The sequence below is a fragment of the Hermetia illucens genome, chromosome 3 (genome assembly GCF_905115235.1).
Source record: "Hermetia illucens chromosome 3, iHerIll2.2.curated.20191125, whole genome shotgun sequence".
Classification (NCBI taxonomy): Eukaryota; Metazoa; Arthropoda; class Insecta; order Diptera; family Stratiomyidae; genus Hermetia; species Hermetia illucens.
In genome coordinates this window covers 158,930,183-160,008,676 of record NC_051851.1, presented here as the reverse complement: position 1 = coordinate 160,008,676, position 1,078,494 = coordinate 158,930,183, and the positions used below count along the sequence as shown (strand labels likewise).

Genomic DNA, 1,078,494 nt, shown 5'->3' with positions numbered 1-1,078,494 from the left:
AACTCTAGCTAGAATCATTGCTTTCAACTCACTAGGCGAGTTGTACACTGTTGCTAGATTCTTTACCGTCCAGCGTATACCTGGTGCTACCTTTGTCCTGAACGATCTCAAGTTCTTCTTGTCAATCACTTCTTGCATCTTCACACTTTCCGTCTGCTGACTTATCACCTCTTGAATGGTCATCTTCTCTGGCTTTGCATTATGCTGCCTGGTATTCTCACCCTGCTTACAAATTTCTTCTTGCTGCTTCCGCCTCCTCCTGCGATTTTACATCTTCACTTATGATCTCCTTTCCATAGTCATGGTTTCAGTATTAATTACCTTCTTACTGATCACTGCTTATGAATTTCGGATATTCTGACCAGTGCTCGCATGCAATTTGTCAACTTCCTCCTGCCATTTTTCACTCTTGGACCACCTCTTCCCATTCGGCTTTGAAACCTCATTGGTGTTCTCACACTGTATCTCTTCCTTCTGTATACTCACTTCTTGGTACATCGGCTTTTAACATCCTGCCGCTCTAGACTTACCTCTTGTCTTTCCATACCTTTCCTGGGATCATCCTTCAAATACTCTGAACCTTCGATTTGCTGCTCTGCTATTTCTAGAAGGCCCTTTTGTTCTTCAGTCACCTCATGTAACCTCTGTAATTTTTGCTAACCTTTCATTATGTCGTGCTCTCCTCTTTTCCACAAATTTTGCCTGTCTTTCGTCTTGTCGTGTGGTTATCCCTTTCTTAAATCGTTCATTTTATTGTCTTGTAAATTCTTCTTGTTGCTTTCTAGTCAATTTTTCCATTCTACATATAGCTTGCATTCGAGCTGCTATGTCGTTGTTGCTTACCTTGGAAGTTCCAGCGACCTTCCATAGACAGTGTAGGCTCACACTGGAATTCACGTTCCCCGACATTAATATCTCACGACCTCAGTCTCCTCTGTCATTCTGCGTTCCCGTCGTAGGGAGCTCTAACGCTGACAACTCCCTTTTCAACTGCTCTACTTTCAAGCTCCCAAATTTAACTATTTTGAAATATGCAATCCCACCGCCGTCACCAATAGTTACGTCCTTGCTTTACATATCTTGGACTTGTTCGCACTGATAAAGGGAACAAGTGGTTCCCGAAATATCGATATTTGCAAAATAAAAGTCAACACGTATAATTATAATAATTATAGAACAATTCCTTCAACTTGTACAATTCGAGGTGTATTTACAGCCGACGCGATCTGTTCTAACTCTCGAATTAGAGTGACTCCGTAGACGGTTCTGTGACCCTTTTATACCGCGCGGAACATTCCAGAAAACTACTTTGCGCCATTGACAAGATCTCCTTACTGGCATTAGAGCCATCTGTTAACAATTATCCTAACTAAATATTCGCCCTACTGTTATATAATTTTGCTGTCGTGGCTAGTTGCCATTAATACGACCTACATAAACGTCGCACATAATTTTCCCCAAGGGATTTTCGTCACAATATTTCCCTCCTTCTTGACACTATTATCTTGTTTTTGTCCATAAATTAGGCGCAATTTATGATGATGCTGAGGCGAACAAGGATCTTTGATTAATACCTATTAAATGCCTTATCTTCACCGTAAATCAGAGAGGCCAATAATGGGACGTGTTTGTGCTGCAGCGGTTTCCGGACAGCATCCGTCCTGACCAGGACGTACGTGCATATGTCCAGCTCCTTCAGAGCACAGGTAGGTGCGGATGTGTGACGGATGGTAGGTGTGGGTTTAAGGCGGTGGAGGTTATCTTTCAGCAGACGCAGCAATCCAGAGTCTGTGAGACCGCGTCACTTGGGAGCCTTGGGTTCTCCCCGTATATCAGCTCCGCGAGGCTGGCAGCAAATTCCTCTCGGCGAGTTGTTCGGATGCCAAGTAGGACGAGAGGCAAGACTTGAGTCCAGGACTAATCGTCGTGGTCCATAATGGCGGATTTCAGCAACCGGTACCACCGCTCTAGCATCCCATTGGATTGCGGCTGGTATGCAGTAGTTCGCTGGCGTTTGAATCCCAGGAGTTTGCCTAACTCCAAAAAAACGGTCGACTCAAATTGCATTCCTTGGTAAGTGATAATCACTGCAGGGACACCAAAGCGGGGGATCCATTCTCGACAGAGGGCTTCGGCAAAAGATTGCGCCGTAATATCCTTCAGAGATATTGCTTCAGACCACCGCGTAAGCCTGTCGATGATTGTGAGGCAATACTTAAAACCGCGCGAGTCTCGCAAAGGACCTACGATGTCGAGGTGTATTGTGTGGAATCGCTTTGTAGTGCGTGGGTGAAAGAACTTGTTGGTCCACAGCAAGCTTTAAAACTGCACATATAACGAAGTTTGTGGTATTTAATTGTCTGGTCCGGTTTTTCTAAAGATAAAGTGGATGACATGAAGACATTAGAAGTTTATAATTTTACCTAGCATCACACCGCTCCGTAAGTCCATGCACCATTATTGGTGACAGGAAACAACTGACTAGGGTTTCGGTTGATTGATAATTTTTTCTGGTGCGATAAATCTGGTCCTGTGCCCACGCTTGGTAACTGATTTCTGTTTTTTTTTCACTTTTTCGTTTCTGTATTTTCATGTAGTCGGTTAATACCTCGTCTTTTCCACTCCATTTTATCTCTGAATGACACCCATCCACTTCTTCATCAATAGCACTCGCCTACAAAAAAGGTCCCGGAAAAAACCAAAAAAAGTTTCTCGTCGAACCTGAAAGTTGAAGATTGATATTGGAACACTGGCTAAAGTTGGCCCTAACGAAATTTCGCAGAGAAGGTACGCCGTCATTCGCTTGAGATCATCATATTATTTCTCCTCTTTGCATGATTGTTAGCCAGTATTTCAGATTTGAAGGGAAAGAGTGTTCCATTTATGAAATATATATTTTAACTTGCGAAACCTTCGAAAAATACGAATTTCGGCTCCTGGAACTCATGGGAATCAAAGCATTTTTTGTTCTGGCACGACTTTATAGGTCCCTCTCCGGTCCTAACCTACCCTAATTGACACACATTTATCATCATCATCATCATCAACGGCGCAACAGCCGGTATCCGGTCTAGGCCTGCCTTAATAAGAAACTCCAGACATCCCGGTTTTGTGCCGAGGTCCACCAATTCGATATCCCTAAAAGCTGTTTGGCGTCCTGGCCTACGCCATCGCTCCATGTTAGGCAGGGTATGCCTCGTCTTTTTCTACCATAGATATTGCCCTTATAGTCTGCCTCGTCACATTAGTCACCAAAAATATCATAGGAATAAAGGAAGGAAAGAATAAATCGGGAATGTTAATAAAAAATTATATGATGATTATATTAGCATTTAATTTATTTTAATTTTAATTCATGGAAGAGTTTATTGTTATAGTAAACCGCGCATACCCTTTCCTCGCATATTAAATAATTTCGATCGGAGTGTTCACTTCAGACAGAGTTGAAGGTGGTAATACTTTTACTTAACTACACCGAAACAAAATCGCCAAATAGTGCTTTACCAGATAAGAAAAATCCCTTAAAGATGCTTACATGATGGCTTTCAATGAAAAATTCACCGTTGAATTTTTTTACTAGGAAAACCCGGCTCTTGAATCTAAAATGATTTTTCGATGCCAAATCATAGGCAGTAGCACTTAAACATATAAAATATTTAATAAATTACCAATTTTTTTCGCTAACATATAATGGCTTCACTATTTTTTTACCCCCACTATGTTTTTTTTCTGGAAATGGAGTACAATAATTGTATTTGTTGTTGATTAAATAAAATATTTATATATGGAAAAGAAATTATATCGATAAATGGATATTATTTTTATGTGTTACACAAACGGAATAAAATAATATAAAGACAGAATGGATGAATGCAAAAGAGAAAATGGTTATGTTATTAATAAAACAGTTGTTATTCCAACTAAAGTAAAGCAATTGATTCGAAAGCGTAAATGTGAATAAAATAAAAATAACAACAAAATGCTATAAATTGAAATGAGAAAACTGAATATAAACTCAAAGATTGAGGATAGTGTATGAAACAAAGCTATATCTATATATGAGAAGTAAAATACATTATGATATACATAATATATAATTTATATATAAAAATAAATAAATATAATATGTATCATCAAGACTATACAACAACAAAAGAAAAACAGCAGAAAAAAATAGCAAACATTGTGTAAATCATAATAGAATGATATATAAATGAAGATATTTTTATTTTTTTAGACTAATAAGTTATTAAGTTTTCGAACATATCGTTTATATTTTTAAGAGTTTGTTTCGAAAGGCTATATATACATACATAAAACATAAGGAACGTTCAGTTCAAAGCCATTAACAAAACTAATAAAGAAAATGATTATATAAAATAATAAAGAAATCTGAACAGAATTATATTTCATGAAAGTCAAATAAAAAATACAAGAAAGCTAAACAGGATAATGGAGACAAGCAAATATAGAATTGAAATGACCTAAACATAATTGTATAAATCAACAGTAACATAAAACAGCAATTATTAATCGAAATAAGATTTAATAAGATTATTATAAAATTGTAAGAATTGCAGAAACAAATACTGATGATAAAAATTGAATAGTCATGAGAAAACAGAAAAACATGAAATAAAGGAATAATATGAATGAAAGAGAACAATTTTGTAGATTAATTGATAATTTGTGTTTTATTTCTTAGCGAATTTTGGATTCCGAAAAAATATTCTATAATACTTCTATAAACACAGGAAGAGACACAAAGTTGATATTTTTTCCTTCTACCGTACCGACTGAGGGGGTTGGGATTTCCCCGAACTGAAATAGTTTATATTTTGCCGGTTGATCTAGATCCAGATAGACAACAAAATAAAGAGGAACTGGTTTAACTCAAATTCTTAAATAAACATTTTGACAAATAACGCTGTAAACAATCACCCACCCACCGTTTACCCTATACTAAACCATCAGTCAAGATATGATACTATCTAATCGTAAAAATAATACACAGCAAAACAATATGACGCCAAGTGACCCTGAATTTTCATAGCAGGAACTTCGAATTTTGGTATAAGGACTCTCACTTCTGTCTGCATGATCAAAAATGGTTAAAAAATATTGTTTGCTCCCTAATATATGTATGTGTATCCGCAGATACACCAAAGTAAATACCACAAACATTGAAAAACTGAAATTTAGATTTCTTCTGGAAGCACTCTACATTTCTCGTGGTCCTAATATTCAGACCATTTTAAGATTTTGTATAAAACAAAACCTTATTAAAATCGGTTTACTGTCTCTCTGGCTTTTTTTTTGAAGAGGTGGAAATCTTCAAAAAACACTGGCCTGGACACGCCAGCGTGTAGGATTATTACCCACTAAAACCACCCCCAACTCCCCTAAGCCCTGTAAAACTACCATACGGTATTACATCACAGGGCGGAGTCAGCTCATTTGAGCTTGGTCTCCTTTCGTCTCTGCGAGGCATACAGAACCGCACTTTTCTAGTCTCCACTGCCTTTCACATTTTCCTCTGAATAGATGCAACTATGGAGCTGATCGCATCCCCGTCTTCCTGACATGCTAGCATTCTTCGCACCAAATTTTCTGGTACGAGCACCTCTCCCAGAGTCTCCTCTAGGTTATTTCTTTCCTCCACAAATCTTGGGCAGTGAAAGAATACATGCTCTGGGTCCTCTGGGTCACCATTGTAGTTTGGACCAGGTGAGATACCTAGTTTAAACCTGAACAGGTGCTGACGATGTCCTCCATGCCCCATGAGAAGCTGGGCAAGATTATAATTAATCTTACCGTGCTCTCTCCAACCACTCCTTGATGGCAAGAATGAGTCTGTATGTCCACGGACCCTTTCCCGAGCGTTCCCAACGCTCTTGCCATCTGTTTGGAAATATCTCTCTTTCGACGTTCCTCGTCTGCGGTAAAGGAGAGATAGAACTCGTATAGAAAACGAATAGTCATCTCATCTGCCAAGATGTCAATGGCTGATATCCGCAACATCTCCCTCCAAACTGGGGTCGCATAGAGCATTATTGAGGTCACCACCCTGGCTATAAGCAACTTAGAGGTATGACATGGCCCTCCCATTTTCGGCAGTATCCTCGCCGTGGCCATTCTAGCAGTGGATGATTTATTGTAAATATACTGCACGTGCTGAGCTTCCTGTCTACCACCACCCCCAAGTATTTGATTGTCGGGCTGGAAGTGATGATATGATTCCCGATTCTAATACAGGCGTAATTTCTCTTCCGGCGCTTAGTGATGAGGACCCCTTCTGTCTACCAACTTCTTCCGCTGGAAATATTCCCTGGGATATGCACGCTTCGAACAACTCAGCGAACATGTCCGGCCTGGATTTCACGGCAAGCTTAAGTGCCTTATTCGGTGCTCCGTCCAGGCCCGGCGGTTTATTGTATCCTATTCTACCGCAGATTTCCAGCAGTTCGTCCTTCGTGACTGCCGGAATTGCCGTCACATTCAAAGATGGTTAGAATGTGTTGGTGCCCACCTCTTGCTGAGGAAATAATTTTTTACAAGACTGAAGGGCACGTAATCTGCGGAGATGATCGGCCTCTGAATCATCCCAACACGATTCTGTAGGCACTTCCCCACGGATTTACGTCCGCTTCTGAGCAACGCCCCTTAAAGCATTTCCTCTTGCTTCGCTGGATCGCGAGCTTGAGGGTTTTGCGGACTGCCTTATAGGCGCACTCTTTCTGCCCCTGATCGAGTCTACCTAACGCCCTCAGAGCCGCTCTTCTGGATCGGTGGCAGGCTGATCAAAGGCAAGTCATTTTATCATTCCCCCAGTAATTTGGTCTTCTACTGGGGGGGACTTATTAGATGCTTTGACGATGCATTGAACCACATGAACGACTCTTTCGTAGAGGTGCCTACTTTATTAGGTTGATCTAACCACACCTTTATGTAAGACTGCTCATCAAAAGCTTTTGCAGACCAGCCTGAAATCTTTTACGGTTTCGGGCACGATAGCTCTTTGCCCTGCGGTTCGACACATGTCTCAAAGAAGATTACCTGGTGATCGCTGTGGGTGTAGCGTTCGCTGACACTCCAGGACATACCAAGGTGTTTACAGCACCTTCGTTAGCCAAAACTATGTCCATCTGCGCAAAAGCTTCTAATAAACTGCGCCCCCTTGTATTTGATTCTCTGCTATCCCACTCTAGGGCCCAAGCATTGAAATCACCAGCGATCACCTTTGGGCTTCGTCCCCTTGAGTCGACAAAGCTCATTTTCTCATTGCAGTGAGAGGCTTCCTAAATTCCGGACATTTACCATTTCCGGCAATATCTATTTATTTATTTATTTATCCTGCCTTTTTTTAATTCACATTTGGGGTCCCTATTGCACTCTCTGGTTGTGTAGGCTTTCTCCCCACATCTTCTGCATCAGTCGGATCGATCAATGCTGCTGGTGCATACCTTCGCGAAGTGTCCAAACATGAGGCATTTAAAGCACCACTTTAGTGAAGTTTGTTCTCTTAAACGGCAGACAACCCATCCAATCCGAACTTTTCCGGCAACCAACAACATCTGCGCTTTTCGTAAACCCACAACAGACTCCTCGGCAAGTTCCTCCAACTTGAATTGCTCCTTCAGTACAAATTTCTGCTTTCGATGTCACTTCATGTTTTTGGGCACGCACTGTGGCATTTTCCTTAAATGAGTTTTTCACTTGAGTGCGAAAGTCATCAGTTTTGCCTACGTTGGATCTTTCCAGCTCGAACATGAGATCCCCTTTCAAGGTTCTTCGGATTTTAGGTCGGGATCAGCTTTGACCTTTTTGAGTATGTTTTATTAATTATTATTAATTTGGCCTGTACCTTATCCTTTACCGTCTTTGAGATTGGTGGAGATCTCATAGCCGACGAGTGTCTTTTGAATGGATCCCTTTCTTGATCCTGAAGTACCTCCTGTTGTCCCGCATCTTAAACATATGCGATGGGTATTATCACAGTTTTTGTCGTCCAACGATCTGCCTTCGGTTCATCTTTGTTTGGTCTTGTTACCGGTATTCTCGGTAAGGTCGTACTTCACTTCAACACCTCCTCTCCAAATCCAAATCACTAGCATTATATGCCAAAGTGGCCACGTTGTCCACCACCGAAGCACTGCGTTCGAGGGATATCGACGACCGGGAGCACGCTTGCGACAGAAGAGATCTGGCTGGTCTGTCCCTCCGTCACACGTATTTTCCTCGGAGACTGACACCAAATTTGGCGGAAGGGTGGGAACTGTGAACGCTCACGCATACAGGGGGTTACATCCAGTTACGTCGAATTTAAGGGGAGATCCCCATACATGCAAAAAGGGAGTGTAAATATTTTTTCACCAAATGTAGTCATGTGGGGTATCAAATGAAAGATCTCGATTAGTACTTTCCGAAACCGTTTTGACAGTTGATAGAAAGCGGGGTGTTTGAGAGGTCGAAAGTGATAATTTTTTTAACGGAGCCATTCTCAAAAACTGTCAAACCGCCAAATCTGAAAAAAAGTGGCACTATGTGGTGGCTAGGCTCTGAAATACCTTCCATACCGATATCCATTCAAATAAAGTGTGTTCCCTCCACCTCCTAACTTGCTTGCCGTAATGGATGAGCTTTCGAACATTAAAGTCCCCCACAGGACCATCGAAAAACTAGATGCGTATTGGTATTGGACCAGCGCTATAGCTAATTGTAAAGACGTACAGAACGCCTCATTTTTCGATATTTGCCGCGGAACTGCAACTCAAGCGCATTATGTTCGTCCCCATTCATAACAACAATAAGAGCCTTCAGTTCCCTACGTTCGTCAATTTTATAGTGCGCCTTCGCGACGTGGCCAACAGTGTCACTTTTCCCGGAGAAAAAGGAGCTTTAGTGGCATTCTTATACTCATCAATATTTCATCCGGTCAACAAAATAGTCGGGTTACGTCTCTATGGTTGTACTTGAGTACCTGTCCCGTGGACTTAATCGCACGGTCTTCTTGAGGCACGGATTGATTTGGTGACCGCAATCAGAGCCTCGCTGAGGCAAGTGCAACGGTATCAGTGTAAACTAAATGCATGGTTCATTTTTATTATTTATACTGGTGGATTCAAGACCTACCTAAATCTCTGCTGAACTAAGGAGTACGGCGCCCGTGTTCAAACGTAGCACCACGCCGAAGCCGGCAGGTCTCTGTTCGCCTGAACGTAACCATAACTTCCATTAAACACTTACTAGTAGGTCATCCGCTATAATGGAGCTGAACACACATTAGGTAGGAATTATCCTGAAACATGGAAACTCAGAGCTATTTCCGGTTCCATAACGTTTCGTGACCAATTGCGACTTCAGGTAGGTCCTCGTGCAGACTGGGATCTGATCACTCTAATACGGGAGGGGGAGGCAGGTCTTTATAAGATTGAATTGGAGGAAAGTTTTCACCTCTTTAAAAAAATTGAGTGAGTGCTTAGCTAAAATTAGGGGTCCGTGGACCAAAAAAGAGGAAAAAAGGTTTCTCTCTAATTATTCAGGTCCATCGTCACCACCTAGGAGATCTTCTGTTCATCTAACACCCTTACCGTTGGACTTTAACCCTCTTCCCTAGAATAATTCTCGCAGAAAATTAAAATCAAATATCAAGTGTTCTAACTTAACGTTATATTTAGTAAATGATACGTTAAAATTATTAGTATATCAACAATAGTACATGTTTTTTTTCAGAAATTATCATTTAAGAAGGTTCTTACTTCTACAGTGAACGTACTCATCTTTCAATGAAATCCTTTCCTTTCTCAAAAAAACAATATTTAAGCTTTGGTTGCTACAAGCAAATAGTATCTATTACTATTCATTATTATTTACGCGATGTTTTCCGTTTCAGTGAAATTTTTGTTTAGCGGAAATGAATACAAATAGTATTTAGAATAATTACTAAACTAATTTACGTCCTTTGGAATAGAATCGACTTTGCAAATCGTATAAATTGAATAAATAATATGGAAATACACATAAGACGAAAGCATGTTTTCTCCTTAAGAATTAATGCGAAAGCAACTAAGATAGCATTTCTCAATTATATTACTAATTTGCTTAGGAGACTTTAATACAAAAAACTACAACTAATTTTTTATATTAAAAATAGTTTTGAAGTTTTATTTGTGCATTTTATCTTTTCAGTTTCGAAAATTAAGCGAGATTTGAAAATTATTCTGGGAAAATGCAGCAGAAATGAATAAGGATTAAATGCGAAGCACGAGACTTCTCTCCTGTGAACACAACTGCCAAATTATTTACCATTTTTGTAAATAAAATGTAATTTATGAAATTCTACTACGAATCGAATAACAACAGAATATAATTCAGTTATCGCCTTATGAAAGGGATCCTCTTCGAAACCTTATAAATGCTAATTACTCCTCAGCTTATCCTTAGAAAAGTAATCATGACAAAAGATAAACTAACAAATATAAAATTAAATAAGTAATTTGTAATTTGGTAATCAAAATTAATTATTAAAGGCTATCCAAATCTGTGGTACTGCAAGAATAGCAACATGTCTTCCGATAATAGTCGTAACTGCACAACGGAGAATTTGCGACTCTATGGCAATTAGAGAATTCATCAACGCAAGTTGGCTGTATATCATTCTGAATGAGATCAACGCGTGGGTCTATTGAAAGATAAGTATCTTCAGTGTAAAAATAAAAAAAAATGTTTGCAGATTTACAAGTCACCTTCACACTTATGTGTGTTACAACCGCGGTAGATTGGTTCGCGCTCAGCATAACGACATTTCTTGGATTCTTTCAAGGTATTCTCCCGCAAATCCAATTCCAGACATTTAACTGACCGTCGTTGAGTGCCACCATCGCAGGTTTTTGTACACTAAATGAGTTCACAATATCTTTATTTATAGACAACCACGTCAGGATAATGAACTTACCTCTGTCCATTCCGAATAATGCCACCTTGGCTTGCAGTACTCAACCTCGTCCGAGGTACAATTCTTCAAGGCAATGGGTTTCTCCTCAGGCTCACACTCTTCGTCATCAACAATCAACTGACTCCTAATGCAAATCACTTCTCGTGTCCTGGTCAAATTGAAACAGTCACCATTGCATTGGCTCCAAGGACTCGTAAACCATTCACCACTTCCACAGTTCTTCTCATTCTCACAGACCCTCGTCGTATCAGGAGTCGTTCTCAAGTCGCATCGATCAGTATTTGGAGGTGACCGATCGCAAAATATGGACCGATATTCCAGACCACTTCCACATTCAACGGAGCAGTGTTGATTCCAGTCAGACATCAACCACACCCCGCCTTTGTCACTCTCATAGGGTGAATAACGTCTTTGTGCCGAACTATTCGTTACCAAATATTCTGAAGCTCGAGCTTCATGCAATCTTTGGCGGTGTCCTCGACGGCGAACTCCAACTTTCGGGCAATCGCATCGTTTTTTAGTCTGTGGTTCCTCCTCCATACAAGCTGCGTTATTCACTTGGATCACAATTCCAGCTGCCAACTCTTGAACACATCGGACTTCCCTTTGTCTGTAACCTTCACTTTCAGCGCAGTTGCAATCACCCCAATCCTCCAATCTCCAATAAGCAGGACAAGGTTGGGTATTGCATCGAAGTATGTTTTCGTTCAACACAGGCTTCTCGGAATGAGCACATCTTCTTGGAGAAAAGTACCTAGTTGGAGCTTCCCGGACACAACGAATTATAGGAGTTTGGGTTCCACCACTACATGACTTACTACAAGGACTGAAACCAACAACTTTCCACATAAAGCGACGTTTACGTCGTTCTACTGGACGATTAGAAGTCAAATCAGGATACATATCTCCTGATTTCAACGCAATGTGACCATCTTCGGAAGAACCAACTGTGTAGTCAGCTTCACCAGAAATAGTTGAGTCGAGAAAGTCTTCATCGGATTCGCTGTTTGAGTAAAGCGGAAGAAGATATTCGTATTTGATCCCCGGATTTGGATCTTGCCCAAGGACCTAAAAGTGACCAAGCGTGAATAGACTAGTTGACACCTCTTCGAACTTACAAATAATCAGCCTTGTTATCCTTACCATCAAATGAACAGCCTCCATTGTTGGCCCGGTACATGTAATCCACTCAGTAACTCCTTCCACTTTCTCACCATTTTTCTTAGGTTTCAAACCATCAATACGTTGATATTCAAATATGGCTCCTCCAGCTTCGTACACTCCGCTCGATGAGACAGAATAATCGCCATTAATCACGAATTTTTGATCACTGGATTTTAGCACTGGAAAAGCCACGACAGATGAATATTATGACTGAACTCAAAAGGATCCAAGAACTCAAAGGTTCCAAAAGACCTAAGCAACTTACCTAAGTAGTTGATGCTATTCCTCAGCTCAGTTATGGAAATATTTGAAGCACCTGCTGGAATAGTTGCGACATGAACATATCCACTTGGAAGTGGATCCTTTGTGAATATTCCAGAAATTGGTCGGCATATTAATCCACCACAAGGCACCGTTCCACTGTTTGCGAATGACCCAGTAATGACACCACTTGCATGAATGGCCTGAAATTAAAAGACACCATTTAAAAAATCAAATTTTTAAGATCTTGGTTATTCTATGTTTATATTGTGTACTGTATGACCCAGTAATTTAAAAGATACGTTCTTTAATCTATATTTGGAACAGTGGTCTCCAAGGCCCTGGTAATTAAATCAAAGCCCTTTAAACCTGGTACAAATGACTCAAAACTCTGAACCGGACAAAATTAATTTGACCTGAATATCAAGGACGAAGATTTAGATACAGAATACATTTCACACAAAAATCATGGGTTGTGGGTAGGGATATCGGGGGCTTAAACTTCCGACATGCTGGCACGTTAAATGCCAATGGAAGTGCTAGACCCCGCTACTACATGGTGGTCCCGAAAGACCTCCAGGCTATCTTGGTTAACGATGGGGATACTACAGCGGCCAAACTAACCATTAAAAGTCAACAGGCAGATGAGGAGATTCTTTGATATGCTACTTTTTTCCCATATAAGGTGGACAAAATTCTCAGCGGGACATTCATCAGAACTATCCAATATGCCAAAAATAGAGGCGAGGGGGTTACAAAAGAATGTGATGTTAACGCCCACTATATATGCGCGAAAAGCAATACTACATTTACCAGAAGATGTCTTCTTATGAATGCAACGTATTCCATTCTGCTCTACGGTGTGGAAGTACGCGCTGATGCTTTTGGCAAGAAGCGGTGTATCGTAAGCGCCATGCTCAAATGGAGAGATGGGCAGCTTTGGAGGTGACGTCCACCTAATTCACTGTCTTAAACCCAGCTATGATGATGAACGTATAACCATAAACAAGCGAAAGGAAGGAAATTCAAGGGGGGTGGTTGCTCGCAAAGACTACAACGTACACTAAATGAGTGGCAACTCTCTTAGCAAAATGAAACAAGAGGCAGATGGACTGTGAGACTCATCGGCAATTTAAACCCGTGACTGAATTGAAAGTATAATAAGACTGATTAATTCATTACCCAACTTCTAATTGGGCATGGAGTTTTTCAGTCCCAGACTGACGACGATCACATATTTTTCTCTTGCTGAAAGCGGGATGGCATTCCCTAAATCGGGAGAGTGGGGAGACGTTTAGTTGGTAGCCCGATGGTGCGCCATTATGGGAGTACAAAAATCCGCGCCAAAATGCATTCACACAAAAAAAAAAACCAAAGTTAAAGTGTGACTGCCATGCGAAAAACTGCGTAGACCACAAGGGTGCCCGCGAAAAACGAACTCCAAGTCTTAGGCGCCTTTAGTTTCAACTAGCATTGTCTTGGTGAAAACGGACTATAACGAGATCGGACTATTTGCTCCGGTAAAAGTACAACCATAGGCACCATTTATAAAAATTTAAACAAAAGCATCAAAAAGTAAAAAAAGAACAAATTTCGATTCGGACCTTCAAACCTTGAACCCTGACCTCATCGATGGAATCTGAACCTCTGAAACCTGACTTAAATCCTTCTTCTATTCAACAATCTATTTCTGACCCAATCTATGACAAACCAACCGAAGCAAACAACTTCTATCAATGCTGCAAAAATGGGGTTCCAATATTGGCCACCTGCTGATATCAAATTACGTCCCTTTAGGAAAAATAACCCTTTTAAGCAAGCCACACAGGCAAGTTGCTACATTTGTATCAACGCAATTTTGTGTGACATTCATAACGAAGAAACGCCAGCGGTTTTCTGATGACCCCTACTTCTGAAACCACTTGGCTCGGGTTGCACGGCTAAATGAAAGTTTTTTACCAATAAGTGAAACTTATACGGAAACACGAATCGATTAGGCAACGACATTGAGTAGCTCAGACAGTACTGCAATAGGGCGGGTCTGCAGAAGAAAAAAAAGATCCCCCCTTCTTAGTACGCCGAAAATTTTCAGCGGTCAACCATTGCATATTAGTCGTTATGTTGGAAGGACACCTATCGCCGCGTGAGGAGTTCCTTCTAATTTCGCATACCCTCTTTATCCCCTAAGGGCTAGATTCCACCTGATATTAAAATGCACCCTTTTTAATTACCTTTACGAGGGGTGACCACACAATTTTTTAACAGGGTTGGGAAGGGAAGACCTCCCGCTTGTCTCTCCACACACGCTGTATGGGGTGACCCTACAATTAACAAAATGCTGGGGATCTAAAACACCGAAAACTCCCTCTCTCAATACAGGATGTTATTCCAATCGGGGTCATAGAATAGTTTTCCGTTGGGGGTAATTGTCTGCATTCGCACAGAGCCCCACTGATACCTGGTCGCCTCACTGTGTAAGCTTAACCTTACCGTGCCATGTTGGACTATAACACGGCCGACTTTTTAACCCTCATCCTCATGGGAATCAAATGAATAAGCAAATTAAAAACATGAAAAAGATGAACAATGACAAAAAACAAGGCGGAATCCATACTGCACACAAACTGATCCATCAGGCAGAGACAAATCTCTCGCATAATGATATCCTGGTGATTACATCCAGGAATGGGGAAATTAAGAGCCCACGCAGTTGAGTGAAGCTCAACATTGACTTACTACAAAAACCGCGATCAAATAAAGTTCAACCAGAAAACAGGGACTACCAAAAGTACGTATGACGTCAGTACATCAAACACGCCTCAGCGGCATAGGCAATAAACGACACTTGCGCTATCTGAATTAACTAGACCGATACATATAGTGGAACCGACGAAGAGGGAAGTGGCGGAGATCAGCTGTCAAGAGTTGAATGCTGCCGAGAAACCCAAATCCGGAACCAGCAAAAAGGAAATCCAGCAAAAGTAGTAGTAGTGACCTTAAATATACGAGTGCGGTAAAGGGCATCCTACTACTATGCCGAAATCATTTGTGGGGCAACAAATCATCGATGTCGTGCAGAGCTCTTTATGACTGGCATACGCTTCCGACTAGGTCTTATACTGATAGACTACGCGACGGAAGTCACAAGGAAAGGAACTACAATCCCTAATTTCAAAGCTGGAACGGAATCGAACTGTCTATATGTACAGGGAATGATATACCAGGGGTACATATGACGACGTATCTTCTCGGCCTCTTAGTTGCTCAGAATAAAGACATTCCCGAGCAGTTATAGAGAGTTTTTAGTATCAAGATGGAGGGCAGATTGCTAGAGACAATTAAGTACCGTTACTGTGTCATCAACTATAGATTTAAAACAAAAACCGAGAAAATATACTTCGGAGCACACATCGATAAGAAAGCCTAGCGAGATCCACGACCACCATCCATACTTCGGTATTGGAAAGGAGTTGCAAGCATTGATGGAAACAATCGCTAGTAGCAAGGTAACCAGGGTAAACCTCAATCATGCAAAAGCTGTGATTACAGCAATTACAAGCGTAATTTTCAAGGACAACGCCGGAGTAGTGCGCGTTCAAGACCTTGGTTTTCCCAGGGGCAGATTCATGGTCTGCAAGGAAGAAGTAGATCAGATCACATTTTCTCTCTGCGGCAAGCGATGGAAAAACTGTTGGAATATGGACATCAGTTGCACCATCTCTTCACCGAGGCTGACCCTGACCAATGTGCAAGTCCAGATAAAAGCAGCAGGATCACTCTCAAAAGCATTCAACATCAACAACGGTCTAAGACAAGGGGATGCCCTATCATGCGTCTTCTTCAACCTGGCCCTAGAAAAAATGATTCGTGACGCCGATGTAAATGCAAGAGGCACCATCCTCATCAAGTCCACCCAACTATTGGCCTACGCTGACGATATCGACATCATGGGAAGAACAACCCGAGAAGTACAGTCTACCTTCATTCAGATCGAGCAGGCGGCGCGAGATCTTGGACTGCACATTAAGAAAGGCAAGACGAAGTATATGGTGGCAACGTCAGCGCCAAAACCAAAGGAACGAACAACATCGAATCGCACTGGTCAAACGACTGACGTTGACGATAGGAGACTACAACTTTGAGACCGTTGATAATTTTTAATATCTAGGGTCGAAAATCACAACCGATAACAGCTATGACGATGAAATCCGCGCACGGTTGCTGGCAGCCAACAGAGCCTATTTCAGCTTACAAAAACTGTTTCCCTCGAAACGTCTCACCATATGGTCAAAGCTCTTACTATACAAGACGATGATCTTGCCAGTCCTTATGTATTCCTCGGAGACTTGGGTTCTTAGCAAAAAAAAACCGAGAACTCTTGACCGCGTTCGAGAGAAGAATCCTCCGAAGAATTTTTGGCCCCCTATATAAGGACTGACGATTCCGTAGCCCACATAATGACGAAATGTATGAGTGATACCAGGACCGTCTGGTTGTCGATAAAATCCGGCTCAACAGGTTGCGGTGGGCGGGTCACTTAATCCATATGGATGAAGATGATAAGAGCCAGTTGCGGTTCCCTTTAGACGAGACCCAAATTCGCCGGAACTTGCCGTTAGTTTGGCGAAATTGGTGAACACCTTCTTGAGTTGTCCCTAATAGGCAAGAAATATATAATATGGGGAACTCACCAACATTCGTGACCAGCACCAAGCAACAGGTATAAGATATAACTCCAAAGAGTACTGTGTTTTCGGATGAAAGAATAATATTCTCAACATTGAGGGCAACTCTGAAATAGGAACAATAGCAAGGGATCCCAGAGGAACAGATTGGGACTCTCACATAAGACACCTGAACAATACCTTATCTATCTAAAATTGTGCGGTGATATCAGCGGCGAAGCGAAACGGAAAACAATGGTAGAATACCTCAGCAGAGTCACCATTAACGCATACGAGGAATATACCCTGGTTGAAGAGGAACCTAAACAGAATAAGAATGGAGGTCCGACAACCCTTCAACCTGATGAAACAAACCGGATGTTTTATTATTCTTCGTTGAATAATCTTTAAAACAAAAAGATATTTTGTGGAAGTAAAAAAATACTTACCGAAAGTGCCAGCAGCGCCGTTAAAATTTTACAAAAAGTCATTTTTGTCACTATAATTTTCTCTTTGTTTTTTTTTTTATAAATAATTAGCTGTCATTGCACGTTTCATATTATAAAGATCCACAAATAAACATTATTCACTTAAGTCTTATCAGTCACAATTCTAATTTGATTGGACCACCCTCAACTAGAATTAAAAGTAAGGTTTTCTTCTAATTTCTACACAACTTTGACGAAACAAAGTACGCAATTAACAAAAAGGATTCAAAGATTCACATATGCATATAAGTCCAAGGATTCCAATTGGGCAGTGTAAGCAATATTTCGGCTGAAGTATTGTGTACAGAATGGGTGCCACATTCGCTAACAATGGAACAAAAATACATTCGAATTCGATTTTCTCAGCAACATTAAGAGCCTTTTCGAAAGAATACAGTGTATTTTGTGCGGTTGTGCGAATCACACTTGGGGCTATCACCATGATCCTGAATCAAAACAAGACGCTAAAGGGTGGTGTGAAAATGGTTCTTCGACTACGAAACGAGTTCGTGTCCAGAAATCGGCCAAGAAGATTTTTGGGATGCGAAAGGAATTTTGTTTGTGGATTACTTGCAAACTGGTAAAACAATAAATTCTGAATTCTGAATAAATTCTGAATATTATTGTAACCTTTTAGACCAGTTGAAGGAAAAAAATCGTGAAAAAAGACCCGGGTTGCAATTTTTTCACCAGGACAATGCACCGTGCCGCAAGAACAAGGGACAAGGGTTAAAATTCATGAATTCAAATTTGAATTTATTTATTTATTTATTAAACGGACAATAAACAAAAAATTCCAACTACATATTGCCCTCTGAAGGAGGAAAAGGCAAAGATCGTAGCTTAAACTTAAAGCCAAATCGGGAAAAGGAGTCTACGGGAACAAGCTGTAGTGCATTATAACTCCGATATAGTCCTGGGATCAGGGAATAGAAATAGACTTCGAGCTCCGCGAAGGGCACACCGAAAATGCCAGAAAATGCCAGCCTTGCGTGTGCTGTATGATGCGTTGCGAAAAACGAGAAGATCGAAACGCATACTTTCGTACTTTGGAAAATTTGCGCTGTATCTTCTCAAGGGCAAGAAAATCACAATTACGAAAGGGGGACCCAATCACGGAACATTAATCAAGGATACTTCCCGCGAGGGAGTTAAAAAGTATTGTGGGGAATTGGACTGAAGTAAAATCAGTACAGGAACGCAGTATGAAACCTGACATTTTGGAAGCACGGTTGCTGATATTGAAGAAGTGGCTGTCAAAAGGGAGTCGCAGGTTACGCCCAGGTCGAGGATAGAGTTCAGATAAAACAGAGAGCAACCACCAAGAGAGCAGGAGGAAGAGATGGGAGAGGTTTTAATCGAGTAACTCTCGAGAGGCATTTGCTGATATAAAGAGCCAACTTATTAACTGTGCACCAATTGACCAAAGCATCCCGATTTGCCTGCAGGGAAGCGCAATCCATTGAGAACGAAACAGAGAAAAACAGCTTGGGATCAACGGCGTATAACAAGCAAGAACAAGTGAGGATAGAAGGGAGGTCGTTAATAAAGAATAAAAATAAAAGAGGTCCTAGAATGGATCCCTGTGGCACAACAGAGGAGGCGAAAAAAGGACTAGAAGTACAACAATTAAAGGAAATGCTACAGGTGAAGGTGAGGTAAGAGACAAACCATGTAATAAGTGATGGAGAAATGTTGATAGAGGCGAGTTTGGACAATAGTATCTCGTGGTTAACGGAATCGAAGGTCTTAGAAAAGTCCGTGCAAATGACATGAACCGAGAGTTGAGGCATTTGGCCACAAAGTTGGTGAAGGCCAGAAGATTGATAACAGTGGATCGGCGTTTTATGAAGCCGTGCTGCTTCTTAGCTGTAAGGTAGTCGAATTGAGTGATCAACCAGTCATTGACGTACCTCTCGAGGGTTTTGGAGCAGGATGAGGGGAGCGAAATAGGGCGGTAATTATCGTTAAGAGATTGGTCACAGCCTTTGTGAAAAATAGGAGCTTCTGTCCGCAGGCTGGGAAAATAACACTCTTCGAGGCTCTTATTTGAAATAATGCAGAGAGGAAAGGAAACGAACTTAGAGGTTTTAACCGGGAAGAGTTTGAGAAGACCATCAGGGCCGGGTCCGACATTGGCATCAAGGTTGCGAAAGACGTACTCCACCAAAGAGAGAGTAAGGGGGGTAATGGCAGGACAGGGAACCTATACTCAGAAGTGGGAGAGAGGAAGAAGAGGGAGAGGATTTATACACCAAGCAGAAATAACTGCAAAGTAAATCACGGATAACCAAGGAAAGGTAGCAGTGGAACCAGAGAATTTGATGAAAGTGGGAGGAGACTGGGGGGCATGGCTGCATTACGAATATGAGATCAGAAATGCTTCAAATTACTACACGCCAATTCGATTTCAACACTGCTCACATAATCCTTCCTAGACTTAACTATCAGCAACTCAACTGAAGATCGCAGAGCGCAGAAATGATCAAAGTCTGCAAGGTTTCCGGTAGATGAAAACTTTTTCCTCGCCGCTTGCTTCAGATGAATTTTTTTATGAATTTCAGTGGTGAACCATAATGGGTAGAAGCTCAAGGATTTGGGGAAGGAAGGAACGCAACTTGGAAGGAAGTCAGACAGAATGGAATAAAAGGAGAAGAGGGCTTGGTCGTAGGTTAATGGTGAGAGAATGGTAGCCCAGTTGATTGACGCCAGAGCTAATTTCAAACCCTCAAAATTGCCCTTACGAAAGTTGAGCTTAGAGGGCTTGCGCATAGTATGGGAGTTGAGGCGTGACAGTTATACCTCGAACTCAAGAGTAGGATGATGGGTATCAGGAGCAATATAGGGAAGAGCAAGAGAAGATTGAGAAAGGAACCGTTCAGGCATGTTGGAGAGGACTAGATCGAGATTACGATTCAGATGATTTGTAGTGCGGTTGAACTGAAGACCAGTGAATAAAGGAAGAGACGGATGAGAGGAACAATTTAGAAGTTGTGGTGGGCCAGGAGAGCAAAGGGAGGTTAAAGTCACAACAGACGATGGAAAGAGGAAAGGGAAAAGTTACAGTAAAGAAAGACCGAAAGACTGTCGAAGAATTCATCGTTAAGATAGGAGGGACTAAAGCAAGGGAAGTATACGCAACATATAATAAAAGAACCAGCGTTGGGGGAGAAAACACGTAAGGTTTCAGTGATATAGATAAGAACGTGTTGGAAAGCCAGGGCAGAAAGATTGCAACAAGCCTCTCACACTGATAACAAAGACTTAAGTTACTTGACAAGTTGCTTAAGCTGGGCGAAGGGCGGAGGATTAGGCGACGGCATCGAAGTCATGTGGTTACGCCACTTTGAAGGATGCAATTATGCAATCGGAGGAGCCATCCTTCGTCAGTTTCATACACAAAAGAGGGGGCGGAGGTAAATCAGGTTTACTTCTGCTGTAATTAAGAACTTCATCAGAAGAAGTAGAATGGGCAAGTCTGATAACGAAAAGTTGCTTAAGCAGTGACCTGAGTGCGTAGGAGAGGAGCTCGGAATGAAGGTGGTTAATGTCTGGTGAACTGCGGCGGAAGGTATTGATAATCCAGAGGAAAAATAGCGCACTGAAGATGGGTTAGCTGCTACTGGAAGAGCTATAGAGCTTCCACATACCCCTATCGGCGAGTGAACAACAGCCTCTCCTGATGAAGCACGGTGTTGAAGCATCAGTCGTATTCACCAGATTTGGCCCCTAGCGACATCCATCTGTTTCCAGACCTGGTACTCAGAGGTAGCGGTGAGGAAGACGGGGCTGCAACCCTGTCGGCTGAATCAAAACCAAGTGGCCGAGGAGAACCTCCATAGTGGTGGCACCGGAAGACGCTGTACTCACTTTGGTTTGCCGGCCGTGGTGCAGTAGGCGAATGCTCCAAAAGACTAATTAGGGCGGTCAGACCCGAGGGGTATACTGGTACCATGGGAACCGGGATAGCTCCTGGACTCTCGTACTTCGGGTGAACTCCCATTGTATGTGAGTACAGCTCGGTTATTTGCGGTAGGCTCCCTAGTGGGAGTTTCATGGGGGTTGTGGTTATGTTCAAGCGTAGAGATTTAGATATGTCTTGCATCCACCAGTATGAATACTAAACCATGCACTTGGTATAGACTGGTACCGCTGTTGCTTGTCTCAGCGGGGCTCTGATTGTGGTCACAAAATCAATCCGTGTCTTAAGAGGACCGTAGGATTAAGTCTCACGACAGGTGCCTACGTAAAACACCATGGGCTTCACTGTTTCCAGACCTATTCATTCATTCATACGTGGAAAGCGTTTTTCATCAAATGATGAGGTCATAACAGCTGTGGAAGCGTATTTTGCAGCCCTTCTAGATTCTCATCTCAGGGATGGAGTTCATAAATTGGAATCTCGTTGGAACAAGTGTATTGCTGTTCACCAAGACTATAGTGAAGAATAAAGTGTATTTCAAACCATAAAATTGTGTTTTTCTTATCGAACCGCAAAACTTATTGAACAACCTAGTAAATCAAAGTATCTTCCGTGGCTCAATGTCATGACAATAAATGGATAGTCGGTTCTCAGAGCTACAATTTCCCCATATCTATTACGTTTTGATCATAATTTAAATCTTATCAGCACATGAAATGATTTTTTCATAAATCTCATGGCAGACAAGATCTATTCCAATATCAAAAACATTTTCAACTTCCTGACCCCTAATTAATACCAATAAAACGGCCAACACACTATCAAAACACAATCCATCATTTATAGACTTGTATCTGCTCAATTTCATTCAATCAGTGCCACTCTCAAAAGAAACCTAATTAGCTGCTAAGCATCAATTATTATAAACGTTCCAATTTCCGCATTAGTAGAATGATTTAATCCGTTCACAGATTCACGCGTTTCAGTTCCCAACACTCTCATAAGTTTCTTATCTTTGTTTTCCTACTTCTTTCTCGAACAAACTTCCTGGACTTTCGTGTATATTTACCAACTAACCCTCAGCAGCGGTCTAGAGACCTGAGGAGGTTGGATGCTTTATATTATCCATAAATAAATATCTGCCTCTTATATCTGAATACGAAATTTAGATTATCCCATTACAGATATTCCATCTCAAGGTAGAGTACTTAATCAATTCTGGCTTTATCCCCTAATCCGATAAATATCTTAAATATGCGAAAAAGATACTGAGTGAATGGGACCTGGTGCTGGCATGGTTGTAATGTTTATGGCAGTCGATATCGATTATATTGAATCGAAATATCATTTGGGTTTTGATTAGTCGACCTTAGTAATAAAGTGATAATTATTACATCTAAAATCTTCAAGTTCACTTCTTTGTAAACAAAAAAAACTTTCAGATATAAGATAGAAACTCCCGAATGTATTTGAAATCTCATTCCAGCCAATATTACAAGAAAATATTATTTATTCTTAGCAGTGACTTTTCATCTCATCTCACAATAAACAATGAAAAGTAAACATTGCAGAATTCATCGGCTCTGATCCGATACTCCTCAGCGTGAGCCCGCACCGTTTTATGCAGACCTGATTCTATCATATTAGTATCACTCCACCAAGCCATCTAGTACACGCTACGATTAATTGCTCAGTAAATAATTTCGCTAATGCGCAACATAGCCACAAGTCATTCAACATTTCTGCGAATAATCTTGACCACATTACTGGCCACATGCCCAGTATCTGACGCCCCTTTCTTCGCCTACCAGAAAACACATCCATTAAAGCAGGTATCCCATATCCATTAGATTAATGCCGACAGGTAAGATGTGAGGAAAATTTATTTATGTTAGACTACCGGATGGATCTGAAAGTCTAGTAGCAGCGCCGCATAGTTTTCCTGATCTAAATCAAGATAATCCGCTGAGATGTGGGGGAGTTGACGTTATCTCCCCCGGAAAATCATGTACCGAGGCTCTGATGTCAGAGGGGACACCTGCTGAGACGATCAGGTGATAAGAATCACACTTTGTAGCCAGCAGAACCCAGGCGAAGCTAGCGGTCTTATCTTCAAAATTCAAGTGGTTTACTTTTCAGCCTGATGAACTGCAGATACCCTCCTGGAATTCATTCCAGAAAAACTAACCCAAATGTTAACAACAAGAATATTATTCGTATCAATCTAAATTCGCTCGGCCATTGACTTTGGGGAATAGTTTTGAATTCTTTTGAATACCGACAAATAACGACGTCATCGTAACAGACACCAGAACCAGAGAGAGGTCAATCGAATTGGAATTCCTATCTAGAACTCTGGAATTGAAACTAATTGAGGCGAATCTATGCTAAAATAAAAATAGGCGAAAAATCCATTGTCATGCGATTTAAAAATCATGAACATGATTGGTGACGATTTGGAGGGCTGAGCATTAGAAAAGAATTGTGTCAATTGAATAATTGAAGGATCCAGTGGCCATACTGATATCTGGAGGCGTGCAGAAAGTGCAGAAAGATATTGACTCCATTAATACAATTCCTACACAGTCAGACCCATTATTGACGTGTGTGTATCTCTTAAAAACTACTTCTAGAAATTAGATATAATAATTCAAGGAGTAACCATAAGGTCTTCCATTCGAAGTGGTAAAAGTTTAGTCACTGCAATCTGAATAATCGAAGATAAGTGGGGTCAAACAGGAATAACTCGAACTGAACTTCAGGTTCCATACCTTGAATATCCCTTCAAAATTAGGTAGAAATCTTTCTATCAACCACCTTCACAACGACCACGTCTTTGAACTTTTCCGGTACAACATTTAAACTTTCCGTATTTAATACTGAATCCTTGAAGTGAAAGAAGGAAGTTAGGAGCGGCCTTAGTATTTCCTCAGTTGTAACCGTGAAAATGCGTTTGGTGCTTCCCGGTTCACATGCATGAACCAGATCTGAAGGAAACTTCAATGCCTGTAATCGGATCCCTGTCACGAAAAAGGATAATACGAGGAGGTGTCGACATTAATAACTGGCTTCATGATCAAATTTTAATTCCCGTGATTTCAATCACTTTATCACTTCAGCATGAATTGTAATCCAATTAGCACCTATGAAGAGCAGAGGTAGGAGAATCATATGACCGAAGGTGATCATCATCTCCAAACTATGTAAAGCGTCATCCGTCGATATTCTCAGAAGAGTGAAATAAGATCCAGCCAAATACTGTGAAAATCTCAAGCACTATCAGACGGTCCCAGAAAATACAGCATATGTTTTAATTCAAGAGACCATAGGAAGTAATATGGACAAATTCGTGAATCAAATTGAAAAGCCTTATTACAGGAGGCAGATGTAAGGAAGTTCATGAGTCCTTGGAGTAGGAGGTCGATGTAATTCGACTTCAGTAATCAACAGACCGCTACCTTCAGCCTACCAGTGGAAGCAGCACTCAAACAATTGACAGTAAAAGTAAAAACAGGCCAGCTTAACGGCCGGCTTAGGGAACTAGAGGCCTCGGTAATAGGACGGAGGCATGTAGCAGTGCAAATTACAAGCCTAAGAAAAGGAAGGTGTCATATCAGTATGGATTGCGGAGTCAACTCAAGTTGCATACTGTGCAAGAGGAAGGAAAGGGAGGATGTGGAAAACCCGCACACTATAAACGGCAGCTGTTACCCGGAGTACAAGACCGCTCTCAGCGCAACTCGCAAATGAGGTTGATATAAAACATTCCTGACTATTAGGAGGCACCACAGGACTTACTCTCACATAGAATTTGCGAGAAAGGCATCGAGATAGGCACAATCAGTGAGTAATATTGAAATCACGTTACATTTAAACCAGCGACGAAGCATACCAGCCAGAAACATGAGCTTTCGGATACCAGATTTTTCACTCAGAAGCGTGATTCATAAGAGCCTAAGTGCCTCATATGCAGCTATTGTGCTCCACCTAATACTTACCGCACAAGCACGTGCGGAAGCTTTATTACATGGGTCAGCCAAACAACGAAAGTGAGTGGACAGTCTCCTCCTCGTACTCACGGATGCTGAGAACTCATATACTTTTCGGAAAAAGTCATGCTATATATAGTGAATTTGACATACGTGAGCGTGGCATTAACTAGAAAAGTCGCTGTGTTTGTTAGTGGTGACTATATTCACAGTCTCCATCAGGCGACCTGCATAGAAGTCGAGGAGGAGTCGAGGTTCAAAACGCCATAATGCCAATTGGGCTGCTCGGATGGTCGAAAGGGTCTTTGAGGGAGGGACTTTTCCGAGACACTCGGTACCAATATATTCTGATCACCATGATTAGCCAATAGCTCTCGAAAACAGCTGCCCCAAAATAGGCAGCCCAACGGCTGGTGGACCAAAGCAATTGCAATATTAGGAGCTGCACGCCTTTAGGCAAGATTTGACCAAAGACCATTCAAAGAAGCAGATGAAACTACTTTAAATAGTTGTGCAAGCTAAAATCATCAAAGTTGACCTACCCCCTTTCCAACGAATATTATTGCCACTTCTCTCCTGAAAAATAGCGAAAAGCAGACGGTGAACCAATCGCGATGGTTTCACTATATGTATGCAATAAACATGATGGTGAACTTGCCGCACTCGAACTGGATACAAATACCTTTCGCCAACTGTAGCCAAATTAAAGGTACATTTGCTGAAGTATTAGGAGTATGCGAACTTTTACAGACCCTGCAACACTGCAATGACATATTATGTCATTTTGGGCGCATCATATTTTTCCCGACTATGGAAAACTTCGAAAATAGGCGAAACAACAGATTTTTCGGGGAGTATTGTTGGGATGCTTTTTGCCAAGAAAACTTTTACCGAAAGTCATCGTTTGCTGGCGAATATTTATAGCGGCGATGTGTTATCCGAAACACAGTGTTTTAAGTGGTTTAAAATTCGAAAATGGCGATTTCGACATTAAGGACAAACAGCACACTGGTCCATAGAAACAAATTTGAAAACGAAGAATTAGAGGCCCTCCCCAGTGGAGACTCGTGCGGAACGCAACATGAGCTCGCGAAACAACTAGGTGTAACACAGGCAAACATTTCCAGGTGTTTGAAGTGAGTTCATCCACATGGTAGGAAATTGGGTCCCACACGAATTGAAGCCAAGAGATATCGAAAGGCGATTGTGCATGTCTGAAGAGACCCGGGGTAGTCTTTATACGTATGTGGTTGCCATTTACCCCTAGGTGGGATATACCGCGTCAATCACACTTACGAGCTGTCACTTGTAGTTCGCTGAAATGCACTTACACACTCCCCAGCGTTCCCGACTCCCATACTCCTCCTACTGTTCTGCGCCCATTGCCCAGGGGAGAGTGGATTTCACTGCATGGCATAACCCATAGTATTGGACCAGCGTCCCCAGTAAAATGTTGCAGACAGGTATTAATGTGCACCATGTCCTTCCCTCATATAACAATAACAGAAAGAATACTAGCGAAATAAACGTCATCAGCGTAGTTGCGGTGTTTGAACTCCCCACATTCGCTGGATAAGGTAGCATAAGAACGTCACCGATAACAATGAGAAATAATATTCGTGATAGCACGCAACTATAAGGGACTCCGCTTTCGACCTCAAAATCTTCCGATACTTTACCTCCGTGCAAGACGTGACATTTTGCACCATCATACATATCTTGGTCTGATAATAGCTATTATTTCTCCGTAGAACATAGAGTACGTCAAATATATTCCTTGTTCACACTATCGAAACCTATCCCGAAATCGATAAAAAGCAGGTGAAGCGAAGATCCAATGTCCGCGTACTCTTCCAAAATGATCCATAGCGTGTTGAGGTGGTTAACGCATGAGAAACCGAAACGAAACTCTTGGTCCATCAGCTTTTCGATATAGACTCTGATGCGTTCCAGGATTATTTCAGCTATTTTCTTTGCGATGGCAGGGAGCACACAGATACCCCTCCAATTGTCACACTGAGAACGGGTACCCTTCTTTGAAATCATAAAGATCATTCTCTTCTTCCACTCTCTGGGAAAGGTCAAAATCCCAAGATTTTCATACGAGTAATTTCCAAAATTTTCATACGAGTAAAAGTAGCAGACCTCCGGTAATTGCGGGTCCAGCGTGGAAACCGCCAAGCCCAGTGACTTTACTTCGTTTGAGTGCATTGATTGCCGGAGTTATGTCTCTTCTGCTTCCATAAACCTCATGTTACGGTGACTGTGCATTTCATCCACAAGAGGTGGAACCTCACCGGGTTTGATGCCGTTAAGAACCATGGTGAAGTGGTATTTCCAGCTTTTCAGCTGCTCATCATCGTGAATGGGAGGTCGATCAGTAACATCCTTCACAAGACCATCAAAAAATTTGCAATTATGTGCAAGCTTTTTCATGATGCGGTATACACTGCTGAAATCATTTCGGTCTGTGGCATCTTCCACTTACGTAACCAATGCAATAGCAAATTCCCTTTTGTTACGGCACGCAATATATTGAACTTCTCGGGATTTTGCACGGTATTGTCGAGTGCGTCACGCCCGCATTTACTCACAGCTGTCAATTGACCTGTCAACCCTTTCCGTTCATCGACCCCCTTCCACAATTCTGCAGTTAAGATATCTTATGATGCCCCTTCGTGACATGACCGACGAAAGAGCGTAATGTAGCGTTGCACTTGAGTTTAAACTCAATTTTTCATCATCATCATCAACGGCGCAACAACCGGTATCCGGTCTAGGCCTGCCTTAATAAGGAACTCCAGGCATCCCGGTTTTGCGCCGAGGTCCACCAATTCGATATCCCTAAAAGCTGTCTGGCGTCCTGACCTACGCCGTCGCTCCATCTTAGGCAGGGTCTGCCTCGTCTTCTTCTCAATTTTTCATGGATGAGATTAAAATCCCCTCTCGCTACACTTAACTTCTTCAAGCTTGAGGAGACTGATAATATAAACGCTCGCTCGTCATGAAATCCCTCTGACCACTTGTCCTCGGCATGTTAGTGACATTTTGGCATGGGTTTGATAACGGTTAAACTTCTTTTTAGTTTGTCATAGGATGTTCCACACTAATCCGACCGAAGAGATTGCAGACTTCCAGAAAGTCACTACGAAGAAACTATAAATAAGTTGGTAGCAGCGATGAAATAATTCCAAGAAAGTCGAAAACCAGGAGTGTATATGGACCACCATATTTTTTCCAGATATAAATAAATAAATAACTGACTCTTTTGTAACCCTTGTCCTTCTTCGTTTTACAACCAATATCAAAACTATCAAAACTCCTTCGTAAAGCACTAATCAAGATCTTTCATTTGATACTTCACACGGGGAGGCGCCCCCTCTCTTAAGTTCAACATGGAATGTTCGAATTCACTGTATTGGTGGGGGTTCACTGCTCCAAATTTTTCACTAAATTTCGTATCAATAGGTGTAACCCTTTTTGAGGAAAATGCGCGTAACAGACACGCGGCTACATGGAAACAGACAAATAAACAGTTGAAACTCCACACAGAAAGGCGGATGTCAGAAGGAGCTACGGAAGGCATTTCGTGAGAGCAAACGGAATTCTTTTATGGAGCTACCCGGAGAAGCCGACCTTAACCTGTGGGGAGGAGCCTATAGAGCGGTAATGGTTAATCTGAAAGCAAGCAGGGAGCCGTAAATGTCTTGTTTTATTGCAAAGAATAGTAACCACTCTGTTACCACAGTTCATGATAATGGACTCACCATTTTCTTACCGATACGGCATATGATCCAAATTTTATGAGCTTATCTAAAGTCATCAGCGACTGATCCATACTTCACACATGAATACCTGCCGTGTAGGCACAGTCCTACAATCTTCTGCGAAAACGGATTGATTTGGGGACCACAATCAGCATCTCGTGGTGAGTGGTCCAGTGTGTGATACCGACACCAGACTCAACACTAGAAGTAAATCCCATCTATTGTAATATCTCTGCCTCCATTAAAGGATACGGGACGTAAATTGTGAAGCGTAACTCCACGCATTGCACTAGCTTGAAACACCTTCATGGGACCAAACACAAATAACCGACCCGAAACTGCATCTTTAAGAAGATCTTCTGGACCATACCATATATTACGGTTTTCATATCATCATATAATTTTCGGTGAGGCTTCATGACAAGACCCACTTCAGGTGAGCCCCTTCCAGACTAAAAGGGTATTGGGTTTGAATTCAAAACGGAACATATAGATGGTACCCCGAATTGGAGGAATATATCCGAGTGAAATGCTGGTGGGACATTGGAAAATAGACGGAAGTATCCGAAGGCCATCGGTAAGGTGGGTAATCGCAAGCTCGGTGCGATTTCACGAATTGAAGCATTCAACGACTATCACCACCTTCTTCTACTATTCGTATGAATTCGATGAATTGGAACTGCCTATCATTTACCTGTAATACTTTTCGCTTTCCCCGATTATGGAACTGGTTAGCCCTTTTAGAACCCTTTCAATGGTAGTTGATGAATATCTGGCGAGATTATACCATTCGATTTTTTTCTGATAGTCAACTCACGGTAATAGCATTGAATAGCAGCATCATATCAAGACTACTGAGGTGGGGTTGCTACTAGTTGTAGCTCAAAGTTGGTCGACTGAACGCAACGTAATAGATAAAACTGTCCGCTTACAAAAATGACACAAGAATTCGCATTTATTAGGTTGTTGCATATGAAATGGGCGATTTGGCAATCAAGTGAAGTTAGTTGCGATTTTGCTGTATCAAACCACCACCAGTTGGCGCTGTTGGTGTAGGATAGTGAAGTATAAATACTCCTACATTTAATCAAGGAGTCATTTCAGTTTTGACCATCGTTGTGATAACAGTGAGTAGAAAGGAAAAACGGACGAAAAAGAGTCAAAAACGTATACTTTTCAGTATGAGTTCAAAGTCGGTCATAGAGCAGCGGAGGCGACCAGGAACATTAACAGCGCATTTGAAGCTACTACGGTAAGCGAACGAACCACACGGCGGTGGTTCGAAAAAATCCGGTCAGGAGACGTAAACCCAAGCCACGTGGACATCCAGGACCATCGATTGATAACGACGAGCTGCGTTTGCTAGTCCAATTCGACACACGTCAGTCTGTGAGAAACATTGCAGAGAAACTGGACGTACACTATTCGACAGTTTCCCGGCACTTGCAACAACTTGGAAAGATGAAAAAGCTCGACAAATGGGTTCCGCAAACCCTTACGGAGCAAAATATGGCGCTTCGAGTGGAAACTTGCAGTTCTTTACTCTCCTGCAGCAGAAGCGATCCCTTTTTGAGCAGAATAGTGGCATGTGATGAAAGTCCTGGGGATTTAACGTGAGTACCTGCCGTGTAGGCATAATCCCACGGTCCTCTCCTCTCCTGGCATTCATACCAGTGGATGCGAGGCCTATCTAACACCTCTGCCGCAACTAAGGGGTACGGCACCCGAGTTGTACAGCGCAACTCCACGCTTGAGCTCCGAGAAGCTCTGCCCGCGATGTAGGCATAACCACAACCACCATGATACTTCCACTAGGGGGCCAACCGCAAATAACCGGGCCGAGAACACATCCTCCAGGAATTATCCTGGAGCATATGCTCTCAGAGGGCCGTCCCGGTTCCCCTGGTACCAGATAACCTCCGGTGAGGCTTCGTGACCGAAGCCGCTTCAGATGAGTCCCTTGCAGACTCGGGTCTGATCGCCCTCTCGAGTACGTAGAGTGGCATGTGATGAAAAGTGGATGTTATACGACAATCGTCGCCCATCAGCACAATGGTTAGATGCTGATGAGCCACCGAACCATATGCTGAAACCGAGCCTCCATCCGAAGAAGGTAATGGTGACTGTTTGGTGGTCTACAGCTAGAGCTATCCACTATTCTTTCTTGGTACCTTGAGAAACGATAAATGCACAGAAATACTGTGTCAAACTCGACGAAATGCACCAAACATTGAGTATTTAACAGAGATGATTGATACTCCTTCACGGCAATGCCCGACCTCATGAATCCAGAACAACGGTTCAAAAGTTGAACGAATTACAGGATGAGACTCTGTCCGACTACCACTTTTTTAAGCATTTGGATCATTTTTTGACGGAATAACAATTGAGGAAACTGGCAGACATGCTCTTGTATCTCGCTGAGAGAAGTCTTTTGAATCGACTGGCACCTATTTTGATTAATTAAATAAATTTTTGTAAGCTTTATAGTCGTTTCAAATTTTAGCACCAAATCAGTCATTTCATGTGCAACAACCTAATACCATCTGTGACTATCGTACGAAGTGTTCAGCTTCCAGCCTCTTCAGAGCTCAGGCGACATCCCGGAAAGATCTTCTTTATCAAGGAATCTGCACATTCACTGCGGTGACATCTTTAGCTTTTTAAAGGCACAAATAGGAACCAGTCTGAATAGATATTTCAGAGTATAGTGCATAGCTCCGACTCCACTCCTTTCCACAATTCTACCTGTAGGGTTCACATACCATAGAGAGACCTTGAGTGACAAACGTCCGAAATTCAAGTTGACTACTTGTTCTATTAGGATTGTAATATCTAATAGGGCTTTTATTTCTATTATTCCAGTTATTTTGGTTTTAATTCCGTCCCATGCTCGTGTGTTTCTCTAATTATTGAAATAGGTCACAATAGACACAGCGTCTCCGGTCACGTTTCAATCTTCATTTGAAATTCTTGGCCGCATCTACTTATTGTACTTATTATGAAAACAAATAAAAAATCTTTAAATTAAACAATCCCATCTGCTTTATATAACCTACATCTAAAAATAAATCTTTTCAAAAACCTCACCCACTTGAAATCCGTTTCATAGATAAATCCCATAAAATAAATAAAATGCGAAGACAATTTATGCAATCAACATCAAATAAGTACACTATCTAGTAAAATGTGTACTCTTCAAATAACAAAAGATTGGATACAAAATTATTTTAAACAAATAAACGAGAATAATGAGGAATTGCTTGAAATTGAAATCGTACGAAGCAAAGGAAGAGAAAAGCAATTTTCAAGCATAGTTTACTCGACGGAGTAGATACTGGGGGTATGCATTTTGGTGCGCTATTGAATGGGTAATGGCCACCATTGACCAGCCATGTAGGCATACCTGCCAGGTGAATCTTTGAAATATCAAATATCCACGATTGAGCAGGAATCACAAAAACAAATTGTCTATTTCGTATGTAAATATACAATCGTCTGAATTAATGCGAGCGCGTTAATAGCTCAATCGTGTTTGAAATTTCAATGTCAGGGCAATTGGATTATACGTGAAATGGAGCCGGTGATTTCGAAATAGAGTATCTGTTCTAGCGTATGTATTACATTTAGTTAGACATAGATACATATGTACCTAGATATTACCGTATGTGCGACAATAACACGAGGTACCCGAAAACTAGGCCAGTCTTCCAGCGTCCCCACGGAGGTCTGAAGAACATGAGAAATCAGACTATATTTTCGAAGCACAACAGAAACCGCAATTTTATTTTATTAAACTTGGTCTTCCATATCAAATTTGTGGAGCATAGTGGCTGCAGTCTGGGATTCCATCAGGACGAATACAATTAATTGAACGCGCACACGCCACGCAATGCGTTAAATGTGTAAATACTCCGAGTCAATTTGATCATGTCAACTCACGAGACGTGCAGCGCTAAATAATTTATGAAATGCAGTCAATCGAAAATTGCTGGAATGAGTCTGAACATTTAATCGCCGCAACTGCAACTTAATTAAATTAGCTGATTGGCTCTGATTTGTAACAAACAATTATTAGGACAGACTTCCCACTAAGATTGATGATGAAAAGCAAAATTGTTCCACAAGTTTTTCTGAAAAGTCAGTAGTTTGCCTCGGGAAATGATTGCAGTCCTTGTAATATTCAGAATCTAGATATCACGAAACAGACGAGTTTAGATGGCTTAAATGTCCATACAGGTAGAAAAGAACTTGGCGCTAAGGATGGCCTTGGTGGAAAACTAGTTGAATATCTATGCAACTGCCTAATGGAAATATATGCAAAGAACGGGTTCTTTTTCCTAAACTAGGATTGAATTTATTTATTCCACTACACTGTCTGTAATAGCAAAACTATTTATCTGTATCTCTTAATTATTGATGATATTGGGCAAGCAAAGGAAACAAAGAAATCAAGAGATGAGACTTGAAAGATATCTTTATCGTTAAGTAAATTAGGTGTTTATCTGTTTATCTATTGTCCACGTAAGATCGCCAGGCTCTCTTGTGCTGTGCATCTAGCTTCGAATTCAGAGACTTGCTCTTCCTTTCATTTTTTTCAGCCGTTTCCATTGATTTTCAAGCAGTCTTCCAAGCTCCTCCTCACTGAGTAAAATCGTGGACAGTGAGACATACATGCTCCGGGTTCTCAGGTGTGTAACCACATTCAGGACAAAAGGGAAAATCATCCAGCCTGAATTGATGCAAATACTTCCTGTAACTACCATGACCTGCCAGGAACTGTGTTAGATGGTAGTTAAGCTCGCCGTGTCGTCGCTGGATCCACTCCACAATGCGGGAAATCAAAGTGTGGGTCCAACGACCCCTCTGCGAGTCATCCCACCGTTGCTGCCACTTTTCCAGCGACTATCGCCTTGCCGCCTTTCGGTATTCTGCATCCTTTTCAGGTGAATTTATTTTCCATTTCTCGTACAGGCAGCGTGTGTCACTTGCCAGAATGTCTATGGGGATCATTCCCGCAATAACACACACTGTGTCGCCTGATATCGTTCTGAACGTAAACGGTAAGTCATATCCTCCTCCGATTACTCTCACACGCTAGTGCTTCCTCTCAAACTTGTTCCGCGTATAATAGGATGGAGCGAACCACTCTGCCCGCAAGTAATCTGCGACTGTATCTTGGGCCTCCAATATTAGCATCATCTGTGCTAATTATCCGCTAGTACTTGTCGCTTTCTCACAGGCATAATCCAGGTGTCCTTTCAAATTGATTTTAGGGTCAATTACCACCCCCAGGTATTTGATAACGGGTTTCGAAGTGATGATGTAACCACGGACACGAATATTGAACATATTACTCTTTCTATGGTTGGTAATCAAGACTGCTTCTTTTGTTCCGCAAGGTCAAGCTGAACCATCCCCACCCACGCTTTTATGGCGCTAATGGTTTCGTTGGCGTACACTTTAACGTCATCAGATTGTTTCGCGACGATAACCACAGCTAGATCATGTTTGAAACCGATTATCATGACCTTCTTTGGCACGGAACGGACAAGGACCCCATTGTACATCACCTTCCACAGGAAAGAACCCAACACTGAGCCATGTGGTGGTCCTGCGGCGACGATGTACTGCTTGGATCCCTCATCCGTACCAAAGTGTCCTCTCAGAGAGGTAACTTTCGAGGAGCTTAGTCAAATAACAAGGGACACCCGTTTTAGCCAGTGAGCTTTTTACTCACTCCCAGCTAGCGGAATTGAACGGATTTTTCACGTTCAACGTCACCACGGCACAGCATTTATTAGACGACATCGGGTCTCGAGCCAGCTTCAAAACAACGTCTACGGCGTCGATCGTTGACTGGGCTTGTCGAAATCCAAATTGTCCCTCTAATAGTCCATCCTTATATTCAATGGTGGTCGATATGAGTATAATTCTTTCTGGTAAACCATGCCATTCTCCTCGCCAATGTGGTACTCACATATGTCAGATCGACTATTGATCCCGACCCTGTCCCATGAAAAGTGGAAGCATTTCTCATATTTGCAAGCATCTAGTCTAGCTCCGCGAAAGCCTCGAACAGAATACGACTTCTGGTGTTCGTAATGCAACTGCCCCAATCCATGCCCACACGTTGAAATCACCCTCTATTATCTTGGGGTGTCAACTTCTTGCATCCGAGACTAGCATACCTAGCATTCCTTCGAATTCCACTATAGTCGCACTTGGTGGAACATAGCAACTATATATGTAGATACCAGCTACTTCTGCTTTGGCGAATCCAACTTCTGAAAACTCCGTCACTTCTTGAATAGCTTGATTTGCACACGACCATATTGCCGTTTTGCCAGTTATATCTGCAGTCCAGGCACCACTCTTATTATTCCGATAAGGCTCGCTGGTTGAGGTGATTGAGGTAAATTTGCATCATTTCTCTACTGCATTCAAGGCTCCCCTAAACACTGAGCATCTGTTGCTGCCTGCAACGTGCCGAGAGTCGACGCCCTTTTTCCCCTTGCAAAGTATACATTCAGGCTCAGTCTTGCACTCCCTGAACATATGAACTTCTCCCCACATTTTCTGCATCTTTTGGAACTGTCACACTCACCATTACTTTTCACCGTTATGTGGCCACATCCCAGGCATCTAAAACAACGCTTGAGGGACACCTACTCCCTGAGTCGGCAAACAACCCAACCTTTCGTGTTGGAGATCCTAAAGCGCGTCCTGGATATCCACTTAAGGACAATATTGGGTTAATCCGGTCAGAGCTGGGAGGCAACCCCTTAACCAGAGCTGTGCCCCAGGGTGGCGCCATTTCTCCGGTGCTCTTGATGGAAATTTTACGAATATTGGACAGCAGTGGGGTGAAGGTTCTGGCGTGTGCCGATAACTTGGTGATAGTAGTGTCAGGGATGTTTTCCTCCATTATGAGCAACATCATGGAACTGATGCTAATCAGCACCAAGATTGCACCTACCAAGGCTGAATGAACAAAGATTGGTTTTTTCCTCTAATGTAAAGTATCTGCGGGTAATCCTGGATCCAAAGTTAAATTGGGGATTGAAAATAGAAATGAGGGTTAAGAAGGCCTGTATGCCTGTAAGAAAACCTTTGCAAAGAAATGGGATCTCCGGCGGGATGATTCTCTAAATGTACACCGCTGTAGTGCATCCGATCCTAACATAGGGCTCTATTGTATGCTGACAGGCTTCGAGCAAAACATACAATAGGATAAAGCTTAATAGGTTTCAAAGAACCGCGTGTCCAAGTGCTTCCTGCCCGACAGATGTTCTCAATGTACTCCTGTATCTCCTCCTCCTAGACCTCCACATTAAATACGTTGCACCGTGCAGTGCCCCAAATTGGAAGACCGGCGGCGTGTTACAAGGTTATGACACAGTATTTCTTACCGATGGATCAAACATGGTCTGTGGAGTCGGCGCGGGGGTTTTCTCGAATACATCCGAATGGTGTCTCAGGTTTCGCCAGTGTATCCCAAACGGAAGTACTGGCGATATTTGGAGTCTGCCGATGGATGGAAGGAGATCCGAGCCCCAGGCGTAACATAGCCATTCTGACCGACAGCCAAGCGGCCATCAAAACCTTATACTCAGCGACGACATTTTCCAGGCTGATGGGGCAGTGCAGAGACGCGCTGAACCGTCTGGGCGAAACGTTCAAGGTCACCCGGGTTGACAGATTGGCAAGGCGAGGCTCTACCCTTGGCAGTTCTTCGTTGAATACAGCCGGTGTTTCGTTGGCGGCTGTCAGGGGCAGAGTTTACTCGCACTACTTAGCAGTCGCGGGCGTTAAATGGCGAGGGCTTACGAGCTATGCCAAGTCAAGGAGAACTTCGTCCGCTTATAACATAGCCCGATCATGAGAGCTCCTGTGCCAGACGCATGCAAATGCATTCACGATTACCGCGGTCTACATGTGGCACTTGCCCATAGGGGACCATAGAGTCAGGCTACGGACACTGGGTAAACTATTCTTTGGGGACCTCAGAGAGATTTCTAGCTGCAGGGTGGGAGAGCTGAGAGCAGTCTCCGTCACAACGAAAGACAGAGTAACTTTGCAAGAGATCAGAATCTAAAATCCTGTCATCGATGATATGATGTTGGCAGGTAGCCTGAAACTCGACAGCTTGGTCCTTAGACCCCTAACATTTTAATGAAAAAAAATGTTAAATTATGAAAATCATTAAAATGCAGGCGGCCAACCCAGAAATTTTCTCGTAACTTCCGTCCTCTAATGCGGCCATAGCATCAAAACCGTGGGGATGTGATACTTTGAAGGAAGCTATTAGTGGGTTTGGAGAGTCATCCTTCGTCAGCATCACACGTGAGAGAGGTAACAGGATTGTGTTGTCTTTTCCTCTGATGTAGACAGAATATCATCGGAAGTGGTGCAGTACACTAACCTCAACGCGAATAATTGTTTCGGTAGTGAAGCAATGTTCAGCACGGGGCCGCTTGAGCGATATGAGATCGGAATGACGGCAGGTGAGGCCTGCGGTTCAGCGGTGGTGGCCGTCCAAAGGCATGGACCCACTAAAAAATAGCAGAATAGCACCACATTCCAGCTGTTAAAGTTTTGAAGGGTAACTCCTATATACCAGAAGTTATGCATTCATGCCATAGCTTCTGGTGGATATGTGCAATTACTAAGAATGTGAAAATCTAAAAGGTCGATAATGCTGCAGAAGAACCGGCCTTGAATTTACGACCGTTGAATTGCATTACACGTCCATTACATCAAATTATCACTCCATTACTATTCATAGTTCAACTTGAGCGGAACCACGACCATAAAAGATGCCCCTGCCACCCTTGTAGCCCCACTATTTATCTACATACGCGAATAGATAGTAAACGTATTTATTGGTGATCATCACGCATCACCAAGATTAATAAACATGCTCAGTGTCAACATTAACAATCTTACAGAAAAATGATAACAGCCCTGGTCCACGGCATCGTCGTGTCCTCTCCTCTTCTTCTAATATCAATGGAGTGCTAATGTGTTAAACGGTGTTCGGCTTGTAAATTAGACTTTATGATGTCGATTATCATTAAGAGGAAAAAGCTCCTCGAATAGATGCTAATAAATGTATGTTCGGTAACGCAACATACGCTCAAGTCGGTTGGGTGATTGTTGGGGAATGATTGTTGCCAATAATGAGGTGGTCAGTTTCCCCGGCCTCGGAATGTGGGCATAATTGCGCTAATATGAAGCCGAGCAATGTTCTATTCGTTTCGGGCAATGTTTATTTATTTCAGTAGGTCATCAATGGATCACTTCCATTCATGTATAACTTCGCGAAGAAAACTTTCGTTTAATCCGATGATAACAATTATTTGATGATGAGGAAGAATTTGTAACGAAAATAGATTTTTTGGTTTATAGTTGGAGATGCTATCATCTGTGCCTTAAAAAAATATGCGCATACAAAGGCGGGGTGAGCATCCAGCGTTGAAGATTCCTACTATAACTCACAGAACTCGAATCAGCTAACCCAAATCGAAACCGATATTTTCACATACAAATCTTAACAAGATACATCAAAAGAACCGACTCTATAGGAATGCTACCAGCTTTAACCAGGTTAATGGTCCTGTTCGTGTCAGACAGCAAATAGATCGTGCAATCTATGATTAATGATTTGCATTTAAACTTGCACCTTTCAATCACTGACTTAACCAGATTTTAAATGCCTCAACTATCTATTTATGCAAAACGTTCCGAAGGAAAACTTATTACAAAATTCGCCGATTAAATACCACTTCACTAACGTCTCAGTTCACAGCACTATCCACACTCCTTCAGATACGAATCTATTTTTTCGTGAAATGATGATCTTAACCGATCTAACTTTGCGCATTGACTATTTAACAAATTCCAAAAACGTTCGCGTATTTGCCTTAGGCGCACGTCGTCAGATTTACGTTTGCGGTCGCGTTCACCTCGTGCGCGCACTTCTACTCTACTTTTATCAAATTCAATTTCGAAAAAGTTCAGTATTCAGATTTTTTTCCTTATCTAGCCGGCAAAATAGTAGAAGATTGAACTATTTGCCGGACATGCCGCTCGTACTGTGCGCAATAAGCTTTCGTGAAAGAGGAGTCGCCCCAAGGAAAAAATCTTCTTTTATATGACATCAACGAGTATCTCATTGGACACTATCTGAATTTAGTGTTTTTTAAGTCCAGATCCCCCGAAAATTAGTCATAGGAAAAAATATACACACATGAGACCATTGCTATGTGAGACCTCTTATAATCTCTTTTCAAGTGGTTGTTCAACAGAAAAGTAAATATTAAGTGAAGACAACTTTCAAGTGGATGCTTACAGTTCGCGCGCTGTTTTTCGAAAATAAGATTGAAGTGTGGAAGGATCCATTATGTGCCATGCACACTCACTTTTGACATAAGATTACTTCGTTGTTTGCAAACAAGTAGCTTAAGAAGAAGATATCGCTAAGACTTCCCGGAAAATCTTCATTCACGCCTCATTATTCCACAGTCCCAAAGGAAAATATGTTTGAGCAAATAACCAGGTGATGACCTTGGAGCCGCATACGTCGTTTGCTCCATATAAGATATAGCGCAAGATGCAAAGATATGTAACAGCATCCACTCACCCAGGCACCCGTTCTCATGACTGCTAGAATGTGGTCTGTGGTGGTGAAGAGCCGCAACAAGGAGGCCTCACCGAAGGAAGATTGTTATGCGCGCGGAAGCTCCTGCGCTGGGGGTTAGAGTTCACACTGTGAACCCACTGAAATCTGGAGGAATGGCTCTAAGGGTACCCTCCGAGAAAGAGAGACGCAAAGTGGTTGAAAACCCCAAGTTCTTTGAACATGGTCTGGAGGTAGCTGTGGCTCAAAAGCTGGGGCCTACAGCCATCATTTACGACGTACACTGCTGCATTAGTGCCGATGAGCTGATGCAGCAGATACAGAAAATCACCTCGCCGAGGAGACGTTGGCTGAAAGATTTGCCAAAGAGATGTAGTCGGCCGATCCGGTTGACCCCTGAAGCAGTGAGAAATGTAGTGCTGAAGGAAACTCCAGCCGCAATTGATAGGTTGACATCCCCTCAGCGAGTGTATGTCAAGTAGTTTAGCTACCGAACTAGGTCACATGACAAGCCTCCTCCCCCTCGTTGCTCGAAGAGTGGCCATATGGCCTCCTCTTGTAGTAACGAGGTGCACTGTAGGAAGTGTGCGTTCCGGGGACGTTCAGCTGGGCATATATTGCGGTCCATTTGTGAACGATCTACGCCGTAGGAGGGGGCTAGAGTCAACGCTCGCCACTGAGCGCCATGTCGCTCACGCTACTGCAGTTCAACTGCACCAAAGCGGCTGCTGTGATGCAACATCGTCGGATTGTTGTGGACGATCGATCGAACGGGGATGCGACCATGATTCCAAAAATGCAAGAATTTTCACTCTACGATCCCGGGGACGCGAGATATCGAGGAAAATTCACGGCCAGAGAGCCTGGTTGAAAACAAGGAAAATTGAAAATTTCCACGACCACCGGGTCGTAAAAATGGCCAAAAATGCAAACTCGTCGGATTGTTGTGGGCGATGTCTTGTTCGAAAGGGGAGGCGACCCCGATCCAGAAAATCCAAGAATTTTCACTTTACGACTCCGGGGACAAGAAATACCGACCAAAATTGATGACCAGAGGGCCTGGTCGAAAACAAGGAAAATTGAAAATTTCCACGACCCCCGGGCCGTAAACATGGCCAAACACGAAAAATTGTCAGATTGTTGCGGGCGATATCTCGTTCGAAAGGGGAGACGACCCTGATTCCAAAACTGCAAGAATTTTCACTCTACGACTCCGGGGACGCGAGATATCGAGGAAAATCGATGACTAGAGAGCCTGGTCAAAAACGAGAAAAATTTAAAATTTGCACAACCCCCGGGTCGTGAAAATGGCCAAAAATGCAAAATCGTCGGATTCCGGGGACGCGAAATATCGAAGAAAATTTACGGCCTGAGGGCCTGGTCAAAAACGAGGGAAATTGAAAATTTCCACGACCCCCGCGTCGCAAAAATGGGCAAAAATGCGAAATCGTCAGATTGTTGTAGGCGATGTCTCGTCCGAAAGGCGAGGCGACCCCGATTCAGAAAATCCGTTGCGATATATCAAGGGAAATCGATGGCCAGAGGGCCTGGTCGAAAACAAGTGAAGCGATGCGCTCTGCTGAGAACTTAGCCCCAAGGCAGTTCGGGTTCAGAATAGGGAGATCCACAGTGGATGCTATTATGGGGGTCGAGGCACACAACGCCGATCTCGACGGATAGTACTCCTCATAACGCATGATGTCAGAAATGCCTTTAATTCCGTAAGCTGGACAGATATGCTAGGCCCATTAGAAAGCTCATTCCGCATACCAAGCCATCTCTTGCGGATATTGACAAATTATCTCCTCCCCTCTCTATGAAATGCTAGAGGGCCAGAGGAAGATGGAAATCACGACGGGAGTAGCACAGAGATCCATCCTAAGGCCGGACCTTGAGAGCGCTTCCTACGATAGTCGGCTGAGATTTCGATGTGCCCGAAGAATCGCGCCTGGTCGGTTATGCAGACGACGTTGCGGCACTTGTTGTCAGACGCACTGTTGAACAGGCTCAAAGCAGACTTGGCATATTGGTGCGACGGGTAAGCGGATGAAGCGGAAAACCGAAGTAGTCATCTTGACCAGACAGAGGACCCCGACCATGCATCCCATATCGATTGGTGGATTAACTTTAGAGTCAAAACCAACGGTTAAAAACCTTGCTTTGTTGATCCACTCAAAGATGGGCTTCTTCGAGCAAATCAAAACGGTAGCGGACAGGGCTTCAGCTGGAGTCACGGCCTTGAGTCGACTAATGGCGAATATTGGGGCCCTATATATGCTAGGAGACGTCTCTTTATGGCAGCGCCGCAGTCGATTCTGTTATATGGCGCGGAGGTATGGGCTGATGCCCTTGACAAGGAGGAGCATCATAAGCGCCATCATCGATTGAACTCGACCGGCAGAGGGACCGGATGGTAAGGAGTTCCCTGAACTAACAACAACGCATTCACCTATCCTACTCCTAGTTGTCGGAAGTACTGGTGAACATGTACAAAGGAGACATCATATTTATGGGACGGATAAGCATATGGTTTCAACCTTGCGCTAAAAAATCGAAATAGTCATCTTGACTAGAAAGAGAATACCGACCCTTCGTCCCATATCGTCCCGGTCGCCATCAAGTGGCTGTGGACTCAGGACTCCCAGCATCCTCAACAAAAAAAGTAACTTGAAGTGACCTTTTCATATCCCTTCCTCTAGATTGAAGTCAGCCCAAACAGTATCACGTACCAACTACAGAAAGACCAACTTTTCACATTTGCAGAACAGAACTTAAAAACATTGTAAGCCTCAACAGCTTTATTCAAAATTAATAGTGTAAAACCTAAAACTAACTCTGAATTCCCTTTTAAACCCTTTCAGGGACAGTGCCTTAAAAGCAGGAGTCAAAAAGGAAGCTACGAGAAAATCGCTCAATGTAGCTTCGACGACTTGACACCAGTTTGATCCTACGCTGGAAAATTCCTCTCTTTCACAGACAATTTTGAAGCTGTAAGTCAGACAATTGGAAAACCTTCTATGGAATTTTGGAAAAACTATCAGTTGACGGACCTATTGATATTTACGCCGGAACATCAAAAGTTGTCCGATATCCAGCTGATGATGGACGTTACGAAATGAAAAATTTTACATACAAGGTACGTAGGTGACCAATCTTATCTGCATAATAATAATCCCATCATTCAATTCGAATTCTGATAGGTTGATGCAACGACTATCAAGACTGTTCCACTGCAAATATGGAATTACATTAAACCCAGAAATCAAAATATATCTGAAGTGGTTGTAGTCGGAATCAACTCGCCTTTCCTAGGAGTAAGTACTGAGTGAAATTGTTCGTAACGAGTAGTGTCCTTACGTATCTTTTCTACATTGTTCACCTTTAAAAGTCCGAACATATTTGGAACTTGAAACTGCAAGGATACTGTTTGGTTGGATCCATTTATGGAAGTTCAACGAATGCCAGCACTTGGTTATACGTTTTGTGTTACAGTGCAAGAAGCAACTGAGAATCTAAAAGGATTTCCCGCAGTTTAAAGAACCATAAGAGGATAGGAACCAAAGTGAAGGGCAAATTGGTTAAAAAGGCACAAGAAAAAGATTTCCACTTAAACATTTTCGTTTTTTTCTGCAATTCCTTTCTTCTTGATCTTTAGCTTCTGTTTCCTCTGATAGTCTCGCGGGGTTGTTTCGTTATCAAAAAAATAACCGCTTTGAATAGAAAGGGATTTATTTGGCTTTGATTTTTAAGGTTGACTGCTTGAATGTCTGATACAATTTGATTTTTTAGTCAGCTTCTGTCAAGCTTCTTTTGTGGAACAAGGTGCTAGCTTTTAGGTAGTTCTAGTGGTTCAAGCTTTTAGAATTCTGACGAAAACTTGAAGAGATTTCAAGCCGGTATTGCTTCTACCTGGTCTGAAGTTACAGGCCATCGTAGCCCATACTGTAACTCGATCACTTCTTCATTAGGTCCTTTCATCGGATTCAACTCTTAGAAAGTTGTAAAGGACTTACAAACAATCCAGGAAGGTTGTCCTCAATTGGTGGATCGGTGTTCTTAGTTCTCTCCAAATTATTCACTTGAACTAGGGAATATGTACAGAAATATAATGACGGGCCAGCGGTTTTGAGTTCTCTACGCGGTGAACTAAAATCCCAGGAGTAATTCATTAATCATTTGAGCCAAATGTGGTCCATCACCATTTCGAACATTGCACCATAAAAGTACATCCGTAAACCGCCCCGCCTTCCTCACCTTGCCGCATTACTCTGACCTGCTTGGTTTATAAGCCTTTTCAGCGAAACGGGGTCTCCAATATTAATATCCTCAATATAGGTCCAAAATTTGCAGGCAGGAGTCTCAACCATCAGTCGGCTAGTAGCGAACGTTTCTTTGTGGGTGCAACAATCTCCTGACTGTGTTTTCTGCAGTGGAGTGATGGACGACACCCATTACATATTTTTCTCTTATGAAAGGTGGGATGGGTTTCATCAGCAACTTTATGGAGGCTCAAGGAATTCTCTATTTTGAAGGTTCCCTTAGCCAAGAGAGTGGAAGGGCTGAAAAATTAATTATCTGTCAACAGTTGTTACCCCCGAAACTATATATATTATCTAAATTATAGGCAAACCACTTTTAGCTAAGTTGAAAATACACTTCCAGAATTTCTACTATTTTAGACAAGATTACACTGACACAATAATTTTAGAGAAAAATCTACATCTGGCAAAGCTTCTAGTATCAAGGAAACGGGTACCTAAACCATTAGGTGTTTGCCCGTTTGCCATCATTCCTGCTCACAGAAACATTAGTAGCGAAATCCTGCGAGCTGACAACAGCATCAGTGACTGACCATGGTGATCATTCCTGTCCAAGAAACACCGATATAATGGCGGCATCGTGGGAGTCACTTATATTACTGAACCCGTCTGCGAACTATCATATATTTAAAAGGAAGTTCTTTTCAATTTGTGCAACCTTGCTCTAGATAGATAGGGCTTATGTTTAGAATATTCTCGAATATACACTTTAAGGGGGTCATCCCGTGTGTCAGATCCGCGAAATCGAATTTTTTTTTACATCAATTGTATCTAGATATAGTGTAGAAAATATGGGTAAAGTGATTTTTTGATATTCGGAGTCATTTGGAAATTACAGTGTTGAAAACGTGATAAGTCACATGCCAGATTTATGTCGATCGCCGTAATAAAGCACGTATCTATCGGTCCGAATGACGTTCGAATGACTTCGCTAAAAGGACAAGAATTGAAGCCAAGGCTATATATGTGTTCTTTAAAAAAAACCTAACGTTTATGGATTATTTATAGCAGATTAATAGTCAGTTTTTATGTCTAAAAATCGCATTCTACTTTTTAAATGCATTTTTTTCGAAACCGCATGTTGAAAATCGGCTGCCATCATAGGCCAAAATCGATCAAACGGAATTCTTTGAAATTTTCAGGACTTATTCAGAACATATTTCTACGGTCCGCAAACTAGGATAAATGCGATTCATTCAGTAGTTTTTTTTTTATTCATTGAAGAAGCCGTGAAAAAACACCAAAATTCACAAAAATTCACGGTACCAAAAATTTTACTTGAGATGGATGTGTAAATTGCTTTGTATTTCAATAACGAACTATGCGATCGGGCTGGAAAAATTACTATGCACATTCAAGATATTAATAAATCTATGGTGAAAAATTCGTATTTGTATCTTTATCCAGTTCTTCACAAACAATTTCTAAAAAAAGCCAGAAAAAAACGGCCTTCACACGGGATGACCCCCTTAAGGAGAAAAAATTGCTACTTTTGAAAGTAATGCATTCTAACTATTTTTGAAATGGTATTAAGGCATAGACGGCGTCAGTACGCAAGTAAATTGGTCCGAGCAAAGCTAAAACGTGTCTGTGCATTGCCATCTGAAAGGGTTTCTGTAATGCCATTAAAGAATGTGAACGATTTGATGACAGGCCGATGAAGCTCACCATTATATCAGCTGAACGCATTATTCACTTCTTCACCAGATATCCACAACAGGCAGGTCAATATGATGCCTAGTAATATGCCGTTTGGCAACTTCTCGATGTAAAAAACTGTACCAGACCTACTAATGACAATATTTCTATGCTCAAGATATTAATAAATCTATGGTGAAAAATTCATATTTCTATCTTTATCCAGTTCTTCGGAAAAAAATTCTAATACAAGTTGGGAAACCGGAAGCTGGGCGCTTCAGGTATGAAAGGTTTTGTTTGCTTCTTCTGTAAGAGAGAGAATGGATCCGTTAAAGAAATCATCACTTTGCACCCCTCCCAATCCCCGCCTTTTTAACACATATCAAAACTAAATCCGGCTTCGAAAAGTACTGATCGAGACTTTTTATTTGATACCCACATGATTATATTTGGTGAAAAAAAAATTTACACCCCCCCCCTTTACATGTATGGGGACGCCCCCCCCCCTAAATCTCAACGTAGGAGGATATCACTCACTGCATGTCTGGGGGTCCACAGGTCCCACCTTCTCACCAAATTTCGTGTCAATCGGTATAGCCTTTTCTGAGAAAAGTGCCTGTGACAGACAGACGAACAGACATACATTGAACCGATTTGAATAAGCCAACAAACGGCCTTCACACAGGATGACCCCCTTAAATGACAGCTAATGGTCAGCTAAAAAAGGAATAAATGTTAAACAGATTTTACTATGTTCTTGCAAGTGATCCGCTACTCAGGCTGAATATGTCCATTTTTCTGCAAAACATATCTTTGCACTATTATAGTAAAACACGCTCAAAACACTACATTAACTCTTTCCTGATCAAAACATCTTCTTTTTGCCGCTATCTCCAGGAGTGCATCAAACACCAAACAACAGAGACCATTTGCCATTCTCGCCTTACAAGAACCTAATCTATTAGACCGACAAGATATCAACACCACTTGACTTTTGTGTGGTTTTAATGTATCTTTAACGTTTTATCTCAATCTGTTAACGCTTTCACCACGGTGGTTTCGCTAAAGACAAGAACTTTTATTGGATTTTAATGATCATGTTACCACAAAATGAATTTGTTATTGTCAGTTTAGCTCTTAATGGACCAGCGAAGCATACGGTGGAGTGAGGGTGGTCGAACTGGAGAGGCGTTAAGTGGATGATAGCAATCTTTTCACTACTTTATTGTTTCTCCAAAAATAGCCATACTTTTATTTGCCATGAAACTAAATATGTACTCAGATCGGATTGTCTTTATCATGGGCTATAAGTAGATCGTGGCGCTACGATTGAGGAACCCATGGAAGTGGCTCTATTTTCGCTGCTTGGAGAACTGCGGGCTGAAAAATGCAAGGTTCCACACTTATTGGAAAAAAGCACTAGTTCCATAAATGGATTACCAGAAATTCATATCTGAGCAATTGAAGGCACTTTAGCTTCAAATATTCCGTAGTAAAGTGAATCTATTCGGACTGCCAGGCAACATGCAATTTTCTCATGCATCACCAAAACATCCGTTTTCGTTAGTCAATCGCAACAGGCACTTATCAGAGATGTGCATCACTCATATGTGCATAATTCCAATGCAGGCCCAACATATCTGCGTACTCATGCATCTGGTTAAAATATCCCATAAACAAGCGTCTACAAATAAAGTGCATTAGTTTCGTGGGATGTTGAAATCTCACGAAATTTATGACTAAATTTTTGAAAAGTTCTAATTTATGGCCGACGCTTTTTATGATTCGTAATTCGAATGCTGTTTCTGGTTGGCAGTTATGGCGCATATTATGATATGTGACGATGGTCGTGATGAATTATAGGTGCTTTCAATTATGTTCGATTAGGTGGCACAAATAAGGCGTGAAGGATGCGAATCTTCAGTGGAATTACCACCATCAATATAGAATGAGCATTGAGACTGGAGCTAGGAGCATTGCAATCCAGAGAAGTTAGCACCCAGCTTAAGTAGCATTGAATTATGGAAAAACCTTGAATTATCTTTGGTTATTTTGCTCAAGTAATTTCAGTATTTATGTTTGAAAGCACCTTAAAACTTTATGTGAGAATATCTAAATTCTTTACTGTATATATGAACACCTCTCATGATTAGGTGATCGGGAATGACCAAAGATATCTGAATTCTGAGAATGGATCCTTAAAATCATTGACCACCACCACATATGTGGGGGTTCACAGTTCCTCCTGTCCACCAAATTGCATGTGAATAGGTGCAGTCGTTTCTGAGAAAAGTGCATGTGACAGGCAGACTGACACGGCCAGACGAGTGACCCAGAGAGCAATGGGCAGGGTTGACCAGGAGGAGAAGCAGCGTGTTTAGGAGGAAGCTCGACGAAATCTGAAGCTAGCTATGCAGCTAAGCAAGAGGGACGGCCTCGAATAACTTTGCAGAGAGGCGGATATAGTCTCATGGGGAACCGCCTACTGGTTTGTCAGACAGCTCCGCAAATTACATGTCCCGATCACATACTGAACATTGTTCAAGGTTCGTTTCCTTAGGAGAACACGAATGGTATAATAGGATAGGTCCCAGGGCAAAACATACATTGGTACCCACGATGGAGCATAAAACCTGCAAAACGCCTGCTGTAAACCTTTTGCTCGGACTAGGTTTCTTAGTCAGCCAAAAAATGACACCTGCTGTTATCAGCTCTGAAAACATAAGTGATCGGGTATGCACTCTGCGCTTGCAGGGTAAATTTAGAAATATAGGCCTCATGAACGTTCACGTCCTCACAGAAGAGACTGCAGAGTCGGAGAAGGGTACCTTCTACGAGGCAGTAGAACGAACCCTCGAAGTCTGTCCCAAGTATGATATCAAAATCATCAAGCGAAATATGCATACCAAAGTAAGCGACCAGCAAATGATGATTAGTATGTCACACATTCAGCGGAGCGGAGTACTCCGATCACGCTGCTCACAGTTCGAATCCCAGTCATCGTGGGTGACTGTGTTCGTCTTGTCTTTGTTTAGCTGCTGTCAGCTCATCATTTGCATAGCGTTAAGTGATGATAGTAAAACTGAAGCACAATCTGACTGCGTGAATGTCCTACATTCCGCAAAGGAGTGAACAGGAAATACTAGAAATCATGGTGCAAGCACTCTGTACTGCAAAAGCAGCTGCACCAGCACTAGCTCGTGTTAAAACAACCATAAGCTAAGCTAAAGTACCAAGGAAGCAACGAGGCAATCGCCAGCAAGAAAACCGCCAAAAACTAAAATCAAGAAGATAAGCCGAAGAATTCCACTACTCACTGTAATAGAACTTCTGCATTATTTTAAACAAATTAGCTGATTCCCACCAAGTCTTTATCGAAGCCCCCGAAGGCTACTCTGCGGGCAAGAAAATCCTGACGGACAACAGTAATAAGCTCCTCCTCCGAAAAGACAGGGTAAGACTGCCCTCCGAGGTCTTCTTTTCCCTTTCTTAGCTGAGAATATCACTAAAGGACTGAAGACGTAGCCAGCATCAAGCTTCATCAGTGTTAATCCCTTCATCTCAATCTGGATAAAAGCAATGAATATGCAATTGGACCTCTAACTGATCACAATTGATTCGACGTTCTCCGACGAACATATCGAAAATATTAAAGTCGTTGAACATACCACTGTTCGCTTCGAACAAATTAAAAACAAGTAGATATTGCAATACAATACATGACTTATGAGGTAACCAACTGACACTTAACCCACCGCTGCGTCAAGTGTAGCCAGGTTCATAGTCCGGACGAATGATCCGAAACACTGGAACAGGCGCAAAAAGGAGCAAACTACCAAAACCGAAGTCGTAGCGAGAAAAATGCCAAAAGCGTGCACTACCTTTCAAACTATTCAAAATAACCGAGCGAAGAGCTATCTTATTTAACACCTCGGTGTCTTAGGTGTCTTTTGCAGACATCATGCTAAAACACCATCTACCCGGTACCACCCAACAAGCCCCATTAAGTTTTCCAGTTCCGATTTCCTCAAATTTGCCAGGAAATCGTACGAATTCCCGCAGATGTTTGACCCTAACTTTCATCAATAGATATTGCGATCATTGAGTTGAGCATGAACTCCATCGTCAGCAGAGCTCGCAGAAACGAGTTCGAGCTATTCCTTGACGAATACAAGCTTTACATAGTGCTCTTGTATTAAACCAGGTTGCACTATAAGTACAAGTCAGTTCTCCATCTTCAAACTTTGCCATACTGATTTGCTTCAGTGGAGGTACTATAGCCATGCTAACAGCCCCAACTTACTGGAAGTTACCCCCATCTCCTTTGAAACCCAACCGGCCTGGCCCTTCGTAACTGCCGTTTTCCATCCTGATTCCCGCAGCCCCGCTCATCTTTAACCTCCTTCCATTAAATTCCGTGGCTTCTCTGCTAACTCCCCTCAAATATCTTGTGATTTACTCTGCCGCTACTTCCCCTGGGTTTATATTCCCTCCCCTTCCTTCTCTTTCCTCCCGCTAGTGGATCTTGCTTTCCCCGCATTTCCAGCTATTCCTCTCCTTACTCCTCTCCTTGTCGAGTACCTCATTGGCAAGCTTGACCCCAATGTCGGCCCTGGCTACGACGATCTTTTGAACCTCGGTTTGGTTAATTCATCTCCCTTCCCCTCGTCATTGTTTTCAATAAAAGCCTACAGGAGGACCATTTTCCTGGCCTGTGGAAAGAGGCTCTCCTCATTCCCATTCACAAAAGTCACGATCCCACTCTTGCCGAGACTTACCGGTCTATCTCGTCCTTCTCCTCTTATTCCAAACTCTTGCAAAGGTACATCACCCACTGGTTATCCTCCCAGTTTGGCCATTTCATAGTCAAGGAGCAACGCGGCATTATTAAGCGTAGGTCCACTGACTTTACGAAACCCTTTCATAATGTGAATCACAAGATACTTCTGTCGCCTCTAAGTGATCCCATACTACTTGTTTCATGGCCTGTCTCCTACGTTTCCAACCGATAATGCCGCGTCTCTTTTGATGGCTTTATATCTCGTTCTTTCTCCTACTCCTCTAGCGCCCGACAGGGAGCTATTCTGGGCCCCTACTATTTTTATTTTGTATCAACGATCTTCTCTCTCCACATTACTTGTCCCTGGTTACTCTTTGTCGACGACCTTAAGCTGTTGTCCGCTTTTCCATTCCCTATAGACTGTGTCCCCATTCAATGAAACCTAAATACCCTGGTTCGCTGCTGCTGATGGTTTAACATCAGAAAGTGTCATTCAAAGTGTTGCCGGCTTAAATCCTCCCCCGTTTCCTTTTTCTACTCCCACCCAAGGCCTCAGAGCCGCTTCCGATGATAAACTCCGCTTCAACACCCACTGCCTCGAACTCACCAATCGAGCAGCGAAATTGTCGGGCTTTATACTTCGCTCATCCTGTGATTTGATTACCCTCTCTATTTCTCTTCAAATGCTTCGTGAGAAGTTTCTCGAGTACTGCTTCATGATCTGGTCACCCTCTCCTAACTGTGATTGTCTTACAATTGGAAAGGCGCTACGAAAATTCACTCATTCCCTCTTCTTAAAGAAAAACTTTCTTCATATAGGCTACTCCCTCCGCCTTCACTTTCTGAACTTCCTCTTCCTACAAGAGCGTAGAAGCTAGGTGGATTTATGTACATTTGTCAAAATTTCCTCCGGTATGATGAACTGCTCCGGCTCTATCGACATTATCTGCCATCCTGCGTCTTTCACCGTCTTTTAACGTGCTCTCCGCGGAGCTCAACCTCTATTTTTATTTTCCGATTCCTAGACTTTGTCGAAGTTATAACGCACAACAGCTTGGTCTCTTAAACTTCTCTTTTGTTAGCAGTTTTAAGTAAGGTTCTTGATTGCTTGCTTCTCCTAAGGGCAATAAGTAATTGGAAGTTTGCTCCCCCTGTCTCTGCCAGGCCACTTTCCGCGTGGCGTCGACGGATGCAAATTCTTGGGCCGCAGCCGTTTTCTGCTCCGGTGTTCCGTCCCTTCTCTTTTTCCGCTCCCCTGAATCTTCAGGGCTTTGTCGCGCCGGAAGAAATCCGCGAAAGGCGTGATACCACCGCTGGCGCCCAGACTCGGGATCGCTAGAGCTGTTGGCCGCCACAGCGGACAAAGTACACGAGTTGTACGCGCGCCCCGTGGTCGCGGAAGCTCCCCAGGACACGACTCGGGAAATGGAAGATTTAAAGTCGATAGTGACGACATTGACTGACGCGGTCACCAAGCTCGCTGCATGGTACATTGCGTTCGGGAGGTAGATCTCGATCGCAATAGCGGTCGAGGTCTAGTTCCCGAAAAGAGCGTTCGGGAAGTCACACGCTGAGAGCCTCATCGACCTCGACAGTTTGTTGGTATCATCGGATATGCAAAACTAATGCTTCTAAATGTACCACAAGATGTACGCTTGGTTCAACAAAAAACTAAACCCGCTAGGTGCCTCGGCCACGGGTACCCGAAGCGCAGTACCACGTTGCCCTACAATCTCCGACCCCCTAAGCAGACGTTGCTTCCTGGTCGATACGGGCGCTAAAGTGTCAGTTGTCCCTGTACCTCGTGCGAACACCCTTATTCCGCAAAACTTGCATTTGGCGGCCGCGAACTCATCTCCCATCAGCACCTGTAGCTATTGGCAGGTGATTGTGAGTCCCAGACTCCGCCGAACGTTTTCGTTTCGTTTCATTTTGGCGGACATCAGCGTTCCCATATTAGGCGCAGACTTCCTGTGTCATTATGGGCTGCTGGTTGACTTATAGAACAAGACCTTAACATATCCTCCAACCTCGTTACAAACGTCAGGAAAAATTTCTACCGACCGAGATGATACTCACTCAACGATTTTCGAGGACGTTGTCGACCATCGCATTCGCACACTCCTCCGGAAGTTTCGCAAAATCACTACAGAAACTAGTTTCTCCAATCCAGTGAAGATTGATGAAACAGAGTATCTGCAGACAATCAAACCATTGTTGGTCCTCTCCGCTGCATTTAGTACCTAAGCCAAACGGCAAATGGCGGCCATGCGGAGATTATGGGCGTCTCAATGCTCAGACAGTTCCAGACCGATATCTCATTCCACTCATCCATGATTTCATGCACTCACTAACGACCTTAGATTTAGCAAAGGCGTACCACCAAATCCCTGTAGCTCCCGAAGACATTCCGAAGACGGCTATCTGCACACCTTTCGAGTTTACTAGGGCGACTTACGGCTTGTGCAACCCTACGCAGATCTTCCAAAGGTTCATCCACTCTGCTTTACGAAACTTGAGCTTTTGTTTCGTCTACATGGATGATGTTTTGACCAATTCAACGGTATGCAACCTGACCCAGACAAGGTTGAGGCGACTAAGAGCTTTCCACTACCTACTACCGTGAAGAATCTGCGAAGGTCCTTGGGCATGTTAAACTTCTATCGTCGTTTCTTGCTCAAGGCCGCTCATCACCAAGCGATCCTGAACGCCTACTTGTCTTCGTCCAAAATTAAAGACTTCCGCGAGGTTTCGTGGCCTGCAGAGGCCGTCCTTGCGTTTAAGACAGTCAAGCAATAGCTTGTGGATGCAACACTGCTAGCATTTCCTCAGCCGTCAATGCCTCAGATACAGCGGTAGGCGCCGCTCTTCGTCAAAGGGTGAATGCAGTGTGGCAGCCGTTGAGCTTCTTTTCAAAACAACTCAATCCAACTCAACACAACTATAGCGCCTACGATCATTCACACTCGCCGCGTACCTCGCTATAAAATACTTCCGTTTCTCCCTTGGGGCAGGCCGTTCAATGTGTTCACGGACCCCAGCCCCTAACTTAAACAGAAGCCCAACAAAGCGTCCTTTCACCAAGTTAGGCACTTGAGTAATATCAACCCGTTCACTTCTGATATACAACACGTTTTGGAAAAGACAATGTTGTTGCGGACGCTTTGTCTCAAATCTCAGAGGCCACAGTCCCCGCCGCAGTCGATTATACGGCAATCGCCGATGCACAAAAAGACGACGGAGAACTTCAGAGCCTGAAGGCAAACTGCAAATGTAAGTTCAAGGAGTTTCCTATTTTCGACTCAAACTCCTATTTACTCTGAGAGACATCAGATAAGGGACCCAGGCTATTCATTCCGGACGATTTTCGTAGGGAATTATTCAACGTGATTCACAATCTTTCGCATCCAGGCATTAGGACGATGAACCGATTAGTCACTGATAAATATTTCTGGCCGTCCATGAACATCACGTAAACTGTTAGGGCAGACAGTGCATCGGGTGAAAAGAAGTAGATGTTTTCCCTCGGTCAACCAAGGGCTTTCACACCATTCATCTCGATATCATCGGCCCTTTACGAAACTCGCACGGATTAAAGTATTGCCTCACAAGCATCGACAAGTTTACGCGGTGGCCTGAAGCAATACCTCTGTCTGACATTTCGGCGCAATCATATGCCGAGGCTCTCCGCCGAGAGTGGATTCCGGGCTTTGGTGTTCCAGCCGTTATCACGGACCAGGGAATGCAATTCAAACCTACTCTTTTCGTGGAGTTAGGAAAACCACTTGGCTTCAAATGGCATTGGACTACTGAATATCATCCGCAGTCCAATGGTATGCTGGAACGTCAGCACCGGACGCTGAAGGCCGCTCTAATGGTTCGCGACGATCCGGCGTGGCTGCGGCCCTTGCCTTTCGTCCTCCTCGGTCTAAGTATAGCCTAGCGAGAGGAGTTCACGGCCAGCCCAGCGGAGATGGTTTGTGGGGAGAATTTACGCCTCCCCGTGGACCCTGCACTGGCAATCAGAGCAAGGTTAAACGAGTCGGGAGTGATGTGTCTGCTCTGGGACGCGTTCTCGAAAATACAGCCGACTTCACCGTTACGACACGCGACATCGAAGGTCAATACCCTAGGGATCTCGAGACGTGTGAGAAGGTCCCTATGAAGGTGAACGCGCCACGGAGGCCACAGTAATCGCTATACGAGGCCCCCTTTAGAGTACTTGATCGAGGCGAGCACCGATTCAAGCTCGATGTTCGGGGCGAGTCCAAGTTGGTCTCCCCGCCGAGGCTGAAGGCATCTCCTGCCTATATTTTATCCTACGCCCTGTCCCTAATCCTACTCCTGTTCCCATCCAAAATTTTATGAAAACGTCGAGTGGAATTTAGCCTAATTTTTCCTCCAAAATATCTTGTAAAGGCCGCCATCCACGTTCAATTCGGCCTCTTAGTTACGCCTGAAGAGTTCGTAGTTGAGTCCGTAACGTGATTGGGATGAAGTTGGTGTGTCAGTTTAAATTAAGTATAACTGTTGAGGTAGCCGCTAAGATAGTTATAGTCGCAATGTTAGTTATAATGAGTAAATAAAAAGTGTTGGTTTCATCGCTGCCTACAACCTGTCTATGCAATCATATCAAAACATCATCGTGAAACTCTCAACAAGAAATGCCACCGGCATTACCATACATCCAATAGTCATAGTGTCAGAGAACATACTCCTATGTAAACTGCTATCTAATTAATTAATTGCACTTTTACGTTATCCACACTGAAGGCAACATCATCCAGCATTTGAACTTCCTCTGAATATCTCCACAAAGCATCTCCAAGAACTTCACTTTCATAATACGCAGAGTGCATAGAGCATTTCCCCTCTACAATGTATCCGTAAACGTATCTGTGCTGTGCATACGAGTGAATGCATATCATCCAGTTTGTATCTGGGTGCATGCTACGTTTATCCAATTAACTTATCTATACCTAATTGTAAGCAACACACCACCCGACCAGATTCTAGATTTCAATTCAGAACAACATGTTGCACAGTATCTTAGGTGTTTTTGCCTATCTAGATACTGCTATCTGGTTTGATTGACACAAGTATGTGGGCTGGGATCTTCAACAATTATGTATTTGTTGAGGACCCGGCTCTGTTGCATGGAAACGTATCATATTAAGATAATTTGCAAATTAGTTTGCTGGACTTCCTGGTTGCTCTGTGTTTATCGGCTTTTTTTCGTATTTGAATCTTTTGAAATATGAAAGGAAGATGAAGTGGTTTCACCTCGTATACCACGTATATTCTTAAAGTTTGTCAAGATAAAATTTTGTTGACATCTCTTTTGTTAAAATTGTTGCAATTGAATGAGATTCAAGACAATCTTCCAATTTCCTAAGTACTTTAGCGCTATAAATCAGTTGTTATCGAAAATCGTGTGTGGACTTAAGTACATAAGTGTACATCTTGATCCTACTGCAAAGAACCCCATAATCTTCCACTTATTTCGTTTAATCATCGAGTTATGATCTCAGATGTAATTGGATTTGAATGTAGTCCTCGACCTGACATCATTCGTCCCTTGTATGCTCCAAATTCACGTGCGTACTTTGCACTGCATTCCTTGCATCAATCGTCAATATATTGATGATCGTGTCAAAGATGCATGAACATGATTCATAATTAATAAATTGCACATATTCGCATGCAGTACTTTTCTGCTTACACACGTCCATGAATCAGCATCCGCAGATGGACCAATCTTCTGATTGATTGTCACGAATATTTCGGCGCTAATCGGAAACTCGTGGCTCAATGATCGAACCCGTAATGATCCTGTTTTTAAGATACCGATCCCTGTCATGATAGTTATAATGATCGGAAATTGGTACATGCATGCTCCAGGGCCATATTATTATGGAGAGGAAATTGGCCGGAAATAATTTTTAAGTGAGATGTGATCTTGATTATTTCAATGTTGAGTGAAGGTTTGAGTCTTTAGTAAATTAGTGCACGATCTAGTTCATGATCGGTGAGTGTTATATATCGTGCCTAGGAGTATGCAATTACTGGTTAATCTGGAGTGCTTTTATTACACTTTATTGAGTGAAATTCGAATTTGCCTGGTGGATTTCCATATTTCACTAAAGGCCTGTAATGAACCTAGGGGAAATAAGATGATGAAACTATCATCCTAAGTGGCCGAAGCCGACCTAGAGGAAAGAACTATACCAGAAACCTAAAAAAAATTGGTGAAATTGACCGTGAAGGTCCGCCCGAAAAGACTGAACGCTCGGGAATGCAAGGGGGATTCTTTGAGCGCTTTGATCCCTCACGTGTCATTGGTACAAAATTAACGTTTCTATACCGATGCGCGGGTCCGCACCGGATTTAAAAATATACAACAAACAAAGGAATTCGCGACGGCCTAACGAAAAAAACCAGAACGCAAGTTAAACCTGGAACAAAAAACAAAACGGCTCAACAGCGCGCATGGAGCGTTAAGTCTCCGCGCCTGAGTGCCACGATCGAGAGGGAAGATCTACGACGGGTCACAGTCCCGATCATTGTTTATTCTCCCTCTGATAGTTATTGAGGAGCGGCTCCTGAGGTTCCCTTCCACCCTTGGCATCTTCAGGCCATAATTTAAAGGATGTCCCTTGTAAGGTTTTGCGGAGACCAAGGAGGACGAGAAAGATGGAAGAGGTCCTCAAATCAAAAAAAAAAATTAGCTCAAATTGACTTACACATTGATTACACTCAGAACTCGGCGTGGCGTGCATCTGTTGCTGTTTTGTTAATTTCTCTTTAATACAGAAATTGCTTGACTCAAAAAGGAAAAAAAAATATAGTATGTATACGGAAATACTACTAAATTTAATGCACAAAAAAATATACCGAAAGTCTTCTAGTTTTTCTTTTCCTATTTTTTTTCCAGAGGTCCTCCTAGCGACGCATACGCGGAAAAGAAGATGTCTAGCACACACTCAGACCAGAAGTTCTTAGAGGCCACAAATGCAACCTTCTATGGAAGTCGCACACTTAATGGGGAAGGTCTCCCGCAACTCGAAACTGAAACTTCAGCACAAAATCACTACTGAGGAGATTCACATTAGCGGCAGCAAAGCAAGCTCCTCTTTGACAACCGTTTTACCGTTCGTTAATTACGAATTTTGGAAAAGCAAACTTACCTTCCTTAATCCCCAAAGCTGAAATTGGGAAGACCACTAATTTTTGTCTAACTCCACTCTATATGGCTCCGGCAAAAAACAATGAAACTTTGAAATTCCACCGACTGTTGATCAGCTGTCCACCCCCATGCCTCTACCCTCGCCTTGAGTGTGGTCAAAGGGTAGTATAGGTCCCAAGGCGAAACGTGGATTGGTACCCACGATGAAGCATAAAACCTGGGAAACGAATGTTGAACCAACATCAACAGCTCTACTACCAAACCCTATCTCCACCGCCACGTGGTGACCGCTAGGAGGTCTTTCTTAACGAAAAGCTGCAGACGGAGAAGGATGAAGGCAAGTCTCCCACACCTAAAAACGGGACAAGTTGTACCAACTGGTCCTCCAGGTTGGGGGTTGGGTATGGCTGACAACCCCTAGACGGAAAACCGAAATTAGGAAGCCACAACAGGAGCCTCGGACTGGACGGATTATACAACGACGAACTCGGCAACGACAACGGAATAACGATTTGCGCATTTTCTCATGGAACATGCACTCCCTGTACAGAGATAAAGCTGATGAGTAGCTAGCCGATACCCTGTTCCAATATAGGGCTGATGTAACAGCGTCACAGGAAGTGCGTTGGACAGGGACCGGTTTCCTGGAGAAGAGTCGCTACACCATATATTATAGTGGCCATCCAGTAAACCATGTGCTCGGAGTAGGGTTCTTAGTAAGCCAAAAAATGAAACCTGCTGTTATCGGTTTTGAAAATCTAAACGAACGGCTATGCACTCTGCGTTCGCGAGGCAAATTTAGAAATATAAGCCTCATTAACGTTCACACCCGTACAGAGGAGACTGCAGAGGAAGAATACCTTCTACGAGGCAGTAAAACGAACCCTCGAAGCCTGTCCCAGATATGATATCAAAATCATACTTGGGGATTTTAACAGCCGAATAGGGACGGAGCCCGTATTCAGGCGATACGTTGGCTCTCATACCTTACATCGAAATATAAATGATAACGGACTGCGGATTATTCAATTAGCAGTGTCACACGAAATGGTTGTTGGCAGTACCTGGTTTGTGCGGAAAGCGGTCCACAAACATACGTGGGCCTCTGCAGATGGGACTACTTTCAACAAAATTGACCACGTGTTAATCGAACCACGTTACCTCTCGGCGTTGATGAATGTCAGAACATATAGGAGGGCCACTATCGACTTAGATCACTATTTCGTCGGCATGGTGCTCCGAGTTCGAATAACAACACCACCCAGAATCCCCTCTGACAATCAGGTGAGAGTTAACACTGAAGCCATCCACAACACAACCCTCCGCGACACCTATAAGAGGGAAATGGATGCCGCAATAACCGCAGTCAACAGAGGTCCTGGAGATGAAGCATCAACAAATGATCTTCACAATCACCTGAAGAACGTTATCATAAATACGGCCACAAACAAACTTGGCCCCAGCCGCATAAACAGTCCGGATGGTTGCTTCGACGATGAATGTAAGCTAGCAACGGAACGGAAGAATGCCGCATACCGAGTAATGTTGCATTGCAAATTGAAAAGGACGCGGGCACGCGCGAAGGCCTATCACGAATTCCCGCAAGCAGGAGAGCGACTTCACAGACGACAAAAAGGAAGCTTGGGAGAACCAACACATCTGTAAACTCAAAAATTACAGGGAACAACCGCACCAGGCGCGCAAGTTTTACCAACTGATGTCTCATATATAAAAAGGGGGATATCACAGCAGCAATTATAGAGGTATCACGTTGCTGAGTCCCATCTATAAGATATTCTCCGCTTTCTTGCTAGGCCGGATACATAATTGACCCATACCAAAGAGGCTCCACTCCAGACAAATCAACAACAGATCCGATTTTCTCTCTGCGGCAAGCGATGGAAAATCTGTTGAAATATGGACATCCATTCTTTTCAACGACTTTAAGGCCTAAGGATAGCATAGGCAGAGTAAAAATGTACACGGCTATGAGAAAATTCGGTTTTCCGACGTATTTGATAAGATTTACTAGGCTGACCCTAACCAATGTGCAAGGCCAGATAAAAGCAGCAGTATCACTCTCAAGACCACTCGACATCAACAACGGTCTACGACAAGAAGATGCCTTATCATGCGTCCTCTTTAACCTGGCCCTCGAGAAAGTGATCCATGATGCTGAGATAAATGCAAGGGGTACGATCCTCTTTAAGTCCACTTAACTACTGGCCTATGCTGACGATATCGACATCATGGGAAGAACGACCCGATATTTACAAACTGCTTTCATCCAGATCGAGCAGGCGGCGCGAGATCTTGGGCTGCACATCAATGAAGGCAAGACAAAATATATGATGGCAACGTCAGCAGCAAAAACCAACCAACCAACAACATCAAACCACACTGGTCAAACGGGAAGAATAAAGATAGGAGAATACAACTTCGAGACCGTTAATAATTTGTCTTATTTAGGGTCGGATATCACAACCGATAACAGCTACGATGAGGAAATCCGCGCACGGTTGTTGGCAGCCAACAGAGCCTATTTCAGCTTACAAAAACTGTTCCGCTCGAAACGTCTCACCATAGGGTCAAACCTCTTACTGTACTGCCAGTCCTCATGTATTCCTCGGAAACTTGGGTTCTTAGCAAGAAAAATTGCGAACTCTTGGCCGCGTTCGAGAGAAGAATCCTCCGAAGAATTTTTGGCCTCCTACATTAGGGCGAACGATTCCGTACCACACATAACGACGAACGATACCACGACCGTCTGCTGATAAAATCAGTCTCAATAGGTTGCGGTGGGCGGGTCACTTAATCCGTATGGATGGATGAGGATGATCCAGCCCGGAAAGTTTATAAGGGCAATATCTATGATAGAAAACGAAGACGAGGCATTGGTGGACCTTGGCACAATACCGGGATGTCTGCCTTAATAAGGGCAAGGCTAGTCCGGATACCGATTTTTGCGGTGTTGATAATGATGATGATAGTCGTGTCCAGCATATGAGGAAATTATTGCTAAAAGAGAAGTTAGCAAAAAGATAGCAATAAACGAAGCAACATGACCAAAGCAGCAAGCGAGACTGTTCTGACGAAGTCAAGCTAAATCGTGTGTTTTCAAGCCCATTCCGTTATAGGATCTCTTCGTAATACCTTGGCCCAATTCGTAACTGCTCCTTTCCCCGATGCGTCCAAAATTTAGTTCAGGCCTTAACTTGATCCCAAAATAATGAACAGTGACAATTCACTGCCATTAGACTTCTTATGAATCAATAAAATTAAACGTCGGTACACTCAACTCTGCGTTTCTGGCTTCTTAGGTCCAAATTATGACTGATTGGTACTCTGAAAACAGCAGCCTGAATTCAGAGGTTCATTTAAAGAGCAGTAGAAGAAAAGGAGTGGCGCTACCCTCCAGTGAAGAAAAAAACTATCTCGAACTTGCTTACCTATTCCGTTGCTGTAGTGGTAATTAAAGCAAGCAGCCATGCAAACTCAATGATTGAACTGATATCCACCAATCTGCAGCTGACTTTATCTTCTGTGGTATGGGGATGGGAGATCATTAGGTAGGTAGAATACTACAAAAACAGGTTGACCTTTTCGTGAAAAAAATGTAACACCCTGAAACTCCCAGTGAACAAAGATAAGTCTAGCGTTATTATTTTAGAAGAAATAATGGCAAACTATTATATGTAAAATTTAGGTACATCGGTCCCCTGTAAAACAAGTACCCGAGATGACAATTTTGGCCGGGACAATTAAAAAATCTCTATCTATGAAAGATCACGTCATTAAAACAATCATAAAGGGGAAACAGGTTTGGAGGGTAATAAACTTTGCCACAGTTCCTTCAAGGGAGACAAAAACTGAGAGCCGTAAAACCATTTAGGATCATTATAAGACCAGTGCTTGATTATGCTGCTTCCTCCACACCCTTGATGCCCAAATAGCTAGACAACAGAATATCCACGATTATGGCATCTCAGTTGAAAAGATGCTTAGGTTTAACTAAGTCTTCACCGCATCATTTGGCCCAAGTTCTGGCGGGCGAAACCGTCCACAAGTTCAGAAAGGCGCCATTGGCCTCTAAGGAGCTAATAAGGCTCAAAAGATGTGATCCCTCCTCCTACAGCTTGTTCGCAGACAATCCCATGACCAAAATGGTTTATCAGTGACTTATAAGAATTTCCAGCAAGCCTTCAATAACTTTAAGATTTATGAGGAGGAAAGAAAGGTGGGAAACCTGCTGGTCTGCAGTGTCAGCGCAGGGAAGGAATGGGAACAGAAACGACTGGGTAGTTAAAATTAAAAATGAAATAACCGAACTCAGAAACAGGGATTTTGCCCTATATGGAACTGATGCAGCAATATGGGCTGTGGTGTGCAGCTGTGCGGTAGTCTCTAACTGCACTCGAGACAAAGCTGGCTACAGAATAAAAGCAATTGCGGTCCTTTCTGCTGAACTGAATGGGATAAAGATGGCCACGCAAATGGCAAAGGAAAGATAAAAAAAGAAGAAAGCAATAATCACAGACTCCCAAAAACCCGTACTCTTCTGGAGAAGCAAGACATCAGAGATCTCAGTGTCTGGAAAATAGTTGACGCAATAGCGAATTTTAACTTCGAGGAGATAAAAGTACTGTGGTACCCAGCTAAAAGTGAAATTATGTTGAACAAGATGGCGCACTCAGCAACAAAGGCAGCACTAATCAGCGAAAATACCATGATTTCATCCTTTGCAGCTGAGGATGTACTATGGGTGGTGCAGAATAAAATGAAGAAGGACTAGCAAGATGAATACCAGGCAACGTCGAAATTAAAAGGCAAGGATTTCGTGGCAATCTTTCCGGATGTGTCGATTAAAATACCAACTTTCATCTCAACAAATAGTGTAGCGAAACTTTCAGTGGACTTTATTCGAACCATGTCTACAGCAAACCCTTCCTTGGCAAAATCAACAATGACAATTATCTGAAGTGTGGCGTGCAGGAAACAATAGATAACCTTATTTTTTAGTGTAGGAGGCACATTGCGCGAGGAACAAATTCAATTGGAAAAGGTCTTCGCAAGAGTTTTTTTGAAAGAAGAAAACCAACTCCAGATTAGATTCTTAAAAGACACGAGAATCAAGCTTAAGGGCTTTGCGTCTACTCTTATGTTTTATTTCATATTTCTTTTACCTGGCTTTTTTTGGAGAAAATGTGAATATCGCAAGCCACAAGGCATTTCCTATCCCAAAGCATCGTTCCTAGTTCATTCTACCCATCCGATTTGAATCGTTAAGTTCAATGTGAATGGCTAGTACAAAGTAGCACATACTGATCTCAAATAAAACAAGGAATTTTACTCTGCGTCTTAATATCACAAAAACTAATAAAAGCTGGCATAATAACAAAACGTAAAGTGGCGAATAATAGAAAATCTAGAACAAATAATATACAACATAACCACAATCATATAAAAATGGTAGCTGTGTCTATACTTGTAACACGCGTCCTACCTGTTCGGATAGGCTTCGACACAATTATGTTTGCAAGTGTCGTCACAAAACGTATAGAAACATACGTGAGTTATCTAACTTACAACGAGCCTGGCAACACAGGGCCCAGGGCCCATAAATCGAGTGACAGCCAGCAGACATAGGCCGAGGTCTTGGCCAATTCTTGTCCAAAGGGTACGATGATCGTGGGCCGGACCAGAGAACTTAGCTCTTTCTGTTAGCCTGCCGAGACGTCGTGGGACAACTAAACCTACACCAACAACATAACTGAATAGCTGGTTCCCGACCTGGATATCATAGGCAACCCCTAGCTAAAATTTAGGCAGCGACTTGAATTCCTGACACATCCAGCTGCCCTACAGCAGATAATCAAAACTGGGAACAACCTGTTTAAAAGGATACACGACTGTTACACGCTAAAGGATTATCAGATAGCGTTACCAGATTCACTTACAGAACTCTTAAGTCAATCCACCAGTGATTACCTTTTACTATCTAAGGCAATCAGAAAAAAAAATCAGATAAAATCGTGCATCCCCGTACCTGCCAGCTCCTCCACACCATGCTGCAGTAGTTAGTAGTAACCAGAAGACAATGTCCATATTAACTGGGACAATTTCAAATGAGTTTGATAGATTATTTGTTGAAGATGCTGGGAGTCCTGAGTCCGCACCCACTTGATGACGGGCCGGACTCTTGTGGTCCACAAACTCCTCTTTTTTCAGTTAAACACCCAAGTTTTTCAAAAAAGTTGACTGACGGTTTCGTCCAGGGCAGATGCAACTCATCAGACGCAGCCTCACCTCTGCCCTGGGAGCAGCGAGATGAAACCGTCAGTCAACTGTTTTGAAAACTTGGCTGTTTAACGCAAAAAAAGGGAGTCGGTGGACCACAAGAGAGGAAGTAAGTTGCTTCCCAAGTGGTCCGGTCCATCAAGTGGCTGCGGAGTCAGGACTCCCAGCATCCTCAACAAAAGATTCACTTCGCCTAGTCTGAACTTACGACGGATTTCACTTCAATGTAATTCGCACTCATAATTCACACCATATGTAACTACTTTCGGTCATGCTGCTCTCAGGGCAGAGGTGAGGCAGCGTCTGACGAGTTGCCTCTGCGCTGGACGAAACCGTCATTCAACTTTTTGATAGATTAACTATCTGAAAAGATAAAGCTATTCTTGCGTTGAAGGTTTCTACATAGATTTTCAAGGATGCAAAATTATTAATCGTGTACGTTTCCTTGCAAAATAGCAGTAGAGGGACCTAGATAATTCACAACTGACACTTAGGTGTCATGCCATGCTAATCATATCAACAGTCGAATAAAGATAGTTTTGCAACATTGATTACTAAATACAATAAAAGAACATATGTAATCGTACTCCGGATACCATCCGGTTTAAAGTCCTGAGTTTGGGTGTACATAAGTAAAACCATTCAGAAGGTTTTTTTTTCGTATAAACGTCTCCTACAACTTGAGAAATCCAATCCCATATTTCATTAAATTCAAACAGATAAATTTTATAACCTCGCTTATCATAAAAATTCACTTTCAACCAACACCCATCAAAGTTCGTAGAACTCTTATTGCCACCCAAGAGTAAATTCGACCCCAAACGTACAATCAAATAAAGAATCTTTTAATAAGAACCCAAATGCATCAGGCTAGGAATCATCGCCTGAACTTTCGCCTCGCTAATAAGCGCGAATAATTGTATTAGATACGTTAGTTAGCGTCTCGTTGCACACATCAAAGAGTAAATATTGATCATACGCTTCATGCCCAATTAAAGTAAATTGTCGAATCATTCAATTTCCAATTCATTTTTGGAGAAAAGCAGCAGAATTAAAAGTCTGAGCGCACACATGATAACTCGACCATTTAGCCGATCATGAATCATTTTACATTCAATTTCACTCGGAGTCATACCCTCACTAGCCGCCCATAGCATTCCTATTAACCCATCCAGCCTCCAAACTCACCTAACTCAGCGCAATGACCAGGTTTTAAGGGCCAGGTCATCGGCAAATCCATCATCGTCTCTTATTTCGTCGGATCCCAAGCTCATCATGACGAGGAGGCTGTTTAATGATGATGGACCCACCACGTCTAGGATATTGATTTTCATCGCGTTTAAACTAACTCGGCCCCATCTCACCTGGGAATTTAATTTGTTGCTAAACACGTGCAACACGTCGTCCAGTACGCTAGATGTATCTAACGCAAATAGGCTTAGACTTAGATTTGGACTTACCTTACAAATTCCATCGACGCAAACGGCTCGTCCTCTGTAATTCTTTCTGTAGTATTCCGCCGGACGGGAGCAAGGTGTGCCATCAATCACGGTGCTGTTCAAGGTGGCGAAGTAATTCAACCCGACTGGCTTGCAATTGAGCTCGCACTCGGCATCGTCTTGAAAAAAATTGTTTATGCATTAGAGAGGACTAGATACAATCACAAGAAAGATGGAAGTGTTCAAGTAGCCTAATTGGGAGCTGATCCCAGCTTAAATTGCACAATTATTTAACTAAAGCGTGTTGATCCTTAAGGAACTCACTCTTCTATCTAAAATTCTAACTACTTTCACTTTCCTTACCCCAAATGTATCTACATCTATCAATTTTGCACTTACCCTTAATATACGGCTCCCAGATATATCGTTTGCCCTGAAATAGATGCTCATCGTAGGCTGTGCACTGCTGTTGACGAAAATCCACTTGAACAGGACATTCCTGCGAGTTACGACAATCAAAGTCAGTAGTAATTAGTTAAATGTAGGTTCTAATTAGGGATTAAGGCAATTTACGCAATGGACACTTACCTGTTCATTACAAAGACGATATCTACGGAACAGACCGGCACATCCGCGACTAATAACACGCTTCGTTGGATTCGATGCTCGTCTGAAAGGAGGTGAGTGTATATTTAACCGGTTTCCTGGCTGAGGATTAAGTTGTACAGTGGCCAATTAAAAATGTTAAGAGAATCATATTATCAGTTATTAACAGAATTATGCAGCTAGCAGATGGTAATGATATGTTCTTACGAGGATGTTATTGATTTTGTTAACCTACGCAAATAGGCATTGTAAAGACCTAAAGGTTGCGTTCCCGCCTGTGTGGAACACATGGTGTGGCCTCATACTTCCTGTGCATTATCTTAGTAAAAAGAAGTGAATGAAGGTATAAGTCACAGGTTCCACAACTGATAAATATCTTCAGGACTAGATTCGAAATCCCGAATTGACCTGCATTCTGGCCACCAAAAGGACAACATTACCTGATATATAATGGAGAAGAACGCTCCCGAAGGTCCCAACATTTTACTTTGTTCATGCCCAAGGAACCTTGGGGGATCGTCGAAATTCTAACGAAGAAGAAAGTGAAGGTTCTAGTGGCTTTCGACAAACCCCTTACCTCTTCGATTCATAATAGGTTAAATTCTCGCGCCTTATGCTCAATGCATCGGGCTAGGACAGGGTGACGGCTGGCACGCAGGATAAAAAGAATAAACAAATCGGAGAACCGGAAGCTTGACGCCTCAGTTATAAAAGGTTTTGCATTTCCCTATGTGAGGAGCGAAGAGTGCATGACAGTTCTGGCTGTACATAGTTAAAAATTCCATTGTCCGGCTTCGGAAAGTGCTAATACTTTCACCTTTCATTTGATACCCCACATGACAATATTTGGTGAAAAAAAAATTACACCCCCTTTTGCATGTATGGGGATCTCCCCTTAAATTCGACGTAAAATGATGTAACTCACTGTATGTTCACAGTTCCCATCTTTCCACCAAATTTGGTGTAAAACCGTCTCCGAGAAAAATGCTTGTGACGAACAGACAGACAGACAGTAAACCGATTTTAATAAGGTTTTGTGTAAAACAGGGCTGGGGAGAAGCAAACTCTTCATGAATGGAATTTTAATATTTCACTCGAATATCAATTATTGCCGTTAATTATGACGTAAGCATTTTATTTGCATGGATTTTTTTCGAATTTTTGGGTTGGGTAGTTTCCGAAAAAGAGATCTGTCTCACTTTAAGTGTGTACATTTTGACTCCTTACTAGCGCATTTTCTAACTCACGCCAAAACTAATATCAATTTCGGAAAGTACTAAGCGCGACCTTTCATTCGATACCCCACACGACTATAATCGGTGAAAAAATTTTTTAAATCCACTCCCCCCCCCCCCCCCCTTGCATGTATGGGGAGCCCCCTTAAAACTCTACTTAAATTTATGTCGCTTGCTGTATTCTTGGGATTACATATTTCCCAACTGTCCACCAAATTTCGTTCGGATTGGTTCAGCCGATTCGGAGAAAAGTGCGTGTGACAGACAGACAGACCCAAAAAAAGCAGTGTCCCCCAAGTGCGAGCTCCGGGGATCGAACCGATAAAGTCCAAGGGGAATGAAAACGGTGGATGGAAAGGCAGAAAAAAAACAAAAATGTGAATTCGCCCAGAAGCCTTTGTCCTACGCGGAGATACTGAAAAAGGTCAAAGCTGGCCCCGACCTAAAAGATCTAGGCGGAAATGTCAGCAAGATTGGAAGGATCCAGAAGGGTGACATATTTGAGCTGTAAAAATCCAGCTTGGGAAAAACTGATGACTTCCGAACTCAAGTTAAGAACTCACTTGGGGGGAACTTGAGAGTACGGACCCAAAAACATGTGGTCTACATACAGTGCAAAGTTCTCGATAAAGTGACATCCAAAGGAGAAATTTGCACTACCTTGAAGGAACAGTTCAAGTTGGAGGAACTTGGCGAAAAGTCCATTGTAAGTTTGCGGAAAGCCTATGGCAATACTCAAGCAGCCACATTGCGATTACCATTGGACACAGCGCAAAAGTTATTGGCTGCCGGGAAGGTTTGAATCGGATGGGGTATTTGCAGTCTGAGAGAGCAGATTTCTCTAAAGAGGTGCTTTAAGTGCCTCGCGTTTGGTCATTCCACAAAGGCATGCACCACCGCCATTGATCGGACCGATCGATGCAGAAGGTGTGGGGAGAAAGACCATATTGCTAAAGAGAACAATAACGACCCAAAATGCTTATTGCGCGAAGGAAGGGAGTGACGGGATTACCGGAATATTGCCGAATGTGCTAAATGCCCGAAATTTAGGAAGGCGCTGACTTCAATGAGAAATGAGGTTTATTCAAATAAACCAATCATTGCAGGGTCGCGCTACTCGAGCAGACTACCTACGAATCCGAGGTGGAAGTTGCCATCATTAGCGAACCATATAGAAACCGTCACGGTAGCGTATAGGCTACAGATTCGACTGGTGGAGCAGCGATATGGGCATGTGGTTGAAAGCCATACAATGTACCCATGCCATACAGTCAGACAGCCAGCGACTTTGTGTGGGCAAAAATAAACAGGGTCTATGTGTACAGCTGTTACGCCCCACCAAGTGTCCAAGTCGTAGTCCAAGGGTGATTGCTGGTGACTTCAATGCTTGGGCCCGTGAGTGGAGTAGAAGAGAGAAAAATGCAAGGGGCCGCAGCCTGTTCGACGCTTTTACACAGTTAGATAGATTTCTGCCCAACGAAGGTTATGTAAACACCTTTCAGAAAGGGGGATTGGCCAAAGTCGTAGATCTAACCTTTGTCAACCCTTCACTGAGACGTGATATGTCCTGGTGCGTGTCCCACAGCGATCACCAGGCAATCTTCTTTGGACTATGGGTGGATTTGCCGGCCAGAAGACCATCATTTCCGAAACCGAGAAAGATATCAGGCTGGTTTGCAAAAGCTCTAGATGAGCAGACCTTCATAGAAGTGTGGTTAAAACAACATAATAAAGCACTAAACTACTGGTGGAATATTGAACTGGCCAGCCTTCGTTCAGCCTGTTTCCTAGCGAGAAGAGCGGTTCATCATCGCAGATCACGAGCCCTTCACTCTTGTTAAAAATTATCCAGGGTTTATTCCCCCAGCAGGAGGAGGTCACCGACACATTCCAGCACCTCTAAATGTGACAACAATACCGCCAGTCACCAGAGACTACTGCTGGAGATCTGTGCTAGAATAGCAGACAACAAAATCCCAGGTCTGGATGGCGAGCCGAATAGGGTCCTTAAGCTTGTTGTGAAATCCATACTGGACATATTCGCTGAGTTGTTCGAGGCGTGCATGTCTGATGAAATATTTCCAGCGTCATGGAAGCGACAGAAGTTAGTACTACTGCCTAAGGCTGGTAAACCTCCAGTTGAGCCAACCTCCTACAGACCAATTTATCTTTTGGACACTCACCCAGTTTCTCACGGGGCACGGAGGATATCGCCAATACCTGCACAGGTTTAAATTGGAGAAATCACCCAACTGTCCAAACTGCGACGGAGTCCCAGAGGACCCACAGCATGTATTCTTCCACTGTCCGAGATTTGTGGAAGAAAGGAGGAATCTAGAGGAGACTCTAGCAGATATGCTGAAACCAGAAAATCTAGTCCCGAAAATGGTAGCACAACAAGGGAATTGGGATGCGGTCAACTTTATGATTGCATTTATCCAAAATAAACTGCGAAACGCAGAGAAGAGGAGAAAAGCGCGGTCACGTACGCCCCGTAAAGAAGAAATGTGATTAACCTAGAATGAACTGCCTCTGCCCCGTGATGTAATACCGTAGGTTGATTCCGCGGAGAAGGGAGGTTGGGTGGGGGTGGGTAAAAATCAGAGACACTAATGTGTCCAGGCCAGTGTCCTTTAAAGATTTCCACCTTCTCAAAAAAAATGACAGACAGACAGACAGTAAACCGATTTTAATACATTTTTCAACGATATTATTCTTCTTGTTCTCGGTGAATGTCTCCGTACGAGAATGTCCGGAGAACATGGAGGAGTTCAGTGGACCATGATATCTTTCCTCGGCTACGCTAACGACATGTGTTTTTCCCCCGCCCCGGTTTATGCATCTTAGCTAAATAGCTCTGCAGAAAGAGTTGGACTGAAGATAAACACCAACAAAACCAAGTTTTCAGTCTAACGGTCCATCGTACCCGCATCGAAAGCGTTGATCAATATATATATGAAGGAAGCGTGGTTTATGGCTACAGTGGCACCGAACTCTATCCTGCCCAAAGCTGTAACAAAGCTAGAGAGGGTTTCGCTGCCTTTTCTAAATCGGGAAAAGCAGTTATTTCAACACTGAAATTGTTCGGAGCAAGGGTTTTTTCTGTGTTGGTATATAAGAGTAGTAGATAAAAAGTAACCCCACTATTACCCGAATACCCGAGGGCTCTGAAAATGCTGCCCTAATAATATTATAAAAGAAAAATTCGGTCTGCGGGCAGGTTAGATATTGAAGAAGCGCGAGAATTGAATTACTCGCTACGCCAAGCAGTGGAATTTACTCTCCCAGAGTTGCCAACGAGTGAGTCACCCCAAAAACACTTGGCGCACAACAGTAGAAGAGAATTGGGGGCATCTCCGGAAATCGTGAAAGCAGGGAGCGGGACCAGAATTGCATTTCAAGTGACCGATAGCGCTAGCGTGTAATTGTAGCTGATGCTCTTTGCTCCACTAAGGCGTAAATGGCAACCACATGTATATCATGACCATTAACCAGGGCGAGATTTTGGGCTGCACATCAATGAAGGCGAAACAAAATGTATAGTGGTAACGTCAGCACCAAGAACCAACCAACCAACAACATCAAACCGCACTGGTCAAACGGGAAGAATAAAGACAGGAGACCACAACTTTGACACCGTTGATAATTTCTCCTATCTAGGGTCGAAAATCGCAACCGATAATAGCTACGACGATGAAATCCGCGCACGGTTGTTGACTGCCAACACAGCCTATTTCAGCTTAAAAAAACTGTTTCGCTCGAAACGTCTCACGATAGGGTGAAAACTCTTACTGTACAAGACAATGATTTTGCCAGTCCTCATGTATTCCTCGGAGACTTGGGTTCATAGCAGAAAAAATTGCGAACTCTTGGCCGCGTTCGAGAGAAGAATCCTCCGATGAATTTTTGGCCCCCTACATGAAGTTGGACGATTCCGTAGCCTACATAACGACGAAATCTATGAGCGATACTATGACTATAAGATTGTGAATAAAATCCGGCTGGATCCGGGTGGATAATGGTTATGGATGAAAATGATCCAGCCCGAAAAACTTAGAAGGGCAATATCTATGGTAGAAAAAGAAGACGAAGCAGACCTTGCCTGAAATGGAGTGATGGCGTAAGCCAAGTCGCCAAGCAGCATTTAGGGATATCGAATTGGTGGACCTCAGCGCAAAACCGGGATATCTGGAGTTCCCTATTAAGGCAGGCTTAGACCAGATACCGGTTGTTGCGCCGTTGACAATGAGTGTATTGTTTCAGGCTGGGTGGTCCGTGACATTGCACTGGATGCAATGGCGCACCGTAGGATCCAGACCATCAGATGTTTCACTGCCCAATGTTCAGCACGAGAAGAGGACATCTGAAGCAAGCAGTTGGAAGGAGCGCGTTTTCCAATTATCTGATGAAGATTAAAAACGAAAATTGAATTTTAATGTGCCCCAATTCATACATAACGAATAGAAAGGAAAACGGAAAGTGAGCAGTTTTCAACTACACGTAACACAATAACCCCTTGATTCCGGAGCACGGCATAGCTACCAATGCCAGATAAACAAACCGCGCAGTTAGCACTGTCTTGTATATCTAAGCGATCAGTGAATGTACATAACCAGTGAATGGAGGAGGGGCAAGAGTTATTCTCAGAAGTATTCAAACTAAGCGTTCTGAAAGATGCGTCGCGACGAGTCTGTTTCCACCTTTCCACCAAATTCGATGTGAATCGCTATAACCGTCTCCGAAAAAACACAAAACCTTAAAAAGATTGCAAACATCTTCCCAATTCAAGGAAATGAGTGGCTTTACTGCCAAAAATCCTTTTCTATTTTGGCATAGTGGAGAAAGCTTGCCGAATTTCAAGACTATCATAATATACCCAAGCTTTATCAAACATTGTATCTTCATTCTGCCCACACCAGGACGCATATCTTTTACTAGCTCAAAATATCGTTCGATGCTTTTCAATTGGTAGATGTAACCCCTTCCCCTTGTCAGATTTTATACAGTGGAACCAACATTTGCTTCTTGGTAGACGTGCGTGTGCGCTTGGTTGATATCACCACCTGTGATTAACTCAGACTTTCCACCAACTGCTTACTAAGTATCAGACAATAAACATAAAATTTTAATGCTCCATGGGAATAATGTCTACAGTCACCTACTATATCGCCAACTAAAACTATTATGTCACTAGCAACGAATTATGAACACAATGTGTCTAATAATGTTATCTCTTGTAATCAATCAACTATTTTAATGTATCTGCAGAAAATGGAATAATCGCTGGCGCGCTGCCGTCGATCCTTTAATTTATCAATTTGCAAACAGATTCACGTACACTCAACAGTTGTTCCTCTAGTATTCCGCCCAACATGGCATGGATTCAAACAATAAAAATAACTTTGAACACTAAGTTTCCGCTTAAGGGCTGCAAAATGCATCTGTAACGAGTGTTAAATATGTTACGACTCATATCTCAGACTATCCAACCGCCAGCACACTTGTCTATTAAACATAAACCCATCCAAGCCAGTCAAATACACATATGTGAACATAAAGATTGGCTCAATGTTGCCCCGAGTACGTTATTGACTATTGAAAAGATCCAATCGATGGGGCCACATTATGCCTCCATGCATGCACGACGACGCAAAGCGCCATATAAAATCAATCGTGCAAATGATTGAACTCGCTATCGTTAATTGTGATAACATTTCATTTCCATGCACCACGATGCACTCACACACGGCTTTGTGTGCTGTTTGTTTGATGTGTGTTTCAGGGAAAGCCCATCAACTGCAGTCAACTGTGATGTAAACCTCAACGTTCAATCATCGGCCGCACCAATTTGTCCCGGGAAATTTTATTGTTACAAACAGCCTACGGTATCTTGCTCAAATTATCACTGCAAGATCTGAATTAAAAGTTCTTTGAAAACAGATATCTGGAAAATAGTCTGTTGTTGGTCCTGATTATGCGATATAATAAGCGGCGCAACTAGACCTCTAGTGTAGTCTGCAACGCCCAATCCACAATGGACCACAGGACATCCGCCCGATCAGCCTACTCAGCACTTGTTAGATATCCTGAATTAGTAAGCGAACGAAGTTACAGTTCCTCAGCGGCTTTGATTCCCAACCCGGTACTACGCAAACTCCAATCTTAGAGGCTAACTTCCAGCACAAGAAATGCACTCCAGGCTTTAGTCCACCCATTCCCATCCACTCCACCATTATGTGCTTTAGCTCACAAATCTCATAAACTGCGTGTGCATGTTCAATTTGTGCAATTTGCATTCTATGCAGAGATCAGAGCGTTGATCACTTTCATATCAAGTGCAACATAATGCAATTCAGGCTCAGCTGTGATTCGGGAAGTTGTTCACGTCCAGCGCCATTGCGTGTGGCGCTGCGTTTTACTATTATGTGTTGCCCATTAAAATGTTTAATGTATGACTGACTGTCGCGTTTTAGCAGTTGCTCGGCTGATAACAAACAGGTGACTCTGATCAATCTTATATTAGATACTGCCCGGCATTATGCAGATATCACAGAAGTGCATTCAGTTTTTAATCTTTCGAAGTGAGTGCAGCACTTTCATGTTTCCTCTAAAGAAGTTCATTGAATTTTTTCAATCCATTTTGGAACAGTTGGGATGGTTATTCGTAGTATCATAATTCTTAGTAGGAACTATCGAAGTATTATTTCCAAAGCCATTGTAATCAATGAGAGATGCAACGCACGCACGATCGAGCAAGGTTAATTTCGAAGAGTTTTAGTTCCCGAAATCTACTAACCTAACGCCTACCACTTTGGAAACCTGGCGCCAGTTGAAGTTCATTTGAAAATTACAAGCACTTATGTACGTGATCAACAGGTACTCATATTATACATACATACACATGTCCATATTACATATGGGTTACAGCTCGCCGAACAACCTTCTTAGTTGCAACAGTTTGTAAAGAGACTTGCAGCAAGCCTAATATGGTAGTCATCCAAAAAATGACATATCTCTTACTTAGGAACCTATCCAAGAAAAGGATGCTGGACGTTTTTCCCATCTCATACCCCCAACCCGTTTAGAGAGAAATATCAAGTTTGGCGGAGCTAGAGAACACCTATCGAAAGTAGAGCACAAAAAAGGAAATAGTAGAAAAATAGCAATAGACCAGGAGTCCTAGTTCAACCAACAGCACCTTCTGAAACTAAAAATTATATCCACCTAGTAAACAGTGCAGTTTTCTGGCACTCGAGCAATGTACTAGCTTTGATTTTTCTAGGTCAAGTTTCAATTTCAGACCCATAAGGTCGCGACCTATTCTCCCAAGAACCTTACCAAGGGTTCTCCAGAGCAGCACCAGTCCCGACAGCAGCGGAGATAGCCCGCCGAAGGAGCGACACTTCAACAGCCTCATGATAGCACCGACTCTCAGCGAGGCCACTCGCCTTTCGCAGACGCCGTCAAGAGCGAGACCAATCTGCTACACCAAGGCAGGATCTACGCACGAGCTGCTACTAGTACCATACCACAGACAGCCTTGAAGTTTCGTTACTCAATTCACATCCACAAGCCAACAACAGTAAGGATAGGCACGACCTACAAGCAGCTACTTGGCTGATACTTCAAAATCCCCATTTCTCAGGGCGAAATGCCCCGTATTGCCAATCTCCGGTCTACCACCAAATCAACACCATCGGAAAGCCAGTCTTTCACGATCTCATCGCTTCACAGGCGAATGCCTCACCACAAGAAAAAAGATTTCAACTTCTTGCAAACGAGAACGCGGCGTCAATGGGCTCTCTCCAAATGGTACCCAAATAGAGCAGCGATTGGCATGCCACCGGGGACTATCGTCATCTCAACGGATTCGTTCGCCCCGACCGCTACCGCTGCCAATAATTCAGGATTTACTCCAAGACAGCCGCAGGAGTCTTGGAGTTTCTTCTAAGTCAGCGAACTCCAGCCAGCATTTCATAAAATGCCGGCACCCTTAAAGATATATCCAAAACTGCAGTCTCTACGCTTCTTAGTCTGTTATAATTTTTAGCCATCCCGCCCGGACTCCGTAATGCAACCTAGACGATGCAATGCACTCTCAGCCAATTACTCAGGAAGCTGCCATTCATCTCGGCAAACCACATCACCTACAACATTTCCAGCAGCTTTTCGAGGCACTCCATGCATTCATGCTTTAGCCGGTCTGTCCAGTTGGCCTAGGGGAAGTAATATTCCCCAGTGATCATATAAGCAAGGGAACTTTTAGACAACCACGACGAAAAACACAAGATATCCCGGATTCTCCAAACCTATAGGCCCTTCAGAGTTTAGACGTTCCTTCGGAATGCTCGATTGTCACCGTCGTAGCTGCACTACATATGCCTCCAAGCGCCATTTCACGAGCTTCTCAAAATTTGTACTACGTAGAAAGTCGCATTAAATTATCCACCTGCTGCTTTTGAGCACTACAAGTAGAGCTTCCTCACGCACAGACGCAACCAACGTCGCTATTTGCGTGTCACTTAATCCACAATAAGCCGATGAAATGTGAGAAGACGGTGGAGAATGTGAGCGATTCTTCATCGCCATTTTCGAAGATCACAAACCTCACCTCCTAGCCATTCCACGATTTAAACTCCAATAGCTTACTATTTGCATTTCTACAGCGCACTGAAGCCACACCTCTCAGTTTCGTCCAGTAGTCAAGCTTTGCCTGCGGAATCAGCTATTAAGTTAATTACCGCGGGCAAGGTAAGAGTAGGTTGGGTCGTGTGCAGGCTCAGGGAGCAAATATCTCTAAAGAGATGCTTCAGATGCCTCGATTTCGGCCATTTTGCGGCGGCATGCACTAACCAGCTTGATAGGGCCACCTCATCAAAGATTGCACCGAAGATCCACGGTGTATGCTATGTAGTGGGAAAGAGGGCGTGGACGGCCGGCATGTTGCGGGAAGCAGCAGATATCCGGTATATAGGAGGGAGCTGAACCGCACAGGCAAATGAGATTGATACAAATCAATCTCAATCACTGTGAGGCAGCTCAGGACCTGCTCTCGCAAACCATTCGAGAGTCGAATGTCGATGTCGCGGTTATTTGCGAGCGGTACAGAAACTACGGCGGTGCGACTGGGGCAGTGGATGCGTCTGGCAATGCCGCAATCTGGGCGTGCGGAAGACAGGCCATTCAGGAAGTCATGGCCCCCCCGGCAGCCGGTTTTATAAGGGCGAAGGTCAAAGGTGTCCATATTTACAGTTGCTACGCTCCTCCTAGTGCAACCTTAGCACAATATGAGGAGATGTTAGACAGTCTGGTGTTGGACGCTAGAGACCGCAGCCCTAAAATCATTGCGGGCGATTTCAACGCGTGGGCCCTGGAGTGGGGAAGCCGATCGACGAACACCAGAGGTCTAATTCTGTTGGAGTCATTTGCGGAGCTGGACATCGTGCTGGCCAACGTTAGATGCGTGCCCACCTTTCAGGGAAGAGGGTCGGGTTCGATTGTTGACCTGACATTTGTTAGCACTTCACTGATGAGGGAGATGGCTTGGCAAGTGAGTGAGCACTACACCCACAGTGACCACCAGGCCATCTTCCTCCGCATTGGGAACCGGGGAAGCAGTCAACGACGCTCTGGAGGTGGAAAGGCTAAGGCGGTTGGCTGATCTATCGGAACTTTCGACGAGGAGACATTCCTGGCCGCATTGGAAGGAGCCCATGATCCGGATGAAACAGCGGTGGAAAGGCTCACACAGCTGTCTCAGCGTGCGACGCTACGATGCCACGACGACGTTTGCACCACGGCAAGAGGCCAAACTACTGGTGGAACACGGAGATCGCTGCCTTGAGATCCTCTTGTCTCCGAGCGAGGAGACTTTCCCACAGGACAAGGGGAAGGCCGGAACACCAGGAGCGTGAGGAGGAATACAGGGATCTGCGAAGCAACCTTAAGAAGGCCATTCGGAAAAGCAAGCGGGAATGCTACCAGAAGCTCTGCATGGAGGCTAATACGAATCCGTGGAGTACAGCCTACCAAGTTGTAATGAAGAAGATCCGCGGGCGAAAATCACCTCAGGTGACATGCCCACGGCTCTTGTTGCAAATAATTACAACTCTTTTCCCGCAGCAGGAGCAGCACGAAAGAGAACCCCAACTGGCAGCTAAGCAGGACGTCTTCTCGATCCCTGATGTTACCGAAGAGGAACTTTGGGAAATTTGCAGACGTATTGGAGACAGCAAGGCTCCGGGATTGGACAGAATTCTGAACGGGGCTCTGAAGGTGGCGGTCAAGGCCAGACCAAGGTGGTTCGCAAGCACATTCGAATCGTGCATGGCGGAAGGAGTGTTTCCCGCCCAGTGGAAGAGGCAGAAGCTGGTGTTGCTACCGAAGCCCAGAAAACCACCCGGCGTGACCTCTTCATATCACCCTATTTGTCTCTTAGACACCATGGGGAAGATGTTGGAGAGGGTGATATACAACAGGCTGCTCCCATTCACCGAGCTTGCGGGTGGTCTTTCAGAGCGGCAATATGGGTTTCGGCGAGCCCGTTCTACGGTCGATGCAGTAGCAAAGGTCGTGGTATTGGCTCGAAATGCAATGGCCATGGGCAAATGCTGTGCTCTGGTGACGCTGGACGTCAAAAATGCTTTTAACTCAGCCAACTGGGGCTGGATTAAGGGTGCTTTGGTCAAACTAGGTGTTCTTAGCTACTTGGCTCGGCTCATCGAGAGTTACTTTTCGGACAGACTTCTCTGGTACGAGACGGGCGACGGGCCGAAGGAGTACATTGTGACAGCAGGTGTGCCTCAAGGTTCTGTATTGGGACCATTGCTGTGGAACATAATGTACGACGGAGTGCTTGGCCTTCGCGTGCCGGAGGAGACAACGCTGAATGGTTTTGCGGACGACTTGGCGGTAGTTGCAATTGCAAAGCATCTCGAGGACGTGGAGCTTTATGCAAATGACCATCAAGTCATGGTTACGAATGGCCAAGCTGGACCTGGCGGACGAAAAGACGGAGGCGGTCCTCATTACCAACCGTAGGAAGAACAACACGGTTACCATCCAGGTTGGTAATCGTGAGGTCGTCTCAAAATCGGTTGTCAAATACCTGGGGGTGATGATCGATACCAAGCTAAGTTTCAAGGGACATTTGGATTATGCGCGAGAGAAGGCAGCAAATGCCAGCTCATCCCTTGCAAGGATGATGCCTAACGTGGGAGGGCCGAAGTATAGTCGCAGGCTACTCATCGCGGGAGTGGTGAGGTCGATCCTGGGATACGCGGCCCCTGTCTGGGCGGGAGCGTTGAACCACGCAGTCAACCGGAGGAAGATATGTTCGGCATACCGGCCAATTGCGCTAAGGGTGTGCAGCGCATTTAGGACGGCGTCGACGGAGGCAGTGTGTGTTATCGCAGGAATGATCCCTATAGATCTTCTAGCGAGCAAGGCACACTGGCTCTACGAAAAACGGAAGGCAAATCCAACCTAGGTGAATGATGATTTCCGAAAAGCCATCAGGAGAGAGTTGTGTGCCAAGTGGCAACAACGATGGGATAACTCCGACAAGGGCAGGTGAACCCATACATTGATCCCGTGTATCGAGAAATGGGTCAACCGAAAGCACGGAGAATTGAATTACCACCTGACACAGTTCCTTACGGGACACGGTGGCTATAGGAAGTACTTGCATCGCTTCGAGTTGGACGAGTCTCCCAACTGTCCTGAATGCGGTGATACACTCGAGGACCCGGAGCACGTTATGTTCCATTGTCCCAGATTTCTGCAGCAGAAAAGGAGGTTGAACAGCATCTTAGGGGCGGACATCGAGCCTTCCAACCTGGTGGAAGAGATGTTGAAGTCAGAGGAAAACTGGATGGCGGTAAATGAGGCAGTAGCCGTGGTCCAGACAAAACTCCTGGAGTTAGATCGAGCTCGGAAGGCGGCGCGACAGAGACGTGACATGGACGAGCTGGTATAGCGAACCAGAGCCTCCCCCGCGAAGTAATACTTCACGGTGGTCCCGCGGGGAGCGGCGGAAGAGTGGAGGTGGTTTTAGTGGGTGTGAATCGCACACACTGCTGCAACCTGCCGCAGCAGCGTCTTTCTAAGATTTCCACCTCCATCCATATAAAAAAAAAAGTAGTCAAGCTTTCGATACTGAATACCAACTGTTACACCTCAGCAGTCTTGCTAAAGCCAGGCACCGGTTATATGCAAGGTAGTATAGGTCCCAGGGTGAAACTTGGATTGGTACCCACGAAGGAGGATAAAGCCTGGGAAACGCCTGCTGAACCAACACCAATAGCTCTATTACCAAACTTACCTCTACGTGGTGATTCTTAATGAAAATCTGCAGATTGAGAAGGATGAAAGCGAGTCTCCCGGGCCTAAAAATCGAACAAATTGTACCAATTTCCTAGGGTTGACATTCCTACACGGAAAACCGAAGTTACGAAGCCATGGAGGGAACCTCGGACTGAATTGACAACGATTGAATTGAGGATTTGCGTATTTTCTCAAAGAACGTGAGCTGCTTGTAAAGAGCGAATGTTGCTCAGCAGCTAAAAGATACTCTGTTCTAATATAAGGCTGGAAGAAATCGTGTAGGCACTTTTTTTATCTACCCCAACCAAGCTGACGTTTCAAAAAGAGCTGGAACGCATACTCGACAGCGGGTGATTTTCCCTTGCACTAGAAAGTAAGTAAGTAAGACTCGTATTGATAAACAGCAAAGGCGACCTCGAGGGACCGCCAATATATCGTCCTCACAATATGTTGAACACAGGGGGGAAACTGGCTGAGAAGCCCACCAAGCGAAAATACTGACGCAATTCGTGCTGCAGGAGACTTCTCACCAAATAATATGATTTAGATGCAATTGAGGGTATGGTTCAAGCAGTCAGACTGGGTGGTCAGCACTGTCAACGGGTAGTGCTCTTTGTGACGCTGGATGTAATAAACGTCTTCAATGCTGCAGCATGAGGCAAAATGATCATTGCGCTGGAAAATTGTTCCCATGTTCAAGACTACCTTTCGCAAATATTGAGTCACTATTTAAAGAACCGTGTCCTGTTCTTCGAAATTATTGAAGGATAAGATGTCGGTGCAGCTCAAGGATCTACTTTTGCTCCGCATTTTGGAAAGCCTCAAGCAATAGCCTGCTACGATGCGGGAGGCGAACCGTATCTGGTCGTACACATGGATGATGTTGTGGCACCGGTCGCGCACACTAAGAAAGAAAGCTCTGGAGAAAACGGAAGTGGTCGTCCTGACCAAAGAAAGGGCGAAGGACAACATGCCGTATATGCGGTCAGTTAGTTCATCAAGTCAAGACTTGCAAAGAAAAAGATAATTGCATTCTCAATAAGGATCCTGGCGCGTCTATTGGGAGCTACACACACTACGAGTTCAGGCCGGTATGAAATCTTCAAAGCAGAACTAAAAAGGGCATAATCTGCGTACTATAAATTAACATTCACCAGAGTGCAACGTTGACGAGTTGCTAGCGCAGTTCGCAGCGGAGGTGAAAGCCAATCTAGTGCTATTCAACGAGCAATACCCATAATCCAGTTTCGTGGCTCGCTGTCATCTGGATTCGGGACGACATTCGACTTCACATTCTTGCTCTCAGCCAAGGGAATGGCTTTGTCTGGATTTGATATTTAGGGATAACGTTTTTCAGCGTTTACCTATGACTAAGTAAGTAAGACTATGCCGGCATTCCGGCGCAGACACAATGTTCTGATTGACACCGATTTCGGTACCGAAGGACGAATCCTGGTAGGGGGTGAATTCATTGGTGAGGCACTTGAATTGGGTATGCCCCACCTAGATTCCAAGGGAAACGAAGAACGTTACTCGTAGTTTTAAATACCGAATCCATACTAACGTTCCAGCACCCAGGCTGCGAAGAAAGCATTCCGAACGTAACTTCTACAACGGAATCAACGCCAGTGGATGGTTTCTACAAGCCTTCTCGGCAAGTGACTACCAATACATTGGGTTCGAAGTGGCTAACGAATTAGACCTGCATCGAGAGTGAACTTCGTCGAAGTCCTTGGAACAGGCAAAGTCGCGCTGGGCACTTCGGAGGTGGTGACGCTACAGCTGAAACTGTCGTAAATTCAGTGATGAATCTGATAGCCGCAGTCCGTGAAGCTTCCATGCTCCGAAAGAGCCCCAGCCGTGACAAGCCTTGTATGTACAGGTAGACGCGGAAACTAAGAACCCACGGAAGGAGTGCCATAAACTCTGCTGTTCGGCACAACGCTTACATGGTCTTGCGGACGACGTTGCAGCACTTGTTGCCGGGTTCACTGTTCTTCTTCTTTTTCTTCATCCTTTGTCCTGTTCACAAACGGGGTCGGCTCGTCGTGATCGGTTTCGTCATTTCATGCTACCAAATGCCTTATCTGTATGCAATCGCGAGGCTTTTAAATCCCCATACAGCGTATCAAGACACCATTGTTTCGGGCAACCTTTTGGTCGCTTACTATAGACTTCGATATTCAGACAAACGAACCGCATTATGCGCGCATTATTCCCTAGGCATCCTGTACGGGTTAATGGCAACGATGCGGAAGGCGTTGTGGACTTACACGCTTTTCACGGTAAAAAAATCGAAAAAAAAACAGTTCTCGCTATGAAAAATAGGAATGCGACAAGTCCAACTCCCCGGGCCTGCTCGGGGGGTTCAACACTTGCCTGAAAGTGGGCATTTTTCCTTCTCACTGAAAGGCGACGAGGCTTGCACTGATCAGCAAAATGACAGGAGTCCCTGCGCTACCGTCTGCATATCGACTGTTGTTTATACATGACACGCCCGGGAAAGTGTTCATCAGGGATAGACTCGCTGAAGCGCTGAGGCACACAGCTGCCGGCCTCGACGGATAAAGCTCCTCACAACGCTTCATATCAGAAATGCTTTCAATTTCGTAAAATGACAGATATGCCAGGCATATTATAAAATTCATGCCGGGCGGTCTCTTGTGGATATTGAAGAATTATCTGAGAAGCCGCTCCTTGCACTAGGGAGCCAGAGGAGGATGGAGATCAAGTAGGGGTAGCACATGTATCCGGACCACACTGGACATGCCAGAAGAGTCACGCCAAGTTGGCTATGCAGATAAAGTTGGCACGGCTGCTGTCATCTTAACCAAAAAGAGAATCCCGAACCCGTGACGCTTTTCGATCGGCGAGTGGAATATAGAGTAGAAACCAGTTGCTAAATGCTATGGTCCAATTCTCCATTTCTCAACTTCTTCGAGCAAATCAAAGAAGCAGTGGACAAGCTGGAGTTTCAGCCTTAAGTCGGCTAATGGCGAATGCAGCGGGCCATATATCTATCAGGAGACGTCTTCTTATAGGAACAGGGCAGCCTGTTCTCCTCTACTATGCGGAGGTATGGGCGGATGCTCTTGGCAAATAGATATATCGTAAGCGTCTTGCCAAGAGCAGAGACGAGGACCTTTGCGAGGGATATCTCCCTATCGCACTGTCTCAGAACCAGCCGTGATGTGTTCGCGGAAGTAATCCCCCTTGCTTAGGAACATAAACCCATCTACAGCTGCAAACGCAAAGAGTTAAAAGAGATAGTTGCCCATGGAGAACGCTTACTAATAGACTGGCAACTTTCTTTGCAGAATAAGTCAAAACGCAGATGGGCTGTGCGGCTCACCGGCAATTTAAATCCGTGAAGGTTTTCAGTCTTATCCGCCCAAGGTTGGGAAGGCACCACCTCACAAGACCGAAGTAATGTATCAAACTGTTCTAGGCTAGGTCACTGATAAATGAAAGGTGTTTAATTGGAACACCAAAAAATAGGAGAGGTTTCTTTCAGTCCTCCCAATTTACGTTGACGAAATCATCGCCTTGTCGAAGCCGGCAGTGAAGTATCCCGTCATCATATTACACACGAAGATGAGATTCTTGAAGCAGAATTGGAACACTGCAAGCAAGACACTGTAGACACAACCTAGTGGAAGGCCCGAAAGATCCCCTGTGCAGAAGTCCATCCTCCTATTCGAAATAAGGACTGTAGTGCAAATACAACTATCTGTATACGGAAACAGGGAGGAAACTAAGGAAACTAGGGCCTTTGAGAAGAAAGCCCTCCCCTTTCAGTGTACGGAATCAAATCAATTAATAAATTAACTGCGCAATTCATGACAACCGCTCGGTCATGGTTCAATCGAGGGCACGTGAGGTCGATTATTACAAAAATCGTCAAATCACTATCGCCTCACTGCATTTACTGCAAGACTGTGATCCATGAATCCTACCAAACCTGTTTATTTTGCAGAGCAGAACCTTAACACTCAAGACATCCTTAAAGTCAAAAAGAGGGCAATGGATAGGAGAGACGGCAGGGTAGCTGATGCTCTTTGAACTTCGAGATGTGCGGTCCTACACTGAATAGGCCTGACCTGCGGTAATGATTCAAACAGTTCCGGGTTAATACCTTGCACGTTTAGGCGGTATGTTACCTGAGACAGGCGTCCGGCATTTCACCTCCCTATCCAAAACTCCCACGATGGAACCTGCAGGCATGTAACTGAATATTAGAGGTGTATCCACGAACATTTCTCTCAGGGAATTATCCCCGTCCCAAAAGTGCACAATAACCTGTTGCAAAGTTTTTGGCCCCAGTCACTGGTCCCTTGCGATCTCAAGTCTGATCACTTTCCTCGAATACGAAAACGTGACACTTTCGCAAGGATGAAGTTAATGGAAAATTGGCCAACAATGGAGTAGAAACCTTATGAACGGACATAATAATGGGTGTGGTGGTATCCGTGGAAAAACAGTTTCTTAATGAATAAAATATCCTTGATTTAGATCATATCCTTGACCTATTCGTTTTTTTTCTAAGTTTTTGCTAACGTAATTTCTTCAACTGCAAAACGTCGGTTATAAGATAATAAAACTGAGTCTTAATCTCTAAATATTAACGAAAAATAAAAAGAAAAAGGACTTTTTTTGGCAGGCGTAGGAAGCCGACAATAGTAACGAGTACCAAATATAACGAAATATTTTCGACTTCGACTGCCATGTACCCACCTCCTTATACTTGTATACTAGACAATAACTTTGCAGTAACAAAAACTCACCTTCCAATGCATTTCCTTTGCTGAAACATAACACCGGTACCGCAGGATCTTGAACATTCCGACCATTTACTCCAAGGACCCCAGTGCGGAAATTTTCTGATTCGAGGTCTCTTAATTGGTTTCGTCATTGTTAAATTCGCTTTAATCGTATCAGTTATTGCGGTTGTTGCAACAACAGGACTCGCGGTTTCAGCGTCATGCATGTCAGTTCGGTTGGCCTCAACAACAGGATTAATTGTGGTGCGCGTTTGTGCAATATCCTTCGTGGTGCTTGTAATTGTAGGTTTCGTTTTTGTAACACTTTGAATGAAAGGAGTCGTTGGTGCAGCTTCCGTGACAACTTTATTAGTTTTGTAGCCAACATCCGGCGAGGTTACGTCAATTGTTGCAGTTGTGGGAATTGTTTGAGTATCGAGTTCAGGGTAAACATCGTTTGAAAGGGGTTGATTGCGATTCGGTTGTGTTGAATGATTACTTGGTGTCGATTTATTCAGGATATCGTGTATCACATTAGCCGACTGAAGTGGTCTCTCCAGCGGAAGGGTGTGATTTGTAGAGCTACTTGTGACTGTTGTGTTGTTAGTACTGTTGGTGTTCGTTTCGTTTTTCGGTTTTATTGTTCGCCAGAAAAATGTTTTTTTGGGTGTGCTATTTTGAAATTTATATCCAGCCTTTTTCTCTAGCCATTCTCTATGAATCTGAAAGGAAAAAGATGATAGGTCATTTAGATGAATGTAGACTCGAAATGACAGACAGTTGTTCTTTATAAATGTAAGATTCTTTGGTATGCCTTCTCGACATCAATCATAGGTTCTCCATTAACAACCCAATAAAACTCTATCTTACTCAATTAAAACGATAAAGTAAACTGAGGTGCAGCAACTACCTTAATTCCACCAAAGTAGATAAAAATTTAACACTTTTACTATCTTGAGCTTATCGAAGTAGTCTCCAGAGCCCAAAAAAGAAGGCGAAAAAGGAGAAAAAGAAACAACGGACTCCGTCGCCAGAGACACATCTGACCAAAAACAAGGACGCTCCTAACCAAAAGCCAGGAGCGGAAAAAACGAGAAACGAAGAAGGACTAGACCGTCGGCTCTGCTCATTAAGCCGACGGAAGGCAAGACATTTGCGGAAGTCCTTAGTAAAATCCGCTACAGGATGAAACCCGAGGAGAACGAGGCAGAGGTGTCTTCGATACGGAAAACGAGGAGTGGTGGAGTTCTCGTCGAACTGGGCCCAAAGACGACCAACAAGAGCACGTTCTGCGAAGCGGTCAAGGGGCTATTGGGGGAGAAGGCTCTTGTTTCCAGCCTAGAACCCATGTGCTCTCTAGAAATACGGGATCTACCCCACCTCACAGAAAAGATCGAAGTAGAGGAAAGCGAGAGTTGTGTTCTCTGCAGGGATCGTGATGCGTCTGGTGAAAGCGTCGCATACACTGCGGGCTCGGGACGGTCTCCGATCTTCAGGGCAGAATTGGAGAGAGCTAGGGTGCGAATGCCATGATCCGCATTTTGCAAATTAACATGCACCGGAGTGCAACCGCTCACCAGTTGCTAGCACAGTTCGCTGCGGATGTAAATGCTGATCTAGTGCTGATTAGCGAGCAATACCGAAACAAGGACTCGTCCTCATGGTATCTCGACTTATTGAGCACCGCTGCCATCTGGGTTCGGGACAACGTTCGACTTCGTGTTCTCGGCGAAGGCAGGGGGGACGGGTTTGTCTGGATCCGGTGTTTAGGGATAACGTTTTTTAGCGTTTACCTGACGCCGAATGAGACAATGCCGGACTTTCGGCGCTGGCTTGAGGCTCTGGAGGACGCCGTTTCTAGCACGGGGGGACGAATCCTGGTGATTTTAATGCCAGAACTCATGAATGGGGCATACCTCAGTCAGACTCCAGAGGGAAACGGATTCTGGAAATGGCGGCGAGAACCGGGCTCGTAGTTTTAAACACCGGATCCTTGCCAACATTTCGGCGCCCAGGTTGTGAAGCAAGCATTCCTGACATCACTTTTGCGTCGGAATTTCTGGCATCATCGGTGGACGGGTGGCGAGTCCTAGAAGACTTCTCGGCAAGTGATCATCAGTACATTGCGTTCGGAGTGTTTGACGCCACTTGCCGGCGAGCACCAACACGACGTTCCCCCTGTGTGTGGAATGTCGCGAGGGTGAACATCCGAAAGTTCGTCGAAGCTCTTGGAGTAGGTAGGGCCGCGCTAGGGGGCACTCCGGGGGGTGGTAGTGTCGTAGCTGACACCGTCGTAAATTCATTAATGAATCTGATAACGACGGCGTGTGGGGCTTCCATGCCCCGGAGAGGCCCCAGTCGCGAAAAGCCTTCTATGTACTGGTGGACGGCAGAAATTGCCAACCTACGGAACGAGTGTCATAGGTCAGCAAAAAGGAGACTCCGCAGCGCTATAAATATAAGTAAAGCTCGCGGCTGGTAGAATCTTGTTAATGAGGTGAATGAGGACCCTTGGGGACTTGGCTACAAGCTTGTCACTCGGAAAATCGGGGCTCTGCGGAAGCCCTGCATACTGAGCACCGACCTTTTCACAATGAGAGCGTTCGAAGAAGCGGTTCTCACTATGAAAAACAGGAAGGTGCCAGGACCTGTTGGCATCCCCGCGAAAGTTTACAAACTGGTGTTCACCAACGGCCAGCATTGCTGCTTCCTTGTTGCTGGAAAGTGGCCAGACTCGCGTTGATCAGCAAGGGTAAAGGAGCTCCCGTCTGCATACCGACCGCTGTGTATGCTTGACACGGCCGGAAAAGTGCTCGAGAAGCTCATCAGGGGTAAACTCACTGAAGCGGTTCGTGCTGCCGGGTACTTATCCCCAAGGCAGTTCGGGTTTAGAACAGGGAAATCTACAGTGGATGCTGTTATGGAGGTCGTAGATTCGTTTAATCGAGCCGGGGCACACACCCGCCGATCTCGACGGATAGTGCTCCTCATAACACTTAATGTCAGAAATGCCTTCAATTCGGTAAGATGGACAGATATGCTAGGCACACTAAAGAACTCCTTTCACGTGCCAAGCGATCTCTTGCGGATATTGAGGGATTATCTGAAAGACCGCTCCCTGCTCTATGAGACGCTAGAGGGCCAGAGGAGGATGGAAATCACGTCGGAAGTAGCACAGGGATCCATCCTAGGGCCGGACCTCTGGAACGCTTCTTATGATAGTCTGCTAAGACTCGATATGCCCGAAGAATCGTGCCTGGTCGGTTATGCAGACGACGTTGCGGCACTTGTTGCCGGACGCACTGTTGAACAGACGCAAAGCAGACTTGGCATATTGATGCGACGGGTAAGCGGATGGATGACTGCTCACGGTTTCAACCTTGCGCTGGAAAAAAACCGAAGTAGTCATCTTGACCAGAAGGAGAATTCCGACCCTGCGTCCCATATCGATCGGCGAGTTGACTATAGAGTCAAAATCAGCGATTAAATACCTTGGTTTAATGCTCGACTCGAAGATGAGCTTCTTCGAGCAAATCAAAGCAGCAGCGGACAGGGCTGCAGCTGGAGTCGCGGCCTTGAGTCGGCTAATGGCGAATGTCGGGGGCACTATATTAACTAGAAGACGTCTCCTCATGGGAGCAACGCAGTCCGTTCTTCTCTATGGTGCGGAGGTATGGGCTGATACCCTTGACAAGGAGGTGCATCGTAAACGCCTCGCTCAAGTGCAGGGGCGGGGAGCTTTGCGAGTGGCGTCTACTTATCGCACCGTCTCCGAATCGGCTGTGATGGTGATTGCGGGAGTGATCCCCGTTGCCCTCCTTGCCAAGGAGCGCAAAGCTATCTATCGCCGTAAGGGCGAGAACTTAAGAGAAGTGGTTGCCCGTGAAGAACGTTAACGCACCCTTAGCGAGTGCCAACTTTCTTGGCAAAATGAGCCAAGAGGCAAGTGGACTGCGCGGCTCATCGACAAATTAGACCCATGGTTGAACAGAAAGCACGGTGAGATTGATTACTTCCTTACCCAACTTCTAAGTGGGCATGAAGGTTTTCAGTTTTACCTGCACATGATTGGGAAGGCGCGATCTCCTGATTGTGTGTTTTGCAATCGAGTGGCGGATGACGCTGAACACACCTTTTTCTCTTGCGAGAGGTGGGACGGCATCCGCCAGCACCTTTATGCAGACGCAGGGGAGCTCTCTCCAGACAACATTGTCAGAGAGATGCTGAAGAGCGCTGGCAGCTGGAATCGTATTGCGCATTGTGTTCGGGCTCTTCTTACTACAAAGAAGATTGAACTCGACCGGCGGAGGGATCGGACGGTAAGGGGTTCCCTGAACTAACAACAACTCCCTTCCTCCCCTCCCTTCCCGTTGGTGAAAGGAATTCCCTGACTTGAAGGCTCCCAAAGCCGGGAGAGCGGGAGGGCTAGCCCGAAGTAATGTGTCAAACGGTTCCAGGCTAGTTCTCTGATGACAGGGAGGTGTTTAGTTGGTAGTCCGCCAGCGTGCTGTTGCGGGAGTCCAACATTCTGTGCGTAAACGCATTCACCTACACTACTCCCAACAAAAAAAACATTAGATTCCTTATAAATGTAAGATTCTTTGGTATGCCTTCTCGACCTCAGTCATAGGTTCTTCATTAACACCCCAATAAAAGTCTATCTTACTCAATTAAAACGATAAAGTAAACTGAGGTGCAGCAACTACTTTAATTCCATCAAAGTAGATAAAAATTTAACACTTTTACTAACTTGAGCCAGCATAAGACACAAGTCGATGTTCGCAGCTTCGCCAGCTATTGTAAAAGTCAAACAAAGAATTGTTTATTGGTTGGCAAATATTGACAGCAAACAATCACCTTTTTTCACGGATGGACAAACTTAATGGGCCATTTACCAAGACGTGATGTCTAAGTTCACTCGAAGGTACATTCAGCCTAACCACTTACAGTGTGTTTGTCACTGCTCAATTGGCCCATAATCGAACAGATGAAACGTGCTCGTGTCCGGGACAGCTCAATAACTCAAAACTATACCTCATCGACCTATATTTGCAACAAAATATAGATAAAGTAAATGCTTTTCTCAATTCATGAGAAACGGAAGTATCTATGTTAACTATCCAAATCCGAACGGTACAAACATCCCATTTCGATATCTTTCCCACCATTGTCCATTGGCAAAATCCGTCCATAATTTATGCAAATGAGTCAAGGACGCTCTTTTTTCTTTGTGTAACTTTTCGCTAAATTAACGTTTTCCCGAATTTGTATCTGCAATGCATACTAAACAGTTACAGATACTTTCCGTATCTAAGACTGAGTCACATCCCACCGTTGCTGTGTTCGATGAAACGGTCTATTTCTCAGATGATCCATGATCAAATTCAAAATCGATGGAGCCGTCGAACGCCAAACTATGTTTGGGACGATTGGATTTTTGTGACGAGGTTGTAATGGGAATTGGGTCACTGGGTCAATTACATATGTGTAAGTGTAAGGCAAGTATCTATGTAGCAAGATTGGTGCGTAACGAAAACGGTTGTACGGACTGACGACTTTACTAACTAATTTTGAATTTTTCCAGATATAACATTAATAATAATCAAGACAATGTCCAACAAGGGTGATTAGTTTGATTTACGATTGAGCCATTTAGGTAATTATTGGGAGACGTTAAAAGAATCCAAGATAAATTGCGTATATTAATTTCTTTATGAGCCAATGCATCTATGTACGTTTCAATCAATAAACAGACCCAATCATTGAGACCACCGATTTCCGTATTATTATCATTGCTGAAATAAAAATCTGCCATAAGATCGATAGCCTCAAAGTTGGGTAGGTTAAGAAGTCAAGGGACTGGGGTCTGCCCTTGAAATATGTATTCAAAGATCGTGCGACTTATGATGTTCGCAAGCCATTTTTGAACCTGAGAAACGAATCCACCCCTAACTTCTCGCTGTCACGCACGAGGCGTGAATTTTGAAGGGTTCACCGTATTAATGGTCCTTCACGGAAAACTCTGTGGAAGACATGTTCTTCATTTCAGGGAAAGCGTTCATGTAATGGCGCGGTAAAGAAGAAGGGACTACATGCCAAATCTTGCCTGTCAGAACCGTGTCTTCCGCCTCTACCAGGAAAAGGGAAAAAAGAAACTTGACGATCCAGGGGGTTAAACCTGTATACCTGTCATGTAGGCATAATTTCATGGTCCTCTTCGGACACGGATTGATTTGGAGACCACACTCAATGCCTCCCATGACTGGTAGAATTCTACTGTTTTGCAGTGGGTGCAGGTTCAGCATTCATAGCAGTGGATGCGAGACCTGTCCAACAGTTGTACAGCGCGACTCAACGCTTCAACCCACAGGGGGCTCTGAACTCGATATGGGCTCTACGGAAAGAGAAATTCATTCAAGCTGCCATACCCGGTCAGGAAGAAACCCATCTCAAGCGCAAAGTTTCCGACACAATTCCCTCTGGCAGACACACTTTTATCGTACTCATATGTGACCCGATCTTTCCTACTTTCGTTCCATCTAAACTGCCACTTAGATGTCACACTCCCGTTGAACAACTTCTTGACCGGTCTTAACCCGCCCACTTCCATTTGATCGGCACTAACTGAAACGGCTCGCGGGAAGCGTACGCCCCTCCTGATGCTGTAGGCCGAGGCACGACGGACTACCTCTAGATCAAGAGGAGGAACATCTAACAAGACCTGCATGGAGTCAATCGAAACCGTGCGACATACAAAACGATGCACTGTCAACGCCACTCGCTGACAAGCATAGAGCAGCTTCCTGCCCTGCCCTGTCATCGCAATTTCATACAAAACAGGGGATCTAAACATACACACCATTTCGGACCAACGCATACTTTCCGTGATTGTGACTAGGTATGTGACTTACTGGCGGTTTCTAAAATGGAGTAGCCTTGGGGAGATCGTCCGCGTAGGCAACATATTAAACCACCGAATTGAGCTCACCCAACAGCTCATCTATCATAAGACTTCATATAAATGGACCTGCGATTGATCCCTGCGGGCACCCGCCCTTCACACTCACCCACACATGTTCGTTGACACCTTGGACGAACGCTTTCCTGCCACGGTAGTAGCTCTTCCACAGAGCTAGCTCCTGGCAGTTCCAACCGCGAAGTTTCGACAACACAGACGATCAACTTAGATAATCAAATCTTCAAAGATTCCAAGATTGTATTTGTAATAACAGCAGGCAACAAAGTTTTCCACATACATTAAAGCGTCGTCGGTGGAATTGCCAGTACGTAAACAACAGTGCCTGTCAGGCACCTAATGGAATGTTTTCACTTCCGGTCACTGAACCATAATACTCTCCAGGGTCGGGAGAAGAGACATAGACCCCAAGGATTACTAATACCCTTCTCTGCCGACTTCACCCTGACAGTCTTCCAGAATGCAGGCAAAATAAGCTTCTCATAAACAAAACTCAAATAGACACTGGACATCAGATGGGATGGACCGCTAGATGGTTCTGCACACTCGCCAATCATCTCAGCCCAGCCAGGCAATTTCCGAGATCTAAGCCACGCCCTGCTCTTCTCGATCTATCAACACCTCGGACAAGGAATTCTTCCCTCCTGTCAGCACAACCGTCGGGAGAATCGAAGGCTCAAATTTCAGAAATAATTCACCCAGCACACACAAAAGCTCCCTGTTCACCTTGATGTCGGCAATGTCATGATTTCATCTCCCTTTACATATCCGATAGACCCTTCACTAAGGGTCATCGCCATGCTCGCCGATGAAACGCCTCCAGTCTTCTTCTTTCGACTACCTCAACAACGCTCTATACGACGAAACACCTCGCCTATAGGTGAGCCTAAACTGGTCAACATCAACATCAGAATTAACAACACTTTGACGAATCTCTTCCTCAGGCGACGGACTTCCCTCCGCTTATCGCGAAGAGCATTCGTCCAACACGTGACATGCTTTCGAGCCCTTCGTTCGGGCTTCGTCAGCATGCCATTAGTAGACAAAAGCAGGGGAGAGCGACCGGAAAACTCCTCCGTCCGGGCAACATATCCCACCCAGTAATATCCACACGTATTCCATCGAGTCAACGTAAATGGGGGATCAACATTCACACCTCTATATCCCAGCACGACCTCAGCATACTTACATTGTATCTATCCAACAATCTCAATGACCGGACAAACGCCTTTGCTGCAAAATTTACAAAGGTAATATCAAAATCATTGACGCCCCTAAAACTCTTAAACGTATAACCTGCTGAAAGACATTCAGCCAATACAAATCGTGCTTAACAAAGGTCTCAGAGAATACCTTTCTCCTACGTATAGCATGGTGGCAAGATATGCTCTGGGCAATCTTACTGTGTTATATAGGAGAGACCGCAATCGCGTCCATGCCCAGGATGAATGGTGTTCTGGCGTGGATAAAGTGTTTAAAACTACGACCCCGCTTCCCGCCGCCATTTCCAGGATCCACACCTTTGTAGAATGTGGGCGTCGCATCCCACCGTCAACAGTTCTACCAAAATTCCCCTCTGGTGTCCTAAATAATGTTCTCCAGATCATCGAGTATGCATCAAAAGTCTGGCATCATCTCATCTTGCGTTGCCTAAAAAGGTTATCCCTAAGCACCCAATCCAGAGGGAGACATTTCCTCGGCCTCGGGCAAAAAACCAAAGTCGAATGTCGTCCAGAATCCAGATGGCAGCGGTGATAAACACTAAATCAGTTTTTACTTCCACAGAGAACTCTGCTGGACACCACCTCGAACCCGCAGTGTGTACAACACTTGCCAGGATCTCTGCAAAGGACGCAGTTCTCTTTTTCGTTGCAAGTTTTCGCTTGGTAAAGTACCTGATCGCATCTAAAGCATGCTGTCCTCCAGTCGGGTTCCTCGTAAGTTGTAGGACGTCTGTCCATAGTCCACGCATCTGTAACACTTAGTGGGGTTTATTCACATTCGTACCCTACATAATACCCATCCAATTCGCTTTTCGCATGCCTTCCGCTACTTTCAATGTGTAAGTGCTAAATGGTATTAGCGTTATCTGAACGAAGGCCTGAAACCATAAGAGAAGGTTCGGAGCATACTCAAGCCTTTAACATGGGAGGCAAAAAACGGGGAGCAGCGAAAATTAGCCCACAAGAGAGGAATGCTGCTAAAAAAACCCAAACCTGGACCCAAAAGGAGAAAAATCCCGAGTAGATCAGGGGTGAGGGCAGGAGCCAGGAGGCCTGCAGTTAACTATTCTACTGCGATTAAGAGCATTCAATTTCCAGAGCACTCACTCACGAGAAAGAAGAAATTATCGAAAACGTCGTCGTCAGGCATATGTTGCAAAGTTCATGTATATACACCGGCATACGCTTTCGACCAAGCCATATACTTATAGACTGCCGGGCGCAGGATTCTGCGGACTAGCTTAAGATCATAGTCCCTAATTTGCCAGACTAGAAAGGAGCAGAATTGTCCATATGTATTGGGAATGATATACCAAGGAATACATGGCGACAGTGTATCTTCCTGAAGCGGTAGAGACGAAAGATCATATGGGCCTCCTAATTGCTCAAAATGATGATCTCTATACACAATTATGGAGAGTCTTCAGAAACAAGGTTAAGGGCTAAGGCAAACTCCTCCCTATTCGGTTAGATTGCCGCTATAAGTTTGGCAACATACCTCTGCATGTGCATAGGGAAAAGTCGAGGAAAGACACTTCGAAGGAAACACCGGATGAAAAACCTACCGAGATCCTCGAAGGCATCGCAGAGGCCATAAAAGCTGAAAGGGCGGGACCAAGCAATTAAGCGAACCTGCTGCCCTTTAAGGAGGAGAAGCTGGACGACCTAGACCTGGATCTTCTACGGCTCAAGCCATATCGGAGGAGAAACACGACATCTAGACAGTGGAAAAGAACTGCAAGCACTATCGGACTCAATGACCAGCACTAAGAGAGCCCAGGGAAACCTCCACCATGCAAGAGCTGCATTTGCAAATAAACAGGTACGGGTTAGGGATTATACTGGATGAACCTACCAGCAACAGAGCCGTCCAAAGAATTGTTTAAACCTCACCAAGAAGAGTCTCCGGATGACAGTAGGAACAGTGACTGGCCATTGCCGGCTAAACTATCATCTGAAGAAGGGATATCTACCGATTCTGTCTTCAGGTTTTCCACGGAGAGTGACGAAACCTCCATTAATCTTCTGGGACAGTGTCCGGCACTTGTACTAAGTAGGCTGAGGAACCTGGGAGAATACTTAATACCTGATGAAAAGTTGAAACACCTGGCACCCTAGCCCCTAGTTGTCCAGTGTCTTAATTTGCCATATCCGGGCAAAATTCTCGCCCCCAGAAACAATTATTCGACAGGGAAAAGAGAATACCCCTTTCTCCAGTAAGCCTTGTGATCGACATCCATTAATACATTGTATTCAGTGGCGACGCCCTGCAGGTTGGTGGTGCAGTGCATAGACACACTAAACACACTAAGTCTAAGAGCAAGGTCAAAGTCACGCTTTTCTGGGTTCCCAATCTTAAGAACATGGAATATATTAAACACACGTGAATTTTTTCTGTTTTTTAGGTTGGGCAGGTTCTGGGAACCAGACTTACTACACTTTTCGGGGCTTACATTTTGAGCACTCACTCTCCTACATTTCACCTAATATCAGAAATAGGATCAGTTTCGAAAAGTACTATTTGAGCCCTTTCATTTGATACCCCACATGACTTTATTCTGTGAAAAAATTGCACCCTCCTTCCATGCGGAGCCCCCCCCCCCCCATTAACTCAACATAAAATGGCGCCACTCGCTGTATTTAAAGGGATTCGTGGACCGCATAGTCTTGGCGAATTTCGTGTCAATAGCCTTAGCTGTTTTCGAATAAATCGGGAGTGACAAATAGACAGATAGACAGGCGGACAGACAGACATATTCATAAGGTTTTGTTTCACACAAAACCTTAAAAAGAGGTAGTGAAACCACATTTCATACCTTCAGTTCAACTAGAGAGACTTCTTTTGGAAACAAACCGCGAAATTCCAAATTACGATTCCTGTACTCTAGGTGAAGCATATCACACCAGATCGGCGAAACTGAATCTTAGGTGTCGTATCAGATTAATATTCCAAAATACAGTTTTCTGGTTGACAGATTTTAACCACTTTGAGTCGAATTACAGTCCGCCATTCGTATACCTGTTCCTTGATGCAAGACTGCAATCCAGAATTGTCGAAGTCAACAATGAACGCATTTGGTATTATTTTACATTTGCCATAGTTCGCTTTCGCTGCTCAAGATACATAGATCCATATTTGATATTAGAGGAAACTTAAACCATTTTTGCATTCGAGTGCGTTGCTCTTTGAAAACAATCTAAATTCAATAAAAATCTAATCTAAAAAGGTGGGAATGCCATACTGTCATTGAACTACGTATTCAAACCACAATCAAATATTTGAGTAATATGTGAGTATAGCATTCGGATTGGAATTCTCCAAACAGATATCATGTGGATAATCTGAGGTGTAGATAATTATTCACATTCGAATCAGAACCATATTGTACAAACAGCTCAAAGCGCATTATATTATGATTTAAATGGCCATGACTTAATTCTTAACAGATTTTTTCTTCACTACTCACGTTCATTATAATCGTAAAACCCTCAAAAATCGTGAGTACCTTAACATCCATTCGACTCCATTTGAATGTATCTACAACACTCCTATTATGTAGTTATCATAATATCTAACATATCACTCACATCATCTACAATGATTATTTATGCAGCTGCTCTCATGTTCCGAAGAATACGAAAAAAAATAGATTCAGCATCTAAAGCTACAATTTGACATAATTCCTATGATAATTAGTCTAGTCTATGGTAATTAGTATCTGTTTTGGTGAAAAAAAAATTATTGCTATTATTAGGCCGTCATTATAATTTTCCATACTTTCGAAACCACCAAAGTTCCAAAAGATGATTTATTAGATGATCTGCGGGGAAGTAGAGAATATACTTTGAAGCTCAAAAGATACTTATGTGGTACCGCATATGCAATTATGAAGGGTGATTGAGGTGGGTGTGCATCTTATTATTTATGCTTTCAAAAAAAAAATAAGAATCAAGAGCAGTTTAGGAATTTTCGAAGCTAGTATAACCATTGTGTTACCACCGTGGTACCCACCGACATACAATATGTTAAATTACTTTCGTTCATGAGGAAGTTGGTTACATTCATTTCGGATGTACCTCCCTACTTGTACCTATGAAACAATGGCTCTGCCACTCGTTTCTCTCTTCATAACTCCTTCGCACACATTGATCTGGCATTGTGTTCACTAGGTATTTTGCCAAAGTGCAGATATATAAGATCAAATTCTCCACACGGTAGCGACCATTACCCAATCACAATTCAGACCGGGGAAACAACTAAGTATAACCCACTTAGACGCTTTTATTAAAAACCATCCACCAAACGGATGCGTAAACAAAAAGGCAGCCACCCTGACCCCCTCCCCTTATGATGCTTGTCAAGCAATCCCCCAAACACATCCTGGACCCCCCTTGAATATACTACTTAGTAGAATCCTCAGCCCTCCCCCCAACGAACACAGAAACAAGAAACATTCTATAAAGTTCGGAAGCATCCTACTGTACCTAATAAGTTAGAGTACAAGGAACTGAACCCTCTGTTTAAACGCGATAGTTCCCACAAGATTCCTCATTCCATTCCCAATCCCAAGCAAATGAATCATACTTAACGTCATCTATAATCCCTCCTTATTATCCACTTCCGCCAAAAACATAGAACTGGCAATATCAGTACTTGAATGGGAATTCCTTCTATGAAGTATGAAATCTCCTACCCTCTGATAAAAAACTCAAGTTCGACCATCAAGAAACGTCTGCTTATAATAATAATAAAACTCCGCCGTAGCCGGTCCCAAGCCTGGTTGTGGAAGGAGGAGGGATGAATAGCTTCAGTCTGAATGGCAGCGTCTCAGGGGGTAGGTGAGGAAAGTGCAAGAATTTTGAAGTCTTGCAGATTAATTACTGAGGAAGCTATCCCCACACCTGGCAGTTAGGTATAAAATATAAATCCATCTAATGAGAAGAAGGACAAATTTGAGGTCCGGTACGGATAACCTGCGGGAGTCGTCTGACTGGGTGACTGGGTCGGGCAGCTGACTGTGCAGCGAGTCGCAGACCAGTACCGTTTTATTACTCGCACCGACACAATCCAAGCCACCATCAGGGAGCGTGTTCGATTTGATGTCGTTGGGGAAACTGGTGCAGTTGCGGCTATCAGATTTCATGGTCAGAAGATTCGCTTCCGTGTTATTGGTTTGAGTGCCCACAAAGATCCACTATGGAAAATTCGTCTTTTAGATCTCTCAACGAATCCCAACAGAGCGTCCAGACAGTACAGTTTTCAGTGACCGAAGCGAAAGAGTATTGGGGTGGACTTTTGGGGTTACCCGCCCAGCATGCTGAGTGGATCACCGCCGAAGGCACCCGTCATGCCAATACGCCTGGTATGAATTTTGCGGATGTTACCGAGAGGAACTTCGACGAGCCATAAACAGCTCGAAGAACTCGAGGGGCCCAGGTCTGGATCGGGTGCAGAATTTCTGATATAAGAAATTTAACAGCGTACACCGTCTGTTGGCACATAGTATAAATGAGGTCATGAGTCAGCCGAAGGAATTTTCACACTTCCTCACTGCGGGGATTACCTACCTTATCCCTAAGAAGGACACGGTTCAGGACCCTGCAGACACAAGACCAATTATTGCTTACCAACCCTCTACAAATTCATAACGTCCATTATTAGTGTATTATCTTCCAGGGGGATTCGTTGAGTTGCCTTTGGTTTTGTATGACACTGAATCCCCTTTCATGGCTAATGAATAATGCTAGAGAGCATGGTTTTGCAATAAAGTATGACCTACGTGCTAAGTGCGAACTAACACACTTGATGTACTTTGATGACATCAAGTTATATGCTGGTACTGACGACCATCTTAGAAGTCTGTTGCAAATAATAGACATGTTCAACCGTGATATTCGGATGGAGTTTGAATTAGACAAGTGTCGAATCCAAGCCATCAGCAAAGGTCATCACGACCCATATGCCGGACATAGCATTGGTGATCTCCACATCGAGGCTATGACCGAGACAGACATCTACAAGTCCCTAGCAAGGAACCCATGCTCGAGTTGGTGATCTAAAGCATACTCCGCTGTCCGAATTCCTGCGACGTGTAAAACTGGTACTGAAATCACATCTCTCGGGGAAGAATAAAATAAGCGCGTTGAATGTATTCGCTATCCCTTCACTGGCTTATGCCTTCGGAATATTGCCATGGACGAAAACCAATTTGGAAAACGTCCAGCGGCGGATATGGACAACTATGTCCAAATTCCAAATATATCATCCAAACTCTGCCGTGGAGCGGATGAACCTGCCTCGTGACATCGAACATGGGAGCGTGGTTGACTCGCTGCGCGCTTACTTTTACAGCAAAGAGCAGGCGAATTTTTTTGCATGCGGCTGTCTGTAAGGCAGACTGTGGGCTGACTCCACTTAACTTGAAGGATCGATCTTTCAATCCTTTGAGTGGGGTGTAGTGCAGAAGGTGTGGCTCGGCGTTAAAGACATTGGACCGACGCAATACATCACCAGTACTTGATAATTCTACTTCCACCATGTACTGGGACCAGCGAGTTCTGACTGAATGTGATACTCTACATAACAAGCCTGACGTACTGTTAGTTGACAAGGGGGGTCGCTCCACATATATAATTGATGTTGATATCCCCTATAACAGCAACATCAAACGGAAATACGTGGAGAAGAAGGTGCACTATGGGCCAACTGGCTCGGGAAATCAAAGAAATTTGTTGTCTCAAGCGGGTGGTTGTAGTTCCCATAATATTGTCAACTGCAGGTATTGTACCTGAATCCCTCACAGCTTCTATTGACGTCCTGGGAGTTTCGTACAGATTGGTACAAACCATGCAGAAATACTCCCACTGACCTACCAACGGCCACTACTACCAGCGCTCCTTTAGTTTTTAAGTAGGTAGAATCGGCCAAGCCTAAATGCTTGGCACTAAGTGCTAGTATTAGGTAAAATCCGACATCTGCCGAGATTGTGATGACTCGGAATAATAATAATGCAACAATCCAATAGGATCAGGGCCTTCAAGTGTGTTAGAGCACTTCATTCAAGACCGCAACAGTACACTATTATTACCCGTCAAATCAGGATACAGATTCCACTGCCACCAGCGAGATTTCAACCGCGACCTTCCTCCCTCTACATAAGCCAGGGAAACCTGTCAACACAATAAACGGAAACAGACCAATATCGCTCCTACCCTGCATATCCAAAGTTTGGTCTCTGCAGAAAAACAAGCATTTGTCTACTATCGGCAGCCATGATAAGGGACTACTCAATAATTGTTTTAAACAACAAGGTTTCAAAAGTACATACTGCAAACGCAGTATGGTGCACATACAAAGGCAAAAGCAACAGACCTCCCAGGGTTATGGCCAGAGGACTCCACCTGATGTGCCAGAAAGGCATTGTAGAAGAACTAAAGGAAAAGGGTTTTAAGATTTGCTGTGAATATATTGAAACAAATCGGGAAACCGGAAGCTGGACACTTCGCGATCTTCAAAGTCTGCGAAGCGGCAACTTTGACCTGAGCCGCAGCAGGGTATTTCAGAGCCTAGTGGCAACCTCCTGACTTTTTTCAAATTTGTTGGTTTGGTAGTTTCTGGGTCCGTGAAAGAAATGATCACATTCGGCCCATCGCACTCCCCACATTTCTAACAGATTTCAAAACTAAGACCGGCATCGGAAAGTACTAATCAATACCTTTCATTTGATATCCCACATGACTATATTTGGTGAAAAACAAACTGCACCCCCCTTTTGCATATATGAAAACCCCCTTTAAGTTCGAACTCGTATGATGTAATTCACAACATGCGTGAGCGTTCACAGCTCTCACTTTTCCACCAACTTTGGTGTGAATCGCTATAACCGTTTCCGAGAAAAATGTGTGTGACAGACAAACAAATGCACACACAGCCAGACAGTAAACGGATTTTAATAAGGTTTTGTTTTACACAAAAAAGATAAAAGATTCAAAATAGGGAGAAAAAATAATCAGTAAGCCAAGACTCCAACTGTTCATACTTACGCTCGGCAATGCTTACGTTCAAAAACCTAAACAAAATTCGGAACTTCAGAGCTATCCTTAATATGACGGTCAAAATAGAAGCACAAAGAAAAGTCAGCGACCTAATACCACAGTGCAAAAGATGTCAAAAATTTAACCCCACACAGAGGTAATATAATCGAAATCCAAACTGCGTGAAATGGGCTGGTGACCATGAATCTTCCAAATGTCCAAATAATAGAGCTTCCCTGGCAAAATGTGGAAATTGTAAGGGCCAACACCCAGTCTGCTCTCAAGAAACGACAAACTGAGCCACGCAAAACCAAACGAGCTGAGAAAAGAGAAGAGGCAAAGCCTCTGAGCACTGAGAACTTTGTGGCTCATTATGCCCGACTCTGACATTAACGGAATATCCCGAATTCGTTTATATATCGCAGAATTTCCGTTAGTGGATGTGATGCTACCCGCTGCACTTGGAGCGCATCAACACCAAAAATCTGGTGTCTGATGCGTCCGTAGACAGGGCACTCACAGAAAATATTCCGTGGATTCCGCTTCCTCATTGCAGGATGGACACGTATCATCTTGGATAATTCCTATTCTGAACTAGTGAATTATGGCCAGCCAGAATGTCCACAATACTTCTGCAAGTCTTCCTGCTTTTCGATAGGATAAACTTTGCTGTATGTTGTTTGGTTCTAACAGGAAAAGTTTGGTCTATCTAGCAGCATTAAGGCTTCACCACCTGTAATAATAGGAAGCTTGGTCCCAGTTTTTGATAGCAGCATCAGCCAATGCTACTGACACCCCAATTGCTGGTTCCGATCCGGGCATGGGAAAAGTTGAAGCTTCTTTTGCTAAGGCATCCGAGATTTCATTTCCCTCTACACCACAATGACCAGGTACCCAGAATAAAACCACCGTATTGAATCAAGAAACAGAATTCAATCGGTTTCTACATTGCTGAACGATTTTTGAAGTGATCAAAGTGCCACTCAGCGCCCTCAATGCAGCTTGACTGTCACTACAGATTACGATGCGCCTGCCCTTCAATCGCTCGTCAATCATCCAGGTTGCCACCCTTAGGATCGCATATACTTCAGCCTGAAAGACCGTTGTTATTGTCCCAAAGGAAAAGTCCACTTCTTGTTTTCTTCGAGAGGTATACTCCGCCTCCAGAACCATTTTCTGCCTTTGAGCCATCGGTGTAGAAAACGTCAGTATATCCTGACACCCATTCTTCTGGTTCCTCCCAGCTTTCTCTTCATTTCAAAATAACATCATATCTTCTACTAAACAGATGTAAGGGGATCTGAGAATCGGAAGGCACTGCGAAAACTAGATTAATTTCTCCCAATGACTCCATTCTTTTCCCATAGATCTAATAGAATTAGTCTATGAGCTGCTCTCATTGCAATGCTCTGAATAAACAAATCCAAGGGCCGCAAATTGAGTAATACATTCAGAGCTGCACCGGATATGGTCTCATGGCACTGGTGATACCCAGACACACAGTTCTTTGCAGTGTGGCTAGTTTCCAGCGAAACCTCTGTTGTTTCACCTTAACCCACCGCACTACGGATCCATAAGCGAACATCCACCTATTGATGGCAACATATATCCACATTACTACTTGAGGCCTAGGTCCCCATGTCGGAGCAAATGTCCGCCTACACAGCCCATAAGCTGTGAGAGCTCGTTTCATCTTTATCTCTACATGTTTGTTCCAAAAAAAGCTGCTTGTCTAAAATAACTCCCAGATTTTTCACTTCTTCGGAGAGTTGAAGGGTTGTACCCCTCATCTCTGGAAGGCAAACACCATTCAGTTTCCTCCTTTTTGTAAATAATACCATTGTGATTTAATTTGGATTTACTGAAAGTCCATGCCTGAGACACCAACTATCAATCAAATCAACGGCGCGTTGTGTATTTCTACACACCATTCCGTGATCCCGACCAAAAGCCAACACAACCACGTCATCCGCATAAGCTTGAACGTGTATTGGCAGATTTTGCAGTTCGCATAGTAGTGAGTTGATCAGCATACTCAACAGAAGTGGCGATAGCACACCTCCTTAAAGGCAGCCTTTCATCGCTTCCGTTGTTAGCGATCAACACCCACTTCAGCACACAATAATGTCTGCGTCAGCATAGCGTAGATCCCCTTCATAAGAGTTTCGTCAACACCATGCTCTCTGGTGGCATCACAGATCTTTTGACAACGCGCACAGTGAAAAGCCCCTTCAATGTCCACGAACGCCCCCATCCCGTACTCACTCTTGAGAGTTGCATTCTCTATCTTTGAAACCAAAGAATGAAGAGCAGACTTATAGGACTTTCCACGTTGATCAGCATGTTGGTTTTCATTTAGGGGATGCGGCCTTAGCGCCTTCTCGCGAATGTCACGCTCAACCAGTCTCTCCAGACATTTCAGCGAAAATTATGTTAGGTTGATTTGCATGAAGTTCTTTGGATTTGAATAGTCATCTTTCGCAGGCTTTGGTATAAAGACTATTTTCACCTTCTGCCAAGAGGAAAGCACGTAGTGCAGAGCAAGACATCCTTGAAAAATATTTCTTAGAAGATGTTCTAAGTGCTCTATACCCTCCTTTAGCATCGCTGGGTAGATGCCATCCATGCCAGGTGCTTTGAAGTGTTCAAATGATAGTATAGCAGCTCTCACCTTTTCATTGGTAGCAACCGCTCTCGCAGTGTCCCAATTCCCCTGGCAAAACCTTCGTGTTAAAGGGTTTACAGAAACCGCCAATTCACTTCTTCCCACTTCTGAGACCTGTTTTCCCGGGTGGTGTACTTCCAAGAGAATCTGTATAGACTTAACTCTGGAGTTCGTGAAAGTATCGTACGATTTTCTAAGAAAGTCCAACTTGGCCGACTCATCATTATTAAGGACTCTGTACAACCTGGAGGTCTCCCTTTCACCTTCCAGTTTCTCACAGTATGCTCTAAAAGAGTCTCGTTTCGAATGTTTTACGAGCCTCTTATATTCACGCTGTGAGTTCCGGAAGTTTAACCAGTCTTCATTCTTATTGCTTTTGCAAGCACGATTTAAAAGACGTCCGGTTGATTTCCTAAGTCTTTGCAGTTCTCGGTTCCACCATGGAATTGTTTTACCGCGTTGGCCTCGGGAAATAGGACAAGCCTTTCCAAAGCATTCTAAAAGAGTGCGATTCAGAGTTTCCAATCAATCTTTTATTGCCAAAGGAGTTCTGAGTCGCCTAGGGAGCTCAACTTTGTCGGCAAGAAGTCCATTGAAATTTGTCAAGTCCGTTTTCCTAGAATTCCGTCTTTGTATCTAAGAGTGAGACTTCATCTAACACTGGATAGTCTCTAATCAACTCTAACAGTTTTGAAGTACAGATTGCTAGGTCAATTACTTCACTTCTTCTTGGCACCCTACGTTCGCGGTCATCAGATCAGCTGAAGTGATACAATCAAACAGCTTTTCTCCTCTAGGATTGCATTTGCTACTTCTCCAACAAATATGCTGAGCGTTCGTATCTCAATCTCTTAAAAGTTCAAGGCCACTTGATTCTGCATACACTACCAGATCCCTTAGTGCTTGCGTCGGCGGAGGGCACAAAGAACCATAGGGTGAGTAAACAGAGGCAACTATGTCTTTACTCCTCTTACCATTAACCTGAAATTGTAGGTTAACCACAACAAGGTCCTGGAAACAGAATTATCTCAGCATGGTTACCTCTAACAATTTTGACATCAGAACGCAGGTTAAAATGAGCCCATAGCTCTTGAACCAGAAATATATAAGGACACCCCTGCAACTTTGCCGCCAGTAGATAGGAAGAAGCTTTGGCATGCTCCAGGTTGATTTGACTAACTTTTATGTTTATAGCCATAAGTGCAGTCTAATATGAAAACCGCCGCTAACTGAAAAGTCTGTTGCGTCCAATGTGGATCTCAGCGGGGTTACCAGCTTGTCCTCACTTTCCGTCGAAAGTTCCGCTTTCTTGCGTCCGATTTCTCTGGATATCGCCACACTTGGTGGTGTACAAACGTCCATCTCCTCATTCCCAAGAAACTTGGCCTTCTTTCGTAGTGCCTTATGTTGGCTAGAAGCCCTTGCAGGTTCACAGAGTCCAGGCTGCATGGATCTGTTTTCACATACCGGCGTTAGACCAGTTGTGTCCACATTACCAATTTCCCTTTCTTTGGCTTTTCCGGGTACAGGCAGAGTAGAAGGTTCTGACAAGCAAGCCTGTAGTCTCTTCTCCGCTAAAGTTTCCTTCTGCCGAGCCTTCCTCCTCCGTATTTTAGAAGAGTTAGGCAATAGTGTCACCGACAAGTCGGCCGTAGTCAGATTCCTCTTATTAAGGGAGTTACCATATTATCCTTTTTGGTTGACCGCGTCATAGACACCGGATGTAGGTTTTCCACTGAAGTGAAGACATGTATGTCAGAAAATTATTTTACTTTTAGAGATAAATTTTAGAAGACGACCGCAGGATGTTGCATGAGGTTCTGGCCATTGTTAAAGAGGGGGATAAGCACGATATACTTGACCAAATCAACAAGTGGCACCCTAATATAAAATTCACAATGAAAGAGGAATCAAACGGTGGCATTCCCTTCCCCAACATTAAAATACACAATGTAGGAAGCCATCGAGTACCCAACGTACCATCGTCAGGACGTTTAACCATACCAGCATAAAGTGGCCGCCTACCGATCCATGGTGCACAGACTTTTGTCTATAGTTCCTACTGAAGAAAGGTTTGAAAAAGAAAAGCCATTCATTATGTATACAGCCGAAAAAAGTGGATTTCGACCAATTCCATAGCTTAATTAGGAAGACGCAATGTACGAAGGTACGAAATCGCCTAACAACTTTGTTTAAACCAGAGAGGATGACGATGGACACACAACGATCCAGCATAACATATTCAACGGAAATGTTCCCAAATGCTTAGTTTGAACTCAATCCTGAATTGAACTTGATAATTGGCAAGGAAGATTTGCAAGGAGCATTGCTTTCAATTACAGATACATAATTGGCTTCATTGTTGGATGAACCCGCAAATTGGAATATTTTTTTTATCTTTCTTAATATTTTCCTGGAGACAAGATCATGGAACAGCAATTCAAAATTCACTTTAGCTGAATTAATTTATTCTCCATTGCGCAAGTCAAGTATCTCTCACTAATATATCACCATCAGCAAACAAAAGAAATTTATTTCAAACGCATTTCTTTCTCTCTAATCGCTTGTACCTGACACTTTTGGAAGCAGCACCTGTATTACACCTAATTAAATCCATTTAAGTATCTTCTGCTTCCAAGCAAACATTTATGCACAGACAATGGTGATAAAAAAAATGCCTGAACAAAGCCACTTCCGTCGCCGTACTAATCCGACATTATTAACTTCTTTTCCCTTTATCAGCCCAAACAAAGCGAAAATTAAAACAATTGGGTTATGCCCCTAATCTACGTGAAAGCATTATCAAAATGCACATAAAAAAATAGTCAGCAATGCAATCTTCTCTAGTTTCTCCAATGCACTTCTCCAAACTAAAGTAACTGGAGCTTAGCTTGGTACTTATCTGCTCACTATCTGGTTCCCAAGGCACAGTCATATGCATAAGATTCATTTATATTGAATTATTACGAAAATAGTACTGATTTTTCTTATTACATCAGATTGTGAAATCATATGCAATCACAGTCCCTGATATCAGTACAATTTCTGTTTATACAATTTTTATGACTCTGAAAATATGGCGCTACTCCAAACGCCACACTTGCTACAATTTGACTACAATCTGAAACGTCTCGACAATCTATCTGTGGAGACATAGTAATACAAAAGATGTTGCAATGGGTTCGTCACAGACCCGGCGCTAGAGAAAGAAAGTACATCATCAGAATTTTTAAGAGGCTAAGACCCTTTATGCAGCAAATATAGGTTAATTTGGCTAAAAATTCCGGACGCATCGAGTGCACTTATGACGATAATGAATTGGGAGACAAGTTGGATGGAAACATGCAACATTTTGGGCATATGCTTGGGATAGTACATATTGTGATGTCAGAGCTGAAAACCTTGGCAAAATTGAATAGGAAGTATGTAATGGTTTTCAATGGGTTTGATGATCAAACGACCATCCTGAGTGGCCGTAGGCGACCTAGAGGGAAGGGCTACCCCAAAAACCTAAGAAGATAGCGAAATTTACGGTGAAGGTACGTCCGAAAATACTAAAGACACTACACGTGCCTGTATGCATCTGTGCTAGCCAGACTGCGGAATGTTGGGGGGGGGGAGCGCTTCGATCCCCACCGGATCCTGAAAATAACCACACAAACATGGGGATTCTCGGGAGCCTAATGAAGTAAACAACACGCTAGCTAAAAGCTGAAAATGAAAATAAAATAACGACGGTTCGACTGCGCGTGTGGAGCCGTAAATCTTGGGACCCGCGTGCTGCAATCGAGAAGGAAGATCCACGACAGATCATAGCCTTGATCCTTGTTTCATCTGCCTCAGATGTTTATTAAGGTGCAACATCTGAGTCTCCCTCCCTTCCTTGACATCCTCACGCTACATACCTCCATTTCCAACCTAATATGCCTTAGCACCACTTCCTTAACCCAACACAGAAGTAAAAACGTTTTATTTTTCACCTTTCTTTCTCGCTTGGATTCGGAAAGCTAATCGCATGCATAGTATGGGAAACGTCCAGCGGACCTCCTTCTCACTACAGGAGAGAAAGGATCAGTAACAACAATATTTTCTAGATTTCGCACGTCGTTGTCATTCACATAAAGGCGAGAAAGGACAGTTCTCAGATGCTCGGACCGCACAACCTTTCAGTCTCCAGCCGACAAGGCGCGTATTCCAGAGAGTTAAGAGGTGCTCCCTTCTGGGAGCTAAAGTCTAAAAACACTACATAAAACGGAGATCAGGGCAAGACACTCTACAGGGCCTAAACACATCTCCACCGACAGTTGAGAGACGTTCCTAGTGAGGTATACGCCTTACCCTTTAAAAGAAAATGCAACACACTCGTCAGAATGACTCTACTTTCGTAGAAAGGCTTAGGATCATTTGTTTCTGGGGGAGAAGGTATGAAACCTAAAATTGGAAGGGTGAAGGCGTAGTACGTGGAGTCTAGACGGGAAAAATGTTAAGAATCTGTAGATTGTAGACTGTAGAGTTGTGAGCCGGAATAGGCTAACTTTCACGGATTCAAGGAATCTGTAATTATGGTGTCTTGGGCCTGAATCTAGGAAGCGGTTGGCCCCGGTCGCCCAATGGTATCCTAGCAGACGTGTACAAACTGGTGTTCCAACATCGTCCAGACCTACATTTAAGCGCTTTCAACGCTTGCCTAAAGGCTTAGTAAAGCGATACGTGCTGCTGGATATTTATTCCCAATATAGTTTCGTTTCAACGCAGAGAGATCCACAGTGGATGCTGTCATATAAGTCATGAAATGGTTTACCGAGCAGAGGTACATAGAACTCGAGGGCTGGTTCGCCTCGTAACATTTGAGGCCAGAAATGCCTTTAATTCCGTAAGATGGAAAGACATTCTATACACAGTAGACCGTACATGCCACGAGCCGAGCTACCTCCAACAGATATTGGGGATTATCTGAGAAACCGCTCACTGCTCTATAAGATACTGCAGGGTCAAAGGAGGGGTTGCACAAATCCATCCTAAAGCCAGACCTTTGGAACGCTTCTTACGATATCCTAAGACACCACATGCCAGAAGAGTCTCGCCTGGTTGGTTATGCAGTTGATGTTGCGGCACTTATTGCCAGACACTCTATATATAGGTATACTAATGCGATGGGTAAGCGGGGCCTGGCGCTGGGATCATCCACACCCTGCGTCCCATGTCCCATATCAATCGGCGAGTCAATCATCGAATGAAAACCAATGGTCAAGTACCCTAAATCAATGAGCAACTCAAGAATAAGTTTTGTCGGGCAAATCAAAACAGCAGCGAACAGGATTGCAGCCAAACTTTCGTCTATAAGTCGGCTAATGGCAAATATTGGCAATCCTATATCTAGCAAGCGCCGTCTCGAAATCAATGCAGCGCAGTCTGCTCTGCTCTAGGAGCGGAGATATGGGGTAGTACTCTTTGCAAGAAGCCATATCGTTAGCATCTTGCGCAGCTACAGAATCCAGGAGCGACTGGCGTCTGCCCACTCCATTGTCTCTGAAGCTGCTGTGATGGTGAATGCAAGAGTGATTCCCGTTGCCCTTCTGGCTAAGGAGCGTGCAACCATATACAAGCGCAAGGAAGATAGTTGCAAGTAAAGAACGGGAACGTCCAATAAACGAGCAGCAACTCACTTCCCAAAAAAAGACAAGAGGATGATGGACTTCGTGGCTCTTCGGTAAGTGGGCACGGAAGTTTTCAGTCTTACCTGCACAAAATTGGGAAAGCACGATCTCCTGACTGTGTGTTTTGCAGTGAGTTGTGAAATCTTGGAAAAACCCTGCCGCAGTGTTCGCCGCTTTCTCACAGACATAGTCCTGGTGTCCCCTGAAATTGTTCCTAGAGTGGCCACTAAACCGAACACTAATCGTATTTCCGTATTTCCGGCGGTTGGTAATCAAGACTGCCTCCGTTTTTGTTCCGCAAGGTCAAACTGATTCATCTCCAAGTTCGCTTTTATGGCGCTAATGGTTTCGTTAGCGTACACTTCAATATCCTCAGGTTATTTCGCGACGACAACCATGGCTAGATAATCTGCGAGACCGGTTATCCTTTGACACAGGAAGGACAAGGACCACCATTATGCGTCACATTTCTTAAAAGGGAACACAACACTGAGCCCTAAAGTGTTCCTGCTGTGACGGTGTACTGCTTGGGTCCCTCATCCAAACCGGAGTGGTGTAGTGGTGTAGACGTCCAATGGTTGCTTATGTTTTTTTGCGCTCCCCTTTATCCAAGAGGGGGGAGGAAAGTGCCATCACGATAAAGAGAAAAAGATGCATACAGGTCAGTTGTGGTGCTCGACCTTTCATTTTCTTCATAATCTCCCTAGACGGTGTTTCAGAGGAGTTTTGATCTGCCTCCGCCCAAACCTCCTTAAAGCATCATCGCTTGCTGGTCAGTTTAGTTTGTTCAAGCCTACCTCCAAGATTTGCATATACTTGCCGTTTCTCTTCGAAGTCGGGTCTTCCTCTAAATCGTTGGGAGATTCTTCTTTCTAAAGCACATGCTACGGGCTGCGTGATCTTTCAATTCCATCAATAGCTTGACCGCCTATTTGCGGGTACTTGCCGCCTCCGCATGGCAGTGTCGTATGCTCTGATTCTGTGTCATTGACTCTACCTTTTCTGAAGCCGCATCACCGGGTTTGCGACCTCCCAATAGCATCCCTATGAATGCATCCTAAAGGGGGTCCTTCTCTGGGGGTCGCTGTGAGTATAATACTCACTGACAAATCAAGCAATTCTCCTCGCCTAAGTGGTACTCAAATATCGACTATTGATCCCGACCCTGTCCCACGAAAAGGGGACACATTTTCGGAATTTGTAGGCAACAACTCTAAATCCACAAAAGCCACGAGCAGGATACGGTCCCTGGTGTTTGTAGTTCGACTGCCCCAATCCACAGTCCACACGGTGAAATCACCCGCTAAGATTTTGGGATTTCGACTTCTTGCATCCGCGAGCAGCGTACCCAGCATTTTCTCGAATTCTGCTATCGTTGCCCTTGATGGAACATTGCAAAGCAGCTCTTGAGAAACGCCTACTCCCTGAATCGGACCCAACCTATTTTTACTTTACCAGCTGCCAGCAGTTTGAACGATGCTTCAACTGGTAAGCTTATAGTTGCCGTATGCCTTTCATAGTTCTCTGATTGCGGAATATTGCAAAACGAGTGGTACGAACTGTTTCTCTAAGGGCCTCGCGAATATCCCCCATGATCGTGATTGCCGTTCGATCCGTATCTCTACCTAAGGATTTTCCACCTTCCCGACGAAATTTTCAGCCGTTTTGCCCGGGGACTTCTTCTGCTCCAGCATCAAATCTTCTTTTTGGAAGCATCTAATTCTGCTGAGCCTTTCTCCGAGGTCCATCAGCTCTGGATCGGATTTGACCTTCCTGAGGATATCGGCGTATGTCATATCACCTTTTTTCGAGATGATAATCAATTCTTATGGCTCGAATTGATCTTTTACGTCGCACGTTTCATTCCGCTAATCTTGGTCCATGTTTCCTTAGTTCTTTTTTGAGACTTTACCTCCTTTGGGTCGTTTGGAGCCGGCGCGGCTGTTTCCAAAATTTTGGTCACTTTGTTGGCCTTCCCCTTTTACGGCCTCTTTACCTTTTCGTCCTACGAGAATCCAAAAAAATCATTCGCTCCCTCTCTACTCCTCTTTTCAAGATTACCGCCGTTTGAATTTTTAGGCCGCGTCACTTGTCTTTTCTTCGAGGAATGGTTTTCGTCCTTGGAGCTATGGTATGAATTCAGACAACTTTATTAATTTCTCTCCGACTAAGGCGAACTATGATTCGTCGGTATTCTGATGTTCTTCTGTATGGCTTTCTCATTGTGTAGTTCTGTATTTATTAGCTCTCCGAGAGCTTGCCTGATTTCCTTGCTTCATCAACATTGATTTCAGAGGAGATCGAAGGATGGTCGAGCTTTTCCTCAGAAGCATCTTTCCGTGTTTTTTTTCGGAACAGGTGTTCTCGGGAGTTATGTCCTCCTTTTAAATGCCTCTATCTTCCGGCTACTTGTAGCATTCGATGCAACGGCGACCAAGTAAGCCGCCATCGAGGCATTGCAGTCGAGGGATATCCATTGCCGGGAACTTGCTTGCCCATTCCTAAATCTGATGGTACTGGGGTTCCGAGCTCTGCACCGTAAATACATATTTCTTTCCTTTCTTCCTCCATATTGACTTCTGGGTGTCCTTCCCATAGCCGTTTTTGTCTCCTTGTTTTTCTCCGGCTTACCCGACCTGCGCATAAAGACACCTCCATGCATGCAGTGCATGTACCGTATCCCCTTATCCGCACGAAGGGACACGCCTAATGGGAGACTGTTTGAAAATAAGACACGATGATGTGAAGCTAAATGAATTTCCAGTCGTATATTTCCGATTCAACTGAAAGTATCTCAAGAAAGCAAATTTCTTATCATCTTTCGCGATAATAAACACTATTGGATTTTCATGAATGAAACTTTCCATGAAGGATTGAAGTAAGGTTTCCCTCTTAGATATAAAATGTCAAGTATAATTCCATGAACATAACCACTACCGCCTCACTTCCTGGCGGCTATTCACTGCTTAAATGGGGCTGTGCTATCTTAATCCCATAACATGGGTAAAAAGTTAATTCCAAATTTGGGCTATTTAACGACCAATCGTCACACTCTATACAACATAATCCTTTCCTGCATAATTTACAATGCATCAACTCCAACAAATCGTTGCCAAAATCCATAAAACACCAACTCCCTCAAAGTTTTACAACATCTCCATCTGCACAACTAATTACACTAAAACTTATGACTAATGTTCCGTCATGTTGTCGTTAATTTAACTTACCCTGATTTTCTCTTTCGTTGATAGTTCTGAAGAGGCTGATGTCACCAGACCCAACACTAGAATCGCGGACGCAGCTAGCCTGTAAGAGATTTATGAAAGTGCTTCAGTTCCAACTTCACATGGAGACACCAAGTTGTAACCATGTAATATGTTTGGTTACAATTTGATATCACAATAATTCTGAGTTGATTTCAGTTTTTATTTCTCGTGTATTTGGCTAATTTACATTTGAAATTATGATGGTCATTAAAGTGATTTAGAGATTTTCAATATGATACTGATAGCGATGCCGCGAAATAGTTTTGAACCGGCAAATGGGAAATCTTTGTTTGCAACATACCAAGAGTCTTGGGGTGAGGCTTGAAAAATTCAGAGTTGTTGTGTTTTGAATCAAATGAGGAATGAGAAGCTGTGATCTGTTATCAGGAAGACCTTGAATGTGAACGCATTTGCGTAAGGTTGAAACTAGAATTTTGTTTATGCGTCTGTCAACCTACTCCGTGTGAACCGGAAAAAAATAGTGAAATTATCGCGAACAAATTGCAATTTTCCCACGTGAGTCATACACTGCAGTAACTTTTGGAAAGCGCTGATTTTGTACCTAGAAACACGAATCACAATCCTTCCGGTCCAGGAAGTCACGTGTATTGTCTATCTCTGCTTAGGATTGCCTTGATGTCAGGGCTTAGAATGGATACTACTGCCGATAGTCCCTTGCTCCCGGGTATAACATCAACCGTATAAGGCAAATGCAATAAAGGGTATCCTGATAGAAATTTTACTCTAAGGCAAGGAAATTATATGAGGAGAGAGAGGGGGGGAAGTGGCTTAGTGGTTGGAATAAAAGGTTGAGTTTCCGGTCGTGGAAAATCATGCTGAATCCTCGATCCTCGACCTCATTTTATTCAAGTCTTTATTCTGCCTCCCCCCTAAAAAAAGATTTTGCGCCTGCTATGGTTTCATTTTTAAACTAAAGGCTTTATAATACTGTGCAGTTCTAACTGGAGTATTTTCAAGAGTATAGCGCTAAAGGCCCGTTATTTCAAAACCTGGGAGGTTACTACAGGACAGTAACCTATCATTCGAAGACAAGTTCTTGTGATTCCGAAGTGATCAGGCAAAGTTTTAGAAAATTAGCGACAGCTCAAGTCGGCTTTCACCCAACTCGAAGTTCTTATTCGATGATTACCTACCTTGTCGTGGTGAGGGAGCTCAGTAAGGAGAATCCTCCAGGAAACTAAAGGTGGCACCTGAAGCTAAGTGGTAAACAAAACCCCAAGCCAAGGTGTGACTACCGTGCCGAGGACTGAATGGTAACAAGGGTTAAGACGTTTCCGTGAACGTTGAACTCTGGATATCAGGTGACCCCCAGTTTCAACTAGTCTTGTCTCGGCAAAAAGAGGCTCTGCCGAGATCGGCTTATTTTCCCCGGTAAAACAAAGGCCATGGCAGACCAATTATAAAGAAATTAAAAGCCTGAAATTCAAAAGAAAACAACAGCACTTGGAGCAACGGACGAGCAACGGTCTTCTGGCGATTCCAACTCTTCGGCTCAAATAACTGCAAAGAATGCTCGGCCAGCAACGACCAAGACTTCATTTCAAGCCAAGGCTATCAAAGCTGATCAATTATCAATTACGATATCGAGCAGTGCAAATAGCTTAGAAGGAAACTCCTCCTATTTGTAAGGACTGCATCCTCACAGCTTCGTTTTCAGTCGGTAGACCGACGAACGCACAAACGAATGGCCCAGACAAGATTACACCTCTTTCAACGATGTTTGGGACGACTGACCCTGAGCATGGTTTAGGAGCTGCAATCGCTCTCTCTGGCTTCCAGAAGAGGAGCATAATGGTGCTGAGGTCCTAGAGAAACTTGCTGGCCAGAATAACCTCAACATCTTCACTTGGATGCTGGTAGGCACCAAAGCAGGAAAAAGAGCCGGTAGGCTGGGAACTCTCCTCACTATCGGCGTTCCTGAACCGGATATTAAGAAGGTTTGGGAACAAATTGACTGCCGGCCCTACTACGCGCTTGAGACCAGCACATTACACGTGGCGACTCCTAAAATCATCGAAAGGGACGTACAGCAACCATGCCTTCATCTGAATCGTAGATGAGTAGCCCTATCTTTCAAAAAATTGTCGGAGAGTGGAGCATATCAAGCGATATCACGCTCGCGTATCACGAGCGCATTAATTCCGTAATGGGCATGGATCCACCTCAAACTACTCCATTTCGGAACTCACGTAAGACAGAGTGGGCGACGTACAAAACAGAATTGAGCGCTCGGCTTAAGTTTTCGAAAAAAGCGAGAGCTAAAGCTCAAGACGTCAAGGGTAAAACACCAAAGTGGAACCCGAATTTGGTGGAGGATAACAACGTGCTCCTCAACCGAGCTCTAAAGTCTGGTTCAGCTGTTGGGTGGAATCGTTACAAAGAGGCTTAAAAAATTCTAAAAAAGAGCATAAGGTCGGCCGAACAACCATCATGGAGACGCTCTTGCGAAGAGACCAACTGTCTTGAGGCAATATCAAACCTGTAGCGGATCCTGCAGTTAAGTTGGAGTGGAACTGGATGAGGCCGTTGTGGTGGGATTGGCATTTGGTGAGGAATTTGGTAAGGGAGTCCAGGAGGAACACGTTTATTCGGGTGCAGTTTATATAGCCATAGACGGCTTGGTAAGAGTGTGCGTTAGACTAGGAAAGGGAAAGTCAAAAGAACCTCCTTTGATGTACACGTGATTGCTCCATTTTGGCAGAGGAGACGTCGCACCTTGCGACAAAACCATATGTGATGAGAGGTCGTATAAGCTGCTTGTGGCCGATGAGTTTAACTTTGGGAAGGATGACGGAGTCTTTCTTGACGATGTATGTGTACTGTGCTTGCCTGGCACAATAAATAAATAAATGCCTATATGCCAATTAACTGAAGTGATGTGTAGGTGATGTTTATTCCCAAACCAGGGAAACTCATCTACACGGACGAAAAAACTTCCGGCCGAACAGTCTAACTTCTTTTCTGCTAAAAGTACTGGAAAGACCAGTACATCAGTTCATGAGGGACATATACATTACAAGGTGGTCACTTCAATATAGGCAACGTGCCTATCAGAAAGGCAAATGAAGTGTTAATCCTGTAGCCATTGTTAATATACTATTGCATTTGAAAAAAGCCACCGTTTGGAGCACTTTATGGACTGGTAAAAGCGTCGGTCTATATGCTTTCAGAAACGATGATATCCATAGGGATAAAATCTGAGCCGGGCGTGAAATATATGAGCTGTCCACCGAAATTGGAAAACCAGCGCAATATGTTAAAATTTCCTCTACCCCATCCCCTCCCGAAAAAAATTCCACAGGGAATACCCTCTTGCTTCAGCCGCCCCTATCCCAACAACTGCGACGGGTTTAGCTTCAAACAATCTATTGGATTGTTAGTTCTGTCTCCTTGAGGAGTGACGCCACCTTCTTTCCAGAACGACCCTGGGCGTCCATTTATATTACCTAAAGTTAACTACCTTAATGTTAATTATACCTGGATGATCTCTTTTCTCGTCTGCTATAATTTTTTTGGTACGGAAAATAGTCGAGACTTCTTATCTCAAGAATTTAGGCCGCCCATCACAATTTTCACGTCGAAAGTACTTTTTTGCAGAAGTAAGTCAGATAAGAGGCGGGAAAGGGTATCCGAAAGTTTGTTGAGAACTCGGAATAAAGATTTTATTGAAATAAAGTAATAATAAGGAGACATGCATAATTTTCTCACCCGGGCCGGATTTTCTCTCAACGACCATACTTACAACGATGAAAATAGACTACAAACTCAAAACTTGGTATCTCGTTTCAGCCTTCATATTTGTTATTCTAGTTTTGGGGAGAACTTATTGTGGATGCAAGTGTCGCAAATCAGGCAAAGAATACATATGTTGGAAGTAGCCAAAATAACAATTCAGGCTTTGGTCAGCAATTAGAGCAAAGGTATCCCAAAAACAGAGAAAATGGCAAAAGTTAACCATGCAAGTCCCTCAGCATCTAAGTGCAGTTCCAGTGAAGTGTCCCGCCAGCAAATGATTGAATGTTTCTATGCTAACCGGGACCTGTGTTTTAGGAGGAAGGTTCTTTTGGACACTTTAGACGCTAATGCGTAGATGCTGCGTAAGGATCAAAGCCTTTACAAAATTCCCGAAAAACGATCGCGATCTGAAAACTGGAACAGCAAAGCGAAGAAAATAACGGAAACAAGAACGAAGACGGCTACGGTTTCGTGCCAGGGCAAAGGCAACTCATCAGACACTGCCTAACCTCTGCCCTGGGAACAACGTGACTGAAACGGTTCGCAGGTGTTTTACGCTCCCTCTTATAATTCGTACGTAACATGGGTACGAATTATATTCACCGTAAATCCGCCCATAGTTCGAAACACTGCTCCCAGGGCAGAGGTGAGGCAGCGTCTGATGAGTTGCCTCTGCCCTGGTACGAAACCGAAGCCGTCTTCGTCCTTCTTTTCATTTTTAAACTTTGGGTATTAACCTAGAAAGAGGAGTCCATGGACTATAAAGTGTGGGAGCAAATTGCTCTCCATTTCATCCGGTCCGACATCAAGTAGATGCGGGCTTAGGGGAACTCCTGAAAAAAAATTGGAGAAAATAACGTTTCGTCTACGCACGTAACCAACCTCTTGCAGACTCGTGAAACTCTCTGTTAGCAGATGGTACAACAAGTATGGCAAGCAAAGCGCTTGAAACTAAGGTCGGCCATCATCATGGAATATCAGACAATATAACTAAACAGCCAAAAAGAGAATCTCGTTTGGAATCAGAGATCGAAATGGAGAACAGTATAAGCAGATGTTGGGCGGTTTTTCCATCAATAGTTTAGTCTCACTTGCCTCCTCATCGATCCTAATTAACAACAAAAAACATAAAAGTTTTCAAATTACTTAAATAAGAAGATTGTCGCACATAAGTAGGCGGGGATACTAATCAGAAACTTGAACGGGAACGAGACTAGAATACCTTTCAGGATAAGCCGCAAAACCGACAAATTAAGGGATAATCTTCTATGAGACGATAAACTTTAAATCAAACACAAAAATAACAAGCTGTTATGTTATGCTGTGAAAGGTAAAAAATTAGGACGATTTCATCCTAGCAGAGGCAACTCTAGATGGTGACTAGTAAAATTTAAGTTGCGGTAAACAGACGACTATTTTTTTGCCCCCAAATATGATACAGCACAAATCAAAATCATACTTTTATGAAGCTATTGCAATTTCTGCAGATTTGTGCGCTCCTAGCACAGAGATGCTCAGAGGTGGCGAGGAGAAAGACGGGCCAGCAACCCTGTCGGCCAAACCAAAACCAAGTGGCCGAGGAGAACCTCCCTACTAATTGCACCGGAAAACGCTGTATCACTTTGGTTTGGCCCTTATGCAGTTAGCGGTGGATGCACGGGGACTCATCTGAAGTGGCAGTAGGTCACGAAACCTTACCAGCGGTATACTGATGCCATGGGGGGGGGGGATAGCCCCTGAATTCATATGTTCCCGGAGAATTCCTGTTTCATATGCCTACAGGTCGGTTGCTGTGGGAACTTCATTAGGGTTATGGTTACCTTCAAGCGAACGTGGACCTAAATCGTGGATTTGCGTTTCAACGCGGGTGCCGTACTGCATAGTTGGGTAGGTCTTGAATCCACCAGTATGAATGCTGAACCATGCACTCAGTATAGACTAGTACCGTTTTGCTTGTCTCGACGGGGCTCTCATTCTGGTCACAAAATCAATTTGTCTCTTAAGAAAACAGGGGGATGAAGTCCACGAGACAGGTACTCTGGTAAATCCACCGAGATGTAACTTCCTAACTTCAGAATAAGAGCCGCTAAGCAGCTAGCCGATAATAATAATAATAATCGTTGGCGCAACAATCCAACTGGATCAGGGTCTTGAAGTGTGTTAAAGCACTTCATTCAAAACCGTAATAGTACACTATAGGATTATAGTACCCTATAGGAGGCAATGTAGTCAGCATTGCGCTCGCCCGAGATTATTACCCTGATTCGACCAAGGTACATATTCACAGCTGAGTCGACTGGTATCCGAAGTCAAATCACGATGCAAACCCCACTGTCACCAGTGAGATTTGAACCACAACCTTCCGTACGATAGCCTAGTGCTCAAACCACTTGACCAGCCAATACCCTGTCCCAAAACAAGGCGTATGTCACCGCGCTACGAAGGACGTGTTAGGCAAAGATCGGTTTACTACAAAACGCTTCTATATTATATACAGTAAATCATATGCGTGGAGTAATTTTCCTAGCCAGCCGATAAATGAAACCTCCTTTTATCGAGGAAGGAATCTTCGAGGGCTACCCCAGGTATGATATCAAGGTTTTAACAACCAAGGGGCAGAGCTCGCATTCAGGCGATACCTCGGCTCCCATAACTGACATGAAATTACAAATGACAACGGACTACGGATTATCCAACTAGCAGTGTCACACGAGATGGTCATTGAAAGTACCTATTTTGCACGAAAAGCTGTCCAGAAACAAACAAGAAAATGCATTGATATCGACTTTGCAAGCGATTATTATCTGCTTGTTCAACATCGACCGTTTATATAATCCAGATGTCTATCTACAATGAGAGAACTATTGCAGTAATCGCCTGAGAATCTTGATTGGCATTGGGCCACCATTAAAAAAACTGTTCTATCGACTGCCACGCAAGTCGTCGGTCACATCTCAAAGGAACATAAAAAGATCTAGCTGTTTGCGAAATCATGGAAGCGGATCGAAAAACGGAGCACGATTCTTAATCGCATCACATCCGGTAAAGTTCCGCCCCCTGTGGATGAAATGGTTAGCCACCGTAATATGGGTACACGGACTGCTCCTTCAAGTAGGCGACAAATTATCTCAGCTCTCAGTGAGCGCTTGACCATCTCGCAGAGTTACTCATCACTGTTCCTGCAGTTTCTGTAGATCTGCTACTTCCGCTTATACGGAACTTCCAGGAATCTGAGATCTTTCGATTTAGAGAAAGCTTTGGGTAGTGTCAACAGGGAGTGTATCTTTTTTTTTCTTTGAGGAGGTGGAAATCTTCAAAAGACACTGGTCTGGACACACCAGCGTGTGGGATTTTTACCCACTAAAACCACCCCCGACTCCCTCCCTGCCCCGCGGAACCACCATAAGGTATTACATCACGGGGCGGAGTCAGCTCACTCTGTGGCGCGGCAGGATTCGCGGCATTCGAAATTTATTTCGAATGTTGCGAGTGCGAGCGAATAGATGGCGCGGATCTATCCACTTTGCGTGGCACGCCATGGGAGTGGAGGACCGGCGAGAAAAGTGTGCCATGAGTTAGGGGCAGAAAAGAAATAGATGAAGCGAGACTTCTCTTCTGCCTCTAACGTTTTTGGAAATGAGGTATCCAACCGTGGCTCTGAACTCGTGACTTAAAATTAAAAATATCGTTTGTAATTTTTCTCTCTTAGAGATTTGAATGCAGTTTTAGTACGACTACCCCACTACAATGTCAATTAACAAAGTGTTTAATTAATAAAGTTAAATTCAAAAATAAAATTAGATAAATACTTAATTGGTGACCCCGATATTAAAAAAGTGACAAATTGTCCGCCATCGCCGCCATTGGTGAAGTTCTATTAACGACAAAATTCGTCCGAGCAACACGGCAGAAATAGAATTTCCAAAGACTGAGAAATCCATCAAAAACATCAGTAGACCGTACGGCAAGCGATTTTCACGCGTTCGCATCTACAGTTGAGTGTGGAGTGCCGTTGTAAACATCACGAAAACGTGTCGCATCTCAACATCCCGAGTCGGAGCAGAGGCAAGAAAAAACGCGAGAAAACTTTCTCTACACAGTGTACTGCGCGACACACGACGGACCCTCACCAGAAGTAGATTTTCACGCGACTTCCCGTACGCGCGCCCTCCTGCACAACACCTTTCACGCACCGGACCAGTCATCATTGCCACAACGATCAACAACAGCAGCAAACGGACGTCCCCAGCACCGCCAACGCCGCAGCTACAGCCGACAAATTCGACCAGCGCCGCCGTCGAGGAGGACCCCAGCTCGGCTTGAAAGTTATACTTAAGTGAAATTATTGTTCAATATATTAAAAGTTAAAAAGTGGAAAATAAAAAATTGAAACCGCTGCAAGAGACGGCGTGGAGGTGTTTAGCATCGCGAGTTCTCCATTTTCATTGGTGGTGTTTTTGGTCTGCGCTGGAGAGCGTCCGCTTCGGCCGTCGTTTTTTCTCGTTTCGTGCGTGCATTTGTGGGTGCGGCCTGCCGTGTCGGTGTAAAGTTCACCGCGTTTCAGTATAAACTCACCGCGTTTGCATCTCAATCTCGTACTTCTCGGTAAGAAAAATGTCGTTTGACAATAAAGACGCGGCAAGCCCATCGGACCCGCAAGTGACCGCCCTCGCCGTACGCGTTCCTCCGTTTTGGCGGCGGAACCCCGAGCTGTGGTTCGTGCATTTGGAAGCACAGTTCCAAATGTCCGGCATCACATCGGACGCGACCCGTTTCAACTACGCGGTGGTCGGCCTGGACGAAGAGTCCATACTTCTGGTGTCCGACGTAGTGAAGTCGGCATCGTACGCTCAGCTCAAGAGTGAGTTGATCAGGCGCCTGTCGGCAAGCGAGTCGGCAAAATTAGACCACTTGCTGGCGGGTTTAACGTTGGGTGATCGAACTCCCAGCCAATTGCTTCGTGAAATGAGGCAATTGGGTGGGAGCAAGATCGGCGACGACCTGATCAAGTCGCTCTGGCTGCGTCGGCTCCCGGAGGGCACCCAGGCGATCCTCGCTTGCGTCTCCGGTTCCTTGGAGGAACTGGCAGCGACGGCCGACCAGGTGCAGGAGGTGTACGTACGCCCAACCTTGGCGGCCGTTCAACCACCGTCGGATGAGGTGGGTGACTTGAGGCGCGAGATTGCCGCTTTAACAGCCAGCGTGGCCGAGATGCGGGCGACGTTGGACGCTCAGCGTTCGGGCGCCAGATCGCGAGCACGCTCGCCGTCTTGGCGGCGGCCACCCAGAACGCAGCGCCACGTCGCCTAACTATTTTCGACCCCCTCAGCGGGCGCAGCTACCTCATCGATACTGGTGCGGAGGTTTCGGTTCTTCCCGTACCTCGGCAACATCAACTTTTCCCTCAACCGCTCAAACTTGCGGCAGCAAATTCCTCCCGCATAAACACGTACGGGTATAGGCAAGTGGACGTGAGTCTTGGCTTGCGTAGGACGTTTTCGTGGCGTTTCATCCTGGCGGATGTCAGTTTCCCCATACTAGGCGCAGACTTCCTGTGTCACTATGGATTGCTGGTGGACTTGCAAAACAAGTCTCTTATAGATTCCACGACCAACCTTAATTCGTCGGGACATATGGTATCTCACCCAGGCAATAATCTTTCCGTTCTTTTAGAAGACATTACCGACTCTCGTGTTCGGGCACTTCTCCAAAAGTTCAGCCAGATTACTACCAACTGTAGTCTCTCCAAACCAGTGAAGCACAATGTGCAGCACCACATTATCACTACTGGTTCCCCGATCTTCTCGAAGGTGCGTCCTCTACCATCTCAGAAACTGGCAATTGCACGGAAAGAGTTTGAACAACTCGTTCAACAGGGTATCTGCAGGCCCTCAAACAGCTGTTGGTCTTCCCCACTGCATATGGTCCCTAAGCCAAACGGCGAATGGCGCCCATGTGGGGATTACAGAAGGCTAAATGCACAGACTGTTCCTGACCGATATCCAATTCCACTCATCCACGACTTTGCGCATCACCTCGCGAATTGCCGCATCTTTTCGACCTTGGACTTAACCAAGGCTTATCACCAAATCCCAGTAGCTCCTGAAGACATTCCAAAGACGGCAATATGCACACCCTTTGGACTCTTCGAGTTCACCCGGATGACTTTCGGATTGTGCAATGCGGCGCAAACCTTTCAAAGGTTCATTCACTCAGTCCTGCGAAACCTCGAGTTCTGTTTCGTATATTTGGATGATGTTTTGGTCGCTTCTTCCACTGAGTCTGAGCACTTAGCCCATCTCGAGTGCATTTTTCAACGTCTCCTTGAGGCCGGTTTAGTCCTAAACGTTGAGAAATGCAAATTCCTTCAACAACAGGTGAGATTCCTCGGCCATTTCATTTCCCCTGAAGGAATACAGCCCGACCCAGACAAGGTGCAAGCGATAACAAGCTTCCCGCGTCCAAAGACAGTGAGGGAGTTGAGGAGGTTCTTGGGCATGCTGAACTTCTACCGTCGTTTCCTGCCCAAGGCCGCCCATCTCCAGTCCATTTTGAACGCGTACTTGTCTGGCCCCAAAACTAAGGACACACGAGAGATCGTGTGGTCTGAAGAGGCTATCTGCGCGTTTGACAAATCCCGTCAACAACTGGCTGACGCTACACTCTTGGCATTCCCTCTGCAAGATGCACCCCTAGCCGTTTTTGTTGATGCCTCTGACATCGCAGTAGGTGCTGCCCTTCACCAAAAGGTGGACCAAGTTTGGCAGCCGTTGAGCTTCTTCTCGAAGCAGTTGAATCCCGCTCAACGGAACTACAGCACCTACGATCGCGAACTGCTCGCCGCATACCTGTCCATCAAATACTTCCGTTTCTCCCTAGAAGGCAGGCCGTTCACAGTGTTCACGGACCATAAGCCTCTCACGTTCGCTTTGAAACAGAAGCCCGACAAAGCGTCCCCTCGTCAGCTTCGACACCTGAGCTTCATAAGCCAGTTCACGTCAGACATCCAGCACGTGTCCGGGAAGGACAACATTGTTGCTGACGCTTTGTCTCGTGTCTCCGAAGTTAACATCCCCGCCTCACTCGATTTCTCGGCTATTGCCAAGGCGCAAGTGGATGACGCAGCACTTCAGAGCCTCAAGTCCAACCCCAAATACAAATTTCGGGAGTTGCCCATCTTCGGCTCAAACCTCTCGCTCTGCTGCGAAGACTCGGAAAAGGGACCTCGGCCATACATTCCGGCCACATTTCGCAAGGAAGTGTTCCACGTAGTTCACGACTTGGCGCACCCCGGCATCAGGACAACAAACCGGTTAGTCACCGGAAAATACTTCTGGCCCTCCATGAACAAGGATATCAATTCCTGGGCCAGAGAGTGCATCGCATGCCAAAAGTGTAAAGTCTCCAGGCATGTAAGGAAAGAAGTGGGCTCATTCCCCCGCACTACCAAGCGTTTCCACACCATACACCTCGACATAATAGGGCCTTTGCGAGACTCGCACGGTTATAAGTATTGCCTCACAATCATCGACAGGTTCACGCGGTGGCCTGAGGCAATACCTCTGAAAGACATTACGGCGCAATCATGTGCTGAAGCCCTCTGTCGAGAGTGGATACCTCGCTTTGGCGTCCCTGCAGTGGTCATCACTGACCAGGGAATGCAATTTGAGTCCACCCTTTTCTCCGAGTTAGGCAAACTCCTTGGTTTTAAACGCCAGCGGACTACTGCATACCACCCGCAATCCAATGGGATGCTAGAACGTTGGCACCGGACGCTGAAAGCCGCCATTATGGCACGCGACGACCCGTCCTGGACTCAAGTCTTGCCTCTCGTCCTACTCGGCCTTCGAACAACCCGCCGAGAGGAATTTGCTGCCAGCCCCGCGGAGCTGGTATACGGGGAGAACCCGAGACTCCCAAGCGATCCGGTCTTCGACAAGAGATCGGGTCTCACGGAGTCGGGGTTGGTGCGTCTGCTGAGGGGCAATCTCCGTCGCATCAAAGCGCCACCATCCACTCGACACTCGTCCATACCTGCTTGTTCGCCCAAAGAACTGGACACATGCACGCACGTGCTGATCAGGACGGATGCCGTCCGGAAGCCGCTGCAGCCTCCATATGAGGGCCCGTACCGCGTTCTCGAGCGGGGAGAACATTTCTTCCAGCTCGAGATCGGTGGTCACAAAAAGGCGGTCTCTTTGTCCAGGCTGAAACCCGCGTGCGCCCCGAAGCAACGTCGTGTCCGCTTTGTGGATTAACGGCGAACGAAGTTCGGGGATCAGTCGCCGAAACCCCTAGGTTTCATCTGGGGGCGGAGTGATGTGGCGCGGCAGGATTCGCGGCATTCGAAATTTATTTCGAATGTTGCGAGTGCGAGCGAATAGATGGCGCGGATCTATCCACTTTGCGTGGCACGCCATGGGAGTGGAGGACCGGCGAGAAAAGTGTGCCATGAGTTAGGGGCAGAAAAGAAATAGATGAAGCGAGACTTCTCTTCTGCCTCTAACGTTTTTGGAAATGAGGTATCCAACCGTGGCTCTGAACTCGTGACTTAAAATTAAAAATATCGTTTGTAATTTTTCTCTCTTAGAGATTTGAATGCAGTTTTAGTACGACTACCCCACTACAATGTCAATTAACAAAGTGTTTAATTAATAAAGTTAAATTCAAAAATAAAATTAGATAAATACTTAAACTCTAGCTTAATCCCATTTCTTTTATACGCGGCGCACGTGACCGCGCTTTTCTCCTTTCCTCTGCCTTTCGCAATTTATCTTGAATAGATGCGATAATGGAGTTGACCGCATCCCAATTCTCCTGATGTGCTAGCATTTTCGGCCAGATTTTCTGGTAACAGCACCTCTCCTAGAGTCTCCTCTAGATTCTTCCTTTCTTCCACAAATCTCGGACAGTGGAAGAATACATGCTCTGGGTCCTCTGGAACTCCATCGCAATTTGGACAGTCGGGTGAGGTCTCCAATTTAAACCTGGGAAGGTATTGGGGATATACTCCATGTCCCGTGAGAAACTGGGTGAGATTATAATTAATCTCACCATGTCGTCTCTCCAACCATTCCTTGATGGCAGGAATGAGTCTGTGAGTCCACCGACCCTTTCCCGAGCGTTCCCATCGCTCTTGCCATCTATTTATGGATCTCTCCCTGTCAACGTTTTTCGTCTGCAATAAGGGAGAGATTGGCTTCGCATGGTATATATTCGCCATCTCATCTGCCAAGATGTTAATCGGCATCATTGCAGAGATGACGAATGCTGCATCATCTGAGACAGTCCTGAAGGCAGAGCGTACCATTGGAGCTGTCCTCCTGTAGACTGCATTCAGTTTGCTAGTATTAACTGACATCCGCAACGCCTCGCTCCAAACTGGGGTCGCATAGAGCGTGATTGAAGTCACCACCCTGGCTATAAGCAACCTACAGGTATGCCGTGACCCTCCCACGTTCGGCATCATCCTCGCCAGGGCCATACTAGTAATGGATGATTTATCACAAACATAGTGTACGTGTTGCTTATAGCTGAGCTTCCTGTCTATCACCACCCCCAAGTATTTGATGGTCGGCTTGGATATGATTCCCGATTCTAACACAGGCGTAATTTCTCTTCCGGCGCTTCGTAATGAGGACCGCTTCTGTTTTTCCTTCGCAAGCGTCAGACCAGAGCTCTCTAACCAGCATTTGACAGCACTGATTGCCTCGCTTGAGTATAACTCAGCATCTTCGAGATGCTTTGCGACAACAACCAATGCTATATCATCAGCGTAACCCACCACTGTGGCTTCCGCCGGAAGCGGAAGATTAAGTACATCGTTGTACATGATGTTCCACAGTAGTGGGCCCAATCCGCAGCCCTGCGGGACACCCGCGGAAACAACGTACTCCTGGGGTCCGTCATCGGTGTCATACCAGAGCCTCCTTTCAGTTAGACAACTATCGACGATAGCAGCGAGGTAGGCGGGAATACCAACCTTCGCTAGGGATTTGCGTATTAGATTCCAATTGGCCGAATTGAATGCATTCTTCACATCCAGGGTTACAACCACGCAATATTTGCTGGTACTACCCTTTCCGTGGATTGCATCTTCGGCCAAGCCAGTAACCAATTTGATGGCATCAATGGTTGATCTGGCTTTTCGGAACCCATACTGCCGGTTTGAAAGGCCGCCTCGGCTCTCAACAACCGGGAGTAATCTATTATAGATTACCCGCTCTAACATTTTCTCCATAGTGTCCAAAAGACATATGGGTCGGTATGACGATGGTTCACCTGGAGGTTTACCAGGCTTAGGCAGAAGTACCAACTTCTGTCGCTTCCGTGCCACTGGAAATATTCACTCGGACATGCACGCTTCGAACAACTCAGCTAACATGTCCGGTCTGGATTTCACGGCAAGCTTGAGGGCCTTCTTCGGTACTCCGTCCAGGCCCGGCACTTTATTGTCTCCTATTCTACCGCAGATCTCCAGCAGCTCGTCTCTGGTGACTGGCGGGATTGCCGTCACATTCGGAGGTGGTTGGAATGTGTCGGTGCTCTCCTCTTGCTGGGGGAATAACCCCTGGATGATTTTCAGCAAGAGGATGGGACACGTGATCTGCGGAGAGGAACGGCCTCTGAATCGTTCCATCACGATTCTATAAGCACTCCCACACGGGTTTACGTCCGCTTCTGAGCACAGCTCCTTAAAGCATTTCCTCTTGCTTCGCTGGATGGCGAGCTTGAGGGTTTTGCGGGCTGCTTTATAGGCGCACTCTTTTTGCCCCTGATCGACTCTACCTACCGCCCTCTGAGCCGCTCTTCTGGCTCGGTGGTAGGCTGATCGAAGGCGGGTCAGGTCATCATTCCACCAGTAGTTTGGTCTTCTACTGGGGAATGAGCGCCTCCTAGGCATGGACGCGTCACATGCTTTGGAGATGCATTGAGCCAAATGGACGGCTCTTTCCGTAGAGGCGCCTGCTTTATCAGGTTGATCTAACCACACCTCTATGAAGGTCTGCTCATCCAAAGATTTTGCAGACCAGCCTGAAATCTTTTTAGGTTTCGGACATGATAGGTCTTTGCCCTGAGGCTCGACACATGTCTCAAAGAAGATTGCCTAGTGAACGCTGTGGGTGTAGCGTTCGCTGACGCACCAGGAAATACCACGCACCAGCGAAGGGCTGACAAAGGTCAGGTCTACAACCGAGCCTGACCCCCCTTTCTGGAAGGTGTTTACAGCACCTTCATTAGCCAAAACCATGTCCATCTGCGCGAAAGCGTCTATTAAACTGCGCCCCCTAGCATTTGATTCTCTGCTACCCCACTCTAGGGCCCCAGCATTGAAATCACCAGCAATCACCTTTGGACTTCGTCCCCTTGCGTCGAGAACAAGATTATCAAGCATTTGCTCGAATTCAAACAGTGTCAAACTTGGTGGGGCGTAGCAGCTGTATACATATACACCGCTTATTTTCGCCCACACAAAGCCACTGGCTGCCTGACTTGCAGTACATTGTATGGCCTGTCGACCACAAGCCCATATCGCCACGCCACCGTGACGGTTTCTGTACGGCTCACTTATGATGGCGATTTCCATCTCAGATTCGAACGTGGTCTGCTCAAGTAAATTCTGAGCGACCCTGCAATTATTGAGGTTTATTTGAATAAACCTCAAAAAGGGGTGTATCTGACAAATCTACTTGACACAGAAGGTGCATTCCAGAAAACCTATAATCATAGGGGCATACGCGGGCAAAGTGTCACGTGCAGCATTGAGGTAAAATCTCAGAGGAATTTTAGGTCCAAAGTGTCATCGATAATATTTCTTTATGTTATCGGTGGTGTTTAACATGCTCCCTTATCCTGAGGACGTCGGGGCCTTCAATGGACCATGACATCTTGCCTCAAATACCTCGACTACGCTGATATTATCTGTTTGCTCTCTTATAAAGTATCTTTGGACGTTAGCCAAAAAGTTCTGAAGAAATAATTAGTGTAGGACTGAAAACGAACACCAACAAAAAAAAAATTCTCATTCTGACGAATCATCGCACTCTTCCTATCCATATTAATGGGCAAAGTATTGAAGGCGTCGAGCAGTTTGTTCATTTCGGAAACGTTGTTTCTGCTAACGTTGGTAGTGAACTTGATGTCGCTGGAAGCATTAACAGCGATAGATTCGTCTTGGCTGGTTTGTCCAATAATGAAAAATTCTATTCTGTGGACATGGAAGGTCACTTTTATTCAAAAGCTCCAACCCTTTGTCAACACATTTCTGCGACGTCCCATCGATGATGATACAGTTATGTGTTGATGATGGTGGGCTTATTAAGGAAGGGTGAAAACTGCATTACTAGGCGGGTACGCCATACACTATCCGAAAGTGGCTGATGAATTGCTCTAGGGAAACCCTCGAGAAGGAGGAAAGCCCTGGAAGGAGCTGGACCACATTTCGGCAAACGTTCAACGATGGTGCGTTGACGTACTATGCCCAACCAGTGGTAAATGACAACTGCAGTAAAATGACGTCCATTCAGTGGTAAATATTTTTCCGTAGCTTTGTCAGTGTGATTTCAAAATGCAGTTCTTTCGTAAATTTTTTCAGGCTGCTTTATCGCTAACAAAATTTGGCTGAGCACAATTCTCAAGTTTTTCAAGCTTTCTTCTTTTAGGAATATTTTTCAAATCAATGCCAGTCTAAAATTCTGTACAATTAAGGCTCTCCATTTTTAGTTTCTTGGATATAAATGAATTCCTCACTAATCCTTTCTCTTTTTCTAATCTACCTATTCCTCAGCTTGGTTCCAGTTTCACTTCGATCCCAAAAAACGAAGCAATAATTTTTTAAACTAAATTTGTTACCAATGTTTTGGGTAACCTCTATCAGCCCAATGCCTACCACTTATTTTCAATTAGCTCAGTATTTATTACATATTTCATGGATTAGTAGATTACAATTAGTAAAAACACCCCTTGCCCTCCCACTTAATTCAAAACCGATTTTTCATTACTAAAATTTCGAATTCCGAAATGCACACCATAAAAAATAGAGCACATCTCATTAGGAGCGTTAAATCAAAATTAACGACCCATCAATCCACACGTTCTAATCTTAATTCCTTATATGCACGCATTATCTAAGCATTCTGTACTCTCTACGCGCCACATATGATTGCATTTTGAATGGCTCTAGAAATAATTAAAGAAAGTTCATTTCGACGGGGTCGCGCTTCCTTCCATTCATAACGAATTAAGAGGTATTAAGACACTTTCACGAAATCGGGTCAACCAATAAATCGACAAATTAAGCCTAATCCGATAAGAGTGTGAATTTCTGGAAATTCCATTCAAGGAAATATTGCGATGGTTTGACCATATCCAATTTAGATCAAATGGTTACTATGGAATAAAAAAGATTTTTCTAGTTTGATTGTAACGTATTAAGCTCCAAACGCCTTTGTTTTCACCCTACTTGAATTCATCGCTTTCTCAATGATGAAATATTTGCAAAAACGTAAAACCAATGATCAATTCAATAATTACGATCGTAATGGTGTAAGAGCAATAAAACTAATCTACTGAAAACGATAAATTAATTTAGGAACATTTGCAGCTGTTCCCATTTTGGAAAAGATTCCGACTATAGAAAAAAAATAAAAATGGAACCGCTAATTTCTTTTCTAATTGGTCTAATCAGGTAATTGGCTTGAATGAAATTACAATTATCCGAAAAAATAATCCAGATATCCAAAAATATATAAAAGTTTGGGGATAACACTAGAAAAGATAGTTTTTTAAGTGCCACTTTTCTAGACTTAGTTCAAATCTGTTGAGCATAAATTGCTCTAATAGTTCTATTTTCGGACAATACTCCACAAGGACGAGTGCTCCCTATTCGACAAGTGTTGGGTACAAATACAATCTATGAAATTATTTAGATATTTGTATTATTTTTAGAAAACATTTTTCACATCGTGAAACATATAAATGCCCGAAATGATTGACGGGATCACATCCATCAAACATTTGCCTTTTTTGAAAAAGTAGATAGAAGATTTTATTCATATCTTTAGTTGCAGTTCCGCACTTAGTGATCTCTTTGGATATGATGTTGAGAATTTTCGATCATCGTCAGTAAAATTGTCTCTCGGTTCGTGGTAAAGCTGAACAGATTTTATCAGAGTCCAGAATAAGTAGCAACAAGGATAGGGGGCAACTTTGTTATTCAAATTTGAACTGTGTTCAGCATGCAACCTCTTCACTCCGCTGTAACTTTATATCGGTTTAAAACTATATATAACCTTTTTTAAAATAATGTTGAGCCTACATAGCATCATCATCATCAATGGCGCAACAACCGGTATCTGGACTAGGCTTGCCTTAATAAGGAACTGCAAACATCCCGCTTTTGCGCCGAGGTCACCATTTGAGCGCCTTGATAGAGCTTCAATCTTTGCGGCCGAACCATCACAGTCAATTTCGCCAACTTTTTAGATTTCTGGGATAACTCTTCCCTCTAGGTCATTTTCGGCCACTTAGGATGATCGTCTGATCCTCCTATTCCTCTAAGTTCATTACAAATGGCACCCAACGTGGAGCATGACATTTCCTGGATTCAGGCCTAATTTCTTATTTGCAGGTTTTCTGAATCAAGTGGAAGATAGCCTATTCCAGCTCACAAGTTCGTTTGGTGGTGTCGGATAGAGAATCAATAGATTCTCAACAGTGTTCCCGGCTACTTTCCACGTACACTTGCCTTCACATTTCTAGTTTTAGGTTACATGCCTTTTTCCTCGGAAGCAAGCGTTTTTAAGCCTCAATTTCCTTTTCCACCTAGTAACGTAGAGTTTCCTGCCCTATCCTTGGTAGAATACCATAAGAGCTAGTCGTTTGTTGTGTTTGTCTTTGAGACTTAACATCTCGTAGGTGATTGCCTTCCAGAAGTCTCTGGATCTACGGGCCTTTATGGCTATATGCTGAAAGGTATTGCCGTCCGAGCTTCTGAGGAGTGTCCTTCCCTACCTTTATATAAAACGGCTATCTCTTCGTTTCACAATTTTAAAAAAAAACTAAATATTCTTTCTTCACCGTAGAGATGAAGTGACGGGTGAGATGAATCCCTTATAGTATACGGAGGGAGTCAGCTATATGCTGTGCCATTCTGTCCTCAATAATTCATCTTCACTTGGTTCTCTGGCTTCAGACGAGGAAGATTTTAATTCTCGCGATCCCTTAAACTCATTACAAATGACGCCCGACGTGGGGCACGAACCCAGGGCCATGAGATTAAGAGTCACGTGGAGCCGTAAGTCTCCGGACCCGAGTGCGCGATCGAGCGGGAAGATCCGCGACGGAGCACAATCCCGATCATAATTTCTTCTGCCTCAGATATTTATTGAGGACTTTCTCCCTCTCTCTTCCTCCTTAATCCCGCAAAACCTTTCTAAGGGTATCCGCTGTAATAATGGCCTGAGGATGTCAAGGATGGGAGGGAACCGCCGCGCCTCAATAAATATCTTAAGCAGAAGAAGCTATGATCGCGATTGTGATCCGTCGTGGATCTTCCCTCTCGATCGCGGCACTCGGTATAGACACTTTGATTTTGTATTATCGATACGTGAGGGAACAAAGCGCTTAAAGGACCTTTCTGCTTATTTTCCTGAATTTCTACAGATCTCCATTTTGTCAAAGGATCACCTTACAGCTTTTATTAGCCGAGGACTCTTCAAAGCATCCAAAAAATATGTAACTTGGAATCTCCCTTTGTACCTCTATCGCCGATGAAGTTCTTAGTCGCCTTGGAATCACTTTATTCCCAACAAGTTCACTGAGCTTTGTCCTAAGATTCCATCTTTGTATTATAATATGGTCGCCTCTAATCCACTCTAATATTTTTGAAGCGCAAATTGTTAGATCAATTACTTCACTTATCCTTCGCCAAGTGAACTTACAGACGCACCCTTCGCTACCCTACGTTGAAATCAAATAGCTTCCCTTCTTTAGACTGAGGTACAAAATCGCCTCAGTGTGGTTGCTCATAACAGTTTTGACATAGGTTCTCGGTCTTATGGAGTGGTAGAAAGTCCTAATTTTGTTACACCGAACCTATGGCTTTTGTATCGGAAAGCAATATATGGAGTCCTGCAGTTTTAAGCCTTACTGTCAACAGACAGGAAGGAACGAAAACAGATAGAAGAGCATGCCGCGCCAGCCAAAGGGTTGATCTACTTACAATTGATTTTCTTACAATTGGTGTATTTGCTGGAGCAGAAGTGACTATTTGCTCTGTACTTTTGCGAAGTATTCTTCTTTCTTCTCAGAGATCTGATTCCACAAATTGGTATCGAATCAGTTGCTCCAGCTTCTTCTGCTATTTGTCACTTACTGGGGCATAGTGCGCCAACCTCACTTACGTGCCATCGTTCATGGTTCGCTGAAATGTACTTCGACTCCTCCAGAACTACCTCGCTCACAATCCCCTTCCACTGCGTCATCAATTCCTGCCACAGCCCATTTGTTACCTATCTAGGCATAGTGGATTCCGTGCGCCGTCCAAGTTCTTTGCTCGTAATAGTATCAGGCCAACGAACCCAGATCAAACATCACGGAAAAGTGTCCACGAAGGCTTGGAGCTTTTAACTAACAGCGGGGGCCACTTTCAACATGTTACTCCCATATAGCAGCACAGAAACCTTATTGGTGCAGGACAGTCTCAAGTTGATATTGGTATTAAGATAACTGCAGGTTTTAGATAAAGTAGCGCAGATGGATCTAGCCCTTTTTATACGTAGAGCGGCATCAAGTTCAGTGCCCTTCACGGCAAAAACCATGCTCCCTAGATATACAAATTGATCACTACATTCAAAGAACTATCGAAAGATTTCTGATCCCATGTAAGCTATTTCGTTATGCGTTATATTATATATGTATAATCATTGGTATCTGTGGCAAATTCTGCCTCCATCACCAATATCACGGCGAGTATTATGCTGAAATTCTCGGGATTCTTTACGGAATTGGAGCTGCAATTTCAGAACAATAGAGCCATTCATCGCTTCCTTTCAACGATCCGCTTCCATGGTTTGACTACAGTCTGCAAGATCCTGTGCGGGTCTGCGAGAAGTGATTGATGCAACATGTAAGCAAATCCAAGCGCCCCTTAGATGATGATCCCTTTCGGGTCCCATGACTTTATATCAAGTTCCGTACTCAAACAATCTGCCACCCAAGATGAGACGGTGAAAGGGAGAGTAGAAAAGTGCAGTGCCACAAGAGGGAGACGAGTACTCTCCAGAATTCCATCGTCACACTTCCCTTAGACCCAGAATGTTCAACTTGTATCGCCGAAATTCTCACAAGAGTCGAAGACACATTCCAGGAGCCAAAAATTAGCCGGTAGTCCTGAGATCAGTATTTATCCAAGGCGTTGTCGACTCTTCGATAAAAGTAAATTTTCGAGATTTGCAGGTTGCTAACCATCATTTGGGGCTGTTCCGAAAAGCAAGCTTAAACACCGAATGCATGAACTTATACTACAACGTCCGAGATCAATACCCGAGAGTAGTTCACCAAGTATGGGAACAGAGCGCAATATCATCGTCAGCAGGGGACATAAGCCTTCCTCCAAGGGCCGAGTATCCTACACCCATGCTCCACTTGAGGTTCATGATGGTAAGCGTAAACCAGCCCCGCAGGTTTACCTGCTGGAGTCACTTCAGGGTAGCCTCGTAAGTGCACTCCAAATATAGACGCCTATCGCGGGGGAGGAAAATCTTCTAACAAGCAGGAAACTTAATATGTCAAGGTTTGCAAAGCCAAATGTCGGATACCCTTCTACAGTCCGATGACCATAAATTAAGACTTTCATGGCAATTACTATAAATAAAATCTCTTTTGACTGAAATATTCCGAGATTAAGGTTGTTATAGAAAAAAACTCGATATTTAGAACAGGGTACGAAAATAGAACAACTTATAATGGATTCAAACCAATGAAGAGCAATCTCTGAAATTTCAAGAAAAAAGAAAAACAACAAATCTCAAATGATGGCAAGGTTTCAAGAATTCTCAGATAGCCCTATTGGAAGTCGATAGTAATAAGCACACCAAGATGGCGGTCAAACGGTAGTATAGGTCCAAGGGCGGAACGTGGATTGGTACCCACGATGGAGCATAAAACCTGGGAAATGCCTGTTGAACCAACACCAATAGCTCTACTACCAACCCGATCTCCACCTCCACGTGTATCTTAACGAAAAGCTGCAGACGAAGAAGGATGAAGGCGAGTCTCCCGCGCCTAAACACGCGACAAAATATACCAACTAGTCCTCCAGGTTGGGGGTTGGGTATAGCTGACAACCCTACACCGAAAACAACATCTTACGAAGCCACAACAGGAGCCTCGGACTCGACGGATTACACAACGGCGAACCTGGCAATGACAAAGGAATAACGATTCGCGCATTTTCTCATGGAACGTGCCCTCCCTATGCAGAGATGAAGCTGCTAAGCAGCTAGCCGATACCCTGTACCAATATAAGGCTGATGTAACAGCGTTACAAGAGATGCGTTGGACAGAGCCGCTACACCATATATTATAGTGGCCATCCAGTAAACCATGTGCTCGGAGTAGGTTTCTTAGTCAGCCAAAAAATGAAACCTGCTGTTATCGGCTTTGAAAACATAAGCGAACGGCTATGCACTCTGCATTAACATTCACGTCCCTACAGAGGAGACTGCAGAGTCGGAGAAGGATACCTTCTACGAGGCAGTAGAACGAACCCTCGAAGCCTCTCCCAAATTTGACATCAAAATCATACTTGGGGATTTTAACAGCCAAGTAGGGAAGGAGCCCGTATTCATGCGATACGTCAGCTCCCATGGCTTACATCAAAATACACATGATAACGGGCTGCGGATTATTCAATTAGCAGTGTCGCACGAAATGGTTATTGGAAGTACCTGGTTTGCGCGGAAAGCGGTCCACAAACATACGTGCGCCTCTCCAGACAGGACCACTTTCACCCAAATTGACCACCTGTTGATCGAATGCCACCACCTCTCAGCCTTGACGAATTTCAGAACAAATAAGGAGCCAATATTGACTCGGATCACTATCTCGTTGGCATGGTGCTCCCAGCTCGAACAACAACACCACCCAGAATTCCCTCTGACAATCAGGTGAGAGTTAACACTGAAGCCATCCACAACACAGTCCTACGCGACACCTATAAGAGGGAAATGGATGCCGCAATAACCGCAGTTACAATCACCTGAAGAACGTGATCATAAATACGGTCACAAACATACTTGGCCCCAGCTGCAAAAAGAGCCGGAACGGCTGGTTTGACGATGAATCTAACCTAGCTATGGAACGGAAGAATGCCACATACCGAGTAATGCTGCATTCTCAAAGGACATGGACACGCGCAGAAACTTATCACGAACTCCGGCGAGCGGAGAAGCGACTTCACAGACAGAAAAAAAAGCCTGGGAGAACCAACAGGTCTGTGAACTCGAAAAGTACAGGGAGCAACCGCACCAGACGCGGAAGTTTTACCAACAAATCAGCAGTATGAAACCATACACACCTCGATGTTCATCCTGCCGAGGTAAAGAGGGAAATCTGATTTCCGACAGAATGGGCATATTGGAGCGATGGGTTGAGTACTTTGATGAACTACTGAACAACCAGAACATCGGCGAATTGGAACTCTCGCCAACTGAAGACGACGGACAAATACTGCCACCACCAAGTATAGAAGAAACAGTCCGTGCAACTCATTGGCTTAAAAATCATAAGTTGCCAGGAGCCGATAGAATTACGGTCGAATTGGTTAAATATGGAGGCGACCAATTACGCCAAGTGGTTCATCAACTTGTGCTCAAGGTTTGGGACATCGAATCAATGCCTGCCGACTGACAAAGAGGCATTATCTGTCTTATACATAAAAAGAGAGATATCACACAGTGCAGCAATTATAGAGGTATCACGTTGCTGGGTACCATGTATAAGATATTTTCCACTATCTTGCTAATTCGTATAGCCCCATATGCCCAGAACATCACTAGCCCATACCAAAGAGACTTCACTCCAGGCAAATCGGCAACAGATCAGACTTTCTCTCTGCGGCAAGCGATGGAAAAACTGTAGGAATATGGACATCAGTTGCACCATCTCTTCATTGACTTTAAAGCCGCCTGCCATAGCATAGCCAGGGTAAAACTGTACACGGCCATAAGAGAAATCGGCATCCCGATGAAATTGATAAGACTGACTAGGCTGACCCTGACCAATGTGCGAGGGCAGATAAAAGCAGCAGGATTACTCTCAAGAACATTCCACATCAACAACGGTCTACGACAAGGGGATGCCCTGTCATGCGTCCTATTTAGCCTGGCCCTCGAGAAAGTGATCCGGAATGCTGGGGTAAATGCAAGAGGTACGATCCTCTTTAAGTCCACCCAGCTACTGGCCTATGCTGACGATATCCACATTATGGGGAAAACGACCTGAGACGTACAAACTGCCTTCATCCAGATCGATCAGGCGATGATTAGCGCGAGATCTTGGGCTGCACATCAAGAAGTAAGAAATATATGGTAGCAATGTCAGCACCGAAAACCAACCAACCAAAAACATCAAACCGCGCTGGTCAAACTGGAAAAATAAAGATAGGAGACCACAATTTTGAGACCGTTGATATCTTCTCCTATCTAGGGTCGAAAATCACAACCGATAACAGCTACGATGACGAAATCCGCGCACGGTTGATGGTGGCCAACAGAGCCTATTTCAGCTTACAGAAACTGTTTCACCCGGAACGTCTCACCATAGGGTCAAAGCTATTACTCTACAAGACAATGATCTTGCCAGTCCTCATGTATTCCTCGAAGATTTGGGTTCTTAGCAAGAAAAATCAGGACGCCAAGCAGCTTTTGGGGATGTCGAATTGGTGGACCTCGGCGCAAAACCGGAATGTCTGGAGTTCCCTATTAAGGCAGGCCTAGACCGGATACTCGTTGTTGCGCCGTTGATGATAGAGAACTATTTACGTCTACGCTGCCGTTTGTTATGAACAGTACAGTTAGTTAATGGCGATTGCCAATAATAAAGGCAGAACTACAGTTTAACGAACGAACACGTGCGAGCCTAGTACGACCACTAGTTAAAGAGCCACCTATTCTTGACAGCGACGGACAGCTTCCCTAGTTTTGAACTCCGTCCAAAAATTACCATGAAATATCCCAAAATTTGAAACTGAGTTAGCTACAGTACTTTCCAGTCACTACCTGATTCTGAAAAACGAAGAACATTGAAAGGCAATGAAAAATTCAGAATGGTCACTAAGGAGTTAAGTTGAATTTTTTTCACAAATATGAAATACTAACTGGAAAATTTTCAAATCCAATCAACCATAAAAAGAAGAATTCGTTCCTCACGTTATTAATTAACACATTTTTCATATAATAAAAATCTCTTCATGGTACGGATTAAACAGAGCTTAAGTGCCTAATGCAATAGATTATCTCTTTGTTATCTATATTACACTGATTCTGTTTCTCAACTTTTTTCACTCAAGATACTTTGCATATCCGCTCGCTACGGTATTAGACACATACGCATTAATGAAACCTACTATTATGAAGTGTCTAATCTCAGCAATGATAATGACGACGAGGCCAACTCTAATTCCCGGTAACCAACGCAGTCTATACATGAAATACCACAATCTGAGCTAATAATCTGTTAACGATAAATTGCAATAAAATCTTCAGTTGAAATCTGAGCCGGTCTTAACCATGTATGCCTGAGAAAAGTGGTACCATCAGTCATCCTAAGTAAGTGTGCATGTATCTAACTTGAACCTTATCAGACAATTTCATTTCTGAGATTGCCGAAAGATTTCCTGAAGATCGGCTCAAAGCCTAGACTCAGACTCGCGCAATTACCCCAAATTCTATGCATTTACGCGATTTAATTTAATGAATGCATATTTTAAGCTCCGGCTCTTGGACATGTAGACCATCATGCATCATATAGAACTGCGATCGCTAACATATGGCCGGGTCATGAAAGCGATCAAGTGTGACTTTTTTCAAATAAATGGGCGAACTAGCCCCGACCGCCGTTTCAACTGGTAGCAACCCAGACGCAAGCTAGCTCGGAATCTAACTGTGCTGAACAGCGCGTACTAAGAGCATAGATTGATTGAGTCATCGGCTAGAATTACATTACGAGCTCAAAAGACTCCGCATTAGAATCTTCTAAATCATGGACTCAATCGCAGCAAAGACCGCACATGCCATTGAAAAGCAAAAGATGGCGAGGAAAGTTGTTGCGAAGTGTGGAAAAAATGCGACAAAGTAGTCGCACAAGTACTACAGCAATGAAGTAGGAAAAATGAAGAAATTTAATTAAAGCCAAAAGCGATAAATACTTAAATATTCCAATATGTCCCATTGACATACTGTGAGAGTCTTGTCATGTTATTTCGATATGAGTGTTGAAATCTAAATTGAAACTGGCGTTATTTTGGACATGATACATATTATTCACGCAGTATTAAATATCCCCATCAAAGATCATCGTCAATTTGATTGTGGGCAACTTAATATCCATTTGTGTTTATAAAACAACTTAACAAGTAAGCGATCTATAATTGCATGGAACAAAGTTGACCTAGGGGCTATCAAATTCTCTCTTTATTGAGTGCAACAAGATAAGTATCTTAAAGGAAAACGCCTGCAATTAAACCTAAGGAAAGATGGACATCCACAAATTTCCATCCTTTTCCTATAGAAAGAAAAAGGTGAATATCTATATATCCAGATGACAAAATTGAGGACCATTCTATGATTCGCTATATTTCAAAATGAGCCCCCATTTTGCTCCACAATATAGGGGTAGCTCTTTAAGGATTTTCGCAGATTTATGAATCAAGCTACTGAATCAGAAAAAATTACCGAGGGGGTTGATCAAAACATTTCTTCATAGAAGACTTTGGGCACTCTTAATGTCTGACCATACTCTTAAACTGACCAACAATGGCTATCAGGTTAAGTGAACTTCCGCCGACAAGTACCCAATTCGGAACATCCAAGATTTCGACCCCACGTCCCTTGCCAATCAAAGTCAAAGGGATCCAATCATACTCGCGACCAACCAACGTAGAGCAGCTTAGAGGATTCTTCAGTGCGGAGGGTTCATACCCAGACCAGCAGCAGTGCAGGCACCACTCAATGAGATTCTGCTTGGACATCCAAAATCTGACGCACCTTTGGCCATTTTCTACGATCCATCTGATTTTGCAATTGGAGCAGTCTTCCAACAGCGGATTAATTGTTGCTGACAACCATTGGCTTTCTTTTGAAGAAAGATCGGTCTAGCGGAACGTAAATACAGAGCATACGACCGGGAACTACTGGCTATGTACTTAGCGATAGATCACTTTCGTCATATGGTTGAGACAAGAGAGTTCACCATCTTTACGGCCACAAGCCGCTAACCTCAGCCTTCCACAAAAAGAACGAGTGTCCACCACGTCAATTTCACCATCTACATTATATTGGACAATTTACCACGGATATCCAGCATGTATCCGGTTGCGACTGCCTGACCATGGTAGTAGCACCAATACCCGATCAAGAAGCCATCTCAATTGTCAGAGCGATCCTTGACACATCGATCTCCAGGTTCGGCATACCACTTCAGATCACCACAGATGAAGGAAAACAGTTTGAATATAGATTGTTTCAAGAACTCCGCAACCTGATCGGTGCAACCCACATCAGAAAGCTTTTTCACCGTCAACTCAAAGCAGCAATAATATGTCACAATAGCTGCTGGATGGGAAGCATTACCTGTCGTGCTACTAGGCTATCGCATAGCTCGGAAGAAAGACCTCGGCGCAACTGCAGCAGAAATGGTGAATGATCAGCCATTACGCCTCCCAGGCGACTTACACTCCCCAACGAGTTGAAACAGCGTTTCCAAATTTTACGTGCAATCAATGGGAGTCAACATGACAGCAAAAGAATCTTCATATTCAAAGACCTGGCAACAACAAGCCATGTCTTCATCCGTAACGATGGCCCAAAAAAAAAATACTACAACATCCATACCAGGGCCCATACCAGGTGATCAGTAGACTGGATAACTTCTTTAAAGTTGAAGTACGTATCATTGCAGTATCCTTCGAGCGGCTGAAGCCTGCCTAGGTGATGGCCGATCTCAGACCAACAACAGGAGGCCTCCGTGGCAGTATGCACTCACGAGAGAAGTTCCCATTCAACCCTGAAGTGGGAAATTCAACGAAATCTAAGAGACGGGTTAGATTTCCTGATCGTTACCGGGCGTTCTTGCAATCAATCACTAGCAAGGGAGTGCTGTGGCGGTGCCAATTACTTCTAGACACTTGTTTGGAATTATAATTTTTAATTACCTTTCTTTTCTACCTTTAATCGATCTACTCCCTAGATCTCCCAAGTTAGCTAATTGCTAGAGGGTTAAGTAGAGCGGTCACTCAGAAAAAGTGTCAGTTTACGCACAGCTCTCACTTTTTAAACGACATAATGAGAAGCAGGATCGATATTGGATTTACATAAACTAATAGACACGGCTTTCATTCAACTTCTGCTATCATCCTAAACTATCAATTCTCAAAATATTGTTGCCATATACTCCTTGGGTCGTCAATCACATCGTTCCTGGTTACCTGAAATGCGACTTCTTGAGATCCCTACACTCCTTCCCTACTATTCTGCACCAAGGGCCTTTGAGGCGGCCTACCTGCCGCCCATCTTGGGAAAGTGAATCCAACTGCATGGTGTAGCCATCAATGTTCTTCATTAATATGTGACCTATACACTGCGATTTCTGCCTTCCGGGGATACGAGTGCTAAGCCTGTTCGCCGACCAAGTTCCCCGTTTGTAATAGCATCAGGTCAGCGTATTGCGATGATACGACGCAAACAGGTATTGGCGAAGGCTTTAAGCTTTTAAGTAACAATGAGGGTCACTTTTCAAGTGCTGTTCCTATATAGAAACACAGAAGGAACACTTGCACAGAACAGTCACAATTTGGCCTCAGTGTTTAGATAACTGTATGTCCAGCTTTTCGACAAAGTAGCAAAAGCGGATCGAGCGCTGTTAGTGCGTCGGATAATATCCTGTCCAGTGCCACCTAGAGACACAAATTGATTGATGCCTTCGATGTTCTGCCCACTGATGCTGATAGCGAACTTACGATGTCCCATCAAACTGAAAACCTAGGTTTTGTTGGTGTTTATCTTCAGTCAGATTTTACTTGCCTCTCTTTCGAAGTCCAAAGATATTGGCAAAGGATCATGACCCAGTGAGAGAGCAGCGCAAGGTAGATGTCATCGCCCATTGAATTCCTTCACGTCCTCTAGACAAGACAGCATGAAGAACGTCACCGATAACAACAAGAAATAATAACGGTGGCTGGACGCAATCGTGGAGGATTCCGTTTCGACTTCGCAATCCTCCGAGGTTTTACCTGCAGCATATATCATATTTGCACCAACACATGCCGCTCTAATAATAGCAATCACTATCTTCGGATTGCTGTGCTGCGTAGAGTAATTCAGATACGCTCCCTGTTCACACCATCGAAAGCTTTTTCGAAATCGATAATGAACAGGTGAAGCGAAGATCTAAACTCCGCACGATATTGATCCATGATCCATAGACAATGGATGGGTTCAATGCAAGAGGATCCGAAGCGAAGCTTGCTCTCGGTTAATCAACCAACTATGTTATTTAGATTACTAAGAAAAGTCTCTAGTTCGTAGGCCTGAGAGGGGAGTGTAAAGCAGCAGATTCCCTCGAGCCCAGAGTTTCTCGGGGCGTTAAATAGAAGAAGTGAGTCAAATGGATGAAACAAATAAGGGCCTCGCGTAACTTTGCCCCCAGGCCCAGTTTTTTCATATTATTTTCACCCTGGGCACGGATTTACTCCCGTAGGTCCTGCTATGCACTGTTCATAATATGCAAATTATGCTGAATGGTCTGGCCTGGTCTGATTATGCTTCAGATCGCACGACCTCCTCGCGGTCGCCGCTGCAAACCGTATTCGGATAGGTCAATATTGTATAGGGCCAAGCTGGCAGTAGGCTCATCCAACTGACGAGGATCTGCTGTCTGCTCGTCATGTGTTAGGGGCAAGTGAATCTGGCTGGGGGTAGATCCTGCACTGGGGAAAGTGCTAATAGGACCCGAGGTAGAGCTGCATACGCCGAGCGCTGCGTGGCCAATTGGGAGCTTGGTCTTCAGTATGCGAACTCTGAATACCTTGGGCACCTTCAGTTTCAATTAAGACCCTTAAGAAGAAGGGGTGATGTCAGGCGCATCATCGGAAGACGAGCTGCTGCTAACCCGAAGACAGTAACTGTCGAGAGTAGGACACTCGGTGCCAGCCGTACCACCGCTGTGCTGAAACCAACCGCAGGCACCTCACGGAGCGAGGCGGCAGACGGGCTAGTGGTTTCAAGCTTTGAAAACACTGCCGTCAAGCTGGGTGTAGCGAGTACCAAACATAGTATTTCCAATCCGAAACCTTCGATGTCAGGGATCCCTCAAAACTAAAGAGAGACAAGAACATCGGTCACCAGAGCCCGGTTAAGAAGGTGGTATCCTGCTCAGTACTAGAAAACCATACATATTCTCCGCAAGATTGCTAAAAATACGGAAACCCGTACTGTCGACGAGCGGAATGAAAAGAATCTCGCTAAATACCAGGCGATTGTTGAGGAATATAACAGAAAACGCCTGGCAGACGAGATGAAGGCGAAACCCACCGCTCTCAAAAGCAATCGATCGCAAGACAAAGTCGAATAAAACACAAGCGGGGCAGAGTGGGCAAAAGTTCGGATGCTAAGCTAGGAGGAGGATTTGCTACTCCGCCAACGATGTTGGAGGAGATAAGGATCGATGATACCACCAAGCAAGCAGATCATGCTGAAGGTTATCTTCCGGTTTGCTCTTGTAACGGATTTCACTGAGGACTTCCTCAAAAGTCTTGCCTTCCGTCGGCTTTATGAATAGATCTAGCGGTCTAGTCCCCCTTCGTCTCCCCACCTTTTCTTACGGTGCTCCATCCTTCATGTCCGCCTTAATTTTAAGCAGAGGTTTTTCGGATGACGCCGTATGTTGTTGTCTCTTGTCCCTCTTCGTCTTCTTCTTTTGGGCCCTGGAGAGTACCTGAGTGAAGTCTCCTTCGGATGTCCCTTCCTGCATTTGTTCCCTCTGCAATGGGCTGTCTGCGATCCGTTTGGTACTCGCGATTTTTCTGCTTCCCGCGGATTTTCTCTTACTCTCCATGTCCACCTATAATATGAAATTCTGTCCAAGAACTCCAGCTCAATTAGCCCGTTTTTACCCTTTTGCTGACGTTTTTCTGGAGGAACATCACAAATCGCATGTGCTTCACAGCTGCCGCGCATTCCTTAATAAGCCTATCTCTCCCACTCGGCTTATATTCGAAACCATTTGGTTAGTTCCGGCAGTTTCCATTGTGCCTCTTTCCACAATTATAGCACTGCGTGGTACTGTTTGGGTTCCCGTCTTCGTTGCAAGTGCCGCATCACTTTGCGAGTCAGTCTCTCCATCTGCGCATCCCGATGCCTCGTCGGGTATTTCTGCTCTTGTTGCTTCCTTCACTGGGCGCTGAGGCGAGCGGCGCATTTTCGTGTTGCGCATAAACGCAGTCAGCTCACTCCCCATTTCCACCATCTTCTCGTTTGTTTTGTTTTTATTCGCCATTTAATCTTTTTACCAGCGCGTCCTATGCAAAGGAGCGGGCCGCAATAGTCATGAACGGGTATACCCTCGGGGACAAGAGTTGTCGACGGCTTGTATTGGTCATCAGCAGTTCACGCTTCATCGGGAAACTTTCTCGAGGTTACTATTTAGAAAGCAGGTACTATGCCAGCTAGGGGTCAAAACTACTTGCTTGGGAACCTCGGGGAAGCTACTCCCCATATCGTAAGCGACTTATTAAGGATCGTTGACGACCCCTGACTGAGCCTCTGGCCTGAGCCCTATTAGAGTCCAGAGTGGTGCTTTTGGTACTGGAGCTCCCTTTACTATGTTGGCTCACGGAGTGAAACTTTAGAAACTGGCTTGAAAGCCAGGCCCTCCGAGGAAGTGTCAGGATAGACCTTCCTTTGTGCAGACGTTAGGCTCTGATTAGTAGCCTTTTCGGTTTTTTAGGCCATTCACCACCGGTTTGGCTCTGACTGACTTATTTCACCATGGATCCGCATACATCCAGGGCGTAGCTTGTCATCGTAACATAAGAAGGCAGACCGCATTTCTTTACAAAAAGAAAGTCATCTCCGAGGGCACACTAGTCGACTAAAGCCACGCCGCCCCACGATTCCTTTTCGAAAATAACCAAGCAGCTCCTTCCTGCTCAGAAAGTTCATTGTAAAATGAGGTACCGAAACCAATCGAGCACAAGAAGGATAACAGATAATAATAAAAAAAAACTTTTTCCAGGAGGACACATAAACAATCAATCCACTGGATTGATCACAATTGACGTGGGGACCAGAAATCTCTTTTATGAAAAAAACATGAATTTCCGCATGATGAGGTAACCAAGAAAACGTTTGCTCCGCTTATGTTTTCCCAATTAAGCTTTTTATGTTTTCCTAATTAAACTTTCAGGAAGTTCAGCAATAAAATACATTTTCTCATTAAACATAATCTGATTTCTCCCATGCAATTCTCAACTCTTTATGCAACTTTGAGCCGGCAATCCAAAGCACTGCAACCACCAACACTACCAATCCGTTAACCAATAAATGCAGCTCTAATCTTACCCGCTTGCGCTAGTCAGATAAGTCCACATAACTTAATTCATATTTTACCAAAACACTAATCCATAATAACTACCGACACTTCTTGTCGTGCAGGTCACAGTTTTGTCGTGAACCCCATAAATACGATTTCTTGTCATCATGTCCATCAGCAATTCATATGCATGTTGGATAGATTGCCTTATATGAAAATTGTGTCAACACACTGAACTAATGCTGACACTAAGTCGAAAGATTGGGAAAGCCCGGGCCGGAACAAATGGGTCAGCCGCAGGGAGGAAGGAAATGCTGGCTGCGTTGTCGGAATCACAGCGACTTAGGCTGGGTAGAGGGCTTCCGTGATTGCGACCAATGCAGGGTAACACCCGCATTAATAACTCCTACACCATTTCAGGATTTATGAGGTTGATAGCTTGTTGAGGAAATTCCAAGGGAGGGAATGCTCTGGAAGTGCAATGGGGGATGATATCAAGATGAATTCAGGACCATCGATCGTAATATCCCCATCCGATTTCCATAACTTTTTGCGGTCTTTCTCAAAATTGTTATGCGTTTCAAGACAGCTTGAATCGCTCTCGGTGATAGATACATTCCAGAGGAAAAACTATGAAATGGCCTAAAAGATGAATCTATCTTCTGTGCCCTACGTACACAAAGAGAGTACTTAATCCATGAACGTTACTCGTCCACGCTAGCACGTCATAAATCAATAGACAACACGGAGACATTTTCCATGGTTTGTTGGCCCTTCGGTTTTCATGCTGGTCAAAAATGCATTCCACGACTGCTTTCATTCAAATTAAAAGAAACCCATGTACGCCAGGCCCTTCCATCTGTCCATACGTATCATAGTATTAACTCGTATGTGATTACCGCAATTGATTAAGATCTTTCTCTTGCCTTGTTTTTCAACGGGAAGTTTCAGATACTTTGTCGTGGGTCACGTTTTGGCAATTTATTAAAATTTCATTTTGAGAAAAAGACAGACAACAACCACGAATTATACGCTCCGGAAATATTAACTGTACATTTATCTGATATTAGAATTGTTCTAATAGATTGGGCTAGTGGTTAGGAAGGATGAGTTTGATTTTCATGGTGGAAGACGGAGGGTTTGAAATTGGATGAGTTTACATGGCTAGATATGTATCAGGGATTTGTCTACGGAATTGCTACTGGAATAGGTCATTAAATGCAAATGTTATGAGATGTATAACAAGAAAGATACTTCGATGAATTTGTTGGAGGAACTTCTATTAAGCAATGGACCATGAATTGTAGGATGAATTTGTTTAATCTACGAAAAGAAGATCTGTGGATAAATCAATTCATCAATCGAGTAGAGAGTAGCTATTCCTAACTTTATTTAGGTAATTCCTACTCCATAAAAGTTGAAAAAAATATATACTTGCTCTCTAACGGCGGCTTGGTCTGTTATGCTTCAGGTTAAAGTTGCATAATTCGGCAAGTCCTCACACGACCCCCTCGTGGTGGCCACTGGAAACCGTCTTCGGTCGAGACAAGAGCGTGTAGGGACGGGCTGGGAGTAGGCTCATCCAACTGACGAGGATCTGCTTATCTGCTGGTCATGTGTTACGGGCAAGTAAATCTGCCGGGGGGATGGACCAAAGTAACAGCCCGGGGATCGTCCTCCATGCACCGGAGAAGGTGCTAATAGGACCCCAAGCCAAGATGGAACAGCATACGCCCAGTGCTGCGTGGCCAATGTGGAGCTTGGTCTTTAGTATGCGAACTCTGAATACCTTGGGCACCTTTAGTTTCAAATAAGACCTTTACCCTGGTGGCCGAGCCAGCCAGGGTAGACATTATTCCCGGACTACTCGTAGGACCAAGACATGAACTCAATTCTCAAAAAACAAAAACAAAAAACAACGATAGAAGAAGAGGAGGTGATACCAGGCGCATCATCGAAGGACGAGCTGCTGGTCTCCAGTCAGGAGACAGTAGCCATCGTGAGCAGTACACTCGGTGCCAGTCGTAGCACCGCTGTGCTGAAACCAACCGCAGGGACCTCCCGGAGCGAGGCGGTAGACGGTCTAGTGGCTTCCAGCCTGGAATCCACTGCCGTCAAGCTGGGTGTAGCGAGTACCAGACATAGTACTTCTAACCCGAAACCCTCAACGTCGGGGGACCCCTTGAAAGTCAGGACGTCGGTCGCCGGAAACCGGCTAAGAAGCGAAGGTCCACTGGTGTCCTGCTCAAGAGCCAGTACCAGAAGGCCATGCATATTCTCAGCAAGATTGCTAAGAATTAGACAGGCCGGTACTGTGCACCAGCAGGATGAAAAAGACCTCGCTAAATACCAGCCGATTGTTGACGAATACAATAGCAAACCCCTGGCTGACGAGCAGAAGACGAAGCCCATCTCTCTGAAACGCAATCGCTTCTTGATGATAAGGGGCGTTCGAAGATGCACTTACAATTAGGAGGAAACGCCCACGCATGGAGAAAAATGGCTATGAGAAGGACACCCAAAATATAAACCTGAAAGTCGTTGCTCTTTGCGTCCCAGGGACACAGAATATCGACTTGTATCACTTTATAAGCAGACGTCAAAACCGTTGTCAACGGGAAGCTCATGTTTCTTCTTGCATGGGCAATACGGCGACCCGAGTATGTGTGATTAGTCAGTTGAGATGAACATTTGATGCAGGTTTCGGAATCCAAACCGTCACTTTATTGTAATCCCGAAACGCGAACCACAATTTAGTGGATAAACTAAGGCAAACATCTAAGGAGAACAACGAAGATATTGGTGCTACTCTTATTGAATATTTGGCCAATGCAAGAGATAATTCAAGAAATGGTAAGGAGGTGATGACGAGCCTGAATCTCTTTAGGCAAAGTAGTAAAATGCTGCACTTTTCAGTCCGTGCAGACCGATGGAAGACTGAAAGTGCTCAGAGTAGAAAGAAGTGGAAAAGGGGTTGATAATGCCCTGAATACGTTCTAAAAATTTGTATAGCCGAGGCACATCGTCCTCCACTATAATGAGGTAATGCTTTGAAATCTTAAGGATTCCATGAGCGTATTGGGTTGGCGGCCCAATGCATAGCGAATGAAAGAGCGCCATTTACTCCTAAGGCGAGCCAATTGCGGTCATTACATATTGTTACCAAAAGGATGGAGCGAGCAACTCAAATAAGTCCAAGACAGAAAGCTGCAGAGGACATAAAGATAAGCAGAAAAGTGACGGGTGAAACTGGCGTGAACCTTCCAACAATGAAAAAAGTTTGGAAGCTCCAAGGAATCAGCAGCGGATGGATTTTGAAATAGGTTCACAAATGAGGAAATATGGGAGAAAATGCTGGGACAATTGTGAACCCAAAGAAATAAATAAAACAAATTAAGCCTTGGTCAATTGAGAGCAGGGGTGATTCCTTTTATGGAAAGATTCTGCAGGAGTTAAAGGAGACAACACAGAAGGAAGAACTTCTCCTTGAGCTCCAGGAGGTAAAGTAAGGGAACGAGGTCACGGTGACACAACTGACCAACAAGAGATATGAAATGCAGGGATTTCGACGTAATCACCATCTTCTACTAACTGCTAAATCTTCGGAATATTGTCACATAGCAAGATCTTCCGCAAGCAAACACAATAGATCTGATCGATGTAGACGTGCAATGAAAAGGACCCCAGGGAGAGGAATTGCGAAAAAGGCACTGAATGTAGGTTGTGCAATGTCGCAGGCTTTGATGATAAGGGCCATCCCGTAGGAAACGAGAAACACCCGCTGTCTAGGAGATATCCAAGGGCCAATCAGTTCAAGAGCTTAACGTGAGCGCGACGATTATTAGCGAGCCATGCAGATGAAAAAGCAACGCGGTATGGACCACCGACAGAGGTAGAAAGTTCGCAATTTGGACAATAGAAAGGTAAGTATTCTAAAAAGTAGTCTCAACATCTATTAATGGGTTAACAACATCCAAGATTAACCGTATTCACGTCCATAATGGCTATGCTCTATGTAGTGTTAGATGCAATCGCATGATCCCACGTTACCATCGTGGGAGACTTTTCAACGCATGGTCTACCGAGTTGGGAAGCAAAATTTCAAATAACAAGGAGTCAATATTACTGAAAACCTTTTCTTCGCTGGATTTAGTGCTTGGTAATATCGGAAATACCTATACCTTACTTCAAGGAATAATAAACTCAATGGTAAGCAAGGACCCCAATTAGCGCTGTGGTGCGCCGTTTTGATGACACAAACTCCTAATACCATGACTGGTGTATTAAGTGCAAGGGGCAGAGTCAAGCTGGTTTTGATCTTCACAGCCAGTTTATAACATTCATAAGGAAAAACAGCCCCCCCCCCCCCCAAAATTAGAGATTTCCCTGAAGCCCTCATAGAATGGTTTAGCTAGGGTCCGCAGCCTCGGGTTTCTCCCTCTTTCTCCGCAGCTTTGGCAATGCCAATTGTAGGGTATGCCGTGTCTGGCGATTTGACTGTCAGCCAGAATGGTTATACTACGCTTGGAATTCTGATGGTACCCAGCCATTGACAGGCTTCCTTTATCACCAGTACTTCCGGTTCTAAGATATTGGCCAATCCCGGAAGACCGTACGACTTATCTACGCTTTGCGAGAAAACTCCCGCGTTGACTCCGTAGACAACATTTGACCCGTCAGTGAAGAACACTATGCCATAGCGTTGTAACACGTCGCCGGTCTTTCACTCTGCACTGATTGAAAAGTCTACAATAAAGTGTCTCCCCGGGTTCGGCGCATGTGCGTGAAATTCCGTAGTGAATGCTCAGAGATCCCGAGGTGCTTCCTCTAGGATGTTACTATGTATAACTGTTGGCCAACATCCGGACTCACGTTGTCTGATAGCGCTAGGTAGCCAATAGGTACGGCGGAAGGAAAATGTAAAGAAATTGTCAGCAACGTGAACGCAGTCCATGGTGTTTCCACGTCAAGGCGCAAAAATAATACCTACAGAAAACCTTGTCAAACTGGTGATATTATGAAACCAATGTCCGTACCGAACAACAACCGAGAAAAAATTACCGATCCGCAAATAATGAACATGAAATTGAAGCGACTATTTTCTGGATAGAAAGCTCCCCTATGAAGGCCACGTAGGTTGAAAGTTTCATGGGGGGTGGAGTGCCTCAAAGGTGGGCTCGTTATTCTGGAACGTGAAACTCCCGTGAAAAACTACCCTTATTGGCTATGCTGACGACATCAAAATTATGATAGTCGGCAAAACATTTGAGGATGTCGTCTGAGTATGTGAGAAATTAATCAGGCTGATCAAGGAATGAATGAATAAAAGGCTGATGCCGTAGTAGTCAGCAGTTGCAAGCGGAAAGAAGTTTTAAGCTTTCGTGCAGCGCAGCATGTGATAGAATCCAAGCCGTTCATCAAGTACCTCGGTGTTATTCTGGATCATCGAGCGAAAAAAGCATAGAATCCAGCAGCTGCGATAGCGGGGATGATGCTCATATATTTGAGGAGCCAAACCACCGCGGTGACTGTTGCCAGAGACCCAGAGTGTTCACATCCATTTTGCTATATGCAGCTTCAGTTTGATCGCAGGCAGAAGAGCGACGATAGGGAAAGACGCGCGCAATCGCCAATCGGGGTGTGGCGAGAACGTTGGGATAATTTTCACAAGGGGATGCACAAGCTGATCCCAAATATTCAGATTAGGATTATAAGCAACTATTGAGCTTAGTCAGTTTCCAGCAGGCTATAGTGAATACCGCAGATATTTAGATCGTTTTGGACATAAGGATTTCCTGTCCGGAATATCGAAATAGATATGAGGACCCGGAGCACGTGCCCTTTTTATGCGCAAGATTTCTCAGTGGGAGAAACCAGCTTAAACTCTTGAGAAAACTAGAGACAAGCATGCCGCAAATTTTCGAATACAAGGAAGCATCGACTGTAATTTGTGGCACCATTAGGAGGAGCTTCGAAAGCCAGAGCACTAACGCTGGCTTAGAGGGGACCATTCTCATCGTAGAACTAAACTGGGTTTTAATCCATACATAATTCCATAGAGGATAAGAGGTAAGGGAAAATGGTTCTAATGGGTTAAGGTGTCATGCTGTGGTTTCGACCTCTAAAAATTTGTATACGCGATTTAAAAACAATGCGGGAACTTGGGAATACCACTATATTTTCTCAAGGCGAACGAGGGAAACAACGTTTCTCGAATCTATCAAAAGGATTGACCGAGCGTTGAAGGAAGCTAGTGCGGTATTCCCGAACATTGAGCGACCCCGAATGCCTAATCATGTGCTTCCAGCAATCAGATGTCAACCGAAAATCCACAAGAATGGGAACGAGATGCGAGCAATCATTGTGGACTCGAACCCACCGACGCACAACATCGCCAAGTGGTTGATCAATGAGTGCTTGGCCCTTGGGATGACCAATAGTAAGCATTCAGTGGCTAACTCCCGTGAGCTAATATAGAAGTTGCAACGTATTAAGAGGATAGATGAGGACGAAGTGATGGTGTCGTTCGACGTGAAGGCATTGTTTCCCAACACGCCAGTGAAAGAATCAATTGTCGGACTCGAAAGATGGCTGGTCCAGTTTGTATCTAGCCCGGGAGAGAGAAGAGGAGTTGGAATCTATACGAACTTTGCCAGGCTCTATATGAACGAAAACTATTTTACATGTCGGGATAGATTCCACAAAACTACTTCGGGAATAACGATGGGGAATCCCTTCTCGCCGTTACTCACTGAAAGGTTCATGTTGATTCGTGGGAAATAATAACTAAAGTATGGTTCAGGTATGTAGACGACGTATTTGCGATTGTTAGAAGAGACGATGTCGACATGGTCATCTTCTCTATAAATAAGATTCATAAAAAAATCGCGTCTGCATTAGAGGTAGAAAAGGATGGGGCTCTATCCTTCCTAAATCTGATATCGTCAACGACTTATCACATATCCTCTTTTGGAATACTTTTTCAATAAGGAACGACAGCACATTATTGACACCGCTATTAAGAGTGGGGATAAACCTCAGACTATTGAGAAGCTGAACGTAAGGAAAATCAAGCAACATAATAAGCATGCCTATACAACACTATTCTCACAGCATAAGGAGGCAACTATGAGACTGATAAATATCCCGTGTGCCTACCTATTTAACAGCATCAGGAATTAGATAAAAAAGTTTCAACTGGAAGTCGTAGGTTCGAGTCAATCGTCAACCTTGCGGAATTTACTGGGAAGCATCAAGGGTCCTTTGGCAGCGGAGGAAAATTTAACTAATTGGTGAATAAGCGTAAAAGAACCTTATAATCGCTACTGGTCAAATGGTAGTATAGGTCCCAGGGCGAAACGTGGATTGGTACCCACGATGGAGCATAAAACCTGGGAAACGCCTGCTGAACCAACACCAACAGCTCAACTACCAAACCCTATCTCCTCCTCCACGTGGTGATCGCTGGGAGTTTTTTTTTTCATGAAAAACTCCAGACGGAGAAGGATGAAAGCGAGTCTCCCGCACAGTTAGGGTTGGGTAGCGCTGACAACCCGATACGGAAAACCGATGTTACGAAGCCACGGAAAAAGCCTCGGACAGGATGGATGAATCAAAACGACGAACCCGGCAACGATAACGGTTTAACGATTTGCCATTTTCTCATTGAATGTGCGCTCCCTGTACAAACCGAATGCTGCTGAGCAGCTAGCCAGTATAAAGCCGATGTAACAGCATTGCAAGAGGTGCAATGGACAGGGACCGGTTTCCTGAAGAAGAGCTGCTACACCAGTAGGGACGGAGCCCGGATTCAGGCGATAGTCAGCTCCCATAGTTTACATTGGGATACCAATGATAAGGAACTGCTATTCAGTTTGCAGTATTGCATGAAACGGTTGTTGAAAGTATCCGGTTTGCGCGGAAAGCGGTCCACACACATACGTGGGCCCCTCCAGACGGGACCACTTTCAACCAAATTGACCATATGCTGATTGAACGTCGCTTTCTCTCAGACTTGATGAATGGGGCCAATATAGATTCGGACCACTATCTCATTAGCATAGTGCTCCGAGCTCGAATTACAACACCACCTACAATCCCCTCCGGCAGTCAGGTGAGAATGAATACTGCAGCCCTTCACAACACAGCCTTCTGTAACACTTATAAGGACGAAATGGATGCCGCAATAAGCACATTCAACAAAGACCCTGGAGACAAATGATATAAACATACTTGGCCCCAGTCGCAAGAAAAGTCGGAACGGCTTCTTTGACGATGAACGTAAGCTAACAACGGAACGGAAGAATTCCGCATACCAAGTAATGTTGCATTCTCAAAGAACGCGGGCACGCGCAGAGACTTATCACTAACTCCGTCCAGCGGAGAAGCGACTTCACAGACGGAAAAAGGAAGCCTGGGAGAACCAACAAGTCTGTGAACTAGAAAAATACAGGGAACAACCGCACCACTCACGCAAGTTTCCCAACATGTCAGTAGGATGAAGCCTTACACACCTCGATGATCATCCTGCCGAGACAAAGAGGGAAATCTGATTTCCGACAGAATGGGAATATTTAAGCGATGAATTGAGTATTTTGATGAGCTGCTCAACAACCAAAATATCTGTGAGTTGGAGGTCCCGCCAATTGAAGACGACGGACAAATTCTGCCACCACCAAGTATAGAAGAAACAGTCCGAGCAATCGACAGGCTTAAATACCATAAGTAACCAGGAGCCGAATTGGTTAAATATGGCGGCGACCAATTACACGAAGTGGTTCATCAACTGATGCTCAAAGGAATAGCGAATCAATGCCTGACGACTGGCAACGGGGCATTATCTGTCTCATACATAAAAAGGTGGATATTACACAGTGCAGCAATTATAGAGGTATCACATTGTTGTGTACCATCTATAAGATATTCTCCTCTATCTTGCTAGGCCGGATGGCCTCATACGCCCAGAACATCATTGGTCCATAACAAAAAGGCTTCACTCCCGGAAAATCAGCAACAGATCAGATTTTCTCTCTGCGGCAAGCGATGGAAAAACTATTGGAATATGGACAACAGTTGCACCATCTGTTCATCGACTTTAAAGCCGCCTATGATAGCATAGTCAGGGTAAAACTGTACACGGCCATGAGAGAATTCGGTATACCGACGAAATTAATAAGACTGACTAGGCTGACCCTGACCAATGTGCGAGGCCAGATAAAAGCAGCAGGATCACTCTCAAGACCATTCGACATCAACAACGGTCTACGACAAGGGGATGTGCTATCATGCGTCCTCTTTAACCTGGCCCTCGAGGAAGTAATCCGTGATGCTGATGCAAATTAAAGAGGTACGATCCTCTTTAAGTCCACCCACCTCCTTGCCTATGCTGACGATATCGACATCATGGGAAGAACCACCCGAGACGTACAAACTGCCTTCATCCAGATCGAGCAGGCGGCATTCGACGCGAGATCTTGGGCTGCACATCAATGAAGGCAAGACAAAATATATGGTGGCAACGTCAGCACCGAAGACGAACCAACCAACAACATCAAACCGCACTGGTCAAACACGAAGAAGAATGAGGATAGGAGAATACAACTTTGAGACCGTTGACAATTTCTTCTATCTAGGATCGAAAATCACAACCGATAACAGCTACGATGATGAAATCCGCGCACGGTTGTTGTCAACCAACAGAGCCTATTTCAGCTTACAAAGACTGTTCCGCTCGAAACGTCTCACCATAGGGTCAAAGCTCTTACTGTACAAGAGTATGATCTTGCCAGTCCTCATGTATTCTTCGGAAACTTGGGTTCTTAGCAAGAAAAATTGCAAACTCTTGGCCGCGTTCGAGAGAAGAATCCTCCGAAGAATTTTTGGCCCCCTACATGAGGATGGACGATTCCGTAGCCTACACAATGACGAACTCTATGAGCGATACCATGACCGTCCGGTTGTGGATAAAATCCGGCTCAATAGGTTACGGTAGGCGCGTCACTTAATCCGTATGGATGAGGATGATCCCACCCGGAAAATCTATAAGAGCAATATCTATGGTAGAAAAAGAAGACGAGGCAAACCCTGCTTAAGATGGAACGATGGCGTAGGTCAGGACGCCAGACAGCTTTTAGGGATATCGAATTGATGGACCTCGGCGCAAAACCGGGATGTCTGGAGTTCCTCATTAAGACAGGCCTAGACCGGATACCGGTTGTTGCGCCGTTGATGATGATGATGACACTAATTCCACCTCAAAATGAGGAACATTTTACTGGTAGAGTATTAAGCACCAGCTCCAGTCCATGAAAGACTTCGTAAAGGTGACACTATGATCGTGGTAGGTAATCTGAATGCAAAACTGGGATCTGAGAATACCTTGGTTGGACATATGATTGTTAAATACTCTCTAGTGATGAACACTAGATTTAGAGGTTATCTTCTGAATGTGTACGAAAAGAAGGGCGCTCGCATCAACCTTGAAAGGGATCAACACCGGATAGTCGCTTGCCTGTGTGTCACGTCCGCTGCTTCTTCTTCCCCCCTTGATATTGATGCACATTAAGCCATCATTCAAAAATTGTTTTTTTCACGGGAGTCTTATCAGAGGTTTTGCGCTCAAGCTTTATTTCCCTGAGAAATCTCCGTAACAAAGGGAAATATATTATATTATTAGGCGGGTTAGAGAAGCAGAAGCTACCTTAAATAACAACGATTTCAGAACCTTATTCCGCATCACAAAAGTATTTGAGGGCGATCGCAAATCATTCGATGGTTCCGGTCGAGCGTGCACGATGATGGGTAGCTCAAAAGGTGAAAGAAACACTTCACCATGATTCTCAACCATCCAAGAATCGATGAATTTCCAGCTCGTATGGATGAACTGGCTAGTTACCGTAACATTCGAATAATCTGTGGTAGAAAAAGAAGACGAGGCAGACCTTGCCTGAAATGGAGCAATGGCGTAGGTCAGGTCGCCAGACAGCATTTAGGGATATCGAATTGGTGGACCTCAACGCAAAACGGGGATGTCTGGAGTTCCTTATTAAGACCGAATACCGGTTGTTGCGCCGTTCATGATGATGAGTTATCTTGACTAAAAAGAGAATACCGAGCCTGCGTCCTGTGTTGATGGGCGAATTGATTACAGAGTCAAAATCAATGGCTAAATATCTTGGATCGGCGCTCGACTTGAAGATGAGTTTTCCGTAAGCAGGGAGGTTTGGGCTGATGGATGCAGAGATGTGGAACTGCGCGGGTGGCCATTGCTTACTGCACAGCCCCAAAACCGGGAATGATGGTGATCGAGGAAGTTATCGCCATTGGTCTCCTTGCTAAGTTACGAAAAACCACCTACAAGAGGAAGACTCAAGGGTTAGTCTTGGAGAACGGTAATATACACTGAATGAGTTGAATTTTGCTTGAGAAAAAGAATCAAGTGGCAAATGGACACCGCGGTACATCGGCAACTTCCATGGCAGATCCGAAAGCATGGTAAGATTAATAATTTTCTTACCTAGTATCCAAGCGGGCATGGAGGTTTTCGGTGTTACCTGCACAAAATTGGAAAGGTGCAATCCCTTGACTGTGTGTTCTGCATGGGATGGGAGATAACACCGATCACATGTTTTTTTCTTATGGGACTCGCCAGGCAACTTTATGCAGATGTAATGTGGGGGGAGAGGGGTGTCCTGGACAATATTGTCAAGAAGATCCTGAGGAGCACTAACAGATAGAGTCATATTGCCCAACCGGTTATTATTCTCGCGGAGAGGGTTGAGCTCGACCGGTGGAGTGACCGGATTGCAAGAGATTCTTCAAACCAACAATTTTTCCTCCTCCTCTCCCCTCTTTTTGGATGAAGAAATTCTTTTTCATTAAGGCTCCCTAAGGAGGGAGAATGGGAGAACTAGCTCGAATGTGTCAAACGGTTTCAGACTAGTTGTCTAATGACAGGAGGGTGTTTAGTTGGCAATCCGACGAGATACTTAGACATTCATCTACTCTACTCAAAAAAGAAAGCAGGATGGCCACATACATATGGAAAATAAAACATCAAAAGAAGTTGACGAAGACAGCGAATCACTGGTCGTATTTCTAAATCGGGGCATGCGGTGGATGGGTCAAGATGGTTGGAGGAAGGACATCTTGAAGGTCAAAAATCGAAATGGAAAGGTTCAGCGGCGGCGACGACTAGTGGATAGCCAATCTGATCAATCAAAATTTGACACTTTTTTAATTTATTGGATAGTACTACCTTCGTGGTTGACAATGGTCAAATTAAATATTCATTTTAAACATGCATCGCTTCAGTGTTCGTTAGTCATATCAAAGCGGCTTCATCTTAAACTTCACTTCTCCCTGAAAAAGGACTAATCTTGATCAGAAAAACTGGTAATACTATTTATTACACTGACATTAGAAAAACAAGTTGTGACCTTTCGTAATTTAAAATATTTGCTTTCAACAATAAACTTAACACTTTTTATTTACCAGCCGCATACCGCTTTCATGATAAAAATCTATTTTTACAAATTAAATTTCCCGAATACGCAAAGTATTCGAACTAAAAATTATAGAAAAAAACCATCTCAGTCATACTTTTCCAAATATAATATTATATAAAAGTTCTAAGTAAATATTCTATGCAACATTCCCTCCCCCACCTATTTCTCAGAATTTTTGAAGAATATAACTTCAACAATTTTAGGTAACTTAAGTGAACCAGAAAACATTAGAAATTTCTTCTGCAAAAAACACAAACAGATAAGGGGGCTATGTTTTATTTATCTAGATTACTTGCTATGTTTGCTACCCGGGGAATGGGAAATTTTGCAGTCTTATATAAAATAAGGTTTTGTTGCTTGAGAATACTCACCCGAAACTTGGGGAAAAAAGGAAAAGATCGAGTCAGTCATGATGGAATATCTGAATTTTCAAGATAATGGCACTTTCTTAACGCTTTTATTTATCAAGGTTAGTCTTTTAAAATACTTATTAAGGAAAAAATGGGTCCTAATGAACCTCCAAGGGTTTGCTGATCTGGCATTGAAAGATCACTTATGATGATCTATTTTTCAAAATAGTCCACAGCCAAATACCAATACCAGATACACAGAAAATGACTCCTTACTCAGTTCATATTAAATTAATTTTTGTTCATATTTACCTGATTAGCCGCATTTCTGCTACCTTTTAATTCCACTAATCCTTATAATACTTTCCCAACTCAATTCTCACTCTTTCTTGTTTAATTTGTTCGCACAACCACTATCACTGCTTCCTGAACAACTCAATCATTGTAGCATCACTCGTTTCACCGTTTCTTATCCGCTTTTTTTCGTCAAAACACAAAAGCTAAGAACACTCGTTTGTAAATCATGAAAAATAATGAATTTTCTAAAAACTCTAATTTCCAAAAACTACCCGGAAAAATCGAAACAAAACTCCACCGTGTGCCCGGTGAAAGACCTCGGAAAAAAGCTCGCAACTTCTCCAATGTATCTAACGTTCTATTCGCCTCTGATATCAAACTATCTTGGTAAAATGTAAAAATTCAACTGGAAAATCTGCCAATGCGTTTGATATGTATCTATGTTCTGTGCTTGTGATGTATCTAAATTATGTTTGAGTAGTTGTTAATGTCACTGCCGTACTATTACTGTCCCGCTGTTATGTCTATCACTGTGTGTACGTACACGCACGCAATAACGATGATCAAGTACCCAACAGATTTTTAATGACACTCCTCCTCATTTGAACTAGATTTTCCCTGATTTCGATAGTCGATCCAATCTTTTTTTCGTTGTAGTTCTTTCGTAATGTTGCATAGAACACAGATTTCCCAACGGGGGGTGCCTCACTTTTCGGACGATCCCTCCACCGTTTGCCAAAGTCGGTGACGATAGTCGATTGGCATCCACTCTGGCGACGATTATCGGTTCCCCATCATGATGATGATGACAGGCCGGATAAGTCCGCAAAATTATAAAGTTGTCAATGGACCGTAACTGGAAAATAGAGAAGAATATCCAAAGAAGAAATTAAATTCTGTACTCAAAAGTCTGCCATTAGAAATTTAGAGCATGATCAAAAATGGTCGTGATGAGCAATTGAGCACCACACAGGCTGCAAATATGTTTATCTCGGAGCAAACCAGGACGCCTTAAGACAAAATTGAAAATTATTTATTAAAGGAAACAGTCCAATGATTGATGAAAGCGGCCGAGAAATGGTCCGATGGTTTCCTCTATGAGTTCCATCGCCGCGGACTCCATACGGGCAGTCAGCGCACTTAAAAGCCACCACATTAAACCTACTTAAAATTGTCACCCTCGTTAACCTCCCAACTAATTTCATGATTTATATATTTCTTTAAATTCTGGATGCCACCCTTGATAACGCAAACCTTTCCTCCATTGTAATCTTCAGCATAATTCTAATTCCCAGCAATGCTTACGGAATAGAGTATCTGCTCCCATCGGAATCGTATCTATTCCATTTAAAATTTATGCATAAATTAAAATTTGAACGTTATCATTCGTGTGGACAATTATTAGAGTTATTGAGTTGTGTGAGTCAAACTCTATGTATGCAATAAATGAATATAGCAAATAGATTGAAATATTAGTGATAAATGTCGAAAACAAATTAAATTTTATGTTAAGCTGAATGAATTTGAAAATTGACAAGCTTTCTGGGGTGTATAGCCAACGGCCATTTAGATAACTTTGTTTGCTGGCGTTTATCTGCTGTTCAGATATTTGTTTCAATTTTTCGGTGTTAAATATTAAATTAGTTGTTATTAAGAGAAGCTTCTGAAAAAAAAGAAATAATTGGAGCTCAGAAGAATGCAGCTGATGTCAGCTCCCATGGAATGCTTGAAATAGACAAGATTTGTGTGATTGAGAAATGTGCTTCAACGGAAGAAAAGCTCTCGGCCATTTACCTCGAAATTCGAAATTCGTCAAGCAAGATGGGTCCTTTTAAGGATTGGTTAGTTTTTAGCAATTAAATTATCTTTAGTTCGCTAGCGTAAAAGTTTAGACGAAAACTTCATGGAAAACCAGAGTTTTGACAACATAAGACCAATATTATGAACAATCTACCAAAACAACAGTAAGGGTTTCAGCAATCCCGTCCTGTGATAATCGCGATAGCAATGGTTGTCGACCCGCCTCGGGAAGAGATGGGCGTTGATAAATTTCTACGCGATAGCGACGCCAGATGTCAAGAATGGCCCGACAACGGGGGTTCCTAATGTACAGTGGATTTCTCGACTTTGATGAGCCAAAAAATCAAGAAGTTGATGTCCCCTAAGACATAAACCTATATGGAAGTGAGTTCATTCATGCCATAAAATCATGATTACAGATAGTCAGACTGGGCCTACCGCCTACCGATAGCACTCCTCCACAGGAAAACCAATACTGTCAACACCCGTGTTGGTAATCACGAAGTTATTTAAAATTCTACAAGATACCTGAGGGTAATGGCCTATGCCCAGCTTTGCTACAAGAGGTACTTGGGATATACGCAAGTGAACACGGCGAAAGTTAGTTTACCTCTTAGAGGGAAGATACCAAAATAAAATCCCCCCAAGCTGGAAATCCAGCGGAGTAAAAGACAATGTTTTCGAAAGCCCTGTTCGGAGGCAGATGTAAACACTTGAAGAAACGTCTATCGACCCGCACAGTCCGGACGACTCTCATTTCCACAGAAAATGTACAGCCGCCTCCTGTTGAAAAACTTTCAGGAACTAGTTCTACAGCAAGACACTGACACCTTTCAGAAACGAACTAGAACTGTAGATCTACATGAGATAAGTGACAGTCAAGCCTGGATATGGACCATCATCATCATCAATGGCGCAACAACCGATATCCGGTCTAGACCTGCCTTAATAAGGAACTCTAGACATTCCGGTTTTGCGCCGACGTCCACCAACTCGATATCCCTAAAAGCTGTCTGGAGTCCTAACCCAAGCCATCGTGCCAACTCAGGCAGGGCCTGCCTCGTCTTCTATTTCTACCATAGATATTGTCTTTATAGACTTTCCAGGCTAAATCATTCATACGGATTAAATGAGCCGCCCACCGCAACCTATTGAACCGGATTTTATCCACAACCTCTTCTTCTTATTTTCCTTCAGCCTTTGTCCCGTTCATAAGGGGGAGTCGGCTCGTCGTGATCGGTTTCGCCATTTGGCTCTATCTAATGCCTGATCTGGACGCAATCTCGAGGCTTTTAAATCCCCATCCGGCATATCAAGCTACCGTTGTTTCGGCCTGCCTTTTGGTCGCTTATTTAAAGGGGAAAAAATTCTTCGGAGTATTCTTCTCTCGAACGCGGTGAAGAGTTCGCAATTTTTTTTTGCTAAGAACCCAGGTCTCCTAGGAGTACATAAGAACTGGCAAGACCATTGTCTTGTACAGTACGACCTTTGACCCTATGGTGAGACCTTTCGAGCGGAACAGTTATTGCAAGCTGAAATAGGCTGTGTTGGCAGCTAGCAATCGTGCGCGGATTTCATCGTCGTAGCTGTTATCGGTTAAAATTTTCGACGCTAGATAGCAGAAGTTATCAACAGTCTCAAAGTTGTAGTCTCCTATCTTTATTCTTCCCGCTTGACCAGTGCGGTTTGGTGTTGTTGGTCGGTTGTGATATCTGCCTTTTTATTTTTGGGATAGATGCTGCAACATTGCCAGTGGTCAGGTATTGATTCGCTGTCCCATACGTTATGCAAAAGTTGATGAACCGCTTGGTCACCTCCATATTTAACCAATTCGGCTATAATTCCATCAGCTCCTGGGCACTTATGGTTTTTAAGCTGGGGGATTACACGGACTGTGTCTTCTATGCTTGATGGTATTTGTCCATCGCCTTCAACTGGCCGGACCTCCAACTCGTCGATGTTCTAATTGTTCAATAGTTCATCAAAGTACTCAACCCATCGCTCCAATATCCCTATTCTGTCGAAATTCAGATTTCCCTCTTTGCCTCGGCAGGATGAACACCGAGGTGTATAAGGCTCCATCCTGCTGACTTGTTGATAAGACTCCGCACCTGGTGCTGTTGACCCTGTACTTTTCTAGTTCACAGACTTGTTGGTTCTGGCACGCTTCTCTTTTCCATCTGTAAAGTCGCTTCTACGCTCCCCGAAGTTCGTGATAAGTCCCCGCGCGTGCCCACGTCCTTCGAAGATGCAACATTACTCGGTATGCAACATTCTTGCGTTCCGTCGCTAGCTTACATTCATTGTCAAATCAGCCGTTTGAATTCTTTTTGCGGCTGTGGCCAAGTATGTTTGTGGCCATATCCATGATAACGTTTTTCAGGTGGTTGGGAAGATCATTTGTTGATGCTACATCTCCAGGATCTCTGTTGACTGCGGCTTTTGCGGTATCCATTTCCCCTTATAGGTGTTGCGGAGGGCTGTGCTGCCATGGCTTCAGTTTAACTCTCACCTGATTGTCAGTGGGGATACTGGGTGGTGTCGTTATTCTAGCCCGGAGCACCATGCCAACGAGATAGTGATCCTGGGACAGGTTTCAAGAATTCGTTCTATTGCCTCGTAGAAGGTGTCCTTCTCCGACTCTGCACTCTCCTTTATAGGGGCGTGAACGTTAATGAGGCTTATATTTCCAAATTTTCCTCGCAAGGGCAGAGTGCATAGCCATTCACTTATGTTTTCAAAGCCGATAACAACAGATTTCCTTTTTTGGCTGACTATAAAATTTACTACGAGCATATGGTTTATTGGCCGCTATAATATATGGTGACAGGGTGTCGACTAGGCACTTGGCAACTCCATTTCTGCACTGGGAGCGCAAGTGCCATGAGAAAACGCAGAAGGTTATTCCGTTATCGTTGCCGAGTTCGTCGTTGTGTAGTCAATCCAGTCCAAGGCTCCTTTTGTTGGTTCGTAAAAGGTTGTTTTCCATGTAAGGTTGTCAGTCCTACCCAACCCCCAGTTGGTTCAGTTTGTCCCATTTTTACACGCGGGAGACTCGCCTTCATCGTTCTCCGTCTGCAGCTTTTCGTTAAGAAAGAGCTTGGTAGTAGAGCTGATGGTGTTGGTTCAGCAGGCGTTTCTCAGCTTTTATGCTCCATCATGGGCACCAATCCACGTTTCGCCCTGGGGCGAAACCACCGGGTCAGGATTATATATCAAATAAGCCCATCGTGAGATCCAGCCCAGACGTGTTCACCGAGTTGTTTGAAGCATACATGTCCGAGTTATTCACTGCACCACACAACCGTCAGAAGCTGATGCTGCTGCCTAAGGCTGGTAAACCTCCAGATGAAACATCCTCCAATAAGTGCTTGTATCTTGTATCCGCTGTGGGAAAATTCTAGAGAGAATAATCTCCAATAGATTGCTCACGGTGGTTGAGAATCAAGGAGGCCTTTCATAACAGCGATATAGGTTCCATAGAGCAACATCTCCCCTCCCCTGATGCTATTAAATCGGTTACTGGTTGACCGAAGATATATTCCACTGAAAGAGTAGTTCCAACAAATATTACATGATGATGGCCCTGCACGTGATAAATATATTCAATTTGGCCAGTTGGAACCTAACCAAGATAGGAATTTTAGTATACTCCCTACTTCCAAGGAATTTGGAATTTAGTATTCTCTCCGAAGCCTTTGTCACCCATAAGCACCCGGCATTGCTTCATTCCTGACAGGTTCGCCAGTATAATTCCCTCAGTCGTTCCTCTTAAATTCAACGTGGATCAGTGTAATTCACCGCATGTGTGGAGGTTCACAATGCCAATCTTTCTACCAAATTTCGTGTCAATAGGTTTCTTGCGAAACCAATAATGGGTCGGTTTTAATAAGATTTTGCTTTCCACAAAACCATAAAAAGAGGTATGGGGTTGGAGTCTATAGTGGACCTGGCATATGTGAGCGCTACTTCAGTCAGAAAAGTTGCTTGGCAAGTTAGTGAAACTATATTCATAGTGACAATTTGACAATCTGCAAGGGGGGCGAATCTAGCTCGAAAAACAGCACTTGCAGAATGCCGTATGCGTTGTCCGGGTGGACAGCGAAAGCTTTTGATGGAGACATCTTTTCTGCGGCGTTTGTGGGTGGCATATTCCTGAATGGAACGACCTAAGAAACAGCCGCCCAGATCACTCAATGGCTGATTGAAGCATGCGATGCTACTACGCACAGTTGATGAATTCTCTTCAGTAGTCATCCCAGCTATTAATGAGAGAGAGACTACGATTGCCGTCTTTACGGACCACCTGCGCGCGACGGAAACAATCAGAGCAGCAAAATCTTAGCTAGAAAGAATCGGGCTGACTCTGGCAGATGAGAAAAAGGAGGCAGTTTTAATAACGAACCATAAAAAGAAGAAAGTTGTGAACCTTGAAGCCGACTATTAAGTACCTAGGGGTGAGGGTTGATGCCAAACTGCACACACAACTTAGAGTATCCATTTCAAAAGCTGGCTAGTCCCTCGCCAGTACTTGGTAAAATGTTGCCAAATGTTCTCCGGCAGAAATACTATCAGGGATTGCTTTTTTGGCAAAATATTGCCATCTATTCTGCTTTACACATCACCTGTGTGGCTGGATGCGGTTGCAAACTCTCTGATGGCTCTGAAGGCTTGCAACGCTTTTAGAACGACACCAAATGAAGCGGTACTGGAGGTTATTCTAGTCGATATTCTAGGAAAGAAATGAGAGTGCTGTATCATACAAAACGTATGGATAGGCACACAGGATAGGCAGGAATGCGGCAGGGTTAGAATTGTACAACCTCTGGCAACGCAAATGGAACGAGTGTTCGAAGGGTCGGTGGACGCATAGGACGCATAGGAGATGGAACCCAGGGAATATAGTTGCCAGAATGGAATTACCACTTGGCACAGTATCTTATGGGTGACTATAAGTACAGGAAACATTGCATGGCTTTACATTGGACAAGTCTCCTGACTATCCCCGTGTACTGCTACAGCCGAGGAAGTATAGTAGTCTTAGATTCACAGATGAAACAAGAAGGTTGACGCTTTCAAATTGTCGAGGCCAAAAACAAATTTGAAATTAGCAAGCGTCACAATATCTGTGATACGAAAAGAGCTTCGGAAACTGAGTCGAGCCTGTATGGAACTTTCTAGAAAACATAGTGAAAATAATAAATAGGTGGTCTGACTACTTCGAGGAAACGCCTAAAAGTACAACACCAATGTCCCAAAAACCAACACCCACATCCAGTGACTGAAACGGAGTAAATGACACAGACACTACAAAAGGTCACGTAAGCGTTGTAAGTTTTTAAAAATTAAAATGCTCTTAAGCCCCTGGATATAATGCGGTCGGAGTTACTGCAAGTGGGAAAAGCAGTAGTAGCAAAATTTTCCCATGATTGACAAAAATACAGGGACTACAAAGTGTACGTCTATAAGAGTTTCAAAGGAGCATACAATAGTACTTAACCTAAAAATTGCTCCAATTTTTCCAAATCACTGGGATGACAATGAATCAATCATCAATGCAGGTGAAAGTGTATGAAGGTCCTCTGGGTAAATATGAGGACAGCATAGACCGATGATCCTCTTCATATACAAATTGATTTAAGGACCACAATCGGGGTCTCCTTGGCAGTAACACACTGCCCCAATATTCATAATAGTAGATGGGAGGGAGGCTCTTCTTCCAAATTATAAAGTACAACTTGATATATTGAGCACAGAGGTATCTACCTACAATATTGGCATGCCCACCCCTACTAAGGAAGTTATTCAACGATGGGAGAGGCTCAGCCCCTGAGCACTCAGACCGTGGGACCGTAGTGGTCGATTGTGCTCGAGCATCTACCAGGAAAGATAGGATAGGATAGGATCGGATCCTATTCAGTCTGAAAATAAATGAGTACAAGACTACAACTGTGAACAAAGACCATCTGTATCTGCCTGGGGTCACTAATAATGAACGACCACAGCAATTGAGCTGTCGCGCTTTCATAAAGTCTAACTTATCCACTACTCCATCTACTTTCTAACCAACAGTTCCCTCGGAACCTGCTTTATATGCCGTCTGCTAAAGAAGGCTTCGGACCTCCGAGCAACTGTGGCGGTTACTTTCCATGTACTGTGCTACAACAACACAAAGTGGACATTAACGCCGAACGGCCTTAATTTGATGTTGTTATTGAGATATCTGCATACAAAGATTTTAAACCAATCAAAGAAAGTGTATCTAGCACTATTATTACGAAGGATAACATCAAACTCGGTCGTATCGTCAGTAGAAACAATGCTATCAAAATAGACAGATTGATTAACGCCCTCAAAACTGCTGCCGATACATTCAAATAGAAAGAATGCGAAGATCAATATGTTCAATCCGAATCTGTGTGTCTGATTCTCCTAATCCAGAGTCATTTGGTCAAGCGCCATGACTTGGTGGGCGACCAAGATATCGTCAGTGCATTCGAGGTCTTTGAAGAAAGGTTTCATTGCCCATTGCAGCCCCATATGTTCTCCGGACAAGAAGGAATAATATTGCCAACACAATGCAACCTTGCCGAACTCCGCTTTGGGCTTCAAATTCTTCGGACTTCGATGCAGCATGTTACCCAAATTTTTTAAATTTACAGGTTCCTTGCTTGCTAGCCCACGAGTTTCTATTCCCTTTAGCCGCCTTTTACGGCAAATAGGGAATACTTTGATTGTATTCTTAATGGCTTAAGAGCAAATTCTTTTAGTCCACTTCACTCCAGGCAAATCAGCAACAAATTAGATTTTCTCTCTGCGCCAAGCGATGGAAAAACTGTTGGAATATGGACATCAGTTGCACAACCTTTTCATCGACTTTAAGGTCGCCTGTGATAGCATAGCCATGGTAAAACTGTACACGGCTATAAGAGAACCCCTTGTCCCGACGAAATTAATAAGACAGACTAGGCCAAATAATGTGTAAGGCCAGATAAAAGCAGCAGAATCACTCTCGAGATCATTGGACAACAACAGTCTAAGACTAGAGGATGCGGTAATCTGGACAGAAAGAACTGAATTCAGCACACAAGCTAGGGAGTTACACAAACTCCAAAGACCGGCTTGCGTGTGTATGAGTAGGGCAATGAGAACATGCCCAGCGACATCCTTGGATGTCCTTCTGTGATTAACACCTCTCCATCTGTACATACAGATACAGGCAAGGAGGACAACATTCAAGTTGGCCGGAAATATCAGTGAAGCGGGGAGCCGCCTAAACGGAAGAAAGATTGATATTCTTTCTAGGTGGTATCCTGAATTATAAATAGACTAACGGATCCCTCACAGCAGAGGGAGCGGGTGCCGGTGTCATTGGTCCAAGGAAAATGTACTTCGAGCCAATAAGTAGACACACAAGCGTATTCCAGGCGGAAGCAAGCAGCGATTAAGGCACCTAGGCCCAACCAGGTGAACTCTAAACTGGTATAGGAATGCCTTGAGAGAAGAGAATACTCTGAGTTCCATGCCATGTTGGGTTGGAAGACAATGAGGCAGCGGACGAACTAGCCAAAAAAGGAGCAGGGACGCCTTTACACGGGCCACCGCCCTTTTATGGAATCGGAAGCGGGTTCATAGCTATTAAATTAAAAAATGACGAGAAACGGTTGAGGGAGCTATACTGGGCAGGCCTACCAGGAATGGAGCCGTCCAGAGTACTTATTGAAGGATACGAACCCAAGCGCACAAAGGATTGCTCAAACTTCACCGAAAAGAACCTCCGAATCATAGTGGGAACTCTCACTCGTCACTGATAGCTAAACTATCACCTAGAGAAGCTAGGAATATCTACGGGTACTGCCTGCAGGTTCTATGCGGAGTGTGATGAAACTTCTATACACGTTCTCGGACAGTGTCCGGCACTTGTGCAAAGTTGGTCCAGGCATTTCGGAGAAACGCTTAATACCAGACGCAAAGTTGAAATGAAAGTAGGGAATATAATAGAATTCATAACAGTTATAGACTCTGATTAATAAGTACACTATAACCAGCAAAAGGTGCACAATAGTTCTTTAAGGAAGCGGTTCGACTTCCCCGTAACAGAATAATAGATAACACTATAGCCCGTAGTGAGTAAGCGTTGAATATGCCTGATACTCCAGTACCGAAATGGTATTGACATTTTATCTCGTGGGGGTAGTATTATAATTTAACGTGAAAGGGGCAAATTTGACCTTCTATAACTTTGTTAATAAGAGTATGATTTCTATCAAACTTTCCAATATGATGCTCCTTATTAAAGTTCATTTTACTGCAATTTGTAGGATCTAGGATGAAGTTAAAGGGGGTTCATAGTAAATTTTCAAAATATAATAACATACTATTGTTACCTTTACTTGAGCAGATGTCGCAACGGGACGTATTTTGAGGCCTACAGTCAATGTAGGACAATGTTAACCACCTTTTCACCAAATTTCATATCAATATGAGTAACTGTTTCTGAGGAAATGGGTGTGACAGATAGGCAGACAAACGGACGAACAGACAAAGAGTAAATCGATTTAAATAAAGTTTTGTTTTGAACAAGACCTTAAAAATGATCTTCTTTTCTCTATTCAGGAAGGGAACAACTGATTCCCGAAATTGGGTGTGTGTTTAAATATAAAAATATGTAGCGAACATGGAAGGATGCTTCGTTTTCTTTTCACTCAAATGTATGCGGCTCTGAATGCTGTTCACTATTCGATACCTCGCGATATCCCAGCACGAGAAGGGCTGGATAATCTAGAGAATCGCAAAAGTCTACTAGAAGACAAACTGCAATGAAGTCAACCATCATTGAAGCAAAGGGTAATCAAATGACACAAATAGCACAAATTGTGCTTGCAAGATTTTCAAGTCATAGTACATGATCCTGAGTTGAGACAACCGGAGAAGATGTATCCTAAAGGAAGTAACCACATTTAGATCAGAATCCCATTAAAAAATGTTTTATAGAAAACTAATAACGATTTCCCCTTCTACAGAATTGTTTACATGTAATTCCACTTAGGCGTGTTACCTAAAAGCATTGTAATGTTACACAGAACACCAAAAAGAGTTCTAGTATATGAAACATTCCACTAAGTAAATTAGTAGTGAGAAACATAGGCCAGGAATATGTAGCTTCTTCGGCAAAACTAGGTGATTATCTTTCTCTGGCAATCACCCTAAGGATCGAAACTTCAGGAAGGACTACAAAACAGGAGTCACAATATCTACACCTTGCTCTGGTACAAACACAAATGATTCTCCCGACAACAAACATCAATCAATTCGACGCCATCCATTCATTGGAAAAATACTTTGTCCGGGTGGTTCTGCCAAATTTACAATTGATAGCAATCACAAATTGCTACCGCCTCAGTAAACATAAATTACCAAAACTAAGTGCCGAAACATGAGTTGTTTACTCCAGAATATTCTGTACTTTTCACTCCTTTTTAAACAAATCAGACCAATACATGACATTCCAAAAAAAATCTAGAATATTTAAATGAAATTAAAGACACCAGGAAAGGAATAACAGAGTTTCGAATTTAGGTTGAGTCACCCATCTACTATCTGAGCACTGACCTGCCTATCTTAACTAACACTCCAAATCATCCGTTAAACCCTAAACAATTTTTACGAAAATAGCCAATGGGTCAACTGCGCAATCTTCCCAAATATAAAGTTATTTTATAAACACTTTGAGATGAATGAATCTTTTTTTATGTCCATCCGATTGAAGGCCTGCTACATAGAATCGAGCAGACACAGAACTGCTCGTAAACGCTAGCCGATGATAAGACCCTCCGCTCCACATTTGTGAGCCACACAAAATTCTTCATACATTTCAACAACTGAATTTTAACAATTTCAAATCACGCTGTCCGCGATAATGTTAATTCATCGAGCGACACATTACGACTTGATCCAAGTCAAAGATGTTATTTATTAGCATATAACATCAATAAACATTAGTCTGATTGGCCGCGGGAAAGGAACCACGGAAAGAACGGAGAAAGGTCTGTAATCAATCGATTTGAAAAACTTACGGGCTTAAATCTGCTTTTTGAATTTTTGATAAGACAAAAGCGAATACTGTTAAGTCCTAATCGAAGGTATCGGGGAAGCGTGATGCGTTTCTTAAGTGCAATTTGATTTTTCTTTCTTTCAGTGGGCGTCCATTAGGTATTCAAACTGAGGTGTTAATATCGTGAACAGTTGTTTTTTTCAATTAATTTTTCCCTCGTGCTCTCACTTGTTAATATTCGAAACAGAGTCACAAACTTATTTCTTTACACAGTTCAAGAAAAGCACAAATATATGTAAATTTAAGAATTTTCCTCCACAAAACACTTTCATTTAAAAGAACCACATCAACCATAAAATTAAAAAAAATTAATATTTTATCGAAAGTCTTCATATGATAGTGGGCATACCTTTGAACTTCGCGCGCTCGCTTACTAACAAACTTTCAAACGCGAGCGTTTTAACAAAACTGATCGAAACCATGGAAATCGCGTAAACGTCTGCTAAGCGAAAAACAACAGACCAAGAACTAGCGAACAAGCAAGCTAGGAGCACTCAGTCCAACCTAAGTTCTTTGCTAGCTTCGGCTTGGCGTATAAGAAAACCCATACGCACTATCGCGATGTCTCAGAAGAGATGAGATTCCTTGGCGCGCAGCTTAACACACGATAAAGTACCCACAGCAGCATCGGACACCCAAGAATTGATTTGTGCACAAAGTAGTGCACCTTCGGGCGGCATGCACATGGGATCTTGCACAGTTGATCATCAAACTAAGCTTTGAAAGGGCTAAGATACTATCTGAAGCGAAATTACCAATTGGGTCGTGTATCAAGACACATTCGGGGGTTCCCCCGTGGAAAGTGTAGACTTGAATATGTTGAATATGGACAATGTAAAAAATTTCGAAAAAGTAAACGCCTGAAGATATGTACGTAGATAAATTACCTCGAGTTTCGAAAATTGGAGAGTATTACCTTTGAAAATCAAACCGTACCCTCGATAAATGCTACAGCCACTCTCCCATGCTTGCATTACTACCCACTTTTAACCTAATGTTCACAATGTTGTGTGGACTATGATTCCCCCTCCTATCGCTTTTATTCTTCTTCAACCCTATCCTACTGTCTCTTTAATTAAACGAAATTAATCCCCATTAAATTTGGTATTCCCCTAGGGGGTTTTTTGGAGATTAACAATAGCATCCTTTCGAATGCGTTCCAAATTCTGGGAAAACCTTCTGCTCCCCCTCGAACACCACCTTTTTCGTAAAAGCAGAGCCTGTAGTATTTTACTACTACTACTACTACCTTGGAAACAAGGGATTTAAACTCTCCAAGTGTTAAGAAACCACAAACTGAATCCATCCGCGACCATGAACAATCCTGCTGCGGCCGAAGCGCGGATTCTAGAGGCACCTCAACTCATTCATGCCCCCCTATGAATAAATCTGTAAACGGGATGCTTCTCGACTCAGTGGAAAGCTTGCATTTAGTGCCTACGGCGAAGCTAGCCAAAAAGAAAGTATGGAAACTTTCAACTCGGGAGAATCTGGAAATCCGATTACGCCTGACCCGTCTGCAGTATTACAGCTCAAATCTACCTGCAAACGGATGAGGAAGGCTCGACAGAAAGGGGGACTACAGGCTGAATCCCACCTGTTAGAACCTTCTCCTTCACCCTTACCAGGGCGAACGGAAATAAGGGAAGCTGATGACGTGGACACTACTGGTTTAATGCCGGTATGTGGAAATGGACCCATGGAGCCCAAACACCGTGAACCTGGAAAGTCCCCAAGCGGGCAGCAGAAGAAGGCACTACAGAAGAAGCCGGAGCACCTTGGCAATGAGGACTTGGACATGGCTGTGCCACTAGGTGCGATAATGTCCAGAGAAATCGAACGCAAGGGAGCGGGGATAAACTGGTAACCCCGATGAGACCCAGACTGGACGCACACGACTCTTCTGTCAGCGAAAATGAGCGCAGGAAGCGTAAGAATAACACATCTGTGGTGGCCAACGCTTTATTGTGCTTCGCGCCAGAGCCTAAATCCACGCGTCCCGCGGGGAGGTGATCAAATCAGCGAGGGCGATCTCAATGAAGCCGGTCTCTCCCATAGGAATACAGACACGAAGGCGGGAAAGAAGAGGACGTATGCACAAGCTTCATTCTCAGTTCTGGCTACTGCCATTAGAGCTTCCTCCAAGGCTGATGTCAGAGGAACAATTTACCATCCACCGGAATGTGGAAAAAAATGCTGGAGCTTAGAACGAAGTCAAGCTTTAACAATCAAGGTTTTCGCGATGGGCTTTTTCATTTGGAGTCCACTGATGAGGCCTCCCTAAAGTGGCCCTGACAGTCAGCCCAAATTCACTATTGTGAACACAGACCTGCGCAGGACAGAACATGTCGGATGTTGGTTGCTGGGTCCTCGAAGGAAGGCAGAGACCATCATTCGCGTGTTGGTTGAACAGAACCCGGGCATGGATTCGGACACTTGAGGGTAAAGTTCATGAATGCCAGAAAGGACAAATGTACAAACGTTGAGGCTTTCAGCTTGGTACTCAAAGTGGACCAAAAGAGTATGAATGTATTCAGGGGAAGTCACCAGATGGTGCTCCATTTTTTCTAGATAGATTGAAATTCAATCATATGAGGAAACTGTAGAGCATCATCTCGATTTTGAGAGCGAAGAACAATGATAGTCTTCGACACACACAATATAGAGCAAATTACATCTTCGGTGCCCTCGCCCACAATGGAGCTGCGCGTGGAGTGCATACAGTGGGGAAACCCCCGAATGGGGGTTCGCACTGGTGAAGGGATTACAGAGTGAATCCTACCTGATAGTAACTTCTCCTACACAATTTATGGAACACGCGGAAGAAAAGGCAGCCAGAGGTTCGCACGGAACTGATTTGATGCCAGTTCGAGTGATCGAATTTATGCAAACCGGTCATCGCAGAGAATTCGGTATCCCGACGAAATGAATAAGACTGACTAGACTGCGAGGCCAGATAAAAGCAGCAGGATCACTCTCAAGACCATTCCACATCAACAACGGTCTACGACAAGGGGATGCGCTATCATGCGTCCTCTTTAACCTGGCCCTCGAGAAAGTGATCCGTGATGCTGAGGTAAATGCAAGAGGTACGATCCTCTTCAAGTCCACCCAACTACTGGCCTATGCTGACGATATCGACATCATGGGAAGAACGACCCGAGACGTACAAACTGCCTTCATCCAGATCGAGCAGGCGGCGCGAGATCTTGGGCTGCACATCAATGAAGGCAAGACAAAATATATGGTGGCAACGTCAGCACCGAAGACGAATCAACCAACAACATCAAACCGCACTGGTCAAACACGAAGAAGAGTAAGGATAGGAGAATACAACTTTGAGACCGTTGACAATTTCTCCTATCTAGGGTCGAAAATCACAACCGATAACAACTACGATGATGAAATCCGCGCACGGTTGTTGTCAGCCAACAGAGCCTATTTCAGCTTACAAAGACTGTTCCGCTGGAAACGTCTCACCATAGGGTCAAAGCTCTTATTGTACAAGACTATGATCTTGCCAGTCCTCATGTATTCCTCGGAAACTTGGGTTCTTAGCAAGAAAAATTGCGAACTCTTGGCCGCGTTCGAGAGAAGAATCTTCCGAAGAATTTTTGGCCCCCTGCATGAGGATGGACGATTCCGTAGCCTAAACAATGACGAAATCTATGAGCGATACAATGACCGTCCGGTTGTGGATAAAATCCGGCTCAATAGGTTACGGTGGGCGGGTCACTTAATCCGTATGGATGAGGATGATCCCACCCGGAAAGTCTATAAGGGCAATATCTATGGTAGGAAAAGAAGACGAGGCAGACCCCGCCTAAGATGGAGCGATGGCGTAGGTTAGGACGCCAGACAGCTTTTAGGGATATCGAATTGGTGGACCTCGGCGCAAAACCCGGATGTCTGGAGTTCCCTATTAAGGCAGGCCTGGACCGGATACCGGTGTGAAGTGCAAAACAGACGACTAATCCGCTGGAAGAGGATATGGGAAGTGGAGAACCTTCAGGTGCGGCTTTTCTCAGAGAAATCAAACACGAGAGAATCGAGTCTCTGACGGTACGGTGTCAGCGAGACCCCGTCATACGCGGACCGCGACATATGCTTCTAAGACTTTTCCATTACGTACTAGACTAAGTTTACGTCACAAAACATAAAGATTGGTCAAATTAACCTACAGCATGCCAAAGCCTCCTCCTATCTACTGACAGCGAGGCTAACAAAACTGCAGGACTGCCCCTACATTTTCTGGTATCCGACGGCAAATCACGATACAAATCCCACTGCCACCAGCGAAATCTGAACCGCGACCTTCCATACGACAACCTTGCGCTCTAACCACTCAGCTATCCAGATACAAAGATCCATAAGAACGAGAACTTGTGTCCTAATGCCAAGACGGTTAGAGGCAACCACGCCGAGGCAGTTCTGTTCCCAGGACAGTTATGGTCGTCGTAGAATACCAGATTAATGGCGAGGGGAAAAACATTACAATTGCCTCCCCTTATTTACCCTATGATTCTTTGTATCCTCCACCGACGCAAAAGCTTAGGAATCTGGTAGCGTATGCAGAATCAAGGTGTTCCGAACTCTTAATAGGTTGCAATACGAAAGCTCAACATATTTGTTGGGGCAGTAGCAAACGCAGTCCAAGAGGAGAGAAGCTATTTGATTTCATCACTTCAGCTGGTTGCATGATTGTCAATGTAGGGTGCGCCCTTACGTTCGTAGGACCGAGAAGAAGTGAAATAATTGACCTAATGATCAGTACCTCAAAAATGTTAGAGTTGATAATATACTGGCGGGTACTAGACGGAGTCCCACTGTCATCACCGATACCTAGAATTCAATCTGGCTATTGCAGGAGAACAGTCGGTAATACAAAGACGGAATGCTGCAATATAAAGACGGAATCTTTATCTAATCCTTTATTTATCCTCCTCCGGAGCGTACTGTGAGCAATTGTAAGGTGAAAGAGGGACTTCAAGGCTGTGCAGAGTCCTTTAAAAGGATGAGTCGGCCAAGTTGAACTCTGTTAGAAAATCCGATGTTACGCTGATCAACTCCAGACTGGAATCAGTACAGACCCTCCTGGAAGTACACCATCGGGGACAACGGGTGAGAAAGTAGAGAGGAAGTTGACGATTCTTGCAACCCCTTCAACACGCAAATGTTGCAAGCTGAACTGTAACACTGTGAAAGCGGTTGTTACCTACGAAAAGGTGAGAGTTGCCATACTGTCATTTGAAGAATTCAAAGCACCTCACATGGATGGCATCTATCCAGCAAAGCAAGGGTACAACGCTTCAACTCTCCGAAGAAGTGAAATATCTGAGAGTCACTCTAGAGAAAAAGCTTCTTTGGAACATGCATCTAGAGGTAAAGTTGAAATGAACTCACACAGCTTATGGGCTGTGTAGAGGGACATTTACCTCGACACGAGAACTCAGGCCTCATGTGGTAATGTGTTGCTATCATTAGGACGATGTTCATTTATGCAACCGTAGGGGGGTAGGTTAAGGTGAGACAAACAGGTATCCACCGTAAACTAACCGCACTGCAAAGAACTGTGTGTCTGGGTATTACCGGTGCCGTGAGCACGACATCCGGCGCAGCTCTAAATGCATTTTGCAGCCCCAGGATATATTTTTTCACAGCACTGTAATAAGAGCAGTTCATAGACTAGTTCGATTAAATCTAAGGGGAACAACGGATGGGGGGCGGGGCACAGAGCATTGGAAGATTTACTGGGAGCACTGAATCCAGTTCTTACAATGCCTTCCGATTCTCAGATCCAAATACATCTATTTGGTAAAAGATATGTAGTTATCCTGAAACGTAGAGAGTACTGGGACTCTTCTACACTAATGGCTCAAAAACAGAACAGGGTTCTGGAGCCGGAGGCTACCTCTCGAATAAAAACAAGAAGTGGGCTTTCCCTTTAGGACAATTTGCAACAGTTTTTCAAGCCGAGATATATGTATGTATATATAAAGGCGGCAAACTGGGTGATAGAAGAGCGGTTGAAGGGCAGGCCTATTGCGATCTGTAGCCAGGCTGCATTGAAGGTATTGAGGAGTCCTTTGATCACCTAGAAATTCTCTCAGGAAATCTGAAGACATTTTAAACTATATCTCTAGATTCAATACGGTTAAACTAGTCTAGGTACCTGGTCACTGTGACGTAGAGGGAAAGGTAATCCCAGATATTTTAGCAAAAGAGGGTTCAATCTCCCCGCATGGTAGGATCGGAACCAGCAACAGGAATACCAGTAGCATTGGCTAAGGCTGTCCTCAAAAACTGGGAACAAGCTTCTCATAATGACACGTGGCTCTAAATGCTGCTAGACACACTAAACTATTCCTGTCAGAACCGAATATGTGTACCGCAAAGTTTATCCTGTCGAAAAACAGGAGGACTTGCAGGCATTCTGACAGGCCATAATTCACTAGCTACGTGTCCCTCCTGTAATGAGGAAGCGGAATCCACGTCCACTAACGGAAATCCTGCGATACGTTAACGAATCCGGAATATTCCGTTAGATGGGGGTCTCGAGTACAATGAGGTTTGTTTTTTAAATAGGAAGAAGCAATCGTGCCACTGTTCTGCCGAAAGAGGAAAATATTTTTAGGGCTAGTTTCAACAGAACAACGGTATAATCTAAGCCGAATTTCGGTTTGGCTGACGTTTTTAAGGAAGTTAGAATTCTTCAAATTACGCTGCCACGAGTATGTGAGTGTGTGGAAGATATGTGAAATTTCTACATAAGTAAGTAAAACTACCATAAAGTGCTCCATCACCAGGCGAAGTGGGCTTACTCCGGCTAAATCTCCTTTTTTCGATTCTCACCTCTCCGGCCTGGCATGCGAGCATTCTTCACACTAGATTTTTGGCACCAGGAATTCACCTAGACTCTCCTCTATATGTTTCCCTACATCCACAAATCCTGGACGTAAGTGGAAGAATAGATGCTCTTCCGGATCACATATCGTCGGTATAACCCATTATCGTGGCCTCCTTCGAAACCGATAGATAAAGTTCATATGTGTATATATCAGTCCAGTTTAGACAGTGAGCGTTTACGCAGCGTAATTCAGACAACGGTCAGTTGCCTGTGAAGGCACAACGAAAGTAACGGGATATTCAGTGTCGGTACCCGGTGTGAGTATTAATGATTAACCGCTGGGGTAACCCATAAAATACGCCGCAACAATAGTCCGGCTCCACAAAATATGGAGACGAAACTCGAGGGGACATTAGCGTAAATTTCAACTCAGATTGCATCATTAAGGACAAATCGACGGAAAATAGCGTCAATAAAATCCAGCAAATCGTGGCTTTAAAAAAGCAGATCGCCTGCCTTCTCCGGAAACTAGACGAAGCGTTTGACAAGAACAAGTCCTTGGAAGAGGTTGGTCTGAAGACTCCAAGCAACGATACCCCCTCTTGAGGATAGGATTTAAAGTTATTTGGAGGAATTGAGTCCAAGGTCCCTAAGCTCGTCAACGGCCGAAGCAACGCCACCAACTACAGTCACACCAGGCAGAACTGTCCCAGTTGCCACAAGCAAAATAACAACAGTCGAAGAGGGATATTACGCCCCTTCCAACCCAGCACAGTATCATCCTTCGTTATTCAATCAACAGCAAGCACGACGGGGGAGCAGTTAAGCCCAAAACTTCCATCAATAGTTCTCGTGGAATCCACGGAGAATTCTAGGGCATCCGAATCCGTAATATCTAACTCTGTCACCAAGGACTTCCTGGTTAAGAAATCAGGAAGCTCCTATCATCAGAGCCCCCTTAAAACCAAACAGGACTGCTCCGCAACCAAAGACCTTCTCGTGTAGAACCAGTCGAGAGTCTTCACTTATACGCTCCCGTTAGTGAAAACAACCTCTCTGATAATTCTTGGTACGAGACATTGCTGAATACCCAAATTCCCAAAGTATCTCTAGCATACTATCCATTCAGCTCTTCGTCACAGCGAAGGCAAAGTAAGAGAACCGCAAAATGAACCTCAGGTTTATTACATTGATGCGCCTCTCGAGATTGACGATGTTTCACGACTTCGTTTTTGACTGATCTTGGAAATAATCGGGGTTCTGCGGATACCTTGCTCAGTTTATGTCGAACAGAAAGGTGCGAACGAACGGACATTATTCCCTGCACATCCCGTTCGAGTTGATGTCATCATCAAAGAGCTACCAAAAATGTGTGTGCCAGTACTTGACAATATCCCCATAATGAAACACAAACTGGCGTTTCAGCATTGGTGGGACTTACTGCTGGGTGCATTCAGTATCTGCCTAAAGGAGGAATTTTTCCTAGTCAGTGGAAGGTGACAAGGCTTGCCTTAATCATCAAAGGCAAGGGAGACTGTGAGCTGTCGTCTGCATACTAACCACTCTCTATTCTTAACACAACTGGAACATGCTCAAAAAGCTTATTAAAAGCCGAGTCAATGCATTTTGGTTTTCAAATAGGAAGATCTGCAATGGATGCTGTCCTAGATGTTGAGGATGTTGTTCAGCGTGCTAAAGCGAACAACCTTCGAGAGGCACTGCTCCCTGGGTCGCTCCATGATAATTCCGTAAGATGGGTAGGTAAGCTAGATACAATAAAAATGTCATTCCATGTGTCGAGCTACCTCCTGCAGATGTTGATGGTTTATCTAAAAGACCAGTTCTTACGCGATGAGAATTGATGACTGAAGTGCTTCTTTTTATAGTCAGCCTAACGGTCGCAACTAATTGCTTATGCAGATAGTGTTCCTGCACTTGTTTCCGGATGCTCTGTAGTGGCGACAAAGAAGACGGGGTTGTAATCCTGTCGGCCAAACCAAAACTAAGTGCCCGAAAGAACCTCCACGTAGCGGGACTAGGAAGCGCTGTACTCAGTTTGATTTGTTGGTCGTATTACAGTATGCGAATGCTGTTGGCTTACTTAGGCCATCAGACCCGAATCTGCACAAGGAGTCACCTGAAGTGGCTTTAACCACGAAACCTTACCAGGGGTACACTGGTACCATGGCAACCGGGATATCCTTCTGAATTTAAATGACTCAGGAGAATTCCGAGTTCATATGTTTAAACTCGGTTGTAGCGGTTAACCCCCTATAGTTGGAGTTGCAAGGGGGTTATGGTTACGTCCAAGCGGATAAGAGACCTTCGGGGCTCAAGCGTGGGGTGCCATTTTAAATTAGGCGTACTCCGTAGTTCAGTAGCGATTCAGGTAGGTCTTGCATACATCAATATAAATGCTAAGCCATTCACTCAGTACAGACTGGTACCATTCTACTTGTTATGGTGGGGCTCTGATTGTGGTCGCAAAATCAATCCGTTTCTTAAGAAGACCGTGAGGTTAAGTCTACAAGGCTGGTACTCACGTTAAACTAACAGGATTTAACTATACTTGTTTCCGGACAGTTGCAGACAAGGTTGCAGCAGGAGTTTCGGCCATTAGGGTTCCAAATTTGGGGCCTTTTTATTAGCAGAATGCAGTCTTTTTTACTCTAAAATTGTATATATATTCCGCGCCCCTCGAAAGCGTGATGGTTTCTTATGTGTACAGGTTACTATAACCTCAGCTTGAATCTTTACTCTGATTTGATTGTAGTCTAATCTGCTTAGATAGATTGCATTCGATCAAAAGGGGACGTATTATCAGCGGTCACCAAGAAAAATTTAGAAGCTCTAGCGCCAGAGACCATTGATTACCTTTAAAAGTATAAATTGCTCCTATTTCTGTTTACGGATTATTATTACTCATCAATCCACCCACAATTGCAATGAATCGACGCCCTTACTGGAGTCAAGAGACAATAGTTCAAACCAATAACCATTTGCCCATCATCTCATCAGAAAACTATCTTTTAATAATTTTGCAATTAGAAAGGAGAAAAGACGTGTACAAAAATTCAGCACCATCTTCAAAACCCTTTGATATTTCAGTATCGACCATTATCCAGAATAAAGTATCAATTTGCAATCAATTGATGATACGAGTACTTTGCAGCACAAGTGATAGTCACGACGATTCAAGGCTCATTCACTCAACATAACAATCCATTGACCCGTGACCCGACAACCACTAATCCGACTGACCTTTATCTGGCCCTCGTTGACCACGGGAGATCAAAACGATGAGGTTGCGGGGTTCCGTGATGATATTTGTTACTTATTGTTCGCTTGATATCTTAATATGGGTCTTCTGAGCTCTTGATCGTCTTGCAGTTGGATGGAATTGCACATTCGTGGCAGATGATATAAATGAGCAAAAGATTGAATGAGTTCGCATAGGATGGAATGCATTCAGGAAAATCTTATTTGATGCAAATGCTAAGTGACTGGAATGGAAATAAATGGATTGTTTGTGTTTGTATCGTTCACGAAAAGTGTTTGATTTATGAATTTTTTATCGATGTCGGTCTTCGGAGTAGAGTAACTGACGAGCATCAGCTAGCATGCTGGTCATGTGCTAGAGGCAAGTGGATCTGGCGGGGGATGGGCCGAAGCAACAACCCGCGATCGTTCCTCCTGCACTGGTGAAGGAGCTAATAGGACCCCAAGCCAAGGTGAAACAACATACGCCAAGGGCTGCGTGGCCAATGGGAAACTACTTCTTTACTATGCGAACTCTGAATGCATTGAACACTTTCAATTTCAAATAAGAACCTTACCCTGGTGGCCGGGCTAGCCATGGTGGAGATTCTTCCCAGACTACTCGTGGAACAATAAACCGACTAGAGAAGAAAAGCGGGTGATGCCAGAAGCACCAACGAAGGAGGAGCTGCTTGCATCCAGCCAAGAGACAGTATCCATCGAGAGTAGTATACTCGCCGCCAGTCGTAGTATCGCTGTGCTCAAATCAACCGTAGGAAAAGCCCATAGCGAGGCGACCGACGGATTAGTTGTTTTAAGCCTGGAACCCACTGCCGTGAAGCTAGGTATGGCGGGTACCAGACATAGTACTCCTAACACGAAACCCTCGGCGTCGGGAAATCATCATCAATGACGCAGCAATCGGTATCCGGTCTAGGCCTACCTTAATAAGAAACTCCAGACATCCCGGTTAGCAAAATTGCTAAAAATAAGGAGCCCCATACTGTCGACGAGCGGGATGAAAAAGACCTCGCTAAATACCAGGCGATTGTTCAGGAACATAAAGCTTGGCAGACGAAGAGAAGTAGAAGCCTACCACTCTCAAACGCAATCAAGGAACACAAAGGTGGAAGTGTTCTGCTCTGCAAAACCGAACGACGACCTAGATCCAGTCAATGTCGCCAACGAGCTGTTAGAGCAGAGTAACGATCCGACGAGAACTAAGGAACCCCCCACGAAAACAGAGCTGAGCGTAACGCAAATAAATCTACAGCACTCGAAGTGCTCCTCAGCTAATATGCTTGTCGTCCTTCTAGAAGAAGACATAGACATCGCACCAATACAGGAACGTTGGGCCGAAGACAAAGAAGAAAATATTATTATTTATTCCATAGCGCAGACTTAGAGCATGTATCCTCGCGAGGAAGAGTCTACACGCTTTTCTGTGTCCGGACCTGAGTTCCAGCGACCTACTTCGTGGTCAAACTGAAGCAACCGGAGGCAGAGAATGTATATTTCCAGGGCTTACATGGCTCACAACCGATCAACTCTGCCAGAAGAACTACAACATTTGACGAGCACAACAGCAACAAAGAAGGCCAACATATTAATAGGCTGCGACGCCAATGCAAGGCATACGCTTTGAGGCAGCTCGGAAATCAACACGAGAGGTGAGTCATTCTTTGACTTTATTATTAAAACAAATATACCTTTCAGCCTAGATGTTGCCGCAGAGGTCTCCAAATCCTTCAGGACCCCAGGAGATTGGCACGACAGACGAAGTGGAGTCAAAAGTCGGGATTCTGGAAAAGGTTTTCGATTTCTCCTTTAAAGAATAGTGCCCTGCTAAATTAAGCAAAAAAAGACAATGTCACTGTCATGGAATGAAGATCTCTTCAGTCTCAGGGACCTGACCAGGGAAATCGTCAACATCTTCTACAGGCATAAATATTGGTAAGCTTACAAGGACCGCCTGAAGAAGTAGAAGTCGGCCATTGAACAATTGTCAGGGTATCGAAAGCACCAGCAAATCCGAAAAATTTGGTAAGATTCTGTCCAAGGAACAAAGGAGCCCATCCTTTTTTAAAAAAATCGAAAGGACAGAATCTTCTGGCAAAACTTTGGAGCTGCTGGTTAAGACGTACTTTCCCGCCAGCGAGGAGGACTGTGAGCCAGAGCCTTACTTGCAGGCTTTACTGCCACTCCAGCCATAAGAGACTATCAAATTGGTAATTACCGAGGATAATATCGGCTGGGCTATAAACAGCTTCTCTCCATATAAATCTCCGGGTGCGGATGGCATAATGCCAGTCATGCTACAGAAGCAGCAGGAAAGAGTTGTGCCGTGGCTTGTTGAGATTTACAAGAGCTGTATCAGCCTCACTTCTTTCGTGTTGAAGACCCTAGAAAGTGTCCTGGGCATCCATTTAAGGGCGATTATGTAGAGAACGTCTTACTTTAAGTCCCAGCATGCCTACCTCAACCCATCAAGAAAGCCTTGACCAGTATTGGATTAGAGGGGTATCTCACGCATTGGGTTATATCGATGCTAAGAACCAAGATAATCCAGCCAGATCTGGGGCGACTAGAGCTGTGGACAGAGGCACGCCGCACGCCGTGATGGACTAATTTTGCGAATACTGGACAACAGGGGGGTGAAGATAGTAGCGTATGCCGACGACTTAGTGATATTAGTGTCCCTCCATTATAAGCAACATCATGGAAGAAGCGTTGCGAAAGGTGTGCCTGTGGGGCGCAAGATGCGGACTCGAAATAAACACAGCAAATTGGAACTGATATTACTCACCACTAAGACAAGGGTACCTGATTTCCACCTACCGGGGCTGAATGAAAAAAAATTGATTCTTTCCTCCAATGTAAAGTATCTGGGTGCAATCTGGGATCCAAAACTAAATTGGAGATTGAACATAGAATTGAGGGTCAAGAAGACCTGTATAGCCTTCTATGCCTGCAAGATAATCTTTACAAGGAAATGGGGTCTCCAGCCGAGGATAGTTCTTTGGATCTACACAACTGTGGTGCGTCTAATTCTAACATACGGCTTTATTGTATGACAATAAACTTTGAGCAAAAAGTACAATAGAACGAAACTTAATAGGATTCAAAGAACTGCGTGTGCAGGTGCTACTGGGGCTTTGCAGTTCTACGCCGCAGATGCTCTCAATGTTCGCCTGCATCTCCTCCCCATAGCCCTCCGCATTAAATACGTTGTAGCGTGTAGTGCTGTAAGACTACGTAAGTCCTGATGCTGGGCAGCGAAGTCCTACGGCGATAGTAACATACAAGACGAAGTACCTCGGGAAATCTGGTCATTCCCCACGGACTATGCCTGACGCAAGCTGAACTTCACGAGAACCTTTGCTGTGGACTTTCCAACCATAGAAAAGTAGAAGACCGGGGGCGTGTTGCAAGGTTATGACCTTTTTTTACCTATTTTCTCGAATAAACATAGTGTATCCAATTCGTAGGGTCTCCCAGGTTTCACCAGTGTATTCCAAGCGAAAGAACTAGCGATATTGGAAGCCTATCGATGGCTGGGGGATCATGCCCTAGCCCTAAGCATAACATAGCCACTCTAATCGAAAACCAAGCAGCCATTAGGCATTGTACTCAATGACGACGCCCTCCAAGCTGGTGGTCTGGGTAGCACGCTCTAGGTCACCCTCCTCTGGGTTTTCCGTCACAAAAACATAGAGGGGAATGAGCAGACCTACGGATTGGCCAGGCGGAGCTCTGCTCTAGGCAGTTCTTAGGCGAGTACAGTCGGTATGTCACTAGCGACTGTCAAGGGCGGACGCTACCTGTACTACTTAGAAACCGCTGGCCTGCAGCAAGTCAAGCAAGATTTGGCCCGCTTACAACAAAATCCGATCACACGAGCTCATGTGCCAAACACGTGCAAATGCATACAAAAATATGGCGACGAGGCACTGGCTCATAGGGGACCATGCCCCTTGCATTGCCGAAGCTGCGGAGGAGAGGGGGAAACCCTCAGACGCTTCCTCTGCGATTGCCCAGCTCTAGCTAGAGTCAGGCTACGAACACTGGGTAAACCATTCTTTGGGGACCTCAGCAAGATTTCTACCTGCATGGTCGGAGAGCTGCTTTCATTCGTGAATGCTACGGGTGGATTCTTAAGACCTGAGCCAGCTGGACTCTGCCTTCCTGCCTTCATAACAGCAGTCACGGTCTTAGGAGTTTGTGTCATCAAAACCGCGCACCACAACGCTAACTGATACCTACCTACCTACCTTAATACGCTTTTTCAATGAAAAACACTCACGAATAACAGTTTTGCAATTTTGTAGTCCCTCCCAGGCAGCAAACGTTCTAACTCAGCAAAAAAATGCATAGGAATGGACCACAGCACATGCAGCGCCCGCAGGCAATGTGTTAATCTTTTTAAATCAAACCCAAAAATTTGTCTTGCCAATGCCAGGATATTCTTACCAATACTTTTTCTAAAAATTTACCCGAAAAGAGGAAAAAAGCTTTTAAGAATCAATTTTTGCGATTTCAATCTTTCAACTTCCTTCGACCAAAAGCAGCTTAACGTTTAGGTTTGTGTATTAACTACAATAAAATTCACTCAATTTGAGTGAGATCCACAATAAAATGCTTAAATTGGTGAAGTTTGTTTACGGTTTTGCTCTTACATTCCAATCTGGTAGATAACTGCTTCTGAATATGAAATTTGAAAATCTTTATTTAGCGGACGGTATTTTGAAGTCATTTTAAGGTTTTCTGTAAAACAAAACCTTATTCCAAGCGGTTTATTGTTTGTCTGTCACAAGCACTTTTCTCAGAAACGTGTACACACGAAATTTGGTGCGGAAGTCTGAACTGTGAGCGTCCATGCATACATCGTTCTACATTAACTAAATGAAAAGATGGTTTTTTGATAGAGACAACCCTATTGTTGTTTTTTTATTATTTTTCCAAAATTAGGCTGAAGAACGTTCCCACGATCTATGTTCATTCTATTCTCCTCCGGTAGTCTGGAGGTTTCTAGACTCCAATGACCGTGTTCCTCTTAGTGTGTAGTGCCTCGTAGTTAGGTTCCTGCTTACCATTTGCTTGGCTACCAACGATTTTGTTTCGCTCGCTTTTCGTACTTCCTTCGATGCAGCCCGTACTTCCCCTAAATTTTCTCTGATCCTGGTGGCAGTCAGTTTGTCCATTCCGGACGATCGATGGCAAAAATGGCAGGCTGTGATCCACTTCCATCTTCATTGCGAAGGTAATCTTTTTGTGGATGTTGTTGAGACTTGCCAACACACGACGGTTACGTCTTGCCTCTTGACCACGGCAAGGACACCACCTACATATCTTAACCAAAAAGGAGGGACAATTTCCTCATTTTCCAAAATTTCGCTGAGTAGTGGTGAGAGGTGGTTACCCATTGCAGCTCCGGAGGCTGTCTTGTAGAATCTACCCCTGAAGGTGAAATAGGTTTCACTCATAAATAGGAAGAGGTCTTCTTGTAGATAGCAGAGCGCCTTCTTTTGAAGGATGCATTTCGTTGTTTGCTATTCCCTTCAAGTTTTCTTGGATCCGCTCGATGAGCTCTTTCCTGTCCTCCTTCACCGCACTTTTGAGCTCCGAACTGCTTAGTTTCCAAACCAGACATTTCGCTAGTTTCTAAGTTAACGAGTTTGTTGCGGCGATTATCTCCTCATTTCCCTTATAGGTTTCTAGATTTTAGGTAGGCACCTGATCCGTGAAAGAGTTGAGTTGGACACGCGCACCATTGATAGCTTCCAATGACACCTTGGCATTCCCTGATCATTTTCCACCCGTTCAATCCATTCTGGCAGGAAGTCTTTCCTTAGTTCGTGGAAGTTACCATTGTTCAATTTTTCCATCACTGCTTCATCGTACTCCCCCTTGTCCATGATTAGAATCACGTTTCCCATGTGAGCTTTTATGTAAGAAACTGGGGTTTTTGCTTGAGATCCCTGTCGATGGTGGCTTCTTTGTCCCTCTTTTTGGTCCTCTTATCCTCGGCATAATCTAATATGATTTTGGCCAGTCTTTGTTTTACAGTTTCTTTTTCGTCTGTTGGGCTGTATTGACTGGCCGCTTCAATGTCCACTATTATGTCCTGCATTAGGAGCCTGGCTTCCTTGAAAGCGTAGTTCATTGAAGAGGGCTAGTTCTAGTTAGTCTTTAGACCTGTTTATAATAAAGTTGGCTTAGAGAGCCCTTAGTTTCTTCGTAAGTATGGCTCGTTTCCTTATCTTCTCGTATTAAAAGGTCACATTTGCCTTGTCTATAATCTCCTCAACGATGCCTTTACGTCCTCCTGTAGTGCAGACAAGTTTCAGGTGTTGATGGTATGCCCGGAGAGTTATGTCGTCTAATTTCCTATAGAGAGAGTTAATAGTGTGATGAATGATCTGTTTTTCTAGTTTACTTTTCAAACAGTGAAGCATCTAAAGAGACGAAACGGAAAACAACTGAAGGGGATAAAACTAACGTCCCTAAGCAGACAACAACTAGAAAATTCAGAAGACAGAAAAAGATTCCCATGCATCTACTGAAGGGCAACACAGTCCCGATACCTAAGACTGCCTGAAAAAAGAATGAGAGGAGTGGAATATACAAAATCGATTATACAGAATGCGACCAGGTCTACGTTGAACAAACCAAAGGACTTGCGGCCACCAGAACTAGACAATATTTAGGGGAAGCACGGGTTGCATTGAAGAAAGGACGAACAGCCAGCGAAATGAAATTGTCAGTAGCCAGGTAGGAACGCATACAGGAACTATACATCACCATAGATAACTAGAAGGTGCTGCACACAGTAAGAGGAACATGGTCGTTGGAGTCTTGAAATGTCCAGACTACCGTACGAAATAAGATGAACACAATTTAAGGCGGGCCCCGAATATCCTCATGTGGGGTATTAACTGGGAGGCCTCGATTAGTACTTTCCGGGGCTGACCTTTTGACTTACTTTTGTTGTAAAGGCGAGGAGTGCGGGGCCTATTTAATGATCATTTATTTGATAGACCTATTCGCAGAAACTATTAACTTGTAAAATCTAAAAAAAGTTATGAAGCTGCCCATAGTATAACCAGGGCAACATCTTCTTCAGCCTTTTGTCGTCAAAACGGTCTCCACACTTTCAGAGTAGAGTATTGAGCCACCGTTGTTTCGGCTGACCATTTAGTCGTTTCCCACCGACTTCGATGTCCCCACCAATCTTGCAAAGTGAATTTTCGTTAACGCAGATTACACACCATCGAAGACACCTCTCTCGCAATTTTTTCACGACCGATACAATCCCATATCGACGCAGGTATCCTCTTTTCGAATGTAATCGTGGCGTGTTACCCCACTAGTCTGACACACCATCTTTATTATCGCGCTGCGCCGTTCATTGTTTTTATATGTAGTCTGCGAACACTCCGAACTGTAGAGGGCGACAGAGAGAACGAGATTCCGGCAAATGTTAGCTTTGCGACGTTCGTTGATACATTAACTGATAACATTGATCCGAAATATTTAGATCGCTCAGTTACTCGCAGGTCACTGCAACTGATAGTGGTAGTGGATGTTTGATTTTGATCGATTGTCAAAAATTCTTTTTTATTCAGACTCAATCTGAGACCGTATTGCATGAGGCTTTTTCACTAGGAAAACATCTGCATAAAGCGTTGGATGTTCCCTGTGACAATGTCCATAACAAGAGCAATGAGAAGCGGTGGAAGGGCACTTCCTAACGAACACCAACAGAGACACTATACGATTTTGATACATCCGCCACACTTCGAACATTACTTTTCGGACCGTGGTAGAACAACTTAATCCATTGACACTTGCTGTTGTCGCAGAGCATACCAGATGAGAAAACCGCAATCAATAAAGGTCCACATTCAAGAGGCAGGGACGAGCAATTGTACGTCTGAAGTGACCATATCAAACGTCTGAAAGGAGACAAGCGTCAGTGGTGCGAAATGGTATCTGTGCTTTCTGAAAGAGGACCTGAAACCAAAAGATGCCCTTAAGGAGGTCCAAGAGAGAGCTAAGCCTCCAGCATCAGACCCAAGAAACTTAAGCTCGAGCCCAAGAAAGGAGGAATCTTGGAGCGATCAGTGGTGAAGACAGGAGCCAAGAAACCCGCCGTGATTTTCAGGAGCAAATACTCACTCATGAGGAGTTGGAAATAATTGAGAACCACACCGTCATCCAGATGTGTGAGGAATGGAATAAGGAGCTCGTGTTTACCGGTATACTGAACGGAACGGAACGGAACTGTTGATATGTGCTTGGCATGATATACCAGGGGCACACATAGTGTTGGTTGTTCGTTTGAATAGTGGTAGGCCAGTGTACTTCAATTATATGACGCAAACAGGTATTGACGAAAGCTTGGAGCCTTTGGGTAATAGTGGAGTTCACTTTCCATGTACCACTCCCGTATATAAACCCGGAAAGAATACTAGCACAGAATAATCTCAACTTGATCTTAGTGTTGAGAGGACTGCATTTCCAGATTTTAAACAGGGCAGCGAAAGCAGATTTAGCGCTATTAATGCGTTCAAAGTTCAGAACTGCGCTCGACAGAAATTACGCTTCTTACAAATATCAATTGATCGACGCTTTCAATGCTCTGCCTATTAATGCAGATAGGGCGAGTGTAAGGATCCGTCAGACTGAGAATCTTGGTTTCATTGGTGTTTATCTTCAGTCCAACTCTAGCCTCCCTATCCAAATCCAGAGCCATTTGCCCATGGTCTATGACCCGATGAGAGAGCAAACAGATGTCATTAGCATAGCCACGGTGGATGAGGAAGGCTGGCTTAGTCCACCGATTCTCTCCACGTGCTCCGGGCAAGAAAGCATTATGAACGTCACCGATAACAAGAAGAAATAATATCGGTAACAAAATGCAACCCTGGCGAACTACGCCTTGGACGGAATCCACCGAGATTTTACCTCGGTGCAGCATGTGACATTTGGCGCCATCATATGCCCTCCTGCGTAGAGCACTCCATATACACTCCCTGTTCACGCTGTCGAAAGCTTTCTCAAAATCTATGAAAAGCAGATGCAGCAAAGGTCTAAACTCCGCGCAATGTGATCGATGCAAGAGGATCCGGAGCAGGAAACAGCCTGATCTATGTCGATCAAACTTTAAAGATGTTCTTTGATGCTTTCCAGAATTATTTTAGCTATTATCTTTGCGACTGTTGGGAGCACGCTGATATCCCCCCAGTTGTCACACCAAAACAGGACCCTTTCTTTGGGATCTTAACCAATGCCCTTTCAACCCCTCACGTTCACCGTTCTGCTTCCACGATTCCGCATGACGTCCTTTCCGAACGTGGTCGATGGCCTGTATAGCACCCAAGATAAGAAGATTTTTGGTGGCAACCCAATGTTCATCGATATTAATTATCTTAAGTAACGAACTCAACACGCAAGTGAACGTAAACGACCATTAAATGGCGACCCCCTGCAAGACAGACGTAAGCGCCTCTCTTGTTACGCACATTCAACAGACATGCCCGAGCAAGGTGTTGTCAGATCCCACCTTGGGATTCAGATCACCTATCACGATCACAATGTCCCCTTCGAAAACGCGTTTAATTACTCGCAGAAAGCATCCCTCTCTTCACTGCATTGGAAGTTTGCGTTGGTGCGTAGCATTGTACAATTGTGATGCCCCTTAGCCTGGACGCCTGCCAGAAACCGGCTCCCAGGTCAAGAGAGCGCTTCTTGCGGTAGCCATCAGAAGCAACCCGACACCGAATTCGCGTTTACTACCACTGGGCTTTCCAAAGTACAAAAGCACATTGCCGCAAGAAGGAGAGGTGTACTCTCCAGAGTTCCACCATTTTACTTCGCTTAGAAACAGAATGACCAGTTTCCATCGCTCAAGTTGGAGAAAGCGGGCATTCTGAGGACCCCTGCCACCGCATACGCATATTGCAGAAACCAAACATAGTCGGTTTTTGATAGCCAAAGGTCAATCCCGTAAGGTCAGTCCTTATACAAGGCGTTCTTAACGTTTCGGTAGCAATAAAGTTTCAAAATTTGCCAGTTGTTACCCCACAAAATTCTATACGTTTTAGTAGTCACAATCAGACAAGGCATTTAATGTATTGTTAAGCCCAAACTCACAGGGCTAAACAGTAGATGACGCCGTGTTGCATATTACGTTCGAGTTTACCTTGCTATGAAGAAGATAAGACTCCACTGGTGTAGGATCCAGGTAGCAGGGGTCGTTTGAACTAACTTTTCTTTTCTTCGTCTCCCTCATCACGTTGATGAAAGGGATTCCCTGGTAAGTAGGTAGGTATCGGTGGCCGCTCCAAGGAGCTCAATTAGAGTTTTGGTGCGCCGCTTTGATGCCACAAACCCGTAAGACCGTGACTGTTGTTATGGAAGCAAGGAGGCAGAATCCTGCTGGATCGGTTCTTCAGAGCCAGCCCGTAGCATTCAGGAAAGAAAGCAGCTCTCCCACCCTGCAACTGGAAATCTCTCTGAGGTCCCCAAAGAATGGTTTACCCAGTGTCCGCAGCCTGACTCTATCTAGAGCTGGGCACTTGCAGAGAAAGTGCATGAAAGTTTCCCTTCCTTTGCCGCAGCTTCGGCAATGCGAATTGTAGGGTATGCCGAGCGCAGCGGCATGGTCCCCATGGGTCAGTGCCCCATGCAGACCGCCGTAATCTTGAATGCATTTGTACGCGTCTGGTACAGGAGCTATCGTGGTCGAGCTATGTTATAAGCGGGCCAAATTCTCCTTGACTTGGCACAGCTCGTAAGCCTTCGCCATCTTAGGCCCGCGGCTGCTAGGTAGTGCGAGTAGACTCGGCCCCCACCAGCCGCCAACAGAACACCGATTGTATTCGCCGAAGGACTGCCAAGAGCAGAGCCTTGCCTGGCCAATCCGTCAGCCCGTTCATTCCCCTCTATGTTCCTATGCCCGGGAGCCCAGAGGAGAGTGATCTTATGCGTGCCGTCCAGGCGGTTCAGCATGTCTCTGCACTGCCCCACCAGCCTGGAAGATGTCGTCGCTGCGTACAAGTCCTTGATGGCCGCTTGGCTGTCGGTCAGAATGGAATTCCCTCACATGAAGCTTCTCTAAAATGTAAGAATGGAAGAGCTAGCCCGAAATAGGGTTTCAAACGGTTCCAGGCTAGCTCCTTGGTGACAAGGAGGCATTTAGTTCGTATTCCGACGACGTACCATTATGAGAGTCCAACTCTCTATACGGATTCATCTACCTTACCCAAAAGTGGTGCACAGAACCTTCAGGAAGAGGTGGCATTGCTGATCATATTATCGAATACCGAAGAGTAGCAAGGCAAAAAATAACACGAACAGTAAAATTATTCCTAAAAGGGCTGGTTGGAAGAATTGATTCGATGACGACATAGCGAAATTAACTATCACCCAGACCATGTTTTACCACTTTCTGCTGGTCGCGCTTTGGCTTAGAATGCTCCCTGGAAGTCGCCTTAAGTTCGCAAAACATTAGCGGTGAAAATGAATGAAGTTGGAGGAAAATTGGTGCACAGTGAACAAATTTAATTTTACCTTATTCCTACTCATGGAATGCGGTGTTAATGTATACACAACCCTAAAAATCCAAACTCCATGACCTCCAAAATATTTCACATTTTTATTTCGGATAAACTGTATTTACATACATCTTCAATGCATTTATACCTATGTACATAATTGTCCACTTATAGAAAAATTGTATCTAAACCGTCCAATGAATTGTATCTAATTGAGTTAAATAGAATAAATCAAATAATGGAAAATATGTTAACATATGGAATAGAAAACCTACCACACAAGTAAATAATTTAAATTTCTTAAGTATTCGTCCTTATTAGCTATGAATGCGAAAAGGATTAAATCTAGGGGATCATAAACAAAAGTTCATGAAGTATCTTGACCTACATATCTTAAAAATGTCTAATATTATGTTCCATAAATGAAAAGCTCTAGGGGTTAAAATTAGTAAAGTAATGGCTGGGATTTAAGTTCAAATCCTCTGAGGTACATTCCTAAATTCTAAATGTTTCTAAATTCTATTTGGATATTCATCTTAGATTCACCTCATCTATTAAGCTATTCCTTCTTTAACATATTTGAACACATTTTTCCATTTTCTTTGAATTTTATTGCTATTATGATTATGGATTCAAATTAAGGGAGAAATAATTTAAAATGCCTACATTTGGATGGAATGGAATGAAATTTAGTAGCCGAAAGTTTTTGGTTAAACTCAGGAGATGTATGCACTGATCCTTGCTTGATATCTTGTTTCAAATAAGAAAAGAAAAAGAAAAATTTGATCCTAAAATAAATATATGAAAAAGGATGCCTTACTTTAAGCGATTCAATCAACTGAACTACATCTACGTAAAGCCTTCATGGGAATATCATTTGTATTGACTAAATATCCACATAGTGGACTACGAACTTCTCGAAATCATTTGGCGAGTCATTGTATATTATATCGAATGGTTTCAAATCGTACTAGGATCAACATCAGTCACAGTATATCGGACAAAGATATTTCTCCTCAGCTACACAAATCTCGCCGTTGAAGACCTGGCCTCCGGAGCACGAAAGCATCGACTTCTTGCCTCCGATGCAGAAGAAATAGTCCTTGCAACCAGATTCAATGTCGGGGAAGAAACCATCCACGACACACTCTCCAGCACAGTCTTTTGGAACACAATTCAATTCCTTGTGATTGTTATTACTTGGACATGTATAGGTATCTGGACTGACACACTTCTCACCATTGAAAATGTTGTTATTCCGGCACGTTAGGAGGTTACCTTTGTCGTTATTCACACAGTACACGTAGTCTCGACAATTTGATTCTAAGTCTGCATAGTATCCATCTGGCTTCCCTGCACAAATTGAATCCTTGCTGCATTGGCTTCCCCGTGACGCTTTTGTGCACTTGGCTCCATCGAACATGTATCCTTCCTCACAAAGGTAGTTGATTTTGTGACCACTCGAACAGTAGTAATACGACCGACATCCTTCCTGTCGATTTGTGTAGTAGCCGTCTGGAGCACTTGTACAAGAATTTGATTCCTGTGAAGGGCAGGAGTATGAGCTCTTCGAAACACATCTATACCCGTTGAACACTTTATCTGGCGAGCACTTATACTCCACACGATATCCATAAATGCAGAAGTAATATTTTTGGCATTGCGAGTTGGCAGTGAGGTCCTGATGTGGTCCTTGGGTTGCGTTCACACACTCGGGAGTCTTTCCCATAACCAAGCATTTTCTTCGTTCAGGAAACTTCTCAACGACACAGTTTTTCTCGTCAGGATCGAAGTATTGGCCGTTAGGACATCGGAAGATATCAACTGTGCGTCCATTCGTGCACCTTCGATAGGAAGAGCAGCCATCGGGAGGATTAATATGAAATCCATTCTTTTGGTTTTTGCAAATATCGTTTTCGATAGTCGCCATTGTTACAGGACATTTATATAACTGCGATGGAACACATATCTCCCCATTGAAAATCGAACCGTCCGTGCACTCATGCTGTGATACAAACTTCTGATCCTTACAAACAATATACTCGGAGCAATCTTTTGAAGCGGGATCCGCGCTAGGCCCGTCATTTTTGTGTCGACACAAATAGTCCTTCGAAGCATTATCACTTGGGCATGTAGGCACCTGGTTTGCTAGGACACACTGCTTCACCTCATTTTTGAATTTATATCCATCAAAGCAACTTCTGATATCAATGACTTCACCATTTCTGCAGATGATGTACCGACTGCAATCATCGATTCCGTAGCTTCCATCTTCCTTTCTTGCACATCTCTGATCACCCGTATATGGGTAGGCTATGGCGGTGGTCTGTGGATGTTCGCACATTACATTGTTTTGTTGAACGCATTGATGGCCATTGTGCATGTGATACGGAGGGCAATTATCGATGGCCACTATACGGCCAGCATGACATGCAAATGATCTTCGACAGGCGTGAGTTGTATCCTGGTAAACTCCATTTGTTCGGCCTGTGCAAACTGGCTCATAGCAGACACCTATAAGAAAATAGAAAGTTCATTTTGTTATAGATAAATTTGATTTACTTAAAATAGATATGTAGGTTCACGTTTTTGATTTTGGTAAATATGGAATTTGTAGTTTAAGGATCTGGTAAACGGAGATTTCCCCACGGAGCAGTATTAAACTCTCTGAAGTAAAGTGCATAGTACACATCCCCCGATTTCACAACATCCGAATCATCGCTGCTTCTCTATTGTCGTGAGATTATCTAACACAGAGATTCATTCAATTGTATGCAGTGTGCCTGCTACCATTTTTATCATCCCACCTCCAATTTCCCGACCCCATTACTAAAAATTAATGTCACTAAATTGTTCGTTTCAATTGATCAAACTAACTTTAACCGCAACCCCAAATCCCCAAACTCAAATACGTATTTTCGGAAACAGAAATGATCATTGACCCTTTCTTTGCAAACGTTCGCATCGCACTGATATGCACATGCCTATGCTAATGTCCAATCAAATGCATTTTTGCCTAATGAATCGGAACAGGGGATAGAGAATTTTTGCTGTATAGAATTTATTGAAGCCGCAAATGCACATTGCAGTATTCGCATGCGACGAAAGCAGTCTAAATTTTTTGCTATTGCGCACAGTAGTCTAAATTTCCAATGCTCCTTGGAGTTTCTTTTTTTTCGGATAACCGGTTGACGACCTCAAGGATTTTAGGCAATCGAGAAAAAAATCAAAGAAGTAAAAGAAGATAGTTTATAACGAATCTGGGAAACAAGAAGAACATTTTTTGTTCACGGAAAAAAAGGAAATCTGATAACTAAATAAAAATTCACTTCAGCCTAGTTTAGGTCTGAAGGTACGACGGATTTCACTTCAATATAATTCGCACTCCTGTGTTGTTTGCGATTATATATAAATGGAGCGATTACCACCTGTCGCCACTTTCGGTCACGCTTGTCCCCGGTCAGAGGTGAGGCAGCGTCTGAAGGGTTAGTTTTTAGTGTAGATGGGAATAAAATAGGGATAGACCTCAACGAAGAAATTAGTAAATTAGTTAAAGACGTTGATGATGCCAAAATTGATAATTTTCGCAATCGAGTTGTACCACTTCATACAGTCGCTTGCCGTATGAATAATAGCAATCAAATGGCGTCTGATGTCACATTTTTCAATAGGAGTTGCGCTTGTTCCCCACTTCTTGTTCTAAATGGCAGTGCATAGCTTACCAGCTTACCACTAAAAATATTAACCTCATCCCGCTCAATAGACCCTCCTTCAACGGCGACCGCGACAGCTCCATACTTGCTTTAATTAGCTACTTGGTTACTTTCGCTTCGACACCTGCTCCTTTTCCAAATAACTCCCCGTATATCTCACACACTATAAAGAGGAAGATATTTCAAACCATAATGGGCGGAATATGCCGGGGCAGGGAATGGACAACAACTGGGGTAGGAAAGACATCTGACAAAAATGTGATCCCTCGTGAAACTTCCTTCTTCAAAGACGGCATTGCAGGCACGGGTTCTCCAGCTCCAGTTAAGCTGTTATTTTTTACTCTATAACTTTCGCGCCTTTACGTTATATTCACGCGTTTTCCCCCAACTTAATATTTCAAGTTCCAGTCCAGCCTTGACATAGTATGTGCGTTTATTCGTCTGAATCGTCCATTCTATAGCCTGGCTAGCATAAAGGCGTACAAGTTTCTGTCCACGATGTACTTTACCGGTGCTACACTGAAGTAGTAGCAAGCCCACAAGGTCAATTTCGCTGCATTTTTAAGTTTTTAGGACAGCTTTGCCATCATAGTTTGCAAACAGCTCTGCATAGACTGCAGAAGCTACAGTGAACAGTTCTCCGGAGAAATCTGATATCTGAGATAGTTTCTATTTTGTTTGGATCAATAGTCTAATGTGACCACTTTTCGCAAAACTATCAAAAGATTTGCGACCACCAGCAGGATCTTTCCTGATACCGTATACGGTGCAAAATCGTAATTATTTTCGGTACCCTCCGTTTCCCTAACAATCGCAATAACAAATTCTCTTTTGTATCGGAACATGCAACGCTTTGCTTCACAAGATTCGGCACTGCAGTTATAACTTCCTTCAGTTCCCTATGCATTTCGGTCTCCATATCGGGCTGCCGCAGCTAGACTATGTCGCGCCTCTTCGAGAAGTGGCCAAAAACATCATTGGCAATGGAAAGAAAATCACCCTTGATTGTGGTCCAATACTCATCAATATTTTCCGGCGAGCTGTTCAAAATGTCTGCGTCCTGTCAGCAAGATAGTTTTCCACTGTTGAACAACAGCCAAGGTCCGTAAGTGAACCGTGTTAAATTTAGGGACGAAACTCCCCACTTCAGTGAGAAGATGCGGACGCGATACGCTCGAGGTCCACGTCCACGCCTCTTTGTCTCGCACATCTAGAAGATAACTCCTAAATCTATTGCTGATGTCAATATGATCGATCAATTGGATGTACGTTACTGGTCAGATGACACCCAAAAAATCTTGTAGGAGGCTCTGTTCTCGAAGAGTGTTCCATCAATGACGAGACGGTGGAAGCTACAGAAAGCACAAACCTCTCAACATTGTTTTTGCAAGTCTTCAAAGCCACGCGTCTCCATCTCATATGCGAGCAACGTGTTATCGGAGCCCACTTTGGCATTCACATCACATAATGTCGCCGTTACGAAGTCTCGCAATAATCGCTCATAGAAAGCCTCCTTTTCCTCTACATTGGAAGTCTCAATTGTGCTATGTTAAGCACCAACGGATAAGACTGTGCTGTTGAGATGTTACTCATCTTAGATTGAAATCTCGCCGTAAGTATTCTGTCTGATACCGTTTCTCAGAACAAGAGGGCGAGCCTAGCAAACATTTGGCAATTCAGCAAGGACTATACTCACAGTCATCACCAGTCAGTATGGAAGTCAAGAGCGGATCGAGTTCGAAAAAGAGCTTTCGTAGAATACCAAGTGGGCAAGACAGATGTCGGCCAAGATTGCAAAATACTTTGAGGGAGGCACGTTTACCCAAATTACCCGATAGTTGAAGTAAGTATGCGATTCTAAAATTCTCAGACGGCGACGGTTCCCCAACTACTGGTGGAACAACGAAACCGCAATTTTGCGAGCCACATGTTTCCACACAGGCGGCTTTTCAGTGGCTTAGGTCCAGCCTGGTAATTACGATCAACACGAGACACGCAAACAACGTTGGAGCAAAACTATTTCAAACCCTCAAGGTGAACCCTATATTGGTTGGTAATGAAAATGCTCTCTCTTCAGGTAATCAGTCCAAACTCCCTGAAAGACATTGTTGCCACTCTGTTTGCTAACCACAGTGGAAGACAAACGGTGATCCAGATCAGCAAGACCATGATATGTACCTCTAATTAACTCGGAGGAACTGCAGAAAAAATGTGGAGGAATCGGTGACAGCAAGGCCCCTAGTTTGGATGCCATTCCTAACAAAGCTAGAATTCCTAGAAGACTAGAAAGGCATTGCATATGATCTGGCTGTAGTTGTTATAGTAAAGTACCCAGAGGATGCGGACGTCTACGCAATGGAGATAGTGACAGTAATATAGTCCTGGCTAGAAAGCGCCGGTGAATGTGAAAACCTAAGCGATAGAAAGAAGAACACAGTGAAAGTGGAAGTCGGTGAACTTACGGTCTTCTCAAAACCAGCTATAAAATACCTGAGGGTAATGAAATGTGCTTCCGATTTTGGTCAATCGAAACATTGTCGAAGATTTCTTCTTGCGGGAGTTGTAGGACCCATTCTACTTTACGCGTCACCTTGCAAACTCCCGAGAAGGAAGTAGGGGGAATCGGTTTACTGGCTGATGAATCTGTGGGGTCGCAGCGCTCTTGCAATCACATCAGACGAAGCAGTACTAGTAGTGGCGGGCATAAATCCAATGGACATTCTGGCGAAAGAAATGAATGTGCTGGGTGTTTCGCGAATCGTCCTGTATGCGGTAATAAGGAGGAAGATGCAGAGCATTTGATATTTCCTACCTAAGGTGTGCAATGAAGAGAAGAAATTTGAACCAATAGCAGAAAAAGAACAAAGATACTGAATTCTGAAGACGAGTGGCTTACGGTTTTCTTTGTAATCGTAAAAATGCAGAAGAATGCGCAGAAAAGTAAAAAGAAGAAAAAAGACTAGAGAGATGAACGCCTAAAGGCAAACCCGCCCCGCGCGCTGCTGGAGAAACCGAGGATAACTTTCAGTGAATGTGAATACCACATGCCCCCGCTCTAGCTCCGAAATTCGCGCAGTTGCCCTAAAGCCGGCGTGTCTTTCTAAGAATTATATACCTCCATGCATCTTACGGATGCAGTAACCATTAATCCCACAACTGATTCACACTTATTTCCCAAAGAGCACAGTACCATAAGAAAGGGAGCAATTCTCCCCAGAACCCCACCATCTTACCTTGCTCAACCTCAGAAAGTATAGCCGGGGTCGCTGAAGTTGGGGCAAGCAAGCATTTTGGGAAGCTTCGATACCGCGTCGAGAAACCTTAGCACATTCCAGATTCCTATCATAAACCATTAACAAAAGCAAAAGATCGTAACCGAAAGATCAGTCCGATTCCTAGGCATTGTAGTCGTTTCCGAAGCATAATCAATTTCTATAGTTTCAGGCTGCTAGCTCACAAATCTCTATCCTTTCAAGGCGTTTTTTACCACAACCAGGGGATACTTTGAGTGAATTCTACGAACTCGGGAGTAGGAGTTAATAGAAAATTCACTGAGACACTCAGGCATTCATACTATAGTGATTCTTCTCTCATCCCCTATAAAACGAACTTGGGACCGTCTATGACAGAGAAGTTGAAAGTAGCGTGCCAAAAATATTTCATAATTTAATTTAGGTTTTTCGATTTCCACTCACCTGAATTTCTTGTACATGATTGCTTATAGAAATCAAATATTGATCCTGGACCACATTCATGTATTTCAATTCGTCCATGATTGCATCTGTAATATGTAGTACAATGGCTAGCTGGTTTCGCATAGTAGTAGTCATCCATATGTGTGCATTTTATTCGGATTTCAAAGCCTGCAGCTAACCTACAAGCTGAAAGGAAAAAAAATAAAATAGATTACAAATCTTCATCAATTTTACTGTCGATAAAAGTTGAGCTTAGAATATTGTTTTTGTATTTTTTTTTTAAGAAATCGTTAATATTTTTCCGGAATTTCATTTTTACTACAGAGAGCACTTATGCTTCGTCAGCTGCGTTACCCGGAATATTCGTTCTCTTGGGATTTGAGTCAGCTCTCTTTATCGGATCAAATCTCTTCAGCAAGGTAAATTTCGAGCCTCTTTGTTGACGGAATACCTCACTCCAGAAGCTGAATCACCCTTATGATTGAAATCGTCCCCTGAACTACTTTATTTTGGACGTTGGGGCTTGTGTGTACTAGGCAGCCTTCAACCATACCAAAATGGTTACCATTGGCCCCAACTGTCTTGGAGAGAATAACTGATTTATTGGCCGATTTATTTATATTCCCCCCAATTCCTAATGAGACTTAAAATTCAAGTCCACAGTCTGTGGGCTTCCGAAGTAGTACTTCATGCCCAACTCCCCTATAATCTCAGCTGGAAAATTACAATATATTATGGGATGCCTCTTTGATATTGAGCTTCATTAAGGAATATTCTGGATGGCTGACTAGACAAATTTTAGGATCACAGTAACTGCAGAAATCCTTTTATGGGCCAGCACTGACTGACATAGTCAGATCAACCGAAAGAATCGCTTAGTTAATTACGAAGAACATATCGAAAACAGGATGATTAAGTCTTTTCGGCAGACCAAAGGTACAAGTAAAGTAATAACCTTACCAGTTCAGTTCTTCGCCGGCAACCAATTCTCTTGAATCTTCCCCTGGTGGTTATAGACATGCTTACATTCTATAACAAGAGATCCCAGTGGTCGTCATAACAGTCGACTCTAAGACCCGCGAATCCCTTCGTCCCTATAATTGCGCCAATATTTCTGAGACACCTCGTCCACTAGATTTTCAATTCATATTTTCACGGAGTAGAGGCATCTCCCGCTAGAGCTCGACCATCAACGGTTGCCATTATTGGACTTAAAGCTAAAATTACTTCTGCGCCTATATCCGCCGTTACCTACATTGGTTCGGTTCATCTTCGAATCGAGCGAAACACTTAATCATTTTCGGGGGAGGTTCGGTATTCCCTTTTATATCAAGAAGACAACTTCGTTTGTTTCAGTGCAAGGTTCAAACCATGGACAATCATCCATCCGCTCATCCGTTGCTTGAATATTCCAAATCTATATTGAGCTTGTTCAACAGTGCTTCCTGCAACAAATGCCACATCATCTGTATAACTAATCGGATGCAACCCTTCTGGTATGCCTAGTCTTATCAAATTATCGTAAACAATGTTACGAAAGTCTGGCTCTAGGAGGAAACCTGTGCTGTATTTCATGGATACCGTCGAGTCCTGGCTCTTTCTTATTTTTTGTAGAAAAAACTCCTTCTTCCAGCTTTTTCATGGTTAAAAGTGGGCAATTCTCTCGTACTACTACTTTCACTCTGTTGATATCAACAAAACCAATATTCGCAACGAACGATTCCTGTACAACGCGTCATACTCCTCAAAGTGTTTTCTGCTTGCCAGTGCGGTGCTACCATATTCCATTCGTACGGGGAGTGCCAGGCTGGTGTATACCAAACAACAACGCCGACTCTTTCGGATGTGACGTGTTAGTGGTTGCTTACCAAGGGAGTTTATTAAATTCGTCACACACCGACGACAGTAATAATTTTGGTGCGAAGGTTACGTCAGGTATGCGCCCTTGCCAGTCTGGGCAGCAGAACGTGGACGTGGATCCGTCATTTAAAACTATTTGCACCGACTTCGCCGCCATTTCAAAAATCTGCTCCCCCCTAGATTCTGCATGCCGTAAACCGCATTCCAGTGCAGTGGTATTAAAGTTCACCCAACCAAAGTCCACACTGAAGTGTGTTTGAAACAGCGTCCTCCTAAGAAGTTATCCCTAAACCTCAAATCTAGACAAAAGTCTCGTCTCGCAGTTCGTCCCGAACCAGAAGTTAGGATCTGTCCCAGATAGCAGGGCTACTGTTCATGCTTTCCGTAGGTGCAATGAGCAAAACTGTCTTTTTGTGCCTTGCAGACTACCTGGTTGGTTTTTGCCCCCCGGCCGCATCAACAGAGCCAGGCTCTAACGGTTCCGGTTACTCTCAGTATAACCCGAAGTGTATCAACTGGTGTGCAGATACAATGACGGCTAGAAGATTTGAACTACTTGCATGCACACCTCGGGGACGCCACTCTTCGTATAGTGGGCAAACCCCCGAAGATCTACTCCTGATGGAATATTGAGCTGAACATTAAAACGAATAGGGTGAACACAGAGCCCAAATAGTACTACTTATACCCATATACAAAAGTCAAAGACGCCAACTAAATGGTTTTTCCTGATAATAAGAGGCGATTTTAACGAGAAGCACTCGTTCCACCGCTAGCTACGACCCAATCGTGCTGCTAGAAACATTCTGACCTCAGTTTGGTACTTCGTTCTTTCAATATAAAGATCACTCATACTTCGACCATTTCTTCAAAAACAACAAAATTTCCAAAACATTCCATTCATTGAATACCTTTCCATTTCTTGAAGTTTTTCAGTTTCAGAGATTTCGATCACTCAAGACTTTCTTAGATACACCTTCCACCTCTAAGCCTCTTCCGCCTGGATCCACTAAGATATATAGCACGCTTTATGGTGAACACCATTTAAAAGCTGCTGAGGTAAATTGCGAGGGGCACCATTCTCCTTAAGTCCACCCAACTACTGGCCTATGCTGGCGATATCGACATCATGAGAAGAACGACCCGAGACGTACAAACTGCCTTCATCCTGATCTGAAGGCAAGACGAAATTTATATGGTAGCAACGTCAGCCCCAAAAACCAACCAACCAAAAACATCAAATCACGCTGGTCAAACGAGAACAATACAACTGAAAACAACTGGTTGTTGGCAGCCAACAGAGCCTATTTTAACTTACAAAAATTGTTCAAAGCTGTTGCTGCACAAGACAATGATCTTACGAGTCCTTATGTATTCCTTGGAGACTTGGGTTCTTAGCAAGAAAAATTGTGAACTCTTGGCCGCGTTCGAGAGAAGAATCCTCCGGAGAATTTTTGGCCCTCTACATGAGGATGGATGATTTCGTTGCCTAAATAACGACGAAATCAATGAGCGATACCATGACCGTCCAGTTGTGGATAAAATCCGGCTAAATAGGTTGCGGTGGGCGGGTTACCTAATCCGTATCGATGAAGATGATCCACCCCGAAAAGTTTATAAAGGTAATATCTATGGTAGAAAAGAAGACGAGGCCAGGAAGCTTGAAAGCTTTTAGGGATATGGAATTGGTGGATCTCGGCGCAATACCTGGATGTCTGGAGTTCCTTATTAAGGCAGGACTGGACCGGATACTGGTTGTTGCGCCGTTGATGATGATGAGGTAGACAGAGTTTTCCCGCTCGAAGGAAGACGCAAAAACTAGTTTTGCTCCCGAAGCCCAATAAGCAACCGGGACATTCGTGATCATACCGCCCGATTTACCTTGTCAACACGGTTGGAAAGATTCTCATATACAATAGACTTCTCCCTAACACTGAATATAAGGATAGCTTATCGGAGCGACAATTTGGATTTCGACAAGCCCACTCAACGATCGACGCTGCAGACTTGGTTTTGAAACTGGCTTGAGACCCGATGTCGTCTAATAAATGTTGTGCCGTAGTGACGTTTGACGTCAAAAATGCGTTCAATTCAGCCAGCTAGGAGTGGATAAAAAGTTAATTGGCTAAAACGGGTAGGAAAGGTCACATTGGTACTACACGAATGAGGGGCCCAAGCAGTACACCCTCGCAGCACGAGTATCACAGGGGTCAGTGTTGATGACCAATCTTAGGAAAAGAATACGGTAAATATTCGTGTTGGTGGCCACATCATCACTCTAAAGCCAGTTATCAAATAGTTGGGGGTGATTATTGACGCCAAGATCAATTAAAAGGAACACCTGAACTATGCCTTGAGCAAGCGGCAAATACCAGCGTATCATCGGATGATGCCTAACTTTGGAGACCCCCCGCGGCACCAGTTTAGAAAGTTTGCAAGAAGAACGTAAAGAACAGCAGACTTGGTCCCTTAAAACGCAGTCGTCCCCGCGGAATAAAGCTTTACAGCGGTTCCGCGGGGAGGAAGCAGAAGAAAGTGGTGGTCGTTTTAGTGGGTGAAGATCTCATACAGTGCTGCAATCTGGCGCGGGGGTGTCTTTCCAAGATTTCCACCTCCATCCAGGCACCAAGAAAGAAGGTTAAGAGGACACGCCTTACGGTAGGCGTCAGTAACAGTCCGACTTTTCAGAATACAGAATTAGTGCCGCAAGAGGGAAATGACTTTCTTTTTAGTTGTGATGTAGCTCCATCATGAGTGTCCCTCCTAAGATCCAACTTACAAGTCTTCGGGCAGTACAAAACGATTTTTCTCTAATTTCCAATATTCAGTCAAAATAAGCGAATTGGTCTGAGTCGTAGCTATCCTTTATTCTAAGCGAAGAATGTCAACGACTTGTGGGCAAGTAGTCCACTCTTTAATTAGAGGATAAGGAGCCGACTTCAAGTTTACTCCACACGACCTAGTACAATGTTATCATTTTATAGTGATTAATCGTTCTCATTTATTCGATCAGTTTTAGAAGCTAACTTCCAGCCTTCGCACTGGACATGTTTGCCACATTGTTCCTGCTGTAATTATTCTCTAACGCGGTAGTATGTTGATTTCTGCTCACGTACTCCCGGACCCAAACGCATAAACAAATACCTCAATAATCGCTCTTGCAATATTTCAATTCTGTAACTCCATCAATAGTAATGTGAATTCATTGCAATGCGCTAGCCAAGTCGCCGGTCATACACTAGCGGCCAGACCTCACCCGCCCAACCACCACCCCACCGCCCAGTCGAATATAGATGAATTTGCAGCATGCCAAGATTCTAACACCTAATAATTATCATCTAATCATCAGCAAGCACATCGCGGTAACTGTTTACCAACAACCTTGCTGGCTACACCTGCCCGGGTCCAGACGTGTGGGTAAACACCTTTAGCGTATTCATCGCATCGCAATCCGGATATTAGTCTCTAAGATAATCTTCGCGGACTTGCAATCTGATATTGACTTTTTCCTCATTTTTTCACATTTATATTCTATTCATTTCATTTTATTCAGTTTTTGTGTTGATAAAGGAATGTCTTTGCCAAGAACTTGCGATAAGTGAGGTCGCCAACATAATTTTATACGGCACGTGAATATCTTCTTGTTAGCGGATCACGGATGAAGACCGAGTGGCAACACAACATTTTAATATGTATGTATGCAGGTCCGAGATGTGTCCAAATTATACAATTCCAATATCGATGGATCTCGCAACATGCCCATAAAGAAACTCACGCGGTGGCTTAGATAACAGAGCGCGGAATAGCAGATACGGCAGATACGAGCCTAGTCGCCTTCCCGGCCTCTACCCGTTGAGTGGCACAACTCCCACGGAAACATGTTTTAAATAATTCATAAAGGTAGCATTCTGATATCATACAAATCGCTACTAAACGACTAAATTACAACATAAATGGTTTGGGGGCTGCTCGCGGCCCCCACAAAAAAGGAAGAAAATGTATCTAAGCCGCGAAGAGTTATGTTCATTTTTTCCGCGACAAGGAACAAAACGAAAAACCTGAAAATCTTAACAATTTGTGCAAATATCAATGAGACGTCGAGGAGATCCGCATAGAGAGAAGGTGGCTTCTATGATTAAGATCGCACTTGGCATCACGACCATTTGATCTTTTAATCCGATCATTATTAGGCAGGCGCTCCTTCGCAAGCGATGGATTCACTGATAAGTCGATTGATCTTTTGTGGTTTAATCGAGCGGTGGATAGATACATTGTTAGCAGAGTTCTAGCTCGCTGAGTCGTTTTCTGCTTTTTCCCCGTACTTAGTTGTTGCAGTTGGTGGATGCTGTCAATCAATGGTTAATTGCACACTATATGAAGTTACTGACAAATGAATGATTTTGTTATGTGGCAGTTGCGACTGCTATGGCATTTGTTATGATCCATTGATTCATGATTAGTTGAATATGTGACGGATTGTGTGTGGGATATGCAAAGAGAATAATTTTGTTTGTTTGTGGTTCTGATGGTCCAAAAGAAGGTTCGTTTCATAGGAAAGAACTCATCAGATAAATCTCGACCTCCACGTGGTGAAAACGGGACAAATTCGACCAAGAGGTCCTCCAAGGTGCAGGTTGGGTAGGGCTGACAACTTTATGTGGAAAACCGAAAAACCTGTTGTTACCAGTTTTTCTCTCTGCGGCAAGCCAAGGAAAAACTATTTGAATATGGTAATAAGTTGCACCATCTCTTCATCGACTTCAAGGCCGCCTATTACTGCATAGCCAGGGTAACACTGTACACGGTCATGAGAACATTCGGTATTCCAACGAAATTGATAAGAATGACTAGGCTGACCCTGACCACTGTGCGAGACCAGATAAAAGCATCAGGATCACTCTTAAGACCATTCGACATCAACAACGGTTTAAGACGAGGGGATGCCCTATCATGCATCCTCTTTAACCTGGCCCTCGAGAAAGTGATTCGCGATACCGGGACTTGACTTCTTTGTAAGAAAAGTTACGAACTCTTGGCCGTGATCGAGAGAAGAATCCTCCGAAGAATTTTTGGCCCCCTACATAAGGATGGACGATTCCGTAGCCTACATATCTACGAAACCTATGAGCTATACCATGACCGTCTGGTTGTAGATAAAATACGGCTCAATCGGTTGTAGTGGTTGAGTCACTTAATCCGTATGGATGAGGATGATCCAGCCCAAAAAGTTTATAATATCTATGGTGGAAAAAGAAGGCGAGGAAGACCCTACCTGAGATGGAACTGTGGCGTAGGTCAGGATGCCAGGCAGCTTGTAGGGATTGGTGGACCTTGGGGCAAAACCGGAATGTCTGGAGTTCCTTGTTAGGGACCCGGCCTAGACCGGATACCGGTTGTTGTACCGTTGACGATGATGATGACCAGTGAAATGAAGTCCCCCCTTATCTCAGGAAGATAACTAGGGAGCTCTTTAGTAACCACTACAGGCAACTGTTTGAAACTATGCAAGAGGACCATTACTTCCCGCATCTATACCACTAGTTTTTATAGCGAAGACGGGCCGTGGATTCAAGGAGATTTAAGGGCAATCAGTCTTATTTCCTTTTAGTTGAAAAAGAAAACTATAGAGCATGCTCTAGCCATTCAATTAGGAACGATTATGGGAAGAGCGTCTCTTTCCAAATCTCAACACGCTTATTTCCACTGAGACTGTTCTTTAACAGGTAATTAGCACAATTGACTGGACATTAAACGACAAACAATGCATGTTAGTTACCTTTCTGGTGATGTTGGTATTATGGCTGTTTCCCAAAGTTATCAGTGATATTTTAGAAAGCACGCCGATGCGGACTTGACCATGACTTCAATCAAAACGGACCTGACGCTAGTCGCCAGATATCATAGCTTTACCTCACGCGAGAGAATGGACAAATACTATCGAACAATGTGAAGTCTATATCTTGGTATATGGAGGATTATAAATCTCAAGTTAAATTGAGAGACCAAACATAAAACTGCAGAAGATTGGCGATGTGTTGGAAGGTTAAGACATCGTGGAGCTGGAGTCGAGGTTTTCTCAAATACACACAATGTGTCTAAATTGTACAGTCGTCAAGGTGAAGGTACTGGTGATACGCGAGGTTCATTTGCGAAATCGTTGAAATAACCGTGAATCAAACCGCATTTGTAAAGAACTGCGGAACTGCTAATGCAATACACGCTGCACGGTTACTCATAGAGAAACACCGTGAAAAGCATCGCCCTCTTTACATTGCATTCCTAGATCTAGAGAAAGCGTTTGACAGTGTGCCACACGAACTCATCTGGTATACTCTATGATAACACTTAGTGCCAGAATAACTCGTGCACTAGATTCAATTGCTCTACTACCATCCGAAAAGTAAAGTTCAAAGGGTGGCGGGTGTATCAGAACTGCTTCATCAAGAAAGCGCCCTATCACTACTCCTCTTTCTTCCTGTTATGGACTCTGTCACACGGAAAATCCAACGTCCAGCGCCCTATACACTGCTGTATGCCTTATTTTCTCAGCAAAACTGATCTCGAACAACATATCCAAAAATGGAATGATCGCCTCATGTAATACGGTCTCAAATTGAATCTGAATAAAACTGAGTTTTTGATAACCGATCCCCATGTAACGGGTACAATCGCTGTCAGCGGTAGTGACCTGCCCAGAACTGAGCGATTTAAATATCTCGGGTCGATGCTATCAGCCAATAGAAAACTATAATACATTATGAAATTGCTTCACACATTGACGCAACCTGGATGAAGTGGCATTCCACAACTGGTGTACTTTGTGATCGAAGTATCAACGAACGTTTAAATCTAAAATTTACCGCAATGTAATCCGTCCTCTCGCCCTCTATGGTTCTAAGTGTTGGCCGACTATAAAAAACAACGAACGACGTCTTGCGGTAATGGAGACGAAGATGTTGTGTTGGACTAGTGGCCTGACACGTTTTGATCACATCCGAAATGAGGATATCCACGATCGTTATGGAGTTGCATCGATCCTGGAAAAATTGCGAGAGAGGCGTCTGCGATGGTATGGTCACGTCATTCGTACTAACGAGAATTTACCTGCCAAGATTGGTCTGAACATCGAAGTCGATGGTAAGCGACCAAACGGCTGGCCGAAATAACGGTGGCTTGATACGCTGGATGGGGATTTAAAAACCTCGATATTGCACCCAGATCAGGCATGCGATGAAGCTAAATGGCGAAACCGATCACGACGAGCCGAACCGATCACGGTTGAAGAAAAAGAATAAGAAGAACGACTGAGAAAGTATACAGACGACATCATCGACGAATACCAAGGTGGCTTCAGATCCAGACTGTTAACAACGGGCTGGATATTCACAGTTAAGCAGGCGCCTGAAAAGTGCTGGGAATATAACATCGATGTGCTCCAACTGTTCGTTGATTTATGTCAGGCATACGATAGTGTAAATCGTAATGCTCTGTACAGAATAATTATCGAGCTAAAAAACCCACCGAAGCTAATCCAACTGGTGAAAGCCACAATGATGAACAATGAGGGCCAGGTAAAAATCAAAAGTGAACTAGCACAAAACTTTCCTACAGTATCATGACTTAAGCCAGGGGATGGTCTCGCCCACCCTTCTAACTTTGTGCTCGAATACGTCGTCAGAAGGAAACGTTGGGAGGACTTAGTGGACTGGAGGAAGCGATAATTCGCGATAATTGGGGGCGATACATCCAGGAGGTCAAAGCTCGATATAGGCTGTAGTGCCATCAAAGAAGATGAAATAGGCTCTGTTTTCTGCCAACAGCCAATTCAATCAGGCTGAATGTCAGCCATCGGTGAATGTGCATTTGCTGAAATAATTCTGGTACTACATTTGATGGCGCGATGGTGGGGGAGGGAGGGAGGGATAGCTTTAGCATCTCGATATCGTTGCTCCAGGTTTGAATGCCGGTCGTCATGGATGTAGAGTGTTCTTGATCAGAATATCCTAGATTATATACGGTGGAACTACTCTGGGTACCAGTAGATGAAAATGAAATCGTGGATCAAAAGAGGGTTCAATTTCCGCCATACCCGGACCGCAACCAGCAATCGAGGCGCCAGCAGTATTGGCTAATGCCGCTTCACATAATAACAGGTAGCTGAGCCTTAAACGCTCCAAACTTTTCCTGTCAGAACCAAACAAACGTATAACAAAGTTTATCCTGTCGAAAAGCAGGAAGGGCTGCAGAAGTATTATGGGCATCCTGACTGGCAATAATTCAATAGCTGGACGTACAGTCAATCAATTAAAAAGTTGAACAGTTACGGCAATACACTTCGAAGTCAAATATAGAATATAGAAAGAGGAAACAATAATATTTCATGTGCGTTTTCTACCGTTATTATTTCCGAGTTATCACAATCTTGGCGGATTCCGGATTTTACCTAATACTAGAACTAAGTGCCAAGCATTTAGGTTCGGACGATCCTACCTACTTAAAAACTAAAAGGGCGCTGGTGGCAGTGGCCGGTGGTAGGTCAATGGGAGAAATCGTCGAGAACTCCCCACAACATCGAGCACGTATGCAGAATGGTGTACTTCTGCATGGTTTGAACCAGACTATGCGAAAGTCCCAAGACATAAAGGGGAGCCGTGAGAGATTTAGGTACAATACATGTAGCTAACAATATTATGCGAACTACAACCACCCGCTCGGGACGCCATAATTCACCTTCTTCTCCACGTATTTCCTTTCAATGTTGCTATTATGGGGGTAGCAACATCAATAATATACGCGGAGCGACCCGTCTTATCAACTAACAGTACGTCAGGCTTGTTATGTGGAGTATGGCGATCAGGCAGAACTTGCCGGTCCTTATAAATGCTGTAAGCAGAATTACCAAATACCGCCTGCGGCTCATATCGGTAAATCGGACATGTTCCCTTGATCAGCCCATGCTTGTATGCAAGATTTTGATGATGGCCCACAGTCTGCATTACAGACAGCCACATAAAATGGACTGGCCTGCTCTTTGCTGTAAAAATAAGCGTCGCCACGTCAACTACGCCCCTACCTCCGATGTCACGAGGCAGGTTCATCCGCTCCACGGCAGACTTTGGATGATGCATTCGGAATTTGGACATACTTGTCCGTATTCGCCACTGGACGTTTTCCAGATCGGTTTTCGTCCACGGCAATATTCCGAATGCATAAGCCAGTGAAGGGATAACGTATACATTCAACGCGCTTATTTTATTCTTCCCCGAGAGATGCGATGTCAGTACTAGCTTTACACGTCGCAGGAATTTGAACAGCAGAGAATCCAATCCTTCAGATCACCAAATCGAGCATGGGTTCTTTGCAGAATTCCTAGATACTAGTAGAAGTCTATCTCGGTCATAGCTTCGATGTGGAGGTCACCAATGCTATGTCTGGCATGCGACTCGTGATGAACTTTGCGGATGGCTTGCATTCGACACTTGTCTAATCTAAACTCATTCGAATATCATGGCTGAACATGTCTATTATTCGCAACAAACTTCTAAGATGGTCGTCAGTACCAGCATACAGCTTGATGCATCTAAGTACATCAAGTGTGTCAATTCGCACTTAGCACGTAGGCCATATTTAATTGCAAAACCATGCCCTCTAGCATCATTCAGTAGCCATGAAAGGGGGTTCAGGGCCATACCAAACCAAAGGAGACTCAACGAATCCCCTGGAAGATGCCCCTCCATATACGGATGGGCTCTGAGGTATTACCATCCTCAGATGTACGCACTGATAAGGTGGTATGCCACCCTTCCATGGCTGTCCCCAAAAACTTTATTAGTTTCGGATCAATGCGATACAAGTGTAGGACAATACATGTCGGGTTTTTCAATTAATATAAGGGAGCAAATGCCACCTTGTACCACTTCAGTCACACTGCTCCCAGGGCAGAGGTGAGGCAGCATCTGATGCCTCTGCCCTGGAGGAAACCGCAAGTCATATATTTTACAACTCGGATGCTTGCCCAAGGATGATGGTTCCGTGGACCACAACCGAGATAGCATGTTGCTTTCCAACTGATCCGGTCCGCCAATAAGTGGAAGGCGGACTTAGGAATCCCTCGATTCTTAAACAAAATTAAAAGTGGATCCGTTTATTGCAAAACAAGTAGTGTTTCAGTCGGAACAAACAAAAAGACAAATTTTGCGGGACATAAGGACCAATTCGAAGACAACTGCAGTATCTATTGCACAAAATTTAGAGAACAAAGGTATACTGACAGTTCATTATCAAACCATCCGAAATTTTCTCCATAGAGAGGGACACAGAGCCTATACTCCGAGGAACAAGCCACTCCTTTCTCAAAAGAATATTAAAAGTCGACTTGAATATAGTCAGCTCGTTTATAAGCCAGAAGAATTTCGGAAAACAATTATTTTTGACGACGAGTCGAAATTTAACATTTTCAGCTCCGACGGCAATTGGCGTGGGGAAAAGTAGGCACTGCCTTAGAAGACGGTAACATTGTACCAGCTATTAAACAAGGCAGCGGCATCTAAAGGATCAGGGTCCCTATATATAATCCAGGAAAAGCTCACTAAAGTGGGCTACCTTAATATACCAGCTACGATCGCGATTTTGCGGTTGTCTTGAGATGTCATATTAGTTCATGACAACGACCCAAAACGCACAACCATGGTAGTTAAGAAATGGCTGCTTTACCATGTCAAAAAACCGTTCCCTATCCACCTCAGAGCCCGAAATTAAATCCGATAGAACACTTGTGCCCACGCGTCGAAAAAGAACTACGAAAAAGGAAGATAAAGAACAAAAAGGATTTAGAATATCACATAAAGGATATTTGGAGCTCTACTCCTGCGGAAGGCACTGAATAGCATGTAGGGTCAATGAAAAGAAAACTTCTCGTAGTTTTAAAAGCTAATGGTCTTCTTATTAAATTGGAAGTGTCCAGTACCAGATCTTTTCCCACAGAATGTGAATGTAGACACCGCCGAAGCTCCCATCGTAAATGAAAAGGAGGTCCTCGAAGCTGCGGACAAAATTGTTGGAAATAAAGCACCTGGCTTGAATAGCATCCCCAATAAAGTCCTCAAGGCAGCGGTCAAAATAACTCCAAATATGTTTGCCGAGGCGTCTTAAAGAAGCAGCATTTCCTACAAATGGAAGAAGCAGAAATGAATACTAGTCCCGAAGCCAAACAAACCTTTTGGGGAGTCCTACAGGCCGATATGCCTTCTAAACAATACTGGCAAACTATTCGAACGAGTAATCTATAAAAGATTAATTCGAATTACCGAAAAGCATGGCGGTCTCTTCGAAAATCAGTTCGGTTTTCGAAAGAGGAGGTCTACAACGGATGCACTTGTCCTAGTAGCTAATACAGCTAAGACCGCACTTGACAAGGGCAAATGCTGTGCAGTGATTACACTTGATGTGAAGAATGCCTACAATTCTGCTAGATGGAGCAAGATACTTGAATCCCTAATCAACTTAGGCGTAGCGAAGTACCTGGTGCGTATCGTTGCCGACTTCCTAATCGACAGGATCCTGTGCTGCGAATCAGGTGAAGGAATCAAATCATACCAAACGACATGCTGAGTTCCACAAGGGTCTGTCCTAGGGCCACACTTGTGGATTATTATGTATCACGGGGTACTGACCCTAGACCTTCCTACTGGTATGGCCTCCATTGGTTTCGCAGACGATATTGGTGTGACGGTTGTTGCACGCCTTCTCGAAGAAGTCGAGCTTTATGCAAATGAAGCAGTCTATGAGATTAAATCCTGGGTCTACAGCCCGCAGATCATAAGACAGAAGTAGTACTTATTACTAAGCAGAGAAAGTGCACTTCCATGAAGATCAAAGTTGGACAAAAATCATTCATTCCAAGCCAGTGCTTAAGTACTTACGCGTAATGATTGACCAGAGGTTAAATTTCAGATTGCATGTGGAGGGTGCAGCAACCAAGGCATATAACATCGGAGCGCTGGTTGCAAGAATGCTACCAAATATAGGTGGCCCAAGGCCGAGCCGTCGACTCCTCATTTCGATGGTGGTGAGTTCAGTGCTACTGTATGCAGCCCCAGTATGGGCAGATGCACTGAAAATTGTAACAAATAAGAGAAAAATTGGAGCTGCGTGTCGCATAAGTGCACTCCGAACATATTGCGCTTACAGAACAATATACAATGAAGCAACTTGCGTGATAGCAGGAATGGTCCCGATTGAAATCCTGGTGAAAGAAATACAACGACTTTACGATCGAACGTACCTCACCGAAGAATCTCCTACTCGTCGGCGACAGTTCGCACGTACTCAAACTGTCGCGGAATGGCAAGAGAAGTGGGACGAGTCAGAAAAAGGCCGCTGGACTCACAAAATTATATGGGATATCCAGAAATGGATCGAGCGACCCCACGGCGAAGTAGGTTTCGACCTAACTCAATTTTTGAGCGGACACCGAGGGGGTGATGATTCGCCATATTGCCCAAAGTGCCCAAATATTGTAGAGGACGCAGAACACGTCTTTTTTCACTGCCCTATATTCGAAGTCCAAAGGGCTACATTAAAAACTACAACCGGGGAGCACTTTACACCCGAAAATATAATTGAACTTATGGTGAAAGCAAAGGGGATATGGACCGAAGCCGAAAAAGTGATTGCAGCCATCGGAAATAAACTTAGGCAAGAAGAAGTCATCCGAAAGAATGAACGCAAGAGGAACACGAATATTAACATGAGCGCAGAATAAATTCTGATCCAGCCCCGCGACGTAATACCAAATGGGACCCCCGCGAGGAGAGTGGAAGGAGAAGGAGGTGGTTTTAGTGGGTAAGAGTCCCACATAATCGCGTGGCAGGAGCCTGCGGTAGCTTTCGAAGCTTTCCACCCTCCATCGGGAAAAAAAAGACAGACAGACATTGAACCGATTTTAATAAGGTTTTGTTTTGCAAACAAAACCTTAAAAACTTAGCTTCCATATGCATTGCAACATCATATTCGCTGCCAACATCGCGGATCCCACTCAATTACCAAAGGAATTCCATCGAAATTCAAATCTTTTCTACATAGGTATATATTCACTTTGTCCATTTTCTAAGAAAAGATAATCTCAACTAACTAATAAAAACGTTCTTATGCCATAAATACCTATCAGCAGTCAAACGGAGGAGGCGAGATTAGAAAAATTCGCCTCAAAGTATAAACGGAAAAATTTTCTTTATTGCAAAAATCACTGACAAAAATTTCAAGTATTCTCTCCTCTCCTTAGAGCGTCAATATCACAATAGTTCTATACTTTTACTTAATTAATTTCACATTTGTATGAAAGAGGAATGTGTGCTCTTAAATATGTCGTTTTTCAACTTACGTCCCTGTCTTAAGATATAATCGCATTTGAACCAAATTTTCTCACAAATCTTAAATTTCATTCGTCACCTCGAAACTATGACTCAACAACATGAATGACATAAATATCCAAAAATGTATATTTTTAAACAAAAAACCATGGAAAACATAAATTACTTCTTTTTTTTATAATCTGATTATTCCCAAAATAATTTATTGATTTCATAGTTCAATAAATTTCTATGATTCAATTCTGCCACTCAAAAAAAAAGTTAACTTGTCGCGGAAAAGCAATCACGTGTGATATTTCAAGTGAGAAAAAGATGCATCTTGAGAGATAGGAATATACATCTATGACATTTATATTTGTACCATAGTTAGGTATCTTATTCAAAATAAGATACTCTGAAATCATGAATTAACTGCATCATCACTAACATCACCACCTGCAGCAAAGGAGTATAATAAAATCGAAGGTGAACAACTTCTCTGGTCGAAATTGTATAAAGTTTGTAAGAAATCGAAATTAGTTTTTCTTTTTTTCGGAGAAGATGTTAGATTTAGAGGCTGTAGCGTGTGTAGGATAAGGGAAGTGACATATCTATTTAAAATGTTTTAGGTAAATCTTGGTATTGGCATTGGTTGGCTTCCCTATTGCACTAGTTTTTATATGTTTTTTTTTCTAACCATTTCCAGGATGGTATTACCACGTGTTTTAAAAATAGGTTTTATACCATATGTGATCATTTACCTGTTAAAAAAGTGAATACACTAAATGATGTTAGCCAGAGGTAACTTCGGCTGATGTTGTCTGTCATATTTCAAGTCACTAAGGAGGATTACCGCACTAACACAACACAAACCACTTTTGAAGAATAATTCTTTGTCAAATAATAAATATTCACAAAAATTATCTTAACATAATTAGATAAAAAAGAAAAGTCGGTCAATCTATTGTACTCCAAAAAGCACTCTGAATGCGACTTGTTTCCGCCGCAAAAACACTACCCAGTTATATTTTCGTGACCTTAAACACACAACTTTCCTTTCTTTTGTATTTTATTTCAAACTTTTTTATGTTAACATAGAAAATCTCCGTCTCTATTTCGTTTAAATCACTACCAACAACTTTATAATTACTATGACGGAAGTAAGAACTTGATAGCTTTAACACACCTCATTTGATTTATATTAGGCCACCGTGGTTTGATCTGGTCGCTAAACTGTTACTGACATAAAAAATTGCATTCAAATAAATCACAATTTGTTGAAAACATTGTACATACACAAAACTGACGCAAGAACCGGACATAATATTTCAAGTAACTATCATTAACCAGGCATGATCGGCAACAAATTAACCCAATTAGTCTCTCTGCAGTGGCTCAAGAAAGATAGTCAGTCAATCGGTGGCTACGCACAATTTAATTCACAACCGCGGGATAGATACTTTTAGTGGATATCGCGCTAATCGCAGTCAACTGTCGCCAAAACAGTTTGATCTTAACATTCTAAGACTGGTCTATCCAACACTTGAAGCACGGTCGCACCACTAACCGATCTCACATCACCTAGACAACTTTCAAACATTGAATGGAAAACCTCCTGTACCAACCATGGATTTTATTTATATCGCGATTCGTGTTCAAAATCTTCACATGCAGCACGTTTAGTTCAGTTCAGCGGAGAAGTACCAAAAGAGCTCGCAAAAACCACAAAGATGATGAACTACAACTCGTCACTCAACAAAAACTGTATCTATTATGAATATGAAAATTTTCAAGATCGTCTGAGCTAGCCACACTCTGACTATAGGATCTTGGAGACTTGAGACTTTACTGGCTTTACCGCGTCTACACTCTTAGACTTTAAGTCTGATTGTGAATCTATGGATACCCTGGCCACTGGCGAGGAGATGCTGGCTAAGATGATAATAGCCATGAGGATCATCACCATCCGATTAGCGCACCGGTGAAACTGATCTCTCTCACCAGCAGTGAAGATCTCCTCAGTTGAGATCTCAGCAGAAGAGGTGCTTCAGTGATTCTTGAATGACTGCGTCTTAAGCCATTGCAGCAGCAGAGTGATCGCGGCCATCTGAAATCTTGGAGCCTCAAATCAAAAGATTTAGTTGGAAACAACTGGATGAACAACGCATGATAAACACCGGATATAGTACTAAGTGAACGCATGCTTGTACCCTGTACCATGTTCAAACTATCCCCATTCCCAACTTAAACACAGAACTCCATGAGAAAGGCTTCTTGCTCACTAATCCCCATCGAAATCTATCCAAATCTGTTGCATCTTTTGCCGCCACCGATATCTTGTCCGCTTTAGGTACTATTCTCGTGATGATTAGTTAATTTCTTGGCTCTCTCGCTCAGTTAATATTTATTGTCTTTATCGATTTTTGACCTTCTATATTTAAATTGGAGGCACGGTATCGAACTCGAACTCGAATCGAACCGGAACTTGCACTCAACAACTGTTTTATTGAATACATTGAACTCGTTTCACCGGATCAATGTTGTATATATACAAATCGGCTTTTTTTCAACAAAAGATCGGTCAAGATCATCATATTACCGTCGGCATGAATATTTAATAGTGTGAGCTATGCGATAGTCTTGTCTATAGCAGTCACATTAAAAGTTGTCCTAGAATTCAGCGGAATCATGAATGGCTGGTGTGATGGAGAAATTTTAATTAATACTGTGCAAATGTGTATCTTTGATTTTAAATTTCGCCTTAGGTCTGTTTATGGCTCTGATTTTATAACCGCATGCATGTTCAGGTTCTCATTGAGTTTGAAATATTAGTTTTCCCGCTTCTACTGCTTATTTTTCAGCCTTTATCGCTATTAAACATCACTGGAGTCGAAAAATGAGCTATCATATCATCACACTTATTGCTGTGCATCTGATAAGCCTACAGCTTTGGGACGAACACAAGGACGAAAACTAACATCCATGACGATATTCGAAACAGAGAACCAACATTTTATATGAATCTGCATTGCTTTTGTCACAAAATACTCAATCAAAAAGTAATAGAGACTTGTAAGACTCGTCAAATTTAACGGCACTTGCAGGAATCAAAAATTAAGACCAGAACGCACTTTATGAACCGAACTCCAGAAACATTCGAATACCACGACTAACAGAAAAACTATCTTGGAAAAATTTCCTCCCTACTAAGTTGAGTTAGAAGTAGTAAGTTTTGTCGACCCTAAGCTAATATATCAGTCACGCGATCTATCTGTCCCTAAGAAATATATGCACGAAGCAATGACATTTCTGGGAACTGGCTTTGTAAAGGCCAAATTCAAAGATGTCCGCCTGTTACGCTCCTCCTAATGCTGCAATACCACAGCCCTAAAATAATTGGCTGCAATCTCATGCATGGGCCTTGGAGGACCGTTTGCAAAGCTGAACATTATATTAGCCAAAATTAGATGGCTACCCTCATAAATAGGAATAAGGCTCGATCAATGATCGTTGGCAAGGGAGATGGTCTGGTGAGTGAGGAATACTTCCCCCATAATGACGATCAAACTAGTCTTTCTAGACAATGGAAATGGAAAACGCGACATTCGAAGACATAATAAAAGTCAAGAAACTAGGATAGTCCAGCTATTTCATTGACTTTTCTAGAAGAAGACATTCCTGGTGACTCAAGAAGAAAGTCACGACCCGAAGAGAACGATGCTGGAATAGGTAAATCAGTTGTGCAATCGTGTAACTGAGGCATGTGTGTTCCACAATAGCAAACCAAACTATTGGTCGAATTGGGAAATCTCGACACTAAGATCACCTTATCTGCCAGCGAAGAAACTTTGCCAAAAGGCAAGAGGACGCGAAAAACCAGAAGCTGAAGTAACAATATCGGATAGGATAGGATAACAAGAGTTCGGGATTGGACGGGATCCTGAACAAACTCCTCAAGTTAGTTGTTAAAACTAGGCGCAAATGGTTATAATAATAACCATATCCGTATTAGATCAGGGCTTTGAAATGTGTTAGAGCACTTCATTCAAGACCATAGCGGTATACTACAGTAACACTCTAGGAGGCAATGTGGTCAGCATTGCGCTCGCCCGAGATTATTACCCTGATTTGATGCAGATACTAAGTGAGGTGAGATTTGAACTGCGACCTTCCGTACGGCAGCCTTGTGCTCTAACCATTCGGCTATCCCGAAGTTACACTTTTCATAACATCCTATCTGTCTTTTACACACCGGTGGAAGGCTGTTGAAAAGAGTGTTTGTTTCCATCACCATCCCTATCCTATCCATCCCTATCACCATCACGATCGGTTCTAAGGCAGGGCGATAAGTAGACACCACTCACAAAGCTTCCCATCTCTGCACTTGAGCAAGGCTGAAACTATGAGCAATCATCAATCCGCTTACTCGTCGCATACCAGGTCTGCTTTGCACCTGTTGAACATTGCGTCCAGCAACAAGTGCCGCAACGTCGTCTACACGACCGACCAGGCGCAGCTCTTCTGACATGCCGGCGGAATCTTGGCCCTCTTCTGGCCCTCTAGCGCCTCATAGAGCAGGGAGCGATCTTTCTGATAATTCCTCAATATCCGCAAGAGATAGTTCGGTATCGATCCCTGTCGGAAGAAAAAACAGAGGCGGTCCTTATTACCAATTGCAGGACGATATTGAAATCCGGGTTAGTAATCACAAGGCCATTTCAAAACTGGCTATAAGCGCACTTCGACTACACACGAGTGAAAACAACAAAACCTGGATTATCTTTAGCCAGGATGATCGCAGACTACTTGCAGCAGGGATGGTAACGTCCGTCCGCTCCTGTTTACGCGAGAGTATTTGACACCACTATGAACTAGAAGAGGTTCAGTTCAGCATACCGGCCAATCGCTATGAGTGCATTAAAAGAAGCGAAGACACGGAGAATTGAATTATGACCCAACACAATTCCTTATAAGGCACAGTGGGTATAGGATTGGACGAGAATTCCGACTGTCTCGAATACGCTGCTTTCCCCAAAGGCCCGGTGCATGGTGTCGAAGATAAGTAGATGAAAAAAAAGAAGGTTACACAAATCCTTCAAATTAGCAATCGGCGACATTTGGATGAGTATTTGCACGTAATATATGCATATATTATTCGTGAATATCCACCTTCGGCTAATATTAAAAAAGTCTCGAATTTGCAATAAAAGTGAGAACTTTGACCTATTATAACTGTGTTAGTAATAGTGTGATTTCCACCAAACTTGGTAGGATCATGCTCTATGCTATAGGCTACTTTGCTGCATTTCCTGGTGCTAGGATGAACTTAAGGGAGATTCTGCAGCCAATTACTGAAAATTCTAGTAATATTCTATTATTAACTTTATTTGAACAGATATCGGTATGGAGAGTATTTCGAAACCCCTCGATCTTTATGCTTCTATAAGGAATTTAACAAACTTATCATATACTCGAACTAATTTCAAGTTACCCGCTTAAGTCTTTTGTTTTCATAACGTTAACTTTCTCTAAATCAATTTTTTTCTTCTGCTCGCTAAGTGACCCAGTATCCATTGCGTCCCATCTGAACTAATATATTAGCATAGATGATACAGGCTACGATTCAATCGATTCAGTAAACTCAAATGTCCTCAACTATAGTAATAGGAGAAGCATAGGAAAATATTAAAATTGTACCTAACTGGTTGGACATATGAACCGATACCTGTTTCAGTTCTTCGGAGTCATATAAAACCTGCTTAAATACGTCAGCAGAGATAGGGGGAGAGCAGGCATCTGTCAATATCGAAATTTACTTTTATAATAAATTCGAAACATTACCTTGAACTAAAGTCGTCATTTAAGTTTGCAGATCAAGTTAAAATAAGTCTTGGCAGAACATCAGCTAGATTGTCTGTTGACTTTACATGCCACCTCTGGTATTTTCTCGACAATGGATGAATTATGGCAAAGGCTGGGAGTACTTCACTTTGGAAGTCCATCCACAAATAGGAAGTAGCTCCTGTAATCTTGAGATCTGTCTTTATACGGGATACTAACTCTGCAGCTAGTATCGCAATACAATCGTGACACTCCAGAGATCTCACCTCGGCACTCCTTGAGCAATCCCATATATTGTGTCCTGGGATCTCCACCTTATCTAGCATCTGTAATATGTGCGCCACCTTATCTGCACTTCAAAAGCAAGAATTGCATTTTAGTGACATTTAATTGGCCACAGTGTCTGCAGTCTATCAACCATTATAGGTGTGCAGCCTAGTGGATTAAAAATCCATAATATATCCTAGGGTAGTACTCTTAGTTGTCCCGCGCTGTTCAAAGGAGGATTCGTCTTATTTTGAAATAAGTCAGATTTCGGAAACCAGATCAGTCATAGTTTTAATGTGTATAAATGCTTCATTATTGCCTTTATTCAACAACACCTCCAAATCCTCAGATGGTTTTCCTGTAGTGGATTTTTAAGATTAAAACTCTTTTTCTGAAACTTTGAACCTTTCTCCTTGGGAAGGCCCCTAATTGTTTCTGGATTTCCTTCGCACTTCAAAGACTTGCACAAACGAAGATTCTGTGGCGTATTCAAATGCGAGTTTCCAAAGGTACCTATTAGATAAATTGAGTGTGTTTGAAATTCCATAAGCTGCAGTGCAAATCCCATAAGATTCCTTCAACAAATCATCCATTCTGGACACGTCTGGAGTGACTTTCGCGATACCGTCGTAACCGACTGCATATGACAGAAAAGTTTATGCTTTAGCGCGTCCAGAATTTTAACTACGAGCGTTTCACTGGGGATGGCATAGTTTCTTTCCCTCTGCACTTTATTTCTCACCCATCTGCTGGTATTGCCAGTGCTGATCTGAATCAGTCTAGCAATGTCGTGCCTTAGTGAGTCACGCCGATGTTCCAGACGAATTTTCCATGGTTGATCTCTTCGGAAAACTCAAACCAATGACGCGAAAGCGATTCTTCTGGCCGTGCAATCTGACAGCCGTAACTGCACCACAATACACGAGTGATTGTAGTTACCGGAGCGACATATCAGCACACAGGCAAAGAATAGTGCTCTCGGAGTTGCTGGATATGCAAAGAGCCTGGGAATACCTGGTCTATGCAAAGGATACATATCCGAAAGTTCTTTACACGCTCTTTGGAATTCGTCCCGAACCTCAGTTGAAACCTCAGCTGGACGGTGGAGAAGAGTGCTTCGGCGAATACTGAAACTATTGCCTGCAGTGCGGCGTGGTATTGTTGATGCCGCCACCTCTGTCCCCATCGACTCTCGGTCACCAGTTTCCCCAGTGACCTCAAGTCGAACACGCTTCCTGATGGTAGCCGGGATTGTGTTCCTGCAGGTAATAAAGCGGTATTGGTTTGCGACTCACCGCACAGTGCATGAATTGCAGGAAACGCTCGACGAATCTCTGGTGCAACAAGAGGTGGTAAAGTGTTATACCCGCCCCGCCGTTATTTCATAGTAGGAGCGGATGATCAACAGGTTCATTTCTTCAGTCCATTTCATCCGCTGCCTACGCAAACCTGCTGAAGTGGTCGCCACAGATTGCAGTCCCACGACTAACGGTTTCGACGCTTGCTGCCCATTACGGGAGCCCGACACCGTCTCCAAGTCAGACGACTTCCGCCGATTATCCGTACTAGACTTTAAAATTCTCCTTCTTCTCGTATTTTGTGATGCGCTTTATGCCTGGCTGCTAGGTGTGGTGATAGCTTCCTAAGTCAATAATTTGCAAGTTCCTGTACTTTCCTTACCTACTCCCTGAGGCCTGCGGTGGCGTACAGCTATTCAGACTGAAGTCATCCATCCCTCCTCCTTTCACAACTGTGCTTGGGACCGGCTACGGCAGAGTTATTGAATCTCTCCGCTTTCTTCCAGAATATTATAAATTAAAATGAATTCGGGATAAATTCTTTTTAATTTGAAGACCTCCTCTTTCCCTAATCCCCTCTTCAACCCTTCTTCAACCAATTATATTGAGGAGAAGAGGCAGTGAGGAAACCCGCGCCTCACAACACATTTGAGGCAGGGGAAACATCGGTCGAGGATGCGATCGGTCGTGGATCCTCCTTTTCGATCACGGCACTCGGATCCGAAGTCTTACAACTCTACATGCGCAATCGAGTCATTATTGTTTTTTTATTTTCATTCCCACTTAGCTTGCATGATGTTTGCTATTTATTCGGTTTATTCTTCAGGATCCGGTGCCGACCTACGCATCGGAAAGGATTCGTAAATTTTTGCGAAATGACACGTGAGAGATTGAAGTATTCGAAGGACCCCCCCATATTTCCGAGCCTAGCTAGCACAGAGGTGTGCAAGCACGTGTCGACCAGGCACTTCGATGGCGCTTCAATATTTGCGAACGGACTTTCGCTGTCAATTTCTCCATCTTTGTAGTTTTTTGAGAAAGCTCTCCCCTCTTGGCCATCTCCAAACCACTCAGGACGGTCTTTTGGCCGTCATCAATGCAATTTCTTCATTACAGACTTCAAAATCAGTGTCCGATATTGAGAGAATATAATTTCATTACGGGTGCTCTATAGATGATAGCTAGAATTTTTTTCCGTAATCTAATCAGTTGTTTTCCAGTTATTGGTAGTCGACATAATTAGCACCGACGACAGAATTGCTTAGAGAAGTGATCAAAGTAAACATGTTTGAATCTATAGATATTTTTAACATTTTGTTGATGTTATGGAAATGAATCAGGCTCCACTTCCTAATAGGATTTTCTTTACTTAAAATCAATTTTCCGAAGAAATTTCTCCTCCCTCATTGGTAGAATATTCTCCTTTGCTCACAAAGAATCCCTGGTCTATTTTTTTCTCTGGATGTAGATATATTCTTTCTCGAATCAATATATATCTTTTCTAATTGTTTCAGTTTACCGCTGAGTTCCTTCATTTGGGACCTATAAGCTATGAGCCATATCCCTTACCAACTAGAACCTCATTATTCTTTAACCTGTTCATGTTGTGTCCTTTTTTAGGGATATATTTACATAATATCTGGGCTTAATGATGAAGGAGCCTTTTGCCGATTTGAAAGCAAATTTGTCAAACGAAAGTGCGTACTAATTTCACTAAATAATGCCTGGGGTCTTCTGGGATTTGTATTTCAGCAAAGTTTCTCCATCAAATGCTGATCTATTAACGCCAATTTGCGATGGTCATGAGAAGAATACAGATAGCATAGTAGCTTATATATTGTTCATAAATTTAGCAGGGGTTGATTCATTTGGCATAAAATTATATGGTGAAATTGCCAAGTCATCGAACCATCACAACTGGCAAGCCCTCATCAAACTTGCTGGGAAATCCTTTGCGGTTACAGTATTGGCAGTTATTGCAACTTACTCGCTGAAAACAAATTGTCTTTTATTAAATCTATACGGTTACATAAAAAGCCGATAGAATATTAATGTTGTTTATATTATGTAGTATTCAGAAGCTATTCCCAAATAGTAAAAATCTAGAGCTCAGGAAAATCCATACCAGTCTCAGCTCCGTATTTTGCCACATAGGATAGCTCAATAAATGTTCAAAGGAATGAAATGACTGCTCATCGACTAACTGAATGTGATAACACCAAAAATTTTGTACGTCTGGAATTTTGAATCAACCGTGCATGCGTCAGTTTCACCTGATTAAATAGGCGTTTGACTTCACACTCCATTCCACGTCAGACTCCATATTTCTTTGAGTAACGTTTCTTTACTAGACTAATGACCTTTACAAAGATATTGTTTCCTGTTTCTCACTGATAATGTAATTAACATAAATTTCTCTTAATTGCATTGGGACCTGTCATATTACAATAAATTCCAGCACACTCAACCCCGGATCTTCACTAATAGACTAATATCCTCAAAAAATCAACAATAAAATCAGAACGATCGAATCTGAATAACATGTTTTCGTGTAATACGATACCGTCGTTGTAAAATCCGTTTCGATTCGGCTTTTATTGAAATTTCAATAATCTGCCAAGATATCGATTCGATTTATTGAAAATAATTTTTATTTATTGTTTGATTAAAAATATAAAAGGCGATACAAAAAAGCAACAAACAAAAATCTTCCGGGGTTATTCCTACCGTCGTGGTCCCGAAATATTAGTAGCAAGAATCAATTCTTTTATCGACTCATTTGATATTCTTTTGTTTCTCGCTATTGTTTTTGCGAAACGGATTAGTCTCCGGATTTTCCAAATTACGGAAAGAAAAACAATAAAAGCAAAAGAATATAATTTATGTAAGTGTCTTGTAGTGCTTACATAAGACCGGAGTCATCAACACCAGCGATAGATTCAGTGTCGGATAACACGACATTTACTCAAGCTTGCCCACTAGTGTAGGTTCCTGTAAGGACCTCTTCTCGGAAACTCCACTAAATCTTCCAGTCGACGCAGACCGCACAATACAAAACGTGTTCCAATGTCCATAAAAACCCCATCTCGACTTTGGTCACAATGACTCAAGGTGTTGTAGAAAAAGCAGAAGTTGAAATTATACTACTATGGCTGTCAATTAGTAAACAAAAAATCAAACTCAATGGTAACAATATTCTAGTAGTCGAGTCCAGGTTATTTATTATAGTGGATCACAAAAACAAATTTGCATTCATTTGTTTGAACTTTTGAATTTGTTCGGTGATGAAAGAGGCAAACCTGATTCTTTTGGAAGCACTAGTCAAACGGAAAGTACAAATCATCGAAATGCTACTAAATGCGATTTCATATGTCCGTTTTTAAGTGATTATTTTGAAAATTTCGTGTTCTTCAGTAAAAAAAACTTGTTAGGTTTGGATTATTTCTAGATCAATCCTATAAGAAAATATAAGTATTTACGGGATCTCTTAAAAAGATACAAACACTCGACTTTCATCTTTATGGCAATAAAGGCAGTCCAAACATATGAACTAATTCTAATAATTTTCATATTTCCATCTTAAACAAAACACAGGAAGGCATTTAAAAATTTCAAGTTACTCGCTTAAATCTTTTGCTTAACAACACTTATTCAAGTGACTTCTGAGATACATAAGACACGCTTTACAAAATTAAAATTAGTCGCCTAAATCTTTTGTTTAACTTTTATTCATCATCATGTTCAACTGGGCAAAAACCGGTATCCGGTCTATACTCGCCTTGGTGATGAACTCCTTTCATTCCGATACGCCGAGGTCCACCAATTCCATATCCCTAAAAGTTGCCTGGCGACCTGGGCTACGCCATGGGCCCATTTCAAGCAAGGTCTGCCACGTCTTCTTTTTCTACCATAGATATCGACCTTATAGATTATCCGGAATGATCCATCCTCACCTATACAGTTTAAGTGATCTGCCAACTGGAACCTATTGAACCGCCACCACCACAACCAGACAGTAATAACGCTTATAGATTTCGTCATTATATAGGCTATGGGGGTCAAAGATTTTTCGAAGGATTATTCTCTAGAACGGGGCGAACAGTTTGCAATTTTTCTTGCCAAGAAATGAATTCTCCAAGGAATAAATGAGGACTAACAAGATCATTGTCTTGTGCAGTGAGAGCTTTGATCCTATGGTGAGAAGTTTCGAACGAAATAGTTTTTGCCCGCTGAAAAAGGCTCTGTTGCCTCTGCTGACTTTATAATCCTCTTATAAACTAGTGACAGAAAACCCAACTGCCAATAATGGCCTCTCAAAAGTATATAAATGTTTCAGGGAAGAAATGGTTTCGCGGTTTATGCCACCAATGCAGCAACAACAAAAGAAGCCACGAATTGTGCTGTGTTTTCAACATCTCTCCGTATAAAGGTAGGCTAAAGAATGAGAGTAATGACGGTCCTCTCTGCGGGACTCATGGGTATCAAGCAGGCTACACTGCTGGCCAAAGATGGAACTCAGAAGAAAGTAGTCATTATAACGGACTTTCAGAAATTCTGCTCCATGCTCAAAAACCAAAAGACGAACCATCCAATCATATGGGAGATCGTCGGCAAAATTGAACGTTCGAACATCCAAGAGATAAAAGTCATCTACCTAAATAGAATCGTGCACTATGCGACTAAAGGGGCCATCTATAGTGGGTCCCATCTAACAAACACGCTTACTGAGAATGATATAATATGTCACATTCAAAACAGGATTAACGAGAACTGTACACCATTCTTTGTTATATCTGCACCTTACATATCTCACTAGTGAAAAGCAACATACTCCTCACTTCACATCCATCCTCTCATAAACCAAACAAGAGACCAGAGACTAGCCATTTTTCATCTTCACGTGTGGTTATCGTAAGCCGGACCAGGGAACTTAGCTCTTTCTGATGTAGCTTACCGAGACATCTTGGTGCAGCTAAAAACACAACAACAACAAAGTCTTCTAATAACCATGCGCGAATTTCATCGCTTTTCTGATTTTCGTCCCTTGCTTGGTCTAGATGATGGTAGACTCCACATCTCGGGGTGTTCTTCGCATAATGTCATTATCATTAACCTCTCGCATTCACAACAGAATCACGGATCACTTTTTCCACAACCGGATTAGACCGTTGTAGACTATCCACATGGTCTAGAGAGGGAACCTGCCGCTTTTATCTGGCCTCACACATTGGTCAAGGTCAGTCCAGTCAGTTTTTAGTCGGTCGTGATACCAAATTATCCCATACCCGTGTAGGCGGCCTTCAAATCGACGAAGAGATGGTGCAACTGTTGGTAATGTTTCAACAACTTTTCCATTGATTGCGACGGAAAGGAGTTGGACGTCTCCATATTTAACCAATTCAACTGTAATTCAACCAGCTCGGCTGCCCGGACTGTTTCTTCTACGCTTGGTGGTAGCAGCATTTGTCTCTCCATCCACTTCGTGCACCACCATAATTCGCAGTCCGTCGCTCTTGGTAGTTTTGTGTAGGCCTGAATGCGGGTTTCGCCCTTACTTAAATACTAAACTCCCCAAGCATGATTTTGATATCATACCAGAGGCAGGTTTCGAGGACTTGTTCAACTACCTTGTAGGAAGTATCCTTCTCTGATGTGAACGTTAAAGAAGCTTACGTTTTCAAGTCCGACAACAGCACGTTTCATTTTTTGGCCCACACTCCGAGCACATGGTTTACCGCACCGCGGGTCGACAAAATGGCCAAAAATGCAAAATCATCAAATTACGCGGTTCTCGATCGAAAGGGAACGTGGGCCAGATTCCGGACATTCAAGAATTTTCACGCTACTGTGTAGCAAACGCAGCGTGGAAAATCCTCCGCCGGAGAGGTTGCTGAAATCCAAGGATGTTAAAAATTTCAACGAACCCTGGATCGATAAAATGGCCCAAACTACAAAATCGTCGATTCCCGTAGGTCATAAACTGGTCAAAAGGGCAGCCCGCCCAAATTCCGGAATTGCAACAATTTTCACGTTACGAAACCGGTAACGCGAGATATCCCTAAAAATCCGGCCCCGGGGCCTGGCTGAAATTCCAGGAAAATTGAAAATTTACAGGACCTCCAGGTTGATAAAATGGCCAAAAATGCAAAATCCACCCGATTCCCATGGGTGATGCCTTGATAGAAAAGGGTAAACGCCAAATATCGCGTTAAAACAGCCCCCGGGGAGACTAGCCAAAACCCAAGAAGATTGATCCCCAGGTCGTCAGATTCCCACAGTTGATACTTTGACCGAAACCCAATAACTTTCACGTCGCGGAAAATCCGCTCCCAGAAAAGGTGGCCAAAATCCGAAAAAACTGAAAATTTACACGACCCCCGGGTCGGCAAAATAGCCAAGAATGAAAAATCGGGGGATTCCTGTGGTAATGCATTGATCGAAAGGGGAGGCGTCCCAGATTCCGGAACAGCAAGAATTTTCTCTCTGCGTGCTGAAAACACGCGTAAAATTTTCCCCCGGCAAGCCTAACCAAAATCCAAGAAAATTGAAAATTTGCACGACCCTCGGGTCGATAAAATGGTCAAAAATGCAACATCGTCGGATTCCCTGGGTGAGACCCTGATCGAAAGAGAAGGCGGCCCCAATTCCGGAAATTAAAAAATGTTCACGCTACGGTACTACGATGCCGGTAACGCGAGATCTCCCAAAAAAAATCTGTAACCGAGGGCCTGGCCGAGATCCAGGAAAAATAAAAATTCCACGACCCCCGGGTCAACAAAATGGCCAAAGAAGGAAAATCATCGGATTCCTGTGGCGATATCTGGTATCTATCGCGTTAAAGCAGCCCGTCGGGATACTAGCCGAAAACCAAGAAGATTGACCGCTGGATTGACAAAATGCCCAAAAATGCAAAATTGTCGGATTCCCACGATAAATGTCTTGACCAAAACCAAAACCCAAATGCAAGATTTTTCACGCTACCTTGCCGGAAACGCGACACATCGAAATGGAAAATTTCTACGATCAATGATCAACGCACGTGATAAATTAAGATTGCGGAAATGCAATAATTCTCACGGCAAGGCGCCGCATACGCGAGATGTCGACGAGAACCCGTCACTGGAAGGCTGGATAAAATCCAAGAAAATTCAAAATTCGCACGACCCCCGAGTCGGCAAAATAGCCAAAAATTACAAATTGTGGGATTCCTGAGGATAATGCATTGATCGAAAGGAGAGGCGGCCCAGATTACGGAGAGGCAAGATTTTTCTCGCTGCGTGCTGAAAACACGCGTAAAATTCGCCTTCTGAAGGCTGGCCGAAATCCAAGAAAATTGAAAATTTCCACCACCCCCAGGTCGACAAAATTTTGGAAGCCATTCTATCCAATGCAAAGGTCAATTAACGGGTTTACGTTTTGATATCGATGTTGGTCTTTTATATGCCATCATACTATTATCTGGGTTCCGTATGTACCTTGAGCAAAATACTAGTAATTTTCTCTTTTTCATAGAATCGCTGCGGTGCTGCAAGCGCAAGGTATCGCGGAAAATCCGCGCCAGAAGAGCCTGGCCGTAATCCAAGAAAATTAAAAATTTACACCAGCCCCGGTCGACAAAATGGCCAAATATTCAAAATCGTCGGATTCCCGCGAGTGACACCCTGATCGAAACGAAAGGCAAAGGCAAACGCCAGATATCGTAGAAAATCCTCCGGCGGAACGGTAGCAGAAATCTAAGAAAATTGAAAATATCTGCTACCTCGGGTCGAGAAAATGAACAAAAATGCAATTGTCAGATTCTCCCGGTTGATACCTCAATCGAAAGGGTAGGCGGCTCAGATTCCAGAAATGCATAAATTTTCACGCTACAATGCCGGGAAACGCGAGATATCGTAGAAAATCTGCCCCGGGGAGGCTGGCCGAAATCCATAAAATTGAAAATCTCCACGACCCCGGCGTTGGCAAAATTACGAAAAATGCTTCCTGGGATTGATACCTTGATTGAAAAAGGAAGCGACTCAGGTGCAGAAATGCAAGGATTTTCATGCTCCGGTACCGCAAACGCGGGATATCCCTAAAATTCCGCCCCTTGGGAGTCTGGTCAAAATTCAAGAAAGTTGAAAATTTCCACGACCCCCAGGTCGACAAAATCCCTTGATCGAAAGGGCAAGTCGCCCAGATCCCTGAAATGCAAGAATGTTTATGCTACGGTACCAAAACCGCAATATATCGTGGAAAGTCAGCCGGAGGAGGCGTGGTGGCCGAAATTTAGGAAAATTGAAAATTTTCACGATTCCGGGTCGAGAAAATGGTTTAAAAGGCAAAATCGTTGGATTCCCTTTAGGATGCCGGGGGAACGTGAGTTATCCCGAAAAATCTGTTCCCGAGAAGACTAGACAAAATCCAAGAAAATTGAAAATTTCAACGATCCCGGGTCGACAACATGGCCAAAAATGAAAAATTCCCGGAAATGATACCTTGATCCACAAATGCAAGGGTTTTCGCGCTGCGATGCTGGAAACGCAATTGTTGCGGAAAATAGTCTCCTGGAGATGTTGGCCGAAATCCGAGAAAATGGGAAATTTCCACCACCCCCGGGCCGACAAAATGGCCAAAAATGCAAAATCGTCAAATTCCCGCTGATGATACCTCGATCGAAAGGGGAGGCTGCCCAGATTGCAGAAATGGAAGAATTTTCACAATGTGGTGCCACAAACGCGAGATATCCCTAAAAATCCACCCCCGCGAGACTGGCCAAAATCCAAGGAAACTGAAAATTTCCACTATCTCTGGGTGGACAAAATAGTCAAAATGCGAAATCGTGGGATACCCGTGAGTGATGCATTGATCGAAAGGGGAGACGGCTCTGATTCCGGAAAGGCAAGAATTTTCACGTAGCAGTGCCGAAAACGCGAGATATCGGATTTCCGGGAATGACACTTCCATCTAAAGGGAAAACGACCCAGATACTGGAAATACAAGAATTTTCACGCTATGGTGCTGCAAACTCGAGATAGCGCAGAAAATCCACCCTCAAAGAGGCTGAACGAAATCCAGGACAATTGAAAATTTACACAAACCACGGATCGATAAAGTGACCAAAAATGCCAAATAGTCCAATTCCCGCATGTGATGCCTTGATCGAGTAGGGACAGAACTCAGATTCCGGAAAGGCAAGAATTCGGCCGCTACGGCGGAGCAAACGCAAGCTACAACGGAAAATCGGTCCCGGGAAAGCTTGCCGAAATCCAAGAAAATCGCAAATTTCCGGGTCGACAATATGGTCAAAAATGCAAAATCGACGGATTCGCACGAACTGGTGGGTTTCCCTGATGGAAAAGCGGGCGGGCCAAAATCCGGAAATACAAGAATTTTCATGCTGCGGTGCCGTAAACGCGGAAATTCCGACCCCCTTCCAACCGAGGAGGCTGCCCAAAATACAAGAAAATTGAAAATTTCCTCGACCCCTGGGTCGACCAAATGAGCAAAAATGCAAAATCGTCAGATTCTCGCACGCGATGCCTTGATCGAAAGGGGAGGCGACTCAGATTTGGAAATGCAAGAATTTTCACGTTACAGTACCGCAAGAGCCTGGTCGAAATCCAAAAAAATTGAAAATTACCCATGTTGCCCTGGTCGACAAAATGGCCAAAAATGAAAAGTCGTCTTGCAGAAATGCAAGAATTTTCACACTAAGGTGGGCGCAAACGCGAGTTATCGTGGAAAATCGGCCGCGGAAAGGTTGACCGAAATTGCAGAAATTGAGAATTTCCATAACCCCAAATTGGCAAAATGACGAAAAATGCAAAATTGTCGGAATCCCTCGAGTGATGCCTTGATCATAAGTACAGGCGGCTTAGATTGCGGGAATGTAAAAATTTTCACAATGCGGTGCCGCAGACGCAAGATATCGCGGAATTTACGTCCCCGGAAGGTTGGCCGAAATCCAAGATACCCGGGTGACGAGAAATCGTGACATTCCCATGACAGGTCGAAAGGGGAGGCGCCTTAGACCGCGGAAATGCACTGACTTTCACCCTGCAGTGTGGCAAACACGAGATATTGCGGAAAATACCTCGCTAATGATAAAAATAGAAGGCAGACCAGATTCTGGAAATTCGTGAATTTTCACGCTACGGAGAGTCTGACCGAAATCGAAGAAGATTGAAAATTTCCACGACCATCGAGTCGACAAAGGGGGCAAAAATGCGAAATCATCGGGGTAGTGGCCCAAATCCCGAAAAGAATTTGCACGCGGCTGTGCGGAAAATAATTTTCGCCCTTGAGGAGGCTGGCTGAAATCCAATAAAATTGAAAATTTAGACGACCCCGGGTCGACAAACTGGCCAAGATGCCTTGTTCGAAAGGGGGCCGGCCCAGATTCCGGAAATGTAAGAATATAACGTGCGACATTCCATCCAAGACAGCAGTAAATGAGGGTTTGCTTTTGATATCGATGACTTTCTTTAATGATAGCGTGAGCTGGGTTTGCTCATTTATTTCTCTTATTTCTACGATTTTTTTATTCTCTATCTATTTTAACGCTTGTCCAATTTAAGGTAACACCGGCCTTCCCCGAAGTTCAGGGTGTCAAACAGCTTTAGAACCAAAAATTCGAAAAATCGGCCGGATACCGATGAAAATCTTCATTGCACCGTAATTTTATTTGACCATTCTTTGGAAGATTTCTGGCAGCAAACAGATTGCAGTTAACTGAAGTTACCACACTAGCCATACTGGTTTGTATATCATGTGTATATGCGCAGAGGTAAATGTTAAGCCCGACTCCGGTCTCGGTTTCAAAACTGCGAGAAAAACTGTAAGTGAGAAGATTTCAAAGTCAAGCGAAACGTCTACGCTCGTATCCCCAGTAAGACCAGATAAATTTATATAGAAAACTTGATCTTCCATTGATTTAATTTTTAGTCCGAATCGTAAATTTATTCTGCGTTTCTCAATTTCTAGAAAAATCTTTTAATCCTTTACTTGCACACGCCGATTTTCAATGAACCTGCTTTTCTCGGACAAACATCCATTTCCTTTTCAACCAGGTGTACCCAATTTATATTTATTTATTTTTAACATTAACCCATTCATCACATCATGAATGATCTTTATAAATATTCCCATGGTATTCTTCACATAAATGGCGAATGTAATATGAAACTAATTTCCGGTAGATTAAAATCTTACCCTTTCGCGAAATCTGCGCATTATTTGCATTTTTAAATGATGATGGTCTGTCAGGTGAATTAATGCGACCACCCAACCTGGAAACTGTACGTAATGAATGGCCTCTGTGATATATTGAAAAAGTATATGAAATTTATTATTAGTCAGGTGACAATCTAAGTTCCACAATGTCTAGAAAAGTCGACGTGACTTAGTTTGTGGGAAATTAGAGGGAACTACGTATATTTAGATAGCGTTTTCGGTGAGATCTTTAACAAGCCCACATGCGGAATTTAGGACGAGGCTTGGCTAACGAAAATCTGTCATTTACAAGTGGTCCATCCTTCCAGTTCGCTGAATAATTTATTAATATTCGAAATGTGCGCCCACAATCTTTTTTAACCCGGATTTCTGGACAACTTCCTGTTCATCAAATTCACTACTAGTATTATTAATTTTCATGCGGATTCATCTTGTAGTATTTACGATGACATTCACCTTCTAATATTCTTTGTTGTCTTCTCATCTTATCTGCCGTGAAATCCGGTCTTGAACTAACAATTTCGCATATTAATTACCTACATAAATTTCATCGTCAATAAATATTGAGAGATAATAAATTGGCTCGCCCCGGTTGGGTTTGGGTTTCAACACAACGCTGAATAATTCAGCCGAAAGTTTAGTTAAATTGTGTTTTCTGATAAGACCAATTTAATACGCCTCCCTCCATGCCAGGAGAAGTCTTCCAAATTGGAGAAAATGATCTGAAAATCAGGTCTTTGTAGACCACACAGAACTGTCATTAAGTGATAAACGATCAATTTGTTATTAGATTGACATAAATTAAACAGTGATAAAAGTCATGTCAACAAATCCGATTATGCCTTAATACAACTTGATTGAGATCTTAGTTCAGACATGAGATAGCCTCGATGTATCTGATTCCAAGACCAAGTTTCAGATCCACGTCCAGTCCAACGGAAAATCAAATAAACGGATCTTTATTAACACCATCATTAAAATTCAATTAGAGGCCGATCAGTTTAAGCCTACCCAGTTTGTCTGCTATCTGGGCATAAATTCAGATAAATACTCATATAGCCATGAAAAATTCAGCATGCAAAGCCTCCAGAGCGACATCTCAGATTTATGCTTGATTAAGATACTTACTAACTTTTAAATCTTAGACCGGAGACTAGACGACACTGGTCACTAGTCTTGTTTTTGTCGCGCTCATTAGATTTTCAAAACATCTTTTTATCTTTCATTAAAACTACTGCTACTACCACTTACCACTACTACTGCTTTCTCGATTCAATAGGAATAAAAATAGACTTGGCGAATTCAAAAGTGTTCATTGAATTCGAATTTCCAAATTTTTGGATGTGGAGACGTTCGGATTCATTTTTTTTACCATGATTTGTATCTTTTTGCTTTATTTTTTGCTTTGTGATGGGCTAACGGACGTTAATTAGAACCCGGACTTGCACCTTGTCCAAAGAAAAAACTACAGCTGGACAAGGAGAATTATGGGAAAATAGCAGAAAGGTGTGTTTTGTAGTTATCACCTTGGGTGTCGCTGAACTGTTTATTTAGATGGAATAGGAACGGATATTTTAGCCACTGGTAGTTAATTACGCAATATTGGTTTATTTTTAGAAATAAAGGGAGTGAATTTATTAATTGGTAATGGATTGGGTTTTTCCTCTATCAAATCGATTTCAAATCTATAAGACGGTTCACGTTCACAAGAAGCTCTGATTAATATTAAAATAGATTTTTTTGGTTTTTTGTATAAAAGATAAGAGGAAACCCTAAAAAATCGTTGCTACGAGTGTAATGCTTGTGTCTACTAAAACCACGAAATTTTTCTGCTTATATCTGCATAAGACAATAGTGCAATAAAACTTGGCAAGGAGGGGTCTAGTCTACACTATCAGGACCATGTCATGTGTGTTTTCCGAGTTCGATCCAGTTCTAAGAGCTCCTTAATATAACGGCCATTGTGGCGTATTTTGTAATTCAATTTGCCCCGATCTCAGCATCTCCTCCATCAGGATCGAGGCGTTCGTTAACTTCCTTTTCTCCCCTGTGAAATAACCGGGATGGCCCTCGGAGAGCATATACTCCAGGAGAACTCCAGGAGGATGTGTTCTCGGCCCGGTTATTTGCGGTTGGCCCCCTAATGGGAGTTTCATGGTGGTTTTGGTTATGCCTACATCACGGGTAGAGCCCCTCGGAGCTCAAGCGTGGAATTGTGCTATACAACTCGGGTGCCATACCCCTTAGTTGCGGTAGAGGTGTTAGATAGGCCTCACATCCACTGGTATGAATGCTGAGCCTGCACTCAGTATAAACCAATACCGCTATGCTAGTCATGGCGGGGCTCTGATTTCGGTCCCAAAATCAATCCGTGTCCGAAGAGGAGCGTGAGATTATTCCTACACGGCAGGTACTCACGTTAAACACCCAGGACTTTCTCCCCTGTGAAATGAACAACGCAAATACTTCTCCTGATCACCGTGTCCTCTATGGGTCTGCATCATGTGATAATTCAATTCCCTTTACCTTCGCTCGACCGACTTCTCAATACACAGGATCAGTGTATAAGTTCCTCGACTCCTTTCGGAGTTACCCCACCGTTGCTGCCATCTCCTATTCAATTTCTTCATAGCGGGTTTCCGCAAATCCGGATTAATTCCAGTAGAATTTGAAGTACGCTGTCTGCGATGCCACACAATGGCTCACCCAATGCTGTCCTAAACTCTGCTCCACCGATTCACAACATTTCGCATTGCTCCCACCCAAAAAAGGGTTAACCGTAGTAGAATAATTTTCACCCAACAATTCTCCCCATCAAGCACCACCTTGTCGTGAGGGGAGGGGGGCGGTAGTAGTCTTCTACTACACTAAGGGTGTCCAAACATAAATATGGAAAGGAAGGATTTGAACTCTCCAAGTGATAAGAAGTCACAGACTTCGCATCTACCCGCAAACGGAAGAGGAAGACTCGGTAAAAGGAAACTTCGGCCACTAAAGAGAAGAAACTACAGGCTGAATCCTGTACGTCAGAACTTTCTTCTTCACCCTTACCGGGAAGAGCGGAAGAAAGGGAAGCTGATGACGTGGACGCTACTGGTTTAATGGCAGGTTGTGGAAATGGATCGAAGTGGCCCGGACACAGTGAACCTGGAAAGGTTCTAAGCCAGCGGCAGAAGAGGGCGAAGGAAGATGAAGAACCTTGGGAATGAGGACATGGACGTGGCTGTACCACTAGATGCGATGACGTCCACAGAAATCGGACGCAAGGAAGCGGAATCTCCGGCGGAATGTCGGGTAACCCCGGTGAGATCCACACTGGACGCATCAGACTCTTCTGTCAGCGGTAATGCGCGCAAGAAGCATGAGACCAATACATCTGTGGTGGCTACGCACCAAAGCTTACATCCCTCTCTCTCTCAATGAACCTGGTCCCCCCCATAGGAATACGGACACGAAGGCGGGAAGGAAGAGGACGTATGCACAAGCTGCAACCTATGTTCTGACTGCTGCCGATGGAGTTTCCTCCAAGGATGGCAAAATGTCAGAGGGACAATTTACCATCCTCTGGGAATGCCCGTAGAGAAAATGCTGGACCCTAGAACAAAGCCACCATTTATCAATCAAGGCTTCCCCATTTGGAGTGCACTGACGAGGCTGCCTTAAAATGCCTCCAGTAGGCAATCCTGGCTTAGAACACTGATCTATGCAGGACAGAACATGTCGGATGTTGGTTACCGAGCCCTCGAAGGAAGGCAGAAGACATCATACGCATGCTGGTGACTAGAATCCGAGCATGGACTTTGAACATTGGAGGGTAGAGCTGATGAATAATAATAAAAAAAATAAATCTACAAACCTGGAGGGTTTCAACTTGGTTTTCGAACTGGACCAAAAGAATCTGAATGTGCTTAGAAGAAGTCACCATATGTTGCTTCATTTTTTCGTAGATTGACTAAAATTCAGTTATATCAGGAAACTATAGAGCATCATCTCCATTTTAAAGGCCAAAAACAATGATGGTCTTCGACTCACACAATATAGACCAAATTGCAGCATCTTCAGTGCGCTCTTCCACAATGGAACTGAGCGCAGAAGATAGTGCATACAGAGGCAGAACCCCCGCATGGGAGTTCGCATTGGTAAAGGGACTACAAAGTGAATTCTCCCTGCTAATAACTTCTCTTACACCTTCAAAGGAACAGACGGAAAAAAGGGAAGTCAGAGACGTGAACGGAATTTGATGCCAGCTCGGGTGATCGATTCTATGCAAATCGGATATCGCTAACCAGTCAAGGTGTTAAGTGGAAAACAGACGAATGCTCTGCGGGATGAGGTCAGACTTTTCATAGATGAGGACGTGGGAATTGCGGCACCTCCAAGTGTGACTTTTCGCTAAGAAATCAAATACGAGGGGATCGAGTCTCTGGCGGTACGGTATGGTGGAAACCCCTTCATTCGCGGACTACGACATGCACTTCTCACTGTTTTCCATAGCACATTAGACTAAGTTGATGTCAAAAAATATAAAATTGGTCAAATCAACCTGCAGCATGCCAAATCTTCCTCCTATCTGTTGGCAACGAGACTGACAAAGCTGCAGAATTGCCCCTACATTTTTCTGGTGCAAGAGCCGTGAGTTCGATTTAATAAAATCTATGGCATTGGATCAGTAAAGGGAGCTAGGATCTTCTATGATGAAAGATCCATAAGATCGAGAGCTTTGGTCCTGATGTCAAGCTGGTTAGAGGAAACCATGCTGAATCAGGTTTTTTTCCAGGACTTAGTTACGGTCATCGTACAATATCAGATTAATGGCGAGAGGAAAAACACCATAGTTGCCTCCGCTTATTTTATGATTCTTTGTATCCTCCACCGACGCAAGAGCTTAGGTATCTGGAAGCAGAATCAAGTTGTCTCGCACTCTTATTAGATTGCGATACGAATGCTCAACATATTTGTTGGGGCAGTAGTAAATCCAATCCAAGAGGAGAGAAGCTATTTGATTTCATCACTTCAGCTGATTTCATGACTGCAAACGTAGGATGCGCCCCCACTGCACTCTGAACTGCAAACTGTTAGGGTGCTATGAAGAGGCTTGTCTTATTTTCCGGGGCCAAAGCGGTAAAACGGTTCCTTGGAAATGAAAAACCTCAGGAAATCAATCAGGAGACTTCTGAACCGTACTCGCAAAAATAATAAGAACGAAGACTGTATAAATTTCAAGAACTCGCAACGTGAATATAAGAGGCTTGTTAGGTATTCGAAACAAGACTCCTTTAGAACATACTTTGAGGAACTGGAAAGAACCTCACGGCTGTGCAGAGTGAATGAAAAGGAGTGAGTCGGCCACATTTGATTTCCTCCCAATGGTACTTTCACAAACTCCGGACTGGAATCAGTACAGACGCTCTTAGAAGTACACCATTCGGGAGAACTGGTGAGCAAAGTGGAAGGGGGAGAGTTGACGATTACTGCAACCCCTTCAACATGTAAGTGTTGTAAACTGAATTGGAACACTTCGAAAGCGGTGGTTACCAATGAAAAGGTAAGAGCAGCCGTAATGTCCTTTGAACACTTCAAAACACCTGGCATAGATAGCCTCTATCCAGCAATGCTAAAGGTAGGTATAAAGCATTTAGAGCGACTGCTAAAAAATATTTTTCTAGCATATCTTCCTTTGCAGAAGTTCAGGATAGTATTCATACCGAAGCCTGGGAAAGATGATTATTCTAATCCAAAGAAGCTTGACTTCATTGCTGAAAGGTTTGAAGAGTCTAAGCATCACATTCGTGAGCTTAGGACACACCCACTTAATGAAAACTAACATGTTTACCAGCGTGAAAAGTCCTGTAAGTCTGCTCTTTATTCCTTGGTTACAGAGATAGAGCATGCAACTCTGAAGGGTGAGTATGCGATGGGGCTGCTCATGGACATTAACTGTGCGCCTTTTCAAAAACTTTGTGATACCGCCCGAGCGGTGGTGTTGATGATGCTTTAATTAACTTCATTCATTCATACTATACTAACGCAGAGATTGCTGAGTGCTAAAGTCGGTGTCGATCGCTGCCTAACAGCAGAAGCAACGAAAGGCTGCCCCCAAGGAGATGTACTGTCGCCACTTCTGTGCAGTTTGCTGATCGACTCACTATTATACGAATTGTAAAATTTGCCAATACACGCTCAACCTTATGCTGATGACGTGGAAGTGCTTGCTATTGATTAGGATCTTGGAACGGTGTGTAGGAATATACAACGGGCCGTTAATCTGATAGACAGTTCGTGCCTCAGGCATGGACTTTCAGTTAATCCAAATAAAACCACAATAGTATTATTTACAAAAGGAAGAGAAAACTGGATGGACTTTGCCTCCCTGAGATGAGGGGTACTACCCTTCAACTCTCCGAAAAAAATGAAATATTTGGGACTCACTCTAGATGAAAAGCTTCTTTGGAACAAACAAGTAAAGGTAAAGATGAAATAAGCTCTCACAGCTGATGGGCTGTGCACACGGACCTTTGCCTCGACATAGGGACTTAGGCCTCATATGGTAATGTGGACATGCATTGCTATCATTAAACCGATGTTCCCTTATGCATCCGTAGTATGGTGGGTTAAGGTAAGACAACAACATTTTCACCATAAATTAGCCGCACTGCAAAGAATTGTGTGTCTAAATATTACCGGTGCCATAAGCACGACATCCGGCGCAGCTCTAAATGCATTACTCAATTTGCAGTCCCTGGATATATTTATTCAAAGCACTGCAATGGGAGCAGCCCATAGACTAATTCGATTAAATCCATGGGGAAACAACGGACGTGGAAGGCACGGAGCATTCGAAGAATTATTAGGAGTACTGAATCCAGTTCTTACAATACATTTCGGTCCCCGGGTTCCCATACATCTGTTTGGTAGAAGATATGAAGTTATGCTGAAACGTTGAGAGAACTGGGAAGTCCCAAAGGAATGCGTGGCGGGATATATGGAAGTTTTCTCCACCGATGGCTCAAAGCCAGAACAGGGCTCTGGAGCCGGAGTCTACCTCTCGAATATAAACGAGAAATGGGCTTTTCTTTGGGACAATATGCAACGGTTTTTCAAGCCGAAGTATATGCGATCCCAAGGGAGACAAATGCGTGATTGACGGTTGAAGGGCAGGCACATCGAGTGATTGATTACATTGAGAGCGTTGAGTAATCCGTTGATCACTTCGAAAATCGTTATAATGGACTTCGGTTTTCTCCAGAGCTGGGAAGAATTCATGTTCAGCCCTACATCGGCTTACTTGCCGCATGGCTATTCCCCATGTTCGCTGAGCTTGGTCAACCATGCATGCGGTACCCAGTGCCACATCCATGTATCCGACCAAATGCCTTTCATCAGGCATCTAGAGTTGTAGAAGACAATCTTATAAGGCGTTGCAAAGGTCCTGACCAAAGGTAGATCCCTAGGCCACCTCCGGTGTTATCTCCATCCTGCGCTTTCCTTCATGGGTCTCGTAAATCACAGTCCTTTAAATAGTCCCTCAACATCCACAATAGAAAGCTTGGAGTACGGACGCGATTTTCCAGTGCCTCAAGCATGAGGCATTACCTCGGAAATTGAAGGCCTTTCTTACATCTAGGGTCACCAGAAGCTGCACTCATCGACAATGGCAACTGTGTGCCTCAGCCAGTTTTACCACCTGGACCACCTCCTCAATGGCATCAATTGGGGATCGCCCCGTTGAAAAACCATAATGTGTTGGTGAGTAGTCTCCCGCAACACACATTGCGTCAATCATCCGTGGCTTAATGAGCTTTTCAAGCCGGTTCCCCGTTATGGCTAACACACTGAGCGAATGATACACTGACGGCACCTCGAGACCGGTTACCACGATGGCGGATTCCTATCTTGACACTCTTTGCTTAGAAGCAGCAAGTTAACTCTTCTTTCTTACACCATCTGCCCCATCAGCAGTTGAACTCTTATGTATGTTTGCTTGCAGGATGTGTATCATAGTGCCTGACGCTTTCTGTAACTCTTCTCTTAAGAGCTGGCAACACCCATAACCAAAAACATAACCCACATCTTCTTTTTACACTCAGTCCGGCTCACAAGTCTTCACATTTTACCCGGGTTCGCCACAATGGTAACACGAAGTGCTTCTATCCTCCACCTTGCAAGCCCTCACTATATATCAGTATCTCCAGCGCTTAAAACAGCGGGTTAAAAGTGCCCTTAGCCTTATTCCGCAAAAAAATCCACCCTATCTTTATTTTACCCCAATGGAGAAGTTGGTTCGCGATCTTCTGAGGGACAATGACAATGGGCAATTTTTGTCCTCTGGCGTTGACAAACGTACCTCCCACCTTAAGATTGCTCATATCTGGGTAATCCCCTTTCCTCACTTCCTCCACATCTTCCATATTAGTAAGACAATCCAGGTCCCTTATTTCAAAGGTATACATGGATTCTAGGCTGCCTTTGTGCCTGGAATGCTTTGGACTGTCTCGTCCGTACTCTTCTTACCGGTCTTCGATCCAAACTTGACAGGTATTTCGCCGGTTCCAGTCCGCCGATAAGATTTTAAGTTTACCCGAACGTCTCCTAGTTTGACGTTGTTACAGACTTCTCGAACAACTTCCGCAAAAGATCTCCCTTCCTTCAGTTTGGCGAGAAAGGCCTCTGGTTCGCCCCTTCTCTTTTTCCTTAGCACTGATGTTACCGTAGTTATCGTCTTCGATTTTGCCATAGTGGAAATACTGCCGCTGCTATTCAACTTAACTTGTTGTTGCTGAATTTTTTTCTTTCTTCGACGCTGCTTAGACCACTTCGTTACCACCTTGCAGAATTCTTCTCACTGCGTCATCGTCGGCAGATCCACTCTGTTTTCCCCTCGCTTCCTTTTGTCGATTGTTTGTTCACCCTATGGCAGGCTGACGCATCGTGTTTTGTGCAACTAGGGGCTGCATTAGTTATGTGCTTTTTCCTGAACTCCTCTTCCGATGTCTTCCAAGAGTTTCGTTGGTGTGCAATAAGATCCAGCAGTTCTTCCATCCACATTATGCCATTTTTCACACCCATGGTGGCGTATTGCTGGACGATGGTAGCAGGCTTCATTTTCCGTAGGACCACTCTGCACTTCTTGAGTAGCCAAGAAAGGGCTCTAACCTAGTCTTTCGGATGACGTCCATCCTCTCCGGTGAGATGAGTTGTATTTCCGCCTGGTTAAGGAGTTCGTCACCCTTTTTTCCGACAGTAACGTGTCACGCAGTTTGCTGTCTTTTCTCGTGGCTCCTTTTCCGAACTCGAATTCAATGGCGTAAAGCGTTTTTGGCCGCCAAAACCCTTAGCCTCTACGGTGTCACTCCCTTTTTCTCTTCCGGTCGCCTTCACTGCCAGGACAGCGAGCCTTTATACTTTTTCAGTTGAGTCGACTTGGTTCTGACATCCAGCAACTTAACCCTGTCTGGCCGAACCATGGGGCATACCAATTAGTTACTTTACCCTGAGCTTCCATTTTGGAAAAAACCCTCGACTCGATTTTTGTAGACAGAGATATTTTCGTATGTTTTTGAACAGAACCTTCTTTGAAACTAACCAATTAATGACCAACCAAGCCATTTACTGCCACCTGAAATAGAATCTGCAGTTCAACCTTTACAGCTCCAGGATGGAGATACCTACATCTTCGCAGGTTTTATTTTATGCTGATCTCACTCATTGAAAGAAGGTCACATCCATCTCGAGGAGTGCAAATTGGCTGCATAAGTACAATTAATAACGAATAAATCTCTTAAGTCGAAGAATTTGAACCGTGATCTTAGCCTTACTTTTCTAGTTTAGTTTTATCAATGAAAAATCTCCCAAAATCTCGAATCCTTGGTTTTTCCTTTATTGCAAATTTGTATTATTCTGCTTCTAGCCTACTCAAATTCGCCTCAGCTCTAAAGCTCCAAAATCTACATCTTAAATTTTATGAATCTAATCAATATATTTAGACTTCACGGCGGTGGATGGTCGAACCAAAAAAATATGGTGTTTCCTGAAATAAATCCAATGCTAGAATAAAATTCAAAAAAACCTGTCTTTTTTACATCCATGCAATCCAATTTTATGAACACACGCATCGCATTACTTCCCACCTATAGTCCTTGTATGTATGCAGAATCCAATTTCAATAAAACTACCACATTTCTCCTTTTTTTGCTTTCAACTTCTCGAAAGGCCATTATCATCATTTCAGTCATAAAATATGTTAAATTTCCTCATTCTTGGTCAATTTCATTCGAACCCCGAATTTATATGTATATTTTTTACTGTGGATGTATCTTATATCTGTAAATTGGATTTTTTTATCCAGCTTGGCTCCAAGGTGTCTCTGAATTACTTTGATTTAATACTGAGACAGAGACTGACTCATATCAGACTTCCTTGGACATGGATGTGTCTGAGTATGTTGTCAATGTGCAGAATAAGATGATAAAGAAGAGAAGCAAAATGATAAATATAGTATTTATACAATAAGTCAGTAATCTTCGTCAAAATCAGTAAATTTATAAAGATTTTAGCCCACACATGAGCCATGTGTGCACATGCCGTCATCATCATCTTTGGATACAAACTTTATTGTTGTTTATCCATCTGTTCACCTAATTTTTTTCAGATTTTTTGTTTTAAGGAATTATACGGGTTCGCTGATTTTATCTTGAAGCATGTCTTCAAGTTTTGCGGTTTCACTTTTCCAGACTATTTATACGCCTGGATTGGCACTCCCTTAAGGGGTTCGGGAAGAAAAATTCCTATTTCTAAAATTTATTTCATTTTTAAATGTGCATTTTTAAAGAGAAAACAACCCTGATTGCATTAGATGGTATCTTGACCTTATAAACTGTATCTTTGACCATAACGTCACTAAAAATGAACATGAAAGGATTATTATTTGCCGCTAAATAGGTCATTTATAGCAAAACCATTCTTCAATTAAAAATAGATAGTAATGCAATTCGATCAGATACTTAATTGCTCAATAAAAGATGGTAATCAAAAATTTTATACATGATTAGAATCAAAGTGAGTGCATAGCAATTTGAAAGTAGTCCTTAATTTTTCAGAATTATAAAACAACGTATTTTCATATTATAACTGAAGTTGTTATAGCGGCCTTAAATCAATCTTTAACAATTTCAAAAGTATCTTAAGAAATGCAAACTTAATATGGAAGTTTTAATACTTTGACAATTTCATTCCTGGCTTTGCTTACTCAATTTTTTTCGAAGGCATTTACACTCATATAATATTTCTGCATTTGATTGACCCACCCCCCTTAACATCTTCTACTCTTGAAATTCCATAAATATAATAAATAAATGGATTTGCACTAGAATCATTGATATTTGATCCCCTTTTATTGGTTCATCCATTTCAACTATTTCTTTTATATTTGAAAATATGTTTATTCTAGTGCAATATTTCAAGTTGAGCTGTCTGGAAGGTGTCGCATAATAATCACCTGGCTTACAACCACGAATTCATTTGTTACTAGTTTCGAAACAAACGGCTCGAAAAATAACATCATCATCATGAAGAGTATCTTGTGATCGTCATAATCGATTGAGATGTTATTTTTCGCATCTTCCTTGACCATTGGTATTTCTTTGCAATTTTATAGCATCAAAAAGCTTTTTGGGCTTAGTTTGGCCGAATATATAATTGAAGGTCTAGCATACAGTATAATTCAATCAGAAGTTAAAAAAAAACGTTAGGGGAACACAATCACTACTGTGGTTTGCTGTTTTGATCGCACAACCCCCAACACCATAACCGTCATAAAAGGGAAGGAATAAAATCCGGCAGGCTCTGAAATCTTAGAGTGGCCGTTGTAGGCCGCGTACATCGCCGAATATACCTCCCGTTCCTCAAGACTAGAAGTAGAGATATACGCAGTGACAATATATTCGTTGGCTACTTCATCAATATCCAACCAGAGCCCTTTTTCCTCATAACTGGGCGATCATGTACTGCCCTACCTCTGTTGCAAGCTTGAGAGTTTTTGTTCAAGGGCAAGCCACCAACCAAATGGGTCAAGTGATGATTGGCTAACTTGACCGCTGAATTCCATAATCCTCATTGCTGTACTCGTTCTGCCGAGACCCTTCAAAGCCTGTTGGTGCTGCTCCAATACAAAGATAGCCAAATCCTACTAGAGGAGCCTATTCGCGCCGACGTAGATGAAATCACTATGGCTGTAGGGGTCGACCACCTCGATGTTTATGGCTCGCATAGCCACGCATACTACAATCGCCAAGTTTCCTTCCATCCAATATCGAGAGCGCAACTGTGAAGTTCCTATGTGTGGAGGAACACACCTGACCATCGTGGAATACGCAATCAGTTGAGGTTATCTTAGCCTGTGCAAAAGGTTAGCCAAATCTACATCGTAGTTTCTGGAGTAAGCGTATCCCAATCCAAACCAACTGTCCAGACGATTTGTGTGATAATCTTGCCTTACACGATTATGGAGGCTACAAAGCCAACAGGACCAAAAGTCCTGGCAACCTCGCTCAGCACTTGGTGCTTAGTGGGAGGTTATATCAAAGATGGGAGATCCACTCGAAACAGTAGCTCGTCGGAAGCAAGGACCGATCAATCGCTAGCTCGGTAAACGAAGCAGGGACGTCCTCAATAGCCGCAGTCGAAAATGCGCGGACCATTTGTATCGCCTGATGCTAGTCATTCAGTCTCAATAAGAGATCGCCTATGTAGAATGACAAGCGCATAGCATCTCGAACGGCAGCTGCTCAGCTAGCACCTATTACGGGTCATATCGAAATCAAGTTTAGTCATAAAAAATAAACTCATGGTGTTTTAATTTAATCTATAATCAAGTTGAAACATCTGCAAACACTCCATGCCTGACCGAAGCGAACTGTGAAGAGACGGGCCATATTGTGTGGAGTCCAGGCTATCCCAGCTGGTAAGGCTCAAAAGGATCCTACAAGTATTCTCTCCAAACGATTCCCTGTTTGTCACGATGTTCAAGCACCACCCAAGCCTGCTGCGTTGGAGGTTGTCGCCGAGGCGTAGAGAACAACTCAGAACTTTTGCTGCACAACGTTGTGTGGAATGTAGTAGCCAGGAGTTCGTTCTGGAAGAGGATCGACGCGTGGTACATGCCTTAAATCCTCATATTCCCTCATGAAGGCTACATACTTCTCTGGAAGCTCGTGATTAGAAACGAAACGCTGCTTCAGCTTATAATACTACTCCAATGCTGTGCACCACGAATTGCCTAACTTTGGTACTTCTGCTAAGAAGAAGTTCTGCACAATGTAGCTACCATTTTAGCGTAGCTCCTCATCGTCAAAATATACAATAAGTGACTGCACGGGTATTTGTGTTGGTAACATTACTGAAGCTGAGTTTCTTGTGCGCAGGGTTGCCAGGTTGACCACTGCGAAGACCACGAAGAGACCCTTAATATGCGCACCGAGACAAGGGCGAGGACGTCAATTCCTGCTGATGCTTCGAATGTTGGGTCCGCCAACTAAAGTCCTTAAGGATAAGGCCATCGTGACTGATCTACCTGTACTGCCGAGAACGCCAGAGTGATCGTCGTCAACACCACCACCTTCAGGTCGTGAGTAAACTTCGAGTGTAGTGGCCGCAAAGACAGGTTTACCAAGCCAAATGAGCGAATCGAAAGTGTTGCTCCAACGCCTAACACATCCGTAAATCTCTTTGGGAGATTTAATAAAGCTCACTTATCAGCCAGAGTCACAATGTTCGGAGGACGCCATAGAAGAAATCAAAGGCTCCTCTCAAGGAGATGAAATCCGCCTAATCGTGGACACGTTCTGTTGTTACCGGGACGATGTTGGCTTCTAGATGGAAGCCTCTTGTCGTACTGGCGATGGGGTACGGCAGAACATCGCTGCCGTTGTTGCCGCTTCCCGCACCGCCGGAAGCCACCTGCTGAACATTCCTTACAAGGATGGCCCGATCTAAGGTAATTAAAGTAAAGATTTGAACCTTATAGCGCCTCAAACCTCTGCGTTACCGTCACCCCTGCCAACGGCTGATAGTTACGACCTTGTGATTTTAGATGTGCACAAGTCATATCAGTAACCCCATGGTCTTCCTAAGACACAGATTGATTTTGTGACCGCAGTCAGACGACCTTGTGGTTTTAGGTGCGCACATATCATGTCAGTAACCCCACAGTCTTCCTAAGACACAGATTGATTTTGTGACCGCAGTCACACGAATTCAAACGCAAATTCACGTTTTAGCCCCGAAGATTTCTTGTTCACTTGGACGCAACCATAACCCTTATAAATCCTCCACTGGAAGGGCAACCGCAAATAACTGGACTGAGAGTATATAAACTAGGGTTTCTGCTGAGACATGTTTCCATGGTATCAGTATAACGCTGGTTTTGTGGTCGAAGCCACTTCAGATGAGATCCCGTGCAGACTCAGGTCTGATGGCCTATATAAGCCTTGTAAACCCTTGTGAACTTCTCCCAGGCCACTTGGTTTTGGTTCGGTCAATAGGGTTGCTTCCCCGTCTTCCTCCCGGTCAATCAATCACCATCAATCCCATACAGAGACTAATCCGGTGGGAACCCCTGACAGAAGTCACAAGAAGGGAGGTCCCCTTATGCCGACGTAGTTCGGTTCAACCTGTACGCCCCGTCTTCCTACGCCTGCCCGGATAGCCTGACCGTTTCCGAAACCAGACTATGGGCGTGCGTCTCCACAAACTATAACAGTTTCTGGAATGTAGAGATTTTAATCGGAGATACTAACATTTTCCATCCACGCTGCGTCTAGTTGAGCAACTTAGCAACGATAATTGCGACCACTAAAGTGTCCCACTAGTCAACCAAAACCATCATAACACGCAAAGCGCGGAGTATAGCCTGCACCGCGTCGATTTCCGCCAATAATGCCCGGGGCGACTCCTCTCACCGCCTCGAAGTTTCGAAAGTTTAATGTCTACCAATTGCCTCGGGCAGTAATAGCACTCGTTCAAGGCCTTCAACACCTCCTGATAGCCCCCGGTGTACAGACCACCAATCAGGGGCACAGCGTCGGTGCTTATGGCTTGGCTCAGCATACCGAGATCATACGCTTCCACTCCACTCTATCAACTTGCAGGCTTCATCATTCTTGGCCTTTACAAAGTTCCTACACTAGCTACAATAAAATTCCCTAGTTCATATCACCGTCGTTCGTTCGGACAGTACTATGTAAAACTGTGTAAATGCTAGAAATGAGCTACACTTCCTTGGGATTTTGCTGGTCATCAACAATCACGGGGGTCGAAAAATAGGCTACGGAAGTATATTTTCGAACTCTTTGGCCAGTCCAATCTGTGAGTTTTACGTCGGAAGTGGTGATGAAACGCAAATCCTGAATGATTCTTCAAAGTTGGGAAGAATTAATATTGCTTTTCCTTCCCGGTTACCTATTTCAGTTCAGGATATTCACGCTCGCAGCAATGTGACTATTATATAAACCCTCCTCGTCTTGTTTTAGCGAGGAACTGCATGCGTGGGCTCATTCAGTCTCTTCTTTGCTTGAAATTCAAGTACACCATTTCTGATCCCTGTGACTATGCAAGACAAAAAAGACTGGTGCTGGTTTCATGATGAATGATAATGGGCGCGAAAGGAAGTGCTTATTTAAACTCGGTGTTTATTGCTATTCCTGTCCAAAACAGATGGTACTGATGCTCCTATTTCTTGAACTTTGCGGATGGATTTCAGATTGTAAATTATGGTTGAATGGTCGTATTCAGGACCATCATGGAATTGAATTGTCTTCATCGAAGTTTGCTTATCCTGCGCGGTGTGGTACGTTTCCCATGTTCAAGGGGATCTTCCGCCAATAGCACCTCCAACATAAACGGCCCAGATGTTCCTGACAGTTTCAGCGGCTTTTGCTCCACGATTATACTCAAATAAAAGAGGCGGAAATGCTCCTTTTTATTAAGTTGACACTCCATTAGTTCTTAATCTAGAAATCAAAATGGTTTTCTTCAATTCGAAAACTTTATAAAGTACTCGACACAGCAATGTTTAAGGGATCAAATGCCTTCACGTACATGAAAATAATGTCCGTTTTCGGTATCAAAACCCCCCGGACGCGTTCCCACATATATGGTACATGATCGCGTGCAACACAACTCCCGTAGATTTTCACCAGCCGCAGAAAAACCAACCCCTGCATTTGGTCTCATTTTTGAAAGAGGAACTATATATAATGCTTTTTTCCAGCCCAATTAATTTTTTCCTTTCAAACTGATCAGCTACTTTCTAGCGTCTGGAACTGTATAACTTTCAAACGGGGTCTTAACCCACAGTCGTCCTTGCTCGCCGAAAAATCTATTTTAACTAGTAGCTCCAGAAGCTCACTAGATGATTCCGTCCAGGAACCATCTAAAATCTAGGATCTAAATTCTAGGATTAGTTCCTATTTCGTGGGCAAAATCTGATTGAGTCTTGCGGAGTCGCTGATGCTTTCAATATTTTAATAGTTGTTCATCCAGATCCATCTTTTGGCAGTCTCGATGTGACTCTTGCATAACTGCAAGCAACTGGTTGGTTTCTCTAAAATGTCAACTTTCTATCGTGGAAAAGCCTAAAAACCTGAAGAAACATCATCCAGTCAGTTCTTCTAGGGTCTCTCAATGGTTTGGGGACCTTTGCTAAAAGGTTCATATTGAACAACGGATGACAGTGGGACACCCCATCCGAAATTTATCATTAAGCACACTCTTAATCCTCTAGCCCGGAGATCCCGTTGTCCATTAATAAGATGATATCAAGGACCTCCTCTTTGCCTCTCCAGCTCCAGATTGGCTAAAGAATATGTTCTACTGTTTACCCAAGAGCCCTTTTGTTGTCATGTCTCCAATCCAGGGTTCCTGTATTAGGACGACATCGAAGCCTTCCTGATTAAAACCAGCAAGTAAACCGAAGCGCACTTCAAATATTGCAGATTGACCTTCACTACCCTCAGCGTTGCTTACCTACTTGGTGGTAGGCTTCTCCGCTGAAACGCCGCTCTTCATTTCCTTCAAAATCTCACTAGCACTTCATCCAGATCGGCGTTTTGTTTCGAGATTCCAAACACTTTAACCGCAGAATTTCTAATCCTAAACTGTAATTGGTGGTGGTCCGCCTTTTCCAGTGCCTCGAAGCACTCTCCGTTAACGAAGATAATAAAATGGAGACTATTTTTTTTTAATTGCATCTTCCTCTAATACCACGCAGCCCGTAATCCCTGTAAGGTTGTGAAACTGCAAACATTAGATGAAGTTTCCTTGTCAATACGAACATTCCACAGTCAAATTTGAGCAACAGGTCTCCTAAGAACGTCATCATGCGGTATCAACTTGAACTTTTTATTCTCACACTCATGGTTGATCTCAATGATAAATGATTTGAGAAATTTCCAGAAAAACTGGTCCTTGCATGTTACAATGCAGTATCTACGGACGAAATCAGGGGAGTCAAAGCTTGTGATCGGTCTGCCCTGATTCGACACACTATCGAGACTATATTCAAGGATCATCTCAGACAGCTTGGCCTTCGTACTGTTGCACATCTGTGGCGACCGTATGCTACTAGCAGAATTACTATCAGCACCGCCTGAAAATAACACCTGGCTATTACGTAGATGGTCTTGGAGGAGCAAGCACTGTTAACGAGCCGTTTTCTCATTATTGTCTAATGACGCTACCCGGTCTTCGTAACGCTGCACACTTTACACCTTTTTCTAGCGTGGTCATTTTCATCCTGAGATCGGTTACATTGCATGCAGTGAGCTGCGACCTCTGTTAACTTTTCAAGAGAATTTACTGGCTATTGCATGGTATTTAGCTCTGCCCTTCTCGTTTCATTCACCGACCGTACCGACTTCTCTATTCTCGGCAATCTTACCATAGTCAAAATATGAATGCCTTCTGCTGCTGGCTCTTGAGGCGGACTTCAAAAGACTTCTGTTTTTTAGAATGTTCCCAGCTGCAAGAGATGATTTGCTTTTCTATGTTGATTACACAGGACACCCCGACGTCAACGTTTCGGTGTAGGTGCACTAATGGCTTGGGCCTTGCGTCTCATTGTCAGAAGTCTCCGCAGTCGATTTTACCACAATAATGTTGCTGGAATTGAGTCCACGCTTCTTCTCACGAGTGATCCCAGAAAGTCCACTCTGACTAGGTTTTTTTTTTGTTTAAGGAGGTGGCAGTCTTCGAAAGACTCCGACCTGGGCACGCCAGAGTGTGGGATTTTTACCCACTAAAACCTTTTTCGCAAGTATACTCTATGTGATGCTTAAAATTGAATTTGCCGTCTGTCATTACCCCCAAGTATTTTATGGCCGGCTTGGAGGTGATGATATGATTTCCGATTCGAATGCAGGCGCTTAGTGTTGAGGACCGCTTCCGTCTTTTTCTACGCAAGAGCCAGACCACCACTCTCTAACCAAGACTTAATAACACTGTTTGCTTCGCTTAAATACTACTCAGCTTCCTCGAGATGCTTTGCGATCACAACCAGTGCTATATCGTCGGCGTAACATAATTATTAAGTACATAATTATACATAATGTTTCACAGTAGTGGACCCAGTACAGTACCCTGTGGGATACCTGCGGAATCAATGTACTCCTTGGGTCCATCATCAGTATCATACCAGAGCGTCCGCTCTTGTAAGTAGCTATTGACAATAGCAACGAGGTAGGTTGGAACACCAATCGTCGCCAGAGACTTTCGTCTAAAGTTCCAATTGGCCGAGTTCAATGCATTTCTCCCATCCAGAGTCACCACCATCCAATATTTGCTGGCACAACCCCTTCCGTGAATTGCATTTTCGGCCAAGCCAGTAACCACTTTGATGACATCAATAGTTGATCTGGCTTTACCGAACCTATACTGCCTATCTGAAAGGCCCCTTGGCTCTCGACTACTGGAAGTAATCTATTGTAAATTACCCGCTCCAACATTTTCCCCATAGTGTCTAGAAGGCATATGGCTCCTATAGGACGACGGTTCCCCTGGAGGTTTCCCAGCTCTATCCGTAAAGGTGCCTGCTTTGCTAGGTAGGGCTAACCACCCCGCACCAATGTTTGCTCATCCATCGCTTTTACACACCATCCTGGTGTTCTTTTGGATTTCGGCTTCCAGGATGCGGATCTCCTGCCTTATGGCTCCGTCCTTAGTTCAAAAGGTGATTGCCTGATGGTCGCTGTACGTGAAGTCCTCGCTAACTTGCCAGGATACATCATGTGCCAGCGCAGGGTTGGCAAAAGTCAGATCTACAATTAAACCAGATCCCCCTTTCTGATAAGTGTTTACATCACCTTCGTTGGCCAGAACTACATCCAACTGGGCGAATGCTTCTAATAAGCACCGCCCCCTCGCGTTAGTTTCTTTGCTACCCTACTCGATGGCCCACGCATTAAAGTCACCGGCTATAACATTTGGACCTCGTCCCCTTGCGTCGTGAACAAGATTGTCTAACAGGTCTTCAAACTCAGGCAGTGCGTGGCTGGATGTGTCGTAGCAGCTGTATGCGAATATAACGCTCATTTTTGCCCACACAAAGCCACTAGCCGCTTGACCCATGCTATATTGTATGGCTTGACCCTGACTAGGCTAGCCACGAGGATAGTCTCCGCACTCAAGACCGAGTACCAGCTTGGAGCCTTTGGAACACACTTCACGGTGCTGCTTCAAATATCTATTTGTCAGCTCCACCTGCCCTTAAAATATTACCAGCAACTAAGTGGAGCCTTGTCAGCTAGATGGACTCATGCACTCTCGGAATGTCAAAAGACGCTTCCCAACAGCTACCAGTCTTAAACTGAAACATAGCCACCTCAATTTTTTGAGCGATAGTACAAATTTCCGTAAATAAAAAATTATTTTTTGAGATTTTGGGTAAAATTAAGCCAAGATAATTGTATCTGCGCTTTGATCCATAAAAACAATCTTTTATTTCCCAAATCAAGCGAAGTTCAAACAACTGCAAATTAAGGAACTCTTCGACCTCAATCAGCTCAAAATGACTCCTCCGCCATCAAGACAACGTAATAAATATTTTAATGCAGTTGCTATCGGGACAGAAGTACTATCAGTGCAAAAACTTTACACTCGCTAATTATAAAATGCCATAAAATGGACAACATATGCGTCAAGTAAATGAAATAATTTTATATGACTTCAAGCGAAATTACACTTATGCTAGCCATTTATTCTCGTCTACCAATGCCTAATTTATTTTATTTTTTCACTTTTGACGTAGTTTCCACAGAAATGGGGGCTTATTTGGGTCATGAACTCCCAAAACAATTACGCAATACACTTCAAGGTGTAAAAATTTCAGGTACGAAATGTCTTTGTATCTTTCGTGCTTATATGATCTTGTTTTTGAGAATTCCACTATTTTTTATGGTTACGTTCCAAGAATGATTTGTTTGGGTGTTTTACTACCTGTGAAATATTGGAAAACAATTTGGCGTTAGTTTGAGGTAGCCGCTTTCTTTTAAGAATCAAAGTGACAATATCCGTGTAACTTTGATTTCTCAGAATCCTACTGGGTTTTTCAGGCTGTTCAGAAGATAAATATTTTGTTACATTCTAATACATTTTATAGTGAAGTGAGACGTTGAGGGTGACCTGTTTCAGATCTCATATCTTCCGAGGAAATTTCATGACGAATAATTTAATGTTACTTCGATTTTCAATAACTTTTGATCGTAGCAAATCATCCATCATTCTATACTTCTGTATGGAAAATTCGCAAATTTTTTATGAGAGACAAGGAGCCTCCTTTCATATTTCAATGACTTTCGCATACAACCTTGATAAAAAAGTTCCTGGAATTTATTCAGAAAATTCCAAATACGAAATAAAGTCCATATTGTCCTCCAATCAACTTCTAGGTTGTTATCAAATCCTCTACACATTTTTTGATAAAGATTAAATTTTCCAGCCCATACCTGGAAAAAGCAAGGAGTTTCTGGAAGGAGACACGGGGCTCCCCTTCTTCAGCCTCGATGAAAACTCGTGGCGGTCTCACACGCTTAAAAAGTTACGGCCCAGTAAAGTGGAATTTTTTATATCACCATTGTGCAATTTGAATTTTGAGCCTTATTCCGGTAGGGAGAAAGGATAGAGAGTGTATGCAAATGGAAAAGAAAGATACTTCTTTGTAACCCCGTCAAAAAATGTTGACGATCATGCCCCTTGAAAGGTACAGCGCCCTTAAATAGGACAATTTTCACATCAAAATAGTAGAATTTAACTTTGAACCCCATCTCCGCAGATAGAAAGGAGGGCATGAAGGAGAAATAAGAGGTCCTCTCCCTGAAACCCTGTTGAAGCGCGGGTACTCCTTCAAAACTTACGGCCATTGATACCACCATTACAAAGTTTGACTTGCCAACTCCACCCCCAAAGAGGGAGGGGATAAAGAGGGTCTGTAAAAGGCCAAAAAGGGTTCCTCGTTCTAACACCATCGAAGGATTTTGGCAATCAGCTCCCGTTGAAAGTTTAGTGCGTATCGCTACCCCCGCGGCGACGGCAGAGGATGTCCCCCCTTTTGCACATCGCAACGACGATTGCCCTACCAATAAGCTTATTAATGATACGAAAATGGGCACCGTACCCATAGTGACCGTTAAGGATTTTTAGCGGGAATAGAAAGGTGGGACCATTTTCTTCCTCTTGTGGCGCAGCGTTTGTTTCGAATATTATTAATTCGATTGACAGTTGCCACCACCGGTGCTCTCCGTGGCGGAGTAGGCCGTCATTTTTGAAGAAATAATAATTGAATTTAGGAAATGAATATTGACAATTGATTTTTCAATTAAGAAAAAAGATGATAAAAAGTTGTGTAGTTTTTCGTTAACTTTATGTTAATAAAATTATTTAAACTATGAAATTAATTGACTTCACGTTGTGTTCTTGCTAGTATCGATGCGAGAAAATTAGTCTCGGCGGACACGAGGAAAAAATTGTGTTTTCTCAAATTGCGGAGGACTCAGACGAAGAATCGAGCACAACGCTATTAACTTACTTAACCGTTCACTGCAACTTTGACGATATTGGAAAATATATCAAGACTAAAATGATGACCCCGAAGAACTCGCCCGATTGGAACAAGGAAAAGCTGCGACCACAGCCCAAGCTGTCAAAGTGTCACCGGTGGACATTTTCATTGCCCCTTCCTCGAATTCGAGGCCCTACCTTACAGCCTTGCACGCTGTGCCAGGTCAATGGGAGAATCCGTCGAGTACCCCCCAGAATGGTGTACTTCTGCATGGTTTCAACCAGACTGTGCAAAAGCCCCAGGACATCAAGGGATTTAGGTACAATACCTATAGCTGACAATATTATGGGAACTACAACCACCCGCTCGAGGCGCTAAATTTCTTTGATTTCCCGAGCCAATAGCTCATAGTTCACCTTCTTCTCAACGTATTTCCCTTCAATGTTGCTATTATGGGGATAGCAACATCAATAATATACGCGGAGCGACTTGTCTTGTCAACTAACAGTACGTCAGACTTGTTGTGTGTAGTGTGGCGATCAGTCAGAACTTGGCGGTCCCAATACATGCTGCAAGCAGAACTATCAAGTACAACTTGCGGCTCATTCCGGTAAACCGAACATATTCGCGTGATCAGTCCATGCTTGTATGCAAGGTTTTGATGGATAACCTTACATACAATGCTGTGTCCGGCATGCGGCTCGTGATGACCTTTGCGGATGGCTTGGATTGGACACTTGTCTAATCCAAACTCCAACCGAATATTATTCGCAACAGACATAAAGTGTTTCAGTTCGCACTTAGCACGTAGGCCATACTTTATTCCAAAACCATGCCCTCTAGCTTCATTCAGTAGCCATGAAAGGGGGTTCAGTGCCATACAAAACCAAAGGGACTCAATGAATCCCCCTGGAAGATGCCCCTCCATATACGGATGGGCTCTGAGGTATTAGCACCCTCAGATATACGCACTGATAAGGTGCCACCCTTCCATGATTGTCGCCAAAAACTTTATTAGTTTCGGATCAATGCGATACAGATGTAGGATATTGATTAGCCCGGTATGCGGAATGCTATCAAAAGCCTTGGCATAATCGATATAGCCACTAAAGAGGTTTCTTTGGCCTCTAGTTGCTTGTCCTACAACTACCGAGTCGATAATGAGTTGTTCTTTGCAACCCCTTGACCCAGCTCGGCAGACCTTCTGCTCCTCGGACAGAATGTTGTTGGTCTCGAGGTGCGCATTGACCTTTCCACTAATAATGGACGTTATGAATTTATAGAGGGTTGGTAAGCATGTAATCGGTCTTGTGTCTGCGGGGTCCTGCACCGTGTCCTTTTTAGGGATAAGGTAGATAATCCCCGCAGTGATTTATACTGCGTGCCAACCGACTGTGTACGCTGGTAAGCTTCTTATACCAGAAATTCTGCATCAGACCTGGACCCCTCCAGTTCTTCGAGCTGTTTATGGCTCGTCGAACTTCCTCTTCGGTAACATCTGCAAAATTCATGCCAGGCGTATTGGCATGGCGGGTGCCCTCGGCGGTGATCCACTCAGCATGCTGGGCGGCTAACCCCCAAGAGAGATCTGAAAAAGCTCCGCTGGTTCCTCGCGTATGTTGCATTCTGGACACGTGTGGAATGACTTTCGCTATACCGTCGTAACCGACTGCATATGACAGAAAGTTTCTTCTTTAGTATGTCCAGAATTTCAACTACGGGTGTCTCACTGGGGATGGCATAATTTCGGTAAACCCTCTGCACTTTATTTCTCACCCGGTGCTAATCTGAATTAGTCTAGCAATGTCCTGCCTTAGTGAGTCCCGCCGACGTTCCAGACGAATTTTCCATGGTGGATCTCTTTTGTCACATAAACCAATAACCCGAAAGCGAATCTTCTGACCGTACAGTCTTATAGCCGTAACTGCACCACAATACGCAAGTGATTGTAGTTGCAGCAGCGACATATCAGCCGAGATGCAATCTCATCATTGATTTGAGATAGAATGCCTGGAGTTGCTGGAAATGCATAGAGCCTGGGAATACCTGGTCTATGTAAAGGATCCATATCCGGGAATTCTATACACGCTCTTTGAAATTCGTCCCGAACCTCAGTTGAAACCTCAGCTGGACGGTGGAGAAGAGTGCTTCGGCCAGTACTGAAACTGTTGCCTGCAGTGCGGCGTGGTATTGTTGATGCCGCCGCCTCTGCCCCATTGACTCTCAGTCACCAGTTTCCCCTATGAGCTCAAGTCGAACATGCTCCCTGATGGTGGCCGATATTGTGCCGCTCCGAGTAATAAAGCGGTACTGGTCTGCGACTCGCTGCACAGTCACGTGCGCGATTTGCGGGAAACGCTCGACGAATCCCTGGTGCAACAAGGAGCGGTAAGATGTTGTACCGGCCCCGCCGTTATTTCGTAGTACGAGCGGATGATGAAGAGGTTCATTTCTTTAGTCCATTTCATCTGCTGCCTACGCGAACCTTCTGAAGTGATCGCCACAGATTGTGACGAAACAACTGCAGCGGGCGGAACTATGCTCCTGGTTGTCGTGGCGCCTAGACGTCGAACCGCCCATGACTAGCGGTTTCGACGCCGGGCTGTCCATTACGAGAGTCCGACCCAGTCACGAAATCAGACGACTCCCGCCGGTTATCCGTACAGGACCTCAAATTTCTACTTCTCATTTTTGGTGGTCCATTTTATCCCTAACTGCCAGGTGTGGTGATAGCTTCCTCAGTCAGTAATTTCATCATCATCATCAACGGCGCAACAACCGGTATCCGGTCTAGGCCTGCCTTAATAAGGAACTCCAGACATCCCGGTTTTGCGTCGAGGTCCACCAATTCGATATCCCTAAAAGCTGTCTGGCGTCCTGGCCCACGCCATCGCTCCATCTTAGGCAGGGTCTGCCTCGTCTTCTTTTCCTACCATAGATATTGCCCTTATAGACTTTCCGGGTGGGATCATCTTCATCCATACGGATTAAGTGACCCGCCCACCGTAACCTATTGAGCCGGATTTTATCCACAACCGGACGGTCATGGTATCGCTCATAGATTTCGTCATTGTGTAGGCTACGAAATCGTCCATCCTCATGTAGGGGGCCAAAAATTCTTCGGAGGATTCTTCTCTCGAACGCGGCCAAGAGTTCACAATTTTTCTTGCTAAGAACCCAAGTTTCCGAAGAATACATGAGGACTGGCAAGATCTTAGTCTTGTACAGTAAGAGCTTTGACCTTATGGGGAGACGTTTCGAGCGGAACAGTCTTTGTAAGCTGAAATAGGCTCTGTTGGCTGACAACAACCGTGCGCGGATTTCATCATCGTAGTTGTTATCGGTTGTGATTTTCGACCCTAGATAGGAGAAATTGTCAACGGTCTCAAAGTTGTATTCTCCTATCCTTATTCTTCTTCGTGTTTGTGTTTGACCAGTGCGGTTTGATGTTGTTCGTTGATTCGTCTTCGGTGCTGACGTTGCCACCATATATTTTGTCTTGCCTTCATTGATGTGCAGCCCAAGATCTCGCGCCGCCTGCTCGATCTAGATGAAGGCAGTTTCTACGTCTCGGGTGGTTCTTCCCATGATGTCGATATCGTGAGCATAAGCCAGTAGTTGAAGAGGATCGTACCTCTTGCATTCACCTCAGCATCACGGATCACTTTCTCGAGGGCCAGGTTAAAGAGGACGCATGATAGCGCATCCCCTTGTCGTAGACCGTTGTTGATGTCGAATGGTCTTGAGAGTGATCCTGTTGCTTTTATCTGGCCTGGCACATTGGTCAGGGTCAGCCTAGTCAGTCTTATTAATTTCGTCGGGATACCGAATTCTCTCATGGCCGTGTACAGTTTTACCCTGGCTATGCTATCATAGGCGGCTTTAAAATCGATGAACAGATGGTGCAACTGTTATCCATATTCCAACAGTTTTTCCATCGCTTGCCGCAGAGAGAAAATCTGATCTGTTGCTGATTTGCCTGGAGTGAAGCCTCTTTGGTATGGGCCAATGATGTTCTGGGCGTATGGAGCTATCCGGCCTAGCAAGATAGTGGAGGATGTCTTATAGATGGTACTCAGCAACGTGATACCTCTATAATTGCTGCACTGTGTGATATCTCCCTTTTTATGTATGAGACAGATTATGCCTCGTTGCCAATCGTCAGGCATTGTTTCGCTGTCCCACACCTTGAGCACAAGTGGATGAACCACTTGGTGTAACTGATCGCCTCCATATTTAACCAATTCGGCTGTAATTCCATCGGCTCCTGGCGACTTATGATTTTTTAGCCGATGAATTGCACGGACTGTTTCTCCTAAACTTGGTGGTGGCAGTATTTGTCCGTCGTCTTCAGTTGGCGGGACCTCCAACTCGCCGATGTTCTGGTTGCTCAGTAGCTCATCAAAGTACTCAACCCATCGCTCTAATATGCCCATTCTGTCGGAAATCAGATTTCCCTCTTTGTCTCGGCAGGATGAGCATCGAGGTGTATAAGGCTTCATCCTGCTGACTTGTTGGTAAAACTTCCGCGCCTGGTGCGGTTGCTCCCTGTACTTTTCTAGTTCACAGACTTGTTGGTTCTTTATGTCATTAGTTGATGCTTCATCTCCAGGTCCTCTATTGACTGCGGTTATTGCGGCATCCATTTCCCTCTTATAGGTGTCGCGGAGGGTTGTGTTGTGGATGGCTTCAGTGTTCACTCTCACCTGATTGTCAGAGGGGATTCTAGGTGGTATTGTTATTCGAGCTCGGAGCACCATGCCAACGAGATAGTGATCCGAGTCTATATTGGCCCCCCTATATGTTCTGACATTCATCAAGGCTGAGAGGTGGCGGCGTTCGATCAACACGTGGTCAATTTGGTTGAAAGTGGTCCCGTCTGGAGAGGCTCACGTATGTTTGTGGACCGCTTTCCGCGCAAACCAGGTACTTCCAACAACCATTTCGTGTGACCCTGCTAATTGAATAGTCCGCAGTCCGTTATCATTTGTTTTTTCGTGTAAGCTATGGGAGCCAACGTATCGCCTGAATACGGGCTCCTCCCCTACTTGGCTGTTAAAATCCCCAAGTATGATTTTGATATCATATCTGGGACAGGCTTCGAGGGTTCGTTCTACTGCCTCGTAGAAGGTATCCTTCTCCGACTCTGCAGTCTCCTCTGTAGGGGCGTGAACGTTTATGGGGCTTATATTTCTAAACTTGCCTCGCAAGCGCAGAGTGCATAGCCGTTCGCTTATGCTTTCAAAGCCGATAACAGCAGGTTTCATTTTTTGGCTGACTAAGAAACCTACTCCGAGCACATGGTTTACTGAATGACCGCTATAATATATGGTGTAGTGGCTCTTCTCCAGGAAACCGGTCCCTGTCGCATCTCTTGCAACGCTGTTACATCAGCCCTATATTGGGACAGGGTATCGGCTAGCTGCTTATCAGCTTCATCTCTGTACAGGGAGCGCACGTTCCATGAGAAAATGCGCAAATCGTTGTTCCTTTGTCTTTGCCGGGTCCGTCGTTTTAAAATCCGTCCTATCCGAGGCTCCTGTTGTGGCTTCGTAACATGTTGTTTTCCGTGTAGGGTTGTCAGCCCTACCCAAACCCCACTCTGGAGGACCAGTTGGTACAATTTGTCCCGTTTTAAGGCGCGGGAGACTCGCCTTCATCCTTCTCCGTCAGCAGCTTTTCGTCAAGAAAGAGCTCCCAGCGGTCACCACGTGGAGGTGGAGATAGGGTTTGGTAGTAGAGCTGTTGGTGTTGGTTCAGCAGGCATTTCCCAGGTTTTATGCTCCATCGTGGGTACCAATCCACGTTTCGCCCCGGGACCTATACTACCCTTTGACCACCTGCAAGATTTGCAAGACTGCAAAGTTCTTACACTTTCCTCACCTACCCCCTGGGACGCTGCGGTGGCGTACATCCATTCAGACTGAAGCTATCCATCCCATCCCATCGGTGGAGTTCCGCTCTTGTGGGGAGTTTCTTTTCATTTTGGTCGGCGCATCAGGGGTCCGCTTCGGGGTGCGTCGTTGGTGTCTCTATTTCGCTCGTGCGGACATTTGTGGGTGCGGCCTGCCGCGGTCAAAATAGGGCCTTAGAGAATTCGGTATCGCGGCTTCGACAAAAACTCGCGTCGGAAAATCAGCTTTAGATGTGGTCCCTCAGGTGACCGCCCTCGCTGTGTGCGTTCTTCCATTTTTGTGACGTTATCCGGAGCTGTGGTTCGTCCATCTGGAAGCGAAGTTCCAGATGTCCGGTATAACGACGGACGCGATCGTAGGTCTGGATGAGGAGTCCATCCTCCTGGTGGCCGACATTGTGAAATCGGCCTCCTACACACTGTTGAAGACCGAGTTGATCAAGCGCCTGCCTGTAAGTGAGTCAACTAAGCTGGATCACTTGCTGGCAGGTTTGAATTGCTTCGCGAAGTGAGGCAATTGGGTGCGAGCAAGATCGACGACAACTTGTTAAAATCACTCTGGCTGCGATGACTCCCGGAGAGCACCCAGGCTGTCCTCGTGTGCGTCTTCGGTTCTATGGAGGCTCTGCCAGCTGTAGCCGATAAGGTGCACGACATGCACGCGCGTCCAACAATAGCGCCCGTTTAGCAGCCGTTTGACGAAGTTGGCGAACTGAAGCGCGAGATGGCCGCGCTTGTGGCCAGTATGGCTAAGGTGAGGGCGAGGCTGGATGCTCAGCGTTCGGGCGCCAGGTCGCGGGCTCGCTCGCGTTCGTCTACTCGAAAAGGGCGATCGGGTAGCAGGGTCGTCAGGACAACCTACGGACCGAAGCATTTGTTGGTACCATCGGAGATTCGACGAAAAAGCCACCAAATGTACGATCCCGCGTAAATTCGCGCCTACCTCCAAAATCTAGGTCCACGGAGGGTCCTGGCAACGGCCACCCAGAACACAGCGCCACATCGCCTACCAATTTATGACCCTCTCAGCAGGCGCAGTTATCTCTTAGATACTGATGCTGAGGTTTCGGTTCTCCCCGTACCCCGGCACCACCGGCTATTCCCACAACTTTTGAAACTTGCGGCGGCAAATTCCTCGAGCATTAACACCTACGGTTACAGGCAAGTGGACATGAGTCTTGGCTTGCGTAGGACGTTCCCGTGGCGATTCATCCTGGCGGATGTCAGCCTTACTATTTTGCGTCACTATGAGTTACTAGTGGACTTGCAGAACAGGTCTCTTATACACTCCACAACCAACCTTAATTCCTCAGGCAGAATCTTCTCTGACCCTAACAACAATCTTTCCGTACTTTTGGAGGACATTACTGATTCTCGCGTTCGGGCATTCCTCCAAAAGTTCAGCCAGATTACTACCGAATGTAGTCTCTCTAAACCAGTGAAGCACAATGTGCAGTACCATATTAACACTACTGGTTCCCCAATCTTCTCGAAGGTGCGTCCCCTACCACCCCAGAAGCTGGCTATTGCACGGAAAGAGTTCGAACAACTTAAGCAACAAGGAATCTGCAGACCTTCAGATAGCTGTGGGTGGTCCCACTCCATATGGTCTCTAAGCCAAATGGCCAAATTTGCTGCCAGCCCCGCAAAGCTGGTAAACGGGGAGAGCCCAAGGCTCCCAAGTGACCCTGTCTTCGACAAGAGGTCGGGTCTCACAGATTCGGGATTGCTGCGCCTGCTGAAAGACAATCTCCACCGCTGGACACGTGCACCCACGTCCTGGTCGGGACGGATGCTGTCCGGAAGTCGCTACAACCTCTATACGAAGGCCGATACCGTGTTCTCGAGTGGGGAGAACATTTCTTCCAGCTCGAGATCGGGGGACATAAAAAGGCTGACCCCTTATCCAGGCTCAAGCCGGTTTGCGCCCCAAATCAACGTCGCGTTTGCTTCGCCGAATGATGGGGAACACAGTACCGAGTTCAGTCGCTGAAACTCCTCATCTGGGGGCGGAGTGATGTGGCGCAGTTGTCACCACCGGTGTTCTCCGTGGCGGAGTAGGCCTTGATTTGTCGAGAAAAATAATTGAAGTTAGAAAGTTGATTTAGACATTTGAATTTCAAGGAAGCAGTTGGAAGAATTGTACATAAAAATAAAATGTTTTAATTTAATAAAAATATCTTGGTAGAGAAGCAGCATTCGAAAGTTGCATGCCTAATGACCCTATTGTCTTCTATTTTTAGTGTGACATTCGACGTATTGAAGCCACCCTCCCGAGCGTCTTTTGTGCCTAGATTTTTTCGGCCCCATCAAGCTTAAACTTAATAAAGTTCGTTAGAGTAAGATTGGGTAAAAAAGTTACTGACTCAAGTCTTTTTGCACCCAAATTCTGTTGTAGTTCTTTTTCTGCAGCCGACATTTTCATAATGTTTATACAGGGTGCGGCAGCATAACTTCCTTCTTTCAAAATTCAATAAAAACTATTGTATGCATCGGAAAATATTTATTAATTTTTTATAATGTAGGTACATGTCTAAAGTTTTTATTTACATTGTTTTGAAGATCAAATCTGTTAGGTGACGTCCCCCATTCTCCATACATTGCGTAAACCGATTTCTGGCGTTTGTCATGACTCTTTTTAGCATAGCAGGTGTTATGTTGGCAATTTCTTCTTGGATTGGTCTTCAAATCTTGCAGGGTTCTTGGACGGTTCACGTAAACACGGGATTTCAAAAATCCCCATAGAAAAAAATCACAAGGGGACAGATCGGGAGAGCGTGCCGGCCATTCCAAATCGCCTCTAATTGAGATAAGGCCCTCTGGAAAGTATTTCCTCAAAACAGCCATCGATGCTCTTGAAGTGTGTGCTGTTGCACCGTCTTGTTGGAACCAAGTGTCCCCCAAATCCAAATTTTCTAGCCGTGGGAAACAAAAATTCTGTAGCATGTTTACATACCGGTCCGAATTCACTGTCACTGTAACCTCATTTTCCTCAAAAAACCAGGGACCAATAATTCCAGCTGAGAAAATTGCACACCACACTGTGACTTTGAGTGAATGCAAAGGCTTTTGATGCAATTCTCGAGGGTTGGTGTCAGCCCAGTAGCGCATGTTTTGTTGTTTAACCTACCCACATAAATGAAAATGGGCTTCATCGCTAAAAAAAACAATAGCACCCTCGGCAACGACATCAAGAAGAAGCTCACACGCTTTCATCCGAGAATTGAAGTCACATTCTGAAAGTTCCTGCACTATCGCCATCTTATGGGGATGAAAATGAAGATCATCACGAAGAATTCTTCTCACAGAACGATCGGATAGTCCAAGGGCAGATGCGTGTTTGCGCGCAGAACGCCGTGGCGATCGCAACATTGACGCTCTCACTGCTTCAATGTTCTCAGGTGATCTAACGGGCCGAGGGACTCCAGTTCTTCCTTTTGTCGCAGTTGCAGTTTATCTGAATGTAGTGACCCATGTAACAATTGATTTGCGGTCTGGGACGGGAGCCAACGGGGCTAAATTAAAGCAATTCCGAAATGCACGCTGTGTTGCAATAACCGAACATCCGCTTGAAAAGTAAACCTCAACGGCAAAGGAACGCTCCTCACTATTTCAACGCATGATGGCGACTGAACCGTGTCGGGACAAAACTTTACCGTATCCCCTCTTGAACGAGACCACTAGCGCTCCGCTATGACATCAATTAACTGAGTGGCGCGCATTTTAAAAAAGGAAGTTATGCTGCCGCACTCTGTATAAGCGAAAGTCTATGCACTCTGTGTTTGTGAGGCAAGTTTAGAAATATAAGCCTCATAAACGTTGAACGCCCCTACAGAGGAGACTGCAGAATCCGAGAAGGATACCTTCTACGAGGCAATTGAGCGGACCTTCGAAACCTGTCCCAGTATGATATCAAAATCATACTTGGAGATTTAAACAGTCAAGTAGGGACGGAGCCCGTATTCAGGTGGCACGTTGGCTCCCATAGCTTATATATGGATAACAATGATAACGGACTGCCGACTATTAAGTTAGCAGTATCGCACGAAATGATTGTTGGAAGTACTTGGTTTGCGCGAAAAGCAGTCCACCAACATACGTGGGTCTCTCCAGACGAGACCACTTTCAACCAAATTGACCACGTGTTGATCGAACGCCGCCACCTCTCAGCCTTGTTGAATGTCAAAATATATAGGGGGACCAATATAGACTCGGACCACTATCTAGTTGGCATAGTGCTCCGAGCTCAAATTACGACACCACCTACAATCCCCTCCGACAATCAGATGAGAGTGAATATTGAAGCGATTCACAACACAGCCCTCCATAACACCTATAAGGGGGAACTGGATGCCGCAATAATCGCAGTCAATAGAGATCCTGGAGATGAAGCATCAAGAAATGATCTTCAAAACCACTTGATACGGCCACGTTATCATTGATACGACCACAAAGATACTTCGCCCCAGCCGCAAGAAAAGTCAGAACGGCTGATTTAACGATGAAGGTAAGCTAGCTACGGAATGGGAGAATGCCGCGTACCGACTAATGTTGCATTCTCGAAGAACGCGTGCACGCGCAGAGACTTATCACGACCTCCGTCGAGCGGAGAAGCGACTTCGCAGACGGAAGAAGGAAGTCTGGGGGAACAAACAAGTCTATGAACTTGAAAAGTACAGGGAGAAACCGCACCAGGTGCGCAAGTTTTCCCAGCAAGTCAGCAGGATGAAGCCTTATACACCTCGATGCTCATCCTGCCGAGACAAAGAGGGAAATCTGATTTCCGACAGAATGGACATATTGGAGCGATGGGTTGAGTATTTTGTTGAACTACTCAACAACCAAAATATCGGCGAGTTGGAGGTCCCACGAACTAAAGACGACGGACAAATGCTACCACCACCAAGCACAAAAGAAACAGTCCGTGCAATTCATCGGCTTAAAAACCATAAATCGCCAGGAGCCGATGGAATTACAGCCGAATCGGTTAAATATGGAGGCGACCAATTACACCAAGTAATTCATCAACTGATGCTCAAAGTATGGGACAGCGAATCAATGCCAGACGACTGGCGAAAAGGCATTATCTGTCTCATACATAAAAAGGGGGATATCACAGAATGCAGCAATTATAGAGGTATCACGTAGCTGAGTACCATCTATAAGATAAAAGCAGCAGGATCACTTTCATCAAAAACGGTCTACGACAAGGAGATGCCCTATCATGCGTCCTCTTTAATCTGGCCCTCGAGAAAGTTATCCGTGATGCTGAGGTAAATGCATCCTCGTTAAGTCCACCCAACTACTGGTCTATGCTGACGATTTCGACATTATGGGAAGAACCACTCGAGACGTACAAACTACCTTCATCCAGATCGAGCAGGCGGTAATTGGCGCGAGATCTTGGGCCGCACATCAATGAAGGCAAGACAAAATATATGGTGGCAACGTCAGCACCGAAGACGAATCAACCAACAACATCAAACCGCACTGGTCAGACACGAAGAAGAATAAGAATAGGAGAATACAATTTTGAGGCCGTTGATAATTTCTCCTATCTAGGATCAAAAATCACAACCAATAACAGCTATGATGATGAAATCCGCGCACGGTTGTTGTCAGCCAACAGAGCCTATTTTAGCTTAGAAAAACTGTTCCGCTCGAAATGTCTCACCATAGGGTCAAAGCTCTTACTGTACAAGACTATGATCTTGCAGGTCGTCATGTATTCTTCGGAAACTTTCTTACCAAGAAAAATTGTGAACTCTTGGCCGCGTTCGAGAGAAGAATCCTCCGAAGAATTTTTGGCTCCCTACGTGAGGATGGACGATTCCGTAGCCTACATAACGATCAAATCTATGAGCGATACCATGACCGTCAAGTTGTGGATAAAATCCGGCTCAATAGGTTACGATGGGCGGGTCACTTAATCCGTATGGATGAGGATGATCCAGCCCGGAAAGTCTATAAGGGCAATATCTATGGTGGAAAAAGAAGACGAGGCAGACCCTGCCTAAGATGAAGCGATGGAGTAGGTCAGGACGCGAGACAGCTTTTAGGGATATCGAATTGGTGGACCTCGGCGCAAAACCGGGATGTCTAGAGTTCCTTATTAAGGCAGACCTAGACCAGATACCGGTTGTTGCGCCGTTGAAGATAATGATGATGGTATCACATCGGATATGTTAGCCCTCGCTGATTCTTTCGCTGATCGCTGCGATGAACGACGCATTGTTACAGTGCCCCAAACGCACTCAGCTCTTCCTCCTTCCCTGTTATTTCGTCGATTTTTTTTCTTGGTATATGTGTATTCTCCATGGAAAATTCACCAGCGTATCGTGTGAAAGGGAGCGGACCGCAATAATACAGCCCCTACCCCAGTTCCCTGAGGCCTGACCTATGCTTAAGTGATCCCGGAATTTATGGACAAATCAGCGATCTACTAACAGCGGTTCAATGCACACTACCCGACCAGGGTCATTCGCAGTTCGCTCTTCACTTAGAGGCTTTCTCACGGCTAAGGGGTCATAACTACTTACTCAGGCGCCTAGGGGATATCACACTCTGTATCGTAAACGACTCGTTAAAGGTCGTTGACGACCCCTGAAAGAGCGTAGGATTTGGCATATTGGGGTAATTCCAACTATACTTTTTTTTATCTCTTTCTCAGGCCTCAATATTTTATTTTTATATTACTGAGGATAGCACAAAGTACATTGCCTCAAACATTTCTCTTTTAACTGGGCTTGGGACCACTATCATATTCCAATCATATTGCAGGGGTGCACAGAATCCAGGTTGGCTCAATAAAATGGTCCAAGCTCAAATTTGTTGAAGCACTTTGATGAAAAGTTTTAAAGGTCGATATCTTGACAAAGAAACAGAATTCGAAAAAAGTAAGCTGAATGCATAATCGCACTGTTGTCTGCTATTTTAAGTGTAACATTCGACTTATTTAGGCTCCTCTCCTGAACGACTTTTGGTTAAGGATTGGAGTGTCCTAAGTCCATATCTACTTGATTTCGGACCGGACCAAATGGGGAGCAACTTCCTTCCTAGTTTTTTGGTCCACCCCGCCCCCCCCCCCCTTTTTTTTACGACTTTTGTACCAAGAATTTTTCGGTCCCATCAAGCTTAAATTTAATTAAGTTTATTAGTGAATGATTGCATAAAAAAGTTACTGGCTCAAATCTTTTTGCACCCAGATTCTGTTGTAGTTCTTTTTCTGCTGCCGACATTTTCATAATGTTTATATACAAATTATGACTGAAAATTATGATTGTTGTGAAAAACCCTATTTATTAAAGTAATTTCATAACACGAGGCAGTTTCTTGCATTTCATCTAACTTTGCAAAATTTTGCAAAATTAACTTCCTCTGTCTGATTGCCTACCATTATTCAAACTTTCCGTTGACGTAAGTCTTTAATTTTCTCAGAATTTCCAAAGCTAAGTATATAATTGTGCTGTGAAGCAGTCCTTCCTGGGAAAAGCCAGTAAATACCATATACTTCTGGGCAAAATCCCCGTGTGTTGTGTCAATCTAAATACAGTAAAGTCAATAATCTCTTAATGAATTAATTAAACTATTTTGTAGCACACGTGATAGACACACAGTCATAGTCATAGTCATGCCCTTGGGCGTGAAGAACTTTAAAAAGATTTATGCATATATCTAAATTCAAAACCACAATTCATTCAGAAATCTTTTTTTTATTTAATTGGCATGTAATGTTGTACGGAGATAACTTGAGGACCAATGAACGTTGATTTTAATCCGATCATCAAAGGCCAATTAACTCGGCTAACAAATTGATGCAAGATCATCAGTTTCGATAATAAAACCCAAAACAAACAAGATCGGATAACAACAAATAGACGACGATCTTCAGATAATTGAGTGAGAAAGAACGTTAACTTTGGTATTCTACAGTGCTTGAGTGGATCCAAAGAGCAGGAGGACCACATTGAAGATTATGCCTCCTGCGTTTTCATGCGGATACTTCTGGGGAAAGGTGCAGTCCAGCACGATCACCTGATGTACATTATGCAATCTTAACAATCTGAATAAAGCAGCCTCATTAGGACGCCGAAAATCCTGAATTTTCGTTCATTTGCATGATTTGCCGTAGTTATAAATCTTGAATTCTGCAAAAAAAGAAATGATTCCGATTACAGAGTTTGTTCTGTGATTAATTTGGTTGATATTTTTCAAACAGGTTTGATTAATCAAGAAGATCTTATTTAATGGGACGCATGGAGCGCAGGTGCCTTTCCTTTCAAGTTTCGGTGATATGTTGTCTTGCCGTCTTTCAAACTCCAGAGCGTGGCACTAGATCTAGGAGAAATTTTCTCTTGTTATTTCGTCAAAACTACGCTTTAGACCGATCTTCAAAAAATAACAAACTACACAAACAGGTCATAGAAATGTTGTTGACACATCTGCTATTGCGCAAATCAGATATAGTAAACAATATTAAATCTAAATATTAATGCGCTGTTTTCGAGCTTCTGGCTCCAGATATTTTTTTCGGCCCCGTGCATCCAAATATGTCCCCCATGGCTGCCTGCACTTTGCTCCCTTAGGGGTCGGAATCACTTAGTCCCCTTCGTTGGCAACTCTGACTCTGCTGAGTCCAAACTGTACAAGTTGTTCCTCCGCAAAAACCAGCTATCAACCCGATTATTAATTGCTACCTTTTTCCTGAAGCAAAAAAGTGCAGATCATCCAAACTGTTTGATTGCTTGCCCGTGATCTTTGGAAAGTTTGGATTAGGATAAATCTTTAAATGATGTTTTGGGCGAGCCAAGCTGGCTGGCTCATCATTTCTTGGTACTGAATTAATTCCGGGCAAAAACAGCTATCTAGCGGTTGAAGATAAATTTAGATGAAAATGTAACTAAGAAAATAGTGGCATTTGGATTTTTTGTGGAACGTGTTGGACGCGGTGATGAAGGAATGTTTGGTGAATGTTTGAGCCGCTGGAGCCGATGGAGAGGACAATCAGTCTGCAATAAATTTCGTCGAAGTAGACACCATGACGCCTCGTGTACGTTTTCTTTCTGCACAAAAAAAAATTGGTGATGATCATTGTTTCTGCCGAGTAATAGCATGACAATGGCCTTCTTCCACTTACGGTTTCTCGCTTTATGAGTGTGCCTTTAAAATGGTACACTTTAATGGATATTCAGATCTGGAAATGACCAGGCGGTGATGTTAGATTTTTAATGTGTTTTTTGTGTTTGCCAAAAACTTAATTTATGTCGCCGCGAAATTGTGTAATGCTTCGTTAATTTCTCTTTTATTTCCTTTATAAAATGATCTGGTCTGAAGTTAGTCTTCAACTTGCTGAGAATAAAATAGTCATAGACTTGAGGCTGGTTTTTAAAATACTATTGCTTTTATAATGACCAGGAGGAGGCGGTAGATATTATGCGAAAAGACCTTGATGCAGTCCAAACAATAAACGAATTAATTAAATTGAAATGGTCGCGGCTATATTTAGCGTAGCAGAATATGATTATGATAATTTTCACAATGTGAATTGATTTTTTTATATAAAAAAAAACAATCCGATAAGGAAGAAGTTGATAGGTAAGTCGCTGGAAGATCTTTTGTATTTTAATTTTTTTGCATGAAATGAAATTAGTAGCAAATCATTTTTAGGATTTTTGGGCATTCATACAAAATATTAGGCAAATTAAATTATAATCGAGTAGCAATTTTCATATTTAAACTTTTTAATTAGCCATGACTTGATAATCTAACCAGTAGCTTATCATAAACGCCGGGTTTCTCGCTTGAATCTTTCGTCTTTCACATGTAGGAAACGATTACAGTCCCGTACATGTGAGGTAGAATTTATGTGTGACTTTTAGGATAGGAAACATATTTTATTGGTGGAAACAAATATAAGGAAGTAGTTTTGGACATGCTTGTGCAATTAATAACCGTCGTCGATTGAATAGAGTAGAATAATGGAGTGAGTCTGGAATATTTCCAGAATTGAGTTTGACTATTTATTATTTCCTCCTTTTCATTATTGACCGGATAAGATTATCTAGATGAGATAATTTCGTGGTGCGATTTTTCGGGTGTGTTTCTTATTTATATGCATTTATACAACAAATAATTGTTGCTGCAAATAAAGGTAGAAAAGTATGGTATATGGCAGATGGTGGAAATGGTTTAATGTCCAGTGATCATACAGTGAGCTAGTGCTTCTGAATAAAACTTTATAATTTCTGTTTAATATAATTCTTCTTCTTTTTCTTCAGCCTTTGTCCCGTTCACAAGCGGGGTCGGCTCGTCGTGATGGGTTTCGTCATTTGGCTCTATCGAATGCCTGATCTGGGTGCAATCTCGAGGCTTTCAAATCCCCATCTAGCGTATCAAGCCACCGTTGTTTAGGTCTGCATTTTGGTCATTTACCATCGACTTCGATGTTCAGACCAATCTTGGCAAGTGAATTCTCGTTTGCACGAATTGCGTGACCATACCATCGAAGACGCTTCTCTCGCAACTTTTCCACGATCGGTGCAACTCCATAACGATCGCGGATATCCTCATTTCGGATGTGATCTAAACGTGTGACGCCACTAGTCCAACGTAGCATCTTCGTCTCCATCACCGCAAGACGCCGTTCATTGTCTTTTATAGTCCGCCAACACTCAGAACCATAGAGAGCGACTGGACGGACGACATTGCGGTAAATTTTAGATTTGAGATGTTCGTTGATACGTCGATCACAAAGAACACCAGTTGTGGAACGCCACTTCATCCAGGTTGCGTCAATGTGTGAAGCAATTTCATAACGCAGTTCTCCATTGGCTGACAGCGTTGACCCGAGGTATTTAAATCGCTCAGTTCTGGGCAGATCACTGCCACTGACAGTGATTGTGCCTGTTTCATGGGGATCGGTCGTCAAAAATTCAGTTTTGTTTAAATTCAATCTGAGACCGTGTTGCATGAGGCGATCATTCCATTTTTGAACAAGTTGCTCGAGATCATTTTTACTATCAGATGCTAGGAAAACATCATCCGCATAAAGCAGTGTGTAGGACGCTGGACGTTGGATATCCCGTCAGTAGTTCCGCAGTTCTTGACAAATCTGGTTTGATTCACGGTTATCTCAACGATTTCGCGAATACGGTTGTCAAGAATGCGTTTAAAAATCTTCATGGTATAGGAAAGTAACCGGATCGGACGGTAATTTGAACATTCTGCTGGACTACCTTTCTTTTCCCATATGGGAACAGTGGTACTTTCTTGCCAGTCAGATGGTGTTCTTGCTTCCTGGATAACCCGGTTAAAGAATTCACTGAGCCACAGTGTTGGGTCCCAGCTCTTCGCTTTCCAGAGCTCAGATGCGATGTCGTCAGATCCTGTTGCTTTCCCCGATTTCATTTGTTGTATTGCCTCCTCGACTTCAATTGCGCTGACTGGTGGAACTGCTCCAAATGTCGGCAATGATTGTGGAAGTGGAGGATGAGTAAATTCTTCAGTTGAAATCTGCTCGAAGTATTCTCGCCATCTATCCGTTGCGGCCCGACGGATGGTAAGCAAAGTACCGTTCTTGTCATTAACGCAACAGAAGTGTTCAATATCCTGTGTGCGTTCATTACGGCTTTTAGCAAGTCGATACAGATCTCTCTCGCCATCCCGAGTGTCCAGTTATCGTAAAGATTTTTGAAATGGTTCGCTCGGGTGACAGCGACCGCTTTCTTTGCTTCCCGGTTGGCATTCTTATAAATTTGCCAATTAGCAGGCGTTTTATCGTCGAGGAATTTGTGGTAGAGGCGTTTCTTTTCACGGACCTTCATTTCAACATCATCATTCCAAAGCCAAGTATCTCGGTTGATGTACCGCTTACCCGGCTTGGTGACTCCGAGGGTGGCAGAGGCCGCTTTGTGGATCGTGTCTTCCATTTGGTTCCATGATTGTTCCACATTCGTAATGGTCGGCAATCGTATGAGTAAGACCGTTTCTTCTTTCTTCTCACCAAATCGCCACCATTTAATGCGCGGCGAGCCAGTGCGTTCCTCACGCTGTTTTATCGGTGGCTTAATTCGCTGGACGGCAATCAACGGTCGATGTTGAGATGCGATGGTCTCATAGGGAACGACTTTGCAATCGGTGACAGTGGTAAAATGTTGGCATCTTACGAGGATATAGTCGATTTGCGTTTTACTGTTCCCACTATAAAATGTAGGAAGATGGGACAATTGATGAACCATGTATTCATAAGTACAAGGTCATGGGTGTCCGCAAAATCGATTATACGCTCGCCACCCTCATTGCGCGCTCCGAACCCCTTTCCCCCATGGCACCTGTTACCGTCTGCCTTTTCACCCACATGACCATTAAGGTCGCCGGCAATGATTATGTAATCGTCAGCAGGCACGTGACAAGTCTTTTCATCGAGAAGTTGCCATCTTGGCATCTTGGCATCTTTCTCGGTGTCAGGTCGACCTATCTGTAGTGCGTATGCGGTGAAGAAGTAAATAGTGCGATCAGCTGATATAATGGTGATCTTCATCAGCCGATCATCAAATCGTTCGACTTCTTTAATGGCATCACGGAAACCCTCTGAGATAGCAATGCCAACACCATATTGAATGTGTGTGTTACCAAAATAGAGAAGTTTGTAGCCATTTTTACCGCGTTCGCGTTCAATGTCGCAGCTTTTGGCACCAGACCATCGGGTTTCTTGCAGAGCCCAGATATCAATGCGCCTTTTCCGAAGGGCTCTTGCGAGTTCCTCGGTCTTTCCAGTTAGGGTACCAACATTTAGCGTGCAGGCACGTATTTGTTTTGTTCGTTGTGTTCGGACTAACTTGCTTACGTCCTGACGCCGTCCATGCGTCAAGAACCCTTGCCCATTTCTCGACAGGACCGGGGCCCGTCCTGCCGCGTCGACTAAGGTGGACGCCCTAGCATTTCTCCGAGGCTTGTGACTCAATCCGATCATCATGTCTGTAACGACATTGTATGGATTTTCTTGGTCGACCTGTCGTGGGGCCTGTCACCAAGAGAGATCAGGTAGGATTTAGCATAGTAGAATAACTCCAACTATACTCTATTTATCTCTTTCCCTGATCTCAGCATTTTATTTTTCTTTTACTGAAGATAGTACAGAGTACGTTGCTTCAAACCCTCCTCCTTTACCTGGGCTTGGGACCAGCATACAATGTTAACAGCATGGCGGAGTTCTTTTTAATAAAATTCAATTCACTTAAATAATAGGTCAATTGATTTCAAACGTCACTTCACCATAATTTTTATAATTGCCAGTCATCTATCAGACTTTTGGCTAGTGTACGAGAATTATGTTAGTGTTCATTGTATCTTCTTCATTTAACTTCGAGATTTCGAGATTGCGATTTATGTTTTGTTTTTTTGTCCCTGTTGAAACCCATACTTGAGAATGTACCCATGAAGTACTCCCAATGAGAAAAAAATAGAGATTTGATACAACCACTGAAAGAGATATGGTTTTCTATCTCAAACAACATGATCGGAGTTTGATCAGGAGCATAAGTGGTCAATCGAGTTGAAAGCTTTGAAGAAACCATAATAGATTACATGGACATCTCTCTCTCTGTCTGTCACACCCGATTTAAACGAACTGACTGATTCCATTAACACGAAATTTGGTGATAAGAACTGGTCTGTGAGTCCCTGTACATATAGCACGATTTTCTCTTGAGTTTAAGGGGCAAGCGAGTAAGTGTAGTGCGAAAGTAAGCACAAAAAATGTAAGCCCCACAAAGTGAAGCAAATTTCATATTTCTTCTTTTTCTTTAGCCTTGGTCCCGTTCACAAACGGGATCGGCTCGTCGTGATGAATTGCACCACTTTGTTTTATCAAAGGCCTAATCTGGATGCATTCAAGAGGCTTTCAAATCACCATCCGACGTATCAAGCCACCATTGTTTCAATCGGCCTTTTGATCGCTTACCATCGGCTTCGATTTTCACACCAATCTTGGCGAGTGAATGCTCCTTAGCATGAATTATCCACGATCGATGCAACCCCATATCGATCACGGATATCCTTATTTCGGATGTGATCAAGGCCTGTCACGGCACTAGTCCAACGTAACATTTTTGTCTCCATTGCCGCAAGACGCGGTTCGTTGTCCTTTATAATCGTCAACACTCAGAACCATGGAGCAAGTGATTTATAATAGATTACTCTCGGTCATCGAAAGCACTGGTCGGAATCGGGAGTGGTTTTAGTGGGTAAAAATTCCACACTCTAACGTGTCTAGGACAGAGTCTTTTGAAGATTTCCGCCTCCTTAAAAAAAGTGGGGACAACATTGCTGTAAATTTTAGATTTAAGATGTTCGTTGATACGTCGATCACAAAGAATGCCAGTCGGTTCACAACTTTATCCAGGTTACGCTAGTGCGTAAAGCAATTTCATAACGCAGTTCTCCATTGGTTGATAGCATTGATCCGGGATATTTCAATTGCTCAATTCTGGGGAGGTCACTGCCGCTAATAGTGATAGTGTCTGTTTCATGACGATTGGTCATCAAAAATTCACACTGCCCGTGTGACAATGTCCATAACAAGAACGAAGGGCAGTGAGAGGGCGTTTCCTTGATGAACCTCGAAGTGATCTGAATACACACTTTGAACTCTACTTTTTGAATCGGTGATGTTTCACAGGATATTTCTTCTTGAGTAACCGCGCAGCGTGTATTGCGTCAGTAGCTCCGCAATTCTTGACAATAGGACAGTATGGGACAGTAACCGGACGGCCGGTAATTTGAACATTCTGCTGGACTACCTTTATTTTTCCATATTAAAACTGTGTTACTTTCTTGCCAGTCAGATGGTGTTCTACCTTTCTCAATAACCCGATTGGAAAATTTACTGAGCCACAATGTTGTGTCCTCTCTCTTCGCTTTCCAAAGCTCAGAAGTGATGTCCTCAGGTCACCTTGCTTTCCCCAATTTCAGTCGTTTTATTGCTTCCTCTTCTTCAGTCGCGCTGACAATTACGTCTCAAGGGATTTAACGTTAACGTGTCCAGTGAACTCCCGCGGTTTGATTTTGTGACCACAATCAGAGCCCCACTGAGACAAGCACAACGGTATCAATTATATCGAGTGCGCGGCTCAATTTATTCATACTGATGGATGCAAGACTTACCTAAATCTCTAGCAAACTTTGAAGTACGGCACCTGTGTTGAACCGTAACACTACGTTTAAGGCACGAAGGCCTCTTGTTCGTGAACGTAACCTTCAACCCACATGAAGCTCTCACAAGGGGCACAAACACAAACAACCGAGCTGAATTCACATGCTCCAGGATTTCTCCTGAAACATGAGAATTCCGGAGCTATCCCCGGGTTCCCATAGTATCAGTATACCTCCCGTGCAAGCTGGGGTCTGATCGCCCTAATTAGGCCTTTGGAGCATTCGCCTACTGCATTATGGTTAGCAAGCCAAAGTCAATACAACATTTCCCGGTGACACCACGAGGTAGTTTTCCACAGCCACTTGGTTTTGGTTTGGCCGACTGGGTTGATGCGCCGACTTCTTCGCCGCCACCTTGAGCACGAGTCCAACTGGCAGGTGAAATTGCTACAAATATCGGCAATACTTGTGAAGGTATATATAATATTCTCGCCATCTATCCGTCGCTTCTCGTCGATCAGTAAGCAAAGTATCGTTTTTGTCATTAACGAAGCAGAAGTGTCGGCTTTTGACAAGTCGTTACATTTCTCGCCATACCGAGTGTCCAGTTTCTTGTATAAATCTTTATAATGGATCGCTCGGGTATCAGCGATCGCTTTCTTTGCTTCCCGGTTGGCATTCCTATAAATTTGCCAACTGGTCAGCGTTTTATTGTTGAGTAACTTATGGTAGAGGCGTTTCTTCATTTGAACATTGTCATCCTAAAGCCAAGTAGCTCGATTGATGAACCGCTTATCTGGCTTGGTGACCCCAAGGATTGCATAGACCGCTTTGTGCATCGTGTCTTTAATTCGGATCCACGATTCTTCCACATTCATAATGGTTGGTAATCGCGTAAGTGAGACCATTTCTTCTTTCTTCTCATGAAATCGCCACCATTTAATGCGCGGCGAGAAAGTGCGTTGCTCACGCAGTTTTATCGGTGGCTTGATTCGAAGGACGGCAATCAATGGCCGATGTTGAAGTGTGATGGTCTCATAGGGAATGGTTTTGCAATCAGTGACGGTGGTAAAATGTCGACGTCTTATGAAAATATAGTCGATTTACGTTTTACTGTTTGGGGGTGTCCTCGAAATCGACTATACTCTAGCCACCTTCATTGCGCGCTCCAAATCCTTTTCCCCCATGGCATCTGTTGCCCGTTACAAGTGTTTTCATCTAGAAGTTGCCAGAAGGCGTCCTTCTCGGCATCAGGTCGGCTTGATAGAGCGCAGGTATCAAGCCACCTTTTCCAAAGAGCTGCGGATTCATCGGCCTTTCTGTGTTAGTACAGACTGCGATTGTCGCTATGCTGTTTAGCACACGGTGGAGCAAGGTTGCCACTGCAAAACGAAATGCGTCCAATTGGCGGACGCCCTGAATATCCTGCAGCTTCGGGTGAGCTCGGCTCCGATTCGGGGGAAGTGGCTTATTTACGTTGCCATTTGGTGCTAACGGACGCCTACTGTGAAGTTGACGCAAGTTACGGCCTATCAAGTTGTTTGCGTTTTCAAATTCCATAAAGCAAGATGCAGCGTCTGGTACGATGCATTTACGTCTGCAGTGCAGATCTTCCTCGGATTACACTTAAGGCTCTTTTTGCTTTGCTCGCTTTGATTGTCTTTGTATTTTCACGGAATTCTGGAGCTCAGCTTACATTGCTACTAACTGTTTGTTTGCGTCTCAATCTTCACTTTGCAAGGTAGCTATGTCGTCTACGGTTTGTTTTAGCACTGTTCGCAGGGAATTAAGATTTTTGTGTCGCGAACAGGAAAATTTTCACACTACACCGTTACTGAATAACCCGTGATCTTTGCAATAATATTTTTTTTTTATTTGTTCCGGGGTCGCCAATTATGGAACAAATAAGATTATCCCTTATAATATTAATAAATTTTATTCTTTTTTATTTTTTTATTCTTTATTCTTAATATTATAATAATAATAATCGTTGGCGCAACAATCCATATTGGATCAGGACCTTGAAGTGTGTTAGAACACTTCATTCAAGACCGTAACGGTACACTACGGTATACTGTAGGAGGCAATGTGGTCAGCATTGCGCTCGCTCGAATTTATTACCCTGATTTGGCTCAGGTACTCATTCGCAGCTGAGTCGACTGGTATCCGACGTCAAATCACGATGCACGATGATTCTTTATTCTTACTTTTCATTTATTATTCAATTAATTGAGAGGAGTCCTTCTCTTCCCTTACTCCTTCTGCCTCCAAATGACACCGAAAAACAATTTTCGCTGTCAAAAATTGCATGCATTCGACACACAAATTGCTTCCTCCGCCACAACTTGTCTGATATGCTATTCAGTCTGTTCCTCATTCTTTAACCCAATTAATGATGTATGCATAGCAAAAGTCCAGTCAGTAAGGCCGAATGGAGTTAAGACTACAATCTTCAAGATGTCTTCGAATTTTTGGTGAAAAACCAGGGTAAATGGCGAATATCTGCTTACAGTTACCTGCCTAAATTTGTCAAAGAACATTTAGTCCCTAATAGTCTGCACATTGCATTGCATTAACGCAACCTGGATAAAGTGGCGTTCCACAACTGGTGTTCTTTGTGATCGACATATCAAGAAAGTGTCTCAAATCGAAAATTTACCGCAATCTCGTCCGTTCTGTCACTCTCTATGGTTCTGAGTGTTGGCCGACTATAGAAGAAAATGAACGGCGTCTTGTGGTAACGGAGACGAAAATGTTGCGTTGAAGTAGTGGTATCCGACGTTTTGATCACATCCGAAAAGGGGATATCCGCGATCGTTATGGGATTGGCCCAACCGTGGAAAAATTGTGAGAGAGGCGTCTTCGACGGTATGGTCAAACAATTCACGCTAATGAGAATTCACTTGCCAAGATTGGTCTGAACATCGAAGTCGATGGTAAACGACCAAAATGCAGGCCGAAACAATGGTGATCAGATCAGGCATTTGATAGAGCTAAATGGCGAAACCGATCACGACGAGTCGACCCCGCTTGTGAACGGGATAAAGGTTAAAGAAAAAGAAGAAGTCTTCACATAATTGCCGGTGGTAGTCGTCCTTGGGAGCCTTGTTTGTGACTAATCCATGTACATTTTAATGATCTACAAATTCATTGTAGATATATATATACTGACTTCGCAAAATCTGTTAGCATCAACTAATTGTCAGCTAAATCTCCGGATAGCTGAGTGGTTAGAGCACAAGGCTGTCGTACGGAAGGTCGCGGTTCAAATCTCACTGGTGGCAGTGGAATTTGTATCGTGATTTGACGTCGGATACCAGTCGACTCAGCTGTGAATGAGTACCTGAGTCAAATCAGGGCAATAATCTCGGGCGTGCGCAATGCTGACCACATTGCCTCCTAGTGTACCGTTACGGTCTTGAATGAAGTGCTCTAACACACTTCAAGGCCCTGATCCAACATGAATTGTTGCGCCAACGATTATTATTATTATCAGCTAATTTCCTCATTTATGGAGCTGGTGCATCTTCTGTAATGGTACTGTGGCACACGTTACACACTTTCAGCCGCGACAATTGGGATTCTTCAGATAATTACGTTGATTTTTTGAGGAGATGGTAATGCACGATATGATTTCAGATCCGCGAGGTTCTCTGCTAAGGTGCCTGCAAAGTATCTGCGATTGTACCTCCGTTATTCAATTTCGCAGCTTTCTGCCGAGGATGCCAAAATAGTTTAGCAGATCGGCTCCAAAAAAGGCTAGGTGGCTTCCAAGATTTCTCTGAAAGTGTCAAGGAATTTGAATTGGACAAGCTTCGTATTGTTCTGTACAAAATTGGGAATAACAAGTTGGTTCCATGGTTAACAAAGAATCTCAAAGTTGCCAAGTATGTCCTTCTCCTTAGACTCAAAAGAGCAAATGACTATAATTTCCCGAATGAGCAGTCTTCCCAATTGCAAGACCTGGGCTAATTTCTGGTTTTTTGCGGTGATGTATAGTGATTTTATGGGAAGCTTCTTCATACGAAAACGAACCTGAGGGCTAACTCCTGCTTAGTTACGCAGCTCCCAAACAAGTTGAGGCAGTTTTGCCCGTTGAGGCCCTTGCGCTGGTGACCGCGCCGTACTCTGATCTTCCCAGGGTGTCCGAAGCCGTCATGGTTATGTGAGCACTCGCTCGACTGCTACCATCTCCGCGGCGCTCCTACTGAAGCATTCAAACGTTGCACTAGAAGTTATTACTTATATCGAATAATATATGAAAAAAAGAACAATTATTTCAGAATAAGTATTATAATTATATTTGCATCAATATTAACATTCATAGTTTTCTTTTAGATCATTACAATTTCATATTTCTCGTATCATATAAAATTCTATTGATATTTCCAAGCATATTTTTCATTATATTTTCTAATAAATATTTTTTTTTTCCAAAGAAATGCCATGCACATTATCGAAAAAAAGACATTAGTCTCGGATTGAATCCTCATTTTCTACTGTATTATGTTTTTGCCAACGAAAATAAAGACAAAGAGAACCAAATGCAACTTTCCTAACGTTTCACCACTTTACCATCACACAAATCACAACATGATAGAATATTTATAATTTTCATTTAATCATTTAATTTCCAGCACACATTTTTCGAATTTTTATTATTTTCTTTCTTTTTCTACTCCTCTGTTATGGCTTTTCTAATTTTTTTTTATTTATATTTATAAATCACTAAAAATTCCCTAAATATTACTATGTCCATAAAGTATGTATATAGAAATATAATTGTATTTTTCTGCTTCTCTCCTCATGTCATATTCATGTGGTACAGTGTAGTAATAATATTTGATTCAATAACACATGACAGTCTCATTAAATTAGCCGAGCATGAATGAAGGTGGATGTGGATGACGAAACAGGAACACAAGAAAGACATTCTAAGGAACAAATCTTCAATTGATATAGTCTCGATCGCACGAGGACGCTCGAATTGGTGTACATTTCCCATTGAAAATATCAATAAACGCATGATTAAATAACGAACTGGTATGATAATAACTTTTCAGTCGATTCCTAAATGTAAATATGTAGTAGGTATGCATACAAAGGTTGAGTATGTGAAGACGACTGCGTTTTGGAGAAAACAAACCACTTTAAAACAGAGAAAACGAAACGATAACATAAACACGTGGTAGAATATGTAACGATAAAAGCAATAACACATTGTGATTATGCAACGGGGTTTTTTCCTTGAACCATACGATATTTCTTTTCTAGCTTCCTACTTTCGGTATAGTTTCCCTTTTCAAATTTCTTATGTCTTTTTCTCAATCGAACGAACCCCTACGATTACTGTTCTTATAATAATTAACAAATGGAAATTCTAGAAGTGCATCATTCGGACATGATTGATTTGTTGCTGTTGATGACGATGATAGTGAACGATTAAAGTTATGCTGTTGCCGGTGCTGCTGTTCGTCTGGTATATCAACATCGGGGATTGAATATTAGGCCCAAATCGATGACAGATCCCATATCTTAATAATGCGATCCTGGCCAACTGTCAAGAGTCGCTTTCGTCTCTCATCGAAATCCATCGAAACTATTGAATGTTTGGCATCGTGAAGTGATGCTAGGGATGGTCGGCTGATGAGAGAATTAAAAAAATTAAACCGCGAACATGATTAACGAAAGCAAAGGGGCTTACTCTACTGCCTGTAACTGTTTGTAACATGGGTCGCAGACGCGCACGTCGAACTCAAAGCCCATGATTGGGATGTTAATTCGATTCGTAGAACAGTTATCACAAATAGCTTTGCCACAATGACGACAATGATGCTGTCGGAGACCTGTGCGAGTAAAATTATAGACTTTAACTTGTTGAACACACAAAGAATCTGTTTAAATAACTTTTCCTGGACGAATTAACTAAATGAGGATAAGATTACATTTGCTTACAAACTAAACAAGTGATAGATTAAAGCGAACACGATATCATTGCTAACACAACTCCATCTGCCAGAGCTCATCAGCATCTTTTTGACAATATAATCTAGAGGAAGCTCCTCTATATCTGCATAACGCTATTGACGAAGCCCATGCCACCTTCTACAAGAAAAAGAGGTGTTGTGGACATCATCCACCACCCTATTGCAATCAGAAGATTGCGCTATTCTAGCCTTACGCAGGTAAGACTGAAAATCTTCATGCCCAACTTAAAACCTAAACAAGGAAATAACCAATTTCAGCATGTGTCCGGTTCAGCCAAAAATCTAAGTTTCCGATGAGTCGCTCAGTCCATCTGTGTCTTGACTCGTTTTCCCAAAAGAATTACCACTCATTCAATATATGTTACTTTTCTACACGAACAAACCCCTCTCTGCTGCCCTCTGCATTGCGCCTATAAATCATCTTGCATTCCTTAGCAAGGAGGCCGACAATACGGTAGCCAGACGACGCCCACAAAGCTTCCCGTCTCTGTTCTTGCACAATGTACTTACAACGTTCTTTCTTCCCAAGAACATCAGGGCATACCTACCCGCCATAAAGAGAAAACGAACCACATTGCACTCATGAGAAGGCAGAAGCTGCTAGAGGTAGTCTCCTCCATATTTGCCATTAGACGACTTAAGGCCGAAACTCCTACTGCAGTCTTGTCTGACGCTGTTTTAATTTGCTCTGAAGAGCTCATCTTCAAGTAGAGCGTGAATCCAAGGTACCTAACCGTTGACTTTGATTCTATAATCGTTCTCTCCGATCAACATGAAGCACCATCCGTTTACCCATCGCAATGTCCGTTCCAGCTCTTTCATGGTAAAAAGTGGGCAATTCTCGTCGCCTTCCATAATATTGACATCAACCCTAACAGGGTGCACAAAAAATAAGTCCCGTACAATAAAGTTCATTCATTCGGTATTAATTGAACCGAGTTTCCACAGAAACACTATTTTTCAAGTGGCCACGTTATAATCAAGTGTCCGTGGATTGCCATCCACCTCGTCGATTAGCTCTTGCCAACAACAATCCTTGCTTTCATTTATTGGGTTGCGGAGTGTCCTTTTAGCTTATCTGTACTCTGTCATTCTGGTGTATGCAACATTTCCTGGTCGTTTGAAGTCTGTGCCAACCGACTAAGCTTATGATACTCCTTCCACCTGTCAGCAATTTCCACCGACACCAATACAGAAAACCCCGCAGGCTGCCTTCATCAGGTTTATATCTATATTTAAGCCAGTGGTCTCTAATGCGACGCTGCTTGTTTCAAAGAGTTCGACAAATATCACAATGTTCACCTCAACGGCGTGGTGTACGTCGAAAGGTAACAACGCGGAGGTTACATCGGAAATGCTTTCTTCGCAGCCGTGACCTCAAAACGATTGCACGCATCGGATATTTAAAGCTACTTCAATCAAGCCGCCATTTTCAGAAGTCTGGATGAGACATGCCCATTCTAGTGTCCTAGCATTAAAGTATCCATCAAACAGGACCCGCCAGACACGAAAAATAAAGAATTATAAGTTGGATTCAAACTGGAGGATCAAAAGCCATCCCAACTCCTACGTGCGATGTGCATAAAGACTGCCGACCCAGTGACTGATAAATTTTTGAAAACGTTGTAGCTCCAGCGAGTGCCTAGCAACGTGCAGGCCATCCTAAGTGTTTGTTAAACGTCGGACCCGTTAAAACTTTCGGAAATGACAGATCGGATCATGCAAATGCGCGAACCTTATAGCATATCGGCCGTTATTAGAGAGGAATTGATGTCCATTCGGAAATCCCTCGATAGAGTCCAGTACACTAGATCACCTAGCTCTTCTAGATGCCATAAACTAATCCCATCGCGAAAAGGTAAAATGGTGTCACTATCACAATACGAGTACATTTTGAGTTGCTGCGCATCGGTGGCATGATCCATGCTCATGGCAGGAAGACGTCTGTCTTCTTAGAAAGAAGAGCTAAAAAAACTAGAAACAATGCTGTCAACTGTGGCGGAAGGCAGACAACCATTAACAAGCCGCCTTCATATCTTCCCAACTGCCGATTTCTTGAACGTTACTCGCGCGGACCTACCTGTTGTTCCTTGGAAACACAAACACCGTAAGTGTCAACAAAGATAATTTCAGCTGTATGCTATCACTATCAATAAAACATAGGTACGTCCAGGAAACTCTAAGACTGGATTTAGGACTTCGCCGTGCATTCACCTTGTCATTCTGTGTCACTGAATCTTCGGGGCCAATCTGCTTGAGTACTAGGGTTTACTAGTAGATATGAGAAACCACTGCTTATTGGATCTCCAGACTAAAAGTATTTCAAAAGGATTTTTAAATGCTCTCAGCTACGCAAGAGTAACGTTCAGTCGGAGGCGTCTGCTGCTATCACAACCTGTTTCGAAAATTTCCAAATACTCTGGATCCAAACACTTATGGTGTCAAAAACGACATTTACCAGGCCTCGATGCCTTGCATCCCTGAATTTAGATATTGCCAAGGCAGAATTCAAAATCATGATAAACAAAGAGCTCTGTCGTCCGTCAAATAGTTCTTGGGCGTACCTTCTGAATTTGGTTCTGAAAAAGATGGAACCTGGAGACCATGTGATGATTATACGCAACTGAATGCAGTCACGAAGCCCGACCCGTACCCAAAGCCACACATCCAAGCCACATTGCCACCGGGCTAAATGAACGAAATACCGGAGGGTTAGACTTCAGTGTATCCTAAATTGTCGACATTTTTTGCAGCACCGAAAAACACTGAACAGCACATGCTACATCTCCGATTATTGTTCAAACATCTTAACAAGTTCGGCGTAGTAATCAATATAGCGAAATGCATCTTTGGTAGCAACGAAATCAGATATCGTCGCAACAACATTAATCTATTTAGTATTGCTCCAATGGCTTCACGAGTAGAGGCCATTAGGAACTATAAACATTTCGCGACTATTAGGGACCTTAAATTGTTACCGCCAATTCATTTCGAAGACAGCAGGCATCATTTGGTTTGCCGGCCCATGAGCAAGGATATTTTATGATCAACCGATGTAGAGATTCAGTAGCTGAAGCAACGAACGTCATCGCCAATGGTTTGTCAAGCGTAGAATCATTTCATGTCATCGAACAACGACGCTAAGCTTCTAGCGGCCAAACAAACCAAAAATTCCGAGCTACAAAACCGTCTTTTGTCAAACTCACTGCGACACATCTACCGCAGTAGTCAGACCATTTCTTCCGAGACCCTACACAAGAGTGTTTTAGACATGCACCGTCGCTGCGTCCACCCTAATAATCAAGCCACCTACAAAGCTTGCGTGTCTCGCTATGGAACGCCGTTGGCCATTATGATTGATCAAGGCACACAGTTCGAGTCAGCTTTGTTCAAGATGTTGAGAAAACAACGCTCATTGCACCGACATTTTTCCAATTGTCCTGCTAGGACTACGATGCAGTTTCTAAGGGATCTCGATACCTCATCAACTGAGTTAGTTTTTGGAACAACGTTGCAATTGGCAGAAGAATGGTTCGCCAACGTTAATACGGATGAATGCGTTCCCCACATTTTCTAGCAAAGGATTAGACGAAATATGAGGGAACTTCGCCCAATACCAATAGCTATACCATTCAAATAGGGCAACATTTATTCATGATGATCATCATTGATGTTATCACATGTTCGTTAAAGTTGCCTCTGTTAAGAAACCGCTAACGCAACCGCAAGCGTTTCCACATCGCATCAATCGTTTGTCGTCATCGGACTACACCATTTCTAGATAGTATATAGACTCTAGGCTAAAGACCAGAGCATCCCTCCTTAACCGCTTCACACAACGAACCTTGTCAGTTGCCCTCGGGCTCACTTCAACGAGGACTCCGCCTCACCTGTTGGCACTTTCGGTCACGCTGCTCCCAGGGCAGAGGTGAGGCAGCGTCTGATGAGTTGCCTTTGCCCTGGACGAAACCGTCAGTCAAATTTTTGATTTTTTCAATTCTTGATATCCTTGTTGTCGCGGTTATCTCACTTATTTCGTATCTACAGATCGCTGCCACGGTTTTATGAATTCAATTTCAATCATTTCGACAGTTGTGACCTTAACAAGGCGTGCTGAACTGCATCTTCTTCAATAAGCTCTCAAATGTAAAGCAATTGACTTGAAAGTTGGTATACAAACTAGTCAGGGATAGACTTATAGAATACCAGTAAAAAGTCAGACCACCTAGCGCCATTTCTTAATCAGGCCGGTAACTTTTAACCCCGCTCTCCTAGTCATAAAGCAAAATTATAGATATTTTTGGGCCCTCAACCGCGATACAGTTGTGAGTTTTAGTCTGGCATGAGCAGTTTGTATTAATTCTAGGGAAAGAGATTCAGAGGCATTTACTAAGAATCCTGAAAACCCATTTGTACACCCAAACATAAATAAAAGATAGAAACTCCTCCATCGCTTCAATATAAACAATGCATTGATATCAGTATGAACTTACCAAATTGTTTTCGATCCATCATTGCACGTATATTCCAAAAGAATGGTCGAGCACAAATCTGACAAGTATCGGATTCTGCCCAACCGGGAACTTCTTTTCGCATCGCATTCATTTCCCAGAATACAATGACAGAATCTTCACCCGCTGAGATCAATTGTTGTGTATTATCGGCATAAGCTAAAGCAGTAACTTTGTTGCTATAAAAATGGAAGGGAAAAAACTCATTGTTATGAATGTTGAATTGTGTGAGCTACAGTTATAACCTTAACATTAGCTGTTGAAACAGCTGATACTTACTTGTGTCCCTGTAGTTCATAGACAGTTCCACGTCGACCGCCTACATCCCATACATTGATCGATTGATCAAACGACCCACTGAACAGCAGTTGAGCTGCTTCCACCCACTTCAAACACCGAATCGATCCTAAAATGAGGGTGCAATAATTAGGAATTAACTGTCAGGATGATATCATATTTGATCTCACCAGTATGTCCTTTGAATGTAGTTACGAAGGTGGCACCTTGTGCATCTAAACGTAACATAGTTATTTGACCGCTATAATCTCCAATGAAGGCATATTTGGCGAGAACATCAAATCTTGGATAATTTTATGTTAAGGATAGTTGTAAAAAGCAATTGTATATGTATAACTAGTTAATGAAAATTAAATCTACACTGTTATCTCTCTTCTTCTTCTTTCTCTTGAGCCTTGTCCCGATCACAAGCGGAGTGGGTTTGTCGTGATCGGCCTCGCCATTTGGCTCTATCGAATGCCTGATCTGGGTGCAATGTCGAGGCTTTTAAATCGCCATCCAGCGTATCAAGCCACCGTTGTTTCGGCCTGCCTTTTGGTCGTTTACCATCGACTTCGATGTTCAGACCAATCTTGGCAAGTGAATTTACGTTAGCACGAATTGCGTGACCATACCATCGAAGACGCGTCTCTCGCAATTTTTCCACAATCGGTGCAATCCCATCAAAACGTGTCACGTCACTAGTCCAACGCAACATCTTTGTCTCCATTACCGCAAGACGCCGTTCATTGTTTTTTATAGTCGGCCAACACTCAGAACCATAGAGGGCGACAGGATGGACGACATTGCGGTAAATTTTAGATTTGAGACTTTCGTTAATACGTCGATCACAAAAATCACCAGTTGTGGAACGCCACTTCATCCAGATTGGCTTAATGCGTGAAGCAATTTCATAACGCAGTTCTCCATTGGCTGATAGCGTTGACCCGAGGTATTTAAATCGTTCAGTTCTAGGCAAATCACTGCCGCTGAGAGTGATTGTGCCTGTTTCATGGGGATCGGTTATCAAAAATTCAGTTTTATTGAGATTCAATCTGAGACCGTGTTGCATGAGACGATCTTTCCATTTTTGGGCAAATTGCTCGAGGTCATTTTTGCTATTAAATGGCCAGCGTTTTATCGTCGAGGTAGAGGCGTTTCTTTTCACGGACCTTCAACATCGTCATTCCAAAGCCAAGTATCTCGGTTGATGTACCGTTTACCTGGATTAGTGACCCCGAGGGTTGCAGAGACCACTTTATGGATCGTGTCTTTAATTCGGTTCCACGATTCTTCCGCATTCGTAATGGTTGGTAATTGCGTAAGTGAGATCATTGCTTCTTTCTTCTCATGAAATCGCCACCATTTAATGCGCTGCGGGCCAGTGTGTTCCTCACGCTGTTTTATCGGTGGCTTAATTCGAGGGACGGCAATCAACGGCGGGTATCAGCAAAATCAATTATACGCTCGCCACCCTTATTGCGCGCTCCGAACCCTTTTCCCCCATGGCACCTGTTACCGTCTGCCTTTTCACCCACATGATCATTAAGGCCGCCGGCAACAATGACAAGTCTTTTCATCGAGAAGTTACTAGAAGGCATCTTTCTCGGTATCAGGTCAACCTGTCTGTGGTGCGTACGCGGTGAAGAAGTGAATAGTGTGTTCAGGAGACATAGTGGTGAGCTTCATCAGCCGATCATTAAATCGTTCGACTTCTTTAATGGCATCACGGAAACCCTCTGAGATGGCAATGCCAACACCGTGTTAACTGTGTGGGCTACCACACAGCAGCTGTGAATGAGTCAAATCAGGGTAAGAATCTCGATCACATCGCCTTCTAAGTGTACTATAGTATACCGTTACGGTCTTGGATGAAGTGCTATAACATACTTCAAGGCCCTGATCCAAAATCGACTGTCGCGCCGATTATTATTGTTATTAAATTCTCTGCTTTCCGATTTGTTTCCGTTTGTGAATACTGTGTGCGAACGTATGTCATCGACCTTGCATACAAGCCGGTCCGTTTCTTGGATCGCCAGAATGTTGACGTTGTATCCTGAAACTTCTTTGAGAAGTGCTGGCAGAGCCCCGATTTTATTTGCGAATGCGAAAGTTCCAAGTTCCAAAAGGTAAGCCATATTCCGTTGCTGAGGTAGTTGCTATCGAATCCGTCCGAACCGAGGTTGTTCTTCTGGTTGAGCAGGAAAAGGGTGTTGCCGCGAGAGGTTTCCAGCCCCTCGCCGGTAGGTCAGAATAAATCGTCTCCCACTCGCTACAACCGCACTGCGGGGAGGTGACGATTCGGTTTTGCCGGACAAGAGGCATCCCTGCATTCCATATTCAATTGCGCGGCCTCCTCAGATCTCAGGCGAAGATACTACGATAATGTTTTCTTCAACAAAGAATCTGCGTACTTTCTTTCTTTAGAGAATGTTGTCAAATTTGCAAAAGTCAGTGAATAAGCGATTTTTTTGGATAGTAAAATTCGCCTAACAGAAGACCTGAAAATTTCGAACCAACTTGATGGCACTGAACTATATCTCAGTTGGGGTAGGTGGGTAGGTAGGTATCAGTGACCGCTCCGAGGGGTCCAATTAACGCTGTGGTGCGCCGTTTTGATGCCAAAAACTCTTAAGACCGTGACTGCTGTTGTGAGAGCAGGGAGGCAGAGTCTACCCAGCACGGATCTTCAGTGCCAGCCCGTAGCGTTCACGAAGGAGAGCAGCTCTCCCACCCTACAGCTAGAAATCTCTCTGAGGTCCCCAAGGAATGGTTTACCCACTATCCTAGCTAGAGCTGGGCAATCGCAGAGAAAGTGCATGAGGGTTTCCCTTCCTTCTCCACAGCTTCGGCGTTGTGAATTGTAGGGTATGCCGAGCCTGGCGACGTGGTCTCCTTCGGACCAGTACCTCGTGCAGGCCCAGGAGCTCGCGTGATCGGGTTATGTTATAAGCGGGCCAAATTCTCCTTGACTTGGCACAGCTCGTAAGCCTTCGCAATCTAACGCCCGCGGCTGCTAGGTAGTGCGAATAGACTCCACCCCTGACAGTCGCCAGCGAAACACCGACTGTATTCACCGAAGGGCCGTCAAGAGCAGCGCCTCGTCTGGCCAATCCGTCAGCCCGCTTACTCCCCTCTATGTTTCTACGCCTGGGAACCCTGAGGAGGGTGAACTTGACCGTGCCGCCCAGAAAGTTCAGTGCGTCTCTGCACTGCCCCACCAGCCTGGAAGATGTCGTCGCTAAGTACAAGGCCTTGATGTCGAATCTCGCTCCAGCCATCGATAGACTTCCAACATCGCCAGTACTTCCGCTTGGAATACACTGGCGAAACCTAGGAGACCACACGACTTGAATACACTATGTGTATTAGAGAAAACCCCTGCGCCGACTCCACAGGCCATCTTTGATCCATCGGTAGAAAATACCGAGCCATAACCCTGCAACACGCCGCCGGTCTTCTACTTTGCCCTCATTGGAAAGTTCACAGCAAAGTTTCTCGTGAAGTTCAGCTTGCGTGTGGCATAGTCCGTGGAAAACGCCCAGATTTCCCGAGGTACTTCGTCTAGGATGTTGCTGTGGTCGTAGGACTTCACTGACCAGCATCAGGACTCACGTAGTCTGACGGCACTGCACGCTTAAACGTATTTAATGTGGAGGTCTAGGGGGAGGAAATGCAGTAGTACATTCAGAGCATTTGCCAGCAGGACTGTATTTATTGCTCAAAGGCTGCACCATACAATAGAGCAGTACGTTAGGATCGGACGCACTGCAGCGGTGTACATCCAAAGAACAATCCTCGGCAGGAGACCCCATTTCTTTGTAAAGGTTCTCTTGCAGGGAGGTGGAATTCAAGTATGCTTGGCTTGGTGGTGAATAACCTCAGTTTCGTTTTGGTTGAGTTTATGCCGAGTCCGCATCTTGCGGCCCACAGGCACACCTTTCGCAACGCTCCTTCCATGATATCGCTCATAATGAACCGAAACATCCCTGACACTAATGTCGCCAAGTCGTCGGCATACGCCACCACCTTCACCCCACTTCTGTCCAATTCGTTAAATTTCGTCCATTACCATTAGCCAATGCACCGGAAAGATGGCGCCACCTTGGGGCGTGCCTCTGTTCACAGCTCTCGTCAAGTGGTTGCCTCCCAGATCCGACTGGACTATCCTGGTATTAGTATCCATTGTACTTAGTACAATACCTAAGATACCCCTCCAATCCAATGCTGTTCAAGGCTTCCTTAATGGCGTTGGTACTAACGTTGTTGAAAGCTCCCTCTATATCCAAGGAGGCAGCTAGGGTATACTGGTTGTACTGCAGCGACTGCTCAACCGTGCCAATTACCTCATGAAGGGCGGTTTCTGTAGATTTTTCTTTGGGGTAGGCATGCTGGGACTTAGAGAAAGGCATTCTCTCTATAATCGTCCTTAAGTGAATGTCTAGGATGCGTTCTAGGGTCTTCAGCACGAAAGAGATCAGGCTGATTGGTCGACAGTCCTTCGCGGACGCATAACTGCGCCTGCCCGTTTTCGGTATGAAAACCACTCTTGCGCGCCTCCAGGACTGTGGTGCGTATCCTAAAGAGGTGCAGCTCCGGTAAATCTCAACAAGCCACGGCACAACCCTTTCCTTTTGCTTCTGTAGCATGACTGGCATTATGTCACCATGAGATTTATATGCGGAGAAGCTGCTTACCGCCCAGCCGATCTTATCCTCGATAATTAGCGATTTGATAATCTCGCACAGCTGGGGTGGCCGCAAACCCTCCTAGCAAGGTTCTGACTCAGAGTCCTCCTCGCTGGCGAGAAAGTGCGTTTGCACCAGCAGCTGCAGGGTTTCGCTAGAAGATTCCGTCCAGGACCTTTCCGACTTTTTAAGAAAGGATGGGCTATTATGTTCCTTGGATAGAACTGAGCCTGACGGATTCAATCGTGCTTTCGATGTTCTGACAATAGTCCAACCAAGACCGCCTCTTGGCGGTCCTGAGGGCCCACTCGTACTTCTTGTATGGCAGCCAATATTCATGCCCGTAGCAGATGTTAAAGATTTCTCTGATCAACTTCCTGAGGCTAGAGAGATCTTCATCCCACCACGGTGACAGTGTCTTTTTGCTGTACTTAGTAGGACACGAGACTTTAAAGGCGGTATCGAATACCTTTTTCAGAGTCCCGACCTTTAACTCCAGTTCGTGTGTCGTGCAAATCTTACCAATTTGCGCACCGAAGAGTTTGCTCTTAATTACTTGACCAAACTTTCTCCAGTCGATCTTCCTGGGGTCTCTGAGGGGTTTGGAAACCTCCGCGGCGAGACCTAAACTGAAAAGTATCCAACTGTAATCTGAGAAGGACCTCGGGTCAGACACTCTCCAGTCCTCCACCCTAAGAATCCCGTTGTCGGTTATTAGGGTGATATCAAGGACCTCCTCCCAACCGTCACAGTTCTCCGAGCTGGGGAAATGGAAGGTTGGTGTACTGCCCCTGTTGCACATCGATAGGTTTGCAGTAATAATAAAATCAAAGAATGACTCTCCTCTCTCGTTGATTTCCGAGCTGTCCCAAGCGTATTCCTTGTATTAGCGTCACAGCCTATCAACAGGTTCGCCAGCTTTGTTGCTATGGTGTTCGTCAGATGTTTTAGTTCTTCTGGTAGAGCTGATCGGTCGTGAGCCATGTAAGTCGAGGAAATGTTGTCGTTCTCTGCTTCCGCCTGCTCTAGCTTGGCCACGACTAAGTCGCTGAAACTCAGGTCCGGACACAGAAAAGCGTGCAGAGTCTTCCTCGCGAGAAAACATGATCTAGGTCTGTCCTCAGTTGAGGTATTCATCCCTTAAGTCTGGTCATTTCATTGTCTGATATGAGAAAGTACTCCGAGCAAAGGCCAAACACATTTAGTTGATACGCGAATCCACGATACTCTCATGTTTCTAGTATTTTTCATGAATTATTGTTAATGGGGAACTGAAATCTTCCAAAAATTCTTTCGGTATCAGCGCCTGACTGATAATTGCTTTAATGAATAAAGGCTGGATTGGTCACACTCTATCTACATTTGCGATAAGTCCAGAGTGACAAAGCGGGCAGACAGTGCATACACTGAGACCAGAGATGCATTTTAAACGAGACACTGTTGTCCTTACGAGCAAAAGGCAATCACTACCCACGCATCTGCTAGGACACTCCAACAGATGACATCGATAAACATTTGTAACACCTCAAATTCCACAATTTGGATGCGATTTCATCTAATAAAAAAATGATTTACTCACTCAAACACTAAACGCCTCCACACTCCGAAAGAAAAACCTAAAAATGATTGCAAAATGTCTAGATTTTTACTGAAAAGGATACTGCAAGCAAGTGCACCACGCTTCGAAGGTGTATCCGCCCAGCCTCCGTCCAGTCGATGTGCAATGGTACGAGAACACCTTATCCCGCCCAACGGACAAGATCCACGAGTACTGCTTCCCGTGCACCACCTCCGTGACGCGGGCCTGATGCGCCAAATAATCCCTAATTAGCGAGAGCCTATTGCAATCCTCCGACAATGTGTACTCCGATACCGTGCCATTCTCCTGGCCGATGAATAGTTGGCGTGTCTCCTCGGTGTAGGTCAAGGACGTACAGCCGGACGGCATGTATTGACAAATACTCGGCCAGTACTGGCCTGAGTCACGCTTCAGCCACACACGCACCGTTCTACACGCCAGTCGCCGCCACCGCAACACCCGCAAATTAGCATGAAACGAAAACAACAAAACAAGCACCGAATTAGCACCTTATCTGCATCCAAAGATAGCCCCGGTGACAGCGGCCCAACAAAGGAGATAACCCGCCCCGGGGCCAGCCAACGCATTCCCACAATGGACAATTCCTCCATTGACCACTTACTTGTCGTCCGACACGGATATCACTCCATTCTCGCCGGGAATCAGAATTGCAGCGTTCACGTCATCGTTGCTGCCTTCCAATTTGCTTTGCAGTTCGGGCTTTTTGGTCGTACTGAAACGATTGTTGGCATTACGCGGCGCAGGCTTTATTTCTGCTGCCATTTTTCACGACGAGCACAATCTCTAATTTTATTTTCGTGGAATTTTGGGTGTTTTAGATCTCCCGACTTAGCGGTTACAGGTACCGACACAACTTGAATGTCAAGAAATAGCTTGTCGCGCTAGCAAAGGTAAACACAGACGACCCTAGGTGGGAGGGCACTAGGTTGTAGTAAAAACGATTAGTTTCACTATTTTGACAGTTGCACTTGACGACAGATGGCTGTCAAATGTAGGCGATGACTTTTCGACGTTTTCAAGTTTTTTTGTTGGTGGGATGTTAGGCATTGAACTGATGTTGGATGGTAGTCACCAATTGGTTTTATCTAAATAACAGAATTCAAAGATTGAATACAATAAAAAACCTAGCATAAAAAATATATTTAAAGGAATCTACAAAATCTCAATTTCATAAAAAACAAAGTCAGCTTTTAATCAATGATTTTCGTTCTTAAAAAATTCTACTTTTCTGGGTTATCTCATTTTCCCCTCACGCGATCCATATATCCACTCCATTCGATTATCCGGTGACAGCCGGCTGAAGTGACGCGAGTTGCCCAGATGACGGTGTAAACTATTTCAAACGTTCTTGGTTCACTAATTTTCCCTGAAATTCTAGGCGATTTGTCTGGATATTATTAAGTTTTCTTTAGAGTGAAGGGATAAACATCAGTTCAACATGGTAAGTTGTGGTTTTCGCAATATTTTTCACTGTGAAACACGTTTTTGATGAAGTAAGGTTAGGCTTGGAGTGCGATGTGTTTTGTTTGCCCCGATGGCGCGCGATTTTAATGGAAACGAACTAAAGAGACAGAGTTCTATGGCTTAAATATAAACGGCTTTTCCAACCAGAAAGGCAAAGGATCTACACATGTTCTCCCTGTTTGTTCCGTTTTCGACGTTCATTTCCAAATTCTTAAGTTCAGGTCGCTAACCCAAGGCAGTGCGAATCGCAAACTTATGACTTCTGTCGCCATCGATTTATGAAGGATTTTGGCCTACGTTTATATTATTTCCACAAGACAAGCTTGAATTTGATTCCGGTGGGAGGAATTGTCCCCTTTTTAAGGTTTTGTGAACATGGCTCTAGCCTCTCCCCCCGCCCATCGATTTCATTCGCAACCGCGCCTTTCTCGCATCCTCACCCTCTCAACCTGCATTGAGTCCACCCCACCATGTCGTTAACTGCATTTCAGTTCTCCTCGCACGCCAGCATTTTCCCAATTAGACTTTCCCGTACTAGTGTTCCCCTCAATGTCTGCTCTGGGCTCTTCCTTTCCTCTGCGAATCTAGGACAATAGAAGAAAACATGCTCTGGGTCCTTCGGAATACCGTCGCAGCTGGGACAGTTGGGTGAGCTGACCAGTTTGAACCGTAAGAAACTGCAAGAGATCATTGTTTATTTTACCATGCGTTCCCTGTGGCCACATCTTGGTGCTGGGAATCTATCTACTGCATAGGCCACTTCGTCTGAATTCAACAAGCTTAACGAATTGTAGGTTAGGTGTTCACCGGATGACTGCCTCAGTTCCATCCTGGTGTTGTCAAACATCTCACGCCCCTGGTGGTGAGCGCGGCAACCTCCGTTCGGCACATTACTTCCTCCCGAGTGACATTGCTTGTTGTTGTTAAGCTGGACGTGCTTCCTGCTTAGCAGATACGTCCTTGTGTCGACGGGGGGAAGATCCATAGGGCTATGTTTCCTAGCCGATCGAAGGTAAGATGAACACTCGACGACTGCTTAGGAAACATTCTCGAATGACGGTTGCAGGTCGGCTTCCACTTCCAAGAACGCTGGCTTGAGTCTCTACTTAGTCACGTCGACTTCGTAAAGGATGTCCGACAGACGCTGAAGGAGTTTATGTGGTCCAGAGTACGGTGGCAACAAAGGCTTCCGCGCGGCACTCTCGCGTAGAAAGACTTGAGTGCATATGCTAAGCTTTTTATTCACGAAGGTTCCCTGTCGATTTCGGTTGGTCGTCGGTACTGAGCGGACTCACGCATAACGTTGCGCAAATTGGTAAGAAACTCGTGGGGTGCCGTTGATTCATTGCTGAGAACGAGGAATTCTTCTGGGAGCGACATGGTAGTTCCGTAGAGCATCTCCGCGCACGAAGCGTCCAGGCCTTGTTTGCAGCTGGTACGAAGTCGCAATAGGACGGAGGCAGTGCGTCTGGCCAGGCAGGGTTTAGCCCGTGGCACACGACTGCGGCCTTAAATGTGCGATACAAACGTTCAACAACTCCGTTTGACGCAGGTCCTAGAGCATCAAATGAAGTTGTTTAGCAACTTGAGCAAGACCAACTCGAATTGAGTACCCTGGTCCGTTGTAATCGTACGAGGCGTTCCGTAGCGTAGAACCCAGGTGTTGTAGAAGGCCTTTGCCAAAGGGTCTGCAGTCTGGTGAGCCATTGGAATCGCCTCAGACCACCTGCAAAACCGGTCGATTACAGTCCAGCAATACCTAAAATCAAGCAAGTGAACAACAGATCAGATTTTCTCTCTGCGGCAAGCGATGGAAAAACTGTTGGAATATGACCATCAGTTGCACCATCTTTTTATCGACTTTAAAGCCGCCTATAACAGCATAGCCAGAGTACAATTGTATACGGCCATGAGGGAATTCGGTATCCCAACGAAATTGATAAGACTGACTAGACTGACCCTGACCAATGTGCGATAAAAGCAGCAGGATCACTCTCAAGAACATCCGACATTAACAACAGTCTACGACAAAGGCATGCGTCCTCTTTAACCCGGCCCTGGAGAAAGTGATCCGTGATGCTGAGGCAAATGCGTACGATCCTCTCACCCAACTACTGGCCTATGCTCACGATATCGACATCATGGGAGGAACCATCCGAGGCATACAAACTGCCTTCATCCAGATCGAGTAGGCGGTAATAGGCGCGAGATCTTGGGCTGCACATCAATGAAGGCAAGACAAAAGATATGGTGCCAAAGCTAGCACCGAAAACCAACGAACCAACAACACCAAACCGTTTGGTCAAACGGGAAGAATAAAGATAGGAAACTCCAACTTTGTGACCGTTGATAACTTCTCCTATCTAGGGTCGAAAATCACAACCGATAACCACTATGACGATGAAATCCGCAGCTAACAGACCCTATTTTAGCTTACAAAAACTGTTTCGCTCGAAACGTCTCACCAGGGTCAAAGCTCTTACTGTACAAGACTATGATCTTGCCAGTCCTTATGTATTCCTCGGAGACTTGGGTTCTTAACAAGAAAAATTGCGAACTCTTGATCGCGTTCGAGAGAAGAATTGTTGGCCCCCTACATGAGAATGGATGATTTCGTAGCTTACATGACGACGAAATCTATAAGCGACACCGTCACCATCAGGTTGTAGATGAAATCCGGCTCAACAGGTTGCGGTGGACGGGTCACTTAATCCTTATGGATGAGGATGATCCCACCCGGAAAGTCTATAAGGGCAATATTTACGATAGAAAAAGAAGATGAGGCAGACCCTGCCTGAGCTTAGGTCAGGACGCCAAACAGCTTTTAGGGATATCGAATTGGCTGACCTCGGCGCAAAACCAGGGTGTCTGGAGTTCCTTATTAAGGCAGGCCTAGACCGGATACCGGTTGTTGCGCCGTTGATGATAATGATAAATACCTGAAATCTTGTGAAACAATCAAGAGACCTACGATGTCTAGATGGACGTATTGAAAACTCTCATCGGGTACCGGAAACATCTGGAGCGGATTTGTTTGGTAGCGAGAGATGTTCGAGCACTGACATGGTATACAAGCGCGGGCCCAAATACGAACGTCCTTTTTCATTCCAGTCCACACGAACTTATTTGCGATGGTTTTGCACGTGCAACGGCCGTTCGGATGCGCCAGTCCCTGATGAAGGTAGGCATTTCGATGGTTTCGCTACGGAAGAGTGCATTTGCTACTTCGTTTCTTGAGCCAGGAAGGAAACGAAAGCCCGTGTAAACTGAGATGTATAGATGAGATATCGCTGTTGTCGCGACGAAGCTTTGTCAACTAACTGAGCAAACGCGTATGTCAGCGGCTTATGGTCTGTTAACACAAAGAACTCGGGAACCCTCTAGATAGTAACGGTAGTGAAGAACACTCCTGTAAATTGAAAACAGCTCGCGATCGTACGCGTATTGTATTTCGCTTCCGGGGCGAAGAGTTTCTTTTGATAAAAAGCTAACGGGAGACACTGTTTATTTTGTTGTTGCTCCAGGATTGAGCCGACTGTGGCATCGGAGACGTCGGTAGTAAACCTCTGAAAATTAGCGAATAGTACGACTAGGCTGTTTATACATCCTTCGAAGGCGTCCACACCATAACGGTGTTGTCTACCTTCTTGATCCTTGCGCAGTATTTGTTGTGGATAAAAGTTATGGTTCCGAAGAATCGTCGGAGCTCCCTGACGGTGGCCGGTTTGTTGAATTTGCGGATTGCATCTGCCCGAGACGTAGATGACGAGGAATCTTTTTCGCTAATAAAATGCCCGAGATATTCCACCTCGTTCACACCGGTGCTCAGAGGTGGCGGCGAGGAAGATGGGGCGGCAACCCTATCGGCCAAACCAAAACCAAGTGGTCGAGGAGAACCTCCATAGTGGTGGCACCGGGAGACGCTGTAATCACTTTGTTTTGCCGGCCGTGATTCAATAGGCGAATGCTCCAAAGACCTAATCAGGGCGATCAGACCCGAGTCTGCACGGGGACTCATCTGAAGTGGCAAATTGGTCACGGAACCTTACCAGGGGTATACTGGTACCATGGGAACCGGGAAAGCCCCTGGACTCACATGCCTCGGGTGAACTCCTGTCGTATGTGAGGACAGCTTGGTTATTTGCGGTTGGCCCCCCTAGTGGGAGTTTCATGGTGGTTGTGGTTATGCTCAAGCGAGAAGAGACCTTCGGGCCTCGACGTGGTGTTGCGTATCAACACGGGTGCCGTACTCCATAGTTCGGTAGAGATTTAGGTAATTCATGCATCCACCAGTATGAATGCTAAGCCATGCACTTGGTATAGACTGGTACCGTTGTTGCTTGTCTCAGCGGGGCTCTGATTGTGGTCACAAAATCAATCCGTGTCTTAAGAGGACCGTAGGATTAAGTCTCACGACAGGTGCCTACGTAAAACACTATGGGCTTCACCTCGTTCACACCGGAACGCATTTGGAAACGATAACGATGCCAAACTTCGTGAGACGTTCGAAAATCAGGCGCAAGTACTCCATCTGCTCTTGATTTGACTCTGATGCAACCAATATGTCGTCCATATAGCAAAAGAAACAGTCCAATCCTTGCAAGACCTCGTCCATAAAACATTGAAAGGTTTGCAACGCGTTACGGAGGCCGAAGGTCATTGCGGGACGGTTACACCTTTGAGGTGGCGGTAGTTTCCGCACGGGCGTCAGGGACCGTGTTTCCTGGGTAAGAGGTGTAGGGACTTTTGGAAGGTTGCTAGTAACTTTTGCTTATCATGAACTGGAACTCCTCTTTCGCAACTTTCAACTTTTCAGGGCTAAGCCTGCGAAGGCGATCTGACACCAGTGGCCCGGAGGTCGTGATATAGTGCGGTGATTAGGGGCAGCTATGCCTAACGCAGGGTTCGTAAGCTCTAGAAAATTCTTCAATGACGCCGAATACAGGAAGTTCCTGTTGGCAGTCGATACAGTCCTGTGGACATGTTGAATGGCCTTATCTAATGCGGAGGCGTGTGTGGCAGGATCCAAGAGTTTCCCATTTTTTTATGTCGATGATTAGTCCAAAATGCTTGAGACCTCGGCTATGCAGAACGGTCGCGTGAGGCCCAGGGTGAGGATTTTAGTACCATACGTGCTGATGAGTGTTCCGTTGGCTACAAATAACTTGTATGAGGATGCCTTGTGGGCTTAAGTGCGAAGGAGGCTGGAACAATGGAAACATCTGCCCCGTATCCACTAGAAACTTCAGCCGCGACATGGGGCATAAACCTCCAGGCAATTCTTCAGGGAACCACTAGTTGCCGCCTGCTCGGCTCGTGGTTCGATGCATTTTCTAACTGCCACTTCGGAAACGAACATGGTGAGCGGCATCGCCTCGCCGCGATGCCAAACCACTTTCCGTGAGGAGTTGCACGTGCTACAATTTGATAAGTTGTCCAAGCGAAATCACGCGCCGGTGCGCCTTAGTTCCAACCGCAGGTCTTCAATCTGCTTCGCCAAGGATTCGATCTCGGGAACGGGCTGCGAGCTAGTTTCGTTCAGAATGCTCGATATGACGTTCGGCAGGAAGACGCTGGTGACACGATCTGCGGCGGTAACTAACCTCTGCAGGTCATCTTGGTCGTTAGCAGCAACGATGGCACGAACGTTTCAGCGATTTCACCAGAGACTCTGGCACAGATTTCCCGAAGGACGCTGATCGTCCAAATCGAAAAGGAGTGGACGGGTCCTCTCGTCTTCGGTGAAGTCAAACACGGTGACAAGCCTTTGCTTAAGCGCCTGGTATCTATCAGTGTCGGGCGGCGTCTCTAAAATGTCCCCCACATGGCCCACAATTGATATATCTAACTCGGGTACAATTCTGTCGAATCGCGCTGCTCGTAATGCGGTTGTTTTGGAATTCTGGAGATCTGGCTTGCTGTGCGAAAAGAGCGTAGCTTAAGCGTAATTACATTTACCTCAGCAAGCGCGGCTATGGTCTGGCCTTCGTCGCCACAGAAATTGATATTCGGCATCCTTAAATGCCAATCGTTGGGTCACCAATATGTTCTCGAGTTCGGTACGGAATACGCCAATGATGAAAAACTCAGCACTTGAAAAAGTAATAACGGTTTTTTAAGCGAAAAGGAACTTAACAACTTTAACGAATTGTAGGTTAATGTTAACCACTCTAGTATTGTCAAATATCTCGCGCCCCGGGTGATGAGCGCGGCAACCTCCGGTCGGCACAGTTCCATAACCACAGCACACTCAATGCGATCTTTCTATAAACCGGCATTTTGCCCGTCAAGGGTATTCACAGCACGATACTTGCTAGTGCCACCCCTTCCGTGCATTGCATTTTCAGTTAAGCCAGTGACCGGTTGATCTGGCAGTACGGGAGTCGAATTGTCGGTCTGATAAGCCTCCCAGACTCTGTACAGCCCCGGACAATCTGTTGTAGATTATTCGCTCCATCATTTTCCCTATAGTATCCAATAGACATACAGGTCTGTAGGAAGATGGTTCACCAGGAGGCTTACCAGGTTTAGGCAACAACACTAACCTTTGCCTTTTCCATGTCTCGGGAAAGATCTCATCCGCCAAGCATTCTTCAAACAACTCTAGGAATATGTCTGACCTCGACGTAACGGCCAGCTTAAGGACTCCGTTTGGTATGTCTCCTAGTGCAAATCACCAGTACTTCTTTTGTCGTTACTGAGGATATAACAGCCACATCTAAAGATATCTGTAGACTGTAACCGCTAATGCTTCCTTGTAAGCCCACTGCTTTACCTCTTGGTCAATTCTACCCATTGCTCTCTGAATCACCCGTCTGACCCGATGACACGCCGACCGAAGATTACACAATTCCCTATTCCATCAGCAGTTGGGCTTTCGACTGGGGAAAGTATAACGTCTCGGCATCGATGAGTCGTATGTCCTCGCGATACACTCCGTGCAATGGAGAACTCTTTCGGAGTTTGGACCTGGTATACCTCCATTAACTACAAACGCCATAATATTTAGACTGCACATTCGATTCAATCATTCAATTCCAATATTCGAATAAATGCAAATTCAAAACCATTCAAGTGGTGGCTACGATCTTGAGTTCATATTTTTTCGTATTAGTTATTAATAATCTTCTACTCACAAGCTCCTTGTACTAAGTGATGCTCTTATCATTAAACAAATTCTTCTTCTTTTACAGACGATCGGTAAAAACAACAAAATGATCCAGCACCTGAACTATCGGGTGCGGATCGTTCTCCAGGACTCCCGTACATTCATTGGAACCTTCAAAGCATTCGACAAGCACATGAACCTGATCCTTGGAGATTGTGAAGAATTCCGTAAAATTCGTCCGAAAAACAATAAACTCGCTGAACGTGAAGAAAAACGTGTTTTGGGATTCGTTTTGCTTCGGGGCGAAAACATAGTTTCATTAACAGTCGAAGGTCCCCCACCACCAGAAGAAGGCCTTCCACGTGTGCCAATTCCAGGCGCTGCTCCAGGACCAGGTATCGGACGTGCTGTTGGTCGCGGTATGCCTGCGAATGTTTCAAGTGTCCCCGCTGGATTGCAAGGCCCTGTTCGAGGTGTCGGTGGACCATCACAACAACACATGGCGCCCGTGGGAAGAGGACAAGTTGCTGCACCACCTGCAATGCGCCCAATGATGGGCGCCCCACCACCAGGTATGATTCCCGGAATGCCACCAATGCCTGGAAATATGGGACGTGGTGCACCGCCACCGATGCGAGGACCACCACCACCTGCAATGATGCGAGGTGGTCCACCTCCACGTGGAAATTATCAATAGGAATAACAGTGTAATCTTGTAATGGATTGAAATTTGAATAAACAATAATTTAAGGTATTCCTTTGTTTTTTCTTCATCTCAGTCAGTTACAGTGGTTCTATAATTTAAAAGGAACAGACTCTCAAATTGCGTAAAGCTGCAATCCATGTCACAGGAAGCGTTGGGCCGTACTAGAAAGACTCTCCCGTCTGAGGAGGAGAGTGGTGTTTTCTACATTCTAAAATTCCATATAATTCACGATGCATATGTTCTCAGACCTTTGTTTGTTCTTGGGATTCGGTTATTTTGGTCCAATTACTGTTTATGTTCTTATTTGTAGCTTTACTCCTGGAGTATTCTGACTCAACCCGATTAGTCCATAAATAGCAGTTTGACACTTTTAAATCAACTCTCAATGATCCACATTTCATTACCTTTTGTAACTCGCTAAGAATTTGGCTCAATAGTTTTCATAATTAATTAGGTTTTCTATTCTGCTAGTCAGTCATCTCAAAAGCAAAAATTAACGAAATTTTCAAGTACCAGACTATAAATTTCGGTCCACGCGTTTATAAAGGCCATTTCACTACGTTAATTGCCAGTTGTTAGTTAAATGGTTTTCATGGATACCATTTTTTCCAAGCGAAAGGGAAACTCAGTTGTTTAAAATAACTAATAATAATCGTTGGCGCAACAATCCGTTTGGGTCAGGGTCTTGAAGCGTGCTAAAGCACTTCAATCAAGACCGTAACAGCACACTACAGCATTGCGCTCTTGCGAGATTATTACCCTTGATTTCACTCATTTCACTCCTTCACAGCTGAGTTGACTGGCATCCGACATCAAGTCACGATACAAATCTCTGCTACCATTGAAATTTCAGCCGCGACCTTCTTTTACGACAGCCCAGCGCTCTAACCACTGAGCCAACTGGACGCTTAATATAGCTACTTCTCTTAAATTTTAAAATATATTCAGCGAAGTTGACAATGAACATAACTGCCAGTTTCAACTCAACTTCTCACACCGGATCGTGGAAGGACAAACCTGTTTAGGATAAACAAATATAGCACGAATCACAAAATCTGATAATGGTTATTGCTCTTACCGTTGTCTAGGCTTGTGGTCTGCTGCTTCTCCTAAACTCAGGTTACATAGATCAGCACGTGAATTCAGCAGCCTTTTTCAGAGTTTTCGCACCGTTGTTAGCCCCTGCTATACAATTACTTCTTAATGGCTTTTCGAAACACATGTATGGTTCAATTCAAAGCGAAAGTATTCTATTTCATACTCAAATCTCTCCTTAACTATTTGTGTTCTTCCTTATGATGCAGAAACACCTGTGCCAAAGCTCAATGCTACATTAGGAGAGATAAACTCAGATGTAGGTGAAGTACGATCACGATTCAAACTCTAACTTTAAGAATGACCCCTAAATCAAAGTTATTCTTCCGAGAAGTGATATCTAATTTGGTGACAAATCTGGATCTTCCCAAAGATGCTGAGTTGCTTAGATCAGGACTGGACCTGACTGGATATGGAGTGTCTTTCTCTTGGTTCAGACATCGTGGAAAGAATTTTGTACCTTAGCTCAACCAAAAAAAATCTAATTTATTGTGTTGGCATTAAAGATTTGATGCTTTAATTTAAAATCCAGTATGAATCCACTCGAAGCGCAGTTTAAATGATTGATATTTAGCCCTTGGTGGAGTATAGCGCGTTGACAACACTCACGCGCCATCGTTCGCTGTTCGATGAAACGCATTTTAGCTCCCCAAAAGACTTCCCGAGATGCCCGCACTCTCTTCTACTGTTCTGCCTCAAGTACTCCTAGTGCGACCCGCTCTTCGGCTATCTGGGAAGAGTGGGCTCCAATACCTAACGTAGCCGGCAATGCAATTATCGCTCTCCCTTAATGTGTGACCTATCCACTTCTGACCACATCGCCAACAAGGGAGAGGCCTGTGCGCCGACCAAATTATTTGTTTGAAATAGTATCAGCCAGAGCATTCTGATGATACGTCGCACTTTACCCTTTCTAAGAATCCATAACAATATCGAAAAGGGATTTGTCGGATCAAATGTATTTAAGAAGGGTATTATCAGTTGCTTTATATCCCCTAAGGCAGTATGAGTAATGCACCAGGCGAACGAAAACTGGTTGAACTTCCGGAATTCACAGCGTGAATATAACAAGCTCGTTAGGTGTTCGAAACGAGACACCTTTAGAGCGTACTGTGAGAAACTGGAAGGCGAAAGAGAAACTTCAAGGCTGTGCAGAATCCTTAAAAGGGATGAGTCAGCCAAGTTGGGCTCTCTTAGAAAACCCGACGGTACTTTCACGAGCTCCAGACTAGAATCAGTACACACCCTCCTGGAAGTACACCACCAGGGAGAACGCGTGAGAGAAGTGATAGGGGGGGGGGGGGGGGGGGGGGGGGAGTCGACGGTTCTTGCAACCCCTTCAACAGGCAAGTGCTGCAAGGGGAACTGGAACACTGCGAAAGTGGTTGTTACCAATAAAAAGGTGAGAACTGTCATACTATCCTTTTAACACTTCAAAGCACCTGGCATGGATGCCAGCTATCCAGCAATGCTAAAGGAGTGTATGGAGCACTTAGAGCAACCTCTAAGAAATATTTTTCGAGGATGCCTTGCTCTAAGCTACGTGCCTTCCTCTTGGCAAAAGGTTAAGGTGGTCTTCATACCGAAACCAGGAAAAGATGACTCTGCTTATCCAAAGAACTTCAGACAGATCAGCTTGACTTCATTCTTACTGAAAGGTTTGGAGAGACTGGTTGAGCGTCACATTCGTGGGAACGCACTTAGGTCGCACCCATTTAATGAAAACCAACATGTTTACCAGCGTGGAAATTCCTGTGAGTCTGCTCTTCATTCTCTGGTTACAAAGTTAGAGGATGAAAGTTTGAAGGGTGAGGACGCGATGGGAGTGTTCGTGGGCATTAAAGGAGCGTGAGACTGTGCGCCTTTTAAAAACTTTGTGATGCCGCCAGAGCGCATGGTATTTATGATGCTCTAATTAAGTGGATCCATGCTATGCTAACGCAGAGATTGCTGTGTGCTGAAGTGGGTGTGTATCGCTACCTAACAGCAGAAGTAACGAAAGGCTGCCCCCAAGGAAGTGTGCTGTTGCCATTTCTGTGGAGTATCCTGATCGACTCACTACTATGTGAACTGCAAAATTTGCCAAAACACGCTCAAGCTTATGGTGATGACGTGACTGTGCTTGCTGTTGATCGGGATCTTGGAATGGTGTGAAGAAATATACAACGTGCCGTTGATCTGATAGACAGTTGGTGCCTCAGACATGGTCTTTCAGTTAATCCATATGAAACCACAATGGTATTATTCACAAAAAGGAGAAAACTCCTTCTTTAGAACAAACATGTAGAGGCAAAGATGAAACGAGCTCTCGCAGCTTATGGGCTGTGCAGGCAGACCTTTGCCTCGACATGGGGACTCAGGGCTCATGTGGTAATGTGGATATGCATTGCTATCGTTAGGCCTCTGCACCCGTAATGTGGTTAAGGTAAGACAGAAAGGTTTTCACTGTAGACTAACCGCACTACAAAGAATTGTGTGTCTGGGAATCACCGGTGCCATAAGCACGACATTCGGCGCAAATGCATTACTCAATTTGCAGCCCCTGGATACATTTTTTTCAAAGCACCGGAATGAGAGCGGCTTATAGACTAATTCGGCGGCAACGGTGGCAAACTGGGTGATTGACGAGCGGTTGAAGGGCAGGCGCATCGCCATCTGCAGTGATAGCCAGGCTGCATTGAGGGCGTTGAGTAGTCCTTTGTTCGCTTCGAAAATCGTCCAGAAATGCAGAAACCATTTGAACTCTATCTCTAGATTCAACACGGTGGAACTACTCTGGGTACTTGGTCACTTTGGCGTAGAGAGAACTGAAATCTCGGATGCTTTAGCGAAAGAGGGGTCAATCTCCCCTATGCCCATGTTTAAAAACTGGAAACAAGCTTCTCACAGTAACAGGTGGCATAGCCTAAATGCTGTTAGACACACCAAACTTTTCCTGTCAGAACCGAACATGCCTACCACAAAGTTTATCCTGTAGAAAAACAGGAGGATTTTCAGTGGTATTGTGGGTATTCTGACAGGCCACATTTTACTAGCTGGGCATATGTTCAGAATAGGAACTATTTAAAATGATACGTGTCCCTCCTGCAATGAGGAAGCGGAATCCGCGTAGCATTTCCTATTTGAATGCCCCGCCTATGGACGCATCAGGCATCAGATCTTTCGTGCCGGTGTTCTCCAGTTGCGACGGGTAACATCACATCCACTAACGGAAATCCTGTGATATGTTAAGGAATCCGGAATATTCCATTAGATGGGGGTGGCGAGTACAATGGGCCAACACAGCCTGAGTGCTCAGAAGCTGTAGCTTCTCTTCCTCCACGCACGCACATACATACACACACATATGCGGTAATGCAACAGGAGTTAATACCACAAACCAGCAACCTATCTCCAAATACAATGGTGTTTTTTAGGGCTGATTCTCTGAGATTAGCAATAAGGTAAGGAACTCCAAAGAACGAGTCCTATATTGCATTGAGCGCTATTCGGCATTTCGACTGTAAACATAGGCCTACCTGCCTTTCACAAGGGAAGAGTAAGGTCAATATTAAACCTTACCTTTCACTGCCATATTCTTGTCCGTGGATTATCTTGGCGATTGCAACAATCCCAACACTAACATCAATTTGATGCTGTTCAATGCCAGTGTCCTCTCTGCGCTACTATGAGGGAGCGGTACATGAAAAGCGACCACTTCTATTACTCAAGGCTGACAAAGTTTCCGGTAACACCTGTTTCGCCGCGTCATCGGTGCACTCTGGCCTAAGAAGAAGTCGAATCACAGGCTACATCTCTAAGGACCTGTTGACCAGGAAGCAAAAGCGCTTGTGGATAGGTTGCACACTGAGCAAAATCGACGACTCCATAGCTAGGATGGTTGATGAGTGGGTCGCCCTGGAATTATATGGCATAGACAAGTCAAGGAGAAGTGTAAACTTCTGGGCAAATCGTTTAGGGAATAGAAGCCCTTTGCCGAGAACTGACAGGGATGGCGAACGGGTGTCTTCACGGATGTAAGCGTAAATGAACACTACAATTTGCCTCACACGAAATAACATCGAAGGAACACGTGGTAGCTCTAAACTAGGTCTTCGGGATCACGTAATGGAATCTGTATAAGAGAAACCCACCGCCTTATTTACCCAGAATCGTAAAATATGGTTCTAGACAAAGGGCTTAAAATTAGTGGACCATGGAAGTTTCCTCTATCCACTTCCATGGTCCACTGACATTAAGGAAGTAATCAAATTTAAAGCTGAAGATTCTGAACAAAATATCCTGATGAAGTAATACTATGCCATCCAAAAATCGCCTCTTGACGGTGAATGAAAGGCATGGAAAGTGACCGCAACTTTGCCCAAAGGCTCGAAACCTTTGGTAATACCTCTCTTCGACATGTCACCGGTGTTTTCTAGCCCGACACAATCTGGAACGAAGAGATGCCCCGACTATTCCAGAGACCTGCTTATTAGGTCTCCCTAGGAACATAACAGTGGAGGAAAACTGTAGACTTTTTGCAAAGACCTGGCTCCTGTGGAAGCATATTTCGGCGAACCGGTGCGTGTATATTGGAAACCATATAATTCTATGCAAGGAACAGCTGCAGATTTTCTTTAAAAAAATCATATGTACCATCATCAAGTAGAGCAATGAAACTTCACGAATTAAACAATCGAAGCACCTATCAGGGGAAACTGTCCAATTAAAACCACCATATGCATAATATTCACTCCAAAATAATAAATATATTATTGCCTTATTTGGATATTCACATATTATTAAGATACATCATTGAATGCTGTTCTATGTATATTTTATGAAGTACTGTATGTGTGTGGGTAATGTTAACTATTACAGAAAGAAAAAAAAATATTCGACATAATAATTTGTGAGATTATTGTTATTGACTCTTGTTTCCATGCCTGAAGCTAATGCCTTCAGGTCCTATAACTAAAAACCAAGATGTTTTCATTGATATCTTTCTCATTTTTTTGTTCCGCACTGAATATTTGAGCTTTTTCATATTAAAACAATCGCTGCACTGCTATTTTCCAACAAAAAAAAAATCATTTCCTCAAAAGAAGCAAATACTAATTGGGACACTTCTAGCATTAACAATTATAAAACCATATCCACATCGATATATCATTATCCGTTTGCAATTTTGCAATTTATCAATCGAAAAATGGAAACCTAATTCTTTTTCATTCTTCTATCCTTGAAAAAATTCAATTCACAATTCCGCTTGCAGAGAGGTCTATGCATGAAATCTTTTTTGGCCCTTTTGTCCTCAGTTCAGATATTTTTATTTATTTTTTTTTTAAATCTCTCGGTAGGTGTGTAGAGTTTAGTAGTTTTGTGATATCAACGCTATAAAAACCAGTCTTAAACTTTATATATTTTTTGCAGTCGTTCTAATATCTATTCGATATCTTATATACTTTTTTTTGGTTTATTGTTTTAGTTAGTTAACGGCTAACGGTCTTGGATTTTTTATCTTATTTACAAAAGGTCCAGCAAACTTTACGATTCGGTTCTGATTCACGCCTAGAACTATTTATATAAAGTCAGTAAAAATTATCGAAATATTATCTTTTTTTTTCCTCTTTCATTTTTGTTTGTCACACTTCTGCTGAATATTCGTTATATAAATAATATGAAGTTTGATCTTAGTGTTTTGCTTAATTTAGCTAAATTTAATCTTAAACTATCTTTGCATTCTCTCCTTATGGTATCGTACCTAAGTTTAATTTGAATTATTAAAGAATTTTTTTTTATAAAAACTTTTCTTACGCCAGTTTCTTCTTTGCACGCATCTGGAACAGTTTGATGTTTATTTTTTATTTTATTAATTTAAAAATATATTATTGTGAGTACAAATCTTTTGTAACAATTCACTGCATACCATGAGATGGATTTCTATTAATTGGAATTCGTTGATCTAAGATCCCGGAGTATCGTTAAGATTTAAAAAAGTATAATTGGATTTTGGCAAGGAAAAAATTGGGGAAAAATGCAATAAAATCAGATCGTCAGGCCCTTCCCTTGATATCATCTGACAAAGGACCTAATCAATATCAGACAGACAAATCTACCATCGGCTGATAAAGGGGGTCAAAAAAGTAGGATCTCTCTTGATTTTGTTATAATTCACGAAAAAAGTAGGGAAGAGCTACAAAAAGGATAAATGCATTACCTAAACTGAAGCAGTAAACAAAGCCCCAAAATTGAATTAAGCTAAAATGATGGACTACACAGAACTTTTGAGTGGATTTGCAGATTTTTTGTACTCATATTTGATTTGTTTCAATTTTTCAACTTACTTATCTTCGTCACTTAATAACACCACAGTCATTATAAGGCTAAAAACTAAGAAACAGAAACAAGAAAACGAAACAAAAGTCCGCTATAACCAAAATTCCGAAGAAAAATTTTCACTAAATCAAAGAAACATCAACACCTTGTTTAGAACCAAGAAAATAAAAGCAAATTTCAACTCCAATAATTTTACTTTGTTATTATTATTATTTTTTTTTTTTAATCTTTTGTTTTGCTTCTGCATTCAATCACTTTTTGTGTTATTCTTAATGATTACTCCTTTACTTGGTATAGTTAAAAATACAAATATTCAATAATAATACAATAGGACAATAATAACTAATGCGTAGTAATAACAAAAGTAATAAAATTAATAGCACTATAATTAGTAATAATTGATTATTTCAATAGTGATACGAAGGATACTTAATATTCTCTCATTCTCTGTACTTTTCTCCGCGATAACAAGCATCATTTCTCTTACTTATCTACTTATTTTCATTTATTCATTCATTTAGAAATATAATCGGGCCATTTTTTCCTGAGACAGTCTTTGAATTTTATTTTTATATTTTCTACGAGAAACAAAACAATAAAAGATTGTTGTATTATTCATTTGGTAGTTTAATCGGGATCTACTTCTCGTTGCGATTTAATTGAAGGTGAAAATTATTAAATTTTTAATTTCAAAAATTAGAAACAAAAGGAAAAATACTTTAGTAATAGATTGGCTTTAACTTTTCAATGAATCCGTAATTAATAATGAACAAAAAACACCACCAGGGTGCTATGGATTTTGTGCATTTCCTTTCTAAATTACTCGGATCCTGTTAACTAGACAATATTTCGCCAGGCGGGCGGTCACAAACTCGGTTCAGTCAACAAAAATTGTTTTCCCTTTTCCTATGATAGTCATCATAAAAGTTTTCTCTCCACCAACATCTAAAATTATCGATTTTCCCTCAATCTTAAGCTTCTAATATTCTACAAAGTATGGCATTTATTTGGTTGTTTCAAGATACTTAATTTTTTTAAAAAGAAAAACTGATTTTTCCATAGTTTCGCGTTAAGTAGTAAATTTTCTTTTATTTTTTGTTTGATCCTCTTCGAATATATCTTAAAAATTATTGCTTACACCGCTATATAAAAATCTTTAGTGTGTTTTAAGTTTCCTTTACAGTTAAATATAAATTTTATAAATAATTTATATCCTAATACAAGTCTTGTAAAAATCTGTGTGTCTCTGGATCCTTTGCGAATGACACACGGTGCAAATTATTTTTCGCATTTCATCTGTTTTATTTTTTTGGAAGCATATTATCTGATTTTTGATTTTAGTACCCGAAATTCCTATTTCGTACTGCAATCGATATTCAAGATAGACATTTGTGATTCCATGAAATTGGCATCCTTCCGAAGGATCTTACGATGCTTTGGCGAATTGTATGACGGAACTCATCCGCATAACTGGTGATACGTCCTGCGATTGATTGTCACTCATATATAGTTTGCGCTTACGCAACGGCAGTGTCATAACATCACGATCGGCTACTATCATTGAATCGCTCTCTGGTGATGATGATCTGTCTGGTGATCCTGCAGATGGTGAACGAGATGCGGTAAGTAATGGCTCAGCTCCAGCTATAGCAGCTTCGACACGACGGACAATTTCATTGGCGGATCGTAATGATGGTCTGGAAGTAAAAATTGGTAAAAATTGGTTATTTGCTTGTTCATAATCCGGATGGGTGTTTTATATATTTATAAGATAGCTTTCGTCGTAGTTGGTCAACATTTTGTTCCACACCAGTCACTCGGTAGAAGAGACAGTCTACTGACAGCTCCCACTTTGTGAACACAACAATGAGAAGCAGAATTGATATTGGATTTAAATAAACCAATCAAATACATAAACACAGCTTTCATGGAACTTCTGCTAACAACTATCAACCTCACTTGGTAATTCCCAAAGTGGAGACCCCGAGTTCAAAAGGAGAATCGCCGGGTTGAAGGTAAGCAGAAAATCGGTGACAGCCAGAATATTGAGCCCACGCAATACGCCTGCAGACACTAGTACGACTGAAACCTCGGTCAACTGTGTTCCAAGACTTCTGGACCTCAATCCCCTGGAGCTTGAAATTTGGTTCGAAATAATAAAGGCAAGCTTGGTGAAGTGTGACATAACAGACAAGCAGTGGTTAGTCCGATTTTCTATTACGCTCCCACTTCTACTGTTGGATCACCTAAATATCTAGACAATAAAGTAGATTCTGTAGTTGCCACCCAGCTTAAAACTTTCCTGGGGCTAACCAAATCAGCACCTTTCCACGTTGCCCATGCCCTTGATAATGAACCCCCACACAAATTTAGAAAAAACCTTCTAGCAGCCAAAGAAGCTTAAAAGAACTTCACCATCCTCTTATAAACTAGACAGAAAACCCGTCTGTCAGCAATGGCCTCTCGAAAGTATATAAATGTTTCAGGAAAGTTTTTGACTTCATGGTATCTCACGAGAATCATTGCTCAACTAGAAGGGGAGTCTGGAATGGGTTGAAGAGGCCAGCTAGGAAAACCAACCAAGAATAAATGGTAAAAACCAAAAACAAACTAAATTGGTCCAGAAGAAATGGTTTCGAGATTTACGCCACCGATCCAGCAGCAACAAAAAACAAGTCGGGAAACCGGAAGATGGACGCTTCAAGTACGAAAGGTTTTGTGTATTTCTTAGTACCTAGCACGTAATATATCCATATATTATGTAAGAGTATCCACTTTCGGGTGATATTGACATTCATAGTCTTCAATTTTCAAAGAAGCAACAAATTTGGGGTATTATAACTTTGTTAGTAATAGTACGATTTCCACCAAACTTGGTAAGATCATGCTCCATATTGTAGCCTATATCACAGCAAAATTGCATGATACTAGGATGAACTGAAGGGGGTTTCTAACCAATTACAAAAAATCGTAGTAATGTACTATTATTAACTTTATTTAAGCAGATATCGGCATGGAAGGTATTTCGGAGCCCAGGCACTATATAGTGGCAGCCTTCTGATTTTTTTCAGGTTTTTCGGTTTGGTAGTTTCTGAGAATGGCCCCCTTAAAGAAGTGATCACTTTCAACCCCCCGGGCTCCCCACCCTTCCAACGAATGTCAAAACTAAGATCGGCTTTGAAAAGTACTAATCGAGACCTTTAATTTGATACCCCACATGACTATATTTGATGAAAAAAATTTTACACCCCCCTTTTGCATGTATGGGGACCCCCCCTTAAATTCGACGTAAAAGGATGTAATTCACTGCATGCGTGAGCGTTCACAGTTCCCACCTTTCTGCCAAATTTGGTGTCAATCGCTATAACCGTCTCCGAGAAAAATGCGTGTGACGGACAGAGAGACAGACAGACAGACAGACGAACAGACAGACAGTAAACCGATTTTAATAAGGTTTTGTGTTTACACAAAACCTTAAAAACAAAAGTTGTGCTGTGGTCTTAGCATCTCCCCGTATAAAGGTAGGCAATACAATGAGAGCGAAGGCGGTCCTCTCTGTGGAACTCATGGGTACCAACCAGGCTACATTGCTGGTCAAAGATAAAACTCAGGAGAAACTAGTCATTATAACGGCCTCTCAACAAGCTTGTATTCTGCTCAAAAACAAAAAGTCCAACCATCCAATCCTATGGGAGATGGTCAGCGAAATTAAGAGTTCGAACATTCAAGAGATAAAAGTCATATAGTTTCCGGCAAAAAGTGGAATCCACCTAAATAGATTGGTGCACCATGTGGCTAAAGGGGCCATCTATAGTGGATCCCAACTAACAACGACACTTGCTTAGAATGTTATATCATGACACGTTCGAAACTGCTTTAACGTTTACATTACTATACACCATTCTTTATTATATATGCATATTATACATCTCACTAGTGGCCAGCAACATAATCCACACTGAACATCCATCCCCTCAAAAACCCTCTGACCAGACAAATACCAATCTAATCAGAGGCTAGCCATCTTTCGCCTTCACGTATGGTCATCGTAAACGGGACCAGTGGACTTAGCTTTCTCTGATGTAGCTCACCGAGACATCGTGGGACCGTGCTATCACTGCGGTATGCCACCAAAATCCGTGACATAATTCTATAGTCGGTGGTAGATAACTCATAGAGCCGCTTACGCGAACAATTAATAAAGCGGTTCAGTGCCAGCCAGAAGAAAAAAACAAGACACCCCGTGGAGAGCACTTCCTTGGGTGACGAAAAACCACCGCAGTTCCTCCGCCGCGTGCAGTCTCGACGGTACCAAAGTTCCAGAACCGCTAATGCGTAATCTATGGGTAAGACGTCTACCGTCTACTCTTCTACCGATTATGGCGACGGTTGATGACCAGCCACTACAAACCGCAGTTGCTAGTAACTTCTATTCTACACTTCATTCAACACCGTGGAGCTGCGAACGGAGATACCCCCAGTTAAACGGCAGATTCACTCCGTGAATTTGTCCAGCTGGAAATTTCAGCGCGCAGTTCCAAAAATCTTCGACCGAGGATTTCTGTTGGTATCACTGGAGGTTCAATTTCCAAGCCATCAAATGCACGAAACCATGTCTGTCTATCTCAGATCGTAGCACGAAAATACGGTTGCCTATAGGTACAATCACCGATATAAGCATTTTGTCCGCGCTCCAAAGACCAAGGAGAAAGAAACGTTTTAAGACAGCCACGCAAAGCCAACACCAGCGACCATAGACTTCACAAAGATCACGTGACCAAGAAGTGCAAGCAGTGGTATCAATATCTCAGCAGTCGATTCAGCAAAGCCCAACGGTAAATGAATCCACAAACGGTGCTGCTACCTTGACTACGTTAGACAGTGCTCCCGCGCCTATAATTAGCGGGTCTATTAGTAGCATCGATGGACCCAAATCTTCATACGCGATGGTCAACAACATCGAAGAAAACCCGATCACGAACCAACACCAGGAAGCCATCGTGATAATACACGCTCCCGGGATAGACATCCCGAAAACCGGTTAAACTACCGTTCAACCACCTGCAGTGGCAAACCCAACGAAATTCGGCGAGTTAGATTTGCTGATTGTTACCAGGTAGGACTTCAGTAATTTCGTACACCACCAGCAATTCAACAATAACAACACCGCAGACCCACAGCTGTCTTCAAGGCCATCTGCATTATCCTAATTTCTTTTCATATATAAACATGGCTATCATTGAACTCCTGCTATCAAACATCAACCTCACCGGATAATTGCCAAAAACGGAAAAAAAATGGAATGCTATATGGGGTACAGTATGTCATCTATGCGATTTCTGGCAATGTAAATAAAGTCCCTCGTGGAATTCCGAAAAAGCGTAAACTTTTTTACTGTTCTATGCCACGAATTTGTAAGGCAATTTACTCGTCAGCCATCCTGGTCCTACTATCCAAGGATCGCTGACGGGTAAATTGCCTTAGAAGTTCATGCACAGTCAGCAATGGAGCTTACTCCCTTTTTCAATGTATGACCTATCCACTTCCATTTCCGCCTTCTAAACAATGCGCCTTTCCGTCCGAGATAACTCTTCGTTCAAGTTAGTGGGATGAGTACTCTACTGCTCTGATTGTATGTTGAGTCCTCTACTGACACCACGGAGACAGGTGTTGATGAAGAGTTGAAGCTTTCGAGTATCAGTCGCGGTCATCTTCTATGGGCTCTCCCCATATAGCAACATGGATATTGCAAAAAATGAATCCAACTTGATTTTGATTGATATCGGAAAAAGCAATGAAGGTAGATCTAGAGCTATTAAGACGTCAAACGATACAGAGTTCATTTCCACAGTTGGATATATAACGTCACCGATCATTAGAAAAAATAGTATTGGTTACAAAATGTACCCCTGGAGGACTGCGCTCTAGACTTCAGATTCCTCGTAGGATTCACCTAGAACCAGTTAGTGACCTTTTGCACTTTCATATCTTTCCATTAGATAGTTCTTGTGAGTTTCTCCCTCCTGCGCAGAGTAAACAAGGCACAGAATACCCCCTGTTGCCGCAGTCGAAAGTTTTCTAAAAGTTCCACAATGATCCGCTGGGTATAACCAACTGTGCAAACAGTCTGGCTATATTGGCCCCAAAAGTGGTAATAGTCATCCAAGGAGCCCTGGACTTCCACAGTCATTTGTAACGAACGATGACAAAATGGAACCACACAGAGGATGTACCTTGGCTTTCTAAAATTTCATTCGATTGGACTAACCAACAGGTTAGGTTATGTTCACATTCAAAGCTATAGCTGCAAAGATTCTAATCAGGCAATATAATACATACAATTTTTTTAACAGTGACTCTTAATATCTACTCAGAAACTGATTCCATGATTCTTCCATATTTCATAGTATGAACATGCAATTTATGCACCTATCCAAGGCATGCTTGATTGTGAAATACCCTCTGAGTTCTCTGGGAGTATCTTACCTTCCATTCACGTGAGGGGTTTACGCTTCATTTTTTCCTCGGTGTATTATAAACAACAACCGATATCTGGTCTAGATCTGCCTTAGTAAGCAGCTCCAGACATCTCGGTTTTGCGCCGAGGTCCGCAAATTCGATATCCCTGAAAGCGGTCCTAACCTACGCTATCGCTCTATCTCAGGCAGGATTTTCTCTTGATGCAATATAGTCTCCTTTTATTGTACGCTCTCAATAACAAGATTAGTTCAGATAGCTGGGGTTTGCATAGTGTCAGATCTCATTTGATTGCGTCATGCAAAATTGTAGTGAGTTCTGTTTATCGCTGTGAGCCCATCTGAACTTACTGCACCATTCCTAGGTTGCTTGGAAATGGTATCCGGTGCCTAGAGATGCATCTAACCTCTCTCTCATTTATCAGTTGCACTTCTGCAAAGTTTATATCAGTTACTATTCATTTTTCTGTATTTTTCTGCCTTAAGAATACCCAACCCTCCACAACTGCGCAGGCGAAAAAGTTGGGAGTTTTTAGGAATATCTATTAAGAAAAACGTTTCGTTTCTTCTTGTAACTTTTAGAAACGGGCTTTCTCGGAAATCTGTCACGACATTCAGTTGTCCAACACAGAGACGCCGCCAGAGACTATTAGTAACATGTACACACTCCAAATGCCGCAAAACAAGGAAGAAGTGCTGCACCCCGAAAACCTCCCAGAGGAGGCATGGTAGAGAAATTGACTATACCATCCAAGCAACCAAACAGGGAAATTCCATCGTCCAGGATATCACAAACATAGGCATAAACAAGCTGCAGAGTCTGAGTCCCAGCGGAAACAAATTGCAATGTTGACATACTCGTTGAAAATCCTCCAAGAAAAAGGACTTAATACTTCCTTAAAAAACTAGATAAGACTGTCATCTTCGTGGAGTCAGTAGATGATCACACGCTCATTAGAGATCAAAGGCTTAACACCACCAACCGAATCTCTTCAACTCTAAGGACTCTGTAAATTATCATCCGAGCTCTTCATAAGGAAATCGACCTCTCAGATATTATGTTTGAACTAACCGCGAGGCACCCGCAATTAAAACTATTATATTTTCGGTTGCAAACCTTATGACTAGAATGGACAAGGTCCTACGCAAGGAGAATCCCAAGTTTCCAGTCAAATCTGGATCAGGTCTTTTCTTAGCCACTCTCAGGCACGCTCAAGAAAAAAAAATAAAGGTATGAAGGTGAAATCCATTATTCAATAAAACATGTCAGGAGTTACGAAGAAGTGCAGTGTTACAGCTGCCAAAACTTCGTGCATATTGCCCAAAGTTGGTCAATAGTGCACATGTGTGTAAAGTGCACAAAGAGCCATCCATAAGGAGAATGTCCATTGGCCATATTACTAAGGCCCTGTCAAAATAAAGATCATGAAAACAAACGAAAATTGAGGTCGTTATAACCCTCCACAACAGAAATAAGGGCGGAATTACAAAGGAGACTTTTTGAAACTCAGGAACCAAGTGATATTAAAGCGGCCGCCAAAAGATTCTAGATCACCTACCGAGGTTCGTAAGGAAACACATGGGACGTCCACAGCGATCGATCATAACAATGGCTGATATAATGGCAAGAGTAAACACAAGACTTTACAAGGAATTAGAGACAGAAGAATGAAACGAAAGAAGATTCAGGACATTGGGATGAGGCAATGCGGCAAATTGGAAACAACAAAAGGAAAGTATAAAATGGCAACTACTGTCCCTCAAGAAAGCTTTAAATGCAGAATAGAAAGTATGAATTGCTAATGACCCAGAAAGTGAAGAACTAAGGATGTGATAAGAGGATACGAGGAGATTAGGTGAATAGGACCGTAGAGAGAAAATCGTGACCCGGGGAGAAAATTATTCGCGCCTCTCTCGTATAAAGTGTATGACGAAACAGCAGCATTGACGGTCGAGCTGGTTGAGCGTTAACTTCTCGACCTCGTTGTCCAAGGTTCGAGTCCCGCTTAGCCGCGGATGTTTGTGTTGTGTTGTGCCTTTGTGCCGTCTAACTGATGTAGGTTTATCATTTCTAGAGCATTAATATTATTATAATGGTGATTACCCTGAAGCAAAGTATCATTGAAAATAAATGGGGGAGAAGGTTAAAAGGATATGGCCGAGATATGACACTTTTGTTCTCTCTTTATTGTCATGGGGAGAAGAAATTCATTAATGCATGACCTGGTCGACCCAAACGGAGCTTCTACTTAGCAGATTGTCTCAATGTGAACCTCCATACCCGACCAAGGCGTTTAAGGATTTTAGCTACTTTAATTATTCAATATTCCTTCAATGTCTTCGTTCCGCTCTGGAAAAGGGGCAATTCTATCTACTCTAGCTACTTTGGAGGTGGACCGGTTCATACAAATTTGGTTGACGGCTCTAAGAGAGGTCTGCTTAGCCATGGGGGATTGGATCAGTTGAGTATTGAATAACATAAGTAGTCTGATTAGTTCTAATGACTATTATTTGACAGCACATTGTCCAGATACCAAGGAGTAAAATGATGTATGAGGTATTAGATACTTTGAAGCATTAAGCGAAGAAGAGAATGTTGCACTGTGATTTCCACAGAAAATTGCAAAATCAACCCCCTCTCAACGGGTCTGACTGTTCCATAAACAAGTCGATTGTGCCTTTGATGCTTTAAAAATATTTTTGAAGATGATCCAGAATTCCCTAGTGTTTGACGAATTAGAGATGTCGATGAACGCATTCACCCACTCACTAACTTTAGATGACCTTAGTTGTAATGAACCCCTTATAATTGTTGGCGAGTCGACTTACTCTAAGGTTCGTGTAGGAGGATTTGTTTGGCCATGGAAGAAGTTTTCAGATGGGACTGCCATCATCCCCTGGAGGAGGAGTCCATTCAATTGCACCGAAATATAAGAAGTCTCTTTTACTGCTGCATCTCGGTCACAATGTCTCCCTTATATTTGGTCTGAAAAACAGGTTTAGGATTCGTAATTGCAGTTGCTTTGGTTTAGGACTTTTTAAGACCGGAGGTGATGATTCGATTTTGTGTTGATACCGGGCTTTGGCGGCTCTCTAGATAAATGTACAAAGGCAAAATTTTTCAGGTCAAGGTACTCGGACGACTTTTAGAGGAAAAGATATCGGGAACAGAGTGGAGAAAGTCGTTTGACCTGTAGGAAATACTTCAAACTCATTAAAATATGTATGTACTTATGCGTAGGCATAAAGGGGGGAAGATAAACTAAAGTAACTGTCAAAGAGGGAGGTTTTGAAGCTCAACATCGTACTAATAGGAAACGGAAGGCAGGAAAGAGTAGACAGACAACAGAGGAAGTAAGACAGGAGACAGAGGATACAGGATAGAGAACAGTGTGCAGAGAACAGAAGAGAGAGGATAGAGGACAAAAGATAATTATCCAAAGGAAAGTAGGCAAAGAACAGAAGGCAGAGGACTTAGACTAGAAGATAAAGGATAGACCACAACCCAACAACCCAATTTCATTGAGCCGGATTAATTTGACTTCTTTTATGAGGGATATGATGTCACCCAGCAGTTCTTGTTCCAAAAAGAATGTTGGAATCCTTTTGACATTTCAATACCTGGTTTAAGCCATTTAGTTTTTTCAATTTATTGTTGATGAGGATCTTCAAGAAAACCTTGAGCCTAAAGAAACCTACTTTTTTGCACTGGAGATACTCCCTCCCACTCCTCCCATCAGTGCTACAGCTCTGACATCGAACTTCTGAAAAACTACTGAAATCGACCTCACCTTGTCATTAACCCAAGTGGGCAAAAGTATCCCCGATTAATTAAAAGAGAAGGGACCTGCCCCAAGGGACAAGGTATGATCAATGATAGCCCCCCCCCCCCCTTTATAAGGACCTCAATGTGAATAACTTTCTTCCAATCAACATAAAAACTATACTCACTTAAATTCCGGCACAGGAGCTGGTGCAAAGTATCCATTCTGCTTCATGACCGCCAACGGCTCATATGTTATCGGCATAGGTGAACTTCTAGGCACCGACATCGGTTGACTACTTCCAATACTGACAGCATCCAAAGATTTCTGATAATAATCCAACATTTCACTCGATGCATTCGTGTCCATCTCATCAATAATATGTGGTGGTATCGGTGTTCCAGCCGTAATCGGTGATGCATTGCTATTAGCCTCCGCATCGACTCGTCTACTAGCTATCGATGCGGCAGCCAGGAGAGCAGGATTTATAGTGGGACGTGGTGCATTCAATGAGAATGATATTCCCGATTGTTCCAGTCTTTGATACATATTACTATTATTGTATAAACTATTGCCATTGACGTTGTCCTCGCTTTCGGAATTCGCCTCAGAGCTTGTGTCGATAGGTGTCTCCATTTGAATACTACCTGCAGTTGATGCTGCCGAACTATCGTGACTACGTTCCGAATCTGGCAGGGACTCTCGTCGAAGTAATCGTGGTTGTTGCTGCTGTCGTTGAGGTTTTTGTCGGGATGGCGAACGTTGTGCTGCTGGCTGGGATGGTTGGCCATTAACATGACCATTGCTAATTGGTTCTTGTTTGTGATTCGGTGATGATTGACCAGGTTGCTGTTGCTGTTCCTCTTCGTCGTCCGGCATCTCATTTGCATGTCCTTTGATATGAGCTTCCATTTCTTTCTTGCTTTTGAATGTTTCATCGCAAATTGTACACTTGTAGCATTTCGATCCATAGTGTTGCACTCGATGCAGTTTCAACACGTGATTGTAGCCAAAGTCACGGAAACAGATATCGCAGTGATAAGGCTTCTCTCCGGTGTGCGTTCGGGAATGGACTTTGAGCTAATGATTTGAATGGAACAAGATTCAGAAATTAATATGGATAAAAGGGTCCCAGAAGTTTTCAATACCAACCTGTTTCGAGCATGTGAATCCTTTTCCACATCCCTCAACAGGACATTTGTAGGGTTTTTCGCCAGTATGCGTTCTCATATGTATCACCAATTGACCGGACTGAATGAAGGTTTTGTTGCACACCGAGCACTTATGCGGACGCTCTCCAGTATGGATTCGCATGTGCCGATGCAATTTGCCACTATGTTCGAATGCTCGCCCGCAAACTTCGCATTTATATGGCCGTTCCTTGGTATGAATACGACGATGTACTTGAAGATTCTCCTTAACGCTAAACATCTTATGACAGAATTCACATTCAAAGGGTCTCTCGCCCGTATGAGTGCGATAATGTCGAATCTGCAAGGAAGTGATAAGAAGGATGATTTTATACATAAGGACTCGACTTGGATCAAGTGGACTTACCAGTCTTGCAGGCACAGCGAATGTCTTCTTGCAAACATTGCACTGATATGGATCAGAACCAGTCGCGGGACTTCCCTGAGTGGGTGTTGCCGATTGACCACCATTCCGACTACTCGGATTCACTTGTCCTGCCGCTAGTGATGCATTGGCGGCTGCCAGCTGATAGTTACCCTCATTTTTCACATGGGATTTCATATGACTCGTGTGTGCACTCTTGCTTCCAAAAGTCATATTGCATTGCTCGCACTTATAAAGGACTTTTTGATTTACCGGCTCCATACGGCTATTTCCACTTCCATTTTGCTGATGCTGTGGTTGTTGTTGCTGTTGCAAATGGGCCTGGAGGTGGGGATGCTGTTGGAGCTGTTGCGAATGCTGGAGTGGATGATGCGGCTGGTCAGGAAGTTCAATCTTAATATTATGAAGAAAACTTTGGTTTTGTGATATTAAAAATGTTGTCGTCGGTCCAGATGTGGTGGCGGACGTTCCAGATGACGACAAAGGCGACAGTGACGATGATGATTGATTTGTTAACATAATATTATTGCCAATTGTTGGATGTTGCAATTGTTGCTGATGTTGTGAAGCTGGATGCAAGGAAACCGCCGTTTGATACGATTGCGATTCCGATCCTAGTGGTGAGCATAGTAGCTGTTGTTGTTTATTTTCTGATTTCATAATCAGCGGTAATGATGGATAATAGACCATCTTACGAATATCTGGAATAAATGAAAAAGATTATTTGAATAATTTGGGGCGAAACCTTCATTTTGTTCAAAATATGATAAAATAACAAATGGCATTACTCTGGGCAAAGGCCACTTGCCTCTAGTTGAACTCAAACAATGGTTTCTTTATTAGTTAAAATTCGAACATCAGAGAAGTGTCTTCTCCCACCAAGAGTAGTAGGTCATTGGGTGATGGCATTGCCAATTTTCCCAGAAGAGATAAGTCTGAAAAAGCCGTAAAAGCAGCCTCCAGTGGCAACTACCATGCCGTTATGCCCAGTCTTCCTATACATCCTGAATTTAAATCCGTCAAATGTTGAATATGTTAGAAAGTTCCAGAAGGACTTCGAGAACAGATGCTCTTCTCCAGGGCTAGAAGAAATCCAGAGCGAAACTAATGCAAAAAAGCTGGCCCTGGGTGGAATTTGTACAGGTCTGAGGTGAAAATTATACGGGCCCCATATTATCCTTTTTTTCATAGAAATTTCTTTTCCGGGCCCCTGAGGAAACTCCGGGTCCAGGGAAATTCTCCCCTTTCCTACCTCTCCTCATCAGGTCTGCTCTTCTCATTAGTGAATAAGCTTGAAATCAAAGGCACTGAAACTACCGAAAGGAGAAGATATCTTAATAAGGAATCCTTTCATAGATTCTATTAGGAAGAACACGAGGTTAGTAGAGGGGGTATAAACAAAGCAAAAAAATCGACGGTATGCCCCGAACTCCTAGACCGAACATGAGAAAAATTTGGGCAAAACTGGTACCCATAGCTCTGACGGACGATTAGTAAACACAGCGCTGTGTTATGGGGACGACCCGAAAACAAAGCGTCAAAATTGCGAGTGGTACACCTACCAGTTTCTAAATCCTAAAAACGCTCGTATGTGCAGTTCACGCGTTAAAAGCATACTCATCCTCTTTTTCGATGAATAGGGGGTGGTCCACAAGGAGTTTCCACCTACCGAAAAAATTGTTATCTGGTAGTTCAATGCGAGAGTGCTCCACCTTTTGAAGGATCGAGTCGGCCAAGACCGGTCGGAGAATGGCGACGTGTAAATCCTCTATCATAACAAGACATCTAGTCGCCTTAATTTTTTTCAGAAATAAGATTACAAGGTTGCCACACTCGCTCTATAACCATGAGGAACCTACGTCATCCCTACAAATTTTTCTTGTTGTCTTGGATCAATAGGGGCATGGCATCGTCACAACAGCGTGGCGGCGGTTCAAGCTATTTCGACACGAGTCCTGAAGAGCATTCTGACTACAGAGTTCCAAGAATCAAAAAATGTATGTATGACTGCCAGGGAAGCTAACTGTTTAGTATGGTTCATGGTACGGCTTCATTGGGCCATACTTTCTTAAAAAAGCGACGTCATGGTTGAACAAAGCACTACGATGGATTTATTGCAGGTAAAATTCGGTGGATCCGCAAGCTCGGGAAAGCCCTCACTACTAGGCATCTAGAATGAATATGAAGTAACGTCAGAGAACTATTTCCGGAAGGATATATTAAGTCTCAGATTTATGTCAATATATCCAAGGTCTTCGGTATACATGGGATCAACATTCGAATAAACATAGCTGCTATGCTGCTACGTTTGTCCCAGAGCAGAGGTGAGGCAGAGTCTAACGAGTTACTTCTGTTCTGAAATAAATCGTAGACAAATTTTTCTAACCACTGCTAAGCTGCGTCCTTTCTTTGCTGAAATCAGTGCGATCCTATCCGAAGAAGAAGAAAAACGAATCTTTCTCCTCGAAGATGTCCAAATTTTTCACCTTCTGGTCTCAAATGAAGGAATCCAAGGGAAGATTATTATATAGTAAGTACGCTGTAATTGGCAGTTTGAACATTGACTTCTAAAGAAAGAATAATCTGTAACAACCAGAACACTGGGGCTCTGAACAACTTGGACAATCCAGCCAGTTTTAGTCATTTATAAGTTGATAAAAGAAGAGACAATTGAGTGAGGGTAGGTCCAACAAACACCTCTTGACCTCTATATAAATGGCGATAAAACTATGCCAAGCGCTATTGGTAAGTCATAGCACCGCTTCACATTTGGCCCGAAGTATAACCAGTTCTTCCTTCGTTTAAAATATTCAGGATATGGTAGTTTCTAAATAAGCGGTACTTACGAGCCATTTGTCCATAGAAATCTAAACACTTAAGCTAACAACCCTTTAGTGCATTGACCGTCTAATCTTTGCGGAGAAAAGTGGATTCCTGTGCATTTCAACTGACCGAAGTTAAGCACCGATAATTCATGTGAGTATTTTAGACGAAAAGGGGAAAGAAGGGGGCGATTCTCTCGAGCCCGGAATTTTATCAAGGGCCCAGACAGTACAGTTTAATAAAATTAGATATTTTGGTAATGTAAAGGCTTCCCCTTATTCACCTTAGAACCATATTTTCTCTTTAGAGTCCTATTCACCTATCTATACTTCGCGAAGGCATACAAAACATATCGATTGGTTCTTTCGACGCAGAACTCTGGTGGATGATGGGCATATTGCCAAAGAGTTGCGGCCTGGTGGTTTAACGTGAGTATCCGCGGTGTCGCTCTCACTTTACAGTCTGCTTGAAACAACAAAACCAGAGTCCCGCTGTTACCAAGCCCAACGGTACCAGTATATGTTGTATGCAGGCTCACCATTCATACTAGACCTATCTAAAACCCCTGCTGAAGTCAGCAGTACGGCACCCGAGTTATCCAACACAACTCCACACTTCAGGCTCCAAGGACCCTGCCCGCAATGTAGAGCTAACGACAACCCATGAAACTCCCACAAGCCGGTCAAACGCAAATAACTGGGCCGGTACATCCACCAGGAGTTTCCCTAAACATATGAACTCAGCGAGCTATCCCGGTTCCCTTGGTACCAAATAACTTCTAGGGAGGTTTCGTGGACGAAGTTACTCATACAGACTCGGGTTTGATCACGCAAGGCCTTGGAGCAATCGCCTACTGCATCAGGTCCAGCCAAGTTTCCCTTGGGCACTTGGTATTGATTCGATCGGCAGGGTAGCTATTTTGGCAGCCTATACTCGTACTTCGATAGTTGTGGTCGTTGATGTTCTGCGAAAACCCAGAGAAGCGCAGTTTGGGTTTTTACAGTTCGCCATGGAATGTATCCAATGAAAATTTCATGAATAAGTACTGAAGAGATAATTTTGGTTTACTTGTGGAACTGACATACAAGGGCATTCTCTCACAATTATCGATGGGTTCACGCGGTGGCCTAAGGCGATATCATCGAAAGACATTTTTGCATAATTTTTTCCGGGGCCATCTGTCGAAAATGGGTCCACATTTCGCTGTGCCGGCAATTATAATCATCGAACACGGAATTCAGTTCGACTTCTCCCTTTCCTCGGAGCTAGATGAACTCCTCGGTTTTAAATCCCACCGGACAACCGCGTACCCCCCAAAAGGAAAGAAGATGCTTGAAATATGGCGCAGAACATTGAAGGCAACAAGTTCTGCCTGTGGTTCTACTTAGTCTCCGGACAACGAAGCGCGAGGAATTTGCCACAAGTCCCGCAGAGCTCGTAGATGGGAAGAACCAGAGACTTCCCAGCGACCTTGTACTCGACATTAGGTCGGGCTTTAACGTCACTGGATTGTTAGATCGTCTCAAGGATTAGGGCAGAAACTGAAGCCACCACCACCTCCACCCAGGCGAAAACGTACCCGACGTGGCCAGGGATTTCGACTCCCGAATGCATGTCCTAATTAGAACGAACGCCTCCCGGAAGTACCTGCAACAATCATACAAGGACTCTTTCGAGGTTCTCAAGCGAGGCTCACACCATTTAAGCCTCGACGTTAAAGGCACGATCAAGAGAATCTCCATACCCAAACTAAAGTGTTTTTTCCGGAAGAAAGCGCAACCAGGAAGTTCGGTAGTTCACTTTTAGTGAAACCATTTCATTGTTTAAACCATAAAGGTGGAAGCTGCCCTGCATTTTCTTCCAAATATTCTGCTATATCAAAGTTGTTAGCCTCGAATATTGTCAAAATGATCTATTGTAGACTGCGGCTGCATGCAAATGAGAAGGATGCCTAAAATCTGCTGTTGCTGCGTTTAAGACTGGTTAGCGCAAATACCCCCCCCCCCCCCTTCCTCCACAATCCCGCTATGTAACATCCTAAAATAATCCTAACAAAAGAGCGTCAAATGAAGATCACATCAAAATCACTTTCTAGTCGAATTTCCTGCTGCGGCGCAGAAACATTACCTCCATGGAATCAAAAGTGTTTTCCATCCCGAAACAGAAGGTTACGTATTCATGTCTCCCCTTTCGCTGATTCCCTTAGGGAACAAAAGGCACCCACATAGTCTAGGAGTGTTATTTCCCCCTGTTTTAGTTTTAATGAGATTACGCTTGAGTTTAATAATCATTACACTTATGCAAGGTAGTAGGAAAGGAACGTGGCCAGGATGAACATTATGTGCTCTCTCCCCTAAATTCCAGCATTAATCAAATTTTGTCAAAGTTTTTATTCTGGGCCTCCGAGATAACTGCCCGGAGGAATTACCCCTTCCACACGCCACCCTTTCTTCCCTAGATTAGCCTACGCTTATGTTATGCAACTGATTTGCATACAGAATCAGGATATATACAAATATCCATGACGTAACTAGGAATCGAACCTGACACCAGATCGAAGGGCTGATGTTCAACCAACTCGGTGATACCACTAGAAGGTTACGTAAGTATCTTTAATTAGACAAATAACTGCGAAAAATATGCAAGCTTGAAGGTTAAATAACATATTCGTGGGAAGTTGGGATTATCCTCATTTGTTACGCAAAAGCAACACACAATAGGAAAAAGGCTTGAAGTAATACAGAGAGTATACCAGGCCTCCGACAAAAAAAGGATATCCGCTGACATTTTGTCTCTGGGATTAAATTGCTGGATAATTTAGTTTCTAAGTTTCCCAAGATTTTTGAAAATAATAAAGTAAGGTACTAACAGTTATAGGAAATCCCTTTAAAAAGCTCCACACAACAGCACAATCCACTCATGTCTAACTAAAAAATTCCATTTTAGTCAACACTGATTCTTTTACAAGTCATTCAACTAATCTTTTAAAGATTCATGGCACAACTAACGTAGAACAAAAGATTTGATTAAGAAGCTCCGTCTGCCATATTCAATCCCTTCATCCTATCAACAGTCGGTGAATTAACTCCAAAGTATCAGTCGAAATCGCATATTACATACAGGGTAGGCCATTTAATGTGTGCGCATCTGGCAACCCAGTAACTTTTGGCAGGAATGGCAGATTGGCTAATGACATATCGCGTTCGAAGCATCAGTCCAAGACAATTTATAGCATGGAGCAGTACACTCCAAAAAACGCGCTGAAATAATTCAGCTTTACATTCAAAATATGCTCTCAATTGTGTAAACTCAACGTGCATTTCGTAAAAAAAATAAAGTGAAAATTGCTCCATCTAAAACCACTTTGCAACGTTTCTACGCAAATTTATTAACCATGGTAGTTTCAGCAATACCAGTCACGTATGCAGACAACGTACAGGACGTTCCGATGAAAATATTGAAGCCGTACGAGCCAGTATTGAGGAGACTCCGAGAACATCGAGTTATCGCCGTTCCCAGGCAGATATTTCGTATCGATTTAAAAATGTTTCCGTACAAAATTCAATTGGCACAAAAATTAAACCCAGCGGATTATCCGAAACGCCTTGATTATACCAAATGGGCCGTCGAAATTATTCGCAATGAACCAGACTTTTGGCGTAAAATCATCATGTCAAACGAGGCCCATTTTCAGCTAAATGGAGGCGTAAATAAGCAAAACTGTCGCTTCTATGCTATCGAAAATTCTCAATTAATTGAAGAACAGCCTTTCTTCGATTAAAAAGTGACTGTGCAGTGTTTGTGCGGAAAAGGTCATCGGACCGTTCTTTTTCGAAAATGACGAAGGAGTCTCTATTACCATCAAGGGCGAGCGTTATTGGGCTATGATTCGTGATTTTGTCATGCCAATCATTGAAGAAAATGACATGGAAGGCTTCTGGTTTCAGCAGGACGAAGCAACTTGCCACAATTCACGCGCTACAATCGATTTTTTGAACCCATTGTTCCCCGGAAGGTTGATATTCAAAAATGGTGATTTTCCATGGTCACCGAGATCGCCAGATTTGACGCCACCAGCCTTTTTTTGCGGGGGCTATCTAAAATCCAAGGTATACATCAACAATCCAAGGACTCTAGCTCAATTTAAAAATAACATTCGTCGCGAAATAGCCGGCTTATTGGCCGAAACATTGACCAAAACGACGGAAAACGCTAAAAAAAGAGCACATTTGTCCATCAAGGCTAAAGGCAAACATCTGAAAAATATCATTTTCAAAAAATAGCTGGAACAAATGTTCTTGAACTAAAATAAATGATCTTTAATATGAACAGAAACAAATGGGCCCACATTAAATGGCCTACCCTGTAGTATGTAGCAATTACTCACTTTTAGGATGAAAAGTCCAACCACCATTGAACTATGAAAACAACAAATAAATGCTCTCCAAGGGCGAAAACTACGACATGTAGTATGGTAATTATATACTCATAAGGATAAATATCTACACATTAAATTATCAGGACAGCAGCGTTCCACTATTGAACGAAAGCGAAAAGAGTACATCTATTCATAGGAATTGGGTTAAAAAAATGAGAGGAAACTAACGAATGACTGCTATCCGCACTCTATTTCCTAGTCTATGACATAGCAGACGCTATTGTTCTCCGCAAGGATCTGCTAAATATAGAATACCGCCTAGAAACAAAGTACTCCTGTTATGAATGTATATGGACACCCATTAACATCAGTCGTCAACATCCCTCAACCTCCCGTCAGTCAGACGGGACAACTCAATCGAAATTTACCATATTTCCACCCACCCACTCAGGTCGTAAACAAATCGCCAAAAAATCCTTACAACGTAGTTACTATGCTTCTGCTTATCATCTGCGCAACTCACGCACTGCACGCAAAAAAAACCTACCCATGTTTGTGTTTCATGTGAGGAATGGCGAATGTCCTGTGACAAAATTTGTTTATAGGGGGATTGGACTGAATATGGACCACAAAGGAGATAGCGGTTTGTAATGTTCCTGAAATTTTCAAAACGAATCGACGAAAAATATATTCATGACGAACCTTTAGATTTCTCCTCCTTGACTTCAACAATGTCCGTTCCCGATTTGGAAAGGATATCTTTAATCCAATTTGGCTTATTCCACGCATTCGACCCTCCGCTGCTCATAATATTTGTATAAATGGAAGGTAATCCGTTTTTCTTAGTAAATTGACACAGAATTTATAGGAAAATTGACACGGAAAACTTAGGAAGGAACAAAGACCTTGATACAAAATTACGCGTCAATTTTTGGTCCTTAGTAACTAATATTCACTTCACGGAAAAGTTTTAACGTTTCTAGTCAAAAAGTCTCATGTTACGGTCAAGGAACTTCATTTGGGCTAAAACACTATGAATTTCTGGAAAATTTCATGTTCGAATAAGATAACTTAATAAAGGAACAAAAAAATAGACAAGATTGAGTCCTTTCCGCCACTTTGTCCTTAACTCTTCCTTTCTCGACCTCCAAATTTAGAACCAAAAACCTGACCGAATGGCGGATCAAAACTAACTGATTAACGCATGAATCTACGGAAATTCTACTTGAACTGTCCAAGATTTGGAAATAATTTTTTGGAAATATTCTCTTCCAGAAAAAACCAAGACTTTAAAAATCATTTCGGGAATTCCGCTCATGGGGACTCCATTCAAGGCTATTCCCGAAAAAATACATTACATAGCGGTAAGGGGAACTTCCTCTGCATTACAATATCTTACATAGAACCATAGAACTCTCTCTCTACGCACTATATCAAATCCACACGGAATAAAGAAGTCGTTTCGCATCATAGTATAATTATACCCCTCCTCCACAGGCACGCACTGTTCCAGGCGTAGTGATACGCACTATGCACCACACAACACTCCACCAGTCTGAACATCGCCAGCTACTCCTCCTTCCTATCTTCCAATATCACGCCGAAAATTTCAAGCCTCCATCCATGTAAAAAGCTGTAACAGGCCCTTGTAAGTTTCGGGACAAGTGTGAGAGAGAGCGCGTGCAGCGCGTGCAGTGCGTACAATATGTCCACTCGATATCACCTCGGAAATTGGGAAGAGGGCTTTCAAAATTTCGGGAATTCAAACGAGTTCGAGGGGAGTCCCCCTCGGTTACAAGAGCCACATTACATGGCCTATATGCATTGTGTCAGTCAGGGGGGATGAGGCATGCGTAGGCATCATTACATCACTCCGAATGCAAGACGATGGCATAGTGGTATAGTGCGTAAACAATAAACAGAATTAACCACAACACTACAGAGTTCATTGAGTTTATGACGAAAAGTGTTTTCTTTTCTATGAAAACGATATGGAGTGCGATGATCGAGGAGATTTGTAATGTTTTGGAACTTTAGGTCGGTCATTGACAGTACAGTTTTGATTATGCGAGATGAAGAAGGTAAAGCCAGTTGGAATGACTTAGGTCCGAATTTTTAAGGGCAATGAATAATGGTTTGGATACCCGAAAGTTATGAGCCAACAAAGAGCAAAGGTTTCTGGGACTCGGGGAAAGGTACTGGAGTGGAGAAGAGGTTGAAGTTTAGTCAGAGAATGCGGAGATGCTTACAATATCTATTAGGAATTTTTTTCTTTGCAGAGACTAGCATTATCTTTTATTTATTTCCTATGCAAAGAATGCCTCATGCAGCAGATATTTTTCTGATGTAGATACAATGGATGACTGCACGTGCATTGTAGTGCATTGACTCGTGGCAATTGCTTAATAACTTCTTGGTACATTTACATGTTTGGCCCATAATTTCGAAAAGATCGAATATTTCAGTTAGGCGAACTTGTCTGCTTAATTAGATACTATTGCGAACAGAAAATATTTTAAAAATACCTGCGAAACGCCCTTCGTGGGTTTGGACATTTGTCCTAAGTCACAGAAAAGTCATAGAAATCTTTGTTCATTGGTGCTCACAAAGCTGATTCCACCATTTCTAGTCCTCTTTAAGAAAATTCGGGGCCAACATAACAATTTTGATTTTAATCCTGAACGCGCAATTGTTTCGATTTTTATTTCATTCGAATCAGATCAATCGCCACCCACGGACGTGGTTAAGGAATTGTGTCAAACTCTAAGTATACCACCATCGCCCGTAACCTACATCCTACTCGACCAGTTTCTATTGTTGGTCGATGGATACTTCCAACAGCTTTTAGTGAATCACCGTATACTGGCGAATCACTAAATTCTTTTCAATTAACTTAGGCGAATAATTCATTTTTATCCTTCCGTAGATTGGAAAACTGAGTCAATGTCAAACGACAGAAGCGTTCCATCGTGTCACCAGAAGAAGATCACCCAGAAGCCACCGACCCCAGCAATGAAGAAGAACCTTATATCAGCACGAATCGGAATGATTCTGAAACCCGCATGGCCTTCACGTTAGTCTATATCTAAAAAAAAACCATAATTGAACTCAGGAGAAAAGTCGAGCCCCTTCAGAAGGCGCAGCAAACACATCCGTCAACAGTACGAAGTACCCAGTACTTCGAGAATTACCGTGGTAAATTCGATCGCCTCGAATGCTGCCACTTCAAAGGACGCAAGGAAAGTAAAAATCGTAATGACCATTTTATACGGGAAGGAGCTACCCGCCATCATTTCAGAGCATTTATCATTGGAACATACACACTCCATATTTATTCCGCCCACATGAAAATCAGCAGAAATACCTATGGAAGAAAGGGCGACATAGCCGACACATAGCAAAAAATCAGCAGTGCCCACACCTGCAAAAGAGTCAAAAAGGGAAGCATTTTAGAAAAGAAACCAAAGGGGCTCACACCACAACACAAACGGGCCAGGAGGCAATAGAGAAACCGAAGGAAGAATTTATATCCAAATACATGATCAACAAATCTAACGAACGCTTTACCTAGGAACAGCTTTCACTGCTCAATAAAGGCTTGAACACCACCGTAAGAAACCTCACTTTTCCCAAAGAAGGCATCGTAATGGACATCGAAGAGAGAAGCGAATATAGACCACAAGACGAAAAAGCCGACATTCGAGAAGAAATTCGGCGACTACTAGCCCCTACCAAACAAATAGCCACAAAGAAAAGATTGTCGTCCAACCACTACGAAATAATTAAGAAGTTGAAAGGGAAACACGCTTTTTACTAATCTGCAGTCAAAGGAAACACAGTGGTCATCATGAGCAACGAAGCATACGACGAGTTGAAGTTAGAAGAAGGGGAGTTTCACATCATAACGGAGGATCTCTGTCAAACTCCATTTAAAGAGTGGAAAAGGCTCCGGCAGAATTCAAACCCATTATTAAGAAAGCCTCCAAACTGAGAATGCATAACCCATCCCAGCCTAGAATCAAATGCCTCCTCAAAATACATATAGAAAGCAACGAGGTCAAAGAGATAATAGGAGTCGGTGAGTTCGTCACCGACTCAAAATATTGCGAAGTGACTCCTGAAAGAAATCAAAAAGTTAAGCCTAAAAATAGGAAAGCGGGCAATGGGAAACAGCAGGGAAGTCATCGCCAGACTTAATGATGCCGGGTGCTATAAAATGATGAAAAACTGGCATCCTTCGACATAAAGGCGCTGTTAATAAGCGTGTGGATGAAGGAAGCCCTATACTTGTTCTAAGAATGGATCACGAAAAATCAACCTAATTGAGAAAGCAAACCAAACTGTATAGAAACCTTGCTTTCACATGCATAAGTGAGTCCTATGTCACATTCAGAAATTAGTTTTATAAAACACTTCGGAGATTCTGGGGCAGCTATGTGGACGATATCACATCGATCATCAAAAGCCAAAAAACAGGAACGATCCTGGAGAAACTCAACCGGGCGCACAGAAATATCGAATTTACTAGGGAGATCGATAAGGAAGGGAAGATGTCTTTCCTGTATTTAAATATAATCCGGAAACGAGGGCACTTTGAATTCAACATTTACAGGAAGCCGACTCAAACACAACGAACCATTACATACACCTCAAACAACGATTTTCGTCATAACATAGCGGCATATAGGATGAAGACAACACCACACAACGAAAAGAGAAGAAAAAAGGAAACGAACTACATCCTGGACGCAGCCAAGGAAAACAGGGATATCATCGTCAATCGGATCCAAAAGACTATGCCAAGCCTCAAGACAACAACTTTCAACATTCCTCAAAGAACCAAACACAGAATCAAGGTAATGAGCATCATTAACCTATTTGGTTCTTAGGCAGAACATCCAAATGCACCTACATAAAGGTGGGTTCCGGGTTATCTCAACCAGTAGACGATACTTAGTGAGGACTGGGATACAATAGGTTAACGATAAAAAAAAGAGGGTACAAAAACAACGCGGCATATACAAGATTAACTTCCCAGACTGCGACAGGATTTATATAGAACAGCCTAAACGGCTAACTCAAATCCGATTGTTTCGAGTACATAAAAGAGGCCAAATCCGCAAGAATGCTAACCCATACATATGTAAAGTCAAGGAACCATTTGTCATTGGATAACGCCGATAAATTGAAGGAAATGGCGCCAGTAAGCTGGACGCAGAAGAAAGCCTGCACATTTCGAAAATTCCCTGGAGAAAAAGGCAAAACAGGGACATGGACTTCAACTTTTCTATCTTCCCTGAACTTTTGGGGAAGCACTAGGAACAAACATAATCGGATAAGTATACGATAATTACAGAAATAGATTTAAAAATGCAAAGTCATAATGACAGTTTCAGAAGATAAAATACTGAGGAAGGGAACAGTTGGTCCCCGAAATACTGCATTTGTATCTATTTTATAAAATTATTAGTCAAGAAGGGAAACTATCTTCCAAAATAATTTTTTTAACTATAAATAAGGTCATACCACACAGGCTTCTTTGCCGCACCAACGTCATGACCACGATTGACCAGGCCAGCCTTTCGAGGGGACTGATATTAAGGAATATTAAGGATTTCACGGCAAAGCTCACCCGTGAAAAGCAAAAACCGCTTGTATTAAGTGTGGTTCGTTTGAATATCTGGCCTATTACTGGAAATGTTTAGCTTTCTTGAATTTAAAGCTATACGAATTCTTGAATTTCAAGCTATACGGACAAACTGCATGTGCTCTCGGGCCTCAAATTATCTAAATTAAACCCTGATGTCGTGTATGCTCAAGCTATTCGTGGAAACGCAACAGACATCGACCAAACCATCAACTTCAAATGCACATAAAGTCCTTTCAATAAGACTCTGCCTCGGTTCCATTATCACCAAATTTAAGGCAATGCAACCGATACTCTGTCAGCAGCGGAAACAAACACAGAGCCACACACAAGCATTGACAACGACCGACAGCCAAACCCGGGGCATACATAGAACGCTGCTTTGTGACCTACAGTGATCACTGTACTAGTGCTTTGTCAAGCCTACCTTATTTGAATTGGGTCTCAAGATATTTGAGAGGTTAATTTTATAATATTAGTGAAAAGAATCTTCATCCTGAAGTTTCTATTTCGCCAGAGGAGAAAAGTTTTAAAAACCTCCTCAGCTAAGTTTTGTCTCATGCAGACGCGAACTAACTGACTGAGTGACAAATTTTAAAATCCCTAGATAGATTTTTTATGAGGCACAAGTCTATAATGTAAACCTTCGGTGTGAAAATGTGATAGTAGTGGGGTCGCCTAGATATTTTGTTACTTTAAGGTTCAGGGCTATAATCTCTGCACCAGCAATATCAACAGTCTTGAATTCACGGATGCTTTCTCTAATTTAGGTTACAAAAGTTTTCCAATCACCGCATTCCCTGATAGAAGTCGATACATATGCAGAAAAATAGCGTTCACCAGGAGAACCGTGCCAGAGCTGGGAAAAATTCATTTATAAACCAAAACATCGTAGGGGCAGCAAGAATAAGCCAAAACTATGATTGCCATAAACTGATAAGCAGACATAGCATGCCAACTAAACCTACGGACCCATCTTTGTCGGTTCCCGGGAGCTTGCTTCCATTTCCTTCGTATTTTCCGAGAAGCTCAGAACTCTTCTACTGTTCTATCACACATAGTTCTAGGACGACCCACACATTGATTATCTTGGTATAGTATGACATAACCCGAAATGAAATTGACTCCTTTCCTTAATGTTTGACCCATCCATTTTCGCTTTTTGATCAACAAGTTCACAGGCATCTGGCGCGTACGCCTAAGAAGTTAAATGGCTTATATCATTTTCTGGGTGTTACTCGATGCAACTTTAGTCCCTAGTTCCACATATACTTTTGCAAATCCAAACGCCTAACTTATTTCGTTTTGGTAATATTTCTTTATTCCACGCCTCCGACTCTTTCTCCTTCCCATCTCCCCTCGTCTCGCGTCAATCCTCCTACGTTCGACTGAAGGAGCAACTCATACGACGGCTTTCAGTGAGTGAGGAAGCGAAATTAAATCACTTGCTGAATGAGCTGATGCTAGGCGACCGTACCCTCAACCAGTTGCTTCGAGAAATAAAGCAGTTGGGTGGGGATAAGGTCGGCTCTGATGTTTTTGAAGTCCCTCTGGTTGTAGCGGTTCCCGAAGAGCACCCGCGCTATCTTGGCCGCCATGATACACGTCACTTCGTGGTCACGGAGATTTCTTGGGACGCAGCTCGGGAAATCGACGAATTGAAGACAATGGTGACGACACTGGCCGACGGAATCACAAAACTTACAGCGACGGTAGGTGCTTTGCGTTCGAGGGATAGATCTCGATCGCACCCACGGTCGAGGTCTGCTTTTCGAAAGGGGCGCCCGGGTAATCGCACGCCGGGACCCTAATCGGCTCCAACGATTTGCTGGTTCCACCGTAGATACGGAACTCAAGCGACTAAATATACCACACGATACAATTTCAACGCGACAAAAAACTAACGGTAACGGCGATGGTTACCCGAAGTACCGTACCACATCGCCTTATAATCTTCGACCTTCTGAGCAGGCGTTGCTTCCTGGGCGATAAATCTGCTGAGGGGTCGGTTCTCTCAGTACCCCGTCCAAATGCATTGATACCGTAGAACCTACGATGGATTAAGTGAACACCTCTCCCATCCGCACCTATGGCTCTAAGCAGGTGGACTTGAGTCTCGAACTGCGCCGAACGTTTTCGTGGCGATTCGCTCCGACGGCCATTAGCAACCCCATTTTAGGCCCAGACTTCCTGTGTCACTATGGGCTGTTGGTGGACCTGCAGAACAAGGCATTAATAGACCCCACAACCTCTTTAAAGTCGTCAGTTAAAATTTCCAGCTGCGAAAACGACACTCTTTCTATTATGTTTGCGAACGTTGCCAACCATCGCATTTGCTCACTCTACAGAAAATACCGCAGCATCACTACTGAAAGTACTTCTCCCAGCCGTTTAAGCACGATGTGCAGCCCCACATCAACACTGCCAGTTCCTCGATTTTTTCAAAGGTGCATCCTCCATCACCCCAGAAGCTAGCTGCTGCAAGGAAAGAATTCGATGATTTAATGAAACATGGTATTTGCAGACCTTCCAATAGCTGTTGGTTATCTCCACTTAATTTGGTCCCTAAGGCAAACGGCGAATGGAGGCCATGCGGAGAGTACGGGCGTCTGAATGTTCAGATGATTCCGGACCGGTACCCTATTCCACTCATCCATGATTTCGCGCATTCACTCACAAACTGCCAAGGCACGGAGTTTAATTTCGAAAACGACGTCCTGAGAGAAATCCCAAAGCAGCTTCATAACTTCTTTTTCATTTTTTTTTTTGGTTGGTCTGTTTCCACCTCCTGCACTCCGCGTCTTTCCAACAAATATCAAGAGTTGAGATTCGGAAAGTATTAATCGAGACCCTTTTATTTGATACCCTACAAGACTATATTTGGTGGAGAAAAAATTACACTCCCCTTCTGCATGGATGGGGACCTCAACATCAACGTAGAAATTCCTACCTTCTCACCACCAATGTAAATCAGCCAATTTCGGGAAAAGTGTGTGTGACAGGCAGACAGAGATACATTGAACCCATTTTAATAAAATTTTGTCTTACACAAAACCTTAAACAGGAACCGAAGACATATTGTAGGGCCTCAGAGAACTACCCCGGTTAACAATGTATTAGATACTTTCTGGTGAGGTTCCATGGCCGCAACCTTTTCACATCAGCCCGCTGCGGACTTGTGTTTCACTGCCCTGTGTGGGACGAAATCGAACTATAACAGCTTTAGCGCTAAAATTGCATTTGTACCACCATCTTGACCCTACAAATCAGTTAATTTAAGAACAAAGGAACCCTATCTTATAGAAGCTTGTGCGAAAAAGGTAGTGTCTTCGGATTTATGTCTATCTTACTATCACAAGCTTTATCACTAACATAAAACTTGAAAATATTATGGAACCGAAGTAAATTCCCATCAACGGGAAAAAAAATTATAAAAAATTTTTAGATACAATCTTCTCCCAACAGAAGTGATAAGAGTTCGTAATTTCTTTGCATAAGCTCCGAATCCCAGTACTAAAAACCTTCCCATGAATTTATGACCATTTTACCGACACACAACCATCACCAAAAGTTTCTTGTTCTAATTCAATATTCAATAGACGTGAACCCTCTTTGAAAACGAAATGGCTTCGTTTCGTTGCCGGCATAAATAGGCGCATGAAAAACCCAAGCGGCATTTCCACCAGGGCTAGGCAATCTACCGAAAATTTCAATCTCAATCCGGAGTGACGTGCTACACGGCAAACATAAATATACATACATAAACCCCGGGGTCAACGAACGTTCGCAGCACAAAGTTTTCGGTATCGTCGCCATATCGTTCTCGCCCTGTTGTGTCGTACACACGATTCCGTAAAAGCTCCATTCCGAAAATAAAAGATTCACATATATTTACTGCACAACTACAGCGACACGAGGCGTCGGAATAGAAATTTATAGATCGACCCAACCGGCCGCCCCCCGGCCCCACGCCACCCATTCACGCTCGCAGTTGGGCACGCTTAGTCATTATTTCATTGTCGTAGGTCACTGCGTGGAAAAGTTCGTGCTTCGTAGATCGAGCTGCCCGGCCGGCTGGCTCAGGCCACCCGAGTCCGACTGGACCCGGTCGTCTTCGCCCACACCCCCGCCCCGAACAACTATCGTCATTATCGCACTACCTCCCCCCGGTCACCCACCCACCCGACCTTTGCCTATGGACACACCACGCGCTCTCGGCTACTTCGCAGCATCGACGCTGCCAGTGCAATTCTATTGCAAAACAAATCATCGTGTCATCGTGCAATCCACCCCTCCAAGGCCATCTGCAATTCGCGTACCTGTCGGGCTTACGTAAGTTCTCGCGCAAAACGAAAAACAATCAATCGAGCGCGTGTGTGCAATTTGTAAGCCTTGTTTACGATTATTGCGCCCCGCTCGCATGTCCTCCGGGGGGTGGGAGCTCGTGTCCGAGATGCTGTTGTTTATCATAATTCCAATGGAAGCGGCGCGGATAAAAGTCGTAATCGTGTTGCAAATAAATGGCGGAGGCGAAAAGTGCTCAGATTGAAGTCGAAGCGGAAAAACAAAGTATTCAAGGTCTGGGGCAGCGAGTTGGGGATTTTCCGGGGTTTAGAAAAATTTGCACGGGTTAGCCGGCGATAAGCGGATCGGGAGGAATGCACCAAATCACGTTGGAACCGCATTGCGGTGATTACATAGTTGCACAATGCATTTTCTATTACATACTAACGCTTGCACATTTCGAATCGTGCTATTGAACTTTTATGTCGCGCAATAAATCAATCTTTGACTCCGTTTCACATAAATCTTGAATTCTACCTAGAATAGATTGAAAATTAGATTTTAAGGAATGTTTTGCGGTAATTTTGCTGTCGGAAGGGTCGATCACCTCAAAAAGATATTTTTCATTTATTGAATCTTAAAACTACGTTCTAGATGCAGAGTAAGATCCTACTGAGACTGAATTATCTTTTTTAATCCCCAAAAGATGAATCCATTCACACTAGACCCAGATTTATAGGGAAGCTGAGGAGTAAGATGCTTAGGAGCTTGTTTGCCATAGTACATTTCGTCAAGAATAGCTAAATCTATGCGCATTGTATCTTTTTTCTCAATATTGAAGATTTGAGATTCTTGTAGCAGTTTAAATGCGATTTTTAGCAAAATTTTCAATTTGTTGCTGCCTAAAACGGAAGAAGATTGATATGTTTTCTGGACAGTATCCCGAGTTACTGATACCGTGGGATAATATGACAAGGAAGTTTCATTTCGATAAGGAATCTGAAACATGGTGGAACATCAGGGCGGATTGGGAGAGCTTGGCAGTTACCAAAGCAAGTTCCTACTTCGAACCACTATATTTCAAGCAGAAATACACGCAATAGATAGGAACACCTACTTTAACTGCAAAAGGATCTACAGGCGCTTAGGTCCAACTAGGTGAACCCTAAACTTATATAGAAATCTTTTAATAAATTAAAGATGGTTGGTTCTGGGACATTGAGTTAGAAAACAATGGAACAGTGAATGAGGTGGCTAGGAAACAGACAGAAACGCCATTATATCGATCAGAACCATTCTGTGGAATCGGGAAGGGATCATGTTGAGGGAACTGGGACAACCTATCAGCAATGAAACTTTTCAGCCTGCTCATGGAGAAATACAAGCAAAAGCGCTCGGAAGATTGTTTAAACCTCGCCAAGAAGAGCCTTAAGGCCATAGAGAGGATACTCAGGGGTCACTGTAGGGTCAACTACTGTCTAATGAATGTAGAGATATCTACTGGCACTGTCTCCAGATTCTATGAGAAAAATGATGTATATTCTCGGTCCTCATTTGGTAAGTACTCCCTGGATACTTCCGTATAACCTCAAGATATGAAGTTTTTTTGTTTTGCCCTAGATGAGTGACAAGAAAAAAATTCCAAACCATTACACCGTCCTGTCAAACCTGGCTGAAGTATCTGTTCAAAAAAGGAATCTGCTTGGGTCAGTTGCGAATTGAGTCAAGCGGTTTGGGTGGTAGCCTTGTTGTAGCCACGATGATGTTAAGGACTTGCGATGTATTTACCAAATGGATTGTGCTTATGTTTATTGGAAAGGCGAAGTCGTAAGAAACGCAGTTCTTTTGTTGTTGTTACGTTTGATGAATTCAGTTACGAGCTATCGCGTGTCGGAGATGGAACTAAACGACGAAACTTATCAAAAAAACCTCATGTGTCGATTTTCTTCTGTGAATCCTTGCGAAGCGGATAATGATTTGTGACCAGAAATAGGTTTAACATGTTAAATGTTAAACGAAAGAACCATGGTCGGTCAGGCTGGCAATGTATCCCAAAAGGTGATTAAAGCAGAATTGATGGCCAGGAAGGTTATGTTGTGTATTTGGTGAGTCTGTCAGTATATTATCTACTATGAGTCGCTGCCCGATTGCAAAATACTCAATTCGGACAACTAATCCCAGCAATTGTATTGACTAAAGGAAGCAGTTAACCACAAGAGAAGCTAAAATTAGTGAATACAAAAGGCATCTTGCTGGAGCAGGACAAAGTCAGGCTTCATACTTCAATGAACATCCGCCAAGAGCTCCGAAGGCTGTTCTTATGTATCCGCCTTACAATTCAGACCTTATGTTGTTCATGTTAAAGGATCTTTGTGATGTACAACTGACTTCATATGACAGTTGCGGGAACGGGATCTCTCAGTTTTTGCCGCCAGGGTCAAGTCATTTTGAGAAGGTGGTATAATCAAGCTGCCCTATAAATGACACTGAGCTATTAAAAATAACGACAAACACTAATTTAGTCAAAACGAATGACCGTAACTTGGGAATCGTGGGATGCGGAAACGATATATCGCACAGGAACAATGCCACTGTGTGCAATAACATCAGAATTCTGGTAGTTCAGCGAACAAAATGTTTCGATAAAAAGTAAACCGTCAGGAATTGTACAGATTTTTTACCAGCGGCAAACCAGAAAGAAGTAACCGAAAATTAGAAGTTGTTTTCGGAGTTGATATTTTCCTTTTCCTTTATTTGGTTCGGTAGAAGGATCACCCTGTCTGGATCACATTCACAACTTCTCGCATTTGTAGGCTTAGTCCGGATAGAATCGAGCAGATGTTAACCCATTCTTTGGCGTTCCAAGCTATCGCTGGTTTTGGTGGCCTTCGGACCGCTTTCCACCGATATGGATATTCAAACCAATTTGAGTTAGCAAAGGACTATCATCTCGAACGACATGACCGTAAGATGGAATGCCATAGAAAGAAAATTCGGGTTCAAAGTGGAAATTATGCGAGTTTTTTCTGAGTCCAGACTTGAATTGCTGAATTATAGTATTATTTTGTCAACCGTACTGTCGTAAAGCCGCTTGAATTCTATTCTAATATTTAGTAGATGTCAACGTTATACTCCCAACTTTTTTAGTGACTAAGCATAACTTTAAATAGGTGGTCTGCTGCAAATCACATTTTCAACAAAAGCTCTGAGTCACTGCTCCAAGTGGTGAATACTTTGCAGGTGCATAGTAGTGAGATGCCTCCATATATTTAGCCAACCAGGTTGTCGCTGTGGCTGAGATGGGTGATGTTTTTACACCAGTCATCTGGGAGTTTCTCCTCGTTCCGTGTTTGCTGGATCAGGAAGTGGAAAACGAACTACTCAAATCCGCCCCCCCCCCCCCGGTCTTTTCAGAGGTTCCAAGGAATGCCGTATGAAAGAAGAGGTTTGTGGCATGTCAATAGCTAATGAGAAACATCAAATAGTGGCACTTAGAGTCGCCACAGACCTAAGTTCTGTACTGTCTGCAGAGAATAATAATAGGACAAGTGGGTTCACATTTACCACTACCAAATCCTGGCTCGAAAGAATTACATCGCATTGATGTCGCGGTTAAGATGGAACGCTATTTAGAAGCTAAAATGAGCTGATGAGGTCATAGAGCAGAAAGTCAATCTCAAAATCACAAAGGATTATACTCTGCCGCTTTATGTAGTTATTTGTGATTGTCTGAAAGCCTGAGCGCCGGAATTTTGGTTTTTACTTTCCAAAAAAGTTACAATGGAAGAGTTTCGGCAACGGAGAGGCTAAAAAAAATTTTCAGATTACTAGAATTATGAAGAGCTTGATAGTATCCGAATGTCATCATCATCATCAACAGCACAACAACCAGTATCCGGTCTAGGCCCGCATTAATAAGGAACTCTAGACATCCCGATTTTACGCCGAGCTTCACCAATTCGAATTCCGAATCTGCCTCAGCAAAATGGCGGTAATTAGATAGGAAACTGCACGAACTTTGAAATGACCAGGACTATCTAGATCCAAAAGCGAAGGCCGGTAAAGCATAGCAATCTATCTCCTCAGCAAAACCCGAAAACTGTTGGCAGAGATAAAAATAAAAGTTTACTGACGGTTTCGTCCAGGGCAGAGGCAATTCATCAAACGCTGCCTCACCTCTGCCCTGGGAGCAGCGTTTATGTTGGTAGATATAGTAAGCCCATGAGAGCTGTAGTCCAAGAACAACGCTTCTATGCATTTTTGAGTCGATTTGTTACAGGGCCGTTAGTAGGTTGATACGTTGATACGTTATCGTTTTCGAATTGTAACCCAGAAGAGCAAGAAAGTTTATCTGAGGAACAGGATCGACGACTGGTTGATAATGATTAAGACGAGGAAAACGAATATAAGAGAACTAAGAGGGAAAGCATGAACGAGGAAAACCAAGAGTGGTTAAAATTGAAGCTATGAAATCGTCTCAATGTGGAGAAACCATCGAATTAGGACGGGTATGTAATAGCAATGGAAAAATCCGTCACAGAACTAGAAAATGGTCATATATGTTGACAACGAACTGATGGTAGTCACCAATCGCAAAGTCTTTGTAAATTTTTTGAAGGACTTGACAAAAACCTTCAAAAACACTTCCAAATGAGATCCAGCGATAGAAGAACCTCATAAGCATTAGTCAAAGGTGAGGTGATAAATCATCATCACAATATCCAGTACCCGTTCAGGTTTGCCTGAGTAAAACCCGCCATTCACGTATAGTCCGGCCTGTCTGTTACCCCGGGAGAGCCCGCAATGAACTACGCGCCTACCAGTTGAATCATCGCGCCATCACTAGTTCAACTCTGGACATGGAAGGACTTGAAACGAGAATGGGAGATACTTTTGTGTGTGAGCATTCATTTGCAGTAAAGATGCCTATGAAATTTTCGTTCACAGCCAAAACAAACATATCTGGTTGGTTGGCCGAATCATTTTTCACTGGATCAACGGCCGCCAGAATAGTCAAAACTGACGGTCATTCCATGCCGTTACGGCCGCCGGTTAAATGCGAACTATTCAAGCGTAACTGACAGGCAAAACTGTACTTGGATGGCGGACTTAAGGAACTCCAAACATCCAAGGTCCACAAAGTCGACAGCTACCTGACGTCCCGGCATATGTCATTGCTCCATTTGGAAGAGAATCTACTACATCTTCATCTCAGATATTTCTTCTATAGACTTTCTGGGCTGGATGATATTCACCCATGTATATCAACAAACAATCAGACCATTAATTTTCCTAATGCTTGGATCAAGATCGAATTTGATGCTGTAAGTTCAAAAGCCCATGGCAGAGAACTTTGCAAGATTTGAGAGGTACCTTACCTACTTTACTGACATTCTAGATATTGGGTTCATTTACAAAAGTCAAAAATCGACGCGAATGTTTCAGTGATGGAGATTTTGGCGGGGGTACCAAAGTGGAGTATTCAACTTCAACTTACGTAGGTGGAGCTGCTTCAGAGTTGACAGATCTCAAGGAGCAGCAGCCGTTTTATAAGCAAGGAACTTTGAGTTCTTTTGAGGAGCAAAGCATACCGTTTTGAAGCATTTCTTCTTTATCAAGAGATAAATCAATTAGTGTAAGCTCGACGTTAGACAAATTTCAGAGATGACCAAACTGCTAGTACCTTGAGGAGGTTATTATAATACAAGGTGGCCCAAAATAGATGATGCAATATTCTTTGGCTATATCTTTTGAATGAAAGAAAAGAAAATTATGAATTTTTTCAAATATCTATTTGGACCTTTAGTTTTTATTACAATAATTTTTTTGAAGATAATATCAGTTAAGTCACCGCTGCCATAATTAAATAACATTTGGGCCCGTTTCGCGGTATTTTCAATGTTTTTTTTTGGAAAACTTCTGGCAATAAGTTCTGGATTTTTTGACGGATGTTTTCCATGAAGGCTTCCAGAGTTTGAGACGTATTTACCATAAACCTGTGACTTGGACAAAACCACAGAAAGTAGTCTGGAATGGTTAAATTCGGTAATCTGGCAGGCCAGTTATTAACGCTAAAATACGATATCAAGCAGCCTAAAAACGCCAGCCTCGGGATGCCCATAATTGGACCGTGCTGCTGTAACTACATATTCTCCAGTCCTAAATCATTCAATTGTGACATAAGGACATCATTGAATATAGCTAACTACTGCTCATCATTCACAGTAATATTTTTTTTTGAGAACTGTGGGGTCCTAAGTCTGCATCAACTTGATACTGGACCGGACCATTTGGTGTTGTGTTCTGCGAATTATCTAAAGGAGCACTTAACATCTGCGAGTCACTTCGCTCACGCTGCTCCCAGGGCAGATGTGAGGTAGCGTCTGACGATTTGCCCTGGTAAGAAACCGTAGAGCAGTCATCGCCTTACTTTATTCACAGTAATCTTTGGTTTGCGTTGTTCTAAAAAAAACGAATGAGTTAATGACACCTGCAGAGTTAACTCTACGACATACGAGTACAATGACATTGGCCCTTCATGAATGATACAGGGATCCCAGAGCTCCAGAAAAGATTTTTTTTCTTTTTGTTCATTTTCCCTCTAAGATGGAATTGGGGATCGTCGCTTACATATGATGAGTTTTGACAAAAAACTAGGCACTTCGTTATTGAGAATCAGGATGGCATAAGGATATGTCAAACTCGTTGCTGTAACTGAAAGAGCATCATTTGAAATATTTAGACGATTTTTGCTTTTTCGCTAGTATTTTTTTATTTTATTCGCATATACCGATATTTCGGGAACCATTTGTCCCTTTCATGAGTACTACAAGTCTTAAAAAACATCTTCAAATTTTTATTCAAAATGCGCTGCAGAGACGACTATGAAAGGTCTAATTGTGCAGGGAGCGTTTGCATGAGCGAAAAAAAACGTTAACGAAATTTTCGCTTGCCAAAATCATAGTCGGCTTACTCCGTAAAAAATAGACACAAGCATTCCACGTCCTTCATCATCATCATCAACGGCGCAACAACCGATATTCGGTCTAGGCTTGCCTTAGTAAGGAACTCCAGAAACTCCGGTTTTGCGTCGAGGTCCACCAATATGATATTTCTAAAAGCTGTCTGGTGACCTACGTCATCACTCCATCTCAGACAGGGTCTACCTCGTCTTCTTTTTCTACCACAGATATTGCCCCTATAGACTTTCCGGGCTGGATCATCCTCATCCATACGGATTAGGTGACCCGATCACCGCAGCTTGTTGAGCCGGATTTTATCCACAACCAAATGGTCGTGTTATCGCTCATGGAGGGGGCCCAAAATTCTTCGAAAGATTCTTTTCTCGAACGCGGCCAAAAGTTCGCAATTTTTTTGCTAAGAACCCGGTATTTAGGGAATATATAAGGACTGGCAAGGTCATAGTCTTGTACAGTAAGAGCTTTGACCCTATGGTTAGGCGTTTCGAATGGAACAGTTTTTGTAAGCTGAATTAGGCTCTGTGGGCTGCCAACAACCGTGCGCGGATTTCAGCGTCGTAGCTGCTATCGGTTCTGATTTTCGAACCTAGATAGGAGAAATTTCCAACGGTTTCAAAGTAGTGGTCTTCTTTTCTTTTCGTATGATCAGTGCGATTCGAAGTTGTTTGTTCTTCTTTGTACTTCGTCTTGCCTTCATTAATGTGCAGCCCCAGATCTCGCGCCGCCTGCTCGATCTGGATGAAGGTAGACTGTAATAATGTCATTTTTAATGTGAAAAGTGCTATTTTTCACAAAAAATGCCACCATTTTGTAAATAAAAGACCCCGAAATTAAAAAAAAAATTATGAAACTCACCATTGACGGAGATATTTTATATGCAGAATGTCTGTACCAAATTTGAAATGAATCGGTCAAGTTGTTTTAAAGTGCGAGTGAACACAGACTTTGAAAAAGTGGTTTTGAGAAAAACGCGTTTAAAGTTTTTATGTTAGAACTAGAATTTGAAGGAGCGTAGGCTAACTGCTCGACAACTATGAGAATTCTGCTCGGATCCCTCCTTGACGAAATTCAAGCTGTGACAAGATCACAGACGGATTATTTCGTGAAGAGTAAACACAGAAGAATACAGCGTGATGAGGGCTTCTTCGCATAAATTTTAATTGTGCTTACTTTACAAATGTCATAAAAGAACTGACATTCGACGCCATTTGCAAAACTTGTTGTGGGCCAACACCATAACAAGGAACTTTTAAACGAGGCGGGAAAGGGGGCAATTTTTTCTATGTTATTTTAATTATAGGGAAATTCTTTTCTTTTATTATTGCTAAGCAGTGTTTACAAAAGAGGACAGACGTGCAGGGTCACAAATAGAGAATATTAATCCCTTCATTTGCCTTGAGTCCTGCCAATAATAAGACATATCAACCTATTACAGTTGGTATGAGGGAAGGAAAAGAAGGGAAAAGGACTCGAACTGAAAAATTAGACTGCTGGCCTCCAAAATGCTGTATTTGCAAAATGAAATTCCGCCAAAAAGGCAACGTAATCATCGCTAATGACCAGAAGTTTCTCGTGATTTAACTCGGCTCGTCTACATCCCATTCGCTGTTTGCATATTTGTTATTTCTCACATAAAAACTGAAAAATTCACGCTACACATCGACAAGTCTATTCATTTCTGCTGATAAACAAGCCAAGATCCACAATAATTCAATATTGTCGCGCCTCATCGGAACGACAACTCCTCCTCAAAGGTCAGCTTTCCATCCCATAACAGTGCAAAGGAGTCACCTCTCCCGAATGACTGGCCTCGACCGGCAAAACACCACGGCCACTGTGCATAGAACCTCATCGAGCGGCAGGTGGGGTGCGATGGGGCGAAATCACCTAATCAACAAACGCAAGTGTTTTACCCGAGGGCGACGTGCAGTGAGGGTCGTATACAACCGGCCGCCATTCGTCGAAAACGCCTGCCTCGCCTCCAGACAAAGAACAACTACACTGCAGTCCGGCCGGCCAGGGAGCTTTAGGAGGCCCTGCAACCGGCCGCAACGAGCCGCACTCCGACTAGAAAACTTGCTTCGGAAAACGGCTGCGCGCCTCCCGGCCACCGGTCCCCTCGCCGACCGGTCGGAAACATTCTTGCCGGCTGTTGACTGTGCAACTGCCGTTTCAGCCGGCGAATGCCGCGCCTCCACGTGCGGTATTTCTCGTGCTTCCCGACCACAGCCACACAAGTTGAGTTCACCCCAGCTCCGGCCGGCGTTTTGTGCATCACTCGCGTTCCGGGCGAGACGCATCCGACGCAGCGGACGGTTGCATGCATTCCTCACACACAGGCCGTCTGTGTGCGTTGTTGACTCGGCCACTGTTGTTGCATATTTTAATTCCTGGGAACCCAAAAAAGCACCGCCGACTTGAGAATGAGGCAGACTTCGTCGAAATAGATTGCGATCCGCAGCAGTGCACCCGCCGACACCATCGCCAGCGGGAGCGGGCGGTGCGGGGGACATCCGCTCGGAAAGGACGAAAGAGGTCATAGAAGTTGGGGCTCAGCACTGAAGCGTTGAGCACCCCAACGAGAGCAAATTGAGATGGCGATGACAATGACAAAATGCACGAAAGTGAAACCACCCCCGAGCAGAAGTGGAACGCATCCCACATTCCAATATTTCGAATCACAGCCCTGCGTCCCCGAAGCCAACGTTCAAACTCCCTCGGCAATGGCAGGGTTTTGTTACGGGAGCAATTGTAAGTCACCTCGACTGCGTATCCTTTTTACCCTCGACTATCCATCTGAGCCTGCTGGGCTGGGCAAGGGATGCAAGGGGATGGATTTAGCCCGGGGAAAGGGCGACATAAATTTCCGACCTCGTCAAGTTAACTTAGCTTAAGAGGCAACCGGAGAAGGCATTCTTTTCGGTGGTGCGTTTTGCGTATGTTTCGTTACGACTACGCCACTCACCGGCCGCGCATCGAGAGTGGGTGGCTCTAGTGGGTCCGGGATAAATCCGGCAGGCGGCAAGGGTAGCGGGCCAGCCTGCTAGCGCAACGTGTGCGAATTGCCGACATACAATTCCTTCATTTTCTCATTAGAATCGTTCTTTTTTTTTGAGTACTCCTTTTCGGAACGTTGCCGAAATGGCGCGTGCAAAACTCTCCATTTATCTTCCTTTCCCTCGAGTTATCTATTCTGTGATTCTTTCTTGGATCTTTCTTGAGCGTTCATTTGCGCCGGAATTGAGTTGGCCGGCAGTTGTGGAGGTTCTCGAGGGTTTTATGAGTCCAAGGTTGGCGGGGCATTCTTATTTTCTCTGATAACAATCAACATTGCAAATAAAAAAATACGAACAAGAACCGCAAATGGGAGCAAGGATACATGGCAGGGTGACATTGGCGCAGAATAGGACTTGAAATCTGGCTAGTGTTCTGGCTGAGCGCAATTTTGGATGGCTTATGAGGGTGTGGGGCACACGTTTTACGGGATCGCAGATTACCTGCCTCTAAACTGAATTTTTAATGCGTAAAGATTTGCATAATTTAGAGCTAAGATATTTGCACTTGATTTAAGTGTGCTACCACGTGTAGACTATTAGGAGGAAAGCGTATAAGTCGAATTTGCATTTCTCTAAATTTCACCCCTGGATTTTGGTAACTGTGGGTTTGGTCCGGTGGATATATCAAAGATTATCTTCCCGAAAACAATTACCATAAAAACCTTTGTCGAAAAGTCCTGTCAAGTAATAATTCTGGCAGGTCCTGAAATTGATACTCACCACTTTGATTTAACGCATACAGAGCGATTTTTTTGATAGAAAAACGCAGATTGTTAAATCATTATTCCACTTCATCTTGCCTCAAAGATAGGGGCACACTCCACCTTCGGATTAATGGGACCAGCTTAAGATTTGCTAGTACCCCACTGTTCATATCACAACCTATTAAGAGTTCAAGCACACTCGTCTACACATACGCTCCCAGATCCCTTAATTTTTGCGTCGACAGAGAACACAAAGAATCATAGAGTGAGTAGAAGGAGGCAACTATGTCCTGAATATAGAATGGTTTCAGCAAGGCTGCTTCGCTACTTCTAACAATTTGGACACCAGGACAGAACATCTTGGTCTGGAAGATCCTAGCCCTATTAACTGACCTAATACCACAGATTTTGTTAGACCGAACTCATGCCTTCTGTGTCAGAAAGATATAAGGACAGTCCTGCAGCAGATTACGGCGGTCTGCACGGGGCACTTGCCCATAGGGGACCATGCCACTAGGCTCGGCTTACCCTACAACTCGCATTGCCGAAGCTGCGAAGAAGGAAAGGAAACCCTCATGCACTTTCTCTGCGATTGCCCAGCTCTGGCTCGAGTCAGGCTGCGGACACTGGGTAAACTATTCTTTGGGGACCTCAGTGAGATTTCTAGCTGCAGGGTTGGAGAGCTGCTTTCCTTCGTGAATGCTACGGGCTGGCTCTGAAGATCCGAGCCAGCTGGACTCTGCTTCCCTGTTCCTATAACAACAGCCACGGTCTTAGGAGTTTGTGGTATCAAAACGGCGCACCAAAGCGCTAATTGGGCTCCTCGGAGCGGCCACTGATACCTACCTACCTACCTGCAGCTTAGTAAGCCTTGCTGCCAATAAAAAAGAAGAAGTTTTGACAGTCGACAGGTTAATTTGATCAATCTTAATGTTTTTTCTAAGTCAACATACTCTTAAATATAATGGACAACAGTCAGAAGCGTATACTACAATTGGTTTGAATACCACTGGCATCACCACGTTTCCCTCATGGTCAAAGGCTCGCTGCACGTACAATCGATTTTGCTGCTATGCCGTCATCCACAGAGAGTACCTACTCTTCATGTAGTGCATTCTTCCGTTTTCGATTTAGCGTCTTCCCTGCTGCTCTCTTTTGTATGCGTCAAGGACCATCATCGTTCTTCACTCTCCAAGTCAAAATGACATTCTACACTTTTTTTAGGAATTTGAGGGTCCTAAGTCCGTATCCACTTGATCCATTACCGGACCAAATGGGGAGCAACTTGCTCCCACTCTTTATAGTCCATCGACTCTACTTTTTGAGTTTAATACCCAAAGTTCAAAAAGTAAAAGAGGGAAGAAGACGTACCAGGGCAGAGGCAATTCATCAGACGCTGCCTCACCTCTGCTCTGGGAGCTGCGTAACCGAAGTGGTTCGCAGGTATTATACGCTCCCTTTTATAATTCACAAAATACGACAAGGGTGCGAATTATATTCAACGTAAATCCGCTCACAATTTAGTGTCTAGCTCCGGCCAAGCTTTGGTAGAAGAATGACTATTTTATTCTCGCATTCTGCTGAAGGTTCCAATTCCTTCCGACCAATTTCTCCAGACATTGTGTTGCAACAATGTTCCAAGTTCACAGCATTCGGTCCACATGGATTGGCTCTCACTTCCCAGTATTAGAGATCAGGTGTGCCCTCGTTACCCAGTTACTTTTCTTCCGCTTTTCCTGATATCGGCGGAGAAGAAAATTCTGACAGAGCTCGTATTTTCTCTCGCCTCAAAAGCGACTTCATTGCTTAAAGTCACAAGTGGACTCTTACAGCTTGGAAACACTTGTTATAACTATGAAAGTCAATATTCGTAACTTTCCATACAGAAGCCAAATTTGTCCGATCCTTAATGCGGCGAGACTATAATATTACGAATGTCTGCTTCAGAATACGCAACTTCTTTTTGATTGGAAAAAGTCCTTAATTCTTTTCACCCCCTTTTTACTACCCCCAGGCCATTTTCCTACTTGATTGTCACTGAGGCTGTACTTCAATGTTATTTCATGACACTTAATGCAATGCAAATAATAAGTGTACAACAGCGGAACCACACATAGACGAGTACAATCATCCATGACGAACCGGGTTTCGAACTAGGGATAACAAGCTCGAGAGACTAACCCTCAACTACCTGGCCCCTGGATTTTCCCTTAATCTGATGTATCGATATTTCCCAAAGTACAGTAAGACATTTAAAACGGATGCTATTGGCAAAAGGGTAAAATCTGTCATGCACTTTTTCTAAAATTGAAAGAGTAGCCTCGAATGATCTAGACAGATCCCATTGTATGCCATCAAATCTCTGAACAAGCAATATTTTACGTAGATATTATTCTCAATAATATGTAACCAATCTTTGGGCATTGTTTAGGATATGGGGGATCCTGAGTCCATACCCACATGATGTTCGACCGGACAAATTGGAGAGCAACTTACGCCCATGTTTTTTGGTCCACGGACCCCTCGTTTGGGGCATAGCACCCAAACATTCAAAAAACAAGGACTAACGATTTCGTCCAGGGCAGAGGCAGCTCTTCAGACGCAGCCTCACCTCTGCAATGAGAGCAGCGTGTCCGAAAGCGACAACGGGTGAGCCCGATCCAACATCATGTGGATGTGGACCCAGATCCCCCATATCCCAAGAATAACCTAGCTTTAGCCTTTAGGCTCCAACTATTTGGCGGTTTAACTTGAATATAAATCGCAACCCTGTCGTGGATTTGCGATTATATAAAAGAGATATACTATACATCGGAGATCCCTGATACTAAGTATGTGTAAAAAGCCATCGATCAGCAATAGCACATTTTGCTTCAGGATTGAGGCAGTCCAGAGTCCACCATGCACTTTATGCCGGACTTGGTCAATTCCGGAGAAACTTTCTCCTACTTTTTTGGTCCACGTACTTCTTTTTTCGGGCTAGCATCCAATTATTAAAAAATAAACGACTTGCGGTTTCGTCCAGCAACTCATCCGACGGTGCCTCACCTCTCAGCCATAAAACCCAAAGTAAAAATTGTGTCTGAAGTGTCCGTGGGTTTGCGACATGTGCAACATTTCATTCGCCTTGTTCAGTGACAATCTGACGAGAGAATATATTTGCTAATCTGCAGCATTTCTTCGTTTTTTATTCTCACGTTTTAGAACCCCTTAGCGGCTTACATACTACACGTACACTCTTTCCAATTTCCTATCCCGATACTTATATTATAGATTTAATTTTTAAATTGAGAAATTATATATATATTTTTTTTAAATTCCTGCCCCCTAGTATCTTTTCTGAAAATTCTAAAGCCCATTTCCATTTAAATATTTAGTTTTAATTGTAACATAGCAATTTCCTAATACATATTGCGAAATCATCGTCGGCCTTTTGCTTATAAATAGGCTTGCTCATGCTGCATATTATATATATTATAGTCACCCCTAACGTTTTGTTTCTGGCTAAGGCGAGAAGCAGGCAAATAAGGCCATTCGAGGCATACAAGTTGGGTGGGAAAAATTCGAGGTTATTTTTGCTATGGCCTTAGCGACATTGAAGTCCAAGGTTGTGATTAATAATAACAAAATTAGTAGAGCCTGGACCGGCTGAGGAAAGTTGATCGGTGAACAGCTGGACTCGTGAGGTCTGTGAAGAGCTGTCATCGGCATAGCATGGCCTGAAAGAGTGAAGAAAGTGTGTCAAGAGCATGTGGTGATACACCAAGTTCGAATTTAAGTTTCACGTGCGGGTACGCGGAGATTTCACTTTCGCCTGGAGTGGCTTTCGTCATACCGTTATAACGGACTGCATATGACAGAAAGTTTTTGATTTTGTGTGTCCAAAATTTCAACTACGGGTGTTTCATTGGGGACGGCATAGTTCCTGTAAACCCTCTGCACTTTATTTCTCACCTATCCTCTGGCATGTCCGGATGGCTCAAGTGGTTAGAGCGCTGGGCTGTCGTAGCGGAAGGTCGCGGTTCAAATCTCGCTGGGGGCAGAGAAATTTATTGTGATTGGATGTCGGACACCAGTCGACTCAGCTGTGAATGAGTACCTGAGTCAAATCAGGGTAATAATCTCGGGCGAGCGCAATGCTGACCACATTGCCTCCCACAGTGTACTATGGTGTACCGTTACGGTCTTGAATGAAGTGCTCTAACACACTTCAAGGCCTTGATCCAATATGGATTGTTGCGCCAACGATTATTATTATTATCCCCTGGCATTGCCAGTGCTGATCTGGATCAGTCTAGCAATGTCCTATCTTAGTGAGGCCCGCCTTTATTCCAGATAAATATTTCATAGTGAGCGAATCCTGTGACCGTACAATCTGAAAGCCGTAATTGCACCACAAAACATAAGTGATTGTAGTTGCAGTAGCGACATATCAGCGCACAGTCGAGATGTAATCTCACCATTGATTTGAGATAGAATTCTCGGAGTTGCGGGAGGTGCTTAGAGCCTGGGAATACCTGGTCTATGCAAGTTATCCATTTCCGAGAATTCTATACACGCTCTTTGGAATTAGTCCCGAACCTCAGCGGAGACCTCAGCTGGACGGTGAAGAAGAGTGCTTCGGTGAGTACTAAAAATGTTACCTGCAGCGCGGCGTGGTGTTGTTGCTGCCGCCGCCTTTGCCCCCCATCGACTCGTGATCACCAGCTTTCGCGATGACTTGAAGTCGAACACGCTCCCTGAAGGTGGCCGGGATTGTGTCGCCGCGGGCAATAAAGCGGTACTGGCCTGCGACTCGCTGTACAGTCACGTGCACCCATTGCGAGAAACGCTCGACGAATCTATGGTGCAACAAGGGACGATAAGATGTTGTACCCGCCTCCGACGTTATTTCGTAGTAGAATCAGATGATAAAGAGCTTCATTTCCTGAGTCCATTTCATCCGATGCCTACGCGAACCTGCTGAAGTGGTCACACAGATTGTGACGAAACAGTTGCAGCAGACGGAGCAATGCTCCTGGTCATCGTGGCGTCTAGAAGTCGAACCGCCCCACTATTAGCGGTTCCGACGCCGTGTAGTTATACGCCTCCCGCCGGTTATCCGTACCGAACCTCAAATTTCTCCTCCTCCTCATTTTTGTGTTTGCATTTTATACCTAGCTCCCAGGTGTGTTGATAGCTTCCTCAGTGAGTAATCTGCAAGACTGCAGAGTTCCTGCACTTTTCTCACCTACCCCTGAGACACTGGCGTACAGCTATTCAGATTGAAGCTATCTATCCCTACTCCTTTCACAACCGTTAGTTTCTGTTCAAGGCTTGTAATTTTATTTATTTTTTTCTTTAATATTTCTTCACCCTTGCATGATTTTTTGTTGTTATATGAATGAATTCTTACTAAATTTCTTTGATTTAAGGACTTTCTCTTCCTCTCAGATTAACCCACATTAAGAAAGGAGCTCTCCCTCCAATTTAAATGGCCCAAGGAGGTCAAAGCATGGAAAGAATCTCAAACGCCGCATAGTCAAATCAGGAGAAGCAACGATTGAGGATGCGATACTTTATGGATCTTCCCTTTCGATCGTGGCACTCGGGTCTGGACTTTTACGACTCCACGTACGTGCTCGAGCTGTCACTTTTTTTTAATTTGTATTATAGGATTCGCTCGTGTAATGATCTTTCGGTAGGTTCAGGTGATTGACAATTTGTTAGGTTTCATCGAGGACCCACGTTTTGGTAAAAGACATGTGAAGTTTTTCTAAAATGACACGTGAAGGATCGAAGTGTTTAAAGGATGCTAAACCACATTCCCGAGCCTGGTTAGAATAGTAGCAAACAAGCACGTGTCAACGGACCACTTTCATGGAGCTTCAGTATTTGCGGGCAGGCCTTTAGGCTCAATTCCGCCAACTTTCTTTGTTTTAGGCTTTGGGGTAGTTTCCTTGTCTTGATCGTTTCCGGTCACTCAAGATGGTAATTAGGATATCGACAAATCACTACAAGTCATTACAAAAGTTATGGCGCCCCAAATTGGAGCTACTTTCAAATAGATTTGGTAGGATTGAGCCTCGTCCTCGGATTTGGTAAGAAGGGAATAATGAGAGAAGCTGGAGATCCTCTCTCTTCAACTGGCTTGAAAAATTGCGACAATTACTCCCGGTACCAAGTCAAGGAAAATTTGGCCCGCTTATAACATAGCCCCATCACGAGAGCTCCTGCGCCAGACGCGTGCAAATCCATTCAAGATTACGGCGGTTTGCACGGGGCACTGGTCCACAGGGGACCATGTCGCTAGGCTCGGCATACCTTACAACTCGCATTACCGAAGCTGCGGAGAAGGAAGGAAAACACTCATGCCCTTTCTCTGCGATTGCCCAGCTCTGGTTAGAGTCAGGCTGCGGACACTGGGTAAACCATTCTTTGGGGACCTCAGAGAGATTTCTAGTTGCAGGGTGGAAGCGCTGCTTTCCTTCGTGAATGCTACGGGCTGGCTCTGAAGATCCGAGCCGGCTAGACTCTCCCTTCTTGCTCCCATAACAACAGTCACGGTCTTAGGAGTTTGCGGCATCAAAGTGGCGCACCAAAGCACTAATTGGGCTCCTCAAAGCGGCCACTGATAGCTACCTACCCCTACCCTTTAAAAAGTTATTGCACTTCAAAGGAGGGATATTGATATGGTACGATATGATCGCGGTAAATTTTGTTTTGACAACCCCACTCTCGCAGAGGAAGGGGGTAGAAAAAGTATTTAGGAGAAAAAGGAAGGTCCCTCTCCTTTCTAGATCTCTTTTAAGGGGGAATAACCGCCGGATTTTTTTAACTCAATTGAAAAGAGAGAACTTCCCGCTTCTCTCTGCATACCCCCATCCAGGAGTGGGGTTCAAAATTAAACTCAATTTTTTTCCTCAAATTAGCTCCATGTTAGGGCGTCGTAAATTTTTAGAGAGGAAGGCGAGAGTCAAGGGGACTAGGATACTCTTCGATGAAAGATCCTTGAGACCGAGGGCCTGCGTTCTGATATCAAAATTTTTAGAGGCAACCATGCTGGGTAATTCTGTTCTCCCGTGTCACTGCGGCAATTCTTTGGCGGGGCTTGAAAGGAGGAATCTTTCTCTTCCTCCTTGCATGGCATTCCTATCCCCGTCTAATCGGGGAGTGACGTTCGAAGTTCAAATTTTATAATGGTGAAATGCAGAAAAAATCCCTAATTGGGGATTTCCACTGGGAATTTTTATTTGGGGTAGGGGGGATCCCCGAATAAAGTCCCTACCTCCTTCGGGGATGGGGTTGAAAATTTAACCTTTACCGATTTTAGTAATTTTTTATTTCAGATAAAACCTGAAAAACAATCTTGCATTGAGCTGCCCTGAATGCATCCATTCCATGCTCCCATTAAGCCTTTGATATTCAAATGAGGGGCCATCATCGAATCGAACCCATTAATGTATTCATCGAAAAAAATTGCATCAACGTCTGAATTATGTCTTTTGAATCAAAATAATGGGCGCACCGTCTCGCGATTGAAAACTGACCAATCTTAACTTGTTTCCTCCAAAGCTTGCGGCGTAGCCTCGGCGGGTCGCATTCTCCACGGAAAGCGACACAACAAAAGCCGCCAAGCAAACACTCAACACTCAAAATTCGTATCGAATGATAAGAGGCGAATGTGCAAATGGCTGGCAATCGGGTGAGTCGGCAATGAATCAACTTGTGCGTCCCATAATCGTTTCGCACAAGAAAAAATCAACGCAAATCCGCGAGAGCAACAAAAAGTTCTGTGTACACAACACGCGGATCAAAATAAAGCAACATGGAAGCGAGTGGAAGACCCAAACAGTCGCGGTCGTCTCTGTTGGACAGAGGGGTTGCGACGAGGCGTGCCAGGCCTTGGCCGTAGGATAACATTTTTTCTGCGTATCTTTCTCGAATGGGCATATCTGCATGTGTGCGATTCATGTCGTTCGCACATTCGATATGGGAATAATTGTTTTGTTTTTTGCAGGCATAGTTCCGACCGCGGAGTGCCTGTGTGCCTCGGTGAACGGTTGAAACGACTTTGACTGACCTCCGCCAATATGATTTTGGATGTCGAAAGAAAGTCAGTCGTGGAGCGTGTGCAGAGACGTGGTCGTCGGCAAAAAGCCGGAAAACCAGATTTTCTGCTGAGTCAGGGAAGGTGGCAGGACTAGGCCTAGAGAACGGACCGACCAAAATATCAACCCGTTCGATGGACTCTGGCAAACACGAGCGCATGGATCGTCACAAGCTCCAGTGACCTGAGATGTTTGTCCGATCGTGATTAGCACCTTTTCAAGCTCCGTAGATATCACGTAATTGACGAGAAGCAGGACCCGGGGGTGGGCGAGGGACTCCGAGCTTCCACACGGGTACGTCCCGGAATGAGTGTCAAAGTCGAATTTCTCGTCTACACGCGCCGCGCAAATTTCAATGTCATCGGTCTGTTTTTCTCGCGGCTGTTGTTGCTGTTTTTTTTAATGGTTTTTTGCTCGATTTCTGCACGAGCTGCTCCAAAGCTTGGCCGTGATGTTTTCAAATAGAATTTGCACAACTCAACTGCGCACCCGGGGGGCCGGGCACGGACGGGCGATGTGGACATAGCGGGGTGACGTACTCAGCCTCAGAGTGGCGAGAGTGAGGGCACAAAGCCGCAAACATTCTAGATGCGGATGATTCGCGGATTGCGGAGATTTCGGCCACAAATGGCACACGGAGCAGCGCTCAAGCGCTATTATCTCATCGCCGCGGCTAGGCCACGGCGAGCGAAACTCACAACGTATTTTCGCTATTTACTGACCTTCCGCACATGCGAATTTGGTTTGCCTCGACATAGAAGGTGCAGAGGTTGCTTGGCATTTGTTCAGTTGTTTGGGGCTTGCTCCAGCCTCAGCCCGGGCGGGACAAAGGGGGGAATTAGAACTAATGCGGCCTTAAACGAATCAAGACCGAATGAATCAGATAAATCAGGGCCTGGGCCGCGTACTCACCAGTCTCCCATAAAATCTGTGTAATCCTTGACTAGATATCCATCAGAGCCCGCGTCGATGCGAAGGGGTGGAAGCTCGGGACGCGGGGTCGCAGCGAGCCGTCGATGCGTAAGGTACGTGCGTAAATTTCCGGAGCGCTCGGCCTCGGCCCGACTCGGCTTCTGCGTTTCAACTTAACACTCTGCGAACAGTATTGACCTAGGTTGTCCCCTAGTTCTGCGTGTTGTCAAATAGGATTCCTGGGTCGCACTCCACGCACTCAGAGCACTGATTCGTATCTTTGCGGGGTCAGTCGCGGGGGGTAAACGGAACGGAAATGCATCAACTGTTCCCTAGGACGACACTCTTGCACTGCGTCTCGATGCTCACTTTCGTCTTGCCTAATGTCATGAGTAATCCGCGAATTAGCGAAACAATTTCAGGTCTTCGAACACTCAGCGGACTTCCGTGCACTGATCCTTGGCAACCTCAACCCTGGACCGTCTAACCAGCGACTGGTCCTTGGCGCTAGGAAGTTGTGGTAGTTATGGGTCTCCCCGCGGTTGCCAGTTACCAACGCAGTCACAACTAGCCGCGTTGCACTTCAGTAAAAAAAATCTCCTTGGAATCGCGTTTCCTGCGGAAAACCGTCACAATTGCAGTCTGGGTTTCGCTGATTCGCACTAGACTGGGCTCTCGGGACTCGCCTCGCGCTAGTAGCAACGACGACAGTAGAATTCTACGCTAGAACTCGAAAACGGTCGGTCCGCGGAACGCTCCCTCTCTCGCTAGATTGTAAAAAGGCTATGCATCCGAAGGCTCCACGGGAACCTCCTACACCGAGAAATTTTTGCGAACTTACGAACGACGGCGTTCTAGCGAAACTTATTGCCCGTGGACGAGATATGGCCGTACATTGTCGGCGATACACACGCGGTGCATTGGTGTGCGTACAGACTGTGCAAAAGCTCACGAGAGTATGCGACCGAGTTCCACGTGGAGGCGCGGCAAGCCACCATCGGAGGCGCGTCATCCGCGTGCGAGTCGTGTCAGATTTAGGCGGAGGGGGGGCCAGGCGAGGGGTCGGGTCGGCGCTCGGATGAATGGTAGAGCGAAGTGCAGCCCGTGCAGGTGCGAGCGAGACGGTCGCGGGTTGGAGTGAAAGTGATGCGACTTAATTACGAGGCATCGCGGGCTGGTGGCAGGACTCCGAGTGCAGGAGGGCGTCCCGGCGACTCGCGAAAATGCGCTGGGATCCGCTGGCGATTATGCAGTGCATCTGGCCGGGCCGGGGACAACATGAAACATTGTAGCCGGTCGTGGGTAGCGGGGTCCCCGCCCGGCATCGAATGCAGTCCTGACCGTCCTGGGGGAGGGGGACGGGCGGCTGCGATGCACACGAGTACGGGTCGAGCGAGACGCGGCCGGCTGCAGTGCCCCGGCCCGCCTGCAGTCGCTGCCGAGTGTCATTGACCGCATTGCCGATTTTCCGTTGCACGTGCCGTCGAAAACGGCTGCCGCGCCTCATGCGCGACCAAGTGCACGCTTTATTTTTGGACTGGATGTAGGAGACGTGCAATGGCCTGTGGAGCTGGAGCGAGGGGCGGGCGCGCAGGGCCGCCTCTGAACGTATTGACAACGATCGGCGAGCGGTGCGGGTCGTTTAATTCTTTTTCTCCGAGAACACTTGGCCATTGTTGCTGTTCCGTCGCTCGGATTTCGGTTGTTTGGTTTCGCTCTCCGCGTCGCCTCGCTTCCATTTGGTTTATCGACGGCTGGGCCGCTGGTGTGGCCGAGAGTGATGAGATCATTAGCTCAGCGTCAAGGTGGAAGGTCGTGCACGGGACGATTTGGCCAGGTTCTACCTTCGCCCGTTTATTATTTGGCAATTATTTACCATTTTTGCTTTAATTGTTGAGTGTTAAGTCTTCCACAGAATCTGGTCGCGGAATAATTTGGTTGTCTAATGTCAGAATGGACGTAATCGGAGCTTTTTTTCCGTAATGTCAAAGAAGGTTAGACGAATTTGATTCATGCACTTTTGCAGTCCAAATATATACAGTTGTCCTATTCAATATTAATACGCGTACTCAAATTGGACTGAAATATTATCGATGATTACCAGCGAACAGGGGCATGAATATTACGAGGCACCTAAAAACTTACTTGAAGAATGGAAGGAACCCTTCATGAACGACCTGCTAATGCTCGATACATGCCCGAACAAACTGGGAGCCCCGGATAACTCTGCCGAAGTCGATAAGGTAATGTAAGCCTAGTTCTGACGTGTATCAGGAGTCAGCCCGTTAGGAGCCCTGTTCGGGTAACGTGCATTGAATTGGTATTAGTAGACCGCGTTACCCCGAGCGAGCACTGAGTTCCGGGATTAGCTAAGCATAGGTCAGGCTTCAAGGAACTGAGGTAGCGGCTTTGTCCTCGAGGGTACTCTGCGCTGGTAAAATTTGCATGGAGAATAAAAAATGCAGAAAATCGATGTAATCGTAGAAAAGCAGGGAGAGTCGGCTGCGCCTGGGCGAAGCACGGAAATCGCGGAAGCTCACCGTAGCACCTAGCGAAAGGGCCAACAACGGCTGAAACATTCGACGAGACACCAGAACGCTCAAATGAAGAGGAAGCCTTGCAAAGTGATGTGGCTGCCTTCAGTACCTTGCAGTGTTTCAGTTCCAGAAAAAAACCAAACAAAATCGCTAGACCTGAACAGGTGGATTCGAACACTAACCGAGTAGAAGAGCAGCCGGCTGTCCTAACTAGAGCCGAAAAGGAAAGGCTCATCAGGAAATGCGGTCAGCAATGTGCCCCCAAAAGAACGTCAGCAAAGACACGAAACTAGCGTGTAGGTGACTGCTGTTATGAGAGCAAGGAAGCAGAGTCCAGCCAGCTCAGATCTTCAGAGTCAGCCCGTAGCATTCATGAACGACAGCAGCTCGCCCACGCTGCAGCTGGAAATCTCTCTTCTGAGGTTCCCAAAGAAAGGTTTACCTAGTGTTCGTAGTAGTGACAATCGCAGAGGAAGTGCCTGGGGGTTTCACCCACTTTGGCAATGCGAATTGTAGGATATGCTGAGCCTGGCAACATGCCTCCTGCCCCGTGCATACCGCTGTAATCTTGTATGTATTTGCATGCATAGGAGCTTTCGTAATCGGGTTTTGTTATAAGCGGGCTAAATCCTCATTGACGTGGCACAAGTGATGAGACTTCGTCATCTGAGGTCTTCGGTTGTTAAGTAGTGCGAAAAAATTTTGCCATGAGATTCGCCAGTAAGACACAGACTTTACCAGCCAAAGGCCTCGCCTGGCCAATCCGTCAGCCCGCTCGTTCCCCTCTATGTCCCCATGACCGCAAACCCAGATGAGAGTGACATTGAGCGTGCCGCCCAGACTGTTCAGCACGTTTTTGCACTGCCCCACCAGCCTGGAGGATGTCGTCGGTGAGTACAAGGCCTCAATAGCCGCTTGGGTGTCGGTTAGAATGGCGATGTTGCGCTTGGCGTTCGGATCATGCCCGTCGACAGGCTTCCAGTATCGTCAGTTCGTCCGCTTGGAATGCACTGGCGAAACCTGGGAGACCATCTTCACCTTTTCTTCAGTTTTTGTACCGTTCACAAGCGGAGTCAGCTCGTTGTGATCGGTTTCGCCATTTTGCCCTATCAAATGCCTGATCTAGATGCAATGTCGCGGCTTTTAAATCCCCATACAGCGTGTCAAGGCACCGTTGTTTTGGCAGGTCCTTTGCTCATTTATCATCGACTTCGAAGTTCAGACCAATCTTGGTGAGTAAATTCTCGTTAGCGTGAAGTACGTTACCATACCATCGAAGACGCCTCTCTCGCAATTTTTCCACGATCTGTGCAACTCCATATCGATTACGGATATCCTCATTTTGGATATGATCAAAACATGTCCTGGCACCAGTTCAACACAACATCTTCGTCTCCATTACCGCGATACGCCGTCCATTATCTTTTATAGTCGGTCAACACTCAGAACCATAGAAAGCGACAGGGTGGACGACATTATGGTAAATTTTAGATTTGAGACGTTCGTCGATACATCGATCACAAAAAACACCAGTTGTGGAACGCCACTTCATCTAGGTTGCGTTAATGCATGAATCAATTTCATAACGCAATTCTCCATTGGCTGATAGCATTGAGCCAAGATATTTAAATCGTTCAGTTCTTGCCAGGTCACCGCCGCTAACAGTGATTGTGCCGCTCCATCTCAGGCAGGGTCCGCCACGTCTTCTTTTTCTAACGTAGATATTGCCCTTATAGTCTTTCCGCGCTGGATCATCCTCATCCATACGAATTAAGTGACCCGCCAACCGTAACCTATTGAGCCGGATTTTATCCACAACCGGACGGTCATGGTATCGCTCATAGATTTCTTCATTGTGTAGGCTACGGAATCGTCTATCCTCATGTAGGGGGCCAAAAATTCTTCGGAGGATTCTTCTCTCGAACGCGGCCAAGAGTTCGCAATTTTTCTTGCTAAGAACCCAAGTCTCCGAGGAATACATGGGGACTGGCAAGATCATCGTCTTGTACATTAAGAGCTTTGATCCTATGGTGAGACGTTTCGAACGGAACTGTTTTTCTAAACTCAAATAGGCTCTGTAGGCTGCCAACAACCGTGCGCGATTTCGTCATCGTAGCTATTATCGGTTGTGATTTTCGACCCTAGATAGAAGAAATTATCGACGGTCTCAAAGTTGTAGTCTCCTATCTTTATTCTTCCCGTTTGACCAGTGCAGTTTGATGTTGTTGGTTGGGTGGTTTTCGGTGCTAACGTTGCCACCATATATTTTGTCTTTCCTTCATTGATGTGCAGCCCAAGATCTCGCGCCGCCTGCTCGATCTGGATGAAGGCAGTTTGTACGTCTCAGGTGGTTCTTCCCATGATGTTGATATCGTCAGCATAAGCCAGTAGTTGGGTGGACTTGAAGAGGATTGTACCTCTTGCATTTACCTCAGCGTCACGGATCACTTTCTCGAGGGCCAGGTTAAAGAGGACGAATGATAGGGCATCCCCTTGTCGTAGACCGTTGTTGATGTCGAATGGTCTTGAGAGTGATCCTGGCCTCGCACATTGGTCAGGGTCAGCCTAGTCAGTCTTACTAATTTCGTCGGGATACCGAATTCTCTCATGACCGTGTACAGTTTTACCCTGGCCATGCTATCATAGGCGGCTTTAAAGTCGATGAATAGATGGTGCAACTGTTGTCCATATTCCAACAGTTTTTCCATCGCTTGTCGATCTATTGCTGATTTGCCTGGAGTGAAGCCTCTTTGGTATGGGCCAATGATGTTCTGGGCGTATGAGGCTATCCAGCCTAGCAAGAAACTGGATTTTGGTGTGGAGATGACTGCATTTCCGAAGATTTAAATCCTGCGCACTGTTCTAAAATGATCCATAGGGTTTTGTTCTGGTGGACGTAGGATGATCTTGAGTGGAACCCGCCTGCTCTTTGTCGATCATGTTTTCCAAGTGTTTTGATGCGTTCCAGGATTATTTTGGCTATTATCTTTGCGGCGGCAGGGAACACTGGGAACTGTCGCACTAAAGACGCGCCCCTTCTTTGAAATCATAACAATCATGCTATACTTTCAGTCTCCGGGAAAGGTCTCGGATTCTCAAGAGTGTAAGTGCAGCGATGAATAATTCTATGGGGTTTAGCCCAGTGGCTTTCAGTACATTGATGCCATTTATGATTTCGTTTCTACTTGGAGCAACAGTCCCTATCCGCATGTTATGGTAATTATCTATTTCATTTACAAGAGGAGGAACTTTAGTGGATGTGATACGGTTAAGAACCGTGGTGACGTGTTCTTGGCACCTCTTCAGTTGTTCGTCATCGTGGATGAGTAGTCGACCGTTAACGTACTTCATCAAAGTGCAAGTTCTTTCATGATGCGTTATACACGCCAGAAATCATTACGATCAGCGGAATCTTCCGCTTCCCTGACCAGCGCAAAAATAAATTATCTTTCGTCATGGCGCACACTAAGTTGGACTTCTTGGTATTTCGCTCGGTATCGGAGTTCGGGCGCGTCACACCCACCGTCACTTGCTGCGGTTAATAGAGCCTTCAATCCTTTCCGTTCATCGACTTATTTTCGCAATTCTGCAGTCAACCAAATCTTATGACAGCTTCTCTTGTTACACACATTCAGAAGACAACTCCCTCTCATCACAAAATGGTCAATCTCATACATTTTAGGGTATTTTAATGAGGCGGTGGAAGCTGCAGAAATTCACGAACCTCCTACCATTATTGTTACGGTCAATAAGACCGGGTTTCGCGATGCCATGTCCGGGCATTCAAATCACTCATCACCATGACATAGTTGCTTTTTGGAAGCCGCCCCTGAACTGCGCGCAATTGCTTGTAGAAAGCACCATTCTCCACTATATCGGAAGTCCCCGTTGGCGCACTGCGCAATTTTGATAGCCATTAATCTGAATCGGAATTTTCCGGTCCGATTTCAATCGAAAATGGGCTCCCTCCAAAGTCCATCATCTTACTTCGCTTAGACCCAGAATGTTCAGTTTATACTGTTGAAATTCTAGCTCGAGTTGGCGAAAAAGAGTATTGTGGAGACCTTCGCTACCGTTGTCGAAGAGTGTGTGTACATTCCAGAAACTGTTGAACGTCGGTTTTTGATAGCTAAATGTCTTTTGGCGTGAGGTCAGTTCCTAGCCGAGGCTTTGTTGATGTTTTGGTAGCAGTGAAGTTTCAAACTTCTATCCCTTTTAGTTGTCTCTTACGAAAAACAGGGAAAAGTTTGAATGTATTCTTAAGCTCCAAGTCTGATTTTTTTGCGAAAACATCCCTAAGCCCAATTCTCTTCACTGATTTGATTTACTAGTTTGTCGGTAAAACCTAATATATCTGTCATCCAAAAGGGCTGACGTCCATTTGATGACTATACTGTTCACGAAGGAGGAGGATAGAATGATTTCGGGGGCTAGGTTTAGGAGGTCTAGCTTTCGGATCTGTGGTAGTAACTTAATAATCTGCAGGTTTTCTGATATTGTTCCTAGTTATTTCATATGTTATGGGACAAAACCAGGGTGAATCCAATTTCGTGGTATATTACCTCCAGAAAGAGGAGGAATTCCGGATCGTTTTGGGTGTTGTAAGCAATGAAGGTTAAAAGAGTAGAACGCCTAGGGTAGCCAGCAAAGAAGAGTGATAAGATTGGTTTGATCATGGAGCATGACTCGAGAATACTTCTCAGAAGGAAGTTGAAGAGTGGTAACAAAGACTGAATAGAGTCAAAATCGCAAGAGGAACGCAATAAGTTTTCGAGTCTGGAAGCACGATTAATGATGCCAAGACAGCGAAGAGAAGCAGAGTATATCGTCGAACAATATGCCGAGATCCTGAATGGAGCTAATGTATGGAAAGGCGTGATTGGTTGAGTGTCAGCTTCTCGGTTTCGTTCCACAGGTTTCGATTCCCGGTCGTCATGGATGTTTCTATTCGCCTGAGTAGTTGTCTTGTTGCTGTAGGCCTTTAACCTGGACATCAACAAGCATAATGATAATAACAATGAAGTACAGTATCATTTAAAATTACGGGGGTAAGAATAATAATAATAAGCAGGAAAAAGCTGTTTAGATTGTCTATACTCTCCAAAGGAATGAAAATGTGACAGATAGGGGGATGGCATTTGCGGCGTTTAATGCCAACTTAATAGCAGGCAGCAGGAAGGCAGTTTAAGTCATTGGCATAAAGTAATCCAGTGCAAGTGTGGGGAGAGAGAAGTTCGTTGGTGAGGAATAAGAAAAAATAAGACCCCAGAATGGATCCTTATGATTCACCAAAAAAAGGCGAAAGGAAACTGGATATGCTATCATAGAAAGAAACCAGTTAGGAAGGTAAAACGCGAACCGTAAAATTAGTAAGAGAAAAATATTGAGTGAGGCGATTTTGGACAGAAGTAACATGTGATTTACAGAGAATTGAAACATTTGGCCACCACGTCGGTTGGTCGGTGGTAGGCTGGAAGCAGTAGACTGACGTTTGGCAAAACCACGTTGTTCTTAGGCTGACATATCTCTCAAGAGCTTGAGAACAAGGAGAGAGGAGCGAAATTGGTTGGTATTTATCAATGCGAATATGATGGCTGCTTTGATGTGGGGAAAGTGATGGCTCCTTCCCACAGGCTAGAAAACTGGTAACTTAAAACTTAAGCAGAAAGGGACGCACTGAATAATTTTTAAAGGAAAAAGGTTAGAGAGATCGTCGGAACCATGTCCATAAACCCAGAGTCGCTATTTTTTAATGATGCCTGAGAAATGGATTTCAAGTAAATGGGTTGCCATTTCCTAGTTACTTTCCGTATACCCACCTCTTTTTCAACGTAGGTTGTCTTCTTCAAAGCTATATTATTTAACTAGGACTAATTTCTATACAGAAGTGCCTTGATGATGATCATTGCATAGATGAATAATTAAACCACGATGTTATAGGTATCTCCGCAAACGACAGGAGAGATACTAGTCAGGTCTGCAATATACCAAGCCAATTCCCTGTTATAGCAATAATTAAATCGAAGTGGTGGATGGTTCCAGACATTGTCGCAATTAATTCTTTCGCTCTTCTAGTCCTTCCACACATTTTTAATATCATTAATGGGATAAGATAGGTTTACAGGTTTAATTGGCGGGTAAAGGTAGTTCTTACAAATAATATTATAACATGCATAATAGAACTGCCGAAGAGTTCGAAGGGTTCCGGTAATGAAGGGCGCTCTCTTCATCGGCTTTTCTACTAAAAACAAATCAATTTTGATGGCATCTGTCATGTCCCTGCTATTAGAAAACAATGGGACAATGGTGTTAGCAGCATCTACTCTCCTCTTTGTAAGAAGGTTGTCCTACCCACCCCAGATAGGCGCATACTTTCATCTATTCTGAAAAGTGAGTGAGATCACGATCCGCCTTGCTATAATTTCCTATCGACGTGAACGAAGATAAAAAGTAGATACAGCGAATTAAACTTGGGTGATCCTTGGGTGCTGACCTACGAAGATAAGGCTGAATATATGCCTGAAAATATAAAGTATAGGTAGCCATTCTGGCACCAACTTTGGTTTCCGACTTATCGGATAGATAACCTACAAGAACTTAGTTCCTTGCTTTGCTTTGCTTCTCGTACTCTTGAGCACGTCTTTACAGTAATAGCTCTAGAAAAGTATAGAATCTTTTCTTTGCTCCTTTGCGAAACTAATGTTAATTCCAGCATGTTTGATCCTACCCTGCAGAGCTGAGTTTCCTGTCCTGAAATAAATACCATAAAATCTATATATGCGCCATTTCATTCTCTGTTTATCTGATTAGCAATGACTTGGACAATTATATTTCAATTTGTTCCTAAATATTTTAAATTATCCACCGAAGTCCGCCACCTTCATTATTTGGTATGTCACGGCCAATTCAGTAACACTTGTTTGTTTACTTTACTCTTGGTTTCAATGTTGGCTCGTGCAGCAATTATAGATACTGACGTTATTTTTACGTTTATTTACTTCAAGACCAGAATACGAGGAAGAAATTGCTTTTGGAGAATCTATAGCTTTTGTAAATAATACTCGACTTATCTTTTTTTTGCGTGGTGACGCAAGGAGGCGAAACTCGTCATTTTGCACCGGTGGACGGTTTGAAATTTTATATAAGATTGGACAGGAATTGTCGAATAAATACTAAGTTTTTTGGTATGGTAGGTTTTTTTCGAGATATTTTGTTTCGCAGGAAATTAGTCGGCGTATGTTTGGTATTTCATGGGAAGGTAAACTTACAGTGTACGGAGTTGATCCGAAAAACAAACTATCAAAAAATTTATCTATGAGTATTGGTTTATTATGAATTTTTTTCGTTTTTAATACATAGTCTATCTTCGGAATTTTTTTCTTTAATTTCGCTGGGGAATTTCGAATAAAATTTTGGTAAAAAGGAATCCCCTAATTTTGTGAAAATTAGTCGTAATTGAAACGATTTGGATCTAAGAACTCAAACATAATTTCGAAAATTATAGAACTGTGAATTATGCCGACATGTTCTCTGCCCTTTTAAAATCGGTTCAATGTCTGTCTGTCTATCTTTTTTTTTTATCATTGGAAGGTGGAAAGGTTCAAAACCTACTGCTGGCTCCTGCCATACAGTTATGTGAGACTTCTACTCACTAAAACCACCTCCTTCTTCTTCTACTCTCCCCACGGGGATATTGTTCGTTCCCTTTCTTGCTTTCTTCGCAGTTCTTCATGCCTTAGCTGTTGATGAATCATTTTCAACTCAATTACCACTTGATTCCAAGCCTCCGTTGATTCCAACATAAGATTACCACTTGATTCCAAGCCTCCGTTGATTCCAACATAAACTCCGCTATATTTCCAGGTGTTAAGCGCCTGTCTGCGATCGCCACCAGCCTAGTTCAGTGTGCTGTAAACCTTGGGCACTCAAATACAACATGCTCAGCCACGTTACCACATCTTGGGCACCATGGTGACTCTTCGTGTCCAAATCGATAAAGATAAGCCCGATAACCTCCATGTCCCCTTAAAAACTGTGCTAGCTCGTAGCTTAGTTCCCCGTGATTCCTTTCCATCCATCTTCGAATGTGTGGAATAATACGGTAGGGCCAACGGCCAGCTTGTGCCTCGTTCCATCTCTTTTGTCATTTTGCGATGGATTCCCGCCTTGCTAGTTGCCGTCGAAGTACAATAGACTCACCGATTGCATACATTTTGTTGTAGAGACGCCGACCTTCATCCGTTAAGATGTCTATGGGGATTGTCCCTGCCAGTACATATGCTGCTTCTCCTGATGTCGTTCGATAAGCACTGCATACCCGGAGTGCACTTAGTCGATACGCCATTCCTAGTTTTCCGCAGTTTGATTTGTTTTCCAGAACGGTTGCCCAAACTGGAGCTGCGTAGAGTAGCACGGAACTAACTACCCTTGAAATAAGACGACGTCGATTTTGTCTTGGTCCACCAATGTTCGGTAGTATCCTCGAGATCGTTACAGCAATGGAAGATGCTTTCGTTGCAGCGCACTTAATGTGTTTTTTAAAGTTGTCTTTTGTCAATCATTACTCCCAAATATTTAAGCGACTCTTGGGAGTAAATTGTTTTATCACCAACTTTAATTTTCACCGTCGTGTCTTTCCTTCTTTTGCTGATTAGCACTAGTTCCGTTTTATGTTCAGCAAGTGATAGACCGGACTTTTTTAACCAAGAATTGATCTCCCATATCGCTTCATTTGCATAGATTTCGATCTCGTCTAAGCGTTTTCCCACTATTGTTACCCCGATATCGTCCGCAAAGTCAATAGTTGTCACTCCGTTAGGAAGGCTTAGCGTCAGCACTCCATTGTACATAATTACCCACAGTAAGGGACCTAAGACAGACCCCTGTGGTACGCCGCACGTCATTGGGAATAATTTCTCTCCATCGTCCGAGTCGCAATATAATCTTCTTCCAAGAAGAAATGCAACAACGATAGGTACAATGCACTTTGGAGCCTGTAGTTTGGTTAGAGCCTCTACGATTTTCGTCAACTTTGCAGTGTTGAATGCATTTTTTACATCGAGTGTCACCACTGCGCAGCATTTGTCATCTTGTATTACAGCGCGAGCCAGGCCAGTCACCATGTTGATTGCATCGATGGTTGATCTCCCCTTACGAAACCCGAATTGCTTGTCGGATAGGCTTCCTTCCTTTTCCGCAACAGCGAGCAGCCTGTTGTATATACTGTCTGTCTGTCTGTCACAGGTAGTTTTCTCAGAAACGGCTATACCGATTGGCCCGAAATTTGGTGTGAACTGTGGACCCCCAGACATGCAGCTAGTGATATCCTTCTATGTTGAGATTTAGGGGGGGTCCTCACACATGTAAAAGGCGGGTGTAATTTTTTTTTTTCACCAAATATAGTCGTGAAATGAAAGGTCTCGATTAGTACTTTTCGAAGCCGATATTAGTTTTGAGATTTGTTAAAAATGCGGGGAGTGGGAGGGGTGGAAAGCGATGATTTCTTTAACGGACCCATTCTCAGAAACTACCTAACCGAAAAATCTGAAAAAAATCATGAAGCTGCCTCTATATGGTGCCCAGGCCTCAAAATACTCTCCATATCGATATCTGTTCAAATTAAGTTAATAATATTATATTACCATATTTTTAGGAAAACTGAGTAAAACCCCCCTTAAATTTACCTCAGAGTTATAAAAGTTGGTAGTAGTATAAAATATAATATGGAGCATATTATCTCCAACAAATGGGACAGTTTTACACTCAAATATACTTACACAAGATGCAAACAAAACCATTCATACCTGAAGCGCCCAGCTTCTGGTTTCCCGACTTGTTTAAAGAATAAATTTTTGCCACAAATGCCGTATTTCAGGAAGCAACTGTGCTCTAAACGATACAAGACAGTTGGTTCCAGAAATTCAGGTTCCGCCCTCAGCCAGGCTCAGGTAGGGCACTCCAGGGAAAACACCTCACCAATACAGGTTGCTATGAAAACCGCTCTCATTAGATAGTTTCCAGTTGGAGGTAACTGGTTGTGAATAATCTTGACCTTACCGTATTACGGGAGATATGGCATGGTGGATCCTCTAACCTCCATTATTATTTGATTCATATGAGGGAAATGATTAAAAATAACAAAAAACAATACACATCTCTGCAATGCTGGTAAACAGGTAATAATGACCAAGAAGGGAGAAGTTGAAAAATCAGGCAGATCACAACTAACTAAGATCCATGATCAAAAGGCAGTAAAAGTGCTCTTGAGGCTGGCTTATCAGATTTCAGAAAGAAAACAGGCTTCAGTGGCGGAGGTGTGAAATTGTATTTCCGTCATCTGAAGGAAGGCCGAGAACCGAAGAGCCATTAAGAAGGCACTGCAGAGGAGGGGAGCAGCAAAGATCCCCGCACATGAGGAGAATGCTCCCAATAAACCTAAACCAGAACCCAATAAGCTTCAAGTAGGAGAGAATCCAGAAAACTGGGCATAACCTATTTATATATATATTTGCACTTTGAGGGACATCTGACATTTCCACGGCATACGCTCATTTATGAGGAGTAGGAAGTCATCGAAAATTTTATCATCGAGTAGATAAATAGGGGGTGGGGTGGCAAGTTTGTGTTCAACGACATACATTTTCGGTTAGGCTTGATAACCGACGGCGGACACTGTGGGGTGGTTTCAATTGTCAAAGTGGATGGAAGCAGAACAGTCGATATGCGCTGGGGATAATATACGCAGGGTACATATAGTGACAGACTAGCGGAAACGAACGGATGAACCTGGTAATCGCCAAAATGAAGGTCTTTACACACGGTTGTGGAGAGTATTCAAAAGTAAAGCGGAGGGCAAAGGTAAGCTTCTCACAATCGGAGTAGATGATCGATACTTGAAGACAATCAAAAGTGACAAATGCCGCGTCAACTACAAGTTGGGTAGCATCTTGGTGCATGTGGATAGAGAGAAACCGACAAATGGTACTTTGCAACGCATATTGAGTGGAAAGCCTACCGAGAGCCATGAAAGAAGCATGGAGATTCTGGAGAAAGCGCAGAATCGAGTAAGAAAATAAACCTGCCGCCTATTGAGGAGGAAGGGCTAGACGATCTAAACTTGGATCTCCTAAGGCTTAAGATAGATAGCGTGTCACAGGAAAATATCATGTCGAACGAGGAGAATGATACTTTGACAGAGAAGAAGGCAGCACAAGATAAACGTCCTTATAAAACCTACATCTGCTACTCATATAATTGTAAAGATAGTTTTGAAGAATGACATTGAAATAGTACTGGCTTAAGAGTCCTGGATGTAGCGGACAGAGATTTGTGATCTTCAAGGAACAAGTATGCAGGTAATTTGGAAGTCATCTGGCAAAAAGAGGGGAGCTCATTTTTGAATACAAATTGAAATATGTATATATGCCTTTCAGAGTTTCTGACTGGAGGTATCTTGACTGCACAGGTTTCATTGTAAGCAACTTGCGAGGTAGTCACAGTATCAGACTACTTCCCAGCAGACGGCAACCGAATCTCTTCGGAACAAGTCGTTATACTAATGAAGAACTGTGAAAGCAAAGCGCTACCATTCCTCTTCCACTGTAATGCCAACGCATACAACGAGGTCTGCGAAAGCAGTAAGACTAATCGAATCCGTGAGTACCTTCTTGCATTAAGCAATAGATTAGAAGCATATAAGGTAGGGGACACACTTACATTCATGACTGGCACGAGGAATGCTGTTATGAATGGTATAGTTAGAAAGGCAAGTTTACCGGAGGAAGAGACGAGCTGGAACTGGGACCAGTGAGGGAAGAGCTTATAGAGTTATATGATATAAAGCCAGCAGTCCGGCTAAGATAGTTATTTCATTAAGGGCCGTATTCTGTTGAAATAGAAACCTAGCCAGAATGAGAATAGAGGTCCGAATACTTTTTAATAAGCCGAAACAAACCGTGGACTAGCCAAAATACAAAAACCCACTGACGACCTACAGCAAAGCAATCAGAGAAGTAAAGCGAAATAACTTCAGAAAATTCTGTTCGTTAAACAAATCATAGAAGCATCTAGGCTATTCAAGATTACAGCCAAATATAAATTAATATCCTCCGCCTCTCTAAAAAGTGAAGGTGGAGCTTTTACCGAGAGTGAGGAGGATATGGTATTTTATCTATAATAATATCCCATGAACAGAGAGTTGGAGGACGAAAAAGGAAAAGTGAAGAATAGCAAAAGATTTATTCTCGGAAGCTAGAGGAACATAGACAGTGGAGCACCCGGAGTGGGAAATTATATCGCATGGGCCTAGAGATCATCTTAAACTACGTCCAGCATAGTCTTAGGTCATGGCTGCCAAAAATGGTTTTCATTCCAAGCGGACAAAAAAGATCGTTTTTACCATCAACCTTTCAGATCAATTTGCCTGGAAGCTACATTAGAACTGACGCTCTAACGTGAAATCCCTTATATCTAAGCCAACGTACTTATCGGGCAAGACGATCAATCGAAACTACCCTGTATCAGGAAGGATCTATTACGGGATGCCATAGATAGAAGAAATAGCTCTGTATGCGTTTTTGAATTTCGAAGGTGGTGAAACACGGCACAAGGGAGTCAGCACCATCCTGGCTCTCTGGATGAGCAATATGTCAGAAAACAGAAAAATAGAAACACAAACAAGTACTAATTCTATTGTCATGACAAAATCTGGTTCAAGAGGGCGGGCCGGCGCATAGGGTGGAGTGTTATCACCGCTTATGTGGAGTATAGTAGTTGAAGAGCTGGTAGGAGAGCTAACGAATACTGGAATATAAGTCCAGGATTATGCTGATGATAAGATATATTAATCAGTAGAAGCGAATATGAAGGCATAATATATGATAGAATTAAAACTGGATTGAGAATTACTAGTACCGTGTTTAGAGGGGCAAGGCTGCACATCAGTCCAGCCAAGACCATCATATTATTCGCTAGGAGGCGCAAGATTAAACACTTGAGAGTTGTATTTGGGAATAACGCTAGACCAAATGCTGCTCTGGAAGGGGTCCCTCACAGCCAAGGGACTGGTCGCGGGGGTCAAGGAAAACGGACTTCAGGAGGAAATATACGCCATACAAAGGTGTGGCTATTTTAACCCCCTTCAAAACTTATAGGGAGCACAATATTGCGGCCCTAACCGATAGCCCGGCGACTATCAAGATACCAACCAGGTGAACTCTAAACTGATAAGGGAATGCCTAAAAAAATGAATACGTTTGGCTCGCACAATGAGATCTGGATACTTTGGGTTTTGGGCCAACGTAATCATCCCATGTTTATATGCGAGGATCTGATGCATCACCTTACATACAGAATTATGCCTTTTCGTTTATGGCATTGGCACCATAACAGTGGAGTTAGAAATCAGATGGTTCAATGTCCTTGACGAAGAACTACACTTTTTCCATTGACCATTCTGTACCTGCTCTTTCGTTATCAGCCCGGGTGGCGATCACACCATCCTTAATGGCAGACATAAATTCCTCCGGCTCAAAAAGGAGCTCCGCAGGACACAGCAATTTGCTGGTTAAATTTAGATCGACAGATGACTGCCATTGACAATCCACGTGTTTACCATGGATTGCCTTCCACGATCGAAAGATCGCTTCTTCAAGTTAAGTTGAGTCACCCCGCATTCTGCCTTACAAATAGCCACATGCAAAAGATTTGTCCGCTCCCTGCAGTAAAAATAACTGCGAAGCGAGTCAAGTTGATGATAATATTGCGCCGCAGCAGAAACCACACCACGACCTCCACGGTATTCGATACAGACGTAGGAAATCTATTAGCCACGCATGCGGGGGCTGCCAAAAGCCTTGGCATAATCGATATAGCAACTAAATAGATTTCTCTGGCTTCTAGTCGCCTGTCCTACAACTGCTCGCTAGTCATTCTGCTCCTTGGACAAAATGTTATTAGCCTCGAGGTGCGTACTGAGCCTTCCACTAATAACAGAGGTTACGAATTTATAAAGAGTTGCAAAGCAACTTATCCATGTTGGGTTTGCAGATCCTGCACCGTGTCGTTTTTACGGAGAAGGTAGGTATTCCCCTAATGAGGGATGATGGAAATTCCTGGGGCCGACTAATGACCTGGTTTATGCTATGTACCAGCCGACCATGAATCTGATCCAGACCAAGCTTCCTAAGGTTCTTCGAGCTAGTTATAGCACGTCAAGTCTCTTCTTCGTTAACATCCACAAAATTCGTATCCGGCATATTGGCATGGTGGAGGTGAACCACTTAGCATGTCCAACATGCTGGGTGTTGTGTAACCCTTAAAATCCACCCCAACATGCTTTTGCTTCCGTTATCGAAAACTGCGCTATCTGACGGCTCAATTTTTCGAGTAACTAATCAAACCCGAGCAGTTCTTCGTGAAAAGATGTCAGTAGGCATGATCAGTGTTCGATTTATGATGGACACGATGAGCTTAGTTAGGTTTAAGTTACTATTGAATCTTAATTCTAATGTATGCCAGCTCACGGCGCCGGGCATGTTTCCTGCTTCTTGTGGTCCTAGCATTTGTAATTTCTTTACTCTTTTCTTGAATCCACTCCACTGTTAATGATCATGTTTTAAAATTTCATTTAATTTCCATCATTTAATTTTAAGTTTAGGAGCTAACTCCGCCATGCTATTAACATAGTATGTTGGTCCCAAGCCCGGGTAAAACAAAAAAAAAAAACAAAAATAAATGCTGAGATCAAGGGAAGAGACAAGGATCGAGTAACAAATCTCGGAAAAATGCTAGGGCGTCTTCCTCAGTTGACGCGGCAGGACAGCCGTGGTCCTGTCGAGAAATGGGCAAGAGTTCTTGACGCATAGACGACGTCAGAACGTAAGTAGGTTATTCCGAACACATTTGGACCATTTCCACGTGTCAGCGCAACTGAACTTAAGGAAGCAATAAAACGAATGAAATCGCGGGGAGTAACAGGAGCTGAGGACATCGCATCTGAGCTCTGGAAAGCGAAGAGCTGGGACTCAACACTGTGGCTCAGTGAATTCTTTAATTGAGTTATTCAAGAAGGTAGAACACCATCTGACTGGCAAGAAACTACCAGAGTTCCAAGATGGAAAAAGAAAGGTAGTACAGCAGAATGTTCACATTACCGTCCGATCCGGTTATTTTCCCATACCATGAAGATTTTTGAACGCATTCTTGACAACCGTATTTGCGAAATCGTTGAAATAATCGTGAACGAGCTGGATTTGTCAAGAACTGTGGAACTACTGTAGCAATACATTCTGCGCGGTTACTCATGGAGAAATACCGTGAGAAGCATCGCCCTCTTTACATTGCATTTCTGCATCTGAAGAAAGCATTTGACCGTGTGCCACACGTGCTCATTTGGTATGCTCTACAACAACACTTCATGCCAGAAAAACTCTTGCGCGTTCGAAGTGTGGTGGGTGTATCAAAACCGCTTCATATCTTTGTTAGTGCTCATAAACTCGTCTGGTTGATTTCCTTTGTCTCTGCAGTCCTCGGTTCCATCATGGAATCCATTTACCACCTTGACCTCGGGAAATGGCACAAACCTCTTCAAAGCGCTCCACCCTCTCACCACCCCTCTTTGCTTTTGTTATGGACACCGTCACACGGGGCATCACGTCCAGCACCCTATATATTGCTTTATGCAGATGATGTTTTCCTAGCGTCTAATAGTAAAAATGATCTCGAACAACATATCTAAAAATGGAATAATGCCTCATCCAACACGGTCTCAGATTGAATCTGAATAAAAGTGAATTTTTGACGACCGATTTCCATGAAACAGGCAGGCAGTGTCCTGCCCAGAACTGAACGATTTAAATATCTATCAGCCAATGGAGAACTGCGTTATGAAATTGCTCCACGCATTAAGGCAACTGGTGTCCTTTGTGATCGATGTATCAACGTACGTCTCAAATCTAAAATTTACAGCAATATTGTCTGTCCGTCCTGTCGCTCTCTATGGTTCTAAGTGTTGGCCTACTATAAAAGACAATGAACGGCGTCTTACGGTAATGGAGACGCAGATGTTGCGTTGGACTAGTGGCGTGGCACGTTTTGATCACATTCGAAATGAGGATATCCGCGATCGATATGAGGTTGCATCGATCGTGGAAAAGTTGCGAGAGAGGCGTCTTCGATGGTATGGTCACGTAATCTGCGCTAATGAGAATTCACTTGGTCTGAACATCGAAGTCGATGGTAAACGACCAAAAGTCAGGCGGAAACAATGCTGGATGGGAATTTATAAGCGTCGAGATTGTATCCAGATCAGGAATTTGATCAAATAAAATGGCGAAACCGATCACGACGAATCGGCCCCACTTGTGAACGGGACAAAAGCTGAAAAAAAGAAGAATTTAAAATTTGGTAGCGAAATTTCCACTCTTTACCCTGCTCCAAAACCCATTAACCCCTCAGTCATTCATCTCACAATAAAAACATTTGTATACCTTTTGTTGTTTTTACGCTATGTATTATTGCATTGATCATTGGATGGATATTCATAATTATGGTCGACAGTAGATCCTTCGCGCAACCGTGAGTGGGGAAAAGGTAATTGGAATTGGAGAATTTTCACTTAAGATGAGGATCAAAACTCAGCTGATCTTACAGGAAGTTTTGTATTTGAAAGCAAGGTTTCCAAGTACGAGTAGTGAACATTGTAAATATCTACAAATCCTTTCCCATTTTTATTAAGGTTGCTAAGATCTTATTTCCTTATCACACTTTTGCAAAGGTATGTTTTATCAGAATGTCTGGCATTCGAATTCCCATTATGGTGAATAACGACATCTTTAGGAAACCTTGAAATTGTTTTTCTCTTTGTAAAGGGCACCTCTATTAGTGTGTTGTATCGTAGTTTCTATCTGACATCTCTCTCTCTCTCTGGATCTTTGCTCCTGACTCCTTATGCGAGGCGTAGATAATATTTCGTTTGCAGCAGCATTTCATTTCTCAGAAATTTTAGGTCCCTTTTAGTTGGCTTTCAAAGAAAATTACAAAAACTTCATTCAGGTCCCTTACTTACACTTACACTTTTAAATGTTTTGTGGCCGCTTAGGCTATCGCCCGTCTTCTTTTCAAATCAAGCTTGGGATGTCCCTTGGCGCAATTCTCTGAAACGATAAATATCTAATATCTTCCAGTTCCAACGACAAAGTTATAATTCAATGGAAGACGCATGTCTAGTTGATTCCCTATGAATTCTTCCAAATATAGTCAACTCCCCACCACCCCACCGCAATGAACTTGAAATCTGCGTTATATCAAATTACATATTTTTGATTCATTCATAAATAGTCGAATCTTTTCTATAATCATCGAAAACCAATTCATATATAAACAAAAGTTCTCGTGAATTCAAACGGTTACGCAAATAGCGCTTTATCTACAATTTCAACTCTGGTGGTAGTGATTCCATTAAATTTCCAGGTTTTAAATAGTTCCTAGTAAAGCGGCACGTTGTAATGTTTACTCTCTAATGTTATCTTATCTTAATTTCTTTCCAGGCACTTCTGTTTACTTTCTGGATTAATCTAATCTAATCGCATATAAATGATGTAATATCACAATTTTACTTTTGCGTGCAAATTTAGGGGTAAATATGATATGTAAATCGTTACTTAAAGCTAGACCTAGTGCGAGCGTCGTAACTATTATTTGACGTCAACAATAAGAAGTGGGGGGACATATATAGGTATATAACATACCTATCTAGATACATGTGTATGAAATTACATATTCTTTAGGTTTAAACTTTGTTGATGTTTTCAACTTGGTTCAATGTTGATTTAGGGGTGTAGCAGAATGACCAAACGTAAATTATTCGATACCGGAGGGACCAAGATATATCATGACTATCTTGAATACAAATTATGAATCATTTTATCTTTGCTGATATTCAGGAGATCATTTTTGAAGAAGAGTTTGTATGTATATTTCATATTTCGTATTTATAGTTAATATCACCATCACTTCTAATACCACTTCCCCTCACTAAGAGCGAAATTTGTTCTACGCAAAATTTGAAAAGACTTGGTGAATTGACGTGTGTTAAGCACTTCAAAACAACCTGAAATTTGAAATGTAATAAGAAAACTTTGACTGGAGGAGTTATATAAACAATAAACAGATTTAGACTTTGGACGCGAAAGGTCTTGGAAAAAAAATCTAGAAGGAGAAATAATGGAGCACGACTAGAAAAAAAAGAGTTTGTGGTACAAGGCCGAGAACTTCATCCTCTTTCGGTCAGCACATTTAATATTGTGGTAAATGGTTTAAAAAAAAAAGATGCTGACAAAGCGTCATTAGATTACGTGTAGATGTAAACCGGGGGGTATTCCAATAATTGAAATTGAAGCTGGATCAGCTCAGAAGAAATTTTGGGTTCCTTTTTCATACAAAATCGCCGTGAATTTGAATTGAATTGCGCATATCGCTTTAAAACTTTAAGAGGGCTGATGAAGATTGTCAAAGGGAGTAAAATAGACGGAGACGAGCTGCCACAGCACTTGCTGCTTACGCAGTTCATACGCAAGAGGATAAGCCGTTTATCAGTATCCTGCTTCAGAGCGGTGCATCGTTTGAGGCAATCGCAGTAAATTAGCCCAGAATGCAGTGGTATTGCTTCCGGCTAGTGGGCGGTAAGTTGCTCCTGATGCCACTGGTATATCAGCGATGCCAAAGCTGGTGAGAAGTCGCAATAAGGAGGCGTCGAAAAGTAGTAGGAAACCGGAGGGATTACCACACTCCGCCGGGGGGAGGCACTCATAGTCGCTATATAGTTTTGTTTCTTATGTCAACCTCTACCCCACCCCAAATTTCATGTCAATCGGTTTTGACTGAAAGAATTCCGAGATTGAAAGCTTTAATGACTGGACTACATGTAGTTTGAGAGGTTTTAAAAGGAGACAAAAATTATGCGTCGGCTGGTCTTGAATTTCCGCTGTAGTTGGCTAACATCTGGTGTATGGTAAATCATTTAGCTATCGGGATAGGTGGTATGACATGCTGTCCGTGTGCTTCAGGTGCCTGGGTTTCAACAATAGGGCCGCTAACTGCTAGGCAAAAGATCACGTGTGTGCTCGTTTTGTGTGTGTTCCGGTGACTTCCGGCAGGGCATATGCTCAGGTCGATCTCACTCACATTGCTGTATTGGAACAGTGATTTTTCGTAAGGCTGTACTGCCACAGACAGGCGACTTTAAGCAGTATATCGGGTATTTGGATGAGGTGGTTTCGCGCCTTCATCCTGGAGTTGACGCAAATTCGGTCTGCCCTCTATGGCACAGCAAGATTTCCTAGTGCACAATTTGTCACCGTGCTATACGCATTTATCACCATCAACGGCGCAGCAACCGGTATCCGGTTTAGGAACTCCAGAAATCCCAGTTTTGCGCCGACGTCCACCAACTCGATATCCCTAAAAGCTGCCTGGGGTCCTGACCTACGCCATCGCTCCATCTCAGGCAGGGTCTGCCTCGTCTTCTTTTTCTACCATAGATATTGCCCTTATAGACTTTCCGGACTGGATCATCCTCGTCTATACGGTTTAAGTGACCCACCCCCCGTAACCTATTGAGCCGGATTTTATCCATAACCAGACGGTTGTAGGGGGCCAAAAATTCTTCGGAGGCCATTTTTCTTGCTAAGAACCCAAGTCTCCGAGGAATACATGAGGACTAGCAAGATCATTGTCTTGTACAGTAAGAGCTTTGATGGTGAGACGTTTCGAGCGAAACAGTTTTTGTAAGCTGAAATAGGTTCTGTTGGCTGATAATAATGTGTGGATTTCATCGTCGTAGCTGTTATCGGTTGTGATTTTCGACCCTAGATAGGAGAAATTATTAACGGTCTCAAAGTTATAGTCTCCTATCTTTATTGTTTTCGTTTGACCAGTGTGACCAGTGTTGTTCGTTCTTTCGGTTTTGGCGCTGACGTTCCCACCATGTACTCCGTCTGCCTTCATTAATGTACAGTGCAAGATGGCACGCCGCTAGTTAGATCTGGATTAAGGTAGACTGTACATCTCGGGTTGTTCTTCTCATAATGTCAATATAGCCAATGTAGGCCACTAGCTGGGTGGACTTGAAGAGGATGGTACCTCTCGCATTCACATCTGTATCGCGAATCACTTTCTCCAGGGCCAGGTTTAAGAGGACGCGTGATGGGGCATCTCCTTGTCTTAGACCGTTGTTGATGTTGAAGAGTCTCAAGAGTGATCCTGCTGCTTTTGTCTGACCTCGCACGTTGCTTAGGATCAGCTTAGTCAATCTTATACATTTCTCTCATGGCCGTGTGTTTTACCCTGGCTATGCTGTCATAGGCGGCTTTAAAGTCGATGAAAAGATGGTGTAACTGATGGCCATATTCCAACAGTTTTTCCATCGCCCTCACAGAGAAAATCTGATCTGTTGCTGATTTGCCTGGAGTGAAGCCTCTTTGGTATGGGCCAATGATGTTCTGAGCGTATGCGGCTATCTAATAGATGATCCTCAGCAACGCGATATCTCATTAATTGTTCCACTGCGTGATATCCCCCTTTTTTATTTCTATCCCAATATGGCGCGGAAACCAGATATGCAGACCTTTTTCTGCGAACCAAGCGCATTTAATTTATTAAGATATTCCCCTACCAGTTCGCAATACCTGCCCCCAATAGTTCATTTGGAAATTGAAGGAGACGCATCCACATATCTATGGCATGAAATTTACCATTGGTTCAAAGTAAGTTTTCTTTGGACCATTGACACCTTGTCGCTCTTCTCTTTGTTGTGACTGACTGATTATTGTACCAGATAACCAGTCGCAGGTTAAGGCCGTAAATCACTGCCACGCTCTCTTAGTTTGCCTTGTTGCCCCATTGTATTTCTTAGGGAAGTTAAACTTCATTGTTACGCTGTCCATTCGGGGTACCGCTTGGAAATAATGTTAATCTTTCTTCAATTTAGGCAGCTCTCTGCCTTGCTGTTACCCCCGGACATTCTTAAGATTGTCCTTCTTTCCTGTTTCTATATCTAAAGATACAGCGGAGTGAGGTCTTTCTGGGAAGGAAGGACCTGAAGAGATACCATTGGAAACGTCTTCTCAACATAAGTCAGTCTTTGAAGCCTGTATAACTTCCTACTTGTTCTGCCAAGTTTGGTTCTACCTGCACAGATTGCCGCGTCATAGTAGTATTTTCCGAGTGAATTCTAATTTACTTTCTGCCCAGTTGTGGCTAGGTTCCTGTTCCACAAAGGAACATCTCTTGCTGATGTGACTGTTCTAGTCAGTCGTATGGGCTCATATACGTCAATTGCGACTCTGTTGAGGTCTTCCAGCACTCTCTTCTTTCCCAACTCCTGATATTATCGCCCAAACCTAGATGAGCCATGTTATTATGTATGAATCCCAATTTGTTCTCTTGGGATTCCTTACTATTCTTTCTACTTCAGAGTTGCCCTCAATGTAGAATTTTATAATTTTGTGATCCTATATAGATGGTCCAACCGACTCACTCAAATTCTTGACCAGCCATTCATAAGAGTGTTTGCAGTCATTCAATTGGTACCATTGCTTAGCTACATCTTATTATTGGCGTTGGCGTCGCAGCCGAAGAGAATGATAGCGCCTTTCTCTCGCGGAACTTCACCAGTATAACGACTAATTCCGTTAGGATCCGGGTGTTATTTCTTGAGAAGTAGCATGATACCAAGACTGCTTCTCAAGTTCTTCTCCGACTTCTAATGAAACTTGGATAGTCACATGTTTTTTGAGTTGGGTTCAAGAATGAAGTAAACTCTTGGTTTTTCACAATAGAAATTCCAAACTTCCTGCAGCCAGATCACGAATTTATGCCCGGTATGCCTAGGATTCTTGCGCCAGCACTAATCCGACGTTGTCCTTGCGGGTGAATCCTTTACATGGTGGAGATCTACCTTCATTAATGGTTGAGGGTCTTCTCTAATGTCGGAGTGTCGTCCTCCTCCTCCGATCTGTCATTTTAAGTAACTTCCCTCGGTTTCTTCCTTTGTACAGAGATGTTGGCAAAACCTTCAGGGATCGGTCATCTACCTCGATCATGGGGAGTTCGCCTTTGCCTTTCTCCTTTGCTTTTAAAGACTCTGCATAATCGCGTGTGAAGTTCTTTATTTTGAACAGAGAGGTCCAGAAGATCCTCAGTCTTCATCGTTACTGACTGTCACCATCTGTGTCCCTAATATATCACCGCCAGTATAGTTCTGCTAGTTTCCCGCCATCCAATTCAGGGACTCTAGTTCTAAACCATTCCGCGGTGTCCTCCATTGCGCAGTCTACCGTTAAAAGACCTGGTCGAAAGAATATCCTGGTGAACAGCAGCTCTACATTCATCCCTTGCACATCTACATGACGACAAAGTCTTCGTTGATTTGCTACTCCTCATTATTGCGTATTTGCTCTGGAAGTTGTTTCCTCAGGATGGCCATCTCGCCCAATGAGAAGAAGAAGGGAATAATCGTTAAGACTCTGAAGAAAAATAGCTGTCTTGAGTGAGATAATTGAAGGGATATATGTGCGCTTTTTGTTGAAATAATCCTGGAACTCCTCAAGAAACACCTGGCAATCTTGATCGACCAATAGCAGGTTGTTTTTCACTCTGGATTCCCCTGAGACGACCATTCAACACCAATCGAATCATTGCTAGGCAAGAGAGAGAGAAATTTCCTCTAATTTCTGCCGATTCTCAAGACCAAAAAGTCGGCGTGGTCGAAGTTGTCAGCTCGGTTGTGTACTATGTAGACTAAAAATTCGGGTCGCCTCAACCAATCATTACAGATGCTTAGATTATGGGCACAGGTCTGCAGCCTACCAGGGATCTGACAGGAGAGCAGCATGGGGTAAATCCGGCTAAGTAGGTCATAAAGCGAATATCTGCGACAAAAAGGAGCGGGGTGATCAATAGAGGGATCGTGACGCGTCTGATAAGAGCAGTTTAGTACAGAGGTAAAAGCTGATTTATTGCTCATTAATGAACAGTACTGGAAGGAGAACTTAATGAAGGCACCCCGACTTATTAGGAACCGCTGAATATGGAATTTGGGATGGCACACGCCTTAGCGTTCTCGTTCAAGGCCGAGTGGATGGCTTTGTCTAGTAACGTTTTTCAGCGGCTATCTAACACCGAATGAGACAATGATAGACTTTCGACGTAGGCTTGATGTGTTGGAGGATGCTTCCTTGTATACGGAGGGGCGCTCAGGCTGCGAGGGATGCATTCCTGAAGTGTAACCTTTACGTCGGAATCACTGTTGGCGCTGGTGGACGAGTTTTGGAAGGCTACTCGCCAAGTTACCATCAATATATCGCCTTTGAAGTGGTTAACGCTACTTCTTGATGTGCACCAGCCCGGCATTCTTCCTGTCCATGGAACGCCGCGATAGTGAACATCGGTAGATTCGTCAAAGTTCCTGAAATAGATGGAGGTGCGCTAAATGGCACACTTGGGGGTGGTGGCGCTGTCACTAACACTGTCATAAATTTAGTTATGAACCTGATATCAATAGCCTTCTAAGCTTCCATGTCGAGGAGGACATCGAGACGCGGCACACCTTCTACGTGTTTGTGGACTGCGGAGATTGCCAAGTTCTAGAAGGAGTGTCACAAACTCCGCTGCTGGACACAATGCCTTAACGACCGGGAGGAGGCATGTAGCACAATGACCGAGTGCTGATCAGCCAAAAAGAGACTGTGCAGCATGATCCACAGAAGCAAAAATCACTGCTTGCAGGACTTAGTTGACGAGGTAAATAGGGGCCCGTAAAGACCATGTTATAAAGTAGTAACCCGAAAAATTGTGGTCCTGTGGAAACCCTGTTTACTTAAGGCCGAGCAGATGGACTGTATTGTACAGGCAGTAATCCTTTCATACCCCGTATGGGTTGATAACAGTAGCGTGGAACACGCCGAGGATTACCCACTATTCTCTACAAAAAGAAGAAAGGGGAGTTTTCTCTACAAAAAACGAGAAGGCGCCGGGACCCGATGGTATCCCAGCAGAGGTGTTCAAACTGATGTCTCAACATCGACCAGACCTGCTGTTTGCCACGTTCAACCCTTGTTGCCGGAAAGTGATGAGGCTTGTGGTGAATGGCAAAGGAAAAGGCGGTCTGACAAGGTTGGAAAGGTGCTCGAAAAGTCCATCAGACGTAGACTTGATGAAGCGATACGTGTTGCCTGGGATTTATCTCCCCCATAGTTCGGTTTTAGTGGATACTATCATGCAAGTCGTAAATACACTTTGTCATGCAGAGGCACACATCCACCGAGCTCGACGAGTGGTGCTATTCGTAATGCTTGAAGTCAGAAATGCCTTTAATTTTTAAAGAAGGAGAGATATTCTAGGCAATCTAAACAATACATTCCACGTGCCGAATCATCTCTTAGGGATATTGAAATTCAGGGGAGCAAGAACATAACGTCGGTACAGGGATCCATCCTAGGGTTGGACCTCTGGAACGCTTTGCACGACAATCTTAACGACGGGTAAGCGGGTATGGTTTCACTCTTTCGCTGGAAAAAAAACCAAAGTAACCATCCTGACTAAAAAAGGAATCCCGACCTTGCGCTCCATATCGATAGGCGACTCAATAATCGAGCGAAAATCTGAAAACAAACAAATTTCGAGCAAATCAAAGCAGCAGTGGATAAGGCTACAGTTGGAGTTGCGACCTTAGGTCGGCTAAGGGCAAACATTGGGAGTCCTAGGTCTAGCAGGCGACGTCTTCTGACGAGTGCAGCGCAGTCTGGTCTGCTCTACGGAGCGGAGGTATGCGCTGATGTTCTTGGCAAGGAGGCAAGTCGTAAGAACTCCGCGCCAGTACAGAGAAGTACAGACCGCGGTAGTGATCGCGGGAGTGATCCCCATTACCCTTCTTGCTAAGGAGTGTAAAGCCATATTCAAACGCAAGGAAGAAGACTCAAGGGAGGTGGTTGTTAGTGAAAAATGGCAACGTCCACTAAATGAGTGGCAATTCTCTTGGCAAAACGAGACTTGAGGCAAATGGACTAAGCGGTTTATTGGCAACATAGGTACGTGTCTAAATCGAAAGCATGGCGAGACTGACTATTTCCTTACAAAACTTCGGAGGTTTACAGTCTCACCTGCACAAGGATGAGAAGGCACGATGTCCTTTAGCCTGAGATTTTGGTTGTGGATGACGCCGATTGGACAATTGGGAAGACACCATTTCCTGGTTCGCAAATGTTTTGCGATGTGGACCACGCTGATCACACTTTTTTTCTTGTGGAAGATGTTTAAAAACGTAATAGCTCTCTGGAACCAACAATATCAGGGAGATGCTGAAGATAATGATAATGAATGATGATAATGACAAGTGGAGCCGTGTTGTACCTTACGTTCAGGTTCTTCTTGTTGCAAAGGAGATAGAGGTCCAGAGGATGGGTCATGTGGTAGGGAGTTCCTTGAATGGAATTTCCTGACTGACACTCTATAAGGCGGGAAAGCGGGAGGAATAACCTCACACTTTTTGGACAGTCAAAACAAAGATAAAAATCCATATCCAGGAATTATTTGTGTTTCTTAAGGTAGAAACCGCAGATGCCTGTTCCTATTTTTTTCAATACATATTTCAAGAACAAACTTCTTCAAAGTAATGAATCATTCATTTCAGTTGCCCACATTGTTTTCTCCATTGCAGGATTCATTAATATGTATGTACACAGTAGGGGGTAATAATTTTCATATGAAAACAAGATATCAACTACATCATTCCGAAATTCGTCTGAATATCTAAAATTAGCTGCTGAACATTTCACGCTAAACCCCAGGGGTTAAACAGGAAACATCCACGACCAGCCCCAATAAATGAACTTTCCGAAAAAAGGCTCAGTTAAAAATAGAGGAACAGTTCCATCACAACTGCCTGGAGAATGATGTTTGTGCTAAAGTTAGGTTGCTATTAATGGCCACGGATGGGGGATGATGATGACGATTGCTTTTTGAGCTTCAGGAAGAGGAGTCAAGTAAGACGTTTTCGGTAGATTCGGAGTGATGGAATCTGGTATGAAATGTTGTCTCCCCGAAATTGTTGGGGGATGAAAAACTTGAATGTGTTGTTCAGAGAACATAAACATGTTTCACCCCCTATGCATTTGTGGGGGCTCCCACTTCTGTCTTTCCTATTTTCCCTGCTTTAGCCTGGGTTGTAGGTAGGGGTGAAAGCGATGACATTGATTTGTATTTCGAATTTCCGGTGGGAAAGTGGAGTGGGGGAAGCAGTTCCTATGTTTTGTAATTATTAAGCGAATTCTCTTTCGACTATTTATATACAAGATTTCCTCCTGAAGTGGCTAAAGGGATGTGGCTTTCTCCTCCTTCCAATTCCTCGGCAAGTCGCAACATATTTTTGATGGGGAGGAGAGAGAGTAGATAGGTCATATCAAACGTAACTGGAATTCGCATTTGACTTCCCGAAATTTAATATTGATGTGCTTCGTTGCTCACGTGTTTTCCTGGAATATGTATCTTTTGCATATATCTTTATCCTGGCGTGTATAGAAATTTGGGTAAAGGTTGTTGACCTCGGGAGGTTGTGAAACGCATGCCTGTCGCAAAAGTATCTTGAGCTGAAATTCAGTCGTTTGGAGTGTTGTATTGAAAAGTACAGAAAGATTTGGGGGTTCCTACTTAACAAGTGGAAAAATAATAGAATGTTTGAGGGTTGATGAGTTTGATACTGAGTCATTAATTACCTTGTTAGGAGGCAGAGAATAGGCTTTAGTATAATTGATTAGTTTCCCTGCTGTTTCCGAAATCTATGCGAAAGAAAACAATTTTGGGATTCAGTGGGAAATTGTAACGATGGGACCCTTGGTAGTATCAATATCACTTCTAAATTAACATTGGTTTCGTTTTTATATAAAACAGATTATCTTTTTCGACCTTATCACTGATAATTAGCTATGAGCAAAAAGGATGTCATTGTATTTACAAGAGGTGATTCCTTAGTAACTGAACGTATTTTGAGTTGCGGTGAAAAATCAATAAAAACACCAAGAAAGAGCTGAACACCGACCATGGGAGGATTATCTCAAGCAATTGAAGTCTTTGCCTTTGAAAGAGAAAAGAAGAAGAAAGTGAAACTTAGATGTCAGAAGTAGAAAATCTGATCAAATAATAATGATGTGGATTATACCGCTGAGAGTTTCATTCAGAATCGTTTGCCAATAACAAACGTCGGTAAGGAAAAGTTTTGACATGGATATTTTCACTTGAGATAACTTAACAGCAAGAATGGGTAACTTCAGCTCCATGTGAAATATAATCTCGCCCAATTGAGCTTCTTAACTTGGGGCTACTTCAAGCGCAATTTTATCCTCGGTCAAATTATTAATAGTTAATTTCGAAAATTATATTAAATTATAGTTGCATACGAAGTTTTCAACCCCTCCCAAAAGAAGGAAATTCTGTTGGCTAATAGCCCAACTGTAGATGGAATCCATACTGAATTTATAAAAGTTCACCCTCCAGCAGATAAACTAATCATCATCGTGGCACTACAACCTGACTTCGGGCCCTTACCGCCCGGATCGTTGTCCTCCAATTATCTCGGTCATGTGACCGCGTCCTTCAATCTTGGAAGCCCAATAGTTGCTCGGTGTCCGTATATATTGTGCTCTCTCACGATGCTCTTGGTCTTCTGCCATCCTCATCTCCTTCGAATGCTAATCAACCTCGGTCTTTGTCGCCTCCGTTTACTGCCCTAACTAATCCCGCGACACACATGACCTCCTCCGCATTAAGTCCTTGTGCACTCATCCTCGCCCTTCTAGAAATCAATGGTCCTTAATTATCGGTGGAGACCTCAACGCCAGACACCCGTCCTGGTTCGATGCACGGTCGAACCAGAACGGGGACCAACTCCATCGTTTCCTCACAGCCTCCCATTCCACCATCAACCTAGCCCATTTCAGCCCGGTCATTGGAACCTTTAACAAAAGCTACTATCATCCCTACCTAGACCATTTCCTGATTAGCAGTAACCTAACTGTTATTCCCAACCTAAACATCTGTATCCGGACAGCTGAGTGGTTAGAGCACAAGGCTGTCGTACGGAAGGTCGCGGTTCAAATTTCGCTGGCGGCAGTGGGATTTGTATCGTGATTTGACGTCGGATACCAGTCCACTCAGCTGTGAATGACTACTTGAGTCAAATCAGGGTAATAATCTCGGTCGAGCGCAATGCTGACCACATTGCTTCCTACGGTCTTAAATGAAGTGCTCTAACACACTTCGAGGCCCTGATCCAATATGAATTTTTGCACCAACGATTATTATAAACACCTTTCCTTTCCTCGAAACAGTCCCTGGCACCAGTGATCAGATGCCATAATTCTAAATATCAAGCTCCCATACAGAGTCATTAGTTCCACCCCGCCCTCAGTTTCCGACTTCCAGGGCACAAACTGGAAACACATCACCCTAGCCTTCAAAACTAAATTTCAACCCCTCCTAATCCCAGCAGTACAATTTTCAATGACACTCTCGGCCAGACAGTCTGCCAATACACCGAAGCACCATTCTTTAAACTACCGCAACCTCATTACCTTCCCTGATGATGTCCTAAACGATATCCAATACAAAAAAAAAACCCTCAGGCGGAGACTATTTAAAAATATATACTCCCCGCAAGCTTCTCACCTACTTTCCGAAATCCGTGAACTGGACAGGTCCATCCGCAAAAGAATCCTCACCCTCTACACCCAATATCTCCACAGCCGCCTCTCCAACACTGCACTGAACCCTGGTACATATAGGGAACTCAGGAAAACCTGCCCGCATTTAGGCAAATCTATCCAACAAAACGCGATCCTACCGCAAAACAGCCTCCCACAGAAATGGTGAAAGTCCTCGCTAACTTCCGTGAACCACGTTTTGACTACTAGGTAAGTGGAAAAATCTCCCACCTCCTTTCCCTCCCTTCCTTCCACATCCCTCAACTCACACAAAATCCCTTCAATCAAATACTCGCCGACCCAAGTCAGCGCGAAAATTTCCTACCCATCCACTTTGTCAGTCCAGACTCCGTCATGGCGTCGATCTCCACCTCAAAAAATCCCTTCAATCGTCTTAAAGAAATGCGCTCAAAGCATTGCTTCCATCATGTCCTCCATGATCAACCACTGCCTAATCAACGCCCACTTCCCAGCAAATTGAAAGAGTTCTCGGACCAGAACCAGAATCCACTAAATGCCGACAGCAACAGGCCTATCTCGATCCTATCATCCACCGTCAGGATCTTCGAGCAGACCATAAAAGCAATCATCGACGAGCACTGTGACTCCAAACGGTTGGGCATGCACTCCTCGTGCTCAAATCGGACGTCCTCCTGGGCCTCAACAGGTAGGCGGTGACCATAGCCTGCTTCGTAGACATAAAAAAAGCTTTCGACTCCGTATGGCAATACGAACTCGTTTATCAGCCTTCCGAAGTCCTCCTAACCTTCCGTCCACACCTCTCTGCAACTCCAACAGCACCTCTCTTCTCCCTATTCAAGTCCGGCTGGCATCCCTCAGGGATGCTACCCTCATTTCCCTGTTCACCGCAGACCTACCCAAACCAACCCCACACCGAAACCCAATCCGAATCCTCCGAATACGGAGATGACCTCATCTTTTACACCTCCACCAGCAACACCCCGGTCGATGAAGTCCGCCTGAATTCCTATTTGAACAGGCTTTACCGGTTCTTCACCCGTTATCCCTCAAAATTCACAACGCCCCAATCCCAACCGTAAATGAAGTCCCTTACCTTGGGGTGACTATGACTTCCCGCCTACCCCACTTCCCACATATCACGAAGGCATTAAGCAGCGCAACTGGCGCCTTTAAATTCCTTTACCCAATCTTGAAATACAACATCCCAATAAGTCCGAAAGTCAAGCTGTTTTGCCAGAAACAGCTTATCCGTCCCCTTCTCATTTTCGGCTTCATCTTTTGGTCCGAAAGTTCCCCTGCATATAAAAACGAAGACCGCTCCAAATACATCTCCGACCAGATCCTCTACGACTCCTGCCAAACACTCCGCATCCACGCCGTCCTAACCCGTCATGCCCTCAACTCCCTCAATAAATGTCTATCCCATCCTAATCGCATTATCTCTCAGGCCATGCAGATCGAGATCGTCGAAGAGAATCTCCTACGAACTCATCTGGTCCCTCAAATCCTGTTATCTCTCCAGATCCGAAACTTCCTTTCCGACCCCGACGGGAGAGTAGTCTTCTACACCGGCAACTACTCCTCATCCCAATTTTCAAAACCCACCCATCTCCCCAGCGCCAATTCTAGCTTCCTTGCCCATACTCCTCCTGCATGCCCCCCATCACAAGCCACATCCTCGTTTTTCTCCCCAACCGCCCATTTTTATCTTAACTTCAACGTTCATAATCATTTTTGGCAAGCGATGGTCGCGCATTCGTTGGACTTCTCCTGCCCACTGAAGGCGATGTAATTTAACGAATTTCGAGACTTCTAGCTCATCGTACAGTTCATAAAGCTCATGGTTGTACCAGGCGCACCATCCTTCACGGCCGCGAACTTCTCCGAAAATTTGCGAAGGACTTGGGTTAGGATCTAGGTTTCGCACCATCGAGACTGGTCGTATGATGGTTTTGTATACGCGGAGCTTCATGCTTCTGTACGCATGCTTATGGGAAGGATCGAGAAGAAAGTTTTATTCGCTAGCTGGATCCGTCGCTTTACTTCGTCAGCCTCATTGACGTCCTTCGACAGGCTGCTACCCAGATCTATAAAGCTATCTAGAAAATCAATGTTGACATCCCCTACGTTATTGATGCGTAGTCCAATTTCTTTCGCAGCAGTGTCAAGAGTATGCAGAAGTTCCTCTGGGTTGGTCGGTTTTCGGGACATGAAGTTGATGTCATCTACATACGCTAACAATTGTGTCGACTTAGTGAGTAGCGTCCCGCTGGTGTTGGTGTGCATTACTCGGATAGCGCAGCGCAGTCCGTCGCCTTAATTCAAAAGGATCAGTCAACCTATTCTAGATCCTGGCCTGTGAGATGAAGTTGGTCATATTCATCTTCGTCAGTCGTACTAGTTTAGCTGGTGTATCAAATTGCAGTATTATGTTGTACAGTACTCCACAATCTATACTGTTGTATGCCTGCTTGAAGTCGACAAAGATTTGGTGCAGTCAACGTTATGTTAAAAAAAAAGCTGGTCGGTTGTGGAGCGACCCGTCCTGAAACCGTCTTGGTACTTGTCAATAGGTCGTTTGGCGTAGCACAAGGACCAATCGTTGCCCCATACGGCAAAATCTACAGAAGAGAAAGCTCTCTCCAGAGTTTACGAGGATAAAGATGAGTGCAAAACAAGTGAGGAGGTTCTCTAGGCTTTGGAAAAGGAGTTCAACCTAATTGGGGTTCAAGAGTCAGCAATCAAAATGCTACAGAACGCCTATGGTACGATGCAAACCGCCATCACTAGCCTTACAGTGGAGGCAACAGTTGCATTGTTGTCATCCGAGTGGGTAGGAACAGGCTGGGTTATGAGTTGTTATTGAGAGCAAGTGGCACTGAAATAGTGTTTTGGATACCTTAGCTTCGGTCATATCGCGAAGGCATGAAACAGTGAAAATGACAGGTCAAAGCGATACAGAAGATGTTGAATGGAGGGCCACATCAGTAAGGACTGTGCAAACTGAGCCAAATTGTACACTGAGCAAAGGGAAGAAGGCCGCGGAACTTTGGCACATTGGAGGCAGCAGCAGGTGCCCGGAATACAGGCGAACTCCTAACGCAAATGGCAGATGGGGTTGATAAAAGCACTCTACAGCATCCGCTAGAAAGATATCGATATGGCCATAATTAGTGGACCATATTGAAATCACGGTGGTGGCATTTGATTCGAAGATGGAACGGTCTAAGCAGCGCTATGAGCTTGCGGAGAACAAACCATCCAGGAAATAATAGAGCACCCGTAGGTTTCATCAGAGCGAGGTGAAAGAAATTTCACATATAGAGCTGCTATGCTATACCCAGCGACACATATGACAAATATGAACAGATGCTGGCTGTTCTGATTGGATGGGTGTTCCTGGATATTTGATAAGCCTGGTCCAAAATTATCTCTTACAGAGAACTTTCTGGTCCGGGACGGATGAGGACCCCAAAGAGTACATCGTTGCAGCGGGGAATGTCATCATAGTAATGGAGTGCTTGTGCTTTCCGTCCTAGAGGAGGCTATCATTCTCCGTTTTGCTTATGGCTTGACTGTAGTTGTTGCAGTAAAGCATCCAGAGGATATGGAGGTCTACGAGACGGAGACGGTGATAACGACAAACACCTGGTTGGAAAAAGCTGAGCTGACCTTGATGGTTGAAAACAGTAAGCGGTCTTAATACCGAACCGTAGAAAGAATAACACTATAAGGTGGAAGTCGGAGGCTTCCGGTTACGGTTTCTTTCATTATTGTCAAAATACAGAACGGACTGGTGAAGGAAGTAAGGAGGATGAAAGCTTAAAATACGAGAAGCACGAGTATCTTTAAAGAAATCCACCCTGCGAAGCAATTACCAAATGGAGATGTCGGGGGACTGAGGATGGAGGAACCGGGGGTGGTTTTTAGTGGGTGCGACTTCTGCGTACGTTTTTTTTCCACGTAGAAGTTAGTAGAAATTTCATAGAACATTAAACACAAAACAATAAAATAATGCCCAAAAGCAACAAAATCTCGAACTTTCAATTTCTTATTCCGGAATTTTCTATTCTCCCAAAGACGCCGGAATTACAAAGAGTGGCCAGATCTCCCATCAGGTACGACCCTGATTGGCGAATTGGGCATACCTATTGATGGGTTAATATGTGTTCATGCACTCTTCTTTTCTGGCTATTCATGGGCTAGAAGGAGGGAATTTACGGTGCACGGGCTCGAACACCAGTACCGGGGCTTTTTGAAGTGAGCGAAGCCACCGTGGCATCTAATGCTACAAATGGTCTGAGAAGGAGGTGTTCAAGCGAAACAAGACTTTATCAAGAACACCAATTACGACGGCAAAAAATGATGGGTTGAAAGGAGATCGCTGGCCAAATAAGGCGTTTTCGACACCCACCGCATTTGTCCAAGAGGAACGACCACAATGGGTACTCCGAGACCAAGAAATTGACCTATTCAGGAGAAGCTCCTCAACTCTTCGATCTCCACCAATGTCAAAGACTGCAAAATATAAAATGCAGGAATTCACAGTAAATGCTAGGACGAAAGGTGCATTTAGAAGGAGTAATCTGGCCAAGACTCATAGAGAATAAAGCCCCGACTCGGAGGAACTAATTTTCAGGTAGCTTGGAGTAAAAAAATTGAGCTGTCTGGGTTCACTAAGGACAAGCACAACGTACGCCAAGTTATTAAAAACATGGTGAGAGCCATTAGGGTCCCCTATAATAGGTCACAGGAGGAGGAGGAGGTCCCAAGGAAAAGCCATAACCTGCCATTTCAACAATGTCACAGGCGACCCCAGTGACACCGAACCGTAGTGTTAGCGACCTGTCAGTAAAGAAAAGAGTCCGGGAGAAAGACGGTGATTCTTTAAGGCCGCCTAAGAAAACAAAAGTGCAAAAGCAGTTCCGGAACCGAACTAAAAGCACAGAAGTTAGAAAGCTTGCGCTCCAAATGCAAACATCAGCAATCGAAGCGAAACCTAAGGGGAACGAAAGTGCGAATTCGCCCAAAGGCAATGGTTATCTCCACTAAGAGCAATTTGTCTTACGCGGAGGTGAAATCTGACCTCAACCTAAAAGATCTGAGTGGAAATGCCAGCAAGATCCGAAGGACCCGGAAAGACGATCTCATGTTTGAACTAAAAAAATCCAGCTTGGGCAAAACCGACGGCTTTCGCACCCAGGTGAAGAACTCACTTGGCGTCCGGTTGCTAAGCTATGCAAAGCTCCATGAGTCAGTCGGCCAGAGGTTTCGTGTAGGCGAAAATAAGCGGTGTGCTGCTACGCTCCACCCATTCTTGTATGTTCCCAACGCACTTCGTCCAAAGGTGATTTCCGATGACTTCAATGCTTGGGCCCTTGAGGGGGGGAGCAGGGAAAGTAGCTCAAGGGGCAGAAGTCTATTAGTGGCTTTGCCAAGCTGGATTTAGTTTTGGCCAATGAAGGTGATGCAAGTGCCTTTCACGAAGGGGGTTTTCCTTAATCGTAGACTTTGTCAGCTCTGCACTGGTATGTGGTATGTCCTGACACGTTAACGAGGACTACACCGGCAGCTATCACCAGGCAATCATCTTTGAACCGAGGAGGGCGCAACAGGCCAGGGGAACAGGATACCTAAAGCTGAGAGGGGCATCATGTCACACATGCACATATCATGCATGTCACACAATGCATCGCCAAGGCATGCGACGCATCCATGCCTAGGGGGTGTTCAATTTTCCAGTAGAAGACCCAACTACTGTTGGAATAGTGAATTGACCAGCCTGCCACCGGGCCAGACGAACGGCTTAGTGGTAGGAACGAGTGGGACAAAAGGGGCATGCTTACAATGTATCCCCTAAAAACGTCAAGCATGCCATTCAGCGGAGCAAGAGGGAATGCTTTAAAGAACTCTGCTCGGAAGCGGTCGTAAGTCCGTGCGGAAGCGGCTATAGAATTGTGATGGGACGGTTTAGAACACTCTCTTGTTGGAAATCATGCAGGGGTTATTTTCCCAGCAAGAGAGGGGCACTGATACATTTCAGAGATCTTTGAATGTGACGGCAATTCCTGCAGTGACAACGGACGAGTTGTTGGATATCTGCAGAAGAATAGGTGATAACAAAGCTCTGGGACTGGACGGTATACCGAGCAGAGCCTTTAAGTCCAGACCGGACATGTTCGCTGAATTGTTCGAAGCGTGCATATCCGAGGGGAGAAGCTGGTACTGCTGCCTAAGGCTGGTAAACCTCAAGGTGAATCATCCTCCTATTGACCCATATGCCTTCCAGACACTATGGGGAAAATCTTTGAGCGGCTAATTTACAACAGATTACTCCCGATCGTTGAGAGCCAGTCAGGGCTTTCAGATCGGCATTATGAGTTCCATAAAGTCAGTTCAACCATTGATGCCATCAAAATGGTTTCTGGCTTGGCTGAAAATGACATTTCACGGAAGGGGCAATATCAGCAAACCTGGACATGAAAAATATATTTAATTTGGCCAATTGGAACCTTATACGAAAGTGCCTGCCCACGATTGGTGTTCCCCCTTATCTCGCAGCTATTGTTGATAGCTACCTGCGACGGTATGACACCGATGATGGACCTACAGAGTACGTTGCCTCCGCGGGTTTCCTACAGGGCTCCGTACTTGGCCCAATACTGCGGAACATCATGTACAATGATTGTACTTAACCTTCCGGTTCTGGAGGAGGCCATGGTGGTGGGTTATGCTGATGATATAGCATTGGTTGTGGTCGCAAAGTATTTAGAGGATACGGATAAATCGGTGCTGTTAAGGTCTGGTTAGAGAGCGCTAGACTGGCATTTGCGGAGGAACAAAACGGAAGCGCCGGAAGCAAAATTATCCTTGAATTAGAATCGGCAGTCACATCGTCACTACCAACCCGACCATCAAATACGATATACTTGTTGGTTACTTATTGCCAGGATGGTGAGCTCGATCTTGCTTTATGCCATCCCTATTTGGGGAAAGGTATTTTGCATATCACGTAATGCTCATAAACTGAGTGTAGTCTACAGGAGGACAGCCCTAAGCGTTTGTTCTGCCTTCAGAACCGTCTCGGATGAGGCTGCATTCGTCACCTCCGGAATGATGCCAGTTGAGATCTTGGCAGTCTCTCCATTGTCACAGACGAAGAACGCTGAAAAGGAGAGATCAGTAAATAGATGGCAGGAGTGTTGGGGACTCGGGCCGGTGGACACACAGGCTGATACCTACCATCAAGGAGTGGCTGGGGAGTCAAATTGGACAATTCGTCCAATTGTCCAAACTGCGAGGGAGTCCCTGAGAACTCAGAGCACATATTTTTCCACTGTCCTAAATTCAGTGACGAGAGGAGAAACCTAGACGAAACAGAGGAAGGACTAATACCAGAAAATGCGGTGACGAGAATGCTAACATCGCAGGAGGATTGGTATGCGATCAACACAATGATCGTATCAATCCGGGGCAAAGTTCGAAAAGCGGAAGAGGTGATGAAGGCGCGGTTACGTCGCGCAGAGAAGAGTAGAGAAATAGCTAAAGGGAGCTTACTCCGCCCGGTGATATAATACCTTATGGTGGTTCTACGGGGCTGGTTTTGGTGGGTAAAGATCCCACACTCTGTCGTGTCCAGGCTAGAGTCTTTTGAAGATTTCCACCTCTTTACAAACAAAGCAAAAGTGACTATCATCTATCAACTCGGAATTCTCTGATATTTTCCAATTATTAAGAGGAAAAAATGAATTTTATGTGTAGTTATGTAACACATACTAGTATCCACAAAAGCAACTATCATTTTCCCCATTTTTTGTACTACCTACAGACAACAAAGAATCTGGTAGAAATTTCATAGAACATTAAACACAAAACAATAAAATAATGCCCAAAAGCAACAAAATCTCGAACTTTCAATTTCTTATTCCGGAATTTTCTATTCTTCCAAAGATGCCGGAATCACAAAGAGCTGAAATTACCTATCACAAGTGAAAAAGTCAGTTCGACCAAAGTGCGCGGCCCGAGAACAGAGTTCATTGAACTTACCCAAAATATCCGATAGGTTACATGCCAAGTTCCAAATTTTGGAAGTATTATGCGCGCAGTATCTGAAATATCTGGTTGCCCGGACAACCCTCCTATATTATTCCCGATACATAATGTTTATAATACGCTATAAAATATTCCTGGAAGCAAACCAACCCCCGCAACAGTAAAGTCGTTAAAACGGAATATTACCGTCTTAACCCCGTCGAATTTTCCTAACCTAGAAGGAAGGGCATTCCACTCCCCCTGGCTGGAACAAGTGCGTACAGCAGGTTTCAATTCGGTTCTGCGGAAAAATAAAGTTCTCCCAAACATATCCCTGGAATAATCAAAAGTCCAAAGGCATCCCCGAAAATACAGGGGATGGAAAAGTACCCGATTTCGACCCAATTTCACTTCTTCAGTAAACATCCAATGGGGAGTACCTTATATGAGTCCAAGTCGAAGTGCTTTTTGTCAACATAGGACTCGTCCCGAGCCGCACCACATACGTGCAGTATTTACTTATTATCTATGTAAACACGAACTTTGAAGAGATAGACAAAGCGCGTAGCTGACAACGAAGCCCCTCCGCTTTCCCGCATTGCTGCTTCCAAAAGTCGGAAGATCCCGCACGCACTATTGGACCTTTCCCATATGATTCAAAAGCATTCTCAACGCATTCCCGGTTCCAGTCGGGTTCAATTCAGTTCAACTCGCAGCTCCTCTAAAGGCACGTGTGCAGGGCAGGGCGATTCTATTATCTACGATCTATAATTTACAATACACGCATTCTGTGTGTACGCATCGCATGGTGCGCCTACGATAGGGAAAAGAAACGTTCTCTGTTGAGTCACTTGGAACTTCTTCGATCCCGACCACTTTCCAAAACCGTCTCTGTCCAGAGGTCTTTGAACTCTGGATGGGTAAATAAAGAAACGCAAGAAGTAGGTCAAACCCCGATGCGTGTGTAGTTGTATCTGAATCCGCTCTGAGTGTAGCTAAGATATTCCCTTATCAATCGACACATGGATGCAATGGCTAAGAAGCGGAGCGTAGTGCTTGCTGGTGTGGGGCCATAACTTTCCCTGACGCCCTTCCCTGGTTGACGCAAAGCCAAAACTCCCACAATCACAGCAATTACTTTTGATAACTGCAACCCTCTCAAAAATCTCCTCAACTTTTCTACGCATGTTTCTTGGCACCCTTACACGGAAGTTGGAAACGCGTTCCCTTACAACTATAAAATCATCGAAGACAAGTGGAACTGCCGTTTCAACCCTCATGAACCATTCCCCATAGAGTCCATCCGGAGTTGAGTGGCCGCGTATCATAATATTTAGTGAAAACGACCTTCCAAGAATAGACAAATGTTCCGAAGCGTATTGTAGCCACAGAGCTGAGCAAATTATTCCCGAAAAGGGTATGAGCAGCGATGGGGGAAGAAAACTTTCTAGTGGTGGGAGGAGAGAAAGTCGCTTTCACTTCCATTTCTTCGTGTTGATACTTCCCGTCGCGCACGTATTCTATTAATATTACGGAGTTGACCTATTTTTTTCATCCCCTTTCTGCGTGGAAAAGCCATGCATACATGTACACGTCACTCATATATCATGTTACCCATTGAAATCGTCAGCGAGTGAAATTTCACTTTCCTTTTGCCAATACGAAAACACCAGTTTTCACTTTTCATTTAACACTCATTTTTCTCGTCATTGTGGGCATTTCGAAAGCAATATCGCAACGGAGGATAGCATGGATTCTGTTGTTGCCTTGAGGAGGAGGAGGAGGAGGAGGAGGGTGGGTGGCAATGCATGCGAGTGGAAGGGGTAGCTTGTGCACCACCCTCAATATTCTTTGTCTGCACCCAATGCTGAGGACAAGACAAAGGAATCTTTTGTTAGTGGTGCTATGGGGATGAAACCAGCCCTGGAAACTACTGCAAAAATAAATTATGAAGCGTTGCAGCCAGGATGTCTATGGTAGCGAAAGTTTGGTCGAATAATGAAGAAAGGAAAATTTCTCGAATTTATAAAGATAATTAGTGAGGAGATGTGGTGTGAACCGAAGCAATGACTGTCAACGTAAAGGAAAGTCGATATCTTATGGTTAAAAAAGATATTTTCAAGGATATTGACCTCTCCTGTCGAATTCAGATTCGGAATTTCCATATGTTTTCTTTTGCCTTCTCTAGATCAGAGGGCCAGTATTGACCCATAACACCAAGCAAGGGACTGCACAATAGACTGATGTGGAATATAGCTCTCTGGGCGCTAGCCTATCGCTCTCCAGGGGTTGCTATGTGGCCTTCCAAGAGCAAAGCCTTTCGTCTACCAAGACCGTTAGCGCGTTGTATTAACCACTCCTTGTACTATTAACAAAACGCTACGGACCTACACTGGGAGGTCGAAAAACGTTTTCCCCAATATAGGATGTTATGCGAACTGTGCCCATTGAATAGTTTGCACTAGGGGGTTAGCGGCTATATTCGAACGGAGCCTCACTGATAATTGGTCGCCTCAGTGTGTTTTTTCGGGGGTAGGGTAGGTGAATGCATTTACGCACAGAGTGTTGCACTCCTGCGAAGTTATGCGTCGGACTACCAAATTAACACCTCACCACCGTTACAGTGCTAAGCCTGGAACCGTTTGTCACATTACTTCGAGCTAGCCCCCGAGTTCTCCCGCCTTGGAGAGCCTTCAAATCTTGGAATTCTTTTTACCAAAGGGTGATGGGGAAGGAATTGTTAATTCAAGGAACTCTCTGTCATCCAGCTCGTTCATCGGTCGAGCTCTATCTTCTTTACAACAAAAAGAACTCGAACGTAATGTGTAACACGGCTCCACCTGTCAACGCTCCTCAGCATCTCCCCGACAATGTTGCCTAGAGAGAGCTTCCCTCTGTTTAAATAAAGTTGTTGACGAATCCCATTCCGCTTTCCATAAGAAAAACGGTGTGATTGGCGTCGTGCAGAATCCCATTGAAAAACACACAATCAGGAGACTGCCTTCCCAATCGTATGCACGAAAGACTGAAAATCTTCATGCCTACTTAGGGGCTAGGTGGTCGAATTAGATAATGGTCATCATGCTTCCGATTCAAACACGCACCTAATTTATCAACACGGAATTGGCATTTGTTTAATGTTCGTTACCGTTCTTCACAAGCAACCAGATCCCTTGGCTCTTCTTGCTTATATTTGTATATAACTTCAGGCTTCTTAGCAAGAAGGGCAACGGGAGTTAACTCTACAATCACCATCACGGCTAGTTCAGAGACAGTACGGTAAGCATACGTCACTCGCAAAGCTCTGCGTCTCTCTGCTTGCGCAAGAGGCATATGATATACCTCCCTCCAAAGGGCGTCAACCCATACCTCTGAACCGTAGAGCAGAACAGACTGCCTGGTACTCACTAGAAGACGTCGCCTGCTAGATGTAGGTTCTCCAAATTTGGCCATTAGCCGACTTACGATTGAAACTCAAGGTCGCTCCAGCCTTGTCCGCTGCTGATTAGGTTTGCTCAAAAAAGTTCATCTTTGATTCGAGTATCAGTCCAAGATACTTAGCCCTTAACTTTCACTCGATTATCAACTCGCCGATTGATGTGCGACGTACAGTAGGGATTCTCTTTTTAGTCAGGACGACTACTTCGGGTTTCTTCAGACCAAGGTTGGAACCATGTCCCAGCAGTCATCCATCCGTTTACCCGACACATAAGTATGCCATGTCCGCTTTTCGCCTGTTTGGCAGTGCGTTCGACAACAAGCGCCGAAATGTTGTCTGCATAATTGACTAGGCGTGACTCTTCTGGAATGTCAAGTCTTAGCAGACTATCGTAAGAAGCGCTGCAAAAGTCCGGTCCTGAAATGGATCCCTGCGTTACCCCCGACGTTACCTTCATCCTCCTTAGACCCTCTAGCTTCTCGCAAAGCATGGAGCGGTCTTTCAGATAATCCCACAGTATCCGCAAGAGATGGCTTGGCACGTGGAATGACTTTTCTAATGTGCCTAGCATATCTGTCCATCCTACGGAATTAAAGGCATCTCTGACGTCAAGCGTTACGATTACCATCACTCGTGGAGCTGGAGGATGGTGTACCTTCGCTCAAAAAACAGCATCCACGATTTGCTAGACAGCATCGACTGTGGATCTCCCTGCTGTAAACCAGAACTGTCATGAGGATAAGTCTTGGGCAGCATGCATATCTTCAGCGAGTCTACTTCTGATGAGTTTTTCGGGCGCTCTTCCGCAATGTCAAGTATATAAAGTGGACGGCATAAAACCAGCAGCTTAGGGTCGCCCTTCCCTTTGCTGATCAGCACGAGTCTCACCACCCTCCAATAAGAAGGGAAAATGCTCTCTTTCAGGCAATCTTTGAATGCACCGAGCCGTAGGTCTGGCCGTTGTTTGAAGACCAGTTCGTATGCCTCTGCCATCGTTACCATAGCGACTGTACAATGTTGCCCATCTGCTCGGCCTTAAGTGAACAGGGTTTGTGCAAAGCCCCAATTTTTCGAGTTTGTAATTGAGGCCCCATGGCCCTCCATTCAACTCGCCAAACAGGCACCTTTTGGATGATCTGTTTTCTCTCCTTGTGCTGCACGCCTTCTCCGGATCGTTCAAACGTTGGATCTGCCATCCGCTAGTGAATAGAGGTTTGCCAAGTCTTGATGCCCTCCTAGACATGGAAACTCCGTAAGCTGCCGTTATTAGGTTCACAACTTAATTTATGACAATTTCAGTTCCGGTGCCACAACCCATACTTGATAAGTCGGTGTGCCATGAAGCTGGGTCCCTGTTTCGATACCGTTCACTAATGAGCACTAGATCAGCTTCTGTCGACCCAGCGAACTACGCTAGTAACCCATAAACGCTTGCACTCCGGTGCATGTTGATCTATGGGATGTGGTTCGTGTTAACCACAGTCTAGTTCTTTCCACTTCTGCTCTGAAAACTGGACTCCACCCTAAGGCGACAGTGAGTGAAACGCACTTATCAGAAACGGAACAATCTTTGCTTAGCCCGCAACTCTTGTTTTCTTTGCAGGTATTCGCTTTATGATTTATTTGGCCGCACCTGCGACATGTTTCCCACCTGTCAGGGCCCCGGCAGGTTGCAGACATGTGTCCATAATCTAAGCACTTGTAGCACTTGGTGGGGATGGTTGAAATTGGCATCGAACATATTACCTAACCAATTCTGAATTTCCCGCTGTTAAGAAGTTTCTTGCAACTTACACCATTCGCAAAGGTGATAGTCATCCGGGCTTTCATTCAGAAAGGACTGATATAGCACGTTGCAGAGTGGGGAAAAACGAACGGAGGAAGGGGAATCTGGAGGAGACTTCACTCAGCTAATCTCCAGGGCTCAAAAGAAGAAGGTGAAGATGGACAAGAGACAACAACACGCCGTCTCATCAGAAAACTCTGCTTAAATTAAGGCAGGCACGAAAGGTAGGGAGACGAAAGAGGACTACGCCGCCAGCTGTGGTGGGCGACGGAAGGCAAATCTTTTGAGGAAGTACTCAGTGAAATCCGTTCCAAGATGAAGCCCGAAGATAGCGAGCGGAACTGTCTTCCATTCGTAAAACGAAGGGTGGTGGAGTCCTAGTCGAACTAGGCCCAAGGGCAACAAATAAAGTTACGTTCTGTGAAGCAGTCAAAGGGCTTCTGGGAGAGAAAGCCTAGAATCCACGTTCTCTCTGGAAAGAGAGACCTTGACAGCAACACAGAACATAACGAGGTAGTATAGGCCATCAAACTTGAATGTCCGAAGGCAATCAATGTTCGAATTAGTATCACCTCTGCGAACTCCATAACCTCGCTGTGGTAGAAATTGAAAAGCAATACGCGTACATGGAACGTCGTGAAAGTGAATACCGGGGGATCTGCCGAAACTCTTGGAACAGGTGGATCCGCGCTGGATGGTACTCCTGGGAGTGGTGGCGCTGCAGCTGACACTGTTGTAAATTCAGCTATGAACCTGATAACGACGGTCTGCAGAGCATCCATGCCCAGGAGGGTATCGAGAAATAGCAAACCTTCTATGTATTGGTGAACGGTGGAAATCGCAGAACTCCAGAAGGAATGTCACAGGCTCCCCCGCTTAACACAACGTATGAACGACCGGAAGGAAGCGCCAATCAAAAGGAGACTCCGCAGCGCAATAAATGGGAGCAAAGTTCGCTACTAGCAGTATCTGGTCGACGAGGTGAATGAGGACCCGTGGGGACTCAATTACAAACTGGTAACCCGAAAAATCGGGGCTCTGCGGAAACCCATATTCACTTAAAGCCGAGCATATGAACAGCATTGTACCGGCATTATTCCCCGCATCCCGTAGGTATTGAAGACGTCCGCGCGAAGAGCGCCGAAGACTGCCTAGTTTTCTCTATATTCAACGCTTGTCTAAAAGAGGGCATTTTCCTTCTTGTTGGAAGGTGGCGTGGCTTGCGCTGATCAGCAAAGGGAAAGGCGACCCTTAGTTGCCGTCTTCATATCCCCCCCCTTTGTATGCTTAACACCGCTGGGAAAATGCTCGAAAAGCTTATTAGACTCGTTGAGGCGATAACCTTACACTGGAAAGACCGAAGGAGTCATCCTGATTAAAAAGAGAATTTCGACCTTGCGTTCGGTGAGTCAATAATCGAGTAAAAACCACCGGTAAAGTACCTTGAACTGACTCTTGACTCAAAGATGAGTTTTTTTGAGCAAATCAAAGCAGCAGCAAGCAAGGCTACAGCTGGAGTTTCCGCGTTAAGTAGGTTAATGGCAGATATTGGGCGATGTCTTCTGATGAGTTCAATCCAGTCTGTCCTGCACTGCGGCGCAGAGGTATGGAGTGACATTTTTGGCAAAGAGGCATATCGGAAGCCTGTCGCACAAATCCAGGGGAGCTTTGCGAGTCAGAAGGACTGCGCGGTTCATTCAGCTTAGGTGCGTGGCTATATCAGAAGCATGATGAGGCTGACTATTTTCTTGCCCAGTTGTTAAGTGGCCATGGAGGTTTTCAGTCTTACCGAAAATTGGAAAGGCGTGGTCTCCGGATTGTATGTGTTGCAATGGAGTTGTGGACGAGGCCCATTAGATCTTTCTTGTGGAAGGAGCCCTGACAGGCGGGGCCGTGTTGCTCTGTTCCTTGAACTGACAGTGCCCTTTCTCCTCTCCTCCCCCGTCGGTGAAAGGAATTTCCTTGAAGGCCCCGCAAGGCAGGGGGGGGGGTTTGGGGGATAGACCGAACTAATGTGGCAAATGATTCCACGCTAGCTCTCTGTCGATGGCGGGGTGTTTAGTTGGTAGTTCGATAACGTACTGTTACCGGAGTCCAAAACTCTGTGCGTAAATGCATTCACCTACCTTACCCCTAAAAAAAAAAAAACAAAACAAATCTCGTTCTATCGTACGGCCTTATTGCGTCGTGAAATTAGATACTCTCAACGTACTCTTGCATAAGACCCGATCGTCAGAGCATACAGGGTTACGGGGGTTTGCACGCTTGGTGGCTAGACTCGGCATACCTTACCATTCGCAATGTCCTAATTTGGGAGAGAAGGGAAAGATCCTCAGGTATTTTCTTTCCGATTTCCCAGCTCTAACTAGAGCCATCTTACGAACATAAGTTGGACAGTTTTTCAGGGACATTAAAATATCTTTGACTAGTTTAATTGATTTTTGCATTTGGAGATAACTTAGAACTTTACAAGGGACGTTAACTCTACGCTTTTAGGTTGACGTCAAGTATTTACCGAGTTAGGTTTCTATTCTTTACTAAAATGGTATGAATACTTTTTATGTATCATTAAAGTTCTAATCCAGCCCTTGATCTCCAAAACTAACTGTCGAAACTCTAATTAATTGCCCTATGATTAGCACCCATGGAACACAATGGCTAAACAAAACTATCACGAAAATAGAATTATGATCCCAATACAATGGCCTTTCTTTCCGCCCTCAGGATAGAAAACACACCCGTTCAATTATTAAAAAATTCCCACCCTCACAGAATTCGGCAGTTTTGTTGAATTTCTCCCCCCTTTCTGTGTCGCTATGTACACAAATAAATAGCTTTCTTCTCCCCAAAAAAAAGTGGATTCGTCCCAACCATCCATTGCTAATCAAAATATTCCTGGTAGGCGTCGAGCATAACTGCTTGCAAATGAAATGGAAATGCTTGAAAAGACTGTAGGGAAAATATTTTCCCGTGCCCGGTTAAACATTCGTCACCGTGCCAAACTGCTGTTCTGCTCTATTCCGTAACCTAGTGTCCATTTTCATCTATTTCCCAACATACTCTGATATGCTATGTACAAGCGAAACATAGCGTAGTTCATTGACCTCCTCACGCAACCAAAAATGTACCGTTCCGTATATCTCATAGTGATTTCTTCCCGGTTTCCCGAAAAATGTGCTCCCCAAATATACCATGGATTTACCCTAGAGCGGGCCTATGGGCTTATCTCGTTGGGATGAAGGGGGCGGCGAGGAAATGTCGTTTGTGCAAAGCGGCGATAACCGACAACGTACAATGTCGTTGCCAAACAGATTCCCTTATTTACTATGAGTCGTAAGGTTCCAGTGGAAGTTGTGAAGACTCACCCCAACGCACTATATCCCGTGTAGTTGCTCTATCCATTCATCCAATGGAGTTCGTGTTGGCTGCAGCTTTCCTAGACACACTTTCACTCGCTGGAGTTTCAGCTGCTCTCCCCCACATGGACTAGTCCCTCAGAACTTGTGGCTGAATGGATTTCATTGAGCAGTCCAATAGTGCATAGGAGAGATCGCTCCCCAACTATCGTATCTGCTGTACATAGTGCAGCCCCAAACTACTTCCAGCGTTGGGAGCTGATAGTTGGGAATGAGTGAAGAAAAATTCTTGGGGCAATCGGCTATGTACTGACACGGTGGTCCGTGAGAGCTGAAGTGGGAGTGCAGGGACACATTCACGACTGAGCTTCAGATAAAAGTAAAAGTTCGTTGGTCTAGTGAACCCGGCACCGCCAAACACGTGCTTGGCTCATTACCACCCCCTGCCCGCCCTGTGGCCTTTGGGCCAACACGCTAGATCAGTCAAAGACCCCGGGAAGGGCCTTAGAGCGCAATGTCGCAGGCCTCAGATTTCGATCCCACATAATTTGTTAGATGATGACCGGGACGAGATGTGGGCACCGCACTGGGAAGTATCTGCTTCCAAATAAACTGCTCCCCATTCGGCTACGCGTGTGACTCTTTTCATGTTGCGTGGAGCCGAGCCGGGGAAGTGACATGATGCCGGGGTGCACTTTTGATGACGAAACACCACTGCATTGAGTAATGGGCATGTAACTTGGGCCTTTTTTGAACACGGATGGATGCATGCATCATAATGGCCACTTAATGATTGTGTCGACGATAAGACAATTTTCGTGTGACGAGAATAGGGTTTTTGTGTCCCAATAGAAACATTCTTCTTAACCGCAATGACTGAGGGCGGTGGAATTTTCCGGCCTTGGATAAAAGTAAGTCTTTTTGCCAGAATGGTAGTTATCAGAATTGCAAGTAGCCGTTCTAAGAAATTGAGTAATGTCGGGGGCGGACTATGAAAATCTGCTGTGGCCTTGGGCCATAAAGTTGCAAAAAAGATATAGGAACGTTTCCAGCGCATTTCCGGAACCATTCGTAAGATTATATTCTAGAATCTATTGCGAAACATGGCAGATCCACAGCGCCTTATAGAAAAATCCCCAATGAACAGCAGGATATGGTTGAAAAAAAAACTGTTAGTCAGTCTTCGTCGGATTGTTTACAAGATGCTAACTAGTGAATGCCAGATTGGCATAAATCGAATTGAATTAATGCAAAAAATGATAATACTATTGCCGCTATTTACTGCTAGCTTGCTGCGGAAGTGGTGGCCGTTGGAACTTATTTTCTGGCGATCCTTGTACCGCGAAGATGGCACAATATAGATCGAGGGCTGCGTGACCATTCTACTACTATCGTCAAAATGGGAGTAGCAAATACCAGTTATATTACGTCTGCGTCGTATGGAATAGTGTAGTCTTCAGTTCGCGCGGGCGTCTGAAATAGAGCGACTGTGTGTGGAGCTCACATCCACTGAAAACCACCCACAGTTTCTCAAGCCCCGGCTCCGCAGGACTATCATTTAGGTACCCCTTCCGGGGTAGATTTGCTTTTCAGAAGCTCATTCTGTATTTTTACAATTGTGGAGGAAACCATAAGCTAGTTCTTCTTCGAACTCAGCATCTCCGCAAGTAGGTTCTCCTTCGCTCCATCGCGAATCTTGGGCTTTGCGTTCTCCGGAGGGTCACCGAATACAATACGGAATTAAATGAGTTTCTAGCATCCAGTACTAACACGGCGCAACTTCACACTGACAGGCCATTGTCGCTTTTGACAATTGGTACCAATTTGTTGTAAATGACTCCCTACATCATCTTTATTATTCGATTGATAGTTCGGGTGATATCATACTAGATCTCTCTAGAAGGTAACTTATTGGGTTTGAGAAACAACGCAAACTTTTGCTTTTTCCACTGGGCCTAGTCTTCACTACCAGATGTTAGGGATGTCATCAAAACCTGGGGCCTTATTGTCATCGATCCTACCAAATTGAGGTACTTTCTATTCGTTCATCTGGGTTTGTCTCTTGCTGTATTCATCATCATCAACGGCGCAACAACCGGTATTCAGTATAGGCCTGACTTAATAAGGAACTGCAGACATCCCGATTTTGCGCCGAAGTCCATCAATTCGATATCCCTAAAAGCTGCCTGGCTGCCTCGTCTTCTTTTTCTACCGTGAATATTGCCCTTATAGACTTTTCGGGCTGGATCATCCTCATCCATATGGATTAACCTATTAAGCCGTATTTTATCCATGTCATGGCGGTCATGGTATCGCTCATCGATTTCGTCGTTACGTAGTCTATGGAATCGTTCATCTTCATGTAGGGGCCAAAAATTCTTCGGAGGATTCCTCTCTCGAACTCAGTTAAGAGTTCGCAATTTTTCTTGCTAAGAACCCCAGTCCCCGAGGAGTACATGAGGACTGGCAAGATCATTGTCTTGTACAATAACAGGTTTGACCCTATGGTGAGACGTTTCGAGCGGAACAGTTTTTGTAAGCTGAAATAGGCTCTGTTGGCTGCCAACAATCGTACGTGGATTTCATCGTCATAGCTGTTAGGATATGCCCAAAGGCAAAATTGAAAAATTTGGAAGTAAGGAATATACTGAAATTCCTAATGGTTATCGGTTTGCTAGTAGTATGATCTGATTAATAGGTACAATATAACCAGTAAAAGATGCGCAACAGTTCTTTAAGGACGCAGTGCGGCTTCCCCTTAACAGAATAATAATTATATCTTCTATTGTATCTAACACGCAGAGCGGGCGATATGATGCTATATCTCCAGGCGCCTTACTGGGCTTGGGAAACAACGTCAACTTTTGCTTTTCCACTGGGCAGATTATATTTCTTCTTTAAGTCACGCCTCGAAAAGGTTGGCAAGAAGCTCAGCCGTAATCGCCACCACCAGCTTCAAAGCTATGTTAGGGATACCATCCAAACCTGGGGCCTTATTGTCACGGACACTACCACATATTTCCCGTAGCTCCTCCTTAATAACTAGAAGGTACTACGCTCTCGTCGACAGGGGCTTGACTTCCGGCTGGTTTGATGGTTAGGAAACAGAGTCGCTACAATTTATTTCAGAAGACGCGGGCAAGTCGCCTTGGGTGATCTTCGCAGCGTTTCACTACCAGCTTATATACATATATGGGTCTCTACGCACAATTGTTTGAAGCAGTTTCTTTTGATTTTGCGGTCCCGCAGTTGTTGTGTTCCTCTTATTGATCATCGCTACCTGTGTTTACCCTAAGTCTCCGATAATGCCTCCTTATCCGGAAGAATGCAGCTCGCAAAATTGCGCTTTTTTGTTGAGTTACCTACTGGGAAATAATCGCATTCTCAGCATAGTACCATCGCATGTTTCAGAGCAAGCTTACGAGAATTCTTTTCAGAGCTCGATTCGCCCTTGGTCTCCATGAAGGTAGTCACTGTGAGTGTAGTCCTCATGAAGTCAGTGAGTAAAGCCACGCTTCTTACTAAAGTCCACTATAGACCCCAGGTGAAAGTATACGAGGTTCTAACATTCGTGAGTACCACATCTAGCTCCGCGAATGCTTCGAACAGAACACGTCTCCTCACACTTCTTGTCCGATTGCCTCATTCAAGAGCCCACGCGTCAAAATCTCCTGGCCAACATCTTCTTGCGTCCAAAATGAAAATGTTGAACCTTTGCACATACTCCGCAAATGTAGCGTGGTGGGGTATAGTATATGTATATGTGAATTCCTTTCATTTTCGCTCTGATAAATACCTTCCCTGAATGCTCCACTATTTCCTGAAAGGCTTGTTCTCCGCAAACCCATAGCGCTGCTTGGCCCATATGATCCTTGACTTAAATAATACCATCGGGATTTCGGTATGGCTCACTAATTACGCCCACTTCGGTGTCTCTTTCGTGGATGTTTTCCGAGAGTAAGTCATGAGCGCCTGGTAATGGTTGAGATTGATTTGTATCAACTTCATCCCCAATTTGCATGGAAGGCTGTTCTGTATTCCAGGCATTTACTGTTGCCTGCAATGTGCCGATTCTTCGCACCCTCCTTATCTTTACACAGTATGAAATCTGGGTCAGTTCTTCAGTCCTTACTGATATAGCCCCCACTCCGCATCCGCTTGACCAAATTCAAGGTATCTAATGTACAGTTTCAGTGCCCCCTGCTCTCTAAGATGTCGCATAAACGTAGTCTATTCTTGGGGTCAAGCAGTGCACACCAGGATAGACTGACGCGAAACATAGCTCCCTGAGGCCAACCTATCTCTCTCTGAGGATGAGCTGTCTCTCCTCTAAGGCGATGTGCGGCTTTTCAGGGGCCAAGCCTCTCGTCTACCAAGACTGTTAGTGAGTAGTGATAGCCACACCCTGTATGAGGTGACCCTACTATTAACAAAACGCTATCCAGGATGTCATGCGAACCGTGCCTATTGTATAGTTTGTAGTCGGGCGTAAAAGACTGTATTCAAACGGAGCCTCACGGATACTTGATCGCTTCCGAGAGTAAGTTAGACCTTACCATGCTAGGGGGGGCTATGTCACGGCGGACCTCCTGATCCCGATAGTCGTGGGAATCAAATGCCAGCAATAAAAAAATAAAAAAACGAAAACCAATAAAGCGGGGCCCCGTATCGCACACAAACTGGTTAATCAGGCGGAGGCATATCTCCGAAATACTGATAGCCAGGTAATATACCCAAGAAGAGAGAAGTTGGGACGGCAACTCGAGGTCGCCTTTCGCTTGTTTATCTGCACAAGCCTCGCCACCTTTCAACGAGTAGGGAAAATGCGCTCTTTCAGGCAAGCGTTGAATTCGCCAAGTAGTAGGTCTGGTCGGTGTTGGAATACTAGTTTGTATACCTCTGCTGGAATGCCATCGGGTCCTGGTGTCTTCCTGCTTTTCATAGAGAGGACTGCCTTTTCCAATTCTTTTATAGAGAAAAATGGACAGTCCTCCATGCTCTCCGCTCCGACGTCAACATCCCGTATGGGGTGCGAAGGGAATAGTGTCTTTACAATGCGGTCCGTCTGCTCGGCCTGAAGTGAACAGGGTTTCCGCAGATCCCCGATTTTTGGGGTTGCCAGTTTGTAATCGAGTCCCCACGGGTCCCCGTTCACCTCGTCGACCAGATACTGCCAGCAGCGAGCTTTGCTCTTGTTTATTGCGCTGCGGAATCTCCTTTTGGCTGATTTGTATTCTGTCATTATGGTACATACCTCCTCCCGGTCGCTTAGACGTTGTGTTAAGTAGCGGAGCCTGTGACTGCTCCGCGATTTCCACCGTCCAGCAATACCTAGGTATTATTACTATTACAAAACTAGCACTGAAGGAGGACGCATGTTGTGTCCGAAACACGTGTCTGCTATCTTTAAATACATAAAATCTATAGTCAAACTGGAAACTTTTCCTTTTAATAGTTTTACTTAAAAAGAACTAAAGTAAACAAAGGAACTATTTTTATAAAACTTATAATACCGAGAAGGTTTGCCACGTCTCGATGCCCTGCCGGGCATGGAGTCTCCGCAGGCCGTCGTTACCAGTCCTGTTCTCGCCGCCATTTCCAGAATTCATTTTCCTCTGGAGTCTATGCGAGGAATGCCCCATTCAAGTGCCCTGGCGTTGAAGTGACCCCTGATCAGGATCTGGCCATCTGTGCCTAAGATAGCGTTCTCCAAGGATCAAGCCTGCGTCGAAAGTCCGGCATCGTCTCATTCGGCGTAAGATAGACACTAGAAAACGTTATCCCTGAACACCGAATCCGGGGTAAGCCGTCCCCCTTGACCTTGGGTAAGAACCCTAAGGAGGGTGCCATCCCTCGTTCTTTTCTGTGAGGCAATCAAGGTCTCGGATTTCCAGAGAACACGTGGCTTCCAGGCTGGAAACCAAAGCTTTTTGTCTCAGAAACCCCTTGACTGCTTCACAGAACGTAACTTTATTTATTGTCTTCGGGTGTAGTTCGACTAGGACTCCACCACCCTTCGTTTTACGAATGGAAGACACTTCTACTCCGTTATCTTTGGGTTTGATCTTGTACCGGATTTGACTGAGGATTTCCACAAAAGTCTTGCCTTCCATCGGCTTAATAAGTATAGCTGGCGGTCTAGTGCTCCTTCGTTCCCCACCTTTTCTTTTGGTGCTCCGTCCTTGGTGTTCACCTTAATTTTAGGGAGAGGTTTTTCTGATGGCGCCATGTGTCTCTTGTTCCTCTTTGCCTTCTTCTTTTGAGCCCTGGAGAGTACCTGAGTGAAGTCTCCTTTAGAGATCCCTTCCTCCTTTCGTTTTTCCCAAGTTCGCTCTGCAATGGGCTGTCAGCGATCCGTTTGATACTCGTAATGTTCTCGTCGGGAAATGCGGTTGCTTCTGCTTCCCGCGAATTTTCTCTTACTTTCCATGTCCGCCTATAATATGAAATCCTGTCCAGGAGCTCCTCCGTTCCATTAGCCCGTTTTTCACCCCTTTGCTGACGTTTTTCTGGAGGAACGTCGCAGATCGCATGTGCTTTACAACTGTCGCGCATTTCTTAATAAGCCTTTCCTCTTCAGCTTGCGCCAGAGTAGTTGACAGTCCTCCCACCCAGCTTATATTCGAACCCACTTGGTTGGTTTCGGCAGTTTCCACTATGCCTCTTTCCGCAATTATAGAACTGCGTGATAAGGTCTGGGTTCCTATCTCAGCTGCAGGTGCCGCATCACTTTGCGAGTCTTTCTCTCCGTCTGCATGTCCCGATGTCGCGTCGGGTATTTCAGCTCTTGTTGCGTCCTTCGCTGGGCGCCAGGGCGAACGGCGCATTTTCGTGCTTCGTGTAAACGCAGCCAGCTTACTCTGCATTTCCACTACCTCCTCGTTTGTTTTGTTTTTGTTCGTCATTTAAGTTGTTTACTAACGCATCGTGTGCAAGGGAGCGCGCCGGAATAGTCAGCAACGGGTGTTCCTTCGGGGTCACAGCCCCTATCCAATTCCCTGAGTCCTGACCTACGATTAGCTGATCCCGGAACTCAAGGACAAATCAGCGCTCGCTCGGGGCAATGCGGTCTACTAACACCAGTTCAATGCACACTACCCGACCAGGATCCCGAAGGGGCTGGCTCCTGATACACGTCACAACTACCACCTTGGCAGAGAGTCGTCGACGGCGCCGGAGACTCCGAGTGGGTCCCGACGAGCACCGGTCATTCGCGGTTCGCTCTTCAGCGAGAAGCTTTCTCGAGGCTGCTATCTAGGAAGCAGGTATACTACCAGCTAGGGGATCAGAACTACTTACTCGGGCACCTCGGGGACGTCGCACCCCGTATCGTAAGCGACCCGTTAAAGGTCGCTGACGACCCCTGAGGGGATGACTCCTGAGGGTGGGTGTTGAGAGATTGGACGAGATTATAAAGCCATTTAGGAAAGAAGACTCACGACGGAAAAATCGTACTCCAGCGTTAATGATGTCCGCACTAAAGAGTAGGCCTGACTGAAACCAATCGAAGAATACTTTGCCATTTTCGTTGTTAACTGGGTCGCCTCAAGATATATGCCTCGCACCGAGGATGAAGGCTTCGAAGCTGACTGCGATTTCCCAGAGTTCGGATAGAATGGGAGTGAGGTGACGACCTGTATCGCCCGGGAAGTAGAGAGAGCTGATTAGGACTCGGAGGATGCCTTCACTCTTAATAGGAAGTCTGACTACTGCTAACAGGCAGTTTGATGCCAGTGCAGCCGATAGGATGCTATTTGCCCTAAGTCCCGCTTTGACTAGTATAGCTTTGTCTCTGCCCGTGTTGTTGCGGAAAGTAATGTAACCGGGAGCATATAGTTTTGCGTTGGGGGCTTCCACCAGTCTGGTTTCGTTTAGAAGAGCGAGGTTAGGATCGGAATCCTCGAGGAGCTTGTGAAGAGCGAAACGTTTGTCGTTAGAAATAAGCAAATTAGTGTTGAGTGTGAGCACCTTCATTTTGATTGTCTAGTAATTTGAAGAGTAATTGTAAGTATGCTTCGGGTTTAAGAGGTTAGATATTGTCTTCTACTTGTAGTCTAGCCTAATTGATAGACCAGTAGCTTATTCCAAATTACAATTTTATTTTTCAGTGTAGATATATACTTCGGGAGCAACTTACCCCCTTTATCAGTACAAAGCTCTACTTCGGGTTTGCCTTCAGGGGGAGACGGTGATAGTTGTGTTGGAAGTCAGAGATAGAGAGGAGAATGACATATTGAATAGGGACCTGGCTTCCATGAAGAAGCCCCTGGGAATAGAAGAATGTGGGGGCGATAAAGAGCCAAGGGTTTCGGGTCTTGCTCGCCTCTGACGACTGCGGCGAAAGACCGGGTCAGTGAGGGAGGGGCGGTCCAGGCGTGAGGCAGAGGACTAGGCTGAGGGACACGAACAGACGAAGGTCTGCCAAGGATGGGGAAGAGTGGAGCAGATCCGGATTGTGGGATGCTTTGGGCTCTCTTTTTGCACAGGATTGATTCCAGCCTACGGGGCACCTGGAGAAGTTGGCTGAGTGACCCAGTTGACCACAGTTTGCACATTTGAGGGGCGTCGACTCCTTATCGGCGTTTTCTTGTACACTTGAACAGGAGCAGTCCCTGGAAGCATGTGGGCCCACGCACTTGACGCGTCTGGGGTCGTATCCGCAGTTTGAGGAAACGTGGCCAAATTGTTGGCAATTGAAACATTCGGTGACGTCCCCTTTTCTGGGTTTCTCCCAGCTAATCCGCTGATCAAATAGGATATTATGTTCAGTGACTAAGTTGGCATCTGCCTCAGAGTTGAGGGTTAAACGGAAGATGCTCAGATTGGTGCCATTGGCTCGTGACTACGGGGTGGAAAGCCTAGACGCTTTCCACGCCACGCCTTCGGCAGTGAATTCATGAGGAGAGATTCCTCTTACGATGAGGGTTGGTTTCCTCTCCTTCGGTGTGAAGGAATGATCTTCCAGTTTGGTGACCTTGATTAGGTGGAATAGTTTCTTATGGGTATTGGGGCAAATGAGCCGGATTTTGAGCTTGTCAGCCGGTAGGTTGGTAATTTCAAATTTGGTATTTCTATCAATGTTCTTGATAACAAGTCCCAGTGCCCTGACAGTCAATCCATTCAGAAAAATCGAAGGGAGAAAGCTAATTCTATTCTTATCTTTAATTAAGAGTGGGTTGGCCGTGTCGGCAGATTTCGAGGTTCCGGGACGTGCGTGCGTCTTTTCGGGACGATGCTCGTTGTCAGAGAGAAGATGGGAGTTGGTTTTTGTTCGCTGCGGCTTCGGTTTTCGAGATACCCGAATCCCGGACTGGTTCCCAGAAGGGAAGCTCCGGTCGTCGTCGATGATTGTGGCAGGGCAGTCGTTGCTAATCATTTCTTCGGCCGTAACGGCCTTGTCGGCCGAATGCAGGAGTTGTGTGGTGATGTTGGAATTGGAATAAATACCCACACCAACGAAAAAGAAACAAGTTTTTATTATTTCAATTAATTAATCGTTGGAAACACCGCATAATTTCACTCTGAACTGAATTACGTTTAGAAATGTTCTTAAATTATTTTAAATTTAATTTAATTTTAATTTAATTTAATTTAATTTTAATATAATTAATTTCGAATATAACTCTACCCTACAACCGCAAAGCGTTGCGCCATCTCCTGATAATAATAATAGATATGGGAAATGGTTAAAACATTAGCTAGGACACTTGGTGCCATCTGTCGATCACTATAGTGCTTTGTATAAAATTTTATAATTATTTCAGATTCAAACCAGGATAGAAGCTTATACTTAGAGGAGATTTTCATCCGTTACACACGGTGTCGGTTTTTGTCTACGCTTGAATAAATTCCCTAAATTGTTATTGGTTTAGTTGATTAAAGTTTCTTCCAGTTTATGTAAGTTCGCTGTTCCAAGTCTTCCATTTTATTTCTGTTCCAATCTTCATTGAGATCAAGTCTGAGAAACAAAGCGGAATGGTTTTGATAGAATTGAATCATTCTTTGAATGGGACAACAGAGATAGCTCAAATTTTGAGTAGCGCTAAATTTTTGAAAAATTCCCGCCTGTACTGTGAGGCTGGTATCAAGAAAGAACGCAACAAGCATGCGCAAATTGAAATTTTCAAAAGATGTCGCCCAAGGTCTTTTCACCAAAAAGGACGTCATTTTGACGTTTCCCCTTGAGCTTTCACCACCGAAGCTTCTCACCTCCGCCATCATCTGGCTCTCGTCCTGAGAGCAATCGAATCAGAACGATTCTCACGAAGCCCACCATCCAGAGAGCAGCCGAAGAGGGAGCCGGAGCTAAACAAAAATCGATTCTCGTCTCCTGTCGCGTTCTGTTTTCCATTCTGTCGTCGTCGGTCGTCGTCAATTCAAAGATGTCCGCCGCCAAGTGAAAATATGTGTTTTGGTGTTGTGCACGTCCTTCAGCCACTTTCCAAGTGATTTTTCTCGTGAAAACTAACTAAAATCGGCCGTGAATAGGTCGCGAGCGGATGCGTCAATGTCGTAACAATCGAAATGCATTCGAATTTCGGGAATTTGTGAGGTTTTAAGGTGGAAAAACTGCGATCGCTGGCAATTGGCTTCGGGGGGAAAAATCGTTGACGGTGCAGTTTGTGCGATTGTGTGTGGAGTGTGTGGAGTGGAAAGATGTTTGCATCAGCACCAGGCTCGGCAGACGTTGGAAAAGCGGAGGCAAAGCGGTCCTTGTTTCGGTCGTCGCAGCGGCACTAGCGCGAGCACCACGAATTTCCTAAAATTCATTGATTTTCGTTCGCCTGTTTGGCTGCGGGTCCTTGTCGCCGTTATTGTCGTTGTAGTCGTTGTTGTTGTTGTTGTCATCCATCTGTGCTGGTCCTGATCCGCGTCGTTGTCGTCGTCGTTGCCGTTTCTGTGTCGTTCTCGTCGCTGTGTCCTGTCACTTGTCCGCCTGACGTCTCCGTGTGTCGTCGTCCGTTTTCCGCATTTTCCGGATTTTCCGAGAGAGCCTGCCAATCGCTTCACCGCATAAATAAATAATTTGTATTTATAATTTGCAACCGCGGCGGAGGGAAGCGGAGTCCTTCCCAGTTGTCGTGCTCGTCCCATTCGCGGAGTGTCGTCGGAAGGATCTTGAGTGGAGCCAGATGTCCTCGGGACGAGAGTGAACACGGGAAAAGCCAGGAAAACCAAACAAGCTCGGCAAGTCCTGCTTCGCGTTCAGATTGATGAAGTGCGTGCCTAGCGAGAGGTCCTGCCGTGTTCAGTTGCGCGAGAGTTCGGCGGAGTGAACCCCAGTGGCCTGCCAGGCAGCGTCCCGGACTCGCTCGCAGTCATTGACGCGGCAATTGTAAATAATTAATGTGCGGTGGGCCCAATTAGCATCCAAGGATTGTGGTACATTCGCCGGAGTTGGTGGATAACTGCGTTACACACGAAACTAAACTGGTTGGCGGAGAAAGGATTACAAGGACTGCTGCCGCGGAAGCTGATGAGGCATAAATGCTGCATGATCGAGGTTTGTTTTGGATAGATTAGGTTTGCAGTGAGTTTACGCTAGTCTAGTGTCTTCTGAAGCAATCCCAATCAGGTTACACGCTTGGTACCGGTTACTTGACCAATCCCCCCGAACTCTTCCCGCTGGACGCATTCCCCGACTGGTCGCAACCATGAGCGGTCTCGGCGTTCCCATTGAACATCTGTCTGCAGTCTGCAGCGGCTGGTCTCGTCTATAATTCACCGAGACATCTTGCTCCGCGCTAGAAAACGCCTCGACCTCGTCCCATACGCTAGCACGGAATTCCACAAAGTTGACCGTCCGGTTCGATGGCCGCGGCTGGCACTGGTGCTGGGAATAGGCCCCGTGCCGCCTTGGAGGCCGCCTGGGTGCCGTTGACAACGCTAAATTGATGTCATTAATAACTCAGACGCAAATACGGTGGCTCCTACGTTGGATTCCACTCGCTTGGGCTCATCATTGACTCCAGCCGTGATGGATTCTCCTCAGATAAGACGAGGAAACTCTGGACGATTTCGGCAGCGAGCGAGTGCTGCTTACATAAAGCGGTTACAAGACGCAAGCAACGTCCCATCAAGTCTTCCATTATCTCGAGCTCCATCACAGAAACCCATTCTGCCCGCCCCCGCCCCACCCTCCGTCCCAGCGGAGTCATTAATTGTTTTTCTATTCAACCACTGAACTAAATCGTTCCATGATTCTCCTGCAGAATTGTCTGTCTCTTTGTTGCCGGCTGACGGGGCAGGAGCGGGGACGACGACTTAGCAACTTTCTTTCTTGTCTTCTAGTTGCTGCTCGGATTGTCTCCCCATTCCGCTGGGTTTTTGTTGAGCAAGTTGTGTCTGCTTGAAGTCCTCGCTTTACTTGCTCCATTCGTTCGCACTCCATAAGCGCTGCTGGTTTCTGTTTTGCCTTATTTGCTCCTGGCGAGCGGATTTCGGATAGCGTGCTTGCCTGCTGCACATGGCTCGCACCACCGGGTCGCACTCATTCCATGCTCGACCGTGTGGAAAAGTGGCAAAAGACAAGAAAGACTTTCATTCCGTCGATTCTTTACACCTTGCCGTCGTCGTGCCGCCCGGTTGTAGCTGCTGGCCCCATGCAGAACGCTTGTAAGGCTGGAATTCCTCGAGTCCTGGCGGTGCTGAGATTCACGATTGCTGCAGTCAGCCAGCCAACCGACCGAACGGGCGACAGATTCGCAAGTCGTGATAATTGTGCGCTGCGCAAACACGAGAAACCTCAACTTCTACAATGCCATGCTACCGTGCTCCCCGCGAGTCCTTGCTTCCCTGCGAGCTCGCCGAATGTCCTGTGCGACGACGAGTGGGGGAGGAGGGGGATGCGGAAGCCATCCCGTTCCGTCTGCAGGATGACATCGCAATGCCTTCCTAACATGTGCTACTCATCGCTACATAACTTTACAGTGGTGGAAATATGATGAGTTCCACATGCGGTATTGTTCTGCTTCGGGTTTTTTTGGAGGTGCCATAAGTAGGGACGACTTTTTGAAGTGTAATTTGATTTCTGGCGCTCGGAGACGTTTCCTCGCATGCTTCAAGTACATTCGATGATTGTTAAACTAAACCCTTTATCCGTGCTGGCAGAGGGAGTGAGGGTATCTGTGTCTTGTTACCAAGCAGTACTGGGGATGACTCAAATTGTAAGGATTGTTTGCTGCGATGATGGATGAATGGTTGCCAAATTTAACATCATTAACTGCACTGAGTCATCTGAAAGTCAGTACTAGTAAATGTGGTAGGTCCTCAGTTTAGATTGACCGTGATTGGAATTATTTTGATGTTTGTGGCTGATGAGAGTAGTTGCCTAAGGCCCTTCCACCGAAAAAAAGATCCCACGGACTCGGTCTGAAAAACAGAAGTTGGTCAAGGCACTGTCGTTTTGATATTTGACTTGAGAAACCTAATCCAAGTTAAAAAAATTTACGGCTGATGGTTTCGTCTTTGGCTGGCAATCAGAGGGTGTCCCCTTGTCCTGGAAACAGTGTGACCGAAAGTGATTGCCAGGTGTGGTTTGCTCGCGCGGATTTAATACAAAATTAGCCTTCCTTCGGCCCTACTTTACCTCCATTTCTTGTTGGTGAATGGATGTAAGAAAGCCATTCCTTCTGGTCATGTTGCCATGCCATGCCATTGAATAGGCGATTTACGGGGATAGTACAATGGGCCTAACAATGACCTGAGTGCTCGGAGCTGCGGCTCCTCCTAGTAAACTAAAGTATGACTGAAGCGTTCACCTATGACAGGTAAAACTCAGCGAAGTTTGCCGTCCCCTTAGCCCTGGAAACAGAACGATCGGAAGTGATTTTCAATAAAAAAGTTAGTCTTATTTCGCTATCTTAGGCTTGAACTAGGTGGTTTTTGCCGCGGCATCCATTTTGGGTTTGTGAAAGAATGTAGGAAAGCAGCCCTTTCCGGTCGGCAATCAACACTTGCAAGAAGCGGTCCTGGCTGGAATATTGCCACATCACTGAAAGCTCCAGCCAGTCTGCGAGACTTCGTGAGATTCTGACCAACATACGAGCCCATCCTTTCTTAAAAAGTTGGAAGGCTCCTAGAAGGGAGAACCGTGTCCCTAGGGTAACTTGGAGCAAGTTGGGGATTACTCCCATCAAAAATCATCTAGAAAAATATAAATATACTCCTTCTACCCTTAACTTGTATTGTAAGAGTCTCCCCGAAAGTGAATTCTTGATTAACAAAAAACCTGGGAAACGCGTGCAGAACCAATACTATCAACTCTACTATCAAAACCTCTCTCCACCTCCACGTGGTAATCACGAATAACGGGGAAGGATAAAGGCGAATCTCCCGCAGCTAAAGACGGGCCAAATTGCGTAGGTTGGGGCTTCTATAGCGCTAGTGACCCTACACGGATAACAATTCTAATCAAGCCAGAAAAGTCTGGGATTTGATTGACTTCAAAACAACCGAAACGACAAGGGAAAAGACCGCACGATTTGCTCATGGAACGTGTTATTCCTTTACAGCATAGAAATTGCCAAGCAGCGAGCCAATATAGGACTGAAGTTACAGCTATACAAGAAATGCGCTGGACAAGGACCGCTTTCCTAGAAATTCATATCATACTTGGTGATGGTGAACAGCCAAGTAGGAACAGTAGTGTCACACGAAATAGTTGGAAGTGCCTGGTCACGGGCTTTAATCGATTGTGGTCCAGTGACTGGGAGTGAAAACATCTCATCTGACGTCGGAAAGGGAGTTCCACCGACGATGCCTCGATGCATGTCAAAAACTTTGTTGTACGTTGTCTGTTCTTACTCTGGATCTAAAGGTAGTCCGGTGTGCCACGGCCTATAGGATCAAGACGGGGGTACTTTTGCTGTGAAACGATTTAGTGAGTTTAGATGGCGGAATTAGGACCGCTTGCACTCAAAAGATCAAAGGAAAGAAAGGTAGTACTTGATAGTTTCACGCTCCTCTCCGCAACTTCAATAATGCGAATTATAGAGTATGCCAATTCCGCAGCCCTGTATGCGTTTGCGCGCGTCTGGCTCAAAAACACCCGTGATCGGATTTTATTATAGGAGGCCAAATCCTCCTTGGTTTAGCACTGGCGGTGGCCTTCGTCATCTGGAGTCAGCGGCTGGCAAGTAGCGCGAGTAAATTGTCATCAGAGAGGAGGCTGTGCCTATCGAGGGACCTTAAAGAGCGGAGCTCCGTTTGTCAAGTCCGTCTGCCTACTTATTCCACACTTTGCCCCTATGACCGGGATCCCAAACGAACTTTGGGGGCGTCGTCCAGACTGCTCAGTGTGTTTCTGCAGTTCTCCATCAACCGGGAGCATGACGCCATTAAATTAAAGACTTTCACGGCTTGGCTGTCGGTAAGAATGACGTTTGGAGTGTGATTTATACCTCAGCTACTGATAGGTCCCCAGTGTCGCCAGTATCTCCACTTGGAGCACACGGGAAAATCTTGGAAGGCTACGAATCGGCTAAAATGTGTCTCACCGGGAGAACTCTCGTTGTGACTCAACAGGCAATCTTTAATCCGCCGTTCAAGGATACTGTGTGTTACATCGCTAGTTTTTCACTCTAGAGTGGAAGGGAGCGTGAGTACAAACCAGCTTTGATTTTATGCGAGTTCAATGCTCCTGTATTTGACGACTTCCAATTCAGTGGTGACATCTGTAGAACAATCGTTGGCATTTGAAAATCGTCCAGATATGACGCTACACAAGAAAGCGACTACGAGAAGTAGTCAGAAAGTAATAATAAATGAATATTTTCAGGGTTTCTCTAAAAAATAGGATGTTTATCTACCCCATCTTTTGACACTTATATATCCAAAGATGGGTCGTCTTTCGAGTACCAGCAGTGAACCTTGAAGATGAAAAGAAACATATGCGCACTTGGAAGACTCTCCTCCTAGTTACATCATGGTTGCTTACTATTGAAAAGAATTCAGGTTGGATAAAGGACCTACAGAAAATGAATACCGTGAAGCTGGCTCATCGGAGACCAAAGTACAAAATGAATTTAAGGCTTGGTCATACCTGACCGAAGAGTGACAGATAGATAGACATTTCGTTGGGCTCACATATGAAAAAGGCTATTTACACTTTGGGTACTGAAATTATTTTCATCACTGAATAAAATGTCCGGAAATTCGAGGGTCAGAAGGCAAGAACTAGATTCAGTTCTCCCAATATCCATTGCAAAGCTCTTTCCGCATTAACTTAAAGGGGTTCATTGATTAGCTGCTCGCATTACAGTGTATATATCTAGGAGTTGTAAATTGAGTAGTGCATCTAGAGGTCGTCGGATGTGGTTATGGCATGGTAATACCCTGACATACAGTTCTTTGCAGTGAGGCCAGCTTATAGTCAAAGCTCGTTCGTCTCATCTTAAGCCACGACACCACGGACTATAGGCGAACTCAAGTCCCCATGCCTAGGGAAAGGTCTCTCTGCACAGACTGCTTAAAAGATAGTTCAACAACAATCGTTTTTTTACTGGTAATCAGTGTTTTTGCATTGCTCCAATTTTCTTGCAGCAACAAATTGTGTTGAACGGTTTAACGAAACCGTCAGATCAATTCTTCTGTCGCCTTTTCTCCCCGACAATAGAGAGTCTACATTGACTCAACTGTGGAGTTCGTGAAGGTTTCATCCGGCTTTCTAAGTGAGTCCGATTCAAACCTCACCTCCATAGGGTAGGTACACAGAGGTACCTCTTGCCATTAACGTGGTATTGCAAGATGACTGAAGCCAGGCCCTGCAAAGAGGGTTGTCTCAGTATGGTTACTTCTAACAAATATGGTATCAGGACAGGAGACAGGAGAGGATCTGTGGGTCTTGTAAAAGTAAAAACCTTGTAAACAATTAGTTGAACTTTGGATGGGCGAAGGGATAGGATTAGGGACGGGGAGTAGGATGGAATACATGCAGGAGGAGGTTAGGGATTAGGAGCTAGGGATTGGAAAAGGATGGGGAGGTTTTGTAAATTGGGACTGGGAATAAACTACCGGGTAGAAGACTACTTTACCTTGGCGATCGAAGAGGCAGTTTCGGGCTTGTAGGGATATGAGCAGTTGAGCGAACAGATGAGTACGAAGAAAATCGTCTTCAGCGCTCTCAATCTGCATGGCCTGGACGATAAGGGGGTTAGAGCATGTCTGACATTTGGTTAGGAAGTTAATGGCGTGACGGATGAGAGCAGCGTCGATGCGGGAAGTTTGACAGGAATCGTATAGGATGGTTGGAGATATATTTGGAATGGCCTTCGTTCTTGTAGATTTTGGAGCACTGGTGGAAGATCTTCCGTTCTCCCAGGCGGAGCCTCTCTATTTGGGAAGGTGAACCATCGGACCAGAAGATGAAACCAAAAGTGTTGTTGTGTTTGTAACAAACAGCTTAATTTTTTGGGGCTAATAGATAAAGGGATTTGCAAGCACCATTTACACGGTTCGTTGCCTTCGAGATATGAGATACCTGAGAAAGACGGGCTTCCACGGTCTTCATTCACAGTGGAAATGGGTGTGTCGTGGATTTTGAAGAAAAGGACGACAATTTCTCTCCTTTTTATTTGGCGCGCATATTGCCGCGAAGCATAATTGTTTCACACTTTTACGGATTAAGAGGTAATTTCCAACGGGTAAAGTATCTATAAAGGTCGTCCAAAAAGGAATTCAGAAGAGCTTCGCTAAGGGAAATATGCTTAGTGGATGTGTAAAGGATCAGGTCATCCGTGTATTGTAGGATTTTTATGGCATTAGGATCAGGACTCGGTTTAGGTAGGTCAGCGGTGAACAGGGAAAGGACTGAAACTTGGGGGAATGCCTGCTGGACATACGTGTGGGGATGAAAGGTGTTGTTAGATGTTGACCTGGGATCCGGATGGAATTTGAGTCGAAAGCTTTTCTTAGGTTTAGGAGGCAGGCTATGGTTGAAGTCTTCTGGTCAATATCGAAAAGAATGTCCGTTTTAAAGACAAGAAGCGCTTGCTCGACCAAGTGGTCAGGTCAGTTTGCGAACTGAAAGTCAGGAAGTGTGCAATTGGAGTCTGAGTGTTCATCGATAATGGACGAACATCTTGGCGACGGAAGAATGGATGGAAAAAGGCCTCTAGCTATCGGGATTAATAGAGTTTTCAATTTTTTGGGATGGGTATTATACGAACACTCTTCCAATCAGTGGGCAAATGGGCATTGAGGAGGCAGTGGTTAATAGTTGAGGCAAGGAAGGTGGAAATGCTTGGAACACATTTTTTTGGGACTATGGATGGGATTTGTCAGGACCTACCGATTTCTTGATTTTCGACGCCGTAACCATATTCGGTATGATAAATTAGATGGGTGGCATGTTCTCGTAGCTCGGGTGCGGTCGAAAGGTGGGATTGATTGAAGTCGGGAAATTGATTCGTCGACCTCGGTTTCGAAAGCCTGGTCGCGGAAGTGCAATGGTGTCCTTGCAGGAAGTGCTTTGCTATGATGCTAGCCTTTTCAGGTAGGAAGATGGTTTGGGGTATGATTGGGGTTTCTTGAGTTGTTTTCCCCAGGTGAGGACAAGTTTTTCTGACTTCCATATTGCAACGTCTGGTGGTGCAGCAATGCTCATGCCATTATTTCCAGGAAATTGCATCTTCTTTCGCAGTGCCTTCCACTGCCGTCGGTTCGGAGCCTTCTTAGGTTCACCTTGCCCGCTTTCCTTTCTTTCGCTTTTAATGGTAGATACGGAGAGACGGTTGTGGCAAGCAAAATTTACCCCGTAGTTCCCTCTCTCTTACGCCTGAAACTTCCCTCTGCCGAGCCTTCCTCTTCCGCTACTTGAAAGAATTAGGCAACAGTACCAGCGACGGGCCGGCGTGGTCGGGTTCTCAGTTTTTTTCATTATTGGGGTTGCTGTACTCTCCTTTTTGAATGACCGCGCCATAGACACTTAAGTGCAAGCTTTCCACTGAATTGAAAAGGATTTCTACCACAGATTTCTCCATGGGGGAATATGATCGCGGTAAGGCCTACAAAATCCGTGCCTTGGGCGCGTCTTAATTGCTCAAAGTCGCGGGTGGATTCGAAATCTACGACTCTTATTACTTAGAGAGCCAAAGTTCGTAGCTTCCATATTCATATGTTTGACATTCTTAATGTAGTATGGAACTACTACTGAGCAAACTAGCTTAATTGAAACCGTCTATCTGATTATTTGAGTTTAAACAAATCCATTTGGTTCAAAGAAAGTCCTAAGAATGCCCTGAACATATCCAAAAACATAATTTTGAACGATCGTTTATATTCAGCAAGCAAAATTATCCTCTCACCCTCGATGAGAATTTTCAATTTTGCCCGTAATAGCTTGGGTTCAGCTTCAGCTCCCTCAAGTTTTCCACTATTTACAAACATACACGACTAATTTGCACAAGTGTTTTCCCTAAGGAAACTTGAAAACATAATAAAACAAAACATTTGGGTTAAGTTGCGTATAACCTTTCAATACATCAACAGGATCCTTCGTCCTTTCTCCTAAAAACAAGGATAGATCCATTGCTGTCCTGAATATCCTACGCGAAACAATCGACAATCCCACCGGGGCAGGTTGAATAATAAAATACTGAACCGAAAATTCAATGGCAATCCCAAAGGATTTACCTTACGGTTAAATGTCACATCCATACTAATACATGTATGTCTGGGCATACACTTTCCCATTCTAGCCAATCCTGTGCATCATTGCTGACGACGGACGGAAGAATGAAATTAGACCATCAGTAGCCCGCGGAGATGCTGAAACTCTATCCTGGTTAGCACTCCACTCCTCTTAGAGTAAATACAGCTGCGAAACTGTAGGAATTTACCCGCTTCTACCTTGCACTGTGTGCCGTACGTGAATGTTCCTCCATGAGTGCATTCATCATATTGGAATGCACCGAATTCACCTGCACCTTCAACTATTGTTTCTTCATGCAGCCCATCCCTGATGGGCTCAAGGGAAGCCCAGAATGGATATGCCGTCAATGTAGACCCAAAGGATTGCATAAAGGATGGCTGGGCTGTCTATAGATTGAATATATTATGGAAATCCCTCCTATTGGCCACACTAGAAGGCTTTGATGTGGCGAGAGCTAGGCTTTAGGCTTTTATCAACATAATTCTCGTTTTGTTAGACAGGAGGGTCGAAACCTTAAATCCTATCCGAAAAGGAAGTCTCAGTTCTTTGATATGATACTTGCTTTCAAAAAGATATCGCAAATATGAAAATCCTTCCTTAAATCAAATCGGGTTAGGAGCCAGGGGTCGACTTCCTTCAGCACAATTCAACAATTCATGGTGCGATGCCCCATCCTAATATCCAACTTCCTATTCAGTCAGGTGCAAACGAGTGTCCTAATGAGGCATCAAGTCGTACGAATCGTTTGTCAGGTGCTGTCCTGAAGTCCAACTGCACGAAATGACATCAAAGGATTTATTATTCAATTCTTCCCAACCATTCAACTTCTCATTTCGTCCTCAGCCTTGAGTTGCACTTTCCTCTTACGCTGCAGTTCACCAGGATAAATCGCATCAAAAGAGCAAAATACAGCAGAAATCCCAACGATGATGTTACAAAATTTGTGCATAGATCCATAAACCGATTAAAACTACCACCGAATTCCGTGCAGGATATTAACCCCTTGTTGGCCCGAAGAGTAAGCCAAAAAAAAGTCTCTCCTTTTATCATGTATTCATTGCATTGCCAAAACTTTGTGAAATCCTGCCCAACTGCCTGCCACATAGCTTGTGATTATCAATGTTTCCTTTCTCACTGACGTCGAGGAAACAAAATCGAGGAGTAGGACTGCAGTATCGGGTTAATGGCGCTATACCCTCTGACACAAGGTATGGATTAGAGATGCATACCTATACACGGAATGGGAGCAATGCACTATGCACTTTTGGACGACTTCTGAACTCCCTCGTGCCCCATCCACATGCATCCTTCTTTCGGGCACAGGGAGCTCGTCTTCTGGTTAAGGGTTGGAGTTGATCCCATTTATAGGTGCCTTCCTTTCCTCTGTGGTGACTGGCTACATTACTATCGCCACAAGCGCAGCGTTGCCAGTGTTGTATCTTGATGATGAGACGCCATGATAGCATGTATACACTGCAGTCAGTGCCCGACAGCCAAAAATTATGAGATTTAAAAAGGCACTCCGACGTTTGGTTGCTGCTCAGTCCACTGGAGGATTGTCAGTGTCATCGTGCAATGCTTTTTTAATTATAATTTTCGCTTTAGATGTCGGCGTCCGTGGCCGATCTTTTTTCCAGCGGAAATCCGAATGAAATTTCGTAAAGTGGCGGTGGAAATACGTCAGTCAACTGATTACTCGATGGACACAGAGAATCGGGCGGTTGATGGTAGATAGTAGATGAGCCAAGTGGCAGGGAAAATTGAAGGATATACAGAGGGATGGGATTGCAGTCCTGCTGTGATGTGATTGCTGCCACATAAATTTGAGAATTTGTGCTTTGCTTCCATCTAATCAATTTCGTTGTTTATATAAATTTTACTGCAGTAGGACAACGGTGAGAGTTTGAAGATTTCAGCTCTTGTCAGGGAGAAGGAAGTTTGAATGTGTTGGGGGTAAAATATTCGCTCAATCATCTTAAGGTCATCAGAGTAGTTGCCGGGAGGCAAGGTTACCGGACACGGGGCTTGGGGGCCAGATGGCCTTGGATCGCAAATGTGACAGGCACCATTTTCCAGTTTGCCAGTATCGGACTTAGTTAACTATGTGCTCTTTGGCTCTTTGGAGAGGAACAAGCAACAAATCGCCTATAGTCGAGATCCAAGTTACGCGAGATGAATTTGAAGTACTTTTCAGTGCACTTTCCTCCTCCCCTTAGGTTTCCCTTTCTGACAAGTTGCTCACACTCCAATCCGCTCTGTCGAATTCGGAATATCCCTTGAAATTTGAGAGTTACTGATTGTAGTAGATTACTAAAGAATTAAAGTTAAAGCCTTTAGTACCCGTGACTTTGCAGTACCCGCATCATTTTGTCCACTTTTGTCCTACGACGGGCTGATGAGAAGATTCATTTGCTTGTGCGCGGCATTTTTCTCAAATCCGTACTTCCCAAGCTGGCTTCATATCACACCAAAAAAATTTTAATCACAAAACCCCTTCACATTTTAAATTCCCCGAAATCCTAAATTTCATTTAAATATTTTGAATTCTTATATAGACATTTTCAATTATTCAAAAATGATCATTAACCTCTTCTTTTTATTGTTGTTTTCACTTTGCATTGCATGTCTTGCTGTGTACTAGCAAATGCATTTTTAGCGTCTGTGTCGGGCTAATGTGAAACATTATGTATGCAAGTATTGCTGGAAGCTGCTGGAAAGGTTTAGGAGAGCTTTGTTTGGAGGTCGCCAATACTGAAATTGATTACTTGAAAGAACAACTTTTGATTCCTAATGAATGGTAAATTTTTGGGGAGGCGTCATTAAGTGAAATGGAAATGATTTACATTTTGATCTCCTAAGAATGCTAAGAAATGGTGGAAATCCTAAAGGCTATACCCCTTGGAAATCTGAGGCAGGGGAAATATCGATTGAAGATATGCTAATATGATATGATGATCGTCGTGGATTCTCCATTGTATCACTCGGGGCTCAAGTTCTATGGCTCCACGCGTATGGTCAAATTATAATTTTTATACTTTAGCTTCACTTAGCATGTTTTTTTTCGATAGGTGTCCGTGATATTCTCTCATTTGTTTTGTCGGTTCCGGTGCGATCTCACGCATTGGTGAAAGAATACGTGAATTTGGCAAATGATATGTGAAGGATTGAAGTGTCCAGAAGAACAGCCTATATTTTCATGCCTGACTATCTCAGAAGTGTGCAAACGCGTGTTCGGGGTTGTAACATTCAGTGAAGCTTGTGGACGGATCCTCACGATTAACTTCTCCAACTTTTTAGGTTTTAGGATAAATCTGCTCCGTAGGCTGACTATGACTAATACTGACGATGTTTGGTCATCATTCAATTTTAGGTCATTACCAACACTGGTGTGCTCCCAAGCGCAGACTGTGGAATACAACGATAAAAGGGAATTCATTATCGCGACGGAGGCATGAAGAAGAACTGTCTAGAATTTGGAAGTATAACATGAAGGGCTTTGGTGGTACTCGGTTCAAGTTTGTAATCCACCGGGGATATACATGTCGGATTAGGTAACTTACCTGAGCCTATTATCCTAGGAGCCGATTCGAACCTTTCAGGTTTTCCTGACTACATATGAACGAGCATACTCCGTAAAATTCGCAGAGCCCCAGCAAATAAAACGGCCGAAACCATGCCTCTGACGATTTAGGGCTTTTTTGTGGTGGTTTCACACCAGTTCTCATTGATGTTCAAGATGACTGTAGACATCCTATATCCTGAATGAAAGCTGCCCTTCATTTCCGCCAGGTGACATAAGTATATTTGGGGCTGATCCTTAGATGATACGGGCGATCTCTCACAAAAACGTATTGATGCACTGCGATAGTACTTGTCATAAAATTCTCTAGGGGTGGCAGATAAGTTAAAACGACTCATGTGGTTCGTTGAGGCTACCCCTTTTCCACAAATTGGTTGGGGTCAAGCACGATTTGTATTTTGTCAACTAGTTTACGAGGCATGTCTACCATTGACCCGACAGAAATGTCCTATTGGATGCTGTGGACGGTGGACAGTATCAAGTGAAATACGGAAGAGTTTATTTGAGATGAAAATCAAATGAACGTTTTTTTTCAAGGTATTGTACAGCGGTATATATGACATATGTGGATGACATGTGCATGAATAGACGCCGATTCTATCCGCAGTAGCTACTATGTGAGTCCTCGGACGGCATGTACTGCATTTAAGTGACTTGATTCTTCAGAGCTGCTCGTACAAAGCTAAATTGCATTATGACGTGCCTCGTACGGTCGTGGAAGCTCGTCGCTGTTTATAGCTGTATGTGACCTTCCGCCAACTAAACTACTTATTTAAGAGTCCTTGGAGGTACATAGACTCCTTTTTTGCTTCGATGATGGCCTTGTACTCGGCTACAATTGTCGACAACGCACGGTCCTCTGTTTTTTGGATTTCCAGCTATTGGCGGTTCCTCTTACTTAGGTCATACGCGAGGTTCGCATTTACAACCCTGCGTATGACCTTCAGTCTCTGAAATTATTACCCCAATCGGCATATTTGAGAATTTTCTCCAGCGGTCCTTCGTATAGAAGCCCAGAAGGAGTTCTACCCCCGATGTGAGCACAACCACAACCCCCATGAAAATCTGACAGAGTGGACAACTGCAAATAACGGGACGGAGAGCACATCTTTCAGGAATTTTCCTGGAGCGAATGCTCTCAGTGAACCATCCTGGTTTCCATCGTATCAAATAGTTTCCGGTGAAGCTTGGTAGCAATGGCCACTTCAGATGAGGGCCCTGTAGACTGTAGTATTTTCGTCGGTTTGTTTCGATAGGTTCCGGCTTTTAGCTTCGATGTCAGATTTGCTGGCGTATTCTGTGGCGTACAGTCTTATGGATCTTCTTTAACAGCTCGTGAATATATATTTCTTTTGACTTAAATTTATGCGGCCGCCTTTTTGTTTGAACCGAATTGCTAGGTAATATCTGGCCTCTTTCAAGTCCTTGATTTGAAATCCATTTTTCAGTCCCGCTTTCTGGCGTGGTTGGCGCATCATGGCACACCAAGGGGTGAATGGCAACTACATTTCAAGTTTGTGATCAGTTCGTCGTTGTCTCCACAAATGATATGCCACGTGTTTCAACGATTTTTCGCGTGTCATTTCTCTGGATTAGACCTTAGCCGACAAGTTTTACTTCAAAGGATTTATCGTCGGGCTTTTTTCGACTTGGACCTTCGTCCAATATGAATGCTTCCCTACTTGATGCATTTTGCATTATTCGAAACGCTGTACCCAAGACGATTGTCTGATTCTCGCTGTGGTCATTGTTTTTGACGAAGAGCCAATATATTTAGGCGAGTAAGAGAAGGATAAGCGAGTGGATAATTATATTTTCCAAAAGCTAATATTACGCCTAACTATTCGAAAATTTCCAATACCTATTTCAGTGCCATAGAGGAGCTTCCTATCTGTGTATCAGTCCTTTATGATCTGATGACTACACCAGGACACATTTACCCCCGTTATATGTCACATATATAACTCCCACATATAGTTAAAAAAGCCCACGAACCCTCTTCCCGCCCAACCGGACCGAGGGGCGACCAACCTAAGGATGGGCTGAAGGCAACATACAAAGGCCCGCATCACAGCGATGATGCGTTTTAACGCAAAATGTGTGCGACCATGCGAAAATGTATTACTACATCCCGATTGTCGCAAACACTTCAGCCAATGACGCGGAGGTTCTACACTACAGAGACATGGATCTTATATCGAAGACAGTGCGGATCAAGACTGAAACCCATTACGTCAGATTGTTACCGAACAGGACTCTTCGGACTATAGCACAGGTTGCCAGGATAACCGCTTTTTGCATCTCCATGTATAGTCCAGCCCTAAGATCGAGCGTTTTCAGCGCCTTATGTAAGTTCTGCGGGACTAATCCCGTCGCTGAAATTACTACTGGGACTACTTCGATCTTTTGTAGTCTCCAGGTCTGCTTCATATCGTCTGCCAAGGGGCCGTAGTTCCGGATTTTTTCGTGCTGTTTTTCAACAGTGTTCCGGGCCAACGGTACGGCTACATCGATTATAAAGCACGCTCGTTCTTCCTTCAGAAGCAGAACTAGATCGGGTCTGTTATGATTAACACTGTGGTCAGTGGCAATAGTGTGATCCCACAGTAGTTTGACCCGATCATTTTCCAAGATTCTCTGCGGAGTATACTTATAGTAAGGATGGTAGGTTGCCACTAAGTTATACTTCAACGCGAGGTTTTGATGGAGAATCTTGCAGACGGAGTTATGACGATTGGTGTACTCGGTACCGCTCAACATCCTGCACGCAGATGTTATGTGCTGGATAGTCTCCTCTTCACAGTTGCATAACCTACAACTGGAGTTGGTGATTGAGGAGTCGTGAAGAATGTACCGTTTATAATTTTTTGTTGGGAGTGAAGCATCCTGAATTGAAGTTAGGAATGCTTCGGTCTCATAGAAAAGTACACCATTTGTCAACCATTTCTTGAAGGCTTCGATGTCAATGCCTGACAACAGCAAATTTTTGATATGACCTCCGTGAATGGGTTTCTCTTTCCACATGTCGATCTTCTGTTGGACTGAAGTAAGATTCGACATGGGATCCCATTCTCTGCTTCTCAAGTTCAAAGGAGATAATTTATTATCTGCCATGACGGTAGCCTGATGTATTTGGCTAGAGGATTGTTTCTCATAGAGAAACTCACGAAGAGAATGCACTTGATTGTAGTGCAACGTTTTTAAATCAAGTACCCCCCTTCCTCTCTGATGACGTGGGATAGTGATTCTCAATTTTTCGGCAGCTCTATTGTGCATGTTGTTGTTTGCAAGAACTACCTTTACCCGTCTATTGACAGATTCTAAATCAGTATTACTCCACTGTATCACACCGAAAGTGTATAGAAGGATGGGAATGGCGAAGGTGTTGATTGCCATGATTTTATTTTTCCCGTACAGCTCAGTTTTAAGGACAAGATCCAGAGGCCGTTCAAATTCCCCCAGCAACTTAGATTTGATTATTGCCATAGCAGGTGTTGTTGCTTGCAATATGCCGAGGTATTTGTAGACGTCGTCCGAATCCATGGAGTCAAAGGCTGATTTATAATCGATGTAGGCTGTCGAGATGTTTCGTTTTTGATGGACAGCCTGCTTTACAGCTACCGTATCGATTATAAGCTGATCTTTGCAGCCTCGGGAGCCCTTTGTGCATCCTTTTTGCTCCTCAGCTATCAATTTATGAACATCAAGATGTTTTGAGATGTTCGCGCACAGAACTGAAGTGAAGACCTTGTAGATGGTAGGAAGACAAGTAATTGGTCGACATTTTGAAGGGCAAGAGACACCCTGTTCCTTGGGGATGAGGAAAGTTATCCCCTTGGTGAAAAATGGTGGAACTAAATCAGGATCGGCAATCATCTGATTAAATTGATTTGCCAATATCCTGTGAGTGCTCTTGAACCGCTTCAGCCAGAAGTTGTGAATCTTGTCAACTCCTGGCGCATTCTAGTTACCTGCCTTGTCAAGGGCTGCTTCAACGTCGACTTCAGTTGCGTCAGGCATGGTCATTTCGGGGAGGGCTTCGCATGAACGCATAAGGTGAGGGAGCCCCGCTGCTTCTAAATTGCAACGGCTGGATTCGCTCCAAACACTTCTCCAGAAGTCTTCTGCCTGATCCAGATCGAGGTTACTTTCCCTATCTGAGTTGGTGAGATTTTTGTAGAATCCCCGTTGGTTCTGGAAGAACAAGGTGTTGTCTGTCCTTCGCTGAAAGCTTTTCTGATACCTACGGATGCGATTGGAGTATACCGCAAGTTTCTGCTTCAGCACCTCGAGGATTTCTTCGATTGGCATATTATTGGACAGATGGTAGTTTCCAATGATGTTCGCAACGCATCTGTGCACTCTTGGTGATGGATTTCCAAGGAGTGCTTGCGTGACACGACCAATCTCCTTTCTCAACTTTTCGACTCTTTTGTTGAGTCGAAAGACCCAGAACGGTAAAGTCCTTCTGCGCATACCTCTGTTATTCGCTCTAAAATGTTGATTATGGAGACGAATAACCGTGGCAGCTGCAACGTAGATCAGGCTGTAGCAGTATTCTCGCTAGCCAAACGATCAGCCAAAATTCTGTCAACGGCAGCAATGATGTTAGTAGTTGCCGAAGTAAACTTCAGTTTTGGGATCTTTGGCCTAGCGTCTGGGAGAATCTCAGCATACTCTGTGAATGCGACCTGGAATGCGGTCAAAGCCTCATTATAAATTGGGTCGACATCCTCAGTTACTAAGCTTCTCCTGACTACTGGATTCATGGAGTGCCTTACAGGTGGAGTACTTGTGTTACTCCTTTGACTAGTCCGGTAATTTGATGACTCCAGCCCGAGCTCAAGTCAAACCTCTTGGAAGGTTTGTTGCCTAGTTGGTAAGGCAACTCGGTTGTTATTCACGATCACCCGGTACTGGTTGACGACGTTCTGTTCCGGAACATGACTTAGCTCCGGAAATCGGGTTATGAACGCGTCATGTAGTCGATGTCTACCCTGATGGATTCCGTTCCAAATCCGTGACACCGTAATAGGCGCGGACGATAAATTCGTTGAGTTGGTTCGTCCAAACCATACGACGCCTAGGTCTCCCGTCCCTGGTGGTTGACGGCATAACCGTCAAAACATCCAAGGGCGAAGAGCCGCTCTGACGTTGTTGAACGACCCTTAACCGTGTTGGGTACTGTCTTCGTGTCGCTGGGGTCCCATTAAAAGAATTTAAATTGTTTTCCCCAATTTTATTCCCACGAGTATTGGGGAAGCAGTCAACCCTGCAACCGAGCCCCAATGTTGCAATGCCCCATGGTTACCTCCAAAGGTAGGGAAGGTATTTGGAGGGGAGCCGCTGAAATACAGTGTAACGTCACTGCAATTCATCCGATAGGCGCGTCGATCCCTTCACCCCGGATTACGGATTTGTTAAGTAGGTTTACTCCCCCTGAACGGGAAGAATCGGTAAGGGAGGACGAACACAAAGGGAAACGTTCTGCTTGTTCGCGGCTACTTATTTACAAGATTAACTTGCAATATTCGTAGCTGACCCGGTGGGTCATGTCATTATCCGCAACCCATGACACGCGCCTGGTCGCATGCAGCTCTGCGTTTGCAACTCAGGTGAGGATAAACCTGGTACGCCATATATATATATCATCATTTTCTCGTTGTAGCTAACGCCTTTTCAAATTCTGGCCATGCTTCATTTCTGGTAATAAGTCTGCTATTTCATTCCTTCCTTTCCTTCGCATGGTAGGCATTTCAAGGTCTCTATTGCACTTCCTGGTAATATAGCCTTTTTCCCCACGCCTTCTGTTGGTGCATGCTTTCGTGATGTGTCCAATCCTGAGTCATTTGAAGCATATTTAGTGAGATTTATTTTCTTAAATGGTAGACTACCTATCTATCCTCTTATAACCTCTATGCTGTCTCCACTTTTCGCAAACTCTTAATAGACTCCTTCGCAAGTTCCTCCGATTTGAATTGTTCCTTTCGAGGTCACTTGATCAATATCCTTCCACCTTATAGGGCTCGTATTGTGTCATTCTTTCTATATGTTTTTAACTTGGGCGCGAAAACCATCAGTCTTGCTCAAGTTGGAGTTTTTGGCACCTTCCCGACATTTCCGCCTAGATCTTTTAGGTTATGATCAGTTTTAACCATTTGACAGATTTCCCTGGCTGGAGATAGCAATTGCCGCGGGCGGGTGGTTCTTACTTTTGGTTTCTTCTTCGCTTTTTGTTGTTCATGACCTTGGCCGATTCCCCATTTTCATTTCCCCTGGATTTTGCTTCTATAGCATACGCTCGCATTCAAGGCACTTTTGAACTTTTAATTCCGCTTTTCGGAATTGCCTATATGCCTTCTTTCCTCTAAGGCTCTCTTTTTTTCCGTATCCTTTTATTTGATGTAATTCGGCAGAATTACGGAAGCTTAGGTGTCACTTGGGTCGCCTGTAACACTGTTGGGGAGGCAGGTTTCGGCATCTCCTTGAAAATATTCCTTCTCCTTGCGATCTTTCTCTCTAATTCATAGCTTTTACCATATTCTTTATGGCTTTGCACACGTGCTTGCCCTTGATCAACTCAGGCGGCTCAACTATTTTTGCTTCAAGCTGGGTGTAGGGTAACCTCTTTGGATCAGGATCCTATTCTCTATGAGTCTCAGCCAGATAACGCCTTTTATACAGCCCGCAGCCATTGTCATTTATTGAGTGTAAAATATTTCTCTGGCATTCTCGGAAATTTCAAAGCTGACTAGCTTCTCCAGAATGGGTCTTTTTCTTTGTTTGGAGTACCTCTTTGAACAAATGCGGTGGGTGTTTCTTCTTTGTTTTGGTTACTGAAGTTCTCGGTAAGGTGGTCTTTGCTGAACTTCTCTGAGTTCTGAGTATCTTCCCCATAAGTATTTTGGTCCACGCACAAGGGATGGAGGAACATGTGCCCATGCACAGTCCGAAGAAAGTGCATGAACACATATGCATTTACACATCAATGGGTATGGTCTTATCCGCCAATTAGGGTCATGTCTGATGTGAGGTCTGACAACTACTCACAGGTATTCCACACTTATTTGTCTATCCTTCTGCCTCAGAAACGGTTACTTCTATTTGGATGAAATTTGGTAGATATATGGAAATTATGAAATCCCATCCATATAGTGAAAGGCATGATTTTGTCCGGATTGTGAGGGGGTAGAGGTCTTCATACAAGCGAAGAGGGGGTGTAATTTATTTTTTGAATATAGTCGTGTGGGTTATCAAAAGAAAGGTCTCGGTTAGTAGTTTACGAGACAGGTCTCAGATTTGGCATTTATAGAAAAGTATGGGAGCGAGGGGTCAAAAAGGACAAATTTTAAGTAGACAAGGCTCATTCTCTCTGGTGATGTTGAAGATGATTCCCTCTTGTTTTCTGTTTGATAACTTTTTATAACTTATCTAAGGAGATAGCCTTTTGAAGAATAATATTGTATTCAAGCATAACGGTCGTCCCTTCAAATTCAAAATAGGTCACTCATAGTTTGCGTCCATTGCTGTATAGTTCATGAAATCAGATGCCACCACTTCAATGTAAGTTAATTACTTTTATACATGTAATTAATCAAAATGAAAAACAGATTTTATTCAGCAGCGAATGCTGTCAGCGTTGCAATTTGTTCCGCCAAATTTCCATTTCTATTATACAAAAATTTTACATGCGAGGCTCAATTTAAGTTGGTTCATTACAGGAGCGAATTGTACACGCTTGAATAATTAGTAAAATCTACAAAACGCGTGCGAAATACGCTGAGATGTCGAGGACGAGGGTGACTGTCAGAATAAATTTCTAATATTAAAGAAATCATTAAGCAAGTAATCGACTTCCTGCCCTCAGTTTTTTGTACAACATCCTGTAATAATGTAATTTTCTCCTCCTCGCATGCTTTGTTCTTGCTCGGAATCCAGACGTGAATAATTATGATGAAATAGTTATGAACCTCGGGCTATTTTCGGGGGTAAGTTTTTTAAAATTAATGCTGGGGGATGCGTTACATCATATGACAGAACGTAGGAGCATGTACACTTCGACGGATTACCGGAACTTCCAAAAATAGGTGTAAGAACTTTCCGTGTGACCCTCGTATGACACGCACACCTGGATTAAAACCACTAAAGTTGCTGAAGGAAGGTAGGAGTGAAAGTTTTATTTATGGCCTAACTATATCGTTGATACTTAAAAATAATGGCCGAAAAGGGAAAGTATGGCGGAGAATACATCAAATGCTTACGGGTAAACCTATTTCGAGGATCCTACAAAATCAGCTTATTCACACCTACCTTCGTAGCACTTTGTTACGATGCGATAGTTCGTCCATGTTTATTTCATGGGAAACGGGAATGTAACGAACACGAGCGGGATCGTAAGACATTTGATTGGATTTACAACTCCTTTAAACCCTTTCTTCGGAATCGTAAGGAATTTGCGTTTTAAATTCATTCACATTTGTCAATATCCTTCGCACACATTCCGTCACTTTGTGCCTCTTCTCCTTTCTCTTAAAAAATCGATGTAATTTGGTATAGAGTGCGTTATCAAAAATTAATGTAATTCGCTTCCTTATTGGGAGAAAATGGAATAGAACAGGAGGTTTTAAGGAGTCAGTGAACTTTACTGCTGTATAGCATTTCAGTTCGATAGCAAGTCCTTTATTGCTGAAGGGTCCATGTGCAAGTGTTCCTGGAGATATATTGTGAAATCTCAGCGGAATGTAACTAAATGAAATACGGTTATTTGGTTCTGGTTTTTATCGAGCATTTAAAAAGGAATGGAATGAGGGTTTGCCTCCCTTTTCTTAGATTGCATTCTGAACGACTCCTGGGATTTGATAGAAAATTCTTGGTAATTGAACTGAATTTAAGACAGGGCTAAGTTTGCTTGAAGTAGGCGTATGAAACTGAAAATGGCTTTTCTTAGAAAGCCGTACGGAGTTTGAGGTATTTTTTTGGAACATTTGATAGTGGGGGTTTAATGACATTGATTGCTTCTCGAAAATGTCCTTAAATTTGAATTCAGTCCACCATGTATGAATAATTTTAGCTAACAACGGCGGGATCATTGATTTCTTTTTAAGGTTTTGTGTTAAATGAAATCTTACTAAAATCCGTGCATTGTCTGTCTGTTTGTTTGCCAGTTTGTCTGTTGGCTTCTGCTATGCAGTAATGTGAGACTCTTATTCACTCAAACTTCCTCCTTCTTCTGCCACTCTTCCCACGGGACTACTGTAAAACATTGCGTCGCGGGGCTGGATCAGTTCTTGCTGTAGTCCTGTCCTTTTTTTCATGAATAGTTTTCAGCTCATTTTAAAATGTTTTCAAGCGTTAAGCTTCTGTCTGCGATAACCTCCCATCTTGTTCAGAGTGCCGTAAACCAGGATGAATCAAATATAGCATACCCCATATTCTCAGCCACCACGGGTACCATAGTTGCTTGTGACGAAATCGCCATGCCAGCTGTCGTCGAAATACGCTAGATTCTCTGACGTTCTGTTGTGGGGACGTCGACCTTCACTGGCCAAGATGTCTATGGGGGGATTCCCCTAGAAGAGTTGCTCAAACTACCCTACCCTACCCTTGAAATAAGAAGACATCGGGTTTGTCTTGTCGTCCAAATTTGGTGCTTAGAGGTGGCGGGGAGAAAGACAGGGCGGCAACCCTGTCCAAACCAAAACCAAGTGGCCGAGGAGAACCTCCATAGTGGTAGCACCGGGAGAGGCTGTATCGCATCGGCTTGCCGGCCGTGATGCAGTAGGCGAATGCTCCAAAGGCCTAATTAGGGCAATCAGACCTAAATCTGCACGGGGACTCATCTGAAGTGCCAATAGTCACAAAACCTTACCAGGAGTATATTCATACCATGAGAACCAGGATAGCCCTTGAATTCTCATGTTTCAGAAGAAATCCTGGAGGATGTAGCGACTGGCTCCCTTGTGGGAGCTTCATGGGGGTTTTGGTTACGTCCAAGCGGACAAAAGACCTTCAGCCCTCAAACGTGGTGTTTCGGTTCAACACGGGTGCCGTACTTCTTAGTTCGGTAGAGATTTTGGTAGGTCTTGAATCTATCAGTATAAATGCTAAGCCATGCACTCGGTATAGACTATTACCGTCGTAGCTTGCTGTGGCGAGGCTTCGATTGTGGTCACAAAATCTATTAAGTCGACAAGACAGATACTCACATAAAACCCATAGGAGTCTTGTTGTCCTCCCAATGCTCGGTAGTTGTTGCACTCTCAATGTGTTTTTTGAAGTTGAGGCTTCTGTCAATCATTATGGTAGTCTTAAGTATTTAAGCGCTAGTTGGGAGGAAATTGTTTTTTTAATTTTCACGATACAACTTTTGTTTTGTGTTCATCAAGTGATAGGCCGGAATTTTTCAATCAGAAATTCATCATCATTATCGAGCTTATACGGCCCATTGCGGGCCTTGGTCTTCAGGATGTCCTTCTTCCATCACCTTTCGAAATCCGAGCAGTGATGCATTGTCTTCCTAAAGCAACCTGCCCAACGCTTTATGCCCAGATGGTTCAGTAATTAGAGCGCTGGGTTGTCGTGAGAGAAAGTCGTGATTCAAATCTCACTGGTAGTAGAAGAATTTGTGTAGTGATTGGATGTCGAATACCGGTCGATTCCGCTGAGTCAAATCAGGGTTATAATCACGCGCGAGCGTAATGCTGACTACTTTGCCCTCTAAAGTGTACCCACGGTAGTGTACCGTTGCGGTCTTGAATTAGGTACAGTAACATACTTCAAGACTCTGATTCATTTGAATTGTTGCGCCAACGATCATTATTATACTTGGAGCTCTCCTTTGATTGTCACAATGTTAGAAAGGCGTAATGTCAACTCTCTATCGTACATAATTAACCACAGTAAGGAACTTAGGGCAGAACCCTGTGACACCTTCCAGGTTTTCGAGGATATTTTCAGTACATCGCCCGAATCGCAGAACAGTTTTCTCCAAAGGAGGAATTCAATAACAATGCATGGAATGCATTTCGACGCCTATTGTTTGACTAATCCTGCTACGTTTTTCGTTCTCTTTGCAGTGTAGAACGAATTTTTTACATTAAGAGCTACTAGTGCGCAGCATTTGCCTCCTTCTATTACAGCTCGAGTTAGGTCAGTGAAATTATAGATTGCGTCGACAGTTGATTTTTCCTTACAAAGAAGAAGTAAATTTCCATATTGTCCTCAGAGGGAGGAGGAAGTGAATAGCTTAACTTACGCTTAAAACTAAGGAAGGAGACAGAGCCAAAGGACCCAAACTGCAGGGCTTTGTAGGGCCGGGGAACGGGAAGTAAAAGTAAATGTCGACCTCCGTAAAGGGGACTTCAAAAATGTCCGCACAACGTGTACTACAAGAGGGGGTGCAAATAATATTGGAGTTGGCAGGCCAAGAAAGATGAAGAATAGTCCAGATGGGAAGGTTCTTTTTGAAAAAGGGTCCGTCAGAATTTGCGTGGTACAGGCTCAAGAGTGCGACAGTCACTTTTGCCGAAGGGGGCCAGATTGGACAGCAGTATTCAAGGGTGCTTCTGATAAGGGAGTTGAAAAGTGTTGAGGAGGGCTGAATTGAGATAATGACGGAGCAGAAACGTAGGTTAAAACCAGACATTGATGATGCTAACGAAGTGGGAATTGAAATGAAGTTTGTCATCGAAGATTATATTCAGCTCTTGAAAGGAGGCCAGTAGGGAAAGGCGTTGTGCATCAAGAAAATTTTTCATTTTTCCATTTTGTCGACCCGGAGTCGTGGAAATTTTGCAATTTTCTGGGATTTCAACCAGCCTCTCTGGCGGCGGATTTTCGGCAATATCTCGTTCGCGGCATCGTAGCTTGAAAATTCTTGCGTTTTCGCAATCTGGGTTGCCTCCGCTTTCGATCAATGTATCGCCCACGGAAATGCAATTCAGTGTCAGCGTATCAAGGTTGGACCGCAAGAGACCACAATTCAGCGAAAACAAAACAGGCAAATAATTTAAGGTCGTCTGCGTAAAGCAAACACGGGCAGATAAGGACGGAGAGGAGGTCATTGATAAAAATCCGGAATAGTACGGGTTATTGAGCTTTGGCGAACTCCAGAGGAAGGGGAGAACCAACTAAATGAGTAACCATGAAAAGAAACTCTTCAGGCACGGTATAAGTTGGAGGAAAGCCTAGAGATGATTGATTAGGGAAAGTTGAGTATAGAGAGTTTCGAGGCAAGGATATTGTGGTTAACGGTATCAAAGACCTTGGAGGAATCGGCTTAAATAGTGTGTAAATATTGTCATGAATAAAGGCATTTAGCAACGAAGTTAGTAAAGACCACAAGATTTGAAGCAGTAGATCGATATTTCACGAAACCATACTGCTCTTTCATAATGAGGTGACTGAAGTGCGTGGTTAACCAATCGTTGATGTATTTCTCGAGAATTTTGGAGCAAGAGGAGAGTAATAGTTCATAGCTAGAAAAGGATCCCCGCTCTTGAGGATAAGGATGAGGGGTTTCTTCCCAAAGATGAGGAAAGTAACATTTTTCGAGATTTCTGTTGAAGAAGTTAGGAAGCCCATCGGAGCTGGGTTCGACATTGGTGTCAAGATTACTAATGAGGAATTCAACTAAGAATACCGAGAGATTCGAAGCATCTAGAAGAGAGGTCGAGGAAATAACCATGGAAGAGAAGTAAGAACAAAGAAGTTCGCTGGAATATTGTGGGGAGTTAGCTGTGGAGTCATCAAAACTGCGCTTTCAAGTCACCGCAGGCTAGGGCGGCCTCGACGCTCAACAACAAGAGCGTATAGCTTTGAAATGAGCAAGATCACCGTCATTTTCAGAAGCTCGAAACTTCTTCGGCAATACATGCTTGAGACGGATGTTATTATGGATCTCCGCGATGAACCTAGTTGGGTAAGAACTCGACAAGTAGGAAAAAAATGATTTAACAGGAGAGAAGATCGGGCAGGATCTTATAAAATATGCTGACAACTTGATTACACCTTCAGTTAGATAGTATGTGATCCCTGTTGATTGCCGCTAAGGCTGAGTTGAGACCGTTAAGAATGGCTCTGCGGCAGTTGAATATAGCAAATTTAAGTGCAGTTTTGGAGTTTGAATGGCAGAGTTCTGGGATAGTGATCGTCAATTTTGACATAGATCGGGGCCAAGGGGTTTTTGCTGTTGTTGAAATCCAGGGCAGAATAAGTGTTTATTAAAGAAGAGAGTAGCATGGAAGAGTGAGAGATGTTGTTGGAAAGAATTCGAAGGCCAGGATGGTTAGACCTGTTGAGCATTGGGATTTAAAATCTCCGCAGAGGAAGAGAGGGAGAGAAAGAAACCCGCCAGTAAGAGAAGGGAAATCATAAGGACATGTATATAACATGCAATGAATGGGAGAGAGTTGAGCGGGGAGACATATACGCTAGCACAATCATAAAGAGAGCCACAGGAGGAGAAGATGGGCTTGGCGTGGAGTGAGCCGCCAGTTAACTTATATAATGCAGCCCCGTTATTGTCGCAGCAGAAAATGGACTTATGGGGAGCTTGGAGCGATGCAGACTACATGGTGTTACTGAGCCAGCGCGGATAAATTTTAAATTCTGTTTATTGATTTCATATTATTCCTATGCTGGGTTTGGAAGATGAAAGCCTGATGATCCTTGCGTGTGTACTCATCGCTAATAACCTTGACTAGCGTATCGCTAACGACGGTGAGGTCCACTATCGAAAAGTGTTGACTCCACCACAGTTGGCAAGTACCACATTAAAGCGTTAATATGTCTTTAGCAATATTCGCCCAAATTGGATTGGTTTCTCTACTACCCCATTTTTCTGTCCATGTGTTGAAGTCGCCGGTTATTATGCTGGGATTAAAGCGGTTGTATCGATGGAAAGTTTCTCTACCAATTCCTCTAATACGAGGTTTGCTACTGCGTAACAGGTACAGATATATATACCTCCTATCTTGGCCCACGTCAATCTCCTTCGAGTGTTTCTTTACGTCTTCTATAGCTCGACTTCAGCAGCTCCTTATATCTGCAATCCATATTCCGCTATGCAGAAGATTTATCGACGCTCTCTGTGTGCTACCGTACGGTCTCTCTGGTAGCCTTAATTGAAAGTGCAAAACTTGGCGCACTTTGGGGCGACTTCATTTAGGTCCTTGCAATCGATCACCACCGAATCCTTATTCATTTTGACTCCGCTGTGTCACCAGTGATCCTTTGATTTTCTTCCGTAGGTCTTCACTTTTGTATTCACCCGCTTTTAGTTCTAGCAATAGGTCGCTTTTCTGTGTTCATCTTATAAGTGTCACATTTTCACTCAGATCGGTCATAGAAGTATCTGCTTTCACCTTACGCAAGATTTCCGCGTATGTCAGCTCGCTAATTTTCGCTGGGATAAGCCCATCCGGCCTGGCTTTCTCTTTTGCAACCGGTTCTTACTTTCAACTGCAACCACCACTTTTCGTTGCTTGATCGGTACTATTCTGTCCCCAGGTGCTTTCGCATTCATCTGTCTGTCACACGGATTTTTTTTAGTCAAATCTGCTAACACTAAATTTGGTCTGTGGTTAAATGTGTGGGAAATCTGAACGCCGACGCATATAGTTAGTAACGTCGTTCTACATTGTGTTGAAGGTGGTTCCTATACATGCAAAAGGAGGGTGCCACATTTTTTTTCGCTGAATATAGGCATGTGGGGTATCAACTGAAAGGCCTCCATTAGTACATTCTGAAGCCGGTATTAGTTTTAACATATATTGTAAAGGGGGAGTGCGGGGGCTGAAAGTGGTCACTTATTTGACAGGGCCATTCTCAGAAGTTCCCAAGCGAAAAATCTGGAAAAAAATCATAAAGCTGCCACTATAAGACATTTAGGCTCTAAATAATATCCATACTGATAACCTCTCAAATAAGACTATATGAGCTAGGTAAAAATGGCAAATGCGAACTCAAATATTCTTATATAACAAATACACAAATCCTTTTATACCTGAAGCGTCCAGCTTCTGGCTTCCTGACTTCAATGTCAATTAGTGGCATGGATCTGATGGGTTAACAAATGAAAAACATGAAACTCCAATATTGGTCATGTTAACATAAGACAATGCATCTTAGAGCTATCTTCCTAAAAAAGTATTTAATTTTATTAAGATATGTGTCTATCTGAGCGCCGTAGCTATTTATTTCCCACAAAAAGTTTGATATAGAACCATGGACCGGTTTTCGAAGAATTCGAGCATTCCTATCCGAAAAAAGAACCATAGACGAGGTATGGGATCACAGTTTTGTACTTAAGTTAAAATAACAATCAACTTGGAATGCCATACCCAGAAAACGGTCTTTGACTGATGGGATGATATTCGAACGTTGCCTCAAAAGTTATTTTTGACTCCGCTATTCGTTCATTTATCGATATCACTGCATAAGAATTGCTTTGAATCCGATATTTGGACGATCCATGCAATAAAAAAGGTTTAATGAAATTAGACCACCGTAAAAATGCGCTCAATGTTTTCATATCCAAACATAATATTGTCAAGTAATTCAGATGAGGAATGGAAATGTCCACTCTACCGAAGAGTTGTACTGTTGCATCCAAAACCCTCATTTTGTATCTTTAACAGGAAATCTAAGAAGAACAGCTGTCAGCTCAAAACAGATCAGAAAAAAAATTGCTACCTTAAATCTGAAGGGAAGAAAACAATGCCCTAAGATAGTGTCAATAAATCTTCTTAGTTGAGCAGCGAACTCCCATGTGTAAAACATGGCCTATCAGACTACCAAACAATAAAGAACTTTATTGATGAAAACTCCATAAAACTCGGGGCTCAACAGATGCTATATTATCAACGTAATATGCAAAAATTAATTTGATTTGGAGCTAACATGCTTTGAAACTCAGAATAGCCCAAGGTGATTTCTGGGTAATTTACAAGGTTTTATTGCTATTATATCCCTTGATCTCTTCTCTCCTAATGGGGGGTCGTAACACGATTAGTTGAGAAGGTTCACTACGGAAGGGTCATCAGATGTCCAAAAATTAAAAGGAAGCACTTACCGATTTGCAAATTTGCCTTAAATTGGGTAAAGATGATGTCCTGCAATTACTGTCGAATACAATTTGTACCCAGGACGAAATATTTCCCGATAAGAAATTGTAGTCCTATTTCTCACTCCCCAATTTTTTCAACTTGAACAGAAATAGAAAGGAAGAATTTTTGATTTCGACTTTGATTAAGCAAATATTTGAAACATTTTATAATAAATAAATGTGGGGATGGTGATGAATGACCCGGTCGTTAGAACAGTAGTCAGAATGGAAGGTCGGAGTTTAAACCTCATCGATTAAAGCTGTGAGCAAGTACCTGAATAAAATCAAAATCATAGCCCCGAGCAAGCGAAATGTTGTCGACATAGTCTCCTGGCGTACTTTTATGACTAAAATGACTGTGTTGTGCCGTGTTGATGCCAGAAACTCCTATTATTATTATTCTGTTAAGGGAAAGTCGCACCGCGTCCTTGAAGAACTATTGTGCCTCTTTTACTGGTTATAGTGTACCTGTTGATCATAGTATCTCAAGCAGGCCAGTAACCGTTAGGAACTTTAGTATGTTCCCCACTTCCAGAAGTTTCAGCTTTGCATCTGGTATTAAGTGTTCTCCCAGATGTATCGACCTACTCTGCACAAGTGCTGGACACTGTCCCAGGACGTGCATAGAGGTTTCGTCCTCCTCCTCACAGAACCTGCAGGCAGTGTCCGTAGATATCCCTAGCTTCCCTAGGTGGTAGTTCAGCCGACAATGACCAGTGAGAATTCCCACTATGATTCGGAGGTTCTTTTTGGTGAGGTTTAAGCAATCCTTTGTGCGCATGGGTTCGTATCCCCCAATAAGCACCCTGGACTGCTCCATCCCTAGTAGACCCGCCCAATATAGTTCCCTCAACCGTTTCTCTTCGTTTCTTAGATTCATAGCCATGAAACCGTTTCCGATTCCACAGAGGGGTTCTGGCCCGTATAAAGGCATCCCTGCTCCCTTCTTGGCTAGTTCATCCGCTGCCTCATTGCCTTCCAGCCCAGCATGGCCTGGAACCCAAAGTATCCAGACCTTGTTGGACGAGCCGAGTGTATTCAGTCTCTCAAGGCATTCCCATACCATTTTAGAGTTCACCTGGTTGGACCTAAGTGCCTTGATCGCTGCTTGGCTACCGGTGAGAATAGCTATGTTCTGCCCCCTGTAGTTCCTTTGCAGATTAAAGGAGGCACATTTGTTTATGGCGTAAATTTCCGCCTGGAATATGCTAGTGTACCTGCCCATTGGCTCAAAGTACATTTTCCTTGGACCAATGACACCGGCACCCGCTCCCTCTGCTGTGAGGGATCCGTCAGTGTACCAAGTAATCAGTTGCTGGTTTAAGCCGTATGTCGTAGCCACGCTCTCCCAGTTTGCCTTGTTACTCCAACGTGTTTCAAACTTCTTATCGAAGTGAAACCTCGTTGTCATGTTGTCCCTCGGTATCAGTAATTCGGGATACCGCCTAGAAAGGATATCAATCTTCCTTCGATTTAGGCAGCTCCCCGCCTCACTCATGCTACCGGCCATCCTGAATATTGATCTCCTTGCCTGCATCTGTATGTGCAGATGGAGAGGGGTTAATCCCAGAAGGACCTCCAGGGATGCCGTTGGGCATGTCCTCATTGCCCCACTGATACACACGCAAGCCAGCCTTTGGAGCTTATGTAATTCCCTGGCTTGTGTGCTGAGTTGGGTTCTTTCTGCCCAGATTACCGCTCTAATCATTGGTCTTACTATTGCAGTATATATCCAAAGTAGTATCTTCGGGCTACAACCCCATTTTTTTCCTGCTATGGATCTGCAAGTCATCAGAGCCCTCGTAGCTTTCCGACAAGTATTTCCGACATGTGTCTTCCAGAGTAATTTTTGGTCTAGCGTGATTCCCAAGTACCTCTGTTTCTCGTTTCACCTCCATATCATGTAATGTTATGGCTTTCAGGTGATCCAGCTTACGCCTCCTAGTGAATGGTACTATGGTGGTTTTGGTTGGGTTGATCCGCAGTCCCACTTCCCTGCACCAGGCACTAGTAACCCTTAATCCAGTTTGGATTCTATCACATAGGGTATCCTCATATTTGCCCCTACAGATTAGAACAATGTCGTCCGCGTAGCCCTGGACTTGTATTCCAGTATTAGTTAACACGTCCAGGAGTTCATCCACTACCATACTCCACATCAGCGGCGATAGTACTCCGCCCTGTGGACAGCCTTGAGTGGTGTTCATGATAATAGAATTTGTACCTGTTTGTACCTCTATTTGTCTGCTTTCTAGCATTTTGCCCATCCAGAGTGCCAGGGTGTTTCCCACTCCTTTGCGGCTCAGGGCATCCTGCATCTCTGTGTGCGATGTGTTGTCGAATGCTCCTTCGATATCCAAAAATGCGCACAGTGCAATTTCTTTTGTTTCTATGGCGTCCCGTAGTACCTCTGTCAGCTGATACAGAGCAGTTTCAGTTGACCGTCCTGCCCGGTAAGCGTGTTGACAGTGATGTAAGGGATCACGCTTTAGAACGTTAGTTCTAATATAGTTGTCTATGACCTTCTCCACCGTTATGAGTACGAACGATGTTAGGCAGATTGGTCTGAAAGATTTAGGGTGAAAAGGATCCTTTTTACCTGTCTTCGGAATAAAGACCACTTTTGCCCGTCTCCATGCCCTTGGTATGTAACCCAGTGCTATGCTCCCCCTTACCACCCTCAGAAGAGACTCTAAGATAATTCCTAGGCCTCTCTGGATAAGTGCTGGGAAAATGCCATCTGCTCCGGGAGATTTCATTGGTTGAAAGGTTCCCACTGCCCATCTTAGCCTAGCTTCTGAGCATACCTCTTTTGCTAGTTTCCAGCTCTCTTTCCTTCCCCTTTTATTCGTTGTTGGGGTGTCAGGCAGATTATTGTTGCCTGCCGCCGAGGGGTAGGACCCCGGGAAATGAGTTCTGAGAAGCAGGTGTACCCTGTCCTCCTCATTCTCGGTGAATGTCCCATCTTCCTTTTTCAAGCAGACAGAGGATATTCTCCCGTCTTTGGCTACAGCCTTGTACAGAATTCTCTAAAGCTGTTCCGTTTCGCTTCCCTGATGGCGTTGCTATACGCAGTTAGTGCATTTTTATACCTCCGCCAGTCCCCGGTTCGTTTTGCCCGGTTAAAGAGTTTTCGTACCTCCGTTCTCATTCTGGCTAAGTTTCTGTTCCACCATGGTACATTCTTTGATGACTTGACTGTCTTGGCCGGACAGCTGACCTCATATGCGTCAATGACGATTGTGTTGAGGTCTTCCACCACCGTTTCTAATTCTAATTCGCTCCTGATGTCACCGCTCCCTTGAAGGTGGGCAATGTTGTTGCTCAGGTGCATTGTGTAGGATTCCCAATCCGTTCTCTTGGGATTCCTTATTATTCTTTTTATTTCGGAGTTACCCTCAATGTCGAATCTAATTATCCTGTGATCAGACATTGAGGGTTCATCCGACACCCTCCAATTCCTGACCATCCCGTTCATTAGGGTATTTCCTAGAGTTATATCTAGTACCTCTTGTCTGGTGCTGGTCACAAATGTTGGAGTGTTCCCTACGTTGTATATTTCTAGCTTATTACTAAGAATAAATTCGAGAAGGTACTCACCTCTACGATTAGTGTCACTGCTTCCCCACACTTCGTGGTGGGCGTTGGCATCGCAGCCGAGAAGAAGTGGTAACGCCCTCTCCTCGCAATACTCCGTCATCTTTGCGACTTGTTCCGGTGGAGCCCGGCTCTCGTCTCCTGGGAAGTATCCCGATGCTACAACTACCTTTCGAGTGCTCCTCCCGGCTTCCAATGAGACTTGGATAGCCACAAGGTCCCCAGTTAAGAACTCTGAAAGACATATGTATTTTAGATTACGTTTGAGAATTATGCAAGCTCTTGGTTTTTCACAAGAGGAGTCCCAAATTACCTGCATGTCTCCTCCTTGCAGACCGCGAATCTGCCCCCGGTACACCCAGGGCTCCTGAGCCAGCACTATTCCAATGTTCTCCTTGGAATTTGCCCTTGCAATCACTGCAGATGCAGCTCTCGCATGGTGGAGGTTTATCTGGGCTATCCTAGTGCTGGCCATTGGCTCCGTTATTGTTTGGAGCTCTTCTCCACTGTCGGAGTGTCACCCTCCTCCTCCGACATGGCGCTTTCCTGCGCGTCGCTGTCCACGCCGAGCCCTAGGAGTCCTAGGTCTAGGTCGTCCAGCTTTTGCTCTTCACTGGGCAGCAGGTCTATTTCCCTGGTTGATCCCGTTCTTTCCGCCTCTATGGCTTCCGCGACTTCTTCAGGGACCTCGGTAAGTTTTCCACCCGATGTCTCCTCCGAGGTCTCTTTCCTTGGCTTTTCCTTGTGCACATGCACGGGTATGTTGCCAAATCGGTAGTTGATATGACAACTCCGACGTTTAATTGCCTCTAGGGATCGGTCATCTACCCCGATCGTGAGGAGTTTACCCTTTCCCTCCACCTTGCTTCTGAAGACTCTCCATAGCCGAGTATGGAGATCTTCGTTCTGAGCAATTAGGAGTCTCATAAGGTCTTCTGTTACTATTGCCGCGGGCTTTTGGAGAAAAACTGTCACCATGTGGGCTCCTGGTATATCATCTCCAGCACATGTTGACAGTTCCACCCCTTCCCAGCCTGGCAATCTAGGAATTATGGTTCTGACCCATTCTGCGGTACCTTCCGTCGCGCAGTCCACCAGTATAAGGCCTGGTCGAAAGCGTATTCCGGTGAACACCAGTTTCGACGTCCAACCCTTGATCATCTGCTTGACGACAAGTTCTTTAATGATTTCCTGTTCCTCCCGAGTGAGTATTTGCTCGGGAAACCTTTTTGGCAGTATGGCCAGTCGAATGCCCTTGACCGCACTAGCATAGCTAATGCCGGGCTTCCTGGGTCCTGCCTTCACTCCTGACCTGCCCGGGTTTTCTACTCCCGTGGGTTCAGGTCTGGGTTTTTTGGGAGCATTCCTTTCATGCGGGCTGATCTCTGCTGCTCCCCGCTTTCGCGGCTCCGGTAGAGATGGCTTAGGTCCGTCCTGAGCCTTCTTAAGGGCCTCTTCTGGTTTCAGGCCTTCCTTCAGATAGCGCAGGTACCATTTAACTCCGGCGCCACTGAGACCTGTCTCCTTCCTGACGTCTGTTATATTTATCTCAGACGTGCTTTTGCTGGCCCCTGCTCTTTGAGCAGTGGTGTTCGTTGGCTGTAGTCCATGCAGTATACCAATGCTCACCTTGGATCCACTGCTTGACGTCCCAACTTCTCCCTTCTTGGGTGTAGTCACCTGGCTTTCAGTAATTCGGAGACGTGCCTCCGCCTGATTAACCCGTTTTGGTGCGGTAGTGAGGCTCCGTTCGAATACAGTCAGTTACCCCCGACTGCAAACTATCCAATGGGCACGGTTCGCATGACACCCTGGATTGGGGGAGGTGTTTTTCGACTCCCCAGTCTAGATCCGTAGCGTTTTGTTAATAGTAGGGTCACCTCGTACAGGGTGTGGCTATCACCACTCACTAACGGTCTTGGTAGACGAGAGGCTTGGCCCCTGAAAAGGCACACACCGTCCCAGAGGAGAGACAACTCATCCTTAGAGAAAGATAGGTTGGCCTCAGGGAGCTATGTTCCGCATCAGTCTATCCTGCAGTACACTGCTTGACCCCCAGAAACTCCTAAGCCATGACCTTTCGTGATCGAGTTTTGTTATGGAAGAGACAACTCCTCCTCGACTTTGCGCATATAATGAGCCTTCTGAACCATCTGAAATCAGTAAATATTAAGTAGTTCGAGTAGATTTGACTGTTGACAGTTGCCAGTGCGACATCGACTCCATTTACCGAGGTACTGCGAAGAGCAGAGTCTAGCCTGGCCAGTCCGTTGGCCTGATCATTTCTGCCTATGTCCCTATAAACGTGACTTTAAGTATTCCACTCAATCTGTTCAGTGCATTCCAGCCATCGACAAGCTCCCAGGATCGCCACACGTATCACTATTTACTTTGTGCCTCCGAGAAAACTTACACATCCATTCCACAGACCAACTTTGATCCATCGGTCAAGAATACTGTGCCAAAGCCTTGCAATGCTGTTTTTTTTGTATTTTTGCACTCTCCCCACAATAATTTTTTTCTTGAAGATCAATGTCAGAGTTCCCGCAGTACTTCGTTTAGGGTGCTTATATGGACGTAGGGCTTCGCTGTTCAACATCCGGACTCCCGTAACTTCCCAGCACTGCATTTTACAGGGAGGAGGAGCAGGAGTATATTGAGGGCAGATGTTAGGCAGAATGGCAGAGCCCCAGCAGCACCTGTCCACGCGTGCATTTACCTGCGTGAGGTGGAATTCGGTCACCCTGGCCTGTCCAATATGCGTACAGTGCTATAATGACCTACCAGAAAAGCAGAAAGATGGCATCAGCCTGGAGCATCTCTCTGCTCAAAGCTCTGGTTAAAACGGCTCCCTCCTAGATCAGACTGGATTAATCTGGCTCTTATGAAGGATACAATTCTAAAACTCCCCTCTAATCCTATTTTAATTCTAGCCTTCTTGATGCCTTTGGTACTAACGTTGTTGAATGCTCTCTCTATATCCAGGGAGGCACTTAAGGTATGTTATGAACCTGATAACGATGGGCTGCGGAGCCTCTATGCCCAGGAGGGCATCGAAACGTGGCAAACCTTCTAAGTATTGGTGGACAGTGGAAATCGCAGAGCTCCGGAAGGAGTGTCACAGGGTCCGCCGCTTAACACAACTTCTAAGCGACCGAGAGGAGGCATGTACCATAGTACCGGAGTACAAATCAGCCAAAACGCATTAAACAAGAGCAAAGTTCGCTGCTGGCAGGATCTGATCGACGAGGTGAATGGAGGCGCGTGGAGATTCGATTACAAACTGGTAACCCGTAAAGTCGATGCTCTGCGGAAACCCTGTTCACTTAAGGCCGAGTAGATGGACCGCATTGTAATCTGCTCAGCCGAATTGTTGCTAGCGAATTTTATCAATGTATTGTATTGAGCTTTTCAAAAGCAAGATAATAATAATTGCAGGACATGGAGCTGTACGCAAGGATTCTTCCAACAAAGGAGTTGTAGAGTATTAGAGTGGGTTCGAAAGAATAAGCAATATGAAGCCCAATAATCTGGGGTACGGAGCATATATTGAAGGTTACGCAATGGTCTTGCATGGAGTTTAGATAAGAATAAAATATATCCGTCAAAAGAGTAGATGGGAAATACTGAAGATTTAAACGAGTAGCATATCTAGTGACATTTGCTGATATTTAGGGCCAACTCAAGGAAGGATACAGGGAAAAAGGCTTAAGGGAGAAAGCTAAGACCGTTGATTACAAATAAAATATTAGGAGTCCCACAATGGGCGGCGCAATGGTTGACTTACTTGAGCATCAGTCTTTTGATCCTGTTGCTCCGAGTTCGAATCCAAACTTCGCCTCAAGGACCCAAAAAGAAAGAAAAATATGTATATGAAATGCATCTATGGTAGACATGTCAAAGACCAGACGAGAAAAGTTCAATGTATCATGATTATAACTTTCTCCGTGGTCCGGAAGCTTCCTTGAGGAGGTGGACCGAGCAAGAGTTTCAAGCACTTAGAATAATTGTACTTTCTTGTTCACTTTGGCAGGCACGTGCAGTTCGAAAAAGAGTCAAACAACCGGTCTTTTTGGGAGGGGGTAAACCGAAGCTCCAGCACTCCAACTTCTAATAGGCTCATTGTACTATCCGGTCCCTTCAAGATACTCACAAACGTCCATGAACGTAATTTGAATTCGTAATCGTGCACGAGTGACGATTGTGAAGCTGACATCTCAACCACTTCGGTCATCGCATCATCCGGACAGTTACATCTCTATGGTTTTACGTGAGCATCTGTCTCGTGGACTTAACCCCACGGTCTTCTTAAGACACGGATTGATTTTGTGATCAAAATAGGAGCCCTGTTGAGACAAACACAACGGTATCAGTCTATACTGGGTGCATTGCTCAGTTTATCCATACTGGTGGATACAAGACCTACTTAAATCTCTACCGAAATGAAGAGTACGTCATCTGTGTTAAAGTGGCCAACCACCCCGAGGACTGAAGGTCTGCGTTCGCTTGAACGTAACCACAAACTTTATGAAACTCCCACTAGGGGACTAACCACCATAACCGTGCTGAACGCACATGAGACAGGAATTCTTCTGATTCGAATTCAGGAGCCGTCCCGGTTCCCATGGTACCAGTACACCAGATGCGTCTCCGTGCAGACTCGGGTCTGATCACCCTAATATGCCTTTGGAGCATTTATCTACTACATCACGGCCAGCAAACCAGAGTAAATACAGCGTTTCCCGGTGCCATCACTATGGAGGTTCTCCTCAGCCATTTGGTTTTGGTTTGGACGGCAGAATTGCTGCCCCGTGTTCCTCAGAGCACGGCACCGTCCGGACAACTGCATACAAAATGTGGGGATGTTTCTCATTTTTATTGTTAATATTCCAGCAATTTAACATTCAATGTTGGTTTTTAAGTTCTCTAAAGAGGTTGGATAAATGGCCAACGACTTTGTTTATCCCCAAAGAAAAAAGTCGAAAGGTGTCAAATCGCATGAGTGAAGTGGTCACCATTTCCAGACAAATTCTTAAATTTCAATTTCAATAAGTTTATTTTACGAGTGATTATGTGCCAAGTTTGTCCTTTTGTAATTTACGTCAGAAATAAGTGAATAATATATCACTGTATCGTTCATTGATTGTGAGCGGCCAACCTTATTGAAAAAATGTACGTAAATGACACCACCAGCACGATATTCGTACCAAACTCTAAAATGTTTACTTGACCAAATTTGGCAATTTTGCTTATTGACGAATCCCTTTTCACTCCCCTTTCACTTCGGTGAAAATTAGGATCACAATCGAAAAAAATTTCGTAGGATGGTCTTGCAGAAATTCAATACGCGCCGCGGAGACACTGTTGTCGGGACGCGGGACTAATGCCTCTATATTTCAGCTGAAATCAGACAAGGTTTCAATTTGTCAAACCACTGTTGATGACTCAGCGTCAATCTCTCGAGCTCTTTGCTGCGATTTCGATTTCCGATTCGTCATTGATGTTTGTGTTCGTCTTCTCTTTTGTCATATGTAACCTATTCACTGCCACTTCATCATGATCAACGGCGCAACAACCGGTATCCGGTCTAGGCCTGCCTTAATAAGGAACTCCAGACATCCCGGTTTTGCGCCGAAGTCCACCAATTCGATATCCCTAAAAGCTGTCTGGCGTTCTGACCTACGCCATCGCTCCATCTTAGGCAGGGTCTGCCTCGTCTTCTTTTCCTACCATAGATATTGCCCTTATAGACTTTCCGGGTGGGATCATCTTCATCCATACGGATTAAGTGACCCGCCCACCGTAACCTATTGAGCCGGATTTTATCCACAACCGGACGGTCATGGTATCGCTCATAGATTTCGTCATTGTGTAGGCTACGGAATCGTCCATCCGCATGTAGAGGACCAAAAATTCTTCGGAGGATTCTTCTTTCGAACGCGGCCAAGAGTTCGCAATTCTTCTTGCTAAGAACCCAAGTCTCCGAGGAATACATGAGGACTGGCAAGATCATTGTCTTGTACAGTAAGGGCTTTGACCCTATGGTGAGCCGTTTCGAGCGGAACAGTTTTTGGAAGCTGAAATAGGCTGTGTTGGCTGACAACAACCGTGCGCGGATCATCGTAGCTGTTATCGGTTGTGATTTGCGACCCTAGATAGGAGAAATTATCAACGGTCTCAAAGTTGTATTCTCCTATCCTTATTCTTCCTGCTTGATCAGTGCGCTTTGATGTTGTTGGTTGGCTCGTCTTCGGTGCTGACGTTGCCACCATATATTTTGTCTTGCCTTCATCGATGTGCAGTCCAAGATCTCGCACCAATTGCCGCCTGCTCGATCTGGATGAAGGCAGTTTGTACGTCTCGGGTGGTTCTTCCCGTGATGTCGATATCGTCAGCATAGGCCAGTAGTTGGGTGGACTTAAAGAGGATCGTACCTCTTGCATTTACATCAGCGTCGCGGATCACTTTCTTGAGGGCCAGGTTAAAGAGGACGCATGATAGGGCATCCCCTTGTCGTAGATCGTTGTTGATGTCGAATGGTCTTGAGAGTGATCCTGCTGCTTTAATCTGGCCTCGCACATTGGTCAGGGTCAGCCTAGTCAGTCCTATTAGTTTCGTCGGAATACCGAATCCTCTCATCACCGTGTACAGTTTTACCCTGGCTATGCTATCATAGGCGGCTCTAAAGTCGATGAATAGATGGTGCAACGGTTGTCCATATTCCAACAGTTCTTCCATCGCTTACCGCAGAGAGAAAATCTGATCTGTTGCTGATTTGGCTGGAGTGAAGCCTCTTTGGTATGGGCCAATGATGTTGTGGGCGTATGGGGTTATCCGGCCTAGCAAGATAGTGGAGAATATCTTATAGATGGTACTCAGCAACGTGATATAATTGCTGCACTATGTATGAGACAGATAATGCCTTGTTGCCAATCGCCAGGCATTGATTCGCTGTCCCATACCTTGAGCACAAGTTGATGAACCACTTGGTGTAACTGGTCGCCTCCATATTTAACCACTTAGTCCACCTAATTAACACGCTTAGCTTCCTGATTTGTTCATTAAGTGATTTCATTATCAACATTTAAAAAAGCTTTTCCCCCTCAGGAATTGGATTGAAATTTAAAAAAAAAAGAATCCTACCCTCCCCCAAAAAGAGAGATACATTTTTGAATGCCTTGTTTCCTGAAAAGTATGATAATTAAATGAATTACTTAAAAGTTCCAAACTTCTTTATTATTGTATCCTGAATTTCAAATCCTGGCAGATGTTTCAGGACCACGTGGGCAAAGTCATTAACACCAAATGATTCCTTATTGATTACTCATCGCAGTATGGAAAATATGCTTTTACAGGAGCAAATGTAATCAAGCAGATTAGTACCCGATACTAGGCCAGGAGGCATTCCTTTATTTGAGTTTTGCCGGAGTTCTGGTATTCTATTATGTGGTTTCCGAGTTTTCACATTTAATAGCACTCAGCTCTGGTGATCCAAAGTTGGGAGAATATAAATTTGGTTTGTATATGGTAACACAAAATGAACTTCTGAGTTGAAAGTTCTTATAACTGTTTAATTGAAGGGATAATTAAAATAAAACACAACCTTTTATACCTGAAGCGTCAAGCTTCCGGTTTCCCGACTTGTTTATTTTTGTCTTCGACTTTATTTACTTTTAAACGTTATCTTTTTCGAACTCTGGTATGTGACTCTTTTTCGCGCCGAATTTCCACTTGAGAGTTTTCCTGTCATCTTGACAGCTCTTGCCTCGGTCTTCTGCCAGACAAACCTATTACTGACTACGTCTTGCTGTGGAACCCACTATCCCAAGATGGTCGACGAGGGGGTCGCCCCAAAAGTATTTGGCGCAGAACAGTAGAGGAGGGGAAGTCCTGGAAGGAGTTAAGAATATTCCGGTGAACTGTGTATGGTAGCGCGTAGCAGCGGTTGACGCGTTGTGATCCACGAAGGTTATCATATATCATGATCAAAGATTGTCAATGAAGAGCTCAACTAAGGAAAAAGTAAGAGAAGGTATGGCCAAAAAATACAGACCAGTCCCCTCACAGATGGGGAGAAAAGAGTGAAACCGCTCAAATTAGGTACAAAAATAGAAGCTTGGGCCACTTAGAAAATCTCAGAACAGATAGATGATGACAATCCACCAACCAGACTTTTTTGCCTCAACAGCCAAAAAGCTGAATCCGAACAGTAGATTTTCACAAATCTGATAAAATTTCTGTTGATTACTTAATACCTGGGGCGCATTTTATAAATCAAATTCATTTTCCAGGACTGTGTCAACTCGGGAAGTTAATTGTTACTTTTTAACCCATTCATAAGCACATAATCATTACGTATGGCAAAAGGGCTGAAAGCATTTTCAAACTGATAAAAAAATTATCCAATATTTTATTTTAGGGATAATTAAGCCAATTTGCATACAGTAAATATCTTTTATATGAATCTCTTTCCGAATGATTGCACGTTTATTGTCGCAAGTTACCAAGAGCGCAATGCCACAGTATAAAAACGCAGGATACACTGTTATAAACATGTTTGGCTTTTATCACATCATATTTTAATTAATATCCGTAATCTGTGCGAGGATATGATGATGCTGCGGTGGTTGATGTACAAATTACAATATCCGATGAAATGCTAATTGTGTTGTCCCTTTATTATGCATTGACTGAAATATTCGAGGCATCAGATATAGCAATTCTCCTTCCCAGATAAATACAATAAATTACACTTAAAAAAGCGAAAAACAACATGGAGGTTAATTATTTTTTAATTTGAATGCTAAATTTTTTTCCTCGTTCAGGGGCTGAATAAATGTCGACCTATTTTCACGCTGTACGCCATGCTTCCTGCAGAATAACATCCCCGGCGCAATAGCAAACTAACGAAATTCTGTAGTAATTTTGTCGGACTGTCGCTACTTTGCAGTTGTACTGAAGACATATATGTACACATGTCATCTATATATAAATAGCTGACGGAAATTGCATTTTTCCACACATTTCGTCTCACTCATTCAAAATAAACTCTTTTTTTCCAAGTATTATATGAGCGAATTACGTAAATTGCATTTGAAAGAATAGAATTTAAAAATGAATAATGCATAACGAACGATTGGCAGGTCGAATACATTTAATGGTATTTGTGATGCATGGAAAAGGGGCGGAAGCAATTTGGAAATATTTCACAGGTGCGTATTTTTTATTGCCTCTGTTTAATTTTCCAGTTAAGCTGGACGCGTATTTATTGGCTTACAAAGTTGAATTGGCAGAGTGGGATTCAATTAGCTGATTTAATACAGAATAAACCACGAAACGGATGCATAAATGAAACAGATGCAACACGCAACCAAAGTGAAGGATCAGCTTGTTTGGTTTTGTGGAAATATGAAGCCTTATGCATAGCTGAGTTTGAATTTTGAAGCCATGTACAGCAAATATAAGCAAGTTGGGAAGTCCAAGTCCAGCCCTTCATCCCACCCTCAGTTCCGTGTTTTCAGATGGCGAATTGGACACATTGTTCGCTGAGATAACAACTCCACCAGCGCCTTTTTACCCTCCTGTCTCTGTCGATGTCATGAAAAGATCCTCTTCCAGAGTCCGGACACGGGCTTCTCCTTACCGTCAAGTCCTTTGCTTTCTTCAAAGGCAAGAACGATCTTTTTTTCTTCTCCACCCACCTCTGTTCTTTCTCGCCGCAACTCTAAAAAACTTCTTCTCCTCGTCCGCCGTCGCTCCAGCTTTTTTTTCTCGCCACAATTGAGCATTTGTAGTGAAGGCTTGGAAACCAGTGTCTGCCATTTCTCGGCTCCAATTAATCATATTTGTCTACCACACACAATCCACACATTCTCTCAATTATCTGGATTTTTGGGGAAACATCCCACACATGTTCTCATACTGGCATTAATCATGGCATCTAAAAATCCCATCCATTGTCCTAAAAAACAAGCTCCAAGCACTTCCACCATATTTTCCTTAAATAACAACCACTACCTCCTCAACACCACCGGGGAGTGTTCCAATCAACCCCTCCGTTGGGGGTTTCAACCAGAAGTCTCAATCGTTGCCTGCCAGCAGTATGGATTCGCTCTTAAGCTTTTTGGAAACCTCAACTTCAATCCGCATCTCTGTAGGCTAATCCTTAGCTTTCAAAGCTTCCAAAGTTAAAATCCAACAACGACTTTTATCCCCATACTTATGCCTAGAAGGCATTCTTTAAGGTTTAGTCTGAGTGGAGTTGCCAAATCTCCCATCAGGCGTGTCCCTTCGGGGGGATAAGGGAACGCTCGGTGGATGCCTTGTGGGCATGTACATGCACATATCAGGAGATGTGCATGTATGGGCATGCTTATGTGCAGGAAGGGTAGGTGGGAAGTAAACGCCCACCCGTGGATAAAAATTGGCTTTGGGAAGGACACCCAGAAATCAAACCAAATATGGAGGGTGAGAAAGGTTATTTTTTTACGGTGCAGGGCTTCGGAAACCCAGTACTGGCGGTTTTTGGGAGTGGGCAAGCGGGCTCCCGGCCGTCGGTATCCAGCGACCGTCGATATCCAGATGCCCGGCATATAGGAAGGAATTGAATCGAAGGGACAAATTTGGTTGAGACAAATCAACCTCAACCATTGCGAGGCAGCTCAAGACTTACTCTCGCAAACCGTTCGAGAGTCGAATGGAGACGTGGCGGTAATATGTGAACCGTACCGACATTACATTGGTGGTATGTGCGTGAAAGACTCATCGGGAAACGCAGCGACATGGGCATGTGTACAGCAAGCCATCCAAGAAACGATGGTATTCCCAGGAGTCGGCTTTGTAAGGGGAAAAGTCAACGGCATCCATATCTACAGTGTAACATTAGCGCAATATTAGGAGATGCTGTTGGATATTAGAGACCTCAGGAACGGAGGGGCGAGAGTCGAGTGAGCAACAAAAGCGGAAAAACCAGGATAGCTGTGTGGTCCATTGGAGCTTTCGAGAAAGAGACATTCCTGGCGGCGATCTTCGAAGCAGCCTTAAAAAGACTATACGGGAAAATAAAAGGAATTGCTACAAACAGTTGCGCCTTGTTGCAAATACGAACCCGTGGGGCGCTGCAAACAAGGTTGTAATGAAAAAAATTCGTGGACAAAAATCACTCAAAGTGATGTGCCCACGACTCTTGTTGAAAATAATCGCAATTCTTTTTCCACAACAGAAGGAAAGTGGACTTCAATGAACGGTTCTACAGGACGTCTTCACAATCCCAGAGGTTACCGAGGAGAAATTAAGGGAGATCTGTGGACGAATTGGGGATAATAAGGCTCCGGGATTGTATACGATTCCGAACAAAGCCCTGAAATTGGCAGCTAAAATTAGGCCCGTGTGGTTGATAAGTTTGAATCGTGCATGGTAGAAGGAGTGTTTCCCGCGCAGTGGAAAAGGCAGAAGTTGGTTCTGCTACCGAAGCCCCAAAAACCACCCGGCACATCCTCTTCATATCGCTATATCTGCCTTTTAAATACTCTAGGGAAGATGTTGGAGAGGGTAATATTCAACAGGCTGCTTCCGTTCGGCGAGCTATCGGGTGGTCTATCGGAAAGACAGTAGGGGTTTCGCAGAGCGTGGTCTACAGCCGGGAGGCATTGGCTGTTGGTACGTGCTGCGCGGTGGTGACCCTGGATTTCAGGAATGCCCTTAACTCGGTCAATTGGGGTTGGATTAAGGGCACCTTAGCTAAACTGAGCGTCTCTAGTTAGTTAGCTCGGATAATCGAGAGTTACCTTTCGTAGAGACTTTTTTGGTACAAGACGGATGACAGGCCGAAGGAATATATTGTGATAGCAGGTGTTCCCCAAGCTTCTTTGCTGGGGCCTCTGCTGTGGAAGATAATGTAAGACGGGAGTGCTCGGGCTCCACATGCCAAAGGAGGCAACATTGATTGGTTCGGCAGACGATCTGGCAGTGGTAGTAGTTGCGAAACACCATCAGGACGTGAAGTTGTATGCAAGCGAAACCATTCACGTCATCAAAGCATGACTCCAAATGGTGAAATTGGACCTGGTGGAAGATAAGACGGGTGCGGTCTTTATTACCAATCGCAGGAAAAACAAACACTGTCAAAATCCTGGTTGGTAATCACGAGGTGATTTCAAAATCAATCATTGGATACCCGGGGGTAATGATCGATGCTAAGTTGAGCTTCAAGGGGCACCTGTACTATGCGCGCGAAAAGGCAGCAAAAGCTAGCTTATCTTTAGCAAGGATGATGCCTATTATTGGGGGTTAAAATCTAGTCGCCGGCTGTTTTCGCAGGGGTGTTGTAATCTATCCTACTGTGTGCGACTCCTGTATGGGCGTGCGCACTGATTAACACAGTAAACTAAGGAAGGGTGAGGTCGGCATACCGGCAAATCGTGCTGAGGGTGTGCAGTGCATATAGGACGGTATCAGGTGAGGCAGTATGTGTTATAGCGGGGATGATTCCCATAGATCTCCTGGCGAATGAGGCACACTGTCTCTACCGGAGAAGGAGGGTGAATCCGGCCGAAGTGACTGCGGGCTTCCTAAAAGGTACTAAGAAGGAGATGGCAGCAACGGTGGGATAATTCCGAGAAAATCCGCTGGACCCATACACTGATCCCGTGTATTGACAGATGGATTGAGCGCAAGCATGGAAAATTGAACTACCATCTAACGCAGTCAGCGCCCCTCTTATTACGCACATCCAAGAGATAATTCCTAAATCTACTGCTAATCGAAAAGTGGTCAGTCTGATTGTTTATATGATAAGCTCTGTGCTTGGACTATGTGATCCCAATGACGAGACGGTGGAAGCTGCGGAACTCCACAAACCTCCCACCATTATCGCCATTCCATGTCCGAGCAAAGCATTCTCAGAGCTAACCTTGGCATTCAGAATACCCATCTCGGTCACAACGTCATCTTTGGAAGCATCCTCTGAACAGCGCGCAATGGCTGGAAGGTTCCTGCCTGCTCCACTTTTTTCGAATTTTCCGCTTGTGCATAGCACTTTACAGGTGTGATGCTCCTTAACCTGGGCCGAAGTCTTGTAGTATTCTGTCAGAAATCGGGCCCCAGTTTAAGAGCAGTAAGGTTACGAAATTTGCACGTTGGTAGGCCAGAAATTTGCCTTGTCTTTGCCTTTTACGACAAGCAGGGGAGACTTTCTTAAACCCCAACTCACAGCGTGTAATGCTTTCTGTTTAAATTTTTTGTTTGAGTTGTGATATTAACCGATTTTTTTATTCTTTTTCAGGTGAGCACAAGAAAAATTGATTGATGGACATGGGTTCTGTAAGTTTAACATTTATTTGGAATTTATTTTCAAATCAACATCGCTGGTGATTTTTTCGACTTTTTCCTTGGAAATGGAATAATTATCAATATACTACAGACAACCGCTAGTAGTTTGGAAAATCCACCTACTATGGATGATGTTGCAAATCACCATAACCTGGCGTAAGAAAAACTCCTCCAGTGGTCATCAAAAGGTTCCGTGACAGTATATAGATCACACATTAAGGGCGACATTTCTATTATTGATGCCGTGCAATAGAGCCTACTATCTCAAGATGATCGTCGACTTGATGAACAGTGGAGAAGGAGTGCAAGCTTTTCGGAAAGTCGTCGTCCTTACATATAAAGGACTGCAACGGAATTCAACCGCATATGGAGGGGCATTTTGCAAGATGATACATTGAGAATTTTGAGGGAAAGGATACAGAGGATATCCAGGAGGAAGAAAAGTATCCCCCCTTTCTAATAAGGTTGAAGAATTGTGGCGGTCATCCCCTGTTGAAAAATTGAAGGGCGCCCCGAAAAAAACTCCCTGGTTCTGAAAGCTGTCAAACATGCGTTTAATGCGCTGAGTAGCAAATGCTGCTTGCATTTACATTCCAGTTTCAAAATTTCGCTAGGAATACCAGTCGGACCTGGTACTTTTTTTGTCTTTCATGGACAAGACTGTCTCCTTTGGTTCCTTTACAGGGACGAGTGAACATTCCTCAGTACTCATTACCACATCGACGTCACCTCGGATGTGGTGAACATAAAAAAGACCTTCACGATTTCTTTCTTTGGTTACCAGCTTATACACAAGACTCCACGACTCTCTGTAAAAGTCGTTGATTAGCTCGTGTCACTAGCGTACTTTCTGCCTGTTTTAGTGGCGGAATTCTTTTTCCTTTTTAAGGTTTTGTGTCTCGATTAGTACTTTCCGAAGCCGGTCTTAGTTTTCACATTTGTTGGAAAGGTGGGGTGTTCGGGGGGTCGAGAGTGATCATTTCTCAGAAACTGCCCAATCGAAAAATCTGAAAAAAAAATTAGGAGGCTGTCACTGCGAAGGAGATGTACAGGGCGTCGGAGTGTCGGAGTGCTACCGATATTTAAGATAGTGTCCAAGCGGCAATCTCCAAAATCCGTGTGTCTCCTGAATCTGGTTGAAGCATGTTCTATTCGAGGACTTTGGCGTTAAAGTCTCCTCGGACAAAACTCTCCTTTCCTTGTTTCCAACCTCATCCTCCAAGGCGGCGAGCCTATTTCGAAAAGCCGATATAGATTCGTTCGGTGTGAGGTAAACGCTGAAAAACTTCACTCAAACAAAGTCATCACCTCGACTCGCACTCGCAAGTTAACCGTATCTTTCACCAAGAAGGCATCAGTACCAGATATATCCCCATATCACGATAGTGACCTCGGTACTGCTCGCTGGGAAACAACAAGTCAGCTCTTCTTTCTTGCACCGTCTGCCCCATCAGGTCGCAGTTGAGCAGTTGCACTCCTATTTCATGTTTGCTTGCTGAATATGGATCATGGTGCTTGGCTTTTAATAATAAATAACGATCGTTGGCGCAACAATCCATACTGGGTGTGTTAAAGCACTTCATTCAAGACCGCAACGGTACACTACAGTAACACAGGCAATGTGATCACCATGGAGCCCGACCGAGATTATTACCCTGATTTGACTGACCTGGCTTGACAGCTGAGTCGACTGGTATCCTACGTTAAATCACGATACAAATTCCACTGCCACCAGTGAGATTTGAACCGCGACCTTCCGTATGACTGCTTTGTGCTCTAACCACTCAGCTATCTGGACACGGATTTTGGTTTGGCTGTAACTCTTCTTTGTACTCGAACCAGAAATGTGAGCCTGACCTTTTTTCTGCCAGGACGCGGTCCTTGCGAAGGACACATTTTGCTGATTCACACGTTTTCGGTTTTTGACCGGGTGCTGCTTTTCGCAGGTCGATCTATATTTTCCTGCAATGAAGAAGTGGGCTCGCTGACTTCTCAGGGGCAGTCAAAATGACCAATTTTTGTCCTATGGAGTTGACAGATGTAACTCCCACCTTAAGATTGCTCACTTCTGGGTAATCCCTTTTTATCGCTTCCTCCACTTCTTTTGTGGTAGTGAGACAACCCAAATCCTTTATTTCGAGGATTTACATTCTAGGATGGAAACCCCTGCTTTTGTGCCTAGAATCCTTTGGGCCGTCTCGCAGAACATACTTTTTTTATCGGTCTTCAATCCAAGCTCGACAAGGAGCCGTGAGGTGATGAAAGTTTTTTTTTGAGTTGGTCCACGTTCCGCCTTCGAGGATAAAGAATAATCCCTCCTGGCTATAAAAGGCGAAAAAGAAGAGGAGTGGAAAGGAAGTTGGCGGGCGAGGAGATGGATGTCGTAGAGGCGTAGTCGAAAAGAGTTTTATGAATTAGCGGTGGATAATTTTCGATGTTGTGACGACGGACGATCTTTTCTACTTTTTAGTTATAAATATGTGTTTTAAAACGACGACGAAGCTTTGGGAAATTTGTACATGGGCGTGAGGCGGCAGGACGAAACCGAAAGAAACCATATGTTGCAAGGTGGACGTGATTAACGAACGATAAAACATTTGTCAAGGAGGCGCTTGCTTTGCTCTGCTGATGTCATGAATTTCCTCAGTTTCTCGCTGGAAAAATCTTGCAGTGATTTGTGGTGGAGTTTTAGTTTGGTGGAGTGAAGTGTGCCTTCCGAAAATTTCTGGTCAGAGTGTGAGCGGCGCTGGGAAGACTCAGTAAAGAAAACAAGAAAGAGAAAAAAAATATTTTTTAAGGTTTTGTGTAAAACAAAACATATATTAAAATCGATGCACTGTCTGTCTGTCACACGCACTTTTCTCCAAAACGGCTAAACCGACCCGACCGAAATTTGGTGGACAGATGGGAACTATGGTACAGTTTAAAGGGGGGCTCCCCATACATGCAAAAGAAGGATTTGCAAATTTAAATTTTTCACCATAGTCATATAGTCGTGTAGGATATCGAATGAAAGGTCTCGGTAAGTATTTTTCAAATTCGATATTAGTTTTGGCGTGAATTGCAAAGTGCGCGAGTAAGGGGTCAAAATATAGACACTTAAAGTGAGGCAGGATTCATTTTCGGAAACAACCCAATCCAAAAATCCGAAAAAAATCAAGTGTGCGCTTAGAGGAAATCTAAGCCTCAAAATATGTCCCAATTCGATATATGCTCAAATAAACTTACTAATAGTATATTATCAACTTTTATAAATTGACTGGAAATCCCCCTTAAGTTCATCCTAGGACAACCAAATTTCGTACTAGTAGAGAACCATATTTCGCATACACACGCCAAATTTCATGGATCCGAGATATTTAAAACGCTCAGTTCTGGGTAGGTTACTGACAGAACAGTAACTGGTGGATAGCTTGTTTGGTTATACCCTTTTCCCAGAGTTCTTGAAGTGCCGGCTTCGTCTACGATTCTCGAATATTCAGATGCCTTGAGGCGGCCGATGGGTGATCAGATTGGATTAGGGGCTAGTTTAAAAGGCTCTTGTCGTGGTGCAACAGAATCCCAAGGTAGAGGAGTCAGTTTTTGATGCAACTGTTGCGGCCCTTGTAAAATTCAACGGCACCAAAGGCAATGAACTTGTAGTTGTTGTCCCAAACAATGGTTTCGTCGGATACTAATGTTGCATTTGTAAAAGGACTTGCATTGAATATCGATCCTGAATAGGCTTGAGGTGTTGTAATCGTTTACCGAAATGTGAATCTGTTGGATCAACTGCAGTGATGGTTGCTGTCAAAACAGCGTTGCCTTTGTTGAAGAAATGGAGCGAAAAGTTGACTCTTCGTTAATTGAATAATTCTTAAAGGTACTTCCAACGATGAACCAACATATGCGGAGTACACTACACTTGACTGTGCTGAAATACTTGTAATCCTTTTGCACTATTTACTAACTCCTTGAAATATTTCGATTGGTTTAATTCCACTTTTTGCACAGCACCAATTGTGATAAACACTTTATTTTTCTTATTTCGAATTTTAGTAAATTATTAATAAATTAAAATATTGTCTAGTTGTCACAATCCCGGCAGATGTCGGATTTTACCTAATACTAACACTAATTGCCAAGCATTTGGGCTCTGGTGATCCTACCTACTTAAATTATAAAGAGGCACTGGCGGTGGTGGTCGGTGGTTGATCTATGGGAGAATCCGTCGAGAACACCCCACAACATCAAGCACGTATGCAGGATGATGTACCTCTGCATGGTTTGAACCAGACTGTGTGAGAGTCCCATCCTCCAAATAATGGCCTGATGATTTCAAGGATGGGAGAGAACCTTAGGGGCCGCGCCTCAATAACCATCTGAGGCAGGAAAAGCGAAGATTTTTCCAGGTTTAGCTCGCGTTCTGGTTTATTTCGTTAGGCCGTTGCGAACTTCCTTGTTAGTTGCGTTATTTTTAGATGGCAACGGTACAGACAAGTCGATTTTGTAAAAATGACACGTGAGGGATCAAAGTTCCCAAAGGACATCGTATTTCCCTTAAATTCATTATTATCGTAGTTGACGTTGGCTTTGCTATAGTGGTTGTTTTTTTCAGTTTTCTCCTTTTTTCGACGCTGTTTGATCGGTTTGGTTACCACCTCGCGGAATTCTGTTTGCTGTGTTCTTGTCGGTAGATACATGCTATTTTTTTTATCGTAGTCGACCTCGACTTTGTTACAGTGGACTCCCTGCCGTCGCCATTCAACTTAGGTTGTTTTTTTAGTTTTTTCCTTTTTTCAACGCTGTTTAGTCGTTTTGGTTACGACCTCGCGGAATTCATCTTGCTGCGTTCTTGTCGGTAGATACACCCTCTTTTTTCCTTTGCCACATTTTGTAGATTGCTTGTCCCCCTTTGGTTTTGTGCAACAAGGAATTGCACTACTCAGCTCCTCTTCGGTTCTTTCAGAAGGTTCTCCTTTGTGCAATACAGTCCATCAGATATTCTTCCTCCATATGCGATTTTTGACATTCAAGGAGATGTTTCCCTGAACGATAGTAGCAGCCTTCATTTTTACGTAAGGCGCCCCGCACTTCTTGAGTAGCCTTTCTTCATCTACTCTTGTCTTTCAAATGAAGTCCATCCTCTCTGGTAAGATGACTTGTATTTCCGCCTGGTTGGGGGATTCGTCACCCTTTTTAAGGTTTTGTGTAAACACAAAACCTTATTAAAATCGGTTTACCGTCTGTCTGTCTGTCTGTCCGTCTGTCTGTCTGTCCGTCACACGCATTTTTCTCGGAGACGGTTATAGCGATTGACACCAAATTTGGTAGAAAGGTGGGAACTGTGAACGCTCACGCATACAGTGAATTACATCGTTTTACGTCGAATTTAATGGGGGTTCCCCATACATGCAAAAGGGGGGTGTAAAATTTTTTTTCATCAAATATAGTCATGTGGGGTATCAAATTAAAGGTCTCGATTAGTACTTTTCAAAGCCGATCTTAGTTTTGACATTCGTTGGAAGGGTGGGGAGCGCGGGGGGTTGAAAGTGATCACTTCTTTAAGGGGGCCATTCTCAGAAACTACCAAACCGAAAAATCTGAAAAAAATCAGGAGGCTGCCACTATATGGTGCCTGGGCTCCGAAATACCTTACATGCCGATATCCGTTTAAATAAAGTTAATTATAGTATATTACTACAATTTTTTGTAATTGGTTAGAAACCCCCCTTAAGTTCATCCTAGTACCATAAAATTTTGTAGTGATATAGGCTATAATATAGAGCATGATCCTATCAAGTTTGGTGGAAATCGCAGTATTATTAACAAAGTTATAATACCTCAAATTTGCTGCTTCTTTGAAAATTGAAGACTTCATAGTCAATATCACCCGAAAGTGGATACTCTCACATAATATATTGATATATTACGTGCTACGTACTAAGAAATACACAAAACCTTTCGTACCTGAAGCGTCCAGCTTCCGGTTCTCGACTTGTATTTTGTTAAGGGGGTCATCTCGTGTGTCGGGTTGGAGAAATCGATTTTTTTTTTTGCGTGAATTGTATCTATATATAGTGGAGAATATGTGGGCAAAGGGATTTTCCGATATTCCGAGTCGTTCAGATATTACAGTGTTAAACAGGTAAGGAGTTTGCAGCCGCGGCTAGAGTACTCGATGAGAACGAGCGTCAAATCTTTTTTTACCTGTTAGTTTTTTACCTGAGCCTTATAAATTCGCATACAGCTATAAATATAAAAAGGTGGAAAACCAATCAATTGTCTAAACTTATTTGCTGTTTGGAATAAAAAGGATAATCCAGTCTAGAGTGAGCACTAAAAGGCTTTCAAGCTATACTCAGTTATATTTTGTTGTAACTATTGTGCTGTTTGTGTGTTCAGTGATTTTTTTAAATGGATCGTACGAAGGGAGATCGCTTTACCGTTCAACGTCATGCTCGCACTAAAAAACGAGAATTTCATGGGAATCGATACTTATCAAAGAAGAAAAAGGACTTCGCATCAACATCAGCAAACAAACTTTTAGCAAGCATGAACATGGATGTTCCAATTGCGACAAGTTTTGTATATTGTATATTGGATTTTGCTGGAGTTTTCTCCGGCATTTCTGCAAATAATAAAATATACGTAGTAGTAAAAAAGGAATGCGTAGGACATGTCGAGAAAAGAATGGGAACGCGGCTTAGAAATGCAAAGAAGAATCACAAAGGCATTGGTGGAAAAGGGGCTGGAAAACTTACTGATAAGGTTAACGACCTCACTACATTTTTTGAGCTAGCTATTCGTCGACACACAAATTCGATAGAAGGAATAAAGGAAGAAATTTGGGAAACTTTCTTCCATAAATTTTCTACAGACGAAAATCCTCAGCATCAAAATTGTCCAGCAGGCGAGGACAGTTGGTGCAAATGGCGCAAAGCGGAAGCTGAAGGAAAACTGGATAGTTTCCACCACGATAAGGCACCTTTGACTGAAGAAGTTCAAACAGTTATCAAACCAATCTACGAAGATTTGTCACCAGATGATCTCTTGAACAGATGTTTAGGAGCAGAGACCCGGAATAACAATGAGTCGTTAAATGCATTGATCTGGACTTTCGCTCCTAAACACCTTCATTCTGGGGCCAAGGTCGTAGAAATAGCCACTTTTCTGGCTGTAATTTTTTTCAATGAAGGATTCAGTGGCATTCTCAAAATCCTAGTGACAATGGAATGTCAAGTTGGTCACATATGTCAGGTTTATGTCGACCGCTGTAATGAAGCGCGAATTTGGCGGTCCGAACGACGATCGACTGACCTCCCTAAAAGAGCCAAAATTGAAATCAGAGAGCAACAATCGGTCTTATAAGACTTTTTTGAAAAAACGGAGGGTGCTCTCTATGGACCAGGTATAGCAGATTAATAGTGAGTTAAAATTTTACTGTTGATAATCACATTTAAATTTTCAAATGCGTTTTTCTCGAAACTGCATCTTGAAAATCGGCTGCCACCATAGCTCAAAATCTATCCAACCAAATTCTTTGAAATTTTCACGACTTCTTTAATACATATTTCTACGGTCCGCAAACTAGGATAATTGCAATCGGACGGGTCGTTTTTTTTTATTCATAAAAAAAGCCGTAAAAACCAAAATCCAAAAAATTAAGTTTAAATTTAAAATTTACCTTTTAATATTTTCTAATTATCCTAGTTTGCGGATCGTGGAATATTGTCCACATTAAAATGCCGTTTAGTTTTTTTTCCTCAGATAAACACAGCACCCTACAGCGTGGCAGCAGAAAAACACCTTTTTTTGGAGATGGATGCATAAATTGCCACGTATTCCGAAAACTAGCAACGATATCAAGCTAAAAAATTTATCACATATACCAGAGATATCGATAAACATATGGTGAAAATCACGTTTCTACCTTTATCCATTCCTTCAAAATAATTTTTCAAAAAAAGGCAAAAAAAAACGGCCTTCACACGGGATGGCCCCCTTAAGGGGGTCATTCCGATCAGTACTTTTCAAAGCCGATCTTAGTTTTGACATTCGTTTGAAGGGTGGGGAGCGCGGGGGGTTGAAAGTGATCACTTCTTTAAGGGGGCCATTCTCAGAAACTACCAAACCGAAAAATCTGAAAAAAATCAGGAGGCTGCCACTATATGGTGCCTGGGCTCCGAAATACCTTCCATGCCGATATCATGATCTTACCAAGTTTGGTGGAAATGGCACTATTACTAACAAAGTTATAATACCTCAAATTTGTTGCTTCTTTGAAAATTGAAGACTATGAATGTCAATATCACCCGAAAGTAGATACTCTCACATAATATATGGATATATTACGTGCTACGTACTAAGAAATACACAAAACCTTTCGTACCTGAAGCGTCCAGCTTCCGGTTTCCCGACTTGTTTACTGAAAAAGGGGTGTCGCGCAGTTCGTAGCTTGCCATTTTTTCCTCGTGGACGCTTTTCCGAAAGGCGTCTCTCCTTTTTGGCCGCCAGGACTCTTAGTCGTGTCACTCCCTTTTTCACTACCAGTCGTTGGGATAGGAAGTAGGAATTTGAAATGCGGAAGAAGGAGGTGTTTCGCCCAGGTGTGGTAATGAAAATCTAAAGGTTTGATGCGCATATTCACACGCTTTCCAACCTTCTAACAAGAAAATTTAGCACTAAAATAGTTCAGCTTACATTCCAACTCAGTCTCAATCTTAATCTTACAATCACGGTCACCTCGAGCGTACTCTCTCAGCCGGATCACCTATCCATCAAGTATCTAACCTCCGGCATTTGATATTTTCCTTCTCCTTGAAAATCTGAACCCATCCAAGCAATTTTTTCTACTCCAAGTTCTAATCAAGTTCGAAGGCAACCAGCAACATAAACTTTCCAGTGAAACGTTTAAGAATCGAACAAGCAATTAACTAATGAAGCTTAAGCGGAAAATAAATAGAAATAAGCGGAAAACCAACTTACTATCCATTTCATTCTATGCGGAAGCCATTGGTGGATGTAAATACGGCGCATAGAGAAAAATCGTTGAGTGGAATTTCAATTTCACTAATTAGAATGGAGGTAAACAGAGGCTACATACGTGGCCATAGGCGCTCACATGCAGTTGAATTAATGAAATGAGAACTAAGACAGTGGCAATGGTAAGGAATACCAAGGGACCTGGCACAAATGGCGCACCTTTTTCCCTCGTTAAGATATCACACGCTAACTAGTTCAATACATTTCAATTTCCTGAAATTATAAACCGTTCTTTCAGGAGAGGGTACAGGTTGGTGGGTGGTGCTGACCAGATTGTTTGCAAGAAAACTCATAGATACAAAGCTGCTTTCGAAACCATACACATAGATGAAGGCCTCAAGACGTATCTATTCCCACCTGAATGGAAAACTGAGCCCAACTGAAACCCTCATCAATCGCCCGGGCAATGAGCGAATACTATTAACCCAAATGTAGTTCAATAATTATTTCTCGCCTGAAAGACCGCATTAACCGCACGTCTACAGTTTATACGTTGGGTTAGACCTCATTTACTCCACGGTCTGCCCAAGAAACCTTATAAATGAGTTGAATTAATAGTTGATTCCGTAAGGAGAGAGGAGTATGTCTGCCAAGACATTTGATACTTTGAACATCGGTCTGGGCCCTTTAGGGCCAAATGTTACTTTTCTGGGACCGATCGGATTGTCCCCTGTTGCCTAATGAAAGTGTCAAATTGGTATTTGATCTCAGTGGTCGGCTGGTGACCTTTGAAATTACACAAAAACTTGTCTTCCCCAAAGGGTTGGCATTCGATCGAATTTATTACCATGAATTTATATTCAGCTCCTTCAGAAGATATGTTTATTCTGAGAAACGGCGAATTCACTGGGAACATTTTGCGGCCCCGAAACTTTTATTTGAAACAAACTTTTCTTGTGTTTTGTTTCTTGGAAGATAAAACAACAAAAACAGCCCCAAAACTGGAAGACTTGACAAAATCTTCTTTAAAAAAAAATCATATCAATTTCCCTCGTGCCTATCTAACTTGGGAACTTTTCACCCTTTCTTCCCGAGAATTTCTAATTCCAAGGTTTCCGCGCTAGATAAGACAATCTACAATTCCGCACACTAAAATTGTCTTCCAGCTAAAATACAGAACATTGCGGGATTACTCGCATCCCAGTCTGAAGTTGCGCAAGGACTCTCTCTCGGAAAATCAAATGTAGGACATCGTCACTATCACTCGTTGAGCAGTTGGCGTGCCAGTATTCTGACAACTCGGTTATCATGTTCATAATTACAGCACCCTTAGCACTCTTGTAGCGCCAAGGAAGGGCAGATCCCTGCCGCCCTCCCTAATTTCAGCAGTTTGTGTGATTTGCGTGTAGTACCATTGTTTAGTCATGTATTACAGACTTTAGAGAAATCGTAAATTCAGAAACTCCATGGTAAAGTTTTCGAGAGTATCCGATGTAAAGGTAAAGGAGGGCACGAAACAGGGGTGAAATGGTGCAAGGACGAAAGCAAATGTTCGGGTGGAAGTAAGATGAAATTGCGATGCTATTAAAATTTTCATCGGCATATATCGAGGCGGAAAACCGCAGGGTGTTGTTTAATGGTGATGTTGAGAATAAGACAAGCATAGTGCTATAACGGGATAGTGGGCGTTTAAGAGCTTAATGAAAGATTAATCATTGGCATCATATGTGCACTGAGCTCCTGCATATCTATGCTCAGCGTCTCTGTATAGCTGGATGGCATTGGTATCATAATTCAGGTGAATGGCATAGATATGAAAATGTGCAGGAATTTTCAATTAAATTGGAAGACTAAAATCCACAGGAAGCCGCCCAAAGGTTGTTGAAACTAGCGGAAAAATATCTTGGGAGTATAATGATAGCTTTTCGGTGCTTATGTGTTCCGTAGTCGTGTAATGATGTTACGTAATGTACTGACTAAGAGCCAGGTACTGTTGGATTCGAGGTAAATAAGCGGAAGTTGCCAAAAACTTGCAGAACTAAGTTATCAACTTTACTGGTGAAGGAATTTGTGGATTTAATTGGAGTAGCGGAAAACAGAAAGTCTTAAAAGATAAATTACCTGAATAATCTGCCGGTGATCTTTGCGAGCTGCGTGTCGTTTGGGTGTTTCCTATGTGATTTTGCTAATAGCTGGAGTTGATAGAGAGATAGAATATTCAGATAGTTTTTCTATCCGCAATTAAAGTAATTTTTTGTTCTGGAACATTCAACTCTTTGCTTAATTAAAAACTCATTGGATTTTTTTTATGCCTTTTAAAATCACTTATTTCCTTAAAGAAAAAAGGTCAGTTAATAAAATATAATCCGTTCCCGTTTGATGACCTTTGGCTATCTTTTGGTGAGCTCATAATGACAAAGTGGAATTCGTCGATGGTATAAATACCATTCCGAGTGGCTGGAGATGACCAAGAGGAAGGAGCTGTTCAAAAATCATAAAAAGTTGGCGAAATTCGCCGTGAAGTTCTACCCGCAAATACTGAAGCTTCTCCTCGCTTGTTTGCTTGTCCCTTTGCTAGCCAGGCTTGGGAATGTGGTCACTTCAGTCCATCACGTATCATTTAACAAAACTTCACGTGTCCTTATAGCGATGCGTGGGTCCAAACGGAAAACTGAGAAACAAATAATTATTGGGATATCGCCCGAACTTGTCGGAAGATAAACACGCGAGCTAAAGCTTGAAATTAAAAACAAAAGAAAGTAAAAGTGCGACCGCGTGCATGCAGCCGCAAAACTCCGGGCCTGAGTGTCGTAGTAGAGAGGGTAATCCACGAGGTATCGCATTCTCAATGGTGCTGCTCCTGCCGCAGATGTTTTGGTGTTCTCCCTTGGCATCCTCAGGCCATAATAGAGAAGGACGCCCCCTTTTTGTGTTGAATCCTGGGGAGGGGAAGTCCTTAAATAAATAAAAAAAATAGTTGTGATTCACTTCAATATAATTCAATAAAAATCACGCAGCGATAAGAGGGAGGTGAGAAAATGCTCGATTTCTTCTTCTTTTTCTTCAGCCTTTGTCCCGTTCACAAGCGGGGTCGGCTCGTCGTGATCGGCTTCGCCATTTGGCTCTATCGAATGGGTGCAATCTCGAGGCTTTCAAATCCCCATCCAGCGTATCAAGCCACCGTTGCTTAGGTCTGCCTTTTGGTCGCTTACCATCGACTTCGATGTTCAGACCAATCTTGGCAAGTGAATTCGCGTTTGCACGAATTGCATGACCATACCATCGAAGACGCCTCTCTCGCAACTTTTCTACGATCGGTGCGACCCCATAACGATCGCGGATATCCTCATTTCGGATGTGATCTAAACGTGTGACGCCACTAGTCCAACGTAGCACCTTCGTCTCCATTACCGCGAGACGCCGTTCATTGTCTTTTATAGTCGGCCAACACTCAGAACCATAGAGAGCGACTGGACGGACGACATTGCGGTAAATTTTAGATTTGAGACGTTCGTTGATACGTCGATCACAAAGGACACCAGTTGTGGAACGCCACTTCATCCAGGTTGCGTTTATGCGTGAAGCAATTTCATAACGCAGCTCTCCATTGGCTGATAGCGTTGACCCGAGGTATTTAAATCGCTCAGTTCTGGGCAGATCACTGCCACTGACAGTGATTGTGCCTGTTTCATGGGGATCATCATCATCATCAACGGCGCAACAACCGGTATCCGGTCTAGGCCTGCCTTAATAAGGAACTCCAGACATCCCGGTTTTGCGCCGAGGTCCACCAATTCGATATCCCTAAAAGCTGTCTGGCGTCCTGGCCCACGCCATCGCTCCATCTTAGGCAGGGTCTGCCTCGTCTTCTTTTCCTACCATAGATATTGCCCTTATAGACTTTCCGGGTGGGATCATCTTCATCCATACGGATTAAGTGACCCGCCCACCGTAACCTATTGAGCCGGATTTTATCCACAACCGGACGGTCATGGTATCGCTCATAGATTTCGTCATTGTGTAGGCTACGGAATCGTCCATCCTCATGTAGGGGGCCAAAAATTCTTCGGAGGATTCTTCTCTCGAACGCGGCCAAGAGTGCGCAATTTTTCTTGCTAAGAACCCAAGTTTCCGAGGAATACATGAGGACTGGCAAGATCATAGTCTTGTACAGTAAGAGCTTTGACCCTATGGTGAGACGTTTCGAGCGGAACAGTCTTTGTAAGCTGAAGTAGGCTCTGTTGGCTGACAACAACCGTGCTCGGATTTCATCATCGTAGTTGTTATCGGTTGTGATTTTCGACCCTAGATAGGAGAAATTGTCAACGGTCTCAAAGTTGTATTCCCCTATCCTTATTCTTGTTCGTGCTTGTGTTTGACCAGTGCGGTTTGATGTTGTTGGTTGATTCGTCTTCGGTGCTGACGTTGCCACCATGTATTTTGTCTTGCCTTCATTGATGTGCAGCCCAAGATCTCGCGCCGCCTGCTCGATCTGGATGAAGGCAGTTTGAACGTCTCGGGTGGTTCTTCCCATGATGTCGATATCGTCAGCATAGGCTAGTAGTTGGGTGGACTTGAAGAGGATCGTACCTCTTGCATTCACCTCAGCATCACGGATCACCTTCTCGAGGGCCAGGTTAAAGAAGACGCATGATAGCGCATCCCCTTGTCGTAGACCGTTGTTGATGTCAAATGGTCTTGAGAGTGATCCTGCTGCTTTTATCTGGCCTCGCACATTGGTCAGGGTCAGCCTAGTCAGTCTTATTAATTTCGTCGGGATACCGAATTCCCTCATGGCCGTGTACAGTTTTACCCTGGCTATGCTATCATAGGCGGCTTTAAAGTCGATGAACAGATGGTGCAACTGTTGTCCATATTCCAACAGTTTTTCCATCGCCTGCCGCACAGAGAAAATCTGATCTGTTGCTGATTTGCCTGGAGTGAAGCCTCTTTGGTATGGGCCAATGATGTTCTGGGCGTATGGGGCTATCCGGCCTAGCAAGATAGTGGAGAATATCTTATAGATGGTACTCAGCAACGTGAGACCTCTATAATTGCTGCACTGTGTGATATCTCCCTTTTTATGTATGAGACAGATTATGCCTCGCTGCCAATCGTCAGGCATTGATTCGCTGTCCCATACCTTGAGCACAAGTTGATGAACCACTTGGTGTAACTGGTCGCCTCCATATTTAACCAATTCGGCTGTAATTCCATCGGCTCCTGGCGACTTATGATTTTTTAGCCGATGAATTGCACGGACTGTTTCTCCTAAACTTGGTGGTGGCAGTATTTGTCCGTCGTCTTCAGTTGGCGGGACCTCCAACTCGCCGATGTTCTGGTTGTTCAGTAGCTCATCAAAGTACTCAACCCATCGCTCTAATATGCCCATTCTGTCGGAAATCAGATTTCCCTCTTTGTCTCGGCAGGATGAGCATCGAGGTGTATAAGGCTTCATCCTCCTGACTTGTTGGTAAAACTTCCGCGCCTGGTGCGGTTGCTCCCTGTACTTTTCTAGTTCACAGACTTGTTGGTTCTCCCAGGCCTCCTTTTTCCGTCTGTGAAGTCGCTTCTCCGCTCGACGGAGTTCGTGATAAGTCTCTGCGCGTGCCCGCGTTCTTTGAGAATGCAACATTACTCGGTATGCGGCATTCTTACGTTCCGTTGCTAGCTTACATTCATCGTCAAACCAGCCGTTCCGACTCCTTTTGCGGCTGGGGCCAAGTATATTTGTGGCCGTATCCATGATAACGTTCTTCAGGTGGTTGTGAAGATCATTAGTTGATGCTTCCTCTCCAGGTTTTCTATTGACTGCGGTTATTGCGGCATCCATTTCCCTCTTATAGGTGTCGCGGAGGGTTGTGTTGTGGATGGCTTCAGTGTTCACTCTCACCTGATTGTCAGAGGGGATTCTAGGTGGTATTGTTATTCGAGCTCGGAGCACCATGCCAACGAGATAGTGATCCGAGTCTATATTGGCCCCCCTATATGTTCTGACATTCATCAAGGCTGAGAGGTGGCGGCGTTCGATCAACACGTGGTCAATTTGGTTGAAAGTGGTCCCGTCTGGAGAGGCCCACGTATGTTTGTGGACCGCTTTCCGCGCAAACCAGGTATTTCCAACAACCATTTCGTGTGACCCTGCTAATTGAATAGTCCGCAGTCCGTTATCATTTGTTTTTTCGTGTAAGCTATGGGAGCCAACGTATCGCCTGAATACGGGCTCCTTCCCTACTTGGCTGTTAAAATCCCCAAGTATGATTTTGATATCATATCTGGGACAGGCTTCGAGGGTTCTTTCTACTGCCTCGTAGAAGGTATCCTTCTCCGACTCTGCAGTCTCCTCTGTAGGGGCGTGAACGTTTATGAGGCTTATATTTCTAAACTTGCCTCGCAAGCGCAGAGTGCATAGCCGTTCGCTTATACTTTCAAAGCCGATAACAGCAGGTTTCATTTTTTGGCTGACTAAGAAACCTACTCCGAGCACATGGTTTACTGGATGGCCGCTATAATATATGGTGTAGTGGCTCTTCTCCAGGAAACCGGTCCCTGTCCATCGCATCTCTTGCAACGCTGTTACATCAGCCCTATATTGGGACAGGGTATCGGCTAGCTGCTTATCAGCTTCATCTCTGTACAGGGAGCGCACGTTCCATGAGAAAATGGGCAAATCGTTGTTTCTTTGTCGTTGCCGGGTCCGTCGTTTTAATATCCATCCTATCCGAGGCTTCTGTTGTGGCTTCGTAACGGTTGTTTTCCGTGTAGGGTTGTCAGCCCTACCCAACCCCCAACCTGGAGGACCAGTTGGTACAATTTGTCCCGTTTTTAGGCGCGGGAGACTCGCCCTCATCCTTCTCCGTCTGCAGCTTTTCGTCAAGAAAGAGCTCCCAGCGGTCACCACGTGGAGGTGGAGATAGGGTTTGGTAGTAGAGCTGTTGGTGTTGGTTCAGCAGGCATTTCCCAGGTTTTATGCTCCATCGTGGGTACCAATCCACGTTTCGCCCCGGGACCTATACTACCCTTTGACCCCTTTGACTTTGGGGATCGGTCGTCAAAAATTCAGTTTTGTTTAAATTCAATCTGAGACCGTGTTGCATGAGGCGATCATTCCATTTTTGAACAAGTAGCTCGAGATCATTTTTGCTATCAGATGCTAGGAAAACATCATCTGCATAAAGCAGTGTGTAGGGCGCTGGACGTTGGATATCCCGTGTGACGGTGTCCATAACAAGGACAAAGAGGAGTGGTGAGAGGGCACTTCCTTGATGAACTCCAACAGAGACACGAAGCGATTTTGATACACCCGCCATACTTCGAACTTTACTTTTCGGATCGTGGTAGAGCAATTGAACCCAGTGCACGAGTTCTTCTGGCACGAAGTGTTGTCGTAAAGCATACCAGATGAGTTCGTGTGGTACACGGTCAAACGCTTTCTCTAGATCCAGAAAGGCAATGTAAAGAGGGCGATGCTTCTCACGGTGTTTCTCCATGAGTAACCGCGCAGCGTGTATTGCGTCAGTAGTTCCGCAGTTCTTGACAAATCCGGCTTGATTCACGGTTATTTCAACGATTTCGCGAATACGGTTGTCAAGAATGCGTTCAAAAATCTTCATGGTATGGGAAAGTAACCGGATCGGACGGTAATTTGAACATTCTGCTGGACTACCTTTCTTTTTCGATATTGGAACAGTGGTACTTTCTTGCCAGTCAGATGGTGTTCTTCCTTCCTGAATAACCCGGTTAAAGAATTCACTCAGCCACAGTGTTGGGTCCCAGCTCTTCGCTTTCCAGAGCTCAGATGCGATGTCGTCAGGTCCTGTTGCTTTCCCCGATTTCATTTGTTTTATTGCCTCCTCGACTTCAGTTGCGCTGACTGGTGGAACTGGTCCAAATGTCGGCAATGATTGTGGAAGTGGAGGATGAGCAAATTCTTCAGTTGAAATCTGCTCGAAGTATTCTCGCCATCTATCCGTCGCGGCTCGACGATCAGTAAGCAAAGTACCGTTCTTGTCGTTAACACAACAGAAGTGCTCGATATCCTGTGTGCGTTCATCACGGCTTTTAGCAAGTCGGTACAGATCTCTCTCGCCATCCCGAGTGTCCAGTTTATCGTAAAGATTTTTGAAATGGTTCGCTCGGGTGACAGCGACCGCTTTCTTTGCATCCCGGTTGGCATTCTTATAAATTTGCCAATTAGCAGGCGTTTTATCGTCGAGAAATTTGTGGTAGAGGCGTTTCTTTTCACGGACCTTCATTTCAACATCATCATTCCAAAGCTAAGTATCTCGGTTGATGTACCGCTTACCCGGCTTGGTGACCCCGAGGGTTGCAGAGGCCGCTTTGTGGATCGTGTCTTTCATTTGGTTCCATGATTCTTCCACATTAGTAATGGTTGGCAATCATATGAGTGAGACCGTTTCTTCGTTCTTCTCACCAAATCGCCACCATTTAATGCGCGGCGGGCTAGTGCGTTCCTCACGCCGTTTTATCGGTGGCTTAATTCGCAGGACAGCAATCAACGGCCGATGTTGAGGTGCGATGGTCTCATAGGGAACGACTTTGCAATCAGAAACAGTGGTAAAATGTTGACGTCTTATGAGAATATAGTCGATTTGCGTTTTATTGTTCCCACTATAAAATGTGGGAAGATGAGACAATCGTTTGATGAACCATGTATTCATAAGTACAAGGTCATGGGTGTCCGCAAAATCGATTATACGCTCGCCACCTTCGTTGCGCGCTCCGAACCCCTTTCCCTCATGGCACCTGTTACCGTCTGCCTTTTCACCCACATGACCATTAAGGTCGCCGGCAATGATTATGTAATCGTCAGCAGGCACGTGACAAGTCTTTTCATCGAGAAGTTGCCAGAAGGCATCTTTCTCGGCATCAGGTCGCCCTGTCTGTGGTGCATACGCGGTGAAGAAGTGAATAGTGCGATCAGCTGATATAATGGTGAGCTTCATCAGCCGATCATCAAATCGTTCGACTTCTTTAATGGCATCACGGAAACCCTCTGAGATGGCAATGCCAACACCATATTGAGTGTGTGGGTTACCAAAATAGAGAAGTTTGTAGCCATTTTTACCGCGTTCGCGTTCAACGTCGCAGCTTTTGGAACCAGACCATCGGGTTTCTTGCAGAGCGCAGATGTCAATGCACCTTTTCCGAAGGGCTCTTGCGAGTTCCTCCGTCTTTCCAGTTAGGGTACCAACATTTAGCGTGCAGACACGTATTTGTTTTGTTCGTTGTGTGCGGACTAACTTGCTTACGTCCTGACGCCGTCCATGCGTCAAGAACCCTTGCCCATTTCTCGACAGGACCGGGGCCCGTCCTGCCGCGTCGACTGAGGTGGACGCCCTAGCATTTCTCCGAGGCCTGTGACTTAATCCGATCATCATGTTTGTAACGACATTCTATGCATTTTCTTGGTCGACCTGTCGCGGGGCCTGTCACCAAGAGAGATCAGGTAGGATTTAGCATAGTAGAATAACTCCAACTATACTCTATTTATCTCTTTCCCTGATCTCAGCATTTTATTTTTGTTTTACTGAGGATAGTACAGAGTACGTTGCCTCAAACCCTCCTCCTTTACCTGGGCTTGGGACCAGCATACTATGTTAATAGCATGGCGGAGTTTGAGAAAATGCTCGATTTAAAAAGAAGTAATGCAAATGAAAGGAAAAAAATGAAAATAAAAGGTGCTGATTAGCAAAACGAAAGACGACCCTGAACTGTCATCTATATATCGGCCACTTTGTATGCTTGACATGGCCATGGACATGGGAAAGTGCTCGAAAAACAGTGAAAAGTGAAAGACATTCTAAGCACACTAGGCAATCCTCTAGACATCACGTGCTGAGTTCTCTCGGATTATAGGGGATTTTCTGAGAAACCGTCAGAGGGAGGTAAAGATAACGTTGGAGGTGGCTCACGAATTTACCCTAGGGTCGGACCTCTGTAACGATTCTTAATCTGCTAAGACTCGACATCCCAGAAGAGGCGCGCATGATCAGTTATGCAGATGATATTGTTGCAGTGTGTCACTGTTGAACCGGTGCCAAATATGCCATATTTTTGTGATGGATAAGCGGGTGGATAGTTCCTCATGCTTTCAACCTTGCCCTGGAAAAATCCGAATTAGTTATCCTGGCTAAAAAGAGAATTTCAGCCCTGCGTCCCACATCGATCGACGAGTTGATAATCGGCTCAAAATCAATGCGGATTGACGCTCGACTCAAGGATGAGCTTTGCGGTTGGCATGTGTCTACCACATTGTCTCTGAACCGGTTGTGATGGTGATCGCAGGAGTGATCCTCGTTGCCCTCTTGTTAACGAGCTTAAACCATATATCACCGTAATGGGGAAAACTCAAAGGAGGTGGTCCCCCGTGAAGAACAGCAACGTACACTAAATGAGTGGCAACCCTCTTGATAAAACGAGACAAGAGGCAGATGGACTGCGCGGCGGATTTGCGGCTTAGGTGTTTGGTTTTCTTTACCCAGTTTTAAGTGGACACGGAAGTTGTTAGTCTTACACGCATTCAAGGTGAGATGGGATTCGTTATTTTGGCCATTACGTTCGCGTTCTCTTTGTTGCAAAAAAGATATAGTTCGGCCGGTGGAGGGGAGGGATGACACGGGGTTCCTTGAACTAACAATTTCCTTTTTCTCTCCTCTCCCGTTGGTGAAATTAATAATCTGATTTGATGACGCTTCAAGGCAGGAGAGTTAGCCAGAAGTAATATGACAAACGGCATCAGGCTGTTTCTCTGGCTATGGGGAGGTATATCGCTGTATGTCGCCAATGCAGTGCGCTAAATTCTTGCAGCTCATCCTTGGCTAGGCTGCTCCGCGGACGATTCTTTCATTCGGGGAATCTTTACTCTCAACCAACGAGTAAACATTTAAGCCATCCCCGGGGGGTAGCATCATGCTACCTTTGCGCAAAAGAAGTCGATCGAAAATTCGGAAGTTGGAGCGAAGTCGAAGTGCTGGCTTAAATAAACTTTTCACTTACTCCGGATTGCCACCGAAATTAGGCTGCAGGAGCCAAGCACGAACTCGACACATATTCCGAATATTTTGACATTTGTACACCAATTCCTCCATTCAACTTTTACTTAGTTTACCATATCCCTCTGAAATGTTTCTCTCCAATGTCAAATCGAAGCCACTATAAAATCATCATGTTCATCCAATATAGCGAAATTAAAGGAAAAATACCCAAACAAAACCTCCTTGCACATGATGATTCTTAAAATGACCAACATACAGATTGCCCATCCGAAGAGTTCAAGGACTTTCACCAATCCCACCGCTACGGCTGCGGATAAATTCAATAGAGGGGGATTTACAGCCGGTCACTTAAGTTTACACAAAAAGGTACATTGGTTGAATTTTTCTAAAAATGGCGTACAATTCAGTACTTATACCACAAAAACTACCCGCAAAAAAATAGAAAAAGTACAAGCAGCAGGCACGATTGACGCAACTGAAGTCCAAGTTGCCCTTTTCACTGCTACCCAATGCCCCGTTAATTTTGTTTTTGCTCTCGACCTTCACCTCAAAATTCAACGTCTGTGACAATAGCAAAAATTGCATCCACCTTTCTCATGATTGCATTCATATGCACTTCACTTTAGCCAGAAACAAGCTTTTGAATTGCATTTCGCAATATGCAACATGATTTAGAGTTATGTGTAAACAACAACAACAAAGGTGAACGAACTTTTTTTCGAGATATTAGAAAGTTTTCTATATTAACCTTGAAATGCTTAAATGAATTTTAGGCTGGCGGAAAATAATAATCTGCGGGTGATCTTTGTGAGCTGTGTGTCATTTGGATGTTTCCTATGTGATTTAGTTGGGGTTGATAGATAGTAGAGTCTGGAGAATATTGAGATAGTTTTTCTATCCGCAATTAAAGTAATTTTTTGGAACATTCATTGATTAAAAACTCATCGGGTTTTTCTATGCCTTTTAAAGTCATTTATTTCCTTAAAGAGAAAAGGTCAGCTAATAAAATATAATCCGTTTCCGTTCGATGACTTTTTGCCATCTTTTGGTGAGCTCACAATGACAGAATGGAATTGATCAATGGTCTAAAGACTGAGTGGCCGGAGACGTGTGGCGCGGCAGGATCTGCAGCATTCGAAATTTATTTCGGATGTTGCGGATGCGGACGGGTAGATGGCGCTGAACTCCGAAACTCTCCACTCACTCGTTTTCTGAACGCACCAGGGGAGTGGAGAACCAGCAGTAAAAAAATGCCGTTGGTTGGGACAGTAAGGACCGCATGGAAATAAGTCGGTCTCTTCTGTTTCCAACCACGGCGGCGAACACTCGCGTTTTCCTCTTAAATTCAAAATATTGTAATCAATTACAACTCGGTAAATTTCGCGCTAGAAAATTCTATCTCATTTAAAATTGACGAGAGTTTGTGAGTCATTTGCTTGAAACACGAATAAAGTGAAGAACTTTCCAATTTCGAGGAAAATTATCCTAAAAAGTTATACTTAAGACGCAAGTTATCCAAAAAAACCTAAAAAGCTGGCGAAATTGACAGTGAAAGTCTGCCCGCACAAATACTGAACCTCCACCCGAAGTATTCCGGTGGCACGTACCGGCCTACCTCTTTACTAGCTAGGCTCGGGAATATCGGGGAGCGAGTTCTTTGAATACGTTAGTCCCCCATGTCTTATTTAACAAAAATTCATGTGTCCTTATACTCATGCCTGGGTCCGTACCGGAATCTGAAAAACAAACAACCGTCGCGAACCTATCGGAGGTTAAACACGCGAACTAAGCCTGGAAATTAAAAATGGAAAAAAACTAACGACTCGACCGTGCATGGAGCAGTAAAACTCTGGGACCGAGTTCCGCGACCAAGAGGAAAGATCTACCATGGATCGCATTCTCAATTGATGCTTCTCCTGCCCCAGATTTTTAAGGTTCCCACCCTGCCTGGACATCCACAAGCCATAATATCGGAAGATACCCCCTCTTTGTGGCGAGTCTTGCAGGTTAGAGAAGTTAAAAAGAATTCGTTCTGATTTGTTTCAATATAATTCAATAAAAATTATGCAGAGATAACAGAATTCGTTTGTTATGCAGAAAGGAAACAAATTAAAAATGAAAGGTGTAAGGGAGAGACCTACATATCGGCCACTCTGTATGCTTGACATGGCCTGGGAATTACTCGAAAGGCTGATTGGGAGTAGACTCGCTGAATCGGTACATGCTACTGAAGATTTATCCCCAAGACAGTTCGGTTTCATAGCAGGGAGCTCCACAGTAGAACCTGTCATGTAAGTTGTGAATGCAGTTCATCAAGCGCAGGCACACAGCCGCCGAAGTCGACGGGTGCTACTGCTCGTAACGCTTGATGTCAGAAGTGCCTTTAACTCCGTATGATGGAAAGACATTCTAGGCGTGCTAGACAATACATTCCACCTGCCGAGCCACCTGTTACGGAGATTCGAAGATTATCTAACAAATCGTCTTTCTATGAAACGCTAGAAAAAAAACCGAAGCGACTAAAAAGTGAATCCTGACGAGTCGATAATCGAGTCAAAGCTAATGGTTAAGTACCTCGGATTGACGCTTAACTCAGAGATGAGCTTTTTTTTAACCAAAGCAACAGCGGACAAGGCCCTTAAGTCAGCTAATGGCAAACATTGGGGGTCCTATATTTACATGCGGCGTCTTCCAATGAATACAGCGTAGTCTGTTCTGTTCTACGCAGAGGAGGTATGGGCTGATGCTCTTGGCAAGGAGGTATATCGTAAGCGCCTTGCGAAAGGACAGAGATGAGGTGTTTTGCGGTTGACGTGTGTTTGTCGCACTCTCTCTGAACCGACTGGTGATCGCACGAGTGAGCTTCGTTGCCCCTCTTGCTAAGGAGTGCAAAACCATGTACAAACGCAAAGGAAAAGACTTGCTAGTGAAGAGCAGCAACGTACATTAAATTAACTACAACTCTCTTGGAAAAACGAGACAAGAGGCAAATTAACTGCATGGCTCATTGGAAATTTAGGTGCGTGGCCGAATCGAAAGCATTGTTAGACTGACTCATTCCTTATTCAGCTCCTAAATGAGCACAGAAGTTTTCAGTCTTACCCGCACAAGAGTAGGAAAGCACGATCTTTTTCTTGTGGTAGATAAGACGGAATTCATCAATAGCTTTATTTGAACACCGAGGAGTTCTTTCCAGATAACATTCTCGGGAAGATGATAAGGAGTGCTGCCAGGTGGAGCATGTTGGGCATTACATTTGCGTTCTTCTCATTGCAAGAGAAGATGGAGTTCAACCGGTGAAGGGGATGAATGGCAGGGGTTCTTTGAACAAAGAGTTCCCTCTCTCCTCTTCGCTCCTGTTGGAGGAAGGAATAATCTGACTTGAAGGCTTCCGAAGTAATGTGATAAACGGTTTCAGGTTAGTTTTCTGACTACTAAATTGTAAGTTGGTAATCGTTGGTGCACCGTTGCGGGTGTCCAGCACTATATGCGTAAATTCATTCACCTGCACTTTAAAAGGGGGTGGCCAATTTTAGATGCACCACAAATACAGACGGGATATTCGAATTCCTCTGCAGATCACCAGCCAGAGTCCCTAGTTAGGCCTTCGAAACTTGATCGCGCCGACATCGCTGAAATTGCAACGAGAAACGTAGGGTTACTTTTACCACTTAAGTTTACACGGAAAGGTTACTTCAATTTTCATAAAAATGATGAACAACTTGGTATTTGTACCACAGAAACTACTTACAAAGAACTAGATGAAGTACGACCAATACGCATGAAAGACGCAGGTGAAATCCCCATTATCTATCCATTCGTTTCTCCATATTCTTTCCTAAACTCTTTTATGATGTCTTGCCTTATTTCGCTTGGTTCGGATTGCTCTTTCAAAGCGGCACAGATATCTTCCTGCGAAGTAGCCTCATCTAGCTCCTTGCATTCCATTCTTATCTCCCGCTCCAAATCTATCCACTGATTTCTCATTGAATCTATTCAATTCCAGCATCAGGTTGCCTTTCTGTGTTCACGTGATGCAGTTCTGTTTTTACCGTTTGAAAGATCTCGGCGTAGTACAGTCTCCCTTCTTGGAATTGATTATTATTTTCGGACGCGTCTTTCTCCTGTCGTTTTTCCTTTTTTTCTGCTTCGCCTTATCCATTGTTCGGGCTGCCGATTATTGACAGTTTCCTGGTGTTGAAGTTGCAGTCTAGAAATTACCTTTTTTCGGTGGGATTTTCGTCTGCTTAACTTTCTTCTTTGAAGAAGCTTTTCTCCCCTTAGCAACTTGCTGGAATCATGAGGGTTCACTGGTATCGTTCCCACTTTGCTCACTGATTTTCTAGCCTATTAAAAACAAAAGAAGACAGGCTGTAATGAAGAACTCTGCTCTGAGCACAGTCTCTTAGAACAAACCGTTGAATAGCTCTTCCCGGGAGACCATGCGCAAACAGCATGTTGATGAGTTGGAGAAGATTTCATTGCGTACCAGCGATTTGCTGGGAATGCTGAAGCATAGCAGCGGCACGTATCACTAGTACCATAACAAGAAGGGCTTTGCGAAGTGCGCATCAAAGTGTGCAAGCACTGCCATCAAGAGTCCAGCCTCGAAAGGTTTGGTAGGTTAACGCCGTACATGATCAACTTCAAGGTGATAATCGTAACGATTAATTTTAGAGCCAAGAAATCGATCATTGGTCCCATGGCAAAATAGCCGAGTAAGCATCCCCCTCGATTGTTTAGCTGCACTCGCTTGCGGCACTTCAATGCAGTGCGCTGGTAACGTCGGGCTGTCCGTTAACATCTGAACCCTTGCACATTGCTGGAATTTGGATAGTCGAAGAAAAGGATTGCACATTTGCGACGTTCGTCAATCCCTTGCGCGTGAAAAATTTCGCGTATTTGCGGCCTTGTTAGTGTCGTGTATGCTATGTATGGGATGAGGAAACATACACAAGAAAACCATCAAGACGTCACATGCACCAGTTAGTTACCTTGTAACTCACTCAACACTTTCGCAATGACATTCTGTCTGTTTATACCCTAGGAGGTGAGCGCCTAAGCTTGATTTTGTATTCGCGGTGGTGGTCGTTGCACTTCCTCCTGTTGACCTTTACCGCAGATTGAACCACGAAAAATATACAGCTACTTGTTCTGCCAGTACGTGAGCGGGTTTTAATCGGTTAATAGACACGATGGGGTGTTTCCCTTGTCAATGGATGACGTAGATTTTCTTTCCTCTGCTTACAATCTTAAATGTCCCGTCATAAAGCGTCTGGAGTGAATTTTTCATGACATTGTGTCGCAAAAATCCATTTTTAGAGTTTGCAAATTTCTTGAGAATGAAATACCTTTTTTTTCTCCGTGAACTGTCCGTTGAAACTATCGCCGCAGATCCTTGAAGAAACCCTGACCCTTCTGCTGGTGAACCCAAGAATTCACTTTGCAAACGTTTGTTTCCGACACAAACCAATTCGGAGGATGTTGACTTGAGTACATGTTTTGTGACATCGAATGGCTGCTTTGAGCTGTCGGATCCGCTGGCTTGAGGATAATAAACCGTTGTTTTCGTTGCCTTCGAACCATTCAGTCGCCTAAGTGATTTGCATAAATTTATTGAAAACTGCTTCCTTTGGTCAGTTCTTGAGGAAGTTGACAAGATTCTGCCCACCCATGGCAGCCCTTCTTTACCTATGGCCAGGCTCCAACTTTGGTAGACCTGCTCTGGATCATCCATGCGATAGATTGCGTTGAGATCTGCTCTGCGAAGTGGTGTATATGGACGCACCTTTGCTGTTGAGGTTTTACAGTGCAAGTAATTTTGTCGTTGCCTTTTTGTTGACTCTGTAACAGGCGATTTGAAGGTGATATAAATCAAGAGTTTTAGATAGATAAATCCTATAAAAGTTGATAATGCCTAGAAATCTCCTGAGCTCCCTAGTGGTTTTTGGCTTTGAATATTGTTGAATAGCGATAATCTTCACTAGGAGAAGTTGGATACTATGGCAGTTTACCAAATAACAACCAAGTCGGGAAACCGGAAGCTGGACGCTTCAAGTATGAAAGGTTTTGTGTATTTCTTTTATAAAGAGATTTGAGTGTGCATTTGTCTCATTAGCATGTAGCACGTAAAATATGCATATATTATGTGAAAATAGCCACTTTCAAGTGATATTGACATTCGTAGTCTTGAATTTGCAGAGGAGCGACAGTTTTGGACTAGTATAACTTTGTTAATAATAGTGCGATTTTCATCAAATTTGGCAGGATCATGCTCTATACTGTAGCCTACATTGCAGCAAAATTTTGTGATTCTAGGGTGAACTTAAGGGGGTTTTCCTGTCAATTACTAAAAATTATAGTAATATACTATTATTAACTTTATTTGAACAGGTATCGGTATGGAGGGTATTTCGGAGCCTAGGCACTATATAGTAGCAGCCCCTGATTTTTTTCAGATTTTTCGGTTGGGCAGTTCCTGAGAATGGGTTCGTTAAAAAAATGACCACTTTTAACCCCCCGTACTCCTCACCTTTTCAACAAATGTTAAAACTAAGACCGGCTTCGAAAAGTACTAACTGAGACCTTTAATTTGATACCCCACATAACTATATTTGATGAAAAAAAAATTTACACCCCCCTTTTGCATGTATGGGGACCCCCCCTTAAATTCGTCGTAAAAAGATGTAACTCACTATTTGCGTGAGCGTTCACAGTTCCCACCTTTCTACCGAATTTGGTGTCAATCGCTATAACCATCTCCGAGAAAAATGCGTGTGACGGACAGACAGACAGACCAGACGGCCTGTGAGGAGTTGCCAGATCTCCCATCAGGCGCGACCCCAGGTGGCGGATAGGGGCATACCTATTGATGTGTAAATATGTGTTCATGTACTTTTCTTTTCTGACTGTGTATGGGCTAGTGTTTGCTCATCTCTGGTGCGTGGACCAAAATGGCTATGGGAAGGATACCCAGAACATAAAACCACCATGGAAGACGAGAGAAGGAGTAAACTTACGGTGCAGGGGCTCGGAACCCCAGTACCGGCGGCTTTTGGGAGTGAGCAAGCGGGCTCCCGGTCGTCGATATCCCTCGACCGCAGTGCCTCGGTGGTGGACAACTTGGCCACCTTGGCATATAATGTTACAAGTGATTTGGATCTGAAGAAGGAAGTGTTCAAGCGAAGTACGACCTTACCGAGAACACCAGTAGCAAGAACAACCAAGGATGAACTGAAGATGGATCGTTGGACGACAAAAACTGTAACAACACCCACAGCATATGTTCAAGATGCGCGACAGCAAGAGGTGCTCCAGGAACAAGATAAGGATCCATTCAAAAGAAGCTCATCAACTTTGAGATCTCCACCAATGCTAAAGGCGATGAAGGAAAAAGTACAGGCAAGATCAATAACTGGCAAAAGTGAAACAGCGTATAAAAGGAGTAATCCTGTCGGGGCTTATAAGGAGCGGAGTCCCGATCCGGAGGAATTACCCTTCACCCAGCTTGGGGCAAAGATAGTTGAGCTGTCCGAGTTTATCAAGGACAAGCACAACGTGCACCAAGCCATAAAGAATATGGTGAGGGCCATTAGAGTCCTCTATAATAGATCACAGATGGAGGAGAAGAATAATAACAACACGCCGAACCCCGCTGTGTCAACAGTATCACAAGCGACCCAAGTGACGCCTAACCGTACTACCATCGAATCCCAGCGAAATAAGCGATTACATGAAAAAGAGGCGGATCCTCTAAATAATCAGCAGGCGCCTAAGAGAAAAAAAGGCGGACAGGACATCCTGAAAACCAACACCAACAGTTCAGAAGGAGGAAAGCATACAGCGAATCTAGGAAACTCGACCAGCGTTGCGAAGCTCAAGACGAACGAAAACGATGGATGGACTAAAGTAACCAACAAAAAAGCGAAACGAAAAGCAAAAGTGCGAACTCGTCCAGATGCGATTGTTATCTGCAGTAAGGGCAATCTTTCCTACGCGGAGATACTCAAAAAGGTCAAAGCGGATCCCGACCTAAAAGATCTGAGCGGAAATGTGAACAGAATCCGAAGAACCCAGAAAGGGGATCTCATGTTCGAGCTGAAAAGATCCAGCGGTGGCAAAACTGATGACTTTCGCACTCAAGTGAAAAACTCACTTGGGGAGAATGCCGCAGTGCGTGCCCAAAAACATGAGATCTATATACAATGTAAGGATCTCGATGAAGTTACATCGAAAGGAGAAATTTGTACTGCTCTGAAGGAGCAATTCAAGTTGAAAGAACTTACAGAGGAGTCTGTTGTCGGTCTACGGAAAGCCTATGGTCGTACTCAAACGGCCACCATACGAGTGCCAGCGGAGGCAGCGCAGATGTTGTTAGCTGCCGGAAGGGTTCGGATTGGATGGGTTGTTTGCCGTTCAAGGGAGCAAACTTTACTAAAGAGGTGCTTTAAATGCCTCATGTTTGGGCACTTCGCGAAGGCATGCACTAGCAACATTGATCGGTCCGATCGATGCAGAAGGTGTGGGGAGAAAGGCCATATTGCCAGAAAGTGCAATAGGGACCCCAAATGCCTATTGTGCGTAGCCAAAGAGGGACAGGATAACCGGCACATTGTCGGAAGTGCCAAATGTCCGGAATTTAGGAAGGCGCTCACTGCAATGAGAAAATGAGGTTTATTCAAATAAACCTCAGTCACTGCAGCGTCGCTCAGGATTTACTTGAGCAGACCACGTTCGAATCTAAGATGGAGGTTGCCATCATAAGTGAATCGTACAGAAACCGTCACGGTGGCGTATGGGTCACAGATTCGACTGGTGGAGCGGCGATATGGGCTTGTGGTCGACAAGCCATACAATGTACTGCAAGTCAGGCAGCCAGTGGCTTTGTGTGGGCGAAAATAAGTGGTGTATATGTATACAGCTGCTACGCCCCACCAAGTTTGACACTGCTTGAATTCGAGTAAATGCTTGATAATCTTGTTCTCGACGCAAGGGGACGAAGTCCAAAGGTGATTGCTGGTGATTTCAATGCTTGGGCCCTAGAGTGGGGTAGCAGAGAATCAAATGCTAAGGGGCGCAGTCTATTAGAGGCTTTTGCGCAGCTGGACATGGTTTTGGCTAACGAAGGTGCCGTAAACACCTTTCAGAAAGGGGGGTCAGGCTCGGTTGTAGACCTGACCTTTATCAGCCCTGCGCTGGCGCGTGGTATGTCCTGGTGCGTCAGCGAACGCTACACCCACAGCGATCACCAGGCAATCTTCTTTGAGACATTTGTCGAGCCACAGGCCAAAGAGCTATCATGCCCAAAACCGAAAAAGGTTTCAGGCTGGTCTGCAAAATCTTTGGATGAGCAGAGCTTCTTAGAGGTGTGGTTAGATCAACCTGATATAGCAGGCGCCTCTACGGAAAGAGCCGTCCATCTGGCTCAATGCATCGCCAAAGCATGTGACGCGTCTATGCGTAGGAGGTGCTCATTCCCTAGTAGAAAACCAAACTACTGGTGGAATGATGAACTGACCGGCCTTCGATCAGCCTGCCACCGAGCCAGAAGAGCGGCTCAAAGGGCGGTAGGTAGAGTCGATCAGGGGCAGAAAGAGTGCGCCTATAAGGCAGCCCGCAAAACCCTCAAGCTCGCCATCCAGCGAAGCAAGACAAAATCTTTTAAGGAGCTCTGCTCAGAAGCGGGCATCAACCCGTGGGGGAGTGCTTATAGAATAGTGATGGGACGATTCAGAGGCCGCTCCTCTCCGCAGATCACGTGTCCCACCCTCTTGCTGAAAATCATCCAGGGGTTATTCCCCCAGCAAGAGGAGAGCACCGACATATTCCAACCACCTCTGAATGTGACGGCAATTCCTCCAGTCACCAGAGACGAGCTGCTAGAGATCTGCGGCAGAATAGGAGACAATAAAGCGCCGGGCCTGGACGGAGTGCCGAATAAGGCCCTTAAGCTTGCCGTGAAATCCAGGCCGGACATGTTCGCTGAGCTGTTCGAAGCGTGCATGTCCGAAGGAATATTTCCGGCGGCTTGGAAGCGACAGAAGTTGGTACTTCTGCCTAAGCCTGGTAAACCTCCAGGTGAACCATCGTCATACCGACCCATATGTCTTTTGGACACGGTGGGGAAAATGTTAGAGCGGGTAATCTATAATAGATTACTCCCGGTTGTTGAGGGCCAAGGTGGCCTTTCAGATCGGCAGTATGGGTTCCGAAAAGCCAGATCAACCATTGATGCCATCAAATTGGTTACTGGCTTGACCGAAGATGCAATTCACGGAAAGGGTAGTACCAGCAAATATTGCGTGGTAGTAACCCTGGACGTGAAAAATGCATTCAATTCGGCCAATTGGAATCTAATACGCAAATCCCTAGCAAAGATTGGTATTCCCGCCTATCTCGCTGCTATCGTCGATAGTTACTTAACTGAAAGGAGGCTATGGTATGATACTGATGACGGACCGCAGGAGTACATTGTTTCCCCCGGTGTTCCACAGGGCTCCGTATTGGGCCCATTACTGTGGAACATCATGTATAACGATGTACTTAATCTTCCCCTTCCGGAGGAAGCCACAGTGGTGGGTTACGCTGACGACATAGCACTGGTTGTTGTCGCAAAGCATCTTGAAGATGCTGAGTTATACTCAAGCGAGGCAATCAGTGCTGTCAAATGCTGGTTGGAGAGCTCTGGTTTGACGCTTGCGGAGGAAAAAACAGAAGCGGTCCTCATCACGAAGCGCCGGAAGAGAAATTACGCCTGTGTTAGAATTGGGAATCATATCATCACTTCCAGCCGACCATCAAATACTTGGGGGTGGTGATAGATAGGAAGCTCAGCTATAAGCAACACTTACAGTATGTTTGTGATAAATCATCCACTGCTAGTATGGCCCTGGCGAGGATGATGCCGAACGTGGTAGGGCCACGGCATACCTCTAGGTTGCTTATAGCCAGGGTGGTGACCTCGATCATGCTCTATGCGACCCCAGTTTGGAGGGAGGCGTTGTGGATGTCAGGGAATGCTACCAAACTGAGTTCAGTCTACAGGAGGACAGCCCTGAGGGTATGCTCTGCCTTCAGGACTGTCTCAGATGATGCAGCATTCGTCATCTCTGGAATGATACCGATTGACATCTTGGCAGATGAGATGGCGAATATATACCATGCGAAGCCAATCTCTCCCTTATTGCAGACGAAGAAGGCTGAGAGGGAGAGATCCATAAATAGATGGCAAGAACGGTGGGAACGCTCGGGAAAGTGTCGGTGAACTCACAGGCTCATTCCTGCCATCAAGGAGTGGTTGGAGAGACGACACGGTGAGATTAATTATAATCTCACTCAGTTTCTCACGGGGCATGGAGGATATCTCCAATACCTTCACAGGTTTAAATTGGAGACCTCACCCGACTGTCCAAATTGCGAAGGAGTCCCAGAGGACCCAGAACATGTATTCTTCCACTGTCCGAGATTTGTGGAAGAAAGGAGGAGCCTAGAGGAGACTCTAGGAGAGGTGCTGGTACCAGAAAATCTGGTGCCGAAAATGCTAGCACATCAAGAGAATTGGGATGCGGTCAACTCCATGATCGCATCAATTCAAGATAAATTGCGAAAGGCAGAGGAAAGGAGAAAAACGCGGTCACGTGCGCCGCGTATAGAAGAAATGGGATTAAGCTAGAGTGAGCGGACTCTGCCCCGTGATGTAATATCTTATGGTGGTTCCGCGGGGCAGGGAGGAAGAAAAAAAAACGACAGACCAGACGGACAGACAGACAGACAGTAAACCGATTTTAATAAGGTTTTGTGTTTACACAAAACGCTGTGCTTCGTTTTCGAATTTCTTTATTTCATTAATTAATCTTTGGAAAGTTTGCGCAAAGCTAATGATCGGGTGCTGAACCAAACCATATCGCGCCGTGTTGACAGCGGGTGTCCCTCTGCGATTGGTATTTGGTGGTGAGCATACGGGATACCTGTCCGGAATGGTCCCTCCGTTCAACGCCCGGTAGATGCCCTTCTTCGTCTACCTTCAGAGACGCTGCCCAACTACTAGGACTATCATTGACATGAATTGGTCTCCATGTCTCCGTATGTCCTGGTGTCATGTGGATGTAAAGCCCAGAATTGTCCTCGATGACCGAGTGATGTACGGAAAGCTGACCTTCATACGGTAAGTATTCATCCTCTCAGCGTAAACCCCTTAGTTTGTTGATGACTTAACAGTACTTGAAGTCAACCAGCAACTCATAGTGGTAAAGCTAGGACGGTTTAATTTTTACAACAATTTTCATTTACTTTGGGTCTGCACTGGTCAGATATAGTGCACATTTTGACCCTTGGGAAACTGTAATTTTCAACCTCAAGTTGACTGCCCATCAGGATTATTGACACAGTCGACCATGTATACATATGGCCCAGGAAATTGTCACTCAATTCCTAGAAATTCGCATATTTACTATCGAATACGATGTTTCTGTTTTCGATCAGAATTCAGCTCATAGAATCCCTCAAAATGTATTGCATTACAAATGCAAATGCAACCAAATGCAAATTTACAGAAATGCATCGCATTTTATTCGACATGGTCACATGTCTGTGCGGTTATGGAATCGATCAAATCTAATACGTAAAAGATGAATGCGAAATATTATGATGACCGTGAATATTTGATGTCGGCAAATTAACCATAGAAATGGGAATATTACGATAAAAGGGATACAGTCCGGATCAAAACGCCGCAGAAAACTAAATTGGGCAGGTTTATCCACGCTCGTGAAAGCTCTGATTGAAGTAAATCCCTTCCTGGAATTATATCAAGACACCAAGTGGGTCGAAGGGTAAAATGGCCTAAGAAAATATCCTTTATCCCGAATCAAAGGGTAGCATCGTAAACCATCTCAGAATGCTGCTGCAGTGGCCCCTAAGCCGTATCTAATTGATTCTAAATTTGAGATATTTTTTGGAAAATCTCTGCTAATGAATATTCCTTGAAATTCATGAAAACAAGCAGCTGGGACAGTTTACGAGCGGCTCATATTCATCCCTGGAATCCTCAAACAAATTAACGTCCAGGTTTTGACGTAGTATTATTGAAATGTTCCCAACAAATTGAAGGAGAAGGCAATTGACGTTCGCCGTCCTCATTCTATGGTGGAATTTTTTTTCCAGTCCTTGAAAAAGCCATTTCTGCTACAATTAAAGACACATTGAATTATATTAAATGGAAAAGCCAGTTTGCGTCCCGACACCGTCTGTCAATAGCAATTGAAGCGTGTGTTATATCTAATTTTTCCTAGCGATGACCTTCAATTCAATCCTCCTTTTATCGGGCGCCATGTTACAAGCTTCGTGTGGAAACAGCATGTTGCGTCGTTTGGTGGATTTAACTTTTCTGGGTAGTCAACCTTATGTAGGACGGTGGGAAATTTCAAAAATGTGTACGTGGATACATAATGGAAGGTTGTATACAATTTTATTAACGTTTCCCTTCAGAATTGTTTGACAAGATCTAAAGAGCTTTTCAATGGTTCACGTGCATTATTAGTACCGCTTTAGGGCTTTGTAAAATTGCCAAACTTTATTAAAAAGAAACGACTTCCTTGCTTCGATAATCTTTTGCAGATTTTCTGGTTGAATAAGTTTATGGTGGATGATTGGAATTTGAGGGAATTTAGAGAAAAGAAAATTTTTATCTGAAGGATCTTTATATGGAAACAAGTGAAATGTAAGCGGATGTCTCTATTGCGATTACAAGTTTATTTCATGCTGTTCTGTGGTAGAGATAACATCGGTTAAAAGTCCTTGTCGGAATTGTTTGCATCGTTGCTCAAGTAGATGCAAATCACACCATTTCACTGAGTTTGAATAATGTTGAAAATCGACAGCTGTTGTTCTCAAGATGATTCAATCTCATATGAATATAGTCGCCTTAGGGAGCAGGTATCGCTGAAGCGATCGAAGCTGTGGTAGGGATGCAGAGCGGAGGGCCATATCAGCAAGGACTGTGGAGCAGACCCAAATTGCCTACTGTGCAAAGGGAAGGAGGGAGTGGGCCATCGGCACTTTGCGGGCGGCAGCAAATGGCCGGAATATAGAGGAGCCCTTAAGGCAAGCCGCAGATGAGTTTGATACAAATCGGACAACTTAAGGGGGGAGGGGGGCAGCCGGAAAACTAATGTGAGGGGACGTATTCGCCTCAAAACATGGTGGGGCCTGGGCTCTATAGAGATTCGTCAGTGCCGCTTTAGCCAGTAGAGTGACTTGACATGTCAGTGAAGACTATATCCACAGTGACGACCAGGCAATCTGCATGGAAATCAAGGGGGGATCGAGCTCGAAAAAGGGTTCGGCTGGACAGCGAAAGCTTTTGAGTGGGATACGTTTTTCACTGCGCTCAAACCTGACGTATTCCTGAATAATACGGCAAGAGAAAATACCACCCAAACCGTCCGATGATCGATGAAAGCATGTGACGCTACTATGTCCAGAAGGCGATCGTTCTCCATTTGGTCACCAAACTACTGACGGAACAATGAAACCGAACGTTTGTGAACCTCATGTTTCCGGCAAAGAGGTTTTGCCAGAGGTTCAGGGGAAAGACCGATGGCGCACCACGCAAATAGGAGAAGGCAAACGGTTGTTAAGCTACCTCCAATAGCTGTGGAGGAGCTACGGGAAATATATGGTAGGATCGGCGATAACAAGGCCCCAGGTTTGTGGGCCATCCCCAACCGAGCTTTGAAATTGGCAGACTAGGCCCGAATTTTTCGCTAACACCTTCGAGACGTGCCTAAAAGGAGGAATATTCCCTGCCCAGTGGAAAAAGCAAAAATTGGTGTTGCTTCCAAAACCTGCAAACCACCTGGAAACCCAGCATCGTATCGTCCTATCTGCGTGGGGAAGATGATCGAAGCCGGCAATAGTTTGTCGGAACACCAGTTTGGTTTCCGACGTGCCCACTCTACAGTGGACGCAATCAGCATGGCCGTAAACCTGGCAAAATGCGCACTGATTTCTGGCGGCTGCTGTGCCGTGTTGGCGCTGGATGTCAAAAACGCATTCAACTCGGCCAACTGGAACAGAATTAAAGGGGCGTTGGCTGACATAGGTGTCCCCGGGTACCTAGCGAATTTGGTGAAAAACAACCTCTCAGAGAGAGGTACGGGTACGGGACGGATGAGGGCCTCTCACAGCCGGGGTACCACAGGGATAGGTATTTGATCCCTGTTGTGGAATATCATGTATAATGGGGTGCTAGCTCCTCCCCTCCCAGAGGGGACTACGATTGTCGACTTTGCTGATAACCTAGCTGAGTTTGTTATAGCAAAACAGCCAGAATATGTGGAGGTCGGAAGCACTAAGAGCGGTAAAGTCCTGGCTAGAAGGAGTCAGGCTGATCTAGGCCGCCGCGAAAATGGAAGCGATTTTAATAACTCACCGCAGGAAAAATAACGCTCTGAAAGTGGAAGTCGGTGGATTTACGGTCGTATCAAAGCCGGCTATAAAGTACCTAGGGGTGATAATTGACACCAAATTGAACTTTAGGGAACACCTAGAATATGCATGGCAAAGGGTAGCCAATGCCACCGCGGTACTTGCAAAAATGCTGCCGAATATTGGTGGGCCGAAACACTCTCGGAGGTTGCTTCTAGCCGGAGTGGTGCGTTCCATCTTGCTTCACTCGTTACCTTTGTGGACAGAGCTTGAGCTTTCAAACTCTCATAGACGGAAGCAGGTGAATTCTATTCATCAGCTGATGGCTTTGAGGGTTTGCAGTGCCGTTAGAATCGCATTAGGTGAGGCAGTATTGGTGGTGGTTGGCATGATCTCTATCTACTTTCTGACGAAAGAAATGAGTGTGCTGTACAATGCAAGACATATGGAGGGGCACACAGAGCCTAGAAATGCGGCAAGGTCAGAGTCGCATGATCTATGGTAACGAAGATGGGACGAGTCTACGAGGGGTCGGTGGAGGCCAGGTTCATTCCCAAAATTGGGGCGGAGCGTGATCCGGGAGAACTTAGTTTGGGATTCCACCTGATTTGGTGTGAGGAGTCCAAGTTTCTTGGGATTGCTACCTTTCTGGAAACTAAAGAATTCGGTTCTGAGAACAAGGAGAGTTTACACAACCGAATGATCTGTTCAGTTGGCGAACTAGAAGTCCGGGTTAGAACTGTTTCTATTGAAGTGCTCATTTATCATTCACTTGATGATCCGCTCGAAGGTAGAAAGTAGGCGAAGGTAGAAAGGATAGAGATAGGTCTATAATTATACCGAACGAGAGGATTTTCGTTTTTCATCCCAATGGATGAGGGGTTCAGCATGTAAAGCCCAACATCTGCGTTCATTTCGGCCTGTCAATTACGCTTGGAGAGTGCGCAGTTGATCGGCGGCCATAACGTAGATGGGATGCAGTCAGGTGGTCTGGCAGTTTTGACTGTTCAGGCGGTCGGTGATCGAATGAAAAATAATTCGGCCAACCGGTCAGACATGTTTGTTTAGGCTATGAGCGAGAATATTATGGACATCTTTATCGCTTGTGAACATTTTTGATAAAAATTCCCCAAAAATATCTCAAATTCTCGTCTCATGACCTTCGACGTCCAGAGTTGAGCTAATGATGCTGCGGCTTGTCGGTACGTGCATTGTGAATTCAGTTCAACTGGCAGCCGGGTGTATTGCAGACTCTTCCGGCGCAACCGACAGGCCGAACTGAACGTGCGTGGCGAGCTTAACGGGCAGACATAACGACTGACGGAATGCATATACCTCTTACAGATGTAACGACAGATTCGGACCCGATTAAAATGTCTGAATATGACGAACTGCAGTCGCCACTAGGATGCCAGGCACCATCGCTTACTTTCATTTCTGGGGAACATGTCTACACTATAATTGCGTCCTGAGAGCTGCTTATTGGTGGCACACTGGCACCATCGCGTTATCAGTTTAGACGTTACATTTGTTACCGTACCTTCCATTGGTTTGAGTAGTTTACGTGGAGCCAAAAATGAAACATTGTTTTAGCACATTATTGCCGCAACTCTGATTGACAAAGCGAAATCAATTTTTTATAATCGGGATGGTTTTTTTACATATAGGCTTATTAAAAAGTACTCTGGAGCCAACCAGATATTACCCAACTTATCTATAAACTCATTGGAATATTTTGTAGCTCGCCCGTTCCCTCCTACAAATTTCTGGTGCTAGCTTTCTAGAAACCGTGGCTAGCAGAGGTCAACTTGGCGCTTTGGGAGACCATATATTTTTGGTTCCTGTAGATCTGAAGAAATCCAGCTCTTACTGTCCTCAAATTTTGGTTGCCGTTCAATACGAAGATTTTTCGCTGAAAATCAGAGGTTGGATTTCGGGTTACTTTTTGGTACGTCTCCTTTCTGAATCGCCTATCGAGGATTATTGTTGCATTGTCTGTCTTTATCTTTATCGAGATAATTTTCTTTAAACCCCTCAATGGCCTGGATCATCGTTTTCCATTTTCTTGGTATGGTCTCAATTTCGTATAATTTTTTCAAGATTAAAGGAAGCCGATCTGAAAAAACTAAAAAGCCTACATCAAGGTCAAGATGTCGCTATACTTGACGAGATTATTGGTTGGTATGTTTGTGTTTCCTGTTCCGTCCTTGGTGGAGTATAGGGCATCCGCATAGTCAGATTGTGCTTCAGTTTCACTATCATCACACACTGATAAGCTCATAGCAGTGAAACAGACAGAAGACGAACCCAGACACCCATGACGACTGGGATTCGAACCAAGAGTAGCGAGATTGGGGGGCTGACGTTCTACCCGCTCAATCATCACGCCGTCAGCTCCAATATTCTACGTATATATATTGTTCTACTTTTGGTGTCACTCAAAAGTGCCTTACCTTATTCCTGATTTTTGAGAACTGGTTGCGTATTTATGGTTTCTGTGCTAATATCGATCTTTAAGATTAATACCTTCCGTTATTTGCTGATCGATGCAAAGATCTCTTCCTCGGAAGTATGCTAAGATCGTCACTTCGATGTCATTGATAAAGTTTCTACTATGTAGACTCTTTCTTTGAGGCACGCCATGCAGTTCATTCTGTCAACACAGTCCTTACTGATAGAGAATTTCGAAATTTCATATAAATATAAAGACATCTTCAGTAAACCCAAATGGCGAAACCGATCACGACGAGCCGAAGCCACTTGTGAACGGGACAAAGGTTGAAGAAAAAGAAGAAGAAAAGAAAATGAAAGGAAACTATTGACCCTACATGTCAATACGGACTCATTTAAGCTAAGAAAGAACGTTCACTTCGACTCGCACCTCATCATCATCAACGGCGCAACAACCGGTATCCGGTCTAGGCCTGCCTTAATAAGGAACTCCAGACATCCCGGTTTTGCGCCGAGGTCCACCAATTCGATATCCCTAAAAGCTGTCTGGGGTCCTGGCCCACGCCATCGCTCCATCTTAGGCAGGGTCTGCCTCGTCTTCTTTTTCTACCATATATATTGCCCTTATAGACTTTCCGGGTGGGATCATCTTCATCCATACGGATTAAGTGACCCGCCCACCGTAACCTATTGAGCCGGATTTTATCCACAACCGGACGGTCATGGTACCGCTCATAGATTTCGTCATTGTGTAGGCTACGGAATCGTCCATCCTCATGTAGGGGGCCAAACATTCTTCGGAGGATTCTTCTCTCGAACGCGGCCAAGAGTTCGCAATTTTTCTTGCTAAGAAAGTTTCCGAGGAATACATGAGGACTGGCAGGATCATAGTCTTGTACAGTAAGAGCTTTGATCCTATGGTGAGACGTTTCGAGCGGAACAGTCTTTGTAAGCTGAAATAGGCTCTGTTGGCTGACAACAACCGTGCGCGGATTTCATCATCGTAGCTGTTATCGGTTGTGATTTTCGACCCTAGATAGGAGAAATTGTCAACGGTCTCAAAGTTGTATTCTCCTATCCTTATTCTTCTTCGTGTTTGTGTTTGACCAGTGCGGTTTGATGTTGTTGGTTGATTCGTCTTCTTTGCTGACGTTGTCACCATTGTCTTGCCTTCATTGATGTGCAGCCCAAGATCTCGCACCGCCTGCTCGATCTGGATGAAGTCAGTTTGTACGTCTCGGGTGGTTCTTCCCATGATGTCGATATCGTCAGCATAGGCCAGTAGTTGGGTGGACTTGAAGAGGATCGTACCTCTTGCATTCACCTCAGCATCATGGATCACGTTCTCGAGGGCCAGGTTAAACAGGACGCATGATAGGGCATCCCCTTGTCGCAGACCGTTGTTGATATCGAATGGTCTTGAGAGTGATCCTGCTGCTTTTATCTGGCCTCGCACATTGGTCAGGGTCAGCCTAGTCAGTCTTATTAATTTCGTCGGGATTCCGAATTCTCTCATGGCCGTGTACAGTTTTACCCTGGCTATGCTATCATAGGCGGCTTTAAAGTCGATGAACAGATGGTGCAACTGTTGTCCATATTCCAACAGTTTTTCCATCGCCTGCCGCAGAGAGAAAATCTGATCTGTTGCTGATTTGCATGGAGTGAAGCCTCTTTGGTATGGGCCAATGATGTTCTGGGCGTATCCCAGAACATCCGGCCTAGCAAGATAGTGGAGAATATCTTATAGATCAGCAACGTGATACCTCTATAATTGCTGCACTGTGTGATATCTCCCTTTTTATGTATGAGACAGATTATGCCTCGTTTCCAATCGTCAGGCATTGATTCGCTGTCCCATACCTTGAGCACAAGTTGATGAACCACTTGGTGTAACTGGTCGCCTCCATATTTAACCAATTCGGCTGTAATTCCATTGGCTCCTGGCGACTTATGATTTCTTAGCCGATGAATTGCACGGACTGTTTCTACTAAACTTGGTGGTGGCAGTATTTGTCCGTCGTCTTCAGCTGGCGGGACCTCCAACTCGCCGATGTTCTGGTTGTTCAGTAGCTCATCAAAGTACTCAACCCATCGCTCTAATATGCCCATTCTGTCGGAAATCAGATTTCCCTCTTTGTCTCGGCAGGATGAGCATCGAGGTGTATAAGGCTTCATCCTGCTGACTTGTTGGTAAAACTTCCGCGCCTGGTGCGGTTGCTGCCTATACTTTTCTAGTTCACAGACTTGCTGGTTCTCCCAGGCTTCCTTTTTCCGTCTGTGAAGTCGCTTCTCCGCTCGACGGAGTTCGTGATAAGTCTCTGTGCGTGCCCGCGTTCTTTGAGAATGCAACATTACTCGGTGTGCAGCATTCTTCCGTTCCGTTGCTAGCTTACATTCATCATCAAACCAGCGGTTCCGACTCCTTGGCTGGGGCCAAGTATATTTGTGGCCGTATCCATGGTAACGTTCTTCAGGTGGTTGTGAAGATCATTTGTTGATGCTTCATCTCCAGGTCCTCTGTTGACTGCAGTTATTGCGGCATCCATTTCCCTCTTATAGATGTCGCGGAGGGTTGTGTTGTGGATGGCTTCAGTGTTCACTCTCACCTGATTATCAGAGGGGATTCTAGGTGGTATTGTAATTCGAGCTCGGAGCACCATGCGAACGAGATAGTGATCCGAGTATATATTGGCCCCCCTATATGTTCTGACATTCATCAAGGCTGAGAGGTGGCGGCGTTCGATCAACACGTGGTCAATTTGGTTGAAAGTGGTCCCGTCTGGAGAGGCCCACGTATGTTTGTGGACCGCTTTCCGCGCAAACCAGGTACTTCCAACAACCATTTCGTGTGACCCTGCTAATTGAATAGTCCGCAGTCCGTTATCATTTGTTTTTTCGTGTAAGCTATGGGAGCCAACGTATCGCCTGAATACGGGCTCCTTCCCTACGTGGCTGTTAAAATCCCCAAGTATGATTTTGATATCATATCCGGGACAGGCTTCAAGGGTTCGTTCTACTGCCTCGTAGAAGGTATCCTTCTCCGACTCTGCAGTCTCCTCTGTAGGGGCGTGAACGTTTATGAGGCTTATATTTCTAAACTTGCCTCGCAAGCGCAGAGTGCATAGCCGTTCGCTTATGTTTTCAAAGCCGATAACAGCAGGTTTCATTTTTTGGCTGACTAAGAAACCTACTCCGAGCACATGGTTTACTGGATGACCGCTATAATATATGGTGTAGCGGCTCTTCTCCAGGAAACCGGTCCCTGTCCATCGCATCTCTTGCAACGCTGTTATATCAGCCCTATATTGGGACAGGGTATCGGCTAGCTGCTTATCAGCTTCATCTCTGTACAGGGAGGGCACGTTCCATGAGAAAATGCGCAAATCGTTGTTCCTTTGTCGTTGCCGGGTCCGTCGTTTTAAAATCCGTCCTATCCGAGGCTTCGTAACAGGTTGTTTTCCGTGTAGGGTTTTCAGCCCTACCCAACCCCCAACCTGGAGGACCAGTTGGTACAATTTGTCCCGTTTTTAGGCGCGGGAGACTCGCCTTCATCCTTCTCCGTCTGCAGCTTTTCGTCAAGAAAGAGCTCCCAGCGGTCACCACGTGGAGGTGGAGATAGGGTTTGGTAGTAGAGCTGTTGGTGTTGGTTCAGCAGGCATTTCCCAGGTTTTATGCTCCATCGTGGGTACCAATCCACGTTTCGCCCCGGGACCTATACTACCCTTTGACCACTCGCACCTCTGTAAGCTAATCTCTAGCTTCCTAAAAAAGCCACAATTTCAAACAAGCTAAGGAGCAACTGTCCTCTCCTTACACCAATCCATCGTTTCCACTTCAACAAGGGACATAATACGCGATGGAACTCGCCTGAATTCATATTTAGATGAGTTCTACCAATACTTCACTAAGCGAAAACTTGGCTTAAACTGCAATTAAAATGCCAACTAATCGTCCCTAAACGGAAAATGAAGGTGACAATTTACCCTTAAAAATCTATACGTTCGATCTTGTCCAGCAGTCCTTCCGTCAACAAGGTTCTAAACCATGCAATAGGCGCTTTAACATGCCCATTCCAACAAAAGACAAGATTTTCTCGTATAATCAGTTATTATTATTCTGTTAAGGGAAAGTCGCACCGCGTCCTTGAAGAACTATTGTGCCCCTTTTACTGGTTATAGTGTACCTGTTGATCATAGTATCTCAAGCAGGCCTGTAACCGTTAGGAACTTTAGTATGTTCCCCACTTCCAGAAGTTTCAGCTTTGCATCTGGTATTAAGTGTTCTCCCAGATGTATCGACCTACTTTGCACAAGTGCCGGACACTGTCCTAGGACGTGCATAGAGGTATCGTCCTCCTCCTCACAGAACCTGCAGGCAGTGTCCGTAGATATCTCTAGCTTCCCTAGGTGGTAGTTCAGCCGACAATGACCAGTGAGAATTCCCACTATGATTCGGAGGTTCTTTTTGGTGAGGTTTAAGCAATCCTTTGTGCGCATGGGTTCGTATCCCCCAATAAGCACCCTGGACTGCTCCATCCCTGGTAGGCCCGCCCAATATAGTTCCCTCAACCGTTTCTCTTCGTTTCTCGGATTCATAGCCATGCAACCGTTTCCGATTCCACAGAAGGGTTCTGGCCCGTGTAAAGGCATCCCTGCTCCCTTCTTGGATTGTTCATCCGCTGCCTCATTGCCTTCCAGCCCAGCATGGCCTGGAACCCAAAGTATCCAGACCTTGTTGGACGAGCCGAGTGTATTCAGTCTCTCAAGGCATTCCCATACCAGTTTAGAGTTCACCTGGTTGGACCTAAGTGCCTTGATCGCTGTTTGGCTATCGGTGAGAATAGCTATGTTCTGCCCCCTGTAGTTCCTTTGCAGATTAAAGGAGGCACATTTGTCTATGGGTATAATCAGTTAGTCCGCCCTCTAATTACTTCCGGCTTCATCGCTGAAATGAGTGTTCAGCGAGTAATGTTGACAGAAAGGCACTGATGGATACAGACGATTTTTTAAGGGTTTTAAGATTTCGTCAAGCCTGGTCGACTTTTTGCTCTGTACGCACTGTACGCTCTTCTTGTAGTGGATGTCTTACAAGATATCGTCCGGGAGGGATATAAGGCTAAGGACGTTGAAGGAGCATTTTGACATGTCATTTGAATTGTTTCAGCATATTAATGATGCTCGGTCAGTTGTATCGTTGGAAACTTTCAGACTATATGGTAGTTGGGACTGAGACAGCCTGGCTTTGAGGGATTGGCTTATGCGACGCCAATTAGCGTTTCTGAAATTCGAGACTGTTAGAGGTGGTGGGCGATTAGCTCAATCCGGAAGGTGGATAACAAGGACGACGGTATCGCGGTTATTGAGTACGATTTCTAAGATTGGGACAGTTTTTGGCTTTGGAATTAAATTGATGATATTGGTATTAACCAATGACCAAAGTAGTAGCTGCTCCTTAGATTGTAGGTAGGGAGTGCTAGGCGGAAGATAGAAAGTAATAAGAACAGGGAGGTATGGAGTTTATGACTGCAATTATTGATGCTGTAGTCCAATCAGAAGGTGTGCCTAGGATTTAAATCCCCCCGTAAAATCAGCGATGACGATTTCTCAGTTGGGGGACCAAGTATGATGGGGTTTGTTTAGGATAATGCCTGTCTGTGCGGAAAAGACTGAAATTTAGGAAAGTGCGCTTGCTTCGGTAGTACGACCTGGTTTCACACAGGAACACTATTTGTGAATTGGTTTGCTTGGGAGCAATTAGAGTTCGTGCAAGTGAGTCCGACCGACTATATGGTTGATCTTCAACTAATGATCCTAATTTCCATTGTTATGAGCTGCTGGGATTGCTCAGCGAACTGTGGAAAATCCTGGATGGTTTGGTAGAAGATGCATGTGGGACTAGGATGCTTGGGATATCGCTACGAAATGCATTGGAGAAAGAAAATGGCCGAGTGAAAAAAGACGTTGAAATCACGCGGGGTGCCAGGGTTCGCATCGAGTCCGGGAGTGAGGGGCGCGTTTTTTGGCGTTTCTCTTTGCCTTGCCGTTGACCAATTTGAAGTGATTGCGGTAGTTGACGGGGTGGTCATTTGTTCTATAGCTTACGTACGACGTCTTGGGACACTCAACCGTCCCGTGTATGCCGTCACAGTTGACGCAGCGATATTTCAGTTGGCAGTTCGCTGCCGCATGACTGCTGACAGTTTCTGTATAATTTAGCCCGCTTCGTCAAAGTTCGGTTCTGTCACTCTATCGTCGATTTCGAAGGAGGCGTTTGTCAAAAATAGCTAGTCACAGGCTCAGTCTACGGCTTTCTTGTCTCGCCTTCAATGGGACGAAAGATTTGAGGGGCAGCACGCTTCAGACGCCTTGAGTCTTTGGATCCTCGGAAGTCTTCTGCGCGTGTGGACCACGAACAATTTGCGACGTGATTTTCTACCTTTTGTTCTCCACGAGAATTATTTAGGGATTGGAATTTGCCATTGGCATTGGAGATGGTAGCCTGTGCAACCCTGACATTTTCTGTGCGCTCAATCATAACAGTAGGAGGAATTGCTGCTTGCTCCGAGTTATCTATGGTAGTTTTTGTTGCTGAAGGTACTGGAGTTGACAGCTTGGTGTCAGGTTTTCTGCAGAGTTGGCACAAGGGGTCTGTTTCTGCGACGTTGATGTTAGGCAATTGGTCTGCTTGGGGCTAGGTCTACCATAAGTCGAATTTGATTGAGTTCTTCAAGGACATGTGTTCATATAGGGCCTCCTCCAACTTGGCCCCTTTTCGGTAGGCGCTTGCATGATAATTTAAAGCTGCGAATTGCCTGTTGCGAGAAATAGAATTCAATTTCAGGGCCTGGGCCCAGTAGCTTTACCGGGAGCTGACTTCAATTACATATTTGAAGTGATGCTTTTCAGCGCATCACGAAACAAATTAAATTCTAGCGACATTCGCAGTTTTTTATCCCACATTTATGCATTTCAAAATTGTTTTCATTTTAGTTGTTTACAAGTGAACGCACGAGTGAGCAGTTCCATTTGGGTTGCGCAACCAATTTCTGGTAATTACACAGCGAAACCGTTCCACAATTTCATTTAAAAAAAAACTCAAAACCTTTCTTTGACGAATTGAAATTTTCGGTTCTCTGATTTATCTACCATTTCACCGGAGAAGGTGAAATGTTTATATCTCAACCCAGTGCTTATAAAATAAAACAAAAGGGAGGAACTGTCATTTGATGTTTCACAAAATCCTGCTCCTTTCCTTCGTTTCTAGATTCTTCTGGATTCATTCCATCCCCGCGGCCATTTGTTGTCGTCGTTATTAACATTGATTTGAGCTTTTGTAAAAATTTTTCATGAAAATATGAAAAAATGGGAAAAGTAAATTGAATTAAATTGGAAAATGATTGGGAATGTTAAATATTTTCAAAGCTTGACACAAATTGTTTGGGCTATTATCGTTGAATTTCAAGGAGAATTTCATCGTTTTTGTTAGGTCGGGGAATTCCCTTTGTGTGTGCGTTATTTGATGTTATGCAGCTATTTGATGGTAATCTACTGGAAAATATTTTCTTTTCTGTTGAAATTATGAAAAAATAAATTATTTTTATTCTGAATAATTTGAAACAATTAAATTAATTTATGTTTGGCTGTTTTGCCATCTTGGATGGATGTTAGGTGTCGCGGCCATGAAAACACAAAATAATAGAGTTGAAAAAGGTTGAAAGGCCTCGCTGAATATCTTTTGTTTGTTTTTTTTTGGTAAGCAAGTTCATTGTCCTGTTTCTAACGAAAACAGATAATTGTAAAGAAGCCCACCTCCTTCATATTGTGCATTGAAGGAGTAAAACTTGCCTATGAATAAGGATATCGACCATTAAGCCTTATTCCGAGATAAGTACAGTTCAATCACCCCGAGTTGGTACGACGTTTTCTTTAGTATGAGGATTTGCTTATCGATTGCATGTTGGTAAATAAGTGATTATCATCCTGAAGGGCTCATTAGCAATTTAATCACAACTTTAAGTTCGTGGGTGTGCTTTATTTGTTCTAGACCGATTTCATGAATATAATAAAAACAAGTCAAACAAGTATGAAAAGTTTTCTGGATTTTCTTATGTCAAAGAATGTTTGGCTGCATGACGGCTCTCAGTTATGTACAACTCATAGTGTATATGGATTGAGTACGTCCCGCATTCACTTCAATTTGATGATTACATTTTATGTCATAGGGTACAGTAATTTCTCACGAAAGCGGCATCTTTGACCTATTATAACTTTGTTAATAATAATAGAATTTCCACCAAACTTTTCACTATGATGCTTCTTATTATTGTCTATACTATATTGCTTGATGGATGAGGAGATTTGCAACAAATTTATAAAATATTATTGTATCAACTCATATACGCGCACCATTATGATTTCCTTTTAGGATTTCCCCGTCGAGTTTCGGAAAATCGTCCGTTGAAATAAGCAATCCTTTTCTAACCCTCGCGTCACTCTGGTTTGCAGTTAATGGCATAACTAAGACTTTTTTCTAAGTAATATTAATTAAGCGCATTCATTTGATGGCCCATATCTCCGTAGTCGATAATAAAAAATGATACCTCTCCCCTCCCGTTTTGTATTTATGGGGACTTACTCAAGTTCAACACCTAGAATGATGTATTGACAACAGGGGTTCATAATTCCAAATTTTCTATCAAAAGGTGTAAGAGTTTTTGAAAAAGGCGCGTGCGACAGATAGACAATGAAATGACTTCAACAAAGGACTAACTTGTCTACTGGAATTGGGTATTTAGTTAGCTGGATCAGGCATTCACTGTTTCATGAGCTATGTAACATTCAGCGTCTCCTACAATTTGTAGCACTAATTTTAGACCAAGCAAAATTAGTCAGTATCGTCGAGTAACGCAATCCATTCACTCTAACTGCAGAACTAACATCATTTTAGAAAAAAATAGAGCCCGGTAGGACTACCAGCCTAAAAATCAGACCAACCTGTCACTCGTTGAAATTAAAGATGTTGTTTGACTACTTCTATTGCAATTTCGAGCTCATATTTGCCACTTGTTAAATATAATTCAAGTGACAGTTTGGTGTTGACAGTTCAAGATAGGAGACATTTTCTAACCTTTCCACGATATATTGATTGATTTGATTTAGTGTCAGCTTTTGTACCTCTTCGAATGGCCATGGATGTTACTATGTATCTTTTTATATCGTGTTGTAGGTTTTCACAACCTTCATCAGAAAGTTTTCGCAATCTGTTCAGAAAATTTAAATGACAGATTTGTTCATGCAAATCGATATTTACTCGGTGTATGGTAGATCTATCAGAGGTATCTTTGATTTTTTTGCTATCTTTTCGCGGCGGCTGAAATCCGTTCTCTTCACTGGTTTTTTGATAGTTGAATTCGGTGGCTTTTGGTGATCATTCGTTGCGTTCAAAAATTCACACATCTCATGATGCAAAAATAATAATCCCTCACTGTCTGCCCTTCTAATCAAAACTCATGTTTCATCTGATTTTCAAAATTGGAAGAAGTAAAATAAAACGCATACAAAAAAATGTAAGTTAAGACCCTGAAATTTGCAGGAAAAGTCACAGATGTGTCAACCTAACCAAAAAAACCGCACCCAAATCAAGTTACAGCAGCGCCACGTGGTGGTAACTTCGGAAATTTTTTGATTAGGGTACACATGGTCATCGATTTCAAGCCAGTATATGAGAGAATGTCTGCGAAGAAAAGGGCAAAGTCATCAAAAGAGGAGTTCTGTTGAACCCTCGAAAAGGTCTGTAGATATCTGCCAACGAATGACACCGACATTCTGCTTGGGACTCCAGCGTGTAAGAGAGGGGATTCATAGAGAAACGAATAGAGGACACAGTCTCTACACCTACGTAACAACGACCAGCAGTTGGCTGACTTAGCGCAACATAAATAAACTTATCAGCTAATATCTACTAATCGAAAAAGGGTTGCTACCGGCGTCATCATTGCGAGAATATTCCGATGCGTGAGAACTTCAGTTCACAACATGAATTCGGAAATCGGATAAAAAAAAAAAGAAGGAGGACGACTCGTGGTCCTTCAAGGCAGAGGCAATTCATCAGATGCTGATCCACCCCTTCTATGCGAGTAACGTGACGAAGTGGTCCCCAGGTTTTGATCAGTTCCTTATGTGCATTCAAAAACACAACGTCAGGAATAATGAAAACGGCTTTGCTCAGGCCTAAATTTGATCGAAGTTTGTTTTTTATCTAAGGATTGAGTAATTCTGAGTCTAGACAGAACCGAAAGTCGCCATTCTTACTTTTGAAATACTTTGAAGTCAAAAGAAGGGCTCGTGGACCAAAATAGTAAGACTAAGGTGCTCTCCAATCGGTCCGGTCCGACATTAAATAAACGCGGACTCAGGATCTCTCGATGCCTATACAAAAAGCTTAATTTAGTTAAGTTTAGGTCTAACCAAGGCGGTTTGAGTTGTGGTAAGAGATCGGTGGATTTTTTTTTTAATTGGTCCGGTCCGACGTCAAGTGGATGCCATGGATGGACCAGCAGCAGCACCCAGGAAGTTGCGAGATGCTTGGAAAAGTTGTAGTCGGTAGGTGAGAGGTTCATAGCCCAGTTAGCTTAATTTTATAGCATTGGTCTGGCGTTGTCATGAAAAAGGTTTGGACTATTCTGTTGACCAACACCAACTGATATTCCCGAAGCTCTTGGTGTATTCTATCGACCTGCCGATAGTGTTTTTATGTCGTAATGGGTTTGTGAACATGTTAGAACGCATGGTAGGGTAAAGAATTCTCAGGCGCAGTATCTGGTAGACCTCCGACAAATGAGGCTCGGAATCACGGGAAAGACTTAATCAGCCCAGGCAGTAAATGACTTTTTCAAGGTGGACGATGCAGTCGTGAAATTACACTAATTTTACGGGGCTGGTGGTCAAGTTGCTCATCGTCGTCGGTCTTTTGGGATTTCCAAGGAGCCTACGTTCCTTGTCATCGTTGCCGACTTTTTGGACAAGAACAATTCCAGTAACATGCAGCCAGACCTATGCGAAAAAAGTAGCAGCCTATAATTGCTTGCTTCATAGATTGATCAAATATCCATTGCCAGCCGAAGGATTCCAAAATGAGAAACTGTCCGTAATTGAATTTGCAGTCAAAAACGGATACCAACTTTCGAAAAATTTAGCGATTCATCAAAACGAAGTTCTACCTGTCAATGTCCTTGTCCTGTCAATCAAACCAGCAACGAAGATGTGAGACGGATTTCTAAAGGCAGTTGACGCGTCATTTGATCATCAGTAGGGATGCATGTAGTTAGCGGAAAACTATGTTAAAAAGGAAAGGTGTGATGGGTGTCGTTCAAAACTGCATTGAAAAACACGCAATCAGGAGATCGAGCGTTTCCAACCTTCTACAGGTAAGACTGAACACTTCCATGCCCACTTAGGAATTGGGTAAGGGAATAGTCAGTCTCACCATGTTTTCGATTCAGCCACGCTTCTAAGTGGCCAATGAGCCGCGCAGTTTATCTGCCTCTAGTTTCATTTTGCCAAGCGAGTTGCCACTCATCTAGTGTACGTTAAAGTTCTTCACGAGCAACCACCTTCCTTGGCTCTTCTCCCTTCCGCTTGTATATTGCTTTACGTTCCTTAGCAAGAAGGGCAACGGTGATCACTCCCGCAATCATCATCACAGCCAATTCAGAGACAATGCAGTACGCAGACGCCACCCGCAAAGCTCCTCACTTCTGTATTGTGCAGAATGTGTCTCCTTCCCAAGAGCATCAGCCCATACTACCGCCCCGTGGAGCAGACCAGACTGTGCTGCACTGATTAAAAGATGTCGCCTGCTAGATGTAGGACCCACAATGCTTGCCATTAGCCGACTTAAGGCCGAAACTCCAGCTGCAGCTTTGTTCGCTGTTACTTTAGCTTACTCGAAAAAGCACATCCTTGAGTCAAGAGTCAGTCCAAGGTATTTTACCGTTGGTTTTGATTCGATTATCGACTCGCCGAACGATATGGGATGCAGGGTCGGAATTCTGTTTTTAGTCAAGATGACTACTTCGGGTTTTTCCAGTGCAAGGTTGAAACCATAAGCCGTCCATCTGCTTAACCATCGCGTCAATATGCCAAGCCTGCTTTGCGCCTGTTCGACAGCGCCGCAACATCATCTGCATAACCGCCCAGACGCGAGTCTTCTGGCATGCCGAGTCTAAGAAGGAAGCTTCCCAGAGGTCCGGCCCAAGGATGGATCCCTGCGCTCTAACGTCTCGATGTCCTGTTGGGCATGGCCGCAGGCCGTCGTTATTAGGTTCATAACTGAATTTACGACAGTGTCAGCTGCAGTGCCATCATCCCCAGGAGGGCGTTCCAGCGCGGTCCTACCTGTTCCAAGAGTTTCGACAAACCTCCCGGTGTTCACTTTCGCGACGTTCCATAAAATGCGCCGAGGTGGGGCACACCGAGAGTTTGTGTCAACCACTTCGAAAGCCATATATTGATGGTCGCTTGCTGAAAAGTCTTCCATAACTCGCCACCTGTTCACCAGCGACACTAGTGATTCCGGCGCGAAGGTTACATCGTTACGTCTAGGTGGATCTGATTTTTAATACTACAAGTCATGTTTTCGCCGCTGTTTCGAAAATTTGTTTTTCTCTCAAGTCTGAGTGGGTGGCCCATTCAAGTGTCCTGGCATTAAAGTCACCCCCGGCTAAAATCCGCCCCTCTGTGCCTAAGATAGCGTCCTCCAGAGCATCAAGTTGGCGTCAAAACCCCATCTCGTTCGGCGTTAGCTAGACACTGAAGAAGGTTACCTCCGACTGCAGACAGAATCGTCCCCCGACCCTAGACAAGAACCAAATCCAGATGGCAGCGGTACCTGATATGTCGGGGTGCCATCAAGCTGGGTCCCTATTTCGGTACTGCTCACTGATGAACACTAGATCAGCTTTGGTCTCTCTCACTAGCAACTCGTGAGCGAGTATATTTATCTGTAGGATGCAAACATGTTGATCGCGTCCTAGTTCTTTTATTCAGGCTCGCCACGGTCCCCGCATATAATGTAATTCTCCTTTTCGTTGCAGGTATTCGCCTTATGGCCTGCCTGAGCCCATCTGTGGCATGTTGTTCTCCTGTCATGCCCCCGGCACGCTGCAGACGTGTGCCCATAATCAAAACCTCTGAATGGCCCGGGTTCGTATCTTACAGATCAGGCAACCAATTCTGATTTTCCCGCTGTTAAGAAGCTTCCTCGCGTATTGCTCCGCAACATCAGCATCACATCAAGTTTTTAACCCTGGGATTTCGCGAATGTGATACTAATTCGAACATAGGTTACCTTCGGACATTCGCTTTGGTGGCCTCTTCTACTTCGTTCTTTTCCGTCAGATGGTCAAGGTCCCGGATTTCCAGAGAGCACGCGGGTTCTGGCCTAGAAACCAAAGTTTTCTCTGCCAGTAACCCCTTGGTCGCTTCCGAGAACGTACCTTTATATCTTGCCCTCGGGCCACCCTTCGCTTTCCGAATGGAAGACATTTCCGCTCTGCTACCTCGGGCTGGATTTTACTAAGGACTTCTGCAAAGGTCCGCTTAATGGGTAGAACTGGCGATATAGCCCTGCTTCATCTCCCTGCCTTTTCTTTTTGTTCCATCCTTCGTATTCTCCATCATTTTAGGCAGAGATTTTTCTGATGACGCGGCATGTTATTGCCTCTTGCTCCCTTCGCCTTCTTCTTTTGAGCCCTGGAAAGTACCGTTCAGATGCCCTTTCTTCCTTTCGTTTTTCCCCAGTTCACTCTGCAACGGGCTATCTGTGGTCCGTTTGGCGTTTGCGATATTCTCAGCGAGAGGCTCTGTTATTTCGCGCATCTTCTGCTACACTCCATGTTTGCCTGTAATACAAAATTTTGTGCAGGAGCTCCTTCAGCTCCATCAGTCCATTTTTCATCCCTTTATTGACGTTTTTCTGGAGGAACGTCGCAGACCGCATACGCTTCACAACTGCCGCGCATTTCTTGATAAGCTTTTCTTCTTTTGCTTTCGCAAGGATAGTCGACAGCGCTCCCACTCCGTTTATATTCGAAGCCATCTGGTTAGTTTCAGTAGTTACCACTATGTTTCCTCCGTGACAATAACATTGTATGTTACGGTCTGGGTTTCCCTCGCAGCATCACTCTGCGAGCCTACTTAGTTTGCGCATTCCGTTGGGTATTTCAGCTCCTGTTGCGTCCTTAGCTGGGCATTGGGGCGACCCTACTATCTCCTCATTTATATTTTCTTTATTCGCCATTTACGTTTTTTACCAGCGTATCGTGTGCAGGAAAGGGTATATCCTCGGGGACAAAACACCTAACTTTGAGGCTCGGCCTACGCTTAGTTGTTCCCAGAACTTGCGGACCGATCAGCGCTCGCTCGGTTCAATGCACACTATCCGACCAGCGTCCCGAAGGGGCTGGCTCCTCATACACGGCACAACTACCACCTTGGCAGAGCTCGGTTCACATCACCCCATCGACGTCGGCAAGGAGTAGTTGACGGTGCCCCGGCGTGTATCGGTCATTAGCAGTTCGCTCTTCACCGTGAAACTTCCCTAGGATACTATCTAGGACGCAGGTATTATGTCCGCTAGAGGGTCAGACCTACTTGATGGAACACTTCGGCGATGCCACTCCCCGTATCGTAAGCGACCCAATTAAGGATCGCTGACAATCCCTGAGGGTGGTGCTGTGTTAAAACCTGCCGATACGACATGAAAAAGCCCCAATTTGCGGGCGCCTTATTTTTTTAAGGAATGATGGACGTCCTAGTTCCTACTCTCCTCTCTTCCTAACGGAACTCAGCACAACAATCAGGGAGTTGCACAAAGTTCAAGCATCATATCAATGAGGCCCGGAGCTAAATCGCAGGAAAATTGATATTATTTCTATGCGACATTGCGGTGTCATTTACATACGGATTAAACCAGCAATTGATTACCTGCGTCATTGATGGATGGCAGAGGGAACAGGCGCCAGGGTCACTGGTTCAAGAAAAGCGCACTATGACCTAATGGGTAAGCATACCAGCATATTTCAGGCGGCATAAGCAGGGATACTGGGCGAACTTACCAGGAATGGAACAGTCCAAGGTGCTCATTGGGGGTACACACGCTAGCACTCGAAAGATTGATTAAACCTCACCAAGAAGAGCCTCCGGATCATAGTGGGAATACTCACTGGTCATTGCAGGCTAAACTATCACCTAGGGAAGCTAGGGACATCTACGAACGCTGTCTGTAGATACTGTGGGGAGGGTGGTGAAACCTCTGCACATGTTCTTTGACAGTATCTCGGACTTGTGTACAGGCCCGAAAATATATCTTTTTAAAAGGAGGATGACCTCCACGAATTTTCATCGAGGTTGAAGGCGCGGTACCTCCACGTCTCTCTGCATAAAATCCTTACCCCTTCGGGGATGGGGTAGAAAATTCAAGCTTCACCAACAGTCTTCTCTGTTTATTGTAGACTGGATAAATAAATAGATATTATAGATAAACAGCGACTGTTATCCGCCGCCATTGTACATCCCTAATTTGCAATTATCGCTAACATTTGTTATAGGGATGGAGCGTCTTGTGTTTTATTACGATACATGCATAGATCGTATTAGCTCCATTTCGAACAACACATTATTTTGATTTAGTAAAAAGATGTGGGAGATATACAGATTTATGGGCACATATTTAGAAATAGATGAACATAAATTTGAAATAAATTGTTACCATTTATAAAAGCTTCAATTTAACAACACAATTGGCAGTACTCTTCTCAAATCTCTGCTTCCTTTCTTCTGTAGTAGTAGCATCTTTTATCCGGGCCATTTCCCATCTAAAACATGAAGCAATCGTTCTGCAGTCAAAGTTCATATGCAGTCTCGTCTAATAGCTTTGTTATCACATATTCTATTCTATCTATCATAATTACACTTGATCGCATTGAATCATTTTCGAATGCTACTTAAAAAAAAAATTTGAATTTCAAAGTTACTTCCTCCGTTTAAAGTCTTTAAAGTATCTCAATGACTACTTTATCTCTGTTTGTGATACATGTATGCAAGTACGTTTCGAAGAAAAGTACATTTGGATAAGGAGAGGCGACACGACTTGCATGATGGTGCTGTGTTGACTTTCAATATAAATATTGTGTTAAATAATTCACATTTTGGTGTGAAAGTCAACTAAGAGAGCACACAAATGTCTAATATTGTTGAATGGAAAATACGGGTATCTGTTTATTTCTTAAATTGCAGATGGAAGCAGCATTGCGAGTATCTTTTTATTTTTACGATTCAAATCTTTGGAATTCCGAGTATTGGGAGGTTGGCGTTATTCTTAGCGAGTCGTGAGTGAGCTTCTCATCCTGTGTTTGACTCCGCCACAATCTTATAAATAAAAGATTGTTTATCATAAATTTAGCGAATATGAGTCAAGTCATCAAATCGCTGTACAAATTTAGATGCTCTCTACCGAAATTTTGTCTCATTTTGCCATGGTTTTCATCAGTTCAACACCCCTTCAGTACCCCTTTCCTGTTTCGCGATATTTTACCCATTACTACGTTTATCCTATCATTCACCTGGATGAAAAATGAAAAGATATCAGACCATGGAGTGTGTCAATGGGCGCTGCCATTCATCCAATCTGAAAATATCGCATTCTCATTTTTACACTTGAAATATTCTAAATTTGAAAAAGAAAATCCACACCGAAAAGCATTTTTTGATTTGAATGCCAATTTTCCTCCGTTTCGGTATCTTATACACATTCACTCACTACTTGGGGAAGATTAACGACATTAACTTGAAAATATCTTGGAAAATACTGTGTCCGTCATGCCTGCTGCTGCTATCACACTATGGCGGCATATTTCAGAAATATCAGTGAATTTTCATTGCCATTATGAATGAAATTCAAAATGAAATATGATTGGAAGAAAAAGTGGTATGAAGTGAGCCTTCTCGTACTTCTCATCTTCTCATCTTTCTCGGGAAAGTATAAAAATGGGAAAAACTTTTGCCTTTGCCATGATTTATGGAATCATTTTCATGTGGAGGAATCGTGGGATTTTCCGTAGAACGCAAAAGGGTATCAGCTGGAGTGATAGTGAGAGGTAGTTGAAAGCAACTTTCAAACAAGGCTGTAAATTTTTCAAAATATCATTGGAAGAAAATTAAATTTATTTAGCTTTTTCTCTCTTGCTGAAGTATCTGCATTTCAAGTTTCAAGATATTATCGAGTTTGGAATAGAATGTAGACAGGAACAAGATGACTTCGAGTGAAGAATGAAGAGTAGTTCAGATGGAGACTACAAGAATATAAATGTTCATAAATTGAATAGCATAAGATGAAGCGAACCAACAAGGAGTGACAGAGAGTATACCAAAAATTGAAATGAAGTTTTTGCCAGTATTCTGAAATAGGATGCCTTCTATGAAGTTAAGTCAGCGAGGATATTAAAAGGAGAAAGATTATTAACCATATAACTTGTTGTGGGTGTCATAAATAAAATAGGAATCAGCTTTGTCTCCAGTTTTGATTTGTGAAAGAATATTGCTAATAAGGAGACAGATTTCCCGATATCCTTAAAGAAAATGGTCATATTTTACATGTATCTAATATAGAAGTGTATCAGCTCCACCTGCCATTGAGCTCTGCTTTAAGAATACCCTGAAAGTATTCCCTGCTATTGAAACCTTAACAACCTCGATAGGGTTGATCTCACGGCTATGGCCTTTGGCTAACGTAAAACGTAATTGTTTTTTGTTTTTGAAGTAGAATGGGTGAGAGTGTTGGACTCCCGCAATAACACGCTGTCGGACTGCTAAATAAACACTTCCCTGTCATCAAAGAAGTGGCCTCGAATCGTTTGACACATTACTTCCGGCTAGCCGTCCCGCTCTCCCGGCTTTGGGAGCCTTCAAGTCAGGGAATCCCTTTCATCAGCGGAAGGGAGTTATTAGTTCAGGGAACTCCTTACCATCCGATCCCTCCGCCGGTCGAGTTCAATCTTCTTTGCAATAAGAAGAGCCCGAGCATAATGCGCAACACGATTTCAGCTGCCAGCGCTCTTCAGCACCTCTTCGACAATGTTGTCTGGGGAGAGCTCCCCTGTGTCTGCATATAGCTGCTGATGAAAGAAGTCGTCCCACCTCTGGCAAGAGAAAAAGGTGTGTTCAGTGTCGTCCGCCACTCCATTGCAGAAAACACAATTAGAAGATCGCGACTTCCCAATCCTGTGCAGGTAAGACTGAAAGTCTCCATGCCTGCTTAGAAGTTGGGTAAGGCAATAATTAATCTCACCGTGCGTACGGTTCAGCCACGGATCTAAATTGTCGATGAGCCGCACAGTCCATCTGCCCCTTGGATCATTTTGCCAAAAAAGTTGCCATTCGCTAAGGGTGCGTTGACGATCTTCACGGGCAACCACCTCTCTTAAGTTCTTGCCCTTACGGCGGTAGATAGCTTTGCGCTCATTGGCAAGGAGGACAACGGGGATCACTCCCTCGATCACCATCACGGCCGGTTCTAAGTCGGTGCGAAAAGCAGACGCCACTCCCATAGCTCCCATAGCCTCTGCCTCTTCATTTGAGCAAGCTGCCCTCCGTGTCAAGCGCATCAGCCCATACCTCCTCGCCATAGAACAGAACCGACTGCGTTACTCCCATAACGAGACGTCTCCTAGTAGATATATGACCCCCAACATTCGCCATTAGGCGATTCAAGGCCGCAACTCCAGCTGCAGCCCTGTCCGCTGCTGCTTCGGTTTGCTCGAAGAAGCTCATTTTCGAATCGAGCATTAAACCAGGGTATTTAAAGCTGGTTTTGACTCTATAGTCAACTCGACGATCGATATAGAACGCAGGGTCAGGTCAAGCATTCTCCTTCTGGTCAAGATGGCTACTTCGATTTTTTCCAGCGCAAGGCTGACACCGTGAGCAGTTATCCATCTGCTTACTAGTCGCACCAATATGCCAAGTCTGCTTTGCGCGTGTTCAACAGTGGGCTGGCAACAAGTGCCATAACGTCGTCTGCATAACCGACCAGGCGCGACTCTTTGGGCACATCGAGTCTCAGGAGACTATCGTAGGAAGCGTTCCAGAGGTACGGCTCTAGGATGTATCACTGTGCTATTCCGGACGTGATTTCCATCCTCCTCTGGCCCTCTAGCATCTCATAGCGCAGGAAGCGGTCTTTCAGATAATCCTTCAATATCCCTCGAACCACATCTACGACCTCCATAATAACATCCACTGTGGATCTCCCTGTTCTGAACCCTGAACTGCCTTGGGGATAAGTCCCCGGCAGCACGGATCGCTTCAGCGAGTTTTCTCCTGATGAGCTTCTCAAGTTTGTATCAAGCGTATACAACGGTCGGTATGCAGGTGGGATTTCCGGGTCTCCTTTACCCTTGCTGATCAGCGATTTTTCGGGTGAAAAGCGTCGTTGGCAAGGTCCTGCCAGCTGCAAGCTTTGCTTTTATTTATAACGCTGCGGTTTCTCCTTTTTGCTGATCTATACTGTGCCTTTATGGCGCATTCCTCCTCGTTGGCGAGCAAATGTTGTGCCAAACGGCGGAACTTATGACTTCCCTCCGTAGGTCAGCAATTTCTACCATCCACCAGGACATAGAAGGCTTGTCGCGGCTGGAGCCCCTTCGGGGCATAGAAGCCTCACACGCCATCATTGTCAGGTTCATCAATGAATTTACGACGGTGTCAGTTGCAACAGTACTATCCCCCAGACCGCCCTCCCGCGTGGCTCTGCCTGCTCCAACAGCTTTTACGAACTTCCCGATATACACCCTCGCGACATTTTACAGGCAGCGGAAACTTCGCATTGGTGCCCGCCGGCAAGTAACGTCAACCACCTCGAACGTGATGTACTGATGATCACTTGCCAAGAAGTCTTTTAGGACTCGCCATCCGTCCACCGATGATGCGAGAGATTCTGACGCAAGAATGATGTCAGGGATGCTCCCTTCACAGCCTGGGCGTCGAAACGTTGGCGTGGATCCGGTGTTTAAAATTACGAGCACGGTTCTCGCGCCATTTCCAGAATCCGTTTCCCCCTGGAGTCTGACTGAGACATGCCCCATTCAAGGGCATTGACATTAAAATCATCGCCTATCAGGATTTGTCCCTCCGTGCTCAAAATGTGCTCTAGAGCATCAAGCCGGCCCCGAATGTCCGGCATCGTCTCGTTCGGCGTCAGGTAAACGCTAAAAAACCTTCCGCCTTCCGTAAAAACCGGATTCTGAACCCAGATAGCAGCGGTCCGCTAGCCCTTTTCAATTCCGCCCTGAAGATTGCATACCTTCCCGTGTCCGCTCTCACCAGACGTGCTACGATGCCTGCAGAAAACGCAACTTTCGCTTTCATTGCAGGTCTTCGCTTGATAACCTACTTGGCCGCATTTCCGCCATGTTGTCCTCCAGTCCGGTTCCTTGCAAGCTGCTGACGTGTGTTAATAGTCTAGATACCTGTAGCACTTGGTGGGGAATATTCGCATGCGCACTCTGCATACCACCCATCCAATTTTGATTCTCCCGCTGCTAACGAGTTCCCTCGCATATTGCTCTGGGACTCCACCACGGCGAGTTTTTCACCTCGAGCATTTACAGAGATGATACCTATCCAGGGATGTGGTTACCTCTGGAAATTCACGGTTTATCGCCTCCTCCACTTCGACCTTTCCTCTGGGGCAGTCAAGATCCCGGATTCCTAAAGAGCAAATGGGCTCTAGGTTAGAAGCAGTGCCTTCTTCCCCAATAACCCCTTGACTGCTTCGCCGAACGTATTCTTGCTAGTCATCTTCGGATCCAGTTCGATGAGGATTGCGCCCCGTTTTCCGTGTGGACGACGCTTCTGCTCCGTTATCTTCGGGTTTCATCCTGTAGCGGATTTCACTAAGGACTTCCGCAAATGTCTTGCCTTCCGTCGGCTTAATGAGCAGAGTCGACGCTCTAGTCCTTCTTCGTTTCTTCGTCTTTTCTGCTCCTGGCTTTTGGTTTGCAGCCTCTTTGTTTTTGGACAGATTGGTCTCTGGCGGCGTAGCCAGCTGTTTCCTTTTTTCCTTCTTCGACTTCTTTTTTTGAGCCCTGGAGACTATTTCCATAAAGTCTCCTTCGGGCAGGTCGTCCTCTTTCCGCTTTTTCTCCAGTTCGTTTTGCAGCGTTCTCAGCGGGGAATGCGGCTGTTTCTGCTATAGGTTAACGTGGAAAGCAGCGGAAAACGATTGGAAGTCTTTCGCTGCTCTCCACGTTCACGTTCATTTTCCATGGAAAGCTCATCAGCGCATCGTGTGCAGCGGACCCCAATACTCAGGAACGGATGTACCCTCGAGGACACAGCCCCTACCCCAGTTCCCTGAGGCTTGACCTACGCTTATCTTATCCCGAAATTCACAGATGAATCAGCGCTCGCTCGGAGCAATGCGGTTCACTAACACCGGTCAATGCACACTACCCGACCAGAGTCCCGAAGGGACTGGCTCCTAGTACACCCCACCGACATCGACAGAGAGCTGTCGTCCAATACGGGAGTCCGACCCAGTCACCAAGTCAGACGACTCCCGCCAATTATCCGTATCGGACCTCAAGTTTCTCTTTCTTCTCATTAGATAGATTTGCATTTTATACCAGGTGTGGTGATAGCTTCCTCAGTAAATAATCTGCAAGGCTGCAAAGTTCCTGCACTTTTATCACCTAAGCCCTTGAAGAGCTGCTGTGGCGTACAGCCATTCAGACTGAAGCTATCCATTCGTCCTCCTTTCACAACCGGGCTTGGGGCCGGCTACGGCGGTTGATCTGTGTCCGATCCATGATGTCGTTGGATGCCATGTTATTGGTATAAGAACAGTTCCAGTTCGCCCTTTGTAAATCCGGAACTGAGGATGTCGCGGGTACGAATGAATTTGTCAGGCGTGCAGATAGGGGCGATGAAAGCCTTTAAGTTGGCCTAACTAAAGTGGGATGTCTTGATGATAGGGCATGCGTTTGTTAAAAAGCAGCTAAGCGTTTCTTTATCCTGGTTCGACCCTGCATCGTGCATGATATCGAGGTCTTCAATTATCGTTGAGTACCATGGTTTACCTTGTTTTTGTGGTTGGGAAGTGCAGAAGGAGTGGATCCATTGGAAATCGTGGGTATCGAGGGAATAGTTGCGGCTGTAAACATCGCGCGGTAAGAAAGACCGATGATAATTGGATTTCAAAGGAAATAACAGCGATTTTAAATGATTTATCAATGAGTAAATCGAACTCGTCTCTGCCAGATGATGTTCAATTCGATTATAGATATTGTAGTTACCGTCGAAGGTGAGCAGCCAAAGATACAGGGTGCGGCAGTATAACTTCCTTTTTTCAAAACTCAATAAAAACTATTGTATGTATCGGAAAATATTTATTTATTTTTTAGAATGTAGGTACATGTCTAAAGTTTTTATTTACATTGTTTTGAAGATCAACTCTGTTAGGTGACGTCCCCCATTCTCCATACATTGCGTAAACCGATTTCTGGCGTTTGTCATGACTCTTGTTAGCATAGCAGGTGTTATGTTGGCAATTTCTTCTTGGATGTTGCTCTTCAAATCTTGTAGGGTTCTTGGACGGTTCACATAAACACGGGATTTCAAAAAACCCCATAGAAAAAAATCACAAGGGGACGGATCGGGAGAGCGTGTCGGCCATTCCAAATCGCCTCTAATTGAGATAAGGCGCTCTGGAAAGTGTTCCCTCAAAACAGCCATCGATGCTCTTGAAGTGTGTGCTGTTGCATCGTCTTGTTGGAACCAAGTGTCCCCCAAATCCAAATTTTCTAGCCGTGGGAAAAAAAAATTCTGTAGCATGTTTACATACCGGTCCGAATTCACAGTAACCTCATTTTCCTCAAAAAACCAGGGACCAATAATTCCAGCTGAGGAAATTGCACACCACACTGTGACTTTGGGTGAATGCAAAGGCTTTTGATGCAATTCTCGAGGGTTGGTGTCAGCCCAGTAGCGCATGTTTTGTTTGTTAACCGACCCACACAAATGAAAATGGGCTTCATCGCTAAAAAAAACAATAGCACCCTCGGGAACGCTTCAAGAAGAAGCTCACACGCGTTCATCCGAGAATTGAAGTCACGTTCTGAAAATTCGTGCACTATCGCCATCTTATAGGGATGAAAATGAAGATCATCACGAAGAATTCTTCTCACAGAACGGTCGGATAGTCCAAGGGCAGATGCGTGTTTGCGCGCAGAACGCCGTGGCGATCGCAACATTGACGCTCTCACTGCTTCAATATTCTCAGGTGATCTAACGGGCCGAGGGACTCCAGTTCTTCCTTTTGTCGCACTTGCAGTTTGTCTGAATGTAGTGACCCATGTAACAATTGATTTGCGGTCTGGGACGGGAGCCAACGCTTGAAAAGTAAACCTCAACGGCAAAGACACGCTCCTCACTATTCCAACGCATGATGGCGACTGAACCGTGTCGGGACAAAACTTTACAGTATCCCCTCTTGAACGAGACCACTAGCGCTCCGCTATGACATCAACTAACTGAGTGGCGCGCATTTTAAAAAAGGAAGTTATGCTGCCGCATCCTGTACATCATTATTGGTCTTGACTGATGCTGATGATACTGAAAGCTCCTTGAGAGCGATCATCTTCGATTTCCTGAGAGAAGAAGGATGAATCTTGTGTAGGGAGAAAGACCGTGGTTGTTTTTTGTAAGGTTAGGGTCTGTATGTATGAAGAAGTTGATATTCTCCATAAGGATTTCCCCAGCAGTAAAGTAATTGCTAGGTCTTTTATTTCAGTAGGTATTCGGCAGGGATCAGAAAACATTATTCTTCATTTACTTAAAGGTGTCAACTGGACATAAGGTGGGATTTTCCGACTAACTTCCTTTGCATTTTTATTTGGGGTGTCTCTGTCTTTGATTGTAGAGGTGCAGCTACTTTCTCTTCTGTTACCAATTTTTTTGGTTGATTTGTTATTCTTGTTGAAGGTTAGTTTAAATGAAGCCTCTTTGCGGGGCGCTTGTTTCATTTCTTCTTGTCGAAGGCCATGTTTATGGTTATTTCGAGACAGTCCATGGTTGCCTGAAGTGACGTGATGGTTCTTTCTATTTCCTGGATTAGCTATTCCTGAGAAAGACTCTTCATCAACGTTTCTTCTAGCCCCTTCAGGATCTTTTGCGGGGTCTTTAAGAAATTTTTCGGTAACGGTAGGTTTTTCGTCCACAATGATGAGCGCCTTCGCCTCGATTCTCAATCGTTTATCATTCGACGAAAATCGTAGCGGAATTTAAAGTCAAAAGCGGCTTTTGGTAGGATAGCATTTTGTCTACTACTCTTCTCATTACCGATGATGCACTTAATGCTGTTTTTGTTGAAGGACGTGGAGGAGTTCAAATGTCCACCTTACCTTTCCCCAAATACCCTGCTTATGCTGATGAGGTTCTGATGCTTAGTATGAGTCATGGAGTCTGCGTGTGAAAGGCTTTGGATTTGAAAAAGAAAACAAATGGAGTCGGACAGTAAGTAACACTAGTATGACCAAGGTCCTCAGTCTGACAGGCCATCGGGCTCTTCCTACACATTAATAGATTGAATATTTAGGTGTCAGCAGATTCTTCTGAATATTTTGAAATATTGTTCTTTACGACGGAGAGGCGAAATTTTATGTCGGGCCACGCATTGACAGTGCTCAATATGCTTTCGCTGCTTTGTCAAAAAGCTGCATTTCACGTCAATGTCTTCTCTATTCTGCTATGTGGGAGTAGTACATGGAGATTGATGAGACTTACCACTTGGAAACTCAAAGCTTCCATCAACTCATGTCTGCATTATGTCGTCGGGATATTAGCTTGGAACAATAACAATTGAAGAACTGTGCCGCACTGGGCAGGTATGCATGGACATGCTGATTTGAAGGCACAAGGGGCAGTGGATAGATCACACATTAAGAAAGGGCGACGGCTCCTTTGTGTGTTAACGCAAGAATAGTTCACGAGCGGATCGCCCTAGAACTATATGGCGCAGAGTAGTGGAAACACATTGCCTGGAACCGACAGTGATAGTGTGTAGTTGATGCGCTATGTTCCAAATAAGAGTTCAAGGGAACCATGTATAATACCGAAGTGACTGCCAGTGTCTTTTCACTGAGGCTGACATAAGATCTTCGGCAGTCAAATCCCTCTACTTTTGTCTAACCATGAAGTCCGGAATCTTGGGCAGGATATTAGGAACATCTGGTGATTCGTGCATACACGTCCATCTATAAGATTTAGGAAAATCGATATCAGTGAACCTCTAGGCCAAGTAAATCTCTGGGTTCAAAGTCTGAGATGCTGTCTAAGTAGGCTATTTGCCTTTTATGAAGCATTTACTATGATCGCAATTACCCAAGAATTCATTGAAAAAGCGTTATTTAATCACGGGAAATGAAAAATGTTGCGTAACAGATTAAATTTTAATAATTAATTTGTACATTAGAGCATTCTAACTGTTTAGGAATGCACAAGTTCGATAGAACCTGAATAAGCAAATATAGGGATATATTGATATTTGTCATGACCATTACCACTGGGGCTCAGTTTAACGAAGTCATCAATCGATTATGGGTCTTCAACTATCTGAACAACTATTATTTATTAATTTTCCCAGGAGCTTCAAGTATTTTGTGAGTGGTGAATGTAACTAATGGCTTTGGAGGGCACTTGCATATTGGGCAAGTGTTATGGTTGGTTTGCAGTCCATGTGGCCCACGTACAAATACCATCGACTCCTGTTGAATGGTTGGATTGAAGGATAGTTTTTATCACGTTTCGCTCATTGGGAAATTATTTTTACGTGGTATTCTTCAAAATTCAATAATACTTCGAACAAACGTTGATATTGTTAGACATAAGCTGAAGTACAGGGTCAGGCGTTAACCACAAATTCCACGAAAATTGTCACCACATAAGAAGTTAATTGATTTCGCACTCATTGGTAGGATATGTTCGGACATGCCTTTATCAAAATTGTTCTAGTTCAGTATTCGACTTGATATTCCCGGGTAAGTTTTACGTTAGATGTGATTGGTCTCCAACATTGCATGAATTGAAATTGTTCCTTCTTTAAACGGGAAGTCAAAGACGATTGTAGGATGGTCGAACCCAAGGACGTTCGAAGGATCAGACCTATTTCACCTCTACTAGTATTAGTGCTAAGCATGCGCTTCATTCAATCGTAATATTGAACAGAATCCTTTATCATATTTTTTACATTGTGATACATATGCGGTACATACAGCTTTATTGTCAGGCTGGGAACAGATTCCCGTGTCATTGAGATCATTTTCTATCAACTGAAGCGCCATAAAGTGTGACATTTAATTCTTAAGTTCGCCGCATTCGTAACCTTCTTAGATGGATTCGATCATAGAGTTGATCTTTGCTGTCATTGTTGATACCATTTTGTTATGTATCTCTCTCTTCCGACACTGTTCATCTGTGATGATCGATATTTGGGTCTTCCAACAGGTATACCTGTCCTTTTACCTATAAAGATTTTGATTGCCGTCTTCATTGAGATGAAGAACATTCCGCCATTCGAAATGTCCTGAAGGCGGAACAGAACTTTATTGATGCCCTTATATACACTGAGCCACTTTTGTGCTACGCTATGTGCAACCCTTCTCCAAACTTGTATTGCATAGAACAAGATGAGGTGCACCAATCTGGTGATACGTATCATACAAGTGGACTGTCAAAGCCCTACCTGCATTGGAAGCTTTGTTGTTAATATTCTGGGATGCTGCTAGGGTATTTGACAGTCAGCTTGAAAAAAATGATGCGATTCCCATTTCTAATACGGGATCAATTCCACTTTTAGATTAAAACTACTTCGGTTTTTTTCTCCTTGGAAAGTGCCGGTGTAGTGTGCATGACTAGATGTATAGTTCATCCTTCTTAAGATGCGGCGTCATCTACTACTGTTAACTCTTCCGAAACTGAAATATTAAGTACATAATCCCTATCGTTATCCAAGTACAGACCACCGCGTAAACACGTGGGAACAACGTATTGTTTGCAATCGTTTCTAGTACCACCGAGTTGGTTGAACGTCAGGTCTCTGTTTGGAACCTGGTTTGTCACGGATGCTCGTGCTCCTCTTTGAGCTTGGCCGGTCACTGTAGACTTATTACTTGGACGACGTTAAGTGCAATGATAATGGAAATGAAGCCTAGGTGGAAATAAAAACAATGTGAAGGAAGAAACTATGTGGACTCCCTATGCTTCATCGTTGGATGAGCAGACTACATACTTAACCTTGGGATAACTACGATGCTACAACTCGTGATTTCTATGTTCATGATCAAGTTGATCGTTAGTTCTACGGAACCCATATTGTCGATTTGGTAGATATCATACCTAAATAGGTGGGAGCAATCTACTGGAAATTTCCTACCAACATTTTCCCTTACAATCTCTAATATAGGCTACTTAGTATTACCGGAGTAGATATGTAGTCCCATTGTCCCATGTTCTCCTGATAAATTCCGGTTGCTCGTCTCTGCTTACTACGGAAATTGCCATTGCATCTAAAGGTCCTAGGAAGTAGTTGCTGAGGAAATAACCCTTTGATTATTTTAAGCAGAAAGGCCGCTGAGTTGTCCATCACAACTTATTTAATGAAATTTGTAGAACCTTTGTTTTCCGGCATCTTTTTTGCTACTGTGATAATCTATCAACTATGTTTTCTTTCTTTTTCAGGTAAATGAAGTAAAATCTACTACTGGATTGAATTAATCGAGTTTTGTAAGTGATAGTTGCCAATATTCTTCCTTTCTCTCTTTTTTCTTACGCTAAGTCAACATAGCACTTTCCATTCCCCATAGATATTGCCGCCAGGTGTGACATGTCCAATAGTTCGCATTGGTGAAATTCCGGAGAGAAGCGAAACCCTCTCATTCATTTTCGCTGTTACCAGAGTTAGACTGTGGACACTAGGTAAACAATTTTTTGGGAACTTCAAAGAGATCTCTGGGAGGACGAGCTGTTATCTTTCAAGAATGGCAACCATCATCATGACTGAATAAAGGTCTTTGCTACAACATTCACATATGTAACGTCAGCATCATTGATGCCCCTTGAGAACTCAAACGTATAGACATTTGACAGGACATTCAAATTAAACAAATCGTTATTCAACAGCCTTTCGGACAATACTTCTTCCCAGCGCGGTGACAAGATGTTCGTTGGGAAATCTTGCTGTTGAGGGGGCATTCGCGTCCATGCCCAGGATGAATGGTGTTTCGTGAAGACGCGGAACTACTTCATTCATGCTTAGGCAAAACCACCGTCCCGAAGGTTCCGTTGTTGAGACAGACATGCCACTCTCATTAGTACGGCTCTCCACACTGACGCAATCTAGACGCGTATTATTAATGAAAACGGTCGCTTTGGCCGACCACCTGGCAATGAACTCCCACATGTTTCCATTAACTACCCATATTTCCTGCAACATGGCGACGCTAATTCTATGTTCCGGCGTGTGCTAGCCGAGATCGTGCATCTGCTGCTTTAGCGCAATTCAACTGTCTAGTCATAGTTTCGGCGTAGATCGGGCACAACATCGACCTGACCATCTTGTGTGGAGTTGCCAAAGCTCCTATCAGGTGCGTCTCTTTGTGCGGATAAGGAAACGATCGGCGAATGCGTTATAAGCATGGACATGTGCGTATTAGGAGATGTACGTGCACGAGCATGCTTATGTGTGGGCTGGTTAGGTAGGAGCACCCGTGGTTAAAAATTGGCTGCGGGAATGATACCCAGAAATCAAACCAAATATGAAGGACGAGAAAGCAGTTTGTTTACTGGGGGGAACACATAAATGAACTCTGTGAATTCATTAAGGAGGCCCGGAATATTTACCAAAACACCAGGGCTATGATACGGGGCATTTTTGCCCTTTATTAGGGCGGTTGGGGAGAAAAACGTGCAAGAGCCATGGGACAAAGTCACTCTTAAAACAGGCGATATCTCCTCAACATAGGGTAAGTGAGAACGCGGGCAAACGAAGTAGCGCCGGAATAAGTGTACCCCTGGGTGTATACCTCATACAAGAACCGTGGGTTGTTGGTGGAGCAGTCAGGGGCCTAAAATTCGAACATGCTGACTAATTTGACGCAGAAGAAGTTTCCAGTGTAACATTCATCAGAGCCATCTAATATGCCAAAAGTAATGGCATGGGAGTAGTAGCAGGATGTGATGTGATATTAACGCCCACCACATATGCTGGGGAAGTTCCAACATCAATACAAGAGGATTGAAACTACTGGAGTATCTAGCAGGAACCGGTCTTCAGATCCTTAATTTGGGTAATGAATATATTAGGTTGGGAAAAAAGTAATGTCGTATTTTGTCAATAGATGGCGACACTTAAACATATCTTGTGTTGTACTTATCGCGTTGGGGCATACTATACGGCGATTTGAAGACGACAATCTGGGCTACAGGTATCTCTTTGATAGTTTTATGATCGTACGTTTCAGTCTCAAGTAATAGGGCGATCGTTTGAAGCAGGCGATTGACCAAAAGCGGCCAGGATTGGTCAATAGGAATGCTGTTCTGTTCCACCAGGACAACGCTCGGCCTCACACATCTTTGATGATCCGCCAGAAGCTACGGGAGCTCGGATGGAATGTCCTATCGCACCCACTGTATAGTCCGGACCTGGCACCAACTGATTATCATCTCTCTCGGTCCATGCAAAACGCTCTTGGTGCTACTAAGTTGGCCTCAAAAGAGGCTTGCGAAAACTGGCTGTCTGAGTTTTTTACAAATAAGGAGGGGGGTTTTATAAGAGGGGGATAATGGAGTTGCCTTCTAAATGGCAAAAAGTTTGCGAACAAAATCGGATAATTTTAAGTATGTTAAATAAAGCGTTAAAATCACGATGGGATCCCCTGACATTGCGGCTCTGGTCGGAGAGGGAAGAGTATCAAACGATGTCACACTCTCAGATCACAGACAAGACAAATTAGGCGACGTATAAAATAGAACTGAGTGCCCGAGTCGCGATCCCTGTGAAGCGCATCAGATCCATTACTGGAATTGAGAAGGTAACCCAGATGATCACAACTAGCATGAGAGAAGTTTTTGGAGAAAACCGCCCACTCAAGTCACAAAAGAAGAGTAAAACACCATGGTGGAACTCGGATTTGGCAAAACAGAAAAGAACGATAGGCGTGGTTCTCAATCGTGCTCTGAAGTGTTATTCAGAAGCTGGGTGGAATCGCTATAAAGAACCACAGAAGGCTCTAAAGAAGGGCATAAGATCGGCTAAACGGCCATCATTGAGACACTTTTGTGAAGAGACTAACTCTCTTGAGGCAACCTCAAAGCTGGAGTGGATTCTTGTTAAAGAACGCAGCCAGAAGCTGAGTTATTTACGTTTACTGAGCGAGAGGTACACAGAAAGCAACGAAGAAAAATGACGACCATATTCCAGGCGGAGATATATGCCATCATTGGCTGCAGAAGAATGTCTGCGATAAAAATGGAGGGGTTGCACCATTCAAATCTGTATTGACAATTGGGCCGCATTATCAGCATTAAACAGTGACGACATATCAAGCCAGTTGGTGTGGAGCTGCCATCAGTTACTGCTGAAACTTGGCCCACTGAACGAAGTACTCCACTCAAACATCGCTGGTAATGAGGAGGTTGACAGACTGGCTCGCCGAGGGTCTTTATACACAATGGTGGGGCCAGAACCAGCTTTTGGAATCCGGCAATCCACTGTCAAGTCTACTTTGAAAGGTGAAATTACAAGGATTCGCGCATCCGAGTTGAGGAATTTGAACTCTTGTTGGCAGGCGAAAATCCTTTTGGAAGAACCTGGGGTTGCCAGAGCGGCATTTTGTTGTCTCTTAAGAAGTGGGACATAGAAACCCTAGTAGAGCTTGTTCGTTAAACTGCCATATGGTAAAGATTGGGATGGTGGTTTCGGCTATGTGCAGCCAATGTGAGGAGGAGGAGGAGACGGCCCTGCATTCCTCAGATCTCAGACGAAGACAGCTTAGCGAGGTTTTCTTCAATGAAGAATCTGCACACTCTCTGCCTCTGGAGAATGTTCTCAGATTCGCTGAAGCCTGCGAACGCCGTAGCCGGGAAGCTATTGAATAGGCGATTGTACAGTGGGCCTAACAATGGCCTGAGTCTTCGGAGCTGCGGCTTCTCCCAGTAAATTAAACTAAACTAAAACTAAAACCACTGGGTAAGAATAAGAAAGTTGAACTGGCGAAAGTTCCGGGTAGTTCGTCTAGCTTTTGACAAAAGGGAAGAAACTGCAGCTCGTAAACCCGAGCAATGCACAAAGGTGGTCGACAGAAGGAGAAAAAAAGGTTTATCCGGAAATAACCACTATTTCCAGGAGAGAAGATATGTGCTACGCTTATATTCTTCGGAAGGTGTCCCCTCTAAAATAGCATTGCTGACTGCCTCCGATAGTAGTAGTGATAATATCTTTCATTATTATTACGGCCACAATAAGGCTTTCGCGTATTAGAGGAAAGTTTGATCCGATGGGCGTTGCCTTGGCAGGAAGAGAGTCGTATAAAAGGTTTATCCGAAGAAGTCGGGTGTCAAGGATCAAATTGAGTGGCATCACATGCGAGATTTTCACTTACTATACGCGAATAATTCGTCCTACTCTCGTTGACCTACATCTGAGGGATACATCTCACAACCCACTTTGATAAAAAGTCCTTTGACGCTTCCCTGAACGTTACAATTTTAAAAATTCAATTCATTTCGTCAATTGTCCGACAGATTTTCCTTGTCATGCTTATCTCCGTGTATTTATCCACATTCGTTTTCGCCCCATTTAATTCTACACAATTCCAGGGGTTAGATGCTTCCAAGACACGACAGTATGAATATATTCCTTGATATAGTCGTGTCATACTTGCTTTTTATAGCCTTGGCTGTCATTATTGTCGACGCGCGTAATGAATGAGACAACGTTCTGACATTGATCCGATGAAAAATTTTCTAATTTCCATTTGTAGTTTACGTCATATACGTGTAGAGTTGATAGCCAAGTTTCAGCAGGGCCCAACCCATTTTGCACTAAGCATGGAACGAAGCCGATGAAGATGGCTATGACGTTATGACTGCGGAAATATGTGAAGGAAGAAACGGAACAAGGATGACTATGAAAATACTCAGACTCTAACAAGAGGAGAGATGACACCAGCAACAAGACTCAAGATGGGAAACGACAGCACCACCATGCATGGAGGAAGGTTTCCCATCAGACTTTTTGCTTAAGATGTTGTATGTGTTCTCTACTTAATTATCACTCCAAGATACTGAAATGAGATTTTAATTCCTCCATTTCTTGTGCATATGTGTAAAGTGCGCGCATATACAGATACTCACATATGACGGGGAATGTGCTTGGAATGTTAAGATCATCATCAATTTAGCTGAATTGTGCACGAGTAGAGTTGAACAAATTGCTTTATATAATTCCTCGGCGAGGCAGGGGACGCATGAGCACCCCTGGAGCTCATGAAGAAACGACACAGTTAACATAGCCCAAATGTTTGCGCTTGTTAGTCCGCTGATTCATCTGTCCATCAGTGCAGCCTATCTGACGAGCCGTCCTATTCGAAAATGTATCTTTTCCATGAAAATGGAATCCGAAAGTAAAGTATCACTTGCAGTGAGCACTTGACCTCGTAGATAGATAGATACCTTAGGAGAAAGCTCAAAGCAAGCACCTTGTCTGGCCCAGAATCACTCATTTTCGAGCTGCATGCCCTGCGCTGCACTCAATGAATTCATTCTTCACAACCCTATCAGGTTCCATCTGAACAAATTATAAATTCCACAAATTCTGTATGGGATAATCTGTAGGCTCAGCTCTTGCTGACTTGCTTCAAATTTAATTTACCTCCGTTCTGCATTCTGAATGGTATCTGCCTCAAAAGTGGTTACGACGACGGGGCCGGCATAAAAGTCTATATTGGCTCAGTGGTTAATGCTTTTTAATATTAAACATGGGACATCCACTGCGTACCGGTGGCTGGTAAGGCGGCCTGGGCTTGTTGCAGGGCTCTCTGCTCCGTAGTTCCTCCATTTATTCGTTCCTCCTTTTTCCTATTAGGTTAATGACAAAATTATGCATTTATTCATGAGATCCGCCGAGAACTTTAGAAGTAGTTAGGAAAACATAAATTATGTCAATGGCCGAGGTACATTTGTGTTTATTTGATAGAGGAAGAGCGCATGGAAATTCTATTCTACTTGAATCCAATGTTTGGGATAGATAATTTATTTGATTGGAGTGGTGTACCTTTGTGAAGAGTTTCACAGGTTTATGTGGTTAAAGAATGAAACCCAATAGGAGGAAGAACAGCTCGGAAGTTCTTAGAACCACTCGTCATTCATGCGTTATCCATTATTAATCCATAAATTATCATATCTTGTAAGGAGTCCATCTGAAAATAGAAAGATATTGGGCTCAATATTTGCATATTTCTTATGATTTCATGGCGGAACTTTTGTGAACAAGAATTAGATTTCATTTTTATCGAATTTGGGGGACCACAATGTATAGTGAAGTCGTGTAGATAATGCGGTTACAGGAAAATAAATAACACGATTTCATTCTGGAATTTTCATTCCATGTTGGGTATGACTAAGGGCGGAAGTTTCTACCAAGTGTAAATTGGTTGAGGAAAATTCGACTTTTCGTGGTTTTTTAATAATAATAATAATAATCGTTGGCGCAACAATCCATATTGGATCAAGGCCTTGAAGTGTGTTAGAGCACTTCATTCAAGACCGTAACGGTACACCACAGTATACTGTGGGAGGCAATGTGGTCAGCATTGCGCTCGCCCGAGATTATTACCCTGATTTGACTCAGGTACTCATTCACAGCTGAGTCGACTGGTGTCCGACATCCAATCACGATAACAAATTCCTCTGCCCCCAGCGAGATTTGAACCGCGACCTTCCGCTACGACAGCCCAGCGCTCTAACCACTTGAGCCATCCGGACACTTCGTGGTTTTTTGCAGTCTTAAAATAGATCTTATGATATGCTGACATGCAAAGACTGCATTACACACCTTGGGTTTTTTGACGTTATGACTGTAATCTGCATTTTGGAGGAACATTCCCGTACCAACTTATTTTAAAAAGAAAATTACGCATACGACCGGGTGTTCTTAGTGACACGAACCTAATTTTCAATTGTATCTTACCATATTAGTGCTCGTTAAAATTATAGAGCTCGTTGTCTGCATCTTTCAGCGAAGAAACCATCCAAACCTTGCGACATTACCACCGAGGCCTGTAAAGCAAATGGCCGTAATCTACCCACCCCTCTGACTTAGTCAGTCACATTTTTTGAGGGGAACAGAACACCATTTGATTAACAAAGTGACACAACAGGTCTAATATAGAAAAGGCGAAGCTTCGGTTCATTTTGGTGATTATCTCTAACATCCTTAAAAAGCACATTTACGACATCATTGGAATCAACGTAGATCAAACCTGTTCAATTTGAAATTTTCCATGAAAAAAATATCGTGAACAACATGGTCCTTTCTGCGTTGTCTTTCTCAATTAGACGAAGGCACCTGGTTGCGTACAACATAACACCAATTAATCCGTGCCCTACTAAATACAACAGGAAGATACTGTCCAGCCTCAGTAAGCTGCCCAAAGAGACCTTCAACATCTGATACAAGCACAAATATTGGCAGCCATCCAAGGACTGCCTGAAGAAGTACAAGTCGGCCATCAGGACCGCCAAGATCCGGATATTCAGGTGAAATTAATGGAGCTGCTAGTTCAGACGAGGACAGAAGGAAAGGGCTATGTTTCTGTGGTACGTATCCTAGCACCACAGGAGACGCACACAGGCGCGGCCTTGAGTCCGCGAAGGACCAATCAGCCTCATCTCTTTCGTATGGAAGACTCTAGAGCGCGTCTTGGATATCCACTTAAGGACGATTATGGAGAAATCGACTTTCTGTAATTCCCAGTATGCCTACCTCAAAGGCAGATTCCCAAAAACCGCTATCCACATTGCGGTACAAACAGTATAATCTAGCTGCCTTCCTGGATATAGATTGAGCATTCAACAACGTCAACACCAACGGCATCAAGGTAACTATGATTAATATTGGATTTGGGGGTATCTTACGCATTAGATAATATCCATGCTAAGAACTAGGATAATCCAGTTGAATCTGCGAGGCAAACACTTGAACAGAGGCACGTCCCAGGATGGCGCCATGCTTTGTTTGATAACGATGAATGAATTTGTACGTATATTGGTCAGAAGCGGTGTGGTATCCTATGCCGACAACTTGGTGATATCAGTGTCAGCGTTGCAAAAGGTTGTGCCTGTAGGCGCAAGATGCGAATTCGGCATAAATCCAACCAAAACGGAATTGATGCTATTCACCATCAAGAGAAAGGTCCCCAATTTCACCTCCCGCGGCTGAATGAACAAAGATTTGTTCTTTCTTCCAATGTAAAGTACCTGGGCGTAATCCTGGTTCATCATTATCAACGGCGCAGCAAGCGGTATCCGGTCCAGTCCTGCCTTAATAAGGAACTCCAAACATTCCAGAGTTGCGTCGAGGTCCACCAATTCGGTATTCCTAAAAGCTATCTGGCGTCCTGACCTACGCCATTGCTCCATCTTAGGCAGGATCTGCCTCGTCTTCTTTTTCTATCATAGAGATTGCCCTTATAGACTTTCCGAGTTGGATCATCCTCATCCATACGGATTAAGTGACCCGACCACCGTAACCTATTGAGCCGGATTTTATTCACAACGCTCATAGATTCCGTCGTTATGTTGGCTACATAGGCTACGTCCATTTTCATATAGGGGACCACAAGGAGAGAGAGTTCGCAATTTTCCTTGCTTAGAACTCAGTTCTCCGAGGAATACATAAGGACTGGCAAAACCATAGTCTTCTACAATAAGAGCTTTGACCCTATGGTGAGACGTTTCGAGTGAAACAGTTTTTGTTTGTGTTGTGATTTTCGACCCTAGATAGGAGAAATTATCAACGGTCTCAAAGCTGTAGTCTCCTATCTTCATTGTTTTCGTTTGACGAGTGCGATTCGATGTTGTTCGTTCTTTGTTCTTCTGCAAATATGAGTAATCTTTCAGATGCAGAGAATGCTCAGATTTTTCATCGAAAAAAACTTACCTTACGACCGTCTCCTACGTCTCCTCCTCCATAAGGGAGACCACGATCTCAACCTCTTCCATGCGGTAATTTAAGGAGCAACGCCCCTACTAGAGTTTTCATGTCCCATTTCTTAAGGAAACCTCCTTAAGTCTGCAATCCCAAAAAACTCAGGGCTATCGATCAATCTTCTCTCTTGGTAATTATGGCAGAAAATGTCTCATCAAAGACAAATCTAGATACCAAATCATCAGAAGGTATCAGTGCCACCTGATGTTTGCCAAGGGATTTCTAAATGGACGCATACTCGTAGGATTGGTTGCCTTCCCATGTGCCAATTGCATCGAGCTTATATGTGTGGTTAGTTACCTTCCGTTCCACCTCGAAAGGAATGGGGTAGCTTCGAGTGCCACGATCGTCGTAGTACTCATTGTTTCTGCAATACTTAGGGAACTGATCTTTTGAATCTGCGCCATTAGCTTTCTGCTGTTAGTGAAGTTCAGTTGCGTCACTAAACGATGCATTCATACAGTTGAGCTTTAGTATGGAGGTGTTCATCCAATGAATCAATTGTGGTGAAAGCCCCAAGATCTTGCCTATCGTAGTCCTACAGAACTAGAGCAATCTAACAGATATATGTTAATGTCCCTGGATATAATGTTCCACATTAGTTTGGAGACAGGATGTACTCCCTAACAACTTGGCTGTTTGCACCAGCTGCATTTTCACATCTGATTTACAATGTTTACCATGAGGCCGTTACGAAGACACCAACTGTTGATTGCCTACAGAGTTGCATTCAAGTGGTCACATACTGCGTCTGGAAACTTGTCGATCAGATCCTCTGCAAATACTTGCTGTCCTCCAGGAGCCATAGCAAAGTTTCCCACAATTCCGGTCCGGTTAAGGAGTATCACAACTGTATAATGCCATGCACCAACGGAGACTATTGATTTGGTGGTCTTGGCGACAATTATTTCAGCAACTTCCACAGCCTCGATATTGATGGAACATCGTTCCAACATAAAGCCTGAAATAAGGTCGGTCGGGTTTCAACTGATCGACATCGTACGAGTAATCAGATCGACCACTTTGCGATCAGCAGTAAATTTAGGAGTTGTCTCCTGGATATATGTAACAAAAGAGGCGCCGATATCGGCTCCCAAGTGGATTACCATCTGATGGTCGCTTACGGTGGCTTGCTTCGCTTGCGTCTGTCACTTCTCGCACGGTTGGGGAACTGCGACTTCTTAAGTTCCGCTTCGATCGCTTGTGTGCTCCAGTTGTCGCCTGACAGTGGAAGAGCTATCTTGCTGAACGGGTGGTAGATAGAGTAACTCGGCGGGATATATCAATGAGAATTGGGCCACCATTAAAAATGCTCTTTTCTCGGGTGCTACGCAAGTTGCTAGGAGACTCAACTTCCTGCATTGACCACATCAACACCCTATCGATCATTTTAGAACAGTGCGTGGAGTTCAGATCTTCCCTTCACCTGCTCGTCATCGATTTCGAGAATTCTTTCACAGTGTGAACAAAGATTGTATCTGGCGTGCTCTACACGGAGGGGCATTCCGGAGAAACAAATTGCTACGAGTATTATTAAAGCGATGTATGCTGGCGTAAAATGTCACGTGCTGCTCCGAGGTCAAATCTCGGACGATTTTGAGGCCCAAAGCGAAGTTCGCCAGGTTTGCACTTTGTCGCCGATATTATTTCCCCTTGCTATCGATGACGTTCTTCATGCTACCTTGTCCCGAGGGCGTGGAGGAGTTCAATGGACTATCTTTCCTTAAATACCGCAACTGCACTGATGGCATCTGTTTGCTCTCTCATCGGGTGATAGACCTTCGCCGACGGGTCATCGTACTCTCTCCATCTGCATTAATAGTTAAAGTCCCAAACTGGATGTTGTCCGACGAATTAACCGCGCTAGATCCGCTTTCTCTGCCTTATCTAAAATCTGAGACTGTTCTGTGTTAGTGTTCCTTCTGTATTGCTATATGGAGTGTGACTCTCACTGTTGCTCAAAAACTCCAAGCCTTCGTGAACAGCTGCCTGCGTCGTATCATCAGAGTACGCTAACCTGATACTATTACAAGCAAGGAACTTGATTGGCGTCCAGGCAATGTGATCGAGAGGCGACAGCGGTTGAACACAAACGGAGAGAGGGGGGAGGGGGGGAGGGGTGATAATTGCATTACTGGCTACTCCATGCAATGAAATCTACTCTCCCATGGTGGTCGATGGGTGGGTCATCCCAAAATTGATTAGTAGAGTCTGAAGTTGCCGTACCTTGCCAAGTGCGGCAAGCGTGGAGTATGAATAGTGCAGTGATGCATTGTCATTTTTAGAGACTGCAACTCGTGGTCTACTGAGTGGGAAAGCAAATTATGGGGGACTGATATTGTTGGAAGTCTGCTCGTCGTTGGAAATTGTACGTGCTCATATTAGAAGTACCTATAACTTTCGTACAGGGAGGATATTCTCAGTGGGAGATATTTATTTCGGAAGCTGCGCGGTGATAAAAAATTTGGTGAGTTATTAAGCGTTGCACTTCTAGTGATCATCAAGTTACACTTTTTAGTGTAATGGAGAGTAGGAGAATAGCGTATTTGGCGAATACAAGGTCATGACAGATGAAGCCGTGGAGATCGAGGATGTTTGTCGTGTTCACAGCCAATAGGAAGAATGAAAGATAAATCCGGACCATTTTTCAACAGCGCAGCGTCCTCAATGCCAAATCGCAGAAGTGATATCAGCAGATAATTGAAATTCTGGCCGAATGACAAGATAAGGAAACGTGCTGAATATCTGCAGGCAAGAAGAGGGTATCAAGTTACTGCATAGAGACAGCTTGACTGGGAAAGTTGCGAAAATCGATCCATGAAAATAAACGGTATTCATATTTACTATTCAGGATAGTCTCTGAGGAAGTTGGCTTGAGCTCATGGAGATCTGCCTACAGAACGGTGATGCGTAAGTTGAAAGTAGGCAAGTCGATTCAGATCAGGTGTTCAGTTTTGTTACAACAAATGATAACACCTCTGTTTCCACAGCAAAGCAGATGCTATGCTGCTAGAAAAGAACGCAAACCAGCAGAGCCCCCGGGCTGGGTGCCATACCTAACACGGTTCTGAGCGCGGAAATAAGGACAAGTCCGTGAAATAAGGACATGACCATGATGTACGACCTTGTGCTAGGGACTAAACTTCCGCGCAATCTGTTCTCATTGACTAAGCCGAGGGAATCACGATTGTATTATAGCAGAAGGTTAATGTTGTTTGGCCACCTGAGACATCGGCCACGCCGATCAAAGAATGGTTAGTATTGCGTGAGCTGGAGCTGGCGGAAAACAAGACTGAGGTTGTAAACTTATGGTTTAGTGTAGCTTCCACAGAAACAACACCATAATTGTAAAATATACCTAACCTATGAAACCTTAGCAGCTAAGTTAAGATAAGACACCTAAGGGCTGAGGTGTGACTGACACCTTCCTAAGAGTCACCGTTCGTTTGGGAAGTGTCGTAAAGGGTCTGGTTTAGTATGTACTTCGTAAAATCCTTGTAATTGAAAGTAATCAAAGGTTTAATTAACTGTTTGTAGTAGCATTTAGTAAAGTATCGGTAGAGCTCGTCCATATATGCAGTCAGGCGCGGTTACCCGTCTACAATATCCTTCGTGGAGATGTAAAGTATGAGATCACCGGCATATAGGACAATTTTGATAGGATTGAGGTTAGGAGCAGTTTTCGGAATGTCCGTGGTGAAGAGCGAGAAGAGGGTGCGGAAAGAACGGATCTTTCTGGGATTCGAACTGGACGATTCAGAACAACAAGAAGGTCTACGCCAGAAACTACGAGGGAAGACAGCAAAGGGGTGATAGGTGTAGAGGATAACACTTTACTCTGTTTAATAGAGAGAGAGAGAGAGAGAGAAGTAAGCCTAGATGGGAGAAGTAGATGCTGGGACAGACCGGATTCTTTGGTTTTTTGGGAATATAGTGGTGTGGATTTATTTTTGATTTTGATGCATTGATTTCGGCTTCGAAGCTTTGGTCACCCATGTCAAGTTTGCACTGATGGGCTTTGAAAAAATGGTTATCAAGGACGTTTTATTTGTCATCCTGCCCCATGGATACCATTGCGTCTGGCAGCTCTGCTAAGTCGCGGGGAGATTTTTCTCAGTTTCCTGTATGTATTTGGATTGACATCTATGTTGGTCCAGCGATTATAGATGTGCTTGGCATACTAGGTGAGGATTCTATCTTGAATAGAAGTATCGAGGTCGTGGGTCTCGTTCTTCGCGGTAGGTTTTTTATGTAGTCTACATCTTGGAGTGTGTTGCCCGCGAGGCAGGTTAGCTTACGGGAATTGAGAGTGCGGGTTCGCGCAAATGCATATACTTCTTGAATGCTTGCTTCACTGTACTAGCCAACTGTGCTATCAATGGTATCATTTGAGATCCGGTTATTTTGAGAAAGTGGGACTTGGGATAGCTTGAATCTAAGGGATTGGTTAATGCGCACCTGTTGGCGTTCCTAAAGCCAGGTGTTGCTAAAGGAGGTGGACGCATGAATCTACCGGGTAGTTGGACATTAAGGATAATGGCACTGATGCCAGGAACGGTTTCCAAACTTGGGAATGTATTAGGGTTGGAATTTATGCTAATGTTGCTGTCAATCAGGACGCGATCAAGGTAAGAGTGATAGATCTTTACGGTATTCCAAATAATAAAAACTTGTTTTTCCTATTCGCTAGTGTTGATTTTTATTTTGTAAATACCGATATTTCGGGAACCACTTGTTCCCTTCATAAGTGCTAAGAAGTTCCTTACGGTGTAAATAGGAAGCACCTGGCTTATGTGAGGGATGCTTCGGGTGACAGGACTTGATGTCAGTCAACGATGTAACTAGCGACCACTGCTGTTTATATGGGAGACCAACCAGGAAGTAAGTCTACTATTTAAGTCGCCGAGGAGCCGAGGAACCACGATTTGCCGTTCTCAACAGGAATATATGAAGTTGGAGAGGTCGTTCGGATCAAAAAGCTAATTGGGAGAGTAGACGGAATCGAAGCTGAACGTGGTTCCAATTGAAGGGATAGTCATCTCGAAGGATTTAAGAACATTAACGGGTAGGCGGACTTATGTGGTTGCCTCTGGGAAATTTGTCCTAAATCGGAATTGCACACTTTCTAGAGGCTGAGACGTAAAAATCCCACCAAAATTAGGATGAAATCTATCCTGTTCAAACATGATTTTAACTGACTTCGGAAGTGTTAAAAAGATATTTCAAGCATTTAAGGCTTCCCTTGAGCCATAGTTTCAAAAACAAATTTAAAGGCAAGTGCTTATTGATTTTTTCGCTACAGATTCTCCCTAGGAATATTCAGGGGAAACCAACTGCCGAAGAAAGTGGCTTTTCCGAAGCATGTACGCATATCGAAATAACGGAGGAATAGTGTTTTCAGTTTCACAAAACTCATTCAAATTCACAGGAATCCCTTGAATGCAATTTGCAATTTGCATCCTCTTCCTGGTATGGTCTGTTCGTTTACTAAATTGGGAAATTCTCCAAAAGTTATTTCATTTAAGGAGATGGGAACATTAAACTAGCTACCTCTTCGTCTTTTGATTTCTAATAGTGGAGCAATCTTGGCGAAGTTGTTGCTTCTGTGGGTACGGATTTGAAAATAAAACATCCCCTATGGGGTAATGTTAAGTTTGGCTTTCATCTTAGCACAATATCACGTAATCTACTGATATTTTAATTGACTTGTTGCTTTCCCTTTTGATTTTAATTATTTTTGGAGCGAATTTTGCAAGTGAATTTCAAAGTGTGCCAGATAGAAACTGAGATGGTGACTAATATTTGGTATCTAGTTTTAACGTTCAAACTGATTTTATGGTGGAGTAATATCTTTGAACCTAAATAACCAATCTAATCGCTGTCTGGGGCCACAATTGAAATTCGCAAAAGCTATTCCTCATTGCCTCTACTTTAATGACTTCTCCTACTTCAATTCATTGAATGAACCTCTCTAACTTCATTACAAAAAGGTGCCCTATTGTATCTATAAATAGACTTGAGTTTGTGTAGTTTTATTGAGGCAACGCACTTAACGACGAGGGAAGATTTATGTACGTTGACTGTGCGATAGGTAACAATAGTATCATCACTGGAAGATTTTTGAAAATTGACGGGTCTTCTTAGCCAAAGGCTTCATCGCCCTCTTCCATTTTCGGGTCTTATTTCACTGGCGTCCTTTGAAGGAACGAATTTTCCTCTCAAAGTACTCAAGTGTACTTGAGTAAATTTGTCACTACCTTAGTTGTTCCAATTGTCGCTATTTGCATCTACTCTAGAAGTAGCTTCTGAGTGAGGGAATGAATGTGGGAAGATGTTGTAAGAGTTTTTATTAACAATTTATTTTCTTTGTGTTGCTTCTGTTGGAAGTAATGTGATGCAAGATGCTTGATTCAACAGAATTGCTTCTCCTTTGCTGTAACTCTGGGTAATATTTGTTGTTACTGTTTGAGTTGGTACATCATTCTGTATTATTATCATGAACAATAAAATTTAATGCATGTGTTATTTTTGGGAGAAATATATGGTACATATGCTGATAATTCAATTATAATAAAGCGATGATATCCAGAAAATTTGAATGGATTTTGAAAACTGATGTTAAACTGCCTGTTAGTTTGTTAGAGTGCTTATTCATGTTAAGAGGAAGGTCGAATATCACAAGGAAAGGGGAAAGCTAGATTGAAGACGGAGCATGCGCAATCTTTTATTCACCTTATCCAGTGATAATGTAACGAGAGAATGCATTTGCTAATATGCAGCATTTCTCCTTTTTTTCATAACTTAGCACCCATTAGCTTCTCAGATATACTCCTTTGCATTTCCTAATTCCGATCCTGATGTGTTGTTATATACAAAATTTATTTTTTTAAAATGATCGATTTAATTTTCATTCTTATAAGTTTGATGGAAACTCTCTCACCTAGTATCTTTCCCCAAAACTCTAAAACTAATTTCCATTCAAATCTTTCAAATTTAATTTTCTAATATTGAAAGATGATCGTTGACCTTTCGCTTTGGCATAGACCTACTCATGTTGCATATTATTAGGTGCATATCCGTCGTTTGTTTCTAACTGGGGCGAATGCGCATCAGTCGGCCACTGAGAAAATACTAAAAACAACCGAAACTGATGTCGCTCCAAGAAAAGACAGAACATTTATTAAAATAATCTATGTGCTTTCCATATCCATCCCATCTGCTAAAATCTGAAAATCATCTCGACCAAAATTACTCAAAATATCCATGGTCAGTACACTAAGCTGGTAAATCTTATCATAAGAACCTTTACCATCTCGCCTGCCCCGCTGCATAATATGCACTTTCACGTACACATTCATCAGTAGTAACAGCTTCCATATTTTTAGTCCTTCAAAGCTGGTTCCATTTTTGATCCTCCTGATTAATGTGGTCGTTGCTCTTAGGCAGGCTTGTCTAAAGGAGAAGGGCTTTTCCTCCCTTGGGGGCTGGAAATAGAGAAACTTTAACAAAATTACACCAATTATACATTGGAGTAAAGGGCAGTTTTCACCGGCGAGCCGCTATTCCTCGTCTACCACCCCCTTCCCTTTAGATATTTGTAATGCGACTAAGATTCCGCAGCATCCTTTCTCGCACGAACATTTGACATCTAGACTATTTGGATATGGATGCTAGTATTGCTGGATTGGAACGACGAATTATTATTCATACAGCACACTTTTGATAATGATACCAGATACTTCCAGATAGTATAATAAATGTACTCAATTTGTGTAGACATCGAAAATAACTTATTTAAAAAAAAAATAGGTAGACTGGCAGGTAGACTGGTTATTTTTCACAAGTAAGGGATCATTTGTTTTAAACCTGCCTCGAAAAGTCTCCCATCAATTATTTCATTTTCTTTTCCACCTCCGAATTCACTTCCTCGCTAGTTGAATACTTTTTTCCACCCATTTGCACTTTTGGGACATAAGAATAAGTGAGCAGATGGCGATTTAAAGGCACTGGAAGCCGGACGCTGGATACCACCTCGAGAAGCTAGGACGCTCTCGGCTCATTCGGCGAGAGCTAAGAATCGAGGTGCACTTTCCGATTCCAGAAAAGAAATGATAAGGGATAAGAGTACGTCAGAATATGAATTACGTCCTGAGCCAGTTGAACGCAATGTGCAGGAAAGCCACGGAGGTAGAAACCACGACCCATTGTGACGTGCTGATAAGGCATCTAAATTTTAAATACAAGGATACTATCCGCAAGATCAATGATTTGTTCGAGCTCCCAGCCCCGAAAAGAAGAAGGAGAGGTCTACTAGGCAAGGTACTAACCGCAGCCTCTGGAGTTAACGAGAAAGTTTACAATGACATCGAGGATCTCTGCCAAGGACAACTTACTTTGTTGGGTCATCGACTCAGCAGAACGTTTTGATAAACACGCAGGTAGAAGCTTACAACACCGCAGTATCTCATCGATTGAGAGAGTTCACCCATAAATTGAACATGGTCATCGAATCAGTGAACAAAATGAGCTTGTCAAAACGGATGCGGGCAATCTGAATGTGCAGATTGTATTCACGTACCTGACAGTCGTCGACTACTTCGACGAGTTAGAGAAGAAATATAGTCGAGTCATGTTCGCATTCTACAGCCACGGTGATTTATTGGGTCTGGTAGACAAAGATGCACTGACAACCGCGATCACGAATGTCCTGAACAAGATTGGTTCGTTGTATGAATTCCAGAGAATTCCACAAGAACGATTGTCGTTACAAAAGTACGAAGAACAAATTCGAGTGTTCGGGTATTTTTGCATAATCGGCAAGCACGAGTACGATGTGCTACACGTAACAGCCGTCTCTCGGGCCATAGGAGGGGCCGATATCTTGTGTCTCAATTCGACGTCAGCACGCTCGCATCCGACTTCAATGATCAGGGGAATGCGGTTCCGTCAAAACGAATCCAGAAGTTGCTTCGTGGCGTTGACAGCGCGAGGTTGGACATTGCCGTGCAACATGGCCCTCTTTTGTTCTTAATCGTCCTTTTCATTTATTTTAGAGTCTCATCGTATCTGTCGCGCCGATGGTCTTCCCCTGAGGTAGATATTCCATCAAAATCGTACCTTCATGGTCTCAAAGTATGGATGCCAAATTTTTGACATTTTGGGAAGTGGTTGTTTTGAATCTTTTTAGCATAGGACTTAAAGTATGACGCCACTGTTGAGACTGCCTTTTGATTTCGGAATAGGTAATTCTAGTTTCAGACTCAGTAACATCGGAATAGAGAAAACTATCTCCTTGGAGTTTGTAGCGCTCCAAAAACGCGTTGTACTCTATTCAACTTTTGTTATTCTGTCAGTTCTTTGAGACTCACCTCACAAAATGCTTCCAATGACCGAGAATTTCCGTGCTTATGTAGTGCAGTGCAGAAAGTTCGTCCAAAGTCAATCTAAGATTGGCACGAACGGCCTTCTCGACATTTTCCGCGACTTCGTCAGTAATAATTGAAGTTCTTCTGCTCTTCTCATCGTTATGAACGGAAGTGCGACCTTTTTTACACTCACGACGCTACCTTTACACATTTATACTTACACTTATATTCAATCATCACAAACATGTCTAACCTTATTAGAAATCTGAACTCACAACGAGGTATCAGATGACAGCGTTAGTTTTGCACTGCGTGAGATTTGATCGACGTTTTTCGGAGATGCGAATTGGCCTCCTTCTGAAGGCGACGAATCAGGCAATCTGGTTTATGATCGTAAGAATCCTATTACACGTATTTTCTGAACAGGCTTCGGTTATCTCACTTTCTCTTTTCGTGATCATACCCCTACCCCTGAAGGAGTACTTTTCGAGATCGATCTAGCTTGTTGTCATCCTTGTACGGGTACAATTAGCCTCCAACCTCAGTATATATTCCGCAAAATCTTGAATCGCTCAACGTCATTTTACATTGAAATAATTAAAACTTGTTGTTTCTTTTTCGTTGGTGTGAATATTTATTCTTGCAAATACCGATATTTCGGGAACCACTTGTTCCCTTCATCAGTGCTAACAAGTCCTTTTACAATCCACAAACCTACTTCATTCAATTACCAACCTTCTTCCTTCACCCTTCAGATCCAGGAAATGTATCATAATGTGCTGTTGGGCCTCGGATATTAGGCATCTAATCCGACATGATATAAGTATTTAGTATATCCATCGTGCCTTGTGAGAAACCATGTCAGGTGACAATTTAATTCTTTGTGTCTTCGCTGAACCAATTTTTCAATATACGGAATTAGTGTATGGGTCCAACGACCCTTTTCGTAATCATCTTCCCGTTTCTGCCGTTTACCGTACAGTTGCTTCTTAGTGGATTTTCGAACCCGCAGTCCCTTCCAATGAACTCGTCTTTCATTTTCTAGTAGGGATAGTGCTCCCCAAGATAACCTTTTCTGCCTTCTCTTGCAGTGCCTCCTCCTTTTCGTCCACCAGGTTGAGTTTCTCCGTTCGTAACCATGATTTGATTACATGAATGATTTCACTTCCGTAAATTTCAATGTCCTCGGGGTGCTTTGTATCTATGTAATAAAAAACATTACTGTCATCTAGCGTTAACAAAGCGCAGCACTTGTATGCGGCCATCGCCTTCCAAATAAGAAACACGACTAATGTAGTCACGTCGGCCTGCGGAAACCCATACTGTCATGCCCTTTTTTCCATAGTGTCTAGAAGACAGATAGGCGTTATGAAGACGGAATGCCAGATGGTTTTTGGTGCTTCGATAGTAGAGCCACTCCTGCCTCTTTCACTTGAAGAGAAATACTCCTTCCATCATGGACGATTCAAATACGCTTGTAAACTATTGGAGCCTTGTCTTGCGAAAGAGATGTCCAATCACGAAACCTTGTTATCTCCCATAATCAGATCTCCCGTAATTCTTCCTCAGTACCCTCAAGCATTGAGAAGACGCCCTATTGAACCTGGCTCTCCTTCCGTAGCGGAGTCGTAATTATTTTCAACATTAGTCGCTGACACGTCACTTGAAGCGATTTTTTACCTACGTATCATGGAAAAGTAACCTCACTTGCAGACGAGATGATCTCAACATCGGGATTCCCTGGCTCCACTAGCAGTTTGGTTTATTGATGCAACAATGATACGTCGTCGTGACATTGTTGCATCACATACTTAAATTATGCGCTCACGCTGTTGACCCACCTTTTCCATCACCGTTCCTTTCGATTGTGATCATCTTCTACAACCGCCAATAATTTCTCCTAAAAACTTCGGCATTTTATACTTTTTATATTTTCAGTGTCCCTCTCATCTACGAAGTAATGAGGTATGTGACGTCGAAGATCGAACTGAGTCCTCTACCTAAGAAATTGGGCATTTATCGAACGTTTGCTAACACGATGTTCAGTTCCGCAAAATTTTCAAGTGGGATTCTCATCCCTTTTCTTCTCTATTTCAAGACCTACATGATGAAATCGGTGGCAATTATTTTAGGACTGTATTCTTTAGTGTATAGTATCAAATTTTGGCTTTCATTTTTACAGAACTGGCTTCTGGGAACGCCATTGTTCCCTGGCTGAATTGTTCTCTATATGTCTATATCGCGGGGTTGTCAGACGTACCCTTCACGTAAATAGCGCTATCATAATTGCGGTACGGTTCGTATATTACCGGTACATCGGTGTTCTTTTACTGCCTCACAATCGCTGAGACTGATCTGTATGAAGCAAATTTTGGTAAGTAGTTCAGCTCCCTTCTGTCAGACAGCTGCCACCGCTCGTAATATGCCGGTCATTTACACCCTCTTCTTCCTTGCTCTTTGTTCTAAGTCATTCAGACTGAATTGTTCTTTTAGCGCAATATAGATATCTTCTCGTGAAATAACCTGGTTTGGACCCTTAAATTTGATTTTTATCTCTTGCCCTCAGACTTCAACCTCCGCTTTCTCTCCTAACAATTTCTTTTGAACTTAGCCATCTCGTTGAATCTATATAATTCCAGCATTTAATCTCTTTTCTATTTTTACGTCTCACACTATCGCCCAAGTCCGTCCATTATTATTATTATTATACTGCTAAGGGGAGGTCGAACCGCGTCCTTAAAGAACTTTTACTGATTGTAGTGCACTTATTAGCTATAGTATCTCAAGCAAGCCTATAACCGTTAGGAATTTTAGTATATTCGCTGCTTCCAAACCTTTCAGCTTTGCATACGGTATTATGTATTCTCCCAGGTCCCTCGACCTACTTTGCACAAGTGCCGGCCACTGTCTCAGAACTTGTATAGGGGCTTCAACACACTTCAACCTGCAGGCAGTGTCCATAGATAATCCTAGCTTTCCTGGGTGATAGTTTAGTCGGAAATGACCAATGAGACTTCGCACTATGATTCGAAGAGCCTTCTTGGGGTTGGGTTCGTATCCCCCATTAGCACCCTGGACTGTTATATTTCTGATAAACCGGCTCAGTATAGTTCCGTCAACTGTTCCTCTTAATTTTTTAATGTTATAGACATGGACCCATTTCCAATTCCACAGGAGGGTTCTGGCTCGTGTAAAGGCGTCCTTGCTCCCTTCTTGGTTAGTTCATCCGGTACCTCATTGCCTTCCAACCCAACTTGGCCTGGAACCCAGAGTATCCAGACCTTATTGTGCAAATTGAGCGTATTCAGTCTTTCAAGGCATTCCTATACCAGTTTACAGGTCACCTGGTTGGGTCTAAGTGGCTGTCAGTCAGAATAGCAGTGTTCTGTCCCCTGCAGTTCCTTTGGAAATTAAAGGAGGTAGATCTGTCTGTGGCGTACATTTCCGCCTGGAATATGCTACTATGCTTACCCATTGGCTCCAAGTACATTTTCCTTGGACCAATGACACCGGCACCCGTTCCCTCTGCTGTGAGAGATCCGTCAGTGTACCAAGTAATAAGTTGCCGGTTTAAGCCGTATGTCACAGCCACGTTCTCCCAGTTTGCATTGTTACTTCAACGTGTTTTAAATTTCTTATCGAAGTGAAATCTTGTTGCCATCTTACCCCAAGGTATCAATAATTCGGGATACCGCCTAGAAGAAATATCAATACTTCTTTAGGCAGCTCCTCGTCTCACTGATACTCCCGCCATTCTTGCCCTGTATCTATATGTGCAGATAGGAAGAGAGAAGGACCTCCAGGGATGCCGTTAGGCATGTCCTCATTGTCCCAATGATACACCCGCAAGCCAGTCTTTGGGGTTTGTGTAGCTGCCTGGCATGTGTGCTGAGTTCAGTTCTTTCTGCCCAGATTACTGTCCCTTAAGTAATCATTGGCCTTACTATTGAAGTGTATATCCAAAGTAGTATTTTCGGGATGGAACCGCATTTTTTTTCCTGCTATCGATTTATAAGTCATTGGAGCCCTTGTAGCTTTCTGACAAGTGTTTCCGACATGCGTCTTTCAGAGTAATTTTTGGTCTAGCGTCCAAATACCTCTTACCTAATAAATACCTCTTTTCTCGTTTCACCTCCATGTCATGTAACTTTATGGCTCTTAGGTGATCAAGCTTACGTTTCTTAGTGAATGGTACTATGGTGGTTTTAGCTGGATTGACACACAGTCCCGCCTTCCTGTACCACTAGCAGCCCTTAATCCAGTTTGGATTCTATCACATCGGGTATCCTCATATTTGCCTCTACAGATTAGAATAATGTCGTCCACGTAACCCTAGACCTGTATTCTAGGAGGTTGTCCACTACCGTACTCCACATAAGCGGTGATAGTACCCACTCCCTTCTCTTCACTACCATTAAAATACCTCAGTTTTATTCCAAAATGCCTGCGGGATCACCGCCAAGAATTACTTATTGGAGCGTCCCTTCTTTTTTTAACCACGAACTTCGGACAAAGGAACATAATATTCTCCCACTCCTCGAATGTAATGGCGCATTTAGAACAGTCGGTGGGTTTACGCAATCCAAAAAGGAACTAATCTATAGTGCCCTGTATGGATCCAAATCGTTGTGTTCTTTAAGGAACAGCGTCGAGTGGTAATTTAGTTGACCGTGTCTTCTGTCGACGCACTTTTCAACTCATCAGGGCAGCGTACCCTAATCCTACTGCCATCTCCACGTGGTGATCACAGGGGACTTTTTTTCTTAATGATCAACTGCAGACGAAGAAGGGTGAAGGCGAGCCTCCTGCGCTTAAAAAGGGGACAAATTGTACCCACTAGTTCTTTCGGTTGTAGGGTGAGTAAGGCTGACAACTCTACACGAAAAACCGAAACTTCCAACAAATTGGTGAATACCCTCCAGAGGTAATAGGAACAAAATAGGAGCTAAACGAAAGGGTGCACAGCGGCGAATCAGATACAACCACCAGTTGTATCCTGAAATCTATAAAAGAATCAAATTTCGGAAGCTGCGATGGGCTTGCCATGTTCAAAGTGTGGATGATATTCAGATACCTAAAGGAGTACTAGAAGGGAGAACAGAAGGACGAAAACCAATGGGAAAACCCCAAAAGCACTGGTATATTCTGTTGACGAAGACAATGCATCTCTGCTCGGATTTGAAAATTGAAGGACGCGATCGATGGATCGTGATGATTGGAGGGAAGACATCCTGAAGGTCAATTCTAGAAAGGAGCTGTGGAGCCTCAACGAGGAAAATAGTTTTGAAAATTTTATCGTAAAATGTCATGTTATTATGTGTAAGACTATCGGCCAACTCCGAAAGGGGTGTAGGGTCCGCTTTCATCTTTCAAAGTATGTTGACGTAGGATAGAATTCCCTTCTTGGAAATAATTATTATTTCTGAGTGGACATTCTTTTTGTCCTATTTCCTCACTTTTTTCCTTTCGATTTTTGCTTTGCTCGCCTGCTTGCCTGTGCTGAGATCGCGTTCCAGAAATTAACAAGTTTTTCGAATAATTTCGTCGGCTTAGCTTTTTTCACTGAAGATTTTTTTTCCTTTGGTACCACAAAAATCCTATGGAATCGTAAGTTGCATTAGCGTTTCACTTATCCAGTGTAGAGACGAAGATGAAACTTGATCTCAGAGTTGACCTGAAAATAGCTGAGACAGCCTTCGGAAATGTCAACATGATTGAGGAATCCTGCATTATATTAGGCATGGTGTTCACATCACACCCCGAATGACTTTAGACAGGTTAGTCCTCTTTTCATTGTTTATTCTTGGGGCGATGCAGCATTTTGTTAGGTAGAAAGGCTCAGTGTGTTAGGTAGACAGATGTCAGGGTCAGGGTTTGCTTTGATTGGTTTGATGTCTAGTATGTTAATGAGGAGTGCTGTCCACACGCTGCTGTCGGTATGCCACGCAATACGTCAAGACTGTAAAATGGAGGTAACTGCAAGGTGTCATATGCTTCGGGATAGTCCCTCTATTGTTCGCATAAGGTCTGGCTATTGAGATTGGGCTCGTGGGTGTTGCGGTTTATTTATTTATTTAATGAGGACAATACACAGAAAGCAAATTTTTTATTACATATTGTCCTCAAAGGGACGAGCAAGTGAATGGCTTATTTTACGCTTAAAGCTAGAGAGGGAAATAGAGTCAAAGGACCCAAGCTGTAGGGCATTGTAGGACCGGCAAAGCCTCGGGATCGAAGAGTGAAAGTAAATCTCGAGCTCCGCGAAAGGTACATCAAAAATGTCCGCACTACGTGCACTGTGAGACGAGGCGATACGGAAAGTAATATCCGAGTTGGCGCAGCAGTCAATCAGACAATTTTACAGTTTGGAAAGAGTACACATATCAAGGAAGATACGGCGTTGCTGTAAGGAGGGGAGATTGAGGGTGCGGAGTCGTGACGGATAATTAACCTGTGGAAGCTTCTTTTTGTAAAAGAGGGTCCGAGTGAATTTGCGTTGTGCAGCTTCAAGAGCGCGGTATTCACGGATGTGGTAGGGGGACCAGACTACACAGCAATATTCAAGGATGTTTCTGATAAGGGAATTGAAGAATGTTAAGGAGGGCTGGATTGAGGTAAAGTCGGAGGAGGAACGTAGAATAAAACAAGAAATTTTGGAAGCTCTATTGATGATGTCAGTGAAGTGGGAATTGAAACGAAGTTTATCGTCGAATATTACACTCAGGTCTTTGAAGGAAGTCAGTTGTGAAAGGGGTTGTCCACTGAGAGAATAGGAAAAGGATGTTGGGGACGGTTTAAGGGAATAGCGCATCCAGTGGCACTTGTTGACATTCAGTATTAGCTAGTTGACCGAACACCTACGGACTAAATTATCAAGGTTGGACTGTATTATTATTATTTTGTTAAGGGAAAGTCGCACCGCTTCCTTGAAGAACTATTGTGCCCCTTTTACAGTGTACCTGTTGATCATAGTATCTCAAGCAGGCCTGTAACCGTTAGGAACTTTAGTATGTTCCCCACTTCCAGACATGTCCTCATTGCCCCACTGATACACACGCAAGCCAGCCTTTGGAGCTAATGTAATTCCCTGGCTTGTGTGCTGAGTTGGGTTCTTTCTGCCGAGATTATCGCTCCATAGGTAATCATTGGCCTTACTATTGCAGTATATATCCAAAGTAGTATCTTCGGGCTGCAACCCCATTTTTTTCCTGCTATGGATCTGTCATCAGAGCCCTCGTAGCTTTCCGACAAGTGTTTCCGACATGTGTCTTCCAGAGTAATTTTTGGTCTAGCGTGATTCCCAAATATTTGACCTCTGTTTCTCGTTTCATCCCATATCATGTGATGTTATGGCTTTCAGGTGATCCAGGTTTGGTTGGCTTGATCCGCAGTCCCACCTTCCTGCACCAGGCACCTGTAACCCTTAATCCAGTTTGGATTCTATCACATAGGGTATCTTCATATTTGCCCCTACAGATTAGAACAATGTCGTCCGCGTAGCCCTGGACTTGTATTCCAGTATTAGTTAACACGTCCAGGAGTTCATCCACTACCATACTCCACATCAGCGGCGATAGTACTCCACCCTGTGGACAGCCTTGAGTGGTGTTCATGATAATAGAATTTGTACCTGTTTGTACCTCTATTTGTCTGCTTTCTAGCATTTTGCCCATCCAGAGTGCCAGGGTGTTTCCCACTCCTTTGCGGCTCAGGGCATCCTGCATCTCTGTGTGCGATGTGTTGTCGAATGCTCCTTCGATATCCAAAAATGCGCACAGTGCAATTTCTTTTGTTTCTATGGCGTCCCGTAGTACCTCTGTCAGCTGATACAGAGCAGTTTCAGTTGACCGTCCTGCCTGGTAAGCGTGTTGACAGTGATGTAAGGGATCACGCTTTAGAACGTTAGTTCTAATATAGTTGTCTATGACCTTCTCCACCGTTATGAGTACGAACGATGTTAGGCAGATTGGTCTGAAAGATTTAGGGTGAAAAGGATCCTTTTTACCCGCCTTCGGAATAAAGACCACTTTTGCCCGTCTCCATGCCCTTGGTATGTAACCCAGTGCTATGCTCCCCCTTACCACCCTCAGAAGAGACTCTACGATAATTCCTAGGCCTCTCTGGATAAGTGCTGGGAAAATGCCATCTACTCCGGGAGATTTCATTGGTTTAAAAGTTCCCATTGCCCATCTTAGCCTAGCTTCTGAGCATACCTCTTTTGCTAGTTTCCAGCTCTCTTTCCTTCTCCTTTTATTCGTTGTTGGGGTGTCAGGCAGATTGTTGTCGCCTGCCGCCGAGGGGTCGGGCCCCGGGAAATGAGTTCTGAGAAGCAGGTGTACCCTGTCCTCCTCATTCTCGGTGAATGTCCCATCTTCCTTTTTCAAGCAGACAGAGGATATTCCCCCGTCTTTGGCTACAGCCTTGTACAGCCTGGTTGCTTCTGTGATCTGTTCAATCCCTTCACAGAATTCCCTAAAGCTGTTCCGTTTCGCTTCCCTGATCGCGTTGCTATACGCAGTCAGTGCATTTTTATACCTCCGCCAATCCCCGGTTCGTTTTGCCCGGTTAAAGAGTTTTCGTACCTCTGTTCTCATTCTGTCTAGGTTCTTGTTCCACCATGGTACATCCCTTGATGACTTGACTTGCTTGGCCGGACAGCTGGCCTCATATGCGTCAATGACGATTGTGTTGAGGTTTTCCACCACCGTTTCTAATTCCAGTTCGCTCCTGATGTCACCGTCCCCTTGAAGGTGGGCAATGTTGTTGCTCAGGTGCGTTGTGTAGGATTCCCAATCCGTTCTCTTGGGATTCCTTATTATTCTTTTTATTTCGGAGTTACCCTCAATGTCGAATCTGATTATCCTGTGATCAGACATTGAGGGTTCATCCGACACCCTCCAATTCCTGACCATCCCGTTCATTAGGGTATTTCCTAGAGTTATATCTAGTACCTCTTGTCTGGTGCTGGTCACAAATGTTGGAGTGTTCCCTACGTTGTATATTTCTAACTTATTGCTAAGAATAAATTCGAGAAGGTACTCACCTCTACGATTAGTGTCGCTACTTCCCCACACTTCGTGGTGGGCGTTGGCACCGCAGCCGAGAAGAAGTGGTAACGCCCTCTCCTCGCAATACTCCGTCAGCTTTGCGACTTGTTCCGGTGGAGCCCGGCTCTCGTCTCCTGGGAAGTATCCCGATGCTACAACTGCCTCTCGAGTGCTCCTCCCGGCTTCCAATGAGACTTGGATAGCCACAAGGTCCCCAGTTAAGAACTCTGAAAGACATATGTATTTTAAATTACGTTTGAGAATTATGCAAGCTCTTGGTTTTTCACAAGAGGAGTCCCAAATTACCTGCATGTCTCCTCCTTGCAGACCGCGAATCTGCCCCCGGTACACCCAGGGCTTCTGAGCCAGCACTATTCCAATGTTCTCCTTGGAATTTGCCCTTGCAATCACTGCAGATGCAGCTCTCGCATGGTGGAGGTTTATCTGGGCTATCTTAGTGCTGGCCATTGGCTCCGTTATTGTTTGGAGCTCTTCTCCACTGTCGGAGTGTCACATTCCTCCTTCGACATGGTGCTTTCCTGCGCGTCGCTTTCCACCCCGAGCCCTAGGAGTCCTAGGTCTAGGTCGTCCAGCTTCTGCTCTTCACTGGGCAGCAGGTCTATTTCCCTGGTTGATCCAATTCTTTCCGCCTCTATGGCTTCCGCGACTTCTTCAGGGACCTCGGTAAGTTTTTCACCCGATGCCTCCTCCGAGGTCTCTTTCCTTGGCTTTTTCTTGTGCACATGCACGGGTATGTTGCCAAATCGGTAGTTGATATGACAACTCCGACGGTTAATTGCCTCCAGGGATCGGTCATCTACCCCGGTCGTGAGGAGTTTACCCTTTCCCTCCACCTTGCTTCTGAAGACTCTCCATAGTCGAGTATGGAGATCTTCATTCTGAGCAATTAGGAGTTTCATAAGGTCTTCCGTTTCTATTGCCGCGGCCTTTGGCAGAATAACTGTCACCATGTGGGCTCCTGGTATATCATCCCCAGCACATGTTGACAGTTCCAGCCCTTCCCAGCCTGGCAATCTAGGAATTATAGTTCTAACCCATTCTGCGGTGCCTTCCGTCGCGCAGTCCACCAGTATAAGGCCTGATCGAAAGCGTATCCCGGTGAACACCAATTTCGACGTCCAACCCTTGATCATCTGCTTGACGGCAAGTTCCTCAATGATTTCCTGTTCCTCCTGAGTGAGTATTTGCTCGGAAAACCTTTTTGGCAGTATGGCCAGTCGAATGCATAGCTAATGCCGGGCTAATGCTGGGACTGTAAGAGTAACGGAGTCCAACGGAGACGAAACAGAGGCGACCAATTTAAGGTCGTCTGCTTAAAGCAAATACGGGCAGGTGAGGATGGGGTTAACATTGTATCTGACAAATGCGTGTGGTTGCGTTTTCTAGCAGGGTTGTCGTATAATTGACGTTGCAAGGGCTTAGTTAGCCTTCGGTTCCATCGGCAATATTTGGGGCTTGCACCTCTCATAAGTCGCTTCCTTAGTAAATTCCTTCTCTGGGGATGCCCGTCTTCGTTCCCAACAATATGACAATCTAGTGGATCGCCCTTTTTGAGGCTGCAAGGTGTTGGATGTAAAATTCACACAAGAAGCAGGATTTCACAAACCAAGTTCCTAATGACAGGTCTTCCCCACATGATGCACCCAGGAAACTGGTGGAAATTCAAGTCGGATCTACAAAGTAACATTTCATGGTGGGATTGGGAACTGGAGAAATGGGTAGCTTTACTAAGTGAACCTACAGGTTATTTTCTTAGTTGCTTGATTCGAAGCACTTTTTGGACTCAACTATGTTGAAGGTGATTATCACATACGAATTTTAGAGATACATTATTATAGTAGCTTTGACAGGATAATCAAAATGAGCGAAAATATTGAAGTGGACCAAAAAGGATTAGCGATTTTGCATATATTGTCATTATGTGATGCGATGATGCGAACTTGGCTAAGTGTCAGTTTGAATTCCATTTGCGTCATGAATGTTTGTGTCTTTGTGCTTGTCCCCGCTACTGCAGGCTTATCACTTGCACGGGATTGTGTGTTTGATTTGGATTGAAAATGAGATAGAGAAAATAAATAAATAATAATAAATGTATAGATAGTCCATGCCCCATAGATGATGCAATAGAGGACATATATTAAACGAGTATAATACGCAATATTATTAGGATCTTTGTCAGTGTTTACAACGGAATGGTGAAAAAAATCCATCTATCATTGGAACCCACTTTCATTGTTATCAATTCTTATTTTTCTAATTATTATCAGACCGAAGCAGAATTCGAATGGACCATTCTATCTTGAATGAACACTTTTCCATAATCATCTATTGAATTTGATTTCTTATTTCTATCTTGACGGTCTTGGAACGCAGATAATGCATTTTTTCTCTCCATTTTTCCATGTCCATTGTCATGTATTTCTCTTGTCTGGTTTGGACGTTAGCGACAACTTGGATGGAAATGACATCAACAACGGCACAGAAAAAAAAAGAAACTGGAAACAAATTGACATTAACATTATGTATTCGTATACATATTTACGAAGTTTTCTTCTATCCTGCTCGTTTTCATTTCCTTTTTGTATAATATTACGCAAGATATTACAGTGACATTATGGTACCGGCGAGAAAAACACGAAATCAATGGTGAATTGATAGACGTCGGTGGTAAAAAAAGGACGAGAAAATATACCCTCGGGCTAGAGTTTTCACGAGTATATTTGATATGTCGTTGAATAATTGGGTTTGACCTTTACCAAATTATTGGCAGACCTGCTATTTTGGTTAGTTTGATTGATTGAATGGAGATGGATACAAGAGATATGCGCGGAAAATCACCTGCTGAGTTATGTGGAAGGGACGAAAAATGCAGTTGACTTATATGCTGGGTTGGTTTTTCATTTTCATTGTATAGTCGTTATACTCATGAACATTTAATCTCTCAAGGTCACGATGCAGACATTCTAGGGGATGTTCGTGCTCATAAATTAAGTGGTGTGTTTGTATGTTTGCAATGCTATTGTCCCTAGTGGTTCGTTAGTACTGAACTTCTTAGAACCATTTGGGGTTAAGATTGTTTAATAAAGGAACGTAAGGACGACCGTTTGACTCCTGAATTGGTTTCTGTGTTGGAAGCTTGAACTTATCACGTTTATATGATACGTGGGGGTTTGTCATGGAATGTAGTCATACGAGATAGCGTTAACCTTTTCAGGTTTTAGGAATTAACGTCCTTCACTTTGACTGCTTCCTTTTTATTAGATGAGAAATCATACCTTGTCGACCAGTTACTTGCACATAATGTTTAATAAAATAGTATTGCTGAGCAGTGACGCAGCAGGCAAGTAGCAAAAAGGGTTACAAATTGCCTGCTTCATTCAGAACTTGTGGACCACCTTCCGAATTTTGAAATGCAAATTTAATAAAAGCTGATGTGTTTTTTGCCGTAACATACAATGTCACTCATAAGGAATAGTGATGACATCCCCAATTTCTTCAAGACAGATTTTCCCTATTCCCAGCAGTCGTGGTCCTTTCGGCTTGAAATGAACTTGTGTACACATTTGGGTCTAAAGACATTCCCCCGGATATGCACTGATGACACTTCTCAGATCCTTGCCAGGAAACCTTTGCAAGCGTAGGTCGGAAACTTTAGGTGATGATATGTAACATAATGTCACACCACATGCGTTAAATATTATATTCCTGCGGTAAGCAATATCAAATTCATGTTGAGGGCGATTATAGCCATTTTAGACTGTTTGTTCCAGTAGGCTTATATACATAGGAAAGGCAACAACGTGGGCTAACCAATAAGCTTCATTCATTAATCGTTCCCATTATTGTCCTGATATCAGTACACGAAGGTGTTGGTCCTGTGATTTTATCTGTGACGTGTTGTCAGTAATATTCCTACACGAGCTGCAAATTGGTCTGTTATTTTAGGAATAAATACTGTTCCATTGTAGGCTAAATCAAATTATAACTGACAGATTTTTTGCTTTATTGAACCGGATTAGGGTTGTTCAGTAATGGAAGATATGATCCTATTCGAACAAAAAAAATGTATACCTTATTCATGTCTGTTAAAAGAATGCATGGTTAAAGTTAATCAATGCCACCTTATCATGGGTACCAAGCCCGAGGTGAAAATTATGTGGGATCTCCTATTATCCCTTTATTTCAGTGAAATCTTCATCCCGGGTACCAGAGAAGGGTTTGCGGAATTCACTCCCTTCCCCCTTTCTCGTCAGGCTTAGCATCAAGAGAAAATTACTGATTTCTTGGTTACATGAGTCTCCATGTACCAGCCAGTACGAATGATGCTGGAGTCCTAGCTGCACAGGTCATTTTGATTTCGGGAGAAGCTTATCATAAGTTTTATAAGATGTTAGACAAAGTCATCAATCCAGGAGGATATCTTTTCACCTTAAGTATAACGATGGTCAAAAGGCCATCCTGAGTGGCCGGAGACGATCAAGAGAGAAGAGCTTTTCCCAAAACCTAAAAAAAAGGCAGATGGCAAAATTGACATTAAGGTACGCCGGCAAATTCTAAAGCTCTATTAAAGTACCCCGTAGACATGCGCTTGTATGTTAGTGAGACTCGGAAATGCGAGGAGTCCTTTGAATATTTCGATTGGTCATGTACCATTTAACAAAACTTGACGTGCCATTAATTGGTGTGTGGGTCGATACCGGAACCTGAAAACCAAACAAACAGAGAAATTTACGCGAACCTATCGGATGATCAACCCGCGAGCTAAATCTGTAAATTCAAAATAAACAAAATTCTGGCTTGACTGTGCACATGGAGACTAACCTTGGTTAATTTTAGGCCGCCGGTGTGAGTCAAGCGTAAATCAGATTGTTTCACTGAGAACATTAAGGCCGACAACATCACGTGAAGACTCCTAGCCATTCGCAAGCACTCTCTTTAACTTTGGGTTTGAAAATTGAATCGGAAAGTGTTTACGAACCGCTTGTTTCAATAATCTCAATTCCTCCGATGAACTATCTTAATATAGTCGCTACTTTTCCCTTAGCAGTAATCCAGTATTCCCTTTAAAGTTACCTAAAGTGCACATCAAGAAATTCATTCATTTCTCTCTCTCTCTCTTTCTTCGCTCTCTGTAGGAATGGCCCATAAACTCTTCAATTCTCCCTAGGTTCAGCTGATCACCGGTCCACCTTGCTCAGTCGGTTCAGCCTCACTTATTTTTGCTTTCGTTGACCCCGACCTTGAACTACTAATTCAAAGATAGCGGTAGCAAAACCAAGAATTACATAAAATTTTTCCCATGGGGAGAGAATAAATTCTCATTCGCCCCAGCGAACAATAACAACCTCAGGATGCCTCAATTAGAAAAAGCTGAGTTCAAATTTGAAATATTTAATTGGTCGGTTTGTCGATTTTAGTAAATAAAATATTAATGGTCGGGATTGGAATTAGGAAATTGAAAAAAGTATACTGAAATTGAATTGAAATTGAAATTGAAAAAAGTATACTGAAAAGGAGGCACCTAGGTTCACTGGAGTCAATCATGAGGACAGAGTTATCCTAAAAACCTAGAAATTGGTGAAAGTATACCTTGTAGGTCCACCAACATCTAAGTTCAGCTTCACTTAAGTGTGCTGTCGGCATACGCTTGCCAACCTCAGGGTGTGAGAAGGTTCTAGGGGACCCTTATGTTGTGTGCAAAACTTGACGTGTTTTATATATATAAAGGACAAAGGGAAAGTGAAAATTGGAAGAAAAAGAAAAAAATAATAAACCAAGCAAGTACGGATCCGGAAAACTGGAAGAAAAGGCGATTGAGGAAGATCCACAGCGGATCACATAGTTTTCGGATGTTTCTTTTATCTCAGGTGTCGCCGAGTCGTCTACGAGGTTCGCTCCTCACGCCAACGTCTCCCGGCCAGAACTTCTAGAGGCTTACTGATGGCTAGAACGAAAAGGAAGGAAAAGTTCTCCCATATTTTTTGTACACTCTGCTCGAGGGAACGCCGTTTTGGTATTGCTTTACTGGGCTGTTCATTACTTGAATTAGTTGCTTCGGCTTCAATGCCTCCGCCCCGCTTCTGCCTCCATTAGTCGCTGGTGCATCTACTGTATTCAATTTCAACATGTATTTTACATGATTTTTTGCTATTAAACAAGTATTTACTTCCATTTCGAGGTTTCTAATTAAACTTTCAAATGTTGGGCAGGTGAAGAAAAATCAGGCGATTCATCCAAACCGAGCCTATAAGGGTACTTCTTGTACCCACCGTGTTCGGTTAAGAACTAAGCCAGGTTAAAGAGGACGCATGATAGGCCATCTCCTTATCTTAGATCGTTCTTGATGTTGAATGGTCTCGAGAGTGATCCTGCTGCTTTTATGTGGCCTCGCACATTGGTCAGGGTCACAAGTTGATGAACTACTTGGGGTAATTAGTCGCTTCCATATTTAAACAATTCGGCTGTAATTCCATCGGTTCCTGACGACTTATGATTGACTGTTTTTTCTATCCTTGGTGGTGGCAGCATTTGTCCGTCGTCTCTAGTTGGCGGAACCTCCAACTCACCGTTTTTTGGTTGTTGAGCATTTCATCAAAATATTCAACCCATCGCTCCAATATGCCCATTCTGTCATAAATCAGATTTGATTCGGCAGGATGAGCATCGAGATGTATAAGGCTTCATCCTGCTGACTTGTTGGTAAAATCTGGTAGGGTTGCTTCCTGTACTTTTCAAGTTCGCAGACCTGGTGGTTCTTCCAGGCTTCCTTTTTCCGTCTGTGAAGTCGATTCACCACTCGCTGGAGTTTGCAATGAATCTCCGCGCGTGTCCGCGTTTTTTAAGAATGCAACATTACTCAATCATTCAATCAACTCGTAGTCAATTTGGTTGAAAGTGGTCCCGTCTGGAGAGGTCCACGTATGTTTGTAAACCGCTTTCCGCGCAAACTAGGTACTTCCAACAACCACTTCGTACGATACCGCTTATTGAATAATCCGCAGTCCGTTATCATTGGTATCCCTACGTAAGCTATGGGAGCCAACGTATCGCCTGAATACGGGCTCCTTTCCTACTTGACTGTTAAAATCCCCAAATATGATTTTGATATCATATATGGGACAGGCTTCGAGGGTCCGCTCAACTACCTCGTAGAAGGCATCCTTCTCCGACTCTGCAGTCTCCTCTGTAGGTGCGTGAACGTTTATGAGGCTTATATTTCTAAACTTGCCTCGCAAACGCAGAGTGCATAGCCTTTCGCTTATATTTTCAAAGCCGATAACAGCAGGTTTCATTTCTTGGCTGACTAAGAAACCTACTCCGAGCACATGGTTTCCTAGGTGGCTGCTATAATATATGGTGTAGCGGCTCTTCTCCAGGAAACCGATCTCTGTTCATCGCATCTCTTGCAACGCTGTTACATCAGCCTAATATTGAGACAGGGTATCGGCTAGCTGCTGAGCAGCATTCGGTCTGTACAGGGAGCGCACGTTCCATGAGAAAATGCGCAAATCGTTAATCCGTTGTGGTTGCCGGGTTCATCGTTTTGAAATCCATCCTGTCCGAGGCTCCTGTTGTGGCTAACATTGGTTTTCCGAGTAGAGTTGTCAACCCTACCCAACCTACAACCTGGAGGACCAGTTGGTACATTTTGTCCTGGTTTTAGGCGCGGAAGACTCGCCTAAATCCGTCTGCCGTTTTTCATGAAAAAAGAACTCCCAGTGATCACCACGTGGAGATAGGGTTTGGTAGTAGAGCTGTTGGTGTTGTTTCAGCAGGCGTTTCACAGGTTTTATGCTGCATCGTGACCGCCCCTAGTCATTGCATTGTCGAATGTTAACAAAGCTTCGGCTACCTTACCATTGGCTTTCCGCAGAATGCTGATTTGTAAAAGGCTTTGTTTCGGAATTTAAGCTAGTTGGTTGATTTGGCTGTTAGCTTCCGGCCTTTATTCCTGGTTATGGGTACGTCTAAAAGTTTCATAACAATGGACGAGTGATCCTAATGTAGTTCGTGGCATGGCTAACTCGTTATCAGCTCTCGCTTTGTTATATGTCGTTTGAAGAGTAGTAGTAGTTTTTCTTCAGAAGCTGTAAGCATACGTGTAGCCCCCGGTTAAATTATGGGAAAAGCAGCGTGAATGTTAGAGAAAAAATGGTCCCTTGACATGCGATATTGGCAAAAAGTCAACCTCTTACTCTCTATAGGAATGTTCCTGAATTGCCTTCAGAACAACTACAGGGGAGGGTTTGACTAAACTTGTGGGACTAGCATCCAGAGCCTAACGGGCCTCCGCGTGGGCGAATTCATTTATTGGGTGCCCCGCTTGAGCCGGACACCATAGAACTTTTAAAGACTTAAAAAGCGGGTCAGAAACAAGGGCATGTATTTTGCCCACTAGATGATGCAATGGCGTAGTTTGTTTGAGTAATTTACAAGTATGGAGAGAGTTTGTAATGATAGCAATCTTCTCCTCACCCATCCTCAAAACTACCTTGATGGCCTGAAGCATGGCAAACAGTTCAGCCGCCAAAACCAACCTGACATCCAAGGAAAGACGTGAGACTTGCGTCCCATCCGGACCAACTATCGCACAGGCAGACCCACTACGCATGAACGCAGCATTAGACACCAGGACTAGAAAACCCCTTGAATTGAAACCTTCCATCATCCTATCACCCGCAGCCGCCACCTGGGTTCTGCCACAGGTGGCCCCCAAATTATACGACAGGATAATCTGAATCTTATTAGAGGTTTCGGGAATAACATTGCGAATTACAGTGCCAATAATAAGCTCCGGAACGGCTTATAGATGGAGGAGAGACCATTTTCAGCATCCGGGTTCTGAACCACCAAATGATAGGTTTTGGGATTTCTTTCCTTTAATTTAAGAAGTTCTTTGGTTGCCAAGAGCAGCCTTCTGAAACGGAGAGGCGGCTTCTTGGTCAAAGGGAAAATCTGGTGCAATGCGGTAGTTCTGGTCAGCCCCAAGCATCTTCTCAGGATAGAAGCAGATATTGAGTTGGGGTTGTTTTCAAAGTATTTTGGCGGATTCATAGTGGACGTAGCGGCATATTTTATAACGGGCTTTACCACAGATCTATGGAGATTGATGGCCTTACGGGACGGGAGACCCCAAGAAAAATCAATTGAAGAATTAATCACTCTCTTTGCCTTTATGGTTTTAGGAATAATGGAGTTCAAGTGGTCTCTGCTCGAACACATCCTTATTATCTCCCTACGTTGAAAGGTGATGGATTTGATATGGGCAAGGGTAAGATCATTGATTTTAATGAGCAGATGTGTTACCCTGCTTTTCTTGAAGGATATAGGATGGGATTTGGTTATGTTGATTGGTAGCCCCAGTCTTCAGGATTTATCCTTTGCAAACGTTCTAGTGGTCAAAATGAGGAAATCATCTGCACATTAGAAGATTGCAATGCTATCAGAGTATTTATTAAGCAGGGATGTTGTATAGACATTTAACAACATTGGACTTAAAATGCATCCTTGGGGAATATCATTTCCAACTTGAACGTTGTCTAGCCCTAGTTGTACGCGTCGATTGAACATTATCCTGGAAACCCATAAAAGAATTTCAGCAAGAAAGCGGTAGTATGACAACATGTCGCTAAGGGTAGCCAGATCAACCATCTCATAGGCGTTCTTCACATCCAGCATCAAAGCCAACACCTGCTAACCTTTACCTTTTGCCATCGAAATGTGCAAAAGGATATCACTGATGCAAATAGATATAGATTTGCCTGTCAAATAGGCATCATAGTTAGCTGGCAGGATTTTGTATTCATTATTGAAATTATTGATACGAACCTTGATCATAGAATTAAGCAATTTGGCAAACACATTAATAAGAGCAATAAGGCGGTAACTGGTCAAAAGTGTAAGTGTTAGTGTTTTTGGAATGGATACCACCCGAAGAGGACTCAACTTGCACCAGATGAGATTAAGCCCCTGTAGCAGCGCAGAGAATGTTTCCGGCACCAACCAGCGTATATGCGGATAAGTCCTATTATCCGTACCAGGGGCGGAGGCATGCTTGTGCCTAAACGAAGCCGCAGTCAGCTATTCTAGAGAGAAGGGCTGAAAAACAGTGAGAATTTATTCGCTGATTATAATATTATGTGCCGACCCACGATTAATTGACAGAACTTTCTTTGTTACGTGGAATATTTGAACGATGTCGTTTTACTGATTTCTCATTAGATTTGGAGTTAATTGGGTGGCAACCTCTGGCCCTTTTTCCCCCGGTTGGTCGTGGATGTTTGTATTCATTTTTATGAATGCACAACGCTAAATTGAAATTGAAACGCAATCTTATTCCAAATGCTATGCTAAATATTAAATGTATTTTTACTGTTTTTTTAATATCTACTGTTAAACTTGACACTATCTAGCTTCTGACCTAGTCTAGAGATGTCCAACCAGGACCACGCTAAAGAACATATTTACAAACTAATCAGAGGCTAGCTAGACTTCTTTAGACGAGCCCAATATACGAAGGGGAACCGAAAAATAAAGGGAATTGGGATGCAGTGGTGAGGAAGAATGGTGGGGGGACCCATTGTTCGACCAGATGTCTGTTATGGTCTCGCCACCTGAGTCAGTGTGCGAAGTTGTGCCGTTCCCGCTGCATCGATAAGCGACTGCGACTGCTTATGGGGATGCGGCCCTTTGTAAAACCAGAGTCTACGAGCGGTTTTCACATTTTAAAAGTGAAGAAATCTCGGTTGAAAACCAACTCCGGGCAGAACGCCCCTCAACGTCAAGAGGTAACGAAAACGTCAAGAAAATCAATGCCCTAGTTCGTGAAGGCCATCACTGAACCATTGATCAGCTCTGTGAGATGTCTGGAATATCATGGAGTTCAATTCAGAGGATTTTATCCGAAAATTGCAACCAAACTTGTCCCTTGCCTTCTCACAGATGAGTAAAGGGAGCGTCTCCTTCAAGCATGTTCCAAGATTGAAAATCACCTTAAAGAGGACCCTGAACTTTTTCCCAAAGTGATTACTAATAATGTATCTTTGTGCTAAGGATACGAACCCGAAACGAAGCAGCAGTCAAACCAGTGGAAGACCGCTGCCTACCCTCGTCCCAAAAAGGCTTGCCAAGTGAAGTCAAGCATCAAGACCATGCTTTATGATTTTTAACTCTGGATTTGCTCTTCTACCAGCTGTTTTGTCACTGCCAAGTGACACAAATGGTGATTGTTATCATAAGTGATGCATTCATGAAGAGGCATCCACTAAAACATGTATTTGTATATAACCAAGGACTGAATTGCTTGGTCGCTGCCCTTTAAATAATTTAGTACTTTATAAAAAGTTTCTAGAATTTTTCTGAGAAGTTTTTCTGAGAGAACCAAAAATTCTGACGAACAATCCACTGCTATTGTCTGTACTGATTTGAGTTATCTCAGCGGTAAAGTGCTTTAATTATCCTTACCGACATCTGATGCGAATTTCGATGAACCACTTTTGTCGGAAGGTCACTTCTATCCCACTCAGCTTTCTGCAAAAGTATGGATGATCCAAGCAGCTCGTGGCAACTCCTCTTTGTCTCAAGTTGCTCTTGATATCCTACTTCTATTCTTCTTATATTTTTTCGGCAGATTCTTACTCGGCAAGTGATAAGCCCATGGCAGTGGAAGGAGGATCCTTGTCGACTTTCACCGCTCCCAGAAATAGGTTTTGTTTTATTTTGTTTTGCAATTATAATACAACATTAGATGTTTGCTGCCTACTTTGGGATTGCCAAGGATAAATCATTGAAGCTGAGTTAATGAATACATCATGCCAGATTAAATCTGACATTGAATACGCAGTTGGATTGAAAGGACTTTGCTTTGTGGAGAACTGTTGACCTCGATATATTTACTTTTACGATTCGACGTCAGCTTTTGTATTTGTTGGAGTACGTTCCAATCCGTACTCTATCCATCTTTAAATTTACTGCTAAATCTACTCGAGGAGCTTCTTTTCCACTTCGCAATCGCACCATCTTGTTCCGCCAGTGGATCATAAAACACCTACTCTAAAAATGAAGAAATAAACCCAGAAGAAATTGCAAAGTTATGATTGTTTCTATGATATTATAAGAAACAATTGCACGATTCATCCCATGAATTATTAATGAATCAATGCAACGTACGAGCATATACGCATTGCTTAGCACATAGGAACGTGATATCCATGGGCAATTGGAAAGTCTTCATTGACTTCCCATTTTGGCCTTCTCTTCAGATTAACATCGGATTGTGAATGTTCTTGGATTTTTCGCTTCGTTGAAAAGATATTAACAATGCAATCTGAAGGCTTAAATCCACTGTGGTACACTGTGATGTGTGTTTCCTTTTCCGGCACTAGCCATACATGCGTCTATATGGTCATATGTATGTGCGGAAATACTAGATGGAGTGAAAATTTGCCATTTTCATTGAAAATTGTAATTATAGCGGATAGCGCTGAAGAGGATCCAAAGTGGGTGCTGTAAACAGACTTTTTGAAAATAGATACAAAACACCCTAATTATGGTAATTATATGATGAGCCAGGACACACTTGTAGAGTTGAACAATAAATTCGGAGTTGAATGGTGTTCTATTTTTGGATAAATAATATAAAATGAATCATGTAATTAAAAGTAACACTCAGTTCTGTCGGGGAGTAGAGTTTCTTAGTAGATATGAGCTCTCCCTTCACTGGACGAGGTTTTGGAAAAGGAGTTAATTTAATGACGCGTCCCTCTTCTCATATGGTCACAAATTGAGTTAGTCCAGAGACGCATCCACTGCCTAAAATATGGCTCGGCTCGAGATTTGAGTAGGCGCTAAAAGGCTGCGATGTTGATTTGACTTGTGGACTATTGAAACGAAGAATCTACTTGGTGCTCGGGGCGTCGTTCCAAAAAGCATCTCGACTGATGAGACCTGGAGATTTTCTTCAAAGGCTGTTGGAAAACCGCAGAGGACCAAAGTGCAAATATAACTCTAGAAACCTACAACCTTCAATAGGAACTAACTCAGAAGGAAAAAAGGGACATCTAACAAACTTTGCCAAAAAAATAATAAGCCTTCGAGAAAGCTGAAAAGGGTTCTGCGCTAACTAATAAATTGAATAGATTAAGGTCACAGTCACATGCATCCGAACATTGAATTTCCAGAAAATGCAAAAAGCACGCCGTAAGAAAGGCTGATCTCCCAACCGAAAACCTTATAATGCACTTGGGGCCGCTATCAAATACCGCGGAAGATGAAAAGGAAACTATTAGGTAACACGTTGCTACCGCCGCTTAGATTCCTAGCATGATTAGATATAATTAAATAGAAAACTCGGACAAGCGGGACTCCGTTGTCACCATGGAAAAGGAACGATGGCCCAGATTTGAAACTTTGAAAAAAGCAGTATCAGGTTTCAACACGGGCGGGGTGGAGGAGGTGCTAGGCTCTGCAAGATTGTAAAGCCTTCATTGGATTTTTGTTTGAAATTAAGGAAATGCCCGTTTCGTCATCCATTTGATAGTGGACCAGACAGCTAGGGAGCACAAAATGGCACCATGCTACTCCATAGTTAGTAGAATTTTTTCCCTCCCAGTCATAAAACCACGTTATGGTCGGGAGTTTAATTTGATCTTAGAAACATCCCAGCGGATTCAAAGCCTCTGCAATGGGTTTACCCATAAAAACCGAAAGAATAGACGGATTTTGGCGTATGGAAGTGAAATGCATTTACGCAAAAAATTGCGACTTCTGGATGAGTCAGACTACCAGATAAAACACCGTCCTGTTGCGTCTAGAGCACTCACGCGGTCGTGGTTCTTTTTGTCCTTCATAGACAAATCCACATCTTCCAGGTTCTTTCCAGTGAAAATTTGACATTCCTCAGCTTTCTCCTCTCATCGGCAACATCTGCTTGGATTGGTGGAACAGGAAGAAAACATCTGCACGATTTCCTCCACATTCATTGCTTTGGAAAATTTGTCACGGTCGACTTTCCCAATGTTCCACCTAGTAGGTATTTGCGGGACATCAGAACAGTGGGCGCAGCCATTTGTCATTCCGAAGAAAATATACTGACGATTACTATCATCCACCGCTGCACCGCTGACACTAAGGAACCCGTACCAAAGGTCATGTTAGATACAGTTTTCGCAATCGGGGCATCGGAGTGCCGGAGTATTCGGTAGTACATTTCCACCCTGGCGTTTATCTAACAAATTTCTGTGCCTCGAGAATCTGGTTGAATCATGCCCCATTCGAGAGCTCCGCCGATGCATCGAATCTTGTCCTTCACGGCGCCGAGCTTATTCCGAAAAGTGTAGCTGAATTCATTCGATGTCAGGTAAAAGATTGACTTTCGCTTAACGAACTCAAAGGAAGCCATCTCATTCGCCATGATCCCACACTCGCAAGTTAGCCGTATCTCTCATCCAGATAGCAGCCGTGTCAGGTACGCCGACATATCACGCTGGTAAGGTCCTATCTCGGTACTGATGGCTGAGGAACATCTACCCCATGAGATCGTGAACAACTGCACAATCAGACTTCCTTCTGCAAACCGCGGTCCTTGCAAAGAACACACCATTTTCTCGACATGCTTCGTTTTGTGTCCGAGTTCGTCACACTTGCATCTGTCCTATCCTTTGGAAACCCTGGCTATTTGTCCGGAGGTCCACCACTTAAAGTGGAAGGTCGAAACTGCCCTTCGCCTTATCCTACATATAATTCACTTAATTTTTATTTTCCGGTAATAAAGAAATGGGCTCCCTAACTTCTCCGGGGCGGTCAATTTTTATTCTCAATGGAGTTGACAACTTGAAGTTGTTCACGTCTGACTAATCCCTTTTTATCGCACTGCTGTCGATATGCAATTGACAATATTACTCCTGCATTTTCGCCTTTTTCGATACTAGTTTGCGCAACTAGGGGCTGCGCTAGCAATTTACTTTTTACTCAGTTCCTCTTCAACAGACTTCCAGAAGTTTCGCTAGTATGTGATGAAGTCCAAGAGTTCCTTCATCTCCACTATGCCATTTTTCACATCCATAGAGACATTTCGCTGGACAACGGTACCAGCCTTTACTTTCCGTAAGAATACCTCGTATTTCTTGAGTAGCCTGTCTTTCGGATTTCGCATGAAGGATGAACTCCATGCGTTTGGTTTGCAAGTTGGAGTGTCGAGTGTCAAAATTAAAAGAGCATCAGAGGGAGACAGGAGCAGGTGCCAGGGGAGAAAAGGACGAAAACGCGATAAAATCGGCAGTGGGAAATCATTTTTTTGGAAGAAATCTACCATATGTCCACAAACGGTCCAACTGTGTTGCTGAAGTCAGGACACCATAAGGTAGACACGTATGAAACCTTGGAAACTCCAAAATTGTCTAAGGATAAAAGGTTGAATTACGACCTTGGCAAATTAATTGCTCAAACTATTGTTACCTAAATCCACTTTTACTTTTATTTTCCTACATGGCTTCTTTGTTTTGTAATTTATAATTACAATAGATGCCGGCGGCTATGAAAATCAGGACTTATTTTCTTATGAATCAGTTGAAAACACAGTGAAGAAGCGGGCAAGTAGTTTGCGAAACTCGGTGTATGTTAAGTCAAATAAACTTTTTCGTGATCGACTGCAAATTTATGGCGTTAGTAACGGTCCCAGCTTGAAGGTCTGCCAGAGCGCCATCTGGAAAATTACTCATGGGATAGAGGCAATGTTGCTGTTCCTGAACCTGTTGGTGTTACCTTTCTCAGGTCCATATATAAGTGGTCAAATCGGGCTTCCCGACGATTGAAGTTTCTTAAGGCGCAGCGGTTGTGTCATGCACCTTGGACTCACGTCGTCTTCCTATTTGCATCCGCAGTTTGATCGCGTTCAAAGTCCTATTTACTTTTAGTTATAATTGGTTGACAAGCTCCGTACAACGTATATCTGGGTGCAGTCGAAGTCCTTCCTCGTTAATGTGGGATATTTATAATATTTTTGTTCGAAAGTTGAATATTCAATCGAAATTGTCCTTTTATCAGCCGTATTTCCTCTTCCAGATATTCAGCATATATACCTGACTCAGGTTGTTTAATGGTGTTTTTTTTGGCATCCGTGGCACAAACTAGAAAGCAGGCAAGGTCACCATCAACTGTTCTTTTTTATTGTTCGAACGCTGGGCTTCTTGCTTCCTTTTGTATGAATTCGGATTGACGATAACGTCTCTTAACGGACGCCCAACTCCACATTCCTCATTAATTGGTAATGAACACACTTTCACTATTGGCCGATTATGTATATTTATTTTTAACCTTACGACCCTAGCCAGCACATCGCCTCCGGGATGTATTGCCAAAAGTCTCCCTAAAGCCAACTAACTGAGTGCTTCATTTTTGAACTTGAACAGGACTAAATTATCCATGTTTATCTACAGGTTTTCATTGAATCATTTCGCTCGCTGCTGCTACCATCCTATTGGACCGAAAAACCTTTATATCTCGGAAAGTATCATGAACAAGGACAAATTCAACCAGGCTATCGTGCTTCATTGCCTACTTCATTATTTGAACTCCCTACAGGGTCAGTTCCTGATTGTATGTATTATATCTCTGCGGGTTAAGACATTATTCACGTAAAAGTCTTTCTTAATGACTCGACACACTTTTCGGTGATATGATTTGTCATCCTCTGAATGATAGCTAAGTGAGGAACATAGGCATTTCCATGTGCGACGGTTGGATAAATGAATCTGTCACACTGTCGTTGATAGTCCTGAACCTGAGGATACACCATTATTTGTCGGTATATCTATATCAACTGCTCCAATATACGAGTGATGCGATTGTGGGTACAGGACCTGACAAGCATGTTATCACTGCTAGTAGTTATACAAAGTCTTGCAAGGTTCAGCATCCTGCTTAGACGAAAATGTGTCTGCCAAATTGTCAGCCGATATCAGTCTATAGTTACTTGCCCGTTCATCATTACCGGTTGTTTGTTTGTGCCTTGTTGAGTTCTCAAAGTGTCTCGACCAGCTTATCCGTGGTGTCTCTGGTAACGACCACCGATATTTTACCCTTTTGATTATTCCAAGAAGAAGTTAAACCGAGTCATATCTAGTCTTATCTGGTATTAACCACGCGTGGTGCTCCCTTTTTGAACCCTGGTAACCCATGTTATCGCAAAAATCTGGACCAAGCAAAATGCCAACTAATCTCGGGGTTCCACAATTGAGATCAGCTAAGTTTTCAACTGGTAGTCCCTCTCGAAGCTTGACTGGCATTTTAGTTGACAGGCACAACTTCTGTCAATAATGATTGGGCACTTCTGATGAACAGCTTAGCAGCCGGTGCTATTATAATTTCTCGGCTGAGCTGTTGTAAGTGCGTCATTCCCGATGGTAGCCCTTTCCACATATGCTGCAGGCTGTAGTTGGCATGGCCGTTACCATCAACAGGTCCCAATGTTCGTGGATGTTGGGCCTCTGCTGTCTGTGAGCCATCCGGCGGACTGATACTCCAAAATGCCAGATTTGAAGCGTGTCATCAAGGTAAAATTTGCTTCTTTGACTTGCTCGTACTTATTAAAATAGGATTTCGTTTTACCAGAGTAAGTTAAGATGTCGTCCAGGACTGCTTTATATCGTTGCTGGCACGTCTGCTGTAATTTCTCCAAATGCTGCATCCAACTTGAAAGGAACCAAAAGGAATATCTATCCTTGCTATATTTCAAATGATTCGGACACAGTGCGCACATACTACCGAAATTGTGCTCCTGGATGGGATGGGGAGGCCAATGGTCGGTGAACACTGTGAAGGAGCTACCTTGCTGCTTAATAGCTGCAAAAACAATGAACTGCTTCTGTGTGGTACGTCCACTTTAGGGACGGGTCTTCTTCTTATTTTCGGCAGGCAGACCCTTGAGTAGTTCGTTCAATGGGGTTAATATGCCTGCAAACCTTGCAATACACCAGCCGGTAGAATTGAGCAATCCTCAAAGTCGACGGAGCTCGTCAGGTGTTTCTGGCTTCGTAAAGCCTTTGATAGTTTTTTGAAGTTTGCGCGATGGAGACCGGGTACTTTCTGTTGAGACGTTGCAGCCAAGGTACTTCACTTTGTCCTTTTGTTCCCTGCAGAGCTGTTGGGAAGCCGGCGTAGATGCTGGAATTGCTCAAATAACGCCGGCGTGGTGTTGGTTGAGTAGTCTCTCTTTCTGTTATCGTTTATGTTTGTGCTTGTTCCACTGCCGCAAGTTTATCCTTTCCACAGCGTTAGGGTGCTTTCGATTGAGCTTCGTCAGGATATTTTTCTCCACTATCAGTAGCTAGTGGAAAGCCGTATGAAAAACGATTGCGGAGAAACTTTTATCTGCTATCTACTGCAGCAAGTCTTTGATAATAGACCAACTCGTAATGATCGGGTGTATTGCAGGCATTCAACCGCCTTTGTCGCCATGTCTGTTTTTAAAACGTGCTGAAGGGTTGGTCCACAAACTGAATGATGTTCGAATGAGGCCTTGATCTTGTAAATTGCGGAATTGTTCTTTATGGGTTTCGCGATGGGGGCCGACGAACCTCGAAAATAGAAGAATCAGATGTGTCGATCTCGTGGTGCACTGGTGTCCTTAACTTATCGCACAAGGAGTGACTAACGATGCTCAGGAAGATGGAGCCACTCTCGAAATGACGGAGATGCTGTGAACCATTGGTGTATGAAGCAAGGTCCAGTAAAGAGCCCGTGCCGAGACATGAATTCTGGACCGAGATCACTGAACATCATCAAGCAATTATGGTCCAGTGCTAATGCCAACTATCGATAACAAATCTGTTAGTATTATATCCCAATGTTCTTTTGGCAGGCTTTGGCCTTACAAAATGATTTCGAGTTTTTGTGTGGATACCTGAATTTTAGCTATAGGGATACTTTGCCTACACACAATACTGAGGGAAGCAACAGAAGAAAAATGCATATACTTCTAAGTTATAAATAATGTTTAGTAATATCTGTCCCGGTGTGATATCGCGTCACAAAATACCACCACCAGGCATTACCTAGTAATATAATGATCCATTCGATACATCACACAGTTCTTACTACAGAAGTGAATTACACAAATCTGACTGACTTTTAATTTGAAAGTACCATGATTCCCTGTTCTTTGCATGTGATATATATATATGACATCACATGTACAGTGTTGGTAATGAAAAGTGGTGTTTGCGTTATTATCTTTAATAACACTTTATTGTAAAGTTAGGGTAATGAAAGGGGATGTTTGTGACTTTATTTGAAATATCAATTTTTTCAAAAAGTGATGTGATATCGCATCACCTCGTCGGGATTAGAGTCATTGAGAACCCTTAACAATCTGCTCATGTTTGAGGGCAGCATACAGAATCACTTCAAATGTAGTGCGCCTTCGGTGATGTCTGCTTCAACGAGAACATGTATATACCTGAATAGCTGCGAACTATTCGTTTCGCTAAATTTCAACTCGGTGCTCGGTACTCATACCTGTTTCATGTTGGTTCAGGGCCAGATGCGCCACATATTTAGGTAGAATTTATGCCTCTGGTGAAGTATCTACTGGGTACGTGGAGCGCTGATTCTGGTCTTATCATATCGGAGTCGTATCTATTACCAGCGGTCATATAGAGAAGCAAATACTTCAGACGGGGTTATTACTACACATTACCTAAAGCTAACATATTAGAAAGTCTGGACTTAGTTGAGTGAAACGATCCCTTAATTAGTGGAGTTCAAACTACGAAACCTCACGACCAGTATATGTAATTGCATCGTTTCCGGTTTCATATCGTAACCCGAGGGTGCAACGATTTCCATTAAGAAGTTTATGCACTCCATTAATGCTGGCGAAAGTTACTATTGCTGAACTACATACACAAGTGTCTCAACCTATTTTCACACACAAGCATCCTCGAAATGCAAGTTTTATCGTATCCCTACCGAAGAAACGATACACTTAAATGTTGTTAGACAAATAACACTCTATGTATATATTCATGGGCTCCACGTTTCTAATGCAATCCTTTCACAGTTTTCCATCACAATACCCCTATAAATACTACCTCCAGGAACGAATAAAGCGCTTAAATAAGGACTATGCAATGCAGCCCCAACCGCGTACACCTTGCTTTTCCCAGTTACGCTTCAACTTGCTGGTGCTCTCCTTGTCCCGAAGCACATACTCCCCGTCCAATCGTGCAGGCTGACTGTGGGCAGGACATTAAACTTTCACATTTTCATATTTTATGCATGTACATAAATTATGCTCCTCAACTCCCGGCTCAAACAATATGCAGTAATACTAATTTTATTCTTCTTTTTTTCCCTCTTTCCATTTTTATGATTAGATTTGCAAGAGCAGCGACACGATACAACTGCGATATCGCGGGACAACAAAAATAGGATAAGGAGAAAATAACATTGAATCTGACACATCACGATTTGCCCTGGAAAGGAGCTGAAAAAAGACCGGCCCTGCAGACTTGGAGGGTGGTGAAAACGGGCGAAAATCGAACTACCCACTAAGCGGCAAATATCGGCAGAAATATCACCAATCGCAAGTTAGAAGATGTGGAGACAGAAATACATGTGAAACGTATTCGACCGAACAGAAATAATAATCACAAGAATAATCAGAAAAGCAAAGAAAAGCCATCGTCATTGTTGTCGACTTATAGCCCAAAGGCCGGGTGGAGAACGCCGCGAAACGTGATACAGCCATTACTTTCGATATTCAAATCGAACATGTCTCGGTTATTACAAAAATTATGTCATTTGATCCAATTTAGTGCATTCGTAATTCTAACAACATGTGTCCTCGGAAATTTAAGTGCCTGGCAAGAAAACGTACGACCGAAACTCTATGTTGAATTGGGTAAGTACATGGAATTATGTTCTTTTGTATGAATTCTGTTTACCATTGTAGGGGAAGACGGGGAGAATGGACTCCGTGTATCGGAGGCCTTGTGGGTAGGTCCACCCACGTGCATGTGCAGTTGGAATTGCAGAATGCAAATTGATAATTGCAGACATTCGTGCTCAATTCGAAAATACATTGCAGTTGGAATGGAATAATTTTATTAGTCAATTTTAGAGTTACCATCGTTTCAGGCAATTGGTTTGTGAGGTTTAGAGAATTTAAGGGAGGACCAAATGGTATCAGACTGTTATCGCAGCCAAATCAATGCCATTTGAAGACGAAGCCATTGGATCCTTTCTTCATTACAACTCCTAGCAATAAATAGCAGGATACAGGATCACCACAGCTACTCTTGGTCCCGGACCTGACAACAATGATGCACACTTTCTCCTTTTGAATATTTCTGCATTGTATCGTTGGAGATAGTCTCTTTGCAGGTACGCTACTGCATACGGAAATCGACGTTTCTCCTTCGTCGTCAAAGTAATGGTAGATAGCTGTCTGTCCAAATCGTTTGTATTTATAAAACTGAATGCTCTGGAAAGAATGGGTCATGATTCTGTAAAAATGTTTTTGACAGTTATTCAATAAGGACGATTCTGAGAGAAACCTCCGCACGAGTTCGCACAACCATCAAGGTGGTGCTTAAAGTGCGCCATCGTTTTATTTGGCGTCAGGTAAACGCTAAAAATATCTCTAAACACCAATTTCCTTGGCCTTGGGCGAGAACACGAAGTCGAGATGCCATGAAGGGGGTCCCTATTACGCTATTGCTCGCTGTTAGCTTTAGGTCAGCTTTTATCTCCGCGGCGAACTGGGCTACCAATTCATTCAATTGCCGGTGCATATTAATTTGCAGGATGCGGATCATGGTGGACGTGTCCTAGCCCTTTCTGGTTCTGCCCTAAAGATTGGACATCGCCCACGACCCGCAGTGTGCGCAACGCCATAAGTTTCATACAGAAGAAAGGGTTGTGCCGTGGCTTGTTGAGATTTACCGGAGCTGCATCACTTTAAGATACGTCCCGCAGTTCTGGAGGCGTGCACGGGTGGTTTTCATACCGAAAGCGGGCAGGCGCGGTCATGAGTCCGCGAAAGACTTTCGGCCAATCAACCTGACATCTTTCGTGCTGAAGACCCTAGAACGCGTCCTGGACATTCACTTAAGGAGGATTATGGAGAAAACGCCTTTCTCTAAGTCCCAGCATGCCTACCTCAAAGGAAAATCCGCAGAAACCGCCCTCCACAAGGTAATTGGCACCGTTGAGCTGTCGCTGCAGTACAAGCAGTATACCCTTGCTGCCTTCTTGGATATAGAAGGAGCTTTCAACAACGTCAGTACCAACGCCATCAAGGAAGCCTTGACCGGTATTGGATTGGATGCTGAGTACCAGGATAATCCAGTCAGATCTGGGAGGTAACCACTTGACCAGAGCTGTGAAAAGAGGCACGCCCCAGGGTGGTGCCATCTCACCGGTGCTCTGGTTAATAGTAATGGAAACAATTTTACGTACATTGGACAGCAGCGAGGTGAAGGTGGTGATATTAGTATCATGGATGTTTCTGTCCATTATAAGCGACATCCTGGAAGGAGCGTTGCGAAAGGTGTGCCTGTGGGCCGCAAGATGCGGACTCAGCATAAACGGCTGAATGAACAAAGATTGGTTGTTTCCTCTAATGCAAAGTATCTGGGTGTAATCCTGGATCCTAAGCTAAATTGGAGGTTGAACATAGAACTGAGGGTTAATAAGGCCTGTATAGCCTTCTATGCCTGTAAGAGAACCTTTGCAAAGAAATGGGGTCTCCGGCCGAGGATGGTTCTCTGGATGTACACCGCTGTAGTGCGTCCGATCCTGACGTACGGCTCTATTGTATGGTGGCAGGCTTTGAAGAAGAAATACAATAGAACGAAGCTTAATAGGATTCAAAGAACCGTGTGTGCAGGTGCTACGGGGGCTCTGCAGTCCTGCCCGCCAGATGCTCTCAATGTACTCCTGCATCTCCTCCCCCTAGACTTCCACATCAAATATGTTGCAGCGTGCAGTGCCATCAGACTACGTGAGTCCGGATGCTGGGCAGCGAAGTCCTACGGCCACAGCAACATCCTAGATGAAATACCTCGAGAAATCTGGGCATCCCCCACGGACTATGTCACACGCAAGCTGAACTTCACGAGAAACTTTGCTGTGGACTTTCCAACCAGAGCAAAGTGGAAGACCGGCGGCGTGTTGCAACACTATGACACGGTATTCTTTACTGACGGATCAAAGATGGCCTATGGAGTCGGCGCGGGGGTTATCTCGAATACACACTGTGTATTCAAGTCGTATGGTCTCCCAGGTTTCACCAGTGTATTCCAGGCGGAAGTACTGGCGATATTGGAAGTCTGTCGATGGCTGGAGCGTGATTCGAGCGAGCCCCAAGCGTAACATAGCCATTCTGACCGACAGCCAAGCGGCCATCAAGGCCTTGTACTCAACGACGATATCTTCCCGGCTGGTGGGGCAGTGCAGAGACGCGCTCAACCATCTGGGCGGCACGCTCAAGTCACTCTCCTCTGGGTTCCCGGGCATAGAAACATAGAGGGGAATGAGCAGGCTGACGGATTGGCCAGGCAAGGTTCTGCTCTTGGCAGTCCCTAGGCGAATACAGTCGGTGACCGAGTCTACTCGCACTACCTAGCAGCCGCGGGCCTGAGATGGCGAAGGCTTACAAGCTGTGCCAAGTCAAGGAGAATTTGGCCCGCTTATAACATAGTCCAATCACGAGAGCTCCTATGCCAGACGCGTGCAAATGCATTCAAGATTACGGCGGTCTGCACGGGGCACTGGCCCATAGGAGACCGTGTCGCTAGGCTCGGCTTACCCTACAACTCGCATTGCCGAAGCTGCGGAGAAGGAAGGGAAACCCTCATGCACTTTCTCTGCGATTGCCCAGCTCTGGCTCGAGTCGGGCTGCGGACACTGGGTAAACCTTTCTTTGCGGACCTAAGAGAGATTTCTAGCTGCAGGGTCGGAGAGCTGCTTTCCTTCGTGAATGCTACGGGCTGGCTCTGAAGATCCGAGCCGGCTGGACTCTGCTTCCCTGTTTCTATAACAACGGTCACGGTCTTAGGAGTTTGTGGCATCAAAACGGCGCACCAAAGCGCTAATTGGGCTCCTCGGAGCGGCCACTGATACCTACCCCTACCCTCACACAGAACGCAATTTCCACTCTAGTTGCAGGTCTTTTCTCGGCGACCTATCTGACCGCGTTTGCGGCATTCTATTCTTCTGGCGGGTCGTGCGTCGATAGTCTAGATACTTGTAGCACTTAGTGGGGACTATCCGCATTCGTTCCCTGCATATTATCCATCCAATTTTGATTTTGCCGCTGTTAAGGATTTTCCTCGCATATTGCTCAGGGACTTTTGGCCTTGAGCATTTACAGAAGTGTTATCCATCCGGGCTTTGGTTACCTCTGGACATTCATGCTTTAAGGCTTCCTTAACTTCGACTTTCTCTGTAGCACAGTCCAGATCTCTTATTTTTAAAGAGTACATAGGCTCTAGACTAGAAACGAGAGCCCCCAATATACCCTTGATCGCCTCGCAGAATGTATTTTTTCTAGTGCTTTTTGATTTTTAGATCGACGAGCACTCCGCCGTTTTACATATAGAAGACACTTCTGCTCCATTGCCTCCGGGTTTTATCCTGAAGCGGATTCCACTGAGGGCTTTCGCAAATGTCTTGCCTGCCATCGGGTTAATAAGCTTAAGTGAACTGTCTAGTCCTTCTTAGTTTCGTCGTCTTTTCTGTTACTGGTTTTTGGTTTGCAGTCTTTGGACAGACGGGTCTCTAGTTCTTTCTTTTTGCCCTTCTTTGCCTTCTTTTGTTGGGCTGTGGAAAATACTTCGGTAAAGTCTTCTTCAGGCGCGTCTTCCGGTTTCCGCTATTTTCCCATTTCGTTTTGCAGCCGTCTATCTGCTATCAGCTTGGCGTTTACAGTGTTCCCATCGGGACCTGCAGCTGTTTTTGTTTTCTGCACGACTTTCGCTGATATCCATTTTTAAAGATTTGAAATATGAAGTAGCTAATCCTTTGTCGATCCTCACGTCTAACTACTATGGGTAGGTAAACATTAGTCTAGGACTGCGACGAGCATTTTCTTCTTCATTGTGGTGGATATCAGCACTTCCATTTTAGGTATAGACTTTGTGGTGACCCAACATGGCAACGACATAAATATGGCAATGTCCTGCTTTTGATGTCAACCACAGTAGCGTAGTAATCGCGAAACGCGAGACCTAGTTCGTGTAGAAGGTTTGAGCTACGGTAGCCGCTGTCTGATCAGGAATAGGGACGACCTTTGGCCATCGCGAGAAACGGTCGATCATGGTTAAAATGTAACGGTAATCATGGGATTGCATCAGAGGACCAACTAAATCCAGATGGACCTGTTGAAATCGCTGGTCAGGCACCGCAAATTGCTGCACTTTGCCGTGTGTATCACTACTCCAGAATCCTTCAGTCGCTTGAAGAAGGTACGGAGATGTATTTCGTGTTCTGATTCGTTCTCAGAATAGACCAGAATTTCATCCAGATAACTTAACCAAAAATCTAGGCCGTGAGTTATTCCATTGATAAACCTTTAAAAGGTCTGCACCGCGTTTCGTAGGCCAAAGGTCATTACCGTGAATTCATATAAGTCGGAGGGTGTTATTATGGCTGTTTTCGGAATAACTTCCTCAGGCATCAGAATTTGATGATAGCCGCGGAGTAAGTCTACCTTCGAGAACACTCGTTTCCCGTTCAAGCTCCCCACAATATCCTCAATGTTTTTCATGAGATATTTATCAGGTTTTGTGACCGCGTGGAGCTTGCGATAATCACCGCACGGACGCCAAGACTTGTCGCGTTTAGGTACCCAATGAAGCGGGATGGCCCATGGGCTGTTTGACGGTCAACAGTAGCCCTTGTCTATCAAATATTGGAACTCAGTCTTTGACATTTTTAACTTTTCGGAAGAGAGTCTCTTTGGCCGCTCTGCTACGGGTGGACCAGTGGTGACGACCCTCGTGCGAGGAGTCTTTTAATGACGGAAACTCTTGAAGGATGCTGTGATAGACTGAAGTTGCGGTAGAAATGGATCCGTATTCGCTAGTAGCGATATGTCCTGCAGTCGACAATCTCGCAGTTGTGTCGGTTATGCGGCGATTCTTGATATACACCAAAAGAGAATAGAATTTGAAAAAATCGACATCAATGATGGTGAGACTTCCGCGATTCAGAAACACCAATTGAAATTTCGCCTTAATCCCGAGTATTAAGTTCAGAACCTTGTCACCGTATGTCCTTATTGCAGATCCATTTGTCGCATAAAGTTGAAACGAGACCGGTGTAGATATTCTGAAGCTGGCACGATATGACGGCTTCCGACAGTCGCACCGTTGTCCGTCTTATGAGTCGTTTCTCTGCTGGGACGCGTATGATCACGGTGGTCGACATTTTTTGCTTCGTTCCCGAAACGATCGTGGTAAAAATACATTCTAGGAACAGATCTGGGTTTTGATCGACGTCTGTGTCGATCAGCGCCAAGCGAGCGTTTCGAACTAAATCTGTCGAAGCGTGAAATTAACGCCGACAGTTCCTGCGTCAATTCATTTAATTGGCCACAACCTCGTGCGTATTTGCCATTGCTTGGCTTGTTATGTCGGGGTCGCGCACCTCAACAATTTTGTCAGCCATATCAGCTACGCGTTCCAGCGCTGAAATATCGGAAATTGCAAAAATGGCGTGAACTCGCGCGGGTAATCTCTGCATCCATAATATTTTTACGATATTGTCGTAGAAGTTCTTGCTAGCTTTTACTCTCATGCTGCCCAGAAGCTGGTCTCCACGCTCCATGTCCGTCAACATATCCCGCAGCTCAGCGTCCTCGGAACGCACATATGCACTAACTAAACGATTTTTCAAAGTCGCCTACTTATGCTTTCGAGGAACGAGGCACCTACGTCCTTAAACGAGCGAAGCCGACCATTTTCACCAACGAAGCATGTGTTTTTGAAAAGCGAGTCGCTTTTTTCCATCAATTAAGGCTTTTCAGTCCAATCAGGTGAACTCTAAATTGGTGAGGGAATGCCTTGAGAGACTGAATACGCTTGGCTCACACAATAAGGTCTGAATACTCTGGGTTCCAGGCCAGGTTAGGTTGGAAGGCAATGAGGCAGCGGTCGAACTTTCCAAGAAGGGAGCAGAGACGCCTTTACATAGGCCAGAACCCTTCTGTGGAATCTGAAGGTTCATAGGTATGACATTAATAATGGGAGAGGAATGACTGAGGGAACTATACTGGACGAGCCTCCCAAGAGTAGGGCAGTCCAGGGTACTTATTGGGAAATACGAACCCAAGCGCACATCGGACTGTTTAAACATCCCCAAGAAGAATCTCCGAATCATAGTGGAATTCTCAGTGGTTACTGCCAACTAAATTATCACTTAGGCAAGCTAGGGATATCTACGGACACTGTCTGCAAGTTCAATGCGGAGTGTGTCGAAACATCTATACACGTTCTGGGACGGTGTTCGACACTTGTGCAAAATAGGTCGAGGCACTTGGGAGAATTCTTAATCATCATCCACGGCGCAACCGGTAGAAGCCTGCCTTAATAAGGAACTCCAGACATCCCGGTTTTGCGCCGTCCGCCAATTCGATATCCCTGGAAGCTGTCTGGCGTCTACACCATCGCTGATCTGAGGCAGCGTCTGCTTCGTCCCCTTTTTTTATCATATATATTGCCTTTATAGGCTTTACGGGCTGGATCATCCTCACCCATACGGATTAAGTGACACGCCCACCATAACCTATTGAGCCGGATTTTATCCACAACCTAACAGTCAAAGTACCGCTCATAGATTGCGTCGTTATGTAGGCTACAGAATCGTCCATCCCTATATAGGGGGCCAAACATTTTTCGGAGGATTCTTCTCTGAAACGCCGCGAAGAGTTCGCAAATTTTTCTTTCTAAGAACACAAGTCTCCGACGAATACATAAGAACTGGGAAGATCATTGTCTCGTACAGTAAGAGGTTTGACCCTATGGTGAGACGTTTCGAGCGGAACAGTTTTTGGAAGCTGAAATAGGTTTTGTCGGCAGCCAACAACCGTGCGCGGATTTCATCATCATAGCTTGCGCCAATAGCCCCTTGCTCGATCTGGATGAAGGTTGACTGTACGTCTCGTATAGTTCTTCCCATTATGTCAATATCGTCAGCATAGGCGGACTTGGAGAGACTTGAAGAGAATGGTCCCTCTCGCAATGTCATCTCCATCGCGGATTACCTTTTCAAGGGACACGTTAAAGAGGGCGTATGACAGGGCATTCCTTTGCCTTAGGCTGTTGTTGATGTTAGATGGTCTCGAGAGTGATCTTGCTGCTTTTGCCTGGCCTCGCACATTGGTTAAGGTCAGCCTAGTCAGTCTTATCAATTTCGTCGGGATACCTTCTCTCATGGCCGTGTACGGTTCTACCTTGGCTATGCTCTCATAGGCGGGTTTGAAATCGATGAAAAGATGGTGTAGCCGATGGTCATATTCCAACAGTTTTTCCATTGCTTGCCGCAGAGAGAAAATCTGATCTGTTGCTCATTTGCCTCTTTGGTTTGCGTGGTGCTCTGGTATAGGCTATCCGTTATGTCTCATCCATGTTTGGCGGTGGTAGCATTTGTCTTCATCATCTGCATCATCTTCAGTTGGCGATATTTTGGTTGTTGAGCACTTTATCAAATTAGTCAATTTATTGCTCTAATATCTCTAACATTTCCTTCTTTGTCTCGGCAGGATGAGCATCGAAGTGTGCCTGGCGCAGTTGCTCCCTGTACTTGCCGAGTTGACAGACATGTTGGTTCTACCAGGCTTCCTTTTTCTGTCTGGAAAGTCGCTTTTCCACTCCACGGAGTTGCCTGGTATTGCCCGGTATGCAGCATTCTTCCGTTCCGTTGCTAACTTACATTCATTATCGAATTAATTGTTCCGACTTTTTTTGCGACTCGGGCTAAATATGTTTGTGGCTGTATTAATAATAATGTCCTTCAGGTGCTTATGAAGATCATCTGTTGAGGTCTCCTCTCCAGCACCTCCGTTAGCTGCGGTGATTGCGGCATCCATTTCCCCTAATAGCTGTTACGGAGGGTTTTCTTGTGAATGGCTTCAGAATTCACTCTCACCTGGTGCCCTTTGCCAATGAGATAGCGATTCGATTCTATATTAGGACCCCTATATATCATGACATTCATCAAGGCTGACACGGGTGCTATTCAATCAACAGTGGTCAGTTTGGTTGAAAGTGGTCCCGTCTGCAGAGGCCCTAGTATCTTTCTACCCTGCAGGATCTAATCACGCACGCAGTGATCGGTGAGTAGATAGAGCTTTCTATCTGAACCATCATCGCCACCACTAAACTTCCGAAATTTTGGATTAACAATGGAAATATATTTTAGATCTTCTGGAATGCCAAATGTAAACTTCCGCACAAAAACTGCTCCCAAGGAGAGCTCTGTTAGGTTCTGAAGAATTTAAGTCTGTGCTGTAATTCAACTGTACTGCATCGTCTTAGTCGACACTTCTCGAGCCGGCCTCAATGCAACAGCGATACAGTTAGATTTCAGCATTCGCATACGCTCTTTAGCCAGAAACTGGCGTTATGAATGCATTTCGTAATATGCAACATGATTGAATCTATGGGCAAATCTCAACGAAATGGCTAATGATTGTTTTGAAGATTTTCTATATTTATCTAAATGAATTTTAGGGTTTCGTGAGAGCCAAAAGGTTGGAGGATTTTTTATATTAAATTGCAAATGCATTGAATAAAAACCAGTATTTTTGAATCATCGTTACTTTAAAATGAGTGAATGTCGGACTAATGAATTGGAAGGAAATGGTCGCGATGGAGGTGTTGAAGCTAGTTAAATAAGCGAAAAGGACGTATGCTGCATGCAAGGAAAGGAAATAAATCTCCCAATTGCTTGTGACCAGTTGGATAACTTCCCGGGTTAACAAGTTCGAGACTCATTTTAGTTCAAAAGTTGGTAACTAAAGATGGAGGAGATGCTATACTCGTAAGTCATGCCCCAAAAAATATACAACTTCCTTATTCGAAATAGAGTCATGACAAATTGAAAAAATTTTTAAAAGTGATGCTAATGTGTCTATAGAGTGTGCCCCGCAGAATACAGGTTTGCAGGCAATTTCACTAGTTGGAAATGGAAAATTAGAGGCACCATTTTATGAACATATAGATTAGCAGGCACTAATTAAACCCTACAAACCCTACATACAGTTTCGCAAAGTTCAATATATTAGATATCAAAGTGAAGTCATTATAAGACGTACAATTTTGCTAAATGACAATGCTCAGGTATATGGTGCACAACCTACCTAGAAACACTTAGATTCGTTCCCGTCCTTGTTGAGTGTCTGAAGACGTTTTCAGTAAAGCAGTAATTTTCCTGGAAAACAGCGAGCATTCCTAATATATTCCCTTGTTCGGAATTCTGTCAAAGGGGGTGGGGTCGAATTTATTTTTATATCGGTAGAAAAATTTTTTCATTAAATTTATTGTCTTATAGAAATCGTCATCCGACGACCGCCAGAAAGGGGGTAGGGTTGCGCATGGACCTATATTTATTCTAATAATTTTACAGGAATTCTATTTTAGTCTCAATTTTCGTACCAACAAGGAACACATGAAGTAAGAAAACTGGAAAGTTTGATGAAAATCCTCGTCTTGTTACATTTTGCGGAATGACAAGATAATCCAAATGACTTGAAGTCTTGCTCGATTGTCGACCTACATGCATGGTTTGGCATTGATATCAATGGATAAGAAGCATACTATTATTAGACATGCTAGACATGCTAGAAACATCCATTATTCAGCTCACGAATGAAATTATCTGAATTGTGCTGACAAGCCACCTAGCCAAGCGGAGTACTTACAGGAGGAGTTTTCTCGAAATTCTGTGTATTTTCCAGTGTATTAGCGTTTAAAGTGTTTCATTATATTTTTCATTTCTTACCTGATTTTCAGCGTTTTTTTTTTTGGCTTTTGTGTTCCCTACAATTTTGCTTCTTTCTCCTGATTTCTACGTATTTACCAACATTAGATATTCATTTTTTTTGCACAGATTTCATCGGAATTCTCCAACTAGTATTCTTTACATTGCTTTAGAGTTCATGTTTTTTGTAAGGCATTTTTCTCCGAAAGAGATATAGCTCTTTGAAATTAATTATCAAATTGTCCCAATTTTTTTTGCGTTTTCGACCTAAAAATCTATATATGGAATTGATGGATTTCGATTAAAAACCCAGATGTCTGAAACTCCTTACTAATGGTTTTAGTGTCGTTGATTATGAGTAACTATATATCGATTTGCAATTCCTTGTGAAGGAAGCACCAAGCCTGGTGGTCAAGAATTTCGCTCCTTTTTCCTGAATTATTATTATTGAGGTTATTATTATTCTGTTAAGGCAACTATTGTGCCCCTTTTACTGGTTATAGTGTACCTATTAATCGTAGTATCCCAAGCAAGCCTATAACCGTCAAGAACTTTAGTATGTTCCCTACCTTCAAATCTTTCAACTTTGCATCTGGTACTAAGTGTTCTCCCAGCTGCCTCGACCTACTTTGCAAGAAGAGCCGGACACTGTCCTAGGACGTGTATAGAGGTTTCGTCACACTCCGCACAAAACCTGCAGGCAGTGTCCATAAATATCCCTAGCTTCCCTTGGTGACAGTTCAGCCGACAGTGACCAGTGAGAATTCCCACAATGATTCGGAGGTTCTTTTTGGTGAGGTTTAAGCAATCCTTTGTGCACATGATTTCGTATCTCCCAATAAACACCTTGGACTGCTTCATCCCTAGTACACCCGCCCAGTATAGCTCCCTCAACCGTTCCTCTTCATTCTTTAGGGTCATAGCCATGAAACCGTTTCCGATTCCACAGAAGCGTTCTAGCCCGTGTAAAGGCGTCCCTGCTCCCTTCTTGGCTAGTTCGTCCGCTGCCTCGTTGCCTTCCAACCCAGCATGGCCTGGAACTCAAAATATCCAGACCGGGTTGGACGAGCCGAGTGTATTTAGTCTCTCAAGCCATTCCCATATCAGTTTAGAGTTCACCTGGTTGGACCTAAGTGCCTTGATCGCTGCTTGGGAGGTTACAAATTTTTTAATATTTAAAGTTTTCTTGAAGATTTGGCATTTTCGACCCAGCAATCTGTATGCCGATTAACGACTCCCTCCCTCATCCAAGTAGATGATCACAATTTCGTTTCGCTTTCTCTCCAGAGAGGTTTTTTGAATTTTTTTCCTATTTTTCAGTGTTTTTGAATTGACATTCTGTTTATGAAATGTCAGTGGTTTTATCAACTCTTATAGTGCTAGGTTACCGGATGCCTTTATGTGGTCATACATGACAGGAAGGTTATAAAAAAAATTGTCAATTTGGGTTGTATTTTTTCAATAATTTTGCATTGCTGTCTGGGGCTGCTTACTCACAAAAAAAAATATAAAATCGTTCATACTTGAAGCGTTTGTGTCGATGCTGGACTGGTTTAAGTTGACGAAAGCCTACGGAAATCTCTTTCGGTCAAATTATCCGTAATGGCCCTCCTTGTGGGGTTTCGTGCTAGTTGACCTCTACGTACTCGGCGTAGATCACTTTTTACCAATTATTAAATATCCAAAAGTTAAAATGCAAAATAGACCTTGCATTCATTGAAGGAAATACGATTCACTCGGTAGATATTTCTGCTGTCTTTCTGCACAGAGTAATTGGTGGTTGGTGCCTATATAAAGGACACAGATCATTCAGTGAAATATTTTTCGCTTTCGATGACCTCTTACCATCTTTGTGTGAGTTTCAGAACTTGTATATTTGGCCAAAAACTGAACAACGAGCTGATTTACCGCCTTCTTTTAATATATGGATATTCCTCGCAAGGAGTTTTGAAAAAATAAAACAAATAGACATATGACGGTACAGGGCCAGGCGAACATGCTGAGCGAGGCACCGCATTCCATCCAAACTGCATTAATTCTTGACAGATCGCCAAAGATGTGTGTAATCTCGCGTTGTCGGGATGCAACATAACGCCCTTATCATTGACGAACTTCTCATTCGTTTCACCTGTCCAATTGTCGACAGTCCTCTTCTCTACTGATTGTTTGGTTCCTTGTCAGGAGCTCAAAAAATTCTACAGCTTTTCAGCCCCATCACACTGAGAACAGAGTTTGGGGCGAATCATAACATCGGTACCAGGACTACACTATTGTAAACAATTCGTTAATCAATATCGCCACCTAATATCCTTTTCAAAAAGGATCCTTTTTTTTGCATTTCTGTGACAAGTCCATGAGGAATCTAAGGTATCCAAGCTTCTTTAGGTGGAAATGAACACTTTTTGACAGATCTGGAATACTTCTGAAATCTTTATTTTGTCGTCATTGGCCTCGGTAGAGATCAAAGGACATTTTGATATCAAAGTGGCCTGCGCAAAATTTCTGGAACCGACGACCAGCTACAAAACGCTTTCTGAAAAGCACTTGCCTGAAGGATGCCAAGGGTTCTTGTTAAAGTGAGCTTAACGTATTGTACGGAGATGAATTGTTGTCCTTTCATGGTCCCTTTCAGGCAAGGGAAGAGAAGATAGTCCAGGGAGCGGTGTCTGATGTATAGAGTGTGAAGCAATAGAGCGACTTAACATTGAGCCACCCGCTCCAACATGAACGTGGTATCGTGTGGTGTGACACTTCACATTGCCGTAGGATAGCTTCCACAAACTGGGGATGTCTGGGCGTAGTTAACAAGTTTTCGCAAACGACCAAACACTTTGTAAAACTGAGCATACCCGTTTTTCCCAGGAGGTAGAAACTGCTTGTGAATGACAGTACGATGATCTAAAAAAAAATTCAGAGACATTATTTTCACCTTCCTGATCTGAGACCCTTTCGGATGAGGAGAGCAAATTGTGTGCCATTCCGAATTTTTACGTTCCGTTTCCGGGTCGTACTGAAAACATCAGATTTCGTCTCCGGTAACCAGGTTACAAAAAAAACTTTGGTTTTTGCATTTTAAATGTTTGCCGAAATTCGGAATTCGGATTCATTCTTTATTTATCAATAAAAATTCTTAGGAAAAACTTCGCCGACACTTTCCTCAATGTCAAATTTTTTGCGATGATAGTTTGAACGGTTCCATAGCAAAGACTTAAACTCTTCGCTAATTAGACGAACTGATAATCGACGATCAGAGTCTAAAAGTTGTTTCAATTCCGTCACATTTTCAACAACCCCCGATGTCGCATTCATCATCCTCGAAGAGCTCTCTCCCCCCGAGAAAGTTGTGTCCTCCAAAAACGTTTTAACGACTTAAGGGAGTATCTCCGTAGGTTTGTTTACTCATATTGAGAGGGGCTCCTGGGCCATTTTTTTCAAGATTGAAGCAACACTTCACTCTGTAGCACTGCTCGAGATTCTCAGGAGAATTCTGACCAGTTGTTCCCAGGAAGCAGTCTACTCACTCTGGAAAGACGCAGAGGTTATTGTTTCATGGCGCGTGAAAGGCTTCCTCTCCCCAACCATTCCCAGCCGATCGGATTCTCCTCCGTCTCTTTGTCTCGTCCATAGAAAATCAGTTCCACTACTTATTGATTTCACAGTACAGCCGTAATTATGCTAATACCGTGTTACTCAGCATCATCATCAACGGCACGACAACCGGTATCCGATCTAGACTTGCCTTACTCAGGGGCTTGAGCCGAGGTCTACCAATTCTATAATTCTGAAATCTGTCTAGCGTCCTGGCCATCGCTCCATCTGAGGCAAGGTCTACCACGTCTTCTTTTTCTACCATAGATATTGCTCTTATAGATTTTATCCATAACCAGAAGGTTATGGTATCGCTCATTTCGTCGTTTCTGTTGCATTTTCATCCATTTTTGGAAGCAATTATGCTGTTCGCTACTCTCTTGTGGGGAAGGGAGTAAACTTCCTAAGATAAACAAAAACGAAAACGCCTGTTTTGTTGTCAGTTTTCTTTGTAAGCTCCTAGCATAAAAAAATACTAAAGGACTAAAAGATAAGAGGCGCATCTCAGTGTCAGTTGGAGTTATGTTTGTAACCCTTTGGCGATGACGATCTACTTTCTATGTATTTACAAGCGCTTCTCCGACTCTGCTAAGCAAGCTCGCAAATTGGGGGGTCCCCTTGACACTTCAATCCTTCTCTTATCATTAATAAAATTTCCCTTGATTTGGGCCAACTCATGCGAAGCTATGTTTGGAAAAGATGAAAAAACCGGTGCGACACCGCATGGAGCCGAATAATTCGTGAGTCCAATGCTGCGATCCAGAGGTAAGATTCATGGTGGATCACATCCTCAATCGCCTTTTCTCTTGCCTTAGATTTTTGAGGCCGTGGTGCTCATTCTCCGCAGCTAGTCATGTACGGATCCTGGAGATTATTCATTTTGGTTATTTTCATATTCAATTCGATAAAAGGTCATAATTCTTTATCTCCATTCCTTATGCCATAAGCAAAAAATCATTCAAGACGCAGCATCTTATCTATTCGGTTGTTGCATATGAAATGGCCAATTTGGCAATCAAGTGAAGTTAGGTGCGATTATGCTGTATCAAAGCACCACCACTTGGCGCTGTTGGTGACGGATAATGAAGTATAAATACTCCTACATTTAATCAAGGAGTCATTTCAGTTTCGACCGTCGTTGTGATAACAGTGAGAGAAAAGGAAAAAAATATGGAAAAGAGCCAAGAACGTATACTTTTCCTGTATGAGTTTAAACTCGGTCATGAAGCAGCTGAAGCGACCAGGAGCGTTAACAGCGCATTTGGAGCTGATACGGTAGCAGAACGAACCACACGGCGGTGGTTCGAAAAATTCCGGTCAGGCGACGTAAACCTTCAAAGTGAGCCACGTGGACATCCAGGACCATCGATTGATAAGGACGAGCTGCGTTTGCTAGTCCAATTCGGCACACGTCAGTCTGTGAGAGATATTGAAGAGAAACTGGGCGTACTCTATTCGACAGTTTCCCGGCACTTGCAACAACTTGGAAAGGTGAAAAAGCTCGACAAATGGGTTCCGCAAGCCCTTACGGAGCAAAACATGGCACTTCGAATGGAAATTTGCAGTTCTTTAGTCTCCCGCAACAAAAGCGATCCCTTTTTGCACAGAATAGTGACATGTGATGAAAAGCGGATATTATACGGCAATCGTCGCCGATCAGCGCGATAGCTAGATGCTGATGAGCCACCGAAGCATATGCCGAAATCGAGCCTGCATCCGAAGAAGGTAATGATGATTGTTTGGTGGTCTACAGCTGGAGTTATCCACTATTCTTTCTTGACACCTGGAGAAACGATAAATGCACAGAAATATTGTGCCAAGCTCGAGGAAATGCTCCAAAAATTGAGTATTCAACGGCCGAGATTAGTCAACAGAGATGATATGATACTCCTGCACGACAATGCACGACCTCATGAATCCAGAAGAACGGTTCAAAAGTTAAACGAACTGCAGTATGAGACTGCCTCATCCACCATATTCACCAGACCGTTCGCCAACCGACTACCACTTTTTTAAGCATTTGGAAAACCATTTAGGAACGAATAGGCTGTCAAAATTGCCTTCGACGAATTTATCAACACCCGACGGGGAATACCCGACGTTCAGAGGCAATTCCTCTTTTTTTTCTCGGCTAGCACGGTTGGCGAGCTACGTAAAAAGTGCAGTAGTACAGAAGAGCGAAATTTTAGAGGGTCGTCTCTCAAGCAGACTCTTTTACCAATTACACAGTTATTCTGCTGAATCTGATCAGGGTGTTGACGTGAAGTACATCTCAGGAAATCCTCTGTCTGAGATTCAAGATGGTGGTTCTGATTTGATTTGCTGGGATTGTCGAGAGATTGGACATTTGTTCGAAGATTGTTGGGAGGATCCTAAAGTTTTTTGTTTCGGTTGCGGGCCCCCGAATAGTCGTAAGCCCGTGTTTCCAACAGGTCGAGTTCCAGAGCCCAGCCCTAGTCTTCAGGGCGTTCCTGCATTGGACGCACGTGACTGCGCAGACATTGCGGCAACGTTGTCCACAGTAACTCCGAAAGTTACCGTGTTGAAGCGGTCCGACAACTTAACTATGACTTACCCGGAGTTGACTCCACCATCAATTATTTCTTGAAAACCGAGGCTTCCGGTTCTGAGACCATTGCACGAAAGATTGCAACAATATGAAGCGGCTAGAGATTTTCGGCGTAGCAGAAATGACGACGAGAAAGCGTGTTGAGAGGTTAGAACCTAACATTTCGCTTACGTCAATACTGGCGGCGATTAATGCGCAACCATTGGCTCTATTACTCTACCGTTCTCATAAGTCGGCACAGCAATGATATTCGCCCGTATGCGGATGTCACAGTCTTGGGAGAATGTGTTTCAGGACTGGTCATTACCGGAGCGACCGAACGGCTTCGGATTTCGCCCAGAAAATTATTAATGATCGTCGGTACAAGTGGGAGAAACTAAGTATCGATCTCAGGACAGCCGACGGGACTAGCCACTCGACAGTAGGCATCGTTCCTCATAATTCGGTCGTTAATTCAAAATCTATACCTTGGTGCTGATTTTGTGCAGAAGTTCTGACTCGCACAGCACCTATTTGCACCTTCCATATATTCCACCGAAAATGTCGAGAACGTCAATCAACACCAGATGACGACACATGAGCGAGCAAGGCTCGATGCTGTCATTGGCAGTTTTCCGTCTTTCGAGTCGGAGGGCTGAAGACGTACAAGTCTAACGACCCGCGACATCGATGTCGGGAATAATAATCGTAATCAAGCACAGACATGTTGATTTTGTAAAAATGACACGTGGGGATCGAAGCGCTCAAAAGACCTCCCATATTCCCGAGCCTAACTAACACAGAGGCGTGCAAGAAAGTGTCAACCGAGCACTTTGATGGGGCAGACCTTCACCGTCACTTAGCCAATTTCTTTTAGGTTTAGGTCCCTCTAGGTTGGTTGTTTGGCCACCCTAATTAACAAAAGATCAGTACAATATTTCAACAGAACACACAACTGGATGACCTGTTTCCTTAACATTTAAAACAGAACCCGTGGTCTCAAACTTATGGATCAACTAACGAATCGAGGATCCGGCCGGAGCAGTATTACGTCAAAGTATAACAGGCAACTCACGAACGGTGAACGCTGAAATACTATTTACCGAAATGGCCTATAAAGTTTTTCATCGATCGCTGCCTACTTTTTTTTACACTTTTTTTTACTATAGTAAATATTGAATTAGATTCTCAGTAAATAGTGTCTTACGTGGTTTACATTTCGTTAGGTGTATTGTCTTTAAAATGTCAATCGAAAGTTGTAGGCCCAAAATGGCTCAAAGCGTTTACACCATTCAAATAATTCATAACGCATCAGGGGTTATGAGATCTTCATGTCGAGGTTCGAAGCTTTCCAGACATATCTCATACTATTGGTTTCATAGCAAATGAGAAACAAATAACGAAACCATGAAAACCTCAAAATAGTTTCACTTACAAGCTATGTTTACTAGGTTCAGCCATCATCCCACACTGGGAGGTTTCCAAGGATTATGTATGGTTGTCCTCGGCTTCACATTGACGGCATGGTTTCTATTATTTAGGATTGATGATGATGGAAAGGAAGGAAAACTATTCCGGCCTGTCGGGATAACCTTACCATACGTCATCCTTATTTTCGCTGACGAATCCGGAGCTTAGAACTTGCTTTTTGTAACGAAGCCTTTTATCTCAAATTAAGGAGTAAATATTTATGACAGGCCTTGGTCCTTCTACCACTTGTGAACCACAGATTCCTGGGCTGATTTTTGACAATACTTGCCTTTCTTTCTTTCTTTTTTGCGATGATTTTTTATTACTTCTTCCGGTGCAACTGAGCCTGATATATGATGCAATCTACCTTTGGATTTTCTTGTGTCTCAAATACCAATCCAGCTTCCAGCTTCGTTTCTAGATCCCACTAGGTTGACTGAGCATCGCAACCATTCGTTAACAATTAACACCCATCCTTGCTTCCATAATTATATTTCATCACAAGTCTTCCGCATTACTCCATTGCAGTCCAACAAGAGCCTTTGTTGATGGTTCACTTAAACTGCAATCAAATCCACTTACAAAGCTCTACTCAATAAATTCAACAATTTAATTGACTAACAATCACTTCTCAGCTCCTACACATGAAATCCGAATATGATTGACCAAACCGTGTAGTTCGGATAATCAATGAGCCAATCATATGTACATTCGTTCAAGCAATCACTAACCACATTTCAATTAAACCATAGACCTTCGTCAACGATGGCTATAATGGTTCGTTTTTCACGTAACGAGGGCACATGCTTCCCAAGCCAATTTTCCGTACCCTTTAACATGGAGTAGTTACTAAAGTTAGAACCAGGCATGGCTGTAATGGTGAACGAGCCCAATTGTTATCTATTTTAAGGCCGGAGACGACCCCCCACCTCTGTTTAAGTTGTTTATTGTCATTTATACAACCAACAAGCATTTTCCTGATACCATTACCGGTTTTTGTTGATATCGTCATTGCAGCCATAGTTTTTCATCGAACATTAATGAATTATTTATTCAACAATTCACACGTTGCTTAGTATCTAATTCCATGTAAGCGATCATTTGTTGTGCATTAATAGCGCGTACTATTATACGTACCTAGAGCTGAACCGTTTTGGAAGTATCTATTATTCAAAACGGATACTCCGGGGGAGAGGACGATTAGAAAATTTGTTTTATTCTTAATGGTGACAAATGGTGCATGTAACATAGATGTCGGATCTAAGGAAGTACGATAAGCCAGAAATAAAGCCACATTTTAACATTTTGGTTAAAAAACGTGTAGAAGGTTGACTAAATCTCTATTTCGAAAAGGAGTTGCGTCTAGCGAAGGCCTTGAATCCGCATCAATATGCTAATATTATCTGTAACCTCAGGGCATATCTTCCCGCTGAAAATTTGGTGTTTCAGGTTTTTTGGAACTTCTTAAAATATTTGTTTTTTTTAGTATCTTTCTCAAATTCTGGTGAAGAAATGCTTGTAATGTTAAGAGTGGTTATAGGAGATCAGGTCGATCATCCTGACTGGCCGATAACGACCTAGAGGGCAGAGCTATCCCAAAAATCTAAACAAATTGGCTAAATTGACCGTGAAGGTCCGCCCACAAAGATTGAAGGTCCATCAAAGTGCTCGGTCGACACGTTCTTGCACGCCTCTGTGCTAGCCAGGCTCGGGAATATGGGGGGGGGGGGGGGGGGGAGTCCTTTGAGCGCTTTGATCCCTCACGCTTCATTACTCAAAACAACGTGTCTATTCCGATGCGTGGGTCCACACCGGATTCTACAATAGACGTTAGTTAGGATTTCGCGACGGCCTATCGAATGATAAACAGAACGCGAACTAAATTCGAAAATAGAAAGGAAAAGAAAAAAAAAAACGGCTCGACCGCGCGCGTGGAGCCGTAAGTCTCCGGACTCGAGTGCCGCGATCAAAGAGGGGAAGATCCACGACGGATCATCGTCTCAATTATTGTCTCTTCCGCCTCAGATCTTGTATGAGGCGCGGCCTCTGAGGTTCCCACCCTTCCTCGACATCCTCAGGCCAGTTATTCATTTTGAGGATGTCCCTTTTATAGAAATTCCGCGGGAGTAAGGAGGATACGAAAGGGAGGAAGTCCTCAAACTACGGTTAGATTAATTACGCATCATTATTCATCGTTCCGGCAAATTCCATAATAATAATTATAACAAAGAAAATGAAAATAAAAATAAACAAAAGGTAGAATTCAAAGAAGGAAAAGAAAATAGAAAAAAAAAAGAAAATAAAAAATAAGAAAATAAAAAGAAAATTAAAAACAATGACTGACCCAGGTCGTCACTCCGAGCTCGGATTGATGCTGGTGTACAAATTCTAAAAAAAAAAATTTACAAAAAAAAACAATTATATAAAAAAATTAATTCATGCTTATCAATTTATGTTACGCTAACTTGATGATTCGTTCTTGGACAAAATATGAACCACTTGGCATCCAGCAGGCGTATTGCTTAAATTCTTACACAAACGATCAATATATTATGCTAGAATCCGCACGTTTCTTAGCTGTTCAAAATCTGTTTCCACAACGTTTGAAAATCACAACCAATCCCGTCACACAAAGCAAAGCACTACTTTCTTCCACCGCTTCATTCGCTTCCACAAGAAACCAAACTCCTCAAAAGAAAAACTTCTCCTCAAAGGAAACTTCTCCAAGTCCTCTTCCACAGTCTCACTTTGCGGCTCTTCCCGGTGCTCCTCCAACCTTCCACTCTTCCACCTTCCAAGAAAGCCAAACCAAAACTCCCCGTTCTTTTGCACCGCTTCACTTCCCGCTTCACTTCCCGCTACATAGCCTTTCTCACTCCTAGGCAATGTTGCGGCAACATGCGCATGCGCCTGCGGATGCGGCAAACCATTCGCCTCTTGTCAAGATCAATTCGCCCGAATGCATTCAATAATGTGCAATCTGCGGCGAACATTAAGGCAATTGCACACAATTAAATGCATCGTTTAAGCAAATTAATTAAGAAAGAGCCGAATGAGATTCCGCTCCCGCCGCGCAGCCGCGGTCACTACACTTTCCTACGGAGAAGTGTGATTAGAAGTCCTTGAAAATACTGGACATATACCGATTGCACAATGGTGAGTCATCAAACTACCAACACCTCCCTGTCATCAGAGAGCTAGCCTGGAACCATTTGAGGCGTTACATCATGCTTGCATCCCCATTCCCTTGCCTTAAGGAGCGTTCAAATCGGAAAATTCCTTTCACCAACGGGAGGGGTTTAGAGAAACGGGATTTCTTAGTTTCGGTCCCTCCACCGGTCGAGCTCAATCCTCTGCATCAGTTGAAGGCCCCGAACGTAATGTGCAACACGTCGGCCCTACTCAACATCTCTTTAGCAATCTTGTTCGGGAAAAATCCCATCGTGTTTGCATTAATTTCCAGATGAAAGAAAGGTGTGGCCGGCGTCGTCCAGGATGCACAATCAGGGGATGGTGAATTCCCAATGTTATGCAGGTAACACTGCAAACCTATGCCCACTTAGAATTTGGGTAAGAAAACAATCAATCTCACCATCTTCCGGTTCAACCAGGACCTACATTTTCGTTGACCCCGCAGTACATTTACCGTTTGACAAAGAATCATTCTCGCGATACTATGTAAGTCAAACAAGATTTTATCTAATTCTTCTGTAAGAATATTTGCTGCCACCTGTAAAGCTACGCGTCTCTGTACTTGCACAAAGTGATCACTACACACCCTCCGCCCCATAGAGCAGTATGGACTGCGCCGCGAAGGCATCTCCTATCAAAGTTAGAATCCACAACGTTTACTATTGTTGACTGAAGGCCGTATTGCTGTATTTTTTCACCGCTGCTTTGATTGGCCCTCAAAAATCATCTTCGAGTCGAGCATCAATCCTTTGGCTCTGTAATTGTCTCGAGGATCGTAACGGATAGCAGGGTCGGAATTATCGTGTTTGTCAAGATGACTACTTAGGATTTTTTCAGCCCAAGGTTCAATTCATGAGCAATCATACACCTGCTTACCATTCGCCTCAATATGTCAAGTCTGTTTTACGCCTGTTGAATAATACATCTGGCAACAAATGTCGTATGGCCTTGCTGGAGGTGGAAATCTTCAAAAGACATTGGTATATATGCTCCAGCGTGTGGGACTTCTACCCATTAAAGTAACCCCCTAACTCCAGTCTTCTTTCCGGTGGAACTGTCGCCAAGTACTACGTCGCGAGGTGGACATGACTCTAGCCTCTTCCTTCGCCCGTCGATTGCATTGGCAACCGGGCCCTTTCTCACCTCTTCTCCTTCTCCCAGCCTGCACTAAATCAGCTTAAATGTGTTTTACTGCATTCCAGTTCTCCTCATACGCAAGCATTTCCCGAATGAGACTTTCCGGTGCTACTGTTCTTTCAAATGTCTTCTCTAGACTCTTCCTTTTGTCTACAAATCTAGCACAATTGGAGAAGACATGTTCCGGGTCTTTCAAATCTGGGACAGTTAAGTGAGTTATCCAGCTTAAACTCATATAGGTATTTGTGTTTTTCGCTATGTTCGGTGCATCTCCCCATGCATTCTTTGCGCCAACATCTTGATGCTAGGAATCAATATGTGGATCCATCACCCTTTTCGGACCGCGGTTTCCACCTGCCCAACGATTCACCCCGTTCGTATGTCAATGAGAGGAAGAACCGGGCCCATTGTAGATGCGGGTCATCTTGTTGGACAAAGTCTTGATTACTATCATTCAGGTTACTGCGTAATTCGTTTCTTCTGAAACGGTTCTAAACTACAGCATATTCTTAATGCTGTCCCCTATAAACCGCACTCAACTTTTAAGAAGTGCGTCCATATGCAGTTCCCTAAGCGTAGAGCTCGGCACTCTAGCTATAAGCAGCCTACGGGTGCGTCGCGGATCCCAACATTTGGCATCATCCTTGACAGAGCCCAATGCAAGCAAATTGAAAATGCTGCTTGGAATTCAGATCTATAATCCCTCCAAGGCATTTGATTGCTGGTTTTGAAGTGACGTTATGGTTTCTCATTCTGATGCGAGCAGTAATTTCCTTAAGGCTCTTCGTAAAAATCTCGGTTTTGCCCACTGCTAGTGTACGATCTTTCAGCCACTTCGTTATAGCAGTGATTGCTTCAGATAAATACAATTCCTCATTCGCGAGATGGTTTGCCACAACAATCCTCGCAATTGGATACAACAATTGTCGCCAGACATCTTCTTTTAAGGTTCTAATTGGTCCAGTAGAACACAATTTGTTCATGAAGGGTAGTCACTGCGCAGTATTTGACAGTATTGCGCCAATATGCATCATCGCCGTAATATCAACCTCGTTATCTTTTAATCTAATAAAGACACAAAACCCTGACCAATTTTCAGTAGGAGATCGTGACATGTAATTTCGGAGCTGCCTAACCTTTGACTCTCCTCATTGCAACATTGCAACTCTGTAGGCGCTTCCCCATGGGCTTGTATCCGCTTCTGCGCAGAGTCGTTTGAAACAGTCCAGCTTGCTTCGCTGTATAGCTAGCTTGAAGTTTCTTCCAACTTCCTTGTAGACATGTTGCTTAAACCCTTAGTGAATCCTAGCCATTTCTCTCTCATTCGTCTAGCTCGTTTCACGATGGGGAAAAAATAGCATCCCGATATCGATGAGTCGATTTCTGTCGCGATGTACTCCGCAATATTGAAAGCCGACTCCAAGTGTGTCCTGGTTCAATCATATATTTATGTTTGCTCATCAGTTGCTTTCGTAGACCAACCTGATTCCTCCTTATTCTTGGAGATACAAGTCCCCAGCCACTTGGCTTACTCTTCAGAACAAGACGATTGCCTGGAGACTACTGGTAGTGTGGTTTTCAATGATGTGGACACTTGCCACTTCCAGCAACATACCTGCTGTCCACACCCTCAATATCATCGCACTTTCGACATTTTCACCACACCATCTGCATCGGTCAGAACAATCAATCGCATTTGGACGTGCCTATACAAGAAACACTTGAAGCAACAGAGAGTCTTGCTCTGTATGGCGACAGACTACCTATCCAATACGGACTTTTTTGATATCAGTGTGGCTTTCTGAGGCTTACAATGGATGCTTCCTCATGCGGCTTGAATTGTTTTGCTAAGTCAGTGCAGATTTCTGCTTTAGAAGTGACTTCGTCTAAGTCCTTGCTCTGTATACCGATTTCATGCCCTCTCAAGGATTAAACTTTTGCTCCGACCGCGGAAACTTTCCGCCTTGCTCCCTTTGAACCTTTTCAGCTCCACCATGAGATTTCCCTTTCCGTTCGTCCGGATCGCACTGAAATCTCCCGCTAAGCCTTTGAAATGAGATTCAGCTTTCACCTTTCTAAGTATGTCTGCGTAGGACATTCTACCAGTACCTGGAATGATGATCGTCTCGGGACGGATCTTCATTCTCTTCTCCTTCTTAGCCCTTAATGAGGTTTTAGGTCCCTTTCTCAAAGTGGACAACACGCATTTTTTGGCATCCTGTTGGTTTACTAGGTGCCCTTTTCCTTTTCCCGACCCTTTTATCTCCAATCCGCGGATATACGGTTGGATGTCACCTGCATTCACCGTGTTATCATCCAAACAGTATTTTTAGGCCTCCTTTTCGATTCATCTGCATCTTCCCGCGGTTTACTATCCAGAACTCTGATGGTTCCATCATGTGCTTGATTGCTTGGTGTACGTTGATCTTGGTTTAAATAAATTCTGAAGACTCGAAAATTTTTGCTTGAAGGAAAATCAAGGATGACCCTTCTAGGTCAGACTTATGTTCAACAGCCTTTTCTCCAGAGCCTTGGGCAGAAACCCAAAGTTGGGCGCTCTCCTGACTCAGGTGGTAGCAGAACACGATAAGTTGATATGCTCTGAGAATAGGTCCTTGTTCCAGTGCTATTCTCTTGTTAATACTAGATCAGTTTATACCCCCGCAATGAGCTGCATTGGCAACTCATGATCGGTTACACTCCGATGTACATTGATTTGTGACATATGGATCATTTTAGCCACTTCCTAGCCTTTTCCAGTTTTGCCTGGATACAGCTTAGAGTCTGCAGTATGTGGACCGCTTTCACCAGACACGTCGTAATTCCGCATAGAACGCAAACTCTGGGTTTTATTTCCAAGCCTTTGTTTTGTAATTTACCTGCTCGCATCTGCGGTATGTTGCCATTTTGTAAGATTCCGATAAGCTGTAGACGTGTGCCCACAGTCTAAAAACATATAAGACACTTGACGGGAGCTTGCCGCATTTGTACCCCACATGCCATCCAATCAATTATGATTTGTCCGCTGATAAGAGGTTTCTCCGCGTATTGTTCAGCAGCTTCCACCACAGTGAGATTTTCGACTCGAGTATTCGCAGAGGTGATGCCTATCCAATCATTTCATTCTTGATGGCTTCTTCCATTTCAGTATTTTTTGTAAGACAGGATCCTGGTTTTCCAAAGAGCACATGTTCTTTAGAAACTATAGCTTTTTCTACGAGCAACTCCTTGACCGCCTCACAGAACATATCCTCGTTGGTTGTTGTCGAACGCTTTGAAGACACCTCTGGTTCCTTGTCTGCGGGTTTGGTCTTTTAGCAGATTCCGCTGAGCACTTCCGTAAAAGTCTTGCTATCCGCCGGTTCAATAAGCAGAACTAGCGGTGCAGACTATCGCTTATCACCTTTTTTTTGTGGTTCTACCATTCGTATCCCCTTCTTCACCTTCTATTTTTGTGTTTTCCTCTTTTCGCTTCCCCCAGTATGCTCTGCAATAGGCTATCCGCTGTCCTTTTGGCACTTACAGCATTCTCAGCGGGAAGTACTTTTGCTTCTGGTTCTGTTTATAGATGGAAATGCGCCGTCATATAATTCTATCAGCGCCACTTTATTCCCTCGCTTATGTTTTTCTGAAGGGAGGTTGCAAACCTCATGCGCTTTACAACTAATAAGCCTTTCTTCTTCAATCCTGGCGAGTGTGCTTCACTGGACTCCTGCCCGGCCCATGATCAAACCCATCTGTCCAGTCCCATCGATCACTTCTGTTCTTCTTTTCAGAACAGAAGCACTACATAGCAGTTCAGTTATCGTCCCTTCACTGGGAGCCGCATTTCTTTGTGAGGCTTCCACGCAACCAAGAGTCTGGTCGGTTGATGTCTCTTTTGCGGGGTATTGACCCAAATGCGGCCAGTTCGTCCTCCTTTCCTGTTGTTCCATGCAATTTGTACCTGCGCATCATATGCAAGGGAGCAGATGGCAATTGTTATAAATGTACGTACTCTCGGAAACAGAATCTCTGCTCCGGTTTCTTGAGGCTTGACCTACGCTGACTTCAATGCGCCTTGTCTAATCAGCGCAGGGGGTCTATAAGAGGCTAGCTCCTGATACGTACGACAACAACCACCTTGGCAGAACCAGGCTCGTATCACCCCATCGTCGTCAGAGGAGAACTTTCAACTGCTTCAAAGACTGCCCAATGTGTATCGATTACTGTCAGTTCGCTTTTCAGCGAGATGCCAGTTCGGCCTCCTCGGCGACGCCACTCTCCGTAAAATGAATCACTAGTTAAAAATCGCAAAGGACCCCTGTGAATTGACTATACCTATAGCATAGAATGAAATATTCCTTCATAAGAAATACATAAGACCTATCGTATCTGTAACACCAAGCTTGAGTTTGAGAATAGCTTTTAATTTTTAAACCATCTTTCATGCAGAAGGTGGAATCCGGAGACGAAAAAGATTGTGTCTTTTGTGGGAATCCACCGTTGCAACTCCATATCGATCGCGGGTATCCTTATTTTCAACGTGATGCATGTATGTTACGCCATTGATCCAATGAAATATCTTTGTCTCTATTGGCGCGAAGCTGCGTCCATTGTCTTTGGTAGACGGTAATTAATTTGAACTTTTGGTAGCCTCAAGGAATAATGTCTGGTGAATATGGCGTTTGGGGGAAAATCTTCCAGTTCATCCCAATTTAAATAGTTCTGGACAACTTTGACAGCATAGGGCTGCAAAACGTCATATTGTAGAATAACCGTATCTTGTCTGTTTGCCTACCACTTTTTTCGTTTCTTTAGACAACTGTCATGCGTCCTGGCCTAAGGCAGGGACTGCCACGTCTTCTTCGTTGTTTCGACATATATTGCGATAACTTAAGTACTATCATCTATGCTAAAACGGTCAATCGTATACAACCAAACAGTAATAGTTACCATAAACCTCTATTTGGGTATAGCGTTCCCAACTCCTACATGCTTTCAGTTTCTACCAATGTGGTCTAGCTCCTCCCAGTACTTTCTTAGATCTTTAACTCCAATCCCTTCTTTCTAAAAGGTTTCATTTCCTGAGTTTGAACACCAACAGCTCCAACTTGTGGGATTGGCAAACTATGATTTTGACACTTTCATAAGAACTTTGAATACATTGTGTGGAATTTGACACTGTCGTATGGATTCTGACAGGAAGTCTTTGCTAACTTTCACAGGATCGCCATGAATGGATATTGCCAAAAATATTCGCAGCAACGGAGACAGTGCTGAACATTCCTAAAGCCGGGTCTAATTATGGTATCAATTAAATGTAGCTTCAAATGAACGTGTAAAGCTAGCTCAGATCAATGGAGTGGGTGTGAAGCGCTTGTCACCCTGGAACGGCAGTGTTGAAAACCCTTAATAAATCATCAAAACGACTTGGAAAAAGAGGCGATAATGCGTGGGCGTACTTGGAATTCCCTAAGGTCGCATCGTTCATGGACATATTTGATTCTTCCTTTGAGTTTGTTTGTTACCAGCCAATATTTGTGATCTGATCCCCACGTGCAATGCGAAGGAATTTCAAAGGAGTCAGGAGGCGAGGAAGATCAAGGGCGCTGAAGTATCTGGTTCAATTAACCTTCAATTCGCATCACGAAAATTTCTATCGTTTGACATTTCTTCGCTTCATTTCATTTCACACCTTAATTCTTTGAAATTCCGACGAATGAATTTCTTTCCTAGTTGAAGCAAAGAAAAGACGTTTCCCTCTTTATCCTTTGTACAAAGGTTACGTACGTGACATTAGATAACAATGATTTTTTCTCCTTGTTCCGACTGACTACCTCCGTGACACACTTAATGGTACATTCTTTTCGAAGCAGTCCATACTTGAGGGAGAGTAGTCGAGTGTCGACAGCTTCATCGTCTTAAGAGATGAGTAGAGTGCTGGCAACGGCAACGCTAGCAGATACCAGCAACAACACCAACAATGCCAACGACATGAACGACAACGATAACGATAAGAAGATGCCTCGAACGGAAGCACTTCATTCACAAGAAGTGTGGAGAATGTAAGACTGAGTAAATCGGAGCGACCGTCGACCATTAAGTAGAAATTTTTCATATGATACTGACGCTGGTTATGCAGCTCAAGTGCCTCTACGTACACATGCAGGAGGTTGAAGGTACCTTGGCTGGTACCGATTTAGTAGGGAATAATCAAAACCCGACGGAATCATTCTACACTTTTTCCTATATCTGATACCCGCATGTGTGGATATTGTGTGTGTGTCAAGAAAAGTCGAAGATTAATGGCGTCTCTTGGCTTTCTAAGTGAGTTGTTAAATTGAAACTGCTATTGATAGCGTGTCGTCTTGAAAATGAGAATTGGGCAAGTATATCATTCGCAGGGAGAGAATGGAATCGACTTTAAAGTCGGGAGATCGCGGAGCACGGGGGAAAGATATTAGTAGGAAGTAGCCAGACAATGAGTACGGAAGGAGTCTATTATGGGTTGTTGCGCTGAGAAAAGCACATCTGGGTGACTGCAAAAAAGTGAAAGCGATACAAATGAGAACATTGGCCAACCTAGATCTGATGAATGGCGGTTTTTGTTTCATTTTGACATTTGGATCATATTTAGTGGCATATGCTTCATAGAGAGAATCCTTGCCAGGGCAAGAGATAAGAGGACGAAAGCAATCCTATACAAATTCCAGTTCAAAATAAGTTCAGGCCTCTAAAAAGTTTCTGTTAGGAAACCTCATAAATATTTTACAAATTGTTAGATCTATGTATCTAATGTCAAATGGACTCAACTGCGAGCCGTATGGCATTCCTGGTCTAGGTGAAAGTGCTATTTTTCAGGAGGACATGTGGCTCTTTTGCTTTCCTAGATTTGAGTCACGTCTACTGTACTCGGCGCCCCATCTTATATCCCACACTTGTTTAGATATTTCAGGATCCGTTAGTGTTTTTGATAGTATCATTAACCAATGCTATTGAAACTCCAATTGCTGGAATGAGGGAAATTAAATAAATAAAATAGGAGGATCAGACGATCATCCTAGTTGGCCAAGAACGACCTAGAAGGAAGAACTATCCCAGAAACCTAAAAAATTGGCGAAATTAACAGCGCTCTACACGCCTCTGTGCGAGCTTGGGTTTGGAATGTGGGGAGGGGGTCCTTCGAGCGCTTTGATCATTAACGCAAAATTAACGTGTCTGTACCGATGCCTGGGTAGCACCGGATTTCAAAATAGACAACAAACGGAAGAATTCGCGACGGTCTAACGAAAAAAAACCAGAACCCGAACTAAAACTGAAAAATAAAAAAGAAGGGTCGACCGCGCGCGTGGAGCCGTAAGTCTCCGGACCCGAGTGCCGCGATCGAGAGGGAAGTTCCATGACGGATCAACAATCCTGATCATGGTTTCCTCTGCCTCAGAGCGTGATTGAGGCGCGGCCCCTGAAGTTCCCTCCCTTCCTTGACATCCTCAGGTCATTATTTCAGAGGATGTCCCTATTAAGGTTTTGCGGGGTCAAGGAGGAAGTCCTCAAATAAAAAAAAAATTATTCACAATTCATGATATACAATCTGTCAAGTAAGAGCGTGGTCGTGTTAATTTATAAAAAAATTTATTTGATGAAACTTTCATATTCATATCTTCATTGTACACATTACAAACAATGGTGCAATTCGGTCAATAATGTGTCCAGTCACCACCGGCGTCGATAATTGCCTGGCATCTCCGAGGCATGCTTTCTACTAATTTGACGGCGTATTCTAGTGGCAAGGATCTCCAGATCCGACGAATTTCGTAAGACAACTGCTTGAAAGTGTATGTGCGTCTTCCACGAAGCTTCCGTTTAGTATATGCCCACACATTTTCAATAGGGTTTGCATTGGGCGACTGCGACGGCCAATCCAATGTAACGATGCCAGATTGAGTCTTCCACAGTACAGACCTTGCTGCGGTGTTTAGGATCGTTGTCCTCCTGCAGAATCCAATCTTCATTTCTTATGATGAACCATCGTTTGGCAGATGGCAGTAAAGCCTTTTTGTAGATTTTTATCATTTTCTCGTCATTTAGGTTGCCAGTAAAGAGGTCCAAAGTGCCGAATCCCTGCTTTAAGAAGCAGCCCCAAAAATGCACCTTTATTCCATGTTTTACGGTCCGCTGAACAAGCCTATTGGTGGAAGTTGACCAGGTTCGCGTGAGGACAGAACGTGCCCATATAGAACATTCATTAGTAAAAATGACATTTTCAAAATCTCTATCAATATTCTCATGCGCCCAAGGGAGTCGCTTAGTCACATGTTTTTCAGTCAACAGAGGCTTCGTCTTTGTGTTGCGCCATTTCAGATCATGAATACGAAGATGGGTTCGGATAGTTTCGTAGGATATATATAAACCTTTTGCCATTAATTTTGCTTGTCCTTGCCGCAGTGTTAAAGCAGGATTCCGCGAAAACAGATTCACTATTCTTTTTTCATCTTTTTTGTTCACTTTTCCTATCGAGCCACGTTCTGATAAGTCATCGACATTTTTAGTCACTTTATATCGCTGTATCCACTTCTGTACAAATGCCTTCGACTTTGTCATATATTTAGCAGCCGCTGATTGCGACATTTTGGGACCTTTCGGGTGGATGCAAAGGAACACAGCCTCGTAGCGCGGCGCGTACTTAGCACTCATGGCGTTTAACGTCATTCTCTTTCAAAACATCAACGACAACTGAATCTTTCTTTGTTGACAATGCATCAAGGACAAAGCTTCCCTCTATCGGCTCGCGAAGGAATTAGAGCGAAATCTTTCATTACCTGTCGGTGAAGTCGACCACACACTTACTTGACAGACTGTATTCATCCACTCCAAACAAAAAAACTAAATATATAAAAGTGAAAGGAAATTGAAAAGTAAAATTATATAAACGAAAAGAAAAATTAAATTAACTCAAAGAAGAAAAAATAATAAAAAAAAAGAAATGAGATCCAAACAAAAAAATAACACACGTTGGTTCACTCCGAGCTCGGCGTGGCGTGTATTTATGGTTGTCCTGATTCTGTTTGTGGATTAAAAATATTTAGACCATTAAAATGAGAATTTCATAATTACATAATCTACTACTTAATTTTCTTGGAGATACCAAAACTCAATCAAATTTTCCTTTCAAAAGCACTTTAAGAGTTCGTGATTGCTTCTAGGGCTGGTTTTCGATGCGTCGCATTGTGTACGGTTAACAATAAACCACGCTTCTTGCACTACCAAACTCTTAACCAAAATCTCTTAAATCACTCGCTGTTCCGCGGAACGTGCACAGATCAAAATCGCTTCAGCCTTAGCCATCCCACCTTCTGTGCCAGCTTCTTGGTTGCGCACTGCGATTTTCTCAAGATCGGGCTGCAAAAACGACACTTTCGGTTTGTATTGTGATATCACCGGGATAATTGTAACACCGGAAAGTCCACCGATCACCGGAATATCAACTGTATTCACATCAACTTTACATGAATCAGAAAAGAATTTTCGAACACGGACAATGTCCAAAGTTGAAACACCGAAGAAACGCCAGATGAAGGGAACAAGTGGTTCCCGAAATATCGGTATTTGCAAGAATAAATATCTACACCAACGAAAAAAGAAACAACAAGTTTTTTATTATTTCAAATCAGCAGCTTGCGTAGAGTGGACGTACTGAAAGTCATTACCGCTTCGGACGATCCGAAAGTCTGTCCTCCAGGCGGCTGAAGCGATATGGTCCCCCAGACGCTTTATTGAGTTTGAGAAGCAAAATCAACTTTCACTTTTTCCACTGAGCAGGGAATATCCCCTCTTTTGGGTGCACCTTGAACATGTTGGGGAAAAGGTCAGACCTAGTCTTTACTACCTGTCCTCTCGATCGTTGCTAGCGGGATTTCTCCTAAGTCTCTTGTAAAACCTCCTTGCTCGAAAACATGCAACTTGGAAGGTTGCAATTTCCTTGTTCCACCAGTACTACTCGCCTTGAAAAACATGGAAAATGGCCCTAGTGCAGAGCCTACCACAGGTTTATTGCTCTTATACTTCTTACTCGCATTGCCGCTAACTGAGGAGGCTGCTGCATCCAACCGAAGCTGGAAGCGATTTGTCCCACCTTCCACCAACGGCTCTGCTTTCACGCGCCCAGTTTCTCCGAACATTGCCACACCTGGTGGTGTAGCAACCCCCTTTTCCTCTTTCCCAAAGAGCTTCGTCTTACTTCGCAGTGCCTCTCTCTGGCCAGTGGCATCCACATCGCCAGCCACTCTTTCTTACAATTTTCTTGATCAGAATGGAGGACAGAGTTTTAATTGGCAGGATTTAGCCCTTCCCTCCTGAGTGATTGAAGTTTCCTCCTATAGAAGCTTCTTCTTCCTCTCTGGTTGATTTAGGCAATAGTGCCGCAGACAGGTCGTGCTAGTTGAGTTTCTTGTTTTTTCATCATAAGGGTCGTCATATTTTCCTTTTTGATTGACTACGCCGTAGGTCAAACATTCCATTGAAGTGAAAACCATCTCTTGCGCACATTTTTCCTTAAGTCAGCATAAATTTATTTATTCATTTAATTGGACTGACAGTAAATAGGGTCAACTTCCAATTATATATTATCCGTAGAAGGAGGAGAAAGCAAAAATCTTAACCTATGCTTTAAACGACTCTAGGAAGAAGAGTTTAAAGGATTGCATTGTAAGATTGACATAGTTATGAAATCGAGGAATGGAAATAGATTTCGAGCTCCACGCGGAGGCGGTAGTTCTCACTCAGGTTTTTTAAAGCAGAGGTAAAAGATCCCAGCTAATTACAATTTCTGTATGGTGGCCAGCCCACGGATTAGAACTCGAGGATATTTCTAACGAGATAGTTGAAGAGAGTTAGAGAGGGTCGGAAAGAGTCAAAATCGGATAGGAACATTGGATAAAGCCTGATTGGTGAATTCGAAGCAGTGAGTGTGGGAGCAAGATTTTTGTCGAAGTCTTGGATAGAGCTCTTACAGGATAGGGAATATCCATCAGAAAGTAGAAAAAGGAAATGCTAAAGTCATCAGCATAGAACAAGCAGGGAGAAGTGAGGAGAATGGGAAGGTCGTTGATAAAAAATATCAATTATAGGGGGCCTAGCATAGAGGCTTGTGGCAGCCGAGATGAGGGGCAAAAGAAGCGGGATGTCAACTAACCAAAAAGACTCGCTATGATCGGTTATAAAGGTAAGAGGCAGACCGACAGGGTTTGGCCAAAAGTATCTTGCGATTTACAGTGTCGAAGACTTTAGAAAAATCGGTTCCGAGAATTTGGACATTTGGCCACAAAATTGGTGAAGTCGAGCAAATTGGAGGCAATGGACATGCGTTTAACAATACCTTATTGCCCTTTCACTATACAGTAACCAAAGTGAGCGCAGAACCAGTCGTTGACATACCTTTCCAAGATTTTGAAACAGAGAGAGGGAAGCTAAATAGAACGGTAATTCTCATCAAGATCGTCACTTTTCTGAATGGAGAGGATGAGGGGCTAGGAAGGTGGTTCTCTTCATGGCTTTCATTGGCATTTATGGAGCGGGAAATAAATGGACTGACCCTGCCTGAGATGGAGCGATGGCTTAGGTCAGGACGCCAAACAGTTTTTAGGGATATCGAGTTGGTGAACTTCGGCGCAAAACCGGGGTGTCTGGAGTTCCTTATTAAGGCAGGCCTAGACCGGATATCGGTTGTTGTGCCGTTGATGATGATGAACTTCTCTATCGTTTTGAGTACGAACGGTATTAGGCAAATCGGTCTGAAAGATTTAAAGTGAAAAGTATCCTTTTTACCTGCTTTAGGAAAAAAGACCACTTTTGCCCGCCTCGATACCGTTGGTATGTATCCCAGGGCTATGCTGGCCGTTCAGAAGAGACTCTGCTGGGAAGATGCCATCTACTCCGGGTGATTTCAGTGGTTTAAAAGTTCCCACTACGCACCGCAGAATTCTCTGAAACTGTTTCCTTTTGCTTCCCTGATCGCTTTGTACTGCGCAGTCAGTGGATTTTTGTCCCTCTGCCAGTCGCCGGCTGGTTTTGCCCAGTTGAAGAGTTTTCATACCTCTGTTCTCATTCAAGCTATTCCTATCATCAGGGTACATCCCTTGATTACTTAACTGGTCTTACCTGTACATCTGGCCTCATATGCATCAATGACGAGTGTGGTGAGATTTTCCTCGACTGTTTCTAGTTCCAGTTCGCTCCTGATGTTACCGTCCTTTGAAGGTGAGCCATGTGATGTTACTCAGGTGCATTGTATAGGAGTTGCGATCCGTTCTGGGAAAGCAGACATAAAGGGCCCATCCGACACCCTCCATGTCGGATGTCATCTCCTGGGAATTAGCCCAATGCCACGACTGCCTCTCGACTTCTCCTCCCGGCTTCCTATGAGACTTGGATAGCCTCTGAACTCTGAAAGACATATATATTTTAAATTATGTTTAAGAATTATGCAAGCTCTTGGTTTTTCACAAGAGGGATCCAAAATTATATGCATGCTTCCTCTTTGCAGACCGCGAATCTGCCCCTGGTACACCCAGGGCCCCTGAACCAAGCGCTCGTAATTACCGCAGATGCAACTTTCGCATGTTGGAGGTTTGTCTGGGCTATTTTAGCGCTGGTCATTCTTCGTTAGTGTTTGGAGTTCTTCTCCACCGTCGGAGCATCGCTGTCCACCTTAAGTCCTACAAGGTTTAAGTAGTCCAGTTTCTGCGCTTCAATCGGCAGCACTGACTGATCCACTCGTTTCCACCTGCATAGATTCCGAGATTTCCTCGGCGACCTCCGTATGCTTTTCATCCGGTGTCTCCCCCGAGGTGTCTTTCCTCGGCTTTTCCTTGTGCACCTGCACAATTATGTTGCCAAATCGATAGTTGATATGGCAACTTCGACGTTTGATTACCTTCAGCGCTCGGCCATTTACCCTGATCGTGAGGAGTCAATCCATGCCCTCCACCTTGCTTCTAAAGAGGGAGAAAGGAATAATATTATCCTACGTTTAAAACTACTTAAAGTAGGGAAGTTAAAAGGACCAAGCTGTGTTATAATTGGACACGTTGAAAATGTCTGCGTTACGTGTGTTATAAGACGCAGGAAAACAGGTGATGTCGTTAGCGGCGGAGCAGTCCATCAGACTTGAGGAAAGTGTGAAAACTGTGCATCAATCCAGATAGGATCTATGCTGTTGTAGGAAGGGGGGCGAGGTTCAGAAAGCGGAGTCGGGAGGGGTAGTCCACACGAGGGAAGCTTTTCTTAAAAAAAGACGGTGCGGGTGAATTTACGTCCGTCGTTGATAAAAAAGCAAAAAATAACAAACGGCCCAGAATAGATCGCTATGGGACACTAAAGGAAGAAGAGGAGGAGCGGGAAATGCAGCCATCAAAAGAGACGCGGCAGGATCGGTTGGAAAGGTATGAGGCAAACCATAAAACAAGTGGTATGGGAACGCTTAGAGACGAGAGTTTGGATAGAAGTATCTTGTGATTTACAGTGTCGAAGGCTTGGGGAAACCAGTGTAAATGGTATGTACTTCTTGCCATGAATTTAGATATTTGACGACAAAGTTGGTAAAGTCAAGCAGGTTGGAGGCAGTGCACCTACGCTTAACAAAGTCGTGGTGGTCTTGTGTGGCCGAGAACCAGTTGCGAACATATCCTTCCAAGATTTAGGAACAGGAGGAGAGGAGGGAAATGAGACAGTAATTCTCGGCAAGCGTACGATCGCTACTTTTGGGAATGGAGATGATGAGAGCCTCTTTCCACAAGCCGGGAAAATGATTCTCTTCGAAGCTTTTGTTGAAAATAAGAGATAGGGGAGGAAGATGGACTGACCAGTTTGGAGGATCATCGTAGCCAGGTCCGACATCAAGTTTGCCAATGAGGTACTCGAGAAGGAGAGGGGTAGGTAGGCGATACGGAGTAAGCTACATTCGCTAGTGGGAGGGAAGCGGAGGGAGGAGGGGAACATAGACTGAGGAAAAGTAGCGGCAGAGTAAATAACAAGATAGTTGGGGGGAGTTAGCTGAGCAGCCAGAGAATTTAATGGAAGGAGGGGATAATAATGGACCAGAAAGGTTTGAGATTTCCGCGCCTTAGTGAGTCTTCAACACTGGTCAAATATTCGTTTCTGGACTTACATATTAAGGATTTGACCGAGGAACGCAGAGTTTTGAAAAAAAACTAAATCAGTATAAGTTCTAGAAAACAGGAACTCCTTCTTCGCAGTGTGTTTTTGACGAAGTTTTTTGTGGACTTTAGTGGTGGATCAGACAGGGTAAGAGCGTAAGCACTTGGGAAAGGAGGGGATGTAACAGGGAAGCCGATCAGATAAAATGGCATAGAAGCTGTTGAGTGCTTGGTCACCCGTAAATGGAGAGCGGGGGGGGGGGGATCCAGTTGATTGCCGCCAGGGCTGATTTCAGACCTTCAAAGTAGGCCTTACGAAAGTTGAACTTGGTAGGCTTGCGAGTGACAGGAGAGTGGAGTCTGGATATTTGAGCATCGAACTAGAGAGCAGGATAGTGGGCGTCAGGGGCAACGTTAAACGGGGCATGAGGGGATTGGGAAAGGCGACTCTCAGAAACGTTAGAGAGGACAAGATCAAGAGTGCGATCAAATTGGTTTCTACAAAGGTTAAACTGGATTGCGGCACAGCTGTACATGAAAGTGGATAAAGGAAGCGAAAAATAGGTGGAGTTGTTAAGGAGGGAAGGAAGGCCAGAAGAACATGGGAAAGTCGCCACAGAGGATGAAAGCAACTGTGGGGAACAAAACGATTAAAACCTCTGATAATCTGTCGAAGAAATCCTCGTACAGAGAAGACGGGCTGAGGCAGCGAAAATATACACACAATATGATAACGGAGCATACGTTTGGCAGAATGACTCGTGTGGTAACAGAAGTGTAGATGGAGGAGGAGGAGGAAAAGATGATTTTGGAACGGAGAGGGGGCTTAACAGCTATTACAGCACCTCCGCTGGTTGTCTTGCCAAGCGCAGCGCAATCTCTGTCACAGTAACCTTCGAGGAGCTCTGAATCTAAAATGCTGTCATCCAACCAGGTTTCCGAAATGCAGATGAAGTGATATTGGAATGCTAAGGCAGACAGTTTGAAGTCCGCCAACTTGGCTCTTAGACGCCTTACATTTTTTTAAAACAGTATAAAGTTGTCAGAATCATTTAATTTCGGCGAGGCAGATGGGTGGGCCGGAAATTTTCATGAAGCTTAGACCTTTGATAAGGTTTGACAAAGACGGAGAAACTATCACTCGGTCAGTAGAGCCATCTTTCGTCAGCTTCACACATGAGAGAGATGACAAAGTTGAGTTGGCTTTGCTTCTGATATAGGCCAGAATTTCGTCGGACATGGTGGAGTACGCTAGCCTCGACACGAACAGTTGTTTCGGTGGTGAAACGTCGTTCAAGTGGGGCCCGCTCGGACGACATGAGGTCGAAAAGGCCTGTGGTTCAGCGGTGGCGGGCGTCGATGATACACAGGAGGAAGTGTGTGGTAACGCTAAAGCAGCAACAATAGGGCAATCTTCAAAACTGTGTAGAGCAGCTGATACTGAATAGGGAACATGTCCCTCGGATGGAGGGTGATTTTTAAGTTGTCTAGCGGAAGTCGCCGGGTTGATACGATCTTTTATAGACGTAGAGGAACAATGCGTGGCTGATAGAGGCAGAGAATTAGTCGAGCGAGGCGATTTAGGTCGCCAGTATTGTTGATCGCGGTCGCCGACTGGGTATAAGCAGAGCCAGTCAGCGGTGTCTCAAGAGCTGATCAAAGCAGCTTGAGGGAGCAGAATTGTTGGTGATTTTGAAACTGTTGAATCGAGGCTAAAGTCGCCATGTGTTCATGCAGCAGTTGAATTGCATCAGATAGCGGGGTGCCGCAGCAGACGTTTAAATGGATACCAATCTTGACCTTGGATCTACTGCTTGATGCTCCAACTTCTCTCTTCTTCGGAGATGTGCCCCCGGTTAACCGTTTGAGTGCGGTGCAGAGTTCCGCTTATTTTGTTGTAGTTTTTTTTTATTTTTGTAATGTTGCTCATTTGATTCCCACGAGTATGGGAGTTAGGAGGTCCACCGTGCCATAGCCCCCCGTAGCACGGTAAGGTCAAATTCACCCACTGAGGTTCAGTTTGAATACAGTCAGTTACCTCCGACTGCACACTATCCAATGGACACGGTTCGCATGACACGCTGGATTGGGGGAGTTGTTTTTCGACTCACCGAGGCAGGGTAATGTGTGGCTTTCCAGAGGGTCAAGCCTCTCGTCTACCACGATCGTTAGTGAGTGAGTAATTGCGGATATTCAAAAATGAATTGGACGACCCCAATGCGATAGTGAACTACGGTACCAACTTGGTCAGAGATCATTCCGATTCGAAAAGATTTTGTGAACGATTCATAAGGAGCTAAGTTAGGAAGAGCTGAGAAGCAAGAATCTTTACGGCGAAAGACGTTTGTGCAGTTGTGCGTAGAAAGTGGAGGGTAACAGGCAAAGGGGGGTGGTTTTAATGAGTAAGAGTTTCACATAATCGCATGGCCGGTTGGATAAGTTTTAAATCTTTCGACGACCAAGGTAACAGGGTAGTAAACCAACTCTAGTTTGGATTTGTAGGCTTAAACAGCATTATTGATGACGCCAAATTGCACAATCACTTATATTCCTCAAAAATAACCTGCTTAGCTCTTACGAAAAAGTGTGCACCCAAAACTCTCCGCAATTTCCATTCTTAATGCTTAAAAATTTCCACATTTATCGAAAATCACGTTTCGTACGTGACTAGGAAAACTGAAAACCTTCTTCATATTTTCTCACGCATTATGCATTCAAGAACAAATGTCCTGAAATCCGTGTCCTTGCCAGGCTACCACCCAGCACCATATATCGCTGTTACAGTAATTATGACTTAGGTGCTGTATTTGCGGGAATCCCATTCGAAGCGTGTGAATTTTCCGGTCGGATTTTCCACCATCCAATCAATGACTCCTTCGGAACCTGCCTACACTCGGAACCATTCATCGACCTACTAATTATTTTATTGCTGTGACACCTTACTATGCGTCCCTTTTTATTTCGCAAAGGATTTCTGTGAGACAAGTTAATTTTTCCGAGCAATTTTTATGACTGTGCTGAGTATTTATTCCCAAGGAATGTTCCTGTCTAATATCTTCTTAGGTCACGTTCGAATTCTGAAAGTTCTCGATTTTTTTCGCTCTAGATTGGTGTATCCAAATAAATTTTAATATAAGTATCACGTTTTCAATATAATTTAAAACGTGCCTAGGCCTGAGGAGGATCTTACTGGATTTTTTTTTTATTGTAGACATTTTTGGTGCTAAAAGTCATTAGAAAGCGAATATAAAAAAGGGACTTATCTGCTTGCTTGGCGGGCCCTTTTATATTAATCGATATCTGGGATAGATTCTATTGATATTAATATTTATTGGCGAACAAGGGATGGGAGGTCCTTTTGAAACATTGAATAAGCAATTGCCAAGTGTTTGCGTTATATCCTCGGGGCTGTTAAATAGGACGCCGCCCTAAAAAGCAGGGAAAAACTTTTATAAGAAGCTACGAACCCCGCCTAATATATATTCTCAATGTTTATCTTTTTCGAGGTAAAGGGAAGTAATCAAGGAAAAACAGATCAAACTTTTCCTCAAGGAAATTATTTAAAAATCACACATAATCCAATCAAGTTTCAGTTACCTAATTTTTCCGACATTTCTGTTACCTGTCCCAGTGCTGTCCAGTCCGGCGCCTTTATTTCCCTCCTCGAAATAATCGCCTTGCCAATACCATTTTAGGTCATCGTAAGCCCTTGGCAGGGAGACTTATTGTCCGAAAATTCAATCAAAAATCAATTTCGACCAAAGTTGAATTGATGGGAATATAATATGTTGAGTTGTATTTGAATGGTCTTGGGGATGGGGCTATGTGTATTGTGGTGCCAGGCTAACAAGGGTATGCTTTTAATAACGCATATCCTTTTGGAATTTCCCTCAATTACGACATGTCTAACTTTTTAAATTGAAACATTCATCATTTGAGATGGCTTCGGTTTTCCCCGGTTTTTCTTTCTTTATTCTGGAGTATTCCATCAACTTGTTCAATTTTGCTTTGAGCTTTCCTGTTTTGCCAGACACGGCGATAGGGCGAAGAGAGGGGGGGGGAGGGGTAAGGGAGGTCGGTACGACATGGGATAAATTGGCGACGAATAATGCAGGGGGTGGGGGCAGAGTTCGGATGTGTATGGAATGAAATCCTTAACAATTACAAAAAAAATAAATTACATCTTTTTTCGATGTCATTGATGTCAGTGGATGTTTGTGTATACTCGCATTGTGAATGGTCGGGAGGGAAGTCGTCCTAGTCCTGAAAAAAATGGATTTGGAATGGAATGTTAGAAACGGAAATGTGGTAGAGAATTCTCGGAATAAAAAATTATATTTCGTATATTTTGTTTGACCTCTCTATTTTTTGCCGGAGTGTATTGATTAAATTAGACTCGGCCGTTTTCATTTGAATTCCTTTTCGTCCTTCAAAATTTCTTGGTCTCCGCACAATGCCATCAGTTTGCCGGAAACTCCATTATTTTTCTAGAATTATTGCCGGCGCAGCACTTAATACTGATTGAGTATTCATTCGAAAGGGCAATGGATCGGATTGAGGCAAAGAGGAATCCTGAATGATAATTGCAAGATGTCAAAGGGTAGTTCAACGGCTCTTTCATTCCGGTGTCCTCTACGATGTTAAATGGTCCTGGGAACCAGCGATTTTCTTTCGTTTCCTTTACTTATTTTGTTGCTTTCTCCCTTAGGTTTTTTTGAAGCTACTGAGCTTGGCACTGCTGGCTCCTCGTCTAGTCCTCACCTTGGCTTCCTTTTACGTCATTCTCACCAGTTCAGTTCAAAGGCACTCATTCAACTGAAAATGTTTTTGCTTTCCAACCATTGATGCAGCATGAATTAACCTGATGAAATTAAATCTGAGTTAAACACCTTAACTTTAAATCCATTCTTGCCAAACACTCATTTGGAGTCCTTGCTGATTTCCTCTTCCAGTTTTCGACGACTCTTTCTCTTTACATATGATCACAAATGTCATGACCTTTTGGATAGAGTTACCAAACAAGCTAGGAAACCTTCTAACATTTAGTTGGAAGAACACGTTTTCAGTATTTCGTGGAAAAGAAAATCCAATTCATTATCCTTCTCTGTGGCCTCCAAATGTAATTTATTCGGAATGATGGATCGATTTTGGTAAATCTCGAAAAAGATTTAAATGCGAAAGAGAAACGTGTTTAGTTTTTTTGAACATGAAATTCTGTGAAACTGCTTTTCTAAGACTTAAAGTTAAACAAGAATTCGAGAATGTAGCATCAAAATTTGTTAGCTCCAGGATATGATAGGCTTTGAATTCGGAAACCGTTCAGCTGAAAAATAGGAAAACGATGTAGCGTAGAATGTAGGTCACTCTTTTATCTCCCTCCGTTGCTGAACCGCGGTTCGCCGAAAATAGGTACTGCGTTCAAGCTCCGGATCTTTATTGATCGATTGAACCCGCATAGGCCCTTATGTAGTCTCTTTCATTCAGTCTGCTCCGTGAAAATCTCTTCATCCAGCTCTCCAATTAGATATGCATTCTTCATATCGAAGTGTCGGGTATGAATCTTCTGCTTCGCTGCCATTGTAAGTAGAAATCGGGTCAGCTCATGTCTGACCACAGATGCGAACGTCTCGTCGTAGTCTTTGCCGTATCCCTACAGGAACCCTCTTGCGACCAAACGATCCTTGTGTGTATATCTACATCTTCTCATCATTTCATTGTTCTCCTTGAGAAACTATTCCCATGAAATTACTGGGGAGCCCATTTCTCAGAGTTCGTATTCGTTCAGTGGTTTCATCTCTTCATCTGCTACTGATCGTCATAGGTCTTGCCTTTTTGGTGTCATCTGTAAGCGATCATTCTTATTTTTCAGCTCGCTTACAACGTAGACTCTCGAATCTCAGAGGTGACACACTTTCGTTGTGTCACTGGGACACTCTCCTTTACACTGGGGGCGGTGCTCGCAACGCCTCGTCTGTTGATTCGTCTTCCGGTTGGAGATCTACGGCCTCTTATCTTTGTTTCTTGGTCTGTTGATCTCTCCGCTTTGATAACATCTTAGTTTTCTTCTCCTCATAGTGGCTCTTTTTTCGGTCTAGTAAGTTTTCAACGATCTTAATCAATCTGGGGGGAGTCTGTCTATGCGGACTTCAGACCTTTAGAGGTATTAGGACAAAATTCACAATCCATGTGCGCTCCGTGGTCAGTGAAGTGTCGTGGGAAGCTACGGGCCAAATTTCCGAACTTCAGCAGACTGTGGGAACCCTCGCGGCTATCGCCTCTAAGCTGGCAGCAACGGTAAGAGCTTTGCCCTCGAGAGGTAGACCTCGAACTCGTTCACGATCCACCAAACGAAATGGACGATCGGGTAGTTGCGCGTTGGGGTCCTCAACGAGTCCTACAATTTACTTTTATCTCCGCGTCTATAACAACCCGTTCACGTACCAGCCCGTTCACGTTCCCATCTTCAAAAAACTAAACCCGTTGGGAACTCCGGCAACAGCTAACAATATAACAATATATGACCCCTTAGGCAAGCGCGACTACCTGGTCGACCTAGACGCAGACATCTCAGTTCAATTGGTATCGCGGAATCACAAACTGATTCCGCAACAACTCAAACTAGCGACGGCGAACTCCTCTGCCATACACATTTACGGCTACAGGCAGGTAGACGTGAGTCTTGGACTTCGACGAACGTTTTCATTGTGTTTTAATGCAGTGGAAATCAGCAGTCCCATATTAGGCGTAGACTTCTTAGGCCGCTATGAAGTGCTACTGTATCTGCAGAACAGGTCTCTTATGGACCCTGTAATCTCGCTCAGGTCTTCACGAAAACTTGGCACCTTCTCTACTGTCAGTCTTTCAATCTTTTTGGAGGAAGTAGTCGACCATCGCATTCATGCGCTCCTTCAAAAATACCGCAACATTACTACCGAAAGTAGTCTCTCGCAGCCAGCTGAGCATGATGTACAGCACCACATCCGCTCTCATATCTTCTCGAAGGTGCGTCTATTACCATCACAGAAGCTCGCTGCTGTTAAGAAAGAATTCGACACACTTTTAAAGCAGGGTATTTGTAGACCATCAAATAGCTGCTGGTCTTCTCCACTACACATGGCCCCACAGACCGACGGCGAATGAAGACATGTGGCGATTACAGAAGTCTGAATGCTCAGACCATTCCAGACCGCTATCCTATACCATTCATCCACGCCTCTGCGAACAACCTCGATAACTGCCGCGTTTTCATGTTCTTAGACTTTTACCTGAGGGTATCTACCCAGATCCAGACAAGGTTCAGGCCATCGCAGACTTTCCACAACCTAAAACAGTCAAGGATCTGAGAAGGTTTTTGGGCATGTTAAACTTCTATCGTCGTTTCTTGTCCAAAGCCGCACAACGTCAAGCAATCTTCAATGCCCACTCGCCTGGGCCCAAGATCAATGACTCACGCTTGATCGCGCGGCCCACAGAGGCCTTCCAGGCATTCAAACCAAACGACAGCTAGCGGACGCTACAGTCCTGGTATTCCCTTAATCAGATGTACTCCTAGCCGTATTCGTCGAAGCCTTAGACAACGCAGTAGGTGCTGCTCTTCACCAACTCTTCCAGCCATTGAGCTTCTTTTCCAAGAAGTTGAATACATCCTAACAGAACTACAGCATCTACGATAGTAAGCTATTAACGGCTTACATGGCAATCCAATATTTCCGATATTCACTAGTAGGCACTTCCTCAGCTCATTCTGCTTCGATCTGACTTGTTTTTCGATGTCATGGCCACGGCGATTCGCACTTACTTGCGTCCAAGACGCAAGTTGCTCGCTTTGCCACACTGTTTCCCCCGTAAACAATTCCACTGGTGTTTCCTCAACGCCTCTGTTTATTATTCTATTTTACAAGCACAAAACGTTTAGCACTGCTTCTCTCCAGAACCGTTTGTCTAGTTCAGCTTCAAACAGCATGGACTTCACAAATTCAATTAGCATCCTATTCTTTCTTTCCTCCACTCCGTTTAATTGTGTCATATGCAACCATGAATTGGTGCTCCACTTCTTGTAGTTCCTTGCAGACGTATTTCTTTCGGTTGTTAAATCTGATTGCCATTGGTTGTTTGTCAAATCTGTTTCCCATTGCTCTAAAATAATCTTTAATCGGGAATCGGGTATCATTCTAGCGAAAGAACATAGAACAAGATTCGTGGAGCTTCTAAGGACTCATTTGCTCCCAAGCGAGGAGAACTAGGGCTAGAGCCCTTTTTGTAAGTTATATAGTCCCATTCGCCAGAAACGCGTAGCTTTCATACCATTTGCTGCCAGATTTAACTCTTGACGATCGCACACCCGATCAGATCAAAGGTCGCTGCGGAGCTCCTAAAGTTCTTCTGGCTTCAGCGACTGCCGGAGGACACGCAGCGAGCGTGTGTCGACGGCGGTACTCTTGGGGTATTGGTCGCGACTGCGGTCAAGATACACGAGGTGTATGCTGAGGTGTCTGGTGAGTCCGCAGGAAACGCGCGGAACTTCGAAAACGATTTGCTACGCTTACGACCAATGTGACCGCACTGACGGCGGCGGTGGATGTGTTTTCGAGAGTGCGTCTTCTACCACCCCAGAAGCCGGTTGTCTCGCAGAAAGAGTTTGAACAACTATTTAAGCAAGGGATATGCAGACCTTCCAACAGCAGTTGGTCATCTCTTCTCCCTTTGGTCAACCGGACAAAGTGTAAGCGATCGGGAGCATTCCACTGCAAAGACGGTCAAAGATCTTAGAAGGTTCTTAGAAATGGTAAACTTCTTCCGTCGTTTGTTGCCCAAGGCCGCTCATCACCAGGCGTTATTTAACGCCTTCCTGTTTGATCCTAAGACCAAGGATTCGTGAGTGGCTTTATGCTCTACAGAAACTGCTCCAACGTTTGAAACCACCAAGCAACGCTTGATAGACGCTACTCTTTTGGCATTCCCTTACGCAAAAGCCTGACGAAGCGTCCTCTCGCTAACTTCGACACTTGCATACATCAGCCAGTTCACATCGGACATTCAACATGTGTCCGGTAGAGACAATCGATTTTTTTCGGCAGTCGCTGTGGCCTAGTAGAATGGCGCAGTTCTTCAGAACTTGCAATCGTAGTTCAAATACAAGTTCGAGGAGTTCCCTATCTTCGGCTCACATTCCTCTATCTACTGCGAGGTCTCTGAAAAGGGTCCTAGGCCATATATTTCGACCGCTTTTCGTAAGGAAGTGTTTTGCTCGGTGCACGATCTTGCGCACCTTCGGACAATGAGTCGGTTAGTCTCTAGCAGGTATTTCTGGCCGTCCATGAACAAGGACGTAAATTCTTGGGCCAGAGAATACATCGAATGTCGAGGTACAAACTCACTAGACATCCTACGAAGGAACACCTTCCTTCCCTGAATCGACAAGGGGCTTCCACACTATATAACTCGATATTATAGACCCTTTGCGAGACTCACGCGGTTACAAGTATTGCCTCACGATCATTGATCGGTTTACTCCGTGGCCTGAGTTAATCCTTTGGAGGACATAACAGCGCAGTCATGTTCTGAGGCCCTCTGTCGAGAGTGGATTCCGCGCTTTGGTGTTCCCGCCGTCATCATTACAGACCAGGGAGTGCACATTTTCTTGCGACTGAACGGGCTAACAGTGTCACTATTTTCCAATGTAATGTTATTCGTTCCAATGGACTTGAATACAAACTCATATTGGAGAAAAGAGAAAAGCGAAAATATACCGTACCCTACCCGAAATTCACGGATTTAGTGAACATTCATAATCTTCTTCCTTTCCTTCAGCCTTTGTCCCGTTAACAAGCGGGGTCGGCTCGTCGTGATCGGCTTCGCCATTTGGCTCTATCGAATGCAATCTCGAGGCTTTCAAATCCCCATCCAGCGTATCAAGCCACCGTTGCTTAGGTCTGCCTTTTGGTCGTTTACCATCGACTTCGATGTTCAGACCAATCTTGGCAAGTGAATTCTCGTTTGCACGAATTGCGTGACCATACCATCGAAGACGCCTCTCTCGCAACTTTTCCACGATCGGTGCAACCCCATAACGATCGCGGATATCCTCATTTCGAATGTGATCAAACCGTGTCACGCCACTAGTCCAACGTAACATCTTCGTCTCCATTACCGCAAGACACCGTTCATTGTCTTTTATAGTCGGCCAACACTCAGAACCATAGAGAGCGACTGGACAGACGACATTGCGGTAAATTTTAGATTTGAGATGTTCGTTGATACGCCAATCACAAAGAACACCAGTTGTGGAACGCCACTACATCCAGGTTGCGTTAATGCGTGAAGCAATTTCATAACGCAGTTCTCCATTGGCTGATAGCGTTGACCCGAGGTATTTAAATCGCTCAGTTCTGGGCAGATCACTGCCGCTGTCAGTGATTGTGCCTGTTTCATGGGGATTGGTCGTCAAAAATTCAGTTTTGTTTAAATTCAATCTGAGACCGTGTTGCATGAGGCGATCATTCCATTTTTGAACAAGTTGCTCGAGATCATTTTTGCTATCAGATGCTATGAATACATCATCTGCATGAAGCAGTGTGTAGGGCGCTGGACGTTGGATGTCCAGTGTGACGGTGTCTATAACAAGAACAAAGTAGAGTGGTGAGAGGGCGCTTCCTTGATGAACACCAACAAAGACACGTAGCGGTTTTGATACACCCGCCATACTTCGAACTTTACTTTTCGGATCGTGGTAGAGCAATGAAATCCAGTGCACGAGTTCTTCTGGCACGAAGTGTTGTCGTAAAGCATACCAGATGAGTTCGTGTGGTACACGGTCAAATGCTTTCTCTAGATCCAGAAATGCAATGTAAAGAGGGCGATGCTTCTCACGGTGTTTCTCCATGAGCAACCGCGCAGCATGTATTGCGTCAGTAGTTCCGCAGTTCTTGACAAATCCGGCTTGATTCACGGTTATATTAACGATTTCGCGAATACGGTTGTCAAGAATGCATTCAAAAATCTTCATGGTATGGGAAAGTAACCGGATCGGACGGTAATTTGAACATTCTGCAGGACTACCTTTCTTTTTCCATATTGGAACAATGGTACTTTTTTGCCAGTCAGATGGTGTTCTTGCTTCCTGAATAACCCGGTTCAAGAATTCACTGAGCCAGAAATGTCGGCAATGATTGTGGAAGTGGAGGATGAGAAAATTCTTCAGTTGAAATCTGCTTGAAGTATTTTCGCCATCTATCCGTTGCGGCTCGACGGTTGGTAAGCAAAGTACCATTCTTGTCATTAACACAACAGAAGTGATCGATATCCTGTGTGCGTTCATCACGGCTTTTAGCAAGTCGATACAGATCTCTCTCGCTATCCCGAGTGTCCAGTTTATCGTCAAGATTTTTGAAATGGTTCGCTCGGGTGACAGCGACCGCTTTCTTTGCTTCCCGGTTGGTATTCTTATAAATTTGCCAATTAGTAGGCGTTTTATCGTCGAGAAATTTGTGGTAGAGGTGTTTCTTTTCACGGACCTTCATTTCAACATCATCATTCCAAAGCCAAGTATCTCGGTTGATGTATCGCTTACCCGGCTTGGTGACCCCGAGGTTTGCAGAGGCCGCTTTGTGGATCGTGTTCTTCCACGTTCGTAATGGTCGGCAATCGTATGAGTGAGACCGTTTCTTCTTTCTTCTCACCAAATCGCCACCATTTAATGCCCGGCGGCCCAGTGCGTTCCTCACGCTGTTTTATCGGTGGCTTAATTCGCAGGACAGCAATCAACGGCCGATGTTGAGGTGCGGTGGTCTCATTGAGAACGACTTTGCAATCAGTGACAGTGGTAAAATGTTGGTGTCTTATGAGAATATAGTCGATTTGCGTTTTATTGTTCCCACTATAAAATGTGGGAAGATGAGACAATCGTTTGATGAACCATGTATTCATAAGTACAAGGTCATGGGTGTCGATTATATGCTCGCCACCCTCATTGGGCGCTCCGAACCCCTTTCCCCCATGGCACCTGTTACCGTCTGCCTTTTCACCCACATGACCATTAAGGTCGTCGGCAATTATTATGTAATCGTCAGCAGGCATGTGACAAGTCTTTTCACGTGCCTGCTGACGATTACATTCATAATAAAGACCCGTATTTCTTAAACATCTACTTCTTGACGATTTCCTCCCTTGCCAGATATATCTATCCTCATACTAGTTGTAACCTTTCTCCCCCGAAGGTCAGATGATCAATCCTGGTTGCATGTAGCCGTCTTCGATCGATCAATTAGAGAACCTGCAATTATTGCCGGATACAGCTTCACAATATTCCTGTGTGGAGTTGCCAAATCTCCCATCAGCCGCGTCCCTTCGTGCGGATAAGGGAATGCTCGGCGAATGTGTCATGGGCATGCGCATGCACGCATCCGGAGATGCGCGTGTATGGTCATGCTTATGCGCAGGCCGGGTAGGTGGGAAGTAAACGCCCACCCGTGGATAAAAATTGGCTATGGGAAGGACACCCAGAAATTAAACCAAATATGGAAGAGGAGAAAAGTAGTTTTTTTACGGTGCAGGGCTTCGGAAACCCAGTGCCGGCGGTTTTTGGGAGTGAGCAAGCGGGCTCCCGGCCGTCGATATCCAACGACCGCAGTGCCTCAGTAGTGGGAAACTTGGCTACTGTGGCATCTAATGCTACAAGAGATAATGGTGGAGTGGAAATTAGGTCCACACCGGATCCTTTTAGGAGGAGTTCGAAGCTTGGGAGATCACCATCGAGAACAATGGTTCTTTTTGGTAGTCGAGATTCGTCGCGGGACTCTGAAAAAAATACGAACAGTCCCTTAATCGAGATCATTCCTTGTGGCGCAAGGCGCGAAAGCAAACGGGAACATACCGGAATGGCGTTCGTTACACTTGGGGAACGAATAAATGAACTGTGCGAGTTCATCAAGGAGAGGCGGAATATCCACCAAAATATTCGAGCCTTGATAAGAGGCATTAAATTGTCTTATATCAAGGCCCTCGAAGAAAAGAATTCCCAAGCGTCAGTTGGCAAGGTCACAAGGGAAACGCAGGTGACGCCTCCCCGTGATAAAGCAGGCGGGAAGACAGGAAAACGGGCTAGAGACGGTACCAGCGAGCCTCTTGGACCACAACAAGTCCCGAAGAAGAAAAAAGCCTCTTCACCAAAGAAAGCGGAGCCGGCGAGGGTACCCGCGAAGTCGACAGCCACAACGCCTACAAAAGTGGAAAAAACCAACGCCCGGAGGCCCGAACAATGGACTAAGGTGAGCAACAAGAGAAAAAAGGACAAAAAGAAGCTCCGCCCGGAAATAATAATTATTTCCAAGAAGGGAAATATGTCCTATGCCGACATCCTCCAAAAGGTGAAGTCAGACCCGGAATTGAAGGATTTGGGGGATAGTGTGAGCCGTATCAGGCGAACACAGAGAGGGGATCTGATGCTGAAGTTAAGTAAATCCGCCGACAAGTCGGCTGATAACTTCCGCGGGAAGGTGGAAAGTGTACTTGGAGAGGAAGCTGAGGTAAGAGCTCGGAAACAGGAGATAGTGGTTGAATGCAAGGACCTAGATGAAGTCACCTCGCGGGAGGACATCTGTGCTGCGTTAAAGCAGCAGTTCAACCTTGGCGATATAGACCAGAATGCCATAAAAAGGATGAAGAAGGCATATGGTGGCATACAGACCGCTATTATTAGTTTGCCGGCGGAATTAGCTATTAAGTTAATTACCGCGGGCAAGGTAAGAGTAGGTTGGGTCGTGTGCAGGCTCAGGGAGCAAATATCTCTAATGAGATGCTTCAGATGCCTCGATTTCGGCCACTTTGCGGCGGCATGCACTAGCCAGCATGATAGGTCGAGAAGTTGCAGGAAGTGTGGGGAAGAGGGCCACCTCATCAAAGATTGCACCGGAGATCCACGGTGTATGTTATGTAGTGGGAAAGAGGGCGTGGACGCCCGGCATATTGCGGAAGCAGCAGATGTCCGGTATATAGAAGGGAGCTGAACCGCACAGGCAAATGAGATTGATACAAATCAATCTCAATCACTGTGAGGCAGCTCAGGATCTGCTCTCGCAAACTATTCGAGAGTCGAATGTCGATGTCGCGGTTATTTGCGAGCCGTACAGAAACTACGACGGTGCGACTTGGGCGGTGGATGCGTCTGGCAACGCGGCAATCTGGGCGTGCGGAAGACAGGCCATTCAGGAAGTCATGGCCCTCCCGGCAGCCGGTTTTATAAGGACGAAGGTCAACGGTGTCCATATTTACAGCTGCTACGCTTCTCCTAGTGCAACCTTAGCGCAATATGAGGAGATGTTAGACAGTCTGGTGTTGGACGCTAGAGACCGCAGCCCTAAAATCATTGCGGGCGATTTCAACGCGTGGGCCCTGGAGTGGGGAAGCCGATCGACAAACACCAGAGGTCAAATTCTGTTGGAGTCATTTGCGGAGCTGGACATCGTGCTGGCCAACGTTGGATGCGTGCCCACCTTTCGAGGAAGAGGGTCGGGCTCGATTGTTGACCTGACATTTGTTAGCACTTCACTGGTGAGGGAGATGGCTTGGCAAGTGAGTGAGCACTCCACCCACAGTGACCACCAGGCCATCTTCCTCCGCATTGGGAACCGGGGAAGCAGTCAACGACGCTCTGGAGGTGGAAAGGTTAAGGCGGTTGGCTGGTCTATCGGAGCTTTCGACGAGGAGACATTCCTGGCCGCATTGGAGGGAGCCCATGATCCAGATGGAACAGCGGTGGAAATGGTCACACAGCTGTCTCAGCGTGTAATCGAAGCATGCGACGCTACGATGCCACGACGACGTTTGCACCACGGCAAGAGGCCAAACTACTGGTGGAACACGGAGATCGCTGCCTTGAGATCCTCTTGTCTCCCAACGGGGAGACTTTCCCACAGGACAAGGCGAAGGTCGGAGCACCAGGAGCGTGAGAAGGAATACAGGGATCTGCGAAGCAACCCTAAGAAGGCCTTACGGAGAAGCAAGCGGGAATGCTACCAGAAGCTCTGCATGGAGGCTAATACGAATCCGTGGGGTACAGCCTACCAAGTTGTAATGAAGAAGATCCGCGGGCGAAAATCACCTCAGGTGACATGCCCACGGCTTTTGTTGCAAATAATTACAACTCTTTTCCCGCAGCAGGAGCAGGACGAAAGAGAACCCCAACTAGCAGCTCAGCAGGACGTCTTCTCGATCCCTGATGTTACCGAAGAGGAACTTTGGGAAATCTGCAGACGTATTGGGGACAGCAAGGCTCCGGGATTGGACGGAATTCTGAACAGGGCTCTGAAGGTGGCGGTCAAGGCCAGACCAAGGTGGTTCGCAAGCACATTCGAATCGTGCATGGCGGAAGGAGTGTTTCCCGCCCAGTGGAAGAGACAGAAGCTGGTCTTGCTACCGAAGCCTCGAAAACCGGCGTGCCCTCTTCATATCGCCCTATTTGTCTCTTAGACACCATGGGGAAGATGCTGGAGAGGGTGATATACAACAGGCTGCTCCCGTTCATCGAGCTTACGGGTGGTCTTTCAGAGCGGCAATATGGGTTTCGGCGAGCCCGTTCTACGGTCGATGCAGTAGCAAAGGTCGTGGAATTGGCTCGAAATGCAATGGCCATGGGCAAATGCTGTGCTCTGGTGACGCTGGACGTCAAAAATGCTTTTAACTCAGCCAACTGGGGCTGGATTAAGGGCGCTTTGGCCAAACTGGGTGTTCCTAGCTACTTGGCTCGGCTCATTGAGAGTTACCTTTCAGACAGACTTCTCTGGTACGAGACGGACGACGCGCCGAACGAGTACATTGTGACAGCAGGTGTGCCTCAAGGTTCTGTATTGGGACCGCTGCTGTGGAACATAATGTACGACGGAGTGCTTGGCCTTCGCGTGCCGGAGGAGACAACGCTGATTGGTTTTGCGGACGACTTGGCGGTAGTTGCAATTGCAAAGCATCTCGAGGACGTGGAGCTTTATGCAAATGAAGCCATTCATACCATCAAGTCATGGTTACGAATGGTCAAGCTGGACCTTACGGACGAAAAGACGGAGGCGGTCCTCATTACCAACCGTAGGAAGAACAACACGGTTACCATCCAGGTTGGTAATCGTGAGGTCGTCTCAAAATCGGTTGTCAAATACCTGGGGGTGATGATCGATGCCAAGCTCAGTTTTAAGGGACACTTGGATTATGCGCGAGAGAAGGCAGCAAATGCCAGCTCATCCCTTGCAAGGATGATGCCTAACGTGGGAGGGCCGAAGTATAGTCGCAGGCTACTCATCGCGGGAGTGGTGAGGTCGATCCTGCTATACGCGGCCCCTGTCTGGGCGGGAGCGTTGAACCACGCTGTCAACCTGAGGAAGATATGTTCGGCATACCGGCTAATTGCGCTAAGGGTGTGTAGCGCATTTAGGACGGCGTCGACGGAGGCAGTGTGTGTTATCGCAGGAATGATCCCTATAGATCTTCTAGCGAGCGAAGCACACTGGCTCTACGAAAAACGGAAGGCAAATCCAGCCGAGGTGAATGCGGATTTCCGAAAAGCCATCAGGAGAGAGTTGTGTGGCAAGTGGCAACAACGGTGGGATAACTCCGACAAGGGCAGGTGGACCCATACATTGATCCCGTGTATCGAGAAATGGGTCAACCGAAAGCACGGAGAATTGAATTACCACCTGACACAGTTCCTTACGGGACACGGTGGCTATAGGAAGTACTTGCATCGCTTCAAGTTGGACGAGTCTCCCAACTGTCCTGAATGCGGTGCTACACCCGAGGACCCGGAGCACGTTATGTTCCATTGTCCCAGATTTCTGCAGCAGAAAAGGAGGTTGAACAGCATCTTAGGGGCGGACATCGAGCCCTCCAACCTGGTGGAAGAGATGTTGAAGTCGGAGGAAAACTGGATGGCTGCAACCTGGCGCAGCAGCGTCTTTCTAAGATTTCCACCTCCATCCAAAAAAAAAAAATACCTCATCACCACACACCAATGCATTGAGCGCAGGCCAGTTAGTGACGCTTTAGTTGAATCTCCATAAATAATATCAATTCAAGTGGTTCTTTACAGCTGGCATTGATTCGTTAGGCAAAAAATGCACCTAATTGCACATGTGGTCATGGGCATGCACATAACATTGTGACACTGTCGGAAGGAAACGAGTCCATGCTCATTTAAAATTTTTAAATAGGGCTTCGGGAAATTTCTTGTAAACCATCTACAATACATATACATAGTTAATCCTTCCTACGCTGTTACCTATCTGGTTTGCATCTATCACCCTTAGCTTCCGGTCCCCATCATCTACATTTCGTTTTATTTGCAAATGGTTTTGTACTCCGCGTGCCATTCAATTCCACTTATCATTACATGATTTCCTCGAAATTCCAATCGATAATCCTCCCCACAGACGTTCTCCTTTAAAAAGAAAAATAATAAAATCCAAACTTTCACTATCACAACATTTCCAGTGCAGACTTTTCTTAGATCGAACCCAACTGCTGGTCTCGTATCGGATCGCCTCCAGGGAAATAGGAAGAAAAAAAACGTTTCAATTCCTTCTTGTGTTTTTCTGTTGTTGTCGTCCTTTTGCTTGTCGTTTGTCAATTGAATTAAATAAAAATATTGTTTCGTTCCATCCAACCATCAAGCATCCATCCATTGTGGGTTGTGTACTGGTAGTTGTCCTATTATTCTTTCGGAATCGCCATCGTTTTCCGTCTTGAAATTGAAAGGAAAAAGAAGACGAAAGAAATTCGATCTGGTTTTCCATAATGGAATTCCACTAACTACACGAGAGTGTATCCAACATTTTCCCCGATGGAAATAGGAAGCGAGCTAGTTAGGGCATGTCATTCATTGAGCCATTCATTAATGGAAGCGACCAACGACATTTACAATAAGAATGTTATTTGCTTTGAATATTCACCAAGGATATCCCCAGTTTGCCAGTTTTCCACGTCGTCTATGGCTGCGCTTAGTGTTGCTTGTGCTGCTTCCGTACTAATTACATTTTCGGGGCCTTTTCTTTATCGGACATGGCCGCGCAGGGTTGAGCGCAATGGCGTTTGTGGTCGATAAGAATTACACGGGATTGTTATGTTAATGATACAGAATAGCTTAATTCCGAGATGATTAGAAGCAAAAACCCATTTGTGTGGCTTGTCAGCTTCACTCGGCTCTTACTCACTCACCCGTTCAGCTGGGGCCGGGAAATCTGTACGGGAAACACATTGTCATGGAAACACACGAAAAAGAGGACCGGCACTGCTGATTCATTAAATTATACACAAGATTTCGTTAACATCATTAGGACATGACTGAAACTGACTGGGTGAATATATCTATGTGAAAAATCACTTTGGATGTTCCAGCAACGTAGGCGTGGATGTGCACAGCATGACGCTGGGGTAGGTCCTCCAAAATTCTGGAGCAAATATTAATTTTTCTTATGAATTTGAAGATATTATTCCTTCATTATCTCTTGATGGATTTACCAGGACGGATACGAAACTTGAGGCACAATCGATCGATCCGAGGTGTCGGCGCCCTTAATTTATGCCTGCTGCTAAGCAAGATGAGGAATATGTCCGTGCCTCCCGCCTCCCTTCTCGTTCATCCCCCTATCGAAAGGCTGAAACAATTTAACGCTCCACATTCATTCAAATGATGCCATAATCTAGACACTTAGGACACTCAACATCACCCTTTTGGATTAATGACGATGTCACAAATTTTCCAGCTCTGCCTCCACATTTCACCTTTATCCCTGAGCGTAACACATTCACGGGGCATTCCATGTAAGGATTCGTGCCGAGGCAGCTACTGTGAAACATGCGACATAAGTAGTTTTCACTCTCTGACAATATAATGCATAAAGTATTACCGTTACGTATTGAGACGACACACTATAGATACTATGTGTTATCTAACTGCTGACTAGCGAAATTGATATTGATACCAAATGCCGGGACAGATACATGCACAGGCATAACCTCCTAATGCCAGGTATTTTATGGTATAAAAAGGATTTTCATGACATGCGATAGCATCTCGCACCGCCACCGCCATCGTCCCCGTTCTTATATCCACCCCCCAGTCACTTACCTTGATACATGATCATAAATGACTTAGTAAGTGCATTAAAAGATATTGGATGTTCTTCTACGGCTAATGGTGTATGTAAGCCGGATGTACCTAAGTGTGTGCACGGGGAGATGAGCTTGGAATAATGTGAAAGGTGAAAAATATCTTGGCTGTACATTATTGCCCTAAATTATTGCTTTAGAACACGGAGATAAACAAGGAATGGATGGGAGTGAACAGTCTTCAGAACCACGTGCGTGCAAGGAATAGATGGACGGGGAGAGATTCATAAGTTGTTGCCTGACAATGATAGGATCTGGTTGCATGGACGGGGGATAATGACCGCTCGCAAATTTTAGAGTTTCAATTTCTAGTAGACTGCGTGGGTCTTTCGTGGGTTAATGTTTCATTTGTTGTGTGATAAAGACACCTTAACTTGAAATACTTCTTTCAACCTAAACATGGGAGTCATCCTTCATACAGTAGGAGGGAAAGCATAACAAAGAGAAAATGATATCTGTGGCGCTGGAAAATATTCTGAGGCCAGTATTGATATCGCCAGAAATGGTTCCCAACTCATTTGGGAGAGACTTTTGAATCCTCTCCTCCCAACTGTCTTTTTTTGTTCACAGGCGAATGTGGAAACTCTTAGAAAGATCTCTCCAGCCACAGCCCCACGGGATGGGATGGGTTTGCTTTTAGGCTTAGGTTTAGGTTTCTGTTCCTTTCTGCTTTCGTCCCTTTTTCTTTCTTCAGAAACTTCCTCTATATTTCTACGATTATGGAGAAATTGTAAACTACTTCTCTTTCGATCTCAGCATCTTCTCAATTATATTCTTCGGGCTTCAGCTCCTTTCCACCGCTTAGTTCATATTCCTCTTTTCTATTGCCAACCTTGGGCAACAAAGCGTCACATGTTCTGGATCCTCCGATGAATTATCCAATCCAAAGCGATGCAGAAACCACTGTGTAACATCCATTGTGTTCCGTGAGGCATGGGGTAATCGATCTCCCCGTGTTTTCGCTCATGTCATACCCTAATAGTAGGAATGAGTCTGTGTGTCTAGCAACCCTTCTTAGACTACCATAGACATTGCCCTTATAGACTTTCCTCATCCATACGGATTAAGTGATCCGCCCACCGTAACCTATTGAGCCGGATTTTATCAACAACCTGATGGTCATGGTATCGCTCATAGATTTCGTCGTTATGTAGGCTACGGAATCATCCATCCTCAGGTAGATAGCCAAAAATTCTTGGAACGGAACAGTTTTTGTTAGCCGAAATAGGCTCTGTTGGCTGCCAACAACCGTGCGCTGATTTCATAATCGTAGCTGTTATCGGTTATGATTTTCGACCCTAGATAGGGGAAATTATCAACGGTATTAAAGTTGTAGTCTCCTATCTTTGTTCTTTCCGTTTGACCAGTGGGGTTTTGTGTTGGTTGGTTGGTTTTCGGTGCTGACATTTCCACCATATACTTTGTCTTGCTTTCATTAATGTGCAGCCCAAGATCTCGTGCCGCCTGCTCGATCTGGATGAAGGCAATTTGTACGTCTTAGGTCGTCCTTCCCATGATTTCGATATCGTCAGCATAGGCCAGTTGGGTGGACTTGAAGAGGATCGTACCTCTTGCATTCACCTCAGCATCACGGATCACTTTCTCGAGGGCCAGGTTAAAGAGGACGCATGATAGCGCATCCCCTTGTCGTAGACCGTTGTTGATGTCGAATGGTCTTGAGAGTGATCCTGCTGCTTTTATCTGGCCTCGCACATTGGTCAGGGTCAGCCTAGTCAGTCTTATTAATTTCGTCGGGATACCGAATTCTCTCATGGCCGAGTACAGTTTTACCCTGGCTATGCTATCATAGGCGGCTTTAAAGTCGATGGATAGGTGGTGCCACTGTTGTCCATATTCCAACAGTTTTTCCATCGCTTGCCGCAGAGAGAAGATCTGATCTGCTGCTGATTTGCCTGGAGTGAAGCTTCTTTGGTATGGGCCAATGATGTTCTGGGCGTATGGGGCTATCCGGCCTAGCAAGATAGCGGAGAATATCTTGTAGATGGTACTCAGCAACGTGATACCTCTATAATTGCTGCACTGTGTGATATCTCCCTTTTTATGTATGAGACAGATTATGCCTCGTTGCCAATCGTCAGGCATTGATTCGCTGTCCCATACCTTGAGCACAAGTTGATGAACCACTTGGTGTAACTGGTCGCCTCCATATTTAACCAATTCGGCTGTAATTCCATCAGCTCCTGGCGACTTATGATTTTTTAGCCGATGAATTGCACGGACTGTTTCTCCTAAACTTGGTGGTGGCAGTATTTGTCCGTCGTCTTCAGTTGGCGGGACCTCCAACTCGCCGATGTTCTGGTTGTTCAGTAGCTCATCAAAGTACTCAACCCATCTCTCTGTCGGAAATCAGATTTCCCTCTTTGTCTCGGCAGGATGAGCATCGAGGTGTATAAGGCTTCATCCTGCTGACTTGTTGGTAAAACTTCCGCGCCTGGTGCGGTTGCTCCCTGTACTTTTCTAGTTCACAGACTTGTTGGTTCTCCCAGGCTTCCTTTTTCCGTCTGTGAAGTCGCTTCTCCGCTCGACGGAGTTCGTGATAAGTCTCTGCGCGTGCCCGCGTTCTTTGAGAATGCAACATTACTCGGTATGCGGCATTCTTCCGTTCCGTTGCTAGCTTACATTCATCGTCAAACCAGCCGTTCCGACTCCTTTTGCGGCTGGGGCCAAGTATATTTGTGGCCGTACCCATGATAACGTTCTTCAGGTGGTTGTGAAGATCATTAGAGCCTTCTATCTGTTAAATATGATAGCTGTCAACTAGCGCAATTAACTAACTGGATACGCCAATCGTAACCTATAACCTCCTTTCCAACTGGCAGAGTTGAATGCATTTTGCACGTCAAGAGTAATCACAGCACAGTAGTTGCTAGTGCCATCCCTTCCATGCATCGCATTTTCAGCTAAGCCAGTGACCAGTTCGATAACATCGACGGTTGATCTGGCCGTACGGAAGCCGAATTATCGGTCTGATGAGCCTCCCAGACTTTCTACAACCGTGAGCAATCTGTTGTAAATTATTCGCTCCAACCTTTTCTCCAAAGTGTCCAATAGACATATAAGTATGAGGATGGTTCACCAGGAGACTTACCAAGTTTAGGCGACAACACTAACCTTTGTTTTTTCGATATCGCAGGAAAAATTCCATCCGCCAAGATTTAACGGCTTTGTTTGGGATGCCGTCGAGGCCGGGCGCTTTGTTTTCTCCCACCCTACCGCAAATCTCGAGTACTTCTTTTATCGTTACTAGGGGTATTAGAGCCACATCTAAAGATATCTGTAGATTGTAACCGCTTGTAGTCTCCTGAGGGATCATGTAATTTGCGGAGGTGCTTGATCTCTAAATCTCTCCATCACAACCCTGTAGACGATGCCCCATGGGTCTATATCCGACTTTGCCAAGAGTTTCTTGAAGCAGCCGCTCTTATTTCGCTGTATGGCTAGCTTCATGTGTCTTCGGGCTTCGTTGTAAATTCACTCCTTCACCTCTCGCTGAGCCGATCGTCTAGTCCGATGACACGCTGACCGAAGATCTGACAATTCCCTATTCCACCACCAGTTGGGCCTTCTGCTGGGGAAAGTATAACGTTTCGGCATCGATGAGTCGCTTGCCTTTGCGATATACTCCGTGATATGAAGTATTCTTTCCGAGAGTGTACCTGGTATAGTGTCCTAGTTCAATCACACATATATGAATGTCTGCTCGTCAATTGCTTTCGCAGACCAACCTAATGTTCTCCTAATTTTTGGACGAGCAGATTTGCAACCGTTTGACTTGCTCTTCAGGTGAAAAACTATTGTCTGGTGTTTACTGAGGGTGTACTGTTCAGTGACGTTCCAGGACATATCGCCAGCTAGTGAAGTACTAACAAAGGTCAGATCCACAACTGAACTGGACCCTCTTTCCGATAAGTATTAACCTGACCGTCGTTAGCCGATATGATATCTAAGCCGCCAAGAGACAGTGCCCTCTTCCAGTCGTCAGTGAGCTTCCCCATTCTGTGGCCCATGCATTGAAGTCACCGGCGACGACATTTGGTTTCCATCCTTTTGCATCCAAAAACAATCTGTCTAGCATGTCCCCAAATTCAGCAAACGTTAGGCTTGGAGGAGCATAGCAACTGTATATGCAGTCTATTTTTGCCCATACGAACCCACTTGTTAACTGCCTCATGCTTGGTCCCCGCATGCCCACAAGGCCGCCCCACCTGTTGGATCAGACACTTGAAGCATCTCTTCAATGAGATTTGGTCTCTAAGACGACAGACTACCCGTCCAATATGGACCTTTCCGACACCTTACGGCTTACGTACTGTTTCTGCTGGTAGCCGGATGGTCGCCGTCTGTGTACCTCCATACGCCTTTCTTACAATGGATGCCTTCTGCAAGTAGTATAGTTTGACCTGCTCCGCTAAGGCAGTCCAGATTTCCGTCTTAGAAGTGACCTCATCTAGGTCCTTGCACTGTATAACGATCTTATACTTTTAGCACGCATAGCAACACTTTCCGCGAGTGAAGTTTTAACTTGGCTGCGGAATCCCTTGGCTTTGCCCTCTTCAGTCCTTTTCAGTTCTAGCATGAGATCTCCTTTTTGGTTCGTCCGGATCCTGCTTACGTTGTAGTAATCGATCCTCTCGTGCTTTTGCTCAAGTTATACCCTAAGAGTATGTAGGAATGAGCTTTTACGTCTAGCAATCTTTCTTAGACTCGTCCCATCTGCGTTGCCAAAGATTATACAACTCATACATTGCACATTCCAACGTTCTGTGTGCTCCTCCATACGTCTTGCACGGTACAGTGGGTGCCCGCTCGGAATTCTCCTGCTTCCTTCTCTGAAAGTTTGCAAGTGCCTCTACTCACACAGGTCACGTGTGAAGTAGAATGAATCGCACCACTCCCGCTGGAAGCAATCTGCGACAGTGTTTTGGCAACATTCGGCTATTTTTTTTGCAAGTGCCGCGCTAGCGCTAGCCGCGTTTTGACATCATAGTTTAGGTGTTCCCTAAAGTTCAGTCTGACATCAGTCATCATTCCCAGCTACAGTCGACACATATCTATCGATTTCTACTTTGATAGTATTCTCCTTTTTACGAGTTGTTATTAAAACCGCTTCCGTTTTCTCATCTGGCCAGGTCAACCCAACTCTTTCTAAATTTTTACCGCTTGTACTGTCTACGTCACGTTGCCCTCTACTCCTCGGGATACTTTGCTGTAACAACTACAGCTGGTTCATCCGCACAGCGGACAGTCGTAGCTTCTTCTGGTACGAAGCGAACAAGCACCCCATTATAAATGACATTTCGTATCAGGGGACTCAGCGCCGAGCCCTGTGGGACCTCCACTGTGACGGCGTACTCTTTGGGGCCCTCATCCGTCCTATACAAGAGTGTCTTCTTTGAGAGGTAATTCTGAACCAAAATCCCCAAATATCCAGGAGCACCAATACCCACCAATGATATGATTGATATGATTCTGGCAGAGTTAAATGTATTTTTGACATTCCATGCGAACGCGGCATAGCAACGGCCAGAACTTAGTGCGTCTTTTGCCAGATTCACCACCATACGTATTGCATCCTTTGTAGAATCAGCCTGCGGAAACCCACACACATCCTCCACCCGCTCTCACAAGCCATTGCTGCTTTCGACGATTGGTAGCCTATTATAGATGACGCTCTCCATCATCTTCCCCATAATATTCAATAGACAGATCGGACAAAATGACACTGGATCTCCAGGTTTTTTATTGGGTTTGGGAAGCAATACCAACTTTTGTTTTCCGTTTTCTTTTTCGTACGCTTCGAAGATGCTAGCGAAAAGATCGGGCGCAGTCTACTAGTTTCAAAGCACCGTCAAGGATGTTATCCAAACCTAGGGCTTTGTTGTCGCCGATCCTAAGCTACTGGCGGTATCACGCACTCGTTAAACTGAACCACCGTTTGCCTTCCGCTATTTTGGTGGGGATGAAACAGAGTGGCAACAATTTCTTTCAGAAGGCATGGGCAGGTCAGCCTTTTCATTATCACTCTGTAGACCCCACCCCGAACCCCAAGGCATGGTCGCACAAATGTTTGAAACAGTTCTTTTCGCTGTTCTAAATGGTCTCTTCCAGAGATATATTGGGCTTGAGCGCCGCGGAGAACTTGTCCCCCTCAAAGCTTTCGAAGTCCACCCGGTATTCTGCGTTAGCTCTTTTTCGACCTCGATTCGCATTTGATTTCCATGCATATTGCTTGGTGGTCACTGAAAGTATAGTCCTCATTGACTTACCAAGTAAATCAACTGGCTAAAACCGCACTCGCGTATGTCCGGTTCATTTTAGGCGTCGGGTCGCTTTCTCTGAAAGTGTTTGAGGTCCGAACATTCGCAAGTACCACATCTAGCGTTGCCAATGCTTCGAGCAGAACAAGTCCTTCCACATTCGTTGTCCGGCCGTTGGGAATATCTAGTGTGACCGAGGTATTTCAGCTAGGATGTCACTTTGTTCGTAGGGTTGTCTCACAACTGGACTCATGGCCACAGTCTGCTAACACTGCACGCTACAGCGTATTTAATGAAGAGGTCTAAGCCGAGGAGATGTAGGAGTACATTAAGAACATCCGCCGGCAGGAGCCCCGGAAGCACCTGCATATGAGGGCCTTTGGATTCTATTAAGTTTGGTTCTGAAGTATTTCACACTACGGCCTTTTGATTCTATTAAGTTTGGTTCCGAAGTATTTCACACTTAGTGCGGCCATTACATAACAGAACCGTAAATTATGATGTGTCGAATCATGACTGCTCTATTTCCTTGCGAAGGCCCTCTTGCATCCGTAGAAAGCTGTACAGGCCATCTTTACCCTCAGTTCTATGTGTAGTCTCCAATATAACTTAGTATAAAGGATCACCCCAGGATACTTTACATTGGAAGAAAACGATGATGTCTTCCGGACCCAGAGATTTAAATGGGGAGAAACTGTTTATAGCCCAGTTGATATTATCCTTGGTGATTGTCCATTCGAGAATCCTTCCTTCAAGCGGAATTCTGACCAGAAATTTCGTCCATTCCCTTTTTAACTTTTTAATAAACGATGTTCTCCTCTTTGGCCGGAATCTTCCTGAGTCTCATAGACTCGTTGATGCTTTCGAAGTTCTAACAGTAATCCACCGCTTCTTGGCAGTCATAATGGTCGACATATACCTCTTCAGGTAGTCCTTGTATGGCTGAAAATATTTGAGGTTAGATATACCATATCTTCGTTTCATTACGGTGGCAATGTATTTTGCCAGTATTTTACAGGACTCGAGACTCTAAAGGCGATATCAAACCCTTTCTCCAGAGCCCCCAGTTTTGACTCCACCTCGTCTTTTATGCCAATGCTATCATTAGGAGCACTGGAGGGTTTGTTCTTGCTAATTTGACTAAAATTCCCCCAGTCCAAACTCCTGGTGTCTTTCAAATGGTAGAAAGCCTTTACGGCGAGATTTGGACTGAAAAGCGCCCAGCTGTGTTCTGATAAAGATTTCTGATCTCCAGTTATCTACCCGGAAATGCCCATTGATATCAAAGACCTTCTTTCAGCTATCATAATTTCCCGTGCTAGGAAAATGGAGGGTTGACGCACTATCCTTGTTACACACTGATAGATTTACGTGAGTAATAGTAAGTAGTGTAGTGTAATGAGTAAAGTCAAAAAAGGACTCACCTTTTTCATTGATTTCTGGATTGCTCCATAGACTGTGCCTCGCATGAGTATCTCTCAAGATATTGGTCTTCCTTGGATGGAGGACACCTGACGTTGTAGTTCTTTAGATGGATCTGATCGGTCGCAAGCTGTGCATAAACGTTCTTGCCTACCGCCTGTTTTAGCTTTATCACGGTTTAACCGCCGGAACCTACGTCTGGACACAGAAAAGCATGCAAGCTCTCCCACACGAGGATACATATTCCATATCTACCTCGATCAGTGTCTCCTGTGCTATGGAATAAATTGTAATATTTGTGTTGAAGTCCTTTGATAACTCAGCCTCCTCCAATCCAATACAATATTGATGTTTTCTTCCCGGAATATGACCCAGCGGTTTCAGCTAACCTGCATTCGCACTTCAAGTGTTCCAAATTTATCTGCGTTATCCTCAACTTGGTCTTCGTCACGCTCTCTCTTCTCCAAGCGCTCGTTGGTGGCGTCTAAGTTGTTGCTCGGAGCTTGTGTCTTCAGAAACTTTCCATGTATGCGGACTAGGAAAATTTAGTTGTTCACCTGGAGCTCCATCTCCTAGACCACCAACCAATTATTCAGGGAGATTCTGAGGTTTTGAAAACACAGGAACTGAGGGAGCTTCTCCTTATCAGTGTGGATCTTCAACAACCAGATGCACGCAACAACTTTGTCATATGGAAAAATTTGATAGTGCGCGTTCCGTCGATCGGCTGTTGCTGTTAAGCTGTCTGCAGAGGTTGCTTGGTGCGGGTGCCCTTCCAAATCCTGCTTTTTTTCCATTTCTACTCCATCTCATCCTGAGATCGGTTGCGCTTGAAGGCGGTAGGTTTTGCCTTCTATTAATTTTCCAAGCGGTTATTGTTATATTGCTTGTCAATCGGCTAGTATATTGTGAAGTCCTTTTCGTCCTTTTGGTGAACAGTACCAGTCTCTTTATTCCTCGCTATCTTTTTCTGAATATGGATAACCTGTTAATACTGGCCCTTGACCAGGACTCTACGAGACTTTCTCATTCTCGTCGGTCTTCGTTCCTTAAGGACTCCTGACGTCGGAGTACTGTGGCTGGTACCCGCTACGTCTAGTTCTACGATAGTGATTTCAAGGCTGAACAGTTATCTTTCTATGAGCTCAGGACCAATAGATAGAGAATTTGAAGAAGTTTTCATATCAAATCCTCTCAGAATTGTCATTGTGTTACCTACTAAAGTCCTTCCGGTAGCTTTGACTTTGACTTGTTTAGGGATTTAGAAAAGAAGCTTTACTGGCTCTTTGTATAAAATCTACTCTGCAAATAGATAAAACGCATAATACATAGATGATTTCATTTGCATCCGTTTCAATAGGAGTACTTCCACTATTTCAGAAGTCACAATGTTCTGGAAGGAATATTTCAAGAACTAGTTCTCCACAATGCTCCTTCATATACACTTCGCCATCAAATTTGAGCTCCATTCCAAAGTTAAAATAAGTTTTCATTGGATTTCAATTTGGATGTAATTCAGTTCCATGGATAGCTGGGTAACTTTAGATGACTTCCACTTCTTCCCCAGCATCCGAGCATCCCGTAATGTAGACCCAAAACTCCATTCTTCACCTTTCTTCCCAACTGCAAGTGGCTGAAACCCATGCATGGGATACCTTCTTCCCACTAAGGGTGCAAGGATATGTAGTATGTGTAGTCCTCCCACGTTCGAATAGCGGTTAAATTCCATCCAATTCGCTCTACTTTGGGGTTCGTAATTCTATTCCAGACCTTTCGCGGTCCCGTAATCTAAATCTAAATTCGGCTCTCGTTGAAAGTGGGCAACGGTAGGCAGTAGCAGTGGCACAACACATGTCCTGTTTCATGGAAATGGGATTCAAAACGCAACCATAGACATATTAGCATGTTCGCCAATGATATGGGTTTTGTATCGTGATTTTCGACTTTTTGATTATTTAATGGCGGTTTTGGTCATTCGAAATGACATATGGTCGAACCACTAAGCAAATTTGCGGTGTAGTGAGCACAACTCTCACACTTGATCACTTACTCGTTGGTCAGTTATATATTTTGAACAGGAAACGCTGTAAGGATTGTAGAAAATAGAATTTCGATTAAAATTTGAATTTGATTTACGTGGTTTGCGTATTTGAAGGGGATTGGGGCAGGGTTGTGGGTGGGATTTATGCGTTTTAAATATCAATTCGAGCGTGATTGAGAATAATTCTGAATGTGGAAAGGTGGGTTGTCGAGCGATAGACTTCACCTGCGTAGATGCGATTATAATACCATAGAATTAGTATTCAAATAAATACAATTACTAAGCAATATGTTTTTCCATATTTTGAATGCTAACAAAGAAGCCAATGCTAGTGAAAATTAGTTCCACAAAAAATTGACCCCATAAACACGTTATCCTTTTGAGAATGCACGGCTTTGCTATAATAAAATTTACGAAATGACCGGAATGGATGCGGATAAGCGAGCTCCTTTTAACGTGCGCTGACGACTGGACTAACTGAGAGTGGAAATACCAAGTAGTGAGTGATCCTCGATCAGATAAGCCAATCCGGTAGAAAGGTGCAAGCAAGGCCGAGGTTAAACTCATCACCAAGCAACGAAGAACTCCTTCCAAATGTCACCTGTTAATAGTGATTCTTGCCAAGTCAAAACCATGGTTTAAAAGTGGCAAAACCCTTTTAAGCAACACATAGATCCTTTGGAAGATGATATCGGGCCAGGACTTCCCGGGAAGATTGCTACTATAGAGAAAACAAATCGGAATATCGGGAACTGAACGCTTCTCTGCCATAAACTCGTTATCCTTTTGAGAAGTGCTCATTCACAGCCTTGTTGCTAGTTCACATAGCCAGTCTAGTCTGAGAGTAGAAATATCAAGTAGTGTTCAGTGAGTGATTCTTGATCAGATAACCCAATCCGGTAGACAAGTGCAAGCATGGGGAGAATCCTGTCTGAGGCCGTGATTTAATTCATCACCAAGCAACGAAGAACTCCTTCCAAGAGAAAACCATGATTTACAAGTGGCACAACCTTTTTAAGCAGGGCTTTCCACGAAGATTGCTACTACAGAGAAAAATGTATGCACATCTTGGCATGTCTAAAGTTTGCGTAAGAGTTGCGTATTGCCATCACTTTTTGGAACTTTTTAACCAGAGTAAAGAAGACATTTTGGACCAGATTGTTAATGGAAATGAAACAGTTTATCGTTATGAACATGAGTGTATACATGGTTCCATGCACAGACATATGAAGGGTAAACCACCTCCAAAAAAGTTCCAGGTGTCCTAGTCAGCTGGCGACCTATTGACTGCAAAAATCAAAAAATCGAAAATTACTGACGGTTTCGTCCAGGGCAGAGGCAACTCATCAGACGCTGCCTCACCTCTGCCCTGGGAGCAGCGTGACCGAAAGTGCCAACAGGTGGAAAAACGCTCCCTTTTATCATCGCAAAAACACGACAAGGCAGAGGTGAGGCAGCGTCTGATGAGTTGCCTCTGCCCTGGACGAAACCGTCAGTAATTTTTGATTTTTTGATTTTTAATGCTTGGGGTGCTATGCTCCAAACTAGAAAACGTGGTAGTAAGTTGCTCCTCATCTAGTCCGGTCCACCATCAAGTGGATGTGGACTTAGGATCCCGCATATCCTAAACAACTACCTAGGTTTATTGACTGCAGTTTTTTTTGGGATCATATTGACTATAAAGAAAAATGCGACCCAAAATACCGCAAAATACTACGCTGGGTTACTCGAAAAATTAAAAAGTCATCTAAGGAAGGAAAGGCGAGGATAGTGAACCAAGGTCTAGGACCATGACTCATGACGTTTTAGCGATGGCTGCCCTTCAAAAACTGCGATTTGGTATACTGGTTCATCTCAATGGATGTGAGGTAATACCAACTGCAGGTTCGTGTTGCTGAATTTCTGAAGTATTGGTGACTATCTGGAAATCTACTGGTTTTCGTTAGGTTGGTCATTGCAAGTTGTTGAACAGGAGTTCGACCAACTTTCAATATGTCTCCCAGGTGTCGAATAAACACATTTGAGTTACATCTACTTTTAAAAATTTATCCGTAATGGTACTGACCGGATATAGGCCCTTATCCAATTTTTGGAGTTATTTTCCTCATCGCCAATATGGCTGATGGCGTGGCTTGCTTTCGCGTTAAATGTGGTAGTAGTAGGTGTCCTGGTCATTGCGTGGAAGCACTCAAGTTAGCGGTATTATTTGCATTTTGGAACTGGTTGCTGAGATATTGACGTTGCTGCTTGCTATTGTTGGTTACGTGATTGATGCGAAAATGATGGTTGCTGCTGTTGGTTTTCGTAGCTGGCTCAGATTGACTCTTTTTATATCATTCTTTATTTTTTAGGTTAGAGATCGGAATTGAACCTCCAAAGGTACGAACATATACCCCGGGGACGAAGACTTTGGGACCTGCATTGTATACCCGATCGGAACTGCGAGTGCTGATCTGATTTTCATCCGCTGTTCAGTTGTGCATACCTCTTTTCGCAGCCTCTCAATTAGGGTCAACCTACATATATTGAATTTCAGGGGGATGCTTGTTTGCTGCTTTCCGATGGTTAGTGTCGAAGTAAGTGCAACGTAGGCTTTTTTAATTGCCACCAAAATCGACTGAAAGGCAGATGGTATGCTCTCACCCATAGACTTCGCAGCAGGGGCTCTAGAACTGGTGATATGATCATGATGATATAGACTTGCCTTCATCATTTTCAACCAAATTGCGGGATTACAGGGATCAATATCTAGAAATATCAGCGTGCAGTTGACTGTGGTCGCAGTCGTACTCGTATCTGCAGGCACTCGATTTCTCGACATTCTCACTGTCACTGCTTATATGCTTACCTAGCATTACAAAGCTGTAGCGGATAAGTTGTCAGAATCTTAATAAAACTCTTTTGAATAAATTTATTGTGTGAACATAACATCGATTTTTTTACACATACAGTGTAAGAGCTCAAAGTAGGCCGACCTCTTTACCGAGTAACCGCTATGCTTGTTACTTATCGAATTTCTTGTTTCAGGTAAGCGCCGGTAAATATTTAACGCCGCCTTAAGATGGTTGAGGCTTCTTTTGAGAGCTCTGTCATCATATCCATCATGTAGTTGTGCCAGTTACGAAACTTACAGTCCTTATTTTGAAGAAAGAAATTGATGCTTTTACCAAAGTAAGGGGTCCGTCGACGGAAATTCGTTGCAGTTTCTTCCCAATTGGTGCGATCCATCTTGAAGTAGATGCGGCCCCGAACTCCATCGGTCCCGAAATAAAAATTTAGCTAGTTATTAGTATTTTGCGTTTTATGTCTTGAATATAACTTTCACACATGTCGTGTTCTGAGCATATGTTATATAACGGATTGTCTTCCTGAAATGCTAGCATTTCTCGCACCGGATTTTCTGGTATCAGTACTCTCCCTTTCTACCTTTCTTCCACAAATCTTGGACAGTGGATCAATACGTGCTCTGGATCCTCTGGGACTTCATTGCAGTTTGGGCAACTGGGTGAGGTATCCAGCTAAAACCTGTACAGGTACTACCGATATCCTTCATGTTCCGAGAGAAACTGTATAATATTATAATTAACTTCACCGTGCCGTTGCTCCAACCACCCCTTGATGACAGTGATTAGCCTTTCCCGAGCGTTCCCAATGATTTTGTCATCTATTTAAATATCTCGCCCTTTCCGCGTTCTTCGTCTGCGATAAGGGAGAGATGGACTTCGCATTGTATATGTTCGTTATCTCATCTGCCAAGATGTCAATGGGCATCATTCCTGAGATTACGAATGCTGTACCATCTGAGACAGTCCTGAATGCAGAGCACACCCTTAGGGCGGTTCTTCTGTAGACTACCAGGGCTTAAATTTGAGCTTCCCGTCTATCATCACTCCCAAGCATTTGATGGCAAGCTTAGAAGTTATGATATGGTTCCCAATTTGAATACGCCTACAGCAGTGGGCCAAGTACGGAGCCCTGTGGGAATTATCGACATTTCACTGTATTAGAAAATTCTGAATTTGAAATAACTTTGAAGCTGGTTTGTAAAATTCTGAATTTGGTTTGAAAATTTCTGAATTTGACTTCATACTTCTTTTTTTATGAGCCTGAACTGATTTTTTTTTCTTTTCTTTCAGGTAAGTTTGACCGCAGCGTTATATCTGATGGTATTTTCAACTGAGTACAAAAAATAGGAGTAAGTTATAAGATTTCTTTGAACATTTGATTTCAATGGCTAGGATATTCGACAGTTTCCAAAAATTCGACGTCATTTTAATGTCAATAGTTTTGATGGAAGAGTCGGTTTAACCGATTTGTGAGTTGTCACTAGCATCAGACAATGTTGCCCTTTTTGATTATGTTAGCCAGCTGGGATCCTTTCATATAACGATCATCCTCTACACTCCAAAATTTTGGCGGCATTTCCTCTACTACTAACTAGTTTCGGTTTGGATTTTTTTTCTTCAATTCAGTTTAGTTTGAATTTGTTCTACGGAGTGGCGTACTCCGTTAAAACATCTCCATTTCAAATCAATCTGTTTGCTTGCCCGTATGTCACAGTTAACCCGTTGGGAAGTGCCGTCCCCACGTACTCGATGAGGATGATTAGACCCAGTCTCCAAATCTGAAGTGGTTCTTGCCAGGAAGCCTCACAAGAGGTTATTTATTACCATGAGAACTGGGATGGCCCTCTGAGTGCATATGTTTTACGAGAATTTCTGAAGGATATGCTCTCGGCCTGGTTATTTGCGGTGGTCCCCTTGTGGGAGTTTCATGGGGGTTACGGCCGTGCCCATTTCGAGAACGGCGCCGGACACCCTAGTTACGGCAGAGGTATTAGACAGTCCTCGCATCCAATGGTATGGTAATGTTGATGAGCCTACACTCAGTATAAACCAGTATCGCTGTGCTAGTCATGACGGGGCTCTGATTGTATTCTCCAAGTCAATTCATGTTCGAAGAAGATCGTTTATGCCTACACGGCAAGTACTTACGTTAAATTCCCTGGACCTTCATATTTGTTTGTCGGTCTGTCTATAACATGATCATTCTTCTTTTTCTTCAGCTTTTGGCCCGTTCACAAGCGGGGTCGGCTCGTCGTGAGCGATCGCCATTTGTCTCTAACATGATTATTATTCCGAAAATGCGGTACTGCACTGTTCATCAGCTAGATTATATGGTGCTGGTCTCTTGCCTAAGGTCTCGTTGTATATACTGAACGTTGAACCGAGGTTAGGAACTCTCTAAATGTGTATTTGGAGGTGGTCCTGAGGCTCTGAGAACTGCGTCGTACTTCTGCGCCCCCGCCATTGCCGGAAAATCAAAGATGGGGAAGATCAGCAACTAAGCTATTTTTTCTAGACACGTGTTGAATATCGGGTGTGAACTGGCTAATGAAATTCAGGTACCAAAGTTGGCTAAGTGACGCTTTATCGGGTTTCTGTTTCAAAACAAAAGCCATTGGCTTATAGTCCGAACACTGTTAACGTTAAGGTACGCGGTTTATACTTCACGATCGTAAATGTCGTAGTTCCGCAGGCCGGGGTTCAGCGGCTTTGAAAAGAAGCTTAACGGCTGCCGAATTTGGTTCGCCTTTTGTTGAAGGACAACACCTACGGCGATATCAGTTGCATGGACGGTTGGGGGTGCATCTTGCTGAAGGAATGCCAGAAGCTTAGGTTCTGGGGATCACGATATTAGGCAGGAATCTTTAGTTTTCCGCCCAGACAGGTAAGCGTTGAGGATCGGTTGATGGTGGACGATGGGTACGAAACAAGACCAGAAGTCTAACATGCCCAAAAGCCTTTTCAGATCCTTAATTGTTTTCGAATGTGAGACGCTCGAAATCGCTATCACTTTGACTGGGTTCAATTGGATGCTTTCAGAGATAATCAAGTAATCGAGGAATCCTAATTACGACTGTACAAATTTGATTCTCTCAACGTTGGGTACTGGGCTGGCCTTAAACAGATGTTGAAAAATACATTTGAGGTGCTCTAGTAGGAAGACACGATCATATTGGCATCAAAATAAACGAGACAAAATTAGAGGTTTCGCAGTATAGAGTGGGAAAATCCCCAAAAGGTTTGTTCTGCGTTGCACAGTGCAAATGTCATCCTAGTGAACTCGACGGGTTCAGAAGGTAAACATATTGTGATGTTCCGGTATTTTTTGGGCCGGCAACGTCTTCAAAAACGATGGAAAGAGTTTTGACCGTGCAGGTTCAGATTCTTTCAGATACACTAGGAGCGATTATGTGGTCAAGTGCAGATCTATTAGCAATCCATAGTGGCACAGAAAATTCGCGCCTAAAATGGGAGTGCTGATATCCGCAATAATGAAACACTCGTCGAATTCCTAAACTCATGGCGACCTACCTGGCCATATGTGCGGGTCAACGTTGGATTTACTATCTCGGGTTTTATCAATTGTGGTGTTAATTTATGATTCCAGGACGCGGGAAGAACTGAAAGTACCTGTATCAACAAGGTGGTGCCACTGGCTGAAGGTAGAAAATTGTCATGTGACATGATATTTCACTTTGAGTAGTCATCGCTAGAAACACCGAGAAGTCTAGTTTTTTGTACAGAAAATGCAGGTATATTTCGTGGTATTTTCGGCGAACCCACGATGTTACCAATAAATCTCATAATTTTGAGCATTCATGGAAGAATATCCTTTAACTGAATTTTTCACTTGGCTGCCGTTTTCAATGAGTATGCAAGACCAACATTGTAAAACCCTTCTTAAGTCTGGCAAAATTTTGAAAAATTTGGTGGCATTTCCTCTATTACTAACTAGTTTCGGTTTGGATTTTTTTTTCGATTTAGTTTAATTGGGTTGGAATTTTTAGTGTTTCGCTATTAAGGGTACTTTTGTCAGCCTCCATTATTGATCGGTTGACCTTGTAGTGCCATGAATTGATCAATCGAATTTCTTTCTAGCTCTGGTTTATGCTGATGGGGATGTCCCTCTCTCTTTGGTTGTTTCTTTAAGGGTTCAAGGTTCAAAGGTTTAAGAAAAATCAAAGTTATAGTTTTCAGGGTGGTAAATTCTTGGTCGCACTTTTCACTCTCACGTCTTTGGTCAGTTTCTCGATAGCTGGTTACCACCGTTTGTCAGCTCACACCTCCCTCATTCCAAGTTCCTCCTTATAATTTAAAATGACGGGAACGCAACGATTGTCATCTACTCTCCATTTTATTGCTCTGTAGTACTCAAGACTGTCAACAGAAAAGTAAAATTAAGATTCAGTAGCACAAGATACAGCGCTTGACATTCATAATTTCTGTTTTGAGCACTTTTGGGCCCCCTTCTTACTCAACCACATATCATAGTGAGTGGTATGTCTTGGAAATAATCTATGCCAATCTTGTGGTCCAGAAGCAAGGGTTGGTCCTACTAGCTAACATTAAAATTGTTCCCCAGAATTTATGTTGTTTGTGATTTATTTAATTACATCTTGTGCTGAATGACATTGTCGTGAACGGTGGCTGACACTATTACCAGCTTATGAAGCCTAGTCCCCCTATCCGTTCTTTTATAATTAAAAAAACCCACAAACTGTAATGAAATCACTTCTAAAAATGCACCCTATCCAGTTGAAATGCTCCATAAACGTAAAACTAATCTAATCCCCTAAAACCTTTAATGAACACAAAGTTTTTTCACTACATTCATCCTGTTTTCATCTTCTCTGTAATTGCAATACACATAATTACAAAGAGGAAGAGAATAGCTATTATCCAAATGTCCTGGACTATAATATATGTAATTAAAACTACCCTCTATCTCAATTGAGCAACGAACTTTGGAAAATGCTCTCCATTTTGGCCTGTAGTTGAGCCCGCAACGTACGCAACGAGCAGTCGAGCAGTAACAAGCATTCATTATTTCTCTTTCAAAAGGTTAAATTTATTAATGTCCGACCCTTTTAGTTAGTCAATCAGTATCAGGATGAATGCGGAAAGTGCAGAGGAGCGGAGGACGGGGCTCGGCTTTTCGACATTGTGTGTCAGCCTGTGAGGCCGATTTAGCGAACTCTGGCGCTCCTGTCCTGGCATATCTCCACATATGCAAACTTCAGTCCTTTCCGCCCGGCCTTTTGGAAATATCGATTTGGCTGCTTAATTAGCCGAAACTTAGATTAGCTCACATTGTTACCCAGTCAACATCTATCACATTATATAATGGATGGAAGTATCTCCCTGCCAGGGAGCCGGAGTGTGATAATAATGTGGGGCTGCGTGGTTGGGATGCTGCAGAGGAAGCGTGGATGGTCGTGTGATAAAACCAGGACCCCCCATTGTAGGTCGTGCGGACACAGACGCGCACGTATTTCCGTCAAATGAATGACTGTGGCATATCTGGCGCGCACACACGCGGGGGGGGGGGCATAGGTAGAGCCACTATCCTCTAATGTTTCTAGTTTACATCAAGTACCATGATAATTAAATGGCATATTTAACTAAACCAATTATTCATGGCCGTCATTTTGTTACTTCGCCACCGTTAAATTATTATTATAATTTCTCTTGTGTCTCGTGTGTGTTGTGTATATGCGAAAATACGTCAAGGAAGAGAGCGGATGGGGGCGGCGGGTGCAAGGACACACGGAAAGCCAGGAAACCAGGAGCTTTCCTAGTTAGCTCCTAGCTATCACGATGCCTGATGTTTGACATGGTAATGCCCTTTTTATTTCATGCTACCGCAATCATACTGCTGATGGCTTGCTGTAATGGGTAAAACAAGTTGAAGACATCTGGTATTTGTGTATCCTTTTCCAGTCCCACACACAATCATATATGACTGCTTACATGCATGGTTCGCTGGTTGCTTTTCCTGGCTGCCTGCCTACCGCCTGACGGTATGGTTGGCTCGATTGGTCTTATATTTTACGTTCCGTTAATTTATTATATTAAGAATTGTTCGAAAGGAAAGGAAATGTGAATGAGAATGAGAATGTGAAATTTAACGTCAAATGATAATTGCCATTTTATGGAATGAGGAAAAACAGGAAAGGAGTAATTGTGCGTTTATGTTGTGTGTATTTGATATATGTGCCGAGGAGTTTCTCGTTAGCATTGTTGAAGGAAAAATAAATTGTCAGGTATTTGAGACGATTATGAGTTTCGTGCCCTCGGTAAGGAACAATCACAAGGATATGATATGATGGAAATTGATATTTCTTTGTTGGGTGCTCCTTCAGTTAGTATTATCATCGATAAATGTGGGAGGTCAGGAATTCATTTTCTTTCGGCAATGAATGAAAAGATATTTATTCGATAAGCTGATTGTCTTCCCAATTGTAGGCACTGTCAATAGCATTCTCTAGTAAAACTGGGAATCGTATCTCCTAACTGACTCATATCCTTCCAGTATCTTTCCCTCTTTTAGCAAGTTAACACCTCAAAAACCTGGACTTCCTGAAAAAAGCGACACACTGCTAATTTATCAACAGTGTCGACTTCCCTCCATATAACTTCGCTAATAATAGCAGGATCTCCACCAAACTTTTCATATATATTGTAATGGCTTAAGTGATTACACGATAGTCCAAGACCATCCTAGTTGAACGAAGTCAATCAGAAACGCAGGGCTATCGCATACTCCTAAAAAGACAGTAAAACTGGCCGTGAAGCTCTGCCAACAAATACTTCAACCCTACTGAAGTGTCCTGTCGACACGCTTGTACACCCCTATGCTAGCCAGGAAGGATAATGTAAAAGAGGGCGTATTTTTTGATGCTACAGTTTTTCTCACTTCATTGATGATTGAAGTTTTCGCCCGGCCTTATGCCGGTGCCTGGGACCTCACCAGAACCTGAAATACCAAGAAGGAAAATACCGCTGGAATCCAGTGAAAAACAGTCGCGAAACGAGGGGATATATGGCGTCGGACTGGGAATCAGTATCGAGTGAATCAACTTGGAAGAGGTGTATAGGCATTTTAATAATTCCTCAAATCACATTATCAGGGCAATTATGACGCATACACGTAATAAACGCGCAGTGCCTTATTCAGAAAAAATTAGTAATCATAGATATGGTCTTAATTTTTCAGGTTTTGTGTAAAACAAAACCTTATTAAAATCGGTTTATTATCTGTCTGTCTTTTTTTAAGCAAATCCCTGTGGGACCTCCTTTAGGTATTCCATCACTGGGCGGAGTTAACCTATTTTAGCTAGGTCTCCTTCCGTCTACCACCGTCTATCTCTGGGTTTCTCCTTTCTTCCACGAACCTCCTTTGAAACCCCGTCGCAGTTTGGACAGTTAGGTGAGGTGTCCAATTGAAACCCGCACAGGTATTGACGGTATCCTCCATGGACGGTGAGAAACTGGGTGAGATTGTAATTGATATCCCCATGCTATCTCTCCAACCACTCCCCGGTGGAATGAAGCAACCTAGAAGTCCAGCGACCCTTTTCTGACTGGTTCTATCACTGTTGCCATCTGCTCTTTTGTTGTGTTGTTCCTTGTTGGTGTTATAAATGTTCATCATCTCGGTTGCCAGGAACCATAATCGTGGTGAATACTTTTTCGCAAGTATGCTCTATGTGTTGCTTAAAGTTGAGTTTTCCGTCTATCATCACCCCCAAGTATTTGATGACCGGCTTGGAAATGGTGATACCATTACCGATTCTAATGCAGACGTAATTTCTCCTGCGGCGCTTGGTGATGAGGACCGCCTCCGCCTGTTCCTCCGCGAGTACCAGCCCAGCATTCTTTAACCAAGCCTTAACAACACTGATTGTTTCTCTTGAGTATAATTCAACATCCCCGAGATGCTTTGTGACCACAACCAGTGCTATATCGTGGGCGTAACTGACTACCGTGACCTCCGTGACCTAATAAGCACCGCCCCCTTGCGTTAGTCTCTTTGCTGCCTCACTCGATAGCCCACGGATTAAACTCACCGGCAATCATGAGATCCCCTATTTGAGTCCTTCGGATTTTGTTGACATTTCCGCCGTTTTTTAGGTCAGGGTCAGATTTCACCTTTTTTAATATCTCGGCATGCGGTGGCTTTCCTTTTCTGGAGATTAGAGTTGTCTCCGGGGCGAATTCGCACCTTTGGTTTCTTGTTCCCTTTTTAGTCCACGATCTTAGTCCAACCACGGGGGGCTTGAAAGTGATCATTTCTTTAGCGAATCCATTCTCAGAAATTACCCAACCGAAAAAAATCTGAAAAAAAAACCAAAAGGCTGCCACTATATGGTGCCTAGGCCCCCCCCCCCCCCCCCGAAATACCCGCCATAGCGATGCCTGTTTAAATAATTTTAGTAATTAACTGCAAAACCGCCTTAAGGTCATCCTAGCACTGAATTAATAGAGGGCATGGTCCTACCAAGTTTGGTGCAAATCGCACTATTACTAACAAAGTTATGATAGGTCAAAGTTATCGTTTCTTTGTAAATTCAAGACTTTGAATCATTAATTGTCAATATTACCTGGAATAATACACGAAACCTTTCATACCTGAAGCATTCAGCCGCCGGTTTCTCGATTTGTTAGACTTTTAGGAACTAAGAGATTGGTAGGTGATTCTAGGACTTCGCAACGTATTTAACTGCATCGATACGTGACGCTTTCATTTAGAAATTCATCATCTGTTGCTGAGCCTGGCAGAAATTATTGCAACAAAAAAAAATCGAGAATAATTTCACAGCCTCTTCGAGAGATCGTTTGTATGAATGAAGAATTGTTTGACAGTTTGTCTGAACTTTTTACTGTCTTTCCTCTCCAGAAATTTTTTCCTCTCCATGCTCACCTGGCCTAATCCCTGTAGCTTTCCAACAACCCCATTTTCCCATTTTCTACTCCTATTCCTTTTTTGCTTGAATACTTTTTCCGCCCTGCAGAATCGTTTTGTTCCACATTCATAATTTCCCAAATACCATTCAGTATTTCCCCACTTTCATCAATTTTGCTGGGCTCACTGCCAATTCTCTACAATCTCGCCACAACGATCCTGCTTTTTTTTCTCCTGTATCTCCTCGCTCATTGCGTCCTCTACGTCTCTTCTAGATGCATAGTGTTCTGAGTCGCTCGCGATTCCTCTCCTTGTTCCTTCCTTGGTAGAGTTGTTCATTGCTAAATTTGACACGAACATTGGAGCTGGTCCCGAAGAATTTCCCAACCTCCTCCTAGCTAACTGCAAACTTTATAACTTTACTGCAAACTTTTTTTGAGAAATACGTCAACTAGTGGTTGACCGCACACTTTGGTCACCTCAAGATTTTGTGAAACATCGGGTTATCGCTTCTAGCCTTTTGGTTTCACTAACGTTAACTAATTCATGGCAGAGGTGCATGTCATTTATGCTAGTTTCTGTAAAGCTTTCGACTCGGTCAATCATAACGAATTCCTCTCCAACTTCTCTCAATTATCACATGGTTTGTCTTCTACCTTCCTGCCAATCCTGCAGTGTTTCTTTTTATGGTTGCTCAACTCGTTTCTTCTCCCCTTCCCCTTGGGTCTATCGCTCTAAAGTTTGATTCCTTCAGTCCTGTCTCTCCTTTTAGTTTTAAACGTAGGTGAAGCTACTTGCTTGCCCTTCCCTCTGAGGACGACACGTTTTCGGAAATTCAAACTTATTTGTATTGTTCCTTAACTTAAGTAGATATCTAGACTTCTTACTGTCCTCGTTTTTGAATATAGATGTTGTGTCGGCCAATTTGTTATTGGTCTAGAAGATGAAACCGCAAGCGTTGTACTGAACGACTTGACGGGCAATAGTGGTCGCTATAATTTTCAAAAATAGGTTTTGGGTAGGTAGGTAGGTATCAGTGGCCGCTCCAAGGAACCCAATTAGCTGTTGTTATGAGAACAGGAAGGCAAAGTCCAGGCGGCTTAGATCTTCAGGCCCAGCGCGTAGCATTCACGAAGGAAAGCATCTTTCCCACCCTGCAGCTAGAAATCTCTCTGAGGTCTCTAAAGAATGGTTTATCCAGTGTTCGTAGCCTCGCTAGAGCTGGGCAATCGCAGTGGAATTGACTGAGGTTTTCTCCATCTTCTCTGCAGCTTCGGTAATGCGAATTATACGGCATGCCGGACCTGGCGGTATAGTCCCCTATGTGCCAGTGCCTCGTGCAAACCGCCGTACCCTTGCTCGCATTTGCACGCGTCTGGCACAGGAGTTCTCGTGATCGGGTTTTGTTTTAAGCGCTGCTAAGTAGTGCGGGTAGATTCCGCCCTTGAAAGTCGCCACCGACTGTATCCGCCGAAGGACTGTGAAGAGCAGAGTCCCGCCTGGTCAATCCGTCATTCCCCTCTATGTTCCTATGACGGGGAACCCAGAGGAGGTTGACCTTGAGCATGCCGGCCTGACTGTCCAGCGCGTTTCTGCATTGTCCCCCGGCCTTAATGGCCGCTTGGCTGTCAGTCAAAATGGCTTTTTTACGCTTGGCACCCATACATGTGCAAGGGAGGTGTAAATTCTTTTCACAGAATATGGTCGTGTGGGATGTGAATTTATCACAGTCTAAAACGTGTATGATGTTATTATCATATAAGGTGAACTTATATGAACCGCGGCAGGCGATTTTAATGCGTGGTCTCTTGAATGGGGCAGCCGGACAACTAATATGACGTATTCCCCTCAAAGCATTCGCGGAACTAAACATGGTACTGGCGAATGTTGGGGCTTCGTACACTTTCCGGAGAAGGGGCCTGGGGTCTATAATGGACCTGATATACGTGAGTGCCACTTAAGCCAGTAGAGTCGCTTGGCATGTTAGTGAGGACTATACTCACAGCGACCACCAGGCAATCTGCATAGAAATCAAGGGCGAATTGAGCTCGGAAAAGAGTTCTCGCACCATGCCGGGTGGTATGCTCGGCTGGACAGCGAAAGCTTTCGGGGGGCTAGGGAAAAAGCCACCCAAATTATCCGATGGGTGATGGAAGCATGCGATGCTACTATGCCCACAAGACGATTGCTCCCTAGTAGGCAACCCAACTACTGGTGGAACAACGAAGTCGCAAGCTTGAGAGCCGCATGTTTCCGGGCAAGAAGGTTTTGACAGAGACTCAGGGGAAAACCCGGTGGCGACGGTCGAGAGGAGGCACACCGGCAATTGCGTGGCCGATAAAACAAGCCATTCGGATCAGCAAAAAGAACTGCTTCAAACAGCTTTGTAACCACGCCGACATAAACCCTTGGGGTGAGGCGTACAGAGTGGTCACGAAAAGGCTGCGGAGATCATCCCAAGTGGCTTGTCCGCGCCTCATGAAACAGATTGTTACCACTCGGTTCCCTCACCATGAAAATAAGGGAAGGCAAATGGTTGCCCAGCTAAATGAGGGCATAATACCTCCAGTAACTATCGAGGAGTTGCGAGAAAAATGTGGTAGGATCGGTGACATGGGATCCCCAATCGAGCTTTGAAACTGGCACTGAAGACTAGGCCCGACCTTTTTGGCAAAACCTTCGAGGTGTGCCTGAAAGAAGGAGTATTCCCTGCCCAGTGGAAAAGACAGAAGTTGGTGTAGCTTTCACCTGAAAACCGAACGTCGTATCGTCCTGTCTGCCTGCTGGATACAATGGGGAACATGATGGAGAGAGTCATCTACAACAGACTCCTGCTCAACGTTAAAGCCAGCAATGGTTTGTCGAACGCCAGTTTAGTTTCCGACGTGCCCGCTGTATGGTGTATGCAATTAACATAGTAGTAAACTTGGCAAAGGGTGCACTGATTTCTGGTGGCTGCTGTGCCACGTTGGCGCTGAATGTCAAAAACGCATTCAATTCGGCCAACTGGAACAGAATTAAAGGGACGTTGGCTGGCATAGATTTCCCCGGGTATTTAGCGAATTTGGTGGAAAACTACCTCTCAGAGAGGACTTTCTGGTACGGAAGCCACAAAGAGTACATTGTCACAGACGGGGTTCCACAGGGATCGGTACTTGGTCCCCTGTTGTGGAATATCACGTATAATGGGGAGCTTGCTCCTACCGTCCCAGAGGGGACTATGATTATCGGCTTTGCTGATGACCTAGGTGTGGTTGTTACAGCAAAACACCCAGAAGAGGTGAAGAGTATCTGCAGCAGGCAAAGAAGAGGTAAAGTCCTGGATAGAAAAAGTCGGGCTATCCTTGGTGGACGCGAAAACGGAATCTTAATAACCAACCGCAGGAAAAATAACACTGTGTAAGTGGAGGTCGGCGGATATACTGTCGTATCGAAGCCTGGGGGTAATAATTGACACCAAATTGAGCTTTAGGGGACACCGAGAATATGCATGCCAAAAGGCAGCCAGTGCCACCACCGCACTTGCAAAAATGTTGCCGAATATTGGTGGGCCGAAACACTGTCGGAGGTTGTTTCTTGCTGGAGGGTGCGTTCCATCCTGCTCTATTCATCACCTGTCTGTCTTTCAGAGACGGAAGCAGGTGAACCCAGTTTACCGGCGAATGACTTTGAGGGTTTGCAGTGCTTTTAAAACCACATCAGATGAGGCAGTATTGGTTGTGGCAGGCTAACGAAATGAGTGTGCTGTACCATGCAAGACGTATGGAGGGGTACACAGCGCGTAGAAATGCGACAAAGTGAGAGTTGCATGAGTCTACGAAAGGTCGGTGGAAGCACAGGCTAATTCCCAACATGGAGGTGTGGCTTGAGCGGAAACATGGGGAGACCAACTACAACATTACCCAGTTCTTCACGGAACACAGTGGTTGCTACAGGCAGTGTCAGCATCACATTGGGTTGGATGATTCTCCGAATCGTCCTAGATGCGGTGGCATACCGGAGAATCCAGAGCATGTGATGTTTCACTGCCCAAGAGAGGTGGAGCTTAAAGCAAGAACGTGAGCCCGGAAAACTTAGTTGCGAAGATGCTGAGGTCCAAGGAGAACTGGCTTACGATTTGTTCCGCAATCATGTAAATGCAAGAGGAGTTGCTGAAGGAACAAATAAGGAGGAAAGCCGCAAATAGGAGAAAGACGAGTGCCTAAGGGCAAACCTACCCCGCGAAGTAATACCTAAATGGTGGCCCCACGGGCCTGGGAGTGGAGAGACATGATAGTTAGAGACATGAAGTTAGAATACATGATAATCACCACCATGCAATATAAGGATTTCTTACAAAGACAAGTGAATAACTTACGATGGTGGCACTTAGGTAACCCTCCTATAACAATGGGAACAATTTTGATTGCAAACAGACCTTAGTAGAATAATGTGGTCCTAGGGAATACCATTTTCGAACTACTGACCCCATTCCTATTTGCCTCAGCATTGCAACCGTTGCCACGGATATTACTCAACGCTACAGGCAAACTTGCACTACTTTTTACTATCATCCTTTTACAGGCCGGAAACTGTGAGGACTTAGTTTTCTTAAAGCGCAAATTTTCTTCCTCCTGATTTGTAGAGCGTCCAACCATCACGAAAAGCAAAATCTAATATATACGGATCCTGCCCAGAGGAACCGTACAAGCAACAATTTTCCTACCAAAGCTCTAAGAGTCCGGAAAAGAGGAGTGTTGCTGAATGGAATAGGAAAAAAAAACAAAAACAGAGAAAAATCTTTCGAGCATCATTTGTACACAAAATGAGATTTTCCTCGACTCAGTATCAAGCCATTTGTGGGCGCTTGTGAATTTTGTATGGTTCCAGTCTGATTCATTTTCTTTTCTTATACGATTTCTTTTGTGTATCCAATTTTTCATTTTGTCATTTTGTATAGATTCCAAAAAAAAAATCCAGCAGTCAGCAAAAGACCATCAACATGCTTCCCATTTCTTTCAGTCAGTTTCAGTTGGTTCTGTTTGTTATTGTTGTTGCTCTACAATTTCTTTGCGGTATAAAAAAAAGATCCCAAAGCAAAATGATTTCGAGTCCGGGAATTACCCCCCGATTTGAAGGTCCTGTACACTTTTTCCCTTTTTTTCTTTGACAAGATATCCATCACCGCACCACCAACCGTATAACTCTCCAGTCTCCCACATGATATTGCCATTTCTCTCTGTGAACTTCCCTCGTCGGGTTAATTTCAGGATCCCCAACTCGGAAAAGCCCCACAATGAAAAGACATGAAATTCCACTGTACTAGCACTGGTTTAATTGGATTCCATCTCAAGGAACCATTAGAGGTTGGCCTCTGCTCAGCAGTAAATTGATTAATTGATTGAATTGCGGAAGGTTGGAAGTTGATGGAAGCGGCAGGGCCAGTTGCCTTTGGACCTGCCGCGCATATCCCAATAATAGACACCCTCACTGTATTGCATTTCGAGAGATATGTTTATTAAACCATTGTCAGTCATGATATCTGCATTTATGTATGTTTGTTAGTTATGCCATGGTCTGTCCTGTTCACAAACGGAACGCCAGAGTCAGTCCGGTTGACGACGGTCTTAATGCTATTTCCGACCTGAAAGGGTCCTTCCAACAAATAGATTTGTGTAGGATGTTTTTATGCTTACAGAGTACAATAACAAAGTCACAGATATATTCTGTATTATTCATAGATATTACTATCCAGAGAGTGGACATGGTCTTGTCCATTTCCATTGTTGATATGAGAGTATCAGTTTATTAGATCCTGTTTCCTTTGTGCCAGTATTGGATTGTTATATGGACTGGAGGTATGTTTGTCATGGACTAGTTTAAATAAATAATATTATAGCAGAATAATGTTTTATTTACAGTCGAAGGACATACGATTTAATGCTGGGAATTTATTTATTTTCGCCTTGAGAGGATTTTTTCGGATATTCGGGGAAAAGCATTATTAGATACATTTGGAGGATACAAATAATTTATTTGATTATTTCCTTGTGCTGTAGATACTTGTTATAAAAGGTGTAGAAAAAGGAATAAATGGCCATTACGTTTGCAAGGGATGTAAAGGATTTTCTTTCAGGTTTCCTTTTGAAATCTCATTTGGATCTTCGGGGTTTTTCGAGTATTGGGAAAACATTTTAAATGTATGCTTGAAGTCCGAAACCTTCCTATTCGGATACTAGGATTATTTCCTAATGAGGGGGCTCTGTCTATAAAGTGCACATTAGCAGATATCACACAAAACTCTTAGGCGAATCGTTCAATTGTCGTGATCATTAATGGGATTGTCCACTACAGCCTTTAAGCTGAGGGAAATACAACAAGCTTTAATGACTCCACATGCCTTGCGAGTTTCCTTATGCATAACAATGGACTTTACCTTCAGCTTGTGACTACTGTGACCTTTTGAAGATATTTCCATTTCTGAGATAAGAATCAAAAATGTTTGCAAGTCCCCTTCCCACTTCTTTGTGGAATGGAGGGTAGTCAGGTTTTGTCGCTTCTTTTGTTATTTGCCACCATTTTATTTTGAATGAGATTATTCTTCAGTTTCATTATCCTCGCGCTTGATGCTGCGCAAGTTCTAAGCTTTCAGCAGCAAGGCAAACCCAAACCGAACACAAGCATCCATGACAACCGGGGTTCAAACCCGCAGTAACGATATCAAGAGGTTGACGCTCAGATAAGTCAACCATGCATCAAACCGTTCGCCGTTAAAGAAAGAGATTTCTTGTTGAGTATATAATGAATTGAGAATCTTTTATTTTTTTTAGGCCAATATGCCCTACGCGTTGGGGCTTAAGAATGTACTCAAAGTCTTTCCTTTTTGTCGTAAGAGGCAACTAAAAAGGATGGAATTTTGTGGGTTAGCAATCTGCAAACTTTATTGAATAAACCGAAACGGTAGGGACTGATTTTGCGACAACGACCTTAGACTATCGAAAACGAACTATGATTGATTTCTGGACTTGACAATGGTAGCGTCCTCAGAACGCTTGCTTTCTCTAACTTGGTGGGCCTGTGAAGAGTACTCCTCTCCCTCTGACCACATTAATAACAATGTGCTCTTCAGTATTGTGGAAAACCAAGCGGTAGCAGACGCGAACCCAGTGTCGAGTTGGTTCTGACTATTCTACCTTGTTCCTGCCCAGCATTCATTTGTTTATATTGACGCGTGGTTTTGCGAGCTGCTAATCGTAGTCATCCGAAGCTGCGAGTATGGTGTCCAGGCTTCAACGCATTGATGGCTCCTGCCTCTTATCTTCTCAAATACAACCTCGGCAATAGGCAGCGTGTAATAATCATGCAACCATTCATACACCTATAGTCGGCGGTGATTCACCATGTGCTATCTCAAAGACGGACTAGATGGTGATCAAACGATTCCCTGTTCCGATAAATCACGAAATTGCTTCTTCCCGGAGCCTGGCAAGCCTGCATTGTCGCTCGAAGGTCTCATAACAATGTTACAGTTCTCCCGAAGGTTTGTCAGCTTACGAAATGATGAGAGTGTTGTTCCGTACAAGGAAACTCGCTTAATGAATCCCACAATCCTACCTATCCTACCGCGGATGTACTTATGAGGATTCCCTGTTGTGTCAGCAAACCCTCGCGATGATCGCTGATTGTACGTTTTCGACGGTGAACTGTCAGGAGTACGAATATCGCAGGCTTAAATTCAGCAGTTTTTCGCAAGAACAGTAATGCCCAGCCCTGTTGCCTGACTCGGAGACGGATTTACCAGTTTTCCTGGTAGTTATTGGCGAAGGAGTGTGGTATCCTGTCTTTCTGCACCTGGGAACCATACGATTGGTAATACCAGTACCAATGCATTCCCTCGGTCTCAAACGCTTTCGCTGCTGGTGCTCGAAGGCGGCTCTGAAAGGAACAGTGAAATCCTCGATCAGCCATCTCGTTACCGCAACAGCGAGGCACAGTATTTCCTGCGGACTTTTTTTCTGTTAACTATTAGGAATAGCACATCAAGAGGAAGTAACGAACCCCTCACCATAGGAAAGTTTTGAAGGAAACGGACGAGTATCCTCATCTATAGCAACATCAATTGGACGAAGTGAAGAATGCCCACTACGTGGTAACGCCTATCACACAAGACTCGTCTCGGACGGAGCCTGCATTCGGCAAAAAAATCGGCGTGCAGGTCGTGCGCATATTGAAATTTCCAGCATTTTATAAGAAACCAGACAATTTTTTGTCATTCGTTTCGGGTTATTTGAGTTTGCCCTCAGAGGACTCAAATTCTGTTTCGTGTATATCGATGATATCCTGGTAGCATCAACAACGCCAGAGGAACATCAAGATCGTATTTTCGGAACTTCTACAGATGGATCAAGGGCACTACCGGAAAAGGTGACAACATTCGTGATTACGAAAAATCAGCATCGTTGGAGCCGCTGAGAAGATTCCTGAGGATGTTAAATTTCTATTGGCAACACTTGCCGAAACCAGCCCATGTGCTGGCGCGTCTACATCGTCTGCTACCCGAAGTCAAATTATGGGGCAAGATCCCAGTTTCCTCAAGTACAGATTTGGATGAAGACTTCTCGGAGACGAGACATCAGCTCCGGGTCTCCTTTACCCTTGCTGATCAGCGCAAGTCTCCCCGCGACAAGGAAAAATTACCTCCTTTAAGCAAGCGTTGAACGCCCCGAGCAGCAAGTCTGGCCGCTGGCGGAACACCAGTTTGTAGACTTCTGCCAGGATGCCATAATGATCTGGCGCCTTCTTCTTTTCATACTGAGAACTGCCTCTTCGAGCTCTCTTATTGCGAAAAGGGGGCAGTCCCCGGCGCTTTCCGCGCTATTGTCATCAACCCGTACAGGGTGTCTAGGGAATTATGCCCATACAAGCGGTCCCTCTGGTCGACATTTAGTATGCAGGGCTTCCGCAGAGCGCCGATTTTCCGGGTAAACAAGTTTGTAGTCAAGTTCCAACGGGTCCTCATTCACCTCGTTAACCAGGTTCTGCCAGCCACGAGCTTTGATTTTATTTATCGCGCTGCGGAATCTCCTTTTTGCTGATCGCGATCGGCGATCGGCGCATGCCTCCTCGTTGGTGTGTAAACGTTGTGCCAAATAGCGGAGCTTATGACACTCTCTCCGTAGATCGGCATTTTCTGCCGTCCACCAGTACATAGAAGGCTTGTTCCCTGCCCGGTCCCTGTGCTTTTTTTTTGGGCCCTGGAAACTAGTTTGATAAAGTCTTATTAAGGCACGTCATCCTCTTTCCACTTTTCTCCAGTTTGCTTTGAAGTGGGCTATCTGCGGTCCGTTTGACGCAAGCAGTGTTCTCAACGGGGATGCGACTGTTTCTGATTTCCAATCGTCCTCCGCTGCTCTTTCGCCTATAGAAGGAGATGCGATCCAATAGTTCTTCCACTTTTATCAGCCCGTTTTTGACGCCTTTGCTGATGTTCTTCTGGAGGAACATTGCCGACCGTGTCACCACTGCCGCGCATTTCCTGAAAAGTCTTTCCTCTTCGACTCTAGCTAGGACGGTCGACTACACTTCCACTCGGTTCGTGTCCGAATCCACCTGCTCAGGACTAGCGATTCTGACTCGGATTTTTTTCAGAACAAGGGCACTACAGCGTATTGGAGTTACCTTCCCTGCACCGTCAATCGCGTTACTAAGCAAGGCTTTCTCTTTATTTGGGCATCCCGGTGTCATATCGAGTATGTCAACCCTCACTGCCTCTTTTGCTGATCGCTGCGGTGAACGACGCATTTTTGTGCTGCGTCTCCTGCTATTTCATCGATTTTTTTTTTGTTGGTTTTGGTTTACTCTCCATGGAAAACTCACCAGCGCATCGTGTGCAAGGGACCGCACCGCAATAGTCAGGAACAGATGTACCTACAGTTCCCTGAGACCTGATCTACGCTTAGCTGATCCCGGAATTCACGCTCATTCGGGGCAACACGGTCTACTTACACCGGTTCAATGCACACTATCCGACCAGGGTCCCGGGGGGCGGGGACCTGATCCCTTCCTATGTTTGATGATGAACAGGAATCTTTGAAGCTTCAATGCCAATCTGGCCAGTCTACTGTGAAGGTCTGATTGGCTCAGCAGCCATTTGAACGAAACGCGGTCAGTTACCACTTCGAATGTTGTGCCTTCAATGTACGATCTAAATTAGCGCACTGCCTCCACCGCTGACAGTGTAGTTTCACTGAAGTTGAGTAAGCTTCTTCGACATATATGCCACCAGAACTCGCATCTCCCTTCTCTGTCTTTTGCATTAGCACCGCTCTTATGCCATGTTGACTTGCATTACAATGGATGGTGAAAGATATGGAGAAGTGGGAGCTGTGTAAGACCGGACCCGAAGAAAGACTCGTTTTCAGAGCGTCGAAGGCCGAGATGGCTTGTTCAGTATAGCAAAACTGACGGTTCTTCTAAAGCATGTCGGTCAACGGTGCAGTCAGCGAAGGGTAACTTGCCACAAATCGCTGATACCACCTACACATTCCAAGAAACCGGCGCAGCTGTTTCACCGTCTTTGGCTGCGAAAAATCGTTGATGGCGCATACTTTCTCGGGATTGGTACAAATCGTACCGTTAACGAGGTTGTGCCCCAAGTATTGAGCTTTCTTTATGACAAATTTGCTCTTTCGGATGTTCTATGTCAAGCCATTGCGTCTCATACAGAGAGCCACTTCGCTTAGAGCAGCAAGTGCTGGTTGAAGGTCTCTGCGATAAGCAACAAGTCATCCAGATAAACCGAGACTTGATAGCGCAAGTGAACAGGGATAATTTTGTCCATCAGTCGCTCCATGGTTTGAGGTGCATTTCAGAGCCCAAACGGCATGGGCTCGAACTGATAGAGTGGTCGCCCTGGAACTATGATGCAGTCTTATCCTTAGTCGCCTTATCCAGTGGAATTTGCCAGGACGCATCCTTCAGATCTAGAGTCGAAATAAAGTGAGAGGTAAAGGATAAACGTCCTTTACGGTGACACTGTTTGCCTTAGGCGCATCAAGGCAAAGTCGCACTTTACTAGGTTTGACCATAAGCGTGACTGGCGAAAACCAGGCGCTTTGGATTCCGCGATGACTCCCAAAGCCAGTATCCGGTCAATCTCTTAGAGGCGCCACATGCCAACCCATGTGGCTGTTCGTAGTAACGTAGTAATGTGGTCTAGTTCATGCTGGCTTTAAAAGAGCCTGGTTCCTTCCACGATTGATACGGTTTTAGGACAATACTAGGACTCGGGGCCAGAGATAGATGGCTAAGTCCTTGAATAACCAACTTTGTCATGTGACATTAGGCAAATTGTTTCAGAATATGTTTCTAATTTGTACATCTTTATTCCTTTCCGTAGTAATCCTTCATTGCAGAGTTCCCGATTTGCATAGCCATTTGGCTGAATCTCTATTTCCGCCAGCCTGGATTCAAGCCAGTGTCATTTTACCCTTGTATTAACTTAGAATGGGTCAGGAAATAAGATAAAATCCTCTCCTACAACTATCGAAATGTGAGAAAATTTCCCAGAATCGTTTCGCCCATATCCATCTCATTTGAATAATAGAAACGTTTCTTGGGATTTTTTTCTCCGACAGAAAAAAAAAATGCTTACAATTGCAGTCCTTCCAAATGGAATGGAAATACTTTACAAGTGAATGTATCTTTTCCGAAAGAATTCCTTTCTTGGCAAGATAAAATGGCATGTATTAGGCCTACAAAAAAGAGAGGAAAGACAGCAATATATACGCACATTGTTTTCTTGCCGACATTAATGTCGGAATTAATAGATCAAAGCATACTTTTCGAAAGCCCCTCATTCTCTTACCTCATCCCATCACTTCACACGTACTTCAACTCCATGTCCCGTTTCATCCGTCGCAAACCGCGCGAGTGGGAAAACAATGGAAAATCCTGGGAAAAGTATACGTCAACACTAATAAATCTCCGAAATATCCCCATTTTATGGAATATGGAGTAGGGCAAAGCTATTCAATGTTTTGGAAGATTGAATGTAAAAAATGTAAAAAGGAGCGAATGCCGAGGACTCACACAGTGAGCCGATGTGCTGTTCTGCCTGGCACCTTGTGTGTACAGGTTACAAGGGAAGCAAATAGTCATGTTCTTTTGAACGCCAGGACTCTTTCCACCTGATTTCCGACCGCATGCACGCTCATTCATCTGATACAGTCCTTGTTGAGGGTGTTTTGACACAGTGAGGCTAACCACGGCGCGGTAGCGATTGAAGCGACCAGGCTGGTCAGGTTTTGCTGGTGTATTGATTTCGAATTTATTCAGTTTTCCATCTCGGTAATAGCACACCCAAGGCAATATCAGGCAAGTACCGCAGCCAATATCTCATATGTAAGACCGGAGAACAGATGATATTTGTTAAGCAATAAAATATAGTGGAGATAAGAAGCGAAACGGAAGAAAGTAAGAAAAAGCTTCATCCAAGCAGAGCTCTTCCTGCTCCTTATTCGTTTAGCAGGATACTTAACTTGCCCCCATAGCATCCCCTGCCTCCCTGAATCCTCCACTTGCAAAACAACCATTCCTTTTTCCCATATCGTCCTTGCTTCTTTGCAGTCAACCGAGCCAAGGAATTCCTTCGTTTTCTTCCATTTTTCTTCCTTTCAAGTCGTACGATTATCGTTTTTTTCCTTTTCGATTTCTTCGGTATAAGCTCGGCAGCTCGGCACTTATCTACACCGATAAAAAGGCCATGGAGAAGAGATTAACCATCAAAGCAGGTTTTTTTCCTATACGCCGCCATCGAGACGGTATAGGACGAAACGTAAGGCAGCGAAATAAGGGCGATCCATCCTCAAAAGAGAGCCCAGCCCGTGTCTTCGCTACAACTTTGCGAAGGATTGAAGGGAGAACAGATGAACGAGGTCCTGAGCCTTGAGCCAGTAAACTCGTTTGATACGACGATACGTTGCGATTGTGATATCATTTTTTTTTTCTCTGGCGCACATTTTGATATTATTGAATAGATAGGATTAGAATGTCCCGAATTCAAAATAATGATGATACACCACGTCTAGGCTTAATATCATTTGCTATGCCGTTTCCTTGCTCAGTACTTCCGCGAAAGGAGTTTAAATGGAGCAATGGTGGGGGAAATGGAACGGCATCTGTGAATCCAAGTGAAGCGAACGGAAAATTGAAATAAAAATATGCCTTTATGGGCAGTTTGTGTGTTTGCTTCTGAAGGGTTATGGGTTTATGTTGTGGGGGGAATGCGGTTTAATTCGTCTTTCTGGATGTACTTTTTTATGACTTTTCTCTAATTTATTGGATTATAAAATATTGAAATGCTAACAGAGCTCTTCTCTAGTAAGTTTTTTAGAAAATGCTTAAGTTGCTCCGTTGGAAAAGGACCTTCCTGGACACTGAAGATGATTCCTTGCTAAGGAGAAGGCGTTACTGAAATTTTAGCACCAGTTTTCCTGCAATAATTGGAGCTTGCATTTATCTGCCTTCTCCTTAATCCTTGTAACTCCTATAGACATTCTGTGATAATCTAAAGGGAATGCGATGGCTGACCGAAGAGGCCTAGAGACCGAAGACGACTTAGAGAGGAGAACTATCCTACCTAAAAAAAATTGGCTAAGTTGACGATGAAGGCTCTCCGCAAATACTGAAGCTCCATCAAAACGCTTTGTCGACACGTGCGAGCACGCCTCTGTGCTAACTAGGCTCGGGAATGTGAGGGGTGAGGTCGTTTGAGCGCTTCGATCCCTCACGTGTCATTCTTCAATTTCATTGTGTGGGTCCGTACCGGATCTTGGAAATAATCGCACAAAAATAGGGATTCGCGTAAGCCTATTGAGTTATATCAAAACGCGAGCTAAAACCTGGAAAATAAAAATAAAAAAAAAACGAAGGCTCGACCGCGGTCGTGGAGCCGTAAATCTCCAGCTCCGAGTGCCGCAGACGAGGGCTGCGATCCACGACGGATTACATTGTCGAGCCCTGTTTCTTCTGCCTCAGATGTTTATTGAGAGGCGGCCTTTGAGGTTCTCTCCCTTCCTTGCCACGCTCCGACCATTCTGAAGGATGCCCCCCAAACTCTCTGCTGGGCAAAATGTCATCCCAACCTTAGAAATTGTTGCAGCATGTGCCCACAGTGCTTATTACGGCGAAACAATTATCGAGTTGCTCCCCGTCGGAGAGAATCAGATAACGTAAGCAAAACAAAATTCAATCTTCTTCGTTTGGAGTCAGAGAACAAAATGAGAATGAATCATTGAAGACGGGATGGCACAGCATATAGCCGACTACCTCCTTATTCCATCAAAGATTCATCTCACCTGTCACTTAATTCCGACAAAGAAGGAAGAATATTCAATTTTTCAATCACTGAAACGAAGAGATAGCCGTTCCACATAAAGGTAGGGAAGGACACCCCATAGAACCTCGGACGGCAATGCTTTTCAGCTTATAGCGGCAAAGACTGGTAGATCCATTTTCCTCTGACTTTGTCCACTTAGTCTAATTTAATTATCGTGTGATCTACTTTGTCATGTTTTCCTCGGCCTTTAATTGGCCCATCTTCCCTTCTTATTCTTTCTCTTGTCTTTTTGTAGCCCGCCCTGTACGTCTTGCAATATCCCTCCTTACCTCGTCCTTAGTGGGGTGCAGTCTTTATGACAATATTGTTCTGATCTAGATGGTGTTCCTGACTTTTTTTCTGTTAATTACCAATTAATACATTTCAATCCTTCACTGGTTATTTTTTTAGAAGGACCTTGAAGGCTATCAGCTAATTTTGGGCTGTCAAATATGGATTTATCTAAGACCTTCGAATCTAGAAAGCATACGTTACTTCTTTCCAACTTCGCCCCGCTGCTACGGTGTCTCTTCTGATGGTTGCACATTTCATTTCTTTTCCTTTTTCTCGGGTGTGGCACAGAGATTCATTCTAGCTCCCTTGCTATTTTGATTTCTTATCAACAACCATCTCTCTCTCCAGACCTCGGGTACCTTATTCCAATGACCTGAAACTCCTTTTCTCTTTGTCATCTCTAGGAGACCACGCCTCCCTATAATCGAACTTGGTCATTTTGGCTCATTGGCGCTCTATTTAAGACTCGACAGTTAATTTCAGCAAGAGTCACTCGATGTTCTACCCGCCTAAATCGACACTGACTTCATTTTTCTAATCTCCTAGTTGCCTATCTATTATATTTCTATCCAAGACCTTTGCGTAGCCTTCGACTATAAGCTCCACTTCGGCAGTGTCATGATGTCACTAATTGTCCGTCTCTTAATTTTGACCCTTTTCAATTCCCTAATTAAAAGCATCCTTTCCACCCGCAATTGTGACTGCTTACTTACTACTCTGATATTCGCATGGTTTCCTTGCTGTGCCAATTTTGGCGTCGGGAATGTTTTGGTCGGGCAGTATGCCAGTTGTGATTCGAAAAAGGATGAGGCTAACCTAAGCTAAGTTTTATTGTCCTTTGATTTTCTAGTTTCACTCTTAGCTCAGGACGAGGTCATTAAGGGGTCTTTTCATCCGGGTCAGCCATTTTGTGGTATGCAGGAGTTACATACTTGCCTTCCTTTGACAACACAACTACACCCTTTTATTCGACTGATGTTCAAGGCATTATGGAGTCGCTAATCCAGATGCTACTGGAAGGTCTATTGGGCTACGGACCACTTGGTAATAGGCGTGTGTGGTGGGGGAGAAGCTATAGCTTCTGAGCACTCAGGCCGTGCTGGCCGTATGATAGTTGGTGATAGGACTTCTGCTGCTTTCTGTGGCCTCTTAGGCGTATGCTCGTGTGAGTCGATCAGTATCACCAGCATGTTTGTTTTCTCTTTTTATAGCTGTACAGCACTCTTCGGCTGTATGGGCCTTGATTCAAGCTGTTCTAGCTACAGTTAAGCATTATTTGGGATCTTGCGAAATTTTCTAGCCATTGTGGTCAGTAATGATTAGTTCGTCGATTGTTCCTCAATTGCGATGAGGCCGTCGTCTACGTGTATTGTAAGCATCAGTGGTTCTATCTTCTATCTATTATCGATAAAAACGCTGGTTGATACTGCCCGAGGCCCCTTATGATTCGTGACGAAGCAGCCCCAGCAACTAGCCGCTTGATCGAGAACCCGTAAAACCTGTAAAATTTGCAAATTCTTTTGCAGCTTTTTTGGCTGCTCCTAAGGTGAGGGTATGGAAATGGCTAAAAATATAATCCACTGTCTACGAATCTAGAGTTATATCTGAACGTTTTTCTTTAGTTTGGAGATCCCTTTGCCGTTGGTGCGACAATGTTCCTATGGACTTCTTGATGATTTTCTCGGTATGCTTCTCTGATAATTTTAGGTTGCCTCTACCTCTGATATTCTATCTCCCTGTCAATCTGTAGCTGTCGTGAATCGTCCAGTATGACCTGATGCGAGTTTTCCAGCCTGTGTTTGAGTCAGGTTCTATGTCTGAGATGTTTCTTTTGGAACACGAGTAAAGATTTAAGCTTTTAAAATTGGTCAGGGACGCGCTCAATCCACAAACAAAATGTCCTGGATCCTTAAACAAAATTTGCTGCTGTTATTCCAGGGTCTAGCTGGCGTCTTCTAACTTTGCTTGGACCATTCATGTTCAAAATGTGGTGGGGTTCACTTCTCCCGTTCACATTTTAAGTATTAATCGCTAAGTGGAAAATAAGCTTTTCATTGATGCGACTATGGTGCTGCTCTCTTATCGGTTAATAAATTTGAGGCTGTTTGTACTTCGCAAAATTTTCACGTCTTCGTCGAACTACTAATATTTCCCCAGAATTATGTACATCGCTCCTCCTAGGCCCGTTGCTGGATGAGGCCGCAAAGCCAAAAGGTTAGTGCCTAAGGACAAAAGCTTTCCATTTAGCTCAGGTACGAATCAGATGGTTGTTGAGGGGCCTCGATATTGTCGCTGCCTATACCGAAAATATAAATAAGTTTTTGGTCAGTGGTTCTCACGGATTTGGCTTTCATAAACTGCTTAAAGATATTGAATCACTCAGAGCGGCTGGTCATGTGGTTAGTGGTCCCGAAGCCCAACAGTCAAGCATCTGCTTGTAGATTGGCTTCGACGTTTCGCAGTTGAAAATCTGCATAAGTAGCTCCTCGTCGGGAGACGTTGCGATGACCTGCGCCGGATTGCTATGCTTCATCGATTGTTATTTCCCTATTTCGAATGCACCTGCTCTTTCATTATCCTCGTGGGATGTTCTATGAACTATAAACCAGGTGCCTACCGCACTCGATGTGACGCAAATTCGAAAGTCCTAATTAGCCTACAGTGAAGTCCCTTGAGTTTAGTAATTCTGATCAGTTCATTATCTATGTCTTGCGGTTGAACAGAACACTCTCCCTCTGGTTGAACGTTGAACTTATGCGAATTCTCAATCAGTCGGAGCAGTAATAACTAGGTTCTTGCAATGATGCGATTGAATATGTCTTTTACCCGGCGAGTGAGTGCCGGATTTTTATCTTCACTGAAGGTTCATAAGGTTACTTCTTGTTGCATCGCAGATCGCTGCTAGGTGCAGCCAAACACACCTTTGATTGACATCAATGAATTGTGCCTTAAGCATATTCATTTTCCGTTATTGCCTCCTCGATCTCTGCTGTAAGCTCGTGGAGTGTTATGTTTGGATTTGTCCTTCTGGTAGCCTTGTCCACTTGGAAATACATGCAGAATTTAGCAACTAATCTAGGAAATTTCCAAATTTAGGGCAAAATAGGTATGACGAACATCAACGAACAACAACAAATTCGGGGTACAAACACCGCTACCTAGATATACAAATTGTTCAATGTCTTCAACGTTTAAATCGGAAGAATGCTATAACTCACTAGATTGGAAATCTTGTTCTTGTTGGTATTAACCTTCAATTCGATTCCTATCGCCTCCTTTTCTAAATCCAGAGTCATTTGGCCAAGGTACATTACACAATAAAAGTATAAACAGATGATATTAGGGTAGATGAGGTATTGGAGAAGAGATAACATGGTTTACTGTACCGTATACAGTCAGTTCTAAGACAGTACGGTCGACAGATAATGCTGGCATCCCTGTCCATGAACTTTCGCAAAGCGTTTACGGTACAGTACCCTGCTTAGAACATTAGTCCATACTTTTTTGCTGTAGAGCAGCACGGACTAAATCGCATCCATGAGAAGGCTTCTTCTGCTGAAGGAAGGGACTCCCCATTTATCCTGCTGCAGCGTTGTTGAGCACTGTTTTAATTCGCTCGAAGATCTTTATCTTAAAGTCGATCGTCAATCGAAGGTATTTTGGCTTTAACTATACGATCGTCTCGCCGATCACGACGAGATGCAAGATCGGAATTCAGATTTTTCAGCGGAAGACTGAAACCATGGACAATCATCCATTCACTTACCCATTGCATCAATATACCAAGTCTGTCTGTTCAGTGCGTCCTTATTGTCGCAACATTTTTTGCATAACAAATTAGACGTTACTTTTCTTACTTGTTGCCCCTAACGTGATATCCATTCTCCTTTGGCCCTCCAGCATCTCATAGACCAAGGGATGGTCTCGCAGATAATGCCTCAATATCAGCAAGAAGTAACTAACTAACTAACTAGGATTCTCTAGCATCTATCCATGTTACCGAATTGAAAGCATTTCTGACAATAACACTACCCGTCGAGATCGGCGGATATACTCCTCATCGCTATAAGCCGTAACCACCGCCTCCGTGACATCAATTGACTACAGATGTCCCTGCTCTGAAACCAAAATATTCTGAGAATAACTTTCTGGCAGCACGTATCGTTTGGTGGGTCTATTCCTGATAAGCTCTTCGAGCACTTTCCCATCTTTGTCAAGCATGCAAAGTGGTTGGTATGCCACCGGGCAGCCGGAAGCTTAGGGAGTCCTTTACCTTTGCTGAACAACGCAGAGCTTAGCACCTTCCAATGACAAAGAAAAATTCCCTTCTTGAGGCAAGTTTTGAATCCACCAAGGAGTAAATCGGTGGTCAAAGGGTAGTATAGGTCCTGGGGCGAAACGTGGATTGGTACCCACGATGGAGCATAAAACCTGGGAAATGCCTGCTGAACCAACACCAACAGCTCTACTACCAAACCCTATCTCCACCTCCACGTGGTGACCGCTGGGAGCTCTTTCTTGACGAAAAGCTGCAGACGGAGAAGGATGAAGGCGAGTCTCCCGCGCCTAAAAACGGGACAAATTGTACCAACTGGTCCTCCAGGTTGGGGGTTGGGTAGGGCTGACAACCCTACACGGAAAACAACCGTTACGAAGCCACAACAGGAGCCTCGGATAGGATGGATATTAAAACGACGGACCCGGCAACGACAAAGGAACAACGATTTGCGCATTTTCTCATGGAACGTGCGCTCCCTGTACAGAGATGAAGCTGATAAGGAGCTAGCCGATACCCTGTCCCAATATAGGGCTGATGTAACAGCGTTGCAAGAGATGCGATGGACAGGGACCGGTTTCCTGGAGAAGAGCCACTACACCATATATTATAGCGGCCATCCAGTAAACCATGTGCTCGGAGTAGGTTTCTTAGTCAGCCAAAAAATGAAACCTGCTGTTATCGGCTTTGAAAGTATAAGCGAACGGCTATGCACTCTGCGCTTGCGAGGCAAGTTTAGAAATATAAGCCTCATAAACGTTCACGCCCCTACAGAGGAGACTGCAGAGTCGGAGAAGGATACCTTCTACGAGGCAGTAGAAAGAACCCTCGAAGCCTGTCCCAGATATGATATCAAAATCATACTTGGGGATTTTAACAGCCAAGTAGGGAAGGAGCCCGTATTCAGGCGATACGTTGGCTCCCATAGCTTACACGAAAAAACAAATGATAACGGACTGCGGACTATTCAATTAGCAGGGTCACACGAAATGGTTGTTGGAAGTACCTGGTTTGCGCGGAAAGCGGTCCACAAACATACGTGGGCCTCTCCAGACGGGACCACTTTCAACCAAATTGACCACGTGTTGATCGAACGCCGCCACCTCTCAGCCTTGATGAATGTCAGAACATATAGGGGGGCCAATATAGACTCGGATCACTATCTCGTTGGCATGGTGCTCCGAGCTCGAATAACAATACCATCTAGAATCCCCTCTGACAATCAGGTGAGAGTGAACACTGAAGCCATCCACAACACAACCCTCCGCGACACCTATAAGAGGGAAATGGATGCCGCAATAACCGCAATCAATAGAGGACCTGGAGATGAAGCATCAACTAATGATCTTCACAACCACCTGAAGAACGTTATCATGGATACGGCCACAAATATACTTGGCCCCAGCCGCAAAAGGAGTCGGAACGGCTGGTTTGACGATGAATGTAAGCTAGCAACGGAACGGAAGAATGCCGCATACCGAGTAATGTTGCATTCTCAAAGAACGCGGGCACGCGCAGAGACCTATCACGAACTCCGTCGAGCGGAGAAGCGACTTCACAGACGGAAAAAGGAAGCCTGGGAGAACCAACAAGTCTGTGAACTAGAAAAGTACAGGGAGCAACCGCACCAGGCGCGGAAGTTTTACCAACAAGTCAGCAGGATGAAGCCTTATACACCTCGATGCTCATCCTGCCGAGACAAAGAGGGAAATCTGATTTCCGACAGAATGGGCATATTAGAGCGATGGGTTGAGTACTTTGATGAGCTACTGAACAACCAGAACATCGGCGAGTTGGAGGTCCCGCCAACTGAAGACGACGGACAAATACTGCCACCACCAAGTTTAGGAGAAACAGTCCGTGCAATTCATCGGCTAAAAAATCATAAGTCGCCAGGAGCCGATGGAATTACAGCCGAATTGGTTAAATATGGAGGCGACCAGTTACACCAAGTGGTTCATCAACTTGTGCTCAAGGTATGGGACAGCGAATCAATGCCTGACGATTGGCAGCGAGGCATAATCTGTCTCATACATAAAAAGGGAGATATCACACAGTGCAGCAATTATAGAGGTATCACGTTGCTGAGTACCATCTATAAGATATTCTCCACTATCTTGCTAGGCCAGATAGCCCCATACGCCCAGAACATCATTGGCCCATACCAAAGAGGCTTCACTCCAGGCAAATCAGCAACAGATCAGATTTTCTCTCTGCGGCAAGCGATGGAAAAACTGTTGGAATATGGACAACAGTTGCACCATCTGTTCATCGACTTTAAAGCCGCCTATGATAGCATAGCCAGGGTAAAACTGTACACGGCCATGAGGGAATTCGGTATCCCGACGAAATTAATAAGACTGACTAGGCTGACCCTGACCAATGTGCGAGGCCAGATAAAAGCAGCAGGATCACTCTCAAGACCATTTGACATCAACAACGGTCTACGACAAGGGGATGCGCTATCATGCGTCCTCTTTAACCTGGCCCTCGAGAAGGTGATCCGTGATGCTGAGGTGAATGCAAGAGGTACGATCCTCTTCAAGTCCACCCAACTACTGGCCTATGCTGACGATATCGACATCATGGGAAGAACCACCCGAGACGTTCAAACTGCCTTCATCCAGATCGAGCAGGCGGCGCGAGATCTTGGGCTGCACATCAATGAAGGCAAGACAAAATACATGGTGGCAACGTCAGCACCGAAGACGAATCAACCAACAACATCAAACCGCACTGGTCAAACACAAGCACGAACAAGAATAAGGATAGGGGAATACAACTTTGAGACCGTTGACAATTTCTCCTATCTAGGGTCGAAAATCACAACCGATAACAACTACGATGATGAAATCCGCGCACGGTTGTTGTCAGCCAACAGAGCCTACTTCAGCTTACAAAGACTGTTCCGCTCGAAACGTCTCACCATAGGGTCAAAGCTCTTACTGTACAAGACTATGATCTTGCCAGTCCTCATGTATTCCTCGGAAACTTGGGTTCTTAGCAAGAAAAATTGCGAACTCTTGGCCGCGTTCGAGAGAAGAATCCTCCGAAGAATTTTTGGCCCCCTACATGAGGATGGACGATTCCGTAGCCTACACAATGACGAAATCTATGAGCGATACCATGACCGTCCGGTTGTGGATAAAATCCGGCTCAATAGGTTACGGTGGGCGGGTCACTTAATCCGTATGGATGAAGATGATCCCACCCGGAAAGTCTATAAGGGCAATATCTATGGTAGGAAAAGAAGACGAGGCAGACCCTGCCTAAGATGGAGCGATGGCGTAGGCCAGGACGCCAGACAGCTTTTAGGGATATCGAATTGGTGGACCTCGGCGCAAAACCGGGATATCTGGAGTTCCTTATTAAGGCAGGCCTAGACCGGATACCGGTTGTTGCGCCGTTGATGATGATGAAGGAGTAAATCCGTCCAATTTTGAAACATCAGTTTACGTTGTATTATACTAGTGTATGCCTCGTCCCGGTCGTTTGACCTCAGTGCCAAATGGCGAAGGGGGGGAAGTCCCGGAAGATGTCGGTGTCATGTACAGAATTGCCTGTATCCTGGATATTATCCAACTAATTTTCCCGCTGTTGGGAATTCCTGGCTTGTATTGTTCGGCAACTTCCACCTGATTGAGCTTTCTAGCCCGAGAATTTGCATATGTGATGCCTCTAGGCGTTTGTACTTGATGGTCTGTTGCGGTTTGGTCTTTTCTAGAAGATCGCTAAGTCCACAGGTTTCCGAAGAGCATATTTGCCTTAGGTTAGAAACCAACCCCTTCTGTGTTAGTAACTCAATTAATTGGCCGCCTCACAAAAGGAAGACTCTGCCACTCTTCGTTTTCCGTATGAATGACATTTCTATTCTATTGTTTTCAGGTTTGATCTTTTAGCGAATTCCGTTGAGTACTTCCGCAAAGGTGTTGCCTTCTGCAGGTTCAACGAGCAGAGTTGGTGGTCTGGTCTTCCTGCGTTTCTCCGCCTTTTCCTTTGCTGCTTCTATAAGCAAGGCGGGTATTTTCCTCTTTACCTCCTTCGATTTTCCTCTCTTTCGCTTTGGACAATCTGCACTTCATTTGGCGCTTTCGGCGTTCTCAGCAAGAAGTGCGGATGCTTCTGATTTTGGGCATTCTGCCGCTTTTTCTGCCGTCTGTAAAAGAAAATGAAATAGTTCTTGTAATTCCGTCATCCTGTGCTTCGTACATTTGCTGACGTTTTTCCGGAGGAAGATGAGGCCTGCATCATGCGTTTCACAACTGCCACGCATTTCTTGATAGTCCTTTCCTCTTGGATTCTGGCAATGACAGTCGACTGGACTTCCACTTAGCCTATGTCCAAGCCCAGTTTCAACAATCTCCTTTGGGCTTTAGAAACAGGAGTACTACATAGTACCGGAGTGATGGCACTCGCATCGGAAACCTCACCAATTTATGATGAGAATTTTCTCTATATTTGGAAAGGGTTACTCTGGAGTCTCATCTCATCATGTGCAATGAACTGGGTAACAGTAGTCAGGGACGGGTGTGCCCTCGGGCACAAAAACTGTAGCTAAATTCCCTTCAGCTTGATCTAGACTTAGTTGGCACCTGAACCAGGGCCATGCATACTACCCAACAGGTCTTGAGGGGACTGATCGATGATACACGCCGCAACTACCATTTTAGCGGAACTAGGTTCACATCACCCCATCGACGTCGGTAGAGAGCAGTCGATGGCTTTGAGGACTTCCAATGTGCCCGGACATGTACCTGTCCCTCGTGGTTCACTCCTGATCGAGAAACTTTCTCAAGTCTTACTACCAAGGATTCTTGTAATACCTAGGACGTAGTTGTCATGCCAGCTAAGGAGCAAATGCTTGCTCAAGCACCTCGGGGCCGAAAATCCCCGATCAGTGGATGAAGTTCTTGATGCGCTTACAAAATGATTCTTCGAAGAACTTGAATCCTGTCACTGTATCACATAGTTGCTCCGGGGAAGGTGTCTTACTAGTCAGTGCTGTTCATCAATTTCCGATTCTTTTGCCACGAAGAGGTAAAGGTTTCATGCACAATTAGCAAACGTTCACTTCACCAATGTGCTTCATTATTGAACTGTTGCAACCCTTTTATAAAAACCAATGTACCTAGCAGTCTACACATATCCTTACTTTTTAATAATCCAGTTAGTGGGTCAAAAGCTCATCTAGCAATTTTCAATTTGGTACTACACAACACAATCAACGTACCAAAGGCATCAATTGTTGTATCCGTCATTCACTGCTGCATACAAGATTGAACAATATGAATTCTACTTTCGTTCCCTATTCCAGAGGACATTGAATTCTGGAACATTCAATTGTAACGAAGGATGAATATGTTACAACCTGGTCTCTTTCAAATTGCTCCACTTCTACCCGAAGCAATCAAGCTTCAATTCATCTAGTTGGTGTTGTCATTGTCCTTCTTGTCTCTACGTCATTCTTGTCAACGGGTAACTGGCAAAAGGAGCAAGAAACAAAAAAACAACAGCTACAACGTGTAAAATGAACCGACTTTGCAAAGAAGCAGATGAAGCACAAAGAACAGAAGCGCGCCAACATGCAGGAATCATGCAATTTTGCATCAAAAACATTTTCTTCCAATTCTCGAAGTTGTTTCCATTTTGTCCTTTTCAGTTTTTTTTTTGTGTTTTCATTCCTATAACCATTCGTATTGCATCAGCTTGTCCTTTTGAAATTGTCTGTCAATTTGCACCCCTTCAGCCGGCTCCATAGCACAGCATTCCACTTCTGCCTTGGACAGTTGTCCTAATTCTGCTTAGTCTTTCGATGTCATCCTTCATATGTGGAATATGTGCAGAAGATAGCGCGGAAGATTCATATCACACATATCCGACGTTCACATACAGAGTGAGCTTTGTGCCTGAGGGATTGTAAAGTGCTTTAGAAAGATGACATAACTGCCACTTTCTCCAGCAGATCCGGCAAATGGGCTTCTCTGGAAGGACGAATTAGTAGAGTGTGTTGCTGGAACAGGAAGAGCCTGAAGTGTGAATATATTTGAATTTGATAGTTATAAATTGGAGTCATTCGCGTGACCAGCATTCTTAAGGACCTCCCCGGAAAGTTTGCTTGGCAATATCTCGGACTGAGTTTGAGAAGTGTCTTTCCATTTAACTTCGCCTCCTTAGGGAGCTTGCTGTTGCTGGTGACTTTCTGCAATAGCGTCCTTAATGAACATTCTGAGTAATTACCTGTGGAAAACTATCTAAAATCCAATAATCCAACTCCGAGTTTAAACACAACGAGCTCCCATTCAAAGTTATTCATCAAATTTCCAATAATTGCAATGAAATGGGCGGAAATGACCTCCCCCTTTCGACTAAGCCTGATTGAAAGAGGTAAATATGTTTTGTGGCACAGTATGTGCATGTGGGATACATGCAAAGCTGCACAAATGCCAATAAATGCATGCTCATAGAGACAAGAAAGCATATGGCGAAAGATGAAACCTCCATCTAGGCTACGAAGAATTCCAAACAGAATGGGATCGCAACATACATCTCAAATTGCTTTTCACAATTCAGAAAATCAGGCACAAGGATACGTGTGCGCTTAGCATCTTCCCATGGGTGCCACTAGATTGCACCGAACTGTAGCGTATATTCCCACTATTCAGTGCAGAGGCTCTGGCCATTATATCTATACTCAGTGCGACGGAATCGTCCTTTCAGCTTGCGTACATGTGAATGTGTAACCACCCATTTTAGGGAAGCCATACAAGTATAGTTGCAGTTAAATTGCCTTTTTGTTTGTCAAGCTTGGGTGTAAGCAATTTGATCAACGACGCTTGATAATTTCTGATGCCAAGAGGAGGTTCGAACGGTCAGCTACACGGTGCGGCGGCAACGAAATGGGAATAACCAGGGCATGGTTCCAGCATACGCTGGAAGAACTGTGACACTGCACGATGAGCCACTGGGAAAGGAGACCAGGAGCACTATGCAGATTTCCTAGTGCAATATGCAGCAGAGACAGCTCGGGGGCTCACTTTTCCTCGTCGTCGTCGTCATACAATCGATGGCCTGGGATAAAAGTTCTAAGGCTAAAGTACCATCATCATCATCGCATCCGACGTCGTCCTCGTTGTCTCCATTGTAGTCATCATCATCACCATCCTCATCAGGATCAACATCACTGGCAACACCACACGACGATGCTGTTCTGTAATACAGTCGAGAGAGCACTATCATGACTAGAATGTAATATTACGCTTATCCTTAGTCATGCTGGTTATTCATTAACACCAAAGGTCCTTTTATATTTCCCCACAACCCGGGTATCATTGCATGCCTTCCATACTGGCGAGTATATTCAATATTGCCCAGGATACTACCTTCAGAAGACCTCTCCGGCCTCCCCTGCCTGCCCCGCCGCTCCGGCCGGCACCTAACAATTTTATTGATTTCTACATGAATGGAAGGAAGCATCCTAGCCGGCACAAGGCGCTTCCAATAGAATATTCTTATTTGTAAGCATGAAAGCGATACACGATTCATTTTGCATAATCAAATAATATCTCTCCCTGCTGACTGCTGGTTGGCGCACTAAGCCTGTGAGAGGTTACACTATCGAGATTTTAATTGAAATTCTTTTTCTTGGTTTGGTTTTGAAATCATCAAAAGTGTAAACATATTTCGAGTTCAAAAGCAATTTACAGTATCTCTGGGAAATGTAGGCCATGGAAACTGGATCTGGAAAACGAGTGTATCTAGGGGGGAAAAATATGAAATGGAGATTTTTCTTTCGTAGTTCGCTAGGTAAAGGCAACGTACAAGTCATGAAAGTCCTGAGATTCTCGGGAGATTGTAGGAATTTGAAAGAGCTGGTAATGAACCGCTTCTATGTTGATCCTTTCCTTTGCTCTGAATGAATAGAAAAAAAGTTGCATGAATCTATTGACTGCAAATTGCTTGGGAATTAAAATGTAGAAAGTTCTGTATTCTGTGTTAATGAGCCAAAAAGATAAGTGAACTAGACTTATTACTCAGGTGGTTGCAGGCGTCAAAAGCTACTAGGAATTTAGGTTTCTTTCATTTTTTAATGAGTGAGGATAGAAGTCTTAGGAAGATATCGCTGTCCAAGATTAAAGCACCGTGTGTGTGCAGGATTCACCCTCACTAGAACTGCCGCTGTCTGTAAACCGTGGATAGTTAAAGCTCTATTCCGGGTCCTTTAGTATCATAACGACAAGGTTTAACCGATGGTCAAAGCTTAGTATTTGTCCCAGGGCGAAAAGGTAGATTGTCATCCAATGATCTCATGCCTGAGAAACTGTGCTAAACTAACATCAACACCTCTGTCACTAAATCCTATCTCCACCTTCAGGACAGACTGAGAAGGATGGCGATGAGCCTCTCGTGGCTGGAAACGTGGTTCGTGGCCCTTCAGATTAGGCGTTGGTGTAAAGCTGACAACCCCAACCGAAAAAAACTGTCACGAAGCCGCGAATGTAGGCTGGGACTGAATTGATCAGGATCTGGCAGAGACAGAGAAAAAGGAAAAACGATTTGCATGTACGAGGCCAATTTCATGTCCTTGTGGAGAAAACGACAGCGTCAATGGCGTATACCATCTACGCGTCACTGAAACAAACCCCGAGATATGACTCAAAATCATACTTAAACATTTCTACACCCACGTAGGGGCGGAGCTCGTATTCAGACGACACGTAGGCTGCCATAACTTGCAAATTTACCAATGTCAACGAAATGAGTATTATCCAGCTAATAGTGCCTCACAAAATGACCGTTGAAACAATCCATAACAAAGTCCTCCGCAACTTCTACAAGAGGAAATATATGAAGACCAGCATCTCCTAAACAGAGCACAGCGCGTCCACGTTGGGCCCCGCAAGATAGCTCTCCCCCTGTCAAATAACATCTGTATAAGTGATCAATGTTGAATTTCGGGGTTCGCAGCGCAATAGCAGCAGACGCAACAATAAAGCGAAAGCAAATGACCGTTAGATGATGACCCCTTTCTAGGACTTCTCTTTTTACGCTTATCCAGAACATAATCCCTAAATTACTGCTGATAGCAAAGTGGTCCATTTGATTGCTCGTAACGCTTCGGTCAATTGAAATCCAACTGACCTTATGGCAAGCTCCACGTCCCACCAATGACAAGGCAGTGGAAGGTAAGGAAACCCACAGACCCCCCTCTCACCATTATCGTTACGATCGTCAAGACCGTGTAGCCAAAACACGGCAGCAGTCCGAGTAAGATCAGAACCCACTTTGGCATCCAGATCACCCATCATAATGTCACCTGTAGAAAGCCTCTCCTGAACTGCATGTAATTGCTCTCAGAAAGCATCCTCCACTATATTAAAACTGGTGCTCAGAGATGTGCGGCGAGAAAGACGGGGCCGCAACTCTGTCGGCCGAACCAAAACCAAAAAGTGGCCGAGGAGAACCTCCATAGTGGTTACTACCGGAGACGCTGAATCACATTAGTTTGCCGGCCGTGATGCAGTGGGCGAATGCTCCTAAGGCCTAATTAGGGCGATCAGACCCGAGTCTGCACGGTCTCATTTGAAGTGGCAATAGGTTACGAAACCTTATCAGGGGAATACTGGTATCATGGGAACCGGAATAGCCCCTGAATTCGCATCCTTCATGGGAATTTCTGTTGTATGTGCGTTTAGCTCGGTTATTGCGATTGGCCACCTAATGGGGGCTTCATGGGGGTTGTTGGTTACGTTCAAGCGCACACAGACCTTCGGGCCTCGATGTGGTATTGCGTTTCAACGCGGGTGCCGTACTCCTTAGTTCGGTAGACATTTAGGTAGTTCTTGCATCCACCAGTATGAATGCTGAGCCATACACTTGATATAGACTGGTACCGTTGTTACTTGTTGCAACGGAGCTCTGATTGTGGTCACAAAATCAATCTGTGTCTTAAGCAGACCGTAGGATTAAGTCCCCGAGACAGGTACCCACGTAAAATCACAGAGACGTAACTATATTAGAAGTCTCCGACGGTACATAGCATCGCACAATTGTAGTACTCTTCAAATTTGACCGTAATCAGAAGGTAAAATATTGTAGTCGTCAGAAACAACCCGTTCTTTTCAATAGTTCAGTCCCTCCTGTGTCATTATACAAAGCTTCACAAGTCTTTAAACCGATGCGTGGGTCCGTACCCGAAATCTGACAAACAAGACAAGAAGGATGTCGCGGGAATCTATCGGAAGAAAACACACGAACTACAGTTGAAAAATAAAACAAAACTACTACGGCTCGACCGCATGCTTGGAGTCGTAAAACTCGGGATCCGAGTGGCAAGATCGAAAGAGGAGATCCACAACGGATCACATCTTCAATCGATGCTTTTCTTGGCTCAGATGTTCATGAGACGGAGCCGTTCGGGTTCCCACCCTTTCTTTGAATCCTGCAGCTATAAAAATGGAGCTTGGGAATCCCAAAGATCACGCCTCATGAATATCTGAGTTGTTCTCTGTGTTGATTAATCTGCAAAATATCGCATCATCGAGATAGATTATCACGAGACCAACGTCGCCTTTCTTCTGTTTTTTTTATGTCAAGAAATTCAAGCTGTTTTAAATCTGACACTGCGATGCCTTGTACTCGCTGACGGTGGTACGAGACTATTATCCTGTGGGTTTGGGTTGATCCTTCCACCCAGGATACAAGAGCGACGAACCCGTACATCCCTTCATGAGTTGAAGGATTGGTTCGAGCACGATTGGCTGAGCTTCAGTCTTCGAATCCGACCATGCACCTATTGCACCAGGCCACGAAACATTTCATCGTCATCATTCACGGCGCAACAACCGGTATCCGGTCTACGCCTGCCTTAATAAGGAACTCCAGACATTCCCGTTTTGCGTCCTGACTTACGCCATCGCTCCATCTTAGGCAGGGTCTGCCTCGTCTTCTTTTTCTGCCATAGATATTGCCCTTATATACTTTCCGGGCTGGATCATCCTCATCCATTCGGATTAACTGACCCACGCATTTTATCCAGAACCCGACGGTCACGGTATCACTCATAGATTTCGTCGTTATGCAAGTTATATCGATATTGGCGACCAATAATGCGCAACTGTCGTCTCTATTATTCTGCCGTTCTCAACAGTCGGCCACTAGTTCACCACTGAAGTCCAAAAAAAATTCATCAAAAACAGACTGTGAGGAGGAAGTTTTTGTTCTCTAGAACCTATGCTGACTTACTTTTTTTTCAAAACTCTGCGTTTCTCGATCAAATCCTCAATACGTAATTCCAGAAAGGAATATGTGGCCATTATTGAAAACTCACTGAAGCGCGGATACCTCAAAACTTTCTGGTCCCACATTCGCAACTGTCCTTGTTCTACCCAGATTTCCCCCTTGTCTATTAAATTTTCTGGCTCCCCAGCTAACTCCTCTAACTCTAGTCGAGGATTGCCAACCACCGACGTTACCAACTTTGTCGCTAAATGTCTAAATTCATAGCAGGAAGTACATACTATCTGCACTAACTTTGCTTAAGCCTTCGACACTGTAAATCACAAGATATTTCTGTCTAAACTCTCGTCTTTAAGCGTTCCCATACCGCATCTTTTATGGCTTGCCTCTTACCTGCGCCCGTGATGGCTATACATTCCGTTCCTTCTCCCGCTCCTCTGGCGTCCTTTATTATTTTTGCCAACTATCTTCCCCGCTTGTGAACGGGACAAAGGCTGAAGAAAAAGAAGAGACCTCCCCCCTCCTCCTATTTTTTACCTGTTTGCTCTATACCGACGACTTTAAGCTGTCTTCCGCTATATCATCGCCTGTGGACTATTTTTCCTTTCAACACTCTGGTTCGTTGGTACTCTACTAATGGTTTAGCCCCTCTTAGTCGTCGTCAACGATCCTTAATGGGTCGTTTACGATCCGGGGAGTGGCGTCCCCGTGGTGCCCGAGTAAGTAGTTCTGATCTTTTAGCTGGAATAATACCTGCCTCCTAGGTAGTAGCCTCGAGAAAGGTTCTCAGTGAAGAGTGAACTGCTAATGACCGATACACGCTGGTCGGGTAGTGTGAATTGAACCGATATTAGTAGACCCGAGCGAGCGCTGATCCGTCCGTGAGTTGCGGGATCAGCTAGTCGTAGGTCAGTCCTCAGGGAACTAGGATGGGGCTTTGTTCCCAAGGGATATCCGTTCTTGGCTATTGCGGCCCTTGCACACGATGGGCTGGTAGAAAATTTAAATGATGAATACAAACAAAACGAATAAGGAGATAGCGGGAATGGAGAGTTAGCTGACTGGGTTTATAAAGCAGCACGAAGATGCGTCGCTCGCCCCAGTGCCCAGTAAAGGACGTAGCAGGAGCTGAAATTTCCGACGAGACATCTGGATGTGCAAATAGAGGAGTAGACTCGGAAAGTATTACGGCACCTGCAATGGAGACGAGGACCAAGATAGTACCACGCAGTGCTATAGTTGCTGAAAGAGGCGCAATGGATATTGCCGAAACTAACCAAATAGATTCAAATATGTGCCGAGTGTGTCGACTACTCTGGCGCAAGCTGAAGAAAAAAGGCTTATTAAGAAATGCGCGGCAGTTGTCGTTCAGAAAAACGTCAGCAAAGAGGTGATACACGGGCTGATGGAGCAAGAGGAGCTTCTGGACAGAATTTCATATTCTAGGCGGACATGGAGAGTAACAGAAAATCCGCGGGAAGCAGAAACAACCATGCCTTCCGATGAGAACACTCCGAGCGCCAAACGGATCGCAGGCAGCCCGTTGCAGAGCGAGCTAGGGAAAAAATGAAAGGAGGAAGGGAATCTGAAGGAGACCCCACTCAGCTACTCTCCAAGGCTCAAAAGAAGAAGACGAAGAAGGATAAGAAGCAACAACACGGCGTGTCATCAGAAAAAGACGGAACACCAAAAAAGGTGTGGAGACAAAGGAGGGCTAGACCGCCAGCCTTGCTTATTAAGTCGACGGAAGGGAAAACTTTTGCAGAAGTCCTCAGTGAAATCCGTTACAAGATCAAACCCGAAGATAGCGGAAGAGAAATGTCTTCCATTCGTAAGACGAAGGGTGAAGGAGTCCTAGTCGAACTAGGCCTGAGAACAACAAATAAAGTTACGACCAGAAAAGAATGAAGTAGAAGAGGCCATCCAACGCGTATGTCCGGAGGTAACTAATGTCCGGATTGGTATTACTTCTGCGAACTCCCGAGGCCAAAAACCCGCTATGGTGGAAGTTGTGGAGTAATACGCAAGGAAGTTTATATATAGCGGGAATATCAGAATTGGTTGAGTAGTGTGTAGGATACGAATTCGGGCCGCCATGCATGGAAGGTGGCGAAGGTGAACACCGGGAGGTTTGTCGAAACTCTTGGAACAGGTGGGGTCGCACTGGAGAGTATTCCTGGGGGTGGTGACGCTGCAGCTGTCGTAAATTCAGTTATGAACCTGATAACTACGGTGTGCAGAGCCTCCATGCTCCAGGAAGGCATCGAGACGTGGCAAACCTTCAATGTATTGGTGGATAGTGGAAATTGCAGAGCTCCGGAAGGAGTGTCACAGACTCCGCCGCTTGACACAACGTCTAAACGACCGGGAGGAAGAATGCACCATGATGACAGAGCACCGGTCAGTTAAAAGGAGACTCCGCAACGCAATAAAAAGGAGGTCGACGAGGTGAATGAGGATTTGCGGGGACACGGTTACAAACTGGTAACCCGATAAATCGGGGGTCTGCGGAAATCCTTTTCACTTAAGGCCGAGCAGATGGACCGCACTGTACGGGCACTATTCCATACGCACCCGGTACAGGATGATTGACGTCGGCGCGGAAAGCGTCGACGGCTGTCCACTTTTTCTCTATATATGAGAAGCAAGAAGGCGCCCGATGGTATTCCAGCAGACACTGGTATTCCAGGCTTCCTTCCCGATGAATTCAACGCTTGCCTGAAAGACAGCATTTTCCCTTCTCGTTGGAAGATGGCGGGGCTTACGCTGATCAGCAAAGCGAAAGGCGACATGGAGTTGCCTTTTTCATACCGCCCGCATTGTATGCTTGACACTGCTGGAAAAATGCTTGAATAGCTCATTAGAAGTACCTTGTCTCTGGTAGTTCGGTTTTAGAGAAGGGAGATCCACAGTTGATGCTGTCATGCAAGCCGTGGATAGCGTTCGACGAATGGAGAAACATAGTCGCCGAACTCGACGGGTGGTGCTTCTCGTAACGCTTAATGTCAGAAACGTCTTTAATTCCGTAAGATGGAAAGACATTCTAGGCACACTACACAATACTTTCCACCTGCCGAACTATCTCTTACGGATATTGAGGGACTATCTGAGGAACCGCTCCCTGCTCTATTAAATGCTAGAGGATCAGAGGAGGATGGAGGTTACGTCGGGGGTAGCGCAGAGATCTATCCTAGGGTCAGACCGCTGGAACGTTACCTATAATAGTCTACTTAAACTCGACATGCCAAATGAGTCGCGCCTGGTCGGTTATGCAGATGATGTTGAGCCGCTTATTACTGGACACACTGTCGAATAGACGCGAAGCAGGCTCGGCATATTGATACGCCAGATGAAGGGGGACGGTTAAGCGGATGGATGAATGCTCACTGAAAAAAAGAATTCCGACCCTGCATCCTATATCGATAGACGAGTCAAAAGCAGTGGTAAAGTACCTTGGGCTAAATCTTGACTCAAAGATGAGCTTTTTTGAGCAAATCAAAGCAGCCGCGAACAAGGCTGAGGCTGGAGTTTCGGCCTTAAGTAGGATTATGGCAAATATTTGGGGTCCTACGTCTAGTAGGCCACGTGTTTTGATGAGTTCAATGCAGTCTGTCCTACCCTACAGTACAGAGGTATGGGTTGACGCTCTTAGCAAGGAGGTATATCGTAAGCGTACCGCGCAAGCACAGAGATGGGGAGCTTTGCGGGTGGCCTCTGCGTACCGTACTGTTTCTGAACCGGCCGTAATGGTGATCGTGGGAGTGATCCCCTTTGCCCTTCTTATTAAGAAGCGTCAAGCCATATATGGGCACAAGGGAGAAGAGCCAAGGGAAGTGGTTGCTCGTGAAGAACGGCAACGCACCCTAGATGAGTGGCAACTCTCTTGGCAAAATGGAACTAGAGGCAGATGGATTGTGCGGGCCATTGGCAACTTAGGTGCGTGGCTGAATCGGAAGCGTGTTGAGACTGACTACTTCCTTAGCCAGTTCTTAAGTGGGCATGGATTGGAGAGGCACGGTCTCCGGATTGTGGACGATGCCCATCATATTTTTTTTCTTGTGGAAGGTGGGACGGGATTCATCAGCAGCTCTATTTAAACACATGGGATCTCTCTCCAGACAATATTGTCGAGGAGATACTGAGGAGTGCTGAAAGGTGGAGCCGTGTTTCCCATTACGTTCGGGCCCTTTTGCTGTAAAGAAGATGGAGTTCGACTGGTGGTGGAGTCAGATGACAGGGGATTCCTTGAAATGACAGTTCCCTTTCTTCGCTCCCCTGTCGTCGGTGAAAGGAATTCCCTGATTTGAAGGCTCCACAAGGCGGGAGAGTTCGGGAACTAGCCCGAAGTAATGTGACAAACGGTTCGAGGTCAGACGATGGGGAGGTGTTTAGTTGGTAGTCCGATGACGTATCGTTGCGGGAGTTCAACACTCTGTGCGTAATTGCATTCATCTACCCTCAGTAAACGTAGAAAGTAAATATTGACACAAAAATCATCTTAGACAAAGGTTATTTGCTGTCGAAATGCAAAATTCCGTTTTAAAGTTTTTTTTAAAGCAAACAGAATGATTGAACTCAAATCCTTCCTTTGTGTACTGATGCCTACGCCCAACAAACGCACATATGTACATACGTAACCATTTCGCCCAACTCCCCCATCTGTTCGTGTTCCCATCTGTCGTACAATTGTAAATTTTATCATTAATTCCACCCTCTTTCATCATATTCAATTAAAACATGTCGAAGAGACATTTTTCACTCATTAATGTGGTGTTAAATGATATCTTGGAGAAATTAATCGTTAGGGCTTCCTCCATAAAATGAAATGATGACGTCCGTTGTCGGCTGTGGTCATGAAAATTGACGATATGATAACATTTTCCCATATTTTTTGCCGTCTACTTTCTCTATGAAGTTTTTTTTTTTCATGAGGACATAGATGGGATTGCACTCTGAACTGCAATAAATGACATTGCAATGAAGTGAAATAATGAGGGAATGTGAAAAATGGCTGAGCATCGCTGGGAGTCGTTAGGATTTTTTCCCTCATTTGTTTTAATAGAGGGTTTCCTGCCCTGTTTTTTGAAAGGAACATAATTTAGTGAACTGTTTACATTTCCTTTTGAAAGGATGGTCCTTACAATCGGTTTGTAAGCCCTAAAATCTTAAGTAAACAAGGAGGCTTTTCTGGAAGAAAGGGTCTTATTCAAATAGTTACACAAAACGTGTCCTTTGCTTCCATTATCACCCAGCACACTCCTCTTGAAACTACTTGACTCCCTAAATCCTAATTGCCATCCATAAAACCGCCCTCAATGACATTCCCTAAAAAAAAGTCCAACTGAACCAATTTTTTCCAATGAATAAGGAAATGTTCACTTCAAATCAATTAACTTCGCGACACCATGAATGAAAATCACTTTTTTTACTTCCAAAGAAAATGAGAACAATTCGCGCTTTGAGGAAATCGATCGTAAATAGAGTGAAAGGCGGGAAACAGGAAAAGTGGCAGCGAGAAATCAACGGAGCAGCTTCACCAGTACCACCACCAGCAGTTGGCCAAAGAAGAAAAAAATGTTCCACCGTAAAAGTGCTTATTTTCTTCTTCAAATCGCGTTTTACGTATTTCCCCAGACGCGCGCGAAAAAGGAGCGAAAAAAGCAACCTTCAAAATTGAAATCTAGACGCAAAGCAATAAAACTTTTCCACCCATTTTCCCATACCTCATGTCATCAATTTTTCCAATGAACATTGAAAATAAGTGCAACACGATAGGAAGGAAGGCTGCCTTGGTCGGAGCGAAAGGACACAAGGTGGAGTATCTGCGGAGAATGAAAAGTGAAGAACCGACTCCGATTGACTTTGGTGTTTGTATTTGGTATTTTGTATATTTTTTTTCTTTCGTGTCCTCCGGGAGGACTCTTGAAGGCCGGGCATGGAAGGTGAACAGCATGAAGTACGTCGGCAAAGAAATGAAAACTTGTACACAGAACAGATACTTAGATACAATAACATACAGAAGATATCATCGTTCTTGGTGTTCAGTTCGGTATAATCAATATTTTGAAATGTAATGTTATGTTGAATTATGGTTACAATTTCTGCTCTTATCTCAGACGCAGTCAAGTTGGTTCTAAGTTTTTCTTCAAAATCCTTGAAAGAGATAGAGTGCAGTGCGGAAGGATGGTGAATGGGAGAGAAGGAGCCACGGAATTGACATTTCAGAAAAGATTTAGATTTTCGGTCCAGATGTTTTCATTGAGGCTTTAGTGGTAGAGTTACTAGGACTCCATCGATGACATATAAGGATTTCGATGGGAAAGTTAATTTGATATCGAAATAGATGTTTTGCTTTTCAAAATGTTGACATGTATAATAACTACTTCAATTCATTGAAGGGATGACGTAAGACTAGAGGAAAAACCGCAGTGTCGCTCTGGTATATGATGCTTTACTGGTTTCCTTGCGCTGGTCCTGACGTTGACGCAATGGTGCGTAAGAATTTGATTGCTGAAACAGGTGTCTGCAACAGTCAGAAATTCAGACAAGGGTCGTAAAAGAATGGAGGGCATTTCGGTTAACTTTAATAATTCAATATGTTTGCAAACTTTAGGGGAAAGTTGCATTTTTCATCATGTCTGGGTACTACCATAAATATTATAAATTTCTGAAAATACCATTTCATTATATATTTAAGAAGTTGGTAAATCCCGAGGTTGTTATTTGGCCAAAGGGTAGTATAGGGTAGGGTAGTATAGGTCCCAGAGCGAAACGTGGATTGGTACCCACGATGGAGCATAAAACTTGGGAAATGCCTGCTGAACCAACACCAACAGCTCTACTACCAAACCCTATCTCCACCTCCACGTGGTGATCGCTGGGAGCTCTTTCTTAACAAAAAGCTGCAGACGGAGAAGTATGAAGGCGAGTCTCCCGCGCCTAAAAACGGGACAAATTGTACCAACTGGTCTTCCAGGTTGGGGGTTGGGTAGGGCTGAAAACCCTACACGGAAAACAACTTGTAACGAAGCCACAACAGGAGCCTCGGACAGGACGCATTTTAAAACGACGGACCCGGCAACGACAACGGATTAACGATTTGCGCATTTTCTCATGGAACGTGCGCTCCCTGGACAGAGATGAAACTGCTGAGCAGCTAGCCGATACCCTGTCCCAATATAGGGCTGATATAACAGATGTCCAAGAGATGCGATGGACAGGGACCGGTTTCCTGGAGAAGAGCCACTACACCATATATTATAGCGGTCATTCAGTAAACCATGTGCTCAGAGTAGGTTTCTTAGTCAGCCAAAAAATGAAACCTGCTGCTATCGGCTTTGAAAACATAAGCGAACGGCTATGCACTCTGCGCTTGCAAGGCAAGTTTAGAAATATAAGCCTCATAAACGTTCATGCCCCTACAGAGGAGACTGCAGAGTCGGAGAAGGATACCTTCTACGAGGCAGCAGAACGAACCCTCGAAGCCTATCCCAGATATGATAGTAAAATCATACTTGGGGATTTTAACAGCCAAGTAGGGAAGGAGCCCGTATTCAGGCGATACGTTGGCTCCCATAGCTTACACGAAAAAACAAATGATAACGGCCACGTGTTGATCGAACGTCGCCACCTCTCAGCCTTGATGAATGTCAGAATATATTGAGGGAACAACATAGACTCGGATCACTATCCACCATCCAAAATCCCCTGTGACAATTAGGTGACAGTTAACACTGAAGCCATCCACAACACAGCCCACCGAAACACCCATAAGAGGGAAATAAATACAGCAATAACCGCAGTCAACAAAGATCATTGAGATGAAGCCTCAACAAATGATTTTCACAATCACCTGAAGAACGTTATCATAAATACGGTCACAAACAAAAGGAGTTGGACGGGCTGGATTGACGATGAATGTAAGCTAGCAATGGAACGGAAGAATGCTGCGTACTGAGTAATGTTGCATTCTCAAAAGACGCCGGCACGCGTGGAGATTTACCACGAATTCCGGTGAGCGGAGAAGCGACTTCACAGACTGAAAAAGGAAGCCTTGGAGAACCAACAGGTCTGTGAACTCGAAAAGTACAGGGAGCAACCGCACCAGGCGCGGAAGTTTTACCAACAAGTCAGCAGGATTAAGCCTTATACACCTCGATCCTCATTTCCGACAGAATGGGCATATTAGAGCGATGGGTTGAATACTTTGATGAGCTACTGAACAACCAGAAAAACGGCGTTGGAGGTCCTGCCAACTGAAGACGACGGACAAATACTGCCACCACCAAGTTTAGGAGAAAGAAACAGTCCGTGCAATTCATCGGCTAAAAAATCATAAGTCGCCAGGAGCCGATGGAATTACAGCCGAATTGGTTAAATATGAAGGCGACCAGTTATACCAAGTGGTTCATCAACTTGTGCTCAAGGTATAGGACAGCGAATCAATGCCTGACGATTGGCAACGAGGCATTATCTGTCTCATACATAAAAAGGGAGATATCACACAGTGCAGCAATTATAGAGGTATCACGTTGCTGAGTACCATCTATAAGATATTCTCCACTATCTTGCTAGGCCGGATAGCCCCATATGCCCAGAACATCATTGGCCCATACCAAAGAGGCTTCACTCCAGGCAAATCAGCAACAGATCAGATTTTCTGTGTGCGTCAAGCGATGGAAAAACTGTTGGAATATGGACAACAGTTACACCATCTGTTCATCGACTCTAAAGCCGCCTATGATAGCATAGCCAGTTTAAAACTGTACACGGCCATGAGAGAATTCTGTATCACGACGAAATTAATAAGACTGACTAGGCTGACCCTGACCAATGTGCGAGGCCAGATAAAAGCAGCAGGATCACTCTCAAGACCATTCGACATCAACAACGGTCTACGACAAGAGGATGCCCTATCATGCGTCCTCTTTAACCTGGCCCTCGAAAAAGTGATCCGTGATGCAGATCTAAATGCAAGAGATACGATCCTCTTCAAGTCCACCCAACTACTGGCCTATGCTGACGACATCGACATCATGGGAAGAACTACCCGAGACGTACAAACTGCCTTCACCCAGATCGAGCAGGCGGCGCGAAATCTTTGGCTGCACCGAAGACGAATCAACCAACAACATCAAACCGCACTGGTCAAACAGGAAAAATAAGGATAGGAGACTACAACTTTGAGACCGTTGATTATTTCTCCTATCTAGGGTCGCAAATCACAACCGATAACAGCTACGATGATGAAATCCGCGCACCGTTGTTGTCAGCCAACAGAGCCTATTTCAACTTGCAAAAGCTATTCCGCTCAAAACGTTTCACCATAGGGTCAAAGCTCTTACTGTACAAGACAATGATCTTGCCAGTCCTCATGTATTCCTCGGAGAGTTGGGTTCTTAGCAAGAAAAATTGCGGACTCTTGGCCACGTTCGAGAGAAGAATTTTTGGCCCTCTACATGAGGATGGACGATTCCGTAGCCTACACAATGACGAAATCTATGGGTGATACCATGACCGTCCGATTGTGGATAAAATCCGGCTCAATAGGTTACGGTGGGCGGGTCACTTAATCCGTATGGATGAGGATGATCCCACCTGGAAAGTCTATAAGGGCAATATCTATGGTAGAAAAAGAAGACGAGGCAGACCCAGTCGAAGATGGAACGATGGCGTAGGTCAGGACGCCATACAGCTTTTAGGGATATCGAATTGGTGGACCTCGGCGCAAAACCGGGATGTCTGGAGTTCCTTATTAAGACCGGCCTAGACCGGATACCGGTTGTTGCGCCGTTGATGATGATGATGTTATTTGGCAATTTTTCCTTCATTTCTAATGTCTTTTGCCCACTTCTCATCCGAAAGTCGTGGAGATGCTTTGGTCCTCTTGTGTTTTTCAGCAAGTGTTCCCAGTGCAGTCTGTTTTTCTCGTTGTGGATGGATAGGCAGTACCTAATGGTTCCTTTTTCCAACGCTTGGTTGTTTCTGTAAGTGTTTTTCATTGTTTTTGACGTCTACTAATTTAGTGTGCCTATTTTCTTGCACATATTGTTTGGTTCTTGCTTTGCATTAACCTTTGTGTCTATTCTTCTCCTATTCTCTGAATCATTAGTTAGTTTTTCGGGACATGTGCTTTTCGTATCCTGATGCAAAATCGGAGAAAAAAGTGCAACTTGGGAAAGGAGGCGTGTATGGAACTGGTTATGACTTGCCCCCCCCCCCCGACAATGACAATTCTAAAGCTGTGCCTGGAAATCAAGTCATTGGAAAAGAAAAAAGATCACTAAGCAGCGCACAACTTTACCCCCACCGTGTTCACAAAAGAAAATACCCAAAACGAACACGTGCCCCACAGTGGTACAAAGGAAAGAATACCCTACCATTCCCCTCTTCGAACTATAGACTTCTTGCAGCAGCCCCGAGCGTTGCTCCTACTAATATTACCCCAATATCCCTTGATGCTAGTGGAATGGTATTAGCCCCCGAAATAAACTTATAACATAAAAAAGCGATTAAAGTTGCATCTATCTAAAACACTCTATTATGATGCAATTGACAACGAAATTGAGTGCGAAAAGGAGTTCCCACCTTTGAAGAACATAATCATCAACGGCGGGACAACCGGTATGCGGTGTAGACCTGCCTTAATTCCAGATACCCCAGTTTTGCCCCGAGATCCATGTGGTAGTTTAAAGGGCAGTCTTCGCTAAGAGCCCTACTTGGTTTTTCATGTCCGACTTTTTAAAGGACAACAAAAATGCCGACTTAGCGGCCCCGGGTTCTTTCACCTTCCAGCGAATTTTTCCATTCGCCTGCGTGAATCCTGGCCATTTCCCCAAGTAGACTTGATCGTAGATGGCCGGATGCCAAAAGCTGGTTCTGGCCCCACCATTATGGATTCAGAAGCTTGGCGAGCCAGTCTACCAGCGATGTTCTGAGTTCCCTGACACCCACAACAGGAATGTTTCGTTTAATCGGCCAAGTTTCGGCAGCACCTGATGACAACTGCACACCAAGTAGTTTGATATATCATTGCAGTCTAGTGCTGATAATGCCTCCCGACTGTCGGAACAGATTCGAATGATGCGACCCCCCTTTTTACCGCAAACATATTTCTGCTCCTAATAAAATGGCATACATCTCCGCCATTTTTCCGAGAACTCGTTCCAGTTCCATAATCGGATTCCCCGTGAACACCCCTGCGCCCGATGCTTATTCTATGACCTATCCGTCGATGAAGATTATTAAGTCTCTAATCCAAAAAGCTTCGTGACTATTTATCGATCATTTTCTTTTGATGATTACGACGGAGTATGTCTTTTGACTCCGCGGGTTTTGCGCCGAGGTCCACCAATTCGATATCCCCCCCCCCCCTGTCAGGCGTCCTGAATTGCGCCATCGTTCCATCTCAGGCAGGGTCTGCCTCACTTTCTTTTTCTACCATAGATATTGGCATTAAAGGTTTTTCGGGCTGGATTGTCCTCATCCATACGGATTAAATCACCCGCTCATCGTAACCTATTGAGCCGGATTTTATCCACAACCGGACGGTCGTAGTATCGCTCATAGATTTCATTATTATGTAGGCTACGGAATCATCCATCCTCATGTAGGGGGTCAAAAATTCTTCGGAGAATTCTTCTCTCGAACGAGGTCTGGAGTTTGCAGTCCTTTTTTCGGCTAAGAACCCAAGTCTCCGGGAAATACATAAAGACTGGCAAGATCATAGTCTTGTACAGTAAGAGGTTTGACCCTCTGGTGAGACGTTTTGAGCAAAACAGGTTTTGTAAGCTTTGGTTGCCAACAACCGTGCGTGGACTTCATCGTCATAGCTGTTATCGGTTGTGATTTTCGACCCTAGATAGGAGAAATGATCAACGGTCTCAAAGTTGTAGTCTCCTACCTTCATTGTTTTCGTTTGACCATTACGATTCGATGTTGTTAGTTCTTTTGTTTTTGGCGCTCACGTTGCCACCATTACTTCGTCTTGCTTTCATGTGCAGTCCAAGATCTCACGCCGCTTGATCAATCTGGATGAAGGTAGACGGCACATCTCGGGTTGTTGTTTGTCTGCCAACAGTAGCCTCTTGAAAATATATAAATGCTACAGGGAAGTTTTCGACTTAGTGGTATTTCGCAAGGGTCAATTCTCAACTAGAAGGCTGGATGTATAGAATGGGCCGAACAAGACAGCTGGAGAAACCAAACAAGAATGGATGGAAAAGCTCCAAAACAAATTAAACTGGTCCGGAAGAAATGGTTTCGCGGGTTATGCCACTGATGCAACAAAAGAAGCCACGAGTTTTGCTGTGGTCTTAGCATCTCCCCGTATAAAGGTAGGCTATGGAGCAATGACGGTCTCTCTGCGGATCTCGGAGCTGCGGAGCTCTCAGGCTACACTGCAGGCCAAAGATAGAGCTCAGGAGAAAGTAGTCATTATAGTGGACTTTCAAAAAACCTGCTTACTCCTCAAAAACCAAAAGACTAACCATCCAATCATATAGGAGATCGTCAGCGAAATTGGCCGTTCGAACATCCAAAAGATAAAAGTCATATGCGTTCCCGCAAGAAGGGGAATCCAATGGCGCACTATGCGGCTAAAAGAGCCATCTATAATGGGTCCCATCTAACAGCCACACTTGCTGAGAATGATATAGTATTGCAATTTGAAAACAGGATAAACGGGGACTGGCAGTTAGAGTACCAAGGAATCTTCAGATGAAAAGGCTTTTGCTAGCTTCTTCCCTACACTGCCTGCGAAAGTAAGTAGTTAGGTATCATTGGCTGCTCCGAGGAGCCCAATTAGCGCTTTGGTGCGCCGTGTTGATCCCACCACCCTAAGACCGTGACTGTTGTTATAGGAGCAGGAAGGCAGAGTCCAGCCGGCTCGGATCTTCAGAGCCAGCCCGTAGCATTCACGAAGGAAAGCAGCTCTTCCACCCTGCAGCTAGAAATCTCTCTGAGGTCCCCAAAGAATTACCCAGTGTCCGCAGCCTGACTCTAGCCAGAGCTGTGCAATCGCAGAGAAAGTGTATGAGGGTTTCTCTTCCACTGCCTGCGAAACTACCAGGATTCATTGATTCGCAAACAGCTCCCACAATCAAACATTTACATGACTATACATCATTTTTTATCTGCACATTGCCTATCTCACTAGCGACGAGATACATAATCCACACTGCACATCCATCCCCTCATAAATCCTCTGACCATAGAAATATAAATGTTTTTTCAGCCTACCAACACTACTCATCTCCAAACGAAGCATAACGAATTGTCCTGTACAACATACGAGTAATCCTCGAAACAAATAAGTGGAAACAACACACATTACAATGGTAATACCAGTTTTGTCAAACACTAAACTACTATAGATACAAGGAGTCTTAGATATAAAAGGCAAATTGCTAATACGACCGTGTGATAGCTGGCATGCATAGGCCGAGAACCTAGCCATTTTTTGTCTTCACGTATGGTCATCGTAAGTCGGACCAGGGAACTTAGCTGTCTCTGGTGTAGTGTACCGGGACATCGTGGGACAACTAAAAACACACCAATAGCAAACATAATGTCCTTTGAGGTCGAATTTTATGTTCTAATGTCTCAAATTTGCATCTTCTGTAGTCCCTGTAAGTAGACACTAGGTAATTGAAGCATACCTCAGGTTTGCCGAAGAAGCAGTTTAGCGAAGAACATACTATCTCAAACGTTGAAATTTCTCCATTCCGCTGCGTGAATCCTTGCAATTTCACCCTGCAGAGTAGACTTGACAATGGATGGACGGATGCCAAAAGCTGGTTCTGGTCCCATCATTGTGGACACAGAACTTTGGTCAGCCAGTCTGTCAGCCTCTTTATTACCAGTGATGTTTGAGTGCCCTGGCACCCACATCAGTAATGTTTTGTTCAGTCGGCCAAGTTTCAGCAACACCTGATGACAACTCCAATTGGTCCTCCACCAACTGGTTTGACATGCCGTTGCTGCTTAGTGCTGATAATGCTGGCCGACTGTCGGAACAGATTCAGATGGTGCGAAATTCTTCTGCTGCCAATGAAATGGCGTATATATCCGCCTGGAATATGATTGTCATTTTTCCGAGGGGTCGGGCCAGTTCCATAATCGGATTCCCCAAGACTACCTCTGCGCCTGATCCGCCTTCCTTCCGCTAAGGTGCGTAGCGTATAACTGTCCCACCTGACGTTCCTAGTGAAGATAACTAGTCCAATCTTCCTAGCGTTCACCGTGATTCCATTGTGGAGGCACTAACTGTGGATTTCATGCAAAGTTGCATTCAGACTTTTTTGTCCTCCAGGAGCCATAGCAGGGTATCCATTACCAGGAGCCGTAACAGAGGAGAGAGAACCCCTCCCTGTTGGACAGACCCTAAGACACCCTGCCTCTATAGACTTCTGGCGACCAATATGTGGATTTTTCTCCACCCTAGCATATGAAGTTTCAAACCGATTAACAGCGGTTCGATTCCGTTTTGTCTTACCGCATCAGAAATTGCCGCGTAAGAGCCATAATTAAAGGCACCTTCGATGTCCATCAGAGCGTTTAGGCGTATTCTTTATCGGAAATTCCCTTCTCAATTTTTTGCCGTGAGTTCATGGAGTGCTGTTTCCGTGGATTTGCCTTTCTGGTAGACGTGTTGCCTATGGTGTGGGGACCACTTAGGAATGCGTGTATCCCTTGTGAACTACTAGTCTTTCTAATCCTTTTAGTAGAAAGGACATGAGACTGATCGGTTGGAAGCTTTTTACGACCGTGTAGGTTGGTTTCCCTGGTTCCCTTCACGGCAGATAATTGGAATATAAGCGCGCATTAGGCGTGCCCGATATATGATATATTCCGAATACGTAGACCCAGGGCATCCATTCCTTCTATTACTATAGCAGGAATAATGCCATCCGGACCTACAGATTTGTATCTATGAAACAAGTTAAATGCCCATTTCACTAGCTCCAGTAATACTACTTTGCATGTCAGATTCCATTCTATTGGTTGAGTATTGTATGCACCTGTCGGCCCCGAGATTAGATTTTGAATGCTGTCTGGAAAGTGCACTTCACGCAAATCGTTTGTAGTTTCTTCATCGCTTGTTGTGTACCTCCCGCTCTGTAAACGTAAATAATTCAACTTCTGGCTACCTTCTTTAACAAAGATCCGCTTCAGCTTTGAGGTTGCCTCACGAGAGTTAACTCTCTTTGCGAAGGCGTCTTCATGATGATCATTTAGCTGATCTTGGAGCCTTCTGTGCCTCTTTATCGCGATTCCAGCCAGTTCTACTTTATACGTCGCCCAATCTGTTTTTCGCGAGTTCCGAAATAGAGTGGGTGGAGGTGGATCTATGCCCATTGCGAAATCAATGCGTCCGTGATCTGAGAGTGTGATATCGTTTGATATTCTCCACTCTCCGACCAGAGCCGCAATGTCAGGGGATGCCACAGTGATGTCGATGTCCTCTTGTCTGATCACGTTGAAGAAATGGGGCTCATTATCCAAATTAAGGATCTGCAGATCGGTTCTTACCAGATACTCCAGTAGTCCCGATCGATTCTCTTGGATTAATTTTAAAACTTCCCCAGCATCTGTGGTGAGCGTTGACAGCACTCCTGCTATTACCCACATGCCTTTACTTTTGGCATATTAGATAACTCTGATGAATGTTCCACTGGGAACAGGGGAAATATGCAGAGCACCATAGTATCTCTTTATCTCCCTGTTGTCTTTTTATGGTTAGTTTAACCGATATGGTGTCGCCATCACGTAAGTCGTTAACCAAATTAACTTGGAAGTCTTTTGAGACCACCATGCAGGAGCGGGGTCGATCACTTCCATTGCCAAACAACAGGTCAGCATGTTAGAACAACAACCTACGGTTCCCGGCCTATCGGCTTTCTCCCTTGTTTTGCGGTTGTGGAAATCACTATTATTAATTTATCCTTTTATAGTTTTTAAGGAATTTTTAAATGAATAAATGCTAACCTTATTTTTTTCTTTACAGGTAAGTGTTGAAAAACTAACTAAATGCTTTTGGAGGCCCGTCTTTCAACAAGTAAGATACAATTTTTCATCTATTTAAATAACAAAGCTCATTTCTGAATGAATCGCCCTGATTACGTAGCAAAAACTCACTGCTTAAAGGGCTTCTAACACATCCAACATATAGGCTGTTTTAGACTTCCCTAGGCCAGGAAAAGACATACATAGTCCAGTTCTCCCAGAGACCTTGGTAACAAAATCTATGAAGTCAATTAAAATGTCTCAGATGTCCACCAGATTTGCCAGTCCCAAGTTCGAAATTGCTGGTCAATTAGCACCTTAGGTTAAGAAACGATGATTGTTTCTCCCCAGAAAGCCAGTGAAAAGCCTTTTGTAAGTCACATTGAGAGTCCTATCATCGAATAATACGTCCATTGCCTGGGAGGTACGTGCATCGGGTGGCCATGCTTGCAGGCGAATTTTCTGGATAATTCGTCGATAATCTCAAGCAGGTTCAAGAGGAAGAGATGTCAGAAAATGTCCGAACCTATTCTCGTGGATCAACAATGGAAATTGGACCCTTCTTTTGAAGCCTGTTCGGTGGGACGACTAGGGTAGATGCTTCGGGAACCACTGACTTTTTGGCATTCAACGAAACAAACTTGCTTGATTATGAAATCGTCCAATTCAGGGATTATGTTCTTGGCCTATCCTTGTGTTTTCTTCTTCGCGCACTCTACCAGTCTGCCAGCATCAAACCTAGAGTCGAAACTACTCGCCTCTCTCAACATTCCTCCATCACTTATTACATGGCATGCCTACTACCTCTCCTTTCGATCCTGTAGCGTTTCCTTTGATGGTTGCACTTCTAGTCTTTTTCCCCTCCTCTGGTGTGCCACAAGAATTCATTCTGGGACCTCTTTTATTTTTATGTTTTATTAACGACCTGCCCTCTGCTCTTGCTTGTTATACGCCGATGACCTCAAGCTGTTTTTCTGTGTTTCTGGATACTTTGGACCATTGGTGCTTAGTTAATAAGTTGGCTCTTAATGTCAATAAATGATACTCGATACTCTTGGTGGTTGCTCTCTGTCCTATCTGTACTCTACCCCCGACCTGGACATAACCTTCGATGATAAACTCTGTTTTGACAGCCAATACTTTGGTATAACCAGCCGTGCTTCCAAAATGTCAGATTTCATACTTCAACCCTCCATAATGCTTTTTTAACTCCCTCGTGAGAAGTATCCTTGAGTATTATTTCGTGACTTGGCTCCCCTTTCGTAAATGTGATTGTCTTGCCCTAGAGAAAATACAGCGTAAATCGACCCGCTCGCTCTTCTTTAAGCAGAACCTCCCCCGTGTTGACTATTCCGCCCGGCCTCGTTTCTTTCGTTTCCCTTACCTCCAACAACGTACGCGTAGCGCTGACATATTCCGTGTGCCCTTCGCGGGACTCGAAGCCTACTTCCATTCCCGAGGCCGAGGCAATGTCGGAGTTATAATGCGCTACAGCTTGGTCCCGTTGACTCCTTTTCGCACTTTAGTTTTAAGCGTCAACTATGATCTTTGCTTTTTGCTCCTTCTGGGTTTAATGAATAAATAAATGAGTAGAATCCCACGGATCTAGACTGGAGCACGAAAAACAACTCACAATGCAGGGTGTTACGCGAATTGTGACCATTGGGTAGTAAACCTCACTAACATATTGATGACCAGATGGAAACACCGAAGAAGTGAAAAGTAGGCAGTGGACCCAAAGTCAACATTAGCCTAGTTCGAAGATCATAATGGTAGGAACCAGCAAAAATACGTCTGAGGTTAATATATCACAGGTCATAAAGGAAACAGACCTCAACGATATTTGCGCTATCTAAGGGAATGGCTGAAACCAGAAAAGACCCACAGAAAGGGTAAATCTGAGCCCTCAAGGACGAAACGGAAGAAGAGGAGAGCAGTAGAAACTATTCACCAGAAGAGGAATGCTCATAAGAAATTCAGACCCAGGAAAAAGGGCGGCCTCAGTAAGTCAGGAGCGAAGATAGGATCCAGGAGACCCAACGTTAGCGATGTTATTGCGATAAAGGGCATCCTACTGCTCATTCTAGCTAAACCATTTGCGAAGCAAATACTAACTCATGAAAAGTAGGAAATTATCGAGGACCTTATTGTTGGCCAATGTATGGGGTGGAGTGTCAAACTTGCGTTCAGTGGTAAATAGCTTCGACTCTAGGTTTGATACTAGTAGACTGGTAGAGTGCGCGATGAAGGCAACGGAAGGACAGGTCAAGAACATAATTCCTAAATTGCTAGCTAGAAAATAATAGCTCGTGGTTAACGAAATCGAAGGCCTTAGAAAAGTCTGCGTAAATGATGTCGGCTTCCTGCCGAGAGTCGAGGCATTTGGCCACAACGTTGGTGATTCCCAGAAGATTTGTAGCAGTGGATCGACGTTTTATGAAGCCGTACTGCTTCTTAGCTATAAGGTAGCCGAAATGGGTGATCAACCAGTACCTCTCAAAGATCTTGGAGCTGGATGAGAGGAGCGAATTAATGCGGTAATTCTCAGCAAGAGTATGGTCACCGCCTTTGTGTATGGGAAAAATGAGAGCTTCTTTCCACAGACTGGAATTGGACTGGAGGCTCTAAGGTTTAGAGGTTTTAATCAGGAAGAGATTGAGACCATCGGAGCCGGGTCCGACATTGGCATCAAAGTTGTCAATGAGGCACTCCATCAAATACGGAGTAAGGAGAGGAATGGCAGGAGATTCGGAGGAAGGAGGAGAGAGAAAGAAGAGCGAAAGGATTTTTGCACCGAGGAGCAGTAACTGCAAAGTAAATCACAGGATAGTTTAGGGATTACGGGCGTTATGGATGTAAAACCAGAAAGGCTTGAAGTCGCCACGCGCCGATTCGATTTCAGCACTGTCCAGATAATCGCTCCTCGACTTAACTAACAGTGACTTAGCTGAAAATCGCAGAGCGCTGAAATAGTCAAAGCCTGCACGGCTTCCGGTTTATAAAAACTTTTTCCTCGCAGCTTGCTTCAGATGAAGTTAAGGTCACCTCGTACAGGGTGGAGCTATCATCACACACTAACGAGCGCGATAGGTTAGCTTATTTGCTTATGGCAACGAAGGTAGGCAATGCAGGATGCCATGGATAGGTCCTTTCTTTAGGTATAGGGATTAGGCGGTAAACAATGTCGCTCCTCAAGGCAGGCCGTTAGCCAGTCTTTAATTATGGAGTTTACAATTTTTGCGGTCTCATGGAGGTCTTTTAGCTATTTAGGAATTGGAATGATTTTCATGTCAGCCTAATCACTCGGTGGTCAGAATTGTGGTCAGAAGCGGTTTAGAGAGTTGAGCAGAGCCATTTTGAGATTGAACCAGGCCATATGATGGTATGTGATTGGTTCACCCCGGAAGCTTTGCGCTGAGTGGAGTTCCTCTAAATCCAAAGGTTGCTTAACGAAGATATGGACTATTTCGGCATCAGCAGGGACCGTGTAGCATGTTTATGTACAGACTGTTGGTTTGACTGTGCCATACGAAAACTCTTCTGTTTTTCTCTACGCCAACGTGAAGTTGTTTATTTTTCGGGGGGATTCGAGGCGAGTTCTTGAAGGGTAGACCCCCAGAGCTTCTTCTTCTTATCGTTTACCCCATTCATAGATTTAGTTTGGGATTGCTTGGATCAACCATGAGAGGCCGAGTGAAAGCAGTCTTTGAGCTCTTTCAAAACCGCTCTTTTCACTGTAAAAAGGGCTTGAGATGTAGCTACCACCTGGGTTTCGGGTTTGCTCGTATCCCAGTGATTATAAAGCATGACTTAATTATACAGTTTTCCATGGCTTTGACAAGTTCGTCGAAAGAGGTTTGAGGTTTCAAGTAGGGATTGAAGGTGTCTCATTTCTACCTACTTTTTGACTCTGGAGGCAAATTTAATTTTCCTGGTGTGCATCTAGATGGTTGAATGGAGGTTGCTGGAAATAGAATTGTCTAGTGTGTTCCAGGACAGTTTCCATAGTTTCCATTGTTTAAGAAGTTAATTTTGGAGTTAGAGACAAGGTCCAATATGGCTTGCCCTTATGTTGAGGTATACGTGAACCCATTGATTGAGGCTCTAGTGTTTACGTCACCAGTTTTGGCAACATTAGGCACATCAGTGAAAAAGTTGGGCAGATCCAGGAGAACTCGACGCAAGTTGTCAATGAGAAGCTGAGGAGGAAGCTATACTGACGCTATAGTGAGATTGGGGATAAGGTTCAGAGTTGAAATTTTAGTTTGTGGAAGTGGATACCTTTTTTGAGCGCTAGGGCCGCGGCACCGTACCTGTCATTCTTGACCTTATCAATTAGGGTGAAGGCTCCTGCTTCTCAGAACTCATTTCCCGGGGTCCTACCCTACGGTGGCAGGCGACAACATTCTGCCTGACACCCCAACAATGAATAAAAGGGGAAGAAAGAAGAACTGTAAACTAGCAAAAGAGGTATGCTCAGAAGCTAGGCTAAGGTGGGCAGTGAGAACTTTTAAACCACTGAAATCTCTCGGAGTAGATGGCATTTTCCCAGCACTAATCCAGAGAGGCCTAGGAATTATCTTAGAGTCTCTTCTGAGGATGGTAAGGGGAAGCATAGCACTGGGATACATACCAAGGGCATTGAGACAGGCAAAAGTGGTCTTTATTCCGAAAGCAAGTAAAAAGGATCCTTTTCACCCTAAATCTTTCAGACCAATTTGCCTAACATCGTTCGTACTCAAAACAGTGGAGAAGGTCATAGACAACTATATTAGAACTAACGTTCTAAAACGTAATCCCCTACATCACTGTCAACACGCTTACCGGACAGGACGGTCAACTGAAACTGCTCTGTATCAGCTGACAGAGGTACTACGGAATGCCATAGAAACAAAAGAAATTGCGCTGTGCGCATTTTTGGATATCGAAGGAGCATTCAACAACACATCGCACACAGAGATACAAGATGCCCTGAGCCGCAAGGGAGTGGGAAACACCCTGGCATTCTGGATGGGCAAAATGTTAGAGAACAGGCAAATAGGAGCACCGACAGGTACAAACTCTATTGTCACGAATACCACTCAAGGCTGTCCACAGGGTGGTAGTGGATGAACTTTTGGACGTGTTAAAAAATACTGGAGTACAAATCCAGGGTTACGCGGACGACATTGTTTTAATCTGTAGGGGCAAATATGAAGATGCCCTATGGGATAGAATCCAAACTGGACTAAGGGTTACTGGTGCCTGGTGCAGGAAGGTGGCACTGCGAATCAACCCAGCCAAAACCACCATAGTACCATTCACTAGGAGGCGTAAGCTTGATCACCTGAGAGCCATAAGATTACATGATATGGAGGTGAAACGAGAAACAGAGGTCAAATATTTGGGAATTACTCTGGAAGATACATGTCGGAAAGCCACGAGGGCTCTAATGACTTGTTGATCCATAGCAGGAAAAAAATGGGGTTGCAGCCTGAAGATACTACTTTGGATATATACTGAAATACTAAGGCCAACGATTACCTATGGAGCGGTAATCTGGGCAGCATGCAAGCCAGGGAATTACATAAGCTCCAAAGGCTGGCTTGTATGTGTATCAGGGGGGCAATGAGGACATGCCCAACGGCATCCCTGGAGGGTCCTTCTGGGATTAACCTCTCTCCATCTGCACATACAGATGCAGGCAAGGAGGCAAATATTTAGGCGGGGAGCTGCCTAAATCGAAAGAAGATTGATATAATTCCAGGTGGTACCAAAAATTATTGATACCAAGGGATAACGTGACAACGAGGTTTCACTTCGGTAAAAAGTTTGAAACACTAACATGGTATACTGGGAGAGCGTGGCTGCGACATACGGCTTAAACCAGCAACTGATTACTCGGTACACTGACGGATCCCTCACAGCAGAGGGAGCGGGTGCCGGTATCATTGGTCCAAGGAAAATGTACTTTGAGCAAATTGGTAGGTACACTAGTATATTCCAGGCGGAAATATACGCCATAGACAAATGTGCCTACTTTAATCTGCAAAGGAACTACAGGGGGCAGAACATAGCTATTCTCACCGATAGCCAAGCACCGATCAAGGCACCAGGTGAACTCTAAACTGGTGTGGGAAAGCCTTGAGAGACTGAATACACTCGGTTCGTCCAACAAGGTCTGGATACTTTGGATTCCAGGCTATGCTGGGTTGGAAGGTAACGAGGCAGCGGACGAACTAGCCAAGAAGGGAGCAGGGACGCCTTCACACGGGCCAGAACCCTTCTGTAAAATCGGAAACGGTTTCATGGCTATGACTCTAAGAAATGAAGAGGAATGGTTGAGGGAACTATACTGGGCGGACCTACCAGGGATGGATCAGTCCAGGGTGCTTATTGGGGGATACGAACCCATACGCACAAAGGATTGCTTAAACCTCACCAAAAAGAACCTCCGACTCATAGTGGGAATTCTCACTGGTCATTATCGGCTGAACTATCACCTAGGGAAGCTAGGGATATCTACGGACACTGCCTGCAGGTTTTGTGAGGAATATGACGAAACGTCCATACAGGTCCTGGGACAGTGTCCGGCACTTGTGGAAAGTAGGTCCAAGCATCTGGGAGAACACTTAATACCAGATGCAAGGCTGAAAGATCTAGAAGTAGGGAACATACTAAAGCTCCTGACGGTTATAGGCCTGCTTGGGATACTATATAACCAGTAAAAGGGGCACAATAGTTATTTAAGGGCGCGGTGCGATTTTCCCTTAACAGAATAATAATAATAATAGGGTGAAGGCTTTTTTGTAGGTCTCTTGCAAGGCAAGGGTGTCGTATTGGTGGTCGCGAGGAGTTTGTTCGTAGATTTTTTCTCAGATAAACTTTGGAAATGTTACCTTGGGTTGTAAATAAAAATGCTGCGATTCTATGGCTTTGGTCCATGAATCAGTAGAATTTGATATGGAAGGTCCTCAGGTCAAGTTGATGCCATAGGAATGTAAACCTTTTCGGTAGAAAGGTTTCAGTTTTCACAAAAACTTTCTCCCCTTTGCATCAATAACTGAATTAATTCTTTTGAATTTTCTGCTAATTCACTGAATCGCACTATAAATAGGCTGTTCCCTCATTGATTCCCTTGATTCCGTCTCTAAATTGCTCCACTGGGGTGGTTTCAAGGTAACTAAGTTAAAAATTCTTCCATCCATGAACTCCTTCGCACTCCTCCTGCTTGCCTTGTCCTACAGCATCATTTGTGTAAGAGACCAAACTCGCCCTCCGAATAATTGACGCCCTTGATTAATTCTGTTTCATTATTTCCGTCACATCGCTCATACATTTTTAGTCAATTCTTCGGGTCTATTTGATGAGCTCCTTTGCAAGCCACAGATATTGCTCTTAAAAGGTTTGCGCCAATGTTTGTGGGCTCGACGGGGGAATTCCTGGCTATTCCTCGGAGAAATCAACTGCTTCCGGGCCGGGGCTTATCTTTTTCAGTGTCTTTCGTTGTAATATACCTTTCATGAATCGTGTAAGAGAAGAAGGAAATTGAAATGATTAGGAGGCAGGGATTATCCTATACAGGCGGAACCAAAGGAGAGGTTATTCTGTTGCTCTACATCCCTTAAAATTTGAATCCTTCGCTCCATTTATTTCACAAGAGTGGTGCGTCTCTTTAAGCCTCTAAATTAAGATTGTTCTTTCAATAAGCAACGTCCCGGCCCTAAGCACCGACTCAAGTTCAATTTGAATACTTTAATTTCCTCAGATCCAATTTTCAATTGAAAATTCCTGCCAGGCAAGACCACAAGCACCTTCCAATCCGCACTTACTATCCTCTATCGCTTTTTGCAGAAGCTCCGAGTGGCTGTAATTGAAGTATTTTTTCATTGATATTCCAATCACTTCTGATAACAACGTGCGTCCTCTATCGAAGGATGGTAATTTCCCTCCGCAAAACACTAGTTTTCACTCGATCAAAAACATGTCCCTTGCTGTCTCGCTGCAGAGTACGTACAGCTGGGAAATCCGCCACCCTCACAAGTCATCCCCCAACGTATTGCCATATCTTATTATTGACATTATGAATGTGGCGCAGTGTCGATGGTGAAGCAAAGTGAAGGAAGCAAATGAATATTGTTGCTGTTTTCGGTTCGTTTTTTTGCTCCTTTTATCCTTGGGTGTATTGTTTTTTTATATTTTCCACAGTGTGTGTATATAGTCTGGTTGTTCATGTTTTCCTACACCGTCTTTGCCGTTACCATGAAATTGTTTACTTGAAGAAAGTTTGATCAATGCAGCGACATGACAAGATATCCTCCCAATAAGGCAACCAGGGCGAGAAGGGTGGAACCGACACGAATGGAAACAGAATAATATCTATCGACCGAAAAGCGAAAAAACGGGAAAATCGAAATGTGAAAAATTCGCCCGATAAATATGATGTATATAATTTTCCATCAGCACAACGGACGGATCGGATTCAATGTGGCGTAGCATGATTTAAGTATGAGCTTCGAGTAGCTGGGAAAATCCTAACAAAGTCGACGTTTTTCAGGTCATTTGGAAATGTCCGTTGCTTGGAAAATGGGGGAAGGATGACGGTTTTCCCGGCTTACCACCGACCATCTGATAATGTGGGCCTTATTGTTGTGTCTCATCAAAGTTTCAAGGATAATGTGGTGCTGTTTATGCACATGAAATATTGATGCTCTGGATTTTTTTTTTTTTTTGGAGCTACATTTTCTTTGTTTCAATATGCAAACATGTATGAATTTTCAAAGAGACATTTTCCTGTGTTACATGTCACTGTGTACGTTACCCGTTGAACGATACATGATTTGCCCCATTTTCCATTTTTTTTTACATTCATTACCATCTGGTCACGGGAGATGCACACGTGAAGACAACAACGCCAGGACGAAGCTGGGTCATGCTGGGGGAGAGCTTCATTCGTCCTTAATTCCGACCTGCACTCTACTTAGTGGCCTAGATTTAAAAATTCATAAATTCATAACCGATTCATTCAGAAGGGATGCAAGGGGACGCCAGGTATCTGGGGGGAATTATGAACAATGAATTTCCAAAGAATTTTTCATAATTGTTTCGTAGCGTGATTGTGACCCGATAATCGTACCGTGAACATATGCAGTGTAATGATTTTCCAGGAGTTATGCAGGTCATTTCAGTGGACATTAATGATTTCTGAAATTCATCAAAGTAAATTGTATGCTTTTTAAATTGCAACAATTACGGAGTCCTGCTGTTTCACTCTGAGGTTGTCGGACTGTGATTTAATCTGTTTATTACACACATGGATCCTCTGGTCTGGAAAAAGTCAAACAATAAAATCGTGTAGTAATCCTGTTTGGTTTCAAATGGATTTACCTCTTTTTCGGTCGAATTTGAACTTCAATTATCATTTATTTTGCTTGGAAATTGGAGTCATTCCCCATGATTTCTTTGTAGTTGTAGTTGTAGGAGTCAAGGGAAGTAGAGTCATCTCCGGCGGGTTCCCCTTTCCTGATCGAGTCAGTCTTTTTCACAACATATATCTCGTGGCTTACCCTATAGGCACCTCCTCAAGGAGGTCTTCCTATTATCAGTCGCCTGGTTGTAACTAGAGCTCGGCAATTATGAAGAAAGTGCGTCTGGGTCTTCCTGTCTCCTCTGATAGAAGTGCATATTCTAAGTTAGTATCTCGTGTAGCCCGCTATAACCCTGTATACGTTCTTGTGTGCCGGGCTTTGGGAAGCGAGTAACTTGGCTCAGCGTGTTCTTCAACGGAGTTACTGCGGAGGGGGTTGATTACCTACTTCGGCGTGATAAGGAAGCTCAGTAAGGAGTGTCCTCCGAGAAACCAGAGGTGACACCTGAAGCTAAGCAGTAATCAAAACCCCAAGCCAAGGTGTGACTACCATGCCGACGGGCTGAATGCTCAAAGGGTTTAAAATGTGGCCATGAACGGTAAACTCTGGGTACCAGGCGACCTCAGTTTCAACTAGCCTTATCTCGGCAAAAAGGGGCTCTGCCGAGATCAACTTATTTTCCCCGGTAAAAGAAATTTTACGACAGCCAACTTCGAATTAATTTAAAAACCTAAAAAACAAATCAAAAGATATCAACAGCACTTTGATCATACCGATCCAACTTTGAGCGAAGGAGCAATCCTAAGTTCTTCGATGGAGAACCTGAGTCCAGACTCAGATTCCCCACTTATTCAAGTAGAAATCAATCCTATTGGAACCTAGTCCCTAACGGACAAGCCGAAGCAGTCGCCTTCTGTCAGCATTTCCGACTCCGGGCTCCAACAGGCGCCACATGCTGAGGCTAAAGTCTTCGGGCAGCAAACAGCCTGCGGGCAAACCGCCTTCGGGTAAAACAATCCCAATATTGAAGGAAAAGGATCGTCTAGGGCACCTGCGACTACAGACACACCAAAAGGGGCAGCGGTCTTCTAAAGATCCCAACTCTTTGGCTCAACTGGCTGCAAAGAAGGCCCGGCCAAAGCTATCGAAACCGATAGATGGGTTTGTATGACGACACCAATCCTTCCGGTTACGATACAGAGCAGTGTGAGCAATTCCTTCTAGCTGTAACGACTGCCGCAGAATGTTACGGATTAACTTTGCCGATGAAAACACGAACGAGTGTCTCAGACAGTACTGGGGAGGGTGCGCGACTGACCCTGAAGAGGGTTTCCGAGATACCATCGTTTAAAAAGTGCTTTTCCTGGCTTCCAGAAGAGGAGTGCAATGGCGCTGAGGTTCTGGGACAAATTCGAGTCTACCTCCGCGTAGATGTTATTAGGTAGCAAAGCAAAAGGAATAGTCGATAGGCCAGAAACTTTCCTCACTATCGGCGTCCCTCAACCGGATATTAAGCGAGTTCGGGAACAAATGGGCTACCGGATCCACTGCGGGGTTGAAATGTTCGTATATGCATCCGTAGTGTGGTGGGTTAAGGTGAGATAAAAAGGTTTTCACCGTAAATAAGCCGCACTGCAAAGAACTGTGTGTCTGGATATCACTGGTGCCATGAGCACGACATCCGGCGCAACTCTGAATGCACTACTCAATTTACAGCGCTTGGATATATTTATTCAAAGCATTGCAATGAGAGCAGCTCATAGACTAATTAGATTAGATCCATGGGGAAACAATGGATGTGGGGGTCACAGAGCATTGGAAGAATTACTGTGAGGACTGAATCGAGCTCTTACAATGCCTTCCGATTCTCGTGTCCCCATACATCTTGATAGAAGATATGAAGTTACCTTGAAGCGTAGAGAGAACTGGGAAGTCCCAGAGGAATACTTTGGGTACCTGGTCACTGTGGCATAGAGGGAAATGAAATCTTGAATGCTTTAGCGAAAAAGGGGTCAATCTTTCCCATGCTGGGACCGGAACCAGCAATTGGAGTACCAGGAGCATTAGCTAAGGCTGCCTTCAGAAACTGGGAAGAAGCTTCCAATGACAGGTGGCAAAGCCTAAATGCTTCTAGACACACCAAACTTTTCCTGCCAGAACCGAACATGCGTACCGCAAGGTTTATCCTGTCAAAAAGCAGGAAGACTTGCAGGTGTGTTGTGGGCGTTCTGACTGACCATAATTCACCAGCTGGGCATATGTTCAGAATAGGAATTACTCAAGATGATACGTGTCCCTCCTGTAATGAGGAAGCGGAATTCACGGAGCATTTCCTGTGTGAATGTCCCGCTTATGGACGCATCAGGCATCAGATCTTTGGTGCCGATGTTCTCCAATTGCGGCGGGTAGCATCACATTCACTAACAGAAATCCTGCGACACGTTAACGAATCCGGAATTTTCCGTTAGATGGAGGTACCGAGTACAATGGTCTAACACGGCCTGCGTGCTCAGAAGCTGTAGCTTCTCGCCCACCATGCGACCGCTGTAACCCTGTATGCGGCCGAGTTCTGTGAAGCGGGGAAGTTGGCTCAGCGTGTTCTTCAACGGAGTTACTGCAGAGGGGGTTCCCTTGACGATTATATTATATACCTCGTCGTGGTGAGGGAGTTCAGTAAAGACGATCCTCCGGGAAACCAAAGGTGGCACTGGGAATCTAAGCGGTAGTCAAATCCCCAAGCCAAGGTGTACCATGCCGAGGGGCTGAATGGTCACGGTCGTTAAGATGCCGTGAACGGCGACCTCAGTTTCAGCTAGCCTTGTGTCGGTAAAAAGGAGTTCTGCCGAGATCGACTTAGTTTTCCTCGGTAAAAGAAAGGCTATGGCAGCCAACTATGAAGTAACTAAAAACCTAAAGAACAAAACAAAAGGGATCAACAGTACTTTGATCATGACGATCCACCTCTGAGCGAAGGGGCAACCTTGAGTTCTTCGATGAGAACCAGAGTCTTGATCCAGATTCGCCACTTATCCAAGTGGGAGCCAATCCTATTGGGACGCAGTCCCTAATGGACGTGGCGAAGGAGTGCCCTTCTGTCAGAATTCATGACTCCGGGCTCCAATAGGGTCTTACCTATGGGTAAGTATCTGTCCTCGGACAGCAAAGAGCCTCCAGCAAAATAACCCCCGGGTTGTGCCAATATTGGAGGGAAAGGATCGTCTGGGGCATCTGCGGCTAAGGACAAACCAAAGCGACAGCGGTCTTCTGATGATCGTAATTCTTCGGCTCAAGTGTTTACAAAGAAGACTCGGCCAAGGCTATCCAAGCCGATGGATGTGCTTTTTTTTATTTGGGGTAGGGTGGACTCCCGGTTCGGTACCTCGTCACCAACGGAAGAGAGAGGAGGAAGGGAAATGTCAGTTCAAGGAACCCCCTGCCATCCGGCTGTTCCACCGGTCGACCTCTATTTTCTTAGCAACGACAAAGACCCCAACGTAATGGGCAACACGGCCCTACCTGTCAGCATCTCTTCGACAATGTTGTCTGGACAGAGATCCCTGTTTTTAAATAGAGCTGCTGACAAACCCCATCCCACCTTCTAGAAGAAAAAAAAAGTGTGATGGGCGTCGTCCACAACTCCATTGCAAAATGCACAATCCGGAGATCGCGCCTTTCTAATCTTGTGCAGGTAAGATTGAAAACCTCCATGCCCACTTAAAAATTGGGTAAGGAAATAGTCAGTCTCATCATGCTTCCGATTCAGCCACGCACCTATGTTGCCGATGAGAGGTGCAGTCCATCTGCGTCTAATTTCATTCTGTCAAGAAAGCTGCAAAGTTCTCCAGCTTTGCACTTGCGCGTGACGTTTACGATATACCTCCTTGCCAAGAGTGTCAGCCCATACCTCTACGCCTTAGATCAGGACAGACTGGGTTGAACTCATCAGCAGACCTCGCCTGCTAGACGTAGGACCCCTAATAGTTGCCATTAGCCTACTTAACGGCGAAACTCCAGCTGCAGCCTTGTTCGTTGCTACTTTGATTTGGTCAAAAAGCTCGTCTTTGAGTCAAGAGTCAACCCGAGGTACTGGTTTTGCCTCGAGAGAAGAATCCTTTTTTGGAATTTTTGGCCTCCGACATGAGGATGGACGATTCCGTAGCCTACACAATGACGAAATCTAGGAGCGATACCATGACCGTCCGGTTGTGGATAAAATCCGGCTCAATAAGTTACGGTGGACGGGTCACTTAATCTGTATGGATGAGGATGATCCCACCCGGAAAGTCTATAAGGGCAATATCTATGGTAGAAAAAGAAGACGAGGCAGACCCTGCCTAAGATGGAGCGATGGCGTAGGTCAGGACGCCAGACAGCTTTTAGGGATATCGAATTGGTGGACCTCGGCGCAAAACCGGGATGTCTGGAGTTCCTTATTAAGGCGGGCCCAGACCGGATACCGATTGTTGCGCCGTTGATGATGATGATGATTTGACTCGATTGTCGACTCGCCGAGCGATATAGGACGCAAGGTCGGAATTCTCTTTTTTTAGTCAACAGCGCGCCCAGCAACAAGTGCCGCAACATCATCTGCATAGCCGACGAAACGCGACTCTTCTGGCATGGCAATTTTAAGTAGACTATCATAGGTAGCGTTCCAGATGTCCGGCCCTAGGATGGATCTCTGTGCTACCCCTGACGTAATCTCCATCCTCCTCTGACCCTCCGGTGTTTCATAGAGCAGAGAGTGGTTCCTCAGATAGTCCCTCAATATCCGTAAGAGATAGTTCGGCACGTGGAAAGTATTGTCTATTGTGCCTAGAATGTCTTTCCATTTTACGAAATTAAAGGCGTTTCTAACACCAAGCGAGGAGCACCACCCGTCGAATTCGGCGACTATGCGCCTCGAACGTCGAACACTATCCACGACTTGCATGACAGCATCAACTGTGGATCTCCCTATTCCAAAACCAAATTGTCGAGGAAAGAAATCTCCGGCAGCGCGTATCGCTTCAGCGCGTCTACTCCTGATGAGCTTTTCGAGCACTTTTCCAGCAGTGTCAAGCATACATAGTGAACGGTGTAAAAAGGGTAACTTAGGGTCGTTTTTTCCTTTGTAGATCAGCGCAAGCCTCGCCACCTTCCAACGAACAGGGAAAATCCCATCTTTCAGGCAAGCGTTGAATGCGCCGAGCAATAGGTCTGACCGGTGTTGGAATACCACTTTGTATATCTCTGCTGGAATGCTATCGGTTCCTGGCGCTTTCTTGCTTTTCGTAGAGAGGATTGCCCGTTCCAACTCTTTTATAGAGAAAAGTGGACACCTCTGCGCTTTCCGCGCCGACGTCATCATCCCAGAGTGTGCAGGGAATAGCGCTCGTACAATCTGGTCCATCTGCTCGGTCTCGAGTGAACAGGGTTTCCGCAGAGCCCCTATTTCTCGGGTTACCAGTTTTTAACCGAGTCCCCATGGGTCCCCATTTACCTCGTCGACCAGATCCTACCAGCAGCGAGCTTTGCTTTTCCTTATTGCGCTGCGAAGTCTCCTTTTAGCTGATCTGTTCCCGTCACTTTGGTATATGCCTTTTCCCGGTCGCTTAGATGTTGTGTTAAGCGGCGAAGCCTGTGACCCTCCTACCGAAGCTCTGCAATTTCCACTGTCCATTGAAGGTTTTACACGTCTCAATACACTCCTGGGCCTGGAGGCTCCGCAGGCCGTGGTTATCAGGTTCATAACTGAATTTACGACAGCGTCAGCTGCAGCGCCACCGCCCCCAGGAGTACCCTCCAGTGCGGCTCCACCTGTTTCAAGAGTTTTGACAAACCTTCCGGTGTTCACTTTCACAAGGTTCCATGCAGAGAAAAAGCGCCGGGGTGGCACACACTGAGAGTTTGTGTCCACGACTTCGAAGGCAATGTATTGATGGTCTCTTGCCGAGAAGTCTTCCAGAACTCGCCACCCGTCCACCAGCGACACCAGTGATTCCGACACAAAAGTAACGTCGGGAATGCTTCTTTCGCAGCCCGAGCGGGGTAGATCTGATGTTTAGAACCACCAGTCCTGTTCTCGCCGCCATTTCCAGAATTCGTTTTCCTTTAGAGTCTGTGTGAGGCATGCCCCATTCAAGTGCCCTGGCGTTGAAGTCACTCCCGACCAAGGTCCGCTCATCTCTGCCTAAGATAGCGTCCTCCAAAGCATCAAGCCTGCGTCGAAAGTCCGGCATCGTCTCATTCGGCGAAATATACACACTAAAAAACGTTATCCTTAAACACTGAATCTAGACAAAGCCGTCCCCTCGGCCTTGGGAGGGTGCCGTTCTGAACGCAGATGGCAGCGGTACCTGATATGTCAGGGTGCCATAAAACTGGGTCCTTGTTTCGGTACTGCTCACTGATGAGTACTAACCGCGTCCTAGCTCTTTCCAATTCTGCTCTGAAGACTGGACCCGTTCTCATCGTTACATAGGACTCAGCTTTCCTTTTCATTGCAGGTGTTCGCTTTATGGCCTGCCTGATCGCATTTACGACATGTTGCCCTTCTGTCTCCCCGACAGGTTGCAGATTTGTGCCCATAATCCAAACATCTGTAACATTTGGTTAGGGCGGGCCGGATTCGTATCCTACCCACTACCCAACCAATTCTTATTTTCCCGCTGTTTAGAAGCTTCCTCGCGTATTGCTCGGCAACTTCCCCCGAACTCCCGGGAGTTCGCAGAGGTGGTACCAATCCAGGCATTGATTACCTCGCGTTTCATGTCTTTTTCTACCTCATTGTTTTCTGTGAGGCAGTCAAGGTCTCGGATTTCCAGAGAACACGTGGATTCCAGGCTGGAAACCAAAGCTTTTTCTCCCAGAAGCCCCTTGACTGTTTCACAGAACGTAAATTTACTTATTATCTTCGGGCCTAGTTCGATTAGGACTCCTCCACCCTTTTACCCTTTTACCCTTTTACGAATGGAAGACACGTCTGCTCCGTTATCTTCGGGTTTAATCTTGTAACGGATTTCACTGAGGACTTCCGCAAGACTCTTGCCTTCTGTTGGCTTAATAAGCAGAGCTGGCGGTCTAGTCCTCCTTCGTCTCCCCACTTTTTCATTTGGTGCTCCGTCCTTCGTGTTCGCCTTACTTTTAGGCAGAGGTTTTTCTGATGGCGCGACGTGTTGTTGTCTCTTGTTCTTCTTCGCCTTCTTCTTTTGAGCACTGGAGAGTCCTTACTGGTGACTTTTAGGGGATAATGTTTGCGTTTATGGCTGGGTCGCCTTTGGTTTTCTCGTCAGTGTAGCAAGATTCGAAGATAGTTCTCGCTGCGAACTGTCAACCGCAGATTCGTTTTGATCTAGAATGAATAGATAAAGCTGGTAAGTTTTCGGTGCGGGACATTGGCCAAGTTTCCGTTACGATGTTAATTTGTTACTGTTCCTATTTTTAGTGCTTTAGCGGCTTCACCTTCTCCTGATACTTTGTTCAAATGGAATTATTTGTTGACACTATCCAGACAATATACAGACTGTTTGTAACTATACGGTGCTCTTACTATAGAAACCTCTCATATGGGCCAGTGCTGGAAGCTCCGCTTACAAAATGTCCCAGAACTAGTAACTTCTAATTGGTGTTATCTACTTCAGGGCAGTGGAGCCTTGACAGCTGACAACAGAATCGCTTATATTACAAGTACTGGTCCTTATAATACTTGGGTAAAACACAAAAATGAGAAAAAAACCCTGTGGAGTTCTCAATGAAAGTCTCCAAAGTCCGATTGGCTACACCATCAAGGTCCCCTTATTTTAGGTAGGATCTCGTCCGAATCTAATTGCTTGTCACCCAGTGCCGGGATAAAGCAAAATTCAGGATTTTCATAGTTCAAAATGAGAAGCAACGATGCAGTTAACGTAACATGTAATTCCATTCGGATTTCCAGATAATATCGCAGGATTGCATTCTCTTGATTACCATCTGAAACGCAATGTAGATTGTGCTTCCTATTCCTCCTTTAACCAAAAACCAAAAACAAAATCGCCAATATTCGAAAACCACAAAAATTGTGCACCACTACACCGCACCGCATACCCAAAGTACACTTAAAGTTCCATATAATAGCGACCGTTAGTCCAAAAGGATTTTCCCCCAATTATTGATTTGTGGACTCCTTTCTTTCCTTTTGTGTATTTTTGCTTTCACCCTGGCTTTCGTACGGCTTGTCCCTTGCCGGCTCTTCGACTCCTTGCCGTCTCCCATTTCCTGGTAGTCGTCCACTTTCGGATAGGGTTTTGTGTAACAGAATCAATCCCGAACCCTCCACCCTTTGCTCCCCTCCTCGTTGCTCCGCTCCTTCGATAAGGATAATATGAAGTAGCAATAGGAGAACAAATATATGTGTATCCATTCGCAATACCGACTCCGAGTAGAAGAATATAATCTCATACTCGAACAGCATTAGATACATGTGCCTTCCTACACATCACAGGACCAAGAAGAGCTGAAAGTGGTGGAAAATCAAGCCAAGGGGATTATCTGATAGCAATAAGGGTAAATGATATGAGTCATCCTACCCGTTTCAATACTCCTCGCATAGTATACTTGAAATATTTGGGGCAAAAACGAAATTTGACTGAAGGCTACAAAAGCGTTTCGAAGGACTCGCATGCACACACATATACACCGCCCAACTTCCATAATCGCTCTGTATACAGATTCAATTTGCTGAAGGATAAGGTCCAAGAAGTTCACCTAACTGGGCTCGTTAGGGGTCGAGCATAAAGATAGACGTATCTCTTTTGTTAGTGATACTTGTCCTATCAATAAACATAACCTTATTCTCATCTATATTCTACCCTTTTCCATTTGATCCTATTTTCGACATTCTTCGAGATGAGCCGGGGCCTCTGCCAGATGAAGTGTTTGTGTTGAGATGAAATTTTGAGTTGGGTATGAAGTCATTCGTTGGCTATTTTGGAAAAAGCATATTTCATACCATCAAATTGGCATGATGCTCTCCGAAATCTTCAACTCGGTTTACGCAAGTATGAAATTATGAGGAAAATATTGAAATAAGATGTCCACCCGGACCGCTGGCTTTCCAACTTTTTCTTCCAATCTTTTGAATTTGAAGTGGGATAATATAGTGGAAATCCCGGGGATATAATGATGAGAAAGGATACAAGTCAGCGAACATTTCAATCTTTCAGTTGCTGCGGATATTATTCGGCCACCGAAGAAGTTATGTCGTTTTTCTAATCGCTTAGATTGAGGAGGATTTCAACGGGTGAGCCCTGGAGTGGGGAAGCCGATCGACGAACACCAGAGGTCAAATTCTGCTGGAGTCTTTTGCGGAGTTGGACATCATGCTGGCGAACGTTGGATGCGCGTTCACCTTTCGAGGTAGAGGGTCGGGTTCGATCGTTGACCTGACATTTGTTAGCACTTCACTGCTGAGGGAGATGGTTTGGCAAGTGAGTAAGCACTAAACCCACAGTGTCCACCAGGCCATCTTCCTCAGCATTAAAAATCGAGGAAGCAATCAACGATGCTCTGAAGATAGAAAGGCTAAAGTGGTTGGCTAGTCCATCGGAGCTTTCGAGGAAAAGACATTCCTAGCGGCATTGGAGGGAGGCCATGATCCGGATGGAACAGCGGTGGAAAGGGTCACACAGCTGTCTCAGCGTGTAACCGAAGCATGCGACGCTACGATGCCACGACGACGTTTGCACCACGGCAAGAGGCTGGTGGAACAAGGAGATCGCTGCCTTGAGATCCTTTTGTCTTCGATCGAGGAGACTTTCCCACAGGACAAGGGAAGGCCACAGCACCAGGAGCGTGACGAGGAATACAGGTATCTGCGAAGCAACCTTAAGGAGGCCATACGGAAAAGCAGGCGGGAATGCTTTCAGAAGCTCTGCCTGGAGACTAATACGAATCCGTGGGGTACAGCCTACCAAGTTGTAATGAACACGATACGCGGCCAAAAACCACCCCAAGTGACATGCCCATGGCTCACAGCCCACGAGTGTCTAAATTGCGTTGATGTTTCCCCAAAAAGTTTCTCCAGCAAGTTTTTATTGCGCGTCAAATATGAACGACGCCGCACTCTCCGGCAAGCGAAAATCGTTTGATGACGCCGAATTGCAAGGATTATTGGATGAAGACCGCACGCAAACGCAACCGCAACTTGCAGATACGTTGGGAGTTCAACAGCAAGCAATTTCGGAACGTCTGCGAGCCATGGGAAAAATTCAGAAGTGTAGAAAATGGGTGCCACATGAACTGACCGAGAGACAAGTGAAGAATGGTTGCTGCTTCAACGGTACAAAAGAAAGTCTTTTCTCCATCGAATTGTTACGGGCGACGAAAAGTGGATTGTCTTGGAGAACCCTAAACGCAACAAATCGTAGGGGAATCCAGATGAAGCATTGACATCCACGGCACGACCAAATCGTTACGGTCGGAAGGGGGGACCAGACCGGTGTGATCTACTTTGAACTGCTGAAACCTAGGGAAACTGTGAACGCCGTTCGCTGCACACAACAAATGAAAGATTTAAGCCGAGCGATTGCGGAGAACCGACCAGAATATCGAGAAAGACAGAAGAAGTTGATTTTGCTAGATGACAATGCAACATTGCATAAGTCGAAATTCGTTCGCGACACTCACCAGACCTGGCCCCATCGAATTATCACCTCTTTGCCTCATTGGCCACGCACTTTCTGAGAAGCATTTCGACTCCTCCGAAAATTTGCGGAAATGGCTCACTGAATGGTTCAACTCCAAAGACAGTCAATTCTACTGGCGTGGTATTCACAAATTACCAGAAAGGTGGGCGAAATGTGTAGAAAGCGATGAAAAAAATTTCGAATGAAATAACTATTACGGTTCCCTTGGAATTATGTGTTTTATTCACAAAAAAAACCGAAAATTAATTAGGAGTACACCTGGTAATTACAACTCCTTTCCCGCAGCAGGAGCAGGATGAAAGTGAACTCCAACTGACAGCTCATCAGGACGTCATCTCGACCCCTAGTGTTGCCGAAGAGGAAATCTGCGGACGTACTGGGGATAGCCATGCTCCGGGATTGGACGGTATTCCGAACAAGGCTCTGAAGGTGGCGCTCAAGGCCAGACTAAGGTGATTCGCAAGCACATTCTAATCGTGTATGGCGGAAGGAATATTTCCCGCCCAGTGGAAGAGGCAGAAGCTGGTGTTGCTACCCAAGCCCCAAAAACCACCAAGCGTGCCCTCTTCATATCTCTATTAACACCTTCTACAATATCCTCTCTGATCTCCTCTCCTATTATGTCCCTTCTTCCCCTCCCTGCCTACGTTCGTACCCAACTTGGTTCACAACGGAACTTCATATTAACATTCGCTTGAAACATACACTGCGGAAGAAGTTTCGGACTTCTAAGAATGACGCCGACCTTGCTTACTTTAAGGCTATACGCTCTACTGTGAAGTCAATGGTCAGAAAAGCGCGAAAAAGGTACCTATTGAGCGTCGAAGCCACCCTTGCCCGAGGTAACTTAAAACCCTTTTGGTCTCACGCTCGCAATTCTCGTAATTCAACTCAATCTCTCCCTTCTTCTATCAGTTTCGCTGACTCCACTACCAACTCCCCACAACAATCCTGGCTTCCCTCCTATCTCTCATACCGTTCCTGCAAAGTTTCTTTTCATGGTCACTCATCTGGTTCCTTTTCTCCTCCCTCTGGTGTTCCCCAAGGCTCTACACTTGGCCCCCTACTCTTCCTGTTTTTTATCAATGACCTCGCCTCCATCCTCACCTTAAATTGTTTGCCTCTGTTTCGTCTCCGTTGGGCTGTACTTTCTTACAATCCAACCTTGATAATTTAGCCCGTTTGTGTTCGATCAACAAGCTAACACTGAATGTCAACAAATGCCACTGGATGCGCTATTCCCTTAAGCCCTCCCCAACATCCTTTTCCTATTCCCTCAGTAGACAAACCCTTTCACTACTGACCTCCTTCAAAGACCTGGCTGTAATATTCGACAACAAACTTCGTTTCCATTCCCACTTCGTTGACATCATCGTTTTGTCCTACGTTCCTCCTCCGACTTTACCTCAATCCAGCCCTCCTTAACACTCTTCAATTGCCTTGTCAGAAACATCCTTGAATATTGCTGTATAGTCTGGTCCCCCTACCACATTCGTGACTGCCGCGCCCTTGAAGCTGTAGAACGCAAATTCACCCGGACCTTCTTTTACAAAAAGAACCTTCTACGGGTTAATTATCCGTCACGACTTCGCACCCTCAATCTCCCCTTCCTACAACAACGTCGTATCTTCCTTGATATGAGTACTCTTTTTAAACTCTGCAATGGTCTGATGAACTGCCCCGCCAACTCAGATATTACTTCCCGTATCGCCTCGTCTCATAACACACGTAGTGCGGACATTTTTGATGTACCCTTCGCGGAGCTCGAGATTTACTTTCACTCTCCGATCCCGAGGTTTTGCCGGTCCTACAATGCCCTACAGCTTGGGTCCTTTGACTCTATGTTCCTCTCTAGCTTTAAGCGTAAAATATGCCATTTGCTTGCTCCTCCCTCTGAGGACAATATGTAATAAGAAATTTGCTTTCTGTGTATTGTCTTCATTAAATAAATAAATAAATAAATCTCCCTATTTGTCTTTTAGACGCCATGGGGAAGATGTTGGAGAGGGTGATATGACACAGGCTGTGTTCATCCAGCTTGCGGGTGGTCTTTCAGCGCGGCAATATGGGTTTCTGCGAGCCCGTTCTACGGTCGATGCAGTAGCAAAGGTCGTGGAATTGGCTCGAAGTGCAATGGCCATGTGCAAATGCTGTGCTCTGGTGACGCTGGACGTCAAAAATGCTTTTAACTCAGCCTCAACTGGGGCTGGATTAAGGGTGCTTTGGCCAAACTGGGTGTTGCTAGTTACTTGGCTCGGCTAAACGAGAGTTACCTTTCAGACAGACTTCTCTGATACGAGACGGACGACGGGCCGAAGGAGTACATTGTGACAGCAGGTGTGCCTCAAGGTTCTGTATTGGGACCACTGCTGTCGAAGATAATGTACAACGGAGTGCTTGGCCTACGCGTGCCGGAGAAGGCAACGCTGATTGACCTGTCGGTAGTTGCAATTACAAAGCATCTCGAGGATATGAAGCTTTATGCAAATGAAGCCATTCATACCATCAAGCCATGCTAGACCTGGCGGACGAAAAAACGGAGGCGGTCCTCATTACCAACCGTAGGAAGAAGAATACGGTTAATATCCGGGTTGGTAATCGTGAGGTCTTCTCAAAATCAATTGTCAAATACTTGGGGGTGATGGTCGATGCCAAGCTGAGTTTCAAGGAACACTTGGATTATGCGCGGGAGAAGGCAGCAAATGCTAGCTCATCCCTTGCAGGGATGATGCCCAATGTGGGAGAGCCGAAGTATAGGCGCAGGCTACTCATCGCAGGAGTGGTGAAGTCAATCCTGCTATACGCGGCCCCTGTCTGGGCGGGAGCGGTGAACCACGCTGTAAACCGGAGAAAGATAAGTTCGGCATACCGGCCAATTGCGCTAAGGGTGTGCCGCGCATTTAGGACGACGTCGACGGAGGTAGTGTGTATCATGGCGGGAATGATCCCTATAGATCTTCCAGCGAGCGAGCAGACTGGCTCTACGAAAAACGGAGGACAAATCCAGCCGGGGTAAATGCGGATTTCCGAAAAGCCATCAGAAGAGAATTGTGTGGCAAGTGGCAATAACGGTGGGATAACTCCGACAAGGGCCGGTAGACCCATACATTGATCCCGTGTATCGAGAAATGGGTCGACCGAAAGCACGGAGAATTGAATTGCCATCTGACACAGTTCCTTACGGGTCACAGTGTCTATAGGAAGTACTTGCATCGCTTCAAGTTGGATGATTCTCCCAACTGTCCTGAGTGCGGTGCTACACCCGAGGACCCGGAGTACGTTATGTTCCATTGTCCCAGATTTCTGCAGCAAAAAAGAAGGTTGAACAGCATCTCGGGGGCGGACATCGAGCCCTCCAACCTGGTGGAAAAGATGCTGAAGTTGGAGGAAAGTTGAATGGCAGTAAATAAGGCAGTAGCCGTGGTGCAGACAAAACTCCTGGAGTTCGATCGAGCACGGAAAGCGGCGCGACGGAGACGCGACATGGACGAGCTGGTCACGTTGGTCCCGCAAGGAGGGGCGCAAGAGTGGCGGTGGTTTTAGTGGGTGCGAATCTCACACATTGCTGTAACCTGGCGCAGCAGCGTCTTTTTAAGATTTCCACCTCCATCCATAAAAAAAAAGATTGAGTAGGGCAGTATCGATGTATCAAAGTGAGGAGAAATGGCGGCATCTCAGCCTCTTCACCCTGGTCCACGGGCAATTCATCTCAAGTGAGCGGACGGCCTTTCCGCAATGCGTCCTTGATAGGGCTTCTATCCTCTTATTTATTGTTTTTATCCGAGCTACTAATTAGCAATTATCGATAATGAAGCGGTTCCTGGCTTTGTTTCCATAATTGGAAAGTGAACAGCAACTCTTGGTTGTTCTGTACTTTTGTTTTCATCTATCTTCAGACTTAGTGTTAGATACACAAGTGTTTTGACAATGGCAGCTTCTTAACATAGGCTGTGAAGCTCCTTCTTTTCTCACGACGTCCTGTACCATATCTCGCGTTCCACATACAAAAACAGTTCGATATATTGTTGGGATTCATCACAGCCACATGCTCTTTACTAATTATTATCTATTCGGGAAAGTATAATTAATTTCGCCATGTTTGAATGATTGAATATGTAATTTATGTATTGGAGTTACATTTGTCGAGGAGGTGAATGAATTATTTGATTAATGGGACAAATATTTGGTTTATAATTATCAACAGAATCGTATCAACAATGATTTATTTGCGCACAAATTAATGCATATAATTAGAGATACACACAACGTCCATCTATCTAGGACACCATCCTGCCTATCAATATGTGAAAAAAGCCTATTGGACAACGCAACGGAAACAACAATGGATTGCTTCATTTGAATGAATGAATAGATTAATTTCCATCAATCAGAGGAAGATTCGTATCAATCAAAGGATCATTACAACCACACAAAAGGTGTGGTCATCACGAAATCTGAAAGTTGAATTTACTTTCCATTAAAGCGTGTATTTCGTTTTCATGATATTCGAATTGACACCCCCACAAATTTGGGGAGTCCCCACAAAGGACCGGCGCGGGGAGTTTTTAGTGTCAAGAAGTCCTTGTCATTGTTGTGCATACAAAGGATGCCAATAAGAGATAGGGATATGGCTGTTAATTTTGTTGCAATCGCTAATTGAAGGGTTCTTCCTCGCTTCCCTCATGGACTTATCGGTTGATTAGGGGAAGCGTAGTTATCTATACCCACAGAGGATTCACGGCCTTCCTGCGATCTACTCTTGTCTAGAAGTAATATCTAGTTATCCTTGTCGCTTCCTGCATCATAGTTTTATATTTAAATTTCCTTTACCACAAATTCTTACTGTGTTTCTGGTAAGGCATCTTGAATCCTCAATAAATACTCATTAAATGAACATTTGTAATATTTTTTACTTAGTGTTGGTAGGTATGAGTAGCCACCCCGAGGAGCCCAATTAGCACTGTGGTGCACCGTTGCCAGAAACTTCTAAGGCCTGGGATTCTCACCCATTAAAACCACCTCCACTTCTCCGCCCATATCCTCGCAGGACCACCGTGAAGTATTACTTCACGAGGAGGGCTCTGGTTTACACCAGCGTAATTAAGTCATTCGTCCGTCGCGCTTTCCGAGCTCGTTCCATTTCCTTCAGCTTCTCCTGTATCGCAGTTACTGTTCCGCTTATCGCACTCCAGTTTGCTGCGGACCTCAGCATCTCCGCCACGAAATGATGGGGTCTGATAACTACGTTGATGGAGTCGTTCAACCTCCTTCTTTCATTCGCGAATCTCGGACAATGGAACATAACATACTCCGGGTCCTCGGGTGTAGCGGCACATTCGGGACAGTCTGGAGACTCATCCAATCCGAAGCGATGCAAATGCTTACTGTATCCACCTTCTCCCATAAGGAACTGCGTTATTTGGTAATTTAATTCTCAATGCTTGCGCTCAACCCATCTCTCAATACACGGGATCAGTGTATCGATCCAGCTGCCTTTTTTGGAATTATCCATCACCTGTACAACTCCTTCCTAGTAGCTTTTCAGAAATCCGCAGTCACTTCGGCCGGATTGATCCCCCTTCACTGGTAGAGAGAACAACATGTTTTTCCTACGATTGGTAATAAGGGCCGCCTCCGTCTTACCTTCCGCCAGGTCCAATTTTCCCATTTGGAGCCATGCTTTAATACCATATATGGTTTCACTTGCATACAGTTCCACGTCCTGATGGTCTTTCGCAACTACTACCACTGTCAGGTCGTCTGCAAAACCAATCAATATTGCCTCCCTTGGGACACGAAGGTCGAGCATTCCGTCATAGATTATGTTCCACAGCAGGGGCCCCAGTACGGACCCTTGGCGAACACTTGCTGTCACAATATATTCCTTCGGTCCGTCGTCTATCTCGTACCAAAGAAGTATCCCCGAAAAGTAACTCTCGATTATCCGGGCTAAGTAACCAGGGAGACCCAGTTTAGCCAGAGTGCCCTTAGTCCAACCCCAGTTGGCTGGGTTAAAAGCATTCCTGACATTCAGCGTTGCCACCACGCAGCAGTTACCAGCGGGCGATGCCTCCCGGGCCAGGTCCACGACCGTTGCAATGGCATCAACCGTGGACCGCGCTCTACGAAACTCATACTGCCGCTCCGATAGACCACCAGCTAGCTCGGCGAACGAAAGCTTGTTGTATAGCAACCTCTCCAACACCTTCCCCATATTGTCTAAAGGACAGATAGGGCCATATGAAAAGAGTGCGCCAGGTGGTTTTTCGGGCTTCGGTAGCAGAACCAACTTCTGCCTCTTCCACTGAGCGAGAATCTCTCCTTCAACCATGCGTGATTCAAATGTACTTATGAATCATGCGGGCCTGATTTTAGCAGCCAACTTCAGGGCTTTGTTCGGAATCCCGTCCAATCCCGGAATGCCATTGTTTCTTGAATGGCTTGCCGTCCAACACGGTCCATAGGCGACGATATAGTGGAAAACAGCTTAAGGTCGCCGGCATAGATCAAACAGGACAAGAAAGAAGGGGGCGGGGGGGACGAAAGTCGATAATAAAAAATAAAAATAACAAAGGACTCAGAATAGATCCCTGTGGAGCGCCAGAGGAGAGGAGAAGGAGCGGGAAGTGCAGCCATCAAAAGAGACGCGGCAGGATCGGCTGGAAAGGTAAGAGAAAAGCCATAAAACAAGTGGTATGGGAACGTTTAGAGACGAGAGTTTGGATAGAAATATCTTGTGATTCACAGTGTCGAAGGCTTTAGCGAAATCAGTGTAAATGGTATTTACTTCTTGCCGTGAATTTAGACATTTGGCGACAAAGTTGGTAAAGTCAAGCAGGTTGGAGGCAGTGGACCTACGCACTGGTCCAACATCCATCCAACACTGGTCAAATATTCGTTTCTGAACTTACGTATTAAGGATTTGACCGAGGAACGTAGAGATTTGAAAAAACTAAGTCAGCATAGGCTCTAGAAGAAAGTAACTTCTTTTCGCAGTCTATTTTTGCTGTAGTTTTTTAGTGGTGAACCAGACAAGGTAAGAGCGTAACCACTTAGGAGAGGAGGAAACGTAACAAGGAAGAAGATCAGATAAAATGATATAGAAGGTGTTGAATGTTTGGTCACACGTAAATGGAGAGAGGAGGGGGACCCAGTTGATTGCCGACAGGGCTGAGTTCAGACCTTCAAAGCTCGCCTTACGAAAATTGAACTTGGTAGGCTTGCGAGCGACAGGAGAGTGGAGTCGGGATATCTGAGCATCGAACTCGAGGGCAGGATGATGGGCGTTAGAGAGTTAGACAGGACAAGGTCAAGAGTGCGATCTAAGTGGTTTCTAGAAAGGCCAGGAGATTATGGGAAGATTAAAGTTGCCACAGAGGGAGGGTAACAAAACGATTAGGACCTCCGATAATTTGTCAAAGAAAGCCTCGTACAGAGAAGGCAAATATACATACGATATGATAAAAAGGCTACTTTTGGTGGAATGACTCGTATGGTGACAAAATCGTAGGTGGAGGAGGAGAAGGAAAAGATGATTTCGGCACGGAGATGGGACTTAACAGCTATTAGGGCACCTCCGCCATTTGTCTTGCCAATTGCAGCGCAGTCTCTGTCACAACGAAGGACAAAGTATCTTCGAGGAGCTCGGAATCTAAAATCCTGTTATCCAGCCAGGTTTCAAAAATGCAGATGACATGATGTTGGGAATCCGATAGCTTTGTCCTTAGACCCCTTACATTTTGATAAAAGACTGTGTAGTTGTCGGAATCATTTAAGTTCGGCGAGGCAATCGGGTGGGCCGGAAATTTTCACGAAGCTTAGTCCTCTGATAGGGCTTGACGGGGGGCTTCGTGTTGCCACAAGGAACATTGGACGATAGCATCGAAGTCGTGGGGATATGTCACTGAGCCATCCTTCGTCAGCTGCACACATGAGAGAGGTGACAAAGTTTAGTTCGCTTTACGTCTGATATAGGCCAGAATTTCGTCGTAGTGGAGCACGCTAGCCTTGACAGGAATAACTGCTCCGGTGGCGAGGCGACGTTCAATTGGGGCCCGCTCGGGCGACATGAATTTGGAAAGGCCTGCGATTCAACGGTGGCGAGCATCGATGACGCACAGGAGGAAGCGTGTGGTGGTACTAATGCAATCGTCAGAAGTGCATAGCGCGGCCGATTCTGAGTAGGGATGGAGGACAATTTTTCAGTAGGCTACTGGACCTCATCGGGTTGAAACCATCTTTTATAGACGCACTGGAATAGGGCGTGACAGATAGAGGCAGGGAATTAGTCGACTGGCCAACTTAGATATGGCGCCAGTATTATTGGCCTCAGTCGCCGGCGGGGTATAAGCAGAGCCAGTCAACGGCGTCTCAGGATCTGAGGCTACGCTGCTGCTGGATGAGGCAGCAGCTCGAGGGAGGAGAATTGACACTGATTTTGAAACTGCATGTTGAATCGACGCTAGAGTCGCCGTGTGTTGATGCAACAGTTGAGCGTGGTACCACAGCAGGCGTAGGTAGGCAGCGGTAGGTAACGTTCGGTGAAAATTTCGCGTGAATATCTATGAACGTTGAGGGAATCCCTAAACATTTGTCGTGGAAGGTCGTACCACGGTACCCATCGTAGCCTAAAAATTTGGAGCGAATAGATTCCGGCTCCTTACAAATAGCATACAGAGTACCATAAATCGACGAGGAAGTTGCCATAATAAATTTGAAAAAGGGATTGAAACACAGACGACGATCAGACGATCATCTTAAGTGGTCGAGAACAACCTAGAGGGCAGACCTATCCCAGAAATTGACCGTGAAGGTCGGCCCGCAAAGAATGAAGCTCCATCAAAGTGCTCGGTCGACACGTTCTTGCACGCCTCTATGCTAGCCACGCTCGGGAGAGTTAGGGGATGGGAGGTCCTTTAAGAGCTTTGATCCCTCACGCGTGATTATTACAAAATTAACGTGTCTTTTCCGATGCGTGGGTCCGAACCGGATCTCAAAAAAGACAATAAATGAAGGAATTCGCGACGGCCTAACGAATAAAACCCAGGACGCGAACTAAAATGGGAAAACAAAAAAAAAGAAGAAAACGGTTCGACCGCGCGCGTGGAGCCGTAAGTCTCCGGACCCGAGTTCCACGATCATGAGGGAAGATCCACGACGGATCACAATCCCGATCATCGCTTCTTCTGCCTAAGATCGTGATTGAGGCGCGGCCCCTAAGGTTCCCACCCTTCCTTAACATCCTCAGGCCATTTTTTTTAGAGGATGTTCCGTTTAAAAGTTTTGCGGGAATTAATTAAAGGAGTTGACAATTTAGAGAAAGAGGAGTCCCTAAGGTACATTTTTTTTATTTTCTTCTTTCTTTTTCTTGTTTGGTCATTACTTTTGGTGGTTTTCTGGTTGATTAATTTGCGGGTTTTTTTTCGGTGTGATTAATAATAAAATGTCCGAGAACGACGGTGACCCGATCGATTGGAGACGAACGAGAGGCAGAACCTAGGCATCGACCAATAACCGGGGGGCGCCAACAAAGCAGCGTTGGACTTCGGCAACCTTCGAAGACTCCGTCTATCCAGCGACAGACGACACTCAACAGGGAATTTCGGCTCAGGCTAGAGGACCATTTGATGTGGCACCGGAATCGCTGTCGATGTCATATCTAGAAGCCAGATTGATGTCGAGGCTAAGTATGTTCGTTAAGGAAGTGTGGGACGAGGAACAGTGTTTTTCCACGCTTAAGATTCCTCCGAGAATGGATCGACCCCCAGCTCCTGTTTCTCTTTCGTTGCCAATACCCCCGTTAACTCTCCCATCCAGTTCATCGGGACGTGTGCGCGGCGTGATGTCTCCGGACAAAATATCGCATATCTTGAACTCTTGGGACTTAAAATATGACGGCTCTGAGGGATCGCTACCAATAGAAAAGTTCATTTTCCAAGTCGAATCCTTAGTTCATTCGACTCTGCAAGGGGATTTTTCTATTTTATTGGAATACGCCTACACACTGTTTACCGGAGAGGCGGCGGACTGAATGGGTCGAAAGATTTGAAAACCAGCAAGACCGCTTGGCCGTACGTCAGCTGGTTAAATTTTCGGTTCCAAAGCGTAATTTGTCGGAAGTGGACGCAACCGAACCTTCTTGTGAACGGGATATCCTTTAAAAAAATGGTCTGAGGATATCAAGAAAGGGTGGGAACCTCAGGGGCCGCGATCACGATCTGAGGCAGAAGAAGCGATGATCGGAGTTGTCATCCGTCGTAGATCTTCCCTCGCGATCGCGGCACTCGAGTTCGGAGACTAACGACTCCACGCGCGCGGTCGAACCCCTTTTTTTTGGTTTTCTCAGCTCTCGTTCTGAGTTTTATTCTTTAGGCCGTCGCGAATTCCTTCATTTATTGCCTCTCTGAGATCCGATGCGGACCCACGAATCGGAAAAGACACGTTAATTTTGCAATAATGAGTGAGGGATCAAAGCGCGTAAAGGACCTCTCCCCACATTCCGGAGCCTGGCTAGCAAAGACGTGTGCAAGAACGTGTCGACCGAGCACTTCAATCTTTGCGGACGGAGTTTCACAGTCAATTTCGCCAATTTTTCTTAGGTTTCTGGTATAGCTCTGCCCTTTAGGTCGTTGTCGGCCACTTAGGATGATCGTCTGATCCTCCTATTCCTATAAGTTCATTACACAGTTTTTAGTTGAAGCATAGATTTTATGCTTGAAACCACGAGATTTTGGTCGGGAAGATCAACCTTGGTGAGATTTATCGCCGAGGTAAAGGTCTGAACGAAGGCAAGGTCAACGTCGGGGCAGGTAAACCTCGTCGTATTCTATTCCATCTTGACTTGAATAACTTCTACGGTGCAAGGCGGACAATGCTTGAGCTGTTTCTGCATTTTATCCATCCGCTAGTTCAAAATGCCCTCAAAATATGAACAGTGGATTCTCGTTAGTCAGATTAACCTACTTTTAGCCAGCCCTATACAACGGAGAGGTCGTATAAGGGCTTGTCTCCTTATGCAACCTTAACTTGAAGGAAAGGTTAAAGATAGGGAATTGAGGGGAATCCTTGGAGTAAAGGAATCCTGCAACTGGATCCCATACATTCCAAAAATCGATCGTTTAACTCTCTTGACTACCTGCAGGACTTTTCGCTTTAGTTATTTTTCCATCAACACTAAACTTTGTGATGTTTGCTATTTGATGGATAAACAAAACGATAGACAGATGAATCCAGGACAACAGTTTGCTATCGTCTCGTAATTCATCTTGCTTCGATTTGCCAAATCTCTCTTTATATTTCCATCCGAATTTTCCCATCATTTATCATCATCTATGGGCAGGCGAACTTTTGCAGAAAAAAAAGACTGATTTTTACGAAACTTGTATGGTTTTCCTCCATGCTCCCGTTGCCTCCATCGACAGCAAAACATATACCTAGACGTGCATAACAGAATTCATCGAATCGTATAATATCCTTAGCCAAAAAGGATTCCAAAACTAAAAGAAAACGTTCTGTTCATTTGATTTCCTCTTTGTCGGAGCCTCCAATATAGCTATTCGCCATAAATTCCGGACGACGCAGCGCAGTTCTTCGCATAGGAAATGGAGCAAACGAAAAAAAATATCCTGCATGCGTGAATCCTGAATATGAGATGACTGGCCAGAATAAGTTGATGGTTTTATTTGGAAAATGAAGGAACCCAGTCATACGTACAACTGGGGAGTTCGGTCGAAATGGATACTCTTCCGTACAATATCCATGCATGTATGTTGCTGAACAGGATCGATGCCTATGTCCTTTGGCTTTATAATACGTTCAACGTACTCGGCAGAAGGAAAACGAAGCTAAGCACAGTCGCACCTCCCCTCATTTTTGACGCTAAGAAGATTTTCCGTTATTTATTTATGATTTCTACGAACGCAATCTGGTTATTAGAAATTGGCTTACAAGCGAGGACTTACACGACACGAATCCCTTCGGGAACTACAACGATGGAGGCTCGACTAAGCTTTAGTCCAATGCATGGTTTCGATGGGGTTTTTTCCTTGTGATGATTCTTAAGGAGGGCGTCCTAAGTTTGTTTTGGGGATTTGGTCTCTTCCATTTTTTACAAGCGAGCTCTCCTTTTTTGCATTAATATGCAACGCTTGGTACTTATGATTATAAATTTTTCTAATCAGGTTGGGGAATAATCTAGTCTTTGAAGTATAACATGTGGAGGGATGGATACTTTGAATAATGTATTCCAGCATTTGGTCCTTGGTTTTGATGATGTCCTTCCCAGTATCCTGCGACTTGAACTAACTCATAACTTTTAACAACACCAAGGAAGAAAGGAGGTTTTCGTGGAGCGTGTTCCTTCATATCCTTCCCATAATGACCATCACCGCAACGAGTTCACTTGCCAAAATGAAGACCCCACTTTAGTCCACACATCCGCCACTACTACCAACTATAGTCGTCATCGCATACTTAGCGTGTAAAAAGATATCCTGGACTTTATTCGGAATAGTGATGAGATGGCTTTTTTTCTGGATCGTTGTTTCTGGCACAATAATGTGTTTTTTTTCTTGCAGTTGATGATATAACAACAAATGGTGGTGGCGCACACGAGACCACCAGAAGTAGGAGTTAAAAAACTAAAGGAGGAGCTGCAAAAAATAATGATAGATTACACAGCTTTGGTTTTGAGAGCTACTTAAGAGGAGAACGTACTATGTCTTGAGTCCCAACAGCTCACCTCTCCTGCCTGGAATTTGCCGTCCAACCTTTCGACTAATCGTTGGTTGTCGTTGTCGTCCACGTTCCACCTTAGCCTGTCCTGATTTTGATGGCAGTCTCTATAGAAAATCCTGCCAAAAGTTTCGGAAGGCAATATATATTTTTTTTTTGTCCTGCCTTGCTCTTTTGCTGTTGTTGTTTTGTCTTGTACGGTGAAATGTTCCAAGGATATTAATTTGCTGTTAAGCGTTTGGCCTTTGATGATGACGACAGGTTTTCTTGTGTATGATAGGAAAGTTTGAGAAGGGAGAAAACTTTACAACTATGATTAATTGTTAACGTTCAACCCTGAATGTGATTTGTTTAGGCGATAAGTAGTTAGTTATTTGGTCGGCTCGGGGAGAGTTTTATTTTCGGGTTGGATCAGAGTGGACAGTGGTGGTGTGATATATTAAATTCCAGGCTTTGGTTCTGCTAACAAAAAAGGGTATGAGCAGAGCACTATAACCCCTTCGACAAGAACGAATACGGCACTGACTTAAAGGCTGTGGGACAATCTGTTCCTCTTTTTATTTTCCTCATAGAAGCAAAATTGCTCTCTTCAATTTTCAGGATATCCCAGCATTTCAAGGATAACGTTTAGATTTAATTTTATTATTCGATGGTCTGTTTTTCAAGGCTATTCGTTTTTTGACTGACATTTTGACGTTCATTCACTTCCGAAGATTACAATCCCTTCCAAAAGTTTGTATACCTGCTTCTGACAAGGCTAGCGGTTGGTGTCCTTCAGATAAGTAAATATTTGTCAGATTCTCTTACAAGAAATACTCTCATTCAGCCTTCACCTGTAATTGCCTGATTTAAAGCTGGCATTTCATGATTCATGCTATTTCTGCCTTTAATCCATTTTTCATGGTGTTTATTATCAGCAACTTGCGTCTTACGCCTAGTGCTATACACGGTTCCCAGTGTCCCTTAACTGAAGCAGAATGCATCAACCACATCTACCCTTACCTAAAGTGTGACCTATACACTGCCTTTTCGGCCGTCTCAACACATGTTCCGCTATATGGTCCCTGAATTATCTGCACTTCTCGATTTTAGACAAAATAGCGAAGGCGGATCTAGCATTAGTACAACATCGACTTCAGTGTCAGCATCAGTAGAAGCAATAATGTCTTATCGGACAATTTGATCGACCTTTTCAACACTCTGCCCAGCAATACAGATAGGAAGAGTACAAAGACCCCTCAGACTAAAAATTGATTTTGTTGGTGCTTTTCTTCAGCTCAATTCAACGTGGTAAGCTTTTTATGTATTGGATGACCGGAAATTGTGGAGTGGCGGAAAGAATGGTGTAAGCTCCGGTTTTTGCATAGTGTTCAAGCGACCAGGAGGAGGCACGCGGCAAAATGACAGAGAACATATCAGCTAAAAAAAGCTTATACAATGCGATAAATAAAAGGAAAGTTTTCTGCTGGCTAGTGTAGCTGGATGGAAATGCATAAAAATTTGGTTATAAACGGGCCATCTGAAAAATGCTCTCTTGTGGAAATCAAAGGGATCGCTTTGTACATTTGATTTGATGCTAACAGCGTGAAAGACGCCGACAACTGGTCCATTATGCATCATTAAAGCACTGGATGAACTAGTCCTCTCTTGGATTACTCTGTATACTTGACAGAGTCAGGAAAGTGCTCGAAAAGCTCATCAGAGAAATATGTATTTCCAGAGACTTCTCCCCAAAGCCGGGTCGGGTTTAGAGCAGGAAAAAATACAAAATGGATGTCCTTATAGAAGTCGTGGGTGCGGCCCATAAGCCTGAGTAGTACAACTGTCTATCTCGAGAAGTAGTGCTGCTCGTAATGCTCGGTGTTTGAAATTTCCTTGATTCTGTAAGATAGGCAGATATGCTGGACATACTAGACAATTCTGTGTATTTCCTGGGCCACATTTTGCGGATATTAAGGGCTTATTCGAGAGATCGCTCTCTGCTCTATGGAATGCTGGCGGGCGAGAAAAAAAAATAGAGATCAGTTAAGAAGTACTACAGGAGCATAACCTAGAAGTCAACCTCTGAGATGCTTCTTATGACAGCCTGCTAAGACTCGACATGACAGAAGATTTGCGCCTAGTTTGTTATGCAGGTGATGTTGCGGTTGCGGTGCCAATAGTTTCAACCTTGCATTGGTAAATAAACAGAAGTAGTCGTCTTGACTAAAAAGAATCACCGACACTGCGTCCTCTGGTGATGGGCTAAGTAATAGTGTCAAAACAAACAGTTATATATCCTGGATTGAACGTTGAGGGTGAGCTTTTTCGAACAAGTCAAAATAGCAGCTAATTGCATTATATCGGATGTTTCTACCTTAAGTCGGCTAATAGGAAACCTAGGGGGCTACCTCGGACAAGGAAATTATTTCCAATTAGTTGTTCTACGCCATTTAGGTATTTGTTGATGCTCTTTGGAAGGAGGCGCCTGGAGATAAGGTGCTTTGCGGATTGCGTTTGCCTACCATACTGTCTCAGAGCTGATGATCATTGTGTATTTCCCGCAGTTCGGGTTGCTAAGGATCATGAGACCATAGATAAGCGTAAGGCTTGCTTGGACGTTGGAGTTGCTGGAGGAGGGTGGGGGGGGGGGGGGGGGGGAGGTTAGCCGAAAGTAATGTGTCAAACGGTTCCAATATAGCTCTCTGGTGGGGAGACGTTAAGTGGATAGTCCACCGGTTTACCATTGTTGGAGTCCAACAGTCAGTGCGTAATCGGATTCACCCATCCTACCCAAAAGAAGGACTCAGTATAAGAAAAGTCATATGTCATTAATGTAGACGTGGTGTTTAAAGAAAGATGTTATGTATCATTGAGGTGCTACACATTCCCGGGTAGAGAACAGAGCAGCATGAAGGATATCACCGATAACGCAGAGGAATAGTATCGGACAGAATACAGTTTTGCCGGTTTCAACTTTCGACCTAAAGTTGCTCCCAAACTCGTTTTTACGGCAACATACGACAATTTACGAAATTCCCCTTCTCCGTAAAGCACTGCAGATACATTCTCTGTTGACTTTATCCAAATCTTTCTTCAAATCTACGAAGAGTGGGTGAAGTTGCGATTCGTAGTCCGAATCCTGCTCAAAAACGTCGAGGTCAGAGCAAAAAGCAGCCGTTCTCTCTCCAGGTCTGGTCTTAATAACGAGGTTGAGGACTCTATTGGAAACAGCATTCAGGTCGGGAGTTTCATTGTCATCGATTCATCGTCAAATCTGCAAAAGTTCCTGCTCAGTTATCGCAGATAAAGGTGAGGACGCTCGATTTGGTGACCAGCGGATACGCCGCGCATTTCCTGATGAGCTTTTTCTCTTGGATTGCGTTTCCGTCTCGTGACGAAATCGACCTGCTCTAGTCTTGCAATTTCATCTAGGCCTTTTTCCGCAAGGGGTCAGCAATGTTCCTCCCGAAGAACGTCGGGAAAGGGGTGAAAAATGGGCTGCTGGATCTGGAGGCATAACTGGATCGCATTTCATTCTATAGGCGAACATATTAGCAATGGAAGACGCCCGGAAAACAGAAACATCGCACTTCTCACTGTAAACACTAAATGGATCGCAAGCAGCCCACTGAGAAGCGAGCTGGGAAAGAAACGTAGAATTGAAGACGTGTCTGAAGTAGACTTTATCCAAGCAGTCTCCGGGTCCAAAAAAAGAAGGCAATGAAGACTAAACAGCACGCTAGGCCGTCTAAAAACCATCTGTCTAGAGACAAAGAGATTATGAATGGTAAATTACTAACAGAAAAGACCAGGAAACGAAGAAGAACAGAAGAACTAGGCCGTCGGCGCTGTTAATTAAACCAACGAAAGGCAAGACATTTGCAGAAGTTCTCAATGAAATCCGCTACAGTATGAAGCCTGAAGGCGGTCGAGCAGAGGTATCTTCCATATGGAAAACGAAGGTTAGCGGAGTCCTGGTTAAATTATGCCCAAAGCCAACTAGTAAAAGCATATTGTACTTCATGGCATCTTGACTTATCTGGTACCACTGCCATCGAGTTCTTTCCCCAGGCCGAGGGAATTTTTTTATTTATATAACACCGAATGAGACGATAGCGCACTTTTGACGCAGCCTTAATGCCCTGGAGGTTCCCGTTTTGGTCGCGGGGAACTCAACTCTTTGAATGAAGCATAGTTCACTTAGATTCCAGAGGGAGACAAACCCTGGAAATGGTGTCGATGACCAGGTTCGTAATTTTAAAATGCTGGATCCACGGCAACGTTCTGGCGCCCAGGCTGCGAAGCAAGTATCCCTGATTTAACTTATGCATCAGAACCTCTGGTGACGAGTTCTAGAAGACTTTACGGGAAGTAACCATCAGTACATCACGTTCGAAATGGTTGACGCGATTTCTTGCTGTAAATGAACTGGAACAGACAGAGTCGCACTGGAGGGCCTTTCAGAGGGTGGTAGTGTTACAGCTGACACTATTATGAAATCAATGATGAACCTGGTAACGACAGCCTATTATATTCATGCCCCAGGGTGATTTTGACGGTGACAGGCGTTCTATGTATTTATGGATGGCGAATATTGGCGAGCTGCGGAAGGAGAACACCCTGCATGCTTAGTACCGATCCAATGGACCGCATTATATGGACATTATTCCCCAGACATTCCGTGCTGATTGATGGTAACACCGCGAAAGGCATTGAGGACTACCCCATTTTTACCATGAGAAAGCTCGAAGTGGCAGCTCTCACCATGAAAAAGATGGTGGTACCGGGAGACGCTGTACTCATTATAGTTTGCTGGCCGTGATGCAGAACCCGAATGCTCCAAAGACCTAATCAAGGCAATCAGTCCCGGATCTGTACGTGGACTTATCTGAAATGCCATTAGGTCATGAAACATTATCAGGGGTATACTGGTACCAAGGGAATCGAGATAGCCCCCGAATTCACATGTCTTAGGCGAATTCCTGTCTCATTCGCGTTCAGCTCAATTGTAGCGGTTGGAAGTTTATGGTTTCGTTCAAGCGAACAGAGACGCTTGGGGCCCCAAGCGTGGTACTGTGTTTCAATATGGGTGCCGTACTTCAAAGTTTGGCAGTGATTTAGGTAGGTCTTGCATGCACTATTATTAATAAACGGAGTCATGCCCTTAGTAAAGACTGCTTGCGCTTGTCTCAGTAGGAATGACAAAATCAATCCGCGCCTTAAGAAGACCAAGGGATTAACTCAACATCACAGGTCGTCAAGTTAAACCACTAGAACATAAGCATCCTTGCAAGGTGGCGACGCGCGTGGTGATCAGCAGAGGAAAAGGAGACTCTAGCTGCCCTATGCGAGACCGCTCACTGCCCTATGAGACACTAGAGCGCCAGAGGAGGATGGAAATCACGTCACGTAGCACAGGGTTCCATCCTAGGGCCGGACCTATGGAACGCTCCCTACGATATTCTGCTAAGACGCACTATTGAGCATCCGAAATGCAGACTTGGCATACATGTTCTGCAATGGAGTGGTGGACGACATTGAATGCACCTTTTCTCTTGTGAAAGGTGTGATGGATTTCGTCAGGAACTTTATGCTGGGGAACTCTTTCGAACAGATGAAGCCATGTTGCCTATTAAGCTCGTGTTCTTCTTGTAGTGAAAGGTGAGCTTGACTGAATAGCAAGGTGTTCCCTGAATTAACAACTTTTTTTCTCCTCACCCTTCCCATAAGCTGGGAGAGGTTGCCCGAAGTAACGTGTCAAACGGCAAGTACTCTGATAACGGGGAGGTGTAATCCGAGGAGGTTCCATTGTGGGAGTCCAACACTCTATCCGCAAATGAATCCACCTACGCTACCCCAAGAAAAAGGGGGACGGGAAGGGGAGACTCATCAAATGAAAGGACTTAATTAGTCCTTTTTGGACCATAACATTGTTTGAAAAATTAAGTAGTTGAGCTCGAAATGTGGGCTCCAGAAGGTGAAATAAGTCTCGTTATCGCAGCCTATCCAACAGAAAGTTCCTAAAAAAATAATGATGAAGCCTCACTATAAAATCTAGTCCTCATTTCATTTAGATATCACTTGTTACTTGCGACTCAGTACAAAAGATGCGGCGATATTTAATTTAGATAATGGTTCCCCCTTGCATAGATTTTCTACACCTACACTCTTACCGCTCAGCTTCCGAATATTTATCCACAATTGCCATTCTCCTTGAAAAGTTCTGAATCAGATCCATTTTAGCTTTCGAGGTCTTCTTAAAATAATTCGATGATTTTAAAGGTTGAATTCTTTATTTTATTTTTTGCTCTCTAAATATGAATCCAAGTACTGGGCACGAGAAATTCTTGGTTAAGATTCCCAAGTTCAGTTTGAAACTTATCCAAAATAGCAATAAATGAGATCGTGTACTTTGCAGGTGCCTAGGTTGTATGGGTTCCCAGTGGCAGATTTTTTATTTTAGGAGTCATCACTTGTACAACTTTTGGGATGCGTGAATGTCCTTGTTAACTTCAGGCTTCTTTTAGCCTCAGAAATTGCTTCCCCCAGCACCACTTGAGCTTCGTCAGCCCCGGGACGAGTGATTTTTCTAAGCAATAAATTTATATCAATGAAATTCCCCGAAAAACCTAAAATAAGGATCAAAGCGGCTCCATTGTCTAGTATGTAGACAGTCCTTAATCGGATTGGAAATTCTGCAGTCTCACTTGTGTTCTCTTGGGTATACTTGCCTTACGTGCTACAGGTCGATACCTAGACCTTCTTTGTTTCGCTTTATTTTCTTTTCTATGGTTTCTCTTTTTTCACCCTGACGTAGTGGAAAATCTCATCCCATTGAACTTCGACCCCATCAAGGATTCTCTCTTAATTTTTTGTTATTTCTCATTTCCACGAACTACCATCGGGTGGCATCCCTAATTTATTCAGCGAATAAGCATAATCCATATATCATCATCTTTTTTCATTATGCCATTCACTCAGCCATTAAATAGGAATTCTGGCATCAGCTACACCCAGGCGTGGCTTTAATTGATTTGTATGCCATGCACAATTAAGTGAAATAATGAAAGCATAACAATTGTGCCATAATTCACGCTCCAATGCATTGATCGTCCTGGCGTCCTGAAAAAGAATGACAAATGACTCAGAGTGATTATCTTATTTGATGTGCGTTTATATGTGACATTGTGTGGTTTCACATGTCAAAAGTAAAGAATGACGACTCCTGCAACAAATTCGAGCCACTCACGCTTCCTCCCTAGCCGCATCGCTCTGTGCCTGCCAAATCGAATGTTTTTCCTGCTCACCGCCATCATGCAAATTTCAATTTCATCAATCAATGTCTTTCGAAATATCGGCGAAATTTTTCTCAAACTTGAGATATGTCACTCGAATAACGAGAATTCCTCCATGGCCACCAACTACCCCTACCACCAGCATAGATACCATCTTTTATCGCCATTAACGCGCCATCTATTGAGCCATTCGACAAGGGCCAGTGAATCTATTCAAAGGCATTCCTAAGGATAATGTCTCTATTGGACGGGCATAGTGATTGGTGGTGGGGGAAGGACGAGGAATTTCCAATTGCTCAAAAGTGTGTGGTGGAAATTGGATACGTTCGATGTCTGTCAGTGTCCGTTTTCCTGGGTTTCTGCGTGTGTGAGTTTGTTATTTTGTATGCTCGTGGCAATGTAATGGCCATACTTAGTGGCCACCAAAAGATTTCCAAACATTTCCAAGTTTTTTTTCCGCTCGAATTGGATCCTGGCTCTTTGCATTGTTCACTTCGTTGTGATGAAATACAACCTATTCCTCTTCTAGTGTTTCCCTGATGGGGAAATGCTTTCATTGGGTGTATTCAGATGTATGGATTTACAGTATTCGCAAAAAGTTTGAGTACACTTTCGAGAACATTCAAGGACTATTACTCATGAAAGAAGTCATTCTGAGCTTTGTTCTAGCCAACAATTATTTTCAATGAGTATCTTTATAAATATTCTGTACTTATATTCTGCTGTAATCTGTTGGATACGTGCTAATATCATCAATTTTGTATTATTTGAATCGGATATCCTTTTCAGCTTTCTATTTCAATAAAAGTTTCCTTGTCAAAAAGTTCGAAGCAACTCACTGTTGGAGTAAGCTCCTCCTCCTTCAACATCTCCCTGTGTCTCGCTGTTCGCCTTAAGTCCAAAAAGACCCAGGTCTAAGTCGCATAGGGTGCAGAAGGGTGTTGTCAAATCTGCAGTTGATGAGGCAGTTACGGCGCTTAATTGTCTTCAGGGCCGGATAATTTACCCTGATCTTGAAGAGTTTACTTTGGTTCAGACTTACCTGAAGCTTGTGTGAAGATTTTCATTCTGGACAATTAAGAAACCCCGACATGGTATATCATGACGGCAGTTCTACTCCCCTTCAGCCTGACAACTTAAGTACTGTGATCCTAATCCATTCTGTCGTGTCCTCCATCGTTCATTTTACCAGTATGGGCCCTGTTCGAAAGCGTATGGCGGGGAACACGAACTCTGCATTCCCTCCCTTGCTCATATGCATGAGTGAGCATCTGTTCCAGAAATTTTTTAGATTGAAAAGTTAACCGGATGCCCTTCACCTCTTGAGCAAAGCTAACGTGAGGCCACCTTACTGCTTCGTTCGCCCAAGACCTACCTATGAACCCAAATCCAAACCCAGGAGAGAGAGAGAGAGATTTTGGACTTGGGTTCTTTGGGAGCATTCCCCTCTTGTGAACTGATCACTTCTGCTCTCCTCTTCTTTACTTCCGCTATTGAAGGCCTAAGTCTTCGTAAAAACATCGTACGGTATTCTTTCTGAGGCCTGTCTGTTTCCTGGTATCTGATATACATGCTGCCCTCAGACTTCTTTCGCTAGTCCCCAGCTTTCTAACCTAACAACAATGTTGAGCTTGACTTCACTGCTTGACTTCCTAACTTCTCCCCTTTTAGGTGTGGTCTTTTAGTTCTAAATATTACGGTGATGAACTTTTGCCTGATGGACTGGCTCATTTTTTGTTCGTTTGCCTTTTTAAGGTTTTTTCAAAATAAAACCTAAAATCGGCTCACTGTTTGTCTATCTTTTTTTAAGGAGCTGGAAATCTTCAAAAATAATCGGACTAGAAACGCCGATGCAAGGGATTTTTACTCACTAAAATCCAAGTCAACCCCCCTTGCCCCGCGTGACTTTAGCTAGATCTCCTTTCTTCTATGGGTGGTATTCATAACCGTACCTTCCTATCACTTCCGCTTTTCGCATTTTACCCTCGATCATTGCGATCCTAGAGTCAATCGCATCCCAACCCTCCTGCCATACTACCATTCTCCGGACAAAATTTCCCGGCGATAGCATTTCACCTACAGTTTCCCCTAAGTTCCTCTTTTCTCCCAACTAACTCGGTCATTGAAAGATAATGTGCGCTGGATCTTCCGGAATCCCATTTTAGTTTGAATAATTAGGTCAGGTGTCCAGGTGAGTCTTACAAGTGTTGACGGTACCCTCCATGGCCCGTGGGAAACTGGATGAGATTATAATTGATCTCATCATGCTTTCTCAGCAGCTACTCCTCGATTAACCTGTATGTCTAACGACCCTTTTTGAGTAGCTCCATTGCTGCTGCCATCTACTAATAGATCTTTCTTTGTCCACTGTTGTCACCTACATTAGATGAGAGATGGATTTGACGTTATATATGTTCACCGTTTAGTCTGCCAAGATTTCACTCTGATAAACGCTATGTCATCTGAGGCGGATTTGGAGTCGGATCACATTTTAAGGGCTGTTCCTCTGTAGACTGCGCTCAGTCCGTTACATATAACATACTGCGATGTTCCCCAAACTGGGACTGCATACAGCCCTGGCTAAAAGGAGCCACGAAGTATATCGCGGCCCTACTACATTCTGCATCATTCTTGCTAGAGCCATACTCGTGGTGGATACTTTTTTCGCAAGTAATATTCTACGTGCTGATCGAAATTAAGCGTTGCATTTATCAGCACTTTAAAGTATTTGATGACCGCCTTGGAAATAATAATATGACTACCAATTGTAAAGTAAACTTGATTTCTCTTGCGGCACTATGTGATGAAGGCCGCTTCCATCTTTTCCTCCAAAAGTTCCATTTCAGCGCTCTTTAACCAAGTTTTCTTCGACAAGCTGGAAAGATACTTTCGCTTTAAACGCCTAGGGTCGATAATCAAACTAGGACCCTGCCCCATGGTATGTCCAGTGAAGTATTACTTCATGGGGTGGTGTGATGAACCCATCTAGGATGGCTAAAGTGACTATTCGAAATGTGTATGGTCAATCATGCAAGCAGAGCAAAACGCGAACCTTCAAAATTAGTGCATGCTGACCATGCAGATTCGCTAGCACTTGAGTGGAGCTTCAACTTCAAGGTTTATGGAATACCTCCGCCCTAATGATAGACCATAATCAATTCGATTGGTCACTTTGTCGATTCCCTCAGCTACATTCATTACTTATGGTGCCCAGCGTGAGGCTGAAGGTTCCACAAAAGGAAACTTTTAAAAAATAGCCTATTCCAGCACCAAACTTATTTTTGATTTGCCGAATAGATGTGATATCAGTCCCTCAACATATTTCCCGCCTAATAATAACCATTGGCGTAACAATTCATATTGGACCAGGGCCTTGAAGTGTGTTGGAGCACAGGATACCCTATAGGAGGCAATATGGTTAGCATTGCACTCGCCCCCCCCGAATAGATGTGATATCAGTCCCTCAACATATTTCCCGCCTAATAATAACCATTGGCGTAACAATTCATATTGGACCAGGGCCTTGAAGTGTGTTGGAGCACAGGATACCCTATAGGAGGCAATATGGTTAGCATTGCACTCGCCCAAGATTATTACCCTGATTTGACCCAGGTACTCATCCACAGCTGAGCCGACTGGTATTCGACTTCAAATCACGATACAAATCCCACTGCCACCAGTGAGATTTGAACCGCGACCTTCCGTACGACAGCCTTGTACTCAACCACTCAGCTATCCGGACGCATTTCTCGCCTAAACTCCAGCTATACTTGGTTTTCTAAGATTCAGGTTACATTCCTTTTCTCTCCTAAACAGGTGATTTTAGTCCTTTGGCACGCTGCCGAGTTTGGGAGAATTTGGAAAATCGTCCAATCCAAATCACTTCAGGTTTCTACTGTCATTGTATTCGTAAGGTGATAATTTGTTTCCTCACGACCCTGTTCAATCCATTCCCTGTCTTTATCGTGTTTGTCCATATAGTTACGTTTACATCAGTATTCACACTTCATTTATAAGTGTTCGCACTTCAGTTATAAGTGATCTCTGACTGTGTTTCGACACGCTGCTGTTCAATCCATTAGATCCGAATGCCGCAGTGACATTGGTTCCCTCCTGACAGGCATACTCGAAGTGTCGTTTAGAACTTTTACTACCTTTGTGACCCCCAAATATTTCAGCTTAGGGATGACCTCGCCAATTATCCCGGAAAACATGCATGGCAACTTTGATCTGTTGCCAATTAATGGAATTTAGTATTTCCCAAAACTGCCTGCCCCTCTTGGCAGGTCTATAACCACACCCATTGCATTTTCTGATAAATCATCGAAAATCATCCTGTCCTACATCTTCCCCATTGTGTCTAGCAGGTAGATTGGGTAATATGATGCTGGGTCTTCAATTGACTTATTAGGCACTTTCTTTTAATTACATCCCAGTAAGCCATACCCATCGATCAATTTAGGCCCCCTCATACATCTTCCCTTGAATCCTATTTAGGGTTTTTTTTTCAAGCTGCCTTGCTAATATTTAACTACGTCTTCTGTTGTTTGTCCTATGTCGTCTGTCCTCTGTCCTTTGTTCTCCGTCCTCTCTCCGCTGCTTATAGCTCTTTGTTATCTGTCCTTTGTCCTCTGTTTCTCTGCCCTCTTTTATCTGCTCTCTACTTCTTGTGCTCAGTCTTTTTTCCTTTCTCCTACGTCCGCTGTCCTCTGTCTTCCGTTCTCTGTCTTCTATTCTCTGTCCTCCTTAATCTATCTTCTGTCCTTCATCCTCTATTCTCTGTCATTCGTCGTCTGTTTCCTGCTCTCTGTCATCTGTGCTTTATGCTCTGTCTTCCATCCTCTGCACTCTCCTCTCTTCCTTCTGTCCTCTTTTATCTGCCATCTGTCCTCTTTCATCTGTCATCTGTCCTTTATCCTCTGCCTTCAGTCCTTTGTCCTCTATCCTCCATCTACTGCCCACTGCTCTATCCCCTGCTCCCAGTCCTTTGTCCTCTGCCCTCTTTCTACTGTCCTCTGTACTCTGTCCTTCATCCTCTGTCTTCAGTCCTTTTTCCTCTGTCCTCTGCTCTATCTCCTGCTTCCAATCCTTTGTCCTCTGTCTTCTGTCCTCTATCTACTGCCCTCTGTTCTCTCTGTCCACTGCCCCCTGTCTTCTGTCCTCTATCTTCTGTATTCTATACTCTGCCCTCTGCTTTCTATCTTCAGTCATCCATCCTATGGCCTTCGTCCTCTGCTTTCCGTCTTTTACGTTCTGCCCCCTTTTTTCTGTCCTCTTATATCTGCTCTCTGTTCTCTAACCCCTATCATCATTCCTTTGTCCTCTGTCTTCCATCGTCCGTCCTCTGTCCCCTGTCCACTTTCCTCCGTCCGGAGCAGAAAGCAGTAAATAGAGAAATCACCTCTTTCTGCTCTCGCCGTATATTGTCTGTCTGCACTCCTCTGTTCTCAGTATCTTGTCCTTTACACTAAATCATCCGAGTCGCACCATTGCAATTTCGCTACTCTAACTACTAGTGAAAGGAACCCTTCTGGGCGTAGTCGCATGTATGCTTCCGTGGTCCATCGAGTAACCAACTCTCCCTACGCCTGCACCGCCAACCAATTGCATATCTGTCGCGAGAGCTTCAGATGGTTTCGAGGTCCGCCCATTGAGCACATTTTAAGCAAGGGATTTTACTGGTTTATGCAGGATTTACTTCCATCCGGTCTAACATAGATCCTGATCCTTCTCCCCGGGTAGTGTTTGCGTTTCCAACATTTACGTATCCCACGTCTGGCTTCGCGAATATTTGAACAGGGTCGCCTGACATCGCTTGGTTTTTATATTTAAGCCCCTGCGCTTTAAAATTGCTGGGTTTCATTTTTAGGCTGCTAACGATGTCATATTCAGTAAGTGTTGCACTAGGAGGAACTCAGCAGCTCGTCTTCACCCTTACGAATCCGAAGTTGGAATATGCCACGACTTCTTAAATTGTCTTTTTCCCAGGCGCCCATAACCCTATTTGCCTTTGTTGGTCTCGAATTCAAGTGTCATCTCCGCAATTTCGATGTGGTTAGCTAATTAGGTTGACATTTCTCTCAGAAGAGACAGTCGGTCCTGTGTCACCACGTAGAAACTGACATTGATCTCTATGATCTATATCAATCTAATTTCCGATTTGCCTTGAACGTTCTTCTACATTCTGGTCAAGTGATCCCAATAATCCATACTCTCCCCACTCCTGCATAGCCTACAATTTTTGGTTGACTATGCAATCATTGCTTTTATAATCCTTGCTCCACATTTGTTGGATAGCAGTTCTCCATGCGGGAGCAATATAACCAAAGTCAAAGTATCCATAGCGTGGGTTTAGTGGTGTCGCTACATAACCTAGTCTTTTTGAACCCCCTCTACCGCTATAGATTTGGGTGGTTGATGGCTGATATCTCTCTATCGCCATAGGACTGTTATTGCCAACTTCCGCAATCCGATTAGCCCGATGTCAATTTCCATAGCTTCGCCAAATTGCTCCTTTGTGAAGATTTCGTCGATGCCGTTGTATTCGATGCTGATCTGCTGGCTTCTACTCTAGTGTAGCCTTAGGGATCTAAAAACTCTGGGTCCGCGATTATATCCTTAAATACTTTCATAAGATCTTCTTTCTGAAACCTGACCATGTGGCTGCTGTTTTCTGCCAGATTAATCCCCTAAGTCCCTAAGACCCCTAAGTCTACCTCAATCTAAAAATTTCTTCTTATTTTTCTTGTTTAAGGAGTTACCTTTCCTCGTCTTCCTCTCTCCTTCGCAGGTACTGTGGCCATTTGACCTTGGCGAGCACTTTCTGCCACTCCTTTCGAATGCTCTGGTTTCTTGGGAGCCCTTTTGTTTAACCGATCTGGTAACCTATGTCCCCATAAGTTGAGGCTACATCACTTCCGTTCCATGGCTCATTTTCTCACTGATCACTTTACGTTCCGGGGACTACCATGCGCCAGCCTGATACTCCCTATTATGGCGCGAATATTGTTGCATGTCGATGAATACATATAACATATAGCTCCATTACTGCCACTTGGTTATTTTTCTCTATATCAGCCGTGTCCTTTCTAATTCCTTCCACTACCTTCTTACCACTCTGAAGGGTATAACAAACTCGTAAAGGTGAAGACCTAGCAACATCAACATGAGGCTCCTCGTATACATGGACATGCCACTGATTTCAGTGGTACGTTCTTGTAAGCAAAGTACTTTGGTCTTAAATACCCAACCTGTGCATAAGTAGGTATATAAAGGTGCACATGTACAACGCGATATTCATCCGTTGGTATCCCTCTATCTGTATTAGAGGATGCGCCTGATGGGAGATTTAGCAATCCATACTCCTTCAAATGTCTACCTACAACAGGCTACCTGGTCAAGGGGGAGGGAGAGAAGGTGGTTTCCGCAAGGCGAGAACCTTTCTGAAGGTGGAGAAAGCGGGGCAATAGAGTCTTTAAAAAGTTACATTGATTGACCTGTTTAGGTTCGGGAGTGAGGGGCTTGATTTTCACCCCAGGCCGGGATTTTTTTCCTATGACACTGAGACCTTGGTGAAAAAACCAGACAGAATGACATGATGGAAGTTGAGGAAGTTCACTTGTTGCTGCGTTCGGAGCAGCGTAATTGAAAGTGGTTGGTTGTTGCTTTGGCAATTAGGACATCTGTGCAGCCAACTCCAATAAACGTCACTTATACTTTTCGGAAAGTCAGGATATATCATACAAACCATCCTCCATTAAGAGAAGGAACGGTTGTTCAAATAGTCAGATTAAATGCAGGAATTTTTTTCGGAAGATGTCTCCAAAACGAAACTATGTAGGAGTCTGCGTCACGTCGTTGTATAATAACATCACTCGTCAAAAATTGCAAAATGTTGTACACTTATTTTCAACATGCACTAAATTCTCCCTGAAAGTTCCTCTCTCTCCCTTCCTAGAAATCATTGTATCTGCACCACCCTCGTGAACCTACTGCATACAAAACTTTTCGCAGTTGAACGACTAAGAACAAGAGAGTCCAACTCGACAGAACAAAACGAAAAAAAATCCCTGAAAGAAAAATGTTAAAGCCCAAGCGAAGGTTAAGGCTGTGCCAAGGACATGACAGCAGAAGCACCAGCAGCAATACTAATAAGAAAACAGAAGAAAAAATCTTGAACGTGATAAATTCGTCACATATCCATTTTAAGATGTCCTTACTTGCTTGCGCTACCCTCAGAAAGAGAAATAAAGTTGCCGATGGAAAAATTCTTGGGAGCGCTGACACTTGTTTCTTGTACTATGTGAAAAATGTTTGGTCGTCGATTTTCCAATGTTCTTAAAGTGGTATCACCCACCGTCATTGTCGCGTTGTCCTTATCTATTGTCTGTTCGAAATATTGGATGATCTCTGTACATTCAGCGTCGCATATAGAATTTAGGCTATGCTGTAGACAAGTAACAGCAGATTCTATAACAAGGACGAAAACGTGTAGACATATATCAACTAGATCCCATTTACCCTTAGGTTTCCAACGTATCGACGCTTGTATGGAGTCAAGAGCGAGCATAGAAGCAAAATGATGTTGTTCGATTTCTAGACTATTCCCTGATTCTATGCAATTGCTTTAGTTCCGCCAATAGTTCAGGAAAATCCATCCGCACCTAAAAGGATGTCGTTTGTATTCCGTTTCGGTGGTTTTTAACCTTTTTAAAGTCATCCATCTTGGGAAGGCAGTCGAACGGAAATTTCCGGGGATTGAATATTTAAAATAAGCTCAAGTTGTTTTGCCGAGATGCTGATAATATGTTAAGAGGATCCCGACAAGGGATACTTTGGACCTCTTTTTTCTGCTGTTTGTTACGGAGCTGATAGGCAGGGAAACTCAACTGAATTGAAAAAAATTAAACAATTTCAGTTGGCAGATAAAAAAGATAGACAGACGATTCTTCTGAAAATCCTATTCACAAGGACAGAGTCCTGAGGCTCTTGAATGAATATTGGGAAAGTATGCGAGAGGTATGGATAACAATACTATCCGAAATCTCACTCGACCCTCTTCCTCTTCCTGTCAGACAATCTCTAATCTCATAATCTCTGCTCTGGTTGAAAGCCACTGGTTTGCACCCAAAACAACCCCTCGTCAGGTCTATTGCTGCTCGATTCCGATCTGAGGTCCGCAGTCGAACCCTTGTAATGGATTCCATGCTCAACTGTAAGCGGACAATAGGACAAAATGCCAAGTTAGATGTCCTTTTTTTCTGCCATTCTGTAATTTCGCTTTATTCATTTGGGGTTCATTTGTAGTGGTCTTTGAATGACTGCATTCCGTATTTCTCCCCCATAAAATAGAGACCGTAAACTAGGGAGAGGATAGAACAGTCCTAGTCCTTGCAAAGTTGTATAAAACGGATTTTTCGGAATATTATGCCAACAGCTAAGAGAGTTATTATAATACTGTTGTGTGGTTTTAGATTTTTTCAGGATTCAGCCAGGTATTTATTTGAATTCAACATGAGGAAAGTAGTGGTAATTAGTGACTCGTAACAACTTCCCTTGATACTTACACAACCACTAAGCAATCTTCTGTGTTGACCATAAAAGGAACAAGCCGAATGAGGAAGTACTGAACTTTTAATTACAAAAGGATATGGGCAAATGTTTTCTGTGATTGGCCGGTGAAAGGACGGGAGGGTCGCTTTGATTGAAGATCTCTGTTAATACGAATTTAAAGGACATTCATGTTTAGTTCATGTTTTAATTTAATTAGTGCTCAGTGCTATAATACGCAGCCGGAATGAAAAATTTAAATTTCCAAATTTGATTGTACCGCTTGGTCTTACGTCATATTTCCTTGATATATCCTGTACGATGATTCGTCTTATGGTTTTTTTTTTTGCTTCAAAAAGAGCACCTCAAAAACTTTTACAGAAGATGGAGAAACTCAATGGTTTTTTCGAGTTAGTCACAATTTGGTTTTTCTAATTGGGGCTTGCACAGATTATTTTTCAAAAGAACAAAACCAGGGAAATTGAGGAAATCTTTTCCTTACCTTCAATTCTTCCCATTATGCATCCTGGTACTTGGTTAGATATTGGGCAGATACCCAAAGTCATTATTTTCGTAATTTCCAAAGAAGTAACCCCGAGTTCAAATATAATAAACAAGAGAATTTGCGGATTTAGGATAACCAGGTTAGGTAGGTAGGTTAGTATCAGTGGCCCATAGGAACGCCAATGCCGCGTTCAGACCGCCGTAATCTTGTATGCATTTGGACGCGTCTGGCACAACAGCTCTGGTGATCAGGGTTTATTATAAGCGAACCAAATCCTCCTTGGCTTGGTACAGGTGGTGAGCCTTCGCCATCTGAGGCCGCGGATACTAAGTAGTGCGAGTAGATTCCGGCCTTAACAGTCGCTATCGGGACACCGATTGTATCCGTCGAAAGACTGCCGAAAGCAAAGCTCCGCCTGACTAACCCGTCATCCCGTTCATTTTCCTCTATGTTCTAAGACCGGGAACCTAGAAGATGGTGGCGTTGAGCGCGCCACCCAGACTATTCTGCACTGCCCCACCAGCCTGGACGATATCCTCGCTGAGTACAAAGCCTTAATGGCCGCTTGACTTTCTGTTAGAATGGCTATGTGTACCAGAGCTGTGTACATCTAGAGAACCATCTTCGGCCGGGGACTCCATTTCTTTGCAAAAGTTCTCTTATAGGCATATAAGGCTATACAGACCTTTTTAACCATCAGTTTTATTTTCAATCTCCAATTTAGTTTTGGATCCAGGATTACACCCAGATACTTTACATTGGAGGAAGGAACCAACCTTTACTGATTCAACCATGGTAGGTGGAATTCAGGTACGCGTCCCTTCATGGTGAACAGAATCAGTTTTGTTTTGATTGGGTTTATTTCGAGTCTTGCGACTCACAGGCACACCTTTCGGTACGCTCTTTCCGTGATGTCACTCATAACGGAGGGAAACATCTCTGACATTAATATCGCCAAGTCATCGACATACTCCACAACCTTCACTCCGTTACTGTCCAATATTCGCAAAATTTCGTCCATAACTATTAACCAGAGCACCGGAGAGATGGCGCCACCCCGGGGCGTGCCTCTGTTCACAGTTCTGATCAAGTAATTGCCTCCCAGATCTGACTGGATTTTCTTGGTTGTTAGCATGGATACTATCCAATGCGCAAGATATCACTCTAATCCAATACTAGTCAAGGCTTCCTTGATGGCGTTGGTACTAACATTGTTGAATGTCCCCTCTATATCCAAGAAGGCAGCTGGGAATACTGCTTGTACTGTGGTGATCGCTCAACCGTGCTAATTTCCTTGTGGAGAGCGGCTTCTGTGGATCTGCCTTTGAGGGCCGCCGCTGGGACTTAGAGAAAGGGATTCTCTTCATAATCGCCATTAAGTGGATGTCCAGGATGCGCTCATCAACACGAAGGCGGTAAGGGTGATTGGTCGAAGGTCCATCGCGAACTCATGGCCGCGCCTGCCCGCTTTTGATATGGAAACTACTCTCGCGCGTCTCCAAGACTGTAGTACCTATCCCAAAAAGATATAGCTCAGGTAAATCTTAACAAGCCACGACACAATCATTTCCTGCTACTTCTGTAGCATGACTAGCATTATGCCATCTGAACCCGGAGATGTATATGCGGAGAAGCTGTTTATAGCCCAACTGATTTTATCCTCGGTAATTACCGATTTGATAATCTCACACGACTCTCACTCACAGTTCTCCCCGCTGGCGGGAAAGTGCGTTTGAACCAGCAGCTCCAAGGTTTCATCAGAAGATACCGTCCAGGAGCCTTCCGACTTTTTAAGAAAGAATGGACTCCTATGTTTTTTGGACAGAATCTGCTTAGCCCTTCGGATTCACTGGTGCTTCCAATGTCAATAGTCGGCGAATTCTACTTCTTCAGGCAGACCTTGTATGGCTACCAATATTTATGCCCGTAGTATATGTTGAAGATTTCCCTGGTCGGCCTCCTGAGGCTGGATAGATCTCCAGAGAGGACGATCACCACGGTGGTAGTGTCCTCTTATCGTATTCAAGAAGGCACACAATTTGCGCATCGGAGGGTTTGTTCTTAATAATTTGATCAAACTTCCTTCTGGGATCTCTGAAAGGTTTGGAGACCTCTGCGACGAGATTTAGACTGAAAAGTATCCAACTATGATCTGAGAAGCATTACTGGTCAGTAAGTCTTCAGTTCTCCACCCTAAGACTCCCATTGCCGGTTAGTAGGGTAATATCAGGGACCTCCCCCAACCGTCACAGTTCTCCGAGCTGGGAAAATGGAAGGTTAATGTACTGCCCCTGTTACACAGAAAGATTTTTATTAATAATAAAGAACGACTCATCTCTTTCGTTGATTTCCGAGCTGGCCCAAGGCGCAAGAGTTGCATTAACGTCCCAGCCTATCAACAGGTTGATCTTCTTTGTTGGTATTGTGATCGTCAAATGCTGTAGTTCTTCTGGCGGAACTGAAACTCAGATCTGAACACAGAAAAGCGTGCAGATTCTGCCTCGCGAGGATACACGCTCAAGGTTTATGCTGATCAGCGCTTTGGAGCTCTTTGATGATTCGGTCGCCTCCGATCCAAGGCTTCTTTGTGTTCCTGATACCTTATAGTGTACCTTTGCCACTGCATCTAGGCACTCTCCATTTATACTGAGCAGTAAAGGTTGGCGTTCATGGGAATCCTGAAGTTTTAGAGGCGCAAGGATTGGAAGAGCTTGTCCTTATTCATGCGGATCTTGGCAGCCAGATACTAGATCCTACAGATCCTAGGAATTTAGTCGTAGAGGATGACTTAGAGCTTTACGTCCTCCTAGCTGTCGCTGATCTTAGCAACGCACGACTTAAAAAAGTCCCGGGAGAATTGATCCGCGCAAGCTATAGTATAGAACCCGCGGATCACCTGAGAGGAATCAAAGCGGGGGATGGATCCCGTGTGTTCGCCTTTGGCGTCCAAGAGATGCTCAATGCCCATCTCCGGCAGTCTGGCTTCAACGGCGTTAGTTTGTCGCTAGCGAAATTGCCATTCGCCAGCGCCAATTCAGTGGCCTCTGGCCACGTTGCTAAAGGGTTTTACAGTTCGTGGCTCGTCGGCTGACTGTTTCAACTTAACCTTTCCCCAGAACTTGCTCAGGGTCCGAGCTCTTGCCCACTCTTTTCGGCTTGTAGTTTTTTTCAGGCTCGTCTTAAGATCGATTGCGTTAAAAGCGGAGGGCGTCGCCTTCTACTCGTCTGCCAGATTATTACTGTTATATTGCTCAATAATCAATCAATTTAGCGAGGTCCTTTTCATCCTGCTCGTCGACAATTTCTGGCTCCTTATTCTTGCTGAGAATATGCATGACCTTCTTGTACTGGCTCTTGAGCAGGACTCCACTAGACCTTCGCTTCCTAGCCAGTTTCCGGTAACCGATGTCTTTTGAGGGATCCTCCGACGGTTTCGGGTTAGGAGTACTATTTCTGCTATTCGCTACAGCCAGCTTGACGGCAGTGGATTCCAAACTGAAAACCACTAGTCCATCTGTCACCCTGGCTTCGTGAGGTCCCTGCGGGTGGTTTCAGCACAGTGGTGCAACGGCTGGCACCGACTACTGTCTCCTGGCTAGATGCCAACAGTTCATCCTTCGATGATGCACCTCGCATCATCGCCTCTTCTTGTCTCGTCGGTCTGTTCTTTTTATTTTTGTTAATCGAGAGTTCGCATTCTAAAAATCAAACTTTCCATTGGCCCCGGAATCCTTGGCGTATGCTATTCCACCTTGGCTTGGGGCCCTGTTAGCACCTTCTCAGTGCAGAGAGGACGATCCCTGGGTTGTTGCCTCGGCACACCCCCCTGCCAGATTCCCTTGCCCACAACACAGACAGGCAAGCGGATCCTTAACACGCTATGTGACTACGGTGAATTGTACACCAAGATTTGCAGACTTGTATCCCTATGACCCCGAAATTGGTTGAAAATAGCGGCAATATATAGAAATGATCACAAGATTGTGGTCGCGAATTATCACCGAAGTCCGTGACATCATTACAGGGTACACGAACAACTAACAAAGCGGTTGTGTGTTGGCAGGGAGAAGAAAATGGGGCAACTCATGGAGAGCATTTCCACAAGTCACGATAAACCCTCGCAGTTTCAGAGTCGCTGATGCGAACTCTGAGGGCGGAGCTGTTCTTTAGTCGATTCTAGAGCTGCGAGTATACCCAACATACGCGCTCAAACAGGAGCCGCACAATGTGAGTTCTTCCGGGTATAAACTTCAGTCCTCTCGCTTCCGATATTTCGTCCCCACGGTATATGTTAGTATAACTAGAGATTTAATGTCGAATCAACCAAATGCTTAAAACCGTGTAACTGGACTGGACGATGCGTTTGTCTGCGCTCCAAAATCCGAGGACCCATTAAAAAGACAGTTCGAGCTTCGGGCAGCAAATGGAATACCAATTTCCATATATGGCCAGCCTGGTACTCACTCTCGGCCTTCGAAGAAATTTTTTTTTGCTGATTTATAACATCGCACTTTTCTAACTTCATATACGGTGCAGATTTCTTATCACGGACTACGGACTTCTTACCGATCTTGAGCATGATTGCCTCTGAGATCCAGCAACTCAGCTTACCGAACAAGGTGAGGTGTTAGAACGTACAATATCCACTATCAGAAAAATTACTGAAGGAACCTAGTATCATTACATCCTGGTGGGATTTCTGGAAAAATAGTGTTACTGAACTAATCCTGATATAGTTGCAACGCCAGGATCATCATTTGTCTTAATGATTAGTTTCACGAAATACCATGATTCAGCCAGATTAACGTGTCTATCAAATAGCCCTTGGGTTTCATTCCTGCATATGTTGAATAGCGAGTGAAGCCTGTGCGTAGATTATCTCGTACTCAACAGCGGAACTTTTTTAACTTTGGTCTATGCGTCTATTCGCATGCTGACGCAGGGTTTTGTGGACCGAGAGATCCAGTCTGGGTTTCTCCGTAGAATTTCAAATTCCCTCGACTACGAACTTTCCAGGGAGCACGGTGGTTCGTATAATACGCTGAATTGGCAGAGGTATTTTTCTACTCCCCAGTCTAGAAGCGAAGCATTTGTAAATAATAGGGCCGCTTCGTACAGGGTGTGGCCACACACTACCGATCTTGGTAAATGAGAGCCTTAGCTCCTGGCGTCAGTCTATCCTGCAGTCCTGATTAACCCCAGTAGTGCAAAGGAAGAGTTCTGATCCGTCATCAAAATCCTGTCGAAATATTTTTTTCTTTCTAATATTGTCAGGAATGACTATGAGGAGTGGTACCTTACATTTTCAACTGAAGAATTTGCTCACCCTCCACTTCCACAATCATTGCCGACATTCGGAGCAGTTCCCCCATTCAGCGCAAATGAAGTCGGGGAAAGCATCTGAGCTCTGGAAAGCGAAGAGCTGGGACCCAACCCTGTGGCTCAGTGAATTTTTTAACCGGGTTATTCAGGAAGGAACATCTGACTGGCAAGAAAGTACCACTGTTCCAATATGGAAAAAGAAAGGTAGTCCAGCAGAGTCCGATCCGGTTACTTTCCCATACCATGAAGATTTTTGAATGCATTCTTGACAACCGTATTCGCGAAATCGTTGAAATAACCATGAATCAAGCCGGATTTGTCAAGAACTGCGGAGCTACTGCCGCAATACACGCTGCGCGGTTACTCATAGAGAAACACCGTGAGAAGCATCGCCCTCTTTACATTGCCTTTCTGGATCTAGAGAAATAGTTTGATCGTGTGCCACACGAACTCATCTGGTATGCTTTACGACAACACTTCGTGCCAGAAGAACTCGTGCGCTGGGTTCAATTGCTCTACCACGATCCGAAAAATAAAGTTCGAAGTATGGCAGTTGTATCAAAACCGCTTCGTGTCTCTGTTGGTATTCATCAAGGAAACGCCCTCTCACCACTCCTCTTTGTTCTTGTTATGGATACCGTCACACGGGATATCCAACGTCCAGCGCCCAACACACTGCTTTATGTAGATGATGTTTTCCTAGCATCTGATAGCAAAAATGATCTCGAGCAACTTGTTCAAAAATGGAATGATCGCCTCATGCAACACGGTCTCAGATTGAATCTAAAAAAAACTGAATTTTTGACGACCGATCCCCATGAAACAGGCACAATCACTGTCAGCGGCAGTGATCTGCCCAGAACTGAGCGATTTAAATACCGTGGGTCAACGCTATCAGCCAATGGGGAACTGCGTTATGAATTTGCTTCACACATTAACTCAACCTGTATGAAGTGGCGTTCCACAGCTGGTGTCCTTTGTGATTGACGTATCAACGAACGTCTCAAATCTAAAATTTACTGCAATGTCGTCCGTCCAGTCGCTCTCTATGGTTCTGAATGTTGGCCGACTATAAAAGACAATGAACGGTGTCTTGCGGTAATGGAGACGAAGATGCTACGTTGGACTAGTGGCGCCACACGTTTAGATCACATCCGAAATGAGGATATCCGCGATCGTTATGGGGTTGCACCGATCGTAGAAAAGTTGCGAGAGAGACGTCTTCGATGGTGTGGTCACGCAATTCGTGCTAACGAGAATTCACTTGCCAAGATTGGGCTGAACATCGAAGTCGATGGTAAACGACCAAAAGGCAGACCTAAACAATGGTGGCTTGATACGCTAGATGGGGATTTGAAAGCCTCGAGATTGCACCCAGATCAGGCATTCGATAAAGCCAAATGGCGAAACCGATCACAACGAGCCGACCTTGCTTGTGAACGGGACAAAGGCTCAAGAAAAAGAAGAAGGGGGGATATTTATTTTACTTTAGATTTAAGGATGATGTAAGCTATTGACTTCTCGGAACAAGAGTCCTAAATTACCTGCATACTTTTTGGTTACAAACCACAAATCTGCCTTCGGTATACCCAGGGTTCTTAAGTAAACAATGTTCCAATTTTATCTTTGAGAATTTCCCTTGTATTTATTGTAGATGCAGCTTTTTCAACCTCCACCATGACTCACCTGGATTATCTTAGTACTGGCCATTGGCTCCATTAATGAATTGAACTCTTCTTCAGTGCCAAACTACCGTCCTCCTTTTCTGAGTTGGTACTTGCCTATGACTCGCTGTCCTTCTTGAGGCTTAACAGATCAGGTTAAGATCGCCCATCCTCTCCTCCACAATAGGTTGCAGGTATACCTTCTTACTCATTTCTATCCTCTGGGCCTCCATAATCTCCTATATTCTTTCTAAGATCTCCGTAGATAATCCACCCGGTGTGTCCTCCGTAGTGTTCTGCTTCGGTTTCTCCTTATGCATACATGGGGAATCCCTAATTGTTGCGACATTTGTAGCTCTTAATTACCTCCACAGCTAGTCATTCATTCCGATTGTAAGGGATTTGCCTTCAACTTTAACTTTGCTTCTAACACTTTCCATATATGGAGGCCCTCATTTCAGACGATTATGAGGTTCTGAACTCTACTGTGCAGCACCGGATTTTGAAAGATAGACCCCTGGTGTATCATCCTCAGCCTGGTAATTTAAGGACTATGGCTCTCAGCTATTCTGCTGTGTCTTTTGTTACGCAGTCTAGCAGCATCAATTCTGGCTGAAAGCGTATGCCGCTGCACTAAAGGTTGGCACTCCATCGCTTGCAGATATCTCTGACGACAAGGTTTTCGGCGTTTTTCTACTAATTACGAGTGTTAGTCCCGAAGGTGACCTGGGTAGAATCGTCAGTCAAATAGCCTTGACAGTACCAGCATTGCTTACATCGCATCTCTAATTTCTCTACATTCGCCCCAGACTTACCTGAGGTTTCTTTTTGGGATCGAGTTTGGGTTTTTCGGGAGCATTTCGTCTTATGGGCTTGATCTCTGCTCTCCTCTTTTTCGTCGATTTTCCTTTTAGAGGCTTAGATCCTTAGGTCCCAGGTCTTCTTCTGATAAAGAGATAAAGAGATCCGCCGTACCGTAACCCCGAATGCTGCCCTCGACTCCAAACTTTCCAATGGGCACAGTTCACCAAAATCTAGAACCGTAGCGTTTCGTAAATACTAGGGTCTTGGAAGACGGGATGTTTGGCACCTGTGCACCATATATCGAGGGCCGGTTCCTAGTGAGGTATATACCACGCCAGTCTATCCTACAGTCCTAATTGATCCGTCATCAAAAACCAATCGAAATATCTTTCCTTTCTAATTTTGTCAGGAAGCGGAGCATAATTTCAATCTATGAGGAGTGGTACCTTCCATTGTTGTATATATTTATCATAGTATTCTATCCTTTTTTGATCCTAGTATGCTCTACTTTCAATATTGGAATTAGGAGTAATATTAATTTATCTTTTCTTTCCTTTCAGGTGAGTACTTGAAAAGCTACGTACGAGTGGAAAAATGAATCAATCGTAAGTAAGGCACTTAAGTGTCTGGACAATTGCACGGTATTTCTGTGAAGCTAAGTACATAAGGATATCCATCATATCCTTGCTGTCGTTCAGTTCAACTGTAGTCGAGGAACGATAGTAGAAGATATTTTTCTTCAATTTTTTATAGATGTTTCTGAACCTAGGGAGTTTAAAGGAAGCGTTCCTCAGAAGTCTAACATCAAAAAAGCACGAATTTAACTCTACGGTCGTAAATTTTCAGGACATCGACCTATGCTGGGAATTCCAGTCTCATTCCAGTCCCAATCAAGTCAACTTTTCTGTATATGAATTGGAATTTATAGTCCCCTTGCTCTGAATATGCTTAAATGGTAATGCTCATTTGGGGCTTCAACAGATTCATAACTCATGGCCTTCCATGCCATTCCACCTTGTGCTTGTCTTACCTCAACCACTCCGTCCCACCCCGAGCCATTACGTAATTATGTGTCGACATTTGCTTATGCAGTATTATCACTCTGTGAATGTAAAGATAGCAGCAGAAAGGGATTCGTCCATTCACTCAGGATCTGGTTCGTTGGTTTGGTTTCATTTCACTGATAATGTGGCAGCCTGTAGCCATACGGGCACCTAGCTACGTCCTATGTTAATATGTGCACAGTTCCACAGGAGGAGGTATTCAGAACGGACAAAAAACGCCGTTCGTCCTGCATTCATACTTGCAAGTTCACCGAACAGATAGGCACACACAAATGAATGGATGAAGAACGGACGAACGGATGAATGAATAGTTGACTGAACAAGCAGGAAAGGCTAAGAACTGACCAACGAACCAATCGACTCGGGGCTCCAAAGTGCGGACAGAATTGAATGGATTTGAAAGATTAAAAACGCTGCGCCTGCTGCCAGGCATGCTGGATTAGGAGGGTCTTGTGGCTATCAAAAGGCAATAGCATGATTCCGAAAATCGTTACATCTTCGCAGGCATAGTCATCGCTTCATCATCGCCACCGACCCATCGTCATCAGCGTCATAAAATGGCCACTTTTCGGAATATCATCACGTTGTGCTTGATAACTATTCCCCATACACTTGGGAATCCATCAAATAACGGTCATTTTGCATTCAGAGGCTCCACTGCTGCGTCCACGAGCCGTTTATTGTGCCCATACTCATTGTCAGTGGGAGTTATGAACGTCCACTTTCGGTACATAAAATAATTCGAAATGCAAAACTTGTGAATAATGGAACGAGCCAACCTGTCCGTCTGCTTCCATCCCAGCAATTATCCCAAGCTTTTACCACTTGTGTCAGTGTCTTTCACAAGACATTTCATACAATTTCTGAGTATAATTCTCAGTTGGGAATCTCTTTTCAAATTCGGTTGGAATTCATGATTGGGGAAGCACAGCGTCCAACCCAGAAGCGCCGGTAGCCGGTATTGTGCCATGTGATGAGTATGTGGGAGTCTTTTTGAATTTAATTTCTAGAGAATTTTTATAGGCTTGGCACGTACTATAAAATCCGAAGCAAAAGAATGGAATGAACAAGCCTCTTCCATATATTCGTGCGCATGTCGAGCTCCACAAAAAAACAGCCCCGAAACGAGGCATACAAAAAAATGTAAAGTGGCATCACGAAAAAAGATACAACGTATTCATCTCATATATTCAATCCATATCAGATGCTTAGCTATCTATTTTGGATAGGTATGTGCACGGCAGCTTGCAACCAAGATTCTCCTTTTGACACAAACAAATTTCCCTTAAAAAAGAGAGCAGTGCACGTTCGTTTACGTACGTTGCATTTATTCATGGCGGAGACGAATCGATATCCGCGTTTTTTATTAGCATTTTAATCTACCGATTTGACTTGTGTGCCGCGCTATTTATTGCAGAATCATCCCATTTATGACTGCTCAATTCATTGATTCATTCATTTGACCCTTCAATTTAGTTCAGTTGATGACGCACTGGAGCTGCTCAGACTTGAAGATGTCGTTCGGGAAGAACGGTGTGGTTGCACTTAGCTAGATTGAATTTGTCGAGATTGAAATCAATTCAAGTTAATTACAATTCTGCAATTTGATGAATCCTATTTTAAAGTTTGTATGTCGCGTACAGTTTAAAGATGTCGGATATGCATAGCGATCTTTATATTTCTCGATTGGTACAAAAAAAAAATCTTTTTGAGGTGTTCTCACCTTTCCCAATGGTATGCAGAGTGTCATAGATACTTCTGCTTATTTTTTTCACACAAGCTATTCAACGCGTTTAGCTACCTTCCTTCTTAGTAAAGGCGGTTTTAGGAGCCTTTATTTGGTCAGAAGCCCAGACAAGGAGCCTTATATCTCGTTTCGTAATTTAGGCTTTCTCACACTAGCTCACATCCAAAATTTACGGGAGTATCGTCCGCCCTGTCGCCGTCTATGGTTCTTAGTGTTAAACAACTTAAAAAAGTCAATGAACGGCGCCTCACGCTAATGGAGCCGAAAATGTTGCGCTGGGCCAATGGAGTAACACGTAATGATCACGTCCGAAATGAGGATATCTGCCATCAATATGAGATAGCACTGATCAGACATCCCTGTGTGGCGTCGAGGTCCACCGATTCGAAATGCCTAAAAGCTGTCTGGCGTCCTGACCTACGCCATCGCTCCATCTTAGGCAGGGTCTGCCTCGTCTTCTTTTTCTACCATAGATATTGCCCTTATAGACTTTCGGGTGGGATCATCCTCATCCATACGGATTAAATGACCTGCCCACCGTAACCTATTGAGCCGGATTTTGTCCACAACTGGACGGTCATGGTATCGCTCATAGATTTCGTCATTGTGAAGGCTACGGAATCGTCCATCCTCATGTAGGGGGCCAAAAATTCTTCGGAGGATTCTTCTCTCGAACGCGGCCAAGAGTTCGGAAGTTTTCTTTCTAAGAACCCAAGTTTCCGAGGAATACATGAGGACTAGCAAGATCATTGTCTTGTACAGTAAGAGCTTTGGCCCTATGTTCTCACCTATCTCAATGGCATACAGAGGGTGATAGATGCTTCTGCTTATTTTTGGCATAGAAGATATTCAGCGCTTTCAGGTACCTTCCTTCTAAGTAAGGATGGTTTTATAAGGCTTTATCTGACCAAAAATCTCATTTTTACCAACCTTATTTTGTTTTATGAAGTACTAGGTAAGATGCACAAAACTACAAAACTGACTTGCATGTAGACCATTGTAGTAATGAAAACTTGCCCAATCGCATCCCTATGGGCCCTTCTGGTACCGATTCCTCGCCATCTGCATATACAGATGCAGGCAAGGAGGGCGATCTCCAGAATATTCGTGAGTATTTGTGAGGCGGGGAGGTGCCTAAATCGGGCGAAAATTGCTATTCTTTCTAGGCAGCTTCCCGAATTACTGATACCAAGGGATAAGATGACAACGAGATTTCGTTTCGGTAAGCAGTCTGATACACATTGTAGCAACAAGGCAAACTGGGAGAGCATGGCAATTGATTACCTAGTACACTGACGGATCCCTTGCGGTAGAGGGGCAGATGTCGGGGTCATTGGTCAGGGAAAACGCACTTTGAGCCAACGGGTAAGCATATTTCAAGCCGATAAGTACGCCGTAGCCAGATGTGCCTCCTTTAACCTGGAAAGTAACTATAGGGGGCAGAACATTGATATTTTGATCGACAGCCAAGCGGCTATTCAATCACTTAAGTGTAAATCCCAAACTGGTATGACAATACCTTAACAAACTGACCACGCTCGGCTTGCTCAATAAGGTCTGGATACTCTGGGTTGCAGGCCACATTTGATTAGAAGCCAATTAGGCAACGGATGAACTGACCCAGAAGGAAGCTGCCACGCTGCTATACGGACCAATATCATTCTGTGGAGTTGGAAATCAATTCATGGTTACGACGACTGAGAGAACTTTACAAGGCGAACTTACCAGGAACAGAACAGTCCAGGGTGCTCATGGGGAGATACGATCCTAAGTGTGGGCGAGATTGTTTAAACCCCACCAAAAAGGCATTCCGATCATAGTGGGAATACTCACTATAGGCTAAAATATCACCTGGGGAAGCTAGGGATATCTACGGACACTGCCTATAGATTCGGTGAGGAGAGTGATGAAACCTCCTCATCTTTCTGAAAAGTGCCCAGCACTTGCGCAAGGTAGGTTCAAGCACTTGAGAAAATATTTGATACCAGATGCTAGGTTGAAATACATGGAAGTAGGGAAGATAGTAAAGTTCCTGTCGGTTATATGTTTAAACGACATTCTATAGTTTATAGGTTCATATCAATAAACCGGACATATTCCCGTGATTAGCCCATATTTGTATGCTAGGTTTTGATGGATCACCTTACATACAGCATTATACCTGGTAATGTATAGCATCTGTGCCATAACAGTGCAACCAGAAATGAGATGGTCCAACGTCTCCAACGCCGAACCACACATTCTGCACTGGTCATTCTCCACCGGTTCTTTCATTGTGAGCTTTTTATTAGCTCGAGAAGCGACCACGCCATCCTGAATGGTACACACGAATCCCTCCGTCTCAGCAAAGAGCTCCCCAGCACATCGTCATCTGTTCGACAAATGTAAATTGACAAATGGCTGCCAAAGACAATTCACGTGTTTACCGTGCATTGCTTTCGATTCCCATTCATCGATCCGCTCTTGGTCCGACTTCACCTCACTCAGAGGATTAAAAAATCGATCCTGCAAGTTAAGTGCCTTACAGACAGCCGCATGCAATGGACTCACCTGCTCTTTGCTGTAAAAATAATTTGCAATGAGTCGACCTTGTTGTGCCGCCGCATCTACCACGCCCCTACTTCCGATTTCACGGGACAGGTTCATCCGCTCCACGGCAGAGTTATGATGATGCATTCGGAATTTGGACATAGTAGTCCGTATCCGCCGCTGGACGTTTTCCAAATCGGTCTTGGTCCACGGCAATATTCCGAATGCATAAGCCAGTGGAGGGATACATTCAATGCGCTTATCTTATTCTTCCCCGAGAGATCCGATTTCAGCGCCAACTTCATAGGTCGCAGGAATTCGGACAGAGCATCCTTCAGATCACCAACTCGAGCATGGATTCTTTGCAGAATTTCGAGGCATTTATAGAAGTCTGTCTCAGTCATAGTTTGGGTGAGGAGGTGCGGCATGCGGCTCGTGATGATCTTTGTGTATATGGATAGTCTTTGATGTATATGTACTCTCAGATGAACGCACTGGTAAGGTGGTATGCCACTTTCTCATGACTCATGACTGACTAAAAACTTTATTAGTTTCGCATCAATGCGATACAGACGATGGACATAAATTAGCCAGGTGTGCGGGACGCTGTCGAAAGCCTTTGGCATAATCGATATAGCAACTAAAGAGGTTTCTTTGGCCTCTAGTTGCAAATTACCGAGTCGATAATGAATAGTTCTTTGCAATCCCTTGACCCAGCAACCCTTCTGCTCCTCGGACAGAATGTTCTTTGTCTCGAGGTGCGCATTAACTAATAATGGACGTTGTGAATTTTTAGATGGTTGGTAAGCGAGTAATCGGTCCTGTCCGCAGGGTCCTGCACCGTATCCTTTTTTGGGACAAGGTAGGCAATTCCCGCAGTGGACAAGGGTGAAAATTCCTCCTGATTTGAATCAACTTAGCAATGTCCTGCCTTAGTGAGTCTCGTCGACGTTCCAGACAAATTTTCCATGGTAGATCTCTTCAGTCATTCAAACCAATAACGCGAAACCGAATCTTCTGACCGTGCAATCTAACAGCCGTAACTACACCACAATACACAACACACAAGAGCTTGTAGTTGCAGAAGTGACATATCAGCACACAGTCGAGATGCAATCTCATCATTGATTTGAGATAGAACTCTGGGAGTTGCTGAAGACGAATAGAGCCTGGGGATATTTGGTCTATGCAAGGGATCCATTTCCGAGAGTTCTATACACGCGCTTTGGAATTCGTCCCGGTCCTCAGCGGCAACTTCAGTTGGACGGTCTAGAAGAGTGCTTCGGCGAATACTGAAACTGTTGCTTGTAGTGCAGCGTGGTGTTGTTGATGCCGCGCCTCTGCCCCCATCGAGTCTCGGTCACCAGTTTCCGCGATGACCTCAAGCCGAACACGTTCCGTGATGGTAGTCGGAATTTTGTCGCTACGAGTTATATAGCGGTACTGGTCTGCGACTCGCCACACAGTCGCGTGCACGCATTGTAAGAAACTTTCGAAAAATCTCTGGTGCAACAAGGGGCGGTAAGAAGTTGTATCCGCCCTGGCCGTTACTTTGTAATAAGAGCGGATCATGAAGAGGTTCATTTCCTCAGTCCACTTCATCCGCTGCCTACGCGAAGTTGCTGGAGTGGTCGCCACAGATTGTGGCGAAACAGCTGCAGTAGGCGAAGCAATGATCCTGATCGTCGTGGCGCCTAGACGTCGAACCGCCTCACGATTAGCGGTTTCGACGCCGGGCGGTCCATTACGGGAGTCCGACCCAGTCACCGAGGCAGAAGATTCCCGTCGGTTATCCGTACCGAACCTCAAATTTCTCCTGCATTTGCGTTTTATACTTAACTGCAAGGTGTGGTGATAGCTTCGTCAGCGAGTAATCTGCAGGACTGCAAAGTTCCTGCACTTTCCTCACCTACCCTTTAAGACGCTGTGGCGGCGTACAACCATTCAGACTGAAGCTAGCCAATCCTCCTCCTTTCACAACCGGGCTTGGGACCGGCTACGGCGGAATTTGATGTTATTATTATCGTTCTATGAATTAAAACTATGAACTATTTCGAAAACTTCACTTCTCTTACTCATTCTTGTTTAGGCTCTCCATGAAGCTATTCATGGGTCTTGAAAGACTTTCTCACAACTACACTTGGAATTGCATTTTCTTTTGTCCCCTCGCACATAATGACCATTTCAATCCACGTTGCTAGTGAAAAAGAGCAGTTCTAGAGCAATCTTAATACGTGTGCGATTTCCTATAATAATTCCCTTCTAGTTTTTGGAAAAACCCTAGCATTCACAGGATTTTCTTGCAAATTGAAGGAGCAGTTCTATAAAAACTGTAGTAGCAGCTTGAAGACTGTCAAGCCCAGCGAGTTTTTTCCTTTTGAGAGCATTGAGGGTCGAGGTGATTTCGCTTCTATTTGGAGGTGCAGCATGCAGATATGGCATGCTATGGTGGCTAGTCGGAATGACTAAATCCACAAGAATTATTCCTACCACCTTTTCAACTCCTCGTCATGGTGGCTAAAGAGTCGACCTTTAACATTCGTCACAGTTCCATCGAACGATTTGCGATTACCTGCAAATTGTTTGTGATGCGATATACGCTTCTGGTACCTTCTGTTTCCCTGACCAGCACAATAACAAATTCTCTTTCGTCAAGGTGCACACTTCGCTGAAATTCCGAGGATTTCACACGGTATCGGCATTTAAGTACATCGCGCTCACCATCACTCACAGCAATCAATAGAGAATTCAGTGCATCAGCCAGATCGTGTGACGCTCCTTCGAAAAGTCCCCGACAACCTGGGCAGCCACCAAGAAAAGAGTAATTTCAAATGGCCGCCTAATGCTCATCAATATTTTCAGGGCGACTATTCAAAGCATCTGTCATCCGATCAGCAACAAAACACTCCCATTGTCGAGTGGCAGCTGATATTTATAAGTTGTTTTTTTGCAAGAAGCAGTGAGCGAAATGCGCAAGTGAAACAAGCGACCATCAAATAATGATCCCTTCTGAAGCCGATGTCAGCACCTCTCTTGTTACGCATATGCAAGAGATAACTCCTGAATCTCTTGCTAGTTACAAAACGCTCAATCGAATTGTTCGTATGTTGTCGATCAGGTGACACCTAATTGACCTTACGGCATGCTTCGTGCTCGAACAATATGCTACCAATGCCGATGGCGGCGGAAGTTGCAAAAATTTTTGAAACTTCCATCAATGTCGTTAAGGTCGCCAAGACCGTGCTTCACCATGGCATGCCCGAGCAAGATATTGTTAGAGCCCACCTTGGCATTCATATCACCTATCAAGGTCACAATGTCACCTTTAAAAAGTCTCTCTTGCACTGCCTTCAATTGGTCGTTAAAAACTTCCTTCGCGGTATCGGTAGACCCCATACATGCAAAAGCGGAGTTTAATTTTTTTCACTAATTATAGTCATGTGGGGTATCAAATGAGAGGTCTCGATTAGTACTTTCCGAAGCCGGTGTTAGTTTTGCCATTTGTTGGAAAGGTGGGGAGTAAGGGGGGTCGAAAGTGATCATTTCTTTAACGGACCTATACTCAGAAACTACACAACCGAAAAATCCGAAAAAAATCAGGAGGCTGCAACTATATGGTGGCTAGGCTCCGTCCATACCGATATCTGTTTAAATAAAGTTAATAATTGTATATTATTATAATTTTTTGTAGTTGGCTGAAAACCCCCCTTAAGTTCATTCTCGTACCACGCAACAATGTAGGGTATAACATAGAACATGATCCTACTGAGTTTGGTGGAAATCGCACTATTACTAACAAAGTTGTAATAGGTTAAAGTTGTCGCTTCTTTGCAAATTCAACACTTGGAATGGCAATATCACCTGAATGTGGATATTCTCACATAATATATGCATATATTACGTGCTAGGTACTAATGGGACAGCCATTGCAGGGTTTTTTCGGGATTTGAGGGGCGTGTACGTGTACACCACCCAATCTCATATCGTCTGAGTTTGAAGACATGTTGGATAACCTTGTTCATGATACAAAGGGGCGAAATCCGAAGAGGATTGCCGGTGATTTTAATGCGTGGGCCCTGGAATAGAGAAGCAAAGAGAATATCGCAAAGGGTTGAAGTTTATTACAGGCTTTTCCGCAATTAGAGATAGTTCTGGCCAACATAAGTAATTTTCGGAAAGGGGAGTCTGCGTCAATCGTGGAACTGACCTTTAATAGCCCCGCGTTGTATGTTCTGTCGCTAAAGTGAGGACTACACCCACCGCGATCACCAGGCAATTATCTTCGAATTGAAAAGAGAGTCGCACGGTTGACAAAATCAGGCTCCGCAAAAACACTCAATGATCAGACCTTCATGGAAATGTGGCTGGACCAACCTACTAATCCTGGTGGCCCCTTGGAAAAGGCTCTCATTGTCAACAACGCATGTGACTTGTCCATGTCTTGAAGATGCACATTCTCCAGTAGAAGGCCCAACTACCGTTGGAACAGTTAGCTGGCTTGCATTTGATCAGTTAAATGAATGGTCCAGAAGGCGGTGGGTAGGTGCAAAAGGGCATGCATGCAAAGAAGCCCGAAAAATCTCAAGCTGGCATCTAGCGGAGCAAAAGAGAATGCTTGAAGGAGCTCTGCTCTGAGGCGAATGTAAATCTGCAGGAGATTGCGTATAGGGTTGTGATAGGACGATTTAGAGGTTGGTCATCTGTGCAGATCACGTGCCCTACTCCCTGGTTGAAAATCATCCAGCGAGAATTGTTGGAGATATGCAGCAGAATAGGTGACAAACAGTTTCGGAGCTGGACGGAATACCGAATAACATAGGACTCTTAAGCGTGCATCTCCGAGGGGATGTTCCTTACAGCATGGAATTGGCAGAAGGTGGCACTGCTGTTTATGACTCCTCATCCTCTTATAGACCCCTATGTCTTTTAGACGCTATGCAGTAAATACTGGAGCGGGTAGCTTGCTTCCGGTCGTTGAGAGCCAAGGAGGGTTCTGTAAACCCAGATTAACCATTGATGTCATCAAATTGGTTACTGGCTTAACCGTAGATGCAATCTTCGAAAAGGAGTAGTAACCCAGGACATGAAAAATGTATTCAATTCGGCCAATTGGAGCTGTATACAGAAGACCCTGCTGACGATTGGTGTTCCAACGTACCTCGCTGCCATTGTGGATAGTTACTTACGGGAACGGAAGCCCTAGGAGTAAGTTGTCTCCGCGGGTGGTGGGCTACATCGACGACAGTGCACTCGTCGTTAACCATCAAATGCAAAGCTCAGTTTTAAGCAGTACCTGGAATATATTTACGAAAAGGCAGCCTCCCCCAGTCTGGCTCTGGCAAGGATGATGCCGAATGTAGAAAGTCAGCGGCTTACTTGCAGGCTGCTTGTAGCCAGGGTGATGAGTTCTATCTTGCTGTATGCAGTCCCAGTTTGGGAATCAGCGCTGAGTGCGGTCTATAGAAGAACAACCCTAAGGGTGTGTTCTGCCTTCTGGGCCGTCTCAGAATGATGCCAATTGATATCTTAGTAGATGAGATAATGAACATATATAACATGAAGTCAATCTCTCCTCTATCTCAAGCAAAGAAGCAGGGAGAGATCTATAAGCAGATAGCAAGAGTGCTAGAACCTCTCATCGGACACACAGGTTGATCCCTAACATCAGAGAGTGCCTGGAGAGAAAACATGGTGAGATCAATTATCATCTCACTTAGTTCTTCACCGGCCGTCAGTACCTGTATAAGTTTAAATGGGACACTTCACCTGGGTGTCCAAATTGCGATAGGGTCTCGGGGGACCTAGCGCGCGTATTCTTCGGCCGAGGTTCGTGGATGAAAGAGAAAACTTAAACGAAACTGTAGGTAAAATGCTATCACTGGAAAATTTTCTGCAGAGAATGGAAGCTTGCCAAGGGGATTGTGATACGGTCAACTCCCAAGATCACGTCAATCCAAAGTAAACTGGCAAAAAGCGAAAGAGGTAAGGAAGGTGAGCTAGATAAAGTAATCTGACTCTACCCCATGATATTCCACGGAGAATGGGGAAGTCGGGTATGGTTTTCGTGGGTAAATGGCAATGTTTCTAACGAGTTGCCGCGACCTCGAAATGAAGTACTTAGCACGCTTCAAGAGAGTCCTAGGTTTAAAATTGGAATACTGGTCCATCGGTTGTTATTATTATTATGCTAATTCTCGTATATTTCATACATGAAATAACATTTACATCTGCTAACGTTGTTTTCTTTCAAATTAGCGTGTCCTTATCAAATGCTTACAGCAGCCACCGTTTAAACACGCCAATCCCCTTTTCTCGTTTTCTCCCAAAAATTCCAAATTTGCTTGGTAATAAAACAATTCTCTTTTATGCATATTTTACGAATACTTTAGGCTTTTTGTGAACGTTCATAAAAGCATACACCTATCGTCTCCTACCTCCTCGTATCTCTGAAATTCTTCTTCATCTTCACATACACATTCGAAATCTACAATGCTCTCAGGCACCGATGGATGCTCCCTTCTGAAAGCATAAAAGTAAAATGATTTTATTTCCACGTTGTAAAGAAACTTCTCTAACTCAAAATTAACCATTAAAGAGGAAACTATTTCCCATTTACTATCAAATGTTAAGTTTACACTTAATTTCGTAATGGGTCCACAGAGGTTTGTCCAGAATCTCATTTGCTTTTTTAGTATTTCGAGGGCCTCATTCACCCTCCTCAGATACACGGACTTTCCGTCTTTCAACAATAAACAAGTTTAATTTCAATGCACCGTTTTTAGTGCTAATATGCTATATGTGATATCCTAATTGCGAAGCTATCATATTCCCAGCCGCTTTCCCCGATTTCCAGGAAAACTAGAAAATCTCGCACATGTCAGCCAGGAGGGCCGGCGTGATAAAATCGAAACAAACAACTCCACATGTTTTATGTCCTCTATCAAATATTTTACGTGCAATGACATCAGAGAATGGTCTCCATCTCATCACTCAGGGGTTTACGATAAAATGGATGAGCATTGATTGTACATAAAATTTTAATTCAGTGCATTTTAAAGAGCTTTCACCCCTGGCCACTCCGCCCAGCTCCACTTCAGTCCGCCGTAAACGAATGGAATTTTTTTCCTGGTCCTCAGTTAGAATATTTCCCAAGCAATTAAGATAAATAGCGTTTTTAAATATTTAGTGAGATGAAAAGTGCTGGAGCGGTACGCGCCCTCTGAGGCTTGATAGTCATCCAAATAGCGTTGAATCATTCACAGTGAATTGTTGTAATGTCACTGGCCACTTAACTTTATCCCATTTTATCAAAGTGAAGTCATCTTGCAGCATCTCCAGCGAGATGTGTCGTGTAATTGCCCTGACTATTTTGCCTATGGCGTAGGGTACGGATGGTATCTAATTAATTTCCATCAGAGAGGCGAAGACCTATTGTGGAACGTCATCAATTCATTCATTCATTCATTTAGTAATTTATCTCATTAAGCTTCCATTACTATTTCTGTGCATTTGAATTTGATGCACTTGGAAATTTCGAAACCTTTTCACCATCGAGTGAATATTTCGGAGTGAAACGGCATAATGCCTTTCTGAGGGCTCCTTCAAGGGGAAGCAACTCTGCAATCAGGAGCGAGGGTAAAATATTTTATGAAAAGTGAATTTCCAATGGTTCAAGTCGATTTAATGAGTAGAAATGTAAAAAGATGCAATATTTCAACGCGCGTAGATTTAAACCCTATATTGCCCTCATTTGTCATTACCCACAAGAACATTTGAATACCCTTTTCAATAGCGATCTGATTTAGGACAGAGTTCATTCCACTGTTTCCCTAGGGAGCAACATTCAAAGTCGCTCAAATTTTCTTCTTCTATGGCTTCACAGTTCGCTGTCTATTCTAGTCCTCCGAGGATCCTCTCCGGCATTATTCTTGGTCAAGCGGTGAAGTCTTCAAATTAGTGAGCTTTCTATCTGCTCCCGCCTTTCTGGGTTTTCAGGCCTAGCCTTCGGGTTGTCGGCTATGAATTTCCTATCATTCATCCACTACTCTATCACCCCCACCTGGTTTCTGATTGGTTCGGGTTGATTGAAGAAAATGTACCGCTCCCTGCTTTACCTAAGTAGATAGGTAGGTATCAGTGACTGGCCCAAGGAGCCCAATTAGTGCTACGGTGCGCCGTTTTGATGCCACAAACTCCGTCATCGTGACTGCTATTATGAGAGCAAAGAAGCAGAGTCTAGCTGGCTGAGATCTTCAGAGCCTGCCCGTAGCATTCACGAAGGAAAGCAGATCTCCCACCCTGCAGTTAGAAATCTCTTTGAGGATCCCAAAGAATGGTTTGCCCAATGTCCGTAGCCTGACTCTAGCCAGAGCTAGGCAATCGCGAAGAAAGTACCTGAGGGTTTCCTGCTCTTCTCCGCAGCCTCAGCAATGCGAATTGTAGGGTATGTCGAGCCTGGCGGCATGGTCCCCCGTGCAGACTGCCTTAATCTTGTATGCATTTGCACGCGTCTAGCACAAAAGCTCTGGAGATCGGCTGGCCAAATTCTCCTTGATTTGCCACAGATAGTAAGCCTTCGCAAGTAATGCAGGTAGATTCCCATTTGACAGTTACTAGCAGAGCACCGACTATACCCGCCGGAGGACTGCCAAGAGCAGAGTTCCGCCAAGCCAATCCGTCCGCCCGCTCATTCCCCTCTATGTTCCTATGACGGTGAAACCAGAGGAGTGTGACCTTGAACGTGCCGCCCAGGTTGTTCATCGTGTTTTTGCACTACCCTACCAGCCTGGAGAATGTCGTCACTTAGTACAGCCACGTTGCGCTTGAGGCTCGGATCTTGCGCCAGGCTTCCAATAACGCCAATACTTCCGCTTGGAATACATTGGCTAAACCTGGAAGGAAGATCGTACGACTCGGATACACTGTATATATTTAGGAAAACCCCCGCATCGGCTCCACACACCATCTTTGATACGTCGTTGAAAAATACTGTGTTATAGCCTTGAAACACGATCCCGGTATTCCACTCTGCCCTGGTTCGAAAGTCCACAACTAAGTTTTTCGTGAAGTTTAGCCTGCATGCGGCATAGTCCGTGGAGCATGTCCAGAGTTCCCCAAGTATCAAAAGCTCATTTGCTATCTCCAACATCGAAGATGTTCCTATGGTCGTAGCGCTTTGTTGTCCAGCTTCCGGACTCACGTAGTTTGATGGCACTGCACGCTACAACGTATTTCATGTGGTCTAAAGTCTAAGTCTAAAAGGAGAAGATGCAGGAGTACATTGAGAACATTTCCTGGGCAGGACTGCAGACCTCAGTAGCACCTGCACACGCGGTTCTTTGAATCCTATTGTACTTCTTGTTGAAAGACTGCCACCATACAATAGGGCCGTACGTTAGGATGGGACGCATCACAGCTGTGTACATCCAGAGAACCATCCTCGACCGAAGACCCCATTTCTTTGCAAAGGCTCTCCTGCAGGTATAGAAGACTGCACCGGCATTCTTAACCCTCAGTTCTATGTTCAATCTCCAATTAAGCTTTGGGTCCAGGATTACATCCAGATACTTTACATTGGAGGAAAGAACCAATCTCTGTTCATTCAGCCGCGATAGGTGGAATTCAGGTACCCTTGTCTTGGTGGTCAATTGCATCTGTTCCATTTTCCACAGGTACACACAGGCATAATGGAGGGAAACATCCTTCACACCAACTCGTAAAACATTCGAAACGAAACTATTTTAGAGCATTCTGTGAGGAACTGGAAGGTGAAATGGAGACTTCCAGGTTAAGCAGAGTCCTTAATAAGGATGAGTAGGCCAAGTTGGACTCTCTTAGAAAACCGGATGGTACTTTCACGAACTCCAGAGTTGAGTCCATACAGACTCTCTTGGATGTACACCACCCGGGAGAATAAGTCTCAGAAGTGGGAAGAAGTGAATTGGCGGTTTCGGCAAATCCTTCAACACGAAGGGGAATTGGGACACTGCGAGAGCGGCTGTTACCAATGAAAAAGCGAGAGCTGCTATACTATCATTTGAACACTTCAAACCACCTGACATGGATGGCATCTACCCAGCGATGCTAAAGGAGGGTATAGAGCACTTAGAGCAGCTTCTAAGAGATACTTTCGGAGGATATCTTGCTCTGGGCTACGTGCCTTCCTCTTGGCAGAAAGTGAAGGTAGTCTTCATACCAAAGCCTGAGAAAAATGACTATTCAAATCCATGCCGCCAGTGAGCATGGTGTTAATGAAATACTAATTAAGTGGATCTACGCTATGCTAACGCAGAGATTGCTGCGTGCTGCAGTGGGTGTTGATCGCTACCTAACAACAGAAGCGACGAAAGGCTGCCCTCAAGTAGGTATGCTATCGCCAATTCTGTGGAGTATGCTGATCGACTCGTTACTATGTGAAATGTAAAATCTGCCAATATACGTTCAAGCGTATACGGATCATGTGGCTGTGCCGGTTGTTGGTCGAGATCTCGGAACGGTGTGTAGAAATACACAATGCGCCATTGATTTGATTGACAGTTGGTGATTTAAAAGTCGTCTGGTTAATTTAATTTTCTGAGTCTCTGCAGTTCTCGGTTCACCATGGAACCGTTTTACCACGTTGGCATCGGGAAATAGGACAAGCCTCTTTAAAGCACTCAAAAAGTTTGTGATTCAGAATTTTCAATTGATCTTCTATCGCCTAGGGAGTCCTTATCATTTCATTGTTCATTGGACTTCGTCAATTACTTCACTTCTTCTTGGCCCCACAAACGTAGGGGCACACCCTATGCTCGTGGTCATCAGACCAGCTGAAGTGATCAAATCAAACAGCTTCTCTCCTCTAGGATTGTATTTGCTACTGCCCTAATAAATATGCTGAGCGTTCGCATCACAACCTATTAAAAGTTCAAGGCCAGTCGATTCTGCATACACTACCAGATCCCTTAGTTCTTGCGTCGACGGAGGGCACAAAGAATCATAGGGTAAGTAGGCAGAGCTAACTGTGACGTTTCTCCTCTTACCATTAACCTGGTATTATAATTTGACCGCAACAAGATCCTGCGAACAGAATTGTCTCTGCATGGTTGCCTCTAACAATTTTGACATCAGAACGCAGGCCCTCGACCCTCGACTGATCCAATACCACAGATTCTGTCAAACCGTACCCATGGCTCTTGAACTAGAAATATATAAGGATAATCCTGGAACTTTGTCAGCTTTGCCGCCAGTAGATAGGTAGAAGCTTTGGCATCCTGCAGATTGATTTGATTAACTCTTATGTTTGTAGCCATAAGTGCAGTCTCATATGAAAACCGCCGCTAACTAAAAAGTCTTTTGCGTTCAGTGTGGATCTCACCGGGGTTATTAGCTTGTCCTCACCTTCCGCCGAAAATTCCGTTTTTTTACATCCGATTTCTCTGAATATCGTGTAGCAGCGCCCATGTCCTCATTTCCAAGAAACTTCGCCTTCTTTCGCAGTGCCTTCCGTTGTCGCCGGCTAGAAGCCCTCCCTGGTTCACGGAGTACGGACTGCATAGATCTGTTTTCACATACCCTCATTAGACCAGTTGCGCCCACATTACCAGCTTCCTTTTCTTCCGTTTTTCCGGGTACAGGTGGAGGAAAAGGTTCTGATAGGCAAGCCTTTAGTCCCTTCTCGTTTGCGACTAAAGTTTCCTTCTGCCGAGCCTTCCTCCCTCGTATTTTGGAAGAGTTAGGCAACAGTGTCACCGACAGGCGGGCCGTAGTCAGATTTCCAGTTCCTCTCATAAAGGGAGTTGCTGTACTAGCCGTGTCGCAGAAGCCGGGAGGAACATAGTCATCCCACTGGCATGTGCGGGTGGTAAGTTCGCTCAAAAAGCGACACAGATGGTTACTATATCAGCTTGCATCACATACCACTGATTTACGGTTTTCTGTTCTGGGTATCCTTCCCATAGCCATTTCTTATCCACGGTTGGGTGCGTTTCTCGGACCTACTTAATTCGCGTATAGACATACTCATTTACACACTTCCAAATGACTATTCGTATACCGGCGGAACTATCCTTATCCACACGAAGGGACGCAACTAATAGGAAAACTGGCAGTTTCTGGGATGTGATCTGTCTGTCTGTCGCACATACCATACTTTTCTCAGAAACGATTATTCTTATTGATTTTATGATAAAAATGGTACTGTGGATTCCCACGCATGCAGTGAATAACATCCTTTTACGTTGAGTTAGAGGAGGGGAGTTCCCATACATGCAAAAGGAGGTTTAATTTTTTTTCACCGAATGTAGTCATGTAGGGTATCAAATGAAAGGTCTCGATTAGTACTTTCCAACGATCAGCATCACACTAAAGTGAGTAGTCTGACATAATATATGCATAAATGTGTTTACGATCTTGGCGTATTACCAAATCTTTACATTCCGAAGATGGCTATGTGCACACCTTTCGGACTCTTGGAGTCCACCAGAATGACTTTCAGCTTGTGCAACGCTGCTCAGACTTTCCAGAGGTTCATTCACTCTGTCCTGTGAAACTTGAACTCTTGTTTCGTTTATATTGATGATGTTTTGATCGCTTCTTCTTCAGAATCTGAACGCTAAGACCATCTCAAGTGCTTTTTTCAATGTCTCCTTCAGGCCGGATTCGTCCTAAATGTTGAAAAATGCAGATTCCCACAGAAGCAGATAAAATTTCTCGGCCACTTAATAACTCCTGACGGTATCCAACCTGACCCCGATAAGATTGAGGCGATAGCTTTTCCTTGCCAACGACGGTGAAGGATCTGCAAAGGTTCTTGGATATGTTAAACTTCTGACATTGTTTCTTCCCCAAGGCCGCTCATCACCAAGTGATCCTTAACGCCTACTTGTCTGGATCCAAAACCAGAGACCTCTCGCGAGGTTACGTGGTCTGCTCAGGCCATCCATGCGTTTAAGACAGTCAAACAAGACTTGTTGATGCAACACCACTGGCATTTCCCCGGCCAGATGCACCCCTAGCTGTGTTCGTCGATGCCTTAGGTACTGCGGTAGGCGCCGCTCTTTACCAACGGGTGAATCAAATCTGGCAACCGTTGAGATTCTTTTCAAGGCAACTCAACCCAGCTAAACGCAACTACAGCGCCTACGATCGTGAGCTACTCGCCGCGTATTAGGACAGGCCGTTCACCGTATTTACGGACTACAAGCCCCTTACTTTCCCGCTTAGACAAAAGCCCGACAAAGCGTCCGCTCGTCAACTTCGGCACTTGAGTTATATCAGCCAGTTTACTTCTGATATCCAACACGTGTCTGGAAAAGATAATGTGTCAGACGGTTTGTCTCGAATCTCGGAGCTCACAGTCCCCGTCGCGGTCGATTATACAGCAATCGCCGAGACACAAAACGGCGACACAGAGTTTGATAGCCTGAAGGCAAACTCTAAATACAAGCTGAAGGAGTTTCCCATTTTCTGCTCAAACTTCTATTTACTATGCGAGACCTCAGATGAGGGACCCAGGCTATTCATTCCGGTCGACTTTCGCAGGGAGGCATTCCACGCACATGATCTTGCGCACCCAGGCATCAGGACGACGAACCGGTTAGTCACTGAAAAATACTTCTGACCTTCCATGAACAAGGTCGTAAACTCTTGGAACAAACAGTTCATCGCGTGCCAGAAATGCATGGTCAACAAGTATGTACGAGAGGAAGTAGACGTATTCCCTAAGTCAACGAAGCGCTTCCACACCATCCATTTCGACACCATCGGTTCTTTGCGAGACTCGCACGGATACATTGCCTCACAATCATTGACAGGTTTACACGGTGGCTTGAAGCAATACCTCTGTCTAACATTACGACACAATCATGTGCCGAGGCTCTCTGTCGAGAGTCAATTCCACTTTCCAGCCGTAATCATCATGGACCAGGGAATGCAACGCAATTCGAATCTACTCTTTTCGCGGAGTTATGAAGGCTGCTTGACTTCAAGCGGCATCGAACTACTGCATACCATCCAAAGTCCAATGGTATGCTGGAACGTTGACACCGGACGCTGAAGGCTGCCTTAATGGCTCGCGACGATCCGTTGTGGTCGCGTCCTTGTCTTTCGTCCTCCTCGGCCTCCGCACAGCTCACCGAGCGTAATTCACGGCCAACCATGTGGAGATGGTGTACGGAAAAAATCCGCGCCTCTCCGCCGACGTTAGACATTAGAGCCGGGTTAAGCGACTCTGGAATGCTGCGTCCGCTCAGAGTCGCGGTTTCGAAGCTGCGACCGACTCAACCGTCCCGACACGCGACAGTGGAAGTCAACACGCCCAGGGACCTCGAGATGTGTGCATTAGTCTTCATTTGGGTGGACGCTCCTGGGAGGCCGCTGCAACCACCATACGAGGGCCCCTTTAGAGTTTTGGACCAAGGCGAACATTCGTGCAAGCTCGACGTCCGAGGCGGGCCCAAGTGAGTCTACTTGTCAAGGCTGAAAGCGTCCGATGAGCCCATGGTCGCTTCGGGGAGTCGCCCGCGACGCGTCAGATTCGCACAGTGACCCCATTGGCGGGATCACATTTGCTCCGCTGAACCCACACGGTTTCAGTTGGGGGCGGAATATCGGACGCACGAACCTGGACGCCATTGTGAAATCGCCTCTGCCGCTGTATTGAATGATCGTGGAAATAGCTGATGGCCAAACAGGATGCTGGGTTGACAAATGTCAAGAATGACTCTGTTCTTGTCCGCCGGCCGGCAGAGAGCCAACTTAACCCAACCCCAAATATAGAAAAAAAAATGAAGTTTGTGGTAAATATTGTGCAATATAGTATACGCTAAAGTGGAATAACTACCAAGCGAAATGGATCTTTTATTATCATTGGGGAAAATGGTTCCTCAAAACGTCACTGTTTATTGGACATTATATGTTACAGAGCTCCTTCAAGCCTTTTTGTGGTATCATAGTTTAAATTTTCCAGTTTTATAACATTAGTTTCCTTTTCTAAAGTCTTTTGTAAGTGCTTAGCTCCCAAATATCAATCCTTTTAGTTCCGGGGCAGGATTACAGAGACAGGCTTGATCACAAAAAAACACCCGCCGGAGTATCCTTATCCACACGAAGTTAGAACTAACAGTTCCGCAGATGTCATCTGTATGTCTGCCACACACACTTTTCTCAGAAACGATTATTCTTAAGTGAAAGATTTACTTTTGAAGATATTTTCCTTTTTATTGGCTAAAAGTATTTGGTAATGTACAATATACAGATACGTATTTCTGGGACCAACTGTCGCCTTCTTCAGTGTTTTATCTTCTGAAAATGTTCTTTACAATTTGGGGTTTTAGCTATCCCTGTATTTATGATATCTAAATTATGCTTCTATTCTCCTTCTCCTAACCCTTCCTAAAAGTTTCACCAAGGTAGAAAAATTGGGGCTCATGTCCGTGTTTAGCCATTTTTCGGGGGGAATTTTCGAGATGTGGAGGCTCTCGTAAGAGCCTAGTTTTCTAACGTCGTTCACTTCCTTCAAAATATTGGCGTTGTCCAACGGCTCTATTATATGTCTGGCAACCGCGGATTTTATGTGCAGGTAGCAGATTCGGCTGCCTTTCTTTGTTCTAACCGTTTCTAGCCCTTGTTTGCCCTACATAAGTCTTCTCGCAGTCTGGACAGGAAATCTTATAAATGCCGTTTTTTCAGTACACTCTTTTTTTGTCCTTGACTGATTGTAACCGGGACCTAAGTTGCTATCGTCTGCTGGTCGAGGTAACCCAGTATCCACGTTTGTATAGCCGCCTTTTGATGTTCTGCGTCCGACAGGGGTAGGTTCATGTTATCCATTGCCTAGGTACTGTGTTCGCCTCCTGGAAGAAGCGTGGCGTAGTTTCCTTTTGATCCGGTTTTCGATGAGGTTCCTGTTGTATCCGTTTTTCTTGGCTGTTTCCAGGATGTAGTTAATTTCTTCTCTCCTCGCTGAGCGGGGTTGTGACCATCCTGTGAATCATAAAGTTGTATGCTGCCATCTTATGGTGGAAACCGTGGTGATGATTCGTTGTGTCTGAGTTAGTTTCCTGTAGATGTTGAATTAAATATCCCCTCCCCGGGATTATTTTTAAGTCCAAAAACGGTATCTCCCCTTCCTTTTCGATCTCCATAGTGAACTCCATATTCCTGTGTGCTCGGTTGAGCTTCTCGAGGGTTGTTCCTGCTTCTTCCCTTTTGATGATTGGTAATACATCGTCCACGTATCTGATCCAGAATCTCGCGGGTGCCCCAGCGTCTTCGAGTTCATTCTCCAGGTTCTCCATAAATACCTCGCATAGCAACGATGAGAGGGGGGTTGTCTATTGTTGCCCCGGAGGTTGTTTTATAAAATTTATTGCTGAATGTGAAATAGGATTCACTCATGCATGTGAAGGCCAGTTTCTAATACAGTTTAGCCTTCTTCCTCGATTCGGATGTGTTTTCGTGTGTCGTGATCCATTCTTCGAACTAGTATAGGGCTTCCTTCATCGATTCGCTTGGGACCAGCGTTTTTACGTGAAAGGATACTAGTATTTCATCACTTTGTATCCCCCTCGTTGAGTCTAGCAATAACTTCTCTGCTGTTCCCCACTGCCCGTTTTCCTATTTGAAGGCCTAACCTTTTGGCTTCTTCCAAGAGCAACTTCGCAATATTTTTGGTCGGTGAATTCGTTGCTGCTATTATCTCAATGACCTCGTCGCCTTCTTTATGTATTTTGGAGAGGCATCTGATTCTAGGCAGAGATGGGTTAGGCATTCTCAGTTTGGCTGCTTTTTTAATAATGAGTTTGCTTTCAGCCGCAGTCTGTTCCACTCTTTTGACGGAGTCTGGCAGAGGGTCCTCCCTGATGACGTCAAACTTATCTTCTTCTAACTTTTTGCTCCTTTGTCCATGATGACCACTTCCGGGGTAGGATTACAAAAAAAGTAAGATTAAATTTCGTCTTAGCTTTCTGGTTCATGTTATAAGAAAGGTACCAAATTGAGGTTGCATACAACTGAAACGGAATCACTTTTCTTGTGAGAATTCAAGAGAACTTTTTCTTTCTGTGCTTTTCATTTTGATATTTATCGGCCGCATCCTTGGTGAACCGAAAATTATCAACGACCACCGGTTTCCTCATATTTTATGTTACAGCTACAGCTACGGGGGTAGGAAGATGCCAATGAAACTTCTGCGATTCGTCATACAAACTACTCTTGCCATTCCTCCCTCCTCCAAGAGTCATCTTACGGGGCCGTCATTGTAGACAGGACATTTTCATCCAATGCAAAAATACACAATACTTATGCCGGGAAAAAAGTCTTCGTCGTGCTAAAAAGGTAAATTCACAAGGATAAATTTGCGCTTTGGCGTGTCTCCGCTCGTCGCTTGCTGACATGAAAAAGTACCTTCAGGGCCAATGGCGAAGACGGCGAGGCTAAATTTCACGTCTCCCAGAACTCCTGCAACGGAGCACCAAGCCGGGCAACGAGAATCCAAGAAACTAGCACTATAGAATAACAGAAAAAAAAGCACGATCTGACTGCAAGAAGCAAGCAAGGCTATAATTGGAAAAAGGCTTTCCACCATCCTATTTCGACATTTCCCGTTCACACTGTGGGCTCATTCGCTCGTAATCATGTTGGGAAAAGACCTGGAATTAATGCAAATTAGGGACACACAGCAGTTGATAACGCTCGTCGGTTTTATGAGAGCGCGAGACATCCGAGAAGTACATGGCACAAAGCCGACTTTTTCGCATGAATTACTCAGCACCAGGAGGGGTAGTACGGATTGAAAAGATATCCGGCCATGTTGAGAACGACGAAGAGACGATGCTGGAAATGAAAATGCAGTACATAATGAGATAAATTCTATAGAATTTTTCATTTGAAATTTGAATACGTAGATAATTTGCAGACAAATACCCGACAATAAACTATATGATGACAATGTTTGTTAAATTTACACTGGGTGATGATACGCTCCCCGTGTATCTGTGATATGGGTCTTATCTTCTGTGGAAGATGGGTGGGTTACGCTCTTCATGGAATTTGTGAGATATTTTTTCTAACGGTTTTCAGAGTGACTTAGGGAGTATCCTTCAAGGAGCTGAGCCAGGATTTTATGGCTTCAATTATAAGAAAGTCATGATATGGGACGAGAGCGTGATATACGACAATAACGTGTTAAACGACAGATAAAATGTTGGCAAATTGTTTTCTTGACGATCAGATATTCATGGCACAAGGAAAACCTGGTAAGCCTCGTTACAATAAAAACAAAAATCGTGTGAAAAATCAGGCCCAACCAAAACAACCCCAACCTCCATTCAACCCCTATAATTACAAAATCCTGTTCATCATATCGTTGCTTTTCACTCCCAAAATAAAAGGGGCCATTTAGCTATTCGCATATTTTTTAATGTCTCTGAGATCATATCCTGGAGGAATGATAAGGTTTGTCACCAAAAATTTTATAATTCCCATTTAATTTCGTCGGGAAGTCTATTTGCGTAGTAGTTACGTAGCGTGGTGCACGTTCTCCCTCTCGTGTTCCTACAATGTTTTATTGTAATTACCCGCATGGTTGGCTGGGATCATCTACCCTTCTCTTTGAACATTCCTTGGAAAGTAATGTTGTGGCGGTTTGCTTGTCCACAGCAGGGACACCGCTGTGCGTTACGATTCTCTGGGTCGTTCATAATCCGTCACGAAATCTATTGTTTCTCGTTCATTTGCAAGAAAATATTATACAAGAGGGTGTCCTTTTTGTGTGCACTGTGGCGATACCGAGGATACTGGAAGTACTAACAAACGTAACTATTTAACAATGAATTTTGTATTAAAGCGGAAGAGTATATTGAGGAACCAATATGGCGCTGTTTAGTTACTTCAACTTGACATAGGACGATTGGAGGGTGGCAGTCTGTCCGGTATCGCCTTGTCTTTGAATCATAGATTATCATGTGACAAACGGCATAATGGCTTAAAGTTTTGAATTAATCACGTCGCCGGAGCAAGCCCTTTGTCTTGTTAATCCTCACAAAAGGATAGTAATTTATTGTGATGAGAAACTTTTCGCAGTAATTTAAATTATTATCTCGAAACCGGTTCGTATTGAAAAGGACTATAATCATCGTAAACTAGAGATAAGATTTATGCTCTGTGTGGTCGCCCAAATCATTTTCATAACAGAGAATATTTACTGAATATTTCAGGTCTGACCAGCAACAAGCTTAACTGAAACTGCAGGAAAATCGCTCCTTTGAAAACTAATCGTGATTGAATCGACTCGAAATGTAGATAAGGAGCCTTAAGCGGTACCACAGATGCCAAGTTGCATTCTGAACTACCACAGAATAGGAAGCAACACTGATAAACTTGCTTAGATGTGCAAATCAGAATCTTCCCTTTACGTTCTGATGCTGGTAAATGTTCAATTGCTTTCTCAGAATAGTTCAGTTCGTTCCCTGCTGAGAATCAACCAGCACTCCTAAGACCATGGAGTTGGCCATTTGTTGCCCCAGGAGATTAGTCGAACTCCGAAATAAAAAATGTTGGAGACAATAAAACAAGTCCACATCAGAATACATTGCTTTTGAACTTTTTATGGTTTTGTTGAAAACGAAATTTTATTAAAACCGGTTCATAATCTGCCTGTCCCTCTATCTTTTTTCCTGAAATGGGAATCTTCCATAAAAACTAATACACATCCAGTATGTGAAATTTTTACCCACTAAATCAACCCCCTAACTCCTGTCTACTTTCCCGCGGAACCACCGCAAAATACAAGGTGGGGCAAAGGTAATCACTCTATTGGAAAACGCTATAACTTTTGCAAATGGCGTCAATTGTCAATTTGGTTTTGACATTTGTGAAGTTAATAAATGCAGAATACAAATCGGCGAACCATGAATCGGTTTAGTCCGCAAGAACGCGGAATAATTGTTTCCATTTTTTTGCGCAACCATTCGCTGGCATCGTGAATTTCGTCGCAGATTTTCTGGCCGTCCGCCACCAACTAGACAAACACTGCGGCGTTTGGCCACTCGCCTTGAAGAGACTAGGGCAACACGAGATGTTCTCAAGGCTAATCAGCCCCGGAGCAGCGTTCTGCTGAGAATATCACTGCTGGTTCCAAGATGTCCAACAGAAGCCCGGAACATCGACCAGACGTGCCACGTAATTGGCCATTAGCGGGCGGTCCCTATGCAGAATTTTGGTGAAAAATTTGAAGATGTTTCCTTGCAAACGCCGCCAAACGCATCTAACCTTCGCTCAAGGCATCCTGAATCTCAACAAAAAAGAGGACGATTTTTCATCTCAAATTATCGTGAGCGATGAGGTTCATTTTCATCTTAGTGGTTACGTGAATAAACAAAATAATCGTTTCTGGGGCACCGAAAATCCATGTATCATCCAAGAAGAGCCATTATACCCACTCAAAATTACTGTGTGGTGTGCTGTTTACACTGGAGGAGTCATCGGTTTGGGGGTTGTTGGGTTATTTTGCCCAAGCGAGTTTTTCTGATTTTGCTGAACGTTCGTGAAAGTAGTCGGTACATAAGGTTAAAATTCGTCGGCGGATTGACCAGTCAAGGTTGCAGATTTCTTCACTGAGGTGACAGGACTGTGGAGAATATCTTTTTCCAAATAGTCTCCGCTGAAGGGAGAGAAGGGAGGGGTTGCGGTATTTAAGGAGACGAGTTGGAATTAGTTCATTGCATATTCGCTGAATTACTTCAGTGTGTCAGTGTGCACTTCATTCAAGACCGTAACGGTACACTAGGAGGCAATGTGGTCAGCATTGCGCTCGCCCGAGATTATTACCCTGATTTGACTCAGGTACTCATTCACAGCTGAGTCGACTGGTATCCGACGTCAAATCACGATGCAAATTCCACTGCCACCAGTGAGATTTGAACCACGACCTTCCGTATGACAGCCTAGTGCTCTAACCACTGAGCTATCCGGGATGTCGTTAGATGCCACGCTGTTAGATGGGAGGATGGTGGATCAAGTTTGAACTTAAGGATCCGGTTAATGAGCTTCCAGTTCACCTTCTGGTAATCTAGATGGGGCGGGACAGATGGCTCTTTCAGCAAGTTTAATATCGACGATTACATCATCGTAATCACTAATGCCGGGGACGGTTTCCAGAAAATGATATATATTAGGATGGGGGTTACCAGTAATGTTACTGCTAATGATGAAATGATCCAAATATGAGTGATAGTATTCTTTATGGAAGGTGGGAAGGGCTGGGCTAAAATGGAACAAGTTTATGTTTGGATGGGCGCTTGTTAGAAAACGGTGAAGTTCTTTCCCGTCTTGGTTTGACCGTGCATCAAACTAAGACTGGTGCCTGGCGTTGAGATCTCCACCTATTATCAGGTACCAGGTTTTATCTTGTACTCTTGGTTGGGAGGCGCGGGAGTGGATCTGCTAGAAATCGTGGGTTTCGAGGGACTGGTAAGGACTGTAAATGTCAGCAGCGAATACCGCGGACAATTTGAGGAGCACGGACGCATAATTTAATCGTGCTAGTATAAGCCGAAAGCTTTTCTGTGGAAAAATATTTTACAATGGTCTCGTGAGGATATGGGCGGAGAAGTGGGGGTGGTTTTAGTGAGTGAGGATCCCAGACACTGCTGCAACCTGGTAAATAAGCGTATTTTTAAGATTTCCAACTCTATAAAAAAAGTCAGCTGGTATGAAGATTTGAAACTACTTTTAATAATAAAGACGTATCTATCATAGTTCTTATACTCGTAGATAGGGGCTTGCCTTTTTTGAGTCTATGATATCAGCAGCCAGAAGTCATGGTATCGGAAGGTATACATAAGTTACTACGAGTAGTGCTGGCCGTCATAATGAGGCTGAGGATCGAAATTCAGCGGTTGTGGCAGGAAGGGTACGGCTGGGATGACGCCATTTCTGGCCCGGTCAGGAACTATCTGGAGAGGATCATAAGTTCGGAGTGTGTATCTCACGCTGGGCGGGGCACAGCAGTTCAACAGAAAAATGGGGCTAGTAGAATTCAGTGATGCGTCAGGTGATGGATATGCCACGGTCGTGTGCAATCGGTACAGTCGGAGGTCCAAAAAGGGTTTCGATGTACGACTAATTGCTGCCCGGGGACTGGTAACGCCTCTTAAGACACGAATAAGCTAGGGGGCCCAAGTATGCCCTATCCCAAAACTTGAATTGGAGGGAGTAGTCTTTCTGATAAAGCTATTCAAGAACATACGCGACTGCCTGCATTGGATCCGCCGCCAAAAACCAACTGAGAACAAGTTCAGCAGACCACCGTTTCTGCAGGAAAAGTTTCCTTCAAACAGAATACTTTCTTTCGGAACTAGAAAGAGTAGCGTACTTGCTTAAGGAAAGTACGGAATAAGAATCTTCATCAGACTTCATAAAGCGTAATTGCAAGATGCCTACGCTGGAGAAGCTTTGGGGTGGGACCTTTTTCAGTTAAGGAGCTAGAACGGGCTGAACGGAAAAGACAACATCCCGGAAAACCTTAGGGTCATTGGAAGCACATTTAGAGGGAATTTCGCCTCCAATGTTTTCGACAGTTTTTTAACAGTGTCTTGGGCCTTCTCCAAACTATCTGCCCCATATAACAGGTCATTCATATAAAAAGCGCGTTTGATAATCCATTGAATCTCCTTGTCGCTAGTATTATCTTCTGAAGGGTTTGGATGGTCTGTCAAAGGGCGCAATCCACGCCGTAAGTAATGATTCTCAGGAAGTACCCCATCAGCTGTTCCTCGCTACTTGTTCTACATAAAATCCTAAAACTATTGTGATCCTCCTTCCTTAACAACATCTGTCTATACATTTTCATAATGTCACGATGTCAAATATGTGGTTCTGCAATTCCGGACCGGAATGAATTACTTCATTGAGACTGATCCCATTTGAGGACCGGCTCGATGCGTTAAATACATTCCGCTACTTGGTGGTGGCCATTTTTCTTTGAGAATGCCGTGGCCTAAACGACGACTGTGGACAGTACGTGCTACAGAGCCACCGCTGCCGAATTTTTTCCTTCTCAATTGATTGAATTGGGACTGGAGAACATGTGGTTCCAACAAGGCGGTGCAACGGCGCACACTGCTCGAACCACAACCGATATTCTGAAGGAAGCATTTCCGAGTGGCTTAATCTCTCGTTTTGGTGATTTGCAGACTTCTTTTTATGGAGTTTGTTGAAGTCTCGGGTTTACGTCAACAAACCTCAGACTCTTGAAGCCCTTAAGGAGAATATTCGCCAAGCATGCGAGAACCTCTCACCCGAAGTTCTAGCAAAAGTAATGGAAAATGCCATAAAACGGGTCCGTATGGCCATCAACTCGCAACGGTATCATTTTCTCGACTTGATAGAGTAAAAAAATCTCACAAGCAGAACCAGTGACCATTGTAATAGCGTCGACGGTTGGTATGGCCGTAACGAAGCTGAATTGTCTGTCTTGTAAGCGTATAATATCCAATTAAGGCAACAGCACATGAAAGACTCCATCCACCAAACATGCTTCAAATAATTCTGCAAATATGTCTGATCTCGAATTAACAACCAGCTTAAAGGATTTGCTTGGTATATCATCAATGCCCCGTGCTTCGTTGTCTCCCAGCCTTCTGCAAGTTCCCGGCACTTCCTTCGTCGTCGGGGTATTACAGGCACATCTAATGGTGTCTGAAGATTGTCTGTTATCGCTCGTGCTCTCTTGAGGAAACAAACTCGGAACGATTTTCTGCAGGAGAGCAGGACATGTAATTTGCGGAGGTGCCTGATCTTTAAATCTCCCCATTCCAACCCTGTTGGCGCTGCTGCCCGGAGTTGTTTGAAGCAGTACCCCTTGCTTCGCTGCATAGTTAACTTCAAATTACTTCGGCTTTCTTGTAGACATGCAGCTTCTCTTCCTGGCCAACCCCACCCTTTGCTCCCTGGGCTGTGCTCTCGTCTGAAGGTCAGACAGTTCGCTATTGCACCAGCAGTTGGGGGGTGCTAGGTTCGACGAAAAAGTCCCTATTGTAATCAACATTCATTAATCCCTAAAATCTTGAAAGAATCACGGTATCAGATATTTTAGGAAATCGGAAGATCTATCTTCTGCCTGATGTTGTGATTCGTATGAAGTAGTCTAATGCCGTCAGAGTGCTCTATAAATCCTTGTTCTTCATTTCTATATCATCAAATTTGATGCAGTGTAAATAATAAGCCACCAATACGGGTATGAGCACCAAGAGAACACAAACATCCATGACACAACCGGGATTCGAATTCGGAGCAATGAGATTGAAATTGACGCTAGGCAAACTCGGCCATGGCAACTGTCAACCATTACTAATAAAAGTAAGCAATTAAGATTAACGTATCTATTATTAGAGAGCGTATAACAAAAGATTAAAGATTTGCAGGCAAAATAATAGTCAAGCTATCTGAAGCATCCACATCTATTCAATACCAATCTAAACTCAATTGAACGATAAAATTTAATTTCTAATTAGTGACGATTCCGCTTCGAAAAATCTAAAACCGGATTAACTATGTTCCAATTAAATCGAATATCTTCAAACTTTTCTTTTCTTTCCTCTATCTATTCCTCGAGGCCATTATTCTTTATTATTCGCGAATTTAATACCATTGTTAAACGATAAATCTCGACAAAAACTTCTGATTTAAATTCGCCGAAACCCACATTTTTAATTTCCCTTTTGTTTCCCGAAAATCCTCCTTCGTCCATGATTAAAATAAACTCCGACCATCCGTTCCATTAAATATTCTAAATATTCGGGAATCAGCTAACGAGTATGAATGGTGCAAGAAATGTAAACCAGAAAAGAAATTCAAACGGAGTATGAGAATAGGCGGCAGAATATAAAGCGATTGGGGGATGATTTTGAGCAGGGGGACGCGGAGGGAAGGAGGAACCGGAATAAACTTTTTCAAAAGTGATCTTCCTTCTTGATAACCTCTCCTGAAATTAATTTCGGATTTACTTAATCCGTTTATCTTGTTAAAAAGCCTTTTCCCGACAATACTCGTCCTTGCAACAAGCCTGTATGGGCTGGAGACTTAGTTAGCAGGAATTGAGCTTAGAAAGTGCGTCAGACTCCTCTTCCGCATTTAGTCATTCCAAACCGCAAAGGAACCTCGGCACAGGAAAAAAGAATAAATGGCTAAGACGTTACCAAAGGACTCATCCCGTTGTTTTCGTTGATACAGAATATTTGATCATGTACGCCTTATCGGCTTAAAGCCCGATTTTTTATCACTATCCCGCCGCTCAGTGCCTCCCCCTTTTCGTTTGGAAGCAACCCGGTTTCAGTTGGCTGTTGTTCCGGGAGGATTCGTGTAGCTTCATTTCACTCGTCACTCGACATAAAAGCCGAGGATAAGTGAAGCGTTGTAATGCAGAAAGAGGACTCGAACACGAAGATAGACGGCATTCAATTGACAGGAAAAGTATTGCAGGACATTTTTTTCGCTTCCGATTGGAGGCTTTTTACGTTATTCATCCTTGTATTGTTTAGTCGTCATGCCATTGAAAAGAAGGAGGAAGAAAACATCCTGACAAGACAATTATCAGACAAAAAGTTTTTAAAATGTTTTTTCCCTTCATTTTCAGAAAACGCATGTAGAGTAGATGAGCCGATGTGCAGGGGAGGGCTGGAGTTTTCAACTAACATTTCACAGGAAGCATTCAGGCGAAGAACTTATTTTTAAGTCCTGAAATATCGATAATTTATGGGAAGCATTTCGAATTGAATTATGTAGCACACGCAAATCTTTTGTTGAACTGCAGAAAGTTTGAGAAGTTGGCCATGGTAGGGATTCGGAATCGAATCAATCCTTGACAGTCAATACGAACTGAATCAGGAGGTATTATCAAAAATGTACTCATTTGAAAGGAATCATCGTGGAAAATCCTTTTTATATTCTGTAGAAGTTGATTTATGATTGGGAACAGTTACATTTTCGACGGAATAAAAGGAAATTTTGCAAGCTCATCATTGACTGAAGTGTCTGAATGAAAATTATAAGAGAAAATTGTTGATTGTTTCATATCAAGGATTGGATTGGATTTAACACTGACACTTGCAATCAAGATCCCGGCAGGGCGCGGCTCCCAAGGCCTAAGAGTGTGCCTTGCGGTAGTGGTCAACAACAGTCTCTAGACTGTGTAGATCACAAAAGTTCAGTACCACAAGAGGAAGAACCTCCCCCCCCCCCCACATCAGTTTTTTTACGCCAGAATGATCAGCCTATGTCGCTGGAATTCTTGCTGACAGCCAGGCTGCATTGAGGGCGTTGAGTAGTCCCCTCGAAAATCGCCCAAGAATGCGGAAACCATTTGAACTCTATCTAGATTTAATACGATGGAACTACTTTGGGCACCTGGTTACTGTGGCATAGAGGAAAATGGAATCTTGAATACTTTAGCGAAAAAGGGGCCAATCTCCTCCATACTGGGACCGGAACTAGCAATTGGAGTACCAGGAGCATTGGCTAAGGCTGCCTTCAAAAACTGGGAACAAGCTTCCCCCAATGACAGGTGGCAGAGCGTAAATGCTTCTAGATATACCAAACTTTTCCTGCCGGAATCTGTTGAAAAGCAGGAGGACTTGCAGGTGTATTGTGGGCATTCTGACAGGCCATAATTCACTAGCTGGACATATGTTCAGTATAGGGATTATTCAAGATGAAATGTGGCTCCTGTAATGATGAAGCGACATCCACGGAACATTTCCTATGTGAATGTCCCGCCTATGGACACATCAGGCATCAGATCTTTGGTGCCGAAGTTCTCCAGTTGCAACCGATTGCATCAAATCCTCTAATGGCGGAAATGCTGCGATACGTTAACCAATCCAGAATATTCCATTAGATGGGAGTGGCGAGTAAAATTGGTCAACACGGCCTGAGTGCCCAGAAGCTATAGCTTCTCCCCCATCACACACACAGGTTTAGATCGCCACTGTTTTTTTTACCCCTTTGAGTGTGTAGTGATGAACCCTTGTTTCATCATAGATTAAACTCTTCGCGATCGCCAAGACCTCTGGCGAATTTTTATGATAAAAATGTTGACGAGTCAAGTTTCTCATCGACTCGGGATTTAGACTTACTTAAGAAGCAGTCGAAGCATCAGTATTTCTCCAAACCCGATTGCAAGGGTGTTTTTTCTCCTAATGGAGGCTCGAGATCTTTTGCGTCACTCATCAGTTTCAACCCAGAATTGGTTCCATGAATGGGTTCAAATTCGAGAACGTTTCGGTTATTTTCATGTATTCTGATGTAGAAAATCTTATTGGTCTACCAACTGCAAGAGATTCAAAATGGATAAGGCTGGGATAGTAGCAAAATGTTGAGCAAATGCGCTCCTTTCTGGAATATTCAGCGAGGGGGAAACAGGCGGAGGTCCTCCCCTAGATTCAGTCCAATTTTAGAAACAGGACAAAAACAGAAATCCAGGTGGGACTTCGCGAAGTATTGGAGTCACAAGATGTTAACGTTAAGGAACAGCAGGATCGTACATCGAGTATCGAGACTTGGCAGGAAATAGCTGGATCATCAGCTTGCAGAAGAAAACATAGAAAACAAGCCTTCCAAACTGAGTTGAAGAGTAAGTCTTAAAGAGTTGCTGAAACGCTACAGGATTCTGCAACACAATCGGAAAGGCTGGCACATAGACCTGACATAAATTGCTCAACTGGACGGTACTCGCGATTCACAAACGAAACGAGCAGTTATTATCCCATCAAAGCAAACTTGTTTGAACACTGTTTCCAGTGAATTATCGCCATTGTTATTGTTAATATGAATGCCACTCATTTGCCTTCTGAAATCTTTTTCGACTCCTTCCAGGACTTTCCGAAAAGTTTGCACTTTTCCTCTATCCGACCCAAGCGGATAGTGTCGTTCAGGGAGGCTCAGTTACCTTAATGTCTTTTCTACCTCTCCCTTTTTCGCCTTAAGACTGCCTTGAATGTAACATGGCACTCTACTCTACTCTACACTCACGTGTCCTCCGTCTACAGTATGGCCTCAACTATGATATCTGGAAACACTTGGCATGCTTTTGGCGATAACATTCTCTCTTTGTGCAGAAGAAAAAGGTGGAGCAGGCATCATCCAGCACACCTTTGCTGTGGACGTAGTTCGGGCAATCGTAACTTCCCGAGTATGGGCAGGCAAAAATGAAAATAGTAATGTCCGCTGAGCAGCTAGATTGTCGGTATCAGTGGCGGCGAGCTCGTAAGGCAAATGATTGCTGTGGTAAAGGCAATGGAGCAGAGCCCAGCTGGCGAAGATATGAGCCAGCCTGTAATATTGACGAAGGAAAGCAACTCTCCCACCCTGCCGCTAGAAATGGGCCAAATCCTCCTTAACTTGGCGCAGGTAACACCCATCTACTACCTGGGCTAAGTAGTAACCAACCTCACCTTCTGATTGAACCACGGCCGCATTTCTGTGATCAGATACATGGTCCACCGATTCTTTTGTCCAGGATTTCTGTCATGCGCTGAGGGTTCGGACACCCCCTTCACAAGCAGCTCGTCTTGGTCATTTGCCTCATCCAGGCGGAGTCAAATTACTACCTAGTATATCACGGCAACCTTGTTTCGGACGGCTCTTGGTCGTTTCCCATCGACATAGATGTCCAAACCAAACTTGGCAAGTGCATTTTCATCAGCGGGTATTACATGCACGATCGATACAACCCCATATCGATTGCTTGTTTCCTCATTTCGGATGTGATCGTAACATCTTATGCCACTCGTACAAAGTAATCACCGCAAGGCGTCGTTCATTGTCTTTTATACTCGAACAACACTACCATAGAGTGCTACAGGTCGGGCAACACTGCTGTAAATTTTGCATTTGAGACGTTCGTTGATGCGTCGATAACGAAGAACGTCATTTCATCCAAGTTGCGCTGGTGGGCGAACCAATTTTGTCCCCTGCACTGCTTTGAGTTGCAAGTGAAAACCCATCGGAAATCTCCCTTAAGCTCACACCGGATTCATTTATTTATTTAATTAAGACAATATAGAGAAAACAAATTTTTTGTTACATATTGTCCTCAGAGGGAGGAGCAAGTAAATGGCTTACCTTAGAGTTAAAACTAAAGAAGGTGACAGAGTCAAAGGACCTAAGCTGTAGGGCGCCGTGGGCCCGGTGTAGTCTCAACATCGGGGAGTGAAAGTGAATCTCAAGCTCCGCGAGGGTACTTCAAAAATGTCCGCACTACGTATGATATGAGAGGCAGTGCGGAAAGTAATATCCGAGCGGGCAGAGTAGTGCATCAGGCAATTGCAGAATTTGAAAATAGTACATATATCAAGAAAGATGTGGCGTTGCTGCAGGGAAGGGAGACAGAGTGTTCGGAGTCGTGACGGATATCCAACCCGTGGAAGGTTTTTTTTTTTAAAAGAGGGTCCGAGTGAATTTGCGTTATACAACTTCGAGAGCGCGACAGTCACGGCTGCGGAAGGGGGACCAGACTACACTGCAATATTCAAGGATGTTTCTGAAAAGGGAGTTGAAGAAAACACTTTTCTGGGGGCTGAATTGAGGTAAAGTCGAAGGAGGAACGTAGGATAACACAAGACATTTTAGAAGCTCTATTGATAATGTCACCGAAGTGGGAAGTAAAACGAAATTTGTCGTCGAATGTTAAACCCAGGTCTTGGAAGGAGAATAGGGAAAGGATGTTGAGAAGGGTTTAAGCGAATAGCACAACCAGTGACATTTGCTGTCATTCAGTGTTAGCTTGTTGACTGAATGCCAACGGACTATATTATTAAAGTTGGACTGCAAGAGGGTACAGCCCAACGGAGACGAAACAGAGGCAAATAATTTAAGGTCATCTGCATATCTGGCAAATCTTTCGAGCATTTTTGAACAAGAGGAGAGAAGGAAGATAGGGTTGTAGTTCACAGCAAGAGAACAGTTTCCGCTCTTGAGGATAGGGATGATAAGAGCCCCTTTCCAGAGATGGGGAAAGTAGCATTGTATTAGACTTTTGTTGTAGATTATATACAGAGGAAAGAAATGTGTTTTCTACAGTTAAGAAAGAAGAGATTAAGAAACCCATCGGGGCCAGGTCCGACATTAGGGTTAAGATTACCAATGAACTTAACCAAGGAAGCCGTAAGGAGAGGAATGGCCAGAGATTCGGAGCAGTCTGCAGTTAGAAGGGTCGTCGAGGGTGGAGTGGTCGAGGGAGAAAACACGGAAGATAAGTAGGTGCAGAGAAGGTCGCAGGATTGTTGTGGGGATTTGGCAATTGAGTCAGGAAAACTGATAGAAGAAGTGAGAGATTGGGTGGGATTACGAGAATAGTGAGTGTGGGACGAAAAGGGTTTGAAGTTACTGTGGGAAAGGGCCGCCTCAGACACTCAATAAGTACCTTTTATCCGCTTTTTTGAATATTGACTTCACAGTGGAGCGCATTGCCTTAAAATAAGCAAGGTCAGTGTCATTCTTAGAAACCCGAGATTTCTTATGCGTTTTTGGTGAATGTTAGTTATTAAGGATCTCCGTTGTGAACCAAGTTGGGAACGAACACAGGCAAGCAGGGAAAGAAGGGACATAACAAGAGAGGAGGACAGGACATTCGTGCCTACATCTGGCAGGTTTGCCAAAATATTGCACCGCAGCAGATCAACCCTGTATCGTTGAAGTTCTCGTTAAAGTTGATGCCGGCGAACATTCTGCAGAGCCTCGATACCGCACTTGCACTTGCGTCCTTCCTGAAAGCAAAAAGTCGTAGCAAGTCCGATTCCGAAGTGTGGAAGCTACTTCAGAAGCATCAGGAATTTCGTAAATGACAGGTTGTTAGCCCTCAAATCTTTGCCATGGTCCCAAGGGAGGATTGAATAGCCGCTATAAACTGAATGGCCATGTAACATCCAGGGGTCTCAGGGAGTAAGTGGGACCACATCCACCCGAACTAATTTTATTTGTTATTAAGACAAGAAATCGGAGTTCTACAGAAAAAAGTGAATCCTCTGTTGAGAATTCACTCAAAGTATTCCCTGCTTGTCGCAAAAGGCGAATAAACGGATAGCATCTGGTGATTTATCCTAAACCTCACACATCCCTTATTTCGCAGTAAACCCTTTGTGGTATTGTTGACAGTTGAAGCAATGTCACTTATGATAGAACTATCAACAACTCGCATAAGACGATCACTTCGTTCAACTTATGTCCGCTTTTCATTGGCAAATCCTTGACTGTTGCAGTTCTTAAGATTTGATGATATTAATTGCGGCAATTAGTGTCATGTTTGCTCGTTTGAATTTTATACTTCAAAGCTTGTATTCCAAACAACTTCATTAGTTTCTTCCCTAATACCCTTTAGTCTTGATTACACTGAACCCTTACGCTCAGTAAATATACCCGTTTTACTATTGGAGTAAGGTTAAGTTTTCAATTTATGTGCAGGATGTTGCGCTCACCCCTTCATTATCATCCTAGACACTCCCTTTTATATGCTTGTAATCATAAGGAAAGCTTATCTTTCCACTTCAAATAACCTTTCATTTGCAGGATAATCCCGCATCTGAGCTACGTCAGACAGGGTTTTGCTTGTCTAAGCCGCTTAATTAAATTAACTTTTTTTCCTGCACTTCAGCGTCCCACTTACTCACTCTTCGCCTGACAATATTTACAACATCTCAAAAATCAATACTACCCTTGCTAGTTTTCTCAACTAGGACCATTTGGAAAATTACATAAATCCGAGGCAAACAAGAAAAACGCGAGAAAAATAAAAAGCAGCAAATACCAGAAAAAAACAGAAAGAAAACAGGATAAATTCCCTTTTTAGCAACTAACTACCACTTTCGAATTCACTGCACTCTCACGATAAATAAATAAATTCGAAATGGTGAAATCGTGATGAGGATAGCATCGACAGGCAGGGCAGGAGGAGCCAGACTGGAGTATTCAAGCAGGTACTTTGAATAAAGTAATAATTCTTGTAACCGATATTCCTGCCAAAGCATATTTCCGACATAGTCGGTATTTGCATTTTCCGTCCTCCAGAAGAAAGCACCTAGCCACCGTCCTCCCCCTTTCACCTCCTTCCATTGACTCCGGAAACAAACACAGCTGGAAAACTAAAACGTTAAGGTTGGCTCCATCACTGCAACTTGACGGGGAGGGTGGTGCGTGAGGAGATTGTGAAAAATGCTTAGAATCGGAGAACAAGGGTTGCGGAAAAAGAATGGAAACCTTTTACCGGAATGCTTTAAAATTTCCTTCTGCAGAAAGGAGCGCACAATGTAAATGTTAATTTGTACAGTGTCCTGCTTTCGAGTTTATTAGGGTCAAGGGATGGGTTTTTTTTACTTTTTAAATATGGGGAATGTGCTCGTATGTCTTGTATCCTTCTGACGGACGTCCAAACTCAACTGAAGTTTGAAGGCTCTATATTCCCGCATGATAAAAGAGTCCTGGAATGGGCTTTGGGAGAGGGTGGCTCCGTACTTTCGGCCGACTTCTGGAAGCTGCTCACTTGTTTTTTAAGGTTTTGTGTGAAACAAAACCTTATTAGAATCGAGTCGATGTCTGCCTGTCTGTCTTTTTTTTTTGTTTTTTTGAGGAGGTGGAAATCTTCAAAATGCACTGGCCTAGACACGCCAGCGTGTGGGATTCTTACGCGCTAAAACATCCCGACTCCCCCACAAGCCCTGTGGAACCACCATACGGTATTACATCACGGGGCGGAGTCAGCTCATTTTAGCTTGGTCCCCTTTCGTCTCTAAGCGGCGTACGTAATCGCGCTTTTCTAGTCTCCTCTGCCTTTCGCAGTTTGCTCTGGATAGATACGACCATGGAGTTGATTGCATCCCAGTCTTCCTGACATGCTAACATTCTTCGCACCAGATTCTCTTGTACGAGCACCGCTCCTAGAGTCTCCTCTAGGTTCTTCCTTTCCTCCACAAACCTTGGACAGTGGAAAAATACATGCTCTGGGTCCTCTGGGATTCCATCGCAGTTTGGGCAATCGGGTGAGGTATCTAGTTTAAACCGTTCCCAACGCTCTTGCCATAAAGGAGAGATTGACTTTATATATATTCGTCATCTCATCTGCCAAGATGTCAAAGGGCATCATTACAAAGATGACGAATGTTGCATCATCTGAGACAGTCCTGAGTGCGGAGCACACCCTTAGGGCTGTTCTTCTGTAGACTAAACTCAATTTGTTAGCGTTAAATGTAACTTGCAATGCCTTTCTCCAAACTGGAGGTGCATGGAGCAGGATCGAACGCACTACCCTAGCTAGCTATAAGCAACCTGGAGGCATGCCGTGGCCCTCCCACGTTCGGCATCATCCTTGCCGGGGCCACACTTGCAGTGGATGCTTTATCTGCCTGTCTGCCTGTCTGTCACACCCGATTTACTCGGAAACGGCTAGACCGATTGTCACGAAAATTGGTAGGAGCATGTGATCTGTTGTTCTCTTTACATGCAGCAAGTGGCGCCATATGGTGTTAAGTTTAAGGGGGGCTCCCCATATATATTATATGAATGGAGGGTGCAAAATTTTTTTTCATAAAATGTGGTCATATCAAATCAAAGGGCTCAATTAGTACTTTTCCAAACTGGTTCCATATTTGGTATCGGATGAAATTGCGAGGGCGCAAAATATAACCATCAAAAAGTGTAACAGGTCTCGTTCTCAGAACCTATCCAACCGAAAAATCTGAAAAAAGTCACAGTGGTGCATCTCTATGAAATCTAGGCGTCAAAATACATCCGGTTCCGATATCTGCACAAATAAAGTTAATAATAGTATATTTCCTAATTTTAAAAATTTTCCCGGTAACTCCCTTTATGTCCATTCAAGAAGTACAAAATTTGGCGTGGGTGTAAAGAATAACATAATGCACAAGTTATAGAAGCGAAAAGGACTGGACCAGGCAGGGAAGCAAACCTGCTGCTCAGTGAAGAAGAAAATCCAATTATTATTAACAAAGTTATAGGGGTTGAAACCTTGCCATTTTTTGTGAATTTCGTGCATTCAACAACCTGTGTGACGTCGCCATCACATATCAATTCATGAATATCACAACGAAATGAATTCTTATGAATTGGGTCGGAAAGAATTATTCTTTTTTCGTTTTTAAGGTTTTGTTTGCAATAAATGTCTGTCTGTCTTTTTTTTTGGCTGGAGGAAATCCATCATAGATACGCATCAGGAATCTAGGACACGCATGCCGGACTCTTACCGACTAAAACCTCCCATATTTTCTCCACACTCTCCCCGCGGGACCACCTCACCGTTCCGGTATTGTTTCGCGGGGCTGTTCAGATCTTAGCTGTTCACTTTAAACGAGCTGCTACCGCTTGGGGTGGCGTTAATTGCAGTAGCTCCCCTTCTATGTCTCCGCTGTACTTCTGCTGCTTTTAGTTGCTGGTGGATCCGTTTCACCATTGCAACTACCGTGTCGCATGTTGTATTTGATTGCACCATATACCTTATCAAATTTTCCACCGTTAAACGAGTATTTAGCTCTGTTTCAAGCTTTCTCCTTGAGCTGTTAAATCTGGGGCAGGCGAAGAAAACGTGTTATACATTTTCGTCTGCACCTTCACACGTAGGACAATCGAGCGATTCATCTAGGCCGAACCTATCGAGGTAACTCCTGTATCCACCGTGTCTGGTTAAGAACTGAGTCAGATCGTAACTCATCTCACCGTAGTTCCGCATAGTTCACATACTTATGTCTGGGATAAGCCTGTGTGTCCACCAGCCATTCTCCGCTTGGTTCCATGCTGTTTGACCGCAAACGCTCACTTTGTTTGTCTAGGCTTGCTTCCTGATTTTCGTACAGACGACTTGCCTCATCGCTTAGAATATCTACCGGGATCATCCCCGCAATCACGCATGCTGCCTCATAAGATGTTGTTCGGTAGGCGCAGCATGTTCAGAGAGCGCTTAATCGATATGTAGTTTGAAGCTGTCTACGGTTTTCTCCGATTTTTATAGGCCGACGCCCATACTGGTGCCGCGTATAATAGTACAGAGCTGACGACTCGCGATAAGACTAATCGTCGACTGTGTTTCGGGTCGCCTACATTTGGGAGCATCCTTGCCAATGTTGAGCTGATTGCCGCCGCTCTCTGCCCAGTAAGCTTTAGGTGGGGTTTAAAGCTCAACTTAGAGTCGAATTTTACTCCCATGCAAATTTCAACAGTTTTCTGTTTCCGCCGCTTTGTAAAGAGCACCAACTCCGTCTTGTGTTTGGGAAGCTCCAGCCCGTATTCTTTAAGCCAAGACTTGATTGTCCGTATAGTCTCGTTCGCATATATCTGCACTTCGTGGGGGTGATTGGATGTTATAACCACTCCAACGTCATCTGCGAATCCGACGACAACGGATTGTTTAGCTACTGGAACCCATAAAACGCCTTTTTGCATTAAGTTCCATAACAGAGGGCCCAGAACAGACCCCTGCGGAACTCCTGCCGTTATTACATACCCTTCGTCCGTATCATAAAGTAGCTTCCGCTGTCGGAAGTCTGTCTGTTTGTGTGTCTGTCACGCACACGTTTCTCAGAAACGGCTATACCGATTGACACGAAGTTTGGTGAGTAGGTGGGAACTGTGAACGCCCAGACATGCAGTGAGTGATATCCTTCTACGTTGAGATTTAGGGAGAATTCCCATACATGTAAAAGGGGGGTGTACAAATTTTTTCACCGAATATAGTCATGTGGGGTATCAAATGAGAGGTCTCGATTAGTACTTTTCGAAGCGGGTCTAAGTTTTGAGATTTGCTAGAAAGGCGGGGAGTGGGGTGGAAAGTGATAATTCCTTTAAGGGACCCATTCTCAGAAACCACCCAACCGAAAAATCTGAAAAAAACAGGAAGCTACCTCTATATGGTGTCCAGGCCTCAAAATACTTTCTATATCGATATCTGTTCAAATTTAGTTAATAGCATTATATTACCATATTTGTGGTAAAATTGAATAAAACCCTCCTTAAGTTTATCATCATCATCAACGGCGCAACAATCGATATCCGGTCTAGGCCTGCCTTAATAAGGAACTCCAGACATCCCGGTTTTGCGCCGAAGTCCACCAATTCGATATCGCTAAAAGCTGTCTGGCGTCCTGACCTACGCCATCGATCCATCTTAGGCAGGGTCTGCCTCGTCTTCTTTTTCTACCATAGATATCGCCCTTATAGACTTTCCGGGTGGGATCATCCTCATCCACACGAATTAAGTGACCCGCCCATCCTAACCTATTGAGCCGGATTTTATCCACAACCGGACGGTCATGGTATCGCTCATAGATTTCGGCATTGTGTAGGCTACGGAATCGCCCATCCTGATGTAGGGGGCCAAAAATTCTTCAAAGGATTCTTCTCTCGAACGCGGCCAAGAGTTCGCAATTTTTCTTGCTAAGAACCCTGGTTTCCGAGGAATACATGAGGACTGGCAAGATCATTGTCTTGTTAAGTAAGAGCTTTGACCCTATGGTGAGACGTTTCGAGCCGAACAGCTTTTGTAAGCTGAAATAGGCTCTGTTGGTTGACAACAACCGTGCGCGGATTTCGTCATCGTAGCTGTTATCGGTTGTGATTTTCGACCCTAGATAAGAGACATTATCAACGGTCTCAAAGTTTTATTCTCCTATCCTTATTCTTCCTGTTTGACCAGTGCGGTTTGAGGTTGTTGGTTGATTCGTCTTCGGTGCTGACGTTTCCACCATATATTTTGTCTTGCCTTCATTGATGTGCAGCCCAATATCTCGCCTCAATTGCTGCCTGCTCGATCTGGATGAAGGCAGTTTGTACGTCTCGAGTGGTTCTTCCCATGATGTCGATATCGTCAGTATAGGCCAGTAGTTGGGTGGACTTAGAGAGGATCGTACCTCTTACATTTACCTCGGCATCACGGATCACTTTCTCGAGGACCAGGTTAAAGAGGACGCATGATAGGGCATCCCCTTATCGTAGACCGTTGTTGATGTCGAATGGTCTTGAGAGTGATCCTGCTGCTTTTATCTGGCCTCGCACATTGGTCAGGGTCAGCCTAGTCAGTCTTATTAATTTCGTTGGGATACCGAATTAGTTCATGACCGTGTACAGTTTTACCCTGGCTATGCTATCATAGGCGGCTTTAAAGTCGATGAACAGATGGTGCAACTATTGTCCATATTCCAACAGTTTTCCCATCGCTTGCCGCAGAGAGAAAATCTGAACTGTTGCTGATTTGCCTGGAGTGAAGCCTCTTTGGTATGGGTCAATGATGTTCTGGGCGTATGGGGCTATCCGGCCTAGCAAGATAGCGGAGAATATCTTATAGATGGTACTCAGCAACGTGATACCTCTATAATTGCTGCATTGTGTGATATCTCCCTTTTTATGTATGAGACAGATAATGCCTCGTTGCCAATCGTCAGGCACTGATTCGCTGTCCGATACCTTGAGCACAAGTTGATGAACCACTTGGTGTAACTGGTCGCCTCCATATTTAACCAATTCGGCTGTAATTCCATCAACCCCTGGCGACTTATGATTTTTAGCCGATGAATTGCACGGACTGTTTCTCCTAAACTTGGTGGTGGCAGTATTTGTCCGTCGTCTTCAGTTGACGGGACCTCCAACTCGCCGATGTTCTGGTTGTTCAGTAGGTCATCAAAGTACTCAACCCATCGCTCTAATATGCCCATTCTGTCGGAAATCAGATTTCCCTCTTTGCCTCGGCAGGATGAGCATCGAGGTGTATAAGGCTTCATCCTGCTGACTTGTTGGTAAAACTTGCGCGCCTGGTGCGGTTGCTCCCTGTACTTTTCTAGTTCACAGACGTGTTGGTTCTCGCAGGCTTCCTTTTTCCGTCTGTCAAGTCGCTTCTCCGCTCGATGGAGTTCGTGATAAATCTCTGCGCGTGCCCGCGTTCTTTGAGAATGCAACATTACTCGGTAGGCAGCATTCTTCCGTTCCGTTGCTAGCTTACATTCGTCGTCAAACCAGCCGTTCCGACTCCTTTTGCGGCTGGGGCCAAGTATGTTTGTGGCCGTATCCATGATAACGTTCTTCAGGTGATTGTGAAGATCATTTGTTGATGCTTCATCTCCAGGTCCTCTGTTGACTGCAGTTATTGCGGGATCCATTTCCCTCTTATAGGTGTCGCGGAGGGTTGTGTTGTGAAAGGCTTCAGTGTTCACTCTCACCTGATTGTAAGAGGGGATTCTAGGTGGTATTGTTATTCGAACTCGGAGCACCATGCCAACGAGATAGTGATCCGAGTCTATATTGGCCCCCCTATATGTTCTGACATTCATCAAAGCTGAGAGGTGGCAGCGTTCGATCAACACGTGGTCAATTTGGCTGAAAGTGGTCCAGTCTGGAGAGGCCCACGTATGTTTGTGGACCGCTTTCCGCACAAACCAGGGACTTCCAACAACCATTTCGTGTGACTCTGCTAATTGAATAATCCGCAGTCCGTTATCATTTGTTTTTTCGTGTATGCTATGGGTGCAACGTATCGCCTGAATACGGGCTCCTTCCCTACTTGGCTGTTAAAATCCCCAAGTATGATTTTAATATCATATCTGGGACAGGCTTCGAGGGTTCGTTCTACTGCCTCGTAGAAGGTATCCTTCTCCGACTCTGCAGTCTCCTCTGTAGGGGCGTGAACGTTAATGAGGCTTATATTTCTGAACTTGCCTCGCAAGCGCAGAGTGCATAGCCGTTCGCTTATGTTTTCAAAGCCGATAACAGCAGGTTTCATTTTCTGGCTGACTAAGAAACCTACTCCGAGCACATGGTTTACTGGATGACCGCTACAATATATGGTGTAGCGGCTCTTCTCCAGGAAACCGATCCCTGTCCATCGCATCTCTTGTAACGCTGTTATATCAGGCCTATATTGGGACAGGGTATCGGCTAGCTGCTCATCAGTTTTATCTCTGTACAGGGAGCGCACGTTCCATGAGAAAATGCACAAATCGTTAATCCGTTGTCGTTGCCCGGTTCGTCGTTATAAAGTCCATCCTGTCCGAGGCTCCTTTCGTGGCTCCGTAATATCGGTTTTCCGTGTAGGGTTTTCAGCCCTACCCAACCCCCGACCTGGAGGACCAGTTGGTACAGTTTGTCTCCTTTTTAGGCGCGGGAGACTCACCTTCATCCTTCTCCGTCTGCAGCTTCAGCAAACAGAAGAAGCAAACAAAACCTTTCATCCTGAAGCGTCAAACTTCGGGTTTCCCGACTTGTTTTTTGATTCTATACTTTACGACGCCGTCTGAGTACAGCGAAACGGCCAATTATTTTATATGATAAATTCACTCTCCGCAATTTGGAAGGCATAAACCTCCAACAAAGATGCATTCATTTCCATTGGAACGATCTTGAAGACAAAAAATATCATCAATGGAAGATTTTCACCACCGATAAGACGAAAAGAAAACATTTGTGACAAAACGTTGGGTATTAAATAAAAACGGATTTGAAAGGAAGATTTCGGTTCTCATATGGAATATGAAGGGGCTCATATTCCTAACTTTTTTATGTCCTCCTCGCATTCAAAGTACACAGAAAAATAAAAAGCCAACCAAGTAGAAAGTAAGAAAAACCAAGAGAGAAAAAGAAAAACAAAAAAAGAAACGCCAATTTCTCTTGTAGAACTTTTATTTCAACACCCTCAGTTAAGGCTATGAATTTGATTTATTGTCTGTCGGGGGTATCTTTTTTATGTCCTGCCTGTATATAAATCTGTTTTATTAGCAACCACAAATTATGTGTATCTCACCTATCTCCTGACCGTATGCTACGAATTGTAGAAAGGAGTCTAATACGCAAACCGCCATACGTTCCATGCTCTCTCCCAGATCCTATCGAAGCCAACCCACCGATAGATACTGCTGCTCCTGGTACCTATTGCCAACCGACTGGATACTAAAATTCCGGAATGTTTGCAGTATCACCCAATAGATTATATGGTCAGGTCGTTGGGGCAGTTTGTTTGTGCCGGCGACAAGTTAGCATAAAGTTATTGATATCACCCCTAAATCAATTTATAAGGACTACCAACCCCGGAGTAGAGGTACTTGTAGGTTACATGACCATATCTCAATGTACTTAATTCCATGTCATAATTCATGGTTGTAAAAATAATAGAAATGCAGAAATAAAAACAGGAGAAAAGCTTCTGTGGTTATTGTATCTGGATTAATGTTTATTGAATGTTTCTGTTTTTCCTATATTTTCAGGTTCAGAAGATGTGTTACGATTCGCGGGAAATGAAACGGCCATTGATCATTTCAAATTGGTATTACGAGATGGAAACAGTTTACTGGTGGGAGCTAGGTAAGTTTTGTTTAACGTTTTATGCATGTATATCGCACAAGAACAGTCTAGGGATAAGGTAGGTATCAGTGGCCGCTCCGAGGAGCCCAATTAGCGCTTTGGTGTGCCGTTTTGATGCCACAAACTCCTAAGAACGTGACTGTTGTTATGGGAGCAGAGAGGCAAAGTCCAGCCGACTCGGATCTTCAGAGCCAGCCCGTAGCATTCACGAAGGAAAGCAGCTCTCCCACCCTGCAGCTAAAAATCTTTCTGAGGTCCCTAAAGAATGGTTTACCCAGTGTCCACAGCCTGACTCTAGCCAGAGCTGGGTAATCGCAGAGAAAGTGCATGCGAATTTCCCTTCCTTCTCCGCAGCTTCGGCAATACGAATTGTTGGGTATGCCGAACCTAGTGGCATGGTCCCCTATGGGCCAGTGCCTCGTGCAGACCGCCGCAATCTTGAATGCATTTGCAGGCGTCTGGCACAGGAGCTCTCGTGATCGGGTTATGTTATTAGCGGGCTAAATTCTCCTTGACTTGGCACAGGTTGTAAGCCTTCGCCATCTCAGGCCGGCGGCTGCTAGGTAGTGCGAGTCACCGATAGCCGCCAGCGGAGCACAGACTGTATTGGCCGAAGGACTGCCAAGAGCAGAGCCTTGCCTGGCCAATCCGTCAGCCTGCTTATTCCCCTCTATGTTCCTATGCCCGGGAACCCCCCCACCAGCCGGGAAGATGTCGTCGTTGAATACAAGACCTTGATGGTCGCTTGGCTGTCGGTCAGAATGGCTATGTTACGCTCCAGCCATCGATAGACTGCCAATATCGCCAGTACTTCCGCCTGGAATACACTGGCAAAACCTGGGAAACCATACGACTTTGATACACTGTGTATATTCGAGAAAACCTTGCCTTGCAACACGCCACCGGTCTTCCACTTTGCCTGGTTGGAAGGTCCACAGCAAAGTTTCTTGTGAAGTTCAGCTTGCGTGTGACATAGTCCGTGGGGGATGCCCATATTTCCCGAGGTATTTCATCTAGGATTTTGCTTTGGTCGTAGGACTTCGCCGGCCAGCATCCGGACTCACGTAGTCTGACGGCACTGCACACTGCAACATATTTAATGTGGAGATCTAGGGGGAGGAGATGCAGGAGTACATTGCAGAGCCCCAGTAGCACCCGCACACACGGTTCTTTAAATCCTATTAAGCTTCATCCTATTGTATTTTTTCTTCAAAACCTGCCACCATACAATGGAGCCGTACGTTAGGATCGGACGCACTACAGCGGTATATATCCAGAGAACCATCCTCGGCCGGGGACCCCATTTCTTTGCAAAGGTTCTCTTGCAGGCATAGAACGCTATACATGCCTTCTTAACCCGCAGTTCTATGTTCAGTCTCCAATTTAGCTTAGGATCCAGTATTACACCCAGATACTTTATATTAGAGGAAAGAACCAATCTTTGTTCCTTCAACCGTGGTAGATGGAATTCAGGCGTTCGATCGCAATCACGGTCGGGGTCTACTTCCCGAAATGGGCGTTCGAGTAGTCGGATGCGGGACCCTCATCGGCATCGACAATTTGCTGGTACCATCGTAAATACGGAGCTTCAGTGACTAAACTACGTTTAACGCAACAAAAAACTAGGCTCGCTGGGTGCTTCCGCGACGGCTGCCCGAAGCGCAGTACCACGTCGCCTTACAATCCCCGACTCCCTAAGCATACATTGCTTCCTGGTCGTTACGGGTGCTGAGGTGTCAGTTCTCCCTGTACCCCGTCCCAACACCCTAATTCGGCAAAAACCTACTATTAGCGGTCGCGAACCTTTCTCCCATCCACATATATGCCCATAGGTAGGAGGACGTGCGTCTCAGACTGTGCCGAACGTTTTCGTTGCGTTTCGTTCTGGCAAACATTAGCTTCCTCATATTAGGCGCAAACTTCCTGTGTCACTATGGGTTGCTGGTGGACTTGCAGAACAAGGCCTTGATAGACTCCGATACCTCATTACAGACTTCAGGGAAAATTACTACCTGCCAAAATGCCACTCTTTCGATAATTTTCGACGATATTGCCGACCACCACATTCTCGCACTTTTCAGAAAGAATCGAAACATTACTACTCTCCCAGCCGGTTAAGCACCATGTGCAGCACCACATCAACACTACCGGCTCTCCAATCTTTTCAAAAGTGCGTCCAAATCCACCCCAGAAACTTGCTGTTGCGAAGAACGAATTTGATGACTTGATGAAACATGGTATCTGCAGACCATCCAATAGCTGTTGGTCCTCTCCACTTCATTTGGACCCTAAGCCAAACAGCGAATGACGGCCATGTGGAGATTATAGGCGTCTGAATGCCAGACAGTTCCAAACCGATATCCCACTCCTCGCCTCCATAATTTTTCGCAAACGCTTACGGACTGCCGTGTTTTTTTACGACCTTGGATCTAGCCAAGGCATACTACTAAATCCCTGTCGCCCGCGAAGACATTCCGGGCCATCTGCGCACCTTTCGGACTCTTCGAGTTCACTAGGATAATTTTCGGCTTGAGCAACGCTTCGCAGACTTTCAAGAGGTGCATCCACTCTGTCTTACGAAACTTTAACTTTTGTTTCGTCTACTGGATGATGTTTTGGTCGCTTTCTTTTCAGAATCTAAGAACTTGAAACATCTCGAGTGCATTTTTCAACATCTTCTTGAGGCCGGACTTGTCTTAAACATTGAGAACAAGGTTAAAGCGATAAAAAGCTTTCCTCTACCAATCAGAGTAAAGCATTTGCGAAGATTCTTGGGCATGTTAAATTTCAACCGTCCTTTGAACGCTTACTTGTCTAGGCCCAAAACTTCAGATTCTCGTCAGGTTGCGTGGTCTGCTGAGGCCGTCCATACGTTTGAGTCGGTCAAAAAACAGCTGGTTGATGCAACACTGCTGGCATTTCCTCCGCCAGCCTCAGCCCTACCCCAAGCTGTGTTCGTCGATGCCTCAGATAATGCGATAGGCCCCGCTCTTTACCAACGGGTGAATCAAATCTGGCAACCGTTGAGCTTTTTTTCACAACAGGTCAACCCAGCTCAACGCAACCACAGCGCCTACAATCGTGAACTACTCGCCGCATACCTCGCCAGCTCCCTTGATGGCACGCGGTTCACTGTGTTTACGGACCACAAGACCCTTAAATAAATAAATCGTCCCCTCGCCAATTTCGGCAGTTGAGTTATATCAGCCAGTTTACTTCTGATGTGTCTGGATGGCTCAAGTGGCTAGTTTGCTGGGCTGTCGTAGCGGAAGGTCGCGGTTCAAATTTCACTGGTGGCAGAGGGATTTGTTATCATGATTGGATATCGGATACCAGTCGACTCAGCTGTGAATGAACCTGAATCAAATCAGGGTAATAATCTCGGGCGAGCGCAATGCTGACCACATTGTTTCCTACAGGCTAGCATGTAGTGTGCCATTGCGGTCTTGAATGAAGTGCTCTAACACACTTCAAGGCCCTGATCCAATATAGACTGTTGCGCCAGCGATTATTATTATTATATTACTTCTGATATCCAACATGTGTCTGGAAAAGACAATGTTGTCTCGAATCTCGGAGGTCACAGTCTCCGCCGCGGTCGATTATACGGAAATCGGCGAGGCACAAAAAGACGACGCAGAGTTTCAGAGCCTGAAGACAAACTCCATATACAAATTCAAGGAGTTTCCTATTTTCGGCTCAAACTTCTATTAACTCTGCGAGATCTCAGATAAGGGACCCAGGCCATTCATTCCGGCCGATTTTCGCAGGGAAGTATTTAAAGCAATACACGATATTGCGTATCCAAGCATCAGGACGACGAACCCGTTAGTCACTGATAAATACTTCTGGCTGCCCATGAAAAAGGACGTAGATTCTTGGGCCAGACGCTGCATCGCTTGTCGGAAATGCGAGGTCAACAAGCACGTTCAAAAGGAAGTAGGTGTATTTCCTAATTCAACCAAGCGCTTCCACACGATCCATCTTGACATCATCATATGCGAGGCGCTCTATCGAGAGTGGATTCCGCACTTTGATGTTCCAGCCACTATCATCACGACCCAGGAAATGCAATTCGAATCTACTCTTTTCACGGAGTTAGCAAAGCTCATTGGCTTCAAACGGCATAGGACTACTGCATACCATCCACAGTCCAGTGGTATGCTGGAACGTTGGCACGGGACACTGAAAGCTGCCTTAATGGCTCGCGACGGTCCGACGTGGTCGCGGTCCTTGCTAGACATCAGGTTTAAACGCAGTTTCGATGCTGCGACCGACTCCACCTTGCCGCCACGCGACAACGGAGGTCAACACCACCAGGGACCTTGAAACGTGTTCACAGATGCTCATTCGGGTGGGCGCTCCTCGGAGACCGCTGCAACCACCATATGAGGACCCCTTTAGAGTTCAACCACTTGCGTCCGAGGCGGACGCAACGAACGGGAACGTCGAAGCATTGCTTGTGATTACAAAATATCGTAATATCGTTTTACATAAAAAAAAATCAAGAGGTGGTGAAAAAATAAACCAGAGACATGCTCAGAATTTTCAAGATTCCTCACGATGAAAAGCACCATGTCTAAAGACGAAACTCGAGGACAAGAGCTATATTGAGTTGAAAAAAAAATAGAGGAGCTAGAGAACGACTATTGTCAAAGACGAGATATTCACAGCTTCGCAGTTTTAATTGATCTCGGACAGTCTATGAACATCGGAGTCCGATGTGGCCTTCTAAATAATATCGGCGCGATAGTAGCTTTTTGGTGATTATTTGTTTCACCAAATTTGGTTCGCTCCTCCTCGCTGATGCTCTTCTTTCCCCTTTGCAGCTACCGTTTCCACGATATTATTCGACGTTATGCCCTTTAACTGCCCGACCATTTCCAAGGGAGGCTTTTTATACTTTGTCGCTCTTTATGGTTCTGAGTGTTGGCCAACTATAAAAGACAATGAGCGACGTCTTGCGGTAATGGAGACGAAGATGTTCCGTTGGACTAGTGGCGTCACACGTTTTGATCACATCCGAAAGAGGAGGAGGATATCCGCGATCGTTGCAACAATCGTGAGAAAGTTGCGAGAGAGGCCTCTTCGATGGTATCGTTACACAATTCGTGCTAACGAGAATTCATTTGCCAAGATTGGTCTGAACATCGAAGTTGATGGTAAGCGACCAAAAGGCAGGTCGAAACAACGGTGACTTGATACGCTGAATGGGGATTCGATTGAGCCAAATGGCGAAACCTATCACGACGAGCCGGCCCGCTTGTGAACGGGAAAAAGGCTGAAGAAAAAGAAGAAGACCTCTTGCCAAGATCATTCAAAAGATACGTTTAGTACCTCTTTTTTAAGGTTTTGTTTGTAAAACAAAACCTTATTAAAATCGGTTTACTGTCTGTCTGTCTGTCTGTCCGTCACACGCATTTTTCTCGGAGACGGTTATAGCGATTGACACCAAATTTGGTAGAAAGGTGGGAACTATGAACGCTCACGCATATAGTGAGTTACATCCTCTTACGACAAATTTAAGGGGGGGTCCCCATACATGGAAAAGGGGGGTGTAAATTTTTTTTTCATCAAATATAGTCATGTGGGATATCAAATTAAAGGTCTCGGTTAGTACTTTTCGGAGCCGGTATTAGTTTTGACTTTTGCTGAAAAGGTGGGGAGTGCGGGGGGTTGAAAATGGTCATTTTTTTAACGAACCCATTCTCAGGAACTACTCAACCGAAAAATCTGCAAAAAATCAGGGGGCTGCCACTATATGGTGTCTAGGCTCCGAAATATCCTCCATATCGATACCTGTTCAAATAAAATTAATAATAGCATATTAAAATAATTTTTAGTAATTGACAGGAAAACCCCCCTTAAGTTCACCATAGGGTCAAAGGGTAGTATAGGTCCCGGGGCGAAACGTGGATTGGTACCCACGATGGAGCATAAAACCTGGGAAATGCCTGCTGAACCAACACCAACAGCTCTACTACCAAACCCTATCTCCACCTCCACGTGGTGACCGCTGGGAGCTCTTTCTTGACGAAAAGCTGCAGACGGAGAAGGATGAAGGCGAGTCTCCCGCGCCTAAAAACGGGACAAATTGTACCAACTGGTCCTCCAGGTTGGGGGTTGGGTAGGGCTGACAACCCTATACGGAAAACAACCGTTACGAAGCCACAACAGGAGCCTCGGATAGGACGGATATTAAAACGACGGACCCGGCAACGACAAAGGAACAACGATTTGCGCATTTTCTCATGGAACGTGCGCTCCCTGTACAGAGATGAAGCTGATAAGCAGCTAGCCGATACCCTGTCCCAATATAGGGCTGATGTAACAGCGTTGCAAGAGATGCGATGGACAGGGACCGGTTTCCTGGAGAAGAGCCACTACACCATATATTATAGCGGCCATCCAGTAAACCATGTGCTCGGAGTAGGTTTCTTAGTCAGCCAAAAAATGAAACCTGCTGTTATCGGCTTTGAAAGTATAAGCGAACGGCTATGCACTCTGCGCTTGCGAGGCAAGTTTAGAAATATAAGCCTCATAAACGTTCACGCCCCTACAGAGGAGACTGCAGAGTCGGAGAAGGATACCTTCTACGAGGCAGTAGAAAGAACCCTCGAAGCCTGTCCCAGATATGATATCAAAATCATACTTGGGGATTTTAACAGCCAAGTAGGGAAGGAGCCCGTATTCAGGCGATACGTTGGCTCCCATAGCTTACACGAAAAAACAAATGATAACGGACTGCGGACTATTCAATTAGCAGGGTCACACGAAATGGTTGTTGGAAGTACCTGGTTTGCGCGGAAAGCGGTCCACAAACATACGTGGACCTCTCCAGACGGGACCACTTTCAACCAAATTGACCACGTGTTGATCGAACGCCGCCACCTCTCAGCCTTGATGAATGTCAGAACATATAGGGGGGCCAATATAGACTCGGATCACTATCTCGTTGGCATGGTGCTCCGAGCTCGAATAACAATACCACCTAGAATCCCCTCTGACAATCAGGTGAGAGTGAACACTGAAGCCATCCACAACGCAACCCTCCGCGACACCTATAAGAGGGAAATGGATGCCGCAATAACCGCAGTCAATAGAGGACCTGGAGATGAAGCATCAACTAATGATCTTCACAACCACCTGAAGAACGTTATCATGGATACGGCCACAAATATACTTGGCCCCAGCCGCAAAAGGAGTCGGAACGGCTGGTTTGACGATGAATGTAAGCTAGCAACGGAACGGAAGAATGCCGCATACCGAGTAATGTTGCATTCTCAAAGAACGCGGGCACGCGCAGAGACTTATCACGAACTCCGTCGAGCGGAGAAGCGACTTCACAGACGGAAAAAGGAAGCCTGGGAGAACCAACAAGTCTGTGAACTAGAAAAGTACAGGGAGCAACCGCACCAGGCGCGCAAGTTTTACCTACAAGTCAGCAGGATGAAGCCTTATACACCTCGATGCTCATCCTGCCGAGACAAAGAGGGAAATTTGATTTCCAACAGAATGGACATTTTAGAGCGATGGGTTGAGTACTTTGATGAGCTACTGAACAACCAGAACATCGGCAAGTAGGAGGTCCCGCCAACTGAAGACGACGGACAAATACTGCCACCACCAAGTTTAGGAGAAACACTCCGTGCAATTCATCGGCTAAAAAATCATAAGTCGCCAGGAGCCGATGGAATTACAGCCGAATTGGTTAAATATGGAGGCGACCAGTTACACCAAGTGGTTCATCAACTTGTGCTCAAGGTATGGGACAGCGAATCAATGCCTGACGATTGGCAGCGAGGCATAATCTGTCTCATACATAAAAAGGGAGATATCACACAGTGCAGCAATTATAGAGGTATCACGTTGCTGAGTACCATCTATAAGATATTCTCCACTATCTTGCTAGGCCGGATAGCCCCATACGCCCAGAACATCATTGGCCCATACCAAAGAGGCTTCACTCCAGGCAAATCAGCAACAGATCAGATTTTCTCTCTGCGGCAGGCGATGGAAAAACTGTTGGAATATGGACAACAGTTGCACCATCTGTTCATCGACTTTAAAGCCGCCTATGATAGCATAGCCAGGGTAAAACTGTACACGGCCATGAGGGAATTCGGTATCCCGACGAAATTAATAAGACTGACTAGGCTGACCCTGACCAATGTGCGAGGCCAGATAAAAGCAGCAGGATCACTCTCAAGACCATTCGACATCAACAACGGTCTACGACAAGGGGATGCGCTATCATGCGTCCTCTTTAACCTGGCCCTCGAGAAGGTGATCCGTGATGCTGAGGTGAATGCAAGAGGTACGATCCTCTTCAAGTCCACCCAACTACTGGCCTATGCTGACGATATCGACATCATGGGAAGAACCACCCGAGACGTTCAAACTGCCTTCATCCAGATCGAGCAGGCGGCGCGAGATCTTGGGCTGCACATCAATGAAGGCAAGACAAAATACATGGTGGCAACGTCAGCACCGAAGACGAATCAACCAACAACATCAAACCGCACTGGTCAAACACAAGCACGAACAAGAATAAGGATAGGGGAATACAACTTTGAGACCGTTGACAATTTCTCCTATCTAGGGTCGAAAATCACAACCGATAACAACTACGATGATGAAATCCGCGCACGGTTGTTGTCAGCCAACAGAGCCTACTTCAGCTTACAAAGACTATTCCGCTCGAAACGTCTCACCATAGGGTCAAAGCTCTTACTGTACAAGACTATGATCTTGCCAGTCCTCATGTATTCCTCGGAAACTTGGGTTCTTAGCAAGAAAAATTGCGAACTCTTGGCCGCGTTCGAGAGAAGAATCCTCCGAAGAATTTTTGGCCCCCTACATGAGGATGGACGATTCCGTAGCCTACACAATGACGAAATCTATGAGCGATACCATGACCGTCCGGTTGTGGATAAAATCCGGCTCAATAGGTTACGGTGGGCGGGTCACTTAATCCGTATGGATGAAGATGATCCCACCCGGAAAGTCTATAAGGGCAATATCTATGGTAGGAAAAGAAGACGAGGCAGACCCTGCCTAAGATGGAGCGATGGCGTGGGCCAGGACGCCAGACAGCTTTTAGGGATATCGAATTGGTGGACTTCGGCGCAAAACCGGGATGTCTGGAGTTCCTTATTAAGGCAGGCCTAGACCGGATACCGGTTGTTGCGCCGTTGATGATGATGATGATGATAGAATCACAAAATTTTGCAGCAATGTAGGCTACAGTATAGATCATGATCCCGCCAAATTTGGTGAAAATCGCACTATTACTAACAAAGTTATACTAGGTCAAATCTGCGCTTCTCTGCAAATTCAAGACTATGAATGTCAATATCACTTGAAAGTGGCTATTTTCACATAATATATGCATATTTTACGTGCTACATGCTAATGGGACAAATGTACACCCAAACCTCTTTATAAAAGAAATACACAAAACCTTTCATACCTGAACGTCTAGCTTCCGGTTTCCTGACTTGTTCTTTGTTACCTACATATTTATGGATTTACTAATTTTGTCATCCGGCGGTTTTGCTGCCACGTTGCAGAGTGCATTTTGAATTCTTACCCAAAGGCTTCTGCGGTTTTAAAATCAGTACCAACCTTTACCACCTCAACTTTGTGGCGTAGTACCTTTGCGCCAACCTATGTGCGAACATACTTCATATTGTCTTAATTCCAGGCACCTTTTCAAGGAAGATTGCGTTGTCTCGGATTTTTTTGTCCTAGACTTTCATCAGCGTACAAGCAGTACATCCTCGGCAGTGGTTTTTACTGTATTTCGCATGACAATTTAGGACACCTGATAAAGAAGGATCTTTTTCCCTTAAGTATCGATATTACCGACATATACGCCTCCCCAGGGATCACGATCTACTTCCTTGCAGAGTCGCTTAAAGCAATTCCTTTTGTTCTTTTCAATAACACATTGAAGTTTCTTGCCTGCATGTATGCACTCAAGAGATAGCCATGTGGTTCCTAGAAATGTGCTTCAGCTCAGCCATAACTTTCTGAGAAGCTCGCACTGTACCTGTACCGCCCTGCGCAATGTAGGCTTAGGATAACTCATTGGCCGGCAGAAAGTGGGTGCCATTGCATGATATAATTCGTAACGGACGGTGGTGTCGGTACGGATACCACTCCAGATTTTGGAAAAAATAGCGAAGCGAATTTAATGACCTCGAATCAGAGCCCACTTTGGCATTCATATCATTCATTACGACCACAATCTTACTTTTAACAAATGGCGGAAATTGTAATGTCCCAGAAACTGGACCGGAGTCTTGCAATCACAATCCTGTCAAAAATTGGCTATCAGGTCAAAAAAGTACACCCGCGGAAGCATAGTTTGCCAAGAGGAAGAGAAGTACTTTCTAGAAAACCATCATCTGACTTGAAGAGACCAATTATTTCGGACATCCAAAAAATGTTGCTGTGAGGTCAGTCCCTCTCCAAAGCGCTGTTGATGTTTCGATAGCGAGAAGGTTTCGAAATTTTCAGGTTGCTAGGCAGCAAATTTCTGTTCCATTTGGTCGCTTTTTACGACAAGCAGGGAGTACTTTGAGTGTGTTCTTAATCCCCAGCTCAATGGCTTTATATCGAGGCAAATAGGAAATATATGGAGGAAAATACAGAGGTGTCAAAAAAAGATATTATAATATATGAATCCTTACATAATTACTGAAATTATATAATAATTTTAAATTAGTTAGCATCTTCCCCAGCTATTATTTCAACACCAGGAACTGTTTACCTATTTTCAGTGTTTAATTCAAAGGCTTTATATCAACTATTTCCCAGTGAATTAATGCTAATCATTATGGATGCCTGAAGTGTAGCTACTTTCATACGTACATGATAACATCTTGATGAAACACCCAATCCTGAGATGAATCCGGTAATAACGTATTGAAGTAAATCCTGTCGAAGCTTTGAAGTCTAAACAATGGTTGAGGTTAATTTTCTCCCCACATAGACATAGAAAATCTAATCAATTCTAGTCTAATGGTAGTTTGTAGGAACCTAGTCTTCCATAAAATCATCGGGAACTTTGAACAATAACCACAGCAGGTTGTAAGGAAACAGGACATTATTGAGTTAAGCCAATATGGTGAGCGTTTTGATATGGCTGATAAGATAAGAAAGCGAGGAAATTGAACCATCAACATGAATGCTTTCCTGTCAAAACTGAAAACTGGAACTGAAGGGATGGTACAGTGAACAGGACAATTACTCGATTGCTGAGTCTTCTGAGGTGGTCAGTGGCTAACAATTCAACTTGTTAGTGAGACTTCAAGATAAGATACTTCTATGACAAATAGAAATGTCAACTAAAGTATGAATATTATTATCTCATCTGTGGGCAGAAAATTAAGCTATCACCACTTTCACTTATTTCTTCTTCGTTTTATTTTTCAAGTTTTGCCAAATCGCCTCGGCGCTCAATGCCTCGAATGTATATATTAGGTTAGGCTAATTTACTGTGGGAGCCACTGCTTCAGACCTCATATATTAGAGCCATTGTCCTATTCCCCGAAGCTAACCAAATGACTCCCTGCCTATGATGACATCTTCCAAAGGCTAACACTGCGCAAATTACTCGTTGAAGAATACCTTCCCTAAGTGTCCTTGCCTGACGATTTGAGAGGCCAGCCAGCTGTATACGAAAGTCTTTGGTGCCTCTTTCTCCCTCAATCAGTAACTCCCATTTTCTCGATGTTGTTTAGAGAGCAGTGCGATTCCCTACTAAGGTTTTCCTGTTCCCTTTCTTGAAGGACTTTGCCAAACTCAGATTTATTTATAAAAATACTTTGACAAAAAATCAGGAAAATGACGAATTCTAAAACTTCACTACAATGTTGAAAATAATAAAGTAACAGCCTGATTTCCTATCAGGACATTTGATTCGTTTTTCCACTGCATCTATCCAGGCGATATCACTTCAGTTAGTAGCGCTGGATTTAAATTCTTCGCCATTTACCCATTTCCTGGCGCATATATCCGAGATTGACGAGTATCTATCAGTGCAGGATTTCATAAGGGGAGGAGCATGCTTCCTATGAGCAACTAAAAGCAATTCGGGCAAGGCTTCCTCCAGGTAATATTGGGATTACGATGGGTGTTCTGAATGTCAAGATGGCTCTGCGATAGCACCTCGCTCGGGCATGGCCTTGGTAACCGTAACAACAACGATGAAAGGTTTGTGGACTTTTGTAACTTTTACTGAATTATCCTCGCTTGCACATTTTTTTTAACACAGAGCCTACCACAAAGTCAGTTGATTTTTGCCTGAGCGACTACGAACGATCGCCAAAGGAGGTATTGACATCAGTCTCGAACCATCATCTGATGGCCGCTTACCTTCGCTTGCATGTCACCACTGCACCAGCCTGCATAGTAACAGTACGTTAGTCTTCCAAATCACATTCCGTAATCCGGTTACGAGCTAGCAATGACAAAAATGTCTTTTTGCTCCAACGGCACAAACTTTGAACAACCCGCCCAAGAATATTGAAGATCATTGGGTATTGAAAGTACCTTTACCTCCGAAGTGGTCGGCCACATCCAGTTACAAGATCTAAGTGACTGGGAAAATATGGAAGTAATCGGTGAACTTAAAGAGCTGCGAGTTCTGTAGATGGTTGCGAGCGAAGTTGAGTCGGATGCACTGGAGCTCGCGCTACCATGTAAAAATACGAAAGATACAGTGTAACGTGTGCTGTGAGAAAAGAAATTCCGCCATTACGTGGTGAGAGAAACAGATTCTACCCCAAATAGTAACAGTTTCGCCACCTTATTCCCCATTACCTAAAAGCTTGGAGGTGGCCCTAAGTTCCTCCTTGGTGTTGTGGAGGACATTAACGGTAGACTTCTCTCCCACGATATGAGTAGTCCAAGAGGTGGAAGGATTCGTATAAGATTCAGTGAAGTTCCACCTTTGCGGTTTACCATCGTAACATGCGGACATAGGCTAATTCTTACGGTTTCCTCCATTTATTCAAGATTGTAACCATTGTGTATACTAGCTTTTTTCGATTGTTTCATGGTCTGCCGCACTCTAGGCAAGCAGTTTTACGACTTCAGCTATCCTTTGTTTCTCCTGGTGTTCATTGGCGGATTTTAGTCATGTTCCCGCTTCGGATTTTCTTGAGATTTGCGGCTGTATATTTCCCTCATCTCCGCGGTTTCGACTTCTTCCGTAACTAGCAAATGTGTTGATGATTGAAGGTCTTTTTCAATGTCTTGTAGCTCCCTTTACGACTTTCTCCTCCCTCCTCCACTGTTTTGTGTTTAATAGTTCTTGGACGACCAGTTCTTTGGCTATCCTAAAGCTACTGATTCTATTGCATGGAACAATTAGTAATGGGACTGGCGCTCTTTTTAACTCTGTAACCTATACACTGCCATTTCTGCTTTTTAACGGCAAAGCCGTTTTCTATGTGGCTACAGTGATTTCATTGTTTCATCGGGGGCGTGACAATTTTCTCTTTTTTTCCGTTCTGGTTGTCTGTTTTGTTCCGGTATTCCGCCGCCGCATCGCTCGCTTGATAGTCCCCAAGTAACATGTCTCGTTAGGACGAAACGGCTGGAAGCGCGACCCCCGCCCCCCCTTTGACAGCGGTCACAATAAGAGTGTCCCCCTTTTGGCGGGGCAACTGGGCGGCGTAGTTGCGCCAATTAGCAGTGCAATTTGCGATCGTAGGTTTTCAATCATGCGCTAATCGGTTTCGACGAAGAGACTATGGGGCTAGTGATGAACAGGTTGGAGGACTGCCCCTATGTCCAACTGACGGAACAGCTCATACGCCGGCTCTCAGGAAGTGGAGGAGCGGAGCTGACTCATTGGCGGAACGAGCTAACGCTGGGATTATGGTAATTCGTTTTGACTAGCACCCCCATTTTGGGTGCAGACTGTGTCACTATGGGTGCTGGTGGACCTGCAGAACAAAGCCATAAGGGGAAATTTTGTCTTGCCCAAACTACACTCTTTAAATTGTTTTCGATGCCATTGCCGACCACCGCATTTGCGCACTTCTCCGAATCTATCGCAACATTACTACTGAAAGTAGTTTCTCCCAGCCAATTAAACACGAAGTACGGCACCATACCAATACTACTGGCTCCCCGATCTTTTCAAAGGTGCATCCCCTATCACCCCAGGAGCTAGTCGTTGCAAAGAAAGAGTTCGATGATCTCATGATGCAGGGTATATCTAGACTTTCCAATAGCTGTTCATCATTCGCATTCATTGACAAACTGCCGTTTTTCGCGCGACCTTGTAGCTCCTGAAGACATACCGAAAACGGCTATTTGCACATCTTTCACCTGGATCATATTTGGCTTGTGCAACACAGCACAGACCTTCCAAAGATTCATCCACTCTATCCTATGAAATTTAAACTTCTATTTTCTGTTTCACCTCTTCTTCCGAATCTAACCATTTGGACCATCTCAAGCGCATTTTTCAACGTCTCTGTGAGGCCGAGCTTGTTGTAAACATTGAAAAATGTAACTTGCTACAAAATCAGGTGAAACTTCTTGGTCGCTTGATCATCCGTAACGAAATTCAACCAAGCCCCGACAAGGCGGAAGCAATCAAAAACTTTCCCCTGCCAACCACGGTGAAGGATCTGCGAAGGTTGTTGGGCATGTTAAAATTTCATCATCGTTTCCTGCCCATGGCTGCGATCCTCAATGCTTACTTGTCTGGCCAACAAACCAAAGACTCCCGCGAGATTGCATGGTCTACTGAGGCCGCGTCTAGGCGTTTGAAACCGTCAAACAATATTTTGTTGATGCTACACTTCTGGCATTTCCTCGGCCAGATGCGCCCTTAGCCGTCTTCATCTATGCCTCAGACACAGCAGCAGGCGCTACTCGTCACCAACGGGTGAACCAAACCTGGCAACCGTTGAGATTCTTTCTGAATCAACTGAACGTACCTAGAGCGATCGTGAGCTACTCGTTGCGTACCTCTCTACTAAATACTTTCGTTTCTTTCCTGAGGGCAGTCCGTTCGCTGGGTTCAGGGACCACCCGTTCTTACTTTCGCACTTAAGCAAAAACCCGACAAAGCGTCTTCTCACTAACTTTGGCAACTGAGCTTCATCAGCCAGTTTCCTTCCAACATCCAACACGTGCCTGGAAAAGACACCGTCGTTGTGGATGCTTTGTCATGAATCTCGGAGGTGCCCGTCGCGGTCGATTATGCGACACTCACCGAGGCGCAGCAAGATGACGAACAGCTTCGGAACCTGGGGACAAACTCCAAATAGAAGTTCAAAGAGTTTCCAATCTTTGACTCAAACTCCTACTTACTCTGCGAGACTTCAGACAAGGGACCTAGGCCTTTTATTCCGGTCTATTTTCGCAAGAAAATATTCCACGCAGTACACGATTTTGCGCACTCAATCATCAAGACGACGAACTGGCTAGTCACCGGAAAATAATTCTGGCCGCCCATGAACAAGGACTTAATCTCTTGGGCCAGAGTGTGTCGAGAATGTATCCCGTGCTTTGGTGTACTAGCCGTAATAATCACGGAACAGGGAATGCAATTTGAGTCTACTCCTTTCTCGGACTTAGTCAACTCCTGGTTTTCAAACACCATACCGTGGTTGCAGTCCTTGACTTTTGCCTTACTCGACTTTTGCACAGCGCACCGAGAGAAATTCACGACCAGATCCGCAGAGCTGGTGTACGGGGAGAATTTGTGACTCCCCGCCGATCCTGTGCTGGATATCAGCGCAGGGTTACGTGACTCCAGCATACTACGTCTGCTCAAGTATGCGGTTTTAAAATTGCGGCCGACTCCACTTTCTCGATACACGACGCCGGAGGTCGACATCCCCAGGGACCTCGAGACATGCTCGCGAATCTTCATCAAGGTGGAGGTTCCTCAGAGGCCGCTGCCCCCACCATATGAAGCCCCTTTAAAGTCCCGGGGCGACGGGAGCACTCCTTCAAACTGGATATCCGGGGCGGGCACAAATGGGTCTCCTTGTTAAGACTGAAAGCCTACGCTGAACCGGGGGAAGCTCCAAAAAAGTCCCCACGAAACGTCATTTCGACCGGTAACATTATTAGCGGAATCACATCGAGGGTTCCTCCGCTGAAACCGCGCGGGAGTGGAGTGATGTGGCGACACAACGGAGACATGAACCACGAACTGTGAACGCCTACGCTGATACACTGAACTAACGCTGGCATATCTGGCGGCTTGGCACAAGGCTGGTACGTTACGGTTCCTTCCTTCTCGTTCCGACCACCAATCAGAACGAACCTGATCGAATTATACTGCAAATGGCAGGTATTCCTACAAAATGTATATATTCCAGCTGGAGATTTTGGATAAAATTAAGATTGAATTGTGGTTTTAAAGTGCTAATTTAATAATTTAAAATATCTAGTTCTAAAACAATAAATCCTCTTAACGAAAACAAAACACTGTAACTATACACTGTATGGGACCTGTATTATCTTGATGGAACGAGCACCTTTCCTACTAACCAATTCTTGTCGAGCGCTTGTGTAAAACAAAACCTTATTAGGATCGTTTCAATGTCTGTCTCTCTGTCATACCCGATTCTTTCGGAAACGACTGAGACTATTGTCCTGAAATTTTGTGAGCACACATGGTCTGTAAACCCCTTTACATACAGCATGTAGCGCCGTTTTGTGCTGAATTTAAGGGAGGGGGGCTTTCCATACTTGTGAAACGGGGGTGTACAATTTCTTTCTTAGAATATGGTTTTGTGGGATGTCAAATGAAAGGTCTCGATCAGTACTTTTTGAAACTAATCCCATTTCTGATATTGAGGGAACAGGGGGAGGGGGGTGAGGGCTCAAAATGTATGCCCAGTTATAGAAGATAAAAGTTCTGTATTTCACATGTATTTATCGCAATCTAAAACGTGTAAGTCGCCACGATCATATAAAGTTCCTTGGAATATGGGAGATATGCTCCCATGCCAGTCGATTTTATAGACATTGATGATTGGCTTATCAGAGCGTGCTTTATGTTAGATGTTCGCAATACCAGGAAGGAATCTCTGTAATCGTCGCTTTGCTATTGCATTTAACACTATATTGGGTGCAAACACACAAATTTTGCTTGTCGCCTGCTTCAGTTTATTGATAGTGATACCATCGAATTTTCTCTTTAAGTCCATTTATGAACGCTGTAACACATAATTGGCTTCACAAAACAAAAAATGGCAAAGAACTTTTTTGAAGCATAACCTTTCAATCGTCGTTTAGTGTAATCCCAATTTTTGGTGGTCCACATCGCCAAGACGGGCGTAGACTCTTACGCCCCATCAAGACTTCGCGTCCCTCCAACGGCCACATCTGACTTGTTCTGCCACTCCCTTTTCCTAGAAGTTTTCTATTTTCCGAAGAAGAATATAATTTTCCCCGTACCCGACCAAGAACTCTCACAGGGTTCATCATGGAAATCAATATACGTGCGAGCCAGAAACCTGTTGGCAAATCTTGGCTCCCTCCGAATCTCAATCCAAACCTTCACAAAACTGTTACTTTCATAGATTGCATCCATATAACTTCCCGGCTGCTTTTGAATCATACGAATCATTAGCGAAATGGCGTACGAGGCAAAAACCATATCCGAGAGAGAATAAGTTTCATCAGATTCGCTGATATTAGCAGTCTGATGAGAGAAATACGAATATATTATATGATAAAAATAAAAAAGAATAAATAGCTGAGCTTAAAAATTAAAAAGAAAAATATGTTCTGAAAGATATGAACCACAAGCTCTAAAGTAAAGAAAATATGTCATGACAATCCTCTCACGACATCGCAAACATTCCGCTCATACCGTGGATCACTACATTGACAGTTCTTCACTGTCAAAGACCGATATTCTTTCCAATAAATTGAGGTCAATCCGGAATACAACATTCAAATTTGATTTCCATGAAATTCAAAAATCAACTTAACACCCCCCTCAATACCTCCCTAAGCTACTACTGTATGTACATCACAGACTGCATAAATCTTCACGATTGCATATTTTCCCTGTAGGTCTCCATAATTGATATTCTGCTCCATTTTTAAAATCAAAAACGATAAAAGAAACGCTACTTTCCGTTGTTCTGACTTTAATTCCAAAACTTTCTCGAAACGGAACCTAATTATTCCTCTGGCAGCGAAATTACTGGCATACGAACTCCATTCTTCCTCAACAGGACGCAGTCTTATAAATATTGTCCAGTGCAGTAAGGGGAAGTGGAAACTTCAGTTTTTGAATTATTCATTGACCTGAAATGTATTTTGTATTCAGTATTTGACGACGGCCCAAGAAAATAAAGTTTAGTAAGAACTTAAAGTTGTTTATGCAAAATTCAGTTTAGAAGTTCAACTTTTTTTCTCTCCACTTCTCCCTTTGTTTGCTGTTAGCCCAGCTAAGGGTTAGGTTGGCGATTACGTAGTATAACTTCAGTCACAATCATAACCAGCAATTAAATGTCTGTAATGTAGCTCACTAATTACACGCCGAGGAAATTCACCATTGGAAAAAGTTTAAGATTTTATGCGAGAATAAACTGGGGAGAAATTATTGTTTCAAAGTCATTGCGCGACGGTAGAGTTACGGGAGTCACTCGGGTCAAGTCATTCAACATTCTGCCGTAAGGAAGTTTGCCGAGGTACTGGCATTTAGAGGTTTTATGGGACTATATCGGAGCACTCCTTGGGAAAGTTTTCTGTAATTTAATTTTAATATGCAGGATAAGTTTAAGTGCATGAGAATATAATACACACACGTCCTTTCGGTATTAATAGACTGAAACATAGCAATGTGTGCATGAACTCTGGGAATATAAAGCTTGTGGAAAATACTTGAAAAGTGTCGAAGGAAGCAAGACTTAAATGAAAACTATTTATTTATTTCCCACAAGAGTTTCAAACAGAACTTGCAGAAGAGGGATCAACATACTCCTAGTTGGTAAATTAGAGGTGCAGATTTTAATCTTAGAACTTTCTTTGATTACGTCGATAGAAGAAAATCATATTCAGTGACTCCTGTAAACCGCCTCCATATCCCCAGGAAACTTGATTGCAGAATCCTCTCAGAACTCGGTTGGCAACGGAAGATAGTCTGCAACAAAGATGGCGGAATAGCAACTTTAAAATCTACTTCGCTAATCAACTAGCGCTGTCAGTACCTAAAAGCATATCAAACCAGATGGAGTGAAACTGCCACCAATTGTTGTTGAAACTTGGCCGACTGAACTAGAAATTCCTGATGTGGGTGCCAGGATACTCAAACATTGCTGACAAACTGGCTTATCGAGGATCTGGAACCTTAATTGTGGGACCATCCTCAAGTGTCCTCCGGAGGGTGAAGCTACAAGGGTTCACGCAACCGAACAGAAAAATTTGAATTGCTGCATATTTTTGAAAAAACTCGATGCCTCTAAAACGCCATTTTGATTAAGGTTTTTTACAAAACAAAATCTTCTTAAAAGCTGTTTACTGTCTGCCTGTCTGTCTTTTATTGTGTGTTGGAAGGTGGAAAGGTTCAAAACCTACCGGTTATCCCTATCCTTGTCGAGTACCTCATTGGCAAACTTCATGGCAATCTCGGACCTGGCTACGATGGTTTTCCAAAACTTTTTTTGCCCAAAACTGGTAGGTAGGTCATTCATTCCCCTCTCTCTTATTTTCAACAAAATTCTCGAAGAGAATCATTTTCCCGACTTGTGGAAAGAGGCTCTCATCCTCCCCATACACAAAAGTGGCGATCGTGCACTTACCAAGAATTACCGTCTCATTTCCCTCATCTCCTGTTCCAAACTCCTGGAAAGATATGTTAGCGATTGGTTGTCCGCCCACTTTGGCTACCATATAGTCAGTCATAGGCGACACGGCTTCGTTAAGCGTAGGTCCACTGCCTCCAACCTACTTAACTTTACCAACTTTGTCGCCAAATGTCTAAATTCACGGCAAGAAGTACATACCATTTACACTGATTTCGCTAAAGCCTTCGACACTGTAAATCACAAGATATTTCTATCCAAATTCTCGTCTCTAAGCATTCCCATGCCGCTTGTTTAATGGCTTGCCTGTTACCTTTCCAACCGATCCTGCCGCGTTTCTTTTGACGGCTGCACTTCGCGCTCCTTCTCCCCCTCCTCTGGCGTCCTACAGGGATCTATTCTGGACCCTTTGTTATTTTTATTTTTTATTAACGACCTTCGCAGACATTTTCAACGTGTCCTTCACTGAGCTCGAAGTCTACTTTCATTCCCCGATTCCTAGGCTTTACCGAAATTACAATGCACCACAGCTTGGTCCTTTTAACTTCTCTACTTTAAGTATTTTTAAGCATAGGATAAGATTATTGCTTTCTCCTCCTCCTGAGGACAAAGAGTAATTGGTCTGTTGTCCGTTCAATTAAATAAATAAATTAATAGTTCTGCTTACGGCATGTATTTGGGCCGCCAAGATCTACCTGAACGCCGTATACCACCCAACAAGCCTGACGTGCTGTTAATTGCCAAGACGGTTCGCTCGGCGGATATTATTGATATTACTATTCCCCATAATAGCAACATTGAACAGGAATACGTGAAAAAGAAGGTGATCTATGAGCCAGTGGCTCGGGAAATTAAAGAAATTCGGGGTCTCGAGAAAGTGGTTGCAGTTCGTATAATATTGTCAGCTACAGGTATTGTACCAAAATCCTTCACGGCTTCCTTTGATGTCCTGGGGCTCTCACACAGTCTGGTTCAAACGATGCTGAAATATACCATTCTGCATACGTGTTCGATGTCACGGAGAGTTCTCGACGGATTCTCCCACTAACCTACCACCGGCCACCACCACCATCACCAACGCCCCTTTATCTTTTAAGTAGGTAGGATCGTCCGAGCCTAGATGCTTGGTTCTTAATGCTAGTATTAGGTAAAATCCGGCATCTGCCGAGATTGGCATAACTCGAAAATAATAATAATAATTTCGTTTGCACAACAATCCAATTGGATCAGAGCCTTGAAGTATGTTAATAATAATAATAATAATAATCGTTGGCACAACAATCCATATTGGATCAGGGCCTTGAAGTGAGGCTGAGGCTGAGTCGACTGGTATCCGACGTCAAATCACGATACAAATCCCACTGCCGCCAGCGAGATTTGAACCGCGACCTTCCGTACGACAGCCTTGTGCTCTAACCACTCAGCTATCCGGACACATGTATGTATTGAAGTATGTTAGAGCACTTCATTCAAGACCGTAACGGTACAATTACAGGATTACAATACCCTGTAGGAGGCAATGTGATCAGCATTGCGCTTGCCCGAGATTATTACCCTGATTTAACTTTGGTACTTATTCACAGCTGAGTCGACTGGTATCCAACATCCAGTCACGATAACAAATCCCTCTGCCCCCAGTGCGATTTGAATCGCGACCTTCCGCTACAGCAACTCAGCGCTCTAATCAATTGAGCCTTCAGGACACTTAGTTAGTACCAGAAAATTTGACCACGTGGGAACTGTCGGAGTGATTGTTGGACTCATACGTACACGTTGCCATTCGGAACAAGATTTGAAGCACTTTTAGTTACATCAACAAAGGTGTCAGAGGTATGGCGTTTTAACTCGAAGTGGGCATTTGTATTTCGAGAAAAAACAAATTTGCTTAACTTCCAATAGGTTACACTTTCATATCCCATGATCTTTACCGGGCGTCCGCCAGAAACGAAAAACCATCATCAGTTGTATTTCTCCCGATCAACAGCCTGACATTTTCATTGGATGCACTGCAACACCATATGCTGTTTTGCAGCAATACATAAATGTTTCGCAATTGCTTGAACCGATCCGCTAGGCGAAAATGCATTTGTTACGGGCGCCTAAATGGCCGTGGAATACAATTTATGAGAAAGACAAAGGAAGAGGTTAATTATAATTCTAACGTTTGAAAATTTATTTAATTGAATAATATATAATTGTTGTTTAAGATAAGTGAGGGATCCTAAGTCCACATCCACTTGATGTTGGACCGGACCAAATGGAGAGCAACTTACTCTCACGTCTGTTTGGTCCACGGATGCCTCGTTTGGAGCATGGCACTCAAGCATTTTAAAAATGGGGGCAAACGGTTTTTTTCCAGGGCAGTCATAGGTCAGGCCTCAGGGAACTGGGGCAGGGGCTTTGTCCACGAGGGTACACCCGTTTCTAACTATTGTGGCCCGCTTCCTTGTGCACGATACCCTGGTGTGGCGCGACTGACCGTGCAACTCCAATACCTTTTAGTGCCCGTGTTCCGAAAAAAAGCCCAGTCAGAATCGCTAGTCCTGAGCAGATGGATTCGGATACAAACCGAGTGCAAGTGCAGTCGGCCGTCCTAGCTAGAGCCGAAGAGGAAAGGCTCATCAGGAAATGCGCAGCAGTGGTGAAGCGTATGCGGTCGGCAACGTTTCTCCAGAGAAACGTCAGCAAAAGCGTCAAAAACGGACTGATGGAACTGGGGGAACTATTGGACCGCAGCTCCTTCTACAGGCGAACGTGGAGAGCAGCGGAAGACGATTGGAAAGCAGAATCAGCCGAACTCACCGGTGAGAACGCTGTTTGCCTTAAACGGAGCGCAGATAGCCCAATGCAAAGCGAACTGGGGAAATAGCGATAGGAGGACGACGTGCCTGAAGGAAACTTTTATTAAAGTAGTTTCCAGGGCCCAATAAAAGAAGGCGAAAAAGGAAACAAGGAAACAATTGGCTACGCCGCCAGAGATCCGTCTATCCAAACACAAGCAGGCTGCAAATTAAAGCCAGGAGCATTAAATCAGCTCATTAAGCCGAAGGAAGGGAAGACATTTGCAGAAATCCTTAGTGAAATCCGCTACAGGATGAAACCCGAAGACAATGGAGCAGAGATGTCTTCCATATGGAGAACGTGTAAGATGATAATAAGGCTGCTCCATACAAGTTAAAAAGCAGGGAGAATTCAAGGAAAAACATGAGAAAGAAGGGTAGATCTGTTGGGACTACTTCAATACATTGCCAAAATATTTGGAATTCATTCTGGTCTTTTATCCACAACAGCATATTTTCAGCAAAATTCCGCCGAATTCCAGGGGCTCAAATCTTGCATATCATTTGTTTCATTGTGTTTTCTCAAACCATTTTCGGTTATATATGGGGTCATTTTTGATTCGACTTTTTCAAATCCCAAAATATCCCTTTTTTATCCTTGGACAAAAAGGGATATTATTAAATCATGAGAATCATACACATGCATACATGATTTGCGTTAGCTTTATTTTATAATGCAGTCTTGGAAACATCTACGTGAATTGCCTTTAAAAGTTTTTCAGTTTTCCCTGCCCCATTTCAAATCGAATGTTTTCCTCCCTTCCCCCACCACCGTGACATCGTCCCTACTTGACTTCATATCGTTATCCAACATTGCACGATGCCTCACCATTCAAACTTAAATTACAGCATTTTTATGGCATGTCCCTGGAGCTCTTCCCCAATTGAGGGAAAAACCCTTTTTTCCTCTTCAGTCTGCATTTTTGCCCGGATTCAGATCTGTTGTATGAAAATTTAGTTCTGTTTTCGGAAAATGTGTCAGAATTACATAAACATACATCACTGCAAATGTGTGACCTAAAGCAATAAATTATCGATGAACTCGACAAGAGGCATGTTTGTGGCAACTGATGAGGATGCGAGTGCGAGGGGGTGGCAGGAACGCGCAAACAGGATACACGGAAGCGCGTTTTTTGGAGTGTTAAAAGTTTTTACATTCACTAAATACTTTTCGATATTTGCACGATACTAACTGCCGAGTCGCAATCGAATTTCCACTGCAGTTTTTCCGTTCGAAAATCGATAGAAGTGACGAACGAGACAATTTAAAAAAAAAAAACCCAACATTCGAGTCAATTATTGGAAAAAATGTTTTTCCTAAAAATTCTGCACAACAACAATAAGAGCTGATGGAAAAGCACAATCGCTTTGCACCATGCATCATCCCCTAGAAAACCCGGCCGGGCAGTGTATACCAGTTACAGGCACTCCGGTCGAAGGGAGGTTTTCCATGCAGATGACTACCTACCGGGTATGTCGCAATATTATGGAAAACTTTTCAACAACATGGACGAGACGCAGAGGACACAATCTGCTGATGTTTTCACTTTTGTGTATCATAAAAACTTGTTAGAGGAGCGGTTTCGTCTGCCGAAAGGTAGCAATATAAAATTGCAGAATGTTTGCACAGACAGAATACGCACGGTGCGGCCATGTTAGTATATAATGGTAACATGTGTTTTCTATTATCGATTATGTATTTTATTGCGACCCGACGCGAGCTTACAGGATGTTAGCTTTTATAACTCATAACACCTATGGCTCTGGTGTGTTGGAATCTCAGTGTTTTGTCCACGAGCTCTTTGTGCAGTTTCCACTGTGCATATATGCGGACGGTTAATTAATGGGAGAACTGGAAACCTGATGTGTTGACTTTGGAAACAACATGTATTGGAGTGAAAACCGAAGCTGTGCTATTTATTTTTCGCAGGACATTTTGAAAGAGAAACAGTAATTTTTATCATTGCTTTGATGATCAAGAAATAGGTTTCACCTCCGCAATTAAACGCTTAAAAATTTGGCTGATATCCAAGTCGTATGACAGTCCCAGTATCAGTCTGGTGCTCTACCTCGGCAAAGGGTGTGTGCATGTATATACAGCAGCCTGAAAGACCTCTTAGGGTTCAGTTAATCAATGCCTCCACGCGGAAAAGGAACTGCTTGATTGCCAAATATATTGATGTGCCATCATCCCAAATCCTAGATCCCAGTCGACGATGATAGTGTAGATAAGCAGAGATAGGATTGAACGATCGGCCAGGGTTTCCTAAAGACGGTGGTCCAATTCATTCTAATCATACATGTAATCAGGTCCCAATTTGTCCTTGAGTCTATAAAAGCAATTGGATTTGGACCTGCTGCCATGTCGGTAAAAGTTGTGTGTGTTAGTTGAAGCAGACTGTTGTTGCGTGGTCTATTGGACTGGGTGCTTGCTCGGGTTCCATTGCTAAAGACCAGCCAATCGCGCTCGAATCAGTCCTTCAATTCGCAACGCGGTGCAGACGCCCATCGTGGAAGGACCAACCCAAGCTATAGGACCTTTCCTCGTGGCGTCGTGGCACTTTCGAGAAAACTGCTTCGTGAACTGAAGTGGTAGTGACGTTAAAGAAAAGTTTTCTCCCACTCAGTCTTTGTCCCGTTCACAAGCGGGGTCTGATCTAAACGTGTGACGCCACTAGTCCAACGTAGCATCTTCATCTCCATTACCGCAAGACGCCGTTCATTGTCTTTTATAGTTGGCCAACACTCAGAACCATAGAGAGCGACTGGACGGACGTCATTGCGGTAAATTTTAGATTTGAGACGTTGATACGTCGATCACAAAGAACACCAGTTGCGGAACACCCTTTCATCCAGGTTGCGTTAATGCGTGAAGCAATTTCATAACGCAGTTCTCCATTGGCTGCTAGCGTTGACCCGAGGTATTTAAATCGCTCAGTTCTGGGCAGATCACTGCCGCTGACAGTAATTGTGCCTATTTCATGGGGATCGGTCGTCGAAAATTGAGTTTTGTTTAAATTGAATCTGAGATCGTGTTGCATGAGGCGATCATTCCATTTTTGAACAAGTTGCTCGAGATCATTTTTGCTATCAGATGCTAGGAAAACATCATCTGCATAAAGCATGGTGTCCATAACAAGAACAAAGAGGAGTGGTGAAAGGGCGCTTCTTTGATGAACACCAACAGAGACACGAAACGGTTTTGATACACCCGCCATACTTCGAACTTTACTTTTCGGATCGTGGTAGAGCAATCGAACCCAGCGCACGAGTTCTTCTGGCACGAAGTGTTGTCGTAAAGCATACCAGATGAGTTCGTGTGGTACACGGTCAAACGCTTTCTCTAGATCCAGAACGGCAATGTAAAGAGGGCGATGCTTCTCACGGTGTTTCGCCGTGAGTAACCGCGCAGCATGTATTGCGTCAGTAGTTCCGCAGTTCTTGACAAATCCGGCTTGATTCACGGTTATTTCAATGATTTCGCGAATACGGTTGTCAAGAATGCGTTCAAAAATCTTCATGGTATGGGAAAGTAACCGGATCGGACGGTAATTTGAACATTCTGCTGGACTACCTTTCTTTTTCCATGTGGGAACAGTGGTACTTTCTTGCCAGTCAGATGGTGTTCTTCCTTCCTGAATAACTCGGTTAAAGAATTCACTGAGCCACAGTGTTGGGTCCCAGCTCTTCGCTTTCCAGAGCTCAGATGCGATGTCGTCAGGTCCTGTTGCTTTCCCCAATTTCATTTGTTTTATTGCCTCCTCGACTTCAGTTGCACTGACTGGTGGAACTGCTCCAAATGTCTGCAAACATTGTGGAAGTGGAGGATGAGCAAATTCTTCAGTTGAAATCTGCTCGAAGTATTCTCGCCATCTATCCGTCGCGGCTCGACGATCAGTAAGTCTACTCCTTACAAGCCAGCAGCTAGATTTAGATGCTTAAAAATTCATAGCTCTCAGTCGATTAAGGTTCATGCAGGAACACGGAACCAAATTCTGTTCGGCGATTTTTCTAAACATAAAATGAAAGCACACCTCCCGCGATACTGTAACTATATGATTTCCTAAGTTAGTTCTTCCATTTGACAGCGGCACTGGTGTACCTCGTTCTTGTGCTCATCCAGTTTCAAATACCCTTCTTATCGTGCTTTTGATCTCCTATTTACTATTATATAGGTTTTTGCATCGGAGTCTCTACCTATCATCAGTAATTTCCCAGCTCCATCGAAATTTTTTGACATCTGTTTGCTCTCTCGCCGGGCTATGGACCTCGGCCAAATTGCTTAGGATTTGGAAAGAGAGACAAGGAGAGTTGGATCGAAGATAAACACCAAAAAAATAAGGTTCTCAGTCTGACGGGTTATCGCACCCTGTTTATCTGCATTAATGAATAAAGCATCGAAGGTATTGATCAATTGGTATATCTAAGAAGCGTAGTGCCACCGAACATCGACAGCGCTAGGTCCGCTTTTGCTGCCCTGCCTAAAATCTGGAAATGAAGTTATCTCAACATTAAGATCAAGTTAAGAATGTACTGTTGCTATGTGGGAGTAGTACATAGAAAGGAAACGCCACTGTTACTTAAAAGCTAGAACCCTTCGTGAACACCTATCTTCATCGTATCATCAGAGTACGCTGGCCTGAAAAATATCACAAATAAAAAATTCGTAGACCTGGTATTCGTACGCACTGTGATCGGAACGCGGAAGTGGCAGTGGATAGATCACCCATTAAGGAGGGTTGACAATTACATTGCGGGCTATGCGATGCAGTAGAATCCACTCCACTCCCGAGATGGCCAACGGATGAGTCGTCCTAGGGCGCTTGACGCAGTATAGTAAAGAAGGAAATCGTGATGCATTTCAGGTAACTGCGAACGATGATGCATCGGTGTGGTTGAAGTGTATAAATGGCAACCACATATATATATATATATATACTGACGCAAGATGGTACGGCAACCAGCTGTATCATCTTGTAAGCGGTCTTCCCAGCTGTACGTGTCAAAGGGACGACCATGTTTCTCTCCGCACGAGCGATACGGCGACCCGGGTAAGGTTGTAGCTGGTCGGTTGAGGTGAGCGGTTCCTGCGGGATCCAGAATCCAACACGCCACTTCGAGGCAGACATTAGTTTAAGCTAACTCAGGAGATGAGCAGGTTGGACTACTCCTGAAGGTCTACGGAACCTTCGGCCGCTGCCTCCTGATGGTACGCAGGCAGTTTAAGAAGGGGAAAGGACGGCTGGAGAGATAGGACTTCCTATGGAGCACGGGGGTAGCGGGAAGCAAAATGCTGGCAATTGCCACGGTTATGGCCCGTGAATGCGAGCCCGTATCTGAATTTGGGGCAAATACCCAAACAAGTAAGTGGATGCGAACAACAAAATACCAGCACAAGCAATAGAGGTCTTGAAAAGCCCAACGCAGGTGGTTTTTGGGAATGAACGAACCAGCTCCCGACCGACGATGACCTAACGCGATACCGGATCCTTTCAGAAGAAGTTCAGTCCTACTTAGATCGCCACCTAGCCGAGCAAGATCGCTAGAAGGACGAGGAGTCTGTCAGACAACGAAGGAGAAATTTAAGGAAGCCAAGCCCAGCGATGCGATTCTGGTACCAGATGATGGGTGTGACGAATGTCAGCGAGCGAACGACCACCCGGGAGGGGCATATGCTGCACTGGATGAGAAGATAATGGAGCTCTGTGAGTTCATAAAGGATAGAAAGAACATCCACCAAAATATTAGGGCTATGATCAGAGGTATCAGAATGGCGTATGGTAGAGTCCAGGAGGAGAAAGCAGCATGTAAACCAAGGAAGAAAGTCATCCAGCCGACACAGGTGACACCTCTTCTGCAAAGGTTACTCGGCGAGAATACTGGAAAAAGAAGCCGCGTGGGTGAGTACCTGGATCCAAACAGATCCCCAAAAGGATGAAACACCCTTCTCCAAAGAAACCGAAGTAGGCATTGAAAACAGCCAAAGATTTCAAAGGAAAGGCGGTAGCTGTGATGCCTGCAAATGAGGCAGAGCATGAAGTGCGAGGCGTGGAGACATGGAGCAAGGTTGTCTCCAAGAAGGGGAAGGAAGGGAGGAGGATACGACCAGAAGTGATCGTCACTTCCAAAAAGGGGGAAGCAACTTATGCCGACATTCTTAAGCAAGTCGGACCCGGAGCTTAGGGATCTAGGAAACAGCGTCAATCGAATTAGTCGAATGATAAAACAGCGGAGAAATTCCTCGTTCAGGTGCAAAAATCCCTTGGCCAGCAGGCTGAAGTCAGGGCCAGACGGCGGGAGGTAACTCTCGAGCGCAAGGACATCGACGAGGTCACCACGAAGGAGGATGTCCGCGCAGCAAGGGAAAAGGTGCTTCCGAGACTACAGGAATCGGCAGTCAAATCGATGCGAAAGGCTTATGGGGGGACGCAAACTGCAGTTATCAGCCTGCCAGCAGAGACAGCGTCTAAAATACTAGCGGCGGGCAGAGTTAAGATAGGCATGGTCAACTGTCGACTCAGGGAGCGAGTGGAGATGAAAAGATGCTTCAGGTGCTTCGACTTTGGGCACACAGCCGCAGCATGCACCAGCGCCCACGATAGATCAAAGCGGTGCAGGGAGTACAGAGGAGAGGGACATATCGCCAAGCAGCGGACAGCTGACCCGAAATGCATGCTGTACGAAGAAAAGGAGAACATCGGCAACCGGCATATTGTTGGCAGTAGCAGATGTCCAGAGCGCTAAATACAAGGCCCAAATGAGATTGATTCAAATCAATCTCAACAACGAGGAGATGCTTCACCATTTGGTGCTGGACGCAGGGAGTCATACTCCGAAAATCATAGCGGGTAACCTGTGAGTGGGGTAGCCGAAGGACAAACGAGAGAACACGTATCCGGCGCAAGGCATTAGCGGAGTTGGATGTTGTACTTGCCAATGTTGGGAACTCATTTATGTTCAGAGCACCGCATTGGCAAGGGGAAATACCTGGTATGTCAGTGAGCATTACACCCACAGCGACCACCAGGAGTCACCAGGGTCAAGTGGCGGGTTAAATGCTCGTAGAAAGCGGGTAGGAATGCCGGGCTGGACGACGGGCGTTCGAGCAGGATACGTTCTCTGAAGCTCTGGCGTGTCATGATGGCCTGAATGGCACGGCGATCGAAATGGCATCGAGAATTACGCGATGGGCGACCGAGGCATGCGACGCTGCTGTGTCCCGGATGCGAAAGTTTGCAAGCAAACAACCAAACTATTTGTGGAATAGCGAAATCGCGGAGCTAAAATCGGCATGCCATCGAGCAAGAAGGGAGTTCCAGCGATCCAGGGGAAGACCCGATCACGACCCGAACGAGATTAAAGGACGTTGCGTGGCAGAATTACGGACGGAACGGAGGCCCAATTCGAGGTGGATATAATACCTCGCGTTACCGAGGAGGAACTTCTGGAGGTCTGCGGAAGGGTCGGCGATGGCATCTCTAATAAAGCGCTGAAGTTGGCGGCGGGGACCAGGCCTGATTGGTTCATAAATACCTTCGAGGCGTGCATGGTGGAAGGCGTATTTCCTCCACAATGTAAACGGCAAAAACTGGTGTTGTTGCCCAAACCCGGCAAGCTACCGTAGGCCCAGCAACCTATCGACCTCTCTGTTTGTTGGACACTATGTGGAATTGTTCGACCGCATCATCTACAATAGATTGCTCCCAATCGTGGAAGACGGGAATGGCCTTGCGGATGAACAATATGGGTTCCGGAAAGCTCGCTCTACTATTGGCGCGGTGGGAAGAGTGTTGGAGTTGGCTCGAGAGGCAATGCTTTCTGGCAAGTGTTGTGGCGTGATGACAGTGGATGTAAAAAATGCATTCAACTCCGCGAACTGGGGCCATATTAAGGAATCATTGGCCAAAATTATGCATCTGGTTAAGCTAATCGAGAGTTACCTGTCGGACGGAGCTCTCCGGTACGGGACGGACGACGGGCCCAATGAATACATCAATACAGCGGGGGTACCACAAGGTTCGGTGTTGGGCCCCCTGCACTGGAGCGTGATGTATAACGGGGTGCTCTTGCTTCCCGTAACAGGGGAGGCCAGGTTGGTCGGTTTTGCAGATGACCTGACCATACTGATCGTTGCAAAACTCCCGGAGGATGTGGAGGTTTACGCCACCGAGTCGATCATGGCTGTAAGGTTCTGACGTGAGGAGACCGGACTGAGCCTGGCGGAGGAGAAGACGGAGGCAACCCTCATTACGGGTTGGGAGCCATATGATCGTCTCAAAGGCAACCATCAAATATCTTGGCTTGACTATCGATGCCAGGCTTCAAAGATCGTACGCAAAGGCCACCACGGCCAGGATGATGCCGAACGAAAGTGAGCCAAAACAGAGTAGCAGGCTGCTGATAGCTGGGGTCGTGTGGCCCATATTGTTGTACGCGTCGTCTGTGAGGCTTTGGACAACGTAAAGAACTGGGGGAAGATAAACTCTACCTATCGGCTGATTGCACTGAGGGTATGCAGCGCATTTCGGACTAGTTCGGATGATGCGGTGTTCGTTATCGCAGGGATGGTCGTTATTAACCTGTTAACGAGAGAGATGTGATGCTTATATGGACGGAAGTAGGCGGGTCCATCAGGAATGGAAGCAGATCACCGGCGAACGGCCCCCTAAATAAGTGTTTATAGAACGGTATCAAGACACTTGAAGGGTCCTAGATATTTCCGCATATATAACATCCAGATTGTTGGTGCATTTCCTCTTGCTGTGGTTCTAGATTTCCGGGGAAACCCTAATTCTCGCCACCTGACTGCACTACTTTCAATAGTTTCTCTTGCTCAGGGAACAAAATAGATTTCTTCTCCCTAGTTTAGGCAGGAAACTTGCAACAATATTTTTATTTGTAATTTCGCTATTTATTTAATGAGATTCTAGGTAATTCGCCTGCTTGTATCGAAGTTGAAAAAGTTACCAAACAAAATGTTGTTGGATTTTCCGCCATAGAATTAGTCGCACTGTACCGAGCGACTACATATTTACATTCTAGTAACGAACAGGCAAAACGAAATAAATGTCGACTTGAATGATTTCAACAGACTAAAACTTTGTCTTGCTGGAATTGCGTAATGTTATGCAATTAGAAGTTTTGTTTTCGTCGCCATTTTATTAAGTTTCGCTACTTGACAAGATTTTATTCTGGGAATTTGTATTAGATGGAAATTCTTTTAACTGTTGTTCTGGGGCGGAATGAATGGTTGGAATGGCACGATTTGCGTCGGAAGGCTGAGAATACCAATATGGGAAATAGCAGGGAAAACGATGCGGGTTTTTAGTTTGTTGTGTTTATCACTATGTCTGTCTGTTGCCAAGCTAATATTATCCTTGAATCGCGATGTGGAAGAAAACGTCGGGGATAATGGCAGCCCATAAATATCAAATGCTTTGCAAACTCATCAGCACGTGGCAAACATGCGGAAGAGCCAAACTCGGGGATGGTGTTAATGACAACACAAGTATGCATGCTAAATCGGCAAACGTGTTCAAAAATCTACACGTCGACAAGGCCCAAACGAGTACGTAGGAAACTTAATTCAATTGAGACCCCACACAGTCCTGACGCAGTCTTCATCATATCCAAATACCAACCATTTTTCCATTCTTTATCTTCGTGCCTGCGTTGCTCCTCATGGCTCAGGTCGCTCCTTGGAAATGTCTCATCATTTGTATTCAAAATATGATCCATGATGAAAATATACACAAAAGTTTTATAAATTACTCAATGCTTTTTCGGTTCAGTTTTGTATCTTTGACTAGGCGGTTTGCGGGTAGATTGTGTTTGGCCCACCCCATCCGGGGATATATATCATCCATATCTCGGTTTGTCCTTTTCTGCTCGTCGTCTCGTCGGTGCTTTGCCTCGGCCGCAGGACGGGCAGGAGATTATTGAAACATCCAGATGTTCCATTTGTGCAGGTGAAATGGCAAATGCCGGTCTATCCATCTTTTACAGCTCCCAACCTAAGAGAGTCCTGGCGCCTTCCGCCCCGGCACTTTGTTCTTGTCTTGTTCTGCAAAGATGGTTTATGTTGATGAAATTAACCTATTTTGTATTTTAACAATTTTATAGGAACGTAGTCTTCAACCTGAGCATACATGACTTGACTGAACAACAACGACTCCTGTGGTCGTCGCCTGAAGATGATGTGAAAATGTGCGTTATGAAAGGAAAAGACGAGGTAAGTTCCTTTTGAAATTTATGAATTTGAATTTGTTTGAAAATAAGCCATAAGGATTATGTATGAAGTGTAACGATATGTGAGCGTAATGTAATTCGTCATACTACCGACGCAAGGTGCGCCAATCGTGAATTGAATGCCTGCGGGGAATTACCTTCCCGAATATATGATTACTCCGGAATACACTTTATCACTTTAAATAATTAAGTTCTAAATACTTGAGGGCTTGAAAGTTATCATGTTATCCTTTGACTCAAGTTTGCTGAGCAACAAAAGTATTTCCTTTCCTCATAATTTGCATGGTGAAACCATCAAAGATGAAGAAGTTGGGGCTGACCCTATTCTCATAACTTGATCCCATGTCAGAGTTGGGAGTAATCAAATACCAGGCAACATTGAACACAATACACCTACGTAGATGTATAGCGCGGTAGTCGAATAGGGAGCGTACTAGGCTAGTAAGCTCTCCGGACAAGTTTCAAGTAGCCTTTTTACCAGGGAACGGCTTCGCACACTTTCTGGAATTGCTCTATACAACAAACCAATTTCCGCAAATCCCAAAACTACTTGAAACTTTTCCGGAAAACTGGATCGACCGGCCCTTGCTCCGCAACCACTGCAGCGCTCAACCAGCTATCTAGGAGGAGGCCAACTAACAGTTCCAACTAACTACCCCTAACTAGTTGGCTGGATGAACGATTGCTTTGGTGCATTTCAATAAAACCAATCGAATTGTGTTTGTAGGCGAAAAACATCATTTCATTAATGCATTCTCTGAAATAGTTCAATTTTCCATTTTCCAGGAAGCATGCCAGAATTACATCCGCACCATGGTGATAACGGCCCCCGGACGCTTGTTAATATGCGGGACAAATTCATTTCGTCCTAAATGTCATTATTATCAAATTAATGCAAACAACTACTCCCTTGAGGCAGAGAAGAGTGGACAAGTTGTCTGCCCGTACGACCCGAAACATAATTCGACTGCGGTTTTTGCAGGTATTGTACCATATGAAAATCTACACACTACATACGCCTTTACATATTTACGATTTGCACATTAGCCATAAACTCAGCCCCAGGTATGAGCGAATAACAATTGAATTAATGAAAATACATTCATTGAAAATGCGGCAACGATAATGTCAGTTTAATTAAAAATATGTTTAGGGTTTCGCTTTGTTTAGCTTTTACACTAGGTCCTTGGTTCCGGAGTAGTAGAAAAATGTGTTTACTCACCCCTCCCTCACCCCCATTCCACGGCCTGTAAACCAAATTATGCTTTCACAGAATGGCTGCTCTTGATGGAGCATTTTGTTGTTATATTCATTAACTACTCATGTTTATTAACTAATAAACAAGTAAAACACACATTTACGATATCAAAGTTGCTTAGGTCATGTCATATTAATTGAAGTTATGGCTCTCATTGTGGGACTGGAAAATCCATTATTTCAGTTGAAAGTTTGGGCCGAAGGGAATGTTTTTAGGTTCTAAGCAAGCCAGTATCTTACCGAGGCCAAAGTCGATATAATTTTCAACAGATTTTTGGGAAAACTTGTAAAAGACCAGGAGGTTTCCGTTGTAGGAATGTCACCTCTGTCCTGGATGTCCTCTCCGTTCAGAAAGTAGTGTGAGACAACACTGTGTTTCGGTTTGAATAATTTTACAATTCGGAATTCAGTGCCTTATATGTGACCCTCAGAAAGCATTAAATAATTCAAATCTTCTTTTTCTGCTTTTCCTTCAGCCTTTGTCCCGTTCACAAGCGGGGTAAGCTCGTCGTGATCGGCTTCGCCATTTGGCTCTATCGAATGCCTGATCTGGGTACAATCTCGAGGCTTTCAAATCTCCATCTAGCGTATCAAGCCACCGTTGTTTAGGTCTGCCTTTTGGTCGTTTACCATCGACTTCGATGTTCAGACCAATCTTGGCAAGTGAATTCTCGTTGGCACGAATTGCGTGACCATACCATCGAAGACGCCTCTCTCGCAATTTTTCCACGATCGGTGCAACCCCATAACGATCGCGGATATCCTCATTTCGGATGTGATCTAAACGTGTCATGCCACTAGTCCAACGTAGCGTCTTCGTCTTCATTACCGCAAGACGCCGTTCATTGTCTTTTATAGTTGGCCAACACTCAGAACCATAGGGAGCGACTGGACGGACGACATTGCGGTAAATTTTAGATTTGAGACGTTCGTTGATACGTCGATCACAAAGAACACCAGTTGTGGAACGCCACTTCATCCAGGTTGCGTCAATACGTGAAGCAATTTCATAACGCAGTTCTCCATTGGCTGATGGCGTTGACCCGAGGTATTTAAATCGCTCAGTTCTGGGCAGATCACCGCCACTGACAGTGATTGTGCCTGTTTCATGGGGATCGGTCGTCAAAAACTCAGTTTTGTTTAAATTCAATCTGAGAACGTGTTGCATGAGGCGATCATTCCATTTTTGAACAAGTTGCTCGAGATCATTTTTGCTATCAGATGCTAGGGAAAACATCATCTGCATAAAGCAGTGTGTAGGCCGCTGGACGTTGGATATCCCGTGTGACGGTGCCCATAACAAGAACAAAGAGGAGTGGTGAGAGGGCGCTTCGTTGATGAACACCAACAGAGACACGAAGCGGTTTTGATACACCCGCCATACTTCGAACTTTACTTTTCGGATCGTGGTAGAGCAATTGAACCCAGTGCACGAGTTCTTCTGGCACGAAGTGCTGTCGTAAAGCATACCAGATGAGTTCGTGTGGAACACGGTCAAACGCTTTCTCTAGATCCAAAAAGGCAATGTAAAGAGGGCGACGCTTCTCACGGTGTTTCTCCATGAGTAACCGCGCAGCGTGTATTGCGTCAGTAGTTCCGCCCTTCTTAACAAATCCGGCTTGATTCACGGTTATTTCAATGATTTCGCGAATACGGTTGTCAAGAATACGTTCAAAAATCTTCATGGTATGGGAAAGTAACCGGATCGGACGGTAATTTGAACATTCTGCTGGACTACCTTTCTTTTTCCATATTGGAACAATGGTACTTTCTTGCCAGTCATATGACGTTCTTCCTTCCTAGATAGCCCGGTTAAAGAATTCACTGAGCCACAGTGTTGGGTCCCAGCTCTTCGCTTTCCAAAGCTCAGATGCGATGTCGTCAGGTCCTGTTGCTTTCCCCGATTTCATTTGTTTTATTGCCTCCTCGACTTCAATTGCGCTGACTGGTGGAACTGCTCCAAATGTCGGCAATGATTGTGGAAGTGGAGGATGAGCACATTCTTCAGTTGAAATCTGCTCGAAGTATTCTCGCCATCTATCCGTTGTGGCTTGACGGTTGGTAAGCAAAGTACCGTTCTTGTCATTAACGCAACAGAAGCGTCCGATATCCTGTGTTCGTTCATTACGGCTTTTAGCAAGTCGATACAGATCTCTCTCGCCATCCCGAGTGTCCAGTTTATCGTAAAGATTTTTGAAATGGTTCGCTCGGGTGACAGCGACCGCTTTCTTTGCTTCCCGGTTGGCATTCTTATAAATTTGCCAATTAGCCAGCGTTTTATCGGCGAGAAATTTGTGATAGAGACGTTTCTTTTCACGGACCTTCATTTCAACGTCGCCATTCCAAAGCCAAGTATCTCGGTTGATGTACTGCTTACCCGGCTTGGTGACCCCGTAGGTTGCAGAGGCCGCTTTGTGGATCATGTCTTTCATTTGGTTCCATGATTCTTCCACATTCGTAATGGTCGGCAATCGTATGAGCCAGACCGTTTCTTCTTTCTTCTCACCAAATCGCTACCATTTAATGTGCGGCGGACCAGTGCGTTCCTCACGCTGTTTTATCGGTGGCTTAATTCGCAGGACGGCAATGAACGGCCGATGTTGAGGTGCGATGGTCTCATAGGGAACGACTTTGCACTCAGTGACAGTGGTAAAATATTGGCGTCTTACGAGGATATAGTCGATTTGCGTTTTACTGCTCCCACTATAAAATGTAGGAAGATGAGACAATCGTTTGATGAACCATGTATTCATAAGTACAAGGTCATGTGTGTCCGCAAAATCGATTATACGCTCGCCACCCTTATTGCGCGCTCCGAACCCGTTTTCCCCATGGCACCTGTTACCGTCTGCCTTTTCACCAACATAACCATTAAGGTCGCCGGCAATGATTATATAATTGTCAGCAGGCACGTGACAAGTCTTTTCATCGAGAAGTTGCCAGAAGGCATCTTTCTCGGCATCAGGTCGACCTGTCTGTGGTGCGTACGCGGTGAAGAAGTGAATAGTGCGATCAGCTGATATAATGGTGATCTCCATCAGCCGATCATCAAATCGTTCGACTTCTTTAATGGCATCACGGAAACCCTCTGAAATGGCAATAATTCAAATAAAATTTCCAAGTCATCCAATTACTTGATGAAATTAAGAGATGGGCAGAAGACCATCTAGGTTGAGGTCAACTAGGAGGCCTCAGTTATCTCAACATCTAATATATATATTGTTACGAATTTGCTTTTACGTACTTCTGCCGCTGTCGCCAATTAATACGATTTCCTTCACGTAACCCTTTCGCTGTCACCAATTGTTACGTTCTTAACTATTCGTACTCGTCACTCGTTACATTACTTGCTTTGCATAGGCTCGTATCACTGGATTGCCTTGCACTGAACACAAAAACCCGTTCTATAACTTTAATACAAGCGTTTATTAAACACTTAATTATACAACCGTACTGTATAATTACTTATAGAACAATTCTTTAATTACTATTCGAGGCGTATTAATACCCGACGCGATCTGTTCCAACTCTAGAACCAGACTGACTTTGTGAGCGGATTTCTGACCCTTTTATACTACGCGGAACATTCCAGAAAGAGATGTAAACACTTTACTAGAAAACTACTTTGCGACGGGATCTTTCTATCGGCATTTAGAGTCATCTGTTGACAATTATCGTAACTAAATATTCGCCCTACTGTTGTAAAATTTTGGTGTCTTGGCTAATTGTCATAATTACGATTCACATTGACGTCACACATAATTTTCCAAAGTGATTTGCGTAACAATATCATATCATATGGTTGCCTTTAACCCCTGGGTGGGGTATAGCACGTCAACAACGCTAACGCGCCATTGGTCGCGGTTACCTGAAATGCGCTGCAGCTCCTCCCCACGACTTTCCGAGACGTTCGCACTCCTCCTCTACTGTTCTGCACCAAGTGCCCTTGAGGCGATCCACTCGTCGGTCATATTGGAAGAGTGGATTCCACTGCATTGCATAGCCCATAATGCAATTGTCGCCCCAGTTGAGTTCACTTTCCACGTACTACTCGCTTATAGCAACACAACATTTCCAGATTTTAGACAGGGCGGTGAAAATGTATCTAGCGCTGTTAATGCGTCGGGCAACATCTAGTTCGGTGCCGCCGTCGGCAGAAATCACGCTTCCTAGATATACAAATTGAAAGAAGGTTTCGTTGCTTTGTCCATTATTGCAGATAGAGAGTGCGATGACCCGTCAGACTGGGAAGCTTGGTTTTATTTTTGTTTATCTTCAGTCCAACTCTATTTGCCTTTCTTTCCAAATCCAAAGCCACTTCACCAATGTTCATGACCGGATGAGAGAGTAAATAGATGTCATCAGCGTATTCGAAGTGTTTGAGTAAAGATGTCGTCGGCCATTGGATTTCTTCACATCCTCCGGGCAGGGCAGTATGAAGAACGCTTGAAGGAGCAGTCCATATCCGCAAGGTACGGTGATCAGCCATTTCATCGAGGAACCTCACCGGATGTAATATGGTTAAGAACCGCGGTGAGTTGTTCATTATGGTGGATGAGAAGTCGACCGTTCACAGCCTTCACAGACCCGTCGAAATATTTGCGACCACATGCAAACCCTGATCTGTATACAGTTCTGAAATTATTGTGATCTGCAGCATCTTCCGCTTTCCTAACCGGCGCAATAGCAAATTTCCTCTTGTCACGGCGTCCACTAAACTGAACTTCGCGGGATTTCACTCGGTATCGGAGTTCAAGCGCGTCACGTCCACCACCACTCGCAGCGGTCAATAAAGCCTTCAACCCCTTTCGTTCACAAATTTGCTTCCGCGACTGCGCATTCAGCCACACGTAACCGACAACCTGTGCAGCATCCAAGAAAAGAGCATTTTTGATGGCGGCCCAATGCTCATCGATATCTAATCAGGAACTTTACTCAGTAGAACTGACGTTTGATCAGCAAGATAGCTCTCCCACTGTCGAACGACTGCTGGGTCGTACAAACCCTGGGAGAAGGGTCGGACGCAACACGCAAGCGAAAGTAAGCAACCATCAGATGGTGATCCCTTTTGAGGCCAATGTTAGCATCTCTCTTAGTACGCACACCCAGAAAACAATTCCTAAATCTACTGTTGGTTGCGAAGTGGTCGATCTGATTGTTCGTACGGCGTCGGTCAGTTGAAACCCTACCGACCTTATGGCAGGCTCTATGCTTGAACAGTATTCCACTAATGACGAGGCGGTGGAAGTTGTAGAAATCCACGAACCTCCCACCATTACCATTACGGTCGCCAAGACCGTGCTTCCCCATGTCCGAGCAAGGTGTTGTCAGATCCCACCGTGGCATGCAGTTCCTCTTATGTAATTATCAAAAATTTCACGTGTCCCTTAATACAATCCGCGGGACCGCAAAGGAGTCTCACAGAGCTTTTGGAAGGGCGCACAGTCAAACGCATCTTCAATGTTCACGAACGCCCCTACCCCATATTCGCCATTCAGAGTTGCATCCTCCATCTTTGAAACCTAAGAGTGAAGGGTAGACTTACAGGACTTTCCACGTTGGTAAGCTTGTTGGTTTTCATTGAGGGGATGCGATCTTAGCGCCTTTTCGCGGATGTGATTCTACTAGTCCCTCCCGACATTTCTACGAAAATTATGTTAAGTTGATTTGCCTGAAGTTCTTTGAATTAGAATAGTCATCTTTCCCAGACTTAGGTATGAAGACTACTTCAGCTTCTGGCAAGAGGAAAGCACGTAGTCTAGAGCAAAACATCCTCGAAAAATATTTCTTAGAAGTTGCTCTAAGTGCTCTATACCCTCCTTTAGCATAGCTGGTTAGATGCCATCCATGCCAGGTACGTTGAAATGTTCAAATGATAATATAGCAGCCCAGTTCCTAGCACAGTGTCTCAATTCCCCTTGCAACACCTTCGTGTTGAAGGGTTTGCAGAAATCGTCAATTCCATGCCTCCCATTTTTGCGGCCTGCTCTTCCAGGCGGTGTACTTCGAAGATAGTCTGTATAGACTCAACTCTAGAGTTCGTGAAAGCACTATCTGGTTTTCATAGAGACTCCAACTTTGCCGATTCATCTTTATTAAGGACTTTGCACAGCCTGGAAATCTCCCTTTCATCTTCGAGTTCCTCAGTATGTTCTAAAGGATTTTCGTTTCGAACGTTCTACACGCCTCTCGTATTCACACTGTGTTCCGGAAGTTTAATCAGTCTTCATCCATATTGCTTTTGGAAGCACGATTTGGCGGTCGTTTGGTTGTTTTCCTGTGTCTTTGCAGTTCTCGGTTCCACCATAGAACCGTTTTACCGGGTTTGCTTAGGGAAATAGGACAAGCCTCTTCAAAGCAGTTCAAGTCAGAGTTTCCAATTGATCTTCTATCTCGAAGTCCTTAGTCACCTAGGGAGCTCCGTCAAGAAGTTCATTGAATTTTGTCCAATCCGTTTTCCTAGGATTCCGTCTTTGTATTACAGGCTGCTCGCCTGGAGTAGTGAGACTACATTCTCAGTAATGGTGATCTGAGGGTGAGACTTCGTCTAGCACTCGCCAGTCGCTAATCAACTCTAACAACTTTGAAGTGCAGATTGTTAGGTCAATAACTTCACCCATGAATGTAGGGACGTACCCTACGTTCGCGGTTACCAGACCAGCTGAAGTGATAAAATCAAACAGTTTCTCTCCTCTAAGAGTTGAAGGCCCCTTGATCCTGCATAACTACCAGATCCCTTAGTTCCTGCGTCGGGGAGGACACAGAAAATCATAGGATAAGTAAGCAGAGTCGACTATGATGTTTCTCCTCTTACCATTAATCTACGTACGTAACGGACATGCAAGCCAAGGCTAGAATTCAAAATAAAAAAATTACGGCTCGATCGCACGGCTGGAGCTGTAAGATGAAGATGGTAAGATGAAAGACGGATCTCATTGTCAAACGATGCTTGTGTTGCATCCGATGTGAGAGAGGCGCCGTCTGGGGGTTCTCACCCTACCTTGTCATCCGCAGGCTATATTATTGAAGGATGTCTATTTTATTAGCGTGAGCTCCGCAGAGTGGAGATGAGGAGGGGAAGAGGGAGTCCCCGACAACAAAATCAAACAAAGGATAAAATAAAAGATAAATAATTAAATATAACATTTAAAAGGAAATAATATAATAAAGTAAGGAAAATAAGGAAAAAATTAAATGAAAGAAATAAAAAAAAAGAAATTTTAATTAAAATACAAGAAGGAAAAAATGAAGGAATCATAAAACTCTAGTTGAAGCGTAAGCACTCCTTCTCCCAGAACTTTAGGAACAGTTGACATGAATTACCTAATAAAAGCAAACCTAATACTACACTTTTTGGTTATTTGCTTTTCGTTGTCCTTACGATTCTACTAAGTAGCCACCCCCTGTATAGGGGGAGGCTAATATTAACTTTACAGTAATATCGTAAAACTACCTAAAATTGTTAAACATTTTTTTTTAGAAAATGCGCACTTGAGAACACTCACTAATTGGCTTCATTAATTTTAGTATTTAATTTGGTTGATTTATTCTATGAAGAACTGATTGCAATAATCTTAGAAAGCGCGTATGCGCGCCGCCACTCTAAACTGGAATCTCTTCAAATCTCAAAACATACGAAAGAAACAGCATAAATGTTGAATTTATGCTAGTAGCTTTTCATTTGAACTTTTCTCGCTGAACGAAACATCCACAAGTCAACTGTAAATTTAGACTGCCAGTTGCACCAAATCAAACACTCAAATCTGCTCTCTGTTGCTAAATCGTCCTTCATCGAGCCGGCAACTACTCAATAGCGATCCCACTATATTCCAGCATTTGCATGCACAGTATTTCTCCTTAGTCAGAAAGAGGCGTTAGAAATGCATTAAGTAACATGCAACATAATCAGGTTAATGTAAAAACAATAACAACAAAAAATTATCATTAACCCATTTCTGAAATGCTAGAAAATGTCTATATTAACTTTGAAAATATTTTTTAAGGTTCCGGGAAAGTTTTGTGAATAAAATTGCAAAAATGAAAATAAAAGTAATGGGTTTTGAGTTACTATTTTAAAATAAGTGAATGTTGGGATGGAAAAAAAGGGAATTGAAAGAAGGGTATGCAGAGACCCATTGTCTTTACCTACGAAGCAAGTTGAAGTTTTGTGTCAGGCCAAATAAAATAATCAAATTTCATGAAACCTACGTCAGCCTTGACTGGAAGGCTAGTGAAGTATTATCAAGTTTACTTTCGAACTTGAATAAATTTCTAGCTCCTTGTCCGTTTGACGCATATACATAGGAGTATGTACGTTACCCAATTTCATGCCATTGCGGACATAAATTATTAGTTATGATTAATGTGTGCGACTTCCTCTAACTTTCACCTAAAGGGCGTTTCTCTGAATACCGACCCAATGTAACTGTCGTCCTGTCAAAAAAACGGTGACACTTTTTCTAATAGCCTTTCAGTGTAATGAGTAATATGCTCAAAATATTGTAAGTTACGAAAGAAACGCAGAACTTCCTAGAATGAAGGGTAATAATATAGTTTACAATGCTCCTTTTTCACGTAATCCTTTAGCTGTCTGCCAGCAGAACCCTGTTCGAAAAATGTGTCGCTACTCCGTTTATTTTAAAACAACTGACCTAGGACCAACTCTCAGAAATAAAAACAATTCTTCAGACACATATATGCCCATGACGGAACGTAGAGTTCCGGAACCTGCGTCGGAAGGAACCATTCCTACGTCCAAGCTCCTAATACCATATAGAATTTTTTTTATTGGTCACGTTGTAAAAATATGAAATGTAATTAAAATCGTCCCAGGATATTAAGACCATATATCAACGCCTGTTAAAATGAGTATTGTGAAAGTCCATTTAGAGCTTCACACGCTATTTATATAGGCGCATACAAACGTGCATGCAGCCCCTATAAAAATATGATCCTATATGAGAAATGAAATTAAACGTGTACCGCAATTTATCAAATTATATAATACAATTAATTTCAGTTATAACCATTTATAACAGGAGTTAATTTCCAACCAAATAGATGGTTTTAATTACTAATTTTTTGCTAATGAAGCTACCTACATATTTTATTATATTTTGTAAATTATGGCCGCGCTGTAAATTGGGTTAGGGCGATGCTGTGCTGGGCATTTCTGCATGCATTTCAATATTCTAAAATTAATAGTCCTGTCATAAAATGTTCTCCCCTCATTTTAGTTTGCGGAATAATCTTTCATTTAGACATTTTCAATTAGGGTAAAAGCCAATACCAAATTTTCCAGAATATCTGTTAACGATTGAGGGAGTGGAAGTGTAGTCATACTGGTGGGGATCGTCCTTTCCATATGATTTCAGAGCAACCCTAAACCCTGCAATGTGGATAAGTTCTTGTCCTGATTCATTCTTTTGCCCAAAAAGTTACGTATATAGTTGCCCAGGATGAAAAAACCTGAAGGAGCTTTTCGTTTTTCTCTCATGAATCTCACGGCCCCAACCCTAAATGAAAACGTGTAATTTCAATTACAAATAGCCGGCATATCTTCAGAAAATGGTTCTGAGTATTGGCCAACTATAAAAAACAATGAACGACGTCCTGCGGTAATAGAGACGAAGATGTTGCGTTGGACTAGTGGCGTGACACGGTTTGGTCACATCCGAAATGAGGATATCCGCGATCGTTATGGGGTTGCACTGATCGTGGAAAAATTGCGAGAGAGGCGTCTTCGATGGTATGGTCACGCAATTCGTACCAACGAGAATTCACTTGCCAAGATTGGTCTGAACATCGAAGTCGATGGTAAACGACCAAAAGACCGACCTAAGCAACGGTGGCTTGATACGCTGGATGGGGATTGAAAAGCCTCGAGATTGCACCCAGTTCAGGCATTCGATAGAACCAAATGGCGAAACCGATCACGACGAGCCAACCCCACTTGTGAACGGAACAAAGGCTGAAGAAAAAGAAGAACACCGACTGACAACAATTTTGTCAAGCTGTTTACCGATGTAACGTGTTTCACTTTTCTCCTTGCTATCAGGGTTGTAGCTCGTGTAAGATCTTGGATTGGTACCAATTGTCTGCATTCAATGAACCCGTGCTGCAGCCTTCAAGAGCCAAATTGGAAGAATGGGTATGCGGTAATTCAATTAAATTTCTAGCTAGAGATGAAAAATCCTTCCTTCTAGTTGTATCTCGCTAGCCATTGGTCTCCCTTCTATTTCGCCCCTACTACTTTCATAAGAATTCTTCTCTGCATGATGCTGACCTTTAAAATTGGCAGAATCAAATCGGAGGTCTTATTTTCGAGTTGAATTCGTCATTTTGTTGTTGACGTATACTATAATACATAGTTCTAAGCAGGGCCAGCCGACCACCTTGTTTTATACTGAGATTTCTCTCAAACGCACATTATTCTGACCTGTGTTCTTGGACAGGCCATTGTCATTTAAGTAAGACTTGTTATTTTCGCTGAGTTATACAAATCGACCATAATTTTGTTCGGTATACTTCGGTCTATGCTGCTGTCTTTTTGCTTCAGTTCGCATATTTGATGAACATCAATGTTGGATGACCATCACTTTTTGGTGTTGTTTGACCGTCCGTAATTAGATGTTCAATTGTCGATCTTCCAGTTCAAAAACCTTGTTGGTATTCACCTTTTATGAGATAAATGCTTCTGTAATTTTTGTCTTCCTTTTGTAGATAGGGCAGACCATATTTTTTGACCGCAATTATGCCATGCCAAAGATCCTATCATTATGAAGTGAATGTTGTTTACTCGATGGTCCAGATCCTAGATTCAATTTTTTACAGTCTCCATCGGAGCTCGCCTAGACAATCTGTCGGTCTGCTCTTTTTCTTATATACTCCTATGATTGAGAGGCCAAACGAGACTGGCTTTGTGCGTGTCACCCAAACTTTTCAATCCATTTTTTCACTACCTCACCAGCCTGGACAATGTTGTCACTGAGTACAAAGTCTTAATGGCGGTTTAGGTGTTGGTCAGATCGGATTCGGATGATGCACGATGATCCAGTACCGCCAGTACCTCCGCTTGGAATATGTTGGCATAGAAGGCTCGCCTACGCTGAGGTTATCCAAGAATAGTGACATTCCAACTTACGACACATTGCCCTGGAAAGCCCACAGCAAAATTCCTCTTCAACTACAGCTTGCGTGTTAGGCAGTCCATTGCCCAAAATGCTCATGATACTTCGTCCAGAATGTTGTAATGGCCACAGAATTTGGCTGCTCGACGTCCGAACTGATACTCTTTGATGGCACTGCACGATATAGGCCCAAGGGAGGAAGTGTAGGAGTACAACAAAGGCATCCGCCGGACTGGACTACAGAGACGTAGTAGCACCTACACATGTGGTTCTTAAGATCCTACTCAGAACCCTTTCATCAAGCAATAGACCTTCTTTACCCTAAGTTATATGTTTTGCATCCAATTTAAGGTTTAGGATCACACCAAGATACTTCACATTGAAAGAAAGTGCTATCTTTGATCCATTTCCACGCGGGAGGTGGAATTCGGGTATCTTTGTTTTGGTTGGTAAGATTTTTACCGAGTCCATATCATATAGCCCATTAAGCGCTATCGATTATCTTGCTAATAACAGAGGGAAACATTCTTGACACCAATACGTCGGCATATACCACCACATCCACCCAGCTCCTGTCCAGTATCCACAACTTCCATCCATCACTATGAACCAGAGCATCGAAGAGACCGAGCCACCCTGGACGGTGCAAGTGGCCACCTCTCAGATCAGATAGAATTATACCGGCTTTTAGTAGGGATACCTTTCAATGTGTAAGGCACCCCTCCTTGATTTATTACTCATGTTAAATGCTCTCTCTATATCCAGGATGAAAGCTAAAGTATATTGCTTGTAGTGTAACGAGTGCTCAACGGTGCTAATTACAACGTGGAAAGGGTTCTTTTTGAATTTACTTTTAAAAGGACGATCTCTCCATGACCGTCCTTAAGTATATGTCTAGAATGCGCTCTAGGGTCTTCAGCCCAAAAGAAGAAAGATTGATTGGCCGAAAGTTGTTCGCGGATTCAGAGCCCTAACTAGCCGCTTTGGGTTTTATACCCAAAAGCTGTTTATAGCTCAGTTGATTTTATCCTGGGTGATTATCGATTCAATATTCGCAAACCACTAGGTTTACGTAACCTCTAAGTGGGACTCTGAGCCACAGTGCTTCTTGCTGGTGGGGGGATGCGTCGGACTAGTGGTTCCAGGGTCTCACAAGTAGATTACGTCTAGGAGCCCTCCGACTTTTGAATAAAGGATAGACTCGTATGTTCCTTCGCCTAAATCTTACTAAATCTCGCAGAATTGCTGATATTTTCGACGTTCTGACAGTAATCCAATCAGGACCGCTTCCAGGCAATCCTGATTCCCGGCCTTTACCTCTTAATGTAATCTTTGTATGGTTGGCCATATTTAGCAAATATGGCTTTCTCGGCGTCCTGGGGTTGGACAAGTCTCCATTTCATTAAGGAGGTAATGTCTTTTTGCTCTATTTTTTCGAGCACAAGATTCTAAAAGCAATTTCGAATACCTTTCCCAGAATCCAGACCACTGACTCGAATTCATTTGTCATGCCAATATTGCCAACGGGAGGACCAGTAAGTTTGATTCTGAACTTTTCTTAAGTTGGTCCCCCTGGGAGGAAGTTATGGAGATGGTCTTCTTCGGACCGTCAAAATTTCCCGAATTAACCAAGTGGAAGGAGGGGTGTTCTGCCTTTATTACACACTGATAAGTTTGTCTTAATATTAAAGTCGAAGAGAGAGGCGCCTTATACGTTGATCTCCGAACTGCTCCAAAGCGCGTGCTCTGCATTGGCATGGCAGTCTATGAATGGATTGGCTTTCCTCGATGCGATGGCAAATGTCAGAAACTTGAATTCTTTCAGTGGAGCTGATCGGTCGTGATCCAGGTAAACCGAAGAGATATAAACATACGTTCTCCGCTTTCATCTAGTTCACTACGGTTAAGTCTTTGGAAACCAGGTCCCGACGAGCATACATGCTCTAGGCTGTACTAAAATAAATTATCATGTTTGCTTTGCTGCCCTTTGAAGATTCAACCTCCTCCGTTTCAGGACTCCTATATTAAAGTCTTCCTCTGGAAAGAAAACTACCGGTTAGTCGATGTGCACTTCAAATGCTATAGAATTATCTGCGCTACCCTCAGCAAAGTCTGCTTAAGTTGATCCCTGCCAGACCGTCCATTCGTGGGTCCAAAGCGTCGTCCAGTTTCCAGGTGCGGAGCATTTTGACCTTTGTGTTCATAATTCCGGACAGCACTCTGTAGTTCGCTTTTGCCAGTGCCCCAAGACATTCTCCGTTTATGTAAAGTTGGAACATTTGGCTATTTGACTAGAGTTTCTTCTCCTTGGATCAGTTGTTGTCGAGTTGTCTATGGGGATCTTGAAATTTTGCAAGTGCAGCAGTAGACGAGCTGGTATGGGAAAATTTTGATTTTCACGCCCTTCTGTGCATCGACGGTCTTGTGACAAACCAACTGCGAAAATCCCTGGAGAACTGTTTCTCCCATGCTATTATGTGATACCCACGGATCATTTTGAAAGAATCAAAGCAAGAGATACATCTTTTGACCTCCGGCCTTCTAGAAAACTGACGACCGATTCTGGGTTACCCAGGTCGAAGCTGCATTCAGCATCAGTGGAGTCACGTGCGAATGGGTAAAGTGAGATTATCCGATTCAACATGCCAATCCAGAGTTTCTGCCGCTAATTGTCTCCATCGGCATGGACCCCTCGACTGTGAATCCCGACCAAGTGATCAAAGTTTAGATCAAACCAGTCGGAGGAAACGCAGCTCAAGAAGCCAAGAAACCAGCGCATTATTTGCTAAGCTTCCTCAACCTTGCCTGATCGTGCGTCAGCGCAAGAGTACTAATGACACTGTTCATGGAACAGTTCCCGAAATACACGCGAGGCATTCTGACCGTAGTGAATAAGGAATTCGATTTGGATAGGTTAGCGGAAGCCGCTGACCGCATCGTGGAAATCCAGCAGTCGCAGTTCTCCAGCAAGCAGTTGTGAAGTAGCCCAGACGTGACGGAATGCAATGGACATCAACGGAGTTGCTGCAGCAGATGATTAATCGACTAACCCGAATGTTGCCACAACTGCCCATAAAGCCCGTAGCACAAGTAGGACACCGCAGACGTTCTAGCCCCCAGTCACAGAGCCAAAAAAATGAAAACCCTTTTGCTTGTATCTCCACAAATTTGGAGCCAAAGCGTGGAAAAGAGACGCCAGCCGGAGGGTCGCCCGAGACTATTGTGGCTAGAGATGACCTTTCTCAGCAAATCCGCCTAGTAGTCAACCACAGTAAGTCGAAGTATCAACTTTTAGTGGATACGCGAGCAGACGTGACTGATTCCGCGCCCTTATCCAAGGATGCCACCACAATCGATGTGGAACAACCTATTCTGGGATCAAATTTTTTAAAATATCACGGTTTGCTGTTCTATCTACGCAAGTTTCAACTAGTCGACGGGAAAACAAATATTGAGATAAAAAGCAAATTTTGAAACCGCGAGCGGCAAATATCCCTTTTTTACCGTCCCGTTAAGCACAATGTATTATCAAATCCTTGGAGATTATGTGAAGATAACGGCTCTTTCTGGGCAATCCGGTGAAGCTTCGCGTAGTCAATGTTCCAGTAAAGTATCGAAGCGCGCATCTACAGGATTTCATTGGTAGGCTACATGGCTGCAGAATTTTCGGTCCGCTGGATTTAAGAGCCTCCTTCTTATCAGATATCAATCCCAATCCCCAAACAAATGTCAAAGAATTCGGTGATAATCTTATAGGTGATGACGTTTCAACGCTACATCGACCCCACCCTTAAGGGACTGCAGTTCTCTTTTATGTAGATTGGAAAAAACCTGAACTGCACCTGTGCGCATGTTCGAATACCTTGGAAATTTTGGATTGTTAATAAATATGGACCACCACGTCTTCGCAGCAGCAGCTATTATATTCTTCGGATACCAAATTGATACGAAGGAATGCAGACCCCTGTCAGATAAAATAGTGGTGATAAAAAATTCGAGGAAATCAACGTCAATTGACTAACTGAAGAGATTCTTGGGCATTATAAATTTCGACAGGTATCACTTGTCAAATGCCGCTCCGCGCTGTTACACAACCTTTTGATAGGAACCGGAAGGGAGGACAGGACTCCAATCAAATGGACGTCAGAGCGGGGACGGCAGATTCAACCCCACTAAACCACCTGCGGTTAAATGCAGCGTTAGCAATAGATTGACATACGCGTTCAGGCAGAAAGCAGAGATAGCCTCCTCATAGCAAACACGACAACTGGATCTTATCACAAGCATGCTACGTGTCGAGAGGCGAAACTGTAGTACAAACGCACTGTTACGCCTAGTGGCCATCGTTATCCCGCGTGGTACTACGCACCGGTTGCATCTACGCAAGTTCCATCTGAAGGATGGAATTTTTCTCTACTGTGACCATGATGGGCAGGTTCACGCGATGGCCCAAAGCAACGCGGACCGAAAATATATCAACAGACTTTCTTCGTTGCATGGATCCTTCCATCTCGCATCAGCGACCAAAGGTTGCATTTCGAACCAGCGATGTTCAAGGCGTTCACGAGGCTGGATGGATGCAAGAAGACTTGAACTACGGCATACCACTCCGGCTTGAATGGGACATTGGAGCATTGACAGGGGTCACTCAAAATAACGATAATATGACACGATAGGAGTCATGACTACTTCACTATTCTTCCGAAGGAATTCCTGAGACTCGGAAATGCCATCAAGTAGGATTTAGGGACATTGTCGGCAGAGAAATTTCCGCTCTAGCTAGCCAGGCCACCAGGTTAAGAGTCTTAATTGAAACTGAAGGTGGCCAAGGTATTCAGGGTCTGCATACGACAGACCTTGGTTATGCAGTCCTCGTCGTTCTCTAGTCAACAATAGTGTAAGGACGACGAAAGAATAACAGAAAGAGTATTTAAGGGGGGAAATGGCGGAAGCAGGTCAGTAGGAAAACAGAGAAGAAGATGGGAAGACGCAATTATTGCTGACGATAAAATACTATTCGATGCGATGGATTGGTGGATATGGTAGTCGAAACCAGACAGGTGGAAACAAATGATGAAGTGGTTAAGGCCGGTGGATGATCCGCTCAGAAAATCTAAAACGGTAATATCTATGATAAAAAGAGAAGCCTTCGTAGACCATACCTCGGAACGATGACGTAAGATAGGACGCCATACGCTAGGGGTCGATCGAGGTGTTTGGAGTTCCTTATTAAGAGAAGCCTAGACCAGACACATTTTTAATAGACCGAGTTATCCATGATGTTTTTATTTCATCCTTCATTATGGCTAGTCCCGTGCAGCCGCACACGTTTGTTATTTCGTTTAATATTATCCTTGAAATATTTTCAGATAAATATTACGAACGAGTATGGCATTTTCAGCTTTAAAAATACACTCTTGATCAGTCCCCTTGCTCTCAACGAAAACCAATTGACCAATTTAATTTTATGTACGCAATAATTGATGGCTTCATGCGGAGCATACGCCCTGAGTTCACCCCCATTGAAGATATCGTTTCAATACTATGAAACACGCCCCTATTACATAATAATGAAGCGAATGCCTTAGAGAATTGAAGGGAATGCAGTCATCATTTACGCATTTGTGTGCTTTACGCGAAAGAGGCTGGCAATTGTTACTTTAAAAATGTAGTCATAGGAAAGGCGACTCCAACTTCAAAAGAGCAATAACCTAAAGGAGCGAGGAACTACTGATTCACTTCTTCTGGAAATTAAGCCAGATGGTAAAGCATTTTCTGATGTTCCGGTTTGACTCCAAGGCATAACTATGACATACTATGTATATGCTGGATGTAGGGGAGTAGATCCTAATGTCAAGACACTTGACACTCCCAGGGAGGACAAGATAACTTGAAAATTCGTATCCTGAAAACGTTTTTAATTCGTGACTAAATCAAAACTTCTTGAAGGAGCTGACGCACCAAATGCTCTTTTCTATGTTACTGGCAACATGATTCTGCTTCCCAATTATTTATGGAAAAAGGAACAGTTGCGAACTGGGTACGCTCTCCACTCCTGTTGCCTCGGGCCAAACTACGCAAATGGGAAGGAGATACTTTGCCGTTGGGCGCTTTGCAGAACTACCACTGCCTATAAATGTTCATTATACAATCGATTCCAATTAGCTGGCATATAGTCCAGGGAGAAAAGGACAATTGAAAGCCTTACATGCTGTGCATCAACATGTACATGTTCTGGCTCACTTTAACAAAACATTTCCTTTGGGAACGTCCCGGGCAAGGAGCGTATGTCCATACATATGTACGGTGGTTATACTCGCATTGTGTACATCATATGCATAATTGATTCAATGGAAATTTAGAATATTTTATTACAAGTGAGTGAGTGCATTCACAGCCCTGCATGTACCTTTCATTCACGTCGAGCGAGCAACCAAAGGATACGAGCATAATGCAAATGTGTTTAAATGTGTGCATTCAAAGGTTAGAAAGGGTTTCAGGAGAACTGAAATGAATGATAATTTGCATGCATAAAAACCCGTGGAGAAAAACTGCATGACATGCTGAAGTGCGTGTAGTTGCAGCCAGAATGGGTTTGAATTGCCTCTGAAATAATTGCTGCACATTTCAAGCTTCCTCAAATAGTGCATTTTCCAAGGTTTTTCAGGCGAATATGTGCGAAAATGGAAACAGTTGTCCCACTAAATGAAGTAGTCTCTAGGCTTGCATATGTCTGGCGTTAATGGGGTAAAATTTGTTAATTTTTACAACCACCTAAGGTACAATTTCATATGCATTTAGGTTCATTCAAATTACGATTATTATTCAGCGTGCGATGAAAGGTACTGAATTTTCGCTAGATTAACTGGATCCCTCTAATGCTTACTTATAATTACAATTTCTAATTATCATGAAAGAGTGTTTGAGAACAAACCTGGGCACAAAGTGAAAGAATTATCTTCGGTAAACAGATCCAAAGTGGTACTATCTTGAATTTCAGTACAATACATGACCACCAGTGCTGGGGTTCCTCGGAGAAGAAAGCGGATTCGAACTCGGAACGACCTTCGTACGAAGGACGAAGTGGAAGCAAATAGGATGATCACGACAAGAAGGTGATTAATTCCCTCAAAGAGGAGCGTCCAGGGAAGAAACAAATCGGGCAAGCGAAAGCTGGACGCATCAGGTGTCGTGGCTACTCTGCTGCAGAGGCTGACCGGCGGACGGTAAAGCGGACTTGGTGCTCACTCTTTCTCCCAATGACGTCTGCCTTTTGGAAGAAAGGAACCCTGTCTAACGAGGCCGCTTTGGATTTCCCTCGAACGTCCAGACTAAATGAGTTACTTCCACGCTCGTGGACCTTCATATGGTGACTTCAGCGGCCTCCAGGTTTGTAGTAAAGGGGAGAGAATAGAACAGGTTCGAATTGCCTTTGCCGGTTTAGAACTATTGCGGCCAGGACATCAAAGCGCGGAATCCACTCTCGACAGGAGGCCTCAATATATAACTGTGCTGTATTGTCCTTGAGGAGTATTGTCTCAAGACACCGCGTAAACGATTGATGATCGTGAGGCAATACATATATTAGTGCAAGTCTCGCAAAGGGCCTACAATTTCGAGATGTATAATATGGAAGCGGAAGGCTTAACATGCCTAGTATCTTATACGTCTGACATGCAATACACTCTTTGGTCCAAGAATTAACGTCCATTTTCATGGACGGTTAGAAATATTTGTTAGCTACTAGCCATTTCGTTGTACGAATGTCGGGGTGCGTAAGATCTGAGCGAAATAGTTGTCAGAATATTTAGTCTAGGTTCCTTTCCGGAGATCTCGCAGCAGATAGAGAAATGTGCGCCGAAAACTTCTTCAAAGTGCATTTTTAGTCCGACTGCAGACTCTGAAAAACTACGTCATCCTGCTGGGCCGCAGCGATTGACAAAAAAAACCGACTGCGGGTGAGATGTTGAGACAAAGTGTGAGAAACTAGGTTGTCTTTATCAGACACATGTTAAATGTTCAAAGTGACCTGGCTTATGAAGGTTAGGTGCCGATGCTGGGCAGGGGACGCTTTGTCAGGTTTTTGCAGTAAGGCAGAGGTGAGAGGCTTATGATCCGTGAACAAGGTGAACGGCCTGCCTTCTAGGAAAAAAAGAAAGTATTTGATGCTTAAGCCCAGATAAGAATTAACTCTTTCTGGGTGGGGTCGATGATGAATAGCTTAAGGCGTGAAACGACGGTAGTTGTTTACCATGCCCAACAACCTTCAGAAGTTGTTTACCACTGCGGCTGCAGAAAGCAAGCTCCCTTGTAACTTGTCTGGGTTGGGTTGCATGCCGTCAAAGATGTTGGAATAGCCTAGAAATTTTACCTGCAGTTCGAGAAATTTGCAATCGAAATGTGCCAAATGCTCGAATTCCGTGGTGTAGGCGACCCGAACATCATCCAAGTAGACGAAACAAAAGTCGAATTTTCGTAGTAGAGAGTGGATGAATCTCTGGAAAGTCAACTAGAAGAGTTCGAAAAGTGTTCAAATTGCTCTCTTTGGAGTATCTGCGGGAGCTACAAGCATTTGACGGTATGCGCCGTCGAGATCAAAGATCGAGAAAACATGGCGTTTAGCTAAGTAGTAAGCAAATCTTGGATGAGAAGGATGAAGTACCGGTCTGGAATCGTCTGAACATCGCCATTAGGTTTGGGGACTAGGTGGAGAGGAAATGACGAACAACTGTTAGAAGTTTTAAATAAATCCTGTACTACTTAATTCTTCAAATTCTTTCCAAACAAAAATAAACTTCTGAGGTGATAAAGGACGATCGAGAAGATTCATCATCATCAACGCCTTAATAAGGAACTCAAGACAAGCCGGTTTTGCGCTGAGGTCCACCAATTCGATATCCTTAAAAGCTGTCTTGCGTCCTGACCTACGCCATCGTTCCATCTCAGGCAGGTTCTGCCTCGTCTTCTTTTTCTACCATAGAAATTGCCCTTCTAGATTTTCCGGGCTGGATCATCCTCATCCATACGGATTAAGTGACCCGCCCACCGTAACCTATTGAGCCGGATTTTATCCACAACCAGACGGTCATGGTATCGCTCATAGATTTCTTCCTTATCTAAGCTACGGAATCGTGCATCCTCATGTAGGGGGCCAAAAATTCTTCGGAGGATTCTTCTCTCGAACGCGGCCAAGAGTTCGCAGTTTTTTTTTGCTAAGAACCCAAGTCTCCGAGGAATACTTAAGGACTGGCAAGATCATAGCCTTGTACAATAAGAGCGTTGACCCTATGGTGAGACATTTCCAGCGGAACAGCTTTTGTAAGCTGAAATAGGCTTTGTTGGCTGTTAACAACTGTGCGCGGCTTTCATCATCGTAGCTGTTATCGGTTGTGATTTTCGACCCTAGATAGGAGAAATTATCAACGGTCTCAAAGTTGTAGTCTCCTATCTTCATTGTTTTCGTTTGACCAATGCGATTCGATGTTGCTCGTTTTTTTGGTTTTGGCGCTGACGTTTCCACCATGTACTTCGTCTTGCCTTCATTGATGTGCAACCCAAGATCTCGCACCTATTACCGCCTGCTCGATCTGTATGAAGGCAGTTTGTACGTTTCGGGTTGTTTTTCCCATAATATCAATATTGTCAGCGTAGGCCAATAGCTGGGTAGCCTTGAAGTGGATGGTGCCTCTTGCATTGACATCTGCATCGCGAATCACTTCCTCCAGGGCCAGGTGAAAGAGAACGCATGATAGTATATCCCCTTGTTTTAGACCGTTACTGATTGGTTTCGAGAGTGATCCTGCTTTTTTATCTAACCTCGCACATTGGTTAGGGTCCGCCTAGTCAGTCTTTTCAATTTCGGCGCGATACCGAAGTTGGACTTGATCGTTTTCTTTAAACCAGTATTTTCGATTGTTTGATATTTAGTTTTTCATTTAAAATGCCCATTGTAGTTTTATTTAATTTTCTATTTGTTTTAAAATGAGGGTATCCCTTTGAATTTGTTTTAAGTTAGAGTAACGTTCCGTTTCTCCTTAGACTTTACCTGCTGAAGGCTAACTGATAAATTTTGAAGGATACAGAAGTGTTGCCTCCTTCGCATTTGGGGGACGTCGTCACGGCCACCACCAAACACAACCACACACTTGTGCATTTTGGTGAGGAGTCAGTCAAACTCGTCGCCAGCTCATCAGGTGCCCTTCGGCAAATGAGGTAACAAAGCTGATTTACTTATACACGGACTTGATGATTGGCGAGTGCACCCTCAATCAGCTGCCGCGGAAAATGAAGAAGCTGTGTAGGAACAAGGTTGGTACGAAGCTCCTGAAGTTTTTGTGGCTTCAACGGTTACCGAAGGGCAGGCAAGCCGCGGTATTGGCCGCGACTTTCAAAAGAGCATACTAGAGCACATTTGATTCACAAAATGAGCCCTCGGGGCGTTGCGCGAGAGTTTCGCAGACAGAACCATTAAATGTACCAGCCAATACATGCTTATCGCAACGCAACAAAAAACTAAATTGACTAGGGTACGTGGCCACGGCTACCTGAAGCGCAGCAACACTTCGGATTATAGTGTACAACCCCCTTAGTAGGCTCAATTTCCTGGTGGACACAGGCTCGGAAGTTTTGATTTTTCTCATCGCCAGCCCCAACAAATACTTTCCACAATAACTCAAATTAGCAGCAGCAAACTCCTCGTTCATAAACATACTTAGGAAAGTAGAAGTTGTGGCTTTCGTAGGACTTTCTCGTGGCGTTTCATTTTAGCGAACACCAAGATCTCCACTGGGCGCAAGTTTAATCTCTCTTAAATTGTCAGGGAAAATTTCAACCTACTTGAACATCAACACTCTTTCAATTATTTTTAAGGATTCACGTATTCTTCTAAAAATACCACAACATTACTACCGAATGTAATATTTCCCATCCAGTTAAGACTCACCAACCTTCTCGAAGATGCGTCCTTTACCACCTTAGAAATTTATTGTTGCGCGAAAAGAGTTTGAAGAATTAAGCAGTGCACGATTATGTAAACCTTCTAACAGCTGTTGGCCATGTCTTCTCCATGTCGTCCCCAAGCCTAATAGCGATGTTCAGCCGATTGCAGACCGGTACTCCATCCCTCGCATCCAAGATTTTGCGTATTACTGACCAAATTGTCATGATTTCTCGATCTTTGATCTCGACGGGGCATACCACCAAACTCCTGTAACTCCCGAAGATATTCCAAAGACAGCAATTTGAACACTTTTCAGACTCTTCTAGTTGACTTTCCAGAGATTCATCTACGCTCTACCACGAAAATTCAACTTTTGTTTTATCTGCTTGTATGATGTTCGCGTCGCAAGTACTCCACGGAATCCGAGCATTTGACACATTTCAGTTGCATTTTTCATTCTCAAAACGCACACTTTATTAACCATGGGTTAGTTCTCAACGTTGAAAAATGCAAATTCCTCGAACCGCAGGTAAAATTTCTAAGCTATTCCAACACTTTTGACGGCGTACAACACAACCCAGACAGGCTAAAAATGACCCGAAATGGTAAACTACTTCAGAAGATAAACATGATAAACAACTACCGTCGTTTTCCATCTAAAGCCGCCCACCACCAGTCTCTTCTTAACCCCTTCCTAAGGCCGATTGCCACGAAATTTAGTGAGAACGTGTGGTCTGTAAATCCCTTTCCATACAACTGGGTTTAAGGAGGGGGCTCCTCGTACCTGTGAAAGGGGGGTAAATTAACAAGTAAAAATAACAGGTCTCGTTTTCGATGGTGCAAACATACAAAATCTAGGCCTCAAAATACATCCCGATATCTGCTTAAATAAAATTAATAATATTATTTTACCTTATTTTACAAATTTACCCAGAGACCCCCCTTAAGTTCATCCTAGGAGTAAAACTCAAGTCGGGTTATAGATAATAATAAAACGCATAGTTTTGGAAAGTTTCATAAAAATCCAACTATTATTAACAAAGTTATAAGGGATCAAAATGGTGTATTTTACGTGAATTTGTCGCGCTCTAAGACGTATATGACGTCATCATCATGTAAAGTGAGCTCTGATCTGAGCTGAGGAAGTACATATGTCATTGTCAAATTGTTGGTGTTTGGAAATGTCATATATCAAGGAATATTTTGAAATTGTGGTATATGCGAATTGCAAAGCGTGAATAGGAAATTCTTCACGCAAGATGAACACAAAACCTTTATACCCCAAGCATTCAGTTTCCGGTATTCCGACTTGTTTCAATGCATCCTGGTCCCAATTTTTATGAAGAACGCATAAACACCGGTCACCCATAATTCCCGAATTACTCATATCTTCAAGTTTTACGCGCAGCCAATATTATGATGATACGACGATCAACTATAATTGTCAATATCCATTTACTTGTTAATGCAGGAATACATAGCAGAATGAAACATGAAAGTACTATGATATAAAGAATGAGAAGGGAATCTAGATAATTAAATGGATATGCAAGTTCCTGAAACGCTTAAATCGACCTTGAGTCGCGAAATCAGTAAACATTACAAAACGTTTCGGATATTGATGCCCGTGAACTCAAGCAATGTTGGTAAAGTAAAGATGGACGCCACCGTGTTTTACGTGGGTGCCTTTCTCGTGGACCTAATTCCATGTTCCTCTTCGGACACGGATTGATTTTGTGATCACAATCAGAGCTCCGCTGCAGCAAGCTACGATGGTACCAGTCTATACCGAGTGCATGGCTCGGGATTCATACTGGTAGATGCAAGACCTACCTAAGTACGGCACCCGTGTTGAAATGCAACACCTCGCTGCGGCCCGAAGGTCTCTGTTCGCTTGAACGCAACCACAACGCCCATGAAGCTGCCACAAGTATGTGAATTCAGGGGCTATCCCGGTTCCCATGGTATCAGCATACCCCTGGTAAGGTTTCGTGACTTATTGCCACTTCAGATGAGTTCCCGTGCAGACTCGGTTCTGATCGCCCTAATTAGGCCTTATCAATGTGATACAGGGTCTCCCGGTGCCACCACTATGGAGGTTCTCCTCGGCCACTTGGTTTTGGTTCGGCCGACAGGGTTGCCGCCCCATCTTCCTCCCCGCCACCTCTGAGCACCAGTAAAGATAGACAAATGGTCTCAATGATAGTAAAGTCAGAGTTCGAATTCGGTGTCAAGCTACCTGGCCTTAAGGCGGAAATCATAAGGATTCGCATAGCCGGATGGACAAATATGAACTAATCAAGGCAAGGAGGCATCAAAGCCCTAGCTTTGGTTTTAAAAACCACAACTTCAAAAAAATCAAGATGGTACGATCAGCTACCATTGCCAGTGTGAAAAAGAGAGACAAGTAACCCTGGACTTCATTGCACAGTGCATCATTCCAGTTTCGTCATACTTATGATGAGGATACCTCGGAAAGGCTTTCTTCCATTAGGAATCTGTGCGCTCTTTGGGGCAAAAACCGTCTAAATAACTAATCAAATGAACCTAATATGTGAGGCCTCTGTGGTTGGCACTGTGGTTCACCCCACTTCATTCATTCCAAGGAGAATCTGGATGTACGATCAAATTTCATTAGATATTGACGAAGGAAGGAAGAAGGACCAGAAAGTTGACGAGGAACAGCAACAAATATAGCAGAACGCCTGGGAGATATATTTTTTGTTGTGGAGCTAAGTTCTTCACTTGCTCTCGGCTATCTAATGATCCTATCAAACTACTCATTATAGTTAACCTTAAAACTGATCTGAACAAATTAAATAATAATTAACCTGACAGCAAATTTCAAAGCTAAAGACAAATTTCTCTCTAAATATAAATGCATTTAAACAGAACATAAAAATAGATACGTTTGTGTTCATCTAGTCAGAAAGATGTTTTCAACAAATGGAAGCAAATGTTGCTTCAATGTAATCCATGTGTTGGCAATAGCTCCGTACCTAGATATTATCGTTAGTTCAAGAGCTGCGAAGTTTACTCTAAGGGGATGTCCATGATTAAGAAGTGACTTCTGGAAATATTTTCAAGTGTGTTGGTGGTGTTGGCGGAATTAACGAAGAGAAATCCATTGTTTACGGCAATATTTCGCATTTGAATTATGAAAAGAGTAATTATGGAGTACCTGGTGCTTGGGATGTTGAAGATATCCAAGGACTAATCTTATGGTCGCAAATAAAAACCGACCTAATTTGCCTAAATTAATTTGGTATTTTCAGTCAATAAGAATAAGTGCCCATGAAGCTCTGGTTCTGTAAATTAAAATGCAATAAAAAAGCCAAATATCCCCATAATCTGCATGTTCGCTCACGCTTCATGAGAAATCAGCTCCCCCATTTAGCAATTCCCGATTCCATATCTTAACGTCGGGAAGCTAAGATTAATGTATCTCAAAAGCAGAGAGAAGAAGTTTAGATGTTACTTTTCTCCAAAATTAGCAGTCAATTTGTTACTTTTCTTCGACAATGACGCTCACATGATGGTAATCACGATCGTGAAATGCATGCTCCTATTTTTAGATGCACTCTTGCACTTGTGTTCATTTACGAGTGCACCAACGATTTTAAATACCTACCCTCCTCCTCATGGCTATGTCATTTGGGCAAATATATTTTTGTGCAGAGTGAAACCATAGAAAAACGTCTACGTATGAACTGCAAGTATCCTTTTCATTTTAAAGAGATGGATGACTTGTGCTATTTCAGGAAAAGATGTTTTAACAGCTGTTACTGTTTTGCGCTGGAAGATGTATGGAGCGAATGTACACTAAGTTATAGTGTCCATATGGCGTACAAGGAGATGTATCTATACGAGTATCTACAAAGTTTCTACAGCTGCAAAGCGAAATCATGTTGTAATGAACTGGAATGCTAACCTAATGTACATCCAATTGTAACACAAATTATTGAGAGGATTCATGAATAGTTGAGAGTGCATATTCCCATCAATACAGGATCCGCATGAGGGATGTTTCCATTACAAAGGCTAGGATGCACTTGATAATACTCTTCATTAGATCAGATTCTCAATGTTAATATCAATTTGCCCCAAGCGAACATTCCCACAGCATCCAATTTGTAACATTACATTACTACAATGCTCCGATCCGAGAGAAATTGCATCTTAAGAAACGAAGAATCTAGATCCTCTCTCAATTATGCACTTTTAAGGATGAATGATTTGATTTGCCCAACGCAAATTATTATACATTTACTTGTTTGGCTTGTTCGCTCCCAACTTAATTGTGCATTGTGTAAACACAAAACCTTATTAAAATCGGTTTACTGTCTGTCTTTTATTTTTTTTTTATACGTTGGAAGGTGAAAAGGTTCAAAACCTACCGCCGGCACCTGCCATACGGTTATGTGAGACTTTTACTCACTAAAACCACCTCCTTCTCCTTCGCTTACCCCGCGGGACTGCCATTTCGGTATTACATCGCAGGGAAGGATCAGTTATGAACTGCAGCTTCTGTCGTTATTTGTAACTTTCCTCCGAAGCTCCTCCCTCCTCAGCAGATTGTGGATCGCCTTCATTAATTTTTCCACCGCCCTCCAGGATGTTCCAGAGGCTAGCATGTGGTCCACGATATTCTCGGGTGTCAACCGTGCCTCGCTATCACACAAGCTGCTTCATCTGAAGTTGTACGGTAAGCGCATGACGTACGGAATGCGCTCAATCGGTATGGGGCTGCGATTTTTCTTCTGTTTGCTTCCACCTTCAAAGACGATGCCTAGACTGGAGCTGCATAAAGCAAGATGGAGCTAACAACTCTCGAGATCAGGAGCCGACGGCTTTGCCTAGGACCACCTATATTTGAAAACATTCTTGCCAACAATGTAGCCACTCCGGGAGCCTTGGTTGCTAAATTTTCAAGATGAGGCTTGAAATTCAGTCTTTGGTCAACCATGACTCCTAGGTATTTAAGCGTTGGCTGCGACCGTATTATGTGTTCTCCAATCCTGATCTTTATCGACGTCTGCTTCCTTCGCTCGGTTTTATACTCCGCGAGTGTCAGACCAGCTTCCTCTAGCCAAGAGCTGATTTCAAAAATTGTCTCGTTTGTGAGTACCTCGATCTCATCAATGTCTTGTGCGACGATAGTTGCTCCGATATCGTCTGCGAAGCCAATGATTGTCACTCCTTTGGGTAGTTGCAACTTTAAAATTCCGTCATACATTATTATCCAGAGGAGAGGACTGAGGACTGATCCTTGTGGAACCCCGCAGGTTGTTGTATACGTCTTAGGTCCATCGTCCGAATCGTAACACAATATCCTCTCCCGGAGAAATTCCATGACTATGTGCACCAGATATTTAGGAGCGCCCAATTTAGTTAAAGCCGCAATTATTTTGTTCCATTTTGCCGTATTAAAGGCATTCTTCACCTCGAGAGTAACTACCGCGCAAGATTTATTTGCCTGCATTGCTTTTTCCGTAATTTACGTCACCGTGCTGATGGCATTGACAATAGTTCTTGCCTTTCGGAATCCGAACGGCCTGTCTGAGATACCACCCTCCCTTTCTGTGATTGGTACAAACCTATTGAAGATGACCCGTTCGAAAAGTTTGCCGATGCCGTTTAGCAGGCATATAGGTCTGTAAGACGAAGGATCACTCAAACGTTTATTTGGCTTCGGGATTAGCACAAGCTTCTGTTTCCACCACTCTTCTGGGAAAATTCCATCTATGAGGCACGTCGTAATTGTTTCAGAGAACCACCTTGGAACTGTCTCGACGGCCACTGTCAGTGCTTTATTCGGAATGCCGTCTAAACCTGGGGCTTTATTTTCGGCAATCTTTTTCGCGGCTTCCAGGATTTCTTCAGTGGTTACCTCGGAAATTTCACTGCGATCTACCTGGACAGTGGGTAGATTCGACTCACTGGATGCGTCACAAGCTTTTTGTAACTTTTCAAGGACCTGCGCCACTTTTGTCGTGCATTTCCCACCGGCATCGCTTCCTGCAGCGGTATTTCCTCGAACCTTTCTTCATCAAGTTTTTTGGATGTCCAACCCGATACTGCAGTTTTCTTGATTCGCTTTCCTCCTGTCGTACGCTCCATCTGGAAGATGATAGCCTGATGGTCACTGTGCGTATATTCCTCACTCACCTGTCATTGGAGATCCTTGGATAATGAATGGCTAGCAAAGGTGAGGTCTATTACCGATCCCATATCCCGTCTTCGCGACTTCCCCAATCTTCGGCCCAAGCGTTAAAATCGCTAGCTATTATTATTGGGTTGTGACGGCTTGCTTCGGAAGCTAATTTTTCCAACATCAATTCGTCCATTGTGCAATTAGCGCTAAAAATGCAAAACAATGACACATTTATGTTTTATTAAAAAATAATCGGCCCATTATCGATTAATCTGATTCATGTTCCATTTCAGATTTTTTTTTTGCGGCACGCACAGCCATCAAAAGTGCAGTAATGGAGAAATTATTCATTGATTGAATCATTATTTATGTAAATCACTGAATGCGGTTTCTATACTTTTTAAACAATGCAACATTTTATTTGGTTGTTGTTATTGAGCAACATTGTTTGGCGGGAAACGATTAAATGCTTTCTATCTTGGGTTTATTTTCTACTATAGATATTAACACCAAAAGTTTGTCTTAATTAATTTTAAAGGCAAACCAATTATTCACTCATAGCCAGGAGCACTTGAAGCTGGGTGTTAGGTGCTCCAGGTTCAGGTTAAATAATTGGCAAGTTCTTACACGACCTCTCCATGATGGCCACTATAAATTACCTTCTGATGAGCCGGGAATACTTAGCACCAGGTTGGGATTAAGTTCATCCCTGCCTACTGGTCATATTTTGGGGTGCTTGCCTGACAGGGGATAAACCGAGCAGCACCTGAGCCCTTATGCTCCCTGCATTGTAAAAGGTGTAATTGATAGTCGATTTACATCTCCCCGTCGTTAGAGAACTAGCCTGGAACCGAAACCGTTTGTCACATTATTTCAGGCTAGCCCTCCCGCTCGCTCGGCTTAGGGAGCCTTCATGACAGGGAATGCGTTTCACCAACTGGAAGGGAGAAAAGGAAAGGAAAGCCTCTCAATGCGCGACACTGGCTCATATGTCCTTAGCATCCCTCTAATAATGTTGAATGGAAAGAGCTCCCCTGTGTTTGAATACAATTACTGACGTATCCCAGCTTACCTTCCGCAAGAAAATAAGGTGTTATCGGCGTCGTTTGCAGCCCCATTACAAAACGCACAGTCAGAAGATCGCGTCTTACCAATCTTGTGCAGATAAGACTAAAAACCTTCGTACCCACTTAGAAGCTGGGTGAGGAAGGTCAGTCTCACTATGCTGTCGATTTGGTCACCCAGTGCCCGTGCAATGTTTCGTTTTGTCGAGTTGTCACTCGTTGAGTGTACGTTATCGTTCCTCAACACCCCCCTTCAATCTTCTGTATTGGATCACTCCCGCGACCACCTCCAAAGCCAGCTCAGAGACAGTAGGATAGACAGACACCATCCGTAAAGCTACTCGCCTCGCAAGTCTATTACGATGCCCTAATCTTTCCTAAGAGCATAAGTCCACAACTTCGCGGCGTAGAGCAGAACATACTGTGCTGCACTCATGAGAAGACGTCGTGTCGCCTGCTAGATGTAGGGCCGTTGATGTTTGCCAATAGCCAACTTAAGATTGAAACTCCAGATACAGCCTTGTGGTAAACTGGCTCCCCACTCGAATGCAAACATCGTTTCCTTAAGACATTTCGAAATGATTACCACATCTATGGTGCGCTCTACGAGCGTCAGGACTGTATTTTTCAGCCACTATTTCATAATATAGTCTTTCTACAATCGCCGCTAGGTCATCGACATATAATTGTTTATGAGGGAACTCTAGGAACGGGAACACTTCCATAATAAAAGTCCCGCGACAGATTTCTGTGGAATATACGCGAACACTTTGCAATCCTTAGATCCGTCGGCAGTGTCATACAAAAATTTTCCTCCTAATAGATAGCTGTCAATGCTGGCAATGACCCTAATGCTGAAGAACACCCTTGAGCACTCAGACCCTAATAGTCCATTGTACTCGATTCTCCAGTTTAACGGAATATCACGGACTCATTTATGTATCGCAGGATTTCGGTTAGTGGATGTGATGCTACTTATGCTAATGATGTGATGCTGCTTAGAGAATCTGATGCCTGATGCGGCCACTCACATAGCAAATGTTCCATGGATCCCTCTTGCTGATTACACAATGGACACATATCATCTTCGAGAATTTCTATTCTGAACATGAACATGAATTATGGCCAGTCAGAACGCCCATGCTTTTCGACAGGATAAACTTGTGTTTGGTTCTGACTGGAAAAGTTTGCAAATATTGGTTCCGGTCGAGGCATGCAGGTCCCTCTAGACCGCAATGACCGAGTCCACCATATTGAATCTAGAAACAGAGTTCAATCGATTTGTAAATCCCTGAACGAATTTTGAAGTGATCAAAGGACTGCTCAACACCCTCAATGCAGCTTGAGTATCGCTACAGATTGCAATGTATCTGCCCTTCAATCGCTCGTCAGTCATCCAGGTTGCCGCCCTTAGAATCGGATACACTTCAGTCTGAAAGATCGTTGTTTATTTTACCAAGGAAAAAGCCCACTTCTCGTTTTTATTCGAGAAATAGACTGGTCCAAAACCCTGTCCTGTTTTTGAGCCACCATTGTAGAAGACGTCAGTATATGCTGACACGCATTCTTCTGGTTCGTCCCAGTTTTCTCCTCGTTTCAAAATAACTTCATATCTTCTATTTAACAGATGTATGGGGATCCAAGAATCGGAAATCATTGCGAAAACTAGATTCAGTTCTCCCAATAACTCTTTCAATTCTGTGTGCCCCCGCATCCATTGTTTCCCCATAGACCTAATCGAAATAGTCTATGAGCTGCTCTCATTGCAGTGCTCTGAATAAACCAATCCAAGGATTGCAAATTGAGTAATGCATTTAAAGCTACGCCGGATGTCGTGCTCATGGCACCGGCGATATCAAGGCACACAGTTCGTTGCAGTGTGGCAAGTTTACAACCACCTTTTATTTCACCTTAACGCACCACACTAACGATGCATAAGCAAACATCAGCCTAATGATAGCAACATATATCCACATTGCTATCAGATGCCTAAGTCATGCCGTCTTTATATTACACTGTTCGCCTGCAATAGTTAGATTGAATTCTAAGTATTGGTGGTCTGACATTGAGACTTCATCTAGCACCCGCCAATCAGTAATCAACCCTAACACCTTTGAAGTGCAGATTATTTAAAATAATTAAGAATTACCTTTTTTATTCGCTACTAATATTTACTAAGCTTGCATATATCGATATTTCAGGAACCACTTGTTTCCTTCATCGGTACTAGTAAGTCTTGAGACTTTCAAATAATTTAATCGTCGGACACCGCGAGATTACCCTTAAAGAAGTGCAGTTTGTTATGTCAATTACTTCACTTCTTCCTGACTCCCCAGGGGCGCAGTTATGAGACCAGCAGAGATGCTGAAATCTAGCAAGCTTCTCACAGACACACACTCTTGCATCAGAAAAATTTAAGTGCAATATTGCAGCTTTGCCAGTCTCGCCATCAGCAGAGGCAGAGGTTTTGGCATCATCATCAACGGCGCAACAACCGGTACCCCGTCTAGGCCTCCCTTAGTAAGGAACTCCAGGCACCCCGGTTTTGCGCAGAAGTCCACCAATTCGATGTTCCTAAAAGCTGTCTAGTGTCCTGACCTACGCCATCGCTCCATCTCCGGCAGGTTCTGACTCGTCTTCTTTTTCTACCATAGATATTGCCCTTATAAACTTTCCAGGCTGGATCATCCGCATCCATACGGATTAAGTGATCCGCCCACCGCAGCCTGTTGAGCCGGATTTTATCCACAATCCAACGGTCATGGTATCGCTCAAAGATTCCGTAATTATGTAGATTACGGAATCGTTCATCCTCATGTAGGGGGCCAAAAATTCTTCGGAGGATTCTTCTCTCGAACGCTATCAAGAGTTAGGCTCTGTTGGCAGCTAAAAACCGTGCGCGAATTTCATCGTCATAGCTGTTATCGGTTGTGATTTTCGACCCTAGATAGGAGAAATTTTCAACGGTCTCAAAGTTGTAGTCTCCTATCTTTATTCTTCTCGTTTGATCAGTGCGATTTGATGTTGTTGCTTCTTTGGCTTTTGGCGCTAACGTTGTCGCCATGTACTTCGTCTTGCCTTCATTAATGTGCAGCCCGAGATCTCGCGCGCCTGCTCGATCTGGATGAAGGTGGACTGTACATCTCGGGTTGTTCTTCTCATGATGTCGATATCGTCGGCGTAGACCAGTAATTGGGTGGACGTGAACAGGATGGTGCCTCTCGCGTTTACATCGGCATCGCAAATCACTTTCTCCAGGGCCAGGTTGAAGAGGACGCATGATAGGGCATCTCGTTGTTGAATGGTCTCGACAGTGATCCTGCTGCTTTTATCTGGCCTCGCACATTGGCCAGAGTCAGCCTAGTCATTCTAATTCATTTCGTCCGGATACTGAATTCTCTCATGACCGTATACAGTTTTACCCTGGCTTTGTTACTATAGGCGGCCCTCAAGTCGATGAAAAGATGGTGCAACTGATGACCATATTCCAACAGTTTTTTCATCGCTAGCTACTAGCAACGTGATACCTCTATAATTGCTGCACTGCATGATATTCCCGTTTTTATGTATGGCGCAGATAATGCTTCTCTGTCAGTCGACAGGCATTGATTCAATGTCGCCCACCTTGAGCGTCAGTTGATGAACTGCTTGGTGAAGTTGGTCGCTTCCATATTTAACCAGTTCGGTCATAACTTCATCGACTCCTGGCGACATATGGCTTTCAAGCCGATGAATTTCACGGACTTTTTCTTGCATGCTTACTGTTGACAGCATTTGTCCGTCATCTTCAGTTGGCGGGACCTCCAACTCGCTGATATTTTGGCCGTTGAGCAGTTCATCAAAGCATTCAACACATCGCTCCAATATGCCCATACGGTCAGAAATCAGATTTTGATTGTGTCATTGGACTTGGCTGTAGGGAAACTAAGTAATCTGTCTGATAAGCCTTACAGGCAATCAACCACGAAGAGCACTCTTTCTAAGTAAAGCCCATGGTGTTTTACGTAGGCACCTGTGGTGAGACTTAATCCTACGGTCCTCATCAGACACGGATTGATTTTGTGACCACAATCAGAGCCTCGCTGAGACAAGCAACAACGGTACCAGTCTATACCAAGTGCATGGCTTAGCATTCATACTGGTGAATGCAAGAATTACCTAAATCTCTACCGAACCATGGAGTACGGCACCGGTGTTGATACGCAAAACCACGTCGAGGCCCGAAAGTCTCTTCTCGCTTGAGCATAACCACAACCACCATGAAACTCCCATTAGGGGGCCAACCGCAAATAACCGAGCTATCCTCATATACAACAGGAGTTCACCCGAAGTATGTGAGTCCAGGGGCTTTCCCGGTTCCCATGGTACCAATATACCCCTGGTAAGGTTTCCTGACCAATTTGCCACTTCAGATGAGTCCCCGTGCAGACTCCGGTCTGATCGCCCTAATTAGGCCTTTGGAGCATTCGCCTACTGAATCACGGCCGGCAAACCAAAGTGATTACAGCGTCTCCCGGTGCCACCACTATGGAGGTTCTCCTCGGCCACTTGGTTTTGGTTTGGCCGATAGGGTTGCCGCCCCATCTTCCTCGCCGCCATCTCTGAGCACCACTCTTTCTAAGATTCCGCGTTCCAACATCTTCCCCGTGGGTATTTAAATGTGCTTAATGATATTTCACCAGTAGGTTAAATATGTAAATATGTTCGGCCACGAACAGCCAGATTCAGGATTGTACTTATCATACCAGTAAGGCCCAGCCTATTACGAATCTTCAGCACTTCTAAAGATCTCTGGCGACTATTATTGCGCTTGGCTTGCAATGAAAATTAACCCTGAATAATTTTCAGGAGGAGATAGGGGGCTTTGCGAAGATACCTTGACTTTAAATCTCTACTTCCTTGTAGGTATGCTCTTTTACTTCCTGGTGAATACTACCTACTGCCTTCTGGATCGCTTACTTGGCTCATTGAAACTCAACGAAAGATCAGATAATTCACCGTTTCATCGGCAGTTGGACCTACTGTTAGAGAAAGTATGCATGCAAAGCATGCCGTTGCAATGGGCTCCTTGATATTCAAGGCTCTTTTCAAAAGAGTGCCTTATGTGATATCCTGATCTCAACACAACTCCATAAATGTTTGCCTTTGCAGACCAGCCAGATGTGTTCTGCATTCTTTGGCATCTAGGCATCACAAATGGGGTTCACTCGCTATAGCCTACTGTACTCCTGAGTTCTAGGTGCGCCACAAGAACAAGTCTCAAGCGTCCTCACAGTAATTGAGCTTCATTTAAATCTCATTTTCCCCACACAGATAACTCTTTTTGAACTCCGAAAATATGACTATTATCCAGACATTCTTTTGAATCATACAACATAGACCTGGGGTCTCTGCCGTATTCTCAGGTGATATGACATTTTTTGCGCAACTTCTGAATAGGTAAGGTCAATCAGAAGCGCTTGTACATGCGAAGGGGCAAGGGAAATTTGCTCTTGAAGGCAACAGATACCCCTTACAACATGCACCCCCTCAACGCTCAGGAACTTAAGCCTCTATTGGTAGTTGAATGATCATCATAATCTGCCTCTTAACAACTGATGTCTTCTGTAAATCTTGCAACTAGGATGCGCTACTCATATTTGAAATGCGAATAGCTCATTTTCTCCTTCTTTATTTAGTCTCAGTCTATGTGCGTTCCTTCTTTATTTAGCCGCAATCCAGTCGTTGCTTTCCTTTCGTTATGACGTCAACTCGTTGGATAGCGCTGGAATAGTTATAACTATTGGCACGCATATAGAGGATGGTATTATTTTATACTGAATTTCAGAGAGAATCTCCAAACGAAGGACGTATAGTCTTTCCACTAAATATAGCCATGTAAGGTATAAGGGTGCTCCCTGGAGCAGGTCTTAGTTTTGCCGTTAGCTATGAAGAGGAGGGGGGTAATGCATGACTGAAAAAAGCAGACTTAAATCGAGAACCAATTATCAGAAGAATTTTTGGCCCCCTACATGAGCATAGATGATCCCGTAGCCTACATAACGACGAAATCTATGAGCGATACCACGACCGTCTGGTTGTGGATAAAATCCGGCTCAACAGGTTGCGATGGGCGGGTCACTTAATCCGTATGGATGAGGATGATCCAGTCCGGAAAGTCTATTAGCGCAATATCTTTGGTGGAAAAAGAAGACGAGGCAGACCCTGCCTGAGATGGAGCGATGGTGTAGGTCAGGACGCCAGACAGCTTTTAGGGATATCGAATTAGTAAACCTCGGCACAAAACCCGGGTGTCTGGAGTTCCATATTAGGGCAGGCCTGGACCGGATACCGGTTGTTGCGCCCTTGATGATGATGAAAGGTAAGAAGAAGGTACAGGATGCAAGGATAATAGGAAGCCCAATCGAAGAAAATTTATCCCTTGATGGACGGGAAGTAAAAACTCCACATTTGAGGCACTCAAGAACCATTTTGCCTCAGTTCATTAGTCAATTTGCCGCAGGATGGTATTTCTAAAAACTGCAGAGGCTACAAGCTCTAACCTCACATCGCATACGTCTCTCTCTCTCTCTCTCTACAAAGAAAATTCTGGCAATTTCTTTTGGGACTAAGTGAAACATATTCAAAGATATTGGAAACAAAACATCCTTGCCTTTGAATTTGTCCAAAATGTAATTAATTAAAAGACAATGTTGATCCTTTAATGGCAGTAATTATATTATCCAGACAGGTCCTTTTACCAATGCCCTTAAAGTTGAGATATTATAATAACACACTTTGTCTATAAAAGAGGGAAACTTGGGTTTTCAGATATCATACGCATCTGATTTTGAAAACGTGAATCAACTGCACAAGTTAATTCAACTATTCTTTTGCGCCAATAATCAGAAATGGACCAATACACTAGAAAAACCCAGAGAACCCGGGTGTTCAACCCAGCGCCGAAAGCACCTATCGCCGTAGCAACTGGTGGTATACCTCCTAAACCGTGTACTGGTTTGAAAAGGAAATTTGACGAGGCTCTTGATGCCAAACTGGAGGAGTATCTAGCACGGAAGGCGGGAAGCAAGAAGCCAAAATTCGACGACAAGGTGCAACAGCTTATAAGTAAAGCTAATGCTGGTAATGTGCGAGTTGGGCAAAGTTGCGTCAAGACGGGGAATTCTTCCACTTTTGCTGCTGTTATGAATGGTGTATCAAAGAAGATTGATTACCCGCAGAAACAGTTGACCAACTCCAAGGTTTCTGGTAATGCAAATTCGTCGGCCAGTGATGTACCCCACATGCCACAGAAAGCAAGTAACAACCTACTTTCCAATTGTAAGGATTCTAACAGAGGAGGGGAGGGGATCTCCAGAAAAGTTGACCGATCTACAGCATCTATGAAAGGTCAAGGCGCTTTACGAAAAGAACAAGCTCGATGCAATGCACATAACTCTTCTAAAAAAGAAGAGGGGGCTGGACGAGGGAAACACGCACCGGCACTTCACGGTGCCAATCATGTGACCAACAACAGAGACGTTGACAAGCGTGCAGAACAAGAAAGCTCCAAGAGTCGACATAATTCCGCTGAGAATCGAAATTCTTCCACCAAGCACAAAACGAGCAACGAACAAAGAGGGAAACGGGAGTCACCAGTTCGCAGTTCCGATCATGTGACCAAAAACAAAGGCGTTGACAAGAATCGACATCATTCCTCTGAGAATCGACATTCTTCCACCAAGCATAAAACGAGCACCGAACGTGAATCCATGAAGAAAAGTATCATCAAGGAATCTCGGAGTCAAAAAACTAAGAAGGACAATGATGCTTCTCAGCAGAAGTCTTCTCATAGTGACGTTACAGAAAGAAAACGTCCCCATTCCGAATTTAACTCTTCAGCGAAGAAAAACAGTTTCGCTAGTGCCTTGGGGGATATCTCAAGAAAAGTCGACCAAATAAAAGAGTCTACAAAATGCCAAGATCCATCAAGAAAAGAGAAATCATCACATCATCATTCTGTTAAGAAGGAACAGGACGGCTTCGCTAACGCACTAGAGAATATTTCTAGAAAGACTGATCGGTTGAAAACCTCTACTAGATGTCACGGAGATTCAAGTGAGAAGAAGGCGGAAGTGGACCAAGGGAAGCAAGACCGAAGAAGACAGACTGCTGCTACAGATGGCGATAGTAGCTCGGCTCGTATTGCGACGCAGACAAAAGCCAATTCGTCCAGAAGGAGATCTTCTGATAGCGACCCCCCTCCTTCAGACAAGAACAAAATGTCACACGACTTGCCGAGTCAAGGAAATCGGCCCGACAGCTTTGGTGCTACTCTGAACGGTAGTTCTAAAATGAGCTCCGAAACAAGCAGCAACGAAGAAAGCATGCCAAAATCACCAAGAAAAGTAATCGTTATTGACATTCCGACAGCAGTTTCACAGAAGCGAATTATAATCAAAGGAAATCATACAGCTCAGCAAGGTAAAATGGCGGCAGCTCCCAAGAATGAGAAGGCTGAAAAGAAAGAGTGTGTCAAGCCTGTTAAAACCAAACCCACTAAGAGTCTAAGGGAGCGATTGGCCAGCAAAGGTAAATTCACTTTTAGTACAGCAAATCATTCCAACCCAGTGCGCAAGAATATGGCTATAATTAAGGAGCGTCTAGCGCAGCTTACTCAAAACAAAAAAGCGGCAGAGGTAGTGGCTCGTGATCAAGAAAATAATATTATTGGGAAGAATCAAGAAGCATTAAATAATAACCATATAACAGCCAACAAGGGAGAGCAAACGCAACTGAAGGACGAACCACATCGACTGAGAGAGGAATTGCCGCAGCCGGTGGAGAACAAAGGTTATCCTTCTGAGCGGAATGTGGAGGTGGTATCATCTGTGACTTCTACTGTTATGGACAAACTCCATGTAAGCAACGAGGAAAGTTCGCTTTTACCGGGGAGCGAGGATTCATCATCTTCAGGGAGTGACGAATCATCTTCATCAGATAGCGGAGATTCAAGTTCGGAGGATGACAGTGCTTCATCAGACGATGATAGCGACTCGTCTTCTTCAGAAGACGAAGAAGAGTATGACAATAATGAAAAGTTAGGACAAATGCTCGAAGAAAAGTTAGGAAGCTGTCCTAATGATGATGAAGTATTTCGGGGACAACTTGCAACAAACGAGTTGTTTCAAGATTTAGATTTAAGTTGTAGTTTTAGTGAGGAAGAAATCTAATTATTATTTTTTTTTTACTTTAAAATTCATTATATATATATATTACTAATAATTTAAATATTAACCACAAACTACTGAAATAAACCTGCAATTAATAACAATTAATAATAACCATTAATAATAAATAACTATTAATTAATAACTATGTTTGTTTTGTCTTTACTTCGGTTGAAGAAGTAAGAGAAAGGTGCTTCTCATGATCTTGGATCTTTTCTGTGTGCGTCCTCTCATCGTACACATATAATGTGTAGGAATTTTTCAGAAAAATGGGCAGCAATTACTGAGATAAAAATGTGTGGCTTATCCTGTATCAGACGCCCATGTTTCAACCTTACATGGAACTTCCCTCAAAACCCCCTGTGAATGCTGTGAGTCTTTGCTGAGACCTACGCAACGTAATACTTTTTATCTTTTAATCAACCCTTTGTAACGACTTATTAAGTTTGCAGGACGAGCAAAATACCATTTGGGTTGACAAAAATCAACTACGAGCCCAAGCGCCCTCCCCCCTCCCTCAAACCCTAAAAAAATTACTAAGTTGGCCGTGAAGTGTTCCGTTGATCTGTCGTTTCATAACTCTGCTAGCCAGGCTCGGGAGATGGGGGAGGGCTTGTCCTTAGGAGTCCGGAGTTAACGCTGTACAAACCGTTTTTCACAGCGATAGAATTGCAACTGTGATCACCTCTGCCCTGGGCGCAGCGTGACCGTAGCGGCCCGCAAATCCGCCTTATTGACCAGAGCTTGGCCAGAGCTGAAAAAAGTTTGGGTGCAAGCCCTAAGCGAGGGGTCCGTGGACCAGGAAAGAGGGAATAAGTCGCTCCCCATTTGGTCCGGTCCAGCATTAAGTTGATGCAGACTTAGGACCCCATCATTCTCAAAACGAAGATCTTCAGCTCTGGCCAAGCTCTGGCCAATAAGGCGGATTTGCACTCAATATAATTCGTGGGCATGTCGTATTCTACGAATTATATAAAGGAGCACTCAACATCTGCGAGCCGCTACGGTCACGCTGCTCCTAGGGCAGAGGTGAGGCAGCGTCTGACGATTTGCCTCTGCCCTGGTAAGAAACCGTAAAGCATCGCTTGCTTTTCTGAAGATTGTTCGGCACTGAATAGTTTTGATGACTTTGGCGGCGTTCATTGCGACCGGTCTTTCGATATCGTATAATGAACCAAATTTGTCTTTCGTACTCGTACTCTTCAGCACATGTATCAGGTGAAACTCTCGGTATGCTTTCTTGATTTGTATGTTGCATCTGACTTTGATTAGTTCCATTTTAAATTCGTCTAAAACTGCTTAGATTTTAAGTGGTTTAGCCTTTAACATAGATATGTTGCCTTCTTTTTGATGATTGCGATTTTTCACTGCTGTTCCTTAATATCACTTGATGCCTTGACTAGCCCTGCATAAGCGCCTCCCTTCGTCGTTTGGTTGATGCGCCATTATAGTTCTACAAACATATGCTGCGGCACTTGCATCTACCACTAGGTCTCGTTGAATTTCTGCCAGTAATTTTTTAAGATACCACTCACGGGCTCACAGCTTCACATTAGATCTCTGAACGGCAATACCTTAATGAATGCTGTATTGATTGACAATTCAATTCCTGTGTACACCCTCTATCCAGAGTGTCCACGACTACGTCTGGTTCCTATGGTATTTCTCTATTACTGAGCAGGTAATTAATCTTTGAGTGGATTTATTATCGAACAGCACTCCTCTTCCAATTTTATGCACGCGCTTATTATTCAGTCATTGTGATAGTCAGTGGGTAATATGCTGTCTGTTAATCACTTGCCAATCAATATTCCCATTCCAGCTGTATCATGAACTGATTATTCATTTGATTGTTCACAACATTCCCTCTTTTCCGCTACTTAGCATTTTTATTATTACCATCATCATATCCCACCATCTTAAATTCACAGTATTGCCTTTAAAGATTCGTGTTAAATTATCACTTTCATTTTATTGTATTTATTTCAAATCAGAAGAAACCCTTGACCTTTTTTTCATTTTAGCGTTGCAATGCTATGCACATTTCCATGCTAACGCATAATTAGATGCATTTCACCTAAGCAGACCGACTCAGATAATATAAAAATATTTAAGTACGTAATGTTGTGGAATTGTTGGGTATGCGTTGCAATATTTGCATACAGGAAAGTGCAACTCGAACCTTGTTGTTGATGCACACGAAAGACGAAATGTTCGAAAGAACAGCTTACTTCGTTTCGATTAGTCGAATGGGAATCGAGATTCCATTTGGATCAAATCTGTAAATGATTGTTCCATTTTTGGATACAAAATGGATGGATATGGGAAATTTGGGGGAAATGGGAAATTTTCATTGAATATTAATTTGAAAGCTAATTTCACACTCCTACCAAAGACCACCGACTATTTCAGAGTCCGTATCGATGTCAAATGAAAGCATCTTTCATAAACTCCAAACAATCTGGAGGAAATCATTTGAACAAAATGAATTGATTTATTCAATATCCAAATTAATATGCTAGAATATATTCTGTTCTTTCAAAATTCAAAACAGTATGGCCAAAAACAGGATTCATCCCATCTGGAAAACCACAAATTTCCCAAGATCCAAGTCGTTGTATTTGGTGGTGACCACCATTAGGTACAGATTTATGCATTAATTTATTTTGCCTGTAGCCTCCTCATCGGGTTGTCCCAAATATTCTCTCGTATATATTAAGACGAAAGGTTTTTTCAACGTAGTTCCGAATACCATGTATCTACTTCATCAGGTTTGGTCATGACAACGTTCAGAAAGTTAATTTCGTACAACTTCCATCAGCTCTTTTCCATGGAACTGATTCTAATGCGATGACTTTCACCTAAATTGGCAGCACGTGTAAAATCATTTTGTAGAATTTGTCATCTTTTCACTTCCTTAGACCAACTCGTGTGGAAATCACAAATTCTTCTTCAAAATGGTTCTCGAGTATTATGTATCTGCCAATCTGGGAAAGAAGCGCCAGTTTTTTCCATTCCGAAATTAATTGTCATATTTTGTATCTACTAATGAATCTTAGCCTCAGCCTTTCAATCAACCGATTGATTATTGTGAGTTATCAGCAAATTTCCAAGAGAAGATGTTTCATAATTAGATTATATACAAAGACTGTAATTTTGTTTTCTCTGTCATCTGTTTTTCGGATCGAAGTTGGTGCTGAGTAACTTATAAAGTTAAGAAGTAGAAATAGAAAGTTCAAATAGAAAAAAAATCATTTTTATATTGATTTCATTTTTGAACGTGACCTCCATCTAAAAGCGAACAACATCCTAGAACGCTTAACCTCAATAAACACTAGTGGAATTCGGGTAATTTAAGCTTTTTCAGTAATTGTTAATGCAATCTAATAACCAGGTTGTACGGATTATATACTTCCATCAAAATTTGTATTTTTTATAGATTCCAGTCCAGTTGGTATGGGAATAATATTATATTTACAAAAATTCAGTGAGAGAAACTGCAAAAAATACAATTTAAAATGAAAGAAAGAAATAAAATTTTTGATTTTACCCTTCGTCTTATGATCTGTGGTCAAGGCTCACCCTACTCGTCCTTATCTAGGTTTTCGTAACTCATTCGTTGAAGATACAGAACATCATTTGAACTCGTTACTTTTTGAAAGCAAACAAATATGGAAGGAAGCTGGCTTAAGTGGTTAGAGCGCTGGGCTGTCATAGCGAAAGGTCGGGGCTCAAATCTTACTGGTGGCAGAGGGATTTATTAACGTGTTTAGATGTTAGGTACAATATGGAAGGAGACTGACCATGGATCTAGTATGTGTGTTTTCCCGGAGGGAGCGTCGGGTGAAATATTCCCGGTCATGACATTGATGCGGGCTACGTTGGACTAGTGGCGTCACACGTTTAGATCACATCCGAAATGAGGATATTCGCGATCGTTATGGGGTTGCACCGATCGTGGAAAAGTTGCGAGAGAGGCGTCTTCGATGGTATGGTCACGCAATTCGTGCAAACGAGAATTCACTTGCAAAGATTGGTCTGAACATCGAAGTCGATGGTAAACGACCAAAAGGCAGACCTAAGCAACGGTGGCTTGATTCGCTGGATGGGGATTTGAAAGCCTCGAGATTGCACCCAGATCAGGCATCCGATAGAGCCAAATGGCGAAACCGATCACGACGAGCCGACCCCGCTTGTGAACGGGACAAAGGCTGAAGAAAAAGAAGATGACATTGATGCGGGCGTGGAAACGCAACTTAGGAAAAATATGAAATTGAGATGCTTTACAGGCTTCTACTTCGATTATATAACGACAGTATTTACAGATGTGAACAATAGGCAAAGACTCACTGAAAATGTGATGAAAGCAACATCAGCAAGAAATGCACAGTGTACCTAAGTTGAATCCTACCCAGAAAAAAAAACAAAAATTTTTACCATCGACATGTTGTAGGTAGTGGTCGAGACCTAGAATCCAAGGAACCCCCAACGCAAATTGCAAATAACCTTGACTCAAATCAATCTCAATCACAATGGTGATCCGAAGGACTTCTTTTGCATTCACCAATAAAACAGTCGAAATGGCCAGAACTAGCGAACTGCATGTGAATTATGGAAGTGATATCTGGGTTAGGTAATAAACAAATCGCGCAGCATTACGAATGGCTGAACATTCACTGGATATAAGGTGCTAAAGGTTCTGTCCAGCACCAAAAATCCCGGCAATGCCACGCCGGTTGAATTAGTCCGAAATGCACGTCAGAAATGCATTTAATAATATGCTGCACGATCAGGCCCATATGAAAACAACAACAAAATTAGGTTAATGATCGGGTTTGAAATATTCCAAACTTTTCTTTTTTGTGTGTTCGGATGGTTTAAGTGGATGGTTTAGAGCACTGGGGTGTCATAGCGAAAAGTCGCGGTTCAAATCTCGCTGGTGGCAGAGGGATTTATTATCGTGACTGGCTCTTGGATACCAGTCGACTCAGCTGTGAATAAGTACCTGAGTCAAATCAGGGTAATAATCTCGGGCGAGCGTAATGCTACCCACATTGCCTCCTACAGTGTACTATTGTGTACCGATATGGTCTTTAATGAAGTGCTCTAGCACACTTCAAGGTCCTGATAAAATATGGATTATTGCGCCAACGATTATTATTATTATAATGTGTTAGGTACTAATGGGATTAATATCCACCCAAATATTATTATAAAAGAAATACACAAAACCTCTCATACCCGCTTCCGGTGTCCCGACTTATTTAGAATTGCGATGTATCAATTCAATCGACATAATGCACTTGGTCTCTTACACCACGCCTTCCTAGGAGATGGTTATCATCTGCGATATAACGTGGTTGAAAGAGGAAACTTTGTGCTGATTTGGAACCTGTCGGTTTGCTGTTGATTTCTAGGTTTACTTACTTTTGCTTTCCCCTAAACAAGAAGAATGGTATGTAGTTATCGACCTGTTCCACAAACTGTAGCTGAAGACCGGCCTCGAGTTTTCTGTAAGGTCGTTGTAATTTTTGTCCAATATAGCTAGTGCATTACATTTGTTCGCTTTAATATAGTAAATTGGCTTTTCTATTAGCTCTTCCTTCTCCGTGTGTTGTTGGTGTTCCACTCGTTGCTAATATTACTTTCCTTAATAGCGTCAGCTGTTGCAGTCCTGATGCGTCCTCTTTGTTCTGAAGTGATTGGTGTTGTCGAGAAATGTACATTGATTTCCGCCTCTATGTGGGTGATGAAAAGTTGAATATTTGTGCATTATTAAAAAGTTCCAATTATTGTTCCATGAGGGACTGTCAAGATTCGTTCACCACGACACTATATTTTGGTGAACACAGTTACTCGAGACTTTCTTGTAAATAATTTCCTCCTCCTCAATATCTTTGGTTGATAACGATTTCGGAGAATTTTTAGGTTAAAAGTCAAGTTATATTGTCGTTTTCCCTGTCATCCGAGAACTAACCTGGAACCGTTTGATACATTACTTCGGGCTAGCCCTCTCACTCTCCCGGTTTTGGGACCTTCAAGTCAGGGAATTCCTTCCACCAACGGGAGGGGAAGGGGAAGAAGGGAGTTGTTAGTTCAGAGAGTCCCTTGCCATCCGATCCCTCTGCCGGTCGAATTCAATCTTCTTCGCAATAAGAAAAGCCTGGACATAATGCGCAACATGACTCCAGCTGCCAGCGCTCTTCAGCATCTCTCTGCAGCAGCTTCCCAGTATCTGCATAAAGCTGCTGATGAAAGCCGTCCCACCTTTCGCAAGAGAAAAAGGTATGCTCAGCGTCGTCCGCCACTCAATTGCAGAACACACAATCAGGAGATCGGGCCTTCCCAATCCTGTGCAAGTAAAACTGTAAACCTCCATGCCAGCTTAGAATTTGGGTAAGGAAATAATCAATCTCACCGTGCGTTCGGTTCAGCTATGAGTCTAAATTTTTGATGAGCTGCGCAGTCTATCTGCCCCTTAGCTCATTTAGCCAAGAGAGTTGCCACTCGGTAAGGGTGCGTTGAAGTTCTTCACAGGCAACCACCTCTCTTAAATTTTCGCCCTTAAGGCTGTAGATAGGGAGGGCAATGGGGATCCCTCCCGCGATTACCATCACGACCGGTTCTAAAGCAATGCGATAAGCAGACACCACTCGCAAATCTCCCCGTCTCTGCACTTTAGCAAGGCGCTTACAATGCACCTCCTTGTCAAGGGCATCAGCCCATACCTCCGCACCATAGAACAGAACCAACGGCGTGCCCCTCATAAGGAGAGGTCTGCTAGTAGATATAGGGCCCCCAACATTCGCCAGTAGACGACTCAGGGTCGAGACTCCAGTTGCAGCCCTGTCCGCTGCTGCTTTGATTTGCTCGAAGAAGGTCATCTTCGAGTCGAGCATTAAACCAAGGTATTTAACCGTTGGTTTTGATTCTATAGTCAACTCGCCGATCGGTATTGGACGCAGGGTCGGGATTCTCTTTCTGGTCAAGATGACTATTTCAGTTCTTTCCAGCGCAAGGCTAAAATCATGAGCAGTCATCCAACCGCTTAGCCGTCGCATCAATATGCCAAGCCTTCAACAGTGCGTCCGGCATCAAGTCCCGCAACGTTGTCTGCATAACCGACCAGGCGCGTCTCTTCGGGCATATTGAGTTTCAGCAGACTATCGTACGAAGCGTTCCAAAGATCTGGCCCTAGGATGGATCCCTGTGCTACTCCTGACGTGATTTCTTCTCCTCTGGCCCTCTAGCGTCTCCTAGACCAGGGAGTGGTGTTTCAGATAATTCCTCAATATCCGCAGGAGATAGCTTGACACGTTTTCTAATGGACCTAGCATATCTCTCCATCTTATGGAATTGAAGGCATCTCTGACATCAAGCATTATAAGGAGCACTATCCGTCGAGATCGGCGACTGTGTGCCTCGGCTCGGTGAACCGTATCCATGACCTCCATAACAGCATCCACTGTGGATCTCCCTGTTCTGAAACGGAATTGTTCTGGGGATAAGTGACCGGCAGCGCGGATCGCTTCACCGAGTCTACTCCTGATGATCATCTCGAGCACAGTGTCAAGCATACACAGCGGTCGGTATGCAAACGGGAGCTCCAGCTCTCCTTTTCCCTTTCTGATCAGCACGGGTATGACCACCTTCCAGCGACATAGAAAAATGTCATCCTTTAAGCAAGCGTTGAATGCCCCAAGCAGCAAGGCTGGCCGTTGGCGGAACACCAATTTGTAAACTTCTGCCGGGATTCCATCAGGACCTGGCGCCTTTTTATTTCATAGTGAGAACCGCTTCTTCGAGCTCTCTCATTGTGAAACGGGGGCAATCCTCGACAGTTTCCGCGTTATTGAAACCAACACATACAGGAAGTCTGGGGAGTAATGTCCGTACAATGTGGTCCATCGAATCGGTACTTAGTATGCAGGGCTTCCGAATAGCCCCGATTTTCCGGGTGACAAGCTTATAGCCAAGTCCCCACGGGTCCTCATTCACCTCTTTTACCCGGTTCTGCCAGTAGCGAGTTTTACTTTTATTTATCACGCTGCGGAGTCTCATTTTTGCTGATCTATACTGTGCCTTTATGGCCCATGCCTCCTCGTTGGCGTGTAAACGTGCCAAATGGCGAAGCTTATAACACTCCCTCCATAGGTCGGAAATTTCTGCCGTCCACCAGTACATAAAAGGCTTGTCGTGGCTGGGGCCCCTCCGAGGCATTTAGCCGCACACGCCGTCGTTATCAGGTTCATCACTGAATTTACGACGGTGTCAGCTGCGACGCTACCACTCACCAAAGCCCCCTCCTACTGTAAAAGCGTCAACGAACTTCCCGATGTTCACCCTCGCATATTCCACAGGCAGGGGGAGCGTTGAGTAGGTGCTCGCCGGCAAGTAGCGTCAACACATTTCGTGCGCGATGTACTGCTGATCACTTGCCAAAAAGTCTCACCACTCGTCCATCGCTAGTGCCAGAGATTCCGACGCAAAAAGTGATGTTAGGAATGCTTCTTTCATAGCCTGGGTGTCGAAACGTTGGTGCGGATCCGGTGTTTGAAACTACGGGGCCATTTCTAGAATCCGTTTCCCTCTGGAGTCTGAATAAGGCATGCTCCATTTAAGGACCCTGACATTAAAATCACTGTCTACCAGGATTCGAAAGGCGGACATCGTCTCATTCGGCGTCAACGCTAAACAAGTCGGGAAACCGGACGCTGGACGCTTCACGTATGAAAGGCTTTGTGTATTTGTTTTATGAAGACATTTGAGTGTGAATTTGTCCCATTAGTACGTAACAGGTAATATACGCATATATCAACTTTCGGGTGATATTGACATTCAAAATGATGAATTTCCAAAGAAGTGACAAATTTGACCTATTATAGCTTTGTTAGTAATAGTACTATTTCCACCAAACTTGGTAGAATCAAGCTCTATATTATAGCCTACATTGCTGGTGCTAGGATGAGTTTAAGGGGGGTTCTGCAGCCAATTACTGAAAATTATAGTAACATACTATTATTAACTTTATTTCAAGGGATATCAGTATGGAAGGTATTTCGGAGCCAAGCCACCATATAGTGACAGCCTCTTGATTTTTTCAGATTTTTCGTTGGGACAGTTTCTGAGAATGGCCCCGTGAAATAAATGACCACTTCCGACCTCCCGAACTCCTCGCCTTTCCATAAAATGTCAAAACTAAGACCAGCTTCGGAAAGTACTAATCGAGACCTTTCATTTGATACCCTCCATGACTATATTTGGTTGAAAAAAAAATGTACACCCTCCTTTTGCATGTATGGAGACCTCCCCTTAAATTCGACATAAAAGGATGTAACTCACTGTATGCGTGAGTGTTCACGGTTCCCACCTTTCCACCAAATTTTATGTCAAACGCTGCTACAGTCTTCGAGAAAAATGCGTGTGATGGACAAACAGACAGACAATAAACCGATTTTAATAAGGTTTTGTTTTACACAAAACGTTGGAAACGTTAACCCTAAACACCGGATCCAGACAAACCCGTTCCCTCGGCCTTCGTCAAGAACAAGAAGTTGAAAGTCGTCCCGAACCCAGATGGCAGCGGTGGCTGATAAGTCGAGATGCCATGAAGCCGGGTCCCTGTTTCGGTATTGCTCGCTGATTAGCACTTGATCACCATTTACCTCCACAGCGAGCTGCGCTAGCAAATGGTTGTACTCAGATGCATGTTAATTTTTAAAATGCGGATCATGCCTTTCGCACCTTAGTCCTTTTCAGTACTGCCCTAGAGATTTGTCACCACCATGAGCACGCAGTGTGTGCGACGCTCTCACCAGACGAGCCGCGATCCCTACAGAGAACGCAGCTTTGGCTTTCATTGCAGTCTTCGCTTGGTGACCTACCTGGCCGCATCTCCGGCATGCTGGCCTTCTCTTTTTTTAGGAAGTGGAAATTTTCAAAAGACTCTGGCCTGGGCACGCCAAAGTGTGGGATTTTTATCCACTAAAACCACTCCCGAGTCCCCCCTACCCCGTGGAACCACCTTTAGGTATTACATCACGGGGCGGAGTTAGCTTACTTTAGCTAGGTCTCCTTCCGTCTACCCGCGGGGTTCGTAACCGCGCCTTCCTCCCTTCTTCTGCTTTTCGCAGTTTTATCCTGGATTACAGCGGTCATGGAATTGATCGCATCCCAGTCTTCCTGACAGGCTAATAGGCTACCATTCTCCGGACAAAATTTTCCGGTGATAGCACTTCACCTAGAGTTCCCACAACAAACAAGTTTTTTTTGTTTGCACTGATGAAGGGAACAAGTGGTTCCCGAAATATCGGTATTTGCAAGAATAAATACCCACACCAACGAAAAAGAAACAACAAGTTTTTATTATTTCAATTCTCTTAAGGATGTTCTTCTGTAAACCGTACTCAGTTTATGTGTATTGCCTAAAACCTGCAGTGCTTTTCCCCAAACTGGGACTGCATACAGTATGATAGAGCTCACCACCCTGGCTATGAGCAGCCTGCAAGTATGCCGCGTTCGGCATCATCCTTGCCAGAGCCATACTCGTGGTGGATGCTCTTTTACAGGTATGCTCTATGTGCTGCTTAAAATTTAGTCCTCCGTTTATCATCACCCCCAAGTATTTGATGGTCGGCTTGGCAGTGATGATACGTATCCCAATTCAATGCAGGCGCATGCTGTCCTCCTGGCCGGTCCCTTGGAAGGTGCTGACTTGGTGGCGACTATCCACATTCGTACCCTGCATACTACCCATCCAATTTTGATTTTCCCGTTGCTAAGGAGTTTCCTTACATATTACTCGGAGACTTCCGCAACGGCGAGTTTTTGGATACCTACTCGGACATTGATTACCTCAGGACATTCACGCTTAATGGCCTCCTCCACCTTTTCTCTTGTCTTCTCCCACAATAGTCCCTTAACCCCCTCGCAGAACGTACTCTTGCGAGTCGTCTTAGGCCCCAGTTCCCTCAGGACTCCGCCGATCCGTATAGAAAAAAGATCTGCTCCGTTGTCTTCGGGGTTCATCCTGTAGTGAATTTCACTAAGGACTTCCGCAAATGTCTTGCCTTCCGTCGGCTTAGTGACAGCGCATCACCTTTGTGGAGAAGTTTGTTTGGAAGGTGTGGTCAAAGCCATTCACTCAGAATGTTTTTGCGAGTGGTGATTATCTGACCTCTATTCAGGGTGTCCTCATAAGCCTTAAAGGAACTGCATACAAGCATACAACTTTCCCTTTTAGTGTCCATCTACTAAAGTTGTCCTTATGAGACTTAAAGTGGGCTTAATATATCAGAACAAAGACCATTGAGTTTGGCAACTGACGGAACACTATGATTTGTTTGACATTCACTAAGAAAACTCCCTAAATCATCTTCATCATATTATTCATCTCGGAATAGACTTGGACATGTTTCAAACTACCACCAGGTTTCAAATCAGGAAAAAAAATGAAAAGGATCCACAATGAGATTCCCTCAATTTACTCAACCAAAGTCTCCCTGAATAGTAGACCGCTTGTTCTCTTCCATTTCTTAATCTCAATTATATTCACCAAACACTAAAATCCTCCAGTAAAGTCCTCATAAATATATATTTTAACGTTGAATTATGTTTACTTCCCCAAGATCAACACTAATTGAAATACCAAAGTCAAACTTTCAACGTTACAAGCGTGTGTGGAATACTCTCTGGAACTTTATAACAATTAATTTTCTTAGAAGATGTAAATAAGCTCTCAAATTCGACGAGTAGACATTCCAATACGTTAGAAACTTATCTTGTAGATTCTTCCTTTTATTTGCTCGTCTTCCTCTCGTCCTTTTCTCGTCCTCCTACGGTCTGATCTTCATATTAATTAAATTGACTATCGGAATCGCTATCAGGACTATTTACAGTCAAAGACATTATTAATTCTGAACTCATATCATATAATTTTCTTTCGGTGTCCTGGCTTCCTGGCTGTGCGCTCATATCTAGCTATGCGAGTATGATATATAACGCCTTATTCCAATCTATTATTTTCAGACAATGAATTATATTCGGGAACGGTTGCCGACTTTAGTGGAAGTGATCCTATAATTTATCGAGAGCCTTTGCAGACGGAACAATATGATAGTCTAAGCTTAAATGGTGGGTATACCCTCTCATTTGTGTATATAAAAGGACTATGTGGACGCTAATCAATATTCTCCATAAGGAATTGGGCCCAAGTTGATATTTATGTACAACGTGGAAATATTGACGTTGCTTCCATATCAATTTGACCATGTAAAAGTGAATTATCGAGTTGTGTGTTAACCTTTTTCCTGTTTTCTCCACACTTTTCAGCTCCGAATTTCGTGGGATCATTCACACAGGGCGAATTTGTGTATTTCCTATTTCGAGAAACAGCTGTTGAATACATAAATTGCGGAAAGGTACGAAGGCAAGGTCCATAATGGCTTTGCAAATAGAAATTTGTTGTCCTTTATTATTAAATAACGTGAAAACCCGGCAACAATAATAAGAAAGACTCCAGACTACCACCACAATGGAATAATACATTTTAATACACTTTTTTTTTATTATAATAGTAAAATGGAAATTTTTACTTCTTTTCTTGCTCCTTCGCTTGCTTCCGACAATGAACAAAATGGATGTGCACAAAAGGCCGTATATTCACGAATAGCAAGAGTTTGTAAATGGGATAAGGGAGGACCGAATCGATTTCGAAACCGGTGGACGTCCTTTTTAAAGTCTCGATTAAATTGCTCCATGCCCGGGGATTTCCCGTTCTACTTCAATGAAATTCGTAAGTACATCCCCTTATAGCGTATCCACAATACGATTAGGTGAAATGTAATAAATTGGAAAAGTTTGTATTGCTCCTTGGAAGCATTCGCTCAATCATTGGCTTTTATATTACAATGAGAATTGTCTTCTGCTTCTGGCTGGAAACTTCACCCCGAAAATAGTAAGACTGAAGCAAACCCAGAAGAGGCGACCGAAGAAGAGAAAATCCGAAGAAAGCAGTGAATTGAAAAAAGTTTCCCAAGTGCTGAAGCTTTCCAGCGAATACTTCCAAGCAACACTTTACACGTCCTGAAAGACTCCTCATAAATTCTTAACATTGAAATTTCCTTTCTTTCCGGTATGAATGAAACCTGTAACCTATAAACATCCGCATGGCTACAGAAGCGGCAAGTAGCCTTGTTGAAGGTTCCTACGGTCATACAACTTCTCGGCTGATTTATGCAACGTTCACGACGCCGGTAAACGCTATCCCAGGTTCAGCTGTTTGTGCATTCTCGTTGCAGGTAAGCAAAGTAGCAACGGAGAATCTGAACACTCCTTGCTCCCTGTCAACCCCTTTCCACCCTCAACTTTAATATAATGTTTTCATGTTGCGGACATACATAAAATACATGCCATGCTTTTTTCTGCTTTGTGGTTTATTGCACAGGACATATCGGATACATTTGAGGGAAATTTCAAAGAGCAAAGTGGTATCAACTCTAATTGGCTTCCAGTAAATAGTGCAAAGGTAAGTCCTGTTTAACGTTTAACTGTTATGCTTTGATGGAGTTAACTTCAAGAGAAATTCAGATTTACTGTAATGCCTTTGTGCACACTCCTCTGGGTTTATGAATTGAAAATGAACCGTGAAACAGAAGGAATTAAAATGAGACATTTTCAATGAAAGTCGGAAATTATTTATTAATGATTGCTCTCTGTGTATTTCAGGTTCCGGATCCACGACCCGGCTCATGCCACAATGACTCTCGCACTCTTCCAGAACTTACTTTAAATTTTATTAAAACTCATTCACTAATGGATGAAAATGTGCCAGCATTTTTCGGTCAACCGATATTGGTTAGGACTAGCACTATGTAAGTATGCAGGAACCGCACGAAATTAGGTTGTAATCAAATTTCAACACTATCAAATTAGCCCTGAATCTGCAGCTTTAATCTGAGTTTCCGGGGCTCCGTTGAATATCGAATTGCCTCCATCCTCAAAGCAACAAACAAAGTTGGTTCTCGGTACCAGTTTTGTTTGTTTGTGCTCATCTTGCCTAACATCGTCTTCTTTTCCACAATATGACCAAATATTTTGAAGGGCATCAGATTAAGATGCTCAAAAATCGATTCAGATCAGATTTCTCCAATGCATTTCTAAGTATTTACAATGAAATATTCTTTGAAGAAGTTTGTGTATCTTGTTGTGTCATAACATAACTCACAAGGCATCTTGTATCTTATTATCAATTTATTATAATTTCACGTGAGTTACTGGAAACAAATATTTACAGACAAGATTGATTTACAGTAAAATTTATTTATTTAAAAAATGTTCAATGAGGGCTTCTTATTCATATCATTTAGAGGACAAGAAGATCATTTTGAATACAATGAACCCAACCTCACCATTGTATCTAATTTCAGGTATAAATTTACGTATATAGCTGTTGATCCGCAAATAAAGACGCCCGGCGGTAAAACGTATGATGTTATTTTCGTCGGAACAGGTGAGTGTGACTACAAATTTGTGCAAGCTTTTTAAAAAGAACGAAAGATTACTAATTTATTTTCCCTTTTTCCTCTTACAGATCACGGTAAAGTGATAAAAACAGTAAACGCAGAATCAGCCGATTCAAATAAGAAAGTAAATTCGGTTGTAATCGAAGAACTTGACGTACTAACGAAAAATGAACCAATACGAAATTTGGAAATTGTACGAACTACGACGTATGGTGAGTATGAAAATGATATGCAACCAACAGGATCAAATGTTTTTATATCCTTCCTTGTTCTTGTTTATATGGTTGCCTTTGAATCCTACATCCTCTCTTAAACCCTGAAAAAAGCTCACTCGCCCCTCTAAAAAGTTTTGGCGCCTTTAAGAAGGTTTTCAACCCACCCTCGGAGAGAAGGAGTGGGGAGGAGATTTAGAAGAAGAAAAAGTTTCGCTCTCTAATCCTGTTAAAAAATTGTGACGTTCACTTCCCTTAAAAAATCATGACCTCTCAGTATCGAATTATTTTGATATCAGCCTACCCCCCCCCCCCCCCACCCTACCTTTAAGGTTCAAATTTGAAGAAGAACGCAAAATCGTGACGACCACTTCCTTTAAAAAGTTATGGCGCTTCAAAGATAGTTATTTTGATATCATCATAGTGAATTTTGCTTTATCGACTCCACTCCCCGGAGGCGCGTGTGAGAAGAGCCGGTTAGTAGCTTAGTTTAGCGGGGGAGCCGCAGCTCCAAGCACTCCTATTGATTGACCTTCCGCCGGCGGTGTTCGCAGACCTTCGCGAATCTAAACATTCTCCAGGGGCAGAGAATGCGCAGACTCTTCGTTGAAGAAAACCTTACCAAGGTATCTTCGTCTGAGGTCTGCAGAGGCCGGGAAGTTGAATACAAAGTGCAGGGCTGTCTCTTCCTCCCTCTCGCATTGGCTGCATATCGCCGAGATTACTACTCTGATTTTCCCATGTGGTAGTTTAAGGAGCAGTGTCCCGTTAGAAACTTTACTAGGGTTTTCATGCCCCACTTCTCAAGGGACAACAAAAATGCTGCTCTAGCGGCCCCGAGTTCCTGCATGAATCCTTGCCATTTCCCTCCTTCAGAATAGACTTGACAGTAGATGGCCGGATGCCTAAAACTGGTTCTGGCCCCACCATTGTGGATTCAGAAGCTTGACCAGTCTGTCAGCTTCCTCCTTACCAGCGATGTTTGAATGCCCTGGCACCCGTATCATGTTTCGTTCATTCGGCCAAGTTTCAGCAGCATCTGATGACAGCTTGATATGTCGTTGCTGTTTAGTGCTAATAATGCCGCCCAACCGTCGGAACATTTCGAATGATGTGCCCGCTCCATTTTTGCCACAAACATTCTTCTGCTACCAATAAAATGGCATATATCTCCGCCTGGAATATGGCTGTCATTTTTCCGGGAGATCGTGCCAGTTCCATAATCGGATTTCCCGAGAACACCTCTGCGCCCGATCCGTGTTCCATGATTGACCCGTCGGTGAAGATTATTAAGCCGACGAATTATGTCTTTTCGATGACGAATCTGGAAGCCATATGTTCGGCGGGTATTAGAGCACCTGATGTCTACCAAAAAATTTCCAGATGGACGCTTGACCACATGATTGGCCACCATTCCACACGCCAATAGTATCAAACCTAAAAATTATGTAGAAAAAAGTGAAAACTCTCCCAGCAGTCTTGCTCTCTTGGCCACTAGGTTGCGACAAGGAATGGAAGGGAAAAAAGGCAATCTCCTTTCTACACGCTAAATCGCCGCGATAATTGACTTACCAATAACCTTACTATGAATTGAAAAAGAAAACACTCTTCTTGGGGCGCCGTAACTTTCTAAGAAGTCTAACACTGCGATTATTTAATAGGGCTAGAGAGGAGGGAACTGCTTCTTCCTCTTACATATCCTCTTTTCCCTCTGCTCATTTGAGGGTGGGGGTTGGCAAATCAAATTGAACCATAAAGATATCAACACACACACATTAAACCCTACCGTTATGCCATTAAAATAGTCCCATTTTTCGATGGTTGGGGCCTTCTTCTTCCTTCTACATACCCTTCCCATCCGCTCCTTCCGGGAGTAGGACTGGAAATTCTAACTTTACCATGAATATATTAGAAAATACCCTACTTTGAGGCGCCCCAACCTTTTAAGATGGGTTACCTCACAAATTTTCATGGGAATTGTAGAAAGAGTGTCTCCCCCACCTTCTTCTATTCACAACTTTTACCGTATCCATTTGTAAGAATTACATTCCGCAGAAATGAAATTCATCCCTTTATTTACCAAGCTCAGTAACTCTACCATTGTGTCGGTTTGATGACTAGATCCTTCTAACTGTACTTCTACCCTACGATTTCAATATCACAGACACTCGCTTTGGGCTGCCATCCAAGTTTAAAAATATAGACGACTTGCACTTTCGTCCAGGGCAGAGGCAACACGCCCCAAGCCATTTATATTTTTTATTAAATTGAGTGTAAGCCCAAAGCAGCAAGTGAACAGTCCTTATGAATTGTATACCTATATAAGGGAGCAAAGAACACCCGGTAACCACTTCGGTCACGCTGCTCCACAACCACCATTGTTTGTGACCGACGTATCAATGAACGTCCCAAAACCAAAATTTACCGCAGTGTCGTCCACCCTGTTGCCCTCTATGTTTCTGAGTGTTGACCGACTATAAAAGACAACGAACGGTGCCTCGCGGTAATGAAGACCATCATGTTGCGTTGGACTAGTTTCGTAAAACGCCATGATTACATGCAAAACGAGGACATCGCGATCGATATGTTGTTGCACTGGTCGTGAAAAAAACTGCGAGAGAAGTGCCTTGAATGGTATTGATACTTATTTCACGCTGGTGAAAACTCACTTGGCAAGATTGGTCTGAATATCGATGTCGATGGGAAACGACCGGCAGGCCGGTGACTTGAAAGCTTCGCGACTTTATCCACATCTGATATCTTTATGGTACAATTTGATATCCTTTGACCGAGCTGAATGGCGAAATTCAGGCAAAGGTTGAAGAAGAAGAACATCGCACCTGAATAGCTTGTAACACACTCTGAAATTTGAGTCAAACTTGCAACTTACAAAAACCTTCTCAAGCTCTCCTATTGTTCAAAAACATCCTGGACGAATTCAAGTCCAAGACTTCTTCCCTAATGGTCTGCACCATGTATTTTCAGAGCGACCTACTTGTCGGCTGTTCTGAAAAAGTGGATTCCATCGCACGAAATAGTGAACAATGGAATTTTCCCCCTTTTAAAGTGTGACCTATCGACTGCCACTTCCGCATTTTAATCAACACGTCTACTGGTAACTGCCTCGTATGACGGGCCTGCTCTTCATTTGGTATAAGGTCGGACCAGAGCACACGGATTATAAGGCAGATACCGGTATTAAAAAACGCTTGGAGCCTTGCAATAACTATGGCAGCCATTTTCCATATGATGCTCGCATATGACAGCATAGAGAGATCGTTGGCGCAGAACAATCTCAACTTGATATTGGTATGGAGCCATCTGTATTTGCATATCTTAGACAAAACAATGAAAGCAGATCTAACTTTGTAAATATATTGGGTTGAATTTGGAGGGGAATAAAAGTTGAAAAGATCGTATTGAAGAGTGAAGACTAAAAACAGAACTAAAGATTAAGAAGGCTTGTATAGCCTTTTACACTTACAAGAGGACCTTTGTAAGGAAATGCGGTCTTCGCCCGAGGTTCTCTGAATGTACACAGCCCTAGTTCGTCCTATCCTAACGTATGGCTTTATCGTGTGATAAAAAGCGCGAAACAGTCCTGCCCAGGATATGCCCTCAATGTACTCCTGCTCCTCCTCCTGCAGGACCTCCTCCGCATTAAGTACGCTGTAGTTTGCAGCGCGGTCATACTACATGAGTTCGGATGTTGAACAGCGAAGCCCTGCGAACATAGTAACATCTTAGACTCAAGCCGAACTTCACGAGGAAATTTCCTGTGGACTTTCCAACTAGGGCAAAGTGGAAGACCGGCGCCGTACTGCAAGGTTATGGCAAAGTATTCTTCAGCCACGAATCAAATATGATTTGAGGAGTCGGTGTGGAGGTTTTCTCATACCATCTTCCAGAATTCGGCTTTGTATTCCAGACAGGACTACTGGCGATACTAGAAGTCTATTGGTTGCTAGAGCATGATCTGAACACGAGACTCATGCAAATGCGAACACAATTACAACATTCTGCACGGAGCACTGATCTATAGGAGACCATGCCGGATGATTGGTGAGTCCTAAGTCCGCATCCACTAGATGTCGGACCGGACCAAATGGAAAACAACTTGCTCTGTGTGAAGTCAGTGGACCATAAAGAGTTAGAGCAAGTTGCTCTCCATTTGGTCCGGTCCGACATCAAATGGACTTAGGACTCCCCAATCCCTAAAAAAATTATATAGCTCCAGTCAAGCTCTGGTTCGAACTGTGGACGGATATACGTTGGATATAATTCGCACCTTTCTTGTGTTTTGCGAATTGTAAAAGGGAGCGTATAACACCTGCGAACCGCTTCCATCACGCTGCTCCCAAGGAGGAGGTAAGACAGCATCTGATGTGTTGCCTCTGCCCTGGTACGAAGCCATAGCCGTCTTTGTGGTTTTTTTTAATTTCCAGAAATAAGCTTTTCTGTCGCTGATTGAGGATTTTGTGGGAAATCTAAAGAAGTCAGGCGAGTGGCCCTAACATTTATTGAGACACTCAAATTATTCCAAAGTGCATGTAAACAACTCGCCCATGAGTGCATTTTAAGTAAAAATCGCTCTAGTAGGAAGCTATTATATTTTTCTGTAAATCAAACCTCCATCACAACTGATCATATATTTCTTTTTTTTTAATTTTTCTAAAAATATTCCCCTTGAAAGGAAGATATGCGCTCCAAGCATGAAATATTTTGTTTTTCCATTATATGGAAAACGTACGCAGAGATGCATTTGTAGTTTATTCTTGTTCAGTTTTATACTAATGCTATCTTGCTTATATGTAATGGTGGAATTTCCTCCACATTTCTCAACTTCAAAAAAATGGTAAACATACATTTTATGAGGTACATCACTTTAATTTGGCCCGTCCTGCATTGCGGCAACGAGACGTTAAGTTGAACCAGGTCGCACAGGAGGAGGGTCCCTAAGATGATATTAGGCTTAGTGAGAGTGGACGGCGGATGGCGATACAACGAACCAAAAGCCACCATCCATATGAAGATTCGAAAGCTGTAGTGAATAGGTCAGAAGAAATTTACACAAAGGCAAGGTGGAAGGTAAACGACCACCTGGAAGACCTTAAAACAGATGGGAAAACTCGCTAGTTACACGCTGCTCGATTTCCGAAACGCGAAGACGCAGTCGCTCAATGGAGAAGAGTAGAGACAGAAACTTTAGAAGGCCAATGACCACAGAAGTAGAAGGAGCTGAAAATTTGACGCTGAACGGCCAATTAATTTTTATCAGCGCCAAAGTTAAAGTAGAGTTAGTAGAGTACACGCGGGCAGTTGACGATGGTCTTCATATTCAAAATCCGGAAGAGAAATCCATTTGAGTAATGACTGAAACAAAATGTCATTGTCAAGCCAAACTAAATTTTTCCGTCGACCAACTGCGACAGTTAAGTTTAGTTGAAGTGAAGAAGAATGGCACATGGAAAGTAAACTCTATTGTTACTCAAAAGTTCCAAGCTCTCGTCCACACCTGTCTGCGTTGCATCATTGGAGTACGCTGGCCTGATACAATGACAAACGACGAACTTGGTCCACGTACTTGTACCCACTGTGATGAGACAGAAATGACAGTGGTTAGGTCACAAATAAAGAGAGGGGTTCAATAATTGCATTGCGGGCTACACATGCAGTGGGAGCCACACTACCAAAATGGAGCGAGTCGTCCTAAGGACCCTTGACACAGAACAATAAAGAAGACTCGCGGGGATCTCAGAAAATCGTGACCTAAAGAGCAGAGCTCAGGTAACCGCGAACGATGGCGCATTTTAGTTTTTTTATCTCATTTTTAATGGGACTGTTCTATGATTTCCTTATTTTCACACTTAAAATGGTGCAAGTGGTACACCTAAAGCACAAAAATCAACACAAAAGTCTATGACGCAAATACCATTTGGACTTAGGGTACCAAATCGAGGGACTGATACTCAATCAACTCGGCCATCGCATCATTGCTTCCCCACAAAGTTTTAAAGGTCGATTGCCTCTACTGTCTTTGTGGAAATTACTGATCCACAGCACTGGGAAATCATTACGCAAGAACATTGCCTATAATAAGGTCAAACCACGTCACTGCATCGCCAATAAAAGTACCAATTGGGCTATAAGTTGACGATAATTAACAAAGAAGGAAACTGTTGAGGTGAATCCTTGCCAAAATGAGTGATCTTGTCGCAAATATCGTAAGCATAACTTTATCCTATCGGACCGAAAATCGAAAAGAATCAGGAATTTGATAGAAAGACGAGAAAGAGGAAAGAGTTGAGGATTCTCCCCAGGCGCGGAGTTTTCTCGGGGGCCCTGAATAGAAATTTTAATGGGACAAAAGGGTCAATACAGAGAGCGCAGAACTTTCAACCGAGACTCGTATAATTTTCACCCTGGGCCCCGTTTTCCCACATAATCTTCATGCCGAGTTCGAATTTTCTCTCTACGTCCTTGCCTACGGTTATATTGCTTCAATGGTGAACTTTAAAAAAAATCATAAGAAGTCCTCAACTTCCAGAAAGACTCTATCATCAGAATAAAACCAAAATTACATTTAGAATATAAACTTGGAGGAAATTACAAACTTGATTTCATTGTATTAAACTTCAAGAATTGTAATCTCTTTCAAAGAACTATCTTGAAGATAACTCAATTTTCCCGAAACGATTCCATTCAAGTTCCAATCTCACCTTCGTCCCGCATCCGAGCAATTCATTATGACCGACTTATGAAATCCTCGCCTTTACAACTTTTCAATTACATTTAATTCAATCATTTTCCTTCTTCGCATTTTCAGATCAAGCAAAAGACGGAAACTTTGATGATGGCAAGCTTGTGATCGTCACAGATAGTGAAGTTGTAGCGATTAAGTTGCATCGATGTAATAGTGATAAAATTACAAGTTGCAGGTACATAAGTTACCCTCGAGGGTGCTACAGTTTGTGGTTTGAGGAGGGCTGAATCCGATAGTGGATGCGATTTAGATATTTTATCTTTTCTAATTTTTTGGAAAATCCCTAATAATGCCTGACTTTTTAAATTTTATTAAACTCTTTATTTTGCTATCCAAATAAGAAATATGTAAATTAATTGATTGATAACCCACCACCACTCAAATAACAAAGCCACTACCACGCAATTTCACACACGCTGAGACAGTACTCAGCCCCGAACAGCAAATAAAAACGATTACCACCTCAAACTCACAAACTCTAGAAAGTTCGCAACACCTTCCACTTGACACAGCTATAAATTAATTGCTACCTAATGAATTGGAATGGCAAATAATGAATTAATTAAATTACATTCCACTTTTCTATACAATTTCTAGCGAGTGTGTAGCACTTCAAGATCCTTATTGCGCCTGGGATAAAATTGCTGGGAAATGTCGTTCACATGGTGCACCGAGGTGGCTTGAGGAAAATTACTTCTATCAGAATGTTCAGACGGGGCAGCATGCAGCATGTCCGTCAGGTTGGTATTTTCACGGCAGGAGTTTTCCAATTATGCCGGAATAGTTTTATCGTGTTGCCGATTAAATGAATACGTTTTCTATCTTCAATGTTGTATCTTTTTGTTTTTCCCAGGGAAAATGTCCAAAGATGCTAATGTGGGGGAACAGAAGGGATATCGTGATATGGATTTAATGGATTCACATAGAAATAAGGATGCTAGTGGTGGAGAAATGATAAATATTATGCAAGATAAAAATTTTGATGGCAGTGGTAAGTATCATATTCTCATTTTATTAAGTCTTGAACTAAATTGAGTCAATTATTAGTTGGAAAAGTCCTAAAATCATTGCTAATTGTTCCGGTGACTACCGATCCGATGTGGATAATCAAACGACTGGAGCTACCTAATTTCTCATTCTTCTGATTCACAGTCCTCCTTTATGCCTGTAGCAGATATTGAAGATAATGCTGGTCAGCTTCCTGAGATTGGATACTTTTGCTATTTTTTTCCTGGACTCGAAACTCTACAAGCGATTCAGAGTATTTTCTCTGGAGCCTGCAATCATCAATGACTTTGGTTTTGATAAACTGACCAGATTTCCTCCAGTGGATCCTTCTGGGGTCTCTGAAAAGGTATCATGCCTTTACCTGTACAGTTGGTTTCGGCTGTGATCCAAAAACGATCTCTGACCAGATACTCGCTAGTTCTCTAACCTGAAAGTCCGCACGTTTGACTATGTGTCCTTCCAAAAGCTCTGTGATACCGCAAGAGATGGTTGTGTTGATGAAACTTTAATTAAGTGGATCTACGTAATGCTAGCGCAGAGATTGCTGTGTACTGAAGTGGGTGTTGATCGCTACTTAACAACGGAAGCGACGAAAGGATGCCCATAGACATAGACATTCCGACATTATTTACAAAAAGTTGGAAACTGAATAGTCTTTGCCTTTCAGGCAGGTATAACCCCTCTCCCCCATCGTACCTTAGAAGGTTTTGCAACTTCGCAATCTGGGCCGCCTCCCCTTTCGATCAAGGTATCCCCGCGGAAATCTGACGATTTTGCATTTTTTGTCATTTTGTCGATCCCTGAGGGTCGTGGAAATTTTCAATTTTCGTGGATTTCAGCCAGCCTGCACGGCTGCGGATTTTCTGCGATATGTCGCATTCCCGGTATCGCCCGCGGAAAACCGACGATTTTGCCTTCTGAGCCATTTTGTTGATCCGGGGGCCGTAGAAATTTGCAATCTTCCAGGATTCCAGCGAGCCTCCACGTCGACGGATTTTCTACGATATCTCGCGTTGCCGGCATCATAGGCTGGAAATTTTTGCATTTCCGCAATCTGGGCCGCCTCCTTTCGATCGAGGTATCCGAGGTTTTTTTTGCATTTTTGGCCATTTAGTCCACCACTTAAGTCGTAAAAATTTTTAATTTTCATGAATTTTAGCCAGTTTAGACAGGGGCGGACTTTCTGCGATATTCTCCGTGCCCGGCATTGCAGCTTGGAAATTTTTGCAATCCCGCAATCTGGGCCGCCTCCCCTTTCGATGAAGGAAGGAAATCCGACGATTTTGCTTTCTTGGCCATTTTGTCGACCCGGGGGTGGTGGGAATTTGCAATTTTCATGGATTCCAGCCAGCCTCCACACAGTGTGTATGTTTTTGAACATCGAAACAGCGTTCGATAACACATCGCACACAAAAAACGAGATGCCTCAATCCCCAAGGTAGTGGGAAACACCCTGACCTTCTGAATGGGCAGAATGTTAAAGGGTAGGCAAATAGAAGTGCCGGCAGGTACAAATTCGTTAATGGGGAGCATGGTAGTTAACTCCTAGGAGAACTAACAAACACTTGAACGAAGATCCAGGCTTACGCTGATAACATTGTTTTAAACTATGAGGATAGCAACTGATGCACGAAGGCATGGCTACGCACCAATCCAGCCAAGGCCAATATAGTACCATTCACTAGGAAGTGCAAGTTTGATCACTTGAGAGCCCTTAGATTACATGATATGGAAGTCAAAGGAATAGCAGAGGTCAAATGTTTGGTAATAACATTAGGCCAACAACTCTTCTGAAAGACGCATGTTGAAAACATATATCGGAACGCGGCAAAGGCTTTGATAACTTGCAGGTCCATAGCAGGGAGAAAATAGGAATGCACCCCGAAAATGTTGCACTGAATATACACTGCAATGATTACCTATGGAGTGGTAATCAGGGCCGAGAGAATAGCCAGAAAGTTACACAGACTTTAACGGATAGCTTGCGTGTGTATCAGTCAGGCAATGAGAACATACTCAGCAGCATCGAAGAAATCATTCGGAGACTAACTCCTTCCCACCTACACATACCGATGCAGGCAAAGTCTGCGATCTTCAGAATGGTGGGGACTATAAGTGAGGCGAGGACCTACCTAAATCGAAACAAGATTGATATTCTTTTTAGGCAGTATTCCGAATTACTGATACTAAAGGATAACATGAAAATGAGGTCGCATTTCGACAAGAAGTTTGAAACTTGTTGGACCCTTTCCTCGATGAACTGCTAGTCGTCAGATGCTATAATTCTTCGGGCGATGCTGCCCGGAAAGAGAAAAAACGTGCAGGATTTTTCTAGCGAGGATACGTGCTCTAGGCCTTCCGACGTAACGGTTTCTTGTACTGTGAAATAAATTGTAACGTTTGCTTTGGAGCCCTTTCATGATTCGGTCCTCCTCTCTTGTATTAGAACGATGTCGACGTGTTTCTCTCGAAGGAAGGTGCTACTCTCAGCACTGTCTGCTTGCGCAGGGGGGCCGTTGGTCTCCATCAAACCATCGATCTTCATCTCCTCCTTGGCGATGTCAACTGGTTCCAAGTCGCCTTCCTGTTTCACAAATCGGAATACTTTAACTTCGAACCTCACTGCTGGCAGTGGGATTTGTATCGTGATTTGACGACGGATACCAGTCGACTCAGCTGTGAATGAGTACCTGAGTCAAATCAAGGTAATAATCTGGAGCGAGCGCAATGCCGACCACATTACCTCCTATAGGGTACTATAATCCTATATTGTACCGTTACGGTCTTGAATGAAGTGCTCTAACACATTTTAAGGCCCTGATCCAATTGGATTGTTGTGCCAACGAGAAGAGAAGAATACTGGAATTGTAAAGTCGCAGGGATTGAATGAATTTATACTTATCCATGCACATCTAGATGCGAACAATAGGTCTGCGAATCTCGTCGTATGGAATAATCTTGAGCTTCATGACTTTCAAGTCGTCGTTCAGCGAATATGTTCGATACTGTCTTTACCACGAGTTTGAAGATCTTTGACTTGACTTCGGTACCCTAAGCTTTACTTCCCCGTATTTCACTACAAATTTTAAGTGTTTTGTTTTCTGATTACTATGGCTACTACCATTATATCCCAAGTCTCTTATGGTTGTCACGATCAAGCCCTTCCTGACGCAATCCCCTCGTCTAGTTTTTCAGTGGCCCCATTACAACCCTATAGCAACTCACCACAACCCTCTGCGCCTATCTGAGTAGAGTCTCTTCCCTTACACAGCTAGTTTCAGATTTTTTTATAGGGTGTTTTTTTTCAATCAATCTTACCTACCGCCCTCTGGGCAATCATTTCGCTCGATGATGACTTGAGCGATGGTTAGGCAAATCACTTTTCCACCAGGAGTTAGTTTTCTGCACGTGCTACATCTAAACCATTAAACAACCTGCATTAGTAAGCAAACATTTGGGACCGACTCTTGCAAATACTTATCGATGGATAGAAGCAGACTAACTGACCCCGCTTGTGAACGGGACAAAGGCTAAAGAAAAAGAAATAGAAGTTACTTTTCATAGACAGGACTGCCACTTCCAGCTCTTTCATGATGAAAAATAGGCAATCGATCGAGTTGCGTACGGAATGTTGCATGTACCTTGCAGTGCACCTATTCGTTCCCCATGAATTTCCATGTTACCAGCTTTGCTTTTGTTTATCGTGTTGTGTAATCTCTTGTTAGTTGATCGTTACTCGATCACTCTAATGTGTGCTTTTTCTCGATCGTTTGAGCACTATGCCAAACGATGGAACTTATGGTATTAGTTCTGCAGCTCGGCAATTTTCGGTGGGAAAGAATGGGTACCCTCCGGCCCATGCAAGCTTCGCAGGCTGTCTTTATCAGTTCATAACTAAACTAAGGACGATGTCAATCGCACTCTAAGGTATCCTTTAACTCGGCTCTGCCCAAAAGGTTCGACGAATCTACCAATGTTCATTTTCGCGATATTTCACGTACAAGGCGAATCGGTGTACATACGCCAAGAAATTGCGTCGACCACTTCAAATGAGAAATCGTCTCCTCCATCGACGGCATCAGTGAATATTGGTGGGATCTGATGTTTAGAACTACGACTGTGGACCTCGCTGACATTTCTTGCTGCCGTCTCTCTCTCTCTAAAGCTTGACTGACGTATTCTATATTCTAGTGCTCTGACATTAAAATCTCTCTCAGCGAGGATCCGCCCCTCAGTGTGCAAGCCTACGCCCAAAGTCCGGACTCTTCAGTCAAAGCCAACCCCTTAACCTTGATCCTAAACCAAAAGTCGAACGCCGTCTTGAACCTAGATAGTAGCAACGCCTGATGAGTGCAAATGTCATGAAGCTGGGTTATATTGTTTCTATACTAAACCTTTCCCAAATCCGCTCTGAAGACTGCAGTTGGGTTATACTGCTCCTGTACTTTACCATCCCCAGTTCTACTCTGAATACTGGACAAATGGATGGGACTATCCGTATTCATATCTTACATATTATCCAAGCATTCTGATTTTCTCGCTATTTTTTAGCCCCGAAGATTCACAAAGGTGATGTCTACCCAGGTACTGTTTGCATCTGAGAATTCATATTTGACGACCGCTTTTACTGCGGTCTTTTCTGTAAGACAGTTAAAATCTCGGATTTTCAAAGAGCACATAAACACTTGGCTAGAAATTAGGGTCTTTTCATTTAGTAGCCCCTTGACCACCTCACAGAACGTACTCTTGTTGGTTGTCTTCGGGAGTAATTCAACGAGGATTTCGCCAGACTTCATTTTCTGTATGCGGGAACTTCTGCTGCACTGTTTTCGGGCCTGATCTTCTAGTCAATTTCGCCCTTTCTATCTGCTTAATGGGGGTGACCTAGTCCTACTTCGTGTTCTGGCCTTTTCTTTTGTTACTCCACCGTTTGTGGACTTCCTAGACTTCCTCCATATTTGGCTATGAGCACCCTGGAGTCTCGGGATATGTTTCAGCCCGTGAAATCTCCTTCACTGGGTGCTGCGGTGGGCAACGCAATTTCGTGCTGCGCCCATAGACGGCGACCTCTTCTTTTTTCCATACTATCTCCTCGATTTTCCACTTCGGATTCCACATAGACCTCTGCTCTTTTCGTTTTTGGGTTTTAAGGCTTTTTAAGGTTTTGTGTGAAACAAAACCTTATTAGAATCGATTCGATGTCTGTCTGTCCGTCTGTCTGTCTGTCTGTCTGTCTGTCTGTCTGTCTGTCTGTCTGTCTGTCTGTCTGTCACACCCGATTTATTCGGAAACGGCTAGACCGATTGTCACGAAAGTTGGTAAGAGTATGTGATCTGCCGTTCCCTTTACATGCAGCAACTGGCGCCATTTTGTGTTAAGTTTAAGGGGGGCTCCCCATACAAGTGAAAGGAGGCTGGAAATTTTTTTTTCACAGAATGTAGCCATGTGGGGTATCAAATGAAAGGTCTCAATTAGTACTTTTCGAAACTGGTTCAACATTTGATATTGGGTGAAACATAGGGGAGTGAGGGCTCAAAATGTGACCCCCAAAAAGTGTAACAGGTCTCGTTCTCAGAACCTATCCAACCCAAAAATCCGAAAAAAATCACAGTAGTGCATCTGTGTAAAATCTAGGCCTCAAAATATATCCGGTTCCGATATCTGCACAAATAAAGTTAATAATAGTATATTTCCATATTTTAGAAATTTACCCGGCGCCCCCCTTATGTTCATCGCACAAGTACAAAATTTAGCATAGGTATAATGAAGGGCATGGTGCACAATTTGGTCAAGTTTGAAGAAAATCCGACCATTATTAACAAAGTTATAGGGGGTGAAACTTTACAATTTTTTGTGAATTTCGTGCACTCTACAACCTGCATGACGTCATCATCACATGTCAATTCGTCAATACCACAACGAAATGAGTTCTTATGGATGGGGGCGGAAAGAATTATTTTGTTTTAGTTTTTAGTCATTTGTATATGAATATCAATTACTCCAACCAAACATGTGTGTATGTAGGTATATACTATATGCGTGCTAATGAACTTTGCGGGAGGTGCCTAATTCAGATAGATACAAGAAGTAAATCGGAAAGATGGGTACGATCAATTGATATACGTGCATATATGTGTACAATATTCGGAAATAGGCAGTTTGTTTGTTTAGGGTGAGCGTAATATCTACGGCTGTAATATGGACGTATGTCTCGTAGTTTGGAAAAATATGAAAGATTATGTTGGGTTTGTAGCTATATACGGATAGAAAAATGTGCGTTGAAATTTCTTAGATAAGATGAACACAAAACCTTTATACCCGAAGCACGAGCTTCCGGTATTCCGACTTGTTTATGGTTACAGATGATTACGCACGGCAAAGCTAATTAATTTTTAATCTGTTACGTGGGTATGCAATTTAAGCGGTTGCTACTAAGTAAAGCATGAAAGAAGTCTCTGATATTTGACATTCATAAGTTTTTCCACTTAGAAAAATGATTTCATATATTTTACAGATAATAATCTAATATTCATTCCAGGACCACAAATCTCTGCCGATGTCATAAACGCACAATACTCAGTTGAAACATTAGTGATGGCTGTATTAGCCGGAGCAATATTTGCCCTACTTGTGGGCTTCATCACAGGCTACTTTTGTGGTAGACGTTGCCACAAAGACGAAGATGATAACTTACCATATCCAGACACGGAATATGAATATTTCGAACAACGACAAAATGTTAACCGGTTAGTATGCTTGGCTTTGATATTCCAATTTAAACAATCGTTCTAACTTCTGTTTTTTCCTCCTAACAGTATTCAAGCTGAACCGAAACTTCTTCCGCAAGTCGAAGAAGTGACATATGCTGAACCAGTTCTTCTACCTCAAGCATCTAGTCAAAACAAAATACAACATTCGCCAAAAAATACATTAAGAAAACCAATGCACCATCACGGAGCCAATTCCGAAACGCTCTTCCAATTTCAACCCGATGGTTATAATACTCGTGACACATATCGTGGACGTGATAATTTCGGTACATTAAGGTCTCATCAGGTATTGGTAATTAACGTTTCAAATCCCGTCTTAGTTTGAATTGAAAAATATTAATTCAATCTTTTTTTTTTGGGGAATCTAGGGTGACAATTACCGACGCGGAGATGGATTTTCGACAACACGCAGCGTGAAGAAGGTACGAATCATCACAATTTAGTCTCCATTTGAATGAGTGTGCTGTATTGCGTAGTGCTCGTTTTTAAGGCATATATTAGAAATAATTTTCACACGCATCTTATCTCATTTGAGTTTTTCCTTTTTATTTTCCTGAGTGTTATTTTCTATCATACAATTCGCGTCACCATCATTCATAAGATAGGATGTTTACAATTAAGTTTTACCATAAGTACTATAAGTTAGTTTATTGTATCTTTCACCGTATCTATCAAAACTACTATTTTCTCTTTTCCCCAATTAGGTATATCTTTGAGACGGGAGTGGGGCGGCTGAGACCAGTCAGGGACTCATTAATCAAAATCAAATGGTAATTATTCTATTTCCAACAACCCCAACGTGAAAAGAACACTAAACGAAATTGTTGTTTGCTATGAAATCCATTCAAAGATAGAGATAAAAATTGAAGATTAAGTCGATACTAATTTCGTCAGCTCGGAAAATGTTAATTAAAACAAATGCATAGCTCACAATTGTGATACTAAAACTAATCAAAAAAAGGCAATGTTGTACGTTTTGGGGATAGTCAGTATGATGTTATTTGCTCATGAGCTACGGATAAGATACATGTTTCTGCTTTGTCGGTGTTCGGAACACCTAACAAAGCTCTGTGCGACAAACTTAGCAAAAAAGTTGTGAATAGAATGGGGGATTATCCTCATGCAGGGACGAAGAATTAGCGTTTGCTATTATGACTATATAACACCATACAACTCCCCCTTTTTTGCTTAATTTCTTTGGTTCAAGGAAGCTTCCTCACACTATGCTCAGAGCTTTTTATCATAAATATATTTTTTTGTTTTGTGTTTGGGAAATTTTTACATGATTTCGTTGGTAATTATGTTAACATTTTTTTGTCGTTTACTTACTCTCGTCTAACATTAAAATTAAGTACAATTTGGGGTCCAGGCTTAATAATTCGAGACTAACATTAAAATTTTTAGTAGAAATAATTAAGAAAAACGGGTCAGCCATCCCGCACCCTACTCCAATATGAAATTTCAATAAAATACGAGACTACTGTTCTCAAACCGGATAACTATTTTCACTACACTTGTGAAAGGATCACGAGAGTACGATTGGATCCCAATATAAGACTTGGAATTCGGATTCACAAGATCACACTTCTTTGCGACTTAAGCTTTACTACTACAATCTCATTCCATAGTTTCTCTCGTCTGCACTCTAATTTCCTTCTGCTAAGCTAGTTTGCATCTGAATCAGTAGGTAATCATTTTGGTGTACAGGAATTTCGAAAAATCGACATTTAGTTGGAAACATATCACATTTTTCGTTGCTTGATTCTAGATGGCTTGTGCGAAGGATGTTACGCTTTAATCACAGAATCTTTAAGTCTTAGTTAAGTGCGAAACCAGTGACTAGAATCAAGCTCGAACACAAGACATCACGACCACACATACTAACTCTGTTTCAAACAACATTATTTTCATGCGCTTCTTAGTTTCTAAGCTTCTAGCAAACACATACTATCCTTGAAATAGTATCCAGCTGGAATATGAAATAAAAACCAAAAAAAACCAACAAATTTTAATAACATAAAATCAATATATCTAAAACATAATTCAGTTTAAAAATCCGAATATAAAATCTCACTCACTAGGGTCTAAACACAAACACAAGAAATAGAAGTCTTGGCCGAATGAGGAGGCAGCCGCCCCGGCATGGTATTGGTAAGTACATATACAAAAAAAAGCAAATGTAAAAGCCAACCAAAACCGAAAAAAAAAATCCGAAAAGTATCTTAAAAAGAAAATTAGAAGTGTTTAAGAAGAACGCAAGAGTCATGCAAAGTATATGTTAGCGCTGTTATTTGTGTTTTCCTCTGAACTGTACTGAAACCAAAAATGTGTTGATAAAAGTAGAAGATTGTTTTCTATTCGATAAATAATGCGAAAATTTAAATTTTTGTCATTGTTCCCGTAATTATACTTTCTAAGATAAAATGAAAAGACAAATGTTATAATTTCCTTCTTATACTTGATTTGCTATCTCTGCTACCACCTATCCAACTACAATACAGACTTAACTCCTGTGTGTAAGGTTTGAATTTTGTGTAGAGTCGTTGCAATTTGATTTATATTCTCGTATTTTTTGGGAAATATTCTTTACTATATAAGACACAATACATCTATATTTGCTTATTACACTATCTATTCAAAGTATTTGTATTTGAAGTGACTGACTATATTTGCAAATAGATTAGTTTGTGGTGCAAGTCCTGTAAATAGTGACTAACTATAGTATTGGTGTGCATTGCTTTTTGTCATTAATTCAGGAAAATTTATTATATTAACTTTAACATATTGAAGCCAACAGAATATTTAAATTTATTAAATAAGCATCTCTCGGATCAAAACGCGCTTCATCTTTCTCGAGAAGGCTAGCGGAATTATAAGTGTCTTCACTATGCTCCACGAAAATTTCTCATCCTCAATTATTTCTTCTTTGGAATTTCACCGCGCCTTAACCTCCCAGGAATTAAAAGGGTTTACAAATTAGAGTAAACAATTTATTTACAAGTGCCACTCTAAAATTAGAATAAGTGGTTCAAATTTCCGAGCTCAGAGATTTGTTTTCCCTTTATAAAGTATTTTCTTCTGTTTTATTTCTCATTTTTGCCCATTTGTGGACATATTCCGATTCTGTCTGTTTATCTGTCACACACACATTTCTCCAAAACGGCTAAACCGATTCAAACGAAATTTGGTAGATACATGGTAACAATCATGTGGAGTAGCAAATGAAAGGCCTCGGTGAGTACTCTCCGAAACTGATATTAGTTTTGAGATAAATTGCAAAGTGCGCGAATAACGTATCAAAATAGGTGAATGATGTAAGGTCGGGTGATGCCAGTAGATACATCACACCATAGCTTGCAGCTGACCCCTGGAATTGGTTTAGTCAAAGTCCTGTGTTTCCTAGTTGTCGCATTTTGAGCTCTTCGTCCGCGGACTGTCGCAACCGGATATGTGCTTGATATCGGTGGTTAACTGCCCAATATATATATGACGTGGTGAGCACTAGTTCTTTTTGTGGAAGGCGAAGATTAGCGGCTTGTGATCCATAAAGATGGTGAACTCCCATGCCTCCACCATATGACCAAAGTGTTTTATCGTTAGGTAGTAAGTAGTTCCCGGTTGTGCGTTCCGTATTTCCGCCGGACTGAATTTTCTTGAAAAGAAAGCTAATGGCTGCCAGCAACAATTAAACCGTCGTTGGAGGACTGCTCAAATCGCGAAGTCAGATGCATCGCAAACAAATCGGGAAACCGGAAGCTTGACGCTTCAGGTATAAAAAAATTTTGTGTTTCCCTTTGTGAGGAGCATACCGCAGTTCTCTATTGGCTGATAGCAATGACTCGAGATATGACGTGTGTATACACGAGACAGTCCTCTATGTCGGTACAAAATTTAGTACTCCTAGGATGAACTTAAGGGGGGTTTTCAGTCAATTTCTAAAAGTTGATAATATACTATTAGTAAGTTCATTTGAGCAGATATCGAAATGGGGCATATTTTCGGGCCTAGATTTCATCCAAGCGCACCATCCTGATTTTTTTCGGATTTTTAGGTTGGGTAGTTTCCGAAAATGAGTCCTGTCTCTCAATATGTGCGTACATTTTAACTCATCACTTGCACATTTTGCAATTCACGCCAAAACTAATATTAGTTGCAAAAATTACTAATCGAGACCTTTCATTTGATGTCCTATTTAAGTATATTGAGTAAAAAAAAATGTTTGGATCCCCCCTTTGCATTCTACTTCTACTTTAATTTATGCCACTCGCTGTATGCGTGGGATTTCATAGTTCCCATCTGTCCACCAAATTTCGTTCGGATTGGTTTAGCCGTTTTGGAGAAAAGTGCATGTGACAGACAGACAGACAGTGAATCGATTTTAATAAGGTTTTGTTTTACACTAAACCTTAAAAATGGCCAAAGGTGCGTCAGATTTTAGATGTGCAAGTAATGTCGACTGTTAGAGTGCACTTTTGGAAGCTTCAAAAGGCTGCGGTAGATTCGCTGGTCCAGTTGATTGGTGAATTTCCCTTAATTTTGCCGTGAATAATCTCGTTGAGTGGTGCCTGTACTGCTGTTTCTCTGGGTATGAACCTTTTGTAAAAATTTAACATATCCAAGAATGCTCTAAGCTGCTTCACGTTCGTTGGCTGTGCGTATGATTGGATTGCTTTGACTTTGATTGGCAAGGGACGTGTTCTCTCCTTTGAGAGAAACCGAAACCGACCTCGTGCTGACCAAAAACGTATTTGCTTAGATTCACGATGGAATGACTAATATGTAATCGATGTAGGCATAGCAGAAGTCCAAACCTCTCAAAGTTTCGTCGATGAATCGTTGGAACGTTTGCGTCGCATTCCGTAGGCCGAATGTCATAAATGGAAACTCATAAAAACCGAACGGTGTTTTAATGGCAGATTTTGGTATGACTTCTTCAGCTACCGTGATCCGATATTGTTGAAAAGACCGTTTTACGATAGAGCGTTTGAAGGAAATCTTGGCTGTTTCGAACTGGCTATTTGTCCGAGCGTGGAGTGCGCAATAATCTCCGCACGTGGTGCAGCCCACGGACTATTTGATGGACGCGCCAAACCTAGCTGGGTCATGATGTTGACTTCCCTTTTGGCGATATTCAGCTTGCCCGGAGCCAATTATCTAGGTTTTAAAACAGCTAGTGGTGCTGGCGTTGTGACTATATGATGCTTAGTTCGGTGAGACATCATTTTACCTTCCTCCAGTAATTGTTGTCTTGTTCGAGATTATATATTCTGCCATCTCTCCTTGGCAATTAAGGTAAGTTGTTACATCGCGAAGACAATCATGCTGAAGATCTAGAAAGATTCCGCAATGTGCTAAAAATCTGCTCCAACTATGTGTTTAGAAACGTTCGCTATAACAAATCTCCATGGAAAATCCCGTCGAAGACCGAGGTTGAGTGTGAGCTTAGCGATTCCGTATGTTGCAATTGGTGTTCTGTTAACAGCCGAGCGTCGACGTTCACATCCGGAAGAATTCTCGTGTTGGGACTCCTGTTTGACCGTGCATAGCTTCGTTCGCAGCTCTGAAAACTAACTCGATAATTGCTGGACTAGCTGCATTAAACTGGTTTCCGCTGCTGAAGACGAGGATATTGTTTCTGCGATATTTGACGGAAATGTGGCGTAGACCTTATCAGCCATGTCGGCTGCAGTTTGTAATGACTGGCCATCCATCGTCGTCATAATCGGTTGAAAAGCAGATGGCAGGCGTTTTAACCATAGATTTCTCATCAGCGGCTCCGGAACTGTAGTATCGCCGAGACACTGCGGGTGGCGAAATAACTGGGAGGGTTTCTCGTTACCCATATATGTGCCCTTCATCTGTTGTCTCATTTTCTCCTACTTGCTGGCACGCAACCGCTTTATTAATTGCTCGCGAAAGCGGTAAAATGAGCTGTCAGTTACGGACTCGTTAATTATGTCGCGGACTTCGTTAACATATCGCGGTGGCAGCACCACTACGACTTGCAAATATTGCTGTTGTGGATCTTTTATGTTAAGCTTGCCTCCACGACCAAATCTCAGGTTCGTGGGGATTGAAGTCTGGAAAACGTGGTACCCAGTTTACCGCGGTCGGAGTTACACCCTTGTCCGTAGGCGTGTTGCGTAGTCTCGGCATTCTCGTTATCACTTCTTTTACTTTTACCTTGAACTCGGCAATTTTAGTTATATAGAGATGTCGATATTGGAAGGCGTTCTAAATTTTTGCATGAAGCAAACCTAACCCCAAGGCTGTATTGCATAGTAATTTAGGAGTGAGTCATTGAGGGTTTAGCGTGAGCACCGGTCTGGATGACTTAATCCCATGGTCTTCTTAAGACACGGATTGATTTGATTTGACCACAATCAGAGCCCCGCTGAGACAAGTAACAACGCTACCAGTCTATATCAAGTGCATGGCTTAGCATTCATACTGGTGGATGCAAGACCTACCTAAATCTCTACCGAACTAAGGAGTACGGCACCCGTGTTGAAACAAACACAACCACACTGAGATTCGAAGATCTCTGTTCGCATGAACGCAACCACAACCCCCATGAAGCTCCTACTAGGGGGCCAACCGCAAACAACCGAGCTGAGCGCACATACAACAGGAATTCTCCTGAAGCATGTAAGTCCAGGGACTATCCCGGTTCCCATAGTACCAGTATACTCCTGGTAAGGTTTCGTGACGATTGCCAATTCAGATGAGTCTCCGTGCACACTCGGGTTTGATCGCCCTGATTAGGCCTTTGGAGCATTCGCCCACTGCAAAGCCAAAGTGAGTACAGCGTCTCCCGGTGCCACCACTATGGAGGTTCTCCTCGGCCACTTGGTTTTGGTTTGGCCGACAGGGTTGCCGCCCCGTCTTCCTCACCGCCACATCTGAGCACCCGTAATTTAGGAGTGATAAATGCACAGCTTCGCCACTAACTAAGTCTAACACAAATTAGTCGAAAGTCAAAGACGCCGCTACCTACGCCGAAAGATAGAGTCAACCATTTCGAACGTGATGTATAAATTATTACTAATCAGGAAGTCTTACAAAATTTGTCACCCGATCACCGACACCGCTGATTCCGAAGGCTAAGTTCCGTCAGGAATCCTTCGAGACATTGATGTGGTTGCGATGTTTAAACTACGAGCCCTGCTCGCGACGTCATAATCTAGAATTAATCTAGCAATGAAGTCACCCCAGACTAAGATACGCAATCTTTACCGAAGACAGCGTCCTTTAAAACATGAAGTTATCTCTAAACAGCAAATCCAGGCAAAGCTGTCGGGCGCCATCCAATTGACAGCGATACACAATAAATTAGTATTCCATTTGGTTAGGTCCTCGTTCCTTTAATAGGTGGTCTGAAACAACCGGATACACTCTTAACCTTAAGCTTCTACCGTGTAGTGTAAGGTTTTTTCTGTACACTGTTAAGAACGCTCCTGACATAATTGTGTCTACCAAAACCCAATCGACCTTATTTTAGGCTGATGCTGTGAAAATCAATCGTCTTGAATCAACACAGCGCGCCGAATCCGGAACTAATCTAAAATCTATAATGACCCAACTTTATAATACCCGGTTACAAATTCTACGATACTAGGTGCCCCGATGGTGTAGCTCAGGAATGTTCAAGAATTACCCCTAAAAATTAACATTTTGCTAAGCACTATATGCAAGCTCCATCGATTTTTGTAGTAGGATTGACTGGTCCTATCACAATTTCCTCTGAGGTTAACCATCTGCAGGGCAGTTTCTATGCTTTTCAACACGCTGGGTAGAAGATTTAGTGTAGCTGATGACTCCAATGCTAAGCACACGTATTGGGGCTCAAGGCTAACCTCGCCTAGAGGTAAAACACTCCGCGATACCATATCAACGAACTATTGATTCAACGTGTTATCGGCCATCTAACCTACGAGGCAACTGATCACCGTAAAGTACTTGATCTTTGGAAATATAAAAACGCAACTCTACTTTGATCTAAGCTCCGATCATTCGTCGGTTCTCATAACTTTCTCAAATCTTTAACGAATCCCTATCGAGTCTACCAAACTGATAACAAAGCGGACTGATTGGCTTAGGTATTGGAAATACATCTCTTCAATCTTTGAACTATATCGCGATTATACAATCATAGCTAAAATCATGTTCAGCTGGCTGCGGTAGGTAAGGAACATCTGCTTGAAAAGTGTAAAAGGGCAATATCTACATTGAGATAGAGTAAGTGATGTATGCCAGGACATGTCTTATTCAATTACCTTTTGAAGGAATCTCTTGCTAACAATAAAGGCCCTCCAATTTCTGTTATTTTATTTTCAATGAGATCAAGTTACCGTTGAAGGTAAATAGGCAGGTATAGTCGGCGCTACAGCGCCTCATTTTGTTGCCACAACTTCCAAGACCATTACCGTTATAGGGGCTAAGGAAAGTAAAATCCGGTTGATTCAAATTCAGAGATATAACTACTGGAGCTCAGCAAAAATATCAGTTTTATAACCTTAAAGTTAAACGTTCCCTTGAGTAGCTGGGTCAGGTAATAATCAACCTCATCGTACTTTCGATTGAACCACGGCCGCGCGACTTTTATGACATGCACGGTCCTTCCACCCCTCGATTCTGTTTCCCAAGATTGCTGCCATGCGCTAAGTGTACGAGCTGTCCGTTCACAAGCGACAGTTCCTTATTTCCCTCGCCTTTCCTGAGGTATATAAGCTTCCGATCGGAATAACTCCCGCTATCACCATTACAGCTGATTCCGAGACGGTACAATAGGCGCACGCAACTCGCAAAGCCACTCGTCTTTGTACTTGCGCTAAGCACTTACGGTACGTTCTCTTTCTGAGGGAGTCAGCTCATATTTCGGAACCATAAAGGAGGACGAACTGAACCACGATTATCAACAAGCGACGCCTGCTGGATAAGGGACTTACGACATTGAACATCAGCCGGCAAATCGCCTAGCCGCAGCTTTATCCGCGGTGTTGCGAATTTGATCGAAGAAGCTCATCTTCGTGTCTATCATGATGCCGAGGTATTTCACTGCCGGCTTCGACAAAATCATGGTTCCACCAACCTGAATAGGGAGGACTGTGCGAATCCTCTCCTTGCTCTGCACAACAACTTTAGTTTTCCATAGAGCTCCTCAATGGCATCAATTGCGGATCGCCTCGCTCTAAAACCATATTGTATTAGTGAGTAGTCTCCTGCAGCACGTATTGCGTCAGTCAGTCGTGGCTTAATGAGCTTCTGAAGCAGCTTCCCCGCTGTGTCCAACATACTGAGCAGACGATACGCTGACAGCGCCTCGGGGTCACATTTGCTCTTGCTTATCAGCACAAATCTCGCAACCTTCCAGCGAGAGATAAAATACCCGCTGGCAAATATGCGTTGAATGCGTCGAACAGTAATTCCTGTTTGTATTTAGGTAGATACGAGTTTCAACACTTCGTTGGGAATGCCTTCCGGTCCTGGTGCTTTTTTGACCTTCATGGACAAGACTGCCTCCTCTAGTTTTTCTAGTCATTCCTTCATCGACAGCGTCACTTCGGATCGGAATAGGAAAAAGGACCTGTACGATTTCTTGCATCTTCGCTGTTTCCATAGAACAGGGAGACCGATGGGCACCGAGTTTTTTGGAAACCAGCTTATCTCCAAGGCCCATGCCTCTCTGTTTAGGTCATTGATTAGCTCCAGCGTGCCTTCTGCCTGTTGATTTCGTGGCGGAGTTCCTTTTTCCCACTCTTACACTGTGGTTCTAAGCGTCGCCTCGTCGCAGCCTCTTGCGCGATAAGAAATCCGCCGAAGTCTTGAGTCAGTTCCTTCGTAGGCTTGGCATTTCGGCCGTCCGCCAGCACACGGGTAATTTCCCAGGACGCAGTTTCGTTTTGAGAGCCGATGCATTCAAACTGCGATAATAAGACACATTATTCAATGAACTAGTGATTCAGTTGCAATTCTTCTGTCTGCGCCTGGGACTGATTTACCCTTTTTGAGAGAGCTTGCAGCGTCAATTTTCCCGTTGTTCCACCCGATAGGTGTTTTCCAGACGGCCGAATATTGGGGAAAGCCTTTTGCCACTTCGAAGGAAATATATGATCACTGGCCGTGAAATCTTCGAGTACCTTCCATTATTGGACTGACATTAAACACTCCGTAGCAAAAGTTACGTCAGGAATAGTGCCCTCGCAACCAGGGCGTCGGAATGCCGAAGTGCTACCGGTATTGAGGACAATGAGTGCTGTCCTGGCAGCACAAAGTGCTTCTATCCTGCCCCTTGCAAGCCCCTGCTATATGTCCGTATGCCTGGCACTTAAAGCAGCGGGTGGGAACTGTCCTTCGCCTTATTCTGCAAATAATTCACCCGATCTTTATTTGCCCGCGATGGAGAAGTTGACTCGCTGTCTTCTGAGGGACAGTGACAATGGCCAATTTTTGTCCTCTGGAGTTGACAGGTGTAACTCCCACCTTAAAGTTGCTCCACACATGCTACCCACATCCCTTTTTATCCCCTTCTCGACATCTTCTGTATTAGTGAAACAATCCAGATCCCATGTTTCAAGGGTGCACTTTGGTTCTAGACTGGAAACCACTGCTTTCGTGTCTCGAATGCCCTGAACTGTCCCGCAAAAAATACTCTTTTTTTTCGGTTTTTGACCCAAGTTTTACAAATATATCGCCAATTCGAGTCCACCGGATACATCTAACATCTACCCCAGCATCTGCTGATTTGGCGCTGTTGCAGACTTCTCGAAGAACTTTCGCGAAAGGTCTCGCTTCGTTCCCCTTAATGAGAATGGCCTCTGACCATGGTTTGCCCCTTCTCTATTTCTTTGACGCTGATGTTACCGCCGTAGTCTAGTTCGACTTTGCTATAGTGGAGCCACTGTTGTCACTATTCAACTTAGGTTGTTGTTGCTGAATTTTCTCCTGTTTTCGACGCTGCCACTTAATGGTAATAGGATGATGACCAGTTCGACTGAGAACCATGATTTTCTTGGTGTTTATCATCAGTCCGACCCTGTTTGTGTCCTTCTCCTAATCCAGAACCACTTGGTTAAGATTCATGACTCTATGAGAGCGCAGACATATGTTATCAGCGAAGTTGAGGTGTTCGAGAAATGATGTGATTGAAGTAATCCACGTCTTCCAGATAAGGTGGCATGGAGAAGGTTGCGGAATGCAAGAAGGAATACAATTGACGACAGAATGCTATCTTGTGATACTCCGTTTTGAACCTCTAAAATTTTACCTCCTCGCTCTGGTAATAGTTATTAATTTTTTCCCGAAATATCCTTCCTGCGTAGAATATTCCCCATTGTCGCTGTCGAAAGCCTTCTCGAAATCGATGCGGAGCAAGTAAAACGAAGATTTGAACTCAACGCAGGTTTGAGAGCATCTTAACGACAATTCAAATACCAGATCAAATTTTTTTAAGGTACAAAAATGTCCAAAGAAAACAAAAAGCAATGCACACCAAACAAAATAAATGGTCGTAAAATATATTTTGATCGTCGCGAAGTATATTTTCTATAAAGTAATTTCTCAACTTTTTCTCATTTATATTTTAGTAACTCAACATCGTTCCGATAGTCCACAAAATTCAAGTTCAGGATCATCGCCTGTTATGTCACATAGTAGTTCTAGTCCTGCGCCACCATCAAGTAGTCCGAGTCCACAAGAGAGCCCGAAAAACTGTAGTTATATATACCGCGACTGATTGATATATAACACTAAATCCATGCCCCTAATATCCAACGCAGAAACAGCCGATACATCAAAATGTAAAATTATGCATGCACCTAGACCTTCTGATTTTAGTTCACAGAACGACATTAATCAAGACCGAGCCCAAGATCACCATCATCATCATCATCGCCACCACCACCACCATCATCATCATCATCACAATCAATATCATGAGAACTCACCGCCAATAAACGCAACAAATGCAACAACGACAGCTGCATCATCAAATATTAGCAATTCGACACCAATCAAAGCCACGGCAGCCTTCTTTTCGTCGCACATTAACGAGAATTTCGCTAACTTGAATCGAAAATGGACGAATCTGAATCGACGTCGACGTCGAAATAGCAGTTCTGGTGATCCAAAAGAATTGGACATGCTTGTTTTGAAATCTGTGGATTGGGATGAAAATGAAAGCTTTTAAGGGATATCGGATACCTATCAACACTAAAGATAAAAGGACGGCAATGTAGAAGAAACATCACTAAATTAAGTGCGTGCATATAGTTGAAATGCATGGTGAATATTTACGTTGAATAATATTTTACAAAACCGAACAAAACACAATGTGGAAGATATTGTATAAAATTATTATTATAATGACAAAAGCAAGAAAAAGTTAAACTATATTTATATTAAATTTAGATTTAAATGGAAAGAACTAAGCAACAGAAAATACTCTCGTAAGCATACAAATATTATTATTAAAACTTTCAAATGGAAAGAATGGAAAACATTGTTAGGGATTATTATAATTATTATATTTAAATAGTACATAGTGAAGAAAAATGGAAAACTAAACAAAAAATTTAGAGTGATCTATGATGATTATAATATTTAAAATTTTTGAAAGCAAGAGAACTTTTCCCTCTAGAAACTTTATAATAATATATTATTATTAGAAAAGTGCATTCTCATTTTATTTATCTGTTTGTATGTATTTAATAAAGCTTTCACCGTAGTTGTAAGCGTATTGCTAGCAACCATATTCATTACTACATTTAAGAGCAATGTGTAAAAATTAGATTTGGTATATTTACAATTGTAAAAATACACCTTTTATTTTTTATTTAATTTTATCTTTCATTCCAGTAAATATTTCTTATTTATTTTCACCTCAACTCCATCCTATTTCAGTGGAATATCTACGAAATGTTATTATTTATTATCTTCAGCAATGACAATTATCATTTCGTATATAATAAATGAGAGTGCGCATTATCTATTCATCACACACACGTAACACTATATATAAACACACACACACAAAAATGTTAGTTGAAACTCTTAAAATTATATTATCAAAATATTATTCAGAATAAACGAAAAGTCATACCAAAAAATAGAAGAAAAACAAAACAGAATCAAGAGAATATTAATTCGCTCAATTCACCAAGGCCGGAGAGAATTTAGAATCATAAAAAAAAAATAGAAAACCACAAAAACTACTAACAGCTTTCAAAAGACTCTTTTTTATAGAAAAAAAAACTAAAGAAAAAAAATCACAAAAATAGCTGAAAAGATAAACTTTAAATAATAAACAGTAATTCGTAGTGGTATCATAATAGAAGTAGTTCTTTTTCGACATGAGAATAATTACAGTTAAAATCTTAGAATTTTTGCAGAAACAAAATTAGGTATAGCTCGTGTTAGTCAACAAAAAAAAATGTTTTTTTTTCTTTAAGTTGCTTTATAAATTTTGTTATTAATGTGTAACGTTTTTATTTTGTTTTACCACTTTATTTTCTTTGTTTTAAACGTCATCTGTTGTGGAACGTAAATTAGAAGAAATTAAACGAAATCTTTGTATACCAAAATCGTAAATGAAATGCTTATTGATATTATAAAATTTAGGGAATCTCAACAGGATATCATCGAGTCTAATCGCTTTTTTTGTATGTTACTATGTTTTGTATTTTTAATTTTTAGCATTCATTTTGCCTGTGATTTTAATATTTTTTTCTTAGAAAGGAATTAGCGAGGCAGCACCCGTTTGCAGCACACACAACACCACATCCATGCAGAAACTTCATTCGGATCTGAAGTATTATTTTATATATTCATGATATCTTTGAACCGATTTTTACGAAACAATTTTGTCTTTTATGTCCCATCATTATAACCTTTATCAAACCTGCACTATTTGTCCTTAAAAATCTCAAGCCTTGTTTTCTTTGGCATAGTAAATTCACAGAGCCTTGGATACAAACTATCAGAATTTCTTAAAAAATGCAATTAACCCTCCCTAAAGTGCTGTTCATTTCATTATTTTTTAAACGGTATCTGTTTGCCTAGTGATTCTCCTCCATTTCTCTTTTTTTGTGACGAGCTCCACCCATCTGCGATCTGAAAAAAGTGTTTCTCCCATCTTCTCAACGCTTATGATCATCCAAAGCTGAGTCAAAACACCCATTATTTTTTTGCAGTATTTCACATATGAAGATGTACTTCACGTTCCCGAATGTTCATGCTAGCTTCAAGCTCTCACTTTAGCGCATTATGACATGTGTTCTTTGTTTTCTATATACATGACATGTCTTCCATGTTTTCTGTACGAGTTGTATCTAAAAGGAGGATGCACATTGGAAACTCCATTATTGACCTTTTAAGAAGTCATCACTAGGCCCACAGAATTTTAACTGAAAACTGTCGAAAAAGTTTTTTTTTTGCAATCGCTTTCAGAATCGCTGTCTTATGTTCTTCAATCTCCTTAACGTCTTCATATCTTGATCCCCTTGAGGTTCTCTTAAAACGGGGGAATACAAAAAGTTATCAGGGACAAAATTTGGGAAATCGGACAGTTAAACTAGGCTAACAGTGAGTCCTAGGGGGTTTTACATGAGTACCTGTCTCGTGGACTTAATCCCACGGTCTTCTTAAGACACGAATTGATTTTGTGACCACAATCAGAGCCCCGTTGTGACAAGCAACAACGACAAGTGCATGGCTCAGCATTCATACTGGTGTATGCAAGACCTACCAAAATCTCTACCGAAGAAAGGAGTACGGCACTCGTGTTGAAACACACACAACCACGCTAAGATCCGAAGGTCTTTGTTCGCTTGAACGCAACCACAACCCTCATGAAGCTCCCACTAGGGAGCCAACCGCAAATAACAGAACTTCTCCTGAAGTATGTGAGTCCAGGGGTTATCCCGGTTTCCATGGTATCAATATACTCCTGGTAAGGTTTCGTGACTATTGCCAACTCAGATGAGTCCCCGTGCAGACTCGGGTCTGATCACCTTAATAAGGCCTTTGGAGCATTCGCCTACTGCATCAGGGCAAGACAATACGATACAGCGTCTCCCGGTGCCACCAGAAGGTTGGTTTTGGTTCAACCGACAGGGTTGCCGCCCCGTCTTCCTCCCCGCCACCTCTGAGCACCAGTTAAACTAGGCTGAATCAAAAATAGGCGTACAACGATGCAATGGCGCATTGTGGCCTAGAAGCATTCACTCTCCAATGTAAATCATCTATGGCCTAGCGCGTCAGAAGCACTACTACAAACGTTTGAGCACTTCTAAATAAAATATGGCTTTAACCGATTGATCAGAGGGAATGCATTCCTTATTTCGCCTTCCTTACCTCTTTGGCGTGTCCGGATCTTATAAGTTATACATATTATTCATTTTGAGAATGTCCTGCATTAAGTTGATGCGGACTTAGGACCCCCTTCATTCTCAAAACGAATATTTCAGCTCTGGCCAAGCTCTGGTCAATAAGGCGGATTTGCGCTCAATATAATTCGTAGGCATGTCGTGTTCCGGATAGCTCAGTGGTTAGAGCACTAGGCTGTCATACGGAGCGCAATGCTGACCACATTGCCTCCTAGTGTACCGTTACGGTCTTGAATGAAGTGCTCTAACACACTTCAAGGCCCTGATCCAATATGGATTGTTGCGCCAACGATTATTATTATGTCGTGTTCTACGAATTATATAAAGGAGCATTCAACATCTGCGAGCCGCTACGGTCACGCTGCTCCCAGGGCAGAGGTGAGGCAGCGTCTGACGATTTGCCTCTGCCCTGGTAAGAAACCGTAAAGCCGTCGTCGCTTGACTTTTTTTTATACATATTAGTTTCGAATTTTATGCATTTTGCACCTTTGCTAGAATGTACAGCACAAGTCTTCTGCTTACCCAAATCTTCAGTCCATCAGTGAGCACTGGCTACTCTTAAATGAAGTGGCTCACAATTTGAAAAAGATGCCGTACTGACACTAAACATGAGGTAGAACAGTTTCCAAGTAGAACAAGCTCAGCAGTTGGACCCGACCGGTCGTTTCACCACTTTTTCGGTTTTGCTGTGAATCTCTACCCTTTTGGTTGAAAATAGTTTTTCTTGGACATGGGCTACCGAAATAAGTGATAATGGAGGAAATACTGTGACCCAGTCAAACATCTATAGTTTTTTTCCAGTGTACAAACTTACCTGACGACTGGCTTTATTTTGGTGGAAGACAACGCCTTTCCTATTAACTCATTCTGGACATTTTTTGGAGATTTCTACCTTCAACCAATCCAACTGCAAACACTACTTGTCCGAAGTGATTATTTCGTTGCTTGATAATAACTCATAGTATGGGATTCTCTTCTAGTTCTTCCAAACGTAGGGCATAACCTTCTTCGGATGTACCCACTTAACCTTGCTTACTGTACAAGCTTTTCCGTACGACATCGTTGTATACGATCCCCTTTTCGTCGCTTGTTATCATTTATTTCAATAATAGATCGTATTCATTGCGTTTGTGTAACAAATCGCTGATGAAAATGCAATAAATACATTTTCTTAAAAATATAATGTGCAACACCGAAGCATCAAACTTTTTCATCATTTGGAGTTTCGTTATATGTATATTCTAGAATAATTGACTTGGCAATTTTTAACCTTGGTACAATCTCCTGAACTGTTATTTGCAGATCGGATTCAATTAAAACTTTTGGCTCACATCCGTGGTGACTAACCGACAAAAACGAAGAGAGCATTTGATTTTTGTTTCTCTCAAACAAAATTTAGCAAAAAAACTCTTCGCACATGCGTTCACTTCCGTTTACGGCACATATTTTTTTCCCAGGTTGTGTCGCATTCTTGCCTTTATGAAAAGAAAGAAGCATGATGCACCGGAAAAACAAACACTCTTCTTCTTCTTTTTCTTCAGCCTTTGTCCCGTTCACAAGCGGGGTCGGCTCGTCGTGATCGGCTTCGCCATTTGGCTCTATTTCTTTCCATCTTCGAACTTTACTTTAGCTAGGTCTCCTTCCGTCTAACCGCGGGATTCGTAACCGCACCTTCCTCACTTCTTCTGCTTTTCACAATTCAATATCCTGGATTACTACGATCATGGGATTGATCGCATCCCAGTCTTCCTGGCATGCTACCATTCTCCGGACAAAATTTTCTGGTGATAGCACTTGACCTGGAGTTTCCTCTAGGTTCCTCCTTTCTTCCACGAACCTAGGACATTGGAAGAATACGGGCGCTGGGACCTCTGGGACCCTATCGCAGTTTGGACAATTATGTGAAGTGTCTAATTTAAACCTGTACAAGTATTGACGGTATCCTCCATGGCCAATGAGAAACTGGGTGAGATTATAATTGACTTTCCCATGCTTTCTCTCCAGCCACTCCCTGATGGAAGGGATCAACCTGTAAGTCCAACGACCCTTTTCTGACTGATCACATTGCTTTTGCCATCTGCTTATGGATCTCTCTCTTTCGGCTTTTTTCACCTGCAATAAGGGAGAAATGGACCTGGTGTTATAAATTGTCATCATTTCGGTTGCCTGGATGTCAATCGGCATCATGCCTGAGATGACGAACGCAGCATCGTCTGAGACGGTCCTGATGGCAGAACACACCCTCAAGACTGTTCTTCTGTAAACCGTACTCAGTCTATATGCATTGCCTAAAACCTGCAGCGCGTTTCCCCAAACTGGGGCTGCATACAGCATGATAGAACTCACCACCCTGGCTATGAACAGCCTGCAAGTATGCCACGGTCCTCCTACGTTCGGCATCATCCTTGCCAGAGCCATACTCGTGGTGGATGCTTTTTCGCAAGTATGCTCTATGTGCTGCTTAAAATTGAGTTTTCCGCCTACCATCACCCCTAAATATTTGATGGCCGGCTTGGAAATGATGATACGATTCGCGATTCTAATGTGGGCGTAATTTCTTTTGTGGTACTTCGTGATCAGGATCGCTTCCATCTTTTCCTCCGCGAGTGCCAATCCAGCGCTCTCCAACCTTAACAACACAGTAACCATTTTGATGGCATCAATGGTTGATCTGGCTTTACGGAACCCATACTGCCTATCTGAAAGGCTCCCTTGGCTCTCGACGACTGGGACTAATCTCTTATAAATAACCCGCTCCAACATTTTCCCCATAGTTTCTAGAAGACATATGGGTCTATAGGAGGACGGTTCCCCTGAAGGTTTGCCACCCTTAGGCAGCATCACCAGCTTCTGCCCCATTCATGGTGCAGGAAGATACCCTCCGACACGCACGCCGGTCTACATTTGACGCAAGTTTGAGGGCCTTATTCAGTATGACGACTCAGACCCGGGGCTTTGCTGTAGCCTATTCGGCTGCAGATCTCCAGCAGCTCGTCCCTGGTGAATGGTCGAATCGGCGCCACATTCAGGGGATGCTGCAAGGTATCAGTACCCCCTCTTGCTGGGGAAATAACCCTTCTAAATCGTCCTGTCACGATTTTATAGGCGCTACGCGACGGATTTAGCTTGAAGGTTTTGCGGGCTTCCCTATAGGCGTGCTCATTTTGCCCTTGATCCTACCTAATGCCCTTTGAGCTGTTCGTCTCGCTCTGTGGCAAATCGATCGAAGGCTAGCAAGTTCAGTATTCCACAAATAATTGGGTCTTCTAGTGGTAAATGAGCATCTCTTAGGCATCGACGCGTCACATGCTTTAGAGTTGCTTTGTGTAACATGGAGAGCTCCATCCGTGGAAGTGCCTGCTTTGCTAGGCAAGTCTAGCCGCACCAGCATGAATGTTTGCTCATCCATCGCTTTTGCAGACCATCCTGGTGTTCTTTTGGATTTCGGCTTCCGGGGCGCGGGTCTCCTGCCTTTTGGTTCCGTCCTTAGTTCAACTGGTGGTCGCTGTAGGTGAATTCCTCGCTAACTTGCCAGGACATGTCACGTGCTAGCGCAGAGCTGACAAAAGTCAGATCTACAATTGAACCAGCCTGTCTGTCTGTCTGTCACACGCACTTATCTCAGAAACGACTATACTGACTGACACGAAATTTGGGGAGAGGGTGGGAACTGTGAACGTCCAGTTATGCGGTGAGTGATATTCTTCTACGTTGAGATTTAGGTGGGATCCCCATACATGCAAAAGGGGAGTGTAAAAATTTTTTTTAACGGAATATAGTCATTTTGGGTATCAAATGAAAGGTCTCCATTAGTACTTTTTGATGTCGTTCTTAGTTTTTACATTTGGGTGGGGAGTGGGAGGGGTGGAAAGTGATGATTTCTTTAACGGACCCATTCTCAGAAATTATCCAACCGGAAGATCTGAAAAAATCATGAAGCTGCCTCCATATGGTGTTTTGTGTAAACACAAAACCTTAAAAAGTTTGGCTGAATCGGTTAGCTGGTGAAGTTCAAAAATTCATCTTGCTTTTTGAACACAACAGCATGTCCTTAATTTCTCTTCTTCATCTTTTTATGTCATTTTCATATTTTTTAAAAATTTATATTTCTGAATCGAAAAGATATCATGAATAGAATCCCAGAATCTCTTGCTTCAGATCAGACTTCCCATGAGCATAATTTTCACTTACAATAACGAATTTAAGATACCGCAAAACATCACCATCCATCCAATATCATAAGTTCTTTAAGCATTTATTTCTGAACTCAAACCAATTTTGTACAGCCAAAGACGTGTTAGATAATTGCAAAATATTCGTCTAACAAAAGAATGGATGCAAATTTTAGACTGAAACATTATTTCTTAAGGAATATAGTTTGCATCTAATTAATACTGCCATTCATATTATGACTATTTTCCTTGGGTGCATTTAAGGCAAATTATATCCTGGCGTTTACGTTTTGCTTTTATATTATAAGTTTGCTATTGTATTTGTATCAAATTGTTTCCTTATTTTTTTATTTTAAAAAGATTTGGAAGAAGGAGAAAAATCGATGACAAAAAATACGTACTCATTAATTAGTAATTAATTACGAAGGATATATTATTAGCGCAAAAGATATACAGATTTGTAAAATATTGCTATTAATACATTACAATTTAGAATTTTAGATTTAATTTTAACAAACATGACACCGAGAAGAAAACACTTTTATTACGAAAGAAGACGTTGTATGATTTTGGTGGTGTTATTTTTATCGATTCCTTGGTATTTTCTTTAGTTTAATTGAATCCTAGATTGGGAATTCGATGTTTAGATTTCTTCTGGATGAGTTCAACGTGCCGATATAATTTAGATATAATTCTAAAGCGTTTCCTTGTAATTGAATCAACGCAGTTCGGAACAGCGTGATATGCAGATTTCCTTTCGTTTCAATTAAAAGCCAAATAAAAAGGATTTAGGTTGAAGGATATGTGAAACATGATTTCAGATATAAGCTTGGCTGATAAGCAACTCATACTTCCCGTCGGCCAGATGAATACGTAACAGAACTGCAACGGCACCGCAACTTTAAAAATCACTTCTAAATATTTGCACCAAAATAAAAGATGTTGCTTCCGTGAAGCCTATGTTCACAAGTGTTTCTATTAAACCGTTGTTTCCATGAGGTTGAAACAATTTCCTTGTATACGTAAAACTTATCAATTCTACCATTGAGATTACGAGAAACGTTTGCTTTTGCTAATTTCTAAATGCATTTGAGAATTTTATGCCAAATTGTTTCAAGTTCGCTACTATGTAAGTCTTTGTATGATAAATCTGAAAGGATAAATCGTCGTGATTCAGTTGTAAAGAAATGAACACGATAAAAGGGAATGAAAGCAAACCAAAGTAAGCAACAAAAATATATTTCTACATTCACATACACATACACTTTATATTGATATATTCAAGTGCTTCTTACATAACTTACTTAAATTACAAAGTCAGAAAAAAAAATGGAAAAAAGTATTAAGATATTATGCTATTGCTTAGGGATAACAAACTAGCAAATTTTCGTGTATAGTGAAGAAGAAACGTGTAAAATATCAAAGTAGAAAACCTTTTCTTTTCCTGTTAAAACAAAACATTTTTGTAAGGACATCATTGCATTGGATTAACAAGCTCACCCCCTCCACTTTGAGGTAAAAATCCCGATTTGGAGTCAAGACTGTGATTCAATACATCAATATTTTCTGCCGTTTCAAAATTTATCTGTTACATATGTTGCGTATATTTTTCTATCTTATCATTGGAACTTCCCAATTGTGTAACAATAAATTCTGAAAATCCAAAAAATTTGATATATTCAATCGAAACTGAAATTTAAAACTTTATTTGTTGTCCCCCAACAACAAATGATTTTTAAGAGCCAATAATGACTTGACTGTGAGATCTAAGTTTGTATTTACGTAAATATATGCATATAGACTTCAACTTGCAAAACTGTTCTAGCTTTTTGGTCTAGTTTCAAGCATCTCAATTTATTTTTATTATTTCCTTTTAACCTGAATATCACAAACCCCCCATGTAATAAAAGATTCAACTTTCCTTCGCTGTAATGATAATTTTGTAGATGATGTATACAAAAGTCAATTTGCTATTTACTTGTAAAATATTATACATAATATATACACAGTTTTCTGAAATCTAGGCAATAACTAAGGTTATACATAAAAGGCATTTGTAAATAAGTGTTTAAACTAGTAATATAAAAGAAAAACTGAGAAGAAACTCTGAAATAAAACTTTCAAAGCAAAGCTAGTTCATTAGGGACAATTCTAATAAAACAAACAATTTTTTATATTACATGCTGTACCCTTTCACACAGTAGCATCTATTCTCGATACATTCCCTGATTTGTAGTCAAACTGGAAACAAGACTATCCAAAATTTCCCACTCCGCAAGAGAAAGAGTAACTCAAGCAGCCAACCTCGTGCAGAGGTCCAGGAAACAGCTTCATATTTACTTCTCCAAAAAATCATCTTCCTAAACAAAACAAACAAAGATGAACCCTACACTTGGACATTCAAAAGAGGAAATTCACAAACTCCTCTGATCCAACTCCATCAACCCCATTAGCATGTCCTGCTTTGAGTTTCCATGGATGAAAATTGTCATTTGTGACAAACTCCCAAAGAACGAACACACGATAAGACACAAACACAAAAAAAAATATTACCTAATACGTTGTTGTTGATAGTTTTTAAAATAAAAAAAAAGTAAAGTAAAAGTAAAGAATAAGCGCTCGTAAAAGACTGATTAATACAAAAAAAACATGAAAAAGAAAACAAGTTTTATATTTAAAGTGTAGTTAAAATTAAAAAAAAACAAACAAACAAAACAGCAGCAGTAAAAAGATAGCAAACAAACTTGTAACCATGATTTTCATGATGAGAATTTAGCAACGTTTTATCTGTTTATTTTCCTTCATTCGAATGACCCGAATTTTTTTAATATATAAGCAAAAATTCAACATATTTGCCGTGTGGAAGACAATTTCTCTTTTAATTGAAAATTAATAGCAGTTTGTGCAGGCCGTATAGAGAAAATCTGGCGCCGGGGTAAAAATGATATAGGTCTGTGGTGAAAATTGTTCATACCCTCCTATTATCGCTTTTTTCATTAAAATTTCTATTCCGGCCACCCGAGAAAACTCCGAGCCCGAGGGAATCCCCCTTTCATTCCTCTCTCTCTCGTCAGGTCTGGAACCTGCTTTTTATCATTTCTTAGGGATCTCGTGGATCCATTTTTGCATCTCTTCAAGTTTCAAGAAATGGGCTCATTCGACAAAAGACCATGCAATAGGTTCGTACGCAAAAACAAGAGGGGGAAGCTCGGGGTTTCAAGCCCAATCTTATTGCATAGCTATTCCGAAAAAATTTCCAATGTTCACCTGTCGCATCAGTGGCTCCTGGTTAAAGATGACCTTCCCACCAAAACGACTCTTTGTCTCTATGATAGCGTACTCTACTTCCTGGGTAGTGGAGGTACTCTTGATGTACGTGCCTGCCGTGTGGGCATAATCCCACGGTTCTCTTCTGACACGGATTCATTTGGAGGCCACACCACGGTACTGGTTTATACTGGGTTCAGATTCAACATTCATACCAATAAATAAAATAAAAGAAGGACTAACTAACACCTCTGCCGCAATTAAGGGGTACGAGCCCTGAGCTGCACAGGGCACAAGAAACTCTGCCCCTAAGATGGACACAATCACAAGTACCATGAAACCCCCACAAGGGGGCCAACCGCAAATAATTGAGACGAGACGATATTCCCCTGAAATTCTTCTGGAACATATGCTTTCAGAGGGTCATCCCGGCTTCCATGGTACCAGATAACCCCCGGGGGCAATTCCTGGCAAGATCCACTTCAGATGAGTTCCGCGCAGACTCGAGTCTGAACGCACTTCTCAAGTACATGAGGACGGCACTTCCCAACGAAGAATACATCAAGCGCGAAGTAAATAGCGCTTACAAACAACAGTAACCCCCACTTCAAAGCAGCATATCCCCAGAAATTTAATTTAATCGTCAATCCTACTTTTTGACTGTACGGTAGGCTCATCAAACCGTACAAACAGAGCATTCTCCTTTGACTTAGGTAATTGACTCCACCTACACTGTTCGATTATTTCTATGAATATGTTAACGATTTAAGCACCAAATTGAGGACCGTATTATAGAAACTTGGATTGATGAGAAGATATCAAACCCAGAGCTCCCCGAAACATACTCCTGTTTTCGTTATGACCGGTGAAATACTGATTGCAATGAAGCATCTAGGGGAAGGTCCCAACTATTTACATGAAAAAAATATTGTTCATTGAATTTATTATTTATGATCTTATTGCGGTTGTCATTATATGGAGACTAATGGCTTGAACCCTCTCTCTGGCACACAACCCTGTCCCCATATTAAAATTAATTGTTGAGTAAAGTCAAATTAATCTCCATTTAGTTGGTCCTGTGTAGAGTTCTTGGGAGAAAGTAGCAAAATGTCTATCCTCAAAAATACATGAACCATCACCGGCAGTAACTAAATTTAAAAAAAAATAGCATTATTGTACACATTTCCGAAGTAAGCGATTTGCTCGTCGTCAACGCGTTTGAAGCAGATTTAGGGGACAGTTTTCAGGAGTTCGAAGGCAACTGAAAAAATTCTTGCCTTCGACTCGAAGTGCACTAAGAAACCCCTTTTCGCTCATATTAATAATACAGAAAGAAAAAAATCGTAACAGGTTTCTACCAATATTCTATGATACAGTGGGCTTTTCTATTTCCATCACAACTTCAAAAACAAAGCTTGGCACTACAATGGCGGCAGATTGTCAGTCAAATCCAAGAATCAAGTAAACTAAATTTGGTTGTAACAGAAGTGGAAATTGACGCCAAAATGCCTTCCTGTCTTTTTATCAATAGATATACCCACCACCACAGAATACTTTTTATTTTTCACGAAAGTTACTATTCCAATTTCCCGATGTCATGCTGAACTACCAGTTGCCTTCAAGGCAAGGTAATATATCGCATCAAAATAGCAGACAGCCCAGCAAGAGTTTCAAGGCATGTTTGAGCAGTGTCTATGCACTCCTTTCAGAAGTCCTCTTATATTTTGGGGAAGGCTCTTTGAGGTAGTCAAAAGTATGTTACTTAGCGTCCACATCCTGGCTCCAAGTGGAGCTAGATAATAAAGGTAGTTCCTGCTTTTCCAAACTTCAGAAATGCTAATTATAGGGTGTGCCAAGTCAGGCGGCATGGTCCCCTGTAGGCCTGTGCTCCCTGAAAACTACCGCAATCCTGGATGCGTTTGTGCGCGTCTGGCCCTAAATCGCTCGTGATTGAATTTTGTTATAGGAGGGTCAGGTGCTCCTTGACTTACCATAGCGCAGGTAGTGAGCCTTCGCTATCTGGAATCTGTCGCTGTGCTAGACCCTGCACATTCCCGATCGGCCAATCCTTCGGCTCGGGTATTCGCCTTTACGTTTATAAGACTAGGAACCCAGAGGAGGGAATATGAAAAGTTACCCTGATTTTTCATTACATCTCTTCACTGCCTCATCAGCCTGAAAGATGTCGCCACTGAATAAAAGTCTTAATGATGACTTGGCTGTCGCGCCAGAATAACTATGTTAAGCTTGGTACTTGGATCATGTCTCAATCATCGATTAGCCTCTAGTATCGCCTACCTACCTCTGCTGCTGGTATTAATTAACGTATCCGAAAACATTCCAGTTCTGACACCACTTCATCTTTGATCTAACGGTAAAGGATATTGTTTCGTATCTCCCAACACATCGCCAGTTTTCCACTCTGCCCTGGTCGGAGTGTGAATACCCAGAGTTCCGGTGGTACTTCGTCTAAGATGTTACTATGGTCGTAGCGCTTCTCTACTTAGCATTCGGTCTAACGGAGTCTGACAGCACTGCACGTTATAATGTATCTAATATGAAGGTCCAACGGGGAAACATAAGATTATATTAAGCGCATCTGTCGTGCAGGAATGCACAGCCCCAGTGGCATCTATACAAACAATTCTTTAAATTCTATCAAGCTTGGTCTAATTGTATTTCTTGATCAGCGTCGGTTATCACACAGTAGCACTGTTTATTAGAATGGAATGGACCAAGGCTCTGTACATCCAAAAAACCATTCTTGACCGGAGACCCTATTTTCTCACGAAAGTCTTTTGCAGGTTTAGAAGGCTATATAGACTTTTTAACCTTACTCTTAACCTAGAATGCGGGAATACACCCACATATTTTACGTCGAGAAAAGTGTCAACCTTTGTGTTTAGGCGCTTCAAGTGGAATTCGGGTATCCTTGTCATGGTAGTAGATGAGTTCAGTTCCGTTTTGGTTGGAGCCAAGTCCGGATCTTGAAGCACATCTCCATGATATCACTTATAACGGAGGGAAACATCCCTGACACCAATATTATCAAGTCGTGGAATTACGTCACCATCTTCATCCCACTCCTGTCCGGTACCCGTAGAATTTTATCCATCATTTTTAATCAGAACACCAGATAGATGGCAGCTCCCTGGAGCATCTTTCTATTCACAACTCTGGCAATGTGGCCAGCTTCCAAATCAAATGGAATCATCTTGGTCGTTAGCATGGATTGTGGCAAGGACTTCCATGATGTCTTTAGTACACACGTTGTTGAAAATTTGTTGACCGCTCAACTGCTCTAATTACCGCGTGAAGAGTGAAGTAGGCGTGATCAGAGAAGAGTGAGAAAAGCAATCTCTCCATGATGTATGAATGAACGTCCAAAAAGTGCTCTAGAGTCTTCAACCCGACAGAAGTTAAGTCTTTCGTGGACTCATGGCCCACTTCTGCCCCACGCTCGGACATGTCTTCAGGAGTGCAATACCTGCCTGAACAAAATACAACTCCGGTAAATGTCTTCCTCTCATTTTCTTGCTGTTTCTGGAGCATAGCTAGCATCAAACCGTCTGGACCCGGAAATGTATATGCGGAGAAGTTATTTATATCGTAGTTGAATTTATTCTCGGTGATTACCAATTGAATATTCTCAAACAACTAGGGTTGCGTAACCTCCAATCGAAGATTCCGTCCAGAAGCCATACGATTTTTTGGAAGAAAGGATGGGCTCCTATATTCCTTTGGCAGAATCTTACTGAGTCTCACAGATTCCCTGATACTTTCATTCATGCTTGTTGTGATAGCCGACTTTTACCTCATCAAGCAGTCTTTCGTACCGCTGCCAGTATTTGTGCCAGTTAGAGATGTTGAAGGCCTCCCCGATTAGCTTCCTTAGATTGGACAGGTCTACGCTCCACCACGGTGGCCATGTTTTTGGTGTATTTTGCAGGATACAGAAATTTAAAGGCGGCTTCAAATGCCTTCTTGAGAACCCCGGCCTTTGCCACTAGTTTGACCGTGTGAATTCTACCATTGAGAGCACTGGTATGTCTGGCTTTAACAACTGACCAAACTTCTTCCAATCGAACTCCCTCTCTGGGTCTCTGAAAGGGCAGGAGACTTCAGCAAAATTCGGTCCAAAAAGTATCCAGCTGTAATCCGAGCAGGAAGTCCCAATTTCAGTTAGTAGGATGACATCAAGGACCTCCTTCAACTGATAGCTTTGTGTCAAGAATAGTCGAGGAGGGACACTGCTCTTTCATTGGTTTCGAAACTGCCCTAAAGCGTATGCCTCGCATTGGCATCACAATCTATAAACAGGGTGGCTTTCCTCGAGACGTTAGACATCAGACGTAATTCTCCTGGTGGTACAAATCCCAGTTTACCTCGTCTTTCAGAAAAATTAAGACCATACATTTTCATAAGAACTACATATGTAGTAGTGAGGAACTGCTGACTTATACCTAACTATTGATATGTGGCTAAGGTTCATGTGCCACTGAAAGTGTCTTCCATTCAACCACCCCGAAAAGGTATATTTTTGTCATTTGAGTGCACTCAGCAATGTAATCTCCACTGCAAATATATGGGAACAACTGCGCTTATTTACAGATTTAATTTAATTTCAAATTCAAAACTTAACCATTACCAAATCAGCAGAAAATCATTTGCTAAATTCAGAGCAAATCAAATGAAGGACGCAACAGAACAAACACATCCACACTTCGACTTGATAATGCAGAAATAGTTGATTATAGAAAGCCATGCCGAACAAATAGAATTGTTTTCTCCTAAAAACACACAATCTAAAATCTAAAAGTAAATAAAGATAAAGATACTGTAAATATTTATTAATTCTAGTTGCTAGTAGTTCAAACAAATAAAAATTTTTACGTAGGTCTACAAACATTAATAAATTGCCATTAAACCAAATTAATTGGCACCAGAAAAAGGTCTAAAAGCGCATCAAGCTATGAACATTGAAAGTATGTATGTATGCCCGCAACAAATGAAAAAGTGCTCTCCGAATTAATTTGGTTTAATCGAAACGGAATAGCGACAAAATGGGATAATATATTATTATGAAATTACGAAAAATAGATTAAAGCATCCATTGAACGAGAAAAACCAGAAAAAAAGAATCTTTAAAAACACATACACATATATTTAAATTAGTGAGCTTTTCTTCTCTCTTTAATAATCGAGTAGACTCTGTAGGGTGTATATACGCCGAAATAAAATACGAAAAAACATTTCGCAAATATTATCATAGTTATTTATATAATAATCCAGCAAAAGAATGTGGAGCAGGCAAAATGCTTATTGGAGAACCAACCTCGTCCCGACGATATTACCGCACACATGTCCAGGACGATAGCAAAAAGGATAATAGAAACTAGAGAGACTCAAACACTTGGACGAGAAGAAGCAAAATATTATCTTTACCTCTTTGATTATAAAAAAAAAGAAAAACACTAACATGTGAGCCAGAGATTATTAATTATCGAATGCAAATACGAAATGGGAAACATTGAATTAAATTTATATTACGTAGAGAGTAGTCGACCTCCTATTCATCTTTAAACCAGGAAAACCATGAACCCTAGAACTAAATACCGTGAAACGCATAAACCAAAATACAGAATCAGAAAGCGTAAGTCTACTTCGTTATGGTTGCTATCGTTAGCCAAAGATAATTTCCACGTAAACTCCTATTTTCCCTATCGATTTCCTCGCCTACTATCTCACCTACGTATCTTTTTCATTTGATTCATTTCCCAACGGTATCTTTTTCTATTTTCTAATTTTCTAGGAAACAAACACTAAGTAATTGTAGGTCTATGCACACTCGACACAGCAATTTTCTATCTCTCGCTCGCTCTCTCTATCTCTCTTGTTATATTTGTACTTTGAAAATTGTATCGATAGTATTTTATTGAGCGCAGATATATTTAAATAATAATAAATTAAATTATTATTATTACAATTATTGCAATGCTATTTATTAAAGATTGTGGCTATAGATACGAGTAAAAAGGATAACAAAGAACACTACTATGCAGATTTTTACTCATTTAACATAACAAACTCAAGGTTTTTATCTTATTTGCAAAGAAAGAAAAATATTACGTTTTTTATGAAGGAAAATGAGAAAATGAGAAAAAAAATAATAAGAAAATTACATTATGCATTATGAGCATTTGTTGCAAAGTCTATAAGCGTAGAAATAAAATAAATTAATAAAATTAAATGTTTGCATTTTATTTTGACCTAAGAATATATCGTTGCCTTTATCCCCTAAATGGGGCTTGTCGTGTTCATAACACTTACGCTCCATCCTTGTCGGTTCATCGGATTATACATCGCTTTCTCCAGATCTTCCCGAGAAGCCTACACCCCTCCTCCGCTCTTCCGCGCATGTGTTTCTAGAGCGACTCACTCGTCGGTCATTCGAGGTCATGGCATAGTCAGCAAAGGAATTGTTGCCCTTCCTTAAAGTGCGACCTGTCCACTTCCACGTTTGCCTTTTAGTCGACCTCTACCAGCACCTGGCTCGTACCTTAACGAAGTTTTTCATTCGAGATTGATTGGGCAGAATACACCGATGACACGATGGAGACAGATATTACCAAAGGATTGTAGTCATTGGCTAAAAACGGTGGTCACATTCCATGTACTGCTTCCATATTTTTTTTTAGGCGTACACAATTTTAGATAACGTGACCGCTCCAGTTCAGACGCGCAGACGAGCAGTGAAATATTACATGCATTGTATCCTTCGTTGCGCCACTGCAAACAGAACAATTCGGCGAATCATCCAGTTCGAAGTGGAGCGGAGATTATGGTAACGACCGTGTATCACGACGAACCGGGTAATATGGTAATTTGGTTTCTCAAGGTTTCCGTTCAACCAATACTGTGCAACCATCGACCCTGCGAAAACTCATCCCACCTGCGTTACTAGAGATCATACGACTCTGGCTCTGCCTCATTTCAGCGTTGTGTAAGCCCCTTCATACGTTTTACATGATATAACACCCTCATTTCATTCGCAAAAATATCGACTGGGATCATGCCTGCCACCACCAGTACTAGTCATCGGACGTCATTCTAAAGGCGTGCAAACCTTTGGAGCCATCAGGCAGTAAACTGAATTCACCTGTTTCCTTTCTGAGAGTTTACAAACGCCTCCAACCAGACCGGCGACGCGTAAAGCAGAATGGATCGGCTAAAAGTAATCTTCTGCGGTATTTCGGTCTGCTGACATTCGACAACATTCTTGCACGAGGCCACTATCTGCCTTTGGAAATGCACGTGTGTATGTGTGTGTTTGGTGGGGGGAAAGCTACAGCTTCTGAGCACTCAGGCCGTGTTGGCCCATTGTACTCGCCACCCCCGTCCCGTCTAACGGAATATTCCGATTCGTTAACGTATCACAGGATTTCCGTTAGTGGATGTGATGCTACCCGTCGCAACTGGAGAACATCGGCACCAAAGATCTGATGCCTGATGCGTCCATAGGCGGAATAGAAATTGCTCCGTGCATTCCGCTTTCTCATTACAGGAGGGACACGTATCATCTTGAGTAATTCCAATTCTGAACATATGTGCAGCTAGTGAATTATGCCCTATCAGAATGCCCACAATACTCCTGCAAGTCCTTCTGCTTTTCGACAGGATAAACTTTGCGACACGCGTGTTCGCGAGCAGCATTTAGGCTCTGCCACCTGTCATTGTGGCAAGCTTGTTCTTAATTTCTGAAAACAGACTTAGCCAATGCCACTGATATTCTAATTGCTGGTTCTGGTCCCGGCATAGGGGAGATTGACCCCTCTTTCTCTAAAGAATTAGAGATTTCATTTCCCTCTACGCCACAGGTATCCAGAGTAGTTCCACCGTATTGAATCTAGAGATAGAATTCCAACAGTTTCTGCATTCCTGAGCAATTTTCGAGGTGATCAAAGGACTACTCAACCCCATCAATGCAGCATGGATATCACTGCAGGTTGCGATGCGCCTGCCCGTCAACCGCTCGTCAATCAACTAGTCTACCACCCTTGGGCGTCAAGTCTAAATCTGGGTGGAGCAAACAGGTGTGAACTCCTTTCACCCTCGGAATGAGGAAACTTCACTCCACGTGCTCCATTATTTCCTGGAAGGATTGTTTTCCGCAATGCCCAAACCGAAGTTTGGCCCGTTTGATCTTTGACAACATAGCTATTAATTAACTCTCTAACTATGGCTACATCGATATCTTTCTCGCGGTTGGTTACCGAAACTGCAGCGTCTGGCAGTGGTTGTGGTTGATTGGTATCAACCACATCTGCAATTTGCATTGAGGGCTCTCCTATATTCCGGGCACCAGCTGCTGCCTTCCGTGTGCCGATGGTCAACACGCTGCTTCTCTTTGCACAATAGCCAATTTTTGTCTGCTCTACAGTCTTTGCTAATGTGGCCTTCCACTTCGAATTTCCTGCGTTGCTACGACCATCTAAAGCATCGTTTCAGTACTATCGGTTCTCTAAGACGACACATAATTTAGTGCTTCTTGCTCTCCCTGCTCCCAACAGTTTGAGTGCTGCCTCCACTGATAAGATGGTAATGGCACACACACCCCACCATGGGTTTTCAGTAACGTTATTTCGACTTCCGACCCTAAGCACTTTCCAATTTGCTAATTTGTTCGTCGTTACATTCTTGGATTTCTTGAGCTCCAACATAAAGTGGAGATAAGTGCGATAAAGGCCACGCTCGATTAATCGCTTCATCTTTTGTCACTCGGGCAGTCATGTGTCACAGTTCCCCACTTTCTATATCTCGCCAGACTCTCCCTCCCTTGGGAATAGCATTTTCATTCGCGGGGGGATCGATGTAAAACTGAGCTTCTTCTGAGCGGGTCCGTCCTCCTCGGCTTTAAAAGCTACCGGACAACCGTTTACCATCCGTAGTCAAATGGGATGTTCGAAAGGTGGCACAGGACACTGAAGGCCGTTATAATGGCCCAAGACGACCCTTCTTGGTCGCAGGTTCTGCCACTCGTTCTTCTTAGCCTACAAGCAGCCAATCGCGAAGAATTCGCTGCAAGTCCCACGGAGCTGGTATACGGGGAGAATCCGAGACTCCCCAGCGAACCTGTTCTCAACATCAGGTCAGGACTCAACGTTACCGGTCTGTTGCGTCTACTCAAGGACGAAATGCCAAAACTCAACGCATGTCCTAATTAGGACGGACGCTCTTCGGAGGCTGCTGCGGCCACCTTATGAGGGCCCCTTCTAAGTCCTTGAGCGAGGCCGACATTATTATAACCTCAACGTCGGGCACACGACCAAACGGATCTCCTTGGCTCGACTAAAGCTCTTCGTCCAGCAAAGAAAATGCGACCAGGGCAAAAGGCGATGCGTCCGCTTTGATTTGCGGCAGCCGTGTTGAGGGGGCCGTGTGTAGCCCGTCACTGATACCCCTCTTGATTTCAGCTGGGGGTGGAGTGTTGTGGCGGACGCACGCAAGTGTGAATCGTGGCGGCCATGACTGGCATCATTAGAGTGGCAACTACTTATGCATTTGTGAGATTTTTCTTCTTATTTCATGTTACTATGGTTTTCCATAGTAGAGCAGGAGAAGACATATGATTTCTGTTATTAATAATATAAGGGATATTAATCGAGAAAATCTGCCTTTTTTCCCAGAGTGCTTTTGAAAACCGTATGCAAAATAGCTATATTGGCGAGCCTGTGTTAATGATGACAACTCTACGGATTAATTTGTGAGATTATTTTTTACTATTAGAAAGCTAATTTGAGGATCTATTCACTCACTGACCCATAACAGTTAATTGCATAATATCTACCTGACGCATTTGCTATTAGCCTAACGCAACCAGCGAATGGTTCAGGGAACAACCTTTCAACTCAGATAAAGGAACATTTTGAAACTGATCTTACATTTATTACCGCATCATACTAACAATTAAATGTGAGTGATATTACAAAAAAACCTTACATAAAGTAACAATAAGAAACACTTTCAAACACTACATAATACGTTGAACGCGACTTTCGATTTCCTTTAAAACTTGCTGTAAATGCTCCGTTCGGGGCTTTGGATATAATAGATGCAAACACGCCGAGATGAGTTCCTGTGCTTTTGCCATAATTCTTTTCCTGAAAGTAATAGGGCCAAATTAGCGATTTAAAGAGGAAATGCTTTTGTTGGCGTTGAAACTGGGCCTGAAAGATTCCTTACCTATTCCTACTTGGTATCTGCTGTGCATTATTCGTTAGTAACGTAATCAGTCTTGTAGAGGCTTGCACCAGATGCCATTCATTGCCTTCATTCGCCCAGACTCGTTCGTTCATGGAAATCATTCTATTGAGTAGAAAGTGTTGGAAATTTACTATGTATACCGGTTAAATAATTTGAGATGTACGATATGTCTTAAGATATACGCTATACCAACTATAAGCTATACGACAAAAAAACTGTAAATATAAAAGGAAATTGAAACTGCTGAATGTAAGTAATAAGATGATCATTGAATCGGCGAATGAAGAAGCAGTGAGTATATGTCTGCCATGCCATTACATCAAAGAAACCTCGGGCCGCGTTCCTGGAATACCTCTACTTGTGCTTTGATCATTTTCATCAAACAATACACAAATGATACACTTTTCGATTTCAAATAATTCAACACAGTCATCATTGACGCATATGAGGCCAGCTGATCGGCTAAGACAGTTAAGTCATCAAGGGATGTACAATGGTGGAACCGGAACTTGGCCAGAATGAGAATAGAGGTACGGAAACTCTTCAAAGACGGGGGAACATCCTCTGTCTGTTTGAAGAAGGAAGATGGGACATTTAACGAGAATGAGGAGGACAGGGTACACCTGTTTCTCAGAACTCATTTCCCGGGGTCCTACTCCACGGTGGTAGGTGACAACATTCTACCTGACACCCCAACAGCGAATAAAAGGGGAACAAAGAAGAACTGGAAACTAGCAAAAGAGGTATGCTCAGAAGATAGGCTAAGGTGGGCAGTGGGAACTTTTAAACCACTGAAATCTCCCGGAGTAGATGGCATTTTCCTTGCACTAATCCAGAGAGGCCTAGGAATCATCTTAGAGTTCTGCGGGTGGTAAGGGGGAGTATAGCACTGGGATACATACCAAGGGCATGGAAACGGGCAAAAGTGGTCTTTATTCCGAAAGCGGGTAAAAAGGATCCTTTTCACCCTAAATCTTTCAGACCAATTTTCTGAACATCCTTCGTACTCAAAACGGTGGAGAAGGTCATATACAACTTTATTAGAGGTAACGTTCTAAAACGTAATCCCCTACATCACTGTCAACACGCTTACCGGGCAGGACGGTCAACTGAAGCTGCTCTGCATCAGCTGACAGAGGTACTACGGGATGCCATAGAAACAAAAGGAATTGCACTTTGCGCGTTTTTGGATATCAAAGGAGCATTCGGCAACACAGAGATACAGGATACCCTGAGCCGCAAAGGGGTGGGAAACACTTGGCATTCTGGATGGGCAAAATGCTAGAAAGCAGGCAAATAGAAGTTCCGATAGGTACAAATTCTATTGTCATGAACACCACTCAAAGCTGTCCACAGGGTGGGGTACTATCGCCGCTGATGTGGAATATGATAGTGGATGAACTTCTGGACGTGTTAACAAATACTGGACTACAAGTCCAGGGTTACTCGGACGACATTGTTTTAATCTGTAGGGGCAAATATGAAGATACCCTGTGTGATAGAATCCAAACTGGACTCAGGGTTACTAGTGCCTGGTGCAGGAGGGTGGAACTGTGCATCAACCCAGCCAAAACCACCATAGTACCATTCACTAGGAGGCGTAAGCTTGATCACCTGAGAGCCATAACATTACATGATGTGGAGGTGAAACGAGAAACAGAGGTCAAATATTTAGGAATTACGCTAGACCAAAAATTAATCTGGAAGACACATGTCGGAAAGCCACGAGGGCTCTGATGACTTGCAGATCCATAGCAGGAAAAAAAATGGGGTTGCAACCCGAAGATACTACTTTGCATATACACTGCAATAGTAAGGGCAATGATTACCTATGGAACGGTAATCTGGACAGAAAGAACCGAACTCAGCGCACAAGTCAGGGAAATACATAAGCTCCAAAGGCTGGCTTGCGTGTGTATCAGTAGGGCAATGAGGACATGCCCAACGGCATCCCTGGATTTTCTTCTGGAACTAACCCCTCTCCTTTTGCACATACAGATGTAGGCAAGGAAGGCAATATTCAGGATGCCCGGCAGTATCAGTGAAACGGAGAGCTGCCTAAATCGAAGGAAGGTTGATATTCTGTCTGGGCGGTACCCCGAATTATTGATACCAAGAGTTAACATGACAACGAAGTTTTCATTTCGATAAGAAATTTTTTAACACGTTGGAGCAACAAGGCAAACTGGGAGAGCGTGGCTGTGACATACAGGTTAAACCAGCAACTGATTACTTGCTACACTGACAGATCCCTCACAGCAGAGGGAGCGGGCGCCGGGGTCATCGACCGAAGAAAAATGTACTTGGAGCCAATGCGTGAGCACACTAGCATTTCCAAATATACACCATAGACAGACGTGCCTCATTTAAACTTCAAAGGAACTACAGGGGGCAGAATATTGCTGTTCTGACTGATAGCCAAGCGGTGATCAACGCACTTAGTCCCAACCATGTAAACTCTAAACTAGAAATGCCTTGAGAAATTGAATAGGCTCGGCTCGCTCAATAAGATCTGGTCATCTTAGATTAAAAGGCAATGAGGCAACGGACGAACTAATCAAGAAGGGAGCAGGGACGCCTTTACATGGACCAGAACCCTTCTGTGAAATCGGAAACGGATTAATGGCCATGACATTAAAAAAAGAAAAGGAACGGTTGAGGGAACTATACTGGGCGGGTCTACTAGGAATGGAGCAGTCGAGAGTACTTATTGGGGGATACGAGCTCAAGCGCAGATAGAACTGTTTAAACCTCACCAAAAAAACAAACCTCCGAATCATAGTGGGAATTCTCACTGATCACTGCAGACTAAACTATCGCCTCGGGCAACAAGGGATATCTACGGATACTGCCTGCAGGTTCTGTGCGAAATGTGTTGAAACCTCCATATACGTTCTGGGACAGTGTCCGGCACTTGTGCAAAGTAGGTCGAGGCACCTGGGAGAACACTTTATACCAGAATGCAAAGTTGAAAGATTTGGAAGTAGGGATTATACTAAAATTCCTAACGGCTTGAAATACTATAGTTAATAAACCTTCTCAAAATTGATGAAGCGCAGATAAAACTGATATCTAAATTCCAAACGTTGTTCTAAAATGAGTTATACGGTGTTAATGTACTTTTTTGCAATATCGACGATCATTCCTACCTTCTAAAGATCTCAGCTTCTCAGGATAGAAAGATTTTTCATTCGTCTTTCTATCCTGAGAAGCTGAGATCTTTAGAAGGAAAGGATGATGGCAACTCTACAAAGACGGCACGAACTACGATGAACAGTTTCGCGGGCAGACTATCAATCCCAACGGCATTGCCCCGTTTGGCCCTATTGATGGCCGCGATGATATCACTTTTGTTTCATCCACAAAAGGTGGAATTCCACCAAATATTATATGGATGAGAACTGTGATGAAATATTCCCACCGCCTCTTAGTGTGGTCATTATCGTGAATGAGGTGCCGACCGTTAACATCCTTGACTGGACCATCAGAATATTTGCGAAAACGAAAATTCTGAAATCGTTCTTTGCGAATTTCACCAATTGTAAACTTCGTCTGGACTTCCCCAGAGTTTTCATAGTATCGGAGCTCGAGCACGATCAATACAATTCATGTCTGTCGTCCGCTTCCTCCAGGACGCGGCCGTCGACTAGAGTAGAGTTTGCGAAAGGAGCCTTTTTAGTGTCGGCCCAATGTCCGTCAATATCAATTATTAAAATAATCGTCGTTCGGTCAGCACGAGAACGACAGTCGAATTATGTAGGCGATTGATGTTAGACGGTTGAGCTTTCGATTCCTACAAGAAGCAGAGGACGCGACACGCAAGTAATGACAGGCGACCATCAGGTAATGATCCCTAGTAAGGCTGATCTTTGAGCCTCTCTTACATCCAGAAAACAACTCCTAAATCTACAGCTGATCGCGATGTCGTAAATTTGGTTAGTCGTATGCTGCCTGTCAGTAGAACCTCGACTGATCTTGTGACAGGCCCTGTGCTCGAACGATGTCCCGCAAATTATGAGCCGGTGGAAGCTGCAGAAGCCCACAAACTTCTCACCATTATCGTTGTGTTCGCCAAGAGCGTGCTGTCAGAGCCCACCTTAGTATTCAGATAATTCATCGCAATCACAATATCGCCTTAAGAAAACCTCTTCTGGGCCGCATTCAATTGCTCATAGAAACCATCTTTTTCTATATGGTAAGTATGCGATTTTGCAATCTCAGCTTAAGTCAATAGTGGATGCTGTTAATAAGGCCCCACGACCATTCATTCCTCCTTCTTTCTCAACAAGGCTTGAGACCGTCTTTAGTGGAACTCAGGAGCAGTGAATGGCGACACCATAGCATGGCAGCTGATATGGAGCTGCTTCGAAACTTGGTCTACAGAATGGAACGTTCCGCCATGCATGACAAGAGATTCGAGCATGTTGGTACGGAAAATGCTGACAAATTGGCTTGCCGAAGGTCTGATCTTACAATAATCAGCTCAGAGGCGGTTTTTCGAGTGAAGTCTATTTTAAAGGATAAAGTCACAAAGATTCACATCACCGAATGGAAAAATTTCAACTCTTGTATACAGAGAAATCTTTGTGAATGCACCAGAGGCCGTTAGAGGAACTTCTCACTGTCTCTTAGAAAAGGGGATATGGAAGCCCTAGATTTATAACAAAGCACTAAACCTCATCTGGAGAAAATTCGAGGGGGTGGCTAGACATCCCCTACGGGTCTATCTTCTTAATATTTAAGATAATAATAGATTTGGAAAACAGATTTTAAACGAGGAACTCGCATATGTCCTTAGATTCACAAAAGTCTGCGATTGATGCAGGTAGAGAACTATCGGAATAGATGAAGGTATGAATGTAAGCTGAACGAAACTTTATCAATGTTTTAATATTATCTCATCAAAAAAATGAATCCTATAGAATGGTAAAACATGAGTAAGGGGAAAATTCTATCTCGAAATGAAAGGAGACACCCAGATGCAGAGGAAAAGTTCACAAAAGAGATGCTAGTATCTAAAGTTAACAAATGCATCTAGAGCGTAGAAAATTAGATTAGAACTTCATCATTAAATCCAGTGCTATTTTCGCTCTCTACTCCACTAATATGAATAAGAGGCAGAAGAGGAGCTGTAAACCATCACAAGAATAGCTTTGATCTATCAATACTCCACATAAATTACGGTTCAAAATAACGCTATTTGGCCATAGATAGAATCCAGGTAAAAATTATGCTTACAGAATAAGTATCTCCAACGCAATATTACAATTTAGCCGATGAAAAAGGTAAAAGTGGATGATCTTGTGATGGCCAAGGTTATATTTCGCTAAACTACTTTTTATCAGATTAAGCACCGTCCTAAGTTCGTTATGTATGTTATGATATGAGCTATCAACGTTCTAAGCTATAAATGTGTAGTATAACTTCCGAACAACATTCTTCATCTAAAAAACAAAACCTCTTACCTTGCGTAGTAATCAATTAGCAACTCAATATCCAAATTCATCCCCACCAATGCATCAGGGATAGTAGCGGGACTCAATTTCAGCTGGCAGCATCGAATCTCAAGCTCTCGAACTAGAAACGCCAGTGGGAAACATTGCCCCGAATCACCGAATTCTTTCACCAACGATTGAACTTTCGTTAAGAGTTTCGTACACTTCTCCTGTGGCGATCCAATTTGTTCAATTTCTCTATTAATGATCTGCGTCCAAACCGATTCAATCAGAATGGGGTCATTGTGGTGTGAACAGTTGAGGATGACTAATTTGCATTCCCATAGATCGAATGGTTCAGCGAAATCGGAATACAACTGTGTCATATTGTAAAGAGTGTAATTTAGACTAACTGCAGCCTGGCGTGCCGCACTGTTGTCTGTCATCGTGGATATTGCATCGAGAATGACTTTTTGTACCCGAGCGATTTCCAACTGTAGGAGAAAATGATGAAGACAAGAATTAGAATCCTTGTATTTAGAATATGTAAAAGTCGAGGTAATGACTTTACCCACGGCACTCGTTCCCTTTTCGACTCTACACAATTGAAAAACGAGCTCACCTTATCCTCCAAATCCTTCAACAGAACCCCATTATGCACTGAATATCCAACATGATCGTTCCTCATACACATCACAGCCCGCGCCAGATACTCTATCCTCTGCACCAACGTAAGCGAATTCGTCTGTAAGGAGGCTAAATTGTCTAGTATTTTCGCTGCAGCCGCATGTTGGCCATTTTTCTCGTAATATTTCCAAAGCAGATCGGTCAGCTGAAGATTTTCTGGATTCCTAACTACTGATCTTCGGAAGAATTCGCCTAGTGAAGGTTCTGTCAGTGCCAATAGCTCAGAGAGAAGATTGTGGGAAAGAAGCCATTCGTAAACGACAACATGAAGTAGTGGATCTGATGATTGTATAGCGGTTGAAACGATATGCATAATTTTCATTTGAATATCTTTTTCTATGGCATCTGAAGAAAATTTTAACTCGGCGGATGACGAGGCACTGCATAGGTTCTGGTAAACCGTGTCAAGCATTTGTCGGACTTCTTTGTAGCAATTCATTCTGGATGAATAAGAGAACAGTTTGGATTTGTACGAAAAGGGCAATTGTCGGGAATTACCTTGCAGTGAAAGCAATGTAGCCTTCTTGGTCTTCGTTCGGTTCATTGTTCCTATAATAGTGAATGGCGGCTTCCTTAGGATCTAGTTTGGCGGCACAAGTAGTTGTGAGTTCTATGACTCCTTGGTAAAACCCAGATGAAGTGAACTGTTGGGAAAGTATCGATAATCAGGCTATCTATGGTCCATTGATGTAAATGAATAAGCGAAACCACAGGCACAAATAACTCACCTGTTGACAAATACTTGAAAGCGGCAAGTTTGGTGCTGCATCTTTACAAAGCTGAAGAGCCGTTCTCAACCTTTCCTCCTTCTCTTCGTTAACTGTAACCCCTTTCGAAAGCATCAGTATTTCCGTAGCCTATTCAAAGAAAAGTGAGTCAGCCAATTGTCCAGCATAAATCAATCGAAATTATACCTTATGCGAAACAGCGTCCTCATGTCTATATAGATTCGGACAAACATCCCGAAGTTTTGAAGATATCGAACTGACACTGGCATTATCATTTAAATATGAGTTTATCAAGTTCACGATCAAATGCGCACATGTATCAGCGCGAGATAAAGTCAGATCACGAAAAGTGCATGAAATTAGAATGTTTTGTTGTTCTTTGGCCAGATCGTTGACTAAAAGTTGGAATTGATGTTCGCAGAGAATTTTCCAGAGAGAAATGACTTCATAAGTGTGTTCTGTGAGAAATAAATGAAAGGGAATTTGGGCATATCATTCACTACTTTTAATTATATCAAAGAAATATATATTTTCAAATAATAAAATGAAGCCGCACATTTGCTTAGTTATGACGGACATGGGCATCGCTCGTTTCAAATGGGGCTGTGATGCGAGTGCTTAGTATCGCTCCGCCACCGCACTCCACCGCCAGCTGAAGTCGAGGGATTTGGGCGGGAAAAACCATGACGAGAGAAACCATGGCGCGACTACTCCGTCGCTATCGGCTAGGGAACGTGCCGTTTGCCTTCTGGAAGAAAAGATTCAGCCTGTCCAAGGCGACCCTTTTTTGCTTGTCACTGACGTCCTGGATGGTATCAGTCCTCAACAGACTACCAGCTCCCTAGTGGACCGTTGGATGTGGGTGATGAGATGGCGAAGGCGGCTTCAATTTGGGAACGGACTCCCATAGTAGACGCAACAATCCGATCTTGCCAAGCCCGTCTCTCTTGTCGAGAATCAGGTCACCGCGAAATCGTAGATTCTCCTCATAAATCAGCTCAGCACGACAGCAAACTCTTCCGCGAATGGCTGTACAGAGGCCCCGCAGAACGAAAGGCAAGACTCGCGACCAGGACAGCTCGCCGCGCGCCATAATAGCTGCCTTCAGCTCCCGATGCCAATGTTCTAGCATTTGGATCCCAGGCACTTTCCGAGCTTTGGTCTATGATGATTACAGCGGGGACATTAAAACACGGAATCCACTCTCAACAGAGATATTGCCTCAGGCCAAGGTCGAGAGGCGTACGAGTCTCGCAATCGGCCTACAATGTCGAGGTGTATAGTGTAGTATTCTACACATGCTTCATAGCATGCCTAGTGAAGTGAAGAATTCACTTCCTTGTTTATGACGATCAGAAATATTTGCTGACTGACTAGCTGGTTCGTTGTCCGACTGTTGGGGTGCGCAAAATAATGCACCAACTGAAACACTTCTTGCGAAAAGCGGCCGGAATATATGAATTAGGTCCCTTTTCAGAGATCTCGCAGTAGACAGAGGAAAGTGAGCTGAAGATGCGGAAATCCTTGAACTTATATTTGGAGTCCAACTACAGGCTCTGAAGAATCGCGTTATTTTTCTGAGTCATAACGATTACGAAAAATCACAATCGTACGCGCTGTAATTCCGTTGAGCGGGATTCAACTGTTTTGAGAAAAAAGCCAACGGTTGCCAGTTTTAATTGTCAAGAGCATCGCCTACTGCGATGTCTGGGGCGTCCACGAACACGGCTAAGAATCCATCCTGTTGAGAGAATGCGAAAAGGGTGGCGTCTAGCAGCTGTTGCTTGGTTGTTTCAAACGCTTGGTTTTGGAGACTACACCACCTCCCGCGAATCTTTGGTCTTAAGACCAGACAGAAAGACGTTAAGTAATCCCTGGTAGTGGGCGGGTTTGGGCAGAAAACGATGGTGGAGTTGACCATGGCCAAGAGACTTCTAAAGCCTTAGACCGCCTTTGGCAACGGAAAGCTCGTGAGCGCTTGCACCTTGGGGGGATTGTAGATGGAGGTGATAGAATGGCCTAAAAATTTCACCTGCTGCTGGAGAAATTTGCACTTTTCAAAGCTAAGAATTAGTCCATTGTCGAGGAGGCGTTGAAAATTGCACCCGAGATGTGTCAAATGCTCACACTCGGTAGAAGATGCAAGCAGAATGTCACCAAAGTAGACAAAACAAAAGTCCAAGTTCCATAGTACGGAGTGGATGAATCGCTGGAAGGTTTTGCTGCATTGCGCAAGCCAAAAATCATCCGTGCGAACTCCAAGCATCCAAAAGGGGGGAAAATTCCTGTCTTTTCAATGTGCGAAGTCCTGGATGAGTGGAATGGGGTACCGGTCAAAATCGTTTCGCTTTTAAATGTCTATAATTTCCACAATGTAGCCATTCACCATTATGCTTGGGGACCAAATGGAGTTGAAAAGACTACATAAACGTTGAATTCTTTCCGCGCAACAGCGAGCTTCACGAGTGATAGAGGATGCACCTTCTAGTAGCCAGCCGTCAGTAGTGTTGATGTGGTGAGAAGTAGTACATTCGGTAGTAATGTTCCGATATTTTTGGAGAAGTGCACGAATGCGTGGATTGGCAATGACCTTAAAGGTGATGAACAAAGTGTTATTCGAGCAGATTTAAATTTTCCCTAACGCCCGAGGAGAGGTTGTGGTCTCTTATCAGGGATCTATGCAGCATACCTACCAGCAGCTCATAGACATAGGAAGTTTGCGCCTAATTAGGGACACTGTTGTCAGGCAAAATTCATTCATTCATTCCTACACTACAAGGCGACTTATTGCTGCGATTCGGGTAGACGTCACCATGTCCTCCAGCGAACTCAGTGTTTTGAGATTGCAAGAAATGTTCATGGGTTGGTACAATTCGTGGCCTGATCGGCAAACCTACGATGGTGCCAGCATACGCCGGAGTTTGATGTGGACCACCGCGTGCGGCTAGTCGAATGCTCATTTCTCAAGGTGGACGTTGAACGAGTTCGCGACCGAGCACAAAGTATTCATCGCCGTCGTCAATGTGACCATATGGGCCTCCTCAGTTACGCCACGTCGGTGGACTCACGAGATAATTCCCCGACCACAGAGCGCGCATGCACCTCCTGTATTTTATCCGCAGTTGCGGCCAACACCTCCAGGGAACCGCGCCGTCGGTACACGCTAGTATGGCCTGCGTGCCATCCAGCAATGGCTGAAGCCACAAGGATCTCCCGAAGTAGCTGGCTATTTCCCGAAGAAAGTGGCTAGGGGTGCGGCCGTCAAGCGTCACATGCTTCAGTAAGTGATTCAGCTTGGCTGTCTCACTTACTAACAGGCGCCTAATGAGCTGGTCCTTGAGTTGAGTGAAGGCGATGGGTGCAACTCGTCCAAGCTGACCAACGCGTGGTTGAATATAGTGGCATCCGTTATGAGGCCTGTCAGTGCGGGATTGCAATGCAATCAGCTTCCAGGAGGAGAGTGGGGAAATAGCGGGCGACAGCTTGGAACTACTCAAGACAGAGGAACGACGCTCATAATGCGAGTAGTTTAGTCGGTTTTAGTACTCTTGCTACTGTTGTCTCAGTCAAATTACTCCGTTATGCCGCTCGATATCAAGATGGTGAATATTGGTGTTTGCTGGAGGCCAGTGTAGATGCTGGCGTGTGGCGAGGCGATAATCTTCGGAGTGCACTGTCTGTTACAGCGGTGGCGGACCCTTGCCTTCTGCGAATTCTTACTGTTTCGTACACCGGATCGATTATGACTGCCGAGCTTAGACTAGAAATTGGTTGTTAAAATGTCGCCCCCCCCACTAATTTTCTCATTTGATAATCTCACGAATTGTGTAAAGACGTATATGCGTTCAATCCACTCGACCACTCTGTCCCATTTGCAAATGCCGCGGTGATTATTATGCGTACAGGCATTTTCGGAAGTTTTTTGAGAAGAATCCAAACTCATCCCCCGACCACTTCCTTTTCTGTTTTCTTTTGTTGATTTAGAATGGGCTGTTGGTACCTCAATGATGTAACCAGTAGCCGTACGTTTTACTGGATCCCACAACACAATTCAAGAATGCATTTTTTTCAATTAGCTCTCGCAATTTACTTTCTCATAAACCAATATCTCTGCTTTCAAGTGCCGCTACTCTGAACGCGGCGAATAACGACATCTTCCAGAATGATTTTTATACCACGGCCAAGCGAAAGACGCGTATCTTCTTGAAACACCCGCAGCTGTGAATCCGGGCACATCACTTCAATTATTCCCGAGCGTGACGAGTTATTTCAATTTGCAAACGGAAAAACGATCCGCGCTTAGGAGCTAGCCTCGACGTACTGGTAATGGTCCCGCTTCCCCACCAATCTGGTGGTGGTGGTTATCCGCGCTCTTTCCTGCCGAACCCATCGACGGGCCTGCCGCATATTTCCTTAGTTACTAGCGCATCCGGCGGACACGCATCACTTGTCCCAGTCAGGGCTGTGAAGCGGGTGGTTAGTATAGGTCCGCCACAGGAATATCAGTGAAATCTACGTTAAATCTTTATCCAAATAAATGAAAGCCTTTGATGCCAATTATAACTGAATTAAGACCTAAATTCTCCGTACTCTAAAGGCAATATAAATACCACAAATAATATGAAAATGAAACTCATGCAAACTACTTACTTATAAAGAAATTCAACGCAGTTAACGAACGTTTCTCCTCAGCTTGAGCCTGCTCCGCCGTTGATTTTTGTTCACCGAAAGGCTGTGTCAAGTGGCTGTATCCGTTGATAAGACTAGTTTGATCACTATGTCCATAAAGCAAATCTGAAATTTAAGTCTCAATTAGAATTCTTCCTGACATTGAATGCGCACTAATCTCTCACTTGAAATATCACTGACTGAATTAGCTTCCAGAAATCCTTTGACTGCATACAAATCCTCCAAAATTTCCGTGCAATCAGCCTGTGTTATTGTACTGCACAGATTCGCGTCAATACAACGCTTCCTCCAGATTGGGCGCAGTAATCGAGCCACGTACAAATACAAACCAGAATGCTTAGCTGAATAATTGATATTGGAAGCGTCTGTTGGGTTTTGTTGAAATGTGTGAGATCCAGTTGCAGCTATAATAACAAAAACGTATTGAAAGTGGAAACGTAACAACCCCAAAAACTTACTCGGACTGAACTGGTAGGGAGAGATAGCCGATTGCTGCAAGTTACTCGGCATATTCCCTCTTGTTGAGAATGGAGTCGACATAAAAATTTGTGGAGAATTCCGATCGGATAGTGGACCGCCTGGTGATGAGAGAAAAGTTCTTTGACCCGGTGCGAACTGACTGCCTAAATATTGGGCTCCTATGGAAGGTTCGCCGCCATAAAGCATGAATGCTTGTGCTGCCCACAATGCAACATCTGTTCCTCGATAAGGAGGCATACACGCTAATAGAAGTGCAGTTGCACACGCTTCAGATTGCGTTTGAGCCTGGAAGTAACCCTTGACGGCTTCGTGGTGGGGACCATGACAAGCAACAAGTAATTGTTGCAGGATATCGGCTGATTTTAGGAGACTAATAATGTGGGCACCTTGATTTGTTAATAGAACAACTTTTTTAGGGATTTGTGCATGTCGTAATACGCTGTTAATAGTCGCTTTTGACTTTGGTTTCATTTCTGCTAGTCCCCAAACCATCCCATCTAACGGGAGGACTGTAGCTGACTCTGCTAAGTATGGCCGGTTTGGAAATGGCTCAGAGCTTATCGACCAAAGCATGTCCTGATCTTGTTGAGGCGTTGATACCATCAGTAATGTCCCTTTGTTGTAATATGCACTATGAACCTGTTTTGGTTTACCAACTGTCGTATTCGGGGTATATCCTGGTGGGAGTCGCACATGCAATAAATACAACCCTTGAGGTCGAACGCTGTCAAAAGTAGCAGCCACTCCACCTATTTGTTGTGTCGTTTGCGGTGCTACATGAAGAGGGGTCGTGGAAAAATATAGACGAACCCCACACTGAGTAACACATATTAAATGTATGTTTGGACAGTCGTTCACTGTCAAAGCACAAATTGCTTTAATTGGTTTGAAAACTGTTGAGTCAACAGTTCTGCAAAAATCTAAAGTAAGATAACTGCGACAAGTAAAGCATCAAAATGTGCAACTCACTTGATTATATTGCTTGCTTGAAAAGCAATATCGTTCTGCGACACTCGAGCCAGTCGTCGAGTAGAATTGCAATCCTCTCCCATATCCCAAGCTTCTATCGAACCTTTTTCTGTTAAAACGTATAATAAATGTCGACTATTATCGATAGATATCCGAACTATTGGATCCGTATCCTAGAAAATATATTTTAAAATAAATACTCATATAAATAGCAACATGCATCACATACAGAGAAAACTTTCAAAAAACCAGGAACCATATACGAAATGAGTCCTTGTGAATGGTTGATTTTTTTGCATCGTTTCCCGAACCAACTTGATGCCGCTTGATAATGTATTTCGTACAAAAAACCGTCCCGGCCTCCCAGGAAAATTCGCCCATCAGCACTTCCCTCGATCGTCGATATAGAGACGTTGTCCGTGTTCAGGATAAATATTGGCTTATTCATCAGTTGCATTTCCTCGTAAGTTGTGGTTGTATTTGCAGAATGAATTGGTGATGATATTGTTTTGGTTGTATCGCCGAAGGTAACGCCTATTATCCAAGCAAGATATTGTTATGAAAGTGTTAAATTAACAAGCTGCTGGCGTACAGCTAGATCGGTACGGAACCCAGAATAATGCTCCTTAAAATTTATGAATAAATCTAATTCTTCTAATCTCATTTCCTCGTATCCTTGATTTTTGAGGAGGTTCACATGTGGTCTAAGTAGGAGTGGACCGGGTACTGTGCGACCGTAGAAGAGACCCAGCTAGTGACAGCCAAATGTACTTACCTAAAACAACAATTTCTACAGGAGTTGTCAATATCAGTAAATATTTTACATCTGATATAAAAACCCCAGGCTTTGGTGTTACTAATCCAACGCTGACGATAAGGTGGTTGAGACCATCATAATAGGCTACGTCTCGAGTTTGTTCGTAAGTCCATATCTGTGAAAATTTTTATGCTGTGTTGATACAACTTGGCTTACATTTAAGGTAGATGTTTTCTTACGTATATATCAGAGTCAATTGTTAGCCAGGCTCGGCCGATTTCAGGAAATAAACCCATCATGCAATGACATTTTATATCTGTAAAATTCAACATTTTGTATATTTTTAGTAATTGTACAAAATTGTATAAATGATGTTTAGGAGATACAAAAAAAAACAAAATTCACGGAGGAGATAAAACTGATTTGGGTGTAGATAGATGCAGGGTAAGAAACCTCTGAAGAATGTAACTAAGTCTATCAGTTTTAAATTGCCTTTGCTGTTATTGCTATTGTTAGCACCGAATTCATGTACCTTGGAAACGAACAATATTTCGGATACGACTCTCAACTATCATACAAGGACGAAAATTGGCCTCTGCAATATGCAGGCTTTCTTAGCAATATTTGTAGAATTCTCATTCCGTTCAAAAGTTACTGGGTTCTCGGGTATAGATGAGGTAACCAGGTGGAATTCCCAGCAGCAATCGTTAATCAATATCACATCAGACCACCAATATCATATTATGGACATAGAAGGAAGGTTCAACAATGTCAGCAACAAAGTCATTCAAAAGACTTTAACCAGAATAGGGTTAAAGGAATATCATATACAGTAGATTGTATCAATGCGAAGAACCAAGACAATCCGATCAGATCTGTCTCTCAGAAGCCACTGAGCCCGGGAAGAAAGATACCTCAAGGCGACGCTACATATCCGTTGCTCTGACTAATAGTCACGAATTCCGAAGACGTAATGATATTGTTATCAATGAATGAACACAGCCGAAGTCCACCTATGATCCTTTTGTTTGGTGGCCTGCACTGAGAAGGGGGTGCAATAAAACCGAACTTAATCGATTCCAAAGAAGGGCATGTGTGATTAGTACTGGGGTTAAGTGCTCTTGTTCAACAGGCACCCTCAACATATTCCTGCAACTCCTTCTATGGGACCTCCATAAAAATTACCATATTGCATAGCGAAGTTTTACCGCCGTAGAAACTCTCTTAGGTCTTGAATCTACTACCAATGGAACTTTGGTCATTTCCAACGAACTACGATGCACATAAGCAACAGAAACTTCGCTACAAAATTCACAACCAGAAAACCGACGATCCGCTGCAATGTTATGACACGCAACATAACTGAATTGCAGTCTTTCGGAATATGATAATGTCATCCAGGCTGAAATACTGGCCATACGGGAGGTTTGTTGGCGAATCGAGCGTGTTGCGTCAAGCCGGCATCAAACCTACATCCCAAGATTGCAATGAAAAGCGGAGTCTAATGGCACTACTTGGCGCACAATCACTGCCTATGATGAATCAAGGAAGACTTGGCCTTCCTGTGACAAACCTTGGACATGGGGGCGAATGCTGATAGGATCAAAGTCATCTGCATGGGGCACTGCCCAACGGGAGACTATTCCGCGTGATTCGACATGTCCTATTACACTTACTGGCGAAGAAGAGACCATCATGCGATTACTCTGCTCTGGCCTAAAAGATGGTAATATTAAGAAAGTCTCCAATTGTAAGATAAGAGAGTTACTATCTTCCGCTAACTTCACAGGTTGACTCTAAAATTCAGAGTGCTCAAGATTTTACTCGTCCTCTCTTATAACATTCATATCTTTGAGTGTTGTGGCATCAAAATGGCACATCACAGGGCTACTTGTGCTCTATTTCCATAGTTCGACTTTTACCTGCCATATTCAATGTTGGTTTGTATAAGGTAAAATCTGGCAGGAGTAAGTACTTGAGACTTGAGAGCCTGATTGAGACAAGGATTCCTAAAGTTTACATTGTTATCCTGATGGGTGATCTGAATGCCAAGGTGGACTTTAAAAAGAGCTTGCTCGGACATGTAATGGGGAAACAGTTTTGGCGGCCGTTACGATAATAGTGGGGGGTTAGTAGATTTCTACAACTTCCACCGAGTCCAGAGCTTGCCATAAGGTTACAGTTGTAACCCAACTGACCGACACCGTACGTGCAAAAAAATGTCACGTGCTGCACCGAAGTAAAGTCTTGGAGGATTTTGATGTCAAAAGCGGCTTCCTCCAGGGTTGCATTTTGTTACCGATATTATTCCTTCTTGTCACCGGTTGCATTCTTCATGCTGCCTTGTTCGGAAGACGTAAAGAAGTTAAATGCACTTCGACTACGCTGATGACATCTGCTTGCTCTTTCATCGGGTCATGGACCTTGGCCAAATGGCTGTGGATTTAGGAAAAGAGGCAGTCAGTCAGTCCTAGGGGGTTTTACGTGAGTACCTGTCATGGACACTTAATCCCACGATCTTCTTAAGACACGGATTGATTTTGTGACCACAATCAGAGCCCCGTCGCAGCAAGCTACTACGGTACCAGTCTATACCGAGTGGCTCAGCATTCATACTGGTGGATACAAGACCTACCTAAATCTCTACCGAACTAAGCAGTACGGCGGGGGAGCAAAATACCGTTCTTGTCTTTAACGTAGCAGAAGTGTTCGATATCCTGTGCTTCTTTGCTTCCCGGTTGCCACTTTGTCAACGTTTTATTGTCGAGAAATTTGTGGTAGAGGCGTTTCTTTCCACGGTCAGGCATCTTGGTTGAGGTACCGCTTACATGGCTTGGTGACCACAAGAGTTGCAGATGCCGCTTTGCTGATGTGTCTTTAGTTTGGTTCCACGATTCTTCCACGTTCGTAATGGTTGATAATTGCCTAAGAGAGATCATTTCTTCTTTCTTCTCACAAAATCGACACCATTTAATGCGCGGCGGGCTAGTGCCTTCTTCACGCTGCTTTGTCGGTGGCTTGATTCGTAGGGCCGCAGTCCACTTTCGATGTTGAGGTACGATGATCTCAGAGGAAACGACTTTGCAATCAGTAACGGTGGTAAAATGTAAGAAGATGAGACAATTGTTTGATGAACCATGTATTCATATGTACAAAGTCATGGGTGTCCGCAAAATCGACTATACGTTCGCCACCCTCATTGGGCGCTCCAAACTCCTTTCCCCATGGCACCTTTTACCATCTGCCTTTTCAGCCACATGATAATTGAAGTCGTCGGCAATGATGATATAGTCTCAGCAGGCACATTGCAGGTCTTTGCATCGAGAAGTTGTCTCAGAACGCATTTTTCTCGGAATCAGGTTGATCTGTCTGGGGTGCGTACGAATATTGCGATCAGCTGATATAATTGTGGGCTTCAAATCGTTCGACGTTTTAAATGGCATCACGGATACGTTCTATGTCGCAACTTTTGGCACCAGACCATCGGGGTTCTTGCAGAGCGTAGCTATTAATGTGCTTTTCCGAAGGGCTCTTGCGAGTTCCTCGCTTTTTCCAGTTAGGGTGCCAATATTTAGCGTGAAGACACGTATTTGTTTTGTTTGGACTAACTTATTTATATCCTGACGCCTTTCATGCCTCAAGAACCCTAGCCCATTTCTCGACAAGACCCTGGCCCGTCCTGCCGCGTCGACTGAGGTGGACGCCCTAGCATTTTTCCGAGGCTTTTTACTCGATCCGATCGTTTGGTTTCTAATGACAATGAATGCATTTTCTTAATCGGCCTGTCGCGGGACCTGTCACCAAGAGAGATCAGGTATAGTGGAATAACTCCAACTTACTCTATTTATCGCTTTCCCTGATCTCAGCATTTTTTTTTGTTTTACTGAGGATACGTTGGGAGGAGTATGTTGCCTGAAACCCTTGGAATGAATGTTGAAATGGAAAACATGGAAAGGGTAAATGGTTTAAACGAGTCAATAAAATGGATTCTGAAGTTCCCCGAAAAGAGTACAGGCAAGAAGCAAGAAGTGCTTTCCTAAGGAAGTAACAAATGTAGAAGTATTCCTAGTTAAAGCAAGTAAGGTGTTCCGTTCATAAATTTACCGCACCCAAATTAATGTCGATCGCAGGTGATTTGTCAATCGAAATTCGCTTATTAGCAACCGCGGAGGATGGTGTAAGATATAGCCTCTCAATTTACCCAGGAGAACGGCTGCCAATACTTAACATATGATATTCTCGGCAAGTTCAAATAAATGACTGCAAATTCTTTCCCAATTTAGGACACTTAATCATATTCGAAGTGTTTTTATAATTGAAATTTCAAACTTTACAATGATTGCGACTGGAAGGGTCCAATCGACTTTTTTTTATGAGAGCCCAACCGACAAAGTTAGGGTCATGTTGGAATATCTTGAAATCGGAATTAATCTGCTCCGTGATATTGACTATCTAAGAGCAAAAAGTTACTTCACGCCTCGTCAGACATACCCCTAAAGCAATAATTGAAACATGGATGAATTTTGATCATACATTCCATCCCGTCTTCCCCTTCGATCAGGTTTATTATAAATACATTACCATTCCAGCGATCCAGGATATGAATTAAAACAGATTTCCAAGACCCTTTGTTTCAAAGCTTATCAGTTTTGCATGAATCCAAAAGTGCTTGTTCAGCGAGGTTAGATGTCATTTAAATCGATAACCCCATAACCGACACAAACGTAGATTGGTCCCCCAATTACTTACTTTTAAAATGTTCTAATACTTCTGGCGGAATAGGAGCCTTGCTCACTGTCCTCAGTTGGTCCAGCTTCTTATGTCCTAAGGACAAACTGGAGATATTCTGGTAGTCGTAATCGTTCAATCCACTGACCGTAGCCATTCCATGTTGAGTGATTCCTGTAACCTGAAAGCAACAAAAAATAATCCTCATGAAGACCGTCAACTCCCAATTTAAGGATCAACGAATCCTTCTAAGTACCTCCAACAGTCCTGGAGCAGTGGCATCATGATTGTCATGACGGTCAAGCATATTTCCCGCCAGTTCTAGATACTCCATTTGTACGTTTAACTGTGGCGCGTTCATTGTCCTTCAATGTAAATTTGCTTAAACGCAAAGTAAGGATTACTCAGAGATATTTGATCACTTAAAAAAAACTTATTGGGTAAACAACTTGCACCACTAATAGGAATTGAAGTCGCAACCGACCGGTGAAATCAAAATGTGTTTTGCCAGCCGGCGACTGTCAAATTGCCAAACGTCACCGTTAATTTCCTTTGGTAATGTTGTCACTTCTGCGGAGATTTGGTTTCGCGCAACCGGAAGAAGAATGACGTAATGTGGCGTTGGTCCGTTGAGATTTTAAATGTATGTAATCTTATGATGAATACGATGTATTCGATGACTGACATGCGAGCAAAATTAGCTTAAATAAAGATCTTGCGGTTCTAGTTGAAAAAATCGTTCGTCCGGATGAAATTAGGAATCATTAGGATTAAAAATCTTAAATTAAGTGGCATCATACACACAGAAAATAGGCTTTTCACATTTTGGTGTCATTACCGTCGACTAACGAAAAGTGAAGGGTTGAATACTTGGAACACAATACTTGGCTCCAACACGGACGCAATTTTTCTTTCTCCAACAAAGAAAGGATTCTTCTCATTAGAAATCAGTAAGAGGTTACCAAAATTGTCCTTCAGTGTAAACAGTCCAAACGGTATAATCTCCACATTGGAGAACCTTTGGCCACAGTTAGATACTAGACAGCTACCTCACTCCCCCTTGCCCCTCAAGGGGGGAAATCAGTGCGAGTACACACGATTTCAAATTGTTTTGCCCTTGAGCATGAGCGAGATGTACCGAAAACCCGATCAGCTGTGTTCGACATACCGCCCGGACTTGCCAATGTATTGGTAAGATTGGCAAGTTTGTGCTTATGTATAAGTGAATACGTGGAACAACTTTTTGCTATATGGGTGAGCACGCCGTAGTACCAGAATAGCAGAAGCTCACCGATCTCTCTCTTACCAATACGATTTGACGAAGATTATGCCTGTTCCTTGTTTAGCGTCTCTGATGTGTACAGATAAGCTTCTGCAAGCACATTTGCAAGTGGGGTCATTTTTGTAAGGGTACTGCCTATAGTAGATCTACGGTGCCTTTGGCTTTTGATCAGCGCGACGAACCACCAGATGCGATTGGGAGGTCGCGAGATGAGGTTGAAATGCCTCGCGTTTGTCCAACCACGTAATAGGGTGGTTAGATTGCCGAACACAGCACAACGAATTCACGGATGAAGTGGACGTCATCATCATATATCATCGCTATATCAAAAACGTTTACCGTTGAAGAACAGGTTGTTTTACCTGTGCTATATTGATTAGTGGCATATACGGATATCAGACCACCTCCCCCCGTTTTACATGTCATAGCTAAGAGGGCTGACCGCCACAATTTTCCAACGGAGCTTGACAGAGGGAGTTCTCCCACTTCTCCCCTCATTCTCTCCACTTTAAGGTACCATGACTTTTTGATGGAGGACGGCCGCTATAATTCTCCAAAAGGATTCTTCCGTCTTCCTCATATCCTCCACGTCCTCTTTTCTCTCCGGAGTAGTGTTAAAATTTCAAACTTTCCCATGGTGATATAAAAAACCTTACTTTATGGGGCCATTGAAGGGTTGGGTGCAGCGACTAACCGCAAGACGCGGTTGAAATGACTGGCGGTCGTCCAACCGCGTAAATAGAGCGGGCGAACTACCGAACAGGTGACATACTATTCACAAAAGAAATGAACATCGTTGGGCTAATTGGAGGCTATCTATCTATACTACCGTTTAAAAAGATGAAACGAAAGGAACAAATATTGGATTCAATTTCAATTTTGTCGCTAATAAAATACAAATCATTTTTTCCTGAAACGGGATTTATTATTTATTTGTATGTACGTATTTCGGGCACAAGTTGTGCCCTCCTTCAGCACCTGATAAACTTCCGCAGTATTGAAGAAGGGCACAACTTGTGCCAGAAATACGTACATACAAATAAATCATAAATCCTGTTTCAGGAAAAAATGATTTGTATTTTATTTAGATTCTATCTGAAACCATCAAACAACAAGATGCAACATTTTCTGAGTGTATCAACTATTCTCCATGAAGAAATTCATGCCTGCAAGTGTTGTAGTGTCAGCGGTCAAAGTGGACTGGTACCCACGATGGAGCATAAAACCTGGGAAACGCCTGCTGAACCAACACCAACAGCTCTACTACCAAACCCTATCTCCACCTTCAAGTGATGATCGCTGAGAGTTCTTTCTTTATGAAAAACTGCAGAAGGGTAAGGATGAAGGCGAGTCTCCCGCGCCTAAAAACGGGACAAAATGTACCAACTGGTCCTCGAGGTTGGGGGTTGAGTAGGATTGACAGTCCTACATAGAAAACCGATGTTACGAAAGGAGCCTCGGACACGATGGATTTCAAAACGACGAACCCGGCAACGACAACGGATAAACGATTTGCGCATTTTCTCATGGAACGTGCGCTCCCTGTACAGACCGAATGCTGCTGAGCAGCTAGCCGATACCCTGCCCCAATATACAGCTGATGTAATAGGGTTGCAAGAGATGCGATAGACAGAGACCGGTTTCCTGGAGAAGAGCCACTACACCATATATTATAGCGGTCATCCAGTAAACTATGTGCTCGAAGTAGGTTTCTTAGTCAGCCAAAAAATGAAACCTGCTGTTATCGGCTTTGAAAACATAAGCGAAAGGCTATGCACTCTGCGTTTACGAGGCAAGTTTAGAAAATAACTCTCATTAATGTTCACGCCCCTACAGAGGAGACTGCAGAGTCGGAGAAGGATACCTTCTACGAGGCAGTTGAGCGGACCCTGGAAGCCTGTCCCAAGTATGATATCAAAATCATACTTGAAGATTTTAACAATCAAGTAGGGACAGAGTATTCAGGCGATACGTCGGCTCCCATAGCCTACATGTGGATACCAATGATAACGGAAAGTGGATTATTCAGTTAGTAGTATTGCACGAAACGCTTGTTGGAAGTACCTGGTTTGCGCGGGAAGCGGTACACAAACATACATGGGCCTGTCTAGACGGGACCACTTTCAACCAAATTGACCACATGTAGATCGAACGCCGCCACCTCTCAGCCCTGACGAATTTCTTCACATATAGGAGGTCTAATACACTCGGATTACTATCTTGTTGGCATAGTGCTTCGGGCTCGAATTGCAACACCGCCTACAATCCCCTCTGGTAATCTAGTGCGAGTGAATACTGAAGCAATAACCACAGCAAACAGATCTCCTAGAGAGGAAGGATCAACAAATGATCTTCACAACCACCTGAAGAGCGTTATCATTGATGCGGCCACAAAGATACTTGGCCCCAATCGCAAGAAAAGTCGAAACGGCTGGTTAGACGATGAATGTAAACCAGCAACGGAACGGAAGAATGCCGCATACCGAGTAATATTGCATTCTCAAAGAACGCGGGCACGCCCAAAAACTTAACACAAACTCCGGCAAGCGCAGAAACAACTACACAGACGGAAAACGGATGCCTGGGAGAACCAACAAGTCTGTGAACTCGAAAAGTACAGAGAACAACCGCACCAGGCGCGCAAGTTTTACCAACGAGTCAGCAGGATGAAGCCTTACACACCTCGATGCTCACCCTGCCGAGACAAAGAGGGAAATCCGATTTCCGACAGAATGGGCATATTGGAGCGATGGGTTGAGTATTTTGATGAACTGTTCAACAACCAAAATATGACGATGAAATCCGCGCACAGTTGTTGGCTGCCGACAGAGCCTATTTCAGCTTAAAAAAAACTGTTTGGCTCGAAACGTCTCATCATAGGAACAATAGTCAATAGAGGACCTGGAGATGGAGCATCAACTAATGATCTTCACAACCACCTGAAGAACGTTATCATGGATACGGCCACAAATATACTTGGCCCCAGCCGCAAAAGGAGTCGGAACGGCTGGTTTGACGATGAATGTAAGCTAGCAACGGAACGGAAGAATGCCGCATACCGAGTAATGTTGCATTCTCAAAGAACGCGGGCACGCGCGGAGACTTATCACGAACTCCGTCGAGCGGAGAAGCGACTTCACAGACGGAAAAAGGAAGCCTGGGAGAACCAACAAGTCTGTGAACTAGAAAAGTACAGGGAGCAACCGCACCAGGCGCGGAAGTTTTACCAACAAGTCAGCAGGATGAAGCCTTATACACCTCGATGCTCATCCTGCCGAGACAAAGAGGGAAATCTGATTTCCGACAGAATGGGCATATTAGAGCGATGGGTTGAGTACTTTGATGAGCTACTGAACAACCAGAACGAGTTGGAGGTCCCGCCAACTGAAGACGACGGACAAATACTGCCACCACCAAGTTTAGGAGAAACAGTCCGTGCAATTCATCGGCTAAAAAATCATAAGTCGCCAGGAGCCGATGGAATTACAGCCGAATTGGTTAAATATGGAGGCGACCAGTTACACCAAGTGGTTCATCAACTTGTGCTCAAGGTATGGGACAGCGAATCAATGCCTGACGATTGGCAGCGAGGCATAATCTGTCTCATACATAAAAAGGGAGATATCACACAGTGCAGCAATTATAGAGGTATCACGTTGCTGAGTACCATCTATAAGATATTCTCCACTATCTTGCTAGGCCGGATAGCCCCATACGCCCAGAACATCATTGGCCCATACCAAAGAGGCTTCACTCCAGGCAAATCAGCGACAGATCAGATTTTCTCTCTGCGGCAGGCGATGGAAAAACTGTTGGAATATGGACAACAGTTGCACCATCTGTTCATCGACTTTAAAGCCGCCTATGATAGCATAGCCAGGGTAAAACTGTACACGGCCATGAGGGAATTCGGTATCCCGACGAAATTAATAAGACTGACTAGGCTGACCCTCACCAATGTGCGAGGCCAGATAAAAGCAGCAGGATCACTCTCAAGACCATTTGACATCAACAACGGTCTACGACAAGGGGATGCGCTATCATGCGTCCTCTTTAACCTGGCCCTCGAGAAGGTGATCCGTGATGCTGAGGTGAATGCAAGAGGTACGATCCTCTTCAAGTCCACCCAACTACTGGCCTATGCTGACGATATCGACATCATGGGAAGAACCACCCGAGACGTTCAAACTGCCTTCATCCAGATCGAGCAGGCGGCGCGAGATCTTGGGCTGCACATCAATGAAGGCAAGACAAAATACATGGTGGCAACGTCAGCACCGAAGTCGAATCAACCAACAACATCAAACCGCACTGGTCAAACACAAGCACGAACAAGAATAAGGATAGGGGAATACAACTTTGAGACCGTTGACAATTTCTCCTATCTAGGGTCGAAAATCACAACCGATAACAACTACGATGATGAAATCCGCGCACGGTTGTTGTCAGCCAACAGAGCCTACTTCAGCTTACAAAGACTGTTCCGCTCGAAACGTCTCACCATAGGGTCAAAGCTCTTACTGTACAAGACTATGATCTTCCCAGTCCTCATGTATTCCTCGGAAACTTGGGTTCTTAGCAAGAAAAATTGCGAACTCTTGGCCGCGTTCGAGAGAAGAATCCTCCGAAGAATTTTTGGCCCCCTACATGAGGATGGACGATTCCGTAGCCTACACAATGACGAAATCTATGAGCGATACCATGACCGTCCGGTTGTGGATAAAATCCGGCTCAATAGGTTACGGTGGGCGGGTCACTTAATCCGTATGGATGAAGATGATCCCACCCGGAAAGTCTATAAGGGCAATATCTAGGGTAGGAAAAGAAGACGAGGCAGACCCTGCCTAAGATGGAGCGATGGCGTGGGCCAGGACGCCAGACAGCTTTTAGGGATATCGAATTGGTGGACCTCGGCGCAAAACCGGGATGTCTGGAGTTCCTTATTAAGGCAGGCCTAGACCGGATACCGGTTGTTGCGCCGTTGATGATGATGATGATGAATCCTCCGAAGAATTTTTGGCCCCCTACATGAGGATGGACGATTCCGTAGCCTACATAACAACGAAATTTATGAGCAATACCATGACCGTGGTTGTGGATAAAATCCGGCTCAATAGGTTACGGTGTGCGGGTCACTTAATCCATATGGATGAGGATGATCCAGCCCGGAAAGTCTATAAGGGCACCAATAATAATAATAATCGTTGATGCAACAATCCATGTTGGATCAGGGCCTTGAAGTGTATTAGAGCACTTCATTCAAGACCGTAACGGTACCTTAGGAGGCAATGTGGTCAGCATTGCGCTCGTCCGAGATTATTACCCTGATTGGACTCAGGTACTCATTCACAGCTGAGTCGACTGGTATCCGACGTCAAATCACGATACAAATTCCACTGTCACCAGTGAGATTTGAACCGCGACCTTCCGTACGACAGCCTTGCGCTCTAACCACTCAGCTATCCGGACTATAAGGGCAATACCTAGAGAAAAAGAAGACGACGCAGACCCTGCCTAAGATGGAGCGATGGCTTAGGTCAGGACGCCAGACAGCTTTTAGGGATATCGAATTGGTGGACCTCGGCGCAAAACCGGGATGTCTGGAGTTCCTTATTAAGGCGGGCCTAGATCGGATACCGGTTGTTGCACCGTTGATGATGATGATAATGGAGAGTGGCCGCCAATGTTACCCGGGAGCTCCAAGCTTTCGTCAAGACTTACCTGCGTTGTTTCATCGGAGGATTCTGATCCGATACAATTTCGAACGAAGAATTTTATCAGTGCACAGTTACCCGCAGAAGTGATGTTCAAAAGGTAGAAGTCGCAGATGTTACACTGAAGAGGGGCGACAACTGCATTGTTGGCTACGCAATGCGATGATACCCACTATCCCACGGCGGCCGATGAATGGGTCGCCCTAAAAACACCTGGCCGAGAACGGTAAGGAGTACAAGCTTCTTGGAAAGTTCTTGAGGTAGTTGGACCGCCTTTTAGTAGTAGTAGCTTGATAATTACTGCCCATTCTGCTAGATTTTTTCGCTCCTATGTGTTGCCACTAAGAAGTCGGATGCAAAGGCCAGGTTAAAAACAGTTTACTTGTAGTCAAGTTGCGCAAATGTGGGACAGATTGTTCTACCACAAGAGCCTAAAGTTATCAAATGTGGAGATTTATTTCACTTCTGAATGATTATATTTTAGCAGGTTTCTTATTTCAAGAATGCCAGAGACTAGAGGCTCGCTATCACAATTTTCAAGTACGATGTGTATCCTTGTAGAAGGAGGCCTCAGGTCGTGAAATTTTTCTCGCGTATTTTCCGTAGACGGTCGAACATGCGCAATCATTTTTCTCCACCATAAAATTTCGAACAATCCATTGAGAGTTGAATCTCCTGTGTTCAGTCTTCTTGCCTGGGACGTTTACACGACGAGCTTTTTAATTAAAAATTTGCATGTGTCTTCCTCGAATGGTACGTAACAAAACCTTTTTCAAGGGATGAGTTTTCATGTTGTTAAATTAAGAGATATAACACGAAGCATATCATCATAATTTTCTAATTTTTGTTACAGAGAGTGCCATAAGTTCCCAATCATGCAATAGTTTTTCAGACCAGAGAAACAGAATAATTTTCTTAGTACCAAATTAACAGATTTGACCCAAGGCTTATTTCTAGTTGGACTTTTTGTAATGCTTCGTCAAGACCGATCTCAAGTATTGAAAAATCGACTTACTTTATTCCTTTACGCTTGACGCTCCTAGAAGTGAAGTAATCAATGCGCAAATGAAAACTTCGGGACGTTTTCCATCTAAAATGCTTCAATTGCGCGAAATAAAACAATCAAGAAAATATTATAAATAATTATTAATGAATACAATATAAATCTAAAACACACGACAATAATAATCCTATTTATCATTTCATATTTTCCTTATTATTCTCACGCCAATTTTGACTTTATTCATTTCTTATTTCACTTTTATGTTCTTCATATCAATTATTCTTAAGAAAAAACTCTAAAAATTAAAATATTTTCACCTTATCATACTTTGTATCTTATATTCTTAAATTTGATCATAATAAGCTTTGTTCAGAGACCAGAAACACCTTGAGACCATCTAATTTGTTAGTTCATTCATTCCCATTCGTCATTCGGTAGTCATACGTGCCACTGGCACGTACGTAGTCTGGTTGGCGTTTTTGTTGTTCCATGACTTTCGCGGCACAGCACATGCTCTCCTCCGTTGCCTTGCGAAGCAAACATTACAGCTTTCTTTAAACATGCACATCATCTATAACTAAAATAGGTTTTAAATTAGGCTCTTTCTAATTAAACGTATTTCTTCTGAACAAAGCATATTACGCAAGATTGATTTACGATAGGCTGTGCGGTACAATTGGTGGAAGAAAGTTATCTTTAAATTTCTTTAAATCAGAATGCACAACTTTTCAAACAGAAGATGTTCCTTAAAATTCATCTAATCAAGATTTGGGCGAATTGCGTATTAACATATTTTCTGTTAAAACTATTTTGAATCCTCGTGAGTTTCCAGAAAGGAAAGTTTTGCTCGCCGAACTGTATCGTGGAGCAGTTCTTGCTTGCGTGATGATTGCACCCACAGCTTTTTACCAAAGTAAGTGAATGTTCAATATACATTTTTGTATTCGTTAATTTCAAGTTGATGGTAATTTACATATTTTCTCGTTTCATTTCATTGCAACATTCCCATTGAAGGTGCGCATTCATTTTTTCTTTTCATACTCTAGATCTAGGCTGCGCCCCTTACATTATTCGAACGTAGCATTGAACATATTTATATTGATATCCTCGAATGAAGGAGCTCCACTCTGATCGAGCATTTGTAACATATCTGAAAGTTCTTGGCCTTGTTGTGGGGGCGCTTGAACATGCGGTTGTCCTTGAACTACTACGGCTGGATGGCCACCCCCCGAACTACCAGAACCAGGACCGGGGTCCGCTGTTTGTGTAGCATTTTGCCAACCCCAAATAGCTAGAATAAGATTAAAAAAACGGAAAAACATGAAGTACGAATAGCATTGAATTTGAACTCTTTTAAATACCTGGATTCGGCTGGGCGGGAGTTCCAGTGTGGTAGCCCGTCGATTGACGAGATGCGCTTAGTTGGGTATAGGTTGGTCCACTTGGTGATCGTGACGGACTCAATTGGTTATATTGATAGCCTTCGGTGACGGGCTGCTGTTGTCGAAGAGACCAGGCCGCTGCCGCCGGAGTTGGTGAAGTGTTTGCTTTTGGTATCCTGTGATGGGCAGAGCCTGCTGGAGGCGGAGCACCGGGTGAACCATATCTGTAAAAACATTCAATTATGAATATCCGCTTTATATATTTATGTAAATATGGAAAACTATTTGGCAAATATTAGTTGTAATGAATGAAATCAGCTGACATCTGCGAACGTCGGAGAAAAATGTAAGAAATGGTATAAACAACTGAACCAGGGCCATAGAAAGAAAAGACCGGGTCTGGGGCGCAAATCATGTAGGATCCCCCTTAAATTGCATAATTTATTCAGTTTTGTTAAAACTTTTTATTTCAGGTCTCTGAGATAACTCCGGTTCCGGCAGAAATCTCTCATTTCCCCTGGTTGCATTCCGCACCTGAATAGACAAAAATCGGAAGGTTTACTTTTCGGTCACTAGGGATGACTGTGGATTCTTTAAAAAATTGTAGACGAAAAACGAAATACTATCAAGTGCAGTATGTAATGAACTTACCGGAATAGGAGGATCAAATGATCATCCTAGTTGACCGAGAACGACCTAGAGCGAAGAGCTATCCCAGAAACAATTGAGGGGCCGCTCGCAAAGACTAAAGCGCCATCAAAGTGCTCGATCGACACGTTCTTGCACGTTTCCGTGCCAGCCAGGCTCGGGAATGTGGGAGCTCCTTTGAGCACTTTGATCCCTCACATGTCATTAATACAAAATCAATGTGTCTATACCGATGTGTGGGTCCGCAACGGATTTCAAAATAGACAACAACGAAGGAATTCGCGACGGCCTAACGAAAAAAAAAAAACCAGAACGCGAGCTAAAATTGAAAAATAAAAAAAAAAACGACTCGAACGCGCGCGGGGAGCCGTAAGTCTCCGGACCCGAGTGCCGCGATCGAGAGGCAATATCCACCACGAATCGCAATCCCGATCATGGTTTTTTCTGCCTCAGATCGTGATTGAGGTGCGGCCCCTGAGGTTCCCTCCCTTCCTTGACATCCTCAGGCCAGTATTTCAGATGATATCCCTAGTATCGAACAATGACAAACTTGCTCTTCCGGATGTTCAACGTCAAGCCAGCGCGTCTCATACAGAGAGCCACTTCGCTTAAGAGCAGCAGGTGCTGGTCGAAGGTCTCTGTGATGGGCAACAAGTCATCTAGATACACAAAGACTTGATGACGTAATTGGACAGGGATGACCTTGTCCATTAGTCCTTGCGTGGTTTGAGGTGCGTTGTAGAGCCCAAACAGCATGGACACGAACTGATAGAGCGGCCGCCCTGGGACGGTGAAGGCAGTCTTATTCTTGGACGCCTCATCCAGAGGAATTTGCCAGAACGCATCCTTCAGATCGAGACTCGTAATGAATCTAGCCTTCGGGAGATGACTGAAAATCCCCTCGATGAGAGGTAAAGGATAAGCGTCCTTCATGGTTACACTGTTCACCTTACGTGCATCAAGGGAAAGTCGCACTTTTCCAAGTTTCACCACAAAGGTGACTGGCGAAGACCGCTTTGCGATTCTTCGATGACTCCCAAATCCAGCATCTGATCAATCTCTTCGTAGAGGAGCTTTTCGATGGTGGGAGAGACTGAGAAGTGTCTCTGTTTATTCGGTTTATCATTCCGGTCATCGATGTCGTGTGTCGTTAGACTTGTATTTCCTAAGCCCTTCCGACTCGAAAGACGGAAAACTGCCAATAACAGCCTCGAGCTTGCTCGCTGGTGTGTATTCAACTGATGTTGATTGACGTTCTCGACATTTTCGATGGAACATATGGAAGGTGCAAAGAGGTGCTGTGTGAGTGCGAGCTTGCGCACAAAATCAGCTCCAAGATAAAGACTTTGAATTAACAACGGGATAAGGAGGAACGACATCGTTTCCGTCCGATCAAAAAACGTAATGTCGGCCGACACTCTGCCTACTGTTGAGTGGCTAGTCCCGTCGGCTGTCCTGAGATCGATGCATAATCTCTCCCACTTGTATAGTTAATAATTTTCCGGGCGAAATCCGAAGCCAAGCAACTTACGGTGGCTTCGGTATCAATCAGTTCTGAAACACGTTCACCCAAGACTTTGACATCGGCATCCGGCGGATATCATTGCTGAGCCGACTTGTGAGAACGGCAGAATAGTGGAAACGTCCGTTGCCCATTATTCGCCGCCAATATTGATGCAGGTGAAGAGTTGAGCGCTTAGGTTTTTTCGTCGCCATCTCTGCTACTCCGAAGATCCGTTCTCTGGCCGCTTGGTATTGTTGCAGTCTTACGTCCTTAACGGCCACAGAACCGAAAGCGTCGGTTTTCTAGAAATAATAGGTGGTGGGGACAAAACCGAATAAGTCATAGCTAAGTTGTCTGACCGCTTCAACACGGTAACTTTCGGACTTACTGTGGAAGATGTTGTTGCAACGCCTGCGCAGTCACGTGCGTCCGATGCAGGAATGCCCTGATGACTGGGGCTGGGCTCTGGAACTCGACGTTTTGGGCACACGGACTTACGAGAATTCGGGTGCCCGCAACCGAAACCAAAGACTTTCGGATCCTCCAAACAGTCTTCAAACAAATATTATATTAGGTTGTTGCAAATGAAATGTCAGATATTTGAGTAAAATTTCAAAAAACTATAACTTTTATGAAAATTAATTTTATTAGTCAAAATAAGAACCAGCAGCTTCAATGCACTTCTCCCAACGAGATACAAGGGCATTTATTCCAGTCTCGTAAAAGTCTGGGTTTCTAGAGCTAAGAAATTCTTCAAAGGCACTTTTGACAGCTACTTCATTGCTGAATTGTTTCCCCGCCAAAAAGTGATCCAAATGCTTAAAAAAGTGGTAGTCGGTTGGCGAGAGGTCGGGTGAATATGGTGGATGAGGAAGAGTCTCATATCGTAATTCATTTAATGTTTGGACCGTCATTCTGGAAACATGAGGTCGGGCGTTATCATGGAGCAGTATCACTCCATCTCTGTTGACCAATCTAGGCCGCTGAACACGTAATTTCTCGTGCATTTCATCAAGTTGGGCACAATATTTCTCTGCATTAATTGTTTCACCACGCTCCAAAAACGAATAATGAATAATTCCAGATGCAGACCACCAAACAGTTACCATTACCTTCTTCGGGTGAAGGTTCGGTTTTGGCATGTGTTGTGGAGGCTGATCGGCATCTAGCCATTGCGCTGATCTGCGACGGTTGTCGTACAATATCCACTTTTCATCCCATGTCACTATTCTGCGCAAAAAGGGGTTGTTCCTGTTGCGGTTGAGTAGAGAACTGGATATTTCCATTCGCAGCGCCATGTTTTGCTCGTTGAGTTCATGCGGAACCCACTTATCAAGCTTCTTCACCTTTCCAAGCTGTTGTAAGTGCCGAGATACTGTCGAATAGTGTACGCCTATTTTCTCTGCAATGTCACGAATCGATGATCGGGGATCAGATTCCACTATCAAATGCAACTCGTCGTTGTCGATCGATGGTCCTGGGTGTCCACGAGGTTCATTTTGGAGGGTCATGTCGCCTGATCGGAATTTTTCGAACCACCGCTGTGTCGTTCGTTCGTTTGCTGCGTCAGTTCCAAATGCTCTGCAAATGTTTCTGGTTCCCTCCGCTGCGTTGTGACCAAGTTTAAATTCATATAGAAAAAGTAGACGTTTTTGACTCCCTTCCATGCTTTTTTCTTTGAGTTTTACTTGGAACTTCAATGACGATTGAAACTGAAATGACTCCTTGATCGAACGAACGACTATTTATACTCAATTATCCCATACCACCAGAGTCACCTTGCGGCAGTTTTAAACATAAAAATCATAACTAACTTCACTTGATTGAAAAATCCGACATTTCATTTGCAACAACCTAATATTTGCCGACAATTCCAGCAGACCAAGTCTAAATCATTATTTTGAATATCCGACTGAGGATTTCCTGAGATCTTCTTGATGTCAACTCCCTCTGTAGATTCAGCAGAATAACTGCACAATTGGTTAGAGAGCCTGATTGAGAGACGCTCCTCTAAAATTTCGTGCTGCTGCACTAATTTACACAGCTCGCGCACCGTACTAGCCGGGAAATAGAGAAGTTGCCTCTGTACGTCTGGTCTCAATCCACGACGTAGCAACTCCATCAATTTGCCTTCCGTTAAGGAATTGTCTAGCAAACGCAGCTTTATAGTAGTTGTTGAAATCTTCCGATGGACCTTGCATGTGGTCTCTTGCATCAGTTCAAGGATATTCCAGTCATCTAGAGAATTCTTTAACTGCTGGCGAAGAGCTTCACGGAAAGATGTCCACTCGATTTGTCCGACAGATTGGTGGTAGTCCCAGTACCAATCTGCTGCTCTATCTCTGAAAAGGGTGTGTACATAAGTACATTTTACTATTTTTTTGACATAAAATATGCTTGCAGATCGATTGTCTATGCACACCCAGAAATTGCATTCTACCCCGGGATGAGGGTTTATGTGGTCTGTCGGCAACTATGAATGGGTGGAATTTACTCATAATACTTAACAACTTGTCGGCTATTATTAGAACATTGAAAGCAAGCTCAGTAAGATTCTGTTCTCAGTAAGATTCTGTTCAAAGAACATAGGAGCCCATCCTATCCTCCAAAAGTCAGAAGGCACTTGGACGGAATCTTCTGGTGAAACCCTGCAGCTGCTGGTTCAGACGCACTTCCTCGTCAGTAAGCAGGACTGTGAGTTAGAGCCTTGCTTGGCACGTATGTAGCAACTCCAGCCGTGGGAAACCAAGGATAGAATCGACTTTGCTATAAACAGCTTCTCCGAACATAAATCTGCGAGCCCAGATGACATAATGGCAGCCATTTGGAGATGCAAAAGAGTGGTTTTCATACCGAAAGTGGACAGACGCGGCCATGCGTCCGCGAAGAACTTTCGACCTATCAACCTCACCTATTTCATGTTGAAAAACCTCCCTCCATTATGAATGACAGAATGGTTATGTTATGCTTGGGATCATGTTGCAGCTATAGACAGACTTGTAGTATCGTCAATACTTCCGCTTGGAATACACTGGCGAAATCTGGGAGACCGTACTACTCGGATATCCTGTGTGTACCCTAGAAAACTCCCGCACTAACTCCACAGACCATCTTTGATCCGTCAGTGAAGAAAAGTGTATCATCACCAACACGCCGCCGGTCTCCCACTCTGCCCTAATTGGAGAGTCCACAGCAAAATTTCTCAAGAGGTTCGGCTTGCATGTGACGTAGTCCGACGAGAATGCCCACAGTTCTTCTTCGTCTAGGAAGTTACTGGGCCGTAGAGCTTTGCTGTCCAGCATCCGGACTCACGTAATCTGACAGTACTGCACACTACAGCGTATTTAATGTGGAGGTCTAGGGGGTGGAGGAACAGGAGTACATTGAGGACATCTGGCGGGATAGAACTGCGGAGCCCCGGTAGTACCTGCACACGCGGCTCTTTGAATCCTACTAAGCTTCGTTCTATTGTAATTCTTGCTCAGAGTCTGCCACCATACAATAGAGCCGTACGTTAGGATAGGATCTTCTACAGCTATGATCTTCTGCAGCTATGGATTCTCGGTCATAGGAACGTAGAAGGTAATCAGCGGGCTCACAAACTTGCCAGATGCAGCTTTGCTCCTGGCAGTCCTTCGGTGGGTACAGTCAAGGGTGGAATCTATTTGCGGAACTCAGATGGCTAAGGCTTGTGCTAGACGTACGTAAATCCATATAAGATTATGGCGGTTTGTACGGGGCACCGATCTATAGGGGATGACGACGCCAAGCTCGGTGTATCCTACAATTCGTATTGCCGAAGCTGCGGAGAAGAGGGAGAATCCCCAGGCATTTCCTTCGCGATTGCCTAGTTTTAACTAGAGCCAGGCAATGTACACTAGGTAAACCATTCTTTGAGAACCTCAGACAGACCTCTAACTGCAGGATGAGAGCTGTTTTCCTTCGTGAATGCTACGAGCATTTTGGACACCATCTTCTTTGCCTTTAATCAAAGCCAGGGAAGCCACTCGAAAATGATGGTGGAACATTTTTATTCCATGGGAAAGGTTCAGAAACGCTAAGGCGCCATGCGTGAGGAAAAACCAGGAAAACCACAAAAACCAACGATGCACCATTGCGGCAAGTTTGCTTGTTTATCATCGTTTAACTCATGGACACAAGGCAACGTCATTTTTTCTCACTTTTTTATCCTTTTCTGCAAAGACTTCTTTATTGCGTCGTCACTGGTGATGGGAAATAGTACAATAGTGCAAACAGTAGGCCAAAAAGTGGTTAGCCCCGAAGACACAAGTGCCAACGCAAGACGTTCATCCAGCACAGAACAAAGAAAAAGAACGTGCTGACGAAATGTGCGTGTACTACGACAATTCAAAGCGCAAGAAATCGTAGCCCTGCCTAGCCAACGACTTCAATCCCAAAGCCCAATGTCCACTGAAAGAAGGTCTTACTCCATATGGTAGAACTAGCGCAGCATACTGTACTTAGGCTTCTTCAACTCGACAATCCAACAAATACGCCCAACTGCTACCAATAGCAACTATTGCAGTTGGGGAATCAACTCTTCGTAAACAGACCAAATGAGAGACAAATTAATTCTTCTCCATGACAATGCAAGTCCGCACATCACCAAACCCGTCAAACATACGCTAGAAAATTTCAAATTCCGCTCTATTTTCCAGACATGGCTCTGTCAGATTATCTCCTCTTCCGGTCAATAGTCTACGGTCTGGCGGAACGGCGCTTCTAAAATTTCCAAGCCGTCGAAAAATCACTCAATGAATGGATCGCTTCCAAACCAGGAATTTTTTTTTACGATGGAGTCCATAAGTTGCCTAGCCTCTTGAAAAGCGTCATTATTAACGATGGGAATCGTTTTTAGTGAAAGTATTTTTAAAATGGACCAAGTTTCACATAGCTAAAAAAGCATAAAACCTCAACAAGTGGATTGATGATTTCATAGTCTTCGTAGTCACTTATCCGTATGAGTGAGAGTAATGCAGCCCAAGTCTATCAAACGCAATATCCATGGAAGAAAAAGAAGACGTGGCAGATCCTGCCTCAGATCGAGCGATGGCTGTCAGGACGCAAGACTGCTTTTAGGGATATTGAAATGAATTCCTTATTAAGGCAGGCCTAGCCTGGATACCGGTCGTTGCGCCGTTGATAACAACGAAAGAATACACATACCGTACACTAAAGCCAATGTTTTTACCAATTCAAAGTAGGAAAAATACAAAAAACTTACCCAATTGGCGAAGGTGTTGGTTCATAACTATAGGCCACTGTATTTTGTGCCATTCCATGCGTATTATACACCCCACCGGGGGCTGTACTATTTGGTGCGGCTGTTGGTGTAGAATAGACATGTTCTGAATGGGGTTCAGGAGCAGGCGTCTCATGTGTAGTATGCATTGTTCTGAAAATTCAAGAAAAAAACATTTATATTAACCGAAAATCCCCTATAAACCTTGGCACTACTCACTTTGCAGAACTATTTGTACAGACTATATACTCCACATCATCGGTATATGGATTCAAAAATGCATAAGCTTGCGTCCGCAGCCATACATATTCTCGATTTTTCGCTCGAAATCTATACATCAGTGAAAACATTTGCCCCTTCTGTTTTAACACCTGCTCAAAACTCTCTTTCATATGACTATGATCCTCAACATGGAAGAAATCATAACAGCTTTTCCCTAATAATTCTGTAGGAGCATAGCCGAGGATATTCATCACACGTTGATCTACAAATGTAAATTTTCCATCCATGGCGTGGCGTGATATAAATTCCGATTGATTATTTGAACCGCTCAAATCTGATGAGTTCGCGGAAGATGTAACTTGAAGTCGACCGATAGCGACCAGGCAACAATGTGAATGCATATCTTCTTCACTTTGCCGATCCATTTGAACGCCTGGAAACATTTCGGTTGGTGGCCAATTTTTAATGTAGCCCGTACAATGGACAACGGCATAGTTTTGTCCATCGCGTGAAGGTCCTAGTGAGTTACGTTGCTTTAAACGATTCAAATGGCCGGTTACCATATTTTCGGGATTCACGTTGCCAACTTTCATTCGGCAGATGAAGCCACGCCTCGCTCCCATACAGAGTCTCATGGATGCTGTGAACAGAAAGAAGAAAATATTAGCAAATTTGATATATAAACCAATTAAAACTAAAAATTGATCCTTACATTGATGTCCCTCCTTTTTCACGGTTCCCGTTTTCAAATCTAATATTCGACCAGTGTTTTGGGGCTCCTGTGTTGAAAGTTGTTCACGTACTTTTTCCCGGTCGTCCGGGTGAATGTTGTCGTACATACTTGTCCCGTACCAGTCGTTTTGTGTATGATTTAGAACGGGCATCACTGAATCTGAGACGTAAATGACACGCCCTGAATCACATGAGACAACAAAGAGGAAACCATCGGCAGCTTCCAATATGAGATGCTTCAGTTCTTGATCTGTTAGGAATGATGGCTTGTAGGTGCCATCGCTACTTGTATTTCCAGTGCCTGAAATTAGAATAAAGAATTTGTTCTGTTAGCGGTTGTTGTTTTATGAAGGAACCAGAAAAGGTTCACATTAAGTTATATCCAAATCATTTAGATAGAAAATCCACTTGAAACAATCTTAATGATTGTTGGAGTAAAGCAGTGGACTGCTGGATAGACTGATGCGGAATATAGTTCACTGGGGGCCAACCTATTTCTCTCTGTGTCTGATATGTGATTCTCCAGGAACCAAGCCTTTCATCTACCAAGGCCGTTAGTGGGTTGTAACAGTCACACCCTGTACGACCCTACTATTAACAAAACGCTACGAATTTAGACTCAGGAGTCGAAAAACACGTCCCCCAATATAAGATTTTATGCGAGCCGTGCCCATTGGATAGATTGCAATCGGGGTTAACTGACTATATACGAACGGAGTCACCGATACTTGGTCGCCTCAGTGAATAAACTTGACTCTACCGTGTTACGGGAGGCTATGAAATGGTGGACCTCCTCCTCGAATGAGTACATAGGTTAGGAGAAATATATAAAAAAGACAAAAAGTAAGCGAGATCCCGTAGACATCTTCACAATACTCGGAACCAGATCACTACACCTAAGAAGGGAGAAGGGAGAAACGGAGAGTAGCGGAGATTAGAGAGGGAAATGCTCCCAAGAGAGCCAAATCCAAAACCAAGAGGGAGACAATACCTGGTCGGTCAGGGATGAAGGTGGGGGCCAATATCCCCGTTGTTAGCTACACTAATGCGTTGAAGGGCATTCGACTGGTTATACTGTCGAACCCGTGAGGAGCACAGCAAATCGTCGAAGACTTCATCGGTATAGAGATGCGCAAGGGATGGAATAAGGAGTTCGCGTTCACAGCATTCGCTTTCGATTTGTTCCTATATTGATAGCCGGCGCGACGGAGGACACGACGGATTGGCTAAGGATTGCAGTCCCCAAATTACCAAGCTGGAAGCAAACAGGACTGTCGACATTTGCTGGGGATGATATACCAGGGGTACACACGGTGACAATCTACCTTCTTAAAGCCAAATACACAAATATAGATCTCCACAGGCGATTATGGATAGTTTTTAGAAGAAGTAAGGAGGAGGGCAAAGGCAAACTCCCCATAATCGGGGTAGATGACCGATCCCTGAAGGAAAATAAACGTCTTAACTGCCTCATTAATTACACATTTGGCAGCATAGCTATGAAATGTACACAGGGGGAAACCAAAGAGAGATTCTGCGGAGAACGCATCGAGTGGGAAGTCAACCGAGATCCCCGGAGGAATTGCGGAGGCCATAGAGGATGAAAGGGCCGAACCGAGCAAGGAAGTGAACCTGCTGCCCACAAAGGAGAAGCTGGACGATTTAGACCTTCTAGAGCTCAAGATTGACAGCGATAGGCAAGGAAGTGTCGGGTCAGAGAATGTTACCCCGACATCGGAGAAAGGCTGCTAGCACTAATGAAGCCAATTGACAGGACAACACTAAGATAGTCCAGGTGAACCTCTACCGTGGAAAAGCTGATTATTTTCGTTTTTTTAAGTTGGTATCACCTTAAATGACATGCATCTCAATATTTTATCGTCAATGCACCATTGGTATCTGCTAAGCAAAGCGTTTGTTTGAAATCTTGGGTTATTGACGAAATTTCCTGTGTTGATGCATTGAAAATATTGCAAAAAGTTGTTGGCGAGTCCGTTCTGTTGAAAACTGGGGCATTAGAGTGGTATAAAAACTTTAAAAGTGGCCGTACAGTGATAGACGATTTCACTTGTTCCGGACGCCCATCCATGCCAAACACGGACGAAAACGACAAAAAGTGAGAGAAATGGTGCTCGAAAATCGTGATACCAGCCTAAAAGAGATTGCTAGTGAATTTGGCATTGCATATGGAACCGCTGAGCCCATTGGGGTGTAAACTTTGCGTATGAGACGTGTCTTTGCCTCATCCTAAAGACCTTAATTTTATGCCAAAGTAACATCGAAAAATGGTTGCTGAGACGATGATTCCTGACCCAACCTTCATGAAACCCATAATTACTGGTGATGAGGCGTGAATCTACGAGTTTGACAGTAATCGCCCGAATGGCGCTTCGAAGATGAGCCGAAGCCGAGAAAGCAGGATGTGGCGAGAGAGCTAAAGGTCACCCCTTTGGTGGATGAAACGCAGCCACACATATGTTGGTATATGATTTCCGGCCGTTTTTTTTCGAATAGAAGAATAACATTATTTCTAGACTCAGAGGTATGGAGTGTCAAGTTGATTAAAGGGAGCATTTCCGTCATCTTTTTTTATTAGAGTTTAATCGTGGAGCAAAAGCAGCTGAGGTTGGCAGGAACAAGTGTGCCGTTTATGGTGAAGGTGTTATTGCTGAGGGAGCACCTCGAAGATCGTTTTCACATTTCAAGGAAGGGAATTTTGACTTAAACGACGTGTCAAACACCGGACGATCGCCAAACTTGAATGAACACCATTTGAATGCAATAATCCATGATGATCCTCGTCAAACAACAAGGGAACTCGTCAATATAAAATGGGTTGTGACCATCATTCGATATCTGAAATCCATGGGCAATGTTCAAAAGTTAGGACCATGGGTACCACATATCATGAACGAGAATAGCAAAAATCAACGGCTTTCGTTGCTGTTTTTGTCTCACATAGTCACCGGCGATGAAAAATGGTGCTTGTACGTGAATTCCAAGCAAAGAAAAGAATGAGTGAGTCAAAATAAGCAGGGAACGCCTGGTATCAAATCTGGTCTTCCCCGAAAGAAGATGTGATGCATATGATGGGATCAACTGAGTGTCATTTACTGCAAACAACGCCCTAGAAATCAGATAACTAGTGCCGCTAATTCGCCAATATCAAACATCCATTCAAGAAAAAAGACCAGAATGACGGAACTAAGTGAGAATCTGCGTCCTTACATAGAAAATTAGGGACCTCATGGCTGTCGAAGTCTCACTGAAATCGGAGGGACAACCGTATATAACATCCCGTTGCCATATTTCCCGGGGGATGAAGTAATTGTTGGATCTTCTGCGAGAGGAAGGAGAGAGGAGAAGCAGCGATAATATTCTATAAGGTGAAGACCCTCTTAAATTTATGGTTAGCAATAAGCTAGAAATATTATTGTAGGGAGCACGCCAATATTCGTGATCAGCATCAGGCAAAAGGTACTAAACATAACTCCAGGAAACATCGGCTGGTTAAGAATTGGAGGATTAACCCTCTATGTTGGATCACAGAATAATAAGACTCGAAGGGAATTCGAACGTGGAAAGAATACTTAGGAAAACTAGGTGAACGGATTGGGATTCTTAATGGCGGTGACATCAGGAGCGAAATAGAGCTGGAGACAGTGGTGGCAGATCTCAACAGAGTCATCATTGACACATTTGATGCCAGCTGTCCGGTTAAGACAATCATGTCATCAAGTGATGCACCCTGGTGGAACAGGAACTTAGTCACAATGATAACGGAGGTACGAAAACTCTTCAACCGGGCGAAACAAACCGATAACTGGCAGAAGTGCAAAAACGCACTGACAACGTATAGCAACGCCAACAGAGAAGCAGAACGAAAACAGCTTCAGGGAATTCTGTAAAGGGATCGAACCAACCACAGAAACATTCAGGCTATACAAATTTATAGCCAAAGACGGAGCAATATCTTCTGTCTGATAAAGGAAGATTTTGTTTGAGAATCCAGGGATTCCTAAGTCCAGGACAGAGGTGAGACAGCGTCTGCTGAGTTGTCTCTGCCCTGGAAGAAACCGCAAGCTATATAGTGAAAGAGGTATGCTCGGAAGTTAGAGTAAGCTGGGCAGTGGAAACTTTTCTACCACTAAAATTACTCAAAGGAGATGGCATTTTTTCAACACTATTTCAAGGAGGTCTAGAAACCATCTTAGGATTTCTCCGAATGGTGATAACGGGCAGCATAGCTTTGGGATATATACTAAGGGCACGGAAGCGGGCAAAAGTGGTTTTAATTCCAAAAGTGGGTAAAAAGGCTCCTCCTCCTCTAAATCTTTTAGACGAATTCGCTTGACATCGTTTGTACTCAAAACGGTGGAGAAGGTCATAAACAACTATATTAGAACTAACGATCTAATGCGTAATCCCCCACACTCATCCAGCTGACGAATGCATTATATGGATGCCATAGAAACAAAAGAAACAGCCCTGTGTGCGTTTTTCGACAATCGAAGGAGATTACAATAACACATCGCAATGAAGACACGAAATGCTCTAACCCGCAAGGAAGGGGGAAACGCCCTGCATTTCTGGATGGGCAGGATGTTAGAGAGTAGTCAAATAGAAGAGCCAACAGGGACAAGCTATATTATCATGAACACTCTCCAAGGTTGTTTTTAGGACGGGGTACTACTACCGCTAATGTGGAGTATGGCAGTTGAACTAAAATGATTTGCCGCATCCGTAGGCGCACGCGCATGTTGCTGCAACATGAACTCTCAAAGTTCAATCGAGTTGACGGCGAGCGTAGCGACATGGGGACCGGTTCGTGGGTGGACAGCTGATCAACGGCCGGTGGGATTTAAAAATTTCGTTGTTTTTGCTAGAGCCGTTTAGAGTAGAGTTGTCCAATTGCGTACGTTAGAGGTGGTTTCTTGGTCTCCCGAATTTCAACTTCGGGCATTGGTTGGTTACCAAGCGGATCGCATTGGATTTTCTTTTGTAAGAGGAGAGTTGAAAAACGCTGGGATACTGAAAGGAAGTTGGCGAACAAAGGGATGGATGTCGTGGAGGCGTAGTTGGAAAGTCGGAAAATTCGTTTTAGGAGCTAGCGGTGCATAGTTTTCGATGTTGTGACGACGAGCGATCTTTCCTACTTTATAATTATCATTATGTGTTTGAAAACGACGTTAATCAAGTCTTGGGAAATTTGTGCATGGGCGAGAGGCGGCAGAATGAAAAGCGACAGAAAACATAGTCTGCCAAGAGGACGTGACGAAAACGTTTGCTTTACTGCCGCTGATGTGAATTTCCTCAGTTTCTCGTTGGAACAATCTTGTAGAGACCTTCCGCGATGATCGGGACTGCGATCCATCGTGGATTTTCCCTCTCGATCGCGGCACTCGGGTTCGGAGATTTACGGCTCTACGCGCGCGGTCAAGCCGTTTTTGTTTTGATTTTCCAGGTTTAACACGTGTTCTGTTTTTTTTCGTTAGTCCGTCGCAAATTCCTCTGTTCGTTGTTTAATTTTTAGGTCCGATGCGGACTCAGAGGCCCTTCCGAGATTGACTCCTCTTCGTCTGCATATACAGATGCAGGCAAGGAAAGCGACCTTTAGAATGCCTGGGAGTGTCAGTGAGGAGGAGAGTTGCCTAAATCGGAGGAAGATTGATATTTTTTCTAGGTGATATCCCGAGCTATTCCTAGCAAGGGATAGCCTGACAACGAGGTTTCATTTCGATAGGAAGTTTAAAGCACGTTGAAACAATAGGGCCAATTTAGAGAGCGTGGTAGGGACCTACAGGTTAAATTAGCAATTGATTACTTGGTATATTGACAGATCCAATTAGGTCCTACAAGCTGAATTCACAACTGAAATGGGAACGCCTTATCAGGCTGATCATATTCGACTCACTCAATAAAGTCTGGATACTCTGGGTTCCAGGTCACATTGGGTTAGAAGACAATGAGCCGGCGGATGAGCTGGCCAGAAAAGCAGCGACATCGCTACATAGACCAGAGGCTTTCTCTGCAATCGGAAATGAGTTCATGGGTACCACACGGAGATATGAAGAGGAACGGCTGAGGGAACTGTACTGGGCGAATCTACCGGGGATGAAACAATCCAGGGTGCTTATGGGGAGATACAAACCAAAGTGCTCGAAAGATTGTTGAAACCTCACCAAAAATAGCCTTCGGATCACAGAAGGAATACTACTGGTCACTCGAGGCTAAATTATCACCTGGGGACCTTAACAAACATTCCAATCATCAAGTTTCAGTTCAATCATAATAAATCAGAGAAAACGAAGGACAACTCAACCTGTAACCTTTACTCCGATTTATCCTCGCATAAAGCTTCGAGCCATTACTAATAACGATCTTGAATAATACCTCATCCAACTAGTTTATTCGAAATTTCAACGTTCGACACATTTTATTATCGACAAGCAATAAAATTTATTGGGACACGGTTCATTACTGTCCGATGGGCATACTTGCATATGAGCAACGCGGCTAGGCATTTTATAAAAATGATCACATTCCTCTTTATGGGGTTACACAATAATTTTGATTTGCATACGCAGCTCATGCATACTTGCCGTGGTCACTCCGTTCGTAACTACTGTTATAAAAATGTTTCTTGGAAAACTTTCTTATTCTCTCTTGGTCTCGCGCTTCTTCGCCGTGGCCGACTATGAAGAAATCTACTAATATAATAATTGTTTAATGTTCGTCCCGTTTACGACTTACTAAAATGAATATTGAACTAATAGCTGTACTGGAGTTTATTGTTGCCTCAGTGGTTGTTGTTATAGTTGACGACGTTGTTGACGCCATAGCTGTTGATTGTGCTGCACCGTGAGATTTTAAGGGGGCTTGGATCTTGGAAACGAAGTAGAGAGAGGCTTTCACATGTCTCATATTCAAATGGGGGTGAAGTCAGCGGAGTCAGGATATTCTCACCATGGGACAATGCTGATAGGTCGGACAGTTCTGGTCACTCTATTCTTGGCACCATAAAAACCGCTGCCTACCTCTGGCTGGGACCTAACAAATCCTTTATTTCTCGAGGTTCCCCCCATTGCTTATTCAGGTGGGTTTTACGTCAGCGTCAAGAGGAAATTATTCACTTTCTATGCCATCGGTCATATTCCGAGTTAGCCAAATCGAGTTCCCCTTAAACCGCATAAACCAGTGTGGGTTTGGCCGGCCTTTGAAGAAAACAATATAAACGAAAAAATATAAAATAGCCAAGGGAGAGAGAGAAATGTATGAAGGCGAATTCAATATAATAAACTATGCGATCTTTACCGGATGCTTAAATGGCACCTGACTCGAATACCTGATTGAATTATTTTGAGTTTTAGCGAAGACATTGTAGTAGAATTTCTTTTTTAAGCATGCATATATGGTGGCTCATTTTCGTTTTTTTCCATTGTTTCTTTGCAGTTTTCACCATTTGTTATTATTTCGTTTGGGAAGAACTGTTGGTCTGATTTATCGAAAAGGAATCGAGTGTAATATATGGAAGTAAAACGATAAAATTAACTGATTCGCCGAGGTTTATGCCAAAATGGCTATGTATTATATATATTTAGGTATTCGCACTAAATGGATCCAGTAAGTACGGATCTGAGGCAAATCTATATGGAAGCGAACAGAACCATAATTACGAAAGGGGAAACTAATTAGTATCGAAATTTTCAATAGAGAATGTTATTTGCAATGAATGAATGTATCTAGTTCAATGGCTTCGACTTTACGTAATGACCGCTTCATGGGGGAGAATTTGACTGACAGGGGGTTGGCTGATTATGATTAGATAATTTAGGGGTAGCCCCAAGTATGGTGTTAATAACTCTTGAATTGATTGGGAATTCAACGGTAAGACTTTTTAAAAATTTAAATCATAAGTAGAGAATGATTTAAAACTGGCCCTCCAGTGTGGGTGTTATGCAACTGGCTGACAATCTGTTCACAGTACAACATTGTCTTAAAACACCAAACCGAGCTTCGGGTTGGATCGGAAATATTAGGTTGTTGCACATGAAATGGCCGATTTGACAATCAAGTGAAGTTAGTTGCGATTTTGCTGTATCAAACCACCACCAGTTGGCCCTGTTAATCAAGGAGTCATTTCAGTTTTGGCGATCGTTGTCATAACAGTGAATAAAAAGAAAAAAGAATGGAGAAGAGCCAAGAACGTATAGTTTTTCTGTATGAGTTCAAACACGGTCATAAAGCAGCAGAGGCGACCAGGAACATTAACAGCGCATTTCGAGCTGATACGGTAATCGAACGAACCACACGGCCGTGGTTCGAAAAATTCCGGTCAGGCGACGTGAACCTTCAAAGTGAGCCACGTGGACATCCAGGACCATCGATTGACAACGACGAGCTGCGTTGGTTAGTCGAATCCGAGACACGTCAGTCTGTGGGAGACATTGCAGAGAACTGGGCGTACACTATTGGACAGTTTCCAGGCATTTATAACAAACTTGGAAAGGTGAAAAAACTCAGCAAATGGTTTCCACATGCCCTTACGGAGCAAAACATGGCGCTTCGAATGGAAATTTGCAGTTCTTTACTCTCCCCCAACAGAAGTGCTCCTTTTTTGCACAGAATAGCGACACGTGATGAAAAGTGGATATTATACGACATTCATCGCCGATCAGTATTCAACGGCCAAGATTAGTCAACAGAGATGGTGTTATACTCTTTCACGACAATGCACCACCTTATCTATCCAGAACAGCGGTTCATAAGGTGAAAGAATTGCAGTATGAGACTGCCTCATCCACCATATTCACCGGACTTTTCGCCAACCGACTACCACTTTTTTAAACATTTGGATCATTTTTTGGCGGAAAAACAATTTAGAAATGAAGAGGCTATCAAAATTGCCTTCGATGAGTTTATCAACACCCGAAAATTGGACTTCTACGAATCTGGCATACATGCTCTTGCATCTCGCTAGGAGAAGTGTTTTGAATCGACTGGCACCTATTTTGATTAATTTAATAGTTTTTTGTAAGCTTTACAGTCGCTTCAAATTTTAGTACCAAATCGGTCATTTCATGTGCAACAACCTAATAGAACGTCGAATTTGGTAACGGAAGAAGAGCTACGAGCTTGAAACCCCGGAACGTGCGCTCCCTGGGAATCAACATTCCAAGGACGACGAGGAAGAAACTAACCAAGCTCAAACTTCAACGAATTTGTTCCTTCCACATCTTCTCGGTGTTTAGTGTTCTTTCCGAAACAGTTTGTTGTGGAAAGTGTCATGAAAAAGTGCAGTTCGTGATCTCTCAAGAACGTGGACTAGGATTTAAAATAAACGTTCAGTGGAGTTCAGGAAAATCTGTTGAGATACCATCTTGTCCCTTTGTGAAGAATGGTTATCAGGTCAACCTAAGATTGTGTTTTGCAATGAGGTTGCTTGGAATAGGTCATGCTGGTGTTACTTTGTTTTGTTGAATTATGGACATGGACATGCCAGTCGCCAACAGTGAGCTATGAGCCAACTATATTGTATGAACAAATCTTCTACAGAGGAAAAGGGGAAAACTGTATTCAGACCAGGTTACAAGCTAGGAGACATTGCAAGGATTTTCTTCTTTATTTGGTATTGTAGCTGCTATAGGAGTGCTGACTGCAAAAGTGATAAGACATTTCAGTGAGTGGCATGTTTTGCAAGGCATGTCAAATTTGGGAAAAGAAATTTAGCATTGAAGAAGATAAGGACTTCATCGATACCCATTGACCTGAGTGCAATGGTAATTACGAAGGGAGTAGTGGACGAATGGAGGTCAAAGGCATTCTTTAAACTTTTAAAAGGTCAGTGGACTTGAGAGGTGTTCGCTCTCTGAACAACACAGCCGATGGTGACACAAAAATTCATAAAGCATTTTCTGAGGCTAAACCATATGGAGAAGAGCATCCTGTTAAAAAAAAAAAGAATGTATTAACCATGTTAGCAAAAGAATGGGCTCGAGACTTAGGAACTTAGTAAAGCTTCACCCTTCTTTGAAAGGGAAAGGCAAATTGATTGGAGCGCAGTTACATAGACGATTTGTACAAATATTTGGAAATGTAATTAAAAAATTACCTTTTGAGGTAGAAAAAATGAGGAAGACCATAATGGCCACCTACTACCACCGCGCCTCAACAGACAGTGACCCTCAGCACTTCTACTGCCCGCAAAGTGAAACTTCATGGTGCAGCTAGCAGCGAGCTATGGCAAAAAATAAAGAATACAAGCACCAGGAGGATGTCCTTCCCTATGAAGTGATAGCTGTAATGGAACCAATCTATAAAGACTTAACAAGACAAGAGTTGCTGACAAGATGTGTAGGAGCCTCTAATCAAAATGGAAATGAAAGTTTCAACAGCATGATTTGGCTAATTGCACCAAAGACATTGTTCAATGGCAAAGTGGTAGTTGAAACTGCTTGCAATATTGCTGTCTGCTTGTTCAATGAAGGGTACTTCACTCTCATGAAGATCATGGAAGAGTTAGATGTGACTACAGAAATCCAATGTTTCAGTGCAGTGTTTTTTTTCAAAGCGGCGGATGCTCTCAGGACGTAAAAATAAAGATAATTTAATGTCATCATCATCCTCTTGCAGTGGAGTATTTTTGAATGGCAAATTTCCGATCACAATGAAGCGTCTGCTTCGCCGGCGAGATCCCGCTCCTGACAAGAAAAGAAAACAAAAACAGCATTAAAACTGAAACCCTGTGGCAGACCCCTGGCTGCAAATGGTACAAAAACTATGGCATCTGAGCAATTACTATCCCGACCCTCGCGATAACATGCTGCCGCTTTATGGCTGATCTGATTAGTAGCACCGTTTTGGTGATTCCTCCAGAGTAAAAAGACTTTACCAAAATTAAATTGATTGTTTAATTTCAAGAGAGAAGCTCATAACTTCGACCCCGGGCGAGATTTTCTCCCAACGACCCTGTTTGGAGGGTACTGACAAAAGCGTTGCTCGCTAGATGCTGACCTACTAGTTTAAGTATGAAAATAAAGTCGGGGCTGCCGAGTGACACTTTGCACAGACTCCTGCTTCAAATCAGGGATAAGTCTAAGAAGACGCTGCCGAGAAATATAACCACCATAAATTGGCGAATGGAGCTCATCAGTCCACCCACTACTTTCCTCAACTAAATTCGAGAATGAATTCATTATACCAACATGAAACCATGACCAGGAACTTTTCACCCCCTGAGTTGGGTTAGAAAAAAATTTTCAGTTCGATGATTGTTTGTTGTTCAAACTATGCGCCCTCGAACGAGACATGTATCACTTTGATTCCCGTGCCCGGCCCGTCAAAAAACAATGGAAAAGGGCGTGGCTATTCCCGCGGCCAGAGCTATTTGTGATGCGGAAGGGCGGAATAGAGGCCTTGCCCTTTGCGAATTACTTCTCCCTTCATCTGCATTGCAGGGTAAATTTTAAGTTCTGGAAGGTGGAGTTTTGACTAAATAAGGATAGTATATGATGTACTGCTGCAAAAGAAGTTTAAAGAGAAAGAGAACTACGATATTAACATTGATTTACTAGAAAAATGCACTTGGAACTCAGATCACTAACATGGATCTATCCAAATCCCAAAAAGTATTGATGTTGAAATAATGCGAAGGATACGAATTTCAATAGAATGTAGCAATACATTGAACCTTGAAGATACTACTATTAAGCTCCTAGGAAAGAGAAAAAATTTGCAAACTTGTAGATGTAAAGATACATGGATTAATTATCAAATAATTTTTGTTGTTAGGTGCTTGACTCCATTACTTTTGAAAGTATTTAAATAACGACACGCCTATGAAAATAAACCACGTACTCTCCACGTTAGTATGAATTCTCCCCAATAATTTCACACGCTTCATTATCAGAGCTGATTTTACATTTAAAAATGCATTAAAAAATTAAAAATAATCCTTTCATATTCTTTATTTCACAATAAAGTATGAAGGACAGTTTCAAAAAAAAAGTGAAGGCACTTGTGGATTTCAACTGACAAGTCAGTTAGCAGATGTTACCGGCTCCTTTTGAATGTCTGCAACTACAATCTAATTTCGAATCCCGCTTGCGCAGGTCAATTGATCAGCGCGATCGGCTGCTTTTATACTTCAGCAACTAAACCATGATTGCGAATTATATGCAGTGGTAAAAATATCGGGTAGCGACATTAAGAAAAAAACAGGCAAAGTGGAAAATTTTCATAAAATTTCAATATTTTTCAGATTAGCCACAAACCTGCGCTCTCTATAGAAAAAATATTGATCAAATAAATAACTCCCAAAAATACGGTTTTGTGCAATTTTATGTTTCTCTTGATGTTCCGGCTCCTCTTAGGGACTTTATTAAACGAACGAGGATCACCCGGTATTCATAATTAAACAAACTCCAACGATTTGAGATGGCAAGATGACAAACGAAAAGAGGAATATATAAAAATCCATGGTCCAGCCAGGGCTCGCTCGTCCGAATGAATCGAAAAACTACCTAGTGTGCAATTTTCAAAAGAGCGAATGAATTGGATCTTCCTCTTTGTGGAGTACTCCTACTTAAACTAGACTCCTGGAAAATATCGAGGTGGTAAGCTGTGAGAAAGAAGTGGGGACGCCCAGTTCATACGTAACTATCCAGCTTTTTCAGGCTTGAGACCCTCATACCTCGAACGGGTGTCCTTCCAAGTAGAAGCTGAACCCCCCTTAGGGCAACTCCTTAGATTCGCAATAATCGGCTTCTACACCAGGGGACAGTACAATGAGTTTAATAATCCCTAAGCGTTTAAAGCCAAAATATCCCGCAGTTCTTCAACCTAACTTAACGTACTTTCTCAGTTTCTTCAAAGATTCATACACACTTCCTTCCTGAGTTTCAGTCGGATAACAATACCGGAAATAAACTATTCGGTATAGGACGACAGATTACGTAGATGTCGCGTTTCGGACGATTAATTAGAGCCACTGATTGGATCGTCACTTGCAACAAAAAGTGTATCTTGTTAAGGAATAGTCCATTGGAAGGTAGTTGAAAATTGCCTTTGCAACGACATCCACTGACTAGGTTTCCTAGATACTTATTGGAAACAGTCCTTTAACCTATACATAGGTCAGTATCGGTTAAAGCCAGGAGAAACAGAGCCGCATATTTACGGAACCTCAGCATTAGTTTGGCTTTCGCGGGAATTGTGGTACAATCAAGTAAGTTCACAGGATCGTCTCTAAGATAAGGAGTGCGTTAGAGACTAGACTTAAACTGTGAAGTGGTACAGGTCTGGGCAAGGTATAGGATGAAAGTCGGATTTTCAAAATAAGGAAAGTAGCATACAAAAATGGACATCTTCCCCTTCGAAACTTCGATCTACGAACTGGTCAACGCTGATGATCTCAACGCTTGTATATGATACTGTCACTTCGAATAGCTACTCCAATCCTCAGAGTTTATCAAAAAATTTGCAAATCCACTTCGCACGAACTAAAAACTGAATTAAAAAGTGGAGAATTCATGTGAGCAAAACGGGTGTTGTCACATCACTTTCACCCTGAAGTGAAAAAATTGCGCTAAGGCCTTAATGAATGGTATAATGACGCCTCTATTTGGGTATGCAACTATATAGACAACTGAAGTTACTGAAATTGTACATTTTGATCTCTAACCTGAAGGCGAAATAGAACCGCAGGCACTATTGAGCCGTTTCACAACAATTACGTGAAAAAAAATCATCAAAAAAGGCCAGCTTTGTAGTCCTCAAATCGTTAGTTTTCTGTCAAAAATCAAATGACTGTCCTTCCTCAGGAGACCCAGAACAAGAAATCAATATGATGTAAGAAAGGAGAAGGAAACTTATGATGCGGGAGCTCAAGACCCTAGAGTTGGCGGTTTCTGGTAGTAACCAAGCATGATTACGGACGCATCCAATCATTCTAGAGAAAGATTTTTCAAAGGGACATGTTCCTCCTGAGAACACCCATTGCAAGAGTCCGAAAAAATGGGTATTCGTTAGCTGACAGTAGGGAGACTGCGAGACTGAGATAATGCCAGACCCATTTAGGAGAAGCCCCACGATCCTGCTATCTCCTAGAAATGTGGAGGTCATGGAGGTGCACAAATAGAAAACCAAGCAGAAAAGCAGGGTCCGAATAGGGAAGGATTTTTTTCGGCCTGCTCGGAAAGAAATCAATTGAGTTATCCAGATTCATAAAGAACAAATACAATGTGCACCAGTCCATTGAAAACAGAGCCACAAGCATAAGAGCTTTGTACAACAATATCAGAGACGAAAATAATGAACGATAATAACAAACGTCACACAAACGACACAAATAATGCTTCTGCAAAACTTAAAGAGTGGTAAACTCGAAAATAGCAGTAGATGGAAGGAGATGTAGGGAGCGAACGAATTTCGCAGGGCGCTAAAAAGCAAAATGTCGTCTCATCGGAGAAGAAAAAACCAAATAAAATAGCTAAAGTCGCTGAGACAACGACACGGAGATGCTTAGTATCTGGCAATCTCAGATACTGAAAGCAATAAAAAAATTAAGTTGAAACAAAACAGTTTGACAGGCAGGCATATATTTTCCTATTTTTGTTTTATTTTACTATTGCAGAACATCTGTGAGAAGGAAATCGAAGGGCTATAATCAGCGAGCCTTATCCCAACAACAGCAACAAAGAGACTGCTCCAAGGGGATAACTCGCCCTCAGGGGTCGTCAACGACCTTTAACGGGTCGTTTACGATACAGGGGTGATGTGAGATAAGCTCTGTCAAGGCAGTAGTTGCAACATATATCAGGAGTGAACCCCTTCAGTTAGTGTACATTGGACCGGTGTTAGTAGAGTGCATTGCCGCGTGAGTGATCAGCTAAGCGTAGGTCAGACCTCAGGGAACTGGAGTGGGGGTTATGTCCCCGAGGGCACACTCGTTCCAGAATATTGCGACCCGCTCCGTTGTACACGATATGCTGGTGAAATTTCCGTGGAGAATAAATCCAATTGCGCAAAAAAATCGACGAAATAACAAAGAAGGAAAAAGTGCTGACTGCGATTGGGCGCAGCACAGAAATGCGTTGTTCACAGTAGCGAGAAGCGAGGGCTGAAATATCTGATGTGATACTTGAGGAAGCCCTACCCAAGTAGCGTGACTGACGGCAACTCCAATACCATGTAGTGTCCGTGTTCCGGAAGGCCAGTCAGAATCCCTAGTCCTGAGCAGGTGGATTCGGGAACAAACCGAGTAGAAATGCAGTCGATCGTCCTAGCTAGAGCCGAAGAAGAAAGGCTCATCAGGAAAAGCGCAGCAGTGACGAAGCATATGTGGTCGGCATGTTCAGCAAAGGCACCAAAAACGAGCTGATGAAACTGGAGGAATTACTGAACTGCATCTCCTTCTACAGGCGAACGTGGAGAGTAGCGGAAGATGCTTGGAAAGTAGAAACAGCGGCACGCTGAGAACACTGCTAGCACCGAATTGATCGCAGATAGCCCACTGCGAAGTGAACTAGGGAAAAAACGGAAAGTGGTTTGAAGGAGATCTTATTCAGGTAGTTTCCAGAATCCGAAAAAGGAAAACGATGCAGGATAAAAGGAAACAGCTGATTACGCCGACAGAGGCCCGTTTGTCCAAAGACAAGGAGGTTACAAACCAAAAGCAAGTAACAGAAAAGACGAAGAAACGAAGAAGGACTTGACCGTCGGCTCTGTTCATTCAGCCGATAGAAAGCAAGACATTCGCGGAAGTCCTTAGTGAAATCCGCTACAGGATGAAACCGAGGATGCGAGGAAACTCCTCACAGGCGGGAAAATATGCAAGCTACGAATGCGAATAATCCCCATCAAATGCTGGACTATTGACAATCGTCAGCAACTTGGAGCAGCAAGGGATTCAACACGACGACTGCATGCCGGAGATGCGGTCAGGTAAGTCACCAAAGGAAGACCTGCAATGAAACCGAAAGTTGCATTCTTTGCAGGAACCGTGGCGCGTCTAGCGAGAGCGTCGTAAGCACTGCGAATTCGGGACGGTGTCCAATGTTTGGGGCGGAATTATTATAGAAAGGGCTAGAACGCGAATAAAATTATTCGAATTCTACAAATTAACATGCACCAGAGTGCAACGCTCACCAGCTGCTAGAGCAGTTCGCTCCGGCGGTAAAGGCTGATCCAATGCTAATCAGAGACTTGTTGTCGGACGCACTGTTAAACAGTCTCAAAGTAGACTTGGCATATTAATGCAACGGGTAAGCGCATGGCGACTGCTCACGGTTTCAGTTCCGCGCTGAAAAAACCGAAGTTGTTAAATACCTTGGTTTAATGCTCGAGTCATCCATTTTTTGACTAAGCTAATCGAACGTTACTCTTTATACGATACGGATGAGGGAGCTATGGAGTATACCATTGTCGCAGAAGTGCTTTGGGACTCTCCTGTGGAACGTGATGTACACTGGGATCTCCACCTTCCCATGCGGATAATTATCGATTTTGCAAAGATTTGATTGCGTTTCCTCAGCTTCAAGTGATTGACGGGTATACCAATGAGGGAATCAGTACCATAAAAACATGGCTGGAGATGGTCAAGATTGACTTAACCAAACTAAAAGCGGGAGCGATGTTGATCACCAGCCGTAGGACACGATTAGAGTTCGGGTTGGTAAGCACATCAACACTTAAAAGGTTATCAAATATGCAGGAGTGATGATTGACGAGAAGACCAATTTCAAGGGACATTTGGACTTTGTCTGCGAGGAAACGCCAAATAGCAACGATACTCAACAGGCAGCCCAAAATACTAGAATAGAGAATACTTGCAGCCGAGGTGATTCATTCGATTGTACGATGCCCCTGCCTGGGAGGAAGCATTATCATGTGAGAGTAATCGAAGGAGAGTAGACATGATCAGACAGACTGCTGACGTTAGAGGATGATATTTGCAGTACCGATTGCAAATCGAATGCCACTGACAAGCAGTTTGGTTCTGCTGTTGTTCAGCCTTTATTGCGAGATTTGCTGGGGTTGTAGTTTGATTTTTCCCTCTGGTGACGGTCGTAGTTTTCTTCGAGTTTCTCTTCATCTTGGTTTGCATTGGTGAAGTTTGGTAACAGTCTTTCTCTGAATGGAAGAATGAGTGATTCAATTCTTGATCAAACACTCGTTTGTATGCAATTAATGAAACAGGAGGCTATTATTTGTATTTGTTAAATCGTCCGATTTTTGTTATTTGTGGTTTTTACTGCCTCTTCTACGCTGAGGGCTTACATTTTCGAAATCCTAAGCGCGCGGTCCAAGTACTCTTTTTGGATTGATCTTCGATAGTAATGGAAGTTTACCTATAGGAAGTTGCCAGGTTCTGTTGTTTCCATCTACAACTCCGAATTTGGTGCAAATCGTTCGGAGTTTCGAGCGCTTACGCTTGCTGCGAAGCAGTATTCACTCAAACAGGAGACCCCACTTCACTGGTCGCTATAGTTGTTAACTGTAAGTTTGGCACATTGGCAGTAAGTGTCATTTTCTTCTTTTTATTGCGCCTGCCTGTTTTATCATGTGATAAGAAACTGATGAGGAGAACTTCGTCTTCGTTAACTTTAGAAGGGCTGTTAATTGAGGTAAGCACGGAAGGGAATGCTCCGTTAATGAAAGAGATAAATTTTCTCCTTCCCTAGATGTTCAATATGAATAATTTGATTAAATATGATTTCTTTTGGAAGGTAGATATCAGTGGCCGTTCCGAGGAGCCCAAAAAGCGCTGCAGTGCGCCGTTTTGACGCCACAGGCTCCTAAGATCCTCCTAAGAGGCAAAGTCACAGATCTTCAGAGCCAGCCCGTAGCATTCACGAAAGAAAGCACACTCGCCTACTTTGCAATCAGAGATGTTTTTGAGGTCCTCAAAGAATGGTTTACCCAATGTCCGTATCCTGATACTACCAAGAACTGGACACTACACAAAAAGTGCCTGAGGATCTCCCCCTCTTCTCCGCAATTTCGACAATGCCGAGTCTGGCGACATGGTCCCCTACGGGCCAGACCCCGTGCAGACCACCGTAATCTTGTATGCATTTGCACGCGTCTGGCACAAGAGCTCTCGCGATCGGGTTTTGTTATAAGTAGATCAAATCTTCCTTGACTTGGCAAAGGTGGTAAACCTACGCCCTCTAAGGTCCGCGGCTGCTAAGTAGTGCGAGTAGATTCCACCGTTGACAGTTGCCAGCGGGACATAGACTGTACCTGCCGAAGGACTGTCAGGAACAGCCTAGAGGACGCCGTGGATGAGTTCAAGGCCTTAATGACCTGTAGGGCAGAATGGCTGTGTTGCGCTTGGGGCACCGGGCTCGGATCATGCCACAGAGCCACCGATGGGCTTCCAACATAGCCAGTACTTCTGCTTGCAATACACTAGCGAAACCTGGGAGACCATACGACTTGTATACACTGTGTGTATTCAACAAAACTCCCGCATCGATTCCACAGACCATCTTTGATCCGTCGGTGAAGAATGCTGTGTCATAGTCCTGCAAAACGCCGCCGGTCTTCCACTCCGCCTTGGTTGGAAAGTCCATAGCAAACTTTCTTGTGTGGTTCAGGTAGACATAGTCTGTGGGAAATGCTTAGATTTCCCAAGGTTCTTCGTCTAGGATGTTACTATAGTCATAAGGCTTCGCTGACCAGCATCCGAACTCACGTAGTCTGACGACACGGCACGCTACAATATATTTATTGTCAATATCTAGGGAGGAGGTGCAGGAGTACATTGCAGAACTGCAGAGCCCCGATAGCACCTGCACACGCGACTCTTTGAATTCCATTAAACTTTGTCCTATTGTACTTTTTGCTTAAAGCCTGTCACTATAAAGTAGGGCCTTACGTTGCTGTGCTGTGCTGTGCAAATCCAGAGAACCATCCTCGGCTGGAGAACAAATACTTTTGGAAATGGTCAAAATTCTCTGGATCTTGGGATTCATATTCAAATTGAATCTTTTTTTTATAAAATTGTTTCCCGAACTTTCTGGCTTCCTGTATGCGAATTGAGTAGCGTTTCTAATTGGCCTACGTACCTTCATCACTTCAATTCCATAAAACTAGTCCACTTTCTCGATCCGACCGTTCAGATTCATCCCCATTAAGTATAAATCATTTGATATCAGAAAGTACTCCTTGGTCTTCTCCCTAGACTAAGTACTTTTCTGTCTATTCTTTAAACTTGATTTCGTTTTTTTTATTGCCATTTCATCGTTTTCTTGCACAACACTCCACCCACCCACCCCCACCCCTGGCTTTTTGTCTGTCTTTTCATTAGGTCTGCTTGTTCATTTTTCGCGAAATAAATGCCTTTTTATATCTTTCCTGCGCCTATGTTAATTATACAGAGTGAAATGCTCGGTTTTACTTTTTTTTTCTCCTTTTATTTATCTGATGGAATTTTTTCATGATTCTTTTAAATTCATTTCGAGGCATATTTCAACTTATGAATGTTGTTCGTTCTTGTATTTGAAAATTTCGATTACTCCTTCTGCTGTGAGAAGGGATAGAGAGAACGAGGAAACGACGGTTTTATCTTTCCTGTCGAGTCTAAAATAATTTCTTCTGCAAAAGTGCTAGAAGTAAAAAGATATTAAGAACACGGTTTAAAGATTATGAGGTCGTTTTTAATAGTGTCGGCCATAAAAGCTTGCTTGATGTTGTGTAATTTATGTCTGACAATTATTGCTTTATCTGATATCTATGGAATACTGTCTGAATTTAATTCGTTGTGACCTGAAAAGGGGGGGGGATATGGCTTTAAAGTGGAGTTCATAAAAGCCGGGAATAGATTCGTTATTCGTTTTAAAGATAGATTTCGCGGGCCGATGGAACTAAAGCTGCATTAAAACTTTATTCCACAGCCCGTCACAACCTGGACGTAAGTGCTCGATGTCAAAAGATCCCTCCAGCAATAAACTGAGTACTTAATTTAACGGCTGACTTTCACATTGTTAAAATCATTTCTAAATATTCTTGGGGCTTTAAATCGAAACGAAGAGAGTTTCTGATGTTATTTAACAGTCAGAGCATGAACGTTCGGCGCCAATACCTCGGTAGCAATAAATCCAATAATTAATACATGCAAACTACCTCATTCCAATTTTATTATTTCCCTGCTTATCTTTACTGGTGCTTTCGTAATCAAATTTCGCCGAAACTGACGAAGAATAGTCGGCCTACGTCCAATAATGTTCAGGCAATTTGAATTCCCTCAATTACCTTTTATAGTCAATTGTTTAACGGCCACGATGATGTTGTACACTTGACAAAAGACTTTCGACAGAGACCCAGAAATATGGTATATTGTAATCGTCAAGAAATATCTAAAGTTAAAGCTTATAAAAAAAAACTATGGTTATGAACAGAGGGACCCAAACCCAGGCAGCGTCCAAAAAAGTCTACCTATCGGACTGCCTGACGACCATATGACGACAAGTCCTACTATATTGTAATATGGTGAGTGATGCATGCCGGGTCCAAGCCACCAAAACGACCAAATTAAAAATTCTAGAGACGTAATTGCGTTATTTCACCAAAAAGAATTCCAAAATCTGATACTAAGTATCAGTACGTGGATAAATTTCAATGGCAAAATATTCAAATGATTGATTTCTGTCTCTGGGAACAAAACGAAAGAATAGCTCTTGACAGACCATCGTGGCTTGCAGCTCTTTCTTTTGCACTTTAGACTTAGGCACAGCAAAGGAACATAAACTGTTATGTCTCTGCCCTAAATAAATTCACGACCCCAACATAATTAGTCAGTTGATTTGAATTCATAGCATAGAAATCCACATGTACAGGTGGATTTCCTAACTTTTTGGTTTTCTCAAGACGCAGACACAGTTTCTGATTGACGCTTTAAAGAAATTGGTGCACAATGACATTTAGGTGTTCGAATTTGGGCTATGCAAATTGACTGAAGCAAAAATATTCAAAGTTACTATCCAGTTCTATTTTTGGTAATAACTATTGGGTGTAGGAATTTTCCGCTACTATTCTTAGCGTTCAAAATACTGTTTGGCCATTATCTCAAAAAAAGCTTTGCCAGAAATAGTTGATATTCATGCAATCCACGTTTTGCATCAAGCTGTTCGAGCCCTCTGTTCAAACCCACTTACAAAATCCATGATTGAGCGCCCAACTCAATAGGAACAAGCCGGAATACCGGAAGCTGGACGTTTCGGGTATAAAGGTTTAGTGTTTCTTTTCTGTGAGAAATTTCCTATGCACGTACCTAGGTAATTCCATCACCATGATTTTTTGGTTGGATAGGTTTTGAGAACGAGACCTGTCACAGTTCTCGATGCTCACATTTTAAGCCCTCACTCCCCTATGTTTCACCCAGTGTCAAAAACAAGATCAGTTTCGAAAACTGCTAACTAAGTCCTTTCATTTGATACCTCACATGAACATATTCTGTGAAAAAAATTTCCTTTTCATATATATTGCTAGACCCGCCCCCCCCCCCCCCCTACCTTAAACTCAACACAAAATGGCGCCACATGTAAAGGAATTCACAGACCACATGTTCTCACTAAATCTCGTGACAATAGTCTTAGCGGTTTCCAAATAAAGTGGGCGTGACAGACAGACAGACGGACAAGCAGACATCCCTTGTGAGGAGTTGCCCAATCTCTCATCAGATGTGACCACAGGTGGCGGATAGGGACATACCTATTGATGTGTAAATATGTGTTCATGCACTTTCTTTTCTGACTATCCATGGGCTAGTGTTTGCTGATCTTTGTCCCATATACTAAAATGGCTATGGGAAGGATACCTAGAAAATAAAACCAACATGGAGGAAGAGAGAAAGAGGAAACTTACGGTGCAGGGGCTCGGAAGCACAATACCGACGGCTTTTTGGGGTGAGCAAGCGGGCTCACGGTCGTCGATATCCCTCGACTGCAGTGTCCCGGTGGTGGACAACTTGGCCACCGTGGCATCTAATGCTACAAGTAATTTAGAGTTGGAGAAGGAGGTGTTCAAGCGAAGCAACACATTGCCAAGAACACCAATAAAAAATGATGGGTTGAACGGAGATCGCTGCCTGACTAAAGCAGTTTCGACAACCACCGCATTTGTCCGAGGGGGGCGACCACAGGAGGTACTCCGAGACCAACAAATTGACCCATTCAGGAGAAGTTCCTCAATTCTTCGATCTCCACCAATGCCAATGCCAAATATCAGGTAACTTCATACCAAATGCCGTATTTCCTGTCCTTAAAAATGCCTCCATGATGAACAGACGTGTTTGGTTCAAAATGAGTTTCGTGTTTGCAAATAGAGGTAAATATCTTCCTTTTAGTGCCTATTTTATTACCTATGCGGTTTAGTATATCTATCCTTTTCGCTGTTAAGGATATGTTCACAACAAGAGATATTCGGGTCCTTTACCTGTTTTTGCTTAAAAAGGACAAAATGCAGCTGCAGCGGCGAAAGAAATTAATCAGGTTTCGAGACTTGATATCTGCACCATACGCACAGTCCAACGATGTTTTACCAATTTCTGAAAAGGCAGTTTTGGCTTGGACAATGAACCACGTGGTACACAAGGTGGCAGTGCTGATGACGACGAACTGCGAGCAGAAGTTAAGTGGAATGCATTGACAACTTTACAGTGCCTTGCTGAGACCTTCAATGTATCAAAACCAACCATTAGTCGCCGTCTCAAATAAATTGGAAAAGCGGAAAAACTCATTCAATGGGTGCCACATGAATTAACCGAAAGAAACAAAATGAGTTGAGGTCGCCTCTTCATTTCTGATGCGATATAAGAAGATACCGTTTTTGAAGAGAATTATGACTTGTGACGAAAAATGGTTTCGGTGTGGTAATAGGAAACATTCAGGACAGTGTTTGGATCGCGGAGAAGTTCCCAGGTACCATACAAAAGCGGAACTGCACCCTAAGAAGGTCATGGTGACTGTTTGGTTGACTTCTGAAGGCGTCATTCCTGAATCCCGGCGAAACGATAATTACAGAGTCCTACAATCCACAATTGAAATGCAAAATTGGATTTAAAACAGATTTAAAAGAGGTGGAAGTCCGTAGGCGTAAGATCTGAAAAATATAATGGGTGGCAAAGAACCTTCCATTCGAGCTCTTGGAATGCGCTTTTGAAGGTTAGGGTTGTTGTAAATTCAGTTGAATTACTTCATTTACGCTGTGCAGCAGGTCAATTTATAGCTCCTTGCTCCATCCCTTTTTGTTGTTATCATCCTCTAATTCACTATATTCTTCGGGTCCCACCAAATGCAAATAATGATATTTTTTGGATGGGAATCCTGATTGGCTCTCGCCGTTGCGGTTTCTCCTGGATTCAATCATTCTTTTCCTTGTCTCATACTGACGTATAGGGACCATTTCTCATCCCTCTCACAAGTCGGTAAAAAAATTTTGCTTGTTCCCAGATGTTGATCTGTGGTGGGCAAGATGTTGAGAGGTGATTTGAAAGCACCATTCTTTGTTTTGCTCGCCGAGGTCGTGTTGCACCTGCGAATGAAAATGGTTGTACACTCCTACGTAATCGAATTCGGCCAATTCATCAACTTTTTGGCGACCGTCCTCCTTCAAAGATGCTTTGAGACGATCTTCGTCGAGATTGTGTGGCATAACTCGGGCCGTCCAGATCAAAGTCGCCATTTTTCACTTTTGCGAATCCTTTCCGTGCTGTTGACGCATCATTAACAACGATCTAAGACAACCTAACCAGGCCCTCGAAAAGGTGATGCTCGATGCAGATGTTAATGCAAGAGGTACCATCCTCTTCAAGTCCACCCAACTACTGGCCTATCCTGACGATATTGCCGTTATGGGAAGAACAACCCGAGATGTATAGTCTATCTTCATCCAGACCGAGCACGCGGAGCAGTCAAACGAGAACAATAAATATAGGAGACTACAATTTTGAGACCGTTGAAAGTGTCTCCTATTTAGGGTTGAACATCACAACCGATAACAGCTATGACAATGATATCCGCATACGGCTCTCGGCTGCCAACAGAGCCTATTTCAGCTTACAAACACTGTCTTACCCGAAACGTCTCACCATAAGGGCAAGACTGGCTTGTACAATAAGAGTGTGATCTTAATCTTGTCAGTCCTTATGTATTACTCTGGGACCTGGGTCCTTAGCAAGAAAAATTGCGAACTCTTGGCCACGTTCGACAAAAGAATCCTCTGAAGAATTTTTGGCCCTGGCTGACATGACAAAACATTACTTATCATCATGAACATGACAAAACATTACTTATCATCAACATTTCTCCATCGTGTGATGTTTGGTTAAGCCATGTTTTGATGATTGAATCGCGCTCGGTGTTGGTCCAGGGCAGAGACAACTCATTAGACACTGCCTCACTTCTGCCCTGGGAGCAGCGTGAACGTTAGTCAACTTTTTGGGAAAACTTGGGTGTTTAACCCAAAAAAGAGGAGTCCGTGGACCAAGAGAGGAAGTAAGTTGCTTCCCAAGTGGTCCGATCAAACGGACGTAGATAAAGAAAACGTAAAACGCCCATGAATTAACTTCTGCTTAATAATGGACACATAAAGTAGCTGAGAGGAAGGGTATGATTCCTAGAATAACCGGAGTTCCTTTTAGAAGATCTGCAAACAGAATTTTAAACAAGTCCTGGAATTGAAATTCTTAATATAAATAAGACCCCGTAGAGAATACCCTCTCCGAGTCGATGTTATTGATGAAGAGGATAGAATGTTAGCTTTATCTTAATTCATTATAGAGCACTTATCCATGAAAGATAAGTAATCCCAGAGTGGAGAAGTGGGAGGTGATATCAGATCCATCTCAGATCACAGCTGGATACTTTTTAGTCTGAATCTGACTGTTGAAGTTTCTCAACCTTTAAGAGATTCCAATGGGATCTACTGAAGGAAATGTGGGCAGCTTATTAAAACCACACACACCGGTGCTGATAATATCTGCACAACAGACAAACTAGAGTCAAAGGTCGCTGCTCTGGAGATGGAATTCGAAATCGCTTTTGGAGTCGTGTGCCCGACAAAATTTAGCAACAAGACTTTAGTAGCGTGAAGGAATGAAGATCTATCCAATATCAGAAAGCTGCTCAAGAAGGTCTTCAATATCCGCTACAGGCATAAATACTGACAGTCATACAAAGACTGCATGGCGGGTGATAACTCGGCCATCAGAGCTGCCAGGAAGCGGACGGATGTGGCTATGAGTCCGTGAAAGACATTCGGCGATCTTCTTTCGGACTGACGACCTTAGAACGTCTCCTATACATCTACTTAAGGATAATCATGGATAGGTCACTCTCGCCCTACTCCAAATCACAGCACCCCCACTTTATGTATCCAAGTATCTGATCCTGAATCTTAAGTTAAATTAGAAACAAAACGCAGAACTGAGAATTAAGAAAGACTGTGTGGCCTTCTTCGCCTGTAGAAGAACCTTCGTGAAGAAATGGACATGTGGTCGTTCCCATTCTAACGTACGATGACCAACGCTGATCGACAAAAATACAATAAGACCATGCTTATCTTGCTTTGCCGTTCTGGTTCACAGATATCCTTTTCTTTTGACCTTCATATTATATATACATAGTAAAACCACCCTAGGCGAAGCACCACGTCAATTGTGGGCATTCCTAATGGGCTACGCTACACACAAGCAGAGTTCCAAAAGGAAAAAGGAATTTCAAACCAGGGTAGTGTGGAGTACGAGCGTGGTTTTGCGAGCTTACGATACAGTATTCTTTGCCGACAGATCAAAGATGGTCTGCGAAGTCGGAGCGGGAGTATTCTCAGATACACATCATATGATCAGGTCGTACGGTCTTTCGGGATACCCCAGTGTATACCAAGCGATACTGAATCGCTATAGTATGACCTGAGCAACATAGTCATTCTGATCGACAGCCAAGCCACCATCGAGGCTTCGTACTTATTGGCGACATCCTTCAGGCTGGTGGGGTAGTGAAGAGACGCGCAGAGCACACTGGCCGACAAGTTTAAGATCAATTTCCTTTGGGTTTCCGATCATAGGAACCTTTAGGGTCATGAACAGGGCTCCGCTCGGAACTGCGAAAGGTATGATTTACCCATTGGTAGCCGTTGACTCTAGATGACGAAGACTCACCATTTGTGCTAAATCAAAGATCTCGCCCTTTTACAATAAAACCCCAATCATGAGAGCTCTTCGGGCAGTCAAGCTTAACTGCGTACATGATTCTGACGGTTTGAAGGGGCACTGGTTTATATGAGATTATCCCGCCAGACTCGATAAACGACACAATTCACATTGTCGAAGTTGCGGAGAGGTAGATAAGACGTTCGGGGACACTAGGACACTAGGGCACTAGGTAAATACCTCTTTGAGGTCCCCTAAAGAGATTTCTGGCTGTAGGATAGGGGAGCTGCTATCTTTCATGAATACCAACTGCTGGGTCTGGATATCTGAACCAGTTTGATTCTCTCTCTCTCCCTTTACACGGTAGTCACGGTCTTTGGAGTTTGTGGTATCAAACCGACAAACCATAGCGCCCACCATACCTGCCTACCTACCAACATAGAATGCAAAAATGGACCTTAATACTTTGGAAGGGTAAACGGCAATAGGCTTGCCGACAGAAAGTGAGAATTATGCGGAGAATCGTATCCTCCGCCCGGGAAATCACTCCCTCTCTCGACAAGTCTGGTCTTTATACTTTGTAATGATATTCGCTCATTGTTTGCTGTCAAATTTAATATTGAGGGTCTTTCGTTTGACATTAATTTGGGGTAAGGAATTTGTTATGCGTTTATATAGATTTAAAGAGCCACAAGATGAAAAATGACCAGGCCTCCTCAATCCGATTTGAGAGCTAAGTGACAGTTTAATAGTGAGCGCTACTAGGAGCTTTGACGGTAGTTTATCTAGAGCTTTAAATTGTATTACATCCTTACTTACTTATCTAGATTTTAGCACTGTATTTTCCAACGAATCCAGAGAATGGTAGGTAGGTAGGTATCAGTGGCCGCTCCGAGGAGCCCAATTAGCGCTTTGGTACGCCATTTTGATACCACAAACGCCTAAGACCGTGACTGTTGTTATAGGAACAGGGAAGCAGAGTCCAGCCGGCTCGGATCTTCAGAGCCAGCCCATAGCATTCACAAAGGAAAGCAGCTCCCCGACCTTGCAGCTAGAAATCTCACTGAGGTCCCCAAAGAATGGTTTACCCAGTGTCCGCAGCCTGACTCGAGCCAGAGCTGGGTAATCGCAAAGAAAGTGCATGAGGGTTTCCCTTCCTTCTCCGCAGCTTCGGCAATGCGAGTTGTAGGGTAAGCCGAGCCTAGCGACATGGTCCCCTATGGGCCAGTGTCCCGAGCAGACCGCCGTAATCTTGAATGCATTTGCACGCGTCTGGCACAGGAGCTCTCGTGATCGGGCTATATTATAAGCGGGCCAAATTCTCCTTGACTTGGCACAGCTTGTAAGTCTTCGCCATCTCAGGCCCGCGGCTGCTAGGTAGGGTAGTGCGAGTAGACTCGGCCCCCGACAGCCGCCAGCAGAACACCGACTGTATTCGCCGAGGGACTGCCAAGAGCAGAGCCTTGCCTGGCCAATCCGTCAGCCCGCTCATTCCCCTCTGTGTTCCTATGCCCGGGAACCCAGAGGAGAGTGACCTTGAGCGTGCCGCCCAGATGGTTGAGCGCGTCTCTGCACTGCCCCACCAGCTGGGAAGATGTCGTCGTTGAGTACAAGGCTTTGATGGCCGCTTGGCTGTCGGTCAGAATGGCTATGTTACGCTTGGGGCTCGAATCACGCTCCAGCCATCGACAGACTTCCAATATCGCCTGTACTTCCGCCTGGAATACACTGGTGAAACCTGGGAGACCATACGACTTGGATACACCGTGTGTATTCGAGAAAACCCTCGCGCCGACTCCATAGGCCATCTTTGATCCGTCCGTAAAGAATACCGTGTCATAGTCTTGCAACATGCCGCCGGTCTTCCACTTTGCCCTGGTTGGAAGGTCCACAGCAAAGTTTCTCGTGAAGCTCGGCTTGCGTGTGACATAGTCCGTGGGGGATGCCCAGATTTCTCGAGGTATTTCATCTAGGATGTTGCTCTGGCCGTAGGACTTCGCTGCCCAGCATCTGCACGCTGCAACATATTTGATGTGGAGGTCTAGGGGGAGGAGATGCAGGAGTACATTGAGAGCATCTGCCGGGCAGGACTGCAGAGCCTCCGTAGCATCTGCACACGCATCCGGAGAAGACATACTAAATATTCCACGGAAAAATTATACAAGCTCATTTGGACTAACTTTGGAAAGCCCAACACAAATTTTCTGATCAATTGGATTTCTCGGAGGCAAAATATTAGACACATTGCAATTTTCTAATCTCAGATCTGCTCATTCTCCTCCCACCCGACTAATTCTCACCGGCTCTATCTGTAGAATCAAAGAACGTGCTTCAAATTAACATCGACTAAAAGACCTTCCAACTTACCAAACTTTGAAAAGAAATAAAACCGCAAGTATCTTTTTATATACATTTTCGTCGCAGTGAAAATCTACATTCGCGCCATAGGTATTTCCATTCCCATATAAAACGTGAAATGAGAAAAAAATATTTTATGATGTAAATTTTCGGTGTGTAAGTAAAAAGACGACAACGATGTGGTGGGAGAACCCAGCGCTCCCCATATTTCCCATCTATCTGCAGGTATTACGCTTAGAGTATGACTGTAAAGACTATAAAGTCCCGAAAGATAAAATGAGAGTTAAATCATAAAAGTCCCTCAGGTGACTTTAAATTTTATGCATGCTCTCATGATAAGTACATTTAACACTAAACTCCCTGAATTTCGGGGAAGATGTTAAATGTGAAAGTACGACAAGAACATAGCAAAGAGGGTCGAGGATGCGGAGAGGTCGGGTCGCGTTTAGCTTAAAAGCACCAGCAGCCAGGTGAAAGGTGTCTAGGGATTGTGTAGGAATAGATTATTACACTTCTGAAGACAAATTTCTTTAGAGCAAGAATTAGCGGTTACCCTTTTTCACCTTGTCGGTCGTTTTAAGATTATGAGAGAAGTTACTGAACGTTTTCTCTGGCATGCCTTGTCCTTGCCCAGCCATTGCCGAATGTAGCACAGTGTCGTCGTCGTAACTAAGTTGGAAAACTTTGGCAAGGACACAACTAACACGGTATAGGGACAACTGGGATTCTTTCAGCTCTGCAGCGAAGCAGAGACAGTCTTCTATGAATAAATGAAATGCCAGATGAAATGAGCAAGTTTCTTGGAGAATATATATATTTCTACTGCTCCCGTTGTGAGCTTAATCAGGAACATCTTTGCGAAATCTTAAAACCGCCCTCATATCCCCCTCCCCCAGCTGCACCAACTTTGGTAGGCAAAGTATACAAACTTTCCGGGCTAAATAGTTGTAACAATGAAATTACATAGAGAGCATTAAATTAGATTATAAAACTTGAATAATGAAAAGTTTTAAAACCATTTTCTTACCATAAACTCCTTTCTCCTGTCCCGGTCTCCCCATTTTCCCTCCCAGACACAGTCCGTCTATTTCCGACTCGAATCCCTGACTTTTCAAGTACTTGAATGGGAAAGAAAAGAACCCTTTGCTGAAATGGAGCCCGACTAATGTTACGCCAGGGAATTGAGGATATCTGGGCCAGTATCTTCTTGCTCTGTGCCATTTTGTTTTCTTTTCAAAGAAAGTTTCAACGACCGGACTGATGCCGAATGCAAGTGAGAGGGAAGATTTCAGTTCAGCTCCTTCAGCTGGCATTATACAGCCTTATTTTCTCGCAGGACCAAGAAAGTTATTTGGATGATTCAGTAAGTTAAAAGGTCGTAAAAAGCAATTAAAACTTCAAACTTTATAAATGTTACTTTGTAGGTGTATCTTGTAACAAACTAACGCATCAACTGAGGGAATATAGGGTTTAATTATTATTGCCTTGGTTTCGGCCCCGCTTCCAGTGACTGTATCTCTATTTCTCAGTACAGTTCGTTTCAGCATAATAGATATGTTCAGTGTCACACTTTCTACAAAACGTGGAAACATAATTGAATGCATACAATGGAGGAGTCCCAACCCACCTACTTAAAATTTACCAGGCGATGCCTATCATTCTTTAAAATCTAATAAACCCAGTCTCGTCAACTAAATAAACACATTGTCGTTGCTTGCGTACGATGTTTCTAGTGTTTTTTTCCAGCTTTGTTTTTTCCGTCTTTGGTGATTTGTATTAAGTCATGTTGTAGACGGTTTAGATACAACAATGTTGGATCAGATTGATAATGTATGCCTGACGTTACAGTCATATAGGCTTTTATTGTATTTATATAGTTGCGAGCATTACATGTGAGCGCAATTACCTCTCTAAACTACGGTGACAAATGTAATGAAGCAAAACCCAACAACAAAGAAACATCAACACAATATCATGCAAACAAAGTAATGAAATCAACATGAAAAGAGCTTGGTGAAAGCATCAAACTCCCATCAAAGCTATAGCAGTTGATATGGAAGGAAATCACAAATCATGAGAGCTAAGAATTGCTTCTTGGCTACTTTATCTTTTATGCTGACATTCTATTTTTGCGTTAGTTAACTATTATAGTTTTTGAATTTTAGTCAAGTTTCTAATGACTTTCTTCATTTTTGTATTGCATGTCCTTTGGATCTGTTCTTGCGTGTGGTTGTGTTGGTCCTGCTTATCCAATAACTGCTATTAGGTCATCATGGAGCTATTCAAGTTAATCTTATGACATATTCCGACTACACAAAGAACCATAAAGTAGGCTTCTGTCGCAAATATAATATATTCGATATGGTGGGGCCACATAACTCTTGTCCAAATAGTTGCATCTCCTAGTTAAGTAGTGTGAAATTTTGACGCACAACCACCCAACCAAATTGAAATTACACCGTGATATCATATTGAAGAGATATAGGCGATGTATAGTTACCATTTACCCCTTAGTGGGGTATAGTGTGTCAACTACTATTTCGCGGCTACCTGAAATGCGATTCAGCTAACCTCATGACTTTCCGAGACGCTCGCACTCGTCCTCTACTGGCAAGTGCCCTTGGGACGACCGATCGTCGGCCATGTTGGGAGAGTGGATTCCACTGCATGGTGTAGCCAGCAATGCAATTGCCGCTTCTCCTTAATATGTGACCTATCCACTGCTGCTTTTGCATTCCGATCACAGTGTGTACGAGTGCCAAATTTATGCGCCGACCAAGCTCCCTTCGTTTGAAATTGTATCAGGCCAGCGTACTCCGATGATACGACACAAGCAGGTGTTGACGAAGGCTTGAAACTTTTGAGTAACAGTGGAATTTACTTGCCATTGCAGATCCACAGATCAGTCTGAATTTGTTCTTGGTGTTGTAGACAGGCCAGCGAAAGCGGATCTAGTGCTGTTAAAGCGTCGGGCAATAACCAGTTTGGTGTCATCGTCAGCAGAAACCACGATTCATAGATATACAAATTGATCGACGTTTTCGATGCTCTGTCTATTATTGGGAGTACAAATGAATTCAGTCTGTTTTCAAGGTTTTGTGTAAAATAAAACCTTATTAAAAACGGTTTACTGTCTGTCTGTCTTTTTTTATGGATGGAGGTTGAAATCTTACAAAGACACTGCCGCGCCAGGTTGCAGCAGCGTGTGGGATTCTCACCCACTAAAACCACCCCCACATTCTCCTTTTTCCTTCTCCGCGGAACCGCCGCAAAGCATTACTTCGCAAGGTGGACTGCGCTTTAAGCGACCAAGCCTCCGTTCTTCGCGTCCTCCTTACGCGCTCCGCTTTTCCAAGTTCCTTTTATATACTTTTGACTTCACCGTACACCAGTTTTCCTCCGACTTCAACATTTCCCCGGCGATGTTCTGCGGGCTTACATTGATTTTCAGGCAGTCTTCCAGACTCCTCTTCTCTGAGAAAATTCGTGGACAGTGGAACATAACATGCTCCGGGTCCTCAGGCATCAGCCTGAATTGATGCAAATACTTCCTGTAACCACCATGTCCTGACAGGAATTGAGTCAGATAAAGTAATGAAATCAACATGAAAAGAGCTTGGTGAAAGCATCAAACCCATAGCAGTTGATATGGATGGAAATGACAAATCATGGAGCTAAGAATTGTTTCTTGATTTCGAATCTTTTGTGCTGAGACTTTCAACCTTTCCTTCCTTCCTTCCTTTCTTCATTCTTTTATTGTATGTTCTTTGCTGGTTCTGCGAATCCAATGCTTGCTGTTAAGTCATCACCAAGATCTTATGACATATTCCGGTCACATAGAGATACATAAAGTAGGCTTCTGTCGTAAATGTATTCAATATGGTGGCACTCCATAACTCTTGTCCAAATAGTTACATTCCCTCGTTCGGTATATCTCAAAGGACTGAAACTTTTCTGTGGATAGTTGCCAAGTCTCAAATCAGGCGCGTCCTTCACACGGATAAGTGTTCCTTTATTCGTGTAAAGGGATCACTCGCCGGATGTGTTCTGGGCCTGCACATGCAGGATAGTGTGGATCCGCATCAAAGAAGACCCAGAACTCACCAATGTTAATCGCATTGGACTATACCAGAAAGGAGACCTTATGTTGGAGAAATGCAAAGATATAACCGCAGACATATTGTCAGTCAACTCAGTAAGTCCTTAGGCCATGAAGCCGAAGATCCCTATAGTATGCAAGGATATAGATGATGACACCACAAAGGCAGAGATTCATGAGATCTTGGAAACAGAATTCGCCTTATTGGACTTCAGAAGCCAGCGTTAAAAACGTAAACCGTGGGACACAAACGCACAAACTGCTAGCAGCAGAGAGACTAAGAATAGGCTAGGTTATGTAGACTTTAGATACCTAGCCTTTGGTAAAATCGCGATGCAGGAGATGCGGAGCAGATGGACCCATCACTAAGGACTATGGAGCGGACCCAAAGCGCCCACTGTGCAAAGCGTAGGAGGCTCTAGACCTTCAGGCCAACCGGAATACAGGAGAGCTTTCAATGCATATCGGAGATGCCTTCAAGGAAATAACGGAGCACCCGGAGGAACGCTTCATCAGAGCAGAGGGGAAAGGAGTTCACATATACAGTTCCTATGTTCCACCCGCTGCTATGTACTTGACGAGTATAAGCTAATGCTGAGCGCCCTGGTTTTGGATGCAAGAGGACTTAGGTCGCTAATTATAGCAAGTGATTTTAGTTGCGGCGGTCAAAGGCTAGTATAGGTACCAGGGCGAAACGTGGATTGGTACCCACGAAGGAGCATAAAACCTGGGAAACGCCTGCTGAACCAACACCAACAGCTCTACTACCAAACCCTATCTCTACCTCCACATGGTGATCGCTGGGAGTTCTTTCTTTATGAAAGGCTGCAGACACAGAAGGATGAAGGTGAGTCTCCCGCGTCTAAAAACGGGACAAAATGTACCAACTGGTCCTCCAGGATGGGGGTTGGGTAGGACTGACAACCCTACACGGAAAACCGATGTTACGAAGCCACGGAAGGAGTCTCGGCAACGACAACGGATTAACGATTTGCGCATTTTCTAATGGAACGTGCGCTCCCTGTAGCTAGCCGATACCATATAAGGCGCAAGATATGCAGATTCTCACTCGGTGTGTAGGAGGACACAATCACAATAATAATACAAATAATCTCTCAATGTCATCATCTGGGCATTGGGAAAAGTAATATTAGATATTCTTCACCACCTTGCCGTTGTGGGATAGACTATAGTATCTATAAGGTTCAATTAGAAACTATGGACTTCTACTCTTCAAGTAGTAAGAGGTTAGAGACACCGAACCATAAATTCGAGTATGGGCGGCCTGTTTGTTGTGTTCTTTTCTAAATCTTCAAAAAAAAACAAAGAGGAAGGTGTGGCAGAAGAAAGCTAATCTAAAAAAGGGAGAGAACTAAAGGCTGAATCTTATCTATCAGGACCTTTTCTTATGCCTTTAGGAGAACCAGCCTTTTCCAGGTTGGCGGTTGGGTAGGGCTGATAACCATACATGGAAAACCACTTGTTACGAAGCCACAACAGGAGCCTCAGACTCAATGGATAGGATAACACAACGACAAACCCGGCAATGAAAATGGAATAACCATTTGCGCATTTTCTCATGGAATGTGCGCTCACTGTACAAAGATGGAGCTGCCAAGCAGCTAGCCGATACCCTGTCCCAATATAGGGCTAATGTAATAGTAAATATTATACCGGCCATCCAGTAAACCATGTGCTCGGAGTAGGTTCCTTAGTCAGCCAAAAAATGAAACCTGCTGTTATCGGCTATGAAAATATAAGCAAAAGGCTATGCACTCTGCGTTTGCAAGGCAAGTTTAGAAAGATAACCCTCATAAACGTTCATGCCCCTACAGAGGAGACTGCAGAGTCGAGAAAGGATACCTTCTACGAGGCAGTTGACCGGACCCTCGAAGCCTGTCCCAAGTATGACATCAACAGCCAAGTAGGGACGGAGCCTGTATTCAGGCGATACGTCGATTCCCATGGCTTACATAGGGATACCAATGATAACGGACTGCCGATTATTCAGTTAGCAGTATCGCACGAAATGGTAGTTGGGAATACCTGGTTTGCGCGGAAAGCGGTTCACAAACATACATGGGCCTCTCCATACGGGACCACTTTCAACCATACTGGCCACGTGCTGATTGAACGCCGCCACCTCTCAGCCTTGATAGATGTTAGAACATATAGGGGGGCCATTATAGACTCGGACCACTATCTCGTTGGCATAGTGTTCCGGGCTCGAATTACGACACCACCTACAATCTCCTCTGACAATCAGGTGAGAGTGAATACCGAAGCCATTCACAACACAGCTCTCCGCACCACCTATAAGGGCGAAATGGATGCCGTAATAACCGCCGCAATAGAGATCCTGGAGATGAAACATCAACAAATGAGCTTCACAATCACCTGAAGAACGCTATCATTGATACGGCCACAAAGATACTTGGCCCCAGCCGCAAGGAAAGTCGGAACGGTTGGTTTGACTATGAATGTAAGCTAGCAACGGAACGGAAGAATGCTGCATATCAAGTAATGTTGCACTCTCAAAGGAAGCGGGCACGCGCGGAGAATATCACGAACTTCGTCGAGCGGAGAAGCGACTTCATAGATGGAAAAAGGAAACCTGGGAGAACCAACAGGCCTGTGAACACGGAGAGTACAGGGAGCAACTGCAACAGGCACGGAAATTTTACCAATAAGTCAGCAGGATGAAGCCTTATACACCTCGATGCTCATCCTGCCGAGACAAAGAGGGAAATCTGATTTCCGACAGAATGGGCATAATGGAGCGATGGATTGAGTAGTTTGATGAGCTACTGAACAACCAGAACATCGGCGAGTTGGAGGTCCCGCCAACTGAAGACGACGGACAAATACTGCCACCACCAAGTATAGAAGAAACAGCCCGTGCAATTCATCGGCTAAAAAATCATAAGTCGCCAAGAGCCGATGCAATTACAGCCGAATTGGTTAAATATGGAGGCGACCAATTACACCAAGTGGTTCATCAACTTGTGCTCAAGGTGTGGGACAGCGAATCAATGCCTGATAACTGGCAAAGAGGCATTACCTGTCTCATACATAAAAAGGGAGATATCACACAGTGCAGCAATTAAAGAGGTATCACGTTGCTGAGTACCATCTACAAGATATTCTCCGCTATCTTGCTAGGCCGGATTGCCCCATGCGAGCAGAACATCATTGGCCCATACCAAAGAGGCTTCACTCCAGGCAAATCAGCAACAGATCAGATTTGCTCTCTGCGGCAAGCGATGGAAAAACTGTTGGAATATGAATACCTCTTGCACCATCTTTTCATCGACTTTAAAGCCGCCTATGATAGCATAGCCAGGGTAAAACTGTACACCGCCATGAGAGAATTCGGAATCCCGACGAAACTGATAAGACTGACCCTGACCAATGTGCGAGGCCAGATAAAAGCAGCAGGATCACTCACAAGACCATTCGACATCAACAACGGTCTAAGACAAGGGGATGCGTCCTCTTTAACCTGGCCCTCGAGAAAGTGATCCGTGATGGTGAGGTAAATGCTCTTTAAGTCCACCCAACTGGTTTATGCTGACGATATCGACATCATGGGAAGAACGACCCAAGACGTATAAACTGCCTTCATTCAGATCGAGCAGGCGGCAGTTGAGGCGAGATCTTGGGCTGCACATCAATGAAGGCAAGACAAAGTATATGGTGGCAACGTCAGCACCGAAAACCAACCAATCAATAACATCGAACCGGGGGGACTACAACTTTGAGACCGTTGATAATTTCTCCTATCTAGGGTCGAGAGAAGGATCCTCCGAAGAATCTTTGGCCTCCGACAGGAGGATGGACGATTCCGTAGCCTACATAACGACGAAATCTATGAGCGATACCATGACCGTCAGGTTGTGGATAAAATTCGACTGAATAGGTTACGGTGAAGTCACTTAATCCGTAGGGATGAGGACGATCTAGCGCGAAAAGTCTATAAAGGCAATATCTATGGTAGAAAAAGAAGACGAGGCAGACCCTGCCTGAGATGGAACAATGGCGTAGGTCAGGACGCCAGACAGCTTTTAGGGATATCGAATTGGTGGACCTCGGCGCAAAACCGGGATGTCTGGAGTTAAGGCAGGCCTAGACCGGATACCGGTTGTTGCGACATTGATAATGATGATGACCGACTCTGTAAATAATGAATTGAATATTTCGAAAGACGTGGACTTTCCACTGGAGTCAATCAACTCGCTCACGTAGTATCTGATTAGGATTTTCATCGTCTCACGGATTGATTAATCTCACATAGAATTTATTCAGAAATTACCCATAAATATGAAAGATACCTTATTAAAATAAAATGGTGAATCTTTCAACAATTTCAATAATAAAAATTACAGAGAATCACTTACCTCTTAACGCTTTCATATGAGCAACCGCCATACGTAATATTGTCAATTTATCAGGTTTTCTAGCTAATGCACTGCATGTAGGTACCATATCGGATAATTCAGTTATGTAGGCAGTCATCTTATTCCGTCGTCTTCTTTCGATTTCACAATGATTTTCTCGACTGAAATTAAACAGAAATAGATACAGATGAATATTTAAAATTTAATCAATTTCACGACTTATGGTTTAGGGTTTCAGATACTTTGATATAAACATTGTGAAATAAACCAGTTTCTAATTAAGAATTATGAAATCAGTACAGGAACATGGTTGAATTTTCATTTCAATAGATTTTTTGGTTTCTAGGGAAAAGCGAAAAGCAATTTCCACAAGTTCACAACATGCAGAAACATTTCCATAATTGAAATATCATTTAATTACATCTAAACAATAATTTCTAATTTTCTCTGATATTAGGATCAGGCAACATACGTTAAAACTATCCTCCTGAGAGACAATTCCTCCTACACAAACGTCTATATAGGTATGCCGACTACAGCCGGAAACCCAACCCCTAAAGATACGACGTTTGTGTTTTTGGTACTTATCCCTTTCCATAATTTAATTAAAACTCAATTACACAGTTGTTTATCTGGCAAGTTTGGCCCAAAAAGTTTTTATTTTTCCAATTAGTCGATGGTTGTTTCTATTCCTCTGTGTATGAGGACTATTGGCTGAAAAGATAGCATTGCTGTAGCTGATCTCATGGAAAGGAGGATTTCATCATCATAGAACAAGGGAGAACGTCTGATTCAGTAGAGACATTACTGATGCCAATGAGTCCCAGCTGGAAATTCGGTCAGTCCTGAAAATAAGGATACGTGTTGTGACAAAACATTTTTGGTCCGTTGAGCTGGATATGATCCAATACTTCTCTCGTATTGTATTTGGTTGTTGCTTCTGAAATGGCCGATTTGGCAATGAAGTGAAGTAAGTTGCGACTTTGCTGTATCAAATCACCACCAGTTGGCGCTGTTGATGCCGCATGATGAAGTATAAATACTCCTACATTTAATCAAGGAGTCATTTCAGTTTTGACTATCGTTGTGATAATAGTGAATAAAAAGGGAAAAAGGATGGAAAAGAGCCAAGAACGTATACTTTTCTTGTATGACTTCAAACTCGGTCATAGAGCAGCAGAGGCGACCAGGAACATTGACAGCACATTTGGAGCTGATACGGTAAGCGAACGGACCACACGGCGGTGGTTTTAAAAATTACGGTCAGGCAACGTAAACCTTCAAAGTGAGCACCGTGGACATCCAGGACCATCGATTGACAACGACAAGCTGCGTTTGCTAGTCGATTCCGACACACGTCAGTCTGTGAGAGACATTGCAGAGAAACTGGGCGTACACTTTTCGACAGTTTCCCGGTACTTGCAACAATTTGGAAAGGTGAAAAAACTCAAAAAGTAGGTTTCGTATGCCCTCAAGGAGCAAAACATGGCGCTTCGAATGAAAATTTGCAGTTCTTTACTCTCCTGCAACAGAAGCGATCCCTTTTTGCACAGAATAATGACATGTGATGAAAGTCCTGGGGGTTTAACGTGAATACCGAGGCGTGTAGGCATAATCCCACGGTCCTCTTCGAACACGGATTGATTTTGTGACCACAATCAGAGCCCAGCCATGACTAGCACAGCGCTACTGGTTTATACTGAGGGCAGGCTCAGCATTCATACCAATGGATGCGAGGCCTATCTAACACCTCTGCCGAGAGTTGTAGAATGGAACTCCACGCTTGAGCTCCGAGGAGCTCTGCCCGCGATGTAGGCATAACCACAACCACCATGAAACTCCCACTAGGGGGCCAACCGCAAATAACCGGATGGATGACTGCTCACGGTTTCAACCTTGCGCTGGAAAAAACCGAAGTAGTCATACTGACCAGAAGAAGAATCCCGACCCTGCGTCCCATATCGATCGGCGAGTTGACTATAGAGTCAAAACCAGCGATTAAATATCTTGGTTTAATGCTCGACTCGAAGATGAGCTTCTTCGAGCAAATCAAAGCAGCAGCGGACAGGGCTGCAGCTGGAGTCGGCTAATAGCGAATATCGGGGGCCCTATATCAACTAGGAGACGTCTCCTCATGGGAGCAACGAAGTCCTTTCTTCTCTATGGTGCGGAGGTATGGGCTGATGCCCTTGACAAGGAGGTGCATCGTAAACGCCTTGCTCAAGTGCAGAGGCGGGGAGTTTTGCGAGTGGCGTCTGCTTATCGCACCGTCTCCGAACACGCTGTGATGGTGATTGCGGGAGTGATCTCCGTTGCCCTCCTTGCCTTGCGGAAAGCTATCTATCGCCGTAAGGGCGAAAACTTAAGAGAAGTGGTTGCCAGTGAAGAACGTCAACGCACCCTTAGCGAGTGGCTACTTTCTTGGCAAAATGAGCCAAGGGGCAAGTGGACTGCACGGCTCATCGACAAATTAGACCCACGGTTGAACAGAAAACAGATTGGTGAGATTGATTACTTCCTTACCCAACTTCTAAGTGGGCATGGAGGTGTTCAGTCTTACCTGCACAGGATTGGGAAGGCGCGATCTCCTGATTGTGTGTTCTGCAATGAAGTGGCGGATGACGCTGAACACACCTTTTTCTCTTGCGAGAGGTGGAACGGCCTCCGCCAGCAGCTTTATGCAGACGCAGAGGAGCTCTCTCCAGACAATATTGTCAGAGAGATGCTCAAGAGCGCTGGCAGCTGGAATCGTATTGCGCATTATGTTCGGGCTCTTCTTATTACGAAGAAGATTTAACTCGACCGGTGGAGGGATCGGACGGTAAGGGGTTCTCTGAACTAACAACAACTCCCTTCCTCCCCTCCCCTCCCGTTGGTGAAAGGAATTCCCTGGCTTGAAGGCTCCCAAAGCCGGCAGAGCGGGAAGGCTAGCCCGAAGTAATGTGTCAAACGGTTCCAGGCTAGTTCTCTGATGATAGGGAGTTTTTTAGTTGGTAGTCCGTCAGCGTGCTGTTGCGGGAGTCTAACACTTTGTGCGTAAACGCATTCACCTACCCTACTCCAAAAAAAAAAAACGCAAATAACCGGGCCGAGAACATATCCTCCAGGAATTCTCTTGGAGCATATGCTCTCAGAGGGCCATCCCGATTCCCATGGTACCAGATAATCTCCGTGAGGCTTCGTGGCAGAGCCACCTCAGATGAGTCCCTTGCAGACTCGGGTCTGATCGCCCTCCTCGAGTGCGTGGGGACGGAAGTGACATTTGATGAAAAGTGGATATAATACGACAACGTCGCCGATCAACACAATGGCTAGATGCTGATGAGTCACCCAAGCATATGCCGAAATCGAGCCTCTTTCGAAGAAGGTGATGGTGTCTGTTTGGTGGTCTACAGCTGGAGTTATCCACTATTCTTTTATGACACCTGGAGAAACGATAAATGCAAAGAAATACTGTGCCCAATTGAAGGAAATGCACCAAAAATTGAGTATTCAACGGCCGAGATTAGTCCTTCATGACAATACCCGACCTCATGTATCCAGAACAACGGCTCAAAAGTTGAACGAATTGCAGGATGAGACTCTGGCTCATCCAGCAGATTCACCGGACATTTTGCCAACCGACTACCACTTTTTTAAGTATTTGGATAATTTTTTGGCGGAACAACAATTTAGGAATGAAGAGGCCATCAAAATTGCCTTCGACGAATTTATCAACACCCGTAAATTGGACTTCTACGAAACTACAACAACTTAATACTAAGCACCAACTGCGCTCCTCCAAGCAGCGTTAGGTGGTGATGATATTTAATTACCAAATTAGCCCTCTTGGCAGTATAATGGGATGCCTTTTGTTCTCGCAAACCGAACTCTGTTGTATCCTTCCCCTGACCCTGAGCAAATGCTCTGAATCTACAAATGGATTTAATCTTATCAGCGGGCTGGATTTTGGAAGCGGTTTCTTGTTTCCTCGGGAAACGCACACATACCTTTTCAGTTTCCCGCAATTCATCTGTACTTAAGAACGTGTTCTCGCCTATTCTAACCCACCGCCTGCACCAAGAAATTACTCTGACGAGTTTGGTGAGAGACGAAAACCTCGCCGTGACATCGAGTCCTCGATCAATGTTTGTACTCACCAAGCACGACTTGTCATTATGGATTTTCTTGCTGGCAATGGCTATCAGCGAATGGAGAACTGCGTTATGAAATCGCTTCACGCATTAACGCAACCTGGATGAAGTGATGTTCCACAACTGGTGTTCTTTGTGACCGACGTATCAACGAACGTCTCCAATCTAAAATTTACCGCAATGTCGTCCGTCCTGTCACCCTCTATGGTTCTGAGTGTTGGCCGACTATAAAAGACAACGAACAACGTCTTGCGGTAATGGAGGCGAAGATGTTACGTTGGACTAGTGGCGTCACACGTTTTGATCACATTCGAATTGAGGATATCAGCAATCGTTATGGGGTTGCACCGATCGTGGAAAAGTTGCGAGAGAGGCGTCTTCGATGGTATGGTCACGGAATCCGTGCTAACGAGAATTCACTTGCCAAAATTGGTCTGAACATCGAAGTCAATTGTAAACGACCGAAAGCCCGGCCGAAACAACGGTGGCTTGATACGGTGGATGGGGATTTAAAAGCATCGATATTGCACCCAGATCAGGCAATCGATAGAGCCGAATGGCGAAACCGATCACGATGAGCCCACCCCGTTTTTGAACGGCTGAAGAAAAAGAAGAAGAGTGGCTTTGTCTCTCGTACTGAGTTCGTCGTCAATGAACTCATCCCAGCCTGTTTTGTTGACGCATAACTGTTGCATTATCATTTTTCCTATGATGACGCATGGGTGTAGCCAACCGATGGGGTCAAACAGTTTCGAAATTTCTGACAGCAGTTGTCGCTTCTTCATTTTTCCTTCGAGTTCTGGGTTCAAATTTACTTTGAAGGTGAATGCGTCCTTAACCGGATGCCATCATAGACCTAGATATCTAGAGGCAATTGGACTTCCCGGTCATTTTCTGGAATCTTCTCAATTGCTTATTCGCCGTTCGTGACCCATTTTCCCAATTTGAAACCTCCTTTGCTGAGTACCGTTATAAGGTCCTGTTGCAGCTGACAATCTTCTTCGATGGTGGCACCACCGGACGGAATATCGTCAACATAAAAGTCTTCTTCCAACACTTGACATGCTTTAGGAGAATTCAAACGTTCGTCATTCGCTAGCTGTTGCAGGGGGCACTGGCTGTTTCATAAGTGACAGTCGCCAATTTGTAATGCTTCAGTGTTTCCGACGCAAGATTTCTCCATAAAATGCGTTGAAAATCTTGATCCTTTTCGTGAATACCGATTTATCGATACATCTTCTCGATGTCTGCGGCAATGACATACTTGAACGTTCGCCATTTCATTAGAACGTGGATAATGTTCTTCTGCAACGTGGGTCCAACCAGCAAGAGATCGTTGAGCGATATGCCGGTGGGGGTCGTTTGTGATGCGTTAAACACCACTCTAAGCTTTGTTGTTGTGCTCTCTACCTTGCAGGCTGCATGATGTGGCAAGTAATAGTTGCGCATCGAATGGATTTCCTTCTGGGGAACATCTGTCATATGACCCAACCTGAGGTACTCCTTCATGAATGCCACGTATTGTTGCCGTAACTCGGCATTCGCAGCTAATCGCTTTTCTAGTTGTGAAAAACGAATGTACGCAATTTTCCGGGAATCACGTAGCTCGTCGGCTGGTTGAGCTTCCTCTTTGAATAGGAGTCGCACAACATATGTTCCCATTGAATCCCGTTTAGTTGTGTTCGTATACCAAGTAGCAGCGGCTTGCTATTCTTGAGTCCAGAGTGCTTTTGGCGGTTGCTCCTCAATCTCCCAGAATTTCCTCAGTAGCTGCTCCGTGCTTTCTTCGGTGCTAACCATGGATATTATGCCTGCGCCTGTGTCTATCGCATGTGTTGGCCCAAGCAGTAACCATCCAATTCTGGTGTTATTGGCGCATGGAGATCCTTTCTTAAATCCATGTAGTAGTAACGAATGGTACACATCTGCACCTAGTAGCACGTCGATGTTGTCAGGGGTGTCGTAAGCAGGATCAGCCAGATCTTCTAAGTTCAGTCCATTGAGTAACTGAGCCTTAATCTCCACAGCAGGGAAGACATTGATGATCCTCGGTATGATGGGAGTGGATATATTGAGGTTCAGATCACCTTTCCTTGCTTTGATGGACAAGGAAACTCGACCTCTCGTTTGTATTGACGATTTAGCAGCCAAACCATGCGCTATGCCGTTTGACATTAAGCAATTGCGCAGCTGCCTCTGTTATAAAGCTTCTTTGGGACCCGGAATCAATCAATACGTACTTGAATTCTTGCTATAGTCAGCAGAATGGTTGACTCGGCGTCCTTTTTGGCTATCAACGCGTTTGTATCGGGAACAAACGGCTTCGCCTCGACCGAAAATCCTGATGCCTTTTATCGGTATGTAGCAGCGTATGGTGTTTCCTAGAGCAAAGCCGACAATGACTTTAGGATGAGCATTTATTTATGTTATGCCCCTTCTTAAGACAGTTGTAACATAAACTTCTTTTCCATACGGTGTCCCTTCGTTGCTGGAGGGTTGAGGACTTGAACTTGCTGCATTGGTGTATCTGGTGATTTGACACATGTCGCATTCGGTAGCGTCGTTGGCCACGAGCGCTTCAATCCTTTTGTTCTTCTTCGGAGAATCAAGAGCTTCCAAAGTTCTGAAGGGACCAGTCAAAAAATCCATAAATACTGACGGCTTTGAAATGTCAGGTGACGCCCCTTGCGATGTCTCCCATAGACGTTTCGACTCGTGATCTAGTGTTCAACGTTCACGATGCCTTCCATATTAGCTAAAAACTTGGGAGGTTGAGTCCATGGTCAGCTTGATAGTTGCATCTTCTTCTTCCTTTGCTATGAGCATGCTATAAAATTTACGCAGGTAATTCCAAGCGATCGCCCTTTTGTTTTCAAAGCGTTTTCACTTTTCACGCTTTTTAGAAGTTATCATGGCTGACCTCCAGATGTTGCACTACCCTGGCAGCTTCCCCTTGTAGATGAGTTTTTAGGTACTGCATCTTCTCTACAGAAGAGAGTCCTTCGTTGTTATCCACCATAGACTTGAAAAGGTCGTTGAAAGTCCTCCATTGACTAGAGTCCCCGTTGAACTTAGAAATAGCAATTCGCTCCAGCCGTATCCGCCCTAAGCCAGCGGATAGTTACTCATCCTTCCCTGCGACGTTCGTAGCCTTGAATTTGTTGATCCCTGTCTGGAAGCAGGTGAGAAGGACAGACAGACAGATTTTAAGGATATTGAATTGGTGGACCTCGGCGCAAAACCAGGATGTCTGGCTAAATGAACTGGAAGTTGTGGTTAATTGAAAACTGGAAGAACTTACGGATTCAAATTGAATTTGCTATCAATAAAATGGAAGATATATCAAAAGGTCCTTTGATGTGCTGCACAACGCATAGAAAACCAACAAAATAATACCGAATTTCGTCCTTATCCCGAGCAGGACATTTATTTCCTTCTGGGAACTAATGTAAGTATAAAGCTCGGAGAAGAACGGGAATAAATGCTAAAAGTTAAAGTCATTATTAATCAAGGACTAAGAGAAAGTTGCGTAGACATATAGCATACCTATTGAAATTATAGATACGTACCGAAGTACAAGATAAGATGGGCGAATAATAACGACAAATGTTTGTCTTAATGCCAGACTAGTGGAAGCAGTAGCAGCGGTAACAGCAGTGACATGACCGAGGGAATTCTCTCCTTTCAATATCATCCTAACTCTCCCCAATTGTTGTATAGATACGGGAGCAATATTCAGCCATTGTGTGTTGCGTTGTGCGGTAGAATTCGACTTTCCTTTCTTCTTAATGAAACGGAAGGAGAGCAAATCGAATGTAATGGAAGTTTAATTGCTAAGAATAACATAATACTATATGTAGCTGTGGAATAGAAATGAGAATTATCTGGCGCAGTTGGAAGGGGAGGTGTCTTTTGAGTCGAGAAGACGGAAAACATATCTTGCAGGCATACGAACGTTTTTGTAGTAGGTACGTGTAATTAGTAATTTTGTAGGTAAATTTATTGGTTTACATTATCGCGGAGAAAGTTTCTTGGAATACATGAAGGTGGTTGTTATTAATATCGGAATGTAGTGAATTATCTTAGAGAGTTCAAGAAGGCAGATACAAGAGTTCCTAAATAAAACGACGTGAGCCTGATAATAGCACTTTTCTGAAAAATATATACTTCAGGATGTGATCACTGCAAAATCAATTCAGTACGGTCCATTTTCGGGCGGCCTGGTCTAATTATGTTTTAGTTTAAAGTTGCGTAATTCGGCAAGTCCTCACACGACCTGCTCGCGGTGACCGCTGGAAACTGTCTTCGGAGGGGCCAAGAATGTGGGATAAACCCAGGAGAAAGTCCCGAGGGCTACGGGGGAGCTTAGACACCTACACTTACGGGCTAGTCAAAGTGGACACTCTTGCCGGATTACTCGTGGGACCAAGACATGCACTCAATCAACAAAAAACAGAGTAAACCGACGAGAGAAGAAGAGGCGCATCGTCGGAGGACGAGTTGCTGGTATCTAGCCAGGAGGTAATAGGCTTCGATAGCACAATCGTTGCCAGCTGTAGTAACGCTGTGCTAAAACCAACCGCAGCAACCTCCCGGAGCGAAGCGACAAACGGACTAGTGGTTCCCAGCCTGGACCGACAAGAACGTCGATCACCGGAAACCGGCTAAGAAACGAAGATCCACTGAGTTTTTCTCAAAAGTTAGTACCGCAGGTCCATGCATATTCTCAGCAAGATTGCTAAGAATAAGGAGACGAGCGAGATGAAAAGGATATCGCTAGACACCAGGCAATTGTTGAGGAATGGCCTGGCAAACGAGCGGAAGGCGAAGCGGACTGCTCTCAAAATTTCGAATGTTGTTAACGCCACATCGACCGACTGGGTGCCCTCAGGAAGACGTCGCAGCCAGAGCCAGACTTCAACAGATCGTCGTCGATCTTGCTCCCACCCAATTTCCTCATTTCGCGAAGCAATTGGCTGGGAGTTCGATCGCCCAACGTCAAACCTGCAGCAAGTGATCCAGCTTAGATGACTCACTTAATGACAGGTACTTGATCAACTCTGTTTTCAATACGGTGTAGGAGGCCGATTTTACAATGTCGGCCACCAGGAGGATGGACTCCTCATCCAGGCCCACAATGGCGTAATTAAACTTGGTCGCGTCCATTGTGATCCCGGACATCTGGAATTGCGCCTCCAGATGGACGAACCACAGCTCCGGATTCCGTCGCCAAAAGGGAGAGACGCGCATAGCGAGGGCGGTCACTTGAGGGTGCGATGGGCCTGTCGCGTCTTTATTGTCAATCGACATAACAAAAACTAAGTTAACGACGCGAGTGTTGTCGAAGACACGGGTGTACCGAATTCTAAAGGGCCCTACTCTGGCTACGGCAGACCGCACCCACAAATGCCCGTACGATAGAAAAAGAAACACCACCGACGTACATAGAAGCGGACGCCTGATGCGCAGACCAAAACAAAAACTCGCCAAAAGAGCGGAAACCAACGATGAATTTTTACAAAGCATATCGATGCCGTCTCTTGCGGCGGTTTTATGATGATTATTAAAGTAGGTTTTTAAAAAAAAAAAAAATGTTAACAATTCAAACAAGTTCCTTTTATTCCTCGGGCGATTTTGGGGATTGACGAAGAGAAACCATTTGCCAACATCGTCAACAGCAGCCCAACTAAATTTCCAATCGACACCACTGATTGCTGCGGATGAGATGGGGCTGTTTTTGCATCTGTGACCGCGAATGATGCTGTGGTGGCTGCTGAGATGAAGTCAGTTGTGACCTTATTTGAGTTTGAGGCCGCGGTTGCCAAATAATCGCTCCTTGTCTAGGTTGCTACTGCGAATGTTGAAAGGTGGTCGCGCTCGTTGGACTACTGATGCGCCGGCTCTCCGAGTGGGTCTGGATACGTGGTAAATGATAGGTTCGCTGCCTCGAGTCAGAATTTCAACAACAGTGGCGGAGTCTTCTGGCAGTGCGAACAGCCGAAACTTTCAATTTTCGCATTCGCCACTTCTTGAGCGGCCTCGCTCACTGCAAACGAACTGCTCTCAGTCACACAAACAATGGGATCCGAGAATTTTGTTTTCCTTCATGGACAAATTCTTGCACAGGAACTAACGTGGAGTTTTTTTTCCTGGATCAACCCAGAGAATGTCAACATGATCCAACTAGGAGTCACAAAACATTCCACTCCGAAGATCGAATTCTCGGCAATGGTTTTTTTTTTAATTTTTAGATCCATTACTCAAACTTTTTTTTCGGGGTCACCACTTTAGTCTTGGTACGACTTAATTGTAAGATTCTTCTAGATATTAGATATGAATATCACTAGCAACTGCTTTCGATTCGGAGCCTTGACATTTTGAAATAAATGTAGAAATCACAGCTTAAATAATTTTATTGACGCCTGAGAGAAGACTGATTGCTCGCATCTGGTTGCCGAAGATCCGTATAGATAAGGACAACTCGTCCAATTCCTGCGCCTTCAAAACCCCAATATTCCCATGGATAACTGGCTAATTATCACGGAAGAGGAACCCCAGACAAACAGCCAACCTTTGCAGGAGGCACTTGCAAAGGTAGGCTATAAAGTGTAGATCGCAATCAGGAAGGCAAAAGTGAAAGTGTTCCGCTCTGCAAAACCGGACGACGATTTGGATTCAATTGACGCCGCCAACGAGCTCCGCCGGGGACTGACGAACTCCCCACGCAAGCAGATCATGTTAAGGGTGACGTAGATAAAATTGCAGCTCTCAAAGAGCATTTCGACTAATCTTGTCTTTCTCCTCGGAAAAGATATCCACAACGCACTGGTATAGGACCCTTGGGTCAGAGGCGACCGAACCATCAAAGCGCTCCAAAGCAAATATTATAATTTATTCCATAGCACAGGAGAAGCTGATCAGGACAGACCTAGAGCATGTATCCCCGCGAGGAAGAGTCTACACGCGTTTCTGTGTCCGAACCTGAGTTTCAGCGACCTAGTCGTGGTCAAATTGGAGCACGTGGGGGAAAAGAACGTCTATATATCCCCGGCTTACATGGTTAACGATCGATCAGCTCCGCCAGGAGAACTGCAACATTTGGCGAACACCATAGCAACAAAAAAAGCCAACTTGTTGATAAGCTCCGACGCTAATGCAAGGCATACGCTTTGGGGCAGTTCGGAAACCAACGAGAGGTAAGCCATTCTTTGATTTTATTATAAATACAAATCTATCGGTGTGTAACACGGGCAGTACACCAACCTTCCATTTCCATTTTTTCAGCTCGGAGAACTGTGATGGTTGGGAGGAAGTTTTTGATACCACCCTACCTACCGGCAATGGGATTCTTAGGATGGAGAACTGGAGAGTTGCTGACCAGAGGTCGTCCTCAGATCATAGTTGAATACTCTTCAGTATAAATCCCTCTGTAGAGGTCTTCAAACCCATCAGAGATCCCAGGAGGATCTACTGGAGGAAGTTCGGTCAAGTCATCAAGAACTAACTCTCCGTTGTGCAAATTGCCAAGATTAGCACGACAGATAAACTGGAGTCAAAGGTCGAGCTCTGGAAAAAGTGATCGATACCGCCTTCAAAGTCTTGTGCCCTGCTAAAAACATCAAGAAGACATTGCCACCGTGGTGGAATGAAGATCTACTCAATCCCAGGAAGCTGACCAGGGAAATTTTCAACATCTGCTAGAGGCATAAATATTTGGCAGGCATATAAGGACTGCTTGAAGACGTACAAGTCGGCCATCAAGACCGATCAAGAGAGTTTTCTAGCTGGAGGATGGGAAAACTGCTTTTTTTGTGAATTCTACGGGTTGGCACTGAAGATCTGAGCCGGCTGGACTTTCCCACCCTGCTCTCATAACAGCAGTCACGGTCTTAGCGGTTTGTGGCATCAACATTGGGCACGACAGCGTTAATTGGGCTCCTCGGAGCGGTCACTAATACCTAATATTAGCTTCTTTTTAAAATCCTCACCGAAAACTATTTAATCTTAAAACCTACAAGAACCCCTAAATTTTATACAATAACTAAATAAAAAATAAATAAAACGCAAATGATAACTGATTCTTAAATATTTTAGCGTTGCAATGCTATGTATAGTTTTATGTTAGTGCACAGTTAGATGCATTTTGCCTAAGCGAGTTGGCCAAGCAATATAGAAATATTTATTTGTACATGGTTGTCAAACTGTCGAATACGAAAAGTTCATCACACTTTTCACATACATAAACAGCAACGTGGGTTTTTACTGTTGCATTTCGAGTGTTGATCGAACAACTGTTCGAAAAAAGGACAGTTGGTTTATTGTTTTTGGCGATCGATTGATCGCACGAATGAGTTGATTTGTGCCAGACGTCTTACAAAGATACGGTGAGGAAATCGAAGGGAGAAGCCGGAGGCAATTTATTGGTAAACAAGGTGATAATCCACGGGAGGAGTCTACTAAATATGCAGGGGAAAAACCCTGTTATTGCTGGTATTTAGTTGAACGGATCACCTATGCTAGCATGAGATAGATCCCGTTTTATTTGCGGGGAGGTAGATATTGAGAATGGGAATAACGATCAGTTTCGAGGACTACTGTACCTGCTCTATCGAATAACGATCACGGTTATAGAGAATAGAGGAGTTGAGGAAACTGATTCGTATAGAGGAAATATTCCTCGCCGATCTCAATGTGCAGACACTTGATAACTAAAGGATTAATGTGTGTCTGGCACCTTTCTAGGAATCTCACCGCGTATTTTGCCATAAAAGCGTCGATTCGTGACTAGTTTCCACTTGGTAAAGTGTTGGCAAAGCTCACCCGCATACTATGTCGTTCATGGAGATGTAAATTATGAAGTCATCGGCATATTGTAGAATGCTGATAGAATTCTAATTAAGAGCGAACTTGGGAATGTCCGCTGTCTGGAGCGGGAAGGGGGTTCCGAGAAGAACGGTTCCTTGTGGGATTCCAACAGGACTGGTATTGAATCAGGACAACTGTTGTTGAACTTACACTTTGGATTGCTGATCACCTAGGAAACTAAAGATTGACTTGTAGAAATACCAGTGAAAGTTAAGGATGTTACTGAGTTTATAGACTAGTCTGTATTGCCATAAAGAGTCGAAAGCTCTCCTTATATCAAGGATCTCTTGCTGTTAACCCTGAGAAAGATATCGGTTTTGAGAATTAACAGAGCGTGTTCAACCGAATGACCTGTTGAGTTGGTGAACGGGAAACCTGGGATGGTATGTATTGTTCCTATCATAGTGTACATCGATGATTAGTTCGAAGGTCTGTTCGAAGATTTTAGCGGAGATAATGAGGCTTGTAGCTATCATGGAGGAGGGGATTTTCATTTTTTTAAGGTTTTGTGTGAAACAAAACCTTGTTAAAATCGAGTCGATGTCTGTCTGTCACACCCGATTTATTCGGAAACGGCTAGACTGATTGTCACGAAAGCTGGTGAGAGCGTGTGATCTGTTGTTCCCTTTACAAACAGCAAGTGACACCATTTTGTGTTAAGTTTAAGGGGGGCTCTCCATACATGTGAATGGAAGGTGCACATTTTTTTTTCATAATATGTGGCCATGTGGGGTATTAAATGCAATGGCTCAATTAGTACTTTTCGAAACTGGTTCCATATTTGATATCGGGTGAAATGTAGGGGAGTGGGGGATCAAAATATGACCCCCAAAAAGTGTAACTGGTCTCGTTCTCAGAATCTATCCAACCGAAAAATCTGAAAAAAATTACAGTGGTGCATCTCTACGAAATCTAGGTCTCAAAATACATTCGGTTCCGATATCTGCATAAATAAAGTTAATAGTATATTTTCACATCTTAGAAATTTACTCGGAAACCCCCTTATGTCCACTCCACAAATACAAAATTCGGTATGGGGATAAGGGATAACAAAATGCACAATTTGGTCAAGTTGGTAAACAAGGGGATGGGCTGGCACCTCTACTGTTCAATCTGATACTGGAGCAGATTATACGTCAGTAAACAGTAAATGAAGTTGGTCTACGAATTCCTGGTCCTGCCGATTTTAAAAATCAGATGCATACACAGGAAAGCAAAGTTTCGAATATACAAAACGATAATAAGACTTGCGCCGATTTACGGGATGTGAAATGTAGACCCTAACAGAAACTTCCGACAAACTGGTCAGCAGAAAGACGAAGACCGGTAGGAAAGCGCATCACTGCTCGAATTTCAAAAGCTGCAGAGCATTTCATTTTTTTCAAACTCAATCGACATTTTGTTTTAACTGAGCTCAATGGACATTGCGATCGTTTTGGGCTTAGTGCTTCCTGTTTTCTTCTTAGTGGAGTATAAGTGATAAGCTTACAGCAGCGAGACAAATACAAGACGACACCCATGACGACTGGAATTTGAACCCCCTCAACCATCGCGCCGTTGGGGGTTTGACAAAGTTAATTGGTGAAATAGAGCCAGAGAGTGTGGTTGCAAAAAGTGGGTTTCTGAAACAGACCGAATTGGCTACTTGTTTGGGAATGTGATGTAAACTTAAGGGAAGCGATTGATATATTCATTCAGTTTCGGAACTTTGGTCACGCATGTGGAATGTGAAATGATGGGCTTTGAGGAAGTGGTTCGCAAGGGCGTCTACTTTTTCAGGAGAGGAAATGTTTTGAGGCAGGATATCATTGCGACTGGCAATTTTATCAAGCCGCGGGAGAATTTTCGGAGTTCCCTGTATTTGTATTGAGTCCAATATTGGACAGGCGGCTATGGAAGTGGTTGATGTACAGAAGGTGAGGACTCTATCATCGATAGAAGTATCGATGTCGTGGATCTTGTTCTTTAGAGAGGAATCATCATCATCAACAACGGCGCAACAACCGGTATCCGGTCTAGGCCTGCCTTAGTAAGGAACTCCAGACACTCCGCGTATCTGGTGTATTAACCTATGCCATCGCTCCCTCTCAGGCAGGATCTGCCTCGTTTTCTTTTTCTACTATAGATATTGCCCTTATAGACTTTCCGGGCTGAATTATCCTTATCCATACGGATTAGATGACCCGCCCACCGTTGAGCGGGATTTTATCCACAACCAGACGGTCGTGTTATCGCTCATAGATTTCGTCGTTATGTAGGCTACGGAATCAGAGGAATATCTATTTTTAAATAATCTTCACCGTAGCGTTTTTTTGTAATGTATATATTGAAGAATGTTGGCCGGAAGGGGTGGGGGTGAGGTTTCGGTAGTTGAAGGTATGAGTTGACACAAACTTCACGCATACTTCCTGAATAACTTCAGTATACTGACAAACTGTGTTTTCGATGATATCATTTGACAGTCGGTTATTTTAAGGAAGTTAGATTTGGGATGGCTTAGTTCTAATTTATTGGTTAATGAGACGCCAGTTAGCATTCCTGAAATCACATGCTGTCAAAGGTGATGGGCGCATGATTCTTTTGGGAAGTTGAATATCAAGGATAATGGCATCGTGGTCACTGATGCTAGATACGGTTTTCAGCAATGGAAACGTATTCAGGAAGTGATTAACGTAGGAGTGACAGTTTAGTCCACCCAACTACTGGCCTATGCTGACGATATCGACATCATGGGAAGAACCACCCGAGACGTTCAAACTGCCTTCATCCAGATCGAGCAGGCGGCGCGAGATCTTGGGCTGCACATCAATGAAGGCAAGACAAAATACATGGTGGCAACGTCAGCACCGAAGACGAATCAACCAACAACATCAAACCGCACTGGTCAAACACAAGCACGAACAAGAATAAGGATAGGGGAATACAACTTTGAGACCGTTGACAATTTCTCCTATCTAGGGTCGAAAATAACAACCGATAACAACTACGATGATGAAATCCGCGCACGGTTGTTCCTTCTTCAGCTTACAAAGACTGTTCCGCTCGAAACGTCTCACCATAGGGTCAAAGCTCTTACTGTACAAGACTATGATCTTGCCAGTCCTCATGTATTCCTCGGAAACTTGGGTTCTTAGCAAGAAAAATTGCGAACTCTTGGCCGCGTTCGAGAGAAGAATCCTCCGAAGAATTTTTGGCCCCCTACATGAGGATGGACGATTCCGTAGCCTACACAATGACGAAATCTATGAGCGATACCATGACCGTCCGGTTGTGGATAAAATCCGGCTCAATAGGTTACGGTGGGCGGGTCACTTAATCCGTATGGATGAAGATGATCCCACCCGGAAAGTCTATAAGGGCAATATCTATGGTAGGAAAAGAAGACGAGGCAGACCCTGCCTAAGATGGAGCGATGGCGTGGGCCAGGACGCCAGACAGCTTTTAGGGATATCGAATTGGTGGACCTCGGCGCAAAACCGGAATGTCTGGAGTTCCTTATTAAGGCAGGCCTAGACCGGATACCGGTTGTTGCGCCGTTGATGATGATGACAGTTTAGTGCAACAAGATTTGATGTCAGCCACCGGTGTAAGAGTCAAACTGGGAAGTATGTTTTAGGTTTAAAACCCCTCCCAAGACTAGGCACCTCGATATCCCAGTTGCGAGGGGTTGGTTCTCTGGTGGTGAGGTCTTTCGAGTCAAAGAGCAGGGTGGCACATTATAACGATGTACATATATATAGCCGGACTTGGTTTCTATTAAGGCTATAGTTACCGCGGGGGCTTCAAGAGCATTAATATGTAGAAAGAGTTGCCTAGCTAGGAAATTGACATAAGACTAGTATTGCAGTACCTCCGGCAAAGTGTATGGTTGATTGATTAGTATTGTATCTGTCAGTACGAAAAAGTCTAAAATTTGGAAATGAGGGCCTATGATGGTAATGCAGTCTGCTTTCACATAGGAGTAATATTTGAGGAACAGTCCGAGCTCGCGTCTATTAGCTCAGCTGGTCACAGAATCGATGTTCAACTCAATAATGCTAACATTAATATTTATATGCCAGAAGGTCGATCACTGTGTTGAACACCGTTTTAAACTGCTGGGATTGCTTGGCGAACTTAGCTTGCCGGAGCTCGTGGAGTCGAAGGAAGGCGTTGAGATCATGCGAGATTTGTTCGGGTTGGTTCGGGATAGAGGGGCCCTTTGAGCGTACTTCCTCGCAATAACTTTGGCGAAGTTAGGGCAATTGGTAAGTAGAATATGATAAAACACCTATGTTCGCAGTGCGATGATTAAACTGGTTGAGCATCAACCTCCCGATCTTATTACCCTGGGTTTGAGTCACGGATTTCATGGATGTTTGTGTTCATCTTTGTGCTGTTCCGCTACGGTAGGCTTATTACTAATACAGTTTTAAATGTGATTATAACGAAACTGGATTAGACTAGGGAAAGGAATAATATGAAAAAGAAACTGTGTGGATATCCTTGGTCGTTGGAAACTTTACAAAAGAATCAACAGGAGACATAAATAGATTGCCGAACAGCCTCTTAATGCTTTATATTGATAAGGCATCGTTGAATCTGGAATTAATATTAAAAAACACTGACGAAAGGTCTATGGAGGTTAATGTACCTTCAACCGTTTCTCATTTCAGTTCTATTTGTTCTGAATTCACCGCAAATTGAACTACCAGGTTAATCGGGACGAGTTGACGTTTAGAAAATAAAGGCATCAAACCCGCTAGACATCCCAAATAGTGACAGTGGAAGACTAATCTTTTAGCTTAGTAACCCACTGATATAATAAACGAACAAGGAGATATGGATGCTATTGAAAATTGATATTTACTAATCGCGACAGATGAATTGCTTTCAGATTCCATATTTCTGAACACAAGATCTTTATATTTATTTGGAAAAACCTTTGCTTCCGTTGCTTCTTAATGACAATTCCCCAGAATTTCTTCGGAAAAAACGGGGCCAGTTTTTTTTTGCTTTGATAAACGATTGGGGATTTTTGAATAGATTTATTTAGCTTAACTTCTGAAAATAAGAATATAAATCGTCGTCTCTGTTAAAATATTGAAATGTCAGTCCCCGAAGACAAATCTAAAACGATACCAAATTAGAGATAAATGGGGAAAAGTATCATAGGGGAACGTTTCTTGGCTCCATCTTAATCTCTTAGAAGGACAAAAAACAAAAAATCTGTCAGACTCTTTCTAAGTTCGATTGATAATAACAGAAATTATACACTAATTCACGGTTGCAGCATCCCAAAGAACATTCTAGATATTTTCTTATTCCTTTCAATTATTTATTCTCATCAATTGTGAAGCAAAAACAAAAACGCCGTCGAAATTAGTCTTTGTTGATCTCCATCCCGCATAAAATCTACATTTCAGATAAATAGACATAATTATTTGATGCCTGAACCTTATAAATTGTCCAATTAGATGAATACGTTGATCTTTTGATAATATGTAGCTTGTGTTTTATTCAGTATAAGATATTGTTGCTCCATTTTGTTGGTTTTGTTGTTTTTTTTATATATTTTTTGCCTCGTCGTTCTCTTCTTTTATTCTCGAACAGAGGCCGACTAGAAGATATAATAATATCTGGAGAGTATGATGATGTAGTCTTTAATTTTATGTTGAAAATGGCGCCATCACAATGGATAGGATTTCCATGATAACAGGGTCGGAATGGCGGAGAGACGAGGTAGTAGCACAAAAGCAACCGGGGCTCCTTATCATATTACACATAGTGCTCTGTACTGAGGTGGGTGAATGATGTGGCTCCTTTTTTTTCACAACTTTTCATTGAAGCTGAGGCTGAATGCTTGAGGGTCCGTTGAATGTCGTCTGATTATACATGCATGTTTTCCTACAAATGGTTTCGGGATGCAGTCTTTTGGGAACAGTGACGTGGAAAATTTATCTACAATATTGGGTTATGCTGGAGTCTCCTCTTGACTAGGAGTCCATCTCTCGTTAGATCCTCGGCCTATCAAGTAAGAAAATCCCCGGTTGAGAGCACTGAACTGCATCGTTTGAATCTCACATAATTTAAACCCCAACCCGCCTATTTAGCTGAAAAACACTGTTTCCAGGCTTCACTGTAATCAAGGGCAATAGGGTTCAGTTTCTTGTACGTATTGATATCACGTTGTCGCTTATGTCACATTGCCATTTGAGTTGTGCTACCTATCACTCGCTCCTGAATTCTATTACAGAACAGGGAGACAGATTTTCATCTAGATAGCCTGAGCCATGTAATCTCATTTTAACAGAGCGTAGTCGAAGATTTGTATGGGTTTTCCTCACGACAATGGCGACAATGATGATGCCGGTGATGACGATGGTGAGGACGACAACCAAGTTAAGCAAAGCTAAAGACAACCAGACCAAAAAAAATTTAATGTACTATACTAAGAACATGTACAGTTAGCTGTATGTCGGTCCTTTATCATTTTTAGTACTACCTCATTTTTTCATTTTTCAGCCTTTTCTTTGCAAGGCGAAAAAAATCGAAGCTCCAGTGAAAAGTATTGTGAAAAACAGCACCAACAACTGCGCTATGTGTATAAGTATCTTTAAGATTAAAATGCTGTGATCTTACCTTTACATGCAGCGGTAGAACGAGCATAGCACCCTCTTTTCTGGCTGATATGCTTTTTCACTAGTTCGTATACGGGTACAGATGTATCTATAAAAGTACATCGCACTTCGCTTTGGTACATGCTTTACTTTTTTATTATCTTATTTTCATTTGCTTGCTGATGTCTTATCCACTTTATGTTCAAGTAACTCGATCTCAAAAGACATTAAATCGACTTCACGCCTTCGTTGCTTTCCTCTAAAGAGCGTTCTTGAGTGTGTTTACAATATCTTCTAAGAGAAAAGAGAGTTGCGACTATGTAACTGTATCTTTGGTTCACACCAGGCTTTTCTATAAGGAAATTGTAAGACAGTTCAGAGAAATCTTCTTAATGATCAATAATAAGTGCTTGAAATATTGATTGAAAGTCAATCAAAATTTTTCGGGAAAATTGTTGTTTTAAGGGACCGAAATGTTTAGAAGCTGATGTAGGGCAGCATGGAGAGGAAAACTGGAAAGAAATTATCTTTTACCTGGGTTGTTTGCGTTTCAGGTTATGGTTGCATATTTCAGCGAGTCTGCACACGACCTACCCCCGAAAACCATTGAAAAATGCCTGTGGACCGGCCAAGAGGGTGCAAGGATCTGCTTGCCTGAGAGTCATATTTTGGGCTCAAGCGAACCTGGACGGAGATGAATCGGAGCACTATAAAAGTTGCTAGTACGACACCAAAGCAAGGGTAGAACAGACTGGAAACCATCGTCGTCGAAAAGAACTTAGCGAGTACTAACCATAGTGCTCCTGCCCCGAAACGGTCTCCCAAGGAACGAAGGTGAAAAAGATTGCCAAATTCCAGCGAAGAAACGGAAGCCCCTTGGAGTCCACGTCAAAAGCCGGTATCAAAAGGTCATCCATATTTTGAACAAAACGGGTGAAGAATAATAATGTCGACGAGTTGGAGGAAAAATACCCCGTTAAATTCCAGGCGACTTTCCAGGAATATAACCAATGCTGGTGGGGTCCACGGCTTCGCAGTAGCTGCATCATTTTGTTCGTTCCTGTGACGAGCTGCCGAGAAATTTATTTGCTGATATGTAGCATTTAGTCTTTTTGCTTATTCACATCTTCATTACCCACCTGTCAATTCCCTAATGCCCATCCCGAAATTCATTTATTTTAACATATTAATTTATGAATCATTCTAATTTTCTTTGCCCAATTTTATTCAGACGGTTTCATTTACACATCGTCCATAATTTTAAAATATTTCAAAAATCACCATTAATCTTTTTTGTTAGACACGATCATGCTGCGTATTATTAAATGGATTTCCAGTGGTTGCTTCTGGCTAAAGCGAAATGTTATGCATGCAGATGCAAATGCTGGAAAATTGTGATATTTTTGTTGTTGGACAGAGAAAATATAGAAAAAATTGAAGTATTTTTTGTTGTTGCCTCAGCTGACGATGAATTCTAGGTTTGAAGAGCTGAGAGGGAGTGGGCTGGCAAGTCAGCTGACTAGGGACACTGTTGGAATACAATTTTTTTTGCTGTGACTTCTGAGTTTTGAAATCGATTAAAGTTTTGGTTTTAGGAGGAGGAAATTTATTCTCAGCTGAAGTTGAAACAGTCTTAAAGGATCCTAGTGGCATTTCCCCAGAGTTTTAGGGAGTGCAGTTTTAGTTAGATTTGTAGTTTCGCTTTGGCTTTTTTCTTGTCCGATAAGTTGGTTCAAATCGGTCATTGTAGTAGCATAGTCTGTTTGTCTTAAAGTATCCTAATGGAATTGCGCGGTCATTTTAAGGAGTTCTTTTGATTTCTGCATGCGGACGATGAACAGCTCATTGGTCGCCAACGGTATTTTTCAGAAGTGAGACGGATGTCATGAATCTTCCCTCCATCAACTCAAATGGAGAATGGTAAAGTCGGGGGTATATGAAATTCCCTGCGCTGATTGCAGGAAAGTATACCTCGGGGAAACCAGAAGGAACGTGGAAGAACATTTTGGGAAGCACTTAAAGGAAGTGTTAAGTGGTGAAATCGAAATGTGTAAAAAGCTAAAACTGGGACGAAATATGAGCTCTATATCTCTCACTTATTTCATATTCGGAATGTGCAATGAGAGTTAAGGTGTCTCCGACTCATTGATTATCAATGCGCAATCGGATGAAAACTATGTAATTACATAATTGTCGTGGAAGAGGTTTAGTTAAACGTGTAGGACGAGCATGGTAACACGCAATTAGTAGACGTACTAACTTGTTGCCATAGCTAGCAATCCTACAAAAATGAGAAAATTGGGAATGGGTCTTGACGGAGATTTTCCAATAATACATGTGTGTGTGAAAACAGGTTTAGCTTAAAACCCTTCCATTTGTCCAGTTTTACGCTCTAAAGTAGATAAGAAAGGATCTCGAGCAGAGATACTTATAGAAGAAAAAAGATCTCGGTCGAATAGATACGACGCGAGTAAGAAATAAAAGACATATTGACGGACGTTTTTCTGTTTTAATATTTGAGCATTTTAAGTATTTTACAGGAAGCAAAATTGGCGGAAAGAAAGGGTGCGCCGGCTTGCAGATCAAAGGTAGCGGAGCATATCGGCCTAAATAAACGCAGGGTCTTGTTCCGATGCGAAACCACGCATCACGTGAAATTTCGTCTAATAACACGTGAGGGACTGAAGTGTTCAAAAGGACCCCCTCCCCCCGCACTTCAAGCCTGAGTGGAGTTTCAATATTTTCGAGCAGACTTTTACGAACAGTTTCGCCTACTTTTTTGGTTTTTGGAATAGCTCTAACGTCTAGGCCGACTCCTGCCACCCATAATGGTCTCTGATCATAGACGCATGGAAAACTAGTAGAAGGCGAATCCTACCGCTTTCAAGCGCAACCGACTTCAGAATGACGAAGAGCAAGAAAGCAGAGTTTGCAAAGCTGTGAATGCTGAGCAACCGATTGCGAAGCAGGAATGACGGACCCACGGAACATCCACTGCGAAGCCCTTGGATATCACATACTAGTATGCGAGAACTAGTCCTACAGAGAATTTATCTGTTCGTGGGTCACTAAGATCAGCGACGCCTGGGAGGGGCTTGCAACTCAAGATTGTCCCATACCGCGAGATTCTCACGAGACCAATTGTTTGCATTTAATTGCTGAAGATGCGTATGGAGAAGAAGAAACTCGTCCAATCGCTGCGCCTTCAACCTTCCTCCTCCACATAAACGGAGAGTATTCTGCGCTCTCCGTTGAGCTGGGACAGCAAAGATCTCAAAGTGGCTTACTCCCCGAAACCAGACGATGACTTGGACCCAACCGACGCGCGAAAAAAGCTTTTGAAAGATATGAAGATCGACCAAGCATATCATACTGAAAGTAGTACAGATAAATCTGCAGCACTCGAAGTGCGGCTCGGTTAACCTGCTAGTTTCCATCTGATAGGAAGACATCGACATCGGACTAATTACCTAGAAGAGCCCTGGATCAAAGGCGACCGAATCAGCAAAGACCTCCAAAGAAAATATTACATTTTTTTCCCCAGCACAAGAAACATTGATCGGGATAGGTCTAGAGCATGTATCCTCGCCAGGAAAAAATTGTAGTCCTTTGAAATTATTGCCTTCCTGGATATAGAACAAAAACAACATGAGTACCAAAACCATCAAGAAGACTCTTACCAGGACCGGAATGGAAGGTAATCTTACGTAATGGATAGTATTTATCTTAAGAATCAGAATAATCTAATCTGATCTGGGAGGACGTCCCAAGGTGGCGTTATTTTCCGGTGTTCTGGCTGATGGATGAAATTGTGGTTAATGCCGCCGACTTAGTATTCAATTGGTATTATGAATGAAATTATGAAAGATGGGTTGGATAAAGTGTGCCTGTGCGCTGCAAGAAACTCGATCAAATCCAACTAGTGGAGCTGATGCTATACACTTGAGTTCCACCTCCCGCGGCATAATGGACGAAGATCATCACTCGCGATAAGTCAAAGCGCACCCGTTGTGCTTCAAGATGTATGACCCCCCGAGTTGTTAAGGCATAATTTATGGTTGCAGGTCTCATCATTGTTTTCGGACGGACAAATCCTCCAGAAGCCTGCTTCAGGAAGATTGTCGATCAAGGCAATCGGTTGGAACGGTACTTGATGTTTCCAAAGTTATAAAGAGTCGTGGCCTACATATTGCGTTTCATGACTCGGCACCAAATCGTACATTTACTCCAAGAGACAGAGTTTGCTAAGGAGTCGGCCGACTTAAGAAGGGGCTTGCATCTCTTCTTTGACCATCACAAGGCCTCACGGTTGGAGGCAGACTACGGAATACGAATATAGCTGACGACCGCATCCGATTCCCTTGCCAAGAAAACATCATGTGACTTCCCGAGATGCGAGGCTCATAACAATACTTTGCATGGTGGTGAATCTATTTGAGAATGAGGTACTGAATCCTCAACGGTCAAAACGTGCTACGTACCGACTTGTATAGGTACCTTACATACTATATATCAGCAGTTGATGGGTAACTTGCTTCGTCTTCGTATGGATAGTCACTGACGACAATAAATTGGAATATTGGTGAGCGTCCTTACGACCGATGCATTTCCTGTTGCATTGGAGCGATTTATTTGAAGCAGAGGACTGTGCTCCGGGAGGTACAGCGACCATGGAGCTCACCGTAAAGTTAACAAAACGTACGTCGTAACAGAAGAGAATTTTCTATTGCACTGGTCATGGAAGCGGAAGATGCCGCAGATCGCAATAAGTTCAGGAACGTATACCACATCACGAAAGAGCTTGCATGTGGTTGCAAATCGTTCGATGGTTCTGTGAAGGACAGTCGACTTCTCATCCATGATGATGAACAACTAAAGAGGCAGAAAGAACACTTCCCTAGGGTCCTTAACCGTATCGCATCCGGTGAAGTTCCTCTTTTTCTGGTTGAAACGGCTAGTCAGCGTAACATGCGGATACGGACTGACCCTCCAAGCAGAGGAGAAATCATTTCGGCAACGGAGTAAAGCCGCTAGGATTGACGGTTGCTTTATCTCCGGAATGTATTTGGAGTGTTCTACCCAGGAAGGACATTACAGAGAAGCTAATAGCTATAATCAGACCGACATATGAAGACGAAAAATGTCACGTGCTGCACCGAAGTAAAATCTAAGCAAATTTTGAGGTGCAAAGTGGAGTCCGCCAGGGTTACATCCTGTTACCGATATTGTATCTTCTTGCTATCGCTGACGTTCTTCATGCTGCCTTGTCCGGAGGACGTGGAGGAGTCCAATGGGCAAAAATATCTTTTCTCAAATACGTCGCATGACATCTAACTCCCTCACCGGGTCATGAACCTTGGTCAAATGGCTCTGGATTTGGAAAGAGGGGCAAGCAGAGTTGGACTGAAGATGGGCAGAGTATCCATTAATGTGGAAAAACGTCGATCAAATTGTATATCTAGGAAGCGTGGTTTCTGCCGACTGTGGTACCAAACTAGATGTTGACAGACGCTTTCGCTGCCCTGTCTAAAATCTGGAAATGCAATTATCTCAACACCAAGATCAAGTTGAGACTGTTCCGTACTAGTGTTTTTTCTGGGTTTCTATATAGGAGTAGCACATGGAAAGTGAATTCAATTGTTACCCAAAAGTTCCAAGCATTTGTCAATACCTGTTTTTGTCAACACATTTTCAGCGGCGCACAGGGCTGCCACTCGTATACATAGTCATACATTAAAGAGGGGCGACAATTGCATTGCGGGGTACGCCATGCAGTTGAATCCACTCTCTCAAGATGGCCGACGAGCAGGTTGCACCAATGGCACTTGGCGCAGAACTGTAAAAGCGGAGTGCAAATGTCTCGGGAAGTCGAGGGGGAGTTAAAGCGTATTTCGAATAATCGCGAGCGATGGCGCGTAAGTGCGGTTGTGGACATTATCAACCACCATTTCGGCAAATTTTTGACAGAAATATATTAATTGGGAACTGCCACGAAGCCCGCACTAATTTCTTAATCAGGGGGACCGTTACTACTATCTAATTTGAGTAATGCTAATTTTAATTCGACTAAAATAACTAAATCAAAGGTTATAGTGGCACAATTACTGGAAGTGACCTTAAAGCATTTAATCTAATTAGATGAGGGCCTTGATCGTTAGTTCCAGAGAGTTTTAATTTGATTCTATCTTTTGTTATGAAACTAAAAAAATATCGCGGTCAATCTGATATTGACCTTCTACAATACAAAAGAATGTAAAATTACAACTATTACCTTGCGTATCGCTCCTTATCTTGCATGTTATCTTCATCCATTCTGTTGTACTTATTTGAGCTTGACTCTTCCTCATCTGATCTGAAAATAAATGCAAAATGACAAAAAAAGATTCGTGAATAACATAAATTTCCGTTATTTAGAACTACTATTTACTAAATTATTATTAAAAACCATAACAGAAACAAAGATTAGCAACCGCTTATTATCTTATAAACCAATTCAACTTAAATATGAATAATTGTTTTTATTCATTTCATTATACTCAAATAGCGTAACGTTTACATTACGTGACAGTTTTTCTAAATATCAAGCGAATACAGAGATAATGGATTATTTTATTTTCATATAAATCATACAAAGTAGCGACTGAGCAAAAAAAGGGAGTGAAAATATGCAACTGAGCAACGAATCAACAATTATTCTCTCCGCTACTCTTTAAGATGCTTTTTTAAAACAAAAATTGTGGTAAATTGTAGGAAGAAATTTGCAATAATGTTCCCCACATCGAAAACAATCTGAACGGAGAGAGAAGTATCTGAAATTGAAAACCAGTTTCCCGGCGAACATCTTTGCAGCGCAGCGAAAACTATGCACACTTTCTGCTTGTTGTGCTTAATTCGAGCGTACTACGCTCATTCTGTGTTTTACAATTTGGATAATAATTCACAATCTTGGATAATAATAATTCCGAAGACATTATTGCCTCCTCGAAATGTTTTATAATTTCCATTACTACAGATGATTACCTAACGCCGCGCACATCTTGCGGCGCAAAGGAACATTGCATTTTATTTTACGCCACATCCAGGATACACGTACACTTTCTAATTTACACTGCGGTGTTGTTGGCCCGTCCGGGCATTCTTCTTTGGTTGTAATAAATTTTATTTTGATTGGAAGAATTGAATTATGATTTCAAGTGCGTACTATACTTTGAGCAAAATGTTATTTATGATTGAGGAATTATTAGTTGAAAGATTAAATGCAAAAGCACTAGTATTATGGGTTGGATAAAACTTTGAGATGTTGGATTGGCGTGTGGCAGATACAATATGAATTGTTACTCATTTTATTTATACAAACAAGAAAAATAATTATTCCAACTAATTTGTCACTCCTCAATATTATTTCCTTAAGGTTTGAGCAACTGAGGTTCAAAGACTCAAAAGAATATTGGAAAATAATTTTGAGTTTCCTTTAAATGTTTAAGAACCACCAAGAAATTCTACGAAAAAAATACCATACCAATGGGAAATTGCTGCTCAAAAACGGATGATTCCAGGTTTTAGGTCCACAATTTTCTGTCTAGCTTTGCCCAATGAGTAATGAAACAAGTCGGAATATTGGAAGCATGGCGCTTCATTCCCCATTCGTTCTTAGTTAAGAATGCCAAATATTCCTTTGTATATTGCCAAACATGTCTCTCTCGACGACTACCTAGCGTGTCGTGGTAAAGGAGCTCAGTAAGGAAGATCCTCTAGGAAACGAGAGGTGACAGCTGAAGCGTCACAGTAATCAAAACCCCAAGCCAAGGTGTGACTACCGTGCCGAGGGCTGAATGGTCACAGGGGTTAAGATGTGCTGTGAACGGTGAACTCTGGATACCAAGTGACCCCGCTTCCAACTAACCTTGTCTCGGCAAAAAAGGGGCACTACCGAGATTGACTTACTTTCCCCGATAATACTGAAGCCATGGTAGCTAATTATGAGAAACAAAAACTTATTAAAAAACTAAAATTAAATTTCGATCGTGACGATCGAACCCCGAGTGAAGGAGCAACCATAAGTTCTTCGATGAAGAACCTGAGTCTAGACTTAGATTCTCCGCTTACTCAAGTGGAAACCAATCTAATTGGGGTACAATCCTTTACTGACGGCGCCACTTGCTGTAAGAACCTGTCCACGGGCAGCAAACAACCTTCGGGCAAACCGCCTTCGAGCAAACTGCCTTCGGACACATCACAACCAAGGTGCCAAGGTTGAAGGGAAAATGATCGTTCAGGACACCTGCGGCTAAGGGGAAGCGATAGCAGTCCTCGGACGATCCTAACTCTTCGACACAAAAGGCAGTGAAGAGTGCTGGGCCTGGCTGCTCATTTGCAGCGAAGGCTATCGAAGCCGATGGATAGCTCTGCTATGACGACACTAATCCATCCGGTTACGATACTGAGCAGTGCGAGCAGCTTAGGAGGAAACTCCTAGCTGTAAGGGCTGCATCCTCGCAAGGCATTAAGCTTCGCTTTGAGTCGTTAGGTATATACCGTAAAATGTACGGCTACACTTTGCCGACGAAGACACGAACGAATGGCTCAGGCAGCACTGCTCCTCCCTTAGTGATGTGTGGGAGGGTGCGCGATTAACTCTGAAAAGGGCCTCTGAGCTGCCATCGTTCAAAAAGTGCTTCCTTTGATTCCCAGAGGAAGAGCGTAATGCTGTTGAGGTTGTCAAACAATTTAGGGTCCAGAACAACCTCAACACCTCCACCTGGATGCTGTTAGGCAACAAAACAGAAGATAGAGCCGATAGGGCCGGGAACTTTCCTTACTATCGGCTTTCCCGAATCGGATGTTAAGAAAGTTCGGGAACAAACGGGCTACTACGGGCTAGGGACCAAAACCATTGAAGGGGACGCGCAAACCTCGGCATCTTGATCTGAAACGGTAAGGTGCTATATTTAAATTAAATCTGTAGCATTGTAAGCGGCGACTGCACTTACCAGTCGTCGGATCAATAGCTGCAAGAAATTTATATACCCCATACAAGAACCGTGGGTGATTTGTGGGTAGTCAGGGCCTACACTTCCAACATGCTGACCTGTTGTATGGTAGTGGAAGTGATCGACCCCGCTCCTGCATGGTAGTCTCAAAAGGCTTCCAGGCTAATTTGGTTAACGACTTATGTGATGGCGACATCACATCGACTAAACTAACCATAAAAAGTCACAGGGAGATAAAGAGATACTATGGTGCTCTGCATATTTCCCCTATGACGCAGAAAACGTTCCCAGTGGAACATTCATCATTCATCAAAGCGATCCAATATGCCAAAAGTAAAGCCAGGATGTGATGTCAACGCTCACCACATATGCTGGGGAAGTTCGAACATCAATGCAAGAGGATCGAGACTACTGGAGTATCTACTAGGAACCGATTTGCAGATCCTTCATTTGGGTAATGAACCCACTTTCTTCAACGTGATCAGGCGACATCACGGTAGAATCTCCTGATATCGCGGCTCTAGTCGGAGAGTGGAGAGTATCAAACGATATCACACTCTCGGATCACAGACGCATTGATTTCGTAATGGGCGTGGACCCACCTCCACCCACTCAATTTCGAAATCCGCGAAAGACAGATTGGGTGATGTCTAAAATAGAATTGAGCGCCCGAGTCACGATCCCTGGGAAGCGCATCAAATCCATTGCTGGAATTGAGAAGACAACCCAGATGACCACAACTAGCATGAGAGAAGCTTTCGAAGAAAGTTCTCCACTCAAGATGCCAAAGAAGGGTAAAACACCACGGTGGAGCTCAGATTTGGCAAAACAGAGGAGAACGACAAGGAAGTTCCTCAATCGTGCTCTGAAGGATGATTCAGGCGTAAGAGCATAAGATCGGCTAAACGATCATCATGGAGACGCTTTTGTGAAGAGACTAACTCTCTTGAGGCAACCTCAAAGCTGAAGCGGATTCTGGTCAAAGAACGTAGCCAGAAATTGGGTTGTTTACGTTTACAGAACGGGAGGTGCACAGAAAGTGATGAAGAAACGGCAAACCATTTGCCCAGGCAGCATCTAAAATCTAATCTCTGGGCCAACAGGTGCATACAGCCCTCAACCGAGAGACTGGAATCTGGCATGCAAAGCAGTATCACTGGAGCGAGTACAACGGGCATTTAACTCGTTCCATAGATACAAGTTTGCAGGCCCGGATGGCATCATTCCTGCGCTAGTAATAGAGGAATGGCTGCCCTGGGTCTACATATTCGGAATATATATCGTGCATGCCTAGCACACGCTTACATTTCAATTAAATGGCGGGATGTGAAGTTGTTGTTCATTCCCAAACCAGGAAAACCCATCTACACAGACGCAAAAATCTTCCGACCGATCAGTCTAACGTCCTTTCTGCTAAAAGGACTAGAAAGACTAGTAGATTGGTTCATAAGGGATGCACACATTCCTGAGTGGCCACTTCACCATAGGCAACACGCCTACCAGAAAGGCAAATGCACGGAGACAGCACTCCATGAACTTACGGCAAAAACTGAAAAGGCGATGTTCGAAAAAGAATACGTCTTAGGCGCATTCATGGGCATCGAAGGTGCCTTCAATTATGCTTAATTCGCGGCAATTTATGATGCGGCAAGGCAGCATGGAATCGAACCGCTGCTAATCAGTTGGATCCTTCACATGCTAGAGTGGAGAAAAATCCACATATCGGTCGGCCAGAAGTCTATTGAAGCAGGATATCTCAGGGGCTGCCCACAGGGAGGGATTCTCTCACCACTGTTATGGCTCTTGGTAATGGATACCCTACTATGGCTACTGGAGGACAAAAAAATCTTCGGGAAAGCATTTGCAGACGATCTAGCCGTAATAATTACCGGCAAGTTTGCGGACACAGTATGTGACAGCTTGAATGCAACTCTGCATGAAATCTACAGTTGGGGCCTCCGCAATGGACTCACGGTGAACGCTAGGAAGATTGGACTAGTTATGTTCACTAGGAACGTCAGGTGGGGCAGCTATACGCGACCCACCTTAGCAGAGGCGGAAAGCTGACGTAAACAGTCAAGTACTTAGGAGCACATTTCGACTCCAAGTTAACGTGGAAGCATCATATCCAGGAACAATATCAGAAATCCTGCAGATTGCTCTGGTGCTGTAAGAATGCAATAGGTAAGACCTGGGCACTTTCACCCAAATGGATATACTGGATGTATACATCCATAATAAAATCCATTTTGATGTATGCATCGTCTGGTGGCCAAGACTGAGCTTTGCTAGCAGCAGGAAGCTGCTAACGCAGATTCAGAGACTTGGTTACCTAAGTATTACTGGAGCAATGAGTACTACGCCGACTGCGGCACTTGAAGCTATCCTAAATTTACCGCCCATTCACTTGGAGGTGAAAAGGAAAGCGGCCAACGACGCATATAGGCTCGATACCATTGGGGCGTGGGAATCACACGATGATGCGCCTAACTGGAAATTCCTTGAAAAACATTCGGTAGCCATGATGCTGACCGATCATATGGTCTCCAGATTCATCTTTGAAAAGACATACACTATCGTAATCACCGAAAGAGAAGAATGGTCGACAAATGGTCATGAGTCTTTTCAGATTACAGACTTAATCATCTTCACCGACGGGTCAGTCATGGAGGGTGAATCGGGCGCAGGGATGTTCTCGGAGAATACGATTATAGAACTAGCCCAACCCCTCGGAAAAATGACGGCCATATTCCAGGCGGAGATATATACCACTTCATTGGCAGCAGAAGAATGGCTGCGACAGAAATGGAGGGGTCGCACCTTGCGAATCTGTTCCGACAGTCGGACGATATTATCAACACTAAGTGGGAACGACATATCAAGCCAGTTGGTGTGGAGTAGAGTAGTAGCAGTGTAGTTACTGCTGAAATCGAGGGTGACGCATTTACGAGGCTGTGATCGATGATCAATAATCTAATGGAGTACGTTAACCAACGTAATAACGTACATCGCGCGATTAAAGATCAGATGCGTTCTATCAGGGCAACATATTTCAAGGCCAAAGAGGACGTGAAAGCACATGCAGAAGGAATAGTGCCGACAAAAGCGATGGTTGCCGTAGCAACCCAAACCACTCGCTCTTCCCAAAAAGCTCTTTGGCAAAGAACTCTTCCAAAGTGAAAAGGATAGGAAATTCGGAACAAACGATTAAGAGACCCAAATGAAGAAGTGCAACCTCCCCAGCAACCAGCGAAAAATAAAAAAGAGAAACAGATGGTCATGCGAAAAAGGCCACTAACAGCACCGAAGACACTTGGACGAAGGTAGGACCTAAGAAGAAGCTGCAAAAAAGATCCAGGCCGAACGCGCTGATAATAAGAAAAACCAGTGAGTTGACGCACGCGGATATCTTACGCAAGCGCAAGATATCCGCAGATGCCTCCTTGACGGATCTGAGTGCAAATGTCACGCGGATAAGGCGAACACAGAAAAGCGACCTGCTGTTCGAACTTAAAGCTGATGACGTCGGAGGCGAAGACCTACGGAAGAAAATTGAAGTATCATTAGGCGAAACTGCGGCGGTCAAAATGAGTGAGGTTTCGAGGATACGAGAATCTGCAAAGCGGAGTATGGATAGCAAACAAAATCAGTAAGGCGGCGATATGGAGATGCGGAAGTCAAGCTATAATAGATGCGAAAAAACATCCAGAGGAGGGGTTCACCCGTGCGAGATAGCTGTTATGCAGCACGAAGCCCCACATTAGAGGAATTCACGCCATTGCTGGAGAAACTATCCTTCAATGCAAGTGGCTACAATCCCAAAGTAATAGCCGGCGACTTCAACGCATGGCCAGATGAATGGGGTAGCAGAGAAACCACCACAAGAGGATGAGTATTGCTGGAGACATTCTCGCGCTTGAACGTGGTACTTGCCAACTCTGGGGGAGCCAACACATTTCGGAGGGGGGAATTGTAATCGTCAGTGATACTCTAATCAGAGACTTGCAGTGGCGTGTCAGCGAGGAGTACACAAAGAGCGATCATCAGACTATCATCTTTCAAACCTCACAAAGGAATATTACGAAGCCATTAAAAAGAATAGCGAAGAGCTGGGTAACCAAGAAATTTGACGCAGAAATGTTCAAGGAGATATTTCTGGGGGAAGCGCACAAAAAAAAGTTTCACAGATCGTGAAAAAATTGCATTCGGGCGAAGACGAAACCCTAATTTCTGGTCGAATTCAGAAATTGAGGAATGCGGGAAAAAGTGCCTCAAAGCTAGGAGACGCTCCCGGCGCAGAGGACACCGACCTGAGTCGCAGGAGCTGCACGTGCAATATAAAAATGCGAGGAAAAAATTGCAAGTAGCTGTCACAAAGAGCAAATCCGAACACTTCAAGCGGATCTGTACTGAAGCTGACTCTGACCCACGGGGTGGCGCATACAGATAGGTGATGTCATCACTAAAAGGCGAGCGTTCCCCACCGAGAATATAGTGAACACTCTGTTCGCAGTAGACGAAAACTGTACAAGACTTTCTGCAGTCGGGATTTAACCGACGAACTTCCGGTAGTAGCAAATGACGAGGTTCTAGAAGCAGCGAAAAAATTGACTGAAGAAAAGACTCCAGGACCGGATGGAATCCCTAATATTGCCCTGAAAGTAGCCGCCACAACAGATTCAAGTATGTTTGCCCACGTTTTCATGGCATGTCTTAGGGAAGGAGAATTTCCCGAGCAACGGTAGCTACAAAGGCTCATACTCATCCCGAGGGTAGGTAAACCATTGAGTGACTCTTCCTTATATAGGCGGATATCATTGGCAAAGTGCTTGAACGAGTACTATAGAACAGACTGCTTGATGTTGCGGAAAAGGAAGGAGGCCTTTCCGACAAACAATTCGACGCAATCAGCATGGTGACTGGTTCGGCTCAGGCTGCAATACAAGAAGGAAAATGCTGCGCAGTAATAACCCTCGACGAAAAAATGCTTTCAATAGTGCAAAATGGAAAAAAAATCATCGAGGGACTCGAAATATATTATACGCATTGTTGTTGAGTTTCTCCTTGGGAGAAGACTTTTCTGCGACTCAGACGATGGGCTAAAAATATTCCCGACAACTTGCGCGAAGTAACAGGATTCTGTCCTAGGTCCCTTGCTTTGGCTAGTTATGTATGATGGAGTGTTGACGCTACGCCCTTCGGACAACATGACAACTATTGGCTTCGCCGATGATATTGGAATAAGAGTGGAAAGCACCAAGACGAGATCGAGATCTATGCAAATGAAGCGATATGGGAGATCAACTCCAGGTTGAAAAAGTCCGATCTATCACTTGCTGAACATAAAACGGAACTAGTGGTCATTAGCAAAAGAAGGAAGGACACAAACGTGAAAATTAAAGTTGGCGAAAAAACAATTTGCTCCCAACCATCGCTCAAATACTTGGAAGTAACTAATGACAGAAGACTCAACTTCAAAAAACACATTGAGTGCGCTGCAACTAAAGCGTCTTCCATTGCTGCAACGATCTCGAGGATACTACCGAACATGGTAGGCCAAAGTCGTTGGACATACCACATCATTCCGGATATTCGGAGATGGTTTGAGCATAGCGATGGGGAATTAACGCAATTCTTAACTGGGCATGGAGGTAATCGTGCTTATTTACATCGATTTGGTCACGACGAGTTACCATGCTGCCCAAGATGGGGTAACGTGGCTGGGAATGCGGAGCATGTCATATTTGCTTGCCCCAGGTTCACCGCGCACCGAACAAGATTAGATGTCGTCGCAGACAGGTGCTTAACCAGAAAGCATTAGAGTTCATGCTGAAGTCAACGGATGCTTGGAACCAGGTTGTAAAGGAACTGCAAGCTATTCATTCACAGGTGAGGCAGGAAGAACTTCGACGGAAACAAGGAACTGAGAAAACCATAATGCGCCACAGTTAAAGGCTGATCCAGCCCCTCGACGCAATACTTTATGGGAGTTCCGTGGCGAAGGTGGAAAGAGAAGTAGGTGGCTTTAGTGAGTAGAAGTCTCACACAACTGCATGGCAGGAACCAGCAGTAGGTTTTGAACCTTTCCACCTTTCAACACCAAAGAAAGGACAGACAAACAAACAGTCAACCGATTTCCGTGAGGTTTCACCAGGACAATGCACCGTGTCATAAACCGATGAAAAGTAAGATGAAGGTTGCACGCTATGCATTACTTTCGAAGGAAAGTATGCTGATGAAAAAAGGAAAATTTTTAAAAAAAGAAAGGTTTTTCTTGGTGGCACCGGAGACTAATTGAGTGATGTGTTATTTCAATTGAGACAGAATTCACCCCCAAACCCTATTTAAATTCATTCTAGGGTTAAAAAAAACGTAAAACACAATACAAGGCATATTATTAAAAAGTTTAAAAGGAATCGCACTAATTTTAACAAAGTTATAGTAGGTCCAAATTTAAAGATAGGGTACCGTAGATGTTCAGCGATACTTTACGGGAAAGGGTAAAGAGATCTAATCGTTCATGTTGACATCCTTAAGACATCAATGATCATCTAAATTCATTTTGTCAACTTCTAGCAAAATATATATATTACCAGTATTGACCCTTGACCTGAAGAAGCTCCTCTCAGATTACGGCTGGGTTCCCAAAGTCCAAACAATTTACAGCTGATAATTATTTTCAATACTGGATACCACTAGAGACCTGCTTTCCCACAGAACATTCTCCCAGACAACTTGAAACTTTCCCAACTTTCCCTCAAAGAATCTTTTTACAGCAAATTAGTTTTCTTGTCTAGTCATAGTAAGAAATAGAACCGCTTAATTTTTCACTGCTAAGACTCCGACATTGAAAACTGCACACATACGAACTCATTCCTCCATACGCGACCACCATTCATAAATTCTGCAAGGTAATGCAATGTTAAGCGTCGTCCGGTCGTTTCTGCCAGGCACAAGTTATAATTAAAGGTAATTCAAAAGTACAAACTACTGAGACAGTAAAATTAGTTTTGTTATTCAACAATCAAATAAACAAACAAATAAAAAAAATGAAGAAAACGAAGGAGAAAAAAAACATGGAGATATTTCAACAAAAGACAAATTGCTTTTTGTATATCTTCAATTTCCACTCAGTAATATTTCCCAGCTTTGTTTTTTCTTCTCAGTGTACACACAGAGGAACTACTGGGTACTGGCCGTAGTTGTTGCTGGGGTTCTGGGAAGCTTCTTGCTTCTTCAAAACTCCCTTTTTCTGGTTGTTGTTATTTTCAGGACTTTTTTTTCTTCTCTCATTTCCAGACGAAAATAATGTATTTTTCTTCTCTGCGGCTTGGAGCGGGAAATTCAAGGAGTGTGGCAACAAACAACAAAACTAGTTTATGTTTGCTACCGAAACGTAGAAGGTACTGCATTGTACACTAGGTGCTGGCAAATAGCGGAACCTACATAGGTATGACTATGTAAATAGTTATGAAGGAAGTACGAATGTGTAATAGGTACCCAAATATAAAACAGTGAGCTACCTGATGAAAACTCGTCCTTTTTTCCGTCGTTGTGTTTCGCTAAGAGCACGACGTAAACTGCACTTACAGTTTGTGAGGGGATGGAGCCCTAGGATAAATCTTGAATTGCTAAATTTTTTTGCATGTAATTGGATTATAGCTCCTCGCAACTACCTAATCACGAAAATCGATTATAATAACTAAATTCTTGTCACCCACGGAATCCTCTCTTCTCCCTAGCCTCAAACTGACAATAAAAAAACGCTTCCAATTCCAACCCTCCTTTCAATTGGATTCCAATTCTTAGTTAAGACTATTTGCCTTGTAAACATCAAGTCTCACCAAATGGTAACAACAAGGAAAATTGAAGGAGGAAATGTCGACAAGTGAGGAGTATCCACAAAAAACTAACATCAGTTGTCAGAATCAATATTTAATATTTTTTTCTTCCTTCTCTGTTTGGTGGCTGAACACAGTAGCCTTACAGAACTGCTGCCGTTTTGTGTGCTGGACTTAGACACAATACATTTGGCTATATCGGAAAATGGGAAAATAGTGGGTAGAGATAGCGAGCAACTATGACTACCGTGTACCACGATTGTATTTATTATAAGAAGTGAATAGACCGAGGAAAAAAAATATTGACACTACATATTTGAGTTTGAATGAAAAGGAGCTGAGTTAAAAGGACACTGCAACTAATTTAATTTTCTTAGTCGATTTTCTAAAGTTTCAGAATGGTGAATACAAAACAAAGATACTATACATATTCATTAATATTAAATAAAGAAAAGAATGAAGTAGACTAGAAGATGTCCTTTTTGGGGAGAGACTAAATCTCACTAGTAATCGTTCATCGAAGCTGCTTTTTTGTCATGGATGGAGTTGGAAATCTTAAGGAAACAATGTGTGGCATTGGCACTCCAAAAGCTACCTACACTTCTTGGTCAATATCCCTATAGGAACACCGTGAAGTACTACTTCCGGGGTGGCCTTTTCTGGTATACACCCACGCGTCCGACATGCTTTCGGGATAGTTTCTGTTGCATCATGGCTATAGCGGCACTTACTGAAATTCAATTCGCCACTAGCCATAGCAACTCCTCTACAAATTTGTAAGGTTCGATCTCTACGTTAAAACTTCGTTCAACCTTCTTCTGTCCTCCATGGATTTCGAGTAAGGGAACATAATGCGCATTCAGGACAGTCGGGAAACTCGTGCATGCCGAGGCTATGCAAATACTCCCTACAACCACCGTACTTCACAAAAAACTGTCAATTGTTAATTCCATTTTCCGTGTTTTCATTCGACCTACTTCTTAATACACGAGGTTCAGCGTATGAGACCAGGACCCTTTTTCGAATAACCCACTGTTGCTGCCATCTTCTATATCGTTCTTTCCTAGTGGCTTTTTGGAAGTTCTACTCTGGTAGAGGTAGTGCACTCCTTCGCTAGAAGATCCAAGGGGACCATTTCCCCCGATAACACATACTATCTCACCTGGTGCTATATGCACTGCACACCCTGAGCGCGATTGGTCAGTATACCGAATGGATCAAAGCATTGTCCAGTCTTCCCGCCCAGACAAGAGGTATAACAAAATTAATTTAACTACTTTAGCGGGAGCTCTGAGATGGCGAAGAGGAATACAGAGCACCTCCACGGAGTGGCACCGGAAAACCCTGTACTCGCTATGACTTGCTGGTCGTGAACTAAGGCTTATATAGGCGATTAGACTCGAGCTTGCACGGAGGCATACCTGAAGTGACTTCGGCCACGAAACTTTACCAGGGGTATACTGGTACCATGTGAACCGGGAAAGCTCTGAATTTACATGCCTCAGAAGAATTCCTACTTCATGGTTGGCCTCCTAGTGGGAGTTTCATGAGGGTTGTGTCGAAGCGCACAAGAGTCCTTCTGGCCTCAAAAGGGGAATTACATTTCAACTCGGGTGCCGTTCCCCGTAGTTCTTGCAACCACCAGTATGATTGTGGAGCCATGCACTTGTGGAGGCACATCGGAGGTGCGAACTTTAACGCCACCGAACAAAGAGATTCTCGAGTAACGGTCGGCACGGTTTGGGTCCGATAGGGAGAAGTGTAAAGTTTAAAAGTAAAATAAAGTTAAAGAAAAATTGAAAACGTATACTTTTCATTGGGAAAAACCTATCCTCAAAGAGTGGTGACCCCGGTGAGACAATTTGTATTAGCGATTATAACGTAATCCTGCTTATCGACCTTATATTCGTGATCCACTCGGATTTTCGGCGAAAAGCCGCTAATAAAGTGCAATGGGAAAGAAAGCCAGGAGCAATTATCTAAGCCTTTATCAGTAAATCGGTTGGAAACACCTTAAAATAGTGCAACCGTCACTTTACTATTTCATTATTGTTAGCATTTGAATTTAAATTCTGCTACGGTCGGCGAGAGTGTCCTGGGTTTTCTGACATTTGCTGCCTCCGGTTTCTGCCAGACCGTTTTCCGCGTGATTGCGGAGTTTGTCCCCTCCTGTGTTTTATCCCTTCTCTTCTTTTCTCCGCCCTCCCCTGAAACAATAGGTGTATGTCGCGCGAGAAGAAATCCGCGGAAGGCGTGATAAAACCGCTGGCGGCAGTCGTGGTTAGAGTGCCTTCCTTTCAGCGACGCAATACGGCTGTATAATTCCGCAAACTGGAGGCGCACTAGATTCAACCTCGCACTAATCGATCTCGACGAGGAGACCATTGAAGTCGTCACGGACGTGCTGAAGGAGTGTTCGTATGTCCGCTTGAAGAAGCATCCGCACCAACTTAGCCTGCGTAGACTCGGGGTCGCTGGAGATGTTGTCTGCCATGGCCGACAAAGTACACGAGGTGTACACGCGCCCCGTGGCCGTGGACGAGCTTAAGTCGATGGTGACAACATTGACCGACGCGGTCACAAAGCTCGCCGCGACGGTTGGTACTTTGCGTTCGGGAGGTAGATCTCGATCGCAATCACGGTCGAGATCCGCTTTCCGAAATGGGCGGGTACGCCGGGACTGTCAACGATTTGCTGGTACTATCGTAAATACGGAGCTTCAGCGATTAAATGTCCACCGGATGCGCGTTTAACCCAACGGAAACCTTTAACTCAGGGAAAATGCCGACCACCGCATTCGTGCACTCATCAGAAAGTATCACAACTTTACTACGGAAAGTCATTTCTTCCTGCCGGGTAAGCATGATGTGCAGCACCACATCAACACTACCGGCTTTCTAATCTTTTCAGAAGTGCGTTCACCCAAGAAGCTTGCTGTTGCGAAGAAAGAGTTTGAAAACTTGATGAAACAGGGTATCTGCAGACCATCCAATAGCTGTTGGTCTTTCAGCTTCATTTGAACCCCATGTGGAGATTATAGCCCTTTGAATGCTCAGACAGTTCCAGACCGGTATCCCATTCCGCTAATCAATGGTTTTGTGCAATGGCTTACGAACTGTCGTGTTTTTACGACTTTGAGTCCAGCCAAGGGGCACCACCCAATCCCTGTCGCTTCCAAAAATATTCTGAAAACGGCTATCTGCACACCTTTCGGACTATTTGATTTTACTAGGGTGACTTTTGGCTTGTGCAACGCTGCGCAGACTTTCCGGAGGTTCATCCACTCTGTCTTACGAAACTTGAACTTTTGTTTCATCTACATGGATGATGTTTTGGTGGCTTCCTCTTTAGAATCTGAGCATTTGGACCATCTCGAGTGCATTTTTCAACGTCTTCTTGAGGCCGAGCTCGTTCTAAACGTGAAAAATTCAAATTCTTACAGAAGCGGGTGAAATTTTTGGGTCACATGATCACCCCTGACGGAATTCACCAAGATGCAGACAAGGTTGAAGTGATCAAAAACTTTCCCCCTGCCAATCATGGTGAAGCATCTGCGAAGGTTCTTGGGCACTATGGTCGCTTGCTTCTCAAGGCCGCTTATCACCAAGCTATCCTCAACGCTTACTTGTCTGGGCTCAAAACGAAAAACTCCCGCGAGGTTGCGTGGTTAACTTAACCCGTTCAGGCACGCGAGTGGTTTCTCTAGACCTACACGAGTCGTCTGACTCCATGTTTTTTTTAATAACACAAAGGCAAGCTAGGAATCCGTGAAAATACAAAATCTGTTTTTCATTCTTTTTAATCCCGACATCTAACGTTATGCATACGGGGCAATCATCACAGTTTTTTTTATTTCCTACAAGATATTGACATTAATTAACATTTCTCGTTGAAGCGGTAAGGGGTGAGGGAGGAATTCTACCTGATAAAAAAGTCTACGCTCGCATCACAGGCTGACTGCGAGTAATACTTTTTACTTCCCTGGCATAGTTTATTCTGTGTCAGTAATGCAGCTTCTAACTAAGAAGTCGACCCGTACAATCGAAATCAACAAAGACACTATTACTTCACTTCTGCCTTTACGGAATTTGGGGTACCACTGACCATGTCTTCCTGACAGTTCTACCCAGCCCCTTTTTAAAGTCTTCCTTCTGCGTTAAGCCTAAGGGAAGAGGACGCAGAGCAATAAATAAAAGAAAAACTCGCGGCTGGCGGAACCTAATCAACGAGGTAAATGGATAGGCGTGGCGACTTGGCTATAAATTTGTCACCCGAAAAATACCTTCAATTTCGATATGCTAGGCACATAAGAAAACTCATTCAACGTGCCGAGCTTTTTTTTGCGAATATTGAGGGATTATCTGAAAGATCGCTCCCTGCTCTAGACGTTAGAAGGTCAGAGGAGGATGCGACATCATGTTGGGAGTAGCAAGGGATCCATCCTATGGTCGGATTTCTGGAATGCTTCCTACGATAATCTGCTAGACAGGCCAGAAGAGTCATACCTCGTTGATTATGCAGATGATACTGCGGCACTTATTGCCGGACGGACTGTTGACCAGACGCGAAGCATACTTGGCATATTGATCCGGCAAATAAGCGAATGGATGACTGCTGATGGTTTCAGCCTTATGCCGAAAAAGGCGAAGTAGTCATCTTGACGGCGAGTTGACTGTAGGGACAAAACCAACGGTTAAATGGTCGACTCGAAGAAGCACTTCTCCGAGCTAATTAAAGCAGCAGCGGAGAGGGTTGTAACTGGAGTCTTAGTCGTGAGGGCCCTATATCTACCAGGAGACATCTTCTTATGGGAGCAGCGCAGTCCGTTCTGCTCTACGAAGCGGAGATATGGGCTAAAGCCCTTGGCAAGGAGGTGTTTCATAAGCACTTTGCCCAAGTGCAGAAATGGGAAGGTTTGCTAATGCGTCTGCTTATCGTATTGTCTTGAATCCGGCGATGTTGAGTATTTGGTGATGATCGTGATCACCGGAGTGATCCCCGTTGCCGTTGTAAAGCCATCTAAAGCCGCAAGAGTGAAGACTTAATAGGTCCGTGAAGAACGTCAACGCACACTTACCGAGTAGCAACTCTCTTGGAAAAATGAGCTTAAAGGCAGATGGACTACGGCACTTTAGATCCGTAGCTGAGCCTACTACCTGACTATTGTCTTACTCAACTTCTAAGAGGGCATGGAGGTTTTTAGGCTTTTATCTGGACTAGATTGAGAGGACACGATCTCATGATTCTGCAATGGAGTGGGGGACGACGCCGAGCACACCTTTCTCTTTTTTGAAAGGTGGGACGGGTTTCGTCAGCCATTTTATGCAGACACAGTTGACTTGATTGACACTGGAATACTCGGCGTAAGTCGTTGGCCTGTAAGACCGTAAGACCGTAAGACTCGTACATACTTTTTGGTCACAGATCCCTCACATAGGGTCTCCTGGGTTCTGAAACAAGAACTAAAATAGAACAAACAATAGAACTGCAAAAAAGCAATATTATAATTCAGATTCTGGGGCTATTAGCTACACAGAAATAGAATGCAGAGTTCTTCTGGAACGATTGTGAGACTTACGATTGGTTCATTTCGCCACTCTAACGTAGTTTTTAAGTACTCACCTGAAAGGAGAGAAAGTATAAATTAGTTATATTGCTAATTCAAGTATTAGAAAGAGAGAATTCAAGGAGCAAAAAAGGATAAAATACTGTGACAATTTTTGATGTCAGAGATTGGGATTATCCTTCTCTTTGTAGCAATATTACAAAGAAAAGATATTTCGATTTTAATGGCGGATCAAAACTGTTACTTTGGACTACTGGAGTCAAGCAGTGGATTACAGATTGGACTGGCGCCGAATGTAACTCCCTGGAGGCCAGCATACCGCTTACTGGGGGTGATATGTGGTTGGCTATGACCCAAGTCTCTCATCTACCGAGACAATCATTAATTATCGACGACCATTTCATTTTGTGTGTGTCCGAGTGGCTCAAGTGGTTAGAGCGCTGGGCTGTCGTAGCGGTTCGCGGTTCAAATCTCACTGGTGGCAGAGGGATTTGTTATCGTGACGGGATGGCGGATACCGGTCGGCTCAGCTGTGAATGAGTACCTGAGTCAAATCAAGGTAATAACCTCGGGCGAGCGCAATGCTTACACTTACACTTTGTGCGACACATCAACAGAAACTGTCAGGCTATCCCTCCCAGCCGCACTCCGCAAAACAGCAGGAATATCGAGCTAAACGCCAAAATTCACGCATAGACCTTATAAAGCTACCGTTAGCGCAGAAGTATCAATATTGTCTCACAATAATCGACGATTCGATTGGTGAAAAGGTTCCATCGTACATTGAAAGCGGCCCTCATGTACAATCCAGACGTCCCATGACCAGCGTTTTTGACAACAGTTCTCTTCGGCCTCCAAACGGTGAAGGATTTAAATCCTACCTGATCTCTCTTGGCGATAGGCCGACCAAGAAAATGCATAGGAATGACGATGTTGAAATGAAGGTCCCTGAAAAGAAACACCTCTATCACGAATTTCTCGACGATAAAACATTGGCCAATTGGCAAATTTGGGCCAACCGGGAAGCTAAGAAAGCAGTCGCTGTCACCCGAGCGGACCATTACTAAAATCTGTACGATATGCTGGACACTCGAGATTGCGAGAGAGATCTGGATCGACTTGCCAAAAGTCGTAACGAACGTACACAAGATATCGAACACTTCTGTTGAGTTAATGATAACAATGAGCCGCAACAGGTAGATGACGAGAATACTTCGAGCAGATTTCAACTGAAAAATTTGTTCATCCTCCACTTCCACAATCATTACCGACATTTGGAGTAGTGCCACCAGTCAGCGCAAATGGTGCTCAGGGGTGGCGGGGAGGAAGACGGAGCGGCATCCCTGTCGGCCGAACTAAAACCAAGTGGTCGAGGAGAACCTTCATAGTGGTGGCAACGGGAGACGTATCGCATTGGCTTGCTGGCCGTGATACAGTAGGCGACTGCTCCAAAGGCCTACTTAGGGCGATCAGACTAGAGTCTGCACGGGGATTCATCTAAAGTGGCAATAATCACAAAACCTTACCAGGGGTATACTGGTACAATGGAAACTGGAATAGTCCCTGAATTCTCATACTTCAGGTGAACTCCTGATGTATGTGCGTTCAGCTCGGTTGTTTGCGATTGGCCCCCTAGTGGTAGCTTCATGAGGGTTATGGTTGCGTTCAAGCGAACAGAAACCTTCGGGTTTCAGAGGGGTGTTGCCTTTCAACACGGGTGCTGTACTCCTTAGTTCGGTAGAGATTTTGGTAAGTCTTGCATCCGCTAGTATGAATACTGAGCCATGCACTTGGTATATAGACTGGTACCATCGTAGCTTGCTGCGGCCATTGTGGTCACAAAATCAATCCGTGTCTTGAGAAGACCGTGGGATTAAGTCTACGAGACAGGTACTCACGTCAAGCCCGGTGACGTAACTGTCAGCGCAACTAAACTCGAGGAGGCAATAAAACGAATGAAATCGGGAAAAGCCACAGAACCTGACGACATCGCATCTGTGCTCCGACATGAGTGAATTCTTTAAGCGGATTATTCAGAAAGGAAAAACATCATCTGACTGGCAAGAAAGTACCACTGTTCCAATATGGAAAAAGAAAGGTAGTCCAGCAGAATGTTCAAATTACCGTCCCATCCGGTTACCTTCCCACACCATGAAGATTTTTGAACGCATTTTTGCAAACCGTATTCACGAAATCGTTGAAATAACTGTGAATCAAGTCGGATTTGTCAAAAACTGCGGAACTACTAACGCAATACACGCTGCACGGTTACTTATGGAGAAACACAGTGAGAGGCATTGCCTTCTTTACATTGTATTTCTGGATCAAGAGAAAGCTTGTGATCATGTGCCACACGAACTCATCTGGTATGCTTTACGACAACACTTAGTGCCAGAAGAAATCTTGCACTGGGTTCAATTGCTCTACCACGATCCGAAAAGTAAAAATCGAAGTATGGCGGGTATATGAAAACCTTACGTGTCTCATCAAGGAAGCGCCCTCTCACCACTCCTCTTTGTTCTTGTTATGGACACCGTCACACGGGATATCCAACGTCCAGCGCCCTACATACTGCTTCATGTAGGTAGGTAGGTATCAGTGGCCGCTCCGAGGAGCCGAATTAGCGCTTTGGTGCGCCGTTTTGATGCCACAAACTCCTAAGACCGTGACTGTTGTTATAGGAACAGGGAAGCAGAGTCCGGCCGGCTCGGATCTTCAGAACCAGCCCGTAGCATTCACGAAGGAAAGCAGCTCTCCGACCCTGCAGCTAGAAATCTCGCTGAGGTCCCCAAAGAATGGTTTACCCAGTGTCCGCAGCCTGACTCGAGCCAGAGCTGGGCAATGTTTCAGTGCAGTGCTTCATATAGGTGATATTTTCCTAGCATCTATTGGGCCTACAAATAAGTTCTGTCGGTTTTCACAATAGATGGCGTAGCTTGTTTTTTATTCCATTGATCCACATTTCCAAACATTCATCGGAAAGTTACTGTCAATAGGCACAAACGTCAGTATAAATTATTTAATTGAAGTGTAAACAACAATACTTTTTTCATCAACGAAAATGGCCAATTTTGTACCAAATAATGTGTTTTTGCGGGGAGTTCTACTTCATTATTTCAATATGAAGAAACAAGCAACCGAAAGTCATCGCATTTTGGTGGAAGTTTATGGTGAACATGCTCTATCTGAACGAACGTGTCAGAGGTGGTTTGGACGGTTTAAAAGTGGCAATTTTGACTTGGAAGACGAAGAGCGTGCCGGACTGCCAACAATTTTTGAAGATGAAGAATTAGAGGCATTGCTCGACCAAGATCCATCGCAAACGCAAGAAGAACTTGGAAAAACACTTGGAGTCACTCAGCAAGCCATTTCAAACCGTTTAGAAGCAACGGGAATGATCCGAAAGGTCGGAAGTTGGGTTCCGTATGAACTGAAGCCAAGAGACGTCGAACGCCGTTTTTTCACGTGCGAACATCTGCTCCAACGACAAGAAAGGAAGGGTTTTCTGCATCGAATAGTTACTGGCGATGAAAAGTGGATCCCAAGCGTCGGGAAACGTGGGGATACCTCGGCCATGCCTCATCATCGACGGCCAAAGCGAATATTCATGGTGAGAAGATCATGCTGTGTATATGGTGGGACCAGCTGGGTGTGGTATACTATGAGCTGCTAAAACCGAACGAAACGGTCACGGGCAAACTGTATCGACGTCAAATGATGCGTTTGAGCCGCGAACTCAAGAAAAAACGGCCGCAATACCAGCAAAGGCATGATAAAGTTATTTTGCAACATGACAATGCTCGTCCACATGTTGCACAGCCCGTTAAAACATATCTAGAAACGTTGAAATGGGAGGTCCTACCCCACCCGCTGTACTCTCCAGACATTGCTCCTTCTGATTACCATTTGTTCCGGTCGATGCAGTATGGCTTGGCTGACCAGCACTTCTCCAATTACGATGAACTCAAAAAATGGCTCGATGAGTGGATAGCGGCCAAGCAGGCCAATTTTTGGCGCGATGGTATCTATGAATTGTCTGAAAGATGGAAGAAAGTTGTGGCTAGCGATGGGCAATACTTTGAACAATAAATGTAAAACCAATTTTTCACAATAAAGCTTCAAATTTAAAGAAAAAACCGACAGAACTTATTTGTAGGGTCTATAATAGCAAAAGTAATCTCGAACAACTTGTCCAAAAATGGAATGATTGCCGTGTTGCATGACACGGTCTCAGATTGAATCTAAACAAAACTGAATTTTTGATGACCGATCCCCCTGGAACAGGCACAATCACTGTCAGCGGCAGTGATCTGCCCAGAACTGAGCGATTTAAATACCTCGGGTCAACGCTATCAGCCCATGGAGAACTGCACTTCACGCATTAACGCAACCTGGATGAAGTGGCGTTCCACAATTGGTGTTCTTTGTGATCGACGTATCAACGAACGTCTCAAATCTAAAATTTACCGCATTGTCGTCTGTTCTGTCACCCTCTATGGTTCTGAGTGCTGGCCGATTATAAAAGACAATGAACGGCGTCTTGCGGTAATGGAGAATGTTACGTTAGACTAGTGGCGTGACACGTTTTGATCACATCCGAAATGAGGATATCCGCGATCGTTATGGGGTTGTACCAATCGCGGAAAAATTTTGAGAGAGGAGTCTTTGATTGCATCCAGATCAGGCATTTGATAGAGCCAAATGGCGAGCCGACTTCGCTTGTGGGCGGGACAAAGGCTGAAGAAAAAGAAGAAACAGAGGTAGTTGCGAGCCAATGTTCTCTCTGTGTTGTTATATGGCAACACCACATAGAAAGTAATCCCCACTAATGCCGCTTAGAAAAAATCGTTGTCCGCCATGTCATCGTTGTATAATACTTTGACCTCGGAAAATTTTGAACGATGATTTGAGTCGTCGGACAGGCTAGTTACCGATAGATGTGTTAATGAGAGGGGAAAAGTGGCAGTGAATAGGTCCTACTTCAAGAAACTACCACGAATGCATTGTTGGCCAGACAATGAAACTTATTTTTCCAGAGTAACCGACAGGCTAGCCGCCCTATAATCATAAAACGTAGGGCAGTGGGGAAATCTATGTTTCTCGTGACGACCTAGAGATAATAGTAACTTTCTCGGCTCTCTAGAGAGTTATTATCGAATAATTGAGGAGACAGATGTGAAATTCTTCTGGGATAAGTTTTAAACGATTCGACTAAAAGGTCCTTTTCAACAATTTCTATAATTAATGCAAATGTAACATTTATAAAAAGATAAAATGGAAATTTATAAAATCATGTCATGATGAAAACTGCATACTAATCAATCATAAGGCGTTTAACTAATAATTCAAGCAAATGCTGTCACTAAATTCCGCGCTTGGTATGAATCATTCTCCTCTAATTGTATTATTGCTTCCACAACCACCCCCCATACACTAATATCCCCTCATCATAGGCAACCATATTAACAATTACTAATTAGTTAAATTTATACATAATTTTTTTATTCAACTATAGGCATGCCTGCTTGCATGGCCGCATACAAACATACATATAACTACATATCGATCACGTTTCAGCATACATACACATTAATAAATGCACTTTATTATCGCACATGTGAAATGCATATAAAATGCAATTAAAATCCGTCTAAAAGATTATATTAAATGTTTAATTTTAAATACAAATTTATGTCATGTTATGGCTTTTTGCGAAGAAAATGGCAAATATAGTGTGGAGGACTGAGCAATAAACAAATACTCGTACATATCTATTGAATTTCAATTATTGTAATGACTACCGAAGCGGACGATCGAGATACACTGCATATAAAGATAGTATACTATGTATAGATATAGCGTGTGCTGCTACTATACCAGTCATTGTTACGATTTTTCTATAAATATCGATTAGATTCACTTTTATATTTAGATTCGGAGGAAGTGGGTGATCGAATGGATCCGTAATAGTAGTATGGCATCGATATCAAGGACTTTATACAGGCTTGAATCACAACAGCTGTTGGTTGATAGGTTTTGAAATTGATTAGAATATATTATAATTTGTGGTGACAAGGACTCGTTTCATTCATTGAGGGGACGTTTCGCAGTGATTCCATATTCCAAAAAGGAAGAGCATGACATTCATAAAATAAAAACTTGCAACCCTTACTAAATTCCCAAAGCGATTTGCAAATTCCTGAAGAATCGCTTTCCATTTAATCAACCCCAAACATCTTTAAATACGCATCACCACCTCAAGAGGTGATGAAAAGAAAAAAAATATATAATAGATGTACACATACATATAATTCCGTACTTTTTTTCCATCCTATCTTTTATCTTTTGCCTCAACAGAGACCCGTATAATCCTGGCATCTCCTGTATATAATAATAATGATTTTTCCCACGAAAAACCGGAACAAATTTTCAATTCCCATCAAATTGCGTGGAGACCGAGTGAGAGCGTAAGGAGGAAAGACACTTTGCTTAGGTGTGACGATATTGCTCCGCTACTGGTGCTGTGAACGTGTTAAAAATTCGATAGTATCGGAAATATCTTCTTGAATTAATTCCTTGCGACAAGAAAATGAGTTGAGTTCTTTATAAAGACAATCTTTTGCCTCTTGCTTTCATCCGTTCTTTCTCTCTATGAGGATATTTCCTCTTGGCATGTATTTGCTTCCTTTTTTACTTTAAAAGTAGGTGTCGCGTTTTGAATGGACCCTTTCCTACTTTAAGGGAAGCTTTTTATTTTGCATGGGAACAGTTAAAGAATTGAAGCTGGAATAGGATGCTCATTTAGATTGAGAAAGGGTAAGGGTTTTTTGGTAAACCATCGCAAAAACAGCCGGAGATAAACTTATTTGCTAGCCCCCTTTCCATTCTGTTAACAACTGTTAATAAACGAGATATGATTTTCCTTTTAAAACAGGCTCATTTTCATCTCAGTCGCTTACTGTGAGTCACCAAGAAAATGAAGTCAGGATTCCTCGCGGCTTCGCAACATGCTCGACATTTTCTTCGCTTTGAGCTGTGACGAGCTGGCGAGATATTCATTTCCTTTTATGCAGCCTATTTCCTATTTCTCCTATTTAACTTCCTTCAACACCTCCATCATCTTCCTTTCAATTCTCTACTTCCGAACCTGACATTCACTTATTTTAAACTATTAACTTGAAAAAATTTAATTTTCTTATATTCTGAAAGCGATCATTAGCATTTTTGTTGTTGTTCTAAAGACCTGCCCTTGCTAAATATTACTAATGCATTTCAAACGTTTATTTGTGACTAAGGCGGAGTGTTATGGGAATGCAAATGATGCTGGGGATTCTATGGGAATTTTGTTTTTGTAATGAGGCCGGCTTGAGGCAGGATGGCCCGCTACGATAGTTTTTGTTGTTGTTCCAGCTGATGAATAATTTTAGGTTCAAGATCTGGACCAAAAAATTAGCGAGACATTTGGTGGCTAATCGAAGGTGAACCGGTAAGTCAGCAAACTCGAGGAGTTGGTTACTGGCCGCCGCTGAAATAGCAACGTTTTTTTTTGTAATTTCAGAATTTCAAAGATCAGAATTAAAATGTAGGAATTGATTCCTATCTTGAATTTATTTTCAACTGAAATTGAGAGTTTTAGAATTCCGGGGACTGAGAAACTTAGAATCTTAAGCTCGAGACTTACCGCAAAACCTACGTATATAATCGCCTAAATGGCGAAGATGATACAAGATCGGAAGGGTACCTTTTCGAGGAGTACAGATGAACTCTAGTGACACCCATGTACTAGCTGGTGGCTGAGACCTTCAAGTTGATTGTAACGATATTTACCTAAAATGTCAAGCGATGACGGCTTTACGGTTTCTTACCAGGGCAGAGGCAAATCGTCAGACGCTGCAAGGTGAGGCAGGGGTCCGTGCATCAGGAAAGTGGGAGTGAATTGCTCCCCATTTGGTCCGATCCAGCTTTAAGTTGATGCGGACTTAGGACCCCATCATTCTCAAAAAAGATATTTACCTGTTTTAATCAAAGGTTGATTTTTAAGACATCAATTTTTAGTGAACAGGACAACCAAATAAAAAAAAAATTTAGAAGAACTAAAATCAGCAATTATATTCTAGGTCTGTCGAAAATTACGTAACGAAAAGTCATAAAGTCGCTCTCGAACTGCTCTCCTCCCTAAAGGTGTCTTCACTTATTAAGGCAGTCCTGATAAGCTTCTTTTGTAATGTTTTTCAACTCTTTCGTCATATTCGACCTACTTTCGAAAAGGGCTACTTGTGGAGATTCTCTTCAGTTTGACAAATAAGAAGTCACAAGAAGCTTGCTTGCTGTTCCGATAGCAAAGAGAGGAAGGCGGAAAAACAATAATCGACTGTTTCGTTAGTTTTTAGGGCCAAGTGGACCGTAGTGTTGTCGCAATGAAAAAATCACCTATGACGGATGATAGTCTTAGACTTTTCGCAGTTTCAATGTATTACGTCTAGCTCTAAATTGGCGAATTGGACAATTGAACTTTTGCTTCATTGACGTAAGCGTACATTCATGATTCATCACCTGTTCTGACAAACCTGGACGGGATTGGCTTTTTAATCGTCTATCATCAGGTGTGTCACAAATTGTTAGTCAAAATCTTTTACTAAGGTCCAATGTCCCACCATCCTTAATGATCAAACATTGATTTTCCCGCCCCAGCATGTTGATTGCAATTGTCTCCAATCGATTGTCAACTATCCTTAAAATGTGTATGCCACTTGAAAAATAGGGTGCATTTCATAGCAACACCACCATAAGCCGGGTTAAGCACAGTCAATGCCTCAGTACAGATTTTCCAACTTTAAAACAAAATTGCATAGCAAGTCGTTATTATCAGCTGGTCTGGACAAACCTGCGGACCGTGGAATCCCCGATCAGCCGTCTCGTCAGGTCCTCCGGACTTTATTTGCCGTCAACTGGTGATAATGACACTCCAGGAGGTAGGAACAACCCCCTCGCAGCAGAGTTGCAGCAAGCTTGGAGGAAAACTAGATGAGGTAAAGAATGCCCAGCACGATACAACATTTATCGGCCAGAACTCTTCACAGGTAGAGCATGCCTTCGAGGAGAAAATCGGCGTTAACGGGCAATGGAATCACGTGCGAGAAGACGAAACTTGATAATATCGTCCAACACGCAGATCCTTCATTTTTATAATTATCAACGGTCCAACAACCGGTATCCGGTCTAGGCCTGTTCCAAAAAGGAACTCTAAACATCCCAGTTTTGCGCCTAGGTCCACCAATTCGATATTCCTAAAAGCTGTCTGGCGTCCTGACCTACGCCATCGCTCCATTTCAGGCAGGGTCGGCCTCGTCTTCGTTTTCTACCATAGATATTGCCCCTATCGACTTTCCGGGCTGGATCATCCTCATCCATACGGATTAAGTGACCCGCCCATCGTAACCTATTGAGCCGGATTTTATCCACAACCTGACGGTCATGGTATCGCTCATAGATTTCGTCGTTATGTACGCTACGGAATCGTCCACCCTCATGTAGGGGGGTCTGAGATGGAGCGATGGCGTACGTCAGGACGCCAGACAGGTTTCAGGAACATCGAATTGGTGGATTTCGGTGCAAAATCGAGATGTCTGCAGTTCCTTACTAAGGCAGGCCTAGACTGGATACCGGTTGTTGCGCCGTTGTTGATGATGACGATACATGGGACAAACCAAAAGGAGCATGGAAATACGTTTTAGGGAACACTTAAACGAAGCATAATTGTCGGATCAAAGGTAGCCGAGCATATTGTCCTAAATAAATACAGTTTCCATGGAGAACGTAAGGTTGGTGCATTACATAAGCCATATGAGAAAATTTGACGCGACCCAAAATATACAAATTTATAAAACACTGAAGGATGAACTTCACAACGAGGACCAAGGCAACGGTTACTCCTCGCTCTTCAAATTTATCAGGAGGCGCACTCTTGGACAAAACTATAATATCCGTTTCATCGACGAGACTAATGACCAGGAGGAGAGAGTAAATTTGGTTTTAATTACCTCAACGATACCAAGGAGAGTAAGTATAAATAAAAGGAGATTGGATTTATTTCTTCATCCAAATATAAGCACTGAGGAATGCGACAAGTAGTCGCCGAAATATGCATATTTGTAAATTAGTAAAAATTTGTTTAGTAAAGTAAAAGTGTTTTGGTTCTTAACCGTCATTTGACATATTTTGTAGATCAGATAATCTCTGGCTAAACTCATTTTTCAATCATAGAAAATGCTGTATATGGAATGTGTCTCCTGTTCTCTGCTTTTCGTGAGAGTGTAGGTTGTAGTGACCGCGGCTTCGCGACGGGAACGGAATCTCATTCGGCTCTTTCTTAATTAATTTGCTTAAATAATGCATTTCATAATGTGCAATTACCCTAATGTTCGCCGCAGATTGTAAATTATTGAATGCATTTGGGCGAATTAATCTTGACAGAGGCGAATGATTTGCCGCATTTACATGTTGCCGCAACATGAACTGACAGAATTCAAGGCAATGTAGCGGGAGGCGAAGCGATGCTGGGTTGAGGAGAGGTGAGAGGCTGGAGAGTGAGAACAGTGAATTGAACGGTTGTGAGTGATTTACTTTTCCCCAAAATAGATATATTTCAAGATTTCGATTGAATAATTATTGAAAAAAAGAATCGAATTCGGGACGAGGAAGTGGTTTGGTAAAAAAATTAAAAGGAGATTTTGAAAGGACGTGAACGGCGCGAACCCCTTGTTGTCTCTGTTCCAAACAAGACAAACCTCCAGGACTGCCTCGAAAACTAGCCGCGTTGTGGTTTGAATTGTTATTGATGGTGGGAAGTTGTGGAAATAAATCGTTGCAGCGGAAAGCAGCGGAAGAAGGGCGAGGAGGCGGCTGCAATTGATGTGAGCTTTTCGGGGAGGCTTGCCCGCGACAAACCATCCATCTAGCCGGATTCGGTAGTGTGTTTTAGCAGCCCGATCGGGAAAATCCTCGCGTACAGCAGTGAAGTCACCGAACCCAGAAAAGTTTTCTTATTATTATAGAAAACAAAGAAAAGAGATATATATAAATAATTGTAATTTTGTTTAGGAATTCCTAATGTGCTTAATTTTTTCCCACCACAGAAGCAGCTACCACGCCGAGCTCGGAGTGTTTATTTGCAACAGTAAGTCTAAAGTTTTTTTTTTAATTTCTTCTTTTTTTGTTGATTGTTAATTTGATTTAATTTTTGTTTTAATTTTTTTTTCTGATTTTTGAATTTTTTTTTTATATACATTGATTTGATTATTTTTTTTATATATTGGAATATTTTTTGAATAATTATATTATGAATTCTAACTAAGTCTTAAGGGGTCATCCCGTGTGAAGGCCGTTTTTTTGGCTTTTCTTAGAAATTTTTTTGTGAAGAACTGGAGAAAAATACAAATACGAATTTTTCACCATTGATTTATTAATATCTTGAGCGTGCATAGTAATTTTTTCAGCCCGATCACATAGTTCGTTATTGAAATACAGAGCAATTTATAAACCCATCTTCCAAAAAAAAGGTGTTTTTCTGCTGCCACGCTAGAGGGCGCTACGATCAACTTAGAGAAAAATAGTAAACGGCATTTTAATGTACAGACTTAACTACAATCCGCAAACTAGGATTAATAAAAAACATTAAAAACTAAATTTTTGGTGCCTTGGTAAACTTTTTCTTTGAATTTTGGCGTTTTTTTACGGCTTCTTCAATGAAAAAAAAAACTACTAAATGAATCGCAATTATCCTAGTTTGCGAACCGTAGAAATATGTTCTGAATAAGTCGTGAAAATTTGAAAGAATTTCGTTGGATAGATTTTGGGCTATGGTAGCAGCTGATTTTCAACATGCGATTTCGAGAAAAACGCATTTAAAAAGTAGAATGCGATTTTTAGCCATAAAACCTTAACTGACCGTTAATCTGCTATACCTAGTTCATAAACCTTAGGTTTCTTGAAGAAACACATGTACGGCCTTAGCTTCAATTCTTGTCCTTTTGACGAAGTCATTCGAACGTCATTCGGGCCGATAAATACGAGCTTTATTACGGCGATCGACTTAAATCTGGCATGTAACTTATCACGTGTTTAACACTATAATTTCCGAATGACTCCGAATATCAAAAAATCACTTTACCCATATATTCTATACTATATCTAGATACAATTGATGCCATAAAAAAAAAATTCGATTCCGCAAATCCGACACACGGGATGACCTCCTTAAGTGATTTTCTCTTTTCCTCCTTGTTCCCGCAGAACCTGTTAAGGGACATCCACCAAAAAAAAAAGACAAACTAACCTGGAGATGTCAAGGAAGGGTGGGGCCTCATTCAAGATCTGAGGCGGAAGAGGCAATAATCGGGACTGTGATCCGTCGTGGATCTTCCCCTGTTTGCACGCGGCACTCGGGTCCGGAGACTTACGGCTCCACGCGCGCGGTCGAGCCATTTTTTTAAGGTTTTGTTTGTAAAACAAAACCTTATTAAAATCGGTTTACTGTCTGTCTGTCCGTCACACGCATTTTTCTCGGAGACGGTTGTAGCGATTGGCACTAAATTTGGTAGAAAGGTGGGAACTGTGAACGCTCACGCATATAGTGAGTTACATCTTTTTACGTCGAATTTAAGGGGGGGTCCCCATACATGCAAAGGGAGGGTGTAAATTTTTTTTTCATCAAATATAGTCATCATATCAAATTAAAGGTCTCCATTAGCACTTTTCGAAGCCAGTCTTAGTTTTGACATTTGTTGAAAAGGTGGGAGGTGCGGGGGGTTGAGAGTGGTCATTTTTTTAACGAACCCATTCTCAGAAACTACCCAACCGAAAAATCTGAAAAAAATTATGGGGCTGTCACTATATGGTGCCTAGGCTCCGAAATACCCTCCATACCGATACCTGTTCAAATAAAGTTAATAACAGTACATTACTATAATTTTTAGTAATTGACAGGAAAACCCCTCTTAAGTTCACCCTACAATCACAAAATTTTGCAACAATATAGGCTACAGCATAGGGCATGATCCTGCCAAATTTGGTGAAAATCGCACTATTACTAACAAAATAATGCTAGGTCAAAGCTGTCGCTTCTCTGCAAATTCGAGACTATGAATGTCAATATCACTTGAAAGTGGCTATTTTCACATAATATATGCATATTTTACGTGCTACATGCTAATGGGACAAATGCACACCCAAATCTCTTTATAAGAGAAATACACAAAACCTTTCGTACCTGAAGCGTCCAGCTTCCGGTTTCCCGACTTGTTTTTTTTATTTTTCAATTTTAGCTCGCGTTCTAGTTGTTATTCGTTAGGCCGCCGCGAATTCCCTTGCAATGTCTATTTTGGAATCTGGTGCGGACTTACGCCTTGGAATAGACACGTTGATTTTGTAGTAATGAAGCGTAACGGATCAAAAGGCTCAAAGGAAGCCCCCCACATTCCCGAGCCTAGCTAGCACAGAGGCATCAAGAACGTGTCGACCGAGCACTTTGATGGAGCTTCAATCGTTGCGGACGGGCCTTCACGGTCAACTTCGCCAATTTTTTTTCGGTTTGTGGGATAGCTCTGCCCTCTAGGTCGTTGTCGGCCATTTAGGATGATCGCTCTGACCATCCTACCCACTTAAGATCATTACACGGCCATCCCCACAGTCAATTTTCCATATTGCTATTGCCTTTTTCCTATTGTGTCATTGTGATCTGCTATTGTAATTCTCTATAAGATTGTGCTTCAGTTTCAATATCATTAGACAGCAGACTATTTGCCACAATTCAGAGATCATTTGCTTCCTATTTCTGGGCCCCGTGTGAGAGATCTGGTGAAATCCATTTAGCAAAGGATAAGAGTCCTTGCAATGTACCTTTCTTCCTTTCTTTCCTATGCACTGTTTTCTCGTACCACTTCTTCCTCCAGCATAAAATTTATCTAAATGCTATCAGCGCCGTATAAATCTATAAAATCCGCAGATTCACAAATTAGTTCCATGAGCTCCGTGAAATATCTATCGGTCTTATAAAAGATATTATATCATAGCAGCAACCAAGATCATAAAAGATGGGGATGTTAAAGAGATCTCCGACTCGATGGTCGTCACTTCTCTGTGGTTTGTGTGTAGCAGCAAAATATCTTGTGTTCGCTATGCGTTTTACTTTTTCCCTCGGGTCTTTTCTGGCTTCTTTTTGTACTTCAACTGTTGAGCCCAAGATTATGATGACTATCGAAGAAGCGACTAAAGGTCAAATAGATTTCAGTTTTGGTTAAAGTTCAACGAATTCTTCTATGAAACTGTCAATAACTCTGGTTTTTTCTCATTCCGATTTGCTTGGATAAAGCGTTCAAGGCGAGTCTCATAGCGTCTTTGATTGATAACCAAATTTCCCTCTTTTGAATTGTGATCGATTATTCTGATTAAAATGAATTGATCTTGAAAGGTAGAAAAGATAGCCCTGACTCTGATCAGCTTGGATAGCGCACATCAGAACGCTATCATGCTGGAAGGAAGCTTTGCCGAGGCTCCAGTAAAATCTGAAATTCCTACATCAAACCTGGTTCGTAATGGATGCCCTTAACCGAACAAGCCCATATAGAACTGAGATAAGTAGAACCATGGACTGAACTGAGGAACTAGCGAACAAGCCCCACGAATATATCTTTTATTAACCGTGGGAATTTAACCACAAACCAAGTTGATCTCGTTACAGATCTGCCGACAGCTTGTTGATGTATTTTTTTTCCCTTCCTTTCATTCCATTCAGATCTGATCTCCATCTACGTGAAAAGATCATAAAACGGAAGAAATAAACTCGATATTGAAAAAAAAAGATCTTTTGAAAAATGAAGATGAAAACAATACCGAACAAGAAAAAATATGATGAAAGAAAATAGGTCTTTCGGAAGAAGCATTGAGACTGCGACGTCCATGACGATGATGATGGTGAAGGTAATCCTCCTATGCAAAAAAGGAAGCAAGAACATTGTTCATTCCCTACATAGCCTACTACGGCCCAAAAAAAAACATCTCAGCAGACTGTGTGGCATGACGGACGGTTTTGCCGTTTGTCGGCCCAAACACCAACCACGGCCAAGACAAAAGAAATGATATCTTAGATGCCGAGGAATAAGTGTAGAAATTGACTCACTAAATAACTAAAGTGAAGAAGAAAAATCTAAAAATAAGAACTTTGCAAATCATTGAATTGAAAGCAACTAACGGTAACAGCTAAGATGGTAATGAAGATGGTTGGAGAGGTTTACATGGTCAAGCAAGCGCGCAGACACGATGATTATCGCATTCAATCGCATATTCCACTTTCCAGATAACGAATTTAATATCAGACTAGCCGTTGGGCGGATATGATACGAATTCTTCACTGGAATTGTAGTAATTAGTTGCATTGGTGCAGAATTATTCGGAGCTCAAGCGAATTTTCATGGTCTAGTACGAAAATTAACATATAGCGCGCAGCCAACTTCCAACTGCGTTATTCGTTCGACTTGAGGATTTCTTGGAGGCTCTTAAAGAGGTCGATAGTCAGTTATACGTTTGTATCTTCAAACATTTATTTTTGGCTTTTAGTAATTAGTGGGGCTAGATTTTTACCCTCTAATTTACTAGCAGTGATTTGGTTGATATGGAGCCATCGGAGCTGTCCTCGAGCAGAAGCAGGCGGGTCAATGGTTGCCGCTTGCTTATTTCCAGCGATAGTTGTCAAAGGCCGAGCGGAACTACGGCACGTACGACCGCACACTCCTCGCAAGATACACTAGCATACGTCATTTTCAGCATTTACTCGAGGGTGCTCAGTTTTCGCCACCTTGCTTACATATCGCAGGGACACAGTAACATTGTTGCAGACGACCTATCTCGTGTGGAAGAGGTTTACATGGCAACAGATTTCGACCCCCAAGACCGGACGAGCCCTCCCGCGATTCGGAGTTGCAGCAATTGGTGGGCAATGGCACAGCGTCTTTGGATCTGACAGCTATTCCTATCCAAGGTTCAATTATTTGGTGTGACATTTCCCTGTCAACGCCTAGGCCCGTCGTTCCTAGGAGTATGTGGAGCCGGGTTTTCGAGCAATATGAAATTCGTCTGGCCTAGAATGCGTAGCGACATTCGGCAATGGTCAGGCGAATGCTTGCAGTGCCAGCATTCTAAGGTCGCGAGGCATACCCAAAACGTCATCCAACCTTTTGCGATGCCAGACCAGCGTTTCCAGCAGGTGCATATTGACATCATCGGATCATTTGCGCCGTCGGGCTGTTTCCGATTCTGCCTCACCATACGGGACAGGTTTTCACGTTGGCCCGAGGTCTGCCCCTTTAAGGACCAGTTGGCAGAGTCGGTAGTTAACGCGTTCTATGCAATGTGGGTATCTCATTACGGCGCACCAGCAGTTGTTACCACGGATCAAGGCGCACAGTTCGAACCCATTTTGTGCAAGGCACTGGCGAAATTGGCCGGTTGTAAACGAACTCGCACCACCCCGTACCATCCAACGTCCAACGGAGCAATTGTGCGGTGACATCGGTCGTTAAAAGCATCTATAATGTGCTACGAAGATAAAGCCGATTGGATCCAGTTGCTGCCGACGTTATTAACCGGTCTTTGAAATAGTATCAAGGAAGACCTCGGTGCATCGCCTGCAGAGCTGGCGAATGGTTCGTCGACGGTAACGACAACGTCAACCAGTGTGATTTCCTCAACAAGCTGCGAGAGCACATGCGAGAAATGCGTCTACATTCAATCGTTCAACGTAACAACAGAACGCCTTTCCTATACAAAGGCTTGAGTCGGTTTTGTGCGAGTAGACGCGGTGAGGAAATCGTTGACCCAGCCTTACACCGATCCGCACCACATTCTCGAAAGGGTAACCCCCGCGGTCAACGTCTCAACCGAGCGATTAAAACCAGCGTTTCTCCCGGCTGCAGAGGTTGCCCCATCCACGTCACCTTGTGAGTCATTTTCGGCGATTCAACCAGTGGGTTTAGCTGAAACTTATGTTTCGACATCGGAACCTCGACCCAGCTTTTCACCAGACCAGGATTCGGTTGCGTTACCCGCCACTTCTCGCGCGCAGCTGCCTTTGCAGCAACAAAACACGCCAGCTTACCCGTGTCGAGCAAGGCATCGTGCACCAGCTAAACAGCGCGTAACATTTTCTTCAGCAGCGGATATGTTGTCCATAACCCTGCGTCGCCGGTCACCGCTAGCACTCGACATACGCTCACGTGATATGTCGCCTCCTATTAAGTCACACCAGCCTAACTTCCGGGTATATCCCCCTTCGCATCGTGGGCGTCATGGTATGTTAAAACATCGTGATGGACGCCATCACTGCGGAGGGAGTGATATAGGAGTTCGGAGTTATCCGCCAGAGGCGCGATGATCGAGTCGAAAAAGAGGAATCGAGAAAGTCGAAACGTAACCTCCAGCAAACACGCACGCTTTCGTAACGAGTTTGCATAGACAGTTTCCGTGGCGACTGTTATTTAATTTGCCCTTCAGACCTCGACGATAGTATGAACACATTCAACCTGCAGATATGCGGTTTTCAATTGTTACAAGATTCCTTGCTTACGGTTACCAGGCGACGATAAGAAACGAAATCGCCGAGTGGAGCGAAGTCGTGTGTTCAAGTTCAATGAACCGGGGGCGCTCCTTTTGCCAAATGTGAAAAATTATGTCATTTGGCGGCAAAACTCCACGCCCAGCTGAAACCAACGGGGTTTCGGGAAAGAACCAGGCGTATGGCTCCCTCAGCAGGGCTGCTGTTCTCTTCCGGGAAAGAAAACTTTAGCCGGGCCAGAGAGATTTCCTTGAAGGCATCTCTGCCGTTGAAGCTGAAATGATGGGTCCTTCGCTCGAGAATTTAGTGTGGGTCCTTGATACGCTGGATATGCTGGCCACGTTTTCAGCTTGCGCACTGCATTTTTAAGCAGACACAACAACTCGGAGGTGCTAAAGCTCGACCTAATGTCGAGTGGAGGATTAATGTGGGGTCTCAGGTTCTCAGCTCAGCGAGCCTTGCATGCTCTCCAGAGGTCAAGTGGGATGAGTGGCAAGGCTTGTTAATGGTACACGACTTTCCGGTGACGTTTGATGCCTTACTCCAAGAAAAGAGAGGAATTGAACGGCATTCCCTGGTCGGTAATTATGATTGCCGCAATACCGAAGCGTAGAATCCATCCTCGACAGAGGGCAGCACAAGATTAATTTTTGCATATCCTTCTCTTTCACAGGTATCGTTTCAGGCTACCGCGTAAACCTATCGATGATTGTGAGGCAATACCTGAAACCGTGTAAGTGTCGCAAAATTCAATTATATCGAGGGCTTCCTAAAAGCCACTAGGAAGGAACTGTACAGGAGATGGCAGCAACGGCGGGATAATTCCGAAAACGGTCGCTGGACCCATACACTGATCCCATGTATTGACAGATGGGTCGAGTTCAAGCATGAAGAATTAAATTATCTCCTAACGCAATTCCTTACGGGAAACGGTGGATACAGGAGGTACTTGCATCGCTTCGGATTGGATGAGTTTCCGGAATGCGCCGCTACACCCGAGGAGCCGGAGCATGTTATGTTCCACTGTCCGAGATTCGCGAATGAAAGAAGGAGATTAAACTGCGACGCAGTTATCGAACCCCATAATATCGTGGACGAGATTCGATAGGCGGAACAGTAACTGCGATACAGGAAACTCTGGAGGAACTGGAACGAGCTCGGAAAGCGCGACGGACGAGTGACTTAGTAGCGCAGGTGTAAACCAGAGCCCTCCTCGCGAAGTAATTCTTCACGGTGGATGCGAGGATATGGACAGAGAAGTGGTGTCTGATATTGATATTTAGTTGCAGTAAATTTACACGGTAAAGTCAACTTTGAGCTACTGCGACTTTGTTAGTAGTAGTATGATTTTGATCAAACCTGGACCTAACATGCTTCATATTATATTTTATACTACTACACACTTTTATAACTCTGGGATAAATTTAAGGGGGGTTTTTACTCAATTTCCCCAAAAATATGGTAATATACTGTTATAAATTTGAGTAAATATCAATATGGAGAGTATTTTGAGGCCTGGACACCATAGAGAGGCAGCTTCATGATTTTTTCATATTTTTGGATTGGTTTGGTTTCTGAGAATGGGTCCGCTAAAGAAATCGTCACTTTCCACCTCTCCCACTCCCCGCCTTTCTAACAAATCTCAAAACTAAGACTGGTTTTGGAAATTACTAATCGAGACCTTTCATTTGATATCCAAGATGACTATATTCGGTGAAACAAAATTTACACCCCCCATTTATATAATCTTACGGGGCATGGAGGATATCGCCAGTACCTGTTCAGGTTTAAACTAGATATCTCACTCGATTGTCCAAATTGCAATGGAGTCCCAAAGCACCCGGAGCATGTATTCTTCCCCTGTCCAAGGTTTGAGGAGGAAAGGGAGAACCTAGACGAGACTCTAGAAGAGGTGCTCGTAGCAGAGAATCTAGTGCGAAGAATGTTAGCATGTTTGCAAAAAAAACCTTAAAAAACCGTTGTGGTTTTGTTTGGATTTACTAAAAATCCATGCCTGAGATACCAACTGTCAATCAAACCAACGGAGCGTTGTGTATTTCTACACACCATTCCGAGATCTCGTCCAACAGCCAGCAAAGCCACGTCATCCGCATAAGCTTGAACGTGTGTTGCCAAATTTTGTAGTTCGCATAGTAGTGAGTTGATCAACATACTCCACAGAAGTAGCGATAGCACACCTCCGTGAAGGCAGCCTTTCGTCGCTTCCATTGTTAGGTAACCATCAACACCCGCGCCTTCTGGCGAATGTGAGTGTGGCTTGCGGAAATTAGCTCTGTGGAAGAGCTACTTCCATGGTAGGAAAGCACTTTTCCACGGTATGAACGAACGTGTGTGGGCAAATGGGGAGCGCGGCTGCCCACAAGGATCTATAGCAAGTTCATTTATATGGAACCTCACGATGGATGAACTGTTGAGTGAACTTACTTTCGTGGTTGAATGCGTTGCATATGCTGATGATCTCCTCATTCTTGGTGAGGGAAACAGCCGCCTTGAGCTCGAACTGCGGGTTACTGAGTACATCGTTAATGCGTGGTCTTAAAAAGTTGATGTCACGGTCTCAACGTCTTCCGACGTAGGAGGGAGTTCGTCGACGTTGCGTCGTCTGCAGTATGATGGGGGAACGACCGCAGTAGCTGAAGTGGCCAGCCAGTCTCGAGGTGGTTTGTGTTATTATTTTCTTGTGATATCCTATGTGTTGTTGTAGTTGATTGATGGAAAGATTTTGAGTCCAGTCAACCCGCAACCTGGTCCGTAACGGACTTATCTGAAGTGGTTCTTGCTTCACCGGAGGTTATCTGGTAGCATGAGAACCAGAGTGACCCTCTGAGAGCATATGTTCCAAGAGAATTTTGGATTATGTGCTCTCGGTCCGGTTATTTTTCGGTTGGCCTCCTTGTGGGACTTTCACGGTGGTTGTGGCTATGCCCATATCGAGGCTGAGCTCCTCGTGGACTCAAGCGTTGTGGCAGATGTGTTAAATACGCCTTGCATCCAATGTTGAGCCCGTACTCAAGACAAACTAGTACTGTTGCGCCAGTCACGATACGGCTCTGATTGTGGTCCCCAATTCAATCCTTATCCGTGGGATTATGCCCACACGACTTCATGTATCATACAAGAAATGCTCAGAGGAAACGAGCTGGGCAGCAACGCTTTCGGCTGAGTTAACAATCGCGATAGAAACGGTAGGTAGGCCTTGCATTCAGTAATATGAATGCTGAGCATAGACTCAGCATCAACTGGTACCGTAGTGCCAGTCACAGCGGGGCCTTGATTTTAGTCTCCAAATCAAACCGGGTAAGGAGACGGTAGAATTAGGGTGACACAGCGAGTACTCACGGAAAGGAGGGAGGTACCGTACGCAGCAATTGGGTAAGGTCAGAGTTTCTTTCAATGCAGATGAGATGAGTATACGAAGGGTCAGTGGAAATACAAGCTCATTCCCAACATTATGGCATGGCTTGAGTGGAAAAACAGGGAGACCAATTGCCAAATTACCCATTCCCTCACAGGACACGGTGGCTGCTGCAAGCAGTATCTGCATCGCTTTGGATTGGATGGTTCGCCGAATTGTCTTGAATGCGGTGCATAGCGGAGGATGCAGAGCATATTATGGTTGACAAGCTCAAGATTCGCCATGGAGAGAAGGAATCTGAACGAAGCGCAGAAAAAGACCGTGAGCCTGGAGAATTTGTTGCGGCAATGCTGAGTTCGAAGAAGAACTGGTCTTGCGATTTTCTCCGCAATCGTAAAATTACAGAACGAGTTCTCGAAGGAATCACGAGTGTCTAAAGACAAGCTCACTCCACAAATTAATACCTAAATGATGATCCTACATGGGGGTGGTTTTTAGTGAGTGCGAGTTTCACACGCGGCTGGTCTAGCTCCGACGTCCTTGCCACTGCACTGGAGTGGACGTGTCTTTCTAAGATTACACCCCCCCTCCTCCGTGTACAACCAAAAAAAATAATATAGTTTTAAGCATAGGCTTAGCATTTTTCTTTCTAGGGATAGTATCTAACTGGATTATCTATCTTTATTGATCCTAAATTAACAAATACAATTTCTTCTACTCCGTCTCTACTAGCATCATTCAGGACGAAAGCCCTTCCATGCAAACTAAACGTCAGTCAATAGTTCCTGTCAATCATACCATTCTGAAAGCAAACGTTCCTTCATTTTAGAACAAGTTTCATAAAACATTGATGTCAATTTCAATCCCATTCGAAATAATGATTCAAGGTCGACACGTCCTTGTAGTAACCTGCAGTTGATGGACAGGAACAATTTTCTATTCTACTTCCTTTTTCACAGTCCAATTCCATTGCAAGGTGCAAGAGCAAGTACTTATGAGTCGTAATATGACCATATGGTAACCTCCGGAACAACTTCCACCTCGCAAACACAACAAACCATGGCAGAAATGAAGGCGGCACAAAGGAACACCTTTCAAGGTGACGAACGGTGACAATCTGTAAAATATCACAAAATTTATTAGCTTCCTTGTTTCTGTCGATTTTCCACCCTCAAAATTTACGAACACCTTCCGTACACTTCCCAGGAAGTAAGACTGCAAATCGTATAGGTGTAATCTGCATGGATCGATTATTTACGGATATATCTCCACAGGCACACACATATCTACATGTCTGCACGGTTCATATATAATTTCATTCAAAGACTTTTCAGATTCTCTTTTTCTAAAGATCGTAAATCCATTCTGTTCCTTCGACGTAATAGGATTTTTACGGCTCTTTTACAAAACACACAAGACGACTGCGACTATGAAAGGACCCGAACCAAAGAATGGGGCCGCAGTACAAAGAAAATATCTCAGACGGAGTAAGGAAGGAAAGGTAAGGGATGAGAAAGGCTCGGGATGAGAAGGGGTCGGGATGACGGAGGGAAAGAGGTTGCGAGGGTGGATGAACACTCTCTGCTGGGTTGTTGTTGCTGCTGCTCAGGTGTGACTTATTTCTACTTACTTACTCTCTAGGATCTAGGTATGCCCGTGTATTGTCCGTTGATTTGCATTTAAAAGTCATTTATAAAAATTTTGTGTTAACGGATTTCTCCTGAATATAATACATCATAATACTTTGTGTTTGTTAGTTCAACAGCATACACTGTACCTGGGACACTGTGCACTGAATGCGGAAGATGGCTGACAATATTCCGCTTCTATTTTTAGCTGGAATTTCAGAGTGATTTAGGCGAGGTGTTGGTCATAATCATAATAATACAAAATCCTCTATCAATTGGAATTATATTATACATTTCTATAGTTGAAGTTTGAAGATCAGATGAGAACAAACGGACGTGGCCGGAAAGCGTAATGAAGAGATTTCAGTTTTTCAAGAAGCAGAAGCGAAACTTTGAAACTTTGAATGCTAAATTGTCGGTGAATTGATGTTTTTCCTTTGAAATTTTTCAGCAGGTATCAAGTGCCGACGTTTTACTTAATATATGTACACCCTGTTTACACGATCCTCAGAAGCGTCTTCACTTTACACATTTACACAAGTTCTGCACTTAACTATGGGCTTTCTTGAGTTTAAGCCATTAAAGCCACCTATGAGGTCTTAATAGCCCATAAAATTTATGTTCCTTCTTTTGTCGACTATAAAATAATCCATTAAATTAATATTAGCATATTTTCTTGTTTACCGAAAATATACAATTTTAATGAATTTGACTTCAGTTGAAGGACGAGAGCAGGATACGATTATGCTCTATGCGGAAGAATCCTAAACTCACACATAAATTCGGCCATTCTTCTCTCAAATCGAAGTTTCTGATAAGGTCACATCATACTTCATCTGAATATCCTTTTCCATCCACCAATTTGTATCTACATATATCCTTCAGATGCAGTTGAGTTCATCCCGTCAATCCGTTTAATGCAAATCGCTACACAACATGTTGAATACAGTTCGCTCCGAGTTCTCGAAGCGAACGGTGATCAAGAGCAAAAGCTGATCGAGGATTGGTAAGAACCAGAAGGAAGTATACGTTCTGGACAGTCGTGCCTTTCACGTCCAAAAAAGGTAATTATTATACGATTGGGCGGCCTGGTTTGATTATGCTTCAGGTTAAAGTTGCATAATTCGGCAAGTCCTCAAACGACCTCCTCGTGGTGAGCGCTGGAAACCATCTCCGGACGGGCCAAAAGTGTGTAGGGGCGGGCTGAGAATAAGCTCATCCAACTGACGAGGATCTGCTTGTCTGCTGTTCATGTGTTAGGGGCAAATAGATCTGGCGGGGGGATGGACCGAAGCAACAGCCCGGGGATCGTCCTCCCTGCACTGGAGAAGATGCTAATAGGACTCCAAGCCAAGGTGGAATAGCATACGCCGGGGGCTGCGTGGCCAATGGGGAGCTTGGTCTCTAGCATGCGAACTCTGAATACCTTGGGCACCTTCAGTTTCAAATAAGACCCTTACCCTGGTGGCCGGACTAGTCAGGGTGGACATTCTTCCCGGACTACTCGTGGGACCAAGACATGGACTCAATTATCAAAAAAACAAAAACGACGATAGAAGGGGAGGCGGTGATGCCAGGCGCATCATCGGAGGACGAGCTGTTGGCTTCTAGCCAGGAGACAGTAGCCGTCGAGATCACCACACTCGATGCCAGCCGTAGCATCGCTGTGCTGAAACCAACTGGAGGGACCTCCAGGAGCGAGGCGACAGACGGACTAGTGGCTTCCATCCTGAAATCCACTGCCTTCAAGCTGAGTGTAGCGAGTACCAGACATAGTACTAACCTGAAACCCTCAGCGTCGGGGGACCCCGCGAAAGTGAAAACCGGCAAGAACGTCAAGAAGCGAAGGTCTACTAGTGTCCTGCTCAACACCCAGTACCAGAAGGCCATGTATATTCTCAGCAAGATTGCTAAGAATAAAGAGGCCGGTACTGTCGGCGAGCGGGATGAAAACAGACCTCGCTAAATGCCAGGCGATTGTTGAGGAATACAATAGCAAACGCCTGGCTGACGAGCAGAAGGCGAAGCCCATCGATCTGAAACGCAATCGATCTCAAGACAAGGTCGAGCAAGACAAGAAGCGGAGCAGAGTGGGCAGGAAGGAAATTGCGCAGCAACCGTCAGCCAACGGCCACGAACTGCGAAGCCCTTCAGCGACGTGGCCAGGAGCCAGTTACGAGTGGCGAATGGTAATTCTAGCGGCAAATTAGCGCCGGAGGTGTGGACCAGCGTTGAGGCCAGGCTGTCGGGTATGGTCTATGAGCATCTCCTTGACACCGAAGGCAAACACGCGGGACTCATCCCCCATTTTGATTCCTCTGAGGTGGTCGGTGGGTTCCACGTAATAGCGTGTATGGATCAGTTTTCTAAGGACTTTCTCGGTTCATGTGTCGCGAAGATCAGCGACGCCTGGGAGGGCGTAAAGCTCAAGTTTATCCCTTACGACGAGATTCCCAGGAGACCGGTCGCTCGCATATGGTTGCCGAAGATTCGCATGGATGAGGACAAGCTCATCCAATTCCTGTGCCTTTAAAATCCTGGAATTCCCATGGACGACTGGGCTGTTATCAAGAAGGAGGGACCTCAGACAAACAGTCATTGTTTATAACTCCGTATAAAGGAGGAGTGCCTGGAGACACTGAAAAAGGCCGACTATAAAGTGTTGTTCGGAGTCAGGAATGCAAAGGTAAAAGTGTTCCGCTCCGCAAAACCGGACGATGACCTAGATCCAATCGACGCCGCCAACGGGCTGTTGGAGGAGATGACGATCGACGGTCCGACGGGGACTGATGAACCCCCCACGCAAGTAGATCATGCTGAGGGTAATGCAAATAAATCTGCAGCACTCGAAGTGCGCGCAGCGTGGGAGAGCTGCTTTCTTTCGTGAATGCTACGGGCTGGCTCTGAAGATCCGAGCCAGCTGAATTCTGCCTCCCTGCGTCCATAACAACAGTTCTGATTATCTTAGGAGTTTGTGGCATCAAAACGGCGTACCAAAGCGCTAATTGGGCTCCTCGGAGCGGCCACTGATACCTACCTACCTACCCCATAAGAACATTGAACTAAAAAAAATTTTTATTACATTCCAGAGCTGCTGCGCACAACAGCAAGTACGGGCTTGGGGACAGGATGTCCGCCAAGAAGTATAAGATGATACACCCCGAGGAGATATCATCCGAAGA

The 1,078,494-nt window shown here is 43.8% G+C and overlaps 9 protein-coding genes and 1 long non-coding RNA gene across 23 annotated transcripts in view; 3 read left to right on the top strand and 7 right to left on the bottom strand.

Annotated features, from left to right (window-relative positions):
- Positions 1–9,647: 9,647 nt before the first annotated feature.
- On the bottom strand, positions 9,648–170,351 carry LOC119652300 (thrombospondin type-1 domain-containing protein 4). Of its 3 annotated transcripts, none has more exons than XM_038056300.1 (12): positions 170,238–170,351; positions 157,990–158,830; positions 112,218–112,296; positions 84,460–85,157; positions 66,099–66,180; positions 65,910–66,009; positions 65,532–65,689; positions 12,384–12,582; positions 12,098–12,297; positions 10,955–12,022; positions 10,746–10,896; positions 9,648–10,681 (listed from the first exon to the last, which is right to left on the bottom strand). In XM_038056300.1, the coding sequence occupies exons 2-12, from the start codon at positions 158,001–158,003 to the stop codon at positions 10,524–10,526; spliced, it is 2,907 nt and encodes a 968-aa protein (XP_037912228.1). In that variant the 5' UTR covers positions 158,004–158,830; positions 170,238–170,351; the 3' UTR covers positions 9,648–10,523. The 3 variants fall into 3 exon arrangements, with proteins under 3 accessions (XP_037912228.1, XP_037912230.1, XP_037912229.1); XM_038056301.1 differs by having other exon boundaries at positions 10,538–10,681; positions 10,739–10,896; XM_038056302.1 differs by lacking the exons at positions 65,532–65,689; positions 65,910–66,009; positions 66,099–66,180; ... (2 more) ...; positions 157,990–158,830; positions 170,238–170,351 and adding exons at positions 17,493–17,679; positions 39,007–39,312.
- Positions 170,352–191,664: 21,313 nt separating this feature from the next.
- Positions 191,665–216,026, bottom strand: LOC119653151 (peritrophin-48-like). Its single transcript, XM_038057690.1, has 3 exons — positions 214,930–216,026; positions 198,960–199,145; positions 191,665–194,065 (listed from the first exon to the last, which is right to left on the bottom strand). The coding sequence occupies exons 1-3, from the start codon at positions 214,994–214,996 to the stop codon at positions 192,534–192,536; spliced, it is 1,785 nt and encodes a 594-aa protein (XP_037913618.1). The 5' UTR covers positions 214,997–216,026; the 3' UTR covers positions 191,665–192,533.
- Positions 216,027–280,174: 64,148 nt separating this feature from the next.
- LOC119651546 (WD repeat and FYVE domain-containing protein 2) lies at positions 280,175–293,938 on the bottom strand. Its single transcript, XM_038055179.1, has 7 exons — positions 293,561–293,938; positions 293,021–293,368; positions 286,863–286,975; positions 286,675–286,801; positions 286,378–286,574; positions 281,602–281,743; positions 280,175–281,540 (listed from the first exon to the last, which is right to left on the bottom strand). Exons 1-7 carry the CDS (start codon positions 293,719–293,721, stop codon positions 281,402–281,404), a joined length of 1,227 nt encoding a protein of 408 aa, XP_037911107.1. The 5' UTR covers positions 293,722–293,938; the 3' UTR covers positions 280,175–281,401.
- A 291-nt stretch (positions 293,939–294,229) lies between these two features.
- LOC119651267 (small nuclear ribonucleoprotein-associated protein B) lies at positions 294,230–302,285 on the top strand. The gene is made up of 2 exons (XM_038054768.1): positions 294,230–294,400; positions 301,617–302,285. Exons 1-2 carry the CDS (start codon positions 294,398–294,400, stop codon positions 302,226–302,228), a joined length of 615 nt encoding a protein of 204 aa, XP_037910696.1. The 5' UTR covers positions 294,230–294,397; the 3' UTR covers positions 302,229–302,285.
- A 5,766-nt stretch (positions 302,286–308,051) lies between these two features.
- LOC119650638 (Krueppel homolog 1-like) lies at positions 308,052–359,208 on the bottom strand. 2 transcript variants are annotated; one of them, XM_038053560.1, is made up of 5 exons: positions 358,340–359,208; positions 321,448–322,166; positions 321,043–321,381; positions 320,078–320,970; positions 308,052–311,347 (listed from the first exon to the last, which is right to left on the bottom strand). In XM_038053560.1, exons 2-5 carry the CDS (start codon positions 322,153–322,155, stop codon positions 311,077–311,079), a joined length of 2,211 nt encoding a protein of 736 aa, XP_037909488.1. In that variant the 5' UTR covers positions 322,156–322,166; positions 358,340–359,208; the 3' UTR covers positions 308,052–311,076. The 2 variants fall into 2 exon arrangements, with proteins under 2 accessions (XP_037909488.1, XP_037909486.1); XM_038053558.1 differs by lacking the exon at positions 358,340–359,208 and adding an exon at positions 329,369–330,875.
- Positions 359,209–416,480: 57,272 nt separating this feature from the next.
- On the top strand, positions 416,481–916,163 carry LOC119651975 (semaphorin-1A). Of its 5 annotated transcripts, none has more exons than XR_005249509.1 (22): positions 416,481–417,724; positions 575,466–575,992; positions 802,379–802,475; positions 835,243–835,351; positions 836,155–836,350; positions 887,148–887,252; positions 887,451–887,539; positions 887,772–887,913; positions 888,297–888,418; positions 888,565–888,645; positions 888,846–888,991; positions 889,547–889,629; positions 889,711–889,854; positions 896,681–896,792; positions 897,215–897,357; positions 897,471–897,608; positions 904,164–904,371; positions 904,441–904,681; positions 904,764–904,817; positions 905,100–905,165; positions 906,477–906,546; positions 915,981–916,052. XR_005249509.1 is itself a non-coding variant. In XM_038055882.1 (21 exons), the coding sequence occupies exons 2-21, from the start codon at positions 575,863–575,865 to the stop codon at positions 916,127–916,129; spliced, it is 2,559 nt and encodes an 852-aa protein (XP_037911810.1). In that variant the 5' UTR covers positions 416,481–417,724; positions 575,466–575,862; the 3' UTR covers positions 916,130–916,163. The 5 variants fall into 5 exon arrangements, 2 of the variants coding, with proteins under 2 accessions (XP_037911810.1, XP_037911809.1); XR_005249507.1 differs by having other exon boundaries at positions 416,482–417,724; positions 904,441–904,687; XM_038055882.1 differs by lacking the exon at positions 905,100–905,165 and having other exon boundaries at positions 915,981–916,163.
- LOC119651977 lies at positions 457,550–458,089 on the bottom strand. The gene is made up of 2 exons (XR_005249510.1): positions 457,906–458,089; positions 457,550–457,844 (listed from the first exon to the last, which is right to left on the bottom strand). It is a non-coding gene; the product is annotated as an uncharacterized LOC119651977 (long non-coding RNA).
- On the top strand, positions 916,127–916,617 carry LOC119651976 (rho GTPase-activating protein gacG-like). Its single transcript, XM_038055883.1, has one exon. It carries the CDS (start codon positions 916,151–916,153, stop codon positions 916,580–916,582), a length of 432 nt encoding a protein of 143 aa, XP_037911811.1. The 5' UTR covers positions 916,127–916,150; the 3' UTR covers positions 916,583–916,617.
- Positions 916,618–937,146: 20,529 nt separating this feature from the next.
- LOC119652542 (nuclear pore complex protein Nup154) lies at positions 937,147–956,466 on the bottom strand. Of its 2 annotated transcripts, XM_038056748.1 has the most exons (16): positions 956,210–956,466; positions 955,975–956,134; positions 951,465–951,541; positions 951,244–951,400; positions 950,698–951,002; positions 950,469–950,641; positions 949,478–950,409; positions 949,184–949,423; positions 948,981–949,124; positions 944,517–944,788; positions 944,331–944,459; positions 944,101–944,246; positions 943,538–944,042; positions 942,946–943,409; positions 937,460–937,582; positions 937,147–937,377 (listed from the first exon to the last, which is right to left on the bottom strand). In XM_038056748.1, exons 1-16 carry the CDS (start codon positions 956,312–956,314, stop codon positions 937,248–937,250), a joined length of 4,062 nt encoding a protein of 1,353 aa, XP_037912676.1. In that variant the 5' UTR covers positions 956,315–956,466; the 3' UTR covers positions 937,147–937,247. The 2 variants fall into 2 exon arrangements, with proteins under 2 accessions (XP_037912676.1, XP_037912675.1); XM_038056747.1 differs by having other exon boundaries at positions 949,184–950,409.
- Positions 956,467–964,076: 7,610 nt separating this feature from the next.
- Positions 964,077–1,078,494, bottom strand: part of LOC119651183 (aryl hydrocarbon receptor nuclear translocator homolog) — a 209,787-nt gene continuing 95,369 nt past the window's right edge. For 4 of the 6 annotated variants that reach the window (XM_038054617.1, XM_038054616.1, XM_038054614.1 and 1 more), the window contains exons 3-9: positions 1,036,578–1,036,658; positions 1,010,710–1,010,870; positions 973,684–974,004; positions 972,969–973,611; positions 972,732–972,902; positions 965,314–965,558; positions 964,077–965,243 (exon numbers count right to left, since the gene is read on the bottom strand). In XM_038054617.1, the coding sequence (XP_037910545.1) occupies positions 965,020–965,243; positions 965,314–965,558; positions 972,732–972,902; positions 972,969–973,611; positions 973,684–974,004; positions 1,010,710–1,010,870; positions 1,036,578–1,036,658 (1,846 nt within the window). In that variant the 3' untranslated portion in view covers positions 964,077–965,019. Of the gene's footprint in view, positions 965,244–965,313; positions 965,559–972,731; positions 972,903–972,968; positions 973,612–973,683; positions 974,005–1,010,709; positions 1,010,871–1,036,577; positions 1,036,659–1,052,715; positions 1,052,761–1,078,494 lie in introns of those variants that run through there. The other 2 variants (XM_038054619.1, XM_038054620.1) reach the window with 2 other exon arrangements.

What these genes read in the sequence shown, in the direction of transcription:
- LOC119652300 (XM_038056300.1), bottom strand. An exon ending in CAACGAAAGAGAAAATCAGG is followed by an intron (nt 85,158 to 112,217) that starts GTAAGTTAAATT and finishes TTTTCCTTTCAG; the next exon opens with ATTCATAGAGAATGGCTAGA. An exon ending in ATCGTCTTTGTAATGAACAG is followed by an intron (nt 66,010 to 66,098) that starts GTAAGTGTCCAT and finishes CGTAACTCGCAG; the next exon opens with GAATGTCCTGTTCAAGTGGA.
- LOC119653151 (XM_038057690.1), bottom strand. Translation starts at nt 214,996, where the DNA reads ATGACAGACAACATCAGCCGAAGTTACCTCTGGCTAACATCATTTAGT. An exon ending in TGTATTCACTTTTTTAACAG is followed by an intron (nt 199,146 to 214,929) that starts GTAAATGATCAC and finishes TTTTCCTTTCAG; the next exon opens with CTTGTAGGTTAGCTGCAGGC. An exon ending in ATCATGTACAAGAAATTCAG is followed by an intron (nt 194,066 to 198,959) that starts GTGAGTGGAAAT and finishes ATTTTCTTATAG; the next exon opens with GTGTCTGCTATGAGCCAGTT.
- LOC119651546 (XM_038055179.1), bottom strand. Translation starts at nt 293,721, where the DNA reads ATGGCAGCAGAAATAAAGCCTGCGCCGCGTAATGCCAACAATCGTTTC. An exon ending in ATATCCGTGTCGGACGACAA is followed by an intron (nt 293,369 to 293,560) that starts GTAAGTGGTCAA and finishes ACTGGCGTGTAG; the next exon opens with AACGGTGCGTGTGTGGCTGA. An exon ending in GATGGATCGAAAACAATTTG is followed by an intron (nt 281,744 to 286,377) that starts GTAAGTTCATAC and finishes TTACTCGCACAG; the next exon opens with GTCTCCGACAGCATCATTGT.
- LOC119650638 (XM_038053558.1), bottom strand. Translation starts at nt 329,474, where the DNA reads ATGAGCAGCGGAGGGTCGAATGCGTGGAATAAGCCAAATTGGATTAAA. An exon ending in GATTCACATGCTCGAAACAG is followed by an intron (nt 320,971 to 321,042) that starts GTTGGTATTGAA and finishes TCAAATCATTAG; the next exon opens with CTCAAAGTCCATTCCCGAAC. An exon ending in GCTCCTGTGCCGGAATTTAA is followed by an intron (nt 311,348 to 320,077) that starts GTGAGTATAGTT and finishes TTTTACTTCCAG; the next exon opens with ACCATCATTACGATCCGCCA.
- LOC119651975 (XM_038055881.1), top strand. Translation starts at nt 575,863, where the DNA reads ATGTCTCGGTTATTACAAAAATTATGTCATTTGATCCAATTTAGTGCA. An exon ending in GTTCTACTTCAATGAAATTC is followed by an intron (nt 887,914 to 888,296) that starts GTAAGTACATCC and finishes GCATGGCTACAG; the next exon opens with AAGCGGCAAGTAGCCTTGTT. An exon ending in GATAAAATTACAAGTTGCAG is followed by an intron (nt 896,793 to 897,214) that starts GTACATAAGTTA and finishes TACAATTTCTAG; the next exon opens with CGAGTGTGTAGCACTTCAAG.
- LOC119651976 (XM_038055883.1), top strand. Translation starts at nt 916,151, where the DNA reads ATGCCCCTAATATCCAACGCAGAAACAGCCGATACATCAAAATGTAAA.
- LOC119652542 (XM_038056747.1), bottom strand. Translation starts at nt 956,314, where the DNA reads ATGAACGCGCCACAGTTAAACGTACAAATGGAGTATCTAGAACTGGCG. An exon ending in AGTATTAGAACATTTTAAAA is followed by an intron (nt 951,542 to 955,974) that starts GTAAGTAATTGG and finishes TGAATTTTACAG; the next exon opens with ATATAAAATGTCATTGCATG. An exon ending in GTTTTTTGAAAGTTTTCTCT is followed by an intron (nt 950,642 to 950,697) that starts GTATGTGATGCA and finishes TATATTTTCTAG; the next exon opens with GATACGGATCCAATAGTTCG.